We start from the raw sequence: 1,153,433 nt of genomic DNA on the forward strand, positions 1-1,153,433 counted from the left end.
GGCGGGCGCCACAAGGCAAAATTCGGTTGGACCGGATTTTGGTTCTTTGGCTTGGGCTTCTCGTTGTCTTTTTGGTTGGGGGTCCGGATAGCGTTTGTCTTGTAATTTCCTAGTAACATGAGGCTTGCATAATTTTATAACAATAAAATTTAAACATTAGACTAAAAAATAAATAAACAATTAACATATTTAAACCATAATAAAAATGTAAAATAAAATAAACAAACATAAAACATAAATATATAAATGTGGAAATATCAATATGCTGACATAGTCAAGAAAAATATCCCAAATGCAATGATATAAAATAAGTTATGTAAATGCGAGAAATATAAGCATAAACGAGACAAAATAAAATGAGATAGTAAAATTAAATAGTAGGGGGGTCGCCTTCCTGAGTAGATCCACGGAGCATGGCTATCTCCTGCCTAAGCTCTGCGATCTCCTAGTATAAATAGTCTGCTTCGGTAGCGTGTGTGAGATCAGATACTCCCATCTGTAAGGTGAGGTCATCCACCTTCTGTCTAAGCTCCGCGATCTCTCAACGACACTCTGCAATCTGGGTGCGGATGTCGGGGGTCTACAATAATAAATTGTTAGAGAATACAGTGATCCTGGGAGAAGGTGGTGTAGGCGTATACTCAGCAATAAGTGGTGATATCGGCTCCTCGATAGTCTCTCCCTGGCCCTCCAGAGCATAACTCTAGTTTGCTGGATCATGCACACTAGTCATCATAGGATACGGTAGTGTAAAATAATGAATTGCCTCGCTATCGACTAGAAATATGAACTGACATGGGTGGAAGAAGGCTCTCCTCATCAACCCTCTGGTCAAGCAAAAGTCGATATCCATGGTAGTGTACCCACAGTAAGTCCGGAGATGTAACAGCTTGCGAGATAGACCTAAAGCGATAGCAATCTGTGTGATGATCCCTCCTACATGAATGACTCCTTCGGTCGATCTGGAAACACCGCTGAGGCCACATAACAGAAAGTTACCACATGCTACTGGGCGAGACTGGGATGCACAAAATAGTAGGAAGCTCTCCTCCTCACTCAGTGATGTCTCAGCATCCGGTCTTTCTAGGAAGGAATGTGCCAGTATCATCTGGAAGGATCTAAAAGCAGGGTTATGTATAGCCTGGGATAACTGAGTAGAAGGATCATGGCTCCCTCCATCTGAGATGTCACTCTAGAACTTTTCCACTTCCTTCCCCATAAAGTATTCCATCGGTGTCTCAGGGATAGTGTCAGGGGTGGTCTGGAAGCCTAATAGGTCACCGAACTCCTTCTAGATGAAAGAGTACTCAACTCCAAAGAGCCTGAAAGCAGCATACCCATCCGGTCCAGAGTAAGGGTCATAATCAAATGAACAAAGGAACTCCAATGTCAAGTTCCTGTAGGTGTTGCTCAGATCGTCAGCGAACTCGTCCCAATGGAGCTGGTGGCTCAAAAATCGGATACTTGGCTCAATTCCCAGTGCTTCCATGCAGTGCTGATTTGGATAACGTGTGGGCGCCATAGGGCGCTGATAAAGAGCTATATAGCGCTCTCTCTGAGCGTCATCTCTATAGGCCACATGCATATCGTCGAAGTCCTGTATCCTGTAAAAGTTAGAAAGGGATCCTGAAAATACAAACATTTCAAATATTTAGTCTCGGTGAAAATATGATAAAAATTAAATTAAATAAAATTAAATTAAATAAATGCGAAAGAGTAAAATAAAAAACCATGGGTTGCCTCCCACGCAGCACTTGTTTAACGTCATTAGCTTGACGATTGGAAGTTATACACCTATAGTAGGGATCGGTGGATCAATCAGTGTGTGGCTTGAGTAGTTTGCTGGAATGTCTCCTCCTTCGTAGAGCTTCAGTCTTTGTCCATTTACAATGAATGGACTACAGGTTTTGTTCTTGATTTCTACGGCTCCGGATCTCAAAATCTTGGAAACTTCGAAAGGGCCAGTCCATCTTGAGCGTAGCTTCCCTGGGAAGAGTCGTAACCTAGAGTTGCACAAGAGAACAGGGTCGCCTATATTGAAATCTTTCTTTACTATTCTTTTGTCGTGTCAGGCTTTTGTTCTCTCTTTGTATATCTTTGCATTCTCGTAGGCAGATTGCCTAAGTTCTTCTAGTTTGTGAATGTCAAGGATACGCTTCTCACCAACGATCAGGTAGTCTAAATTCAAAGTTTTAATGGCCCAATAGGCCTTATGCTCTAATTCAAACGGTAACTGACAGGATTTCCCATAGACTAGTTGGTAGGGAGTTGTTCCTATAGGGGTTTTGAAAGCGGTTTTATAGGCCCATAATGCTTCTTGAAGCTTCTGAGACCAGTCTCTCCTAGAAATTGAAACTGTTTTTTCTAGGATTTGTTTTATCTCCTTATTGGATACTTCTACTTGGCCACTAGTCTGTGGGTGGTATGGTGTTGCTACTCTATGCCTAACTCCATATTTTCTTAAAAGTTTATCAAGTATTCTCGATATGAAGTGTGATCCTCCATCGCTTATGACTAAACGTGGTGTTCCAAATCTAGGGAATATATAGTTCTTAAATAGCTTGATCACCACCCTAGTATCGTTTGTGGGTGCAGCTATAGCTTCAATCCACTTAGACACGTAGTCCACAACGACTAAGATAAACCTGTTTCCTAAGGATGGTGGGAAAGGACCCATGAAATCTATACCCCATACGTCAAAGAGTTCTACTTCCTGGATGTTTCTTAGAGGCATCTCGTCACACCTTGAAATGTTTCCAGTGCGTTGGCATCTATCACATTTGACAATGCAAGCATGGACATCACGCCACATGGTAGGCCAGAATAGGCCAGCTTGAAGAATCTTGGCGTATGTCTTAGAGGTGCTCGCATGTCCACCATAGGGTGAAGAATGACAATGCTCAATTATACTTCTTACCTCCTCTTCTGGAATGCAATGGCAAAAAATGCCATCTTTACCCCTTTTGAAAACAATCGATTCGTCCCAATAAAAGTTTCTCACATCGTTGAAGAACTTCTTCTTGCGGTGGTAGTCAAGATCAGGGGGTACGATATCAGCAGCTAGGTAATTAACAAAGTCTGCATACCATGGTACCTTACTTACCACTAAGGAATTTTGGAAGTGCTCATGAGGGTCTAGGTTATCGTCTTCAATGGTTTCTAGTCTAGCTATCAGTCTATCATAGGCAAAATCATCGTTTATGGGTACTAAGTCTGGTTTTAGATGTTCTAGCCTAGAAAGGTGATCAGCTACTACATTTTCAGTGCCTTTTTTATCTCTTATATCTAAATCAAACTCTTGTAGTAACAGAATCCATCGGAGTAACCTGGGCTTGGCATCTTTTTTACTTAATAGGTAACGAATGGCAGCATGATCAGTGTAAACTATAATTTTTGCTCCTACTAGATAAGATCTAAATTTGTATATAGCGAAAACTACAACGAGTAATTCTTTTTCAGTTGTTGCGTAGTTGAGTTGGGCAGCGTCTAGGGTTCTACTGGCATAATAAATGGCATGTAATTTCTTATCTTTCCTTTGTCCTAGAACGGCTCCAACCGCATAATCACTAGCATCGCACATTATCTCAAAAGGTTCTGATCAATCAGGGGGTTTCATAATAGGTGCTGATACTAATGCTTGCTTTAAAAGATTAAATGCTTCATTACATTTTCCATTGAAAATGAATTCAGCATCTTTCATTAAAAGTCCAGTTAAAGTTTTAGTTATTTTGGAGAAGTCCTTGATAAAACGCCGGTAGAATCCAGCATGTCCAAGAAAACTTCGGACTTCTCTGATGGTTTTTGGTGGTTTTAGGTTCTCTATTACTTCTATTTTAGCTCTATCTACCTCTATACCTTTTTCGGAAACTATATGTCCTAAAACAATTCCTTCGGTCACCATGAAATGACACTTTTCCCAGTTTAGCACGAGGTTCACCTCCACGCATCTCTCCAGGATTTTCTCAAGATTAGCAAGACAATTGTGGAAATCAAATCCGCAAACCGAGAAATCATCCATAAACACTTCCATGATACCATCTAAGTAATCTGCAAAGATTGACATCATGTAGCTGTCATACCCCAATTTTGACCGTGAATCACTGATTCAATACATTCATCATAGCTATTGCATGTTTACATAGCATACCATGCATTCCATACCGCATAGTACCTAAAATATCAGTCGAAACAATTTTTTCGGATCTACAGACAAACCGGTTGAATTAGTCAACGGAAGTGTGTTAAACCAGTGAACGAAAAATTTTAAATTCAAGCTTTTAGACATCAATTTTATTAATCTACGTTCCGCGTAGTTTAATATGGTATGCTCGATTTATTTTTCAGCTAAAGTTTCGGCCACTTTTTGATCAGCTCGAGCCTGTTTAACCGGTCAAATTTATTTCAAAATTAAAAGAAACGCTGTATTTTTCCAATAAGTTTATTTTGCACTGATCGTTTTGGTGCATTCAATTCAATTTTTCGAGCGATTTCGCACCTGATTTTTATTCATTTTAAATCTGTTTATTTTCATTATTGTGTCAGAAAAACCAAAAAAATTGAATAGGTAAGTAATTAGAATAAATCTCCAAGTGGCATCCCACAAATAAAATGGAATACCAAGCAAGCTATCTCTTCAGGAGTCATGTGAACCCTCACAAAAAACTCAACAAACAGGTTAGAATAACAAGACGAGGTGCAATCAAGAGTTGCACTAGACAAAAGAACCATAACAACAACAACATCAGGTAAACAGTGCGCAAATGCAATAGAAAACATGTCATAAAACAGGTTATAAAGCAAACAGAAAAAAAAACAACTACTGTCACGATCGCTACTGCTTCGCTTAGCGAGGTGCAAGCGAAGCTTCGCTACATGCTCGCTTAGCGAGGTGCTAGCGAATGCCTGCGGGTTTTGGTTTCTCCCTTGATAACAGTCCGATTTCAGCAACTCCAAACCCTATGGTATCCATCTCATAAATTAAGTGGTTAAACATTCAAGGCATGGTTTTACACATTCATACATATCTAAACCCATATGCAAAACCTAGCGATACCCACTCTTCCAAATTCACCCATAATGCCTTATACATTTAGAGATTTCAAATTGAAGGCGTAAAGTAATGGGAATAGGGCAAACCTGATTGGAGAGATTGAATGAGATTGAATTGCCCGATTGGGTTTGCAAAGCGATCTTAGGGTTTATATGAGATGGAGGTGATTCCGTGCAAATGAGTTCTTCAGAGTGTTTTCAACTTTCACCACTTCCAGCTCTGTTCTTCCAGGGTTTTTGTTCTACTGAAATTTTAGAATTTATAACTTGATTTTCGTGGCTTTGTAGGCTTAAATTAGAGAGGTCCAAGTCCAAGATTTTTCTGTTATATTCTTAAAATGCGTGAGCTTCGCCTAGCGAAGAATTTGCTCGCCTAGCGAGCATGACAGTTTAGATTCGCTAAGCGAACCCCGATGCTCGCCTAGCGAGCATGACAGCTCAGGAACAGGCCTTTGCTCCTTCAAGATTAACGTTTTGAATGGTGAATAGACCCCATTTGAACATGTTGGAAGTAACTCAAGTCATTCCCTTGTGTTGACTAATCACCCAGATAGAACCCATGAAGTGTCTTGGATGATATTCAAGCTTCTTGGAGCTAATTCTGATTGACATGATGAAATGCAATATGAAATGTTAAATGACCTAAAAATGAATGCATGAATGAGGGGTGCAAATTTGAGGTGCTACAGCTTCCCCTATTCAATCAACTGGAGACCCGAAAAGAAGATAGCAGCGGCTTTCGCACTTTCGAGGTATCAAGGGATTGAATACAATAAAAGCCCAGAAATTTACACTGAAGTGAAGTGAAGTAAAAATGCCTGTCAGAATCGGCGTTTGGTACGGTGAGAGTCGGTCTGAATACCGAAAAAGAATATTAACCAGGATACCAAAATAAATGGTAACACAGAAATAACCATGGCCTGAATGCCGCTCATCATTCTGAATACTGGAAATGACTTCGATTTGAGCATCAGAAGAGACTGGCCTGAATACCACTTCGATATGAATACCGGAAAACTGGCATGAATGCCACAAGTTGCGTCGACCTGAACGTCGGAAACTTCTTCGATCTGAACATCGGGAAATTGGCCTGAATGCCACTTCGGTCTGAATACCGGAAACCCTGGCCTGAATGCCACAAGTTGCATCGACCTGAACGTCAGAAACTTCTTCGATCTGAACATCGGAAAATTGGCCTGAATGCCACTTCGGTCTGAATACCGGAAACCCTGGCCTGAATGCCACAAGTTGCATCGATCTGAACGTCGGAAACTTCTTCGATCTGAACATCGGAAAATTGGCCTGAATGCCACTTCGGTCTGAATACCCGAAAAACTGTCCTGAATGCCACAAGTTGCGTCGACCTGAACGTCGGAAACTTCTTCGATCTGAACATCGAAAAATTGGCCTGAATGCCACTTCGGTTTGAATACCGGAAAAAATTTCATGCCTGTCAGCATCGGCAGAAATAGGGAAAATGATAATTGAGGCGACGCGTGGGCCAACGACCCCTGCTGGGAATAATAAAGATAAGTCATGAACAATCTTCAGTTTGAGTACTAGAAACAACTTCTGGCTTATCACTTGGGATACCGAAAATGACTTATGCTTTACATGCGTATGTTTGAATTTTTCAATGGCGTAATGCTCCATGAAAATGGAAATGCTACTCAATTTGGGAGGATGCAATGCAATATGATTCTACATGCAGGGATGCTTGATTAGAGAGAACGCCAAGTGAGGCAAGGAGTTCTGCTGGGGAAATGATCACCATCTTCTAGAACCTGGCAAGGCTGTTGGAGATGCACAACACAAACAACTCTGTGGGGAAATGACCTGCCACACGGTGTTCTGGCAAATAACAAAATACCGAGGCTCTGACTAGGGAGAGAATGACACTGAAAACTTGCTGCTGAGGAAGGCGACAGTGGTTCTGGCAACCATAATCTGCGAGAGGGACGACTCTACAAGGGAAGCAAACACCGATACGGTACCGAGATCCTGCTTCATGAAAAGAGATCATGGATCTGGCGTCGATATCATCGATTTGGCATCGAACTCTGAGGAGCAGCCGCTTCTGCTGGGAAGATACAGTCTGGCACTGTCAACTCCGCCGGGGATATACAGTCTGTCACCATCAACTCCGCTAGGGATATACAGTCTGGAACTGTCAACCCTACTGGGGAGTGTATAATCTGAAACAAAAGCTTGGGGAAGTACAACAGTGAGAGTCTGCCGGGGATTGAAGAATCCAATGCTCGGACCAGCTCTGCAGGGATAAGATACCAAATTCCAACTGTTGAGGAAAAACATCCGCGATCATTTGATGGGGACCTTAAGGAAATGCCCCGAGTGTCCCTGTTCTGAATGGACGATCCAAAGCACTTAAAATTTACAGCAACTTTAAATGTTTATTAAGCATGTACCTGTAAAGCTCTTATGTTTCATGATGCAATGTTTATCAAAAATATGGACGTCATTTTTGCAAACAAAACAGTAAAATGAAAATGAACACAAAGATTTTCTGAATAACATGATTTCATTGATTGAATGGCCTCTGAATAGGCATTTACATCAGGAAGCAATCCCTGGAAAGAGGTAATCGCACCAAAGATAAAACATAAATTAATCTAATGGCAATGTGAGATGGATCTATCGGGTTCCAATTCTGCTATGACTCGCTCGTCTTCAAGATCCTCCAGATGATCAGCTTTCCGAAAAAGGTGATTGGGATGTTTCCTCCCTTTCGAAAGTTTCCAGTTATCGACATGAGATGAGATTCAGAACTTCTTAGAACGCAATCATTCGCTTAATCCCTAACTTTTGCCTGGATTGCCCTTTCGGGTTTTCAATCCACCGGGATACCCATTTTTGCCTAAGTTTCCCTTTCAGGTTTTCAACTTACCGGGTGTACAATCTTTTCATTTTTAATCCCTAATTTTTGCCCGAACCTTTTTCCTTTTCTTGGTTCGTTGGGATGCCCATTTTTGCCTGGACCATTCTTTTTATTGTCCAACGGGTCTATTTTATGCGAAGTATTTTTTAACTGCGTCTGAGTTCACAGGGGAAGTGAAATCTTTACCATCCATAGTTGCAAGCATTAAGGCCCCACCATCGAAAATCTTGGTGATAATGTATGGTCCATCATAGTTAGGAGTCCACTTGCCCATGTGATCTGTTTGAGGAGGAAGGATCATTTTCAACACCAAATCTCCGACTTGGAAACACCGAGGACGCACTTTCCGGTCAAAGGCCCTCTTCATCCGACTCTGATACAGCTGCCCATGACAAATGGCTGCCATCCGCTTCTCTTCGATAAGACTCAACTCATTGAACCTTGTCCGAATCCATTCAGCTTCGTCTAACTTGACATCCAACAGGACTCTTAGAGAAGGAATTTCCACTTCAACAGGTAGGACTGCTTCCATACCATACACAAGGGAGTAAGGGGTTGCCCCGATCGATGTACGTACTGAAGTACGGTACCCATGCAAGGCGAAGGGTAGCATCTCATGCCAATCTCTATACGTAACGACCATCTTCTGCACAATCTTCTTTATGTTCTTATTTGCCGCCTCAACAGCACCGTTCATCTTAGGACGATAGGGGGAAGAATTGTGGTGCTGAATGTTGAAGTTCTAACACAACTCCTTCATCATTTTGTTATTGAGATTGGAAACATTATCAGTAATGATTCTTTCGGGAACCCCATAGCGACAAATGATTTCTTTCTTAATGAATCGGGCAACCACATGTCTGGTGACATTCACGAATGACGCTGCTTCGACCCACTTGGTGAAATAGTCGATGGCAACAAGGATGAAGCGATGCCCATTGGAGGCGGTCGACTCAATCCTTCCAATCATATTAATTCCCCACATAGCAAAAGGCCACGGCGAAGACATCACATTCAAAGGATTTGGCGGCACATGCACTTTATCAGCATAAATCTAGCATTTATGACACTTCCGAGCATATTTGAAACAATCAGATTCCATGGTCATCCAGTAATAACCTGCTCTCAACAATTTCTTAGCCATCGCGTGTCCGCCGGCATGAGTACCGAAGGAGCCTTCGTGAACTTCCTGCATTAACATGTCTGCTTCGTGTCCATCCACACATCTGAGCAAAACCATGTCGAAGTTCCTCTTATACAGCACATCGTCTTTGTTCAAGAAGAAACTGCCTGCAAATCTTCTCAAAGTCTTTCTATCATTGTTGGATGCCCCTGCAGGGTACTCTTGATTCTTCAGAAAGCGCTTGATATCGTAATACCAAGGCTTGTCGTCGGCTACCAGTTCAGCAGCAAACACATACGCGGCCCTGTCGAGGCGCATAACATCAATCCTGGGAACGTGGTTCCACTGACTCACCTTGATCATGGAGGATAGAGTAGCAAGAGCATCAGCCATCTGGTTCTCATCATGAGGTATATGATATAACTTTACTATTGTGAAGAAACTCAACAGTCTTCTCGTGTAATCTCTGTAGGGGACCAGATTAGTCTGGAGAGTGTTCCAATCACCATTCACTTGATTGATCACTAGAGCTGAATCTCCGAAGATGTCCAGGGTCTTGATTCTCAAATCAATGGCTTGGTCAATACCTAAGATACAGGCCTCATACTCAGATTCATTATTGGTGCATTCAAAAGTCAGACGAGCGGTGAAAGGCATGTGGGCACCTTTCGGAGTGGTAATGACAACACCAATTCCACTTCCTCTGGCATTGACAGCCCCATCAAACAACAAAGTCCACTTTTCGTCTGAATCAGGTCCCTCCTTAACAACTGGCTCTTCACAGTCTTTCATCTTGAGGAACATGATATCTTCATCTGGAAAATCAAACTTCATCGGGTCATAATCATCAACCGGTTGTTAAGCAAGATAGTCTGACAGAATACTCCCCTTGATGGCTTTCTGGGATGTATACTGGATGTCGTACTCTGTCAGTACCATTTGCCAACGAGCAACCCTTCCGGTGAGAGCTGGCTTCTCGAATATATACTTGACTGGATCCAACTTGGAGATCAATAAGGTTGTGTGAGTCAGCATGTATTGTCTCAAATGCTTAGCAGCCCATGCAAGTGCACAACATGTCTTTTCAAGCATTGAGTATCTCGACTCGCAATCTGTGAATTTTTTACTCAGGTAGTAGATGGCATGCTCTTTCCTAACTGTCTCGTCGTGCTGACCGAGAACATAACCCATGAAATTGTCTAGTACTGTCAAGTACATAATCAGCGGTCTCCCTGGGATGGGAGGCATGAGGATTGGAGGATTATGCAAATACTCTTTTATCTTTTCGAAAGCCCTTTGGCAATCATCATTCCACCTGATAACCTGATCTTTCCTTAACAATTTGAATATTGGCTCACACGTGGCTGTTAGGTGAGAGATGAACCGGGCAATGTAGTTCAGCCTCCCTAAAAAACCCATGAACCTGCTTTTCCGTCCTTGGTTCAGGCATTTCTTGAATAGCTTTTACCTTCGCCGGATCAACCTCAATCCCTTTTCCGCTAACAATGAAACCCAACAGTTTTCCAGATCTCACCCCGAAAGTACACTTGTTCGGATTAAGCCTCAACTTGAATTTCCTCAAACGCTCGAACAGTTTCTGCAGATTCACCAAATGTTCTTCTTCTGTCTGATATTTGGCAATCATATCGTCAACATAAACCTCGATTTCATGATGAATCATATCATGGAAAAGAGTCACCATCGCTCGTTGATATGTTGCCCCAGCATTTTTCAGACCAAACGGCATCACCTTGTAGTAGAAGGTGCCCCATAGGGTTACGAATGTTGTCTTCTCCATGTCTTCTGGTGCCATCTTGATTTGATTATAGCCAGAAAAGCCATCCATGAAGGAGAATACCGAGAACTGAGCTGTGTTAACCACCAAAACGTCAATGTGAGGTAATGGGAAATCGTCCTTAGGGCTAGCTCGGTTCAGATCCCGGTAGTCGACACACATCCGTACCTTTCCATCCTTCTTAGATACTGGAACGGTGTTTGCAACCCATGGCGGATAATTGGTGACTGCTAGAAACCCTGCGTCCAACTGTTTTTGCACTTCTTCCTTTATCTTGACAGCCATCTCTGGTCTTGTTCTTCCGAGCTTCTGCTTGACCGGAGGACAACCTTCTTTGAGAGGCAAGCGGTGTACCACGATGTCTGTGTTAAGCCCTGGCATGTCCTGATAAGACCAGGCGAAGATGTCAACATACTCTTGCAGCAATTCAATCAACCCCTTCTTCACATTGTCTTCTAAAGCAGCCCCTATCTTGATTTCTTTCTTGATGTCCTCGGTGCCAAGATTAATCACTTTAGTAGACTCTTGATGCGGTTGAATGACCCTTTCTTCCTGTTTTAACAACCTGGCAAATTCTTCAGGGAGTTCACAGTCTTCATTACCCTCTTCTTCAGTTTGAAAGATCGGATTTTCAAAGTCGAAGCGAGCCATAGCAGAACCGTTATCTATAGGATCCGGTGACGTGCATCTGCATGAGTGATGGTATGTGCTTATGAGTGTGAACAAGGAATGAAAACTAACAAAACATTGCCAAATACATTTTTTGATTTTTGAAAACGGCAAAAATAGAAAGACAGTGAACAAAATACTTGAATGCAAAAAAGACGTCCTTTATTAATGATAAAAAATGCAGGTATCCACATAGATGAGCCCTACAATGAGTCATTATGCTCTGGGCAGAACGTAAGACTTGGACATGCATGAATAAACAAAGAAAATTACTCTTCAAGAAGAGTGACTTGGATAATCTCTTCGGAAGACCAATTGTTGATGACTTCACCCGGGATCCTCGGACGCACCCAGTTATCGATGTCGCAATCACTATCCCCATCTTCATCGTTGATTGCAGAGATCTGGCCATACTGAATGATGCCAGCACTAGAGAAAGTAATCGGCCCCTGACGAGTCTGAAGTGTTGAAGTTGTAGAAGTCAGAGCTGGCTGATACCCAATCCCGAACTTGTCTTCTTTCATTGGTAACTCCAACAGACGTCCCCAACCGGGGGCAACGCCTGAATCCACCAACGCCTGTGCCTGCTTGAATGATGAGATAGAGGCACCCGCTTTAACTTCTTCCACCGGAGCTACGTCCTTGATCTGAACTGCCTCAAAGGCCTGACATAGGGTCTCATGAAATTCCCCTTCTACCTCTACATACTTGAATGTAGACAGGTTACTGACCAGAATGTCCTCCTCACCACAGACGGTGATAATCCTTCCATTGACTGGGAATTTAATCTTCTGATGTAAAGTTGAAGAGACTACCCCAGCATTATGGATCCAAGGACGACCCAGCAGGCAACTATAGGAAGGACTGATATCCATCACATAGAAGACGGTGTTGAAGGTTTGTGATCCAATCTGAATTGGAAATTCTACCTCTCCGAACACCGACCTCTTAGAACCATCAAAGGCTCTCACAATAAGATCTGAAGGCTTCAGGACCAAACCCTCTACTTCTAACCTTGACAGGGCTCTCTTGGGTAGCACATTGAGAGAGGAACCTGTATCCACCAAAACATGAGATAACATGGTGCCTTTGCATTCTATCGAGATGTGCAAAGCCTTGTTATGATTGCGTCCAGCCGGTGTTAAGTCAGAATCAGTAAAACCTAACCCGTTGCTTGCATGAACATTTGCAACGATTCCTTCCAGTTGGTTCACTGAGATCTCTTGAGGCACATATGCAGCGTTTAAGACCTTCAGCAGTGCCTCCCTGTGCGCCTCCGGACACAATAGGAGTGAGAGAATGGATACCTTGGACGGAGTCTGAATCAACTGATCGACTACCTTGTAGTCACTTCTCTTTATAATCCTTAAAAGCTCGTCCACATCCTTCGCAAAAGTGGGCTCAGAACCAGCCTAGGGTGCAGAGGCACCTTCATTCACGACTTGCTTGCCTTTGGCTTTCGCCGCAGCATCATCACTATCAATTTGGGTAACGGGTGGTGAGAATAGTCTACCACTCCTGGTGAATCGCCCGATTCCCCCAACATTGTCCACTACGGGACCTTCAACTTCAAGTTCAGACTTCTGACCCTCTTCTACTTTCAGTGGCCGTTCCACCCCATGACCGTGCTTGTACACACTCCCCTCGTAATGCCAAGGAATGGCCCTTTCGCTGGTGAAAGGTAAAGGACCAGGGGTTGTGATAGTCATAGTGGACGGTTGCACTAGTGGCACTGGTTGCGCTTCCAGTACATTGATCTGATTAGTTTGGTAGAAAATGGTGATAGTAGCAACATCGTAGTCATACTCTGAAATCTCATTCATTGAAACATAAACATCTGAAACATCGGAATCAAGTTTAATTACATCAGAATCAACCACATCGTTTGGGAAATCAGCAACAACATTGGAAAAATTAAATACATCATCATGGATTACAGAGTCACTAGGAACAACATCTGCGAATTCATCAGTAGCATCTTCAAACACCTCTTCCTCAACCCCTTCCACAAACTCTTGGACAGACACATCTTCAACCTGGATGGTACCTTCGTCGAGCAAGGCCTGGATACCCTGCTGTAGCTTCAAACAACCTCCACTCTGAGTAGCACAATCCACACAACCCTTCCCACAACCAGGGAAAACATCGGCCTTCAACAAGTAGCCCTTGACATCCAACAACGGAGTCTTCAGCTTCAACACATCTTTGACGGATTTGGCTTCCCCTTCCATCATATTAACATTTGCACTACCATGCTGCGGCATGGGATTATTGACGACATTGGGGGCCGGTGCAAGGTCGATGGCCTTTGAATCTATGAGGTCTTGAACTACGTGCTTAAAAGCTTTGCAGTTCTCAATATTGTGGTCAGGTGCCCCAGAGTGGAAGCTACATCTAGCGTTGGCGTCGTAACCCACCGGAAGCCTACCAACAGGAGGAGCCAGACTGTGTAACTGCACAAGTTGTAGTTGTTGAAGACTAGAAAGCAACTGAGCGTACGACATTGGAAGAGTGTCGAAATGCCGGTCCATCATCCTTTGCCTCTGTTGATAGGCGGGTCTGTTACCCGGTTGTTGTTATTGGTACTGAGTTTGATGACGTTGCGGTTGTTGTTGTTGTAGTGGTGCTGCAGCTGGGATGGTCACAGCCGCAACATACGGTTGTTGATGATAGCTCTGAAATTTATTCCTCCAGTTACCCCTGGTCTGATAAGAAGACACGGCATTTGCATCCCCTTCTCTCCTTTTCTGTCCCTGAATGAACGGCTTCTTCACCCCTGATGAAGATCCACCTCCACTCTGGATCTTGCATGTCTTCAAATAGTTCTCCACCCTCTCACCGGTAGAGACCACATCAGCAAAATTCGAGGCATTGCAACCCACCAGGCCCTCCAAGTAAGGTCCGGGCAGAGTGTTCATGAACATGTTAGCCATTTCCTTTTCCAACATAGGAGGTTGAACACGGGAAGCTGTCTCCCTCCAGCATTGAGCATATTCCCTGAAGCACTCATTGCTTTTAAGAGACAGATTCTGAAGTTGAGTTCTGTCTGAAGCCATGTCTGCATTATACTAATAGTGCTTCACGAAAGCCTCAGCCAAATCCCTCCAGCAGCGGATGTGGGCTCTGTCCAGCCTCATATACCATTCCAAGGACACCCCAGCTAGGCTATCCTGGAAAAAGTACATAAGCAACTTTTCATCGTCAGAGTATGCAACCTATTTACGGAAATAGGCTTGCACATGGGTCTTTGGGCAAGAGTTGCCACTGTATTTGTCAAATATCGGGACCTTGAATTTCGGTGGCACCCTCACGCCTGGGACCAATCCCAAGTCAGCAACGTCTACTCCCAGAGGATTTTGTCCTTCTACTGCCTTCAGCCTCTCCTCTAACCTTCTAAACATGGGGTCCATGCCAAAGTCTTCCTGCATCTGGGTGAACTGATCGTCCTGATCATCATGGACGGGTTGTTGACCGGAGTTGACATGCGGGATCGGGGTAGGCCCCGGTCCACTGGGTCCGTTAACCTCCCTAGCTGGAGGATCAGTCAACGTTTCTGGTTGAGTAGTGGCGGGAATCTTCTGCATCATCTGCCTGAGCTCTTGTTGTCTCTGAGCCACCCCTTGAACCACATCCATGAATTGGGTCATGCAGATTTTCATCTTGGCGAGCTCTGCTTGTAGGCTTTCCATTACTCTCTGTTGATTTCTGCGAGTACCGTACCGGTGAATGCCTGAGTCAGCTATCCTGCTAGTGGAACACCAAACAACTAAGAACACTGCGGCGGTACCTGTTATGTAAGACATGCTGATGGATATGCAAATGCGATGACATGTTTATCAATTCCAAAAGGTATTCTAACCCCTTGATTCCAGTCTCTCGTCAGATGAAAAGTGTAAGAAAAACCCCGACTAGAATCAAGAAGAAGATATAAACCCCTGGTAATTGATAAACATGTATGAAATGATGTAAATGCAAATGATGTGATGCAATGCAGTGACATGGAAATTAGGACTGCTGCATCTGCTTGAACCACTGCCTGGTTGCACTGTCTGAAGAGAAACCCACTGAGGAATATAATACAAGATCAAAACTCTGCTCCAGAAAACTGGGTTGGTTGGAGGTTAAGGTTTCCTGAATTTAGCCTGCCCCTCACTGGTAGGTTCTAAGAACAAAAGTTCGTCAATTTCAGCCCTTCAGTCGAGAATAATACGTTTACCACTGAAGGTTTGGCATTATTACGGGATAAAAGACCTCCACTGTCTCCCCTCAACAGGACATCCTAAAGCAAGTTCCCAGTCTCGGGGTCCTCGGATTGAGCAGCGAGAATGCACCCACCAGAGCTAACATAATCACGTCTCGGAGGAGAGGCCTCGACTGAGTTCTCGGGAAATGGTCACCAGAGTCGACGATTTCTAAAGGAGCATCTGTCGTTATGGAACACCCACAGGACAGAATATATCCAAAAAAACCTCGTTTGGAATATGGGTCTCATGAACGACTTAACGTAGCAACATGCCACGCAAGCCTCATGACTATCCACTTTAAAACATGTGTGTACGCTCAAGCCTGGGTAGTGGGCTTATCTCATAGAACATCCCACCCCATCAAACAAACAACCCAACAAAACCCACAGATATAACAGACATATGTACATGAATGCAATAAGGTAAAACAGGTAAATAAATAACTGTACAAAATAATAAACACCCTACAAACAAGAAACCTACAAAATCTAGGAGGGACTCGCTTAGGGAAACCAGTGTCCCCAGCAAAGTCGCCAGCTGTCGCAACCTGCGAAAAAACAACCGGCGAAAAAGGAAAATGACAGAAGAGTCGCCACCGTGCGTTATTTATCCCAAAGGAGGGAAAGGAAACGCTCGAAGTAAACCTGGAAAAAGGAAAGGAAAAGACAAGGTCTCGCAACCAAATCTTGGGTTCGGGAGTCGATTATGCGAAGGGAAGGTATTAGCACCCCTACGCATCCGTAGTACTCTACGGGATCCACTCTTGTTGTTCTTGTCTAAAAGGTGTGGGTTTATCTAATGTACTATTTACTAAAAGAGGGGTCACAAGAAAATGACTCGCACGGATGTCGCTGTAGGAGAATAGCCATCCAAGGCGCAACGGAATTTAAAAATTTCTCCATTTAGTGATCCTTACGAATGGGCATGATCAGTGATAGAATCGTTACCTCTTGTGGCGATTCAAACCTTTGGTGCAGATCTCTGATAATGATCAAAACCTTTGATACAGATCCACGGGGCGATCACGAACGTTGAACGATGACAACGTCTCTACTCAGTCCACACGAACAGATTCCTTCAATCGCAGTGCTAGCTGTTTGTAACACCCCAAAATTTACCCTCCTCATTCATGCATTCATTTAGCATTTCATATTGCATTTCATCATGTCAATCAGAATTAGATCCGAAAAAAAAAATAATAATAATAATAATAATTTTATACAAAATAAATAAATAAATAAAAATAATAATAAAAAAATAAATAAAATATAATAAAATTTTTTGGACTTGGGTCTCTCTCATTTGAGCCCACAAAACCATGAAATTCAGTCTATAAATACCAAGGCTTCACTTGAGAAAAAGGAAGAGAAGTAAAATACTCTGAGGTTTCCTTGGAACAAAATCCTGGACAAAACCTGAAGAGAAACCTGACAGAGAACTCAGAGCAGCCTCCAAACCCTGAAGGGCCTCACGGGTGCAACTCAATTTCAATCAAGCTCTCCAATCAGCTTGGAAGGATCTCAGGGTTTCCCATTCCTCTAATTGCTGTTACTTCGGATCTTTATCCGCGTGGTACTTTTACATTTTTCCCGCATTTTACTTCTTTCCTAGCTGAAAGACCTCGATAGGAGGCAATGTTTTTGTGTTTACTTTATGTAGGTTCCTTTGTCCAGGGTTATGAGCTATGAGGTCTTATCCTCATTACCCTTTTGCATGCGCGTTCCTACAATGCAAACAAACCCTTCATTGATTTTTCTTCGCCATAACACACGTTTACTCCTTCTACTACAGGCGAGTAAGTCTCCAAAGGTCGAGCATCCGGTAGATTGCGTAGTGACGTCGTTCATCCAAAACCCACTCCATAACCCCGTAGTTAGCCGAACTACGGCTTGCTCTGATTCTCATTCCAGATGAGGTACGTAGGCATAAGACGCGATGTCTTAGCGAGCACACATCCCCCAACCCGTAGGTCAGCCGAGCTACGAAGACTCTGATTCTCATATTCAGATGAGATACGTATGCAGTGGATGCGACATCCGCGCGAGTCATTTTCATTTAACCCTTTTTTTTTTGGTAAACAGCACAAGATAAACTCACACCCTTTAGACGAAAACTACAAAAGTGGACCCCGTAGAGTACTACGGATGCGTAGGGGTGCTAATACCTTCCCTTCGCATAACCGACTCCCGAACCCAAGATTTGGTTGTGAGACCCCGTTTTGTCCTTTCCTTTTTCAGGTTTACTTCGAGTGTTTCCTTTCCCTCCTTTGGGATGAATAACGCACGGTGGCGACTCTTCTGTCTTTTTCTTTCGCCGGTTGTTTTTTCGCGCACTGTATTTTTCAGGTTGCGACAACTGGCGACTCTGCTGGGGACTAAGAAGTTGACCTCTTGCTGGTCCATCTTCCCTAAGCGAGTCCCTCATAGCTTGTGTGATTTCTTGTTTATTGGGTGTTCATGCTTTTGTACATTTATTTGCTTACCTGCTTGCATGCATCTGTTGTATCTATTGGATCTGTTTGTTTGTTTGTTGGGATGGGATGTTCTATGAGAGATAATCCCATTACCCAGGCTTGAGTGTACACACAGGTTTTAGAGTGGATGATCATGAGGCTTGCGTGGCATGTTGCTACGTTAAGTCGTTCGTGAAGAACCACACCCAGACGAGGTTTCTTTTGGATATATTATGTCCTACGGATGTTCCGTAACGACATGGTGTTCCTTTAGAAATCGTCGACTCTGGTGACCATTTCCCGAGAACTCAGTCGAGGCCTCTCCTCCGAGACGTGATTATGTTAGCTCTGGTGGGCGCATTCTCGCTGCTCAACCCGAGGACCCCGAGACTGGGAACTTGCTTTAGGATGTCCTGTTGAGGGGAGTCAGTGGAGGTCTTTTATCCCGTAATAATGCCAAACCTTCAGTGGTAAACGTATTATTCTCGACTGAAGGGCCAAAGCTGACGAACTTCTGTTCTTAGAACCTACCAGTGAGGGGCGGGCTAAATTCAGGAAACCTTAACCTCCAACCAACCCGGTTTTCTGGAGCAGAGTTTTGGTCTTGTATTATATTCCTCAGTGAATTTCTCTCCAGGAAGTGCAACCTGACAGATGTTCAAGCGGATCCATCAATTCTGATTGACATGCCTTTGCATTGCATAACATCATCTGCATATTTGCATCCAACATCTCATGCTTATTCATTTGCAGGGTATTCCCTTTCAAAACGGGGGTGCCTTAAAACTGAACAAGCAGTGCATCGCATACCATGCATATTAACCCTTGTCTGTTTTGCAGGTGTCACCGCAGTGTCTAATGTTTGTTCCCTGTATCAGGCAGTTATTGGTCCCAAGCGAGTCCACAGATACCCGACAAAAGAACACCGTCCACGACTAGCGATGGACCAAGTACAGAAAGAGCTGGCTGATATGCGTGAAAGGATGGATCAGTTCATGACATTGATGACTGGTATGGCAGCAAGCCAGGAAAAGCTGAGGGAATTGGTTGAGCAACCGAGACCCGATCCGGAGGTGGAGATACTAAATGCTGAGGGAAACCCTGGTAACCCTGGGAACGCTGATAACCCTGTGAACACTGGTAACGCGGGTAACGCAAATGTTGATGGAAACCCGGGTAATGTTGGCAACACAGGGAATGTTGGAAATGGTATTGGCGGAAGGTACAATGTGAATCAAGGAATTCAGATTAACGGGCACCCCGTTACTGAAGATTATCAGTGTGATCAATTTTCTTTGCACGACGAGGCCCTCGAGACCACTCGCCGTATGGATGAGCTTGCTGAGAAGCTCAAATCTTTGGAGTCTCAAAATTCCTTAGGCTTTGATGTCACAAATCTTGGTCTGGTTCAGGGAGTAAGGATTCCTCACAAGTTCAAACCCCCTACTTTTGAGAAATACAACGGGGCTTCTTGCCCACGCACTCATCTCCAATCTTATTTGGGAAGGTTGGGAGCTCACACGGAAGATGAAAAGCTGTGGATGTACTATTTTGAAGACAGTCTAACTGGAGCTTCTCGTGAATGGTATTCTCATTTGTCTCGTACTACCATCAAGAGCTGGAAAGACTTGGCAGAGGCTTTTGTCAAGCAATATCAATACAACTTGGACATGGCTCCAAATCGGACCTTGTTGCAAGGTATGTCCCAGACTGCCAAGGAGACCTTTAGAGAATATGCTCAGCGTTGGAGACAGATTGCTGCGTCCGTCCAACCCCCTATGTCTGAAAGGGAGATGGCGGACATGTTCATGAACACTCTTCAAGGCAATTATATTGAGAGATTGGCTGCTTGCCCGTCAATCAGCTTTGCAGAGATAGTAATTGCTGGAGAAAGAATCGAGAGTCTGTTGAAGATGGGCCGAATTCAAGACAATAGTGTTTCCAACCCATCAGGTCCCAAGAGACCGTTTGCTGGTAACGGTCAGCAAAGAAAAGAAGGCGAGGCAAGCGTTGTGTATGCCGGCAGAGGCAGGAGTAAAGGACACCCTAATTATTATCAAGATCAAGTGGCCGCAGTCACTATTCCAACACCTGTTCCTCAACCGCAATATCATCCGCAACAACAACCCAGGTACAACAATCAACAACCAGGAGGTAATCCGGGTCAGCAGAGACACTATCAACAACGTCCAAGGCAGACGGACCGGGTCATCGAGCCAATCCCAATGCCTTATTCAATATTACTTCCCAAGCTGATTGACATGAATCTGGTTACATTGAGAACTCTGGCCCCACCAATCGATCCCAATAATTTGCCTAGAGGTTATGATGTCAACGCCAGATGCGCTTTTCACTCCAACGCACCTGACCATACTATAGATAATTGCAAGGCTCTCCAGTTAAAGGTACAAGATTTGAGAGATGCCCAGGCTATCAATTTTGCTCCGGTGCCTAATGTTATCCAGAACCCGATGCCGGCTCACGGCGGGCAGAGGATTAATGCTGTTGATAGTGGGGAAACTTTGAATTTGGTTTCTGATGTGACTAAGGTGAAGACTTCGCTATCGGTGGTTAAAGACCGACTTCTGAAAGGACAGATTTTCCCGGGCTTTGGGGAAGAATGCAGAAATTGTCAAGCTGCCGAAAACGGATGTGACAGTTTGAGAAGGGGTATTCAGCAGCTGATAGATGAAGGTTGTCTTCAGTTCGATCAGGCCCGTCCGGTGAAGAATGATGTATCGACGGTGACGTTTTATTTCACTCCTGAAGAAATATATGTTCCCGAGAGACTCGCTCTGACAATAATATATTTCCCAGAAAGTACAGAACCAGCAGCGGTGAACATCGAAAGATCAGCACCAGTCGCAATTTACTCTGACAGCCCTCAACCGACTTTGGTTGGTCCAATCACCATCACGGTACCAGGACCTGTTCCGTATGAGAAAGACAGTGCTATCCCGTGGCACTATGGGGCTGATATCTACTGCCAGGGGCAGAAAGTTAACGAAGAAGACATTGACATTGGTAGCTCCGCTGTAGACAATGTTGGAGGGGTTGATGGCTTCACTCGCAGTGGACGCCTATTTGCACCATCAACATTACGCGCGAATACTGAAGTCGAGGAAGCTGCCAAGGCTAAAGGGAAACAGGTATCCACCGAAGAGGTTACTACTGAGGAAGATCCTCCTAAGACCGCATTCGAGAAGGAAGTGGATGAGTTTATGAGGATTATCAAGAAAAGTGACTACAAGGTAGTCGACCAGCTAAATCAGACACCCTCAAAGATCTCCATTCTCTCACTATTGCTGTGCTCTGAGGCGCACAGAGCAGCCTTGTTGAAAGTACTGAATATGGCCTATGTTCCACCAGAGATAACTGTTAACCAGCTGGAGTCGGTAGTTTCCAATGTAAACGCTAGCCGGGGGCTAGGTTTCACCGATAATGACCTGACACCTGAGGGCAGGAATCACAACAAAGCCTTGCATATCACAATGGAGTGCAAAGGGGTGGTGCTTTCCCATGTTTTGGTTGATACAGGCTCTTCTCTGAATGTTCTTCCAAAGAAAGCCTTAATGAAGTTGGATTGCGATGGCATCATCCTGAGGCCAAGTAACTTAGTTGTGAGGGCTTTTGATGGCTCTAAGAGAGCTGTTTTTGGCGAAGTTGAGTTACCAGTTAAGATTGGACCGCAGGTGTTCAAGAGCACCTTTTATGTGATGGATATCCAGCCTGCCTACAGCTGTCTGCTAGGTCGGCCTTGGATTCATGATGCCGGTGCTGTTACTTCTACCCTCCACCAGAAGCTCAAATATGAACTAGAAGGTCAGATCGTCACTGTATGTGGTGAAGAGGATATTTTTGTTAGCCACCTGTCTACATTTAAGTATGTAGAGATGGATGGCGAGATGCATGAGATGCTGTGTCAGGGCTTCGAAACTACAAACATCAATGAGGTCGCGCCCGAAGCTGTCTTTTCACCTGAGTTTGAGAAGGTCGGGACTTCTATCTCTTCATACAAGCAAGCTGTCGAAGTGGTTAAAGCTGGTAATGCCCAAGGCTGGGGCAAATTTGTGGAGCCAGTCATCAAAGAAGACAAGTTTGGATTGGAGTATGCTCCGGGATCTCAGAAGAATGAAACCGGTACTCTCTCCAGCGGGGGTTTGGTTTCCCCCCACATCGTCAATGCTGCAGATGAAGACAAGGCTGACAGCGACTATGACTTAGATAGCTGGATTCGCCCGTGTGTCCCGCGAGAAAAGCTCGACAATTGGTCGTCTGAAAAAACCGTCCGGGTTACTCTACTGAAAGAGTGATTTTTATTGTTTTCCTTTATTACATGCACAATAAAGTCTTACACTTTGCCCAAGGTGTAACGGCTCATTTGTAGGGCCATCCATTTAGTTACATTTCGCAATTATTTTTATCATCAATAAAGGACGGCTTTTGCAAACAATTTTGTGTTCTCTTTCTTTCAGTTTTTTTTACTTTTTACAAAAAAAATGACAATGTTTCTTTTTTCGTTTTTCTTTCTTTCCAAAAAAAATCTCTCATTCTAAGGTAAAGCATGATCCTCCATCATGCAGAGCCGACCACTCGGATCTCACTGCTAACGACACTGCTATGGCCAAGTATGACTTCGACAATCCTATCTATCAAGCCGAAGAAGGGGCTGAGGAAGATTGTGAATTACCTGAAGGGTTAGCCAGATTGTTGAAACAGGAGGACCGAGCTATTACACCTTATCAGGAGATGATTGAGACCGTCAACATCGGTACCGCAGACGACAAGAAAGAGATCAAGATTGGGGCAAGTCTACAGGCTGAGAGGAAAGACCGTTGATCATGTACTTGACTGTGTTAGAAAGGTCAATGGGTTGTGTGCTCGGTCAGCATGACGAGTCAGGTCGAAAAGAGCATGCAATATACTACCTTAGCAAAAGTTTACCGACTGTGAACAAAGATACTCATTGCTCGAGAAAACTTGCCGCGCTTTGGCATGGGCTGCTCGCCGACTAAGACAGTATATGTTGACTCACACGACTCTATTGATATAAAAAATGGATCCAGTCAAGTATATTTTTGAAAAGCCAGCACTTACCGGAAAGGTTACTAGGTGACAAATGATACTGACAGAGTATGACATCCAATACACTTCACAAAAAGCCATCAAGGGAAGTGTCTTGTCAGACTATCTTGCAGAGCAACCGATTGATGATTACCAACCTATGAGGTTTGACTTTCCTGATGAGGACATCATGTTTCTCGAATCGAAAGATTGAGAGGAACCACTCCCGGAGGAGGGGCCTGACCCTGAATCCAAATGGGTTATGATGTTTGATGGGACAGTCCACGTCAATGGTCGCGGAGTTGGTATAGTGTTGATCACACCGGAAGGGGGTTCATATGCCATTTGGTGCCAGAATAATTTTTCCCTGCACCAACAATGAAGCCGAATACGAAGCTTGTATCCTAAGACTTGAGGAAGCCGTCAATATACAGATTAAAACCCTGGATGTATACGGGGATTCAGCTTTGGTCATCAATCAAACCAACGGGAAATGGTGCTATGCTGGAACTACGTACCCAGAATTGACGTATCTCGGTCAGAGACGAATGAAGAAAGCATTTGGTCAGAAAGTGCGCCCTCGGGGGTATCAAGTCGGTGAATTGGTGCTCAAAATATTTCTTCCTCCCAACACAGATCACATGGGCAAATGGACACCGAACTATGAGGGTCCATGCGTAGTTAAAAGGATTTTCTATGGCGGAGCTTTGATGCTAACAACCATGGATGGCGAAGACTTCCCGTCCCCTGTCAACTCAGGCGCAGTTAAAAAAAAATACTTCGCATAAAATAGACCCGCTGGACAGTAAAAAGAATAGTCCGGGCAAAAAAAAAGGGCATCCCGACGAACCAAAAAAATGAATGAAGAGGTTCGGGCAAAAATTAGGGATATAAAAAAAAAATGTACACCCGGTGAGTCGAAAACCCGAAAGGGTGGCTCAGGCAAAAATGGGTATCCCGGTGGATTGAAAACCCGAAAAGGGGGCGATCCAAGCAAAAGTTAGGGAATAAGCGAATGACTGTGATCTGAGTTCATTAGTGTTATATCACCGTTTCATTCAATCCGGCCATCTTCGAAGGTTAAAGATCGACTAATCACCCACTTCAGAAAGCAAGATGAGCAGAGCGTCTTGAAGACATACGAGTCATAGTAGAGTCGAAACTCGGTGGGACCCCGTATCCACATTGCCATTAGGATAGTTCTCTTTTTATAGCGATCACCTCTTTTCAGGGATCAGCTTCCTGATACCCTCGCCTATTCCTGGCACAAATTTTCTCCCCATTAAGAGTCGAATAATTCAGTTAAAGAGCCTCTTTATTTTTCATTTATCAGTTTGTTTGCAAAAATGTCCGAATTTTTGATAAAACATATTGCATATGAACATAATGGTGGCTTTTGCAGATGATTTGCACAGGAAAACATTTAAAATTGCTTTGAATGTGCTTAATCCCGAACGATGAATTCAAACCGAGTAATTCCCCCGAGGCATACGTGTATTTTTGGTTGCAGGTCACACGAACCGGATGCCAAGTCATGAATCCTCATCCCCAAGCGGTTGACAAAGTCTCTCCTCAGCAGAGCATGTTCCCCAACAGAGTTGACAGTATCCAGACTGTCTATCCCCAGTAGAGTTGACAGTATCCAGACTATATATCCCCAGTGGAGTTGACAGTGTCAGACTGTATCTTCCTAGCAACAGCGGAGTGGTTGCATAACCAACAGATGAGAGGGTGGTGTTCCCAGTGTTCATCTCATTCCTCAGCAGATTATTTTTAACAGATTTGTTAATCCCCAGCTTGAGGGCGATTAGCAAGTTCATATCCCCAGCAAAGGTCGTTTCCTACGACATTTCCCCAGGAAGTGTTTTCCCCACAGACTCTCCTCACAGAGCCTCGCCGAACAAAGTTTCCATAGTTGATACTCCCCCCGCAAGGTCAACTTTTCAAGCAGCCAATTTATTTTTGGTGGCTCATTGGTCCCGACAGACGGATCATTCCCCACAGAGCATTCAAGGATTGATACAGCGATCTGTTCCCTACCGGAGTTTGCTTCCCCAAGCAGATTTCTTTTTACACCATGCATAACATTTGCATTTGCATGCATATCATATCAAGCATACACATAAGCTGATAAACAGTTTCTTCCAAGCAGACTGAAGAATTACTTTACAACCAAGGTCATGAGATCCAGCCAGAGGATCAAGCGTGAGTGATCCAGCCTGAGGGTCGTTTTGAAGATTCAGCCTGAGAATCGTTTTCCAGTGATCCAGCCTGAGGGTCATTTTGAAGATTCAGCCTGAGAATCGTTTTCCAGTGATCCAGCCTGAGGGTCATTTTGAAGATTCAGCCTGAGAATCGTGTTCCAGTGATCCGGCCTGAGGGTCATTTTGAAGATTCAGCCTGAGAATCGTGTTCCAGTGATCCAGCCTGAGGGTCCATTTCGAAGATTCAGCCTGAGAATCGTGTTCCAGTGATCCAGCCTGAGGGTCATTTCGAAGATTCAGCCTGAGAATCGTGTTCCAGTGATCCAGCCTGAGGGTCATTTCAAAGATTCAGCCTGAGAATCGTGTTCCAGTGATCCAGCCTGAGGGTCATTTCGAAGATTCAGCCTGAGAATCGTGTTCCAGTAAGCCAGCCTAAGGATCAATTTGAAGATTCCCCAGTGAAGTCGCCTACAAGCTTTATTTCCCCAGCAAGCCCAAGTCTAATTGAGGAGTCGTTACAACATGTTCTAGCCCGAAGAATATGTACGAAGCCCAAAAGTGGAATATTCTCGAAGCTGCATATCTAATATGAAGGTTGGGTGTAGATTTCAAAAGAGGGTCAACCAGCGCATGCCTCAGATGCGGGATCCTAATGACGGGAATTTATCATCAAAACAATCCAGATCTAGCCAGAAGATCGAAGTAGAGTCAGCCAGAGAATCGAAACAAAGAAGATCTAGCCAGAAGATCGAAAATCGCAACAATTCAGATCTTGCCAGAAGATCGAAGTAGATTCAGCCAGAGAATCAAAGGAAATAGATTCAGCCAGAGAATCGAAACGGAGGAGATCTAGCCAGAAGATCGAAGAAGATCTAGCCAGAAGATCAAAATCGTATCCAGCCCGAGGATCAAAATTAATATCCAACCAGAGGACTAAATTGAGTATAGGTTCAGCCAGAGGATCGAAACTCCAGATTAAGCCAGAGGATCGGAAGAAAAATAAACAGCACGGTGTATTTCCGCGTTTTTGTGGTGTTCTCGTAGCGCAAATTTTCGGTCTGTCTTTGGTATTCAATCACAGCACACCCCGTTTGTCTGATAAGCTGTTCGCTTTCATCTTACTCGGTTTAGTTGATGATTGAATAGGGGCAGCTGTAACACCCCAAAATTTGCCCTCCTCATTCATGCATTCATTTAGCATTTCATATTGCATTTCATCATGTCAATCAGAATTAGATCCGAAAAAAAATAAAAAAAATAAAAATAAAAAAACGAAAAAAATAAATAAAAATAATTTTATACAAAATAAATAAATAAATAAAAATAATAAAAATAAATAAATAAAATATAATAAAAAATTTTGGACTTGGGTCTCTCTCATTTGAGCCCATAAAAACATGAAATTCAGTCTATAAATACCAAGGCTTCACTTGAGAAAAAGGAAGAGAAGTAAAATACTCTGAGGTTTCCTTGGAACAAAACCCTGGACAAAACCTGAAGAGAAACCTGACAGAGAACTCAGAGCAGCCTCCAAACCCTGAAGGGCCTCACGGGTGCAACTCAATTTCAATCAAGCTCTCCAATCAGCTTGGAAGGATCTCAGGGTTTCCCATTCCTCTAATTGCTGTTACTTCGGATCTTTATCCGCGTGGTACTTTTACATTTTTCCCGCATTTTACTGCTTTCCTAGCTGGAAGACCTCGATAGGAGGCAATGTTTTTGTGTTTACTTTATGTAGGTTCCTTTGTCCAGGGTTAAGAGCTATGAGGTCTTATCCTCATTACCCTTTTGCATGCGCGTTCCTACAATGCAAACAAACCCTTCATTGATTTTTCTTCTCCATAACACACGTTTACTCCTTCTACTACAGGCGAGTAAGTCTCCAAAGGTCGAGCATCCGGTAGATTGCATAGTGACGTCGTTCATCCAAAACCCACTCCATAACCCTGTAGTTAGCCGAACTACGGCTTGCTCTGATTCTCATTCCAGATGAGGTACGTAGGCATAAGACGCGATGTCTTAGCGAGCACACATCCCCCAACCCATAGGTCAGCCGAGCTACGAAGACTCTGATTCTCATATTCAGATGAGATACGTATGCAGTGGATGCGACATCCGCGCGAGTCATTTTCATTTAACCCTTTTTTTTTGGTAAACAACACAAGATAAACTCACACCTTTTAGACGAAAACTACAAAAGTGGATCCCGTAGAGTACTACGGATGCGTAGGGGTGCTAATACCTTCCCTTCGCATAACCGACTCCCGAACCCAAGATTTGGTTGCGAGACCCCGTCTTGTCCTTTCCTTTTTCAGGTTTACTTCGAGCGTTTCCTTTCCCTCCTTTGGGATGAATAATGCACGGTGGCGACTCTTCTGTCTTTTTCTTTCGGCGGTTGTTTTTTCGCGCACTGTATTTTTCAGGTTGCGACACTGTTATGAATGAAGACTTTGATTGAGAGAGAGATACGGAATTCCAACTCTTCAGTTGTGTTTTCTGTCTCAGTGAGTTACTGTGCTTCTACCCAAGGGGTTCTATTTATAGAACCACTTGTGTGGGCTTCAAGCCAAAAAGCCCACTTAAGTGCATTTTGGCCCATATCTCATAAAATGCCAAAATCACTTAAGTATTTGGTACCTTACCATATTTCGTATTCTACTTAAGTACACCGTACCTTACGATGTTCCTTAATTATTCTATCTCTCATCAATCCGTCCTTTGTGTGTGACCCTAGAGGTTTTCGCGGCGTTGGCAATTATATTAAATCACGCATTTAACATAATAAACAGTGAGCGGTATCTAGCAACACATTACTGCTACCCAAGTCACGAAAATGTCATGTGATCTGACAAAACCTCCTGTGATAATAATTATGTGTATAATTACCCCTTTGCCCTTATGTCTATATTGAACACAAGGTATAGACCGTGTCACCCTTGTCCAGTTCAATATTGGGCCCATAGACATTTATCCTGTTACGCAGGATTGGCAAATTCCATCTAGGACACTCATGTCCCTCAGCATGCTTCGTGGAGTACCCATCAACTGTCTTTATGGTTATCCAGTTACGGACAACGTTGGATCAGCAACAAAGCACTCGACTCTACATCTAGGATCCATAGTGGTTTCAGGTCGAAGAGCGGTATACACCATTATCACCATGAGAATAACTTATGACACTTTGCATAACTTTCTATATAGTATTCTCATAGCGGGTCAATCCGGTATAAATATTACTCCTAATATTCATACCTATGTTTAAGACTTGATAACTCTTTATCCATGATCCGTGAGATGTGATCATCAGTCTACAAACATAATAGTCTTAATGCTTTAATGTTATCCCACTTCACATTAAAGCTCGACTACGGATACTTTAAGAATAATGTCCTTATGTTTAATGTGTTCTCATGATTAAGTCACACTTAATACATTAAACGGACTATCTATTCCAGGGACTTTATTAATCAACCATAATAAAGAAAATGCCTTTTATTATTAATAAATAGTTCGATACAAGTACCAAAAGTATTGGCCTCTAGGGCTTACACCAACAGTCGTATCCACTGCATACGTATCTCATCTGAATATGAGAATCAGAGTCTTTGTAGCTCGGCTACCTATGGGTTAAAGAGATGTGTGCTCGTTAAGACATCGCGTCTTATGCCTACGTATCTCATCTGGAATGAGAATCAGAGCAAAACGTAGTTCAACTAACTTATTTTTGTTTGTTTTTGTGTTTTTTAGATGAACGACGTTACTACGCAATCTACCGGATGCTCGACCTTTGGAGACTTACTCGCCTGTAGTAGAAGGAGTTAACGTGTTCTTAGGAGAAGAAAAATCAATGAGTTTGTTTGTGTTTTAGGAATGCTCATGCAAAAAGGAAGTCCTAGACGAAGGAACCGTGCTACCTTAATTGACATGCAAACGAGAGACTATACGAAGCCTAGCAATCCTATGGGGAGACGATCACACCATACAAAACAAACATGCATAAAGTAAACACACTGACAAGGGGTTCAAACATACATGGGTAGGGCTTTAGTCAAGAGGGGTCATATCAACCTCGACAAACAAGCCATGGAAAGGTAATCAAACGGGCTCTTAACCACTGACATTGAACGTCAGGGTGAGCAGATCAAAAGGGTAATGAGGATAAGACCTCATAGCTCTTAACCCTGGACAGGGTGAGCTTATGACAAAAAGTGGGGATTCAGAAAGGTGGAACCCTCTCCACAGACTGACCGGACAAAAGATCTTGGGCTTTTGTTCTGAAGCATCAACACGTAGTGCGAGCATAAAGGACGACACACTGAATAACGGGGGATTGACTACTAATCCCTTTTATCCGTCAATTGCCTCTTCATGGAGGTCTTTAGCACTGGCGCATCTTTTGGAGGTCTTTGGGCACAAAAGTAAGCACACAAAAACATTGCCTCCTATCGAGGTCTTCCAACTAAGAAAGCGGTAAAATGCGGGAAAGATGTAAAAGGGATCAAGAGATCTACCCCACAGACGAAGATCCGAAATAACAGTAACTAAAGAGACAAGAAACCCAGAGATCTCTCAAGCTGGCACCATCAAAGAAAGCAAGTCAGTACAAGTAATCGGAATAAATCTCCAAGCGGCATCCCACAAATAAAGTGGAATACCAAGCAAGATATCTCTTCAGGAGTCATGTGAACCCTCACAAAAAACTCAACAAACAGGTTAGAATAACAAGACGGGGTGCAATCAAGAGTTGCACTAGACAAAAGAACCATAACAACAACAGCGTCAGGTAAACAGTGTGCAGATGCAATTGAAAACATGTCATAAAACAGGTTAGAAAGCAAACAGAAAAAAAAAACAACTACTGTCACGATCGCTACTGCTTCGCTTAGCGAGGTGCTAGCGAAGCTTCGCTACATGCTCGCTTAGCGAGGTGCTAGCGAATGCCTGCGGGTTTTGGTTTCTCCCTTGATAACAGTCCGATTTCAGCAACCCCAAACCCTATGGTATCCATCTCATAAATTAAGTGGTTAAACATTCAAGGCATGGTTTTACACATTCATACATATCTAAACCCACATGCAAAACCTAGCGATACCCACTCTTCCAAATTCACCCATAATGCCTCATACATTTAGAGATTTCAAATTGAAGGCGTAAAGTAATGGGAATAGGGAAAACCTGATTGGAGAGATTGAATGAGATTGAATTGCCCGATTGGGTTTGCAAAGTGATCTTAGGGTTTATATGAGATGGAGGTGATTCCGTGCAAATGAGTTCTTCAGAGTGTTTTAAACTTTCACCACTTCCAGCTCTGTTCTTCCAGGGTTTTTGTCCTACTGAAATTTTAGAATTTATAACTTGATTTTCGTGGCTTTGTGGGCTTAAATGAGAGAGGTCCAAGTCCAAGATTTTTCTGTTATATTCTTAAAACGCGTGAGCTTCGCCTAGCGAAGAATTTGCTCGCATAGCGAGCATGACAGTTCATATTCGCTAAGCGAACCACGCTGCTCGCCTAGCGAGCATGACAGCTCAGGAACAGGCCTTTGCTCCTTCAAGATTAACGTTTTGAATGGTGAATAGACCCCATTTGAACATGTGGGAAGTAACTCAAGTCATTCCCTTGTGTTGACTGATCACCCAGATAGAACCCACGAAGTGTCTTGGATGATATTCAAGCTTCTTGGAGCTAATTCTGATTGACATGATGAAATGCAATATGAAATGTTAAATGACCTAAAAATGAATGCATGAATGAGGGGTGCAAATTTGAGGTGCTACAGTGGCGAGAGGTAGCAGCACAGATCGTGCCCCCGCTAGAAGAGAAAGAGTTGACCAAGATCTTTTTGAAGACCTTGAGTTCTTTTTATTATGAGCGGATGATTGCTAGCGCTCCTTCTGACTTCACCGAGATGGTGAATATGGGGATGCGTCTAGAAGAAGGGGTTAGAGAAGGATGTCTGCCGAGAGAAGAAGGCTCTTCTGCCAAATGTTATGGGGCGTTTGCGAAGAAGAAAGATGGAGAGGCACATGCTGTGACTTCTCATATGAAACCAAGAAGACCCTCTGTGAGGAGGAAGACTGTGCGTCCCGCCGGTAACCAGCACCAGGTGGCTCATATAGCACCTGTCTTCAGAGATAATCAGTAGTACCAGCAACATAACAACAATCAGCAACCACACCCACAATATTAACAACCGCAGCACCGTCCGCAACAGCAGGCCTACCAGCCTCGAAACAGTATTCAAACCAGCACGAGTTACGAGAGGAAAAGGGTCACCTTCGATCCTATTCCGATGACGTATGCAGAGTTATATCCCTCTTTGATAGAGAGGAAGTTGATTACTCCACGAGACCCACCGGCTATACCTACTAACCCCCAGTGGTGGTATAAGCCCGAATTACACTGTGTTTACCATTCTGGTGCTCCCGGCCATGACGTGGAGAATTGCTACCCTTTGAAGACCAAAGTTCAAGACCTTGTGAGGTGTGGCATTCTGTGTTTCAAGGACGTAGGTCCTAACGTGAAGAAGAACCCATTGCCCGAGCATGGGAAATCTGTCAACATGGTCCAGGGTTGCCCTGGCAAGTACAAAGTCAAATGTGTCAGTCATATTCGACAATCTCTGGTTGAGATGCGTCGTTTGCTATGTGATTATAGTCATTATGAGCATGACCATGATAGATGCCGAGTCTGTTCTGTTAATCAAAGAGGTTGTCGCCAGGTGCGCAGAGATGTTCAAGAAATGTTGGATGAAGGAGTTATTGAGATCCTTCAAAACAGAAATGTTGAAGAAGATGCTGATGAGGTCAACGTAATTTCTCCAGTATTCTGAATCCCCGAGCCTGTTATCATCAAGTATGATGGTAGAAAGCAGAAGGTGTCTCCCGCATTAACCATTAAGCCTGCCGGCCCTGTGCCATACTCTTCCGAGAAGGCAATTCCATATCGCTACAATGCTGTCGCAGTGGAAAATGGGAAAGAGGTGTCCTTGCCTTCCTCATCTGTTGTTAATATTGCTGATGTTAGTGGTTTGACCCGCAGCGGTCGTGTATTTTCTGCACCTTCAAAGCCTCAAGCTAATGCTGATTTTGTTGAGCGCCCGATTGGGAATGCTGTGAGCACCCCGAATCCGGCACTTGTTGTTAATCCCTCCTCTACATTGAGAACTCCTGCTTTTGCTGGCCCAAGTGGCAATACGAAAGAATATTGTGATGAGATGATGAAGCTCATCAAGAGAAGCGAGTACAATGTTGTAGACCAGCTTCTACAAACGCCATCCAAAATATCTGTGTTATCATTACTTTTGAATTCAGAACCACACCGAGAGGCTCTGCAAAAGGTGTTGGATGTGGCATATGTGGATCACGATGTCACGATAGAACAATTCGATAGCATTGTTGCAAACATTACTGCTTGTAACAACTTGAGTTTTTGTGACTCTGATCTCCCCGAGGAGGGAAGAGACCACAACTTGGCATTGCATATATCTATGGGTTGCAAAGACGACGCCATGTCCAATGTGCTGGTGGACACTGGGTCATCATTAAACGTATTGCCAAAATCCACTCTCTCGAAGTTGTCATATCAGGGGCCTCCCATGAGGCAGAGTGGAGTAGTTGTGAAGGCTTTCGATGGGTCTCGCAAAACTGTGATTGGGGAAGTTGATCTCCCAGTCAAGATCGGACCAAGTGATTTCCAGATTACCTTCCAGGTTATGGATATTCACCCATCGTATAGCTGTCTCCTAGGCAGACCATGGATTCACGAGGCAGGTGCCGTGACATCCACCCTACACCAGAAACTGAAATTTGTGAAGAATAAGAAGCTGGTGGTGGTATGGGGAGAAAAAGCTCTCCTGGTTAGCCATTTGTCTTCCTTCTCATATATAGATGCTGAGGATGAAGTTGGAACTCCTTTCCAAGATTTATCTATTGTTGAACCTATTAAGAAGAGAACTCCTTCATTTACTTCCTACAAGGATGCAAAGTTGGCCATTGAGCATGGTGCAACTGCTGGATTAGGGAAGATGATTGAGCTAGAAGACAACAAGTCCCGGGCTGGCATAGGCTTTTCTTCTGGGGTTTCCAATACGCAAGGGTTGTTCAAGAGTGGAGGTTTCATCCACACCGGCCAAGAAGAGGAGGCTGCTGCCATCTTGGAAGAGGATGAAGAGGATTCTGACAACTTCATTATCCCTGGGGGAATCTGCAATAATTGGGTTGCTGTGGATATTCCAACAGTTATCCATAAGTCAAAGTAATGTTCATTGTGTTTAAAAACTCTCCTCCCATGCCAAAAGGAGGAGTGATGACATTGTTGGCGCATCAATTCAATGATATTTTCATTCAATAAATTCATGTTAAATGTTTGTTTTTCCAATTATTTTCCCTTTTTGCTTTTTGCATGAAATTGGTGATCACATAAAACCCTAAAAATAAGAATAAAATCAATCTTTTCATCTGCATAATGATTTGCCTTGTTTGAATTCTAAAGCTTTTCATATCCAAAATCATTACGCAGGTTAGTCAAATCCATTGAACATAATGATCCAACACCGTCTCCCAACTTTGAATTCCCTGTATTTGAAGCAGAAGAAGATGATGTTGAAGAGATTCCTGACGAGATTACCCGTCTACTTGAGCATGAAGAGAAAATCATTCAGCCGCATCTTGAGAATCTGGAAACAGTCAACTTGGGGTCTGAGGATTGTGTGCGAGAAGTGAAGATTGGGGCACTCCTGGAAGAATCTGTTAAGAAGGGGTTGATTGAATTGTTACGAGAATATGTTGATGTCTTTGCCTGGTCATATAAAGACATGCCTGGTCAAGATACAGATATCGTGCAACATTTCCTACCTTTGAAACCTGAGTGCGTGCCTGTGAAGCAGAAGCTCAGAAGAACTCATCCTGATATGGCGGTGAAGATCAAAGAGGAAGTTCAGAAGCAAATTGATGCGGGGTTTCTGGTGACTTATACGTATCCTTAATGGGTGGCCAATATTGTGCCCGTGCCTAAGAAAGACGGAAAAATCCGGATGTGTGTGGATTATAGAGACTTGAATAAAGCTAGTCTGAAAGATGATTTCCCTCTGCCACACATTGATATGTTGGTAGATAATACAGCTAAATTCAATGTCTTCTCATTTATGGACGGATTTTCCGGATATAATCAGATTAAGATGGCACCCGAGGATATAGAGAAGACAACATTCATCACACCTTGGGGAACATTCTGTTATCGAGTGATGCCCTTCGGGTTGAAGAACGCCGGAGCCACGTATCAACGAGCTATGACCATCTTGTTTCATGATATGATGCATAAGGAGATCGAGGTATATGTTGATGATATGATTGCTAAGTCAAGAACGGATGTTGAACATGTAGAGCACCTGTTGAAGCTTTTTCAGTGCTTGAGGAAGTATAAGCTCCGTCTGAATCCCAACAAGTGTACCTTTGGAGTCCGTTCCGGTAAGTTATTGGGCTTTATTGTTAGTGAAAGAGGTATTGAGGTTGATCCTACAAAGGTCAAAGCAATACAAGAGATGCCTTCGCCCAAAACTGAGAAGCAAGTCCGAGGTTTTCTTGGCCGCTTGAATTATATTTCCAGATTCATATCCCACATGACTGCCACATGTGCGCCGATATTCAAGCTCCTCCAGAAAGATAAGTCCCATAATTGGACCGAGGATTGCCAAAAAGCTTTCGACAGTATTAAAGAGTATTTGTCTGAGCCTCCGATCCTGTCTCCGCCTGTGGAAGGAAGACCATTGATTATGTATCTGACTGTTCTGGAAGACTCAATGGGTTGTGTCCTTGGTCAGCAAGATGAAACAGGGAAGAAAGAATATGTTATTTACTACTTGAGCAAGAAGTTCACCGATTGTGAGTCTCGATACTCAATGCTTGAGAAAACATGTTGTGCGTTGGCTTGGGCTGCTAAGCGCTTACGCCAGTATATGTTGAATCATACAATGTGGTTGATATCCAGAATGGATCCAATCAAGTATATCTTCGAGAAGCCTGCCTTAACAGGGAGGATTGCCCGTTGGCAGATGTTGTTATCTGAGTATGATATTGAGTATCGAGCTTAGAAGGCTATTAAAGGTAGTATCTTGGCTGATCACTTGGCACATCAACCAATCGAGGATTATCAGTCAGTTCAATATGACTTCCCAAATGAGGAGATTCTGTATTTGAAAATGAAAGATTGTGATGAGCCTACACTCGATGAAGGGCCAGAGCCTGGTTCCAGATGGAGTATGGTATTTGATGGCGCTGTAAATCAATATGGAAATGGTATTGGGGCAGTGATTATTACCCCTCAGGGCACACATATTCCTTTTACAGCAAGGCTAACTTTCAAATGCACAAATAATATGGCTGAGTATGAGGCCTGTATTATGGGATTGGAGGAGTGCATCGATCTTAGGATCAAGCATCTTGATGTATATGGTGATTCGGCCCTCGTTGTTAATCAGATTAAGGGTGAATGGGAAACGAATCAGCCTGGTCTCATTCCATATAGAGATTATGCGAGGAGGATTTCAACGTTCTTTACTGAGGTTGACTTCCATCATATTCCTCGAGATGAGAATCGGATGGCAGATGCTCTTGCTACGCTTGCTTCGATGATTGTGGTTAAACTTTGGAATGAAGTTCCCAATATCACCGTGATGCGCTTGGACAGACCAGCTCATGTATTTGCAGTAGAAGAAGTAGAAGATGATAAGCCATGGTATTATGATATCAAATATTTCCTTCAGAACCAGTCTTACCCGCCTGGGGCATCTGTAAAAGATAAGAAAACTTTGAGGAGATTGTCAGGCAGTTTCTACCTCAATGGCGATGTACTTTGTAAGAGAAATTTTGACATGGTTCTGGTCAGATGCGTGGATAGATACGAAGCAGACCTGTTGATGACTGAGGTCCATGAGGGTTCGTTTGGTACTCATTCCAATGGACATGCCATGGCTAGAAAGATGTTGAGAGCAGGCTACTATTGGCTGACAATGGAGTCTGACTGCTGCAAATATGTGAAGAAGTGCTATAAGTGTCAGATTTATGCGGATAAGATTCATATTCCCCCGACACTTCTGAATGTGATTTCATCACCATGGCCTTTCTCTATGTGGGGAATTGACATGATTGGCAAGATCGAGCCGAAAGCGTCCAATGGACACAGATTCATTCTCGTAGCAATTGATTACTTCACCAAGTGGGTTGAAGCGGCGTCATATGAACATGTGACCAAGCAGGTGGTCGTGAAGTTTATCAAGAATCAACTCATATGCCGTTATGGTGTGCCAGATAAGATCATTACTGATAATGGATCTAACTTGAACAAAAAAATGATGAAAGAGCTATGTAGCGAGTTCAAGATAGCACATCATAATTCTTCTCCTTATAGACCCAAGATGAATGGGGCTGTTGAAGCTGCTAATAAGAATATCAAGAAGATTATTCAAAAGATGGTTGTCACGTAAAAAGATTGGCATGAGATGCTGTCATTTGCTTTACACGGATATCGCACATCCGTCCGCACTTCAACAGGGGCAACCCCTTTCTCTCTTGTATATGGCATGGAGGCTGTACTCCCAGTAGAGGTGGAGATCCCATCAATGAGAGTCTTGATGGAAGCCAAGTTGACTGATGCTGAATGGGTTCATAGTCGTTATGACCAACTGAATTTGATTGAAGAGAAGAGATTGACTGCCATGTGCCATGGTCAGTTATATCAGCAAAGGATGAAGAAAGCTTTTGATAAGAAGGTCAAGCCTCGTGTTTTCTGAGAAGGTGACCTTGTGCTCAAGAAAGTCTTGTCTTTCGCGCCCGATTCCAAGGGAAAGTGGACGCCAAACTATGAAGGTCCATATGTTATTAAGAGAGCCTTTTCAGGCGGTGCATTGATGCTTACAACTATGGATGGAGAGGATTTAACTCATCCTGTGAATTCAGATGCAGTCAAGAAATACTTCGCCTAAAAATAAAAACAGAATAGCTCGCTAAGTCGAAAACCCGAAAGGGCGGCTTAGGCAAAAATGAGCGTCTCGGTGGATTGAAAACCCGAAAGGGCGATCCAGGCAAAAATTAGAGACATATAAAAAATAGAATATACGTATCCCGCTAGATTGAGTACCTCACCCCAGGGCAATCTAGGCAAAAAAATAGGGATTTGGCAAGTAACTGCATCCTGACAAGACTTTGTTCTACAACTGTTATCCGTCAGAGTTTCTCGATCATTCATCATCAACCAAAGCTTTAAATACATCGGATTCAGAATTGGTGGAGAAATGGTCATTATGTTCAATGTAGCCCTTTTCCAATATACATAACCAATCTCAAATTTGAAAAGATCTATGGTGTCTTGCCATTCGCAGACTACCATTCCATCAAATAAATTTGAGCCTTTTATCCAATTATTTGCACTCTTATTTGTGTCTATCCAACAAATGTTTTGCACGTTTTAATTGAGAAAATATCATTGTTTTAAATAATCAAATTTTTCATAATTTGTTTTAAACAAAGTGAACATTCACGATGACGAAAGGATACTTAGGAGATCTTCAGTGCTCTCCCAAGGATGGTATGATCCCCAACAGGGTAAGACTTTTGTTCATATTCCTGGCATGCTTGTATCTTATTCCTCTGGGTCCTTTTGTGGTTTTCCTACCGAGCAGAGTGTGTGGTAAGACATTCATCCTCCTTCCTTCCTCAGCAGATGTGATCTCTTTGGTAAGTACGGTATTTGGTGGTTAATCCCCAGAGGTTCCCTTTCCTCCTCAAATTGGTTCCCCAGTAGAGTTGCTTATGCGGCAGATTTTTTATCCGTGCAATAACTCCTGCCCCCAGCTGGAATGACTGATGTTCATCCCCCTGTAGAGATCTTTGCTTCCTGGTATCTCTTGCCCTCATCAGATTGGATACTCTCCGTTGAACTTGGCTTCCTCTCTTGAGGTGTAGTACCGAATTTTTGTGTACTTATTCTTCGGACCTGTTTGTGTTAGAAATGTCTGTTTGTCAGCTTTCATCATACATAAACCATGCATGTGTGCATATAGTTTCAAACATGAAGATATTCATGATTGCATTCTTTGCCATATATCTTTGTTTGTTATCCCCTGCTAGTGGGTAATGCATTTCCCAAGCAGATGTTGGTGTTTGATCTCTCCATGTAGAGTCAGCCCCTTAAGCAGAAAGTGTTTATCTTTCCTTCCATATTCCCCACCGAGTTACATCCTCGTGGATGATGGTTGTTTCTGTTCCTTCCCAACATATATTGGGATGGGTTTCCCTATTGAGTTATATCCTCACTAGGACGAGTCTTGATTCAGTTTGCCTCTTTAGTTTGATCCTAGATTGGCCTTTTGTGACTGTTCCCTGCACTTCCTTGTGGTAAATGAATAATTTCTCAGTAATTAGTAATCATTCATATTATCCCCGACGGAGTTTGTGGTTTTCTACCTTTATACCGGTAGTTGTAAACCCTATTTCATCCCCTTGCAGAGTTAACCTTTTGTTCATCCTAATCGATGACGGTTACTTTTCCGTGGTTTTCCACCCAGTATCCGGTGGATGTAATCCCCTCCTTGACAGTTATCTTCATCCAATATTCGGTGATGATATTCCCCCCATTCTTGTGGATAATTGCTCTGATTATGCAGTTTATCCCCAGCGAGTCATCTCTCGTCTACCCGTTTGTTGTTGGTAACGATTGTTTCTCCCCTGGATTGGTCATCATTATATACCTAATTTCGGTATCCCGATGCTTGTCTTTGTCGGTCGATTTATCCTTTATTAACCCAGTAACCGGTTGTGGATAATCTTCCATGCGAGTATATTATCTATGTTCTGACGGTAATAGATAATATATCTCATGCACTCTTTGGTCGAAGCCTTTTTGTTCTTCCCCAGTTTGAGTAAGATTCGTATCCCTCTGTGGAAATCGAATGTCCATCCCATAATCGAGTTTGCTTTTTGCCCTCTTCTTGGATGATGAGTGTCTTGGGAATATTCCCCAATTCACACTTTGTTTGGTCACCTATTATATGCCCAGTAACCGACATTCCTGGTGTTCCCTCCTTCTGCTCTCTATTATGACTTTTTGTCCCCTGTGGAGTCAGATTTTCCTGAGTTGAAATATACCTTTTTAGGTCTTCCTCAGACGTTTTGGATGTTTGATATCTCTCACCCTTATACCGGTCTTAGATATTCATTCTCCTGGAGCATGTTTTTCCCTCGCCATGGTGCCGGTGGGATCACATGACCTCTTTTTGAGCTTATTACCCAGTAACCGGTAATACCTCATGTGTTATTTCCTCAGCTGAGTCCTTAGTGGACATCCCCCACCTGAGTCCGGATTTTTATCCGAAGTATCAGTTGCAGATAACTTTGCTATATTGGCATATTCCTTAATACGTGCATCTTCGAGTCAGCTCGAGTCTTTCCATTGAGTTATTTCATGGATTCTCTCCGTGTCTCAGCAAGTTTCGAGTCGTGACCTGCTCACGCGTTTTCATCCCTTTATTCCCCAGTAAAGTCCCCCAAAGTCTCTGTCCCATTTATGAGTGTATTACTCATAAGGATTGTCAATTTCCTCCTGATCTTTGCCTTTGTGGGTACATACCCCCCACAGAGTTCTACCATTTTTTGCATGCATATATCTGCATCATGAGGTCTCTTAGGGACCAAAATTCGTCTCTTTGTTATTATTTAAGCCCATTCTACCCCGTCGAGATGAAGATTTTAACCTTCACTTCTCCGGCTAGAATGACCTTAAATAGGGGCATCTGTAAGACCCCAATTTTGACCCTAATATCCCTCATGGCATCATAACATTGCATTTGCAAAGCCTTAAGGATCATGAGCATCTTGGTTCCCTTTGCCTTTGGGTGGGATCTCCTTGTGAATGGTTTGAGATCACCAAGCATGCTTGAATTGTATATCATTGCTTTTCTTATTTTGTTTACTAACCAAAAGCACAAAAATATGTCACTAACATCTTTTGTTTGTAGCTTGAGCAATCACAAGGTCAAAAGCTTCAAGGAGATCATTGGTACAAAGATATGGCCAAAAGAAGAGGAAAGCAAGCATGGTAATGGTTCCCAAAGCTCTCATTCATCAAATATGCCTCCCTGGCATCTCAATCCATCATTTTGATCAAAGCAAGTCAAAGGGTTTGGGGTTTGTTCCCCAAGGAAACCCTAATTCATCTGTGCACCATAATGCCTTGCTCTTGAAGCAACCTCAGCCCATGATCAAATACAATCAAGGTAAGTTCTTTAATTCATCATTTCATGCATATTTGAACTTATTTGAGCATCCTCAATCATCAATCCATCAAGATATGAGTTGTAGACTTGAGAAGTTGATCAGTCAATTCATCTGACTATTTTGAAATGCACTGAGACCTAACTTTTTATGTGTTGGTCAAATGGAGATGATCCCAAAAGCAAAAATGTTCTTAAGGACAATGTGAACAACTTTCATGTTCATCAAAAATTTATTTGAAGCTTGTAAGTTCATCTCCCATTCCAAGACATTATAGGTCATTTTGACTAAAACCCTAATTTTAGGTCAACTTCCCAAGAACACAACTCATTCATTTTTTATGATTTTGAGGTGGGATCAAATGAATTGGAAATCTTAAGATGTCTAATTCAAATGTTATGTTGAACAAAATTTCAAAATCTCAAAGGAAATACATGTGATAATGCAAAACATTATAGGTCACTTTGGACCAAATGCATTGAAAGGCAAAAAAGTCCAACTTCAAGTGCCCATAACTATTTCATAAAAAATCCAAATGATGAAACATTTAAGTCCATTTTTATTGTCTTGACAAGATCTACAACTTTGATGTTGGAGGGGTTTTCATTTGAGGCTTGCATCATCAACATAAAGGGGCTTGAACATTGGCCAAATTTAGAAACTTTACCTTTACATGTTTTGCACCTTGCACTTTAAACTCAAAATTCATCAATTTCCACACTTCAAATGGATTTTTGCCCAACATAACAATTGTTCCTCACATCAAAACCTTTCCAACCATTACTCACATGATCATGTTTAGATTTGGCCAATGGTATTTTCGAAGAGGAGAAGTTTTTGGTTCAATTATGCATAACACCTCAAAACTCCATGCACAAGCCATTTCACTCCAAACCACGCGTCCAATTCATCTCACATTCATTTCAGATTGCATTTGGCATTGAATTTGGGCCTTTTGCATGATCATGCAAGCCCATGCAATGAATGTCCAATTCCATGCACACGGATCGAATCACACTTGCCTTGCCATTCCATCTATAAATAAGGACCTCACTCCATTCAAAATTCATCCATGAATCAACCTGAAATGCTGCTGAACTTAAAACCTAACCTCTCACCAAAGAAGCTATTTTACTTTTCTTCAAATTTTTCAGATCCAAAATTCAACTACATCTGGTTGAATCTTTGGATCTAAAGCTTCTAGACCTTCATCCTTTAGGTCATTGATCTTCTGTTTTGCCAAAGGAAGCAAGGAAGCAAGCTCAAATCTCCAGAATCCAAGGTTGTTCTTCAACTGGTTTTTTCTTTGAAACTCATCATCTATTGATCTATTTGCTTGGATTTTGTGTTGGCTGAAGTCCTCTCAATAGAGGCATCATTATTGTGCATTTAATTTTTGAAATCCATCAAGTTTACATGAACATCACAGAATTTCCATATCTGATTTCTCTCAATATAGAGATCTAGAGGGGATTTGAGTGATACATGGATAATGTACATCATCCCAGCTTTCCAATGATGTATGGATCGTGTATTTTGGTTAAGATTTTGAAACCTGCAAATCTGGCCGGAATTATGAAGCTCACCGGAGAAGAAGGTGGCTCCGGTGACCGTCCCTTTGCCAGATGCGTTGTGGACCCTTGGATCTGATTTCCAGATCTAATCCTGGCCTTTGCTTCTTATGACTTTTATTAACTCATTGTGTTACGCGTGGACTTTGGCCTATGGTGGAAGCGCGTTTCTAGAGCGTCTGATCTGCCAGCTCAATTAATGAGCTCAGATCTAACGCTCATTGATCTTCTGTTTTAATTTCTTTTATTTCCATTATTTTTAAAAATTCATATCTTCTTCATTTTAATTCCAAAAAATATGGGACCAATTGCATTCTTCTCTAAATAAATTCTAGTTTCTAATTTTGATTTTTAATATTTTTTATTTTGTCATTTGATATTTTTCATGAATTTTCTCTTTTCTGGTTATTTTTAATTCATTTTAAATAGTTTTTGATATCCAAAAAATACAAAAATATTTTCCTAAACTATTTGAATGATGATGAATCTATGAAAAATATTCTCATTAATTTTTTAATTGATTTGAGATTTATTTGAGATTTTAGTTCAATTAGGTTATTTTTATTCATTTTTAATTGATTAAAAATAGTTTCTGACTTTTAAAAATGCTGAAATTTTTTGTCAAACTTTGTTTGACCTTGTTGAACTTGGGATAAATCACTTGGACCTTTCAAGGTTGATTTGAAGTGATTTTGAAGTTTGACCTTTCTTTTATTTTTAATTCAAGTTTATTTTAATATTAAAAATGCCAAAAATATTTTGCTTATTGTTTGACTTCCAATCTTCATCTCATTTCTGATTTCTCATTGTTTGACTTTGACTTTCAATGTCATTTGATCAACACCTATGGATTGGTACATTTGATTTCGCCTTATGCACTTTATTCTTTCCATTTTCTTTTTCCATTATTCATCTTCTTCTTCTCCTTCTTCCTTTTTCTTTTTGATCAATGAGTCGAAGGTTGATAAGTTAGCATTGATTAGGGAGACTTAATCTTCCTTGATTCAAATCTAATTCATCTTGATCAATTGATCAAGTGATTGACTTTGCATTAAGGATAGGTTATTTCCTAAATGATGCAAAGGACTTAAACCAATACAAGATCAATTCTCTTTTTCTTTTTGGCATGGCAAGTTGTTGGAACTTGGTTCACTAATCAAGACTTCTAACTTGTGTTGTTGCCTATATTATCATTGACCGGCCTCAGATAGTTGTGACTTCTACATAAGTCCAATTACGATTGCTTAACATAGCACACTAACTACTAACCATTAACAATTAACATTTACTTTTTTTGCTCTTTACTTTTATGCAATTTACTATTCTTGTACATATTATTCATTTGTTTTTTTCCTTTGCTCATTGGAGCACATGTTTATGTTAATGCCATTTGCCTTTTGCTCACTTGAGCACATAATTGTGTATATACTATTGTGCTTATGTTTTGTTTTGATTGTTGTGAACCAAAATGCAAAGAATTGGACAAAATGGACTTAGACTTTAGGACTTTCCCTATGCAAATTTGGAGTCAAAGAGCAACTTGGCATTGGGCCTTTAGAGTGCTATAAAAGTCAAAAAGCAACTAGGCATTGGGCCTTTAGAGTGCTTAAAGCTTGAAGATGAACATTAAAAGGACCATATTCTAAACTCCCTCTTGTCCATTCCTTGATTGTATTATAGAACCTTTTCATGTGTGTTTTCTTGTGCTAGGAATCCTAACTTGAGCCTAATTGAAGAACCATTACCATGAGCTTCTAAGAGAGAGGGATCTAAGATACATTGAGGAATCTTTCCAAGAGTTCATTGATTGTTGATTGCTTGAGTTTATGCTTATGTGATTGCTTATTCCAAAGGATGGGAGCTACTTGGATCATCAATATGATCTCAATAGAGGAACTCCTTTTGTGGTTTTGACTCTTATCCCTCACCTTTTGTATGCTTAGGATCTTAGCCATTCTTCTTCTTCCCTCCACTCTAACCCAAGCCAAAACTTTTGTGCAAACATTTAACCATTGTTTTCAAACATTAGAAACCTAAGCCTTATGCTTTTGATTTTCAAACCTTCTTTTCTTAATACTTATTTTGAATTGAATCTTTAAGTCAACTTTGACCATTTTGTTAATACTTTTCATTGGTAAATATAACCCATTCAAATGTCTTTTTGTGGTTTCAATGGCCACTTCCTTAATCAAAAATTTTCATAACCTTTAGCTATTAGGTTTGAGTTATCCTTGAGGTAGATATAATACTCACCTATGTTCTTAGTGATGGACAATGAGTCTTCCATGCTTATTATAGGGTTAACCTCTCACTAGCATGTTGAAGTTATCCTCACATGGTGGATTTGTGGTTTTAGGTTGAGTTTTCTCCCTTGGATAATAAAAGACCTTAAGGCTTTTGGACCAATCAATCCACTCTTTTGTTTTGAGATTTTTACCCCGAACTACGAGGTTTTGATCCTAATCTTTTTTAAGATGGTACGCAGGCAATGGGTTTATCCATTCAAACACAAAATGTAAATAAACTTGTATATTCTTTTCTCATCTCTTCAATCATGTTTGCACCAATAAATTTTCACAAAACAACAATCTTATAACAAGTATGAAAAGGGCTCCCTAGGAGTACCTAGGATGTTTTGGGTGCCTAACACCTTCCCATTGCATAACCAACCCCCTTACACAGATCTCTGACTCTCTTTTACTAGTTTTTGATTCGATAAAACTTTTAGGTTTTTGTTCGCTTTCTAACCATTCCTTTGGATAAATAGAAGTGCGGTGGCGACTCGACTTGTATGATTTACCTTGGATTTAGTCAATATCTCTAATGGTAACGCATACCCCGCCACAACATGTAACGTAAATGAGCAAAATAAATAATTAATACTGATGATAAAAAGTAAATGCACAAAAGAAGTAAATAATGCTGATAATAATAAGAACCTGCTCCAAACAGAGTCTTGAATCTGGTACAGGAATAAATCGAAGGAAAAAACTCGAACTGGAAAGTAAATGCTGGCAAGATAAAACCAAAAATGCTCCAAACTCAATAACAACCGCAATGCGATAACCCTCGGACTTGAAGAACTAAAGCTCTCGAAAATATGAATATACGATTTAAGTTGTACTAAACTTGGATACCCTAAAATGTGAAATTCAACCTCTATTTATAGTGTTACAAAACCCTCGAAACCAAGTCAATGTGGCTAAATTCGTGTGACAGAAAAAAAAGGGAAAGTGGGGAAGAATGCTTCAGCCTTTTGACCTCTTCGCTCTTATAGGGGATGGTGATCACCATACCCCTTATGGCGAACGCCACCTTCATAAAACGCGGGGACTTGGTATTTGTGACCGTTAGGTCATGGGACATGTCAGCCACATCATGGTTAGCTCCATGGCGATCGCCATGCTGGTCGTCGTGAGTGAAAAAGTGCATTTTCTCCTTTTTCCATCTGATTTGCCTCGTTTCTTTGCATACGGCTTCCACATGGTTAAATACCTGAAATCCAGACAAAATACAAACATAATACTAGAAATGAAATCAAAATGACAGTGTGAAAATCGAGCTAAATATGCGGTGTGTTCGGTGTTATCATGGGGCCCATTGAGCTTACCAATCTTTCACTTTGAGTTTGTCTTAAGCAAGGAAGCCCTGCATTTGAATTTTCATTATTGATTCTTACACTTGATTATGTATCGTGCATTGTCATATTTTTTCACTGAATATTCAAAACTATATGTTATATGACAATGCTGCAACGCGACAACACAAGCTTCCTATACTTCAAACTCCATTTTCTCCCCTATTTCCTCACCATCATGGTTTGATGTGAAACTTCCAAAATTAGAGATCGGTTGAACATCTTCTGTAGCGGGGTATTCGTTACCATTAGAGATATTGACTAAATCCAAGGTAAACCATACAAAGTCGAGTCGCCACCGCACTTCTATTTATCCAAAGGAATGGTTAGAAAGCGAACAAAAACCTAATAGTTTTAACAAAAACTAGTAAAAGAAACAGAGATCTGGGTAAGGGGGTTGGTTATGCAATGGGAAGGTGTTAGGCACCCAAAACATCCTAGGTACTCCTAGGGATCCCTTTTCACACTTGTTGTAAGGTTGGTATTTTGTGAAAGTTTATTTTGTGCAAACATGATTGAAGGGATGAGAAAAGAATATACAAGTTATTTACAATTTATGTTTGAATGGATGAACCTATTGCCTACGTACCATCTTAAAAAAGATTATGATCAAAACCCCGTAGTTCGGGGTAAAAATCTCAAAATGAGTTGGTGAATTGATTGGTCCAAAAGCCTTAAGGTCTTTTGTTATCAAAGGGAGAAAACTCAACCTAAAACCACAAGTCCACCATGTGAGGATAGCTTCAACATGCTAGTGAGGGGTTAACCCTATAATAAGCATGGAAGGCTCATTGTCCATCACTAAGGACAAAGGTGAGTATTACATCTACCACAAAGATAACTCAAACCTAATAGCTAAAGGTTATGGAAAAATTTGATTAAGAAGTGGCCATTGGAACCACAAAAGAAATTGGATGGGTTATATTTACCAATTAGAAGTATGTACAAAACATGGTCAAAGTTGACTTAAAAGTTCAATTCAACATAAGTGTTATGAAAAGAAAGTTTGAAAATCAAAAGCATAAGGCTTAGGTTTCTAATGTTGGAAAACAATAGTTAAATGTTTGCACAAAAAGTTTTGGCTTGGGTTAGAGTGGAGAGAAGAAGAAGAATGGCTAAGTCCTAAGTGAAACAAAAAGGTGAGGGATAAGAAAATGAACCACACTAGGAGTTCCTCTCTTGAGATCATATTGATGATCCAAGTAGCTCCCATCCTTTGGAATAAGCAATCACAAGCAAATATTTCAAGCAATCAACACACAGGTCATGCTTCTAGGAATCCTTCAATGGCTTTTGTATCTTTCTCTTTGGATGTTCATGGTAATGGTTCCTCAAAATTACTCAAGGTTGGAATCCCCTAGCACAAGAAAACACACATCAAAAAGTTCTATAAACAAATCAAAGAATGGACAAGAGGGAGTTTTAGAAGATAGTCCTTTCAAAGTTCTCTTCAATTTTATAGCACTCTAAAGGCCCAATGCCTAGTTGCTCTTTGACTTTTATAGCACTCTAAAGGCCAAATGCCTAGTTTCTCTTCAAATTCCATTTGCTTAGTTAAGGTCCTAAATTCTAAGTCCATATTGTCCAATTCTTGGTATGTGGTTCACAACAAACAGACAAACACAAGCACAAAAGATATATACACAATTATAAACCCAAGTGGGCAAAAGGCAAATGGCATTAACGTAAACATGTGCTCCAATGAGCAAAGGAAAAAGCAAATGAATAATATGTGCAAAATTTGTAAATTGCATAAAAGTAAATTGCATAAAGTAAAAGTTAGTTGTTAGTGGTTAATAGTTAGTATGCCATAAGGCAAAATTTAGCGCTATGTTAAGCAATCGTAATTGGACTTATGTAGAAGTCACAACTATCTAAGGCCGGTCAATAATAATGTAGGCAACAAACATAAGTTAGGAGTCTTGGTTAGTGAACCAAGTCCCAAAAACTTGCCATGCCAAAAAGAAAATGAGAATGATATTGTATTGGTTTAAGCCATTTGCATGATTTAGAAGACAGCATATCCTTAATGCAAAGCCATTCACTTGATCAATTGATCAAGATGAATTAGATTTGAATCAAAGAATGTTAAATCTCCCTAATCAATGCTAACTTATCAACCTTCAACCCATTGATCAAAAAGAAAAGAAGTAGAAGAAGAAGAAGGAGAAGATGGATAAAAGAAAATGGAAATGACAAAATAAAATGCATTAAATGGAAGGTCATGTATCAATCCTCATATGTTGACCAATAACATTGAAAGTCAAGGTCAAACAATCAAAAACAGAAGTGAGATGAGAATTGGAAGTCAAGAAATGAATAGAATATTTTTGACATTTTTTAATATTCAAAATAAAATTGAATTAAAATATTAAAGAAAGGTCAAACTTCAAAATCATTTCAAATCAACCTTGAAAGGTCCAAGTGATTTATCCTAAGTTCAACAAGGTCAAACAAAGTTTGACAAATTTTTTTAGCATTTTTAAAAGTCAGAAACTATTTTTAATCAATTAAAAATGAATAAAAATAACCTAATTGAACTAAAATCTCAACTAAATCTCAAATCAATTCAAAAATTGATGAGTATATTTTTCATAAATCCATCATCATTCAAATAGGTTAGGAAAATATTTTTGCATTTTTTGAATATCAAAAACTATTTAAAAAGAATTATAAATAACCATAAAAGAGAAAATTACTAAAAAGTAGCAAATGATAAAAATAAATAATATTAAAAATCAGAAATAGAAACTAGAATTTATTTGGGAAATAATGCAATTGGTCCCATAATTTTTGGATAAAAAATGAGAGAGATATGATTTTTTGAAATAAAAGGAATTAAACAAAAATAAAAAGAAAATTCAGAAAATGCAAAAAACGAGAGCCCTTGGATCTGAGCTCATTAATTGAGCTGGCAGATCCAAGGATCCAGAGGCGCGCGCTCATGAAACACCACAGTCAATGCGTGCGCACGTGAAGAAATTAAAGGTCATAATAAGCAACGCTCCTGATTGCATCTGGAAATCAGATCAAGTGGTCCAGATTCAAACTGGACACGATGAAGCCACCAGAAACTTCATCTTCTCCGGTGAGCTTCCCAGATTCCGGCCATGTTCAAAAAAATGCAGAAATGCAAATGGCCACCAAATGAGCCGATCTATATATCAATCGAAAGAGGAAGTGATGTACATCACTCGTATACCATGCACTTCCACTGTAGATCCCTATAAATGGACGAATCAAAGCTGGAAGTATGATGGTGTTCATCATGAACTTCATGTTTTTGCAAAATTAAAGCACAAATCACATGCCTCTATTGAGAGGACTTCAGCCAACATTAGATCCAAGCAAAAAAGTCCATGGATGAAGAGAATCGAGGAAATTACCAGTTGGAGTGCAAGCTTGAGTTCTGGTGAATTGAGCACGAAACCTTGCTTGCTTTATCAAAACAGAAGTCCAATGGATCAAGGTGAAGAGGTCTAGGAACTTTTAGATCAAAGAAAACAGTCGAGGAAACTGAATTCTAGATCTGAAATTTTTAGAGAAAAGAGAGAGTTCCTTTGAGTGTGGTTGAGGATTCAATTCAGCAGAGGTTCAGGCGCCTTCAGGTTAGTGAAATGAAGCTCATATGCAATGTATTTATAGACAAGGCAATGCTGAATGCATGATTTCAAATTTGCATGAATGGAAAGGGCCTCCATGCATGGGCCTGTACAGGCGCATGGAGGGCCCAATTCCACTTGGTTTTAGCAGCTGATCATCATCATGTACAAATTGGACGTGCAGATTGTGTATTAATGGATCATGCATGGCAATTGGAATGATTTTCACAAAATGCATTATCACATTGAAGCCTTCGAAAATGCCATGTCCAAAATCAAAATGCAAGCTTATGAGTAATGGTTGGAAAGCTTATTGCATAAGGAACAAATGTCATGTTGATCAAAATTTCATTTGGGCCTTGGAAATTAGTGAAATTTGAGCTTGAAGGGTGATGTGCAAAACATGTCAAGGCAAGGTTTCTAAAATTGGCCAACTTTCAAGCCCTTCTGTCTCAATGATGAAAGTTCCAAATGATAAAATCTTCAACATGAATGTTGTAGATCTTTTCAAGATAATCAATTTGGACTTACATTTTGCATCATATGGATTTTTGATGAAAGAGTTATGGGCACTTGAAGTTGGATTTTTTTGACTTTTAATGCCTTTGGTCAAAAAGGACCTATAATGTATTGCATTATCACATGTATTTTCTTTGAGATTTTGAAATTTTGTCCAACATAACCTTTGAAGTAGACATCTTAAGCTTTAAAATTCATTTGATCCCACCTAAAAATCATAAAAAATGAATGATTTATATCCTTGGGAAGTTGACCCAAAATTAGGGTTTTAGTCAAAATGACCTATAATGTATTGGAATGGCAGATGGTCTTCCGAGCTTAAAATAAATTTTTGATGAACATTAAAGTTCTTCATATTGTCGTTAAGAACATTTTTGCTTTTGGAACCATCTCCATTTGACCAAGACACAAAACGTTAGGTCTCAGTGCATTTCAAAATAGTCAGATGAATTGACTGATCAACTTCTCAAGTCCACAACTCATATCTTGATGAATTGATGATTGAGGACACTCAAATAAATTCAAATATGCATGAAATGATGAATTAAAGAACTTCCCTTGATTGTATTTGACCATGGGCTGAGGTTGCTTCATGAGCAAGGCATTATGATGCACAGATGAATTAGGGTTTCTCTGGGGAACCAACCTCAAATCCTTTGACTTGCCTTGATCAAAAATGATGAATTGAAACACTAGGGGGCATATTTGATGGATGAGAGATTTGGGAACCATTACCATGCTTGCTTCCACCTCCTCTTGACCAATATCTTTGTACGAATGACCTCCTTGAAGCTTTTGATCTTGTGATTGCTCAAGCTACAACCAAAAGATGTTAGTGACATATTTTTGGGTTTTTGGTTAGTGAATAAAGTGAGAAAAGCAATGATATACAATTCAAGCATGCTTGGTGATCTCAAACCACTCACAAGGAGTCCCACCCAAAGGCAAAGGGAACCAAGATGCTCAATGATCCTTGAGGCTATGCAATGCAATGTTATGATGCCATGAGGGATCTTAGGGGCAAAATTAGGGTCTTACAGATGCCCCTATTTAAGGTCATTCTAGCCGGAGAAGGGAACGTTAAAATCTTCGTCTCGACGAGGTAGAATGAGCTTAAATAATAACAAAGAAACGAATTTTGGTTCCTAAGAGACCTCATGATGCAGGTGTATGTATGCAAAAGGTAATACCCTGTGGGTATATGTGTCCACAATGGTAAAGATTAAGAGGAAATTGACGACTCCCATGAATAATTCATTCTTATGGGGCAGAGACTCTACTGGAGAGTAAAGGACTAAAAATGTGTGAGCAGGTCACGACTCAGAACCGGAGAAACGAGTCTCCAAAGGGAATAAATCCATTGGAAAGACTCGAGCTGACTCAAGGATGCATGCATTGGGGAATATGCCAATACAGCGAAACTATCTGCAATGGATACTTCGGATAAAAATCTGGACAAAGGCAATCCACTAAGGACTCGCTGGGGATACCCAACAGAATCTCCTAGGGAAGCAGGGGGATGAGGTATTACTGATTACTGGGTAATAAGCTTAAAGAGACATGTGATCCGAACACCGGTATAAGGGTGAGAGATACCACATACTCAGGAAGAAATGAATATCTAAGACCGGTATAAGGGTGAGAGATATCAAAACTTCAAAACATCTCAGGAAGACCTAAAAAGGTATATTTCAACTCAGGAACTCTAACTCCACAGGGGACAAAAGTCATAATAGGGATCCGAAAGGAAAGAACACCAGGGATACCGGTTACTGGGCATATAATAGGTGACCAACCAAGGCGTGAATTGGGGAATATTTTCAAGACACTCATCGTCCAAAAGAGGGCTAAAAGCAAACTCGATTATAGGATGGATATTTGATTCCGTAAAGGGGATACGAATCTTACTCGACTGGGGAAGAACAAAAGGCTTTAACCAAAGAGTGCATGAGATATATTGTCTATTACCGTCAGAACGTAGATAATATACTCGCATGGAAGATTATCCACAACCGGTTACTGGGTTAATAAAGGATAAATCAACCGAAAAGCAAAGGCATCGGGATACCAAAACTAGGTATATAATGATGCCCAATTCCGAAGAGAATCAATCATTACCAAAAACAGGGTGAACGAGAGATAACTTGCTAGGGGATAAATCGCATAATCAGGGCAACTATCCGAGCAAAAGAGGGAATATCAACACCGAATATTGGATGAAGATAACCGTCAAGGAGGGGATTACACCTACCGGATACTGGGTAGGAAACCACGGAAAAGTAACCGTCATCGATTATGATGAACAAAAGGTTAACTCTGCGAGGAAAAAGAATAGGGTTTACAACTACCGGTATAAGGGTAGAAAAACCACAGACTCCGCCGGGGGTAAAATGAATGATTACTAATTACTGAGCAATTATTCATTTATCACGGGGAAGCAAAGGAAACAGTCACAAGATGCCAATTTAGGATCAAACCAAAGAGGCGAACTGAATCCAGACTCGTCCTAATGAGGATATAACTCAATAGGGGAACCCCTCCCAATATATGTGTTGGGAAGGAACAGAAACAACCATCATCCACGAGGATATAACTCGGTGGGGAATGTGGAAGAAAGGATAGACGCTTTCTTCCTATGGAGCTGACTCTATATGGAGAGATCAGACACACACATCTTCTTGGGGAGATATATATCACCAAATAGCATGAGATAACAAACAACGATATATGGCAAAGAATGCAACATGAATATCTGAATGTTAAGATTATGCATGTATTATGCGTGATTTATGTTTGATGAATGCTGACAAACAGACATATCTAACACACACAGGTCCAGGAATCAACCACCCGGTACTATATCTCAAGAGAGAAAGCCAGGATCACCGGAGAATATCCAATCTTCCAGGGATCAAGGATATCAGAAAACAACAATATCTCTGCAGGAGATGAATCATCACAGATAAGGTCCACTATACCAACAACTCTACTGGGGATTTATCCGAGGAAAAGAAGGAATTCTGGGGACTGATCACCAAAAAATCGAATCTTTCGGAGAGGACACATCTGCTGATGAGGAGAGATCATTGCTCTGCTGAAGGGAGGGGAGGTGAACAAGTACTCTACTCGGTGGACTACACCACAACAATATTCTGGAGGAAGAGGATACAGTCATGTCAGGAATATGAACAAATGTCTCACCCTGTTGGAGATCATACCACCCTTGGGAGAGCACTGAGGATCTCTTAAGTATCCTTTCATCATTGTGAATGTTCACTTTGTTTTAAAAACAATTTATGAAAAAAAAATTTGTTTAAAACAATGATATTTTTTCAATTAAAACATGTAAAACATTTGTTGAATAGAAACAAATAAGAGTGCAAATAATTGGATAAAGGCTCAAATTTATTTGATGGAATGGTAGTCTGTAAATGGCAAGACTCCATAGATCTTTACAAATTTGAAATTGGTGATATATATTGGAAAAGGGCTACATTGAACATAATGACCATTTCTCCACCAATTCCGAATCCGATGTATTTGAAGCTTCGGTTGATGATGACTGAGCGAGAATCTCTGATGGATGACAGTTGTAGAACAAATGTCTTGTCAGGATGCAGTTACTTGCCAAATCCCTAATTTTTGCCTAGATTGCCCCAGGATGAGGTGCTCAATCTAGTGGGATACATATATATTTTTATGTCTCTAATTTTTGCCTGGATCGCCCTTTCGGGTTTTCAATCCACCGAGACGCTCATTTTTGCCTAAGCCGCCCTTTCGGGTTTTCAATTTAGCGAGCTATTCTGTTTTTATTTTTAGGCGAAGTATTTCTTGACTGCATCTGAATTCACAGGACGAGCGAAATCCTCCCCATCCATAGTTGTAAGTATCAAAACACCGCCTGAAAAGGCTCTCTTAACAACATATGGACCTTCATAGTTTGGAGTCCACTTGCCCCTGGAATCGGGCGCAAAAGACAAAACTTTCTTGAGCACAAGATCCCCTTATCGGAACACACGAGGCTTGACCTTCTTATCAAAAGCTTTCTTCATCCTTTGCTGATATAACTGACCATGACACATGGCAGTCAATCTCTTCTCTTCTATCAAATTCAACTGGTCATAACGACTCTGAACCCATTCAGCATCAGTCAACTTGGCTTCCATCAAGACTCTCATTTATGGGATCTCCACCTCTACTGGGAGTACAACCTCCATGCCATAAACAAGGGAGAAAGGGGTTGCCCCTGTTGAAGTGCGGACAGATGTACGATATCCATGTAAAGCGAATGGCAGCATCTCATGCCAATCTTTGTACGTAACAACCATCTTCTGGATGATCTTCTTGATATTCTTATTAGCAGCTTCAACAGCCCCATTCATCTTGGGTCTATAAGGAGAAGAATTATGATGTGCTATTTTGAACTCGCTACACAGCTCTTTCATCATCTTGTTGTTCAAGTTAGATCCATTATCAGTAATGATCTTATCTGGCACACCATACCGACATATGAGTTGATTCTTGATAAACTTCACGACCACCTGCCTGGTCACATTTGCATATGACGCCGCTTCAACCCACTTGGTGAAGTAATCGATTGCTACGAGAATGAATTGGGGTCCGTTGGACGCTTTCGGCTCTATCATGCCAATCATGTCAATTCCCCACATGGAGAAAGGCCAAGGTGATGAAATCACGTTCAGAAGTGTTGGAGGAATATGAATCTTGTCCGCATAAATCTGACACTTGTGGCATTTCTTCACATATTTGCAGCAGTCAGACTCCATTGTCAGCCAATAGTAGTCTGCTCTCAATATCTTTCTAGCCATGGCATGTCCCTTGGAATGAGTACCAAATGAACCCTCATGGACCTCAGTCATTAACAGGTCTGCTTCGTGTCTATCCACACATCTGAGCAGAACCATGTCAAAATTTCTCTTATAAAGCACTTCGCCATTGAGGTAGAAACTACCAGATAATCTCCTCAAAGTCTTCCTATCTTTCACAGATGCCCCAGGAGGGTAAATTTGGCTCTAAAGGAAACACTTGATATCATAATACCAAGGCTTATCATCTTTAACTTCTTCAACTGCAAATACATGAGCTGGTATATCCAAGCGCATCACAGTGATATTGGGAACTTCATTCCACAGTTTGACCACAATCATCGAAGCAAGTGTAGCAAGAGCATCTGCCATCCGGTTCTTGTCTCGAGGAATATGATGGAAGTCGACCTCAGTAAAGAACGTTGAAATCCTCCTCGCATAATCCCTATAAGGAATGAGACCAGGTTGATTCGTCTCCCACTCTCCCTTAATCTGATTAACAACGAGGGTTGAATCACCATAAACATCAAGATGCTTGATCCTAAGATCAATGCACTCATCCAATCCCATAATATAGGCCTCATACTCAGCCATGTTATTCGTGCATTTGAAAGTTAGCCTTGCTGTAAAAGGAATATGTGTGCCCTGAGGGGTGATGATTACTGCCCCAATACCATTTCCATACTGATATACAACGCCATCAAATACCATAATCCATCGGGAACCAGGCTCTAGCCCTTCATCAAGTGTAGGCTCATCACAATCTTTCATTTTCAAATACAGATTTTCCTCATCCGGGAAGTCATACTGAACTGACTGATAATCTTCAATTGGCTGGTGTGCCAAATGGTCAGCCAGGATACTACCTTTGATAGCCTTCTGAGCTCGATACTCAATATCATACTCAGACAAAAACATCTGCCAACGGGCAATCCTCCCAGTTACAGCAGGCTTCTCAAATATGTATTTGATTGGATCCATTCTAGATATCAACCAAGTCATATGATTTATCATATATTGGCGTAAGCGCTTAGCAGCCCAAGCCAAAGCACAGCATGTTTTCTCAAGCATTGAGTATCGAGACTCACAATCAGTGAACTTCTTACTTAGGTAGTAGATATCACACTCTTTCTTCCCTGATTCGTCTTGCTGACCAAGGACACAACCCATTGAACCTTACAGAATAGTCAGGTACATAATCAATGGTCTTCCTTCCACAGGCAGAGACAGGATCGGAGGCTCAGACAAATACTCTTTAATACTGTCAAAGGCTTTCTGGCAATCCTCGGTCCAATCATGAGACTGATCTTTCCGGAGGAGCTTGAATATCGGCGCACATGTGGCAGTCATGTGGGATATGAATCTGGAAATATAATTCAAGCGGCCAAGGAAACCTCGGACTTGCTTCTCAGTTTTGGGCGCAGGCATCTCTTGTATTGCTTTAACCTTTGCAGGATCAACCTCAATACCTTTCTCACTGACGATAAAGCCCAATAACTTGCCATAACGGACTCCAAATGTACACTTGTTGGGATTCAGACGAAGCTTATACTTCCTTAAGCGCTGAAAAAGCTTCAACAAGTGCTCTACATGTTCAACTTCCGTTCTTGACTTAGCAATCATATCATTGACATATACCTCGATCTCCTTATGCATCAAATCATGAAACAAAGTGGTCATAGCTCGTTGATACGTGGCTCCGGCGTTCTTCAAACCGAAGGGCATCACTCGATAACAGAATGTTCCCCAAGGTGTGATGAATGTTGTTTTCTCCATATCCTCGGGTGCCATCTTAATCTGGTTATATCCGGAAAATCCATCCATAAATGAGAAGACATTGAATTTAGCTGTATTATCTACCAACATATCAATATGTGGTAGAGGGAAATCATCTTTCAGACTAGCTTTATTCAAGTCTCTATAGTCCACACACATTCGGACTTTTCCATCTTTCTTAGGCACAGGCACAATATTGGCCACCCATTGAGGATATGTAGAAATCACCAGAAACCCCACATCAATTTGCTTCTGAACTTCCTCTTTGATCTTCACTGCCATATCAGGATGAGTTCTTCTGAGCTTCTGCTTCACAGGCACGCACTCAGGCTTCAAAGGTAGGAAATGTTGCACGATATCAGTATCTAGACCAGGCATGTCTTCATATGACCAGGCGAAGACGTCGACATATTCTCGTAGCAATTCAATCAACCCCTTCTTAACAGATTCTTCCAGGAGTGCCCCAATCTTCACCTCTCGCACACAATCCTCAGACCCCAAGTTGACTGTTTCCAGATTCTCAAGATGCGGCTGAATGATCTTCTCTTCATGCTCAAGTAGACGGGTGATCTCATCAGGAATCTCTTCAACATCATCTTCCTCTGCCTCAAATACAGGGAACTCAAAATTGGGAGATGGCGTTGGGTCATTATGTTCAATGGGTCTAGAAATCAACCTGCATAATGATTTTGGATATGAAAAGCTTTAGAATTCAAACAAGGCAAATCATTATGCAGATGAAAAGATTGATTTTATTCTTATTTCTAGGGTTTTTTGTGATCACCAATTTCATGCAAAAAATAAAAAGGGAAAATAAATTGGAAAAACAAACATTTAACATGAATTTATTGAATGAAAATATCATTGTATTTATGTTGCCAACAATGTCATCACTCCTCCTTTTGGCATGGGAGAAGGGTTTTTAAACAAAGTGATCATTACGTTGACTTGTGGATAACTGTAGGAACATCCACAGCGACCCAATTGTTGCAGATCCCTCCAGGGATGATGAAATTGCCAGAGTCCTCTGCATCCTCTTCCAAGACAGCAGCAACTTCTTCCTCCTGACCAGCGTGGATAAAACCTCCACTCTTGAACAACCCTTGTGCGTTGAAGACCCCAGAAGAAAAGCCAATGCCAGCCCGAGACTTATTGTCTTCTAGCTCGATCATTTTTCCTAAACCAGCAGTTGCACCATATTCGATGGCCAACTTTGCATCTTTGTAGGAAGCAAATGAAGGAGTTCTCTTCTCAATAGGCTCAGATATGGATAAAGCTTGAAAAGGAGTTCCAACTTCATCCTCAGCATCTATGTATGAGAAAGAAGACAAGTGGCTAACCAGGAGAGCCTTTTCTCCCCCTACCACTACCAGTTTCTTATTTTTCACAAATTTCAGCTTCTGGTGTAGGGTGGATGTCACGGCGCCAGCCTCGTGAATCCATGGTCTGCCTAAGAGACAGCTGTATGATGGGTGAATGTCCATAACATGGAAGGTAATTTGGAAATCACTTGGTCCAATCTTGATTGGGAGATCAACTTCCCCAATCACAGTCTTACGCGACCCATCAAAAGCTTTCACAACTACTCCACTCTGCCTCATGGGAGGCCCTTGATAAGATAGTTTAGAAAGAGTGGACTTTGGCAATACGTTCAGGGATGACCCAATGTTCACCAGCACATTGGACATGGCGTCCTCCTTACAGTTCATGGAGATGTGTAATGCCAAGTTGTGGTCTCTTCCCTCCTCAGGGAGATCAGAGTCACAAAAACTCAAATTGTTACAAGCAGTAATGTTTGCAACAATGTTATCGCATTGTTCTATAGTGACATCATGATCTACATATGCCACATCCAAAACTTTCTGCAGAGCCTCTCTATGTGGTTCTAAATTTAGAAGCAAAGATAACACCGATATTTTGGATGGTGTTTGTAGAAGCTGGTCTACAACATTGTACTCACTCTTCTTGATGAGCTTCAGCATCTCATCACAGTCTTCTTTCACATTGCCACTCGGGCCAACAGAAGCAGGAGTTAACAATGTAGAGGAGGATTTAACAGCAAGTGCCGGATTCAGAGAATTCACCGCATTCCCAATCGGGCGTTCAACATAATCAGCATTAGCTTGGGACTTGGGTGGTGCTGAAAACACGCGACCACTGCGGGTCAAACCACTTACATCAGCGATACTTACAACAGAGGAGGATGGCAAAACAGTTTAGATTCGCTAAGCGAACCCCGCTGCTCGCCTAGCGAGCATGATAGCTCAGGAACAGGCCTTTGCTCCTTCAAGATTAACGTTTTGAATGGTGAATAGACCCCATTTGAACATGTTGGAAGTAACTCAAGTCATTCCCTTGTGTTGACTGATCACCCAGATAGAACCCATGAAGTGTCTTGGATGATATTCAAGCTTCTTGGAGCTAATTCTGATTGACATGATGAAATGCAATATGAAATGTTAAATGACCTAAAAATGAATGCATGAATGAGGGGTGCAAATTTGAGGTGCTACAGCTACCCCTATTCAATCAACTGGAGACCCGAAAAGAAGATAGCAGCGACTTTCGCACTTTCGAGGTATCAAGGGATTGAATACAATAAAAGCCCAGAAATTTACACTGAAGTGAAGTGAAGTAAAAATGCCTGTCAGAATCGGCGTTTGGTACGGTGAGAGTCGGTCTGAATACCGAAAAAGAATATTAACCAGGATACCAAAATAAATGGTAACACAGAAATAACCATGGCCTGAATGCCGTTCATCATTCTGAATACTGGAAATGACTTCGATTTGAGCATCAGAAGAGACTGGCCTGAATACCACTTCGATCTGAATACTGGAAAACTGGCATGAATGCCACAAGTTGCGTCGACCTGAACGTCAGAAACTTCTTCGATCTAAACATCGGGAAATTGGCCTGAATGCCACTTCGGTCTGAATACCGGAAACCCTGGCCTGAATGCCACAAGTTGCATCGACCTGAACGTCATAAACTTCTTCGATCTGAACATCGGAAAATTGGCCTGAATGCCACTTCGGTCTGAATACCGGAAACCCTGGCCTGAATGCCACAAGTTGCATCGACCTGAACGTCGGAAACTTCTTCGATCTGAACATCGGAAAATTGGCCTGAATGCCACTTCGGTCTGAATACCCGAAAAACTGTCCTGAATGCCACAAGTTGCGTCGACCTGAACGTCGGAAACTTCTTCGATCTGAACATCGAAAAATTGGCCTGAATGCCACTTCGGTTTGAATACCGGAAAATTTCATGCCTATCAGCATCGGCAGAAATAGGGAAAATGATAATTGAGGCGACGCGTGGGCCAACGACCCCTGCTGGGAATAATAAAGATAAGTCATGAACAATCTTCAGTCTGAGTACTAGAAACAACTTCTGGCTTATCACTTGGGATACCGAAAATGACTTATGCTTTACATGCGTATGTTTGAATTTTTCAATGGCGTAATGCTCCATGAAAATGGAAATACTACTCAATTTGGGAGGATGCAATGCAATATGATTCTACATGCAGGGAGGCTTGATTAGAGAGAACGCCAAGCTGAGGCAAGGAATTCTGCTGGGGAAATGATCACCATCTTCTAGAACCTAGCAAGGCTGTTGGAGATGCACAGCACAAAGAACTTTGTGGGGAAATGACCTGCCACACGGTGTTCTGGAAAATAACAAAATACTGAGGCTCTGACTAGGGAGAGAATGACACTGAAAACTTGCTGCTGAGGAAGGCGACAGTGGTTCTGGCAACCATAATCTGCGAGAGGGACGACTCTGCAGGGGAAGCAAACACCGATACGGTACCGAGATCCTGCTTCATGAAAAGAGATCATGGATCTGGCGTCGATATCATCGATTTGGCATCGAACTCTGAGGAGCAGCCGCTACTGCTGGGAAGATACAGTCTGGCACTGTCAACTCCGCCGGGGATATACAGTCTGTCACCATCAACTCCGCTGGGGATATACAGTCTGGAACTGTCAACCCTACTGGGGAATGTATAGTCTGAAACAAAAGCTTGGGGAAGTACAACAGTGAGAGTCTGTCGGGGATTGAAGAATCCAATGCTCGGACCAGCTCTGCAGGGATAAGATACCAAATTCCAACTGTTGAGGAAAAACATCCGCGATCATTTGATGAGGACCTTAAGGAAATGCCCCGAGTGTCCCTGTTCTGAATGGACGATACAAAGCACTTAAAATTTACAGCAACTTTAAATGTTTATTAAGCATGTACCTGTAAAGCTCTTATGTTTCATGATGCAATGTTTATCAAAAATATGGACGTCATTTTTGCAAACAAAACAGTAAAATGAAAATGAACATAAAGATTTTCTGAATGACATGATTTCATTGATTGAATGGCCTCTGAATAGGCATTTACATCAGGAAGCAATCCCTGGAAAGAGGTAATCGCACCAAAGATAAAACATAAATTAATCTAATGGCAATGTGAAATGGATTTCTATCGGGTTCCAATTCTGCTATGACTCGCTCGTCTTCAAGATCCTCCAGATGATCAGCTTTCCGAAAAAGGTGATTGGGATGTTTCCTCCCTTTCGAAAGTTTCCAGTTATCGACATGAGATGAGATTCAGAACTTCTCAGAATGCAATCATTCGCTTAATCCCTAACTTTTGCCTGGATTGCCCTTTCGGGTTTTCAATCCACCGGGATACCCATTTTTGCCTAAGTTTCCCTTTCAGGTTTTCAACTTACCGGGTGTACAATCTTTTCATTTTTAATCCCTAATTTTTGCCCGAACCTTTTTCCTTTTCTTGGTTCGTTGGGATGCCCATTTTTGCCTGGACCATTCTTTTTATTGTCCAACGGGTCTATTTTATGCGAAGTATTTTTTAACTGCGTCTGAGTTCACAGGGGAAGTGAAATCTTTACCATCCATAGTTGCAAGCATTAAGGCCCCACCATCGAAAATCTTGGTGATAATGTATGGTCCATCATAGTTAGGAGTCCACTTGCCCATGTGGTCTGTTTGAGGAGGAAGGATCATTTTCAACACCAAATCTCCGACTTGGAAACACCGAGGACGCACTTTCCGGTCAAAGGCCCTCTTCATCCGACTCTGATACAGCTGCCCATGACAAATGGCTGCCATCCGCTTCTCTTCGATAAGACTCAACTCATTGAACCTTGTCTGAATCCATTCAGCTTCGTCTAACTTGACATCCAACAGGACTCTTAGAGAAGGAATTTCCACTTCAACAGGTAGGACTGCTTCCATACCATACACAAGGGAGTAAGGGGTTGCCCCGGTCGATGTACGTACTGAAGTACGGTACCCATGCAAGGCGAAGGGTAGCATCTCATGCCAATCTCTATACGTAACGACCATCTTCTGCACAATCTTCTTTATGTTCTTATTTGCTGCCTCAACATCACCGTTCATCTTAGGACGATAGGGGGAAGAATTGTGGTGCTGAATGTTGAAGTTCTAACACAACTCCTTCATCATTTTGTTATTGAGATTGGAAACATTATCAATAATGATTCTTTCGGGAACCCCATAGCGACAAATGATTTCTTTCTTAATGAATCGGGCAACCACATGTCTGGTGACATTCACGAATGACGCTGCTTCGACCCACTTGGTGAAATAGTCGATGGCAACAAGGATGAAGCGATGCCCATTGGAGGCGGTCGGCTCAATCCTTCCAATCATATTAATTCCCCACATAGCAAAAGGCCACGGCGAAGACATCACATTCAGAGGATTTGGCGGCACATGCACTTTATCAGCATAAATCTAGCATTTATGACACTTCCGAGCATATTTGAAACAATCAGATTCCATGGTCATCCAGTAATAACCCGCTCTCAACAATTTCTTAGCCATCGCGTGTCCGCCGGCATGAGTACCGAAGGAGCCTTCGTGAACTTCCTGCATTAACATGTCTGCTTCGTGTCCATCCACACATCTGAGCAAAACCATATCAAAGTTCCTCTTATACAGCACATCGTCTTTGTTCAAGAAGAAACTGCCTGCAAATCTTCTCAAAGTCTTTCTATCATTGTTGGATGCCCCTGCAGGGTACTGTTGATTCTTCAGAAAGCGCTTGATATCGTAATACCAAGGCTTGTCGTCGGCTACCAGTTCAGCAGCAAACACATACGCGGCCTTGTCGAGGCGCATAACATCAATCCCGGGAACGTGGTTCCACTGACTCACCTTGATCATGGAGGATAGAGTAGCAAGAGCATCAGCCATCTGGTTCTCATCACGAGGTATATGATACAACTTTACTGTTGTGAAGAAAGTCAACAGTCTTCTCGTGTAATCTCTGTAGGGGACCAGATTAGTCTGGAGAGTGTTCCAATTACCATTCACTTGATTGATCACTAGAGCTGAATCTTCGAAGATGTCCAGGGTCTTGATTCTCAAATCAATGGCTTGGTCAATACCTAAGATACAGGCCTCATACTCAGCTTCATTATTGGTGCATTCAAAAGTCAGACGAGCGGTGAAAGGCATGTGGGCACCTTTCGGAGTGGTAATGACAACACCAATTCCACTTCCTCTGGCATTGATAGCCCCATCAAACAACAAAGTCCATTTTTCGTCTGAATCAGGTCCCTCCTTAACAACTGGCTCTTCGCAGTCTTTCATCTTGAGGAACATGATATCTTCATCTGGAAAATCAAACTTCATCGGCTCATAATCATCAATCGGTTGTTAAGCAAGATAGTCTGACAGAATACTCCCCTTGATGGCTTTCTGGGATGTATACTGGATGTCGTACTCTGTCAGTACCATTTGCCAACGAGCAACCCTTCCGGTGAGAGCTGGCTTCTCGAATATATACTTGACTGGATCCAACTTGGAGATCAATAAGGTTGTGTGAGTCAGCATGTATTGTCTCAAATGCTTAGCAGCCCATGCAAGTGCACAACATGTCTTTTCAAGCATTGCGTATCTCGACTCGCAATCTGTGAATTTTTTACTCAGGTAGTAGATGGCATGCTCTTTCCTACCTATCTCGTCGTGCTGACCGAGAACATAACCCATGAAATTGTCTAGTACTGTCAAGTACATAATCAGCGGTCTCCCTAGGATGGGAGGCATGAGGATTGGAGGATTATGCAAATACTCTTTGTCATACCCCAATTTTGTCCGGGCATATTTAAAATTTCATACAATTGATTTCATTTTGATTTGCATCGTATGTTCAACATGACATGCATATCATTCGGCCGTACAAGTTTTAAAACCTAGTGTGATTAAATTCAAGTATTGATCGTGCTTGTTTGATTCAGAATTGGTGATTCATTCAAAAATATGGCATGGTTCATTAGCCATGATCATGTGGTCAGTCAAGTCATGTTCAATCATACAGTTATGTTTAAGACATGGTCTAACAAAATCCAAATCCAATTATTTTTGCTTCCATTTTTTAAATACACTTTTTTTATCAATCCATCCTACATCCATAACAATCATACCTCTTAACAAAGAAAAAAACATTCCATTTAAACATACTTCAAAGTCCACATTTAATGGCCCAAATCCATAACATTGGCTTTAAGCAAGGCAAAAAACAGAAAGTTACAGCGTGATCATAATAAGCATGATGACGGATGGATGATCTAAACAAGTGACAAAATGGTACTTATCCATTTACCATAGCCTAGTATGCCTAAGCTGAGTTTCTACAAATGACAGAAATCACAATGTGACGAAGCAGCTGCCATATTACAAAAGCATGGTACTCCAAACCGCCAATTCGAAAATGGATACCAATGACATCAAACTTACGGCCCGACCATTTCCCAAGTGTGTGAATCACCTTGTAATCATCTTCTCATTTGCGCAATATCACGAATGTTTGACCGGCAACCTGACAAAGTTCACACAGGCAAAGCAATGAGCAAGGTAAGAGCAAATATGGAACGGTTATGTCGGGATACATGAAGATAAGATCCTAACTGCAATGCATTCTAATCCATAAGCTACACAAACCACTACTGCCACAATAAGTATAACAACTTACACATAAGCTAAATGTCCAAGCAGAACCTGAGCAATGGATATAGCTGCAGCCCCATACAATTTCTATTCTATTCCATCAAGAAAGACCGACAAATGGAAGCGTTGGCGGGAAAGATATGCAACAGGTCGAAACAGGTGGTAACCGTTGATGTAAACTAGCAGGACACTCATTCTGTGGAAACTCCAAAGGATACATTTCTGGCCACGACTGGAACTGGATCTTTCCACGGTTAATCCTCTGATTTTGGTCTCCTGGTATTAAAACAGGGAAGCCAACATATGCATGCCACAGCGTGAACCTGCACCAGGATATGTACATCCCGTAATACCTGCAACAAGAACAGCATTTGACAAGTCCAATTACCGCAGACCAAATACCAAGTACAGATGGAGCATGTCCAAAATTAAACCAAACAGCCGACAAAAATTCACGGTCAAAACAACTTGGTTGATCGGCCACGAGAGTCTCATGCTTTTCTCTTGGTTCAGGACATTCCAAGGAATCACCTAAAGACGAAACAGGATTGTACTAGTTGATGCAGGATAGCAGGACACTTGTTCTTGAGAAATTCCAAAAAAATGTATTTCTATGCACAGGCTGGCGCGGAAGGGAACTCGGTCTCCTGGTATTAAAACAAGGATGACAACATTAGCATATCTAGGACAGTTCTGGCTACAAGAAACTGTATAGCACACAGTAGTTTGGTTACTCAAACAAGACAGTATTTTAAGTCATTGCGGAATGCCGCATCAAGATAAGTTTCTATACTTACCGTCATGAGAAATGCCGCTTCATTGAAACAGAAGCCAAGACTTCAAAGTCGTGTATCAATGTGTCATGTACTTGCATTCACTATCAAATGGTCACAAGATTACCAAGTACATCATGGGAAAGCAATTACGACAAGATCCATTAAAAAAAAAGCAAAGCCGTTAAGTTGGAATCAAACTCATCATTCATAACAGCTCAAACGGCCGCGAAACCAAATGTCATCATTACATCAGTAGAGTACAACCTACAGAAGCACTAATTATGCAAGGTTTAAAACAGGTACCGACGTGTTACAACATCATGATGCATGAAGAAAAGACCTTGTCTCAATAACCATGGACCTGCAATGCCAACAAAACCAAGAATGATAAGTTGAAAAACAAGTCACGGTACATAGGTCCATGAAACCACTATGGGAATTCTCTCATGATGTATGCGTCAACTGCAATACATCCACTAACTGAAGGTCACATTCATATCAAAAATGTCACAGGCTACGTCGGTAAAATCAGCAAACCATGTTAAAATCACTGGTAGGGGCAGACTGCAAGAAATCCAAACCTGGTATAAAAAAGCGTTCGACATAGCATGATTAGAATGCAAACAAATGAAGAACAAGTTATTTCTTTTCAAGAAATTTATACACAAAAAGCATCCTGAGAATGGACCTTGGGACCTTAACTTGTTGATAATGCACAACCACATGCCAAGCTCATGATGCAAGTCTATCCATCACATAACCATGACATCCACCTACCTGTCATCATTCAATGATCCTGCAACCAGCAACAGCAATGAAATGTTGTGTCAAGAGAAAACCAAAGCTATGGCACAATATAAATAAGAAGGAATAAAGTAATGCTTCATTTGAATGACGTCTGTGGTCGTTTTTCAGGATGTACCAAGGTGTTCCAAAACTGCAAAATTCATACCAGTAAAGAAGGTCAACCACAAAGAGTCAATAAGCCAGTAAAACAGGACATTTCGAACGAAGAAGACGGAAAGTTCGAGAGGAAGAAAGAACCTCGAAAGACGCTAAAGATCATTTACCTCACCTCGCCGGAATTCGAACGTCGGACTAGCTCCGATTTGGTATTTAATACTTCCCTTTTGCATGATTTGATGTTACCGCTTTGTTTATATCGCCTCATAGAACGCAAACCCCATGATTATTGCATAAAATTGTTGTTACCATGGTTTTGATTTTGAGCTGAAAACTCAGGTTTCTGATTGTGTTTGTTTTCCGAATCTGGCTCTTTGGATTTTGCTGTTTGTTTAGATTTGGGTTTAGGGGTGTTTTCGGTTAGGAGTTTGATGGTGGTTTCCGAGTCTCGTGACGGCACCGCCATGGTTGCACGGTTTGCTTCAACGTTGAGTTGGGTTTTAGAACAGAGGAAATCGTTTTAAGAGAGGGAGAGTTTAGCGAATGTTTTTCGGTTATGCTAACACTTTTTTCCACTAATAATACATTTGATGCTGGGATAATAATCTCTTCAAGTTCCTTTTGAATGATAACGTTACTGTGCATTCATGTTTTAATGCATCATTATTTTTTAAATTATTACTTGTTTGGTTTTCAATACCTAGATTAAAGGGAATATATTTATGAATCTGTCGGTTTCTATGTTGACAAATGGAACGACTATCTTGAACGATGAGGCTCCCGCCTCTTTGACTTTATTATTTTTTTTACTTGATTATTTATTTTAGTAGTTAATAAAGATTGGGCCAGGTTTAAATCCAGTTTTTCTTTCTATATCATCTTGAATTTGTTCTTACCCCCCCCTGCGCTTTACAACAAAGAGTAGGCTACTCGCCTTTTGGGCCAAACACAGTTTGCTAATAAGCACCGTTTGTTTATCTTTCTAAATATTTTTTTAGGTTAAGTGAATAAAATAAATTTAAGTGGGTAATCTTGTCAATTTTTCTAATGATAATTAATCAATTTATTTATCCATTTGAATGACTATTAATTAAATTATTTAGGTGCTTAGTTGAATTGTTTTAAATTAAATAACCTTTGACTAAGTCGTTTTATCGATTAATCCTATATTGACTAAATATTAGAAATCATTGTGAGAGAAAACTTTTAAGAATCTCTTAATTTAATTTTGAATGAAAAGGAGAATAGTAAGCTTCCGCTTTACTACCTCTCGACTATTCGAATAATTGGCGTACGCCATATTACTCGAATTGTCGTCATTTAATTAAAACCTTAAAAAACTCTATAAAATTAAAATCATTTTCCCAATTTAATTATTCTAATATTCTCTTAAAATTATTTAATATTTAATCTTTAAATGAAAAGGAGATTAGTAAGCTTCCGCTTCACTATCTCTCGATAATTCGAATAATTGGCGTACGCCATATTGCTCGGATTTTCGTCATTTAATTAAAACCCTAAAAATTCTATAAAATTAAAATTATTTTCTCAAATTAATTACAAATCCTAAAAGCACTATTTAAATTAATTTTGAATGAAAAAGAGAATAGTAAGCTTCCGCTTTATTATCTCTCGATTATTCGAATAATTGGCGTACGCCATATTGCTCGAGTTGTCGTCATTTAATTAAAACCTTAAAATTATATAAAATTAAAATCATTTTCCCAATTTAATTATTCTAAAAGTCTCTATTTTAAATAATTAATCTTTAAATGAAAAAGAGATTAATGAGCATCCGCTCAATTATCTCTCGATTATTCGAATAATTGGCGTACGCCATATTGCTCGAATTTTTGTCATTTAATTAAAACCCCAAAACTCATTAAAACTAAAATTACTCCCTCAATTAATTATAAATTCTAAAAGCTTTATTTTAATAATTAATCTTTGAATGAAAAGGAGAATAGTGAGCATCCGCTTCATTATCTCTCGATTATTCGAATAATTGGCGTACGCCACATTGCTCGAATCTTCGTCATCAAATTAAAACACAATCGAATAAATTCAAACTATTTTCACAAACCAAACAAAACACCCAAACACATCAATTCAACTTGTCACCCCCGTGTGACCGAAACCCTTTTCAAAAAGAACACTGTCAATCCTTTCTAATGCGCATAACAAACCAACGCTTAAGCCTCCGCCGAGAGTAGACAAGCCATCGCTTAGCCGTTAGAACTCCGACCTACACAGTCGTTCAAACAAAACATACCAAAACCGTAGTTCCCCGAACTACGAATGCTCTGATTTCCTTATTGCACTATAAGGATACGTAGGCAGGAGATCTGTAACAGCCCATTTTTTTAGTATTTAATTATTATACTATTATTATTATATTATTATTACTATAATATATTTAATTATTTGGAGTGTTAAGTAATTAAGCGGTTGAGAGGTAGTATAATAATTGATTATATTAATTTAAGTAGTGTGGTAAGTAATTATTTAGTTGTTATGAGAGATAGTTAAATAATTATATTAATTAAATTGGTATGACTAGTGAGTGGTTAATTATTTGAATTTAAATTTAAATATTAGGTATTATTGGACCTAGTGATTAAATTAGATGATTTAAGCCCAACTAGAATACCATTATAAATAGTAAGAGTGAAGGGAGTGAGAATCATAATTCACTTGAGCACTGAAGGCAATAGAGAAAGAGGAGAGGGAACGTAAAGAGGAGTTAAGGTTTCCATCAGATTGACAAGGTAAGGGGGGAAATCCTTATCATTGTGGGTTAGCATGATTGGGTCAATGGGTAGGAACATGTTTTAGGTTGAAATCCTTAATTGGCATGAATTGAAATTATTAGGTTTTGATAAATACCCTTGAATTGTGATGAGTAAATTATGTTAAAACTGTGAATGAATCTATATTTGGATGAGTCGTAATTTTCTGAAAGTGTAGCTTTTTACGGAATCGAAATCAGAGGTCCGGAAGTCCTCCAACGGCGAAAAATGCGGGTAATTCTGCATTCAGTTCGTTGTTAGCGCAGGAACAGCTTTCTGTCTTGCGTTAACCGGTTAACCCAGGGCGTTAACCGGTTAACACTGTTATGATAATTAAAAAAATTAATTTCTGTCTTGCGTTAACAGGTTAACCAAATGCGTTAACAGGTTAACACTGTTATAATTTGCCAAAAAAACGTATTCTGTCTTTCGTTAATAGGTTAACCAAATGCGTTAACAGGTTAACACTGTTGAAATACTGTTAGAATTGCATTCTGTCTTGCGTTAACAGGTTAACCCAGGGCGTTAACCGGTTAACACTGTTGAAAAACTGTTAAATTGTATTCTGTCTTGCGTTAACAGGTTAACCCAGGGTGTTAACCGGTTAACACTGTTGAAATACTGTCAAATTTGTATTCTGTCTTGCGTTAACAGGTTAACCAAATGTGTTAACAGGTTAACACTGTTTGAAAAGTGAAAAATTGATATATAAATATTGTGTACGTTTTGGAATGGAATTATGTGTACATATTTGATGATTGGCCTATATTGGTGAATAATATATTGCATGAATGTGTATGTATGCCATTATTGAATTGTGAAAGGTTTATGATTATGAATGTGTATATGTACCAATTGTGAATTATGGTGATATGTGGGATGTTAAGATGGTATAGGAGGTCTTAATTGCATATGTGTTGGTATGTGTGCATTCATTCATAGCATGGTCAAGCGGTGATCCTTTATTGGAAACAGACGTAGCAGACGTTAATCCTTGATTAGGATTAGGCGTAGTATTAAGCGGTGATCCTTCATTGGAAACAGACGTAGGCTTTGGTCTTGTCCGGATCTGAAGCGTGGCTTGGATTCTAGATATTGAATCGGAAAGCAGTGAAACTTTGAGTTCACATTGCGGTACCACATGCATAGAGTCACATTGTCTTGCATAGAGTCGTCTATAGTTATGTGATCATTGAATGCATGTATTGTTGTGAGCGTGATGTACATTGAAATATGTGGAATAATTGTCTGTTAATATTATTGATATAATTATACCAAGTGTGATGAATTCTTAAATTGTGTTTTAATTCATTGTGCCTTATTATGCTATTTCATAATGATTTGGAATTCTCACCCTTTCTGTTTGAATGTTACCTTTACATGGGTATCGTGCATATACTACTGAGTAGTATTGCTGGAGTAGGTGGACGGTAGCTCGCTCAAGAATAGCTGGAGAGTTTCCGTATTTAGTTTGAAAATTGGTAATGAGTCAATGCTCTGGTCATGTAACACTGGGTAGATTAGCGATGTTGAACTCGTATCTTATTTTGATATGCTTTATGTCATAAATCGTTTTATTTAATTTGAAGTAGTGACCATGGTATGGGACATGGAGCATTTTATGAAATGCATGAGTATTCCTTATTTTCCGCTGCGAACGCATATGTTTGAATATTCATGATGATTGGAATGTGTTACTTTAATTGGCCAGGTGTATTGTTGGTTTTTGAAAAGTTTTAAGTTTCGAAAACGTCGATGTGACGCCCTTTTCTTATATGCGTGTTTATTTACTCTGATTATATGCTAAATAATTTGGGGTAGAAAAAGGGGTGTTACATTAGTGGTATCAGAGCCTGGTTGACCAGTTAGTCAATAGTCGTAGGTTTTCCGTGGTATTCGATTTGTGTATCTGACACGATCGATACTGTTTGTCTGATACATTAGTAGTATCCGAGCAGGTCGGTCCGTATACTATCGATGCTTGTTTTATTTTCCGTTGGCAGGTTGGGAACTCGAGGATAAGATGAGGGAATCGTATCCGGAGTGGTTCGTTTGAGGAATTTTCGAGGACGAAAATCTTTTAAGTGGGGGAGAGTTGTAACAGCCCATTTTTTTAGTATTTAATTATTATACTATTATTATTATATTATTATTACTATAGTATATTTAATTATTTGGAGTGTTAAGTAATTAAGCGGTTGTGAGGTAGTATAATAATTAATTATATTAATTTAAGTAGTGTGGTAAGTAATTATTTAGTTGTTATGAGAGATAGTTAAATAATTATATTAATTAAATTGGTATGACTAGTGAGTGGTTAATTATTTGAATTTAAATTTAAATATTAGGTATTATTGGACCTAGTGATTAAATTAGATGATTTAAGCCCAACTAGAATACCATTATAAATAGTAAGAGTGAAGGGAGTGAGAATCATAATTCACTTGAGCACTGAAGGCAATAGAGAAAGAGGAGAGGGAACGTAAAGAGGAGTTAAGGTTTCCATCAGATTGACAAGGTAAGGGGGGAAATCCTTATCATTGTGGGTTAGCATGATTGGGTCAATGGGTAGGAACATGTTTTAGGTTGAAATCCTTAATTGGCATGAATTGAAATTATTAGGTTTTGATAAATACCCTTGAATTGTGATGAGTAAATTATGTTAAAACTGTGAATGAATCTATATTTGGATGAGTCGTAATTTTCTGAAAGTGTAGCTTTTTACGGAATCGAAATCGGAGGTCCGGAAGTCCTCCAACGGCGAAAAATGCGGGTAATTCTGCATTCTGTTCGTTGTTAGCGCGGGAACAGCTTTCTGTCTTGCGTTAACCGGTTAACCCAGGGCGTTAACCGGTTAACACTGTTATGATAATTAAAAAAATTAATTTCTGTCTTGCGTTAACAGGTTAACCAAATGCGTTAACAGGTTAACACTGTTATAATTTGCCAAAAAACGTATTCTGTCTTTCGTTAACAGGTTAACCAAATGCGTTAACAGGTTAACACTGTTGAAATACTGTTAGAATTGCATTCTGTCTTGCGTTAACAGGTTAACCCAGGGCGTTAACCGGTTAACACTGTTGAAAAACTGTTAAATTGTATTCTGTCTTGCGTTAACAGGTTAACCCAGGGCGTTAACCGGTTAACACTGTTGAAATACTGTCAAATTTGTATTCTGTCTTGCGTTAACAGGTTAACCAAATGTGTTAACAGGTTAACACTGTTTGAAAAGTGAAAAATTGATATATAAATATTGTGTACGTTTTGGAATGGAATTATGTGTACATATTTGATGATTGGCCTATATTGGTGAATAATATATTGCATGAATGTGTATGTATGCCATTATTGAATTGTGAAAGGTTTATGATTATGAATGTGTATATGTACCAATTGTGAATTATGGTGATATGTGGGATGTTAAGATGGTATAGGAGGTCTTAATTGCATATGTGTTGGTTGTAAGAACAAAAATAGTTCTACAATAGATTCCATGATTTTGATGATAACAAATGATGAAACCAAAAATGGCACCCTAACGAAAAGTTTCTAAGTGTGCAGGGTTCTAAAGAAAGAAGAAATAAATCTGATGATGTCATCAGATGCACAACAAGATCAGATGCAAAATCTCAAGTATCAGAAGCATCTAAAGTGGAATCTCGTTTCAAGAAGCTCTAACTCTGGACAAAACTGCAAGTATCAGAAGCATCTGTATATGTAGTAAAGTCTAGAAGCTCTGACTTTGAACATATGCCTTCTGCAAACTCTGAAGTTTTCAGCGCCATCTGAACATTCAAGAGATAACATCAGAAGCAAGATTTCTCCAGATACACAAAGACTCTAATCAGAATTGTTAATCATGATGAAGTAACGTTTAAGCCAAGTTAAAGTTCTGCAAATGGATTTCCTCAATTAGAAAGAGACGTTAATCTCCTCTTCCAAGAGAAAAGATACTAATTGTGGTAAGTAGTCACTTCCAAGTGAAAAAGTCTACTGCAGAAGCTATTAATGGAATGGCGTAATTACATCTCAATATCCAACAGACTCAATGCTACTTCAACTCTACTTCAACTCCTATAAATAGAGAAGAAATCTCATTCAGTAAACACGAAGAAATCACTAGCCAAAACTATACTGAAATCATATCACGCTCAAGAAAAACATCTTTGTTCTTCAAAGATTTTCACTAAGCTTTTGCTTATCAAGTGAAAATTTGTTCTTAAGTTTGTAATATTTGCTTTCTTAGAAGCACTCTAGATTACACATCTTGTATCTTATTTTTATTTGATTTCCTCAAGTGACTCTTTGTAGTCTGTAGACTTGAGAGGACTAAGAGATTTTCTTCTCTCTTAGGGGTTGTTTGTAATCTTTCAAGATTAGTGGATTAAGTCCTTGTTGAAGGCGAAATCACCTTGGCCGGGTGGACTGGAGTAGCTTTGTGTTATAAGCGAACCAGTATAAAATCTTTGTGTGATTTCATTTTGCAAAAGCGCTTATTTTTCAAACAATTCAACCCCCCCTTTCTTGTTTTTCTCACCTTCAATTGGTATCAGAGCTCCGGCTCTGTTATTGATTTTCAAATCAAACACTTAACCGTGTAGAGAGATCCAGTGCGAGAAAAACAAATGGCCCACTCAAATGAGAAAGATTCTTACAATGCCAAGCCTCCTGTTTTTGATGGAGAAAAGTTTGATTACTGGAAAGATAGAATCGAAAGTTTCTTTCTGGGTTATGATGCTGACCTCTGGGACATTGTCACAGATGGATACAAACCTCCAACCTTAAATGGAGCTGAAGTTCCCAGAAGCAAAATGTCAGAAGATCAGAAACGTGAGTTCAAAAATCATCACAAGGCCAGAACAATACTTCTAAATGCTATATCTTACAACGAATACGAAAAGATCACCAACAGAGAGACGGCTAAAGATATACTTGACTCTCTGAAGATGACCCATGAAGGAAACTCCCAAGTCAAGGAGACGAAGGCTCTGGCGTTGATCCAGAAATATGAAGCCTTCAAGATGGAAGATGACGAAGCTATAGAAGCTATGTTTTCCAGATTCCAAACTCTTATTGCAGGTCTTAAAGTGCTAGACAAGGGATATACGACTGCAGATCATGTTAAGAAGATTGTCAGAAGTCTGCCAAAGAAATGGAGACCAATGGTTACTGCTCTGAAGCTATCAAAGGATCTGAACAACATCAGCCTTGAAGAACTTGTTAGCTCTCTCAGAAGTCATGAGATAGAACTAGAGGAGGATGAGCCTCAGAAAAGGAACAAGTCAGTGGCGCTGAAGTCCAGACCTGAAAGACGGAAGTCAGACAGAATCAAAGCTCTCCAGGCAGAAACTGCAGATACTGACGACTCTGAACCTGAAGACTCTGATGATGAAGAAGAACTGTCCTTACTAACCAGAAGAGTTAAGCAACTCTGGAAAAGAAGGAACAACAACAACTTCAGAAGATCAAGACCCAGAGGGGATAGATCAGAGTCAACTTCAAAAGGTAAACCTAATAAAGATATTACCTGTTTTGAATGTAAAGAAACAGGTCATTATAGAAATGAATGCCCCAAGCTGAAGAAAGATAACTCTAAGAAAGAAAGCTTCAAGAAAAATGCCTTCAGAACAAAGAAGGGATTAATGGCGACCTGGGACGATAGTGAATCAGGATCATCAGAATCTGACTCTGATGAACAAGCCAACGTAGCATTTATGGCCACCACATCCAGCAGCTCAGATGAAGAATCTGAAGAGGTATTTTCTGAACTTTCTAGATCTGACTTAGAATCATGTTTATCAGAAACTCTTACCTCTCTTCAGAAATTAAAACAAAAAGTTAAAAGCATTAAAGGCCTTCTTAAAGCAAAATCTGAAGAATGTAGTGAACTTGAGACAACAATTCTAGCACATGAAGATACAATCAAATCTTTAACGTTAGAAAGAGATGGAGCTAAAACAAAAAGCTTAAAATTAGAAGAAGTGTTGTCTCAAGCACCACAAACTTCAAATGAAATTATTTATAAATATGAAGAAGCCTTTCAACAATTTCTGAAGAATGGGATAAATAGGAGTATTATGGCATCCATGATTTATGGAGTAGGTCAGAATAATAAAAGGGGAATTGGGTATGATTCTGATTCTGATAAAACTTCTACCAGTAACCAAATTAAATCACCTTTTTCATACCACTATACACACACACAAGAACACAAATTTAAAAATGCTAGAAGACCCAAAGTTGTAAGAAACTCTGGGAAAACTAATCTGAAAGGACCCAAGAGATTCTGGGTACCGAAAGATAAGATTATCTATGTTGCAGATATCCTATGCAGCAAAGTTCAGACACCAGTCATGGTACCTGGACTCTGGATGCTCGCGACATATGACGGGAAGAAAGTCTATGTTCCAAAGCCTGGAACTTAAAGACGCTGGCTTTGTAGGCTTCGGAGGAGATCAGAAAGGAAGGATCAGAGGCTCCGGAACTATTGGTAATGGTACTCTTCCCTCTATATCTGATGTTCTTTATGTAGAAGGATTAATGCATAACTTGTTATCCATAAGTCAATTAAGTGATAACGGTTATGATGTAATCTTTAATCAAAAAACGTGTAAAGCCATTAATCAGAACGATGGCTCTGTCCTTTTCACAGGCAAGAGGAAAAACAACATTTATAAAATAAATCTTTCTGATTTAAAAGATCAAAATGTTAAATGTTTAATGTCAGTTCACGAAGAGCAATGGGTATGGCATAGACGCTTAGGCCACATTAGCATGAGGAAACTTTCTCAGCTAACTAAACTTGAGTTAGTCAGAGGCTTACCTAAACTGAAGTTTTCTTCAGATGCTCTGTGTGAAGCTTGTCAGAAAGGAAAGTTTTCAAAAACATCTTTTAAAAAGAAAAATGTTGTTTCTACCTCCAAGCCTCTGGAGCTTCTTCACATTGACTTATTTGGTCCTGTGAAAACAGCATCAGTCAATGGAAAGAAGTATGGACTAGTAATCGTTGATGATTACAGCCGCTGGACATGGGTAAAATTCCTAAAGCACAAGAGTGAGTCTCACTCTGTATTCACCAGTTTCTGTTCTAAAGTGCAAAAAGAATTTGACTCCAAAATTATTAGAGTCAGAAGTGATCATGGTGGAGAATTTGAAAATAAAGATTTTGAAGAACTATTTGATTCAAATGGAATATCCCATGATTTCTCCTGCCCTAGAACTCCACAACAAAATGGAGTTGTAGAGAGGAAGAATAGGACACTCCAAGAAATGGCCAGAACCATGATCAATGAAACAAATGTAGCAAAGCACTTTTGGGCAGAAGCTGTAAATACAGCGTGTTACATTCAGAATAGAATCTCTATTAGACCTATTCTGGATAAGACTCCCTATGAACTGTGTAAGGGAAGAAAACCCAACATTTCATATTTTCATCCTTTTGGATGCCTTTGCTTTATATTAAATACTAAAGAACATCTGAACAAGTTTGATTCCAAAGCACAGAAAGGTATTATGTTAGGATACTCAGAACGCTCTAAAGGCTACAGAGTATACAACACAGAAACCAAAATTGTGGAGGAATCAATTCATGTTAGATTTGATGATAAGCTTGACCCTGAAAAGTCAAAGCTAGTTGAAAAGTTTGCAGATTTAGAGATCACTCTGGTAGAATCTGAGAAAACTCCAGAAGCACCTGTCACTCCAGACTCTGAAGAAATTAAATCTCCAGAAATTCCAAGGAAAGTCAAGAGTCGTAGCAACGTATCTGAAGATTTGATTCTGGGAAACAAAGATGAACCTGTTAGAACCAGATCTACCTTCAGAACTTCTGAAGATATTCCTCTGGGACTAGTGTCCCTGATTGAGCCTACGTCCTGTGATGAAGCTCTTCAAGATAACGATTGGGTGGCAGCTATGCAAGAAGAGTTAGATCAATTCTCCAAGAATGATGTCTGGGATCTTGTTCCTAAACCCAGAGGCACTCATGTCATTGGAACCAGATGGGTTTTCAGAAACAAACTGAACGAGAAAGGAGAAGTTGTCAGAAACAAAGCACGACTGGTAGCTCAAGGTTATAGTCAACAAGAAGGTATTGATTATAATGAAACTTTTGCTCCAGTCGCAAGGTTAGAGTCTATTCGTCTTCTTGTATCATTCGCTATTAATCACTCTATAAAATTATACCAAATGGATGTCAAGAGTGCATTTCTAAATGGTTATATTTCAGAAGAAGTGTATGTAAATCAACCTCCTGGTTTTGAAAACTCAAATTTTCCAGAACATGTTTTCAAACTTAAGAAATCCTTATATGGACTTAAACAAGCTCCCAGAGCTTGGTATGAACGCTTAAGTAATTTTCTTCTGGAACAAAATTTTATCAGAGGGAAAGTTGATTCTACACTCTTCTGTAAAAATCATAAAAATGATCTCATGATATGCCAAATTTATGTTGATGACATTATTTTTGGTTCTGCTAATATCTCTGTTTGCCAAGAATTTTCTAAGTTAATGCAGGCAGAATTTGAAATGAGTCTAATGCAAGAACTAAAGTTCTTTCTGGGAATTCAAATCAATCAAACTCCAGAAGTCACGTACATTCATCAAAGCAAGTACATTAAAGACGTTCTAAAGAAGTTTGATATGTCTGAATGCAATTCTGCAAAGACTCCCATGCATCCAACTTGCATTCTGGAGAAGGAAGAGGTAAGCAACAAGGTTTGTCAGAAGCTCTATCGAGGTATGATAGGCTCTCTTCTCTATCTGACTGCTACTCGTCCTGATATTCTCTTCAGCGTCTGTCTTTGTGCCAGATTCCAATCAGATCCTAGAGAATCTCATTTAACAGCTGTTAAGAGAATTCTTAAGTATCTGAAAGGAACTCCTAACCTGGGCCTGATGTATGAGAAAACATCAGAGTATAGGCTTTCTGGTTATTGTGATGCAGATTATGCAGGAGATAGAATAGAACGAAAAAGTACATCTGGAAATTGCCAGCTTCTGGGAAACAATCTAATCTCCTGGGCTAGCAAAAGACAGTCAACTATCGCTCTATCAACTGCAGAAGCAGAATATATCTCAGCATCACTGTGCACAACTCAGATGCTCTGGATGAAACATCAGCTAGAAGATCTACAAATCTTTGAGAGTAACATTCCTATCCTTTGTGATAATACTGCTGCTATTTGTTTAAGTAAGAATCCCATTCTACATTCCAGAGCCAAACACATAGAAATAAAACATCATTTTATTAGAGACTATGTTCAGAAAGGGATAGTAACGCTGAAGTTCATTGATACAGAACATCAATGGGCAGATATCTTTACTAAGCCTCTAGCTGAAGATAGATTTCGTTTCATCTTAGAAAATCTGAACATTAAAAATTGTCCTGAGTAAAATTTGGCTCTGAACATGTAAAATGAGACTCTGATAAAAACAAATATACTTCTGCCTCTGACTCTGATACTTCTACCAAGTTAAGAAGATATCTGAGTTAGAAATCTTCAGAAATCCTTTGGTATTCCTGAAGATCAGATACATCAACACGTGGGGAACATGCGTCTAAACCTTAGAACTTCTAGACAGCTGTCAAGAGAAATCAAAGGTCAGAACGCTTGAAATCTCCTCGAGCAGTGTGCTTACTGTTGGGATTAGACATTCATTTATTAGCTATAATCATTTTTCCTCCCCTAGCGTGCAAATCTTGTGTTCTGTTCCAACGCAATTAAATGTGTCGTTTTGCATGTGTTTTTACCCTTAGTATATAAACACTTTTCTCACATTTCACACACTTATCACTCTCACTCACTCTTAAACCCTAAACCCTCTCTCGAAGTTTTCTCTGCAACCTTCTCAGTTCTTCATCATCTTCATCATGAATCCTCAAGAACAAGCAGTTTTTAACTTCTCCCAACAAATGGAAGCTGCTTCTAACCCCCAAACCTCAAACACTCAAACACCCATGGTTGTAGATGTCACCACGACCCCAGTTTACAAAGAACCTCACATTTTGGAACGCGAACAACACATAAACCTTTCAACTCCCTTTGAAGGTTTGGATGTTCTATGTGAATCGCTGGTAGATTTTGAAAATTTGAGAAGAAATGGCGTTGATTTAACTGAAGATCTTCGCAAGCAAGGTTGGGAAAACTACTTCAACAGATTGTATGGTCCAATCTATCCTCTTCTGGTGAAGGAGTTCTGGAGATGTGCAGATGCTGATGACCAGTTCATCGTTTCTTTTGTTCTGGGTGTGAAGATTGTCATCACTGAAGCATCAATTGCTTCCTTGCTAAACATGGAGAGAACTGGAGGTAAAAGGATTTACAACATTCCTCCAAGGTCCAAGCGCATCACAGAAGTCATTAACCCTACAATCTTCAAAGCAAATGTTGAAGGAAACCCCTCTAAGAACAAGGAGCTTCATCAGAACCTCCGAGTTTGGCTGAAGATTATTCTGGGAACAATCCATCATCGTCCAGCCTCCAACTCTTCAGATTATATCAACGCTGATCAGAAATGCATCCTCTACTGTATTCAGAAGGGTATTCCGATCAACCTCCCTGTTCTCCTCTTCAGATATCTGAGGGATTCAGTCAGAGAAACCAGGAATAATATGAAGCCCAGATCCTACGTTCCTCTGGGAAGATTGCTCTCTGACATCTTCATTGAGCATGGACTGGTAGATGCTCTGGAGAAGACCAGATGTATGGATGATCTGGCAATTGACGTTGGAAAACCTCTGAATGCCAAAAATCTGAGGAGTATGGGAATCATCAAAGACATCAGAGTCAAGCCCACTATGAATGTGACCTGGGAAGCTCTGAAGGATCAGAGGAAGATGCCTCATGGCCTTGAAAGGTTCTTCAAGAATGAACCCAGAGATGCCATTGCCATCTACCTTCAGGATCGTCTGGATGAAGGCATTGATGTTTCTGATTTCCGCCTAGAAGACTGTCTGGACTCTGTAGAAGATCTGGTCAGATACAAAAGAGGCCTTTCTGAGAAGAAGATAGCTGAGGAAGCAAGGAAGGCAAAGAAACCCAGAATTGGAGAATCCTCTGGAACCAAAGCTCCTCTGAAAGTCTCTTCTTCTTCTGGTAAGTCCATTCCTCCTGTCTCTTCTGAATCTGTAATGGCTTCCTCTAAACCTCTCTCCTCTCAACCAATATATACCACCTCTGAAATACCACCCTCAATCACCAGAACCTCTCAACCTCCACCTGTTCTAAAAATTGCCCGTAACTTCACAACAACCTCTGACCCTAATCAACTATATCACCACAGCTCTTCATCATCCTCTGAGTATGAATCACCCCCTTACCTTTCCCCTTCTTCTAACCAAGAGTCCTCTGATCATGAGTCCTCTGATCAAGAACACTCTGACCCAAACTCCCCAACAATAGCTGAAATTTATGCTAAAAATTTCGCCCCACAAACTCAAACACAAACTGAAGTAACCTCTCCCCTCCGAACTTCTATTCCACAACAAACAACCACCATTACCTCTGAAAATCAAACTTCCCTTCCACCACAAACAACCACCACACCCTCTGAAACTCAACCATCTGTAATTCGCCCATCTGAACCTTATATCACTCCACCATTAATTCCCGCTGTACCTAGCCCAGACTCTGACCCATTAGATGTAAACCCACTCTATGCTTCATCCCCCAGTTTTCAACCAGACCCAGATTCTGAACTTCAACCAGAAGCAGAATCTGAACCCCAGCCAGAACCAGAAACTGAACCTCAACCTCTAAATCTCAGCCCTCAAAACTCTCCACCTCATTCACCTGAACCTGAACCTAAAATTATCACACCTACCCTTGAGGAGGCCATTATACAGGTTGCAGAAGCTTCAGTCCAGAAGATCAATTCTCTGGCTAAAAATTCTGAAGTCAGTGATGATCCTAAATCTGTTAGGACACACTGGAACAGAGTTATTAGTTGGATGACCTCTGAGTCTTATAGGCTGAAGAGTATCTCTGAACAAGTCAGAAATGGCTACATCAGAGACTCTGAGGAAAGACTCCAAGAGAGACTGGCTAGAGAAGCTGAGGCCAGAAGGTTAGAGGAAGAGAGACTGGCTAGAGAAGCTGAGGCCAAGAGATTAGAGGAAGAAAGGTTGGCTAAGGAAGCTGAAGAAGAAGCTAAGAGGTTGGAAGAAGAACGCCTGGCAAAGGAAGCAGAACTTCTGAGAATTCAGGAAGCTGAAGCCAAGGCTAAGGCAGATGCAGAAGCCCAAGCTGCTGCTGAAGCTGAAGCTCAGCAGGCTCTGATTCAGGGGGAGTCTTCCTCTGCGATCCCTCTGATTCTTAACACTCTGAAGGAGATCAAGCAAGATCAGAAAGAGATCAAGCAAGATCAGAGTGAGCTCCGGGCAAGGATGGACAAGCAAGACGCTCTGAATGAAAACCTCCAGAATATGTTTGCTATGCTACTACAGAGACTTCCTCCTCCTCCAAACCCTTAGGCACTTAGGATTTATTTTGTTTGCCTAGTGTTTTTGCTTCTGTCTTTTCTTTTTTAGCTCTGATTTTCTTTGAATCTGTTGTTTTTGACTGCTGTTTTGCCTTTGTGCTTTTTAATGAAGTGTTTTTCTCTCTATTATTTTTTATGTTTTATGCCTTTTTGATTATGCCAAAAAGGGGGAGAAATTATTAAATAGCTCTGATGAAAATTATGTCTAAAACCTTAAGCATTCTGCAACAATTATAGAATTAGTTCTGATATAAATAGCTCTGATTAAATAATAGTTCTGATTAAATAATTCTAACATTAAATTAAGAAATTGCAGAAAGTTTTCAGAAATCTTATTGCTTGGAAAGCTCTGGTAAGAACTTCTGAACTCCCTAGTACTAACTCAGGGGGAGCTTTTGTTTATCTGATCTAATATTTTTCATGTTTCATCTGATAATTTTATTTGTTTTGTCATCATCAAAAAGGGGGAGATTGTAAGAACAAAAATAGTTCTACAATAGATTCCATGATTTTGATGATAACAAAGGATGAAACCAAAATGGCACCCTAACGAAAAGTTTCTAAGTGTGCAGGGTTCTAAAGAAAGAAGAAATAAATCTGATGATGTCATCAGATGCACAACAAGATCAGATGCAAAATCTCAAGTATCAGAAGCATCTAAAGTGGAATCTCGTTTCAAGAAGCTCTAACTCTGGACAAAACTGCAAGTATCAGAAGCATCTGTATATGTAGTAAAGTCTAGAAGCTCTGACTTTGAACATATGCCTTCTGCAAACTCTGAAGTTTTCAGCGCCATCTGAACATTCAAGAGATAACATCAGAAGCAAGATTTCTCCAGATACACAAAGACTCTAATCAGAATTGTTAATCATGATGAAGTAACGTTTAAGCCAAGTTAAAGTTCTGCAAATGGATTTCCTCAATTAGAAAGAGACGTTAATCTCCTCTTCCAAGAGAAAAGATACTAATTGTGGTAAGTAGTCACTTCCAAGTGAAAAAGTCTACTGCAGAAGCTATTAATGGAATGGCGTAATTACATCTCAATATCCAACAGACTCAATGCTACTTCAACTCTACTTCAACTCCTATAAATAGAGAAGAAATCTCATTCAGTAAACACGAAGAAATCACTAGCCAAAACTATACTGAAATCATATCACGCTCAAGAAAAACATCTTTGTTCTTCAAAGATTTTCACTAAGCTTTTGCTTATCAAGTGAAAATTTGTTCTTAAGTTTGTAATATTTGCTTTCTTAGAAGCACTCTAGATTACACATCTTGTATCTTATTTTTATTTGATTTCCTCAAGTGACTCTTTGTAGTCTGTAGACTTGAGAGGACTAAGAGATTTTCTTCTCTCTTAGGGGTTGTTTGTAATCTTTCAAGATTAGTGGATTAAGTCCTTGTTGAAGGCGAAATCACCTTGGCCGGGTGGACTGGAGTAGCTTTGTGTTATAAGAGAACCAGTATAAAATCTTTGTGTGATTTCATTTTGCAAAAGCGCTTATTTTTCAAACAATTCAAACCCCCCCTTTCTTGTTTTTCTCACCTTCATTGGTATGTGTGCATTCATTCATAGCATGGTCAAGCGGTGATCCTTTATTGGAAACAGACGTAGTAGACGTTAATCCTTGATTGGGATTAGGCGTAGTATTAAGCGGTGATCCTTCATTGGAAACAGACGTAGGCTTTGGTCTTGTCCGGATCTGAAGCGTGGCTTGGATTCTAGATATTGAATCGGAAAGCGGTGAAACTTTGAGTTCACATTGCGGTACCACATGCATAGAGTCACATTGTCTTGCATAGAGTCGTCTATAGTTATGTGATCATTGAATGCATGTATTGTTGTGAGCGTGATGTACATTGAAATATGTGGAATAATTGTCTGTTAATATTATTGATATAATTATACCAAGTGTGATGAATTCTTAAATTGTGTTTTAATTCATTGTGCCTTATTATGCTATTTCATAATGATTTGGAATTCTCACCCTTTCTGTTTGAATGTTACCTTTACATGGGTATCGTGCAGATACTACTGAGTAGTATTGCTGGAATAGGTGGACGGTAGCTCGCTCAAGAATAGCTGGAGAGTTTCCGTATTTAGTTTGAAAATTGGTAATGAGTCAATGCTCTGGTCATGTAACACTGGGTAGATTAGCGATGTTGAACTCGTATCTTATTTTGATATGCTTTATGTCATAAATCGTTTTATTTAATTTGAAGTAGTGACCATGGTATGGGACATGGATCATTTTATGAAATGCATGAGTATTCCTTATTTTCCGCTGCGAACGCATATGTTTGAATATTCATGATGATTGGAATGTGTTACTTTAATTGGCCAGGTGTATTGTTGGTTTTTGAAAAGTTTTAAGTTTCGAAAACGTCGATGTGACGCCCTTTTCTTATATGCGTTTTTATTTACTCTGATTATATGCTAAATAATTTGGGGTAGAAAAAGGGGTGTTACAAGATCGCTGTATCTTCGCGAGCACACTAATAAAAAACCTCCCATTTCCCCCTCCTGAGGTCTTCATCCATATTTATAATCAACTCTAATTACTCGAAGAAAACAAACAACATTAACTAACATTCAAATAGCAAATTGGACTAAAAGGTTCCCGTTGAGTACAACGGACGTGAGGGGTGCTAATACCTTCCCCTTGCGTAATCGACTCCCGAACCCGAATATGGTTGCGACGACCATTATTCAATTTTTCAAAGGTTTTATCGATATTTTCCTATTCCTTCATTGGAATAAATAAAGTTCGGTGGTGACTCTGTTCGAATTTAATTTTTTTCCGCGACCATCGCGAGGAATCGTATTTTTCGAGATGCGACAGATGGCGACTCTGCTGGGGACTAGCTCCAAGCAAGAGAGAGTCAAGCCTAACTTAGTCAATTTGCTATGAATGTTAGAATACCGCTTTTATTTGCTTCTGTACATCTTTATGTATTATTTATGCTATGTAATTTATTTGGCTATTATGTTGGGTGATCTATGGTGTTTGACACATGTTGTGAGATAAGCTCCGTACCCGAGCTTTGAGAAAAACTTAGAACCCGGAGTTGTGTAGTATTGAACCGGGGGGTGTACACCTCATTGGGACAATACGAGAACTCCACCTAGAGTAGATCTGTTCAGAATTTCCATCATAGTATGGCTAGCCCATTATTCCGAGGAACCTTGAACATGGTCCATGACTCTGGGAACCTCATCTTAAACTGAAATCCGTCTTCATGATTGGCGATCGTGTAGTATTGAACCGAAGGGTGTACACCCTGTTCAAACAATACGAGGATCCCACTTAGAGTAGACCGATTCAGAACTTCCATTTCAATGTGGCTAGCCCACTATTGCGATGGAAGACTGAACTTGGTCCATGACTCTAAGTTCTTATCATGAAAATGGATAACCTTAGGAGCAATCCTTGATGTGTGGGGTAAAAGACATAGAACCGCTGTTAAGTTGAACCTTGTGATATATGTGAAACCTGGATCCCTGTCATTGCATAAACATCATGTTGCATTCATTATGAGCATAGCAAAATCATTTACACACTTTTTATTTTCAGGGAATTTCAAAATTTTCAGTTAATTAAGCATTCAAAAACAAATGGAGTCAGGAAAGAAAAAAACATTCCAAATCAAAGCTAAGGTACCGTGTGTGAAGAAGTTCATTGCATTCAGAGATGGGTTGACTAATATCCGTCGAGACGCATTCACACTCAAATATGGGAAGATTCTACACTTGTTGTCTGCACCAGTACAGAAGGATGCTATTACCGCACTAGCCCAGTTTTATGATCCACCACTCAGAAGTTTCCTCTTTAGAGATTTCCAGTTGGCCCCGACTTTGGAAGAATTCGGAAGAATATTGGACTCTCCTAAGCAGAAGAAGGGACCATACAGGGGGCTAGGTCAAATCCCTAAACCCGAAGAGTTGGCAGAAGTACTAGACATCCCAGTCAAAGATCTAACCCCTAACATCAAAATTTGGGGAAAAGTGCAAGGAATTCCACAAGAGTACCTGGAGAAAACTGCTCAAAGCTTTGCCAAAGCCCAGAAGTGGGAAGCCCATGATACTATTATGGCTTTACTTATTTTTGGATTGGTTTTATTTCCTAACATGGAGAAGTTAATTGATGTAGCAGCTATTAGCGTGTTTTGGGCCGTCAAGGTTAAGAATGAAGATCCAGTACCCGCACTCCTAGCAGATGTTTATCACACCTTGCACTTACGCTTTGAGAAGGAGGGAGGACTGATGTTATGTTGCATACGACTCCTTTACCAATGGCTTGTCTCTCATGTGTTCAAAGAGGTTGATACAATTGAAAGTATGGATGGATATGAGTGGTCTCAAAAGCTAGTAGGACTCACTGAAAATACCATTATTTGGTATCCTCATGGCTTGAATGTGGGAGATACAATTACTAGTTGTGGAGAATTTCCGAATGTACCATTGATAGGGTCAAAAGGATGCATTAACTACAACCCTATTTTAGCAATGAGGCAGTTGGGTTATCCTATCACATATAAGTCGGACGACCAGTTGTTAGAAGGTTTTGTGTTCCATGATATGGAGGATCTTGTTATGCTGAAAAGGGTTATCCGAGCCTGGGAAAAAGTTCGCTTCAGAGGACAAGACAAAGGAAAGGGTGTCATAGGGGATAGAGAACCCTATCATCAATGGGTCACCAGAAGAAGTCTAGAGATCAAGCTGCCATTCATCCTCGATCCTCCAACTCAACCTTCACCACCAGAACCCATCCCTGTCTCCATGGAAGAAGTGGAAGCGTTGAGAGCTACTATAGCAAGACTTGGACGAGAAAATGAAGAGCTACAAACCAGTTTCCAGCAAGTTTCAAATGAAAGAAATGAAATAAAGTGGGAACTAGAGAGAAAGAAGGCCCAGCTTGAAGCGACTGAGGAAAAGGTCAACAAGGAAGAACATAAGAGAAAGAAAGTGAAGGTAGGCATGGAACAAGCTGATCACTGCCTAGAAACCATTAAAGAACAGTTGAGACAAGTTGAGAAAGAATGCCAGAAGAATAGGCGATGGTGGCTACGAGCTACAGAAGAGAAAAAAGAAGTTAGAGAGATATTGGAGGCTAAAATACAAGATCTCACTATCTCCCTCCATAATGCTGAGACCCAAGCCGAGCATGAGCGCCGACTTAAGGAAAGAGCCCTTGAAGCTTCTCGAGTCACACCTACAACTTGGGCCGAGAAATGTCAAGAAGCAAAAGATGCTAGAGAAGTTGCTCAACATCCGAAAGATAGATTCGAGGCATTCCATCAAGACAGTGTGATATGGCTAAGGGAAAGAGAGCAAGTCATTGAGGATTACGATACCTTTAGGAGAACTATCAATTTCTTGCAAGCGGACAAAGATGGGTACCGTGCAAAGCTCAACGGTTTGGTACAATTCTGCAACTGGACGACCCAAGAAATGCCTTGGAGGTTGAGAGAGGCAGTGGAAGGATTGGACCAACATGGCACACATCCCGCTGTAACCCATTTTGTTATGATGTGTCAGGGGATGGTGAAGAGGTTCAAGCTTGAATTAGAAGAACTCATAACTCGAAAGACTGCTGTGTGATTCTGTTGTTTTTCTTATATTCAGTTTAGTATTTGAGCTGTATCGATTTGGGCGGTTATGCCTTTGTACTCCGTACTTTAAACATTTGAATAGAGGAGGATGATCCTCATTTTTATTTCCTGACTTTATGTTTTCTTCAAATGCTTAATATAACTACAACCGTGATGAAAATTCCCTGAAAATAAAATATGCATAACATTCGCATCCTCATGCATCACGCTTCATAAAAACAAAAAAAACAAAAAAACTTACCCAACCTTTTGCCCTCTATCCAGTAACGCTGACTAATCAACACCGGTACGAGACGCGAAGCAACTACAAGATGACGTTAGAGCAAGTGGAGGCTAACCAAGCTACCATGAGGTCAGACATCAATACGATCCAAGAGAAGATGGATCAACTGCTGGAAACAATGCTCGCCATCGCCCAGAGAGAGAGGGTTGCGGATGCAGAAACTGAAGCTAGAAGGAATGATAACCCATCAAGTTTGGTCCACCAAGATGAGAGCTACGTCCACGCCAAGAAGAGCCTGGTTCATATACCAGTAGGAAGCAAAGGAGATGGGGATCGTGCAGAGCCTTTTGAGGCGCCTGCTCATTATGGGTCCGAAATAGGAGATGACCCATACGAAGCTTTCTATGTGCCTGATCATCCGAAGCCAAAGATACTTCCTGACCCTGCTGCAGATAGGCTTCGTGCCTTGGAAAAGAAGATCAAAGCTATCGAAGGGAATAATATCTTCGGTGCCTCTGCCATGAACAGGCGCTTGGTATCAAATTTGGTCATTCCGGCTAAATTTAAAACTCCTGATTTCAAGAAATACAAAGGCCAGACTTGCCCAAGAAGTCACCTAGTGATGTATTTCAGGAAAATGGCTGCTCATACCGAAAACGACAAACTGCTCATACACTGTTTCCAAGATAGTTTGAGTGGAGCGTCTCTAAGATGGTACATGAGCTTAGAGCAAGGGCGGATTCAAAGCTGGGAAGATTTGGCTGACGCATTTCTCCGTCAGTACAAATATAATTTGGATATGGCACCCGACCGAATGCAGTTGCAAGGGATGGCAATGAAAGAAAAGGAGTCCTTTAAAGAATACACCCAGCGATGGAGAGAGTTGGCTGCTCAGGTAGAGCCACCATTGTCTGAAAAGGAAATGACTGGAATATTTGTGGACACGTTGAAGGACCCATTTTTTGATAGATTAGTAAGCAGCGCAGCATCCGATTTTGCACATCTGGTCACAATCGGAGACCGCATAGAAAAGGGTCTGAGGGATGGAAAGATTTTAGGAGCCGTGGCAACCTCTAGCGCACCGAAAAAGTATTCTGGAGGCTTTCAGAAGAAAAGAGAGGGTGAAACGAACGCTGTATCTAGAGGCTATAAGGGGAAGCAACAGGCTTCATATGGCCAAGTCGCTGCCGTGGTACCCATACCCTATCAACAACCCATACAACAACAACCAATGTATCAACCACATCATCAACAACCCCGTCAACAACAGAATACAGCACCACCAAGACAATTCAAGCCAAGGCCTCCAAGAAGGCAACTTGACCCTCTACCAGTACCTTATAGCCTAATATTCCCATATTTGCAAAAGGAGGGCCTTCTGACATTGAGGGAGCTGAAACCGGCTTTTTTTCCATATCCACCAGGATATGATGCTAACGCCCATTGTGAATTTCACATGGGAGCGCCCGGCCATACTCTAGAGAATTGTTTTGCATTCCAAAATAGGGTACAAGACCTGATTGAAGCAAAAGTTGTTACTTTCACTCCAAGACGCCCGAACGTGAACACTAATCCCATCCCAACACATGGAGATGCTTCCGTCAGTGCCATTGAGGAAAGTGATCAGGGAGAACTGATTCTTAAGGTTGAAGAGATTCAAACCCCTATCACCATGATAGGGGCACAACTGCTAAAAAGTGGTCTAGTCCCAGAGGAGCTAGTCAATGATGAGAATGATAAAGGGTTGAGGAATTTTATACAACAAATGCTGGATCGAGGCGAATTACAGATAAATCGCCATGTTAAGAACAAGGGAGAGGAGGAGATAGCCGTCGTGGTGGACATCCTCTATGATGAGGTTAACGTGGACATCCCTTTTGATGAGGTTAACGTGGACATCCCTTTTGATACGGTTAATGTGGCCATCCCTTATGATGAGGTTAATGTGGAAATCCCCATAAACCCATTGGTGATAGAGTTTCCAGCACCGTTCGCGTATAAGGATGAGAAGGCGGTACCATGGATATATCAGCCCAGAGCTTTTAAGCAAGGGCAGGAAGACCAACCCGTAGTAATCAATGAACCAAACGTTACCTCAATTGTGGGGCCAGCCGAAATGACGCGCAGTGGCCGAGTGTTCGCGCCAAGGGGTGTTGATGCTTCTACAAAAGCCAAAGGGAAAGAAGTTGCTACTCCTGTCCAAATCCCTGTCCCTAGTCGAAAAATGCAAGAAATACATCTGTCGCCTAAAGCTGCGGTCACTCGTGAGGAGGCTGAGGAATTTCCAAGGATAATCAAGAAAAGTGATTATAAAGTGGTAGACCAGTTGAATCAAACACCTTCAAAAATCTCCATGTTATCTCTGTTGCTCAACTCAGAAGCACACAGGAATTCGTTATTGAAAGTGTTAAGCGTAGCGCATATCACGAAAGACATAACGATAGAACAGTTTGATGACGTGATAGCGTGCGTGACCACCGGAAATTTTTTGGGGTTTAATGATGATGAGTTGCCAATTGAGGGAAAGAACCATAACAAGGCCCTACATATCTCCTTGAAATGCATAGACACTATACTATCAAGGGTATTAGTAGACACAGGTTCCTCACTGAACGTCATGCCAAAAACCACTTTGATAAAGCTGCCGATGGAGGGGATGAATATGAAGCCCAGTACCCTGATTGTAAAAGCATTCGATGGCTCAAGACGAGCAGTGATAGGAGAGGTTGACCTACCAATCAAAATAGGCCCAACCTTTTTCAATATCACATTCCAGGTTATGGACATACATCCCGGTTATAGCTGCTTACTTGGGAGACCATGGATCCACTCTGCAGGCGCCGTCACCTCCACTTTACACCAAAAGCTAAAATTTATTACAAATGACAAAATGGTTGTGATTGGAGGAGAAGAGGATATCTTGGTTAGCCACTTAACATCTTTCCGATATATCGAGGTGGATGGCGAGATAACTGAGACACCATTCCAGTCCTTGGAAGTGGTAAATATGATGGTTGTCCAACAGACATTGGAGACTCCGAAGTCAGGACCGTCCATGGCCTCGTGGCAAGGAGCTAAGGCTGTGATGGAAAGCGAAAGTGCTCAAGACTGGGGCAAAGTGGTGGAAGTGAACCAGAAGCGAGACAAGTTTGGGTTAGGGTATGACCCATCGTCAATTGAAGCCGGTAACCAACACGATAGAGAGCAGATCCCTCCTGTAGAGGAAACGTTCACCAGCGCTGGCCATATTTTTGGCAACCAGGTGGCAATGATCAATGTTGAAGATCATGAGGAGGAGGTGTCTAGCTGGATACGACAAGCCGCGCCCAATGAAGAACTGACAAACTGGAAGGCTGTGGAAGTTCCTCAATTTTTTCAAAAGTAATTTTATTATTTTAGACAAAACCCTATGCTCTGCCCAAGGCACAGTGGCGTGTTGTAGGGCCTCCTTTATCTTTTTTTAAGAGTTTTTATATCAATAATAAATGGAGATTTGCATTCAAATTTTTGTTCCTTTCCTTTCGTTTTTCTATTACAAAAAATGGCATCAATTTTTATACACGCACTTTCTAAATAAACTGCATAAATCATAACATGCAGAGACACCACCGAGACCATTGATAACGACGCTGCTATGGTCTGGCATGACTTTGATTGTCCAATCTACCAAGCTGAAGATGAAGTAGGGGAAGATTGCGAACTCCCTGAAGAGTTGACCAGATTACTCAGACAAGAGGAGAAGGTCATTCAACCACACCAGGAGGACGTCGAAGTTATCAACCTGGGATCAGAAGAAGACAAAAGAGAAGTAAGGGTAGGCGCCGCACTTCAAGATGCAGTGAAGACTAGATTGATAGAGCTCCTCCATGAATATAACGATGTGTTTGCATGGTCATACCAAGATATGCCCGGATTAGACACTGATATCGTGACCCACAAGCTTCCCCTTAAAGAAGAATGTTCTGCCGTCAAACAGAAACTAAGAAGAACTCGACCGGATATGGCTCTCAAGATCAGAGAAGAGGTGAGAAAGCAGTTTGACGCTGGTTTCCTGGAAGTCGCTAAGTACCCACAATGGGTTGCCAACATTGTACCGGTACCAAAGAAAGATGGAAAGGTCCGCATGTGCGTAGATTACCGAGACTTAAACAGAGCTAGTCCCAAAGATGATTTCCCATTACCTCACATCGATGTATTGGTAGATAACACAGCACAGTTCTCTGTATTTTCCTTTATGGATGGCTTCTCTGGATACAACCAAATTAAAATGGATCCCGAGGACATGGAGAAGACCACGTTCATTACCCCTTGGGGCACCTTTTGTTACAAGGTAATGCCGTTTGGATTAAAGAACGCTGGGGCAACATATCAACGCGCTATGGTGACCCTCTTCCATGACATGATTCATAAAGAGATCGAGGTGTATGTTGACGACATGATTGCCAAATCCCAGACAGAAGAGGAACATATCACTAATCTGGAGAAACTATTTGCTCGTTTGAGGAAGTTTAGGTTGAGACTTAATCCTAACAAATGCACATTTGGGGTTCGATCTGGGAAGCTTTTAGGCTTTATTGTAAGCCAGAAGGGAATCGAGGTGGATCCTGACAAGGTTCGAGCCATTCAGAACATGCCTGCACCAAGGACTGAAAAGGAAGTCCGTGGTTTCTTGGGAAGACTGAATTACATCGCTCGGTTTATCTCTCATCTTACTACCACATGTAAACCAATATTCAAGCTTCTGAGGAAGAATCAAGGCGTGGAGTGGAATGATGACTGCCAAATAGCCTTCAACAAAATCAAAGAATACTTACAAGAGCCGCCGATTCTGATGCCCCCTGCAGAAGGGAGACCCCTCATCATGTACTTAATAGTGCTCGACGAGTCCATGGGTTGTGTATTAGGACAACAAGATGAGACGGGTAGAAAAGAGCATGCCATATATTATCTGAGCAAGAAGTTTAATGATTGTGAAACCAGATATTCCTTACTCGAGAAGACTTGTTGTGCACTCGCATGGGCCGCCAAACGTCTCAGGCAGTACATGCTGACTCACACGACTTGGTTGGTATCTAAAATGGATCCCATCATGTACATATTCGAGAAACCAGCTCTTACCGGTACGATTGCCCGATGGCAGATGTTGTTATCAGAGTACGATATTCAATACGTTGCACAAAAGGCAATCAAAGGAAGCGTACTAGCAGACCATCTTGCCCACCAACCGTTAGAGGATTACCAACCTTTAAAGTTTGACTTCCCAGATGAGGACATCATGGTTGTCAAGGATGCTGAGGACTCCGAACAAGAAGAAAATCTCGAACCAAAAGCAGGCTGGACTCTCATGTTCGACGGCGCCTCAAATGCAATAGGCCATGGAATTGGGGCAGTGCTGATGTCTCCCAAGAATTTCCATCTACCGTTCACTGCAAAGCTCTGTTTTACCTGCACAAATAACATGGCTGAGTATGAAGCGTGCATACTAGGGTTGGAAGAGGCTATTGAGTTGAAGATCAAGGTGCTAGAAGTATTCAGGGATTCCACCCTAGTGATACATCAGATCAGAGGTGATTGGGAAACAAGACATGCCAACCTAATTCCATACCGGGATTACGTGTTGAAGTTACTCCCAAAATTCGACAAAATCACTTTCTCTCATATTCCTCGAGAAGAGAATCAGATGGCAGATGCTTTAGCAACCTTGGCTTCCATGTACAAGTTGATATGGCCCAACCATCAGCCCCATATTGAAATTAGGCGTTTTGATGAACCCGTGCATTGCCTGACGACAGCAGAAGAGCCAGATGGTAAACCCTGGTTCTTTGACATCAAACGGTATCTAGAGAAACAGGAATACCCAGTAGGGGCCTCTAGCCTTGACAAAAGGACCCTCCGGAGGCTGGCATCGAAGTTCCTCTTGAATGGGGAAGTATTGTACAAGCAAAATTATGACATGGTTTTGTTGAGGTGTGTGGACGAACAAGAAGCTAATCAGCTTATGAAGGACATACACGAAGGGTCTTTCGGCACACACGCAAATGGGCACTCCATGGCGAAGAAAATCCTTAGGGCAGGTTACTATTGGTTAACGATGGAAGCTGATTGTTATCATTACACCAGAGCATGCCACAAGTGCCAGATCTATGCTGACAAAATACATGTACCACCTACCCCGTTGAATGTTATAGCATCACCTTGGCCTTTCTCTATGTGGGGCATCGACATGATTGGGATGATAGAACCCAAAGCATCTAATGGGCATAGGTTTATCTTGGTGGCCATAGACTACTTTACTAAATGGGTGGAAGCTGCATCTTATGCGAATGTCACAAAGCACGTAGTCTCCCGTTTCTTAAAGAACAACATCATATGCCGATATGGGGTTCCCAACAAAATCATCACTGATAATGGGTCCAATCTCAACAACAAGACCATGGAGGAGTTATGCACAACGTTCAAGATCGAGCATCACAACTCGTCACCATATCGACCTAAGATGAATGGGGCTGTTGAAGCTGCGAACAAAAATATCAAGAAGATCATCCAGAAGATGGTAGTCACGTATAAGGATTGGCATGAGATGCTACCTTTTGCGTTACATGGTTATCGTACGTCAATACGAACTTCAACAGGGGCAACCCCATACTCCTTAGTACATGGCATGGAAGCAGTTCTCCCCATAGAAGTGGAGATTCCCTCGATGAGAGTCTTAATGGAGGCTAAGTTAGACGAGGCAGAATGGGTTCAATCAAGGTACGACGAGCTCAACCTTATTGAGGAGAAACGCTTGAAAGCGTTAGGTCACGGTCAACTCTATCAGAGGCGTCTTAAGAAGGCATTCGACAAGAAGGTTCGTCCCAGGGTGTTTCAAGAGGGTGATTTGGTGCTGAAGAAAATCTTGCCCATTCACAAGGACTCTAGGGGGAAGTGGACACCGAATTATGAAGGTCCATTTGTGGTGGTTAGAGCCTTTTCCGGAGGCGCTCTAATCCTGGCAACTATGGATGGTGATGAATTGCCACTTCCCACCAATGTTGATGCTGTTAAAAAGTACTTTGCCTAGAAAAGTGGAATGATAAAAGGCCGCTAAATCGAAAACCTAAAAAGGCGATTTAGGCAAAAAATGGCTATCCCGGTGGATCGAAAACCCGAAAGGGCGATCCAGGCAAAAATTAGGGATAAAAATAAAAAGTTGACCCGCTGAGTTGAAAACCCGAAAGGGCGGCTCAGGCAAAAATGGGTATCCCGGTGGATCGAAAACCCGAAAGGGCGATCCAGGCAAAAGTTAGGGATTAATTCCAAGGCAAAGAACCGTACTTTCAGGCATCTAGCATATCCCTCGAAGGCAAAAGAATCAATCTACCCGACTTTTTTTTCAAAGGCGAGGTGCTTGGATTTTCAAAGACATAAGGATCATAGCAGTGTGGAGACTCAATAGGAATTCAGTTTTATTGCCACTTTGTTTCTATACACAACAATTACCTCATTAAGGAATTGCATCTTTATGTACAATCGCCCATTCAAGGGTCAAATCAATAAAAGAGAAATTTTCTCGACAAAAGTGTGCCCAAATTATTTTGCATTTTATCTGTTTGTTTGCAAAGCACCTTTATTTTTGATAAACATCACTCTTAAAGATTTTGGAGAAAATAAAAACACGTAATAGAATGAAGTAATAAAATTGCTTTTGAAATAGTAAAAGGATAAACCTCTGGGTCTCCAAGTTTGCTCTTGTTTTTCATAGAGGTGTAGGACTGTGTGCAGGCACCTGTATCCATTCCAATTGCTAATCATCACCTCTCAAAGATATACTCATGGTATAGCCAAACCGGGGCAAGTCTCTAATGCATTTCCAGCAGAAACATTAAATCGTAGTTGGAGTATCGCGTGTTGAGAAGTCTGAACCCTTCAGTGGTTTGGGGCATCCCGAATATATTCCCAAAATCACCCAGTGGGGCATCAAAATTTTGATCTCCATCATAACAAAAAGTCCACACCGCTGGCACCATCACCCAAAGCAAAAAACGCCCTAATCAGGGCATATTCCAATTACCCAATTGCATTCCCACATGCATCACATGCATCAATTACATACATAATTTTCCTACCAAATAGGAAAATTCACCCAGAAGAAATCATACCAATCATTGGCATACATATGCATAGCCTTATACGATTCGCATTCCTATATGCGTAGTTAAATATCCCCAGCAAATGCATAATGCATACACCTCAGGCATCCTCCCATGCATGGCATTTCCACCCAAAGTGGAACATCATACAAAAATCAAACATAATATGATAAGGATCTAAGGTCATTCATGTCTATCCTAGACATTCCTCATTTCCTAAATGAAGTTATTACCCTACGTACGCTCATGGAATCATTTCCTGGCCAGTCATTTCTCTCAACTTCGTGGTTGATAGTAATATTCCCAGCATTTTCTTTGCTACCATTGGTCCCCAAGCAGAGGTTACCATAAAGGTCTCTTGTGAGTTTCTTCCCTGCAGAGCTTCTTCAACAGGTTTCCTCCAAAAGGAATCTTTTCTAAAAATATCCCCCCAACAGACATTCATTCTTTGAGATATTACTTCATTTATATGGAGAATCTCACTTTCTTTACTGTTTGAGATGCTGCCTCATCAATATGAGGAGTCTCATTCCAGTTTTTCTTTTGAGATACTGCTCTAGTATCCTCGAAGAGTCTTAGATTCAATTAAGGTATCATTCCCTTGTTCGGAATACCTTAATTCTATCATATGAGATGCTGCTTCGACTCGATACAGAGAATCTCATCTTTCGCTGTTTGAGATGCTGTCTCATTAATATGAGGAGTCTCATTCTAGTTTTTCTTTTGAGATACTGCTCTAGTATCCTCGAAGAGTCTTAGATTCAATTAAGGTATCATTCCCTTGTTTGGAATATCTTAATTCTATCATATGAGATGCTGCTTTGACTCGATACAGAGAATCTCATCTTTTGCTGTTTGAGATGCTGTCTCATCAATATGAGGAGTCTCATTCTAGTTTTTCTTTTGAGATACTGCTCTAGTATCCTCGGAGAGTCTCAGATTCAATTAAGGTATCATTCCCTTATTCGGAATATCTTAATTCTATCGTATGAGATGCTGCTTCGACTCGATACAGAGAATCTCATCTTTCGCTGTTTGAGATGCTGTCTCATTAATATGAGGAGTCTCATTCTAGTTTTTCTTTTGAGATACTGCTCTAGTATCCTCGGAGAGTCTCAGATTCAATTAAGGTATCATTCCCTTATTCGGAATATCTTAATTCTATCGTATGAGATGCTGCTTTGACTCGATACAGAGAATCTCATCTTTCGCTGTTTGAGATGCTGTCTCATTAATATGAGGAGTCTCATTCTAGTTTTTTCTTTTGAGATACTGCTCTAGTATCCTCGGAGAGTCTCAGATTCAATTAAGGTATCATTCCCTTGTTCGGAATATCTTAATTCTATCATATGAGATTCTGCTTCGACTCGATACAGAGAATCTCATCTTTTGCTGTGAGGAGTCTCATTCTAGTTTTTCTTTTGAGATACTGCTCTAGTATCCTCGAAGAGTCTCATATTCAATTAAGGTATCATTCCATTGTTCGGAATATCTTAATTCTATCATATGAGATGCTGCTTCGACTCGATACAGAGAATCTCATCTTTCGCTTTTTGAGATGCTGTCTCATCAATATGAGGAGTCTCATTCCAGTTTTCTTTTGAGATACTGCTCTAGTATCCTCGGAGAGTCTCAGATTCAATTAAGGTATCATTCCCTTGTTCGGAATATCTTAATTCTATCATATGAGATGTTGCTTCGACTCGATACAGAGAATCTCATTTTTTCTTTACTGGTTGAGATGCTGCTTCATCAACATGAAGAGTCTCATTCAGTTTTAGAAACATTGTTCTACTTATTACCAGAAGGTCTTGGATGCAGTTGGGACATCATTCCTTTAATGGGATACCTCGATTGTAATTATCGAAGATATTGTGCTGACGATTCCTTCTCATGCTGTATTTCTCACTACATTTTTTCTTTATGAATTTATTCCTTCCATTTCGAAGGACAAAATTCAGGTCTTCCTGTATTTAATTACCCTTCACTATGAACGCATGAAGACTACTGTCATTTCTGCTTTCTAGTTCACTGTAATTAAATAGGGGCAGCTGTCATACCCCAATTTTGTCCGGGCATATTTAAAATTTCATACAATTGATTTCATTTTGATTTGCATCGTATGTTCAACATGACATGCATATCATTCGGCCGTACAAGTTTTAAAACCTAGTGTGATTAAATTCAAGTATTGATCGTGCTTGTTTGATTCAGAATTGGTGATTCATTCAAAAATATGGCATGGTTCATTAGCCATGATCATGTGGTCAGTCAAGTCATGTTCAATCATACAGTTATGTTTAAGACATGGTCTAACAAAATCCAAATCCAATTATTTTTGCTTCCATTTTTTAAATACATTTTTTTTATCAATCCATCCTACATCCATAACAATCATACCTCTTAACAAAGAAAAAAACATTCCATTTAAACATACTTCAAAGTCCACATTTAATGGCCCAAATCCATAACATTGGCTTTAAGCAAGGCAAAAAACAGAAAGTTACAGCGTGATCATAATAAGCATGATGACGGATCGATGATCTAAACAAGTGACAAAATGGTACTTATCCATTTACCATAGCCTAGTATGCCTAAGCTGAGTTTCTACAAATGACAGAAATCACAATGTGACGAAGCAGCTGCCATATTACAAAAGCATGGTACTCCAAACCGCCAATTCGAAAATGGATACCAATGACATCAAACTTGCGGCCCGACCATTTCCCAAGTGTGTGAATCACCTTGTAATCATCTTCTCATTTGCGCAATATCACGAATGTTTGACCGGCAACCTGACAAAGTTCACACAGGCAAAGCAATGAGCAAGGTAAGAGCAAATATGGAACGGTTATGTCGGGATACATGAAGATAAGATCCTAACTGCAATGCATTCTAATCCATAAGCTACACAAACCACTACTGCCACAATAAGTATAACAACTTACACATAAGCTAAATGTCCAAGCAGAACCTGAGCAATGGATATAGCTGCAGCCCCATACAATTTCTATTCTATTCCATCAAGAAAGACCGACAAATGGAAGCGTTGGCGGGAAAGATATGCAACAGGTCGAAACAGGTGGTAACCGTTGATGTAAACTAGCAGGACACTCATTCTGTGGAAACTCCAAAGGATACATTTCTGGCCACGACTGGAACTGGATCTTTCCACGGTTAATCCTCTGATTTTGGTCTCCTGGTATTAAAACAGGGAAGCCAACATATGCATGCCACAGCGTGAACCTGCACCAGGATATGTACATCCCGTAATACCTGCAACAAGAACAGCATTTGACAAGTCCAATTACCGCAGACCAAATACCAAGTACAGATGGAGCATGTCCAAAATTAAACCAAACAGCCGATAAAAATTCACGATCAAAACAACTTGGTTGATCGGCCACGAGAGTCTCATGCTTTTCTCTTGGTTCAGGACATTCCAAAGAATCACCTAAAGACGAAACAGGATTGTACTAGTTGATGCAGGATAGCAGGACACTTGTTCTTGAGAAATTCCAAAAAAATGTATTTCTATGCACAGGCTGGCGCGGACGGGAACTCTGTCTCCTGGTATTAAAACAAGGATGACAACATTAGCATATCTAGGACAGTTCTGGCTACAAGAAACTGTATAGCACACAGTAGTTTGGTTACTCAAACAAGACAGTATTTTAAGTCATTGCGGAATGCCGCATCAAGATAAGTTTCTATACTTACCGTCATGAGAACTGCCGCTTCATTGAAACAGAAGCCAAGACTTGAAAGTCGTGTATCAATGTGTCATGTACTTGCATTCACTATCAAATGGTCACAAGATTACCAAGTACATCATGGGAAAGCAATTACGACAAGATCCATTAAAAAAAAGCAAAGCCGTTAAGTTGGAATCAAACTCATCATTCATAACAGCTCAAACGGCCATGAAACCAAATGTCATCATTACATCAGTAGAGTACAACCTGCAGAAGCACTAATTATGCAAGGTTTAAAACAGGTACCGACGTGTTACAGCATCATGATGCATGAAGAAAAGACCTTGGTCCACAACTATTCATGTCGCCATAAGCTAGTTTGTCTCAATAACCATGGACCTGCAATGCCAACAAAACCAAGAATGATAAGTTGAAAAACAAGTCACAGTACATAGGTCCATGAAACCACTATGAGAATTCTCTCATGATGTATGCGTCAACTGCAATACATCCACTAACTGAAGGTCACATTCATATCAAAACTGTCACAGGCTACGTCGGTAAAATCAGCAAACCATGTTAAAATCACTGGTAGGGGCAGACTGCAAGAAATCAAACCTGGTATAAAAAAGCGTTCGACATAGCATGATTAGAATGCAAACAAATGAAGAACAAGTTATTTCTTTTCAAGAAATTTATACACAAAAAGCATCCTGAGAATGGACCTTGGGACCTTAACTTGTTGATAATGCACAACCACATGCCAAGCTCATGATGCAAGTCTATCCATCACATAACCATGACATCCACCTACCTGTCATCATTCAATGATCCTGCAACCAGCAACAGCAATGAAATGTTGTGTCAAGAGAAAAACAAAGCTATGGCACAATATAAATAAGAAGGAATAAAGTAATGCTTCATTTGAATGACGTCTGTGGTCGTTTTTCAGGATGTACCAAGGTGTTCCAAAACTGCAAAATTCATACCAGTAAAGAAGGTCAACCACAAAGAGTCAATAAGCCAGTAAAACAGGACATTTCGAACGAAGAAGACGGAAAGTTCGAGAGGAAGAAAGAACCTCGAAAGACGCTAAAGATCATTTACCTCACCTCGCCGGAATTCGAACGTCGGACTAGCTCCGATTTGGTATTTAATACTTCCCTTTTGCATGATTTGATGTTACCGCTTTGTTTATATCGCCTCATAGAACGCAAACCCCATGATTATTGCATAAAATTGTTGTTACCATGGTTTTGATTTTGAGCTGAAAACTCAGGTTTCTGATTGTGTTTGTTTTCCGAATCTGGCTCTTTGGATTTTGCTGTTTGTTTAGATTTGGGTTTAGGGGTGTTTTCGGTTAGGAGTTTGATGGTGGTTTCCGAGTCTCGTGACGGCACCTCCATGGTTGCACGGTTTGCTTCAACGTTGAGTTGGGTTTTAGAACAGAGGAAATCGTTTTAAGAGAGGGAGAGTTTAGCGAATGTTTTTCGGTTATGCTAACACTTTTTTCCACTAATAATACATTTGATGCTGGGATAATAATCTCTTCAAGTTCCTTTTGAATGATAACGTTACTGTGCATTCATGTTTTAATGCATCATTATTTTTTAAATTATTATTTGTTTGGTTTTCAATACCTAGATTAAAGGGAATATATTTATGAATCTGTCGGTTTCTATGTTGACAAATGGAACGACTATCTTGAACGATGAGGCTCCCGCCTCTTTGACTTTATTATTTTTTTTACTTGATTATTTATTTTAGTAGTTAATAAAGATTGGGCCAGGTTTAAATCCAGTTTTTCTTTCTATATCATCTTGAATTTGTTCTTACCCCCCCTGCGCTTTACAACAAAGAGTAGGCTACTCGCCTTTTGGGCCAAACACAGTTTGCTAATAAGCACCGTTTGTTTATCTTTCTAAATATTTTTTTAGGTTAAGTGAATAAAATAAATTTAAGTGGGTAATCTTGTCAATTTTTCTAATGATAATTAATCAATTTATTTATCCATTTGAATGACTATTAATTAAATTATTTAGGTGCTTAGTTGAATTGTTTTAAATTAAATAACCTTTGACTAAGTCGTTTTATCGATTAATCCTATATTGACTAAATATTAGAAATCATTGTGAGAGAAAACTTTTAAGAATCTCTTAATTTAATTTTGAATGAAAAGGAGAATAGTAAGCTTCCGCTTTACTACCTCTCGACTATTCGAATAATTGGCGTACGTCATATTACTCGAATTGTCGTCATTTAATTAAAACCTTAAAAAACTCTATAAAATTAAAATCATTTTCCCAATTTAATTATTCTAATATTCTCTTAAAATTATTTAATATTTAATCTTTAAATGAAAAGGAGATTAGTAAGCTTCCGCTTCACTATCTCTCGATAATTCGAATAATTGGCGTACGCCATATTGCTCGGATTTTCGTCATTTAATTAAAACCCTAAAAATTCTATAAAATTAAAATTATTTTCTCAAATTAATTACAAATCCTAAAAGCACTATTTAAATTAATTTTGAATGAAAAAGAGAATAGTAAGCTTCCGCTTTATTATCTCTCGATTATTCGAATAATTGGCGTACGCCATATTGCTCGAGTTGTCGTCATTTAATTAAAACCTTAAAATTATATAAAATTAAAATCATTTTCCCAATTTAATTATTCTAAAAGTCTATATTTTAAATAATTAATCTTTAAATGAAAAAGAGATTAATGAGCATCCGCTCCATTATCTCTCGATTATTCGAATAATTGGCGTACGCCATATTGCTCGAATTTTTGTCATTTAATTAAAACCCCAAAACTCATTAAAACTAAAATTACTCCCTCAATTAATTATAAATTCTAAAAGCTTTATTTTAATAATTAATCTTTGAATGAAAAGGAGAATAGTGAGCATCCGCTTCATTATCTCTCGATTATTCGAATAATTGGCGTACGCCACATTGCTCGAATCTTCGTCATCAAATTAAAACACAATCGAATAAATTCAAACTATTTTCACAAACCAAACAAAACACCCAAACACATCAATTCAACTTGTCACCCCCGTGTGACCGAAACCCTTTTCAAAAAGAACACTGTCAATCCTTTCTAATGCGCATAACAAACCAACGCTTAAGCCTCCGCCGAGAGTAGACAAGCCAGCGTTTAGCCGTTAGAACGCCGACCTACACAGTCGTTCAAACAAAACATACCAAAACCGTAGTTGCCCGAACTACGAATGCTCTGATTTCCTTATTGCACTATAAGGATACGTAGGCAGGAGATCGTTGTATCTTCGCGAGCACACTAATAAAAAACCTCCCATTTCCCCCTCATGAGGTCTTCATCCATATATATAATCAACTCTAATTACTCGAAGAAAACAAACAACATTAACTAACATTCAAATAGCAAATTGGACTAAAAGGTTCCCGTTGAGTACAACGGACGTGAGGGGTGCTAATACCTTCCCCTTGCGTAATCGACTCCCGAACCCGAATATGGTTGCGACGACCATTATTCAATTTTTCAAAGGTTTTATCGATATTTTCCTATTCCTTCATTGGAATAAATAAAGTTCGGTGGCGACTCTGTTCGAATTTAATTTTTTTCCGCGACCATCGCGAGGAATCGTATTTTTCGAGATGCGACACTCTTTTATCTTTTCGAAAGCCCTTTGGCAATCATCATTCCACCTGATAACCTGATCTTTCCTTAACAATTTGAATATTGGCTCACACGTGGCTGTTAGGTGAGAGATGAACCGGGCAATGTAGTTCAGCCTCCCTAAAAAACCCACGAACCTGCTTTTCCGTCCTTGGTTCAGGCATTTCTTGAATAGCTTTTACCTTCGCCGGATCAACCTCAATCCCTTTTCCGCTAACAATGAAACCCAACAGTTTTCCAGATCTCACCCTGAAAGTACACTTGTTCGGATTAAGCCTCAACTTGAATTTCCTCAAACGCTCGAACAGTTTCTGCAGATTCACCAAATGTTCTTCTTCTGTCTGATATTTGGCAATCATATCGTCAACATAAACCTCGATTTCATGATGAATCATATCATGGAAAAGAGTCACCATCGCTCGTTGATATGTTGCCCCAGCATTTTTCAGACCAAACGGCATCACCTTGTAGCAGAAGGTGCCCCATAGGGTTATGAATGTTGTCTTCTCCATGTCTTCTGGTGCCATCTTGATTTGATTATAGCCAGAAAAGCCATCCATGAAGGAGAATACCGAGAACTGAGCTGTGTTAACCACCAAAACGTCAATGTGAGGTAATGGGAAATCGTCCTTAGGGCTAGCTCGGTTCAGATCCCGGTAGTCGACACACATCCGTACCTTTCCATCCTTCTTAGATACTGGAACGATGTTTGCAACCCATGGCGGATAATTGGTGACTGCTAGAAACCCTGCGTCCAACTGTTTTTGCACTTCTTCCTTTATCTTGACAGCCATCTCTGATCTTGTTCTTCCGAGCTTCTGCTTGACCGGAGGACAACCTTCTTTGAGAGGCAAGCGGTGTACCACGATGTCTGTGTTAAGCCCTGGCATGTCCTGATAAGACCAGGCGAAGATGTCAACATACTCTTGCAGCAATTCAATCAACCCCTTCTTCACATTGTCTTCTAAAGCAGCCCCTATGTTGATTTCTTTCTTGACGTCCTCGGTGCCAAGATTAATCACTTCAGTAGACTCTTGATGCGGTTGAATGACCCTTTCTTCCTGTTTTAACAACCTGGCAAATTCTTCAGGGAGTTCACAGTCTTCATTACCCTCTTCTTCAGTTTGAAAGATCGGATTTTCAAAGTCGAAGCGAGCCATAGCAGAACCGTTATCTATAGGATCCGGTGACGTGCATCTGCATGAGTGATGGTATGTGCTTATGAGTGTGAACAAGGAATGAAAACTAACAAAACATTTCCAAATACATTTTTTTTATTTTTGAAAACGTCAAAAATAGAAAGACAGTGAACAAAATACTTGAATGCAAAAAAGACGTCCTTTATTAATGATAAAAAATGCAGGTATCCACATAGATGAGCCCTACAATGAGTCATTACGCTCTGGGCGGAACGTAAGACTTGGACATGCATGAATAAACAAAGAAAATTACTCTTCAAGAAGAGTGACTTGGATAATCTCTTCGGAAGACCAATTGTTGATGACTTCACCCGGGATCCTCGGACGCACCCAGTTATCGATGTCGCAATCACTATCCCCATCTTCATCGTTGATTGCAGAGATCTGGCCATACTGAATGATGCCAGCACTAGAGAAAGTAATCGGCCCCTGACGAGTCTGAAGTGTTGAAGTTGTAGAAGTCAGAGCTGGCTGATACCCAATCCCGAACTTGTCTTCTTTCATTGGTAACTCCAACAGACGTCCCCAACCGGGGCCAACGCCTGAATCCACCAACGCCTGTGCCTGCTTGAATGATGAGATAGAGGCACCCGCTTTAACTTCTTCCACCGGAGCTACGTCCTTGATCTGAACTGCCTCAAAGGCCTGACATAGGGTCTCATGAAATTCCCCTTCTACCTCTACATACTTGAATGTAGACAGGTTACTGACCAGAATGTCATCCTCACCACAGACGGTGATAATCCTTCCATTGACTGGGAATTTAATCTTCTGATGTAAAGTTGAAGAGACTGCCCCAGCATTGTGGATCCAAGGACGACCCAGCAGGCAACTATAGGAAGGACTGATATCCATCACATAGAAGACGATGTTGAAGGTTTGTGATCCAATCTGAATTGGCAATTCTACCTCTCCGAACACCGACCTCTTAGAACCATCAAAGGCTCTCACAATAAGATCTGAAGGCTTCAGGACCAAACCCTCTACTTCTAACCTTGACAGGGCTCTCTTGGGTAGCACATTGAGAGAGGAACCTGTATCCACCAAAACATGAGATAACACGGTGCCTTTGCATTCCATCGAGATGTGCAAAGCCTTGTTATGATTGCGTCCAGCTGGTGTTAAGTCAGAATCAGTAAAACCTAACCCGTTGCTTGCATGAACATTTGCAACGATTCCTTCCAGTTGGTTCACTGAGATCTCCTGAGGCACATATGCAGTGTTTAAGACCTTCAGCAGTGCCTCCCTGTGCGCCTCCGAACACAATAGGAGTGAGAGAATGGATACCTTGGACGGAGTCTGAATCAACTGATCGACTACCTTGTAGTCACTTCTCTTTATAATCCTTAAAAGCTCGTCCACATCCTTCGCAAAAGTGGGCTCAGAACCAGCCTGGGGTGCAGAGGCACCTTCATTCACGACTTGCTTGCCTTTGGCTTTCGCCGCAGCATCATCACTATCAATTTGGGTAACGAGTGGTGAGAATAGTCTACCACTCCTGGTGAATCGCCCGATTCCCCCAACATTGTCCACTACGGGACCTTCAACTTCAAGTTCAGACTTCTGACCCTCTTCTACTTTCAGTGGCCGTTCCACCCCATGACCGTGCTTGTACACACTCCCCCCGTAATGCCAAGGAATGGCCCTTTCGCTGGTGAAAGGTAAAGGACCAGGGGTTGTGATAGTCATAGTGGACGGTTGCATTGGTGGCACTGGTTGCGCTTCCAGTACATTGATCTGATTAGTTTGGTAGAAAATGGTGATAGTAGCAACATCGTAGTCATACTCTGAAATCTCATTCATTGAAACATAAACATCTGAAACATCGGAATCAAGTTTAATTACATCAGAATCAACCACATCGTTTGGGAAATCAGCAACAACATTGGAAAAATTAAATACATCATCATGGATTACAGAGTCACTAGGAACAACATCTGCGAATTCATCAGTAGCATCTTCAAACACCTCTTCCTCAACCCCTTCCACAGACTCTTGGACAGACACATCTTCAACCTGGATGGTACCTTCGTCGAGCAAGGCCTGGATACCCTGCTGCAGCTTCAATCAACCTCCACTCTGAGTAGCACAATCCACACAACCCTTCCCACAACCAGGGAAAACATCGGCCTTCAACAAGTAGCCCTTGACATCCAACAACGGAGTCTTCAGCTTCAACACATCTTTGACGGATTTGGCTTCCCCTTCCATCATATTAACATTTGCACTACCATGTTGCGGCATGGGATTATTGACGACATTGGGGGCCGGTGCAAGGTCGATGGCCTTTGAATCTATGAGGTCTTGAACTACGTGCTTAAAAGCTTTGCAGTTCTCAATATTGTGGTCAGGTGCCCCAGAGTGGAAGCTACATCTAGCGTTGGCGTCGTAACACACCGGAAGCCTACCAACAGGAGGAGCCAGACTGTGTAACTGCACAAGTTGTAGTTGTTGAAGACTAGAAAGCAACTGAGCGTACGACATTGGAAGAGTGTCGAAATGCCGGTCCATCATCCTTTGCCTCTGTTGATAGGCGGGTCTGTTACCCGGTTGTTGTTATTGGTACTGAGTTTGATGACGTTGCGGTTGTTGTTGTTGTAGTGGTGCTGCAGCTGGGATGGTCACAGCCGCAACATACGGTTGTTGATGATAGCTCTGAAAGTTATTCCTCCAGTTACCCCTGCTCTGATAAGAAGACACGACATTTGCATCCCCTTCTCTCCTTTTCAGTCCCTGAATGAACGGCTTCTTCACCCCTGATGAAGATCCACCTCCACTCTGGATCTTGCATGTCTTCAAATAGTTCTCCACCCTCTCACCGGTAGAGACCACATCAGCAAAATTCGAGGCATTGCAACCCACCAGGCGCTCCAAGTAAGGTCCGGGCAGAGTGTTCATGAACATGTTAGCCATTTCCTTTTCCAACATAGGAGGTTGAACACGGGAAGCTGTCTCCCTCCAGCGTTGAGCGTATTCCCTGAAGCACTCATTGCTTTTAAGAGACAGATTCTGAAGTTGAGTTCTGTCTGAAGCCATGTCTGCATTATACTGATAGTGCTTCACGAAAGCCTCAGCCAAATCCCTCCAGCAGCGGATGTGGGCTCTGTCCAGCCTCATATACCATTCCAAGGACACCCCAGCTAGGCTATCCTGGAAAAAGTACATAAGCAACTTTTCATCGTCAGAGTATGCAACCTATTTACGGAAATAGGCTTGCACATGGGTCTTTGGGCAAGAGTTGCCACTGTATTTGTCAAATATCAGGACCTTGAATTTCGGTGGCACCCTCACGCCTGGGACCAATCCCAAGTCAGCAACGTCTACTCCCAGAGGATTTTGTCCTTCTACTGCCTTCAGCCTCTCCTCTAACCTTCTAAACATGGGGTCCATGCCAAAGTCTTCCTGCATCTGGGTGAACTGATCGTCCTGATCATCATGGACAGGTTGTTGACCGGAGTTGACATGCGGGATCGGGGTAGGCCCCGGTCCACTGGGTTCGTTAACCTCCCCAACTGGAGGATCAGTCAACGTTTCTGGTTGAGTAGTGGCGGGAATCTTCTGCATCATCTGCCTGAGCTCTTGCTGTCCCTGAGCCACCCCTTGAACCACATCCATGAATTGGGTCATGCGGATTTTCATCTTGGCGAGCTCTGCTTATAGGCTTTCCATTACTCTCTGTTGATTTCTGCGAGTACCGTACCGGTGAATGCCTGAGTCAGCTATCCTGCTAGTGGAACACCAAACAACTGAGAACACTGCTGCGGTACCTGTTATGTAAGACATGCTGATGGATATGCAAATGCGATGACATGTTTATCAATTCCAAAAGGTATTCTAACCCCTTGATTCCAGTCTCTCGTCAGATGAAAAGTGTAAGAAAAACCCCGACTAGAATCAAGAAGAAGATATAAACCCCTGGTAATTGATAAACATGTATGGAATGATGTAAATGCAAATGATGTGATGCAATACAGTGACATGGAAATTAGGACTGCTGCATCTCCTTGAACCACTGCCTGGTTGCACTGTCTGAAGAGAAACCCACTGAGGAATATAATACAAGATCAAAACTCTGCTCCAGAAAACCGGGTTGGTTGGAGGTTAAGGTTTCCTGAATTTAGCCTACCCCGCACTGGTAGGTTCTAAGAACAAAAGTTCGTCAATTTCAGCCCTTCAGTCGAGAATAATACGTTTACCACTGAAGGTTTGGCATTATTACGGGATAAAAGACCTCCACTGTCTCCCCTCAACAGGACATCCTAAAGCAAGTTCCCAGTCTCGGGGTCCTCGGATTGAGCAGCGAGAATGCGCCCACCAGAGCTAACATAATCACGTCTCGGAGGAGAGGCCTCGACTGAGTTCTCGGGAAATGGTCACCAGAGTCGACGATTTCTAAAGGAGCATCTGTCGTTATGGAACACCCACAGGACAGAATATATCCAAAAGAAACCTCGTCTGGAATATGGGTCTCATGAACGACTTAACGTAGCAACATGCCACGCAAGCCTCATGACTATCCACTTTAAAACATGTGTGTACGCTCAAGCCTGGGTAGTGGGCTTATCTCATAGAACATCCCACCCCATCAAACAAACAACCCAACAAAACCCACAGATATAACAGACATATGTACATGAATGCAATAAGGTAAAGCAGGTAAATAAATAACTGTACAAAATAATAAACACCCTACAAACAAGAAACCTACAAAAGCTAGGAGGGACTCGCTTAGGGAAACCAGTGTCCCAGCAAAGTAGCCAGCTGTCGCAACCTGCGAAAAAACAACCGGCGAAAAAGGAAAATGACAGAAGAGTCGCCACCGTGCGTTATTTATCCCAAAGGAGGGAAAGGAAACGCTCGAAGTAAACCTCGAAAAAGGAAAGGAAAAGACAAGGTCTCGCAACCAAATCTTGGGTTCGGGAGTCGATTATGCGAAGGGAAGGTATTAGCACCCCTACGCATCCGTAGTACTCTACGGGATCCACTCTTGTTGTTCTTGTCTAAAAGGTGTGGGTTTATCTAATGTACTATTTACTAAAAGAGGGGTCACAAGAAAATGACTCGCACGGATGTCGCTGTAGGAGAATAGCCATCCAAGGCGCAGCGGAATTTAAAAATTTCTCCATTTAGTGATCCTTACGAATGGGCATGATCAGTGATAGAATCGTTACCTCTTGTGGCGATTCAAACCTTTGGTGCAGATCTCTGATAATGATGAAAACCTTTGATACAGATCCACGGGGCGATCACGAACGTTGAACGATGACAACGTCTCTACTCAGTCCACACGAACGGATTCCTTCAATCGCAGTGCTAGCTGTTATGAATGAAGACTTTGATTGAGAGAGAGATACGAAATTCCAACTCTTCAGTTGTGTTTTCTGTCTCAATGAGTTACTGTGCTTCTACCCAAGGGGTTCTATTTATAGAACCACTTGTGTGGGCTTCAAGCCAAAAAGCCCACTTAAGTGCATTTTGGCCCATATCTCATAAAATGCCAAAATCACTTAAGTATTTGTTACCTTACCATATTTCGTATTCTACTTAAGTACACCGTACCTTACGATGTTCCTTAATTATTCTATCTCTCATCAATCCGTCCTTTGTGTGTGACCCTATAGGTTTTCGCGGCGTTGGCAATTATATTAAATCACGCATTTAACATAATAAACAGTGAGCGGTATCTAGCAACACATTACTGCTACCCAAGTCACGAAAATGTCATGTGATCTGACAAAACCTCCTGTGATAATAATTATGTGTATAATTACCCCTTTGCCCTTATGTCTATATTGAACACAAGGTATAGACCGTGTCACCCTTGTCCATTTCAATATTGGGCCCATAGACATTTATCCTGTTACGCAGGATTGGCAAATTCCATCTAGGACACTCATGTCCCTCAGCATGCTTCGTGGAGTACCCATCAACTGTCTTTATGGTTATCCAGTTACGGACAACGTTGGATCAACAACAAAGCACTCGACTATACATCTAGGATCCATAGTGGTTTCAGGTCGAAGAGCGGTATACACCATTATCACCATGAGAATAACTTATGACACTTTGCATAACTTTCTATATAGTATTCTCATAGCGGGTCAATCCGGTATAAATATTACTCCTAATATTCACACCTATGTTTAAGACTTGATAACTCTTTATCCATGATCCGTGAGATGTGATCATCAGTCTACAAACATAATAGTCTTAATGCTTTAATGTTATCCCACTTCACATTAAAGCTCGACTACGGATACTTTAAGAATAGTGTCCTTATGTTTAATGTGTTCTCATGATTAAGTCACACTTAATACATTAAACGGACTATCTATTCCAGGGACTTTATTAATCAACCATAATAAAGAAAATGCCTTTTATTATTAATAAATAGTTCGATACAAGTACCAAAAGTATTGGCCTCTAGGGCTTACACCAACAGTCGCATCCACTGCATACGTATCTCATCTGAATATGAGAATCAGAGTCTTTGTAGCTCGACTACCTATGGGTTAAAGAGATGTGTGCTCGCTAAGACATCGCATCTTATGCCTACGTATCTCATCTGGAATGAGAATCAGAGCAAAACGTAGTTCAGCTAATCTATTTTTGTTTGTTTTTGTGTTTTTTAGATGAACGACGTTACTACGCAATCTACCGGATGCTCGACCTTTGGAGACTTACTCGCATGTAGTAGAAGGAGTTAACGTGTTCTTAGGAGAAGAAAAATCAATGAGTTTGTTTGTGTTTTAGGAATTCTCATGCAAAAAGGAAGTCCTAGACGAAGGAACCGTGCTACCTTAATTGAAATGCAAACGAGAGACTATACGAAGCCTAGAAATCCTATGGGGAGACGATCACACCATACAAAACAAACATGCATAAAGTAAACACACCGACAAGGGGTTCAAACATACATGGGTAGGGCTTTAGTCAAGAGGGGTCATATCAACCTCGACAAACAAGCCATGGAAAGGTAATCAAACGGGCTCTTAACCATTGACATTGAACGTCAGGGTGAGCAGATCAAAAGGGTAATGAGGATAAGACCTCATAGCTCTTAACCCTGGACAGGGTGAGCTTATGACAAAAAGTGGGGATTCAGAAAGGTGGAACCCTCTCCACAGACTGACCGGAAAAAAGATCTTGGGCTTTTGTTCTGAAGCATCAACACGTAGTGCGAGCATAAAGGACGACACACTGAATAACGGGGGATTGACTACTAATCCCTTTTATCCGTCAATTGCCTCTTCATGGAGGTCTTTAGCACTGGCGCCTCTTTTGGAGGTCTTTGGGCACAAAAGTAAGCACACAAAAACATTGCCTCCTATCGAGGTCTTCCAACTAAGAAAGCGGTAAAATGCGGGAAAGATGTAAAAGGGATCAAGAGATCTACCCCACAGACGAAGATCCGAAATAACAGTAACTAAAGAAACAAGAAACCCAGAGATCTCTCAAGCTGGCACCATCAAAGAAAGCAAGTCAGTACAAGTAATCGGAATAAATCTCCAAGCGGCATCCCACAAATAAAGTGGAATACCAAGCAAGATATCTCTTCAGGAGTCATGTGAACCCTCACAAAAAACTCAACAAACAGGTTAGAATAACAAGACGGGGTGCAATCAAGAGTTGCACTAGACAAAAGAACCATAACAACAACAGCGTCAGGTAAACAGTGCGCAAATGCAATTGAAAACATGTCATAAAACAGGTTAGAAAGCAAACAGAAAAAAAAACAACTACTGTCACGATCGCTACTGCTTCGCTTAGCGAGGTGCTAGCGAAGCTTCGCTACATGCTCGCTTAGCGAGGTGCTAGCGAATGCCTGCGGGTTTTGGTTTCTCCCTTGATAACAGTCCGATTTCAGCAACCCCAAACCCTATGGTATCCATCTCATAAATTAAGTGGTTAAACATTCAAGGCATGGTTTTACACATTCATACATATCTAAACCCACATGCAAAACCTAGCGATACCCACACTTCCAAATTCACCCATAATGCCTCATACATTTAGAGATTTCAAATTGAAGGCGTAAAGTAATGGGAATAGGGAAAACCTGATTGGAGAGATTGAATGAGATTGAATTGCCCGATTGGATTTGCAAAGTGATCTTAGGGTTTATATGAGATGGAGGTGATTCCGTGCAAATGAGTTCTTCAGAGTGTTTTAAACTTTCACCACTTCCAGCTCTGTTCTTCCAGGGTTTTTGTCCTACTGAAATTTTAGAATTTATAACTTGATTTTCGTGGCTTTGTGGGCTTAAATGAGAGAGGTCCAAGTCCAAGATTTTTCTGTTATATTCTTAAAACGCGTGAGCTTCGCCTAGCGAAGAATTTGCTCGCCTAGCGAGCATGACAGTTCAGATTCGCTAAGCGAACCACGCTGCTCGCCTAGCGAGCATGACAGCTCAGGAACAAGCCTTTGCTCCTTCAAGATTAACGTTTTGAATGGTGAATAGACCCCATTTGAACATGTGGGAAGTAACTCAAGTCATTCCCTTGTGTTGACTGATCACCCAGATAGAACCCACGAAGTGTCTTGGATGATATTCAAGCTTCTTGGAGCTAATTCTGATTGACATGATGAAATGCAATATGAAATGTTAAATGACCTAAAAATGAATGCATGAATGAGGGGTGCAAATTTGAGGTGCTACAGTGGCGAGAGGTAGCAGCACAGATCGTGCCCCCGCTAGAAGAGAAAGAGTTGACCAAGATCTTTTTGAAGACCTTGAGTTCTTTTTATTATGAGCGGATGATTGCTAGCGCTCCTTCTGACTTCACCGAGATGGTGAATATGGGGATGCGTCTAGAAGAAGGGGTTAGAGAAGGATGTCTGCCGAGAGAAGAAGGCTCTTCTGCCAAATGTTATGGGGAGTTTGCGAAGAAGAAAGATGGAGAGGAACATGTTGTGACTTCTCATATGAAACCAAGAAGACCCTCTGTGAGGAGGAAGACTGTGCGTCCCGCCGGTAACCAGCACCAGGTGGCTCATATAGGACCTGTCTTCAGAGATAATCAGTAGTACCAGCAACATAACAACAATCAGCAACCACACCCGCAATATCAACAACCACAGCACCGTCCGCAACAGCAGGCCTACCAGCCTCGAAACAGTATTCAAACCAGCACGAGTTACGAGAGGAAAAGGGTCACCTTCGATCCTATTCCGATGACGTATGCAGAGTTATATCCCTCTTTGATAGAGAGGAAGTTGATTACTCCACGAGACCCACCGGCTATACCTACTAACCCCCAGTGGTGGTATAAGCCCGAATTACACTGTGTTTACCATTCTGGTGCTCCCGGCCATGACGTGGAGAATTGCTACCCTTTGAATACCAAAGTTCAAGACCTTGTGAGGTGTGGCATTCTGTGTTTCAAGGACGTAGGTCCTAACGTGAAGAAGAACCCATTGCCCGAGCATGGGAAATCTGTCAACATGGTCCAGGGTTTCCCTGGCAAGTACAAAGTCAAATGTGTCAGTCATATTCGACAATCTCTGGTTGAGATGCATTGTTTGCTATGTGATTATAGTCATTATGAGCATGACCATGATAGATGCCGAGTCTGTTATGTTAATCAAAGAGGTTGTCGCCAGGTGCGCAGAGATGTTCAAGAAATGTTGGATGAAGGAGTTATTGAGATCCTTCAAAACAGAAATGTTGACGAAGATGCTGATGAGGTCAACGTAATTTCTCCAGTATTCCAAATCCCCGAGCCTGTTGTCATCAAGTATGATGGTAGAAAGCAGAAGATGTCTCCCGCATTAACCATTAAGCCTGCCGGCCCTGTGCCATACTCTTCCGAGAAGGCAATTCCATATCGCTACAATGTTGTCGCAGTGGAAAATGGGAAAGAGGTGTTCTTGCCTTCCTCATCTGTTGTTAATATTGCTGATGTTAGTGGTTTGACCCGCAGCGGTCGTGTATTTTCTGCACCTTCAAAGCCTCAAGCTAATGCTGATTTTGTTGAGCGCCCGATTGGGAATGCTGTGAGCACCCCGAATCCGGCACTTGTTGTTAATCCCTCCTCTACATTGAGAACTCCTGCTTTTGCTGGCCCAAGTGGCAATACGAAAGAAGATTGTGATGAGATGATGAAGCTCATCAAGAGAAGCGAGTACAATGTTGTAGACCAGCTTCTACAAACGCCATCCAAAATATCTGTGTTATCATTACTTTTGAATTCAGAACCACACTGAGAGGCTCTGCAGAAGGTGTTGGATGTGGCATATGTGGATCACGATGTCACGATAGAACAATTTGATAGCATTGTTGCAAACATTACTGCTTGTAACAACTTGAGTTTTTGTGACTCTGATCTCCCCGAGGAGGGAAGAGACCACAACTTGGCATTGCATATATCTATGGGTTGCAAAGACGACGCCATGTCCAATGTGCTGGTGGACACTGGGTCATCATTAAACGTATTGCCAAAATCCACTCTCTCGAAGTTGTCATATCAGGGGCCTCCCATGAGGCAGAGTGGAGTAGTTGTGAAGGCTTTCGATGGGTCTCACAAAACTGTGATTGGGGAAGTTGATCTCCCAGTCAAGATCGGACCAAGTGATTTCCAGATTACCTTCCAGGTTATGGATATTCACCCATCGTATAACTGTCTCCTAGGCAGACCATGGATTCACGAGGCAGGCGCCGTGACATCCACCCTACACCAGAAACTGAAATTTGTGAAGAATAAGAAGTTGGTGGTGGTATGGGGAGAAAAAGCTCTCCTGGTTAGCCATTTGTCTTCCTTCTCATATATAGATGCTGAGGATGAAGTTGGAACTCCTTTCCAAGCTTTATCTATTGTTGAACCTATTAAGAAGAGAACTCCTTCATTTACTTCCTACAAGGATGCAAAGTTGGCCATTGAGCATGGTGCAACTGCTGGATTAGGGAAGATGATTGAGCTAGAAGACAACAAGTCCCGGGCTGGCATAGGCTTTTCTTCTGGGGTTTCCAATACGCAAGGGTTTTTCAAGAGTGGAGGTTTCATCCACACCGGCCAAGAAGAGGAGGCTGCTGCCATCTTGGAAGAGGATGAAGAGGATTCTGACAACTTCATTATCCCTGGGGGAATCTGCAATAATTGGGTTGCTGTGGATATTCCAACAGTTATCCATAAGTCAAAGTAATGTTCATTGTGTTTAAAAACTCTCCTCCCATGCCAAAAGGAGGAGTGATGACATTGTTGGCGCATCAATTCAATGATATTTTCATTCAATAAATTCATGTTAAATATTTGTTTTTCCAATTATTTTCCCTTTTTGCTTTTTGCATGAAATTGGTGATCACATAAAACCCTAAAAATAAGAATAAAATCAATCTTTTCATCTGTATAATGATTTTCCTTGTTTGAATTCTAAAGCTTTTCATATCCAAAATCATTATGCAGGTTGATTTCTAGACCCATTGAACATAATGACCCAACGCCATCTCCCAATTTTGAGTTCCCTGTATTTGAGGCAGAGGAAGATGATGTTGAAGAGATTCCTGATGAGATCACCCGTCTACTTGAGCATGAAGAGAAGATCATTCAGCCGCATCTTGAGAATCTGGAAACAGTCAACTTGGGGTCTGAGGATTGTGTGCGAGAGGTGAAGATTGGGGCACTCCTGGAAGAATCTGTTAAGAAGGGGTTGATTGAATTGCTACGAGAATATGTCGACGTCTTCGCCTGGTCATATGAAGACATGCCTGGTCTAGATACTGATATCGTGCAACATTTCCTACCTTTGAAGCCTGAGTGCGTGCCTGTGAAGCAGAAGCTCAGAAGAACTCATCCTGATATGGCGGTAAAGATCAAAGAGGAAGTTCAGAAGCAAATTGATGTGGGGTTTCTGGTGACTTATACGTATCCTTAATGGGTGGCCAATATTGTGCCCGTGCCTAAGAAAGACGGAAAAATCCGGATGTGTGTGGACTATAGAGACTTGAATAAAGCTATTCTGAAAGATGATTTCCCTCTACCACACATTGATATGTTGGTAGATAATACAGCTAAATTCAATGTCTTCTCATTTATGGACGGATTTTCCGGATATAATCAGATTAAGATGGCACCCGAGGATATAGAGAAGACAACATTCATCACACCTTGGGGAACATTCTGTTATCGAGTGATGCCCTTCGGGTTGAAGAACGCCGGAGCCACGTATCAACGAGCTATGACCATCTTGTTTCATGATATGATGCATAAGGAGATCGAGGTATATGTTGATGATATGATTGCTAAGTCAAGAACGGATGTTGAACATGTAGAGCACCTGTTGAAGCTTTTTCAGCGCTTGAGGAAGTATAAGCTTCGTCTGAATCCCAACAAGTGTACCTTTGGAGTCCGTTCCGGTAAGTTATTGGGCTTTATTGTTAGTGAAAGAGGTATTGAGGTTGATCCTGCAAAGGTCAAAGCAATACAAGAGATGCCTTCGCCCAAAACTGAGAAGCAAGTCTGAGGTTTTCTTGGCCGCTTGAATTATATTTCCAGATTCATATCCCACATGATTGCCACATGTGCGCCGATATTCAAGCTCCTCCAGAAAGATAAGTCCCATAATTGGACCGAGGATTGCCAAAAAGCTTTCGACAGTATTAAAGAGTATTTGTCTGAGCCTCCGATCCTGTCTCCGCCTGTGGAAGGAAGACCATTGATTATGTATCTGACTGTTCTGGAAGACTCAATGGGTTGTGTCCTTGGTCAGCAAGATGAAACAGGGAAGAAAGAATATGTTATTTACTACTTGAGCAAGAAGTTCACCGATTGTGAGTCTCGATACTCAATGCTTGAGAAAACATGTTGTGCGTTGGCTTGGGCTGCTAAGCGCTTACGCCAGTATATGTTGAATCATACAACGTGGTTGATATCCATAATGGATCCAATCAAGTATATCTTCGAGAAGCCTGCCTTAACAGGGAGGATTGCCCGTTGGCAGATGTTGTTATCTGAGTATGATATTGAGTATCGAGCTTAGAAGGCTATTAAAGGTAGTATCTTGGCTGATCACTTGGCACATCAACCAATCGAGGATTATCAGTCAGTTCAATATGACTTCCCAAATGAGGAGATTCTGTATTTGAAAATGAAAGATTGTGATGAGCCTACACTCGATGAAGGGCCAGAGCCTGGTTCCAGATGGAGTATGGTATTTGATGGCGCTGTAAATCAATATGGAAATGGTATTGGGGCAGTGATTATTACCCCTCAGGGCACACATATTCCTTTTACAGCAAGGCTAACTTTCAAATGCACAAATAATATGGCTGAGTATGAGGCCTGTATTATGGGATTGGAGGAGTGCATCGATCTTAGGATCAAGCATCTTGATGTATATGGTGATTCGGCCCTCGTTGTTAATCAGATTAAGGGTGAATGGGAAACGAATCAGCCTGGTCTCATTCCATATAGAGATTATGCGAGGAGGATTTCAACGTTCTTTACTGAGGTTGACTTCCATCATATTCCTTGAGATGAGAATCGGATGGCAGATGCTCTTGCTACGCTTGCTTCGATGATTGTGGTTAAACTTTGGAATGAAGTTCCCAATATCACCGTGATGCGCTTGGACAGACCAGCTCATGTATTTGCAGTAGAAGAAGTAGAAGATGATAAGCCATGGTATTATGATATCAAATGTTTCCTTCAGAACCAGTCTTACCCGCCTGGGGCATCTGTAAAAGATAAGAAAACTTTGAGGAGATTGTCAGGCAGTTTCTACCTCAATGGCGATGTACTTTATAAGAGAAATTTTGACATGGTTCTGCTCAGATGCGTGGATAGATACGAAGCAGACCTGTTGATAACTGAGGTCCATGAGGGTTCGTTTGGTACTCATTCCAATGGACATGCCATGGCTAGAAAGATGTTGAGAGCAGGCTACTATTGGCTGACAATGGAGTCTGACTGCTGCAAATATGTGAAGAAGTGCTATAAGTGTCAGATTTATGCGGATAAGATTCATATTCCCCCGACACTTCTGAATGTGATTTCATCACCATGGCCTTTCTCTATGTGGGGAATTGACATGATTGGCATGATAGAGCCGAAAGCGTCCAATGGACACAGATTCATTCTCGTAGCAATTGATTACTTCACCAAGTGGGTTGAAGCGGCGTCATATGCACATGTGACCAGGCAGGTGGTCGTGAAGTTTATCAAGAATCAACTCATATGCCGTTATGGTGTGCCAGATAAGATCATTACTGATAATGGATCTAACTTGAACAAAAAAATGATGAAAGAGCTATGTAGCGAGTTCAAGATAGCACATCATAATACTTCTCCTTATAGACCCAAGATGAATGGGGCTGTTGAAGCTGCTAATAAGAATATCAAGAAGATTATTCAAAAGATGGTTGTCACGTAAAAAGATTGGCATGAGATGCTGTCATTTGCTTTACACGGATATCGCACATCCGTCCGCACTTCAACAGGGGCAACCCCTTTCTCTCTTGTATATGGCATGGAGGCTGTACTCCCAGTAGAGGTGGAGATCCCATCAATGAGAGTCTTGATGGAAGCCAAGTTGACTGATGCTGAATGGGTTCATAGTCGTTATGACCAACTGAATTTGATTGAAGAGAAGAGATTGACTGCCATGTGCCATGGTCAGTTATATCAGCAAAGGATGAAGAAAGCTTTTGATAAGAAGGTCAAGCCTCGTTTTTTCTGAGAAGGTGACCTTGTGCTCAAGAAAGTCTTGTCTTTCGCACCCGATTCCAGGGGCAAGTGGACGCCAAACTATGAAGGTCCATATGTTGTTAAGAGAGCCTTTTCAGGCGGTGCATTGATGCTTACAACTATGGATGGGGAGGATTTAACTCATCCTGTGAATTCAGATGCAGTCAAGAAATACTTCGCCTAAAAATAAAAACAGAATAGCTCGCTAAGTTGAAAACCCGAAAGGGCGGCTTAGGCAAAAATGAGCGTCTCGGTGGATTGAAAACCCGAAAGGGCGATCCAGGCAAAAATTAGAGACATATAAAAAATAGAATATACGTATCCCGCTAGATTGAGTACCTCACCCTGGGGCAATCTAGGCAAAAAAAATAGGGATTTGGCAAGTAACTGCATCCTGACAAGACTTTGTTCTACAACTGTTATCCGTCAGAGTTTCTCGATCATTCATCATCAACCAAAGCTTCAAATACATCGGATTCAGAATTGGTGGAGAAATGGTCATTATGTTCAATGTAGCCCTTTTCCAATATACATAACCAATCTCAAATTTGAAAAGATCTATGGTGTCTTGCCATTCGCAGACTACCATTCCATCAAATAAATTTGAGCCTTTTATCCAATTATTTGCACTCTTATTTGTGTCTATCCAACAAATGTTTTGCACGTTTTAATTGAGAAAATATCATTGTTTTAAATAATCAAATTTTTCATAATTTATTTTAAACAAAGTGAACATTCACGATGACGAAAGGATACTTAGGAGATCTTCAGTGCTCTCCCAAGGATGGTATGATCCCCAACAGGGTAAGACTTTTGTTCATATTCCTGGCATGCTTGTATCTTATTCCTCCGGGTCCTTTTGTGGTTTTCCTACCGAGCAGAGTGTGTGGTAAGACATTCATCCTCCTTCCTTCCTCAGCAGATGTGATCTCTTTGGTAAGTACGGTATTTGGTGGTTAATCCCCAGAGGTTCCCTTTCCTCCTCAAATTGGTTCCCCAGTAGAGTTGCTTATGCGGCAGATTTTTTACCGTGCAATAACTCCTGCCCCCAGCTGGAATGACTGATGTTCATCCCCCAGTAGAGATCTTTGCTTCCTGGTATCTCTTGCCCTCATCAGATTGGATACTCTCCGTTGAACTTGGCTTTCTCTCTTGAGGTGTAGTACCGGATTTTTGTGTACTTATTCTTCGGACCTGTTTGTGTTAGAAATGTCTGTTTGTCAGCTTTCATCATACATAAACCATGCATGTGTGCATATAGTTTCAAACATGAAGATATTCATGATTGCATTCTTTGCCATATATCTTTGTTTGTTATCCCCTGCTAGTGGGTAATGCATTTCCCAAGCAGATGTTGGTGTTTGATCTCTCCATGTAGAGTCAGCCCCTTAAGCAGAAAGTGTTTATCTTTCCTTCCATATTCCCCACCGAGTTACATCCTCGTGGATGATGGTTGTTTCTGTTCCTTCCCAACATATATTGGGATGGGTTTCCCTATTGAGTTATATCCTCACTAGGACGAGTCTTGATTCAGTTTGCCTCTTTAATTTGATCCTAAATTGGCCTTTTGTGACTGTTCCCTGCACTTCCCTGTGGTAAATGAATAATTTCTCAGTAATTAGTAATCATTCATATTATCCCCGATGGAGTTTGTGGTTTTCTACCTTTATACCGGTAGTTGTAAACCCTATTTCATCCCCTTGCAGAGTTAACCTTTTGTTCATCCTAATCGATGACGGTTACTTTTTCGTGGTTTTCCACCCAGTATCCGGTGGATGTAATCCCCTCCTTGACGGTTATCTTCATCCAATATTCCCCCCATTCTTGTGGATAATTGCTCTGATTATGCAGTTTATCCCCAGCGAGTCATCTCTCGTCTACCCGTTTGTTGTTGGTAACGATTGTTTCTCCCCTGGATTGGTCATCATTATATACCTAATTTCGGTATCCCGATGCTTGTCTTTGTCGGTCGATTTATCCTTTATTAACCCAGTAACCGGTTGTGGATAATCTTCCATGCGAGTATATTATCTATGTTCTGACGGTAATAGATAATATATCTCATGCACTCTTTGGTCGAAGCCTTTTTGTTCTTCCCCAGTTTGAGTAAGATTCGTATCCCTCTGTGGAAATCGAATGTCCATCCCATAATCGAGTTTGCTTTTTGCCCTCTTCTTGGATGGTGAGTGTCTTGGGAATATTCCCCAATTCACACTTTGTTTGGTCACCTATTATATGCCCAGTAACTGACATCCCTGGTGTTCCCTCCTTCTGCTCTCTATTATGACTTTTTGTCCCCTGTGGAGTCAGATTTTCCTGAGTTGAAATATACCTTTTTAGGTCTTCCTCAGACGTTTTGGATGTTTGATATCTCTCACCCTTATACCGGTCTTAGATATTCATTCTCCTGGAGCATGTTTTTCCCTCGCCATGGTGCCGGTGGGATCACATGATCTCTTTTTGAGCTTATTACCCAGTAACCGGTAATACCTCATGTGTTATTTCCTCAGCTGAATCCTTAGTGGACATCCCCCACCTGAGTCCGGATTTTTATCCGAAGTATCCGTTGCAGATAACTTTGCTATATTGGCATATTCCCCAATACGTGCATCTTCGAGTCAGCTCGAGTCTTTCCATTGAGTTATTTCATGGATTCTCTCCGTGTCTCAGCAAGTTTCGAGTCGTGACCTGCTCACGCGTTTTCATCCCTTTATTCCCCAGTAAAGTCCCCCAAAGTCTCTGTCCCATTTATGAGTGTATTACTCATAAGGATTGTCAATTTCGTCCTGATCTTTGCCTTTGTGGGTACATACCCCCCACAGAGTTCTACCATTTTTTGCATGCATATATCTGCATCATGAGGTCTCTTAGGAACCAAAATTCGTCTCTTTGTTATTATTTAAGCCCATTCTACCCCGTCGAGATGAAGATTTTAACCTTCACTTCTCCGGCTAGAATGACCTTAAATAGGGGCATCTGTAAGACCCCAATTTTGACCCTAATATCCCTCATGGCATCATAACATTGCATTTGCAAAGCCTTAAGGATCATGAGCATCTTGGTTCCCTTTGCCTTTGGGTGGGATCTCCTTGTGAATGGTTTGAGATCACCAAGCATGCTTGAATTGTATATCATTGCTTTTCTTATTTTGTTTACTAACCAAAAGCACAAAAATATGTCACTAACATCTTTTGTTTGTAGCTTGAGCAATCACAAGGTCAAAAGCTTCAAGGAGATCATTGGTACAAAGATATGGCCAAAAGAAGAGGAAAGCAAGCATGGTAATGGTTCCCAAAGCTCTCATTCATCAAATATGCCTCCCTGGCATCTCAATCCATCATTTTGATCAAAGCAAGTCAAAGGGTTTGGGGTTTGTTCCCCAAGGAAACCCTAATTCATCTGTGCACCATAATGCCTTGCTCTTGAAGCAACCTCAGCCCATGATCAAATACAATCAAGGTAAGTTCTTTAATTAATCATTTCATGCATATTTGAACTTATTTGAGCATCCTCAATCATCAATCCATCAAGATATGATCTGTAGACTTGAGAAGTTGATCAGTCAATTCATCTGACTATTTTGAAATGCACTGAGACCTAACTTTTTATGTGTTGGTCAAATGGAGATGATCCCAAAAGAAAAAATGTTCTTAAGGACAATATGAACAACTTTCATGTTCATCAAAAATTGATTTGAAGCTTGGAAGTTCATCTCCCATTCCAAGACATTATAGGTCATTTTGACTAAAACCCTAATTTTAGGTCAACTTCCCAAGAACACAACTCATTCATTTTTTATGATTTTGAGGTGGGATCAAATGAATTGGAAATCTTAAGATGTCTAATTCAAATGTTATGTTGAACAAAATTTCAAAATCTCAAAGGAAATACATGTGATAATGCAAAACATTATAGGTCCCTTTGGACCAAATGCATTGAAAGGCAAAAAAGTCCAACTTCAAGTGCCCATAACTATTTCATAAAAAATCCAAATGATTAAACATTTAAGTCCATTTTTATTGTCTTGACAAGATCTACAACTTTGATGTTGGAGGTTTTTTCATTTGAGGCTTGCATCATCAACATAAAGGGGCTTGAACATTGGCCAAATTTAGAAACTTTGCCTTTACATGTTTTGCACCTTGCACTTTAAACTCAAAATTCATCAATTTCCACACTTCAAATGGATTTTTGCCCAACATAACAATTGTTCCTCACATCAAAACCTTTCCAACCATTACTCACATGATCATGTTTAGATTTGGCCAATGGTATTTTCGAAGAGGAGAAGTTTTTGGTTCAATTATGCATAACACCTCAAAACTCCATGCACAAGCAATTTCACTCCAAACCACGCGTCCAATTCATCTCACATTCATTTCAGATTGCATTTGGCATTGAATTTGGGCCTTTTGCATGATCATGCAAGCCCATGCAATGAATGTCCAATTCCATGCACACGGATCGAATCACACTTGCCTTGCCATTCCATCTATAAATAAGGACCTCACTCCATTCAAAATTCATCCATGAATCAACCTGAAATGCTGCTGAACTGAAAACCTAACCTCTCACCAAAGAAGCTATTTCACTTTTCTTCAAATTTTTCAGATCCAAAATTCAACTACATCTGGTTGAATCTTTGGATCTAAAGCTTCTAGACCTTCATCCTTTAGGTCATTGATCTTCTGTTTTGCCAAAGGAAGCAAGGAAGCAAGCTCAAATCTCCAGAATCCAAGGTTGTTCTTCAACTGGTTTTTTCTTCGAAACTCATCATCTATTGATCTATTTGCTTGGATTTTGTGTTGGCTGAAGTCCTCTCAATAGAGGCATCATTATTGTGCATTTAATTTTTGAAATCCATCAAGTTCACATGAACATCACAGAATTTCCATATCTGATTTCTCTCAATATAGAGATCTAGAGGGGAATTGAGTGATACAGGGATAATGTACATCATCCCAGCTTTCCAATGATGTATGGATCGTGTATTTTGGTTAAGATTTTGAAACCTGCAAATCTGGCCGGAATTATGAAGCTCACCGGAGAAGAAGGTGGCTCCGGTGGCCGTCCCTTTGCCAGATGCGTTGTGGACCCTTGGATCTGATTTCCAGATCTAATCCTGGCCTTTGCTTCTTATGACTTTTATTAACTCATTGTGTTACGCGTGGACTTTGGCCTATGGTGGAAGCGCGTTTCTGGAGCGTCTGATCTGCCAGCTCAATTAATGAGCTCAGATCTAACGCTCCTTGTTTTTTTGAATTTTCTAATTTCTGTTTTAATTTCTTTTATTTCGATTATTTTTAAAAATTCATATCTTCTTCATTTTAATTCCAAAAAATATGGGACCAATTGCATTCTTCTCTAAATAAATTCTAGTTTCTAATTTTGATTATTAATATTTTTTATTTTGTCATTTGATATTTTTCATGAATTTTCTCTTTTCTGGTTATTTTTAATTCATTTTAAATAGTTTTTGATATCCAAAAAATACAAAAATATTTTCCTAAACTATTTGAATGATGATAAATCTATGAAAAATATTCTCATCAATTTTTTAATTGATTTCAGATTTATTTGAGATTTTAGTTCAATTAGGTTATTTTTATTCATTTTTAATTGATTAAAAATAGTTTCTGACTTTTAAAAATGCTGAAAGTTTTTGTCAAACTTTGTTTGACCTTGTTGAACTTGGGATAAATCACTTGGACCTTTCAAGGTTGATTTGAAGTGATTTTGAAGTTTGACCTTTCTTTTATTTTTAATTCAAGTTTATTTTAATATTAAAAATGCCAAAAATATTTTGCTTATTGTTTGACTTCCAATCTTCATCTCATTTATGATTTCTCATTGTTTGACTTTGACTTTCAATGTCATTTGATCAACACCTATGGATTGGTACATTTGATTTCACCTTATGCACTTTATTCTTTCCATTTTCTTTTTCCATTATTCATCTTCTTCTTCTCCTTCTTCCTTTTTGTTTTTGATCAATGAGTCGAAGGTTGATAAGTTAGCATTGATTAGGGAGACTTAATCTTCCTTGATTCAAATCTAATTCATCTTGATCAATTGATCAAGTGAATGACTTTGCATTAAGGATAGGTTATTTCCTTAATGATGCAAAGGACTTAAACCAATACAAGATCAATTCTCTTTTTCTTTTTGGCATGGCAAGTTGTTGGAACTTGGTTCACTAATCAAGACTTCTAACTTGTGTTGTTGCCTATATTATTATTGACCGGCCTCAGATAGTTGTGACTTCTACATAAGTCCAATTACGATTGCTTAACATAGCGCTAAATTTTGCCTTATAGCACACTAACTACTAACCATTAACAATTAACATTTACTTTTTTTGCTCTTTACTTTTATGCAATTTACTATTCTTGTACATATTATTCATTTGTTTCTTTCCTTTGCTCATTGGAGCACATGTTTATGTTAATGCCATTTGCCTTTTGCTCACTTGAGCACATAATTGTGTATATACTATTGTGCTTATGTTTTGTTTTGATTGTTATGAACCAAAATGCAAAGAATTGGACAAAATGGACTTAGACTTTAGGACTTTTCCTATGCAAATTTGGAGTCAAAGAGCAACTAGGCATTGGGCCTTTAGAGTGCTATAAAAGTCAAAGAGCAACTAGGCATTGGGCCTTTAGAGTGCTTAAAGCTTGAAGATGAACATTAAAAGGACCATATTTTAAACTCCCTCTTGTCCATTCTTTGATTGTATTATAGAACCTTTTGATGTGTGTTTTCTTGTGCTAGGAATCCTAACTTGAGCCTAATTGAAGAACCATTACCATGAGCTTCTAAGAGAGAGGGATCCAAGATACATTGAGGAATCTTTCCAAGATTTCATTGATTGTTGATTGCTTGAGTTTATGCTTATGTGATTGCTTATTCCAAAGGATGGGAGCTACTTGGATCATCAATATGATCTCAAGAGAGGAACTCCTTTTGTGGTTTTGACTCTTATCCCTCACCTTTTGTATGCTTAGGATCTTAGCCATTCTTCTTCTTCCCTCCACTCTAACCCAAGCCAAAACTTTTGTGCAAACATTTAACCATTGTTTTCAAACATTAGAAACCTAAGCCTTATGCTTTTGATTTTCAAACCTTCTTTTCTTAATACTTATTTTGAATTGAATCTTTAAGTCAACTTTGACCATTTTGTTAATACTTTTCATTGGTAAATATAACCCATTCAAATGTCTTTTTGTGGTTTCAATGGCCACTTCCTTAATCAAAAAATTTCATAACCTTTAGCTATTAGATTTGAGTTATCCTTGAGGTAGATATAATACTCACCTATGTCCTTAGTGATGGACAATGAGTCTTCCATGCTTATTATAGGGTTAACCCCTCACTAGCATGTTGAAGTTATCCTCACATGGTGGATTTGTGGTTTTAGGTTGAGTTTTCTCCCTTGGATAATAAAAGACCTTAAGGCTTTTGGACCAATCAATCCACTCTTCTGTTTTGAGATTTTTACCCCGAACTACGAGGTTTTGATCCTAATCTTTTTTAAGATGGTACGTAGGCAATGGGTTTATCCATTCAAACACAAAATGTAAATAAACTTGTATATTCTTTTCTCATCTCTTCAATCATGTTTGCACCAATAAATTTTCACAAAACAACAATCTTATAACAAGTATGAAAAGGGCTCCCTAGGAGTACCTAGGATGTTTTGGGTGCCTAACACCTTCCCATTGCATAACCAACCCCCTTACACAGATCTCTGACTCTCTTTTACTAGTTTTTGATTCGATAAAACTTTTAGGTTTTTGTTCGCTTTCTAACCATTCCTTTGGATAAATAGAAGTGCGGTGGCGACTCGACTTGTATGATTTACCTTGGATTTAGTCAATATCTCTAATGGTAACGAATACCCCGCTACAACATGTAACGTAAATGAGCAAAATAAATAATTAATACTGATGATAAAAAGTAAATGCACAAAAGAAGTAAATAATGCTGATAATAATAAGAACCTGTTCCAAACAGAGTCTTGAATCTGGTACAGGAATAAATCGAAGGAAAAAACTCGAACTGGAAAGTAAATGCTGGCAAGATAAAACTAAAAATGCTCCAAACTCAATAACAACCGCAATGCGATAACCCTCAGACTTGAAGAACTAAAGCTCTCGAAAATATGAATATACGATTTAAGTTGTACTAAACTTGGATACCCTAAAATGTGAAATTCAACCTCTATTTATAGTGTTACAAAACCCTCGAAACCAAGTCAATGTGGCTAAATTCGTGTGACAGAAAAAAAGGGAAAGTGGGGAAGAATGCTTCAGCCTTTTGACCTCTTCGCTCTTATAGGGGATGGTGATCACCATACCCCTTATGGCGAACGCCACCTTCATAAAACGCGGGGACTTGGTATTTGTGACCGTTGGGTCATGGGACACGTCAGCCACATCATGGTTAGATCCATGGCGATCGCCATGCTGGTCGTCGTGAGTGAAAAAGTGCATTTTCTCCATTTTCCATCTGATTTGCCTCGTTTCTTTGCATACGGCTTCCACATGGTTAAATACCTGAAATCCAGACAAAATACAAACATAATACTAGAAATGAAATCAAAATGACAGTGTGAAAATCGAGCTAAATATGCGGTGTGTTCGGTGTTATCATGGGGCCCATTGAGCTTACCAATCTTTCACTTTGAGTTTGTCTTAAGCAAGGAAGCCCTGCATTTGAATTTTCATTATTGATTCTTACACTTGATTATGTATCGTGCATTGTCATATTTTTTCACTGAATATTCAAAACTATATGTTATATGACAATGCTGCAACGCGACAACACAAGCTTCCTATATTTCAAACTCCATTTTCTCCCCTATTTCCTCACCATTATGGTTTGATGTGAAACTTCCAAAATTAGAGATCGGTTGAACATCTTCTGTAGCGGGGTATTCATTACCATTAGAGATATTGACTAAATCCAAGGTAAACCATACAAAGTCGAGTCGCCACCGCACTTCTATTTATCCAAAGGAATGGTTAGAAAGCGAACAAAAACCTAATAGTTTTAACAAAAACTAGTAAAAGAAACAGAGATCTGGGTAAGGGGGTTGGTTATGCAATGGGAAGGTGTTAGGCACCCAAAACATCCTAGGTACTCCTAGGGATCCCTTTTCACACTTGTTGTAAGGTTGGTATTTTGTGAAAGTTTATTTTGTGCAAACATGATTGAAGGGATGAGAAAAGAATATACAAGTTATTTACAATTTATGTTTGAATGGATGAACCTATTGCCTACGTACCATCTTAAAAAAGATTATGATCAAAACCCCGTAGTTCGGGGTAAAAATCTCAAAATGAGTTGGTGAATTGATTGGTCCAAAAGCCTTAAGGTCTTTTGTTATCAAAGGGAGAAAACTCAACCTAAAACCACAAGTCCACCATGTGAGGATAGCTTCAACATGCTAGTGAGGGGTTAACCCTATAATAAGCATGGAAGGCTCATTGTCCATCACTAAGGACAAAGGTGAGTATTACATCTACCATAAAGATAACTCAAACCTAATAGCTAAAGGTTATGGAAAAATTTGATTAAGAAGTGGCCATTGGAACCACAAAAGAAATTGGATGGGTTATATTTACCAATTAGAAGTATGTACAAAACATGGTCAAAGTTGACTTAAAAGTTCAATTCAACATAAGTGTTATGAAAAGAAAGTTTGAAAATAAAAAGCATAAGGCTTAGGTTTCTAATGTTGGAAAACAATAGTTAAATGTTTGCACAAAAAGTTTTGGCTTGGGTTAGAGTGGAGAGAAGAAGAAGAATGGCTGAGTCCTAAGTGAAACAAAAAGGTGAGGGATAAGAAAATGAACCACACTAGGAGTTCCTCTCTTGAGATCATATTGATGATCCAAGTAGCTCCCATCCTTTGGAATAAGCAATCACAAGCAAATATTTCAAGCAATCAACACACAGGTCATGCTTCTAGGAATCCTTCAATGGCTTTTGTATCTTTCTCTTTGGATGTTCATGGTAATGGTTCCTCAAAATTACTCAAGGTTGGAATCCCCTAGCACAAGAAAACACACATCAAAAAGTTCTATAAACAAATCAAAGAATGGACAAGAGGGAGTTTTAGAAGATAGTCCTTTCAAAGTTCTCTTCAATTTTATAGCACTCTAAAGGCCCAATTCCTAGTTGCTCTTTGACTTTTATAGCACTCTAAAGGCCCAATGCCTAGTTGCTCTTCAAATTCCATTTGCTTAGTTAAGGTCCTAAATTCTAAGTCCATATTGTCCAATTCTTGGTATGTGGTTCACAACAAACAGACAAACACAAGCACAAAAGATATATACACAATTATAAATCCAAGTGGGCAAAAGGCAAATGACATTAACGTAAACATGTGCTCCAATGAGCAAAGGAAAAAGCAAATGAATATTATGTGCAAAATTTGTAAATTGCATAAAAGTAAATTGCATAAAGTAAAAGTTAGTTGTTAGTGGTTAATAGTTAGTATGCCATAAGGCAAAATTTAGCGTTATGTTAAGTAATCGTAATTGGACTTATGTAGAAGTCACAACTATCTGAGGCCGGTCAATAATAATGTAGGCAACAAACACAAGTTAGGAGTCTTGGTTAGTGAACCAAGTCCCAAAAACTTGCCATGCCAAAAAGAAAATGAGAATGATCTTGTATTGGTTTAAGCCATTTGCATGATTTAGAAGACAGCATATCCTTAATGCAAAGCCATTCACTTGATCAATTGATCAAGATGAATTAGATTTGAATCAAAGAATGTTAAATCTCCCTAATCAATGCTAACTTATCAACCTTCAACTCATTGATCAAAAAGAAAAGAAGTAGAAGAAGAAGAAGGAGAAGATGGATAAAAGAAAATGGAAATGACAAAATAAAATGCATTAAATGGAAGGTCATGTATCAATCCTCATATGTTGACCAATAACATTGAAAGTCAAGGTCAAACAATCAAAAACAGAAGTGAGATGAGAATTGGAAGTCAAGAAATGAATAGAATATTTTTGACATTTTTTAATATTCAAAATAAAATTGAATTAAAATATTAAAGAAAGGTCAAACTTCAAAATCATTTCAAATCAACCTTGAAAGGTCCAAGTGATTTATCCTAAGTTCAACAAGGTCAAACAAAGTTTGACAAAAATTTCAGCATTTTTAAAAGTCAGAAACTATTTTTAATCAATTAAAAATGAATAAAAATAACCTAATTGAACTAAAATCTCAAATAAATCTCAAATCAATTCAAAAATTAATGAGAATATTTTTCATAAATCCATCATCATTCAAATAGGTTAGGAAAATATTTTTGCATTTTTTGAATATAAAAAACTATTTAAAAAGAATTATAAATAACCATAAAAGAGAAAATTACTAAAAAATAGCAAATGATAAAAATAAATAATATTAAAAATCAGAAATAGAAACTAGAATTTATTTGGGAAATAATGCAATTGGTCCCATAATTTTTGGATAAAAAATGAGAGAGATGTGATTTTTTGAAATAAAAGGAACTAAACAAAAATAAAAAGAAAATTCAGAAAATGCAAAAAACGAGAGCCCTTGGATCTGAGCTCATTAATTGAGCTGGCAGATCCAAGGATCCAGAGGCGCGCGCTCATGAAACACCACAGTCAATGCGTGCGCACGTGAAGAAATTAAAGGTCATAACAAGCAACGCTCCTGATTGCATCTGGAAATCAGATCAAGTGGTCCAGATTCAAACTGGACACGATGAAGCCACCGGAAACTTCATCTTCTCCGGTGAGCTTCCCAGATTCCGGCCATGTTCAAAAAAATGCAGAAACGCAAATGGCCACCAAATGAGGCGATCTATATATCAATCGAAAGAGGAATTGATGTACATCACTCCTATACCATGCACTTCCACTCTAGATCCCTATAAATGGAGGAATCAAAGCTGGAAGTATGATGGTGTTCATCATGAACTTCATGTTTTTGCAAAATTAAAGCACAAATCACATGCCTCTATTGAGAGGACTTCAGCCAACATTAGATCCAAGCAAAAAAGTCCATGGATGAAGAGAATCGAGGAAATTACCAGTTGGAGTTCAAGCTTGAGTTCTGGTGAATTGAGCATGAAACCTTGCTTGCTTTATCAAAACAGAAGTCCAATGGATCAAGGTGAAGAGGTCTAGGAACTTTTAGATCAAAGAAAACAGTCGAGGAAACTGAATTCTAGATCTGAAATTTTTAGAGAAAAGAGAGAGTTCCTTTTAGTGTGGTTGAGGATTCAATTCAGCAGAGGTTCAGGCGCCTTCAGGTTAGTGAAATGAAGCTCATATGCAATGTATTTATAGACAAGGCAATGCTGAATGCATGATTTCAAATTTGCATGAATGGAAAGGGCCTCCATTCATGGGCTTGTACAGGCGCATGGAGGGCCCAATTCCACTTGGTTTTGGCAGCTGATCATCATCATGTACAAATTGGACGTGCAGATTGTGTATTAATGGATCATGCATGGCAATTGGAATGATTTTCACAAAATGCACTATTACATTGAAGCCTTCGAAAATGCCATGTCCAAAATCAAAATGCAAGCTTATGAGTAATGGTTGGAAAGCTTATTGCATAAGGAACAAATATCATGTTGATCAAAATTTCATTTGGGCCTTGGAAATTAGTGAAATTTGAGCTTGAAGGGTGATGTGCAAAACATGTCAAGGCAAGGTTTCTAAAATTGGCCAACTTTCAAGCCCTTCTGTCTCAATGATGAAAGTTCCAAATGATAAAATCTTCAACATGAATGTTGTAGATCTTTTCAAGATAATCAATTTGGACTTACATTTTGCATCATATGGATTTTTGATGAAAGAGTTATGGGCACTTGAAGTTGGATTTTTTTTTTACTTTTAATGCCTTTGGTCAAAAAGGACCTATAATGTATTGCATTATCACATGTATTTTCTTTGAGATTTTGAAATTTTGTCCAACATAACCTTTGAAGTAGACATCTTAAGCTTTACAATGCATTTGATCCCACCTAAAAATAATAAAAAATGAATGATTTATATCCTTGGGAAGTTGACCCAAAATTAGGGTTTCAGTCAAAATGACCTATAATGTATTGGAATGGCAGATGGTCTTCCGAGCTTAAAATAAATTTTTGATGAACATTAAAGTTCTTAATATTGTCGTTAAGAACATTTTTGCTTTTGGAACCATCTCCATTTGACCAACACACAAAACGTTAGGTCTCAGTGCATTTCAAAATAGTCAGATGAATTGAATTATCAACTTCTCAAGTCCACAACTCATATCTTGATGAATTGATGATTGAGGACACTCAAATAAATTCAAATATGCATGAAATGATGAATTAAAGAACTTCCCTTGATTGTATTTGACCATGGGCTGAGGTTGCTTCATGAGCAAGGCATTATGATGCATAGATGAATTAGGGTTTCTCTGGGGAACCAACCTCAAATCCTTTGACTTGCCTTGATCAAAAATGATGAATTGAAACACTAGGGGGCATATTTGATGGATGAGAGATTTGGGAACCATTACCATGCTTGCTTCCACCTCCTCTTGACCAATGTCTTTGTACCAATGACCTCCTTGAAGCTTTTGATCTTGTGATTGCTCAAGCTACAACCAAAAGATGTTAGTGACATATTTTTGGGTATTTGGTTAGTGAATAAAGTGAGAAAAGCAATGATATACAATTCAAGCATGCTTGGTGATCTCAAACCACTCACAAGGAGTCCCACCCAAAGGCAAAGGGAACCAAGATGCTCAATGATCCTTGAGGCTATGCAATGCAATGTTATGATGCCATGAGGGATCTTAGGGGCAAAATTAGGGTCTTACAGATGCCCCTATTTAAGGTCATTCTAGTCGGAGAAGGGAAGGTTAAAATCTTCGTCTCGACGAGGTAGAATGGGCTTAAATAATAACAAAGACACGAATTTTGGTTCCTAAGAGACCTCATGATGCAGATGTATGTATGCAAAAGGTAATACCCTGTGGGTATATGTGTCCACAATGGTAAAGATTAAGAGGAAATTGACGACTCCCATGAATAATTCATTCTTATGAGGCAGAGACTCTACTGGAGAGTAAAGGACTAAAAATGTGTGAGCAGGTCACGACTCAGAACCGGGGAAACGAGTCTCCAAAGGGAATAAATCCATTGGAAAGACTCGAGCTGACTCAAAGATGCATGCATTGGGGAATATGCCAATACAGCGAAACTATCTGCAATGGATACTTCGGATAAAAATCCGGACAAAGGCAATCCACTAAGGACTCGCTGGGGATACCCAACAGAATCTCCTAGGGAAGCAGGGGGATGAGGTATTACCGATTACTGGGTAATAAGCTTAAAGAGACATGTGATCCGAACACCGGTATAAGGGTGAGAGATACCACATACTCAGGAAGAAAAGAATATCTAAGACCGGTATAAGGGTGAGAGATATCAAAACTTCAAAACATCTGAGGAAGACCTAAAAAGGTATATTTCAACTCAGGAACTCTAACTCCACAGGGGACAAAAGTCATAATAGGGAGCAGAAAGGAAGGAACACTAGGGATACCGGTTACTGGGCATATAAAAGGTGACCAACCAAGGCGTGAATTGGGGAATATTTCCAAGACATTCATCGTCCAAAAGAGGGCTAAAAGCAAACTCGATTATAGGATGGATATTCGATTTCGTAAAGGGGATACGAATCTTACTCGCCTGGGGAAGAACAAAAGGCTTTAACCAAAGAGTGCATGAGATATATTGTCTATTACCGTCAGAACGTAGATAATATACTCGCATGGAAGATTATCCACAACCGGTTACTGGGTTAATAAAGGATAAATCAACCGAAAAGGAAAGGCATCGGGATACCAAAACTAGGTATATAATGATGCCCAATTCCGAAGAGAATCAATCATTACCAAAAACAGGGTAAACGAGAGATAACTTGCTAGGGGATAAATCGCATAATCAGGGCAACTATCCGAGCAAAAGAGGGAATATCAACACCGAATATTGGATGAAGATAACCGTCAAGGAGGGGATTACACCTACCGGATACTGGGTAGGAAACCACGGAAAAGTAACCGTCATCGATTATGATGAACAAAAGGTTAACTCTGCGAGGAAAAAGAATAGGGTTTACAACTACCGGTATAAGGGTAGAAAAACCACAGACTCCGCCGGGGGTAAAATGAATGATTACTAATTACTGAGCAATTATTCATTTATCACGGGGAAGCAAAGGAAACAGTCACAAGATGCCAATTTAGGATCAAACCAAAGAGGCGAACTGAATCCAGACTCGTCCTAATGAGGATATAACTCAATAGGGGAACCCCTCCCAATATATGTGTTGGGAAGGAACAGAAACAACCATCATCCACGAGGATATAACTCGGTGGGGAATGTGGAAGAAAGGATAGACGCTTTCTTCCTATGGAGCTGACTCTATATGGAGAGATCAGACACACACATCTTCTTGGGGAGATATATATCACCAAATAGCATGAGATAACAAACAACGATATATGGCAAAGAATGCAACATGAATATCTGAATGTTAAGATTATGCATGCATTATGCGTGATTTATGTTTGATGAATGCTGACAAACAGACATATCTAACACACACAGGTCCAAGAATCAACCACCCGGTACTATATCTCAAGAGAGAAAGCCAGGATCACCGGAGAATATCCAATCTGCCAGGGATCAAGGATATCAGAAAACAACAATATCTCTGCAGGAGATGAATCATCACAGATAAGGTCCACTATACCAACAACTCTACTGGGGATTTATCCGAGGAAAAGAAGGAATTCTGGGGACTGATCACCAAAAAATCGAATCTTTCGGAGAGGACACATCTGCTGAGGAGGAGAGATCACTGCTCTGCTGAAGGGAGGGGAGGTGAACAAGTACTCTACTCGGTGGACTACACCACAACAATATTCTGGAGGAAGAGGATACAGTCATGCCAGGAATATGAACAAATGTCTCACCCTGTTGGAGATCATACCACCCTTGGGAGAGCACTGAGGATCTCTTAAGTATCCTTTCATCATTGTGAATGTTCACTTTGTTTTAAAAACAATTTATGAAAAAAAAATTGTTTAAAACAATGATATTTTTTCAATTAAAACATGTAAAACATTTGTTGAATAGAAACAAATAAGAGTGCAAATAATTGGATAAAGGCTCAAATTTATTTGATGGAATGGTAGTCTGTAAATGGCAAGACTCCATAGATCTTTACAAATTTGAAATTGGTGATATATATTGGAAAAGGGCTACATTGAACATAATGACCGTTTCTCCACCAATTTCGAATCCGATGTATTTGAAGCTTCGGTTGATGATGACTGAGCGAGAATCTCTGATGGATGACAGTTGTAGAACAAATGTCTTGTCAGGATGCAGTTACTTGCCAAATCCCTAATTTTTGCCTAGATTGCCCCAGGATGAGGTGCTCAATCTAGCGGGATACATATATATTTTTATGTCTCTAATTTTTGCCTGGATCGCCCTTTCGGATTTTCAATCCACCGAGACGCTCATTTTTGCCTAAGCCGCCCTTTCGGGTTTTCAACTTAGCGAGCTATTCTGTTTTTATTTTTAGGCGAAGTATTTCTTGACTGCATCTGAATTCACAGGACGAGCGAAATCCTCCCCATCCATAGTTGTAAGTATCAAAACACCGCCTGAAAAGGCTCTCTTAACAACATATGGACCTTCATAGTTTGGAGTTCACTTGCCCCTGGAATCGGGCGCGAAAGACAAAACTTTCTTGAGCACAAGATCCCCTTCTCGGAACACACGAGGCTTGACCTTCTTATCAAAAGATTTCTTCATCCTTTGCTGATATAACTGACCATGACACATGGCAGTCAATCTCTTCTCTTCTATCAAATTCAACTGGTCATAACGACTCTGAACCCATTCAGCATCAGTCAACTTGGCTTCCATCAAGACTCTCATTTATGGGATCTCCACCTCTACTGGGAGTACAACCTCCATGCCATAAACAAGGGAGAAAGGGGTTGCCCCTGTTGAAGTGCGAACAGATGTACGATATCCATGTAAAGCGAATGGCAGCATCTCATGCCAATCTTTGTACGTAACAACCATCTTCTGGATGATCTTCTTGATATTCTTATTAGCAGCTTCAACAGCCTCATTCATCTTGGGTCTATAAGGAGAAGAATTATGATGTGCTATTTTGAACTCGCTACACAGCTCTTTCATCATCTTGTTGTTCAAGTTAGATCCATTATCAGTAATGATCTTATCTGGCACACCATACCGACATATGAGTTGATTCTTGATAAACTTCACGACCAGCTACCTGGTCACATTTGCATATGACGCCGCTTCAACCCACTTGGTGAAGTAATCGATTGCTACGAGAATGAATCGGGGTCCGTTGGACGCTTTCGGCTCTATCATGCCAATCATGTCAATTCCCCACATGGAGAAAGGCCAAGGTGATGAAATCACGTTCAGAAGTGTTGGAGGAATATGAATCTTGTCCGCATAAATCTGACACTTGTGGCATTTCTTCACATATTTGCAGCAGTCAGACTCCATTGTCAGCCAATAGCAGCCTGCTCTCAACATCTTTCTAGCCATGGCATGTCCCTTGGAATGAGTACCAAATGAACCCTCATAGACCTCAGTCATTAACAGGTCTGCTTCGTGTCTATCCACACATCTGAGCAGAACCATGTCAAAATTTCTCTTATAAAGCACTTCGCCATTGAGGTAGAAACTACCAGATAATCTCCTCAAAGTCTTCCTATCTTTCACAGATGCCCCAGGCGGGTAAATTTGGCTCTGAAGGAAACACTTGATATCATAATACCAAGGCTTATCATCTTTAACTTCTTCAACTGCAAATACATGAGCTGGTATATCCAAGCGCATCACAGTGATATTGGGAACTTCATTCCACAGTTTGACCACAATCATCGAAGCAAGTGTAGCAAGAGCATCTGCCATCCGGTTCTTGTCTCGAGGAATATGATGGAAGTCAACCTTAGTAAAGAACGTTAAAATCCTCCTCGCATAATCCCTATAAGGAATGAGACCAGGTTGATTCGTCTCCCACTCTCCCTTAATCTGATTAACAACGAGGGTTGAATCACCATAAACATCAAGATGCTTGATCCTAAGATCAATGCACTCCTCCAATCCCATAATATAGGCCTCATACTCAGCCATGTTATTCGTGCATTTGAAAGTTAACCTTGCTGTAAAAGGAATATGTGTGCCCTGAGGGGTGATGATTACTGCCCCAATACCATTTCCATACTGATATACAGCGCCATCAAATACCATACTCCATCGGGAACCAGGCTCTGGCCCTTCATCAAGTGTAGGCTCATCACAATCTTTCATTTTCAAATATAGAATTTCCTCATCCGGGAAGTCATACTGAACTAACTGATAATCTTCAATTGGCTGGTGTGCCAAATGGTCAGCCAGGATACTACCTTTGATAGCCTTCTGAGCTCGATACTCAATATCATACTCAGACAACAACATCTGCCAACGGGCAATCCTCCCAGTTACAGCAGGCTTCTCAAATATGTACTTGATTGGATCCATTCTGGATATCAACCAAGTCATATGATTTATCATATACTAGCGTAAGCGCTTAGCAGCCCAAGCCAAAGCACAACATGTTTTCTCAAGCATTGAGTATCGAGACTCACAATCAGTGAACTTCTTACTTAGGTAGTAGATAGCATACTCTTTCTTCCCTGATTCGTCTTGCTGACCAAGGACACAACCCATTGAATCTTACAGAACAGTCAGGTACATAATCAATGGTCTTCCTTCCACAGGCAGAGACAGGATCGGAGGCTCAGACAGATACTCTTTAATACTGTCAAAGGCTTTCTGGCAATCCTCGGTCCAATCATGAGACTGATCTTTCCGGAGGAGCTTGAATATCGGCGCACATGTGGCAGTCATGTGGGATATGAATCTGGAAATATAATTCAAGCGGCCAAGGAAACCTCGGACTTGCTTCTCAGTTTTGGGCGCAGGCATCTCTTGTATTGCTTTAACCTTTGCAGGATCAACCTCAATACCTTTCTCACTGACGATAAAGCCCAATAACTTGCCAGAACGGACTCCAAATGTACACTTGTTGGGATTCAGACGAAGCTTATACTTCCTTAAGCGCTGAAAAAGCTTCAACAAGTGCTCTACATGTTCAACTTCCGTTCTTGACTTAGCAATCATATCATTGACATATACCTCGATCTCCTTATGCATCAAATCATGAAACAAAGTGGTCATAGCTCGTTGATACGTGGCTCCGGCGTTCTTCAAACTGAAGGGCATCACTCGATAACAGAATGTTCCCCAAGGTGTGATGAATGTTGTTTTCTCCATATCCTCGGATGCCATCTTTGTTAATTCCTTAGGATTGGCATTAATTTTGTAAAACAAATAATGTAATCATCTCTGTTGTTTTAATATGTTGGGTTGAAGAAGTGCAACATCTGGACCAACATGTCATGTACGATGTCACGACATCATGCCTGTGACATCGTACATGTGTAGAAAACTGAATTAATTAATTCAGTATTTATTCTGGGATTAGTAAGGATATTTGGTGAATATCCTAACTCCCATGTGGAGGTCTTGAAGACTCAATCAGAGGATATATAGGCTCAAAGTAAGGAGATATATATGGAGAGATTTTAGGATTGAAGACCTTGTTTGTAGCAGAATTTTTCTGCTGAAGTTGTAACAGCAAAGAACAAGTCTGCTGCGATTTCTGAAGGCCCAAATCCAGTTGGGTGATTAGGTTATAAATAGCTAATTGTAACCTAGTTTTTGTAAGCCTCTTAGAATGAAAATTTAGGGGTGTGTGTGAGGTAAACCTCCCAATCTGTGGGAAGGTTACCATGTGTTTCTCAGTGGTAAAAGCTGAGAGTTTTGTAACTCAAAGCCTGTAGGCAAGAGTGATTTTGTTCTTGAATGAAGCTGTGAAGCAAGTTCAAGGTGTGTTAACATTACATTGTATTTGTAGTGATAGGAATGGAAACTGGAGGTTTCTATCTAGGAGTTCCTAGGTATAGATTGCATTGGGTAGGGATTAAGTGAAGAGTTGTAAACGGGTGAGTTTAACTCTGAATTAATACTGCTAATAGTGGATCTTCTTCCTGGCTTGGTAGCCCCCAGATGTAGGTCATGTTGGACTGAACTGGGTTAACAATTTCCTGTGTTTGTTATCCTTCTGCATGTGTTTATTACTGTCATAACTCAGCAGGTATTCCAGTCTGCTTATCAAGCTGATAACAGACCTGATATATAGCCTTATGTTTGAATGTCAATCAGAATGTTGTAACATTCATCAGTGACAGCGTATACTGAATAACAAGCAGGCTTATGTTAGTTCAGTATTTATTTAAGTCTGGTCTATTCAAGGATAACAGACCTGGCTGAAGGATCAGTGTGAAACTGTCAAACTGGATGTTTTGACAGTTCATACTGAATGCTGATACTGAAGTAGAGACTAGTTGGTCTTTTACAGTACTGCTAACTTAGCACAGTACGTTTCCAGGAACATAACAGAATCAACGTATGTTCTGGATGTCGAACAGAAGGTCGTGACATTCATTCCCAATAGCAGGTGCTAAAGTGTAGGATGATTAGTTTTCAGGTTCAGTATTTTTCTCAGGCTATTCTTCAGGGATTCAACAGCTGAGCTAAAATCTAGGAAACCAACTACTAACCTACAATTAATGAACCTAACAAATAGCCTAGTTGTTAGCAATCTAATAAGTGGAAATTAGATTAACATGTTCAACCTTTAATTCAGGAAATACAAGTAAAAGACAAACACACAGGAACAATGTGACAGATGATAACTGTGTTAGAAAACAACAGAAGTGAGTGCTAGGATTGATCTCTGTTGAGTCTTTCTTCCTGATGCATAGAACCAGGTGTTCATCCATTCTAGGGTGACATAGAATGAGATGTCGTGACATCTGTGAACGTGTGCATATTAGTGGTTAATAACTATCTTGCTGTATTAGTTACAATGTTAGATCAGATGTCATGACTTGGAGTAGAACATCTGAATTCTGACTAAGCCAAAATTTCAATTGGTATCAGAGCAGGCATCCTGTTCTGCCTCTGGATGAGATCCATGGGTGATACTTTCTGGTATCTTGCAAGAAGTTATGTTGGAACCTGAAGATGGTTCTGTGGTTTCCCTGAATGGTCCCTTGAAGTAGGTGGATGGACTATTCATGACAGGAACTGTGTGCACCTGCCTCTGAAGATTGGCAATTGGCCTTGGTGTGGGACAGTTGTGCAAGTATTGAATCATATTCAAACTTGGAGGGTGATCTGATGAAGTGTGTGTGTTCATTGGGTGAGTTGTATTATGATTTCCGCTGCATAATACCTGGGAAAACTCAAACTCTAATGTAGTTTTCCCTCAAGTGGATGAAAGAATGCTGAATTCAAGATTCCATCATACTCGAGTGAAGATGTCAAAGATACTTGAGTCCCATCAAGTCCACTCTTCTTGGTAAGAATCACCTGATCACTGATTCTTGTACTCTCCTGGTCAGTGGATATGAAAACCTTGAAGGCTTTCAAGGAGGGCCTGCTTCAGGGAGGTTAAACTGATGTTATATGTGATGTTAGAACATGTTGTTCAACAAGTATGCAGCTACTGGTTGAAGAGCAGATGGTTTTAGGAGTCAAACAAAGGAATACCTTGGTTTGAAACCTACTCCTGACCTGGAAGAGGAGACATCTGTGTGAGCTAAGTTGACTAGGATAGGGTCAACTGTGTGTATGATCAAGAAGGTCACTTTTAGAAGTTGGATCTCTAGAAGTGGAGCTGGTTGAAAAGTGACACGGTGCAATCCCCGCTGTGTGCCTTATCCCTGTAGATTGATCAGGGTTGGGCAGTTGGTTTCTGAAGTACTATAGTGTACCAGAAGACATGTCCCCTGGATGATAGAAGTCAATAATAGGGCAACCTGACTGCTATTCCATTCAAGAGTATTGGGACCATGAATCTTGTCATTCAAACACCACGATCAGAAGTGAGAGTTCTTTCAAGGAATGAGAATATGAAGATTCAGAGGTTGGTTGAGGTAGTACGCTCTGGCAATGCATATCTACTATGAACTAGTGTTGTTGTCTTTCACTAGTACTCATGGTCAGCTGAAGTCTGATTGGCGTGATTGGAGTAAGTCTAGGTACAACTCATAGAGTTAGGTGCCACTGGTAGGAATGGTGTATGTCATGTTGAGACATATCTGTACAATGCATGGAGATTGGTGTGAAGTTTCCATGATTGTTAATTTGAGGGGGAGTTTTGGTTAGCCTCCTCACATTTGGTCAGCCTAAAGTCTGGTTGGCTGTTGACCTGTGTCACATGGGTTCTGGTGGGTGTGTGACACACTTGCAAGGAAGAATTCATCTCTCTCATTCCTAAGGGTGAATTTAATATGAGAAGGTTTTCAAAACCGTTGAAGTGCTTGCAAGCAGAAGATGTTGACACTAGAAGAGTATGTTCAAAGTAGTCTTATGGTGGAAGTATCTGAAAGGAATATTGGGAAAGGATTTAAAATCAATGTCAGCTTGTGCCAAGTACAAGTATTTAATTGATTATCCTTGTAGCTCAAGATATCTGATGTTCTTAAAGATGTTGGAACATCTCTTCTTCAAGAACCGGTGCAGAATCACAGGAAGGATAGTACATTGGCTTATGGTCTATCTCTTTGGTGGCAGCAAAAGCATATGATCTCTGAAAAGGTTTCCTGACAAGAAACATGTTCAGCCTTGGTATGTACAAGAAGAAGAAGACATCATAGTCTTGATGGTGGTTACTTGGATCAGCTTATTCCTGATCTAGGTAAGGAAGTGCATTGGCTAATGCACACTATGAAGTTAAGAACAAGGGGCAGCTTTCTTAACATCATGGAAACAGCCTTGCTTTAGGAAGTGGAATCCTTGGTATAGCTGAAGGGTTAGTTTCTAACTGGTCCTTCTAAAGACTCATGCATCAGAGTGTCTGATGTCTTTGGAGAAGAAGCAGTAATTCATCAAGGTGTGAGCTTGGATGACTTAACTGCAAACCTGCAGGATGGAGGTTGTTTACTCAAACTTGGTTCCTCAATCAAGTCTATGAGAACATTGAACTCTTGTTCTGTGAAGGGAGGAAGTTCTTTCAAGTGGAAGAAGAAGGAGCTGAATTCAACAGCTAGATGTCTAAACACAATGTTGTGACATTTGGTTTAACATCAGATTCTTAGTTGGTGAAGTGGCACATCAACTTAAGATAGAAGGGTCTACAGAGTTGTAGATTGGGTACTTCAAAAGGATCGTTCTCATTGCAGTTCTTAGGAGTTGCTGGTTGGAGAAGATGTTACATGTTCAGGTCTTAGAGACCCTAAGCTTTGTTTAACATGTAACTTGAAGTTCAAATCTCACTTGGAAGATCAGAATATCTTTGGGAGAAGTCTGATAAACTTGGGGAGGTCAAAAAGCAGCATTTGATTTTTCCAAATGAGGACTCATGAAGGAGGTAATCAACCAGTGGCATTTGGTCTATCTCAGAAGTGAGTTCGAAGAATCAAGATAATCCACATATGGCAGCTGATTATTCTTGAGGAAAGTCTGGGACAAATTACTTTTGAGCAGAAAAGTAGTAAGTTGAAGACTAAAGGAGGTGTTTTCTATTCATCTCTTGGAGCTTGTGGTAGGAGTTCTGAGCTATCTATGGAAGAGTATATCTTGTAATGGGATGAAAATGTATATGTCCCAATTTATGTTTGGGTTCTTCTTGATCAAGCTGGTGACTCAGTGATATCTGAAGACTATCAGATGGTGTGCCTTGTCTGGTTATGAAGGATATCCCAGCCGATGTTAGAACATCTTGTGAAGTGGTCTTCTGTTCTGGTTAGAAGAGAGATTGACACAGAGTGTGAATGTGTTCAGCTAAGAGGGTTGAACAGAGGGTGTGCTCTTGAAGACATGAAGATGCGTCTTATGTTTTCCATTCATCAAGTGGTCTGGATTCTCTTTGAATCAGGAAGTATGTGAAGGTCCAACTTTGGGGTGTTGGATATGCTCATGTGTGACCTCCAAGTGACAAGAGGAGAGTAGGGTGTCCATGACAGGGGGAGTTCTGTCTGTGAAGCTGCAAGTAATTATCAAGCTTGTGGTCTTTGTGTACTCAGATAACTAGGTATGGCACCTTGTCAGTTATCAGGATGCTGTGATGTATGTCAAGGCTGAGTGAGCAGAAGAATGTCTGACCGGATGTCATGACATTGCCCTGGACAATGCTGCTAATTCCTTCTGAATCTTAAAATCAGTAGAAGTTATGAAGGTGATGTGTCAAATTCTGATAAATCAGAATAAGCCTGATGGCTACAGTTGTGTGGTACAGGGGGAGTAACCATCTGCTGAAGTGTGGGAATTTGACTGTAGCAGTGCCAGATGTCAAGTCTCTACTGGAGGTATGACAGGAACCTTGGGAAATGTTGAATACTGGCAGAATGCAGGAAAAAGCCGTGTGTAATGTTAAGACATCGCGTGCAACGTGTCTGACTGCATATATGGAATAGTCTCCATGCACTGGAACTGCTGTTTTGAAAAAGAAACAGTCAAGAGCTATAAAAGGTATTCAAAGATAGTCTGAGATTTTGTTGGTGATTCCCTGACTGTTTCTCAGCAAACATTAATGAATCTTGACCAAGCATTAATTCCGACCGTTAATTCCTAAGCACGAGCTGGACTATTTAAAGGATGTAATAGCCCTCTTCTGCTCACAAGAGAAACACTCCATTCCTTCAGAATCATGGGGTATGTTAAGGTCTGGGCAAGCTGCGCCTGGATCTGGTTTTGTGAGGGGTGCCTTTACAAATGTTTAGCTAAAAAGGGGGAGAGAAATACAATCCAGGGGTTGAGAATGTACCAAAAGCAAGCTAACTGTGGTAGCAAACAGAAGTTGGAGTTGGTGTCAAGCACAAAATCCACCAACTGGGTATATCACTTGTGTCTTGTGATCTGAGTTAAGAGGACAGTTGTGTCTTGTGATCTGAGTTACACTATCTATGTACTCAGTATTACATATTCTTCCGGAAGCTCTCCGGTTGAGGGGAAAGGTTCTGGGACAACTGATCCGTGCACCTCTTCTTCCCCATGTACACCAACTTTGGTGTTTGTGGTGGTGGAGCCAATGACAGAGATGAAGAGCATTCCCAAATTGGGATGTTTTGTCCAGTGTATTGTTTATTTGTTTTAGCTAAAATTTGCCAAAGGGGGAGATTGTTAATTCCTTAGGATTGGCATTAATTTTGTAAAACAAATAATGTAATCATCTCTGTTGTTTTAATATGTTGGGTTGAGGAATTTCAACATCTGGACCAACATGTCATGTACGATGTCACGACATCATGCCTGTGACATCGTACATGTGTAGAAAACTGAATTAATTAATTCAGTATTTATTCTGGGATTAGTAAGGATATTTGGTGAATATCCTAACTCCCATGTGGAGGTCTTGAAGACTCAATCAGAGGATATATAGGCTCAAAGTAAGGAGATATATATGGAGAGATTTTAGGATTGAAGACCTTGTTTGTAGCAGAATTTTTCTGCTGAAGTTGTAACAGCAAAGAACAAGTCTGCTGCGATTTCTGAAGGCCCAAATCCAGTTGGGTGATTAGGTTATAAATAGCTAATTGTAACCTAGTTTTTGTAAGCCTCTTAGAATGAAAATTTAGGGGTGTGTGTGAGGTAAACCTCCCAATCTGTGGGAAGGTTACCATGTGTTTCTCAGTGGTAAAAGCTGAGAGTTTTATAACTCAAAGCCTGTAGGCAAGAGTGATTTTGTTCTTGAATGAAGCTGTGAAGCAAGTTCAAGGTGTGTTAACATTACATTGTATTTGTAGTGATAGGAATGGAAACTGGAGGTTTCTATCTAGGAGTTCCTAGGTATAGATTGCATTGGGTAGGGATTAAGTAAAGAGTTGTAAACGGGTGAGTTTAACTCTGAATTAATACTGCTAATAGTGGATCTTCTTCCTGGCTTGGTAGCCCCCAGATGTAGGTCATGTTGGACTGAACTGGGTTAACAATTTCCTGTGTTTGTTATCCTTCTGCATGTGTTTATTACTGTCATAACTCAGCAGGTATTCCAGTCAGCTTATCAAGCTGATAACAGACCTGATATATAGCCTTCTATTTGAATGTCAATCAGAATGTTGTAACATTCATCAGTGACAGCGTATACTGAATAACAAGCAGGCTTATGTTAGTTCAGTATTTATTTAAGTCTGGTCTATTCAAGGATAACAGACCTGGCTGAAGGATCAGTGTGAAACTGTCAAACTGGATGTTTTGACAGTTGATACTGAATGCTGATACTGAAGTAGAGACTAGTTGGTCTTTTACAGTACTGCTAACTTAGCACAGTACGTTTCCAGGAACATAACAGAATCAGCATATGTTCTGGATGTCGAACAGAAGGTCGTGACATTCATTCCCAATAGCAGGTGCTAAAGTGTAGGATGATTGGTTTTCAGGTTCAGTATTTTTCTCAGGCTATTCTTCAGGGATTCAACAGCTGAGCTAAAATCCAGGAAACCAACTACTAACCTACAATTAATGAACCTAACAAATAGCCTAGTTGTTAGCAATCTAATAAGTGGAAATTAGATTAACATGTTCAACCTTTAATTTAGGAAATACAAGTAAAAGACAAACACACAGGAACAATGTGACAGATGATAACTGTGTTAGAAAACAACAGAAGTGAGTGCTAGGATTGATCTCTGTTGAGTCTTTCTTCCTGATGCACAGAACCAGGTGTTCATCCATTCTAGGGTGACATAGAATGAGATGTGGTGACATCTGTGAACGTGTGCATATTAGTGGTTAATAACTATCTTGTTGTATTAGTTACAATGTTAGATCAGATGTCATGACTTGGAGTAGAACATCTGAATTCTGACTAAGCCAGAATTTCAATCTTAATCTGGTTATATCCGGAAAATCCATCCATAAATGAGAAGACATTGAATTTAGCTGTATTATCTACCAACATATCAATATGTGGTAGAGGGAAATCATCTTTCAGACTAGCTTTATTCAAGTCTCTATAGTCCACACACATTCGGACTTTTCCATCTTTCTTAGGCACAGGCACAATATTGGCCACCCATTGAGGATATGTAGAAATCACCAGAAACCCCACATCAATTTGCTTCTGAACTTCCTCTTTGATCTTCACTGCCATATCAGGATGAGTTCTTCTGAGCTTCTACTTCACAGGCACGCACTCAGGCTTCAAAGGTAGGAAATGTTGCACGATATCAGTATCTAGACCAGGCATGTCTTCATATGACCAGGCGAAGACGTCGACATATTCTCGTAGCAATTCAATCAACCCCTTCTTAACAGATTCTTCCAGGAGTGCCCCAATCTTCACCTCTCGCACACAATCCTCAGACCCCAAGTTGACTGTTTCCAGATTCTCAAGATGCGGCTGAATGATCTTCTCTTCATGCTCAAGTAGACGGGTGATCTCATCAGGAATCTCTTCAACATCATCTTCCTCTGCCTCAAATACAGGGAACTCAAAATTGGGAGATGGCGTTGGGTCATTATGTTCAATGGGTCTAGAAATCAACCTGCATAATGATTTTGGATATGAAAAGCTTTAGAATTCAAACAAGGCAAATCATTATGCAGATGAAAAGATTGATTTTATTCTTATTTCTAGGGTTTTTTGTGAACACCAATTTCATGCAAAAAATAAAAAGGGAAAATAAATTGGAAAAACAAACATTTAACATGAATTTATTGAATGAAAATATCATTGTATTTATGTTGCCAACAATGTCATCACTCCTCCTTTTGGCATGGGAGAAGGGTTTTTAAACAAAGTGATCATTACGTTGACTTGTGGATAACTGTAGGAACATCCACAGTGACCCAATTGTTGCAGATCCCTCCAGGGATGATGAAATTGCCAGAGTCCTCTGCATCCTCTTCCAAGACAGCAGCAACTTCTTCCTCCTGACCAGCGTGGATAAAACCTCCACTCTTGAACAACCCTTGTGCGTTGAAGACCCCAGAAGAAAAGCCAATGCCAGCCCGAGACTTATTGTCTTCTAGCTCGATCATTTTTCCTAAACCAGCAGTTGCACCACATTCGATGGCCAACTTTGCATCTTTGTAGGAAGCAAATGAAGGAGTTCTCTTCTCAATAGGCTCAGCTATGGATAAAGCTTGAAAAGGAGTTCCAACTTCATCCTCAGCATCTATGTATGAGAAAGAAGACAAGTGGCTAACCAAGAGAGCCTTTTCTCCCCCTACCACTACCAGTTTCTTATTTTTCACAAATTTCAGCTTCTGGTGTAGGGTGGATGTCACGGCGCCAGCCTCGTGAATCCATGGTCTGCCTAAGAGACAGCTGTATGATGGGTGAATGTCCATAACATGGAAGGTAATTTGGAAATCACTTGGTCCAATCTTGATTGGGAGATCAACTTCCCCAATCACAGTCTTACATGACCCATCAAAAGCTTTCACAACTACTCCACTCTGCCTCATGGGAGGCCCTTGATAAGATAGTTTAGAAAGAGTGGACTTTGGCAATACGTTCAGGGATGACCCAGTGTTCACCAGCACATTGGACATGGCGTCGTCCTTACAGTTCATGGAGATGTGTAATGCCAAGTTGTGGTCTCTTCCCTCCTCAGGGAGATCAGAGTCACAGAAACTCAAATTGTTACAAGCAGTAATGTTTGCAACAATGCTATTGAATTGTTCTATAGTGACATCATGATCTACATATGCCACATCCAAAACTTTCTGCAGAGCCTCTCTATGTGGTTCTGAATTTAGAAGCAAAGATAACACCGATATTTTGGATGGTGTTTGTAGAAGCTGGTCTACAACATTGTACTCACTCTTCTTGATGAGCTTCAGCATCTCATCACAGTCTTCTTTCACATTGCCACTCGGGCCAACAGAAGCAGGAGTTAACAATGTAGAGGAGGATTTAACAGCAAGTGCCGGATTCAGAGAATTCACCGCATTCCCAATCGGGCGTTCAACATAATCAGCATTAGCTTGGGACTTGGGTGGTGCTGAAAACACGCGACCACTGCGGGTCAAACCACTTACATCAGCGATACTTACAACAGAGGAGGATGGAAAAGGCACTTCTTTCTCTCCTTCTACAGCAACAGCGTTGTAACGGAAGGGAATTGCTCTCTCAGAAGAGTACGACACTGGACCGGCAGGCTTAATGATCAGGGAAGGGGAAACCTTCTGCTTGCTACCATCGTATTTAATGATAACAGGCTCGGGTATCCGAAACACTGGGGAAATTACGTTGACCTCAGGCTCATCTTCGTCAACATTCCTATTTTGAAGGATCTCGATAACTCCTTCGTCCAGCATTTCCTGAAGATCTTTGCGCACTTGGCGACAACCCAATCATTTAACAGAGCAGACTCGGCATCTATCATGGTCGTGCTCATAGTGACTGTACTCGCATAGTAAACAATGCAACTCAACCAGAGACTGTCGAATATGACTGATATATTTGACCTTGTATTTGCCAGGGCAACCCTGAACCATGTTAACAGACTTCCCATGCTCAGGAAATGGGTTCTTTTTCACGTTAGGACCTACGTCCTCAAAACACAGAATCCCACACCTCACAAGGTCTTGAACCTTGGTCTTCAAAGGATAGCAATTCTCCACGTCGTGGCCTGGAGCACCAGAATGGTAAACACAATGCAATTCGGGCTTATACCACCACTGAGGGTTAGCAGGTATAGCCGGTGGATCTCTCGGAGTAATCAGCTTCCTCTCTATCAAAGAGGGATATAATTCTGCGTACGTCATTGGAATAGGATCAAAAGTGACCTTTTTCCTCTCGTAGCTCGTGCTGGTTTGATTACTATTCCGAGGCTGGTAGGCCTGCTGTTGCGGACGGTGCTGTTGTTGCTGATATTGCTGAGGTGATTGCTGATGGTTATTGTGTTACTGATATTGTTGATTATCTCTGAAAACAAGTGCTATATGAGCCATCTGGTGCTGGTTACTGGAGGGACGCACAGTCTTCCTCCTCACAGAGGGTCTTCTAGGTTTCACATGGGAGGTCACAACATGTGCCTCTCCATCTTTCTTCTTTGCAAACACCCCATAGCGCTTGGCAGAAGAGTCTTCTTCTCTGGTTAGACGTCCTTCTCTAACCCCTTCTTCTAAACGCATCCCCATATTCACCATCTCGGTGAAGTCAGAAGGAGCGCTAGCAATCATCCGCTCGTAATAGAATAAACTCAAAGTCTTCAGGAAGATATTGGTCATTTCCTTCTCTTCTAGCGGAGGCACGATCTGTGCTGCCACCTCTGGGCGTACTCTTTGAATGTTTCCTTATCCTTCTGGGATATGGCCCTCAACTGATCCCTATTGGGAGCCATATCCACATTGTATTTGTATTGCTTGACGAAGGCCTCGCCAAGGTCGTTGAAGGATCGGATGTTCGCGCTGTCTAAACCCATATACCATCTCAAGGAGGCACCGGACAGACTGTCCTGAAAGTAGTGAATGAGTAACTGGTCGTTATCAGTCTGAGTAGACATCTTCCTGGCATACATGACCAGGTGGCTGAGAGGACAAGTATTTCCTTTGTACTTTTCAAAGTCAGGGACCTTGAATTTCACAGGAATCTTCACGTTTGGAACTAAACAGAGATCGGCATCAGACTTGCCGAAAAGGTCCTTTCCTCTAAGAGTTTTCAATTCCTTGCGAAGCTCAAGAAATTGATCGTTCATAGCGTCCATCTTTTCATAGACATCTGGGCCCTCAGACGGCTCAGAATGATAGATGGTGTCGTCTACCCTAGGCATAGTATGCACGACGAGAGGAGGAACAGCAAGGATCGGGCTAGATGTCGGCATAGAAGCAAAAGTTGGAGCAGGGCCCTCAGGCATTAAATTTGGAGGCATCCCCCACGGGAACCCGGTTGGCATGGCTGTAGGAGCAAAATGTGCACTGGCTGCAGGCACAGTTGAGGAGACAATCTCTGAGATAACTGTCCTCTGGGGAGGAGTTGAGGGTGTCGAAGAAGACTGGCTTTGGGCAGCCAGGAATGATTCCATCAAAGCACTCAGTCTGGCCACTTCCTCTTTGAGTTCACGGTTCTCTTGCTCTAGTTGATCCATCAGTCTTGCAGAGTTGGCTCTAGTGTAGTACCGGTGAGTCAGCTTGTCTTCAAAATAAATGAAGAACACAGAGTTAGCCCACAAGACAAGAGACCGGAAACAAAACCTGCTTATGCACATGATGCATGCAATGCTTGTGCGTATGATTTGTTTTTATTTTTCAGAGGAACTTTAGGGTCTTATTTGCAAATTTTGGGAACATTTAACATTTATCGCATAAGGAAATATCTCATCAAATAATATCAGGGAAAAGAAGTACAGCATTGTCGATCATATACAAGAGAAAAGGAAAATAATTATCCTATGGATCCCTAGAAACAATCATCTAAAGCTCGGGACACAGGAAGATAAGATGCACGAAGCCTCTTCACCTCCTCTTCATAGGCTGCCTCCATATCCGCCTTCTCCTTAGCGAGTCGATCGTACTTCCTCTTCCAAAACCGGGAAGACTGGGGAAGTAGAGAAGTCCATGCGTCATCAGGATCATCAATAAACTGATGCTCAAGAAACTCTATCAGAGCATCCTTCTCCTTGATCTACTGAAGCAACTCTTCACGTTCACGGATCCAAGCACGTGAACGGTCTTCGTCTCTCAACTCCTCTACTCCTTGATTAGAGAGGGTTGAAGGCCCAGCCATAATCATAGGTGTAGGTCTTGGATACTCGTAAGGCATGAGATACTCAGACGCTCAATTCCTCACCCAAGCAGTATAAGGCTCCAAAGCGATGCAATTCTTAGGACCCAACTCCTTCCTTCCTTTCCTATGAATCTTGCGCCAAGCGCGAACCATCCTAGATTTCAGGCCTTGGGGATCTTTACCCTCCTGAAAGAACACACCCTCTAACAGAATGTTATTAGGTTTATCCTTTAGGGGGAACCCAAGCTGACGATGTGCCAAAACAGGGTTGTAGTTGATCCCACCACATGTACCAAGAAGAGGTACATTGGAGAATTCACCACAAGAGTCGATAATTTGCACACCATCATACACATGGTTGTACCAAGAGATATCATCATTAGTGAGAGACATAAGTCTCGTGGACCACCGTAGACATCCCTTGTTCTCCTTGAAAGCGACCGTCTGAGGTAAGTGAGAAATAAACCACTTATACAACAGAGGCAAACAGCACACAATGGCGCCACCACCCTTTGCATTCCTCATGTGCAAAGAGAAATAAGTATCACCCAACAAAGTCGGAACGGGATTAAGAGCTGAGAAGATCCTAATAGCGTTCACATCCACAAACTTGTCGATGTTGGGGAATAAAACCAACCCAAGATGAGAAGTACAAATATGGCTTCAAAAGCATCCTCACTCATGGCCTTCCCATACATAGTAGCTTGAGCAATGAGGAACTCAGAAGGGAGACCTTGAATTCCACCTTTGGTAGTCATATGAGCACCAACCAGAGATTCATCTATGTGCAACATGTCTGCTATCTCTTGAGAAGTAGGAACATTCTCCAAGCCACTGAACGACACCTGATCCAGAATAGGTATACCCACAAGATAAGCATACTCCTCAAGTGTGGGTAAAAGCTGGAAATCCGGGAACGTGAAGCAACGGTACAAAGGATCATAAAACTGCACCAACACACTCATCAATCCTTCATCCACCTGAGCAGTCAGAAGAGGAAGAAGCTTCCCAAAACGAGCTTTGAAACCCAAGGGATCTAGTACATAGGATGTCAGATTCCTTAACTCTTTCAGATCCGGTTGTCTGAAACTGTACTTCTTCGTATTCCTTCTTTGTCTTTCCATGTCTGAAAGTTTTGCAAATAAACCCCTTAAGTTCCTTGAAAATTTTCTTATTATTTTGATGATATGGATGCAAATGGGTGCATGAATGCATGAATGCAACAATCACACTCAAGGATCAAGCAAAGCACACCAAACAAAGGTCATGGGATGGATCATATCATCCTTAATATCAATCATCCATTTTGGTGGATTATGGTTTTCACCTTATCAACACCCAAGTTCCATTGATATTAAGGATATATGAACGGATCAACCATGAATCAAGGGTTTGTTGCAAGTCACGAGCATGGAGTTTTGGTTAAGAACCACCCAAATGGAATGTACTAAGGTTTAAACCTGCCAAACATGTTCTACAAAAGGTTCCCATAGTCATCATCCCATCTTTCGGATATTATCGGAGAAACGACTACTCGTATTCCAAAAATATTCTCAAGAGAGACTCTTATGAGTGTAGTATCGTGTAACAATCGTATCAAATCTTACACTTGAACGACTTTCGCACTACATCCTAAAAATAGGCCAAGATGGGCTTGGTAAACTAAGGTCCTTGGCTTCTAAGGTCTATATTGGAAAGAGTAATGTCTAACCACAACTTACTTGTGTGACATTATTGATCCCAACATGACCTCCACCAAGTGAATGGACTTGCAAGTCAACTTGCTAAGGAATAACTCCACACAAGTCAACAAGACTATGCCATTCTCCTATCCTAAGTGCACTCGAGTTCGGGTATAGAACTCATCTCACAAAGATCACCAAGCATACAAGGAATTAATATTCAAGCAATTCAATCATTACATACAATACAGTAATCCCAAATTGCACAAAAATATGTCACAAAACAAATATACAATACAATACAACAAATATGAAAAGTAGGCAAAACCCACTAGGCAAATTTTCCCCAGCAGAGTCGCCACTTTTCTGTAGCGGGGTATTCGTTACCATTAGAGATATTGACTAAATCCAAGGTAAACCATACAAAGTCGAGTCGCCACCATACTTCTATTTATCCAAAGGAATGGTTAGAAAGCGAACAAAAACCTAATAGTTTTAACAAAAACTAGTAAAAGAAACAGAGATTTGGGTAAGGGGGTTGGTTATGCAATGGGAAGGTGTTAGGCACCCAAAACATCCTAGGTACTCCTAGGGAGCCCTTTTCACACTTGTTGTAAGGTTGGTATTTTGTGAAAGTTTATTTTGTGCAAACATGATTGAAGGGATGAGAAAAGAATATACAAGTTATTTACAATTTGTGTTTGAATGGATGAACCCATTGCCTACGTACCATCTTAAAAAAGATTAGGATCAAAACCTCGTAGTTCGGGGTAAAAATCTCAAAATGAGTTGGTGAATTGATTGGTCCAAAAGCCTTAAGGTCTTTTGTTATCAAAGGGAGAAAACTCAACCTAAAACCACAAGTCCACCATGTGAGGATAGATTCAACATGCTAGTGAGGGGTTAACCCTATAATAAGCATGGAAGGCTCATTGTCCATCACTAAGGACAAAGGTGAGTATTACATCTACCACAAAGATAACTCAAACCTAATAGCTAAAGGTTATGGAAAAAATTGATTAAGAAGTGGCCATTGGAACCACACAAAAATTGGATGGGTTATATTTACCAATTAGAAGTATGTACAAAACATGGTCAAAGTTGACTTAAAAGTTCAATTCAACATAAGTGTTATGAAAAGAAAGTTTGAAAATCAAAAGCATAAGACTTAGGTTTCTAATGTTGGAAAACAATAGTTAAATGTTTGCACAAAAAGTTTTGGCTTGGGTTAGAGTGGAGAGAAGAAGAAGAATGGATAAGTCCTAAGTGAAACAAAAAGGTGAGGGATAAGAAAATGAACCACACTAGGAGTTCCTCTCTTGAGATCATATTGATGATCCAAGTAGCTCCCATCCTTTGGAATAAGCAATCACAAGCAAATATTTCAAGCAATCAACACACAGGTCATGCTTCTAGAAATCCTTCAATGGCTTTTGTATCTTTCTCGTTGGATGTTCATGGTAATGGTTCCTCAAAATTACTCAAGGTTGGAATCCCCTAGCACAAGAAAACACACATCAAAAAGTTCTATAAACAAATCAAAGAATGGACAAGAGGGAGTTTTAGAAGATAGTCCTTTCAAAGTTCTCTTCAATTTTATAGCACTCTAAAGGCCCAATGCCTAGTTGCTCTTTGACTTTTATAGCACTCTAAAGGCCCAATGCCTAGTTGCTCTTCAAACTCCATTTGCTTAGGTAAGGTCCTAAATTCTAAGTCCATATTGTCCAATTCTTGGTATGTGGTTCACAACAAACAGACAAACACAAGCACAAAAGATATATACACAATTATAAACCCAAGTGGGCAAAAGGCAAATGGCATTAACATAAACATGTGCTCCAATGAGCAAAGGAAAAAGCAAATGAATAATATGTGCAAAAATTGTAAATTGAATAAAAGTAAATTGCATAAAGTAAAAGTTAGTTGTTAGTGGTTAATAGTTAGTATGCCATAAGGCAAAATTTAGCGCTATGTTAAGCAATCGTAATTGGACTTATGTAGAAGTCACAACTATCTGAGGTCGGTCAATAATAATGTAGGCAACAAACACAAGTTAGGAGTCTTGATTAGTGAATCAAATCCCAAAAACTTGTCATGCCAAAAAGAAAATGAGAATGATCTTGTATTGGTTTAAGCCATTTGCATGATTTAGAAGACAACATATCCTTAATGCAAAGCCATTCACTTGATCAATTGATCAAGATGAATTAGATTTGAATCAAAGAATGTTAAATCTCCCTAATCAATGCTAACTTATCAACCTTCAACTCATTGATCAAAAAGAAAAGAAGTAGTAGAAGAAGAAGGAGAAGATGGATAAAAGAAAATGGAAATGACAAAATAAAATGCATTAAATGGAAGGTCATGTACCAATCCTCATATGTTGACCAATAACATTGAAAGTCAAGGTCAAACAATCAAAAACAGAAGTGAGATGAGAATTGGAAGTCAAGAAATGAATAGAATATTTTTGACATTTTTTAATATTCAAAATAAAATTGAATTAAAATATTAAAGAAAGGTCAAACTTCAAAATCACTTCAAATCAACCTTGAAAGGTCCAAGTGATTTATCCTAAGTTCAACAAGGTCAAACAAAGTTTGACAAAATTTTTTAGCATTTTTAAAAGTCAGAAACTATTTTTAATCAATTAAAAATGAATAAAAATAACCTAATTGAACTAAAATCTCAAATAAATCTCAAATCAATTCAAAAATTTATGAGAATATTTTTCATAGATCCATCATCATTCAAATAGGTTAGGAAAATATTTTTGCATTTTTTGAATATCAAAAACTATTTAAAATGAATTAAAAATAACCAGAAAAGAGAAAATTACTAAAAAATAGCAAATGATAAAATAAAAAATATTAAAAATCAGAAATAGAAACTAGAATTTATTTGGGAAATAATGCAATTGGTCCCATAATTTTTGGATAAAAAATGAGAGAGATATGATTTTTTGAAATAAAAGGAATTAAACAAAAATAAAAAGAAAATTCAGAAAATGCAAAAAATGAGAGCCCTTGGATCTAAGCTCATTAATTGAGCTGGCAGATCCAAGGATCCAAAGGCGCGCGTTCATGAAACACCACAGTCAATGCGTGCACACGTGAAGAAATTAAAGGTCATAACAAGCAACGCTCCTGATTGCATCTGGAAATCAGATCAAGTGGTCCAGATTCAAACTGGACACGATGAAGCCACCAGAAACTTCATCTTCTCCGGTGAGCTTCCCAGATTCCGACCATGTTCAAAAAAATGCAGAAACGCAAATGGCCACCAAATGAGGCGATCTATATATCAATCGAAAGAGGAAGTGATGTACATCACTCCTATACCATGCACTTCCACTCTAGATCCCTATAAATGGAGGAATCAGAGCTGGAAGTATGATGGTGTTCATCATGAACTTCATGTTTTTGCAAAATTGAAAGCACAAATCACATGCCTCTATTGAGAGGACTTCAGCCAACATTAGATCCAAGCAAAAAAGTCCATGGATGAAGAGAATCGGGGAAATTACCAGTTGGAGTGCAAGCTTGAGTTCTGGTGAATTGAGCACGAAACCTTGCTTGCTTTATCAAAACAGAAGTCCAATGGATCAAGGTGAAGAGGTCTAGGAACTTTTAGATCAAAGAAAATAGTCGAGGAAACTGAATTCTAGATCTGAATTTTTTAGAGAAAAGAGAGAGTTCCTTTGAGTGTGGTTGAGGATTTAATTCAGTAGAGGTTCAGGCGCCTTCAGGTTAGTGAAATGAAGCTCATATGCAATGTATTTATAGGCAAGGCAATGCTGAATGCATGATTTCAAATTTGCATGAATGGAAATGGCCTCCATGCATGGGCCTGTATAGGCGCATGGAGGGCCCAATTCCACTTGGTTTTGGCAGCTGATCATCATCATGTACAAATTGGACATGCAGATTGTGTATTAATGGATCATGCATGGCAATTGGAATGATTTTCACAAAATGCACTATTACATTGAAGCCTTCGAAAATGCCATGTACAAAATCAAAATGCAAGCTTATGAGTAATGGTTGGAAAGCTTATTGCATAAGGAACAAATGTCATGTTGATCAAAATTTCATTTGGGCCTTGGAAATTAGTGAAATTTGAGCTTGAAGGGTGATGTGCAAAACATGTCAAGGCAAGGTTTCTAAAATTGGCCAACTTTCAAGCCCTTCTGTCTCAATGATGAAAGTTCCAAATGATAAAATCTTCAACATGAAAGTTGTAGATCTTTTCAAGACAATCAATTTGGACTTAAATTTTGCATCATTTGGATTTTTGATGAAAGCGTTATGGGAACTTGAAGTTGGATTTTTTTGACTTTTAATGCCTTTGGTCAAAAAGGACCTATAATGTATTGCATTATCACATGTATTTTCTTTGAGATTTTGAAATTTTTTCCAACATAACATTTGAAGTAGACATACTAAGCTTTCCAATTCATTTGATCCCACCTCAAAATCATAAAAAATGAATGAGTTATATCCTTGGGAAGTTGACCCAAAATTAGGGTTTCAGTCAAAATGACCTATAATGTATTGGAATGGCAGATGGTCTTCCGTGCTTCAAATAAATTTTTGATGAACATGAAAGTTGTTCATATTGTCCTTAAGAACATTTTTTATTTTGGAACCATCTCCATTTGACCAACACACAAAAAGTTAGGTCTCAGTGCATTTCAAAATAGTTAGATGAATTGACTAATCAACTTCTCAAGTCCACAACTCATATCTTGATGAATTGATGATTGAGGACACTCAAATAAATTCAAATATGCATGAAATTATTAATTAAAGAACTTCCCTTGATTGTATTTGACCATGGGCTGAGGTTGCTTCATGAGCAAGGCATTGTGATGCACAGATGAATTAGGGTTTCTCTGGGGAACCAACCTCAAATCCTTTGACTTGCCTTGATCAAAAATGATGAATTGAAACACTAGGGAGGCATATTTGATGGATGAGAGATTTGGGAACCGTTACCATGCTTGCTTCCACCTCCTCTTGACCACTGTCTTTGTACCAATGACCTTCTTGAAGCTTTTGATCTTGTGATTGCTCAAGCTACAACCAAAAGATGTTAGTGACATATTTTTGGGCTTTTGGTTAGTGAATAAAGTGAGAAACGCAATGATATACAATTCAAGCATGCTTGGTGATCTCAAACCACTCACAAGGAGTCCCACCCAAAGGCAAAGGGAACCAAGATGCTCAATGATCCTTGAGGCTATGCAATGCAATGTTATGATGCCATGAGGGATCTTAGGGGCAAAATTAGGGTCTTACATCTTCCAAGAATATATTTTGCATGTGAACATGTCAGTTGTACAAATTAATCGGTTGATAGCTTATTACTTAGGTAGGAATGTCGATGAGATCTTCATTGCCATCATCGTCGTTGGTACCAAATAGATCTTCAAAGAGGACCTCTACAAGATCATCCTTACTGTCTTCACCAACCTCTTCATTGGGTATGAAAGGTTCATTATTTTGTGTTGGTTCATCGTTAGTGGTTTGACTCATTCTATACTGATATGATTGTGTGGATTAATTCGAATATGTTTCAAGATGTTCAAGTAGAAAAACATATATCTCAATGGTGGGTAGTTGAGAAAATGTATTGTGACACTGAAACATTGATTTGACTTCTTCATCATTTTAAATCGGTGGCATTACATAAAATAAGGTATCATCGTCTCCATTAATTAATGGATGGCGATAAATAATTTCTTCAACACGACATTGCAAATTTTTTTCATTCCAATCTTTCAAATGAAGAAAACTAGAATTGACATGAATTTTGAATAACTGGATATTTGTATTGCTAAATAAAAATCTTGCATTAATATCTATGAAAATAGTACCGTTAAAGTGAATGGGCCCTACTAAATTTATCTCATCCATTTAGATATAGAAAGTATATGAAGTGATGGTGGAATATGGAATGAGAAGATAAAGTAACACATAAATATAACTTATATAGTCCAAAAAGCGGAACCCAATGCAAAGACCAAGACCAAGTCGGGTCAATGCATGGCCAAGACCAAGACAGAACTCGGTCAATGGATGGAAGCGCTTATAAAGGTGATGAGTAAGCTCAGCCAATGCATGGCCGAGTTTCACCAAAATAGATGCAGTTCGGCCATTGAATGGACGACCTATTTTGTCTTTCGTGCATTGTCTCATCACTAAAGGAATCATGCACGCTATACTAGATGTATATGCATGAATGCATGAATTCATAAGTAACTTCATAATATTAAAACTTCAAAATATTTTACTACAAAGTCTATAAATTCAGCTTCTAAATTTTATTTCAAACATCCACTCATCAACAATATTCACTTATAAGAAATCAACATAACTCACAATCTCATAAAATGGATTTGTTGTGGATGGGAGAATCACAACGTGGAGCACTGGAAAACGTCGCAGCATATGTAAGTTTTTTATATTCTCCATTTAATTGTTTTTTATCATCGTATTCATTATTTTTCCTATTTTTTTCAGGAAGACACTAGGTTCCGAGTTCATTCCCATACTCATATTCAACCAAGTGTTGTTATAATATCGTATTTAGAACAAGCCGATTTTGCTAAAGTCACAAAAATATCAAGTTTAAAAATTGACTCCAAACTAGTTGTTGATATATTAGAGAGATGGAGACCGGAAACACATACCTTTCATTTATCAACCAGTGAATGTACCATAACTTTGGAGGGTGTGAGTGTGTTATTCGATCTCTAAATAAATGGTAAACCTGTTAATGGCCATACTAACGTGACAAATGATGTTTACATTGAGAATTTAGGTCTAGAACCTTCGACTTCAGATTAAAATGGGTCTTTTGTGAAAATTGTTTAGCTAGAAGCTCTGTTAACAGAGTTAAAAAATAAATCTTCATCCACTGAAGAAGAAAACATTATTCATGCCAAAGTATATATTTTACTTCTATTTGCTACATTCTCGATGCTAGACAAGAGTCACAATTTGTTGCATTCATTTTGATTACCTTTAGTAGGAGATCTAGATAAATGCAACACATATAGTTAGGGTTCTGCTTATTTAGAAACATTTTATATACATATGTGCAAGGCAACCCCAAAAGGAGTCAAAAGCATAGAAGGTTGTGTTGTGTTACTCAGTGTCTGGGCATTCACACGTATACCGTTGTTTTTCCCTGTTAGTACCATGGAGCCTTCACATCCATATGCATTAATGTATTCTTAATCTATAGATGCACTTTATTATCCTCTTAGTAAATTATACCTAACATTAATACTTTTTTTGTAAATGAAAGGTGCTACCAACGAGGTATGCATTACGGAAATAATATTCATTATCATCTACGTGGGTATCGAGTCGCAATAGAGCACATGGAGGAAAATGATGTAAGTTTGGAACCTTAAAATCTCTAAGTTTTCTAAACTTATTATTTACATTCTAACTATTATATTTCTTATGACAATTTATATGGAGGTTGTACCTTCAATATCCAATGCCCGATTATAGTGATAGTCGAATATGAAATGCGACAACTTATATTATTTTTTTCTTTATTGTTGAGATGCATTAGACATATAGGGGGTCAAACTCCAGTTTGGGTTTGAACAACAAATCCGTTCTAAACTGAGATGTCTAAGGGAACACTACAACATGACTATGGTCCAAGTATGGGATACACATTAGCTTAATTTGAACAAAGATGAGGTCAAAGAAGGGAAAAACGAAGGCATTTGGTATTGGAGGGGAACACAGTACTTGGTGAGTCTAAGCCAAGTAGAGAATATATGGATTGGTTTTTGGCAATTTCATCTATACATGTTGCTCTGACACGATTCTTAAATGATCCCCGTTAACGTGTCTCTTCTTCAACTCAACAAACTACTGCGCCCATACATCATGACACTCCCCTCATGTACACATCCCAATTTGGGGCCCAGAAATCCTCATTCGCCCAACAAACATACCATCACACCCAGACCACACAACAACGCTCCTTTTATGCCACCTCATCCCAACATCAAACTCCCTACACTTCATTCCCTCAAACAAACTACTACTACAACTAATAATATCAACAACAAACCATCATACGCTCACCCATACAATACACTCAAATTCTTTAATCAAACTTTGACAACTCAAACCCCCATTCCCAACATCAAACATTTAAACTACATTCTCTCAACCCACTTCTTCATTCAAGCATGATAATGTATATTATCCTCCAATTCAACAGACCCAACCCGAAACCTTCACGCAACCAACACATTCACTCCACGACTTTGAACCCACAGATGAGCAACTTCTGGATATCCCATGCTTTTTCATTCAAGATTTTGGCGGTATGGATATGGACCCCAATACAACACATCAAAATTAAGGCTTGTCTTCCGACTCATCTCCATCTCCTCCAAGTCAAAGAACTAAAGAGTTGGGCAAGGGAAAACGCAAAAAAAAAAGGCACCGAGTGTGGAACAGGCGGTCACTATAATAAATAAAATGTATATTATTTTTGTATGATCAATAAAATGTGCACTATTTTAAATTATTTAAATGTTTAATTATCATAATTATAAAAAATAAATTAATTTCAAAAATATTAAAAATATTTTTAAAAAAATTATATTATTAAAATAATATATTTATTATTAAACTAATTTATGATAATAATATAAATTAATTTAATAAAAAAAATCACAAATAAAAAATAAAATGTTCAACCACTCGTTCCAATGAATAGTCGAGCTTCTTTATAGTTTGAACCGCTCCATTGACTTGTCAATTAATTGTACGGCGTCCTTCTTAAAAAAGGACATCCTGAAAATTTATTTTTAAATTTGTAAAGTTTGAGATTTAAATTTCAAATTCGGGGTAAAAGAGTAAAAAAGTCGATAAAAAAACAATAATTTTTCAAAAAGCTAAATTTTGTTTATTTTGAAACAAACACTAAAAAGAGAAATCAAACATTTAATGGTAAGTGTCAAGCTAGAGTAATGCACTTGCTGAACTAAAGAAAAAGTGCTTGATAAGAGCAATTAATGGTAATTATCATTATTTAAAAAAAATCTTATAATCAACCACTCCTTTATAATATTATTTAATTTCTTTTTCTTTTTTTAATTAAATTTTATAATTATCATTATTTTTTAAAAAATCCTATATTTTTTAATTAATATCATTATTTTAAGATATTCTATTGTTTATTAAATCCTATCTCTGTTTTTATTTCTTATATTGATTTATTAAAATTTTAATTATTATTTAATTAAATTAATTTAGTTAAATGAGGACATTTTTCAATTGAAACATGACATACGGGGAGACTATATGCTTGTGCTCTAATATCAAATGAAGTGGATGTATTCTCAAATTAGATTTTTAAGAGTTGGAGATAAAAAATTCAATAATAACAGTGATATAAAGTTTTTTAGTGTGCTGTATATGAGCTTTTATGTGCAGTCTAGAACAAAAGAGACAAAGGAGAGAGAGGAGAGAATAAAAAAAAAACAATGGTTTTTCAAAAAGTTAAATTTTGTTTATTTTGGAACAAACACTGATAAAAAGAAATGAAGCCATTAATGGTAAGTGTCCGGCTAGAGTAATGCAGGTGCTGAACTAAAAAAAGACTACTTGATAATAGCTACCAAATAGACTGTGAATATTTTTTTTTTACTTTTTAAAAGCAAAGCAACCCTTTTTCTTTTAATTTATAATTGTACTCTCAATAATGTAACACATAGGCAAATCGTTAATAATAATAATGCTCCATGAAACAAAGATGTATAATGAATAATTCATCTCATAATTAATCATGAAAAACAACTTTACTGCAAGTTACTAACAGGGAACAACACTCTTATACTACTGCAATACATGGTCTAAAAAGCACAAGTTATGATAATAACACACTATTACTTCCATCAAATTTGATCATTTGACAACTTAAAACGCTCCAAAACAGAATTTCCATCGAGCCCCTTCTCGTAACTGTACGCTGTGAATTCTGCAATGCTTGTGTCGCGGTAGATTGGTGGATTTTCTTCTGATAACAGTTGTTTAATAGGACCGTATATCTTTGAAGAGGCTTCGTCCGGGTCCTTGGAATTTACAAAGAAACAAGCAACTGAAACTCTTGGTCCATCATAATTTGACAATACACGGTGGTAAACACTCACAAACTTGTCATTTGTTATAAGCTGCAACACAACAGTAACAGATAAACTGATAAATAGAGTCTCTACTATGAAATCAACATATTCTTGAAAAAAAATAAAAAACTATACGTATAAATTTAAATATTTACCTGTAGAAGATCACCTATGTTGACAAGAAGAGCTCCATGCACAGGAGGAACATTAAGCCACTGATTCTCATGAAGAATCTGAAGTCCTCCGAGTTGGTCTTGGAGGAGTAATGTCATGAAGTTGCGGTCGGTATGCTTAGAAGTGCCCATGGTCAATTCTGGTTCAGGGCATGGAGGATAGTAATGACCCAAAAGAAATAGCCCTTCAGCGCAGTCTAATTCTTTGAGGTATGGTGGATCCAAACCAAGAGCCTCTGAGAGTAGCTCTAAAATTGCATTTCCCAGTGCCGATATTTTCTTGGAGTACTCTATCACAACATCTCTACACAAACATTGTGAGCAAAATTGTCCAATGATTAACATAAATTATTTAGAAATGAATTCATTACCTAAATACTTCAGGCAATTCTTCTGGTGTGGGTGGATTAGGAGCCATTGAACATCCAAGAGTGTCTCTCCAGTTAGCACATTTGTCTTTGAATAAACTGGTATTGGAATAATAGAGAACTTTCTTTTTCAAATCGCGAGTGTAAAACTGTTTCCTTACATCAACATCCTGCTCGTGAAACCTATGCACTCCACTAATCATCTCATCCAACACACTAACCGAAATGCCATGATTAATAACTTGAAAAAATCCCCATTTTTTGCATGCATTTCTAATTTGGCTAACTAACTCTTTATGCAAAGATGGATCGACATTGTTGTGCATGTATTTGAGATCGACGATGGGAATATTCAAGTTCGAATCGCTGCCTAAATTTTCACTGATATTCAACGGATCACAATAGAACATTCTAGGAATCTTTGTTATGCCAGACTCCACAAGCCCTCTTACACCAGCTTTTGAATCATCAAAGGCTTTCACTTCAGCCTTTCTATCATAAGTGGAATTGTCCATCTAACACAAAATCATGCAAGACCAATCCCTGTCAATGAGGTATAATTTACAAATCAGAAGTCACACACATATATATATATATAAATAAACCAGAATGCATATCTCAAATTCTTCGAAGCAGATGGGGCATGTCTGGAATTATAAAGAGTAAAGACTTAAAAAATCAAAACACTTTCATCAAGTTCTTCAAAAATGAAATGATAAGGTTAAAATCTCTAATCTTTTTCTCTAACTTCAACATAATGTTCTTCAAAATTATTATAAAAGTAACATAAACAGAATGAAAAGAAGGGAAACAGCATAGTAAAACAGAAAAGAAATATACTAAGATGTGTATATTCACTTGCTGATGAGCTTCAGCTTGATGGTGAGAATGTTTTACAAGAACTTACTTCTGAAGTGATATGGAATGGGGTATTTATAATAGAAAAATTGTGGTGTGTTGTACCGAAGATTGAAAAAGGAAATCAAAGTTTTTCAGTGGAAGAAAAGAGAAAGGATCTGTTTGGACAATTTTAGCTGCATCTAAATTTGACAAATAAAATTGGACCTAGCTACAACATTTATAACATTAGCTTTTAAAAAAACTTAATTTTAAGATAATAATATAATTAATTTTAAATAAAAGATTTTAAATATCAATTATAAGTAAAAACTAAACTTCTGTTTTTTAGCCGTTAAACAATTTATTTTAAGATGGCATTTCCGGCGGATTTACCATGATATAATAGAATGTCCAAATGTGAAAGAAAAAAAAAGGTTGGTTTCTTAACTTATTAATGCTCATTCTAGCATAATGTTTAGAGAATCATAATGCTCATATAATTTTTTTTCTTTTAGGGGAGATCTAAGGGCTCGTGAGGCTTGAGTAGAGAAATTTTGAAGCTGTATTTTATTTATGTATTCTATCATACACTTTATGGTCTATTTTTATATGATACAATTTTGACAAATAAAACAATTTAGTTGGTTTTGAACAACTTGTTTGTATTAAGTTGTATTAATAAAAAAGATTAATCATTTGTTAATAATAAATAATTATGTATCCAATAATTATTCAACAATTTTTTTAAAAAAAATTGTCTTTTAAACATCCATATTAGCTTCCGTTATCGCAAATAGATGGTAGAGACAAAAATATTCAGGAGGATCATTCTTTCTTTAGAAGAAAATTTTATAAGGATTAAAATCGAATTTTTTGTTATAAATGAAAATCTTATATAAAAGTTGTTGTTAAGTCATTTAACAATTTCGACTTTAAAGTTGAGAATATTTTTGTACTATCTTATTTTTATAAAAGTTGTAAAGTTGCTTATCAATTTTGGCGCCAACTTTGAGGATTTTTTTGTAATCTTTTATTTTAATATTTATTTTTTATTTATTTAATATTAACTTAACTCCATTTTTTTATTTAACATTATTTAGTTTATTTAGTTTTTAAAAAGTTAAAAAAATTAATTATCATTATTTTAAAAAATCCTAAAAGTTTTAAATTTTAAATCATCATTATTTAATAAATTCCTAAAGATTAATAAATAAAGTTAGAGAAATACTAACGAGTATCTCATGGACACTCTTTATGAAAATAAAAAGATAAGTTAAACATTCTTTGAAAGATTAAAAAGACAATTTAAAAAAAAAAGTGTATTAAATATACTGAAATAAAAAATAATTAATTTTTTTTAATAGTGTGTATTAATATGCATTGTACACATAATATTTTTTTATTTGAAATTCTTAACCATAAAATTATACCCACTAACAAGCCACTCTTTTATTATTATTAACCAAACTCTAATAAACAACTAATCAGGTACTCCTTTTTTTTAAAAATTTATTAACATTGTTTCTCTTATTACTCTTTTTTTAAGAAAATTAAAAAAAAAATTATCATTATTTAAACAATCCTATAATCAAGCGGTCCTTTTTAAATATTATTTTTATTTTTGAAAAAAAATAATATTTTAAATTATCATTATTTAAAAAGAAAACTCCAATTTTTTAGGTAATATCATTACTTAAAAATATTTTAATGGTTATTAAATCCTAACTCTGTCGTTATTTTTTATATTGATTTTGATTTTTTTTTATTTAATTAAATTGATTTAGTTAAATGAGAATTTTTTTGTATTGTAACATACTTTATTTCCTTTATTCACTAATCAAAAATACAAAAATATGTTTTGTGTAGCTATGCCTCATCAAGCTCACAACTAGGATTTGAGAATCTCAGTGCAAATGATCAGGCAAGTCAAGGTTCACATTGGTTCTAGGCATCATATATGGATTCCCATGTTCTTTATTTGTCATTTTGATCAAGAATTCATCAACAGTTTGAAGCTTGTTTGTCAAGGAAGCCTTAATTCATCTAGGTATCTTGTGTGTCTTCCTCAACAAGAGATGTCGACTCAATCAGGTTTCGCTCAGTCACCGGATGGAGTTATTCTGTTTAATCAAAGGATTTGTGTTCCGAATGATGCCGAGCTGAAAAGAAAAGTTTTAGAGGAAGGCCACAAGGGGGCGTTTACCATACATCCAGGTTCGTCAAAGATGCATCAAGACTTGAAGAAGGACTATTGGTAGCCTGGAATGAAAAGGGATATTTCAGAGTATGTGTCGGAATGCATCGTATGCCAGCAGGTAAATATCGAACATCAGAAGCCAAGTGGTTTATTGCGACCTTTAGAGATTCAAGTTTGGAAATGGGATAGTATTTCAATGGATTTTGCAGTAGGGCTACCTCGGACCCAAGGTGGTTATGATTCAATTTGGGTGATTGTGGATCGGTTAACTAAGTTCGCTCACTTCTTGACCATGAAGACTACTTACAAGGCAAGTCATCTTGCACGGTTGTTCATTTCAGAAATTGTTAGGCTGCATGGTGTTCCAACTAGTATTGTGTCCGATAGAGACCCAAAGTTTACCTCAAGATTTTGGAAAGCTTTTCAGCAAGCTATGGGATCGAGATTGTGTTTAAGTACTTCTAATCATCCTCAAACGGATGGTCAGACTGAACGGACGATACATACACTGGAAGATATGTTAAGAACTTGTGTACTTGAAAGTGGAGGGAATTGGAAGTAGCTCTTACCATTGATTGAATTAGCATATAACAATAGTTGTCATACAAGTATCGGGATGACTCCTTATGAAGCCTTGTATGGAAGGAAATGTAGAACACCTCTATGTTGGACGGAAGTTCGGGAAGAAAGGATATTAGGATAGGAGATTATTCAAGAGACTACCGAAAAGATAAGGATGGTCCATGATAAGATGAAGAGAGCACAAGATCGCAAAAAGAGCTATGCGGATCACAGGAGAAGACCATTGGAATTTGATGAAGGTGATAATGTATTTTTGAAGGTGACTCCGAGGTTGAGACTGAAAGGACCGTTTAAGTCACGAAAGCTAAGTCCGAGATACATAGGGCCATACTAGATTATAGAAAGGATTGGAAAAGTAGCCTACAGATTAGCCTGACCACCTTCTCTATCAGAAATGCATGACGTTTTTCACGTATCCCAACTTCAAAAGTTCATTCCAGATTCTCTTCAGTCTATCCTTCCAGATTCAATAGAAGTAGAAGCAGATCTGACTTTCGAACCTCTACCAAGTCGCATTGCAGGACGGGAAGTTAAGGTATTAAGGAATAAGGATATTCCTCTTGTTAAGGTTCAGTGGGACGAATCACTTCCGGGAGATGCTACTTAGAAACTGGAATCAGAAATGCGAGAAGCTTACCCTCATCTCTTCTAGGTAATATTTGAACAAAGATGAGGTCAAAGAATGAAAAAAAGAAGAAGGCATTTGGTATTGGAGGGGAACATAGTACTTGGTGAGTCTAAGCCAAATAGAGAATATATGGATTGATTTTTGGCAATTCCATTTATGCATGTTACTCTGACACAATTTTTGAATGATCCCCATTAATGTGTCTCTTCTTCAATGCAACAAACTACCACGCTTATACATCATAACACTCCCCCCATATACACATCCTAATTTGGGGTCCAAAATTCCTCATTCGCCCAACAAACATACCATCACACCCAAACCACACAACAACACACATTTTATGCCACCTCATCCCAACACCAAACTCCCTACACTTCATTCCCTCAAACAAACTACTACAACAACTAATAATATCAACAACAAACCATCCTATGTCCATTCATACAATACACTCCAATTCCTCAACCAAACTTTGACAACTCAACCCCTCATTCCCAACACCAAACATTTAAACTACATTCTCTCAACCCAATTCTTCATTCAACCCTAATAATGCATATTATCCTCCAATTTAACAAACCCAATCTGAATCCTTCACACAACCAACACATTCACTCCCCGACTTTGAATGAGCAACTTTTGGATATCCCATGTTTTTCCATTAAGGATTTCAACAGTATGGATATGGACCCCAACACAACACATCAAAATCAAGATTTGTCTTCCGACTCATCTCCATCTTCTCCAAGACAAAGAATTGAAGAGTTAGGCAAGAGAAAACGCAGAAAAAGGACACCAGGTGTGGAAGAGGCTGTCACTATAATAAATAAAATATATATTAATTTTGTAGGATCAGTAAAATATGTATTACTTTAAAATATTTAAATGTTTAATTATCATAATTATAAATATATTATAAAAAAAATAACTTAATTTCAAAAATACTTTTTTTAAATTATATTATTAAAATAATATATTTATTATTAAATTAATTTATAATAATAACATAAACTAATTTAATAAAAAATAAAATATTCAACTACTCGGCCAATGAATGGTCGAACTTCTTCATGGCTTGAACCGCGACATTGACTCGCCCATTGATTGGACGACGCCCTTCTTAAAAAGGAGCATCCCAAAAATTTATTTTTAAATTGAGACAATTTGAAATTTAAATTTCAAATTCGGAACAAAATAGTAAAAAAAGTCAATAAAAAAATAGATTTTCAAAAAGCTAAATTTTATTTATTTTGAAACAAACACCTATAAAAAGAAATCAAGCCATTAATGAAAAATGTCAAGCTAGAGCAATGCACTTGCTGAACTAAAGAAAGAGTACTTGATAAGAGCAATTAATGATAATTATCATTATTAAAAAAAAATCTTATAATCAACCACTCCTTTTATAATATTATTTAATTTCTTTTTCTTTTTTTAATTATCATTATTTTTATTTTAAATCCTAAATTTTTTAAATTAAAATAATTATTTTAAAATACTCTAATGTTTATTAAATCCTATCTCTGTTTTATTTCTTATATTGATTTATTAAAATTTTAATTATTATTTAATTAAATTGATTTAGTTAAATGAGGACATTTTTCAATTGAAACGTGGCATAGGACTATATGTTTGTCCTCTAATGTCAAATGAAGTGGATGAATTCTCGAATTAGATTTGAAGAGTTGGAGATGAAAAATTTAATTAAAACAATGATATAAATTTTTTTAATGTGCTGTGTAGGAGCTTTTGATGCGCAATCTAAAAAAAACTATTTGATAATAGCTACCATATGTCTTGCTACGACATTCTGAATATAGCTGCCAAATAGAGGTGCGAATATTTTATTTTAACTTTTTAAAAGTAACCTTTTTGTCTGTCAATTTTAAGGAAGCTAAAAACAATAATGCAAACCTAAAGACAACATATCAACACCTTATCAGGAGCACCATTCAACCTACTTAAAGACCATATGTTTTGATCCTTAATGTTTCAAAATCTCAGTATTGACAGGACCTGTGGAAAACATCAATATTCCGCAGGAAAACAAAATATTTCTATAAGAGTGATGAGTTAACAAATGGGTAATATCAAAATTCTTTACATAATAGTCTAAATATTAAAAGGAGAAGATTTGATGGACCTTCCAATGGATGATGAAATGGGAAGTTTGTGTTTGGATTCATAAATTGTAGTTAGTAGTGAGATTATTGTTATTTTTATTACAGAAACAGTGGGAAAAAATACTGCAGAGATGGATGTTGGAGGTGGTAGAGAAACTTTTGATGAAATAATGTTACGATTAATTTTGATTTTTACCTTTGTTCTTGTTGATTTGATTATAATTTAGATGGTTTATCTCATTAACTTCATTGGACAAATCATTATTAGTAGCACGGTTTTCGAGTCATTTTTAGTAATGCAATTTTATAAGTATTTGTTAATGACTTTCTATTTTAGTAACTTGTTCTATGAATTATGAATATAAATGTGATTTGCCTTATTTAAATTAGATTTTTATATTTATATTTAAAATTTATTATAATGTTTTAAATATTAATTAAAACTATTTTATAATTTAATTTGAGAAAGATATTATTTGTGGTTTAAAGTTTTAATGTCATTTGTCTTATTTAAATTCAAAATATTTTAAATTAGATTTTTATTTTAACATTTAAAATTGATTATAATGTTTTAAAAATTAAATAAAATTATTTAATAATTTAATTCATCCCTATTTTACCTGATTCATTAAATTAATTTTTTATTTTATATCTAAATAATTTTGATCCCCCTATTTTAAACTAAAACTATTTTGATTTCATATTTTTGTATTAAAAGTTAACGATATTTTCATTGTTTAAATGACAAGTTATTTGTGAAATATAATAAATTATGATTATTAAAAAAAGGAGTATCTCATCGATAAAAAAAGTGAGAAATACTAAAATTAATTGAATTTAAAATAGAAAGATTAAAATTATTTGAATTTAAATAAGAAGATCTATTTGAATTTAAAATAGAAGAATAAATTTCGTAAATTAAATACTACTTACCGATATTATCTACGAATTTACTTGTGATATTTTCTTGCGGGTTTACTTTGTGATCTTCCTATCAAAAAATATAATCTATGAAATGTTTAGTTGGAACCAAAAGCAGCAGGAAAATCCGCTGGGCCGAACTTTAGCTTAAATCCACATAGAACGATAATATTATTTATCTAATTTAATTTTATAAAATGGTATATTTACATAAATTATTTAAACCTTAACAATAATACAAAATTTACATCACATAAAGAAAATGAAAAAATTATTTACTAAAAGTATTATAGTAAAATGAATTCAAAATCGTTTTATTATCTCAAATTGATTAAATGCTTAGCCAAAGTGGAGCATTTTCTTTATTTGACTTTAATATATAAGGAAACAGTTCCATTATTAAAAAAAGTGAAGGGGGAAACGCACCCTTAATAACTAAGCAACATCATCCATTACCATTTTAAGTGACTAATCCAATATCTAGAGACAACAAAGAGACATTTACGAAGTGGAAGAAAAAACATATATAAATTTAGAGAAATCTTTTCTATTAAAACTTAAAATCAAAACATGTACTAGTACTTTAAAAAAAACATTCGTACATATTTTTGTTTAAAGATGTCTCAATTTCTTCAATTATTATAAGCACACACAAAAAAAAGGCACTTAAAAGGTATTGCCAGGCTAGCTCTCAACACAATCATCTAGGATGGCTTTAATTTCTTCATTTTAAGCCAAAGCAAGTAACCCCACCACCATCTCATGAAACAAGCACATTATTTAATATTTACGAGGATATTTTTACATATACGTATTTAAATCTTAATAATAGTACAAATATTTGTATGGGAGAGAAAAATAGATAAAATCAAATAAAATAATTTTTAAAGCATTATAATAAAATTATTTTAAATTGTTTGTTGTATTATTAATTGCAGACATCCACTCATTTATAAGCCATTTTTAAAGCATTATAACAAAATTATTTTAAAATGTTTGTTGTATTATTTAATCATTAACGGTTGTTTTTCATCTTTCCATTTTCTTTCATACTGGTTCTTTGATTTATCCATCTTGACATCCTATATCAAGATTATTTTGGTTTTTTAAACGATTTTCGCTCCTTACAACTAAAACTTACTTTCTTCTCACAAACTCTTTCCCCCTTCCTTGAGCTATATTGACCCTTGATTTCACCACCTTCTTTTTTTTATCTGGGTTCTATGTTTTCTGATTCACCATCATTTTCGAGTTTCACTTGCCTTTAACTGTTTTTTTTGCTTCACCTCTCTATTCAAGTATCATAAATAGCTCATTTTCCATACATTTTGCTGCTTTATTTTCTAGTCTTTGTTATGACCAATATATAAAATATGTCTGCAAACATGATAAACAACCCTAGTGGTGGGGATTCTTCGTCATCTACCATATTTGAAAACCTAGATAATCCAAATTCTAACCCTTTAGAGGTTAATCAGCTCAACCCCAGTCTTATCGTGCTTAGCAATTATTATGGGTCTGACAAGGGTTATGTAGAAAATGGTGATGGACCTTTTAGAACCTCTACTAAGGAGAGTATTGATGAATCTTCTAAGGATGATGAAGAAATGAACTCTGGTAACCTTGATATGAGGGATGCATATGAATGTCTTTCTTCCTTTATCAAGGCTCATATAGATCCCGATGTTGTTATAGCAGCTCTGAATGAGCGGTGGACTCATTATTTCGCTAGAGCTTTCGAGGTAGTGCATGGTTGAGGCCCTAGCGATATAAAAATTATGGATCACATTAATTTTAAAAGCCAATCTACAGTTAATGACCAACATTATCTCTTTCTTGATAGTCGGAAGGACATGGTACGACGAGAGCATGATGGTTTGTCGGACTCGGCGGATGTTGGGCAGTACCATTAGGTGGATCCTAAACTAATAAGAATGATTTCCTTTAAGAGAGCGTAAATAGTCTAGAGGATACTTGTTTAGAAGCGAGTCCATCTTCTGATTGGCTAGTTTTCGAGGTCAATTCCGACAAAAGGATTTTTAGTTCCTTTGATGGGTTTGTATGGATGGGTTTTATGTGTATAGACTATACAAACAAAGCTGATAAACTAAGTTGGGTCCAAAATGGCCTTTTAAATATTTTGATTAATTGAGTTAAAAAAAATATAATTAAAATTAATCAATTTAATGATAATTAAATTATAAATCATTAATTAATTCAATGATAATTAAAATTATAAATAAATAATTAACTTAATGATAATTAAAATTATAAATAGTTAAATAATATTAAATAATAAAATAACCTAGTCATCAATGCCACATAATTAAAAATAATTTTTTTATCTTAATCACCATTGTCTAATCAAAAGTGAAGGAGGACCAACCAACTCCCAAGGGATATAAAAGGACCAAAAAGATGGTTTTTATAATGGATGGACTAAATTGTAAATAACTTCAAAATAGGGGGACCAAAAGTGCTTTTAAACCTTCTCATTACTACTTGCAAAATTGACTTCATTTTGTCAACCAAAGTTTCAGGGTAACCAAAAGTGTCCACGACAACTTCCATCTCCCAAAAATAGGGAGAAAAAAAACCTTTAAGCTCCTCTAGATATCGATCTCGTTCAATGGTGAAGACTTTGACACATCCTTGAAGCGTCTCTTGTTCCTTTGAAGAAGTTTTGGAATTAAAACTTCTCATCGCTCGACAACATCAAAATCCAAGAAGTTCCATGCCACGATGAGTATAGTACACCAAGTTTGATATAGGCTAAAATCTTGATAGGCGAACGGGGACCAGGGCGTGCAAGAAGCGAGCCATCTAATGCAGTTGAAATAGGTGCAAACCCCCTTTAGAAACAAACCTCCATAGGTTTCGACCAAGTACCTTGGGATGCCTAATGAATGGTCCTTATTTTTGGGGACGTTCGAGCTCAGAGGCAGCAACTAGACATTCTTTGTCCCTAAGCTACGACTAGCATGAACTTTCCTTCATACCTACTCAGTCAAAAGAGCCTTGAATCTATAGTTGTGCTGGTGGAGTGGTAACTAGTGTAACCAACCTAGGAGGGACCCTTGATGATGAAGTTCCTCGCGTGGTAGGAGTATTGAGAGCACTTACTTAAGAGGATAACCCATGAATCTGTCTTCATCTGTTGTATTATTTTCTTACATTTCATCTTATCTACATGATAAAAAATAATGACATAATAAGTTATCCAAGGAAACACTAGAAAAACGTATATCACTCATGTTGCTAACTAGAGATAATTTTTCTATCCTCTTTCGTGCTAGTATCCACCAGTAGATGGGTCACAATGAACCGATTCAATCATCTCTTCGACACTGCATTTGAAGAGGTAACAACATCGGTATAATCCAGCTTCTCGAAGAAAGAAACCAGTCGCCTCTTCAGATACATCTCTGCATCAGACAAAATATCCTCCCTATAAATGTAAGATCTAAACTCTGCCAAGAAATGACTTTGATGCTAGAACATGGAAAATATGTTTGTACATTGGACTCGCGGCCCGACATCCATTTTCATATCTTTGTGTGATATATTTAATTAATGGGAGTAACCAAGAAGTAACGGTCCTTAAAATTCCTTACGTTATCTGAATAGACCTCAAAATACCTTGTACCATGCCTTAGAGAAATTAAGCCTTGACCCCATGCTGAGATAAGTTGGGCTTTAAAGAGATGGAAGAAGAGCTCCAACGTCGGCACGTTTTTCTTGTACTCACACCAATGTTGGAATAACTTGACGCAATCCCATCTCACCAGATGTAGGTGCAAAAAAGCGATTACTAAGTGACTTAGGAAGGTAGAAGCCTATTAAAGATGTTAGAATAAGATTTTGATTCTGCAACATATCTCTAAGTTTTGATGATAACAAAGAATGAAACAATTTGGTATCCTAATAAATTTTCTAAGTGTGCAGGACTCTAAGGTAAACTTAATCTGATGGAACATTATCTGATGTCAAACAAAGTCCAGAACAGCTGATTCAAATTCCTAAATCATATCTGACGCTGACCACAGGCATGTCCAAAAGAATCACACACAAAATCTGTCATTGAAGTTTTATCTGAAGACTCTGGAGACTCTGCATCTGAAGACATCAAAAGGTTCTACATATGAAAACTCTGAAGATCTTTACATCAGAAGACACTCTATCTTAAAATCAGTCAAGCTGACTTTGAAGACCACTCAACAAACAAACTATCTGAAGAATACAAGTGCTACCTAAAGGCTCTGAACTCCGCTCACTCTGATTCACGCCTAACAGATCATCTGACTAAATCAGAAACTTAATGAAGAAGAAATATAAGTATGGTATATTCTATATATGGATAGTATTGACTACACTCTAAGACTCATATGAAAATGACAAGAAAATTAATGTCATTAAGTCCCATACTTGGCAAGATATCAACATTAATGCTCTCTCCAACGGTATCATCTCCAAGCACTATATATAGACCTCACTATCATCATACGAAGATGCGAAGCTATCACACAAGAATTATAATATACACCTTGAATCATATACTAAATTCTTGTCATTGTAAAATTCAGTAATCACACACGAGTTGTTGCTCATAGTGTGATCATTGATCATCTGTTTGTAATTGTGGTTCATCGTGCTTATCTAAAAGCACCAAACACACTCTTGTATTTCTTGATAGTTGTTGTAATTCCTCAAGTGACTTGTGAAGTTTGTAGACTTTAGAGGGCTAAGAGACTATTTAAACTTTTAGACATTTGTTGTAATCTTTCTAGATTATTGGATTAAGTCCTTATTGAAGGAGAAATCACCTTGGTCGGGTGGACTAGAGTAGCTTTGACTTTCAAGCGAACCAGGATAAACTTCTGTGTTGATTGTGTTTACCTTTGCGTGTGTGGTGTTGCAATAGTTTTATTTCCAGTAAAAACAATCCAAACCCCCCTTTCTTTTTTTTCTATACCTTCAAAAGAGAATAAGCACTTATGAAAAAGAATAACATATATGTCATTTTTATTGCATATACTCTTATTTTCATATGAAGGGAATACCTCTTAATCCGATGAGGATCCCACATTAGTAAAAGCATGGTCCAGACTGTACATCCTAAAACATTAGTTTGACCAGCCGAGATATAAGATTGGAGGATCATTTATATACATACCAGAGTTCCTTAAGGTCGAGTTGGTGTGACAATCGAGTATGCTACATACTAGCAGATTGGTAGTCGCGTTATACTTACTATCCGAAATCCGGTTAGGGTATCAAAGTAAGCAAGGAGGATCAAACATTGTATAAACCGATAATGATCTAGTTAGTACAAGTCGGATCTGATGATAAGGTTAAAATTTCATTTGAAAGGTCATAAGAAATATTTACATGATCATACATTATGACATGGGAGTTATAATTAGTGAAGAGGCAGATGTTTCATGGCAATTATAGTGACAGTTGTAACTATTATCCCACTAATGACCATCAAACTATACTTATGTCAAAAAAATAAAGTGTGTATCTTGGGATCCTAGGAAGAGGGAGACAAACATTAAAAATAAAGAGGATAGGGAGAACAAAGAGGGGACACCATGATCACGGTGAATAACATGAAAAAGAGCAGACTTGGGAAAAACCTTGAACCACCAACAATGGTGTCTAAGAACCCCTTAACCCTTACAGAAATAGCAACCAATCATTTAAGGCTCTCCTTGACTAATAATAGGTAAGTCAACCTTTTAATATTTTTAGAAAGAACATTTGGCGCTCACAGTGGGGCTCCGGTAAAACTTTCCTGGGCCACACAATCAAACCTAAACAATTGTTGAATGTAGCAGATTAATGTTCAAATTCAGAAGAGCATATCGCTACACTATATACATAAAATCTTCAACCATTCTCTCTCTTTGTTGAATTTATCTATCACACACCTTTCATATCCCAAAATTTACCCTACTCTTCACAACTTTCATCTAGTCTATGGCCCTAATTCATGTGCATACATTCATCATATCATCTCATTCACATATCATTTGATCCTTGGTTCCCAAGCATGGTTGTTCATAAGTTTGAGCTTGGAATATGAGGATTAGGGTTTTCCTCTTGATTGTTTTTCCAAGGTTTTCACATGGTTTTCTTATGCTTATTACCTTGTGGATTAGGGTTTTACATTTGTCACATGACATCTAACCAAAACACTAAAGAGATGTGGTACTTGCTTTGTTTTTTGTGTTTACCAAGGTGTGCAAGTTTGGATTGAGAAGATTATGGTTTCAAATCAAGGAAAATGGGAATTTAAGAGTTAAGGTAATTAAATAAAGGCTCATGATCAATACATGTTCACTATGGCATGAGAGGTCTCATTTTGGTCAAGAAAGATTCAAAGTTGATTCATTATTTCAAGAATGGTTCGTGTGTTTATTTCCATATCATTTCATCTGATCTTCAACTTATCCTCATAATTATTCAAGTTTCAATCAATATTTCTTTAAATTATATTCAATTAATCACCATTTTACCATTGGATTCAAGAGAACCTCAAAATTTCACAAGTTGGTGCATAATTGGTTTACCTAATTTTCAAGTGTGCATGTTCTTGGTCCAAACACCATAACTCTCTCAATTTTTAATCAATTGACAATCTACTTTGAGAAAAATTTCACAAAGGAGATGAGGAACAACTTTGATTCAAGGGTTAAACATTAATTCAACCTCTAAGGACCTCAATTTTGGAAGTGGCCAAGTTGCCAAAAATACCCAAAACCTTGTCGTGACCCTCACTTTGCACCTATGCCATTTCCAACTCAAGCATCTATTTTCCCTACTTATTTATGGATTTTATTAAGTTCATGGAAAGGATGATTTTCCCCAAAGTTAGATCACAGAGAAGGAGGGAATCAAAAGTTATGATGACATGAACACGAGGTCTCAAAATGCCAAGAAACCAGGTCACGACCTAATTCCTGTCCAAGAAACCAGGTCACGACTTGAACTTTGAAACCATTCCAGTTTTAGTTCAAGCCTCCTCTTTATATGATTCTTTTTTCATAAAATTCTTTGAAATAAAATGGACAAAATGCATGAAATAAAATCAAGAACGCGCGAGTAGATTTCATTTGTCCTAGTTGCAAACATGGTGTCATGAACTTTGTTTCTCACACAAGTTTCAGGTCACAAAATCACTCAAAACTTCAACTGGAACCACCAAACACGTGTTCTTTCATTTGAGTGATAAAAAACAAAACAAAACGTGTCATTTCAACCTTGCCACATCATTGATTCACGCTTTTCATCCCTCTATTCACACAGATTGCAAAAGTGAAAATTTCAACCCTAAGTCACATGATTTCAGATCCAAACCACATGTGTGAGCTGCTTAACACTTTTCCTATAAATAGAGGCTTCATTTTCCTTCATTTACAAGCTTTAGAAAGCCAACAAAAACCTGCTACACTTGATCCATATACCTTTAAAAATCAGATAACCTTTTCTTCAAACCAAGCTTGTTTTGCTTCGAATCTTTGCCCATGATCACTCACCGACATCATCTGAAGCTAACTAAACCATTGGCTTGCTCTGAAACTCCCTGAATCAAGTTCACTGTTTCCACCATTTTTGACCTTTGAAGCTTGAACTGAACAGGTAGAAATCCATAACTTCCTTGAGAAAATAAGTTACCAAGTTGTTCGTTGTGATTCACTGATTGTTTCCCCTCTATTACCTTGCATTTATCTTTCAACTTTGGCATTTAACTTTACTTTGAAAAACTAGGGTTCTTCGTGTTCTTAAGAAAATTCACTTTTCTCATAGCCAATAAGTGTATGTGAAGTAAAGAGACATGAACGATGATGTGTTAGGAAACTGAATCCATGTTTGGTTCTTGCTAAAAACATGAGTTCACGGATTTGTAGAAATCAACTCATGGTTAAAGAAGTATTGAGTTCGCATGCTTTGATTCCAAGCATTTGAATTTTTCCAGTCCAAGTCAGCCACACGTGCTATCCATTAGCGCCATTTTCAAATATTTCTTTTATTTTAATTTTAATTTTAATTTTCTTTTTACTTTATGATTTAATTTTGAGTGATTTTCAACTCATTTTTTTTCTCAAACTTTTTACAAAAAATCCATAAAAATATTTTGCATCTCATATATTTTTTCATAGTTTCTAAAATTATTTTAGCATTTATTACTATTTTTATTTCATTTTCTTTTTTATTTTCATTTTCAATTTAATATTTAACCATTGTAAAATATTTTTGCATCCAACTTTTGAGATCTACTTACTTGTAATATTTATGACTTCTCATAATTTTCTCAACTATTTATTTTACATTTTGATGCTCTTTTTGAATTTTCTCTTTAATTTTCATTTAAAATCATTTTTAATTCAATATTTGTTCATCTTTTGATTTGGCTTGTATGATTGCTTGGTTGATCAGATCTTTATCATTTCAAATCATTGATAGATGATCCCCTTGGTTGACTCAATCTTCTCTAATTCAATATGTTGATATATGATCATTTTGATCATATTTTTGACATTTTGGATTAGTGATAGGTTATCCCTTGGTATAACATATGTTTGAGTCCTTTGACTTGTTGATAGATGATCCTATTGTGATGACTTGAGTTTTCTTTCTAACTTCTCTTTCTTCATCTATTTTCTTCTTTGTTTTTAAACCATTGTGTTACATGTTTTAGGAGGTTAACTTTGTTTTAATTCTCTAACATTTTTGACACATAAATTGTTATTACCCAGCCTCCCATAGTATGATCTTCACATAGATAATGCTACGATTTCTTAACATAGTTCTACATTGTCCTGATTCGATTAATTCACCATTAAACCTAATTACTAACTATTTTCGTTGACTTTATTTCCTTGTCATTTAAATTATGCCATTTACCGCTTGCACTCTGTTTCTCATTCATCATCATTATCATCTATCCCATGCATTTACTTTTATGTAATTTTATCTTCTCTTATTTTTTATTTCATGTTGTATTATTAAAGAAAATAACTAAAACATGATAAAATGAAAAGACCAAAAAGATGTGATCCTTCTTTGTGATATAATGAATGAGACATACAGGACTTCTAATGGACTATTAGACATTGTGGTTAACCTATGCTTGACTTGGAGTTTCATCATGGACTTGTAATTTTTAATTGTAATAATGACATTCATGGCATTACCCTAGAGCAAAGGAATACATGTAATCATGATTCCATTATCCAATGTTTAACTTAAGATACTTTTCACACACATGACTTTCTCTTGGGCTACATTACAAGGAGACCCTTTATTTCTAGCACCAATACCCCTTGTAATTTTCATGTACACTGTCATACCCTAATTTTAACCCTAAGATCCCACATATCATTTTCATTCTTGCATACAAGCAAGGTCATATCTTTGTCTTCTCCCTCTCATCTTTTGGTTTGACTTTTACAGGGATCATCAAGCACCTCCTTGTTGGTGTTTTACCTTTGTGTTTATATGTTAATTTCTTATCTAACCATTAATCAAAATACCAAAAATATGTATTGTTTTCTTTAAGTTTATTGTGTAAGATAAAGATTTTCATTAAGAGCATTAAACATGGTTCCTTAACTAGGGTTTTTGTTGATCCTGTTGTACCCCAAAACTTGTCTCCCCATTTTTTTCATACCTCCATTCAACCACTTGACTAGGGTTCAGTTGCATACATTAATAACTCATGCATAAGCATCATTCATTCCATCAAGGGATTACCACGGATTCCAAATTATTGGTTTGTAGATCTAGGGTTTGCTTGTGTATTAACTTGAAAGGTGTGGCTTGGACTTGCACCAAAGCTCAGGGGCCTTCAAAACCCTAATTTCTGGATGACGGAGGTATGGGTTCAATAGGGGAATATCCAGGAAATCCTCAAGGCTTTCTAACCCTAATGCTTGAAGATTTGGTCATGAAGCTTTGGTTTTGTTTGTGAAGCATCTTGATTGATTCAAAGATCCTGACATGCCTCGTGTAACCCCAACCAAGGAGTATTTGGTTTAAAGGTATCTTACAACTTGATTCTTCATCTAGATGGTCTTCAAACCCTAGTTCCACCCAATTCATCATCCATTGTGTGCTTAAGGCCATATGTGCTTAAGGCCATTGGTCCTAGACCAATTCTTCGGTCCTATGAACTTCCAAGTGCCTAACCCTTGATTTGTTTGGTTCATTTATGTTGAGTCCATCCAAGTCCATTTCATGACATTTTCAATGCTTAGTGTTTGGTTTATGGATCTTGGTTCATGTTTATCATTGTCTATGCAAGTCAAGGTGATTCATGTTATTGGTTTATTCAAGTCATTCATGTGCATCCTAAGTCATATTCATGGTTCATTTTAATCATATCCATTCAAGATTAAACCACATTCATTCAAGACCATTTCCAATCCATTTCATTCCAAAAAAAACTTCAAATTCCATTACAAAGCAATAAGATGTCCATTACATGAAAAATCACAAATTTTGGCAACTTTGACCAAGTCTTGACTTTGGTCAATAGTTGACTTTTTGGTCAACTTTGACCAAAGTCAACTCATATCACCTAAACCTAATCCTACTTATTTCATCCTAATCTCCCATTTCAATGCCATGATCAACGTTTCCATGAACAAAAAGCCACCCTTTGCATCAAGATTTGGTCATGACATGAAACATTGCCTTGAAACCATGATCATATCATTACCCTACTGCCACACTAACCAAAGGCCATGATAAACCTAAATGGCCATGCAATAGACATTGGTTCAGAGCTTCATTAAACACAAAACGTGAATGGAAACCATAACAGTTTTGCACAAAGTCTGCTAGATACCATTGCCCTATTTTGAGCCAACCAAGAACCATAGTGCAACCTGTAGCAAACCCTACAGTAACCAAGTCATGAGCCCGTTACAGAACCAGCAGAAAATCATCTAACACTGCCATAGCAGGGATTCACTCCAGGACATACATCATACCTGCCATGATAGTTCAACAACAGTATGCCAAATTCTGCAATGCAAAATATCAAGCAAGCAACCACCCTGCACAACAACATGACATGCTGCAATACCAAAGGCCAAAAGATCACCACAAGCAACGGTCCAATGCAGCAAAAACAATTCCAAATCATAACATATAAAATCATGGCATGGAATCAAGATGGCAAGACAAATCATGCCATGAGCTCATGAGTATTCTGCGGTATGGAAGCATGATGCAACATATAAGTCAATGGACTATGGCCATGAACACACCAAGTCAGAAATGTAAGCCATTCACCTGCTGCAGAATGAGTGATGACACCTTCCACATCAATATTTCTCAATGCATTGCTTTAAGCCATTCCATGTCAGAACGTACAAATGGCAACACCAGTCTAGGCAAAATCAGTTCAATTCAGGGTATTGTTCAAGCTGCTTATCACCACTGTAGCGGGATATTCGTTACCATTAGAGATATTGACTAAATCCAAGGTAAACCATACAAGTCGAGTCGCCACTGCACTTCTATTTATCTAAAGGAAAGGTTAGAAATCGAACGAAAACCTAAAAGTTTTAACAAAAACTAGTAAAAGAGAAACAAAGATCTGGGTAAGGGGGTTGGTTATGTAATGGGAAGGTGTTAGGCACCCAAAACATCCTAGGTACTCCTAGGGAGCCCTTTTCACACTTGTTGTAAGGTTGTTGTTTTGTGAAAATTTATTTGTGCAAACATGATTGAAGAGATGAGAGGAGAATGTACAAGTTATTTACATTTTTGTGTTTGGATGGATAAACCCATTGCCTACGTACCATCTTATAAAAAGATTAGGATCAAAACCTCGTAGTTCGGGGTAAAAATCTCAAAATAAGTTGGTGAATTGATTGGTCCAAAATCCTTAAGGTCTTTTGTTATCAAAGGGAGAAAACTCAACCAAACCACAAATCCACCATGTGAGGATAGCTTCAACATGCTAGTGAGGGGTTAACCCTATAATAAGCATGGAAGACTCATTGTCCATCACTAAGGATATAGGTGAGTATTACATCTACCACAAGGATAACTCAAACCTAATAGCTAAAGGTTATGGAAAAAATTTGATTAAGAAAGTGGCCATTGGAACCACAAAAAGACATTTGAATGGGTTATATTTACCAATTATAAGTATATACAAAAATGGTCAAAGTTGACTTAGAAGTTCAATTCAAAATAAGTATTATGAAAAGAAAGTTTGAAAATCAAAACCCTAAGGCTTAGGTTTCTAGTATTTGAAAACAGTAGTTAAATGTTGCACAAAAAGTTTTGGCTTGGGTTAGAGTGGAGAGAAGGAGAAGAAGGGCTAAAGTCCTAAGCAAAGTAAAAAGAGGAAGGATAAAGAAACAAAACCACAATGGAGTTCCTCTCTTGAGATCATATTGATGATCCAAGTAGCTCCCATCCTTTGGAATAAGCAATCACAACAATAGTAAGCTCAAGCAATCAAACAAATCTCTTAAGGGATCTTCAATGCATCTTGTATCTTTCATTTTGGATGAACATGGCAATGGTTCTCCAATTAAGCTCAAGTGGGAACCCCTAGCACAAGAACACACACATCAAAAGTTCCATGAAGTAAATCAAGAATGGACAAAAGTGAGTTTAGAGATTTGGTCCTTCTAATCCATCTTCATCATTAAGGTCCTTTTACTCCAATTTTGCATAGGGAATGTCCTAGAATCTAAGTCCATTTTTCCATTCTTTGCATAGGGTATGTCCTAGAATCTAAGTCCACTTCTTTGCATTTGGTTCTCAACAATCAAAACAAAACACAAGCATAAAAAATATATACACAATTATGTGCTCAAGTGAGCAAAAGGCAAATGGCATTAGCATAAACATGTGCTCAAGTGAGCAAAGAGAAAAGCAAATGGATAATATGTGCAAGAATAGTAAATTGCATAAAAGTAAAGAGCAAAAAGTAAATGTTAATTGTTAATGGTTAGTGTTAGTAGTTAGTGTGCCATAAGGCAAATTTAGCGCTTTGTTAAGCAATCGTAATTGGACTTATGTAGAAGTCACAACTATCTGAGGCCGGTCAATAATAATGTAGGCAACAACACAAGTTAGAAGTCTTGATTAGTGAACCAAGTTCCAACAACTTGCCATGCCAAAAAGGAAAAGAGAATTGATCTTGTATTGGTTTAAGCCTTTTGCATGATTTAGAAGACAACCTATCCTTAATGCAAAGCCATTCACTTGGTCAATTGATCAAGATGAATTAGATTTGAATCAAGGAAGATTAAGTCTCCCTAATCAATGCTAACTTATCAACCTTCAACTCATTGATCAAAAAGGAAGAAGAAGAAGAAGGAGATGATGAAGAAAAAAATGGAATATAAAAATTGAAATATTAAAGTGCATTAAAATGGAAAGAAATGTACCAATCAAAAATGTTGACCAAGGACATTGAAAGTCCAAGTCAAACAATGAGAAATCAGAAGTGACATGAAGATTGGAGATCACACAATAAGCAAAATATTTTTGGCATTTTTAATATTAAAATAAACTTGAATTAAAATAAAAGAAAGGTCAAACTTCAAAATTACTTCAAATCAACCTTGAGAGGTCCAAGTAATTTATCCCAAGTTCAACAAAGTCAAACAAAGTTTGACAAAAAATTTCAGCATTTTTAAAAGTCAGAAACTATTTTTTATCAATTAAAAATGAATAAAAATAACCTAATTGAACTAAAATCTCAAATAAATCTCAAATCAATTCAAAAATTGATGATAATATTTTTCATAGATCCATCATCATTCAAATAGGTTAGGGAAATATTTTTGTATTTTTTGAATATCAAAAACTATTTAAAATGAATTAAAAATAACCAGAAAAGAGAAAATTCACAAAAAATATCAAATGACAAAATAAAAAATATTAAAAATCAGAAATAGAAACTAGAATTTATTTGGAGACTAATGCAATTGGTCCCATATTTTTTGGATTTAAAATGAGAGAGATATGATTTTTTGAAATAAAAAGGAATTAAAGAAAATAAAAATCAGAATTTAGAAATTCAAAAAAACCAGGAGCGTTAGATCTGAACTCATTAATTGAGCTGGCAGATCACACGCTCCAGATGCGCGCTCCCACCATAAGCCAAAGTCAATGCGTGCACACCATGAATTAAAACAAGTCATAACAAACAAGGGCCAGGATTAGATCTGGAAATTCAATCCAACGATCCACAATGCATCTGGAAATGGCACGGCCACTGGAGCCACCTTCTTCTCCGGTGAGCAAGAAGATTCCGTCCAATTTTGCAGACAACCAAATCTTAACCAAAATGCACGATCTACACATCTTTAGAAAGCCGGGATGATGTACATCATCCCTGTGCCACTCAATTCCACTCTAGATTTCTATATTGAGAGAAATCAGAGATGGAAGTTCTGTGGTGTTCATCATGAACTCAATGGATTTCAAAAATTAAATGCACAATCATGATGCCTCTGTTGAAAGGACTTCAGCCAACACAAGATCCAAGCAAATAGGTCAATATATGATGAGTTTCGAAGAAAAAACCAGTTGCATAACAACCTTGATTTCTGGAAGCTGGAGCTTGATTCCTTGCTTTCTTTATCAAAACAGAAGATCAATGAGATGCAAGATGAAGGTTTAGAAGCTCTAGATCCAAGGATTCAACCAAATGTAGTTGAATTTTGGATCTGAATTTTTTGAAGAAAAGTGAAATAGCTTCTTTGGTGAGAGGTTGGGTTTTGATTTCTGCAGCAATTCAGGTTGATTCCAGGGTGAATTTTGAATGGAATAGGGCTTCTATTTATAAAGGGAATGGCAAGGAGAAGGTGATGCAATCCGTGTGCATGGAATTGGATATCCATTGCATGGGCTTGCATGATCATGCACAAGGCCCAAAACCAAAGCCAAATGATATTTGAACTCATGCCAAAGTGAAATGGGCGTGTAATTTGAAAGGCAAAGGCTTGTGTAATGAATTCTCACATGTTATGCATAATTGGACCAAAAACTTCTCCTCTTCGAAAATACCAATTGCCAAATCCAAACATGATCATGTGAGTAATGGTTGGAAAGGTATTGATGTAAGGAACAATTGTTATGTTGGACAAAAATCCATTTGGGATATGGAAATTGGTGAAATTTGAGTTTGAAGTGCAAGGTGCAAAACATGTCAAGGCAAAGTTTCTAAATTTGGCCAATGTTCAAGCCCCTCTGTTTTGATGATGCAAGCCTTAAATGAAAAAACCTCCAACATAAAAGTTGTAGATATCTTCAAGACACTCAAAATGGACTTAAATGTTGCATCATTTGGATTTTTAATGAAGGAGTTATGGGCACTTGAAGTTGGACCTTTTTACCTTTCAATGCATTTGACCCAAAAGGACCTATAATGTCTTGCATTATCACATGTATTTACTTTGAGACTTTGAAGTTTTGTTCAACATAACATTTGAAGTAGAAATCTTAATATTTCCAATTCATTTGATCCCACCTTAAAATCATAAAAAATAAATGAGTTATGTCCTTGGGAAGTTGACCCACAATTAGGGTTTCAGTCAAAATGACCTATAATGTATTGGAATAGGATATGGCCTTCCAAGCTTCAAATAAATTTTTGATGAACATGAAAGTTGTTCATATTGTCCTTAAGAACATTTTTGCTTTTGGAACCATCTCCATTTGACCAACACATAAAATGTTAGGTCTCAGTGCATTTCAAAATAGTCAGATGAATTGACTGATCAACTTCTCAAGTCCATGACTCATATCTTTATTAATTGATGATTGAGGACACTCAAATAAGTTCAAATGTGCATGAAATGATGAATTAAAGAACTTCCCTTGATTGCATTTGATCATGGGCTGAGGTTGCTTCAAGAGCAAGGCATTGTGGTGCACAGATGAATTAGGGTTTCCTTGGGGCACAAACCTCAAACCCTTTGACTTGCTTTGATCAAAATGATGAATTGAGATGCTAGAGAGGCATATTTTATGGATGAGAGCTTTGGGGACCATTACCATGCTTGCTTTCATCTTCTCCTAACCATATCTTTGTACCAATGATCTCCTTGAAGCCTTTGACCTTGTGATTACTCAAGCTACAAACAAAAGATGTTAGTGATATATTTTTGTGCTTTTGGTTAGTAAACAAAAAAAGCAATGATATACAATTCAAGCATGCTTTGTGATCTCAAACCACTCACAAGAAGATCCTACCCAAAGGTAAAGGGAACCAAGATGCTAATGATCCTTGAGGCAATGCAAGTGCAATGTTATGATGCCATGAGGGATCTTAGGGACAAAATTGGGGTCTTACAGATGCCCCTATTTAAGATCATTCTACCCGGAGAAATGAAGGTTAAAATCTTCGTCTCGATGGGGTAGAATGGGCTTAAATAATAACAAAGAGACGAATTTTGGTCCCAAAGAGATCTCATGATGCCGATGTATGCATGCAAAAATGGTAAAACTCTGTGGGGATATGCGTCCACAAAAGAAAAAGAAATCCGGAGAAACTAAAAATCCAAAGGAGTAATACACTCACTAGGGAGACAGGGACTCTGGGGGAGTAAAGGGTGAAAATGTGTGAGCAGGTCACGACTTGAGACATGCTGAGAGACGCGGAGAGAATCCATGAAATAAATCAATGGAAGGACTCGAGCTGACTCGAAGATGCATGTATTGGGGAATATGCCAATACAGCCAAAAATTATCTACGACGGATACTTCGGATAAAAAATCCGGACTCAGGTGTGGATGTCCACTAAAGACTCAACTGAGGAAAATCCCAACAGAAATCTCCTGGGGAAGCAACGGAATGAGGTATTACCGGTTACTGGGTAATAAGCTCAAAGAGACGTGTGATCTGAACACCGGTATGAGGGTGAAAGAACAACATGCTTGGGAAGAAAGAATATCTAAGACCGGTATAAGGGTGAGAGATATCAATCAACCAAATCATCTGAGGAAGACCTAAAAGGTATATTTCAACTCAGGAAAATCTGACTCCACAGGGGACAAAAGGTCATAATAGGGAGCAGAAGGGAAGGAACACCAGAGATGCCGGTTACTGGGCATATAATAGGTAACCAACCAAAGCGTGAATTGGGGAATATTCCCAAAACACTCATCATCCGAAAAGAGGGCAAAAAGCAAGCTCGATTACGGGATGGACATTCGATTCCAAAACAGGGATACGAATCTTACTCAACTGGGGAAGAACAAAAGGCTTCGACCAAAGAGTGCATGAGATATATTATCTATTACCGTCAGAACATAGATAATACACTCGCATGGAAGATTATCCACAACCGGTTACTGGGTTAATAAAGGATAGATCGACCGAGAGAGAAGGGCATCGGGATACCGAAACTAGGTACATAATGATGACCATTCAAGGGGAGCAACCAACGTTACCGGCAACCGGCACATGAAAGATGACTTGCTGGGGATAAACTGCCTAATCAGAGCAATTATCCAAAAAAAATGGATATCAACACCGAATATTGGATAATGATAACTGTCAAGGAGAGGATTACATCTACCGGATACTGGGTAGAAAACCACGGAAGAGTAACCGTCATCGATGAGGATGAACAAAAAGATTGACTCTGCAACAGGGAGAAAATAGGGCTTACAACTACCGGTATAAGGGTAGAAAACCACAGACTCCGCAGAAGATAAGATGAATAATTACCGATTACTGAGCAATTATTCATTTATACCACGGGGAAACAGGAAACAGTCACAAGAGGCCAGTTCAGGATCAAACCAAAGAGGCAAACTGAATCAAGACTCGTCCTAGTGAGGATATAACTCCTTAGGGAAACCTATCCCAATATATGTGTTGGGAGGAAGCAAAAACAACCGTCATCCACGAGGATATAACTTAGTGGGGAATGCAGAAGGAAAGATAAATACTTTCTGCTTAATGGGCTGACTCTTATATTGAGGGATCACACGCCGTCATCTGCTTCGGGAATGTACTACCAACTAGCAGAGAATAACAAACAAAGATATATGGCAAAAAAATGCAATATGAATAACCGAATGTTTGAAAATTATATGCACACATGCGTGGTTTATGTATGATGAATGCTAACAAACAGACATTTCTAACACAAACAACTCCAAGGAAAGAGCACATAAAACAGCCGGTACCATATCTCAAAAGAGAAAGCCAGATTCCACGGAGAGTATCCAATCTGCCGAGGATCAGAGATACCAGGAAGCAAAGACCTCTGCAGGGGAATGATCATCAGTCATTCCGACTAGGGATAGGAGTCACTGCACAGATAAAATCTGCCACATAGACAACTCTACTGGGGAATTTATCCAAGGAAATAAGGGAATTCTGGGGATCAACCACCAAGTACCGTCCCACCAAGGAGATCACATCTGCTGAGGAGGAAAGGTTGCTACTCCGCTGAAGGGGAGAGTGGCGAATATCTCAACAAGCATTCCACTCAGTAGAATAAGCCACAAAAGGCTCCGGAGGAAGAAGATACAGTCATGCCAGGAATATGAACAAATGTCTTACCCTGTTGGAGATCATACCATCCTTGGGAGAGCACTGAGGATCTCCTAAGTATCTTTTTATCGTTGTGAATGTTCACTTTGTTTAAAAACAAGTTATGAAAAATTTCGTTTCTTCAAAACAATGATATTTTCTCAATTAAAACATGCAAAACATTTGTCGAATAGAAACAAATAAGAGTGCCAATAATTGGATAAAAGGCTCGAATTTATTTGATGGAATGGAAGTCTGCAAATGGCAAGACTCCATAGATCTTTATAAGTTTGAAATTAGTGATATATATTGGAAAAGGGCTACATTAACATAATGACCATTTCTCCACCAATTCTGAATTCGATGTATTTGAAGCTTCGGTTGATGACGAATGAGTAAGAATCTCTGACGGATGACAGTTGTAGAACAAAGGTCTTGTCAGGATGCAGTTACTTGCCAAATCCCTAATTTTTGCCTAGATTGCCCCAGGGTGAGGTACTCAACCTAGCGGGATACATATATTCATTTTTTTATGTCTCTAACTTTTTCCTGGATCGTCCTTTCGGGTTTTCAATCCACCGAGACGCTCATTTTTTCCTAAGCCGCCCTTTCGAGTTTTCAACTTAGCGAGCTATTCTGTTTTTATTTTAGGCGAAGTATTTCTTGACTGCATCTGAATTCACAGGACGAGTGAAATCCTCCCCATCCATAGTTGTAAGTATCAAAGCACCGCCTGAAAAGGCTCTCTTAACAACATATGGACCTTCATAGTTTGGAGTCCACTTGCCCCTGGAATCGGGCGCGAAAGACAAGACTTTCTTGAGCACAAGGTCACCTTCTCGGAACACACGAGGCTTGACCTTCTTATCAAAAGCTTTCTTCATCCTCTATTGATATAACTGACCGTGGCACATGGTAGTCAATCTCTTCTCTTCTATCAAGTTCAGCTGGTCATAACGACTCTGAACCTATTCAGCATCAGTCAACTTGGCCTCCATCAAGACTCTCATTGATGGGATCTCCACCTCTACTGGGAGTACCGCCTTCATGCCATAAACAAGAGAAAAAGGGGTTGCCCCTGTTGAAGTGCGGACAGATGTGCGATATCCATGTAAAGCAAATGGCAACATCTCATACCAATCCTTATACGTGACAGCCATCTTCTGGATAATTTTCTTGATATTCTTATTAGCAGCTTCAACAGCCCCATTCATCTTGGGTCTATAAGGAGAAGAATTATGATGTGCGATCTTGAACTCACTACACAGCTCTTTCATCATTTTGTTGTTCAAGTTAGATCCATTATCAATAATGATCTTATCTGGCACACCATAACGGCATATGAGTTGATTCTTGATAAACCTCACGACCACCAGTCTGGTCACATTTGCATACGATGCCGCTTCAACCCACTTGGTGAAGTAATCAATTGCGTTGAGAATAAATCTGTGTCCGTTGGACGCTTTCGGCTCTATCATGCCAATCATATCAATATCCCACATGGAGAAAGGCCAAGGTGATGAAATCATATTTAGAAGTGTCGGGGGAATATGAATCTTATCCGCATAAATCTGACACTTATGGCATTTCTTCACATATTTGTAGCAGTCAGACTCCATTGTCAGCCAATAGTAGCCTGCTCTCAACATCTTTCTAGCCATGGCGTGTCCATTGGAATGAGTACCAAATGAACCCTCATGGACCTTAGTCATCAACAGGTCTGCTTCGTATCTATCCACGCATCTGAGCAGCACCATGTCAAAATTTCTCTTATAAAGCACATTGCCATTGAGATAAAAACTTCCTGATAATCTCCTCAAAGTTTTCCTATCTTTTATAGATGCTCCAGGCGGGTAAATCTTACTTTGAAGGAAGCACTTGATATCATAATACCACGACTTATCATCTTTCACTTCTTCTACCGCAAACACATGAGCTGGTCTGTCCAAGCGCATCACAGTGATATTGGGGACTTCATTCCAAAGTTTAACCACAATCATCGAAGCAAGTGTAGCAAGAGCTTCTGCCATCCGATTCTCATCTCGAGGAATATGATGGAAGTCAACCTCAATAAAGAACATTGAAATCCTCCTCGCATAATCCCTATATGGAATGAGACCCGGCTGATTCGTTTCCCATTCACCCTTAATCTGATTAACAACGAGGGCCGAATCACCATAAACATCGAGATGCTTGATTCTTAAATCTATGCATTCCTCTATACCCATAATACAGGCCTCATATTCAGCCATATTACTCGTGCATTTGAAAGTTAGCCTTGTTGTAAAAGGAATATGTGTGCCCTGAGGAGTAATAATCACTGCCCCAATACCATTTCCGTACTGGTTTACAGCACCATCAAACACCATACTCCATATGGAACTAGGCTCTGGCCCTTCGTCGAGTGTAGGCTCATCGCAATCTTTCATTTTCAAATACAGAATCTCCTCATCCGGAAAATCATACTGAACTGACTGATAATCCTCGATCGGCTGATGTGCCAAGTGGTCAGCCAAGATACTACCTTTAATAGCCTTCTGAGCTCGATACTCAATATCATACTTGTAGCGGGGTATTCGTTACCATTAGAGATATTGACTAAATCCAAGGTAAATCATACAAGTCGAGTCGCCACCGCACTTCTATTTATCCAAAGGAATGGTTAGAAAGCGAACAAAAACCTAAAAGTTTTAACAAAAACTAATAAAAGAGAAACAGAGATCTGGGTAAGGGGGTTGGTTATGTAATGGGAAGGTGTTAGGCACCCAAAACATCCTAGGTACTCCTAGGGAGCCCTTTTCACACTTGTTGTAAGGTTGTTGTTTTTGTAAAAAATTGTTTGTTCAAACATGATTGAAGAGATGAGAGGAGAATGTACAAGTTATTTACATTTTTGTGTTTGGATGGATAAACCCATTGCCTACGTACCATCTTATAAAAAGATTAGGACAAAAACCTCGTAGTTCGGGGTAAAAATCTCAAAATAAGTGGGTGAATTGATTGGTCCAAAAGCCTCAAGGTCTTTTGTTATCAAAGGGAGAAAACTCAACCAAACCACAAATCCACCATGTGAGGATAGCTTCAACATGCTAGTGAGGGGTTAACCCTATAATAAGCATGGAAGACTCATTGTCCATCACTAAGGATATATGTGAGTATTACATCTACCACAAGGATAACTCAAACCTAATAGCTAAAGGTTAGGGAAAATTTGATTAAGAAAGTGGCCATTGGAACCACAAAAAGACATTTGAATGGGTTATATTTACCAATTAGAAGTATATACAAAAATGGTCAAAGTTGATTTAAAGGTTCAATTCAAAATAAGTATTATGAAGAGAGTTTGAAAATCAAAAGCATAAGGCTTAGGTTTCTAATGTTGAAAACAAGTGTTAGATGTTTGCACAAATGTTTTGGTTTGGGTTAGAGTGGAGAGAAGAAGAAGAAGGGCTAAGTCCTAAGTAAAACAAAAAGGTGAGGGATAAAGGAATAAAACCACAATGGAGTTCCTCTCTTGAGATCATATTGATGATCCAAGTAGCTCCCATCCTTTGGAATAAGCAATCACAAAAAGCATAAGCAATCATCAAACAAGCCTCTTAAGAGATCCTCAATGTATCTTGTGTCTTTCACTTTGGATGAACAAGGCAATGGTTTCTCCAATTTGAGCTCTCATAGAATTCCCTAGCACAAAAGCACACACATCAAAAGTTCCAATGAAGTAAATCAAGAATGGACAAGAGTGAGTTTAGAGATTTGGTCCTTCTAATCCATCTTCATCATTAAGGTCCTTTTACTCCAATTTTGCATAAGGAAAGTCCTAGAATCTAAGTCCATTTCTCCAATTTTTGCATAGGAAAAGTCCTAGAAACTAAGTCCATTTCTTTGCATTTGGTTCTCAAGAATCAAAACAAAACACAAGCATAATAATATATACACAATTATGTGCTCAAGTGAGCAAAAGGAAAATTGCATTAACATAAACATGTGCTCAAGTGAGCAAAGAGAAAAGCAAATGAATAATATGTGCAAGAATAGTAAATTGCATAAAAGTAAAGAGCAAAAAGTAAATGTTAGTTGTTAATGGTTAGTGTGTCATAAGGCAAATTTAGCGCTATGTTAAGCAATCTTAATTGGACTTATGTAGAAGTCACAAATATCTGAGGCCGGTCAATAATAATGTAGGCAACAACACAAGTTAGAAGTCTTGATTAGTGAACCAAGTTTCAACAACTTGCCATGCCAAAAAGAAAAAGAGAATTGATCTTGTATTGGTTTAAGTCCTTTTGCATGATTTAGAAGACAACCTATCCTTAATGCAAAGCCATTCACTTGATCAATTGATCAAGATGAATTAGATTTGAATCAAGGAAGATTAAGTCTCCCTAATCAATGCTAACTTATCAACCTTCAACTCATTGATCAAAAAGGAAGAAGAAGAAGAAGGAGATGATGAAGAAAAAAAAATGGAATATAAAAATGGAAATATTAAAGTGCATTAAAATGGAAAAAAATGTACCAATAAAAAATGTTGACCAAGGACATTGAAAGTCCAAGTCAAACAATGAGAAATCAGAAGTGAGATGAAGATTGGAGATCAAACAATAAGCAAAATATTTTTGGCATTTTTAATATTAAAATAAACTTGAATTAAAATAAAAGAAAGGTCAAAACTTCAAAAGTACTTCAAATCAACCTTGAAAGGTCCAAGTAATTTATCCCAAGTTCAACAAAGTCAAACAAAGTTTGACAAAAAATTTCAGCATTTTTAAAAGTCAGAAACTATTTTTTATCAATTAAAAATGAATAAAAATAACCTAATTGAACTAAAATCTCAAATAAATCTCAAATCAATTCAAAAATTGATGAGAATATTTTTCATAGATCCATCATCATTCAAATAGGTTAGGGAAATATTTTTGTATTTTTCTGAATATCAAAAACTATTTAAAATGAATTAAAAATAATCAGAAAAGAGAAAATTCATAAAAAATATCAAATTACAAAATAAAAAATATTAAAAATCATAAATAGAAACTAGAATTTATTTGGAGACTAATGCAATTGGTCCCATATTTTTTGGATTAAAAATGAGAGAGATATGATTTTTTGAAATAAAAAGGAATTAAAGAAAATAAAATCAGAATTTAGAAATTCAAAAAAACCAGGAGCGCTAGAACTGAGCTCATTAATTGAGCTGGCAGATCACGCGCTCCAGATGCGCGCTCCCACCATAAGCCAAAGTCAATGCGTGCACACCATGAATTAAAACAAGTCATAACAAACAAGGGCCAGGATTAGATCTGGAAATTCAATCCAACGATCCACAATGTATCTGGCAATGGCACGGCCACCGGAGCCACCTTCTTCTCCGGTGAGCAAGAAGATTCCGGCCAATTTTGCAGACAACCAAATCTTAACCAAAATGCACGATCTATACATCTTTAGAAAGCTGGGATGATGTACATCATCTCTGTGCCACTCAATTCCACTCTAGATTTCTATATTGAGAGAAATCAGAGATGGAAGTTTTGTGGTGTTCATCATGAACTCAATGGATTTCAAAGATTAAATGCACAATCATGATGCCTCTATTGAGAGGACTTCAGCCAACACAAGATCCAAGCAAATAGGTCAATATATGATGAGTTTCGAAGAAAAAACCAGTTGCATAACAACCTTGATTTCTGGAAGCTTGAGCTCGAATCCTTGCTTTCTTTATCAAAACAGAAGATCAATGAGATGCAAGAAGAAGGTTTAGAAGCTCTAGATCCAAGGATTCAACCAGATGTAGTTGAATTTTGGATCTTAATTTTTTGAAGAAAAGTGAAATAGCTTCTTTGGTGAGAGGTTGGGTTTTGATTTCTGCAGCAATTCAGGTTGATTCCAGGGTGAATTTTGAATTGAATAGGGCTTCTATTTATAGAGGGAATGGCAAGGAGAAGGTGATGCAATCCGTGTGCATGGAATTGGATATCCATTGCATGGGCTTGCATGATCATGCACAAGGCCCAAAACCAAAGCCAAATGACATCTGAACTCATGCCAAAGTGAAATGGGCGTGTAATTTGAAAGACAAAGGCTTGTGTAATGAATTCTCACATGTTATGCATAATTGGACCAAAAACTTTTCCTCTTCGAAAATACCAATTGCCAAATCCAAACATGATCATGTGAGTAATGGTTGGAAAGGTATTGATGTAAGGAACAATTGTTATGTTGGGCAAAAATCCATTTGGGATGTGGAAATTGGTGAAATTTGAGTTTGAAGTGCAAGGTGCAAAACATGTCAAGGCAAAGTTTCTAAATTTGGCCAATATTCAAGCCCTTCTGTTTTTATGATGAAAGCCTAAAATGAAAACACCTCCAACATCAAAGTTGTTGATCTCTTCAAGACAATCAAAATGGACTTAAATTTTTCATAATTTGGATTTTTAATGAAGGAGTTATGGGCACTTGAAGTTGGACTTTTTTGCCTTTCAATGCATTTGGTCCAAAAGGACCTATAATGTCTTGCATTATCACATGTACTTCCTTTGAGATTTTGAAATTTTGTCCAACATAACATTTGAAGTCGACATCTTAATCTTTCCAATTCATTTGATCCCACCTCAAAATCATAAAAAAAGAATGAGTTATGTCCTTGGGAACTTGACCCACAATTAGGGTTTCAGTCAAAATGACCTATAATGTATTGGAATGGGAGATGGCTTTCCAAGATTCAAATAAATTTTTGATGAACATGAAAGTTGTTCATATTGTCCTTAAGAACATTGTTGCTTTTGGAACCATCTCCATTTGACCAACACATAAAAAGTTAGGTCTTAGCGCATTTCAAAATAGTTAGATGAATTGACTGATCAACTTCTCAAGTCCATGACTCATATCTTGATGAATTGATGATTGAGGACACTCAAATAAGTTCAAATATGCATGAAATGATGAATTAAAGAACTTCCCTTGATTACATTTGATCATGGGCTGAGGTTGCTTCAAGAGCAAGGCATTGTGGTGCACAGATGAATTAGGGTTTCCTTGGGGCACAAACCTCAAACCCTTTGACTTGCTTTGATCAAAATGATGAATTGAGATGCTAGGGAGGCATATTTGATGGATGAGAACTTTGGGAACCATTACCGTGCTTGCTATCATCTTCTCCTAACCATATCTTTGTACCAATGATCTCCTTGAAGCCTTTGACCTTGTGATTGCTCAAGCTATAAACAAAAGATGTTAGTGACATATTTTTGTGCTTTTTGGTTAGTAAACAAAATGAGAAAAGCAATGATATACAATTCAAGCATGTTTCGTGATCTCAAACCACTCACAAGAAGATCCTACCCAAAGGCAAAGGGAATCAAGATGCTTATGATCCTTGAGGCAATGCAAGTGCAATGTTATGATGCCATGAGGGATCTTAGGGACAAAATTGGGGTCTTACAGATGCCCCTATTTAAGATCATTCTAGCTGGATAAATGAAGGTTAAAATCTTTGTCTCGACGGGGTAGAATGGGCTTAAATAATAACAAAGAGACGAATTTTGGTCCCTAAGTGACCTCATGATGCAGATGTATGCATGCAAAAATGGTAAAACTCTGTAGGGATATGCGTCCACAAAAGAAAAAGAAATCCGGAGAAACTAAAAATCTAAAGGAGTAATACACTCACTAGGGAGACAAGGACTCTGGGGGAGTAAAGGGTGAAAATGCGTGAGCAGGTCACGACTTGAGACATGCTGAGAGACACGGAGAGAATCCATGAAATAAATCAATGGAAGGACTCGAGCTGACTCGAAGATGCATGTATTGGGGAATATGCCAATACAGCCAAAAATTATCCGCGACAGATACTTCGGATAAAAAATCCGGACTCAGGTGAGGATGTCCACTAAGGACTCAACTGAGGAAAATCCCAACAGAAATCTCCTGGGGAAGCAACGGAATGAGGTATTACCGGTTACTGGGTAATAAGCTCAAAGAGACGTGTGATCTGAACACCGGTATGAGGGTGAGAGAACAACATGCTTGGGAAGAAAGAATATCTAAGACCGGTATAAGGGTGAGAGGTATCAATCAACCAAATCATCTGAGGAAGACCTAAAAGGTATATTTCAACTCAGGAAAATCTGACTCCACAGGGGACAAAAGATCATAATAGGGAGCAGAAGGGAAGGAACACCAGGGATGCCGGTTACTGGGCATATAATAGGTGACCAACCAAAGCGTGAATTGAGGAATATTCCCAAAACACTCATCATCTGAAAAGAGGGAAAAAAGCAAGCTCGATTACGGGATGGACATTCGATTCCAAAACAGGGATACGAATCTTACTCAACTGGGGAAGAACAAAAGTCTTCGACCAAAGAGTGCATGAGATATATTATCTATTACCGTCAGAACGTAGATAATACACTCGCATGGAAGATTATCCACAACCGGTTACTAGGTTAATAAAGGATAAATCGACTGACAAAGAAAGGCATCGGGATACCGAAACTAGGTATATAATGATGACCATTCAAGGGGAGCAACAAACATTACCGGAAACCGGTACATGAAAGATGACTTGCTGGGGATAAACTTCCTAATCAGAGCAATTATCCAAAAAGAAGGGAATATCAACACCGAATATTGGATAATGATAACCGTCAAGGAGGGGATTACATCTACCGGATACTAGGTAGAAAACCACGGAAGAGTAACCGTCATCGATTAGGATGAACAAGAAGGTTAACTCTGCAAAGGGGAGAAAATAGGGTTTACAACTACCGGTATAAGGGTAGAAAACCACAGACTCCGTCGAGGATAAGATGAATAATTATCGATTACTGAGCAATCATTCATTTATACCACGGGGGAAACACAGGCAACAGTCACAAGAGGCCCATTTAGGATCAAACCAAAGAGGCAAACTGAATCAAGACTCGTCTTAGTGAGGATATAACTCCTTAGGGAAACCTATCCCAATATATGTGTTGGGAGGAAGCAAAAACAACCGTCGTCCACGAGGATATAACTCAATGGGGAATGCGGAAGGAAAGATAAACACTTTCTGCTTAATGGGCTGACTCTTATATTGAGGGATCAGACGCCGTCATCTGCTTGGGGAACGTACTACCAACTAGCAGAGAATAACAAACAAAGATATATGGCAAAGAATGTAATATGAATATCCGGATGTTTGAAAATTATATGCACACATGCGTGGTTTATGTATGATGAATGCTGACAAACAGACATTTCTAACACAAACAACTCCAAGGAAAGAGAACACAAAACAGTCGGTACTACATCTCAAAAGAGAAAGCCAGATTCCACGGAGAGTATCCAATCTGCCGGGGATCAGAGATACCAGGAAGCAAAGAGCTCTGCAGGGGAATGATCATCAGTCATTCCGGCTGGGGATATGAGTCACTGTACAGATAAAATCTACCATATAGACAACTCTACTGGGGAATTTATCCAAGGAAATAAGGGAATTCTGGGGATCAACCACCAAGTACCTTATCCACCAAGGAGATCACATCTGTTGAGGAGGAAAGGTTGCTACTCCGCTGAAGGGGAGAGTGGCGAATATCTCAACAAGCATTCCACTCAGTAGAATAAGCCACAAAAGGCTCCGGAGGAAGAAGATACAGTCATGCCAGGAATATGAACAAATGTCTTAGCCTGTTGGAGATCATACCATCCTTGGGAGAGCACTGAGGATCTGCTAAGTATCTTTTTATCGTTGTGAATGTTCACTTTGTTTAAAAACAAGTTATGAAAAATTTGTTTCTTCAAAACAATGATATTTTCCCAATTAAAACATGCAAAACATTTTTCGAATAGAAACAAATAAGAATGCCAACAATTGGATAAAAGGCTCGAATTTATTTGATGGAATGGAAGTCTGCAAAGGGCAAGACTCCATAAATCTTTATAAGTTTGAAATTGGTGATATATATTGGGAAAGGGCTACATTGAACATAATGACCATATCTCCACCAATTCTGAATCCGATGTATTTGAAGCTTCGGTTGATGACGAATGAGTAAGAATCTCTGACGGATGACAGTTGTAGAACAAAGGTCTTGTCAGGATGCAGTTACTTGCCAAATCCCTAATTTTTGCCTAGACTGCCCCAGGATGAGGTACTCAATCTAGCGGGATACATATATTCATTTTTTTATGTCTCTAACTTTGGTTGGATCGCCCTTTTGGGTTTTCAATCCACCGAGACGCTCATTTTTGCCTAAGCCGCCCTTTCGGGTTTTCAACTTAGCGAGCTATTCTGTTTTTATTTTAGGTGAAGTATTTCTTGACTGCGTCTGAATTCACATGACGAGTGAAATCCTCCCCATCCATAGTTGTAAGTATCAAAGCACCGCCTGAAAAGGCTCTCTTAACAACATATGAACCTTCATAGTTTGGAGTCCACTTGCCCCTGGAATCGGGCGCGAAAGACAAGACTTTCTTGAGCACAAGGTCACCTTCTCGGAACACACGAGGCTTGACCTTCTTATCAAAAGCTTTCTTCATCCTCTGCTGATATAACTGACCGTGGCACATGGCAGTCAATCTCTGAATCCATTCAGCATCAGTCAACTTGGCCTCTATCAAGACTCTCATTGATGGGATCTCCACCTCTACTGGGAGTACAACCTCCATGCCATAAACAAGAGAGAAAGGGGTTGCCCCTATTGAAGTGCGGACAAATGTGAGATATCCATGTAAAGCAAATGGAAACATCTCATGCCAATCCTTATACGTGACAACCATCTTCTGGATAATTTTCTTGATATTCTTATTAGCAGCTTCAACAACCCCATTCATCTTGGGTCTATAAGGAGAAGAATTATGATGCGCGATCTTGAACTCACTACATAGCACTTTCATCATTTTGTTGTTCAAGTTAGATCCATTATCAATAATGATCTTATCTGGCACACCATAACGACATATGAGTTGATTCTTGATAAACTTCACAACCACCTGCCTGGTTACATTTGCATACGATGCCGCTTCAACCCACTTGGTGAAGTAATCAATCGCTACGAGAATAAATCTGTGTCCGTTGGACGCTTTCGGCTCTATCATGCCAATCATGTCAATTCCCCACATGGAGAAAGGCCAAGGTGACGAGATCACATTCAAAAGTGTCGGGGGAATATGAATATTATCCGCATAAATTTGACACTTATGGCATTTCTTCACATATTTGCAGCAGTCAGACTCCATTGTCAGCCAATAGTAGCCTGCTCTCAACATCTTTCTAGCCATGGCATGTCCATTGGAATGAGTACCAAATGAACCCTCATGGACCTCAGTCATCAACAGGTCTGTTTCGTGTCTATCCACACATCTGAGCAGAACCATGTCAAAGTTTCTCTTATAAAGCACATTGCCATTGAGATAAAAACTTCCTGATAATCTCCTCAAAGTTTTCCTATCTTTTATAGATGCTCCAGGCGGGTAAATATGACTTTGAAGGAAGCACTTGATATCATAATACCACGGCTTATCGTCTTTCACTTCTTCTACCGCAAACACATGAGCTGGTCTGTCCAAGCGCATCACAGTGATATTGGGGACTTCATTCCAAATTTTAACCACAATCATCGAAGCAAGTGTAGCAAGAGCGTCTGCCATCCGATTCTCATCTCGAGGAATATGATGGAAGTCAACCTCAATAAAGAACGTTGAAATCCTCCTCGCATAATCCCTATATGGAATGAGACCCGACTGATTCGTTTCCCATTCACCCTTAATCTGATTAACAACGAGGGCCGAATCACCATAAACATCGAGATGCTTGATTCTTAAATCAATGCATTCCTCTATACCCATAATACATGCCTCATATTCAGCCATATTATTCGTGCATTTGAAAGTTAGCCTTGCTGTAAAAGGAATATGTGTGCCCTGAGGAGTAATAATCACTGCCCCAAAAATATTTCCATATTGATTTACAGCGCCATCAAACACCATACTCCATCTGGAACCAGGCTATGGCCCTTCATCGAGTGTAGGCTCATCGCAATCTTTCATTTTCAAATACAGAATCTCCTCATCCGGAAAATCATACTGAACAGACTGATAATCCTCGATCGGCTGATGTGCCAAGTGGTCAGCCAAGATACTACCTTTGATAGGTTTCTGAGCTCAATACTCGATGTCATACTCAGACAACAACATCTGCCAACGGGCAATTCTCCCAGTTAAAGCAGGCTTCTTGAAGATGTACTTGATTGGATCCATTCTGGATATCAACCAAGTCGTATGATTTATCATATACTGGCGTAAGCGCTTAGCAGCCCAAGCCAAAGCACAGCATGTTGTAGCACCTCAAATTTGCACCTCCCATTTGTACATTCATTTCATTTTTTAGGTCATTAGCATTGCATATCATGTTGCATTTCATCAGTCAATACTGATCAAGAGTTTCATCTGTGCAAGAGAACAAGGGTTTTTCCATGAGATAAAGGCCATATGGTTGTTATAGAGAGTTCATGTGAATCAAGGTTCATTTTGATGCAATTTGGCCAAGTGTTGAAGGCTCAAAGTCATCAGTTCTTGTCCAAGTCATTTGAGGCCCATAAAAAACAACTGCAAGTCAACTGAGGGCTAGGAGATGGAGAATTGATTTGAGACACTTCATTCATACCTAAAAGAGGTTTAGTCTTCATGTTAAACATTTATCTTGAAGGATTTGAAGCCAGATCAAAAGTTTCCGAAAATGGAAAATGACCTGTAATTTCAAGTTTCCAAAAATAGCAAGTTTTTGGACCAATTTCAACTTGACTTTCCAACATCAAAGGAGCTTCAAATGAATTTTTGTCCAACATGAAAGTTAAAGATCTTTCTCTCCCATTTCCAAAAAGTCCAAAAAGGCCAAGTGTGCATGGAACTTCAAAAGGGCATAACTTTTAACTCATAACTCCAAATTAAGTGACTCTTTTTGCAAAATTCTTCTCATGACATGTAGTTTCCAAATCATTCATTACATTGCATGAAAATTCATCATATGATCATATGCATATTCATGTCCATTTTGGAGGGAAAATCATGAATTCAAAAGTGGTGCATCATATGGACTTTTTAACCATTCCAACATGTTCATAACATGGTTTTAAGTGAAAATGCATGGCCATTTTCTACTGTTCACGTATGCTTGCATGCATGGGGTGAAAAAACCAAATTTTGCATAACACCTCTTTTCTCATTAAAAAATAATTAGCCAAGCCTAAGCATGATTAGAAAATGGATTAGCATGTCATATAAATAGTTAATTATAACAGAATTTTCACAATTTCACAATTCTAGATCTAGATCCAAATTTTCCCTCCAAAACTTCTCTTCTTCCAAATTCAAAAATTCTCCAAAGAACACTTGATTTTTATTGCATATTTGTGTTCTTGGATCATGATTTAGTAGAGATCAAGCCATTGATTGCATAATTTGGTGAAGAATTGAGCACTTGAAGATAAGAATATGATGATGGAGATTCAAATTTAATCAAGATCTAGTTCATCTCAAGCTTCAATTTCAACTTCAGAGGTGTTAACAAGGTTGATAGAAGGGATTTGGATGGTTTTGGACACTTGAATCTACCACTGCCATTGTTGGAGCTTCAAGAGGTCACATTTTCGAATCTCCTAATTCATGATTTTATGTGCATAGAATTGTAGAGTTTTTCATGGTGAGAATTCTGATATAAATTTTGTGGAATTTGGATGAAAATTGAGTGAGATATGAAGATTTCAAGTTTAGATCTAGAAACTTCTTTGCTTCGATTCAGAAAATCCATGGAGATTTAGGCTTAGATAATATGATATTTGAATTCTACATCGAAAGAGCTTTCCAACGATATATAATTTGTAAAATTCTGAGCAATTCTGGAATTTCTGGAAAATTTGGATGAAGTTCATATGAACATTCATCATCTTCATCATGAAGATGAAGATGCATACATTGCTGCATTTTCTGGAAAATTGCGGCGGTTTTTCGCAGATAGCGACGGTTTGAACCGTCCTAATCTGCAGCGCTAGGGTTCTTGCTGTAACGCGCGCTCAGAACTCATTTAATCCATGGTCCTCACTTCGATTCCTGCTTCAGGCGTTTTTTGGAATTTATTTTTCACTTTTGCCATGCTATGCCATTTTTATTTCACATTTTTTCATCAACTTGTAAAATGCATAACAAATTGAAAAATGATCCAATTCACTCCCAATTTTTTGCAAAATGATCCTTAGAATATCTAGTTTTTTATGATCATGAATTTGGAAGTTGTGCATGGCTAGAAATTGATTTTCTCTAGGTTGATTGAACACATGTACATTTGTGACTTTGCCTTACTCTTTCTATCATGAAATGCTTGTTTTTAATCCAATGGACTTGAAATTTTACATGCTGATTCTATACATGTTAATGGATGTTTTAGGCTTGGTTTGGTATTTTTCTCATGTACCAATTCTGTTTTATGCTTGTGTTTGCATGGTGTGACAATTTGTGTCACACCTTTGGTTGTTCAACTTGTGCAATTTGATTTCCATACCAAATGACTTCTAATGCTCCTGATTTTTGGTGTGATGATCATGTTAGATGTGTTGAATGTTCATGAATTTTTCCAGAATTATTTGAATCATTTCTGTTTTGATTGAGAATTTTCATTCATGATGATCATTTGGATGCCTTGAATTGGTCTTTGACTTATCTTGCACATGAAATGGACTTGCCTATTGATTTTGCTTTGGTCCTTTTTAGGGCTTGCTCTTGATTGGTTAAATATGATTCATGTTGAGTTTGAGGTTCTGTTTTGGATATTTGATCCTCTTTTGACCCTAGGCTTTGACCTAGTGGTTTGGACTTACCATTTGAATTGTGGATTTCAGGTTCAAGCATGCATCTCCATGATTGATGTGGCTTATTCATTTGAGCTTGATCATTTGTTGTTGTGGACTAACATTTGCTTGTTTTGTAGGCTTTGAGGACAATTCACTTGTGTTTATGGCTTGTGTGTTGCACATTGGATTTGACTGTCTGTTTGAATATTGACTATTGATTGTTTGTCTGGATTTTGTACTGATTGGTTTAGATGTTTCCACAGGTACCTAAGTTGCTTTAAGTTCATTCCAACTTTGATTTGCATTGCTTGTGGTTGGCATACCACTGAGGTATAATTTCTTGATCTTCATGTAGTCTGGAAGACCTGTCATGTTACTTTGGCAGGCACCTGTCTGAAGCCCTCCTTAAGAGGCAATGCTTGTGGATGTTTAATTTTGTGCCAAGCAGGTAAAGTCCTCTTAAGAGGCAATTGGAAGATAAAAGGGATGTGCAATCCATCCCCTGTTATTCAGTTGTGTCATTCACTTTGCTCACACCAGGTGTTGATGCATTGTGAATAAGAACCCAAGATCTTGATGTGTTAGTCATGTGGAGAAGAGTTCCCTCATTCAGGACTCCCACACTTTCATTGTCTAAAGCTCTCCCAGGCCAGGGATAAGAGCTGTGAGGTCTTACCCTCATTTCCATTTCATCTGCTTCACCCTAACTCTCAATGTTAGGGTTAAGAGCTAGCCACACCCCATTCTAGTTGGCTTGTTTGTCGAGGTTGACATGACCCTTGACTAAAGCCTAGCCTTGTATGAGCCATTTGTTTGCATATAGTGTGTGTGCTTGCTCTTGTGCTTGTGTTTGCTTTGTTGTGCTGTTTAGGCTAGCTTGCTTCTTGTGTAAGTTAGGATAGAGACCTTAACATAGGGATCGTATGCATGACAACTTCTAGGCTTGAGTCGTAGTCTCCCTAGTAGCTTGTTATCTCCCTTGTCTCTGGTTAGGTTAGAAGTTCTTTCCCTGTTTAGGGGAACTACGTTGCCCTGATCCTCATACCAGATGAGGTACGTAGGTAGGAGATGAGCTGATCTCTCCGGGCGCCCTTTTTCTTTTTCAACCCCCTTTGTGTGTGTTTGGAGTCTGATATAAGTCCAGCGATTGGCAGTCGGTTTCCTGTGTGGGTTTGTTTGTTGGAGTCTGACATAAGTCCAGCGATTGGCAGTTGGTTTCCTGGGTGTGTTTGTTGGTTCGGAGTCTGATGTAAGTCCAGCGATTGACATTCGGTTTCCATGTTTGCCTGTTTGTATAGGAGTCTGACATAAGTCCAGTGATTGGTAGTCGGTTTCCTGTTTGTGTTTTGTTTGGCGTGCGTTAGCCGAGCTACGAGTGCTCTGATTCTTTCTCTAGTTAGAGAAGATACGTATTCATAGGATGCGACATCCTAGCGAGCATGTTTCCCCTAGCCCCGAACTACGTCGACTCTGATGTCTGTGCCTGACAGACTACGTAGGCCCAGGATGCGATATCCTGCCGAGTTACCTTCTTCCGTCTTTCATCTGTGTTTGATTCCAGTGTGTGTGTAGTGTTTGAGCAGTCTTTAGCAACCTTTCTTCTATTCTTTTGTGCGTGGATCCCGTTGAGTACGATGGATGCGTAGGGGTGCTAATACCTTCCCTTCGCATAACCGACTCCCGATCCCATCTTTCTCTGGTCGCGAGACCATGTCTTTTCCAGGTTTACTTCGAGCGTTTCCTTTCCCTCCTTTGGGATAAATAACGCACGGTGGCGGCTCTGTTGTTTCTTTTTCCCGCCGGTTTTTCGCGTAATACGACAGCTGGCGACTCTGCTGGGGATAAAAAGAAGTTGACCTCCTGCTGGTCCATCTTCCCTAAGCGAGTCAATCCTAGCGCTCTTTAGGATAGGGTTTGGTTGCTTTTACTGTTTTATTTATTGCATTTATGATTATGATGTGATTGTATATATGTGCATTATGTGTTTGCATGCATCATATTTTCATTGTGCTGGCTATGTGTTTGTCTCTCTGTTGGGGTGGGAGTTCCAAGAGGTAAAAGGCCCAATACCCTGGCTATGAGTGAACTTTAGGACACCTAGGAATAGAGTGATTCATGGGAAGCGGGTGGTATTGCGCCACTTAGCGGAACATGGTATCACGAGCAGTTCAGACTCTGATGGGGTATTATCGGTACATACATAGGGTGTGTATAGGATGATATTCTTGAAAGGGTTGTTTATCATATGTTTCTATTGACCTTACCCTGGCCTAGATGACACCCGTGAGTGGGGAGGGAATGAATCATTTTACAGGTACAGTTGGTGACTCTTGGTTCCTGTTGGTGACTTGGTTCTGCAGAATGGGTTCCAGATGACTTTGGGTCTCAGATGACTTTGTGGTGCCGAATTCATGCCGAAGCTCTGATCCTGTGCCTTGAGATGCATAGCCAACCAGTCATATGTATCATTTGCATCATAGCATGTTTATTTTCGAAAAAATAATGCAAAAAAAAAAGAAGAACAAGTTAACCCGCATGTGCGTATCCTTTCTCAGGATCATTCATGATAAACAACATACGCATCATACGCATATCATGCACATATCATTCTTGCATTACAGACATGCTTGGGAGAGACTTCTCACTCTGGTTCCTGACTTAGACAGAATTGCTGATCATCGTCCGCGCCGCTATGCTACGAGACTGAATCAACAGAGAAACATGGACCAAGTTCAAGCTGAGTTGGCCGAGATGAGGGCTAACATGGCCCAATTCATGAGTATGATGCAGGGTGTTGTGCAAGGGCAAGAGGAGCTGCGTGCCTTAGCCCAGAGACAGGAAGTTGTGATTCCAACTGTTAACCGTACTTCACCAGAGGGGGTCCCTGTTAATGACAACGTTGCTGCTGCTACTATTCCCGTCAACAACTATGATGTGGGTGATGAGTTGAGGGGTATTAGAATCAACGGACAACCTATTGCTGCTGAGACTGCTAATGTCAGAGCAACCCGTGCTCCGGTTCGCCATCCTGCTCCGTTGGTAGACAGACAAGAGGATATGTTTACTCTCCTCAGCGATGATGATGAGGTGGGTAGGACTGAAGAGAGGGATAGAAAAGTGGATGCCCTTGCTGAGAAGATCCGTGCCATGGAGTGTCAGAACTCTCTGGGTTTTGATGTTACCGACATGGGCTTGGTTGATGGATTGAGAATCCCTTACAAGTTCAAAGCACCATCTTTTGACAAGTACAATGACACTTCTTGTCCTCGCACCCATGTGCAAGCGTACTACAGAAAGATCTCCGCATACACTGACGATGAGAAGATGCGGATGTACTGTTTCCAAGACAGTTTGTCTGGAGCGTCTTTAGACTGGTACATGGATCTGAGGAAAGAATCAGTCAAAAGCTGGAGAGATCTGGGTGAAGCCTTCTTGAGGCAATACAAGCACAATATGGACATGGCTCCGAGCCGAACTCAACTGCAGAGCTTGTGTCAGAAGACTGGGGAAAGCTTCAAAGAGTACGCCCAGAGGTGGCGTGAGTTAGCGGCAAGAGTGCAACCTCCGATGCTGGAGAGAGCTGACTGACATGTTCATCGGAACACTGCAAGGAGTGTTCATGGACCGTATGGGAAGTTGCCCGTTCAGTAGCTTTTCTGATGTTGTTGTCTGTGGGGAGAGGACTGAGAGTCTCATTAAAGCAGGAAAGATACAAGATCCTTGCTCTTCAAGTTCTTCGAGTTCTAAAAAGCCATCCTCTGGGGCACCCAGAAGGGGAGAGAGTGAAACAAATGTTGTTCACCGTCGGAGGAATGTGAACAAAGGACATTATCGTCAGGTTGCTGCTGTGACTATTCCAGTAACTCAACAACAGCAGAGAAGACCAGCTCAGCAATATCAGCATCAACAACATCGTCCTCAACAGCAGGCTTACCAGCCTCACAATGGTAATCAAGCCAGTACGAGTAATGAGAGGAAGAAGATCACTTTTGATCCGATCCCTATGTCATACGCAGAACTGTATCCCTCTTTGATAGAGCGGAACTTGATTACTCCCAGAGACCCGTCGGCTATACCCGTCAACCCTCGGTGGTGGTATAATCTTGATCAGCATTGTGTGTATCATTCGGGTGCTCCAGGCCACGATGTGGATAGTTGCTTTCAGTTGAAGATTAAGGTTCAGGACCTTATGAGATCAGGTATTCTGAGCTTTGAGGACTTAGGTCCCAATGTTAATCGAGCTTGAAGACAGCAAGTCCCGGGCTGGCGTTGGCTTGTCTTCTGAGGTCTTCAAAGAAAAAGGGTTGTTCAGAAGTGGAGGTTTTATCCACGTCAATCAGAGTGGGGAAGCTGCTGATGCAAAGGATACTGACATTTGTCATCCCTGGCGGGATCTGCCACAATTGGGTCGCTGTGGATGTTCCTACAGTTGTTCATAAGTCAGAGTAATAATCACTTTGTTTAAAAACCCTTCTCCCATGCCAAAAGGAGAAGTGATGACATTGTTGGCATCATAAATACAATGATATTTTCATCCAATAAGAGCATGTTAAACATTTGTTTTTCCATTTGTTTTCCCTTTTCGCTTTTTGCATGAAATTGGTGATCACAAAAAACCCTAAAAACAAGAATAAAAGCAATCTTTTCATCTGCATAATGATTGTCTTGTTTGATTTTCCAAAAAGCTTTTCATATCAAATCATTATGCAGGTTGATTCTTAAACCCATTGAACATAATGATCCAACGCCATCTCCCAACTTTGAATTCCCTGTATTCGAAGCGGAAGAAGAGGATGTTGAAGGGACTCCTGACGAGATTTCCCGACTTCTTGAGCAAGAAAAGAAGATCATTCAGCTGTATCTCGAGAATCAGCAAAACAGTCCAACTGGGGCATTACAAATGTAATAAAAAAAAAGGAAAGAGGAGGGTGAAAAATCAAAAAAACCAAAATCGAAATTAAAAGAAAGAAAAAAGAAAGAAAGAAACAAAAGAAAAATAGCACCCTCAAAGTCCCAAGTTGACTGATGCTGAATGGATTCAGAGTCGTTACGACCAAGCGAATCTGATCGAAAAGAAGAGATTAACTGCCATGTGCCATGGTTAGTTATATCAGCAGAGAATGAAGAAAGCATTCGATAAGAAGGTCAAGCCTCGTGTGTTCCGAGAAGGTGACCTTGTGCTCAAGAAAGTCTTGTCTTTCGCGCCCGATTCCAGGGGCAAGTGGACTCCAAACTATGAAGGTCCATATGTTGTCAAGAGAGCCTTTTCAGGCGGTGCTCTGACACATACAACAATGGACGGGGAGGATTTCACTCGTCCTGTGAATTCATATGCAGTCAAAAAATACTTCGCCTAAAAAAAAAGCAGAATAACTCGCTAAGTTGAACACCCGAAAGGGCGACTTAGGCAAAAAGGAGCGTCTCAGTGGATTGAAAACCCGAAAGGGCGATCCAGGCAAAAGTTAGAGACATTGAAAAAAAGAATTTGCATCCCGCTAGATTGAGTACCTCACCCTGGGGCAATCTAGGCAAAAATTAGGGATTTGGCAAGTAACTGCATCCTGACAAGACCGTGTTCTACATCTGTCATCCGCCAGGAATTCTCGATTCATCGTCGACTGAAGCTTCGAATACATCGAAATTCGGAATTGGTGGAGAAAAGGTCATTATGTTCAATGTAGCCCTCTCCAATATATATCACCGATTTCAAACTTGTACAGATCTATGGAGTATTGCCATTTGCAGACTATCATTCCATCACATCAATTTGAGCTTTTATCCAATTATTTGCACTCTTATTTGTTTCAACTCAACAAATGTTTTGCATGTTTTAATTGATAAAGTATCATTGTTTTCAAAATAAACAAATCTTTCACAAAATTATTCTTAAACAAAGTGAACATTCACAATGATGGAAGGATACTTAGGAGATCCGCAGTGCTCTCCCAAGGGTGGTATGATTATCAACAGGTAAGACATTTGTTCGTATCTCGAGCATAACTGTATCTTTTTCCTGTAGAACCTTTTATGGTTTCTCCTCAGCGAGGTTGCTTAGTGCAGTGTTGGTTGAAGTTGTTCATCTTCATGTCCCCGGCAGTGCAGCATTCTTCCTCCAAGTCCCTGTTAGCCCCTATTGTGGTGCATCCCCAATAGCGTGCTGTTTGAGCTTTATTGTGGGGCATCCCCAACAAGTTTGCTGTTGGAACACTTTTGTGGGCCAATTCCCAAGCAGAGTGTTTATTGAAGACTTCAACTTTTGTCTCTCCAGCAGAGCAGTCTTCTCCTCTCCCCGACATGGGTGCTTGTCTTTGGAAGATTCGGTATTTGGTGGATTGACATCCCAGTAATCCGACATTCCCTCGGATAGATTCCTCAGCGGAGTTGTTGGCATGATGAGCCTTATCAATGCCTATCTATCCTCATCAGAGATCTGGTTGCTTCTTGGTATCTCTGATCTCCAGCATGAGTTGTTGTTGTGGCGTGTCTGCCTGTATATTGAACTCTTTCATCCGGTTGTGATTGATGATCCCTCCGAAAGCCTATTGTGGCCTTCCTCCCCTGCAGGATGATGTTGTTCCCTGATGTCCCAGTCTCCAGCAGGTTTTCTTTGCTCTCTGGTGATTTTGGCCCTCCCTCTGAAAGAGTAGCATCGGATGGTTGATTCCTGGACCTATGTGTGTTAAACATGTCTGTTTGTCAGCATTCATCATACATTCCTCATGCATAATGCATACATGCATAATCATAACATTCAGATACTCATGTTGCATCTCTTGCCATGTATCTGTTGATGGTTGTCTCCTGCTAATTGGTGATACAGATCTCCCCAGTAGATCCTCCCCTAGCAGATGTGGGTGTGTCTGATCTCTCCATATAGAGTCAACCCCTTAAGCAGAAAGTGTCTGTCATTTCCTTCTGCGCTCCCCACTGAGTTATATCATCGTGGATGACGGTTGTTTCCGTTCCCTCCCTGCACACATAACGGGATGGGTTTTCCCTATTGAGTTCTTTCCTCATTAGGATGAGTCTTGATTCAGTCTGCCTTTTTGGATCGATCCTAAACTGGCTTCCTTGTGGCTGTCTCTTGTGCTTCCCTATGGTGTAAATGAATAGTTGCTCACTTACCGACACTCATTCATTTTATCCTCAGCGGAATTTGTTGGCTTCTACCTACTAACCGGTAGTTGTAAGTCCTATCTTTGTGGTTTTCTACCTACTACCCGGTAGTTGTAAATCCTTTTTCTCACTCTATCCCTCAGCAGATGGTTTTGTTGGCTTCTACCTACGAACCGGTAGTTATAAGTTCTATCTTTGTGGTCTTCTACTTATCAACCGGTACATGTAAACTCCATGTTCTCCCCTTGGTGGAGTTAACCCTTTGTGCTCATCCTAATTGATGACGGTTACTGTTCCGTGGTTTTCTACCTACTAACCGGTAGATGTAATCCCCTCTTTGTGGTTATCATTATCCAGTTTTCGGTATTGATATTCCTTTCCCCTTTCGGATATTTTCTTTGATTAAGCAACTTTATCCCCAGCGGGTCTTCCCCTTCCTCGTGGGTAATTGCTCCGAGTAAGCAATTTTATCCTCAGCGGGTCCTCTTTCATTCACCGTTTGCCGGTAATGTTTGTTGTTTCCCCTTGTGATTGGTCATCTTTACATACCTAGTCTCGGTATCCCGATGCCTTTCTTTTTCGGTTGATTTATCCTTTAACAACCTACAACCCGGTTATGGATAATCTTCCATGCGAGTATATTATCTACGTTTTGACGACTATAGATAATATATCTCATGCGCTCTTTGGTCGAAGTTTGGTCCTTCCCAGTCGAATAAGATTCGTATTCCTTGTGGAATCGAATGTCCATCCTTTAACAAGTTTGCTTTCGCTCTCTTCAGGATGATGAGTGTTTTGGAACACACACCAATTCACGATTTCGGTCGATTTATCCTTTGACAACCTACAAACCGGTTATGGATAATCTTCCATGCGAGTATATTATCCATGTTTTGACGGCTATAGATAATATATCTCATGCGCTCTTTGGTTGAAGTCTTGTCCTTCCCAGTCGAGTAAGATTCGTATTCCTTGTGGAATCGAATATCCATCCTTTAACAAGTTTGCTTTCACTCTCTTCAGGATGATGAGTGTTTTGGAACACATACCAATTCACGTTTTCGGTTGATTTATCCTTTAACAACCTACAACCCAGTTATGGATAATCTTCCTTGCGAGTATATTATCTACGTTTTGACGGCTATAGATAATATATCTCATGCACTCTTTGGTTGAACCCTTTGTTTGTTTCCCCAACTGAGTAAGATTCGTATTCCTTGTGGAATCGAATGTCCATCCTCTAACAAGATTGCTTTGCTAGCTCTCTTCAGGATGATGAGTGTTTTGGAACACAAACCAGTTCACGCCTTGGTCGGTCACCTGGTATATGCCTACAACCCGGTATCCTTGGTGTTCCTTCCTGTCTGCTCCCTATTGCGACCTTGGTCCCCTGTGGAGTCAGATTTTCCTGAGTAGAAGTATACCTTTTCCAGGTTTTCCTCAGATGTCTTTGATATTCATTCTTCCCGAGATTGTTACCTACTAACCGGTAACACCTCACCCCTTTCTTTCTCCCGTTCGTCCGTTGACGTCTGGTCGAGTCTTCCCATTCATCCGTTGATGTTTGGTCACCTCTTCGTTGGTGTCGATAAACGTCGAGTTTCTCCCGTTCGTCCGTTGACGTTTGGTCGAGTCTTCCCATTCATCCGTTGATGTCTGGTCACCTCTCCGTTGGTTTCAATAAACGTTGAGTTTTTCCTATTCGTCCGTTGACGTCTAGTTGTATCCTTTCCCAGGTCATCCGTTGATGTCTGGTCACCTCTCCGTTGGTTTCGATAAATGTTGAGTTTTTCCTATTCGTCCGTTGACGTCTAGTTGTATCCTTTCCCAGGTCATCCGTTGATGTCTGGTCACCTCTCCGTTGGTGTCGATAAACGTCGAGTTCCTCCCTTGCATCCGTTGATGTTTGGTCGAGTCTTCCCAGTTCATCCGTTGATGTCTGGTCACCTCTCCGTTGGTGTCGATAAACGTCGAGCTTCTCCCGTTCGTCCGTTGACGTCTGGTCGAGTCTTCCCAGTTCATCTGTTGATGTCTGGTCACCTCTCCGTTGGTGTCGTTAAACGTTGATTTTTTCCCATTTCGTCCGTTGACGTATGGTTGTATCTCTTTCCCAGTCATCCGTTGATGTCTGGTCACCTCTCCGTTGGTGTCGGTAAACTTCGAGCTTCTCCCGTTCGTTCGTTGACGTCTGGTCGAGTCTTCCCATTCATCTGTTGATGTCTGGTCACCTCTCCGTTGGTATCGATAAACATTGAGTTTTTCCTATTCGTCCGTTGATGTCTAGTTGTATTCCTTTCTCCCATTCATCCGTTGATGTCTGGTCACCTCTCCATTGGTGTCGGTAAACGTCGAGCTTCTCCCGTTTGTCCGTTGACGTATGGTCGAGTCTTCCCATTCATCTGTTGATGTCTGGTCACCTCTCCGTTGGTATCGATAAACGTTGAGTTTTTCCTATTCGTCCGTTGACGTCTAGTTGTATTCCTTTCTCCCATTCATCCGTTGATGTCTGACCACCTCTCCGTTGGTATCGATAAACGTTGAGTTTTTCCTATTCGTCCGTTGACGTCTAGTTGTATCAGATCCCAGTTCATCCGTTGATGTCTGGTCACCTCTCCGTTGGTGTCGATAAACGTCGAGCTTCTCCCGTTCGTCCGTTGACGTCTGGTCGAGCCTTCCCATTCATCCGTTGATGTCTGATCACCTCTCCGTTGGTGTCGATAAACGTTGAGTTTTTCCCATTCGTCCGTTGACGTCTGGCGATATCTTTTCATTGATAAAAATCAAAATCCCCTGTGATAAATATCAGATCCCAGTGGAAGTTGTCCTTGGTGGACAGTCTGTTCTTGGATCCCCGCAGAGTGCAAATTTCTATGGTTCTTTGGTATTCAATCCCTGTTTACCTTGAAGGTCTGACAGCCGTTGCTCTTATTCGTTCAGGTTCCCAGTTGATTGAATAGGGGCAGTTGTAGCACCTCAAATTTGCACCTCCCATTTGTACATTCATTTCATTTTTTAGGTCATTAGCATTGCATATCATGTTGCATTTCATCAGTCAAAACTGATCAGGAGTTTCATCTGTGCAAGAGAACAAGGGTTTTTCCATGAGATAAAGGCCATATGGTTGTTATAAAGATTTCATGTGAATCAAGGTTCATTTTGATGCAATTTGGCCAAGTGTTGAAGGCTCAAAGTCATCAGTTCTTGTCCAAGTCATCTGAGGCCCATAAAAAACAACTGCAAGTCAACTGAGGGCTAGGAGATGGAGAATTGGTTTGAGACACTTCATTCATGCCTAAAAGAGGTTTAGTCTTCATGTTAAACATTTATCTTGAAGGATTTGAAGCCAGATCAAAAGTTTCCAAAAATGGAAAATGACCTGTAATTTCAAGTTTCCAAAAATAGCAAGTTTTTGGACCAATTTCAACTTGATTTTCCAACATCAAAGGAGCTTCAAATGAATTTTTGTCCAACATGAAAGTTAAAGATCTTTCTCTCCCATTTCCAAAAAGTCCAAGATCATGAGCATCTGATGAATGGTTGAGGAGATATGATCAAATCATTGCCAAGTGTGCATGGAACTTCAAAAGGGCATAACTTTTAACTCATAACTCCAAATTGAGTGACTCTTTTTGCAAAATTCTTCTCATGACATGTAGTTTCCAAATCATTCATTACATTGCATGAAAATTCATCATATGATCATATGCATATTCATGTCCATTTTGGAGGGAAAATCATGAACTCAAAAGTGGTGCATCATATGGACTTTTTAACCATTCCAACATGTTCATAACATGGTTTTAAGTGAAAATGCATGGCCATTTTCTACTGTTCACGTATGCTTGCATGCATGGGGTGAAAAAACCAAATTTTGCATAACACCTCTTTTCTCATTAAAAAATATTTAGCCAAGCCTAAGCATGATTAGAAAATGGATTAGCATGTCATATAAATAGTTAATTATAACAGAATTTTCACAATTTCACAATTCTAGATCTAGATCCAAATTTTCCCTCCAAAACTTCTCTTCTTCCAAATTCAAAAATTCTCCAAAGAACACTTGATTTTTATTGCATATTTGTGTTCTTGGATCATGATTCAGTAGAGATCAAGCCATTGATTGCATAATTTGGTGAAGAATTGAGCACTTGAAGATCAAGAATATGATGATGGAGATTCAAATTTAATCAAGATCTAGTTCATCTCAAGCTTCAATTTCAACTTCAGAGGTGTTAACAAGGTTGATAGAAGGGATTTGAATGGTTTTGGACACTTGAATCTACCACTGCCATTGTTGGAGCTTCAAGAGGTAACATTTTTGAATCTCCTAATTCATGATTTTATGTGCATAGAATTATAGAGTTTTTCATGGTGAGAATTCTGATATAAATTTTGTGGAATTTGGATGAAAATTGAGTGAGATATGATGATTTCAAGTTTAGATCTAGAAACTTCTTTGCTTCGATTCAGAGAATCCATGGAGATTTAGGCTTAGATAATATGATATTTGAATTCTAAATTGAAAGAGCTTTCCAACGATATATAATTTGTAAAATTCTGAGCAATTCTGGAATTTCTAGAAAATTTGGATGAAGTTCATATGAACATTCATCATCTTCATCATGAAGAAGATGAAGATGCATACATTGTTGCGTTTTCTGGAAAATTGCGGCGGTTTATCGCAGATAGCGACGGTTTGAACCGTCCTAATATGCAGCGCTAGGGTTCTTGCTGTAACGCGCGCTCATAACTCATTTAATCCATGGTCCTCACTTCGATTCCTGCTTCAGGCGTTTTTTGGAATTTATTTTTCACTTTTGCCATGCTATGCCATCTTTATTTCACATTTTTTCATCAACTTGTAAAATGCATAACAAATTGAGAAATGATCCAATTCACTCCCAATTTTTTGCAAAATTATCCTTAGAATGTCTAGTTTTTTATGATCATGAATTTGGAAGTTGTGCATGGTTGGAAATTAATTTGCTCTAGGTTGATTGAACACATGTACATTTGTGACCTTGCCTTACTCTTTCTATCATGAAATGCTTGTTTTTAATCCAATGGACTTGAAATTTTACATGCTGATTCTAGACATGTTAATGGATGTTTTAGGCTTGGTTTGGTATTTTTCTCATGTACTAATTCTGTTTTATGCTTGTGTTTGCATGGTGTGACAATTTGTGTCACACCTTTGGTTGTTCAACTTGTGCAATTTGATTTCCATGCCAAATGACTTCTAATGCTCCTGATGTTTGGTGTGATGATCATGTTAGATGTGTTGAATGTTCATGAATTTTTCTAGAATTATTTGAATCATTTCTGTTTTGATTGAGAATTTTCATTCATGATGATCATTTGGATGCCTTGAATTGGTGTTTGAATTATCTTGCACATGAAATGGACTTGCATATTGATTTTGCTTTGGTCCTTTCTAGGGCTTGCTCTTGATTGGTTAAATATGATTCATGTTGAGTTTGAGGTTCTGTTTTGGATTTTTGATCCTCTTTTGACCCTAGGCTTTGACCTAGTGGTTTGGACTTACCATTTGAATTGTGGATTTCAGGTTCAAGCATGCATCTCCATGATTGATGTGGCTTCTTCATTTGAGCTTGATCATTTGTTGTTGTGGACTAACATTTGCTTGTTTTGTAGGCTTTGAGGACAATTCACTTGTGTTTATGGCATGTGTGTTGCACATTGGATTTGACTGTCTGTTTGAATATTGATTGTTGATTGTTTGTCTGGATTTTGTACTGATTGGTTTAGATGTTTCCACAGGTACCTAAGTTGCTTTAAGTTCATTTGAACTTTGCTTTGCATTGCTTTTGGTTGGCATACCACTGAGGTATAATTTCTTGATCTTCATGTAGTCTGGAAGACCTGTCATGTTACTTTGGCAGGCACCTGTCTGAAGCCCTCCTTAAGAGGCAATGCTTGTGGATGTTTAATTTTGTGCCAAGCAGGTAAAGTCCTCTTAAGAGGCAATTGGCAGATAAAAGGGATGTGCAATCCATCCCCTGTTATTCAGTTGTGTCATTCACTTTGCTCACACCAGGTGTTGATGCATTGTGAATAAGAACCCAAGATCTTGTTGTGTCAGTCATGTGGAGAAGAGTTCCCTCATTCTGGACTCCCACACTTTCATTGTCTGAAGCTCTCCCAGGCCTGGGATAAGAGCTGTGAGGTCTTACCCTCATTTCCATTTCATCTGCTTCACCCTAACTCTCAATGTTACGGTTAAGAGCTAACCACACCCCATTCCAGTTGGCTTGTTTGTCGAGGTTGACATGACCCCTTGACTAAAGCCTAGCCTTGTATGAGCCATTTGTTTGCATATAGTGTGTGTGCTTGCTCTTGTGCTTGTGTTTGCTTTGTTGTGCTGTTTAGGCTAGCTTGCTTCCTGTGCAAGTTAGGATAGAGACCTCAACATAGGGATCGTATGCATGACAACTTCTAGGCTTGAGTCGTAGTCTCCCTAGTAGCTTATTATCTCCCTTGTCTCTGGTTAGGTTAGAAGTTCTTTCCCTGTTTAGGGGAACTACGTCGCCCTGATCCTCATACCAGATGAGGTACGTAGGTAGGAGATGAGTTGATCTCTCCGGGCGCCCTTTTTCTTTTTCAACCCCCTTTGTGTGTGTTTGGAGTCTGACATAAGTCCAGCGATTGGCAGTCGGTTTCCTGTGTGGGTTTGTTTGTTGGAGTCTGACATAAGTCCAGCGATTGGCAGTTGGTTTCCTGGGTGTGTTTGTTGGTTCGGAGTCTGATGTAAGTCCAGCGATTGGCATTCGGTTTCCATGTTTGCCTGTTTGTATAGGAGTATGACATAAGTCCAGTGATTGGCAGTCGGTTTCCTGTTTGTGTTTTGTTTGGCGTGCGTTAGCCGAGCTACGAGTGCTCTAATTCTTTCTCTGGTTAGAGAAGATACGTATGCATAGGATGCGACATCCTAGCGAGCACGTTTCCCCTAGCCCCGAACTACGTCGACTCTGATGTCTGTGCCTGACAGACTATGTAGGCCCAGGATGCGATATCCTGCCGAGTTACCTTCTTCCGTCTTTCATCTGTGTTTGATTCCAGTGTGTGCAGTGTTTGAGAAGTCTTTAGCAACCTTTCTTCTATTCTTTTGTGCGTGGATCCCGTCGAGTACGACGGATGCGTAGGGGTGCTAATACCTTCCCTTCGCATAACCGACTCCCGATCCCATCTTTCTCTGGTCGCGAGACCATGTCTTTTCCAGGTTTACTTCGAGCGTTTCCTTTCCCTCCTTTGGGATAAATAACGCACGGTGGCGACTGTTGTTTCTTTTTCCCGCCGGTTTTTCGCGTAATGCGACACATGTCTTCTCAAGCATTGAGTATCGAGACTCACAATCAGTGAACTTCTTGCTTAAGTAGTAAATAGCATACTCTTTCTTCCCTGATTATATCCGGAAAATCCGTCCATAAATGAGAAGACATTGAATTTAGCTGTATTATCTACCAACATATCAATATGTGGTAGAGGAAAATCATCTTTTGGACTAGCTTTATTCAAGTCTCTATAGTCCACACACATCCGGACTTTTCCGTCTTTCTTAGGCACGGGCACGATATTGGCCATCCATTGAGGATATGTAGAAGTCACCAGAAACCCCACATCAATTTGCTTCTGAACTTCCTCTTTGATCTTCACTGCCATATCGGGATGAGTTCTTCTGAGCTTCTGCTTCACCGGCACACACTCAGGCTTCAAGGGTAAGAAATGTTGCACAATATCAGTATCTTGACCGGGCATGTCTTCGTATGACCAGGCGAAGACGTCGACATATTCTCGTAGAAAATCAATTAACCCCTTCTTAACAGATTCTTCCAGGAGTGCCCCAATCTTCACTTCTCGCACGCAATCTTCAGACCCCAAGTTGACTGTTTCCAGATTCTCGAGATGCGGCTGAATGATTTTCTCTTCATGCTCAAGTAGACGGGTAATCTCGTCAAGAATCTCTTTAACATCACCTTCTTCCGCCTCAAATATAGGGAATTCAAAGTTGAGAGATGGTGTTGGGTCATTATGTTCAATGGGTTTGATCAACCTGCATAATGATTTTGGATATGAAAAGCTTTAGAATTCAAACAAGGCAAATCATTATGCAGATGAAAAGATTGATTTTTATTTTTTATTTTTTTTTATTTTTAGGTTTTATGTGATCACCAATTTCATGCAAAAAAGCAAAAAGGGAAAATAATTGGAAAAACAAACATTTAGCATGAATCTATTGAATGAAAATATCATTGTATTAATGCGCCAACGATGTCATCACTCCGCCTTTTGGCATGGGAGGAGGGTTTTTAAACACAATGAACATTACTTTGACTTATGGATAACTGTTGGAATATCCACAGCGACCCAATTATTGCAGATTCCCCCTAGGGATGACGAAGTTGCCAGAATCCTCTGTATCTTCTTCCAAAATGGCAACAGCTTCCTCTCCTTGACTGGTGTGGATGAACCATCCACTCTTGAATAGACCTTGCGTGTTGAAAACCCCAGACGAATAACCTATGCCAGCCCGAGACTTGTTGTCTTCTAGCTCGATCATTTTCCCTAAACCAGCGGTTGCGCCACGCTCAATGGCCAACTTTGCATCTTTATAGGAAGCAAATGAAGGAGTTCTCTTCTCAATAGGCTCAGCAATAGATAAAGCTTGGAAAGGAGTTCCAACTTCATCCTCAACATCTATGTATGAGAAGGAAGACAAGTGGCTAACCAGAAGAGCCTTTTCTCCCCCTACCACAACCAGTTTCTTATTCTTCACAAATTTCAGTTTCTGGTGTAGGGTGGATGTCACGGCGCCTGCCTCGTGAATCCATGGTCTGCCTAAGAAACAGCTATACGATGGGTGAATGTCCATAACCTGGAAGGTAATCTGGAAATCACTTGGTCCGATTTTGACTGGGAGATCAACTTCCCCAATCACAGTTTTGCGAGACCCATCGAAAGCCTTCACAATTACTCCACTCTGCCTCATGGGAGGCCCCTGATATGACAGTTTTGAGAGAGTGGATTTTGGCAATACGTTCAGTGATGACCCTGTGTCCACCAGCACATTGGACATGACGTCGTCTTTGCAATCCATAGATATATGCAATGCCAAGTTATGGTCTCTTCCCTCCTCGGGGAGATCAGAGTCACAGAAACTCAGATTGTTACAAGCGGTAATGTTTGCAACAATGCTATCGAATTGTTCTATCGTGACATCATGATCTACATATGCCACATCCAAAACCTTCTGCAGAGCCTCTCGGTGTGGTTATGAATTCAAAAGCAATGATAACACCGATATTTTGGATGGCGTTTGTAGAAGCTGGTCTACAACATTGTACTCGCTCTTTTTGATGAGCCTCAGCATCTCATCACATTCTTATTTCACATTGCCGCTTGGGCCAACAAAAGCAGGAGTTCCCAATGTAGAGGAGGGCTTAACAACAGGTGCCGGATTCGGAGTGCTCACAGCATTCCCAATCGGGCGTTCAACAGAATCAGCATTAGCTTGGCGCTTTGGAGGTGCTAAAAACACACGACCGCTGCGGGTCAAACCACTAACATCTGCAATGTCAACAACAGAGGAAGATTGTAGGTGTTTAATTGGCTGCATTATATGGTAAAACACTAATGTCTTGACTGATGTCATGACATGTATGTGTGACTACATTGTAGTTACTGCAGGACTAGCTAACACAGGATTATTGAATGCTGTGACATTCATACCTGTCAACAGATACTAAGGAACAGAAGTTCTGTTAGAACTTAGTATTCATTTGCAGTCTGGTTATCAAGGAAGAACCAGACCTGGCATAAGGCCTACTGACTGAATGTCAAACTGGATGTTGTGACATTCATCATTGACAGCAGCTACTGAAGATTAGGCAGAGTGGTGTTCTGCTATACTTCAGCATATTACTTAGTTTGTTCTTCAAGAGAATAACAGAACTAACTTAAGGCCAATTGTGTAAATGTTAAGTTGGACACTTTGACATTTATTAATGTAAGCTGTTACTGTAGTATGGTCATTTTGATCATGTACAGGTCAGCAAATTTGTACAGTCTGTTTTCTGGAAAAACAGACTCAGCATATGGACCTTGATGTCAAGCTGAATGTCGTGACATTCATTCCTGACAGCATATGCTAAATTGTAGGTTGTTCAGTTTTCTGTTTCAGCTTTTTCTCAGGCTATTCTTTAGGGATTCAACAGCTGAGAGAAAATCCAGGAAATCAACAACCAAGCTACATTCAATGAACCTAACAAATAGCCTATTTGTTAGCAACCTAAATGTTGAATTTGAGGGAACTTGTGTGACCTAAAATTCAGGAAAATACAGGTGCAAAAGCCCAGGTGCTGCAATATAAAAAGGAAGGCATTCCTTCATTCAGTTTCGGGGATTTTGAGGCGTGAAGATTTAGTGTGTCCATCATACTTCACTGCTGTATTTTGTGAGTCTAGTATTAGACGTATCTTGTAAGCCAAGCCATTATCAAGTAGATGATAGCTTTGGCATAGGGTGTTCATTGAGTTGTAAGTGTTGTGTCACTCAAAGCTTTTAAGCGTGAGTGCTGTGTATCTTGATTTAAGCTGTGAAGCATAATCAAGAGTTGTTTTTGAAGTGTGACTTCAAAGTGTCTTTAATATCACTGAGGTGATTGAGGGGGAGTGAGTAGGAACTCTGATCTTAGGTTAAGATTGAAATTGCATTGGGTAGGGATTAAGTGAGAAGTTGTAAACGGGTGAGTTTAGCTTTGAATTGATACTACTAATAGTGGATTTCCTCCCTGGCTTGGTAGCCCCCAGATGTAGGTCATGTTGGACTGAACTGGGTGAACAATTACTTGTGTTATTTACTGCACTTACTGTTAAGTTCTGCATAATCCCTGTCTGTGCGGAATTGGATGTCATAACAACCAGTGTGACATCCAAAGTCTGATAACTAGAATTTCAATTGGCATCAGAGCAGGCACCCTGCCTGTGAAGTTCTGGGTGAGATCTAGGGAAGTTACTTTCTAGTACCATGGACAAGGATTTAGGACACTCAAACAGACCACCCATGTTGGATGGATCTAATTATGATGACTGGAAGCCTCGTATGATAGCCTTCTTAAAGTCTCTAGACAGCAAAGTCTGGAGAGCTGTCAACAAGGGATGGGAACATCCAACGAGGACAGATGAAGATGGAGTCAGTGTGCAGATTCCTGAAGAAGATTGGGACAAGGAACAAGAGGCATTAGCTCTTGGAAATTCCAAAGCCTTGAATGCACTGTTCAATGGAATCACTAAGAACATCTTCAGGCTGGTGCACCATTGTGAACTAGCTAAGGAAGTCTGGGATACCCTCAAGGTAACTCATGAAGGTACTTCCAAGGTGAAGATGTCCAAACTTCAGATGTTGACAACCAAGTTTGAAAATCTGAGGATGAAAGAGGATGAGACTATTCATGACTCTCACATGAATATTCTTGAAATTGCAAACACCTCTGGTGGACTAGGTGAGAAAATGACTGAAGAGAAACTTGTAAGAAAGATTCTCAGGTCCTTGCCTAAGAGGTTTGCTATGAAGGTCACAGCCATAGAGGAGGCTCAGGACATCAGCAATATGAAGGTAGATGAGCTCATTGGTTCTCTCCAAACCTTTGAAATGGGCTTAGGTGAGTATGCTGAGAAGAAGAAAAGCATAGCCTTTATATCTAATGTTGAAGAGGAGTCAGAAGAAGGATATACTGGAGGTGATGAAAGTATATCAGAAGCCTTAGCCATGCTTGGGAGGCAATTCAACAAAGTCATGAAGAAGATTGATCAAAGAGGTAGACCTAATGTCAAGAACATCCCGTCTGACATTAAGAAAAGATCAACTTCTGAGGAGAAGTTCAACCATGGGAAGGGAATCCAGTGTCATGGTTGTGAAGGGTATGGACACGTCAGAGCTGAATGTCCTACTTACCTCAAATTGCAAAATAAGGGGCTAGCTATCACATGGTCTGAAGGAGATTCTGAAAGTGAATCTGAAGGAGAATCTGCCAAACATGTCACTGCACTAACCAGTGTTTGTGTCTCTGAAGATGACACAAGTGCAGATGAGCTGACATTTGATGAACTTGCTGCAGCATATAAGAAGCTGTGTACCACCAGTGCAGAAGTGCGTGCACAAGGAGAAAAGCAGAAGAAACTCATCAAGGAACTGGAAGATGAGAGACAGAAGCAACTGTCTGCCATAGAGGGGCTAAATGGTGAGATAGCCCTGCTGACCTCCAAGCTGAACCAGATGACCAAATCCATCAGAATGATGAATAAGGGAACTGACACCTTGGAAGAGATTCTAAAGGTGGGACAGCAGTCTGGAACCAAATCTGGGCTAGGATTTGGAAAAAGAGCTGAACACAAACGCCCAAAGGCTAGAGTTCAGAAGTTCAAGCGGATGTCAAAGCCAATGTCTCAACATCGAGGAACTAGGATGAATGATCATCAGAAGAGGAAATACCAGGATTGGAGGTGTCATCACTGTGGTAGGCTTGGACATATAAAAGCCTTCTGCTACTGGATTCATGGTTTCCCTAATAGAGCCTCACATGTCAGACCTAAGCATAAAACACGTAAGCGATGTGTTCCCATTAAGAAGCAACAATGGTATGCTAGGATAGCACACACTGCCCTAAGGGCTTCTTCCAGAGAAGATTGGTACTTTGACAGTGGATGCTCAAGACATATGACTGGTATGGAAAATCTACTGGTAGACATTCAACCTCACACTACCAGCTATGTGACTTTTGGTGATGGTGCCAAAGGAAAAATAAGAGGTATGGGCAAACTGGACTGTTCTGGAGTGCCAAAACTGAACAATGTGCTGTTAGTAAGAGGACTAACTGCAAACCTCATCAGCATAAGTCAGCTGTGTGATCAAGGTTTTCATGTTCAGTTTACTAAGGAGCTGTGCATTGTGACAAATGGTGACAATCAGGAAGTTATGAGAGGAACCAGGTCCAAAGACAACTGCTACCTGTGGGAACCTGAACTCTCTAACTTTTCCACAACATGCTCCTCAGCCAAGGAAGAACAGGAGGTGAAGCTGTGGCATAGAAGACTTGGACATCTCCACTTACGGGAATGAAGAAGATCATATCCAAGGAAGCAGTCAGAGGAATTCCAAAGCTTCTGATTGATGAAGGAAGAGTCTGTGGAGAATGCCAGGTGGGCAAGCAAACCAAGATGTCACACCCGAAGCTGGGACATTCCACAACCTCCAGAGTTCTGGAACTGTTGCACATGGACCTAATGGGACCTATGCAGGTTGAAAGTCTTGGTGGGAAGAAGTATGCTTACGTGGTGGTTGATGACCATTCCAGATACACGTGGATAAGCTTCATCAGAGAGAAGTCAGATACATTTGATGTCTTCAAAGATCTGTGCATAAGACTTCAAAGGGAAAAGGACAGTTGTGTGGTCCGGATTAGAAGTGATCATGGTACTGAATTCAAGAATTCTAAGTTTGATGAGTTTTGCTCGTCTGAAGGAATAAGCCATGAGTTCTCCTCTCCTATAACTCCTCAGCAGAATGGAATAGTTGAAAGAAAAAATAGAACTATCCAAGAATCTGCCAGAGCAATGATTCATGCAAAGAAGCTCCCTATGCACTTTTGGGCTGAAGCAATGAATACCGCGTGCTATGTTCACAACAGAGTCACCTTGAGAAAAGGAACCTCCTCCACTCTGTATGAAATATGGAAGGGCAGAAAACCCACTGTGAAGTACTTTCATATTTTTGGAAGTAAATGCTACATTCTCACAGATCGTGAACAGAGAAGGAAGCTAGATCCCAAAAGTGATGAAGGCATATTTCTGGGATACTCCACTAACAGCAGAGCCTACAGAGTGTTCAACTACAGGACCAATGTCCTGATGGAATCCATAAATGTCATTGTGGATGATAAAGAGGAAGGAACCGATGTCATGGAGGATGTTGAAACATTCCTTGACAGTCCAACTGACAGTCCAGTCAAGTCTGAAGAAGTACAGGAACCTCCTCCTGAATGTGAAGTAGAGGCACCCTCCAAAGTGCCATCTATCAGGATTCAGAAAGACCACCCTAAGGATCTTATCATAGGGGATCCCACCAGTGGTGTAACTACCAGGTCAAGAGGAATAAACTCAAATTCCTGCTTTGTTTCCAAGGTTGAACCAAAGAATGTGAAAGAAGCCCTGACTGATGAATACTGGATCATTGCCATGCAAGAGGAACTCGAGCAATTCACAAGGCATGAAGTATGGGAGCTAGTTCCAAGACCTGAAGGGTCCAACATCATTGGTACCAAGTGGATCTACAAAAACAAATCTGAGGAGAAAGGAGTAATTACTAGAAATAAAGCAAGACTAGTAGCTCAAGGATACACTCAAGTAGAAGGGGTAGACTTTGATGAGACATTTGCTCCTGTGGCTAGACTTGAGTCCATCAGATTGCTGTTGGGGGTAGCATGCATCCTGAAGTTTAAGCTATTCCAAATGGATGTGAAGAGTGCATTCTTGAATGGCTACCTGAATGAAGAAGTTTATGTGGAACAACCCAAAGGGTTCTGTGATCCTAACCAACCTGAGCATGTATACAAGTTGAAGAAAGCCTTGTATGGGTTGAAGCAAGCACCCAGAGCTTGGTATGAAAGGTTAACCGAATTTCTGACCTCAAATGGATACAGAAAGGGTGGCATTGATAAAACCTTGTTTGTAAAGGATGAAGAAGGCAAAATCATGATAGCTCAAATCTATGTTGATGATATAGTCTTTGGTGGAATGTCAGAACAAATGGTTAAACAATTTGTTCACCAGATGCAGTCTGAGTTTGAAATGAGTCTAGTGGGAGAACTGACCTATTTCCTTGGAATGCAAGTAAACCAAATGGAGGACTCTATGTTTCTCTCCCAAAGCAAGTATGCCAAGAACATAGTTAAGAAGTTTGGTATGGATAATGCCAGGCACAAGAGGACTCCTGCTCCTACTCATCTGAAGTTAACCAAAGATGATGGAGGGCCTAGTGTCGATCAATGCCTGTACAGAAGCATGATAGGTAGTTTACTGTATCTAACTGCAAGTAGACCTGATATTTCTTATGCAGTTGGAGTATGTGCCAGATACCAAGCAGAGCCCAAGGTGAGCCACTTGAATCAAGTCAAAAGGATTCTCAAGTACATCAATGGGACGTGTGACTATGGGATGCTGTATTCACATGGGTCTGAGCCTGTCCTATCTGGGTACTGTGATGCTGATTGGGCTGGAAGTGCTGATGACAGAAAAAGCACATCAGGTGGATGTTTCTTCTTAGGAGAAAACCTCATATCGTGGTTCAGCAAGAAGCAGAATTGTGTCTCTCTGTCCACTGCAGAGGCTGAATACATAGCTGCAGAAAGCAGTTGCTCCCAACTGGTCTGGATGAAACAGATGCTCACTGAGTACAATGTCTCTCAAAATGTCATGACATTGTTCTGTGATAATCTCAGTGCCATCAACATCTCCAAGAATCCCATCCAACACAGCAGGACCAAACATATTGACATTAGGCACCACTTCATCAGAGACCTGGTGGAAGACAAGGTGATCACTTTGGAACATGTAGCCACGGATCTTCAACTGGCTGACATATTTACAAAGGCTCTGGATGCTACTCAGTTTGAAAACTTAAGGAGCAAACTGGGAATATGTCTCTCTGAGACCTTATAGCAACCACTGATGTTTGGGATAAATTGTTTAATATCTCTGCCTATTAAACAATTTGTACTAGGCTATGATGGGTCAACAGATCATAGCTATGCTGCTTACAACAAGGGTGGATACAAGAGGGTAAGGAGACACCCTACAGAGAGAAGGCCAATGTACCTGCAGGAGTTCAAGGATGCTGTTCATGCAGGAGTGGTTCTGGATGTCAGAAACAAAATCATGGCATCTGATATGGTGGTACCTACTGTAAAGCAAAAGTGGGTGATCACTTGATCGAAGCTGTGAAGCAAGATCAAGTGGATGATAACTTGGTTGAAACTGTGAAGTAAAACCAAGTCTGGAACTCTGTCATTGTGCTCTGGCTATGTTGTTGGCTTTGGCAACATTTGTGACAAAAAGGGGGAGTAATAACCACCAATACCCCTGACAAACAGAGTGGGTCTCTACAACAGACTCTCATGACAGATCTGAAGATTCCCCCCCTGCAGCTGATGTTGAAGTTTAGGTGCAACTTCTCATAAGTGTGTGCTGCTATGTGAAGTTCTTTCTTAACTTCCATGTGTGTGAGTGTGCTGCCACTCTGAGTGTATTAGCTAGTATTATTCCGCTGCTATGAACTCTGTTATGGGGATCAAAGTGTTTTAGCCAAAAATTTGCCAAAGGGGGAGTTTGTAGGTGTTTAATTGGCTGCATTATATGGTAAAACACTAATGTCTTGACTGATGTCATGACATGTATGTGTGACTACATTGTAGTTACTGCAGGACTAGCTAACACAGGATTATTGAATGCTGTGACATTCATACCTGTCAACAAATACTAAGGAACAGAAGTTCTGTTAGAACTTAGTATTCATTTGCAGTCTGGTTATCAAGGAAGAACCAGACCTGGCATAAGGCCTACTGACTGAATGTCAAACTGGATGTTGTGACATTCATCATTGACAGCAGCTACTGAAGATTAGGCAGAGTGGTGTTCTGCTATACTTCAGCATATTACTTAGTTTGTTCTTCAAGAGAATAACAGAACTAACTTAAGGCCAATTGTGTAAATGTTAAGTTGGACACTTTGACATTTATTAATGTAAGCTGTTACTGTAGTATGGTCATTTTGATCATGTACAGGTCAGCAAATTTGTACAGTCTGTTTTCTGGAAAAACAGACTCAGCATATGGACCTTGATGTCAAGCTGAATGTCTTGACATTCATTCCTGACAGCATATGCTAAATTGTAGGTTGTTCAGTTTTCTGTTTCAGCTTTTTCTCAGGCTATTCTTTAGGGATTCAACAGCTGAGAGAAAATCCAGGAAATCAACAACCAAGCTACATTCAATGAACCTAACAAATAGCCTATTTGTTAGCAACCTAAATGTTGAATTTGAGGGAACTTGTGTGACCTAAAATTCAGGAAAATACAGGTGCAAATGCCCAGGTGCTGCAATATAAAAAGGAAGGCATTCCTTCATTCAGTTTCGGGGATTTTGAGGCGTGAAGATTTAGTGTGTCCATCATACTTCACTGCTGTATTTTGTGAGTCTAGTATTAGACGTATCTTGTAAGCCAAGCCATTATCAAGTAGATGATAGCTTTGGCATAGGGTGTTCATTGAGTTGTAAGTGTTGTGTCACTCAAAGCTTTTAAGCGTGAGTGCTGTGTATCTTGATTTAAGCTGTGAAGCATAATCAAGAGTTGTTTTTGAAGTGTGACTTCAAAGTGTCTTTAATATCACTGAGGTGATTGAGGGGGAGTGAGTAGGAACTCTGATCTTAGGTTAAGATTGAAATTGCATTGGGTAGGGATTAAGTGAGAAGTTGTAAACGGGTGAGTTTAGCTTTGAATTGATACTACTAATAGTGGATTTCCTCCCTGGCTTGGTAGCCCCCAGATGTAGGTCATGTTGGACTAAACTGGGTGAACAATTACTTGTGTTATTTACTGCACTTACTGTTAAGTTCTGCATAATCCCTGTCTGTGCGGAATTGGATGTCATAACAACCAGTGTGACATCCAAAGTCTGATAACTAGAATTTCAAAGATGGTAAGGACACTTCTTTCCCATTTTCTACCGCAACAACATTGTAGCGATAGGGAACCGCCTTCTCAGAAGAGTATGGTACTGGTCCGGCTGGCTTGATGGTCAATGCAGGAGAAACCTTCTGCTTGCTACCATCATACTTGATGATAATAGGCTCGGGGATCCGAAACACTGGAGAAATTACGTTGACCTCGTCAGCATCTTCGTCAACATTTCTGTTTTGAAGGATCTTAATGACTCCTTCATCCAGCATTTCTTGAACATCTTCGCGCACCTGGCAACAACCTCTTTGATTGACAGAACAAACTCGACATCTATCGTGGTCATGCTCATAATGACTATACTCATATAGCAAACGATGCATCTCGACCAGAGATTGTCGAATATGACTGACATATTTGACTTTGTACTTGCCAGGGAAGCCCTGGACCATGTTGACGGGTTTCCCATGCTCGGGCAATGAGTTCTTCTTCACGTTAGGACCTACGTCCTCGAAACACAGAATGCCACACCTCACAAGGTCTTGAACCTTGGTATTCAAAGGGTAACAATTTTCCACGTCGTGGCCGGGAGCACCAGAATGGTAAACACAGTGTAATTCAGGCTTATACCACCACTGAGGGTTAGCAGGTATAGCCGGTGGGTCTCGCAGAGTAATCAACTTCCTCTCTATCAAAGAGGGATATAATTCTGCATACGTCATCGAAATAGGATCGAAGGTGACCCTTTTCCTCTCGTAACTCGTACTGGTTTGATTACTATTTCGAGGCTGGTAGGCCTGCTGCTGCGGACGGTGCTGTTGATGTTGATATTGCGGATGTGGTTGCTGATTGTTGTTATGTTGCTGGTACTGCTGATTGTCTCTGAAAACCGATGCTATATGAGCCACCAGGTGCTGGTTACCGACGGGACGCACGGTCTTCCTCCTCACAGAGGGTCTTCTTGGTTTTACATGGGAGGTCACAACATGTTCCTCTTCATCTTTCTTCTTTGCAAACGACCCATAACGTTTGGCAGAAGAGCCTTCTTCTCTGGTCAGACGTCCTTCTCTAACCCCTTCTTCTAGGCGCATCCCCATATTCACCATCTCGGTGAAGTCAGAAGGAGCGCTAGCAATCATCCGCTCATAATAAAAAGAACTTAAGGTCTTCAAAAAGATCTTAGTCATCTCTTTCTCTTCTAGCGGAGGCACGATCTGTGCTGCCAACTCTCGCCACCTCTGGGCGTACTCTTTAAATGTTTCCTTGTCCTTCTGGGACATGGCTCTCAATTGATCCCTATTCGGGAGCCATATCCACATTGTACTTGTACTGCTTGACGAAGGCCTCGCCAAGATCGTTGAAGGATCGGATGTTCGCACTGCCTAAACCCATGTACCAACGCAGAGCGGCACCGGACAGACTATCCTAAAAGTAGTGGATGAGCAATTGGTCATTATCGGTCTGAGTTGACATTTTCCTGGCATACATGACCAGGTGGCTGAGAGGGCAGGTATTTCCCTTGTATTTTTCAAAGTCAGGGACCTTGAATTTTACAGGAATCTTCACATTGGGGACCAAGCAAAGTTCGGCAGCAGACTTGCCGAAAAGATCCTTTCCTCTGAGAGTTTTCAATTCCTTGCGGAGCTCAAGAAATTGATCATTCATAGCATCCATCTTCTCATAAACATCTGGGCCTTCCGATGGCTCAGAATGATAGATGGTGTCGTCTACCCTGGGCATAGTATGCACGACAGGAGGAGGAACAACAAGGACCGGGCTAGATGCCGGCATAGAAGCAAAGGTAGGATCAGGACCCTCGAGCATGAAATTGGGAGGCATCCCCCAAGGGAATTCGGCTGGCATGGCCGTTGGAGCAAAGTGTGCACTGGCTGCAGGCACAGTTGAGGAGACAATCTCAGAGATGACTGTCCTCTGGGGAGGAGTTGAAGGTGTCAGAGAAGACTGGCTTTGGGCAGCCAAGAATGATTCCATCAAGGCACTTAATCTGGCCACTTCCTCTTTCAGCTCGCGGTTCTCTTGTTCCAGATGATCCATCAGTCTTGAAATGTTGGCTCTGGTGTAGTACCGGTGAGTCAGCTTGTCTTCAAAATAAACGAAGGAATAATGAGTTAAACCATAGGACAAGAAGCCGGGAACAAAACCTGCTTATGCACATGATGCATGTAATGCTTGTGCATATGATTTGTCTTTTATTTTCAAAGGAACTTTAGGGTTCTATTTGCAAATTTTTGGAAATATTAAACATTTATCACATATGGAGATATTTCATCAAATAATATCGGGGAAAAGAAGTACAGTGTTGTCAATCATATACAAGAGAAAAGGAAAATAGTCATCCTATGGATCCCTAGAAACAATCATCCAAAGCTCGGGACATAGGAAGATAGGATGCACGAAGCCTCTTCACCTCTTTCTCGTAGGCTGCCTCCATATCTACCTTCTCCTTGGCGAGTCGATCGTACTTCCTTTTCCAAAACTTGGAAGACTGGGGAAGTAGAGAAGTCCATGAATCATTAGGATCATCGATAACCTGATGTTCGAGGAACTCTATCAAAGCGTCCTTCTCCTTGATCTGCTGAAGCAACTCCTCCCTTTCACGGATCCAAGCACGTGATCGGTCTTCGTCTCTCAACTCCTCTACTCCTTGGTTAGGGAGAGTTGAAGGCCCAGCCATAACCAAAGGTGTAGGTCTCGGATACTCGTAAGGCATGAGATACTCATACGCTCTCTTCCTAACCCAAGCAGTGTAAGGTTCCGTAGCAACACAATTCTTAGGACCCAACTCCTTCCTTCCTTTCCTATGAATCTTGCGCCAAGCGCGGACCATTCGGCTCTTCAAGTTTTGAGGATCTTTACCCTCCTGAAAGAACACACCCTCTAACAGAATGTTATTAGGTTTATCCTTTAGGGGGAACCCAAGCTGACGACGTGCCAAAACAGGGTTGTAGTTAATCCCACCACATGTACCAAGAAGAGGCACATTGGAGAATTCACCATAAGAGTCAATAATCTGCACACCATCATACACGCGGTTGTACCAAGAGATATCATCATTAGTGAGAGACATAAGTCTCGTGGACCACCGTAGACATCCCTTGTTGTCCTTGAAGGCGACCATTTGCGGTAAGTGAGAAATAAACCACTTATACAACAGAGTCAAACAACATACAATGGCGCCACCACCCTTTACATTCCTCATATGCAAGGAAAAATAAGTGTCACCCAACAGAGTCGGAACGGGATTAAGAGTAGTGAAAATCCTAATAGCGTTCACATCCACAAACTTGTCGATGTTCGGGAACAATACCAATCCATAGATGAGAAGTACAAATATGGCCTCAAAGGCATCCTCACTTATGGCCTTCCCATACACAATAGATTGAGCGATGAGGAACTCAGAAGGGAGACCTTGAATTCCACCTTTGTAGTCATATGAGCACCACCAACCAGAGATTCATCTATGTGCAACATGTCTGCTATCTCTTGAGAAGTAGGAATACTCTCCTAGCCACTGAACGACAACTGGTCTAGAATAGGTATACCCACAAGGTAGGCATACTCCTCAAGTGTGGGCAAAAGCTGGAAATCCGGAAGCGTGAAGCAACGGTATAAAGGATCATAAAACTGCACCAATACACTCATCAACCCTTCATCCACCTGAGTAGTCAGAAGAGGAAGAAGCTTTCTAAAACGAGCCTTAAAACCCAAAGGATCTAATACATAGGATGTCAGATTCCTTAACTCTTTCAAGTCTGGTTGTCTGAAACTGTACTTCTTTGTATTCCTTCTTTGTCTTTCCATGTCTGAAAATTTTGCAAATAAACCCCTTAAGTTCCTTGAAAAATTTCTTTATTATTGATGATATGGATGCAAATCAGTGCATGAATTCAACAATCACACTCAAGGATCAAGCAAAACACACCAAAAAAAGGTCATAGGATGGATCATATCATCCTTAATATCAATCATCCATTTTGGTGGATTATGGTTTACACCTTATCAACACCCAAGTTCCATTGATATTAAGGATACATGAATGGATCAACCATGAATCAAGGGTTTGTTGCAAGTCACGAGCATGGAGTCTCGGTTAAGAACCACCCAAAGGGAGTGTACTAGGGTTTAAACCTGCCAAACATGTTCTACAAGAGGTTCCCATAGTCATCATCCCATCTTTCGGATATTATCGGAGAAACAACTACTCGTATTCCAAAAATATTCTCAAGAGAGACTCTTATGAGTGTAGTATCGCGTAACAATCATATCAAATCTTACACTTGAACGACTTTCGCACTACATCCTAGGAGTAGGCCAAGATGGGCTTGGTAAACTAAGGTCCTTGGCTTCTAAGGTCTATATTGGAAAGAGTAACGTCTAACCACAACTTACTTGTGTGACATTATTGATCCCAACATGACCTCCACCAAGTGAATGGACTTGCAAGTCAACTTGCTAAGGAATAACTCCACACAAGTCAACAAGACTACGCCATTCTCCTATCCTAAGTGCACTCGAGTCCGGGTATAAAACTCATCTCACAAAGATCACCAATCATACAAGGAATTAATATCAAGCGAATCAGTCATTACATACAATACAGTAATCCCAAATTGCACAAAAATATGTCACAAAACAATACAATACAACAAATATGAAAAGTAGGCAAAACACACTAGGAAAGTACAAGATCCCCAGCAGAGTCGCCACTTTTCTGTAGCGGGGTATTCGTTACCATTAGAGATATTGACTAAATCCAAGGTAAACCATACAAGTCGAGTCGCCACCGCACTTCTATTTATCCAAAGGAAAGGTTAGAAAGCGAACAAAAACCTAAAAGTTTTAACAAAAACTAGTAAAAGAGAAACAAAGATCTGGGTAAGGGGGTTGGTTATGTAATGGGAAGGTGTTAGGCACCCAAAACATCCTAGGTACTCCTAGGGAGCCCTTTTCACACTTGTTGTAAGGTTGTTGTTTTGTGAAAATTTATTTGTGCAAACATGATTGAAGAGATGAGAGGAGAATGTACAAGTTATTTACATTTTTGTGTTTGGATGGATAAACCCATTGCCTACGTACCATCTTATAAAAAGATTAGGATCAAAACCTCGTAGTTCGGGGTAAAAATCTCAAAATAAGTTGGTGAATTGATTGGTCCAAAAGCCTTAAGGTCTTTTGTTATCAAAGGGAGAAAACTCAACCAAACCACAAATCCACCATGTGAGGATAGCTTCAACATGCTAGTGAGGGGTTAACCCTATAATAAGCATGGAAGACTCATTGTCCATCACTAAGGATATAGGTGAGTATTACATCTACCACAAGGATAACTCAAACCTAATAGCTAAAGGTTATGGAAAAAATTTGATTAAGAAAGTGGCCATTGGAACCACAAAAAGACATTTGAATGAGTTATATTTACCAATTAGTAGTATATACAAAAATGGTCAAAGTTGACATAGAAGTTCAATTCAAAATAAGTATTATGAAAAGAAAGTTTGAAAATCAAAAGCCTAAGGCTTAGGTTTCTAGTATTTGAAAACAGTAGTTAAATGTTTGCACCAAAAGTTTTGGCTTGGGTTAGAGTGGAGAGAAGGAGAAGAAGGGCTAAAGTCCTAAGCAAAGTAAAAAGAGGAAGGATAAAGAAACAAAACCACAATGGAGTTCCTCTCTTGAGATCATATTGATGATCCAAGTAGCTCCCATCCTTTGGAACAAGCAATCACAATAATAATAAGCTCAAGCAATCAAACAAATCTCTTAAGGGATCTTCAATGCATCTTGTATCTTTCATTTTGGATGAACATGGAAATGGTCCTCCAATTAAGCTCAAGTGGAAACCCCTAGCACAAGAACACACACATCAAAAGTTCCATGAAGTAAATCAAGAATGGACAAAAGTGAGTTTAGAGATTTGGTCCTTCTAATCCATCTTCATCATTAAGGTCCTTTTACTCCACTTTTGCATAGGGAATATCCTAGAATCTAAGTCCATTTTTCCATCCTTTTCATAGGGTATGTCCTAGAATCTAAGTCCACTTCTTTGCATTTGGTTCTCAACAATCAAAACAAAGCACAAGCATAAAAAATATATACACAATTATGTGCTCAAGTGAGCAAAAGGCAAATGGCATTAGCATAAACATGTGCTCAAGTGAGCAAAGAGAAAAGCAAATGGATAATATGTGCAAGAATAGTAAATTGCGTAAAAGTAAAGAGCAAAAAGTAAATGTTAGTTGTTAATGGTTAGTGTTAGTAGTTAGTGTGCCATAAGGCAAATTTAGCGCTATGTTAAGCAATCGTAATTGGACTTATGTAGAAGTCACAACTATCTGAGGCCGGTCAATAATAATGTAGGCAACAACACAAGTTAGAAGTCTTGATTAGTGAACCAAGTTCCAACAACTTGCCATGCCAAAAAGGAAAAGAGAATTGATCTTGTATTGGTTTAAGCCTTTTGCATGATTTAGAAGACAACCTATCCTTAATGCAAAGCCATTCACTTGATCAATTGATCAAGATGAATTAGATTTGAATCAAGGAAGATTAAGTCTCCCTAATAAATGCTAACTTATCAACCTTCAACTCATTGATCAAAAAGGAAGAAGAAGAAGAAGGAGATGATGAAGAAAAAAAATGGAATATAAAAATGGAAATATTAAAGTGCATTAAAATGGAAAGAAATGTACCAATCAAAAATGTTGACCAAGGACATTGAAAGTCCAAGTCAAACAATGAGAAATCAGAAGTGACATGAAGATTGGAGATCAAACAATAAGAAAAATATTTTTGGCATTTTTAATATTAAAATAAACTTGAATTAAAATAAAAGAAAGGTCAAACTTCAAAATTACTTCAAATCAACCTTGAGAGGTCCAAGTAATTTATCCCAAGTTCAACAAAGTCAAACAAAGTTTGACAAAAATTTTCAGCATTTTTAAAAGTCAGAAACTATTTTTTATCAATTAAAAATGAATAAAAATAACCTAATTGAACTAAAATCTCAAATAAATCTCAAATCAATTCAAAAATTGATGAGAATATTTTTCATAGATCCATCATCATTCAAATAGGTTAGGAAAATATTTTTGTATTTTTTGAATATCAAAAACTATTTAAAATGAATTAAAATAACCAGAAAAGAGAAAATTCACAAAAAATATCAAATGACAAAATAAAAAATATTAAAAATCAGAAATAGAAACTAGAATTTATTTGGAGACTAATGCAATTGGTCCCATATTTTTTGGATTTAAAATGAGAGAGATATGATTTTTTGAAATAAAAAGGAATTAAAGAAAATAAAAATCAGAATTTAGAAATTCAAAAAAACCAGGAGCGTTAGATCTGAGCTCATTAATTGAGCTGGCAGATCACACGCTCCAGATGTGCGCTCCCACCATAAGCCAAAGTCAATGCGTGCACACCATGAATTAAAACAAGTCATAACATACAAGGGCCATGATTAGATCTGGAAATTCAATCCAACGATCCACAATGCATCTGGCAATAGCACGGCTACCAGAGCCACCTTCTTCTCCGGTGAGCAAGAAGATTCCGGCCAATTTTGCAAACAACCAAATCTTAACCAAAATGCACGATCTACACATCTTTAGAAAGCTGGGATGATGTACATCATCCCTGTGCCACTCAATTCCACTATAGATTTCTATATTGAGAGAAATCAGAGATGGAAGTTCTGTGGTGTTCATCATGAACTCAATGGATTTCAAAAATTAAATGCACAATCATGATGCCTCTATTGAGAGGACTTCAGCCAACACAAGATCCAAGCAAATAGGTCAATATATGATGAGTTTCGAAGAAAAAACCAGTTGCATAACAACCTTGATTTCTGGAAGATTGAGCTCGATTCCTTACTTTCTTTATCAAAACAGAAGATCAATGAGATGCAAGATGAAGGTTTAGAAGCTCTAGATCCAAGGAGTCAACCAGATGTAGTTGAATTTTGGATCTGAATTTTTTGAAGAAAAGTGAAATAACTTCTTTGATGAGAGGTTGGGTTTTGATTTCTGCAGCAATTCAGGTTGATTCCAGGATGAATTTTGAATGGAATAGGGCTTCTATTTATAGAGGGAATGGCAAGGAGAAGGTGATGCAATTCGTGTGCATGGAATTGGATATCCATTGCATGGGCTTGCATGATCATGCACAAGGCCCAAAACCAAAGCCAAATGACATCTGAACTCATGCCAAAGTGAAATGGGCGTGTAATTTGAAAGGCAAAGGCTTGTGTAATGAATTCTCACATGTTATGCATAATTGGACCAAAAACTTCTCCTCTTCGAAAATACCAATTGCCAAATCCAAACATGATCATGTGAGTAATGGTTGGAAAGGTCTTGATGTAAGGAACAATTGTTATGTTGGGCAAAAATCCATTTGGGATGTTGAAATTGGTGAAATTTGAGTTTGAAGTGCAAGGTGCAAAACATGTCAAGGCAAAGTTTCTAAATTTGGCCAATGTTCAAGCCCCTCTGTTTTGATGATACAAGCCTTAAATGAAACAACCTCCAACATCAAAGTTGTAGATCTATTCAATACACTCAAAATGGACTTACATTTTGCATCATTTGGATTTTTAATGAAGGGGTTATGGGCACTTGAAGTTGGACTTTTTTGCCTTTCAATGCATTTGACCCAAAAGGACCTATAATGTCTTGCATTATCACATGTATTTCCTTTGAGATTTTGAAATTTTGTTCAACATAACATTTTAAGTAGACTTATTAAGATTTCCAATGCATTTGATCCCACCTCAAAATCATAAAAATGTAATGAGTTATGTCCTTGGGAAGTTGACCCACAATTAGGGTTTCAGTCAAAATGACCTATAATGTATTGGAATGGAAGATGGCCTTCAAAGCTTCAAATCAATTTTTTATGAACATGAAAGTTGTTCATATTGTTCTTAAGAACATTTTTGCTTTTGGAACCATCTCCATTTGACCAACACATAAAACGTTAGGTCTCAGTGCATTTCAAAATAGTCAGATGAATTGACTGATCAACTTCTCAAGTCCATGACTCATATCTTGATGAATTGATGATTGAGGATACTCAAATAAGTTCAAATATGCATGAAATGATGAATTAAAGAACTTAACTTGATTGCATTTGATCATGGGCTGAGGTTGCTTCAAGAGCAAGGCATTGTGGTGCACAGATGAATTAGGGTTTCCTTGGGGCACAAACCTCAAACCCTTTGACTTGCTTTGATCAAAATGATGAATTGAGATGCTAGGGAGGCATATTTGATGGATGATAGCTTTGGGGACCATTACCATGCTTGCTTTCATCTTCTCCTAACCATATCTTTGTATGAATGATCTCCTTGAAGCCTTTGACCTTGTGATTACTCAGCTACAAACAAAAGATGTTAGTGACATATTTTTGTGCTTTTGGTTAGTAGACAAAAAAATCAATGATATACAATTCAAGCATGCTTGGTGATCTCAAACCACTCACAAGAAGATCCTACCCAAAGGTAAAGGGAACCAAGATGCTAATGATCCTTGAGGCAATGCAAGTGCAATGTTATGATGCCATGAGGGATCTTAGGGACAAAATTGGGGTCTTACAACCACCAACATTGAACCTGATGGTAGAAAGCAATACAACCATAAGGATCATGGACTCAGTATGCAAATCAGGAAATGGACCCTGCAAAGCAAGTGCGCATGACCAGGTCCACCCAAAATAATTCACCTAGCATACACCACATCAATCCAACAATAACATGCATAAGAGCTTAATTCTGTATAGCCTAACACCAATCACATTTCATTCTAATAACACACATTCATGGTATGCAATGTCATGCAACAACACTACATGCCTGCATCAAGTCCAAACTGCTGCAGTATACCATGAAAACTTCACAACAGGAGCAAATCAAAGCAGTCATGCAGTTCATCGTGATTCATCTTGCATCCAACAATAGGTCCAGACTGTTGTAGCAAACCTACAAAATAGCAATAATTAGCAGCAGGGAAATGGTTGACATGAGTTCAGTTCATCATCATTCATAATATGGTAGCAACAAACACAATCATCAGGGATAACATCTTGCATCAGACCTAACCACATCAACAACAAATCATAGAAACGATAGCAACACATAATGTATTGTGACCAACCTGTTACAGTTCCAGCATTGACAACATGGCCAACCGTACCTGCAATAGGACCTCATACCACACTAAACCACAACAGCCTTGCACGAACACCATCCCGCAGTAACACTGCAGACCATGGAAAGGGAAACCATGACCAACACTTGCAGCATTCCTATTCATCATCAACCAAGCACACACATTGGCCAAACATCATCATTGCACTAGCTAAAATAAAGCCCATATATTCATCAAGTCAACAAAACTGTGAATAAACCACACATCATTAACTCAATTCAACCTCTAAAACTTGCAGTGCACATAACCACTTGACTAAATCATGCCAATCAAATCATTGCATCATAAAGTGGCCAATGAAGCAAATAGGTCATTGTCTAAACCAATCTAGCAGTAATTCAAATCCCTAACAACTGGCAATAGATAGAAACCTGTTCAGCAGGTCAGGAATCAAACTTCAAGGCCAATTTCATTTAAGGAATAACCTGCTGCAGCTAGTCATTCTAAAAACCAATTAAGCAACTTAAAAATTGCACCAACTAACCTCTAACTCAGTGAACTAACTAACTGAACTCAATGAGTTCATTCTAACTGTTTCCCAAGCAACTTCCAAACCTAAATCATAACTAACTCCTAACCTACATCAATCCAAGCCTAAACCTTATAAATTAACACAACCTCCATCATTTCTGAATTCTTTTTTTGGCAATCATTGTACTCCCATTCCAATCATTTACGAATCCTCTCCCTCACCCTTACTACACGCACTATCCCAAAATAGTTGAAGCTCAACATTAGAGCTTCAAACCTGTTGTGCTTAAACCCCTTCAAGGTCTCCCCCAATCCAGAAGAATAAGAAGTATTGAGAGAAGAAGAGGAAGTGATAGGCGAACCAGAGGCAAGGACATAGAAGTGTTTATCTGACTCCGGCGAAATCTTCAGTCACGGTGAGTTCTTAATCCTTTGCTTCTTCCATTGCTCGTGTGTAAACAGTAGAGTATGAGGAGTAGAACCAAAGCCCCAATCCCAAGGGCTTTGAATCAACACTTCCAGGGTTTAATTTGAGTTTGAGTGGTTAGGGTTCATAGTGTATACCGTTTCGGTTAGAATTCTAGGAGAATTTTTGTCCAAATTGGAGGTTGGATTAGGAAAGAGCGCGGTGGCCCATGGAGGAGCCCTGTTTCAGGTGAAGTGAAGCTGACCAGTGGAGGGTGCACATTATTGGGGAATTCAAACACATGGACTTCATCTTCCATTCAGTTGGTTTGTGATTGGGCTTTGTTTCTCCCTAGCCCAATGGAGTTTCTAGGCTCACTCCTTGTTTTCCATACACACCCCTCATCCTGAAGCCATTTCTAGTTAGGCTTTTCAACCAAGCCCCAAATTCCTGAATTCTCCTTTACACCTATAATCCAAAATCATACCCCCTTGGCCCATTTTTCTTTTATTTCTTTTTTCATATTGTTTTCTTTTGATATTTGTTTTGGCCATTTTATTAATTGTTTTATAAATTAAATTTAAGTTAAACTAGATTTAGATCTTTATTAAAATTTTGGAATTAAATAGATTTTAGTATGATTTTCTAATTGGATTTTAATGTAGTTAATTAGATAGAAATTAGAAAATAATTAGATATTAATATTGGAATGTAGTTAATTTCTAGACATAGGTTAATTTTAGATTTTTAGGAATTAATCCATTTGTAGTTTTCTAATTAGATGCTAATTAGAGATTTAATTTGTACTCATAATTTAACATTTTTTGAAAAGACCATTTTACCCTTTAGGGGTAACTTTGGGCATTTTATCCATATAATCACATGCTCCCTTAGGAATAGAACTAACATGGAATTTTAATCAAGACTTTGATTGATACTCACATGCCCACCTAGGATTTTTACATAGATTAGTGGTTAATCATAACATGATCCCTTAGATTAGTTTGATTAATTCTAACCATTAGATTAGGTTCAAACCTAGTTTTTCCAATTAAATCAAACTCATGATTCAAATTATTCAAAAGTAATTTTGATCAATTAAATCCTTTGAACTTGCATAATCCCACAATCTAAATTGAGTGACCAAAAGACCCTTGGTCACTTAATAAGACTTTTATTTTAAGTTGTGGAGCTTAAAGCATCAAGTCAAGATCTTCAATCAAGGCATCCTCAGCCACACCAAGCAGCGGATAATGCAAGATAAATCAAAGGTCAACACTTAGTAAACACAATTCAATTTGTACGAAACGAGCCTTAAGTAATAGGGAATGACGAGACAGAGTCTCTCCTATCCTCGCCTAGAAAGACTTTGTGTATGGGGCGTAGGCCCCAAATATTCAAAGCGTTCGCCCTTATTCATAGACTTTAGTGAAATTCGAATCGATTAAACTACCAAGTCAACTTCACACAAGATCAACATCAACACAAGGATCAACAATGAAGATTCTTCACCAACAACTTGTCAATTAAGAGAAGTATCATGCACTACGAGCCTTAAGTAATAGGGAATGACGAGACGGAGTCTCTCCTATCCTCGCCTAGAGCGACTTTGCGTATGGGGCGTAGGCCCCAAATATTCAAAGCGTTTGCCCTTATTCATAGACTTTAGTGTGATTCTTATCAATCGAATGTCAAGTCTCTCTATTCATCTCTCCATTCTACTCTTTCATTAAATCATTCTATCATTCTTTTGCCTCCAATCACCTTGTTTTCAGCCCTAGTGGGCTGAACTACGAAAGCTCTGATTTCCTTATTGCACTATAAGGATAGGTAGGCAGGGGAATCCAAATTCTTCGCGAGCTACCTTATCTATTGCTACCTCATTTATCAATCAATCATGCTTCATTCATTCAGTTTATACCATCTTTTTGAGATCAATCATACTTCTCCTTAGACTCCTTGTCTATCCTTTTAGGACGTTTCAACGACCATCCACCTCATCAATCGAGAGTTGTTTAGGGGCTATACCCGAACACTTAATCCAGTCTTTGTTTTTGTCTTTACCCTACAGTGGCGGTCTTACTAGCCCACGTACTAGTAAATGCCTACCTTGCTCTTTGATTCAGAGTCTATCTCCTTCTTGTATCCAAGATACTATCCTTCTTGATCTCGAACTGTTTGTTCCTCATCCATTGATACGATATTCCTTGTACTATACAGTACTACAATCGTTCCTTGAATTGGTGTTTGTGTTGTGAGTCCCCCGTCGCTTAGACAAATATCTCTCTCCTTGTTTCCTGGCAGTTAACCTTTGATACCATTCTGTTGGTACAAATTATACTCTTCATCATTGTATGTCTCTCTCTTTCTATTCTCGTGGTTCCGAACTACGATTGCTTTGACTTTCTCATTGCACGATGAGAATACGTTGGCACAAGGATGCGAATCCTTGGCGAGCATACTTCTAATTATTCCTCCTTTCGCCTTAGGCAACCGTTCATATCTTTCACAATTCATTACCTACCTTCGATCATAAATCTCTCACCCAGTGACATACTATTCCTTTGAAATCGAAATACACTTTATTTGGAATTCCATACATACCCTTTCCGGACGTATAGTGAAAAGTCCACATTTCTACCTAGAGTTATTTGGGCTACACCCCCAAACACTTAATTACTCTTTTTTTCTCTAAACACCCTATAGTAGTGGTCCTACTAGTCCACGTATCGGTTAAAGATGTTTCCCTCTCTGGTACAAATCTCATCTCTCTTATGGATTCCAATACACTTTCCTCTTACGAGTTCAAACATTACTTCTTTAAACACTTATTTCCTAATATTCAATTCTTTAAACACCTATTTGAGCGAGAATAATCAAAACGGTTCCCATAGAGTACCATGGATGTTAAGGGTGCTAATACCTTCCCCTTGCATAACCGACTTCCTTACCCAGTATATCTCTTTCTCCTGGGTTCTATCGATGTTTTCCCTTTCCTTATGGGATAAATAAAGTTCGATGGCGACTCTGTTGTATGTTCGAGCGTGCGATATGTTCGGGTATATTTCCGCTAGCTTCAGCTGGCGACTCTGCTGGGGAAGTTGCTACTTGGAGTACTTCCTAGTCACTAAAAGGAGTCGAGCCTAGTTTAGGTTGTTTTCTCGCTAGTTTTTAGGTGTTTATCTTTATGCCTTACTCGCCTTACATTATTCACTATTTACTTTATTATTACATTCTGGCATCCTGGATATCTGTATATGTTATTGTTTGAGTTGGGTTGATGACACATGAGAGAGAAGCTCTATACCCGAGCTTGAGTACACATACAAGATAATAACATGACTAGACTCGTGGTTGAACTCCGTGGTGTTATTCCGCGATTATGGTTGACACGAGACGTCACACCTATAGTAGATCCTTTTGGGAGCATCATTGTCCGACAAGTAATTCGTCCAAGGCAATGGTATCTCAAATTGGTTCGTTGACTCTAGGGACCTTTTAGGACCACCCTTTGAGGATAATACATACCTGTGAGGGGAATATGGGTTTTTCTTGCAGGAAACCAAAACCCTTCATACCCGTGTTCTTGTGTATACGTCGAACCATTGAACTTGCAACAAGCAAATTATACAATTCATCCAGAGCATGCCAGAATTCTGATTATGTGATACCCTGCTATCGTTTCATCGCATAATATCATTACATCATTACATTAACCATTGCATGTTACATTTGCATTTTTCAGGGACCTACTGTGCCAGTTGCTATTGTTAGTGCATTCATGGAAAAGATAGGCTGAAGAAAAACCTATCAGTACAAATTGAGAGACTCTAAGGTCGATGAATTGAGAAAGCTCGGTGAATTTTTGACTGAAGATTACCGTGTAGCCTTCAAACAAGCCTATGGAAACCTGTTGGGAGTTTTGTCTACTAAGGAAGACCCTGGGTTGATGTTTATATTTGCGCAGTTCTATGATCCCGCACCATACTGCTTCACGTTCCAGGACTTTCTTCTAGCCCCCACACTAGAAGAATTTTCTCATTTGCTACAGTTACCCTTTAAAGACCAAGCTCCCTACATGATTGAGGATAATTTCCTGGATTCTGCAGATATAGCTCAGGCCTTGTGCATGAAGAAGGATTTAATCAAGTCCACTCTCCGAATCAAGGGTAACACGCAGGGTTTTCCGTCTAAGTTCTTATTCGAGAATGCCACTGTGTTTGCCAATAGTGGAAGTTGGGATGCCTTTTATGCCATCTTCGCACTACTTATTTATGGTTTGGTACTATTCTTGAGTGTTGAAGGCTTCGTTGACAAGATCGTCATCACCATGTTCATCTCCTAGAACCCAGTTCCAACCTTACTAGTTGATGTCTTCTTCTCCTTCCATAGGAGAAATATGAAGAAAGGGGGACTATCAATTGTTGTATTCCTTTGCTTCATAAGTGGATCATGTCCCACCTACCGAAGAAAGGGTCATTTGTTGATAATTTTGGCGATATGAAATGGTCACAAAGATTGATGTCATTGGATGCCGAAGACATCGTTTGGTATAGTCTCGATTACTTGAGGGTAGAGCTGATCTTTTGATGTGGTGAGTTTACAAATGTTCCGCTCGTCAGCACAAAAGGGGGTTTGATCAACTATAACCCCGTTCTTTCATTGCGTCAGTTGGGATATCCGCTCAAGGAGTAACCTGAAGACCGTCTATTAGAAGAACTGTTGTTAGCTGAAGGGGTAGAAAATCCAGAGTTGATGAAGAAACTGTGCAAATTCTAGGGAAAGATACAGCGAGTTGGGAAAAAAGAACTAAGCAAGCAACTGTGTACCGTGACAACATCGTATGTTTAATACCCCAAAATTTACCCTTCATTTTTCCTGAAAAAAAAAAAAAAAAAAAACGAAAAAAAAACGAAAAAAAACGAAAAAAAAAAAAAATTTAATTAATTAATTAATTAATTAATTAAATAAATAAAATAAATAAATAAAATATAACAAATTATTTTGGACTTGGGTCTCCCTCATTTGAGCCCATTACCCACGAAAATCAGTCTATAAATACTGAAGTTTCAGTAGAGGAAAACACACTTGGAGTTACACTTGGAGTTACACTGGGAGATTCACTGGAGAAAGAAGGAAGAGAAGCAAAACCCTGAGGAAAAGATAGTGAGAGAAAAGCCAACAGAGTTCAGAGCAACCTCCAAACCCTGAAAGGAACTCAACTTGTAAACCTCACGGGCGCAACTCAATCAAGCTCTCCAATCAGGTTTGCCCTATATCCATCATCTTTATGCCTTTTATTTGAATGCTCTAAATGTATGAGGTATTATGGGTGAATTTGATACCTTTTTGTGAGTCTTTTGTGAATTTTGATGGAATTATTCATGTGGTTACATTTTGATTTAGGGGCAACTCTGGGTTACCCTATTTTGTTTATTCTAACCTGTCTTGTGTTTCCATGGCATTGTTTTCTCTTGATTTCATCCTACTACTCTAACCCTTTGTCGAGTTTTGTGAGGGCTCACATGGCTTTCGCAGAGACACTCGCGTGGTTTCCCACTTTATTTGTGGGATACCCCCTGGAGTTTTATTCTGATTATTCGTGTTGACTGATTTCCTTTGACGGTCCAGCTGGAGACATTTCAGGGTTTCTTGCCCCTTTAACTGCTATAGCTTCGGATCTTTATCCGTGTGGTAATTTTTTCCCTTTCTCATACTTTATCGCTTTCTTAGCTGGAAGACCTCGATAGGAGGCAATGTTTGAGCCCCTTGGTGGCATTTTACTTTGAGATACATGTTTTGTGTTTTGTATTCATATCCCTGCAGGTAGCGCGGTTCCTTCGTCAAGGACTGCCTTTTTGCCCTCGAGCATCCCAAACCCTAAAACCCAAAGCAACACGTTTACTCCTTCTACTACAGGCGAGTAAGTCTCCAAAGGTCGAGCATCCGGTAGATTGCGTAGTAACGTTATTCGTCCAAAACCCATTCCATAACCCCGTAGTTAGCCGAACTACGACTTGCTCTGATTCTCATTCCAGATGAGATACGTAGGCATAAGACGCGATGTCTTAGCGAGCACACATCCCCCCAACTCATAGGTCAGCCGAGCTACGAAGACTCTGATTCTCATATTCAGATGAGATACGTATGCAGTGGATGCGACATCCACGCGAGTCATTTCTCTTAACCTTTTAGTAAATAAACACATTAGGTAAACCCACACCCTTTAGACAAAAACTACAAAAGTGGATCCCGTAGAGTACTACGGATGCGTAGGGGTGCTAATACCTTCCCTTAGCATAACCGACTCCCGAACCCAAGATTTGGTTGCGAGACCCCGTCTTGTCCTTTCCTTTTTCAGGTTTACTTCGAGCGTTTCCTTTCCCTCCTTTGGGATGAATAACGCACGGTGGCGACTCTCCTGTCATTCTCTTTCGCCGGTTGTTTTTTTCGCGCACTGTATTTTTCAGGTTGCGACAGCTGGCGACTCTGCTGGGGACTCTAAGAAGTTGACCTCTTGCTGGTCCATCTTCCCTAAGCGAGTCCCTCCTAGCTTTTGTAGTTTGTTTGTTTATTGGGTGTTCATGCTTTTATACAGTTATTTATTTACCTGCTTTACCTTATTGCATTGTGTACATATCATTGCTGTTTCTGTTGGCTGGCTGCTTGGTGATCTTTGTGAGATGAGTTCTATACCCGAACTCGAGTGCACTTAAGATAGGAGAATGGCATAGTCCTGTCAACTTGTGTGGAGTATTCCTTAGCGAGTTGACTTGCAAGCCCACTCACTTGGTGGAGGTCATGTTGAGATCAATAATGTCACATAAGTAAGTTGTGGTTAGACATTACTTGTTCCAATATAGACCTAAGAAGCCAAGGACCTTAGTTTACCTAACCCATCTTGGCCTATTCGTAGGATGTAGTGCGAAAGTCGTTCAAATGTAAGATTTGATACGATTGTTACGCGATACTACACTCATAAGAGTCTCTCTTGAGAATATTGTTGGAATACGAGTAGTCGTTCCTCTAATAATATCCGAAAGATGGGATTATGACTATGGGAACCTTTTTGTAGAACATGTTTGGCAGGTTTAAACCTTAGTACACTCCTTTTGGGTGGTTCTTAACCTAAACTCCATGCTCGTGACTTGCGACAAACCCTTGATTCATGGTTGATCCGATCAGGTATCCTTAATATCAATGAAACTCGGGTGTTGATAAGGTGTAAACCATAATCCGCCAAAATGGGTGGTTGATATTAAGGATAACATGATCCATCCCATGACCTTTGTTTGGTGTGCTCTTAATTTCTCTCCAGACAGTGCAACCTGACAAATGTTCAAGCAGATACAGCAATCCTGATTGACATGCCACTGCATTGCATTCACATCATCACATCATTTGCATTCATATCATTTAACACATGTTTATCCTTTTCAAGGGGGTTTAAATCTTCTTCTTGATTCTAGTCGGGGTTTTCTTCTTACACTGTTTATCAAATGTGAGACTGGAATCAAGGGGGTAGAATACCTTTTGGAATTGATAAACATGTCATTGCATTTGCATAGTCATCCGCATGTCTTGCATAATAGGTACCGCCACAGTGTTCTCAGTTTGTTTGGTGTCCCACTAGCAGGATAGCTGACTCAGGCATTCACCGATACGGTACCCGAAGGAATCAACAGAGAGCAATGGAGAGCCTACAAGCAGAGCTCGCCGAGATGAAGATTCGCATGAATCAATTCATGGATTTGGTTCAAGGGGTGGCTCAAGGACAACAGGAGCTTAGATTATTGGTGCAGAGGGATCCCCCTATTACTCAACCGGAGACGTTGGCTGATCCTCCAGCTGGAGAGGCTAATGGACCCAATGGACCGGGGCCTATCCCAATCCTACATGTCACCTCCGGTCAACAACCCATTCAGGATGGTCAGGATGATCAGTTCCCCTTGCTTCAGGAAGACTTTGGTACGGGTCATGGTGTGGACCCCATGTTTAGGAGATTGGAAGAAAGGTTGAAGGCAGTGGAAGGACAGAATCCTCTGGGAGTGGATGTTGCTGACTTGGGGCTGGTCCCAGGTGTGAGGGTGCCACCGAAATTCAAGGTCCCGATATTCGACAAATACAATGGCAGCTCTTGCCCCAAAACTCACGTGCAAGCCTATTTCCGTAAAATGGTTGCATACTCTGATGACGAGAAGCTACTTATGTACTTCTTCCAGGATAGCCTAGCTGGGGCATCCTTGGAATGGTATATGAGGCTAGACAGAGCCCACATCCGTTGCTGGAGGGATTTGGCAGAGGCTTTCGTGAAGCAGTATCAGTATAATGCAGACATGGCTCCGGACAGAACTCAACTTCGGAATCTGTCTCTTAAAAGTAATGAGTGCTTCAGGGAATACGCTCAACGTTGGAGGGATACAGCTTCCCGTGTTCAGCCTCCTATGTTGGAAAAGGAAATGGCCAACATGTTCATGAATACTCTGCCCGGACCTTACTTGGAGCGTCTGGTGGGGTGCAATGCTTCCAACTTTGCTGATGTGGTCTCTACCGGAGAAAGGGTGGAGAATTACCTAAAGACCTATAAGAGCCAGAGTGGAGGTGGATCCTCATCAGGGGTGAAGAAGCCGTTCATTCAGGGACAAAAGAGAAGAGAAGGGGATGCAAATGCCATATCTTCTTATTAGAACAGGGATAACCGGAGGAATAACTTTCAGAATTATCATCAGCAACCGTATGTTGCGGCTGTGACCATTCCAGCTGCAGCACCACTACAACAACAACAATCACAACGTCAACCAGCTCAGTATCAACAACAGCAACAACCGGGTAACAGACCCGCTTATCAACAGAGGCAAAGGATGATGGACCGGCGTTTCGACACCCTTCCAATGTCGTACGCCCAGTTGCTTTCTAGTCTTCAACAACTACAGCTTGTGCAACTGCGCACTCTGGCTCCTCCTGTTGGTAGACTTCCGGTGGGTTACGACGCCAACGCTAGGTGTAGCTTCCACTCTGGGGCACCTGGCCACAATATTGAGAACTGCAAAGCTTCTAAGCACGTAGTTCAGGATCTCATAGATTCAAAGGCCATCGACCTTGCACCAGCTCCGAATGTCGTCAACAATCCCATGCCCCAGCATGGTGGTGCGAACGTTAATATGATAGAGGGAGAAGCCAAGCCCATTAAGGATGTGTTGAAGCTGAAGACTCCATTGTTGGATATCAAAGGATGCTTGCTAAAGGCCGATGTTTTCCCCGGTTGTGGGAAGGGTTGTTTGGATTGTGCTACTCAGAGTGGAGGTTGTTTGAAGCTACAGCAGGGTATCCAGGCCTTGCTCGACAAAGGTATCCTCCAGGTTGAGGGTCTGTCTGTCCAAGAGTCTGTGAAAGAGGCTAAAGCGGGTGCCTCTATCTCATCCTTTAAGCAGGCACGGGCCGTGGTGGATTCAGGTGTTGCTCCCGGTTGGGGACGTCTGTTGGAATTACCAGTGAAAGAAGATAAGTTCGGTATTGGGTATCAGCCAGTTTTGACTTCTACAACACTTCAGGGGCCGATCACTTTCTCCAGTGCTGGCATCATTCAGTATGGTCAAGTCTCTGCAGTCAACGAAGAAGATGGGGATAGTGATTGTGACATTGACAACTGGGTGCGACCGAGGATCCCAGGTGAAGTCATCAACAATTGGTCTTCTGAAGAGATTATCCAAGTCACTCTTCTTGAAGAGTAATTTTATTTGTTTATTCATGCATATCCAAGTCTTACGTTCCGCCCAGGGCGTAATGACTCATTGTAGGGCCTGTCTATGTGACACTTGCATTTTTATCATAAATAAAGGACGTCTTTTTGCATTCAAATATTTCGTTCCCTGTCTTTCTATTTTTGCAGTTTCTCAAAATAAAAAAAAATGGCAATGTTTTGTTTAGTTTTCACTTCTTGTTCACACTCATAAGCACATACCATCACTCATGCAGATGCACAACACCGGATCCTATTGATAACGGTTCTGCTATGGCTCGTTTCGACTTTGAAAATCCAATCTTTCAAGCTGAAGAAGAGGGTGATGAAGACTGTGAACTCCCTGAAGAGCTTACCAGGTTATTAAAACAAGAGGAAAGGGTTATTCAACCGCATCAAGAGTCTGTTGAAGTGATTAATCTCGGCACCGAGGACACCAAGAGAGAAATCAAGATAGGGGCTGCTTTAGAAGACAATGTGAAGAAAGGGCTGATTGAATTGCTGCAAGAATACGTTGACATCTTCGCCTGGTCTTATCAGGACATGCCTGGGCTGGACACAGACATCGTGGTGCACCGCTTGCCTCTCAAAGAAGGTTGTCCTCCGGTCAAGCAGAAGCTCAGAAGAACAAGACCAGAGATGGCTGTCAAGATAAAGGAAGAAGTGCAAAAGCAGTTGGATGCAGGGTTTCTAGCAGTCACCAATTATCCGCCATGGGTTGCAAACATCGTCCCAGTACCTAAGAAGGACGGAAAGGTACGGATGTGTGTCGACTACCGGGATCTGAACAAAGCTAGCCCTAAAGATGATTTCCCATTACCTCACATCGACGTTTTGGTGGATAATACAGCTCAGTTCTCGGTATTCTCCTTCATGGATGGCTTTTCTGGCTATAACCAAATCAAGATGGCACCAGAAGACATGGAAAAGACAACTTTCATAACCCCATGGGGCACCTTCTGCTACAAGGTGATGCCGTTTGGTCTGAAAAATGCCGGAGCAACATATCAACGAGCAATGGTGACTCTGTTCCATGATATGATTCATCATGAAATCGAGGTTTATGTGGACGATATGATTGCCAAATCTCAGACAGAAGAAGAACATTTGTTGAATTTGCAGAAACTGTTTGAGCGTTTGAGGAAATTCAAACTGAGACTTAATCCGAATAAGTGCACTTTCGGGGTGAGATCAGGAAAATTGCTGGGTTTTATTGTTAGCGGAAAAGGGATTGAGGTGGATCCTGACAAAGTAAAAGCAATACAGGAAATGTCTGAGCCAAGAACAGAGAAGCAAGTCCGTAGTTTCTTAGGGAGGTTGAACTACATTGCAAGGTTCATCTCTCACCTAACAACCACGTGTGAGCCAATTTTCAAATTGCTGAGGAAGGATCAGGCTATCAGGTGGAATGAAGATTGTCAAAGGGCTTTCGAGAAGATAAAAGAGTATCTACAGAAACCTCCGATCCTTATACCTCCAGTTCCTGGGAGACCTCTGATAATGTACCTGTCAGTGACCGAGAACTCGATGGGGTGTGTATTGGGACAGCATGACGAGTCTGGTCGAAAAGAGCATGCCATATACTACCTTAGCAAAACGTTTACCGACTGTGAAATCAAATATTCGCAGCTTGAGAAAACTTGATGTGCTTTGGCCTGGGCTGCTCGCCGACTGAGACAGTATATGTTGAACCATACTACCTTGTTGATTTCTAAGATGGATCCAGTGAAATACATATTCGAGAAGCCAGCTCTCACCGGAAGGGTCGCTCGTTGGCAAATGATTTTAACAGAGTATGATATTCAGTACACGTCACAGAAGGCCATCAAAGGGAGTATTCTGTCAGACTACCTTGCCGAGCAACCGATTGATGATTATGAGCCAATGAAGTTTGAATTCCCTGATGAAGACATCATGTTCCTCAAGATGAAAGACTGTGAAGAGCCAGTTGTTGAGGAGGGACCTGATCCAAACGAAAAGTGGACTTTGTTGTTTGATGGGGCTGTCAATGCTAGAGGTAGTGGAATTGGCGCTGTCATTACTACTCCGAAGGGTGCCCACATGCCTTTCACCGCTCGTTTGACTTTTGAGTGCACAAATAATGAAGCTGAGTACGAGGCCTGTATCTTGGGTATTGAGCAAGCCATTGATCTGAGAATCAAGACTCTGGACATCTTCGGAGATTCAGCTCTGGTGATCAATCAAGTGAATGGTGATTGGAATACTCTCCAGCCCACTCTGGTCCCCTACAGAGATTACACGAGAAGACTTTTGACTTTCTTCACAACGGTAAAATTGTATCATATACCTCGTGATGAGAACCAGATGGCAGACGCACTTGCTACTCTATCCTCCATGATCAAGGTAATTCGTTGGAACCATGCTCCCAGGATCGATGTGATGCGCCTTGACAGGGCCGCGCATGTGTTTGCTGCTGAACTGGTAGTCGATGACAAGCCCTGGTATCACGATATCAAGTGCTTTTTGAAGAATCAAGAGTACCCTGCAGGGGCATCCAACAATGACAGAAAGACTTTGAGAAGATTGGCAGGCAGTTTCTTCTTGAACAAAGACGATGTGTTGTATAAGAGGAACTTCGACATGGTTTTGCTCAGATGCATGGACAGACACGAGGCGGACATATTAATACAGGAAGTTCATGAAGGTTCCTTCGGTACTCATGCCGGCGGACATGCAATGGCTAAGAAATTGTTGAGAGCGGGTTATTATTGGATGACCATGGAATCAGATTGTTTCAAGTATGCTCGGAAGTGTCATAAGTGCCAGATTTATGCTGATAAGGTGCATGTACCGTCGAATCCTCTGAATGTGATGTCTTCGCCGTGGCCGTTTGCCATGTGGGGCATTGACATGATTGGAAAGATTGAGCCGACTGCTTCCAATGGGCATCGCTTCATCCTTGTTGCCATCGACTATTTCACCAAGTGGGTCGAGGCAGCGTCGTTCGCGAATGTCACCAGACATGTGGTTGCCCGTTTCATCAAGAAAGAAATCATTTGTCGCTATGGGATTCCCGAAAGAATCATTACTGATAATGGTTCTAATCTCAACAACAAAATGATGAAGGAGTTGTGTCAGAACTTCAACATTCAGCATCACAACTCTTCCCCTTACCGCCCTAAGATGAACGGCGCTGTTGAGGCGGCAAATAAGAACATAAAGAAGATTGTGCAGAAGATGGTCGTCACGTACAGAGATTGGCATGAGATGCTACCCTTCGCCTTGCATGGGTACCGCACTTCAGTACGTACATCGACTGGGGCAACCCCTTACTCCCTTGTGTATGGTATGGAAGCAGTCCTGCCTGTTGAAGTGGAGATCCCTTCTCTAAGAGTCTTGTTGGATATCAAGCTAGACGAAGCTGAATGGATTCGGACAAGGTTCAATGAGTTGAGTCTTATCGAAGAGAAGCGAATGGCAGCCATTTGTCATGGGCAGTTGTATCAGAGTCGGATGAAGAGAGCCTTTGATCAGAAAGTGCGTCCTCGTTGTTTCCAAGTCGGAGATTTAGTTTTGAAAAGGATCCTTCCTCCTCAGACAGATCGCAGGGGCAAGTGGACTCCTAACTATGATGGACCGTATATCGTCACCAAGGTTTTTGATGGTGGGGCCTTAATGCTTGCAACTATGGATGGTGAAAACTTCACTTCCCCTGTGAACTCAGACGCAGTTAAAAAATACTTCGCATAAAATAGACCCGCTGGACAGTAAAAAGAATAGTCCAGGCAAAAAATGGGCGTCCCGGCGAACCAAGAAAATGAAAAGGTTCGGGCAAAAATTAGGGACAAAAAGATAAAAAAGATTGTACACCCGGTAAGTTGAAAACCTGAAAAGGCAACTTAGGCAAAAATGGGTATCCCGGTGGATTGAAAACCCGAAAAGGGCGATCCAGGCAAAAGTTAGGGATTAAGCGAATGACTGCGTTCTGAGTAGTTCTGAATCTCATCTCGTGCCAATGACTGGAAATTTTTGAAGGATAGGAAACAGTCCAATCACTCTTTCAGAAGGCTGATTATCTGGAGGATCTTGAAGGCGAGCAAGTCATAGCAGAATTGGAACCCAATATAAATCCATTTCACATTGCCATTAGATTAATTTCTGTTTTTATCTATTGTGCGATTACCTCTTTCCAGGGATTGCTTCCTAATGTAAATGCCTATTCAGAGGCCATTCAATCAATAAAATCATGTTATTTAGTATATCTCTGTTTTCATTTTCATTTTACTGTTTTGTTTGCAAAAATGACGTTCGAATTTTTGATAAACATTGCATCATGACACATAAGGGCTTTACAGGTACAGGCTTAATAAACATTTAAAATTGCTGTAAATTTTAAGTGCTTTGGATCGTCTATTCAGAACAGATACCCTCGGGGCATTTCCTTAAAATCTCCTGCAGATGGTCGTGAATATCTTCCCCAGTGAAGTCGCCAACAGACGAATTCAGTGTCTTGACCCTGCAGAGCTGATCAGAGTGTTGGATTCTTCAATCCCCAGCAGTTTCTCACCACCGTACTTCCCCAAGCGGTTGTTTCAAGACATACACTCCCCAGTAGAGTTGACAGTGTCAGACTATATATCCCCAGCGGAGTTGACAGTGCCAGACTGTATCTTCCCAGCAGAAGTGGCTGCTCCTTAGAGTTCAATGCCAGATCGATAATCCCAATGCCAGATCCATGGTTTCTTTCCTTGAAGCAGAACCTCGGTACCGTATCAGTGTTTGCTCCCCCTGCTGAGTCATCTCTCGCAAATCGTGGTTGCCAGAACCATTGTAGCTTTCCTCAGCAGCAGGCTTCCAATGCCATTCTTTCCCCGATCAGAGTCTCGGTATGGCCAGAACACCGCATGGCTAGTCATCTCCCCACAGAGTTATTTGCGCTGTGCATCTCCAACAGCCTTGCCAGGGTCCAGAAGATGGTGATCATTTCTCCAGCAGATCCCTTGCCTCAGCTTGGCATTCTACCCAGCATTTCGCATCCCTGCATGTAGAATCATATTGCATTGCATCCTTCCAAATCGCGTAGCATTTCCATTTTCATGGAGCATTACGCCATTGAAAAATTCAAACATACGCATGTAAGCATAAAACATTCTCGGTATCCCAAGTGATAAGCTAGAAGTTGTTTCCAGTACTCAGACTGAAGATTGTTCATGACTTACCTTTGTTATCCCCAGCAAGTGTCATTGGCCCATGCGCCGCCTCTATTATCATTCCCTATTTCTGCCAATGCTGACAGGCATGAAATTTTCCGGTATCCAGACCGAAGTGGCATTCAGGCCAGTTTTCCGGTATCCAGACCGAAGTGGCATTCAGGTCAGTTTTCCGGTATCCAGACCGAAGTGGCATTCAGGCCAGTGTTCCGATGTTCAGATCGAAGAAGTTTCCGACGTTCAGGTCGATGCAACTTGTGGCATTCAGGCCAGTTTTCCCGGTATCCAGACCGAAGTGGCATTCAGGCCAGTGTTCCGATGTTCAGATCGAAGAAGTTTCCGACGTTCAGGTCGATGCAACTTGTGGCATTCAGGCCAGTTTTCCGGTATCCAGACCGAAGTGGCATTCAGGCCAGTTTTCCGGTATCCAGACCGAAGTGGCATTCAGGCTAGTTTTCCGGTATCCAGACCGAAGTGGCATTCAGGCCAGTGTTTCGATATTCGGATCGAAGAAGTTTCCGACGTTCAGGTCGATGCAACTTGTGGCATTCAGACCAGTTTTCCCGGTATCCAGACCGAAGCGGCATTCAGGCCAGTTTTCCGGTATCCAGACCGAAGTGGCATTCAGGCCAGTGTTCCGATGTTCAGATTGAAGAAGTTTCCGACGTTCAGGTCGATGCAACTTGTGGCATTCAGGCCAGTTTTCCCGGTATCCAGACCGAAGTGGCATTCAGGCCAATTTTCCGATATTCAGATCGAAGTGGCATTCAGGCCAATTTTCCGATGTTCAGATCGAAGAAGGTTCCGACGTTTAGGTCGATGCGACTTGTGGCATTCAGGCCCATTTTCCGATGTTCAGATCGAAGTCATTTCCAGTATTCAGACTGATGAGCGGCATTCAGGCCATGGTTATTTCTGTGTTACCATTTATTTTGGTATCCAAGTTAACATTCTTTTTCGATATTCAAACTGACTCTCACCGTACCAGACGAATTCTTCTTTCAAGACCACCTCTTTGCTGATTCTGACAGACATTGTTACTTCACTTCACTTCAGTGCAAATTTTTGGGCTTTTATTGTATTCAATCCCTTGATACCTCGAAAGTACGAAAGCAACTGCCATCTTCTTTCCGGGTCTCCAGTTGATTGAATAGGGGCAGCTGTAATACCCCAAAATTTACCCTTCATTTTTCCTGAAAAAAAAAAAAAAAAAAAACGAAAAAAAAAAAAAAAAAAAAAATTAATTAATTAATTAATTAATTAAATAAATAAATAAAATAAATAAATAAAATATAACAAATTATTTTGGACTTGGGTCTCCCTCATTTGAGCCCATTACCCACGAAAATCAGTCTATAAATACTGAAGTTTCAGTAGAGGAAAACACACTTGGAGTTACACTTGGAGTTACACTGGGAGATTCACTAGAGAAAGAAGGAAGAGAAGCAAAACCCTGAGGAAAAGATAGTGAGAGAAAAGCCAACAGAGTTCAGAGCAACCTCCAAACCCTGAAAGGAACTCAACTTGTAAACCTCACGGGCGCAACTCAATCAAGCTCTCCAATCAGGTTTGCCCTATATCCATCATCTTTATGCCTTTTATTTGAATGCTCTAAATGTATGAGGTATTATGGGTGAATTTGATACCTTTTTGTGAGTCTTTTGTAAATTTTGATGGAATTATTCATGTGGTTACATTTTGATTTAGGGGCAACTCTGGGTTACCCTATTTTGTTTATTCTAACCTGTCTTGTGTTTCCATGGCATTGTTTTCTCTTGATTTCATCCTACTACTGTAACCCTTTGTCGAGTTTTGTGAGGGCTCACATGGCTTTCGCAGAGACACTCGCGTGGTTTCCCACTTTATTTGTGGGATACCCCCTGGAGTTTTATTCTGATTATTCGTGTTGACTGATTTCCTTTGACGGTCCAGCTGGAGACATTTCAGGGTTTCTTGCCCCTTTAACTGCTATAGCTTCGGATCTTTATCCGTGTGGTAATTTTTTCCCTTTCTCATACTTTATCGCTTTCTTAGCTGGAAGACCTCGATAGGAGGCAATGTTTGAGCCCCTTGGTGGCATTTTACTTTGAGATACATGTTTTGTGTTTTGTATTCATATCCCTGCAGGTAGCGCGGTTCCTTCGTCAAGGACTGCCTTTTTGCCCTCGAGCATCCCAAACCCTAAAACCCAAAGCAACACGTTTACTCCTTCTACTACAGGCGAGTAAGTCTCCAAAGGTCGAGCATCCGGTAGATTGCGTAGTAACGTTGTTCGTCCAAAACCCATTCCATAACCCCGTAGTTAGCCGAACTACGGCTTGCTCTGATTCTCATTCCAGATGAGATACGTAGGCATAAGACGCGATGTCTTAGCGAGCACACATCCCCCCAACTCATAGGTCAGCCGAGCTACGAAGACTCTGATTCTCATATTCAGATGAGATACGTATGCAGTGGATGCGACATCCACGCGAGTCATTTCTCTTAACCTTTTAGTAAATAAACACATTAGGTAAACCCACACCCTTTAGACAAAAACTACAAAAGTGGATCCCGTAGAGTACTACGGATGCGTAGGGGTGCTAATACCTTCCCTTAGCATAACCGACTCCGGAACCCAAGATTTGGTTGCGAGACCCCGTCTTGTCCTTTCCTTTTTCAGGTTTACTTCGAGCGTTTCCTTTCCCTCCTTTGGGATGAATAACGCACGGTGGCGACTCTCCTGTCATTCTCTTTCGCCGGTTGTTTTTTTCGCGCACTGTATTTTTCAGGTTGCGACAGTATGCTGATTGGGTAAAGTTAAGGGCCAAGATGATCAAACTTCCATACCCATGGGAACCTTCCATGTGTATCAAGACCATCAAACTATCAAACCACCTGCCTCCGTCGTTTCTGAAGTAGATTGCCTTAAAGAAACCATCAATAAGTTGGAAAAGGAGAACGCTGGCCTCTATTTCAGCCTGGTAAAGGTCACCTCAGAAAAGAATACTCTGAAAGCCAGTCTCAGACAGAAGAGAGAAAAGTTCAACAAAGCAGATACCGATATTCAGATTGAGCAAAACAAAAGGAGGAAGGTGGGAGATGCCTTGAAGGTATCTTTTGAGACGATTGCAAATAAAAAAAGGAATTATCTGAAGCCCAATACCGAGCCTACAAACTGGAGATTGACTACTAAGGCCAGATCAAGACTCTACAAGACCAATTGAAGAAATGTCAAATAGAGTTGAAGGACGAGCAAACTCGTGCAAAGGAGCTGGAAGTAACTTTCTCACAACTCCAGAGTGATATTGACAAAAGGTTTGGAGAGATACTAGCGTTGAATAGTCAGGAACATCGGAATTTGGAAGAAAGGAACCAGCTGCAAGAGGAAGCTACCCAGTGGGAGATCCAGAGTCGTCACTTGCAAGTTCTCCTAGACCAGAAAGAGGAATTTGTACATGATATTCTAAGCGGACCTAATCACTCCTTACTGTGCAACCTCATGAAGGATACTCAGTATTTGACTGATAGACATGCCCACCTAGCCGAATTTGCTAATCGAACACTCGAAGACCTTCTTAGATTGCTGAAAAAGGCTTATGCTGACATGTTCCCTCACAATACTTTGTGGGCTATTTTCCATTTTATATCAGTATGTAGGGTTGTTACAAAAAGGATCAAGTATGACCTCCATGCTAGTTCATCAAAATGATCTTGAGTTGTAATAATTTGTACTGTTTGACTTTCAAATGAATAAAAGAGATTTTGTTGAAATACTTCCATTGTCTTATTCCTGCTCATTGTACGACTATATATGCACACTGGCACCCTAGAAATAATTTTTTTCATTTGTCAACATGCATTTATTACAGTCATTCATTCCATATGGCTAACCAGAAAACAAAATGCTTACCATCGCCATTTTTCCACAGTAAAAACGATGACTCTTCATCACTATTTCACCAGAGCAAACAAATCCAAGATAATGGATGATTTTGAATTTGACAACGCTGTTGTCCGTGAATCCTTCACCCAAGTCCAGGGCAAAATGGACCTCTTTCAAAGGAACATGGAGGCCATCTTGGAACTCCTCCAAACTCAGAGGACTCTTGCCTTTGCTAACCCTGCTAATGACACCGTCACTCGTGTTGCTGGGGTGAAGAATCCTGCTGATGCTACCGTCAAAACTCCGGTGGAGACTGTAGTACCAACTAATGGGAACTGCCAATTGGTCCCTGGTGATGTGAATAAGCTTGTTGATGCCTACCCTTAGGGAATGCCCTAAAACTTTGCTGCTCATTTTGTCAATGGGGGTGCTTTCTTCCCTCATCCGACTCTCACTGCCCCTGTTACTGCTGGAAACACTATTTTCCCTTGAGGTGTGCCCACTGTTCAGACTCCCCCGATTGATGATTCCAACCATGAGGACAACCAAGGTCAGGTTCCCAATGAAACTCTTGACGCTGAAGGTGAATGTCGAGGCCCGTGCCTCAACTTTCAGGTTCCTACTCAAGTTGCTCAACCTGCGAGCATCAATCAAGTTGCTCCATTCAGCTACCTTGGGGCAACTTTTGTGCCCATGATGACTTATGCACCCACCAATCCTGCACTCCAGTATATGCAGACCGGGGCACCTCAGGCCTCTAATGCTCAGGCTGGATGACAGTATCCTCACATGGTGCAAGCTGCTCAAACAGTACCGCCTGGTTTCCTATACCCATCACAGATGTTGTTTGCCCCGTAGAATGTGCTTGTTCAAGTGATAGCTCCAAAAACCTCTCGACCAGCCAGTCAGGTCGCTCTTCCCGCTGTTGATCCGGCCAGGCCGGCGAATTATTAGTTGTTAGATGACATAATAAGGGCTATTAAGGGTTTCTCAATTTTTGGTATCGATGCTCGAGATCTTTGCTTAGTTCCGAATGTGGTGCTTCCGCAAAAGTTCAAGGTGTCAGACCTCCCAAAATACAAAGGTCTAAGCTGTCCACGTAGTCATATCATAATGTATTGCAGGAAGATGGTGCCGTACATCGACAATGATGACCTGCTGATCCATTGCTTCCAAGACAGTCTGTCTGGAGCTTCTCTAGATTGGTACATGGGTTTAGAACGCACTAATATCTGGCCCTGGAGAGACCTATCCGAGGCATTTTTAAATAAGTATAAGTATAATCTTGATATGGATCCGAAAAGGCTGCAGTTACAGAATCAAGCATAAAGATACAATGAAACCTTTAAAGAGTATGCTTAGTGTTGGCGCGAGATAGCGTCCAAAGTCCGACCAGCATTGTCAGATAATGAACTTGTGGTTATCTTCATGGGTACGCTCCAAGGGTTGTATTATGAGAAGATGATTGGGAGTTCGTCTACAAACTTTACAGATATGGTAACTATCAGCGAGCGTGTAGAAAATGGGCTGAAATCAGGGAAGATCACATATACAACTGCTCCGCAAGCAACGAACAAGAGGTCGCATGGGGGCTTCACAAAGAAAAAAGAGGTGGAGGAAAATGATGTGACGGTAGGTGCCCACCCCCATTATCGGTTTCCAATGGCCCTTATGTTGTACTATCCATATCCGTATATTGCCACAACTCAGTATCAGCAATCGCCCTGTCAATATCAACCGCAGAAAAGTAATCAACAATCAGCACCTACTCAGAGAAATCAGAACCAATAGTACAACCGTGACAACAAAGGACAAGGTTGAGATCAGAATAACAAGAACAATTTTGGTAATCGCCCCCAGATTGATAAAATTCTGGTACCGTATGCAGAACTGGTGCCATACCTGATTCACGTAGGAACTATTATACCAAAAGAAATACCTGCAGCCTCTCCTCCATTCCGCCCTAAGCATGATCCCAATGCTTCGTGCGCTTACCACACCGGATTTATAGGGCATTCTAAAGAGGACTGTTAGGCCCTCAAATACAAGGTCCAAGATTTGATAAATCAGGAGATCCTGTCCTTCTCCGAGGAAAAACCCAATGTGAAGACGAATCCCCTGCAAAATCATGGTGGTTCAGCAGTCAACGCCGTGATCGAAGAGGAAACAACCAAATTTATGCTAAGGGCTGATGATGTAAAGACTTCGCTGTCAGTTGTATGGAAGAGACTTGAGCAGTTTGGGTTTCTAGCAGGTATACATGATGATTGCGCAGTATGTGAGTATGATCCGGACAATTGCGACAAGTTAAAGGGTTGTGTACAAGAGCTGATGGACCAGGGTTTGATACTGTTCTCCAAGTCCAAGGCAGTAGAAGAGGTTGCGGTAATTGAACCGATAACTATTGTGTATAGGAAGAAAAAGGTTGAAGCTCCTCCTAAGAGGATTCAGCCAATTCATTTCCGTGTTCCCAGTCCGTTTCCATATCAGAATACCAAGGCGATGCCATGAAATTATGAGACGACATCATATTCGGGAGGAAAAGAAATTCGTATTCTTGACACAAAAATCGTCAACATCGCCGGAGTGGGAGACATGACTCGCAATGGCTGTGCATTCGCCCCAAAATACACTCCTAGGGTGTCTCCATCACCCACAGTTATCCCGCCTAAGGAGAAGGTCATTCCTACTCCAACTCCGTAGGCAGAGACAACTGTACCTCCCACTCCGATCACGACGACTGTTCCAGCGCCGATAAATGTTATTGCCAAGAAAGCTGCAGAATCAGAAGTGTCTAAGGGTAAAGGGCCGATGGTTGAGAGTAAGCACATTGAAGATCACAAGAAGAACATCACTTTTGAGGAAAGCCAGGAATTCCTCAAGTTGATCCAGAAGAGTGACTTCAAGATCGTCGACCAGTTGAACCAGACTCCTTCCAAAATCTCAATTTTGTCTTTGTTGTTGAGTTTTGAGGCTCACCGTAAAGCATCATTGAAAGTTCTAAATACCGCTCATGTGATGCAAGATATCACGGTCGATCAATTTGACGACGTGGTTGCGAATATCACTGCCAATAGGTACTTAGGATTTAATGAAGTAGAACTACCTCCTGAGGGAAACACCCATAATAAAGCACTACACATTTCAGCCATGTGCACAGACTCTCTTCTTTCTCGAGTCCTCGTTGACACTGGTTCTTCGCTTAATGTATTGCCAAAATCTACATTAAGTTAGTTACAGTTTAAAGGGCCCAAGATGAGGACCAGCGCACTGATTGTCCGAGATTTTGATGGTTCCCGAAGATAGGTTATTGGAGAAGTGGATTTTCCTGTCTATGTTGGACCTCACCAATTCAGCATCACCTTCCAAGTCATGAATATCAATCCAGCTTACAGTTGTCTGTTGGGTAGACCGTGTAGTCATGTCGCTGGGGAAGTCACCTCTATGTTGCACCAAAGGCTGAAGTTCTTGATTGATGATAAACTGGTGATTGTGTATGGTGAAGAAGATATATTGGTTAGAAAACTCTCGTCATTCGGATATGTTGAGATAGATGAAGGGATTTTTCAGATTCCGCTCCATTGTTTAGAATTTGAAGAAGTCAGTTCTGCTACCGCCAATCATGACCAATCATCCGCCATCGTTCTATCTTCAGTAAGAAGCGCCAAACAGACCTTGGAGAAAGGCCCACTTCCCGGCTAGGGAAAATTTGTTGACGTAGTAGAGAAGTGGAACAAATTTGGTATCGGTTATCACTCGTCAGCATGCAAGGCAAGCCCAAAGAAGAAGTAGTTCAACCCAATCAAGTTCAGCAGCGCCGACTTTCAAAATGATCATATTGTGACAGTCATTGGAGAATCCAGTGACAGCTAACCGGAGACTCCCAGCCTCATACACAAATGTCCTCCAGGACTCAAGCTCCCCAACTAGACGGCTACCATGATCCCCATAGTATACTCGGAAAAAACGTAATGCATTTTGTTTTCTCGATCCCCCGTCATCGCCCGAGACGAGAGGATAGCTTGTAAGGGCCTCCATGTTTAAAAGTATTATAAGAATAAATAAAAAAGTACCTTTTTCATACAAAACTTGTGTTCCCTTTTCTTTCAGTTATTTTTACTTTTTCACTAAAATAACAAAATGGCAAAATATTTCTTTTTCTTTTTTCCACTTTCTTAAAAATCATACTAAAATAAGATCATCATATGCAAAGCAAACAAAACCATTGATTATAATATGGCAAAAATCAACTGTAAATCTGGATTTCCAATCAACCAAGCTGAAGATGACAGTGAGGAAGATTGTGAATTACCAACTGAACTAGCACGGCTCCTTGAGCACGAAGAAAAAGAGATCCAGCCATACAAAGAACCAGTGGACGTCATTAATTTGGGTTATGAAATCGATAAAAAAGAAGTAAAAGTTGGGGCATCTCTTTCCAAGCATGTACACTTCGAGCTGGTAGAGTTATTGTACAAGTATGTTGACGTCTTCGCTTGGTCGTATCAAGATATGCTAGGGTTAGACACCAACATCATTGAACATCACTTGCCACTCAAGTTTGAATGTCCTCCCATCAAGAAAAATCTTAGAAGGACTAGACCCGACATAACACTCAAGATCAAAGAAGCGGTTAAGAAGCAGTTTGATGTTGGCTTCTTGGCCATTTCTGAGTATCCACAGTGGGTTGCTAATATCTTTCCAGTTTCGAAGAAAGATGGTAAAGTCAGAATGTGTGTAGATTACTGAGACCTCAATAGAGCGAGTCCGAAGGATGACTTCCCTTTGCCTCATACTGATGTTTTAGTTGATAATACAACTCAGTTTTCTGTATTTTCTTTCATGGATGGGTTCTCCGGGTATAATAAGATAAAGATGTCACCAAAAGATATGGAGAAGACAACTTTCATCACACCTTGGGGAACTTACTGCTACAAAGTAATGTCGTTCGTCCGGAAGAATACAAGGGCAACATATCAACGTGCCATGGTAACCCTCTTTCACAATATGATTCATGAAGAGATTGAGGTTTACGTGGATGACATGATTGCCAAATCCAGAACTGAGGAAGATCATTTGGTGAACCTGAGGGAATTGTTTGTCAGACTCCGAAAGTTTAAGTTACGCCTGAATCCAACTAAGTACACTTTTGGGGTCCGGTTCAGTAAACTCCTGGGTTTCATGGTCAGTCAGAAGGGCATTGAGGTTGACCCCGACAAAGTTCGAGCCATCCAAGAAATGACAGCTCCCCGAATAGAAAAAGAAGTTTGAGGTTTCCTTGGTCGACTCAACTACATCTCCAGATTCATATCATATTTGACAGCTACCTACGAACCGATATTCAAACTTTTGAGAAAGAATCAATCGGTTGTGTGGAACGACGATTTCCAAGCGGCATTCGACAAAATAAAAAAGTACTTGCAAGAGCCACCAATCCTTATACCACCGGTTCCTGGTATGCCCCTTATTATGTACCTCACCGTACTCGATGAATCTATGGGTTGCGTTCTGGGCCAACATGACGACACAAGCAAGAAGGAACATGATATTTACTATCTCAGCAAGAAATTCACTGAATGTGAGACCCGATACTCACTTTCGGAGAAGACTTGTTGTGCTTTGACTTGGGCTGCTCGACGCCTGAGACAATATATGATTTGTCATACCACTTTATTGATATCCAAAATGGATCCGATAAAGTATATCTTCAAAAATCCTGCTGTTACTGGTAGAATTTCCCAGTGGAAAATGTTGTTGACCGAGTTTGATATTCAGTATGTGACCCAGAAAGCGATAAACGGGAGTGTTCTGTCTGACTACCTTTCTCACCTGCTTGTCGAAGGTTATCAACCGTTGAGGTTTGACTTTCCAAACGAAGACATCATGTTTATCAGAGACTTCACTATGCCAGGCTCCAAGATAAGCCTTGAGGAAGGCCCCGAGCCAGGATCGCGATGGAAGCTCATGTTCGACGGTGCTTCCACTTCTCGTGGCCATGGCATAGGTGTTGTTATTACTTCTCCAACCGGTTTCCACCTTCCATTCACTGCTAGATTATGTTTCGACTGCACCAATAATATGGAAGAATATGAAGCATGTATATGAAGCATGTATCTACGGTCTGGAGGCGGTCATCGACTTAAGGATCCATATTCTTGAGGTGTATGGTGATTCATCTCTGGTAATAAGTCAGGTAAAAGGTGATTGGGAGACTCGGGATAGCAAGTTGATACCCTATAAAGAGCATATCAGAAAACTGGTACCCTACTTTGATGAATCTCTTTTCATCATATTCCTAGGGATGAAAATGAGTTAGTAGATGCTCTAGCTACGTTGGCGTCTATGTTCAAGGTAAAATGGAATAATGAAGCACCACTATCCATATTGACCACTTAGATGAACCAGCGCATTATCTAGTAATCCAGTCTGATCCTGATGATAAGCCCTGGTTCCATGACAAAACATTCCTGGAGAAACAGTAATATCTCGAGGGTATATCCATTACTGATAAGAAGGATTTGAGAAGACTCTATTCCTAGTTCTTCCTAAACGGCGATGTGTTATACAAACAAAATTATGATTTTGTACTGCTCAGATGCATGGATATACACGAAGCTAGTACGATCATAAAATCCATACATGAAGGTTGCGAGGGTGTACATGCAAAAGGTCCTGCTATGGCCAAGAAGATCCTTAGGGATGGGTACTATTGGACGACAATGGAGGTTGATTGTTACAACTTTGTTAGAAGATGTCACAAATGTCAGATATATGGTGACAAGATCTTTGTGCCACCGACTCCGTTGAATGTTTTGACTTCTCCATGGCCTTTTTCTATGTGGGGTATTGATATGATTGGGATGATAGAGCCTAAAGCTTCCAACGGTCATCGATTCATTCTGGTCGCCATCGACTACTTCACTAAGTGGGTCGAAGTTGCTTCGTATGCCAACATCACTCGACAAGTGGTTACCCGGTTTATCAAGAAAGAGATAATCTGCCGCTATGGAATACCTAGAAAGATCATCACTGGGAATTCCAACAATCTCAACAACAACATGATGAAGGATTTGTGCGAAGAATTTAAGATCGGGCACCACAACTCTTCACCATACCGGCCCAAGATGAACGGCGTCATAGAAGCAACTACTAAAAACATCAAAAGAATCATCCAGAAAATGGTCAAGACATACAAGGACTGACATGAGATGTTTCCCTTTGCTCTGCACGGTTACAGAACCTCAGTTCGCACATCCACTGGGGCAACTCCATACTCGTTGGTATATGGGATGGAGGCTATCCTACCAATTGAAGTCGAGATCCCTTCACTCAGATTCATCATGGAGGCTGACCTCGATGAAGCTGAATGGGTTCAATCACGGTATGACCAGCTGGATCTGATCGAAGAAAAGCGTTTAAAGGTTGTTTGTGATGGTCAGTTGTACCAAAGACGTCTCAAACGAGCTTTTGATAAGAAATTTCTCCTTCATGAATATCGTGTAGGAGAACTCGTGCTCAAAAGGTATTCTGCTACTCACTCAGACCCTCGAGGCAAATGGACTCCCAACTATGAGGGACCTTTCGCCATCAAGAAGGCCTTCTCAGGTGGGGCCCTAATCCTCATGACAATGGATGGGGAAGACTTGCCATCGCCGATGAATGCAGACATAGTCAAAAAATATTATGCCTAAAAAGAAACGACGAAAGCCCTCTAGATTAATCCTCACAAGATTGATCTAGGCAAAAATGGCCATCCCGATGGACCAAAAAAATGAATTGTCCATGCAAAAGTTAGGGAACAAATATAAAGCTCGCTAAGTCGAAAACCCGAAAGGGAGGCTCAGGAAAAAAGGAGCATCCCGGTGGACAAAAAGAATGAAAAATATCCAGGTAAAAGTTAGGGATAAAGGCATTGACTATGACCCTTGAGCCCATTACGTTACAAGCTAGATTTCAGATGGTCAAAGATCAATCCAATCATCGTCAGTTGAAGCAAGGTCTAAGGATTCAAATTCCACAGTAGATGACGGCCAATGTTGTAACCAATGGAAAAATACAAAATGTTTCCCATTGCCATTTCATTTATCTTTTTCAATTTTGGAAACACTCTCATCAAGGGTGTTTGCATCTTTGTACACACCATATGTACAGTTTCTTATCAATAAAATTCAGTTTCATTTCATCAAGTACTTTTCTTCTTCTGTATTTTGTATGCAAAATAACTTATTTATCTTGTCCACACAATGCCTTCAAATTTTGGAGAATAATAAAAGCTACACTAAAGGAAAACATTATGCATTACTGTAAAACCCCGACGAACTTAAAAGATGATTGGTAGTTCAAAAATTGTTTTGCTTGAACACCTGTGACATCTAAATGACTTCCCTGTTGGTTGTTATGCCCCAGTGTTCTCCATCAGATAGGTGAATCCCGGACAACAGTGTTACCACCTGGATCCCACAATTTTAACCTTTCAATCATCAATGATGAGTCGGAGTTTCCACCATAATAAAGGACCATATCCCCCACAAATGATATACGCCTAATCAAACAAACATGCACACATCATGAAAATAAAGCATACATCATGCACCTCATGCTTTCTGCCATGACACTCCCACATGAATATCAAAGACCTGTGTCAACAGTGTGGCCGCCCGTTCAAGAATTTTTTTGGATACATCGGTATTTAATTCTCTTCCACCTCAAATACCCGAAAGGCTGCCACAATCCTTGTATTCAGGTTCAAGAAGATTAAATAGGGGCAGCCGTTGTACCCCAAAATTTTCCTCCCCATTTTTTCATACCTTCATCCAACCACTTGACTAGGGTTTAGTTGCATACATTAATAACTCATGCATAAGCATCATTCGTTCCCTCAAGGGATTACCATGTATTCCAAATTATTGGCTTGTAGAGCTAGGGTTTGCTTATGTTATACTTGAAAGGTATGGCTTGGACTTGCACCAAAGCTCATGGCCCTTCAAAACCCTAATTTCTGGATGGTGGAGGTATGGGTTCAATAGGGGAATATCCAGGCAATCCTCAAGGCTTTCTAACCCTAATGCTTGAAGATTTGGTCATGAAGCTTTGGTTTTGTTTGTGAAGCATCTTGATTGATTCAAAGATCCTGGCATGCCTCAGGTAACCCCAATCAAGGAGGACTTGGTTTAAAGGTATCTTACCACTTGATTTTTCATCTAGATGGTCTTCAAATCCTAGTTCCACCCAATTCATCATCCATTTTGTGCTTGGTCATTGCCCCTCATAACTCCTTGTATTTGGTTCATTCATGTTGATTTTGGTTTGGTTCTATCCATATGTGCTTAAGGTCATTGGTCTTAGACCAAGTCTTTGGTCCTATGAACTTCCAAGTGCCTAACCTTTGATTTGTTTGGTTCATTCATGTTGAGTCCATCCAAGTCCATTTCATGACATTTTAAATTCTTAGTGTTTGGTTTGTGGATCTATGGTTCATGTTTATCATTGTCTATGCAAGTCAAGGTGATTCATGTTATTGGCTTATTCAAGTCATTCATGTGCATCCTAAATCATATTCATGGTTCATTTCAATCATATCCATTCAAGATTAAACCACATTCATTCAAGACCATTTACTAACCATTTCCAACCTATTTCGTTCTAAAAAACTTCAAATTCCATTACAAAGCAATAAGATGTCCATTACATGAAAAATCACAAATTTTGGCAACTTTGACCAAGTGTTGACATTGGTCAATAGTTGACTTTTTGGTCAACATTGCCCAAAGTCAACTCACATGCCCTAAACCTAATCCTACTTATTTCATCCTAATCTCCCATTTCAATTCCATGATCAATGTTTCCATGAACAAAAATCCACCCTTTGCATCAAGATTTGGTCATGACATGAAACATTGCCTTGAAACCATGATCATATCATTACCCTGCTGCCACACCAACCAAAGGCTGTGATAAACCTAAATGGCCCTGCAATAGACATTGTTTAGAGCTTCATTAAACACAAAACGTGAATGGAAACCATAACAGTTTTGCACAAAACCTATTAGATACGATTGCCCTGTTTTGAGCCAACCAAGAACCATAGTGCAACCTACAGCAAACCCTGCAGTAACCAAGTCATGAGCCCGTTACATAACCAGCAGAAAATCATCTAACAATGCCATAGCAGGGATTGACTTCAGGACATATATCAGACCTTCCATGATAGTTCAGCAACAATATGTCAAATCCTGCAATGCAAAATATCGAGCAAGCAACCACTCTGCACAACAACATGATCTGCTGCAATACCAAAGGCCAAAAGATCACCACAAGCAACAGTCCAATGCAGCAAAGCATAAGTCCAAATCATAACATATAAAATCATGGCATGGAATCAAGATGGAAAGACAAATCATGACATTAACCCATGAGTATTCTGCAGTATGGAAGCATGATGCAACATATAAGCCAATTGACTATGGCCATGAACACACCAAGTCAGAAATGTAAGCTATTCACCTGTTGCAGAATGAGTGATGACCACTTCCAAATCAATATTTCTTAATGCATTACTTCAAGCCATTCCATGTCAGAACCTACAAATGGCAACACCAGTCTAAGCAAAATCAGTTCAATTCAGGGCATTGTTCAAGCTGCTTATCACCACCAACATTGAACCTCATGGATGAAAGCAATACAACCACAATGATCATGGACTCAGTATGTAAATCAGGAAATGAACCATGCAAAGCCAGTTCACATGACCAAGTCCACCCCAAAATAATTTACCTAGCATACACCACATCAATCCAACAATAACATGCATAAGAGCTTAATTTTGTTTAGCCTAACATCAATCATATTTCATTCTAATAACACACATTCATGGCATGCAATTTCATGCAACAACACTACATGCCCGCATCAAGTCCAAACTGCTGCAATATACCATGAAAACATCACAACATGAGCAAATCAAAGCAATCATATAGTTCATCATGATTCATCTTGCATCCAACAATAGGTCTAGACTGTTGTAGCAAACCTACAAAATAGCAATAATCAGCAACAGGGAAATGGTTGACATGAGTTCAGCTCATCATCATTCACAATGTGGTAGCAACAAGCACAATCATCATGGATAGCATCTTGCATCATACCTAACCACATCAACAACAAATCATACAAATAATAGCAACACATAATGTATTGTGACCAACATGTTACAGTTCCAATAATGACAACAGGACCAACCGAACCTGCAGCAGGACCTCATACCACACCAAACCACAATAGCCTTGCACGAACACCATCTTGCAGCAACACCGCAAACCAAGGCAAGGGAAACCATGACCAACACCTGCAACATCCCTGTTCATCATCAACCAAGCACACACATTGGCTAAACATCATAATTGCACTAGCTAAACAAAAGCCCATAGATTCATCAAGTCAACAAAACTGGGAATAAACCACACATCATTAAATCAATTCAACCTTTAAAACCTGCAGTGCACACAACCACTTGATTAAATCATGCCAACCAAATCATTGCATCATAAAGTGGCCAATGAAGCAAATAGGTCATTGTCTAAACCAATCTAGTAGTGATTCAAACCCCTAACAATTGGCAATAGATAAATACATGTTCAGTAGGTCAGGAATCAAGCTGCAAGTCCAATTTCGATTAAGGAATAACCTGCTGCATCCAATCATTCAAAAACCAATTAACCAACTTAAAAATTGCACCAACTAACCGCTAACTCAATGAGTTAACTAACTAAACTCACTGAGTTCATTCTAACTATTTCCCAAGCAAGTTTCAAGCCTAAATCATAACTAACTCCTAACCTACCTCAATCTAATCCTAAACCCTATAAATTAACACCACCTCCATCATTTATGCATTCTTTTTGGGCAAGCATTATACTCTCATTCCAATCATTTGTGAATCCTCTCCCTCACCCATACTACACGCACTCTCCTAAAACAGTTGAAGCTCAGCATTAGAGCTTTAAACCTGTTGTGCTTAAACCCCTTCAAGGTCTCCCTCAATCCAGAAGAAGAAGAAGAAGAAGAAGTGTTGAGAGAAGAAGAGGAAGTGATAGGCGAACCAGAGGGAAGGACATAAAAGTGTTTACCTGACTCCGGCGAAATCTCCGGTCATGGTGAGTTCTTGATCTTTTGTTTCTTCCATTTCTCGTGCGTAAACAAGAAAGTATGAGGAGTAGAACTAAATCCCCAATCCCATGGCCTTTGAATCAACACTTCCAAGGTTTAATTTGAGTTTGATTAGTTAGGGTTCATAGTGTATACCATTTCGGTTAGGAGTCTAGGAGAATTTTTGTCCAAATTGGAGGTTAGATTAGGAAAGAGCGCGGTGAAAAGATTCTTTTGATAGCTCAATTTAAGCTTTTGGTAGCTGCCGCCGTCGGGAGCGACGGACGGTGCGGTGGCCCACGGAGGAGCTATGTTTCAGGTGAAGTGAAACTGGCTAGTGGATGGCCCGCATTGTTGAGCAATTCAAACACATGGATTTAATTTTCCATTCAGTTGGTTTGTGATTGGGCTTTATTTCATCCTATCCTAATGAAGTTTCTAGGCTCACTCCCTATTTTCCATACACACCCCTCATCCTGAAGCCATTTCTAGCTGGGCTTTTCAACCAAGGCCCAAACGTCTGAATTCTCCTTTACACCTACAATCCAGAATCATACCCCCTTGGCCCATTTTTCTTTTATTGCTTTTTTTATATTGTTTTCTTTTGATATTTGTTTTGGCCATTTTATTAATTGTTTTAGAAATTAAATTTAGGTTAAACTTGATTTAGATCTTTATTAGAATTTTGGAATTAAATAGATTTTAGTATGATTTTCTAATTGGATTTTAATATAGTTAATTAGATAGAAATTAGAAAATAATTAGATATTAATTTTGGAATGTAGTTAATTTCTAGACATAGGTTAATTTTAGATTTTTAGGAATTAATCCATTTGTAGTTTTCTAATTAGATGCTAATTAGAGATTTAATTTGTACTCATAATTGAACATTTTGTGAAAAGACCATTTTACCCTTTAGGGGTAACTTTGGGCATTTTATCCATATAATCACATGCTCCCTTAGGAATAGAACTAATATGGAATTTTAATCAAGACTTTGATTGATACTTACATGCCCACCTAGGATTTTTACATAGATTAGTGGTTAAGCATAACATGATCCCTTAGATTAGTTTGATTAATTCTAACCATTAGACTAGGTTCAAACCTAGTTTTCTTAATCAAATCAAACCCATGATTCAAAATGATCAAAAGTAATTTTGATCTATTAAATCCTTTGAACTTGCATAATCCCATAGTCTAAATTGAGTGACCAAAAGACCCTTGGTCACTTAATAAGACTTTTATTCTAAGCTGTGGAGCTCGAAACCTCAAGTCAAGATCTTCAATCAAGGCATCCTCAGCCACACTAAGCAGCGAATTACGCAAGATAAATCAAATGTCAACACTTGGTAAACACGATTCAGTTTGTATCAAACGAGCCTTAAGTAATAAGGAATGACGAGAGTAGTCTCTCCTATCCTCATCTAGAACGACTTTGCGTATGGGGCGTAGGCTCCAACTATTCAAAGTGTTCGCCCCTATTCATAGACTTTAGTACAATTTGAATCGATTAAACTACCAAGTCAACTTCACACAAGATCAACATCAACACAAGGATCAACAAAGAAGATTCTTCATCGACAACTTGTGAATTAAGAGAAGTATCATGCACTACGAGCCTTAAGTAATAGGGAATGATGAGACAATGTCTCTTCTATCCACGTATAGAGCGACTTTGCGTATGGGGCGTAGGACCCAAATATTCAAAGCGTTCTCCCTTATTCATAAACTTTAGTATGGTTCTTATCAATCTTTTGTCAAGTCTTGCTATTCATCTCTCCATTCCACTCTTTCATTTAATCATTCTATCATTCTTTTGCCTCAAAACACCTTATTTTCAGCCCTAGTGGGCTGAACTACGAAAGCTCTGATTTCCTTATTGCACTATAAGGATACATAGGAAGGAGATTCCAGATTCTTCGCGAGCTACCTTATCTATTGCTACCCCATTTATCAATCAATCATTCTTCATTCATTCAATCTATACCATCTTTTTAAGATCAATCATACTTCTCCTTGGAATCCTTGTCTATCCTTTTCGGACGTTTCAACGACCGCCCACCTCATCAATCGAGAGTTGTTTGGAGGTTATGCCCGAACACTTAATTCAGTCTTTGTTTTTGGCTTTACCCTACAGTGGCGGTCTTACTAGCCCACATACTGGTAAATGCATACCTTGCTCTTCGATTCAGAGTATATCTCCTTCTTGGATCTAAGATAATATCCTTCTTGATCTCGAACTGTTTGTTCCTTATCCAGTGATATGTTATTCTTTGTACTATGCAGTACTGCAATCATTCCTTGACTTCGTGTTTGTCTTGTGACTCCCCCGTCGCTTAGACAAATATCTTTCTCCTTGTTTCCTGGAAGTTAACCTTTTGATACCATTCTGTTGGTACAAATTATACTCTTTATCACTGTATGTCTCTCTCTTTCTATTCTCGTGGTTCCGAACTACGATTGCTCTGACTTTCTCATTGCACGATGAGAATACGTAGGCACGAGGATGCAAATCCTTGGCAAGCATACTTCTAATTATTCCTCCTTCCGCCTTAGGGCACCATTCATATCTTTCACAATTCATTACCTACCTTTGATCATAAATCGCTCACCTAGTGACATATTATTCCTTTGACATCGAAATACGCTTTCTTTGGAATTCCATACATACCCTTTCCGGATGTATAACGAAAAGTCCGCATTTCTACCTAGAGTTGTTTGGGCTACACCTGCAAACACTTAATTCCTCCTTTTTTTTGGCTAAACACCTTATAGTGGCGGTTCTACTAGTCCACATATCGGTTAAAGTTGTTTCCCTCTATGGTACAAATCTCATCTCTCTTGTGGATTCCAATACACTTTCACCTTTCGATTTCAAATATTGTTTCTTCAGTCACTTATTTCCTAATATTCAATTCTGTAACCTCGGTTACTTCACTCCATTCATCCCCATGATGCATTCGTATTCTACCTCCATTCACTCCATGTGATATACCAGTAATCTTTGATCCAAGTACATTACCTCTTTGTGCTCCTTCTTGTGTCACCGTGTGAACCAAGAGATGTTTGGGACCATGCCCAAACACCTATTTCTTCGTCTTTTTAGCTTTACCCTATAGTGGCGATTCTACTAGCCCACGTATTGGTAATAGCGACCTTACTCTTAGGTTCATCTTTTCACCCTTGATGGAGTTCAAAACACTTTTCTTTGGTTCATGCCATACTTTGATCACGCTTCTTTTCACCTCCCGCCTCTAGTTCCTTGAAATACGAAGCTCTAAATTCCTCATTGCACTATGAGGATACGTAGGCATGAGGGCCCTAATCCTCACCGAGCACTTTATCTATTTCTTTCCTTTTCCCCTTATTTTACGTGTAATCTTTAGATATAACACCTATTCGAGCGAGAACAATCAAAACGGTTCCCATGGAGTACCATGGATGTTAGGGGTGCTAATACCTTCCCCTTGCATAACCGACTTCCTTACCCAATATATCTCTTTCCCCTGGATTCTATCGATGTTTTCCCTTTCCTTATGGGATAAATAAAGTTCGATGGCGACTCTGTTGTATGTTTGAGCATGCAATACGTTATAGTATATTTCCGCTAGCTTCAGATCCCTCAATTGAAAGTGTCGTCAACCATTGATTCTCAAGGGGATATATCTCAAGAAATGATCTCTAAAGGTCCTCAAGCATCTTTTAATCCCATATTGATCAATAGTATCTCAAAGTTTTGTTTTTTACTTCTCAAGGAAAGTCAAAGGTTCACGTGTTTATTTCCATGCCTTTTTCAACAAGTTACCTCAAAATTTGAGCAATTTGATCAAGATAAATTCAAGGACAGCATATGTTGAGTTCATATGATCATCCATGTACCTTGAAATGCAAGAGAAGTCCAAGTGCACATGTTTTATTCCAAGTGGTTTGACCAAAAGTCAACATTTTAAGTCAATGTTCCAAGGATCACAACTCCTTCAATTCTCAACATTTTTGAATGATTATTTTTGAATATGACTCTGATTAATATCATATATAACTTCTTATTACATGACAAGATCCAAATGTTCTTGGAGGATCATCAAAAGTTTGAAGACATTATAGGTCATTTGTGGACTTAAGGGATTTTGATCTATTTTCAAGTGAATTTTTCTCAACTTTCAAGGATTACAACTTCTTTAATTTTCAAAATTTGAGGCTGCTTCTTTTTGCACAACATCATTTGCGATACCCTCTACAAGTTTGATTCAAGGATCAAATTCAAATTATGCTTGGAAGGCCATGGTTTTATTTGAGACATTATAGGTCATTTTCAGCCATTTGGGACTTAGAGTTTTCTAAGTTACATTACCAGATTTTTGTGCCAACTTCAGCATGTCATAACTCTGTGCTAAAGCATCCAAACGTAACCTTTCTTGGCATATTGTAATCTTTGATATGATGTCAACATATTACAAGAAGAATGAGATCAAAAAGCCTCCTGATCAAGATGCCCAATTAAGTTGATTAAGGTGACTTGGAACTGAAGAAATCACCATGATCCGAATTTAAACTTCACTAATCTCAATTAAAAGCCAAATTACCATGTGTTTTGGACCTAAATATGTTTAATCAAGTCTTAAGAAGTTAATTGACTATTAAAACACGTGATTTGGCTGAGTTTTGATGGATTGCAAGTCACACTTTCCACACATTCTGATCAAATTCGTTTTGTACGAATTGAGCTTCATTCCACACGTATTTGGATCCTAATACATTCCCTATAAATAGAGCAACGAATTGCATTCATTCCCAAGCTTTTGAGAGCCAAGAAATCCATGTTGCACTCTGAATTCCAACTTATTTCAATCCGATTTCTTGATTCCATTAGCACCTCTGGTCTTCTCTAAAGCTTTTGGAATAATTCCCAAGCTCTAAGACCTTTTGAAGTTCCCTGACCAGATCGAGCTTCATCAACTTCTGAGCATCATTTGGACGAAGTAGTTCTGAGTATCATTTGAACTCAAACAAGTTACCACAATGTAGTCCTTCACTCATTAATGTTTTCCCCTAACTTATCTGTTGTTTATTGATCGTGTTCACCATTTAATTTTAATTTTTGTGGCTTGCTTGTTTCAGAAACATCTATGAAAATTTCCATGCTCAGTTTAGATAAATGAATTTTGAGCATAAGGTTGAATTCATGATGAGGAGGTGATCACAATGTTGGTAGTCTCATGCTCTGAATTTACCAAACGATGAAACTCCGGTGAAAGATCAATGGGGAAGATGACTGGAGTTATCTCAGGTTATCTGAGTTTGGGCTAGACACTTTATCCATTTGAAATGTTTTTATTGGCCCAATTTGAATTAGATCCCGTGTTTCATTTATGCTAATTTCCATCGTACAGTCATAACTTGAGAATTGTTGGGTCTGCCACGTCAATTAATGAGGCCAGATCCAACACTACGTGTTTTTTCTAATTTAATTTATTTTTCTTTTTTCATTTTAAATAATTTCTAAAAAAAAATTCATCTGATTTTTATTTTTCCATATTTTATTTTCTTGATTTTTTAGTTTTCATGAATTATCTCTTTTCCCCTTTGTTTTAATTGGTTTAAAAATACTTTTAAGTATTTAAAATTTCTGAAAAATTTATTTTGTCTCTCATTTTATTTCCAGCCTTCCATAATTTTCTTGGCCATTTATTTGGTATTTTGAAGGACTTTATGGATTTTTTTCTTTGATTTCCCTTTTAAAATTCATTTAAACTTTGTTTTTAATACATTTTATTTTATTTTCTTGTATTTTTTTATTTGTTTGACCCTGGATGACTTATGTTGGCCTTGGATCTTGGTCATGATGATCATAAGTCTCATCAAACTCAATAGATCTTGGGTGTTGATAGGGTGAAAACCCGAATCCACCGAAATGGATGATTGAATTTAATGATGACTTGATCAATCCCTTGATCCAATTTGGATTTGATTTTTCTCTTTTCCTTTTCTTCTTCATCTCTCTCTCTCTCTCTCTCTCTCTCTCTCTCTCTCTCTCTCTCTCTCTCTCTCTCTCTCTCTTCCTTTTTTCTTTTGATCAATTGGATGATTTGTGTCCATCTTGTTCATGATATGTGGATTGGTGTTTTATGAACTTTCATCATTTCAAATCTACCTCCTAATTGATCATTGATCATTTAAGGTACTTTGGGTTGATGCATAAGTTTGTCCTAAGTATCATGAAGTATTGATTGATGTAATGGACCACTCTCCTAGCCTTCGTGCTTGATCAATCCCCTTTTCTTTTTTGTGCGGCATAACTTTATGAGAATGATTTACATATCATTTATCTAGCATGTATTAACACAAATATTATTATTAACCGGCCTCAAATAGTTGTGACTTCTACATAAGTCATATTAAGATTGCTTAACATAACGCTAAATTTGTTCCGAAGCAAGTCATTTTCATAAGTGAGATTATAAGTCTCCTATTCCACATGGTATTGTGTGAAAAATATTGTGTCCTTTTCACCTATGAGAGATCGTGGAATACTTATTGATTTTATCCAAGTTTGAGCCCTTCTCATGGTGATATAATGGTACATATTTTCATACTTTTGGGTGAATGGTTGAGTGTGCTCCCGAAAATGACCAATTACCTTTATATTCTTGCTTACTAACACAACTTACTAACATATTATTGCATTAACTTTACTTTAATGTCATTTATCTTTTGTCATTTATTTCTTGTTATTTACTTTATGCTTTTATTTTAGCATCTCATATCATATTATTTGTACTTATGTTATTTTCTCTTTGTCCACTTGGATCTTTGTTTATGCTTATGTTCTTATTTTCTTTGTCCATTTGGACTTATTTTTATTTTAAAGACATTAATAAAGAAAAAACCTCTAAAAAATATGGTTTTCTTGATTTATGGACTTGTGGTTACTATCCTTGGCATTACTATGGAGTTATGGACTTAGAACTTGGACTTTGACCCTTGCTTTGGGAGTTTGTGACTTGAAACCTTGTGATCCATCTGGTATGTTTAACTTTGGGCTTATTTTGAAGACTTGGCTTGGTTACTTTGGTTTCATCTGGTACATGGTTTATTCTTTGCTTATTTGGTTTGCTTGAGGCTTAATACAAAGGAGGGATTCTTGCTTGTTTTGTGTCATAAAAATTGTTATCTCTTGGTTAGATCTTTCCTCCCTAGATTTTACTTTATGTTCTAGGATAGTCTCTTCTTCTCCTCCCCTTCTTTGATTTTCAAAATTTTCTCTCTTCTTTTAAAAAATCTTCTTATTTTCAAACTTGAACTACTTCCTCAATAAACATTGATTTTTGCCAAGTGATTTTAAAAAACATTTTTCTTAATAAATGCTAATACATCTTAAGCATATCCAAACCAATTTCAAAAAGACTAAAAAATGCATAACTCATTCAAACTATTTTTGCCCTTTGTGCACTTTTTCTCTTATAACTCTTTTCAAAGTTTAGACATGATTTATTTCCATAGTTTATATGTAATTCTCCTATCCCCATAGTATTGATGATAATTCTTTTCCATCTAAGAGAGCTAGTGGCATACTTATTGATCTTTATCCAAGTTGGAGCCCTTCTCATGACAATGTAAAGTTCTCATACTTGTGAGTTACTAATTGAGTGTTCTCCTTAAAATGACAAAATATCTCCTCATTAAAAGGAATTAAAACAATTATCTTTTTTATTTTTACCACGAACTACGAGGTTTTGATCCTCCATTGCACTTTATTGGTACGTAGGCATGAGGCTCAAGAAGTCTTGGCAAACACAAAAATTGTAAAAATATTCCTCTTCTCATCTCCCCAATCTTTTGCAAACAACACCATTTTAAGCTAAAATACACAAATTTTTAAAGCGGTCTCTATAGAGTACTACAGATGTTTAGGGTGCTAATACCTTCCCTTTGCATAACCAATCCTTGGACCCTTATATTTGTTTTTATTAGTTTTGCTTTAAAACTTATTTGGGTTTTATTCATTATTTTTCCCATTTCCTTTGGAAAGGATAAAAGTTTGGTGACGACTCTTGCTTTTTGAGTTAAGTTCATCAATAGCTTAATCTCAAAACTTTTACCGCTACAGAAAAATGGCGACTCTGTTGGGGAGTAGTCCTCAATGGGTTTAGCCTATCTTTGTTTATATGGGTATATTATATGTGATGTTGTCTATTATTGTTTGTTCTGTCTGGTGCTTGGTGATCCTTGTGTGGTGAGCTAAGTCCTATACCCGGACTTGAGTGCTCTTATGATAGGAGGGTGGTATAGTCTTGTTTGGATTACATGGAGTTAATTCTTAATGATCTGACTTGAGATTCTCCGCTCAGTAGAGGCCCCTTTGGGATTACTTATGACTTACAAGTAGTCGTAATTGGCATTAATTTTGCCAACTTGGGAGCCCGAGAAGCTGAGGACCTTAGAACCCTTAACCCATCTTAGCCTTTTAGGACGTAGTATGGTGGCTATTCAGGTGTAGACTTGAATCAGTTGTTACACGATACTAGACTCGGATGAGTTTCTCTTGAGAATGTTATTGGTTGGCGAGTAGTCGTTTAAGATGATAATATCTAAAAGATAGGATTATGACTCAGGGAACTTTTTTGAACCTTGTTCTATAGGTGATTATACCCTTAGTACATATCTTGTGGGTTGGTTTTTACCCTCGGCTCCACGCTCATGACTCCGAACCTTTAACCTTGCTTATATGCCTTGTGTGATCTTGTTTGTGGTTGTTGCATCATGAATCCATTGCATTCATGAGAATTTTTCTCAGTTTTCAAGGAACTTAGATATTCTCTTTGCAAACATCGCATGTATTTTGACTATGGATATTGGAAGAAGGAATACTCGAAAATCCATTTTCAGATGTCTTGTTATTAGGGAATTGAGAAAGCTAGAATCTTTTGTGGATGATCCTAAGGATTTCAGAGACCATTTTGTTTGTTCTATCTACTAATGTTGAAGATTGTCTTCTTTGTACTCTGATCCAGTCCTACAATCCCGTCTACCGGTGTTTCACTTTCCCTGATTATTAGTTATTTCCTACCATGGAGGAGTATGCTTATCTCTTGGGTATACCAAATTCTGACAGGGTTCCTTTTTGTGGTTTGGAAGGGATTATGGAATCTTAAGTTATTACTGGAGCTATTCACCTGATGAAATCTGACATAGATGCTAATCTCACTGTCAAAGGGGGTATCAGAGGGTTGACTTCAAAATTTCTGACCAAGAAGGCCTTTTCTTTTGCTAATGCTAATAGCATGGTGGCCTTTGAAGTTATTCTTTCCTTGCTCATCAGTGGTTTGGTATTGTTTCCCAACATTGACAATTTTGTTGATGTTAATGCTATTAGGGTTGTTTTGGTTGGGAATCATGTTCCAACTTTTCTTGGGGACACCTATTTCTCCATTCATCATAGGACTTCTAAGGGAAACAAATTTATTTTATGTTGTGCACCTTTTTTGTACAAGTGGTTTATTTTGCACCTGCCAGAGTCTCTTATCTTTAAAGAAAACAATGGTTGTTTAAGGTGGTCTCAAAGAATGATGTCTCTCACTAATGATGACATCACTTGGTATTCTTATGTTTATGACAACATCAAGATTACTGATAGTTGTGGGGAGTTCTATAATGTGCCTCTTCTTGGTACACAAGGGTGAATCAGCTACAATCTAGCTTTCACAAGATGTCAATTTGGGTTCACTATGAAGGAAAAACTTAATAACACTTTGTTAGAAGGTTTATTTTTCCAAGAAAGGAAAGACACTCAAGGATTGAAGGCTATGATGGTGCATGTTTGACACAATACTCATAGGAAAGGAAAAAGTGAGCTTGGATTGAAGAATTATGTATCTTTGGAGCCTTATACTAGTTGGGTGAAGAGGAGAGCAAAAAAATTCAAGATGTGTTATGCTTATGAGAGACCTATGTCTTTAGTAATGGTCACATCATCCACTATTCATATTAAAGGCATAGAGGAGTTGCAAGAAGCTTTGGTTAGGACGGAACAAGAGAAGGATGCTTGGGAAGACAAGTTTCACGCTTCAAACCTCAAGAAGATAGAATTACAGAAGCAGTTGAAGGAAAAGCATGACTTGATAGATTTGCTTAAGCAACGTGCTATGAAGAGGTCAAGGAACTAAGAGGATTTATTTTCCTCTAACATTTCATCATCTACTCATCTTCCTACTTCTGGTGTTTGGAAACGCATTATATATCAGCTTGTGATGGAGAAGGATGCCATGAAGAGTAACTATGAAAGAGAGATAAAAAAACTTCGCAAGAAGTATCAGCTTGGAATTGGGTCACCATTGGATATGATTACATATACCTAACTTCTTTCCTCTTATGTTTTAGGATTGTTGGGATTGTATTTTAGATTGTAATCCTTCCCATTATAAATAAAATATGGTTTTCAGTATTTCAAAATGTGTTATTTCCTTTATGATGTTTGTAATTTGATTTATATCCTGAAGTTCCTTGAAAACTTTGCATTTACATTTGCATATCAAGCATCATGTTGCATCTTGGTCTTGCTTCGTATGAGTTTTCTAGGTGTCTTATTGCTTCCTTTTTTTGGTCTTCATTTAGGAAAGTTGTCTCGCCAATACAACACTCGTGCTAATCAACAGAAAAAGATGGATCGTTTAGATCAAGAGAATCGTGAACTCCGTGAATAAGTGACTACTTTGAGGGAAAGTTTAGAAAGGCTCACTGCTATGATGGAAGCTCTGGCGGCTGCTCAAAATCAACCTCCTCCTCCCCCTCCTCCTCCGACTCTGCTTCAGAGGAATGTGATTTCTGAAATCGCTTCTACGCCCGTTTTTGTGGCCCTGGTCAGTACTCTGCAACACCAAATGCCTCTTGATTTTCCATGGGGTATGCCTCCTAACTTTGTGCCTAAAGGATATCAACCAATTGTTGAAGTTCTCGTTGCTCAACCTGTTATGTCTGTACCACCTCCCATGGTCCATGCTACTCCTCATGTTGAAGAACTTGTTTTCCATGCTAATCAAAGTGAAACTGTTGGTGTTTATGAAAGGATGGATGAATTTCAATATCAGTTTCAAGCAATGCAGAAAGAGATTCAAGCTTTGAGGGGAAAAGAATTGTTTGGAAATAATGTTCATGATCTTTTCTTGGTTCCTAATGTGAAGATCCCTCATAAGTTCAAAGTTCCATATTTCGAGAAATATAAGGGTAATTCTTGTCCTTTGAGTCATCTGGTGATGTATGCTCGTAAAATGTCGACTCAAACTGATAAACATCAATAGTTGATTAATTACTTTCAAGATAGTTTGACTGGTGATGCTTTGAAGTGGTACATGAGACCTGATAGCACCCAGATTCATACTTTCAATGACCTAGGTGAAGATTTTGTTCGTCAGTACAAGTATAATGTCGACATGGCGCCGAACCGAGATCAACTATGTGCTATGTCCCAAAAGGATAAGGAAACTTTCAAATAGTACGCACATGGATGGCACGAGATTGCAACGCAGGTCAGTCCTACGTTAGAAGAAAAAGTGATGACAAAGCTGTTTTTGAAGACTGAGTCTGTTTTACTATGACAGAATGATTGCAAGTGCTCCCAATGATTTTACCGAGATGGTAAACATGGGGATGAGATTAGAAGAGGGTGTTTGTGAGGGATGATTTAAAGAAAGTGGTTCATCTGATAGTTCCAGGAAGTATGGGAAAGGTATGTCCAAGAAGAAGGAACATGATGCTAACGCTATTTTGCAAGAAAGCCATAGGAGATCTCTGAAAAATAGTCAACGTCATTAGTATGTGGCGTCAGTTACCTCAATTGTTAATTCATCTCTAGTTGCTCAAGTAGAACCAAATTATCAACCACGTTTTCAACAACATACTCATCAACAGAATCATCAACAAAACCGTGTATAGAGACCAGTGTAATATGACCCAATTACGATGTCCTATGCGGAATTACTTCCTGCTTTGATACAAAAGAATCCGGTACAGATTAGAACTCCACCGACTATTCCAAAGGAACTTCCATGGTGGTATAAATCTGATCATCATTGTGCATTCCACCAAGGAGCATCCGGTCATGATATTGAAAATTGTTTTGCTTTGAAAGTTGAGGTGAAAAGACTAGTGCAAAGTGGTATTTTGTCTTTTGAAGACTCTGGTCCTAATGTGCAAGCCAATCTATTGCCTAAAAATGGTGGTGCAACTGTGAATATGGTTGAGGGATATCCTGGAAAGTACCATGTTTTTTATGTCAGTCTGATTAGAAGGTCCTTGGTCGTGATGCATGCAACTTTGTGAGAGATGAGTTATTATGAGCACAACCATGTTTCTTGTCGTATCTATTCAAGAAACCCTCGAGGGTGTGTTGTGGTGAAAAGAGATTTGCAAGAGATACTAGATCGAAATCTTATTCAGATTACCAGAGGTAGGAATGAAGATGTGCATGGTGTGAATGTCATGGTTCCCCATTTCAATATTCCATAACCAATTGTGATTGCCTACAATAGTCAGAAGTCTATCCTTTCTCCTTTGGTTATTTGTCTGGCAGGTCCTATGCCATATGAATCTGATAGAGTTATTCCTTACAAATATAATGCTACAATGTTGGAAGATGGAAAGGAAGTTCCTATTCCTTCCCTTTCTTCTGTTATGAATATTGCTTATGTAAGCGGTGTGACCCGAAGTGGCCAAGCATTTACTTTTGTGGCCCTTAAAAGAATTGAAGATACTTCGGTGGGTAAGCAAGCTCAGGTGGAAACTCCTACGGTGCAGTCTCACCAGTCCAACGGTGTAAACCAGATATCTGATCATGATGAAGTGCTGAAGTTGATTAAGAGAAGTGAATTTAATGTGGTTGATCAATTATTTCATACTCCTTCCAAAATATATGTCTTATCTTTACTGATGAATTCAGAATCTCATAAAGAGGATTTGTAGAAGGTCTTGGAGCAAGCCTGTGTAGATCATGATGTAACAATTGGTCAATTCGATGGCATTGTGGCCAACATTACTGCGTGTATTAACCTGAACTTTAGTGATGAAGAACTGCCTGAGTAAGGGAGGAACCATAATTTAGCTTTGCACATTTCCATGAATTGTCAAGAAGATGCTTTGTCCAATATGCTGGTTGGCATTGGCTCTTCCCTAAATCTTATGCCAAAGCCTATTCTATTCAAGATCTCTTATCAAGGTGCTCCGATGATGTTTAGTGGGGGTTGTTGTGAAAGCCTTTGATGGCTTAAGGAAAACTGTGGTTGGAGAGGTTGATCTCCCGATGAAGATAGGTTTATGCTTATTTCAGATTACGTTTTAAGTGATGGACATCCAACCGTATATAACTGTCTCATGGGTCGTCCATGGATTCACGAAGCTGGTGTAGTGGTGTCAACTCTCTATCAGAAGTTGAAATTTGTGAAAAACAGAAAGTTGGTGATTGTGGGTGGCGAACATGCCATGTTGGTAAGTCATCTTTCTTCACTCTCGTATATTGATGTTGATAAAGCTGTGGGAACTCCGTTTCAAGTTCTTTCTGTTGTTGATAATGTTGTTAAGGAGAATGGGGCATTCATGATTTCTTTGAAAGACGCCTAACAAGTTGTGGAAATGGTCAATCTGTTGGATGAGGCCAAGTTGTTAAACTTGCTGAGAATAAGAACTGAGCTAGTTTAGGCTTCTCTCCTGGTTCAAGAAGTTTTCTATAATGCTGGTTTCATCCACTCCAAAGATCAGTCTGCTACTGCAATCCTAGAAGATGATCAAGAACAAGAAGCGCCAAACTTTGTGACGCACGGATTGATATGCCAGATTTAGACTGCTGTTGACATTCCCTCTTTTGTTCACTTGTGAAAATAATATGTTTTTGTTATTTTCAAAAAACAGATCCTTTCACTATGCCCAAGTTGAAAGCGAATCTATGTGGGCTTTGTTTCAAATTTTATCATCATTAATAAAAGGTTATTTTGTTTATCCATATTATGTTTTCTCTTTTTGCTTTTTCTGAAAAAATGACAACATAAAAAACTAAGATAATAATAATCACTTTTTATATCTGCATCACAATGTGCATTTATTTGTTCATATTCTAAAATTTAGCATAAAATCATTATGCAGGTTGGTTATTAAACCCATTGAAAACAATAACCCTATGCCCTCTCCCAAATTTGAATTCCTTGTGTTTAAAATGGAAGAAGAGGATGTTGAAAAGATTCTTGATGAGATTTTCTGTTTGCTTGAGCATGAGGAGAAGACCATTCAGCCTCATGAAGAGCCATTAGAGGTGATTAATTTGGGCTCTGAAGAGAACAAGAAAGAAGTCAAGGTTGGAACACTATTTTGCCTGGATGTTAAGAAGAGGATGGTATAACTTCTTAGAGAATATGTGGATGTGTTTGTTTGGTCTTATCAAGATCTACCAGGTCTTGATACTAATATTGTGGAGCATAGATTACCATTGAAGCCAAAATGCCCGCCAGTTAAACAAAAGTTGAGAAGAACTCATCCTGATATGGCTGTTAAGATCAAAGAGTAAGTTCAGAAGAAGATTGATGTTGGTTTCCTTGTTACTACTGAGTATCCTCAATGGATGGCCAACATTGTGCTTGTTCTAAAGAAGGATGGCAAAGTTCAGATGTGTGTTGATTATAGAGATTTGAACAAAGCTAGCCCAAAAGATGATTTTCCTGTGCCACACATTGACATGTTGGTAGATAATACAACTAAGTTGAATGTCTTCTCCTTTATGGATGGTTTCTACGGTTATAATTAGATCAAGATGGCACCCGAGGACATGGAAAAGACGACATTTATTACACCTTAGGGAAGATTCTACTATAGAGTGATGTGTTTCGGTTTAAAGAATGCTGGTGAAACATACCAAAGAGCCATGACTACTCTTTTACATGACATGATGCAGAAAGATATAGAGGTATATATCGATGATATTATTTCTAAGTAGAAGACTGGAGAAGATCATAATGAGTATTTGTTGAAGCTTTTTCAGCATTTGAGAAAGCTTAAACTCCGCTTGAATCCTAATAAATGTACTTTTGGTGTCTGTTCAAGAAAGCTATTGGGTTTCATTGTCAATCAGAAGGGTATTGAGGTAGGTCCTGATAAAGTCAGATCTATTCAAGAGATGCCTACACCAAAGATAGAAAAGCAAGTCAAAGGATTCCTCGAGCATCTAAATTACATTTCCAGGTTTATATCCCACATGACTACCACATGTGGGCCAATCTTCAAACTTCTCCGCAAAGATCAAGGTTGTGTTTAGATAAAAGACTATCAGAAAGCTTTTGACAACATCAAGGAGTATTAGCTTGAACCTCTTATCTTGTCTCCTCCAATTGAAGGAAGACCATTGATCATGTATTTAATTGTGTTAGAAGAGTCCATAGGTTGTGTACTTGGACAACAAGATTAAATTGGTATAAGGAGCATGTTATCTACTATCTGAGTAAGAAGTCTACAGAATGTGAGTCTCGGTACTCCATGCTCAAGAAGACTTGTTGTGCTTTAGCCTGGTCTGCCAAACGTCTGCGCTAGTATATGATTAATCATCCTACTTTTTGATATCCAAAATGGATCCAATCAAGTATATCTTTGAAAAGCCTGCTCTGATTGGGAGGACTGCTCGTTGAAAATGTTGTTGTATGAATATGATATTGAGTACCATATTGATCGACCACCATTTTCACTATGTTTTCGTTACTTATCCGACAAGAAACCAAGGATTTTGAAACACTTGGTGCGCATTATGGGACCGTTGAAGTTAATTTTCATTTCCGTAAGTATTTAAGCATTTTATCAATTTTTAGTTTATTTTATGTTTTCGGGATTTTATGCTTTGGTTGTTTGTGCTTATGCTCTCCAGGTCACATAGCAGAGCCAACAGACTCAATGCGAGAAAGTTTCGGGCGTTTGAAGAAAGAAGATTTTCCAGTTCAAGAGGCCTGACACGGCGACCCGTGTCACCTGCCACGGGCCGTGTCAGGAGGAAGGCAAAAAAGGAATAAGCACTGCCCAAGATAGGGGCCTAACACGATCGCCCGTTTCAGCTGACACGACCCGTGTCAGGTCACCTGGGGCGTGTCAGGTAGGAAGTGGAAAGGCAGAGAGCTGACACGGCCACCGTGTTAGCTGACACGGGAGTGTTAGCCCAGGCGCAAATTCTTCCAATCTTTGCGTTTTTTACCCGGGCTTATGCTGCAAGAAAGTTTTGTAGATTTCCAACCTTTGCCAAAGGATTTTCACTATATTAGGAGAATTTCGACAAGAGAAGAGGACACTTTGGAAAGAGGAGAACACAAAGAATTGTCAAACGATTGAGAATTACAGAGATCAAGGAATTTGGAGAGCGGGAGATTTTTATGAGCGGAAGCGATTGAAGATCCAAGTCATCCAATTACTTGTAATGTGTATTTTTTATCTTGAATCTATTTTGAATAATATGAGTAGTTAAACCCCTCAATGCAAGGGGGTGTCCCTGATTTCGATCTGTAATTAATTTGAGTTTACAATTTCATTTATAATATTGTTTTTACGATAATCTTTTGATGTATTTAACGCTTTCTCTTTCGGATGAATCGAGATTGTTATATGCTTATCAATTAGGTTGGACCGCCATTGGTAAGGTTTTCATACGATTACTCTACAGTAGTTATCACCTAGGACTAGGGATACCATGTATGAATCAGAGCATTCTTGATATAATAAGACTTAATTTCACTGATAATTTCCTACTGACATAGAAATTAAGGTAGAATGTTTAAAGGTTTTCTCACCAAGGACTTGAGAGAAAATACCCTTGAGAACTTGTAGTAATTGATATTTGTTGATGCAATAGTGACTCAGAGTTGTTACAGGGACAAATATACACCTCCCATAACATTGTTCCTCTTCCCGTGCAAAGCCTTATTTTACAGTATTAATTTTTTAATCTTCATTTTTATAAGTCTGAACCAAAAACCCCTAACAATAGTTTTTGTTTCATTGAACGATGATTTGAACACGATATTAACTTGCAGTCCTTGAGATCGACATTCGGGGAATTTCCCCTTTATTACTATAACAGGCAAAATAGTACACTTACTATTTTTCCGATCAAGTTTTTGGCACCGTTACCAGGGACTGCCAAAATATAGAGTTTACTTTTAGTTCAATTAAAATTTTGTTGCTCTGCAATAAAATTATTTTTCTATCATTTATATAATTTAATTCATTAATTTGTGTATGCGAGGAGAGTCCTAAGCTGAATTTCTTTTTGACGCAGAAATCGAGAGAACCCTTCACCGGAGACGAAGAAATGCTAGATTGAATTCAAAAGAAGAAGTTCCCTCTGATCACTCAGCTTCAGAAAAAGAAACTATATGGCTGAAATTCCTCCAGTTCCACCTTCTCCATCTCCGGAAAGGCTCATAGGTGACTATGGAGGTGCAAATGCGTCGGGTGGTGGGTTGACAATTATCAACCAACAGGTGAACGTGACTAATTTTTAACTGCATCCTAGCATAATCAATCAACTTAAAAGAAAACCTTTCACCGAAAAATTTAATGAAGATGCCAACAAGCACTTGCAGAGATTTTTGACCATGAGTACTACTTTGAAAAATGATGGTCATACTGATGAAGTAAAGAAGTTAAGAATGTTCCGTTCACTTTAGCTGAAGAGGCGGAAGAGTGGTTTTACTCTCTCCCAGTTGGCATCATCACATCATGGGAAGAGATGGAAACTATGTTCTTAAATGAGTATTTTCCAGCATCGGTATTCATGAGAAAAAGGTATGAAATCTTGAACTTCAAATAGAAGGATGGTGAGTCTTTGGGAGATGCCTACAAAAGATTCAAAAGGGTCTTAATAGCTTGCCTAACTCATAATATGGATCAGACTGAACAGATGCATATGTTTGTTAACGGGCTGAAAATAAAGACAAAATAATTGATTGGTACAGAAATTGGTGGCTCAACAAATTTCTCAACAGCCAGCGATATATAAAGGATTATTGAAGCGATAGCTGCCAATGAGCATCTAGAATTATACGACAGGTGTATAAGTAAGCCTGAAGGAGTCATTGATCTGTAATTGGAAGCTAATAAAACCCGTCTAGAAGACACAATTCCTGCCGAAGTGGAAAATAAATTAAAGGCTATGAATATAGGTACTCAATAGGTAGCTCAAGTTCAACCGGATTAAACCATCATTTGTGAAATCTGTAATGGACCTCACCACACGGCGTATTGCTTTGCAACTCCTCAACAAATTGAAGAGATAAAGTTCTTGAAGCAGAATAATCCCTACTCCAACACTTACAATCCAGGTTGGAAGAATCATCCTAACTTCTCCTAGAAAGATCAAAGAGGGAATGTTCCGCAACAGGGTCAAGGATAATATCAGACCCAATATCAACAACAACAGCAACAACAAGCTCCTAAAAAGGCAGATTGGGAGATTGCCATTGAAAAATTAGTCGCTCACAATATTCAGTTCCAAGAGGAGACTAGAAACAATCAAAAGAACACCACTACCTCAATAAAAAATCTTGAAGTTCAGATGGGTCAGATAGCACAACAATTAGCTTCAAATTCTCAAGCTCTAGGTACCTTGCCAAGTGGTACATTGACAAATCCGCGTGAGCATAATAGTGTTAACATTGTAGTGACCAGAAGTGGTAAGTCAACTAAAGAACCAGAAGAAAATAATGCGGAGGAAGATGGGTTGTTAGATGTCGATTTAGAAATCAAAGAAACCAATAACCAAGCGGAAGAAGTTGTGATAATGCCTATAAATGAGAAAGAAAAAGCTTCTAAACCAATCATCAAACTCCCTTACCATTCGAGACAACAGAAGAAAGATCAACATGAAAAGAATTTTGAGAAGTTTTGTAAATGTTTAAGAAACTTGAAATAAACATTCCATTTTCTAAAGCTCTATAACAAATGCCAATATATGCCAAATTCATGAAAGACATCATCTCCAAAAAACACTCCACAAATGTAGACCTGGTCATCCTCACTGAAACATGTAATGTTATTCTCCAATGTATGAAAATTCATGTGAAAAAGAAAGATAGGGGTTCTGTGACTATTCCTTGCAATATTGGTGATATAAAATTCAAGAAGGCACTAATTGATTTGGGAGCTAGTGTAAGTTTGATGCCGCCGTCCATTTATAAAAAATTGGGCCTTGGCACCTGTAACACCCCCAAATTTGCCCTCCTCATTCATGCATTCATTTAGCATTTCATATTGCATTTCATCATGTCAATCAGAATTAGATTCAAAAAAAAAAAAAAGCGAAAAAAATTTTTTTTACAAAAAAATAATAATAATCAATTTTTTTTATTAATTAATTAATTATTTAATTAATTAAATAAATAATTAAATAAATAAAATATAATAAAAAAATTTGGACTTGGGTCTCTCTCATTTGAGCCCATAAAACCATGAAATTCAGTCTATAAATACCAAGGCTTCACTTGAGAGAACACAGAACAGAAGAGGAGAAGAAGGAAGAGAAGCAAAATACTCTGAGGCTTCCTTGGAACAAAACCCTGAGGAAAAAGATAGTGAGAGAAGACCTAACGGAGTTCAGAGCAGCCTCCAAACCCCGAAGGGAACTCAGCTACACAGAATCGCCTCTGCCTTGAATGTTTAACCGTTTAATTTTTGAGTGTATGCCACAGGGTTTGAGGTTTCTGAAACCATACAGTTATTCATGAAAAAAAATGCTTATGGTGTTTCACTAACCCTTTTGTTGAGTTTTTTGTGAGGGCTCACATGACTTTTGCAAGGATAACTTGCGTGGTTTCCCACTTTATTTGTGGGATAACCCCTGGAGGTTCATTCCGATTACCTGTACTGACTCACTTTTCTTTGATGGCATTAGCTTGGAAGGATCTCAGGGTTTCCCATTCCTCTAATTGCTGTTACTTCGGATCTTTATCCGCGTGGTACTTTTACATTTTTCCCGCATTTTACTGCTTTCCTAGCTGGAAGACCTCGATAGGAGGCAACGTTTGAGCCCCTCGGTGGCATTTTACTTTGAGATACATGTTTTGTGTTTTGTATTCATATCCCTGCAGGTAGCGCGGTTCCTTCGTCAAGGACTGCCTTTTTTCCCACGAGCATCCCAAACCCTAAAACCCAAAGCAACACACTAACTCCTTCTACTACAGGCGAGTAAGTCTCCAAAGGTCGAGCATCCGGTAGATTGCGTAGTGACGTCGTTCGCCCAAAACCCAATCCATAACCTCGTAGTTAGCCGAACTACGTTTTGCTCTGATTCTCAGGCCAGATGAGATACGTAGGCATAAGACGCGATGTCTTAGCGAGCACACATCCCCCCCAACCCATAGGTTAGCCGAGCTACGAAGACTCTGATTCTCATATTCAGATGAGATACGTATGCAGTGGATGCGAGATCCGCGCGAGTCATTTTCATTTAACCCTTTTTTTTGGTAAACAGCACAAGATAAACCCACAACCTTTAGACAAGAACTACAAAAGTGGATCTCGTAGAGTACTACGGATGCGTAGGGTTGCTAATACCTTCCCTTCGCATAACCGACTCCCGAACCCAAGATTTGGTTGCGAGACCCCGTCTTGTCCTTTCCTTTTTCAGGTTTACTTCGAGCGTTTCCTTTCCCTCCTTTGGGATGAATAACGCACGGTGGCGACTCTTCTGTCTTTTTCTTTCGCCGGTTGTTTTTTTTCGCACTGTATTTTTCGGGTTGTGACAGCTGGCGACTCTGCTGGGGACCCGGTTTCCCTAAGCGAGTCCCTCCTAGCTTTTGTAGTTTGTTTGTTTATTGGGTGTTCATGCTTTTGTACGGTTATTTATTTACTTGCTTTACCTTATTGCATTGTGTACATATAATTGCTTTATCTGTTGGCTGGCTATGGCTGCTTGGTGATCTTTGTGAGATGAGTTCTATACCCGAACTCGAGTGCACTTAGGATAGGAGAATGGCATAGTCTTGTCGACTTGTGTGGAGTTATTCCTTAGCGAGTTGACTTGCAAGCCCATTCACTTGGTGGAGGTCATGTTGAGATCAATAATGTCACATAAGTAAGTTGTGGTTAGACATTACTTGTTCCAATATAGACCTAAGAAGCCGAGGACCTTAGTTTACCAAACCCATCTTGGCCTATTCGTAGGACGTAGTGCGAAAGTCGTTCAAGTGTGAGATTTGATACGATTGTTACGCGATACTACACTCATAAGAGTCTCTCTTGAGAATATTGTTGGAATACGAGTAGTCGTTCCTCTGATAATATCCGAAAGATGGGATTATGACTATGGGAACCTTTTGTAGAACATGTTTGGCAGGTTTAAACCTTAGTACACTCCTTTTGGGTGGTTCTTAACCTAAACTCCATGCTCGTGACTTGCAACAAACCCTTGATTCATGGTTAATCCGATCAGGTATCCTTAATATCAATGAAACTCGGGTGTTGATAAGGTGTAAACCATAATCCACCAAAATGGGTGGTTGATATTAAGGATAACATGATCCATCCCATGACCTTTGTTTGGTGTGCTCTTAATTTCTCTCCAGACAGTGCAACCTGACAGATGTTCAAGCGGATCCATCAATTCTGATTGACATGCCTTTGCATTGCATAACATCATCTGCATATTTGCATCCAACATCTCATGCTTATTCATTTGCAGGGTATTCCCTTTCAAAACGGGGGTGCCTTAAAACTGAACAAGCAATGCATCGCATACCATGCATATTAACCCTTGTCTGTTTTGCAGGTGTCACCGCAGTGTCTAATGTTTGTTCCCTGTATCAGGCAGTTATTGGTCCCAAGCGAGTTCACAGATACCCGACAAAGGAAAACCGTCCACGACTAGCGATGGACCAAGTACAGAAAGAGCTGGCTGATATGCGTGAAAGGATGGATCAGTTCATGACATTGATGACTGGTATGGCAGCAGGTCAAGAAAAGCTGAGGGAATTGGTTGAGCAACCGAGACACGATCCGGAGGTGGAGATACCAAATGTTGAGGGAAACCCTGGTAACCCTGGGAACGCTGATAACCCTGTGAACACTGGAAACGCGGGTAACGCAAATGTTGATGGAAACCCGGGTAATGTTGGCAACACGGGGAATGTTGGGAATGGTATTGGTGGAAGATACAATGTGAATCAAGGAATTCAGATTAACGGGCACCCCGTTAGTGAGGATTGTCAGTATGATCAATTTTCTTTGCACGACGAAGCCCTCGAGACCACTCGCCGTATGGATGAGCTTGCTGAGAAGCTCAAATCTTTGGAGTCTCAAAATTCCTTAGGCTTTGATGTCACAAATCTTGGTCTGGTTCAGGGAGTAAGGATTCCTCACAAGTTCAAACCCCCTACTTTTGAGAAATAGAACGGGGCTTCTTACCCACGCACTCATCTCCAATCTTATTTGGGAAGGTTGGGAGCTCACACGGAAGATGAAAAGTTGTGGATGTACTATTTTGAAGACAGTCTAACTGGAGCTTCTCGTGAATGGTATTCTCATTTGTCTCGTACTACCATCAAGAGCTGGAAAGACTTGGCAGAGGCTTTTGTCAAGCAATATCAATACAACTTGGACATGGCTCCAAATCGGACCTTGTTGCAAGGTATGTCTCATACTGCCAAGGAAACCTTTAGAGAGTATGCTCAGCGTTGGAGACAGATTGCTGCGTCCGTCCAACCCCCTATGTCTGAAAGGGAGATGGCGGACATGTTCATGAACACTCTTCAAGGCAATTATATTGAGAGATTGGCTGCTTGCCCGTCAATCAGCTTTACAGAGATAGTAATTGCTGGAGAAAGAATCGAGAGTCTGTTGAAGATGGGCCGAATTCAAGACAATAGTGCTTCCAACTCATCAGGTCCCAAGAGACCGTTTGCTGGTAACGGTCAGCGAAGAAAAGAAGGCGAGGAAAGCGTTGTGTATGCCGGCAGAGGCAGGGGTAGAGGACGCCCTAATTACTATCAAGATCAAGTGGCCGCAGTCACCATTCCAACACCTGTTCCTCAACCGCAATATCATCCGCAACAACAACCCAGGTACAACAATCAACAACAAGGAGGTAATCCGGGTCAGCAGAGACACTATCAACAACGTCCAAGGCAGACGGACTGGGTCATTGAGCCAATCCCAATGCCTTATTCAGTATTAATTCCCAAGCTGATTGACATGAATCTGGTTACGTTGAGAACTCTGGCCCCACCAATCGATCCCAATAATTTTCCTAGAGGTTATGATGTCAACGCCAGATGTGCTTTTCACTCCAACGCACCTGGCCATACTACAGATAATTGCAAGGCTCTCCAGCTAAAGGTACAAGATCTGAGAGATGCCCAGGCTATCAATTTCGCTCCGGTGCCTAATCTTATCCAGAACCCGATGCCGGCTCACGGCGGGCAGAGGATTAATGCTGTTGATAGTGGGGAAACTTTGAATTTGGTTTCTGATGTGACTAAGGTGAAGACTTCGCTATCGGTGGTTAAAGACCGACTTCTGAAAGGACAGATTTTCCCGGGCTGTGGGGAAGAGTGCAGAAATTGTCAAGCTGCCGAGAACGGATGTGACAGTTTGAGAAGGGGTATTCAGCAACTGATAGATGAAGGTTATCTTCAGTTCGATCAAACCCGTCCAGTGAAGAATGATGTGTCGACAGTGACATTTTATTTCACTCCTGAAGAAATATATGTTCCCGAGAGACTCGCTCCGACAACAATATATTTCCCAGAAAGTACAGAACCAGCAGCAGTGAACATCGAAAGTTCAGCACCAGTTGCAATTTACTCTGACAGCCCTCAACCGACTTTGGTTGGTCCGATCACCATCACTATACCAGGACCCGTTCCGTATGAGAAAGACAGTGCTATCCCGTGGCACTATGGGGCTGATATCTACTGCCAGGGGCAGAAAGTTAACGAAGAAGACATTGACATCGGTAGCTCCGCTGTAGACAATGTTGGAGGGGTTGGTGGCTTCACTCGCAGTGGACGCCTATTTGCACCATCAACATTACGCGCGAATACTGAAGCCGAGGCAGCTGCCAAGGCTAAAGCGAAACAGGTATCCACCGAAGAGGTTACTACTGAGGAAAATCCTCCAAAGACCGCATTCGAGAAGGAAGTGGATGAGTTTATGAGGATTATCAAGAAAAGTGACTACAAGGTAGTCGACCAGCTAAATCAGACACCCTCAAAGATCTCCATTCTCTCACTATTGTTGTGCTCTGAGGCGCACAGAGCAGCCTTGTTGAAAGTACTGAATATGGCCTATGTTCCACCGGAGATAACTGTTAACCAGCTGGAGTTGGTAGTTTCCAATGTAAACGCTAGCCGGGGGCTAGGTTTCACCGATAATGACCTGACACCTGAGGGCAGGAATCACAACAAAGCCTTGCATATCACAATGGAGTGCAAAGGGGATGTGCTTTCCCATGTTTTGGTTGATACAGGCTCTTCTCTGAATGTTCTTCCAAAGAAAGCCTTAACGAAGTTGGATTGCGATAGCATCACCCTGAGGCCAAGTAACTTAGTTGTGAGGGCTTTTGATGGCTCTAAGAGAGCTGTCTTTGGCGAAGTTGAGTTGCCAGTTAAGATTGGACCGCAGGTGTTCAAGAGAACCTTTTATGTGATGGATATCCAGCCTGCCTACAGTTGTCTGCTAGGTCGGCCTTGGATTCATGCTACCGGTGCTGTTACTTCTATCCTCCACCAGAAGCTCAAATATGAACTAGAAGGTCAGATCGTCACTGTCTGTGGTGAAGAGGATATTTTTGTTAGCCACCTGACTACATTTAAGTATGTGGAGATGGATGGCGAGATGCATGAGATGCTGTGTCAGGGCTTCGAAACTACAAACATCAATGAGGTCGCGCCCGAAGCTATCTTTTCACCTGAGTTTGAGAAGGTCGGGACTTCTATCTCTTCATACAAGCAAGCTGTCGAAGTGGTTAAAGCTGGTAATGCCCAAGGCTGGGGCAAATTTGTGGAGCCAGTCATCAAAGAAGACAAGTTTGGATTGGGGTATGCTCCGGGATCTTAGAAGAATGAAACCGGTACTCTCTCCAGCGGGGGTTTGGTTTCTCCCCACATCGTCAATGCTGCAGATGAAGACAAGGCTGACAGCGACTGTGACTTAGATAGCTGGATTCGCCCGTGTGTCCTAGGAGAAAAGCTCGACAATTGGTCGTCCGAAAAACCGTCCGGGTTATTCTGCTGAAAGAGTGATTTTTATTGTTTTCCTTTTATTACATGCATAATAAAGTCTTACACTTTGCCCAAGGTGTAATGACTCATTTGTAGGGCCATCCATTTAGTTACGTTTCGCAATTATTTTTATCATCAATAAAGGACGGCTTTTGCAAACAATTTTGTGTTCTCATTCTTTCAGTTTTTTTACTTTTTACAAAAAAAAATGGCAATGTTTCTTTTTTCGTTTTTCCTTTCTTTCAAAAAAAATCTCTCTCATTCTAAGGTAAAGCATGATCCTCCATCATGCAGAGCCGACCACTCGGATCTCACTGCTAACGACACTGCTATGGCCAAGTATGACTTCGACAATCCTATCTATCAAGCCGAAGAAGGGGCTGAGGAAGTTTGTGAATTGCCTAAAGGGTTAGCCAGATTGTTGAAACAGGAGGACCGAGCTATTACACCTTATCAGGAGATGGTTGAGACCATCAACGTTGGTATCGAAGACGACAAGAAAGAAATCAAGATCGAGGCCAGTCTACAGGCCGAGAGAAAAAAACCGTTGATCATGTACTTGACTGTGTTAGAAAGGTCAATGGGTTGTGTGCTCGGTCAGCATGACGAGTCAGGTCGAAAAGAGCATGCAATATACTACCTTAGCAAAAGTTTACCGACTGTGAACAAAGATACTCATTGCTCGAGAAAACTTGTTGCGCTTTGGCATGGGCTGCTCGCCGACTAAGACAGTATATGTTGACTCACACGACTCTATTGATATCAAAAATGGATCCAGTCAAGTATATTTTTGAAAAGCCATCACTTACCGGAAAAGTTACTAGGTGACAAATGATACTGACAGAGTATGACATCCAATACACTTCACAAAAAGCCATCAAGGGAAGTGTCTTGTCAGACTATCTTGCAGAGCAACCGATTGATGATTACCAACCTATGAGGTTTGACTTTCCTGATGAGGACATCATGTTTCTCAAATCGAAAGATTGAGAGGAACCACTCCCGGAGGAGGGGCCTGACCCTGAATCCAAATGGGTTATGATGTTTGATGGGGCGGTCCACGTCAATGGTCGCGGAGTTGGTATAGTGTTGATCACACCGGAAGGGGGTTCATATGCCATTTGGTGCCAGAATAACTTTTCCCTGCACCAATAATGAAGCCGAATACGAAGCTTGTATCCTAAGACTTGAGGAAGCCGTCAAAATACAGATTAAATCCCTGGATGTATACGGGGACTCAGCTTTGGTCATCAATCAAACCAACAGGGAAATGGTGCTATGCTGGAACTACGTACCCAGAATTGACGTATCTCGGTCAGAGACGAATAAAGAAAACATTTGGTCAGAAAGTGCGCTCTCGGGAGTATCGAGTCGGTGAATTGGTACTCAAAAGATTTCTTCCTCCCAACACAGATCACAGGGGCAAATGGACACCGAACTAGGAGGGTCCGCACGTGGTTAAAAGGATTTTCTATGGCGGAGCTTTGACGCTAACAACCATGGAGGGCGAAGGATTCCCGTCCCCTGTCAACTCAGACGCAGTTAAAAAATACTTCGCATAAAATAGACCCACTGGACAGTAAAAAGAATAGTCCAGGCAAAAAAGGGGCATCCCGACGAACCAAAAAAAGAGAATAAAGAGGTTCGGGCAAAAATTAGGGATATAAAAAAAGAGTACACCCGGTGAGTCGAAAACCCAAAAGGGCGGCTCAGGCAAAAATGGGTATCCCGGTGGATTGAAAACCCGAAAAGGGGGCGATCCAGGCAAAAGTTAGGGAATAAGGGAATGACTATGATCTGAGTTCATCAGTGTTATATCACCGTTTCATTCAATCCGGCAATCTTCAAAGGTTAAAGATCAACTAATCATCCACTTCAGAAAGCAAGATGAGCAGAGCGTCTTGAGGACATACGAGCCATAGCAAAGTCGAAACTCAGTGGGACCCCGTTTCCCCATTTCCATTAGGATAGTTCTCTTTTTATAGCGATCACCTCTTTTCAGGGATCAACTTCCTGATGCCCTCGCCTATTCCTGGCACAAATTTTCTCCCCAGTAAGAGTCGAATAATTCAGTTAAAGAGCCTCTTTATTTTTCATTTATCAGTTTGTTTGCAAAAATGTCCGAATTTTTGATAAAACATATTGCATATGAACATAATGGTGGTTTTTGCAGATGATTTGCACAGGAAAACATTTAAAATTGCTTTGAGTGTGCTTAATCCCGAACGGTGAATTCAAACCGAGTAATTCCCCTGAGGCATACGTGTATTTTTGGTTGCAGGTCACAGGAACCGGATGCCAAGTCATGAATCCTCATCCCCAAGCGGTTGACAAAGTCTCTCCTCAGCAGAGCATGTTCCCCAACAGAGTTGACAGTATCCAGACTGTCTATCCCCAGTAGAGTTGACAGTATCCAGACTATATATCCCTAGCGGAGTTGACAGTGTCATACTGTATCTTCCTAGCAACAGCGGAGTGGTTGCATACCCAACGGACAAGAGGGTGGTGTTCCCAGTGTTCATCTCATCCCCAACATTATTTCTAACAGATTTGTTCTAATGCCCAGCTAGAGGACGATTAGCAAGTTCATATCCCCAGCAAGGGCCGTTTCCTACGACATTTCGCCAGGAAGTGTTTTCCCCACAGACTCTCCTCACAGAGCCTCGCCGAACAAAGTTTCCATAGTTGATACTCCCCCCGCAAGGTCAACTTTTCAAGCAGCCAATTTATTTTTGGTGGCTCATTGGTCCCGGCAGGCGGATCATTCCCCACAGAGCATTCAAGGATTGATACATCGATCTGTTCCCTACCGGAGTTTGCTTCCCCTAGCAGATTTCTTTTTTTCTTTTACACCATGCATAGCATTTGCATTCGTATGCATATCATATCAAGCATACACATAAGCTGATAAACAGGTTCTTCCAAGAAGACTGAAGAATTACTTTACAACCAAGGTCATGAGATCCAGCCAGAGGATCAAGCATGAGTGATCCAGCCTGAGGGTCATTTTGAAGATTCAGCCTGAGGGTCACTTTTTGAAGATTCAGCTTGAGAATCGTTTTCCCGTGATCCAGCATGAGGGTCATTTTTGAAGATTCAGCCTGAGAATCGTTTTCCCAAGAGTCAGCCTGAGGCTCAATTTGAAGATTCCCCAGTGAAGTCGCCTACAAGCTTTATTTCCCCAGCAAGTCTAATTGAGGAGTCGTTACAACATGTTCTAGCCCGAAGAATATGTACGAAGCCCAAAAGTGGAATATGCTCGAAGCTGCATATCTAATATGAAGGTTGGGTGTAGATTTCAAAAGAGGGTCAACCAGCGCATGCCTCAGATGCGGGATCCTAATGATGGGAATTTATCATCAAAACAATCCAGATCTAGCCAGAAGATCGAAATAGATTCGGCCAGAGAATCAAAACAAAGGAGATCTAGCCAGAAGATCAAAAAAGATCTAGCCAGAAGATCGAAAATCGCAACAATTCAGATCTAGCCAGAAGATCGAAGTAGATTCAGCCAGAGAATCGAAACAAAGGAGATCTAGCCAGAAGATCGAAGAAGATCTAGCCAGAAGATCGAAGTCAGGTCTAGCCCGAAGACCAGAAATAGATTCAGCCAGAGAATCGAAACAATTCAGATCTAGCCAGAAGATCGAAGTAGATTCAGCCAGAGAATCAAATTAAGTTCAGATTCAGCCAGAGAATCGAAACAAAGAAGATCTAGCCAGAAGATCGAAAATCGCAACAATTCAGATCTAGCCAGAAGATCGAAATAGATTCAGCCAGAGAATCGAAACGAAGGAGATCTAGCCAGAAGATCGAAGAAGATCTAGCCAGAAGATCAAAATCGTATCCAGCCCGAGGATCAAAATTAATATCCGACCAGAGGACTAAATTGAGTATAGGTTCAGCCAGAGGATCGAAACTCCAGATTAAGCCAGAGGATCGGAAGAAAGATAAACAACACGGTGTATTTCCGCGTTTTTGTGGTGTTCTCGGAGCGCAAATTTTCGGTCTATCTTTGGTATTCAATCACAGCTCATCCCGTTTGTCTGATAAGCTGTTCGCTTTCATCCTACTCGGGTTAGCTGATGATTGAATAGGGGCAGCTGTAACACCCCAAAATTTGTCCTCCTCATTCATGCATTCATTTAGCATTTCATATTGCATTTCATCATGTCAATCAGAATTAGATCAAAAAAAAAAAAAAAAAAAAAAAAAAAAACGAAAAAAAAAAAACGAATAAAAAAATAATAATAATAATAATAATAATTTTTTACAAAAAAAAAATAACAATAATTTTTTTATTAAATAATTAATTATTTAATTAATTAAATAAATAATTAAATAAATAAAATATAATAAAAAATTTTGGACTTGGGTCTCTCTCATTTGAGCCCACAAAACCATGAAATTCAGTCTATAAATACAAAGGCTTCACTTGAGAGAACACAGAACAGAAGAGGAGAAGAAGGAAGAGAAGCAAAATACTCTGAGGTTTCCTTGAAACAAAACCCTGAGGAAAAAGATAGTGAGAGAAGACCTAACGGAGTTCAGAGCAGCCTCCAAACCCCGAAGGGAACTCAGCTACACAGAGTCACCTCTGCCTCACATAAACCCTGAAGATTGTTTTGTAAACCTCACGGGTGCAACTCAATTTCAATCAAGCTCTCCAATCAGGTTTGCCATTATTCCCATTACCTTTGCCCATGGGTTTAATATGTATATGAATGTATAAACAATGCCTTGAATATTTAACCGTTTAATTTTTGAGTGTATGCCACAGGGTTTGAGGTTTCTGAAACCATACTGTTATTCATGAAAAAAAATGCTTATGGTGTTTCACTAACCCTTTTGTTGAGTTTTTTGTGAGGGCTCACATGACTTTTGCAGGGATAACTTGCGTGGTTTCCCACTTTATTTGTGGGATAACCCCTGGAGGTTCATTCCGATTACCTGTACTGACTCACTTTTCTTTGGTGGCATTAGCTTGGAAGGATCTCAGGGTTTCCCATTCCTCTAATTGTTGTTACTTCAGATCTTTATCCGCGTGGTACTTTTACATTTTTCCCGCGTTTTACTACTTTCCTAGCTGGAAGACCTCGATAGGAGGCAACGTTTGAGCCTCTCGGTGGCATTTTACTTTGAGATACATGTTTTGTGTTTTGTATTCATATCCCTGCAAGTAGCGCGGTTCCTTCGTCAAGGACTGCCTTTTTTCCCTCGAGCATCCCAAACCCTAAAACCCAAAGCAACACGCTAACTCCTTCTACTACAGGCAAGTAAGTCTCCAAAGGTCGAGCATCCGGTAGATTGCGTAGTGACGTCGTTCTCCCAAAACCCAATCCATAACCTCGTAGTTAGCCGAACTACGTTTTGCTCTGATTCTCAGGCCAGATGAGATACGTAGGCATAAGACGCGATGTCTTAGCGAGCACACATCCCCCCCAACCCATAGGTCAGCCGAGCTACGAAGACTCTGATTCTCATATTCAGATGAGATACGTATGCAGTGGATGCGACATCCGCGCGAGTCATTTTCATTTAACCCTTTTTTTTGGTAAACAGCACAAGATAAACCCACACCCTTTAGACAAGAACTACAAAAGTGGATCCCGTAGAGTACTACAGATGCGTAGGGGTGCTAATACCTTCCCTTCGCATAACCGACTCCCGAACCCAAGATTTGGTTGCGAGACCCCGTCTTGTCCTTTCCTTTTTCAAGTTTACTTCGAGCATTTCCTTTCCCTCCTTTGGGATGAATAACGCACGGTGGCGACTCTTCTGTCTTTTTCTTTCACCGGTTGTTTTTTTTCGCACTGTATTTTTCAGGTTGCGACAGCACCGTTTCAGACACTAGGATGACGCTTCAGTTTGTCGATCTCTCAGTTAGGCGATCCTATGAAATTGTGGAAGATGTTCTGGTAAAGATAGATAAATTTGTATTTTCTGTTCACTTTGTCATTCTTGAGATGCCTGAAGATGAGGAGATCCCTCTCATATTGGGCAGACCATTTTTATAGACATGGCAGTGTATGATAGACATAGAGGAAGAAACAATGACTCTCAAAGTCTATGACGAAGAATTGAAAATTGATGTTCAAAACACTATGTAATACAAATATGATGTTGGCACAAGTCACATTGTAGAGGTAATAGATCAAGTGATTGCTCAAGAAATTGAAATGAAAGTACCCTAGTTACCGTTAGACCGTGTTTTGAGCTTATCAATTTTTGAAAATGATGAAGACGAGAGAGAGAGAGAGTCAGAAGTACTAGCCATGATGGAGGAACAACCTTAGTGGATTAGATCTAAACCAAACCGGTGGGAAGATTTAAAACCACCCCACCATCAGAAGATACTCAAGAGCCCAAAAAGAGGGTAGATTTGAAACAATTACATGCGAATCTGAAATATGTGTTTCTTGATGCTGAAAAGAGGTGCCCACCTATTATCAATTCCAGTTTAAAAAGTGCCCAAGAAGCATAACTCATCCAAGTACTAAAAAAATACAAGAGTGCTATTGGATGGGCGATTGATGATTTGAAAGGTATTAGCTCGACAATTTGCATACACAAGATTTTGATGGAAGATGATCATAAGCCGGTAGTTCAACCAGAACAAAGACTTAATATGGCTATGAAAGAAGTGGTTCGCAAAGAGGTTGCAAAATGGTTGGATGCGGGGATAACTTATCCCATATCCGACAACTCATGGGTTAGTCCAGTGCACGTGGTACCCAAAAAAGGGGGAACTACTGTGATAAAAAATGAGAAAAATGACTTAATCCCAACAAGAACTGTTACTGGTTGGAGAGTATGCATTGATTACTGAAGGCTGAATATTGCAACAAGAAAGGACCACTTCCCTTTTCCAGTCATTGATCAAATGTTGAAAAGGTTAGCCGGTCATGATTACTATTGTTTCCTTGATGGGTACTCGGGGTACAATCATATTGTTGTGGCCTTTAAAGATCAAGAGAAGATTGCCTTCACCTGTCCTTATGGTATTTTTGCATCCAGGAGGATGCCATTTGAGTTGTGCAACGCACCTGCCACATTTCAGAGGTGTATGACATCCATATTCACGGACATGCTTGAAAAGCATATGGAAGTGTTTATGGATGACTTTTCTGTTTTTGGTTCCTCTTTTGATAAATGTTTGACGAACTTGTCCCTTGTGCTAGAAAGATGTCAGCAAACAAATTTGATCCTAAATTGGGAGAAATGACATTTTATGGTACGTGAAGGGATCATGCTGGGACACAAAATGTCCAACCGAGGCATAGAAGTAGACAAAGAAAAAGTGGATGTGATAGCTAATTTACCGCCACCGGTGAATGGAAAAGGCATCAGAAGCTTCTTGGGACATGCAAGTTTTTACCGCAAGTTCATAAGAGACTTTTCTAAAATCGCCAAACCATTTACAAGCTTACTTGTGAAAGACACACCTTTTCTTTTTAACAAAAAGTGTAGCAAAGCTTTTGAGACCCTGAAGAGGCAATTGGTGTCTACTCCTATAGTAATTCCCCCTGATTGGTATCTCCCTTTTGAGATCATGTGTGATATAAGTGACAATGCAGTGGGAGCAGTGCTAAGACAACAAAAGGCGAAGCTCTTGCATGTTATTTACTATGCAAGCCACGTCTTGAATCCCGCCTAAATGACATATGCAACCACTGAAAAAGAGTTGCTCGTGGTTGTATATGCTTTTGATAAATTCAGATCATACTTGTTAAGATCAAAAGTAATTTTTTATACTGACCATGCAACTTTGAAATATCTTTTTTCTAAACAGGAATCTAAACCAAGGTTGTTGCGATGGATTCTACTTCTGCAAGAGTTTGATCTGGAAATCAGAGACAAAAAGGGTAGTGAAAATACTGTTAATGATCACTTATCCCGGATGTCTTCGATCAAAGAAACAGAGGAGAAACATCCAATCAAAGATGAGTTCGTCGACGGACGTATCCTAGCTGTTATTGGTGTTCCTTAGTTCGCCAATTATGCGAATTATTTGGTGGATGGACTAATACCTAATGATTTTGATTCTAAGAAAAAGAAAAAGTTTTTGCATGATTACAGATTTTATTTGTGGGATTATCCGATCTTGTACAGAAAAGGAATATATGGGTTGGTTCGAAGATGTGTTCCAGAGGAAGAACAAAGGGACATCCTTAGAGCTTGTCATGACTCAAAATATGGAGGACATTTTAGTAGGGATAGAACTGCATAATAAGTTCTCCAGTCTGGATTATACTGGTCTACAATTTTCAAAGATACCCAAAGTATAGTAAAAGAATGTGACAGATGTCAGAGGACGGGTAACATTTCGAAGAGAAATCAGATGCCTCAAAATGCCATGTTGGAGGTAGAACTGTTCAATGCATGGAGAATATATTTTATGGGACCTTTTTCACCATCATTTGCAAAGCATTACATTCTGGTCGCTATTAATTATGTGTCAAAATGAGTGGAAGTCATGGCATTGCCCACGAATGATGCTAAAGTGGTGGTCAATTTCCTTAAAAGCTACATTTTCTCTAGGTTTGGGGTACCAAGAGCACTCATCAGTGACGAAGGTACTCATTTTCTGAACAAGTTAATGGAGAACCTATTAAGGAAATACAATGTCAAGCATAAAATTGCCACACTGTATCATCCTCAGACAAGTGGACATGTTGAAGTATCGAATCAGCAGATAAAGCAGATTCTGGAAAAGACTATCAGTGCTTCTCAAAAGGATTGGTCGATCAAGTTGGAGGATGCACTATGGGTGTATAAAACAGCGTTCAAAACCCCCATAAGTATGTCCCCTTATCAATTGGTTTACGATAAAGCATGTCATTTGTCGTTCGAACTCGAGCACAAGGCATTTTGGGCCTCCAAGTTCCTGAATTGTGACCTTTCCAAAGCTGGGGAATCCCGAATTCTTCAACTACATGAGCTAGAAGAGTTCAGAAATCGGGATTATGAAAATGAAAAAATATACAAAGAACAAATGAAAAAATGGCATGAGCAATTAATTCAGAAGAAAGAACTTCGGGAAGGACAATTGGTGTTGTTATTGAATTCCAGGTTGAAATTATTCCCTGGAAAGTTAAGGTCGAGATGGTCGGGACCTTTTGTGATTCAATAAGTATTCTCGCATGGAGCAATTGAGCTCAAAAACCCAGCAAACAGGGCCACTTTTAAAGTGACTGGGCAAAGAGTAAAGCCATACCACCAAGAGCAAGAGAGTGGGATGCTAGATAAGGTCCATCTTACTTGATAAGATGGACAACCGTCGAACCATGCGACGTTAAACGAAGCGCTTTGTGGGAGGCAACCCACACATTTTTTATTCTAATTATTGTTTGTATTTGTTTGTTATTTTAGGTTTACACAGTTCTTTGCATAAAAAGGAGAAGGTATTCAGATGAATACAAAAGTCGTATTGGAAGGAAGGACCGTATATGAAAATAAGAGAATGGAAAAGTCTGAAAAATCAAGCATAACAGCAACCTGACACGGTCGCCCGTGTCAGATGACACGGCCCGTGTCAGGGCCAAGAAAAAAATTCTGAAAAGTGAGCATAAACAGCAGCCTAACACGGCCGTCCGTGTCAGCTGACACGGCTGCCCGTGTCAGGAACACTAAAGACATGAGGAAAGTGCCCCTTGGTAAAGGCCTGGGACGGCCGCTCGTGTCACCTGACATGAACCGTCTTAGAAGTATTGAAGATCTCCTATGAGAATTGAATAGACAGCGGCCTGACACGGCCGCCTGTGTCAGCTGACACAGCCCGTGTCAGGCCTGTGGATTTTTTTTTTTTTTTGAATATTTTGAATTTCGTGTGGGCCCCACCCCTCCTTAATACCCACTAACCACTCATTACCCCCACTTTATCCTTCCTAAAAATTATGATCTCCTCACTAACCACTCACTATCTCTCACAATTTCATCTTCTCCACCTTCTCTCTCTCTCACAAACCCCCACCTTCCGTTAAGAGCTCACTTAAAGCTTCCACCTTTACCACCATCACAAATCCAAATCACAAACTCCCTTCAAGAATCCTTCTCCATTTTCTGCCCTCATCCTAACCACGGTATCCGTTTTCTCTAATTTCTATTTTGAAATTTTCGACATTTTTACAAGTACGAAAATGCCCCTAAGAAGGATTTTACAAGGGAATCAACAAATGGCCGAGACCTCGAGGCCACGGAAAAGGAGCACCCGTAATCCAAACCCGCACAATGTTGTCTTCGACAATCCAGAGCAGGAGCAACGGTATTTGGTTCATAGAAAGCGGAAGCTCACCCTCACCAGGTATATGTGCGAACAAACACTTCATAATTTAGGCTTAAAAATTAAAGTTGACAGGATGTTCCATGTGCTGGGGATGTTTGAATTCACGAGCCTCGAAGCACCGACCTATGAGCGCATCACGCTCAAATTCCTACTTGAAAAATGGTGGATTAACATGATGAGGTACTACTATGGTACTCTCCGATTCCGCCTTTTTAACAATTATCATGAGCTTTATGTTGAGGAGTTGGCAGGTATTCTCTAACTCCCACTATATAGACCGGGTGCGGTCCATGATGGGTTTTCTCCGAAAGGTTTCTAGATTTCCATTACTGGGAGGAATGATTACACCTCAAAAGGTGAAAAAGCCTCTGGCATCCAGAACCTGTGTTTCCGCTACGCCCAAAAAGGTCTGGCGTACACCCTATTTGGACAGGGTGATATCACAACCATGGAAACTCAGCGGGAGTTATTCTTCTTGTACTCGATGGTGTAAAATCAGGCCATCAACGTCGCTGCCTTCACAACAGATTACTTGGGGAGAGTTGGTCGGGCAGACTCCGGAGGTATTTCAGTCAGGGGCATGATTACCCAGATTGCTGAATATTTCGGGTATCATGCGGTCTTGCTTGAAGACACCCCGATGGCAAGTAAGACAAAAATAGATATGGCAGCTCTTATCCAGCAAGGTATGATTTCTTTTTAACATGACTACTACTCTGTTTTGATTCATAAAATATTTATCGTTGCAATGCCTAATCCTGACATAGTAAGTATTACTGATTGTGAAAATTGGTTATATGTGAGTGTTGACCTTGATACAGAGGAATGCTGCGAAGCTGAGAATCTGGTTGTAGGTGAACACGTTGCAGATGAAGAGATAAATGAAGAGGAGGAGCCTTAAGAGTCGTGTGTACCCCCACCCCAAGAGCCATTCCATCAGGGTGTTCGATCATCAACCATGAATCACGACTAGGGGACATGGGTACAAACCGAGCTTGGCGACCTTAGAACTGAGCAATCAAGACAAGGCATCAAGCAGGCTTGGCAAGGGGCAGTGTTAGATGAAATGAACATGATGATGCGACAGTTGATGTTGCACTTTCCTCCCTAGCATCCTTAGTAGGGCACTGTGAGTCCCCCTCCTTCTATCTTGTTCTAAAACATTGGGGCCAATGTTTAGTTCAAGTGTGGGGGAGGTTATATTTTTTTATTTGTTTTGTTTATTTTTATTATTTTCCCATTTTTACTATTTTACATTTGGTTTGCTTTTACTGTTGGGTATTATGCGTTGCATGTATTTCAAGTTCTTAGTGTTATTGCTGGATTAGGTGATGACCACTAGTTGTAGTGGATGAAATGATCACTCCATTTACTATTGATTGTTGTGAAGGATCTTCCCAAAAAGTTGATACTACTAAAGAAAAGATCAGACACAACTTCGAAAGCTCGAATAACGTAGGTTCTCTGTGCATTCCGAGTTGAGTAAGAAGTCGCACCATACTAGAAGTACTATGGATGCTGTAAAGCTTTACCTAACATAAAAATCCAAACACATGTGTCATCATGAGCAATATTCAGGTATGTCTTTATCACTCTGACTTTGCGTAGGTTCTCTAGGAATTTCACTGCATATATACACACACTGAGGCATGTTGTATGAATATAGTCCTGAGTCTTTCTAGCCATCCCGTTAATATTATCCTTTGTTAACCATGTTTGAGCTTGTACCCTTTGTTTTATATAACCACATAAATGTAATCCGCGACCCAAACACTTCCTTACCCTGTTCAGAGTCAATGTTATATCATTAAGCCATGTTGAATTCTAAGTTTGGGGTAAACCCTATAAGTATCTGAATGTAAGGTGAGTGCGAAAAAAATTAAGAAAAACGACCATCTAAAAAAAAACAAAAGAAAATTTTCTCGATGGTACGAGAAAAGCGCTCACAGAATGAGAAGCACTCAATTGAAAAGAGAAGAGAAAATCAAAGAAAAAAAAGAACTGAGCAATGCAAACTGAAAAAGAAAGAATTGAAAAAGAGACGTAGAACAAACACAGTGAAAAGAATAATGACATTGGCCCTAAACCCAAACCACTTGTTCTCCCTTAAGTCTGTATTTACCACACTATAACCCAAGCCCTTTTACCAAAAGACCTCAAAAAGTGTGTGTTGTGTGTAGTTGATATGAAAGGAGAAACTATTCAAACTTATGAGTTGATATTGCATATTCTAAACTGTGAGTGTAAACACTTTAACCCGGAGAGACTTGGTGAGAATGGGATATAAGCTGACAGATGAAGTGGTACGTCAATGTGGAAGTGCATCGGAAAACTCATTAGGAAAAGAAGGGACTATGAAAGGGAGAGTTAAGGTGTTGGCGAAAGATATCAGTAATATTGTGGTAAGAATTCAATTTTGGGAAGTGACACACTTTATCCTGTAGAACATTACTTGAGGATAAGCAATGAGCTAAGTTTGGGGTTGTGATCGGTCACCATTTTCACTATGTTTTCGTTACTTATCTGACAATAAACCAAGGATTTTGGAAAACATGGTGCATATTATGGGACCGTTGAAGTTAATTTTCATTTATGTAAGTATTTAAGCATTTTATCAATGTTTAGTTTATTTTGTGTTTTCGGGATTTTATGCTTTGGTTGTTTATGCTTATGCTCTCTAGGTCCACGTAGAAGAGACAACAGACTCAATGCGAGGAAGTAGAAAGTTCTGGAATTTGAGGAAAGAATATTTTCTAGTTCAGGAGGCCTAACATGGCCACCCGTGTCACCTGACACGGGCCGTGTCAGGAGGAAGGAAAAGAAAGAACAAGCAATGCCCAAGACAGGGGTCTTACACGGACGCCCGTGTTAGCTGACACAACCCGTGTCAGGTGACTTGGGGTGTGTCAGGTAGGAAGTAGCAAGGAAGAAAGCTGACTCGGACACCCGTGTCAGATGACATGAGCCGTGTCAGCCCAGGTGCAAATTCTTCCAATCTTTGGGCTTTTTACCCGGGCTTAAGCTGCAAGGACGTTTTGGAGATTTCCAACCTTTGCCAAAGGATTTTTCACTATACTAGGAGAATTTCGACAAGAAAAGAGGACACTTTGGAATGAGGATAACACATAGAATTTTCAGATGATCGAAAATTACAATGATCAAGGAATTCGGAGACGGAAGATTTTCATGAGCGGATGCGATTGAAGATCCAAGTCATCCAATTACTTGTAATGTGCATTTTTTTTTATCTTGAATCTGTTTTGAACAATATGAGTAGTTAAACCCCCCGATGCTAGGGGGGTCTCTGATTTAGATCTGTAATGACTTTAAGTTTAAAATTGCATTTATAATATTATTTTTACGGTAATCTTTTGATGTGTTTAATGCTTTCTCTTTTGGAACAATCGAGATTGTTATATGATTATCAATTAGGTTGGACCGCCATTGGTAAGGTTCTCATAAGATTTTTCTGCAGTAGATATCACCTAGGACTAGGGATACCCTGTATGAATCAGAGCATTCTTGATATTATAAAGCTTAATTTCACCGATAATTTCATATGGACATATAAATTAGAGTGGATTGTTTAAAGGTTTTCTCACCAAGGACTTGGGAGAAAATACCCTTGTGAACTGGTAGTAATTGATATTTGTTTATGCCATAGTGACTCAAAGTTATTACAGGGACAAATTATACACGTTTCATGGTATTATCCCTCTTCCCTTGTAAACCCTTATTTTAAAGTATTAATTTCTTTTACCTTTATTTTTATAAATCTGAATCAAAAACCCCCAACAATATTTTTTGTTTAATTGAACAATGATTTGAACTCGATATTAACTTGCAGTCCTTGAGATCGACATTCGGGGAATTTCCCTTTTATTACTATAATAGGCAAAATAATGCACTTGCTATTTTTCCGATCACATACTCAGAAGGAGATTAAAGGAAGTATTATTGCATATCATTTGGCATAACATCGAATTGATGATTATCAATCCATCAGGTTTGACTTCCTTGATAAAGATGTTAAGTACTTAAAAGCTAAAGATTGTGATGAACCATTTCCTGAAGAAGGACCAGAGCCTGGGTCCCGACGAGGTTTAATGTTTGATGGAGTTGTTAATGGTTATAGTAATGGAATTAGGGCAATCATTATTACTCCTCAGGTCTCAAAGAACATCCAACATGGCAGAATATGAAGCTTGTATCACAGGTCTCGAAGAAGCCATTGATTTGAGAATTAAGATTATTGATGCATATGGAGATTCAACCTTGGTGGTCAATCATATTAAAGGAGAATGAGAGACTCGTCATCCTGGCTTGATTCCTTACAAAGATTATGCAAGGAGGTTGTTGACTTTCTTCAACAAAGTTGAGTTTCATCATATACCTCGTGAGGAGAATTAGATGGTTGATGCTTTGGCTATTTTATCTTCTATGTATAAAGTAAATCATTGGAATGACGCGCCTCAGATTAGAATTATACGCATTGATAGGCCTACTCATGTGTTTGAAGCAGAAGAAGTCACAAATGATAAGCCTTGGTATCATGATATCAAGTGTTTCCTTCAAAGTCAAGAGTACTCGCTCGGGGCATCCAACAAAGATAAGAAAACTTTTTAGAAGACTGGCTGGCAATTTATTTTTAAATAAAGATATGTTGTACGAAGGAAACTTTGACATGGTCTTGCTCAGATGCATGGGTAGACACGAAGCAGACATGTTAATGCAAGAAGTTTATGAAGGATGACTTGGTACTCACGCCAATAGATATGCAATGGCTAAAAATATGTTAAGGGCAGGTTACTATTGGCTGACAATGGAATCTGGTTGTTGTAAATATGTGAAGAAGTGCCATAAATGTCAGATTTATGCTGATAAGATTCATGTGCCTCAAACTCTTCTCAATATTATTTCATCCCCATGGCCTTTCTCTATGTGGGGAATTGAAATGATTGGTATGGTTGAACCCAAATCTTAGAACGAACATCGTTTCATTCTGGTGGCTATTGATTACTTCACCAAATGGGTTGAAGAAACCTCTTATGCTAATGTGACCAAACAGGTTGTGGTCAGATTTATCAAGAATCAGATTATTTGCCGATATGGTGTTCCAAGTAAGATCATCATTGATAACGGGTCGAGCCTGAATAATAAGATGACGAAAGAGCTTAGTGATGACTTCAAGATGGAACACTGTAACTCTTATCCTTACAAGCCTAAGTTGAATTTGGTTGTTGAAGATGAAAATAAGAATATTAAGAAAATTATGCAGAAAATGGTTGTGACATATAAGGATTGGCATGAGATGCTCCCTTTTTCTTTGCATGGGTATCGTACATCCGTCCGCACTTCAACAGGGGAAACCCCTTTATCTCTTGTGTACGGCATGGAAGCAGTGCTCCCCGTAGAGGTTTAGATCCCATCAATGTGAGTCTTGATGGAAGCCAAATTATCTGAGGCTAAATGGTGTCAAAGCAGATATGAACAATTGAATTTGATTGAAGAGAAAAGGATGAAAACTTTGTGTAATAGTCAATTATATCAAAACGGAATTAAGAAAGCATTTGACAAGAAGGTTTGAACCCGTGTATTCAGAGAAGGAGACCTCGTGCTGAAAAAGATCTTGTCATTCAACATTGATTCTAGGGGAAAGTAGACTCCTAATTATGAAGGCCTATATGTTGTTAATAGAGCCTTCTCTGATGGTGCAATGACTCTTAAAACTATGGATGGTGAGGAGCTCCCTCGTCTTGTGAATACCTATGCAATCAAGAAATACTTCACCTAAAAAACTAGAAGAACAACTCGCTAAGTTGAAAACCCGAAAGGGCGACTTAGGCAAGATGAGCATCTAGGTGGATTGAAAACCCGAAAGGGCGGTCTAGGAAAAAATTAGAGACATAAATAGAAAATAACCATCCCGGTATATTGAACACCCGGTAGGGAAATCTAGGCAAAAGCTAAGGATTATGGCAAGTCAAAGATTCTCATTCAGTCATTTTCGACCGAAGTTTTGAGCGTAGCGGAATTCAAAATTGTTAGGGAGAATAGTGGTCATTGTATTTTAATGTAGCCTTTTCCATGTACTTACCATTTTTCAAATGATCCATGGAGTGACGCCATTTGCGGACTACCATTCTATCAATAAAATTTGAGCCTTTTGCCATTTGTTTGATGTTCTTATCTTGTTTCAATTTGCGAAGTTTCATTTATTTTTTATAATACTTTTTGAAACAAAAGATATATAAACAATCATGTTTTAAAAATTTACAAAAATATTTTCCTTAATTTGTGAATATAAAAGAGGAATATCAATAATGATCTCAAGGATGGTAAGTGCAGTCGTGTATTCGTGACCATCGAGTTATGGATAAACCCGACGTTAATTGAAAAACCAGAGTCGCCACCGCGCCTTATTTGTTTCCAAAGGAAAAAGGAAAAGTACGAACAAAATTCAAAGATAAGAATTTTCCAAATCAAAACTAATAAAATTCCAGAGATTATAGGTAAGGGGGTTGGTTACAGAGAGGGAAGGTATTAGCATCCAAAGTGTCATAGGTACTCCTAGGGAGCCCTTTTTTGTGTGCAAGTGTTTTTTATTGAAAAGATGTTTGATAAAAATGGAATGGGGGGATGAGAAAAGAATTAATTAATTATATTTTTGTGTTTGACAAGACTTTCGGTCATATGCCTACATACCAACATAAGAATTAGGGATCAAAATCCTGTAGTTCGTGGTAAAAATTTCAAAGAAGTTGATGGATTGATTTTAACAAAAAAGTTTTAAACGAAAAGGGCATAAAATGGACAAAAGATTTAAATGAAGTTGTTAATTATTTTTGTCTTTTGAAATTATAGTCAATATGGTTAAGTTCATTTACAATTTTGTTTTAAGAAAAAGTTTGAAAATTCATTGGCAATAAGGCCACAGTTTCTACTCATTAAAACATGTCTAAGTTTGAAATCACAAGCAAAGAAGATTTTTAAAAGAAGAGGGAGAGATTTTGAAATTAAAGAAAGTGGGAGGAGATAAAGAGACTACCCTAGACAAAAATTAAAAGTTAAGAGTTGAAAAGATCTGACCAATGGGACGCAATCCACGAGACAAGAATGTCATATAGAAACCCATTTCCTTTGGACTTTTGAGCAAACAATAAGCATAAGCAACATCCAAGAAAATAATATGAAGACCAAGGCATCAAATAAAGATGGCCATAATATCGAAGCAAGCACTCCAATAGCAAGCAATCTTCAATGTCTTCAAAGATATCAGATGAAATATTTCCTCGACAAACTCACAGAAATAATCATCAAACATCAATCAGAATAACAACATAACAATTAAGCACATAGACAAAGTAACAGATGAACCAAGGGCACTCAAGGTTTGCATCAGATGAAAGGCACTGTCAAGGATGATTTAGTCTCAAAATAATGGCATTGGCCAAGTCCTTCAGAGCATAGGGGATGTTGCCTACTTCTAAGTCCAAAAGCTCAAGTCAAGTCCAACAGTCCATTAACATATTTTTTAGAGTTTTTGTTGTTATTAAGTATTTTAAGGTCCTAAGACCACAAACCGAACAAAATTACAAGCACACAATATATATAATCACAAGATATGGCTCAAGTGAGCAAAAATGAAAATGACTGAAACATAAACAAGTTGCATGAAATGTAAATGGAAATGAATGATAAAGGTAGTGAAAATTAAATTGCATTAAGTAAATGACTTGAAAATAAGGCAATGTTAGTCAAATGTTAGTTACGAGTTTTAATTGTTTAAGTCATTCTTTAGAGAACATTCAACCATTCATTCATAAGTCTGAAGACATGAACTAAGACATCACCTATGAGAAGGGCTCCAACTTGGATAAATCAACAAGTATGCAACTAGCTCTCACAAATAGAAAAAAGGTCAAGTCTTCACACAATGCCATGAAGAATGGGAAACTTACAATCTCACTTAGTAGAATGATGTGTCATGTGGAACACATTTAGCTCTATGTTAAGCAATCGTGATTAGACTTATGTAGAAGTCACAACTATCTCAGGGCGGGGAATAAATATATTGATGTTAATGCATGTTAGAGAGTTGGTACAAAGAACCAAGCTCCTAAAACATACCACACACTAAAATAAAGATGGGATAGACCTATCTCAATCCATCTCATATTGATTCATCTGACACGGGGTCATTAATGAATCAACTAGCATTTAGACATTAGAGAAATAATTGGCCAATGATGGATTGGGAAAGAATAGGAATTAAGATGAAGAGGAAAGAGGAAATAGAAACTCAATTTGATCATATGAGTAATTTCATCTGATTAATACTATCCATTCATCTTGAGGGATGAAATGTACATTTCATCAACCCCCTAAATCCAATAGTATTGATCAAATAAAAGTTCAAATTAACCATGACCAAGGCCAAACAGAAAGTTAAACATCACAAAGTCAATCAAATGGTTCAACAATATTTTTAAACAATTAAAAATCAATTTTAAAATGAAATAAAATGCATTTTTAAATGGACCAAACCTCAAATCCCTTCAAATCACCAAATAAATTACCAAGAGATTTTTCCTAGGTCAAACAAGGTCAAAGGACCTTAGACAAAAAAATTTAGAAATTTTGGAAAGTCAGAAGTATTTTAAAATATTTAAAAACAAGTCAAAATCATTTAATTCACAAAAAATATCAAAATTAATCCAAAAAATGATTTAAATTCAAAATATGGAAGAGGAAAATATTTAAAGATTTTTGGTGAAGTTCCCACATTTTTTGGATTAAAAATGAAATTTCTATGAATTAAATTTGGATTAAACATAAAATCAGAAATTAAAATGAAAAACACAAAAACAAGGGCCATCAGATCTCCCTCATTAATTGAGGTGGCAAATCTGATGGTCATGTGCTTATGGTCCACCATGCGCTTCAGTCAATGCGTTGGAACAATGGTAATCACAATGGATGATCAGGATTAGAACGTGGGAAAATGATCTGATGGATATGACCTTGCCACCACACCACCGGAGCTAGGGATCTGGTCATCTTTTCTAGTGGACCTCACCGGACTAGTCCACCACCAACATCCATGAAAATGACAAGTGCATACACTATTTTAAAGAGAAAAATGTCAGGAATCCAAATCTACCCTCAAAACTCTCCAATTCTCATTATATTGAAAGATGTGAGGAATTGAAATTTGAGGAGTATGAACCGAGTTGCTTCGATTTGACCTCAAAGCAACTCAATCATGTCCCCTATATTGATAGGAATTTATCCAATAAAAAATAAAGTGAAATGATGGAAAATTGAGGTAGAATCAAAGAAGAAAAGTTTCACAAAATTCACCTTTTGTTAGCAGTGATGAAGCTCGATCTTGATCTCAATTTGCTTGGGCTTGCTTATACTAGCTTGTAGGAGATGATTTGGATGCAAAAGGGATTTGAATTCTTGGAGTTTCAATTCCAAAATAGAATGGGAATCAAAACTCGATTTCAAGAGAAATCTTCAAGGAATTCTATCAATTGAGGGTGGGAGTGTTTGCAGGTCAAAGCTTGGGCCAAGGGTCCTTGATTCTGAGCAGAATGAGTTGCATTGATATACTTCTTAATTGATTTTCACACACTTACATTCAAATGCCAAAAATAGAAACTCTAGTGTGCATGGTTGCATGGGAATGCAACAAGGCCCAAAGAATGATCAAGATGAGTCCAAAATCATGCACAAGTGATGCTGAAAGCAATTCATGAGGCCATGCATTGTTGGTTGAAATTTGATCACAAATGTTTCCAATTAGGTCCATGCAAAGTAACCATGCACAAGTCTCTAAGATTTGATCCAAATGCCATGATCTTTGACTCTTTAGAAAGCTAACATGAAGGGGAACAACTGTACTGTTGAAACGTTTTCCATTTGAAGCTTGGATCATGACGAATTTTAAGGTGGAAGTTGGAGGAATCAAACATAGTAGAAAATTTTCTAAGTTAAAAGTCAAATGACCACTTTTTCCACCTTGAATAACTTTTGCTATGAGATTCAAATGAAAAGGGTTCCTTCATAAAAGTTGTATCTCTTTCATTCCTCTTTAATTTGGTCACAAATTTGACACCATTTGAATTTTTCATGAGAAAGTTATGGATTTTAGAAGTTGAGGAAAACTGCTTGTTCAATGATGATGACCCAAAATGACCTATAATATTTCCTCTTGGTACATTCCCTTGCAAGTAGAATTTGACATTTCTAAAAGAAGAAAAGTTGGAGAAGACATCTTGAAATTGATCATGAAACTTGGATGGCCTTCTGTAGCGGTAAATTCATGACCATCAAGCTATGGATAAACAAGACTTCAATAAAACCAGAGTCACCATCGCGCTTTTATTGTTTCCAAGGTAAAAGGGAAAAGTACGAACAAAACCCAAAAGATAAGAAGTTTTCAAATTAAAACTAATAAAATGCCAGAGATTACAGGTAAGGGGGTCGGTTACACAGAGGGAAGGTGTTAGCACCCAAAGTGTCCTAGGTACTCCTAAGGAGCCCTTTCTTGTGTGCATATGTGTTTTTTTAAAAACATAATGTTTGCAACAAATAAAGTGGAGGGATGATAAAAGAATTTATTAATTATATTTTTGTGTTTGACAAGACCTTCGGACTTATGCCTACGTACCAACATATAATGAGGTATCAAAACCTCGTAGTTTGTGGTATCAAATTCAAAGTGAATGAGTTACTTTTAACAAAAGTTTAAGTTTAACAAAGGCACAAGAGGCCTAAAAATTGTTTGAATGAGTGTTAGTTCTTTTTGGATTTTGAAATTTTAAGTCAAGTATAGTTAAGTTCATTTACAAATTTGATTGAGAAAAGAGTTTAAAAATGTGATGGCATAAGGCAAAAGTTTCTAATTTGCAAAATGGTCTAAGTTTAGAAAACAAACACAAGCAAATAATATTTTTGAAAGGAGGGAGAGATTTGAAATTACAGAAATGGGGGAGAGATGAAGAGACTAATCCTAAGCACAAATTAAAAAGTTAAAAGTTAAAAAGATCTGACTAATGGGCTGCAATCCAATAGACAAGAATGTCATATAGAAACCCAAATTTCCCTTGGACTTTAGAATCAAGCAATATAAATACACAAATAGCAAGATGAAGAGCAAGGCATCAAATAAAGATAGCCACATCCAAGCTTAGCAACTCAATGATCTTCCTCAAAATCTCCCATGCATCAGATGACTTCCAAAAGTAGGCATTAGACACAGGTTCAAAATAACAGCTTCAAAATGATCATGTTACAGATGAACTCAAATGGGATCACAATACTTGCTTTAGATTAAGTCTCAAATTACAAGCACTTGGTTTCATGAAAGTTGACATTGGCCAAGTCCTTTTGCATAGGGAGTGTTGCCTAATTCTAAGTCCAATGTCCCAGATCAAATCCAACAGTCCACATAAATGTCTTTTAGGGTTTTTGTTTTTATTATGTACATTCAGGTCAAAAGACCACAAAAACAAACAAGTATATGCAAACACAATATATCACAAATTATGCCCCAAGTGGGAAAAGTGAAAATGGCATTAAAGTAAACAAATTGAATGGTATGGATAATGGCAAATGAATAAAGCTTGAAATTAAAGTGCATAAAAGTAAATGGCTTAAAATTAAATGTTAATGGTTAGTTGATTAGAAGTTAGTATTGCTTTTGCTTTGGTTTTGTTTAAGTCATTCTTTGGAGAATACTCAACCCACTATTCACAAGCATGTATCCTTGAACCAAGACATCTTCCAAAGGAAGGAAAAAGGCCAAGTTTCAACACAATACCATGAAAGAGGGGAGACTTACAATCTCACTTACTAGAATGATATGCCTTTTGTGTCATAAATTTATCAGTATGTTAATCAATCATAATTGGACTTATGTAGAAGTCACAACTATTTGAGGTCGGGCAATAGAATTTTGGTGTTAATGCATGTTAGATACATAGTATAATGGACTATGCTCATGAAACATACCACACACAAAAAGAATATGCAAAAGTGTGGTGGACCTAATCTCATCCATACTCATGTTGATTTGCAATCTACTAGCCTTAGGATATAGAGATATCATAGATCCATGACATGAATGAATAAAGAAGGGGAATGAGATGAAGAGGTAGGGGGAATAGAATCAACACAAATTGGTCAAAGGAGGACTTTTACCAAATTAAGATCATTCATTTATTTTGGGAGATGAAATGTACATTTCATCAATCCCCTAAATCCGATGATCTTAACTTAACAAAGTCAAATTAACATTGACGAAGGCGCAACAACACAAGTCAAACTCAACAAGTCAATAATAGAAGCTCAACACAATTTATTTGGCATTTAATCAATTAAAATCAACTAAAATATGCGTTAAATTAAATCATGGTTGGTCAAATTCCTAAAACCTCATCAAAACACCAAAGAAATTGCCATGAGATTTATCATAGGTGAAACAAGGTCAAGGGACCTTGGAGAAATTTTTTCATAATTTTTGGAAACTTAAAACTATTTTTAAATAATTAAAAATATTCACAAAATCAATTAAATTATGAAAAATATTAATAATGGTCCAAAAAATAATTTTAATTCATAAAATGAAAGAGGAATTTATTTAAATTTTTTTGGTGAAACTCTCATATTTTTTGGATCAATATTAAAATTAATATGAACTAATGAAAATAACACAAATAAAATGAAAATCAAATAAATCGGAAAAAACATGGACCACTTGATCTCCCTCATTAATTGAGGTGGCAGATCAAGTGGCCACAAGCGCGCAATCCATTGTGGACTCTAGTCAGGGCGCCACAAACTTGGTAATTCAAACCAACGCTCGTGATTAAAACAAATCAAACAGATCATGTGGCTCTGGACCTTGCCAACTCACCACCGGAGCAAATCTCTGATCTCCTTCTCAGGCGAGCCACGCCGGACTGGTCCAATCATAACCATCCCTAAAATAAAAAAGGAGGACATGATTTTAAAGTAAAAATGGCACTGAGCACGAATCTGGCCTCAATTTATTCTAACTCCAAGTATATTGAGAGATACAAGGGGTTGAAATTTGAGGTATATGAATTGAGTTGCTTCGATTTGACCTCAAAGCAACTCAATCTTGTTGCCTACATTGGTAGGACTTCAGACAACCAAAGATCCAAGAGAATTATGGAGAATTAAGTGAGAATCGAAGAGATTAAATTTTCTGGAAAATACCTTCAATGCAGGTCTGGATTCACTTGTTCTTGCTTTGGTTCGTTCTTGATCTTACTCAGGATGCTTGCAGAAGTAGATTAGAATGCACAAAAGGTCTTGGATCCCTGGAGTTTTGAATCTCAAAACAGTGAGATTCAAACTCAATTTCTAAAGGAAATTCTCAGGATTATCCTCTCAAATGGAAGGGTTTGGTGTTTGGGATCAAAGCTGGCGCGAAGGAGTCCTTAATTCTGAGCATAAGGGCCTCTATTTATAGCTGAATCAAGTGTTATTTGCACCTTACAAGTGAGTTTCTAAAATTGGCAATGAGTGATGTATGGATGCATGCGCGTGTATAGGCCCATGAGATTATTCCTTTTGGTCCATAGTTGAGTGTGAGTAAGTCTAAAATCAACTTGGAATGCAAGGAAAATGTATATGGAAGTTTGAAGTTTGATCTTTGCCAAATGATGATGTAATGTTCAAGCCATGCGCAACCCATTCAAATCTTGTCCAGAATAGATAAAATTTGACTTTTTGGAAAGGTTAGATCAAGAGGAACAACTTTCAGGTTGAACACTTTTTTATTTGAAGCTTGTATCATGATGAATTTTGAGGTGTAAGTTTGGAAACTTTAACATATCAAAAAAAAATTCTAAGTGCCAAACCATATGTTCACTTATTCCACCTTGGCTAACTTTTTATGTGAGCTTCAAATGAGAAACGTTCCTTCATCAAAGTTGTATCTCTCTCAAATTCCTTCAAAATGGTCACACATTTGACCTCATTTGGATTTTTTATGAAGGAGTTATGCATTTTTGAAGTTGAGGAAAATCACTTGTTCAATGGTATTGGTCCAAAATGACCTATAATGTATCCTCATATTACATGCTTATAAAATTAGAATTAGATGTTCCTCCAAAAATAAAAGTTTAATTAGACACCTTGAATTTGATTGTGCAACTTGGAAATATTTAATATCATAAAAATTGATCGTTATGGCCTTGGGAAGTTGACCTCCAAATTAGGGTTTAGACAAAATGACCTATAATCTTTCACCATAAAAAATGACTTTCCAAGCAAAACTAGCTCTAGACCACAACATGAAAGTTGTTTGTAAGGTCATTTAGAGTAACGTTGCTCTTGGAATCATTTTAATATGATACAAATTGTAGGCGATAGGGTCTAGGGATCCCCAATTTTGAAAAGATGAATTCCTCTGGTCAACCACCATCAACCAACTTGCTAGCTTGCAATTCTCTTGACTTTGGGGACTCATGGAGGATCATATGTTCATAAGATGTGAAATTTGAAATATCCCTTGAAATATTTGATCAATTGTTGAAGAAGCTTGGTGAAGAAGTTACACAAGATACCCAAATGAACTAGGGTTTCCACTGCAAACCAATTCCAAACTCTTGATGAATTCTTGATCAAAATAAAATGTGAAGCTCATTGGGATCCATATATGATGCCTAGAGCCATTGTGGATCATTCTTGATTGAGCTCTTAGCAATGATGGTCTTAAACCCTAGATATGAACTTGATAGATCAAAGGTGAGCATGTGCCCTACCTACAAAAGATTTAGATAAATGCAAAGACATATTTTTGGTATTTTGGTTAGTAAAGATGATAAAATACAAAGTATGATACAATCAAATGGTGCTTGGTGATCTCTCCCAATACAAACCCAAGAAATAAGGGGTAAGGAGGATGCCAAGGTATGATCCCAATGCAAATGCATATGATGAGATGGCATGAGGGATCTTAGGGTCAAAATTGGGGTCTTACACCTTCATATCACAAAAATTGAGAAAGTTATGGTTCTTAGAAGTTGACCTTCTATCTAGGGTACAAACAAAATGACCTATAATGTTTTACCATAAAAAATGACATTCCAAGAAAAACTAGCTCTTGATGCCAACATGAAAGATGTTTGGAATGCCATAAAGAGTAACGTTTCTCTTTGAATTATTTTCATATGACAAAAATTGTAGGAGATAGGGTCTAGGGAACCCTAGATTTGACTAGTTGACTTTCTCTGGTCAACCTCTTTGAACCAACTTGCAAACTTGAAGCTCTTTTGATCTGTGGGGCTCATGTAGGATCATATAGGATTTAAATGATGTGTAATAAATTATATCATAAGATATTTGAACAATTGTTGAAGAAACTTGCTGAGGAAATCACACAAGATACCCAGATGAATTAGGGCTTCCAAGGAAAACAAACTTCAAACTTTTGATGAATTCTTGATCAAATTGACAAATAATGAACATGGGGATCCATATATAATGCTTAGAACCATTATGAACCTTCCATTGATTGATCTCTTGCATTGAGGGTCTCAAACCCTAGATATGAACTTGATAGGGCACAAATAGATGCACACACTACCCGCAAAAGAAATGAAACTACACTAGACATAGTTTTGGTATTTTGGTTGGTAAACAAAGGAAAATAAAGTATGATACAATCAAATGTGCTTGGTGATCTCTCCCAATGCAAACCCAATGAATGAGGGGTGAGGAGGATACCAAGGTGTGATCCCAAGTCCAATGCAAATGATGAGATAGCATGAGGGAGCTTAGGGTCAAAATTGGGGTCTTACAGCTGCCCCTTTTTTAAGGACATTCTAGATGAGGTTGTGAAGGTTAAAATCTTCGTATCAACTCAGTAGAATGGGCTCAAATAACAACATCAAGAAACAAATTTTGGTCCCTAAGATACCTCATGATGCATATGATATGAATGCAAAAATAATCTTTGTAGGGAATATATATTGCCACAAAGCAAAAGAATCCTGAGAGACTGAAAATCCACAGGAGCATAATTCATTCCATAAGGAAATCAATGGAAAGACTCGGACTAGGAAAAAATAAATCTGCAGAGGAAGAGAGTAGATCAGAACAAAGCCGAAATACTCACACAAAAGGAAATTCAATTTCTCAAAGAAATACGAACCCAAACTCAACCAGGGAAGAAAGATTTCAACAATGGAGTAAAAGAGATCTTTTATCTACCACCGGTTATTGGGTAGGAGGATAATATACTCGGACAGAGGGACGTCCGTTACCGGTTAGGGTAAATATATCAAGGATGACTCGTTGAGGAAATGAGGAATATTCATTACCGGTTACTAGGTAAGAATAGCTTACCGGGGAAAAGAATCCAAATAGGAACTACAACTACCTTCTTACTGGGTAGAAGACCAAAGAGAGAGTATCTGTCACTGATTAAAGTGAACATATCAAGGATAAACTCATAGGAAGAATATCCGTCATCGGTTAGGATGAACATATCAAGGATAAACTACCTAGGGAATGAGGAGAATATCCGTTACCGGTTAAGGTAAACATATCAAGGATAGACTACCAAACAAAATAGGATTTACAACTATCGGTTACTGGGTAAAAGATCGAATAGAGAGTATTCGTCACTGGTTAAAGTGAACATATCAAGGATAAACTCGGAAGGGAGAATATGATTTATATCTACCATTTACTAGGTAGGATACCGCAAAAAAAGAAAAAAATTGTCACCGATTAAAGTGAACATATCAATGATAGATTCTCTGGGGGGAAATAAGGTTTACAACTATCTTTTTACTAAGTAGAAAACCAAAGAGGAAGTGTATCTGTCACTGGTTAAGATGAACATATCAAGGAAAACTTGCTAGGGAAATGAGAAAAACGAATTCCCTGGAGAAATGAAAGGACTAAATTACCTTTTACAGTTATTGGGTAAGCAACATGTAAATTACTCAACCATCAAGAAGGATATTACAAATTATTGGGTAATAAACTCTTGGAGACCAAAAGATCTATCTAGATAAGAACTAGAAAGAGACGATCAAACAATACTCAACATAATGAGGACATAACTCAAGGGGAGTGGTTCTATCTATATAATGAGCTAGGGAGGAAGATGAAATAACAATCGTCCACGAGGAAATAACTCAGTGGGGAGGGAGAAAGGATAAACTCTTTCTGCTTAAGGGGTTGACACTCTACCATTGAAGGAGGACAAACACACCAAATCTGCTTGGGGAAATAATATCGATGAAGTAAGGGATCAAGAAAAAGTCAATGCGACAAAATGCACAATGAAATATCTGATGATATGTTTATGCATGAATATGCGCATATTATATGACCATGCTGACAAACACAAAGGATACAAACATGAAGATCTGAATCATCACAACTAGATACTCGACTAATCGCAATAAGATGGGAACACCAACTGGAGAACCTACTAGGGATGAAAATAAATCACCAAGGATAAAGATCCTAGTTCAATAATAATTTCAACTCAGGTTAGGAAAAGCATGGAGAACATGCATTCATCCACACACTGCTGAAAACTCTGCGTTATGCGAAATTTATTTATTCGTAGTAGTAAAAAAGGATCAAAACAAATCCAAATCAAACTCATCTTTCATAAGAGGAGGAGATACTTCTAGGGGGTAAGCCAAGATTATTAAAAGATCTTGCTTAAAACTCAAACTCTCTGGGAGAGGAGAAGATACAGATTGGAAAATTCCATGGGGGATGAAAGCGCTGTTGAAAATATCAATTGATATGTTGAGGATAAGGAAATATGCTAAGGATCCATATCTCTAGCTGATGGATACCATCGAAAACCAAATAAAGGTCTCACAAAGATCCAGGGCAAATTGCTGGGGATTCCATCGAAAATCAACTTTTTGGGGCTTCATTGGGGATACACAATCTGCCAGGACAAATCAAAAACCACACGAGTATTTAAATCAGCAACAAGTTCCTCAAAAAGAAAAGCTACAGTCATCAGACTCTTCTTGGAGATTGAGAAATAAACCAATTCTAAGGCCCAATATATCAACCAGATTTGCAGACTCATGAAGGAGGGAAACTGCCACGGCTATCCATCAACCCAAATAAAGGTGCTTAGGATCTGAAACCAAATAAAGGTCTCACAAAGATCCAGGGTTCATTCAAAAACACATATGCAAACTGAGATTGAAAACCTAAAACCTTATCTAGGGGAAGGATGAACTACGAAGAGAACAACACATCAACTCTGCTGGAGATAAATGATGAACTACTTGGGGAGAAACCCATCAACTCTACTGGGGATGACAAACAAACTGTTGGGGAGATAAAATCACCAACTAACCGCTTGGGGAAGACAACAATGCTTGACACATCCAGACTTACTGTTCTTAGATTGTTGTTGATATTCCCTTTTGAAATCGATTGTTCTTAAAGTAAATGCCTTATTATTTCGAGGAAAGTGATTATTCATTGATTTATTTATTTCAAAATTATCACCATAAAAAATGCAATTTTATTTGAGCAGAAACAAATAAGGATAAGAATAATTGGGCAAAAGCTCAACTTTATTTAATAGAATGGTAGTCCGCAAATGGCGGGACTCCATGGATCTTTATAAAGTTTGAAATGGTAATTTACATGGAAAAAGGCTACATTGAATACAATGAACACTACTCTCCCTACTAACTTTGAAATCCATTGTGCTTTTGTCTTGGGTTGAGAATGATGAATCAGAACCAAATGACTATTCAAAACTGCTTCAAAGATCAGGACCAGCCAGATCCAGTTACTTGCCATAATCTCTAATTTTTTACTAGATTTTCTTAAGGTGGGGTACTCAATCTACCAGGATGATTTTTCTGTTTTATGTCTCTACCTTTTGCCTGGATCACCCTTTCTGATTTTCAACCACCGAGAGCTCCTTTTTCCTAAGCCATCCTTTCGGGTTTTCAACTTAGCGAGCTGTTCTTTCCTTTTTGGGCGAAGTATTTCTTAATTGCATCGGCATTCACAGGACATATGAAGTCTTCACCATCCATAGTTGTAAGAGTCAACGCACCGTCTTAGAAGGCTCTCTTAATAACGTATGAGCCTTCATAACTAGGAGTCCACTTGCCTCTAGCATCAGGTTTGAAAGATAGAATCTTCTTGAGCACGAGGTCACCTTCTCGGAACCCCCGAGGTTTGACCTTTTTATCAAAAGCTTTCTTCATTCTCTGTTGATATAACTGACCATGACACATGGCAATCAATCTCTTCTCTTCATTCAAATTGAGTTGGTCAAACCTGGTCTGACACCATTCAGCTTCGATCAACTTGGCTTCCATCAAGATACGCAATGACAGAATTTCAACCTCTACGGGGAGCATAACTTTCATGCCATAAATAAGAGAGAAATGGGTTGCCCTTGTTGAAGTGCAGACGAATGTACGGCACCCGTGCAAAGCAAATTGGAGCATCTCAGGCCAATTTTTGTATGTTACAATCATCTTTTGAATAATCTTTTTAATGTTCTTATTTGTAGCTTTAACAGCCCCATTCATCTTAGGTATGTAGGGAGAACAGTTATGATGTGCAATTTTGAAGTCTTTGCAAATAGCTTCCACCATATTGTTATTCAAGTTCGATCCATTATCATTAATGATCTTACTTGGCACACCATACCGACATATAATTTGATTCTTGATAAACCTCACAACAACTTGCTTGGTCGCATTCGCATACAATCTCGCTTCAACCCACTTTGTGAAGTAATCAATAGCTACTAAAATGAAACGATGTTCCTTCAATGCTTTGGGCTCAATCATTCCAATCATATCAATTCCCCACATGATGAAGGGCCATGGAGAGGAAATGACATTCAAAAGTGTCGGAGGAACATGAATTTTATCTGCATAAATTTGACATTTATGGTATTTCTTCACAAACTTGTAACAATCATATTCCATTGTCAGCCAATAGTAACTTGCTCTCAATATCTTCTTTACCATAACATGTCCATTGGAATGAGTACCAAAGGAACATTCATGGACTTCAGTCATCAACAGGTATGCTTCGTGTCTATCCACGCATCTGAGCAAAACCATATCAAAATTTCTCTTATAAAGAACATCACTAATCAGGTAGAAGTTGCCAGCTAATCTTCTCAAAGTCTTCTTATCTTTCAAAGATTCCCCAGCTGGGTAAATCTTACTTTGAAGGAAACATTTGATATCATAATACCATGGCTTTTTATCTTTGAATTCTTCAACAAAGAACACATGAGATGGCCTATCAAGACACATCACAGTCAAATTGGGAACTTTATTCCAAAACTTCACCACAATCATGGAAACCAACGTTGAAAGAGAATCTGCCATCCAGTTTTCATCTCGAGGGATATGATGAAACTCAACCTTTGTAAAAAAAGTTGAAATCCTCCTCGCATAATCTCTATATGGTATCAAACCGGGTTGATTCGTCTCCCATTCACCTTTGATATGATTAACGAACAGAGTTGAATCTCCATAGATGTCAAGATATTTGATCCTAAGACTAATGGCTTCTTAAAGCCCCATAATGCAAGCTTCATACTCATCCATATTGTTCGTACACTTGAAGGTTAATCTAGCTGTAAACGGAAAATGAGTGCCTTAAGGAGTAATAATCATTGGCCCAATGTCATTACCATACGAATTAACAAATCCTTCAAATACCCTGCCCCAACAGGAACCAGGCTCTGGCCCTTCTTCAAGTAATGGTTCATCACAATCTTTCATCTTCAAGTACAAAATCTCTTCGTCAGGAAAATCATATTGCACTGACTGATAATCTTTAATAAGTTGGTCAGCCATATGGTCAGCCAAGATATTACCTTTAATAGCTTTCTGAGCTCGATATTCAATATCATACTCAGATAACAACATCTGCCAATGGGCAATCCTTCCAGTTAAAGAAGCCTTCTCAAAAATGTACTTGATTGGATCCATTTTGGATACAACCAAGTAGTATGATTCAACATATACTAGCGCAGATGCTTAGCAGCCCAAGCCAATGCCTAACATGTCTTCTCAAGCATAGAATATCGAGACTCATAGTTGGTGACCTTCTTATCGAGGTAGTAAATTGCATATTCTTTCTTTCCAGATTTATCTTACTGACCAAGAACACAACCCATACTTTCTTCCAGCACAGTCAAATACATGATCAACGGTCTTCCTTCAACAAGCGGAGACAAAATCGGAGGCTCCAACAAATATTCTTTGATATTGTCAAAATCTTTCTGGAAACCCTCATTCCAAACACAAGACTGATCTTTCCAAAGGAGCTATAATATTGGCGCATATGTGGTAGTCATATGCGATATAAATCTCGAAATATAGTTCAAGCGGTTGAGAAAACCTCTAACTTGCTTCTCAGTTTTGGGCATCGGCATCTCTTATATTGCTTTGACCTTGGCAGGATCAACCTCAATACCCTTATCGCTGACAATAAATCCCTACAACTTACTAGAGCGAACACAAAAAGTACACTTATTGGGAATCAAGCGGAGTTTATATTTCCTCAAACGCTGGAATAACTTCAACAAATGTTCAACGTGCTCTTCTTCATCTTTTTATTTAGCAATCACATCATCAACATAGACCTCAATCTCTTTATGCATCATATCATGGAAAAGAGTGGTCATAGCTCTCTAGTACGTTGCACCAGCATTCTTTAAACCGAAAGGCGTCACTCGATAACATAATATTCCCCAAGGTGTAATGAATGTGATCTTCTCCATATCTTCGGGTGCCATCTTGATCAGATTATAACCATAAAATCTGTACATAAATGAAAATACTTTGAATTTAGTTGTATTGTCTACCAACATATCAATGTGTGGCAGAGGAAAATCATCTTCCGGAATGGCTTTATTCAAATCTATGTAATCAACTCACATACAAACTTTTCCATCCTTCTTAGGAAATGGCATTGTTGGTTCTAAGTGTTGGCAGCAATTTTGGTAAAACCAAGAGTGTTCACAAGTTGTCACATGTGATGTCTTAACATAAGATATCTTGTACCTGCTAGATGTTTAAAATATAATTATGCAGGATTGTTCCAGGATGTCAGACCCGATGTCATGACATCTGTATACAGAACATTCAGTCTGAATGTTATGTATTATGTGATTGCATTTTTAATGGCAATATGTGTATGATTGATGAGTTAATTGAACATGCTATCAATCAGTAATTACAACGTGATTAACTTATTTTCCAAAGAGATCTAATCAACTGTCATAAGAAGATTTGAATGGAAAATAGTTTTAGGGTTTTATGATGTCTAAGCCCAGCCAAATGCTTCTATAAAAAGGACATGGAAAACCTGATTTGATACACAAGAAATAAGGAACGAAATATTGAGAGAGAATAAGGGTTTTGGTCTTGTGTGGTCGTGTGAATTGTAAGCCATTCAATTCATCCATAGATGATTGAATTGGTCTGATTTTTGAGTTTTAATTTGTCACTCAAAGCTTTTAAGCATGAGTGTGTGTCTACTTGATTGTAGTTGTTACGTAAGATCAAGTGTGTGTCTTTGAAGAGTCTTCTTTTCATTGTAATTCTTGTTTAATATCACTAGTGTGATTGAGGGGGGGTGAGTGGGATCTCATATCTAAGAGTTCTTAGGTAGAAGTCACACGGGTAGAGATTAGGTGAAAAAGACTGTAACTTGTGTTGTTTATTAAGAGTCTTTGAACTGATTCTATTTAGTGGATTTCCTTCCTGGCTTGGTAGCCCCCAGACGTAGGTGAGTTACACCGAATTGGGTTAACAATTGCTTATGTCTCTTGCATTATTGTTCTTTATCTTTTATCCTGTTTGTATTGTTCAGATATTAGTGTCGTGACATTACCTTCGACATCTCATATCTGATATCAGAATTTCAATTGGTATCAGTGCAGGCATCCTGCTCTGGTTCTGGGTGAGATCTAGGGACGATACTTTCTGGTACTATGGAGAGAGATGGAGGATCTGTTCACAGGCCACCTATTTTGGATGGATCCAACTATGACTACTGGAAACCTCGAATGGTAGCCTTCCTAAAATCTCTGAATAATAAGGCTTGGAAGGCTGTGTTAACAAGCTGGGAACATCCAGTAGTTACTAAGGAAGGAGAAGCTACAACTGATAAAAAGCCTGAAGAACAATGGACCAAGGAGGGGGATGATCTAGCCCTTGGAAATTCTAAAGCATTGAATGTTATATTCAATGGAGTAGACAAGAATATCTTCAGATTGGTAAACAACTATGAGGTGGCTAAAGATGCTTGGGACATTCTCAAAACCACTCATGAAGGCACCTCTAGAGTAAAGATGTCTAGACTGCAGCTGCTCACCACCAAGTTTGAAAATTTAAGGATGAAAGAAGATGAAAATATTCATGAATTTCATATGAGTATCCTTTAAATTGCTAATGCCTCAGGAGCCCTGGGAGAGAAGATGTCAGATGAAAAATTAGTAAGGAAAATACTCAGGTCACTCCCTAAGAGATTTGCTATGAAGGTGACAGCCATAGAAGAGTCTCAAGACATCTCCAATATGAGAGTTGATGAGCTAATTGGTTCCCTCCAAACATTTGAGATGGGAATGTATGATGGATCTGAAAAGAAAGCCAAAAGCATAGCCTTCATGTCAAACACTGAGGAGGAAGAGGAGGAAAGTGGTCAGGATGTTGATGAAGATCTGGCAAATGATGTAGCAACGCTGGGAAGACAATTCAACAGACTTCTGAAAAAGATGGATGTAAGATCTAAGGAAAATGTCAAGAACATCTCATCTGACATCAGTAAATCCAACAATGCTGGAAGAAGAACAAGGTCAGATGAAAAGCCCAAAGAAGGAAAAGGAGGTCAGTGCCATGAATGTGATGGGTATGGACACATTAGAACTGAATGTGGAACCTACCTCAAGAAACAGAAAAGGAGTCTTGCTGCCACTTGGTCTGATGAAAGTGAAACATAAGAGTCTGCAAATTTGGTGACTGCCTTGACTGGAAGATGGGGTTCTGATGAAGACTCAAGTGATGATGAAGTAACCTTTGAAGAGTTGGCCACTACCTACATAAAGTTGTGTCACAGAAGTGCAGAAGTGTGTCAACAGGTTGAAAGCCAGAAGAAGGTGATAACTCAACTAGAGAATGAGAAGGTAGAACACTTGGAAACCATCTCTAAATTAAAAACTGAAGCAGTGTTTCTGAATGCCGAACTAGATGAGAGTCAACAAGTTGAAAGCCAGAAGAAGGTGATAACTCAACTGGAGAATGAGAAGGTAGAACACTTGGAAACCATCTCTAAATTAAAAACTGAAGCAGTGTTTCTGAATGCAAAACTAGATGAGATGACTAAGTATGTCAGGATGCTAAACAATGGATTTGACACCTTAGACAAAATCTCCAGACTGGACAAATGACAGGAGACAAATCTGGCATTGGGTTCAATGAATCTAAGCCTGAGTGCAGTCACACTGGTGGCAAACCTAAATCCAAACCTAAGTGCAGCCATACTGGTAGCAAACCAGAGATGTCACATCAGATGTCACAACTTCATAAAGGAAGACAATAGAAAGGGAAACACAAAAGATGGAGATGTCATTATTGTGGAAAATTTGGCCACATAAAACCCTTATGCTATAAGCTGTACGGATATCCTAGTCCTGCTCATCATCAACCTAGACCCAAACATCATAGACCTGTCAACAAAAAGCAATGGGTTCCTAGGACTAATGTTACAAGTCTGATAGCTCACACTTCCTTCAGAGTTTCAGCCAAAGAAGATTGGTATTTTGATAGTGGGTCCTCCAGACACATGTCTGGAAACAAAAACCTGCTAATTGGGCTTCATCCTCATGCCACCAGCTATGTAACCTTTGGTGATGGAGAAAAGGGTGAAATAAAGGGGATTGGTAAGCTTGATTACCCTGGAGTTCCTGATCTTGACAATGTCCTACTTGTTAAGGGCTTGACTGCAAATCTAATAAGCATCAGTCAACTGTGTGACCAAGGTCTAAATGTAAACTTCACTAAAATTGAATGTCTGATTACTAACAAAGAAAATGAAGTGATCATGAAAGGAGTCAGGTATAAAAACAACTATTACATGTGGAGTTCTCAAGAAATTGGTTATTCTTCAATGTGTACTTTAGCCAAAGAAGAAGAAGTGAGGATATGGCATCAAAGATTGGGCCATCTGCATCTTAAACGTATGAAGAGGATCATATATGTTAGAGAAATTCCCAACTTGAAGATTGATGAAGGAAAATTTTGTGGGGAATGTCAGATTGGAAAACAGACAAGGATGTCACACCTGAAGCTCAGACATGACACCATTTCAAAAGTACTGGAACTCCTCCATATGGATTTGATGGGACCCATGCAGGTGGAAAGCCTTGGTGGAAAGAAGTATGCATATGTAGTGGTGGATGACTTCTCCAGATACACCTGGATCAATTTTATAAGAGAAAAATCTGATGTTTTTGAAGTCTTCAAAGATCTTTGTCTAAAACTTCAAAAAGAAAAGGAAGGCCAAGTTGTCAAAATTAGAAGTGATCATGGGAAGGAATTTGAGAACAACAAATTTGCTGAATTTTGCTCTTCAGAAGGAATTCATCATGAGTTCTCATCTCCCATTACTCCCCAGCAAAATGGTGTGGTGGAAAGGAAAAATAGAACCCTTCAAGAATCATCCAGAGCTATGATTCATGCTAAGAGGTTGCCTTACCACTTTTGGGCTGAAGCTATGAACACAACCTGCTATGTTCACAACAGAGTGACCTTGAAGAAAGGGACTCCTACAACCCTATATGAAGTCTAGAAAGGGAAAAGACCTACAGTCAAATACTTCCATGTGTTTGGTAGTAAATGTTATATCTTGACTGATCATGAGCAAAGAAGGAAGATGGATCCCAAAAGTGATGAAGGAATATTTCTGGGCTACTCAACAAACAGCAGAGCATACAGAGCATTTAACTCCGGAACAAAAGTAATGATAGAATCTATCAATGTTGTGGTTGATGATCAACAGACTGATGTCACAGATGATGTTGAGACATCTCAAAATGATCCCCCAGCTGATTTCTTAGACAAAAATAATGAGGGTGAACCTCCTCAAGCTTAACCTGAAGATGACAAAATCAATAAGGGAGGTATTGACAAAACCCTATTTGTGGATGATATTATGTTTGGTGGGATGTCAGATCAGATGGTCGAACATTTTGTTAGACAGATGCAGTCTGAGTTTGAGACGAGCCTTGTTGGAGAGATGACCTATTTCCCTGGGCTACAAGTCAAGCAGATGGAAGATTCTATCTTTCTATCTCAAAGCAAATATGCCAAGAACATTGTTAAGAAGTTTGGCATGGAGAATGCAAGTCATAAAAGGACACCTGCTCCTACACATTTGAAAGTCTCCAAAGATGAAAAATGGAGTAAATGTATATCAAAGTCTGTACAGAAGCATGATAGGAAGTCTGCTATATCTCACAGCTGTTAGACTATGGCACAGATCTAGAAGGGGGGGGGGGGGTTGAATAGATCCCAATTAAAATTTGAGTCGGCGCTACCAATTAGAAATTGGTTTTGAAAATTTGTTTTAAGTGCGGAAGCGGCCGAGGAAAATATAGTCTAAAACGAACTGTTATTGGAAAATCGGATATGCGTCTAGCCTATGGATTAGTGATAATGTAGAATAAGAATCACTACACTAGTCACACTATCAATGATTTATTTCACTTGCTAGGATTCCTAGTTCCAATGATTCAAAGAGCAAACCAAACTAGATACACAACTAAGATAATTTTGGTTTAGGCAAAATATCAAACACTTGGTGTGCAAAAACATTCCAAGTGATATTTATGTTGAGTAAGTGATTCCAATTAGTCTAGTACAATATCTTATTGTACTTGGGATTCAAAAATAGAGTTTTAACTTCTTACTCAATTAATATCAAGGTTTGATAAAAGTGCTTATACAAAAATCACTTATTGTTAAGCTAAAAATAAATATGCTGAAAAATAGAGAAGACAAAGATTTGATGAGGCAGTTCCCCCGTCGTCCTCGCTTCGGGGTACGTCTGCCCTCAATTCTAAAACTAGAATTGAGATTGCTTTATTAGATATCACCTGTTGAGTATAACAGTTTATGCAAGGATTGACAAGCAAATATACAACAGAATTCTCAAGACGTTGAATGTTGCTTCCACTTCTTGTTCCTTGATTCAAAGTGAATCAAGTCCTTCGATTGTTGTTGATAGACCTCCGATTCTAGCCTCTTTGTTGAATAACTCTCAGTTCTTCAAACCCTCGGCCCGGCTGATCTCAACTACAACAAATCGAACCCGAAATCTTCCCTTCAATATCACTGAATCCGCTACTAGATTGATGAAGACTTCCTCTTCTCAATCACCTTTGCTCAGCTGAAAAATTGATGAAGAAATCGTCCAAAAACCCCCAAAATCAAACCAGTCTTGGAGGACAAAACCCTAAAGGTTTTATTCAAGAAAAAACCTGTCGCAAGCTTCAACCCGAACCGGATTCCCCAATCTCGGCTTCGAACGTTATCACCTTTAACCAATCACAAAGCACTTCAAAAATGGTTGTGTGTAATTGATGTGTTGTGAGATGTTGAAGATGAAGATGAAGAATCTTGGACACCTATTTCACTTTTTCTTGTTCTTTGTACACTTGAATCAATTTGTCAAATGTTGCTATAATACAAGTAGCTGAACTTCTATTTATAGTGACAAACCAACCAACCCACTTAACAACTTTTCAAACAAAGTGGGAGTTACTTAAAAACTGTGTTTGCGCACGAACGGTCGACCATAGCAGGTCTATGCGTCGACGCATAGCCTGCAGTTTTGGACAGTCTGAAAAACATATCAGTATGCGTCGACCATAGGTCGGCGTGCGCTAACCCGTGGTTCATGCGCCGACCCTACGGTCGACTCAAGCCTTCGTGCGCTGACCCGTGAGGAAATGCAGTATGTTATGCGTCGACCCTGCGGTCGACTCAAACCCTGCAAATCTGCAAAAATCCAGATTTTTGTGGTTTTCATGCATTTTGTCATGACCATATTTTATCCACATATGTTGTATGAAATATAACAGTTTAGATGAGCATAGAAAAGGATATGATAGGTGATATATTGAATTTGTTTTGTAGAGGTGGAATCGACAATGCCGATTCATCCATGGTGGTAATTTGTCATCATCGAAACCTATGATCGTATGTTGTATGACAGTTTGCCCTTACAACAGCAAGCAGACCTGACATTGCACTTGCTGTAGGTGTTTGTGCTAGATATGAAGCTGAATACATAGCAGCTGGAAGTAGCTGTTCTCAACTGGTTTGGATGAAACAAATGTTTACTGAATACAATGTCACACAAGATGTTATTGTAAGAACAAAAATTGTTCTACAACAGATTCTAGGATTTTGATGATAACAAAGGATGAAACCAAAAATGGCACTCTAATGAAAAGTTTCTAAGTGTGCAGAACTCTAAACAAGAAGAAAGGAATTTGATTACGTCATCAGATACAGAATCAAATCAGATACAAATTATCAGAAGATCAGAAGCATCTGAAGTAGAAACGCGCTCTAGAAGTTCAGACTCTAAGCATACAGCAGATCAGAATATCAGAAGCATCTGAAGAAGAAGTGCGCTCTAAAAGATCTGACTCTGAACAACGGTATATCAAAACTTCCAGAAGCTCTCAACGTCATCTGAAGTCACCATCAGAACTCCAAGCGATCAAAATCATCAGAAGCTCTGAAGCCATATAGCAAGATCTCAGATTAACAGTTACGTAGACTCTGATAATGGATCTCCTAATTCAGAATGAGTAACGTCAACTTCAAATTTAAATGGAAAGGAACTATTATTGGAAAGAAGTTATTCAGGGAGGCAAAGTTGTTTTGGCAAGAAACAACAGAAGTTATGGCATTAACTTCTAATCAAGACAAAATATCTGCCATTAATTCAACGGTCCTTTCACCTCTATATAAAGGACAGCAAACAGCATTGAGAGATACACTAGAACACACTGAAATATTCTCTCTCTCTCTCTCTCTCAATATTTCACGAGCTTTTGCTCAGAACGTGAAATATTCTATTTGCTCTTACTGTTGTAATACTTGCTTTATCCTAGAAGCACTCTAGATTACAAATTCTGTTTTTACCTAAACTGTTTAATTCCTCAAGTGACTCTGCGCAGTCTGTATACTTGAGAGGACTAAGAGATCTTTCTCTTAGATGTTGGTTGTAATAATCTTTCAAGATTAGTGGATTAAGTCCTTGTTGAAGGCGAAATCACCTTGGCCGGGTGGACTAGAGTAGCTTTGTGTTATAAGCGAACCAGTATAAAATCCTGTGTGATTTTATTTTGCAAAAGCGCTTATTTTCCAAAACAATTCAAACCCCCCTTTCTTTTTTTTCTCACCTTCAATTGGTATCAGAGCTTCGGCTCTGTTATTGATTTTCCAATCAAACACTTAACCGTGTAGAGAGATCCAGAACGAGAAAAACTATGGCCCACACAAATGAAAGAGACAGTTAAAATGCTAAGCCTCCTGTCTTTGATGGAGAGAAATTCGATTACTGGAAAGATAGAATTGAAAGTTTCTTTCTATGCTATGATGCTGATCTCTGGGACATTGTCACAGATGGATACAAACCTCCTGTCATAGAGGATGGGGTTGAAGTTCCCAGAAGTAAGATATCAGATGATCAGAAGCGTGTTTTCAAAACTCATCACAAGGCCAAAACCATACTTCTCAATGCTATATCTTACAACGAGTATGAAAAGATCACCAACAGAGAAACAGCCAAAGACATACTTGACTCTCTGAGGATGACTCATGAAGGAAACTCTCAGGTCAAAGAAACAAAGGCTCTGGTGCTTATCCGGAAATATGAAGCCTTCAAAATGGAGGATGACGAAGCCATAGAGGTAATGTTCTCTAGATTCCAAACTCTTATTGCAGGTCTCAAAGTTCTAGACAAAGGGTACACAACTGCAGATCACGTCAAAAAGATAGTCAGAAGCTTGCCAAAGAAGTGGAGACCCATGGTCACTGCTCTGAAGCTGTCTAAGGATTTGAACAACATCATTCTTGAAGAGCTTGTCAGTTCCCTCAGAAGCCATGAGATAGAACTAGAGGAAGATGAGCCTCAGAAAAAGAACAAGTTTGTAGCTTTAAAGTCCAGATCTGAAAAACGCAAATCTGACAGAACCAAAGCATTCCAGGCCGAAACAGAAGATGCTGATGACTCTGAACAGGAAGATTCTGATGATGAAGAAGAATTGTCTCTCCTAACCAGAAGAGTTAAACAACTCTGGAAAAAGAGGAACAATAACTTCAGGAGACCAAGACCCAGAGGGGATCGATCAGAATCAACGTCTAAAGGTAAAACTAACAAAGATGTTACCTGTTATGAATGTAAAGAAACAGGTCACTACAGGAATGAATGCCCAAAGTTAAAGAAAGACAGTTTCAGAAAAGAGAGCTTCAAGAAAAACTCCCTCAGAACCAAGAAGGGATTAATGGCCACCTGGGATGATAGCGAATCTGAATCATCAGAATCTGACTCTGATGAATAGGCCAATGTGGCGTTCATGGCTACCACATCCAGGACCACTTCAGATGAAGAATCTGAACCAAAAGAGGTATTTTCTGAACTCTCTAGATCTGACCTAGAATCATGCTTGTCAGAAACTCTTAGCTCATATCAGAAAATAAAACAAAAATTTAAAGCAATAAAAGGCTGTCTTGAAGAAAAATTTGAAGAATGTGGCAAGCTTGAGATGACAATTCTAGAACTAAAAGATGAAAACAAAGTTTTAACATCACTAAAAGATGCAGCAAAGAAAAATTGTTTAAAACTAGAAGAAGCGTTGTCTCAAGCTCCACAAACTTTAAATACAATAATTTATAAATACGAAAAAGCCTTTCAAAAGTTTCTGAAAAATGGGATAGGAAGGAGTGTAATGGCATCCATGATTTATGGAGTCAGTCAGAACAATAGAAAAGGAATTGGGTATGATCCTAAGGAAGATAAAACTTCTAATAGTGACCAACTTAAATCTCCATTTTCATATCACTATACACACACACAAGAACAAAAATTTGAAAATGCTAGAAAACCCAAAGTGATAAGAAACTCTGGGAAAACTAATCAAAAAGGACCCAAGAGACTCTGGGTACCAAAACATAAGATTGTTTATGTTGCAGATATCTTATGCAGCAAAGTTCAAACACCAGTCATGGTACCTGGACTCTGGATGCTCGCGACACATGACGGGAAGAAAGTCTATGTTCCAAAGCCTGGAACTTAAAGACGCTGGATTCGTAGGCTTCGGAGGAGATCAGAAAGGAAGGATCAGAGGCTCCGGAACTATTGGTAATGGTACTCTTCCCTCTATATCTGATGTCCTTTACGTAGAAGGATTAATGCATAATTTGTTATCCATAAGTCAATTAAGTGATAACGGTTATGATGTGATCTTTAATCAAAAAACATGTAAAGCCATAAATCAAAACAATGGTTCTGTCCTATTCACAGGCAAGAGGAAAAACAATATTTATAAAATTAATCTTTCTGATTTAAAAGAACAAAATGTGAAATGTCTGATGTCCGTTCACGAAGAGCAATGGGTATGGCATAGACGCTTGGGACACATTAGCATGATGAAATTATCTCAGCTAAATAAACTCGAGTTAGTCAGAGGCCTACCTAAGCTGAAGTTTTCTTCAGATGCTCTATGTGAAGCATGTCAGAAAGGAAAATTTTCAAAAACATCTTTCAAAAAGAAAACTATTGTTACTACCTCTAAGCCTCTGGAACTTCTTCACATTGATCTATTTGGTCCTGTGAAAACATCATCAGTCAATGGAAAGAAGTACGGACTAGTCATTGTTGATGATTTCAGTCGCTGGACATGGGTGAAATTCCTAAAACACAAGAGTGAGTCTCACTCTGTATTCACTAGTTTCTGCTCCAAAGTGCAAAAAGAATTTGACTCTAAAATTGTCAGAGTCAGAAGTGATCATGGTGGCGAATTCGAAAATAAATCCTTTGAGGAATTATTTGACTCTAATGGAATATCCCATGATTTCTCCTGCCCTAGAACTCCACAATAAAATGGAGTTGTAGAGAGGAAGAATAGGACACTCCAAGAGATGGCCAGAACCATGATCAACCAAACTAATGTGGCTAAGCACTTTTGGGCCGAAGCTGTAAATACAGCGTGTTACATTCAGAATAGAATCTCCATAAGACCTATTCTGGAAAAGACTCCCTATGAACTGTGTAAAGGAAGGAAACCAAACATTTCATATTTTCATCCATTTGGATGTTCTTGCTTTATTTTAAACACTAAAGAACATCTGAACAAGTTTGATTCCAAAGCACAAAAAGGTATTATGTTAGGATACTCAGAACGCTCTAAAGGCTACAGAGTATACAATACAGAAACCAAAATTATGGAAGAATCAATTCATGTCAGATTTGATGATAATCTTGACCCTGAAAAGTCAAAGCTAGTTGAAAATTTTGCAGATTTAGAAATCACTCTTGCAGGATCTGACAAAGCTCCAGAAGCAACTGACATTCAGAACTCTGAGGAAATTAATCCGCCATTAATTCCAAAGAAAGCTAAAAGTCGCCTCAACGTATCTGAAGAATTGATTCTGGGCAACAAGGACGAACCTGTCAGAACCAGATCTACCTTCAGGACTTCTGAAGAGACTCCTCTGGGACTAGTGTCTCTGATTGAGCCTACGTCCTGTGATGAAGCACTTCAAGATAACGACTGGGTTCTAGCCATGCAAGAAGAATTAGATCAATTCACAAAGAATGATGTCTGGGATCTTGTTCCCAAGCCCAGAAGCACTCACGTTATCGGAACCAGATGGGTATTCAGAAACAAGCTGAACGAGAAAGGAGAAGTCGTCAGAAACAAAGCTCGACTGGTAGCTCAAGGTTACAGTCAACAAGAAGGTATTGACTACAATGAAACCTTTGCTCCAGTCGCAAGGTTAGAATCTATTGGTCTTCTTGTATCTTTCGCTATAAACCATTCTATTAAATTATATCAAATGGATGTCAAGAGCGCATTCCTTAATGGTTACATATCAGAAGAAGTGTATGTCAACCAGCCTCCAGGTTTTGAAAATCCAAATTTTCTAGAACATGTTTTTAAACTTAAAAAATCCTTATATGGACTTAAACAAGCTCCCAGAGCTTGGTATGAACGTCTAAGTAATTTTCTTCTGGAACACAATTTTATCAGAGGGAAAGTTGACTCCACACTCTTCTGTAAGAACCTTAACAATGATCTCATGATATGCCAGATATATGTCGATGATATTATTTTTGGTTCAGCTAATGCCTCTGTTTGTCAAGAATTTTCTGAGTTAATGCAGGCAGAATTTGAAATGAGCCTAATGCAAGAACTAAAGTTCTTTCTGGGAATTCAAATTAACCAAACTTCAGAAGCCACGTACGTTCATCAAAGCAAATACATAAAAGATGTTCTGAAGAAATTTGACATGGCTGAATGCAACTCTGCAAAGACTCCCATGCATCCAACATGCATTCTTGAAAAGGAAGAAGTCAGCAAAAAGGTTTGTCTGAAGCTCTATCGTGGTATGATAGGCTCCCTTCTCTATCTAACTGCTACTCGACCTGATATTCTCTTTAGTGTCTGTCTCTGTGCCAGATTCCAATCAGATCCTAGAGAAACTCACTTAACAGCATTTAAGAGAATTTTCAAATATCTGAAAGGAACTCCTAACCTGGGCCTGATGTATGAGAAAACATCAGAGTATAGACTTTCGGGTTACTGTGATGCAGATTACGCAGGAGATAGATTGGAACGAAAAAGCACATCTGGAAATTGTCAACTCCTAGGAAACAATCTGATATCCTGGGCCAGCAAAAGACAGTTAACTATCGCTCTATCAACTACAGAAGCTGAATACATCTCAGCATCACTGTGCATGACTCAGATGCTCTGGATGAAGAATCAGTTAGAAGATCTGCAAATCTTCGAGAGTAACATTCCTATCTTTTGTGATAATACTGCTGCCATTTGTTTAAGTAAGAATCCCATTCTACACTCCATAGCCAAGCACATTGAAATAAAACATCATTTTATCAGAGACTATGTTTAGAAAGGGATAGTAACATTGAAGTTCATTGATACAGATCATCAATGGGCAGATATCTTTACTAAGCCTTTAGCTGAAGATAGATTTCTTTTTATCCTAGAAAATCTGAGCATTCAAAATTGCCCTGAATAAATTGTGCCTCTGAAGATATAAAATGAGACTCTGACATAAACAAATGAGCTTCTGCCTCTGACTCTGATACTTCTACCAAGTTAAGAAGATATCTGAATTAGAAATCTCCAGGAACCATTCGTTTGGTATTCCTGAAGATCAGATAAAGCAAACACGTGGAGTGAATTGCGTCTAACCTTGGAACTTCTAGACAGCTGTCCAGAAGAAATTCAAAGGACAGACGTTTGAGATCTCCTCGAGCAGTGTGCATACTGTTGGGATTAGACATTCATTAATGAGCCATAATCATTTCTCCCTCTAAACGTGCTAACTTGGTTTTCGTGTTTACTCTGATTTGCGTGTCGTTTTGCATGCGTTTTATTTTGGGTATTTAAACCTCCTCTCACACTTCACACACACTTCACTCTCACTGACTTGCTTAAACCAAGTTCTCTCAGGTATTTCTGCAAGCAGTTCATCTTCATCTCAGTTCTTCATCATCAATGGATTCTCAACAACAATCCGTATTCAAGTTTTCTCAACAAATGAACTCCGGCAACGCAGCTCAAAGCACAAGCATTTCCACTCCAACCGTTATAGGCGTAACTGCAACACCAGTATACAAGGAGCCTCACATTCTTGACCGTGAGCCTCATATCAATCTTGCAACTCCTTTCGAGAAACTGGATGTTTTGTGTGAATCACTGGTGGATTTCAACAACATGAAGAGGAATGGGGTAGACCTAACTGAAGAACTCCGTCAACAAGGTTGGGAAAACTACTTTCAACGGCTTTATGGCCCTGTTTACCCAAACCTCATCAAGGAATTCTGGAGGTTTGCTGACGCTGACGACCACTTCATAGTCTCCTACGTATTGGGGGTAAAAATTGTGATTACTGAAAAGTCTATAGCTGCCTTGCTAAACATGGAAAAAGTTGGAGGAAGAAGGATTTACAACATCAATCCTAGGGCAAAATACATTGCTCAAGAAATCAACCCCACTATCTTCAAACTCAACACAGAAGGCAATCCATCAAAGAACAAGGAACTTCATCAAAATCTTCGGGTGTGGCTCAAAATCATTCTGGGAACTATTCATCATCGCCCAGCATCTAACTCATCAGATTACATCAATACAGATCAGAAATGCATTATGTATTGTATCCATAAGGGTCTGAAGATGTGCCTCCCTGCACTCCTCTTCAAATACCTCAGAGATTCTGTACGGGAAACTAGGAACAACATGAAACCCAGAACCTACATTCCTCTGGGAAGACTCCTCTCAGACGTGCTGATAGAAAATGGTCTTGTGGACCATCTGATTAAACACAAACTCATGGAAGACTTGGCTATAGAAACTGGAAGGCCTCTGAATTCCAGGAATCTGAAGAGCATGGGGATTCTAGAGAAGATTCTCGTTAAACCTACTCTGGATACTTCTTGGGAAGCCTTAAAAGATCAGAGGGATATGCCAAATGGTCTCTGCAAGTTCTACAGGGATGAACCCAAAGAAGCAATTCTCCACTATCTCCAACGTCTGAAGGATGAAGGAGTGGACATCTCAGACTTCAGATTGAGCGATCTGCCAGAGTCAGCTCCAGACTTTGTGAGGTTTAAAAGAGGTCCATCTGAGAAGGCATCAAAGGCGAAGAAAGCAAAGCTAGGGGAATCCTCTGAATCAAGACCTCCAGCACCTCTGCAAGAGTCTTCTGGTAAGTCTGCCTCTTCTGCTCCCTCTCTACAGCAAGTTGCTTCTTCTACTCCTCTACCTACACCCATCTACACCACCTCTGAAACTCCTCCTTCCACCACCAGAACCTCTCAACCCTTACCCAAATTCAACCTTGCCAATACCTCATTACCACTTTCTGAAGCTGAAGAAATGAATCAAACCACTTCCTCATCCTCAGCCCCAGAATCACCTCCCTACTTTATCCTTTCCTCTGACACAGAACCCTCTGACCCTGCTTCTCCCACTCTAGCCCAACTTCAATCTCTCAACCGTAATTCACAACACCCTCAACAACCTCCACCTGAACCTGAAGTAACTTCACCATCCACAGAACAACCAACTGTCACTCCCTCTGAAATTCAACCCTCTGACCTCAATACCTCTAACCTTACCCCTCCACACACTTCCGCTGAACCTCAAACTCTCAACCTAAGCCCTCCAAACTCTCCACCTCAACCATTTGAACTAGAACATTCCCTGCCAACCCTAGAGGAAGCAATTATGCTATTTGCAGAAGCATCAGTTGAAAAGGTCAAGTCTCTGACCATCAACTCTGGTATCAGTGGTGATCCTGACTCTGTTAGGACACACTGGAACAGAGTCATTGGCTGGATGACATCTGAGGCCTTTAAACTGAAGCACATCTCTGGCAAGTCAGAAACGACTTCATCAGAGACGTTGAGGCAAGACTACAGGAGCGCTTGGCCAGAGAAGCTGAGGAACAGGCCAGAAGGGAAGAAGAAGAAAGAGCCAGACAAGAAGAACTTCTAAGGATAAGGGAAGCTGAAGCCAAAGCACTAGCCGATGTTGCTGCTGCTGCTGAAGCTGAAGCACAAGCTGCTGCTGAAGCTGAAGCTAAAGCCGCGGCTGAAGCACAGAATGCTCTGACTCAGGGGGAGTCCTCTACTTTTGTCCCTTTGGTTCTCAAGACGCTTGAAGAACTCCAGATAGAGCAGAAGGAAGTCCGAGCCAGATTGGATCAACAGGACTCTGTCAACGCCAACATCCAGAACCTGCTGACTCAACTGCTTTAGAGAATGCCTCCTCACCCCAACCCTTAGGCACTTAGGATTTTTTGCTTGTTGCTTTGCCTATCACTATTTCTGATGTTTCCTTTCTTGTCATTATCTCTGATGTTCTGTTTCTCTTATCTATATATATATCTAATTTTTCTTGCTTATTATTCTGTTTATGTCTTTTTGATTCTGACAAAAAGGGGGAGAAATCAAATAGCTCTGATGAAAAATTGCCTAATACCTTAAGCACTCTGCAAACATACTATTCTCTAAAATAAATTCATCTAACTCTGGACTTAAGAAATTGCAGAAGGTATCGAGAAACTTCATTGCCTGAAAGCTCTGGTAAGAACTTCTGAACTCCCCAGCCTATCTCAGGGGGAGCTCATTTCTATCTGATCTGATAAACTTTAAAATTTTTAATGTTTCATCTGTCATTTGACCTTGTTTTGTCATCATCAAAAAGGGGGATATTGTAAGAACAAAAATTGTTCTACAACAGATTCCAGGATTTTGATGATAACAAAGGATGAAACCAAAAATGGCACTCTAACAAAAAGTTTCTAAGTGTGCAGAACTCTAAACAAGAAGAAAGGAATCTGATTACGTCATCAGATACAGAATCAAATCAGATACAAATTATCAGAAGATCAGAAGCATCTGAAGTAGAAACGCGCTCTAGAAGTTCTGACTCTGAGCATACAGCAGATCAGAATATCAGAAGCATCTAAAGAAGAAGTGCGCTCTAAAAGATCTGACTCTGAACAACGGTATATCAAAACTTCCAAAAGCTCTCAACGTCATCTGAAGTCACCATCAGAACTCCAAGCGATCAAAATCATCAGAAGCTCTGAAGCCATATAGCAAGATCTCAGATTAACAGTTACGTAGACTCTGATAATGGATCTCCTAATTCAGAATGAGTAACGTCAACTTCAAATTTAAATGGAAAGGAACTATTATTGGAAAGAAGTTATTCAGGGAGACAAAGTTGTTTTGGCAAGAAACAACAGAAGTTATGGCATTAACTTCTAATCAAGACAAAATATCTGCCATTAATTCAACGGTCCTTTCACCTCTATATAAAGGACAGCAAACAGCACTGAGAGATACACTGGAACACACTGAAATATTCTCTCTCTCTCTCTCTCAATCTTTCACGAGCTTTTGCTCAGAACGTGAAATATTCTATTTGCTTTTACTGTTGTAATACTTGCTTTATCCTAGAAGCACTCTAGATTACAAATTCTGTTTTTACCTAAACTGTTTAATTCCTCAAGTGACTCTGCGCAGTCTGTATACTTGAGAGGACTAAGAGATCTTTCTCTTAGACGTTGGTTGTAATAATCTTTCAAGATTAGTGGATTAAGTCCTTGTTGAAGGCGAAATCACCTTGGCCGGGTGGACTGGAGTAGCTTTGTGTTATAAGCGAACCAGTATAAAATCCTGTGTGATTTTATTTTGCAAAAGCGCTTATTTTCCAAAACAATTCAAACCCCCCTTTCTTGTTTTTCTCACCTTCAGTTATGACATTGTACTGTGACAACCTGAGTGCAATAAATATTTCCAAGAATCCTATTCAGCACAGCAGGACTAAGCACATTAATATTCGTCTTCACTTCATTAGAGAACTTGTGGAAGAGAAAATCATGGCACTGGAGCATGTCACTACTGAAATGCAATTAGCTGGCATATTTACAAAGACTTTGGATGCTAATCAATTTGAATGTTTAAGAGGGAAATTGAGGATTTGTATCCTTGAGAATTTATAGCAATTAATATGGAGTGGAAAAGGTAATAAGAATATTGTCTGCCCACTTAAAAGAAAGTGCCCCATTTATGGTAAATCATTACCAAATATTGGAACTACCATCTATACCATTTTCACACTCAACCTCAGCACAACCACTTCCATCTTCATCAAACTGTATCAACCATCTCTGCTAGGGCAACAAAAATATTTTCACAAGTTCAACAAAATGTCACAACATCCGTCTTCTTCTGGTTCAAAACCCACTCACAAAGCAAGAACTCCATCCATGGACTTTCTGGATGAAGATGTTTTGGAAGTTATTCCTTTTTCAGTAATCCCAAGCAACGCCCCTGGCCCTTCTTCCACTGCAGGAAACCCTCAAGGTAATGTTTCTGATAACCCTCCTCCTAAGGATGACATACATTATACAGATCGTGTCATTAGGAATCTGGTCACAAGGATCCTAAATGAAGGACACTCAGTCAAGGGAGTTTCGACTCCACTGTCTAGAAGGGACCCCTCACCTGAGGTGGAACCTCAAACTGAGAAAGATGATGATTCATCTAGGTCAGAGAAGGATATTGCTGCAGAAGGACTGTGTTCTTTAGGGAAAACCATGCCTAGCAAGAAACCTATAGATGCTTCTAAATCTAAGAAGCATGAAAAGGTGATTGATTTGGAGGAAGAGAGCTCAGACGAGGAAGATGACACCTTGGTTCATCATTTGAAACCAAGTGTTGCAAAGAAAATGAAGACCAGGAAGGGCAAGTCTGTGGGTGATTTGATGACAGCCAGAACCAGTAAGAAGGCTGCTACTGTAGGTCATTCTAAATCATGGAGTAAAGTAGAGGTCAAGAAGAGAAAGGTCAGAGAAAGTTCTGACTCTGAAGATGATGTCGAAGACGATGTCCTAGACATCTCTCCTGCTAAAAAGAAAACTGTTAGAAAGTCTCCAGCTAAGGTTGCAGTTGTGCATTTGGACAACATTTCCTTTCATTTGGAAGATGGTGCATCCAATTGGAAATTTGTTATACAGAGGAGAGTTGTTGTGGAAAGGGAGCTAGGGAAGGAGGTTGTGGAAGTGAAGGAGGTTATGGAATTGATCAAGTCTGCTAGTTTGATGAAAACAGTTAGTGCATTGCCCCAATGTTTTGAAGGTCTAGTGAAGGAGTTTGTGGTGAATATCCCTGAGGATATTTCTGACAAGAATAACAAAGAATTTTGTAAGGTGTTTGTGAGAGGAAGGTGTGTAAGGTTCTGCTAAATTGTAATCAATAAGTTCCTAGGGAAAGGAACAGAAGGAGCTGTTGAGTTAAAGGCCACAGACAATGAAGACTGTAGGACAATCACTGCTGGTCAAGTTAAGGAATGGCCAAGCAAAAGCATCTATCAGCTGGTAAATTAACTGTAAAATATGCTATCTTGCATAAGATAGGTTCAGCCAACTGGGTGCCAACAAACCATATCTCAACAATCTCTAATGTTCTTGGAAGGATAATCTATGCTATTGGAACCAGGCTCAACTTTGATTATGGAAGGTTCATGTTTGAACAAGTTATTAGACATGCCTCCACTAATGCAGTGAAGCTGCCAATTGCCTTTCCCTCGATCATTTGTGGAATTATTTTAAGCCAGCAACCTGGTATTCTAAACACAAGTGATATCCCCAGTAGAAGGAAGCCTCCATTGTCCATTCATTACAAGTTATTTGAAGGCAGTCATGTCAATGACATTGTCATGACATCTACAAGGAAGGAGCCAGCCTCACAAGGTGGCCTGATTGCTCAATTAAAAGAAACCTGTAAGGAGTTGGAAACTGGGATTAGGGTGGCCAAGGCTAGGAAAGAGGCTTTAGAGGTTCTCATTAGTAGCTTGGAGCAAGAAGAGATGGATAAGGTTGGTGAAGCCAAGGAGACAGATGCCCACACCTCAAGTGAGAGGTCTAATTCTCAAGATCAATCTAGTGGCAGTTCTGGATCTGAAAGTGAAGAAGATGCTACCTCCTCAGACTAAGTTGTTGTGATGATGGTCCCCCTGGTGTAATGCTGTGTGTTCTGGATGCTTGGATGATTGGATGCTTTGATGTTTATTTGTTTGATGTTTGTAATTTTTGGCAGTTTTTTTGATGCCATGATGTAATTTTTGGGCTCTTTATGAGTTCCCTGGATTTCTGATTATCTCAGCTATTGCAGCTATCTATAATTATGGTTTTGTACCACCTGACATTTATGTTTAACATTTTATATGTTATAACATCCTTTGTGACATTCTCTACTGGACTGATTGACATTTATTTTGTCTAATTCGTCACTTTGGTTTATTTTGACTATAAAGGGGGAGAAGTTAATATGTGGAGAGCTGCAGTTAATGAATGGAGATGTGGAGAGCTGCAGTTATTATCTGCTGATGTAGCTAGCTAGGCTAATGACAGCTGATGATGTTGAATAGAATGATGTTCTGTAATGTTGAAGGAGATGTCTGGACAGAATGATGTTCTATGATGTTGAAGGAGATGTCTGAACAGAATAATGTTTTGTGTTGAACAGGTGATGTTGGAGTTGATGTCAGAGGGCGACTCTGAATGTTACAGCTGTTGTTGTTACAGGTGCTGTTGTTGGAAGAGATGTCTGTGTTGAACAGACTTAGGGGGAGAAGAAGTACCCATGTGTTTATTGTGTGCACTACTAGTTGCTATTATAGCTAGTAATTGTGTGTTTATTGCTTCTGCTGCTGCTTAACCACTGATATGTGTTTTTCTTGTGAACAAATGGATTGATATATGTTTTAGCCAAAATTTCCCAAAGGGGGAGTTTGTTGGTTCTAAGTGTTGGCAGCAATTTTGGTAAAACCAAGAGTGTTCACAAATAGTCACATGTGATGTCTTAACATAAGATATCTTGTACCTGCTAGATGTTTAAAATATAATTATGCAGGATTGTTCCAGGATGTCAGACCCGATGTCATGACATCTGTATATAGAACATTCAGTCTAAATGTTATGTATTATGTGATTGCGTTTTTAATGGCAATCTGTGTATGATTGATGAGTTAATTGAACATGCTATCAATCAGTAAATACAACATGATTAACTTATTTTCCAAAGAGATCTAATCAACTGTCATAAGAAGATTTCAATGGAAAATAGTTTTAGGGTTTTATGATGTCCAAGCCCAGCCAAATGCTTCTATAAAAAGGACATGGAAAACCTGATTTGATACACAAGAAATAAGGAACGAAATATTGAGAGAGAATAAGGGTTTTAGTCTTGTGCGGTCGTGTGAATTGTAAGCCATTCAATTCATCCATAGATGATTGAATTGATCTGATTTTTTAGTTGTAATTTGTCACTCAAAGCTTTTAAGCATGAGTGTGTGTCTACTTGACTGAAGCTGTTAAGTAAGATCAAGTGTATGTCTTTGAAGAGTGTCTTCTTTTCATTGTAATTCTTGTTTAATATCACTGGTGTGATTGAGGGGGAGTGAGTGGGATCTCATATCTAAGAGTTCTTAGGTAGAAGTTACACGGGTAGAGATTAGGTGAAAAAGACTGTAACTGGTGTTATTTACTGAGAGTCTTTGAACTGATTCTATTTAGTGGATTTCCTTCCTGGCTTGGTATCCCCCAGATGTAGGTGAGTTGCACCGAACTGGGTTAACAATTGCTTGTGTCTCTTGCATTACTGTTCTTTATCTTTTATCCTGTTTGTATTGTTCAGATATTAGTGTCATGACATTACCTTCGACATCTCATATCTGATACCAGAATTTCAGGCACAATATTGGCCTCCCATTGTGGATACTCGGAAGTAACAAGAAATCCAGCATCAATCTTCTTCTACACTTCCTCCTTAACATTCACTGCCATATCAGGATGAGTTCTTCTTGACTTCTGCTTGACCGGTGTATAATTATGGCTTCAAAGGCAATCTATGCTCCAGAATATCAGAATCCAAACCTGTCATATCTTGGTAGGACCAAGCAAACACATCATAGTATTCACGAAGAAGATCAACCAACCCCTTTTTGACCTTTGGACACAGTTGAGACCCAATCTTGACTTCCTTCACATCCTCCTCGGAACCCAAGTTAACTAATTCAATTTGCTCTTCAAACGGCTGAATGGTTTTTTCCTCATGCTCAGGCGAATGGGAAAACTCATCAAACACGTCTTCATCATGATTCTCTTCCTCAACTTCAAACACAGGGAAATCAAAGTTTGGAGAGGGAGTAGGATCATTATGTTCAATTTGTTTGAGAACCAACCTGCATAATGATTTGATATTTTGATTTTAGAGAAATAAGGTGCAAACAAATATTATGCCGATATGGGAAAATTATTCTTTGTTCATTTTTTTGTGATTACCATTTTCAGAAAAAAGTAAAAAGTAAAAATAAACATCATAGATGTGGATGAATAAATTTGTATTTTATTGATGATAATATTGAAAATGCCCAACAATGTTTCACTTCTCCCTTAAGCATAGGAGAAGGATTTTTCTTTAACAATAAAACAAATTACTTTGATAGCTGCACAACAACAGGAATATCAACAACAACCCAATTGTTGCAAGTCTGTTCGTATGTCACAAAGTTGGCACAAGCTTCGTTTTCATCATTGTCTTCAATAATAGCAGTTGAGTCTTGATCATCCTTGTGAATGAACCCTCCACTGTGAAAAACCTCTTGCATAGCCTTGACACTAGCGTTGAATGGCCCTTGCTGAAATCCCAGCCCAACTTTATTCTTGTTTTCCACAACTTCTACAACATGACCCCACTTGTCAGTGCTACCAGCTTGAATAAATTCTTGTACATCCTTTAAAGAGGGCATGGATGCCCCAGTCTTCTTTAATTCATCAGTAATAGACAAAGCTTAGAACGATGTTCCAACTTCCTCCTCAACTTCCACATAGGTGAAGGATGACAAATGGCTCACTAGAAGCGTTTTCTCTCCACCAACAACGACGAGCTTGCCATTCTTAGCAAATTTCAGCTTCTGATGCAAGGTAGATGTTACAACCCCGACTTCATTGATCCATGGCTTACCAACAAATAGCTGTAGGCCGGGTGAATGTCCATTACTTGAAAAGTAATTTGAAAATCACTCTGACCTATCTTAACTGGAAGGTCCACCTCTCCAATGATATTTTTTTGGGAACCATCAAACGCTTTAACCACAACACCGTTGTACCTCATCGGTGCTCCTTGATACGATAGCCTTGCCAAAGTTGACTTGGGCAACACATTCAATAATGAACCAATATCAACCAACATATTAGACAGCGTTTCCTCTTTGTAGTTCATTGAAATATGAAGCGTCAAGTTATGATTTCTATCTTCCTCCGGAAGTTCTTCATCACAAAAGCTCATATTATTACATGAAGTAATTTTGGCAATAATTTGGTCAAACTAATCCACAGTAACATCATGTTCCATGTAGGATTGCTCCAATACCTTCTGCAAATCCTCTCTATGTGACTTGGAGTTCGTCAATATTGACAACACGAAAATCTTTGATGGCGTCTGGAGCAGCTGCTCCACAATGTTGAACTCACTTTTCTTGATCTAACGAAGTACCTCATCATCATCATTAGCCTTCAACCTTCTGGATTCACCATACTGACAAGTTAGAGCATTAATTGGATCAACCGTAGGAATATCAACTTTCTTACCCACTGAAACATCTTCTACAATTCTTGGAGATACAGGACCAAAAACACAATTGATGCAGGTCACCTTCATTACATCTGCAATGCTTACCACTGAATTTGCAGCGAGAAGAGGAACCTCTTGCACATTTTCAATCATGGTAGCATTGTAATTATATGGCACAGATTTATAGGATGAATAGGGGACAGGGCCCGATAACCGTATAACCAACATTGATACCAATATGTTAACATTTTTTATACCGTCAGGCTTGAACCACCATGGAAAAGGTTCAGGAGTTTGTGGAGGATTTCTATGTTGAATTAGATTCTTGACAACCAAAGAGGGATATAATTCTGCATACGTCATAGGAATAGGGTCAGAAGAAACCTTCTTCCTCTTAAAGTTCTGATGATGATTTTTATTGTTGTAGTTGGTACGTTGTTATTGCTAAGGTTGTTGCTGAGCAGGAACTGATTGATTTGTTGAATTGTTGGTAAAAACCGGAATTACTAATGATAATTGATGATGATGTTGATGGGAATGGGAATTCTTCTTCACAAGGGGTCTTCTCTGTCTTCCTGCGAATATTGCATTGGTTTCCCCTTCCTTCTTTCTATAGAAACTACCACCATATTTCTTGCTCGCTGAAGCTTCATCTTTAGACAACCGTCCTTCTCGGATACCTTCTTCCAATATCATCCCCATGTTCACCATTTCGGTGAAATCATTAGGAGCACTAGCAATCATGCGTTCATAGTAAAATGAACTCAGCATCTTCAAAAAGATCTTGGTCATTTCCTTCTCCTCCTGGGGTGGGCTAATTTGAGCTGCAAGCTCCCTCCATCTTTGGAAGTACTCCTTGAATGTCTATTTGTCCTTCTGGGACATCGATCTCAATTGATCCTAATCTAGAGCCATATCAACCTTATACTTGTATTGCTTGATAAAGTCCTCTCCCGAGTCATTAAAAGTGCGAACACTAGCATTGTCCAAGCCCATATAACATCTGAGTGCAGCACCAGTTAAACTGTCCTAGAAGTAATGGATGAGTAGCTGATCATTATCGGTCTGAGTAGATATCTTTCGAGCATACATGACAAGATGACTCAGAGGATAGGTATTTCCATTATATTTTTCAAAGTCTGGGGCCTTGAACTTCACTGGGATCTTGACATTAGGCACTAAACATAACTCATCAACACTTTTACCAAAAAATCCTTCCCCCTTAAGGTCTTCAATTCCTTCCGTAGCTCAAGAAATTTGTATTTCATCTCGTCCATCTTTTCATAAACATTTGGGCCCTCAGAAGGCTCAGAATGATAAATGGTTTCCTCGACACAAGGTAGAGTATGCACAATGGGAAGAGGCACAGACAGGACCGGACTAGATGTCGACATAGAAGCAAAGGTTGGAGCGTACCTCTAGGGCATGAAGTTTGGTGGCATTCCCCACAGGAACCCAACAGGCATGGCAGGCGCAGACTGGCTAGCAACCATAGGCACAGATGCTGAAGCGATCTCAGAAATAACAATCCTCTGAGGAGGAGGAGTTGCAGGTGGCGGAGATGGTTGATTTTGAGCATCAACTACAGATTCCATCAAGGTAGTGAGTCTGGAAATTTCATCCTTAAGTTCTCTGTTTTCTTGTTCAAGATGCTCCATTCTCTTCAGATGATTAACACGAGTGTAATAGTGATGAGTCAGCTTGACTGATACACAGAAGAAGAACTGATAAGACATCTAGCTGAAGAAACTTGCTTATGCAAATGATGCATGATATGCAATGTTTTTTATTTTAATTTTCAAGGAACATACAAAGTCCTATTTGCAAATATTTCAATTAATAATAATAATAATTCAATTGATCATAAAATCTCTTTTTATTCATAAAATTTGGAAGGATTACACTGAGTATAATTTTAGAAACCAAAAATAAAAATACAAGAGAAAAGGAAAAACATCATCCTAAGGATCCCTAGCAACTGAATCAGTTGAACTGGCCAAGGGAGTATACTTCCTTCGGATGCGTCTGATCTTGGACTCAAAGACTATCTGCATCTGAGCTTTCTCGAGGATGAGTCGATCAACAATCTTCTTCCAAGAACCGAAAGGCTGAGGAATGCTAGAGGAAATAAATCCTTTTGCTCTCTCTGTCCCTTCACTGCACGCTCTTCAAGAACCTCGATAAGTGCACCTTTGTCTCTTGACTTGGTCTGCAACTCTACATGCTTTCAGTTCAAAGCATGGAACCGCTCTTCCCACAAGTCTCTCTTGCTTCATCTTGGAGAGTGCGTCTTCCGACTCCTCTACATCTTGGTTAGGGAGAGTTGATGGCTCAACCACAACCATAAACATAGGTCTTTCATAGGCATACGACATATTGAGCTCCAAAGCTCTCTTCTTCACCCAAAGAGTGTAAGCTTCCAAAGCTACACAATTACGTGGACCAAGCTCGAATCTTCCTTTCCTATGCACATTGTGTCAGGCATACACCATTATGTTCTTCAAATGTTGAGGATCTTTACCATCTTGATAGAATAGACCTTCTAACTGGACGTTATTAGGTTTATCTCTCAAGGGGAACCTAAGCTAACGACAAGCTAATGATGGGTTGTAGTTGATTCCTCCATGCGTACCAATGAGAGGTACGTTAGAGAACTCACCGCAACTGTCAATAATATCCACGCCATCAAAATAAGAATCATACTAAACAATATCATCATTAGTGAGATATATAAGTCTCTGAGACCACCGTACACATTATTTAATTTCCACAAAGACTGGTGTCTGAGGCAAGTGCAAAATAAATCACTTATACAGAAGAGGAACATAACACACCACAGTTCCACCACCCTTATAATTCCTTAAATGCAAATAGAAACACGTGTCACCCAATAGAGTATGAACATGATTCCCAATCAAGAAAATTCTAATGACATTAACATCAACAAAACTGTCAATGTTAGGGAACAAAGCTAAGCCATAGATGATTAAGATAAAGATGGCTTCAAAAGCGTCCATGCTACCGACCTGAGAAAAAGCAGTAGCTCTACCAATGAGAAACTCAGAAGTCAACCCTTGAATCCCTCCCTTCTTCATCAAATTAGCATTAATCTCAGATTTCTTCAAATGAAGAGCTTTAGCTAGAACATGAGATCTCGATATCTCCTCTAATCCACTGAAGGGTACCTTGTTAGACACGGGCATACCCAAGAGATGGGCATACTCTTCCAACATGGGCATGAGCTGATAATCTGGAAAAGTGAAGCACCGGTAAAGGGGATCATAGAACTGGACCAAGACACTCAAGAGTCCTACCACAACCTCAGTAGACAACATGAACAAAAGCTTCCCATGACGTTGCTTGAAATCCAAGGGATCTAATACAAAGGATGACAGCTTTCTTAACTCCTTCAAATTGGGACATATGAAACTGTACTTTTTAGTATTCCTTCGTCCATAATCCATGGTCTGAAAATTATTTGCGGATAAGACCTTAGTTACTTGAAAATTTATTATTGTGATGGATGTTATGATGTTCATGAATACATGAATGAAATAATAACACACAAGGGATCACACATAAGGCAAACACAAACAAAGGTCACGGGATGGATCAAGTCATCATCAAGATCAATCATCCATTTTGGTGGATTATGGTCTTTCACCTTATCAACACCTAAGTTCCATTGATATTGATGAGACTGACCAGATCAACCGAGAATCAAAGGGTTTGTTGTGAGTCACGAGCATGGAGTCAGGTTAAGAACCATCCAAAAGGAGTGTATTATGGATAAAAACCTGTAGAGCATGTTCTAAAAGTTCCCAGAGTCGTGGTCCCATCTATCGGATCCTATAGGTTTAGATGACTGACTTATCAATCCATAGTATTCTCAAGAGAAAATTGTCTGAATGTAGCATTACGTAAGACTGTTATCAACTCTACACTTGAACAATCTCTGCACTATGTCCTAAATAAGCCAAGTTGGGTTATATGTTATGCGGTCCTCATCTTCTCGGACTCCCAGGTTGGAAAAAGTAATGTCTATCCACGACTTACTCGTGTGACATTAGTGATTCCAAGGGGTCTCCACTGAGTAGATGAGTCTCAAGTCAACTCGTTAAGGACTACTCCGCACGAGTCAAACATGACTATACCATCCTCTTATCTTAATTGCTCTCAAGTTCGGGTTATAACTTATTTCACCACTCAGAGATCACCAAGCACAACAGATAGATTATATCACACAAATGATATATATAAACAAACAAACATCAAATATCAACAAAATATTGCACACATAAAAAGTAGGCTAAACCCACTGAGGACTATGCCCCAACAGAAGCACCAATTTTTTTCTATAGCGGTGCATTCGTGAGCATCGAGCTATGGATAAACTGGACATCAATTGAAAAATCAGAGTTGCCACCGCGCCTTATTTGTTTCCAAAGGAAAAGGGAAAAGTACGAACAAAACCCAAAGATAAGAAGTTTTCAAATCAAAAATAATAAAATGCCAAGTGTAGCGGTGTATTCGTCACTTTATGATTTATTGACAAAATCAAAAGCAAAGTATACAAAGAAATCGAGTCGCCACCGCACTTTTATTTATCCAAAGGATTGGCTAAAAAGCGAACAAAAGCCTAAGAAGTTTTACACATAGAAAACTAATGAAAAGATCAGAGAGTCTTTGTAAGGGGTAAATTACGCAATGGGAAGGTGTTAGGCACCCAAAACGTCATAGGTACTCCTAGGGAGCCCTTTTCACACTTGTTGTATAAAAATGTTTATTTGTTTATGACATATTGTGCAAACATGATTGGGAAGATGAGAAAAGAATGTACAATTTTATTATTTTTGTGTTTGAACGGATGAACCCGTTGCCTACGTACCTTCCATGAAAGGTAAGGATCAAAACGCCGTAGTTCGGCTAAAAGATTTCCAAAATATCAGTGGGTTCATTTTAAAACAAGAGCACTAAGGCTTTTCATTATCAACGGGAGAAAACTCAACCAAGACCAACAATCCACCATGCAAGGATAGCTTCAACATACTAGTGAGGGGTTAACCCTATAATAAGTATGGAAGACTTACAATCAACTCACTAAGGATGTGGTGAGATTTACATCAACCACTATGAGAATTGAAACCTATGGCTAATGTATGAAAACATATCAACAATGGACAAAGCCACCAAAACAATTGAATGGGTGAAGTTAATTAATTATGAGTATTCACAAAATATGGTCAAAGTATGATTAAAGTTCAATTCAGAAAGAAGTGTTATGAAAATGGAGTTTGAAAAGTCAAGGACTTAAGGTCCAGGTTTCAAATTTGAAAAGACATGAAAATGTTTGCACAATACTTATTTACAAGTTTTAAAAGTCAACAAGTGAAAAGGGGTTTTGAAACGAAAAGGAATGTGGATGAAGGAGTGTAAAACTTCCTAGAAGTTCACCTCTTGAAATCATATAGAAGATGATTCAAGTGTGTCCTTTGGAATGAGCAACAGAGCAAATAAGCAAATAAAAAGCAAGGTGATACCGGATGCCAATCAATGGACTTACACCAATCTCACAAACAAAAGCGGATACCGGATACCAATCAATGGATTTACACCAATCTCCTAAAACAAATAAGGATACCGGATGCGAATAAATGGACTTATACCAATCTCACAAACAAAGGTGGATACCGGATACCAATCAATGGATTTACACCAATCTCCTAAAACAAAACAATGATACCGGATGCCAATAAATGGACTTATACCAATCTCACAAAGCAAAACAAAACATGGATATCAGATGCCAAACTATCTGGACTTATTCCAATCTCCACAGGATGATCATAGGAATACAAATGCCAACAACAAGGACTTATAATTGAATCCTCACATACAACAAGCAAACAAAAGCAATAAGCAAAGAGGACATAAGTGGCCAACAAATGGTCTTACACTCAATCCCTTCTAAATCATAGGAACAATGGCCAACAACTGGACTTATAGTTGATTCCTCAATGGACAAACAAAGATATGTCACAAAGATATGAAATGATGATCATGCAATAATGAGCAATTAATGATGGTAAATGCACAAAGGCAAACAAGCAAACATGTACAGATGAATCAAGCAATCAATCAAACAAAGTCAATTAGCACACACTATATACAAGCAATCAGGCTCAAGCAAGGGTTAGACTTTAAAGTCAACTGGAATGGGGTAAGTGGTGCTCTTAACCTTAACATTGAGAGTTAAGGTGAAGCAGATGAAAAGGATATGAGGGGTGTGCCTCATGGATCTTATCCCTGGTCAGGGAGAGCTTTGAATAATAGAAGGTGTGGGAGTTCAGAAAGTTGGAACTCTCTCCACAAGTTAATGACTCTATAGATCTTGGGTTAAGATCCACAATGCCTCAACATGTAATGTGAGCAAAGGGATGACACACAGAATAGTAGGAGATGGACTACACATCTCTTTTATCTACCAATTGCCTTATCAAAAGGACTTTTCCTGCTTGGGGACAAAGATAATCAATCACAAACATTACCTCTTAAGGAGGACTTCAGACAGGTGCCTGGCCACATAACAAGCCAGGTCTTCCAGACTACATGAAGAAGAGATGTTATACCTAATTGGTTAAGCAACCAAGCAAGTTCAAATTGAACTTAAGCAACTAATGTACCTGAAAACAATCCAACTCAATCAGTACTCAATTCAAAAAGTCAAACAGATAATCCAACAGTCAACAGACAATATACAATCAAACAAGCAATGCCATAATGTGCAAGGCACAAGCTCAACTCAAATGAGCTAAAAGCATCCTACAAAACAAGTCAAGGTTAGTCAATAACAATCAAATAAACCAACTCAAGCAATGTGAATTAATCTCCTTAAGGCCATGTGCTTCTTAACATGAAAACAAACTCAAACCTGAGAAGCAAACCACTAGGACAAGGCCTAGGGTCAAAGAAGGACAAATAATCCAAAACAGAACATGAAAATTGACAAGAATCAAGCTTAATCAATCAAGAACAATATCCAAGTGGTCTCATGTCAATATCATCCATCAAATTCATTTCATAAAGCAATCATGTCAAAGCATGCAAGTTGAAAGCTCATTGAAGCAATAGAATAAACCAAGGCATATTAATTCCAGAACGACTCAATAAATCTCAAGAAAAATCATGGCTAAGCAGCACTCATCAAATGATCAACACACCAAAACTCATGGCATTTGGACAAGTATAAGCATGGAAAAAAAATTCATCAAGTCAAGATAAGCATAAACAAGCTCAAAGGAGGCACAAATTGATACATCAACTTAAGGCAATTCTAAAACAGATATGACAAGTGATAAATGACTCAAACCAAAGCCAAGACAAACTTCAATGTGTCTAGAATCAATGTACAAAATTTCAAGTTCATATGATAAACATCAAGCATTTCACAAATCATCTTAGTTCAATACTCATCAAAAGTCCAAACATGACCAATCCGCAAAGAAAATCCCAAACAAATCAGAAATAGATCTAAAAATTCCACAAATATTCATGATCAATCTTAACATCCAGAAGGAGCATCATGCAAAAATTCAAATCAATTGGCATTTATTTGGAATGGTAAATAAAATCAGCAAAATGAGCAAGCAAAGGTGTGACACACATTGCCACACCTACATTAATCACATCATAACTCATCAACCAGAAATGCTAAGAATGCAAACTCTATACTAAAAGATCATGCAAAGTGTCTATTTTCACATTCATCGGATTAACCATCATCATTTCACAACCAAAATGGTAAGCAAGGTACAAGATAGCATATGCATGAACAATCCCTAGGCAATTTAAAAATCCAACCGAGCATAAATTCTGGAAAAATAACCATAAATTAGAAGACATCATGTAGATCATTGTGCAAAAAACCTCATGTGATTTGGATGAGTATTTATGGAGTTATGGATTTTTGAATGAAGAGAAAAAATAAAAATCACATGAATGAAGTAGCATGAACATGGAAAGCATAATTGAATAAAAATGCAAAAGCCAAATATGAAAAGTGACCGAGCCAAGGATCGAAGTGAGTGAACATTTGAAATGAAGCACGCTGCTTAATGAAACGCAGCGCTTCATTAATCTACGTGGCCAAGGCAAGCAAAACGGACCAATCATTTAGCCAACTGTGCGCTACGTGGACCAGTGCATGGCAACAAACAAAGAAACACATGCATACATCGCTTATGAAGATCAAATGAAATCTGGAAATGCAAAACCCTAGAACATTCATCAAGTTCATCGTGTTCTTCATCACCAAGAACACATGTGCACAGAAAATCACCAAACGCATACCATTGGATTCGTCTTCTAACATACATCATCATGCCATCATTAATTTGACCTAATTCTACATAATACGCATGGATCGAGCAAAAGAAGTTCAACATGCCAAACTTAAAATCCACATAACTACTTCAATACTTAATGAAATCAAGAGATCCAAAGCTCAGCATAACCAGTGATGCAAGATCTACCATAAGCACATGATTATTTCAAGAATTGGAGCATTCGAAATCTAACCTCAATGAAGATGCAGAAGTTAATTTGCTTGATTCAAGGCCTCAAATGCAAAAACAGATGTCCTTCCAAGCTTAGATGACTGAATGGATGCAAAAGAATAGCTCAACAATGCTTAATTTCACTGGAATCTTCAACTGCCATGAAAGAGCATGAACTTCAACAGCTTCGATTCTTCAAGAATTCTACAAGATCTTGCTTCAATCTACTTCAATTATGCATGTAGATGATGAACATATCGAAAGCAAAGAAAAAGATATGAAGAAAATTGATGAAAAAATTGAGAGAAATTTGAGAGCAAATTTTCAGATCTGGAATTTGTGAAGTTGTTGTTGTGATTTTCTGTTAGGATTATGATTATATACCATCTGTTAATCATGTTCACTAATCACAATTAAGCAATGCAATTAGATTAAGTGGAATGGAAGTGTTTATGAAAATGGCCAAAACACCCTTATGCAATGCAAGGCAATGGAACAGTGCTCGAGCTAGCTTGGAAATGCATTTCAAAATCTGTTTTGAAGCAAATGTGATTGGTTGGGAGTGAAAACAATGCACAATTTTCAAATTGATACTTTCCCTCCAAAAATTCAAATGAAATCAAGTGAAAATGCCAAAAATTTTGTGATGAGAATTGATGAAATGTAATGCATGATTTGGATAGTAGAGATCAAGAGAGAAATGTTCCAAAAAGAACCACTTCAATTGGCCTTTTGGTGCAAAAGTTATGCAAGCTTGAAGTTCAAATCCACTTGACAATGATTGATCCATAATTCCTTAACCACACATGAGAAATGGATGTTCTTGGACTTTTTGGAAAGGTGAGAGAAAGATATTCAACTTTCATGTTGGACAAAAATTCATTTGAAGCATTCTTGGTCATGTAATCTTGAGGAGAAGACCTTTCCATTTTTGGCAGTTTGAAATTACAGGTCACTTACTATTTTTGGAAACTTTTTCATCTGACCTCAAATTCCCCAATGTTGATGTTTGAAATGTCAAATGAGACTTGTATGGACATGAATGAGGCCTCTCTAACCATCTCTCACCTTCAAATCCATGATTGGATGCACAATTGACTTGTGTTGACTTTTCTAGGGTTTTAGCTGACCTGAACATGATCAGATGAAGTTCAAGCCTCTACCACTTGAGATCTTGATTCAAAATGATGTCATGGTTCATATGAACTCTTGTGAATGATCATGGTGCCCAAATTCTTCAGAATGGCCACCATCTATGGCTCAATAACTGCCTGTGACTGCTTTGACCTAGTGTTGCTTCATCTGCAAGTAACAAGGTTAGATGGCATATTTTTGTACTTTTGGTTATTAAACAAATGAAAAGCAATGATATACAAATGCAAAACATGCTTGGTGATCAAGAACCACACTCAAAAGATGACCCACCCACACGAAAGCAGGCAAGGTGCACAATGATCCTTGAGGCAATGATATGATATGATATGATGCCATGAGGGATCTTAGGGACGAAATTGGGGTCTTACAGATGCCCCTATTTAAGGTCATTCTAGCCGGAGAAGTGAAGTTTAGAAATCTTCATCTCGACGCGATAGAATGGGCTTAAATAACAGTAGTGAGACAAATTTTGGTCCCTAAGAGACCTCATGATGCAAATGTATGCATGTAAAAGACACAAACTCTGTGGGGATATGGTTCATACAGAAGAAAAGACGATCCATCGGAGTAATACACTCACCAGGAACAGAGACTCTAACAAGACTCTTGTGGGGATAATAAAAAAGAAATAGAAATGCGTGAGCAAGACACGACTCTGAATTAGGGAAAAACAAGACTGACACAGCGTGAACAAGACACGACTGGACCAGAGACCTCACTGAGGAGTGAAGGACTCAAACTGGGGAAAAGAAGATTTCCAAAGGAAGACACATCCATTGGAAAGACACAAGCTGACTCAAACTATCCACAAAGGATACTTAGGATGAAAACCCGGACTCGGACCAGGAAAGATTCACAAAGAACCTCCCTGCCGGGGAAAATTGCATATATTGGAGGAAACGCCAATACAGCAAAAGGGTAAAAATCACCACAAGAAATCCACGGGAGAAGGTCTAACAAAAAGACTCTCCTGAGGAAGCAACAAAGGAATGAGGTGTTACCGGTATAAGGGTAACAAACTCAGGAAGAATGAATATCTAAGACCGGTATAAGGGTGAGAGATATCAATCAACCAAACATCTGAGAAAGACCTGAAAAAGGTACATCAACTCAGGAAAATCTGACTCCACAGGGGACCAAGGTCCTAATAGGGAGCAGAAAGGAAGGAACACCAGGGATACCGATTACTGGGTATATAATAGGTGGTCAACCAAAGCGTGAATTGTTATATATGCCAAAACACTCATCATCCGAAAGGAGGGCTTGAAAAAGCAAATCGACTTACCGGATGGACATTCGAATCCACAAAGGGAAAACGAATCCTACTCAACTGGGGACACAAACCCAAAGAGCGCATGAGATATAATACCCATTACCGTCAGAACGTGGATAGAATACTCGCATGAGATATATTATCTATTACCGTTAGAACGTAGATAATATACTCGCATGGAAGGAAACACCAGAGATACCGAGCTATATAATAGGTGACCTACCGAAAACGTGAATTGGTATATATGCCAAGACACTCATCATCCAAAACACAAACTTGTTAAAGGATGGATATTCGATTCTACAAAGAATACGAATCTTACTCTACTGGGGAAGATCAACAAAGGATTCCGACCAAAGAGTGAAAGAGATATATTATTCATTACCATCAGAACGTGAATAATATACTCGAAAAGGAAGAGACACCAGAGATACCGGTTAGGGCATATAATAGGTGACCAACCAAAAATGAGAGACAATCGATACCAAGCATACGGGTAAAAGAAAGACAACTCACAGGGGATAAATTGCAAGCATCCGGCAATTATCCCAGAACAACAAAGAAATATTCAACTCCGCAAAGGAAATAACGAATCTTACTCGATTGGGGAAACACAAAAGTCTTCGACTGAAGAGTGCATGAGATATATTATCCATTACCGTCAGAACGTGGATAACATACTCGCATGGAAGATTATCCACAACCGGTTACTGGGTTAACAAAGGATAAATCGACCGAAAAGAAAGGCATCGGGATACCAAACTAGGTATATACAGATGACCAATCAAAGGGAGCCACAACAATCATTACCAAGCAAACGGGTAAATGAAGGAATACTCGCTGAGGATACATTGCATAAACAACAATTATCCGCAAGGACCTACTGGCGACTTCAAAGGGGATAACATTGCGAGCATACGGCAATGATCCAGAAGACTACTGGGGATACAATTGCTAGCAACCGGCAATTATCCACAAGCAAGGGAGGAATATCAACATCGAATAACGAATGAAGATAACCACACAGAGTAACCAACATCAGTTAGGATGAACAACAAGGTTAACTCTGCAAAAGGGGAGGAATTAGGGTTTACAACTACCGAATACGAGGTAGAATACCAAAACTCTGGCTAAGGATAAAATTGCTAGCATCCGGCAATTATCCACAAAAAGCACAGACTCCGTTGGGAAATAAAACCACAACAGCACAAAATCCACCATCAACCAGAACGAACCACAAAGGTTACCTCTGCTAGGGGAAAAGAGATAGGATTTACGACTACCGAATACGGGGTAGAGGCCAACAACTCTGATGAGGATAAAAAGAATTAGGGTTTACATCTACCGAATACGGGGTAGAAAACCGACAACTCCACGTGGGGAATGAAAGAATCACAAATCCGCACGGGAAAAAATAGGGTTTATAACAAACCACAAACTGCTGAAGAGCAGGAAAACCAGGATTTACAACTACCGAATATTGGGTAGAAAACCAAACAACTCTTGCTGAGGAATAAAAGGTATATAACCACAAATTCCGCCAAGAGGGAAAATAGGACTTACAACTACCGGTATAAGGGTAGAGGCCCGAAAACAGATTCCGCTGGGGATAAAAGAAATAATGCCGGTTACTGGGCAAATTATTCATTTATTCCACAGGGAAGCACAAGAAACAGCTGACAAATGCCAATTCAGGATCAAACTGGAAAGACAGACTGAATCAAGACTCATCCTATGAGGATATAACTCAATAGGAAAATACATCCCAATATATATGTTGGGAGGAAACGGAAGAAACCGTCATCCACGAGGATAATCTCAGTGGGGAATTGCAGAAGGAAAGACAGACACTTTCTGCTTATGGGGCGGACTCTATATGGAGAGATTAAAACACCCGACATCTGCTTGGGAAGATCTATTGGAGATCTATAAAACCCATAGCAAGAGACAACAAACAAAAGATATATGGCAAAAAATGCAACATGAATATCTGAATGTTTATGATTATGCATGAATATGCGTAATTTATGTTCGTTGAATGCTGACAAAACAGACATATCTAACACAACAGGCCCAGGAATCACACGCCCGGTACTATACTTCCAGGGGAAGAACCAACTGGAAAGCCAATCTGCAGGAGATCCACATGCTGAAAAGCAAAGATCTGCGGGGAGGCAAAAGGTCAGAGACCTCACAAAATCTCTGAGTAATGGATCAACAACAACCCAACTGGAGAACATAAAGTCACAACAGGCACAAACAGCCACAAAGACAAATCTGTTGGGGAAACAGGAGAAATCCCAAGATATCTGCAGGGGATCCTTAGCATCAAAAGTTCATTGCATAAGCGAAAACTGCTATGACAGCAACTCCACGCAACTCCACTGGGGAACAACCCACTGAGGGAGAACAGATCATCCATGTAGAATCTACTGCACAAGCAACTCTACCTGGGGAAAACACAAGTAGTCATTCCATCGGGAATACACCCACTGAAGGAAAAACAGATCACACAAGTAGATTCTGCAATAAGCCACTCTACTGAGGATCAAACAATCAGGATATCAACCCAATCTATGGATGATAGGCCACCAACCAACCCTATTGGGGAAACAGAGATTTCAACAAGCAGGAACTGCTACAAAAGCAACTTTGTCGAAGATACCAGCTCTGGCGGAGACTCTGAGGGGAAACCACAGATGCAATCCTGATTCTGTTGGAGATACCAACTCTATTAGGGAATTTGCACAAATACAGTCCACCAAACCATAAATCTACTGGCGGCTCCACTGGAGAAAACTACTGAGGAATCCACTAGGGATATGAAGGAGAGCTGGGGAATCAACCACTAAATACTGACTCTTCTAAGGAGAACACCCACAACTGCTGAGGAGGAACATAATCACTACTCTGCTGAAGGCTAAACGCTCTGATGGGGAGCTAGCAACAAATCTGCAGGCGACTGTGCTGAGGAAAGTGGTAAAGTATCGGGATATCAATCCACCAACCACTGAATCTTCAAAAAGAAAGCAACCATGCTGAGGAGAGAAACAACAACTCCGCTAGCGACCGTACTGGGGAGAAACAGAGTACCTGGGTTTCAAACCACCAATTACCGAATCTTCCAAAAGGAAAAAACACCCATGCTGGGAGAGAATACTGCTGGAGAAGAAAACGAAGTCTTCAACAAGCACTCTGCTTGGGGAACAACCCACAACAACAACTCTGCTTGGGGAACAACCCCAGCAACAAAGCAGGAGATAGAGGATACAACCAAAACCAGGAACATGAACAAATGTCTTACCTGTTAGAAATCATGCCACCCTTGGGAGAGCACTGAGAAATTCTTAAGTATCCTTCCATCATTGTGAATGTTCACTTTGTTTAAAACAACAGATTTGAAAAATTTATTTGTTTAAAACCATGACATTTTATCAATTAAAACATGCAAAACATTTGTTGAATTGAAACAAATAAGAATGCAAATAATTGGATAAAAGCTCAAATTTATTTGATGGAATGGTAGCCTGCAAATGGCAAGACTCCATAGATCTGTACAAATTTGAAATCAGTGATATATATTGGAAGAGGGCTACATTGAACATAATGATCCTTTCTCTACCAATTTGAATTTCGATGTATTCGAAGCTTCAGTTGACGACGAATCGAAAACCTCTGACGAAAAGACGGTTGTGGAACAGAAAGTCTTGTCAGGATGCAGTTACTTGCCAAATCCCTAATTTTTGCCTAGATTGCCCCAGGGTGAGGTACTCAATCTAGCGGGATGCAAATATACTTTTTTTTTCATGTCTCTAACTTTTGCCTGGATCGCCCTTGCGGGTTTTCCACCGAGACGCTCATTTTTGCCTAAGCCGCCCTTTCGGGTTTTCAACTTAGCGAGCCATTCTGTTTTTCATTTGCATATACCTTTTTTTTTTAGGCAAAGTATTTCTTGACTGCATCTGAATTCACAGGACGAGTGAAATCCTCCCCATCCATTGTTGTAAGCATCAAAACACCGCCTAAAAAGGCTCTCTTAACAATATATGGACCCTCGTAGTTTGGAGTCCACTTGCCCCTGGAATCGGGCGCGAAAGACAAGACTTTCTTGAGCACGAGGTCACCTTCTCGGAACACACGAGGCTTGACCTTCTTATCGAATGCTTTCTTCATTCTCTGCTGATATAACTGACCATGGCACATGGCAGTCAATCGCTTCTCTTCGATCAAATTCAACTGGTCGTAACGACTCTGAATCCATTCAACATCAGTCAACTTGGGCTTGAGGGTGTACTTTTTTTCATTCTTTAAGAAAAAATTCCTGACTTTTTGTCTTTTGATTTTTTTTCTGTTTTTCACCCTCTTTTTTTTCTTTTTTTTATTACATTTGTAATGCCCCAGTTCAACTGTTCTGCTGATTCTCAAGATACAACTGAATGATCTTCTTTTCATACTCAAGAAGGCGGGTAATCTCATCAGGAATCCCCTTCAACATCATCTTCCTCTGCCTCAAATACAAGGAATTCAAGATTGGGAGGTGGTGTTGGATCATTATGTTCAATGGGTTTTGGAATCAACCTGCATAATGATTTTGGTTAATAAAACTTCAGAATTTAAACAAGCAAATCATTTATGCAGATGAAAATGTTGCTTTTATTCTTGTTTTTATGGGTTTTTTGTGATCACTGATTTCATGCAAAAAGCAAAAAGTGAAAACAAATGGAAAAACAAATGTTTAACAATGCATTAATTGAATGAAAACATCATTGTATAAATGCTGCCAACAATGTCATCACTTCTCCTTTTGGCATGGGAGAAGGGTTTTGAACAAAGTGAACCATTACTCTGATCTATGGATGACCGTAGGAACATCTACAGCGACCCAATTATGGCAGACACCACCAGGTATGATGAAGTTGCTCAGATCCTTTGCATCCTCTTCTAAGATAGCAGCAGCCTCTTCAGGTTGATCGGCATGGATGAAACCTCCACTCTTGAAAAGACCAAGCTCGTTAAATGCCCCAGAAGAATAGCCAATGCCAGCCCGGGATCTATTGTCTTCCAGCTCAATCATCTTCCCTAAACCAGCAACTGCGCCACATTCAATGGCCAGCTTCGCATCACGGTAGGAAGCAAATGAAGGAGACTTCTTCTCAATTGGTTCATCAATAGATAAAGCTTGGAAAGGAGTTCCAACTTCATCCTCGGCATAAATATACGAGAAAGAAGACAAGTGGCTAACCAGGAGAGCCTTTTCTCCCCCTACCACAACCAGTTTCTTGTTCTTGACAAATTTCAGCTTCTGGTGTAGGGTGGATGTCACGGCGCCAGCTTCGTGAATCCATGGTCTACCAAGGAGACAGCTATATGATGGGTGGATATCCATAACCTGAAAGGTAACCTGGAAATCACTTGGTCCAATCTTGATTGGAAGATCAACTTCTCCAATCACAGTCTTACGCGACCCATCGAAAGCCTTCACAACAACACCACTCTGCCTCATAGGAGGACCTTGATATGACAATCTGGAGAGTGTGGTCTTTGGCAATACATTCAAAGATGATCCAGTGTCCACCAGCACGTTGGACATGGCATCAGTCTTGCAGTTCATAGAAATGTGTAAAGCCATGTTGTGGTCTCTTCCCTCCTCAGGGAGATCAGCGTCACAGAAACTCAAAGTGTTGCAAGCAGTGATGTTTGCAACTATGCTGTCAAACTGTTCTATTGTGACATCATGGTCAACATAAGCCAGATCCAACACTTTCTGCAGAGCCTCCCTATGGGGTTCTGAATTCAACAGCAACGAAAGCACGGAGATTTTGGATGGCGTTTGTAGAAGCTGGTCTACAACATTGTACTCACTCTTTTTGATGAGCCTCAGCATCTCATCACATTCTTCATTCACAATGCCACTCGGGCCAACAGAAGAATCAGGAATCTTTTATACAGAGGAGGGTTTGGCAACAGGTGTCGTATTCTGAACATTAACAGCCGTCCCAACCGGACGCTCAGCAGAATCAGAAGCAACAACCCTAGCCTGAGGCTTAGGAGCAGAAAACATACGACCACTCCGGGTCAATCCACTTACATCAGCGATATTAACAACGGAAGTTGAAGGCAACGACACTTCCTTCCCATCTTCCACAGCAACGGGATTGTACCTGAAGGGAACAACTCTATCGGATGAATAAGGCACAGGGCCTGCAGGCTTGATTATCAGAGAAGGAGAGACCTTCGGCTTGCTGCCATCATAACGAATGACAACAGGCTCGGGTAGCTTGAACACAGGAGAAATAACATTTACTTCGGGTTCATCTTCATCAACATTATGGTTCTGAAGAATGTCTATAGTACCTTCATCCAACAGCTCTTGAAGTTCTCTTCGCACTTGGCGATAACCCAGACGGTTAACAGAACAGATGCGGCATCTGTCATGGTCATGCTCCATATGGCTGTACTGACACAGCAAACGATGTAATTCGACCAATGACTGACATATTTGACTTTATACTTCCCAGGACACCCCTGGACCATATTCACTGATTTCCCATGCTCGGGCAATGGGTTCTTTGTAACATTCGGGCCTGAGTCCTCAAAGCTCAGAATACCGCACCGCATAAGGTCTTGAACCTTAGTCTTCAAAGGGTAGCAATTTTCAATATTATGCCCCGGAGCACCAAAGTGATACACACAGTGTTGGTCTGGCTTATACCACCATTGCGGATTCGCAGGCACAGCTGGAGGATCCTTGGGAGTAACCAGCTTCCTTTCCAACAAGGAAGGATACAATTCAGCATATGACATAGGAATCGGATCGAAGCTGATCTTCTTCCTATCATAATTCATATTAGCCTGGTTACTTGTACTACCACGAGGCTGGTACGCCTGTTGCTGTGGACGGTGTTGTTGATACTGAGGTTGCTGATGCTGATGCTGATTGGGCTGCTGATACTGAGCACTATCTCTGAAAACAGGTGCTATATGAGCCACCTGGTGCTGATTGCTTGTACGACGTACCGGCTTCCTCTGAACAGAGGGTCTCCTTGGCTTAGCATGGGACTGCACAACATGTGCCTCCCCATCCTTCTTCTTAAACGCCCCATACCGTTTAGAAGAGCTCTCGTCTTTACTCAATCGTCCTTCACAGACTCCTTCCTCCAGACGCATCCCCATGTTTACCATCTCGGTGAAATCAGAGGGAGCACTCGCAACCATCCGCTCATAATAGAATGAGCTAAGAGTCTTCAAAAAGATCTTAGTCATTTCTTTCTCTTCTAGCGGAGGAGGAATCTGAGCTGCCAGCTCTCGCCACCTCTGGGCGTACTCCTTAAATATCTCCTTATCCTTCTGGGACATGGCCCTGAGTTGATCACGGTCAGGCGCCATATCAACATTGTATTTGTATTGCTTGACGAAGGCTTCGCCAAGATCGTTGAAGGATCGGATGTTTGTATTATCAAGGCTCATATACCAGCGAAGAGCCGCACCGGACAAACTATCCTGAAAATAATGGATCAGAAGCTGATCATTATCAGTTTGCGTAGACATTTTTCTGGCGTACATAACCAGGTGAGCGAGAGGGCAGGTGTTCCCCTTATATTTTTCAAAGTCAGGAACTTTGAATTTGATCGGAATATTTACACCGGGAACAAGGCAAAGTTCAGCAACAGACTTGCCAAAGGAGGGTCTTCAATTCCTTTCGTAGCTCAAGGAATTGGTCATTCATTGCCTCCATCTTCTCATTGACATCTGGGCCTTCAGACGGCTCAGAATGATAGATGGTGTCGTCTACCCTAGGAATAGTATGCACGACAGGAGGAGCAGCAGCAAGGACCGGGCTAGATGCTGGCATAGAAGCAAAAGTCGGTGCTGGAATATCTGGCATGAAACCCGGAGGCATTCCCCAAGGAAACCCGGCTGGCATGGCAAAGTGAGCACTAGCAGCTGGCACAGTCGGAGCGACAACCTCTGATATAACCGTCCTCTGGGGAGGAGTTGCAGGAGGTTGAGAAGGTTGATTCTGAGCAGCAAGGAGTTGCTCCATCAAAGCGCCAAGTCTGGCGACCTCTTCTTTCAATTCACGGTTCTCTTGCTCAAGTTGATCCATTACTTTGGCAGAATTGGCTCTTGTATAGTACCGGTGAGTCAGCTTGTCTTCAAAATAAATGAAGAGCACAAAGTTAGGCCACAGACAAGAAGACCAAGAACAAACACCTGCTTATGCAAAATGATGCATGCAATGCTTGTGCATATGCTTTGTTTTTATTTTCAAGGAACCCTTAGGGTATTATTTGCAAATTTTTGAATATTTAAAGCGTTTAATAGCATATGGAAAAATATCTCATCAAATATATTTTGAACAAAGAAGTACAGCATTTTTTATCATTACAAAGAGAAAAGGAAAATAAACATCCTATGGATCCCTAGAAGCTCGGGATGCTGGAAAACGAGATGCACACAGCTTCTTGATCTCTCTCTCATAGGATGCTTCCATATCCGCCTTCTCTTTTGCAAGTCGATCATACTTCCTCTTCCAGAACTTGGAAGACTGAGGAAGCAAAGAAGTCCAAGTATTATTCGGATCATCGATCACCTGATGCTCAAGAAACTCGATCAGAGCGTCCTTCTCCTTAAGCTGTTGAAGCAACTCTTCTCTTTCACGGATCCAAGCACGTGAAAGGTCTTCTTCTCTCAACTCCTCTACACCTTGGTTAGGGAGGGTTGAAGGCCCAGCCACATCCAACGGTGTAGGTCTCGGATGATCATAAAGCATCAGATATTCAGAAGCTCTTTGTCTGACCCAAGAGGTATATGGCTCCAAAGCAATGCAGTTCTTCGGACCCAACTCGTTTCTGGTCTTCTTGCAGATCTTGCGCCAAGCGCGGACAAATCTGGCTTTCAGGCCTTGGGGATCTTTACCCTCCTGAAAGAACACACCTTCTAACAGAATGTTATGAGGTTTATCCTTTAGGGGGAACCCAAGCTGACGACGTGCTAGAATAGGATTGTAGCTGATCCCACCACATGTACCAAGAAGAGGCACATTAGGGAATTCACCACAATAATCAATGATCTGAACTGTATCATACACGCGATCATACCAAGAGATATCATCATTAGTGAGAGACATAAGTCTCTGAGACCACCGTAGACATCCCTTGTTCTCCTTGAAAGCAACCGTCTACGGTAAGTGAGAAATAAACCACTTATACAGCAGAGGCAAACAGCACACAATAACTCCTCCACCCTTTGTATTCCTCAGATGCAAAGAGACATAGGCATCACCCAACAGAGTCGGAACGGGATTAAGAACTGAGAAGATCCTAATGGCGTTCACATCCACAAATTTGTCGATGTTGGGGAACAATACCAAACCATAGATGAGCAACACAAATAAAGCCTCAAAGGCATCCTCACTCCTGGCCTTCCCATACATGGTAGCTTGAGCAATGAGGAACTCGGAAGGAAGACCCTGAATTCCACCTTTGGTAGTCAGATTAGCTTTAATCAAAGATTCATCTATGTGCAACAAGTCTGCAATCTCTCGAGAAGTCGGAATACTCTCTAGGCCACTGAACGACACCTGATCCAGAATTGGGATCCCAATAAGATGAGCATACTCCTCAAGCGTAGGCAACAACTGGAAGTCCGGAAAAGAGAAGCAGTGATACAGAGGATCATAGAACTGAGCCAGAGTACTCATCAGTCCCTCATCAACTTGAGTAGTCAACAGAGGTAGAAGCTTCCTATAGCGAGCTTTGAAACCCAAGGGATCTAATACATAAGATGTCAGATTCCTTAACTCTTTCACATCAGGCTGTCTAAAGCTGTACTTCTTTGTATGCCTTTTCGGTCTTTCCATGTCTGAAAATTTTGCAAATAAACCCCTTTAAGTTCCTTGAAAATTTTCTCATTTTTCTGATGACATGAAGTGCAGATGAATGCATGAATGCATGAATGCAACAATCACACTCAAGGATCAAGCAAGGCACACCAAACAAAGGTCATGGGAAAGCTCATTGTATCCCTAATATCAATTATCCATTTTGGTGGATTATGGTTTTCACCTTATCAACACTCAAGTTCCATTGATATTAACGGTACATGAACCGGCTCAATCATCCTTAATATCAATCATCCATTTTGGCGGATTTAGGTTTTCACCTTATCGACGCCCAAGTTCCATTGATATTAAGGATGTCTGAACGACTCAACCATGAATCACGGGTTTGCTGAGAGTCACGAGCATGGAGTCTCGGTTAAGAACCACCCAAAGGGAGTGTACTAGGGTTTAAACCTGCCAGACATGTTCTACCAGAGGTTCCCATAATCATCGTCCCATCTTTCGGATATTATCGGAGGAACGAATACTCGTATTCCAAAAATATTCTCAAGAGAGACTCTTATGAGTGTAGTATCGCGTAACAATCGCATCAGATCTGACATCTGAACGACCTCCGCACTACGTCCTAAAAATAGGCCAAGATGGGTTTGGTAAACTACGGTCCTTGGCTTCTAAGGCACATGATTGAAAGAATAATTCCTAACCACAAATGACTTGTGTGACATTATTAATCCAACATGACCTCCACCAAGTGAATGGACTCGCAAGTCAACTGGCTAAAGAATACTCCACACCAGTCAACAAGACTACGCCATTCTCCTATCCTAGAGTGCACTCGAGTTCGGGTATAGAACTCATCTCACAGAGATCACCAAAGCAAACAACAATTGTACATCAAGCAATTCAATCATTACAATCAATACAGTTATCCCAAATTGTACAAAAATATGTCAAATAACACATAACAAATATCATACAACAAGGGTGAAAAGTAGGCAATACCACCAAGGAAGGTCTAATGTTATCCCCAGCAGAGTCGTCACTTTTCTGTAGCGGTGTATTCGTCACTTTATGATTTATTGACTAAATCAAAAGCAAAGTATACAAAGAAATCGAATCGCCACCGCACTTTTATTTATCCAAAGGATTGGCTAAAAAGCGAACAAAAGCCTAAGAAGTTTTACACATAAAAAACTAATGAAAAGATCAGAGAGTCTAGGTAAGGGGTAAATTACGCAATGGGAAGGTGTTAGGCACCCAAAACGTCCTAGGTACTCCTAGGGAGCCCTTTTCACACTTGTTGTATAAAAATGTTTATTTGTTTATGACATATTGTGCAAACATGATTGGGAAGATGAGAAAAGAATGTACAATTTTATTATTTTTGTGTTTGAACGGATGAACCCGTTGCCTACGTACCTTCCATGAAAGGTAAGGATCAAAACGCCGTAGTTCGGCTAAAAGATTTCCAAAATATCAGTGGGTTCATTTTAAAACAAGAGCACTAAGGCTTTTCATTATCAACGGGAGAAAACTCAACCAAGACCAACAATCCATCATGCAAGGATAGCTTCAACATACTAGTGAGGGGTTAACCCTATAATAAGTATGGAAGACTTACAATAAACTCACTAAGGATGTGGTGAGATTTACATCAACCACTATGAGAATTGAAACCTATGGCTAATGTATGAAAACATATCAATAATGGACAAAGCCACCAAAACAATTGAATGGGTGAAGTTAATTGATTATGAGTATTCACAAAATATGGTCAAAGTATGATTAAAGTTCAATTCAGAAAGAAGTGTTATGAAAATGGAGTTTGAAAAGTCAAGGACTTAAGGTCCAGGTTTCTAATTTGAAAAGACATGAAAATGTTTGCACAATACTTATTTACAAGTTTTAAAAGTCAACAAGTGAAAAGGGGTTTTGAAACGAAAAGGAATGTGGATGAAGGAGTGTAAAACTTCCTAGAAGTTCACCTCTTGAAATCATATAGAAGATGATTCAAGTGTGTCCTTTGGAATGAGCAACAGAGCAAATAAGCAAATAAAAAGCAAGGTGATACCGGATGCCAATCAATGGACTTACACCAATCTCACAAACAAAAGCGGCTACCGGATACCAATCAATGGATTTACACCAATCTCCTAAAACAAATAAGGATACCGGATGCCAATAAATGGACTTATACCAATCTCACAAACAAAGGTGGATACCGGATACCAATCAATGGATTTACACCAATCTCCTAAAACAAACAATGATACCGGATGCCAATAAATGGACTTATACCAATCTCACAAACAAAGGCGGATACCGGATACCAATCAATGGATTTACACCAATCTCCTAAAACAAAACAATGATACCGGATGCCAATAAATGAACTTATACCAATCTCACAAAGCAAAACAAAACATGGATATCAGATGCCAAACTATCTGGACTTATTCCAATCTCCACAGGATGATCATAGGAATACAAATGCCAACAACATGGACTTACAATTGAATCCTCACATACAACAAGCAAACAAAAGCAATAAGCAAAGAGGACATAAGTGGCCAACAAATGGTCTTACACTCAATCCCTTCCAAATCATAGGAACAGTGGCCAACAATTGGACTTACAGTTGATTCCTCAATGGACAAACAAAGATATGTCACAAAGATATGAAATGATGATCATGCAATAATGAGCAATTAATGATGGTAAATGCACAAAGGCAAACAAGCAAACATGTACAGATGAATCAAGCAATCAATCAAACAAATTCAATTAGCACACACTATATACAAGCAATCAGGCTCAAGAAAGGGTTAGACTTTAAAGTCAACTGGAATGGGGTAAGTGGTGCTCTTAACCTTAACATTGAGAGTTAAGGTGAAGCAGATGAAAAGGATATGAGGGGTATGCCTCATGGCTCTTATCCCTGGTCAGGGAGAGCTTTGAATAATAGAAGGTGTGGGAGTTCAGAAAGTTGGAACTCTCTCCACAAGTTAATAACTCTATAGATCTTGGGTTAAGATCCACAATGCCTCAACATGTAATGTGAGCAAAGGGATGACACACAGAATAGTAGGAGATGGACTACACATCTCTTTTATCTACCAATTGCCTTATCAAAAGGACTTTTCCTGCTTGGGGACAAAGATAAACAATCACAAACATTGCCTCTTAAGAAGGACTTCAGACAGGTGCCTGGCCACATAACAAGCCAGGTCTTCCAGACTACATGAAAAAGAGATGTTATACCTAATTGGTTAAGCAACCAAGCAAGTTCAAATTTAACTTAAGCAACTAATGTACCTGAAAACAATCCAACTCAATTAGTACTCAATTCAAAAAGTCAAACAGATAATCCAACAGTCAACAGACAATATACAATCAAACAAGCAATGCCATAATGTGCAAGGCACAAGCTCAACTCAAATGAGCTAAAAGCATCCTACAAAACAAGTCAAGGTTAGTCAATAACAATCAAATAAACCAACTCAAGCAATGTGAATTAATCTCCTTAAGGCCATGTGCTTCTTAACCTGAAAACAAACTCAAACCTGAGAAGCAAACCACTAGGACAAGGCCTAGGGTCAAAGAAGGACAAATAATCCAAAACAGAACATGAAAATTGACAAGAATCAAGCTTAATCAATCAAGAACAATATCCAAGTGGTCTCATGTCAATATCATCCATCAAATTCATTTCATAAAGCAATCATGTCAAAGCATGCAAGTTGAAAGCTCATTGAAGCAACAGAATAAACCAAGGCATATTAATTCCAGAATGACTCAATAAATCTCAAGAAAAATCATGGCTAAGAAGCACTCATCAAATGATCAACACACCAAAAATCATAGCATTTGGACAAGTATAAGCATGGCAAAGAAATTCATCAAGTCAAGATAAGCATAAACAAGCTCAAAGGAGGCACAAATTGATACATCAATTTAAGGCAATCCTAAAACAGAGATGACAAGTGATAAATGACTCAAACCAAAGCCAAGACAAACTTCAATGTGTCTAGAATCAATGTACAAAATTTCAAGTTCATATGATAAACATCAAGCATTTCACAAATCATCTAAGTTCAACACTCATCAAAAGTCCAAACATGACCAATCAGCAAAGCAAATCCCAAACAAATCAGAAATAGATCTAAAAATTCCACAAAAATTCTTGATCAATCTTAACATCCATAAGGAGCATCATGCAAAAATTCAAATCAATTGGCATTTATTTGGCATGGAAAATAAAATCAGCAAAATGAGCAAGCAAAGGTGTGACACACATTGTCACACCTACATTAATCACATCATAACTCATCAACCAGAAATGCTAAAAATGCAAACTCTATACCAAAAGATCATGCAAAGTGTCTAGTTTAAGCATGTCAATGTTCACATTCATCGGATTAACCATCATCATTTCACAACCAAAATGGTAAGCAAGGTACAAGATAGCATATGCATGAACAATCCCTAGGAAATTTAAAAATCCAACCGAGCACAAATTCTGGAAAAATAACCATAAAATAGAAGACATCATGAAGATCATTGTGCAAAAAACCTCATGTGATTTGGATGAGTATTTATGGAGTTATGGATTTTTGAATGAAGAGAAAAAATAAAAATCACATGAATGAAGTAGCATGAACATGGAAAGCATAATTGAATAAAAATGCAAAAGCCAAATATGAAAAGTGACCGAGCCAAGGATCGAAGTGAGTGAACATTTGAAATGAAGCGTGCTGCTTAATGAAACGCAGCGCTTCATTAATCTACGTGGCCAAGGCAAGCAAAACGGACCAATCATTCAGCCAACTGTGCGCTACGTGGACCAGTGCATGGCAACAAACAAAGAAACACATGCATACAGCGCTTATGAAGATCAAATGAAATCTGGAAATGCAAAACCCTAGAACATTCATCAAGTTCATCGTGTTCTTCATCACCAAGAACACATGTGCACAGAAAATCACCAAACGCATACCATTTGATTCGTCTTCTGACATACATCATCATGCCATCATTAATTTGACCTAATTCTACATAATACGCATGGATCGAGCAAAAGAAGTTCAACATGTCAAACTTAAAATCCACATAACTACTTCAATACTTAATGAAATCAAGAGATCCAAAGCTCAGCATAACCAGTGATGCAAGATCTACCATAAGCACATGATTATTTCAAGAATTGGAGCATTCGAAATCTAACCTCAATGAAGATGCAGAAGTTAATTTGCTTGATTCAAGGCCTCAAATGCAAAAACAGATGTCCTTCCAAGCTTAGATGACTGAATGGATGCAAAAGAATAGCTCAACAATGCTTGATTTCACTGGAATCTTCAACTGCCATGAAAGAGCATGAACTTCAACAACTTCGATTCTTCAAGAATTCTACAAGATCTTGCTTCAATCTACTTCAATTATGCATGTAGATGATGAACATATCGAAAGCAAAGCAAAAGATATGAAGAAAATTGATGAAAAAATTGAGAGAAATTTGAGAGCAAATTTTCAGATCTGGAATTTGTGAAGTTGTTGTTGTGATTTTCTGTTAGGATTATGATTATATACCATCTGTTAATCATGTTCACTAATCACAATTAAGCAATGCAATTAGATTAAGTGGAATGGAAGTGTTTATGAAAATGGCCAAAACACCCTTATGCAATGCAAGGCAATGGAACAGTGCTCGAGCTAGCTTGGAAATGCATTTCAAAATCTGTTTTGAAGCAAATGTGATTGGTTGGGAGTGAAAACAATGCACAATTTTCAAATTGATACTTTCCCTCCAAAAATTCAAATGAAATCAAGTGAAAATGCCAAAAATTTTGTGATGAGAATTGATGAAATGTAATGCATGATTTGGATAGTAGAGATCAAGAGAGAAATGTTCCAAAAAGAACCACTTCAATTGGCCTTTTGGTGCAAAAGTTATGCAAGCTTGAAGTTCAAATCCACTTGACAATGATTGATCCATAATTCCTTAACCACACATGAGAAATGGATGTTCTTGGACTTTTTGGAAATGTGAGAGCAAGATATTCAACTTTCATGTTGGACAAAAATTCATTTGAAGCATTCTTGGTCATGTAATCTTGAGGAGAAGACCTTTCCATTTTTGGCAGTTTGAAATTACAAGTCACTTACTATTTTTGGAAACTTTTTCATCTGACCTCAAATTCCCCAATGTTGATGTTTGAAATGTCAAATGAGACTTGTATGGACATGAATGAGGCCTCTCTAACCATCTCTCACCTTCAAATCCATGATTGGATGCACAGTTGACTTGTGTTGACTTTTCTAGGGTTTCAACTGACTTGAACATGATCAGATGAAGTTCAAGCCTCTACCACTTGAGATCTTGATTCAAAATGATGCCATGGTTCATATGAACTCTTGTGAATGATCATGGTGCCCAAATTCTTCAGAATGGCCACCATCTATGGCTCAATGACTGCCTGTGACTGCTTTGACCTAGTGTTGCTTCATCTGCAAGTAACAAGGTTAGATGGCATATTTTTGTACTTTTGGTTATTAAACAAATGAAAAGCAATGATATACAAATGTAAAACATTCTTGGTGATCAAGAACCACACTCAAAAGATGACCCACCCACAGGAAAGCAGGCAAGGTGCACAATGATCCTTGAGGCAATGATATGATATGATATGATGCCATGAGGGATCTTAGGGACAAAATTGGGGTCTTACACCAAGGATTATAGATAAGGGGGTTATTGGTTACACATATGGAAGGTATTAGCACCCAAAGTATCCTAGGTACTCCTATGGAGACCTTTTTTGTGTGCTAGTGTTTTTTGTTGAAAGATGTTTGATAAAAATGGAATGGGGGATGAGAAAATAATTCATTAATTATATTTTTGTGTTGGACAGACCTTAGGTCTTATGCCTACATACCAACATAAAAATGAGGGATCAAAACCCCGTAGTTCGTGGTAAAAATTTCAAAAAAGTTGATGGATTGATTTTAACAAAAAAAGTTTTAAAAGAAAAGCGTACAAAATGGCTAAAAGATTTAAATGAAGTTGTTAATTCTTTTTATATTTTGAAATTAAGGTCAATATAGTTAAGTTCATTTACAAGTTTGTTTTAAGAAAAGGTTTGAAATTTCATTGGCAATAAGGCCAAAGTTTCTACTCCTTAAAACATGTCTAAGTTTGAAATCACAAGCAAAGAAGATTTTTACAAAAAGAGGGAGAGATTTGAAATTAAAGAAAGTGGGATGAGATGAAATGACTACCCTAGACAAAAATTAAAAGTTAAGAGTTGAAAAGATTTGACCAATGGGAAGCAATCCAAAAGACAAGAATTTCATATAGAAACTCATTTCCTTTGTACTTTTGAGCAGACAATAAGCATAAGCAATAATCAAGAAAATAATATGAAGACCAAGGCATCAAATAAAGATGGACATAATATCCAAGCAAGCACTCCAATAGCAAGCAGTCTTCAATGTCTTCAAAGGTATCAGATGAAATATTTCTTCGACAAACTCAAAGAAACAATCATCAAACATCAATCAGAATAACAGCATAACAATTAAGCACATAGACAAAGTAACAGATGAACCAAGGGCACTCAAGGCTTGCATCAGATGAAAGGAACTGTCAAGGATGATTCAGTCTCAAATAATGGCATTGGCCAAGTCCTTCAGAGCATAGGGGATGTTGCCTACTTCTAAGTCCAAAAGCTCAAGTCAAGTCCAACAGCAGAGGTCCAACAGTCCATCAACATATTTTTTAGAGTTTTTGTTGTTATTAAGTATTTTAAGGTCCTAAGAACAGAAACAGAACAAAATCACAAGCACACAATATATATAATCACAAGACATGGCTCAAGTGAGCAAAAATGAAAATGACTGAAACATAAAAAAGTTGCATGAAATGTAAATGGCAATGAATGATAAAGATACTGAAAATTAAATTGCATTAAGTAAATGACTTGAAAGTAAAGCAATATTAGTGAAATGTTAGTTAAGAATTTTAATTGTTTAAGTCATTCTTTGGAGAACACTCAACCATTCATTCACAAGTATGAATATATGAACCAAGACATCACCTACGAGAAGGGCTCAAACTTGGATAAATCAACAAGTATGCCACTAGCTCTCACAAACAGGAAAAAGGTCAAGTCTTCACACAATGCCATGAAGAATGGGAGACTTACAATCTCACATACTAGAATGTTGTGCCATATGGGAAAAATTTAGCTCTATGTTAAGCAATCGTAATTGGACTTATGTAGAAGTCACAACTATCTAAGGCCGGGCAATAAAGATATTTATGTTAATGCATGTTAGATACTTGATATAAAGAACCAAGCTCCTAAAACATACCACACACTAAAATAAAGATGGGATGCACCTATCTTAATCCAGCTCATATTGATTCATCTAATACAGGGTCGTTGATGAATCAACTAGTATTTGGAAATTAGAGAAACCATTGGTCAATGATGGATCGGGAAAGCATAGGGATGAAGATAAAGAGGAAAGGGGAAATAGAAACTCAAATTTATCATAGGAGGAATTTCATCTGATCAATAATATCCATTCATCTTGAGGGATGAAATGTACATTTCATCAATCCCCTAAATCCAATAGTATTGATCAAATAAAAGTTCAAATCAACCATGACCAAGGCCAAACAGAAAGTCAAACATCACAAAGTCAATCAAATGGCTCAACAATATTTTTAAACAATTAAAAATCAATTTTAAAATGAAATAAAATGCATTTTTAAATGGACCAAAACTCAAATCCCTTCAAATCACCAAATAAATGTCCAAGGGATTTTTCCTAGGTCAAACAAGATCAAATGACCTTAGACAAAAAATTTAGAATTTTTGGAAAGTCAGAAGTATTTAAAAATATTTAAAAAGAAGTGAAAAATCATTTAATTCACAAAAAATATCACAATTAATCCAAAAAATGATTTTAATTCAAAATATGGAAGAGGAGAATATTTAAAGATTTTTGGTGAAAGTCCCATATTTTTTGGATTAAAAATGAAATTCCTATGAATAAAAATAAATAAATGGATTAAACATAAAATCAGAAATTAAAATAAAAAGCAAAAAAAACAAGGGTCATCAGACCTCCCACATTAAATGTGGTGGCATATCTGATGGCCGCGGGCTTATGGTCCACAATGCGGTTCAGTCAATGCGTTGGAACAATGGTAATCACAATGGATGATCAGGATTAGAACATGTGAAGATGATCTGATGGAAAGGACCTTTCCACCACACCACCGGAGCAAGGGCTCCAGTCATCTTCTCCGGTGGACCTCACTGGACTGGTCTACCACCAACCTCCATGAAAATGACAAGTGCATACATTATTCTGAAGAGAAAAACGCCAGGAATCCAAATCTGCCCTCAAAACTCTTCAATTCTCACTATATTGAAACATATGTGGAATTGAAAATTGAGGAGTATGAACTAAGTTGCTTCGATTTGACCTTAAATCAACTCAATCTTGTCGCCTACATTGGTAGGACTTCATCCAACCAAAAATTAAGTGAAATGATGTAGAATTAAGGGAGAATCGAAGAAGAAAAATTTCATAAAATTCACCTTCTATTTGCAGTGATGAAGCTCGATCTTGATCTCAATTTGCTTGGGCTTGCTTCTACTAGCTTTCAGGAGATAATTTGGATGCAAACGGGCTTTGAATTCTTGGAGTTTCAATTCCAAAATAGAATGGGAATCAAATCTCGATTTCAAGAGAAATCTTCAAGAAATTCTATCAGTGGAGGGTGGGAGTGTTTGTAGGTCAAAGCTTGGACCAAGGGTCCTTGATTCTGAGCAGAATGAGTTAAATTTATAGACTTCCCAATTGATTTTCACACACTTTCATTCAAATTCCAAAAATTGAAACTCTAGTGTGCATGGTTGCATGTGCATGCAAAAAGGCCCAAAGATTGATCAGAATGAGTTCAAAATCATGCACACGTGATGTTGAAAGCAATTCATGAGGCCATGTATTATTGGTTGAAAGTTGATCACAAATTTTTCCAAATAGGGCCATGCAAAGTAACCATGTGCAAGTCCCTCAAATTTGATCCAAGTGCCATAATCTTGGACACTTTAGAAAGATAACATGAAGGGGAACAACTTTGTTGTTGAAACCTATTTCACTTTGGAGCTTGAATCATGATGAATTTTGAGGTGGAAGTTGGAGGAATCAAACATAGTTGAAAATATTCTAAGTTAAAAGGCAAATGACCATTTTTTCCACCTTGAATAACTTTTTCTATGAGCTTCAATTGAAAATGGTTCCTTCATCAAGGGCAGAGATAAAATGACCTATAATGTTTTACCATAAAAAAATGACTTTCCGAGCAAAATTATCTCTTGATGCCACCATGAAAGTTGTTTGGAATGTCAGAAAGAGTAAATTTCTATTAGAATCGTTTTCCTATGACAAAAATTGTAGGAGATAGGGCCTAGGGAACCCTAGATTTGACTAGTTGACTTTCTCTGGTCAACTTCTTTGAACCAACTTGCAACCATGAAAATATTTTGATCTTTAGGGCTCATGGAGGATCATATACGCTTGATATAATGTGTAATGAAGTATCTCATAATATCTTTGACAAATTGTTGAAGAAACTTGCTGAGGAAGTCACACAAGATACCCAGATGAATTAGGGCTTCCAAGGTAAACAAGTTTCAAACTCTTGATGAATTCTTGATCAAATTGAAAAATAATGAACATGGGCATCCATATATGATTCTTTGAAGCATTGTGAACCTTTCCTTGATTGATCTCTTGGATTGAGGGTCTCAAACCCTATATATGAACTTGATAGGGCACTGATGATTGCACACACTACCTGTAAAAGAAATGAAACTACACTAGACATATTTTTGGTATTTTGGTTAGTAAACAAAGGAAAATAAAATATCATACAATCAAATGTGCTTGGTTATCTCTCTCAATGCAAACCCAATAAATAAGGGGTGAGGAGGATACCAAGGCGTGATCCCAAATCCAATGAAAATGATGAGATAACATGAGGGATCTTAGGGTCAAAATTGGGGTCTTACAGTAAGATCTTGAAGAGTGAAGCTCAGTGTTCTCCCGAGATAGTATCTTCCTTATGAATGTTTCCATGCTCATCAGTTCCCACGGTAGAGATTGTAGGAATAGTAGAATCCCCAGTGAATTTGCCAACAATATGTCTTAGTAGAGTTTGTTCAGATGTTTCTTATTCCCGACAAACCTTTCCTTTCATTGGAACGGAGTTCATGCTTTTAGAAGATTAAGCTTTGGGTCTCCAGTTTATTCCTGGGGTGAACTCTGGTCCCTTGAGCTTATTACCTTAATTAGGCTATCACTTGGCTGATAGTTAGGTAATATTTCTCTTACCTTTGGCTGATTAGCTTTGTTAAGCTATCACTTGGCTGGTAGTTGGTAATCTTTCCTTTTGGGCTTATTATCGTTGTTAAGCTATCAATTTGCTAATAGTTCGGTAATTTTCCTTCTTACCTTTGGTTAGTTACCTTTGTTAATCTATCACTTGGCTGGTAGTTGGTAATATTTCCTTTTGAGCTTATTTCCTTTGTTAAGGTATCACTTGGCTGATAGTTAGGTAATATTTCTATTACCTTTGGTTAGTTACCTTTGTGAGGTCATCACTTGGATGATAGTTGGTAATATTTCCTTTTAGGCTTATTATCGTTGTTAATCTATCACTTGGGTGATAGTTCGGTAATTTTCTTTCTTACCTTTAGTTAGTTACCTTCGTAAGTCTATCACTTGGTTGGTAGTTGGTAATATTTCCTTTTGAGCTTATTACCCTTGTTAAGCTATCACTTGGTTGGTAGTTAGGTAATATTTTCCTTTACCTTTTGTTGGTTACCTTTGTTAGGCTATCACTTGGCTAGTAGATGGTAATCTTTCCTTTTTGAGCTTATTACCTTTATTAAGTTATCCCTTAGCTGATAGTTAGGTAATATTCTTCTTACCTTTGGCTGATTACCTTTGTTAAGTTATCACTTGGCTGGTAGTTGGAAATCTTTCCTTTTTGAGCTTATTACCTTTGTTAAGCTATCACTTGGCTGATAGTTAGGTAATTTCTCCCCTAATGGAGTCAGACATCCCCTTTGATTGATCTTTTCCCCGACATAGTTTTTCTTTGATAAGTCTTCCCTCGTTGTGTCTTTGATTCATTTGTTTTCTAACTGTGCATTGGTTTCTTTCGAATACTATAGTTATTCCCGAATCGAGTCATTTCCTGGTGCTTTATTTTTCTGGAAGACGTCCCTTTGTCTCCAGAAGTTTCATGTCGTAGTTTTGTCTGCCCATCTTTCCATTTCCCTTGTGGAACTTTATTTTCCCCCAACTGGGCCCCCCTTTGGAATTTGTTTTTCCCATGCGGAGTTTCAGTCTCCTCTTTTCTCCAACAATTCTTTGTCTCTCGTGGCGCTATATTCTCCACAGAGATCCTTGTCTGCATTCATATCATATCATAAGCATTTTTGCGGTATCTTAGGGCCATAAATTGGGTCTTTTGTATTTAAGTATCTTCAATCTTGTCGAGACGAAGATTTCAATCTCCATATCTCCAAACTGAAGAAACTTAAATAGGGGCATCTCTCATACCCTCATTTTTAACCCTAAGATCCCACATATCATTTTCATCCTTGCATACACAAGATCACATCTTTGTTCTCTCTCTCTCTCTCATCTTTAGGTTTTCCTTTTGCAGGGATCATCAAGCACCTTGTTGTTGGTTGTTTACCTTTGTGTTTATATGTTCATTTCTTATCTAACCACTAATCAAAAGAGAAATAATATGTTTTGTTTTATTTAAGTTTATTGTGCAAGATATGGCTTTTCATCAAAAGCATCAAGCATGGTTCCTCAACTAGGGTTTTTGTTGATCCCCAAACTCAAAGTATGGCTAACCATTGATTTTCACGGGGATATCTCTCAATACATGATCTCTAAGGTCCTCAAGAATCTTTCAATTCCATTTTGATCAAGAGTGTCTCAAAGTTTATTGCTTACTTGTCAAGGAAAGTCAAAGGTTCATGTGTTTATTTTTGTAGGTGTTTAATTGGCTGCATTATATGGTAAAACACTAGCTGGATTCTAATGTCTTGACTGATGTCATGACATGGTGTGCATGTGTGACTGCATTGTAGGTTAGAATATCTAACTGTACTCTAATGTCGTGACTGATGTCATGACACACTTGAGTAGTTACTGCAGGATTAGCTAATACAGGATTTATTGAATGCCAAACTGGATGTTGTGACATTCATCCCTGTCAACAGATACTAAGGAATAGAACAGTTGGTGTTCTGTTAGAACTTAGTATCTATTTCCAGTCTGGTTATCAAGGTAATACCAGACCTGGCATAAGGCCTACTGACTGAATGTCAAACTGGATGTTATGACATTCATCATTGACAGCATATACTGAACAATAGACAGAGTGGTGTTCTGCTATACTTCAGCATGTTTCTTAGTCTGTTCTTCAAGAGGATAACAGAACTGACTTAAGGCCAAATGTGCAAATGTCAAATTGGATACTTTGACATTTATTAATGTAAGTTGTTACTGTAGTATGGTCATTTTGGTCATATACAGGTCAGCAAAATTGTACAGTCTGTTTTCTGGAAAAACAGACTTAGCATATGATCCTTGATGTCAAGTTGAATGTCGTGACGTTCATACCTGACAGCATATGCTATATTGTAGGTTGTTCAGTTTTCTGTTTCAGCTTTTTCTCAGGCTATTCTTCAGGGATTCAACAGCTGAGAGAAAATCCAGGAAATCAACAACCAAGCTACATTTAATGAACCTAACAAATAGCCTATTTGTTAGTAACCTAGATGTGGAATTTAGGGGAACTCGCGTGACCTTAAATTCAGGAGAATACAAGTGCAAAGGCCCAAGTACTGCAATATAAAAGGAGGTCGTTCCTTCATTCATAACTGGGGATTTTGAGGCGTGAAGATTTAGTGTGTCCATCATACTTCACTGCTGTATTTTTGTGAGTCTTGTATTAGACATATATTGTAAGCCAAGCCATTATCACGTAGATGATTGCTTTGGCATAGGGTGTTCATTGAGTTGTAAGTGTTATGTCGCTCAAAGCTTTTAAGCGTGAGTGTTGTGTATCTTGATTAAAGCTGTTAAGCACAATCAAGAGTTGTTTGAAGTGTGACTTCAAAATTGTCTTTAATATTGATTAAAGGTAGTAATCACTGAGGTGATTGAGGGGGAGTGATTAGGAACTCTGATCTTAGAGTAAGATTGAAATTGCATTGGGTAGGGATTAAGTGAAGAGTTGTAAACGGGTGAGTTTAGCTTTGAATTAATACTACTGATAGTGGATTTCCTCCCTGGCTTGGTAGCCCCCAGATGTAGGTCATGTTGGACTGAACTAGGTAAACAATTACTTGTGTTATTTACTGCACTTACTTTTAAGTTCTGCATAATTCTTGTCTGTGCAGAATTGGATGTCATAACAACCCGTGTGACATCTAAAGTCTGATAACTAGAATTTCAATTGGCATCAGAGCAGGCACCCTGCCTGTTAATATCTGGGTGAGATCTAGGGAAGTTACTTTCTAGTACCATGGACAAGGATATAGGACACTCAAATAGACCACCCATGTTGGATGGCTCTAACTATGATGACTGGAAGCCTCGTATGATAGCTTTCTTAAGGTCTCTAGATAGTAAAGTCTGGAGAGCTGTCAACAAAGGATGGGAACATCCAACAAAGACAGGTGAAGATGGAGTCAGTGTGCAGATTCCTGAAAAAGAGTGGGACAAGGAGCAAGAGGCATTAGCTCTTGGAAATTCCAAGGCCTTGAATGCATTGTTCAATGGAATCAGTAAGAACATCTTCAGACTGGTGCACCACTATGAACTAGCTAAGGAAGTTTGGGATACCCTCAAGGTAACTCATGAAGGTACTTCCAAGGTGAGGATGTCCAAACTTCAGATGCTGACCACCAAGTTTGAAAATCTTAGGATGAAAGAGGATGAGACTATTCATGACTTTCACATGAATATTCTTGAAATTGCAAACACCTCTGGTGGACTAGGTGAGAAAATGGCTGAAGAGAAACTTGTAAGAAAGATTCTCAGGTCCTTGCCTAAGAGATTTGCTATGAAGGTCACAGCCATAGAGGAGGCGCAGGACATCTGCAATATGAAGGTGGATGAACTAATTGGCTCTCTCCAAACCTTTGAAATGGGCTTGGGTGAGAATGCTGAAAAGAAGAACAAAAGTGCAGCTTTTGTATCTAATACTGAAGAGGAGTCAGAAGCAGGATACACTGGAGGTGATGAAAGCATATCAGAAGCCTTAGCTATGCTTGGGAGACAGTTCAACAAGTTCGTGAAGAAGATTGATCAAATAGGTAGACCTAATGTCAAGAACATCCCGTCTGACATTAAGAAAAGATCAACTTCTGAAGAGAAGTTCAACCACGGCAAGGGAATCCAGTGTCATGGTTGTGAAGGGTATGGACACGTCAGAGCTGAATGCCCTACTTACCTCAAAATGCAAAATAAGGGGCTAGCTATCACATGGTCTGAAGGAGATTCTGAAAGTGAATCTGAAGGAGAACCTGCTAAACATGTCACTGCACTAACCAGTGTTTGTGCCACTGATGATGACTCAAGTGCAGATGAACTGACCTTTGATGAACTTGCTGCAGCTTATAAGAAGCTGTGTGTCACCAGTATAGAAGTACGTGTACAAGGAGAAAAGCAGAAGAAACTCATCAAGGAGCTGGAAGATGAGAAACTGAAGCATCTGACGGCCATAGAGGATCTAAATGGTGAGATAACCCTGCTGACCTCCAAGCTGAATCAGATGACTAAATCCATCAAAATGATGAATAAAGGAACTGACACCTTGGAAGAGATCCTAAAGGTAGGACAGAAGTCTGGAACCACATCTGGTTTAGGCTTTGGGAAAAGATCCTCAGCTGAACGCAAACGCCCAAAGGCTAAAGTTCAGAAATTCAAAGGGAAGTCACATCCAATGTCTCAACATCGGGGAACCAGGATGACTAATCATCAGAAGAGGAAATTCCAGAAATGGAAATGTCACCACTGTGGTAGGCTTGGGCATATAAAAGCCTTCTGCTACAGGCTTCATGGTTACCCGAACCAAGTCCCTCATGTCAGACCTAAGCATATGACATTTAGGCACCATGTCTCCAACAAGAAGCGACAATGGTATGCTAGGTTAGCCCACACAGCTCTAAGATCTTCTACCAAAGAAGACTGGTACTTTGACAGTGGATGCTCAAGACATATGAATGGTATGGAAAATCTATTGGCAGATATCCAACCTCACACTACCAGCTATGTGACCTTTGGTGATGGTGCTAAAGGAAAAATAAAAGGTGTGGGTAAGCTGGACTGCTTTGGAGTTCCAAAACTGAATAATGTGTTGTTAGTAAGAGGACTAACTGCAAACCTCATCAGCATAAGCCAGCTGTGTGATCAATGGTTCTATGTTCAGTTTACTAAGGAGCTATGTATTGTGACGAATGGTGACAATCAGGAAGTTATGAGAGGATCTAGGTCCAAAGATAACTGCTATCTGTGGGAACCTAAAGTCTCAAACTTATCCATAATATGCTCTTCAGTCAAGGAAGAACAGGAGGTGAAGCTGTGGCATAGACGCCTTGGACATCTCCACTTACGGGGAATGAAGAAGATCATATCCAAGGAAGCAGTCAGAGGAATTCCAAAGCTGCTCATTGATGAAGGAAGAGTCTGTGGAGAATGCCAGGTGGGCAAGCAAACCAAGATGTCACATCCGAAGCTGTGACATCCTACTACTTCCAGAGTTCTGGAACTGCTGCACATGGACTTAATGGGACCTATGCAGGTTGAAAGTCTGGGGGGAAAGAGATATGCATACGTGGTGGTTGATGACCATTCCAGATACACGTGGATAAGTTTCATCAGAGAGAAGTCAAATACATTTGATGTCTTCAAAGACCTGTGCATCAGACTCCAAAGGGAAAAGGACAGCTGTGTTGTCCGAATTAGGAGTGATCATGGTACGGAATTCAAGAATTCCAAGTTTGATGAGTTTTTCTCGTCTGAAGGAATAAGTCATGAATTCTCTTCCCCTATAACTCCCCAGCAGAATGGGATAGTTGAAAGGAAAAATAGAACTATCCAAGAATCTGCCATAGCTATGATTCATGCAAAGAAGCTCCCTATGCACTTTTGGGCTGAAGCTATGAATACCGCGTGCTATGTTCACAACAGAGTCACCTTGAGAAAAGGAACCTCCTCCACTCTGTATGAAATATGGAAAGGCAGAAAACCCACTGTGAAGTACTTTCATATCTTTGGAAGTAAATGCTACATTCTCACAGATCGTGAACAGAGAAGGAAACTGGATCCCAAAAGTGATGAAGGTATATTTCTAGGATACTCCACTAACAGCAGGGCGTACAGAGTGTTCAACTACAGGACCAATGTCCTGATGGAATCCATAAATGTTATTGTGGATGATAAAGAGGAAGGAATCGATGTCATAGAGGATGTTGCAACATTCCCTGACAGTTCAACAGACATTCCAGTCAAGTATGAAGAAGCACAAGAACCTCCTCCTGAATGTGAAGTAGATGCAACCACCAAAATGCCATCTATCAGAATTCAGAAAGATCACCCTAAGGATCTTATCATAGGGGATCCCAATAGTGGTGTGACTACCAGGTCAAGGGGAATGAGCTCAAATTCCTGTTTTGTTTCCAAGGTTGAACCCAAGAATGTGAAAGAAGCCCCGACTGACGAATACTGGATCAATGCCATGCAAGAGGAACTTGAGCAGTTCAAAAGGAATGAAGTATGGGAGCTAGTTCCAAGACCTGAAGGGACCAACATCATTGGCACCAAGTGGATCTACAAAAACAAGTCTGATGAGAAAGGAGTAATTACTAGGAATAAAGCAAGACTAGTAGCTCAAGGATACACTCAAGTTGAAGGGGTTGATTTTGATGAGACGTTTGCTCCTGTGGCTAGGCTTGAGTCCATCAGATTGCTGTTAGGTATATCATGCATTCTGAAGTTTAAACTGTTCCAAATGGATGTGAAGAGTGCATTCTTGAATGGCTACTTGAATGAAGAAGTCTATGTGGAACAACCTAAAGGGTTCTGTGATCCTAACCAACCTAAGCATGTATACAAGTTGAGGAAAGCCTTGTATGGGTTGAAGCAAGCACCTAGAGCATGGTATGAAAGGTTGACCGAATTTCTGACCTCAAATGGATACAGAAAAGGTGGAATAGATAAAACCTTGTTTGTGAAGGATGAAGACGGCAAAATCATGATTGCTCAAATCTATGTGGATGATATAGTCTTTGGTGGTATGTCAGAACAAATGGTAACACATTTTGTTCAACAAATGCAATCTGAGTTTGAAATGAGTCTGGTTGGGGAACTAACCTACTTTCTTGGAATGCAAGTCAACCAAATGGAGGACTCTATGTTTCTCTCCCAAAGAAAGTATGCCAAAAACATAGTTAAGAAGTTTGGTATGGATAATGCTAGGCACAAGAGGACTCCTGCTCCTACTCATCTGAAGTTAACCAAAGATGATGGAGGGCCTAGTGTTGATTAATGCTTGTACAGAAGCATGATAGGCAGTCTACTATACCTAACTGCAAGTAGACCTGACATTTCTTATGCAGTTGGAGTATGTGCTAGATACCAAGCAGAGCCTAAAGTGAGCCACTTGAATCAAGTCAAAAGGATTCTCAAGTACATCAATGGGACTTGTGACTACGGGATGCTGTACTCACATGGGTCTGAGCCTGTCCTATCTGGGTACTGTGATGCTGACTGGGCTGGGAGTGCTGATGACAGAAAAAGCACATCAGGAGGATGTTTCTTCTTGGGAGACAATCTCATATCTTGGTTCAGCAAGAAGCAGAATTGTGTATCTCTGTCCACTGTAGAGGCTGAATACATAGCTGCTAGAAGCAGTTGTTCCCAACTGGTTTGGATGAAACAGATGCTCACTGAGTACAATGTCACTCAAAATGTCATGACATTGTTCTGTGATAATCTCAGTGCCATCAATATTTCCAAGAATCCCATCCAACACAGCAGAACCAAGCATATTGACATTAGACATCACTTCATCAGAGATCTGGTGGAAGACAAGGTGATCACCTTGGAACATGTAGCCACTGAACTTCAACTGGCTGACATATTTACAAAGGCTCTGGATGCTACTCAGTTTGAAAACTTAAGGGGCAAACTGGGAATATGTCTCTCTGAGAACTTATAGCAACCACTGATGTTTGGGATGTATTGTTTAATATCTCTGCCTATTAAACAATTGAAACTATGCTCTGATTGGTCAACAGATCACAGCTATGCCACGTACAACAAGTGTGGCAACAAGAGGGTAAGGAGACACCCTAACGTGAGAAGGCCTATGCACCTGCAAAAATTCAAGGATGTTGTTCATGCAGGAGTGGTTCTGGATGTCAGAAACAAAGTCATGGCATCCGATATGGCTGTACCTACTGTAAAGCAAAAGTGGGTGATTACTTGATCAAAGCTGTGAAGCAAGATGAAGTGGGTACTAACTTGGTTGAAACTGTGAAGTAAAACCAAGTCTGTAAGTCTGTCAGTTATGTGTAAGTCTGTGATGCTTTGGCAACATTTTAGCCAAAAAGGGGGAGTAACAGGTGATACCCCAGGACAACAGATTAGTGTGTTGAAACAGATATTCATGACAGATTCAAGATTCCCTCCCCTGCAGCTGATGTGTGATGAAGTTTTTATTTAACTTCTGTTTGTGTGCTGCTATGTGAAGTTTTATTTAACTTCCATGTGTGTGAGTGTGTTGCCACTCAGAGTGTATTAGCTAGGTCTATTTCCTGCTAGATGTGTGATTCCGCTGCTATGAACTCTGTTATGGGGATCAAAGTGTTTTAGCCAAAAATTTGCCAAAGGGGTAGTTTGTAGGTGTTTAATTGGCTGCATTATATGGTAAAACACTAGCTGGATTCTAATGTCTTGACTGATGTCATGACATGGTGTGTATGTGTGACTGCATTGTAGGTTAGAATATCTAACTGTACTCTGATGTCGTGACTGATGTCATGACACGCTTGAGTAGTTACTGCAGGATTAGCTAATACAGGATTTATTGAATGTCAAACTGGATGTTGTGACATTCATCCCTGTCAGCAGATACTAAGGAATAGAACAGCTGGTGTTCTGTTAGAACTTAGTATCTATTTCCAGTCTGGTTATCAAGGTAATACCAGACCTGGCATAAGGCCTACTGACTGAATGTCAAACTAGATGTTATGACATTCATCATTGACAGCATATACTGAACAATAGACAGAGTGGTGTTCTGCTATGCTTCAGCATGTTTCTTAGTCTGTTCTTCAAGAGGATAATAGAACTGACTTAAGGCCAAATGTGCAAATGTCAAATTGGATACTTTGACATTTATTAATGTAAGCTGTTACTGTAGTATGGTCATTTTGGTCATATACAGGTCAGCAAAATTGTACAGTCTGTTTTCTGGAAAAATAGACTTAGCATATGATCCTTGATGTCAAGCTGAATGTCGTGACGTTCATACCTGACAGCATATGCTATATTGTAGGTTGTTCAGTTTTCTGTTTCAGCTTTTTCTCAGGCTATTCTGCAGGGATTCAACAGCTGAGAGAAAATCCAGGAAATCAACAACCAAGCTACATTTAATGAACCTAACAAATAGCCTATTTGTTAGTAACCTAGATGTGGAATTTAGGGGAACTCGCGTGACCTTAAACTCAGGAGAATACAAGTGCAAAGGCCCAAGTACTGCAATATAAAAGGAGGTCGTTCCTTCACTCAGAACTGGGGATTTTGAGGCGTGAAGATTTAGTGTGTCCATCATACTTCACTGCTATATTTTTGTGAGTCTTGTATTAGACATATCTTGTAAGCCAAGCCATTATCACGTAGATGATTGCTTTGGCATAGGGTGTTCATTGAGTTGTAAGTGTTGTGTCGCTCAAAGCTTTTAAGCGTGAGTGCTGTGTATCTTGATTAAAGCTGTTAAGCACAATCAAGAGTTGTTTGAAGTGTGACTTCAAAATTGTCTTTAATATTGATTAAAGGTAGTAATCACTGAGGTGATTGAGGGGGAGTGAGTAGGAACTCTGATCTTAGAGTAAGATTGAAATTGCATTGGGTAGGGATTAAGTGAAGAGTTGTAAACGGGTGAGTTTAGCTTAGAATTAATACTACTGATAGTGGATTTCCTCCCTGGCTTGGTAGCCCCCAGATGTAGGTCATGTTGGACTGAACTGGGTAAACAATTACTTGTTATATTTACTGCACTTACTTTTAAGTTCTGCATAATTCTTGTCTGTGCAGAATTGGATGTCATAACAACCCGTGTGACATCTAAAGTCTGATAACTAGAATTTCAATTTTCATGCCCTTTTCAATAAGTTACCTCAAACTTTGAGAAATTTGATCAAGATAAATTCAAGGACACCTTACTTTGAGTTCATATGATCATCCATGTACCTTGAAATGCAAGAGAAGTCTAAGTGCACAAGTTTTATTCCAAGTGGTTTGACCAAAAGTTAACATTTGAAGTCAAGGTTCCAAGGATCACAACTCCTTCAATTCTCAACATTTTTGAATGATTATTTTTTAACATGACTCTTTTCAATATCCTATACAACGTCTATTTACATGACAAAATCCAAATGTTCTTGTAGGATCATCAAAAGTTTGAAGATATTATAGGTCCATTGTGGAATTAGGGGATTTTGACCTATTTTCAAGTGACTTTTTCTCAACTTTCAAGGATTACAACTTCTTCAATTTTCAACACTTGAGGCTAGTTAGTCTTTCACAATATCATTTGTGATGCCCTATACAAGTTTTCTTCAAGGATCAAAGTCAAATTATGCTTGGAAGGCCATGGATTTCTTTGAGACACTATAGGTTATTTTCAGCCATTTGGGACTTAGAACTTTCTAAGTTACTTTACCAGTTTTTTGTGTCAACTTCAACATGTCATAACTTTGTGCTCAAGCATCCAAAGGCAACCTTTCTTGACACATTTTAATCTTTGATATGATGTCAACACATTGCAAGAAGAATGGGATCAAAAAGCCTCTTGAGCAAGATGCCCCATTGAGTTGAACATGGTGACTTGGAACTGAAGAAATCACCATGATCCGAATTTGAACTTCACTAATTGTTAATTACAAGCCAAATTACCATTCGTTTTGGACCTAAACATGTTTAATCAAGTCTTCAGAAGTTAAATGACTCCTAAAATACATGATTTGGCTAAGTTTTGATGGATTACAAGTCACACTTTCCATGCATTCTGGTCAAATTCGTTTTGCACGAATTGAGCTTCATTCTACACATATTTGGATCCCAACACATTCCCTATAAATAGAGCAACATAGTTCATTCATTCCCAAGCTTTTGAGAGCCAAGAAATCCCTGCTGCACTTTGAAATTTTTCTAGAAAATTGAGCTATCGTCTTTTGAATTCTAACTCATTTCAATCAAATTTCTTGATTCCATTAGCACCTTCACTCTTCTCTGAAGCTTTTGCAACAATTCACAAGCTCTAAGACCTTCTGAAGTGCCCTGACCAGATCAAGCTTCATCGAATTCTGAGCATCATTTGGACAAGGTAGTTTTGAGCATCATTTAAACTCAAACAAGTTACCATAATGTAGTCCTTCACTCATTGATGCTTTCCCCCAACTTATTTGGTGTTCATTGATTGTGTTTGTCACCAACATGGTTTTGGGATAAGCGAGTGAACTGGACAGGCTGAATAAAAAGATCAGAAGAGTCGCCACCAAATTTTATTTGTGTGTCTCTATCGGAGAGGCGAGGGGAAATAGTCGATAAAACCCTAAAAAAAGATAAGCACACGGGAAACTCTAGGAAAAGGTAAGGAATCGGTCTCGCAACTGAGATTAGGGTTCGGGAGTCGGTTACACAAGGGGTAGGTATTATCACTGCTCACGTCCATGGTATTCCATGGGAACCATTTGGGTTGTTTACGTACATGTTGATTTATATGTTATTGTTTTATTTTTAAAAAGAATGGATGTATGAAAGAGAGGGGTTTTGGTTTTTTATTATAATGCTCACCGAGGATTGTGGCCCTTGTGCCTACTTATCACTCATTCGGGGATGAGGAACCAGAGCTCCGTAGTTCAGAGTAGAAAATGTTTGTGTGTTGATTGATTTTACCTTTGAGAAAAGAGTTTTCGGGATGGGTGACCTAAGGCACAAAAATTAGGTTTGATGGGTTGTGTTGATTTTACCTTAAACAAGGGTTTATGAAAAGAGTTTGTGATTAGATTGCACTAAAGTCTATGGAAGGAGGTGAATATTCTAGACAATAAGTCAAGCGTCTTGCGTCCAAAATAATAAGAGTGAGGGTAAGAATGCTCTTTCCTCACTCATTCTCCACCACTTAAGGCTCGTGGCGCATAATAATAATTGTAATTATTAAGAGTTTTAAATTTGATTGAGAAAAACCCACTTGACGTTGAATCAAGGGTTTGTTTATTTGATTAAGAAAGTTGGCTTATGAATGCAAAGTAACCAACAAGAAAATAAAGGGTCTCATTGTATGGTAGCCCAAGAGAAAGGCTTGTGTGTGTGTGTGTGAAAGTGATAAATTCTAAAAAAAGGATAATGGTCTTACAAATATTTCCCCCTAAGGTGGTGCCATAATTCCATTCTTACAACATGAATGTAAGTAAAAAAGAAACCCAAATGTTTGAAACAAAGTGTCACAAGATGGTAATGGAAAAACCCCCAAGCAAAGGCCCTAATTGGAATCCTCTAAGTCTAAGTTGATTAAGTATCATGAATTTTTTCTTTATCTTATAATTTTATCATGTTTTTGTTGATTTTATGAGTATGATGACAATGAAGTAAAGAAAATACAATAAACATGCATGATTGAAGTTTATACAATGATAATAATGATGATGAATACTTGAATATAAATGACATAAAAGTAAATGTAATGAATAATGACAATGGTAATAACAATAACATTATATTAATAGGGTTAGGTTAACAAGTCAATATGATAAACAAATGAGTATAGAGGGGTTAGTGGGTTAGTATAAACCAAGTGAAATAGCAATGTATCAGATGAATCCAAGCTAACAAAATAAGACTTCATCCATAAGTCAAATGACCAAGTTATTTGAAATAGGGGAACCTATCCATGCTTTAAAGTACCATGGATGAACACATGATCATCCAACGGTAGGTTTGAAGTATGGAAGGTTTTAATCAACCCTAATACAAATATATCATGACTTAAATGGTTTTCATTAGTCCTTAACTTCAAGACTTCAAAAGTCCATAAAAAATAATCCAAATAAAATAAAACAAGTCACCATTAAATTTTAGAGGAAAAAATAAATGGGGTTTGTGTTCAACATATTTACAAAATATTAAAAATGGAAGGGTTTAAAAATAAAATCAAAAGGATAATAAATGGAAAATAAATAATTAAAATAACACAAGTATGAAAAATATGGTAAGGGTGCACACGCTGGGGGTCGAACCCCTGACCTTGGGATCATGGGGGATCAACCCCCTCACCGACTTGGCCAAAGGCCCGGTTGTAATATTAAACATAATGAAATAAATAAAAAATAAAACAAGCGATTAAATGAAAAGCGCGCGTCGAGCAATTAATCATAGCCATACACGGAATTGGTTCGAATTCAAATTTGGCACGGGGCAACTACCATAATGTCGTCTTCAACCTCGGGATTTTTGAATTTTGAAGTTTGGAAATAAGCGAAATCAATGGAATTTTTTTATGGAATCTCAATGCTTAATCAAAAACAAAAAATTCTCCACACTCATGAGCCATTAATTGGCTCTGGGTGTGGAGTTCTTCCTTAAAATCAGAAGAACTGACTTAACCTAAAATAAAAATTAAACTCTAAAAAACAAGTAATCAAAGGTATGTGTTTAGGGAAAATGTTCAGTGAGTGATTTCGAAGTGATTGGGAACTTGTTTCAGAGATGGGGGTGAGTGAAACTACCTGATCAGAAGTTGCTCAGGGGAGTTTTCTGACGGTTGGGCTCAGGTCAGATGAGGATTGGGGAAAGATGGTTAAGTGTTTGGGAAGATTGAGTGATGTTTGGTGAGTGTTTCTGGGTGATGGTTTGGGCTTGAAGAGCTCTGGAAGTGAAAACCTTATGCTCTGTTAATGTAGGTTTGGTGCAAATGTTGAGATGGTGTTTGGGGACTTTTTTAGCGTAGTTCTTTAGTGGAACACCTTCACCTATTTATAGGGAATGTGTCTGGATGGTTTTAGGAGGAATTTGAAAGGGTTTGAACATAATTTTAATGTGAGATGGAACATGGTTGGTGTTGACTTGGGGAACACTAAAACAACTACCTTTTGTCGTTGTTTGCACTGTAGGCAAGTTTGTGTTGGTACCTAGCATTGTTTTCGAATTTTGGGCAAAAGCTGAATTTTGCATATGGCATCGGGTTTTCTGTTTGTAGATGTTTCCAAGTGCAAGTTGACCTCCAAACCTACCATAATACCATTTTCAAAGTGTTGGTGGACCATTGGGACCATAAACAATGAGTTTGAGGACTTGGTTTGTTGAATTGAAAATTCTGACTGATATGCATCTGGCTTGTGCACCATGGCAAGTCAACAACTTTGAATCAAGGCCATTTTCAATTTTTGGCCATTTTTTGTTTTCTATGAACTTGATTGAATGCAAAAAGGACCATGATAAATGGTTTTTAATTTGGGAGTGGCAATGTGTCAAAGTAGTGGTCATGACATGATTTTAGTTCAGTCATCTTCACTTTGCTCACTCGAGCCATTATATTTGTGCTTATGATATATTGTGTGCTTTTGATTTTGTTCTATTTGTGGTCTTATGACCTTAAAATTCCTAATAACAACAAAAACCCTAAAAAATATATTGGTGGACTGTTGGACCTCTTCCCTTGACTTGATCTGGGTTTTTGGACTTAGAATAGGCAACATACATATGCTTTGAAGGACTTGGCCAATACCATTATTTGAGACTGAGTTATCTTAGCCAATGCCATTCATATGATATAAGCCTTAATAAATCCTTTTGTTCATCTGTTATTTTGTCTTTATGCTTAAGTTGTTATCTTGATCTTATTGTTTATATTTGATTATTGTTTCTATGAGTTTACGACAAGGAATATTTCATCTGATATATTTGAAGACACTGAAGACTGCTTGCTTTTGGAGTGCTTTCTTGGATGTTGTCTATCTTTATTTGATGTCATTTAGTCTTTTTATTGCTTGCTTGGATGGTTATGCTTGTTGGTTGCTCAATAGTCCAAAGGAAATGGGTTTCTATTGGACATTCTTGTCTTATGGATTGCATCCAATTGGTCAGATCTTTTCAACTCTAAACTTTTAAATTTTGTCTAGGATAGTCCCTTCATCTCCTCTTTTCCTTTTGAAATTTCAAAATTTCTCCCTCATTTTAAAACCTTCTTTGTTTGTGTTTTCAACTTAGACTTGTTTTAATGTGAAAAAACTTAATCATATTAACTTTAACTTCAAAAAAGACAAAAAAGAATTAACAACCTCATCTAATCCCTTTGGCCATTTTATTCCTTTTTCTTTTAAAAACTTTTGCAAAAGAAAGTATTTAGATTTGAGTTATCTTAGGTTGAGATGTAATTCTCCCATTCCATGATATATTTGATTGTAAGTTTTTCCATTTATTAGATATTTAGTGGAATACTTGTCAATGGAATCCAAGTTGGATCCCTAGCTCTTAAATTTTGTAAAGCCCTCATTATCGACGGATGTTTGGTTGAGTATCCTCCCATTGATAGCAAAATATCTTTAAGCTTTTGTTAAAATCAATCCACCAACCTTTGAAATTTTTACCATGAACTACGAGGTTTTGATCCCTCATTTTATGTTGGTACGTAGGCATAAGACCGAAGGTCTTATCAAATACAAAAATATAATAAATGAATTCTTTTTCTCATCCCCCCATTCTATTTTTTTAGCAAACATCTTTTCCAACTAAAACACTTGCACACAAAAAGGGCTCCCTAGGAGTACCTAGGACACTTTGGGTGTTAATACCTTCCCTCTGTGTAACCAACCCCCTTACCTGTAATCTCTGACATTTTATTAGTTTTGATTTGAAAACTTCATATCTTTGGGTTTTGTTCGTTCTTTTGCCCTTTTTCTTTGGAAACAATAAAAGTGCGGTAGTGACTCCAGTTTTATCGATGTTGAGTTAACCAATAGCTCAATGGTCATGAATTTACTGCTACAGAAAGAAAGTGGCGATTCTGCTGGGGATTAGCCCTTAGTGGGTTTAGCTTACTTTTTTGTGTGTGTATATTTATATATTTGATGTTTGTTTATATATATTGTTTTCGTGATACTCTTTGTCTGTTGTGCTTGGTGATCTCTGAGTGGTGAGATAAGTTCTAACCTGAAATTGAGTGAAATTAAGATAGGAGGATGGTATAGTCATGTTTGACTCATTTGGAGTAGTCCTTAACGAGCTGGCTTGAGACCCATCTACTCAGTGGAGACCCCTTTGAAATTAATGATGTCACACGAGTAAGTCGTGGATAGACATTACTTTTTTTGACCTTGGAGTTCGAGAAGCTAAGGACCGTAGAGCATTTAACCCAACTTGGCATATTTAGGACGGAGTGCGGAGACTATTGAAGCGTAGACTTGATAACAGTTGTTACGCGATACTACACTCAGACGAGTTTCTGTTGAGAATACTATGGGTTGATGAGTTAGTCATCCTAACATATAGTATCTAATAGATGGGATCATGACTCTTGGAACTTTTTAGAACATGATCTACAGGTTTTATCCTTAGTACATTCCTTTGGGATTGTCCTTAACCTGAATCCATGCTCGTGACTCACAATAAACCCTCTGATTCTCGGTTGATCCGATCAGTTATTGTCAATATCAATGGAACTTGGGTGTTGATAAGGTGAAGAACCTAAATCCACCAAAATGGATAATTAATCTTGATGATGACTTGATCCTGTAGCGGTAAATTCATGACCATCAAGCTATGGATAAGCTTAACATCAATAAAACTAGAGTCACCACCGCGCTTTTACTGTTTCCAAAGGAAAAGGGAAAAGTACGAACAAAACCCAAAAATAAGAAGTTTTCAAATCAAAACTAATAAAATGATAGAGATTAGAGGTAAGGGGGTTGGTTACACAGAGGGAAGGTGTTAGCACCCAAAGTGTCCTAGGTACTCATAGGGAGCCCTTTTTTATGTGTGTATGTGTTTTGGTATAAAAGATGTTTGAACTAAATAGAGTGTGGGGATGAGAAAAGAATTCATTAATTATATTTTTGTGTTTGACAAGACCTTCGGACTTGTGCCTACGTACCAACATAAAATGAGGGATCAAAACCTCGTAGTTCGTGGTATCAATTTCAAAATGAGGGGATTGCTTTTAATCAAAATTTAAGTTAAAAGAGGCACAAAGGGGAAATTTTTTTGAATGGGTGTTAGTTATGTTTGTCTTTTTGAATTTTTAAGTCAATATTGTTAAGTTCACTTACAAGTTTTGATTAAGGAAAGAGTTTTAAAATGCAATGGCATAAGGCCAAAGTTTCTAATTTGCAATAAAGTCTAAGTTTTGAAATCACAAGCAAAGAAAGTTTTTGAAAAGTGGGAGAGATTTTGAAATTTAAGAAGTGGGAGGAGATGAAGAGACTAATCCTAAGCATAAAATTAAAAGTTAAGAGTTGAAAAGTTCTGACCAAAGGGATGCAATCCAACGGACAAGAATGTCATATAGAAAACCCACTTTCCCTTTGGACTTTGAATCAAGCAATTAGCAATATTAAGAGCAAGGCATCAAATAAATATGGCCATATCCAAGCTATAAGATCCATGGCTAGCAGTCTTCTTTGTCTTCTCATGCATCAGATGAAATACTCCTTGATCAACTCAGAGAAAAGCATCAGGCATATGCTCAAAATAATAGTTATATCAAGACTATGTAGCAGATGAATTCAAGTGGATCCCAATACTTACATTATATCAAAGCCCAAATCAAGATAACTAGGTCTCATAAATGTTGACATTGGCCAAGTCCTTTTGCATATAGGATGTTGCCTAATCCTGGGTCCAAAAGTTCAGATCAAACCCAACAGTCCACACAAACATTTTTTTTTGGGGTTTTTTGTTGTTTATTAAGTATTTTAAGGTCCTAAGACCACAAACACAAACTATATACACAAACAAATATATACAATCACAATATATGGCTCAAATGAGCAAAGTGAAAATGACATAAACATAAACAAATTAAATGCTAAGTAAATGACAATGAATGGTAAATGACTTGAAATTAAATTTCATAGAGTAAATAACTTGAAAGTAAAGCAAAGTTAATAATAGTTAGTCTTAGTCAATGTTAATTATATGTTAGTGGAGTTTTGCTTTTTTATTGATTAAGTCATTCTTTGGAGAACACTCAACCATCTATTCACAAGCATGGATCCTTGAACCAAGACATCTTCCAAAGGAAGGAAAAAATGCCAAGTTTCCACATAATACCATGAAAGATGGGAGACTTACAATCTCACTTACTAGAATGCTATGCCTTTAGGGTCAAATTTAGCTCTATGTTAAGCAATCTTAATTGGACTTATGTAGAAGTCATAACCATTTGAGGTCGGGCAATAAAAATTTAGGTGTTAATGCATGTTAGAGATTTGGTATAATGAACTAAACTCCTAAAACATACCATACACTAAAAGAAAAAGATCAAAGGATGAACCTATCTCATCCATACTTGTATTGGTGCATCTAACACAAGGTTATTGATGAACCAATTAGCCTTAGGATATTGAGATTTCATTGGTCAATGAAAGGGATGGGAAAGAATGGGATTGAAGATGAAGAGGGAATGGAGATGAGAGAATAACAAATTGGTCATGGGAGGAATTTTATCAAATTAAAATCATTCATTTATTTTGGGAGATGAAATGTACAATTCATCAAACCCCTAATTCCAATGATTTTAACTCAACAAAAGTCAAATCAATCTTGACCAAGGCCCAAACACATAGTCAAACATCACAAGTCAATCAAAATAGCTCAACATAATTTCTATACAATTAATCAATTAAAAATCAAATTAAAAATGCATTTAAATTTAATTTAATTTGGTCAAAACCTAAAGTTTCTTCAAAATATCAAATAAATGGCCAAGAGATTTATCCTAGGTCAATCAAGGTCAAAGGATCGTAGATAAAAAATTTCATGATTTTTGAAAAGTCAGAAGTATTTTTAAACAATTAAAAATATGCATAAAAACAATTAATTCATGAAAAATATCAAAACTAATCTAAAAAATAATTTTAATTCAGAAAATGAAAGAGGAAGATATTAAATATTTTTGGTGAAAGTCCAATATTTTTTGGATTAAAAATGAAATTAATATGAATTAATCAAAATAAGTGGATTAAATGAAAAATCAGAAATTAAAATAAAATTCAAAAAAAGCAAGGCCCATCAGATCTCCCTCATTAATTTAAGTTACAAATCTGGTGGCCACACACGTTCTATCCACGATGAACCAAGTCAAGCGAGTTGCAACAATGGTAATCAGAACCAATGGCTAGGATTAAAACAATTTGAATGGATCTGATGGATAAGAGGCGTGACAACAGACCACCGGAGCTAGGGCTCCAGCCTTCTTCTCCGGTGGACCTCACTGGACTGGTCCACCATCAACCATCACCAAAATGAAAAACAAAGACATGGATTTTAAAGAAAAAATGCTCAGGAGCTCGAATATGGCCTCAATTTTCTCCAATTCCAAGTATATAAAAAGATACATGGATTTGAATTTTGAGGATCATGAACTGAGTTGCTTCGATATGACCTCAGAGCAACTCAATCTTCTTTCCTACATTGGTAGGACTTCAGTCAACCAAAAATCACAAAGAATAGTGAAGAATTGAGGGAGAATCGAAGAGATGAAAATTCTGAAAAATTACCGTCAAGGGAGCTTCAACCTTGCTTGATCTTGATTCCGATTGTGCTTGGCTTTGTTTCAGAATCTTGTAGGAAGTGATTAAGATTAAAAAATGGCCTGGACTCTTGGAGTTTTAATCTTAAAACAGAAGGAGATTTGAAGCTCAATTTTCAAATGAAAACCTTCAAGATTATCCTTTAATGGTGAGGGTTTGGATTGCAGGTTCAAAGCTTGGGCATGAGGTCTCCAATTTTGAGCAATGAGGGTCGTATTTATAGCCAAAGAGATTCATTTCCACACGCTTCCAAAAAATTGCCAAATTTATCAATTCACCTTGCATGGGCATGTGATAGGCCCATAAAGTGATGTATTCAGGTCCAAAAATGAGTGAGAATCATGCTGAAATCATGTCATGTGGTCATGCACTTGTGTTTGAAATATGGAAGTGAAAATCATCCAAATGGTACCTCACATTGCATCCATGCGCATGTCCTTCATTATTTGGCCAAATGAGATGATCTTGGACTTTTTAGAAAGGCGAGATCAAGAGGATAGACTTTCATGTTGGACACTTTTTTATTTGAAGCTTGGATCATTATGAATTTTGAGGTGGAAGTTTGGAAAATCAAACATGTTTGAAAATTTTCTAAGTACCAAGTCAAATGTTCACTTATTCCACCTTGAATAACTTTTGCTATGGTCACAAATTTGGTCACAAATTTGACCTCATTTGGATTTAGATTGAAGGAGTTATGCATTTTAGAAGTTGAGGAAAATCACTTTTTCAATGGTAATGGCCCAAAATGACCTATAATGTTTCCTTTTGGAACATGCATTCGCAAGTTGAATTTGAACTTCTTGAAAACACCAAAGTTGAATTATACATCTTGAATTTGATCATGGAATTTGAATGGCTTTTATATCATAATAATTGAGCAAGTTATGCTCTTGGGAAGTTGATCTCCATACTAGGATTCTGACAAAATGACCTATAATCCTTCACCATAAAAAATGACTTTCCAAGAAAACTTAGCTCTTGACTTCAACATTAAAGATCTTTGGAATGTAATTTTGAGTAACTTTGATCTTGGAATCATTTTCATATGACAAAAATTATAGGAGATAGGATCTAGGGAACCCCAGTTTTGACTAGTTGACTTTCTCTACTCAACCACCATGAACCATCTTGCTAGATTGACATTCTCTTGAATTTTGGGGCTCATGGAGGATCATATACGCATAAGATGTTATAATATGAAGTATACCTTGAAATATTTGATCAATTGATGAAGAATCTTGTTGAAGAAGTCACACAAGATACCCAGATGAATTAGGGTTTCCAAGGCAAACAAGCTTCAAACTCTTGATGATTACTTGATCAAAATGACATGTGAAGATCATGGGGATCCATATATGATGTCTAGAGTCAATGTGCACCATCTCTTGATTGAACTCCTTGCATTGAGGGTCTCAAACCCTAGATGTGAGCTTGATATAGCATGGGTGAGCACACACACTACCTACAAAAGTAACACACTATACATTGACATATTTTTGGTATTTTGGTTTGTAAATAGTGAAAAACAAAGTATGATAAAATAAAATATGCTTGGTGATCTCTCATAATGTAAACCCAATGAATAAGGGGTAAATAGGGTGCCAAGGTCTGATCCCAATGCCAATGCATATGATGAGATAACATGAGGGATCTTAGGGTCAAAATTGGGGTCTTACAGCTGCCCCTATTTAGGGACATTCTAACTAAGGATGTGAAGGTTAAAATCTTCGTATCAACTCAGTAGAATGGACTTAAATAACAACATATAGAAATGAACTTGGTCCCTAAGAGACCTCATGATGCATATGTTATGAATGTTAAAAATAATCTTTATGGGGAAAATGTTGTTACAAAGAAAAAGAATCCGGAGAGACTGAAAGTCCACAAGAGCATAATGCATTTCATAAGGAAAACTCACTGGGGATACAGAGAAAACCACAAAGAGGAGAATATTCGTCATTGGTTAAAGTGAACATATCAAGAATGGACTCAGAGGAAGAATATTCGTCATCAGTTAAGATAAACATATCAAGGATAGACCTCCTGGGGAAATGTAAAACGAATCCGCTGGGGAAAATTAAGAGGAAGTAGATTACTATTACCAGGTATTGGGTAGAAGTAAGGTACTCGCAAACCGAAAATAATATTACCAGTTACTAGGTAATAAACTTTCGAGGGGCCAAAAGCATCTATCTAGGTAAGAGCTAGAAAGAAGCGACCAAACAAAGACTCAATCCGATGAGGATATAACTCAGAGGGAGTGATTCCATCCAGACAATTAACTGAGGAGGAAGCTGAAATAATAATCATCCATGAGGAAATAACTCAGTGGGGAATGAGAAAGGTTGAATTCTTTCTGCTTAAGGGGTTGACACTCTACAATTGAGGGATGACAGGCGCACCAAATCTGTATGGAGAAACAATATCACCATAGCAGAGGATTAGAAAATAAGGAATCAGATGCAATAGCATGTATAATGAAATATCTAATGTATGAATGCATATGTATATATGATTTATGATTATGCCGACAAAACATTCACAAAGGATACAAATGTCGCTGATTTGAATCATCGCTACAACACTCGGCTAATCTCGATAAGATGGAAGAACCAACTGGAGAAAAAGTTGGGGATGAACATAAATCATCCATCTCTAAACATCTCAAACCTGGCTGAGGAAGGAGAAAAGATTTGTTGAGGACCTGAAATGTCAACTCTGCGGGGGAATTTTAGGTCAACACCATACCAAATGGGAGAAAACTTGTAGAGGACCACCAATACTGCTCAAACTTCAATGTTGGCAGGGATCATGAGTGAATTCCGCTGTGGAATTGTGGGAAACAAAACTTTATGCTGGATCTATGCAAACCGTTGAGAATATGCGCCTACAACTCAACTGGGAGGCGATTACAAACTCAGTTGGGGAAATTGATTTTCCGTTGGGGAGGAAACAGTGACCAAACCAACTGCTTGGGGAAGACCAACAATGCTCCGCACTTTGGGACTCACCTGTTCTCAGACTGATGTTGATATTCCTTACCGAACTTGATTGCTTTTTAAAGTAATTGCTTTTATTCTTTTAAGAAAAATGATTTTATTTTATTATTTCAAAATTATCATCATAAAATTTAATTTTATTCGGCTGAAAAAATAAATAAGAGTAGAAACAATTGGATTAAAAAGCTCAACTTTATTTAATTGAATGGTAGTCTGTAAATGACAAGACTCCACAGATCTTTACAAAAATTAAAAAATGATAATTTATATGGAAAAGGGATACATTGAATACAATGATCACTACTCTCCCTAACAACTTCAACATCCACTGTGCTCTTGGCTTCGGTTGAGGATGATGAATCAGAGTTGACAAACTTGCTCAAAATTGCTCTCAAGACTGGAGATCAACCGAATGCAGTTACTTACCATGATCCCTAATTTTTGCCTATATTTCCCTAAGGTGGGGTACTCAATCTACCGGGATAAATTTTCTGTTTTATGTCTCTAATTTTTTCCTGGATCGCCGTTTCGTATTTTCAATCCACCGAGACGCTCATTTTTGCCTAAGTCGCCCTTTCGGGTTTTCAACTTAGCGAGTTTTTCTTTTCTTTTTTAGGCGAAGTATTTCTTGACTGCATCAACATTTACAAGACGCGTGAACTCTTCACCATCCATAGTTGTAAGAATCAAAGCACCGCCGGAAAAGGCTTTCTTAACAACATATAGGCCTTCATAATTAGGGGTCCACTTGCCCCTAGCGTCAGGTTTAAAAGATAGAATCTTCTTGAGCACAAGGTCACCTTTTTGGAACACCTGAGGCCTGGCCTTCTTATCAAAAGATTTCTTCATTTTCGGCTGGTACAACTGACCATGGCACATGGCAGTCAACCTCTTCTCTTCAATTAAATTTAGTTGATCATATCTGGTCTGACACCATTCAGCTTCAGTCAACTTGGCTTCCATTAAAGCACACAATGATGGGATCTCAACGTCTACTGGGAGCATAACTTCCATACCATAAACAAGTGAAAAAGGGGTTGCCCCTGTTGAAGTACGGATGGATGTACGATACCCGTGCAGAGCAAATGGGAGCATCTCATGCCAATCTTTATACGTCACAACCATTTTTTGAATGATCTTCTTGATGTTCTTATTTTCAACTTCAACATCCCCATTCGTCTTAGCTATGTAGGGAGAAGAATTATGATGTGCAATCTTGAAGTCTTTACAAAGAGCTTCCATCATATTATTGTTCAAGTTTGATCCATTATCAGTGATGATCTTGCTTGGCACACCATAACAACATATAATTTGATTCTTGATAAACCTCACAATAACTTGCTTGGTTATATTCACATACGATACCACTTCAACCCATTTTGTGAAGTAGTCAATATCCACCAGAATGAAACAATGTTCGTTCGAAGCTTTAGGCTCAATCATGCCAATCATATCAATTTCCCACATGGAGAAGGGCCATGGAGAGGAAATGGCATTTAACAGTGTCGGAGGAACATGAATCTTATCTGCATATATTTGACACTTGTGGCATTTCTTCACAAACTTATAACAGTCAGATTCCATTGTCAGTCAATAGTAACCTTCTCTCAACATCTTCTTCGTCATAGCTTGTCCATTGGAATGAGTACCAAAGGAACCTTCATAGACTTCAGTCATCAATAAGTTTGCTTTGTGTCTATCCACGCATCTGAGCAAGACCATATCGAAGTTTCTCTTGTAAAGCACATCACCATTCAGGTAGAAGTTTCCAGCTAATCTTCTCAAAGTCTTCTTATCTTTCAAAGATGCCTCGGGCGGGTAAATATGACTTTGGAGGAAACATTTGATATCATAGTACCACGACTTTTCATCTTTAGCTTCTTCGATGGTAAACACATGAGTTGGCCTATCAATATGCATTATAATCAAATTGGGAACTTCATTCCAAAATTTCACCATAATCATTGAAGCCAACGTTGCAAGAGAATTTGCCATCCGGTTTTCATCTAGAGGGATATGATGAAACTCAACCTTTGTAAAGAAAGATGAAATCCTCCTCGCATAATCTCTATATGGTATCAAACCGGGTTGATTTGTCTCCCATTCACCTTTGATATGATTCACAACCAAAGTTGAATCTCCATAGACATCAAGATACTTGATTCTGAGATCAATGGCCTCTTCAAGCCCCATAATGCAAGCTTCATACTCAACCATGTTGTTCGTACACTTGAAAGTTAATCTAGCTGTGAACGGAAAATGGGTACCTTGAGGAGTAATAATCACTTCCCCGATGCCATTACCATATTGATTAACAGCTCCATCAAATACCATGCCCCAACGGGAACCAGGCTCTAGGCCTTCTTCAAGCAATGGTTCATCACAATCTTTCATTATTAGATACAAAATCTCTTCATCAGGAAAGTCATACTTGTAGCGGGGTATTCGTCACCTTTAGATATATTGACTAAATCAAAAGTAAATCATACAATTCGAGTCGCCACCGCACTTCTATTTATCCAAAGGAAATGTTAGAAAGCGAACAAAAACCGAGAAGTTTTATCAAATCAAAAACTAATAAAAATGTCAGAGATCTGGGTAAGGGGGTTGGTTATGCAATGGGAAGGTTTTAAGCACCCAAAACATCCTTAGTACTCTAAGGGAGCCCTTTTTACAAATTTTGTATGGTAGGTTGGTATTTGTGAAAATATTTGTGCAAACATGATTGGGGAGATGAGAAAAAAATATACAAGTTATTTACAATTTCTGTGTTTGAATGGATAAACCCATTGCCTACGTACCATCTTAAAAAGGTAGGATCAAAACCTCGTAGTTCGGGGTAAAAATCTCAAAATAAGTTGGTGAATTGATTGGTCAAAAGCCTTAAGGTCTTTTGTTATCCAAGGGAGAAACCTCAACCTAAAACCACAAATCCACCATGTGAGGAGAGCTTCAACATGCTAGTGAGGGGTTAACCCTATAATAAGCATGGAAGACTTATAGTCCATCACTAAGGATATAGGTGAGTATTATATCAACCTCTATGATAACTCAAACCTAATAGCTAGTGTTTATGAAAAGGTTTAACACAAATGGTCATTGGTACCATGAAAAACAATTGAGTGAGTTGTATTTACAAATGAAAAGTAGTCACAAAATAAAGTCCAAGTTGACTTAAGCTTCAATTCGAAATAAGTGTTATGAAAAGAGTTTGAAAAATCAAAGGCATAGTGCCTAGGTTTCTAATTTTTAAAGCAATGTTAATGTTTGCATAAAAAGTTTGGCTTGGGTTAGAGTGGAGAGAAGAAGAGAAGGGTTAGGTCCTAAACATGCAAAGATGAGGGAAGAGAAATAAAACCACTTGGAGTTCCCTTTTTGAGATCATAAAGATGATCCAAGTTGCTCCTTTCTTTTGGAATTAGCAAGCAATAAGCAACTAACTCAAGCAATCAAGCAAATATTCAATCATGCTCCTAGGAATCTTCCAATTGGCTTTGTCTCTCTTGTCTTGGATGCTCATGACAATGGTCTTTCTAATAGCTTAAGTTTGGTATCCCTATCACAAGAACACACAAATCAAAAAGTTCCACAATGCAATAAAAAGAATGGACAAGAGTGAGTTTAGAATTAGGGTCCTTTCAACTCATCTTCATGATTAAGTATTCTAAAGGCATGAGGCCTAGTTGCGCTTCAACATATTTAGCAGTCTAAAGGCATGAGGCCTAGTTGCTCTTGAAACTCCATTTAGCATAGGTAAGGTCCTAAATCTAAGTTCTTTCTCCATTTGCATTGGGTTCACACAAACAAAACAAAACAAACACAAAGCAATAGTATATACACAATAATGTGCTCAAGTGAGCAAAAGGCAAATTGCATTAACATAAATATGAGCTCAAGTGAGCAAAGGGCAAAGACTAATGAATTAATGAGCAAGAATTTAAATTGCATTAAAGAAAATTGCAAGAATTAAATGCTTGAATTATAAGTTAGTAATTAGTAGTTAGTGTTAATGTGCCATAAGGCAATTTAGCGATATGTTAAGCAATCGTAAGTGGACTAATGTAGTAGTCACACCTATCTGAGGTCGGTCAATAAAACTATAGGCAACAAACACAAGTTAGAGATCATGACTAGTAAGCCAAGCTCCTACAACTTGCCATGCCAAAAGAAAAGAAGAATGACCTTGTATGGATTTAGGTTTTTTGCTTTACCAAGAAGCAACCTATTTTTAATGCAAAGCAATTCACTTGATCTTTGATCAAGATGAACTTGATTTGAATCAAAGAAGGTTAAGCCCCTCATATGTCAAGGCTAACCACCAATCATTAACTCATTGGTCAAAAAAGAAAAAAGATGGAGAAGAAGATGGAAATGGAATGTACAAAATCAAAAGTCAAACAACATAACCAACACACATTGACCAAATATGAATGGACTCGGTATCAATCAATGGTAAACAAAAGTAAGATGAAGCTTAGAAGTCAAGAAACAATAAAAATATTTTTGGTATTTTTTGGAATTAAAATAATACTTGAATTAAAATAAACAAATAAAGGTCAAACTTCAAATCCAATTCAAATCAACTTGGAAAAGTCCAATTGGATCATCACAAAAATAACATGGTCAAACAAGGTTTGACAAAAAATTTCAACATTTTTTAAAAACAGAAACTAATTTTAAACAATTAAAAATGAAGAAAAATAACATAATTGAACTAAAATCTCAAATAAATCTCAAATCAATTAAGAAATTGATGAGAATATTTTTCATAGATTCATCATCATCCAAAGATGTTAAAAAATATTTTTGGCATTTTTGAATATTGAAAAGTATTTTAAATGAATTAAAAACAACCAGAAAAGAAATAATTCATAAAAATATTAAATGGAATCACAAAAATAATTAAAAATCATTTTTAGAAACTAGAATTTAAGAGAATTTTTTTGCAATTGGTCCCATATTTTTGTGATTCCAAATAAAGAAGTTATGAACTTTTAAAAATAATTGGAATAAAAGAAAAATAAAATGAAAATTCAGAAATTGCAAAAATCCACAGCGCTTGGATCTTGGCTTATTAATTGACGTGGCGCATCTGGTGGCTGAGAAGCGCGCGCTCATGGAACACTTGGGTCAACAACGAAGCACAAAGCATTTAAAATAGTCAATCAAACCAAGAGCCAAGATTAGATCTGAAGCAATGGATCCAAGGGCCAGGAACTCATCCACGTGGAGACGGTGGTGGAAACCACCATCTTCTCTGGTGAACCTCACTGTTTCCGGCCAGAGTTGCAGGTTTTCAAACCTTCACCATAATACACGATCCATACATCATTAGAAAGTTGGGTAATGTACATCACCCCTGTGCCCTTAGTTTTTGCTCAAGACTCTCATAGAAGGAGAAATCTGAGATGGAAAAACAAGGTACTCAAACTGAACTTGCTCAATTCACAAAATTAAAATCACAAATCAATTGCCTCTCACATGAGGACTTCAGAGGTACCAACCAAACCAAGCAATGCACTATATTAAGAGAGATTTGAATCAAAACAGTTTGAATATAAACCTTTAAAGTGCAGCTTTCAATGGCACGATCTGATCCAATTCTTCAGTGCAACTTGCTCTTGAAGTAACAAGGAAGATAGGCTAAGGAATTGCAAGTCAAAGATCAACCAATGAAGTTGAAAAATTGAGAGAAAAATCAGAATTCCTTTGAGTGAGGGTTAGGGATCCAAATGTGCAGAGCTTCAGGCGCCTTTAGGTTGAAGTTTGAAGTGTGCAAGGCATTCTATTTATAGCCAAGGGTGATGCAATGCATGAAGAATTCGTGTGCATGTGAAGTTGGGTCCTCCATGCATGGGCCTGTACAGGCGCATGTGAGGCCCAAAAGCAATGGCAATTGAGTGCTAAACATCAACCAAATGAAATTGGACGTGCAGATTGCAATGTGTAAGCTTGTGCTTGGAGTTTTATCATGGTATGCATAATTGAAACCAAAACTTCACCTCTTCGAAAATGCCATCTGCAAAATTGAAACATAGGCATGTGGGTAATGGTTGGAAAGGTCTTGACATAAGGAAAAAAATGTTATGTTGAACAAAAATCCATTTGGAGTTGGGAAAATATTGAAAACTGGCCATGAAGTTCAATGTACAAAACATGTATATGCAAATTTTGCCAAAATGGACCAACTTCAAGCCCTTCTTTTTCAATGATGCAAGCCTAAAATGACAAAACCTCCAACATCAAAGTTGTAGATATTTTCAAGACAATCAATTTGGACTTCCATTTGGAATCATTTGGATTTTTTACGAGAAAGTTATGGGCACTTGAAGTTGGACTTTTTCACATTTCAATGACTTTGGTCCAAAGTGACCTATAATGTTTTGTACTATCACATGTACCTGTTTCCACCTCAAAATCATAAAAAATGAAGGATTTAGGTCCTTGGGAAGTTGACCCAAAATTAGGGTTTCAGTCAAAATGACCTATAATGTTTTGAAATGGATGATCACCTTCCAAGTTTCAAAATAACTTTTGATGAACATGAAAGTTGTTCATATGGTTCTTAAGAATATTTATTCTCTTGGGGTCATATTCATTTGACAAACACAACAAAAGTTAGGTCTCCTTGGATCTTAAAATAGTCAGATGAATTGAGTGATCAACTTCTCAAGTCCAAACTGCAAATCTTGATGAATGAATGATTGAGGACACTCACATGGGCTCACATATGCATAAAATGATGAATTAAATAACTTCCCTTGATTGTATTTGATCATAGGTTAAGGTTGTTTCATGAGCAAGGCACAGTCAATGCACAGTTGAATTAGGGTTTCCTTGGGAAACAATCCTCAAGCCCTTTGGCTTATCTTGATAAAATTAACAAAATGAGATACTTTGGAGGCATATATGATGATTGAGAGCTTTGGGAACCATTGTCATGCTTGTTTTCACTTTCATCTGGCCATTTCATTGAGCATAGGAGCCTCCTAGGAGCCTTGGATCACATGATTGCTCAAGCTTCAAAACAAACAAAGTTAGTGACATAATTTTGTGCTTTTGGTTAGTAATCAAAATAAGAAAAGCAATAGTATACAATTCAAGCATGTTTGGTGGTCTCAAACCAACTCACACAAGTCCCAACCTTAGGGTTAAGGAGCCGAGATGGTATGATCCTTGAGGCAAATGCAAATAAGCAATGTTATGATGCCATGAGGGATCTTAGGGTCAAAATTAGGGTCTTACAGATGCCCCTATTTAAGGTCATTCTAGCCGGAGATATGAAGGTTAAAATCTTCGTCTCGACGAGGTAGAATGGGCTTAAATAATAACAAAGAGACGAATTTTGGTCCCTAAGAGACCTCATGATGCAAATATATGTATGCAAAAGTTAATACTCTGTAGGGATATATGTCCACAAAGGGAAAAAGAAATCAGGAGAAACTGAAAATCCATATAAGTAATATACTCATAAATGGGACAGAGACTCTGGGGAACTTTACTGGGGAATAAAGGGGATAAAATGCGTGAGCAGGTCACAACTTAAAATTTGTTGGGAGATGCGAAGGGATTCCATGAAAATAAATCAATGGAAAGACTCAAGCTGACGCAAAGATGCATGTATTGGGGAATATACCAATACAACAAACTATCCACGAAGGATACTTCGGATAAAAATTCGGACTCAGGCTGGGTATATCCACAAAGGACTCAGCTGAAGAAGAAACAAGTGAGGTATTATCAGTTACTGGGTAATAAGCTCAAAGAGACATGTGACCAAAACACCGGTACAAGGGTGAGAGAACAACACGCTCGGGGAGAAAGAATATCTAAGACCGGTATAAGGGTGAGAGATATCAATCATCCAGAACATCTGAGAAAGACCTAAAAAAGGTATATTTCAACTCAGAAAAATCTGACTCCACAGGGGGCAAAAGTCATAATATGGAGCAGAAAGGAAGGAACACCAAGGATACCGGTTACTGGGCATATAATAGGCGACCAACCAGGCGTGAATTGGAGAATATTTCTAAGACACTCATCATCCGAAAGGAGGGCTGAAAAAAGCAAACTCGATTGCAGGATGGACATTCGATTCCATAAGGAACATACGAATCTTACTCAACCGGGGAAGGAAAAGGCTTCGACTGAAGAGCGCATGAGATATATTATTTATTACCGTCAAAACGTAGATAACATACTCGCATGGAAGATTATCCACAACCGGTTACTGGGTTAATTAAGGATAAATCGACCGAAAAAGAAAAGACATCGGGATATCGGTTACTGGGTATAAAAAATGATGACCAATCAAAGGGGAGAAACAATCATTACCTAACCAAGGTAAATGAAAGATGACTCGCGGGGGATAAATTTCTTAATCAGAGCAATTATCCAAGAGATATATCACCGGTTACTGGGAGATATACTCAAAACGAAGGAATATCAATACCAAATATTGGATAAAGATAACCAACAAAGAGGGGATTACATCTACCAGTTACTGGGTAGAAAACCAAAGAAGAGAATACCCGCCGTCGGTTAGGACGAACAAAATTAGGGATTAACTCTGCAAGGGGACAAAATGGGGTTTACAACTACCGGTTACTGGGTAGTAAACCACAGAAATAGGACTTACAACTACTAGTTACTGGGTAGAAGGCCACAACATCCGCTGGGGAGAGAATGAACAATTACTATTTACTGAGTAATTGATCACCTGAGCCACAGGGAATGGCAAAGGGAAATAACAAGAAAGGAGTCAATCTAGGAACAAACTAGATAGACGCAATGAAACAAGACTCAACCCAATGAGGATATAACTCAGGGGAGTAATTCCATCCCAATACATGTTTTGGGAGGAAACTGAAATAATAATCATCCACGAGGACATAACTCAGTGGTGAATAATGAAGGAGAGATATACACTTTCTGTCTATGGGGCTGACTCTATATTGAGAGATCAGACACAAACATATGCTTGGGGAAATATGTATCACCAAATAGCAGGAGATAACAAGCAAAGATATATGGAAAATAATGCAACATGAATATCTGAATGTTAATTATGCATGTATATGCGTGGTTTATGTATGATAAATGCTGACAAACAAACGTATCTAACACAAACAGAATCAGGAATCAATGGACAGACATCCGGTACAACATCTCAAAAGAGAAAGCCAAGCTCACAGGAGAAAATCCAATCTGGTGGGGGAAACAAATACCAGGAAACACCAATCACCACCGAGGATCGAGCAGAGGGATGCCAGGGACAAAGACCACTGCTAGGGGAATAAGCAGGATCACAACCAACAAAGTTGTGGATCTTTCAACAGTACGCAGAGACATGGATAAGATAAGTCAGAGAAGAAATCTACTGGGGATCTTATCAGGGGTGATGTGGAATTCTTTGGGGAACAACCACCAAACAGAAGCACAGTGTCGCATTACGCGAAAAAACCGGCGGGAAAACGAAACAACAGAGCCGCCACCGTGCGTTATTTATCCCAAAAGAGGGAAAGGAAATGCTTGAAGTAAACCTGGAAAAGACATGGTCTCACGACCAAAGATTGCAAGGATCGGGAATCGGTTATATGAAGGGAAGGTATTAGCACCCCTACGCATCCGTCGTACTCGACGGGATCCACGCTCAGAAAGAATAGAAGGAAGGTTGCTAAAGACTGCTCAAACACTGCACAAGCACTGGAAGGAAAACACAGAAAGACGGAAGAAACGGGACTCGACAGGATATCGCATCCTGGGCCTACGTAGCCTGTCAAACACAGACATCAGAGTCGACGTAGTTCGGGAATAGGGGAAACGTGCTCGCTAGGATGTCGCATCCTATGCATATGTATCTTCTCTGACCGGAGAAGAATCAGAGCACTCGTAGCTCGGCTAACACACGCCAAACAAAACACAAACAGGAAACCGACTGCCAATCGCTGGACTTACGTCAGACTCCAACAAGCAAACAAGACACAGGAAACCAACTGCCAATCGCTGGACTTACGTCAGACTCCAACACACACAAAGGGGTTGAAAAAGAAAAAGGGCGCCCGGAGAGATCAGCTCATCTCCTGCCTATGTACCTCATCTGGTATGAGGATCAGGGCGACGTAGTTCCCCTTAACAAGGAAAGAACTTTTATCCTAACCAGAGACTAGGGAGATGACAAGCTACTAGGGAGACTATGACTCGAGCCTAGAAGTTGTCATGCATACGATCCCTATGTTGAGGTCTCTATCCTAACTTGCACAGGAAACAAGCTAGCCTAATTAGCACAATCAAACAGATACAAGCACAATAAAGCAAGCACACATACTATATGCAAACAATTGGCTCATACAAGGCTAGGCTTTAGTCAAGGGGTCAAATCAACCTTGACAAACAAGCCAACTGGAAAATGGTTTAGTTAGCTCTTAACCCTAACATTGAGAGTTAGGGTGAAGCAGATGAAATGGGAAGTGAGGGTAAGACCTCACAGCTCTTATCCCTGGCATGGGAGAGCTTCAATCAATGAAAGTGTGGGAGTTCATAATGTAGGAACTCTTCTCCACATGACTGACACAACAAGATCTTGGGTTTGTATTCAAAGTGCATCAGCACATGGTGTGAGCAGGATGAATGACTCAACTGAATAGCAGGGGATGGATTGCACATCCCTTGTATCTGCCAATTGCCTCTTAAGAGGTCTTTACCTGCTTGGCACAAAATTAAACATCCACAAGCATTGCCTCTTAAGGAGGGCTTCAGACAGGTGCCTACCAATAACAATAGGTCTTCCAGACTACATGAAGATCAAGGAATTATACCTCAGTGGTATGCAAACCACAAGCAATGCCAAGCAAGTTCAAATGAACTTAAAGCAACTTAGTTACCTGTGGAAACAGCTAAACCAATCAGTTCAACTGTACAGACAAACATTCAACAGTTAATAACAAACAGACAAATAAAGCATCATCAGACAACAATGAGCAAGCCACAAGCATAAGTGAATTGTCCTCAAAGCTTACAAAACACACAAAGGTTAGCACATGACAACAATTGACCAAGCTTAAATGAAGGAGCCACTCCAATCATGGAAATGTACACTTGAACCTGAAATTCACAACCCAAATGGTAAGTCCAAACCACTAGGTCAAAGCCTAGGGTCAAAAGAGGATCAAAAATCCAAAACAGAACATCAAAGTCAACACAAAGCATGTTTAATCACTCAAGAACAAGTCCTAAAAAGGACCAAATCATAATCAATAAGCAAGTCCATGTACCAAGCATGTGAAGTTAATGACCAATTCAAAGCATCCAAATGATCAACATGAATGAAAATTCTCAATCAAAACAGAAATGATTCAAATAATTCTGGAAAAATTCATGAGCAATCAAGGTATCCACAACATCCATCACACAAAAAATCAGAAGCATTGGAGATCATTTGGCATGGCAATCATATTGTACAAGTCAGACAACCAAATGTGTGAAACAAATTGTCACACCAAGTTAACACAATCATAAAACAGAATTGGTACATAAGAAAAATGTCAAACCAAAGCCAAAATGTCCACCAATGTGTCTAGAATCAACATGCAAAATTTCAGGTTGATTGGATTAAAATCAAGCATTTCACAACAAGATAAGCAAGGCAAGGTCAAAAATGGATACATGCTCACATAACCTAACACCAAATAAAATCCAGCCATGCACAATTTTCCAATTTATGATCATAAAAAACTAGATAGAATAAGGAGCATTTTGCAAAAAATTGGGATTAAATTGGATGATTTTTCAATTTGTTATGATTTTATGAAGTATGGAAAAAATTAAAAATAAAAAATGAGCAAGCATGGCAAAATGGAGGAAATATGTAAAAAACATGAAGCATTTGAATGAAAAACACCAGCCAAGGATCGAACTCGGTGAGCTTTTGAATTTGGCGCGCCAGTGCGTATGAAACGCACCGTTTCATTAAATGACCTGGCTGGTCAGCGCTGGTGTGGCATGGTCAAAGCCCTCAAGGCCAATGGAATTGCGAGGTCAGCGCACACATAGACCAATGAGAATAAAGCCCTAGTACAACACGGACAAGAACCAGGAAACGTTGCCAATGATCAAAACCGTTGCCATAGGATGAACTTCATCTTCTTCCTCACGAAGAAGATGAACAGTACATGAAGTTCATGCAAGTTTCCAGCAAAATTTCCAGAAATCAAAACCAAATACATCAACATGAAGTATTTTCAATGGAGATAAAGGATCAAGCAACAACTAAACATGAATCATCATAACAAGCTCAGATCGAAGGAAATAATATTTGTGCACAAAACTTGCATCAACCATAACTAGCTCAATAATGCACTATTTCACCCAATTTTTATATCAGAATCATCACCAAGCAAAGACCTACACAAATATCATAATGAATTCAAGAATTATTGAGATCGAATCCTGACCTCTTGAAGAACAGCAAGCTGAAATCGTGTGCTACCAAGCTCAGCAATGGCTTAAATCTCTTCTACAATGCTTGTTGAAGTGATTGATGATGAATTGAATGCTCCAGCACACACAAATTTAGCTCAATTTGCAAACTCCATTGAACCTTCAAGCTTCAAGTATGGTCAAATATGGCCCGAATTGCTCCAATTCCACGTTCAATTTGCCTCAAAAACACTTCCTGATCATGAATCCATCAACAGAAATGGCTTTTGTGTGAAGAATTTGGAAATATTTTTGAGAGAAAAATTTGGTGGATTTTGACATCTAGATCTGAACACTGTGGTTAATCATGAATGCAGTTATGATTAACCTTATATATCACTTGCTAATGATGCTGAAAACCTGTTTAAGCCAAAACCAATTAGGATTAACAAGTTATGAGGTGTATGTACAAAATGGATTTTCACCCCTATGCATGAAATGCATGCGTGAACAGTGCACAATGCTGATCCAAAACCACTTAAACAAGGCCCATGCAAGTTTTGGAATTGATATTTTATGCATATGATCAACCAAATTCATTTTATGAAATTTCCTTCAAAAAACTTCATGAATGAGCACATGATCATGCAAGTGAAATTCATGCCATGTAATGGATGTTTTGGAAACTACATGTTATGAGGAACAAAATGCAAAAAGAGCCACCAAAATTGGAGCCTTGGTTCAAAAGTTATGCCCATTTGAATTTTTAAGCACACTTTGCCATGATTTGTTCATAACTCCTTAACCATTAATTATAAATTCATGATCTTGGACTTTTTGGAAATGGGAGAGAAAGATCTTCAACTTTCATGTTGGACAAAATTTCATTTGAAGCTTTCTTGATGATGTAAAATTAAGTTGAAGTTGGTCCAAAACCTTTCCATTTTTGGAAATTCCAAATTATAGGTCACTTGCTATTTTGGGAAAGTCTTGACTTGACTTCAAATTCTTCAATGTGAGTGTTTGAAATGTCAAATGAGACTTGTTTGAACATGAATGAAGTATCTCTGATCACTTCCCACCTCCAAATCCACAGTTGACTTGCTGTTGACTTTTATGGGCCTCAGATGACTTGCACATGCACTAATGAATCTGAGCCTTCAACACTTGGCCAAGTTGCTTCAAAATGATCCTTGGGTCATGTAAGCTTATTGGAACCACCATAGGGCTTTCATCTCATGGAAAATGCTCTTGCTCTCTTGCACAGTTGAATCTCCTGACCAGTCTTGATTGATGAGATGTAATGGACTATGCAATGTGAATGCAATATTAATGACCTAAAAAATGAAATGTATATACAAATGGGAGGTGCAAATTTGAGGTGCTACAGCTGCCCCTATTCAATCAACTGGAACCTGAACGGATGAGAGCAACGACTGGCAGACCTTCAAGGTAAACAGGGATTGAATACCAAAGAACCGTAGAAATTTGCACTCTGCGGGAGATGATGCAAAGAAAAGCTAGGCCATTTACCGATGGCGACAGCACAATAACTTCAGGAAAGCGAGGCCATTTACCGATGGCTAATTACTGGAAACTTGATATTTACCGATATCAACGTTAGCGAGACCATTTACCGATGGCTGGTGGGAAACCACATCCAAAAGAAGCAGGACCATTTACCGATGGTGGCTTCAACTGGGAATTTGATATTAAAAGGAAGCGAGACCATTTACCGATGGTGGCTTCAAAGCAACTTGATATTTACCGATATCAACATCAGCGAGACCATTTACCGATGGCTGCTAGGAAACAGATGTCACAGAAAGCGAGGCCATTTACCGATGGTGGCTAAGCTGGGCATTCGATATTTACCGATATCGAAGCAAGACGAGGCCATTTACCGATGGCATCTCCAACTGGGGAGGAAAAAGATATTTGCAACTAGAACCAGACAAGACGTTTACCGACGACTTTACTGGGGATCTTTGATTTATCAACAAAAAGATACAGGACCAGACATTTACCGATGACTGGGATGAGGCTCGATGTTTACCGACACCGAAAGATGATGTTTACCGACATCAAAAAACAGATGTCCAGACATTTACCGATGACTGGGGACACAAGATATACAAACAGACGTCAACGAACGAATGGGAAAGACTCGACGTTTATTGATACCAACGGAGAGGTGACCAGACATCAACAGATGACTGGGAAAGGATAGATGTTACGAACATCGAAAGATGATGTTTACCGACATCAAAAAGAGACAACCAGACATTTACCGATGACTGGGAGAAAGACTCGATGTTTACCGACATCGAAAGATGATGTTTACCGTCATCAAAACAAAGGACGACCAGACATTTACCGATGACTAGAGTGAGACTCGATGTTTACCGACATCGAAAGATGATGTTTACCGTCATCAAAACAAAGGACGACCAAACATTTACCGATGACTGGAGTGAGACTCGATGTTTATCGACATCGAAAGATGATGTTTACCGACATCAAAACGAAGGACGACCAGACATTTACCGATGACTGGAGTAAGACTCGATGTTTACCGGCACCGAAACAATGGTGTTTACCGACACCAAAGAAAGAGCACACACGGGTGCTGACATGACACTTACCGGTATCACAAGGATGACATCTACATATGTCAAGGAAAGGCTAAACACTTGCTGGGGATCTCATTGGGGAGAATCGACCTTGAATGCTGTCCGTCAAGAGCAACTGTAGCAAATGTGCCGTATAGATGTTGAACAATGATCCGCCTCTGCCGGGGATATGGTCTGATTAGGTTTAACACATGAATGCATATGTTTGAATTTTTCTATGGCGTAATGCTCCACGTTGAATGGAAATGCTACGCGATTTGAGGATGCAATGATTACTACATGCAAGATGCAAATGATGAAAACTCCTGCTGGGGAGCAAACGGATTGCTATGCTGAGCACACAAATCTGATAGATTCTCCAACTTTGTGGTGAGACGCACTGCCAGGGGTGCCTTGCTGATCTGATACTCTGGGGACGACAGAGAAACCAACTCAACTAGGGAGTCTCTGGCTGGGGAACACACCAACCTCTCAACCGTGTTGGGTAATATCATTGCTGCTGGAGAAAGGATCCCATCGGGGACAATCTTCACCGAATCCAATCCACTTGGAGACTCTACTAGGGACACAACCAATGCTCACCTCTGCCGAGGATAGCAGCCAATCCACAGGTAGGATAAACTCTACTGGGGATAATTCTCACCGAACCTGATCCACTTGGGGAACTCGCTGGGGAAAACCATCAACACAAACCTCTGCTAGGGAGATCTGCTAGGGGAAAACATTCACAACCCTGATGGGGAAAGGCATTCACAACCTTGCTGAGGATTACAGTACTTCATACCCGACTATTAGGGATACAAACTACTCACTGACACCTCCGCTGGGGATACAACAACCTTCCGACTCGGTGGGGGTTAATCTTCAGACTAGCTGGGTAGACAAGTCCTGAACTTGCTTCATCTGCTGAGGAAGATCCCCATCCTCTCACACTACTGGACAGTGCTGACAACATCCCTGAGCAAACCGTAGCTTATCTGCTTCAGCCAGGAACCAAAGGTAATAACCTGCAAAACAGCGAGACCTACATGCCCCAGGGGATTACATGGACAAGATACACCTAAGTGTACTCAACATTCAAAATGATTCTCAAATGTTTTATCTTTCTACACGTTATTGTCTAGCCTTCATGTTTTTATATGCAATGTTTATCAAAAATTCGGACGTTTTTGCAAACAAAACTATAAAAATAAAAACAAGAGAGCAATTTATCTGAATAACGACTTTTATTGATTGAAAATGGGCCTGAAAAGGCGAATACATCAGGAAGCAATTCCTAGGAAGAGGTAATTGCGCACAAAAGGAAAAATCTATCCTAATGGCAATGTGCACACGGCATCCACTATTTCCCAATTCTGTTATGACTCATAGATCCTCAATTTTCTCCCCAAATTCCTTGCTTTCTGAGAAGAATGACTGGACCGATCACATCTTTCGAGATGGTAGACGATGGAGCGCGATGAAGTACAGATAACTCAGACTGTAGTTTTCGCTTTAATCCCTCTTTTGGCTGGATCGCCCTTTCAAGTTTTCAATCCACCGGGATACCCATTTTTGCCTAAGCTGCCCTTGCGGGTTTTCGACTTACCGGGTGTACATATTCTTTTCATTCTTTATCCCTAACTTTTGCCCAAACCTTTTTCTCTTTTTTTTGTTCGCCGGGATGCCTTTTTTGCCTGGACTCTTTTATTCTTTTTGTCCAGCGGGTCAATTTATGCGAAGTATTTTTTGACTACATCTGAGTTAACAGGGGACAAAAAATCTTCACCATCCATAGTTGTAAGCATCAAGGCTCCACCAGAGAAAACCTTTTTAACAACATATGGACCTTCATAATTAGGAGTTCATTTGCCCCTGTTATCTGTACCGGGAGGAAGGATCCTCTTCAAAACTAAATCACCAGTCTGATAGCTTCGAGGACGCACTTTCTGATCAAAGGCTCTCTTCATCCTTCTCTGGCACAACTGCTCGTGGCACACAGCTGCTAACCGCCTCTCTACGATAAGGCTCAACTCGTTAAACCTCGTTCGAATCCACTCAGCTTCGTCAAGCTTGACATCCAACAGGACTCTCAGAGAAGGGATCTCCATTTCAACAGGTAGGACAGCCTCCATACCATATACTAGGGAGTAAGGGGTTGCCCCGGTCGACGTACGTACTGAGGTACGGTACCCATGCAAAGCGAAAGGCAGCATCTCATGCCAATCCTTATACGTCACGACCATCTTCTGCACAATCTTCTTAATATTCTTGTTTGCCGACTCTACAACACCATTCATCTTCGGTCTGTAAAGAGAAGAATTGTGATGTTCACTCTTGAAATCTTTACAAAGCTCCTTCATCATCTTGTTATTGAGATTCGAACCATTATCAGTAATGATTCTCTCAGGAACCCCATAACGACAAATGATTTCCTTCTTAATAAACCGGGCAACCACTTGTTTGGTAACGTTAGCATAAGAAGCTGCTTCCACCCATTTGGTGAAGTAGTCAATCGCAACCAGGATGAAGCGGTGTCCATTGGAAGCAGTAGGCTCAATATTTCCAATCATATCAATGCCCCACATTGCGAATGGCCAAGGAGAATTCATGACATTCAGAGGGCTTGGTGGTACATGCACCTTATCAGCATAGATCTGACATTTATGGCACTTCCGAGCGTACTTGAAACAATCGGATTCCATAGTCGTCTAGTAATAACCGGCTCTCAACAATTTCTTGGACATTGCATGACCACCAGCATGGGTACCAAAAGATCCTTCATGCACTTCTTGCATCAACATGTCTGCTTCGTGTCTATCCACGCATCGGAGAAGAACCATGTCAAAGTTTCTCTTATACAACACGTCATCCTGATTCAAATAAAAGTTTCCAGCTAGCCTTTTCAGGGTTTTCTTGTCATTCTTTGACGCACCTTCAGGATATTCCTGGCTCTTGAGGAAGTTCTTGATATCATAGTACCACGGTTTCTCATCCACAACAGACTCGGCTGCAAACACATACGCAGGCCTCTCGAGTCGATTCACCGCAACATGTGGCACATGATTCCACCAATGGACTTTGATCATAGAAGATAAAGTAGCTAAGGCATCAGCCATCTGATTTTCGTCTCGGGGAACGTGATACAACTTCACCTTCTTGAAGAACGTCAGGATTCTTCTGGTATAATCTCGATAAGGAATCAAATGCGGCTGATTGGTATTCCAATCTCCATTGACCTGGTTAATCACTAGAGCGGAATCTCCATAAATGTCCAGAGTTTTGATCCTCAGATCGATGGCCTCTTCTATTCCCATGATACAAGCCTCATACTCAGCCTCGTTGTTGGTTACATCAAAAGTCAGTCTGGCAGAAAAAGGTATATGAGCCCCTTTTGGATTGATAAGCACTGCCCCAACACCGTTACCATTCACATTCACAGCCCCATCAAACATCAGGGTCCACTTGTCATCAGGATCCGGTCCTTCCTCGACAAGAGGCTCTTCACAATCTTTCATCTTCAGATACATGATGTCTTCATCAGGGAATTCAAACATCATCGGCTGATAATCATCAATCGGTTGCTCGGCAAGGTAGTCTGACAGGATACTACCTTTGATGGCCTTCTGCGACGTATACTGGATATCATACTCTGTTAAGATCATCTGCCAACGGGCAACACGTCCGGTGAGAGCCGGCTTCTCAAAGATGTACTTCACTGGATCCATCTTAGAAATCAATAAGGTAGTATGGTTCAACATATACTGCCTCAGTCGGCGAGCAGCCCAGGCCAAAGCACAACAAGTTTTCTCGAGTTGAGAATATTTTATTTCATAGTCGGTAAACTTTTTGCTAAGGTAGTATATGGCATTCTCTTTTCGACCAGACTCGTCATGTTGTCCCAATACACACCCCATCGAGTTCTCAGTCACTGACAGGTACATTATCAGAGGTCTCCCAGGAACTGGAGGTATAAGGATTGGAGGTTTCTGCAAATATTCTTTTATCTTATCAAAAGCTTTCTGACAATCATCATTCCACCTGATTGCTTGATTCTTCCTTAGCAATTTGAATATCGGTTCACACGTGGCAGTTAGGTGAGATACAAACCGTGCAATGTAGTTCAATCTCCCTAAAAACCCACGAACCTGCTTTTCAGTTTTCGGTTCAAGCATCTCTTGTATAGCTTTTACTTTTGCTGGATCAACCTCAATCCCTTTCTCACTGACAATGAAACCCAACAACTTCCCGGATCTCACCCCAAACGTACACTTGTTTGGGTTCAGCCTCAGTTTGAACTTTCTCAGCCTTTCAAACAGCTTTTGCAAGTTTACCAGGTGCTCCTCTTCTGTCTGCGACTTCGCAATCATATCATCCACATACACTTCAATCTCTTTGTGCATCATGTCATGAAAGAGAGTCGTAATAGCCCTCTGATAGGTAGTACCGGCATTCTTCAGCCCAAATGGCATCACCTTATAGCAGAACGTGCCCCAAGGTGTAATGAATGTCGTCTTTTCCATGTCCTCTGGCGCCATCTTGATCTGATTATAACCAGAGAAACCGTCCATGAAAGAGAAAACCGAGGATTGAGCAGTGTTATCAACCAATACATCAATGTGAGGTAATGGGAAGTCATCTTTCGGACTGGCTCTGTTTAAATCCTGGTAATCGACACACATTCTGACTTTACCGTCCTTCTTCGGCACGGGAACAATGTTGGCCACCCACGGGGGATAATTGGTCACTGCCAGAAAACCCGCATCCAACTGCTTCTGAACCTCTTCTTTGATCTTAACCGCCATATCAGGACTAATTCTGTGAAGCTTCTGCTTGACTGAAGGACAATCTTCTCTGAGAGGTAGCCTATGCACCACAATATCTATATCCAACCCAGGCATATCTTGATACGACCAGGCGAATATCTCCGCATATTCTCTCAGCATCTTAATCAACCTTCTCTTGACGTCTGCCTTCAAAGCAGCCCCGATCTTGATCTCTCTTCTGGCATCCTCAGTACCAAGATTAATGATCTCCAACTCCTCCTGATGAGGTTGGATGACCCTTTCCTCCTGCTTCAATAATCTGACCAGTTCTTTAGGGAGTTCACAATCTTCCTCACTCTCCTCTTCAGCTTGGTAGATGGCATTATTGAAATCATACTGAGCCATAACAGAACTGTTTATAGTGGAGTCCGTAAGATCAATTCTGCATGTTTAATGCTTTATTTTAGAAAAAAGAGTTCAAGAAAGTCACAAAAAAAAACATTGCCATTTTTATTGTTTTGAAAAAATGAAAACAAAAACAGAAAGACAGGGATCACAAAATTGTTTGCAAAACATCCTTTATTAATGATATCATTGAAAAACATGATGAGGCCCTACAATGAACCACTACACCTTGGGCAGAACGTAGGGTTTTGTGCAAAATGAAAAACAAAAGAAAATTACTCTGTTTGAAGAGTAACTTGGACCACTTCTTCTGCTGTCCAGTTGTTGATCGTCTCCCCTGGTGCACACGGGCGAACCCAGTTGTTCAGATCACAATCATTGTCACAGTCTTCACTACTGGCTGCAAAGACGTCACCATGATTCATCAGCCCAGCGCTGGTGAAGGTACTCGGCCCTTTCTGCTCACCCTGCTCTTCCTGCAGAGGTAGATAACCAATACCGAACTTGTCTTCTTTAACGGGCATGTCAACCATCTTGCCCCAGCCTTCTGCATTACCTGAGTTGACAACCTCCCTAGCCTGCTTGTAGGATGCAATTGAGGCACTTGGCTTCTTCTGCTCAGCAAAAGCCACCTTCTCAAGAGCAACGGTCTCAAACGCCTGGCATAAAGTTTCATGGATCTCGCCATCCACCTCCACATATTTGAAAGAGGATAAATGACTAACCAGAATTTCCTCCTCGCCGCACACTGTTACAATCTGACCGTTCCAAACATACTTCAACTTCTGATGGAGAGTTGACGAAACTGCCCCAGCCCCATGTATCCAGGGACGCCCCAATAAACAACTATATGCTGGTTGGATATCCATCACAAAGAAGACAATAACAAAAACCTCCGGGCCAATCTTCACTGGCAACGTGACTTCACCAAAAACAGACCGTTTGGATCCATCAAAAGCACGAACAATAAGATCGCTTGGAGTGAGGACAACCCCTTCAACATCTATCTTGCTCAGAATCTTCTTGGGCAATACGTTCAACAAAGAGCCAGTATCTACCAACACATGGGACAACACTGCGCCTTTGCACTCCATAGTGATATGCAGGGCCTTGTTATGGTTGCGACCTTCAGGCGTCAGATCCAAGTCTGTGAACCCCAAACCGTGCCTTGTGCTGACATTGGCAATCACACCCTCCAACTGGTTGACAGAGAGATCTCCTGAGGCACGTAAGCCAGATTCAACATTTTCAGCAAGGCATTACGGTGTGCCTCGGAGCACAAAAGCAATGAGAGTATAGAAATCTTGGACGGAGTTTGATTCAGCTGATCTACAATCTTGTAGTCACTCTTCTTAATAATCTTCATAAACTCCTCCACATCTTTCTCGAACGACCCCTCAGGCGCCTCCTTCTGTACGGGTTCTTCCTCAACTACTGCTTGCTTACCCTTTGCTTTGGCAAGAGCCTAAGCATTATTGTCTCTCAACGGCTGTGGTGCAAACAGACGACCACTCCTTGTAAAACCTCCTGGTCTCCCCACATTGTCCACAACCGGACCAACAGTTGCAGGTACTCTGCTCGGCAAACCAATTGTCACTGGAGCCTGATTCACTGGTCTTGTCTGATTTTCCGACCTTCTGTTGTTACGGTAAGCATTGTCATACTTCCACGGAACAACCCTATTGTTCTCAACAGCCCTTCTACCAGACACAACAACAGTAGTGGGAGCACTGACAGTTACTGGAGCAGATATAGTAACAGGAGTACCAATAGTCACTGGTGCATTAACAGTTCTCTGGCCACGTCCCTCTGACGGTTTGAAATAAATGGTGACAGTTGACACCATCCCGCGATCTTTCACAGCCCTAGCAAACTGTAAACAGCCCTCGTCAATCAGACCCTGGATACCAATCCTCAACTGCATATAACCATTCTCTGAATCCGCACAGTCTGAACAGCCCTGTTTACAGCCCGGGAACATTCCCCCAACCAACAGACGCTCTTTCACAACCAACAGCGAGGTCTGAACATCATCAACATTAACCACCAAGTCCACAGCTTCTCCATCTTCCACATTGTTCACTCTATGCGCACCATGCTGAGGCATAGGATTGTTCACAACATTAGGCACAGGAGCAAAATTGATTGTTTTGGCATCAACTAAGTCCTGGACCTTATGATGAAAAGCCCGACAATTCTCAATATGGTGCCCCGGTGCACCGGAATGGAAGTCACAACGAACGTTGGCATGATATCCAGGTGGTATCTTCGTCACCGGACCCATAGTGCGTAACTCAACAAACCCCAATCTGAGCAATTCTGGCAGCAACTCAGCATATGTCATAGGTAACGGGTCGAAGCGACGATCCGGCATTCTCTGTTTCGGCTGAAATGGACGTTGCTGTTGCTGTTGTTGTTGTTGTGGTGGTGGTGCTCTCTGTTGTTGCTGTTGTCGTGGTTGAGGTGCTGGGATAGTTATTGCAGCAACCTGGCGGTATTGCCCTCTGTTCACATTTCTTCTGTGTTGCACATCATTTGTCTCTCCTTCTCTTCCGCGGGGTGCCCTATGTCGCATCACGCGAAAAACCGGCGGGAAAAGAAGAACAACAGAGCCGCCACCGTGCGTTATTTATCCCAAAAGAGGGAAAGGAAACGCTCAGAGTAAACCTGGGAAAGAACATGGTCTCGCGACCAAAGAGTATGGGTTCGGGAGTCGGTTATGCGAAGGGAAGGTATTAGCACCCCTACGCATCCGTCGTACTCGACGGGATCCACGCACAAAAGGAAGGAAAAATGGTTGCTAAACGCTGCTCAAATATTCACACACACTGGCTGAAAGAAACGAAAGAGACTGACTGGAACTGGACTCGGCAGGATGTCGCATCCTGGGCCTACTTAGTCTATCAGGCATAGACATCAGAGTCAAAGTAGTTCGGACTGGGGAACAACACATGCTCGCTAGGATGTCGCATCCTATGCATACGTATCTTCTCGGACGAGAGAAGAATCAGAGCATTCGTAGCTCGGCTGACACGCACGCAAACAAACACAGGCAAAGGCAAACGTGGAGCCCGACTGCCAATCGCTGGACTTATGTCAGCATCCGAACCTAAACACACGCAAAGAGGCAAACGTGGAGCCCAAATGCCAATCACTGGACTTACATTGACATCCGAACCTAAACAACACAACAGATAGATAGGGAGTCGGGGACTCAGCCTATAACTGTCAAACGCACACAAACAGACAGCAAATGCTAAGGAGTACGGGGACTCGAGCCTAGCAAAGGTCAAACAACACACACAAAAGAAAAGGGCGCCCGGAGAGATCAGCTCAATCTCCTGCCTACATACTTCATCTGGTATGAAGATCAGGGCGATGTAGTTCCCCTACGCAGGGATAAAGGATTAGCCTAACCAGATAACAAAGGGAGACACAACTAGGGAGACTACGACTCGAGCCTAGATGTTATCATGCAAAATCAACCCTAAGTTATGGTTTCTAGCTAAATGGCACAAGGGCCAACCTATCCTAGGCATGGCTTACACAGGAAGCAAGCCACACACACTTAACTTGCACAGGAAGCAAGCCAAGCAAAACCTACTTGCACAGGAAGCAAGTCTAAACTAATCCTAACTTGCACGGGAAGCAAGTCAAACTATCCTAACTTGCACAGGAAGCAAGTCAAACTATCCTAACTTGCACAGGAAGCAAGTCAAACAATCCTAACTTGCACAGGAAGCAAGTCAAACAATCCTACAAGCACAGATAACACACGCTATACACAAACAAGTGGCTCAAACAAGGGTTAGGTTTTAGTCAAGGGGTCATATCAACCTCAACAAACAAACCTCTGGAACTGGGTGAATGTTGCTCTTAACCTTGCCATTGAGGGGCTAAGGTGAAGCAGATGAAAGGATGAAGTGAGGATGAGACCTCACAGCTCACATCCCTGGCCTGGGAGAGCTCAAAACAAGAATGTGTGGGTTCAGAAAGTGGGAACCCTTCTACACATTTAAAACTGACTCAACTGTACAATTGTACAAGATCTTGGGTTTTTTATCTGTAATGCATCAACACAGTGGTGTGAGCAAAGCAGATGACACACTGAATAGTGGGGGATAGATTGCATATCCCTACCTTCCACCAATTGCCTCTTCTCTTAGGAGGACTTTGACTCTATGCAGGGACAAAAGTAAACATCCACAAACATTGCCTCTTAAGGAGGACTTCGGACAGTTGCCTGGCCAAGTAACAGACCAGGTCTTCCAGACTACATGAAGTAAAGGAGGCATACCTCAATGCAAATTGCTTATACAAGCAAAGCAAAGCAAAAAGTTCACAAGGAACTAAGCAACTAAAGCACCTGAAACAGTCAAGCAGATGTTAGTATGCAACTTCAAACAAAATAAACAGAAACAGAAACCAACAGTCAATTGGAGGCACATGGATGTGCAAGGCACAAGGCTTATGGCATGTGAGCCAAGCCACCTACAAAACAAAGAGGTTAGGCAATGATACTTGGGTAAGCTCAATCAAAAGAATTGGTCTTAATGGCCATTTGATGGTCAACCTGAAATCACAAACTCAAAGGTGAGTAACAGGACCACTAGGGCTAGCCTAGGGTCAAAAGTGAATGAGAAAGTCAAGACAGCAAGGGGTAAGTATCCAAAATCATGTTCAAACAATTAGGAAACAAAACCAATTGGTTTCACATGCATATCAACCACTATCATCATTTCATGAACCCTTTAAGTCAAGGTAGGGCAAACAGAAGCTCATAGAAGTCAACAGAAAGACTTGCATCAAAAGCAAACCAAGACATTTTCAAAAATCACCAAATAAATCATGATCAAACCTAACACATATCATGGTAAGCATGTCAAATTTCATCCCATTTGGGCAATTGGAAGGCAGTCAATGAAAATCAGAAAGACAAAGTCAATTTGAACATGCTCAATGAAGTCAACCAAACATGCATCAACTTAGAAAAATCATAAGTCTAGAATGGTGTATGATAAATGAATGGGACTAAAACCATGGCAAATATTAGGATGTCTAGTTATCTCATGCAAGATTTCATGTCCATCCAATAAAGTATGAGAATTTCACAAATGAAATGGGAACATGTGTCACACAAAGTCAACATTTGACTAGACAGGGAGGAAAAATCTCAAACAAATGGAAAATAGTTCAATTAAATCCAAGAAAATTCACACGTGAACTAGGCATGCAAGAGTAGGTTCATGCAAAATTTGAGGTCATTTGGATGTCAAGAAGCATGGCAATGAAAATCATGAAGTTGGTCATCAATGGTGTGACACAAGTTGTCACACCCTAATTCAAAAAATCATATCTCACAAACCACAAATGATAAATTCACAAACTTTATACCAAAATCACCATGAAGGTGTCTAGTTTAAGCACAAAAAATTTGAGAGCCATTGGATACATTCTCATCATTTCACAATTGATTTGGCAAAGTGTACAAAATTTGGTCACATGTCACAAACCCTAAGGCCATTTAAAAACCATCCATCCAAAAATTCTGGAAAAATAATGATAAAAAAGTAGAGATCATGATGAACACAACACAAAAAATCCCACTCAATTTGGACCAAAAATGAGCAAGTTGTGAATTTTGGAAGATTGATGAAATTATTGAAGAAATTAATTGAATTTATATGGAGAAAATGGCATTTTGGTAAATAACCCAGTCACTTATCAAAACGACCGTGTTTTGGTCCAGAAAATGAAATGTTTTGATTGGCTGGAGGGAGAAAAGTCATGCACACAAAAATGGACCAAAATCTGGGCAAATTTGGGATTAGGGTTCTTATCAAAAAATCGTGATTTCTCAATTCTTCCCCAAAGTGTCAATTAAGCATACCATTGTAAACATCAAACACCATACAACAACAATCCAAACCCTAATTTCATCAATTTGAACTATACAACAAGAAATCACAAGAAACATTTTCAAACATCAAACTTTATCTCACCATTTCTTCATGGACAGGCAATCATTTTCAAAAAGGAAAACAACATGATACTCAGCATTAAAAAAACTATTCAAAACATGTCTCAATTTTAGAAATGGTGGAAGTTGAAAACTTACCAATTTGGAGGGCAGTTTGTGTTCTTGGTGTTGTTTTGTGATGCCTTGCCAAAACAGATGAGCCTTCAACTTGCCAATGATGGAAAATGATGATGGTATGGCTCAAGGCATTTTGGAAGTGCTTAGATCATGGACTGTCAAAGTTGAAAAATGCAAATGAGGTTTTGGTGCTGCTGGCAGTTGGTTTGTGCTTGACAGGTTCTTTGGAGTTTGTCCAAACAAAATTCAAATGCAAATAGCCAAAGGTGATTTGGGAGGGTGTATGGTTTGAGCAATGGCCAAAGGTTGAATGCAGGGTTTGGGCAACTTTGATTGGTTATGTTGGTTTTGTTGGATGCTGCAGGGTTTAGGTCATGCTAGCAAGGTTTAGGAATGATGAGAAAATGGAGATGAACCAAACTGTTATGGTTGGCAAAGCAGTGTTTAGAGTTAGGCAGGATTTTTGGCCAAAGCAAGGCAAGGTTGGTCTGTTTTAGTATTGTGGACAAGGTGAATCAAGATTTTTCTGTTGCATAGTTGTGTTCTTTTGTTTGATGACAGCAAGATGCAAGTGGCAAGGTGGTTGTATTGGCAAGTGAGGTTTTGAAATGTTACTGGTTTGGACAGTAGAAGTAATGTGCAAAGCAAGGGTTTTTTTTTGGTTGGAAAATGGATGATGGTCCTTTGTGGTCTGCTCCTTTGACAGTGAATGCAAGTGAGGGCAAGGTTGGCCTGTAGGTTTTTTCCTTGAGGGGTGGCTAAGGGTGTGTGTAGTTGGTCTTGGTGGAATTTGCTGTCTTTGCCAAATGAGAGGATCAGTCTTTTTCAGTGCAGCAGCCAGGTAAGGGCATGTTTTGGCTATTTGGTGGTTTTTTGCTGTCTGCAACTAGTGTTTTGGTTTTAACAGAAAAAAGGTGAGGGAACAAGGTATCAATCAGAACAAGGTTTGTGTCCTTTGAAATTTCCTGGACAGCATGCCAAGAAAATCAATCCTTTGCCTCAGTGAAGTGGTTGGTCAGCTGTTATGTTGGTGGCTGCAATTTAGTTCAGAACGAGGAAAGGATAGTGAAAAACAAAGGCCAGTGTTTTTATTCTTTGAAGTTTGGACTGGTTTGGTAATTGTAAGTGAGATCATGTTTGAGAAAATGAATGCAGTTCTGTTGGCAATCTCATGGCTTGGCTTTGACAGGAAAATGATAAGGAAGAATGCTATCAAACAAAGCAGGGTTTTGTCTCTTTAAGTTCTTTTGGACAGAATTTGAAAATGCCAAAAGTGAGGTAAGAGCATGATTTCTTTCTGCAGTGTGTTGGATTGGTGCTGCTCTTCCTGGTTTATTTTGATGGCAGGTGAGTTTTTAGAATGCTGCAGGCAATTGACTTTTTTGTTAGCTCAGCTTAGTCTTGCTATCTTTGTTGACAGAAAAATCAGAATGCCAAAACCAAGATGATATTTTTTTTGCAGCCCCCCCCCCCATTCTATGGTATTGTGTAGCCTAAAAGATGACAGAAAGAAACTGCACCCTTGCTGCTGTGTTGTTGTTGGCCAGTTCAAATCATGGCCTGGAGGTACAAGTATGGTATGTGACAGCCTTTGTATATGATGCAGTATGTGTGCAAGTCATGTGATAATACAAGTGTGGTATGGAGCAATTGCCAAGGCTTTTTCTCTTCTGCTGCAGTATGGTGCTCCTATTTCTAACAGGATCTTCCCACTTTTGTGGAGGGAAATGCCAAGTGCCCAAATGAATGAATTTTCTCTTTGGCTTTTTGCTGCAACATGTTACTCATGACAGGAAAAAAAGAGGGAAAGCCATGCTGTTACTGTCTGGTTTTGACAGAAAAACATGGGCAACAATCTGCAATGTGGTGGTACAAGTATGGTTGCAAGAGGTATGGTTCATGAATTGGACATGTCCTTTTTGCCAAAACTCAAGTGGGCAAGCATGGCTATGTGTACTTGTTGGTTGTTTGGCTGCACAATGAGGCTCACCATGACAGAAAAAATGGTCAAGAATGCTGCATAATGCTGCTGGTACAAAGCATGGTTATGGAAAGCAAGGACAAGCATGGTGCAATGGTACTTTTCTTGTAATTCAAGCAACCAAGCAAGATTCACATGTTCTGCATAATTTGGCTTTGCAAACACACTTAAAATGATATTTATGAGCTGTTCCAATTGGCCAAATGTTGAAAAAATGCTTGAGTCAAAAAGTCAACTCTTGGTCAAACTTTGAATTTAAATGAAAAAGGTCCAAAAATGCCATTTTGATTGGTAAGGTTTTAGGTCATGAAATTTATATTTTTGGAAAGAGGATGAAAAATGTGGCTTGTAGGAAAAAACCCCACCAAAATTGGCCAAACGGTTTGGGAGATATGGCCCTTTGAAGTTCGAGATTTTCTGAAATCGATTCGATCATAACTTGCCAACCACACATGGGAATTGAGAGTTCTAGGACTTTTTGGAAATGGGAGAACAAGATCTTCAACTTTCATGTTGGGCAAAAATTCATTTGAGGCTTGTATCATGATGTAAGTTTGAGGATCAAAACTTTCCATTTATGGCAAGTTTCAGTTACAGGCCCAGTTTCCGTTTTGGGAAATTTCTGATCTGGCTTCAAATTCCTCCATGATGGTGTTTGGCATGATATATGATGACTATTTGGACATGAATGAACTCTCACAAACCAATTCCAATCATCCAATCACTGATTAAATGGACAGTTGACCAACAGTTGACTTTTAGGGTTTCTGCTTGATTATGCATTGACTGATGACTTCCAAACCCTAATTCCTTGAGAATTTGACTTCAAATGATGTCCCAAGTTGTATGAACTCTTGATTATTAACCATGGTGCCCAAATTCCACAAGAATGACCACCAACCATTGCCTTGACTGACAGTTGACTTTCTTTGACTTTTGACTGTCTGTGCATGAACTGATGACTTCTGAGCCTTCAATCCTTGACCAAAATACTCCAAAAAAGACCTCCAAGCCATGTGAACTTGTTGGACAAATCCCAAGGCCTTGATTCAATGAGAAATTCCTTTGCTTGCTTGGTCGACTGATCAGGAGATTAGTTTGACCTAATTCTTGATTGGCTTGCACTTGAGGCAACTGTGAACAATGCAAATGCTATGCAATGGACCATGATATGCTATGACCTAATATGAAAATGTATGCATAAGGGTAGGTGCAAATTTGAGGTGCTACACCCTAGAAAATGGCTTCTTTGAAGATGAAGAACCAGCATCCTGAATCTTTCCAGCTTTGATGAGGCTCTCGATCCTTTCTCCACAAATCACAACGCCAGAAAAGCTACCGAAAGGGCAACTCCCCATCCGGTCCATAAACACTCCTTGTAAAGTCCCAATAAACATATCGGTCAACTCCTTCTCCAGCATCGGAGGTTGCACCCTCGCAGCTAATTCCCGCCATCTCTGGGCGTACTCTTTGAAACTCTTTCCAGACTTCTGACATAAGCTCTGTAACTGAGTTCGTCTTGGAGCTATATCCATATTATGCTTGTATTGCCTCAGAAAGGCTTCACCCAGATCTCTCCAACTTCTGATAGATTCTCTTTTCAGCTCCATGTACCAATCCATGGAAGCTCCAGACAAGCTATCCTGGAAAAAATACATCCACATCTTTTCATCGTCAGTGTACGCAGAGATCTTTCTGTAGTAAGCCTGCACATGGGTGCGAGGACAAGAAGTACCGTTGTATTTATCGAAAGATGGCGCCTTGAACTTATAAGGGATCCTCAATCCTTCCACCAACCCCATATTTGTAACATCAAACCCCAAAGAGTTCTGACACTCCATGGCTCTGATCTTCTCAGCTAAGGCATCAACTCTCCTATCCCTTTCATCAGTTCTTCCCACAATTTCATCATCCTCACTGAGGAGAGTAAACATATCCTCCTGTCTGTCAACCAACGGAGCAGGATGGCGAACTGGAGCACGGGTTGCTCTGACATCAGCAGTCTCTGGAGCAATAGGTTGACCGTTGATTCTGATACCCCTCAACTCATCACCCAGAGCAAAGTTGTTGACGGGAACAACAACAGTAGCAGGGTCATTGATTGGGCCTCCCTCTGGCAAAGCATGGTTGACCGGTGGAATTGCAGCTTCTTGTCTCTGGACTAGGGCTCGAAGTTCTTCTTGACCTTGCGCGACCCCTTGCATCATATGCATGAACTAGGCCATGTTAGCCCTCATCTCTGCTAACTCAGCTTGCACTTGATCCATATTCCTCTGTTGATTCAACCTCGTAGAGTAGCGGTGTGGTCGTTGATCAGCAATCCTGCCTGAAACAGGAACCAGAATGAGAAGTCTCGTTCAAGAACACCTGTAATGCAAGAATGATATGTGTATGATGCTAATGATGTGTATGATGCACATGATATGTTCATTTCTCAGGCATTCAAGAGCCTAATTCATCTTTGAAAAATGACAACCTACAACAATGAACAACACAGAAGCAGACTACACAGGATAATGAGCACAACGTGAAACATCAACAATCTCATCTATAGACATGAGCAACAAAGGTCAATACAACAAATCAGACAAAGATCCAAATGATCAAAGTACAACAATGAATCCCATCCAACAAGCCTGGAGGTGATTCTCAACATAAACAACAAATACAAGCTAAGAAAGATTCCCTCCAGGAATGAGCGTCTTCAAATACTGGCACTGGTCTATCAACAGGTCACATTCTGAACACTCAGGCAGAGGAGTGAGCTTCTCCTTCAGTTGTCTTCTGAGCTCCACAACTTCCCCTCCAAGCTGGCTCTCTGATGCGCGTCTCAAGTCTACCTCCTTCTTCAACTGGAGGTCTTTGTCTCTGAGCCGCTTTTCCAAGTCTCTTATCTTCTTCTGATAATTAGCTTCAGCTCTCTGCAACCTCAAGCACTCACGGTGTTCTTCATTCAACATTGCTTCTACCTCCTCATAAGACCTCTTCTTGCTCTTCAATCTACTAGCATCCTCACCTTGCATGCCTTTGAGTTGATGAGCCAAGTTCAACTTATCAGCTTTGGCTTTGTAAAGCTCCATCTGGGTATCTTTTTCCTTCTCTTTCAATCAACGATTCTCCATCAAGGCTTGCTTGTAGTGCTCAGCAGGCACACTCTCAGAAAGGATCAAAGGTGGTTGCTCTTGCAATGACTCCATCCTATCATAGGGCAATAACAAAGTCTCAACTCTACTCTTGACCCAATCAATGTAATCAGGCCTAGCAACTGCAAACTTTTTCCCTAACACAGCTCCATCCTTGACACCAATGGTCTTCCAAGCTCTTCCTACTTGCTCCAATCTAGCAGGGTCACTCCGCTTCTCAAAATACACACTCTCTGCTATCTCATCATCTAGTGGTCTTCCATTCATGACAAATCCCAACTGACGAAGAGAAAGAACCGGGTTGTAATTGATGCAACCCTTAGTCCCTACGAGTGGCACATTACGAAACCCTCCACAACTCGTGATGACATTACGCACATCCATCCGGTAAGATTGCCACCTGATATCATAGGAGGTAAGAGACATAATCCTCTGAGTCCACTTATGAGTGCTCTGAGTATCCACAAAAGGTCCACTGGTTGGCAGAAGAGACAAGAACCATCTGAATAGCAACGGGAGACAGCATCTGATAGCTCCACCCTTACCATGCCTACTGTGAATAGCATAGTAAGTGTCAGCTAACAAAGTAGGAATCGGGTTTCCTCCAAGGAAAATAGTGACAGCAACAAAGTCCATAAAATTAGGCATACTCGGAAACAACACAATCCCATAGATCATGATAGCTAACTGGGCATGAAAAGCTTCCCAATTTCCCTTCTTTGCTTCTTCTTTAGCCATCCTCACCAGGAACTTCAAAGGTAACCCCACCACATCACCACTCGACTTCCAATTGTCACTCACTTCCTTGATACTCAAATGAAAAGCTCTGGAAATGACCCTGAAATCGACCTCCTTTGGAACATCCAAGAAAGGCACCTGATATCTGATCGGGACATTCATCAGAATGGAGTACTCTTCAAGAGTGGGAGCCAACTGATAATCCTGGAAAGTGAAACAATGGAGCTCGGGATCATAAAACTGTAGGAGAGTCTGCAACGGTACTAGATTTACCACCATCTTCAACAGTGTCAACAAATCCCCATACTGATCAACAAACACCTTCTGATTACCGCCGGTCACAAGGTTGATCAACTCTATCAAAGATGTCAATGGCTCACGGTGAAAACTGTAGGTTCACGTCTTCCTCTTCAACTCTGGAACGGATGCCATCTCTCACAGTGAATAGACTCCTGAATGAACCTGAGAAATGATATGCATGAGGAGATTAGCTTTTTCTTTTCTTTTCTTTCTTTTTTCATTTCTTTCTTTTTTTTGCATTATTTTTTCGAAAATAAACATGCTATGATGCAAATGATGCAAACACGACTGGTTGGCTGTGTGTTACGGAGCACAGGTTCAAAGCTTCAGCTTGAATTCGGAACCACAAAGTGATCTGAGACCCAAAGTCATCTGGAACCCATATATCTCTGAACCAAGTCACCAACAGGAACCAAGTCACCAACGGTACCTGTAAAAATGATTCATTCCCTCCCCACTCACGGGTGTCATCTAGGCCAGGGTAAGGTCAAGAGAAACGCAGGATAAACAACCCTTTCATAGAATATCATCATGTACACACCCGATGTATGCACCGATAATACCCCATCAGAGTCTGAACTGCTCGTGATACCATGTTCCGCTAAGTGGTGCAATACCACCCGCTTCCCAAGAATCACTCTATTCCTAGGTGTCCTAGAGTTCACTCATAGCCTGGGTATTGGGCCTTTTACCTCTTGTAACTCCCACCCCCCACAGAGAGACAAACACACAGCCAACACAGATGAAAATATGATGCATGCAAACATAAATGCAAATAAATGCAATAAATGAAACAGCAAAAGCAACCAAACCCTATCCTAACGAGCGCTAGGAGTGACTCGCTTAGGGAAGATGGACCAGCAATAGGTCAACTTCTCTTTATCCCCAGCAGAGTCGCCAGCTGTCGCATTACGCGAAAAACCGGCGGGAAAACGAAACAACAGAGCCGCCACCGTGCGTTATTTATCCCAAAAGAAGGAAAGGAAACACTCGAAGTAAACCTGGAAAAGACATGGTCTCGCGACAAGAGATTGCAAGGATCGGGAATCGGTTATGCGTATGGAAGGTATTAGCACCCCTACGCATCCGTCGTACTCAACGGGATCCACGCTCAGAAAGAATAGAAGGAAGGTTGCTAAAGACTGCTCAAACACTGCACAAGCACTGGAAGGAAAACACAGAAAGACGGAAGAAACGGGACTCAGCAGGATATCGCATCCTGGGCCTACGTAGCCTGTCAAACACAGACATCAGAGTCGACGTAGTTCGGGATCAGGGGAAACGTGCTCGCTAGGATGTCGCATCCTATGCATACGTATCTTCTCTGACCGGAGAAGAATCAGAGCACTCGTAGCTCGGCTAACACACGCCAAACAAAACACAAACAGGAAACCGACTGCCAATCGCTGGACTTACGTCAGACTCCAACAAGCAAACAAGACACAGGAAACCAACTGCCAATCGCTGGACTTACGTCAGACTCCAACACACACAAAGGGGTTGAAAAAGAAAAAGGGCGCCCGGAGAGATCAGCTCATCTCCTACCTACGTACCTCATCTGGTATGAGGATCAGGGCGACGTAGTTCCCCTTAACAGGGAAAGAACTTCTATCCTAACCAGAGACTAGGGAGATAACAAGCTACTAGGGAGACTACGACTCGAGCCTAGAAGTTGTCATGCATACGATCCCTATGTTGAGGTCTCTATCCTAACTTGCACAGGAAGTAAGCTAGCCTAATTAGCACAATCAAACAGATACAAGCACAATAAAGCAAGCACACACACTATATGCAAACAATTGGCTCATACAAGGCTAGGCTTTAGTCAAGGGGTCAAATCAACCTCGACAAACAAGCCAACTGGAAAATGGTGTAGTTAGCTCTTAACCCTAACATTGAGAGTTAGGGTGAAGCAGATGAAATGGGAAGTGAGGGTAAGACCTCACAGCTCTTATCCCTGGCCTGGGAGAGCTTCAATCAATGAAAGTGTGGGAGTTCAGAATGTAGGAACTCTTCTCCACATGACTGACACAACAAGATCTTGGGTTTGTATTCAAAGTGCATCAACACATGGTGTGAGCAGGATGAATGACTCAACTGAATAGCAGGGGATGGATTGCACATCCCTTGTATCTGTCAATTGCCTCTTAAAAGGTCTTTCCCTACTTGGCACAAAATTAAACATCCACAAGCATTGCCTCTTAAGGAGGGCTTCAGACAGGTGCCTACCAATAACAGTAGGTCTTCCAGACTACATGAAGATCAAGGAATTATACCTCAGTGGTATGCAAACCACAAGCAATGCCAAGCAAGTTCAAATGAACTTAAAGCAACTTAGGTACCTGTGGAAACAGCTAAACCAATCAGTTCAACTGTACAGACAAACATTCAACAGTTAATAACAAACAGACAGACAAAGCATCATCAGACAACAATGAGCAAGCCACAAGCATACGTGAATTGTCCTCAAAGCTTACAAAACAGACAAAGGTTAGCACATGACAACAATTAACCAAGCTTAAATGAGGAGCCACTCCAATCATGGAAATGTACACTTGAACCTGAAATTCACAACCCAAATGGTAAATGCAAACCACTAGGTCAAAGCCTAGGGTCAAAAGAGGATCAAAAATCCAAAACAAAACCTCAAACTCAACACGAAGCATGTTTAATCACTCAAGAACAAGTCCTAAAAAGGACCAAATCATAATCAATAAGCAAGTCCATGTACCAAGCATGTGAAGTTAATGACCAATTCAAAGCATCCAAATGATCAACATGAATGAAAATTCTCAATCAAAACAGAAATGATTCAAATAATTCTGGAAAAATTCATGAGTAATCAAGACATCCACAACATCCATCACACAAAAAATCAGAAGCATTGGAGATCATTTGGCATGGCACTCACATTGTACAAGTCAGACAACCAAATGTGTGACACAAATTGTCACACCAAGTTAACACAATCATAAAACAGAATTGGTACATGAGAAAAATGTCAAACCAAAGCCAAAATTTCCACCAATGTGTCTAGAATCAACATGCAAAATTTCAGGTTTATTGGATTAAAATCAAGCATTTCACAACAAGATAAGCAAGGCAAGGTCAGATATGGATACATGCTCACATAACCTAGCACCAAATAAAATCCAGCCATGTACAATTTTCCAATTTATGATCATAAAACACTAGACAGAATAAGGAGCATTTTGCAAAAAATTGGGATTAAATTGGATGATTTTTCAATTTGTTATGATTTTATGAAGTTTGGAAAAAATAAAAAATAAAAAATGAGCAAGCATGGCAAAATGGAGGGAATATGTAAAAAACATGAAGCATTTGAATGAAAAACACCAACCAAGGATCTAACTCGGTGAGCTTTTGAATTTGGCGCGCCAGTGCGTATGAAACGCACTGTTTCATTAAATGACCTGGCTGGTCAGCGCTGGTGTGGCATGGTCAAAGCCCTCAAGGCCAATGGAATTGCGAGGTCAGCGCACACATGGACCAATGATAATAAAGCCCTAGTACAGCACGGACAAGAACCAGGAAACGTTGTCAATGATCAAAACCGTTGCCATAGGATGAACTTCATCTTCTTCCTCACGAAGAAGATGAACAGTACATGAAGTTCATGCAAGTTTCCAGCAAAATTTCCAGAAATCAAAACCAAATACATCAACATGCAGTATTTTCAATGGAGATAAAGGATCAAGCAACAACTAAACATGAATCATCATAACAAGCTCAGATCAAAGGAAATAAGATTTGTGCACAAAACTTGCATCAACCATAACTAGCTCAATAATGCACTATTTCACCCAATTTTTATATCAGAATCATCACCAAGCAAAGACCTACACAAATATCATAATGAATTCAAGAATTATTGAAATCGAATCCTGACCTCTTGAAGAACAGCAAGCTGAAATCGTGTGCTACCAAGCTCAGCAATGGCTTAAATCTCTTCTACAATACTTGTTGAAGTGATTGATGATGAATTGAATGCTCCAGCACGCACAAATTTAGCTCAATTTGCAAACTCCATTGAACCTTCAAGCTTCAAGTATGGTCAAATATGGCCTAAATTGCTCCAATTCCACGTTCAGTTTGCCTCAAAAACTCTTCCTGATCATGAATCCATCAACAGAAATGGCTTTTGTGTGAAGAATTTGGAAATATTTTTGAGAGAAAAATTTGGTTGATTTTGAGATCTAGATCTGAAAACTGTGGTTAATCATGAATACAGTTATGATTAACCTTATATATCACTTGCTAATGATGCTGAAAACCTGTTTAAGCCAAAACCAATTAGGATTAACAAGTTATGAGGTGTATGTACAAAATGTATTTTCACCCCTATGCATGAAATGCATGCGTGAACAGTGCACAATGCTGATCTAAAACCACTTAAACAAGGCCCATGCAAGTTTTGGAATTGATATTTTATGCATATGATCAACCAAATTGATTTTATGAAATTTCCTTCAAAAAACTTCATGAATGAGCACATGATCATGCAAGTGAAATTCATGCCATGTAATGGATATTTTGGAAACTACATGTTATGAGGAACAAAATGCAAAAAGAGCCACCAAAATTGGAGCCTTGGTTCAAAAGTTATGCCCATTTGAATTTTTAAGCACACTTTGCCATGATTTGATCATAACTCCTTAACCATTGATTAGAAATTCATGATCTTGGACTTTTTGTAAATGGGAGAGAAAGATCTTAAACTTTCATGTTGGACAAAATTTCATTTGAAGCTTTCTTGATGATGTAAAATTGAGTTGAAGTTGGTCTAAACCCTTTCCATTTTTGGAAATTCCAAATTATATGTCACTTGCTATTTTGGGAAAGTCTTGACTTGACTTCAAATTCTTCAATGTGAGTGTTTGAAATGTCAAATGAGACTTGTTTGAACATGAATGAAGTATCTCTGATCACATCCCACCTCCAAATCCACAGTTGACTTTGCAGTTGACTTGCAGTTGACTTGCAGTTGACTTTTATGGGCCTCAGATGACTTGCACATGCACTGATGAATCTGAGCCTTCAACACTTGGCCAAGTTGCTTCAAAATGATCCTTGGGTCATGTAAGCTCATTGGAACCACCATAGGGCTTTCATCTCATGGAAAATGCTCTTGCTCTCTTGCACAGTTGAATCTCCTGACCAGTCTTGATTGATGAGATGTAATGGACTATGCAATGTGAATGCAATATTAATGACCTAAAAAATGAAATGTATATACAAATGGGAGGTGAAAATTTGAGGTGCTACACACAACAAACAATCATTCACTTCTATCCACTGAGGGAAACATCTCTACTGCGGAGAAGGAGAACCAGTCACTCCACTGGGGAAGGAATCAACACATCTTCCTCGAAGTTCCAAAGCCAAACTAGGATCAGGTCAAGCCTTAGTTGGGGGGAAGCTACACGGATAAGATCCACCGTAGAAGAAACTCTACTGGGGAAAAACCAAGACAAGATATGAAACTCTGCGGGGGAATAAACCACCAAACAAAAGTTCCAATAACCATCACATTTCCTCATACTGCTAGAGAAACAATCTCTGCCGAGGAAAAGAGAAACAATGCTCCGCTGGGGATAGAAAAATAAACATTTTCATCACCCACTCTGCTAGGAGGAAAAACTATCCGAGAAGGAGGAAGTAACAACAATCAGGCTCCGATCAGGCAATTCTACTGAGGAAAGATTGTTGATGACTAAACTGGGGATAACCTGTAGGCGATCAGCTGGAGATAACCCGCTGGTGACCAAACTGAACGAGTCTAATATGAACAACCCTGCTGAGGATGAGCGGTAGGTAAACCTGCTGGAGATCAACGTATGCGAATCCGCTGGGAATAAGCTACAAACCAACTTGTTGAAGATTCCACTCATGCTGGGATTTCCTGCTCACTCTGTGGGAGATTTCCAATTTGAATGAGGGAAGACCAACTTCCTCGAAAAGATAGCATATCAATTTATCAATCTATAAGGGATTTTAGGTCAATCCACACAAGGGATGACAACCATATATTTGATAAAACACAGATGCTAGATCCAGACGCACTGGGGAGCTAGAAGACTGAGACCAAACTCCAAACTCTCTGGGGACTTTGGTGGTGTATTACTTCTCTGCGCTCACAGAGGAGACAACCTGAAAGATGATGAAGAAGATACAGAATATGCTAGGAATATGAACAAATGCCTTACCCTTTTGGAAATCATACTATCCTTGGGAGAGCACTGAAGACGTTCCAATTATCCTTTTTAGTCTTTTGGGAATGTTCACTTTGTTTAAAAACAATTTATAAAAACTTTATTTGTTTAAAACAATGATATTTATCAATTAAAACATGCAAATATTTGTTAAACAGAAACAAATAAGAGTGCAAAGAATTGGATAAAGGCTCAAATTTATTTGATGGAATGGTAGTCTGCAAATGGCAAGACTCCATGGATCTTTACAAATTTGAAATTGGTGATATATATTGGCAAATGGCTACATTGAACATAATGACCATTTCTCCACCAACTCTGAATCCAATGTATTTGAAACTTCAGTTGACGATGACTGAGCGAGAATCTTTGACAAAAGACGGTTAAAAAACAAAGTCTTGTCAGGATGTAGTTACTTGCCAAATCCCTAATTTTTGCCTAGATTTCCCCAGGGTGAGGTACTCAATCTAGCGGGATATATATTCATTTATTTTTCATGTCTCTAACTTTTGCCTAGATCGCCCTTTCGGGTTTTCAATCCACCGAGATGCTCATTTTTGCCTAAGCCGCCCTTTCGGGTTTTCAACTTAGCGAGTCGTTATGTTTTTATTTTTAGGCGAAGTATTTCTTGACTACACCTGAATTCACAGGACGAGTGAAATCCTCCCCATCAATAGTTGTAAGTATCAAAGCACCGCCTGAAAAGGCTCTCTTAACAACATATGGACCTTCATAGTTTGGAGTCCACTTGCCCCTGGAATCGGGTGTGAAAGATAAGACTTTCTTGAGCACAAGGTCACTTTCTCGGAACACACGAGGCTTGACCTTCTTATCAAAGGCTTTCTTTATCCTTTGCTGATATAACTGACCATGGCACATGGCAGTCAATCTCTTCTCTTCAATTAAGTTATGCTGGTCAAAACGACTCTGAACCCATTCAGCCTCAGTCAACTTGGCCTCCATCAAGACTCTCATTGATGGGATCTCAACTTCCACGAGGAGCACAACCTCCATGCCATAAACAAGAGAGAAATGGGTTGCCCCTGTTGAAGTGCGGACAGATGTACGATAACCATGTAAGGCAAATGGCAGCATCTCATGCCAATCTTTGTACGTAACAACCATCTTCTGGATAATCTTCTTGATGTTCTTATTAGTTGCTTCAACAACCCCATTCATCTTGGGTCTATAAGGAGAAGAATTATGATGTGCAATCTTGAACTCGCTACACAGCTCTTTCATTATCTTGTTGGTCAAGTTAGATCCATTATCAGTAATGATCTTGTCTGGCACACGATAATGGCATATGATTTGATTCTTGATAAACTTCACAACCACCTGCCTGGTCACGTTTGCATATGACGCCGCTTCAACCCACTTGGTGAAGTAATCAATTGCTACGAGAATAAATCTGTGACCGTTTGACGCCTTTGGCTCTATCATGCCAATCATGTCAATTTCCCACATAGAGAAAGGCCATAGTGATGAAATGACATTCAGAAGTGTCGGGGGAATATGAATCTTATCCGCATAAATCTAACACTTGTGGCATTTCTTCATGTATTTGTAGTAGTCAGACTCAATTGTCAGCCAATAGTAGCCTGCTCTCAACATCTTCTTTGCCATGGCACGTCCATTGGAATGAGTACCAAATGAACCCTCATGGACTTCAGTCATCAACAGGTCTGCTTCGTGTCTATCCACGCATCTGAGCAAAACCATGTCAAAATTCCTCTTATAAAACACATCACTATTAAGGTAGAAATTGCCAGATAATCTCCTCAAAGTCTTCCTATCTTTAACAGATGCCCCAGGCGGGTAAATCTGACTCTGAAGGAAACATTTGATATCATAATACCATGGCTTATCATCTTTCACTTCTTCAACTGCAAATATATGAGTTGGTCTATCCAAGCGCATCACAGTGATATCGGGGACTTCATTCCAATATTTCACCACAATCATAGAAGCAAGCGTAGCAAGAGCATCTGCGATCCGATTCTCATCTCGAGGAATATGATGAAAGTCAACTTCAATAAAGAAAGTTGAAATCCTCCTCACATAATCTCTGTATGGGATGAGGCCAGGCTGATTCGTCTCTCATTCACCCTTAATTTGATTAACAACAAGGGCCGAATCACCATAAACATCAAGATGCTTGATCCTAAGATCAATACACTCTTCTAAACCCATAATATAGGCCTCATATTCCGCCATATTATTCGTGCATTTGAAAGTTAGCCTTGCTATAAAAGGAAAACGTATGCCCTAAGGAGTAATAATCACTGCCCCAATACCATTTCCATATTGATTTACAGCACCATCAAACACCATGATCCATCAGGAACCAGGCTCTGGCCCTTCATCGAGCGTAGGCTCATCGCAATCTTTCATTTTCAAATACAGAATCTCCTCATCAGGGAAGTCGTACTGAACAGACTGATAATCCTGAATTAGTTGATGTGCCAAGTGGTCAGCCAAGATACTACCTTTAATAGCTTTCTGAGCTCGACACTCAATGTCATACTCAAACAACAGCATCTGCCAACGGGAAATCCTCCTAGTTAAAGCAGGATTCTCAAAGATATACTTGATTGGATCCATTTTGGGTATCAACCAAGTCGTATGATTCAACATATACTGGCGTAAGCGCTTAGCGGCCCAAGCCAAAGCACAGCATGTCTTCTCAAGCATTGAGTATCGAGACTCACAATCAGTGAACTTCTTACTCAGATAGTATATAGGATGTTCTTTCTTCCCTTATTCATCTTGTTGACCCAATACACAACCCATAGAGTCTTCAAGAATGGTCAAGTACATAATCAAGGGTCTCCCTTCCATAGGCGGAGACAAAATCGGCGGCTCGGACAAATATTCTTTGATACTGTCAAAGGCCTTCTGGAAATCCTCGGTCCAATCATGACGCTGATCTTTCCGAAGGAGTTTGAATATTGGCGCACATGTGGCAGTCATGTGGGATATAAATTTGGAAATATAATTCAAGCGGCCAAGAAAACCTCGGACTTACTTCTCAGTTTTGGGCGCAGGCATCTCTTGTATTTCTTTGACCTTGGCAGGATCAACTTCAATACCTCTTTCACTGAAAATAAAGCCCAATAACTTGCCAGAACGGACTCCAAATGTACACTTGTTAGGATTCAGGTGGAGTTTGTACTTCCTCAAACGCTGAAAAAGCTTCAACAAGTGCTCTACATGTTCAACTTCCGTTCTCGACTTTGCAATCATATCATCAATATACACCTCGATCTCCTTGTGCATCATATCATGAAACAAGGTAGTCATAGCTCATTGATACGTGGCTCTGACGTTCTTCAAAGCGAAGGGCATCACTCGATAACAGAATGTTCCCCAAGGCGTGATGAATGTTGTCTTCTCCATATCCTCGGGTTCCATTTTGATCTGATTATATCCGGAAAATCCGTCCATAAATGAGAAGACATTGAATTTAGTTGTATTATCTACCAACATATCAATATGTGGTAGAGGAAAATCATCTTTCGGACTAGCTTTATTCAAGTCTCTATAGTCCACACACCTTCGGACTTTTCCATCTTTCTTAGGCACGGGCACAATATTGGCCACCCATTGAGGATATGTAGAAGTCACCAGAAACCCCGCATCAATTTGCTTCTGAACTTCTTCTTTAATCTTCACTGCCATATCAGGATGAGTTCTTCTGAGCTTCTGCTTTACAGGCACACACTCAAGCTTCAAAGGCAGGAAGTGTTGCACGATATCAGTATCTAGACCAGGCATGTCTCCATATGACCATGCAAAGACGTCGACATATTCTCGTAGCAACTCAATCAACCCCTTCTTGACAGACTCTTTAAGGAGTGCCCCAATCTTCACTTCACGAACACAATCTTCAGACCCCAAGTTGACTGTTTCTAGATTCTCAAGATGCGACTGAATGATCTTCTCTTCGTGCTCAAGTAGACGGGTAATCTCATCAGGAATCTCTTCAACATCATCTTCTTCGCCCTCAAATACAGGGAACTCAAAGTTGGGAGATGGTGTTGGATCATTATGTTCAATGGGTTTGATCAACCTGCATAATGATTTTGGATATAAAAGAGATTTTAGAATTCAAACAAGGCAAATCATTATGCAGATGAAAAGATTGATTTTATTCTCTTTTTTAGGGTTTTATGTGATCACCAATTTCATGCAAAAAAAGCAAAAAGTGAAAATAATTTAGAAAAACAAACATTTAACATGTAATTTTTGAATGAATATCATTGTATTTATGTGCCAACAATGTCATCACTTCTCCTTTTGGCATGGGAGAAGGGTTTTTAAACAAAAATGAACATTATGTGGACTTATGGACAACTGTTGGAACATCAACATCGACCCAATTATTGCAGACTCCTCCAGGGATGACAAAGTTGCCAGAATCTTCCTCTGCATCCTCTTCCACTATAGCAACAACATCCTGGTCTTCAACCGTGTGGATGAAACCACCACTCTGAAACAAACCGTGCTTGTTGAAAGTGCCTGAAGAGTACCCTATGCCAGCCCGGGATTTATTGTCTTCCAGCTTAATCATTTGTCCTAAACCAGTAGTCGCGCCATGCTCAATGGCCAACTTCACATCATTATAGGACGCAAATGAAGAAGTTCCTTTCTTAGAAGGCTCATCAATAGATAAGGCTTGGAACGGCGTTCCAACCTCATCCTCAGCATCAATGTAAGAAAAGGAAGACATATGGCTTACCTAGAGAGCCTTCTCTCCCCCTACCACCACCAACTTCTTGTTCTTCACGAACTTCAACTTTTGGTGTAGGGTGGATGTCACGGCGCCTGCCTCGTGAATCCATGGTCTTCCTAACAAACAACTATATGATGGGTGTATATCCATGACCTGGAAAGTGATCTGGAAATCACTAGGTCCTATCTTGATTGGGAGCTCAACCTCCACAATCACAGTCTTCCTGGATCCATCAAAAGCTTTGACGACCACTCCCCTCTGCCTCATGGGAGGCCCAAGTATGAAAGTTTCTCCAGAGTGGATTTTGGCAACACATTCAGCGATGATCCTGTGTCTACCAGCACATTAGACAGGGCGTCATCCTTACAATTCATAGAGATATGTAGTGCCAAATTGTGGTCTTTTCCCTCCTCGGGAAGACCAGCATCATAAAAGCTCAAGTTGTTACAAGCAGTAATATTTGCAACAATGCTATCAAACTGTTCTATTGTGACATCGTGATCCACGTATGCCACGTCCAACACCCTCTACAAAGCTTCACGGTGTGGCTCGAAGTTCATCAACAAAGACAACACAAATATCTTTGAAGGAGTTTGTAGCAGCTAATCTACAATATTATATTCGCTCCTCTTGATGAGCCTCAACATCTCATCACATTCCTCTTTCATCATGCCATTCTGGCCAAAGGGACAGGAGCTCTAACAGCAGCGGCAGGTTTGTCACCAGCAAGTGCCGGATTCGGAGAAGAAGAATTCCCCACAGGGCGAGCAGCACTATCAACAACATCAGTTCTTCTGGTGTCAGCTTGGGGTTTCGGCGGCGCCAAAAAAACACGACCACTGCGGGTGAAACCACTGACATCAACAATATTAACCACAAAAGTGGAGGGTAAAGGCACCTCCCTCCCATCTTCTAATGCAACCGCATTATATCGATAGGAAACAGCTTTGTTAGAAGAGTATGAAACAGGGTTGGTTGGCTTAATGATGAGAGTAGGAGAAGCCTTCTACTTGCTGCCATTGTATCTGACAATAACAGGCTCAGGTATTCTGAATACAGGCGATATAACATTAACTTCGTCCTCATCACGATTCTGAAATATCTCGATCACACCCTGATCCAGCATTTCTTGGATGTCTTTCCTGACTTGACGACATCCTCTCTCATTGATAGTGCATATACGGCAACTGTCATGGTTATGCTCATAATGACTGTATCTACATAACAGTCTGTGCATCTCGACCAAAGATTATCTGATATGGCTGACATATCTAACCTTGTACTTGCCAGGGCAACCCTGAACCATATTAACAGCAGATTTCCCATGCACGGGCAATGGGTTCTTCTTCACATTAGGACCTATGTCCTCGAAAAACAAGATACCACTTCTAACAAGGTCTTGAACCTTGGTCTTGAGAGGGTAACAGTTCTCCACATCATGTCCGGGAGCACCGGAATGATAAACACAGTGAAGCTCGGGCTTATACCACCACTGAGGGTTAGTTGGTACAGTAGGTGGGTCACGTGGAGTGATCATCTTCCTTTCAATCAATGAAGGATATAGCTCTGCATAAGTCATTGGAATAGGATCAAAAGTGACTCTCTTCCTATCATAGCTAGTGTTGGTTTGATTGTTGTTTCGAGGCTGGTAGGCCTGCTGTTGCGGACGATGTTGTTGCTGTTGATACTGTTGATGTTGCTGTTGCTGGTTCTGATGCTGATAATGTTGGTTCTCCCTGAAGGCAGGTGCTATATGAGCCACCTGATGCTGGTTACTGGCCGGGCGCACACTCTTCCTCTTCACAGAGGGTCTTCATTGTTTGACATGGGAGGACACAACATGTGCCTCTCCATCTTTCTTCTTGGTAAACGCCCCATAACGTTTGGAAGAAGAGTCTTCTTCTCTGGTCAGGCGTCCTTCCCTGACTCCCTCCTCTAGTCGCATCCCCATGTTCACCATCTCGGTGAAATCAGAAGGAGCGCTAGCAATCATCCGCTCGTAGTAGAAAGAGCTTAAAGTCTTGAGAAAGATCTTCGTCATTTCCTTCTCTTCGAGCGGGGGTGTAACACCCCAAAATTTGCCCTCCTCATTCATGCATTCATTTTTAGGTCATTTAGCATTTCATCATGTCAATCAGAATTAGCTCCAAGAAGCTTGAACATCATCCAAGGCACTTTGTGGGTTCTATTTAGATGATCAGTCGACACGAGGGAATGACTTGAGTTACTTCCAACAGGTTCAAATGGGGTCTATTCATCATTCAAAACGCTAATCTTGAAGGAGCAAAAAGCAGTGCCTGAGCTGTCATGCTCGCTAGGCGAGCAGCATGGTTCGCTAAGCGAAAGGAACTGTCATGCTCGCTAGGCGAAGCCCACGCGTTTTGAAAAAAAAACGAAAAAAAAAACGAATAAATAAATAAATAAAATATAACAGAAAAATCTTGGACATGGACCTCTCTCATTTGAGCCCACAAAGTCACAAAAACCAGGTTATAAATTCTAGACTTCCATCTCCCAAAAAACCCTGGAAAAAGATAGTGAGAGAAGAGCCAACAGAATTCAGAGCAACCTCCAGAGACTGAAAGGAACTCATCTGCAAAGAGCCAATTCCATATCATATAAACCCTCAGATTGCTTTGCAAACCCAACCGGGCAATTCAATTTCATTCGATCTCTCCAATCAGGTTTGCCCTATTTCCACTACTTTATACTTTCAACTTGAATTTTTTCATACCCTTTTAATGCATTTGTTTGACAAGAGGTTTAGGCCTCCTACACTTAGTTGCTTTTTGTGAGCTCTTTTTATGAATTTTAATGGCATGATTCATGTGGTTACATTTTGATTTGGGGCAACTCTTGATTGCACCCCATTTTGATTTGAGGGCTCACATGACTCTTGTAGGGATAGCTTGCTTGGTATTCCCCTTTATTTGTGGGATACCATTTGTAGGTTTATTCCGATTACCTGTATTGACCTGCTTTCTTTAATGGTGCCAGCTTGAGAGATCTCTGGGTTTCTTGCTTCTTTAGCCGTTATTACTTCGGATCTTTATCCGTGCGGTAGATCTCTTGATCCCTTTATTTTTCCCGCATTTTACTGCCTTCTTAGCTGGAAGACCTCAATAGGAGGCAATGTTTTCTTTTGTTTATTTACTTTTGTGCCTAAAGACCTCCGAAGAGGCAATTGACGGATAAAAGGGATTAGTAGTCAATCCCCCGTTACTCAATGTGTCGTTCTTTAAGCTCACACTACGTGTCGATGCTTCAGAGCAAAAGCCCAAGATCTGTTGTCCGGTCAGTCAGTGGAGAGGGTTCCGCCTTGCTGAACCCCCATGTTTTGTCATGAGCTCACCCTGTCCAGGGTTAAGAGCTATGAGGTCTTATCCTCATTACCCTGTTGATCTGCTCACCCTGACGTTCAATGTCAGTGTTTAAGAGCCCGTTTGATTACCCTTCCATGGCTTGTTTGTCGAGGTTGATATGACCCCTCTTGACTAAAGCCCTACCCCTTTATGTTTGAGCCCCTTGCTGGTGTGTTTACTTTGAGATACATGTTTTGTGTGGTGTGATCGTCTCCTCGTAGGATTGCTAGGCTTCGGACAGTCTCTCGTTTGCATGTCAATTAAGGTAGCACTGTTCCTTCGTATAGGACTTCCTTTTTGCATGAGCATCCCTAAAACCCAAACAAACTCATTGATTTTTCTTCTCCTAAGAACACGTTAACTCCTTCTACTACAGGCGAGTAAGTCTCCAAAGGTCGAGCATCCGGTAGATTGCGTAGTAACATCGTTTACCCAAAACACAACCCTTAACCCGTAGTTAGCCGAACTACGGCTTGCTCTGATTCTCATTCCAGATGAGATACGTAGGCATAAGACGCGATGTCTTAGCGAGCACACTCCTCCCTAACCCTTAGGTAGCCGGGCTACGAAGACTCTGATTCTCATATTCAGATGAGATACATATGCAGTGGATGCGACATCCGTGCGAGTCATTTTCTTTTGACCCCTCTTTTAGTAAATAGCGCATTAGATAAACCCACACCCTTTAGACAAGAACAACAAGAGTGGATCCCGTAGATTACTACGGATGCGTAGGGGTGCTAATACCTTCCCTTCGCATAATCGACTCCCAAACCCAAGATTTGGTTGCGAGACCTTGTCTTTTCCTTTCCTTTTTCCAGGTTTACTTCGAGCGTTTCCTTTCCCTCCTTTGGGATAAATAACGCACGGTGGCGACTCTTCTGTCATTTCTTTTTCGCCGGTTGTTTTTTCGCATCTCCTTTTTCAGGTTGCGACAGCTGGGGACCTGGTTTCCCTAAGCGAGTCCCTCCTAGCTTTTGTAGGTTTCTTGTTTGTTGGGTGTTTATTCTTTTGTACGGTTATTTATTTTTCAGCACTTGTGTACATATCATTGTTGTGTTTGTTGGCTCTGTTGGTTTGTTTATTGGGATGGGATGTTCTATGAGAGATAAGCCCATTACCCAGGCTTAAGTGTACACACAGGTTTTAGAGTGGATAGTCATGAGGCTTGCGTGGCGTGTTGCTACGTTAAGTCGTCCATGAAGACCCACATCCAGACGAGGTTTCTTTTGGATATATTATGTCCTATGGGTGTTCCATAACGACATGATGTTCCTCTAGAAATCGTCGACTCTGGTGACCATTTCCCGAGAACTCAGTCGAGGTCTCTCCTCCGAGACGCGTTTATGTTAGCTCTGGTGGGCGCATTCTCTCTGCTCAATCCGAGGACCCCGAGGCTGGGAACTTGCTATTAGGATATCCTGTTTAGGGGAGTCAGCGGAGGTCTTTTATCTCGTAATAATGCCAAACCTTCAGTGGTAAACGTATTATTCTTGACTGAAGGGCCGAAGTTGACGAACTTCTGTTCTTAGAACCTACCAGTGAGGGGCGGGCTAAATTCAGGAAACCTTAACCTCCAACCAACCCGGTTTTTTGGAGCAGAGTTTTGATCTCGTATTATATTACCTAGTGGGTTTCTCTCCAGACAGTGCAACCTGACAGATGTTCAAGCGGATCCAACAATCCTGATTCCCATGTCATGCATTGCATAACATCATCTGCATATTTGCATCTAACATCTCATGCTTATTCATTTGCAGGGTATTCCCTTTTTAAGGAAGGTGCCTTGAAATTGAATAAGCAGTGCATCGCATACCATGCATACTAACCCTTGTTTGTTTTGCAGGTGTCACCGCAGTGTCTAATGTTTGTTCCCTGTCTCAGGCATTATTGGTCCCAAGCGAGTCCACAGGTACCCGACAAAGGAAAATCGTCAGCAACTAGCAATGGACCAGGTACAGAAAGAGCTGGCTGATATGCGTGAAAGGATGGATCAGTTCATGACATTGATGACTAGTATGGCAGAAGGCCAGGAAGAGCTGAGGGAATTGGTTAAGCAACCGAGGCCCGACGCAGAGGTAGAGATACCAAATGCTGAGGGAAACCCTGGTAACCCTGGAAACCCTGGTAACCCTGGGAACGCTGATAACCCTGTGAACGCTGGTAACGCGGGTAACGCAAATGCTGATGGAAACCCGGGTAATGTTGGCAACACGGGGAATGTTGGAAATGGTATTGGCGGAAGGTACAATGTGAATCAAGGAATTTGGGTTAACGGGCGCCCCGTTACTGAAGATTATCAGTATGATCAATTCTCTTTGCACGACGAAGCCCACGAGACCACTCGCCGTATGGATGAGCTTGCTGAGAAGCTCAAATCTTTGGAGTCTCAAAATTCCTTAGGTTTTGATGTCACAAATCTTGGTCTGGTTCAGGGAGTAAGGATTCCTCACAAGTTCAAACCCCCTACTTTTGAGAAATACAACGGGGCTTCTTGCCCACGCACTCATCTCCAATCTTATTTGGGAAGGTTAAGAGCTCACACGGAAGATGAAAAGATGTGGATGTACTATTTTGAAGACAATCTAACTGGAGCTTCTCGTGAATGGTATTCTCATTTGTCTCGTACTACCATCAAGAGCTGGAAAGACTTGGCAGAGGCTTTTGTCAAGCAATATCAATACAACTTGGACATGGCTCCAAATCGGACCTTGTTTCAAGGAATGTCTCAGAATGCCAAGGAGACCTTTAGAGAATATGCTCAGCGTTGGAGACAAATTGATGCGTCTGTCCAACCCCCTATGTCTGAAAGGGAGATGACGGACATGATCATGAACACTCTTCAAGGCAATTATATTGAGAGATTGGCTGCTTGCCCGTCAATAAGCTTTGCAGAGATAGTAATTGCTGGAGAAAGAATCGAGAGTCTGTTGAAGATGGGCCGAATTCAAGACAATAGTGCTTCCAGCTCATCAGGTCCCAAGAGACCGTTTGCTGGTAACGGTCAGCGAAGAAGAGAAGGTAAGACAAGCGTTGTGTATACCGGCAGAGGCAGGGGCAGAGGACGCCCTAATTATTATCAAGATCAAGTGGCCGCAGTCACTATTCCTACACCTGCTCCTCAACCGCAACAGCAACCGCAGTATCATCCGCAACAGCAACCCAGGTACAAAAATCAACAACAAGGAGGTAATCCGGGTCAGCAGAGACACTATCAACAACGTCCAAGGCAGACGGACCGGGTCATTGAGCCAATCCCAATGCCTTATTCTGTATTACTCCCCAGGCTGATTGACCTGAATCTGGTTACGTTAAGAACTCTGGCTCCATCAGTCGATCCCAATAATTTGCCTAGAGGTTATGATGTCAACGCCAGATGTGCTTTTCACTCCAACGCACCTGGCCATACTACAGATAATTGCAAGGCTCTCCAGCTAAAGGTACAAGATTTGAGAGATGCCCAGGCTATCAATTTTTCTCCGGTGCCTAATGTTATCCAAAACCCGATGCCAGCCCACGGCGGGCAGAGGATTAATGCTGTTGATAGTGGGGAAACTTTGAATTTGGTTTCTGATGTGACTAAAGTGAAGACTTCGCTATCGGTGGTTAAAGACGAACTTTTGAAAGGACAGATTTTCCCGGGCTGTGGGGAAGAGTGCAGAAATTGTCGAGCTGTCGAGAACGAATGTGACAGTTTGAGAAGGGGTATTCAGCAACTGATAGATGAAGGTTGTCTTCAGTTCGATCAGACCCGTCCAGTGAAGAATGATGTGTCGATAGTGACGTTTTATTTCACTCCTGAAGAAATATATGTTCCCGAGAGACCCGCTCCGAAAACAGTTTATTTCCCAGAAAGTACAGAACCAACAATGGTAAACATCGAAAGTCCAGCACCAGTTACAATTTACTCTGACAGCCCTCAACCGGCTTTGGTTAGTCCGATCACCATCACGGTACCAGGACCTGTTCCGTATGAGAAAGACAGTGCTATCCCGTGGCACTATGGGGCTGATATCTACTGCTAGGGGCAGAAAGTTAATAGGGAAGACATTGACATTGGTAGCTCCGTTGTAGACAATGTTGGAGGGGTTGGTGGCTTCACTCGCAGTGGACGCCTATTTGCACCATCAACATTGCGCACGAATACTAAAGCTGAGGCAGCTGCCAAGGCTAAAGGAAAACAGGTAGCCACCAAAGAGGTTACTACTGAGGAAGCTCCTCCTAAGACCGCATTTGAGAAGGAAGTGGATGAGTTTATGAGGATTATCAAGAAAAGTGACTACAAGGTAGTCGACCAACTAAATCAGATACCCTCAAAGATCTCCATTCTCTCATCATTGATGTGCTCTGAGGCGCACAGAGCAGCCTTGTTGAAAGTACTGAATATGGCCTATGTTCCACCAGAGATAACTGTTAACCAGCTGGAGTCGGTAGTTTCAAATGTAAACGCTAGCCATGGGCTAGGTTTCACCGACTATGACCTGACATCTGAGGGCAGGAATCACAACAAAGCTTTGCATATCACAATGGAATGCAAAGGGGCGGTGCTTTCCCATGTTTTGGTTGATACAGGCTCTTCTCTGAATGTTCTTCCAAAGAAAGCCTTAATGAAGTTGGATTGCGATGGCATCATCCTGAGGCCAAGTAATTTAGATGTGAGGGCTTTTGATGGCTCTAAGAGATCTGTCTTTGGCGAAGTTCAGTTGCCAGTTAAGATTGGACCGCAAGTGTTCAAGAGCACCTTTTGTGTGATGGATATCCAGCCTGCCTATAACTGTCTGCTAGGCCGGCCTTGGATTCATGATGCCGGTGCTGTTACTTCCACTCTCCACCAGAAGCTCAAATATGAACTAGAGGGTCAGGTCGTCACTGTCTGTGGTGAAGAGGATATTTTTGTTAGCCACCTGTCTACATTTAAGTATGTGGAGATGGATGGCGAGATGCATGAGATACTGTGTCAGGGCTTCGAAGCCATAAACATCAGTGAGGTCGCGCCCAAAGCTGTCTTTTCACCTAAGTCTGAGAAGGTCGGGACTTCTATCTCTTCATACAAGCAAGTTATTGAAGTGGTTAAAGCTAGTAATGCCCAAGGTTGGAGCAAATTTGTGGAGCTAGTCATCAAAGAAGACAAGTTTGGATTGGGGTTTACTCCGGAGTCTCAGAAGAATGAAGCCGTTACTTTCTCCAACGGGGGTTTGGTTTCTCCCCACATCGTCAATGCTGCAGATGAAGATAAGGCTGACAGCGACTCTGACTTAGATAGCTGGATTCGCCCGTGTGTCCCGGGAGAAAAGCTCAACAATTGGTCGTCTGAAAAAGTCGTCCGGGTTACTCTACTGAAAGAGTAATTTTTATTGTTTTCCTTTCATTACATGCATAATAAAGTCTTACACTTTGCCCAAGGTGTAATGACTCATCTATAGGGCCATCCGTTTAGTCGCATTTCGCAATTATTTTCATCATCAATAAAGGACAGCTTTTGCAAACAATTTTGTGTTCCCTTTCTTTCAGTTATTTTTTTACTTTTACAATAAAAAATGGCAATGTTTCTTTTTCGTTTTTCTTTCCAATATAAAAATCTCGTTCTAAAGTAAAGCATGATCCTCCATCATGCAAAGATGACCACCCGGATCTCACTACTAACGACACTGCTATGGCCAAGTATGACTTCGACAATCCTATCTATCAAGCCGAAGAAGGGGTTGAGGAAGATTGTGAATTTCCTGAAGAGTTATCCAGGTTGTTGAAACAGGAGGACCGAGCTATTACACCTTATCAGGAGGTGATTGAGACCGTCAACATTGGTACCCAAGATGCCAAGAAAGAGATCAAGATCGGGGCCAGTCTACAGGCCGAGGTGAAAGAACGGTTGATCAGTATGTTTCGTAAGTACGTCGACATCTTTGCTTGGTCCTATCAAGATATGTCAGGTTCGGAAAGCCTTCGAAAGAATAAAAGAGTATTTGCAGGAGCCCCTGATTCTAATGCCTCCAGTAGAGGGAAGACCGTTGATCATGTACTTGACTGTGTTAGAAAGGTCAATGGGTTGTGTGCTCGGTCAGCATGACGAGTCAGGTCAAAAAAAGCATGCAATATACTACCTTAGCAAAAAGTTTACCGACTGTGAACAAAGATACTCACTGCTCGAGAAAACTTGCTGCGCTTTAGCATGGGCTGCTCGCCGACTAAGACTGTATATGTTGACTCACACGACTCTATTGATATCAAAGATGGGTCCAGTCAAGTATATTTTTGAAAAGCCGACGCTTACCGGAAAGGTTGCTAGGTGGCAAATGATACTGACAGAGTATGACATCCAATACACTTCACAAAAAGCCATCAAAGGAAGTGTCTTGTCAGACTATCTTGCAGAGCAATCGATTGATGATTACCAACCTATGAGGTTCGACTTTCCTGATGAGGACATCATGTTTCTCAAATCGAAAGATTGCGAGGAACGACTCCTGGAGGAGGGGCCTGACTCTGAATCCAAATGGATTATGATGTTTGATGGGGTGGTCAACGTCAATGGTCACGGAGTTGGTGCAGTGTTGATCACGTCGGAGGGGGGTCATATGCCATTTTGTGCCAGAATAACCTTTCCCTGCACCAACAATGAAGCCGAATACGAAGCTTGTATCCTAGGACTTGAGGAAGCCATCAACCTACGGATTAAAACCCTGGATGTATACGGGGATTCAGCTTTGGTCACCAATCAAACCAACGGGAAATGGTATACACATCAGCCTCATTTGGTTCCTTACAAAGACTACACAAGAAGATTGTTGACTTTCTTTACGACGGTGAAGCTGCATTACATTCCTCGTGAAGAAAACCAATTTGCTGATGCTTTGGCTACCTTGTCTTCGATGATTAAGGTGCTATGTGGGAACTACGTACCCAGAATTGATGTATCCCAGCTTGATATACCCTCCTATGTCGGGAGTATCAAGTTGGTGAATTGGTACTCAAAAGAATTCTTCCTCCCAACACAGATCATAGGGGCAAATGGACACCGAACTATGAGGGTCCATACGTGGTTAAAAGGGTTTTCTCTGGCGGAGCTTTGATGCTAACAACCATGGATGGCGAAGACTTCCCATCCCCTGTCAACTCAGACGCAGTTAAAAAATACTTCGCATAATTGACCCGCTGGACAAAAGAAAGAGAGTCCAGGCAAAAAAGGGCATCCCGACGAACCAAAAAAAAAGAATAAAGAAGGTTCGGGCAAAAATTAAGGATATAAAAATAAAAAAATGTACACCCGGTGAGTCGAAAACCCGAAAGGGCGGCTCAGGCAAAAATGGGTATCCCGGTGGATTGAAAACCCAAAAGGGCGATCCAGGCAAAAGTTAGGGAATAAGCGAATGACTGCAATCTGAGTTCATCTGTGTTATATCACCGTTTTATTCAATCCGGCAATCTTCGAAGGTTAAAAGATCGACTAATCATCCACTTCAGAAGGCAAGATGAGCAGAGCGTCTTGAGGTCATACGAGCCATAGCAGAGTCGAAACTCAGTGGGACCCCGTATCCACATTGCCATTAGGATAGTTTTCTTTTGTTCAATTTATAGAGATCGCCTCTTTTCAGGGATCAGCTTCCTGATGTACTCGCCTATTCCTGGCACAAATTTTTCAACCAATAAAAGTCGAATAATTCAGCTAAAGAGCCTCTTTATTCTTCATTTATCAGTTTGTTTGCAAAAGATGTCTGAATTCTTGATGAAACATATTGCATCTGAACATAATGGCGGCTTTTGCAGATGATTTGCACAAGAAAACACTTAAATTGCTTTGAATGTGCTTAATCCCGGACGGTGAATTCAAATCGAGCAATTCCCCCGGGACATACGTGTGTGTTTGCAGGTCATAGGAACCGGATGCCAAGTCATGAATCCTCATCCCCAAGCGGTTGACAAAGTCTCTCCTCAGTAGAGCATATCCCCCCAGTAGAGTTGCACCTTGTATCCCCAACAACAGCGGAGTAGTTGCATACCCAACAAACAAGAGGGTGGTGTCCCCAGTGTTCATCTCATTCCCCAGCAGATTTATTTTTAACAGATTTGTTTTGATCCTCAACCTGAGGACGATTAGCAAGTTCATATCCCCAGCAAAGGCCGATCCCCACGACATTTCCCCAGGAAGTGCTTTCCCCGCAGACTCTCTTCACAGAGCTTCGCCAAACAGAGTTCCCATAGTTGATACTCCCCCGCAAGGTCAACTTTTCAAAAAAGGAGGAAGCCAATTTATTTTCGGTGGCTCCCCGGTCCCGGCAGACGGATCATTCCCCACAGAGCATTCAAGGATAGATACAGCGGTCCGTTCCCTACCGGAGTTTGCTTCCCCAAGCAGATTTCTTTTTGCACCATGCATAACATTTGCATTTGCATGCATATCAAGCATACACATAAGCTGATAAACAGGTTCTTCCAAGAAAACTGAAGAATTCTCTTACAACCAAAGTCATGAGATTCAGCCAGAGCATCAAGTGAGTGTGATCCAGCATGAGGGTCATTTCGAAGATTCAGCCTGAGAATCGTTTTCCAAAGAGCCAGCCTGAGGTTCAATTTGAAGATTCATCCAGAGAGTCGCCTACAAGCGTTATTTCCCCAGCAAGCCAGCTAGAGGAGTAGATTGACAGCTCAACAAAAAATCAACCTACAAGAGGATCCAGCCCGCGGATCGTGATTTAAAGAAACAAAGTCTAATTGAAGAATCGTTACAACATGTTCTAGTCTGAAGAATATGTACGAAGCCCAAAAAGTGGAATATTCTCGAAGCTGCATTTCGAAAAAGGGTCAACCAGCGCATGTCTCAGATGCGAGATCCTGATGATGGGAATTTATCATCAAATAAATCCAGATCTAGCTAGAAGATTGAAGTAGATCTAGCCAGAAGATCGAAGAAGATCTAGCCAGAAGATCGAAGTCAGGTCTAGCCCGAAGACCGAGAATAGATTCAGCCAGAGAATCGAATCGAAGAAGATCTAGCCAGAAGATCGAAGTAGATCTAGCCATAAGATTGAAATAGATTCATCCAGAGAATCAAAGAGATTCAGCCAGAGAATCAACGAAAATAGATTCAGCCAGAGAATCGAAACGAGCAGATTCAGCCAGAGAATCAAAGAGATTCAACCAAAGAATCGAAGCAAAGAAGATCTAGCCAGAAGATCGAAGTAGATCTAGCCAGAAGATTGAAGTCATGTCTAGCCAGAAGACAAGATCGTATCCAGCCCGAGGATCAAGATCGTATCCAGCCCGAGGATTAAGATCGTATCCAGCCCAAGGATCAAAATCGTATCCAGCCCGAGGATCAAAACCGTATCCATCCCGAGGATCAAAATCGTATCCAGCCCGAGGATCGAAATCGTATCCAGCCCGAGGATCAAGATTAATATCTAACCAGAGGACTAAGTTGAGTATAGATTCAGCCAGAGGATCGAAACTCTAGATCAAGTCAGAAGACTGATTCAGATTCAGCCAGAGGATCGGAAGAAAAAGCAGCGCGGTGTATTTCAGCATTTTTGTGGTGTTCTCAAAGCGCAAATTTTCGGCTTGTCTTTGGTATTCAATCACAGCTCACCCTGTTTATCTGATAAGCTGTTCGCTTTCATCTGTCGCATCACGCGAAAAACCGGCGGGAAAAGAAAGAACAACAGAGCCGCCACCGTGCGTTATTTATCCCAAAAGAGGGAAAGGAAACGCTCGAAGTAAACCTAGGAAAGAACATGGTCTCGCGACCAAAGAGGATGGGTTCGGGAGTCGGTTATGCGAAGGGAAGGTGTTAGGCACCCTACGCATCCGTAGTACTCTACGGGATCCACGCACAAAAGGAAGGATAAATGGTTGCTAAACACTGTTCAAACACACGCACTGGCTGAAAAGAGACAAAAGAAACTGACTGAAACTGACTCGGCAGGATATCGTATCCTGGGCCTACTTAGTCTATCAGGCATAGACATCAGAGTCGAAGTAGTTCGGACTGGGAAAACGACACATGCTCGCTAGGATATCGCATCCTATGCATACGTATCTTCTCGGACGAGAGAAGAATCAGAGCATTCGTAGCTCGGCTGACACGCACACAAACAAACAAAACACAGGCAAACGTGGAGCCCGACTGCCAATCACTGGACTTATGCCAGCATCCGAACCTAAACGCACACACACTGGAACCCAAATGCCACTCGATGGACTTACATCGGCTTCCAAGCACACTACAACACAACAGGTTAATAGGGAGTCAGGGACTCGAGCCTATAACTGTCAAACAACACACACAAAAGAAAAGAAGGCGCCCGGAGAGATCAGCTCAATCTCCTGCCTACATACTTCATCTGGTATGAAGATCAGGGCGATGTAGTTCCCCTACGCAGGGACAAGGATCTAGCCTAACCAGATAACAGAGGGAGACACAACTCTAGGGAGACTATGACTCGAGCCTAGATGTTGTCATGCAAAATCAACCCTAAGTTAAGGTTTCTAGCTAAATGGCACAAGGGCCAACCTATCCTAAGCAAGACTTGCACAGGAAGCAAGGGTCTCGATTGCAACTAGGGCAAGAGAAAGGGGAAGTCTCGATCGCAACGAGGGCGAGAGAAAGGAAAAGTCTCGATCGCAACGAGGGCGAGAGAAAGGATCGCAACGAGGGCGAAAGCAAGCAAGGATTAGTTGTTAGTTGTTAGTCAAACTCGGCAAGACATCGCGTCTCGTGCCTACGTATCTCATCTGGACATGAGAATCAGAGTTGCCGTAGTTCGGCTGGCAGGGAAAAAGGACTCGATTGCAACTAGGGCAAGAGAAAGGGAAAGTCTCGATCGCAACGAGGGCGAGAGAAAGGATCGCAACGAGGGCGAAAACAAGCACGGATTAGTTGTTAGTCAAACTCGACAAGACATCGCATCTCGTGCCTACGTATCTCACCTGAACGTGAGAATCAGAGTTGCCGTAGTTCGGCCGGGAGGGACAAAGGATCTCGATTGCAACTAGGGCAAGAGAAAGGGAAAGTCTCGATCGCAACGAGGGCGAGAGAAAGGATCGCAACGAGGGCGAAAACAAGCACGGATTAGTTGTTAGTCAAACTCGACAAGACATCGCATCTCGTGCCTACGTATCTCACCTGAACGTGAGAATCAGAGTTGCCGTAGTTCGGCAGGCTGGGAAAAAAGACTCGATCGCAACAAGGGCAAGAGAAAGGGAACGTCTCGATCGCAACGAGGGCGAGAGAAAGGAAAAGGCTCGATCGCAACGAGGGCGAGAGAAAGGAAAAGGCTCGATCGCAACGAGGGCGAGAGAAAGGAAAAGGCTCGATCGCAACGAGGGCGAGAGAAAGGATCGCAACGAGGGCGAAAACAAGCACGGATTAGTCTAAACTAAACCTATCTTGCACAAGCAGCAAGTCTAAGCTAAACCTAAGAGGCAAAGCAAGCAAATACAATCACAGGAAGCACACTCTATATGCATACAAGAGGCTCACACAAAAGGTTAGGCACTAGGGCCAGCTGGAATAGGGTAAGTGTGCTCTTAACCTTGCCATTGAGAGGCTAAGGTGAAGCAGATGAAAGGATGAAGTGAGGATGAGACCTCACAGCTCTTATCCCTGGCCAGGGAGAGCTAATAGACAAATGAGCATGGGTCCAGAAAGTGGGAACCCTTCTATACTCGAAGACTCTGACACTGTACACTTTGTACAAGATCTTGGGTTTGTATCCCAATGCATCAACACACAGCAGTGTGAGCAGAGGGATGACACAACAAGAGTAGTGGGGGATAAATTGCATATCCCTACCTTCCACCAATTGCCTTACTTGAAGGACTTTTCCTGCTTGGGACAATTTTAAACACACACAAGCATGGCCTCTTAAGGAGGACTTCAGACAGTTTGCCCGGCCAAGTAACAGGCCGGGTCTCCAGACTACATGAAGTAAAAGAGATTATACCTCAAGCAAGTTGCTAAAAAGCAAAGCAAATCAAGTTCAGAGAACTTAAGCAACTAAAGTACCTGAAAAAGTCAAAACAATCAGCAAACAGTTCAAAAGTTTAAATCAAAAGGAATTGGTAAACAGTCAACACAGATGGTCAACTGTGCAAGGCACAAGACTCAAACACATGAGTCAAACCTACAAAACAAAAGGTTAGCATATGATAACAATCAAGTTCAAACAAGTTTGAATGATCTTTGAGGCATTGGTGCTTAACCTGAAACAGGAACTCAATTGTAAGCTCAAAAGACCACTAGGACTAGCCTAGGGTCAGGGATGAAAGAAAAAGTCAAAACAGCAAAGAAAAGTCAACCAAGGTCAAGGTCAAACATTTAAGAAGCTATCTCAATTGGATTCACAATCAAATCATGCATCATTATCATTTCATGAACATTTGAAGTCAAAGTAAGGCAAATGAAAGCTCAAAGAAGTCAACAGAATGACTTGCATCAAAAGTCAACCCAAACAATCTCAAAAATCATCAAATAAATCACATTCAATCCTAACATCTAGCATGGCAAGCATGTCAAATTTCATGGCATTTGGATGAGAGGAAGGCAGTCAATTAAAATCAAGAAGTCAAACCAAATTTAAGCATGCACAATGAAGGTCAACTAACATGAGTCAACTTCAAAAAATCATATCAAATTGAAAACAGATGAGAAATGAATGAGATTAACACCAATGCAAAGCTCAAGATGTCTAGTTATCACATATGAAATTTCATGATCATACAATATGGTATGAGAATTTCACAAAGGATTTGGCAACATGTATCACATAAAGTCAACATTTGACTAGGCAGGGAAGAAAATTCTCAAATAAATGGAAAATTGCACAATTAAATCCAGGAAAAATCACACATCAACTAGACATGTAAGGGAGGGATCATGCAAAATTTGGGGTCATTTGGATGTAAGGAAGTATGTGAACAAAAAACAGGGAAATGCACATTCATGTTGTGACACCAAATGTAACACCTAACTTCAAAAAATCAAAGCTCACACACCACATATGATAAATGCACAAACTTTATACCAAAACAAAGGTGAATGTGTCTAGTTTCTCCACAAAAAATTTCAAGACCAAAGGATGCAACATGAGTATTTCACAAAAGGAATGGCACAATGTATCAATTTGGCATACATGTTAGGAAACCAATTATCAATTAAAATCCAGTCAATGAAAAATTAATTAAAAAATCACAATTAAATACTAGACACATTCATGAACATTATGGAAAAAATCTCATGATTTTTGGAGTTGAAATGAATTAAATATGAATTATGGAAGTTGAGTACAAATTGGATGAAAACATGAACAAAAGCATGGCATGGCGAGTCAACATAAGTTGACCGATGGCATTCTTGTAAATACGCGCCTCATTAATCAAAACGCAGAGTTTTGGCAAATGCAATGAAATGTTTTGATTGGCCACTAGCCAATGGAACAGTACAGCCTGCGAAAATTCCAACAACAACAGCCAAATGTATTCATGCTTCTAGGCAGGGTTTCATGTTCATGCGACCTAGGGTTTTGGCTGTAACAAAGTGCATTCATCCTCATGTAATCACCATAAACAACATCAAATAAACAGCACGGCATCATAGCAAACAGCATCATGCAACATTAGGCAACAGGGAAACAAGCATGATTCAAAGGAGACCTGGAAAATGTCCTAGGGTTTAAGCTACAGGGTTTAGCAGCATGGCAACTCATGTAACTAGGGTTTCTAACAGCAATCAACATGCATCTTCATCATTCATCATTAATTGAAAAATAAACAGCATGGCAAATAGCATAGCAAGTGGTAATGGTTCATGCAATCAAAAACAAACAACAGCAGCCAACAAGAATCTGGGAAAGAAACTAAGGTTTATGCGCTTGGCTGTAGCAGCAGCAGGTCAAACTTATGTTCCTCACCCAACAACAAAATTCAAACAGGAAGAAAAACACAATATGGCAATGGTACTTATGCAGCCTCAACACAAACAAGCAAAACATGAACTCACGCGAATTTCTGGAAAACTGGGTCTAGGGTTTTACTGCAGGGTAACATCATCTTCAATATTCAAGCATGAGCAAAAATTAAAATGACCAGAAATTCATGGCAAGCACATCATCAGCATCATCAGACCACATAAGATACAAATATAGTGTTCATTTTCACTAGTTCAACATGAATGATGCAAATCGAGCAAAAACTCATTTGAGCATAAACAATGAAATTCGATTTTCACACAGCATAGTTGATCATTTTCAATGGTTCAAGTTGCATTGGCTCCAGCATACAAAGAACTATAAAATACATGGCATGATTTGGAGAAAGAAGAGATTCGAATCTTTACTTGGTTTTGAAGAAAAGCTGGAAATAGTGATGGATTGATGGATGTAGCTCGAAACAGATGGTCACACAGCTTCCAAATGTTGAATGCTTGCAGAAATTTAGCTCAAGAATGCATAGCTTGGTCCAGCTCGAGATCTGCCATTAATGGTGCTCTTGAAGAAACAGTCGTGGAATGGTGGTTACAGCTGGGGTTCGAAGCTTGAAAGGAACTCAAGATGATGTCCAGGTCATGAAACAAGCAAGAAAGCTCATGGTGCTTTGGGATTTTCGAGCAGAAATGTCACTCGAGCCAAAATGCAAGAAGGAAAGGATATGAGTTTTCTGATCTTTTTGGCTGCCGCTAGGGTTGTGAAATGACAGCAAATTGACTTATATTCATCTGTTTAAGGTTGGCTAAACATGTGCTAAGTTGATTTAGCTTAATGAAGACCAATTGCCATTTTGCTAATTTGTACATAAGTGGAAATGGAGGGTATGCCTTGCACGATTTGGGCCTTGGCCAGCTGCAAAATGACTATCCAATTTGCTGTTTTTGGTCTGCACAATGAAATGCTACATCTTGCTTTACTTATGATTCCATTTGCAAAAAATCACCAAGTTTACACCTTTGGCCAAAATAGTGATATGACAATGGCATGTGCATGAGTTAGGGCTTGGAACAAGTTTCAAATGACATATAAAATGAATCCCAATTGGCAAAATGGTGAAAAAATCAATGAATCAAAAAGTCAAAGTTTGGTCAAACTTGGTTTTTAAATGAAATAGGTCAAAAAATGCCATTTTGATTGGCAAGGTTTTGGAGGGTGAAATTTATATTTTTGGAAAGAGGAGGAAAAATGTGGTTTGTAGGAAAAAACCCCACCAAATTTGGCCTTATGGTTTGAGAGATATGCCCCTTTGAAGTTCACAAATTTTTGAAATTGAATTGATCATATCTTGACAACCATACATGGGATTTTGATGTTCTTGGACTTTTTGAAAATGGGAGAACAAGATCTTCAACTTTCATGTTGGGCAAAAATTCATTTGAAGCTTGTATCATGATGCAAGTTGAGGATCAAGAAGTTTCTATTTTTGGCAGTTGAAATTACAGGTCCACTTTCTATTTCTGGAAATTTTCTGATTGGCTCCAAATTATTCCATGATGTTGATTGCCATGATATATGAGGCCTATTAGGACATGAATAAGCTCCCTCAAACCATTTCCATCCATCAAAACCATAGAATCAACCACAGTTGACCAACTTTGACTTTTCTAGGGTTTTGGACTGTCTGTGCACTTCTGATGAATTCCAAACCCTAATCCCTTGAGACCTTGACTTCAAATGATGTCCCAAGATATATGAACTCTTGATTATTGATCATGGTGCCCAAATTCCACAAGAATGGCCACCATCCACTGCTTTGACTGATTGTTGACTGTCTAGGGTTTCTGATTGTCTGTGTATGAACTGATGACCTCTGAACATCCAACCCTTGACTTGAACACTTCAAATGGACCCCCAAGTCATGTGAACTTGTTGGACAAACCCTAAGGCTTTTGCTCCTTGAGAAACACCTTTGCTTGATTAGTTGACTGATCTCCTGATCAGTTTGACCTAATTCTTGCTTGCTTGCTCTTGAGGCAACTGGGGACAATGCAATGCTATGCAATGTATCATGATATGCTATGACCTAATATGAGATGGTATATGCAATGATAGGTGCAAATTTGAGGTGCTACAGCTGCCCCTATTCAATCAGCTGGGAACCCGAACGGATGATAGCAGTGGCTGTCAGACTTTCAGGGTAAACAGGGATTGAATACTAAGAACCGTAGAAATTTGCACCGACTGGGATCCACCAATGGAAACGTCCACTGGGATTTGATTCTTATTACTGGGTATTTTGTTTTTTTTGTGTTTTCAAAAGGTACGGCCACATCCAGACATCGCAATGACGATGAATGGGAAAAGAAATCACAACTAGATGCCAACGGACAATCTAGGAAACACTCAACGTTCACCAAGGCCAACGGAGAGGTAAATCCACAGGGGGACAGGTACAACTAGACGTCATAGGACGAATAGGAAGACTCACGTTTATCGACACCAACGGAGAGGAGGAAAACTTCAACCAGACGTCATAGGACGAAAGGGAGACTCACGTTTATCGACACCAACGGAGAGGAGGAAAAACTTCAACCAGACGTCATAGGACGAAAGGGAGACTCACGTTTATCGACACCAACGGAGAGGAGGAAAACCAGACGTCATAGGACGAAAGGGAGACTCACGTTTATCGACACCAACGGAGAGGAGGAAAAACTTCAACCAGACGTCATAGGACGAAAGGGAGACTCACGTTTATCGACACCAACGGAGAGGAGGAAAACCAGACGTCATAGGACGAAAGGGAGACTCACGTTTATCGACACCAACGGAGAGGAGGAAAAACTTCAACCAGACGTCATAGGACGAAAGGGAGACTCACGTTTATCGACACCAACGGAGAGGAGGAAAAACTTCAACCAGACGTCATAGGACGAAAGGGAGACTCACGTTTATCGACACCAACGGAGAGGCGGAAAACCAGACGTCATAGGACGAAAGGGAGACTCACGTTTATCGACACCAACGGAGAGGAGGAAAACCAGACGTCATAGGACGAAAGGGAGACTCACGTTTATCGACACCAACGGAGAGGAGGAAAAACTTCAACCAGACGTCATAGGACGAAAGGGAGACTCACGTTTATCGACACCAACGGAGAGGAGGAAAAACTTCAACCAGACGTCATAGGACGAAAGGGAGACTCACGTTTATCGACACCAACGGAGAGGAGGAAAACCAGACGTCATAGGACGAAAGGGAGACTCACGTTTATCGACACCAACGGAGAGGAGGAAAACCAGACGTCATAGGACGAAAGGGAGACTCACGTTTATCGACACCAACGGAGAGGAGGAAAAACTTCAACCAGACGTCATAGGACGAAAGGGAGACTCACGTTTATCGACACCAACGGAGAGGAGGAAAACTTCAACCAGACGTCATAGGACGAAAGGGAGACTCACGTTTATCGACACCAACGGAGAGGAGGAAAACTTCAACCAGACGTCATAGGACGAAAGGGAGACTCACGTTATGAACATCGAAAGAGGATGTTTACCGACATCAAAAGAAGACCAGACACTTACGCATGACTGGAAATCACCGAAGGATGGTGTTTACCGACACCAAAGAAGACCAGACACTTACGTATGACTGGAAATCACCGACGGATGGTGTTTACCGACACCAAAGAAGACCAGACACTTACGCATGACTGGAAATCACCGAAGGATGGTGTTTACCGACACCAAAGAAGACCAGACACTTACGCATGACTGGAAATCACCGAAGGATGGTGTTTACCGACACCAAAGAAGACCAGACACTTACGCATGACTGGAAATCACCGAAGGATGGTGTTTACCGACACCAAAGAAGACCAGACACTTACGCATGACTGGAAATCACCGAAGGATGGTGTTTACCGACACCAAAGAAGACCAGACACTTACGCATGACTGGAAATCACCGACGGATGGTGTTTACCGACACCAAAGAAGACCAGACACTTACGCATGACTGGAAATCACCGACGGATGGTGTTTACCGACACCAAAGAAACAACACACGCGGGTGCTGACGGGATACTGACATCCACAAGATGACAGGGCAAGGCTAAACACTTGCAGGGGGTTTCGCTGGGGAACAAGGTCACGACAGCGAACAAACAGGAAGGAACACCAAGAATACCGAGTTGTAGGTATGAAACGGGTGACCGACCAAACGTGAATTGGTTTGTGTTCCAAAACACTCAACATCCTGAAGAGGGCTAGAAAAGCAGTCTTGTTTAGAGGATGAACATTCGATTCCACAAGGAATACGAATCTTACTCTGCTGGTGATAACAATCGAAGGATTGACCAAAGAGTGCATGAGATATATTATCTATAGCCGTCAGAACGTAGATGATACACTCGCACGGAAGATTATCCATAACCGGGTTGTAGGTTGTTAGATGGATAAACGACCGAAAAGAAAAGCATCAGGGTACCAGGAATAGGTATGCAAAAGATGACCAATCAAAAGAGGACAAAGTTGCTAACTCGGAGCAAATATCCAAAAAGAAAGTGAAGACCCAATGGGGACAATACTGCTTGATCAAGGCAAGTATCCAAAGGGGACAAGACCATTAATACCACAAAGAGGGGATTACATCTACCGGTTTGTAGGCAGAAAACCACGGGAAAGTAACCAGTCATCATCGGGATGAGCAAAAGGGTTAACCCCAACAAGGGGAGGAATGTGGGATTTTACAACTACCAGCTAGTGGGTAGAAACCAACAAACAATATCCGCCAGGGGATGAAAGCGGGATTTTACAACTACCGGCTAGTGGGTAGAAAACCACGACGATAGGACTTACAACTACCGGTTTGTAGGTAGAGGCCAACAAATTCCGCTGAGGACAAGATGAATGAGTGCCGGTTAGTGAGCGACTATTCATTTATGCCCCAGGGAAGTACAAGAGACAGTAGAAAGCCAATTTAGGATCGATCCAAAAAGGCAGACTGAAACAAGACTCATCCTAATGAGGAAAGAACTCAATAGGGAAAAACCCATCCCGTGCAGGGAGGGAACGGAAGCAACCGTCATCCACGAGGATATATCTCAGTGGGGAAATGGCAGGAAAGGATAGACACTTTCTGCTTAAGAGGTAGACTCTACATGGAGGGATCGGACACACCCATATTTGCTTAAGGAAAAAATCTACTGGAGAGATTCTGTATCGCCAAATAGCAGGAGGCAAACATCAACAGATACACGGCAACAGCTGTAACATGAGTACCTGAATGTTATGATTATGCATGTATGCATTATACCTAAAATGTATGATGAATGTTGACAAACAGACATGTTCAACACGCAGGTCCGGGGATCAACCACCCTAAGCCACCAGATCTCTGATGAGAAATACAAAGGTATTGATAAAGCTCATCATGCCAACAACTCCGCTAGGGGATCCATCTGAGGGCATGACATAGTACTGGGATGTTGATCTACCAAATACTGAATCTTCAAAGAAAAACACCCAGGCATGGGGGAGAGAGGAAGATTACTCTGTTGGAGAGAGGAAAGCTGAAGTCTTCAGTAAACACTCGGCTAGGGGAACTGCCCCACAATAATGTCCGAAACAGCAAATTTGCTGGGGATGCCCCACAGTAGGGCTCAAACAGCACTCTACTGAGAATGTCCCACAATAGAGCTAACAGGGACTTGGAGGAAGAATGTTGTACTGCCGGGAACATGAAGATAAACAACTTCAAACAACACTGCATCGGGCAACTTCACTGAGGAGAGACCATACGAGGTTCTGCAGGACAAAGATACAGCCATGCTCGAGATACGAACAATTGTCTTACCTGTTGGTAATCATACCACCCTCGGGAGAGCACTGCGGGTCTCCTAAGTATCCTTCCATCATTGTGAAGGTTCACTTTGTTTAAGAACAGTTTTTTTGAAAAATTTGTTTATTTTGAAAACAATGATACTTTATCAATTAAAAAATGCAAAACATTTGTTGAGTTGAAACAAATAAGAGTGCAAATAATTGGATAAAAGCTCAAATCGATGTGATGGAATGGTAGTCTGCAAAGGGCGAGACTCCATAGATCTGTACAAGTTTGAAATCGGTGATATATATTGGAGAGGGCTACATTGAACATAGTGACCTTTCCTCTACCATTCTGAATTTTCGATGTATTCAAAGCTTCAGTCGACGACGAATCGAGAATCCCTGACGGATGACAGGTATAGAGCACAGTCTTGTCAAGATGCAGTTACTTGCCAAATCCCTAATTTTTGCCTAGATTGCCCCAGTGTGAGGTAATCAATCTAGCGGGATGCGAATTCTCTCCTTTTTTCAATGTCTCTAACTTTTGCCTGGATCGCCCTTTCGGGTTTTCAATCCACCGAGACGCTCCTTTTTGCCTAAGTCGCCCTTTGGGGTGTTCGACTTAGCGAGCTTTTGCTTTTTTTTTTGTTTTAGGCGAAGTATTTCTTGACTGCATCTGGAATTCACAGGACGAGTGAATTTCTCCATCCATTGTTGTAAGGGTCAAAACATTGCCTGAAAAGGCTCTCTTGACAACATATGGACATTCATAGCTTGGAGTTCACTTGCCCCTGGAATCGGGCACGAAAGACAAGACTTTCTTGAGCACAGGGTCATTTTCTCAGAACACACGAGGCTTGACCTTCTTGTTGAATGCTTTTTCACTCTCTGCTGATATGACTGACCATGACACATGGCAGTTGATCTCTTCTTTTAGATCGAATTCAGCATCAGCCAACTTGGGACTTTGAGGGTGCTTTTTTTTTCCTTTATTTTTTTTCTTTTGATTTTGCTTTTGATTTGGATTTCTTTTGATTTGGATTTCTTTTGATTTTGCACCCTCCTCTTTCTCTTTTTTCCTTTTTTTTTGATAATGCCCCAGTTGGCTGTTCTGCTGATTCTCGAGATGCAGCTGAGTGATCTTCTTCTCTTGCTCAAGAAGTCGGGAAATACCGTCAGGAATCCCTTCAACATCATCTTCTTCCGCTTCGAATACAGGGAATTCAAAATTGGGAGATGACGTCCGATCATTATGTTCAATGGGTTTGAGAAACAACCTGCATAAAGATTTTGAGTATAAAAGTTTTTTGGAAATCAAACAAGACAATCGTTATGCAGATGAAAAGATTGCTTTTATTCTTGTTTTTGAAGGTTTTTTTGTGATCACCAATTTCATGCAAAAAGCGAAAAGGGAAAACAATTGGAAAAACAAATGTTTTAACATGAATTTATTTGAATGGAAATATCATTGCATAAAATGTTGCCAACAATGTCATCACTTCTCCTTTTGGCATGGGAGAAGGGTTTTTAAACAAAGTGATTGTTACTCTGACTTATGAACAACTGTAGGAACGCCCACAGTGACCCAATTGTGACAGACACCACCAGGAATGACAACTGTCAGTATCTCTTGCATCAGCAGCTTCTGGTTTCTGAACAAACCTCTTTATTGAAGACCTCAGAAGAAAAGTCAATGCCGGCCCCGGACTTGTTATCTTCAAACTCGATTAGTATTGGGACCTAAGTCTTCCAAAATCAGAATACCCGACCTCACAAGGTCTTGAACCTTCATCTTCAGCTGGAAACAACTATCCACGTCATGACCAGGAGCACCCGAGTGATACACACAATGTTGTTCAGGCCTATACCACCACCGAGGGTTGACGGGTATGGGCGGCGGGTCTCTGGGAGTAATCAAGTTCCGCTCTAACAGAGAGGGATACAGTTCGGCGTAGGACGTGGGGATTGGATCAAAAATGATCTTCTTCCTCTCATTACTCGCACTGGCTTGATTATCATTCTGAGGTTGGTAAGCCTGCTGTTGAGGACGATGTTGTTGACGCTGATGCTGCTGAGCTGGTCTTCTCTGTTGCTGTTGGGGTTGAGTGGCTGGAATAGTTACAGCGGCGACCTGACGATACTGTCCTCTGTTTGCACTCCTCCGACGGTGCACAGCATTTGTTTCACCCTCTCCCCTTTTGGGTGCCCCAGAGGATGGCTTCTTAGAACCGGAAGAACTTGAAGAGCCAGGATGGCGAACCGGAGTGCGGGTTGCTCTGATATTAACAGTCTCTGCAGCAAGAAGCTGTTCATTGATTCTGATCCCCTTCAATTCGTCACCCACGGCACAATCATCAACGAGAATAGTGACCGCAGCATTCTCATGAACGGGTACACCCACTGGTGGAGCACGGTGGACTGGTGGAATTACGGCTTCCAGTCTCTGGGCTAAGGCACGCAACTCCTCTTGCCCCTGAACAACCCCTTGCATCGTTGTTATGAACTGGGCCATGTTTGCCCTCATCTCGGCCAATTCTGCTTGAACCTGGTCCATAATCCTCTGATGATTGAGTCTGGTTGAGTACTGATGCGGTCTACGGTCAGCAATCCTGTCTCAGAGGAACCGGAGTGAGAGGTCTTGTCCCCAAACATGTCTGCAATGCAAGGATGATATGCATGATGCGGATGCTATTTTGTCATGAATGATCCTGATAAAGGATATGCGCATGCAAGTTAACTTTTTTCTTTTTTCATGCATTATTATTTTTTGAAAATAAACATGCTATGATGCAAATGATGCAACATGACTGGTCAAGCTGTGCGTCTCGAGGCACAGGGTCAATGCTTCGGCTTGAACTCTGATCACAATCATCTGAAACCCAAAGTCAATCTGATCAACTGGCATCTGAACCCATGTCTGGAGAACCGAGTCACCATAAATCCGACTTGTGGAGTTCCGAAATAAACGGAACTGGAGATTGCATTACTATCATCACAGGATCATCCACTGAACGGATGACAGCCAGCTCCTCTGAACAGGTACTCTCAAATTCAACCCGGGGATCCGAAATAAACGGAACCCGCTGATAAACCACGGACAGAACTCCGGCGTCCCAGAAATAAATGTCCATAATTCACAGTCACTGTCAGTACCGAGAGTCACCAACTGTACCTGTTAAAATGATCAATCCCCCCCACTCACGGGTGTCATCTAGGCCAGGGTAAGGTCGAGAGAAACGCAGCATAAATAACCTTTCGCAGAATATCATCCTGTGCACACCCGATGTATGCACCAATGATATCCCACCAGGGTCTGAACTGCTCGTGATATCAATGTTCCGCTAAGTGGCGTACACCACCCGCTTCCCATGAATCACTCTATTCCTAGGTTTCCTAGATTTCACTCATGGTCTGGGTATTGGACCTTTTACCTCGAGTAACTCCCACCCCTCAAACAGAGAAACACAGCCAGATGAACAGATGAATATGAATGAATGCAAACAATAATGCAAACAATAAATGCAAACAGTAAATGCAAATATATACAAAGAATGCAATAAAACAGTGCAAAGCAACCAAAGCCCTAACCAGAGATTCTGGGTTCGATCCCCAGCAGAGTCGCCAGCTGTCGCATCACGCGAAAAACCGGCGGGAAAAGAAAGAACAACAGAGCCGCCACCGTGCGTTATTTATCCCAAAAGAGGGAAAGGAAACGCTCGAAGTAAACCTAGGAAAGAACATGGTCTCGCGACCAAAGAGGATGGGTTCGGGAGTCGGTTATGCGAAGGGAAGGTGTTAGGCACCCTACGCATCCGTAGTACTCTACGGGATCCACGCACAAAAGGAAGGATAAATGGTTGCTAAACACTGTTCAAACACACGCACTGGCTGAAAAGAGACAAAAGAAACTGACTGAAACTGACTCGGCAGGATATCGTATCCTGGGCCTACTTAGTCTATCAGGCATAGACATCAGAGTCGAAGTAGTTCGGACTGGGAAAACGACACATGCTCGCTAGGATATCGCATCCTATGCATACGTATCTTCTCGGACGAGAGAAGAATCAGAGCATTCGTAGCTCGGCTGACACGCACACAAACAAACAAAACACAGGCAAACGTGGAGCCCGACTGCCAATCACTGGACTTATGCCAGCATCCGAACCTAAACGCACATACACTGGAACCCAAATGCCACTCGATGGACTTACATCGGCTTCCAAGCACACTACAACACAACAGGTTAATAGGGAGTCAGGGACTCGAGCCTATAACTGTCAAACAACACACACAAAAGAAAAGAAGGCGCCCGGAGAGATCAGCTCAATCTCCTGCCTACATACTTCATCTGGTATGAAGATCAGGGCGATGTAGTTCCCCTACGCAGGGACAAGGATCTAGCCTAACCAGATAACAGAGGGAGACACAACTCTAGGGAGACTACGACTCGAGCCTAGATGTTGTCATGCAAAATCAACCCTAAGTTAAGGTTTCTAGCTAAATGGCACAAGGGCCAACCTATCCTAAGCAAGACTTGCACAGGAAGCAAGGGTCTCGATTGCAACTAGGGCAAGAGAAAGGGGAAGTCTCGATCGCAACGAGGGCGAGAGAAAGGAAAAGTCTCGATCGCAACGAGGGCGAGAGAAAGGATCGCAACGAGGGCGAAAGCAAGCAAGGATTAGCTGTTAGTTGTTAGTCAAACTCGGCAAGACATCGCGTCTCGTGCCTACGTATCTCATCTGGACATGAGAATCAGAGTTGCCGTAGTTCGGCTGGCAGGGAAAAAGGACTCGATTGCAACTAGGGCAAGAGAAAGGGAAAGTCTCGATCGCAACGAGGGCGAGAGAAAGGATCGCAACGAGGGCGAAAACAAGCACGGATTAGTTGTTAGTCAAACTCGACAAGACATCGCATCTCGTGCCTACGTATCTCACCTGAACGTGAGAATCAGAGTTGCCGTAGTTCGGCCGGGAGGGACAAAGGATCTCGATTGCAACTAGGGCAAGAGAAAGGGAAAGTCTCGATCGCAACGAGGGAGAGAGAAAGGATCGCAACGAGGGCGAAAACAAGCACGGATTAGTTGTTAGTCAAACTCGACAAGACATCGCATCTCGTGCCTACGTATCTCACCTGAACGTGAGAATCAGAGTTGCCGTAGTTCGGCAGGCTGGGAAAAAAGACTCGATCGCAACGAGGGCAAGAGAAAGGGAACGTCTCGATCGCAACGAGGGCGAGAGAAAGGAAAAGGCTCGATCGCAACGAGGGCGAGAGAAAGGAAAAGGCTCGATCGCAACGAGGGCGAGAGAAAGGATCGCAACGAGGGCGAAAACAAGCACGGATTAGTCTAAACTAAACCTATCTTGCACAAGCAGCAAGTCTAAGCTAAACCTAAGAGGCAAAGCAAGCAAATACAATCACAGGAAGCACACTCTATATGCATACAAGAGGCTCACACAAAAGGTTAGGCACTAGGGGCAGCTGGAATAGGGTAAGTGTGCTCTTAACCTTGCCATTGAGAGGCTAAGGTGAAGCAGATGAAAGGATGAAGTGAGGATGAGACCTCACAGCTCTTATCCCTGGCCAGGGAGAGCTAATAGACAAATGAGCATGGGTCCAGAAAGTGGGAACCCTTCTATACTCGAAGACTCTGACACTGTACACTTTGTACAAGATCTTGGGTTTGTATCCCAATGCATCAACACACAGCAGTGTGAGCAGAGGGATGACACAACAAGAGTAGTGGGGGATAAATTGCATATCCCTACCTTCCACCAATTGCCTTACTTGAAGGACTTTTCCTGCTTGGGACAATTTTAAACACACACAAGCATGGCCTCTTAAGGAGGACTTCAGACAGTTTGCCCGGCCAAGTAACAGGCCGGGTCTCCAGACTACATGAAGTAAAAGAGATTATACCTCAAGCAAGTTGCTAAAAAGCAAAGCAAATCAAGTTCAGAGAACTTAAGCAACTAAAGTACCTGAAAAAGTCAAAACAATCAGCAAACAGTTCAAAAGTTTAAATCAAAAGGAATTGGTAAACAGTCAACACAGATGGTCAACTGTGCAAGGCACAAGACTCAAACACATGAGTCAAACCTACAAAACAAAAGGTTAGCATATGATAACAATCAAGTTCAAACAAGTTTGAATGATCTTTGAGGCATTGGTGCTTAACCTGAAACAGAAACTCAATTGTAAGCTCAAAAGACCACTAGGACTAGCCTAGGGTCAGGGATGAAAGAAAAAGTCAAAACAGCAAAGAAAAGTCAACCAAGGTCAAGGTCAAACATTTAAGAAGCTATCTCAATTGGATTCACAATCAAATCATGCATCATTATCATTTCATGAACATTTGAAGTCAAAGTAAGGCAAATGAAAGCTCAAAGAAGTCAACAGAATGACTTGCATCAAAAGTCAACCCAAACAATCTCAAAAATCATCAAATAAATCACATTCAATCCTAACATCTAGCATGGCAAGCATGTCAAATTTCATGGCATTTGGATGAGAGGAAGGCAGTCAATTAAAATCAAGAAGTCAAACCAAATTTAAGCATGCACAATGAAGGTCAACTAACATGAGTCAACTTCAAAAAATCATATCAAAAAACAGATGAGAAATGAATGAGATTAACACCAATGCAAAGCTCAAGATGTCTAGTTATCACATATGAAATTTCATGATCATACAATATGGTATGAGAATTTCACAAAGGATTTGGCAACATGTATCACATAAAGTCAACATTTGACTAGGCAGGAAAGAAAATTCTCAAATAAATGGAAAATTGCACAATTAAATCCAGGAAAAATCACACATCAACTAGACATGTAAGGGAGGGATCATGCAAAATTTGGGGTCATTTGGATGTAAGGAAGTATGTGAACAAAAAACAGGGAAATGCACATTCATGTTGTGACACCAAATGTAACACCTAACTTCAAAAAATCAAAGCTCACACACCACATATGATAAATGCACAAACTTTATACCAAAACAAAGGTGAATGTGTCTAGTTTCTCCACAAAAAATTTCAAGACCAAAGGATGCAACATGAGTATTTCACAAAAGGAATGGCACAATGTATCAATTTGGCATACATGTTAGGAAACCAATTATCAATTAAAATCCAGTCAATGAAAAATTAATTAAAAAATCACAATTAAATACTAGACACATTCATGAACATTATGGAAAAAATCTCATGATTTTTGGAGTTGAAATGAATTAAATATGAATTATGGAAGTTGAGTACAAATTGGATGAAAACATGAACAAAAGCATGGCATGGCGAGTCAACATAAGTTGACCGATGGCATTCTTGTAAATACGCGCCTCATTAATCAAAACGCAGAGTTTTGGCAAATGCAATGAAATGTTTTGATTGGCCACTAGCCAATGGAACAGTACAGCCTGCGAAAATTCCAACAACAACAGCCAAATGTATTCATGCTTCTAGGCAGGGTTTCATGTTCATGCGACCTAGGGTTTTGGCTGTAACAAAGTGCATTCATCCTCATGTAATCACCATAAACAACATCAAATAAACAGCACGGCATCATAACAAACAGCATCATGCAACATTAGGCAACAGGGAAACAAGCATGATTCAAAGGAGACCTGGAAAATGTCCTAGGGTTTAAGCTACAGGGTTTAGCAGCATGGCAACTCATGTAACTAGGGTTTCTAACAGCAATCAACATGCATCTTCATCATTCATCATTAATTGAAAAATAAACAGCATGGCAAATAGCATAGCAAGTGGTAATGGTTCATGCAATCAAAAACAAACAACAGCAGCCAACAAGAATCTGGGAAAGAAACTAAGGTTTATGCGCTTGGCTGTAGCAGCAGCAGGTCAAACTTATGTTCCTCACCCAACAACAAAATTCCAACAGGAAGAAAAACACAATATGGCAATGGTACTTATGCAGCCTCAACACAAACAAGCAAAACATGAACTCACGCGAATTTCTGGAAAACTGGGTCTAGGGTTTTACTGCAGGGTAACATCATCTTCAATATTCAAGCATGAGCAAAAATTAAAATGACCAGAAATTCATGGCAAGCACATCATCAGCATCATCAGACCACATAAGATACAAATATAGTGTTCATTTTCACTAGTTCAACATGAATGATGCAAATCGAGCAAAAACTCATTTGAGCATAAACAATGAAATTCGATTTTCACACAGCATAGTTGATCATTTTCAATGGTTCAAGTTGCATTGGCTCCAGCATACAAAGAACTATAAAATACATGGCATGATTTGGAGAAAGAAGAGATTCGAATCTTTACTTGGTTTTGAAGAAAAGCTGGAAATAATGATGGATTGATGGATGTAGCTCGAAACAGATGGTCACACAGCTTCCAAATGTTGAATGCTTGCAGAAATTTAGCTCAAGAATGCATAGCTTGGTCCAGCTCGAGATCTGCCATTAATGGTGCTCTTGAAGAAACAGTCGTGGAATGGTGGTTACAGCTGGGGTTCGAAGCTTGAAAGGAACTCAAGATGATGTCCAGGTCATGAAACAAGCAAGAAAGCTCATGGTGCTTTGGGATTTTCGAGCAGAAATGTCACTCGAGCCAAAATGCAAGAAGGAAAGGATATGAGTTTTCTGATCTTTTTGGCTGCCGCTAGGGTTGTGAAATGACAGCAAATTGACTTATATTCATCTGTTTAAGGTTGGCTAAACATGTGCTAAGTTGATTTAGCTTAATGAAGACCAATTGCCATTTTGCTAATTTGTACATAAGTGGAAATGGAGGGTATGCCTTGCACGATTTGGGCCTTGGCCAGCTGCAAAATGACTATCCAATTTGCTGTTTTTGGTCTGCACAATGAAATGCTACATCTTGCTTTACTTATGATTCCATTTGCAAAAAATCACCAAGTTTACACCTTTGGCCAAAATAGTGATATGACAATGGCATGTGCATGAGTTAGGGCTTGGAACAAGTTTCAAATGACATATAAAATGAATCCCAATTGGCAAAATGGTGAAAAAATCAATGAATCAAAAAGTCAAAGTTTGGTCAAACTTGGTTTTTAAATGAAATAGGTCAAAAAATGCCATTTTGATTGGCAAGGTTTTGGAGGGTGAAATTTATATTTTTGGAAAGAGGAGGAAAAATGTGGTTTGTAGGAAAAAACCCCACCAAATTTGGCCTTATGGTTTGAGAGATATGCCCCTTTAAAGTTCACAAATTTTTGAAATTGAATTGATCATATCTTGACAACCATACATGGGATTTTGATGTTCTTGGACTTTTTGAAAATGGGAGAACAAGATCTTCAACTTTCATGTTGGGCAAAAATTCATTTGAAGCTTGTATCATGATGCAAGTTGAGGATCAAGAAGTTTCTATTTTTGGCAGTTGAAATTACAGGTCCACTTTCTATTTCTGGAAATTTTCTGATTGGCTCCAAATTATTCCATGATGTTGATTGCCATGATATATGAGGCCTATTAGGACATGAATAAGCTCCCTCAAACCATTTCCATCCATCAAAACCATAGAATCAACCACAGTTGACCAACTTTGACTTTTCTAGGGTTTTGGACTGTCTGTGCACTTCTGATGAATTCCAAACCCTAATCCCTTGAGACCTTGACTTCAAATGATGTCCCAAGATATATGAACTCTTGATTATTGATCATGGTGCCCAAATTCCACAAGAATGGCCACCATCCACTGCTTTGACTGATTGTTGACTGTCTAGGGTTTCTGATTGTCTGTGTATGAACTGATGACCTCTGAACATCCAACCCTTGACTTGAACACTTCAAATGGACCCCCAAGTCATGTGAACTTGTTGGACAAACCCTAAGGCTTTTGCTCCTTGAGAAACACCTTTGCTTGATTGGTTGACTGATCTCCTGATCAGTTTGACCTAATTCTTGCTTGCTTGCTCTTGAGGCAACTGGGGACAATGCAATGCTATGCAATGTATCATGATATGCTATGACCTAATATGAGATGGTATATGCAATGATAGGTGCAAATTTGAGGTGCTACATCATCCAGCTTGGGTTAACTGATGATTGAATAGGGGCAGCTGTAACACCCCAAAATTTGCCCTCCTCATTCATGCATTCATTTTTAGGTCATTTAGCATTTCATATTACATTTCATCATGTCAATCAGAATTAGCTCCAAGAAGCTTGAACATCATCCAAGGCACTTTGTGGATTCTATTTAGATGATCAGTCGACACGAGGGAATGACTTGAGTTACTTCCAACAGGTTCAAATGGGGTCTATTCATCATTCAAAACACTAATCTTGAAGGAGCAAAAAGCAGTGCCTGAGCTGTCATGTTCGCTAGGCGAGCAGCATGGTTCGCTAAGCAAAAGGTACTGTCATGCTCGCTAGGCGAAGCCCACGCATTAAAAAAAATCAAATAAATAAATAAATAAATAAAATATAACAGAAAAATCTTGGACTTGGACCTCTCTCATTTGAGCCCACAAAGTCACAAAAATCAAGTTATAAATTCTAGACTTCCATCTCCCAAAAAACCCTGGAAAAAGATAGTGAGAGAAGAGCCAACAGAATTCAGAGCAACCTCCAGAGACTGAAAGGAACTCATCTGCAAAGAGCCAATTCCATCTCATATAAACCCTCAGATTGCTTTGCAAACCCAACCGGGCAATTCAATTTCATTCGATCTCTCCAATCAGGTTTGCCCTATTTCCACTACTTTATACTTTCAACTTGAATTTTTTGATACCCTTTTAATGCATTTGTTTGACAAGAGGTTTAGGCCTCCTACACTTGGTTGCTTTTTGTGAGCCCTTTTTGTGAATTTTAATGGCATGATTCATGTGGTTACATTTTGATTTGGGGCAACTCTTGATTGCACCCCATCTTGTTACTCTAACCTGTTTGTTGAGTTTTTGTGAGGGCTCACATGACTCTTGCAGGGATAGCTTGCTTGGTATTCCCCTTTATTTGTGGGATACCATTTGGAGGTTTATTCCGATTACCTGTATTGACCTGCTTTCTTTGATGGTGCAAGCTTGAGAGATCTCTGGGTTTCTTGCTTCTTTAGCCGTTATTACTTCGGATCTTTATCCGTGCGGTAGATCTCTTGATCCCTTTATTTTTCCCGCATTTTACCGCCTTCTTAGCTGGAAGACCTCAATAGGAGGCAATGTTTTCTTTTGTTTATTTACTTTTGTGCCTAAAGACCTCCGAAGAGGCAATTGACGGATAAAAGGGATTAGTAGTCAATCCCCCGTTACTCAATGTGTCATTCTTTAAGCTCACACTGCGTGTCGATGCTTCAGAGCAAAAGCCCAAGATCTGTTGTCCGGTCAGTCAGTGGAGAGGGTTTCGCCTTGCTGAACCCCCATGTTTTGTCATGAGCTCACCCTGTCCAGGGTTAAGAGCTATGAGGTCTTATCCTCATTACCCTGTTGATCTGCTCACCCTGACGTTCAATGTCATTGGTTAAGAGCCTGTTTGATTACCCTTGCATGGCTTGTTTGTCGAGGTTGATATGACCCCTCTTAACTAAAGCCCTACCCCTTTATGTTTGAGCCCCTTGCTGGTGTGTTTACTTTGAGATACATGTTTTGTGTGGTGTGATCGTCTCCTCGTAGGATTGCTAGGCTTCGGACAGTCTCTCGTTTGCATGTCAATTAAGGTAGCACTGTTCCTTCGTATAGGACTTCCTTTTTGCATGAGCATCCCTAAAACCCAAACAAACTCATTGATTTTTCTTCTCCTAAGAACACGTTAACTCCTTCTACTACAGGCGAGTAAGTCTCCAAAGGTCGAGCATCCGGTAGATTGCGTAGTAACGTCGTTCACCCAAAACACAACCCTTAACCCGTAGTTAGCCGAACTACGGCTTGCTCTGATTCTCATTCCAGATGAGATACGTAGGCATAAGACGCAATGTCTTAGCGAGCACACTCCTCCCCAACCCTTAGGTAGCCGAGCTACGAAGACTCTGATTCTCATATTCAGATGAGATACGTATGTAGTAGATGCGACATCCGTGCGAGTCATTTTCTTTTGACCCCTCTTTTAGTAAATAGCGCATTAGATAAACCCACACCCTTTAGACAAGAACAACAAGAGTGGATCCCGTAGAGTACTACGGATGCGTAGGGGTGCTAATACCTTCCCTTCGCATAATCGACTCCCAAACCCAAGATTTGGTTGCGAAGCCTTGTCTTTTCCTTTCCTTTTTCCAGGTTTACTTCGAGCGTTTCCTTTCCCTCCTTTGGGATAAATAACTCACGGTGGCGACTCTTCTGTCATTTCTTTTTTGCCGGTTGTTTTTTCGCATCTCCTTTTTCAGGTTACGACAGGGGGCACAATCTGTGCAGCCAATTCTCGGTTGTTGAAGGAGCGGATGTTCGCACTATCTAGACCCATGTACCATCTCAAAGCGGCACCGAACAGGCTGTCCTAGAAATAGTGGATCAGGAGTTGATCGTTGTCGGTTTGTGTCGACATCTTGCGTGCATACATCACAAGATGGCTGAGCGGGAAAGTGTTTCCTTTGTACTTTTCAAAGTCGGGCACTTTGAATTTGATAGGAATCTTGACACTGGGTACGAGACACAACTCAGCAGCAGATTCGCCGAAGAGGTCCTTCCCTCTGAGAGTTTTAAGTTCCTTGCGCAACTCAAGGAATTAATCATTCATAGCGTCCATTTTCTCGTACAGATCTGGTCCCTCAGATGGATCAGAGTAATAAATGGTGTCATCAACGCTCGGCAAAGTATGCACGACTAAAGGTGGCACAGCAAGGACCGGGCTAGATGTCGGCAGAGAAGCAAATGTAGGGGCGAGACCCTCTGGAATAAAATTAGTGGGCATCCCCTAGGGAAACCCGGCTGGCATAGAAGACGGAGCAAAGTGAGCATTGGCATCAGGCACGGTAGAGGAAGCAACCTCTGAAATGACCGTCCTCTGGGGAGGAGTTGAAGGCGTTGGAGAAGACTGGCTTAGGGAGGCCAAGAATGACTCCATTAGGACAGTCAATCTTGCCACTTCCTCATTGAGTTCTCTGTTTTCTTGCTCGAGGTGATCCATTAGCTTTGATGAGTTGGCTCTGGTGTAATACCGGTGCGTCAGCTTGTCTTCAAAATAAATGAAGAACACAAAGTTAGACCACTGATCAAGAAGCCTGGAATAAAACCTGCTTGTGCACATGATGCATGCAATGCTTGTGCATATGATTTATTTTTAATCATAGGAACTTTAGAGTTCTATTTGCAAATATTGGAAAATATTAATCATTTAGACATATATGGAATAATCATATCAATAATATCTGGAAAAACATTTTACACCAAAGAAGTACAGTCTTGGTAACCAAATACAATACAAGAGAGAAGGAAAATGAACATCCTATGGAACCCTAGAAACAATCGTCCAAAGCTCTCGAGACCGGAAGATAAGCTGCACGAAGCCTCTTCACCTCTCTCTCATAGGTTGCCTCCATATCTGCCTTCTCCTTGGCGAGTCGATCATACTTCCTCTTCCAAAACCTGGATGACTGAGGAAGAAGAGAAGTAACCACATCATCAGGCTCGTCGATAACCTGATGCTCCAGAAACTCTATCAACGCATCCTTATCTCTAAGCTGCTGAAGTAGCTCCTCCCGCTCACAGACCCAAGCACGCGAACGGTCTTCATCTCTCAACTCCTCTACTCCTTGGTTAGGGAGGGTTGACGGCCCAACCATAACCATAGGTGTAGGTCTCGGGTATTCATAGGGCATGCGCTACTCAGGAGCTCTCTTCCTCACCCACGAGGTGTAGGGTTCTAAAGCAATACAATTCTTCGGACCAAGCTCTTTCCTTCCCTTCCTATGAATCTTGCGCCAAGCACGGACCATCCTGCCCTTCAAGTTTTAGGGATCTTTACCCTCTTGATAGAACACACCTTCTAACAGAATGTTATTAGGTTTATCCTTTAAGGGGAACCCAAGCTGACGACGTGCCAAAATAGGGTTGTAGTTAATCTCACCACATGTACCAAGAAGAGGCACATTGAAGAATTCACCACAAGAGTCAATAATCTGCACACCATCATATACACGGTTGTACCAAAAGATATCATCACTAGTGAGAGACATAAGAATCGTAGACCACCGTAGACATCATTTGTTCTCCTTGAAGGCGAGCGTCTGTGGCAAGTGCGAAATAAACCACTTGTACAACAGAGGCAAACAGCACACAATGGTACCTCCACCCTTTGCATTCCTCATATGCAAAGAGAAATAAGTGTCACCCAACAGAGTCGGAATGGGATTAAGAGTAGAGACAATCCTAATACCATTCACATCCACAAAATTGTCGATGTTGGGGAATAACACTAGCCCATAGATGAGAAGTACAAATATGGCCTCAAAGGCGTCCTCACTCATGGCCTTCCCAAACATAATAGCTTGAGCAATGAGGAAATCAGATGGGAGACCTTGAATTCCACCTTTGGTAGTCATATGAGCACCAACAATAGATTCATCTATATGCAACAGATCAACAATCGCTTGAGAAGAAGGAACTCTCTCCAAGCCACTGAATGGCAACTGATCTAGGATAGGTATACCCACAAGATAGGCATACTCCTTAGGCGTAGGAAAAAGCTGGAAATCCGGATATGTGAAGCAACGGTACAAGGGATCATAGAACTGCACCAACACACTCATCAGACCTTCATCCACCTGAGTAGCAAGAATAGACAGAAGCTTCCCGTGACGAGCTTTGAACTCCAAGGGGTCTAATACATAGGATGTCAAACTCTTTAACTCTTGCAAGTCGGGTTGTCTAAAACTGTACTTCTTCGTATTCCTTCTTTGCTTATCCATCTTTGAAAATTTGCAAATAGACCTCTTAAGTTCCTTGAAAATTTTCTCATTGTTGATGATATGAATGCAAATGAATGCACGAATGCATAGATGCAACAATCACACTCAAGGATTAAGCAAAACACACCATACAAAGGTCACGGGATGGATCAAGTTATCCGTAATATCAATCATCCATTTTGGTGGATTATGGTTTTCACCTTATCAACACCCAAGTTCCATTGATATTAAGGATATACAAGAACGGATCAACCGCGAATCAAGGGTTTGTTGCAAGTCACGAGCATGGAGTCTCGGTTAAGGACCACCCAATGGGAGTGTACTATGGTTAAACCTGACAATCATGTTCTAAAAGAGGTTCCCATAGTCATCATCCCATCTTTCGGATATTATCGGATAAACGACTACTCGTATTCCAAAAATATTCTCAAGAGAGACTCTTATGAGTGTAGTATCACGTAACAATTGTATCAAATCTTACACTTGAACGACCTTCGCACTACGCCCTAAAATAGGCCAAGATGGGCTAGGTAATCTAAGGTCCTTGGCTTCTAAGGCATATATTGGAAAGAGTAATGCCTAACCACGACTACTCGTGTGATATTATTGATCCCAACATAACCTCCACCAAGTGAATGGGCTTGCAAATCAACTTGCTAAGGAATAACTCCACACAAGTCAACAAGACTATGCCATTCTCCTATCATAAGTGCACTCAAGTTCGGGTATAGAACTCATCTCACAAGAGACCACCAAACACACAAGCAATTAATATATCAAGCAATTCATACATTACAAACAATACAGTCATCCCAAATTTGCACAAAAATATGCCATAAATAATATAGACATACAATACAACAAAGGTAAAAAGTAGGCACAACCCACTAGGCAAAGTGTTATTCCCCAGCAGAGTCGCCACTTTTCTGTAGCGGGGTATTCGTTACCTTTAGATTTATTAACTAAATCAAAAGTAAATCATATAATTCGAGTCGCCACCACACTTCTATTTATCCAAAGGAAAGGTTAGAAAGCGAACAAAAACCGAGAAGTTATATCAAATCAAAAACTAATAAAAATGTCAGAGATCTTGGTAAGGGGGTTGGTTATGCAATGGGAAGGTTTTAAGCACCCAAAATATCCTTAGTACTCTAAGGGAGCCCTTTTTACAAATGTTGTATGGTAGGTTGGTATTTGTGAAAATATTTGTGCAAACATGATTAGGGAGATGAGAAAAGAATATACAAGTTATTTATAATTTTTGTGTTTGAATGGATAAACCCATTGCCTACGTACCATCTTAAAAAGGTAGGATCAAAACCTCGTAGTTCGGGGTAAAAATCTCAAAATAAGTTGGTGAGTTGATTAGTCAAAAGCCTTAAGGTCTTTTGTTATCAAAGGGAGAAATTTCAACCTAAAACCACAAATCCACCATGTGAGGAGAGCTTCAACATGCTAGTGAGGGGTTAACCCTATAATAAGCATGGAAGATTTATAGTCCATCACTAAGGATACATGTGAGTATTATATCAACCTCTATGATAACTTAAACCTAATAGCTAGTGTTTATGAAAAGCTTTAACACAAATGGTCATTGGAACCATGAAAAACAATTGAGTGAGTTGTAGTTACAAATGAAAAGTATTCACAAAATAAAGTCCAAGTTGACTTAAGCTTCAATTCAAAATAAGTGTTATGAAAAGAGTTTGAAAAATTAAAGGCATGGTGTCTAGGTTTCTAATTTTGAAAGCAATGTTAATGTTTGCACAAAAAGTTTGGCTTGGGTTAGAGTGGAGAGAAGAAGAGAAGGGTTAGGTCCTAAACATGCAAAGATGAGGGAAGAGAAATAAAACCACTTGGAATTCCCTTCTTGAGATCATAAAGATGATCCAAGTTGCTCCTTTTATTTGGAATTAGCAAGCAATAAGTAATTAACTCAAGCAATCAAGCAAATATTCAATCAAGCTCCTAGGAATCTTCCAATTGGCTTTGTCTCTCTTGTCTTGGATGCTCATGAAAATGGTCTTTCTAATAGCTCAAGTTTGGTATCCCTATCACAAGAACACACAAATCAAAAAGTTCCACAATACAATAAAAAGAATGGACAAGAGTGAGTTTAGAGTTAGAGTCCTTTCAATTCATCTTCAAGATTAAGCATTCTAAAGGCATGAGGCCTATTTGCTCTTCAACATATTTAGCATTCTAAAGGCATGAGGCCTTGTTGCTCTTGAAACTCCATTTAGCATAGGTAAGGTCCTAAATCTAAGTCCTTTCTCCATTTGCATTGGGTTCACACAAACAAAACAAAACAAACACAAAGCAATAGTATATACACAATAATGTGCTCAAGTGAGCAAAAGGCAAATTGCATTAACATAAATATGAGCTCAAGTGAGCAAAGGGCAAAGACAAATGAATTAATGAGCAAGAAATTAAATTGCATTAAAGTAAATTGTAAGAATTAAATGCTTGAATTAAAAGATAGTAATTAGTAGTTAGTGTTAATGTGCCATAAGGCAATTTAGCAATATGTTAAGCAATCGTAAGTGGACTAATGTAGTAGTCACACCTATCTGAGGCCGGTCAATAAAACTATAGGCAACAAACACAAGTTAGAGATCATGACAAGTAAGCCAAGCTCCTACAACTTGCCATGCCAAAAGAAAAGAAGAATGACCTTGTATGGATTTAGGTTTTTTGCTTTACCAAGAAGCAACCTATCTTTAATGCAAAGCAATTCACTTGATCTTTGATCAAGATGAATTTGATTTGAGTCAAAGAAGGTTAAGCCCCTCATATGTCAAGGCTAACCACCAATCATTAACTCATTGGTCAAAAAAGAAAAAAGATGGAGAAGAAGATGGAAATGGAATGTACAAAATCAAAAGTCAAACAACATAACCAACACACATTGACCAAATATGAATGGACTCAATATCAATCAATGGTAAACAGAAGTAAGATGAAGCTTAGAAGTCAAGAAACAATAAAAATATTTTTGGTATTTTTTGGAATTAAAATAATACTTGAATTAAAATAAACAAATAAAGGTCAAACTTCAAATTCAATTCAAATCAACTTGGAAAAGTCCAATTGGATCATCACAAATATAACATGGTCAAACAAGGTTTGACAAAAAATTCAACATTTTTTGAAAATAGAAACTAATTTTAAACAATTAAAAATGAAGAAAAATAATATAATTGAACTAAAATCTCAAATAAATCTCAAATCAATTAAGAAATTGATGAGAATATTTTTCATAGATTCATCATCATCCAAAGATGTTAAAAATATTTTTGGCATTTTTGAATATTGAAAAGTATTTTAAATGAATTAAAAACAACCAGAAAAGAAATAATTCCCAAAAAATATTAAATGGAATCACAAAAATAATTAAAAATCTTTTTTAGGAACTAGAATTTAAGAGAAAATTTTTGCAATTGGTCCCATATTTTTGTGATTCCAAATAAAGAAGTTATGAATTTTTAAAAATAATTGGAATAAAAGAAAAATAAAATGAAAATTCAGAAATTGCAAAAATCCACAACGCTTGGATCTTGGTTCATTAATTGACGTGGCGCATCTAGTGACTGAGAAGCGCGCGCTCATGGAACACTTGGGTCAACAGTGAAGCACAAAGCATTTAAAATAGTCAATCAAACCAAAATCCAAGATTAGATCTGAAGCAATGGATCCAAGGGCCAGGAACTCATCCACGTGGGGACGGTGGTGGAAACCACCATCTTCTCTGGTGAACCTCACTGTTTCCGACCAGAGTTGCAGGTTTTCAAACCTTCACCATAATACACGATCCATACATCATTAGAAAGATCGGGTGATGTACATCACCCTCGTGCCCTTAGTTTTTGCTCAAGACTCACATAGAAGGAGAAATCTGAGATGGAAAAACAAGGTACTCAAACTGAACTTGCTCAATTCACAAAATTAAGATCACAAATCAATTGCCTCTCACATGTGGACTTCAGAGGTACCAACCAAACCAAGCAATGCATTATATTAAGAGAGATTCGAATCAAAACAGTTTGAATATAAACCTTTGAAGTGCAGCTTTCAATGGCACGATCTGATCCAATTCTTCAGTGCAGCTTGCTCTTGAAGTAACAAGGAAGATAGGCTAAGGAATTGTAAGTCAAAGATCAACCAATGAAGTTGAAAATTGAACTTGAAAAATTGAGAGAAAAATCAGAATTACTTTGAGTGAGGGTTAGGGATCCAAATGTGCAGAGCTTCAGGCGCCTTTAGGTTGAAGTTTGAAGTGTGCAAGGCATTCTATTTATAGCCAAGAGTGATTCGATGCATGAAGAATTCGTGTGCATGTGAAGTTGGGTCCTCCATGCATGGGCCTGTACAGGCGCATGTGAGGCCCAAAAGCAATGGAAATTGAGTGCTAAACATCAACCAAATGAAATTGGATGTGCATATTGCAATGTGTAAGCTTGTGCATGGAGTTTTATCATGGTATGCATAATTGAAACCAAAACTTCACCTCTTCGAAAATGCCATTTGCAAAATTGAAACATAAGCATGTGGGTAATGGTTGGAAAGGACTTGACATAAAGAACAAATGTTATGTGTAACAAAAATCCATTTGGAGTTGGGAAAATATTGAAAACTGGCCATGAAGTTCAATGTACAAAACATGTATATGCAAATTTTGCCAAAATGGACCAACTTCAAGCCCTTCTGTTTCAATGATGCAAGACTCAAATGACAAAACATCCAACATAAAAGTTGTAGATCTTTTCAAGAAAATCAATTTGGACTTAAATTTTGCATAATTTTGATTTTTGATGAGAAAGTTATGGGCACTTGATGTTGGACTTTTTCACATTTCAATGACTTTGGTCCAAAGTGGCCTATAATGTTTTGTATTATCACATGTATTTCGTTTAGGATTATGAAATTTTGTCCAACATAATAATTGAATTAGACATATTAAAATTTCCAATGCACTTGGTCCCACCTCAAAATCATAAAGCATGAAGGAGTTAGGTCCTTGGGAAGTTGACCCAAAATTAGGGTTTCAGTCAAAATGACCTATAATGTTTTGAAATGGATGATGACCTTCCAAGTTTCAAATGAATTTTTGATGAACATGAAAGTTGTTCATATGGTTATTAAGAACATGTTTTCTCTTGGGGTCATCTTCATTTGACAAACACATAAAAAGTTAGGTCTCAGTGGATTTCAAAATAGTTAGATGAATTGACTGATCAACTTCTCAAGTCCAAACTTCAAATATTGATGAATGAATGATTGAGGACACTCAAATGGGATAACATATGCATAAAATGATGAATGAAAGAACTTACCTTGATTTTATTTGATCATAGATTGAGGTTGCTTCATGAGCAAGGCACAATCAATGCACAGTTGAATGAGGGTTTCCTTGGGAAACAATCCTCAAGCCCTTTGGCTTATCTTGATAAAATTTACAAAATGAGATACTTGGGAGGCATATATGATGATTTAGAGCTTTGGGAATCATTTTCATGCTTGCTTTCACTTTCATCTGGCCATTTCATTGAGCATAAGAGCCTCATAGGAGCCTTGGATCACATGATTGCTCAAGCTTCAAAACAAACAAAGTTAGTGACATATTTTTGTGCTTTTGGTTAGTAAACAAAATAAGAGAAGCAATAGTATACAATTCAAGCATGCTTGGTGGTCTCAAACCAACTCACACAAGTCCCAACCCTAGGGTTAAGGAGCCAAGATGCTATGAGCCTTGAGGAAAATGCAAATGAGCAATGTTATGATGCCATGAGGGATCTTAAGGTCAAAATTAGGGTCTTACAATACTGCACTGACTGATAATCTTCAATCGGTTGGTGAGTTAAATGGTCAGTTAAGACACTACCTTTAATCGCTTTTTGAGATCGGTATTCGATATCATACTTAGATAGTAACATCTGCCAACGGGCAATTCTCCCAGTTAAAGAAGGCTTCTCAAAAATGTACTTGATCAGATCCATTTTGGATATCAACCAAGTAGTATGATTCGACATATATTGACGTAGATGCTTAGCAGCCCAAGCCAATGTGCAACAAGTTTTTTCAAGCACAGAATACCGAGTCTCACAGTCGGTGAATTTTCTACTGAGGTAGTAAATTGCATATTCTTTCTTTCCAGTTTCATCTTGCTGACCTAGAACACTGCCCATTCTTTCGTCAAGCACAATCAAATACATAATCAGTGGTATTCCTTCCACACGTGGAGACATAATCAGAGGCTCAAGCAAATACTCTTTGATACTGTCAAAAGCTTTATGGAAATCTTCGGTCCAATCACAAGACTGATCTTTCTGAAGAAGCTTGAATATAGGCGCACATGTGGCAGTCATATGCGATATAAATCTTGAGATATAATTCAAGCGGCCGAGAAAAACTCTGACTTGCTTCTCAGTTTTGGGCACAGACACCTCTTGTATTGCTTTGACCTTGGCAGGATCAACTTTAATACCCTTCTCACTAACAATAAATCCCAACAACTTACCAGAACGAACACCAAATGTGTACTTATTAGGATTCAAGCGATGTTTATACTTCCTCGAACACTGTAATAACTTCAATAAATGCTCAACATGTTCTTCTTCATTATTTGATTTGGAAATCATATCATCCACATAAACCTCGGTCTCTTTATGCATCATATCATGAAAAAGAGTGGTCATTGTTCTCTGGTATGTTGCACCAGCATTCTTTAAACCGAAAGGCATCACTCTATAACAGAATGTTCCTTAGGGTGTAATGAATGTGGTCTTCTCCATATCTTTGGGTGCCATCTTGATTTGATTATAACCGGAAAATTCACCCATAAACGAAAAGTCTTTGAATTTAATTGTATTGTCTACCAACATTTAAATGTGTGGTAGAGGGAAATCATCTTTTGGACTAGCTTTGTTCAAATCTCTGTAATCAACACACATGCGGACTTTCCCATCCTTCTTTGGAACAGGTACAATATTGGCCACCCACTGCGGATATTCAGAGGTAACAAGAAAACCAACATTAATTTGTTTTTGTACCTCTTCTCTGATCTTCACTTCTATATCAGGATGAGTTCTTCTCAACTTCTGCTTGATCGGAGGGCATTCTGGCTTCAACGGCAATCTATGCTCCACAATCTCAAAATCCAACCAAGCATGTCTTGATAGGACCAAGCAAATACATCTGAATATTATCGAAGAAGATCAATCAACCCCTTCTTAGCCTCTGGACACAGTTGAGACCCAATCTTAACTTCCTTCACATCATCTGCGGAACCCAAGTTGACTAGCTCAATATGCTCTTCAAATGGCTGAATGGATTTTTCCTCATGCTCAAGTAGACGAGACAATTCATCAGATAATTCTTCATAATTAGTCTCTTCCATTGCCTCAAACACATGGAAATCAAAGTTTGGAGAGGGAGTAGGATCATTGTATTCAATGGGTTTGGGAACCAACCTGCATAATGATTTGATATTTTGATTTTAGAGAAGTGAGTTGTGACCAAATATTATTGTAATACCCCAAAATTTACCCTTCATTTTCTTGGAAGCTTGGGATTATGTTTCACACTTCATCAGCATCATACTAGGTCATACTCATTGCATACTGCATTAGTGACTTGGGAATCAGTTTTTGAATGATCACTCATTAACAGAAGGAGCCCACACAAAGAAAGATTGAGAATTGGACTTCATTATCGAAGTATACAAGTCTCAAGAGTCTCAAGGAGGTCTAAGTGTCTCATTATGGTCCTCAATTCATCAATGAAAGATTCAGAGCTCTTAGAGTGTGTGTAACACCTCAAAATTTGCCCTCCTCTCCTTGGGACTAGTTTAGCATATGACATTTCATTTTTTCAGGATATTAGGCATTTGCATATTGTATATCATGTGAAAAGAAATAAGTCATCCTCCTAAGTCTTTCTCAGAAGAAGGAGAGGTTAAGAGATTCAAACCTGAGGGTCTCATAAATTGATCAATAGTCATCTGAGGGTTTGTGCTTCACTTAGGGTTTTCTTGGTCCTTCAAAAGGTTGAGCACTATCTTGTTTGCAAGGGTACATCATCATCATCATGGTTATGTCATCCTCAAGGGGCTCATTGTTCATGCTCAGATTCTTTGGGATTAGGGTTTTGACCTCTGGTTAACCCTAATCAGTGTCATTCTACCAGTCAGGGTTTTTCAAGGAGATGAGGTTATTTGCTTGGATGAGGATCATATGATTATTATGTGAAGCTTACAAGAGCTGGGGTTTCATTTTTGAGCCATTTCCTCAAGTGGTTGAGGCTCAAGCTGATCAGAGCACTTCTAAGTCATCTGTCAACCAAAAAGTCAACAGAAAGTCAACTAAGGGCTAGGAGGTGGAGAAATGAGTTTCAACATCTCATTCATGTTCAAAAGAGGCTTATTCATCATGTCAAATGCATATCTTGAAGAATTTGAGGTCAGATCAAAAGTTTCCAAAAATGGAAAGTGACCTGTAATTGAAAGTTTCCAAAAATGGAAAGTTTTTGGTTCAAATTCAACTTGATCTTACATCATCAAATAAGCTTCAAATGAAATGTTTTCCAACATTAAAGTTGAATATTTCTCTCTCCCATTTCCAAAAAGTCCAAGATCATGAATTTATGATGAATGGTTGAGGAGATATGATCAAATCATTGCCAAGTGTGCTTGAAACTTCAAAAGGCCATAACTTTTGACTCATAACTCCAAATTGAGTGCTCCTTTTTGCCAAATTCTTCTCATGACATGAACTTTTCAAGGCATTCATCACATTGCATGAAAATTCATCTTATGATCATATGCATATTCATGCTTATTTTGGAGGGAAAATGCTAAATTTGAAATTGGTGCATCATGGGAACAAATCACCATTGCCATTGTGTTAATTGGAAGATTTTAAGTGAAATTGATCATCCATTGGTTACTGTTCACGTCCATTTGCTCCACGCACCATGCAAAATGTCATTTTTGGCCAAACACCTTATTTTCACTTAATCACAATTAACATTGCTTAATTTTGATTAGAATGTAATTAACACATGATATATAAGGTAAATCATAACAGAATTGTTGAGAATTCATCATTTCTAGATCTAAAACTTTTCCTTCCAAAATTTTCTCCCAATTCAAATTCAAAATTCTTCCACATAACATTGAGTTTTTCTTCCATATTCTTGTTCTATGACCTTCATTTAGTGTGGATCAAGCATTGGTTTGGAAGATTCGAGCAAAAATCAAGTATATCAAGTTCATGAAGGTGAAGATGGAAACGGTTATTTGAGCAAGATCTAAGCCTCTCCAAGCCTCAATTTCAACTTCAAGCTTCATAACAGTGATACAGGAAGAGATTTGGATGCTTGCCAAGCCTTGAATCTGCCACTGCCATTGTTGGAGCTTCAAGAGGTCAAATTTTCACATCTCTTAATTCTTGTTTTTATGTGCCTAATGTTGTAGATCTTTGCTTCCTGATCATTCTGATATAAAGAACATGAAAATTTTTGCAATATTCATGAAGTTATGGTGAATTGAATTTTGATGTTCGATGATGTTTTTGCTCGAATCTCATTATCCATGGCTTGTTTTGATGAAATATTGCTCGATCTGTAATTTACATGTTATGAGCGTTTGAATGATGTATTCATTTCGAAATTCTGCAAAAAAAAATTGAGTATGCTACTGTTCACCACCGTCTTCACGAAGAAGACGGTGTTTTCCGCCTTGCTTGGCCGCTAGCGCTGCCGTCTGGTTCTGGATAAGATTCCTAGGGTTTTTTGCCACACGTGCGTCCACTTGGCCTTTCTATTGGCCTAGCTTCGTTGACTAGCCACGCACGCGCCTTTGACTGATGACATAAGCGCCAACGCATTAGTTAAACTCTGCGTTTTGATTCCTTACATCACTTCGATTCTTGGATTATGCAAATGTTGTTCAGCGCATTTCTTTTATTGTGAACCAGCTTCGATTCCTGCCTATGCCATATTTCAAAATTAATTCCTCCATTCACCTTTCCCTCCATTTTGACATATGCTTATTTCATTTTATTTCAATTTTTTTTCCAACATTCAAAAATTCATATCAAATTGAAAAATGATCCAAATAATTCCAGATTTTTTTCTACATGATCATATGATTGTCTTCTATTTTTTGATGCAAATTTCTGGAATTGTGCTTGGCTGGAATTTTATTTGTGTTAGAATATGTGAACATGTATGCATATGTGATATTGCTTCATTCTTTCCATTGTGAAATGTTCAATATTGATCCAATTGCCATGAAATTTTGCATGATGATTCCCAACATGTTGATGGACCTTTGAGGCTTGATTGTGCATTTTTCTCATTTTTCATTTCTGTTTTATACACATGATTGCATGGTGTGACAATGTGTGTCACACAATTTGATGTCCAACTTGTGCATTTTCATATCCATATCAAATGAGCTCCTCTGTTTATGATTTTTGGCATGATGATTGTATTGGATATGTTATGCACATAAAAAATTTCATGATTGTTTGATTCATTTCTGTTTTGATATGGAATTTTGATTCTTAATGTCCAATTATGTGCATTGTGATTGCCTTTGCCTTATCATGACTGGTTGATGGCCTTGCCTTAGGGTTTGACTTTGGTCCTTTTTAGGACATGTTCTTACTTGATTTAAGGTGATTTATGTTGAATATTGGTTGCTGTTTTGACTTTTTACTTTGCCTTTGACCCTAGCCTTAGTGCTAGTGGTTTGTACTCACTTGTTAAGCTTTGTATTTCAGGTTCAAGCTTATAGTCCTAATGGTTGATGTTGATCTCACTTCATGAGATGCAAATCACTTTGTGCACTAATCCTTTGTGTTGTAGGTTCATGGAGTGTGGTGGAATCACTTGAATTCTTGAGTCATAAAGCTTGACTTGTGTGCATATTGAGTTGTAACACTGTTGACTATTGGTTGTTTGTCTGAACATAGTACTAATTGTTTTGACTTTCTTACAGGTACTTTAGTCGCTCTAACTCATTGCTTGAGTTGCTTTGCTTGTGGTTGGCATACCACCTAGGTAAACGTTCTTGTACTCCATGTAGTCTGGAAGCCCTGTCGTTTATGTTTGGCAGGCATTTGGCTGAAGTCCTCCTTAAGAGGCAATGATTGTGTTTGTTTACTTTTGTGCCATGTACTTCAAGTCCTCCTAAGTGAAGAGGCAATTGGCAGATAGAAGGGATTTGCAATCAATCCCCTGCTATTCAATTGAGTCTTTCATCTTGCTCGCACTACGTGCTGATGCATTTTGAATAAACACCCAAAATCTTGTATATAGAGTCAGTCATTGTGGAATAGAGTTCCTCATTCTGGACTCCCACACCTTCATTGATTTGAAGCTCACCCAGGCCTGGGTTAAGAGCTATGAGGTCTTACCCTCATTACCTTTTCATCTGCTCACCCTGACGGTCAATGTCAGTGGTTAAGAGCCCTCAGATACCCTTCTAGTTGGCTTGTTTGTCGAGGTTGATATGACCCCTTGACTAAAGCCCAGCCTTGTATGAGCCACTTGTTTGCATATAGCGTGTGATACTTGTTCACCTCTGCTTGTTTATATGTTTTTGCTTCTCATCTCCTTTCTGTAGGAGTCGTATGATCAACTTTCGAGGAAGTTGAACGTACGTAGAGATAGACTTGAGTTGACTCACTGCCTGTGGGAGTCAAACTCTCGTTAGAGACTTCAATATAGGGATCATTTGCATGACAACTTTTAGGCTCGAGTCGTAGTCTCCCTTTTAGTTGTTATCTCCCTAGTCTCTGGTTTAGAATAGAAGTTTCTCCCCTATTAAGGGGAACTACGTCGCCCTGATCCTCATACCAGATGAGGTACGTAGGCAGGAGATCGTGCGAGATCTCTCCGGGCAACCTTTTGTTTTTTTTGTGTGTGTTTGCTTGACAGCTTTTAGGTCTGAGTTCCCGACTCCCTATTTAGCTTGTTTGTCTCAACCTCTCTGTTTCTTTTGACGTCTCAGCGTCTCTCCTTGTTTGTGTGACAGCTATTAGGCTCGAGTACCAGACTTCCTATTAGCTTGTCAATCTGTTAACTTATTTCTTCGGTTGTGTTTGTTTGGAGTCTGATGTAAGCCCATCGATTGGCGTTTGGTTTCCCGTTTGTGTTGGTTTGTGGAGTCTGATATAAGCCCAGCGATTGGCATTCTGTTTCCTGTTGGTGTTTCTTTTGTTCGGAGTCTGATATAAGCCCAGCGATTGGCATTCGGTTTCCTGTTGGTGTTTCTTTTGTTCGGAGTCGGACGTAAGGCCAGCCATTGGCAGTCTGTTTCCAGTTGTGTGTTTGCTCTGACGTCTCAGCGTCTCTGTGTTGTGTTTTGTTTCGGCGTGCGTTAGCCGAACTACGGTAGCTCTGATTCTCATTCCAGATGAGATACGTAGTCATAGGATACGATATCCTAGCAAGCTCGTTCCCCTCTTCTTCCATCTGTGTTTTATTCCAGTGTGTGTTCATTCTTTGAGCAGTTATTTAGCAACCTTATTCTATTCTTCTGAGTGTGGATCCCGTCGAGTACGACGGACGTGAGGGGTGCTAATACCTTCCCCTTGCGTAACCGACTCCCGATCCTTGCAATCTTCCAGGTTTACTTCGAGCGTTTCCTTTCCCTCCTTTGGGATAAATAACGCACGGTGGCGGCTCTGTTTGTTTGTTTTTTTCCCGCCGGTTGTTTTTCGCGGATGCGACAGTGTGCATCTGGGTTTAATCAGAAATTAGGGTTTCATGGCTACCTGCAACAGGCAATGTTTGGTTGGAAGTATAGGGTCTCATCCATGTCATGATTGGATAGGCATCTTGGCCTAGGAAGATTCACAATTATCTCAGAAAGATCCATTGGCAATCAGTGCAATCAGTTCCTGATCATTTTTGCCCTAAACTAGGGTTTGGTATAAAATCAATCTATTTATGATTCCTTGGGTGAAACTCTTTTCCATGGCCCTCCATATATCCACAAGGGTCTATATACAAAAAATCATCTCTTTATTTGAGCCAGAGGTGCTTCAATTGATCAACGGAATCGGGAATTAGACAGTATGGGAAAAGTCAACTGTGGGGCCAGAAAAGTCAACTCCTGACATTTTGAAAGTGGAATCTCAAAATTCATGCCTAAGGGAGCCTACATGTGAAATTTGATCATGTTTGGATCATGGATTCATCATTTAATCAGGAATTGGAAAAGTTACTAAATTTGGAAATAGTTGACTTTCCATTTAGGGCATGTTTTCATGATTGTTGTACCCACTTTAAGCCCATTTTCCATCAAGATGTAAGCTCCATTTGAACATTTCTCCAATATGAACGTTGTTCCTCTTGTTCCAAGCTTTCTAGAGATATAAAGTTTGCTTCATTTGGATTAATATTGAGAAAGTTATGCTTAGTCAAAGTGAGACATTATTTTAGGACACTTAGAAAAATTTCTAAGTCCAAAATCTGCAACATTTGTCAAGACTTCTTGGCCAGATTTCTTGCACTTCAAGGCATCTTTTGAAAATACTTTCTTCATGATAATTATACCTTGAAATGTCCACTTTCACATCCTTTTGGAACCATCTCATTTGGGTCATTGGTTTGAAAGATACACTCATCTAAAGTTGGCCTCATGAACTGAATTTCTAGGCAGCATTTAGGCCAAACTGGCCCAGCCATTTTGCAGATGATGAAACCTGAACTTTAAGGCCACTTTTCACCTCTTTCCACTCTTCATTTCAACTTGTGTTCAACATGAAATATGTTAAACTCCATTCACTCTTCCTACTGTTTGCATTGCCTTGTCATTTGGTCGTGTATTCATCAAGATACATAGTCCTAAAGTCACCCTCTTGAACTTATTTTCAAGCCATGCCCTGTTGCAGCCAGACCATAAAATCGACCAGCCACATGCTTTTCCTCATTTGGTCATGTACTTTTATGTCCACCCACTTAAGTTTTGCCACAATTAGAGCTTGCTTTCACCACCTCACCTTTTGTATCATATTGCACATAAACAAAACAAACATGGGCAAGCCCATTAGACACTTCAAATCCAACATATTTAAGGCACATAAACCCTAATCTGAAGAGGGTGGCTGCAAAACTTTAGAGCAAGGCAAGCAAAGGGAAGTTTGGTTTTTCATTTCATTTCACGAGCATTGAAGCAACAAGAGCATCTCTCTCCTTCCATTCCTCCACTATCAGGAAGCAATGGACTGTTTTCCACTAGGTACCTTTACTCACTCTCTTCCATGGCCATACTTGTTCATTACTTGTGTTCACCATGCTTATCATGTTACCATGCACATTCCATGCTTGTTCATCATATTTACATGCTTGCTTTATGTTGTTTCCTATGTTAATAATATGCCATGCTTGTCTATGAAGCCCTCACCATGAGGCATTGTCTTTAAGTTTGAGTTTGTGTTGTTAAATTTCTGTGGAATCCGTGTTCATATGGTCGCCTTTCTGTCCACTTTTCATCATGTTTGAGCCTTCATTTCCTTCAAAATAAGATACCATTTTAAACAACTCATTTCATACATGAACTTTGGTCTTTACTTCATGATGTTTGATGACCTATAGTGTTTGCATTTTGGAGATAAAGTTTTAAAAAATTTACTGCACTTGGTCGCGTCTCACGTCTGCATGGCTAGGGTTTCCTTGGCTTGTGAGGAAGACAGGACGTGTCATGTTGCAGACCGTTGGATTGTGCATGCTTGATTTAATCCTGGCCGCTGGTTGCTGTTTTTGTCTTTGGTCACTTATACCACTTGACCGATTGATAGCACGGTTACATAACTCTTTTAATAAAATGTTATTTATTTGTCACACGTTTAAATAATTCGTTTGGGCTGGGTTTCCTGCACTTACTTTCAGCACCCCTGCATTCGTGGCCCATTACCAAATTCGTTTTATTTTCTTTTCTTAATTCTTATTTTCATTTGACTTATGTTTTTATTTCAATTAATTTATACACTAATTCTCATTATTTTTAAAATATTTTTGGGGGATGATGATATCCTGACCCCACCTTAGTTAGTTTAATTTTTCATAATTTTCTTGATTAATTTACTATTTATTTGATAATTTTTAAGTTAACTTGACTTTTCGGTTGACTTTTCTATGATTGATGTTTGACTTAGGGATTACTTAGGACAATTGAAGAGATCTTTTGATCCTCCCTTGTTCATCTCATATGCCATGTATTAGAGGCCTTTCATTTTGATTTTATTTGATCCTTGTATCATTTCCCGATTAAATTATTCAGTGATCCTTTGTGTGCATAGTTTCATCTGTCTGATTCATCTGATATTTTTTATACTTGTTTCTTTCACTCATGCTTCTATTGTTTGATTGTTTAACATGTTCATACTCCCATGCATTGTTTAATGCTCCTTTCATTTTATTCTTTGATTATTTGATTTGATTATATACCTGTTTACTTATCTGACTTGATTGATAACTATTGCCTATTTGTATGATGTATGAGGCATGTATTTTTATCGTTTGATTGCCATGAACAATCCCCATTCATAACAAATGTACCTCTCTCCCATGAAGTGTATAATGTTTATTCTTTCATTCTTTATTCATCTGTTAATACAAAATTAAAACGAACGTCCGATAACCATTTCAAAACAAGATCAAAACCTCGATCCAACGTCGAGTAATCATTTTCAAAACTTAACAGAACCAACACGTATTCATCCATCCTTTGTAAGTCGATTGCTTCACGCATCACCATTTCTCTTGTAAGTCGATTGCTTCACGCATCACCATTTCTCTTGTAAGTCGATTGCCTCAGGCATCGCCATCTACCCTTATCCCTCTCCTCTCCTTGCTCCATTCGTCGACTCTTGTTCCGTATAGGTAGCACCCATTAGGTAGAACCCTTTGTATGATAACGTAGGTAGAATTCCCTTATTCTTTGTATGATAACATAGGTAGCTTTCCCTTATTCTTTGTATGATAACATAGGTAGCATTCCCTTATTCTTTGTATGATAACATAGGTAGCATTCCCTTTTTCTTTGCATGCTAACATTAGGTAGATGTTCCCATTTGTAAATCCTAACACATAGATCCACATTGCATGACAACTCTACGGCAGAGCTTCCTCATTTTTTTAGACCTTCCGTGCGTCTCTGATCTTGTGGCATGTCAGTCCGTTCTATTGCAAAGAGGTAACTGCATAAGACTCGATTCAGCGAGCTGCGACACCTACTAACCTTCCTTTGACACAACTGGTGTACTCCTTTGTATGTTCATGTTCAGATGGCAATCCTTAACCCCTACTTAGTCGAACTACGACAACTCTGATTCTCATGTTCAAATGAGATACGTAGGCACAAGATGCGATGTCTTACCGAGTTTTTGACTGATAACTAACAACTAATCCTTGTTTGCTTTCGCCCTTGTTGAGATTCTTTTCTCTCGCCCTCGTTGCGATCGAGACCTTCCCTTTCTCTTTCCCTAGTTGCAATCGAGACCCTTGTTCCCGTAGTTAGTCGAACTACGACAACTCTGATTCTCATGTTCAGATGAGATACGTAGGCACAAGATGCGATGTTTTGCCAAGTTTTTGATTGACGACTAACAACTAATTCTTGCTTGTTTTCGCCCTTGTTGCGATTCTTTTCTCTCGCCCTCGTTGCGATCGAGACCTTCTTTTCTCTCGCCCTCGTTGCGATCGAGACCTACCCTTTCTCTTGCCCTAGTTGCAATCGAGACCCTTTGTTCCCGTAGTTAGCTGAACTACGTTTTGCTCTGATTCTCATTCTAGATGAGATATGTAGGCATAAGACGCGATGTCTTAGCGAGCACACTTCTCCTTCACCCATAGGTAGCCGAGCTACGAAGACTCTGATTCTCATATTCAGATGAGATACGTATGCAGTGGATGCGACATCCGTGCGAGTCATTTTCTTTTGACCCTTCTTTTAGTAAATAGTACATTAGATATACATACACCATTTAGACAAGAACAACAAGAGTGGATCCCGTAGAGTACTACGGATGCGCAAGGGTGCTAATACCTTCCCTTCGCATAATCGACTCCCGAACCCAAGATTTGGTTGCGAGACCTTGTCTTTTCCTTTCCTTTCTCCAGGTTTTCTTCGAGCGTTTCCTTTCCCTCCTTTGGTATAAATAACGCACGGTGGCGACTCTTCTATAATCCTTCTTTTCTCGCCGGTTGTTTTTCGCGTTGCGACAATTATGCATATGGATAATTATTATTTATTTATTTATGTTTTTTGTGATTACCATTTTTCAGAAAAGCAAAAATTAAAAATGAAACATCATAGATATGGATGAATGAAATTGCATTTTATTGATGATAATTGAAATTTTAAACAATGTTCACTTCTCCCTTAGGCATAGGTGAATGATTTTTCTTTAAAATGAAAAACAAATTACTTAGAGAGGTGTACAATAATAGGAATATCAACAGCAACCTAATTGTTGCAAGTCTTGCCATGCATCACAACATTTGCAAAGCCTCAAGGATCATGAGCATCTTGGTTTCAAGATATGAATGAAATTGCATTTTATGGATGAATGAAGTTGATCAGTCAATTCATTTGTCTATTTTGAAATGCACTGAGACCTAACTTTTTATGTGTTGGTCAAATGGAGATGATCCCAAGCGAACAAATGTTCTTAAGGACAATATGAACAACTTTCATGTTCATCAAAAGTTTATTTGAAGCTTGGAAGGTCATCATACATTCCAATACATTATAGGTCATTTTGACTGAAACCCTAATTTTGGGTCAACTTCCCAAGAACATAACTCATTCATTTTTCATGATTTTGAGGTGGGACCAAATGAATTGGAAAGCTTATTGTGTCTACTTCAAATGGTATGTTGAGCAAAATTTCAAAATCTCAAAATAAATACATGTGATAATGCAAAACATTATAGGTCACTTTGGGCCAAATGCATTGAAATGGAAAAAAGTCCAACTTCAAGTGCCCATAACTTCTTCATCAAAAATCCAAATGTTGCAAAATTGTAGTCCAAATTCATTTTTTTGAAAAGATCTACAACTTTAATGTTGAAGGTTTTATCATTTGGAGCTTGCATCATTGAGACAGAACGGCTTGAACATTGGCCAAATTTGGAAACTTCACTCATGCATGTTTTGCACCTTACACTTTAAACTCAAAATTCACTAATTTCCACATTCCAAATGAGTTTTTGCTCAACATAACATTTGTTCCTTATGTCAAGACCTTTCCAACCTTTACCCACATGCCTATGTTTGGATTTTGCAAAGGGGATTTTCGAAGACTTGAAGTTTTGTGACCAATTATGCATTTCATGTTAAATTTCCATGTACAAGCCAATGCCTTGCAGAATGCACGTCCACTTCAATTTAGTATGATATAAGCTTGCATTTGCACTTGATTTTGGGTCTTCCACATGATCACACAAGCCCATGCAATGAGAAAGCCATTTTCCATGCACACAAGTTCCTCACTTGCTCAGCCATTTCCAGTTATAAATACATGTGATGTGCTTCATAATAAACCAACCTAAGGGCGCCTGAAATGCTGCAAGAGGGAATTCCCAACCATACCAAAGGAACTAAATCCATTTTTCAAAAAATTCAGATCTGAAATTCAATTGAATTTGGTTGAATCTTCAGATCTAAAGTTCCTAAACCTTCATCATTTGATCCATAGAAGTTCTGTTTTGCAAAAGGAACCAAGGAAAGGGACTCAAATCTTCATAATCCAAAGGTGTGGATCAACTAGTTTTTGCTTCGAATCTCCTTATTCTTTGATCCATTGGCCTTGATATTGTGTTGTCTGAAGTCCTCTCTATAGAGGCATCATTATTGTATGCTTAATTTTTGAAATCGAGCAAGTTCATGATGAACACCATCAAGCTTTCATCTCTGATTTCTCTCTTAATAGGAATCTAGAGTGGAAGTGAGTGGTATAGGAGTGATGTACATCACTTCACCTTTCGAACGGTTCCTAGATCGTCCATTTTAATGAACATTTGAATCTCTGCATTTTTTGAGCTTCGCCGGAGCTCACCGGAGAAGACGGTGGCGCTGGCCACCGGCTCATTACCAGATTCAATGTGAGCCATTGATCTCAATTCCCATATCTAATCTCCACCCTCCAATGATATGACTTATTTTAATTCAATGTGTGGTTGCATTGACTGAGGACTTTGGTGCGCGCGCATGCCATGACCATTAGATCCTCCACGTCAATTAATGAAATCCCATCCAACGCTTCTCCTTTTTTCGTATTTTCTTATTTTCTGATTTTATTTTCTTTATTTCTTTTAATTCCATTTTATTTCTAAAATTCATATCTCTCTCATTTTAATTCCAAAAAATATGGGACCAATTGCATTATTTCTCTTTTTAATTCTAGTTTCTAAAAATGATTTTTAATATTTTTTTATTTTATCATTTGATATTTTTTGTGAATTTTCTCTTTTCTGGTTATTTTTAATTCATTTTAAATAGTTTTTGATATTAAAAAAAATACAAAAATATTTTTCTAACCTCTTTGAATGATGATGGATCTACGAAAAATATTCTCATCAATTTATTAATTGATTTGAGATTTATTTGAGATTTTAGTTCAATTAGATTTATTTGAAAAATATTTTTCTAACCTCTTTAAATGTATATGTTATAAGAATAGAGTCGGCTAAGCGGAATCTAAGTAAATAAATAGTAATTAAAAAATAATGCTACTAGATAGAATCGGTCGCACCGACTCTAAATAAATTAATGAAACATTCTTCAAAGATAACAGAACAAGTAGAGTCGGTTTGGCCGACACTAATAAAAAAATAACTTGTCTTAAAAGATGTACCTAGATAGAGTCCGTTAACGTAGGCTTAGCCGACACTAATAGTGTCCGTGTCGGTGGCCGACTCTAAACTAGGAGGCTAAAATGACATATTCTACTAGTGCTTGATCTTCCCTATCTTTGGTCAACACTTATGGATTGGTACATTCCATTTTACTTAATGTACTTTATGTTCTTCATTTCCATTATCCATCTTCATCTTCTTCTTCTTCTTTTCTTTTTGATCAATGAGTTAAAGGTTGATAAGTTAGCATTGATTAGGGAGGTTTAATCTTCCTTGATTCAAATCTAATTCATCTTGATCAAATGATCAAGTGAATGGATTTGCATTAAGGATAGGTTGCTTTCTAAATCATGCAAAGGGCTTAAACCAATACAAGATCGTTTCTCATCTTCTTTTTGGCATGGCAAGTTGTTGGAACTTGGCTCACTAATCAAGACTTCTAACTTGTGTTTGTTGCCTACATTATTATTGACCGGCCTCAGATAGTTGTGACTTCTACATAAGTCCAATTACGATTGCTTAACATAGCGCTAAATTTGCCTTATGGCACACTAACTACTAACATTAACCATTAACAATTAACATTTACTTTTTGCTCTTTACTTTTATGCAATTTACTATTCTTGTACATATTATTCATTTGCTTTTCCCCCTTTGCTCACTTGAGCACATGTTTATGTTAATGCAATTTTCCTTTTGCTCACTTGAGCCCATAATTGTGTATATATTATTGTGCTTGTGTTTTATTTTGATTATTGTGGACCAAATGCAAAGAAATGGACAAATGGACTTAGTTTCTAGGACATTCCCTATGCAAATTGGAGTAAAAGGACCTTAATGATGAAGATGGATTAGAAGGACCAAACCTCTAAACTCACTCTTGTCCATTCTTGATTTACTTCATGGAACTTTTGGTGTGTGTGTTTCTGTGCAAGGGAATTCTATGAGATCTCAAAGTGAAGAACCATTGCCATGTTCATTCAAAGTGAAAGATACAAGATGCATTGAGGATCTCTTAAGAGACTTGTTTGATTGTTGTTTGAGCTTACTATTTTGCTTCCATATTCCAAAGGAGGGGAGCTACTTGGATCATCAATATGATCTCAAGAGACGAACTCCATTTGTGGTCTTGTTTCTTATCTCTTACCTCTTGTATGCTTAGGACTTAGCCATTCTTCTTCTTCCCTCCACTCTAACCCAAGCCAAAACTTTTGTGCAAACATTAACATTTCTTTTCAACATTAGAAACCTAAGCCTTATGCTTTTGATTTTCAAACTTGTTTTTCATAACACTTATTTTGAATTGAATCTTTAAGACAACTTTGACCATATTTTGTAAATGTTTTTCATTGGTAAATATAACCCATTCAAATGTCTTTTTATGGTTTCATTGGCCACCTTCTTAATCAAAATTTTTTATAACTCTTAGCTATTAGGTTTGAGTTATCCTTGAGGTAGATGTAATACTCACCTATATCCTTAGTGATGGACAATGAGTCTTCCATGCTTATTATAGGGTTAACCCCTCACTAGCATGTTGAAGCTATCCTCACGTGGTGGATTTGTGGTTTTAGGTTGAGTTTTCTCCCTTGGATAACAAAAGACCTTAAGGCTTTTGGACCAATCAATTCACCAACTCAATTTTGAGATTTTTACCCCGAACTACGAGGTTTTGATCCTAATCTTTTTAAGATGGTACGTAGGCAATGGGTTTATCCATCCAAACACAAAATGTAAATAACTTGTATATTCTCTTCTCATCTCTTCAATCATGTTTGCACAAATAAATTTTCATAAAACACCAACCTTACAACAAATGTGAAAAGAGCTCCCTATGAGTACCTAGGATGTTTTGGGTGCTTAAAACCTTCCCATTGCATAACCAACCCCCTTACCCAAATCTCTGACATTTTTACTAGTTTTTGATTCGATAAAACTTTTAGGTTTTTGTTCGCTTTCTAACCATTCGTTTGGATAAATAGAAGTGCGGTGGCGACTCGACTTGTATGGTTTACCTTGGATTTAGTCAATATCTCTAATGGTAACGAATACCCCGCTACAGTACTCGTCTTCATCATCCTCGATCACAGCAGCTGAGTGTTGTTCATTACCATGGATGAACCCTCCACTGTGGAAACTTGGTTGCACTTCTTCAGCTTTGACATTGAACGGCCCTTGTTGAAATCCCAATTCGGACCTATTCTTATTCCCAGCAACCTCTATCATGTGACCCCACTGATCAGTGCAGCCAACCTCAATAGCTTTATGAGCATCCTTGAAAGAAGACATGGGTGTCCCAACTTTCTTCTCCTCAGCAATAGACAAGGCTTGGAATGGAGTTCCAACCTCCTCCTCAGCTTCAACATATGTAAAAGATGACAGATGGCTCACCAACAGTGCCTTCTCTCCACCAACAACGATAAGCTTGTCGTTCTTCACAAATTTCAATTTTTGATGTAGAGTGGATGTCACAACTCCTGCTTCATGAATCCATGGCCTTCCCAATAAATAGCTATAGGCTGGGTGGATGTCCATTACTTGAAAAGTAATCTGGAAACCACTCTGACCTATCTTGACTGGAAGGTCCACCTCACCAATGACAGTTTTATGAGAACCATCGAATGCTTTAACAATCACACCATTATACCTCATCGGGGCACCTTGGTAAGAGAGTCTAGACAGAGTTGACTTTGGGAGTACATTCGAAGAAGAACCAGTATCAATCAACATATTGGAAAACGCATCCTCCTTATAGTTCATCGAAATATGGAGTTCTAGATTGTGGTTTCTACCTTCCTCGGGAAGTTCTTCATCACAAAAGCTCAGATTATTGCAAGAAGTAATGTTAGCCACAATATGGTCAAACTGAACCACAGTAACGTCGGGCTCAACATAGGCTTGCTCTAGTACTCTTTGTAATGCTTCTCTGTGTGCTTCAGAATTCATTAACAGAGACAGCACTGAAATCTTTGACGGAGTTTGGAGCAACTGCTCCACCATATTCAACTCACTCTTCTTAATCAATTTCAATACCTCATCATCATCATTAGTCTTTAGTTTGCTGGATTCACCAGACTGACACACTAGAGTACTAACTGGATTCACCATAGGTACATCCACCTTCTTACTGGCCGAAACATCCTCTACTTCCTTCGGAAAGACCAGACCAAACACACGACCGCTACGTGTCACCTTTGTTATATCGGCTATATTTACCACAGAATTTGCTACAGGCGATGGAACCTCTTGACCATTTTCCTCCGTTGTGGCATTATACTGATAAGGCACAGATTTATCGTATGCATACGGGATAATGCCCGCTAACTGTATAACCAACGGTGATACCGATCTATTAATGTTGTTGTTGCTGTTATATTGAATTACTACATGCTCAGGGGTCTTGAACACAGAAACAATTACATTGACATCATCTATATCCCTTGACTATTGAATCTATATCACATTCTCATCCATCAACTTCTGGATATCCCTCTTGACGATCATACACCCACGGGGGTTCACACTGCATATTGCATAACCATCCTGCTCGTGCTCACAATCACTGATCAAACACAAAGTCCTAAGCATCTCCACCAAGGACCTACGAATATGTCGCACATCAAAAACTCGGAAATTCCCTGGACAACCATCTACCATGTTGACTGAAGCATTACCATGAGTAGGCAATGGATTAGCTTTCACATTAGGCGCACGGTCCTCAAAGGACACCATTCCATTTTTCATGAGCTTTTGTACTTCATATTTCAGCGGGTAGCAATTCTCAATGCCGTGGCCAAGGGCTCCCTAGTGAAAGGTACAACGGAGTTCAGGTTTGAACCACCATGGAAGTGGCTCAGGAATTTGAGGTGGATTTCTTGGTCGGAGTAGGTTCTTGAGAACCAAAGATGGATACAATTCTGCATATGACATAGGAATAGGGTCAAAAGAGACCTTCTTCCTCTCAAAGCTTTGTTGTTGATTATTTTTGTTGTTGTTGTTGTTGGTTCTTTGTTGCGGTTGTTGTTGATGTTGTTGTTGTTGAATCAAAATTGATTGGTTATTGGAATTGTTGGAAAACACTGGAATCACTGAAAAAACTTGATGTTAATGCTGACGCGGTTGAGGATTTATTCTGACATGAGGCCTCCTCTGCCTCCCTACTGGTTTCCCCTTCCTTCCTTTTGGAGAAACCACTCCCATACTTCTTACTGGACGACACCTCTTCCTTGGACAGACGTACTTCACGGACTCCCTCTTCTAACCTCATCCCCATATTTACCATTTCAATAAAGTCTCTAGGGGAACTGGCAATCATTCATTCGTAATAAAATGAACTCGGGGTCTTCAGGAAAATCTCCGTCATCTCCTTCTCTTCCAATGGAGGATTAATCTGAGCAGTAAGTTCCCTCCATCTTTGAGCATACTCTTTAAACGTTTCTTTCTCCTTATGAGACATGGACCTCAGTTGGTCTCTATCAGGCGCCATATCCACATTATACTTGTACTGCTTCACAAAAGCTTCACCCAAATCATTGAACATACAGACACTTGCGCTGTCTAGCCCCATATACCATCTTAGAGCAGCACCAGTCAAACTGTCTTGAAAGTAGTGAATCAGCAACTGATCATTATCAGTTTGATTTGACATTTTTCTGGCATACATAATAAGGTGACTAAGTGGACAAGTATTTCCCTTATAGTTTTCAAAGTCGGGGACTTTTAACTTCATCAGGATCTTCACATTTGGTACCAGGCAGAGCTCAACAACACTCTTACCAAATAGGTCATTTCCTCTCAATGTTTTCAACTCCTTTCGCAGCTTAAGGAACTGATCCTTCATTTCATCCATCTTCTCATAAACATATGGGCCCTCAGACGACTCAGAATGGTAGATGGTGTCCTCAACACGAGGCAAGGTATGAACAACTAGAGGTGGCACAGACATGACCGAGCTAGATGCCGGCATAGAAGCAAAGGTAGGCGCAAACCCTTTAGGCATTAAATTTGGTGGCATCCCCCACGGGAATCTAACAGGCATAGGCGGACCGGATTGAGTAGCAGCAACAGGAATGGTCGAGGTAGCCACCTCGGAGATAACAGTCCTCTGGGGAGGAGTTGCGGGAGTTGGTGAAGACTAGTTCTGCGCAGCAAGAACAGACTCCACCATGGAAGTTAACCGTGCAATCTCATCCTTCAGTTCTCTATTCTCTTGTTCCAAATGTTCCATAATTCTGAGTTGATTGGCGTGAGTGTTGTATCGGTGAGTCATGTAACACCCTTCTAAAATACCCCAAATATTTAATTAAAATAACAACATATAAATCAGAGTAATCATGCAATTAAGGGTGTCACACATTTATTTCGCACCATTCGTCATACTATTTAGTCATGCTCATTATTTAACTCAAAACATAAAGTATTGCACAATACGCAGCGGATAGAGATCAAATCGATCATTCAAAACATGTAACATACTACATGTAACTGGTTCAGCAAACATCAACAACACAATTAAAATGTTCCCTCCCGATGTTACATCTATCAGAGCATGACCCACTAAGGAGACTACACTAGACTCCAAGCATTAGCTTCTACTCAATCACTGCTCGTTACCTGAAAAATAGTTGTAAGGGTGAGTTCCTCAATCGATATAATAAGCATTATAGAATATAATGTCATGTTAAGTAATTTAACACATTAATCACCCTAATCGTATCACACATTCAGTAACGGCACATCAACTCAAACATCATACTCAAGATCAACACAATTCATACTCATGCTCAATGCCAATACAACACACGTATAACATTGGAATACATCCATTCATATTATACACTACACATATATTATGCAATGAGACTCCATGCATGCGGTACCGACTATTTGTGAACATATAGTTCAACTTCACCGACCAAATCCAGGTACGGCTACCAAGCTCACCAGTCCCACTCATTTGAGACCTAGTGACTCACATCACTAATTCCTCACCATGGGACGACTTTGCATGACAACATCTAGGCTCGAGTCGTAGTCTCCCTAGAGTTGTGTCTCCCTCTGTTATCTGGTTAGGCTAGATCCTTTGTCCCTGCGTAGGGGAACTACATCGCCCTGATCTTCACACCAGATGAAGTATGTAGGCAGGAGATTGAGCTGATCTCTCCGGGCGCCCTTTTTCTTTTTTCACCCTTTGTGTCCTTAACCACCCTTGTGTGTGTTCTGCTTGGAAGCCGATGTAAGTCCATCGAGTGACATTTGGGTTCCAGCGTGCGTGTGTTTAGGTTCGGATGCTGATGTAAGTCCAGTGATTGGCATTCGGGCTCCACGTTTGCCTTTGTCTTGTTTTGTTTGTGTGCGTGTCAGCCGAGCTACGAATGCTCTGATTCTTCTCTCGTCCGAGAAGATACGTATGCATAGGATGCGATATCCTAGCGAGCATGTGTCGTTTCCCCAGTCCGAACTACTTCGACACTGATGTCTATGCCTGATAGACTAAGTAGGCCCAGGATACGATATCCTGCCGAGTCAGTTTCAGTCAGTTTCTTTTGTCTCTTTCAGCCAGTGTGTGTGAGTTTGAGCAGTGTTTAGCAACCATATTCCTTCCTTTTGTGCGTGGATCCCGTAGAGTACTACGGATGCGTAGGGGTGCTAATACCTTCCCTTCGCATAACCGACTCCCGAACCCATTCTCTTTGGTCGCGAGACCATGTTCTTTCCTAGGTTTACTTCGAGCGTTTCCTTTCCCTCTTTTGGGATAAATAACGCACGGTGGCGGCTCTGTTGTTTCTTTCTTTTCCCGCCGGTTTTTCGCGTGATGCGACAGCTGGCGACTCTGCTGGGGATGTGGACATCGATCTGCCACGATAACTCGTCCGATCCACTGGTGGGATGAACTCTTTTTGCTCATCCCGATGATGACTGGTTACTTTTCCATTGGCCTCTACCTACTAACCGGTAGTTGTAAGTCCTATCGTCGTGGTTTTCTACCCACTAGCTGGTAGTTGTAAAATCCCACTTTCATCCCCTTGTTGGAATTAACCCTTTGTGCTCATCCCGATGATGACTGGTTACTTTTCCGTGGTTTTCTGCCTACAAACCGGTAGATGTAATCCCCTCTTTGCAGTTATCAGTATCCGCTTTGCGGTATTGATATTCTTTCCCCTTTGGATACTTTCCTTGATCAAGCAGTATTGTCCCCATTGGGTCTGCCCTTTCTTTTTGGATATTTGCTCCGAGTTAGCAACTTTTATCCTCTTTTGATTGGTCATCTTTTGCATACCTAGTCCTGGTACCCTGATGCCTTTCTTTTCGGTCGATTATTCATTTAACAACCTACAATCCGGTTATGGATAATTTTCCATGCGAGTGTATTATCTACGTTTTGACGGCTATAGATAATATATCTCATGCACTCTTTGGTCAATCTTTTGATTGTTATCTCCAGCAGAGTAAGATTCGTATTCCTTGTGGAATTGAATGTTCATCCTCTAACAAGACTGCTTTTTTTAGCCCTCTTCAGGATGTTGAGTGTTTTGGAACACAAACCAATTCACGTTTGGTCGGTCACCCGTTTCATATCTACAACCCGGTATCCTTGGTGTTCCTTCCTATTTGCTCGCTGTCGTGACCTTGTTCCCCAGTGAGACCCCCTGCAAGTGTTCAGCCTTGCCCTGTCATCTTGTGGATGTCAGTATCCCGTCAGCACCCGCGTGTGTTGTTTCTTTGGTGTCGGTAAACACCATCCGTCGGTGATTTCCAGTCATGCGTAGGTGTCTGGTCTTCTTTGGTGTCGGTAAACACCATCCGTCGGTGATTTCCAGTCATGCGTAAGTGTCTGGTCTTCTTTGGTGTCGGTAAACACCATCCTTCGGTGATTTCCAGTCATGCGTAAGTGTCTGGTCTTCTTTGGTGTCGGTAAACACCATCCTTCGGTGATTTCCAGTCATGCGTAAGTGTCTGGTCTTCTTTGGTGTCGGTAAACACCATCCTTCGGTGATTTCCAGTCATGCGTAAGTGTCTGGTCTTCTTTGGTGTCGGTAAACACCATCCTTCGGTGATTTCTAGTCATGCGTAAGTGTCTGGTCTTCTTTGGTGTCGGTAAACACCATCCTTCGGTGATTTCCAGTCATGCGTAAGTGTCTGGTCTTCTTTGGTGTCGGTAAACACCATCCTTCGGTGATTTCCAGTCATGCGTAAGTGTCTGGTCTTCTTTGGTGTCGGTAAACACCATCCTTCGGTGATTTCCAGTCATGCGTAAGTGTCTGGTCTTCTTTTGATGTCGGTAAACATCCTTTTTCGATGTTCATAACGTCACCCTCCCTTCCCTAGTGAAGTTTTCCTCCTCTCCGTTGGTGTCGATAAACGTGAGTCTACCTCTCGTCCTATGACGTTTGGTTGAGTTTTCCTCCTCTCCGTTGGTGTCGATAAACGTGAGTCTCCCTTTCGTCCTATGACGTCTGGCTGAGTTTTCCTCCTCTCCGTTGGTGTCGATAAATGTGAGTCTACCTCTCGTCCTATGACGTTTGGTTGAGTTTTCCTCCTCTCCGTTGGTGTCGATAAACGTGAGTCTCCCTTTCGTCCTATGACGTCTGGCTGAGTTTTCCTCCTCTCCGTTGGTGTCGATAAACGTGAGTCTACCTCTCGTCCTATGACGTCTGGTTGAAGTTTTCCTCCTCTTCGTTGGTGTCGATAAACGTGAGTCTCCCTTTCGTCCTATGACGTCTGGCTGAGTTTTCCTCCTCTCCGTTGGTGTCGATAAACGTGAGTCTCCCTTTCGTCCTATGACGTCTGGCTGAGTTTTCCTCCTCTCCGTTGGTGTCGATAAACGTGAGTCTACCTCTCGTCCTATGACGTCTGGCTGAGTTTTCCTCCTCTCCGTTGGTGTCGATAAACGTGAGTCTCCCTTTCGTCCTATGACGTCTGGCTGAGTTTTCCTCCTCTCCGTTGGTGTCGATAAACGTGAGTCTCCCTTTCGTCCTATGACGTCTGGCTGAGTTTTCCTCCTCTCCGTTGGTGTCGATAAACGTGAGTCTCCCTTTCGTCCTATGACGTCTGGCTGAGTTTTCCTCCTCTCCGTTGGTGTCGATAAACGTGAGTCTTCCTATTCGTCCTATGACGTCTAGTTGTACCTGTCCCCTTGTGGATTTACCTCTCCGTTGGCCTTGGTAAACGTTGAGTTTTTCCTAGTTGTCCGTGGGCATCTAGTTGTGTTTTCTTTTCCCATTCATCGTCATTGCGATGTCTGGATGTGGCCGTACCTTTTGAAAACAAAAAAACAAAATACCCAGTAATAAGTATCAGGTCCCAGTGGACGTTTCCATTATTGGATCCCTGCATTGTGCAAATTCTACGGTTCTTTTGTATTCAATCCCTGTTTACCCTGAAAGTCTGACAGCCGCTGCTATCATCCGTTCGGGTTCCCAGCTGATTGAATAGGGGCAGCTGTAGCACCTCAAATTTGCACCTATCATTGTACATACCATTTCATATTAGGTCATAGCATATCATGGTCCATTGCATAGCATTGCATTGTCCCCAGTTGCCTCAAGAGCAAGCAAGTCAAGAATTAGGTCAAACTGATCAGGAGATCAGTCAACCAATCAAGCAAGGGTGTTTCTCAAGGAGCCAAGGCCCTAGGGTTTGTCCAACAAGTTCACATGACTTGGAGGTCCATTTGAAGTGTTCAAGTCAAGGGTTGGATGTTCAGAAGCCATCAGTTCATGCACAGACAGTCAAAAACCCTAGAAAGTCAAAGTTGGTCAACTGTGGTTGATTTTATGGTTTTGATGGTTGGATTTGGTTTGAGAGAGCTTATTCATGTCCCAATAGGCCTCATATATCATGGCAATCAACATCATTGAAGAATTTGAAGCCAATCAGAAAATTTCCCAAAATAGAAAGTGGACCTGTAATTTTAACTGCCAAAAATGGAAACTTCTTGATCCTCAACTTGCATCATGATACAAGCTTCAAATGAATTTTTTCCCAACATGAAAGTTGAAGATCTTGTTCTCCCATTTTCAAAAAGTCCAAGAACTCTCAATTCCCATGAATGGTTTGCAAGATATGATCATTTCATTTTCACATTTTCATGAACTTCGAAAGGCGATATCTCATGATTCCTTTGGCCAAATTTGTTGGGGTTTTTTCCTACAAACCACATTTTTCCTCCTCTTTCCAAAAATATAAATTTCATCCTCCAAAACCTTGCCAATCAAAATGGCATTTTTGGCCTTGACTTTATTCATTTCAAGTTTGACCAACCATTGACTTTTTGAATTAAGGCTTTTCACACCATTTGGCCAATTGGGAAATGTTTGGTGTGTTATTTGAGACATGTTTTAAGGCCCAAATCATGCAGAACTTATACCTCCATGTGCATATTTTGGAAATTAGCAAATGATGCATTTTGTTCCTTTTAAACAAAACAAGTTTACCACTCCATCAGCAAACTTAAAACAGCAAATATGAGGTCCATTTACAGCATGTTTCAGGGCCCAATTCATGTACAACACCACACCTCCATATCCTCTTGTGCAAGATTAGCAAGTGTGCAATTGGATTAAAATGAACAAAGCTTGATTACCATTCCATTAGCTGACGATAAACAGACCAATATAAGTGAATTTTCTGCCACTTGCCAACCCTAGATACAGCCTCCACACGACAGAAATACCCTCATTCTCTCATCTTTGCATCTTGCTCATCTTGCATTTTTCTGCAAAAGCATTCGAAAACCCTTGAGCACCCTTGGTTGTTCCATGATCTAGACAACATTTGGAAGCTTGTTCAAACATCATTCATCACCTGTATTGCAGCACCAAGTTCTGTTTTCTTCAAGGACCTGAAATGGCAAATCAAGATTTAAAGGATTCTAAGCATCACTGAGCTGGTTTTCTTCAAGCATTCAACATCTCCAAACATTGTGGACATCTGTTTGTGCCTGTATCACTCAAACAACCACTGCATCTCACTTTTCTTCAAAATCAAGTAAGTGCTCGATTCTCATTTTTCTCCAAATTGTGCCATGCTTTAGATAGTCCATGCTTTGCTGAGTTCACTGCAACTTGAATCACATGAATTGGTGAACCATGCTGTGAGAAATTGGAATTTTCATTTTCATGCACAAATATTGTTTTCCATCGATTTGGTCTGTTTAGGATGAGCTAATGAAAATGAATCTTATATTTGGGTTGTATGTGGTCTGATGATGCTATTGATGTGCTTGCCATGGATTTCTGGGCATTTCGATTTTTCATGATTGAATGGTAGTGATGAACAGATGCTGTTGCTTTTAAAACCCTAGCTAGTTCCAAGATTTTTTTTCCATCGTGTTTAGTTCATTGTGGCATGATGTTGCATGATTATTATTGGCCATAATGCTGGTAAAGACTATGTTTGATTATTGCTCATGATTGATGTTTGAACATGATGAAGATGTTGCCCTGCTGTTTGTTAAAACTCTAACAGTTTTGCCCAGAATTCATTCAACTTTATGCAACGTGAGTGGTTTGTTGTTCTATGTTGTTTTGCATATCAATGCCATGTTGTTTGAATGCTGCTGTTTTGAAATCCATTTTCCATGATGATTACATGAAAGTGTGGCTGCTGTTAAAACCCTAAGCTTTCTTAAACCCTAACCACATTTTTCCAGAAAACATGAATGCTATTGGCTGCTGTTGCTCATTGTACTGTTCCATTGGCCATCAGCCAATTAAAACATTTCGCCTGCTTGCCTTAAACTCTGCGTTTTGATTAGTGATAGGCATATTTACAAGAATGCCACGCGGTCAACCATGTTTGACCATTCATCCATGTTCTTTGTTCATGTTTCATCCAATTTGTTACCCATCTTCAACAATTCATTTCTAATTCATTTCAACTCCAAATTTCATGCCAATTTTTGCATCTTGCTCACATTAATGTCTATTATTTTGCCATGATTTTTAATATTTTTTCTGATCATTGGATTTTAAATGGCCTTAGGGTTTGTATTATGTGACCAAAAATGATACATGTTGCCAATCCTTTTGTGAAATGATCATGTTGCATCCATTTGATCTGAAACTTTTTTGTGGTCATTCTACACACATTCATGTTTATTTTGGTATAAAGTTTGTGGATTTCTCATTTGTGGATTGTGTGATATGATTTTTTGAAGTAGGGCGTGACAACTTGTGTCACACCAATGATGTGCATTTTCATGAATTTTAATGACATACTTCCTGACCTCCAAATGATCCAATTTTTTGCATAAGCCTTCTCTCATATGTCTAGTTTATGTGTGATTTTTCTGGGATTTATTTGAACTGTTTTCCATTTGTTTGAGATTTCTCTTCCCTGCCTAGTCAATTGTTGACTTTATGTGACATACCTTGCCATATCATTTGGGAAATTCTCATACCTTATTGTATGATCATGAAATTTTGCATATGCATACTAGACATCTTGAGCTTTGCATTGGTGTTAATCCCATCCATTTCTCATCTGTTTTCATTTTGTTATGATTTTTTGAAGTTGACCCATGATTGTTGACCTTCTTTGTGCTTACTTGAAATTGTGTTGACTTCTTGATTTTAATTGGCTGCCTTCCACTTATCCAAATGCAATGAAATTTGACATGCTTACCATGCTAGGTGTTAGGATTGAACTTGAATTATTTGGTGATTTTTGAAATTGTTTGAGTTGACTTTTGATGCAAGTCATTCTGTTGACTTCTTTGTGCTTTCATTTGCCATGCCTTGCCTTCTTTTGCTCGTGAAATGATAATGATGCATGATATGAGTTTGAATCCAATTGTGTTTGCTTCTTAAATGCTTGAACTTGACTTTGGTTGACTATTTGTTTGCTGTTTTGACTTTCCCTTTTGTTTTTGACCCTGGGCTTGTCCTAGTGGTCTGTTGGGCTTATGATTGAGTTTATGTTTCAGGTTAAGCAACAATGCCTCAAAGATCATACAAATTTGATTGAGTTTGATTACATATCATGTGCTAACCTTTGTTTTGTAGGTGGCATGACTCATTTGACTTGAGTTTGTGCTTTGCACATTGGTCCCTCTATGTTGACTGTTGATTCTTTTCCTTTTGCTTTAACTGTTGAAATGTGTACTGATTAGTTTGACTATTTCAGGTACCATTAGTTGCTTAAGTTCTCTGAACTTGCTTTGCTTTGCTTTTTAGCAAATTGCTTGAGGTATAATCTCTTTTACTTCATGTAGTCTGGAGACCCGGCCTGTTATTTGGCCGGGCAAACTGTCTGAAGTCCTCCTTAAGAGGCCATGCTTGTGTGTGTTTAAAATTGTCCCAAGCAGGAAAAGTCCTTCAAGTAAGGCAATTGGTAGATCAAAGGGATAAGCAACCTATCCCCTACTATTCAGTGAGTCTTCTCCTTGCTCCCATTACATGGTTGTAGCATTGAGATCAAAACCCAAGATCTATCGAGTCAATAATGTGGAAAGAGCTCCATCTTTCTGAGCTCCCACACTTTCTGATATGCTCTCCCTGATCAGGGATAGAAGCAATGAGGCACACCCCTCATCTCCTTTCATCTGCTTCACCTTAGCCCCTCAATGGCAAGGTTAAGAGCACACTTCACCCCATTCCAGAGGTTTGTTTGTTGAGGTTGATATGACCCCTCGACTAAAACCTAACCCTTGTGTGAGCCTCTTGTATGTATATAGTGTGTGCTATCTGTGATTGTGATTGCTTTGCTTCTTAGGCTAGCTTAGACTTGCTTCCTGTGCAAGTTAGGTTTAGTTTAGACTAATCCTTGTTTGCTTTCGCCCTCGTTGCGATCCTTTCTCTCGCCCTCGTTGCGATCGAGCCTTTTCCTTTCTCTCGCCCTCGTTGCGATCGAGCCTTTTCCTTTCTCTCGCCCTCGTTGCGATCGAGCCTTTTCCTTTCTCTCGCCCTCGTTGCGATCGAGACTTTCCCTTTCTCTTGCCCAAGTTGCAATCGAGACCTTTGTCCCTCCGTAGCCGAACTACGGCAACTCTGATTCTCATGTCCAGATGAGATACGTAGGCACGAGATGCGATGTCTTGTCGAGTTTGACTAACGACTAACAGCTAATCCTTGCTTGCTTTCGCCCTCGTTGCGACCCTTTCTCTCGCCCTCGTTGCGATCGAGCCTTTTCCTTTCTCTCGCCCTCGTTGCGATCGAGACTTTCCCTTTCTCTTGCCCAAGTTGCAATCGAGACCTTTGTTCCTCCGTAGCCGAACTACGGCAACTCTGATTCTCATGTTCAGATGAGATACGTAGGCACGAGATGCGATGTCTTGTCGAGTTTGACTAACCACTAATACTAATTCTCTTCTCTCGCCCTCGTTGCGATTGAGACCTCCCTGTTCTCTTGCCCTAGTTGCAATCGAGACCCTTGCTTCCTGTGCAAGCCTTGTCTAGGATAGGTTGGCCCTCGTGCCATTTAGCTAGAAGCCTTAACTTAGGGACGACTTTGCATGACAACATCTAGGCTCGAGTCGTAGTCTCCCTAGAGTTGTGTCTCCCTCTGTTATCTGGTTAGGCTAGATCCTTTGTCCCTGCGTAGGGGAACTACATCGCCCTGATCTTCACACCAGATGAAGTATGTAGGCAGGAGATTGAGCTGATCTCTCCGGGCGCCCTTTTTCTTTTTTCACCCTTTGTGTCCTTAACCACCCTTGTGTGTGTTCTGCTTGGAAGCCGATGTAAGTCCATCGAGTGACATTTGGGTTCCAGCGTGCGTGTGTTTAGGTTCGGATGCTGATGTAAGTCCAGTGATTGGCATTCGGGCTCCACGTTTGCCTTTGTCTTGTTTTGTTTGTGTGCGTGTCAGCCGAGCTACGAATGCTCTGATTCTTCTCTCGTCCGAGAAGATACGTATGCATAGGATGCGATATCCTAGCGAGCATGTGTCGTTTCCCCAGTCCGAACTACTTCGACACTGATGTCTATGCCTGATAGACTAAGTAGGCCCAGGATACGATATCCTGCCGAGTCAGTTTCAGTCAGTTTCTTTTGTCTCTTTCAGCCAGTGTGTGTGAGTTTGAGCAGTGTTTAGCAACCATATTCCTTCCTTTTGTGCGTGGATCCCGTAGAGTACTACGGATGCGTAGGGGTGCTAATACCTTCCCTTCGCATAACCGACTCCCGAACCCATTCTCTTTGGTCGCGAGACCATGTTCTTTCCTAGGTTTACTTCGAGCGTTTCCTTTCCCTCTTTTGGGATAAATAACGCACGGTGGCGGCTCTGTTGTTTCTTTCTTTTCCCGCCGGTTTTTCGCGTGATGCGACAGCTGGCGACTCTGCTGGGGATGTGGACATCGATCTGCCACGATAACTCGTCCGATCCACTGGTGGGATGAACTCTTTTTGCTCATCCCGATGATGACTGGTTACTTTTCCATTGGCCTCTACCTACTAACCGGTAGTTGTAAGTCCTATCGTCGTGGTTTTCTACCCACTAGCTGGTAGTTGTAAAATCCCACTTTCATCCCCTTGTTGGAATTAACCCTTTGTGCTCATCCCGATGATGACTGGTTACTTTTCCGTGGTTTTCTGCCTACAAACCGGTAGATGTAATCCCCTCTTTGCAGTTATCAGTATCCGCTTTGCGGTATTGATATTCTTTCCCCTTTGGATACTTTCCTTGATCAAGCAGTATTGTCCCCATTGGGTCTGCCCTTTCTTTTTGGATATTTGCTCCGAGTTAGCAACTTTTATCCTCTTTTGATTGGTCATCTTTTGCATACCTAGTCCTGGTACCCTGATGCCTTTCTTTTCGGTCGATTATTCATTTAACAACCTACAATCCGGTTATGGATAATTTTCCATGCGAGTGTATTATCTACGTTTTGACGGCTATAGATAATATATCTCATGCACTCTTTGGTCAATCTTTTGATTGTTATCTCCAGCAGAGTAAGATTCGTATTCCTTGTGGAATTGAATGTTCATCCTCTAACAAGACTGCTTTTTTTAGCCCTCTTCAGGATGTTGAGTGTTTTGGAACACAAACCAATTCACGTTTGGTCGGTCACCCGTTTCATATCTACAACCCGGTATCCTTGGTGTTCCTTCCTATTTGCTCGCTGTCGTGACCTTGTTCCCCAGTGAGACCCCCTGCAAGTGTTCAGCCTTGCCCTGTCATCTTGTGGATGTCAGTATCCCGTCAGCACCCGCGTGTGTTGTTTCTTTGGTGTCGGTAAACACCATCCGTCGGTGATTTCCAGTCATGCGTAGGTGTCTGGTCTTCTTTGGTGTCGGTAAACACCATCCGTCGGTGATTTCCAGTCATGCGTAAGTGTCTGGTCTTCTTTGGTGTCGGTAAACACCATCCTTCGGTGATTTCCAGTCATGCGTAAGTGTCTGGTCTTCTTTGGTGTCGGTAAACACCATCCTTCGGTGATTTCCAGTCATGCGTAAGTGTCTGGTCTTCTTTGGTGTCGGTAAACACCATCCTTCGGTGATTTCCAGTCATGCGTAAGTGTCTGGTCTTCTTTGGTGTCGGTAAACACCATCCTTCGGTGATTTCTAGTCATGCGTAAGTGTCTGGTCTTCTTTGGTGTCGGTAAACACCATCCTTCGGTGATTTCCAGTCATGCGTAAGTGTCTGGTCTTCTTTGGTGTCGGTAAACACCATCCTTCGGTGATTTCCAGTCATGCGTAAGTGTCTGGTCTTCTTTGGTGTCGGTAAACACCATCCTTCGGTGATTTCCAGTCATGCGTAAGTGTCTGGTCTTCTTTTGATGTCGGTAAACATCCTTTTTCGATGTTCATAACGTCACCCTCCCTTCCCTAGTGAAGTTTTCCTCCTCTCCGTTGGTGTCGATAAACGTGAGTCTACCTCTCGTCCTATGACGTTTGGTTGAGTTTTCCTCCTCTCCGTTGGTGTCGATAAACGTGAGTCTCCCTTTCGTCCTATGACGTCTGGCTGAGTTTTCCTCCTCTCCGTTGGTGTCGATAAATGTGAGTCTACCTCTCGTCCTATGACGTTTGGTTGAGTTTTCCTCCTCTCCGTTGGTGTCGATAAACGTGAGTCTCCCTTTCGTCCTATGACGTCTGGCTGAGTTTTCCTCCTCTCCGTTGGTGTCGATAAACGTGAGTCTACCTCTCGTCCTATGACGTCTGGTTGAAGTTTTCCTCCTCTTCGTTGGTGTCGATAAACGTGAGTCTCCCTTTCGTCCTATGACGTCTGGCTGAGTTTTCCTCCTCTCCGTTGGTGTCGATAAACGTGAGTCTCCCTTTCGTCCTATGACGTCTGGCTGAGTTTTCCTCCTCTCCGTTGGTGTCGATAAACGTGAGTCTACCTCTCGTCCTATGACGTCTGGCTGAGTTTTCCTCCTCTCCGTTGGTGTCGATAAACGTGAGTCTCCCTTTCGTCCTATGACGTCTGGCTGAGTTTTCCTCCTCTCCGTTGGTGTCGATAAACGTGAGTCTCCCTTTCGTCCTATGACGTCTGGCTGAGTTTTCCTCCTCTCCGTTGGTGTCGATAAACGTGAGTCTCCCTTTCGTCCTATGACGTCTGGCTGAGTTTTCCTCCTCTCCGTTGGTGTCGATAAACGTGAGTCTTCCTATTCGTCCTATGACGTCTAGTTGTACCTGTCCCCTTGTGGATTTACCTCTCCGTTGGCCTTGGTAAACGTTGAGTTTTTCCTAGTTGTCCGTGGGCATCTAGTTGTGTTTTCTTTTCCCATTCATCGTCATTGCGATGTCTGGATGTGGCCGTACCTTTTGAAAACAAAAAAACAAAATACCCAGTAATAAGTATCAGGTCCCAGTGGACGTTTCCATTATTGGATCCCTGCATTGTGCAAATTCTACGGTTCTTTTGTATTCAATCCCTGTTTACCCTGAAAGTCTGACAGCCGCTGCTATCATCCGTTCGGGTTCCCAGCTGATTGAATAGGGGCAGCTGTAGCACCTCAAATTTGCACCTATCATTGTACATACCATTTCATATTAGGTCATAGCATATCATGGTCCATTGCATAGCATTGCATTGTCCCCAGTTGCCTCAAGAGCAAGCAAGTCAAGAATTAGGTCAAACTGATCAGGAGATCAGTCAACCAATCAAGCAAGGGTGTTTCTCAAGGAGCCAAGGCCCTAGGGTTTGTCCAACAAGTTCACATGACTTGGAGGTCCATTTGAAGTGTTCAAGTCAAGGGTTGGATGTTCAGAAGCCATCAGTTCATGCACAGACAGTCAAAAACCCTAGAAAGTCAAAGTTGGTCAACTGTGGTTGATTTTATGGTTTTGATGGTTGGATTTGGTTTGAGAGAGCTTATTCATGTCCCAATAGGCCTCATATATCATGGCAATCAACATCATTGAAGAATTTGAAGCCAATCAGAAAATTTCCCAAAATAGAAAGTGGACCTGTAATTTTAACTGCCAAAAATGGAAACTTCTTGATCCTCAACTTGCATCATGATACAAGCTTCAAATGAATTTTTTCCCAACATGAAAGTTGAAGATCTTGTTCTCCCATTTTCAAAAAGTCCAAGAACTCTCAATTCCCATGAATGGTTTGCAAGATATGATCATTTCATTTTCACATTTTCATGAACTTCGAAAGGCCATATCTCATGATTCCTTTGACCAAATTTGGTGGGGTTTTTTCCTACAAACCACATTTTTCCTCCTCTTTCCAAAAATATAAATTTCATCCTCCAAAACCTTGCCAATCAAAATGGCATTTTTGGCCTTGACTTTATTCATTTCAAGTTTGACCAACCATTGACTTTTTGAATTAAGGCTTTTCACACCATTTGGCCAATTGGGAAATGTTTGGTGTGTTATTTGAGACATGTTTTAAGGCCCAAATCATGCAGAACTTATACCTCCATGTGCATATTTTGGAAATTAGCAAATGATGCATTTTGTTCCTTTTAAACAAAACAAGTTTACCACTCCATCAGCAAACTTAAAACAGCAAATATGAGGTCCATTTACAGCATGTTTCAGGGCCCAATTCGTGTACAACACCACACCTCCATATCCTCTTGTGCAAGATTAGCAAGTGTGCAATTGGATTAAAATGAACAAAGCTTGATTACCATTCCATTAGCTGACGATAAACAGACCAATATAAGTGAATTTTCTGCCACTTGCCAACCCTAGATACAACCTCCACACGACAGAAATACCCTCATTCTCTCATCTTTGCATCTTGCTCATCTTGCATTTTTCTGCAAAAGCATTCGAAAACCCTTGAGCACCCTTGGTTGTTCCATGATCTAGACAACATTTGGAAGCTTGTTCAAACATCATTCATCACCTGTATTGCAGCACCAAGTTCTGTTTTCTTCAAGGACCTGAAATGGCAAATCAAGATTTAAAGGATTCTAAGCATCACTGAGCTGGTTTTCTTCAAGCATTCAACATCTCCAAACATTGTGGACATCTGTTTGTGCCTGTATCACTCAAACAACCACTGCATCTCACTTTTCTTCAAAATCAAGTAAGTGCTCGATTCTCATTTTTCTCCAAATTGTGCCATGCTTTAGATAGTCCATGCTTTGCTGAGTTCACTGCAACTTGAATCACATGAATTGGTGAACCATGCTGTGAGAAATTGGAATTTTCATTTTCATGCACAAATATTGTTTTCCATCGATTTGGTCTGTTTAGGATGAGCTAATGAAAATGAATCTTATATTTGGGTTGTATGTGGTCTGATGATGCTATTGATGTGCTTGCCATGGATTTCTGGGCATTTCGATTTTTCATGATTGAATGGTAGTGATGAACAGATGCTGTTGCTTTTAAAACCCTAGCTAGTTCCAAGATTTTTTTTCCATCGTGTTTAGTTCATTGTGGCATGATGTTGCATGATTATTATTGGCCATAATGCTGGTAAAGACTATGTTTGATTATTGCTCATGATTGATGTTTGAACATGATGAAGATGTTGCCCTGCTGTTTGTTAAAACTCTAACAGTTTTGCCCAGAATTCATTCAACTTTATGCAACGTGAGTGGTTTGTTGTTCTATGTTGTTTTGCATATCAATGCCATGTTGTTTGAATGCTGCTGTTTTGAAATCCATTTTCCATGATGATTACATGAAAGTGTGGCTGCTGTTAAAACCCTAAGCTTTCTTAAACCCTAACCACATTTTTCCAGAAAACATGAATGCTATTGGCTGCTGTTGCTCATTGTACTGTTCCATTGGCCATCAGCCAATTAAAACATTTCGCCTGCTTGCCTTAAACTCTGCGTTTTGATTAGTGATAGGCATATTTACAAGAATGCCACGCGGTCAACCATGTTTGACCATTCATCCATGTTCTTTGTTCATGTTTCATCCAATTTGTTACCCATCTTCAACAATTCATTTCTAATTCATTTCAACTCCAAATTTCATGCCAATTTTTGCATCTTGCTCACATTAATGTCTATTATTTTGCCATGATTTTTAATATTTTTTCTGATCATTGGATTTTAAATGGCCTTAGGGTTTGTATTATGTGACCAAAAATGATACATGTTGCCAATCCTTTTGTGAAATGATCATGTTGCATCCATTTGATCTGAAACTTTTTTGTGGTCATTCTACACACATTCATGTTTATTTTGGTATAAAGTTTGTGGATTTCTCATTTGTGGATTGTGTGATATGATTTTTTGAAGTAGGGCGTGACAACTTGTGTCACACCAATGATGTGCATTTTCATGAATTTTAATGACATACTTCCTGACCTCCAAATGATCCAATTTTTTGCATAAGCCTTCTCTCATATGTCTAGTTTATGTGTGATTTTTCTGGGATTTATTTGAACTGTTTTCCATTTGTTTGAGATTTCTCTTCCCTGCCTAGTCAATTGTTGACTTTATGTGACATACCTTGCCATATCATTTGGGAAATTCTCATACCTTATTGTATGATCATGAAATTTTGCATATACATACTAGACATCTTGAGCTTTGCATTGGTGTTAATCCCATCCATTTCTCATCTGTTTTCATTTTGTTATGATTTTTTGAAGTTGACCCATGATTGTTGACCTTCTTTGTGCTTACTTGAAATTGTGTTGACTTCTTGATTTTAATTGGCTGCCTTCCACTTATCCAAATGCAATGAAATTTGACATGCTTACCATGCTAGGTGTTAGGATTGAACTTGAATTATTTGGTGATTTTTGAAATTGTTTGAGTTGACTTTTGATGCAAGTCATTCTGTTGACTTCTTTGTGCTTTCATTTGCCATGCCTTGCCTTCTTTTGCTCGTGAAATGATAATGATGCATGATATGAGTTTGAATCCAATTGTGTTTGCTTCTTAAATGCTTGAACTTGACTTTGGTTGACTATTTGTTTGCTGTTTTGACTTTCCCTTTTGTTTTTGACCCTGGGCTTGTCCTAGTGGTCTGTTGGGCTTATGATTGAGTTTATGTTTCAGGTTAAGCAACAATGCCTCAAAGATCATACAAATTTGATTGAGTTTGATTACATATCATGTGCTAACCTTTGTTTTGTAGGTGGCATGACTCATTTGACTTGAGTTTGTGCTTTGCACATTGGTCCCTCTATGTTGACTGTTGATTCTTTTCCTTTTGCTTTAACTGTTGAAATGTGTACTGATTAGTTTGACTATTTCAGGTACCATTAGTTGCTTAAGTTCTCTGAACTTGCTTTGCTTTGCTTTTTAGCAAATTGCTTGAGGTATAATCTCTTTTACTTCATGTAGTCTGGAGACCCGGCCTGTTATTTGGCCGGGCAAACTGTCTGAAGTCCTCCTTAAGAGGCCATGCTTGTGTGTGTTTAAAATTGTCCCAAGCAGGAAAAGTCCTTCAAGTAAGGCAATTGGTAGATCAAAGGGATAAGCAACATATCCCCTACTATTCAGTGAGTCTTCTCCTTGCTCCCATTACATGGTTGTAGCATTGAGATCAAAACCCAAGATCTATCGAGTCAATAATGTGGAAAGAGCTCCATCTTTCTGAGCTCCCACACTTTCTGATATGCTCTCCCTGATCAGGGATAGAAGCAATGAGGCACACCCCTCATCTCCTTTCATCTGCTTCACCTTAGCCCCTCAATGGCAAGGTTAAGAGCACACTTCACCCCATTCCAGAGGTTTGTTTGTTGAGGTTGATATGACCCCTCGACTAAAACCTAACCCTTGTGTGAGCCTCTTGTATGTATATAGTGTGTGCTATCTGTGATTGTGATTGCTTTGCTTCTTAGGCTAGCTTAGACTTGCTTCCTGTGCAAGTTAGGTTTAGTTTAGACTAATCCTTGTTTGCTTTCGCCCTCGTTGCGATCCTTTCTCTCGCCCTCGTTGCGATCGAGCCTTTTCCTTTCTCTCGCCCTCGTTGCGATCGAGCCTTTTCCTTTCTCTCGCCCTCGTTGCGATCGAGCCTTTTCCTTTCTCTCGCCCTCGTTGCGATCGAGACTTTCCCTTTCTCTTGCCCAAGTTGCAATCGAGACCTTTGTCCCTCCGTAGCCGAACTACGGCAACTCTGATTCTCATGTCCAGATGAGATACGTAGGCACGAGATGCGATGTCTTGTCGAGTTTGACTAACGACTAACAGCTAATCCTTGCTTGCTTTCGCCCTCGTTGCGACCCTTTCTCTCGCCCTCGTTGCGATCGAGCCTTTTCCTTTCTCTCGCCCTCGTTGCGATCGAGACTTTCCCTTTCTCTTGCCCAAGTTGCAATCGAGACCTTTGTCCCTCCGTAGCCGAACTACGGCAACTCTGATTCTCATGTTCAGATGAGATACGTAGGCACGAGATGCGATGTCTTGTCGAGTTTGACTAACCACTAACACTAATTCTCTTCTCTCGCCCTCGTTGCGATTGAGACCTCCCTGTTCTCTTGCCCTAGTTGCAATCGAGACCCTTGCTTCCTGTGCAAGCCTTGTCTAGGATAGGTTGGCCCTCGTGCCATTTAGCTAGAAGCCTTAACTTAGGGACGACTTTGCATGACAACATCTAGGCTCGAGTCGTAGTCTCCCTAGAGTTGTGTCTCCCTCTGTTATCTGGTTAGGCTAGATCCTTTGTCCCTGCGTAGGGGAACTACATCGCCCTGATCTTCACACCAGATGAAGTATGTAGGCAGGAGATTGAGCTGATCTCTCCGGGCGCCCTTTTTCTTTTTTCACCCTTTGTGTCCTTAACCACCCTTGTGTGTGTTCTGCTTGGAAGCCGATGTAAGTCCATCGAGTGACATTTGGGTTCCAGCGTGCGTGTGTTTAGGTTCGGATGCTGATGTAAGTCCAGTGATTGGCATTCGGGCTCCACGTTTGCCTTTGTCTTGTTTTGTTTGTGTGCGTGTCAGCCGAGCTACGAATGCTCTGATTCTTCTCTCGTCCGAGAAGATACGTATGCATAGGATGCGATATCCTAGCGAGCATGTGTCGTTTCCCCAGTCCGAACTACTTCGACTCTGATGTCTATGCCTGATAGACTAAGTAGGCCCAGGATACGATATCCTGCCGAGTCAGTTTCAGTCAGTTTCTTTTGTCTCTTTCAGCCAGTGTGTGTGAGTTTGAGCAGTGTTTAGCAACCATATTCCTTCCTTTTGTGCGTGGATCCCGTAGAGTACTACGGATGCGTAGGGGTGCTAATACCTTCCCTTCGCATAACCGACTCCCGAACCCATTCTCTTTGGTCGCGAGACCATGTTCTTTCCTAGGTTTACTTCGAGCGTTTCCTTTCCCTCTTTTGGGATAAATAACGCACGGTGGCGGCTCTGTTGTTTCTTTCTTTTCCCGCCGGTTTTTCGCGTGATGCGACAGCTACCACCATAAAGGCCACATTATGCACGCTAATCACCTAGCAATGCAACATCACAACAATAATCCACAATGGACCGATGCTCACTCTCTAAGCCATAAAACAGTCCATTCACAACACATGCATAACATACACATTCACAACGTTATGCATACCATCATACAGTATCAACACATGTATCAACACATCATATCATGTCAAATAATTAAACACAGTATTAGCACACTCTACTAATACCTATACTGCTCAAAACAGCGGGAAATAATCCCTACTATATCACACACCGATATAGGCAACCATCAATTAGGCACACAACATTTTAATTAACAATTTTTCCACTCTGCAACAGTGTTAACCGGTTAACGCCCTGGGTTAACCGGTTAACGCAGCACAAACATGCTTCCTGCCCAAAACTTAACAGTGTTAACCGGTTAACGCCCTGGGTTAACCGGTTAACGCAGACAAAACAGCAATTATTCAGAAATCCCAACAGTTTTAACCGGTTAACACCCTGGGTTAACCGGTTAACGCAGACAAAACATCAATTTTACACAATACAACACAGTGTTAACCGGTTAACACCCTGGGTTAACCGGTTAACGCAAGACAGAAAGCTGTTCCTGCGCTAACACAAAGCAGAATGCAGAATTCTCCGCATTTTCCGCCGTTGGAGGACTTCCGGACCTCCGATTCCAATTCCGTAAAAAGCTCTACGTTCGGGAAATTACAACACACTCAAATACAGGTTCAATTTCAGTTTTAACACAGCTTATCCAACATAATTTTCAGCATTCACAATCCCAATTAGGGTCAATTCAACGGTTTATCACTACCCATTACATGCTTACCCATAATACCCATTAAACGACGATAAACCCCCCTTACCTGATTAATCCGGCAAATCTTTGAGCTCCAAGTTTTTCTCTTCTCCAACCTTTGCCCTTGCTCTTCCTCTTTGCCCTTTCTCCACTTTCCACTTTTCAGCCGCTTCTCTGTTTCACGTAAAAACTCTTTTTACCAAAAATGGGATTCTTTTTTCCTTATTTCACACTTATATATTTTCCAATAATTATTATTCCAAAATAATAATAATAATAATCCAATAATTCCAATTATTTAATTAAATTAATAAATATAATATTAATTTAAATCAAATAATTATCTTATTTTTATTGGGGTGTTACAACTCTCCCCCACTAAAAGAGTTTTCGTCCTCGAAAACATACCTCAAGCGAATAATTCCGGATAAGACTCCTTCATCTGACTCTCAAGTTCCCAAGTCACATTGCCACCTGCTGGTCCTCCCCAAGCTACCTTCACCAAGGCAATCTCTTTACCCCGCAACTGCTTCAACTCTCGATCCTCAATCCTCATAGGTGATGTTTCAACAGTCAGGTTATCTCTCACCTGTTCATCATCTACTTGGACTACATGCGACGGATCATGAATGTACCTCCTCAACTGAGACACATGAAAAACCTCATGCAAATTCGCAAGTGACGGTGGTAAAGCGATACGATAAGCTACTTCCCCTATCCTCTCCAAAATCTGATAAGGACCGATAAATCGAGGTGTCAACTTCTTTGACTTCAAAGCTCGACCAACCCCAGTTATCGGAGTAACACGAAGAAACACATGATCTCCCTCTTGGAACTCAAGTGACTTCCTCCTCTTATCGTGATAACTCTTCTGACGACTCTGAGCAATTCTCATCTTCTCCTGAATCATCTTAATCTTTTCCGTAGTTTGTTGAACAATCTCCGGTCCAACCACAGCACTCTCACCGGACTCATACCAACATAGAGGCATCCGACATCTCCTACCATACAAAGCTTCAAACGGTGCCATACCAATGCTCGAATGAAAACTATTGTTGTAGGTAAACTCAATCAAAGGCAAATAACAATCCCAAGCACCTCCCTTTTCCAAAACACAAGCTCTCAAAAGATCCTCTAATGACTGAATCGTCCTCTCAGTCTGACCATCAGTCTGACCATCAGTCTGCGGATGATATGCAGAACTCAATCTCAGCTTAGTTCCCAAAGCCCTCTGCAAACCTTCCCAGAACTTCGATGTAAATCTAGGATCTCTGTCCGAAACAATACTCGACGGAATACCATGCAAACTTACAATCTTCTCAATATACAACTCGGCTAATCTCTCTAACGGATAATCCATTCTGATCGGAATGAAATGAGCCGATTTCGTCAATCTATCTACAATCACCCAAATAGCTTCAAAATTCTTAATCGTTCTCGGTAAACCAGAAACAAAATCCATACTGATACTATCCCACTTCCACTCTGGAATAGTCAACGGTTGCATTAGCCCAGACGGCTTCTGATGCTCAATCTTTGACTTCTGACAAGTCAAACAGGAATAAACAAAACTCGCAATTTCTCTTTTCATTCCCGGCCACCAAAATAACTTTTTCAAATCATGATACATCTTCGTAGCTCCAGGATGAATACTCAGGCCACTACGATGTCCTTCCTCCAGAATACTCTTCTTAAGTTCGGTAACATCCGGAATACACACCCGATTACCAAATTTCAAAACACCATTCTCATCAACTCTGAATTCACCACCTTGACCTTGATTCACTAGAGTCAACTTATCAACCAAAAGCACATCGGATTTCTGACCCTCTCTGATCTCATCCAGAATACCACTCGTTAACTTCAACATTCCCAATTTAACACTATTGTGAGTACTCTCACACACCAAACTCAAGTCTCTAAACTGCTCAATTAAATCCAACTCCTTAATCATTAACATAGACATATGCAATGCTTTCCTACTCAATGCATCAGCCACTATGTTTGCTTTACCCGGATGGTAATTCAAACCAAAGTCATAATCCTTCAGAAACTCTAACCATCTCCTCTGTCTCATATTCAGCTCTTTCTGATCAAACAAATACTTTAAACTTTTATGGTCACTGAAAACCTCAAATCTTGACCCGTACAAGTAATGCCTCCATAACTTCAGAACAAATACCACGGCTGCCAACTCTAAATCGTGTGTCGGATAGTTCCTCTCATGAACCCTCAGTTGTCTCGAAGCATAAGCTATAACCCGCTTATTCTGCATCAACACACCACCCAAACCCAACAATGAAGCATCACAGTAAACCTCAAATGATTCCGACGGGCTCGGTAATATCAGAATAGGAGCAGTAGTTAACCTTCTCTTTAACTCTTGGAAACCTTCTTCACATTTTGAGTCCCAAACAAACGCTTGCCCCTTTCTAGTCAACATCGTCAACGGTAACGCCAACTTAGAAAATCCCTCAATGAACTTCCTATAGTAACCAGCCAAACCAAGAAAACTTCGAATCTCAGCAACAGACTTCGGAGCTTCCCACTTAGACACCGCTTCTATCTTAGAAGGATCAACAGCAACACCACCTCTTGAAATTACATGACCAAGAAAACTAACCTCTTCTAACCAAAATTCACACTTAGACAGTTTAGCAAATAACTTCTTTTCTCGGAGAACTTCTAAAACCACTCTCAAATGCTCAGCATGCTCTTCTTCAGATTTCGAATACACCAAAATATCGTCAATAAACACCACAACAAACTGATCTAGGTACGGATGGAAAATCCTATTCATATACTCCATAAACACTCCAGGCGCATTAGTCACACCAAAAGGCATTACAGAATACTCATAATGTCCATACCTTGTTCTGAAAGCAGTCTTCTGAATATCCTCAGTTTTCACACGTATCTGATGATACCCAGATCTCAAATCTATCTTGCTGAACACACTCGCACCAACCAACTGATCCATCAAATCATCAATCCTCAGCAAAGGATACCGATTCTTGATCGTCACTTTATTCAGTTGCCTGTAGTCCACACACAACCTCATAGTACCTTCTTTCTTCTTAACCAATAACACTGGTGCACCCCACGGTGACACACTCGGACGAATAAATTTCTTATCCAACAGATCTTTCAACTGACTCTTCAATTCAGTTAACTCAACAGCAGACATACGGTACGGAGCCATCGATATCGGTCTAGTACCAGGTACCAAATCAATCGAGAACTCAACTTCACGCTCTGGCGGTAATTCATTCACTTCTTCCGGAAACACATCAGGAAAATCACACACAACGGCTAGATCACAAATCACCAGTTTATCTTTAGCCTCCATAGTCGCTAACAGCATAAACAACTCTGCCCCATCGGCTACTTCCTCATTCACCTGCCTCGCGGATAGAAACAAACTCTTTCCTTCCTCAATCTCAGGAAAGATCACAGTCTTATCAAAACAATTGATATAGACTCGGTTAAACACCAACCAGTTCATACCCAGAATAACGTCAATCTGCACTAGTGGAAGACACACTAGGTCCATCCCAAAGTCTCTACCAAAAATACTCAAAGGACAATTTAAACAAACTGAAGTAGTAGTCACTGAACCCTTCGCAGGAGTATCAATCACCATACTTCCATGCATCTCAGATATCTCTAACTTAAGTTTCACAGCACAGTCCAAAGATATAAAGGAATGAGTAGCACCGGTGTCAATAATAGCTACAAGAGGAAAGCCATTAATATAACACGTACCTCGGATCAAACGATCGTCTGCAAAAGTCTCAGAACCCGATAAAGCAAAGACCTTGCCTCCCGACTGGTTCTCCTTCTTTGGCTTAGGACACTGTGGACTGATATGACCCACCTCTCCACAATTGAAGCAAGTCAGAGTCTTCAACCGGCACTCTGCAGCCAAATGACCACCTTTACCACACTTGAAACACTTCTTCTCCGCACTGGTACACTCGTGGAAACGATGTCCCGCCTGACCACATCTGTAACACTTAGCAGGAGCACTAGAGTCTCCCCCACTAGGCCTCTTCATCCCACTCTGTCTCTGGAAACCTTTGCCAGCTGCATACGGTTTCCCACGATCATTCTGATTCTTGCCTTTCCTATCAACCCTTTGCTGATAGCTCTCCGCTCTGGCCTTGGTATCTTGTTCAAAAATCCTGCAACAGTCAACCAAGTCAGAAAACACTCTAATCCGCTGATACCCAATAGCCTGCTTGATCTCGGGACGTAACCCGTTCTCAAACTTCACACATTTTGAAAATTCTCCAGCAGCCTCATTATAGGGAGTATAATACTTTGACAGCTCTGTGAACTTAGCAGCGTACTCAGTAACAGACCTGTTACCCTGTTTCAATTCCAAGAACTCTATCTCTTTCTTTCCTCTGACATCCTCTGGAAAGTACTTCCTCAGGAATCTCTCTCTGAACACAGCCCAAGTGATCTCAGCATTCCCAGCGGTTTCCAACTCAGTGCGGGTAGCAACCCACCAATCATCAGCCTCTTCTGACAGCATATGCGTACCGAACCTGACCTTCTGGTTATCGGCACACTCAGTCACTCTGAAAATTCTCTCGATCTCCTTCAACCACTTCTGAGCGCCATCTGGATCGTATGCTCCCTTGAACATTGGAGGATTGTTCTTCTGGAACTCACTCAGTTGACGAGCAGCTCCCATTCCCACAACATTCGGATTCCCTCCAAGTACTCCAGCTAGCATACCCAGAGCCTCAGCAATCGCAGCATCGTCTCTACCTCTTCCAGCCATCTCTATTCTGAAAACCCAATCAAGCTAAAACAATAAGTACTAATAGGGTTACACAACACCTATCCCGTACAGGGGAAACAGAATAATTACGACTCGACTCGACCGACTATGCTCTGATGCCACTAATGTAACACCCTTCTAAATTACCCCAAATATTTAATTAAAATAACAACATATAAATCAGAGTAATCATGCAATTAAGGGTGTCACACATTTATTTCGCACCATTCGTCATACTATTTAGTCATGCTCATTATTTAACTCAAAACATAAAGTATTGCACAATACGCAGCGGATAGAGATCAAATCGATCATTCAAAACATGTAACATACTACATGTAACTGGTTCAGCAAACATCAACAACACAATTAAAATGTTCCCTCCCGATGTTACATCTATCAGAGCATGACCCACTAAGGAGACTACACTAGACTCCAAGCATTAGCTTCTACTCAATCATTGCTCGTTACCTGAAAAATAGTTGTAAGGGTGAGTTCCTCAATCGATATAATAAGCATTATAGAATATAATGTCATGTTAAGTAATTTAACACATTAATCACCCTAATCGTATCACACATTCAGTAACGGCACATCAACTCAAACATCATACTCAAGATCAACACAATTCATACTCATGCTCAATGCCAACACAACACACGTATAACATTGGAATACATCCATTCATATTATACACTACACATATATTATGCAATGAGACTCCATGCATGCGGTACCGACTATTTGTGAACATATAGTTCAACTTCACCGGCCAAATCCAGGTACGGCTACCAAGCTCACCAGTCCCACTCATTTGAGACCTAGTGACTCACATCACTAATTCCTCACCATGGGAATTAGCTACCACCCCAAGGGCCATGCTATGCACGCTAATTCACCTAGCATGCAAACATCAAAACAGTCCAAATGACTAACATCACTAATTCCTCACCATGGGAATTAGCTACCACCATAAAGGCCACATTATGCACGCTAATCACCTAGCAATGCAACATCACAACAATAATCCACAATGGACCGATGCTCACTCTCTAAGCCATAAAACAGTCCATTCACAACACATGCATAACATACACATTCACAACGTTATGCATACCATCATACAGTATCAACACATGTATCAACACATCATATCATGTCAAATAATTAAACACAGTATTAGCACACTCTACTAATACCTATACTGCTCAAAACAGCGGGAAATAATCCCTACTATATCACACACCGATATAGGCAACCATCAATTAGGCACACAACATTTTAATTAACAATTTTTCCACTCTGCAACAGTGTTAACCGGTTAACGCCCTGGGTTAACCGGTTAACGCAGTACAAACACGCTTCCTGCCCAAAACTTAACAGTGTTAACCGGTTAACGCCCTGGGTTAACCGGTTAACGCAGACAAAACAGCAATTATTCAGAAATCCCAACAGTGTTAACCGGTTAACACCCTGGGTTAACCGGTTAACGCAGACAAAACAGCAATTTTACACAATATAACACAGTGTTAACCGGTTAACACCCTGGGTTAACCGGTTAACGCAAGACAGAAAGCTGTTCCTGCGCTAACACAAAGCAGAATGCAGAATTCTCCGCATTTTCCGCCGTTGGAGGACTTCCGGACCTCCGATTCCAATTCCGTAAAAAGCTCTACGTTCGGGAAATTACAACACACTCAAATACAGGTTCAATTTCAGTTTTAACACAGCTTATCCAACATAATTTTCAGCATTCACAATCCCAATTAGGGTCAATTCAACGGTTTATCACTACCCATTACATGCTAACCCATAATACCCATTAAACGACGATAAATCCCCCTTACCTGATTAATCCGGCAAATCTTTGAGCTCCAAGTTTTTCTCTTCTCCAACCTTTGCCCTTGCTCTTCCTCTTTGCCCTTTCTCCACTTTCCATTTTTCAGCCGCTTCTCTGTTTCACGTAAAAACTCTTTTTACCAAAAATGGGATTCTTTTTTCCTTATTTCACACTTATATATTTTCCAATAATTATTATTCCAAAATAATAATAATAATAATCCAATAATTCCAATTATTTAATTAAATTAATAAATATAATATTAATTTAAATCAAATAATTATCTTATTTTTATTGGGGTGTTACAAGTCAGCTTGGCTGAAGGACAGAAGAACCACCGATAAGATATCTGGCAGAAGAAACTTGCTATGCATATGATGCATGAAATGCAATGTTTTTTTATTGTTTTAATTTCAAAGAACATATTGTTTCATTTACAAATATATACAATAACAATTTGATTGACCATAAAATCTCTTTTATTCATAAAATTTGGAAGGATTACATAGAGTACAATTTCCAAAACCAAAGTACAAATACAAGAGAAAAAGAAACTAAAAATCCTAAGGATCCCCTAGCAACAGTGTCAGATGATCTGGCTGCGGGCGCGTACTTCCTTCGGATGCGTCGAATCTCGGTCTCAAAAGATGTCTTCATCTGAGCCTTCTCAAGGATAAGCTGATCAATAATCTTCTTCCATGCACCAGAAGGCTGAGGCATACTAGAGGAAGATGGACCCTCTAGTTCTCTCTGTCTTTTCACTGCTCGGTCTTCAAGAAGTTCAATAAGCGCATTTTTGTCCTTTGACTCAATCTGCAACTCCTCATGCTTTCGGCTCAAAGCATGGAATCGCTCTTCCCACATATCTCTTTCTTGCTTCATCTTGGCGAGTGCGTCTTCCAACTCCTCTACATCTATGTTAGGGAGAGTTGATGGCTCAGCCACAACCAACGACATAGGTCTCTCACAAGCATACAACATATTTAACTCAAAAGCTCTCTTCTACACCCAAGTAGTGTAAGCTTCCAATGCTACACAGTTGCGCATACCAAGCTCGAGTCTTCCTTTCCTATGCATATTATGCCAAACATGTATCATCTTCTACTTCAGATGTTGGGGATCTTTACCTTCTTGATAGAAAAGACTTTCTAACTGAGTGTTATTAGGTTTTCTCTCAAGGGGAACCCAAGTTGACAACGAGCCAAAGCAGGGTTATAGTTGATTCCTCCTTGTGTACCAATGAGAGGCACATTAGAGAATTCACCACAACTATCAGTGATATCCAAGATACTCAATGTAGAATCATACCAAACAATATCATCATTAGTGATAGACATGAGTCTTTGAGACCACCGTAGACATTGTTTGTTCTCATAAAAGCGGGCGTATGAGGCAAGTGCAAAATAAACCACTTGTATAGAAGAGGAACACATCACACAATAGTCCCATCACCTTTAGAATTCCTCAAATGCAAAGAGAAATACATATCACCCAATAGAGTAGGTGCAGGATTCCCAATCAAGAAGATTCTAATGGCGTTAACATCAACAAAACCGTCAATGTTAGGGAACAAAGCTAAACCATAGATGAGCAACACAAAAATGGCTTGAAAAGCATCCACACTACCGGCTTGAGAAAAGACAATAGCTTTTCCAATGAGAAACTCAGAAGTCAACCCAAAAATACCTCCTTTCTTCATCCAATGAGCCTCAATGTCAGACTTCTTCAAATGAAGAGCTTCAGCTATGATGTGAGATCTGGGAATATCCTTCAATCCACTAAAAGGCACCTTGTCAGAAATAGGTATTTCCAAGAGATGGGCATACTCCTATAATGTAGGCATGAGTTGATAATCAGGAAAAGTGAAGCAATGGTAAAGAGGATCGTAAAACTAAACCAAAACACTCAAGATTCCTTCAACCACATCAGTAGATAATATAGATAAAAGCTTCCCATGACGTTGCTTGAAGTCCAAGGGATCTAATACAAAGGATGACAACTTCCTTAGCTCTTTCAAATCAGGACATCTGAAACTGTACTTCTTAGTGTTCCTTCGTCGACAATCCATGGTCTGAAAATATTTGCAAATAAGACGTCAGTTCCTTGAAGTTATTTTTGTGTGATGAATGCCATGATGCACATGAATGCATGAATGCAACAATTACAAATAAGGGATCACACACAAGGCAAACACAAACAAAGGTTAAGGGATGGATCAAGTCATTGTCAAGATCAATCATCCATTTTTGTGGATTATGGTTTTCACCTTATCAACACCTGATCAGTCACCATTTTTCATTAAGTTTTCGTTACTGATCCGACAAGAAAATGAGGATTCTGAGACACTGTGCAAGCATTTTGGTATTTTTGAAGTCAATTTTAATTCCCGTATAATATTTGAGCATTTCCATTCATTGTCATGTTTACTTTATATTTTTGTGATTTTATGCGTAGGTTGTTGGTGTTTTTGTCCAACAGGTCCAGGTGGAAGAACCGAGGAACTCAGAGCGAGACTGTGCGGAATTCCGGCAAGAGAAGGAATGAAAATCTTCAATATATGAGGCCTGACACGGGTCGTGTCAGGCATAAGGAGGCTAAAATCTGAAACAGTAGCCTGACACGGCCGGCCGTGTCAGCTGACACGGCCCGTGTCAGGTCCTTTCCTCAGCCGTGTTGTGCCCCCATGGGTGTGTCAAGCCAAGCAGTAAGCTGACACGGGTCGTGTCAGCCCAGGCCCATAATTTCCTTTTTTTATGGGCGTTGGATCATCGGGCTTGTGAAGATATTTTTGAAGTTGTCCACCTTTTGCTTGGAATTTTCACTATATAAGAGAATCTTCTACCAAAGAAAAAGATCATCCTGGAACGAGGCAAACACCAGAATTGTCAAGCAATCAAGTATTACAGAGATCAAGGAATTCGGAGAGTGGAAGGTTTTCACGAGCGGAAGAGATTGAAGATCCAAGACATCCAATTACTTGTAATGTGTAATTTTTATCTTGCATTCATTTTGAACAATATGAGTAGCTAAACCCCCCAATGCTAGGGGTTGTCCCAAATTTAGAATTGTAATGACTTTGAGTTTACATTTTAATTTATACTATTATTCTTACGGTAACCTTTTGATGTGTTTAATGCTTTCTCTTTTGGACCAATCGAGATTGTTCTATGGTTATCAATTAGGCTGGACCGCCATTGGTAAGGTTTTCATAAGGTTACTCTGCAGTAGATATCACCTAGGACTAGGGATATCGTGTATGAATCAGAGTATTCTTGATATAATAAAGCTTAAATTCACCCTAATTGCCTATGGACATAGAAATTAAGGTAGAACGATTAAAGGTTTTCTCACCAAGGACTTGGAAGAAAATACCCTTGAGAACTGGTAGTAATTGATATTTGTTGATGCAATAGTGGCTCAGAGTTATTACAAGGATAAATCATACATCTTCTCTAGCATTGTTCCTCTTACCTTGCAAACCCTTATTCTTCATTATTATTTACCTTTGCCTTTATTATTATTAAAAAACCCAATTATAACTTTTGTTTAATTGAATGATAGTTTGAACTCGATATTGATGTGCAGTCCTTGAGATCGACATTTGGGGAATTTCCCTTTTATTACTATAACAGGAAAAATAGTACACTTGCTATTTTTTCGATCAAGTTTTTGGCGCCGTTGTCGGGGACTGCCAAAATATAGAGTTTAATTTTAAAGTTCAATTAAAATTTTGTTGTTCTGCAATAAAATTATTTTTCTATCACTTATAATTTACTAATTTGTGTATGCGAGGAGAACCTTCAGCTGAATTTCTTTTTGACGCAGAGATCGAGAGGACCCTTCACCGAAGACGTAGGAATGCAAGAGTGGATTCCAAAGAAGAAAGTACCTTTGATCTCTCCGAATTCAAAGAACCAATGGTTGATGTTCCCCCAATTCCACCTCCTCCACCTCCGGAAAGACTTCTAGGTGACTATGGAGGTTCAAATGCACCGGGTGGTCGACTGACCATTGTCAACCAACCGGTAAATGTGACGAAATTTCAACTATATCCTAGCACAATCAATCAATTGGAAATAAAACCTTTCACTGGAAAGGTTAATGAAGATGCCAACAAACACTTACAGAGATTTCTGACCATGAGCACCACGTTGAAACTTGATGGACATACTGATGAAGCAAAAAAATTAAGAATGTTCCCGTTCACTTTAGCTGAAGATGCGGAAGAATGGTTCTACTCTCTTCCAGTCGGCAGTATCACATCATGGGAAGAGATGGAAACTGGATTCTTAAATGAGTACTTTCCAGCATCAGTATTCTTGAGGAAAATGTATGTGTAGTGGGAAATTCATGATCACCAAGCTATTGACAAGCTAGAGATCAATTAACAAGATTCACCACCGCGCTTTTATTGTTTCCAAGGGAAAAGGGAAAAGTACGAACAAAACCCAATAAGTAAGAAGTTTTCAAATAAAAACTAATAAAAATCAGAGATCACAGGTGTAATACCCCAAAATTTACCCTACATTTTTCCTGGAAGCATGGGATTATGTTTCACACTTCATTGGCATCATACTAGGTCATACTCATTGCATACTGCATTAGTGACTTGGAAATCAGGTTTTGATTGATCACTCCTTAACAGAAGGAGCCCACACAAAGAAAGATTGAGAATTGGACTTCATTCTCTAAGTATACAAGTCTCAAGGGTCTCAGGGGGCTCCAGGTATCTTATTATGGTCCTCATTTCATCAGTGAAGGATTCAGAGCTATCAGAGTGTTCATCTGGATTTAATCAGGAAATTAGGGTTTCATGGCTACCTGCAACAGACAATGCTTGGTTGGAAGTAGAGGAGCTTATCCATGTAATTATTGGAGAGGCATCTTGGCCTAGGAAGACTCACAATTATCTCATAAAGATCCATTGACAAGCAGTGCAATCAGTTCCCGATCAATTTTGCCCTAAAAGTAGGGTTTGGTTTAAAATCAATTTATTTCTGATTCTTTGGGTGAAACTCTTTTCCATGGCCCTCCATGTGTCCACAAGGTTCTACGTACAAAAAATCAGTTTTTTATTTGAGCCAGAAGTGCTTCAATTGATCACTGGAATCGAGAATCAGACAGTTTGGGAAAAGTCAACTGTGGGGCCAGAAAAGTCAACTCCTGACTTTTTTGAGAGTGGAATCTCAAAATTCATGCCTAGGGGAGCCTACATGTGAAATTTTATCAAGTTTGGATCATGGATTCATCATTTAATCAGGAATTGGAAAAGTTACTTAATTTGGAAATGGTTGACTTTCTATTTTGGGCAAGTTTTATGATTTTGCACTCACTTTAAGCCCATTTTCCATCAATATAAAAGCTCCATTTGAAAATTTCTCCAACATGAAAGTTGTTCCTCTTGTTCCAATCTTTCTAGAAATATAAATTTTGCTCCATTTGGATCAAAATTGAAAAAGTTATGCTTGGTCAAAGTAGGGCATTTTTTTAGGACACTTAGAAAAATTTCTAAGTCTAAAAATCTTTAAATTTTGTCAAAACGTTTTGGCCAGTTTTCTTGCACTTCAAGGCACCAATTGAAAATATTTTCTTCACAACAATTATACCTTGTCATGTCCTCTTTCACCTCCCTTTGGAGTCATCTCATTTGGATCCATGGTTTGAGAGATACACTCACTTAAAGTCAGTACCATGACTTGAATTTTCTAGGCAGATTTCAAGTTACCTTGGCCAACCTTGCATTTTTTCAGTTTTGCTCAACTTTAGGCCTCTTTTTAGATTACTTATACTCACCATTTCTTTTAACTTTGAACATCAAAGATACTCTCCAATATGCCATCTTTCATATGCCTTTGGAATGAGATTCATAGTATGTTTCATTTGCAAGATATTAACCTTTAAAGTCATCACTTAGACCTGAATTTTGTGCCCAGCATTTATGCCTAACTTGCCCAACCAATCTTGCAATGGTGTGACATGAACTTGAGGTCCCTTTTTCATCTTCTTCCATTCATTATTTCCACCCATGCTCAACATGAAACATGTAATACTCCATATTATCTCTCTATTGTTTGCATTATCTCCTCAATTGGTGATTTGCTCATCAAGTTATGTTGCCACAAAGTCACCACCTTGAATTGATTTCATGCATGCTGCACAAATGCAAGACCACACAGCCATTGTTTTGTTTTCCTTATTTGGCCATACATCATTTTTCCATTCACCTAGAAGCCTTGCCAAAATAAGAAACAGCATCTCACGTGGCCTCTTTCCCATTTCTAATACACCTTACCAACTTGCATCATTTGCTCATGGATAAACAGATTATGTTAGAGCCCATTAAGGAGTATTTGACCCACAATACTTAAAGCAAGAAACCCTAAACATGAAAGGAGGGCAGTGGATTTTCGAGCAAGCAAGGAAAAGGTTCATTAGAGGTCAGCTTGTATTTCTCAGCAAGTTCTTGAGGTGAAGCTCTTGAAGCACCAAGGAAGCATCATTTTCTTCTAGTCTCTCCACAGTCAAGAAGCAGTGGACTAGACTTCCACTAGGTAACTCTCTTGCTCCATTTCCATAGCCATTTTATTGATACATTTATGCTCAGTGTCATGCTTGTTTCATTACCATGCTAATCATGTGCTTATGCTTACTTCTGAAGCCCTCAGTACGAGGCATTGTTCATGGTGTTGAGTTGTGTTGTTGATTTTTTTGCTCATGTCTGTGTTCATATTGACACCTTGCTGTTAACTTTTCTCCATGAATAAGCTACCATTTCACCTAAACAAGGTTACCACGTTAATCATCGCATTTTGTACTTGAGATCTGGGCTTTGCTTCATGATTTTTGATGCACTATAGTGTTCGTATTTTTGTGTTGAAGTTGAGAGAAACACACTGCATTTCCTGCGTTTTCTGCATGATTATGCCTAGGGTTTGGCTCAAGGAAGAAGACGACCACATGTTGTCTTAAGAGCCCTTGCATTCGTCGCTGCTGTTTTAATCTTGTCTGTCCGTTTTGTTTTGTCTTTTAGTGACTTAAGTGAAGGTGACCAATTGATTTATGTTCACATGGTTTTTTTAATTAAAATGTTCATTTAAGATGTCACGCCCTAATTTAAGTGTGGTTTGGATCGTGGGCATTCCACTGGTTGCTTTTAGCACCCCTCGCTTATGGCCCATCAGCGCATCACTTATTCCCAGTGCAGTCATAAATGCTAATGCACCTCCCTTTTCATGTTGTTTTTTTAAATTCCCAATTTATTTCTGTTTTGATTTTAATTAATTTAAAATGTTTTCTTTATTCATAAAAATATTCAAAAATATTTTCCATATTGCTTGATGCCTTATTTAGTTTTATTTAATTTTTATTTTCGCATTTATTTAGTATTAATATTTTATTTTAATTATTCATTCTAAGTGGTCCATTTTAGCATACATTTGACTCTTGATTTTATTTTTATAACTGAAAATTATTTTCAGCTTCTGATTTTTGGGATGAAGGTTGACCACTGCCCCATGGTCAACCTGACTTTTTCTTAGATTTTTATTTCACATTTTCAATTTATTCTTGATTTATTTTTAACGTAGTTTTGTTGATTGACTTTTGGTTTGACTTCTGTTTTATTTCAATTAATTCATGTACTAATTTTCATTATTTTTAAAATATTTTTGGGGGATGATGATGTCCTGACCCCACCTTACTTAGTTTAATTTTTCATAATTTTCCTGATTAATTTGCTATTTATTTGATAATTATTAAGTTGGCTCAAATTTTCAGTTGATTTCTTTATGATCAATGTTTGATTTAGGGATTGCTTATGGCAATTGAAGAGATCTTTTGATCCTCCCTTATTCATCTCATATGCCATGTATTAGAGGCCTTTTATCTTGATTTTATCTGATCCTTACCTCATTTCTTGATTTAATTATTTCAGTGGACCCTTTTTGTGCATCTTTTCATTTGTCTGATTCATCTGTTATCTGTTATACTTGTTTCTTTCATCCATGCTTACTATTGCTCGATTCTTTAACATGTTAATACTTCCCATGCCTTGTTTAATGCTCCGTTATTTCATTCTTTGATTCTTTGATTTGATTATATACCTGTTTACTCATCTGATTTGATTGATAACTGTTGCCTACTTGTATGATGATTGAGGCATATATTCTTATTGTTTGATTGCCATGAACCATCCCCATTCGTAACAAATGTACCCCTATCTCATAAAGTGTATAATATTTATTCTTTCATTATTTATTCATCTGTTAATACAAGAATTAAAACGAACATCCGATAATCATTTCAAAACAAGATCAAAAGCTCGATACAACGTCGAGTAATCATTTTCAAAACTTAACAGAACCAACACGCATTCATCCATCCTCTTGTAAGTCGATCGCCTCAGGCATCACCATCTACCTCTATCCGTGGCTCCTCTCCTTGCTCCGTCTGTTGACTCTTGTTCCGTTTAGGTAGCACCCATTAGGTAGAACCCTTTGTATGATAACATAGATAGAATTCCCTTATTCTTTGCATGCTAACATTAGGTAGATGTTCCCCTCTGTAAATCCTAACACATAGGTTCACATTGCATGACAACTCTAGGGCAGAGCTTCCCCACTTTTAGACCTTCCGTGCGTCTCCGATCTTGTGGCATGTCAGTCCATTCTATTGCAAAGAGGTAACTGCCTAAGACTCGATTCAGCGAGCTGCGACACCTACTGCTAGGACGTTGAACACATTGCCCACTTTCCTTTGACACAGCTGGTGTCCTCTTTTGTAAGTCCATGTCCAGATGGCAATCCCTAACCCCTAGTTAGCCGAACTACGGCAACTCTGATTCTCATGTTCAGATGAGATACGTAGGCATGAGACGCGATGTCTTGCCGAGTTTGACTGACGACTAATAACTAATCCTTGCTTGCTTTCGCCCTTGCTGCGATTCTTTTCTCTCGCCCTCGTTGCGATCGAGACCTTCCTTTTCTCTTGCCCTAGTTTCAATCGAGACCCTTGTTTCCGTAGTTTAGTGAACTACGTTTTGCTCTGATTCTCATTCCAGATGAGATACGTAGGCATAAGACGCGATGTCTTATCGAGCACACTTCTCTTTCGCCCATAGGTAGCCGAGCTACGAAGACTCTGATTCTCATACTCAGGTGAGATACGTAGGCAGTGGATGCGACATCCTTGCGAGTCATTTTCTTTTGACCTTATTTTAGCAGATAGTACCTTAGATATACCTACACCCTTTAGACTAGAACAACAAGAGTGGATACCGTAGAGTATTACGGATGTGTAGGGGTGCTAATACCTTCCCTTCGCATAATCGACTCCTGAACCCTAGATTTGGTTGCGAGACCTTGTATTTTCCTCTCTTCAGGTTTTCTTCGATCGTTTCCTTTCCCTCCTTTGGGATGAATAACGAACGGTGGTGGCTCTTCTGTTTTTTTCTGCCGGTTGTTTTTTCGCGTTGCGATAACAGGTAAGGGGGTTGGTTATACAGAGGGAAGGTGTTAGTACCCAAAGTGTCCTGGGTACTCCTAGGGAGCCCTTTTTGTATGCATATGTACTTGGTATAAAGTGATGTTTACAAACAAATAGAATGGGAGGTGAGAAAAGAATTCATTAATTATATTTTTGTGTTTGACAAGACCTTCGGTCTTGTGCCTACGTACCAATATAAAAATGAGGGATCAAAACCTCGTAGTTCGTGATACAAATTTCAAAATGAGTGCATTGCTTTTAATAAAATTTAAGTTTGAAAGGCACAAAGGCCTAAAATGATTTGAATGAGTTAATTCTTTTTTGGATTTTTTGAAAGTTTAAGTCAAGTATAGTTAAGTCTATTTACAAATTTGATTTAAGAAAAGAAGTTTGAAAATGCAATGGCATAAGGCCAAAGTTTCTATCTTTTTTGCAAAAGTGGTCAAAGTTTAGAACAAAAATAGTTCACACAAAGAAGATTTTGAAAATGGAGAGAGAGATTTTTGAAATTAAAGAAATGGGGAGAAGATGAAGAGACTACCCTATGCACAAAATTTAAAAGTTTAGAGTTGAAAAGATCTGACCAAATGGGTAGCAATCCAATAGACAAAAATGTCAATAGAAACCCAGAATTCCCTTGGACTTTTAGAATCAAGCAACACACAAATGCACAATTATATTATCTTGAAGAGCAAAGGCATCAAATAAAGATGGCCTCATCCAAGCTTATCCATTCCATTGTCTTCTTCAAAAATAGCCCATGTAACAGATGAGTACCACAAGTCACAGGTTCAAAATAACTGCTTCACAATGATCATGTTGCAGATGAATCCTAGAGAGGTCTTCAAAGATGTATCAGATGAATTTCAAATCGCAAGCACTTTGATCTCCGCAAATTGGCATTGGCCAAGTCCTTTAGCTTAGGGAGGTTGCCTAGATTCTAAGTCCATTTGTCCAAGATCGAGCCAACAGTCCACTCAAAAGTTTTTTATGGTTTTTTTGATTATTATGTACATTAATGGTCAAAGACCACACAAACAAGCAAAGTATATACAAACAAAATATATCACACAATATGGTCCAAATGGACAAAGTGAAAATTGCATTAACGTAAAAAAATTAGAATGATATGAACAATGGCAAATGAAATAAAATGTTAAAATTAAATTGCATTAAAGTAAAGCTTGAAATTAAAAGTCAATAGTTAGTAGGTTAGAGGTTAGTTTTGTTTTGCTTCTGCTTTTTCAAGACATTCTTTGGAGAACACTCAACCCACTTATCACAAGCATGGATTCTTGAACCAAAACATCTTCCAAAGGAAGGAAAGAAGGCCAAGTTTCCACACAATACCATGAAAGAGGGGAGACTTACAATCTCACTAACTAGAATTCTTATGCCTTTTATGTCAAAAATTTAGCGATATGTTAAGCAATCGTAATTGGACTTATGTAGAAGTCACAACTATTTGAAGTCGGGCAATAGAATTTTGGTGTTAATGCATGTTAGAGACATAGTATAATGAACTATGCTCATGAAACATACCACACACACAAAAAAAGAATATGCAAAAGGTGTGGCCTAATCTTATCCATACTCATGTTAATTTTTCAATCAACTAGCATTAGGACTTTGAGATGTCATAGGCCAAATGGAATGAATGAATTAAGAAGAGGAATGAGATGGAGTGGGATGGGGATGAATGAAATCACAAATTGGTCAAAGGAGGACTTTTACCAAATTAATATCATTCATTCATTTTGGGAGATGGAATGTACATTCCATCAATCCCCTAAATCCAATGATATTAACTTGACAAAGTCAAATCAATCTTGACCAAGGCCCAACAACAATAAGCAAACTCAAATAAGTCAATACAAATGGTCAACAAAATTTAATTGGCATTTATTCAATTAAAAATATTAAAATACTGCATTTAAATCAAATATGTTTTTTCCAATTCCTAAAATCTCATCAAAACACCAAAGAAATGACAATGCGATTTATCATAGGTCAAACAAGGTCAAAGAACCTTGGAGAAAAAATTTCATAATTTTTGGACATTTAAAAATATTTTTAAGAAATTAAAAACAAATCCAAAATCAACTAATTCATGAAAAATATTAATAATGATCCAAAAAATAATTTTATTCAGAATATGAAAGAGAAAAATATTTTAAATTTTTTGGTGAAAGTCCCATATTTTTTTGGTCAATATTGAATTTAATATGAATTATTGAAGAAAATGCAATTAAAATAAAAATTCAGAAAATCAAAATTACGTGGACCATCAGATCTCCCTCATTAATTAAGGTGGTAGATCTGATAGTCCCTAGCGCGTGTTCCACATGTACTTGAGTCAACAGCGCTGCAACTTGGGTAATCAATACCAACGCTCAGCTTTAAAACGTGACGGACGGATCATGTGGTTCAGATGCTAGCCAAGTCATCGCCGGAGCCCTAGCTCCAGTCATCTTCTCCGGTGGACCTCACCAGACTGGTCCACCATGAACCATCACCATAATGAAAAACAAGGACATGATCTTGAAGAAAAAATGGCACTGAGCTCGAATCTGACCTCCATTCACTCAAATTCCAAATATATTGAGAGATACATGGAATTGAAATTTGAGGTACATGAATTGAGTTGCTTCGATTTGACCTCAGAGCAACTCAATCTTCTTGCCTACATTGGTAGGACTTCAGACAACCAAAGAATCAATAGAATTAAGCAAGACATTGAGAGAATCGAAGAGTTTAAAATTTCTAGAAAATACCTTCAATGAAGGTCTGAATTCAGTTGATCTTGCTCTTGCTTGTGCTTGATCTCACTCCACTTGCTTGTAGGAAGAGGATTGAATGGTTAAAAAGCTATGGATTCCTGGAGAATTGAATTCCAAAATAGTGGAGATTCAAGCTCAAATTCAAGAGAATTTTTCAGGCTTATCCTTTCATAAGTGAGGGTTTGAAGTGGGGGATCAAAGCTGGCGTGATTGTCTTCATTTCTGAGCAATTGAAGCTCTATATACAGCTGGAATGGTTGATAATTTCACACTCTAATTCACTTTCCAATTTTGGCAAATGGTGATGTAATGGTGCATGGGCGTGCATAGGCCCATGAAATGATTGTTAGAGGTCCATAAATGAACATCAGATACTCTGAAGTAAGCTTGGATTGCAAGGCAAATGCTCAATGATGTTTGAAGTTTGATCCATGCCAAGTCACTCTGTTTAAGCCATGCGCAGCCTATGCATTTCTTGTCCAAAATGAATGAATTTCAGATCTTTGGAAAGGTGAGATCAAGAGGAATAACTTTCATGTTCAGAACTTTTTCATTTGGAGCTAGGAACTTGGAGAAATTTGAGGTGGAAGTTTGGAAATTTTTAACATATCAAAATTTTTCTAAGTGTCAAGCCATATGTTTCAATATTCCACTTTGCTTAACGTTTTACATGAGCTTCAAATGAGAAACGTGTCTTCATAAAAGTTGTAGCTCTTTCAAATACCTTCAAAATGGTCACCAATTTCATGTCATTTGGATTTGAAATGGTAGAGTTATGCATTTTTGAAGTTTGAAAAAATCACTTGATCAATGGTATAGGTCAAAAGTGACCTACAATGTAGCCTCATATCACATGCTCAAAAAAGTTGAATTAGCTCCCACTCCAAACATAAAAGTTGAAGTAGATACATTGAATTTGATTGTGCATATTGTAAATCTCTCATCTCATAAAAATTGAGCAAGTTATGGCCTTGGGAAGTTGACTTTCAAATTAGGGTTTAGACAAAATGACCTATAATGTTTCAACATAGAAAATGTTTTTCCAAGCAAAACTAGCTCTAGGTCTCAACATGAAAGTTGTTTATAATGTAATTTATAGTAAGTTTTCTCTTGGAATCATTTATGGTGAAAATTGTAGGAGATAGGGTCTAGGGAGACCCGGTTTTGATTAGATGAATCCATCTGGCCAACCACCATCAACCAACTTGTTAATTTCCAATTCTCTTGACTTTCTTGGCTCATGGTAGATCATATATGCATAAGATGATGAAATTTTAAGTGTCCCTTGAGAAATTTGATCAATTTGTGAGATACCTTGTTGGAGAAGTTACTTAAGATACCCAGTCAAACTAGGGTTTCCAAGGAAAATCGCCCTCAAACTCTTGAAAAAAACTTGATCAATATAACATGTAGATATCATTGGGACTCATATATGATACTTATAACCATTCTTGAATCAATTCTTGGTTGTGTTCTTTGTTCATGAGGGTATCAAACCCTAGATGTGAACTTGATGAATCAATGAGATCATGCCCTACCTACAAAAGAGTTAGGTAAATGCAAAGACATATTTTTGGTATTTTAGTTAGTAAAATGATAATGTACAAGTATGATATAATCACAAAGTGCTTGGTGATCTCTCCCAAAACAAACCCAATGAAGGAGGGGTAAGGAGGATGCCAAGACATGATCCCAATGCTAATGCTTATGATGGAATTGCATGAGGAATCTTAGGGTCAAAATTGGGGTCTTACAGCTGCCCCTATTTAAGGACATTCTAAATGAGGAGGCGAAGGTTAAAATCTTCATGTCGACTCGGTAGAATGGGCTTAAATAACAACATATAGAAACAAATTTTGGTCCCTAAGAGACCTCATGATACATATGATGTAAATGCAAAAGTTAATGCTCTGTGGGGAAATATTGCCACAAAGGAAAAAAGCAATCAGAGAGACTGAAAATCCGCAGGAGCATAATGCATTCTATAAGGAAAACTCGTTGGGGAGACAGAGACTCTGAGGGGAAAAGGGGTTATGCGCAGGCCAGACTACGACTTAAAACTACTGGGGTGACTAGAGGGATTCCACACAAAATGGAAAGACTCACCCGAGGAAACAAAGACATTTGCAGGGGATACGAGTAAGTCAAGATAAAACTGAAGTACTTGACTCGCGCTGGAGAAAAAAAATGATTTCACTTAAGGAAATGCACATTCAACTCTACTGGGAAAGAAATAAACTTCAACACAGGAGGAGCAGAAATCTATTATCTACTACCTGTTACTGGGTAAGGAGATAATAAAGATCTGACAGAGAGAATATCCGTCATCGGTTAGGATGAACATATCAAGGATGACTCACTGAGGAAATTCCAGGAGGGAGTATTCATTACCGGTTACTGGGTAAGAATAGCCTTGCTGGGGACAAACTGCGGAAAAATAGGATTTACAACTACCAGTTACTGGGCAGAAGACCAAAGGGTGAGAATATCTGTCATCGGTTAGGATGAACATATCAAGGATAAACTCGACAGGGAAGAAAATCCGTTACCGGTTAAGATGAACATATCAAGGATAGACTTTCCTGGAAATGTCAAGGAGGATACCCGTCATCGGTTAGGATGAACATATCAAGGATATATCAACTGAACAAAAGGGTAGTAATTACATCTATCGAAATTTGGATAGAAAACCGTCGGAGAGAAAATCTGTCATCGGTTAGGATGAACATATCAAGGATTAACTCTGCGAGGGGATAAAGTAGGATTTACAACTACCGATTATTGGGTAGAAGACCAATCAAAGAGAAAATCCATCACCGTTTAAGATGAACATGTCAAGGATAGACTCTGAAAAGGGGAGCAAAAATAGGGATTGCATCTATCAATTACTGGATATAATACCAAAGAAGAGAAAATATGTCACCGGTTAAAATGAACATATCAAGAATAGACTCCGCTCAGGGGAAAAAGGTAGGATTTACAACTACCGGTTACTGGGTAGAAGACCACAAGGAGAAGGAAAACACGTCATCGATTAAGATGAACATATCAAGGATTAACTCTCTGAGGAACAAAATAGGGATTACAACTACCTTTTTACTAGGTAGAATACCAAAGAAGAGAATATCCGTCCCTGGTTAAAGTGAACATATCAAGGATAGACTCCTGCGGGGGAAAGAAAGATATTCGTCATCGGTTAGGATGAACATATCAAGGATAAACTTCCAGGGGACTCCACTGAGGAGAAAAAAGGGTACTTTTGCCGGGTATTGGGGCAAGAAATAGCAAACTGCAAACTAAGAAGAATATTACCAGTTACTGGGTAATAGATTCTTAGGGGACTAAAACATCTATCTAGGTAAGAGCTAGAAAGGAAACGGTCAATCAAGACTCAACCCAATGAGGACATAACTCAAGGGGGGTAATTCCATCCAGAAAATTCACTGGAGAGGAAACTTAAATAACAATCATCCACGAGGGAACAAACTCAGTGGGGAAACGGAGAAAGGTTAAAGTCTTTCTACTTAAGGGGCTGACACTCTATAATTTGAGGGAGGACAGACACCAGATTTGGCATGGGGATAAAGTACTGCCATAACAGAGAATGAGAATCTCAAACAAATCAAACATGAAGATGCAGGATGTGAAAATCATGAAATTATATGAATGTATATGTATATGTATATATGATGATTATGCTGATAAAACAATCACAAAGGATACAGAGGTGTCACAAAGAAATTGAACCACCGGTACAATCCTCGGTCAATCCACAAAATATGGAGATAATTGCCGGAGAACAGAGAGATCAACATCCCAAGGGCTCAACCCTGGCTGGGGAAAGAGGAGATCTGATGAGGATAGAACATCCAATCTATGGCGAATTTTAGGTCAACACCATAAAAATGGGAGACAACCCTTCAGAGAAAATAATCTGCAAAAGCTGCTCAAAACCAGAAGGAAACTCTGACTGGGAGCAAATGCAATCTACTGGGGAAGATCAACCAAATCTCTGAAGATCAACCTTGCTGAGGAGATACGAACTTTGCTAGGGGAAGGCCGAAACTCTGTTGGGGACAAGGATACGCCACAGGGTATCTGAATCAACCAACTCGACTGGGGATAAAGAAGTTCCACTGGGGATCAAACACTCCACCGGGGAACTGAGTCTATCAGCTGGGGATAACGGCATTCCCTTGAGGAAATGAATCAACACTAATGTCTAGGGATACCCGAAGAGTTACTGCTTGGGGAACCACAGATGCTTCACACTTAAGGACTTGCTATCCATTGAAATGTTGTTGATATTACTGTTACTTGCTTTGGAAAAGTTTTTGCTTTGATATTTTAAAGAAAACTTGATTTTGATTTAAAAAATTAATTTCAAAATGATCATAATAAAATTTAAAACTATTGGCTGAAGTAAATAAGAGCAGAAACAATTTGGATAAAGGCTCAACTTTATTTAATAGGATGGTAGTCTGTAAATGACAAGACTCCATAGATTTTACAAAGTTGAAAATGGTAATTTTCATGGAAAAGGGTTACATTGAATACAAATGATCCTTAATCCTTCTACCAACTCTTGATATCCAATGTGCTCTTGACCACTGCTGGGATGATGAATTGATGGCAACCCTTGTGCTCAAACAAGTCTTCAAAATCACTGAAGATCAGTAGAATGCAGTTACTTGCCAGAATCCCTAATTTTTGCATAAGTTGCCCCAAGGTGGGGTACTCAACTCATCGGGAAATTTCTTTCTATTTTATGTCTCTAATTTTTGCCTGGATCGCCCTTTCAGGTTTTCAATCCACCGAGACGCTCATTTTTGCCTAAGCTGCCCTTTCAGGTTTTCAACTTAGCGAGCTGTTCTTTTCTTTTTTTAGGCGAAGTATTTCTTGACTGCATCTGCGTTCATTGGACGAGTGAACTCTTCACTATCCATAGTTGTAAGAATAAGGGCACCGCCTGAAAAAGCTCTCTTAACAACATATGGGCCTTCATAATTGGGAGTCCATTTTCCTCTGGAATCTGGCTTGAACGTCAAAATCTTCTTGAGCACAAGGTCACCTTCTCTGAACGCACGAGGTTTGACCTTCTTATCAAAGGCTTTCTTCATTCTCTGCTGATATAACTGACCATGACACATGGCAGTCAACCTCTTCTCTTCAATTAAATTCAACTGGTCAAACCTGGTTTGACACCATCCAGCTGTAGTCAACTTGGCTTCCATGAGCACACGCAATGAAGGAATCTCAACCTCCACGGGGAGCACTGCTTCCATACCATATACAAGAGAGAAAGGGGTTTCCTCTGTTGAAGTGTGGACGAATGTACGATACCCATGTAAAGCAAATGAGAGCATCTCATGCCAATCCTTATATGTGACAACCATCTTCTGGATAATCTTCTTGATGTTCTTATTCGCAGCTTCAACAGCCCCATTCATCTTGGGTCTATAGGGAGAAGAATTATGATGTGCAATCTTGAAGTCTTTACAAAGAGCTTCCACCATATTATTATTCAAGTTCGATCCATTGTCAGTAATGATCTTACTTGGCACACCATAACGGCATATGATCTGATTCTTGATAAACCTTACAACAACTTGCTTGGTTACATTTGCATACAATGCCGCTTCCACCCATTTTGTGAAGTAGTCAATTGCCACTAAAATGAAATGATGTCCATTCGAAGCTTTGGGCTCAATCATCCCAATCATATCAATTCCCCATATGGAGAAGGGCCATGGGGAAGAGATAACATTCAATAGTGTTAGAGGAACATGAATCTTATCAGCATATATTTGACACTTGTGGCATTTCTTCACAAATTTGCAACAGTCAGATTCCATTGTCAGCCAATAGTAACCTGCTCGCAACATCTTCTTTGACATCACATGTCCATTGGAATGAGTACCAAAGGAACCTTCATACACTTCAATCATCAACAAGTCTGCTTCGTGTCTATCCACGCATTTGAGCAAAACCATGTTGAAGTTTCTCTTGTACAGTATATCACCATTCAAGTAGAAATTACCGGCTAATCTTCTCAAAGTCTTCTTATCTTTCAAAGATGCCCCGGGCGGGTAAATCTGACTTTGGAGTAAACATTTAATGTCGTAATACCATGGCTTCTCGTCTTTGATCTCTTCAACAACAAACACATGAGTTGGCCTATCAAGACGCATCACAGATAAATTGGGAACTTCATTCCAATATTTCACTACAATCAAGGATGCCAATGTTGCAAGAGCATCTGCCATCCGGTTCTCATCTCGAGGGATATGATGAAATTCAACCTTTGTAAAGAAAGTTGAAATCCTCCTCGCATAATCTCTATATGGTATTAAACCGGGTTGATTTGTCTCCCATTCTCCTTTGATCTGATTCACAACCAAAGTCGAATCACCGAAGACATCCAAATACTTGATTCTGAGATTCATGGCCTCTTCAAGCCCCATAATGCAAGCTTCATATTCTGCATGTTGTTTGTACACTTGAAAGTCAATCTAGCTGTAAATGGTAGATGCGTGCCTTGAGGAGTAATGATCACTGCCCCAATGCCATTTCCATATTGATTAACAGCTCCATCAAATACCATGCCCCAACGGGAACCAGGTTTTGGCCCTTCTTCAAGCAATGGTTCATCGCAATCTTTCATTTTCAAGTACAAAATATCTTCATCAGGAAAATCATACTGTACTGACTAGTAACCTTCAATTGGTTGGTGAGCCAAATGTTCAGCCAAGATACTACCTTTGATCGCTTTCTGAGATTGGTATTCGATATCATACTCTGATAACAACATCTGCCAACGGGAAATCCTCCCAGTTAAAGTAGACTTCTCAAATATATACTTGATTGGATCCATTTTGGATATCAACTAAGTGGTATGATTCAACATATACTGACGCGGACGCTTAGCAGCCCAAGCTAATGTGCAACAAGTCTTCTCAAGCATTGAATACCGAGTCTCACAGTCGATGAACTTCTTACTGAGGTAGTAAATTGCAAATTCTTTCTTCCCAATCTCATCTTGCTGGCCAAGAACACAACCTATACTATCTTTGAGCACAGTCAAATACATGATCAGCGGTCTTCCTTCAACAGGCGGAGACAAAATTGGAGGTTCAAGCAAATATTCTTTGATACTATCAAATGCTTTCTGGAAATCTTCGGTCCAATCACAAGACTGATCTTTCCGAAGAAGCTTGAATATAGGCGCACATGTGGCAGTCATGTGGGAAATGAATCTGGAAATATAATTCAAGCGGCCGAGAAAACCTCTGACTTGCTTCTCAGTTTTGGGTGCAGGCATCTCTCGTATTGCTTTGACCTTGGCAGGATCAACTTCAATACCCTTCTCGCTGACAATAAAGCCCAACAACTTACCAGAACGAACCCCAAAAGTACACTTATTGGGATTCAAGCGGAGTTTATATTTCCTCAAACGCTGGAATAGCTTCAACAAATGCTTAACATGTTCCTCTTCATTAATGGATTTAGCAATCATGTCATCGACATAAACTTCAATCTCTTTATGCATCATATCATGAAAAAGTGTAGTCATTGCTCTCTGGTAAGTTGCACCAGCATTCTTTAAACCGAAAGGCATCACTCTATAGCCGAATGTTCCCCAGGGTGTAATGAATTTGGTCTTCTCCATATCTTCGGGTGCCATCTTGATCTGATTATATCCGGAAAATCCATTCATAAACGAAAAGACTTTGAATTTAGCAGTATTGTCTACCAACATATCAATGTGTAGCAGAGGGAAATCATCTTTTGGACTGGCTTTATTCAAATCTCTATAATCAACACACATGCAGACTTTTCCATCTTTCTTCGACACAGGCACAATGTTGGCCACCCATTGCGGATACTCGGCGGTCACAAGGAAACTGGCATTGATTTGCTTCTGAACTTCCTCTTTGATCTTCACAGCCATATCAGGATGCGTTCTTCTCAACTTCTGTTTGACTGGCGGGCATTTTGGCTTCAACGGCAATCTATGCTCCACAATCTCAGAATCCAACCCAGGCATGTCTTGATAGGACCAAGCAAACACATCTGAATACTCTCGAAGAAGATCAATCAACCCCTTCTTAGCATCTGGACACAGTCGAGACCCAATCTTGACTTCCTTCACATCATCTTCAGAACCCAAGTTGACTAGCTCAATCTGCTCTTCAAACGGATGAATAATCCTTTCATCTTGCTCAAGAAGATGAGACAATTCATCACTCACTTCTACATTACTTTCCTCCTCGGCCTCAAACACAGGGAATTCAAAATTTGGAGAAGGAGAAGGATCATTGTATTCAATGGGGTTAGGAACCAACCTGCATAATGATTTGATAGTTTTATTTTAGAGAAGTGAATTTGTGACCAAATATTATGCAGATGGACAATTATATTGTTTATTTATGTTTTTTGTGATTACCATTTTAAGAATAAAGCAAAAAGTAAAAATAAACATCAAAGATGTGGATGAATAGAATTAATTTTATTGATGATCAATTTAAAATGCCCAAACAATGTTCACTTCTCCCTTAGGCATAGGAAAAGGATTTTAAAATATAAAAGCAATTACTTAGATCGATGCAAAATAACAGGAATATCAACGGCAATCCAATTGTTGCATGTCCTTCCATGCGTCACAAAGTTGGTGCATTCTTCCTCTTTGTTATCCTCTAGCATAGCAGCTAAGTGTTGTGCATTGTCATGAATGAACCCTCCTCTACGGAAGCTAAGTTGCATATCTTCAGATCTAACAGCTGACGAACCTTTCTGGAACCCCAAACCAGTTCTGCCCTTGTTGTCAGAGACCTCTACCATGCGCCCCCACTGATCAATTGGACCTTCTTCAACAATCTTCTGAGCATCTTTCAATGAGGACATAGATGACCCAACTCTCTTCTCAGCAGCAATAGATAAGGCTTGGAACGGAGTCCCAACCTCATCCTTAGCTTCAACATACGAGAAAGATGACAGATGGCTAACCAATAGCACCTTCTCTCCTCCCACAATCACTAGCTTGCCATTCTTGACAAATTTGAGCTTCTGGTGCAGAGTGGAGGTAACAGTTCCTGCCTCATGAATCCATGGCCTTCCCAATAAGAAACTGTAGGCCTGGTGGATATCCATTACTTGGAAAGTAATCTGAAAATCACTCTGACCTATCTTGACTGGAAGGTCCACTTCACCAATTACTGTTTTGCGCGAGCCATCAAAGGCCTTGACAATTACCCCAATATATCTCATGGGCGCTCCTTGGTAAGATAGCTTCGACAATATTGACTTCAGAAGCACATTGAGTGACGAACCGGTGTCAACTAGCACATTTGACAAAGCATCCTCTTTACAGTTCATTGAAATATGCAACGCCAGGTTATGATTTCTTCCCTCCTCAAGGAGTTCTTCATCACAGAAGCTCAAATTATTGCATGAAGTGATGTTAGCCACAATGTGATCAAATTGATCCAAAGTAACATCTTGCTCTACATACGCTTGTTCAAGAACTCTCTGTAGTGCTTCTCTGTGCGCTTCAGAATTCAAAAGCAGAGACAACACGGAAATCTTCGAGGGAGTCTTGAGCAGCTGTTCAACCACATTGAATTCACTCCTTTTGATCAGTCGGAGTACCTCATCATCATCATTGGCTTTCAAGTTGCTGGATTCACCAGACTTATCTTTTGAACAACCAACTGGATCTACATTAGGTATCTCCACCTTCTTACCAACCATTGTTTCTTCTGGGACCACCGACCCAAACACTCGACCACTACGGGTCACCTTCGTAACATCAGCAATGGTCACTACTGAACTAGTCGTAGGTAACGTGACCTCTTGACAATTCTTCATCATTGTAGCATTATAATAGTATGGTACAGCCTCATCAGATGCATACGGGACTGGCCCCGCTAACCTTATTACCAACGGCGATACTGATCTTTGACTGTCATTCTTATTGCTGATGCTATCATACTGGATTATCAACCGCTCTTCTTGCTTGAAAACGGGCACTATGACATTGACATTGTCATCTACATGACGGGATTGAACAATCTGGATCATGCCTTCATCCATCAGATGTTGGATGTCCCTTTTCACCACATCACACCCTATTGGGTTCACGCTACAAACAACACAACCATCATGGTCATGTTCACAGTCACTCACCATACAGATATCTTTGTTTATCTGCATCAAAGATCTTCAGATAAACCGAACATCGAAAACCTTGAACTCACCAGGACAGCCGTCCACCATATTCACTGAAGAGTTCCCATGAGCGGGCAAAGGGTTTGCTTTCACATTCGGCGCGCGGTCCTCAAAGGACACCATACCACTCTTCATAAGCTTTTGAAACTCATACTTCAATGGATAGCAATTTTCAATATCATGTCTGGGTGCTCCTTGATGGAAAGCACAATGAAGCTCAGGTTTATACCACCAGGGAAGTGGTTCTAGGATCTGCGGCGGGTTCCTCGGTTGAATCAAGTTCTTGAGAACTAACGAGGGATACAGCTCTGCATACGACATAGGAATCGGGTCGAAAGAGACCTTTTTCCTCTCAAAGTTCTGCTGATGATGATTGTTGATATTGTTGTTGTTGTTGTAGGTGTTCGTTCTTTGTTGCGGTTGTTGTTGTTGACGTTGATGTTGTTGTTGACTGGGTGTTGCTTGTTGATTACAAAATACCAGAATAACGAAAGATACTTGATGATGATGATGTTTACTGGATGGTGGATTTCTTCTGATTTGAGGCCTCCTCTGCCTCCCACTAGAAATTGCATTTGTCTCAATGTCCTTCTTCTTGCTGAAACTGCTACCATGCTTCTTACTCGTTGACGCCTCATCTCTTGACAAACGTCCTTCACGGACTCCCTCTTCAAGTCTCATCCCCATGTTTACCATTTCGGTAAAATCACTGGGGGCACTGGCGATCATGCGTTCATAATAAAATGAACTCAGGGTTTCCAAGAAGATTTTTGTCATCTCTTTCTCCTCCAGAGGAGGAGTGATCTGAGCAGCCAACTCCCTCTATCTTTGCGCGTACTCTTTGAATGTCTCCTTGTCTTTCTGAGACATAGACCTCAACTGGTCTCTATCTGGCGCCATGTCCACATTATACTTGTATTGCTTCACAAAAGCCTCTCCTAGGTCATTGAAAGTGCGGATGCTTGCATTGTCCAACCCCATATACCAACGGAGTGCAACACCAGTCAGGCTATCCTGGAAGTAGTGAATAAGCAATTGGTCATTATCTGTCTGGGTTGACATCTTGCGGGCATACATCACAAGATGACTGAGCGGACAAGAGTTCCCCTTATACTTTTCAAAGTTAGGTACTTTGAATTTCACTGGGATTTTCACATTGGGTACCAAGCATAATTCGGCAGCACTCTCCCCAAACAGATCTTTACCTCTCAGCGTCTTCAATTCCTTGCGCAGCTCAAGAAATTGATCTTTCATTTCGTCCACCTTCTCAAAGATATTCGGACCCTTAGACGGCTCAGAATGATAGATGGTATCCTCTACGCGAGGCAAAGTGTGCACAACTGGAGGTGGCACGGACATGACCGGGCTAGATGCCGGCATGGAAGCAAAGGTAGGCGCAAAGCCTTCTGGCACAAAATTGGGCGGCATTCCCCACGGGAATCCGGCAGGTAGGTTTGGCGTGAAGTGGGCGGTAGCAACAGGTACGGTATAGGCAACCACTTCTGAAGTAATAGTCCTCGCGGGAGGAGTTGCAGGCGTTGGAGAAGCTTGGCTTTGAGCAGTAAGAACTGACTCCATAATGACAGTCAGCCATGCGATCTCGTCCTTCAGCTCTATGTTCTCTTGCTCTAGATGCTCCATAATTATCGGATGATTGACTCTGGTATTATACCGGTGAGTCAGCTTGGCTAAAGCACAGAAGAAACACCAATCAGACACCTAGCAAAAACCTTCATATGCAAATGATGCATAAAATGCAATGCTTGATTATTTTTATTTCCAAGGAACTTACTATATCATTTGCAAATATATAATTTTTAAATTGCAACAATCTGATATGACCAAAAATCTCTTTTTATTTATATAAATTGGAGGGATTACATTGAGTACAATTTCAGAAACCAAAATATAAAAAGATACAAGAGAAAAGGAGACTAGTCATCCTAAGGATCCCTAACAACAATGTCGGAAGATCTGGCTGAAGGCACGTACTTTCTTCGAATGCGATGGATCTCGGTCTCAAAAGAAACTTTCATTTGAGTCTTCTCGAGGACAAGTTGGTCAACAATCTTCTCCCAAGCAACAAAAGGCTGAGGCATGCTAGAAGATGAAACCTCTGGCTCTCTCTGTCTCTTCGCCACTCGGTTTTCAAGTAGCTCAATCAGTGCATCTTTGTCCTTAAACTCCAATTGCAACTCTTCATGCTTCTTACTCAAAGCATGGAAACGCTCTTCCCACATATCCTTTTCTTTCTTCATCTTGGCGAGCGCGTCTTCCAACTCCTCTACGTCTTGGTTAGGGAGAGTTAATGGCCCAACCACAACCATAGACATAGGTATTTCACAAGGATAATGCATCTTCAACTCCATAGCTCTCTTCTTCACCCAAAGAGTATAAGCTTCCAAAGCTACACAATTGCGCGGACCAAGCTCGGATCTTCCTTTCCTATGCACATTACGCCAAGCATGCACAATCTTATGCTTCAAATATTGGGGATCTTTACCCTCTTGATAGAAATGACCTTCTAACAACATGTTATTAAGGTTTGTCTCTCAAAGGGAACCCAAGTTGACGACGAGCCAAAGCAGGGTTGTAGTTAATTCCTCCTTGTGTACCAATGAGAGGCACATTAGAGAATTCACCACAACTATCTATAATCTCCAAACTGCTCAAAGATGGGTCATACCAAACTATATCATCATTAGTGAGAGACATAAGTCTCTGAGACCACCTTAGACATTGTTTGTTCTCCACAAAAGCAGGTGTCTGAGGCAAGTGCGAAATAAACCATTTGTACAGAAGAGGAATGCAACAGACAATCGTTCCACCACCCTTAGAATTCCTTAGATGCAAAGAGAAATACACATCACCCAACAAAGTAGGCACAGGATTCCTAATCAAGAAAAGTCTAATGGCGTTAACATCAACAAAACTGTCAATGTTAGGGAACAAAGCTAATCCATAGATGAGTAACACAAAGATAGCTTCAAAGGCATCCACACTACCAGCTTGAGCAAAAGTCATAGCTTCTTTTATGAGGAAAACAGACGGCAACCCAAATAACCCTCCTTTCTTCACCCAATGAGCCTCTATCTCAGACTTCTTCAAAGTGAAGAGCTTTATCAATAATACTAGATCGGGGAATCTCCTCCAATCCACTAAAAGGCACTCTACTAGAAATAGGTATCCCCAAAAGATGAGAATACTCCTCCAATGTAGGAACAAGTTCAAAATCTGGGAAAGTGAAACAATGGTAGAGAGGATCATAGAACTGCACCAATACACTCAAAAGTCCTTTAACCACATCAGCAGACAAGATGGACAAAAGCTTCCCATGACGTTGTTTGAAGTCCAAGGGATCTAATACAAAAGATGCTATCTTCCTTAACTCTTTCAAGTCGGGACATCTGAAACTGTACTTCTTAGTGTTCCTTTGTCCACAATCCATGGTATGAAAATATTTGTAAATGATACCTTAGTTCCTTGAAAATTTCGTGTGATGAATGTTATGATGCGCATGAATGCATGAATGCAACAATCACAAATAAGGGATCACACACAAGGCAAACAAAGGTCAAGGGATGAATCACGTCATTGTCAAGATCAATCATCCATTTTGGTGGATTATGGTTTACACCTTATCAACACCCAAGTTCCATTGATATTGACAAGACTTGATTGGATCAACCAAGAATCAAGGGTTTGTTGCAAGTCACGAGCATGGAGTCTGGGTAAGAACCATCCCAAAGGAATGAACTAAGGATAAAAACCTGTAGATCATGTTCTAAAAAGTTCCCAGAGTCTTAATTCCATCTATCGGATATTACAGGTTAAGATGACTGACTCATCGACCCATAATATTCTCAAGAGAAACTCGTCTGAGTGTAGTATCGCGTAACAACTGTTATCAAGTCTACACTTGAACAGTTTCTGCACTACGTCCTGAATAGGCCAAGATGGGTTAAATGTTATAAGGTCCTTAGCTTCTCATACCCAATTAGAAATAGTAATGCCTAACCACAAATACTTGTGTGACATTCCCAAATCCAAAGGAGTCTCCACTGAGCAGATGGATCTCAAGCCAACTTGTTAAGGACTACTCCACACAAGTCGAACATGACTATACCATCCTCCTATCTTAATTGCACTCAAGTTCGGGTTAGAACTTATCTCACCACTCGGAGATCGCCAAGCACAACAAGCAAATTATATCATACATACACATATACAAACATCACAAAAGATGTCTTCATCTGAGCCTTATCAAGGATAAGCTGATAAACAATCTTCTTCCAAGCACCAAAAGGCTGAGGCATACTAGAGGAAGATGGACCCTCTAGTTCTCTCTGTCTCTTCACTGCTTAGTCTTCAAGAAGTTCAATAAGCGCATTTTTATCCTTTGACTCAAGCTACAACTCCTCATGCTTTCGGCTAAAGCATGGAACCGCTCCTCCCACATATCTCTTTCTTGCTTCATCTTGGCGAGTGCGTCTTCCAACTCCTCTATATCTTGGTTAGGGAGAGTTGATGGCTCAGCCACAACCAACGGCATAGGTCTCTCACAAGCATACAACATCTTTAACTCCAAAGCTCTCTTCTTCACCCAAGTAGTGTAAGCTTCCAAGGCTACACAGTTGCATAGACCAAGCTTGGGTCTTCCTTTCCTATGCATATTATGCCAAACATGTATCATCTTCTGCTTCAAATGTTGGGGATCTTTACCCTCTTGAAAGAAAAGACTTTCTAACTGAGTGTTATTAGGTTTTCTCTCAAGGGGAACCCAAGTTGACGACGAGCCAAAGTAGGGTTGTAGTTGATTCCTCCTTGTGTACCAATGAGGGGCACATTAGAGAATTCACCACAACTATCAGTGATATCCAAGATACTCAATGTAGAATCATACCAAACAATATCATCATTAGTGATAGACATGAGTCTTTGAGACCACCGTAGACATTGTTTATTCTCCATAAAAGCGGGTGTATGAGGCAAGTGCAAAATAAACCACTTGTACAGAAGAGGAACACATCACGCAATAGTCCCATCACCTTTAGAATTCCTCAAATGCAAAGAGAAATACATATCACCCAATAGAGTAGGTACATGATTCCCAATCAAGAAGATTCTAATGGCGTTAACATCAACAAAACCGTCAATGTTAGGGAACAAAGCTAAACCATAAATGAGCAACACAAAAATGGCTTCAAAAGCATCCACACTACCGGCTTGAGCAAAGACAGTAGCTTTTCCAATGAGAAACTCAGAAGTCAACCCAAACATACCTCCTTTCTTCATCCAATGAGCCTCAATCTCAGACTTCTTTAGATGAAAAGCTTCAACTATGATGTGAGATTTGGGCACCTTGTCAGAAATAGGTATTCCCAAGAGATGGGCATACTCCTCTAACGTAGGCATGAGCTGATAATCAGGAAAAGTGAAGCAACGGTAAAGAGGATCATAAAACTGAACCAAAACACTCAAGAGTCCTTCTACCACATCAGTAGATAATATAGATAAAAGCTTCCTATGACGTTGCTTGAAGTACAAGGGATCTAATACAAAGGATGACAACTTCCTTAGCTCTTTCAAATCAGGACATCTGAAACTGTACTTCTTAGTGTTCCTTCGTCCACAATCCATGGTCTGAAAATATTTGCAAATAAGACCTCAGTTCCTTGAAGTTATTTTTTTTGTGATGAATGTCATGATGCACATGAATACATGAATGCAACAATTACAAACAAGGGATCACGCACAAGGCAAACACAAATAAAGGTCAAGGGATGGATCAAGTCATTGTCAAGATCAATCATCCATTTTTGTGGATTATGGTTTTCACCTTATCAACACCTGATCAGTCACCATTTTTCATTAAGTTTTCGTTACTGATCTGACAAGAAACCGAGGATTCTGAGACACTGTGCAAGCATTTTGGTATTTTTGAAGTCAATTTTAATTCCCGTATAATATTTGAGCATTTCCATTCATTGTCATGTTTACTTTATATTTTCGTGATTTTATGTGTACGTTGTCGGTGTTTTTGTCCAACAGGTCCAGGTGGAAGAATCGAGGAACTCGGAGCAAGACTGTGCGGAATTCCGGCAAGCGAAGGAATGAAAAATCTTCAATAAAGGAGGCCTGACACGGTCGGCCGTGTCAGCTGACACGGCCCGTGTCAGGTCCTTTCCTCAGCCGTGTTGAGCCCCCATGGGCGTGTCAAGCCAAGCACTGAGTTGACACGGCCACCCGTGTCAGCTGGCACGGGTCGTGTCAGCCCAGGCCCATAATTTCCTTTTTTTATGGGCTTTGGATCATCGGGCTTGTGAAGATATTTTTGGAGTTGTCCACCTTTTGCTTGGAATTTCCACTATATAAGAGAATTTTCTACCAAAGAAAAAGATCATCCTGGAACGAGGCAAACACCGGAATTGTCAAGCAATCAAGTATTACAGAGATCAAGGAATTCGGAGAGCGGAAGGTTTTCACGAGCGGAAGAGATTGAAGATCCAAGACATCCAATTACTTGTAATGTGTAATTTTTATCTTGCATTCGTTTTGAACAATATGAGTAGCTAAACCCCCCAATGCTAGGGGGTGTCCCTAATTTAGAATTGTAATGACTTTGAGTTTACATTTGCATTTATAATATTATTCTTACGGTAACCTTTTGATATGTTTAATGCTTTCTCTTTTGGACCAATCGAGATTGTTCTATGGTTATCAATTAGGCTGCACCGCCATTGGTAAGGTTTTCATAAGGTTACTCTGCAGTAGATATCACCTAGGACTAGGGATATCGTGTATGAATCAGAGTATTCTTGATATAATAAAGCTTAAATTCACCCTAATTGCCTATGGACATAGAAATTAAGGTAGAATGATTAAAGGTTTTCTCATCAAGGACATGGGAGAAAATACCCTTGAGAACTGGTAGTAATTGATATTTGTTGATGCAATAGTGACTCAGAGTTATTACAGGGATAAATCATACATCTTCTCTAGCATTGTTCCTCTTACCTTGAAAACCCTTATTCTTCATTATTATTTACCTTTGCCTTTATTATTATTAAAAAACCCAATTATAACTTTTGTTTAATTGAATGATAATTTGAACTCGATATTGACGTGCAGTCCTTGAGATCGACATTCGGGGAATTTCCCCTTTATTACTATAACAGGAAAAATAGTACACTTGCTATTTTTTCGATCAAGTTTTTGGCGCCGTTGTCGGGGACTGCCAAAATATAGAGTTTAATTTTAAAGTTCAATTAAAATTTTGTTGCTCTGCAATAAAATTATTTTTCTATCACTTTTAATTTACTAATTTGTGTATGCGAGGAGAACCCTCAGCTGAATTTCTTTTTGACGCAGAGATCGAGGGGACCCTTCACCGAAGACGTAGGAATGCAAGAGTGGATTCCAAAGAAGAAAGTACCTCTGATCACTCCGAATTCAAACAACCAATGGCTGATGTTCCTCCAATTCCACCTCCTCCACCTCCGGAAAGACTTCTAGGTGACTATGGAGGTTCAAATACATCGGGTGGTCGACTGACCATTGTCAACCAACCGGTAAATGTGACGAATTTTCAACTACATCCTAGCACAATCAATCAATTGGAAAGAAAACCTTTCACTGGAAAGGTTAATGAAGATGCCAACAAACACTTACAAAGATTTCTGACCATGAGCACCACTTTGAAAATTGATGGACATACTGATGAAGCAAAAAAATTAAGAATGTCCCCGTTCACTTTAGCTGAAGATGCAGAAGAATGGTTCTACTCTCTTCCAGTCGGCAGTATCACATCATGGGAAGAGATGGAAACTTGATTCTTAAATGAGTACTTTCCAGCATCAGTATTCTTGAGGAAAAGGTATGTGTAGTGTAACACCCTTCTAGAATACCCCAATATTTAATTAAAACAACATATAAAACTCAGAGTAATTATGCAGTTAAGGGTGTCACACACAAACTCTGTACACCATTCACCAATATAACGGTCATGCTCTTTATTGATTCAAAACATAAGCATTTGCATAAAACGCAGCGGATAGAAATCTCATCAATCATGTAAAACATTACATGTAAAATGGTTCATAACCAACAACAAAACATTTAAAACAAGTCAAAACATCCCATCCCGATGTTACATCTATCAGAGCACGACCCACTAAGGAGACTACACTAGACTCCAAGCATTAGCTTCTACTCAACTCATTGCTCGTTACCTGAAAAATAGTTGTAAGGGTGAGTTCCTCAATCGATATAATAAGCATTATGATTTATCATGTCATGTTAAGTAATTTAACACATTAATCACCCTAATCGTATTCGTACATTCAGTAACGGCACACCAACTCAAACATCATATTCAACACCAATACAACTCATATTCATACTCAATAGCAACACCACACACGTATAATATTGGAATACATCCATTCATATTATACGCCATACATAATTTATGCAATGAGACTCCACACATGCGGTACCGACTATTCTTGAACATATAGTTCAAGCTCACCGATCAAATCCAGATACGGCTACTAAGCTCACTAGTCCCACTCATTTGAGATCTAATGACTCACTCACTAATTCCTCACCATGGGAATTAGCTACAGCCCCAAAGGCTATGCTATGCACACTAATCATCTAGCATGCAAACATCAACAACAAATCCACAATGATTCACTCACTAATTCCTCACCATGGGAATTAGCTACAGCCCCAAAGGCTATGCTATGCACGCTAATCATCTAGCAATGCAACATCAACAACAATTTCACAATGGACATATGCTCACACTCTAAGCCATACAACAGTCCATTCACAAACACATGCATAATATATACATTCACAGCATTGTGCATATCATCATACATCATCAACACATGTATCAACACATCATATCATGTCAAATAATTAGACACAGTATTAGCACACCCTACTAATACCTATACTGCTCAAAACAGCGGGAAATAATCCCTACTATATCACACACCGATATAGGCAACCACCGATTAGGCACACAACATTTTAATTAACACTTTTTCCACTCTGCAACAGCGTTAACCGGTTAACGCCCTGGGTTAACCGGTTAACGCAGGCCAAACACGCTTACTGCCCAAAACTTAACAGTGTTAACCGGTTAACGCCCTGGGTTAACCGGTTAACGCAGGCAAAACACCACTAATTCTCAATTCGTAAAAGTGTTAACCGGTTAACACCCTGGGTTAACCGGTTAAGGCAGACAAAACAGCAGTTCCTGCGCTAACACAAAGCAGAATGCAGAATTCTCCGCATTTTCCGCCGTTAGAGGACTTCCGGACCTCCGATTCCAATTCCGTAAAAAGCTATACGTCCAGTAAATTACGACACACACCATTATCGATTCAATTACAGTTTTTAACACAGTTTATCCAACATCATTTTCAGCATTCACAATCCCAATTAGGGTCAATTCGACGGTTTATCACTACCCATTACATGCTAACCCATAATACCCATTAAACGACGATAAACCCCCTTACCTGAGTTAATCCGGCAACTTTGAGCTTCAAGCTTTTCCGTTCTCCAATCCTTGCTCTCTAGCTCTTCCTCTTGCTCTGCCTCTTTCAGCCGCTTCTCTGAGTTTCACGTGAAAATCTTATTTTCCAAAATGAACTCTTTTTACTTATTCCAGCTTATATATTTTCCAAATTATATTATTATTCCAATAATAATAATAATTTAATAATTCCAAAATAATAATAATAATAATAATAATCCAATTATCTAATTAAATTAATAAATATATTATTAACTTAATTTAAATAATTATCATATTATTATCGGGGTGTTACATGTAGCGGGAAATTCATGATCACCAAGCTATTGACAAGCTAGAGATCAATTAACAAGAGTCGCCACCGTGCTTTTATTGTTTCCAAGGGAAAAGGGAAAAGTACGAACAAAACCCAATAAGTAAGAATTTTTCAAATAAAAACTAATAAAAATCAGAGATCACAGGTAAGGGGGTTGGTTACACAGAGGGAAGGTGTTAGCACCCAAAGTGTCCTAGGTACTCCTAGGGAGCCCTTTTTGTGTGCATATTTACTTGGTATAAAGTGATGTTTACAAATAAATAGAATGGAGGGTGAGAAAAGAATTCATTAATTATATTTTTGTGTTTGACAAGACCTTCGGTCTTGTGCCTACGTACCAACATAAAAATGAGGGATCAAAACCTCGTAGTTCGTGATACAAATTTCAAAATGAGCGCATCGCTTTTAACAAAATTTAAGTTTGAAAGGCACAAAGGCCTAAAATGATTTGAATGAGTTAATTCTTTTTTGGATTTTTTGAAAGTTTAAGTCAAGTATAGTTAAGTCTATTTACAAATTTGATTTAAGAAAAGAAGTTTGAAAATGCAATGGCATAAGGCCAAAGTTTCTATCTTTTTTGCAAAAGTGGTCAAAGTTTAGAACAAAAATAGTTCACATAAAGAAGATTTTGAAAATGGAGAGAGAGATTTTTGAAATTAAAGAAATGGGGAGAAGATGAAGAGATTATCCTATGCACAAAATTTAAAAGTTTAGAGTTGAAAAGATCTGACCAAATGGGTAGCAATCCAATAGACAAAAATGTCAATAGAAACCCAGAATTCCCTTGGACTTTTAGAATCAAGCAACACACAAATGCACAATTATATTATCTTGAAGAGAAAAGGCATCAAATAAAGATGGCCTTATCCAAGCTTATCCATTCCATGATCTTCTTCAAAAATAGCCCATGTAACAGATGAATACCACAAGTCACAGGTTCAAAATAACAGCTTCACAATGATCATGTTGCAGATGAATCCTAGAGAGGTCTTCAAAGATGTATCAGATGAATTTTAAATTGCAAGCACTTAGATCTCCACAAATTGGCATTGGCCAAGTCCTTTAGCTTAGGGAGGTTGCCTAGATTCTAAGTCCATTTGTCCAAGATCAAGCCAACAGTCCACTCAAAAGTTTTTTATGGTTTTTTTTATTATTATGTACATTAATGGTCAAAGACCACACAAACAAGAAAAGTATATACAAACAAAATATATCACACAATATGGTCCAAATGAACAAAGTGAAAATTGCATTAACATAAACAATTAGAATGATATGAACAATGGCAAATGAAATAAAGTGCTAAAGGTAAATTGCATTAAAGTAAAGCTTGAAATTAAAAGTCAATAGTTAGTAGGTTAGAGGTTAGTTTTGTTTTGCTTCTGCTTTTTCAAGACATTCTTTGGAGAACACTCAACCCACTTATCATAAGCATGGATTCTTGAACCAAAACATCTTCCAAAGGAAGGAAAGAAGGCCAAGTTTCCACACAATACCATGAAAGAGGGGAGACTTACAATCTCACTAACTAGAATGCTTATGCCTTTTATGTCAAAAATTTAGCGCTATGTTAAGCAATTGTAATTGGACTTATGTAGAAGTCACAACTATTTGAGGTCGGGTGTCGCAACCTACCTGCGAAAAAACAGCCGGCGAGAAAAGAAATGACAGAAGAGTCGCCACCGTGCGTTATTTATCCCAAAGGAGGGAAAGGAAACGCTCGAAGTAAACCTAGAAAAAGGAAAGGACAAGACAGGGTCTCGCAACCAAATCTTGGGTTCGGGAGTCGGTTATGCGAAGGGAAGGTATTAGCACCCCTACGCACCCGTAGTACTCTACGGGATCCACTTTTGTAGTTCTTGTCTAAAGGGTGTGAGTTTATCTTGTGTTGTTTACTAAAAAAGGGGTTAAATGAAAATTACTCGCACGGATGTCGCATCCACTGCATACGTATCTCATCTGAATATGAGAATCAGAGTCTTCGTAGCTCGGCTACTTAGGGGTTAAGGGTAATTGTGCTCGCTAAGACATCGCGTCTTATGCCTACGTATCTCATCTGGAATGAGAATCAGAGCAAGCCGTAGTTCGGCTACCTACGGGGTTATGGATTGGGTTTTGGACGAACGACGTTACTACGCAATCTACCGGATGCTCGACCTTTGGAGACTTACTCGCCTGTAGTAGAAGGAGTTAACGTGTTTTTAGGAGAAGAAAAATCAATGAGTTTGTTTGGGTTTTAGGGATGCTCATGCAAAAGGGGTAATGAGGATAAGACCTCATAGCTCTTAACCCTGGACAGGGTGAGCTCATGACAAGGCGTGGGGGTTCAGAAAGGTGGAACCCTCTCCACTGACTGACCGGACAAAAGATCTGGGGTTTTTGCTCTGAAGCATCGACACGTAGTGTGATCTTAAAGAACGACACACTGAATAACGGGGGATTGACTATTGATCCCTTTTATCCGTCAATTGCCTCTTCAGAGGTCTTTAGGCAAAAAAGTAGTAAAATGCGGGAAAGATAAAGGGGGTTAAGAGATCTACCACACGGATAAAGATCCGAAGCTACAGCAAATAAAGAAATAAGAAACCCAGAGATCTCCCAAGCTAGCACCATCAAAGAAAGCGAGTCAGTACAGGTAATCGGAATAAACCTCTAGGTGGTATCCCACAAATAAAGTGGAACACCAGGCAAGCCATCTCTGATTGGAGAGATCGGTTGAAATCAAATGGCACGGCTGGGTTTGCAAGGCAATGTTAGGGTTTGCGTAAGATGAAAGTGTGTGAGTCAGATTGAACTTTTCAGAGCTGCCTAGGGGTTGCTCTGAGTTCTCTATCAGGTTTCTCTCCAGGTTTTGTCCAGGGTTTTGTTCCAAGGAAACCTCAGAGTGTTTTGCTTCTCTTCCTTTTTCTGTCTGTTCTCCCTCTTTTATAACCTGATTTTCATGGCTTTGTGGGCTCAAATGAGAGAGGTCTAAGTCCAAGATTTTTCTTTTATTTATTTATTTATTTATTTATTTAATTTTTTTTCATTTTTTTTTTAAATAAAGTTTCTTGGATTTGATTCTGATTGACATGATGAAATGCAATATGAAATGTTAAATGACCTAAAAATGAATGCATGAATGAGGAGGGCAAATTTTGGGGTGTTACAGCTGCCCATATTCAATCATCAGCGAACCCAAGCAGGATGAAAAGGAACAGCTTATCAGACCAACAGGGTGAACTATGATTGAATACCAAAGACAAACCGAAAATTTGCGCTCTAAGAATACCACAACAATGCTGAGATGCACCGTGCTGTTTATTTTTCTTCTGATCCTCTGGCTGAATCTGAATCAGTCTTCTGACTTAATTTGGAGTTTCGATCCTCTGGCCGAATCTATACTCAACTTAATCCTCTGGTTGGATATTAATTTTGATCCTCGGGCTGGATACGATTTTGATCCTCTGGCTGGATACAATTTTCAGTCTTCGGGCGACTTCACTGGGGATCGATTCTCTGGCTGAATCTATTCTCTTTGATTCTCTGGCTGAATCTATATTTGGTCTTCGGGCTAGACCTGGCTTCGATCTTCTGGCTAGATCTACTTTTTTTCGATTCTTTGGCTGAATCTATTCTCGGTCTTCGGGCTAGACCTAATTACGATCTTCGATTCTCTAGTTGAATCTATTCTCGGTCTTCGGGCTAGACCTGACTACGATCTTTGATTCTCTAGCTGAATTTGTTCTCGGTCTTCGGGCTAGACCTGACTACGATCTTCTGGCTAGATCTGGATCGTTTTGATGATAAATTCCCATCATCAGGATCTCGCATCTGAGGCATGCGCTAGTTGACCCTCTTTCGGAATCTACAATCTTCATGTTAGATATGCAGCTTCGAGAATATCCCACTTTTGGGCTTCGTACATATTCTTCAGGCTAGAACATGTTGTAACGACTCTTCGATTAGACTCTGTTTTTTAAATGCGATCTGCGGGCTGGATCCTCTTGTAGGTTGATTTTTTGTTGAGCTGTCAATCTATTCCTCCAGCTGGCTTGCTGGGGAAATAACGCTTGTAATCTATTTTCTGACTGAATCTTCGAATTGAACCTCAGGCTGGCTCATTGGAAAACGACTCTTAGGCTGAATCTTCGAATTGAACCTCAGGTTAGCTCATTGGAAAACGATTCTCAGGCTGAATCTTCGAATTGAACCTCAGGCTGGCTCATTGGAAAACGATTCTCAGGCTGAATCTTCGAAATGACCCTCATGCTGGATCACTAGAACATGATTCTCAGGCTGAATCTTCAAAATGACCCTCAGGCTGGATCACTGGAACACGATTCTCAGGCTGAATCTTCAAAATGACCCTCAGGCTGGATCACTGGAACACGATTCTCAGGCTGAATCTTCAAAATGACCCTCAGGCTGGATCACTGGAACACGATTCTCAGGCTGAATCTTCAAAATGACCCTCAGGCTGGATCACTGGAACACGATTCTCAGGCTGAATCTTGAAAATGACCCTCAGGCTGGATCACTGGAACACGATTCTCAGGTTGAATCTTCAAAATGACCCTTAGGCTGGATCACTGGAAAACGATTCTCAGGCTGAATCTTCGAAATGAACCTCAGGCTGGCTCATTGGAAAACGATTCTCAGGCTGAATCTTCAAAATGACCCTTAGGCTGGATCACTCACGCTTGATCCTCTGGCTGGATCTCATAACTTTGGTTGTAAAGTAATTCTTCAGTCTGCTTGGAAGAACCTGTTTATCAGCTTATGTGTATGCTTGATATGGTATGCATGCAAATGTAAATGCTATGCATGGTGCAAAAAGAAAGCTGCTTGGGGGAAGCAAACTCTGGTAGGGAACGGATCGCTGTATCAATCCTTGAATGCTTTGTGGGGGACGATCCGTCTGCCGGGACCGGGGAGCCACCGAAAATAAATCGACCTTTTTTTGAAAAGTTGACCTTGCTGGGGAAGTATCAACTATGGAAACTTTGCTTGGCGAGGCTCTGCGAGGAGAGTCTGTGAGGAAAGCACTTCCTGGGGAAATGTCGTAGGAATCGACCTTTGTTGGGGATATGAACTTGCTAATCGCCCTCAAGCTGGGGATCAGAACAAATCTGTTAGAAATAATCTGCTAGGGGAATGAGATGAACACTAGGAACACCACCCTCTTGTCTGTTGGGTATGCGGCTACTCCGATGTTCCTGGGAAGATACAATCTGGCATTGTCGACTCCGCTGGGGATATACAGTCTGGATACTGTCAACTCTACTGGGGAACCTGCTCTGCAGAGGAGAGGCTTTGTCAACCGCTTAGGGGTGAGGATTCATGACTTGGCATCCGGTTCCTGTGACCTGTAACCAAAAAATACACGTATGCCCCGAGGAATGACTCGATTTGAATTCACCGTCCGGGATTAAGCACATTCAAAGCAATTTTGACTGTTTTCCTGCGCAAGTCATCTGCAAAAGCCATCATTATGTTCATATGCAATATGTTTCATCAAGAATTCAGACATTTTTTGCAAACAAACTGATAAAAATAATGAGACTCTTTAACTGAACATTCGACTTTTATTGGTCGAAAAATTGTGCCCGGAATAGGCGAGTGCATCAGGGAGCTGATCCCTGGAAAGAGGCGATTGCTATAAATTGAACAAGCGAAACTATCCTAATGGCAATATGGAAACGGGGTCCCACTGAGTTTCGACTCTGCTATGGCTCGTATGTCCTCAAGACGCTCTGCTCATCTTGCTTTCTGAAGTGGATGGTTGGTCAATCTTTAACCTTCGGAGATTGCCGGATTGAATGGAACGGTGATATAACACAGGTGAACTCAGGTTGCAGTCATTCGCTTATTCCCTAACTTTTGCGTGGACCACCCTTTTGGGTTTTCGATCCACCGGGATACCCTTTTTTTCCTGAGCCTCCCTTTTGGGTTTTCGACTCACCGGGTGTACATTTTTTATTTTTATATCCCTAATTTTTGCCCGAACCTCTTTATTCCTTTTTTTTTGGTTCGTCGGGATGCCCCTTTTTTACCTGGACCATTCTTTTTACCTGTCCAGCGGGTCAATTTATGCGAAGTATTTTTTATCTGCGTCTGAGTTGATAGGGGACGGGAAGTCTTCGCCATTCCATGGTTGTTAGCATCAGAGCTCTGCCAGAGAAAACTCTTTTAACCATGTACGGACCCTCGTAGTTCGGTGTCCATTTGCCCCTGTGATCTGTGTTGGGAGGAAGAATTCTTTTGAGTACCACTTCATCGACTTGATACTCCTGAGGGCGCACTTTCTGATCAAATGCTCTCTTTATCCGTCTCCGATATAGTTGGCCATGGCATATAGCTGCTAGTCTCTTTTCCTCAACTAGGCTCAGCTGATTGTATCGAGAACGGACCCATTCTGCTTCGTCCGGCTTCATTGTTGGTGCAGGGAAAAGTTATTCTGGCACAAAATGGCATATGAACCCCCTCCGGTGTGATCAACACTGCACCAACTCCGCGACCATTTACGTTGACCGCCCCATCAAACATCATAATCCATTTGGATTCAGGGTCAGGCCCCTCCTTCGGGAGTGGTTCCTCGCAATCTTTCGATTTGAGAAACATGATGTCCTCATCAGGAAAGTCGAACCTCATAGGTTGGTAATCATCAATCGGTTGTTCGGCAAGATAGTCTGACAAGACACTTCCTTTGATGGCTTTTTGTGAAGTGTATTGGATGTCATACTCTGTCAGCATCATTTGCCACCTAGCAACCCTTCCGGTAAACGCTGGCTTTTCAAAAATATACTTGACTTGATCCATCTTTGATATCAATAGAGTCGTGTGAGTCAACATATACTGTCTTAGTCAGTGAGCAGCCCATGCCAAAGCGCGGCAAGTTTTCTCGAGCAGTGAGTATCTTTGTTCACAGTTGGTAAACTTTTTGCTAAGGTAGTATATTGCATGCTCTTTTTGACCTGACTCGTCATGCTGACCAAGCACACAACCCATTGACCTTTCTAACACAGTCAAGTACATGATCAACGGTCTTTTCCTCTTGGCCTGTAGACTGGCCCCGGTCTTGATCTCTTTCTTGTCGTCCTCGGTACCAATGTTGACGGTCTCAATCACTTCCTGATAAGGTGTAATAGCTCGGTCCTCCTGTTTCAACAACCTGGCTAACTCCTCAGGCAAATCACAATCTTTCTCAACCCCTTCTTTGGCTCGATAGATAGGATTGTCGAAGTCATACTTGGCCATAGCAGTGTCGTTAGCAGTGAGATCCGGGTGATCAGCTATGTATGATGGAGGATTACGGGATTTTTTTTGGAAAGAAAAATGGAAAAGAAACATTGCCATTTTTATTTTGTAAAAGTAAAAACTGAAAGAAATGGAACACAAAATTGTTTGCAAAAGCGGCCTTTTATTGATGATGAAAATAATTGCGAAATGAAACTAAATGGATGGTCCTACGGATGAGTCATTACACCTTGGTCAAAGTGTAAGACTTTATTATGCATGTGATAAAAGGAAAACAATAAAAATTACTCCTTCAGTAGAGTAAACCGGACGACTTTTTCAGACGACCAATTGCCGAGCTTTTCTCCTGGGACACACGGGCGAATCCAGCTATCTAAGTCACAGTCGCTATTAGCCTTGTCTTCATCTGTAGCATTGACGGTGTGGGGAGAAACCAAACCCTCGCTGGAGAAAGTACCGGCTTCATTCTTCTGAGACCCCGGAGTATACCCCAATCCAAACTTGTCTTCTTTTATGATTGGATCCACAAATTTGCCCCAGCCTTGGGCATTACCAGCCTTAACCACTTCAACAGCTTGCTTGTATGAAGAGATAGAAGTCCCGACCTTCTCAGACTTAGGTGAAAAGACAGTTTCGGGCGCGACCTCTCTGATGTTTATGGCTTCGAAGCCCTGGCACAACATCTCATGCATCTCGCCATCAATTTCCACATACTTAAATGTAAACAGGTGGCTAACAAAAATATCCTCTTCACCACAGACAGTGACGATCTGACCTTCTAGTCCATATTTGAGCTTCTGGTGGAGAGTAGAAGTAACAGCACCGGCAGCATGAATCCAGGGCCGACCTAGCAGACAGCTATAGGCAGGCTGGATATCCATCACATAAAAGGTACTCTTGAATACATGTGGTCCAATCTTAATTGGCAACTCAACTTCGCCACAGACAGCTCGCTTAGAGCCATCAAAAGCCCTCACAACTAAATTACTTGGCTTCAGGGTGGCGTCATCGCAATCCAACTTCATCAAGGCTTTCTTTGGAAGAACATTCAGAGAAGAGCATGTATCAACCAAGACATGGGAAAGCACCGTCTCTTTGCATTCCATTGTGATATGCAAGGCTTTGTTGTGATTCCTGCCCTCAGACGTCAGGTCATAATCGGTGAAACCTAGCGCATGGCTAGTGTGTACATTCGAAACTACCGACTCCAGCTGGTTAACAGTTATCTCTGGTGGAACATAGGCCATATTTAGTACTTTCAACAAGGCTGCTCTGTGAGCCTCAGAGCACATCAATAGTGAGAGAATGGAGATCTTTGAGGGTGTCTGATTTAGCTGGTCGACTACCTTGTAGTCACTTTTCTTGATAATCCTCATAAACTCATCCACTTCCTTCTCGAATGCGGTCTTAGGAGGAGCTTCCTCGGTAGTAACCTCTTCGGTGGATACCTGTTTTCCTTTAGCCTTGGAAGCTGCCTCAGCTTCAGCATTCGTGCGCAATGTTGATGGTGCAAATAGGCGTCCACTGCGAGTGAAGCCACCAATTCCTCCAATATTGTCTACAGCGGAGCTACCAATGTCAATGTCTTCTTCGTTAACTTTCTGCCCCTGGCAGTAGATATCAGCCCCATATTGCCACGGGATAGCAATGTCTTTCTCATACGGAACAGGTCCTGGTATCGTGATGGTGACCGGACCAATCAAAGTCGGTTGAGGATTGTCAGAGTAAATTGGTGCTGGACTTTCTGGGAAGTATATTGTCATCGGAGCGGGTCTCTCGGGAACATATATTTCTTCAGGAGTGAAATAAAACGTTACTGTCGACACATCATTCTTCACTGGACGAGTCTGATCGAACTGAAGACAACCTTCATTTATCAGTTGCTGAATACCCTTTCTCAAACTGTCACATCCGTTCTCGGCAGCTTGACAATTTCCGCACTCTTCCCCACAGCCCGGGAAAATCTGTCCTTTCAAAAGTCGGTCTTTAACTACCGATAGCGAAGTCTTCACTTTAACCACATCAGAAACCAAATTCAAAGTTTCCCCACTATCAACAACATTAATCCTCTGCCCCCCGTGAGCTGGCATCGGGTTTTGGATAACATTAGGCACCGGAGAAAAATTGATGGCCTCGGCATCTCTCAAATCTTGTACCTTTAGCTGGAGAGCCTTGCAATTATCTGTAGTATGGCCAGGTGCGTTGGAGTGAAAAGCACATCTGGCGTTGACATCATAACCTCTAGGCAAATTATTGGGATCGGTTGGTGGGGCCAGAGTTCTCAACGTAACTAGATTCATATCAATCAGCTTGGGAAGTAATATAGAATAAGGCATTGGGATTGGCTTAATGACCCGGTCCGCCTGCCTTGGACGTTGTTGATAGTGTCTTTGCTGACCCGGATTACCTCCTTGTTGTTGATTGTTGTACCTGGGTTGCTGTTGCGGATGATACTGTAGTTGAGGAACAGGTGTTGGAATAGTGACTGCGTCCACTTGATCTTGATAATAATTAGGGCGTCCTCTGCCCCTGCCTCTGCCGGCATATACAACGCTCGTCTCACCTTCTCTTCTTCGCTGACCGTTACCAGCAAACGGTTTCTTGGGAACTGATGAGTTGGAAGCACTGTTGTCTTGAATTCGGCCCATCTTCACCAGACTCTCGATTCTTTCTCCAGCAATTACTATCTCTGCAAAGCTGATTGACGGGCAAGCAGCCAATCTCTCAATATAGTTGCCTTGAAGAGTGTTCATGAACATGCCCGCCATCTCCCTTTCAGACATAGGGGGTTGGACGGATGCAGCAATCTGTCTCCAACGCTGAGCATATTCTCTAAAGGTTTCCTTGGCAGTCTGAGACATTCCTTGCAACAAGGTCCGATTTGGAGCCATGTCCAAGTTGTATTGATATTGCTTGACAAAAGCCTCTGCCAAGTCTTTCCAGCTCTTGATGGTAGTGCGAGACAAATGAGAATACCATTAACGAGAAGCTCCAGTTAGACTGTCTTCAAAATAGTACATCCACAACTTTTCATCTTCCGTGTGAGCTCCCAACCTTCCCAGATAAGATTGGAGATGAGTGTGTGGGCAAGAAGCACCGTTGTATTTCTCAAAAGTAGGGGGTTTGAACTTGTGAGGAATCCTTACTCCCTGAACCAGACCAAGATTTGTGACATCAAAACCTAGGGAATTTTGAGACTCCAAAGATTTGAGCTTCTCAGCAAGCTCATCCATACGGCGAGTGGTCTCGATGGCTTCGTCGTGCAAAGAGAATTGATCATACTGACAATCTTCAGTAACGGGGCACCCGTTAATCCGAATTCCTTGATTCACATTGTATCTTCCGCCAATACCATTTCCAACATTTCCCGTGTTGCCAACATTACCCGGGTTTCCATCAACATTTGCGTTACCCGCGTTCACAGGGTTATCAGCGTTCCCAGGGTTACCAGGGTTTCCCTCAGCATTTGGTATTTCCAAATCTGGATCGGGCCTCGGTTGCTCAACCAATTCCCTCAGCTTTTCTTGGCCTTCTGCCATACCAGTCATCAATGTCATGAACTGATCCATCCTTTCACGCATATCAGCCAGTTCTTTCTGTATCTGGTCCATCGCTAGTCGTGGACGGTTTTCCTTTGTCGGGTACCTGTGAACTCGCTTGGGACCAATAACTACCTGATACAGGGAACAAACATTAGACACTGCGGTGACACCTGCAAAACAAACAAGGGTTAGTATGCATGGTATGCGATGCACTGCTTATTCAATTTTAACGCCCCCCCTTAAAAAAGGAATACCCTGCAAATGAATAAGCATGAGATGTCGGATGCAAATATGCAGATGATGTTATGCAATGCAAAGGCATGTCAATCAGAATTGCTGGATCCGCTTGAACATATGTCAGGTTGCACTGCCTGGAGAGAAATTAAGAGGATCAAGCAAAGCACACCAAACAAAGGTCATGGGATGGATCATGTTATCCTTAATATCAACCATCCATTTTTGGTGGATTATGGTTTACACCTTATCAACACCCAAGTTTCATTGATATTAAGGATACCTGAACGAATCAACCATGAATTAAGGGTTTGTTGCAAGTCACGAGCATGGAGTTTAGGTTAAGAACCACCCAAAGGGAGTGTACTAAGGTTTAAACCTGCCAAACATGTTCTACAAAAAGGTTCCCATAGTCATAATCCCATCTTTTGGATATTATCGGAGGAAGGACTACTCGTATTCCAAAAATATTCTCAAGAGAGACTCTTATGAGTGTAGTATCGCGTAACAATCGTATCAAATCTTACACTTGAACGACTTTCGCACTACATCCTACGAATAGGCCAAGATGGGTTTGGTAAACTAAGGTCCTTGGCTTCTAAGGTCTATATTGGAAAAAGTAATGTCTAACCACAACTTACTTGTGTGACATTATTGATCCCAACATGACCTCCACCAAGTGAATGGGCTTGCAAGTCAACTTGCTAAGGAATAACTCCACACAAGTCAACAAGACTATGCCATTCTCCTATCTTAATTGCACTCGAGTTCGGGTATAGAACTCATCTCTCAAACAGAACCAACAGATACGGCAGTCATATGTACACAATGCAATAAAGTAGGTAAATGCTGAAAGATAAATAACTGTACAAAAGAATAAACACCCAATAAACAAACAACCTACAAAAGCTAGGAGGGACTCGCTTAGGGAAACCTATTCCCCAGCAGAGTCGCCAGCAGGGTTGCAACCTACCTGCGAAAAAACAACCGGCGAGAAAAGAAATGACAGAAGAGTCGCCACCGTGCGTTATTTATCCCAAAGGAGGGAAAGGAAACGCTCGAAGTAAACCTAGAAAAAGAAAAGGACAAGATAGGGTCTCGCAACCAAATCTTGGGTTCGGGAGTCGGTTATGCGAAGGGAAGGTATTAGCACCCCTACGCACCCGTAGTACTCTACGGGATCCACTTTTGTAGTTCTTGTCTAAAGGGTGTGAGTTTATCTTGACTGTTTACTAAAAAAGGGGTTAAATGAAAATGACTCGCACGGATGTCGCATCCACTGCATACGTATCTCATCTGAATATGAGAATCAGAGTCTTCGTAGCTCGGCTACCTAGGGGTTAAGGGTAATTGTGCTCGCTAAGAAATCGCGTCTTATGCATACGTATCTCATCTGGAATGAGAATCAGAGCAAGCCGTAGTTCGGCTACCTACGGGGTTATGGATTGGGTTTTGGACGAACGACGTTACTACGCAATCTACCGGATGCTCGACCTTTGGAGATTTACTCGCCTGTAGTAGAAGGAGTTAACGTGTTTTTAGGAGAAGAAAAATCAATGAGTTTGTTTGGGTTTTAGGGATGCTCATGCAAAAGGGGTAATGAGGATAAGACCTCATAGCTCTTAACCCTGGACAAGGTGAGCTCATGACAAGGCGTGGGGGTTCAGAAAGGTGGAACCCTCTCCACTGACTGACCGGACAAAAGATCTGGGGTTTTTGCTCTGAAGCATCGACACGTAGTGTGATCTTAAAGAACGACACACTGAATAACGGGGGATTGACTATTGATCCCTTTTATCCGTCAATTGCCTCTTCAGAGGTCTTTAGGCAAAAAAGTAGTAAAATGCGGGAAAGATAAAGGGGGTTAAGAGATCTACCACACGGATAAAGATCCGAAGCTACAGCAAATAAAGAAATAAGAAACCCAGAGATCTCCCAGGCTAGCACCATCAAAGAAAGCGAGTCAGTACAGGTAATCGGAATAAACCTCCAGGTGGTATCCCACAAATAAAGTGGAACACCAGGCAAGCCATCTCTGATTGGAGAGATCGGTTGAAATCAAATGGCACGGCTGGGTTTGCAAGGCAATGTTAGGGTTTGCGTGAGATGAAAGTGTGTGAGTCAGATTGAACTTTTCAGAGCTGCTTAGGGGTTGCTCTGAGTTCTCTGTCAGGTTTCTCTCCAGGTTTTGTCCAGGGTTTTGTTCCAAGGAAACCTCAGAGTGTTTTGCTTCTCTTCCTTTTTCTGTCTGTTCTCCCTCTTTTATAACCTGATTTTCATGGCTTTGTGGGCTAAAATGAGAGAGGTCCAAGTCCAAGATTTTTCTTTTTTTTTATTTATTTATTTATTATTTATTTATTTAATTATTATTTTTTTATATTTTTTTTTTTCATTTTTTTTTAAAATAAAGTTTCTTGGATCTGATTCTGATTGACATGATGAAATGCAATATGAAATGTTAAATGACCTAAAAATGAATGCATGAATGAGGAGGGAAAATTTTGGGGTGTTACACTGGGCAATAGAATTTTGTTGTTAATGCATGTTAGAGACATAGTATAATGAACTATGCTCATGAAACATACCACACAAAAAAAAAAATATGCAAAAGGTGTGGCCTAATCTCATCCATACTCATGTTAATTTTTCAATCAACTAGCATTAGGACTTTGAGATGTCATAGGCCAAATGGAATTAATGAATTAAGAAGAGGAATGAGATGAAGTGGGAAGGGGATGAATGAAATCACAAATTGGTCAAAGGAGGACTTTTACCAAATTAATATCATTCATTCATTTTGGAAGATGGAATGTACATTCCATCAATCCCCTAAATCCAATAATATTAACTTGACAAAGTCAAATCAACCTTGACCAAGGCCCAACAACAATAAGCAAACTCAAATAAGTCAATACATATGGTCAACAAAATTTAATTGACATTTATTCAATTAAAAATAATAAAATAGTGCATTTAAATCAAATATGTTTTGTCTAATTCCTAAAATCTCATCAAAACACCAAAGATATGGCCATGAGATTTATCATAGGTCAAACAAGGTCAAAGGACCTTGGAGAAAAATTTTCATAATTTTTGGACATTTAAAAATATTTTTAAGCAATTAAAAACAAATGCAAAATCAATTAATTTATGAAAAATATTAATAATGATCCAAAAAATAATTTTAATTTAGAATATGAAAGAGAAAAATATTTGAAAATTTTTGGTGAAAGTCCCATATTTTTTGGATCAATATTGAATTTAATATGAATTATTGAAGAAAATGCAATTAAAATAAAAATTCAGAAAATCAAAATTACGTGGACCATCAGATCTTCCTCATTAATTGAGGTGGCAAATCTGATGGTCCCTAGCGCACGTTCCACATGTACTTGATTCAACAGCGCTGCAACTTGGGTAATCAACATCAACGCTCAGGATTAAAACGTGAGGGACGGATCATGTGGTTCATATGCTAGCCAAGTCATCGCCGGAGCCAGAGCTCCGGTCATCTTCTCTGATGGACCTCACCGGACTGGTCCACTATGAACCATCACCATAATGAAAAACAAGGACATGATCTTGAAGAAAAAATGGCATTGAGCTCGAATCTGGCCTCCATTCACTCCAATTCGAAATATATTGAGAGATACATGGAATTGAAATTTGAGGTACATGAACTGAGTTGCTTCAATTTGACCTCAAAGCAACTCAATCTTCTTGCCTACATTGGTAGTACTTCAGAAAACCAAAGAATCAATAGAATTGAGCAAGAATTTGAGAGAATCGAAGAGTTTAAAATTTATGGAAAATACCTTCAATGAAGGTCTCAATTCAGTTGATCTTGCTCTTGCTTGTGCTTGATCTCACTCCACTTGCTTGCAGGAAGAGGATTGAATGGTTAAAAAGCTATGGATTCCTGGAGAATTGAATTCCAAAATAGTGGAGATTCAAGCTCAAATTCAAGAGAATTTTTCAGGCTTATCCTTTAAGAATTGAGGGTTTGAAGTGGGGGATCAAAGTTGGCGCGATTGTCTTCATTTCTGAGCAATTGAAGCTCTATTTATAGCTGGAATGGTTGATCATTTCACACTCTAATTCACTTTCCAATTTTGGCAAATGGTGATGTAATGGTGCATGGGCGCGCATAGGCCCATGAAATGATTTTTAGAGGTCCACAAATGAACATCAGATGCTCTGAAGTAAGCTTGGATTGCAAGGCAAATGCTCATTGATGTTTGAAGTTTGATCCATGCCAAGTGATGTCACTCTGTTTAAGCCATGTGCAGCCTATGCATTTCTTGTCCAAAATGAATGAATTTGAGCTCTTTGGAAAGGTGAGATCAAGAGGAATAACTTTCATGTTCAGAACTTTTTCATTTGGAGTTAGGAACTTGGAGAAATTTGAGGTGGAAGTTTGGAAATTTTTGACATATCAAAATTTTTCTAAGTGTCAAGTCATATGTCTCAATATTCCACCTTCCTTAACTTTTTACATGAGCTTCAAATGAGAAAAGTGTATTCATAAAAGTTGTAGTTATTTCAAATACCTTCAAAATGGTCACCAATTTCATGTCATTTGGATTTTAAATGATAGAGTTATGCATTTCTGAAGTTTGGAAAATTCACTTGATCAATGGTATAGGTCAAAAGTTATCTATAATGTAGCCTCATATCACATGCTCAAAAAAGTTGAATTAGCTCCCACTCCAAACATCAAAGTTGAATTAGGCAATATGAATTTGATTGTGAAACTTGTAAATCTATCATCTCATAAAAATTGAGCAAGTTATGACCTTGGGAAGTTGACTTTCAAATTAGGGTTTAGACAAAATGACCTATAATGTTTCAACATAGAAAATTATTTTTCAAGAAAAACTAGCTCTAGGTCTCAAAATGAAATTTGTTTATAATGTCATTTAGAGTAAGTTTCATCTTGGAATGATTTTCATATGGTGAAAATTGTAGGAGATACGGTCTATGGAGACCCGGTTTTGATCAGATGAATCCATCTGGCCAACCACCATCAACCAACTTGCTAATTTCCAATTCTCTTGACTTTATTGGCTCATGGTAGATCATATATGCATAATATGATGAAATTTTAAGTGTCCCTTGAGAAATTTGATCAATTGGTGAGATAGCTTGTTGGAGAAGTTACTCAAGATACCCAGACAAACTAGGGTTTCCAAGGCAAATCACCCTCAAACTCTTGTAGAAAACTTGATCAATATAACATGTAGATATCATTGGGACTCATGTATGATACTTATAACCATTCTTGAATCAATTCTTGGTTGTGTTCTTTGTTCATGGGGGTCTCAAACCCTAGATGTGAACTTGATGAATCAATGAGATCATGCCCTACCTACAAAAGAGTTAGATAAATGCAAAGACATATTTTTGGTATTTTAGTTAGTAAAATGATAATGTACAAGTATGATATAATCACAAAGTGCTTGGTGATCTCTCCCAAAATAAACCCAATGAAGGAGGGGTAAGGAGGATGCCAAGACATGATCCCAATGCTAATGCTTATGATGGAATTGCATGAGGAATCTTAGGGTGAAAATTGGGGTCTTAAAGTATGAAATCCTTAAATTCAAACAGAAGGATGGTGAATCATTGGGAGACACCTACAAAAGATTCAAAAGGGTCTTAGTAGCGTGTCCAACTCATAATATGGATCAGACTGAATAAATGCAGATGTTCGTTAACGAGCTGAAAATAAAAACAAAATAGTTGATTGATATAGCAGCTGGTGGCTCAACAAATTTCTCAACAGCCACTGGTATTAAAAGGATTATTGAAGCAATAGCTGCCAATGAACATCCAGAATTATACGACAGTTGTACTGGTCAGCCAAAAGGGGTAATTGATCTAAAATTAGAGACACATAAAATCCGTCTGGAAGATACAGTTGATGCCGAAGTAGAAAAGAAATTAAAAACTATGAATATAGGTACTCCACAGATATCTCAAGTCCAACCGACTCAAGCTAGCACTTGTGAAATTTGTAATGGACCTTATCACACGGTTTATTACTTTGCTACTCCCCAACAAATTGAAGAGATCAAATTCTTGAAGCAGAATAATCCTTACTCCAACATTTACAACCCAGGTTGGAAGAATCATCCGAATTTTCCTAGAAGGATCAGAGAGGGAATGTTCCGTAACAGGGTACAGTGCAATATTAAACTCAGTATCAACAACAGCAATAACAACAAGCACCTAAAAAGGCTAAATGGGAGATCGCCATTGAAAAATTAGCCACCCACAACATGCAGTTTCAAGAAGAAACTAGAAACAATCAGAAAAACACCATTGCCTCCATAAAAATTCTCGACGTCCAAATGAGTCAGATAGCACAACAGTTAGCTTCAAATTCTCAAGCTCCGGGAACCCTACCCAGTTGTACGGTAACAAATCCGCGGGGACATAACAATGTTAACGTTGTCGTAACCCGAAGTGGGAAGTCAACAGAAGAAAACAGTATGGAGGAAGATGGATTGTTAGAAGTGGATTTAGAAATAAAGGAAACCAAGGACCAAGATGAAGAAGTAGTACTGCCACCTATCAAGGAGAAGGAAAAAGTTCTGAAACCAGTCATCCCTTTTTCTGAGGCATTAGAACAAATGCCAATATATGCCAAGTTCATGAAAGACATCATCTCCAAAAAGTGTTCCACTGATATAGACCCGATCATCCTGACTGAAATATGTAGTGTCATTCTTCAAGGTATGAAAATCCCAGTGAAAAAGAAAGATAGAGGATCGGTTACTGATCAGTCTCCAATTCTCCTTAGTTTCTGACACTCATTCGGCACCGTTGTAAGAAGTCGGTAACACATTAGTCCACTTATTTTATTGTTTTGTTTGGTTGTTTATATGTTTGGTATTGTTGTCTCCATTTGTTGAGGACATGTTATATGCATCATCATACTCCATTTTATGTCTTTTTGTGGTAGTTCTTTTGGTTTCAGGTGTAAAGAAGTGTACGGTAGGGATAGACAAGCAAAGCAGACGTTCTGGGCCCGTCGGGAGAAGAAAATTGGACCTACAGTAGCCCTGACACGGTCGTCTGTGTTGGCCAACACGGGCCGTGTCAAGAGAAAGGGCATGGAAGAGGAAAACAGGGAGCTGACACTGGTGCCCGTGTCAACCTCCCTGAGCAGGCGTGTCAAGGCCTTGTGCCCCAGAAGCCAACACGGCCTGGCGTGTTGCCTGACACGGCCAGTGTTAGCTTGGGCACTTGATTTTCCAGTTTTGTGTTGTTTTTGGCACAGCTTATCCCGGAGGGCATTTTGGACTTTTGCGTAAGAAAAATTATCATCAGGAACTATTTACAAGAGATTTGAATATGGAGAAAGGAACTTTTTACACAATAGAAAATTGGAGACGATCAAGATTGAAGCAGTGAAAAGCGAAAAAGAACGGAGATCCTTCAAGAGCGGACGCGATTGAAGATCAACGGAATTCCGAACTTTTCGTAATGTCTTAATTTTATCTTGTATCTGATTTGAATAATATGATAGGCTAAACCCCCCAATGCCAGGGGATATCCCTGAATTGATCATGTAATGACTCTAATGTTAGATTTTCCTTAATATATGTTATTTGTTATGATAACACTGTATGATTCGCGTAATGCTTTCTTTATGGCAAAAATTAAGATTGATGTATGGTTAAAGATTAGCGAGAATGCAATGGTTAAGGTTTTTATACAGTGAAACCATAGTAGATATCACCTAGGACTAGGGATACCCTATGGTTACTGGATTATTCTTGTTAAATTAAAATGCTTGGTTTCATCATAATCACCTAAGGACTTAGAGGTTAGATTGAATACCAAAGGTTTCCCTCCGAGGTCTTAGGGGGAAATAATCTTAAGATTCGGTAATTAAAACAATGTTCAGTATTAAGGAGATATACACTCAAGGGTCATTACAGGAGATTTTTATACACCTTCCTTGGCATATCATATTAATTTGTGAAAATATTTATTTGTTTTATTTTTCCTTACAGTGAATTTTACCAAACCCAAACTCTTACTTTTGTTCAATTGAGTGACTATTTACTTTTATATTGATGCGCAATCCTCGAGATCAATCTTTGGGAAACATCCCTCTTATTACTACATCGACAAAACTAGTACACTTGCTATTTTTCCAATCAAGTTTTTGGCGTCGTTGCTGGGGATTGCCAAATATAAGTTTAGAATTATCTCAATTGAAATTTTGTTGCTCTGTAACTAAAATTTATTTTCCGTTATTTTGAATATTTTATTTCGATTATATCAACTAATTTATGTCTGATATTTGTATGCGAGGTTAGACCTCAGCTAATTTTCCTTTTGACGCAGAAATCGAGAGAACCTTGCGGGCAAGACTCAGACAAGCTCGATTAGCCAGATTTGAATCAGACGAAGAACAACTTCCATCTATTCAGGTTCAGATTCAGATTCTGATAGAAAGATCGAAACGATGGTTGATGTTCCACCACAACCAGAAAGACTGTTGGGAGACTACAGAGGTGCAAATGCACAAACTGGCAGATTAACTATTGTCAACCAACCAGTGAACGTGGCTAATTTCCAGTTGCACCCGAGTACCATTAATCAGCTTGAAAAAAGCATTTTACTGGAAAAGTGAATGAAGATACAAACAAGCATTTGCAGAGGTTTCTGACCATGAGCAACACTCTAAAAATTGATGGTCACACTGAAGAAGCCAAGAAGTTGAGAATGTTCCCGTTTACCTTAGCGGAAGAAGCTGAAGAAAGGTTTTATTCTTTACCTGCCGATAGCATCACATCTTGGGAAAAAATGGAAAAAGCCTTCATGAATGAGTATTTTTCAGCATCGGTATTTCTGCGGAAGAGGTATGAAATTCTGAATTTTAAGCAGAAGGACGGGGAAACTTTGGGAGACGCCTACAAGAGATTCAAGGGAGTCCTAGTAGCCTGCCCAACTCATAATATGGATGCAACTGAACAAATGCAGATGTTTTGTGAATGGTCTTAACATAAAGACCAAATAGCTGATTGATACTGCAGCCGGTGATTCCATAAATTTTTCAACAGCCACCGGTATTAAGAAGATCATTGAAGCTATTGCTACTAATGAGCATATGGAGTTGTACGATAGGTGTCAAAGCAAACTAGAAGGGTTATAGATTTAAAGCTGGAAACTACTCAAATCCGTATTGAAGATACTATAGTTGCTGAAGTTGAGAAGAAGCTGAAGGCGATGAATATAGGTACCTGACATGTGGCACAGGTCCAATCGGTTCCTACTGTCTGCTGTGAAATTTGTAATGGTCCGCACCAAACTGTTTATTGCTTTGCAACTCCTCAACAAGTGGAGGAAATCAAATTTTTGAAGCAGAATAATCCTTATTCCAACACGTACAATCCGGGTTGGAAGAATCATCCCAATTTCTCATGGAAAGACCAAAAAGGAACCACTCCTCAACATGATCAGTACCAAACTCAATATCAAAAACAACAGCAACAACATGCCCCTAAGAAAGTTGATTGGGAGATTGTTGTTGAAAGAATGGCAGCTCATCATGTTCAATTTCAAGAAGAAACCCGGAACTATCAGAAAAATACCACAACATCCATAAAAAATCTTGAAGTCCAGATGGGTCAAATCGCTCAGCAATTAGCATCGAGTTCTCAAGCACAAGGTGCCCTTCCTAGTGAAATTGTGCCCAATCCTAGAGAGCATCATAATGTGAGCGTTGTGACAACAAAAAATGGTAAATCGGATGAAGTTGTCAAGGAAGTGGAGGAAGAGGAAGACCAATTGATCGAAGTGGACCTTGAGATCAAAGACAATGAAGTTGTTAGGGAAGAAGTGATAGCACCAAAACCTGTTGTAAAAGAAACAATCATTGAGCCTAAGCCGGTTGTTAAGCTTCCCTTCCCCACTAGAAACAAGAAAAAAGGACAACATGAGAAAAACTTTGAAAAATTCTTAGAGTTGTTCAAGAAGCTAGAGATTAACATTCCTTTGTTGGAGGCACTTGAACAAATGCATACTTAGGCCAAGTTCATGAAGGATATCATTTCGAAGATGCGTACCACCAACATTAACCCAATTATTCTAACCGAAACTTATAGTGCTATTTTGCAGGGTATGCAGATTCTGATAAAGAAGAAAGATCGAGGAGCTGTCACCATCCCATGTACTATTGGAGATAGGTCGTTCAACAAAGCTCTTATTGATCTGGGAGCTAGTGTGAGTCTCATGTCGTTATCCATTTACAAGAAGCTTGGTATAGGGGTTGTGCAAGATACCAGGATGACACTCAATTCGCTGATCATTCGGTTAAAAAACCGTATGGCATTGTTAAAGATGTTCTGGTGAAGATCGATAAGTTTGTTTTCTCGGTGGATTTTGTAATTCTTGAAATTCCAAAAGATGAAGAGATCCCTCTCATTCTGGGGAGACCTTTTTTGGAGACGGGAAGGTGTTTAATCAACATAGAAGAAGGAACCATGACGTTGAAGGTTTATGATGAGGAATTGAAAATCAATGTTCGAAACACCATGAAAGACAAAGATGATATTTGTACCAGTCACACTATAGAGGTTCTAAATCAAGTGACGACATATGATAGCCCTTTGAATGCACCACTGTCACCTTTGGAAAGAGTGTTGAGTTTTTCCAATTCCGACAGTGATAAAGAAGAGGACAACGGGGACCCCTAAGTGCTAGCCTTGCTGGATGCACAGACCCCGTGGAAAGGATCTCGACCACACCGATGGGAGGATTTACGCCTACCTCACTCTAGTGAGGAGGGTGAAGAGCCAAATAAAGGAACGAAGTTGAAACAACTTCCAGAGAACCTCAAAGATGTGTTTTTGGATTCTGAAGGAAAATGTCCTGCTACTATAAAGGCGGTGAAATTGTTGGATGCATGGCCTATATATCTTATTTCTGACAATACCGGGCCACAGAGAAAAGAGTTTGTCGAAGGACAACTAGTGCTCATGTTCAAATCCAGATTAAAGCCTCCAGGAAAGTTGAAACCCTAGTGGTTGGGTCCATTTGTGGTTCACAAAGTTTTTCTCCATGGAGCAATAGAATTGAAAAGTCCAAATAATAGGGATACATTCAAGGTAAACGGGTCAAGGTTGAAGCGCTACTATCAGGGACAGGAAAGTGGTCTAATTAAGAATGTTAGTCTCCAAGGATGAGGAAGACGACCGTCGAGCCATGCGATGTTAAACGCAACGCTTCGTGGGAGGCAACCCACGCGGTTTTTATCTAACTATTTCCATGTTTGGTGTGTTTACAGGTTTACTTGTAGGATCACAGTTACAGCGCGCAGTTTAGAAGAGAAGGGTTGAGTTAAACTCATATAAGATTGTCGGATACCAGAAGAACCGGGGTAGAACCAAAAACAACGGAAAAGTAAAAAAAAATTGAAAAAACAGGGCCCTGACACGGCCGCCCGTGTCACCTGACACGGCCCGTGTCAAGCAAGCGAGGAAAACCAAGTTTTATAGTAGGCTAACACAGCCACCTGTGTTAGCCCTATTGGGAGATGCCTCAAATTACAGTGGCCTGACACGGCCCCCCGTGTCAGTTGACACGACCCGTGTCAGGCCCAACGGCCATATTTTTCAAATTTCGTCTTTTTGTGTTTTTGTGGACCCCACCCGAAATTTTCACCACTTAAACACATTTTACCCTTAATCTACCAATAAATTCTGATTTTCTTTCACTCTCTATCTCATTTTCACATCATCCTTCACCTTCCTCTCATTTTCTTAACCTTCCTCCATTACCAAACTACCTTAAAGCTCCCAACTTTAGCGCCATACTATGTCCAAATTGCTGGCACCCTTCATGGAAGTTGCTCTACTCGCCATCCTCTATAAAGCTACGGTAATCTTTTTCGTTTTCCTTAATTTTTTTTTGGGTGATAAATTATGTTTCAGGAAACAAAAATGTCATCGAAAAGAATCTCCAAAGGGAAGCAAGCAGATGCGGAATCATCCCGTCCACAGAAACAGACAATCCGTCATCCAAATTCACATGATATCATCTTTGACAACCCGGAGCATGAACGGAGGTATGCATCCCACGTCAAATGAAAAATCACTCCGACAAGGCACCTTTGCTCCGATACTCTATTTCAATTAGGTTTGTCTGAAGAATTGGATAAGATGTTTCATGTTCTAGGAATGCTTGAGTTTATGCATTGTGAAGCGCCAACCTATGAGCGCATCACCTTAGAATTTCTGAGCACAATTGAGTTCAAGCTTAAAAAAGGTTGGACGGATACAACGATGTACTTTGGAGGAACAATGTCTTTCAGGTTATACAATGTCGACCACGAGTTGACAGTGGAGCAGCTGGGTGAAATTCTTCGCCTACCCCTTATTAGACTATGGCACGGATCTAGAAGGGGGGGTTGAATAGATCCCAATTAAAATTTGAGTCGGCGCTACCAATTTAAAATTGGTTTTAAAAATTTGTTTTAAGTGCGGAAGCGGCCGAGGAAAAATATAGTCTAAAACGAACCGTTATTGGAAAACCGGATATGCGTCAAGCCTATGGATTAGAGATAATGTGAAATACGAATCACTATACTATTTGCACAATCAATGATTTGTTTCACTTACTAGGATTCCTAGTTCCAATGATTCAAATACCAAATTAAACTAGATACACACTTAAGATAATTTTGGTTTAGGCAAATTATCAAACACTTGGTGTGCAAAAACACTCCAAGTGATATTTGTGTTGAGTAAGTGATTCCAATTAATCTAGTACAATATCCTATTGTACTTTGGATTCAAAAACAGAGTTTTAACCTCTTACTCAATTAATATCAATGTTTGGTAAAAGTGCTTATACTAAAATCACTTAATTTTTAAGCTAAAATCAATTATGCATAAAATTAGAGAAGACAAGGATTTGATGAGGCAGTTCCCCCGCCGTCCTCGCTTCGGGATACGTCTGCCCTCAATTCTAAAACTAGAATTGAGATGATTTAATAGATATCACCTGTTGAATTTAACCGTTTATACAAGGATTACAAAGCACATATACAACAGAACTCTCAAGATGTTGAATGTAGCTTCCACTCCTTGTTCCTTGATTCAAGATGAATCAAGCCCTTCGATTGTTGTTGCTAGACCTTCGATTCCAGCCCCTTTGTTGAATAACCTTCCGTTCTTCCAACCCTCGGCCCGGCTGATCTCAACTACAACGAATCGAACCCGAATTCTTCCCTTCAATATCATTGAATCCGCTACTAGACTGATGAAGACTTCCTCTTCTCAATCACCTTCGCTCAGCTGAAAATTGATGAAGTAATTCGTCCAAAAAACCCCAAACACAAACCAGTCTTGAAGGACAAAACCCTAACGGTTTTATTCAAGAAAAAACCTGTTACAAGCTTCAACCCGAACCGGATTCCCCAATCTCGGCTTCGAACCTTGTCGCCTTTAACCAATCACAAAGCACATCAAAAATGGTTGTGTGTAGTTGATGTGTTGTGAGATGTTGAAGATGAAGATGATGAATCTTGGACACCTATTTCACTTTTTCTTGTTTCTTTGAACACTTGAAATCAATTTGACAAAATGTTAGTTGATAAAAGTAATTTGACTTCTATTTATAGTAACCAACTTACCAACCAAAAATAACAGCTTTTCAAATAGTAGAAAATACTCAGAAAACTGAGTTTACGCACGAGCGGTCGACCATAGGTCGGCGTGCGCTGACCCGTGGGAAATGCGCCGACCCCTATGGTCGACTCAAGTATTCCATACGCTGACCCGTGGCCAACTGCACTATGCCATGCGCCGACATGTGGTCGACTCAAGCAACCATGCACTGACCAGTCACCAACTGGTCTGTGTTATGCGCTGACCCGTGGCTCATGCGCTGACCCTTGCGGTCGACTCAAAGCGTGCGAATCTGCAAAAATTCGTATTTTTGTGGTTTTCATGCATTTCGTCATGATCACATTTTATCCACATATGTTTTATGAAATATAGCAGTTTTAGATAAGCATAGAGAAGGATATGATAGGTGATATGTTGCATTTGTTTGTAGACGTGGAATCGACAATGCCGATTCATCTATGATGGTCATTTGTCATCATCGAAACTTATGATTGTATGTTGTCTGACAATTTGCCCTTACACCCCTTTATGGCCCCGGAGTCGTACCAGACAGCTTTGATGCTAAGACGCTCTGGTTGGCCATTACGGGACTATCCGACTATGTGGCGAAAGGGGTGAAGGCATCGGGTATTCAAAATCCCTGTTTCAGGTATGCCCAGAAGGTGTTGGCTTTCACACTTTTTGGCAGGGGTGACAGTACAGGTGTAGCCACCCAGAGGAAGCTGTTCTTTTTGTTTGCCATGGAAAACCGTGTAGCTGTGAGTGTTGCAGCATTTGCTGCAGATTATCTGGGTCGCATGGGGAGAGCAGCCCAAGGGGGAATCTCCATAGGGGCATCATCACTCAGATTGCCCATAATTTCGAATATGACCCTGCTACACTTAATGAGACATCGGTAGCAGGTAAGAGAAAACTGGACATGAACGCATTGGTCCAGCAAGGTATGATTTCACAAGTTTCTGATTATTATGCCTTAATGAGTTCGAGTCAGTTTATTATGGCTCTTCCTGACCCTGCACGAATTAGCATTGCAAACACGGACAATTGGCTATATGAAAGTGTCGTCCAAGATAATATGGACGAGCACAATGCTGACACATTTGCTGCAGGTGACCCACCGGAGGAAGAAGTACCGGAAGAGATGCAGGATCAGGAATAATTTGCTTCTCCACTAGAGGACTCCATGCACCCAGGTCCCGGTTCGTCATATGTGACGCCATACCAATGGGCGTGGATGCAAGCAAAAATTGGCGATCTCCGAGCGGAGCAAACACGCCAAGATGTAGAGCAAGCCCGTCAAGGGACTCTGATGGAGGAGATGCACGCGATGATGTAACGTCTGATGTTGCAGTTTCCGCCTCCATAGTGAATCGGTGTGAGTCCCTCTCTATCTTGGATTGAACATTACGGACAATGTTTAGTTCAAGTGTGTGTGTGTGGGGGGGGGGGTATTATTTGTTGTTTTTGTTTGTTTTTGTTGTTTGTTTTATCCTTAATATTTTCGTTTTAATTATTTGTGTTGTACTCTATGTGTTGCAGATAAAGGACATTTGTGTCGGATAAATGATGAAGCTTGGAGTGATTGGATGGAAGACACACCCCTCTACTTGCTCTTCTGGAAACCCCCGAGGGTTGATGCTACTGACCCAAAAAATCGGATGCGACTCTCTGTCACTGGATTTTGTAGGGACACTCCGTAACCAAAGAGAAGACGAAGCTACATCATACTAAGAGACATCTTGGAAGCCTGAAAGTTAGACAAATCATGGTGAAAAATACAAAAAGCCAAACACTTGTCATCATGAGAGTTGTTCAGGTATGTCTTTGTCTCTCTGGGTTTACATTAGAGATACTGAAATTTCATACACACTATACACACTGAGGCATTGTTTTTGTATTTAAACCCTGAGCCTTTCCAACCAACCCGTCATTATTACCCTTCGTTCACCAATTTTGAGCCATATTTCCTTTTGTTTGTTATTTCACCATTGTATATATCCATATGCCCATACACTACCACACCTTGCTTAGATAAGTGTTGTTTACCCCGAAGCTGCTGAAAAGCCTAAGTTTGGGGTTTCATCAAAATTTGGGTTGGCAAACCTTAGATAAGTGCAAAAAGTTGAGAAAATTCAAAGAAAAAAAGAGATCATGAAGCACTTATCTAGAAATAGTATGGTTGGCAAAAGCATGCTCAAAAGAGCGATAAAAGAAAACATATGAGCCAATGAACCTCAACAAGAACGGTGTCCAAAAGAAATACCCCCGAGTTTTAAATTTGAACAACAGTACAAGGGTAACAACACGAAATCTGAGCCTGAACCCCTAGTATTTCCCTTTTTTGTTTTAACTCCCCACCTTACACCTTAGCCCCGCTACAACCGAAAAAGTCCTCGAACAATGTGTATTGTGTGTTGCTTGTTATGAAGGTATATGTATTTCAAACCTAAGAGTTGACTTTGCATGCTCTGTTTTCTTGAGTGTAAACACTTTAGTCCTGAGAGATTTGGTGAGAGTGTGAAAAGCTACAGGCCAAAAGATGTGTCAAAGTTAAAGTGTGGCTAGAGTCAGAAATCGGGGAAGACTAAAATTGTGATTGAAAAGTGAACAGGAGATTGCGAAAGATCACAGTAGCATTGTGGATGCGAAATTTGAGGGTAACCGTCCTGATGTCTCGAGCATCACTTGAGGACAAGTAATGAGATAAGTTTGGGGGTGTGATCAGTCTCCAATTCTCCTTATTTTCTGACACTTATCCGGCACCGTTGTAAGAAGTCGGTAACACATTAGTCCACTTATTTTATTGTTTTGTTTGGTTATTTATATGTTTGGTATTGTTGTCTCCATTTGTTGAGTACATGTTATATGCATCATCATACTCCATTTTATATCCTTTTATGGTAGTTATTTTGGTTTCAGGTGTAAACAAGTGAACCGGAGGGATAGACAAGCAAAGCAGACGTTCCGGGCCCGTCAAGAGAAGAAAATTGGACCTACAGTAGCCCTGACACGGCCGCCCGTGTTGGTCAACACGGGCCATGTCAGGAGAAGGGGCATGGAAGAGGAAAACAGGGAGCTGACACGGGTGCCTGTGTCAGCTGACACGACTTGTGTAAGCCTTCCTGAGTAGGCGTGTCAAGGCCTTGTGCCCCAGAAGCCAACACGGCCTGGTGTGTTGCCTTACACGGCCAGTGTTGGCTTGGGCACTTGATTTTCCAGTTTTGGGCTGTTTTTGGCACAGCTTATCCCGGAGGGCATTTTGGACTTTTACACGAGAAAAATTGTCATCAGGAACTATTTACAGGAGATTTGAATATGGAGAAAGGGACTTTTTACACGATAGAAAATTGGAGACGATCAAGATTGAAGCAGTGAAAAGTGAAGAAGAACGAAGATCCTTCAAGAGCGAACGCGATTGAAGATCAACGGAATTCCGAACTTTTTGTAATGTCTCAATTTTATCTTGTATCAGATTTGAATAATATGATAGGCTAAACCCCCCAATGCCAGGGGGTGTCCCTGAATTGATCATGTAATGACTCTGATGTTAGATTTTCCTTAATATATGTTATTTGTTATCAATTTCACTGTATGATTCACGTAATGCTTTCTTTATGGCAAAAATTAAGATTGATGTATGGTTAACGATTAGCAGGACTGCAATGGTTAAGGTTTTTATACAGTGAAACCATAGTAGATATCACCTAGGACTAGGGATACCCTATGGTTACCGAATTATTCTTGTTAAATTAAAATGTTTGGTTTCATCATAATCACCTAAGGACTTAGAGGTTAGATTGAATACCAAAGGTTTCCCTCCGAGGTCTTAGGGGGAAATAATCTTAAGATCTGGTAATTCAAACAATGTTCAGTATTAAGGAGATATACACTCAAGGGTTATTACATGAGATTTTTATACACCTTCCTTGGAATATCATATTAATCTGTGAAAATATTTATTTGTTTTATTTTTCCTTACAGTGAATTTTACCAAACCCAAACTCTTACTTTTGTTCAATTGAGTGATTGTTTACTCTTATATTGTTGCGTAATCCTCGAGATCAATCTTTGGGAAACATCCCTCTTATTACTACATCGACAAAAATAGTACACTTGCTATTTTTCTGATCAGTTACTATTCCATGCACTATTGGTGATAGAAAATTCAAGAAATCTCTGATTGACTTAGGAGCAAGTGTAAGCTTGATGCCACTATCCATCTACAAGAAATTAGGCATTGGCATTGTTCAAGATACTCAGATGACACTTCAGTTTGTTGATCGCTCTATTAGGCGACCATATGGGGTTGTCGAAGACGTTCTTGTAAAAATTGAAAAGTTTATTTTCCCAGTTGACTTCGTCATTCTGGAAATGCCCAAAGATGAGGAGATTCCTCTCATATTGGGCAGACCTTTCTTGGAGACAGGATGATGTATGATAGACATAGAGGAGGAACAATGACCCTCAAAGTCTATAATGAAGAGCTAAAGATAGATGTGCGGAACACGATGCAATACAAAGATGATATTGGCACAAGCCACACTGTAGAGATAATAGATCAGGTAATTGCTCAAGAAATTGAAAAGCAAATGCCCTAGTCATCATTAGAACGTGTCTTGAGTCTATCGATTTTTGAAAGTGATGAAGATGAGGATGACTCTGAGGTGCTCACTATGATGGAAAAATAACCTGAATGGATTAGATCTAAACCACACTAGTGGGAAGATTTAAGACCACTGCCACCATCAAATATCACCGAAGACCCCAAAACAGGGGTAGATCTGAAGCAGCTACCAGCAAATCTGAAGTATGTATTTCTAGATACTGAGAAAAAATGCCCAACTATTATCAATGCCAGTCTACAAAGTGTCCAAGAAGCAGAACTCATTCAAGTGCTAAAAAAATATAAGGGCGCAATTGGATAGGCAATCGAGGATTTGAAAGGTATAAGCCCCGACAGTTTGCATGCACAAGATCTTAATGGAAGATGATCACAAGCCGGTGGTGCAACCACAACAAAGACTTAACCCAGCAATGAAAGAAGTGGTAAGCAAAGAGGTTGTAAAATTGTTGGATGCGGGATTAATTTACCCTATTTCCGACAGCTCATGGGTAAGTCCAGTCCATGTGGTACCAAAAAAATGGGGCACTACGGTGATTAAAAATGAGAAGAATGAGTTAATTCCAACCAGAACTATTACAGGTTGGAGAGTGTGTATCGACTACAGGAGACTGAACATGGCAACACGAAAAGACCACTTTTCGTTACCATTCATTGATCAAATGCTGGAAAGGTTAGTCGGTCATGACTACTATTGTTTCCTCGATAGGTACTTGGGATACAATCAGATTGCGGTTGCCCCTGAAGATCAAGAGAAGATTGCCTTCACATGCCCCTATGGTGTTTTCGCTTACAGAAGAATGCCATTTGGGTTGTACAATGCACCTGCCACTTTTCAAAGGTGTATGACATTAATCTTTGCTGACATGCTCGAAAAGCATATGGAAGTATTTATGGATGACTTTTCAGTATTCGGTTCTTCATTTGATAAATGTTTAACTAACTTGTCATTTGTGCTAGAAAGATGCCAACAAACAAATTTGATCCTGAATTGGGAAAAGTGTCATTTCATGGTACGTGAAGGGATAATATTGGGACACAAGATTCCTAACCGAGGCATCGAAGTGGACATAGCAAAAGTGGAGGTAATAGTTAATTTACCACCACCGGTGAATGAAAAAGGCATCCGAAGCTTCTTGGGACATGCGAGGTTCTACCGCAGGTTCATAAGAGATTTCTCCAAGATCGCAAAACCACTAACTAGCCTACTGGTGAAAGATACACCGTTTCTTTTTGACAAAGAGTGCAGGGAAGCCTTCGAGACCCTGAAGAAGGAACTTGTGTATTCCCCCATAGTTATTGCCCCTGATTGGTCTCTCCCTTTTGAGATCATGTGCGATGCAAGTGATAATGCAGTAAGGGCAGTATTATGGAAACAAAAGGTGAAGCTTTTGCATGTGATATACTATGCAAGTCACGTATTGAACCCCGCTCAAATGAATTATGCAACCACCGAGAAAGAGCTCCTTGTTGTTGTGTACGCTTTTGATAAGTTCGGGTCCTATTTGTTAGGATCAAAGGTAATTGTGTATACTGAACATGCAGCTTTAAAATATCTTTTTGCCAAACAGGAATCAAAACCAAGGTTGCTGCGATGGATCCTACTGCTACAAGAGTTCGACCTGGAAATCAGAGACAAAAAGGGGAGTGAAAACACTATTACTGATCACTTGTCTCGGATGACTCCGATACAAGAAACAGAAGAAACACGCCCCATCAGAGATGAGTTCACCGACGAACGTATCCTAGCCATTACGAATATCCCCTGGTTCGCAGATTACGCGAATTTTGTGGTAGGTGGACTAATACCTGATGATTTTGACTCTAACAAAAGGAGAAAGTTTTTGCATGATTATAGGTTTTATGTGTGGGACGATCCATTCTTGTACAAAAAGGGAATAGATGGCCCGGTGAAGAGATATGTCCCGGAGGAAGAGCAAAGGGGCATCCTCAAAGCTTGTCACAACTCAGAATATGGAGGACACTTTAGCGGAGATAGAACCACAGAAAAAGTCCTCTAGTCTGGACTGTACTGGCCTACACTATTCAGAGATGCTCAAGAGATAGTGAAAGAATGCGACAAATGTCAGAGAACGAGTAACATATTAAAGACAAATCAGATGCCTCAGAATGCCATGTTGGAGGTAGAATTGTTCGATGTATGGGGAATAGACTTTATGGGACCCTTCCTACCGTCCTTTGGAAAGCAATACATTCTGGTCGCAGTTGACTATGTGTCAAAATGGGTGGAAGTAGTAGCATTACCCATGAATGATGCTAAAGTGGTGATCAATTTCCTAAAGAATTGTATCTTCGCTTGGTTTGGGATACCAAGAGCACTGATTAGTGACGAAGGCACCCACTTTCTGAACAAGCTGATGGAGAACATGTTAAGGAAATACAATGTAAAGCATAAAATCGCCACACCGTACCATCCCTAGACAAGTGCACAGGTTGAAGAATCAAAACGGAAAATAAAGCAGATTTTGGAAAAGACAGTCAGCGCGTCACGAAAGGATTGGTCGATCAATCTAGAGGATGGGATATGGGCATACCGAACAACATTCAAAACCCCCATAGGTATGTCCCCGTACCACCTAGTCTACGGTAAAGCTTGTCATTTGCCGCTCGAACTCGAGCACAGTGCATTCTGGGCTACCAAATTTCTCAATTATGATCTGTCCAAAGTGGGGAAATCCAGGATTCTTCAATTACAAGAGCTAGAAGAATTCAGGAATCGATCATATGAGAATGCCAAGATATACAAAGAACAAACCAAAACATGGCATGACCGGCGCATTCAGAAGAAAGAACTTCAGGAAGGGAAACTAGTATTATTATTTAATTCGAGGTTGAAGTTGTTCCCTGGAAAACTAAAGTCGAGATGGTCGGGACCCTTTATGATACAAAGAGTATTCCCGCATGGAGCCATTGAACTGAGAAACCTGACAAATAGGGACACGTTCAAAGTAAATGGACAGAGAGTCAAACCGTACCTACAAGACTAGGAGGGTGATCTGATAGACAAAGTTCGTCTTACCTGAAAAGAGGAAGGACCGTCGAGCCATGTGACGTTAAACGAAGCGCTTTGTGGGAGGCAACCCACACAATTTTAACTTTAATCAGTGTGCGTATGTTTGTAGGTTTACACAGGAGCTCTACAAATGAGGGGAAAATCCCTTCAGTGAATGTATAAGTCATGTCGAACAAAAAAAAACGCTACCGGAGGTAGAACAGAAGGAAAGAGTAAAAAACAGTGGCCTGACACGGCCACCCGTGTCAGCTGACATGGGCCATGTCAGGAGCACTAAAGGTTGGGCTCTTTTTGGGCGTGGCAGTGGCCTGACACGGCCACCCGTGTCAGCTGACACATGCCTTGTCAGGAGATCTGAAGGAAATTTACTTTTTGGGCGTGGCAGTGGCCTGACACGGGCGGCCGTGTCAACTAACACGGCCCGTGTCAGGCAGACGAATTATGAAAGTTTTCTTGAAAAATTAATTTTTTGTGGGACCCACCCTTTTAATTATCTCTTAACCACACTTCACTCACCTTTTCACCTTATCATTAGTCAGATTTTAACCACAAAATCCACTTTCTCTCTCACAAACTTCATCATTCTCACACACTCTCTCTCTAAAAGCCTTACCAAACCTCCATTAAACCTCCTCCCTCAAAGCATCCATAACCAGCACTTTCATTACCTTATCACCATAACACCCTTCACAACTATTACTCCATTTGTCACCCTCGTTCTAACCATGGTTTTAGAATCTGCTAACTCCATTAATCAGAAATTTCGTTTTTTTTACAGGTCCAAAATGCCCCCAAGGAGAATTTTAACAAGAAAGCAACAACTAGCTGAGATGTCAAGGTCACGGAAACGACCCAGTCGGAACCCAAATCCACACAACATTCTATTCGATAATCTAGAACAAGAAAAGAGGTATCAAGTCCACCGGAAACGAAAGCTCACACCTACCAGGTATATGTGCGAGCACACTTTGAACGCTTTAGGGCTAAAAATTGAAGTGTACAGGATGTTCCACGTATTAGGGATGTTGGAGTTTATGATCCTTGAAGCGCCGACATATGAGCGCATCACGCTCGAATTCCTTAGCACGCTCGAATTCCAACTCAAAAAAAGATGGATCGACACCACCAGGTACTATTTCGGGACTTTACGCTTCCTTCTATTCAATAACTATCATGAATTATCTATGGAAGAATTGGTAGGGATACTCCAACTCCCACTGTACGGACCGGGAGCGGTCCTAGATGGGTTTTCGCCAAAGGACTTCTGGATTGCCATCACGGGGAGGATGGATTACACCTCCAAGGGTGTTAAAGCCTCCAGAATCCAGAACCCGTGTTTCTGTTATGCCCAAAAGGGTTTGGCTTACACCCTGTTTGGAAGGGGTGATAGCACAGGTGTAGCCACTCAGTGGGAATTATTTTTTATGTACTTGATGGCGCAAAACAAAGCCATTAGTGTAGTTGCCTTTGCAGCAGATTATCTGGGCAGGGTTGGCCAAGTGGACTCTAGAGGCATCTCCGTCAGTGGCATGATCACCCAAATTGTTGAATATTTCGGGTATCAGGCGGTTTTACTTGAAGACACTCCGGTTGCAAGTAAAACTAAAATTGACATGTCAGCTCTGATACAGCAAGGTATGATTGTCGTTGCTCCCACTTATTAATTTGTTCTTATCCATAAATGATTTATTATGGATCTTACGGATCCATACATAGTTAGTATTACTGACTGTACAAACTGGCTATATATAAGTGCTGACCCCGACACTAAGGAAGGCCACAACACTGAGCACTTTGATGTAGGTGAGCAGTTTGCAGGTGACCATGTGGATGCCACAGAAGCAGAAGAGGAGGAACCTCAGGAATAGTTTGTACCCCCACCTCTGGAGCCTACCGAGCAGGATGCAGGATCTCTTCCTAGTCCACCGACCAATGGACCTGGGTACAAACTAAGTTGGGCGACTTAAGGACTGAGCAAACACGGAAAGGTATCGAGCAAGCTCGTCAGGGGGCAATGTTGGATGAAATGAGCCTCATGATGCGGAAATTGATGCTGCATTTTCCACACCCACCTCCTCAGTAGAGTACTGTGATTTTCCTCATTCGCTCTTGTTCGCAAACATTGAGGCCAATGTTTGGTTCAAGTGTGGGGGAGAGTTTATGTTATTTTCAGTATTTTGTTACTTTTCTAATAATTTTGTTATTTTACGTTATTACGTTTTATATTTGGTTTTTCTGTTTTAGGGTACATTATACTGCAAGTGTTTCAGGTCGGTGGTGTTATTGTAAAATTAGTAATGATCACGACTGGGAGTGGGTGAAATGATCACTCCACTTACCATTGCTTGTTGTGAAGGATCTTCCCAGGAAGTCGACACTACTAAAGAAGAAAGATTGGACGCAACGTATACAGCTTAACCAACATAAGTGCCCTGTGCATTCTGAAGTAAGGAAGAAGTCGCACCATACTAGAGGTATTATGGATACTATCAAAGCTTTACCTAATAGGGTGAGTCATAGAAAGCCAAACACATTGATCATCATGAGCGATATTCAGGTATGTCTTTATCACTCTAAATTTACATAGATTCTCTAGGACTGTCACTGCATAGCCACATACACTGAGACACATTGTTTGAATATAACCTTGAGCCTTTCTAGTTGTCCCAATAATTCTATCCGTTGTAAACCCCATTTGAGCCTGTATCCATTTTTTTTGTTTAACCCCGTAAATGTACCCCGCGGCCAAAACACTTCTTCACCTTGTTCAGAGTCAAGTTGATATTATTCAGCTGTGTTGAAATTCTAAGTTTAGGGTAAAACCCCATAAGTTCCAAAAGCCAAGGTAAGTGCGAAAAAAAGAGAGAATCATTGAGAGAGAGAAAAAAGAGAAAAGAAAATAAACTCGAGGGTTCAAAAGAAGCACTAGCCAAAGAAGGGAAATCGGTTGCAAAACAAGAATAGAAAAGAAAAATCGAGCTAAAAACAAAAAGAGAGAATTTTAAGAAAGGAAAACGAACCAACACAGTGAAAAGAATAGTAACATTGACTCTGAACTAAAAAACACTTGTTTCCCGTTTTGTTTGAGTATCCACACCATAACCCAAGACCCGTTACAACCCGAAAGACCTCAAAAAGTGTGTGTTGTATGTAGGTGATATGAAAGGAGAGACTATTCAAACTCATGAGTCGATATTGCATATTCTGAATTATGAGTGAAAACACTTAACCCCGAGAGACTTGGTGAGAATGTGATATAAGCTGACAGGTGAAACGGTGCCTCGAAGTGGAAGTGCGACTGAAAACTCACAAGGAAAAGAAGGAACTATAAAAGGAAGGGTGAAGGCGTTAGCGAATGATCTCAGCAGTGTCAGGAAAAATAAAGAATCTTAGGAAGTGACACACAGTGTCATCTGAAACATTACTTTAGGACAAGCAATGAGTTAAGTTTGGGGTTGTGATCAGTCACCATTTTCATTAAGTTTCCGTTACTGATCCGACAAGAAACTGAGGATTCTAAGACACTATGCAAGCATTTTGGTATTTTTGAAGTCAATTTTAATTCCCGTATAATATTTGAGCATTTTCGTTCATTGTCATGTTTACTTTATATTTTTGTGATTTTATGTGTAGGATGTCGGTGTTTTTGTCCAAAGGTCTAGGTGAAAGAACTGAGGAACTCGGAGCGAGACTGTGCGGAATTCTGGCAAGCGAAGGAATGGAAAATCTTCAACACATAAGGCATAACATGACCACCTGTGTCACCTGACATGGGCCGTGTTAGGCAGAAGGCGGCTAAAATCTGAAATAGTAGCCTGACACGGCCGATCGTGTCAGCTGACACGGCCCGTGTCAGGTCCTTTTCTTAGCCATGTTGAGCCCCCATGGGTGTGTCAAGCCAAGTAGTGAGCTGACACGGCCACCCGTGTCAGCCCAGGACCATAATTTCCTTTTTTACGGGCTTTGGATCATCGGGCTTGTGAAGATATTTTTGGAGTTGCCCACCTTTTGCTTGGAATTTTCACTATATAAGAGAACTTTCTACCAAAGAAAAATATCATCCTGGAACGAGGCAAACACCAAAATTGTCAAGCAATCAAGTATTATAGAGATCAAGGAATTCGGAGAGTGGAAGGTTTTCATTAGCGGAAGCGGTTGAAGATCCAAGTCATCCAATTACTTGTAATGTGTAATTTTTATCTTGCATTCATTTTGAACAATATGAGTAGCTAAACCCCCCAATGCTAGGGGGGTGTCTCTGATTTAGAATTGTAATGACTTTGAGTTTACATTTGCATTTATAATATTATTCTTACAGTAACATTTTGATGTGTTTAATGCTTTCTCTTTCGAACCAATCGAGATTATTCTATGGTTATCAATTAGGCTGGACCACCATTAGTAAGGTTTTCATAAGGTTACTCTGCAATATATATCACCTAGGTCTAGGGATACCCTGTATGAATCAGAGTATTCTTGACATAATAAAGCTTAACTTCACCCTAATTGCCTATGGACATAGAAATTAGGGTAGAATGATTAAAGGTTTTCTCACCAAGGACTTGGGAGAAAATACCCTTGAGAACTGGTAGTAATTGATATTTGTTGATGCAATGGTGACTCAGAGTTATTACAGGGAAAATCATACACCTTCCCTGATATTGTTCCTCTTACCTTGCAAACCCTTATTCTTCATTATTATTTGCCTTTGTCTTTATTATTATTAAAAACCCCAATTATAACTTTTGTTTAATTGAATGATAATTTGAACTTGATATTGACGTCCAGTCCCTAAGATCGACATTCGGGGAATTTCTTCTTTATTACTATAACAGGCAAAATAGTACATTTGCTATTTTTCCGATCAACACCCAAGTTCCATTGGTATTGACAAGACTTGGTTGGATCAACTAAGAATCAAAGGGTTTGTTGTGAGTCACGAGCATGGAGTCGGGTTAAGAACCATCCCAAAGGAGTGTACTAAGGATAAAAACCCTGTAGATCATGTTCTAAAAAGTTCCCAGAGTCTTAATTCCATCTATCGGATATTATAGGTTAGGATGACTGACTCATCAACCCATAATATTCTCAAGAGAAACTCGTTTGAGTGTAGTATCGCGTAACAACTATTATCAAGTCTACACCTGAACAGTCTCCATACTACGTCCTAAATAGGCCAAGTTGGGTTAAATGTTCTATGATCCCCAGCTTCTCGGACCCCAAATCAGAGAGAGTAATGCCTAACCACAAATAACTTGTGTGACATCAATAGCTCCAAAAGGGTCTCCATTTAGCAGATGGGTCTCAAGCCAACTTGTTAAGAACTACTCCACACAAGTCGAACATGACTATACCATCCTCTTATCTTAGTTGCACTCAAGTTCGGGTTTGAACTTATCTCACCACTCAGAGATCACTAAGCACAATAAGTAGATTATATCACACAAACAACTAGACAAACATCAAATATACAATTATATACACATAAGTAGGCTAAACCCACTAAGGATTTTTCCCCAACAGAGTCGCCACTTAATTTTTGTAGCGGTAAATTCATGACCATCAAGCTATGGATAAGATTAACGTCAATAAAACCAGAGTCGCCACCGCGCTTTTATTGTTTCCAAAGGAAAAGGGAAAAGTACGAACAAAATCCAAAAATAAGAAGTTTTCAAATAAAAACTAATAAAATTCCAGAGATTATAGGTAAGGGGGTTGGTTACACAGAGGGAAGGTGTTAGCACCCAAAGTATCCTAGGTACTCCTAAGGAGCCCTTTTTATGTGTGTATGTGTTTTGGTATAAAATATGTTTGAAATAAATAGAGTCTGGGGATGAGAAAAGAATTCATTAATTATATTTTTGTGTTTGACAAGACCTTCGGGCTTACCAACATAAAATGAGGGATCAAAACCTCATAGTTCGTGGTATCAATTTCAAAATGAGTGGATTGCTTTTAATCAAAATTTAAGTTAAAAGGCACAAAGGGGCCAAAAGTTTGAATGGGTGTTAGTTCTTTTTGTCTTTTTGAAATTTTAAGTCAGTATTATTAAGTTCATTTATAAGTTTTAATTAAGAAAAGAGTTTTAAAATGCAATGGCATAAGGCTAAAGTTTATAATTTGCAATAAAGTCTAAGTTTTGAAATCACAAGCAAATAAAGTTTTTGAAAAGGGGGAGAGATTTTGAAATTTAAGAAGTGGGAGGAGATGAAGAGACTAATCCTAAGCATAAAATTAAAAGTTAAGATTTAAAAAGTTCTGACCAATGGGATGCAATCCAACAGACAAGAATGCCATATAGAAAACCCACTTTCCCTTTGGACTTTGAATCAAGCAATAATCAGTAAGCAATTAGCAATATGAAGAGCAAGGCATCAAATAAAGATGGCCACATCCAAGCAAGCAGATCCATGGTTAGTAGTCTTCTTTGTCTTCTCATGCATCAGATGAAATACTCCTTGATCAACTCAGAGAAAAGCATCAGGCATAGGCTCAAAATAACAGTTACATCAAGACTATGTAACAGATGAATTCAAGTGGATCCCAATACTTGCATCAGATGAAAGTCCAAATCACAATAACTTTGTCTCAGAAATGTTGGCACTGGCCAAGTCTTTTTGCATATGGGATGTTGCCTAATCCTAGGTCCAAAAGTTCAGATCAAACCCAACAGTCCACACAAACATTTTTTTTGGGTTTTTTGTTGTTTATTAAGTATTTTAAGGTCCTAAGACCGCAAACACAAACTATATACACAAACAAATATATACAATCATAACATATGGCTCAAATGAGAAAAGTGAAAATGACATAAACATAAACAAATTAAATGTTATGTAAATGACAATGAATGGTAAATGACTTTAAATTAAATTGTATAAAGTAAATGAATTGAAAGTAAAGCAAAGTTAATAATAGTTAGTGTTAGTAAATGTTAATTAGATGTTAGTGGAGTTTTGTTTTTTAATTGATTAAGTCATTCTTTGGAGAACACTCAACCATCTATTCATAAGCATGGATCCTTGAAACAAGACATCTTCCAAAGTAAGGAAAAAATTCCAAGTTTTCACACAATACCATGAAATATGGGAGACTTACAAGCTCACTTACTAGAATGTTATGCCTTTAGGGTCAAATTTAGCTCTATGTTAAGCAATCGTAATTGGACTTATGTAGAAGTCACAACTATTTGAGGTCGGACAATAGAAATTTAGGTGCTAATGCATGTTAGAGATTTGGTATAATGAACCAAACTCCTAAAACATACCACACACTAAAAGAAAAAGATCAAAGGATGAACCTATATCATCCATACTTGTATTGGTTCATCTAACATAAGGTTATTGATGAACCAATTAGCCTTAGGATGTTGAGATTTCATTGGTTAATGAAAGTGATGGGAAACAATGAGATTGAAGATGAAGAGGGAAGGGAGATAAGAGAATCACAGATTGGTCATGGGAGGAATTTTATCAAAATAAAATCATTCATTCATTTTTGGAGATGAAATGTACATTTCATCAATCCCCTAAATCTAATTATTTTAACTCAACAAAAGTCATATCAACCTTGACCAATGCCCAAACACATAGTCAAACATCACAAGTCAATCAAAATGTCTCAACATAATTTCTATACAATTAATCAATTAAAAATCAAATTAAAAACGCATTTAAAATAAATTAAATTTGGTCAAAACCTAAAATCTCTTCAAAACACCAAATAAATGGCCAAGAGGTTTATCCTAGGTCAAACGAGGTCAGAGGACCTTAGACAAAAAATTTCATGATTTTTGAAAAGCCAGAAGTATTTTTAAACAATTAAAAATATGCACAAAAACAATTAATTCATGACAAATATCAAAATTAATCTAAAAAATAATTTTAATTCAGAAAATGAAAGAGGAAAATATTTAAAGATTTTTGGTGAAAGTCCCATATTTTTTGGATTAAAAATGAAATTAATATGAATTAATCAAAATAAGTGGATTAAATGAAAAATCAGAAATTAAAATAAAATTCAAAACAAGAAGGCCCATCAGATCTCTCTTATTAATTGAGGTGGCAGATTTGATGGCCACACGCACGCTATCCACGATGCACCAAGTCAAGCGCGTTGCAACAATGGTAATTAGAACCAAGGGCTAAGATTAAAACAATTTGAATGGATCAGATGGTTGAGAGGCGTCACAACACACCACCGGAGTTAGGGCTTCGGTCTTCTTCTCCGGTGGACCTCACCGGACTGGTCCACCATCAACCATCACCAAAATGAAAAACAAAGACATGGATTTAAAGAAAAAATGCTCAGGAGCTCGAATCTGGCCTCAATTTTCTCCAATTCTAAGTATATAAAAAGATACAGGGATTTGAATTTTGAGGATCATGAACTGAGTTACTTCGATTTGACCTCAAAGCAACTAAACCTTCTTGCCTACATGTGTAGGACTTCAGCCAACCAAAAGTCACAAAGAATAGTGAAGAATTGAGGGAGAATCGAAGAGATGAAAATTCTAAAAAATTACCTTCGAGGGAGCTTCAACCTAGCTTGGGTAGAGCATGATGTGACAGTAGATCAATTTGACCATATTGTGACTAACATAACTTCCTGCAATAATCTGAGCTTTTGTGATTAAGAACTCCGCGAGGAGGGTAGGAATCACAACTTACCATTGCATATATCGATGAACTGCAAGGAGGACGCTTTGTCCAATGTGTTGGTTGATACCGATTCATTATTGAATGTACTCCCCAAGTCAACTCTGTCAAGATTATCCTACCAAGGAGCTCTGATGAGATACAGTGGCGTGATTGTCAAAGCTTTTGATGATTCTCGCAAAACTGTTTTTGGTGAGGTGGACCTTCTAGTGAAGATAGGTCCGAGTGATTTCCAAATTACTTTCCAGGTAATGGATATCCACCTGGTCTATATCTGTTTGCTAGGAAGGCCATGGATACATGAGGCAGGAGCTATTACGTCAACTCTGCATCAGAAGTTAAAATTTGTAAAGAATGTAAGCTCGTCATCGTAGGTGGAGAGAAAGCTCTATTGGTGAGCCATCTATCGTCTTTCTCATATGTTGAAGTTGAGGATGAGATTGGAACTCTGTTCCAAGCTCTATCTATTGTTAAAGAAAAGAGAGTTGGCGCACCTATGTCCTCTTTCAAAGACGCGCAGAAAGTTGTTGAAGTTGGTAATTCTGATCAGTGGGGCCGGATGGTAGAGGTCGCCAAGAACAAGAGTCGTGTTGCCTTAGGTTTTCAGCAAGTGTCATCTGTTGAAGATGTGCAACCTAGTTTCCGTAGCGGAGGGTTCATTCATGGTAATGAACAACACTCAACTGCCGTGATCGATGGGGATGAAGATGAAGACTGCACCAATTTTGTGACGCATGGAAAAGCTTGCAACAATTGGATCGTTGTCGATGTTCCTGTTATTGTTCATCGCTCTAAGTAATTGCTTTATGATTTTTGAAAATCCTTCTTCTATGCCTAAGGGAGAAGTGAACATTGTTTGGCATCTTTCAATTTGATCATCAATAAAATGCAATTCTATTCATCCACATCTATGATGTTTTATTTTTACTTTTTGCTTTTCTGAAAATGGTAATCACAAAAAACATAAATAAATGAATAATAATTGTCCATCTGCATAATATTTGGTCACAATTCACTTCTCTAAAATCAAAATATCAAATCGTTATGCAGGTTAGTTTCTAAACCCATTGAATACAATGATCCTACTCCTTCTCCAAACTTTGAATTCCCTGTGTTTGAGGCTGATGAAGAAAGTGATGAAGAAATGTCTGATGAATTGTCTCATCTACTTGAGTATGAGGAAAAAACCATTCATTCATTCGAGTAGTAGATTTAGTTAGTCAACTTGGGTTCCGAGGATGATGTGAAGGAAGTCAAGATTGGGTTTCAACTGTGTCCAGAGGTTAAGAAGGGGTTGATTAATCTTCTTCGAGAATATTCAGATGTGTTTGCTTGGTCCTATCAAGACATGCCTAGTTTGGATTCTGAGATTGTGGAGCATAGATTGCCGTTGAAGCCAGATTGTCCGCCAGTCAAGTAGAAGTTGAGGAAGACTCATCTTGATATGGCAGTGAAGATCAAAGAATAAGTGCAGAAGCAGATTGATACTGGTTTCCTTGTTACTGCTGAGTATCCGTAGTGGGTGACCAATATTGTGCCTATTCCAAAGAAATATGGAAAAGTCCGTATGTGTGTTGATTATAGAGATTTGAACAAAGCTAGTCCGAAAGATGATTACCCTCTGCCACACATTGATATGTTGGTAGACAATACATCTAAATTCAAAGTCTTTTCGTTTATAGACGTATTTTTCGATTATAATCAGATCAAAATGGCACCCGAAGATATGGAGAAGACCACATTCATTACACCCTGGGGAACATTCTGTTATAGAGTGATGCCTTTCGGACTAAAGAATGCTGGTGCAACTTACCAGAGAGCAATGACCACTCTTATCATGATATGATGCATAAAGAGATCGAAGTCTACGTTGATGATATGATTGCTAAATCCAGTGATGAAGAAAAACATGTCGAGCACTTGTTGAAGCTATTCCAGCGTTTGAGGAAGTATAAACTTCGCTTGAATCCCAATAAATGTACTTTTAGTGTTCGTTCTAGTAAATTGTTGGGCTTTATTGTCAGTGAGAAGGGTATTGAAGTTGATCCTGCCAAGGTCAAAGCAATACAAGAGATGCATGCGCCCAAAACTGAGAAGCAAGTCAGAGGTTTTATCAACTGCTTGAATTATATCTCAAGATTCATTTCATACATGGCTGCCATATATGCGCATATATTCAAGCTTCTTCAGAAAGATCAGTCTTATGATTGGACTGAGGATTTCCAAAAATCTTTTAATAGTATCAAAGAATATCTACTTGAGCCTCCGATTCTGTCTCCGCTTGTTGAAGGAAGACCTTTGATCATGTATTTGAAGAGAGTATGGGTTGTGTTCTAGGTCAGCAAGACGAAATTGGAAAGAAAGAATATGTTATTTACTACCTCAGTAAGAAGTTCATCGATTGTGAGACTCGGTATTTTATGCTTGAGAAGACTTGTTACGCATTGGCTTGGGCTGCTAAGCGTCTGCGTTAGTATATGTTGAATCATACCACTTAGTTGATATCCAAAATGGATCCAATCAAGTATCTTTTTGAGAAGCCTGCTTTAATTGGGAGGATTTCCCGTTGGCAGATGTTGTTATCAGAGTATGATATTGAATATCGATCTCAGAAAGCTATCAAAGGTGGTGTCTTGGCTGACCATTTGGCTCACCAACCAATTGAAGATTACCAGTCAGTACAATATGATTTTCCAGATGAAGAGATCTTGTACTTAAAGATGAAAGATTGTGATGAATCATTGCTTGAAGAAGTGCCAGAACCTAGTTCCCATTGGGGCATGGTATTCGATGGAGATGTTAATTAGTACGGTAATGGCTTTGGGGCAGTGATTATTACTCCTCAAGGCACTCATTTTCCGTTTACAGCTAGATTGACTTTTAAGTGTACAAATAATATGGCTGAGTATGAAGCTTGTATTATGGGGTTTGAAGAGGCCATTGATCTTAGAATCAAGTATTTAGACGTCTATGGAGATTCAACTTTGGTTGTGAGTCAGATCAAAGGTGAATGGGAGACGAATCAACCCGATTTAATACCATATAGAGATTATGCGAGGAGGATTTCAACTTTCTTTACAAAGGTTGAGTTTCATCATATCCCTCGAGATGAAAATCGGATGGCAAACGTTGGCTTCGATGATTGTGGTGAAGTTCTGGAATGAAGTTCCCAATTTGACTGTGATGCGTCTTGATAGGCCAGCTCATGTGTTTTCTGTTGAAGAGATCAAAGATGAGAAGCCGTGGTATTTTGATATCAAATGTTTTCTCTAAAGTCAGATTTACTCGCCTGGGGCATCCTTGAAAGATAAAAAGACTTTGAGAAGATTAGCCGGTAACTTTTACCTAAATGGTGATGTGCTTTATAAGAGAAATTTCAATATGGTTCTGCTCAGATGCATGGATAGACACGAAGCAGACTTATTGATGGCTGAAGTCCATGAAGGTTCCTTTGGTACTCATTCCAATGGACATGCTACGGCTAAGAAGATGTTGAAAGCAAGTTACTATTGGCTGATAATGGAGTCTGACTATTACAAGTTTGTAAAGAAATGTCACAAGTGTCAAATATATGCAAATAAGATTCATGTTCCTCTAACATTGTTGAATGTCTTTTCCTCCCCGTGGCCTTTCTCCATGTGGGGAATTGATATGATTGGAATAATTGAGCCCAAAGCTTCGAACGGACATCGTTTCATTCTGGTGGCTATTGACTACATCATAAAGTGGGTTGAAGCGGCATCATAGGCAAATGTAACCAAGCAAGTTGTTGTAAGGTTTATGAAGAATCAGATTATATGCCGATATGGTGTGCCAAGTAAGATCATTAATGATAATGGATCTAACTTGAAAAATAATATGGTGGAAGCTCTTTGTAAAGACTTCAAGATTGCACATCATAATTATTCTCCCTACAGACCTAAGATGAATGGGGTTGTTGAAGCTGCAAACAAGAACATTAAGAAGATCATTCAGAAAATGGTTGTAACGTATAAGGATTGGCATGAGATGCTCCCATTTGCTTTGCACGGGTATCATACATCCATCCGAATTTCAACAGGGGTAACCCCTTTCTCACATGTTTATGGTATCGAAGTTGTGCTCCCGGTAGAGGTTGAGATCCTATCACTGCGTGTTTTGATGGAAGCCAAGTTGACTGAGGCTGAATGGTGTTAGACCAGGTATGATCAGCTGAATTTGATTGAAGAGAAGAGGTTAACTGCCATGTGCCATGGTCAGTTATATCAGCAGAGAATGAAGAAAGCTTTTGACAAAAAGGTCAGACCTCGCGTGTTTAGAGAAGGTGATCTTATGCTTAAGAAAATTTTATCTTTCAAACCAGATGCTAGGGGAAAATGGACTCCTAATTATGAAGGCCCATATGTTGTTAAGAGAGTCTTTTCAGGCGGTGCTTTGATTCTTACAACTATTGATGGTGACGAGTTCACTCGTCCTATGAACGCTGATGCAGTCAAGAAATACTTCGCCTAAAAAGAAAAGAACAACTCGCTAAGTTGAAAACCCGAAAGGGAGGCTTAGGCAAAAATGAGTGTCTCGGTGGATTGAAACCCGAAATGGCGACCCAGGCAAAAGTTAGAGACATTAAAACAGAAAAAATTATCCCGATGAATTGAGTACCCCACCTTGGGGAAATTTATGCAAAAATTAGGGATTATGGCAAGTAAAGCCAAGAGCACAATGGATATTGAAGGCGGTAGAATGATTAGTGATCATTGTATTCAATGTAGCCCTTTTTTATGTAAATTACCATTTTTCAACTTTTGTAAAGATCTATGGGGTCTTGTCATTTACAGACTACCATTCTATTAAATAAATTTGATCTTTTTACCCAATTGTTTCTACTCTTATTTATTCAGCTAAATAGAATTAAATTTTATTGTGATCATTTTAAAATTAAAGTTTTAAAATAAAAAGCATGTTTTATTAAATAATAAAAGTAGCAATTAAAAGAATATCAACAGCGGTTTGAAAACGGTAAGCCCGAAATGCGAAACATTGCTGGTTCCTCCTCAAGCAGTTGGTGTGATCTCTGTTTATTCCCCAACAGCTTTTCAATCTCCAGCCGAGTTTTGTTGGTTTCCCTAGTTGAGTTTGCAGTTGCCTCCCTCAAGTTGTAGGCGCATTATTTGCATCAGATTCAGCAAATTTTGGTTTCCCTTCAAGTCGCCAGCAGAGTTGTCCCCGACCCATGTTAGCCCTGATTCTTGAGCAGTATCTCTGATCCTCTACAAGGTTGTCTCCCATTTGATATGGTGTTGACCTAAAATTCCCTGTAGAGTTGATGGCGCAACTTTTCGGCAAACCTCTTCCTTCTCTCCAGCCAGGTTTGAGCCTTTGAGGTGGATAATTCTTGTGCATCCCTTTGCACCTTTTTCTCTCCAACAGTTGTTTCCCTCCTGTGAAGATTGGCGGAGTATTGTATGGATGATTCAGACCAGTGACGTTTGTATCCTTTGTGATTGTTTTATTAGCATAATCATCGTGTGTATATATATATATATATATATATATATATATATATATATATATATATATATATATATATACATTCATAAATTTCATTATTGCATTGGTAATACACTTTGTAATTCATTATTTCTCTGATCCTCTGCTACGGTGGTATACTTTTTTCCCACGCAGATTTCATTTGTAGAGTGTCAACCCACTAAGCAGAAAGAATTTAACCTTTCTTATTCCCCAATGAGTTACTCCCTCGTGGATGATTATTATTTCAGTTTCCTCCCCAGTTGATTATCTGGATGGAATCACTCCCCTTGAGATATATCCTCATTGAGTTGAGTCTTTGATTGACTGTTTCTTTCTAGATCTTACCTAGATAGATGCTTTTTCTCCCCTGAGAGTTTATAACCCAGTAACTGGTAATATTCTTCTCCATTTGCAGGTATTTCACTTTTTGCCCAATACCCGGAAAGAGTAACCCTTTTCTCCCCAGCGGATTCGTTTTTCACGTTTCCCTAGGAAGTTTATCCTTGATATGTTCATCCTAATCGGTGACGGATATTTTCTTCCCTACTTTGAGTTTATCCTTGATATGTTCATCCTAACCGATGACAAATATTCTCTTTCTGGTGTTCTACCCAGTAAAAAGGTAGTTGTAATCCCTATTTCTTTCCCCAGAGAGTTAATCCTTGATATGTTCATCCTAACCGATGATAGATTTCCTCTTCTTTGCGGTCTTCTGTCCAGTAACCGGTAGTTGTAAATCCTGTTTCCCCTTAGAGTTTATCCTTTATATGTTCATCTTAACCGATGACAGATATTCTATTTTCAGTATTTTATCCAATAACTGATAGATGCAATCCCTATTTCTCCCCTCTGAGTCTATCCTTGATATGTTCATCTTAACCGGTAACGGATATTCTCTTTTCTGGTTTTCTATCTAGTAGTCGATAAATATAATTCCTACTTTTTCAGGCAGTTTATCCTGGATATGTTCATCTTAACCGGTGACGGATATCCTTCCTAATGTCCCCAGGTGAGTCTATCCTTGATATGTTCATCTTAACCGATGATTGATATTCTTCCCCTTTGAGTCTATCCTTGATATGTTCACTTTAATCAGTGACGGATATTCTCTTCTTTTGCGGTCTTCTGCCCAGTAATCGGTAGTTGTAAATCCTATTTGGCTTTTCTCCAGCAGGTTATTCTTACCCAATAACTGGTAATGAATACATCTCTTTTTTTACCCTCAACGAGTCATCCTTGATATGTTTACCCTAACCGGTAACGAATGTCCTCCCTGTCAAATTTTGTTATCCCTTTACCCAATAACCGGTAGCGGATAATATACTTTTGTTACTCCTATGTTCAAGATCATTTCTTCCCTAGTTAAGTTTAAGCGTGTATTTCCTTAGTGGAATCGCCTTTTCCTGTATGGTTCGAGTATTCCAGCTTTCCTCTGATCTACCCGTTTCCTCTGTAGATGTTCCTTTTATTCCCCGACTGAGTCTTTCCATTGATTTATTTTCATGGAATCTCTCGAGTCCCCCAGCAGTTTTAAAGTCATAGTCTGGCCTATGCACCCCTCTTTTTATCCCCTAGAGTCTCTGTCTCCCCAATGAGTTTTCCTTATGGAATGCATTATACTCATGCAGACTTTCGATCTCTCCGGATTTTTTTTCCTTTGTGGCAACATTTTCCCCACAAAGATTATTTTTACATTCATATCATATGCATCATGAGGTATCTTAGGGACCAAAATTTGTTTCTATATGTTGTTATTTAAGTCCATTCTACTGAGTCGATACGAAGATTTTAGCCTTCATCTCCTCAGCTAGAACGTCCTTAAATAGGGGCAGTTGTAAGACCCCAATTTTGACCCTAATATCCCTCATGTTATTCTCATCATATGCATATGCATTGGGATCACAACTTGGTACCCTCCTTACCCCTAATTCATTGGGTTTGCATTGGGAGAGATCACCAAGCACATGTGATTGTATCATACTTTGTTTTTCATTATTTACTAACCAAAATACCAAAAATATGTCATTTGTATTAGTTTAACTCTTTTGTAGGTAGTGCACATGCTTACCCATGCTTTATCAGGCTCATATCTAGGGTTTAAGACCCTCATTACAAAGAGCTCAATCAGGAATTGATCTACTTTGGCTCTAAGTATCATATATGGATCCCCATGATCTTGATATGTCATTTTGACCAATATATCATCAAAAGTTTGGAGTTGGTTTGCCTTGGAAACCCTAATTCATCTGGGTATCTTATGTGACTTCTTCAATAAGTTTCTTCACCAATTGATCAAATATTTCAAGGGATACTTCACATTTCACCATATTATGCATATATGATCCTCCATGAGTCCCAAAAGTCAAGAGAATATCAAGCTAGCAAGTTGGTTCATGGTGGTTGACCAGAGAAATTCAACTGATCAAAACTGGGGTTCCCTAGACCCTATCTCCTACAATTTTTGTCATATAAAAATGATTCCAAGTGCAAAGTTACTCTAAATGACATTAACAACAACTTCCATGTTGAGGTCAAGATCTAGTTTTGCTTGGAAAGTCATTTTTTATGGTGAAAGATTATAGGTCATTTTGTCTAAACCCTAATTTGGAGGTCAACTTCCCAAGACCATAACTTGCTCACTTTTTATGAGATTAAATCTATTCAGGTTTCATGATCAAATTAAAGATGTCTACTTCAACTTTGATATTTGGAGGAAGTGCAAATTCAACTTGCAAATACATGTGATAAAGGGAAACATTATAGGTCATTTTGGGCCAATACCATTGAACAAGTGATTTTCCTCAACTTCTAAAATGAATAACTCATTCATGCTAAATCCAAATAAGGTCAAATTTGTGACCAATTTGAATTAATTTTAGAGAGCTACAACTTTGATGAAGGAACGTTTCTCATTTGAAGTCCATAGAAAAAGTTACTCAAGGTAGAAGAAGTGAACATATGGCTTGATACTTAGAATTTTTTTTTAATATGTTTGATTTTCCAAACTTCCACCTCAAAATTAATCATGATCCAAGATTCAAATGAAAAAGTGTTCAACATGAAAGTTGTTCCTCATGATCTAACATTTCCAAAAGGTCCAAATTCATATCATTTGGACAAAGTATGAATGACTTGCGCATGGAATAAAGTTGAAGGACCATTTGGAAGATTTGAAGTTCCACTTCTCATACACAATTGCATGGCCTTTCCACATGATTTCTGCATTGCTTACACATAATTTCGGACCTAAGTGCATCATTTGATAGGCTTATCACACGCCCATGCAAGCATGTAAGTGTGATTCCAAATTTTGCCAAAAATGGAAGTGTGCAATTATCAATCTCCTTGGCTATAAATAGAGGTCCTCTTGCTCAGAATTAAGGACCCCCGGCGCGCAAGCTTTAAATCAGCAACCCTAAACCCTCACATTCAAAGGATAACCTTGAAGGTTTTATTTAAAAATCGAGTTTGAATCTCTCAATTGTTTTGAGATTGAAACTCCAAGAGTTCATCCCTTCTCTTTGATCCATTTCCACTCCATCAAGCATCTGGAGCAAGGCCAAGCATAATTGAGAGCAAGATCGTGCCAATCTGAAGCTACATTGAAGGTGATTTTCAGAATTTTTCATCTCTTCGATTCTCACTCAATTCTCCATTATTTTTGTTGATTTTTGGTTGTCTGAAGTCCTACCAATGTAGGCAACAGGATTGAGTTGCTTAGAGGTCAAATCGAAGCTACTCAGATCATGATCCTCAGATTTCAACTCCCTGTTTCTTTCTATATACTTGGAATTAGGTAAAATTAAGGTCATATTCGAGCTCCTGAGCATTTTTACTTTAAATTCATGCCCTCCTTTTTTATTTTGGTGATGGTTGAAGGTGGACCAGTCCGGTGAGGTCCACTGGAGAAGAAGACCGGAGCTCTGGCTCCGGCGGTGCGTTGGCATGCTTCTAACCACATTATCTGTTTAAATTGTTTAATCTCACGTGTTGGTTTTGATTACCATCCCTGTTGTGTTGTTGACTAATGACCTTGTGGAACGCGTGCTCGGAGCCACTTGATCTGCCACCTCAATTAATGAGGGAGATCAAATGGTCCACGTTTTTTGTAATTTCTTATTGTCGTTTTAATTGACTTATTTTCATTAATTTATATTAATTTTAATAATGATCCAAAAATTATGGGACTTTCACCAAAAAAATTCAAATATTTTTCTCTTTCATTTTCTAAATTAAAATTATTTTTGGGATCAATATTAATATTTTTCATGATTTAATTGTTTTTGTGCATATTTTTAATTTTTTAAAAATACTTTTAAGTTTCCAAATATTATGAAATTTTTTCTCCAAGGTCCTTTGACCTTGTTTGACCTATGATAAATCTCTTGGCCATTTATTTGGTGTTTTGAAGAGGTTTTAGGTTTTTGATCAACCATAATTTAATTTAATGCATTTTTAATTGATTTTTAATTGTTTAAATGTGAATAAATTGTGTTGAGCTATGTGTGTTGACTTGTTGAGTTTGACTATTGTTGTTGGGCCTTGGTCAAGGTTGATTTGACTTTGTTGGATTAAAATCATTGGATTTAGGGGATTGATGAAATGTACATTTTATCTTCCAAAATGAATGAATGATTTTAATTTGATAAAAGTCCTCCCATGATCAATTTGTGTTTGTCTCATTTTCCCTCCCTCTTCATCTTCAATCCCTTTCTATCCCATCCATTCCATTGACCTATGATATCTCTATATCCTAAGGCTAATTGGTTCATAAACCAATATAAGTATGGATGAGATTAGGTACACCCCTTTGCCATTTTCTTTTAAGTGTGGTATGTTTTAGGAGTATGGTTCATAATACCATATATCTAACATGCATTAACACTAAAAATTCTATTGCCCGACCTCAGATAGTTGTGACTTCTACATAAGTCCAATTACGATTGTTTAATATAGCGCTAAATTTTGACCCAAAAGCATATCATTCTAGTAAGTGAGATTGTAAGTCTCCCCCTTTTCATGGTATTGTGTGGAAACTTGACCGTTTTTCCTTCCTTTAAAAGATGTCTTGGTTCAAGGATCCATGCTTGTGAATAGAGGGTTGAGTGTTCTCCAAAGAATGACTTAAACAATTGAAAAAAAAAAGCAATATTAACTTCTAATCAACTAACATTTGACTAACTTTTAGTTTCAAGTCATTTACTTTATGCACTTTAAATTCAAGTCATTTATTATTTGCCATTATTCATATCATTTAACTTATTTACTTTAATTCCATTTTCACTTTTCTCACTTGAGCCTTATATTGTGATTGTATATATTTGTTTGTGTATTTTGTTTGTGTTTGTGGTCCTTTGACCTTAATATACATAATAACAACAAAAACTCTTCAAAAATATTTGTGTGGACTGTTGGATTTGATCTGAGACTTTGACTTAGGATTAGGCAACATTCCCTATGCAAAAGGACTTGGCCAATGCCAACTTTTCTAAAACCAAGTGCTTGTGAAGTGAACTTCCATCTGATGCAAGTAATGAGATCCCTTTTGAGTTCATTTGTTACATGGTCTTGATGCAAATGTTATTTTGAACATGTGTCTAATGCCTTATTTTAAGCAATTCAAGGAGTGTGTCATCTGATACATGGGGAAGATTATGAATAAGACTATGGAGTTGCTAGCTTGGATGTGGCTATCTTTATTTGATGTTTAGCTCTTCATCTTGCTATTTGTGTATTGATATTGCTTGATTCTAAAGTCCAAGGGAAAATTGGGTTTCTATATGACATTCTTGTCTATTGGATTGCATCTCATTGGTCAGATCTTTTCAACTCTTAACTTTTAATTTTTGCTTAGGATTAGTCTCTTCATCTCCTCCCACTTTTTTAATTTCAAATCTCTCCCTCCTTTTAAAATCTTCTTTGCTTGTGATTTCTAAACTCTGACTTTATTGCAAACTAGAAACTTTGGCCTTATGCCGTTGTATTTTTTTAACTCTTTTTCTTAATCAAATTTGTAAATGAATCTAATCATATTGACTTAAAAAATTCAAAAGACAAAAAGAAATAACACTCATTCAAACTCTTTTAGGCCTTTTGTGCCTTTGTTAAACTAGAATTTTTTGTTAAAAACAATTCACTCGCTTTGAAATTGATACCACGAACTACGAGGTTTTGATCTCTCATTTTATGTTGGTACGAAGGCACAAGTCTGAAGGTCTTGTCAAACACAAAAATATAATTAATAAATTCTTTTCTCATCCCCACACTTTATTTATTGCAAACATCTCTTCATACCAAAACACATGTACACACAAAAAAGGGCTCCCTAGGAGTACCTAGGATACTTTGGGTGCTAACACCTTCCCTCTGTCTAACCAACCCCTTACCTGTAATCTCTAGAATTTTATTAGTTTTGATTTGAAAACTTCTTATCTTTGGGTTTTGTTCGTACTTTTCCCTTTTCCCTTGGAAACAATAAAAGCGTGGTGGCGACTCTGGTTTTATTGACGTTAAGTTTATCCATAACTTAATGGTCAGGAGTTTACCACTACACCATATCAACATTGTACTTGTACTGCTTGACAAAGGCCTCACCTAAGTCATTGAAAATACGGACACTTGCACTGTCTAGACCCATATACCATCTCAAAGCATCACTAGTTAAACTGTCTTGGAAATAGTGAATCAGCAACTGATCATTATCGATTTGAGTAGACATCATTCTGGAGTACATCACAAGGTGGCTTAGTGGAAAAATGTTCCCCTTATACTTTTCAAAGTCATGGACCTTGAACTTCATCGGGATTTTCACATTAGGCACCAGGAAGAGCTCGACAACACTTTTCCCAAACAAATCCTTTCCTCTTGAAGTCTTCAACTCTTTGTGCAGCTCAAGGAATTGATCCTTCATCTCGTCCATTTTCTCACACACGTCTGGACCTTCAGATGGTTCAGAGTGGTAGATAGTGTCCTCAACACGAGGCAGAGTGTGAACAACTAGAGGAGGTACTGACATGACCGGACTAGATGCCGACAGAGAAATAAAAGTGGGTGCATACCCTTCTGGCATAAAGTTGGATGGCATTCCCCAAGGGAATCCAGCAGATATAAAAGGATCGGATTGGCTGGCAGCGACAGGAACGGCCGAGGTAGCAACCTCAGAAATGACAGTCCTTTGGGGAGGAGTTGTAGGAGTTGGTAAAGACTGGTTCTGCGCAGCAATAACAAATCCTATCAATGTTGTTAACCTAGGAATTTCGTCCTTTAGCTCTCTGTTCTATTGCTCTAGATGCTTCGTTATCTTTGGTTGATTAGCGCGAGTGTTGTATCGGTGAGTTAGCTTGGCTGAAGCACAAAAGAATAACCGATAAAACATTTGGCTGAAGAAAACCTGCTATGCAAATGATGCATGAAATGAAATGTTTTTGTTTTATTTTTAATTTCAAGGAACATATGAAATTCTGTTTGCAAATATACATATTTAAATAACAATAACAATTTGATTGACCATAAAAATCTCTTTTTATTCATCAAATTTGGAAGGATTACACTGAGGATAATTTCAGAAACCAAAATACAAATACAAGAGAAAAGGAAACTAATCATCATAAGGATCCCTCAGCAACGATATCAGATGATCTGGCTACGGGCGCGTACTTCCTTCGGATGCATCGAATCTCGGACTCAAAAGATGTCTTCATCTGAGCCTTCTCAAGGACAAGCTGATCAACAACCTTCTTCCAAGCACCGGAAGGTTGAGGCATTCTAGAGAAAGGTAGACCTTATTGCTCTCTCTGTCTCTTCATTTCCCGGTCTTCCAGGATCTCAATAAGCGCATCTTTGTCTTTCTATTCAAGTTGTAACTCTTCATGCTTTTGGCTCAAAGCATGGAACCGCTCTTCCCACATGTATTTCTCTTACTTCATCTTGGTGAGTGCATCTTCAAAATCCTCTACATCTTGGTTAGGGAGAGTTGATGGCTCAGCCACAACCAAAGACATAGGTCATTCACAGGCATACGGCATCTTTAGCTCCAAAGCTCTCTTCTTCACCCAAATAGTGTAAGCTTCCAAAGCTACACAATTGCACGGATCAAGCTCGAATCTTCCTTTCCTATGCATATTTTTCCAAGCATGTACCATCCTCTACTTTAAATGTTGATGATCTTTACCCTCTTGATAGAAAAGACCTTCTAACTGAGTGTTATTAGGTTTGTCTCTCAACGGGAACCCAAGTTGACGACGAGCCAAAGTAGGGTTGTAGTTGATTCCTCCTTGTGTACCAACGAGAGGCACATTAGAGAATTCACCACAACTATCAATAATATCCATACTACTCAATGCAGAATCATACCAAACAATATCATCATTAGTGAGAGACATAAGTCTCTGGGACCACCGTAGACATTGCTTGTTCTCCAAGAAAGCAGGCGTCTGAGGCAAGTGCGAAATAAACCACTTGTACAAAAGAGGAACACAACACACAATAGTCCCACCACCTTTAGAATTTCTCAAATGCAAAGAGAAATACATGTCACCCAATAGAGTAGGAACATGATTCCCAATCAAGAAGGTTCTAATGACATTAAAATCAACAAAACCGTCAATGTTAGGGAACAAAGCCAAACCATATATGAACAATATAAAGATAGCTTCAAAAGAATCCATACTACGGGCTTGAGCAGAGACAGTAGCTTTTCCTATGAGGAACTCAGAAGTCAACCCAAGAATACCTCATTTCTTTACCAAATGAGCATCAATCTCATATTTATTCAAATGAAGAGCTTTAACTATGATATGAGATATGGGAATCTCCTCTAATCCACTAAACGGTACCTTGTCAGATACGGATATACCCAAGAGATGGGCATACTCCTCTAACGTAGGTACAAGCTGATAATTAGGAAAAGTGAAGCACCGGTAAAGAGGGTCATAAAACTGAACCAAAACACTCAAAAGTCCTTCAACTACATCAACAGATAACACATACAAGAGTTTCCCATGACGTTGCTTGAAGTCCAAGGGATCTAATACAAAGGATGGCAACTTCCTTAGCTCTTTCAAATCAGGACATCTGAAACCATACTTCTTAGTGTTCCTTCGTCCACAATCCATGGTATGAAAATATTTGCAAATAAGACCTCATTTCTTTGAAATTTATTTTCTATGATGAATGTTATGATACGTGTAGCGGGGTATTCGTTACCATTAGAGATATTGACTAAATCCAAGGTAAACCATACAAGTCGAGTCGATGCCGCACTTCTATTTATCCAAAGGAATGGTTAGAAAGCGAACAAAAACCTAAAAGTTTTATCGAATCAAAAACTAGTAAAAATGTCAGAGATCTGGATAAGGGGGTTGGTAATGCAATGGGAAGGTTTTAAGAACCCAAAACATCCTAGGTACTCCTAAGGAGCCCTTTTCATAAGTGTTGTTCTAGTCTAAAGGGTGTAGGTATATCTAAAGTACTATTTACTAAAAGGAAGGTTAAAAGAAAATGACTCGCAAGGATGTCGCATCCACTGCCTACGTATCTCATCTGAGTATGAGAATTAGAGTCTTCGTAGCTCGGCTACCTATGGGTTAAAGAGAAGTGTGCTCGATAAGACGTCGCGTCTTATGCCTACGTATCTCATCTGGAATGAGAATCAGAGCAAAACGTAGTTCGGCTAACTAGGGGTTAAGGATTGCCATCTGAACATGGACTTACAAAAGAGGACACCAGTTGTGTCAAAGGAGGGTGGGCAGTGTGTTCAACGTCCTAGCAGTAGGTGTCGCAGCTCGCTGAATCGAGTCTTAGGCAGTTACCTCTTTGCAATAGAATGGACTGATATGCCACAAGATCGGAGACGCACGGAAGGTCTAAAAGTGGGGAAGCTCTGCTCTAGAGTTGTCATGCAATATGGGCCTATGTGTTAGGGGGAACATCTACCTAATTTTAGCATGCAAAGAATAAGGGAATTCTTCCTATGTTATCATACAAAGGGTTCTACCTAATGGGTGCTACCTAAACGGAACAAGAGTCGACGGATGGAGCGCGGAGAGGAGATACAGATAAGGGTAGATGGCGATGCCGGAGGCAATCGACTTACAGGTAGATGGCGATGCCTGAGGCAATCGACTTACAAGAGGATGGATGAATGTGTGTTGGTTCTGTTAAGTTTTGAAAATGATTACTCGACGTTGGATCGAGCTTTTGATCTTATTTTGAAATGGTTATCAGATGTTCATTTTAATTCTTGTATTAACAGGTGACTAAAGAAATAAAGAATTAAATATTATACACTTTACGGGAGAGGGGTACATTTGTTATGAATGGGGATTGTTCATGGCAAACAAACAATAAGAATATATGCCTCATACATCATACAAGTAGGCAACAGTTATCAATCAGATTGGATAAATAAAAAATATATAATCAAACCAAAGAATCAAATAATGGAGCATTTAAACAATGCATGAGAGTATGAACATGTTAAATAATCAAGCAATAGAAAGCATGAATGAGAGAAACAAGTATAAAAGATAACAGATGAATCAAACAGATGAAAATATGCACACGAAGGGTCCACTGAATAATTTAATCAGGAAATGAGGTAAGGATCAAATAAAATCAAGTTAAAAGGCCTCTAATACATGGCACATGAGATGAACGAGGGAGGATCAAAATATCTCTTCAATTGCCATAAGTAATCCCTAAGTCAAACATCGATCATAAAGAAGTCAACTGAAAATTCAAGTCAACTTAAAACATAACAAATAAATAGCAAATTAATCAAGAAAATCATGAAAAATTAAACTAAAAAGGTGGGGTCAGGACATCATCATCCCCCAAAAAGATTTTAAAAATAATGAAAATTGGCACGTGAATTAATTAAAACAAAACATAAGTCAAATCAAAAGTCAATTAATAAGACTATGTTAGAAATAAATCAAGCATAAATAGTAAATTAATCAAGAAAATTATGAAAAATTAAAATAAATAATGTGGGGTCAGGACATCATCATCCCCCAAAAAGATTTTAAAAATAATGAAAATCGGCACGTGAATTAATTAAAACAAAACATAGGTCAAACCAAAAGTCAATTAATAAGACTAGGTTAGAAATAAATCAAGAATAAATAGTAAATTAATCAAGAAAATTATGAAAAATTAAAATAAATAAGGTGGGGTCAGGACATTATCATCCCATAAAAAGGTTTTAAAAATAATGAAAATTGGTACGTGAATTAATTAAAATAAAACAGAAGTCAAATTAAAAGTCCACCAACCAAACTAGGTCAAAAATAAATCCAAAATAAATTGAAAATGTGAAATAAAATTCCAAGAAAAGGTCAGGTTGACCATGAGACAGTATTCAACCTTCATCCCAAAAATCAAATGCTAACAATAATTTTAAGTCATAAAAATAAAATCAATAAAAAAAGTGTGTTAAAATGGACCATTTAGAATAAATAATTAAAATAAAATATTAATATTAAAAAAATACGAAAATAAAAATTATATAAAATTAAAAAAAAACGTTAAGAAAAGTGAAAAATATTTTTGGATAATTTTATGGACGAAGAAAATATTTTAAATAAGAAAAAGAAATATGAAAATGGAAGGATTAATGGTGATGAACATGGTAAGCAAGCGTAGATATATCAAAACATGGCCATGGAAGAGATGATTACCTAATGGAAAATAGAAGTGGAATGGAATCTGATATGTGATGAAGCTTTGCCTCCTTGCCACGAAATTCCAATGCTCCTTTAGGGTTAGGGTTTCACCTTCTTAAATAGGGTGGATTAGGTGTTCTCATGGGCTTTTTAATAAGTGATTTATCCATAAGAATAAAAGTGTGAAGTGAGATGTAAAATGTTGTTATTTTGGGCCAAACTTAAGTGAATGGATGTCCAATGCATGGCTAAAAGAGGTAAAAAAATGTGACTAGTTTGTGCAACATGCTTAGAAAATCTGATTGGGCCAGCCAGGCCCAAAATCTGCCTAGAAAATCAAGTCATGGTGCCCACTTTAAATGAATGTATCTCTCAAACCATGGATCCAAATGAGATGATTCCAAAAGGATGTGAAAGAGTACATGTCAAGGTACAATTGTTGTGAATAAAGTATTTTCAAATAATACCTTGAAGGGCAAGAAAACTGGCCAAGAAGTCTTGACAAATTTTGAAGATTTTGGACTTAGAAATTTTTCTAAGTGTCCTAAACAAATGTCTCACTTTGACTAAGCATAACTTTCTCAATTCTAATCCAAATAGAGAAAACTTTATATCTATAGAAAGCTTGGAACAAGAGAAACAACTTTCATGTTGGAGACATTTTCTAATGGATCTTTTATCTTGATGCAAAATGGGCTTAAAGTGAGTGCAACGATCATGAAGACTTGCCCTAAATGGAAAGTCAACCATTTCCAAATTAAGTAACTTTTCCAATTCCTGATTAAATGATGAATCCATGATCCAACCTTGATCAAATTTCACATGTAGGATCCCCTAGGCATGGATTTTGAGATTCCGCTCTCAAAATGTCAGGAGTTGACTTTTCTGGCCCCACAGTTGACTTTTCCCAAACTGTCTGATTCCCGATTCCATTGATCAATTGAAGCACTTCTAGCTCAAATAAAGAGCTGATTTTTTGTATGTAGACCCTTGTGGACATATGGAGGGCCATGGAAAAGAGTTTCACCCAAAGAATCAGAAATAAACTGATTTTATACCAAACCCTAGTTTTAGGGCAAAATGATCAGGAACTGATTGCACTGATTGCCAATGGATCTTTCTAAGATAATTGTGAATCTTTCTAGGCCAAGATTCCTCTCTAATCATGACATGGATGAGCTCCTATACTTCCAACCAAACATTTCCTGTTACAGGTAGCCATGAAACCCTAATTTCTGATTAAATCCAGATGAACATTCTGATAGCTTTGAATCCTTCACTGATGAACTGAGGACCATAATAAGATACTTGGACCCCCCTGAGACCCTTGAGACTTGTATACTTATAAAATGAAGTCCAATTCTCAATCTTGCTTTGTGTGGGCTCCTTCTGTTAAGGAGTGATCGATCAAAACCTGATCTCCATGTTACTAATGCAGTATGCAATGAGTATGACCTAATATGATGCTAATGAAGTGTAAAACATAATCCCATGCTTCCAGGAAAAATGAAGGGTAAATTTTAGGGTATTACAACGCGCATGTATGTATGGATGCAACAATCACAAACAAGGGATCACACACAAGGCAAACACAAACAAAGGTCAAGGGATGAATCAAGTTATCGTCAAGATCAATCATCCATTTTGGTGGATTATAGTTTTCACCTTATCAACACCCAAGTTCCATTGATATTGACAAGACTTCATTGGATCAACCTAGAATCAAAGGGTTTGTTGTGAGTCACGAGCATGGAGTCAGGTTAGGAACCATCCCAAAGGAGTGTACTAAGGATAAAAACCTATAGATCATGTTCTATGAAAGTTCCCAGAGTCTTAATCCCATCTATCGGATATTACAGGCTAGGATGACTGACTCATCAACCTATAATATTCTCAAGAGAAACTCGTCTGAGTGTAGTATCGCCTAACAACTGTTATCAGGTCTACACCTGAACAGTCTCTGTAGTACGTCTTAAATAGGACAAGTTGGGTTAAATGTTCTACGGTCCTCATATTCTCGGACCCCAAATCAGAGAAAGTAATGCCTAACCATAAATGACTTGTGTGATATTATTAACTCCAAAAGGGTCTCCACTGAGTAGATAGGTCTCAAGCCAACTTGTTAAGGACTACTCCACACAAGTTGAACATGACTATACAATCCTCCTATCTTAATTGCACTCAAGTACGGGTTAGAACTCATCTCACCACTCAGATATCACCAAGCACAACAGACATATTATATCATATAAACAAATATATAAACGTCAAATATACAAATATATATACACATAAAAAGTATGCTAAACCAACTGAGGACTACTCCCCAGCAGAGTCGCCACTTAATTTCTGTAGCGGTAAATTCATGACCATTAAGCTATGGATAAGCTTAACGTCAATAAAACCAGAGTCGCCGTCGTGCTTTTATTGTTTCCAAAGGAAAAGGGAAAAGTACGAACAAAACCCAAAGATAAAAAGTTTTCAAATGAAAACTAATAAAATGCCAGAGATTACAGGTAAGGGGGTTGGTTAAACAGAGGGAAGGTGTTAGCACCCAAAGTGTCCTAGGTACTCCTAGAGAGCCATTTTTATGCGTGCATGTGTTTTTGATATAAAAGATGTTTGAGCAAAATAGAGTGTGGGGATGAGAAAAGAATTCATTAATTATATTTTGTGTTTGACAAGACCTTCGGTCTTGTGCCTACGTACCAACATAAAAATGAGGGATCAAAACCTCGTAGTTCGTGGTAACAATTTCAAAGTCGGTGAATTGCTTTCAACAAAAGTTTAAATGAAAAGGGCAAAATGGGCCAAAAATTTGAATGAAGTTGTTAGTTCTTTTTGTCTTTTGAAATTTACAACTTTGATTTAAGAAAAAGTTTGAAAATCCATTGGCATAAGACCAAAGTTTATATTTGAAATAAGGTCTAAGTTTGAAATCACAAGTAAAGAAAGTTTTTGAAAAAGGGGGAGAGATTTTGAAATTTAAGAAGTGGGAGAATATGAAAAGGCTATCATAAGCATAAAATTAAGAGTTAAGAGTTGAAAAGATCTGACCAATGGGATGCAATCCAACAAACAAGAATGTCATATAGAAAACCCATTTCCCTTTGGACTTTGAATCAAGCAACACTCAACAAGTAATTAACAACATCCAATCAACAAGAAGATTAAGGCATCAAATAAAGATAGCCACATCCAAGCAAGCAAATCCCATAGCTAGCAGTCTTCTTTGTCTCCTTATGTACCAGATGAAATATTCCTTGATCAACTCAGAACAAAGCATCCGACACAAAATCAAAATAACAATTAGCACCAATACAAAGTAGCAGATGAATTCAAATAAATCCCAATATTTGCATCATATGAAGGCTCAATTCACGATAACTTGGTCTCAAAATGTTGGCATTAGCCAAGTCCTTTTTGCACAGGGAATGTTGCCTAATCCTAAGTCCAAAAGTTCAGATCAAGATTAACAGTCCACCAAATATTAAGTGTTTTAAGGTCTTAAGACCACAAACAAAATCAAAATGTACAAACAATATATATAATCATAAGATATGGCTCAAATGAGCAAAGTGAAAATGGCATAAACCTAAACAAGTTAAATGAAATGTAAATGGCAATGAATGATAAATGACTGAAAGTTAAATTACATAAAGTAAATGACTTGAAATTAAATCAACAATAATAAGAGTTAGTCAAATATTAGTCAAAGGTTAGTCAAGCGTTAGTGGTGTGTTTTAATTGATTAAGTCATTCTTTGGAGAATACTCAACCATCAATTCATAAGCATGGATCCTTGAACCAAGACATCTTCCATGGGAAGGAAAAAAGGTCAAGTTTCCACATAATACCATGAAGGATGGGAGACTTACAATATCACTTACTAGAATGTTATGCCTTTAGGGTCAAATTTAGCTCTATATTAAGCAATCGTAATTGGACTTATGTAGAAGTCACAACTATCTGAGGCCAAGCAATAAAAATTTAGGTGTTGATGCATGTTAGAGATTTATCCTAGGTCAAACAAGGTCAAAGGACCTTAGACAAAAAGTTTCATGATTTATGAAAAGTCAGAAGTATTTTTAAACAATTAAAAATATGCACAAAAATATTTAGTTCATGAAAAATATCAAAATTAATCCAAAAAATAATTTTAATTCAGAATATGAAAGAAAAAAATATTTAAAGATTTTTGGTGAAAGTCCCATATTTTTTGGATTAAAAATGAAATTTCTGCGAATTAAATAAAATAAGTGGATTAAATGAAAATTCAGAAAATATAAAAAAAACAAGGGCCATCAAATCTCCCTCATTAATTGAGGTGGCAGATCTGATGGCCAAGCGCGCACGTTCCACAAACACCTTAGTGAACTGCGCCACACACTTGGTAATTAAAAGAAAAAGTTGAGATTAAAACATGAGATGATGATCAAATGGTTCTGGATACGCCAACACACCACCGGAGCTAGGGCTCTGGCCATGTTCTTCGGTGGATCTCATCGGACTGGTCCATCTTCAACTTAATGAAAAATGAAAAACAAGGACACTGTTTCAAAGAGAAAATGCTCAGGATCACGAATCTGACCTCAATTTTTTTTTCAATTCCAAGTATATAAAAAGATACAAAGATTTGAATTTTGAGGATCATGCATTGAGTTGCTTCGATTTGACCTTAAAGCAACTCAATCTTGTTGCCTACATTGGTAGTACTTCAGCCAACCAAAAATCACAAAGAATAGTGAAGAATTGAGAGAGAATTGAAGAGATGAAAATTCTGGAAAATTACCTTCGAATGAGCTTCAACCTTGCTTGATCTTGCTTCCAATTGTCCTTGGCTTGACCTCAGAAGCTTGTAGGAGATGAATTGGAACAAAGAAAAGCTTGGACTCTTAGAGTTTCAATCTCAAAACAGAATGAGATTTGAAGCTCGATTTTCAAATGAAAACCTTCAAGATTATCCTTTAATGGTGAGGGTTTGGATTGCAGTTTCAAAGCTTGTAATTCATTTTCACACACTTTCAAAATTTGCCAAATTTAGAAATTTCCTTGCATGCTTGCATGGGCGTGTGATAGGCCCATCAAATGATGCTATCAGGTCCAAAATCACCAATGTGCAATGCTGAAATCATGTCATATGGTCATGCAAAGGAGATTGAAAAGTGAATGTGAAATCCATCCAAATGAACCTTTGAAAAGAACCCATACACAAGTACTTCATTTCTTGGCCAAATGGGACGATCTTAGACTTTTTAGAAAGTTGAGATCAAGGGGAACAACTTTCATGTTGAACACTTTTCCATTTTAAGCTTGGATCATGATGAATTTTAAGGTGGAAGTTTGGAAAATCAAATATATTTGAAAATTTTCTAGGTACCAAGTCAAATGTTCACTTCTTCGACCTTGAATAACTTTTTCTATGGGATTCAAATGGAAAAATTTGATTCATCAAAGTTATATATCTTTCAAACCTATTAAATTTGATCACAAGTTTGACCTCATTTGTATTTGTCATGAAGGATTTATGCATTTTAGAAGTTGAGGAAAATCACTTGTTCAATGGTAATGGCCCAAAATGACCTATAATATTTCCTCTTGGCACATGCATTTGCAAGTTGAATTTGAACTTCTTCCAATAATAAAAGTTAGAGAGTACATATTGAATTTGATCATGGAACTTTAATGGCTTTCATATCATAAAAACTGAGCAAGTTATGGTCCTTGGAAGTTGACTTCCTAACTAGGGTTCAGACAAAATGATGTATAATATTTCATCATAAAAATGACTTTTAAAACAAAACTAGCTCTTTACTTAAAAATGAAAGTTTTTTGTAATGTCATAAGGAGTAACTTTTATCTTGGAATCATTTTTATATGATAAAAATTGTAGGAGATAGGGTCTAGGGAACCCTAGTTTTGACTAGTTGACTTTCTCTAGTCAACCACCATGAACCATCTTGCAAACTTGACATTCTCTTGATATTTGGGACTCATGGAGGATCATATATGTGTAAGATGAAGTAATATGAATTGTCCCTTGAAACATTTGATCAAATGATGAAGAAACTTATTAAGGAAGTCACACAAGATACCTAGATGAATTAGGGTTTCCAAGGCAAACAAGCTTCAAACTATGGATGAATTCTTGATCAAAATGAAATGTAAAAACCATAGGGATCCATATATGATGTCAATAATAATTATGAACCATCTCTTGATTAGTCTCCTTGCATTGAGGGTCTTAAACCCTATATATGAGCTTGATGGGGCATTAGTGGATGCACACACTACCTAAAAAAGAAACAAAGCTATACATAGACATATTTTGGTTTTTTTGGTTAGCAAATAATGAAAAACAAAGTATGATACAATCAAATATGCTTGGTGACCTCCCCCAATGCAAACCCAATGAATAAAGGGTAAGGAGGATGCTAAGGTGTGATCTCAAAGTTAATGCATATGATGAGATAACATGGGGGATCTTAGGGTCAAAAGTGTGGTCTTACAAGTATTATTAAAATAAAATATTTAATTAGGCCTTTAATTAAATATGCTTCCACTATTTTACTCAAAACAAATGACCCTCACCATTTGATTCGGAAAATCCCATTGGAAGATTTTCTAATGTGTCGAGATCGATGTAGCGGTGTATTCGTCACTTTATGATTTATTGACTAAATCAAAAGCAAAGCATACAAAGATAGAGTCGCCACCGCACTTTTATTTATCCAAAGGAATGTCTAAAAAGCGAACAAAAGCCTAAGAAGTTTTACACATAGAAAACTAATGAAAGGTCAGAGATCTGGGTAAGGGGGTAATTATGCAAAGGGAAGGTGTTAGGCACCCAATGCATCCTAGGTACTCCTAGGGAACCCTTTTCACAAATTGTTGCAAAAGATGTTGTTTATGAAATATTTATTGTGCAAACATTGATTGGGAGGATGAGAAAAGAATATACAATTTTTATTATTTTTGTGTTTGGATGGATAACCATTGCCTACGTACCTTTACAGGATCAAAACCTCGTAGTTCGGCTAAAAGATTTCCAAAATATGAGTGGATTGATTTTAAACAAAAGCCCTAAGGTCTTTCATTATCCATGGTAGAAAACTCAACCTATACAACCACAAGTCCACCATGTGAGAAAAGCTTCAACTTGCTAGTGAGGGACCATGCCCTATAATAAGCAAGGAAGTCTTACAATTCAATCACTAAGGACAAAGGTGAGATTCACATCAACCACTAAGATAATTGAGATCTATGGCTAATGTATGAAAACTTATCAAGAATGGACAAAGCCACAAAACAATTGAATGAGTGAAATTAACCAATTAGGATTATTCACAAAAAATGGTCAAAGTATGATTAGAATTCAATTCAAAAGAAGTATTATGAAAATGAAGTTTGAAAATCAAAGGCTTAAAGCCTAGGTTTCTAGTTTAAAAAAGAAGTGAAGAATGTTTGCACAAAGTTCTCTGGTTTGAGTTAACATGCCAATGGAGGTTTAGAAACAAAAGGGTGGAGGTTAAGGGATGCAAAACTTCTTAGATGTTCACCTCTTGAGATCATATGTAGATGATCCAAGTGATTCCTTTGGAAAAGGCAACAAGCAAATAACAGATGAACAAAGTAAATGGATACCGGATGCCAATCAATGGACTTATTCCAATCTCCTAAAACAAAATGGATACCGGATGCCAATCAATGGACTTATTCCAATCTCCTAAAACAAAATGGATACCGGATGCCAATCAATGGACTTATTCCAATCTCCTAAAACAAAATGGATACCGGATGCCAATCAATGGACTTATACCAATCTCCTAAAACAAAGAGAAACAAATGCAAGAAGCAAGAGGAAACAAGTTGCCAATAAATGGTCTTACACTCGACTCCAAGGAAATGGGGTGCCAATCAATGGTCTTAGTCCCAACTCCTCCCAGATCATAGGAAACAACTGCCAATAAATGGACTTACAATTGACTCCTCAATGGACAAAGTGTCACAAGGATATGAACAATGATCATGAAATGATATACAATTAATGCTCAAAGATGAAAACAATGCACAAAGGCACACTCAAACAATTATGCACATATGGGCAAACCAGCAAACAAGAAATCAATTAGCACACACTATACATAATCAATTAGGCTCAAGCAAGGTTAGGCTTTACAGCCAACTGGAATGGGGTGTTTTGAGCTCTTAACCCTAACATTGAGAGTTAGGGTGAAGCAGATGAAATGGAGATGAGGGTTATGCCTCATAACTCTTATCCCTGGCCTAGGAGAGCTTTAAACAATAGAAAGTGTGGGAGTTCAGAATGTAGGAACTCTTCTCCACAAATGATTGACTCTATAAGATCTTGGGTTTTTATTCACAATGCATCAACACATGGTGTGAGCAAAGTGAATGACACAACTGAATAGCAGGGGATGGATTACACATCCCTTTTATCTGCCAATTGCCTCTTAAGAGGACTTTACCTGCTTGGCACAAAAATTAAACAAACAAAAACATGGCCTCTTAAGGAGGGCTTCAGACAGGTGCCTGCCAAAGTAACATGACAGGTCTTCCAGACTACATGAAGATTAGAGATTATACCTAAGTGGTATGCCAACCACAAGCAAAAGCAAAGCAAAGTTCAAATGAACTCAAAGCAACTTAGGTACCTGTGGAAACAGCTAAACCAATCAGTACAACTTTCAGATAAACAGACAACAGTTAATAACCAACAGACAATCCCAATGTACAACACAAAAGCCATAAGGCAAACTCAAATGAGTTATCATCAACCTACAAAACAGCAAGTGTTAGCAATCAAAAGCAAATATCAAAATCCAAATGATGAAGCATCATCAACCATGGAAACTTGGATGCTTAAACCTGAAATTCAAAGCTCACATGTAAGCAACAAACCACTAGGCCAAAGCCTAGGGTCAAAGATGAAGAAAAAATTCAAAACAGAAGATGAAATTCAACACAATGCAACTTCAAACACATATTAACAAGTCCTAAAAAGGCTCACATCAAAATCAATCATCAAATGCATTTCATGATCAAAAGAAGTCAAAGGCAATTTCAAAGCTCATATGTGGACATCATGAATGAAAATTCCAAAACAAAACAGAAATGATTCAAATAATTCTGGAAACATTCATGAGTATTCAACATATTCAACATGATCAACATACAGAAAATCAGAAGCATCCAAGATCATTTGGCATGGAAATTAAATTGCACAAGTAAGAACAACCAAATGTGTGACACAAATTGTCACACCATGTTAACACAAGCATAAAACAGAAATGGTGAATGAGAAAAAAACCAAACCAAAACCAAAACATCCATCAATGTGTCTAGAATCAGCATGTAAAATTTCAAGTTCATTGGATTAAAATCAAGCATTTCACAAAGGAAAGAGTAAGGCAAGGTCACAAATGCACATGTGTTCAATAAACCTAGAGCAAATAAATTTACAGCCAGGCACAACTTGCAAATTCATGATCATCAAAAACTAGACATTCTAAGGAACATTTTGCAAAAAATTGGGAGTGATTTAGTGCATTTTTCAATTTATTATGATTTTATGAAGTTAGAGAAAAAATTAAAAATCAAATGAAGCATGGCATATGGAAAATGGAGGGAAGGACAAAAAACATGAAGCAAATTTGAAAAATGCATGCGGCCAGAATCGAACCATGCACATATTTGAATGAGCGCGCGCGCCAAGCCTGAAACGACACTGTTTCACTGTAAACCCTAGCCAGGCATGGTCGACGCAAGACCTCACACGGTCGACGCAAGATTGAAGCACGGTCGACGCATGGATGAAGATCTTCATCTTCTTCACGAAGAAGAAGATGAACAGTGCATGAGCTTCATACGTTTTTTTCCAGAATTTTCCAGAACTCAAAAACAAATACATCATCATGAAGCTCTTGCAATGGAGAGCATAGATCAACAAACATCTAAACTTAATTCATCATGTTAAGAGAGAATCAATGAGAAACATTTTTGGATGCAAAACTTTAATCACTCATATCTTGCTCAATAATGCACCAATTCACACAATTTTTAGATCAGAATCACCAAGAGAACAAGATCTACCAGAATACATACATGAATTTCAGAATTAAGAGGATCAAAAATTAACCTCTTGAAGTGCAGAACCTTTGAAATGCACGATCTACAGCTTGTAAGTATCCAAATCCACTCTACAATGCTTGAAATAATGTTTGGTGAAGAAAAGGAAGCTTGCACACGTGCAGATCTAGCTTAATCTTGACTTTCCATTTTCAACTTCATGAGCTTGCTATGCACCATTCTTGCACGAATTCTTCAAACAAATACTTGATCTGCACTAAATCAATGCTAGTGAACAAGAATATGAAGTAATATTGCAATGCTATTTGGAAATTTTTTGAATTATGAATGGAAGAAAATTTTGGAGGGAGAGAGAATTTGGATCTTGAAATGTGAATTGTGATTAACCTCCTTCAATTCTGTTATGATTAGAGTATATATATGCTTTCCTAATCACTTTGCTAATCCATAATTAGTTTGGTTAATGAAAATGAGGTGTTGTGCAAAAAATCAAAATTTGCATGGTGCATGTACCATTTACACGTGAACAGTACCACTCCCTCATCATTTTCACTTAAAATTATCTTTTAAACTCAATGGCAATGGTAGAAAGTCCATACAATGCACCATTTTTGAATTTTGCATTTTCCCTCCAAAAAAGTCATGGATATGCAAGTGATTATGTGATGAGATTTTATGTAATGTGATGCATGATTTGGAAATTAGAGGTCAAGAGAAGAATATTGCAAAAAGAACCACTCAAATTGGAGCTTTGGTTCAAAAGTTATGCTCATTTGAAGTTCCATGCACACTTGGCAATGATTGGATCATATCTCCTCAACCATTCATCAGATGCTCATGATCTTGGACTTTTTGGAAATGGGAGAGAAAGATCTATAACTTTCATGTTCAAAATAATTTCATTTGAAACTTTTTTGATGATGTAAGATTGAGTTGAAGTTGGTCTAAAACCCTTCCATTTTTGGAAACTTCAAATTATTGGTCACTTTCCATTTTGGGAAATTTTTGACGACTTCAAATTCTTCAATGTGAGTGTTTGAAATGTCAAATGAGACTTGTTTGAACATGAATGAAGTATTTCTAATCACCTCCCACCTCCAAATCCACAGTTGACTTTGCAGTTGACTTTCTGGGTCTTCAGATGACCTGGAAATGTCCTGATGAAATTTAAGCCTCTACCACTTGGGATTTTGCTTCAAAATGACATCATAGCTCATATGAACTCTTGATAATGATCATGGGGTCCAAATCTCAAGAATAACCATTATCTATTGCTCAATGAATGCCTTTCATTGCTTGACCTGCAAATGCTTCAGCTGCAAGTAACAAGGGTTAATGACATATTTTTGTACATTTTGGGTTAGTGACAAAAAGAAAAGCAATGATATACAAATGCAAGCCATGCTTGGTGATCAAGAACCACTCTCAAAGAGATCCCACCCATAGGGAAGGAAGCAAGGTGTCCAAAGATCCTTGAGGCAATGCAATGAAATGATATGATGCCATGAGGGATCTTAGGGACAAAATTGGGGTCTTACAGATGCCCCTATTTAAGGTCATTCTAGCCGGAGAAATGAAGGTTAAAATCTTCATCTCGACGCGGTAGAATGGGCTTAAATGACAGTAATGAGACAAATTTTGGTCCCTACGAGACCTCATGATGCAAATGTGTGAGTGCTTAAGGAATAATCTCTGTGGGGAATATGGGTCCACAAAGCAGAAAAGACGATCCATCGGAGTAATACACTCACCAGGAACAGAGGCTCAAACAGGACTCTTATGGGGATAAGAAAAAGAAAGGCGTGAGCAGGACACGACTCACTCTGAATTAGGGGAAACTGACGTTGCATGAGCAGGACACGCGACTGGAGACTTTACTGGGGAAGTAAAGGACTCAAACTGGGGAGAAAAGAATTCCAAAGGAAGACACGTCCATTGGAAAGACACAAGTTGACTCAAACTATCCACAAAGGATACTTCGGATAAAAATCCGGACTCGGACTGGGGAAAAGACTCACACAGAACCTCCCTACCGGGGAAACATGCATATATTGAGGAAAACACCAATACAGCAAAAGGGTAAACACAACAGAAACTCCACTAGGGAATGTCTAACAAAGAGACTCTCCTGGGGAAAATCTGCAAGATGAGGTGTTACCGGTTACTGGGTAACAAGCTCAAAGAGACATGTGATCTAAACACTGGTTACTAGGAGAAAGAATAACAAGCTCAGGAAGAAAGAATATCTAAGACCGGTATAAGGGTGAGAGATATCAATCAACCAAACATCTGAGGAAGACCTGAAAAAGGTACATCAACTCAGGAAAATCTGACTCCACAGGGGACCGAAGTCATAATAGGGAGCAGAAAGGAAGGAACACCAGGGATACCGGTTACTGGGCATATAATAGGTGACCTACCGAAAAAGAGAAACAATCGTTACCAACAACAACAGGGTAGACGAAAGATAACTCGCAGGGGATAAATTGCAAGCATCTGGCAATTATCCAGGAGACATATCACCGGTTACTGGGAGATATGCTCAACAAGGGGTAGCAAAGAATATTCAATTCCGCAAAAAGGAATACGAATCTTACTCGACTGGGGAAACACAAAGGGTTTCGACTGAAGAGTGCATGAGATATATTATCCATTACCGTCAGAACGTGGATATTATACTCGCATGGAAGATTATCCACAACCGGTTACTGGGTTAATAAAGGATAAATCCACCGAAAAGAAAGGCATCGGGATACCAAAACTAGGTATATAAAGATGACCAATCAAAGGGAGCGACAATCATTACCAACAAATGGGTAAATGAAAGATGACTCACCGGGGATGCATTGATAAACATCAATGATCCGGGGAACAAATCACTGGCATACGGTGAAAGGACCCGCTGAGGATAAAATTGCTAGCATCCGGCAATTATCCACAAAAACTTGTTGGGAAATACGATTTCTTATTCAGAGCAAATACCCAAAAGCAAGGGAATATCAACATCGAATACTGGATATTGATAACCAACAAGAGGGGATTACGTTTACCGAGTATTGGGTAGAAAACCACGGACGAGTAACCGTCATCGGTTAAGATGAACAACCAGGTTAACTCTGCAACGGGGAGAACAAAGGATTTACAACTACCGAATACTGGGTAGAAGACCAAAGACTCTGGCTGAGGATAAAATTGCTAGCATACGACAATTATCCACAAACAAGCACAGACTCCGATAGGGAGACAACAACAACATAGGATTTACAACTACCGAATACTGGGTAGAAGACCACAAAATCCACCACCAATCAGAACGAACCACAAAGGTTACCTCTGTTAGGGGAAAAGAGATAGGACTTACAACTACCGGCTACCAGGTAGAGGCCACAACTCTGATGAGGATAAAAAGAAATAGGGTTTACAACTACCGAATACTGGGTAGAATACCAAAGCCTCTGCGTGGGGAGTGAAAGGATCACAACTCCGCACGGGAAACAAAAATAGGGTTTATAACAAACCACAAACTGCTGGAGAGCAAGAAAATAAGATTTACGACTATCGAATACTGGGTAGAAAACCACCAACTCTTGCTGAGGAACAAAAAGTTCGCAAATACCAACCTCTGGGTAAACAACCACAGAGTCCACAAAGGGGAAAAAAGGTATACAGGATTTACAACTATCGGTTACTGGGTAGAAAACCACAAAGAATAGGACTTACAACTACCGGTTACTGGGTAGAAAGCCCAAAAAGATTCCGCTGGGGATAAGATGAACTATTGCCGGTTACTGGGCAATTTATTCATTTATTCCACAGGGAAGCACAAGAGACAGTTGGAAAAAAGGCCAATTCAAGATCAAACCAAAAAGGCAAACTGAAACAAGACTCATCCTAATGAGGATAGAACTCAAAAGGGAAAACCCATCCCAGTATATGTGTTGGGAGGAAACGGAAACAACCTTCATCCACGAGGATATATCTCAGCGGGGAACTGCAGAAGGAATAACAGACATTTTCTGCTTATGGGGCTGACTCTATATTGAGAGATTAAACACCCGACATCTGCTTGGAGAGATCTATTGGAGAGATCTATATCACCATTAGCAGGAGACAACAAACAAAAGATATATGGCAAAAATGCAACATGAATATCTAAATGTTGAAAGTATGCCTGAAGATGCATGATTTATGTTTGATGAATGCTGACAAAACAGACATTTCTAACACAAACAGGTCCAGGAATCAAAAGCCCGGTACTACACTTCCAGAGGAAAAGTCCCAGAAATCCAACTGGAAAGCCAATCTGCTGGAGATCTGAATGCTAAAAAGCAAAGATCTGTTGGGAATCAAAAGATCAGAGACATCAAAGAAATCACAAAATCTCTGAGTGATGGATCATCAATCAACCCAACTGAGGAACAGAAGTTCACAACAGGCAGCAAATGTCACAAAGACAAATCTGTTGGGGAAATGGAGAAATCCCGAGATTTCTGCAGGGGGATCATCAGTCTCAACTGGGAAACAAAAGCTCACTACACAGGCAAGAACTGCTGAAGAGAACAGAACACACAAGTAGAATCTGGCCGCACAAGCAACTCTACTGGGGATCAAAAGCATCATCAATGGGGATGAACCCACTGAGGGAAAAATGGATCACACAAGTAGATTCTGCATATAAGCCACTCTACTGGGGATCAAAAGCGTCAGGAAATCAACCAAATCTCTGCAGGGAGAAAATCATCACAGATACAACCCATCACCACAAATCTACTGGGGGTTTATCTGAGGCAGAGAAGGAGAGCTGGGGATCAACCACTAAAAACTGAACCTTTCAAAAGGAATCACAACTGCTAAGGAGGAACGAATCACTGCTCTACTGAAGGGAAAAGAGGTATAAACCTCAACAAGCACCCTGATGAGGAGAGATAGCATAGATGAAGTACATCATACTAACAACTCCGCTGGCGACTTCACTGAGGAGAATGGCGAAGTACCGGGATATCAACCCACCAACTACCGAATCTTCCAAAAGGAAAGCACCCACGCTGGGGAGAGAATGCTGCAAGAGAGGAAAACTGAAGTTTCCAACAAGCACTCTGATCTGGGAACACAAAATCTCAACAGAAGCTCTTCTTGGGGAACAACCCCAACAACAATCTGGAAGAAGAGGATACAAACCTGCCAGGAATATGAACAAATGTCTTACCCTGTTGGAAGTCATGCCACCCTTGGGAGAGCACTGAGAAATTCTTAAGTATCCTTTCATCATTGTGAATGTTCACTTTGTTTAAAAAACAATTTTGAAAATTTTTTATTGTTTAAAACAATGACATTTTATCAATTAAAACATGCAAAAACATTTGTTGAATTGAAACAAATAAGAGTGCAAATAATTGGATAAAAGCTCAAATTTATTTGATGGAATGGTAGCCTGCAAATGGCAAGACTCCATAGATCTGTACAAATTTGAAATCGGTGATATATATTGGAAGAGGGCTACATTGAACATAATGACCATTTCTCTACCAATTGAATCCGATGTATTTGAAACTTCAGTTGACGACGACTGAGCGAGAATCTCTGACGAAAAGACGGTTGCGGAACAGAAAGTCTTGTCAGGATGCAGTTACTTGCCAAATCCCTAATTTTTGCCTAGATTGCCCCAGGGTGAGGTACTCAATCTAGCGGGATGCAAATATACTTTTCATGTCTCTAACTTTTGCCTGGATCGCCCTTTCGGGTTTTCCACCGAGACGCTCATTTTTGCCTAAGCCGCCCTTCCGGGTTTTCAACTTAGCGAGCTATTCTGTTTCTTTTTAGGCAAAGTATTTCTTGACTGCATCTGAATTCACAGGACGAGTGAAATCCTCCCCATCCATTGTTGTAAGCATCAAAGCATCGCCTGAAAAGGCTCTCTTGACAATATATGGACCTTCATAGTTTGGAGTCCACTTGCCCCTGGAATCGGGCGCGAAAGACAAGACTTTCTTGAGCACAAGGTCACCTTCTCGGAACACACGAGGCTTGACCTTCTTATCGAATGTTCTCTTCATTCTCTGCTGATATAACTGACCATGGCACATGGCAGTCAATCGCTTCTCTTCAATCAAATTCAGTTGGTCGTAACGACTCTGAACCCATTCAGCATCAGTCAACTTGGCTTCCATCAAGACTCGCATTGATGGGATCTCCACCTCTACTGGGAGAACAACCTCCATGCCGTAAACAAGAGAGAAGGGGGTTGCCCTTGTTGAAGTGCGGACAGATGTACGATATCCATGCAAAGCAAATGGCAGCATTTCATGCCAGTCTTTGTAAGTGACAACCATCTTCTGGATAATCTTCTTGATGTTCTTGTTAGCAACTTCAACAGCCCCATTCATCTTGGGTATGTAGGGAGAAGAATTATGGTGTGCAATCTTGAACTCAGCGCACAACTCTTCCATCATCTTGTTGTTCAAGTTAGATCCATTATCAATAATGATCTTATCAGGCACACCATAACGGCAGATTAGCTGATTCTTGATAAACTTCACGACCACCTGCCTGGTCACATTCGCATACGATGCCGCTTCAACCCATTTGGTGAAGTAGTCAATTGCTACAAGAATAAACCTGTGTCCGTTGGACGCTTTCGGTTCAATCATGCCGATCATGTCGATTCCCCATATAGAGAAAGGCCATGGTGATGAAATCACAATCAAAAGTGTCGGAGGAATATGAATCTTATCCGCGTAAATCTGACACTTGTGGCATTTCTTCACATATTTGCAGCAGTCAGACTCCATTGTCAGCCAATAGTAGCCTGCTCTCAGCATCTTTCTAGCCATGGCATGTCCATTGGAATGAGTACCAAATGAACCCTCATGGACCTCAATCATTAACAGGTTTGCTTCGTGTCTATCCACGCATCTGAGCAAAACCATGTCAAAATTCCTCTTATACAGCACTTCACCACTGAGGTAGAAACTGCCTGACAACCTTCTCAAAGTTTTCCTATCTTTCACAGATGCCCCAGGCGGGTAGACCCGGCTCTGGAGGAAATTCTTGATATCAAAATACCAAGGCTTGTCATCATTCACTTCTTCAACTGCAAACACGTGAGCTGGTCTATCCAAGCGCATCACGGTGATATTGGGAACTTCATTCCAATACTTGACTACAATCATCGAAGCAAACGTAGCAAGCGCATCTGCCATCCGATTATCCTCTCGAGGAATATGATGAAAGTCAACTTCAGTAAAGAACGTTAAAATCCTCCTCGCATAATCTCTATACGGGATGAGACCCGGCTGATTCGTCTCCCATTCACCCTTGATCTGATTGACAACCAAGGCCGAATCACCATACACATCAAGATGCTTGATCCTCAGATCAATGCATTCTTCCAATCCCATAATACAGGCCTCATACTCAGCCATGTTATTCGTGCATTTGAAAGTTAGCCTTGCTGTAAAAGGATTATGTGTGCCATGAGGAGTAATGATTACTGCCCCAATTCCATTTCCATATTGATTTACAGCGCCATCAAACACCATCGTCCATCTAGAACCAGGTTCTGAACCTTCATCAAGTGTAGGCTCATCGCAATCTTTCATTTTCAAATACAGAATCTCCTCATCTGGGAAGTCATACTGAACAGACTGATGATCTTCAATCGGCTGATGTGCCAAATGGTCAGCCAAGATACTACCTTTGATAGCTTTCTGAGCTCGATATTCGATATCATACTCAGATAACAACATCTGCCAACGGGAAATCCTCCCAGTTAAAGCAGGCTTCTCGAAGATATACTTGATTGGATCCATTCTGGATATCAACCAAGTTGTATGATTTATCATGTACTGGCGTAGACGCTTAGCAGCCCAAGCCAAAGCACAGCACGTCTTCTCAAGCATTGAGTATCGAGACTCACAATCAGTGAACTTCTTACTCAGGTAGTAGATAGCAGATTCTTTCTTTCCCGATTCGTCTTGCTGACCGAGTACACAACCCATCGAGTCTTCAAGAACAGTCAAATACATGATCAGAGGTCTTCCTTCTACAGGCGGAGACAAGATCGGAGGTTCAGCCAGATATTCTTTGATATTGTCGAAAGCTTTCTGGAAATCCTCGGTCCAATCATGAGATTGATCTTTCCGGAGGAGCTTGAATATCGGCGCACATGTGGCAGTCATGTGGGATATGAATCTGGAAATATAATTCAAGCGGCCAAGAAAACCTCGGACTTGCCTTTCAGTTTTGGGTGCAGGCATCTCCTGTATTGCTTTGACCTTTGCAGGATCAACCTCAATACCTCTTTCGCTGACTATGAAGCCCAACAACTTGCCAGAACGGACTCCAAATGTACATTTGTTCGAATTCAGACGAAGCCTAAACTTCCTCAATCGCTGAAAAAGTTTCAACAAATGCTCAACATGTTCATCTTCCGTTCGGGACTTAGCAATCATATCATCGACATAGACCTCTATCTCCTTGTGCATCATATCATGAAACAAGGTAGTCATAGCACGTTGATACGTGGCTCCGGCGTTCTTCATACCGAAGGGCATCACTCGATAACAGAATGTTCCCTAAGGTGTGATGAATGTTGTCTTCTCCATATCCTCGGGTGCCATCTTGATTTGATTATATCTGGAAAATCCGTCCATAAATGAGAAGACTTTGAATTTAGCTGTATTATCTACCAACATATCAATGTGTGGTAGAGGAAAATCATCTTTCGGACTAGCCTTATTCAAATCTCTGTAATCAACACACATACGGACTTTTCCGTCCTTCTTAGGCACAAGCACAATATTGGCCACCCATTGAGGATATGTAGAAGTCACCAGAAACCCCGCATCAATTTGCTTCTGAACTTCCTCTTTGATCTTCACTGCCATATCTGGATGAGTTCTTCTGAGCTTCTGCTTCACAGGCACGCACTCAGGCTTCAAAGGCAGGAAATGTTGCACAATATCTGTATCTAGACCCGGCATGTCTTCATACGACCATGCAAAGATATCGGAATATTCTCGTAGCAAACTGATCAACCCCTTCTTGACAGACTCTTCGAGAAGTGCCCCAATCTTCACTAGTCGAACACAATCTTCAGACCCCAAGTTGACTGTTTCCAGATTCTCAAGGTGCGACTGAATGATCTTCTCTTCGTGCTCAAGAAGACGGGTAATCTCATCAGGAATCCCTTCAACATCATCTCTCTCTGCCTCGAATACAGGGAATTCAAAATTGGGAGATGGCGTTGGATCATTATGTTCAATGGGTTTTAGAATCAACCTGCATAATGATTTTAGTTAATGAAAAACTTTAGAATTTAAACAAACAAAACATTATGCAAATGAAAAGATTGCTTTTATTCTTGTTTTTAGGGTTTTTTGTGATCACCGATTTCATGCAAAAGCAAAAAGTGAAAACAAATGGAAAAACAAATGTTTAACATGAATTTATTGAATGAAATATCATTGTATAAATGCTGCCAACAATGTCATCACTTCTCCTTTTGGCATGGGAGAAGGGTTTTTAAACAAGGTGAACATATTACTCTGACTTATGAATGACTATAGTGAAATTCTGGTGTAGTCAGAATTCAGATGTTCTACTCCAAGTCATGACATCTGATCTAACATTGTAACTAATACAGCAAGATAGTTATTAACCACTGTACTAGTATGCACACGTTCACAGATGTCACGACATCTCATTCTATGTCACCCTAGAATGGATGAACACCTGGTTCTGTGCATCAGGAAGAAGGACTCAACAGAGATCAATCCTAGCACTCACTTCTGTTGTTTTCTTACACAGTTATCAGCATGATGTCTTACTATTGATTTTGGACATCATCTGTTACATTGTTCCAGTGTGTTTGTCTTTTACTTGTATTTCCTGAATTAAAGGTTGAACACGTTAATCTAATCTCCACTTATTAGATTGCTAACAACTAGGCTATTTGTTAGGTTCATTAATTGTAGGTTAGTAGTTGGTTTCCTGGATTTTAGCTCAGCTGTTGAATCCCTGAAGAATAGCCTGAGAAAAATACTGAAACAGAAAAACCAATCATCCTACACTTTAGCACATGTTGTTGTAAATGAATGTCACAACATTCAATTCGACAGCCAGAACATATGCTGATTCTGCTATGTTCCTGGAAACGGACTGTGCTAAGTTTGCAGTACTGTAAAAGACCAACTAGTCTCTACTACAGTATCAACCTTCAGTATCAACTGTTAAAGCATCCAGTTTGACAGTTTCACAATGATCCTTCAGCCAGGTCTGTTATCCTTGAAAAGAACAGACTTAAATAAATACTGAACTGAACCTAACCTGCTTATTATTCAGTATACGCTGTCACTGATTAATGTTACAACATTCTGATTGACATTCAAACAGAAGGCTATATACCAGGTCTGTTATCATCTTGATAATCTGACTGGAAAACCAGCTGAGTTATGACAGTAATAAAAACACATGCAGAAGGAAAACAAACATAGGAAATTGTTAACCCAGTTCAGTCCAACATGACCTACATTTGGGGGCTACCAAGCCAGGAAGAAGATCCACTATTAGCAGTATTAATTCAGAGTTAAACTCCCCCGTTTACAACTCTTCACTTAATCCCTACCCAATGCAATCTATACCTAGGAACTCCTAGATAGAAACCTCCAGTTTCTATTCCTATCACTACAAATACAATGTAATGTTAACACACCTTGAACTTGCTTCACAGCTTCATTCAAGAACAAAATCACTCTTGCCTACAGGCTTTGAGTTACAAATACTCTCAGCTTTGACCACTGAGAAACACATGGTAACCTTCCCACAGATTGGGAGGTTTACCTCACACACACCCCTAAAAATTCATTCTAAGAGGCTTACAAAAACTAGGTTACAATGTGCTATTTATAACCTAATCACCCAACTGGATTTGGGCCTTCAGAAAATCGCAGCAAACTTGTTCTTTGCTGTTACAAGTACAGCAGAAAATTTCTGCTACAAACAAGGTCTTCAATCCTAGAATCTCTCCATATATATCTCCTTATTTTGAGCCTATATATGTTCTGATTGAGTCTTTAAGACCTTCACATGGGAGTTAGGATATTCACCAAATATCCTCACTAATCCCAGAATATATACTGAATTAATTAATTCAGTTTTCTACACATGTGCGATGTCACAGGCATGATGTCGTGACATCGTACATGACATGTTGGTCCAGATGTTGAACTTCTTCAACCCAACATATTAAAACAACAGAGATTATTACATTATTTGTTTTACAAAATTAATGCCAATCCTAAGGTATTAACAATCTCCCCCTTTGGAAAATTTTAGCTAAAACAAATAAACCTTACACTGGACAAAACATCCCAATATGGGTATTCTCTTCATCTCTGTCATTGACTCCACCACCACAAACACCAAAGTTGGTGTACATGAGGAAAATTGCCAGGGATGACAAAATTGCCAGTATCCTCTGCATCCTCTTCCAGAATAGCAGCAGCTTCCTCAGCTTGATCGGCGTGGATGAAACCTCTGCTTTTGAACAACCCTTTCTCATTGAAGACCCCTGAAGAATAGCCAATGCCAACCCGGGATTTATTGTCTTCAAGCTCAATCATCTTTCCTAACCCAGCAACTGCACCACATTCAATGGCCAGCTTCGCATCACGATAGGAAGCAAATGAAGGAGACTTCTTCTCAATAGGCTCAGCAATAGACAAAGCTTGGAAAGGCGTTCCAACTTCATCCTCAGCATCAATGTATGAGAAAGAAGACAGATGGCTAACCAGGAGAGCCTTTTCTCCCCCTACCACAACTAGTTTCTTATTCTTGACGAATTTCAGCTTCTGGTGTAGGGTGGACGTCACGGCGCCAGCCTCGTGAATCCATGGTCTACCAAGGAGACAGCTATAAGATGGGTGGATATCCATAACCTGAAAGGTAACTTGGAAATCACTTGGTCCAATCTTGATTGGGAGATCAACTTCCCCAATCATAGTCTTACGCGACCCATCAAAAGCTTTCACAACAACACCACTCTGCCTCATGGGAGGCCCTTGATATGACAATCTCGAGAGGGTGGTCTTCGGCAATACATTCAAAGATGACCCAGTGTCCACCAGCACGTTGGACATGGTGTCGTTCTTGCAATTCATGGATATATGTAAAGCCATGTTGTGGTCTCTTCCCTCCTCAGGGAGATCAGCGTCACAGAAACTCAAAGTGTTGCAAGCAGTGATGTTTGCAACAATATTGTCAAACTGTTCAATAGTGACGTCGTGATCGACATAAGCCAGATCCAAAACTTTCTGCAGAGCCTCCCTATGGGGTTCTGAATTCAGAAGTAAAGATAACACGGAGATTTTGGACGACGTTTGTAGAAGCTGGTCTACAACGTTGTACTCACTCTTCTTGATGAGCCTCAGCATCTCATCACAGTGTTCATTCACAGTGCCACTCGGGCCAACAGAAGAAGTAGGAGTCTTTTGTACAAAGGAGGGTTTAGCAACAGCAAGTGCCGGATTCGGAGGATTAACAGCATTCCCCACCGGACGCACATCAGAATCAACCCTAGCCTGCGGCTTCGGCGCTGAAAATACACGACCACTACGGGTCAATCCACTTACATCAACAATATTAACAACGGAGGGTGAAGGCAAAGGCACTTCTTTCCCATCTTCCACAGCAACAGGATTATAGCGGAAGGGAACTGCTCTATCTGAAGAATAAGGCACAGGGCCTGCAGGCTTAATCACCAAAGAAGGAGAGACCTTCGGCTTGCTGCCATCATATCGGATGACAACAGGCTCAGGTAGCTTGAACACCGGAGAGATCACATTCACCTCTGGCTCATCTTCATCAACATTTCTGTTCTGAAGGATCTCAATGGTCCCATCATCCAACAGCTCTTGCAACTCTCTGCGCACTTGGCGATAACCCAGACGATTAACTGAGCAGATACGACATTTGTCATGGTCGTGCTTCATATGACTGTCATCACACAGCAAAGGATGCAACTCAACCAATGACTGTCGAATATGGCTTACATATTTGACTTTATATTTGTCAGGGCAACCCTGGACCATGTTAACCGACTTCCCATGCTCGGGCAATGGGTTCTTCTTAACATTGGGGCCTGAGTCCTCGAAACTCAATATACCGCATCTCATAAGGTCCTGAACCTTAGTCTTCAACTGAAAGCAGTTCTCTACATCGTGGCCCGGAGCGCCAGAATGATAAACACAATGTTGGTCGGGCTTGTACCACCATTGCAGGTTAGCAGGCACAGCCGGAGGCTCTCTAGGAGTAATCAATTTCCGCTCTATTAAAGAGGAATATAGCTCAGCGTATGACATAGGAATCGGATCGAAAGTGATCTTCTTCCTCTCACAACCCAAATTAGCCTGATTACTGTTGTTGCGAGGCTGGTAAGCCTGTTGCTGAGGACGATGCTGCTGATACCGAGGTTGTTGCTGATTATGATGCTGATTGTCACAGAAGACAGGTGCTATATGAGCCACCTGATGTTGGCTGCTGGCATGACGCACAGGCTTCCTCTTGGCAGAGGGTCTTCTTGGTTTAGCATGGAATTGCACAGCATGTGCCTCCCCATCTTTCTTCTTAGCAAATTCCCCATACCGCTTGCTTGAAGAGCCTTCATCTTTGGATAAACGTCCTTCACGGACTCCTTCCTCCAATCGCATCCCCATGTTCACCATCTCGTTGAAATCAGAGGGAGCACTAGCGATCATCCGCTCATAATAAAATGAACTAAGAGTCTTCAAAAAGATCTTAGTCATCTCCTTCTCTTCCAGCGGAGGAGTAATCTGAGCTGCCAGCTCTCGCCACCTCTGGGCATATTCCTTAAATGTCTCTTTGTCCTTCTAGGACATGGCTCTGAGTTGATCACGGTCAGGAGCCATATCTACATTATATTTGTATTGTTTGACGAAGGCTTCGCCAAGATCGTTGAAGGAACGGATGTTTGCGCTATCTAAGCTCATATACCACCGAAGAGTTGCACCAGACAAACTATCCTGAAAATAATGAATCAGCAGCTGATCATTATCTATCTGAGTAGACATTTTCCTGGCATACATAACCAGGTGACTGAGCGGGCAGGTGTTCCCCTTATACTTCTCAAAGTCAGGGACTTTGAATTTGACGGGTATCTTAACACCGGGAACCAAATATAATTCAGCAGCAGACTTGCCGAACAAATCTTTCCCTCTAAGGGTCTTCAATTCCTTGCGGAGTTCAAGGAATTGGTCGTTCATAGCATCCATCTTTTCATTAACATCTGGGCCCTCAGACGGCTCAAAATGATAGATGGTGTCGTCTACCCTAGGAGTGGTATGCACGACAGGAGGAGGAATTGCAAGGATCGGGCTAGATGTTGGCATGGAAGCAAAGGTAGGAGCTGGAATATCAGGCATAAAACCAAGAGGCATACCCCATGGAAACCCGGCTGGCATGGCTGGCATGAAATGAGCACTGGCAGCTGGCACTGTCGAGGAGACAATCTCTGATATAACAGTCCTCTGGGAGGAGTTGCAGGCGGTGGAGACGGTTGATTCTGAGCAGCTAGAAACTGCTCCATCAGGGCACTCAGTCTGGCAACTTCTTCCTTCAGCTCTCGGTTCTCTTGTTCTAACTGATCCATCACTCTTGCAGAATTAGCTCGGGTGTAGTACTGATGCGTCAGCTTGTCTTCAAAGTAAATGAAGAGCACAGAGTTAGGCCACAGACAAGAAGACCAAAACAACACCTGCTTATGCAAAATGATGCATGCAATGCTCGTGCATATGCTTTGTTTTTATTTCAAGGAACCTTTAGGGTATCATTTGCAAATTTTGAAATTTAAAGCATTTAATCGCATACGGAAAATATCTCATCAAATATATTTGAGACAAAGAAGTACAGCATTGTTGATTATTACAAGGGAAAAGGAAAATGAACATCCTATGGATCCCTAGAAGCTCGAGATGCTGGAAGACGAGATGCACAAAGCCTCTTGATCTCTCTCTCATATGCTGCTTCCATATCCGTTTTCTCCTTAACAAGTCGATCATACTTCTTCTTCCAGAATTTAGAAGACTGAGGAAGTAGAGAAGTCCAAGTATCATCAGGATCATCAATGACCTGATGCTCGAGAAACTCGATCATGGCATCTTTCTCCTTCAATTGTTGAAGCAACTCTTCTCTTTCACGGATCCAGGCACGTGAAAGGTCTTCGTCTCTCCACTCCTCTATGCCTTGGTTAGGGAGGGTTGAAGGCCCAGCCACAACCAACGATGTAGGTCTCGGATAATCATAAGGCATGAGATACTCGGATGCTCTCTTCCTCACCCAAGTAGTATACAGCTCCAAAGCTATGCAGTTCTTCGGACCCAACTCACTTCTACCCTTCTTGTGAATCTTGCGCCAAGCGCGGACCATCCTGGCTTTCAGGCCTTGGGGATCTTTATCCTCCTGAAAGAACACACCTTCTAACAGAATGTTATGAGATTTATCCTTTAGGGGGAACCCAAGCTGACGTCGTGCTAACACCGGATTGTAGCTAATCCCACCACATGTACTAAGAAAAGGCACATTGGAGAATTCACCACAAGAATCAATGATCTGGACACCATCATATGCATGATCATACCAAGAGATATCATCATTAGTGAGAGACATAAGTCTCGTGGACCACCGTAGACATCCCTTGTTCTCCTTGAAAGCGACCGTCTGAGGTAAGTGAGAAATAAACCACTTATACAACAGAGGCAAATAGCACACAATAGCACCACTACCCTTCGCATTCCTCAGATGCAAAGAGAAATAGGTATCACCCAACAGAGTTGGAATGGGATTAAGAACCGAGAAGATCCTAATGGCGTTCACATCCACAAATTTGTCGATGTTGGGGAACAATACCAATCCATAGATGAGCAGCACGAATATGGCCTCAAAGGCATCCTCACTCATGGCCTTCCCATAAATGGTAGCTTGAGCGACGAGGAAATCAGAAGGAAGACCCTGAATTCCACCTTTAGTGGTCATATGCGCTTCAATAAGGGATTCATCTATGTGCAACAAGTCTGCAATCTCTCGAGAAGTCAGAATACTCTCCAAGCCACTGAACGGCACCTGATCCAGAATAGGAATACCCACAAGATGAGCATACTCCTCGAGCATAGGTAATAGCTAAAAGTCCGGAAAAGAGAAGCAATGATACAGGGGATCATAGAACTGCGCCAAAGTACTCATCAACCCTTCATCCACATGAGTAGTCAACAGAGGCAGAAGCTTCCCATAGCGAGCTTTGAAACCCAAGGGATCTAATACATAAGATGTCAGATTCCTTAACTCTTTCAGATCGGGTTGGCGAAAGCTGTACTTCTTTGTATGCCTTTTTGGTCTTTCCATATCGGAAAATTTTGCAAATAAACCCTTTAAGTTCCTTGAAAATTTTCTGATTTTTCTGATGACATGAATGCAGATGAATGCATGAATGCATGAATGCAACAATCACACTCAAGGATCAAGCAAATCACACCAGACAAAGGTCATGGGAAAGCTCATAGTATCCTTAATATCAATCATCCATTTTGGTGGATTATGGTTTACACCTTATCGACACCCAAGTTCCATTGATATTAACGATACATGAACCGGCTCAATCATCCTTAATATCAATCATCCATTTTGGTGGATTATGGTTTACACCTTATCGACACCCATGTTTCATTGATATTAAGGATGTCTGAGCGACTCCACCATGAATCACGGGTTTGTTGAGAGTCACGAGCATGGAGTCTCGGTTAAGAACCACCCAAAGGGAGTGTACTAGGGTTTAAACCTGCCGAACATGTTCTACAAAAGGTTCCCGTAGTCATCTTCCCATCTTTCGAATATTATCGGAGGAACGAATACTCGTATTCCAAAAATATTCTCAAGAGAGACTCTTATGAGTGTAGTATCGCGTAACAATCACATCAGATCTTACATCCGAACGACCTCCGCACTACGTCCTAAAAATAGGCCAAGATGGGCTTGGTAAACTAAGGTCCTTGGCTTCTAAGGCACATGATTGAAAGAATAATGCCTAACCACAAATAACTTGTGTGACATTATTAATCCAACATGACCTCCACCAAGTGAATGGACTCGCAAGTCAACTTGCTAAGGAATACTCCACACAAGTCGACGAGACTATGCCATTCTCCTATCCTAAGGTGCACTCGAGTTCGGGTATAGAACTCATCTCACAGAGATCACCAAGCAAACAAGCAATTGTATATCAAGCAATTCAAGCATTACAATCAATACAGTAATCCCAAATTGTACAAAAATATGTCATAAACAATATATCACAACAAGTGTGAAAAGTAGGCAAACCCACTAGGAATCTAGTCCCCAGCAGAGTCGCCACTTTTCTGTAGCGGTGTATTCGTCACTTTTTATGATTTATTGACTAAATCAAAAGCAAAGCATACAAAGATAGAGTCGCCACCGCACTTTTATTTATCCAAAGGAATGGCTAAAAAGCGAACAAAAGCCTAAGAAGTTTTACACATAGAAAACTAATGAAAGGTCAGAGATCTGGGTAAGGGGGTAATTATGCAAAGGGAAGGTGTTTTAGGCACCCAATGCATCCTAGGTACTCCTAGGGAACCCTTTTCACAAATTGTTGCAAAAGATGTTGTTTATGAAATATTTATTGTGTAAACATTGATTGGGAGGATGAGAAAAGAATATACAATTTTTATTATTTTTGTGTTTGGATGGATAACCATTGCCTACGTACCTTTACAGGATCAAAACCTCGTAGTTCGGCTAAAAGATTTCCAAAATATGAGTAGATTGATTTTAAACAAAAGCCCTAAGGTCTTTCATTATCCATGGGAGAAAACTCAACCTATACAACCACAAGTCCACCATGTGAGAAAAGCTTCAACTTGCTAGTGAGGGACCATGCCCTATAATAAGCAAGGAAGTCTTACAATTCAATCACTAAGGACAAAGGTGAGATTCACATCAACCACTAAGATAATTGAGATCTATGGCTAATGTATGAAAACTTATCAAGAATGGACAAAGCTACAAAACAATTGAATGAGTGAAATTAACCAATTAGGATTATTCACAAAAAATGGTCAAAGTATGATTAGAATTCAATTCAAAAGAAGTATTATGAAAATGAAGTTTGAAAATCAAAGGCTTAAAGCCTAGGTTTCTAGTTTAAAAAAGAAGTGAAGAATGTTTGCACAAAGTTCTCTGGTTTGAGTTAACATGCCAATGGAGGTTTAGAAACAAAAGGGTGGAGGTTAAGGGATGCAAAACTTCTTAGATGTTCACCTCTTGAGATCATATGTAGATGATCCAAGTGATTCCTTTGGAAAAGGCAACAAGCAAATAACAGATGAACAAAGTAAATGGATACCGGATGCCAATCAATGGACTTATTCCAATCTCCTAAAACAAAATGGATACCGGATGCCAATCAATGGACTTATTCCAATCTCCTAAAACAAAATGGATATCGGATGCCAATCAATGGACTTAGTCCAATCTGCTAAAACAAAATGGATACCGGATGCCAATCAATGGACTTATACCAATCTCCTAAAACAAAGAGAAACAAATGCAAGAAGCAAGAGGAAACAAGTTGCCAATAAATGGTCTTACACTCGACTCCAAGGAAATGGGGTGCCAATCAATGGTCTTAGTCCCAACTCCTCCCAGATCATAGGAAACAACTGCCAATAAATGGACTTACAATTGACTCCTCAATGGACAAAGTGTCACAAGGATATGAACAATGATCATGAAATGATATACAATTAATGCTCAAAGATGAAAACAATGCACAAAGGCACACTCAAACAATTATGCACATATGGGCAAACCAGCAAACAAGAAATCAATTAGCATACACTATACACAATCAATTAGGCTCAAGCAAGGTTAGGCTTTACAGCCAACTGGAATGGGGTGTTTTGAGCTCTTAACCCTAACATTGAGAGTTAGGGTGAAGCAGATGAAATGGAGATGAGGGTTATGCCTCATAACTCTTATCCCTGGCCTAGGAGAGCTTTAAACAATAGAAAGTGTGGGAGTTCAGAATGTAGGAACTCTTCTCCACAAATGATTGACTCTATAAGATCTTGGGTTTTTATTCACAATGCATCAACACATTGTGTGAGCAAAGTGAATGACACAACTGAATAGCAGGGGATGGATTACACATCCCTTTTATCTGCCAATTGCCTCTTAAGAGGACTTTACCTGCTTGGCACAAAAATTAAACAAACAAAAACATGGCCTCTTAAGGAGGGCTTCAGACAGGTGCCTGCCAAAGTAACATGACAGGTCTTCCAGACTACATGAAGATTAGAGATTATACCTAAGTGGTATGCCAACCACAAGCAAAAGCAAAGCAAAGTTCAAATGAACTCAAAGCAACTTAGGTACCTGTGGAAACAGCTAAACCAATCAGTACAACTTTCAGATAAACAGACAACAGTTAATAACCAACAGACAATCCCAATGTACAACACAAAAGCCATAAGGCAAACTCAAATGAGTTATCATCAACCTACAAAACAGCAAGTGTTAGCAATCAAAAGCAAATATCAAAATCCAAATGATGAAGCATCATCAACCATGGAAACTTGGATGCTTAAACCTGAAATTCAAAGCTCACATGTAAGCAACAAACCACTAGGCCAAAGCCTAGGGTCAAAGATGAAGAAAAAATTCAAAACAGAAGATGAAATTCAACACAATGCAACTTCAAACACATATTAACAAGTCTTAAAAAGGCTCACATCAAAATCAATCATCAAATGCATTTCATGATCAAAAGAAGTCAAAGGCAATTTCAAAGCTCATATGTGGACATCATGAATGAAAATTCCAAAACAAAACAGAAATGATTCAAATAATTCTGGAAAAATTCATGAGTATTCAACATATTCAACATGATCAACATACAGCAAATCAGAAGCATCCAAGATCATTTGGCATGGAAATTAAATTGCACAAGTAAGAACAACCAAATGTGTGACACAAATTGTCACACCATGTTAACACAAGCATAAAACAGAAATGGTGAATGAGAAAAAAACCAAACCAAAACCAAAACATCCATCAATGTGTCTAGAATCAGCATGTAAAATTTCAAGTTCATTGGATTAAAATCAAGCATTTCACAAAGGAAAGAGTAAGGCAAGGTCACAAATGCACATGTGTTCAATAAACCTAGAGCAAATAAATTTCCAGCCAGGCACAACTTGCAAATTCATGATCATACAAAACTAGACATTCTAAGGAACATTTTGCAAAAAATTGGGAGTGATTTGGTGCATTTTTCAATTTATTATGATTTTATGAAGTTAGAGAAAAAATTAAAAATCAAATGAAGCATGGCATATGGAAAATGGAAGGAAGGACAAAAAACATGAAGCAAATTTGAAAAATGCATGCGGCCAGAACCGAACCATGCACATATTTGAATGAGCGCGCGCGCCAAGCCTGAAACGACACCGTTTCACTGTAAACCCTAGCCAGGCATGGTCGACGCAAGACCTCACACGATCGACGCAAAATTGAAGCACGGTCGACGCAAGATTGAAGCACGGTCGACGCATGGATGAAGATCTTCATCTTCTTCACGAAGAAGAAGATGAACAGTGCATGAGCTTCATACGTTTTTTCCAGAATTTTCCAGAACTCAAAAACAAATACATTATCATGAAGCTCTTGCAATGGAGAGCATAGATCAACAAACATCTAAACTTAATTCATCATGTTAAGAGAGAATCAATGAGAAACATTTTTGGACGCAAAACTTTAATCACTCATATCTTGCTCAATAATGCACCAATTCACACAATTTTTAGATCAGAATCACCAAGAGAACAAGATCTACCAGAATACATACATGAATTTCAGAATTAAGAGGATCGAAAATTAACCTCTTGAAGTGCAAAACCTTTGAAATGCACGATCTACAGCTTGTAAGTATCCAAATCCACTCTACAATGCTTGAAATGATGTTTGGTGAAGAAAAGGAAGCTTGCACACGTGCAGATCTAGCTTAATCTTGACTTTCCATTTTCAACTTCATGAGCTTGCTATGCACCATTCTTGCACGAATTCTTCAAACAAATACTTGATCTGCACTAAATCAATGCTAGTGAACAAGAATATGAAGTAATATTGCAATGCTATTTGGAATTTTTTTGAATTATGAATGGAAGAAAATTTTGGAGGGAGAGAGAATTTGGATCTTGAAATGTGAATTGTGATTAACCTCCTTCAATTCTGTTATGATTAGAGTATATATATGCTTTCCTAATCACTTTGCTAATCCATAATTAGTTTGGTTAATGAAAATGAGGTGTTTTGTAAAAAATCAAAATTTGCATGGTGCATGTACCATTTACACGTGAACAGTACCACTCCCTCATCATTTTCACTTAAAATTATCTTTTAAACTCAATGGCAATGGTAGAAAGTCCATACAATGCACCATTTTTGAATTTAGCATTTTCCCTCCAAAAAAGTCATGGATATGCAAGTGATTATGTGATGAGATTTTATGTAATGTGATGCATGATTTGGAAATTAGAGGTCAAGAGAAGAATATTGCAAAAAGAACCACTCAAATTGGAGCTTTGGTTCAAAAGTTATGCTCATTTGAAGTTCCATGCACACTTGGCAATGATTGGATCATATCTCCTCAACCATTCATCAGATGCTCATGATCTTGGACTTTTTGGAAATGGGAGAGAAAGATCTACAACTTTCATGTTCAACAAAATTTCATTTGAAGCTTTTTTGAGGATGTAAGATTGAGTTGAAGTTGGTCTAAAACCCTTCCATTTTTGGAAACTTCAAATTATGGGTCACTTTCCATTTTGGGAAATTTTTGACGACTTCAAATTCTTCAATGTGAGTGTTTGAAATGTAAAATGAGACTTGTTTGAACATGAATGAAGTATTTCTAATCACCTCCCACCTCCAAATCCGCAGTTGACTTTGTAGTTGACTTTCTGGGTCTTCAGATGACCTGGAAATGTCCTGATGAAATTTAAGCCTCTACCACTTGGGATTTTGCTTCAAAATGACATCATAGCTCATATGAACTCTTGATAATGATCATGGGGTCCAAATCTCAAGAATAACCACTATCTATTGCTCAATGAATGCCTTTCATTGCTTGACCTGCAAATGCTTCAGCTGCAAGTAACAAGGGTTAATGACATATTTTTGTACATTTTGGGTTAGTGACAAAAAGAAAAGCAATGATATACAAATGCAAGCCATGCTTGGTGATCAAGAACCACTCTCAAAGAGATCCCACCCATAGGGAAGGAAGCAAGGTGTCCAAAGATCCTTGAGGCAATGTAATGAAATGATATGATGCCATGAGGGATCTTAGGGACAAAATTGGGGTCTTACAATCGACATATCACTTTGTTTTAAGTCTGCATAGGCGGATTACACAAAACTAGGTTATTTAGGTAGGAACTCCTTCCAATTGTATCTAATAAAACTCTCGAATATTTTATTTGGGTGAATAACTCCTTATTCCAATCCATCATATTGATCATTTCTAACTCTTGCTTCTAAACGTATATAATCTTATTATAATTTGTTTAGTTAAGTTTGACCATTTGTTTTAGAAATTGGATATTACAATTATCCAATTGCACCTTACTAATATAAAACATGCACCTCATAGGCGAAACTTACATTATTCGATACTAGTCTTGATGAGTGCTAAAACTTGGAAAGTATAAACTTAATATTTAATTTAAGGAAATTTGCCATTATTTTGATCTCACCGACTTATTTATCATATAAATCGTATCTCACATGCATCAACATACATTCACATGCATCAACATACATACAAAATGAAATAGTTATGGCCCCTAGCGCAATTGTTCTTCCAAGCCAATGAGAGAACCTAAACCTAAGCTAACCTAATAACGATCTAAGCTTCTCCAAGCAAGATCTTCAAGGTTGTCCTCCTTTGATATTGTATTCTTCTCTTTCTTCATAACATTACATTTCATAAAAGAAACTCATTTTACATATGAGGGAGTGAGATGAGAAAAGAAGTTACATTAAGAGATTAAAAGAGAGGCACGACACGCAGGCCATATTTTAAAATCCCAAAAATAAAATAAAGAAAAACTAAGGCCATAAATGATCACCACAAGAACATAATAATAAACACATTATTATTATTAATTTGAATTATGTTAATTAAATAAACCAAATTAAATTTTGGCGATTGATCACACTACGCAGAGTTAGCCGGAGGTTCCGCTGCTCGGTCAGCAGACGGTGGTTCCGCTGACCGTTTAGTGGACGGGGGTCAAAGGGGCAGTGCCCCCTGCGGGGTTGTCAAGAGCAGCGCCCCGACATAAAATTTTAATGAACAATTCATTTGAAAATGACGTCGTTTTTTGCATCAACACTTGATACTTTAAAGCATAACTTTTATGCAGTCACAACCCTAATCACATAACTCTTTGACAACACAACCCTTGTACCGTAATGAACCCAAATGCAGCAATTTCATACCATCAAACACACCTCGATTGATAATTCAATATGATTGATCGACACGTCATTGCTTCACCATACTAATGTCGGATTCTGGAGCAAATGACCATTGATCGCTCAACGGAATATCAATCATTAAGTGTTTGAATGAATGAAATATAAACAATATATCATATATACCATATTTTTCATCAAAATTACTTATATAATATATATAAATTGATCGATCTCATTTGTGTAACCTATGGACGATCGATGTATCACTACTTCACCATACTAACGTCGGATTCTGAAGCATAGTCATCATCAATCATCCAAATTGTACACACATGATGCCAAATTTAATTACTCGTTTATTATTTAATTCATTCTATATTTTAATCATATTAATACAAAAAATACAAAAAATAAACAACTATCATATACATGGTTTCGTAAGTGGCTCTGATATCACTGAAGGAAAATTGCGATCCAAAACGCAGCGGAAATTAAATTTTTTTCTTTAGTGATCCTTACGAATGGGCATGATCAGTGATAGAGATCGTTATCTCTTGTGGAAATTGAAACCTTTGATGCAGACCTAAGGAGTGATCATGAGTGTTGAATGGTGACAACTGTAACACGGTGGGAGAACTGACTTTAGTTAAATGTTGCGGATAGCAAGAGTCGCCACCGACTTTTATTTTATCCAAAAGGAAAGGACATAAAAGAACAGGAAAGACCTTAAAAAGATTTTGAGTTCGGGGGGTAGGTTATACAAAGGGAAGGTATTAGCACCCTTTATATCCATGGTTATCCATGGGCTCTTAGTTACTTAGCTCACTTTGTTTGTTTGCAAGAGTGTAGTGTGTGATTAGAAAAATTTCTTTAAGTACTTAGTAATGACCCTCGTATGGGTGTATACAAAGCCTAGTTTAGAAATTGTGAGGTGTAAAAGTAATTTTGAAAAGTGTGAGCAAGTAACTATGAGATACCTACCCTAGATTAAGTCTTTCGTGTTCTCGTATATTCTTTCAATGGTAAGACTGTCCCTATTATTAAGGAATAGGTAGTCATTACCTTGGATGTGTTTAAGGGACGGGCGTAGGGTCATCGTATGGTCAATGAAGGCAACATAAGGGGTGTCTTTAGCAACTCGTAGGGACTATCATCATATTTACCGAAGGGACAAGATCATTATATCGTAGGCAACCTCGTAGGGACTTGATCTTTTAAGTTTATAGGGACTTGATGATTTTTCTGTTTGAAGGGACTTTGCTTAGGACACCCCTATTTTCGAGGGACTTGACCATTTAAAGAAGGCAACCAAGAGGAATACCCTAGGAAGTACAAATGGCGATCAAAGATCGACTTACGTGTGTGAGTGTTATTTTTCAGATATTTGTCTTGAATTTAATTTTCTAAGTTCAATTATTTACAGTTAGTTTTTTGCACTCCCTAAATTACTAACCACGCAATAAATATTTACAAAAATAAAAGCAAGAAAAATAAATTCCTAAACTATTACATGGCTATGGGACAGATACATAATAATCAGGCGAGAAAGAATAAATTTATAACCTATACATTTGTTCCTAATATTATAAATAAAACAAAATTAAAATAAGGAAAATAATGAAGCAAAAATAGAATAGATAAAAGCAAAATAATAATAAAATAATAAATAAACAATGGTAATAAAGCAATAATAAAATAACAATAATAATAAAGTGATAATAAAAAGGTTAGAATTTTAAAAGAAATTATTTTAGGTTAAACAAGTTAGATTTTTTTAGAAGTTATTAGAAAAATATGAGTTTAAAATAAATTAGTAATAATAAAAGAATTTAAAATACATTAATGTACAAATTATAAAATAAAAGAGTTATATGAAAAATATTAAGTTTGTTATTTACAAAATAAATAAAGGTTATAGAAAATATCAAATTATTAGATTAATAGGTTTATTATTATTATTCAATTAGAAAAATGGTCAATTAGATTTTATTTACAAAATATATAAGGATTTATTATTATAAGTAAGTAATAAAAAAAAAGTTATTAAAATAGTTAGTATTTATTATTTATTTACAAACAATATAAAGGTTATAGAAAAATATTAAATAATTAATTTAGTAGGTTTTCACGCCCTACATTACTAAACCACGCAGTTAATATAGGATCAATGGCAGGAATTTAAATGGCAGAAAAATAAGTGGCAGAAAAATAAAATGGCAGAAAATCAATGGCAGAAAATAAAACCCTAATTATTACAACGCTTTGGTGCAGTTATATAATAAAGATGGCGAAAAGTAAAACTGAAAATATTACAAGTTAAAACTTAAAATATTACAAGGGCGAAGCAGTTACAGTGTATGAATAACATAAATATGAGCGAAAATAGGAAATAATAATAAGGTTTGTTAAGGTTTAAGAAAAGGTTTATGGTTTAGAGGAAACAACACGGTTAAAGTTTTAGGTTTGAAATTTAGAGTTTGTGGCGAAATTGTCAGGGTTTAGGAAAAATCAGGGTAGTTAGTTATGAAAAAAAATGTGCAGATCTAAATATATGTATATATAAAAAAAATGAATTAAAAAAACAACGGCGTTGCTAGCGCAAAATTGCGATCATCGCAACTGGATCGGATAACACAAATGTCACGCCTCATACACGTATATGTGAAAACGGCGTATTGACACGATCCGATCCGAAAACATAATCAAATATATCAACAAAATAGATAAAGTATATATCATATATAAACTATTATCAAATTGTGTGTACGATAGTATAGATCAGCCACTCTCAGTTTCTCTTTTTTGTTCTGTCTTTCGGCCTCCCTCTATCAGTCATGCTAGTGAATATATATAGGAACAAATTAGGTTAATGATAATGGGCCTAAGTTTATTTTGAAACCCAATATTAAATTAAAAACTGAATAAAGTTAAATAATTAAAATAGTTAAAATTAAAATAAAAACTAATTAACCTATTTATTTATTCTAGACCCAATATTAAATTAAAAACTGAATAAAGTTAAATAATTAAAATAGTTAAAATTAAAATAAAAACTAATTAACCTATTTATTTATTGTAGACCCAATATAAAAATAAATAGACTCAAAAAAAAATATAAGTCAGGCACCAAAATGCTCGAAAAAATAAAATGAACACGTCAAAATAATCAGCGCGAAATAAATGACTCGGAAAAATACAGCGTTTGGTCGGATTTTGAAATAAAAATTATGACCGTTTAAACTGCTCAGACTGATCAACATATGACCAAAAATAGTCGTAAAAATATTTTTAGCATGTCAAATTAAACCACGTGAACCGCAGATTAATGTTACCGACATTTGCAAACTTAAACTTGACATTTTTTCGTTGACTAATTTTAGGCACAGTTAAAAAGTTAATTTGACCAGTCTATTTGTAAATTCCGAGAAATTATTCTGGCTAATATTAAGACAGAAAAAAATGTTATGCTATGAAGATGATGCAAATGAATGTGAAACAAAAAAATTGGTTAGAGTTAAAAATAGAGGGCAAATTTTGGGGTGCAACAGCTGTTCCTGTTCAATTTTCTGAAACCTGAGGAGTTAGATTGGCCTGTGTGTCATTCGTGACTTGGAAGGTTGAAGGGGACTGAACACAAAAGCCCAAAAATTTGCACTCGCCGGTGCGTAAGGTAACACTGATGACTGGTTGTATATGCTTAAGTGGGCTTGAAGATGCCACTTGGAAGAATTGGAGATGGGCTTATAGATGCCATCCATAATATCAGGAGGTGATAATATCTTGATGTTGATACTGGATATCAGTACTAGGTCTTCGTATAGGCCGTCTCTGAATCGTATCTAAGAACATACTTTTAATTTAAGTGTCAGAACCAAATCTTCGTGGCGATTTCTTTCTGAATTAAGTATCAGCACTAGACCTTCGTATAGATCGTCTCTGAACTGTTTTGAATTGTTGAATAAACCAGTAGAAATAAATCTTCGTGATGATTATCTCTTCTGGAAATATCCTGGATTAGGGAATAGATCTTCGTATAGACCGTTTGCCTAATATCCAAGAACAAAAGAGTGTCAGGATGAAATCTCCTGAAAATATCCTGGACTAGGGAATAGATCTTCGTATAGACCGTTTGCCTACTATCCAAGAACAAAAGAGTATCAGGATTAACTCTTATGAAAACATCCTGGACTAGGGAATAGATCTTCGTATAGACCGTTTGCCTACTATCCAAGGACACCTTGAGTAATGATTAAGTATCAGCACTAGATCTTCGTATAGATCGTTTCTGACCTGTTGTGAATTGTTGATAGTATTTTATCTGTATATAACCATCCTGCAAGGAAAAGGTTAGTTTATGCAATATGTATGCATGCATGGCATGGTGCATCTAAGTAAATGTATTATGCACTTATGGATATGCCATGGTATGATGTAAATGATGTATGTATGAATCATGCGGCCTGAAGCGTCCGGATATCTTTGTATAACAACTGCTGGCTAGGGAAAATAAATCCCGATTCGTTGCTGAAGAATATGAGGAACTCGTTCCCGTCTTGTTTGATAGTATAGTATTTGTCACTTCCCGTATTCGTTCGTCGTACTTCTATTGAAGGAATAAGTTCCTGAGTATCTCGACTGAGGATAAAAGAGATGGACATAAATTCAAGGGGAGACGTAATTCGAAGCATGTATAAAGATAGATTTGCTCTACTGGGGATTTGTAGTGGGGATGAACCGGCGAAGCTTCGTTGAACTACTACCCTCGTTCGTCCTTAGTAAATACTATTACTGCATTTTATGCATTTCTGGTAAACATCAATCGTATTCAAAAGCATACATACATTCAAACACAACCAATGGACGTTTTCGCTTATGTAAATAGAGTAAAAGTAAATCTGGATTCAAAGATGAAATTTTATTTATATCACAAAGTGACCTATACATAGGCAAGTTTGTACAAGGAGACAGAAATCCTAGTAAGAGGAATTCGTCGTGATTTTTTTATAAAACAAAGAAAACAGCTATGTGAAAAATGATCCTATTGAGTTTCAGTTCTACTATTGCCATTATCTTCAAATATCTCATCTTCTGCTGTTGAGACAGAAACGATTGGATTGATCTTTATCTGTTTGAACTTGATTTAGGTAGCACCATCAGTTGAAGTTACATGAGTGATCCAAACGAGACATAGTCATACGCTTTAATCCCTAACTTTTGCCTGGATTGCCCTTTCAGGTTTTCAATCCACCGGGATACCCTTTTTTGCCCAAGCCGCCTTTTCAGGTTTTCGACTTGCCGGGTGTACATTTTTTTTATATATATCCCTAATTTTTGCCCGAACCCTTTTGGTTTGCCGGGATGCCCTTATTTTTGCCTAGGCCAGTCAACCTAGCGGGTCTCTTTTTATACGTAGTATTTTTTAACTATGTCTGCGTTTACAGGCTGTGGAAAGTCTTTACCATCCATAGTAGTAAGCATCATGGCACCTCCTGAGAATACTCTTTTGACCACAAATGGTCCTTCATATGTAGGAGTCCACTTGCCCCTAGGATCACCCTGTGGTAGTATGATACGCTTGATTACCAAGTCACCAGCCTGATATACCTTTGGCTTAACCTTCTTATTGAAAGCTTTGATCATCCGTTTCTGGTACATCTGACCATGACAAACAGCTGCCAACCTCTTCTCATCAATCAAATTTATCTGGTCGAGTCGAGTCTGAATCCACTCATCTTCATCCAAGCCTGCATCCTTCATGATTCTTAAGGAAGGGATCTGAACTTCAATGGGCAGAACTGCTTCCATACCATAGACTAAGGAGAATGGGGTTGCCCCTGTTGAAGTACGTATTGTAGTACGATAACCATGAAGAGCAAATGGTAACATCTCGTGCCAATACTTGTAAGTAACAGTCATCTTCTGTAGAATCTTCTTAATGTTCTTATTAGCAGCTTCTACTGCCCCATTCATCTTCGGACGATATGGAGAAGAGTTGTGATGCTTAATCTTGAACTGCGTGCAGAGTTCAGCAATCATCTTGTTGTTCTTCCGGAGAGAGCAGGTTTCTCAGATGTATATTTGATAACATCCATCTTAGAAATCAATAAAGTGGTATGATTCAACATATACTGTCTTAGTCGGCGAGCAGCCTAAGCCAAAGCATAGCAAGCTTTCTCGAGCTGTGAGTATCTTGTTTCACAGTCGGTACCTTTTGCTAAGGTAGTGTATTGCATGCTCTTTTTGACCAGACTCGTCATGTTGCCCCAACACACACCCTATTGAATTTTCTAACACGGTCAAATACATGATTAGAGGTCTTCCTTCAACTGGTGGCATCAGATTTATAGGTTCTTGGAGATACTTCTTGATTTTGTCAAAAGCTTCTTGACATTCATCATTCTATATCATCTCTTGATTTTTCCAGCGAAAACCTCTGTAATACCCCAAAATTTACCCTTCATTTTTCCTGAAAAAAAAACGAAAAAAAAAAAATTAAATTAATTAATTAATTAATTAAATAAATAAATAAAATATAACAAATTATTTTGGACTTGGGTCTCCCTCATTTGAGCCCACTACCCATGAAAATCAGTCTATAAATACTGAAGTTTCAGTAGAGGAGTGAGACTTGGAGTTACACTGGGAGATTCACTGGAAAAAGATAGTGAGAGAAAGAAGACAGAACAAAGGGGGATTTTGAGGAGGAACAAAACCCTGAGGAAAAAGATAGTGAGAGAAGACCTGACAGAGAACTCAGAGCAGCCTCCAAACCCTGAAGGGAACTCAACTTGTAAACCTCACGGGTGCAACTCAATTTCAATCAAGCTCTCCAATCAGGTTTGCCCTATATCCATCATCTTTATGCCTTTAATTTGAATGCTCTAAATGTATGAGGTATTATGGGTGAATTTGATACTTTTTTGTGAGCCTTTTGTGAATTTTGATGGAATTATTCATGTGGTTACATTTTGATTTAGGGGCAACTCTGTGTTACCCTATTTTGTTTCTCTAACCTGTCTTTGCGTTGCCATGGCATTGTTTTCCCTGGATTTCACCTTGTTTGTCTAACCTTTCTGTTGAGTTTTCGCGAGGGCTCACATACTCTTGCAGGGATACCATCCGGAGGTTTATCCTGATTAATCGTATTGACTGATTTTCTTTGATGGTCTAGCTGGAGAGATCTCAGGGTTGCTAATCCTTTAATTGCTGTAACTTCGGATCTTTATCCGTGTGGTAATTTTTTCCTTTTCTCGTACTTTATCGCTTTCTTAGCTGGAAGACCTCGATAGGAGGCAATGTTTGGGCCCCTTGGTGGCATTTTACTTTGAGATACATGTTTTGTGTTTTGTATTCATATCCCCACATCTAGCGCGGTTCCTTCGTCAAGGACTGCCTGTTTGCCCTCGAGCATCCCAAACCCTAAAACCCAAAGCAACACGTTTACTCCTTCTACTACAGGCGAGTAAGTCTCCAAAGGTCGAGCATCCGGTAGATTGCGTAGTGACGTCGTTCGTCCAAAACCCAATCCATAACCCCGTAGTTAGCCGAACTACGGCTTGCTCTGATTCTCATTCCAGATGAGATACGTAGGCATAAGACGCGATGTCTTAGCGAGCACACATCCCCTTAACCCATAGGTCAGCCGAGCTACGAAGACTCTGATTCTCATATTCAGATGAGATACGTATGCAGTGGATGCGACATCCGCGCGAGTCATTTCTCTTAACCTTTTTAGTAAATAAACACATTAGGTAAACCCGCACCCTTTAGACAAAAACTACAAAAGTGGATCCCGTAGAGTACTACGGATGCGTAGGGGTGCTAATACCTTCCCTTCGCATAACCGACTCCCGAACCCAAGATTTGGTTGCGAGACCCCGTCTTGTCCTTTCCTTTTTTCAGGTTTACTTCGAGCGTTTCCTTTCCCTCCTTTGGGATGAATAACGCACGGTGGCGACTCTTCTGTCATTTTCTTTCGCCGGTTGTTTTTTTTGCGCACTGTATTTTTCAGGTTGCGACAGCTGGCGACTCTGCTGGGGACCCTAAGAAGTTGACCTTTTGCTGGTCCATCTTCCCTAAGCGAGTCCCTCCTAGCTTTTGTAGTTTGTTTGTTTATTGGGTGTTCATGCTTTTGTACAGTTATTTATTTACCTGCTTTACCTTATTACATTGTGTACATATCATTGTTGTATCTGTTGGTTGGCTATGGCTGCTTGGTGATCTTTGTGAGATGAGTTCTATACCCGAACTCGAGTGCACTTAAGATAGGAGAATGGCATAGTCCTGTCAACTTGTGTGGAGTATTCCTTAGCGAGTTGACTTGCAAGCCCATTCACTTGATGGAGGTCATGTTGAGATCAATAATGTCACATAAGTAAGTTGTGGTTAGACATTACTTGTTCCAATATAGACCTAAGAAGCCAAGGACCTTAGTTTACCAAACCCATCTTGGCCTATTCGTAGGACGTAGTGCGAAAGTTGTTCAAGTGTAAGATTTGATACGATTGTTACGCGATACTACACTCATAAGAGTCTCTCTTGAGAATATTGTTGGAATACGAGTAGTCGTTCCTCTGATAATATCCTAAAGATGGGATTATGACTATGGGAACCTTTTGTAGAACATGTTTGGCAGGTTTAAACCTTAGTACACTCCTTTTGGGTGGTTCTTAACCTAAACTCCATGCTCGTGACTTGCGACAAACCCTTGATTCATGGTTGATCTGATCAGGTATCCTTAATATCAATGAAACTCGGGTATTGATAAGGTGTAAACCATAATCCGCCAAAATGGGTGGTTGATATTAAGGATAACATGATCCATCCCATGACCTTTGTTTGGTGTACTCTTAATTTCTCTCCAGACAGTGCAACCTGACAGATGTTCAAGCAGATACAGCAATCCTGATTGGCATGCCATTGCATTGCATTCACATCATCACACCATTTGTATTCATATCATTTAACACATGTTTATCCTTTTCAAGGAGGTTTAAATCTTCTTCTTGATTCTAGTCGGGGTTTTCTTCTTACACTGTTTATCAAATGTGAGACTGGAATCAAGGGGGTAGAATACTTTTGGAATTGATAAACATGTCATTGCATTTGCATAGTCATCCGCATATCTTGCATAACAGGTACCGCCACAGTGTTCTCAGTTTGTTTGGTGTCCCACTAGCAGGATAGCTGACTCAGGCATTCACCGATACGGTACCCGGAGGAACCAACAGAGAGTAATGGAAAGCCTACAGGCAGAGCTCGCCGAGATGAAGATTCGCATGAATCAATTCATGGATTTGGTTCAAGGGGTGGCTTAAGGACAGCAGGAGCTTAGATTATTGGTGCAGAGGGATCCCCCTATTACTCAACCGGAGACGTTGGCTGATCCTCCAGCTGGAGAGGCTAATGGTCCCAATGGACCGGGGCCTATCCCAATCCTACATGTCACCTCCAGTCAACAACCCATTCAGGATGGTCAGGATGATCAGTTCCCCTTGCTTCAGGAAGACTTTGGCATGGACCCCATGTTTAGAAGATTGGAAGAAAGGTTGAAGGCAGTGGAAGGACAGAATCCTTTGGGAGTAGATGTTGCTGACTTGGGGCTGGTCCCAGGTGTGAGAGTGCCACCGAAATTCAAGGTCCCGATATTTGACAAATACAATGGCAGCTCTTGCCCCAAAACTCACGTGCAAGCCTATTTCCGTAAAATGGTTGCATACTCTGATGACGAGAAGCTACTTATGTACTTCTTCCAGGATAGCCTAGCTGGGGCATCCTTGGAATGGTATATGAGGCTGGACAGAGCCCACATCCGTTGCTGGAGGGATTTGGCAGAGGCTTTCGTGAAGCAGTATCAGTATAATGCAGACATGGCTCCGGACAGAACTCAACTTCAAAATCTGTCTCTTAAAAGCAATGAGTGCTTCAGGGAATACACTCAACGCTGGAGGGATACAGCTTCCCGTGTTCAGCCTCCTATGTTGGAAAAGGAAATGGCCAACATGTTCATGAATACGCTGCCTGAACCTTACTTGGAGCGTCTGGTAGGTTGCAATGCTTCCAACTTTGCTGATGTGGTCTCTACTGGAGAAAGGGTGGAGAATTACCTAAAGACATACAAGATCCAGAGTGGAGGTGGATCCTCATCAGGGGTGAAGAAGTCGTTCATTCAGGGACAGAAGAGAAGAGAAGGGGATGCAAATGCCATATCTTCTTATCAGAACAGGGATAACCGGAGGAATAATTTTTAGAATTATCATCAGCAACCGTATGTTGCGGCTGTGACCATTCCAGCTGCAGCGCCACTACAACAACAACAATCACAACGTCAACCAGCTCAGTATCAACAGCAGCAACAACCGGGTAACAGACCCGCTTATCAACAGAGGCAAAGGATGATGGACCGGCGTTTCGACACCCTTCCAATGTCGTACGCCCAGTTACTTTCTAGTCTTCAACAACTACAACTTGTGCAATTGCGCACTCTGGCTCCTCCTGTTGGTAGACTTCCGGTGGGTTACAACGCCAACGCTAGGTGTAGCTTCCACTCTAGGGCACCTGGCCATGACATTGAGAACTGCAAAGCTTTTAAGCACGTAGTTCAGGACCTCATAGATTCAAAGGCCATCGACCTTGCACCAGCTCCGAATGTCGTCAACAATCCCATGCCCCAGCATGGTGGTGCGAACGTTAATTTGGTAGAGGGAGAAGCCAAGTCCATTAAGGATGTGTTGAAGTTGAAGACTCCATTGTTGGATATCAAAGGATGCTTGCTGAAGGCCGATGTCTTCCCCGGTTGTGGGAAGGGTTGTTTGGATTGTGCCACTCAGAGTGGAGGTTGTTTGAAACTACAGCAGGGTATTCAGGCCTTGCTCGACAAAGGTATCCTCCAGGTTGAGGGTTTGTCTGTCCAAGAGTCTGCGGAAGGGGTTGAGGAAGAAGGGTTTGAAGATGCTACTGATGAATTCGCAGATGTTGTTCCTACTGTTTCTGTAATCCATAATGATGTAATTGAACTTGATTCCGATGTTTCGGATGCTTGCATTTCAATGAATGAGATTTCTGAGTACGACTGTGATATTGCTACTATCACTATTTTCTACCCAACCAATCAGATCCGTGTGCCAGAAGCGCAACCCGTGCCACCAGTGCGACGATCTACTATGACCATCACAACCCCTGGTCCTTTACCCTTCACCAGTGAAAGGGCCATTCCGTGGCATTATGGGGGGAGCGTGTATACGCACGATCATAAGGTGGAACGGCCACTGAAAGTAGAAGAGGGTCAGAAGCCTGAACTTGAAGGTCCCGCAGTGGATAATGTCGGTGGAATTGGGCAATTCACCAGGAGTGGTAGACTGTTCTCACCACCGATTACCCAAGCTGATAATGCTGATGCTGTGGCGAAAGCCAAGGGCAAGCAAGCCGTGAATGGGGATACCTCTACACCCCAGGGAAGTTCTGAGCCCACTTTTGCAAAGGATGTGGACGAGCTTCTGAGAATCATAAAGAAAAGCGATTACAAGGTAGTCGATCAGTTGATTCAGACTCCGTCCAAGATATCCATTCTCTCACTCCTGTTATGTTCGGAGGCGCACAGGGAGGCACTTCTGAAGGTTCTTAATGCTGCTTATGTACCTCAAGAGATCTTGGTAAACCAACTAGAAGGGATCGTCGCCAATGTGCATACAAGCAACGGGTTAGGTTTTACTGATTCTGACTTAACACCAGCCGGACGCAATCATAACAAGGCTCTGCACATCTCGATGGAATGCAGAGACACCGTGCTATCGCATGTTCTGGTGGATACAGGCTCCTCTCTCAATGTGCTACCCAAGAGAGCCCTGTCGAAGTTAGAAGTAGAGGGTTTGGTCTTGAAACCTTCAGATCTTATTGTGAGAGCCTTCGATGGTTCTAAGAGATCGGTGTGTGGAGAGGTAGAATTGCCAATTCTGATTGGATCACAAACCTTCAACACTGTCTTCTACGTGATGGATATCAGTCCCTCCTACAGTTGCCTGCTGGGTCGTCCTTGGATCCATAATGCTGGGGCAGTCTCTTCAACTCTACATCAGAAGATTAAGTTTCCGGTCAACGGACGAATTATCACCGTCTGTGGTGAGGAGGACATCCTGGTTAGTAACCTGTCTACGTTCAAGTATGTAGAAGTAGAAGGTGAAATTCATGAGACTCTGTGTCAGGCTTTTGAGTCAGTTCAAGTCAAGGATGCAGCTCCGGTGGAAGAGGTTAAAGCGGGTGCCTCTATCTCATCCTTTAAGCAGGCACGGGCCGTGGTGGATTTAGGTGTTGCTCCCGGTTGGGGGCGTCTGTTGGAATTACCAGTGAAGGAAGATAAGTTCGGGATTGGGTATCAGCCAGTTTTGACTTCTACAACACTTCAGGGGCCGATCACTTTCTCCAGTGCTGGCATCATTCAGTATGGTCAAGTCTCTGCAGTCAACGAAGAAGATGGGGATAGTGATTGTGACATTGACAACTGGGTGCGTCCGAGGATCCCGGGTGAAGTCATCAACAATTGGTCTTCTGAGGAGATTATCCAAGTCACTCTTCTTGAAGAGTAATTTTCTTTGTTTATTCATGCATATCCAAGTCTTACGTTCCGCCCAGGGCGTAATGACTCATTGTAGGGCCCATCTATGTGACGCTTGCATTTTTTATCATAAATAAAGGACGTCTTTTTGCATTCAAATATTTCGTTCCCTGTCTTTCTATTTTTGCAGTTTTTCAAAATAAATAAAAAATAAATAAAATGGCAATGTTTCGTTTAGTTTTCACTTCTTGTTCACACTCATAAGCATATACCATCACTCATGCAGATGCACATCACCGGATCCTATTGATAACGGTTCTGCTATGGCTCGTTTCGACTTTGAAAATCCAATCTTTCAAGCTGAAGAAGAGGGTGATGAAGACTGTGAACTCCCTGAAGAACTTACCAGGTTATTAAAACAAGAGGAAAGGGTTATTCAACCGCATCGAGAGTCTGTTGAAGTGATTAATCTCGGCACCGAAGACGCCAAGAGAGAAATCAAGATAGAGGCTGCTTTAGAAGACAATGTGAAGAAAGGGCTGATTGAATTGCTGCAAGAATACGTTGACATCTTCGCCTGGTCTTATCAGGACATGCCCGGGCTGGACACAGACATCGTGGTACACCGCTTGCCTCTCAAAGAAGGTTGTCCTCCGGTCAAGCAGAAACTCAGAAGAACAAGACCAGAGATGGCTGTTAAGATAAAGGAAAAAGTACAAAAGCAGTTGGATGCAGGGTTTCTAGCAGTCACCAATTATCCGCCATGGGTTGCAAACATCGTCCCAGTACCTAAGAAGGATGGAAAGGTACGGATGTGTGTCGACTACCGGGATCTGAACAGAGCTAGCCCTAAAGATGATTTCCCATTACCTCACATCGATGTTTTGGTGGATAATACAGCTCAGTTCTCGGTATTCTCCTTCATGGATGGCTTTTCTGGCTATAACCAAATCAAGATGGCACCAGAAGACATGGAAAAGACAACTTTCATAACCCCATGGGGCACCTTCTGCTACAAGGTGATGCCGTTTGGTCTGAAAAATGCCGGAGCAACATATCAACGAGCTATGGTAACTCTGTTCCATGATATGATTCATCATGAAATCGAGGTTTATGTGGATGATATGATTGCCAAATCTCAGACAGAAGAAGAACATTTGGTGAATTTGCAGAAACTGTTTGAGCGTTTGAGGAAATTCAAACTGAGACTTAATCCGAACAAGTGCACTTTCGGGGTGAGATCGGGAAAATTGCTGGGTTTTATTGTTAGCGGAAAAGGGATTGAGGTGGATCCTGACAAAGTGAAAGCAATACAGGAAATGCCTGAGCCAAGAACAGAGAAGCAAGTCTGTAGTTTCTTAGGGAGGTTGAACTACATTGCAAGGTTCATCTCTCACCTAACAACCACGTGTGAGCCAATTTTCAAATTGCTGAGGAAAGATCAGGCTATCAGGTGGAATGAAGATTGTCAAAGGGCTTTCGAGAAGATAAAAGAGTATCTACAGAAACCTCCGATCCTTATACCTCCAGTTCCTGGGAGACCTCTGATAATGTACCTATCGGTGACTGAGAACTCGATGGGGTGTGTATTGGGACTGCATGACGAGTCTGGTCGAAAAGAGCATGCCATATACTACCTTAGCAAAAAGTTTACCGACTGTGAAGTCAAATATTCGCAGCTTGAGAAAACTTGCTGTGCTTTGGCCTAGGCTGCTCGCCGACTGAGACAGTATATGTTGAACCATACTACCTTGTTGATTTCTAAGATGGATCCAGTGAAATACATATTCGAGAAGCCAGCTCTCACCGGAAGGGTCGCTCGTTGGCAAATGATTTTAACAGAGTATGATATTCAGTACACATCACAGAAGGCCATCAAAGGTAGTATTCTGTCAGACTATCTTGCTCAGCAGCCAATTGATGATTATGAGCCGATGAAGTTTGATTTTCCAGATGAAGACATCATGTTCCTCAAGATGAAAGACTGTGAAGAGCCAGTTGTTGAGGAGGGACCTGATCCAAACGAAAAGTGGACTTTGTTGTTTGATGGGGCTGTCAATGCTAGAGGTAGTGGAATTGGCGCTGTCATTACTACTCCGAAGGGTGCCCACATGCCTTTCACCGCTCGTTTGACTTTTGAGTGCACAAATAATGAAGCTGAGTACGAGGCCTGTATCTTGGGTATTGAGCAAGCCATTGATTTGAGAATCAAGACTCTGGACATCTTCGGAGATTCAGCTCTGGTGATCAATCAAGTGAATGGTGATTGGAATACTCTCCAGCCCACTCTGGTCCCCTACAGAGATTACACGAGAAGACTTTTGACTTTCTTCACAACGGTAAAATTGTATCATATACCTCGTGATGAGAACCAGATGGCAGACGCACTTGCTACTCTATCCTCCATGATCAAGGTAATTCGTTGGAACCATGCTCCCAGGATCGATGTGATGCGCCTTGACAGGGCCGCGTATGTGTTTGCTGCTGAACTGGTAGTCGATGACAAGCCCTGGTATCACGATATCAAGTGCTTTCTGAAGAATCAAGAGTACCCTGCAGGGGCATCCAACAATGACAGAAAGACTTTGAGAAGATTGGCAGGCAGTTTCTTCTTGAACAAAGACGATGTGCTGTATAAGAGGAATTTCGACATGGTTTTGCTCAGATGTGTGGACAGACACGAGGCGGACATGTTAATGCAGGAAGTTCATGAAGGTTCCTTCGGTACTCATGCCGGCGGACATGCAATGGCTAAGAAATTGTTAAGAGCGGGTTATTATTGGATGACCATGGAATCAGATTGCTTCAAATATGCTCGGAAGTGTCATAAATGCCAGATTTATGCTGATAAGGTGCATGTGCCGCCAAATCCTCTGAATGTGATGACTTCGTCGTGGCCGTTTGCTATGTGGGGCATTGACATGATTGGAAAGATTGAGCCGGCTGCTTCCAATGGGCATCGCTTCATCCTTGTTGCCATCGACTATTTCACCAAGTGGGTCGAAGCAGCGCCGTTCGCGAATGTCACCAGACATGTGGTTGCCCGTTTCATCAAGAAAGAAATCATTTGTCGCTATGGGATTCCCGAAAGAATCATTACTGATAATGGTTCTAATCTCAACAACAAAATGATGAAGGAGTTGTGTCAGAACTTCAATATTCAGCATCACAATTCTTCCCCTTACCGCCCTAAGATGAACGGCGTTGTTGAGGCGGCAAATAAGAACATAAAGAAGATTGTGCAGAAGATGGTCGTCACGTACAGAGATTGGCATGAGATGCTACCCTTCGCCTTGCATGGGTACCGTACTTCAGTACGTACATCGACCGGGGCAACCCCTTACTCCCTGGTGTATGGTATGGAAGCAGTCCTACCTGTTGAAGTGGAGATTCCTTCTCTAAGAGTCATGTTGGATGTCAAGTTAGATGAAGTTGAATGGATTCGGACAAGGTTCAATGAGTTGTATCAGAGTCGGATGAAGAGAGCTTTTGATCAGAAGGTGCGTCCTCGTTGTTTCCAAGTCGGAGATTTAGTGTTGAAAAGGATCCTTCCTCCTCAGACAGATCACAGGGGCAAGTGGACTCCTAACTATGATGGACCGTATATTGTCACCAAGGTTTTTTATGGTGGGGCTTTAATGCTTGCAACTATGGATGGTGAAAACTTCACTTCCCCTGTGAACTCAGACGCAGTTAAAAAATACTTCGCATAAAATAGACCCGCTGGACAGTAAAAAAGAGTAGTCCAGGCAAAAATTGGCGTCTCGGCGAACCAAGAAAATGAAAGGGTTCGGGCAAAAATTAGGGACAAAAATAAAAAAAGATTGTACACCCGGTAAGTTGAAAACCTGAAAAGGCAACTTAGGCAAAAATGGGTATCCCGGTGGATCGAAAACCCGAAAAGGGCGATCCAGGCAAAAGTTAGGGATTAAGCGAATGACTGCGTTCTGAGTCGTTCTGAATCTCATCTCGTGCCAATGACTGGAAATTTTTGAAGGATAGGAAACAGTCCAATCACTCTTTCAGAAAGCTGATCATCTGGAGGATCTTGAAGACTTGCAAGTCATAGCAGAATTGGAACCCAATAGAAATCCATTTCACATTGCCATTAGATTAATTTCTGTTTTTATTTATTGTGCGATTACCTCTTTCCAGGGATTGCTTCTTAATGTAAATGCCTATTCATAGGCCATTCAATCAATAAAATCATGTTATTCAGTATATCTCTGTTTTCATTTTCATTTTACTGTTTTGTTTGCAAAAATGACGTCCGAATTTTTGATAAACATTGCATCATGACACATAAGGGCTTTACAGGTACATGCTTAATAAACATTTAAAATTGTTGTAAATTTTAAGTGCTTTGGATCGTCTATTCAGAACAGATACCCTCGGGGCATTTCCTTAAAATTCCCTACAGATGATCGTGAATATCTTCCCCAGTGAAGTCACCAACAGACAAATTCGGTGTCTTATCCCTGCAGAGCTGATCAGAGCGTTGGATTCTTCAATCCCCAGCAGTTTCTCACCACCGTACTTCCCCAAGCGGTTGTTTCAGGACATACACTCCCCAGTAGAGTTGATAGTACCATACTACATATCCCCAACGGGGTTGACAGTGCCAGACTTTATCTTCCCAGCAGAAGTGGCTGCTCCTTAGAGTTCGATGCCAGATCGATAATCCCAATGCCAGATCCATGGTTTCTTTCCTTGAAGCAGAACCTCGGTACCGTATAAGTGTTTGCCTCCCCTGCTGAGTCATCTCTCGCAAATCGTGGTTGCCAGAACCATTGTAGCTTTCCTCAGCAGCAGGCTTCCAATGCCATTCTTTCCCCGATCAGAGTCTCGGTATGGCCAGAACACCGCATGGCTAGTCATCTCCCCACAGAGTTCTTTGCGCTGTGCATCTCCAACAGCCTTGCCAGGGTCCAGAAGATGGTGATCATTTCCCCAGTAGATCCCCTTGCTTCAGCTTGGCATTCTACCCAGCATTTCGCATCCCTGCATGTAGAATCATATTGCATTGCATCCTTCCAAATCGCGTAGCATTTCCATTTTCATGGAGCATTACGCCATTGAAAAATTCAAACATACGCATGTAAGCATAAAACATTATCGGTATCCCAAGTGATAAGCTAGAAGTTGTTTCCAGTACTCAGGCTGAAGATTGTTCATGACTTACCTTTGTTATCCCCAGCAAGTGTCATTGGCCCATGCGCCGCCTCTGTTATCATTCCCTATTTCTGCCAATGCTGACAGGCATGAAGTTTTCCGGTATCCAGACCGAAGTGGCATTCAGGCCAGTTTTCCGGTATCCAGACCGAAGTGGCATTCAGGCCAGTTTTCCGGTATCCAGACCGAAGTGGCATTCAGGCCAGTGTTCCGATGTTCAGATCGAAGAAGTTTCCAACGGTCAGGTCGATGCGACTTGTGGCGTTCAGGCTAGTTTTCCGATATTCATATCGGAGTGGCATTCAGGCCAGTTTTCCGGTATCCAGACCGAAGTGGCGTTCAGGCCAGTTTTCTGGTATCCAGACCGAAGTGGCATTCAGGCCAGTGTTCCGATGTTCAGATCGAAGAAGTTTCCGACGGTCAGGTCGATGCGACTTGTGGCATTCAGGCCAGTTTTCCCGATATTCAGATCGAAGTGGCATTCAGGCTAGTGTTCTGATATTCAGATCGAAGTGGCATTCAGGCCAGTTTTCCCGATATTCAGATCGAAGTGGCATTCAGGCCAAGTCTTTCCGATATTCAGATCGAAGAAGTTTCCGACGTTCAGGTCGATGCAACTTGTGGCATTCAGGCCAATTTTCCGATGTTCAGATCGAAGTCATTTCCATTATTCAGACTGATGAGCGGCATTCAGGCCATGGTTATTTCTGTGTTACCATTTATTTTGGTATCCAAGTTAACATTCTTTTTCGGTATTCAGACTGACTTTCACCGTACCAGACGGATTCTTCTTTCAAGACCACCTCTTTGCCGATTCTGACAGACATTGTTACTTCACTTCACTTCAGTGCAAATTTTTGGGCTTTTATTGTATTCAATCCCTTGATACCTCGAAAGCACGAAAGCAGCTACCATCTTTTTTCCGGGTCTCCAGTTGATTGAATAGGGGCAGCTGTAATACCCCAAAATTTACCCTTCATTTTTCCTGGAAAAAAAAAACGAAAAAAAAAAAATTTAATTAATTAATTAATTAAATAAATAAATAAAATAAATAAATAAAATATAACAAATTATTTTGGACTTGGGTCTCCCTCATTTGAGCCCACTACCCACGAAAATCAGTCTATAAATACTGAAGTTTCAGTAGAGGAGTGAGACTTGGAGTTACACTGGGAGATTCACTGGAAAAAGATAGTGAGAGAAAGAAGACAGAACAAAGGGGGATTTTGAGGAGGAACAAAACCCTGAGGAAAAAGATAGTGAGAGAAGACCTGACAGAGAACTCAGAGCAGCCTCCAAACCCTGAAGGGAACTCAACTTGTAAACCTCACGAGTGCAACTCAATTTCAATCAAGCTCTCCAATCAGGTTTGCCCTATATCCATCATCTTTATGCCTTTAATTTGAATGCTCTAAATGTATGAGGTATTGTGGGTGAATTTGATACTTTTTTGTGAGCCTTTTGTGAATTTTGATGGAATTATTCATGTGGTTACATTTTGATTTAGGGGCAACTCTGGGTTACCCTATTTTGTTTCTCTAACCTGTCTTTGCGTTGCCATGGCATTGTTTTCCCTGGATTTCACCTTGTTTGTCTAACCTTTCTGTTGAGTTTTCGCGAGGGCTCACATACTCTTGCAGGGATACCATCCGGAGGTTTATCCTGATTAATCGTATTGACTGATTTTCTTTGATGGTCTAGCTGGAGAGATCTCAGGGTTGCTAATCCTTTAATTGTTGTAACTTCGGATCTTTATCCGTGTGGTAATTTTTTCCTTTTCTCGTACTTTATCGCTTTGTTAGCTGGAAGACCTCGATAGGAGGCAATGTTTGGGCCCCTTGGTGGCATTTTACTTTGAGATACATGTTTTGTGTTTTGTATTCATATCCCCACATCTAGCGCGGTTCCTTCGTCAAGGACTGCCTGTTTGCCCTCGAGCATCCCAAACCCTAAAACCCAAAGCAACACGTTTACTCCTTCTACTACAGGCGAGTAAGTCTCCAAAGGTCGAGCATCCGGTAGATTGCGTAGTGACGTCTTTCGTCCAAAACCCAATCCATAACCCTGTAGTTAGCCAAACTACGGCTTGCTCTGATTCTCATTCCAGATGAGATACGTAGGCATAAGACGCGATGTCTTAGCGAGCACACATCCCCTTAACCCATAGGTCAGCCGAGCTACGAAGACTCTGATTCTCATATTCAGATGAGATACGTATGCAGTGGATGCGACATCCGCGCGAGTCATTTCTCTTAACCTTTTTAGTAAATAAACACATTAGGTAAACCCGCACCCTTTAGACAAAAACTACAAAAGTGGATCCCGTAGAGTACTACGGATGCGTAGGGGTGCTAATACCTTCCCTTCGCATAACCGACTCCCGAACCCAAGATTTGGTTGCGAGACCCCGTCTTGTCCTTTCCTTTTTTCAGGTTTACTTCGAGCGTTTCCTTTCCCTCCTTTGGGATGAATAACGCACGGTGGCGACTCTTCTGTCATTTTCTTTCGCCGGTTGTTTTTTTCGCGCACTGTATTTTTCAGGTTGCGACAACCTCTACATAGTCACGTAACATCTGACTCAATCTTTCTTTGACACTGTTTTCCAAGCCTGCTCCTATTTTGACTTCTTTCTTGTCTACTTCAGTACCCAGATTTACAACCTCAATTGATTCCTCATGCGGCTGTGTAACTTTCTCTTCTTGTTGTAATAACCTAGCAAGCTCTACAGGTACTTCACAATCTTCATCCTTTCCATCTTCAGCTTGATAGATCGGATTCTCGAAATTATAATTGGCAATAGTAGAACTGTTATCAACAGGATCCAGAGTGGATGAGGATCTGCATTTTAGTGATGTGGGTGTGTGTAAGAACACATAGCTGATGAAAATAAAATAAAAGAAAAACAAAGAGCCCAATATTTACGAAAACGAAACGTCCATTGATTTTTATTGAATGAAGTATGCAAATGAAATGACATCCCGAAACAAGCATACCATTGTGCCCCGGGTAAGGCACAAGGCTTAAAAGTTTAATTGTAAACTTAAAAATAACAACACAGTAATAGTATTTACTCCTGACTAAAGGAGATAGGAATAACGTCTTCAGTCTTCCAATTGTTGAGCCCATCACCCACAGTAGGAAAAATCCAGTTATCCAGATTGTAGTCTTTATTATAGTCACCCACAACATTGATTTGATCTTTCATGTTCCCTGGATTGGTGATACGAACAGCACGAGCACGACGAACAGCCTTCTGCGACTCTGCAGTGAAACCTAGACCAAACTTGTCAGACTTGTAAGGAATGTCGGGAAGCTGACCCCAAATAGTACAACCACCTTCTTCAACCACAGCTCTAGCATCTTTGAGGGAAGCCATTGTAGGAGGTACTCTGGTAACCACAGGAACTCTTTTAACCACAGGAGGAGCTTCAGTAGCGGGAACGACCCAAGGAACTACTTCAAATTTCTGGCAAGGAGTCTCAACATATTCACCTTCCACTTCAACATACTTAAATGTATTCACATGACTGACCATATATTCTTCCTCTCCATAAACAGTTACGATCTTTCCCTTCACTGGATATCTCAACTTCTGATGTAGAGTGGAGGTCACAGCACCTGCCCCGTGGATCCAGGGGCGCCCAAGCAGACAAGAGTACACAGGACGAATATCCATTACATAGAAGGTAGAATCGAAGACTTGAGAGCCTACTTTGATCGGGAGATCTATTTCTCCATGCACCACTCTTCTTGAACCATCAAAGGCTCTCACCACTATATTACTTGATCTTAACACAGCATCTTCAGGACTGAGCTTGTTCAGAACCTCTTTGGGAAGTACATTCAATGAAGAGCCATTGTCTATCAACACATGAGACAAGGTAGTGCCCCTACATTCAATGGAGATATGTAAAGCTCTCTTATGGTTTCTTTTGGCAGGAGTCAAGTCAGCATCAGAAAAACCTAACCCATTATCATAAGTCAGATGTGCAACACAATTTTCAAATTGATCCACAGAAATTTCATTTGGTACATGAGCAGTCCTTAAGAATTTGATCAAGGCTTTAGCATGAGCCTCAGAACACAGCAACAAAGACAACATGGAAATTTTGGAGGGAGTATGCCCCAACTGGTCAACAATATCATAATCACTCTTACGAATGATCTTCAACACTTCTTCCATCTGTTTAGAGAGATTTTCAGCAGTCGGTGCTTCAGCTTGCACAGGTTCAACCACAGGACCTTTGCCTCGAGCATCAGTACTTGGCTCAGAAGTGGAGGTAGTAGTTGGAAGAACTGTATTTTTTGAGGTAGCTGGAGGAGAGAAAATTCTTCCACTTCTGGTGATCTTACTAGATCCAGCAATATTATCAACATCAAGGTTATCATCAGTAACAGGTGTATCAGTCAAAGGTTCCTGCTTAACACCATGGATATAAACATCAGAACCGTAATTCCAGGGTATAGCTTTATCAGAAGTATAAGGAATAGGGCCAGGAGTGGTAATAATCATGGGAGGTACTCTAACTTCAGCAACAGTCTTCACCAGGCCTTCAGCAGTAATTTTGATATGACCCTTGGAAGTGATCTTGACAGGGCCTTTGGAGGTAATCTTCACTGGCACTTTATCAACCATATCCACATCTTCAAACTTCTTACCTCGAGTTAGGTGTTCACACATACTTTCCACAGAAGGAGTTCTCTCAAACAATATAGTGTAATTGTCCATGAGGCGTTGAATACCATCTTTCAACTTCCAGCAGCTATCAGGTTTGTATGCACAATAGAAACAGTCTTCGTTGCAACCTGGAAAGAATCCAGCCTGCACCAGCTTCTTCTTGATAATAGATAAGGGAGTAGTCACATCTGCTACTGAGGAAACATATGAAACTTCATCAACAGCATTAACAGTCTTCTCATGATTGGGCATGGGAGCAGTAATCACATTTGGAGTCCCAGGAGGGTCAAATTCAATCTCCCCAGCTTCAATCATATCTTGAATCTTATTTTTCAGCACCCAGCAATTGTTGGTGTCATGTCCCGGACAATTAGAATGATAGGCACATCGTGCATTAGGATTGTACCGAGGAGAGGAAGTATTAGGATTCTGAGGAGGGTCCTTCAAAGTAATGAGTTCCCCTTTCAACATGTGTTGCAAGGCTTGGGCCAGTGACATGTTGATCTTGGTGAATTGTCTTCTAGGCTTCTGTTGATTACTCTGGTGTTGCAGGAGTAGGATTAGAAATGTGAACCGCTCCTACGGATTGGTGACTTCTGTTACGGCCAGGTTGACCATGCACAGCATTAGACTCCTTCTTTCCACTAGGGGGCTTCTTTGCAGTGCTTGATGAAGAGGCACCCACCTGTATCTTACCACTTCTTATGCCACTTTCCACACGCTCTCCAGTCATTATCAGCTCAGTGAAACCAGATGATGAGCTTCCAATGAGGTGACTATAGAAAGGACTATTCAGCGTACTCATAAACATATCCACTAGCTCCCTGTCAGTCAGAGGAGGTTGAACTCTGCCAGCCAGGTCTCTCCATTTCTGGGCATACTCCTTGAAATTCTCCTTAGCACCCATTGACATGCTTTGTAGCTGCATGCGAGTAGGTGCTAAATCAGCATTGTATTGGTATTGCCTGTAGAAGGCCTCAGCAAGATCATTCCAATCACGGATATTGACACTCTCCAATTGATAGTACCATTCCAATTGAGCTCCAGACAAGCTCTCTTGGAAGAAATGAATCCATAACTTCTTATCAGCAGTATATGGTTGAATCCTCCGGACATAGGATCTTAAATGCAGCTTGGGACATGAGACGCCATCATACACCACAAAAGCAGGAACCTTGAAACCAATAGGTATAACCACTCCAGATATTAAACTCAGATCTTCAAAATCCAGCCCAGAAGATTTTTGTAACTCCATAGCATTCATTCTATCCACCAGCATCTTGTACTTATCTTCATTAGGATCATGATAATAATTTGCTTCAGAATCAGAATCTCCCACAGTATCATGGAGACTACCTCCCTCTTTCTCAGAATTTTCAGACTCATAATCATCAACCTGTTCCTTTGTCTTGATAGGGCCTCTGAATCTTCTTCCCAGATTGATAAGGCCTCCTGATCTTCTAGTCTTCTTCTTCTTCTTAGCCAGCAATGTCTTCAACTCATCTTGCCCCTTGGACAAGTTCAGAATCAACTCTTGGAATTGTGCATTCTGAGCCTGGAGATCTTTGACAGTCTGTTCAAGAGCCATTTCAAACTGTGATAAACAGCGAGAAGATAAGATACCTGTTCATAAGAAACCTGTGATGCAATAATATGGTATGTAGATGCTTATGCAATGTTTTCAAGGACCGTAGGATTTAAATTTGTTTAAACCACCAAAAAGTAAACTTTTATATAAAAATGAAATGAATACAAAAAATGGGGTTTTAAGTCTCCCATGGACGTTTCCTCTTTGTGTTGAGGTATGAGTTGAGATTCCGCTCCTCGTGAAGTTGTTTTGTTGGCTCCAGGATTCTTTCCTGACTTGCCTTGTAATGAGTCTCAAAAGTATCTCTTTGCTCCTTCAACTGGATCCAGGACCTCTGTAACTCTTCCATGTCAGTGGGCATGTCTGGATGAAGAATGATGTAAGAAGTATCTCCTTCAGCAACAGGCTCCATGGTAACTGGCAGGATAGCGGGATATGGCATCATAAGAGTCTGAGCACGAGATCGTACCCATCTAAGATATGGTTCCATAGGAATAGTGTACTTGGGTTCCAGAGTCTTGCTGTCAACCTTGTTCACTTTACCCCATGCTCGTATGAACCTTTGACGGTAACCTTGAAGATCGTTGTCATAGTCGAACACAATACCCTGAATAAGCATGTCATGAGGACTATCAGTCCGAGCGTAACCAAACTGACGTAGAGCTAAAGAAGGGTTGTAGGTAATGCCCCCTCTTATGCCAAGGAGTGGCACATTAGGGAACTCCCCACAACGGTCAATGATGGTAACATTCTCCATAGATCTAGAGCACCAATGAATATCTGAATGAGAAAGTGACATAATCCTCTTGGACCACCTGAACCCTTGTTCATTCTTCATCACTGATCGAGGAAGGTGAGAAATAAACCACCTAGATAATAGAGGTATGCAACACATCAGAGTTCCTCGTGCCTTCGTAGTACGGGTATGAAGAGAGTGTAAGATGTCTCCAAGTAATGTAGGCACTGGATTGCGAGTCAGAAATATGTTGATGGCGTGTACGTCTATGAACTGGTCTGGATTGGGGAACAGTACTAAGCCATAAATCAATAGGGATAAGATCTCCTCAAAAACATCATAACTCATAGCCTTCAGGAATACTTGAGCTTTCTCCACCAATACCTTAGCAAGAATACCCTTAACTCCACTCCTTGTTTCTAGGACAATGTCTGTATTCTTTAAATGTAAGGCTGCAGCAATGACTTCAGGTTTAGGCTCTTTTTCCAAGCCTGTGAAGGGTTTCTGATCAAGAATAGGTATACCCAGAAGCTTGGAGAACTCTTCCATTGTAGGAACCAGCTGATAGTCGGGAAATGTGAAGCAATGATGTTTAGGGTCAAAGAACTGAAACAGGACACTCATCATGTCTTCATTGAACCCTGAAGCGACTAGATCCAGTAGGTGACCACGCCTCTTGATGAACTGGGAGTTTTCAGAAACTTGAGAGACCAATTCCTTAAGCTTATGAGGTATTCCTACAAAGTTGATCCGGATAGTATTCCTACGAGCAGAAGCCATGACCTGCAACAAAGAACAAAGATAAATCCTTTGGTCCTTGAAATGGTTAGTGAAAATGCTATGCTTATGATGCATGATGATGCTATGATGTTATGCTCAATCACAAACATGTGGCACACACAAACAAGTCACACAATAGCCCTAGGTTTGAAGGCTTGCATGAGGTTTAAAGGTAAGTACCCTCCCTTGAAGTTTAGTTGATTCATCCTGTCCTACAAAAGTAACCAGGTTCTAAGGGATCTCAAAATCATTGATCCTTCACAAGGGTGGTTGTTCAGTAGGCAACTTACTTGCCAACCAAAACCCTCCAAGTTTAGGATCTCAATGAGTGTAGTATCGAGTATCAACCAACTTCAGTCTTCACCAAAGCCGGTTATCTCACTACTTTCTAAAGGCCAAGATGGGATGACTAGGGTTCTAAAAGTCAGTTAGTGTATTGACAACATATGGCAGCCTCATATTATCCTCAACTTGCTTAAGGAACATAAGCACCAACCAAGAAGTCACACTAACTATGGCCACCAGATCAACCATATCGATATACGCCGTACAGTTTCCTTGGTCTATTGCCATTTACCTAAGGTACACTAGATCCGGGTTAGGGTCTTTCACACATAAGAGCACCCAACAGATAAGTATAAAGCAAACAAGGCAAACAATTTTAAAGTGATCTAATTCCTAAGGGTACCCCTCTTTTATTAGTATCCCCAGCAAAGTCGCCAGTTCTGTAACACGGTGGGAGAACTGACTTTAGTTAAATGTTACGGATAGCAAGAGTCGCCACCGACTTTTATTTTATCCAAAAGGAAAGGACATAAAAGAACAGGAAAGACCTTAAAAAGATTTTGAGTTCGGGGGGTAGGTTATACAAAGGGAAGGTATTAGCACCCTTTATATCCATGGTTATCCATGGGCTCTTAGTTACTTAGCTCACTTTGTTTGTTTGCAAGAGTGTAGTGTGTGATTAGAAAAATTTCTTTAAGTACTTAGTAATGACCCTCGTATGGATGTATACAAAGCCTAGTTTAGAAATTGTGAGGTGTAAAAGTAATTTTGAAAAGTGTGAGCAAGTAACTATGAGATACCTACCCTAGATTAAGTCTTTCGTGTTCTCGTATATTCTTTCAATGGTAAGACTGTCCCTATTATTAAGGAATAGGTAGTCATTACCTTGGATGTGTTTAAGGGACGGGCGTAGGGTCATCGTATGGTCAATGAAGGTAACATAAGGGGTGTCTTTAGCAACTCGTAGGGACTATCATCATATTTACCGAAGGGACAAGATCATTATATCGTAGGCAACCTCGTAGGGACTTGATCTTTTAAGTTTATAGGGACTTGATGATTTTTCTGTTTGAAGGGACTTTGCTTAGGACACCCCTATTTTCGAGGGACTTGACCATTTAAAGAAGGCAACCAAGAGGAATACCCTAGGAAGTACAGATGGCGATCAAAGATCGACTTACGTGTGTGAGTGTTATTTTTCAGATATTTGTCTTGAATTTAATTTTCTAAGTTCAATTATTTACAGTTAGTTTTTTGCACTCCCTAAATTACTAACCACGCAATAAATATTTACAAAAATAAAAGCAAGAAAAATAAATTCCTAAACTATTACATGGCTATGGGACAGATACATAATAATCAGGCGAGAAAGAATAAATTTACAACCTATACATTTGTTCCTAATATTATAAATAAAACAAAATTAAAATAAGGAAAATAATGAAGCAAAAATAGAATAGATAAAAGCAAAATAATAATAAAATAATAAATAAACAATGGTAATAAAGCAATAATAAAATAACAATAATAATAAAGTGATAATAAAAAGGTTAGAATTTTAAAAGAAATTATTTTAGGTTAAACAAGTTAGATTTTTTTAGAAGTTATTAGAAAAATATGAGTTTAAAATAAATTAGTAATAATAAAAGAATTTAAAATACATTAATGTACAAATTATAAAATAAAAGAGTTATATGAAAAATATTAAATTTGTTATTTACAAAATAAATAAAGGTTATAGAAAATATCAAATTATTAGATTAATAGGTTTATTATTATTATTCAATTAGAAAAATGGTCAATTAGATTTTATTTACAAAATATATAAGGATTTATTATTATAAGTAATAAAAAAAAGTTATTAAAATAGTTAGTATTTATTATTTATTTACAAAAAATATAAAGGTTATAGAAAAATATTAAATAATTAATTTAGTAGGTTTTCACGCCCTACATTACTAAACCACGCAGTTAATATAGGATCAATGGTAGGAATTTAAATGGCAGAAAAATAAGTGGCAGAAAAATAAAATGGCAGAAAATCAATGGCACAAAATAAAACCCTAATTATTACAACGCTTTGGTGCAGTTACATAATAAAGATGGCGAAAAGTAAAACTGAAAATATTACAAGTTAAAACTTAAAATATTACAAGGGCGAAGCAGTTACAGTGTATGAATAACATAAATATGAGCGAAAATAGGAAATAATAATAAGGTTTGTTAAGGTTTAAGAAAAGGTTTATGGTTTAGAGGAAACAACACGGTTAAAGTTTTAGGTTTGAAATTTAGAGTTTGTGGCGAAATTGTCAGGGTTTAGGAAAAATCAGGGTAGTTAGTTATGAAAAAAAATGTGCAGATCTAAATATATATATATATATATATATATATATATATATATATATATATATATATATATATATATATATATATATATATATATATATATATATATATATATATATATATATATATATATATATATATATATATATATATATATATATATATAAATGAATTAAAAAAACAACGGCGTTGCTAGCGCAAAATTGCGATCATCGCAACTGGATCGGATAACACAAATGTCACGCCTCATACACGTATATGTGAAAACGGCGTATTGACACGATCCGATCCAAAAACATAATCAAATATATCAACAAAATAGATAAAGTATATATCATATATAAACTATTATCAAACTGTGTGTACGATAGTATAGATCAGCCACTCTCAGTTTCTCTTTTTTGTTCTGTCTTTCAGCCTCCCTCTATCAGTCATGCTAGTGAATATATATAGGAACAAATTAGGTTAATGATAATGGGCCTAAGTTTATTTTGAAACCCAATATTAAATTAAAAACTGAATAAAGTTAAATAATTAAAATAGTTAAAATTAAAATAAAAACTAATTAACCTATTTATTTATTCTAGACCCAATATTAAATTAAAAACTGAATAAAGTTAAATAATTAAAATAGTTAAAATTAAAATAAAAACTAATTAACCTATTTATTTATTCTAGACCCAATATAAAAATAAATAGACTAAAAATAAAATAAAAGTCAGGCACCAAAATGCTCGAAAAAATAAAATGAACACGTCAAAATAATCAGCGCGAAATAAATGACTCGGAAAAATACAGCGTTTGGTCGGATTTTGAAATAAAAATTATGACCGTTTAAACTGCTCAGACTGATCAACATATGACCAAAAATAGTCGTAAAAATATTTTTAGCATGTCAAATTAAACCACGTGAACCGCAGATTAATGTTACCGACATTTGCAAACTTAAACTTGACATTTTTTCGTTGACTAATTTTAGGCACAGTTAAAAAGTTAATTTGACCAGTCTGTTTGTAAATTCCGAGAAATTATTCCGGCTAATATTAAGACAGAAAAAAATGTTATGCTATGAAGATGATGCAAATGAATGTGAAACAAAAAAATTGGTTAGAGCTAAAAATATAGGGCAAATTTTGGGGTGCAACAACAACGCCTCTACTCAGTCCATATTAACGAATTCCTTCAATCTCAGTTCTAGCTGCTACGAATGAAGGCTTTGTATGTGTGTGCATGTGTGTGTGTGTGTGTGTGTGTGTGTGCGTGTGTGTGTGTGTGTGTGTGTGTGTGTGTGTGTGTGTGTGTGTGTGTGTGTGTGTGTGTGTGTGAGAGAGAGAGAGAGAGAGAGAGAGAAAGAAAGAGAAAGAAAGAGAGAGAAAGAGAGACAGAGAGAGAGAGAGAGAGAGAATGTCATCTAGTAAAATGCTTTTTCACAAGGGTTATATTTATAGAACCACTTGTATGGGTTGCAACCTAAAAAGCCCACTTAAGTGTACGTGGCCCATATCTTATGGTATACCGAAAATCACTTAAGCGCGTGGTACCTTACCATATTTCCTATTCTACTTAAGTGCGTTGTACCTTATGATTTTCTATAATTCACTTAAGTGCATTGTACCTTACGGTGTTCCTTATTTACTTTATCTTTCATCAATCTGTCCTTTTGTGTGTGACCCTGTAGGTTTTTGCGACATTGGAAATTATATAAAATCACGTATTTAACATAATAAACAGTGAACGGTATCTAGCAACACATCACTGCTACCCAAGACACGAAAATGTCATGTGATATGACAAATCCCTTTTTATGATAATACTTATGTGTACAATTACCCTTTTTTCCCTTATGTCTATATTGAACACAAGGCATAGACCGTGTCATCCTTGTCCAGTTCAATATTGGGCCCTTAGATATTTATCCTGTTACGTAGGATGGGCAAATTCCATCTAGGTCACTCATGTCCCTCAACATGCTTTGTGGAGTACCCATCAACTGTCTTTATGGACATCCAGTTACGGACAATGTTTGATCAATAATAAAGCACTCGACTCTACATCTAGGGTCCATAATGGTTTCAGGTCGAAGGGTGGTATACACCATTATCACCATGAGAATAACTTATGACACTTTGCATAACATTCTATGTAGTATTTTTATAACAGGTCATTTCAGTATAAATATTACTCCTAATATTCATACCTATGTTTAAGACTTGATAACTCCTTATCCATGATTCATGAGATGTGATCATCAGTCTATATACATAATAGTCTTAATGCTTTAATGTTATCCCACTTCACAACAAAGCTCGACTACAGATACTTTAAGAATAATATCCTTATGTTTAATGAGATCTCATGATTAAGTCACACTTGATACATTAAACGGACTATCTATTCTAGGGACTTTATTCAACAAACATAATAAAGAAAAAACCTTTTATTATTAATAAATAATTCGATATAGGTACCAAAAGTATTGGCCTCTAGGGTTTACGCCAACGTTTATGACCCGTGAACTTGACTATTTCTGGAGTAGAATTTCTGGAGAAACACTCACTAAACCCAATTCAAGGCACTCCACCCAAATCCATAACCCTACTATTTGTTATTTCCATATGATCTTAGCTTACACCCTTTTTGGAAAACCGAAAAGTAATACCATTGTGTCTAGAGATGAACTATTCATTATGTTATGTGGTTTTCAGTCTAGGCTAGTTAATGTTTCGACCTTCATGCTTGCAAACCTAGATAGGATTGCCCGTGCTACTCATGGTCTTATCCTGATTGGTTGACAGGTCACCATGATTGTTGCAACCTTAGCCCTAAGAACCGCACTCTCCCGTTAAACCCTCTAGGAAGCATCCGACCAATGAACATAACCTTCTATTTTAATAACATACTAATAGGAAACCTTGGACCTAGTGAGTTCCAGCTGTTAGTCAGCAATGAGGTAGTTCACCAATTCACCCTGCCCAACATTGAACAAACCAATCTACACGACCGTAACAATTGGCTTTATAATTTAGAAGGCCAGGGTGAGTGACCTTCACCTCCTAGAACCCCCTCATGTTTATGAGTATCATAGTCTTTCTCTCTCTGATGCACCTACATTTGTCTCTGTTGCTCGTGCATTTCTCTTAACAACCATAATCTGGCACTAGATACCCTTCGGACCGAAGTCGCTGCTATGAGAGTTGATGTTACTACCATTCGCCAAGACTTCTACAACTTTATGGATATAGCTAACGAACAATTTGATCACCTTCACCAAGTGGTGTATTCCAGGCGCCCTGTCTCCGATCCTATCGATCATCATAGTGGCTAATTTCCACCAGATGTTTCCGCATTCCTGCCTGACACTGAAGTATTGTGGACACTACTTTGTTTAAGTGTGGAAGAGGATACCATTTTATGCTTTCTAATTAGGATTTCCTATTTTTCTAGACTATGCTTTTATGCTTCTAAGTTAATTTTTAATTTTGTCGAGCTACCGACATAAAATATAGCGAATATTTTAGTTTTATTAATGTCATTTTCTATCTATCTATTTTTGTTTTATTTTATTGGTTCGTCACATTTTATTGATTGATTAATTATTTTTTGAGGCCATGTGTTCCATTAAGTAGCAATATGTCACTCAGAAGCCTTTAAAAATAATTAATAACCGCCAATATGCCTTTTTCCTAAGCCATAAAACAAAAAGCACATTTCTGAAGCCTGTGGTGTTCGCCACAACCCTCATGCTGGTCTCTGAAGGTTGAGAAAAACAAGAAAGGGGGTTTGAATTGTTTTGGAAATAAAAAAACTTTTTCAGAAATCAAAAACACACAGAATTTTATACTGGTTCGCTTGAAATTCAAAGCTACTCCAGTCCATCCGGCCAAGGTGATTTCGCCTTCAAAAAGGACTTAATCCATTAATCTTGAAAGATTACACAACCAAACGTCTAAGAGAATAATCTCTTAGCCCTCTCAAGTATTCAGACTGCACAGAGTCACTTGAGGAAGTAGTTTAAGCAAGAGTAAATTGTAATGTAAAGTGCTTCTAACAAAAAGCAAATATTACAAAAATATAAGAACAAAAGCTTTTCACGTAAGAGCAGCAGCTCGTGAAAATGAGAGAGGATAAGGGAGATTTATGTGTGTTTCAGGTGTATTCTCTTGTGAGGTATTCCGTCCTTTATATGGTCATTGAGAAGGACCGTTAGAGTGATGACAAAATCTTGGTCATTGAAGAATAATTAATTTCATTACTCTCTTTGTTTCTTTCTAAAACCGTTTTTGTCTGCCTCATTATTCCCTTCTTGAAATACTTTCTTTCCATATTAAGATTCTTTTTGATTACACGTTCTGGACTGGTGAGTCTACGTCAGAGTCTTGATATGTCAGAGTTTGTCTTCAGAGGATGATTATGTATGACTTCATCAGAGCTTCTCAGTGCTATAGACTTCTTAAGTATCAGAGTCTGGATTCAGTAGTCTTTTAACGGAGCTTCTGACTTCTAAATGTTACGCTAGTATCTGCGTTGGTCATAGTCAGAACCTTCTGGACGTATCCTTTCTGAGTGGCATCTGATCATCGAATATCTGACATAATTTTATATATGATGTTTTGTCAGAATCCTGCGAAGTGTTCAGAGTCCTGCACACTAAGAAAAAATCACGTTAGAGTACCATTTTTGTGTCATCCTTTGTTATCATCAAAATCTTAGAGATATATTGTAAAACCAACTTTATTCTTACAATCTCCCCCTTTTTGATGATGACAAAACAGTTTAGATTAAAGATGAAACATTTGAAGAAACTCTTAGATTAGATATTACAGTGGGCTCCCCCTGAGTTAGATCTTTGGATAGCTCAGAAGTTCTTACCGGACCTTCCATGGTTTGGTGCTTTTAGCTACTTTCCTGCATATCTTAAGTCATTGATTTTCTAATAGTTTCTTGAACATGTTTGCAGTGCTTGAGACGAATTAGTTATGTTTTCATCAAAGTTGTTTTAGTTCTCCCCCTTTTTGTCAGAATCAAAAAGACATAGCAGCAAAAAAATGATATTGATATAGAAGCATTTACAAATACGCACATATGTCAGAAAACAGAAAGCAAGAAATAGACATCAAAACATAGAAAGCAACAAGCAAGATAGCCTAGGTTCCTAAGGGTTTGGAGGCGGAGGCATCCTCTGGAGCAGCTGGGACAGCATGTTCTGAATGTTAACATTGACAGAGTCCTGTTGATCCAGTCTGGCTTGAACTATCTATTGTTCTTTCTGCAGTTCTTCGAGAGTCTCCAGGACCAGAGGGACGAACCCAGAGTTGGAGTGCTCCCCTTGAGTCAGTTCATCAGCTTTGGTTTTTGCAACAGCTTCTTCAGCAATGCGAGCTACTTCTTCAACGTCGACTGTAGCTTTTGCCTCAGCCTCAGCAGCAGCATCAGCAATAGCCTTTGCTTCATCTTCTCTGATTCTCTAAAGTTCTTCTAGACGCGCTTTCTCTTCAGCTTCCTTCCTTGCCTGTTCCTCAGCTTCTCTGGCTAGGCGCTCTTGGAGTCTGATCCAGTGTCTCTGATGAAGTTGTTGCAGACTTGTTTAGAGAGGCCTTTCAGCTGGAAGGCTTCAGAGGTCATCCAACTTATCACTCTGTTCTAGTGAATCCTTACAGCAGAGGGATCATCACTGATACCAGAGTTGATGGTCAAAGACTTGACCTTTTCAATTGAAGACTCTGCAAAAATCTTGATTGTTTCTTCAAGGGTAGGAAGGGTAGTTTCTAGTTCATTGGCAGAGGCTTGGGAGGGTGAGGAGGGTGAGACGGGGGCCCTTGGATTAAGTGTGGGAGTTGTTAGGTCAACGGAAGTGATGGGTGGTGGTATTCAGAGTGGGTTGGTTCAGATAGTTGTGGTTCAAAGTGGGTTGGTTCTGATGGTTGTGGTTCAGAGTGGGTTAGTTCAGATGGTTATGGTTCAGATGTGGTTGGATTTGGATGTTCCGGAGGTGGGGAAGTGACTTCAGGTTCATGGTCAGGATGTGATGGCTTTTGAGAGGCCAAAGCACGGGCTTGGAGCTGAGCCAAAGTGGGGGATTGAGGGTTAGATGGTTCAGTATCAGATGAGAGTTCGTAGTAAGGTGGGGATTGAGGAGATGGTGATGATGATGGTGAGGTGGTTTCATTCAACATTTCTGCTTCTGAAATAGGTAGAGTTGTGGTGGCAAGGTTGAATTTCAGAGATGGTGGGTTAGAAGATCTGGTGGTTCAGGGAGGACTTTCAGTAGAGGTGTATATGGGTGTTGTTTGGGGAAGAGAAGAAGCAATAGATTTAATTTTGACAGAGGGAGGGAGAGATACAGACTTACTTGGAGAGCCAACCAGAGGAACTATGGGTCTTGATCCAGATGATTCTTCCAGCTTAGCTTGCTTCGCCTTCTTGGACTTCTCAGAGGGCTCTCGCATCCTCTTCAGGAAATGTGGTGGATGCTCAGGTAGCCAGTCCACTGAGAATTCAGTGATATCCACCCCTTGCTTGTACAAATCCTCTAGATAGTAGGCTATTACCTCTAGAGGGTCGATCTTGGAGAACAAGTAGAGTCTGATGGGAATCTCCCTCTGATCTCTGAGTTCTTCCTAGGAGGTATCAAGTGTTGGTTTGGCTCTGACTTAATCAATGATTCCCATGCTCTTCAGATTCCGAGCATTCAAAGGTCTTCCAGTGTCAATGGTGACATATTCCATGAGTCTGAGCTGAATCAGATGGTCCACGAGGCCACTCTCAATTAATACATCAGATATCAGTCTCCCTAGAGGGATGTAGTTCCTTGTCTTCATGTTGTTTCTGGTGTCTTTAACTGAATCTATGAGGTACTTGAAGAGGAGTGCAGGTAGACAGAGTTTCAGACCCTTGTGAATGCAGTACAGGATGCACTTCTGATCTGTGTTGATGTAGCCAGAAGAGTTTGATGCAAGACGATGATGGATGGTGCCTAAGATGATCTTCAGCCAGACCCAGAGGTTCTGATGTAGTTCCTTGTTCTTGGAATGCTTACCTTCAGCACTCTGTTGGAAGATGGTAGGGTTTATTTCCTGGGACAAGTACTTTACCCTAGGGTTTATGTTGTAGATGCATCTTCCTCCTGTCTTCTCCATGTTCAGAAGAGAAGCAATTGATTTCTCAGTGATGACTATCTTGACTCCCAGAACGTAGGAGACAATGTAGTGATCATATGAGTCTGCCAAACGCCAGAACTCCTTCACCAGATTCGTGTATACAGGGCCATAGAGGCATTGAAAGTAATTTTCCCACCCTTGCTTTTTCAGTTCTTCAGTGAGGTCGACGCCATTGCGCTTCATGTTCTCGAAATCAACCAACATTTCACAAAGAACTTCAGGCTTGTCAAATGGAGTTGCTAGATGAATGTGGGGCTCACGATCAAGAATGTGGGGTTCCTTATAGATTGGTGTTGAGACGACGCCGATGGTTGTAGTGGGTTGTTGACTGGAACTGGGTGCTTGCTTTGTTGAGTTCATCTGTTGGGAGAAATTATAGACTGATTATTGCTGAGAGTCCATGAAGAATGGTTGAAGATGATGAATAATGTTTGAAGAACTTGATGAAGAAAACTGCAGAAATCCTTTGAAGGAGGTGAAGAACTGAGAGAGAGGGTTTTGTGAGTTCGTGAGTGTGAAAGTGTGCAAGTGTAGATTGTGAAATGAATATATACACATTTAGGGTGTATGCAAAACGACAATGGAATGTTGAGTTTAACAGATAAGAAATTGAATGCAACACGTTAACCAAGTAAGCACGTTTAGAGGAGAATGATTATAGTCCATGATGACGTCTAATCCCTAAATCAGCACACTGCTCGAGGAGATATCAAGAGTCTGTTTCTTGATTACTGCTAGACAGCTGTCTAGAAGTTCCAAGGTCAGACGCAAGATGTACCACGTGTTACTTTATCTGATCTTCAGGAATACCAAAGGGTTGGATCCTGGAGATTTCTAACTCAGATGACTTCTAACTGGTAGTAGCATCAGAGTCAGATACAGAGTCCATGTGTTTACTTCAGAGTCTTATTTTGCTATCTCGGAGGCACATTTCATTTTGGACAATTTTGAATGTTTAGATTTTTTAAGATAAAAGAGAATTTATCTTCAGCAAGGGGTTTGGTAAAGATATACGCCCATTGATGGTCTGTATCAATAAATTTTAATGTTATTACCCCTTTCTGAACATAGTCTCTAATGAAATGATGTTTTATTTCTATGTGCTTAGCACTGGAATGCAAAATAGGATTCTTACTTAAACAGATGGTGGCAGTATTGTCATAGAAGATATGAATGTTACTCTCAAAGATTTGAAGATCTTCTAGTTGATTCTTCATCCAGAGCATCTGAGTAGTGTATAATGATGCTGAAATATATTCTGCTTCTGCAGTGGACAGAGCTATGGTTGATTGCCTTTTGCGGGCCCAGGATATCAGATTCTTTCCCAAGAACTGACAGTTCCCAGATGTACTTTTATGTTCCATTCTTTCCCCTGCGTAATCTGCATCACAGTAACCAGAAAGACTACACTCTGATGTTTTCTCATACATCAGGCCCATGTTAGGGGTTCCTTTCAGATACCTGAGTATTCTTTTAACAACTGTTAAATGAGATTCTCTAGGATCTGATTGGAATCTGGCACAGAGATATACACTAAACAAAATATCAGGACGTGTAGCAGTCAAATAGAGAAGAGAGCCTATCATACCACAATAGAGCTTCTGACAAACCTTCTGGCTAACTTCTTCTTTTTCCAGAATGCGAGTTGGATGCATAGGTGTCTTAGCAGGTTTGCATTCCGCCATTTCAAATTTCTTCAGAATGTCTTTAATGTATTTACTTTGATGAACATAGGTAGCTTATGAAGCTTGGTTTATTTGAATTCCTAGAAAGAACTTTAGTTCTTGCATTAAGCTCATTTCAAATTCTGCCTGCATTAGCTCAGAGAATTCTTAACATACAAAAGGATTAGTTGAACAAAAAATAATGTCATCAACATATATCTGGCATATCATGAGGTCATTACTAATGTTTTTGCAGAAGAGTGTAGAGTCAAATTTTCCTATAATAAAGTCATGTTCTAGAAGAAAATTGCTCAGTCTTTCATACCAAGCTCTAGGAGCTTGTTTTAAACCGTATAATGATTTCTTAAGTTTAAAAACATACTCTGGACAACTAGAGTTTTCAAAACCTGGGGGTTGATTGACATACACTTCTTCTGATATATAACCATTAAGAAATGCACTCTTGACATCCATTTGATATAGTTTGATTGAGTGATTTACAGCAAATGAAACAAGTAAGCAAATAAATTCTAACCTGGTGACTGGTGAAAAGGCTTCGTTGTAATCAATGCCTTCTTGTTGACTGTACCCTTGTACCACCAGTCGAGCTTTATTTCTGACAACTTCGCCTTTTTCGTTCAGTTTGTTTCTGAACACCCATCTGGTTCCAATAATGTGAGTACCTTTAGGCTTTGGAACAAGATCCCAGACGTCATTCTTTGAGAATTGATCTAGCTCTTCTTTCATAGCTAGAACCCATTCGTCATCTTAAAGTGCCTCATCACAAGAAGTAGGCTCAATCAGAGATACTAGTCCTAGAGGGATTTCTTCAGATCCTTGAATGTTGACCTAGTTCGGACAGGTTCATCCTTGTTTCCCAGAATCAAATCTTCAGAGATGTTGGGGAGGTTTCTTGATTTCTTCTGGATAGCTGAGGCTTTAGTTGCATCTGGACTTTGTTTACCAGATACTTCTGGTGCTTTGGTCTTTTCGTCAGAACCTGTATGAGTAATCTTCAGATCTGCAAGTTTCTCAACTAGCTTTGACTTTTCAGGGTCAAGCTTATCATAAAATCTAACATGAATTGATTCTTCCATAATTTTGGTTTCTGTGTTGTATACTCTGTAGCCTTTAGAGCATTCTGAGTATCCTAACATAATACCTTTTTGTGCTTTTGAATCAAACTTGTTCAAATGTTCTTTAGTATTCAGAATAAAGCAAGAGCATCCAAAAGGATAAAAATAAGAAATGTTGGGTTTTCTTCCCTTACACAGTTCATAGGGAGTCCTCTCCAGAATAGGTCTTATAGAGATTCTATTCTGAATATAACGCACTGTATTTACTGCTTCAGCCCAAAAGTTCTTAGGCACATTTGTTTCATTGATCATGGTTCTGGCCATCTCTTGGAGTGTCCTATTCTTCCTTTCTACAACTCCATTTTATTATGGAGTTCTAGGATAGGAGAAATCATGGGATATTCCATTAGAATCGAATAGTTCTTCAAAAAAATTATTTTCAAATTCTCCACCATGATCACTTCTGACTCTGATGATTTTGGAGTCAAATTCGTTTTGCACTTTGGAACAAAAGCTAGTGAATACAGAGTGAGACTCACTCTTGTGCTTTAGGAATTTTACCCATGTCCAGCGACTAAAATCATCAACAATAACTAGTCCATATTTCTTTCTATTGACTGATGCTATTTTAACAGGTCCAAACAGGTCAATGTGAAGAAGTTCCAGAGGCTTAGAGGTGGGAACAATATTTTTCTTTTTAAAAGATGTTTTGGACAGTTTCCCTTTCTGGCATGCCTCACATAGAGCATCTGAAGAAAACTTCAGATTGGTGTCGCAACCTGAAAAAGGAGATGCGGAAAAACAACCGGCGAGAAAAGAAATGACAGAAGAGTCGCCACCGCGCGTTATTCATCCCAAAGGAGGGAAAGGAAACGCTCGAAGTAAACCTGGAAAAAGGAAAGGAAAAGACAAGGTCTCGCAACCAAATCTTGGGTTCGGGAGTCGATTATGCGAAAGGAAGGTATTAGCACCCCTACGCATCCGTAGTACTCTACGGGATCCACTCTTGTTGTTCTTGTCTAAAGGGTGTGGGTTTACCTAATGTACTATTTACTAAAAGAGGGGTCAAAAGAAAATGACTCGCACGAATGTCGCATCCACTGCATACGTATCTCATATGAATATGAGAATCAGAGTCTTTGTAGCTCGGCTACCTATGGGTTAAAGAGGAGTGTGCTCGCTAAGACATCGCGTCTTATGCCTACGTATCTCATCTGGAATGAGAATCAAAGCAAGCCGTAGTTCGGCTACCTACGGGTTAAGGGTTGTGTTTTTTAGATGAACGACGTTACTATGCAATCTACCGGATGCTCGACCTTTGGAGACTTACTCGCCTGTAGTAGAAGGAGTTAACGTGTTCTTAGGAGAAGAAAAATCAATGAGTTTGTTTGTGTTTTAGGAATGCTCATGCAAAAAAGGAAGTCCTAGACGAAGGAACAGTGCTACCTTAATTGACATGCAAACGAGAGACTATACGAAGCCTAGCAATCCTATGGGGAGACGATCACACCATACAAAACAAACATGCATAAAGTAAAATGCCACCAAGGGGGCTCAAACATACATGGGTAGGGCTTTAGTCAAGAGGGGTCATATCAACCTCGACAAACAAGCCATGGAATAGGTAATCAAATGGGCTCTGAACCACTGACACTGAACGTCAGGGTGAGCAGATCAGAAGGGTAATGAGGATAAGACCTCATAGCTCTTAGCCCGGGACAGGGTGAGCTCATGACAAAGCGTGGGGGTTCAGAAAGATGGAACCCTCTCCACTGAATGACCGGACAAAAGATCTTGGGCTTTTGTTCTGAAGCATCGACACGTAGTGCAAGCTTAAAGAACGACACACTGAATAACGGGGGATTGATTACTAATCCCTTTTATCCGTTAATTGCCTCTTCAGGGAGGTCTTTAGCACTGATGCCTCTTCTTTGAGGTCTTTGGGCACAAAAGTAAACAAACAAAAGAAAACATTGCCTCCTATTGAGGTCTTCCAACTAAAAAAGCGGTAAAATGCGGGAAAGATAAAGGATCAAGAGATCTACCACACGGATAAAGATCCGAAGTAATAACAGCTAAAGAAATAAGAACCCAGAGATCTCTCAAGCTGGCACCATCAAAGAAAGCAAGTCAATACAGGTAATCAGAATAAATCTCCAAATGGTATCCCACAAATAAAGTGGAATGCCAAGCAAGCTATCCTTTCAGGAGTCATGTGAGCCCTCACAAGAAACTCAACAAACAGGTTAGAGTGATAAGATGGGGTGCAATCAAGAGTTGCCCCAAATCAAAATGTAACCACATGAATCATGCCATTAAAATTCACAAAAAGAGCTCACAAAAAGCAACCAAGTGTAGGAGGCCTAAACCTCTTGGTAAACACAGGCATCAAAAGGGTATCAAAATTCAAAGTCAGGGGGCAAGGATCCACACATCAAGACATGACATACATACTAAAACATGTGCCCACATGCAAAACCTAACGATACCCACTCTTCCAAATTCACCCATAATACCTCATACATTCAGAAATTTCAGGTTGAAAGTATAAAGTAGTGGAAATAGGGCATACCTGATTGGGGAGGATCGATTGAAATTGAATTGCACCGTTGACTTTGCAGAACAATCTTAGGGTTTATATGAGAGGGAATTGGTTCTTTGCAGATGAGTTCCCTTCAGTCTCTAGAGGTTGCTCTGAATTAGTTAGAATCTCTGTCTCACTATTTTTTCCCTGCCAGGTTTTGTTTCACTGAAACTCTAGTATTTATAACCTGATTTTCGTGGATTTGTGGGCTCAAATGAGAGAGGTCCAAGTCCAAGATTTTTCTGTTATATTTTATTTTTTTCGTTTTTTATTTTCGTTTTTTTATTTTTATTTTTTATTTTATTTTTTATTTTATTTTCAAAACGTGTGGGCTTCGCCTAGCGAGCATGACAGTTCAAGAAATTCCTCTGAGCGTAGGTGATTCTGGTGGCTTTTCTTGGGACTCGCTAGGCGACCCATTCTGCTCGCCTAGCGAGCATGACAGCTCATGAACAAACTTTTGGTCCTTCAAGATTAACATTTTGACTGATGAATAGACCCCATTTGAACATGTTGGAAGTATCTCAAGTCATTCCCTTGTGTTGACTGATCACCCAGATAGGACCCACAAAGTGTCTTGGATGATATTCAAGCTTCTTGGATCTAATTCTGATTGACATGATGAAATGCAATATGAAATGTTAAATGACCTAAAAATGAATGCATGAATGAGGGGGGCAAATTTTGAGGTATTACAGTTGCCCCTATTCAATCAACTGGAGACCCGAAAAAAAGATAGCAGCGGCTTTCGCACTTTCGAGGTATCAAGGGATTGAATACAATAAAAGCCCGAAAATTTGCACTGAAGTGAAGTGAAGTAACAATGCCTGTCAGAATCGGCAAAGAGGTGGTCTTGAAAGAAGAATCCGTCTGGTACGATGAGAGTCAGTCTAAATACCGAAAAAGAATGTTAACCTGGATACCAAAATAAATGGTAACACAGAAATAACCATGGCCTGAATGCCGCTCATCAGTCTGAATACTAGAAATGACTTCAATCTGAACATCGGAAGATATGAGATTATTAATATCGGTTTGAACACCGAGAGGCTGGCCTGAATGCCACAAGTTGCGTCGACCTGAACGTCGGAAACTTCTTCGATCTGAACATCGGAAAATTGGCCTGAATGCCACTTCGGTCTGAATACCGGAAAACTGGCCTGAATGCCACAAGTCGCGTCGACCTGAACGTCGGAAACTTCTTCGATCTGAACATCGGAAAATTGGCCTGAATGCCACTTCGGTCTGAATACCGGAAAACTGGTCTGAATGCCACAAGTCGCGTCGACCTGAACGTCGGAAACTTCTTCGATCTGAACATCGGAAAATTGGCCTGAATGCCACTTCGGTCTGAATACCGGAAAACTGGCCTGAATGCCACAAGTTGCGTCGACCTGACCGTCGGAAACTTCTTCGATCTGAACATTGGAAAATTGGCCTGGATGCCACTTCGGTTTGAATACTGGAAAAACTTCATGCCTGTCAGCATCGGCAGAAATAGGGAAAGATAATAGAGGCGGCGCATGGGCCAATGACACTTGTTAGGGATAATAAAGGTAAGTCATGAACAATCTTCAGTCTGAGTACTGGAAACAACTTCTGGCTTATCACTTGGGATACCGAGAATGTTTTATGCTTACATGCGTATGTTTGAATTTTTCAATGGCGTAATGCTCCATGAAAATGGAAATGCTACACGATTTGGGAGGATGCAATGCAGTATGATTCTACATGCAGGGATGCGAAATGCTGGGTAGAATGCCAAGCCGAGGCAAGGGAATCTGCTGGGGAAATGATCACCATCTTCTGGACCCTGACAAGGCTGTTGGAGATGCACAGTGCAAAGAACTCTGTGGGGAAACGACCCGCCACACGGTGTTCTAGCAATGACGAAATACCGAGACTCTGACTGAGGAGAGAACGGCACTGAAAACCTGCTGTTGGGGAAAGCGATAGTGGTTCTGGCAACCATAATCTGCGAGAGAGACGACTTAGCAGGGGAAGCAAGCACCGATACGGTACCGAGATTCTGCTTCAAGGAAAGAGACCATGGATCTGGCGTCGAGATCATCGATCTGGCATCGAACCCTGAGGAGCAGCCGCTTCTGCTGGGAAGATACAGTCTGGCACTGTCAACTCCGCTGGGGATATATAGTCTGGCATTGTCAACTCTACTGGGGAGTGTATATTCTGAAACAACCGCTTAGGGGAGGTACATCAGTGAGAGCCTGCTGGGGATCGAAGAATCCAATGCTCTGATCAGCTCTGCAAGGATAAGATACCAACTTCGACTGTTAGGGGAAAACATTCGCGATCATCGGCAGGGAACCTTAAGGAAATGCCCCGAGGGTACCTGTTCTGAATAGACGATCTAAAGCACTTAACATTTACAGCAATTTTAAATGTTTATTAAGCATGTACCTGTAAAGCTCTTATGTTTCATGATGCAATGTTTATCAAAAATTCGGACGTCATTTTTGCAAACAAAATAGTAAAATGAAAATGAAAACAGAGATATACTGAATAACATGATTTTATTGATTGAATGGCCTCTGAATAGGCATTTACATCAGGAAGCAATCCCTGGAAAGAGGTAATCGCACAAAAGATAAAAACAGAAATTAATCTAATGGCAATGTGAAATGGATTTCTATTGGGTTCCAATTCTGCTATGACTCGCTCGTCTTCAAGATCCTCCAGATGATCAGCTTTCTGAAAAGAGTGATTGGACTGTTTCCTATCCTTCAAAAGTTTCCAGTCATTGACATGAGATGAGATTCAGAACTACTCAGAACGCAGTCATTCGCTTAATCCCTAATTTTTGCCTAGATTGCCCTTTTCGGGTTTTCAATCCACCGGGATACCCATTTTTGCCTAAGTTGCCTTTTCAGGTTTTCAACTTACCGAGTGTACAATCTTTTCATTTTTAATCCCTAATTTTTGCCCGAACCTTTTTCATTTTCTTGGTTCGCCGGGATGCCCATTTTTGCCTAGACTATTCTTTTTACTGTCCAGTGGGTCTATTTTATGCGAAGCATTTTTTTAACTGCGTCTGAGTTCACAGGGAAAGTGAAGTTTTCACCATCCATCGTTGGAAGCATTAAGGCCCCACCATCAAAAACCTTGGTGACAATATACGGTCCATCATAGTTAGGAGTCCACTTGCCCCTGTGATCTGTTTGAGGAGGAAGGATCCTTTTCAACACTAAATCTCCAACTTGTAAACATCGAGGACGCACTTTCTGATCAAAGGCTCTCTTCATCCGACTCTGATACAACTGCCCATGACAAATGGCTGCCATCCGCTTCTCTTCGATAAGACTCAACTCATTGAACCTTGTCCTAATCCATTCAGCTTCGTCTAACTTGACATCCAACAGGACTCTTAGAGAAGGAATCTCCACTTCAACAGGTAGGACTGCTTCCATACCATACACAAGGGAGTAAGGGGTTGCCCCGATCGATGTACGTACTGGAGTACGGTACCCATGCAAGGCGAAGGGTAGCATCTCATGCCAATCTCTGTACGTAATGAACATCTTCTGCACAATCTTCTTTATATTCTTATTTGCCGCCTCAATAGCACCGTTCATCTTAGGGCGGTAAGGGGAAGAATTGTGATGCTGAATGTTGAAGTTCTGGCACAACTCCTTCATCATTTTGTTGTTGAGATTAGAACCATTATCAGTAATGATTCTTTCGGGAATCCCATAGCGACAAATGATTTCTTTCTTGATGAAACGGGCAACCAAATGTCTGGTGACATTCGCGAACGATGCTGCTTCGACCCACTTGGTGAAATAGTCGATGGCAACAGGGATGAAGCGATGCCCATTGGAGGCGGTCGGCTCAATCCTTCCAATCATATCAATGCCCCACATAGCAAACGGCCACGCTGAAGACATCACATTCAGAGGATTCGGTGGCACATGCACCTTATCAGCATAAATCTGGCATTTATGACACTTCCGAGCATATTTGCAACAATCAGATTCCATGGTCATCCAGTAATAACCCGCTCTCAACAATTTCTTAGCCATTGCATGTCCGCCAGCGTGAGTACCGAAGGAGCCTCCATGAACTTCCTGCATTAACATGTCTGCTTCGTGTCTATCCACGCATCTGAGCAAAACCATGTCGAAGTTCCTCTTATACAGAACATCGTCTTTGTTCAAGAAGAAACTGCCTGCCAATCTTCACAAAGTCTTTCTATCATTGTTGGATGCCCCTGCAGGGTACTCTTGATTCTTCAGAAAACACTTGATGTCGTGGTACCAGGGCTTGTCGTCAACTACCAGTTCCGCAGCAAACACATACGCGGCCCTATCGAGGCGCATCACATCGATCCTGGGAGCGTGGTTCCACCGAATCACGTTGATCATGGAGGATAGAGTGGCAAGAGCATCTGCCATCTGGTTCTCATCACGAGGTATGTGATACAGCTTTACTGTTGTGAAGAAAGTTAATAGTCTTCTCGTGTAATCTCTGTAGGGGATCAGATTAGGCTGGAGAGTGTTCCAATCACCATTCACTTGATTGATCACCAAAGCTGAATCTCCGAAGACGTCCAAAGTCTTGATTCTCAAATCAATGGCTTGCTCAATACCCAAGATACAGGCTTCATACTCAGCTTCATTATTGGTGCACTCAAAAGTCAGACGAGCGGTGAAAGGCATGTGGGCACCTTTCGGAGTAGTAATGACAGCACCAATTCCACTTCCTCTGGCATTGACAGCCCCATCAAACAACAAAATCCACTTTTCATCTGGATCAGGTCCCTCCTCAACAACTGGCTCTTCACAGTCTTTCATCTTGAGGAACATGATATCTTCATCCGGAAAATCAAACTTCATCGGCTCATAATCATCAATCGGTTGCTGAGCAAGATAGTCTAACAAAATACTCCCTTTGATGGCTTTCTGGGATGTATACCGAATATCGTACTCTGTCAGTACCATTTGCCAACGAGCAACCCTTCCGGTGAGAGATGGCTTCTCGAATATGTATTTGACTGGATCCATCTTGGAGATCAGTAAGGTTGTGTGAGACAGCATGTATTGTCTCAAACGCTTAGCAGCCCATGCAAGTGCACAACATGTCTTTTCAAGCATCGAGTATCTCGATTCGCAATCTATGAATTTCTTACTCAGGTAGTAGATGGCATGCTCTTTCCTACCTGTCTCGTCGTGTTGACCGAGAACACAACCATGGAATTGTCTAGTACTGTCAAATACATAATCAGCGGTCTCCCTGGGACCAGAGGCATAAGGATAGGAGGATTCTGCAAATACTCTTTTATCTTCTCAAAAGCCCTTTGGAAATCATCATTCCACCTGATAGCCTGATCTTTTCTCAGCAATTTGAGTATTGGCTCACACGTGGCTGTTAGGTGAGAGATGAACCTTGCAATGTAGTTCAACCTCCCTAAGAAACCACGAACTTGTTTCTCTATTCTTGGCTCAGGCATTTCCTGTATCGCTTTCACTTTGGCCAGATCCACCTCAATCCCTTTTTTACTAACAATAAAACCTAGTAGTTTCCAGATCTCACCCCAAAAGTACACTTGTTCGGATTAAGCCTCAGCTTGAATTTCCTCAAACGCTCAAACAGTTTTTGCAGATTCACCAAATGTTCTTCTTCTGTCTGAGATTTGGCAATCATATCATCAACATAAACCTCGATTTCATGATGAATCATATCATGGAACAAAGTCACCATCGCTCGTTGATATGTTGCTCCGGCATTTTTCAGACCAAACGGCATCACCTTGTAGCAGAAGGTGCCCCATGGGGTTATGAATGTTGTCTTCCCCATGTCTTCTGGTGCCATCTTAATTTGATTATAGCCAGAAAATCCATCCATGAAGGAGAATACCGAGAACTGAGCTGTGTTATCCACCAAAACATCGATGTGAGGTAATGGGAAATCATCTTTAGGACTAGCTCTGTTCAGATCCCGGTAGTCGACACACATCCGTACCTTTCCATCCTTCTTAGGTACTGGAACGATATTTGTAACCCATGGCGGATAATTTGTGACTGCTAGAAACCCTGCATCCAACTGTTTTTGCACTTCTTCCTTTATCTTGACAGCCATCACTGGTCTTGTTCTTCTGAGCTTCTACTTAACCGGAGGACAACCTTCTCTGAGAGGCAAACGGTGTACCACAATGTCTGTGTTGAGCCCTGGCATGTCCTGATAAGACCAGGCAAAGATGTCAACATACTCTTGCAGCAATTCAATCAGCCCTTTCTTCACATTATCTTCCAAAGCAACCCCTATCTTGATTTCTCTCTTGGCGTCCTCGGTGCCGAGATTAATCACTTCAACAGACTCTTGATGCAGTTGAATGACCCTTTCCTCCTGTTTTAATAACCTGGTAAGTTCTTCAGGGAGTTCACAGTCTTCATCACCCTCTTCTTCAGCTTGAAAGATTGGATTTTCAAAGTCGAAGCGAGCCATAGCAGAATCGTTATCAATAGGATCTGGTGACGTGCATCTGCATGAGTGATGGTATGTGCTTATGAGTGTGAAAAAAGGAGTGACAACTAAACAAAGCATTGCCAAATGTATTATTATTATTTTTATTTTTGAAAACTGCAAAAATAGAAAGACAGTGAACAAAATATTTGAATGCAAAAAGACGTCCTTTATTTATGATAAAAAATGCAAGTGTCCACATAGATGAGCCCTACAATGAGTCATTACGCCCTGGGCGGAACGTAAGACTTGGATATGCATGAACAAACAAAGAAAATTACTCCTTTAGAAAAGTGACATGGACAATCTCCTCAGAAGACCAATTGTTGATGACTTCACCTGGGATCCTCGGACGCACCCAGTTATCGATGTCGCAATCACTATCCCCATCTTCATCATTGACCGCAGAGACCTGGCCAACTGATTTGGCTTCTCCTTCAACCATGTTAACACTTGTACTACCATGCTGTGGCATGGGATTGTTGACAACATTAGGAGCCGGTGCAAGGTCGATGGCCTTTGAATCTATGAGGTCCTGAACTACATGCTTAAAAGCTTTGCAGTTCTCAATATTGTGGCCAGGTGCCCCATAGTGGAAGCTACACCTGGCGTTGGCGTCGTAACCCATCGGAAGTCTACCAACGGGAGGAGCCAGAGTGCGTAATTGCACAAGTTGTAGTTGTTGAAGACTAGAAAGTAGCCGAGCGTACGACATTGGAAGAGTGTCGAAACGCCGGTCCATCGTCCTTGGCCTCTGTTGATAAGCGGGTCTGTTACCCGGTTGTTGTGGTTGGTACTGAGCTGGTTGACGCTGGGGTTGTTATTGTAGTAGTGGTGCTGCAGCTGGAATGGTCACAGCCGCAACATACGGTTGCTAATGATAGTTCTAAAAGTTATTCCTCCGGTTATCCCTGTTCTGATAAGAAGATATGACACTTGCATCCCCTTCTCTCCTCTTCTGTCCCTGAATGAACGGCTTCTTCACCTCTGATGAGGATCCACCTCCACTCTGGATCTTGTATGTCTTCAAATAGTTCTCCATCCTCTCACTAGTAGAGACTACATCAGCAAAGTTGGAGGCATTGCAACCCACCAGGCGCTCCAAGTAAGGTCCGGGCAGAGTGTTCATGAACATGTTAGCCATTTCCTTTTCCAACATAGGAGGTTGAACACGGGAAGCTGTTTCTCTCCAGCGTTGAGCATATTCCCTGAAACACTCATTGCTTTTAAGAGACAGATTCTGAAGTTGAGTTCTGTCCGGAGCCATGTCTGCATTATACTGATACTGCTTCACGAAAGCCTTCGCCAAATCCCTCCAGCAACGGATGTGGGCTCTGTCCAGCCTCATGTACCATTCCAAGGATGCCCCAGTTAGGCTATCCTGGAAAAAGTACATAAGCAACTTCTCGTCATCGGAGTATGCAACCATCTTTCGAAAGTAGGCTTGCACATGGGTCTTCGGGCAAGAGTTGCCACTGTATTTTTCAAATATCGGGACCTTGAATTTCGGTGGCACCCTTACGCCTGGGACCAATCCCAAGTCAGCAACGTCTACTCCCAGAGGATTCTGTCCTTCCACTACCTTCAACCTCTCTTCCAGTCTCCGAAACATAGGGTCCATACCATGACTCATACCAAAGTCCTCCTGAAGCAAGGGGAACTGATCCTCCTGATCATCATGGACGGGTTGCTGACCGGAGTTGACAAGTAGGATCGGGGTAGGCCCCGGTCCACTGGGTTCATTAACCTCTCCAGCTGGAGGATCAATCAACGTCTCTGGTTGAGTAGTGGCGGGATTCCTCTGCATCATCTGCCTGAGCTCTTGCTGTCCCTGAGCCACCCCTTGAACCACATCCATGAACTGATTCATGCGAATCTTCGTCTCGGCGAGCTCTGCTTGTAGGCTTTCCATTGCTCTCTGATGGTTTCTACGGGTACCATACCGGTGAATGCCTGGGTCAGCTATCCTGCTGATTGGAACACCAAATAATATGAGAACACCGCAGCGGTACCTGTTATGCAAGATATGCAAATGAACATGTAAATGCAATGACACGTTTATCGATTCCAAAGGGTATTTTACCCCCTTAATTCCAGTCTCACGCAAGAAGACCGAGTCGTAGATAAGCTTCGAAGATCAAGATGCTATAAGGAAAACCATCATATAAATGAGTTCGCGAAGGGAAACGGCCTTAGCCAATAGTACATCAAAAAGGATCTCCACAACAAGCATGTGGATCATCACTACAATACAATAAGTAAAGAGAGGAACAAAAAATCAGGAATCAGCCTCCTGTATACAACCCATAAGGACTGCTCCTTACTTCAGCCAGTAGTGCCACTGTGTCGGGACGATCTGGAGATTCTGTCAAACACCGGATAAGCAGATTCCTTTTGTGAATAACTCCATCCAACTCGTTGATGTGCTCTCTGTAGTAATTCCCATCATCTTCTCCGAATACCTCTTCAAGTCTGGATTTCTTCAAACCTGCCAGCACTTTGAGTTCCTCAATCTGTCCTTGAGCTTTGTTGAATTGATCTGTGATATAGCCATTGGTTGAACGGGCGCACAGCAGCTCATGGTTCTTCTCCCTCAGCAGGATCTTCAACTTCTCCATCTGACCAGTCAATTAGACCACCGTCTCCTCCTCTTTTGCCTACCAACGGTACATTCGGGAAGTTCCCACAACTGTGAATAATATCCGCCCCAAGCAAGCCCCGGTCTGACCACCAAGAAATATCTTTAGCTCTTATCCCCATCAATCTCTTCAACCAACTCAACGAGTCCTTGACATCAACGAACGCTCCTGACTTGGGCAGGTGGGAACTGAACCACTTATAAAACAAAGGCGCACAACAATTCACCAATCCTCCCCTTCTATTCTCATTCCTGTGATGCACTAAATGAAAGAAATCTCCCAACAAGGTCGGCACTGGATTTCCCAACACGAAGAGGCGTATGGCGTCTACGTCCACAAATTTCGCCATATTAGGAAACAGGACGATCCCATACACACAAAGAGCCAACACAACATTGAAACCCCTCTGGTCACCATCTTCAAGCTTCTTCTTTGCTTCTCCCAGTAAGAAACTCAGATGAAAACCATTAACTTCTCCCTTCTGACACATATTGGCCTTCAAGACTGATTCCCCCAAATATGTGGTTGAAGCAACCATGCTGAGATCGGGCAGAAACTCGGAACTGTAGAATAGCAACTGCGGCTTGATAGGAATTCTGAGAAAACTAGCAACCTCCTCCAAAGTAGGGACCAAAATGTAATCCAAGAATGTGAAACACCTCAATGGAGGATCATAGAACTGCAACAATGTAAAGAAAGCATCGTGTTGATCTTTGGAAAGAACCGTGACGAAACTTAGAATCAAAGCGTAATCCTTTCAGAATCCTTCTAGAGAATCAGGATCCATTAACTTCATCAGTTGTTGAATAGGCTCCAAACAGACCACAGGAAACTTGTAGACGACATGTCTCTTTCTGCCAATATCTATCTTAAGAGAACCAGAGAAACCCTGACCAGAATCAAGAGGAAGATGTAAACCCCCCTAGAAATAGATAAACATGTGTTAAATGATATGAATGCAAAATGATGTGATGCAATGATGTGACATGGGAATCAGGATTGCTGTATCTACTTGAACATCTGTCGGGTTGCACTGTCTGAAGAGAAACCCACTGAAGAATATAATACAAGATCAAAGCTCTGCTCCAGAAAACCGGGTTGGTTGGAGGTTAAGGTTTCCTGAATTTAGCCCGCCCCTCACTGGTAGGTTCTAAGAACAGAAGTTTGTCAACTTCGTCCCTTCGGTCGAGAATAATACGTTTACCACTGAAGGTTTGGCATTATTACGGGATAAAAGACCTCCACTGACTCCCCTCAACAGGACATCCTAATAGCAAGTTCTCAGTCTCGGGGTCCTCGGATTGATCAGCGAGAATGCGCCCACCAGAGCTAACATAATCACGTCTCGGAGGAGAGGCCTCGACTGAGTTCTCAGGAAATGGTCACCAGAGTCGACGATTTCTAGAGGAACATTTGCCGTTATGGAACACCCATAGGACAGAATATATCCAAAAGAAACCTCGTCTGGATGTGGGTCTTCATGAACGATTTAACGTAGCAACACGCCACGCAAGCCTCATGACTATCCACTCTAAAACCTGTGTGTACACTCAAGCCTGGGTAATGGGCTTATCTCTCATAAAACCCCCCATCCCAACAAACAAACAAACCAACAGCAGAGCCAACAGATACAACAATGATATGTACACAATGCAATGAAGCAGGTAAATGCTGAAAAATAAATAACTGTACAAAATAATGAACACCCAATAAACAAACAACCTACAAAAGCTAGGAGGGACTCGCTCAGGGAAACCAGGGTCCCCAGCAGAGTCGCCAGCTGTCGCAACCTGAAAAAGGAGATGCAAAAACAACTGGCGAGAAAAGAAATGACAGAAGAGTCGCCACCGCGCGTTATTCATCCCAAAGGAGGGAAAGGAAACGCTCGAAGTAAACCTGGAAAAAGGAAAGGAAAAGACAAGGTCTCGCAACCAAATCTTGGGTTCGGGAGTCGATTATGCGAAGGGAAGGTATTAGCACCCCTACGCATCCGTAGTACTCTACGGGATCCACTCTTATTGTTATTGTCTAAAGGGTGTGGGTTTATCTAATGTACTATTTACTAAAAGAGGGGTCAAAAGAAAATGACTCGCACGGATGTCGCATCCACTGCATACGTATCTCATCTGAATATGAGAATCAGAGTCTTCGTAGCTCGGTTACCTATGGGTTAAAGAGGAGTGTGCTCGCTAAGACATCGCGTCTTATGCCTACGTATCTCATCTGGAATGAGAATCAGAGAAAGCCGTAGTTCGGCTACCTACGGGTTAAGGGTTGTGTTTTTTAGATGAACGACGTTACTATGAAATCTACCGGATGCTCGACCTTTGGATACTTACTCGCCTGTAGTAGAAGGAGTTAACGTGTTCTTAGGAGAAGAAAAATCAATGAGTTTGTTTGTGTTTTAGGAATGCTCATGCAAAAAAGGAAGTCCTAGACGAAGGAACAGTGCTACCTTAATTGACATGCAAACGAGAGACTATACGAAGCCTAGCAATCCTATGGGGAGACGATCACACCATACAAAACAAACATGCATAAAGTAAAATGCCACCAAGGGGGCTCAAACATACATGGGTAGGGCTTTAGTCAAGAGGGGTCATATCAACCTCGACAAACAAGCCATGGAATAGGTAATCAAATGGGCTCTGAACCACTGACACTAAACGTCAGGGTGAGTAGATCAGAAGGGTAATGAGGATAAGACCTCATAGCTCTTAGCCCGGGACAGGGTGAGCTCATGACAAAGCGTGGGGGTTCAGAAAGATGGAACCCTCTCCACTGACTGACCGGACAAAAGATCTTGGGCTTTTGTTCTGAAGCATCGACACGTAGTGCGAGCTTAAAGAACGACACACTGAATAATAGAGGATTGATTACTAATCCCTTTTATCCGTCAATTGCCTCTTCAGGGAGGTCTTTAGCACTGATGCCTCTTCTTGGAGGTCTTTGGGCACAAAAGTAAATAAACAAAAGAAAACATTGCCTCCTATTGAGGTCTTCCAGCTAAGAAAGCGGTAAAATACGGGAAAGATAAAGGATCAAGAGATCTACCACACGGATAAAGATCCGAAGTAATAACAGCTAAAGAAATAAGAACCCAGAGATCTCTCGAGCTGGCACCATCAAAGAAAGCAAGTCAATACAAGTAATCGGAATAAATCTCCAAATGGTATCCCACAAATAAAGTGGAATGCCAAGCAAGCTATCCTTTCAGGAGTCATGTGAGCCCTCACAAAAAACTCAACAAACAGGTTAGAGTGACAAGATGGGGTGCAATCAAGAGTTGCCCCAAATCAAAATGTAACCACATGAATCATGCCATTAAAATTCACAAAAAGAGCTCACAAAAAGCAACCAAGTGTAGGAGGCCTAAACCTCTTGTCAAACACAGGTATCAAAAGGGTATCAAAATTCAAAGTCAGGGGGCAAGGATCCACACATCAAAGACATGACATACATACTAAAACATGTGCCCACATGCAAAACCTAACGATACCCACTCTTCCAAGTTCACCCATAATACCTCATACATTCAGAAATTTCAGGTTGAAAGTATAAAGTAGTGGAAATAGGGCATACCTAATTGGGGAGGATCGATTGAAATTGAATTGCACCGTTGGCTTTGCAGAATAATCTTAGGGTTTATATGAGAGTGAATTGGTTCTTTGCAGATGAGTTCCCTTCAGTCTCTGGAGGTTGCTCTGAATTAGTTAGAATCTCTCTCTCACTATTTTTTCCCTACCAGGTTTTGTTTCACTGAAACTCTAGTATTTATAACCTGATTTTCGTGGATTTGTGGGCTCAAATGAGAGATGTCCAAGTCCAAGATTTTTCTGTTATATTTTATTTATTTATTTATTTCGTTTTTTTTTCGTTTTTTTTATTTTTATATTTTTTATTTTTTATTTATTTTCAAAACGCGTAGGCTTCGCATAGCGAGCATGACAGTTCAAGAAATTCCTCTGAGCGTAGGTGATTCTGGTGGCTTTTCTTGGGACTCGCTAGGCGACCCATTCTGCTCGCCTAGCGAGCATGACAACTCATGAACAAACTTTTGCTCCTTCAAGATTAACGTTTTGACTGATGAATAGACCCCATTTGAACATGTTGGAAGTATCTCAAGCCATTCCCTTATGTTGACTGATCACCCAGATAGGACCCACAAAGTGTCTTGGATGATATTCAAGCTTCTTGGATCTAATTCCGATTGACATGATGAAATGCAATATGAAATGTTAAATGACCTAAAAATGAATGCATGAATGAGTGGGGGCAAATTTTGAGGTATTACAATTGGGTAGACCTCTGACTAACTCGAGTTTATTTAGCTGAGATAGTTTTCTCATGCTAATGTGGCCCAAGCGTCTATGCCATGCCCATTGCTCTTCATGAACAGACATCAGACATTTTACATTTTGTTCTTTTAGGTCTGAAAGATTTATTTTGTAAATATTGTTTTTCCTGTTGCCAGTGAATAAGACTGTTCCATTGTTCTGATTAATTGCTTTACATGTTTTTTGATTGAAGATTACATCATAGCCGTTATCACTTAATTGACTTATTGATAACAGGTTATGCATTAATCCTTCTACATAGAGAACATCATATATAGAGGGAAGACTTCCATTACCAATAGTTCCGGAGCCTCTGATCCTTCCTTTCTGATTTCCTCTGAAACCTACGAAGCCAACATCTTTAAGGTACAGGCTTTGGAACATATACTTTCTTCCCGTCATGTGTCGCGAGCATCCAGAGTCCAGGTACCATGACTGGTGTTTTAACTCTGCTGCATAAGATATATGCAACATAAACAATCTTATCCTTTGGTACCCATAATCTTTTGGGTCCTTTATGATTAGTTTTCCCAGAGTTTCTTAGAACTTTGGGTTTTCTAGCATTATCAAAATGTTGTGCTTGTGTATGTGTGTAGTGATAAGAAAATGGAGATTTAAGTTTTTCATTTGTGGAAGATTTATCTTCACTAGGGTCATACCCAATTCCTCTTTTATTATTCTGACTAACTCCATAAATCATGGATGCCATTCTGCTTGTCTCTATCCCATTTTTTAGAAACTTTTGAAAAGATTTTTCATATTCATAAATTACCGTGTTCAAAATTTGTAGAGCTTGAGATAACGCTTCTTCAAGTTTTAAACATTGTTTATTTGTGGAGTCTCTTTCTAATATCAAAGTTCGATTTTCATCTTTTAGTTCTGAAACTGTCATCTCAAGTTTACCACATTCTCCGATGGTTTCTTCAAGAACCTCTTTTACAGCTTTAAATTTTTGTTCAAGTTTCTGGTATGAGTTTAGAGTTTCAGAAAGGCATGATTCAAGGTCAGAGCGAGAAAGATCAGAAAATACCTCTTCAGATTCAGATTCTCCATCTGATGTATTTCTGGAGGTGGTAGCCATGAGTGCAACATTTGCCTGTTCTTCAGAGTCTGATTTTGAGGAATCAGATCCACTGTCGTCCCAGGTGGCCATTAGTCCCTTTTTGGTTCTGAATGAAATTTTCTTGAAATTTTCTCTTATAGAGATTTCTTTCTTCAACTTGGGACATTCATTTCTATAATGACCTGTTTCCTTACATTCATAGCATGTTATATCTTTATTAGACTTACCTCTGGAAGTTGATTCTGATCGATCCCCCTTGGGTCTTGGTCTTCTGAAGTTATTATTCCTTTTTCTCTAGAGTTGTTTTACTCTTCTGGTTAAAAGGGATAATTCTTCTTCGTCGTTAGAGTCTTCCTTCTCAGAGTCATCATTGTCTTCTTCTTTAGCCTGGAAGGCTTTGTTTCTATCTACTTTGCATCTTTCGGATCTGGATTTTAGTGCCACGGACTTGATCTTCTTTTGGGGTTCATCTTCCTCCAGTTCTATCTCGTGGCTTCTGAGTGAACTGACGAGTTCCTCAAGGCTGATATTGTTCAGATCTTTTGATAACTTTAAGGCTGTGACCATGGGTCTCCATTTCTTTGGCAAGCTTCTAATAATCTTTTTTACATGATCCGCAGTTGTATATCCTTTATCCAGCACTTTGAGCCCTGGAATTAAGGTTTGAAATCTAGAAAACATTACCTCTACAACTTCATCGTCCTCCATTTTGAAGGCTTCATATAATTGGATTAGAGCCAGAGCCTTTGTTTCTTTGACTTGAGAATTTCCTTCACGAGTCATCCTCATGGAGTCAAGTATTTCTTTAGCTGTTCCCCTGTTGGTGATCTTTTCATATTCATTGTAGTAAATAGCATTGAGTAGTATCGCTCTGGCTTTGTGATGGTTTTTGAATTCACGCTTCTTATCATCTGACATTCTGCTTCTGGGAATAACAACTCTAGTGTCTGTCACAGGTGGTGTGTAGCCAATTGTGACAATATCCCAGAGATCAGCGTCGTAGCCCAGAAAGAAACTTTCAATTCTGTCTTTCCAATAATCAAAATTTTATCCATCAAAGATTGGAGGTTTAGCGTTGTAACTATCTCTTTCATTGGTGTTGGCCATAGTTTTTCTCACGCTGAATCTCTCTACACTGTTAAGTGTTTAATTAGAAAATCAATAACAAAGCCGTAGCTCTGATACCAATTGAAGGTTGAGAAAAACAAGAAAGGGGGTTAGAATTGTTTTGGAAATAAAAAACTTTTTCAGAAATCGAAAACACACAGAATTTTATACTGGTTTGCTTGAAATCCAAAGTTACTCCAGTCCACCCGACCAAGGTGATTTCGCCTTCAAAAAGGACTTAATCCACTAATCTTGAAAGATTACACAACCAAGCGTCTAAGAGAATAATCTCTTAGCCCTCTCAAGTATTCAGACTGCACAAAGTCACTTGAGGAAGTAGTTTAAGCAAGAGTAAATTGTAATGTAAAGTGGTTCTAACAAAAAGCAAATATTACAGAAATATAAGAACAAAAGTTTTTCACGTAAGAGCAGCAGCTCGTGAAAATGAGAGAGGATGAGTGAGTTTTCTGTGTGTCTCAGGTGTATTCTCTTGTGAGGTATTCCATCCTTTATATAGTCATTGAGAAGGACCGTTGGAGTGATGACAAAATCTTGGTCATTGAAGAAGAATTAATGTCATTACTCTATTTGTTTCTTTCTAAAACCGTTTTTGTCCGCCTAATTATTCCCTTCTTGAAATACTTTCTTTCCATATTAAGATTCTTTTCGGTTACGCTTCTGGACTGGTGAGTCTACGTCAGAGTCTTGATATGTCAGAGTTTGTCTTCAGAGGATGATTATGTATGAATTCATCAGAGCTTCTCAGTGCTCTAGACTTCTTAAGTATCAGAGTCTGGATTCAGTAGTCTTTTAAAGGAGCTTCTAACTTCTAAATGTTACGGTGGTATCTGCGTTGGTCATAGTCAGAACCTTCTGGACGTATCCTTTCTGAGTGGTATCTGATCATCGAATATCTGACATAATTTTATATCTGATGTTTTGTCAGAATCCTGCGAAGTGTTCAGAGTCCTACACACTAAGAAAAAATCACGTTAGAGTACCATTTTTGTTTCATCATTTGTTATCATCAAAATCTTAGAGATATATTGTAGAACCAACTTTGTTCTTACTGTCTCCAGAGAGCTAAAATGAAATTTTCCTATTTAAGGCTCGTGGCGTTCGCCACATCCCTATGGCGTTTACCACAAACCTCAGAAACCCAAAAACATCGTTTTCAACATACAACCCCACATTTTTCCCACTCTTTCAACTTCTAAAACCCACTTTCTCCATATTAACTCACCTTAACTCCCACACACTCCCACCCTTCATCTCCAACCTTTCAAACTCCCACTCTCATTCAAACATTTAAAACCTCATCATCCAATCCAACCCCATTGTCAAATCTTAATTACAACTCCATTCTAAAAATATTTTTCACACACACCATGCCTCCAAGAGTTCAAGCTAAAACGAAAAGGCCAACGCCATATTTGTCTAACATCATCTTCAGTGAGGGAGAAGTCGGGAAACTACAAACAGAGAGTTACTTGAAGTTCTACAAACGTTCAGTCACTCAGACAAGGTATGCCAACGAACCTTGTCTACGTAGGTTATGATTACTCAATAGTGTGCAATAGATACTCGATAGATTAGATTTAACACACTTTTGTTCTTTGAATGACGCTACGTACGAACAAGTAACTTTGGAGTTTTTAAGTTCTTTTACTTACTGTACGCCTTTGGTTGATCAATACTCTTCTGGCATGGTAAGGTTTAGATTATTTAATATGGATTATAAATTGAGCCAAGACACTATTACGGGGCATGCTGCATTTTCCCCATGGGAATGGTATAACTTATACATGTCCTTTAGAAGAAGAATGGCAATATGAAGCATTCTGTTTATGGGAACAATTGACAGGTAAGAGAACACCTGATTGGGAAGGGCTAAAAGCTTCGCATATCCATAACTCGACCATACGCTATGTGCATCGCATATTAGCTAACATAATTTTCGGCCGAATAAACAATGGTAGGGTGAATTCTAAAGAGCTATTCTTTTACATGTTGCATTCGCACCGACACGAGTCAATGCAATTCCTTTTATGTTGGTACACATGCAGTTGATTTGTGCAAGAGGGGCCACCCATTTATGTATTGGAGGTATGGTTACCTCCATAGCCCGTGCACTAGGATTAGGTAATGAACTTGCAACTCTACAGCCCCTACCAACACCCTCTTTGGATATCGATTCATGTCGATCCCAACGTTTAATTAAGGCCAGACGTGACGGCATATACTCTCTCATGGTTGGTAACTGCAAGATTAGAAGTATCATTTTACCTTGCCACACACGTGCATATGTGCGAATCAGGAACAATTGGCTCTATGATCTGACCGCCCCTGAACCCGATCATCTTGCCCCTAATGACATACAAGTGCAGGATAGCCAAGGTGGTCAAACTGATGATGAATTTGATGAGATGGAGCAAGATTCTCTCACTTTCTATGATCCTATTACACGTGCACACACCGTACCTGACCCTTCAAACACTTTTGCAGGTACCTCTCCCTGACACCAGTCCCGAGGCAGTATGGTTATGTTGGCATCAGGACCGCACTTGACGATGTCCTCTGCAAGCTGTGACACATTAACGATGTAGACGCCGAACGTGACCAGCTGTTGAGAAATATACAGAGACAGCAGGTCGACATGATGACACATATCCAACAGATACATGATCAGTAGCACGACTACGCAGGACGGATCGAGCATAACTTATCGGTCCTGATTGAAGAAATGGAAGACATGCGTGTAGGGACCGAGGAACTACTTGAGTACATGCAACACGTAGGTATACCACCTCCTCAGCTTGGTAGGTATGAACGAGCACGAGGCCAAGGCCGCTGTTGAGCATTCCATTCAGGTTCTATCTTCCTTTTCCACCTTTTATCGAAACATTAGGGACAATGTTCGGTTTAAGTGTGAGGGAGGAACTTTATCGCTTTTATTTACAACTTTCTTAGGTAGATTTATTATTTTATTCGTTTCCATTTCTAATTTAATTGTTTAGTGTTAGTTGAGTCAATGCATGTGTTGTCGAGTCTTTATGCGTGGTTTCCACTATTTATTGATCTTCCCATTTTCTTGAGCCATAACAATTTTTTCCCCATGAAAATCATTTCATAATTAGAAAGTTCTAAGTTATAAACGACATTGAGGTTTAATTGTAAAATCTTGGGAAATTTGTGTGCAAGATCGGTATTGTTTTAATGCCTTAAGTCTCCTAAACATGCGAATTAATTTGAATATTCATTATGTAAAAAACCTTGTATCCTTACCTAATAAAATAGTTCAGACGGTCAACACCATCTTGGTCATGCTTTACGCAGGGGATTTATGAAAATAAGTGTTTGGTCCAAAGAATAAAAATGATATTGAATGAAATATGTTGCGACTTGAATTACCAATACCAATCGTAGTTGGTTTAGTGGTATTTGGCGCTAAACTTTGTAGGGAGGACTACGGTCCGATCCCCTGCGATTACAAATTGGGAGGTGACTTAAACCACTTAGATGCCATAATCAACCCCGAACCGGGAAACCGAAGGTAAAAGAAAAGACCAAAGTCACTAACAGATCTTCCTACAATAAGTGTGAAAGATAACAGCTTTAATGTGATCGCACTTGAATGGAAAAATGAAAGGTGAGTTGACAAGTTTGAGATATAATGACATCATTTAGATTTGTTTGCATGTAAGGAGACTCATGACCGCAGTTGCGGAATAACGTTATTATGATATCCTTAGTGTACCGATTAGTACCTATTTAAGAAATTATAACCAAAGTGAAGTTTGTAGCCGTAGAATGATAAATTGATTGTTTATGTGCTTTTTCATGGATCTATATGCTACGAGCCTCCAAATTTTCATGTCACAAGTGTAGCGTTTGCTTGAGGACAAGAAAATGTTCAAGTATGGAGGAGATTGATAACATGAAACTATACTATTTATTTGACCCGATTCACATGCATTTTAGTATAATTTTGTGTATGTTTTTATTGTATTATGTTGATGCTATTGCCCTGTTTCAGGTACTTGTCAATGCAAAACTCACGTTCGAGAAAGAGATAAAGAAAAGAGAATAAATGAAGAAAAGGGGAAGAAAAGAAGAAAAAGGCTGAAATTGCAGGTTCTGGGCTTGTGGCATTCACCATGTCCCCCTGCCACGTCACTTCAAAGTTTAAGTACCATGACATTCTCCATGGCCCTGTGGCGTTCGCCACAGGCACGCAGTGTAGTTTTTCAGCAACTACACAAAACATGGTCAAGAGCTCCCCTATATTTCCTCAACCACTTCTACACGATTTTAGGGAAGCTCAACTCCTTTTACTAGTATAAGAAGGCAGTTTCAAAGAAAAAAAGGCATCCAAGGTTTATCGTGTAATTTTGATTCTGAGGCTTAAGTAGAAATACTTGAAAAGTGATAGTTCTTCCACATAGAGATACTATTACATCATAGTTCTTAGGTTTACTTGTTGCTCGGATCAAGCATGCCAACATCATCCTTGTATTTTCCAGTTGATAATTATACTCGAAGAATTCTCCGCAGTTTAATCCAGTTTTTATTATTCATTAGGTTCTTTTAATTGCATATTTCTTTAGTTTCCGCTTTCATTTGGTCTAATTGCATAATATTATTTGTATGCTTGTGATTATGAAATTTGATCATGATTATTTTCATGTTTAATAATTATAACTGTATGATTAAGTTTCAAACCATGTCTAGCTAAACATTTTGACATCAATATGTAAGGACCATCGTTCTGACGGGATTCAGTAATAATTATTGTTAATTATTATAAGTTATTTTTCTGGCTGTGGTTTCCAATTCTAATCTAAGAAGGTTTTTGCACGAGAGTGAAAAGTCATTAAGGTTATAAATCAACAGAGCGAGAGTTTGAGATTTTAACCGGATAATGGTTTCTAGGCATTAATCCTAAACACAGCGAGAGCGCTTTAGGATTAATTAGGATTTATCAATTTCTAAAAATTACTTTTAACTCAGGTGGGTGAGCGGGAGCAAAACATTTTGACTTAAGAGTATAGCCCGAGTCAATAACACGAGAGTGTGAGGCAACGCCTTTTAATTTGATATTTCCTACTGAAAAGTGATTTACCTTATTTTATGTTAACTATTTACCAAATCCTCGAAGAATGATGTAATTTACATACCTATGCCTCCTTATTGAATACTTATAATATAATATTATTTCCCATTTAATTTTATTTCTAGCTTCCCTCAATCTAAAAAAGAAAACAATCATTAGCCTTAACTTTACATAGTAACTTTAGATAACGATAGTTTGGTTTTTGGTCCTTTGGGTTCAATATCTTTTTAAAACTACGCGATAGGACTGTGCAATTGCAGTTAGCCATTTCGATAGACATACTAAGTCGCGATCATTCATTACGAAGATTGTCTGATTGCATGGTGTACCGACCAGTATTGTGTCAGACCGAGACCTGAATTTTGCTTATAGGTTTTGGAAGGCTTTTTATCATGCATTGGAGACGAATTTGAATCTTAGTACCTCGAATCATCCTCAGTCGAATGGATAGACGAAAAGAACTATTCAAATCATCGAGGATATGTTACGGGCATGTATCTTTGAGAGTGGAGGAAATTGGAAGAACCACTTACTCTTGATTGAATTCGCCTACAACAATAACTACCATTCAAGCATCATGATGACATCGTATGAAACCTTGTATGTAAGAAAATGTATAACGCCTTTGTGTTGGCCGAAAGTTGGTGATACAAGAATTCTTGGATATGAGATAATCCAAGAAATCTTCGAAAAATAAGAATGATTCAAGAGAAAATGAAAAAGGCTCAGGCCCGTTAGAAAAATTATGCGAATCGGCGTAGAAGGCCGTTGGAGTTTGAGGAGGGAAATCTTTGACATTGAAACAATCTTGTAAATCTTTGACATCGAAGACAAATTTATAAAAAGATAAAGATGAAGAAGATGAAGATGGAACCCTAGAAAACACATGTCATTATACATTCTACAATTTGCTTTTGAATGTAGATGATTATACATTTATAAAATATTTATTGACTCACTATTTTAACTTTTACCAATTGGTTTGCCACATCATCACAATTTAAACTTTTTTTTTCCTTCAAAATTTAACATAACAAAGGAATAAAATAAAATCTTAAATTAAATTTCGGATCTCAGAATTAATTAAAGCTAAATAAAACTATATCTTGTACAAATTAAAGTAACTTAATAAGATTATTATTGCATAGAATATCCCCTTACTCTTACCAAAAATGGTAAAAATGAAAATTGGCATAAAAAAACGTTTTAGTAATAAAAAAAGGTAAATAATTTAAAAAAACATAGAGGAGAGAAAAAAAAAGAAGCAAGAGTACGACTGGTAGCATATTCTGAAGTCTTCTCTGCTTGTATCTTCTATCCAACAGCCACAACCTTCACAGTAGTGCGCAAAACACCGCCTCAAAACGGTTGTTGCCACCGTAACGCATCCTTCCTTTAGGTTATAGAAAAAAATCCAGATCGAGCAATTTCAGATCTAGACGAAGATGAATATTTTCAGGTTAGCTGGGGATATGACCCATTTGGCTAGCGTCCTCGTCCTTCTTCTCAAGATCCATACCATCAAATCGTGTGCTGGTATTTTTTTCTTTCTATTGTTGACATTATTGTGATGGTTTGTTATGTTTTTGTGTCGATTTTGAAGTAGATGATGCTAGTGAGGTTTTATGGAGCGAGTTTTTAGGCATTGCTTTGAAATTCCCCTTTGTTAGGGTTTTTGGTGTTAGGATAAGTGTTTCTAGTTGTAATTACTGTAGGTTTCAGTTTTATGGTTTATTAAGTGTTGCTGAAGCATTCTTTGGTATTTGTTATTGTGGAGGAAGTTGTGGTGTGCCTTTTGTTTGGGATTTTGATAATGTTTGACCATTCAATGTGAAGAAACAAAATTGGATTTCCTGCAATTGGCCTGTATACACATTCACGCATTCGGAGAATTAAAGTGACCCTTCGGTCAAGATTTGATGATCCAGGAAAATACAGATTTTAATTTTTATCATAGTTTGAAATTCACAACTTGAATCAGGACTGTCTGATTTTGATCGAACGGTCGGTAATACTCCAAATGCGTGAATGTGTGTACCATGACTGCAGGGAATCTGCATCCATGAAGACACACATATGAACACTTTTGAGATTAGGCGTGTTCCGTGTATGACAGCCTTATGATGTGTATGACAATTCAGACAAATGTCATTTGTCAGTGCGCTTATAGGTCAAAAGACTCCTTAAGTTAATCTTGAAGTGCAATGTTAATAGTTTGAGTATGTACTGGAAATAGCATGTGTTAACTACCAGGGATCTTTATTTATACAAGTTTCTTTTTGAGACAGATATTGTAAGGTTGAAAGTTGTATGTATGTAAAAATTTGAGTAATGAGACTGATATGTAGGGATATATGTAGTTAGAGATGTAAATCAATGAGGATAGCTGCAAGTCTTTTGTGAGTAATGTAGCTATATGTTGGGGTGCTGCTTAGGTAATTGAAGATCAGTACTTTTCTTGCTTCTTAAACTCAAGTACTGTTCATGGTTCCGTTGTGATAAAGTACAGTGAATGCTTAAAATATAATGATAGAAGACCCCTGTTATTCTTTTTTTACTAAGAATATATGCTAATACTTTTTCCTCAGCTTTGTCTTTTGTTTTCTGTTTATGGATGAACAATGACTGTTTTATTCATTACCAGTTGAAGGAAAAAAAATAGTCAAAGTGATTAAGAATAACAGTAATTCATTAGAGGAGTAGATATCTGCTTATCAGGAGTTTTATTTTTCATTTTTTGGGCATTAGTTGACTGGTCTAGTCTATTTTTTGTTAAAAAGAGAACTGCTTGTGTTTTCCTTTGACTTTGGATGCATCTTATATATATGCAGGTGTCTCGTTGAAAACTCAAGAGCTCTACGCACTTGTTTTCGCCGCTCGCTACTTAGATATCTTTACGAGTTACATATCTCTATATAATACTGTTATGAAGTTGATATTCTTGGGAAGCTCATTCTCTATTGTGTGGTACATGAGGTACCACAAGATTGTTCGTAGATCATACGACAAAGATCAGGATACCTTCCGTCACTATTTTCTTGTATTGCCTTGCTTACTGTTGGCCCTACTTATCCATGAGAAATTTACATTTAAGGAGGTTAGTATAAATTGATTATTATTTAACTTCTGTAGCTGTTGTGCTACAATACATGTTTGACTGTTTTTAAGAGCCAACTTTGCATTACTTTAACTTTTGTTTGCTTTTCCAAAACCACTTATGCGTGAAATAGGTGGTATGGACATTTTCTTTGTATTTGGAAGCTGTTGCCATACTTCCTCAACTAGTACTTCTACAGAGAACCAGAAACATTGACAATTTGACAGGACAATATGTCTTTCTTCTTGGGTAAGTTATGGTTCTTTATCCGAGTTTTAGCATTATATATTATTATGATATGATTTATATAGTTCTTGTTATTGCATTAGTATCGGAATTAGCAGCTATTATCTTCTGGAGGTATTTCAACTACTGGTCAATAGCCAAAAACTGGGAGATTTGTCTATTTTTATATCTGTTCCCTCATAGAATGAGCTTAGTAGCGGTTTCATTTAGGATGAAGATGCAAATCATAGTTGCAATTTGATACAATTCTGAGTCATTGAAGTAGTACTCTTCAATTCTAGGTTGTCAATAGCGCGTCTATAGCGGCGTAGCGTGGCGGCATGACCCCTCACCGCTATGCTATTGGCCTGCAAAGGGCTATCTACAGTAGCGGCCATAACGGTGCTATGGCAGCGTAATAGAAGTGCTATTTCTGTTTGATGGCCGCCATTCTCAATTTGGGACAAAATTGTAAACCCTAATATTTTGAACTGTATTTTTAAGAGTATGTTGGTCTTTCCCACCCTTTTATTGACCTAATATTTAACTCCACGTGTTATGTTTTTTTAGTTCCACTGTTTTATTTATTTATTTATTTTCTACATCGTTCTCTCCTGCCTTCTCCTCTGCTCCGTTTTCCACTGTGTCTTCTGCGTTCTTTGCCGTTTTCATCTGTTTCTTCACCATTCACTGTCGTTATCCTCTGCTTCTTCGCCGCTTGCCTCTGCTCCACCGTTCTCTTTTGATTCTTTGTTCTGCTCCGCCTCTTCTCCTTTCTCTGTTTCACAGCTACAACCTTTGATCTGTTTGCCTTTCCTTGTTTCTCTTTTGATAACCATGGCATCATTATCCTCTGCCACTGCAAGTGCAACACCAACCTCCAGCGACTAAGTTATTTTGAATCTATTAGTGACAACCTTGATATTCGTTGGCAATGGAACTCTTATAAAGACCAGAGCAAGAAAACAATTGTTTGTGATTTTTGTAAGCACCCTTCAACAAGAGGAATGACACGAGCTATGAAGCATCAGTTGAGAATAAAGGGAAAAGTAAAATCTTGTAGGAAAATAAAGGCTGATATTAAACAAATACTGCAAGAAAATTATGATAAAAAACAAAACACTACTGATGCATATATGTCTAGGGTTAATATCAATGAGAAGGATGATGTTGTGCAGGAATACTTTAATAATTTGATTTTGATGGGAACTCACTTTGATGGAAATGTATGCTGTTGGAATTTTACTATGTATGCTAGTGCAATTTCTATTTTTAAGTAATTATCTATGCTGTTGGAATTTATGTTTACTATGTACATTGTTTGTTAGTATTCACAATAGCTGCTATCCCGCTAATAGTATTTTGGGGGTTCGTGTTACCCAGCTTCAAATAATGATTCACATGAAGAAAATCATAGTATTTCATGTGATGTGTGGTACAGATTCCTAATCAGTGATTCAAACTCACCTAAACAAAGTGTATGCGTTGCTAATGAAGACAAGACAACAAAAGGAATAGGGGGATTATTAGTTTGCAGTATTGTATATGGACCAGCGTGTCTAGTGGCTTGATTGAAAATGATCAATGAAATTGGTCTTTTACTATGATCTTGAGTTGAAAGGTTTTATATGTGGGAAAGCAATTAGTTCTACTGAAGGGGCGTACTATCATAAAAAAAATAAGCAATGGTAACTTTGTATATCACAGGAACCCATTTGCACATGTTTAGCTCTCAGGCTTTAATACCTATATGATGCAAAATTTAGGATGTGTTTGGCTTGTGAATTTTTTTTCTTTCAATTTATGTTTTACCAGAATTTAGTCTGCATTTTGCTTGATTCTATATAAGAAGTTAATCATGAACTCCATCCAAAGTGGCATTCGGTACTGTCAACTGTCTGAGGGCCAAATGAAGATTAATTGTTTTGTTCAGGTTTTACAAATCTTTTGGGAATTATTTCGGTAGATAACTTCATTTGTATTTAATTTCTTTAGGATTGGTACTTGATGTGATACATGTGCATGTTAATCAACCCTTATGGGCTTGTCAAACTCATCTCCAATTACTTTTTAAGTCAACTTATTATAAAATCTGATATTTATAATACTATTTTGCCTGTCAAATGCAGTGGGTACAGAGCACTATACATTCTCAACTGGATCTATCGCTACTTTACCGAGCCCCACTTTGTCCATTGGATAAGTATGATTCTCTCTTTTGCTTAATGGCTATTATCATTCTATGCTTTTACGATTACCTTAAATAACAACAAGATCTTTGCATTAGTAACTAGATGGTTTATGGTTTGGAACGCGTGCCTCTTTATCGCACACTGTCAATTTCAGATTAAAAGACACATTTGTACCATTGTTAACATGTTTCTTACTGCTCAAACAACTTTCAAAGGCACCTGCATGGTCGTGCAAACCTTTTAAAATATCTACCAATTCTATTTTGTCTTCACTGCATAGAAATCAAACATGCAAACATGATAGATGACAAGTGAATTTCACTGTATTCTGAAACTGTCTTTCTGAGTCATTTTGATATACTCTTTTGCAGCATGGGTTTCTGGGCTTGTTCAAACACTGCTCTATGCTGATTTCTTCTATTACTATTTCCAAAGGTAAAACTGGCCTACTTTTCAGGTCCATTTTACTTATATTAACAATCCTTGTTCATGTTTGTTTTGAGCATTTGAGAATATTGCCATGCAGTTGGAAGAACAACCGAAAGCTTCATTTGCCAGCATGAGTGTAATTCTCCATACATAAAACCAAGGTTCTCATGCCATGTGGATTATTAATAGTGAGCAGAGAAGATTAAAGTATATCCGTCTAGACAGTGGTTTCTGATTCATGATTTTCCATATTTGTTAGTTTTTGATCCTTCAATCAAATACTACTGTACTAATGACTAGAAGATTATAGATGAAAAAGCTTCAATTGTTTGTGATGGTATAATCATGCAATATGATATATTCTAGATGCAGGTACAATGTTTATTCTAGACTCAAGTTTTTCAAATGATGCAAGGGTCTTCTTTGATTGACTATTATTTAAAACTGTGTTTGGTTTTATAGGAAATGTATGTGCTAAGTTCTATGGTGATGAGAAATTGATTTTGGTTTCATTAATTTTGGATAAATGATGGTTAACAAATGAAGTGATACATTTACAATCAAAGTTATTTGTATGAAAGATATCTAAGTATTGTGTCAAAATTGCTTTTAGTTGTGTAAATTTGCGACGGACGTGGGCCGGTTTGAGTTGTGTTTTGTACAAATCTAATACCAATCCATATTTCATATAGGAGGTAAAATAACCATTTGTTACTCCAATGGGTCTGTTTGGGCAATGGGTTGCTTAAATAATTTTTCTAGTTTATTAATATTAAATAATCATTTATTGGTTTGGGCAATTAATGGGTTGCTTAAATAATTTTTCCAGTTTATTAATATTAAATAATTAAGTGATGAGTCACCATAACTTTTTCATACAAATTGCTCAACATTTTTTTCTTTTAAGTACACTTCTACTATAAACTATCATAATTGATTTTAACATGCGTGTATATATAAACATGGAAAAAGAAGATCTCTTCTTTAGTCACATAAGTGGATCTAATATCCTTGATCTTTTTAAGTACGACGGTAGGATTTGTCATTGTCTCTTTATTCTTGGGAAAGCAAAAGAACAAAAAGAAATCACCACCACCATCACAATGGCTAAATGATCCATCTAAATCCTTAAAATTTCACAGTTAAGCTAGACACCATTATGAGTTTTCTCTTAAGTTCTTTTGTCACAACTACTACAAAAGAAAGTGATACAATCCATACCTGAGAAGAAGTGGAATGGGGAGAGAGGAACTTGCAAGAAGACTGAACAAATCAAAGATGTTTACAAAAATCAAGAGAGTAAATTAGCAAAAGAAGTTAAAAATGGAGAGGAGGAAGCCTTTATAATGAAGTTGAGGTCACTAACACTCACTCAAAGGAGCTTTGCAAGCTCCCCCAAAAACTTTTTGAAGATGCTTAGCATGCTTCCAACAGGTGTCATTAATGTTTAGCGCATCAAAAATAAGCAATCATTGCTCACACTAAATAGAATTAAGCGTGTCCATCTGAGTGATTGATGTTTGACCCCAATTAACAGCTTAGTTATCTAGTAGACATCTGGCATGAAGGTGATGACTCGCCCCCAACCAAGAGACTCACATCCCATTAAAACTGAAGCCTTTAGTTGAGGGACTCATCCCTCTGGCTAAGAGACTTCCCTCCCATTAAAAATGACACATTTAAATTAAGGGATCACCTCCCAATAAAAATGACGCATTCAGCTGAGGAACTCATCCCTCTCGCTAAGAAACTTCCTCCCATTAAAATTACGTCTTTGGTAGAGGAACTCATCTCTTTGGGTGAGGAACTAGCCCCCTGTGGGAAGTGTCACCCTCAGTTGAAAGGTTCACCCTTAACCATAAAGCTTAACTCGAGAGAAGTTTGAAAACACTTCGACCTTCACAAGTCCTCGTGTTTGAGGGATTGTTAGTGATATATTTATAAAAATCCATATAAGAGCGACTCGTGGGTCCCTTCCCCATGAAGCATCGCATAGGCAAGACCTTTGTGTCAGAGGAGACTTTCTCTAAGGTATAACATGAACAAAGATTCTTACTTAGTCCATAACAACATAGACTCCCTAAAAAGTAGGTAGTCGATAGTCTCCCCCAGTTTGGGAGAAAGCATGTATCATCTCTTAGGGTTTTCTGAACCCTAGATCCAAAGAGGTTTTATAAATACCCTCCTCTAGTGGGAGGGAGTATATATCATAATACCCTTAGCATAACGCATATACACAAAGCCTCTTACACCACGTGAGCTAATATTCCCTCACCACCGTGAGCAAGACCTAACCACGATTAACCATAAAGGCCTTTGAGTATCTTCTATTCGCGTAATGATACCCCACACACACATACTTTTTGACAAATATAAATTATTATAATTTTTTGAATATATTTTCATTACTAAAATTATTATTTTATTATTATATTAATTTACATATATTAGTTAAATCATTAAATATTAAAAAAAGCAAAAAGACTTTAATGCGTTCAAAGAGGAACGATAGCTTTTATCCATTCAATATTAAACATAAATATTTAATAAAAAGTGTGACATTCTAGAAAAAAATTAACGTGGAGTATTTTAAAATTTTATTTTGTTTTTAGGCACCGACATAAAAAATGTGGAATCATGTTTTGCAGGTCAAAGAAACTTTAATGATGAATATGTTTTTGATGATAATAATTAAATATGCTTTGGGTGATGAAAACTAAAATCAAGTATAAAGTGGTTAAAAATACAAGCAGACTAAATAGAGTTTGATGATCACTGACAACATCCTCCGATGATGCACATAAATAAAATATAACTCAAGCCTTATCTCCAAGCAAAGTTCAAAAGAGTGTCTATATGAACGAAGTACTTGGAAAGTCTTGAAGTGTGTGAAAGCCAGCTCTGTCGCGTATGAGTGAACAACATTGTAAAAGCAAAATGACGTTTTCATAAAGTTATACGGCTAAATCACCCACTCACTAAAACAAGTTTTAAAACACATTTTTCTCAAAGAAATATTTCTAAAAATACCTTGAAGCTGTGTCAGTTGAATTCGGAATTGTTAGAAAAATTCTAGATAATTTTTTATACTGGTCAATCGATTGACACCTATACCCCATCGATTGCACCAGTGCAAAAATGCGCCCTGGTCGTTTAAGACAATGCCTTAATGAATGTCAACGACTATATATATTTTCCCTTTTCCTTTTAAAACCTTATAAACAATTATTTTTATTCATACCAACCGATTGGTGCATGATTCCAATCAATTGACTCATTAAATTTGACCCAAAAAATGTTCCTTTTTTGTGCCACCCTCTAGCCTATAAATAGATGACCCTTCCTTCATATTTACACATCCAGAATCATGAGCTCTTATATCTTACTCCTCACTTTCTCTAAAAATATTTTCTCATATTCTTTCACTTAGAAATTTATTCGTAGTGCTTTTGAGAAAGGTCTTTTGCGAGTATATAGTCTTTGTAATTATGGAATGGTATAATTGTAAATTCATCAAGGAACAATTTTACCTTGGTTGAATAATTATGCAATTAGGGATTGTTTACTTGGGTTCGAAGCAAAACCCTTTAAAAGCTTTAGTTTATAGATTTAGTTACTAAGTCACCATTTCGTTTTGAAATCTTTGGTCGTTCAAAAGTTTTCATCAGTTCGAGATCATCCTAGTATAAAATCTCACATTGGTTTGCGATTATCTTGGTAAAAACTCTGATTCAGTTGGTATGCTCATCCAGGTTAAAAGCTTTCTAAGGTTGGAGATAAGCCTGATATAAAATCTCATAGGTTTGTGATGATCCCGTCAAAATTCCGGTTCAGTTCGTGAGTTCAACCCGTGTTAAAAGCTCACCCAAGTTCGAGATCATCCAACGTAAAATCTTGGTTTAGAGCTTGAAGAATAACCGCTTCAAGTTGTCATTTGGAAATAAGACTCACCACCGCTTCAACCCGTCGTTGTAAGGAAAACTCAAAGATTCTCTCATTGTTTGCTGTTTGGTTGAAAGATAGCAAAAAACTTTATTTTCCTTGTATAAGGGGGTTCAAGAGTTCAACTTAAACCTACTTAAAACTCTTAAGATTTACTAGCTCTCAAGATCGAATTTCGGAGACATGACTAAGTATTTTGACTAAACATGTATAATTCATAGTGTCTTCTCTCTATCCCTTAACTCTTTAATTTTCGCTTCTTATTTCTATTTTTTTTTCTAAATGAATTTAAACTCTAAATATAATCCATTTTTTTTCAAACTCAAGTTTTTATTAAACCCATAATTCACACCCTCTTGTGTCTAGAGTCATACGTCCAACAAGTGACATCATAGTCTAACTCATATTTAAGGACTAATTGTCTCATGAGGAAGATGAATTCCAACACATCTTTAAACAAGAGATCTTTCCTAAATACACATTGTTGTCACACGAAAAATATTCGGGCGTAACGAACACTTGAAATAATAACAGAGTCGTCACCGAAGGTTATTTATTCCAAAAGGAAAGTAAAAATATCGATAAAACCCTAAAAGAAAAAGAAAATGGTCATCTTAACCAAATTCGGGTACGAGAGTCGGTTATGCAAGGAGAATGCGTTAACATCCCTCACATCTGTTGTACTCAACGGGAACCGTTCATTTAGTTTTGCAAATATGAGTGTTAGCATAATGTTATTTGTTTTCTTCTACTTATCAAAAGTTTAAAGAAAAAAGAAAAGGACTAAAAATATGTTTCTTTTATTAGGGTGCTTGACAAGATTGTGAGTTTTGCTCCTACGTATTCCCAGGTGCGATGAGAAATTCAAAGCTACATAGTTCTTTTCAAGATAAATGTATTTTGTGGATTTTTTTATTATAGTGCTTGACGAGACGTTGAATCTCGCTCCTACGTATCCTCTGGCGCGATGATGAATTCAAAGCTACGTAGTTCTGGATAGAAAACCACACATGTGTTGGTAGATTTTAGTGAATAATGTTTATGTCACATTCTAGCGGTTAAACGTTGCTTGTATGCTTGCGCATGTGAGGCTTAAGCGTTTATTTGTATCGCGGTAGAATGGATTATGTTTGATCGCATTCTAGCACTTAAAGGTTGCTTGTATGCTCGCACATGTGAGGCTTACACAATTGTTTGTATCACGATAGAATGGATAAAATACCGTTCGTTTGTGAAAATTTTATGGTCACGCTAAGGCGGTAAAGGATAGTTCGATTGGTTGAATTTGTTTTTGGGTGGATGATGAGTAATCAAATGGTAGGCTAATTATGATCATCATCCAAATACTCGGGAACTAGGATGGATAATTATGTCCAACTAATCCTTTTTCGTCCAAGTTATTTATGAAGTTTGTGAGGAGAATTAAGTCACGATTCCTTAACGGAAAACAAATATTTAAACATTAGGCTAATTACGACCAACATCAAAATACTCAGGGACTATGATGGATAATTACATCCAACTAATCCTTTTTCATCCAATAAGGAACAAACTAGATTCGGTTAATTATTGTGTTTCGAACGGAAGGCAATTACTCGAACGATAGGGTAATTACGACCATCATCAAAATACCCAAGGACTAGGATGGATAATTACGTCAAACTAATCATTTTTCACTCGATTGTTTATTGTGAAAAAGATTTGACACACTTAAGTTTGAAAAGGACTTGATGTTGATCAAGTGTTTGATTCACATTTTATATTGAAAATGATTTGAAATTTTTTGATTTAATGGTGAAGTGGTTTTGAAAATTAACTTGATGTTGATCAAGTATTTGATTTTGAAAGATTGATTTTAATGACTTTTTGGTTTTATTAACATTTATCAATTAAAAAATTAACTAATAAAAACAATAAAAAGCATAAAAATAAAATAAAAGGAGGGGTGCACTATCAATACAAAGGTGTGAAAGAAAAAGAAAAAAAACACTAAATGGGATTAAGGCCCAACATGAAAGAAAATAATAAAAAATTAAAAGCAGAGGGAGTGCATGTAGTAAGGGGGTATGCAAGTAGAAACAGAATGCCCATAATATAAGGCCCAATGAGCAGAAAATACAAAATAAAAAGGGGCTACAAATCGGGTCCATCTGATAAAGTTCAGGTGACCTTGATTCAATCACCAAAGCTAACATATTTGAGCCCCTTGATCAACATTATCTGATCATCTCAAATCTGCCCACAGTAACTACAATGGAGATTGAAGGTGAGGAAAATACATAAGAAGGGGGGGCAGGGGTAGGGGTGGGGTGAATTGGGTATTCCAAATTGCAAAACACTTTTTGCTATCTGATTCTGAACCATGTTCAAATTCTAATAACAAAGTGAGTATTAGTAATGAAAAGTTTACTTCTTTCTCTTAACCTTGTTTTAGAACCTAAGGTATCAAGCTTAGATTCTGATATAGGTAAGGGTCTGAATCAGATCAGAGTATGACTTCAGAGTTTGTTTACACAACAAAATATAAATACAGAAGTAAATAAATAGACACACAATATATCCTAGTTTCTCTCAAACCGAGAGTAGTGCAGTCCCCTCGCAACACAAGAGATTTTAACTATAATCAAACAGATTTTAATTGCTTAATCCAATGACTCAAGACTTCCAGCTCAATCCCACAAAAAGAGACTTCTGCTCAAGCCCTCGAGCATGAAACTTCCTTGCCTAAACTCCTCGTTAAGGACTTCATGCTCAATCACCCATATCGAGACTTCCTTGCCCAAACTACCCGTTCATGACTTCGTGCTCAATCATCTAGATTGAGACTTCCCGCTCAACCCGCAAGCATGAGACTTCCTTTCCTAAACATCCATTTCAGGACTTTCCCACCTTAAGCTCATGTTAAGGAGTTTTGCTCAATCAAATAGAAAAATACTTTGTTTGCTCAAGCACCCTGCAAGATTACTCTAAGCATATAGGCTAGAGTCTTCATATTCTCTTAACCATAAGAATCCGGTATAACCTTGTGTTCATGTGTGTGCTTCTTGAATAAGTTCATGTGTGCGCTTCTTGAATAAGCAGATACACAAAGGTTTACACTCTTGAGCATATTTGAGTTGATTGCTCCTGAGTGTAGAAGAATGAAGTTTTCATTCTTCTTATCTCCTTGCAAAAATTTTCATCTTGTTGTGCCTTCATGTTCTGATGAACATATTCACATATTCTATCTTGATAATGTATATGAATACGTTTCATTCTGCTCTCACACACTTAACCCTTCTGGTTACATATATATATATATATATATATATATATATATATATATATATATATATATATATATATATATATATATATATATATATGAAGTGTGTTTATCTCAACTCATTTCAATGAACTGGTATCACATCCATGTGAACATAGTCACGAAATCTTTAACTCACATTTGTTCTATTGAGAGGTAGAGGTTTAGCTCAGAGAGATTGTTTCATGAACTTCACAAGTTCATAACACTCTTGAATATTTTCAATCTTCTTCTTTAAACATTTACTACAAATAGAATTGTTGAAGATTGAAACTGCCATGGTACAAATAACCGTTGAAGCTACCATGATACAAGTAGCCGTTGAAGGTATTTAGCTGTTGGACAATGGAGTGAGTCAAAGGTCAACTAGCATAAAGAAGTTGAAATAAGAAGAATAAAGTTTTGAACAGTTGGAGAGAGAAGATCCTGACAACGTCACTATCACTAGATTTGACATAAAGTAGTATACCGTTGTCACGTGATCTTCTTTGGATAACTTCAGACTTGAAATCTTCTTGTAGACGTTTGCTGAAGCTTGTTCATAGCCACTGCTATCCTTATACTTAACTTCTTGATTCAGAGTTTTTTTATAGAATTAGTTAAAGCTTGATTAGAAGTTGAAGTATGTCTTCAAAACCTGGTTGGAGTGAGACTTCAAAGTCTTGAGTTCACATGTTCTAAGCTTGTCTTCATTAGTGTTTTGATCAGAACTAGTCTGGATAAACACTTATAGAGTTGATGACTTGATGTAGACAAATTCCTTTGAAGCAGAATCTTCAGAAGTGTTGGTAAAGCACATTCAAAAGTTGCAGGGCCATTCCTTGTGACAGTGACTGCTTGCTTCAAAAGATTCCACTCTTCAGAGCCTGCTGATCTTTGGATTCCATGATAAGCTCAAGTGAAGCATCTATAAGACTTAAGTCAGACTCATAAGAGTCTAAAGACTTGGTTCTGATCTTTCAGATTCAGAACAACTTGCCTCTTTAATGGTTATTTTAAGAAATAACTTGATTCATATCAAGGTTAATGTCTTTTAATCTTGCACACTTGAATAACCATTAGTAAACCCTTTTGTTCTTTAAATACTTTGTTATCATTAAAACCTTTTAAGGGAATGAACAAATCTTGTTCTGACAATCTCCCATTTTTTGATGATGACAATAAATGCATTTAAGAATAACAGTTAATGATTTAGTTAACATAGTCTAACTTTAGAGTCCGAGGTTTTTAAGCTCTCCCTAGGTTAGACAGTCCATTAAGGTGAGGTTTGTAAGCTCCCCCTAAGTTTTCTTATAGTCCATTAATTCAAAGTTTGTAAGCTCTTCTTAACTCCTTATCTATATTAATTTAATTCTATAATTTTAATCAACAAAGTATAATATCAGAGTGAGGTTTAATCTCCCCCTGAGGTTGATTGACCTTAGGTTGAGGTTTGTAAGCTCTTCCTTTAGTCTTGACAATTCATTAAGTTAAGGTTTGTAAGCTTTCCTTAAGTCCTCGTCTTTAATTAAAATTAGTAATTTAAGCTTAATTTATTACACAAAAATAAAGAACATAAATATAAAGAACATAAACATAAACATAAACTTAAAGCTTATTACTCAGAAGTTGTTATGACATACACTATTTTGTTCAAATGCTTTTCTCTTCTTAAATAATTTATACAATTTCTCCCCCTTTATCATTATCAAAAAGACTTTAAAAGAAAGGGAAAAAAATAAAACAAAAAGTATTTTAAAGCAGTTTAAATGCACAAAATTTTAAAAGAAAACACAAAAGAATTTGAAACAAATCAAACAACCAATTTAAAAGATTAAAAAACATTTTTTAATAGACGAGAACAGTAGAAAAAATTTAAAGTCTGATACAAACAGACGGTTTAAAACAAATTGATACCAAGTTAAAAAATAAAAACATTTTGACCAAATATATTCTTGACTTCTGATGGTAAATCACTACCGTTTCATTTTCCAAGAAGTAATTATGATTTAGTATGACATGCTTAATTAGTGATTGGCATGGAGAGTTTCAAGGATCCAAAACTGAAACTTGGTAAGTGTTTGAGCTTCCAAACTTTTCATTATAAAAGCACACAAATTTCTTCTAGCCAAATCACAATTCCATATTCACTTCAACATACATCTGATTCAAGATGAATACAACTTATGAGCAGTCTGCTTCTCCTATTGTTTCAGAAACTTAAAGTTTCTGAGGCAACTTCTGATTAGGGGGTCAGACCATCTGAAGAACTTTCTTCAACCTTTCTTCCTCAGGCACTGAGGCCACAAAAGAAGACCAGTAAGAAGAAAAAGAAGTCCAAGAGAAGAAGACGAGAAGTGATTCATTTCGTTTCTGATAAGAAAGAAGAAGTCTATCTAGAATGGGAATACTCTTTCCAAGCTTAGGAAACTAAGAATGATTAGAATTAATGTTATTCACATCATTTTGTAATGATTCCTTTAAGTCAATGAAGTTCTTTTTCCCTTTCTAATTTGAGCACAATCTTTTAACCATAATTATTTATTTTAATATCCATTGATTAAAAAGTCCATAATCAAAACAAAACAATGCTTTTAACCTAATAATTCTTTTCCAACAGATTCATATGATACATTCAATTTACCATAGATATTTCTTTGATTATACAATCAGAGGCAAAGAAAAATACATCAAAACATACTAAGAATCAGAATATGCAAATCTTAAGCATAAAAAGGAAAAGAAAAAGAAAAACTAAGGCAGGATTTGGAGACTACCAAACTTTGAGTGGAGGAAGAGGGAGTTGGGATGTCCTTACGAAGCAACATAGTCTTTATCAACAACTCTTCATCACGAGGTTAAATGAAACCTCATCCAAATTTACAACCCTTCCTTGTGGAGAGACGAGTTCACCCAGAACTCGTTTAGAAGGAACGAATAACCACTTTGTATCAAGGAGAGACAATGTTATCTTCAGGAGGTTGAAGATTACTTGATGAAATTTTAATCTTAAGCCCGACTGAGGGAGAAGTAGAAGGTCACAGTCAGAGACTCCCAATTCTTCAAGAAACAATATCCCTTCATTGATGCTCTCCAATTGGTTTTTCACACCAAGGTTTGGGCCAGAGGTCATCTCAGGTTAGGAGAGGAACGAGAGAAGAGATTTTTTGAAAACTAGATCAAGGTTGTACAACTGTGTTAACTAGGTTTGACAGACAAGATTGAAAGACTTAGACCGAGGAAGACTAGTTTAAATAGAAAATAAGAAAAGTTTAACCAAAACAAATTTAAGACAACTAGATTTTGAAAAGACAAAAACACAAAAAATATTTTGGAAAACCAACAAGTAAGATAAACAAGTACAAGGAAAAAGGTAAGACATGACAAGAGAGAGGGACAACAGACAATCCAGAGGATAAAGCATCATCACTACATCGGTTCTGAAGGTAGAGAAAACAAGAAAGGGGGGTTTGAATTGTTTTTACAGGAATTAAAATATTTTGCAATAACACACACAAAATAAATAATAACAACACAAAATGATTTATCTTGGTTCACTTGAAATTCAAAGCTACTCCAGTCCACCCGGCCAAGGTGATTTCACCTTCAATAAGGACTTAATCCACTAATTTTAACAGGTTACAAAATTGTCTAAGAGTTCAACAACCTCTTAGAGCTCTCAAGTCAACAGACCTAAACAAGTCACTTGAGGAATCACAAAAAATTTCAAGAATTACAAGTGTTTGGCTAGATGCTTCTAGATAAGCAGTATAAACACACTTTAAGAACAATGAAAGACAACCACACAATATTGAGCAACAACTCTTGTATGGAACCTATTTCTTACAACAATGATGGTGAAAAAATATTTCGAGTATGAGAATGTTGTTGTATCAAAGTTCTGTCTTCAACAAGTTGTAAGGAGTCCTTTATATAGCACTTGAGATGATACCGTTGGTGGGAAATCAATAGAGATTTCGTGCCAGTTGTGGGAGTTAAAGGTAGTAAAGTTATTGACCTTTCCATAACAGTCTTGGAGTATAATATATTTTTTCCCTTAAAAAGAATTGTACTATAATTTGAATGATTCCAACTTAAGTTTCTGATCAGGTGGTATCTGATGGCATGTTTCTGAACATGTGTTAGAGTGAGCATGATCAGAGTCTTCAGAGTTAGAGTCTCCAGATATCTTCTTGCAGAGTCTTCAGATATCTCTTGCAGAGTGTTCAGAATCAAAGCTTGAACTAAAAAGTCAAATTCTTTAGTTGATTGCTCTTCAGATGTATTCTGTTCAGAGTCAGATCTGATTTCTCTTTGTGCTGGGTCAACGTTTCTGGACTAATGAAGATGCTAGATATTCGTTTCATCAGAGTCATTTTAACTTAGAATCCTGCACACTTAAGAAAATTATTAGGGTACCAAAATTTTTCATTCTTTGTTATCATCAAAACTTAGAGATATATTGCAGAATCAAAATCTTGTTCTAACAATATCCCTCTTTTTGATGATGACAAAACTTAGAATTTTGATGAAACAATAAGTATTTTCAGAGATACTAAATTGAAAATGGTCAGAGTTAGATAGAGAGTGACTCCCCCTGAGATTAGCAGTCTCCCCCTAAGTGTGATACTTAAGAATTTTTTTAAAGATATTTAGTATAAGATATGGGTTTCTAGGGTAGAGAATTTCTTACCAGATTTTCTTAGGTTGCTTGACTTGATTTATTAGTTTCTCAGATAAGGATTCAGTTTCCCTTGGTTCATATAGATCCTGAAAAATGAATTAGTTTATGCAATAATTTAATGTCAGAATGTAAGCAGTGCATTTCTGAGAGTTAGATAAATTACTTCATCAAAAGACTTCTATTTAATTCTCCCCCTTTTTGTTAGGCTCAAAAAGTAAGTAACTCAAAATTTCATTAATAAGAGAAACACTTTACATAGTATAGATAGAAGCAAAAGATAAAGCCTAAGAGGAAAAAACACTTATAAAAAAACAAAGAAATCCTAGAGCGTATAAGGGTTTGGTGGAAGAGGCATCCTATGAAGTAGCTCAGCTATCAGACTTTGAATGCTGGAGTTGACTTGATCCTGTTTGTCGAGTCTGGATCTGACTAGTTGCTATTCCTTATGCAACTCTTCTAGAGTCTTGATGACTAGAGGAGCAAGATCAGTTATTGATGAATCTTCTTGAGCCAGAGCAACCTCAGTGGTCTTCTCAACATCTTCCGTGACTTTCTGAGTAACTTCAGCGGCCAATGCTGCTTCAGCTTCAACTTTCTCTCTGGATGCAGCTTCTACAACAGCTTTCTCAGTTGCCTCCCTGGCAGCAGCTTCTTCAGTTGCTTTCTCCGCAGCTTCCTGTTCTGCCTTCTCAGCTGCTTCCTTCGCCAGACGAGCCTCCTGCTTCTCTTCAACACCTCTGATGAAGTCATTTATGACTTCTTCAGATAGGCCCTTCAGCTTGAAGACTTCAGAAGTTATCCATCTGATGAATCTGTTCTAGTTGGTCCTTACTTCAGAAGGATTGTCACTGGTGTTGGATTCGTCAGATAGCTTCTTGAATCTGGAATTTGAACTCTCTAAGAACTTGGCTAGTGCCTCATCAAAGGTAGGTAGAGTGAGGTTAGGTTCAAAGGGTTCGGGAATAGGTTCAGATGGTTCAGGTATGGGTTCAGATGGTTTTGGAATGGGTTCAGGCACATAAGGATTCTTTTCAGAGTCAATTGTGGCCTGAAGGTCTTCATGGTTTGGTGAGGTTGGGTCAGGGTTATCTGAACCAGAATGTTCAGTGTTAGAAGTGAGGTTATAATAAGGAGGAGAGTCGGGGTTGGAGGAGAGGGATGGTGATTGACGTACCTCAAAAAAATGAGAGAACACGACCTAGCGAGGCGCAAATCGCACGCTAACAATGATGGACTTAACAGAGTCGCCACCGAACTTTATTTATTCCTAAAAGGAAAGGGGAAATACCGATAAAACCCAAGAAATAATGACAACGATTATGGTCGTCGCAACCAAATCAGAGTTCAGGAGTCGATTACGCAAGGGGAAGGTATGAGCACCCCTCACGTCCATTGTACTCAATGGGAACCGTTAGTTTAGTTGTGCACGTTAGTGTTAGTTTGAAATGTTAGGCTTCTCAAGCTATTAGGTGGGAAATAAAGAATAGAAGAGAGAAGAATGTTTTTAGATTTTTAACGAAGGGGACTAAACCTAAGTTTTTTATTAATGAGCCTGACACAATTTTCAAATCCTGCTCCTACGTATCTCCGGGTGCAATAGAGAACTCAAGGCTTACGCAGTTCTGGATAGAAAATGTTTATTTATTTATCGATTTTAGCGAAAGCTACTTTGTGTCAATCGATGAAAACATTGTTGGACTACCCAAAACAAGTGGAGAAGGGGACATTTGCATCACGACCGAATGGATTTACAACTCAACATTCGTGGGCAACATCGCAAGCTTACTCGCATGTTCAAGTGGATGAAACATTGCTTTGCATCACCTTGAAACAAAATATCTTTCGTTTGAGAAAAAAAGGTTTAAGGATCGATCGCACGGCGGAGAGAAAATAGTTTGATTGGTTTGAATGTGTTTTGAGTAATGGCGAGAACTTGGATGGGCGAGATATCCATCTTGAACCCTAGTCTCAGGAGCTCGTGGTATCCACCACGTTACGTTTCCATCTTATTTGCAAAAGGGTTTGATATTTTTATGTGTTTTTGAGATTTGGTTGAGAAAAGGTTTGAAGAGACCTCTTTGATAGTTTTGAATGATGGCGAGGGCTAAGATGGACGAGATATCCATCTCGAATCTTAGTCTCAGGAACTCGTGGCATCCACCATGTTCCATTTCCATCTTTTTTGAAAAGAAGTTGATTTTATTCTTGTGTTAGTAACTAGCTAAACAATCAAACAATAAAGAAATAAAAACAGTAAAATTATTACACGTAATGGGAATTGGGGTACATTTTGCCGAATGGGGATTCAAAATAATGAAACAATTAAATCGGGCCCAACCAATGAACAAGTAATGCATGAGTGTAGGTGCAAGAGGATGGTCTCATTGTAAGAAGGCCCAAGAGTAAGCCATGTGAAGAAAATAAACAACACAACAAGTTATATTTACAAGACATTCAAAAATTAAATTGAAAGAAGTAAAATTGGGATGTGCACAGATTAAAATCGGGATGCGAGGATGCGAATCAAAGTCACATAACGCAAAGACGTGTAAGGCAAGATGGAAATTAAGTTCCAATTCGATTTAAGCACAATAACGCTGGGTCGTTTGGTGCTATCATGAACCGAAAGAAATGCTAACGTGGGATGTATCATTGTAATATGATGCAAAATGAAATCATGCACTCAATCAAAAGAAGTCATAAAGTGAGGTTTTATTTGTATGGTGAAGCAAATGGTATCAAAACCGATGTTAAGTAAATCTCACAATTGAAAAATAAAATAAAATAAACAAGAAATCGAGAAATGAAAGCGAAACTCTAGGTAATGTGCTTAAAACCGGTTTGTGCATATCAACAACAAATGAGATGTTGTATGCAAAGGTCATAACACGGAGAAATACAATTGATATATTGATAAAAATTTCGGTGGCATAACGGTATAAAATTATCGAATCCACGGATTAAAAATTCAATTTATCGCAATGGGAATATAAAGTAGCAACCAATTTTATTTACAACATTTGTGGTAATTATACAATGTCAAAGAAATTAACATAAACAAAAATGAAAGACTTAACAAATTCAACATAAATTGTAAACACCAAAGGGTGCTACTAACAAAATGGACCAAATAGGCCCAGACCAAACCTCACATTCTTGGCCCAAAAAATGAATAAAATGACTGAAAAAAATAAAAGATAAAAACTTACTAACTAACAAAGGGAATTGAAAGGGAACAGATAAAACTTAATTGAACTAGAGAAAAAGAAAAACAAAAAGAAAAAATTAAAACATCTAAAAATCCTCCCAACGTCAAGGTTCCTCAACGACACTATTCATCCTCCTCAAAATTAATTGCCAACATAAAAACGAACAACGCCAAGACTACATGCAAATAACAGCGAAACCGACAAACAAAAACACAACACCAACAAAGAGAGTCCGACGAAACAAAGGATACACTATTGAATGAATTGTTACCATGTGCCGACATGAGTTGTCTTGTATCCAAATGAACTAAGACTTACCTGTTTTGAAATTATGCTTTCTTGAACACAGCCTGGGTAAAATAACACTTTCTTCAATCCAAGATCCTCTAGTTAAGACAAGACATGTGCGATTTCTACACGGGAGCGTTAAACCTCTTGCCAACAACATGATCCTGACCAATGGTAATGTCCGACAAAGCGAAAGAAAACTAAGGATGACTCTCAGTCGACAATGTTGATGGTGGTTAAAGTGAAAGGTTGATGAAATAAGGGAGTGGGTAAACAAAGATGGATAGAAACTGAGGTGTTTGGGGGGGGTACTGTAGCGGTGTATTCGTCGCTATATGATTTATCGATTAAACCATAAGCAAAGCATACAATGATTTTCGAGTCGCCACCGCACTTTTATTTATCCAAAGGACTGGCTAAAAAGCGAACAAAAGCCTAAGAAGTTTTACACGTAGAAAACTAATAAAAGGATCAGAGAGTCTGGGTAAGGGGTAAATTACGCAATGGGAAGGTGTTAGGCACCCACTACGTCCTAGGTACTCCTAGGGAGCCCTTTTCACACTTGTTGTACTAAATTGTTATTTGTTATGACATAAGCATTGTGCAAACATGATTGGGATGGTGAGAAAAGAATATACAATTTTATTATTGGGTTTGAACGGATGAACCCGCTGCCTACGTACCTTCCATCAAAGGTAAGGATCAAAACGCCGTAGTTCGGCTAAAAGATTTCCAAAAGTTGGTGGATTCAATTTTAAACACAAGCACTGAGGCTTTTCATTATCAATGGGAGAAAACTCGACCAAGAACCACATCCACCATGTGAGGATAGCTTCGACGCACTAGAGGGGTTAACCCTGTTTTCAGTACGGAAGTCTTATAGTCGACTCACTAAGGATAGGCAAGATTTACATCAACCGCAATGATAATTGAAACCTATGGCTAATGCATGAAGATATTAATGGACAAAGCCAAAACAAGTGAATGGGTGAAGTTAATTGATTGTGATTATGAAAATGGAGTCAAAGTATGATTAAGATTAATTCAAAAGAAGTATTATGAAATGGAGTTTGAAAAAAGTCAAGGACTTGGGTCCAAGTTTTTAGTTTGGAAAACGTGAAGATGTTTGCACAATATCTATGTTAAGTTTGAAATCAAAGTATGAAAAGGTTTAGGACATAATGGGGATGAATGGATGAAGATGGATCGTAAAACTTCTTAGAAGGTTCACCTCTTGAAATCATATAGAAGATGATTCAAGTGTGTCCTTTGGAATAGGCAATGAATAATAATAATGTAAGCAAACAAATGATACCGGATGCCATTCAATGGTCTTACTCCAATCTCACAAACAAAAACGGATACCGGATACCACTAGATGGATTTACACCAATCTCCTAAAACAAAACTGGATATCAGAGGCCACTCAATGGACTTATACTAATCTCCTAAAACAAAATGAAACTTGGATACCGGATGCCAATCTGTCTGGACTCATACCAATATCCAACATATGATCATAGGAAAGCAAATGCCAACTTGCAGGGACTTACAATTGCATCCTCACATAAACAAACGAAAGCAAAACATGGATGTTAGATGCCAATCTGTCTGGGCTTACTCTCACATACACAGTATGATCCTAGGAAACAAATGCCAACTTGCAGGGACTTACAGTTGTATCCTCACATACAATCAAACAATGCAACATGATCACAGGAGAGCAAATGCCAACTTGCAGGGACTTACAATTGCTTCCTCACAATCAAACAAACAAAACAGAAGCTATGAGTGACCAATGAGGTCTTACACTCTATCCTTCCATATCATAGGAGCAAATGGCCAAAAGAGATGGACTTACAATTGTCCTCAATGGGCAAACAACAATGATAGCATCACAAAAGCAAATGAGATGATCATGCTTTAATGGCAATTGATGATGATAAATGCATAGCATACAGGCAAACAAGTGCATATGAAGCAATCAGTCAATCAATGAATAGCAAACAGCACACTCTATAGCCAAACAATGGGGGGCTCACACAAGAGGGTTTGACTTTGAAAGTCCACTGTAATAGGTGAAGGTCGCTCTTAACCTTGCCATTGAGAGGCTAAGGTGAAGCAGATGAATAGGAGATGAGGGGTGTGCCTCATTGCTTCTATCTCAGATCAGAGAGAGCATCAAATAATAGAAAGTGGGGGAGTTCAGAAAGATGGAACTCTTTCCCCTTTATTGACTCGATTAGATCTTGGGTTTTTATCTCAATGCTTCAACCATATAATGGGAGCAAAGAGAGGACACACTGAATAGTGGGGAATAGATTGCTTATCCCTACCTTCCACCAATTGCCTCAAATGAGGACTTTTCCTGCTTGGGACAATTTTAAACAAACACAGGCATTGCCTCTTAAGGAGGACTTCAGACAGTTTGCCCGGTCAAATAACAGACCGGGTCTCCAGACTACATGAAGAAGAAAGGTTTATACCTCAAAAGCAATTGCTAAATAGCAAAGCAAAGCAAGTTCAAGGAACTTAAGCAACTAAAGTACCTGAAAAAGTCAAACTTATTAGTAGACAAGTTAACAGTTCAAATCAAAGGAAAATGAAACAACAGTCAACCACAGAGGGACCAATGTGCATAGCACAAGACTCAAGTATATGAGTCACACCTACAAAACAAGGGTTAGCACATGATATATACAATCCAACTCAATCAAATTTGAATGATCTTTGAGGCATTGGTGCTTAACCTGAAACAATAGCTCAATTGTAAGCTCAAAAGACCACTAGGGCTAGCCTAGGGTCAAAGATGAAAGAAAAAAGTCAAACAGCAAAGGAAAGTCAACCCAATTCATGTTCAAACATTTAAGAAGCAACCTCAATTGGATTCATAATCAAATCATGCACCATTGTCATTTCATACACCAAGGAATGCAAAGCATGGCAAGAGAAGCATACAAAAAGGTCAACAGCAAGACTTCATTCAAAAGTCAACCCAAACAATCTCAAAAATTATCAAATAAATCACATTCAATCCTAACACCTAGCATGGCAAGCATGTCAAATTTCATGGCATTTGGATGAGAGGAAGGCAGTCAATTAAAATCATGAAGTCAACATAATTTCAAGTAAGCACAATGAAGGTCAACAAGCATGGGTCAACTTCAAAAAATCATATCAATTTGAAAACAGATGAGAAATGAATGAGATTAACACCAATGCAAAGGTCAAGATGTCTAGTTATCACATATGAAATTTCATGGACATACAATATGATATGAGAATTTCACAAAAGATTTGGCAATGTGTAGCACAAAAAGTCAACAAATGACTAAGCATGGAAGAAAATTCACAATCAAATGGAAAACAGCAAGATTAATTCCAGAAAAATTCATACACAAACTAGACATGTGATAGATGATTCATGCAAAATTTGGGGTCATTTGGATGTAAGGAAGCATGTGAACAAAAATTGGGAAAATGCATATCATTCATGTAGCACCAAATGCAACACATAACTTCAAAAATTTGTAACTCACAAACCACATATGATAAATGCACAAACTCTATATGGAAACAAAGGTCAATGAGTCTAGTTTTACCACAAAAAATTTCAGGGCCAAAGGATGCATCATCATTATTTCACAAAAGAAATGGCAAAGGGTGTCAATTATGCATACATGTCAAGAAAATAATTATCAATTAAAATCCAGCCAATGGAAAATTAATTAAAAAAATCATAATCAAATACTAGACACTCTCATGGACATGATGCAAAAAAAATCAGAATTTCTGGAGTTGAAATGAATTAAAAATGAATTGTTTAAGTTGAGTGAATAATTGGAACAAGTATGAACAAGATAGCATGGTATGGGGTCAAACATGGTCAACTGAATGGCAGTTTTGTAATTATTCCTCTCATTAAACCAAACTCTGCGTTTTGAGCATGGTAATGAAATATTTTGATTGGCTCTCAGCCAATGAAACAGTAGCCCGGCCAATGGATGAATTTCTGGGTTTAACAAAACCCTAGGGTTTTAGCACAGCATTGTATTCATGTTCTTCAACATTTTCAAGCAAAATTATGGCAATCGAAATTCCAACATAGCACACAAACAACATGGCAATGATGCAACCCTGTTCATGTACATCTAAACAGCAACAATCCATACACACTCATGCGAAATTCTCTGGGCAGAGTAAGGTTTAACAGCATGGCTCATGGTGTCTTCATGCAAGCATCATCATAAAACAAATTTCGAACAAACAATCACAACAGCAAGGCAAGAACTACATCATGCAACATCAAAGCACAAACAAACGAAGCACGAGCCCATGTGAATTCTGGGCAGGTTAAGGTTTAATAGCAGGGCATTTGCTTACCAACATCAAAACAACGTTCAAACACCAACAGACAAACAGCATGGCACTGATGGTGATGTTCACACAGCAAACAGACAACAGCATGCAACACAAATCATATGGTTTTTCTGGGAATTTTCTAGGATTTTAGAACAACAGCAGGGCATATGCATCAAGTTCACCATCACAAAACCAGTTTCAAACAAAACCACACAATAGCATGATATTGGTATTCAAGTAAAATCATACAGCAACAACCAAGTACAATCCTGGGAAATTCTGGAAAATGCCCTAGGGTTTCAATATGAACAGCATAACTTCATTCACACATGAAAAAACAAAGTGTCCAGAAAGTGAAATCAAGCATCCTAATAGCATCAACAAACATCAAACAACCTAAATCCAGCAATAGTCTTCACTGAATCAACAACAACTAAGCAACTCGATGAAAAATAGGTTTGAGCATGCAAAATAAAACCCAGATTTCTCCCTCATGTCACAACCATTTTAAGCATGCTTTAGTTCATTAGAATCAGCTCAAGAGGATCTTTCATAAATATATCATGGCATGGCAAATGATTGAGGTCGAATCACTTACTTGTTTTTGAAGAAAATTGAAAACAGGGCTGCTTTGTCGGTTACAATTGCAAACAGATGACCCTTATGCTTGGCAATGTTGAATGCTTGAAGAAAATGAGCTCGATGATGCTTTGAAGCTTCCACAACTCAAACTGCCATTGGAGATGCTTGGAGAAAACAGGGTCTGAAGATGAAGTTCCAGCTAAGATTTCATACTTGGAACCAACTCATAATGATGATGGATGATGAAGAAATACAAGAGAAAGCTCGAGGGTTTGGAGGATTCGACAGAAATTCTCAAAAATGCAAAAATGCAAGAGTGAAAGAATCAGAGTGGTTTTGGTCTGTGGCTGCTGCTTGTTCATTTTCTTTGGCAGAAAAATGAAGTGATGTACTATGCTAGGTTGTGGTACAGTCCAAGGTATTGTTGTGTTCTTTTAGTTGTAACAGCCTTTAGCAAGGCCAGTGAGATGATTCTTGAGGGAGTGAGTTGTATGCCATGCTGCTGCTAATGCTCTTGTCCTTGACAGCAAAAATGGTGGATGAAAAAATCTGCTATGGACAGTACAAATTAGTGTTGGAAGTATGGTAGCATTTGTCCTTTCCAAAATTTAAGCAAGCAAGGAATGGCTTCTTGTCTTGCTGTTAATTTTAGGCTGCAGATGAGGCTTCAAATGACAGAAAAATGACTTGCCAATTTCTGTTTGAAGGTACCAAGGCATGGTTCAAATGTAGGCATGGAGAGCATGGGTGAAATTGTACCTTTCTTACAATTCAAGCAACCAAGCAATGGCCTTATGTACTGCACATTTTGACTTTGCAAACACACTTAAAATGACATTTCTGAGCTTTCCCAATTGGCCAAATGTTGAAAAAATGTTTATATCAAAAAGTCAACTCTTGGTCAAACTTGCATTTAAATGAGAAATGTCAAAATATGCCATTTTGATTGGTGAAGTTTTGGCTCATGAAATTTATATTTTTGGAAAGAGGGGATCAAATGTGACTTGTAGGAAAAAACCCCACCAAAATTGGCCAAACGGTTTGAGAGATATGGCCCTTTGAAGTTCAAGATTTTCTGAAATCGATTCGATCATAACTTGCCAACCACACATGGGAATTGAGAGTTCTAGGACTTTTTGGAAATGGGAGAACATGATCTTCAACTTTCATGTTGGGCAAAAATTCATTTGAGGCTTGTATCATGATGTAAGTTTGAGGATCAAGACTTTCCATTTATGGCAGGTTTCAATTACAGGTCCAGTTTCCATTTTGGGAAACTTTTGATTTGGCTTCAAATTCTTCCACGGTGGGGTTGGACATGACATATGAGGCTTGTATAGACATGAATGAACTCCTTCAAATCAATTCCATCCATCAAATCACTGATTAAATGGCCAGTTGACCAAGTTTGACTTTCTGTTGACTTTTCTAGGGTTTTGCATGATTGAACCACTTCTGATGAATTCCACACCCTAATTCCTTGAGACCTTGATTTCCAATGATGTCCCAAGTTGTGTGAACTCTTGATTATTGGTCATGGTGCCCAAATTCTGCAAGAATGGCCATCATCCATTGCTTTGACCGACTGTTGACTGTCTTTGACCTAATTGCTGATAATTGCTTCAACTGCAAGCAACAAGGTTAGACTGACAATATTTTTGTACTTTTTGGATGATAAACATATGAAAAGCAATAATATACAAATGCAAAACATGCTTGGTGATCAAGAACCACACACACAAGGCAACCTACCCACTAGGAGGGAAGCAAAGGCATGCAATGATCCTTGAGGCTATGATATGAGATGATATGGGCCATGAGGGATCTTAGGGCCAAAATTGGGGTCTTACAGATGCCCCTATTTAAGGTCATGCTAGCCGGAGAAGTGAAGTTTAGAAATCTTCATCTCGACGCGGTAGAATGGGCTTAAATAACAGTAATGAGACAAATTTTGGTCCCTAAGAGACCTCATGATGCAAATGTATGTATGCAAAAGACACAAATTCTGTGGGGAATATGGTTAACACAGAAGAAAAGACGATCCATCGGAGTAATACGCTCACCAGGAACAGAGACTCTGACAAGACTTTAGTTGGGGATAAACAACACTGACATAACGTGAACAAGACACGACTCTGATTAGAAGATAACAGAAAACAGACTGTAGGCCTCACTGGGGAGTGAAGGACTCACACTGGGGAAAAGAATTCCAAAGGAAAATAAATCCATTGGAGAGACACAAGCTGACTCCTGGGGAGAAGCAAAAAGAAGTTCCACTAGGGAAGCACAAGAACAATGAGGTGTTACCGGTATGAGGGTAACAAAAAATCAGGAAGGAACACCAAGGATACCGGGTTGTAGGTATGTAACAGGTGACCGACCAAAGACGTGAATTGGTGTGTGTTCCAAAACACTCATCATCCTGAAGAGAGCGAAAGCAAACTTGTTTATAGGATGGATATTTGATTCTGTAAAGAATGCAAATCTCACTCAGTTGGGGAAACAAACAAAGTGTTCGACAAGAGAGTGCATGAGATATATTATCTATAGCCGTCAAAACGTAGATAATGTACTCACAAAGGGAGATTATCCTGAACCGGGTTGTAGGTTGTTTGTAGGATAAAATCCGAAGACGTGAATGGGTTTGTGTTCCAAAACACTCATCATCCTGAAGAAAGCTAGAACAGCAGACTTGTTTATAGGATGGACATTCGAATCCACAACGGGAAAACGAATCTGACTCTGTGGAGAAAACAATCAAAAGATTGACTCGAGAGTGAACGAGATATAATATCCATTACCGTCAGAACGTGGATAGAATACTCACAAAGGGAGATTATCCTGAACCGGGTTGTAGGTTGTTTATAGGATAAAAATCCGAAATCGTGAATTGGTTTGTGTTCCAAGACACTCATCACCCTGAAGAAAGCTAGAACAGCAGACTTGTTTATAGGATGGACATTCGATTCCACAACGGGAAAACGAATCTTACTCGACTGGGGAAGATCAACAAAGGATTCCGACCAAAGAGCGCATGAGACATATTATTCATAGCCGTCAAAACGTGAATAATAACCTCGCATGGAAGATTATCCTTAACCGGGTTGTAGGTTGTTTATAGGATAGAAATCCGAAAAGAAAGGCATCAGGATACCAGAATAGGTATATAATGATGACCAATCAAAAGGAGCAACAGACATTACCGACAAAAGGGTAAATGAAAGGCGATCTGCTGAGGATTCACTGGTGAAAACCAATGATCCAGGGAACACAATCACTGACACAAGGTGAAAGGACCCACTGGGGATAAAATTGCTAGCATACGACAATTATCCACAAAAGACTTGCGAGGGATATAAGTGCTGATCTGAGCAACTTATCCAAGCAAAGGAAAATCAACATCAAGAACTAGATGAAGATAACCACAAGGGAAATTGTCATCGGTTGAGATGAACAACAAAGTTAACTCTGCAAGTGGAGAAAACAGGGTTCATGACTACCGGTTTGTAAGTAGAAAAACCGCAAAGATAGGACTTACGACTGCTGGTTCGTAGGCAGAGGGCCAAAAAGGGTGGAGATGACCACAAAATTAGGGTTTACATCTACCGAATACGGGATAGAAGACCAACAACTCCACGTGGGGATAGAACGAATCACAAATCCGCACGGGAAACCAAAATAGGGTTTATAACAAACCACAAACTGCTGGAGAGCAGGAAAATAGGATTTACAACCACCGACTGTTAGGTAGAAAACCAAAACTCTGGCTGGAGAATAAAAGGTGTATAACCACAAATTCTGTCAAGAAAGCCAGGAAAAGTAGGACTTATAACCACAGGTATGAGGGTAGCGGCCCAAAATTACTTCGCTGGGGAACAACCCACTGGGAAGCACAAGACATTTGACAAATAGCCAATTCGGGAATAATCCGAAAAGACAGACTGAATCAAGACACGTCCTAATGAGGATGTAACTCAAATAGGAACATCCATCCCAATATATGTGTTGGGAGGAAACAGAAGAAACCGTCATCCACGAGGATATATCTCAGTGGGGAACTGCAGAAGGAAAGGCAACATTTTCTGCTTATGGGGCTGACTCTATATGGAGAGATTTTAAACACCCGACATCTGCTTGGGGAGATCTATAAAGAGATCTGTATTGCCCATTGCAGGAGACACGACAAACAAAAGATATATGGCAAGAAATGCAACATGAATATCTGAATGTTTTTGAGTATGCATGAATATGCGTGATTTATGTTTGATGAATGCTGACAAAACAGACAACTCCAACACAAACAGGTTCAGGAATCAAAACGTCCAGTATTATACTTCCAGGGGAACAACCAGCTGGAGAACCAATCTGCGGAGATCTTCATGCTGTAAAGCAAAGATCTGCGGGTACTGCTGAAGAAGCAGAGGATCAGAGATATCAGGAAACAACCCAATCAGGGTACAGAAAGTCACAATGGGCAAAGCAGTCACCAAGACGAATCTGTAGGGGAACAAGAGAAGTCCCAAAGTATCTGCAGGGGATCTCAGTGTCAACTGAGAAACAAAAGGATGCATTGCACAAGCACGAACTGTTGTAGAAGCAACTCCACATAACTCCGCTGGGGAACAACCCACTGAGGGAGAGTGATATCATCCAAATAGAATCTAACTGCATAAGCAACTCTACTGGGGAAAACTGTCGGCTACTCTCTTGGGGAACAACCCACTGAGGGAGGACAGATCAAACAAGTATATTCTGCAACGAACCACTCTACTTGGGAAAGAATATGCATAGCGAACTGATCACAACAAGTAGATTCTGCAATATAAGCCACTCTACTGGGGATCACAAACAGTCAGGAAATTAATCCGTTCTCTGGATGGTAGAGCCATCATCCGACCATACCGGGGATTGAAGGAGTACTCAACAGGCGAAATTGCCATAACAAATACTCTGCAGACTATGCTGAGGAAAAAGATGGTTGAAAACACTGGGATGTCGACCCAATCAACCGCTGAATAGGAAAATAAATCCTACTCTGCTGAAGAGAACAAACTCTGATGGAGAGATATCAACAATTCCGCAGACGACTTCGCCGGGGAAAAGGTAAAGTACCGGGTATCAAACCGCCGGCTTACCGAGTCTTCAAAAGAAAGCGATCGTGCTGAGGAAACAACTCCGCTGGCAACTGCATTGGGAAGAGTGATAACAACTCTGCTCGCGAATCCGATGGGGATATCAATAACAGCTCTACTCATGCCTGCCGAGGAGACAAATAAAGTCTGGGGCATACGACCCACTGGTGAAAGTGACGGGGCACCAAGATGACAAACCATCAACCGCCGAAACTCACAAGGAAACACCCATGCTGGGAAAACTGCTGCTGGAGAAAACGAAGTCTTCAACAACACTCTGCTTGCGACTATACTGGGGGAACAACCCCAACAACAACTCTATTTGAGGAACAACCCCAACAAAGATCTGAAGAAAGAAGATACCACCAAACCAGGAATATGAACCAATGTCCTACCTGTTGGAAATCATGCCACCCTCGGGAGAGCACTGAGATATTCTTGAGTATCCTTTCAATCTTGTGAATGTTCACTTTGTTTAAAACAATTTTTTTTTTTGAAAAATTTTGATTTGTTTAAAACAATGATATTTTATCAATTTAAAACACGCAAAACATTTGTTGAATTGAAACAAATAAGAGTGCAAATAATTGGATAAAAGCTCAAATTGATTTGATGGAATGGTAGCCTGCAAATGGCAAGACTCCATAGATCTGTACAAATTTGAAATCAGTGATATATATTGGAAGAGGGCTACATTGAACATAATGATCCTTTCTCTACCAATTTGAATCTCGATGTATCCGAAGCTTCGGTTGACGACGAATCGAGAATCTTCTGACGAAATGACGACCGATAAACCAGAAAGTCTTGTCAGGATGCAGTTATTTGCCAAATCCCTAATTTTTGCCTAGATTGCCCCAGGGTGAGGTACTCAATCTAGCGGGATGCAAATATTCTCTTTTTTCAAGTCTCTAATTTTTGCCTGGATTACCCTTGCGGGTTCTCCACCGAGACGCTCATTTTTGCCTAAGCCGCCCTTTCGGGTTTTCAACTTAGCGAGCTATTCTGTTTTTTTTCATTTGCATATACTTTTTTTTTAGGCAAAGTATCTCTTGACTGCATCCGAATTCACAGGACGAGTGAAATCCTCCCCATCCATTGTTGTAAGCATCAAAGCACCGCCTGAAAAGGCTCTCTTAACAACATATGGACCCTCGTAGTTTGGAGTCCACTTGCCCCTGGAATCGGGCGCGAAAGACAAAACTTTCTTGAGCACGAGGTCACCTTCTCGGAACACACGAGGCTTGACCTTCTTATCGAATGCTTTCTTCATTCTCTGCTGATATAACTGACCATGACACATGGCAGTTAATCGCTTCTCTTCGATCAAATTCAACTGGTCATAACGACTCTGAATCCATTCAGCATCAGTCAACTTGGCTTCCATCAAGACTCGCATTGATGGGATCTCCACCTCTACTGGGAGAACGGCTTCCATGCCATAAACAAGAGAAAAAGGGGTTGCCCCTGTTGAAGTGCGTACAGACGTACGGTATCCATGCAAAGCAAATGGCAGCATCTCATGCCAATCTTTGTACGTGACAGTCATCTTCTGGATGATCCTCTTGATATTCTTGTTAGCAGCTTCAACAGCCCCATTCATCTTAGGTCTGTAAGGAGAGGAGTTATGGTGTGCAATCTTGAATTCAGCGCACAACTCATCCATCATCTTATTGTTCAGATTGGATCCATTATCAGTAATGATCCTCTCTGGCACACCATAACGGCAAATCAGCTGGTTCTTGATAAACTTCACAACCACCTGTCTGGTTACATTCGCGTATGAAGCGGCTTCAACCCATTTGGTGAAGTAATCAATCGCTACGAGAATAAACCGATGCCCGTTGGATGCTTTCGGCTCAATCATGCCGATCATGTCGATTCCCCACATAGAGAAAGGCCATGGTGATGAAATCACATTCAGGAGTGTCGGAGGAATATGAATCTTATCCGCATAAATTTGACACTTGTGACATTTCTTCACATACTTACAACAGTCAGACTCCATTGTCAGCCAATAATAGCCCGCTCTCAACATTTTCTTAGCCATGGCATGTCCATTGGAATGAGTACCAAATGAACCCTCATGGACCTCAGTCATCAATAGGTTTGCTTCGTGTCTATCCACGCATCTGAGCAAAACCATATCGAAATTCCTCTTATACAGCACTTCACCACTGAGGTAGAAACTGCCTGACAACCTTCTCAAAGTTTTCCTATCCTTCACAGATGCCCCAGGCGGGTAGACCTGGTTCTGGAGGAAATTTTTGATATCAAAATACCAAGGCTTGTCATCTTTCACTTCTTCGATTGCAAATATGTGAGCTGGTCTGTCCAAGCGCATCACAGTAATATTGGGGACATCATTCCACCGTCTGACCACTATCATGGAAGCAAGCGTTGCAAGAGCATCCGCCATCCGATTGTCCTCTCGAGGAATGTGATAAAATTCAACTTCTATAAAGAATGTTGAAATTCTCCTTGCGTAATCTCTGTACGGAATGAGACTTGGCTGGTTCGTCTCCCATTCACCCTTGATCTGATTGATAACTAGGGCCGAATCACCATAGACATCAAGATACTTGATTCTCAAATCAATGCATTCTTCAAGTCCCATTATACAGGCTTCATACTCCGCCATGTTGTTCGTGCATTTGAAAGTTAGCCTTGCTGTAAACGGAATGTGTGAACCTTGAGGAGTGATAATCACTGCCCCAATTCCATTTCCATATTGATTAACAGCGCCATCAAACACCATCGTCCATCTGGAACCAGGTTCTGGACCTTCATCAAGTGTAGGCTCATCGCAATCTTTCATCTTCAAATACAGAATTTCCTCGTCAGGGAAGTCATACTGAACAGACTGATGATCTTCAATCGGCTGGTGCGCTAGATGGTCAGCCAAGATACTACCTTTGATAGCTTGCTGAGCTCGATACTCAATATCATACTCAGACAACAACATCTGCCAACGGGCAATCCTCCCAGTTAAAGCAGGCTTCTCGAAGATATACTTAATTGGGTCCATTCTGGATATCAACCAGGTTGTATGATTTATCATGTACTGGCGCAAACGCTTAGCAGCCTAAGCTAAAGCACAGCACGTCTTCTCAAGTGTAGAGTATCGAGACTCACAATCAGTAAACTTCTTACTGAGGTAGTATATAGCAAACTCCTTCTTCCCTGATTCGTCTTGTTGACCGAGTACACAACCCATCGAGTCTTCAAGAACTGTTAGATACATGATCAGAGGTCTTCCTTCCACAGGCGGAGACAAAATCGGAGGTTCAGACAGATAATCTTTGATACTGTCGAAAGCTTTCTGGCAATCCTCGGTCCAATCATGAGACTGATCTTTCCGGAGGAGCTTGAATATCGGCGCACATGTGGCAGTCATGTGGGATATAAATCTGGAAATGTAGTTCAAGCGGCCAAGAAAACCTCGGACTTGCTTCTCAGTTTTGGGTGCAGGCATCTCTTGTATTGCTTTGACCTTTGCAGGATCAACCTCAATACCTCTTTCGCTTACCACAAAACCCAACAACTTGCCGGAACGGACTCCAAATGTACATTTGTTCGGATTCAGGCGAAGTTTGAACTTTCTCAAACGCTGAAAAAGCTTCAACAAATGCTCAACATGCTCAACTTCCGTTCGGGACTTAGCGATCATATCATCAACATAGACTTCTATCTCCTTGTGCATCATGTCATGAAACAAGGTAGTCATAGCTCGTTGATACGTGGCTCCGGCGTTCTTCAAACCGAAGGGCATCACTCGATAACAGAATGTTCCCCAAGGTGTGATGAATGTTGTCTTCTCCATATCCTCTGGTGCCATCTTAATTTGATTAACCGGAAAATCCGTCCATAAAGGAAAAGACTTTGAATTTGGCTGTGTTGTCTACCAACATGTCGATGTGTGGTAGAGGAAAATCATCCTTTGGGCTAGCTTTATTCAAATCTCTGTAATCAACGCACATACGGACTTTTCCATCCTTCTTAGGAACAGGCACAATATTGGCCACCCATTGAGGATATGTCGAAGTCACCAGAAACCCCGCATCAATTTGCTTCTGAACTTCTTCTTTGATCTTTACTGCCATATCTGGATGAGTTCTTCTGAGCTTCTGCTTCACAGGCACGCACTCAGGCTTCAAAGGCAGGAAATGTTGCACAATATCTGTATCTAAACCCGGCATGTCTTCATAGGACCAAGCAAAGATATCTGAATATTCTCGTAGCAAACTGATCAAATCTTCCTTGACAGACTCTTCAAGAAGTGCCCCGATCTTCACCAGACGAACACAATCCTCAGACCCTAAGTTGACTGTTTCCAAGTCTTCGAGATGCGGCTGAATGATCTTCTCTTCGTGCTCAAGGAGACGGGTAATCTCATCAGGAACCCCCTCAACGTCATCTTCTTCTGCCTCAAATACAGGGAATTCAAAATTGGGAGATAGCGTTGGATCATTATGTTCAATGGGTTTTAGGATCAATCTGCATAATGATTTTGGTTAAGGAAAAAACTTCAGCATTTAAACAAGCAAACCATTATGCAGATGAAAAAATGTTTGCTCTTTTTTTTTTGTTTTTATGGTTTTTTGTGATCACTGATTTCATGCAGAAAAGCAAAAAGTAAAAACAAAGGAAAAACAAATGTTAAACAATGCATTAATTGAATGAAAACATCATTGTATTAAATGCCGCCAACAATGTCATCACTTCTCCTTTTGGCATGGGAGAAGGTTTTAAACAAAATGAACAATTTACTCTGATCTATGGATGACTGTAGGAACATCTACAGCGACCCAATTGTGGCAGACACCACCAGGTATGATGAAATTGTTCATGTCTTCTGCGTCCTCTTCCAAGATAGCAGTAGCCTCTTCTTCAGGTTGATCAACACGGACGACTCCTCCACTTGTGAACAAACCTTGCTCATTACATGCCCCAGAACAGTAGCCTATGCCAGCCCGGGATCGGTTAACCAGGAATAAATCCATCAACAGCACTTAGTCTGGCAAATATCTCTCTGAGTTCACAATTCTCTTGCTCAGGATGATCCATCAATCTGGCAGAGATGGCTCTGGTATAATACCGGCGAGATGCGTCTTCAAAATAAATGATGATCGCAAGGTCAGACCACAGGACGGGAGACCGGAACAAAACACCTGCTTATGCAAATGATGCATGAAGTGTTTATGCATATGCTTGTTTTTTATTTCAAAAAGAAACTCGAAGGTTTTATTTGCAAACTTTGAAATATTGAAGCATTTTGATCATGTATGAGAATATCTCATCAGATATATCAGGTGAAAAATTTTTCCCGGTTTTTTCATGTTTTGAAAATTTTTGCAAATAAACTCCTTTGAGTTCCTTGAAAATTTTCTTTTTTTCTGATGATATGGATGCAGATGAATGCGTGAATGTATGAATGCAACAAACACACTCAAGGATCAAACAAAGCACGCCAAACAAAGGTCGTGGGAAAGCTCATTGTATCCCTAATATCAATCATCCATTTTGGTGGATTTAGGTTTTCACCTTATCGACACCCAAGTTCCATTGATATTAACGGTACATGAACCGGCTCGAACATCCTTAATATCAACCAGCCGCTTTGGTGGATTTTAGGTTTTACACCTGATCCGGGATCCATTGATATTAACAATGTTTGAACGACTCAACCACGAATCACGGGTTTGTTGAGAGTCACGAGCATGGAGTCTCGGTTAAGAACCACCCAAAGGGAGTGTACTAGGGTTTAAACCTGCCAGACATGTTCTATCAGAGGTTCCCATAATCATCGTTCCATCTTTCGAATATTATCGGAGGAACGAATACTCGTATTCCAAGAATATTCTCAAGAGAAACTCTCATGAGTGTAGTATCGCGTGACAATCGTATCAGAACTGACATCTGAACGACCTCCGCACTACGGTCCTAAAAAATAGGCCAAGATGGGTTTGGTAAACTAAGGTCCTTGGCTTCTGCGGAACATGATTGAAAGAATAATGCCTAACCACAAATAACTTGTGTGACATTATTAATTCAACATGACCTCCACCAAGTGAATGGACTCGCAAGTCAACTGGCTAAGGAATACTCCACACCAGTCAACAAGACTATGCCATTCTCCTATCCTAGAGTGCACTCGAGTTCGGGTATAGAACTCATCTCACAGATCACCAAAGCAAACAGCAATTGTATATCAAGCAATTCAAACATTACAATCAATACAGTTATCCCAAATTGTACAAAAATATGTCAAATAACAGATAATAATATAGCACAACAAGGGTGAAAAGTAGGCAATACCACCAAGGATCGATACTCTCCCCAGCAGAGTCGCCACTTTTCTGTAGCGGTGTATTCGTCGCTATATGATTTATCGATTAAACCATAAGCAAAGCATACAATGATTTTCGAGTCGCCACCGCACTTTTATTTATCCAAAGGACTGGCTAAAAAGCGAACAAAAGCCTAAGAAGTTTTACACGTAGAAAACTAATAAAAGGATCAGAGAGTCTGGGTAAGGGGTAAATTACGCAATGGGAAGGTGTTAGGCACCCACTACGTCCTAGGTACTCCTAGGGAGCCCTTTTCACACTTGTTGTACTAAATTGTTATTTGTTATGACATAAGCATTGTGCAAACATGATTGGGATGGTGAGAAAAGAATATACAATTTTATTATTGGGTTTGAACGGATGAACCCGCTGCCTACGTACCTTCCATCAAAGGTAAGGATCAAAACGCCGTAGTTCGGCTAAAAGATTTCCAAAAGTTGGTGGATTCAATTTTAAACACAAGCACTGAGGCTTTTCATTATCAATGGGAGAAAACTCGACCAAGAACCACATCCACCATGTGAGGATAACTTCGACGCACTAGAGGGGTTAACCCTGTTTTCAGTACGGAAGTCTTATAGTCGACTCACTAAGGATAGGCAAGATTTACATCAACCGCAATGATAATTGAAACCTATGGCTAATGCATGAAGATATTAATGGACAAAGCCAAAACAAGTGAATGGGTGAAGTTAATTGATTGTGATTATGAAAATGGAGTCAAAGTATGATTAAGATTAATTCAAAAGAAGTATTATGAAATGGAGTTTGAAAAAAGTCAAGGACTTGGGTCCAAGTTTTTAGTTTGGAAAACGTGAAGATGTTTGCACAATATCTATGTTAAGTTTGAAATCAAAGTATGAAAAGGTTTAGGACATAATGGGGATGAATGGATGAAGATGGATCGTAAAACTTCTTAGAAGGTTCACCTCTTGAAATCATATAGAAGATGATTCAAGTGTGTCCTTTGGAATAGGCAATGAATAATAATAATGTAAGCAAACAAATGATACCGGATGCCATTCAATGGTCTTACTCCAATCTCACAAACAAAAGCGGATACCGGATACCACTAGATGGATTTACACCAATCTCCTAAAACAAAACTGGATATCAGAGGCCACTCAATGGACTTATACTAATCTCCTAAAACAAAATGAAACTTGGATACCGGATGCCAATCTGTCTGGACTCATACCAATATCCAACATATGATCATAGGAAAGCAAATGCCAACTTGCAGGGACTTACAATTGCATCCTCACATAAACAAACGAAAGCAAAACATGGATGTTAGATGCCAATCTGTCTGGGCTTACTCTCACATACACAGTATGATCCTAGGAAACAAATGCCAACTTGCAGGGACTTACAGTTGTATCCTCACATACAATCAAACAATGCAACATGATCACAGGAGAGCAAATGCCAACTTGCAGGGACTTACAATTGCTTCCTCACAATCAAACAAACAAAACAGAAGCTATGAGTGACCAATGAGGTCTTACACTCTATCCTTCCATATCATAGGAGCAAATGGCCAAAAGAGATGGACTTACAATTGTCCTCAATGGGCAAACAACAATGATAGCATCACAAAAGCAAATGAGATGATCATGCTTTAATGGCAATTGATGATGATAAATGCATAGCATACAGGCAAACAAGTGCATATGAAGCAATCAGTCAATCAATGAATAGCAAACAGCACACTCTATAGCCAAACAATGGGGGGCTCACACAAGAGGGTTTGACTTTGAAAGTCCACTGTAATAGGTGAAGGTCGCTCTTAACCTTGCCATTGAGAGGCTAAGGTGAAGCAGATGAATAGGAGATGAGGGGTGTGCCTCATTGCTTCTATCTCAGATCAGAGAGAGCATCAAATAATAGAAAGTGGGGGAGTTCAGAAAGATGGAACTCTTTCCCCTTTATTGACTCGATTAGATCTTGGGTTTTTATCTCAATGCTTCAACCATATAATGGGAGCAAAGAGAGGACACACTGAATAGTGGGGAATAGATTGCTTATCCCTACCTTCCACCAATTGCCTCAAATGAGGACTTTTCCTGCTTGGGACAATTTTAAACAAACACAGGCATTGCCTCTTAAGGAGGACTTCAGACAGTTTGCCCGGTCAAATAACAGACCGGGTCTCCAGACTACATGAAGAAGAAAGGTTTATACCTCAAAAGCAATTGCTAAATAGCAAAGCAAAGCAAGTTCAAGGAACTTAAGCAACTAAAGTACCTGAAAAAGTCAAACTTATTAGTAGACAAGTTAACAGTTCAAATCAAAGGAAAATGAAACAACAGTCAACCACAGAGGGACCAATGTGCATAGCACAAGACTCAAGTATATGAGTCACACCTACAAAACAAGGGTTAGCACATGATATATACAATCCAACTCAATCAAATTTGAATGATCTTTGAGGCATTGGTGCTTAACCTGAAACAATAGCTCAATTGTAAGCTCAAAAGACCACTAGGGCTAGCCTAGGGTCAAAGATGAAAGAAAAAAGTCAAACAGCAAAGGAAAGTCAACCCAATTCATGTTCAAACATTTAAGAAGCAACCTCAATTGGATTCATAATCAAATCATGCACCATTGTCATTTCATACACCAAGGAATGCAAAGCATGGCAAGAGAAGCATACAAAAAGGTCAACAGCAAGACTTCATTCAAAAGTCAACCCAAACAATCTCAAAAATTATCAAATAAATCACATTCAATCCTAACACCTAGCATGGCAAGCATGTCAAATTTCATGGCATTTGGATGAGAGGAAGGCAGTCAATTAAAATCATGAAGTCAACATAATTTCAAGTAAGCACAATGAAGGTCAACAAGCATGGGTCAACTTCAAAAAATCATATCAATTTGAAAACAGATGAGAAATGAATGAGATTAACACCAATGCAAAGGTCAAGATGTCTAGTTATCACATATGAAATTTCATGGACATACAATATGATATGAGAATTTCACAAAAGATTTGGCAATGTGTAGCACAAAAAGTCAACAAATGACTAAGCATGGAAGAAAATTCACAATCAAATGGAAAACAGCAAGATTAATTCCAGAAAAATTCATACACAAACTAGACATGTGATAGATGATTCATGCAAAATTTGGGGTCATTTGGATGTAAGGAAGCATGTGAACAAAAATTGGGAAAATGCATATCATTCATGTAGCACCAAATGCAACACATAACTTCAAAAATTTGTAACTCACAAACCACATATGATAAATGCACAAACTCTATATGGAAACAAAGGTCAATGAGTCTAGTTTTACCACAAAAAATTTCAGGGCCAAAGGATGCATCATCATTATTTCACAAAAGAAATGGCAAAGGGTGTCAATTATGCATACATGTCAAGAAAATAATTATCAATTAAAATCCAGCCAATGGAAAATTAATTAAAAAAATCATAATCAAATACTAGACACTCTCATGGACATGATGCAAAAAAAATCAGAATTTCTGGAGTTGAAATGAATTAAAAATGAATTGTTTAAGTTGAGTGAATAATTGGAACAAGTATGAACAAGATAGCATGGTATGGGGTCAAACATGGTCAACTGAATGGCAGTTTTGTAATTATTCCTCTCATTAAACCAAACTCTGCGTTTTGAGCATGGTAATGAAATATTTTGATTGGCTCTCAGCCAATGAAACAGTAGCCCGGCCAATGGATGAATTTCTGGGTTTAACAAAACCCTAGGGTTTTAGCACAGCATTGTATTCATGTTCTTCAACATTTTCAAGCAAAATTATGGCAATCGAAATTCCAACATAGCACACAAACAACATGGCAATGATGCAACCCTGTTCATGTACATCTAAACAGCAACAATCCATACACACTCATGCGAAATTCTCTGGGCAGAGTAAGGTTTAACAGCATGGCTCATGGTGTCTTCATGCAAGCATCATCATAAAACAAATTTCGAACAAACAATCACAACAGCAAGGCAAGAACTACATCATGCAACATCAAAGCACAAACAAACGAAGCACGAGCCCATGTGAATTCTGGGCAGGTTAAGGTTTAATAGCAGGGCATTTGCTTACCAACATCAAAACAACGTTCAAACACCAACAGACAAACAGCATGGCACTGATGGTGATGTTCACACAGCAAACAGACAACAGCATGCAACACAAATCATATGGTTTTTCTGGGAATTTTCTAGGATTTTAGAACAACAGCAGGGCATATGCATCAAGTTCACCATCACAAAACCAGTTTCAAACAAAACCACACAATAGCATGATATTGGTATTCAAGTAAAATCATACAGCAACAACCAAGTACAATCCTGGGAAATTCTGGAAAATGCCCTAGGGTTTCAATATGAACAGCATAACTTCATTCACACATGAAAAAACAAAGTGTCCAGAAAGTGAAATCAAGCATCCTAATAGCATCAACAAACATCAAACAACCTAAATCCAGCAATAGTCTTCACTGAATCAACAACAACTAAGCAACTCGATGAAAAATAGGTTTGAGCATGCAAAATAAAACCCAGATTTCTCCCTCATGTCACAACCATTTTAAGCATGCTTTAGTTCATTAGAATCAGCTCAAGAGGATCTTTCATAAATATATCATGGCATGGCAAATGATTGAGGTCGAATCACTTACTTGTTTTTGAAGAAAATTGAAAACAGGGCTGCTTTGTCGGTTACAATTGCAAACAGATGACCCTTATGCTTGGCAATGTTGAATGCTTGAAGAAAATGAGCTCGATGATGCTTTGAAGCTTCCACAACTCAAACTGCCATTGGAGATGCTTGGAGAAAACAGGGTCTGAAGATGAAGTTCCAGCTAAGATTTCATACTTGGAACCAACTCATAATGATGATGGATGATGAAGAAATACAAGAGAAAGCTCGAGGGTTTGGAGGATTCGACAGAAATTCTCAAAAATGCAAAAATGCAAGAGTGAAAGAATCAGAGTGGTTTTGGTCTGTGGCTGCTGCTTGTTCATTTTCTTTGGCAGAAAAATGAAGTGATGTACTATGCTAGGTTGTGGTACAGTCCAAGGTATTGTTGTGTTCTTTTAGTTGTAACAGCCTTTAGCAAGGCCAGTGAGATGATTCTTGAGGGAGTGAGTTGTATGCCATGCTGCTGCTAATGCTCTTGTCCTTGACAGCAAAAATGGTGGATGAAAAAATCTGCTATGGACAGTACAAATTAGTGTTGGAAGTATGGTAGCATTTGTCCTTTCCAAAATTTAAGCAAGCAAGGAATGGCTTCTTGTCTTGCTGTTAATTTTAGGCTGCAGATGAGGCTTCAAATGACAGAAAAATGACTTGCCAATTTCTGTTTGAAGGTACCAAGGCATGGTTCAAATGTAGGCATGGAGAGCATGGGTGAAATTGTACCTTTCTTACAATTCAAGCAACCAAGCAATGGCCTTATGTACTGCACATTTTGACTTTGCAAACACACTTAAAATGACATTTCTGAGCTTTCCCAATTGGCCAAATGTTGAAAAAATGTTTATATCAAAAAGTCAACTCTTGGTCAAACTTGCATTTAAATGAGAAATGTCAAAATATGCCATTTTGATTGGTGAAGTTTTGGCTCATGAAATTTATATTTTTGGAAAGAGGGGATCAAATGTGACTTGTAGGAAAAAACCCCACCAAAATTGGCCAAACGGTTTGAGAGATATGGCCCTTTGAAGTTCAAGATTTTCTGAAATCGATTCGATCATAACTTGCCAACCACACATGGGAATTGAGAGTTCTAGGACTTTTTGGAAATGGGAGAACATGATCTTCAACTTTCATGTTGGGAAAAAATTCATTTGAGGCTTGTATCATGATGTAAGTTTGAGGATCAAGACTTTCCATTTATGGCAGGTTTCAATTACAGGTCCAGTTTCCATTTTGGGAAACTTTTGATCTGGCTTCAAATTCTTCCACGGTGGGGTTGGACATGACATATGAGGCTTGTATAGACATGAATGAACTCCTTCAAATCAATTCCATCCATCAAATCACTGATTAAATGGCCAGTTGACCAAGTTTGACTTTCTGTTGACTTTTCTAGGGTTTTGCATGATTGAACCACTTCTGATGAATTCCAAACCCTAATTCCTTGAGACCTTGATTTCCAATGATGTCCCAAGTTGTGTGAACTCTTGATTATTGGTCATGGTGCCCAAATTCTGCAAGAATGGCCATCATCCATTGCTTTGACCGACTGTTGACTGTCTTTGACCTAATTGCTGATAATTGCTTCAACTGCAAGCAACAAGGTTAGACTGACAATATTTTTGTACTTTTTGGATGATAAACATATGAAAAGCAATAATATACAAATGCAAAACATGCTTGGTGATCAAGAACCACACACACAAGGCAACCTACCCACTAGGAGGGAAGCAAAGGCATGCAATGATCCTTGAGGCTATGATATGAGATGATATGGGCCATGAGGGATCTTAGGGCCAAAATTGGGGTCTTACAGGTACCAGCGCGATGTATTGAGTGGTGTTATTGTTGTGTGAAGAAGAAGTTGAAAGTGAACCAACATTTTGAATGAAGGAAAGATTTTGGTTAGTGGAGATGTTGTGAGGTCATAGAGAGTGAGGGAGAGAAAGGAGATAAAAGTCAGTGAAGGGAATAAGGGAGAAGTATGATGACGAGTGAGGTTCGATCGGAGTTTGAATAACGGTCCGACGATGAAGGTTTTGTAATGGTCAAGGCGGAGAGAACAAAAAAAATGCAGAAGCAACAAAAACCTCTCCTTTCAAAATGCTACGTCCTTTTTTATTTTTGTCCTCTTTCTTTCTGATTCCTCCGTGTATTTGAAAACCAACCGTCCCACTAGTTCTGCCTCTGCCCACTTGGGTGGGTCTCCAACCTTTTGTGTAGCCGCGTGGCCACGTTTGATAGGAGAAAAAATGAGAGATTTATGATGCTAGCTGTCAATGAGTAACATGGAAGAGATCCAATGCCCATTTCTCACTTTTGTTCATTATCCTTTAACTTTGTTTTAATATTAATTAAAAGTTAATAATTAAATGTAACTAAATAAACTCAAAATAATCAATCAATTAATCCTAATTAATTTAAATGACTACGTTTCTTAAAAAACAAATATAAACGGATAAATGATGAATAAAAACCAGGCATAAAAGTGCTTGAAAAATTAAAGTGAATTCACCATCATGATCAGTGCGAAATAAACGACTCGGAAACATACATGTTTTTGTCAAATTTTGAAATGGAAAATGGCTGGTTAAAACGCTCTGGCGAATCAAAAAGTGGCGAAAAAATTAGCCTAAAAATAAATCGAGCATACCAGATTATACTACGCGAAACATAGATTAATAAAACTGATGTCTCCAAGCTTGATTTGGAAAGTTTTCGTCCACAGATTTGTTGAATATTAGTTCAACCGGTTTACCTGTAGATCCGAAAAGTTATTTCGACTGACATTCTAGGCACTATGCGGTATGAAATGCATGTTATATTATATAGAGATGCAACAACTATGATGAATATATTGAGTCAGTGATTTAGGGTCAAAATCGGGGTGTGATAGTGATAAGTGTTAGTTGAACATGACGACTTCAGAGTGGGGGATGAATGTTGTTTGAAGGTTGAAGAGAGGTAAGGGAGATGAGTTTGTGATAGTTTTGAGAGGGATGGGGTCAGAGGTTGGGGGTTCAGATGGGTTTGGTTCAGAAAGGATTTGTATGGAAGGTGTTGGTTCAGATGTGGAAGGGAGTGAGGTTGTTGGTTGTTGAGATTTGGATTTTGCTTTGGGAGCTATAGTGTGTGTGGTAGGTGGAGTGAAGGATGTTATAACAGTGGTTGAGAGTGTGAGGGGTGGTAGAAGGAGTGATGAGGCAAGTTGCCTAGAACCAGAAGGATGTGGAGCTTCTGAGATAGGTGTCTTACTTGAAGGTGCTGAAGAGGTCAGAGGCATTGGCTTCTTCTGGGTCGCTGAAGACTCTCCCAGCTTGAGAATCTTCTTCTTTGTCTTTTGAGAAGGTTCCCTCTTTCTCTTCAGGAAGTTAGGAGGCTGATTTGGGAGCCAGTCCAAGCTGAAGCTAGAGATGTCGAAGCCTTGAGCTTCCATATCTTGTAGATAACAAGATATAACTTCTAGAGGGTCAATATTTGAGAAGATATAAATCTCATTATCTTTCTCTTTGTGGTCCTTCAGTGCTTCCCAAGAGGTGTTTCTAGTGGGTTTGACACGGACTTTGTCAATCAGACCCATGCTCTTCAAATTCCTCCCATTGAGAGGCTTCCCCACGTCCACAGTGACGTCTTCCATCAGATTCAGAGAGATAAGTGATCCACTAGACCACTCTCAATCAGAACATCTGAGATTAACTTGCCCAAAGGGATGTAGTTCCTTGGCTTCATGTTGTTCCTTGTGTCTCTGACAGAATCCCTTAGATATTTGAAGAGGAGAGAAGGTATGTTGAGCTTCATACCTTTGTGCAGACAGTATAAGATGCACTTCTAATCTGTGTTGATGTAGTCAGACGAGCTGGATGAAGGACGGTGGTGGATGCATCCCAGAATTATCTTGAGCCACACCCTCAGATTCTGGTGAAGCTCTTGATTCTTGGATGTTCTTCCTTCAGGGTTCTTAGATAAGATGGTGAGGATGATTTCCTGGGACATGTACTTAGTCCTAGGGTTTATGTTGTAGATTCTTATTCCCCTAGCCTTTTCTATATTCAAAAGTGAAACTATGGATTTATTAGTGATTACCATCTTAATCCCCAAAACATGAGAAACAATGTAGTGATCATCATAGTCAACGAATCTTCAGAATTCCTTCACCAGGTTTGTGTAGATATGGCTATAAAGACGGTTGAAGTAAGTGAGCCACCCTTGATTCTTCAGTTCTGGTGTTAAATCCATACCATTTTCCTTGAGGTTGTCAAAGTCCACCCGTAACTCACAAAGAACTTCAAGCTGTTCAAATGGAGTTGAAAGGTTTATGTGGGCAGGACGATCAAGAACATGGGGTTTTTGATAGGAATTTGTTGTTGGAGTAGAAGTTGTGGATGCAACTTGTTGAGGGGATTCAACCTATTGTTCAATGGCGTTCATTTCTTGAGAGAACTTGAATACTTGTTGTTCTTGAGGATTCATGACGAAGTTGTTGTGAAGGAGATGAAGAGAAGTTATAGAGAAAGTTGGAGGTTTTGGGTTTATGTAAGTAGTGAGTAGTGAAAGTGTGAATGTGGGAGTAGTGAGAGTATATGAACACAATTTGAAATGTTGCAAAAAAAAAGCGTTAGCTGAGAGGGAACACAATAATTTATTTTTGCTAAAACCTAGTTTTGACAATCATGGGAGAAATTAAATGCATCTAATGATGAGGGTATAATATCAAGATTTGCACACCTCTCGAGGGGATATCAACAGTTTGGCCCTTGAGTTCTGAGCTAGACATGTGTCTAGAAGAGGCAGAGCCACACGTTTGAGGGACCACGTGTTGATGTATCTGGAGTCAAGAATACCAAAAGGTTTATGACTAGAGAGGTTTATGATAAATATATCTTCTAACTTGTAAACTTATTAGAGTCAGAATCAGATAAATATCACATGCTTGAGTCAAAGTCTAATTTTACATCAGAGATTAGAAGCATAGGTTCAGAGTCATTCTGGGCAATCTACCATATTTATATGTTTTAGAATGAAGAGAAATCTATCTTCAGCTAAGGGTTTTATAAAGATATAAGCCAATTGATGGTGTGTATATATAAATTTTAAAATAATTATCCCTTTTTGAACATAATCTCTAATAAAGTGGTGTTTAATTTCTATGTGCTTCGCTCTGGAATGTAAAATTAGATTCTTACTTAAGCAGATAGCAGTAGTATTATCACAAAATATAAGAATGTTACTCTCATAGATCTGAAAGTCCTCAAGCTGATTCTTCATTCAGAGCATCTGAGTGCTGCAAAGTGAAGTTGAGATATATTCTGCTTTTGCAATTGATTGTGCAATGGTTGATTGTCTTTTTCTTGCCCATGAGATGAGATTTCCTCCCAGAAACTGACAGTTCCCAGATGTGCTTTTGCATTCTAACCTATCTCTAGCATAATCTGCATCACAATACTCAGAAAGCCTGTACCCCGATGTTTTCTTATACATCAAGTCGAGTTAGGTGTTCCTTTCAGATACCTAAGGATTCTCTTAACAAAAGTTGAGTGAGATTCCCTTGGATCTGACTGAAATCTAGCACACAGACATATGCTGAATAATATATCCGGATGAAAAACAGTAAGATAAAGAAGAAAGCCTATCATACCATGATAGAGTTTTTGACAAACCTTTTGACTTACCTCTTCCTTCTTCAGAATGCAAGTAGGATGCATGAGAGTTGTAAGACCCCAACTTTGACCCTAAGATCCCTCATGTTATCCTCATCATATGCATTAGCATTGGGATCACACCTTGGCATCCTCCTTACCCCTCATTCATTGGTTTTGCATTGGGAGAGATCACCAAGAATCATGTGATTGTATCATACTTTGTATTTTATCATTTTACTAACCAAAATACCAAAAATATTCCTTTGTATTTGTTTAACTCTTTTGTAGGTAGGGCACATGCTCACCTTTGATCTATCAAGTTCATATCTAGGGTTTAAGACCCTCATTACTAAGATCTCAATCAATAATTATCTATAATGGCTCTAGACATCATATATGGATCCCCATAAGCCTCATATATTATTTTGATCAAGAAATCATCAAGAGTTTGGAATTGGTTTGCCTTGGAAACCCTAATTCATCTAGGTATCTTGTGTAACTTCTTTAATAAGCTTCTTCAACAATTGATCAAATGTTTCAAGGGATACTTCAAATTTCATCATCTTAAGCATATATGATCATCCATGAGTCCCAAAAGTCAAGATAATTGCAAGTTAGCAAGATGGTTGATGGTGGTTGACCAGAGGAATTTATCTGATCAAAAATGGGGTTCCCTAGACCCTATCTCCTACAATTTTTGTCATATGAAAATGATTCCAAGAGAAACGTTACTATAAATGACATTCCAAACAACTTTCATGTTTAGGTCTAGAGCTAGTTTTTCTTGTAAAGTCATTTTTTATGGTGAAAGATTATAGGTCATTTTGTCTAAACCTTAATTTGGAGGTCAACTTCCCAAGGCCATAACTTGCTCAATTTTTATGAGATGAAAGATTTCCAAGTTGTAAAATCAAATTAAAGATGTCTAATTCAACTTTTATGTTTGGAGTAAGAGCTAATTCAACTTTTATGAGCATGTGATATGAGGATACATTATAGGTCTTTTTGGACCAATGCCATTGAACAAGTGATTTTCCTCAACTTCGAAAATGCATAACTCCTTCATATTAAATCCAAATGAGGTCAAATTTGTGACCATTTTGAAGGAAGTTGTGAGAGCTACAACTTTCATGAAGGAACTTTTCTCATTTGAAGCTCACATAAAAAGTTAGCCAAGGTGGATTAAGTGAACATATGGCTTGACAGTTAGAATTTTTTTTGATATGTATAATTTTCCAAACTTCCACCTCAAAATTCATCATGATACAAGCTTCAAATGAAAAAGTGTTCAACATGAAAGTTGTCCGTGTTGATCTAACCTTTACAAAAAGTCCAATTTCATCCATTTTGGACAAGATTTGAGTAGGCTGCGAATGGCTTGAACATTGCATCATCATTTGGCAAGATTGAACTTCAAACTTCCATGCACAATTGCCTAACATTCCAACATGACTCCAGCCTTGCTTATACTCAATTATGGACCATGTAGAGTGATTTCATTGGCCTGTACACGCCCATGCACCTATGCATCACACATTACTAATTTTGGAAGTTCACTTCAAGTGTGCAAATATCAATTGAATTAGCTATAAATAGAGGCTTTATGCATCAGAAATGAGGACCCTACGCGCTAGCTTTGAATCCACACCTTCAAACCCTTCCATTTGAGAGGATAAACCTGAGAATTTCCATTGGAAATTGAGTTTGAATCTCACTGTTTTGAGATTCAAAACTCCAGAGTTCCAAAGCCTTTTGATCATTCTAATCTACTCTTTCAAGCATTCAGAACAAGATCAAGCACAAGCCAAAGCAAGAACAATCGAATCCAGACCTATATTGAAGGTATTTTCCAGAAAATTTCATCTCTTCGATTCTCACTCAATTCCCCATAATTCTCTTGGATATTTGGGTGTCTGAAGTCCTACCAACATAGGCAACAAGATTGAGTTGCTTTGAGGTCAAATCGAAGCAACTCAGATCGTGCACCTTAAATTTCAACTCCTTGTATATCTCAATATACTTGGAGTTAGGATGAATTGAGGCCAGATTCGAGCTCAATGCCATTTTTACTTTAAAATCATGCCCTTTTTAATTTTGGTGATGGTTGTGACTGAACCAGTCCGGCGAAGCTCACCGAAGAAGGAGACCGGAGCTGTAGCTCAGGTGGTGAGTTGGCAGGCTCAGAACCATAGGATCCATTTGAAATGATATAATCTCACGTGTTGGTTTGAATTACCATTGTTGTGGCACGCTGACTCAAGTCCACCGTAGATTGCGCGCTTGTGACCACTTGATCTACCACCTCAATTAATGAGGGAGGTCAAGTGGTCCACGTTTTTTCTGATTATTTGATTTTCATGTTATTTGTTTTATTTTCATTAATTCATGTTAATTTTAATATTGATCCAAAAAATATGAGAGTTTCACCAATTTTTTTAAAAAATAATTTCCTCTTTCATTTTATGAATAAAAATTATTTTTTTAAACATTATTAATATTTTTCATGATTTAATTGATTTTTTGAATATTTTTAATTGTTTAAAAAGAGTTTTAAGTTTCCAAAAATGATGAAATTTTTTCTCCAAGGTCCTTTGACCTTGTTTGACCTATGAAAAATCTCAGGGCCATTTCTTTGGTATTTTGATGAAGTTTTAGGAATTTGATAAACCATAATTTAATTTAATGCATATTTTAGTTGATTTTAATTATTTAAATGCCAAATAAGTTGAGCTTCTAATTTTGACTTGTTGAGTTTGACTTGTGTTGTTGGGTCTTGGTCAAGGTTGATTTGACTTTGTTGAGTTAAGATCATTGGATTTAGGGGATTGATGAAATGTATATTTCATTTCCCAAAATGAATGAATGATCTTAATTTGGTAAAAGTCCTCATTTGACCAATTTGTGTTGATTCCATTTCCCCTCCCTCTTCATCTCATTCCCCTTCTCTATTCATTCATGTCATGGACCAATGATATCTCTAGATCCTAAGGCTAAGTTGATTTCAAAATCAATATGAGTATGGATGAGATTAGGTCCATACTTTTGCATATTCTTTTTGTGTGTGGTATGTTTTAGGAGCATAGTTCATCATACTATGTCTCTAACATACATTAACACCAAAATTCTATTGCCCGACCTCAAATAGTTGTGACTTCTACATAAGTCCAATTACGATTGCTTAACATAACGCTAACTTTGTGACATAAAAGGCATATCATTCTAGTAAGTGAGATTGTAAGTCTCCTCTCTTTCATGGTATTGTGTGGAAACATGGCCTTTTTTCCTTCCTTTGGAAGATGTCTTGGTTCAAGGATCCATGTTTGTGATAAGTGGGTTGAGTGTTCTCCAAAGAATGACTTAAACAAAACAAAAGCAAAAGCAAAAGCAATAATAACTTCTAATCAACTAACAATTAACATTTAATTTCAAGCCATTTACTCTTATGCACTTTAATTTCAAGTCTTTATTCATTTGCCATTACCCATACCATTCAATTTGTTTACTTAATGTTATTTTCACTTTGCTCACTTGAGCCATACTTTGTGAATATATTGTGTTTGTATATACTTGTTTGTGTTCTTTTGAACTTAATATACATAATAACAACAAAAACACTAAAAGATATTTTGTGTGGACTATTGGTTTGATCTAAGACATTGGACTTAGAATTAGGCAACACTCCTTATGCAAAGGACTTGGCCAATGCCAACTTTCATGAAACCAAGTGCTTGTGAAGTGAACTTTCATCTGATACAATTATTGAAGATCCATTTGAATTCATCTGCAACATGATCATATTGAAGCTGTTATTTTGAACCTGTGTCTAATGCTCCTCTTTGAAGTCATGTGATACATGGGGAATCATGAAGAAGATCATGAAATTGCTAAGCTTGGATGTGGATATATTTATTTAATGCCTTGCTCTTCACCTTTCTATTTGTGTATTGATATTTCTTGATTCTAAAGTCCAAGGTAAATTTGGGTTTCTATATGACATTCTTGCCTATTGGATTGCAGCCCATTGGTCAGATCTTTTCAACTCTTAACTTTTAAATTTGCACTTAGGATTAGTCTCTTCATTTCCTCCACACTTCTTTAATTTCAAAATCTCTCCCTCCTTTTCAAATCTTCTTTGCTTGTGTTTTCTAAACTTAGACATTATTGCAAATTAGAAACTTTGGCCTTATGCCATTGCAAATTAGAAACTTGTGTGTATATAATTGTATATTTGATGTATGTATATTTGTTTGTGTGATATAAACTGCTTGTTGTGCTTGGTGATCTCTGAGTGGTGAGATAAGTTCTAACCCGAACTTGAGTGCAATTAAGATAAGAGGATGGTATAGTTGTAGCGGGGTATTCGTTACCTTTAGATTTATTGACTAAATCAAAAGTAAATCATACAATTCGAGTCGCCACCGCACTTCTATTTATCCAAAGGAAAGGTTAGAAAGCGAACAAAAACCGAGAAGTTTTATCAAATCAAAAACTAATTAAAATGTCAGAGATCAGGGTAAGGGGGTTGGTTATGAAATAGGAAGGTTTTAAGCACCCAGAACATCCTAGGTACTCCTAGGGAGCCCTTTTCACAATTGTTGTAAGGTAGGTTGGTATTTGTGAAAATTATTTGTGCAAACATGATTGGGGAGATGAGAGAAGAATGTACAAATTATTTATAATTTTGTGTTTGAATGGATAAACCCATTGCCTACGTACCATCTTAAAAAAGATTAGGATCAAAACCTCGTAGTTCGGGGTAAAAATCTCAGAAGAAGTTGGTGAATTGATTGGTCCAAAAGCCTTAAGGTCTTTTGTTATCAAAGGGAGAAAACTCAACCTAAAACCACAAATCCACCATGTGAGGATAGCTTCAACACGCTAGTGAGGGGTTAACCCTATAATAAGCATGGAAGACTCATTGTCCATCACTAAGGATATAGGTGAGTATTATATCAACCTCAAGGATAACTCAAACCTAATAGCTAATGTTTATGAAAAGCTTTGGCAAGAAGTGGCCATTGAAACCACAAAAACAATTGAGTGAGTGGTATTTACCAATGAAAAGTATTTACAAAGTATGGTCAAAGTTGACTTAAAGATTCAATTCAAAATAAGTGTTATGAAAAGAAGTTTGGAAAATCAAAAGCATAGTGCTTAGGTTTCTAATGTTGAAAACAAATGTTAATGTTTGCACAAAAGTTTTGGCTTGGGTTAGAGTGGAGGGAAGAAGAAGAATGGCTAAGTCCTAAACATACAAAGATGAAGGAAGAGAAATAAAACCACAAATGGAGTTCCCTTCTTGATATCATAGTGATGATCCAAGTAGCTCCCATCCTTTGGAATAAGCAAGCAAATAAGCAAGTAACTCAAGCAATCAAGCACACAACAATCAAGCTCCTAGGAACCTTCCAATGGCTTTTGTATCTCTCACTTTGGATGCTCATGACAATGGCTCTTAAATTTGGCTCAAAGTGGGAATCCCTAGCACAAGAACACACACATCAAAAAGTTCTATAATACAAACAAAGAGTGGACAAGAGGGAGTTTAGAAATTGGTCCTTTCAAAGTCCTCTTCAAGATTAAGCATTCTAAAGGCATGAGACCTAGTTGCTCTTTGACATTATTTCTTCTTTTATAGCATTCTAAAGGCATGAGGCCTAGTTGCTCTTTGACTCCATTTTGCATAGGGAATGTCCTAAAGTCTAAGTCCTTTTGTCCATTTGCATTTGGTTCACAACAATCAAAACAAAACGCAAGCACAATAGTATATACACAATTATGTGCTCAAGTGAGCAAAAGACAAATTGCATTAACATAAACATGAGCTCAAATGAGAAAACGGCAAAAGCAAATGAAATAATATGTACAAGATATTAAATTGCATAAAGTAAATTGCAAGAATTAAATGAGTTGAATTAAAAGTTAATGGTCAATAGTTAGTGTTAGTGTGTCATAAGGCAATTTAGCGCTAAGTTAAGCAATCGTAAGTGGACTAATGTAGTAGTCACACCTATCTGAGGCCGGTCAATAAAAATATAGGCAACAAACACAAGTTAGAGACCTTGACTAGTAAGCCAAGCTCCTACAACTTGCCATGCCAAAAGAAAATGAGAATGATCTTGTATTGATTTAGGTTTTTTGCTTGATCAAGAAGCAACCTATCCTTAGTGCAAAGCCATTCACTTGATCAAGGATCAAGATGAATTAGATTTTAATCAAGGAAGGTTAAACCTAATATACATCACACTACGCCAAAAACTGGAATAGACAGCGCCCCTTAGAGGGCGCTTTATTACAAAAGCGCACTCTAAAGTGAAGAGAAAAAATAAGGAGCATACTATTGGAATAGACAGCGCACTTTAGAGGGCGCTTTTGTAACAAAGCGCACTCTAAAGTGAAGCGAAAAAATAATGAGGAAATGGAGGGACACCAATAGAGGACGCTTTATTGAAAGCGCCCTCTAAGGGTAACCTTAGAGGGCGCTTTTAAAAAAGCGCTCTCTATGTCCATGTACATTTCCAGTTTATAAGGCGCTTTTGGAAAGCCTTAGAGAGCGCTTTTAGAAGCGCCCTCTTAGGCCCCCTTTAGAGGGCGCTTTTGTAACAAAGCGCCCTCTAAAGTGAAGCCAAAAAAAATAATGAGGAAATGGAGGGACAACAATAGAGGGCGCTTTAGTGAAAGCGCCCTCTAAGGTTACCCTTAGAGGGCGCTTTTAAAAAAGCGCTCTCTAAGTCCATGTACATTTCCAGTTTAGAAGGCGCTTTTGGAAAGCCTTAGAGAGCGCTTTCAGAAGCGCCCTCTTAGGCCCCCTTTAGAGGGCGCTTTTTTTACAAAAGCGCCCTCTAAGGTCCCCTTTAGTAAACATTAAAATTATAACATATACTGCATGTCTCTTTATTTTCCCTCTCTATAAGCTATTTCCTTTACGTAACTGGGTTTTCTCTCTACTGCGATTACTCTCTACTGCGATTACTCTCGTCCTCCGTTCGTTCTCCCTCCCTCACCGTCATCGTCGCCGTCGCCTTTTTCTGTTGCTGCGTTCACGTTCACGTCCACCGTCACTGTTCACTTTCTTCTCCATCGTTACCGTCACCTTGAAGGTATTTCTCTTCTCCATCGTTACCGTTCACTTTCTTCATGTGTTTGATTAGGGCATTTTCTAAACTTAGTTTTACATTTTGTGCATTATGTTGATTAATGTTGTTTAGGGCAAACTGAGTTTTTTATTTCTGATTGAAAACTGATATCATTTGAAGTGTGTTTGAGCTTGTGCTTGGAAGTTTGATGATTATGGATGCAAGTTTGTTCATGTTCCAAACACCATAAGTTTGCATTGGTCTTTTGCATGCAGTAGGTGTGTGTGAGTTTGTATTCAATAATGATAAAAAAAAAGAGTTTAGATTGTTGTAACATGAGAGAAATGGAAGGTATATGAATGTGTTCACGTATTGAATCATTGTCTTACTTGGGTCTTATTGAATCATTTCTATATTATAGATAAAATGGCTAACCAAGACGATACCCATGACGCGAATGGATCACGTAACAATGTTGAAAAAGAAATCAAACGAGGATTGACTGTTATGAAGTCAATCATTCGTGCAAGAGACAAGGGTGTAAAATTTGAAGTACATTGGAGTGCTGAAGACCAACTAATTGAGCCTAACGGTTCAATGTTGGCAAGTTACATTGGTTTCCTTGTTCGACAACATATTCCGATTACATGTGATAATTGGAGAAGTCCGGACTTGAAGGTTGGCAAAGAAAAAATATGGTCGGAGATACAGGTACTTACCATATATTGTTATATGTTTTTTTTGTTGACTATTTGTTGACCATATATTGTTATAATATTACTTTATAATAACACACTCCATGTGTATGTTTTTTAGAGATCCTTTCACATCGATGAAAGTCGGCAAAAATATTGTATTCAATTGGCCGGAAAAAGACTCCGAGGATTTCGATCCTTTTTGTCCAACAAATTTCTCAAGGATGAGGAAGGAAAATTTGTTGAAGCAGAACGGCCAATGAAGTATGCCGAGATTATTTCAGCCGATGAATGGAATAACTTTGTCGCCAAACGAAGAAACGAAAAATTCCATGTAATGTCTATTAATTATGGTATTATACAATTGTTAAGTTACTTGGTTCTAATATGCCTTAAACTTTTTTATCCAGGAAGTAAGCGACATAAATCGGAAAAGGGCATCAAAACCCGCGTATCCGTACAAAAAAGGGCGTACGGGATATGCACGGTTACAACAAAGAATTGTGAGTATATTCAAATGCTATGAGCTTATACATTGTCACAATATGTTATAATTGATGATCTTATAATCTAATTCAATGTGTAGCTAGCCGAGGAGAAAAGTGACGCAACATCTCTTCCGGAGCACGTATTATGGAAGGCTGCTCGGGTTGGGAAGGATGGGGCTGTCGTTGAAGCGGTCCAAACTGTTTATGACGAATGTGTAAGTATATGTAACATTATTTCTTTAATTATATCGAAAATTTTGTTAGACATATAATTCATTTTTAATCTCCTCTAATAATATTTCAGGAGACTTTATCCCAAACCTTACCTTCAACCGAGGTCCAGGATTGCAGGAGCGTACTTAGTCGAGTACTAAATGTTCCTGAGTATTCCGGTCGTGTGAGGGGTAAGGGTTTTGGTGTGACTCCGTCGTCATTTTATAAAAAACCAAAAACAAAAAATCCTACCAACAAAGAGGTGATGGAGACCTTGGCGGAGTTAAGGGCACAAGTACTCCAACTGCAAAACGAGAATGCAAGGTATAGAGAGGAAAGGTGCGCCTCTGAGGCAAAAGATACTAGTGACCGAGCTAGTATCAATTGTCAACCGAAATTTCCCGAGGTAATTATATATGTTATTATGAAATTAAAATAGCACTTTTTTACTTGACACATATACACGTTAACAATAACATTTATTATTGGTTTAGGGCATTTCACCTTGTCAGCTGTATCTATCGTCACCAACTTATCGCATGGTTGGCAAGGGAAAAGTGCACAACACTTCGGGTGAATTACTTCACCATAATCCCCTCCCGGTGGGATATATGAAAGTTTCGGTTGACCTTGTATTAGATACCGACGCGCTTCTACCATTACCTGACGTTGTTTCAGAGACAACGTTGATGCGAGAAGCAGTCGGATCCTTTGTTGGATGGCCGTCAGATCTAATTTTCCCAGATGCCGAGGTATATATGTTCTAAATGATTATGAATCTTTAGTATTCACATTTCAATTCAGCTACAATTATGATATTTAATCAATCCTTATTACATGGTAATGTTAGACTCCTACAAGACCCACGCATAAAGCTGGTAAAGGGATTTCAAGACGCATCGAGTCGGTTGCATCTCTAAAAGAGGTACAAATATATATACCTATTGAATTATATACGCAACGATTCTGTTGCATCACAAAAAGTCATGATTTAATTTATATGAATTTTTAGGTTCCCGGTCGAAAGTTGAAAAAAGCTGGTAACGATATTCCTCCAACGACGTCCGGGACAAAATCTCAAATTATGATGCGTCTTGAGAAAATGGTGAATGAGTCCGATATTATGCACGGGGCCATTCGTAGTATAGATTTTGATGAAGGTGTTTTCGGAGCTGCTCATTTCGAAATAATTGCAAAGGAGGACATGCAACAACTTTTTGAACACGACGAATTGGGCATCGGTGTCATTCATACATACATATGGTACTCCGATCAATCTATAATTTACTTAGTTGAACAATTTATTTACACATTTCAATGAGTAGTCTAATGTTTATTATGTTTCTATTTAAGGTATATGTATGTAACATTGCTGCGGGGAACTGAATTGTGTAACCGTTTCAATTTTATTGCTGCTTCCCGTATCAACGCAACGTTAATAACGAAAAATCCAACATCCGTAAAGAATGATCTAGTCGATAGATTCATGGCGGCCGGCGATAATACTACACCCAGTTTGTATTTTTTACCGTTTAATTCTGGCAACGGGTTAGATTTTCTTTCTAATAATTTCATTCTAATCTATGTATATCTTTTACGTAGAAAATTTTCATTCATCTAAATTTTTGTTTTATTTTACAGTGGTCACTGGGTGTTGGTTGCTATGGATCTTTCGAGACTAATAGTGTATTATCTCGATTCGTTATCGGGTGATTGGAGTAAATATCCGAGTATGAAGAAGACGGTTGACGCGTAAGTGAAATTCCCCTAAATATTCGTGTGTATTTGTATATTTAATTATGTCTGTCAGATTGATCTCAATATACGTTTTTATTTTGTTAGGGCAATAATAAAATTTAGATCGAAAAAGAATTATCGCAATAGGAAGGACATTACCTGGATCAGAGTTCAGGTATATATTAAGTATCTTATTTTTGCTTATAATAGTGTTTGTTTTTTTGCTTATAATAGTGTTTGTAAGAAATTAACTATATATATATTGTTTGTTTTCCTGTGTAGTGTCCTCAGCAAAATAATTCGGTCGATTGCGGATTTTTTGTATTGAGATTTATGAGAGATATCATTGCGTTGAATCGTATAGACATCCCAAAAATGGTATGGAATAATAACTTAGGGTTTATTTTAATATTATCGGATATTTCATCTAATTTGTTACTAAATCATGAATATGTTTTATTCTCTTAATTGTAGTACTTTGAGGAATACAAATCTTACTCAAGAGCTCATTTGGATGAAATGAAGGATGAATTGTGTCAATTCATTGTTGATCAAAGAATCATATAGCTAGGTTGTATATTGTTGTACATATATGTATGGAATGTTGTTGTTGTATATATGTTGTATATTGTTGTTGTACTTTTACTAAATCATGAATATGTTGTTGTATATTGTTGATCAAAGAATCATATATTATGTTGTATATATGGAGGATTAATGTTGTATATAAATGGATTCATGTTGTATATATCAATGGATTAATGGTGTATAACATTGGATTAAAGGATGAAATCAATATGAATTTTACACTTTTGCAGCATGCGAACAGGTTACCAATTAAATATCCACTGTTTTTCAAACAAATTTTTTTAAAATAACTAACACTTTAGAGGGCGCTTTCTGTAGGAAGCGCCCTCTAAACATTTTACATTGACAACTTTAGAGGGCGCTTTATCCAGAAAGCGCCCTCTAAACACTTTACATTGACAACTTTAGAGGGCGCTTTATCCAGAAAGCGCCCTCTAAACACTTTACATTGACAACTTTAGAGGGCGCTTAACACTTTAGAGGGCGCTTTCTGTAGGAAGCGCCCTCTAAACATTTTACATTGACAACTTTAGAGGGCGCTTTGTCCAGAAAGCGCCCTCTAAACACTTTACATTGACAACTTTAGAGGGCGCTTTTTCCAGAAAGCGCCCTCTAAACACTTTACATTGACAACTTTAGAGGGCGCTTTTTCCAGAAAGCGCCCTCTAAGGTGTCCCTTTATGGACCACTCCAGAGGGCGCTTTTTTCTGAAAGCGCACTATAATGTGGCCCTTAAAGGGCCACTTTAGACAACGCTTTCTCCAGGAAAACAAAGCGCTATCTTTACCTATGCCAACGCCACTTTAGAGGGCGCTTAAAAGCGCTGTTATAGGCCAAAATAAGCGCCCTCTTTTCCCTTATTTGGCGTAGTGTCAAGGCTAACCACCAATCTTTAACGCATTGATCAAAAAGAAAAAGATGAAGAAGAAGATGGATAAGAATATACATTAATGGAATTCAAATGAAGTAAGCAAAGTATATTGACCAAAGATAGATGGAATCAAGGTCAAACAATAGTAAACAGAAGCAAAATGAAACTTAGAAGTCAAGAAACAAATACAATATTTTTGGTATTTGTCAAAATTAAAATAATACTTGAATTAAAATGAACAATTAAAGGTCAAACTTCAAATCCATTTCAAATCAACTTTGAAAAGTCCAAATGGATCATCCTAAGTTCAACAAGGTCAAACAAAGTTTGACAAAAAATTTCAGCATTTTTAATAACCAGAAACTCTTTTTAATCAATTAAAAATGAATAAAAAATAACCTAATTGAACTAAAATCTCAAATAAATCTCAAATCAATTAATAAATTGATGAGAATATTTTTCATAGATTCATCATCATTCAAAGAGGTTAAGAAAATATTTTTGTATTTTTTGAATATTGGAAACTATTTAAAATGAATTAAAAATAACCAGAAAAGAGAAAATTCATAAAAAATATCAAATGATAAAATAAAAAATATTAAAAATCATTTTTAGAAATTAGAAATTAAAAGGGAAATAATGAAATTGGTCCCATATTTTTTGGAATTAAAATGAAAGAGTTATGATTTTTTGAAATAAATGGAAATAAAAAAAAATAAAAGAAATTAAAATCAGAAAATGAAAAATGAGAAAATATCTGCCGCGTTGGATTGCATCTCATTAATTGAGCTGGCACATCCAAAGATTATGGCATGCGCGCGCACCAAAGGCCATAGTCAACTGAGTCACACAGCGCATTAAATAAAGTCATAATAATGAAAGGCTCTGATTAGATATGGAAAACAACTCCAAGGGTCCATGTTCAATCTGGAAAACGGACGGTGGTGTACACCGCCATCTTCTCCGGGGAGCCCTGGGATTCCGACCAAAGTTGCAGACAACCAAAACTTAACCAAATGAAGCGATCCTCATATCATTGGAAAGCTGGGGTGATGTACATCACCCATGTACCATTGGTTTTCCTTCTAGATCCCCATAGGAAGAGAAATCAGAAGAGGAAAATAATGGAGTTCAAACTGAACTTGATGATTTTGCAAAATTAAAAGCACAATTCAAATGCCTCTGATGAGAGGACTTCAGCCAAACCAAGAAACACAAGAAATAAGCAATAATTAGTGAGTTTCTAAGAAAAAAAAGGTTTGAACATCCACCTCTGAAATGTAGATCTATGGAGCACAATTCTTCACAGTTCTTGATTGCAGTTCACTCTTGAGGTGAAGATGAAGCAAGGCCAAGGAATTTTAAGTCCAATAATCAACCAATGAAGTTGAGAATTGGATCTGAAACTTTGAAATGAAAGAGAGAAATTCCTTTAAGTGAGGTTGTGGATTCAATTTTGCAGCATCTAAGGCGGCTTCAGGTTGGAGAATAGTGAATCTGAGCTCATGTATTTATAGCAAGGCAAGGTGGAAACATGAGAATTATGTGTGCATGAATGATAAGGGCCTCCATGCATGGGCCTGTACAGGCGCATGGAGGGCCCAAATCCTATTGGAAATGCAAGCTTAAGTCATTTTGATCTGAAATGGACGTGCAGATGTGAGGTAATTGGAGTGTGCATGATGTTTGAACAAAGTTTCCATAATTGCACCAAACTTTTATCCTCTTCGAAAACACCTCTTACCAAAATGAAACATGGCCTTGTGGGTAATGGTTGGAAAGGTATTGACATGAGGATCAGTTGTTATGTTGAACAAAACTCCATTTGGAATTGAGAAATTTGTGAAAATTGGTCATAAAGTTCAAGGTGCAAAACATGTGCATGTGAAAATTTCCAAAACGGACCAACTTCAAGCCCTTCTGTTTCATTTATGAAATCTCCAAATAACAAAACCTTCAACATCAAAGTTGTATATCTTTTCAAGACAATAAATTTGGACTCAAATTTTGAATCATTTGGATTTTTTATGAGAAAGTTATGAGCACTTGAAGTTGGACTTTTTCACATTTCAATGCCTTTGGTCCAAAGTGACCTATAATGTTTTGCATTATCACATGTATTTATTTTAGGATTATGAAAATTTGTTCAACATAAACAATGAAGTAGACATCTTAAAATTTCCAATGAATTTGATCCCATCTCAAAATCATAAAAAATGAGTGAGTTAGGTCTTTGGTAAGTTGACCCAAAATTAGGGTTTCAGTCAAAATGACCTATAATGTTTTGAAATGGATGATGACCTTCCAATCTTCAAATAAATTTTTGATGAACATGAAAGTTGTTCATATGGTTCTTAAGAAATTGTTTTCTCTTGGGGTCATCTTCATTTGACAAACACATTAAAATCTAGGTCTCAGTGGATTTCAAAATAGTCAGATGAATTGACTGATCAACTTCTCAAGTCCATACCTCAAATCTTGATGAATTGATGATTGAGGACAATCAAATAAGTTCAAATATGCATGAAATTATGAATGAAAGAACTTACCTTGATTGTATTTGATCATGGGTTGAGGTTGCTTCATGAGCAAGGCACATTTGATGCACAAATGAATTAGGGTTTCCTTGGGAAACAATCCTCAAGCCCCTTGGTTTGATTTGATCAAATTGACAAATTGAGATACTTGGGAGGCATATATGATGATTGAGAGCTTTGTGAACCATTGTCATGCTTGCTTTCACCTTCACCTGGCCATTCTTTGAGCATAGGGACCATCTAGGAGCTTTGGATATTATGATTGGTCAAGCTATAAAACAAAAGATGTTAGTGACATATTTTTGTGATTTTGGTTAGTAAACAAAGTAAGAAAAGCAATAATATACAATTCAAGCATGCTTGGTGATCTCAAACCAACTCACACAAGTTCCCACACAAAGGTAAGGAGCCAAGATGCTCTGATCCTTGAGGCAAATGCAAAAATGCAATGATATGATGCCATGAGGGATCTTAGGATAAAAATTAGGGTCTTACAGATGCCCCATATTTAAGGTCATTTTAGCCGGAGATATGAAGGTTAAACTCTTCGTCTCGACGAGGTAGAATGGGATTAAATAATAACAAAGAGACGAATTTTGGTCCTTAAGAGACCTCATGATGCAAATGTATGTATGCAAAAGTTAATACTCTGTGGGGATATATGTCCGTAAGAGTAATACACTCATTAGGGAGACAAAGATTCAGGGACTCTAATGGGGAATAAAAGGGGATAAATGCGTGAGCAGGTCACGACTTAAAACTTGCTGAGATACACGAAGGATTCCATGAAAATAAATCAATGGAAAGACTCACGCAAAAATGCATGTATTGGGGAATATGCCAATAAAGCAAAACTATCCATAAAGGATACTTCAGATAAAATCCGGACACTGATGGGGAAAATCCACCAAAGGGACTCAGGCTGGGAATGTCCACAAAGGACTTAGCTGAGGAAATAACACATGAGGTACTACCGGTTACTGGGTAATAAGCTCAAAGAGACATGTGATCAAAACATCGGTACGAGGGTGGGAGAACAACACGCTCGAGGAGAATGAATATCTAAGACCGGTATAAGGGTGAGAGACATCAATCATCCAAAACATCTGAGGAAAGCCTCGAAAGATATATTTCAACTCAGGGAAATCTGACTCCACAGGGGACAAAAAAGTCATAATAGGGAGCAGAAAGGAAGGAACACCAGGGATACCGGTTACTGGGCATATAATAGGTGACCAACCAAGGCGTGAATTGGGGAATATTTCCAAGACACTTATCATCCGAAAGGAGGGCTGAAAAAGCAAACTCGATTACAGGATGGACATTCGATTCCATAAGGAAATACGAATCTTACTCGACTGGGGAAGAAAAGGCTTCCACTGAAGAGCGCATGGGATACATTATCTATTACCGTCAGAACATAGATAACATACTCGCATGGAAGATTATCCACAACCGGTTACTGGGTTAATAAAGGATGAATCGACCGAAAAGAAAGGACATCGGGATACCGAATACTGGGTATAAAATGATGACCGATCAAAGAGGGGAGAAACAATCATTACCAAACAAAGGTAAATGAAAGATGACTCGCTGGGGATACATTGCTTTATCAGAGCAATTATCCGAGAGATATATCACCGGTTACTGGGAGATATACTCAAAAGGTGTAAGAATATCAATACCGAATATTGGATAAAGATAACCAACAAATAGGGGATTACATCTACCGGTTACTGGGTAGAAAACCACAGAAGAGAGTAACCATCACCGGTTAGGATGAACAAAATCAAGGGTTAACTCTGCAAGGGGATAAAACGGGAGGAGTCAATCTAGGAACAAACTAGAGAGACACAATGAAACAAGACTCAACCAAATGAGGATATAACTCAGGGGAGAAATTCCGTCCCAATACATGTTTTGGGAGGAAACAAAAATAATGATCATCCACGAGGGCATAACTCAGTGGAGAATAAGGAAGAAAGGATAAACACTTTCTGCCTATGGGGATGACTCTGTATGAAGAGATCAAACACCGACATCTGCTTGGGGAAATATATATCACCAAATAGAAAGAGACAACAAACAAAGATATATGGAAAAGAATGCAACATGAATATCTGAATGTTAAAATTATGCATGTATATGTGTGGTTTATGTATGATGAATGTTGACAAACAGACATATCTATCACAACCAGGTCCAAGAATCAATGGACAAACATCCGGTACTACATCTCAGAAGAGAAAGCCAGACCCAACTGGGGAAACTCCCAATCTGATGGGGGCAACAAATACCAGGAAACAATGATCTCTGCAGGGGAACAAAGCCAATGCTGAGGATCGGGCGAAGTTACTGCCAGGGAAACAAGTAGGATCACCAGGAATCAGAGACTACTGTTAGGAATAAGCAAGGGATCACAATCACCAAAGTCGGACTCTTCCAACAGTATGCAGAAACGAGGATAAAATCAATCAGAGAAGCAACTGATGGGGATCTTATCAGGAAATGATGTGAAATTCTATGGGGAACAACCACCAAACAGAAGTACATCAAACAATATTCATTTCTAATCACGGAAGGAAATATCCCTGCTAAGGAGAAGGAGAACCAGTCACTCCGCTGGGGAAGGGATCAACACATCTTCCTCAGAAGTTCCAACGCCGAACTACAATCAGGAAAAGTCTTGGCTGGGGAGCTAAACACGGATAAGATCCATCGTAGAGGCAATTCTACTAGGGAAATTATCAGGGAGAGAAATGAAACCCTGTGGGGACCAACCACCAAACAAAAGTTCCAAAACCAACACAATTTCCTCGTACTGATGGAGAAACCAAACTCTGCCGAGGAGAAGAGAATCACCGCTCCGCTGGGGAATAGAAAATAAACATTTTCATCACCCGCTATGCTCAGGAGGAATCAACAAACGGGTTCTGATCAGACAATTCCTACTGGGGAAACACTGCTGATGACTGAACCGGGAATACCCTGTAGGCAATCAGCTGGAGATAACCTGCTGGTGACCGTACTGGGGAGCTGATGGGATAAACCTTGCCGAGGATGAACAAAGTCAAACTTGCTGGAGATAAATGTAGGCGAATCCACATGGGATAAGCTACAAACCAAATTATGGAGAATTCCACTCATGCTGGGGATTTCTCGCTCACTCTGCAGGAGAATTCCAATCCGAATGAGGGAATACCAACTTCCTAAAAAAGATAGCATATCAATTTATCAATTTATAAGGGATTTTAGGTAAATCCACACAAGGGATGACAACCATATAACTGATAATGTAACAACCCAATTTTAGTAATTATTTCTTATATTATTATTATTATATTTTATTTTATTTATTTGGAGTGTTAAGTAATTAATTGGTTGTTAGATAGTATAATAATTGATGATATTAATTGATTTGGTGTGTTAATTAATTATTTAGTTGATATGAGATATAATTGAATAATTGATTATATTAATTAACTTGGTGTGTATATTGAGTTGGTTTAATTTATTTGAATTAAATAGAGATATTATAACACTAGGTCTTATTGGGCCTAATAATTAAATTAGAGGTATCATTCTTTAAGCCCAAATATAATACTATAAATAAGAGGTAGGAGAGTGAGAAGTAGGATTCATTTGATCATTTGACGGCAATATTCTTGAATATTCATGATAATTGAAATGTGTTATTTTGAATGACCAGGTGTATTATATATTGATGATGAATGATGTTGGTTTTTGAAATCTTTTAGTTTTTGAAAACGTCGATGTGACGCCCTTTTGTTTATATGCGTGCTTATTTACTCTGATTATATGTTAAGTATTTTGGGGTAGAAAAAGGGGTGTTACATTAGTGGTATCAGAGCCTGTCGACCAATTGGTCAAATAGTCGTTAATGTTTTCCAATCCTGTTGTATTTGATTTGTGTATCTGACACGATCGATACTGTTTGTCTAGTTGTTCGGGCTGTTCAGGACGATGGTTGCAGGCAGGAATGATGATGCCATTGCTGAGGCACTGAGGATGTTGGCTGAATCCATTGGTCAGATCCCTCAAGCGAATGCTGGTAACCGAAATGGAGATGATGACGAGTTCCGTGCTTTGGGGATATTCCAGAGGAACAATCCTCATGTCTTTGAGGGTGAGCATGAACCTGACAAAGCTCAAGCTTAGCTGAAGGCAATTGAGAAGATCTTCAGAGTCATGAACTGTACTGATGCTCAGAAAGTGCAGTTTGGTACTCATATGCTTGAGAAGGAAGCTGAAGATTGGTGGAATAACACTCTTCAGAGGTTTGAAGAAGACAACATTGAGGTTACTTGGGCTCTTTTCCGTGATGTCTTCTTGGAGAACTATTTTCCAGAAGATTATCGTGGGAAGAAAGAGGTGGAGTTCCTTGAATTGAAGCAAGGAAATGGTACTGTTGCGGAATATGCTGCTAGATTTCAGGAGCTTATCAAGTATTGTCCTCATTACAATACTGCTAATGCTGAGAGATCTAAATGCTTGAAGTTCGTGAATGGCTTGAGACATGATATCAAGAAGGCCATTGGTTACCAACAGATTACTCGTTTTGTGGAGTTGGTTAACAAGAGTCGGATTTATGATGAGGATAGTAGGGAAAGTGCTTCTTTCTACAAGAGTTTGAAGGGGAAAAACCAGGATCGTGGGAAACCGTATGATGACAAGAGGAGACAATCTGGTTGTGGTAAGAAGCCAAGTGGGGGAGGATCTTCTACTCCACTTAAGTGTTTCAACTGTGGCGTTGAAGGTCATCGTGCTGTTGATTGTAGTAAGGATTCTGTGACGTGTTTCAAGTGTGGCAAGAGTGGTATCAGAGCAGGTCGGTCCGTCCGGCCAGGTTGTTTAATTATGTTTGTTCCCTAGTATGCGACATGTGTGTGAGAACACTGTCGATGCTTGTTTTATTCTCCATTGCAGGTTGGGAATGAAATAAGTTGGGGAGAAGCATTTTCTTATCTTGGATGTTCCAATTGTATCGAGCTTGAACATTATGTTGTTGCCTGTAAGAGTGCAGTGTAGGCTAGTTAACCTGTTTTGAGAATGTTGTGCTTTTCCTGAACCCGAAGAGAGGTCGGATTCGAGGATGGTATTGGTTAGAAGTTAATCGGGTGTATATCAACTGTTTTGAGGCGACGGTTATTTTTCCTGAGGTTGGTGCTAAGGAAGATTGGTTTGTGTCTGCTAAGCAAGTTGATGAATCGATGCAAGATGGTGCCGAGTTGTTTATGTTTATGGCAATTTTGGATATTCGTGAGAAGAGGACGATTGAAGAATTTCCAATAGTTGGTGAGTTTGCGGAGGTATTTCCGGAAGATATAAGTGAATTACCGCCGGAACGTGACGTTGAGTTTTTGATTGATTTAGTTCCTGGAACTAGTCCTGTATCGATGGCTCCCTATCGAATGTCCGCTTCTGAGTTGAAAGAGTTGAAGAGTCAACTTGAATACTTGCTTGAGAAGAGGTTTATTCGTCCTAGTGTGTCGCCGTGGGGCGCACCTGTTCTGTTGGTCAAGAAGAAAGAAGGTCCTATGAGATTATGTGTTGATTATAGACAACTGAATAAAGTGACAATTAAGAACAAGTATCCACTTCCGAGGATTGACGATCTGATGGATCAGTTGGTTGGAGCTTGTGTGTTTAGCAAAATTGATTTGAGGTCTGGGTATCATCAGATTCGTGTAAAGGCTGAGGATATCCAAAAGACTGCTTTTCGGACAAGGTACGATCACTACGAGTACTCCGTGATGCCTTTTGGTGTGACTAATGCACCTGGTGTATTTATGGAGTATATGAATAGAATCATGATTATCTGGATAAGTTTGTTGTTGTGTTCATCGATGATATATTGATTTATTCCAAGAGTAAAGAGGATCATGCCGAGCATTTGAAGGTTGTGTTATCGGTGTTGAAAGAGAGGAAGTTGTTTGCTAAACTCTCTAAATGTGAGTTTTGGTTGGGTGAAGTAAGTTTTCTTGGACATGTGATTTCGAGTGGTGGTATTTCTGTGGATCCTACGAAGATTGAAGCTGTATCTCAGTGGGAAGCTCCTAAGTCTGTTGCTGAGATTAGAAGTTTCCTTGGTTTGGCTGGTTATTATAGGAAGTTCATTGAAGGATTTTCTAAGTTGTCGTTACCATTGACGCAATTGACTAGGAAAGGTCAAGCTTTCATTTGGACTTCGCAGTGTGAAGCGAATTTTCAAGAGCTTAAGAGAAGATTGACTACGGCTCCTATTTTAATTTTACCGGATCCGTTAGAACCTTTTGTTGTGTATTGTGATGCTTCTTTGTTGGGTTTGGGAGGTGTTTTGATGCAAAAAGGGCAAGTGGTAGCTTATGCTTCAAGGCAACTTAAAGTTCATGAGAGGAATTATCCGACGCATGATTTAGAGTTGCCCGCCGTGGTGTTTGTGTTGAAGCTTTGGAGACATTATTTGTTTGGATCGCGATTTGATGTGTTTAGTGATCACAAGAGTTTGAAGTACTTGTTCGATCAGAAAGAATTGAACATGAGGCAAAGAAGATGGTTGGAATTCTTAAAAGATTATGATTTTGGTTTGAATTATCATCCTGGAAAGGCGAATGTTGTAGCCGATGCATTGAGTAGGAAGTCATTGCACATGTCTAAGTTAATGATTCGAGAGTTTGAATTGTTGGAGAAATTTAGAGATTTGAGTTTAGTTTGTGAAGCGACGTCTTCGTGTGTTAAGCTTAGTATGTTGAAGCTTACGTGTGGCATTCTTGACGAGATTAGAGAAGGTCAGAAGTCAGATTTGAAATTAGTCGATGTTATGACATTGATTAATCAAGGCAAAGGTGGTGACTTTCGGATTGATGAGAATGGTATCATGAGGTGTCGTGATCGAGTTTGTGTTCCGGATGTTGTGGATTTGAGAAAGAGGATTCTTGAGGAAGGGCATAGAAGTGATCTGAGTATTCATCCTGGTGCTACTAAAATGTATCAAGACTTGAGGAAGATGCTTTGGTGGCAAGGTATGAAGAAGGATGTAGCGGAATTTGTGTATTCATGTTTGACTTGTCAAAAGTCAGAGATTGAACATCAAAAGTCGTCTGGTTTGATGCAACCGTTATCTATTCCCGAGTGGAAGTGGGACAATGTCTCTATGGATTTTGTTTCGGGTTTGCCGAGAACATCGAGTAATTGTGAGGCGATTTGGATCGTTGTGGACAGGTTGACGAAATGTGCTCATTTTATTCCGATGAGGATGGATTATTCGATGGAGAGGCTTGCTAAGTTGTACATTGAAAGGATTGTGTGTCTACATGGTATTCCGTCGAGCATTGTTTCAGATAGGGATCCGAGGTTCACTTCGAGATTTTGGGAAGGTTTGCAAAGTGCTTTGGGTACGAAGTTGCGTTTGAGTTCGGCATATCATCCGCAAACTGATGGTCAAACGGAGAGGACTATTCAGTCACTTGAAGATCTTTTGAGGTCTTATGTTTTGGAACAAGGAGGAAATTGGGATAGTTTCTTGCCTTTGGTCGAGTCTACGTATAACAACAGTTTCCATTCGAGTATTGGAATGGCACCTTTTGAGGCTCTTTATGGTAGAAGGTGTAGAACTCCTTTGTGTTGGTACGAATCGGGAGAGAGTGCTGTGGTTGGACCCGAGTTGATTCAAGAGACTATGGATAAGATTAAGATGATCCAAGAGAAGATGAAGGCTTCTCAGAGTCGTCAAAAGAGTTATCACGATAAGAGGAGGAAGGCTCTTGAGTTTGAGAAAGATGAACATGTATTTCTTCGAGTTACGCCAATAACAGGTGTTGGTAGAGCTTTGAAGTCGCGTAAGTTGACGCCGCGTTTCATTGGTCCTTATCAGATTTTCGAGAGGGTAGGGGAAGTGGCATATCGAATTGCATTACAACCGTCACTTTCTAATCTTCATGATGTGTTCCATGTGTCTCAATTGAGGAGGTACATTGCGGATCCATCGCATGTTGTTCCATTAGATGATGTTCAAGTGCGGGATAATTTGATGGTTGATACATCACCTATGCGAATTGAAGATCGAGAAGTGAAGAAGCTTCGTGGTAAGGAGATTGCTTTGGTGAAAGTGATATGAGGCGGAGCCGCCAATGGTAATATTACTTGGGAACTCGAGGATAAGATGAAGGAATCGTATTCGGAGTTGTTCGTTTGAGGTAAATTTTCAAGGCCGAAAATCTTTTAAGTGGGGGAGAGTTGTAACAACCCAATTTTAGTAATTATTTCTTATATTATTATTATTATTATATTTTATTTTATTTATTTGGAGTGTTAAGTAATTAATTGGTTGTTAGGTAGTATAATAATTGATGATATTAATTGATTTGGTGTGTTAATTAATTATTTAGTTGATATGAGATATAATTGAATAATTGATTATATTAATTAACTTGGTGTGTATATTGAGTTGGTTTAATTTATTTGAATTAAATATAGATATTATAATACTAGGTCTTATTGGGCCTAATAATTAAATTAGAGGTATCATTCTTTAAGCCCAAATATAATACTATAAATAAGAGGTAGGAGAGTGAGAAGTAGGATTCATTTGATCATTTGACGGCAATAGAGAAAAAGAAGAGGAAAAGTAAGGAGAAGAGGGGAAAAACAAGAGGGAAGCTAGGGTTTCCAGAAAATTGAAGAGGTAAGGGGAGAATCCTTATTATTATGGGTTAGTATGATTGGGTCAATGGGTAGAAATATGGTTACGTTGAAATCCCTAAATTTCATGGTTTTGGAATTGTTAGGTTTTGATGAATATTCTTGATTTGTGGTGATTTAATTGTGTTAAAACTGAAAATTAACCTTATATACTTAGAGTATTGTATGAGTTATAATTTTCTGAGCGTTTGGCTTTTTACAGAATCGAAATCGGAGGTCCGGAAGTCCTCTAACGATGAAAAACGCAGAAAATTTTGCATTCTATTTTTGTGTTAACCGGTTACCCACCGAGCGTTAACCGCTTACTTGCTTAAAAATCTGCACAGGAAATTGATTCTGTTTTTGTGTTAACCGGTTACCCACCGAGCGTTGACCGGTTACTTGCTTAAAAATCTGCACAGGAAGTTGATTCTGTTTTTGTGTTAACCGATTACCCACTGAGCGTTAACCGGTTACTTGCTTAAAAATCTGCGTAGGAAGTTGATTCTGTTTTTGTGTTAACCGGTTATCCACCGAGCGTTAACCGATTACTTGCTTGAAAATCTGCGCAGGAAATTAATTCTGTTTTATGTTAACCGGTTACCCACCGAGCGTTAACCGGTTACTTGCTGTGAAAAATGAAAAATTGAGATTTTAAAAGTTGTATTCAATTTGGAATGAAATCTAAGTGTGCGTATTTGATGATTAGCCTATATTTGTGAATGATATATTGTTATGAATGTGTATATGTACCATTGGTGGATAATTCATAGAGTTGAATTATGGTGATATGTGGAATGTTAAGATGGTAGAGATGATCTTAATTGCATATGTGTTGGTATTTGTACATTCATTCATGGCATGGTCGACTTCATGGTGGAAGCGGTGAAACTGTGGGTTCACATGGTAATAGACGTTGATCCTTGAATGGAAATAGGCGTAGCAGACGTTGATCCTTAATTGGAAATAGACGTAGTGGCTTGGATTCTAGATATGGAATCGGAAAGCGGTGAAACTGTGGATTCACATAGACGTTGATCCTTGATTGGAAATAGGCGTAGCAGACGTTGATCCTTAATTGGAAATAGACGCAGTGGCTTGGATTCTAGATATTGAATCGGAAAGCGGTGGAACGTTGGGTTCACATTGAGGTACCACATGCATAGAGTCACATGTATTGCATTGAGTCACATTGGAGTTATGTAATAATTGAGTGTACGCATTATTGTGATTGTGATGTGTGTATGAGATATGGTAATTGAATTTGATGATGTTTGGACACATAATTTGGCAAAATATGTGATTATGTGATCATTGTAGTTGTGTGTATAATTGAGAATATAATATTGGATTTTAATATTATACTCCTTGAGTTTTGATGGATGTTTGAAACATGTGAAATAAATGTCGATTAATATTATTTACATGGTTATACAAGGTGTGAAGAATTCCGTTAATTGTTGATTTAATCATTGTGCCTTATTATACTTCTTCATAATGATTTGAATTCTCACCCTTCTGTTTGAATGTTGCTTTACATGGCATCGTGCAGATACTCAAGAGTAGTATTGCTGAAGTAAGTGGAAGGTAGCTCATTCGAGATTTAGCCGGAGTGCTTCCGTATTTTAGTTTGGAGACTAGGTAGTGAGTCAATGCTCTGGTCATGTAACACGGGGTAGATTAGTAGTATTGAATACATGTCTTATTTGGATATGGTTTTATTTTATCTTGAGAAGATTATTGAGAGATGATCATGGTATGGGACATAGATCATTTTATGAAATACATGAGTATTCATTATTTTTCGTTGCGAACGCATATTCTTGAATATTCATGATAATTGAAATGTGTTATTTTGAATGACCAGATGTATTATATATTGATGATGAATGATGTTGGTTTTTGAAAGCTTTTAGTTTTTGAAAACGTCGATGTGACGCCCTTTTGTTTATATGCGTGCTTATTTACTCTGATTATATGTTAAGTATTTTGGGGTAGAAAAAGGGGTGTTACAGATAACACAAATGCTAGACCCAGCCTCAACTGGGGAGCTAGAAAACTGAGACCAAACTCCAGACTCTCTAGGGGATTTGGTGGGATGTGTAACTTTCTTCTGTGCTCGCGGAGGAGACAACCTAAAAGGTAATGAAGAGGATACAAGTATGCTGGGAATATGAACAAATGTCTTACCATTTTGGAGATCATACTATCCTTGGGAGAGCACTGAAGATGTCCCAATTATCCTTTTTGTCATTATGAATGTTCACTTTGTTTAAAAACTATTTTATGAAAATTTTATTTATTTAAAACAATGATATTTATCAATTAAAACATGCAAAATATTTGTTGAACAAAAACAAATAAGAGTGCAAAGAATTGGATAAAGACTCAAATTTATTTGATGGAATGGTAGTCTGCAAATGGCAAGACTCCATGGATCTTTACAAATTTGAAATTGGTGATATATATTGGAAAAATGCTACATTGAACATAATGACCATTTCTCCACCAACTCTGAATCCAATGTATTTGAAGCTTTAGTTGACGATGACTGAGCGAAATTCCTTGACAGATGACAGCTGTAGAACAAAGCCTTGTCCGGATACAGTTACTTGCCAAATCCCTAATTTTTGCCTAGATTGCCCCAAGGTGAGGTACTCAATCTAGCGGGATATATATATATATATATATATATATATATATATATATATATATATATATATATATATATATATATATATATATTCATGTTTTATGTCTCTAACGTTTTCCTGGATCGCCCTTTCGGGTTTTCAATCCACCGAGACGCTCATTTTTGCCTAAGCCGCCCTTTCGGGTTTTTAACTTAGCGAGCTATTCTGTTTTTATTCTAGGCGAAGTATTTCTTGACTGCATCTGAATTCACAGGACGGGTGAAATCCTCCCCATCCATAGTTGTAAGTATCAAAGCACCATCTGAAAAGGCTCTCTTAACAACATATGGACCTTCATAGTTTGGAGTCCACTTGCCTCTAGAATCGGGCGCGAAAGACAAAACTTTCTTGAGCACAAGGTCACCTTCTCGGAACACACGAGGCTTGACCTTCTTATCAAAGGCTTTCTTCACCCTTTGCTGATACAACTGACCATGACACATGGCAGTCAATCTCTTCTCTTCAATCAAATTCAACTGGTCATAACGACTCTGAACCCATTCGGCCTCAGTCAACTTGGCTTCCATCAAGACTCTCATTGATGGGATCTCCACCTCTACTGGGAGCACAACCTCCATGCCATAAACAAGAGAGAAAGGGGTTGCCCCTGTTGAAGTGCGGACGGATGTACGATAGCCATGCAAAGCAAATGGCAGCATCTCATGCCAATCTTTGTATGTAACAACCATCTTCTGGACAATCTTCTTGATATTCTTATTAACAACTTCAACAGCCCCATTCATCTTGGGTCTATAAGGAGAAGAATTATGATGTGCTATCTTGAACTCGCTACACAGCTCTTTCATCATTTTGTTGTTCAAGTTAGATCCATTATCAGTAATGATCTTATCTGGCACACCATAACGGCATATGAGTTGATTCTTGATAAACTTCACAACCACCTACCTGGTCACGTTTGCATATGATGCCGCTTCAACCCATTTGGTGAAGTAATCGATTGTTACGAGAATAAATCTGTGACCATTGGACGCTTTCAGCTCTATCATGCCAATCATATCAATTCCCCACATGGAGAAAGGCCATGGTGATGAAATCACATTCAGAAGTGTCAGGGGAATATGAATCTTATCCGCATAAATCTGACACTTATGGCATTTCTTTACGTATTTGCAGTAGTCAGACTCCATTGTCAGCCAATAGTAGCTTGCTCTCAACATCTTCTTTTCCATGGCATGTCCATTGGAATGAGTACCAAATGAACCCTCAAGGACTTCAGTCATCAACAGGTCTGCTTCGTGTCTATCCACGCATCTGAGCAGAACCATGTCAAAGTTCCTCTTATAAAGCACATCACCATTGAGGTAGAAACTTCCAGATAGTCTCCTCAAAGTCTTCTTATCTTTCATAGATGCCCCAGGCGGGTAAATCTGACTCTGAAGAAAACACTTGATATCATAATACCAAGGCTTATCGTCTTTCACTTCTTCTACTGCAAATACATGAGCCGGTCTATCCAAGCGCATCACAGTGATATTGGGGACTTCATTCCAGAATTTCACCACAATCATCGAAGCAAGTGTAGCAAGTGCATCTGCCATCCGATTCTCATCTCGAGGAATATGATGGAAGTCAACCTCAGTAAAGAAAGTTGAAATCCTCCTCGCGTAATCTCTATATGGGATGAGGCCAGGCTGATTCGTCTCCCATTCACCCTTAATCTGATTAACAACAAGGGCCGAATCACCGTAAACATCAAGATGCTTGATCCTAAGATCAATACATTCTTCCAAACCCAATATACAGGCCTCATACTCCGCCATATTATTCGTGCATTTGAAAGTTAGCCTTGCTGTAAAAGGAAAATGTGTGCCCTAAGGAGTAATAATCACTGCCCCAATACCATTTCCATATTGCTTTACAGCGCCATCAAACACCATGCTCCATCGGGAACCAGGCTCTGGCCCTTCATCGAGCGTAGGCTCATCGCAATCTTTCATTTTCAAATATAGAATCTCCTCATCCGGGAAGTCGTATTGAACTGACTGATAATCCTCAATTGGTTGATGTGCCAAGTGGTCAGCCAAGATACTACCTTTAATAGCTTTCTGAGCTCGATACTTAATATCATACTCAGACAACAACATCTGCCAACGGGCAATCCTCCCAGTTAAAGTAGGCTTCTCAAAGATATACTTGATTGGATCCATTTTGGATATCAACCAAGTCGTATGATTCAACATATACTGGCGTAAGCGCTTAGCAGCCCAAGCCAAAGCACAACATGTCTTCTCAAGCATTGAGTATCGAGACTCACAATCAGTGAACTTCTTACTGAGATAGTAGATGGCATACTCTTTCTTCCCTGATTCGTCTTGCTGACCCAGTACACAACCCATGGAGTCTTCAAGCACTGTCAGATACATAATCAAGGGCCTCCCTTCCATAGGCAGAGACAGAATCGGTGGCTCGGACAGATACTCTTTGATACTGTCAAAGGCCTTCTGGCAATCCTCGGTCCAATCATGACGCTGATCTTTCCGGAGGAGCTTGAATATAGGCGCACATGTGACAGTCATGTGAGATATAAATCTAAAAATATAATTCAAGCGGCCAAGAAAACCTCGGACTTGCTTCTCAGTTTTGGGCGCAGGCATCTCTTGTATTGCTTTGACCTTGGCAGGATCAACTTCAATACCCCTCTCGCTGACAATAAAGCCCAATAACTTGCCAAAACGGACTCCAAATGTACACTTGTTAGGATTCAGACAAAGCTTATACTTCCTCAAACGCTGAAAAAGCTTCAACAAGTGCTCAACATGTTCAACTTCCGTTCTTGACTTTGCAATCATATCATCAACATACACTTCGATCTCCTTGTGCATCATATCGTGAAACAAGGTAGTCATATCGCGTTGATACGTGGCTCCGGCGTTCTTCAAACCGAAGGGCATCACTCGATAACAGAATGTTCCTCAAGGTGTGATGAATGTTGTCTTCTCCATATCCTCGGGTGCCATTTTGATCTGATTATATCCGGAAAATCTGTCCATAAACGAGAAGACATTGAATTTAGCTGTATTGTCTACCGACATATCAATATGTGGTAGAGGGAAATCATCTTTCAGACTAGCTTTATTCAAGTCTCTATAGTCCACACACATTCGGACTTTTCCATCTTTGTTAGGCACGGGCACAATATTGGCCACCCATTGAGGATATGTAGAAGTCACCAGAAACCCCACATCAATTTGCTTCTGAACTTCTTCTTTGATCTTCACTGTCATATCGGGATGAGTTCTTCTGAGCTTCTGCTTCACAGGCACATACTCAGGCTTCAAAGGCAGGAAATGTTGCACGATATCAGTATCCAGACCATACATGTCTTCATATGACTAGGCAAAGACGTCGACGTATTCTCGTAGCAACTCAATCAACCCCTTCTTCATAGATTCTTCCAGGAGCGCCCCAATCTTCACTTCTCGCACACAATCTTCAGACCCCAAGTTGACTGTTTCTAGATTCTCGAGATGTGGCTGAATGATCTTCTCTTCGTGCTCAAGTAGACAGGTAATCTCGTCAGGAATCTCTTCAACATCATCTTCTTCGGCCTCAAATACAGGGAACTCGAAGTTGGGAGATGATGTTGGATCATTATGTTCAATGGGTTTGATCAACCTGCATAATGATTTTGGATATAAAAGAGATTTTAGAATTCAAACAAGGCAAATCATTATGCAGATGAAAAGATTGATTTTATTCTATTTTTAGGTTTTTATGTGATCACCAATTTCATGCAAAAAGCGAAAAGTGAAAATAATTGGAAAAACGAACATTTAACATGAATTTATTGAATGAATATCATTGTATTTATGGGCCAACAATGTCATCACTTCTCCTTTTGGCATTGGAGAAGGGTTTTTAAACAAAAACGAACATTATGTTGACTTATGGACAACTGTTGGAACATCAACAGCGACCCAGTTATTGCAGACCCCTCCAGGGATGACAAAGTTGCCAGAATCTTCCTCTGCATCCTCTTCCTCCACAGCAGCCGCTTCCTGATCTTCGACGGTGTGGATAAAACCACCACTCTGAAACAGCCCATGCTTGTTGAAAGTGCCTGAAGAATACCCTATGCTAGCCCGGGATTTATTGTCTTCCAACTTGATCATTTTTCCTAAACCAGTAGTTACGCCATGCTCAATGGCCAACTTCACATCATTGTAGGATGCAAATGAAGAAGTTCCTTTCTTAGAAGGCTCAGCAATAGACAAATCTTGGAACGGAGTCCCAACCTCGTCCTCAGCATCGATGTAAGAAAAGGAATACAAATGGCTAACCAAGAGAGCCTTCTCTCCCCTTACTACCACCAACTTTTTATTCTTGACAAACTTCAACTTTTGGTGTAGGGTGGATGTCACGGCGCCTGCCTCGTGAATCCATGGTCTGCCCAACAAACAACTATATGATGGGTGGATATCCATGACCTGAAAAGTGATATGGAAATCACTAGGTCCTATCTTGACTGGGAGCTCAACCTCTCCAATCACTGTCTTGCGGGATCCATCAAAAGCTTTGACAACCACTCCACTCTGCCTCATGGGAGGCCCCTGGTATGACAGTCTAGCGAGAGTGGATTTTGGCAACACATTCAGTGATGATCCAGTGTTTACCAGTACATTAGACATGGCATCATCTTTGCAGTTCATCGAGATGTGAGGTGCCAAATTGTGGTTTCTTCCCTCCTCAGGGAGATCAACATCACAAAAACTCAGATTGTTACAAGTAGTAATGTTTGCAACAATACTATTGAATTGTTCTATTGTGACGTCATGATCTACATACGCCATGTCCAACACCTTCTGCAGAGCTTCACGGTGTGGCTCAGAATTCATTAACAAAGATAGCACAGAGATCTTTGAAGGCGTTTGCAGAAGCTGATCTACAACGTTGTATTCACTCCTCTTGATGAGCCTCAACATCTCATCACAGTCCTCTTTCATCATATCGGATGACAACAGGCTCGAGGATCCTGAATACTGGCGATATCACATTAACTTCATCATCCTCGTCGCGATTCTGAAGTATTTCAATTACACCTTCGTCCAACATTTCTTGGATGTCTTTTCTAACTTGACGATATCCCCTCTCATTGACAGTGCAAACACGACATCTGTCATGGTCATACTCGTAGTGACTGTATCCACACAACAGTCTTGCATCTCGACCAATGATTGTCGGATATGGCTGACATATCGGACTTTATACTTGCTAGGGCAACCCTGAACCATGTTGACAGCGGGTTTCCCATGCTCGGGCAATGGGTTCTTCTTGACGTTAGGACCTACGTCCTCAAAAAACAATATACCGCTCCTCACAAGGTCTTGAACCTTGGTCTTCAGCAGGTAGCAGTTCTCTACATCATGTCTAGAAGCACCGGAATGATAAACACAATGAAGCTCAGGTTTATACCACCATTGAGGGTTGGTAGGTATAGCAGGTGGGTCACGTGGAGTGATCAGTTTCCTCTCTATCAAAGAAGGATAGAGCTCTGCATAGGTCATGGGAATAGGATCAAAACTGACCCTCTTCCTATCATAACTTGTACTGGTCTGAATATGGCTTCGAGGCTGGTAGACCTGCTGTTGAGGGCGGTGTTGTTGTTGTTGATACTGTTGATGTTGCTGTTGCTGGTTCTGATGCTAATATTGCTGATTTTCTCTGAAAACATGTGCTATATGAGCCACCTGATGCTGGTTACCAGCGGGACGCACGGTCTTCCTCTTCACAGAGGGTCTTCTGGATTTAACATGGGAGGTCACAACATGTGCCTCACTATCTTTCTTCTTTCCAAACGCCCCATAACATTTGGCAGAAGAGCCTTCTTCTCTAGTCAGGCGCCCTTCCCTGACTCCTTCCTACACACGCATCCCCATATTCACCATCTCGGTGAAGTCAAAAGGAGCGCTGACAATCATCTGCTCATAATAGAATGAGCTCAAGGTCTTCAGAAAGATCTTGGTCATCTCTTTCTCTTCCAGCGGAGGCACAATCTGTGCAGCTAATTCTCGCCACCTCTGGGCGTACTCCTTAAAAGTTTCCTTGTCCTTCTGGGACATGGCTCTCAATTGATCCCTATCGGGAGCCATATCCACGTTATATTTGTATTGCTTGACGAAGGCTTTGCCAAGGTCGTTGAAGGAGCGGATGTTCGCGCTATCCAAACCCATGTACTATCTCAGGGCGGCACCGGACAAGCTGTCTTGGAAATAATGAATGAGGAGTTGATCATTGTCGGTCTGAGTCGACATCTTTCTTGCATACATAACCAAGTGGCTGAGAGGGAAAGTATTTCCCTTGTACTTTTCAAAGTCAGGAACTTTGAACTTTACAGGGATCTTGACATTGGGAACAAGGCAGAGTTCAACAGCAGACTTGCCAAAGAGGTCCTTCCCTCTGAGAGTTTTGAGTTCCTTGCGAAGCTCAAGGAACCGATCGTTCATAGCATCTATCTTTTCATACACGTCTGGGCCCTCAAATGGCTCAGAGTGATAGATGGTTTCGTCGACTCTCGGCATAGTATGCACGACCGAAGGTGGCACAGCAAGGACCATGCTAGATGCCGATAGAGAAGCAAATGTTGAGGCGAGACCCTTAGGAACAAAATTCACGGGCATCCCCCAGGGAAACCCGGCCGACATAGCAGTAGGCGCGAAATGGGTACTGGCAGTAGGCACTGTTGAAGAGGCAATCTCAGAAATGACTGTCCTCTGGGGAGGAGTTGAAGGCGTTGGAGTAGACTGGCTTTGGGCGGCCAAGAAAGACTCCATCAGGGAAGTCAATCTTGCCACTTCCTCCTTGAGTTCTCTGTTCTCTTGCTCTAGGTTATCCATTAGTCTTGAAGAGTTGGCTCTGGTGTAGTACCGGTGCGTCAGCTTGTCTTCAAAATAAATGAAGAACACAGAGTTAGACCACTGAACAAGAAGCCTGGAGAAAAACCTGCTTATGCACATGATGCATGCAATGCTTGTGCATATGACTTATTTTTATTAGAGGAACTTTTAGAGCTCTATTTGCAAATATTTGTAAAATATTAATCATTTAGACATATATGGAAATATCATGTCAATAATATCTGGAAAATTTTTTACACCAAAGAAGTACAGTCTTGGTAACCAAATAATACAAGAGAGAAGGGAAATGGACATCATATGGAACCCTAGAAACAATCGTCTAAAGCTCTTGAGACCAGAAGATAAGTTGCACGAAGCCTCTTCACCTCCCTCTCATAGGCTGCCTCCATATATGTCTTCTCTTTGGCGAGTCGATCGTACTTCCTCTTCCAGAACTTGGAAGACTAAGGAAGGAGAGAAGTCACCACATCATCAGGCTCATCGATAACCTGATGCTCAAGAAACTCTATCAACGCATCCTTATCTCTAAGCTGCTGAAGTAGCTCCTCTCGTTCACGGATCCAAGCACGCGAACGGTCTTCGTCTCTCAATTGCTCTACTCCTTGGTCAGGGAGGGTTGAAGGCCCAACCATTACCATAGGTGTAGGTCTTGGGTAATCATAAGGCATAGGGTACTCAGAAGCTCTCCTCCTAACCCATGAGGTATAGGGTTCCAAAGCAATACAATTCTTCGGCCAAGCTCTTTCATTCCCTTCCTATGAATCTTGCGCCAAGCGCGGACCATCCTGCCCTTCAAGCCTTGGGGATCTTTACCCTCTTGAAAGAACACACCTTCTAACAAAATGTTATTAGGTTTATCCTTTAAGGGGAACCCAAGCTGACGACGTGCTAAAATAGGGTTGTAGTTAATCCCACCACATGTACCAAGAAGAGGCACATTGGAGAATTCACCACAAGAGTCAATAATCTGCACACCATCATATACACGCTTGTACCAAAAGATATCATCATTAGTGAGAGACATAAGTCTCGTGGACCACCGTAGACATCCTTTGTTCTCCTTGAAGGCGACCCCGTCTGTGGTAAGTGTGAAATAAACCCATAGTACAACAGAGGCAAACAACACACAATGGTACCACCACCCTTTGCATTCCTCATATGCAAAGAGAAATAAGTGTCACCCAACAGAGCTGGAACGGGATTAAGAGTAGAGAAAATCCTAATAGCGTTCATATCCACAAACTTGTCGATGTTGGGAAATAACACTAGCCCATAGATGAGAAGTACAAATATGGCCTCAAAGGCATCCTCACTCATGGCCTTCCCATACAAAGTAGCTTGAGCAATGAGGAACTCAGAAGGGAGACCTTGAATTCCACCTTTGGTAGTCATATGAGCACCCACAATAGATTCATCTATATGCAACATATCAACAATTTCTTGAGAAGTAGGGACCCTCTCCAAGCCACTGAACGACAACTAATCTAGAATAGGTATACCCACAAGATAGGCATACTCCTCAAGCGTAGGCAAAAGCTGGAAATCCGGAAAAGTGAAGCAACGGTACAAGGGATCATAGAACTGTACCAACACACTCATCAGACCTTCATCCACCTGAGTAGCAAGAATAGACATAAGCTTCCCATGACGAGCCTTGAACTCCAAGGGATCTAATACATAGGATGTCAAACTCCTTAACTCTTTCAAGTCGGGTTGTCTGAAACTGTACTTCTTTGTATTCCTTCTTTGTCTATCCATGTCTGAAAATTTGCAAATAGACCTCTTAAGTTCCTTGAAAATTTTCTCAATGTTGATGATATGGGTGCAAATGAATGCATGAATGCATGGATGCAACAATCACACTCAAGGATCAAGCAAAGCACACCACACAAAGGTCATGGGATGGATCAAGTCATCCTTAATATCAATCATCCATTTTGGTGGATTATGGTTTACACCTTATCAACACCCAAGTTCCATTGATATTAAGGATACACAAGAACGGATCAACCATGAATCAAGGGTTTGTTGCAAGTCACGAGCATGGAGTCTCGGTTAAGAACCACCCAAAGGGAGTGTACTAGGGTTTAAACCTGCCAATCATGTTCTACAAGAGGTTCCCATAGTCATCATCCCATCTTTCGGATATTATCGGATAAACGACTACTCGTATTCCAAAAATATTCTCAAGAGAGACTCTTATGAGTGTAGTATCGCGTAACAATCGTATCAAATCTTACACTTGAACGACCTTCGCACTACGTCCTAAAAATAGGCCAAGATGGGCTTGGTAAACTAAGGTCCTTGGCTTCTAAGGTCTATATTGGAAAGAGTAATGCCTAACCACGACTACTCGTGTGACATTATTGATCCCAACATCACCTCCACCAAGTGAATGAGCTTGCAAGTCAACTTGCTAAGGAATAACTCCACACAAGTCAACAAGACTATGCCATTCTCCTATTCTAAGTGCACTCGAGTTCGGGTATAGAACTCATCTCACAAAGATCACCAAGCATACAAGCAATTAATATATCAAGCAATTCATACATTACAATCAATACAGTAATCCCAAATTTGCACAAAAAATATGTCACAAAAATAATATACAATACAATAAAAAAAATATGAAAAGTAGGCAAAACCCACTAGGCAAATCGTGTTCCCCAACAGAGTCGCCACTTTTCTGTAGCGGGGTATTCGTTACCTTTAGATTTATTGACTAAATCAATAATAAATCATACAATTCGAGTCGGCACTGCACTTCTATTTATCCAAAGGAAAGGTTAGAAAGCGAACAAAAATAGAGAAGTTTTATCAAATCAAAAACTAATAAAAATGTCAGAGATCACTGTAAAGGGGGTTGGTTATGCAATGGGAAGGTTTTAAGCACCCAGAACATCCTAGGTACTCCTAGGGAGCCCTTTTCACAATTGTCGTAAGGTAGGTTAGTATTTGTGAAAATTATTTGTGCAAACATGATTGGGGAGATGAGAGAAGAATGTACAAATTATTTACAATTTTGTGTTTGAATGGATAAACCCATTGCCTACGTACCATCTTAAAAAATATTAGGATCAAAACCTCGTAGTTCGGGGTAAAAATCTCAAAAGAAGTTGGTGAATTGATTGGTCTAAAAGCCTTAAGGTATTTTGTTATCAAAGGGAGAAAACTCAACCTAAAACCACAAACCCATCATGTGAGGATAGCTTCAACACGCTAGTGAGGGGTTAACCCTATAATAAGAATGGAAGACTCATTGTCCATCACTAAGGATATAGGTGAGTATTATATCAACCTCAAGGATAACTCAGACCTAATAGCTAATGTTTATGAAAAGCTTTGGCAAGAAATGGCCATTGAAACCACAAAAACAATTGAGCGAGTGGTATTTACCAATGAAAAGTATTTACAAAGTATGGTCAAAGTTGACTTAAAGATTCAATTCAAAATAAGTGTTATGAAAAGAAGTTTGGAAAATCAAAAGCATAATGCTTAGGTTTCTAATGTTGAAAACAAATGTTAATGTTTGCACAAAAGTTTTGGCTTGGGTTAGAGTGGAGGGAAGAAGAAGAATGGCTAATTCCTAAATATACAAAGATGAAGGAAGAGAAATAAAACTACAAATGGAGTTCCCTTCTTGAGATCATAGTGATGATCCAAATTGTTCCCATCCTTTGGAATAATCAAGCAAATAAGCAAGTAACTCAAGCAATCGAGCACAAAACAATCAAGCTCCTAGGAACCTTCCAATGGCTTTTGTATCTCTCACTTTGGATGCTCATGACAATGGTTCTTCAATTTGGCTCAAAGTGGGAATCCCTAGCACAAGAAAGCCTGTACTCTGATGTTTTCTTATACATCAAGTCGAGTTAGGTGTTCCTTTCAGATACATAAGGATTCTCTTAACAAAAGTTGAGTGAGATTCCCTTGGATCTGACTGAAATCTAGCACACAGACAGATGCTGAATAATATATCCGGATGAAAAATAGTAAGATAAAGAAGAAAGCCTATCATACCATGATAGAGTTTTTGACAAACCTTTTGACTTACCTCTTCCTTCTTCAGAATGCAAGTAGGATGCATGAGAGTTGTAAGACCCCAATTTTGACCTTAAGATCCCTCATGTTATCCTCATCATATGCATTAGCATTGGGATCACACCTTGGCATCCTCCTTACCCCTCATTCATTGGTTTTGCATTGGGAGAGATCACCAAGAATCATGTGATTGTATCATACTTTGTATTTTATCATTTTACTAACCAAAATACAAAAAATATGCCTTTGTATTTGTTTAACTCTTTTGTAGGTAGGGCACATGCTCACCTTTGATCTATCAAGTTCATATATAGGGTTTAAGACCCTCATTACTAAGATCTCAATCAATAATGATCTACAATGGCTCTAGACATCATATATGGATCCCCATAAGCCTCATATGTTATTTTGATCAAGAAATCATCAAGAGTTTGGAATTGGTTTGCCTTGGAAACCCTAATTCATCTAGATATCTTGTGTAACTTCTTCAATAAGCTTCTTCAACAATTGATCAAATGTTTCAAGGTATACTTAAAATTTCATCATCTTAATCATATATGATCATCCATGAGTCCCAAAAGTCAAGATAATTGCAATTTAGCAAGATGGTTGATGGTGGTTGACCAGAGGAATTTATCTGATCAAAATTGGGGTTCCCTAGACCCTATCTCCTACAATTTTTATCATATGAAAATGATTCCAAGAGAAACATTACTATAAATGACATTCCAAACAACTTTCATGTTTAGGTCTAGAGCTAGTTTTTCTTGTAAAGTCATTTTTTATGGTGAAAGATTATAGGTCATTTTGTCTAAACCTTAATTTGGAGGTCAACTTCCCAAGGCCATAACTTGCTCAATTTTTATGAGATGAAAGATTTCCAAGTTGCAAAATCAAATTAAAGATGTCTAATTCAACTTTTATGTTTGGAGTAAGAGCTAATTCAACTTTTATGAGCATGTGATATGAGGATACATTATAGGTCTTTTTGGACCAATGCCATTGAACAAGTGATTTTTCTCAACTTCGAAAATGCATAACTCCTTCATATTAAATCCAAATGAGGTCAAATTTGTGACTATTTTGAAGGAAGTTTTGAGAGCTACAACTTTCATAAAGGAACGTTTCTCATTTGAAGCTCACATAAAAAGTTAGCCAAGGTGGATTAAGTGAACATATGACTTGACACTTAGAATTTTTTTTGATATGTTTAATTTTCCAAACTTCCACCTCAAAATTCATCATGATACAAGCTTCAAATGAAAAAGTGTTCAACATGAAAGTTGTCCGTGTTGATCTAACCTTTACAACAAGTCCAGTTTCATCCATTTTGGACAAGATTTGAATAGGCTGCGAATGGCTTGAACATTGCATCATCATTTGGCAAGATTGAACTTCAAACTTCCATGCACAATTGCCCAACATTCCAACATGACTCCAGCCTTGCTTATACTCAATTATGGACCATGTAGAGTGATTTCATGGGCCTGTACACGCCCATGCACCCATGCATCACACATTGCTAATTTTGGAAGTTCATTTCAAGTGTGCAAATATCAATTGAATTAGCTATAAATAGAGGCTTTATGCATCAGAAATGAGGACCCTACGCGCCAGCTTTGAATCCAAACCTTTAAACCCTTCCATTTGAGAGGATAAACCTGAGAATTTCCATTGGAAATTGAGTTTGAATCTCACTGTTTTGAGATTCAAAACTCCAGAGATCCAAAGCCTTTTGATCATTCTAATCTACTCTTTCAAGCATTCAGAACAAGATCAAGCACAAGCCAAAGCAAGAACAATCGAATCCAGACCTATATTGAAGGTATTTTCTAGAAAATTTCATCTCTTCGATTCTCACTCAATTCTCCATAATTCTCTTGGATCTTTGGGTGTCTGAAGTCCTACCAATGTAGGGAACAAGATCGAGTTTCTTTGAGGTCAAATCGAAGCAGCTCAGATCGTGCACCTCAAATTTCAACTCCTTGTATATCTCAATATACTTGGAGTTAGGATGAATTGAGGCCAGATTCGAGCTCAGTGCCATTTTTACTTTAAAATCATGTCCTTTTTAATTTTGGTGATGGTTGTAACTGAACCAGTCCGGCGAAGCTCACCGAAGAAGGAGACCGGAGCTGTAGCTCAGCTGGTGAGTTGGCAGGCTCAAAACCATAGGATCCATTTGAAATGATATAATCTCACGTGTTGGTTTGAATTACCATTGTTGTGGCACACTGACTCAAGTCCACCGTAGATTGCGCGCTTGTGACCACTTGATCTACCACCTCAATTAATGAGGGAGATCAAGTGGTCCACGTTTTTTCTGATTATTTGATTTTCATGTTATTTGTTTTATTTTCATTAATTTTAATATTGATCCAAAAAATAAGAGAGTTTCACCAATTTTTTTAAAAAATAATTTCCTCTTTCATTTTCTGAATAAAAATTATTTTTTGGATCATTATTAATATTTTTCATGATTTAATTGATTTTTTTGAATATTTTTAATTGTTTAAAAAGAGTTTTAAGTTTCCAAAAATGATGAATTTTTTTTTCCAAGGTCCTTTGATTACCTATGATAAATCTCAGGGCCATTTCTTTGGTGTTTTGATGAAGTTTTAGGAATTTGATAAACCATAATTTAATTTAATGCATATTTTAGTTGATTTTAATTATTTAAATGCCAAATAAGTTGTGTTGATCTTCTAATTTTGACTTGTTGAGTTTGACTTGTATTGTTGGGTCTTGGTCAAGGTGGATTTGACTTTGTTGAGTTAAGATCATTGGATTTAGGGGATTGATGAAATGTATATTTCATTTCCCAAAATGAATGAATGATCTTAATTTGGTAAAACTCCTCCTTTGACCAATTTGTGTTGATTCCATTTCCCCTCCCTCTTCATCTCATTCCCCTTATCTATTCATTCATGTCATGGACCAATGATATCTCTAGATCCTAAGGCTAAGTTGATTTTAAAATCAATATGAGTATGGATGAGATTAGGGCCATACTTTTGCATATTCTTTTTGTGTGTGGTATGTTTTAGGAGCATAGTCCATCATACTATGTCTCTAACATGCATTAACACCAAAATTCTATTGCCCGACCTCAAATAGTTGCGACTTCTACATAAGTCCAATTACGATTGCTTAACATAACGCTTACTTTGTGACATAAAAGGCATATCATTCTAGTAAGTGAGATTGTAAGTCTCCTCTCTTTCATGGTATTGTGTGGAAACATGGCCTTTTTTCCTTCCTTTGGAAGATGTCTTGGTTCAAGGATCCATGCTTGTGATAAGTGGGTTGAGTGTTCTCCAAAGAATGACTTAAACAAAACAAAAGCAAAAGCAATAATAACTTCTAATCAACTAACAACTAATATTTAATTTCAAGCCATTTACTCTTATGCACTTTAATTTCAAGTCTTTATTCATTTGCCATTACCCATACCATTCAATTTGTTTACTTAATGTTATTTTCACTTTGCTCACTTGAGCCATACTTTGTGAATATATTGTGTTTGTATATACTTGTTTGTGTTCTTTTGAACTTAATATACATAATAACAACAAAAACCCTAAAAGATATTTTGTGTGGACTATTGGTTTGATCTAAGACATTGGACTTAGAATTAGGCAACACTCCTTATGCAAAGGACTTGGCCAATGCCAACTTTCATGAAACCAAGTGCTTGTGAAGTGAACTTTCATCTGATACAATTATTGAAGATCCATTTGAATTCATCTGCAACATGATCATATTGAAGCTGTTATTTTGAACCTATGTCTAATGCTCCTATTTGAAGTCATGCGATACATGGGGAATCATGAAGAAGATCACGAAATTGCTAAGCTTGGATGTGGATATCTTTATTTGATGCCTTGCTCTTCACCTTTCTATTTGTGTATTGATATTTCTTGATTCTAAATTCCAAGGGAAATTTGGGTTTCTATATGACATTCTTTCCTATTGGATTGCAACCCATTGGTCAGATCTTTTCAACTCTTAACTTTTAAATTTCCACTTAGGATTAGTCTCTTCATCTCCTCCACACTTCTTTAATTTCAAATTCTCTCCCTCCTTTTAAAATCTTCTTTGCTTGTGTTTTCAAAACTTAGACATTATTTCAAATTAGAAACTTTGGCCTTATGCCATTGCATTTTTAAACTTTTTTTTTCTTAAACAAACTTGTAAATGAACTTAACTATACTTGACTTAAAATTTCAAAAGAGAAAAAGAACTTACACTCATTCAAACCATTTTAGGCCTTCTGTGCCTCTCTCAAACTTAAAATTTTGTTAAAAGCAACTCACTCACTTTAAAATTGATACCACGAACTACGAGGTTTTAATCGCTCATTTTATGTTGGTGCGTAGGCACAAGTCCGAAGGTCTTATCAAACATAAAAATATAATTAATGAATTATTTTCTCATCCCTCCACTCTATTTATTGCAAACATCATTTTGTACAAAAAACACATATGCACATAAAAAGGGCTCCCTAGGAGTACCTAGAACACTTTGAGTGCTAACACCTTCCCTCTTTGTAACCAACCCCCTTACCTGTAATCTCTGGCATTTTATTAGTTTTGGTTTAAAAACTTCTTATCTTTGGGTTTTGTTCGTACTTTTCCCTTTTCCCTTGGAAACAATAAAAGCGCGGTGGCGACTCTGGTTTAATTGACGTCTAGCTTATCCATAGCTTGATGGTCATGAATTTACCGCTACAGAAATTAAGTGGCGACTTTGCTGGGGAATAGTCTCCAGTGGGTTTTGCCTATTTTCTTGTGTGTACATAATTGTATATTTGATGTATGTATATTTGTTTGTGTGATATAATCTGCTTGTTGTGCTTGGTGATCTATGAGTGGTGAGATAAGTTCTAACCCGAACTTGAGTGCAATTAAGATAGGAGGATGGTATAGTTGTAGCGGGGTATTCGTTACCTTTAGATTTATTGACTAAATCAAAAGTAAATCATACAATTCGAGTCGCCACCGCACTTCTATTTATCCAAAGGAAAGGTTAGAAAGCGAACAAAAACCGAGAAGTTTTATCAAATCAAAAACTAAGAAAAATGTCAGAGATCAGGGTAAGGGGGTTGGTTATGCAATGGGAAGGTTTTAAGTACCCAGAACATCCTAGGTACTCCTAGGGAGCCCTTTTCATAATTTTTGTAAGGTAGGTTGGTATTTGTGAAAATTATTTGTGCAAACATGATTGGGGAGATGAGAGAAGAATGTACAAATTATTTACAATTTTGTGTTTGAATGGATAAACCCATTGCCTACGTACCATCTTAAAAAAGATTAGGATCAAAACCTCGTACTTCGGGGTAAAAATATCAAAAGAAGTTGGTGAATTGATTGGTCCAAAAGCGTTAAGGTCTTTTGTTATCAAAGGGAGAAAACTCAACCTAAAACCACAAATCCACCATTGAGGATAACTTCAACACGCTAGTGAGGGGTTAACCCTATAATAAGCATGGAAGACTCATTGTCCATCACTAAGGATATAGGTGAGTATTATATCAACCTCAAGGATAACTCAAACCTAATAGCTAATGTTTATGAAAAGCTTTGGCAAGAAGTGGCCATTGAAACCACAAAAACAATTGAGTGAGTGGTATTTACCAATGAAAAGTATTTACAAAGTATGGTCAAAGTTGACTTAAAGATTCAATTCAAAATAAGTGTTATGAAAAGAAGTTTGGAAAATCAAAAGCATAGTGCTTAGGTTTCTAATGTTGAAAACAAATGTTAATGTTTGCACAAAAGTTTTGGCTTGGGTTAGAGTGGAGGGAAGAAGAAGAATGGCTAAGTCATAAACATATAAAGATGAAGGAAGAGAAATAAAACCACAAATGGAGTTTCCTTCTTGAGATCATAGTGATGATCCAAGTAGCTCCCATCCTTTGGAATAAGCAAGCAAATAAGCAAGTAACTCAAGCAATCAAGCATACAACAATCAAGCTCCTAGGAACCTTCCAATGGCTTTTGTATCTCTCACTTTGGATGCTCATGACAATGGCTCTTCAATTTGGCTCAAAGTGGGAGTCCCTAGCACAAGAACACACACATCAAAAAGTTCTATAATACAAACAAAGAATGGACAAGAGGGAGTTTAGAAATTGGTCCTTTCAAAGTCCTCTTCAAGATTAAGCATTCTAAAGGCATGAGGCCTAGTTGCTCTTTGACATTATTTCTTCTTTTATAGCATTCTAAAGTCATGAGGCCTAGTTGCTCTTTGACTCCATTTTGCATAGGGAATGTCCTAAAGTCTAAGTCCTTTTGTCCATTTGCATTTGGTTCACAACAATCAAAATAAAACGCAAGCACAATAGTATATACACAATTATGTGCTCAAGTGAGCAAAAGACAAATTGCATTAACATAAACATGAGCTCAAATGAGAAAAGGGCAAAAGCAAATGAAATAACATGTACAAGATATTAAATTGCATAAAGTAAATTGCAAGAATTAAATGACTTGAGTTAAAAGTTAATGGTCAATAGTTAGTGTTAGTGTGCCATAAGGAAATTTAGCGCTATGTTAAGCAATCATAAGTGGACTAATGTAGTAGTCACACCTATCTGAGGCCGGTCAATAAAAATATAGGCAACAAACACAAGTTAGAGACCTTGACTAGTAAGCCAAGCTCCTACAACTTGCCATGCCAAAAGAAAATGAGAATGATCTTGTATTGATTTAGGTTTTTTGCTTGATCAAGAAGCAACCTATCCTTAGTGCAAATCCATTCACTTGATCTATGATCAAGATGAATTAGATTTGAATCAAGGAAGGTTAAACCTCCTATACCTCAAGGCTAACCACCAATCTTTAACGCATTGATCAAAAAGAAAAAGATGAAGAAGAAGATGGATAAGAATATACATTAATGGAATTCAAATGAAGTAAGCAAAGTATATTGACCAAAGATAGATGGAATCAAGGTCAAACAATAGTAAATAGAAGCAAAATGAAACTTAGAAGTCAAGAAACAAATAAAATATTTTTGGTATTTTTCAAAATTAAAATAATACTTGAATTAAAATGAACAATTAAAGGTCAAACTTCAAATCCATTTCAAATCAACTTTGAAAAGTCCAAATGGATCATCCTAAGTTCAACAAGGTCAAACAAAATTTGACAAAAAATTTCAGCATTTTTAATAACCAGAAACTCTTTTTAATCAATTAAAAATGAATAAAAAATAACCTAATTGAACTAAAATCTCAAATAAATCTCAAATCAATTAATAAATTGATGAGAATATTTTTCATAGATTCATCATCATTCAAAGAGGTTAAGAAAATATTTTTGTATTTTTTGAATATTGGAAACTATTTAAAATGAATTAAAAATAACCAGAAAAGAGAAAATTCACAAAAAATATCAAATGATAAAATAAAAAATATTAAAAATCATTTTTAGAAACTAGAAATTAGAAGGGAAATGATGAAATTGGTCCCATATTTTTTGGAATTAAAATGAAAGAGTTATGATTTTTTGAAATAAAAGGAAATAAAAGAAATTAAAATCAGAAAATGAAAAATGAGAAAATATCTGGCGCGTTAGATTGCATCTCATTAATTGAGCTGGCACATCCAAAGGTTATGGCATGTGCGCGCACCAAAGGCCATAGTCAACTGAGTCACACAACGCATTAAATAAAGTCATAATAATGAAAGGCTCTGATTAGATCTGGAAAACAAATCCAAGGGTCCATGTTAAATCTTGCAAACGGACGGTGGTGTACACCACCGTCTTCTCCAACGAGCCCTGGGATTCCGGCCAAAGTTGCAGACAACCAAAACTTAACCAAATGAAGCGATCCTCATATCATTGGAAAGCTGGGGTGATGTACATCACCCCTGTACCATTAGTTTTCCTTCTAGATCCCCATAGGAAGAGAAATCAGAAGAGGAAAATAATGGAGTTCAAACTGAACTTGATGATTTTGTAAAATTAAAAGCACAATTCAAATGCCTCTAATGAGAGGACTTCAGCCAAACCAAGAAACACAAGAAATAAGCAATAATTAGTGAGTTTCGAAGAAAAAAAGTTTGAACATCCACCTCTGAAATGTAGATCTATGGAGTACAATTCTTCACAGTTCTTGATTGTAGTTCACTCTTGAGGTGAAGATGAAGCAAGGCCAAGGAATTTTAAGTCCAATAATCAACCAATGAAGTTGAGAATTGGATCTGAAATTTTAAAATGAAAGAGAGAAATTCCTTTAGGTGAGGTTGTGGATTCAATTTTGCAGCATCTAAGGCACCTTTTGGTTGGAGAATAGTGAAGCTGAGCTCATGTATTTATAGCAAGGCAAGGTGGAAGCATGAGAATTATGTGTGCATGAATGATAAGGGCCTCCATGCATGGGCCTGTACAGGCGCATGGAGGGCCCAAATCTTATTGGAAATGCAAGCTTAAGTCATTTTGATCTGAAATGGACGTGCAGATGTGAGGTAATTGGAGTGTGCATGATGTTTGAACAAAGTTTCCATAATTGCACCAAACTTTTCTCCTCTTCGAAAACACCTCTTACCAAAATGAAACATGGCCTTGTGGGTAATGGTTGGAAAGGTATTGACATGAGGATCAGTTGTTATGTTGAACAAAACTCCATTTGGAATTGAGAAATTAGTGAAAATTGGTCATAAAGTTCAAGGTGCAAAACATGTGCATGTGAAAATTTCCAAAATAGACCAACTTCAAGCCCTTCTGTTTCAATTATGAAAGCTCCAAATGACAAAACCTTCAACATCAAAGTTGTAGATCTTTTCAAGACAATAAATTTGGACTCAAATTTTGAATCATTTGGAATTTTTATGAGAAAGTTATGAGCACTTGAAGTTGGACTTTTTCACATTTCAATGCCTTTGGTCCAAAGTGACCTATAATGTTTTGCATTATCACATCTATTTTGTTTAGGATTATGAAAATTTGTTCAACATAAAAAATTAAGTAGACATCTTAAAATTTCCAATGCATTTTATCCCACCTCAAAATCATGAAAAATGAGTGAGTTAGGTCTTTGGGAAGTTGACCCAAAATTAGGGTTTCAGTAAAATGACCTATAATGTTTTGAAATGGATGATGACCTTAAAAGCTTCAAATAAATTTTTGATGAACATGAAAGTTATTCATATGGTTATTAAGAACATTCTTTCTCTTGGGGTCATCTTAATTTGACAAACACATTAAAATCTAGGTCTCAGTGGATTTCCAAATAGTCAAATGAATTGACTGATCAACTTCTCAAGTCCATACCTCAAATCTTGATGAATTGATGATTGAGGACACTCAAATAAGTTCAAATATTCATGAAATTATGAATGAAAGAACTTCCCTTGATTGTATTTGATCATGGGTTGAGGTTGCTTCATGAGCAAGGCACAGTTGATGCACAGATGAATTAGGGTTTCCTTGGGAAACAATCCTCAAGCCCCTTGGTTTGCTTTGATCAAATTGACAAATTGAGATGCTTGGGAGGCACATATGATGATTGAGAGATTTGTGAAACATTGTCATGCTTGCTTTCACCTTCACCTGGCCATTCTTTGAGCATAGGGACCACCTAGGAGCTTTGGATCTTATGATTGCTCAAGCTACAAAACAAAAGATGTTAGTGACATATTTTTGTGCTTTTGGTTAGTAAACAAAGTAAGAAAAGCAATAATATATAATTCAAGCATGCTTGGTGATCTCAAACCAACTCACACAAGTTCCCACCCAAAGGTAAGGAGCCAAGATGCTCTGATCCTTGAGGCAAATGCAAAAATGCAATGATATGATGCCATGAGGGATCTTAGGGTCAAAATTAGGGTCTTACAATAGTCATGTTCGACTTGTGTGGAGTAGTCCTTAACAAGTTGGCTTGAGACCCATCTACTTAGTGGAGACCCTTTTGGAGTTAGGAATGTCACACAAGTCATTTGTGGTTAGGCATTAATATCTCTGATTTGGGGTCCGAGAAGCTGAGGACCGTAGAAAATTTAACCCCACTTGGCCTATTTAGGACGTAGTGTGGAGAATGTTCAAGTATAGACTTGATAACAGTTGTTACGCGATACTACACTCAGACGGGTTTCTCTTGAGAATATTATGGGTTGATGAGTCAGTCATCATAACCTATAATATCCGATAGATGGAATTAAGACTTTGGGAACTTTTTAGAACATGATCTATAGGTTTTTATCCTTAGTTTACTCCTTTGGGATGGTTCTTACCCAGACTCCATGCTCGTGACTCACAACAAACCCTTGATTCTTGGTTGATCCAATCAAGTCTTGTCAATATCAATGGAACTTGGGTGTTGATAAGGTGAAAACCATAATCCACCAAAATGGATGATTGGTCTTGAAAATGACTTGATTCATCCCTTGACCTTTGTTTGTTTGCCTTGTGTGTGATCCCTTATTTGTGATTGTTGCATTCATGCATTCATGCACATCATAACGTTCATCACATGGAAATTTCAAGGAACTGAGGTCTTATTTGCAAATATTTTTAGGCCATGGATTATGGACGAAGGAACACCAAGAAGTACAGTTTCAGATATCCCAATTTGAAAGAGTTAAGGAAGCTAGCATCTTTTGTATTTGATCCCTTGGACTTCAAACAACGTCATGGGAAGCTTATGTCTATCTTGTCTGCTGATGTGGTTGAAGGACTCCTTAGTGTGTTGGTTCAGTTCTATGACCCTCTATATCGTTACTTCACTTTCCCTTATTATCAGCTTGTGCCTACGTTGGAGGAGTATGCCCATCTTTTGGGAATACCTATTTCTAGCAAAATTCCCTTTAGTGGATTGGAAGAGATTCCCATATCTCATATCATTGATGAAGCTCTTCACTTGAAGAATTCTGAGATAAAGGCTCATTAGATGAAGAAAGGAGGATTGTTTGGATTGACTTCTGAGTTCCTCATCAAGGAAGCTACTGCCTTTGTTCAAGCCGGTAGTGTGGATGCTTTTGAAGCCATCTTTGTGTTTCTCATCTATGGTTTGGATCTATTCCCTAACATTGACGGTTTTGTTGATGTTAACGCCATTAGAATTTTCTTGATTGGGAATCCTGTGCCTACTCTGTTGGGTGATATGTACTTTTCTTTGCATTTGAGGAATTCTAAAGGTGGTGGGACTATTGTGTGTTGTGTTCCTCTTCTGTACAAGTGGTTTATTTCACACTTGCCTCAGACACCTACTTTTATGGAGAACAAACAATGTCTAAGGTGGTCTCATAGACTTATGTCTCTCACTAATGATGATATAGTTTGGTATGACTCTTCATTAAGTAGCTTTGAGATTATTGATTGTTATGGTGAATTCTCTAATGTGCCTCTCATTGGTACACAAGGAGGAATTAACTACAACCCGGCTTTGACTTGTCGTCAACTTGGGTTCCCCTTGAGAGACAAACCTAATAACACTTTGTTAGAAGGTCTTTTCTATCAAGAGGGTAAAGATCCCCAAAATTTGAAGCAAAAGATTGTGCATGCTTGGCGTAATGTACATAGGAAAGGAAGATCCCAGCTTGGTCCATGCAATTGTGTAGCTTTGGAAGCTTACACTCTTTGGGTGAAGAAGAGAGCTTTGGAATTGAAGATGTCGTATACTTGTGAGAGACCTATGTCTATGGTTGTGGCTGAGCCATCAACTCTCCCTAACCAAGATGTAGAGGAGTTGGAAGACGCGCTCGCCAAGATGAAGAAAGAGAAAGATATGTGGGAAGAGTGTTTCCATGCTTTGAGCAGAAAGCATGAGGAGTTGCAGCTTAAGTCTAAGGACAAAGATGCACTTATTGAGCTTCTTGAAGACTGGGTAACGAAGAGACAGAGAGAGCCAGAGGTTTCATCTTCCTCTAGTGTACCTCAAACTTCCATTGCTTGGAAGAAGATTGTTGATCAGCTTGTCCTCGATAAGACTAAGATGAAGACTTCTTTTGAGTCCGAGATTCAACGCATCCGAAGGAAGTACGCGCCTGCAGCCAGATCTTTTGATGTTGTTATTAGGGATCCTTAGGATGACTAGTCTCCTTTTCTCTTGTATTTTGTATTTTGTTTTCTGAAATTGTACTTAGTGTAATCCTTCCAATTATATGAATAAAAGAGATTTTTTATGCTCAATCAAATTGTTACAATTTTTATTATTATATATTTTCAAATAAAATAGTAAGTTCCTTGAAAATAAAAACAATCAAGCATTGCATTTCATACATCATTTGCATAACAGGTTTCTATTTCGCCAGATGTCTTATTGGTATTTCTTTTGTGCTTCAGCCAAGATGACTCATTGATACAATACCCGCGCCAATCACTCAAGAATCATGGAACATCTAAAGTAAGAGAACAGAGACTTAAAGGACGAGATTGCCCGTCTGACTGCCATGATGGAGTCAGTCCTAGCTGCTCAAAGTCAATCTTCTCCAACGCCTGCAACTCCTCCTCCTCAGAGGACGGTCATATCAGAGGTTGTTTCTTCAACTGTGTCTGCCGCTCATTTCGCTCCCGCCATGCCTGCCAAATTCTCGTGGAAAATGCTGCCCAATTTTGTGCCTGAAGGTTTTGCGCCTACTTTTGCTTCCATGCCGACATCTAGCCCGGTCATGTCTGTGCCACCACCACTCGTGCATACTTTGCCCCGTGTTGAAGACACCATCTATCATTCTGAGCCGTCTAAAGGTCCAGATGTTTATGAGAAGATGGACGAAATGAAAGATCAATTCCTTGAGCTGCGAAAGGAGTTGAAGACCTTGAGGGGTTAGGATCTGTTCAATAAGAGTGTTGCGGAACTTTTCTTGGTTCCAAATGTCAAGATCCTGATGAAGTTCAAAGTCCCTGACTTTGAAAAGTATAAAGGGAATACTTGTCCACTCAGTCATCTCGTCATGTATGCTAGAAAGATGTCGATGCAAACTGATAATGATCAGTTACTGATTAATTATTTCCAAGACAGCCTGACTGGTACCGCTCTGAGGTGGTAAATGGGTTTGGATAGTGCGAGTATCCACACGTTCAATGCTTTGGGTGAAGCCTTCGTGAAGCAGTACAAATATAATATGGATATGGCGCCGGATAGGGACCAGTTAAGGTCATTGTCTCATAAGGACAAGGAGACGTTGAAAGAATATGCTCATCGATGGAGAGAGCTTACCGCTCAGGTCAACCCTCCTTTGGAAGAAAAGGAGATGACCAAGATTTTTCCTCAAGACCCTGAGCTCATTTTACTATGAGCGCATGATTTCCAGTGTCCCTAGTGATTTTACCTAAATGGTAAACATGGGGATGAGACTAGAAGAAAGTGTCCGAGAGGGACGGTTATCCAGAGAGGGGATTTCGTCTAGCAAGAAGTATGGCAGTGAGTTTGCCAAGAAGAAAGAGAATGAGACTAATGCAGTATCTGTTGGGAGGCAGAGGAGGCCTCATGTAAGAAGAAGTCAACAACCCCGTCAACACCATCATCAAGTATCATATGTGATTCTAGTATTTTCTAACAATCAATCAACACCAATTCAACAACAACGTCAACAACAACCACAACAACGAACAAACACCTACAACAACAATATCAACAATCATCAACAACAACAAAACTTTGAGAGGAAGAAGGTCTCTTTCGACCCGATTCCTATGACTTATGCTGAACTATATCCATCATTGGTTCTCAAGAACCTTTTGCAACCAAGAAATCCGCCTCAAACCCCTGAACCACTTCCATGGTGGTACAAATCGGAACTCTGTTGTGCTTTTCACCAAGGAGCTCCCGGTCATGATATTGAGAATTGTTACCCCCTAAAGTATGAAGTCCAAAAGCTGGTTAAGAGTGGAATGGTGTCCTTTGAGGACCGTGCGCCAAATGTCAAAGCTAATCCACTGCCTGCTCATGGTAACCCTTCTGTCAATATGGTGGATGGCTGTCCTGGGGAGTTCAAGGTATTTGACGTCCGCTTTATTAGAAGGTCCTTGGTGAGGATGCACAAGGATATCTGTTTGGTAAGCGATTGTGAGTATGACCATGATGGTTGTGCAATTTGCAGTGTCAATCCTAGAGGTTGTATGGTTGTGAAGAGAGACATCCAGAGGTTGATGGATGAAGGTATGATTCAGATTCTCTAGTCCTGTCACATGGACGACGATGTGAATGTAATAGTTCCGGTGTTCAAGACACCAGAGAGAGTAGTGATTTAGTACGACATCAACAGTAGTAACAGTGTCAGCAACAAATCAATATCGCTGTTGGTTATACGGTTAGCGGGCCCCGTCCCGTATGCATCCGATAAGGCTGTCCCATATCAGTATAATGCAATTATGTTAGAGAATGGTCAAGAGGTTCCTTTACCTATGACCAGTTCTGTTGTGAGCTATCTGATGTTACTAAGGTGACCCGTAGCGATCGTGTCTTTGGGCCGGTGTTCCCTAAGAATGTGGAAGATATGTCCGTCAGTAAGAAGGTTGATGTGCTTGTGGTAGATCCTGTTAGTGCTCCAAAGTGTCACTCTGGTGAATCCAGCGGTTTGAAGCCTAACGATGATGATGAGATACTGAGATTAATAAAGAAAAGTGAATTTAATATGGTGGAGCAGCTGCTCCAGACTCCGTCCAAGATTTCAGTGTTGTCTCTGCTTATGAACTCTGAATCATACAGAGAAGCACTACAGAAGGTGTTAGAGAAAGAGTATATGGAACATGATGTTACGGTGGACCAGTTTGCTCATATTGTGGCTAACATCACTTCCTGCAACAATCTTAGCTTCTGTGATGAAGAACTCCCCGAGGAGGGTAGAAATCCCAATTTGGCTTTACACATTTCAATGAACTGCAAGGAGGACCCGTTGTCAAATGTTTTGGTTGACACTGATTCTTCATTGAATGTACTCCCGAAATCAACTTTGTTAAGGTTGTCGTACAAAGGAGCTCCGATGAGATATAGTGGCGTGATCGTCAAAGCATTCGATTATTCTCGCAAGACTGTGATCGGTGAAGTGGACCTTCCTGTGAAAATAGGTCTGAGTGATTTCCAGATTACTTTCCAAGTAATGGATATCCACCCGACCTATAGCTGCTTGTTAGGAAGGCCATGGATACATGAGGCAGAAGAAATTACTTCAACGTTACATCAGAAATTGAAAATTTTCAAAAATGGAAAGCTGGTTATTGTTGGTGGGGAGAAAGCTTTGTTGGTAAGCCACCTGTCATCTTTCTCTTATGTAGAAGCTGAGGATGAGATTGGAACTCCGTTCCAAGCCTTTTCTATTGCTGAGGAAAAGAGAATTAGGGCACCTATATCCTCATTCAAAGATGCGCAGAGAATTGTTGAAGACGATAATTCTGATCAGTGGGGACAAATGGTAGAGGTCGCCGACAACAAGAGCAGAGCCGATTTAGGTTTCCAACGAGGATCGTCTGTGATTAGAGCTGAAGATGTGCAACCCAGTTTCCGTAGCGGAGGGTTCATTCATAATGAATAACACTTAGTTACTGTGATCGAGGGTGATGAAGACAAAGACTACACCAATTTTGTGACACATGGAAAAGCTTGTGACAATTAGACTGCTGTTGATGTTCCTATTATTATGCATCGATTTAAGTAATTGTTTTTTTTTAAAATCCTTCTCCTATGCCTAAGGGAGAAGTGAACATTGTTTGGGCATTTTTAAATTTGATCATCAATAAAATATAATTCAATTCATCCACATCTATGATATTTTATTTTTACTTTTTTCTTTAGTCTGAAAATGGTAATCACAAAAAACATAAATCAATAAATAATAATTTGTCCATCTGCATAATATTTGGTCATAATTCACTTCTCTGAAATCAAAATATCAAATCATTATGCAGGTTGGTTTCTGAACCCATTGAATACAATGGTCCTACTCCTTTGCCAAACTTTGAATTCCTTGTGTTTGAGGCTGAGGAAGGAAGTGATGAAGATGTATCTGATGAATTGTCTCGTCTACTTGAGAATGAGAAAAGAGTAATTCAGCCATTCGAGGAGCAGATTGAGCTAGTCAACTTGGATTTTGAGGATGATGTGAAGGAAGTCAAGATTGGGTCTCGACTGTGTCCAGAGGTTAAGAAGGGGTTGGTTAATCTTCTTCGAGAGTATTCAGATGTGTTTTCCTGGTCCTATCAAGACATGCCTGGTTTAGATTCTGAGACTGTGGAGCATAGATTGCCGTTGAAGCTAGAATGCCCGCCAGTCAAGCAGAAGTTGAGGAGGACTCATCCTGATATGGCAGTGAAGATAAAAGAAGAAGTGAAAAAGAAGATCGATGCCAGTTTCCTTGTGACTACCGAGTATCCGTAGTGGGTGGCCAATATTGTGCCTGTTCCAAAGAAGGATGGAAAAGTTTGTATGTGCGTTGATTATAGAGATTTGAATAAGGCCAGTCCGAAAGATGATTTCCCTCTACCACACATTGATATGTTGGTAGACAATACAGCTAAAATCAAAGTCTTTTCGTTTATGGACGTATTTTCAGGTTCTAATAAGATCAAGATTGCACCCTAAGATATGGAGAAGACCACATTCATTACACCTTGGGGAACATTCTGTTATAGAGTGATGCCTTTTAGTTTAAAGAATGCTGGTGCAACTTAGTAAAGAGTAATGACTACTCTTTTTCATGATATGATGCATAAAGAGATTGAAGTCTATGTTGATGATATGATTGCTAAATCTATTAATGAAGAGGAACATGTTAAGCATTTGTTGAAGCTATTCCAGCGTTAGAGGAAGTACAAACTCCGCTTGAATCCCAATAAGTGTACATTTGGTATTCATTCTGGTAAGTTGTTGGGCTTTATTGTCAACGAGAAAGGTATTGAAGTTGATCCTGCCAAGGTCAAAGCAATACAAGAGATGCCTGTTCCCAAAACCGAGAAGCAAGTCAGGGGTTTTCTCGGCCGCTTGAATTATATCTCAAGATTCATTTCACACATGACTTCCATATGTGCGCCTATATTCAAGCTTCTTCGGAAAGACCAGTCTTGTGATTGGACCGAAGACTGCCTGAAAGCTTTTGATAGTATCAAAGAGTATTTGCTTGAGCCTCCGATTCTGTCTCCGCCTGTTGAAGGAAGATCGTTGATCATGTATTTGACCGTGCTTGATGAGAGTATGGGTTGTCTTCTTGGTCAGCAAGATGAGAATGGAAAGAAAGAATATGTAATTTACTACCTCATTAAGAAATTCACCGATTGTGAGACTCGGTATTCTATGCTTGAGAAGAATTGTTACGCATTAGCTTGGGGTGTTAAGCGTCTGCGTCAATATATGTTGAATCATACCACTTGGTTGATATCCAAAATGGATCCAATTAAGTATATTTTTGAGAATTCTGCTTTATCTGGGAGGATTGCCCGGTGGCAGATGTTGTTATCAGAGTATGATATTGAATACCGATCTCAGAAAGCAATTAAAGGTAATGTCTTGGTTGACCATCTGGCTCACCAACCAATCGAAGATTACCAGTCAGTGCAATATGATTTTCCCGATGAAGAGATTTTGTACTTAAAAATGAAATATTGTGATGATCCATTGCTTGAAGAAGGTCCAAAACCTGGTTCCCATTGGGGCATGGTATTTGATGGAGCTGTTAATCAATTCGGTAATGGCATTGAGGCAGTGATTATTATTCCTCAAGGCACGCATTTTTCATTTACAACTAGGTGTACTTTCAAATGTACAAATAATATGGCTGAGTATGAAGCTTGCATTATGGGGATTGAAGAGGCCATTGATCTCAGAATCAAGTATTTAGACGTCTATGGAGATTCAGGTTTAGTTGTGAACCAAACCAAAGGTGAATGGGAGACGAATCAACCCGGTTTTATACCATATAGAGATTATGTGAGGAGGATTTCAATTTTCTTTACAAAGGTTGAATTTCATCATATCCCTCGAGATGAAAACCGGATGGCAGATGCTCTCGCAACGTTCTCTTCAATGATTATGGTGAAGTATTGGAATGAGGTTCCCAACCTGACTGTGATGCGTCTTGATAGGCCAGCTCATGTGTTTGCTGTTGAAGAGAGTGGTATTTTGACATCAAGTGTTTCCTCCAAAGTCAGATTTACCCGTCTGAGGCATCTTTGAAAGATAAGAAGACTTTGAGAAGATTAGCCGACAATTTCTACCTAAATGGTGATGTGCTTTACAAGAGAAACTTCGATACGGTTCTGCTCAGATGTGTAGATAGACACGAAGTAGACTTATTGATGATTGAAGTCCATGAAGGTTCCTTTTGTACTCATTCCAATGGACATGCAATGGAAAAGAAGATGTTGTGAGCAGGTTAATATTGGCTGACAATGGAATCTGACTGTTGCAAGTTTGTGAAGAAATGCCACAATTGTCAAATTTATGCAGATAAAGTTCATGTTCCCCCGACACTGTTGAACGCCATTTCCTCCCCATGGCCCTTCTCCATGTGGGGAATCGATATGATTGGCATGATTGAGCCTAAAGCGTCGAATGACCATCGTTTCATTTTAGTGGCAATTGACTACTTCACAAAGTGGGTTGAAGCGGCATCATATGCAAATGTAACCAAGCAAGTTGTTGTAAGGTTTATCAAGAATCAGATTATATGCCGTTATGGTATGCCAAGTAAGATCATTACTGATAATGGATCGAACTTGAACAATAATATGGTGGAAGCTCTTTGCAAATACTTCAAGATCGCACATCATAATTCTTCTCCCTATAGACCTAAGATGAATGGGGTTGTTGAAGCTGCAAACAAGAACATCAAGAAAATCATCCAGAAGATGGTTGTAACATATAAGGATTGGCATGAGATGCTCCCATTTGCTTTGCACGAGTATCGTACATCCATCCGCACTTCAACAGGGGCAACCCCTTTTTCACTTGTTTATGGTCTGAAAGTTGTGCTCCCAGTAGAAGTTGAGATCCCATCATTGTGTGTGTTGATGGAAGCCAAGTTGACTGAGGCTGAATGGTGTCAGACCAGGTATGATCAGCTGAATTTGATTGAAGAGAAGAGGTTAATTGCCATGTGTCATGGTCAGTTATATCAGCAGAGAATGAAGAAAGCTTTTGATAAGAAGGTTATACCTCGTGTATTCAGAGAAGGTGACCTTGTGCTCAAGAAGATTCTATCTTTCAAGCCAGATTCTTGGGGCAAATGAACTCCTAATTATGAAGGCCCATATGTTGTCAAGAGAGCCTTTTCAGGCGGTGCTTTGATTCTTACAACTATGGATGGTGAAGATTTCACACGTCCTGTGAATGCAAATGCAGTCAAGAAATACTTCGCCTAAAAAGAAAAGAACAACTCGCTAAGTTGAAAACCCAAAAGGGTGGCTTAGGCAAAAATGAGCATCTCGGTGGATTGAACCCGAAAGGGCGATCCAGGAAAAAGTTAGAGACATAAAACAGAAAGAATTATCCCGATAAATTGAGTACCCTACCTTGGGGAAATTTATGCAAAAATTAGGGATTACGGCAAGTAACTGCATCCTGCTGATTTTCAGTTTTGAATATTTGTCTTGAGCACATTGTCAAATTTTGGTTCATCATCTCCAGTCGTCGCCAAGAGCACAGTGGATATCAAGAGTTGGTAGAAGGATTAGTGATCATCGTATTCAATGTAACCCTTTTCCATGTAAATTACCATTTTCAACTTTTGTAAAGATCTTTGGAGTCTTGTCATTTATAGACTACCATTCTATTAAATAAAGTTGAGCTTTTATCCAATTGTTTCTACTCTTGTTTAATTCAGCCAAATAGATTTAAATTTTATTATGATCATTTTTTTGAAATTAAAATTTTAATCAAAATCATATTTTTCTTAAACATATAAAAGCATTAATTTTAAGCAATCAATTTCATTTAAAGGGAATATCAACAGTGGTTTGAAAGCAGTAAGCCCTAAATATGGAGCATTATTGGTTCTCCCCAAACAGTTGGCGTGGCCCCTGTTTCATCCTCAACAGTATGGCAACACCCGGTGTTTATTGGTTTCCCCAGCCGAGTTCGTCGTCATCCTCAGCTGTGTTTGTTGTCTTCCCTCGGGTTGTAGGCATTTTATTACAGCAGTTTGCATGGTTTCAGTAGAACTCTGTTTCCTCATAAGTCGCCATCAGATTCATCCTCAGTCAGAGTTTCTCCTTGTTTCTGAGCATCTATTTATGTTTATCCCCCTGCAGGGTTGTCTCCCATTTGATATGGTGTTAACCTAAAGTTCCCCGCAGAATTGGTAGCAATTTCCTCAGCGGATCCTCTCTTTTCTTCCCTAGCCAGGGTCAAGCCTTCGAGGTGTTCGATCTCTTCTCCAACAATTGTTTCCATCTTGTGTGGATTGGCCGAGAATTGTATCGATGATTCAAATCAGCGGCAGTTGTATCCTTTGCGATCGTTTTGTCAGCATGATCATTACATATACATATACATATACATATACATATACATATACATATACATATACATATACATATACATATACATATACATTCAAAAACTTCATTATTGCACCATTACACCTCATGATTCATTGTTGTTTTGACTCTCTGCTATGGTGGTACTTTATCCCCATGCAGATTCAATGTGTATGTCCTCCTTCAATTGTAGAGTGTCATCCCCTTAAGCAGAAAGACTTTGACCTTTCTCCTATTCCCCACTGAGTTATTTCCTCGTGGATGATTATTATTTCAGTTTCCTCCTTAGTCGATTATTTGGATGGAACCATTCCCCTTGAGTTATATCCTCATTAGGTTGAGTCTTGATTGACCATTTCTTTCTAGATCTTCCCTAGATAGATGTCCTTGGTCCTCTAAGAGTCTATTACCCAGTAACTGGTAATATTCTTCTTAGTTTGCAGTTTGTTACTTCTGTCCAATACCCAACAGGAGTAACCCTTTTTTTTCCAGCATATTCATTTTCACGTTTCCCAGGAAGTATATCCTTGATATGTTCATCCTAACCGGTGACAGATATTCTCTTTCGGGTATTCTACACAGTAAAAGGATAGTTGTAATCCCTATTTTATTCCCTAGAGAGTTAATCCTGGATATGTTCATCCTAACCGATGACAGGTTTCCTTCTCTTTGCGGTCTTCTGCTAGTAACCGATAGGTGTAAATCCTGCTTTTATACCCTTTGCAGAGTTTATCCTTGATATGTTCACTTTAACCAGTGACGAATATTCTCTTGTGGTTTTCCATCCAGTAACTGATAGATATAATTCTCATTCTTCCCCTCGGAGTCTATCCTTGATATGTTCATCCTAACCGGTGACAAATATTCTCTTTCTGGTATTATATCCAGCATTTGGTAGATGTAATTCCTACTTTGTTCAGGCAGTTTATCCTTGACATGTTCATATTAACCGATGACGAGTATCCTGCTTAACATCCTCAGGCAAGTCTATCCTTGATATGTTCATCTTAACCGATGACGAATTTTCTTTCCTTTGAGTCTATCCTTGATATATTCACTTTAATCTGTGACGAATATTCTCTCCCTTTGGTCTTCTTCCTAGTAACTGGTAGTTGTAAATCCTATTTCCCCCTAGCAAGTCTATTCTTACCTAGTAACCGGTAATGAATACGCCTCCTGGCGGCCCTCAGCGAGTCATCCTTGATATGTTTACCCTAACCGGTAATGGATGTCCTCCCTGTCATATTTTGTTATCCTCGTACCCAGTAACCGGTAGTGAATGATATACTTCTACTCCTCCTGTATTGAAGATCTTTTCTTCCCCAGTTGAGTTTGAGTGTGCATTTCCTTGGTGAAATTGTTGTTTCCTGCTTGGTTCGAGTATTTCAGCTTTGTTCTGATTTACCCGTTTCCCCTGTAAATGTTCTTTTTCTCCCCTGGCTGAGTCTTTCCATTGATTTATTTTCATGGAATCCCTCATGTTCCCTAGAAGTTTTAAATCGTAGCCTGTCCTACATATAACCCTTTTATCCCTAGAGTCTTTGTCTCCCTAGTGAGTTTTCCTTGCGGAATGCATTATGCTCTTGCAGACTTTCAGTCTCTCCGGATTCTTTTTCTTTGTGGAAACATTTCCCCACAAAGATTATTTTTAACATTCATATCATATGCATCATGAGGTCTCTTAGGGACCAAAATTTATTTCTATATGATGTTATTTAAGCCCATTCTACTGAGTAGATACGAAGATTTTAACCTTCATCTCCTCAGCTAGAACGTCCTTAAACAGTGGCAGCTGTAAGACCCCAATTTTGACCCTAAGATCCCTCATGCTATCCTCATCATATACATTGGCATTGTGATCACACCTTGGAATCCTCCTTACCCCTCATTCATTGGGTTTGCATTGGGAGAGATCACCAAGCATCATGTGATTGTATCATACTTTGTATTTTATCATTTCACTAACCAAAATACCAAAAATATGCCTTTGTATTAGTCCAACTCTTTTGTAGGTAGGCCACATGCTCACCTTTGATCTATCAAGTTCATATCTAAGGTTTAAGACCCTCATTGCTAAGAGCTCAATCAATAATGATCTACAATGGCTCTAGACATTATATATGGATCCCCATAAGCCTCACATGTTATTTTGATCAAGAAATCATCAAGAGTTTGGAATTGGTTTGCCTTGGAAACCCTAATTCATCTGGGTATCTTGTGTAACTTCTTCAACAAGCTTCTTCAATAATTGATCAAATGTTTCAAGGGATACTTCAGATTTCATCATCTTATGCATATATTATAATCTATGAGTCCTAAAATTCAAGAGAATTGCAAGTTTGCAAGATGGTTGATGGTGGTTGACTAGAGGAATTTATCTGATCAAAACTGGGGTTCCCTAGACCCTATCTCCTATAATTTGTGTCATATGAAAATGATTCCAAGATCAAAGTTACTCTAAATGACATTACAAACAACTTTCATGTCTAGGTCTAGAACTAGTTTTGCTTGGAAAGTCATTTTTTATGGTGAAATATTATAGGTTATTTTGTCTAAACCCTAATTTGGAGGTCAACTTCCCAAGGCCATAACTTGCTCAGTTTTTATAACATGAAAGATTTCCAAGTTTCACAATAAAATTAAATATGTCTACTTAAACTTTTATGTTTGAAGGAAGAGCTAATTCAACTTTTATGAGCATGTGATATGAGGATACATTATAGGTCTTTTTGGACCAATGCCATTGAACAAGTGATTTTCCTCAACTTCGAAAATACATAACTTCTTCATATTAAATCCAAATGAGATCAACTTTGTGACCATTTTGAAGGAATTTGAGATATATACAACTTTGATGAAGAAATGTTTCTCATTTGAAGCTCACATAAAAAGTTAGCCAAGGTGGAATAAGTAAACATATGACTTGACACTGAGAAATGTTTTTGATATATTTAATTTTCAAAACTTCCACCTCAAAATTCATCATGATACCAGCTTCAAATGAAAAAGTGTTCAACATGAAAGTTGTTCCTCTTGATTTAACCTTTCTAAAAAGTCTAATTTTATCCATTTTGGACAAGATTTTAAAGGGATGCGCATGGCTTTGACATTGCATCATCATTTGGCAAGATTGAACTTCAAACTTCCATGCACAATTGCCCAGTATTCCAACATGACTTCAGCCTTGCTTACACTCAATTATGGATCAGATAGAGTGATTTCATGGGCATGCACACACCTATGCATCCATGCATCACACATTTCTAATTTTGGGAGTTCACTTCAAGTGTGCAAATATCAATTGAATTGGATATAAATAGAGGCTCTATGCATCAGAAATGAGGACCTTGCGCGCCATCTTGGAATCCACACCTTCAAACCCTTCCATTTGAGATGATAAACCTGAGAATATCCATTAGAAATTGGGTTTGAATCTCACTGTTTTGAGATTCAAAACTCTAGGGATCCAAAGCCTTTTGATCATTCTAATCTATTCTTTCAAGCATTCAGAACAAAATCAAGCACAAGCCAAAGCAAGAACAATCGAATCTAGACCTACATTGAAGGTATTTTCTAGAAAATTTCATCTCTTCGATTCTCACTCAATTCTTCATAAATCTCTTGGATCTTTGGTTGTCTGAAGTCCTACCAATGTAGGCAACAAGATTGAGTTGCCTTGATGTTAAATCGAAGCAACTCAGATCGTGCACCTCAAATTTCAACTCCTTGTATCTCTCAATATACTTGGAGTTAGGATGAATTGAGGCCAGATTCGAGCTCAGTGTCATTTTTACTTTAAAATCATGTCCTTCTTTTTAATTTTGGTGATGGTTGTGACTGAACCAGTCCGGTGAAGCTCACCAGAGAAGGATACCAGAGCTGTAGCTCCGGTGGTGAGTTGGCAGGTTCAGAACCAGATGATCATTTGAAATGATATAATCTCACGCGTTGGTTTGAATTACCATTGTTGTGCGCGCTGACTCAAGTCCATCAAGGATTGCGCGCTTGTAACCACTTGATCTGCCACCTCAATTAATGAGGGAGATCAAGTTGTCCCCATTTTTTCTGATTATTTGATTTTCATGTTATTTGTTTTATTTTCATTATTTCATATTAATTTTAATATTGATCAAAAAAATATGAGAGTTTCACCAAAAAAATTTAAATAATTTCCTCTGTCATTTTTTGAATAAAAATTATTTTTTGGACCATTATTAATATTTTTCATGATTTAATTGATTTTCTGAATATTTTTAATTGTTTAAAAATAGTTTTAAGTTTCCAAAAATGATGAAATTTTTTCTCCAAGGTCCTTTGACCTTGTTTGACATATGATAAATCTCATGGTCATTTCTTTGGTGTTTTGATGAGGTTTTAGGAATTTGGTAAACCATAATTTAATTTAATGCATATTTTAGTTGATATTAATTATTTAAATGCCAAATAAATTGTGTTGAGCTTCTAATTTTGACTTGTTGAGTTAGACTTGTGTTGTTGGGTCTTGGTCAAGGTTGATTTGACTTTGTTGAGTTAAGATCATTGGATTTAGGGGATTGATGAAATGTATATTTCATCTCCCAAAATGAATGAATGAATGATCTTAATTTGGTAAAATTCCTCCTTTGACCAATTTGTGTTGATTCCATTTCCCCTCCTTTTTCATCTCATTCCCCTTCTCCATTCATTCATGTTATGGACCAATGATATCTCTAGATCCTAAGGCTAAGTTGATTGCTAATCAATATAAGTATGTATGAGTTTAGGACTACACTTTTGCATATCCTTTTTGTGTGTGGTATGTTTTAGGAGCATAGTCCATCATATTATGTCTCTAACATGCATTAACACCAAAATTCTATTGTCCGACCTCAAATTGTTGTGACTTCTACATAAGTCCAATTATGATTGCTTAACATAGCGCTAAATTTGTGACACAAAAGACATAACATTCTAGTAAGTGAGATTGTAAGTCTCCCCTCTTTCATGGTATTATGTGGAAACTTGGCCTTTTTTCCTTCCTTTGGAAGATATCTTGGTTCAAGGATCCATGCTTGTGATAAGTGGGTTGAGTGTTCTCCAAAGTATGACTTAAACAAAACAAAAGCAAAAACAATACTAACTCCTAATCAACTAACAATTAACATTTAATTTCAAGCCATTTACTTTTATGCACTTTAACTTCAAGTCTTTATTCATTTGCCATTATCCATACCATTCAATTTGTTTACTTAATGTCATTTTCACTTTGCTCACTTGAGCCATACTTTGTGAATATATTGTGTTTGTATACACTTGTTTGTGTTCTTTTGACCTTACATAATAACAACAAAAATCCTAAAAGACATTTTGTGTGGAGTGTTGGTTTGATCTGAGACATTGGACTTAGAATTAGGCAACACTCCCTATGCAAAGGACTTGGCCAATGCCAACTTTCATGAAATCAAGTGCTTGTGAAGTGAACTTTCATCTTATTCAATTATTGAAGATCCATTTGAATTCATCTACAACATGATCATATTGAAGCTGTTATGTTGAACCAGTGTCTAATGCTCCTCTTTGAAGTCATCTGATACATGGGGAATCATGAAGAAGATCATGGAGTTGCTAAGCTTGGATGTGGCTATCTTTATTTGACGCCTTCCTCCTCACCTTACTATTTGTGTATTGATATTACTTGATTCTAAAGTCCAAGGGAAATTTGGGTTTCTATATGACATTCTTGTCTATTGGATTGCAACCCACTGATCAGATATTTTCAACTCTTAACTTTTAAATTTGTACTTAGGATTAGTCTCTTCATCTCCTCCCCACTTCTTTAATTTTAAAATCTCTCCCTCCTTTTAAAATCTTCTTTGCTTGTGTTTTCTAAACTTAGACATTATTGTAAATTAGAAACTTTGGCCTTATGCCATTGCATTTTTAAACTTTTTTTTCTTAAACAGACTTGTAAATGAACTTAACTATACTTGACTTAAAATTTCAAAAGAAAAAAGGAACTTACACTCATTCAAACCATTTTAGGCCTTTCGTGCCTCTCTCAAACTTAAAATTTTATTAAAAGCAACTCACTCACTTTGAAATTGATACCACAAACTACGAGGTTTTGATCCCTCATTTTATGTTGGTACGTAGGCACAAGTCCGAAGGTCTTGTCAAACACAAAAATATAATTAATGAATTCTTTTCTCATACCTCCACTCTATTTATTGCAAACATCATTTTGTACAAAAAAACACATATGCACACAAAAAAGGAGTACCTAGGACACTTTGGGTGCTAACACCTTCCCTCTGTGTAACCAACCTTCTTACATGTAATCTTTGGCATTTTATTAGTTTTAATTTGAAAACTTCTTATCTTTGGGTTTTGTTCGTACTTTTCCCTTTTCCCTTGGAAACAATAAAAGCGTGGTTGCGACTCTGGTTTAATTGACGTCTAGCTTATCCATAGCTTGATGGTCATGAATTTACCGCTACAAGAGTCTTGGCTGACTTGCTTTCTGACATGTCAAATTTCTTTAGAAGATCTTTTATGTATTTACTTTGATAAACATACGTGGCTTCTGATGTTTGATTGATTTGGATTCCCAGAAAGAACTTTAGTTCTTGCGTTAAGCTCATCTCAAATTTTGCCTGCATTGACTCAGAATATTCTTGGCAAACAGAGGGGTTAGCAAAGCCAAATATTATATTATCAACATAAATCTGACAAATCATAAGATCGTTTCTGATGTTTTTGCAAAAGAGAGTCGAGCCCACTTTTCCTCTGATAAAATCATTTACCAGAAGAAATGAACTAAGTCTTTCATACCAAGCTCTGGGAGCTTGTTTTTGACCAAAAAGAGATTTCTTAAGTTTGAAAACATGTTCTGGAAGTTTTGAATTTTCAAAGCCAAGTGGTTGATGAACATACACTTCTTCAGAAATGTAACCATTCAGAAACACGCTTTTGACGTTGATTTGATATAATTTATTAGAATAATTAACAGAAAAAGATACAAGGAAACGAATAGATTCTAACCTCGCGATTGGAGCAAAGATTTCATTGTTGTCAATCCCTTCTTGTTGACTATAACCTTGTTCCACCAGCCGTGTTTTATTTCTGACAACTTCACCCTTTTCATTTAGCTTGTTTCTGTAGACCCACTCTTTATCTTGAATAACTTCTTCATATGATATTGGCTCTATCAGAGATACTAGTCCCAGAAGTGTTTCTTTGGAAACTTTGAATGTTGATATTGTTCTGACAGGTTCATCCTTGTTTCCCAGAATTAGTTCTTCAGAAATATTCGGCCTATTTCTTTGTCTTTTTTGATTGATTGTGCGTTTAGGTGCTTATGAAGTTCCTCTTTCAGCATCTTCAAAATCATTTGTCTTTTCGTCAGAACCTGCAAGTGTGATCTCCAGATCTGCAAATTTCTCAACTAGCTTTGACTTTTCAGAGTCAATCTTATCATCAAATTTGACATGAATTGATTCCATAATTTTTGTTTCTATATTGTATACTCGATATCCTTTAGAATGTTCTAAGTATCCTAACATAATGCACTTTTTTGCCTTAGAGTCAAACTTGTTCAATTTTTCTTTAGTGTTCAGAATAAAACAAGAACATCCAAAAGGATGAAAATAAGCAATGCTGGGTTTTCTTCCCTTACACAGTTCATAAGGAGTCTTTTCCAGAATATGTCTGATAGAGATTCTATTATGAATGTAACATGTTGTATTCACATCTTCTGCCAAAAAGTATTTAGCCACATTAGTCTCATTGATCATGGTTCTGGCCATTTCTTGGAGAGTCATATTCTTCCTTTCTACAACTTCATTTTATTATGGAGTTCTAGGACAGAAGAAATCATGGGATATTCCATTAGAGTCAAAAAGTTCTTCAAAAAGTTTGTTTTGAAATTCGCCACCATGATCACTTCTGACTCTGATAATCTTAGAGTCATATTCATTTTGCACTTTTGAACAGAAACTAGTGAACACAAAATGTGACTCATTCTTATGCCTTAAGAGTTTCACCCATGTCCAACGACTATAGTCATCAATAATGACAAGTCCATACTACTTACCATTGACTGACGATGTCTTAACAGGTTCAAAGAGATCAATGTGTATAAGTTCCAGAGGTTTGGAGGTGGAAACAACATTTTTGGTTTTGAAAGTGGTTTTAGAAAATTTCCCTTTATGACATGCTTCACAAAAAGCATCTGAAGAAAACTTCAACTTAGGCAGGCCTCTGACTAACTCAAGTTTATTTAGCTGAGAAATTCTCCTCAAGCTAATGTGACCCAAGCGTCTATGCTACACCAATTGATCTTCATTAACATACATCAAGCATTTCACGCTTTGGTTTTTCAAATCTGAAAGTTTTATTTTATAAATGTTGTTTTTCCCCTTTCCAGTGAAAAAAACTATGCCATTTTTCTGATTGACAGCCTTGCACGTTTTTTGATTAAAAATAATATCATAACCGTTATCACTTAATTGACTCATGGATAACAAATTATGCATTAATCCCTCAACATAAAGAACATCATAAATAGAGGGAAGAGATCCGTTACCAACTGTTCAAAATCCTCTGATTCTTCCTTTATGATTTCCTCTAAAGCCTACGAAACCAACATCTTTAAGTTCCAGGTCTTGGAACATATGCTTTCTTCCTGTCATGTGTCACGAGCATCCAGAGTCCAGATACCATGACTGGTGTTTTAACTCTGTTGCATAGGATATATACAACATACACTATTTTATCTTTTGTTACCCAAAATCTTTTGAGTCCTTTAGGGTTAGTTCTCCCAGAGTTTCTGAAAACTTTGGGTTTTCTAGCGTTATTGAACTTCTGTGCCTGTGAATGTGAACAATGGTAAGAAAAACGAGATTTTGGTTTGTTTTCTATAGTAGGTTTCTGATCATTGTCATCATAGTCATAACCAATTCCTCTTTTTCTATTATGACTTACACCATAGATCATATAAGCCATTTTTGCTTCTGTCTAGGCCGTTATTTAGAAATTTTTGAAAGGCTTTATCATATCTGTATATGATAGTGTCAGAAGTAGGTGAAGCTTTTGAAAGAGTTTCCTCAAATTTTGAACATTTCTTAGTGTAAAATCCTTTTTCTCTTTCAAGAATAAAATTATTTTCTTTGAGTTCACAAACTTCATTCTCAAGCCTATCACACTCTTCAACAGTCTCTTCATGAACCTTTTTCAGGTTCTTAAATTTCTGTCGAAGCTTCTGATACAAGCTCAGAGATTCTGACAAATAGGCTTCTAGATCAGAACGATTCAGAGTCAGAACCTGTTTCAGATGAACTTCTAGAGGTAGTGGCCATGAATGCTACGTTTGCTTGCTCCTTTTCAGAATCAGATTCTGGATTTTCTGGAGCTATCATTCTTTAGCTTTGGACAATCATTTATGTGGTGTCCAGACTCTTTGCGTTCATAACACGTTACTTCCTTGTTGGGTTTGCCTCTAGAGGTTGAATCTGGACGGTCTCCCTTCTGTCTGGGCCTTCTTAAATTGTTTTGTATTTTTCTACATAGTTGTTTGATTCTTCTAGAAATAAGAGATAATTCTTCTTCATCATCATAATATTCATTCTCAAAGTCATCAACTTCTTCCTCTTCAGCTTGAAAGGCTTTGTTACTTTCTGGGTTTCTTCTTTCTAATCTAGACTTTAGAGCAACATATTTGCTTTTCTTTTGAGGTTCATCTTCTTCTAGCTCTATTTCATGACTTATGAGAGAGCTGATAAGTTCTTCAAGACTTATGTTTTTCAGATCCTTGGATAGCTTTAGAGCAGTAACCATAGGTCTCCACTTCTTGGGAAGACTTCTGATTATCTTCTTGGTGTAATATGCTATAGTATATCCTTTATCCAGAACCTTGAGACCTGCAACCAAGGTTTGGAACCTTGAGAACATCACTTCAACAACTTTATCATCTTTCATTCTGAAGGCTTCATACTTCTGGATTAAGGTCAGAGCCTTAGTCTCTTTAACTTGATTGTTTCCTTCGTGCATCATTTTCAAGAAGTCAAAAATATCTTTGGTTGTTTCCCTGTTGGTTATCTTCTCGTACTCGTTGTAGGAAGTAACATTTAACAGAATAGTTCTTGCTTTATGATGATTATTGTAATCACACTTCTGATCGTCACTCATTCTGCTTCTTGGAATAGAAATACTAATTGCAGAGATGGGTGGTTCATAACCATTTGTAACCATATCCGATAGATCAACATTGTAGCCTAGGAAGAAACTTTCAATTTTGTCCTTCCAGTAGTCAATTTTTTCTCCATCAAAAACTGGAGGTTTTGCATTGTATCCATCTCTTTCATTTGTGTTAGTAATGAAATTTTTATCACCCTGGGTCTTTCTTCACGGTTAATTGTTTGATTCAAAGATCAATAATAGAGCCGAGACTCTGATACCAATTGAAGGTAGAGAAAAACAAGAAAGGGGGGTTTGAATTGTTTTCACAGGAATTAAAATCTTTTTGCAATAACACACACATAATAAATAATAACAACACAAAACGATTTATCCTGGTTCGCTTGAAATCCAAAGCTACTCCAGTCCACCTAGTCAAGGTGATTTCTCCTTCAATAAGGACTTAATCCACTAATCTTAACAGATTACAAAATCGTCTAAGAGTTCAACAACCTCTTAGAGCTCTCAAGTCTACAAACCCATACAAGTCACTTGAGGAATCACAAACAATTTCAAGAATTACAAGTGTTTGGTTAGATGCTTCTAGATAAGAAGTATAAACATACTTTAAGAACAGTGAAAGAAAACCACACAATATTGAGCAACAACTCTTGTATGGAACCTATTTCTTACAATAATGATGGTGAAAAAATATTTTGAGTGTGAGAATGTTGTTGTATCAAAGTTCTGTCTTTAACAAGTTGTAAGGAGTCCTTTATATAACACTTGAGATGATACCGTTGGGGGTAAATCAATAGAGATTTCATGCCAGCTGTGGGAGTTAAAGGTAGTAAATTTCTTATCCTTTCCATAGCAGTCTTGGAGTATAATCTATTTTTTCCTTAAAAATAATTGTACTATAATTTAAATGCTTCCAGCTTAAGTTTCTGTTCAGGTGGTATCTGATGGCCTGTTTCTGAACATGCGTCAGAGTGAGCATGATCAAAGTCTTCAGAGTTAGAGTCTCCAGATATCTTCTCGTAGAGTCTTCAGATATCTCTTGTAGAGTCTTCAGAATCAGAGCTTGAACTACAAAGTCAGATTCTTCAGTTGATTGCTCTTCAGATGTATTCTGTTCAGAGTCAGATCTGATTTCTCTTTATGTTAGGTCATCGTTTCTGGACTAATGAAGATGCTAGATATTCGTTTCATCAGAGTCATTTTAACTTAGAATCCTACACACTTAAGAAAATTATTAGGGTACCAAATTGTTTCATTCTTTGTTATCATAAAAACTGAGAGAGATATTGCAGAATCAAATCTTGTTCTAACAGGTTCTGCATATACAGCTGAAGAGCATGCATGATTAATTTTCAAACCAATGAATCTTTAAGTGAGACAGTTGTCAAAAATATTTTTCACTTAAATGCTATTTGAAATTTCTTCTTCCTTTTCTGAGTCTTAAAGTCTGATACCTTTCACATACATCAGAAGCTGTTTCTAGTTCTTGATGAGGCTACTTCTGATCAGCACTAGTCTTTGATACTCTTAATTCAAAATCAAGCTTTTTAATAAGATTATAAACCCTTTCTTTGAAAAAAAATTAAGTATTTAAAATACATAGGGTAAAATAAGCAACACAACTCAATAATGAATTGGCTTGAATATTGATAACACTGAAATTTACCGTATTTTCGACTCCGATTTCACATGCATTCTAGTTATTTTATTGTTATTTTGTTGTGTTATTGCTATGTTTTCCTTTGTTTTCAGGTTTTTACTTTAATCCAAGCTCAACTTCCCTCAACTTCCACGTTCCCAACTACTTCCACTAAGGCACCTCAGTTTGGCCTTGTGGCAGGCGCCATGGCCTTGTGGCGGGCGCTACAAGAGGAAAAGTTTTCCCTCCCATTTTCAAGTTGAAGGGCATCCTTGTCATTTCCATCTTTTTACTTGCTTATAAATAGAAACTCGAAATCACTTTTACAATCATCCAAACTTAGAGCAGAGGCAAACTCAGAGCAACTTTGTTTCACTTAGGCATATATTCAGTATTTTAAAGTGGTAATCGCTTCGCATTGGAGTGTTACCACAATTGTGTAATCGAGTCTGTGATAGAGTCTGTAATCGAGTTTGGAGCACTTTGGAAGGAAGTTAATCCTGCCGCCATTTTCATTTCCGCTTTGCAATTTACTCAACCCTCCGATTGGAGCAGGTTTTTATTACTTGTCTTTATCTTATTTATTTCCCGCACTCGCTTTAATTTATTTATTTTCCCGCACTCGCTTTACTTTATTTATTTTCCTGCACTCGCTTTACTTTATTTATTTTCCCGCACTCGCTTTACTTTATTTATTTTCCCGCACTCGCTCTACTTTTATTTATTTCCTCGCACTCGCTTTAAATTATTTATTTCCCGCACTCGCTTTACTTTTATTTATTTCCTCGCACTCGCTTTAAATTATTTACTTTCCGCACTCGCACTAGTTTTATTTATTTTAATGCACTTTTACTTTACCATGTCTAACTAAATTTATAAGGTTAGAATGTAAAGATCGTAATTGAACTGATAATCCGTACAATTGTTCGTAGAAACACTTAAGGGCTATTTTAACTTTCAACTTAAGTTTTCCCGCACTTCAATTCCGTTGGGTAAGATCGAAAGCCGTCCAACGTCTATCTAAACTTAATTGTTTTTAACTATTTCAAAAATAGCGAAAGCGCTTTGTTTAGTTCATTAGGAGTTTTTAACTTAAGAAGAAAAGAGATTTTAAAACTATTTTCGGACGCGTTTATAAGTTTAGAGTCTGGTTCGTGAGAACCTCTTTTGGTTAAGAAATCCAGGTTATAATACTTTTCAACTTAGTCAAGATACTATATTTCTTAAAAATAGGTTTACTACTCTAACGCAATGCGCACCTTTTTATAAGTGACAATAAGAGGGTTTGATTAGGGAGTACAATTCGGTTCTGAATACGTGAAAGCGACAGTTCCTGTTAAATTAGTTCTTTTCAAAGTAGGAAACATTGCCCATAAGTAGCTCTATTAGCAAGTACTTGGATTATTAATTGATTACGTGAATTACATTCGACCCTGTCTTTATTAATTAATCTTTATTCAACACTTTACTTTTCATTGCACACTCCAAAAACACCTATTTTGATTGCCTTTGATAAACACCATAACAATAGATAACGATAGATTGACACTTGGTCTCTGTGGATTCGATGATCTTTTATATTACTCTGACGCGTTCGTATACTTGCGAAACACCGCATCAAGTTTTTGGAGCCGTTGCCGGGGACCAATTTCGTCAAATTTCATTTTCCTGTTGTTATATCATTTAGACTTAGGCTATTTCCCGCCGGTCAATGCGAAGAACTCGCAGCACCGGAAGTTTAAGCTTGGTATACCCTCTGGCGGAACCTGAACGTTACGCTCGCGCACGTTTATTCTTTCATAGAATTAAGAGAGCTATGGCCAAAGATCAAAACCAAAGACCTCTTAAAGATTTCGCTCAACCATCCAATGAAGAACCTAGTTCTAGTATAGTAAACCCAACCATCCCAGCTAATAATTTTGAACTTAAACCATCCCTGTTACAACTAGTGCAATAGAGACAATTCGCAGGTCTCGCTACTGAGAACCCAAACCAACATTTAAAAATATTTCTTCAATTAGCAGACACTTTTAAAACCAATGGAGCTTCTCCTGAGGCAATACGTTTAAGATTATTTCCTTTTTCCCTCAGAGATAAAGCCCTATCATGGTTAGATTCCCTTCCACCCAATTCCATTACGACTTGGGATAACCTTAGAAGAGTTTTTCTTGCTAGATATTTTCCCCCGAGTAAAACCGCCGTTCTTCGAAACCATATAACTAGATTTACCCAAAACCAAGGAGAATCGATGTTCGAAGCTTGGGAGAGATATAAAGAGTTGTTACGAGAATGCCCACATCATGGTTTAGAAAATTGGTTAATCATTCAAACCTTCTATAATGGACTTCATTACAACACAAAGATGACCATCGACGCTGCCGCAGGCGGTGCTCTGATGAACAAACCTTATCCTAAAGCTAGTGCCCTCATCGAAGATATGGCTCAAAACCATCAATCATGGGGAGTCGAACGAGCGACAGTTGAGAAGAAGGAAGCTCAAGGAGGAGTGCATGAACTGAGCTCTATAGACATGATGCAAGCTAAAATGGACGCATTAGCCCTTAAGGTCGAGCATATGTGCATAAACCCGAATACTGTAGCCGCAGTTTCGTCGGATTATGAGATATGTGGAACCAAAGGACACCAATCCGCAGAATGCAGTCTATTAAACGAAACCCATTCTGAGCAAGTGAACTACACCTAAGGGAACCCATACTCGAATACCTATAACCCTGGATGGAGGAATCACCCGAACTTCTCCTATAAAAACAATAACCCTATTCAAAATAATGCACCTCCGAGACCTAGTTATCAAGCCCCTAGATCAAATCAACCTATGCAACCTGTACCACCAAAGCCGAGCCTTGAGAAAATTATGGAAAATTTTATCACCGCTCAAACCCAACAAAACAAGGAGTTCATGAACCAAAACATTCATGTTAACGAATTGATTACCCAGTTAGGAACCAAGGTTGACCAAATAGTTACTCATACCAAGATGCTTGAAACCCAAATCTCTCAGGTAGCTTTAAATAAAGCCCCTCAGACTACACCTGGAGGACAATTTCCTGGACAACCTCAACAGAATCCGAGAGGACAAGCCAACGTCACTACCCTACGAAGTGGGAACGCTTATGATGAGCCACCAAACCCTAGATTGAGTGAACCCGAAACTTCTAAGGAATGTACCAAGCCCCCGGACGAAGTAAAGAAACCAGAGGAATCTGAAAACCAGGAAGGTCGAGAAAAAGGAGAAGAACCTAAAGATAAAACTTACGTACCACCCCCGCCATATAAACCACCTATACCATATCCGCAAAGACTCAAACAGACCCAGATCAATAAACAGTATCAAAAATTTATTAAAGTTATAGAAAAACTTCATGTAGAAATCCCTTTCACAGAAGCCATCACCCAAATACCTTCTTATGCAAAGTTTCTCAAAAACATCCTTACCAACAAACGTAGACTTGACGATTCGAAGCCTTTGGAATGTAATGCTATTTCCGAGGACAAATTAGCAAAGAAAGACAAAGATCCTGGAAATTTCTCCATTCCTTGCCTTTTGGGTAATCATGTCATCGAAAAATCTTTTCTAGACTTAGGAGCTAGTGTGAGCCTAATGCCTTTAGCAGTTTGTGAGAGGTTAAACTTAGGAGAATTACAACCCACTAAGATGTCACTTCAGTTAGCCGATAGATCTGTTAAATATCCGATAGGCATTTTAGAAGATGTTCCTGTTAGGATAGGTCAGTTATTTATCCCTACTGATTTTGTTGTCATGGACATCAAAGAGGACAATGATATACCAATCCTTCTAGGTAGACCATTCTTATCGACTGCAGGAGCCATAATAGATGTCAAGAAAGGAAAGTTGACATTTGAGGTAGGTGACGAGAAAATAGAATTTATACTTTTGAAATTTCTTATGGCACCTGTGATGGGAGACTCGTGTTATGCCTTAGATATCATTGATGAATGTGTTAGAGAATTAGAACAAAAAGAAATTATAAAAACAATTAAGTTACCATCAACTCTCATAAGGGAAGATGATGACTTTAAGAAACCCTACATCGATGATAACCTTTACGAATGTTTATCCCTTACCCCTGATCCTATGCCATGCCCTAAGACACTAACCTTAGAACTTAAGGAACTGCCTAAGAACCTGAGATATGAGTTCCTCGATGAAAAGATGAACCGTCCAGTTATAGTTAGTGCTACCTTGAGCCAAGAGGAAACGAACCAACTTTTAGACGTTTTACGAAGATATCCCTCAGCCTTAGGATATAATATCTCTGACATGAACTGTATAAGCCCATCCGTATGCATGCATCGGATTTCGCTCGAAGAAGATTCAAAACCCTCTAGGGAACATCAGAGAAGAATAAACCCTATAATGAGTGATGTCGTTAAAAAGGAAGTTCTTAAGTTACTTGAGGCAGGTATAATCTACCAGATCTCGGATAGTAAGTGGGTAAGCCCTGTGCATGTAGTACCTAAAAATGGAGGCATCACAGTCGTGCAAAACGATAAAGGCGAACATGTAGCAAAACGTTTAGAAGGAGGATGGCTGATGTGTATAGATTATAGAAAATTAAATAAAGCAACTAGGAAGGATCATTTCCCTTTACCATTTATAGACCAAATGTTGGAGCGTCTAGCCAGACACTCTTACTTCTGTTATCTAGATGGATACTCTGGATTCTTCCAAATACCTATCCACCCCGAAGATCAAGAAAAAACTACCTTTACATGCCCTTATGGAACTTTTGCCTACAGACGAATGCCATTCGGCCTCTGTAACGCCCCAGCTACTTTCCAACGCTGCATGATGTCAATCTTTGTAGATTACCTAGACGGTATCATGGAAGTGTTTATGGATGATTTCTCGGTTTGCGGATTTGATTTCCATAATTGTCTTGCTAACCTTGAGAAAATCCTGGAGAGATGCGTGGAGGTGAACCTCGTGCTAAACTGGGAAAAATGTCATTTCATGGTAACCGAAGGAATAGTTTTAGGACATATAGTTTCCGAAAAAGGTATAGAGGTAGATAAAGCTAAAATAGAAGTTATAAAAAACCTAAAACCCCCAAAAACCATCAGAGAAGTCCGAAGCTTTCTTGGACACGCTGGATTCTACCGGTGTTTTATTAAGGACTTCTCCAAAATAACTAAACCTTTAATTGGACTTTTAATGAAAGATGTTGAATTCATTTTCGATGAAAAATGTAATGACGCATTTAATCTTTTAAAACAAGCGTTAGTATCGGCACCCATTATGAAACCGCCTGATTGGTCGGGACCTTTTGAGATAATGTGTGATGCTAGTGATTATGCAGTTGGAGCCGTTCTAGGACAAAGGAAAGATAAAAAATTACATGCCATTTATTATGCCAGTAGAACCCTAGATGCTGCCCAACTTAACTACGTAACAACTGAAAAAGAATTACTCGTTGTAGTTTTTGCTATAGACAAATTTAGATCTTATCTAGTAGGAGCAAAAATTATAGTTTACACCGATCATGCTGCCATTCGTTACCTATTAAGTAAAAAAGATGCCAAGCCCAGGTTACTTTGATGGATTCTATTACTACAAGAGTTTGATTTAGACATAAGAGATAAAAAAGGCACTGAAATGTAGTAGCCTATCACCTTTCTAGGCTAGAACATCTAAAACCAGAATTAGTACCCATAAATGATGATTTCGCCTATGATAGACTGATAGCTAGAGTAGAAACCATTGAAGATAATAACCTAGATCCTTATGAGCACCACAAAAATTCCTTAGCAATAAGTAAGGTACCCTGGTATGCAGACTTCGTTAATTACCCAGCTGCTGATATAGTACCCCCTGATCTTGACTACCACCGCAAGAGGAAATTCTTCCACGATGTGAGAGACTTCTATTGGGACGAACCGCTCCTTTTCAAAAGGGGTAAAGATGGCATTTTTCGCCGTTGCGTTCTAGAAGAAGAGGTAAATAATATTATCAAGCATTGTCATTCTGCACCTTATGGTTGACATGCGAGCACCTCTAAGACATACGCCAAGATTCTTCAAGCTGGCCTATTCTGGCCTACCATGTGGCGTGATATCTATGCTTGCATTGTCAAGTGTGATAGATGCCAACGCACTGGAAACATTTCAAGGCGTGATGAAATGCCTCTAAGAAACATTCGGGAAGTAGAACTCTTTGACGTATGGGGTATAGATTTCATGGGACCTTTTCCACCATCCTTAGGAAACAGGTATATCTTAGTAGCTGTAGACTATGTGTCTAAGTGGATTGAAGCTATAGCTGCACCCACAAACGACACTAGGGTAGTAATCAAATTATTTAAAAACTATATATTCCCTAGATTTGGAACACCACGTTTAGTCATAAGCGATGGAGGATCACACTTTATATCGAGAATATTTGACAAACTTTTAAGAAAATATGGAGTTAGGCATAGAGTAGCAACACCATACCATCCACAAACTAGTGGCCAAGTAGAAGTATCTAATAGGGAGATAAAACAAATCCTAGAGAAAACTGTTTCTATTTCTAGGAGAGACTGGTCTCAGAAGCTTCAAGAAGCATTATGGGCCTACAGAACTACTCCTTATCAACTAGTTTATGGAAAATCCTGTCACTTACCGTTCGAATTAGAGCATAAGGCCTATTGGGCCATTAAAACTTTGAATTTAGACTACCTAGCCGATGGAGAAAAGCGTACCCTAGACATTCATAAACTAGAAGAACTTAGGCAATCGGCCTACGAGAATGCAAAATATATAAAGAGAGGACAAAAGCCTATCACGACAAAAGAATAGTAAAGAAAAACTTCAATATAGGCGATCCTGTTCTCCTTTTCAACTCTAGGTTACGACTCTTCCCTGGAAAGCTACGTTCAAGATGGACTGGTCCTTTCGAAGTATCCAAGATTCTGAGATCTGGAGCCGTGGAAATCAAGAACGAAACCTGTAGTCCATTCATTATAAATGGACAAAGACTGAAGCTCTACGAAGGAGGAGACATTTCAGCATACTACTCAAGCCACACCCTGATTGATCCACCAATTCCTACTACTACAGGTGTATAAATTCTAATCGTCAAGCTAATGACATTAAACAAGCGCTGCGTGGGAGGCAACCCATGGTTTTTCTTTCATTTTTACTTTTTCGCATTTATTTAATTTTGTTTTTATTTTATTTTATCATATTTTGCATTGAGACTAAAATTTGAATGGTTTGTATTTTCAGGATCACTTTCTTAACTTTTACAGGATGCAGGATTTCGATGACATGCACGTGGCCTATAGAGATAATGCTCAGAGAGAGAGCTACATCACTCTGTATCAGCGCCCTATGGCACCCACACGTTATCCTGATCAGCACTGTATGGAGGCACTGGGTATCGAGCCAAGTATCTGATTCCTTAGCCACCAGCTTCATTGGGACAAGTTTGCTGATGACTTGAGTAACACCTACAGGAACCTGACATTGGAGTTCCTGAGTTCATTCGACTATGACCCATACTCTGGACCAGATGGGTATGCTGCTTTCAGGCTCTTTGGAGTTGAGTACTCTTTCAGCCAGAAAAAGTTCGGCGACCTATTGGGTTTCCAGACCACTCCTGATGCTATCCCGGAGACACCTATGGGATATTTTCTGGGTAAGGAGGTGGAGAAGTTTTGGAGTGATATATCGGGTGGCGGAAGCCAAGATCCATCTACGCAGCTGTCTCATGTTATACATAACCCCGCCTTCAGATACTTTCAGATGATATTAGCATATTCCTGTAGCGGGGTATTCGTTACCATTAGAGATATTGACTAAATCCAAGGTAAATCATACAAAGTCGAGTCGTCACCGCACTTCTATTTATCCAAAGGAATGGTTAGAAAGCGAACAAAAACCTAAAAGTTTTAACAAAAACTAGTAAAAGAGAAACAGAGATCTGGGTAAGGGGGTTGGTTATGCAATGGGAAGGTGTTAGGCACCCAAAACATCCTAGGAAGCCCTTTTCATACTTGTTGCAAAGGTTGTTTGTTTTGTGAAAATTTGTTTGTGCAAACATGATTGAAGAGATGAGAAGAGAATATACAAGTTATTTACATTTTGTGTTTGGATGGATGAATCCATTGCCTACGTACCATCTTATAAAGGAGATTAGGATCAAAACCTCGTAGTTCGGGGTAAAAATCTCAAAACAAGTTGGTGAATTGATTGGTCCAAAAGCCTTAAGGTCTTTTGTTATCAAAGGGAGAAAACTCAACCAAACCACAAATCCACCATGTGAGGATAGCTTCAACATGCTAGTGAGGGGTTAACCCTATAATAAGCATGGAAGACTCATTGTCCATCATTAAGGATATAGGTGAGTATTACATCTACCACCAGGATAACTCAAACCTAATAGCTAAAGTTTATGAAATATTTTGATTAAGAAGTGGCCATTGGAACCACAAAAAGAAATTTGAATGGGTTATATTTACCAATTAGAAGTATGTACAAAATAGTCAAAGTTGACTTAAAGATTCAATTCAAAATAAGTATTATGAAAAGAAAGTTTGAAAATCAAAAGCATAAGGCTTAGGTTTCTAATGTTTGAAAGCAAAGGTTAAATGTTTGCACAAAAGGTTTTGGCTTGGGTTAGAGTGGAGAGAAGAAGAAGAAGGGCTAAGTCCTAAGTAAAGCAAAAAGAGAAGGGATGAAGAAACAAAACCACACAAGGAGTTCCTCTCTTGAGATCATATTGATGATCCAAGTAGCTCCCATCCTTTGGAATAAGCAACCACAAAGCATAAGCAATCAAACAAATCTCTTAAGAGATCCTCAATGTATCTTGTATCTTCCACTTTGATGATCATGTCAATGGTCCTCCAATCAAGCTCAAATGGAAACTCCTAGCACAAAAGCACACACATCAAAAGTTCCATGAATTAAAACAAGAATGGACAAGAGTGAGTTTAGAGATTTGGTCCTTCTAATCCATCTATATCATTAAGATCCATTTATTCCAATTTTGCATAAGGAAGGTCCTAGAATCTAAGTCCAATTCTCCATTTCTTTGCATAGGGAAAGTCCTAGAAACTAAGTCCATTTCTTTGCACAGTTGGTCCACAACAATCAATACAAAAACATAAGCACAATAATATATACACATTTATGTGCTCAAGTGAGCAAAAGGCAAATGGCATTGACATAAACATGTGCTCAAGTGAGCAAAGAGAAAAGCAAATGGATAATATGTGCAAGAAAATTAAATTGCATAAAAGTAAATTGCATAAAGTAAATGTTAATTGTCAATAGTTGGTGTTAGTAGTTAGTGTGCCATAAGGCAAATTTATCGCTATGTTAAGCAATTGTAATTGGACTTATGTAGAAGTCACAACTATCTGAGGCCGGTCAATAATAATATAGGCAACAACACAAGTTAGAAGTCTTGATTAGAGAACCAAGTTCTAACAACTTGCCATGCCAAAAAAGAAAATGAGAATTGATCTTGTATTGGTTTAAGCCTTTTGCATGATTTAGAAGACAACTTATCCTTAATGCAAAGCCATTCACTTGATCAATTGATCAAGATGAATTAGATTTGAATCAAGGAAGATTAAATCTCCCTAACTAATGCTAACTTATCAACCTTTAACTCATTGATCAAGAAGAAAAGAAGTTGAAGGGGAAGAAGGAGAAGATGGATAAGAGAAATGGAAATGGCAAAATTAAAATGCATTAAATGAAATGACATATACCAATCCTCATATGTTGACCAATAACATTGACAGTCAAGGTCAAACAATCAAAAAACAGAAGTGAGATGAAGATTGGAAGTCAAGAAATGAATAAAATATTTTTGGCATTTTTTAAATATTTAATTAAACTTGAATTAAAAATAAAATGGAAAGGTCAAACTTCAAAATTACTTCAAATCAACCTTGAAAGGTCCAAGTAATTTATCCTAAGTTCAACAAGGTCAAACAAAGTTTGACAAAAAATTTCAGCATTTTTAAAAGTCAGAAACTATTTTTAATCAATTAAAAATGAATAAAAATAACCTAATTGAACTAAAATCTCAAATAAATCTCAAATCAATTCAAAAATTGATGAGAATACTTTTCATAGATCCATCATCACTCAAATAGGTTAGGAAAATATTTTTGTATTTTTTGAATATCAAAAACTATTTAAAATGAATTAAAAAAACCAGAAAAGAGAAAATTCACAAAAAATATCAAATGACAAAATAAAAAATATTAAAAATCAGAAATAGAAACTAGAATTTATTTGAGAAATAATGCAATTGGTCCCATAATTTTTGGATTAAAAATGAAAGAGATATTGATTTTTGAAATAAAATGGATTTTAAGAAAATAAAATGGAATTTAAACAGAAAATAGAAATTGGAAAAAACGAGAGCCCTTGGATCTGAGCTCATTAATTGAGCTGGCAGATCCAAGGATCCAGAGGCGCGCGCTCACTGTGATCCACGGTCAATGCACACACATGGAAAACAAATAAAAGTCATAACAAGCAAGGGTCCTGATTGAATCTGGAAAATAGATCACACGGCCAGGATTCAAACTGGAGAGAGGCGGCCACCAGAGCCACCTTCTTCTCCGGTGAGCCTGCAGATTCCGGCCGATTTTGCAGGTCTTCAAGCCTTAATGAAAGTGCACGATCTTTATACCAAAATGAAGCTAGGGTGATGTACATCACCCCTGTAACCTTGAATCACACTCAAGATTCCTATAAATGGAGAAATCTGAGGTGGAAGATTCAGGTATGCAAGAGGCAGATCAAGGAAAAGCAAAATTGAAGCTACCACTTGCTTGCCTCTCAAGTGAGGACTTCAGAAAACATTAGATCCAAGCAAAAAGGTCCATGGATGATGAGAATCGAAGAAAATACCAGTTGGAATGTAAGCTTGAGTTCTGGTGATTTGAGCACGATGCCTTGCTTGCTTTGCTAAAACAGAAGTTCAATGAGATGAATGATGAAGGTTTAGAAGTATTAGATCTAAGAATTCAACCAGATGAAGTTGAATTTTAGATCTGAAAAATTTTGAGAGAAATGCAATTGCTTCTTTAGTGATGGCTATGGAAAGAATTCTGCAGCATTTTAGGTTGGATTAGGCGTGTGAAATGAATGGAATGAGGTCTCTATTTATAGAGAAAGTGGCAAGAAGCTTGTGATCAATCCGTATGCATGGCATGTGAAGCTTCATTGCATGGGCTTGCGTGATCATGCACAAGGCCCAAAAACAATGCCAAATGAATTCTGAGCATCAGCCAAATGGAATTGGACGTGTGACTTGCAAGGCAATTGCTTATGTACCAAGATTTCTAGTGAATTCCTCATTTGTACCTAAACAAACATCTCTTCGAAAGTACCATTTAGAAAATCCAAACATAGGCATATGGGTAATGGATGGAAATGTCTTTGTATAAGGAACAAATTTTATGTTGGACAAAAACTCATTTGAAGTGTGGAAATTTATGAAATTTGAGTTTAAAGTGCAAGGTGTATGACATGTCAAGGCAAGGTTTCTAAAATTGGCCAATTTTCAAGCCCCTCTGTTTTGATGATGCAAGCCTCAACTGGAAAAACCTCCAACATAAAAGTTGTATATCTTTTCAAGACAATCAAAATGGACTTAAACTTTCCATCATTTATATTTTTTATGAAAGAGTTATGGGCACTTGAAGTTGGACTTTTTTGACTTTTAATGCCTTTGGTCAAAAGGACCTATAATGTCTTGCATTATCACATGTATTTCCTTTGAGATTTTGAAATTTTATTCAACATAACTTTTGAAGTAGACATCTTACACTTTCCAATGAATTTGATCCCTCCTCAAAATCATAAACAATGAATGAGTTATGTCCTTGGGAAGTTGACCCAAAATTAGGGTTTCAGTCAAAATGACCTATAATGTATTGGAATGGCAGATGGTCTTCCAAGCTTCAAATCAATTTTTGATGAACATGTAAGTTGTTCATATTGTCCTTAAGAACATTTTTTCTTTGGGAACGATCTCCATTTAACCAACACATAAAAAGTTAGGTCTTAGTGCATTTCAAAATAGTTAGATGAATTGACTGATCAACTTCTCAAGTCCATGCATCATATCTTGATGAATTGGTGATTTAGGACACTCAAATAAGTTCAAATATGCATGAAATGAAGAGTTAAAGAACTTCCCTTGATTATATTTGACCATGGGTTGATGTTGCTTCATGAGCAAGGCATTGTGGTGCACAGATGAATTAGGGTTTCCTTGAAGAACAAGACCTCAAACCCTTTGACTTGCTTGATCAAAATGATGCATTGAGGTACTAGGGAGGCATATTTGATGGATGAGAGCTTTGGGAACCATTACCATGCTTGTTTTCATCTCTCCTTGACCATGTCTTTGTACCAATGATCTTCTTGAAGCTTTTGACTTAGTGATTGCTCAAGCTACAAACACAAGATGTTAGTGACATATTTTTATGCTTTTGGTTAGTAAAAAAATGAGAAAAGCAATGATATACACTTCAAGCATACTTGGTGATCTCAAACCAACTCACAGGAGGTCCCACCCAAAGGCAAAGGGAACCAAGATGCTAATGATCCTTGAGGCTATGCAAATGAAATGTTATGATGCCATGAGGGATCTTAGGGACAAAATTGGGGTCTTACAGGTGCCCCTATTTAAGGTCATTCTAGCCGGAGAAGTGAAGGTTGAAATCTTCGTTTCGACGAGGTAGAATGGGCTTAAATAATAACAAAGAGACGAATTTTGGTCCCTAAGAGACCTCATGATGCAAATGTATGCAGAATGGTAACACCCTGTGGGGATATCTGTCCACAAAGGTAAAGATCAGGAGGAAATTGAAATTCCATATGAGTAATATGCTCATAAAATGGGACAGAGACTCTGGGGACTCTAATGGAGATAAGAAAGAAATGCGTGAGCAGGGCATGACTCAAAGCTTGGGGAACAGAATTCCAAAGGGAGTAAATCCAATGGAAAAACATCGAGCTGACTCGAAGGTGCATGTGTTGGGGAATATGCCAACACAGCAACATTATCCACAATGGATACTTCGGATAAAAATTCGGACTCAGCTGAGGATAATCCACTAAGGGACCTCACTGGGGATATCCAAAAAGGACTCTCCTGGGGGAAGCAACGGGGTGAGGTATTACCGGTTACTGGGTAATAAACTCAAAGAGACATGTGATCTGAACACCGGTATAAGGGTGGGAGAACAACATGCTCGGGAAGAATGAATATCTAAGACAGGTATAAGGGTGAGAGATATCAATCAACCAAATCATCTGAGGAAGACCTAGAAAGGTATATTTCGACTCAGGAAAATATGACTCCATAGGGGACAAAATGTCATAATAGGGAGCAGAAGGAAGGAACACCAGGGATACCGGTTGCTGGGCATATAATAGGTGACCGACCAAAGCGTGAATCGGGGAATATTCCCAAAACACTCATCATCCAAAAAGAGGGCAAAAAGAAAACTCGATTAAGGGATGGACATTCGATTCCAAAACAGGGATACGAATCTTACTCAACTGGGGAAGAACAAAAGGCTTCGACCAAAGAGTGCATGAGATATATTATCTATTACCGTCAAAACGTAGATAATACGCTCGCATGGAAGATTATCCACAACCGGTTACTGGGTTAATAAAGGATAAATCGACCGACAAAGAGAAAGGCATCGGGATACCAAAACTAGGTATATAATGATGACCAATCAAAGGGAGCAACAAACATTACCGGCAACCGGTAGATGAAAGAGGACCTGCTGGGGATAAATTTGCTTAATCAGAGTAATTATCCAAAAGAAGGAGGGAATATCAATACCGAATATTGGATAATGATAACCATCAAGGAGGGGATTACATCTACCGGATACTGGGTAGAAAACCACGGAAAAGTAACCGACATCAACTTAGGATGAACAAAAAGGTTAACTCTGCAAAGGGGGGAAAAAGGGTTTACAACTACCGGTATAAGGGTAGTAAACCACAGACTCCGCCGGGGATAAGATGAATAATTACCGATTACTGAGCAATTATTCATTTATACCACGGGGAAGCATAGGAAATAGTCACAAGAAGCCAATTTAGGATCAAACCAAAGTGGCAAACTGAATCGAGACTCGTCCTAGTGAGGATATAACTCAATAGGGGAACCCATCCCAATATATGTGTTGGGAGGAAGCGAAAACAAACCATCGTCCACGAGGATATAACTCAGTGGGGAATGCGGAAGGAAAGATAAACACTTTCTGCTTAATGAGCTGACTCTCTATATTGATGGATCAGCCACCGACATCTTCTTGGAGAATGTATTATCAACTAGCAGAGGATAACAAACAAAAGATATATGTCAAAAATGCAATATGAAAATCCGAATGTTCGAAAATTAGGTGCACACATGTGTGTGGTTAATGTATGATGAATGCTGACAAACAGACATTTCTAACACAAACAGACATTTCTAACACAAACAGGCTTCACAGGAATACAAGCATCCGGTACTACATATCAAGAGAGCCAGATCATCAGAGAGTATCCAATCTGCCGGGAATCAGAGATACCAGGAAGCAAAGACCTCCGCAAGGGATGAACCATCAGTCATAGCTGGGGAGAGGAGTATAGTGCACAGGTAGAATCTGCCACATAAGCAACTCTACTGGGAAATCTATCCGAGGGATAAAGGGATTCTGGGGATCAACCACCAAGTACCGTACCCACCAAGAGGATCACGTCTGCTGAGGAGAAAAGGTTGCTACCCCGCTGAAGGGGAGAGTGGTGAATATCTCAACAAGCACTCCACCCAGTAGGAAAACCACAAAAGGCTCCGGAGGAAGAAGATACAGCATGCCAGGAATATGAACAAATGTCTTACCCTGTTAGGGATCATACTAACCTTGGGGGAGCACTGAGGATCTCCTAAGCATCCTTTCGTCATTGTGAATGTTCACTTTGTTTAAAAACAAGTTATGAAAAATTTGATTATTCAAAACAATGATATTTTCTCAATTAAAGCATGCAAAACATTTGTTGAATAGAAACAAATAAGAGTGCAAATAATTGGATAAAAGGCTCAAACTTATTTGATGGAATGGTAGTCTGTAAATGGCAAGACCCCATAGATCTTTACAAGTTTGAAATTGGTGATATATATTGGAAAAGGGCTACAATGAACATAATGACCATTTCTCCACCAATTCTGAATTCGATGTATTCGAAGCTTTGGTTGATGACGAATGAGCAAGAACCTCCGACGAATAACAGTTGTAGAATAAAGTCTCGTCAGGATGCAGTTACTTGCCAAATCCCTAGTTTTTGCCTAGATTACCCCAGGGTGAGGTACTCAATCTAGCGGGATACAAATATTCATTTTTTATGTCTCTAACTTTTTCCTGGACCGCCCTTTCGGGTTTTCAATCCACCGAGACGCTCATTTTTGCCTAAGTCGCCCTTTCGGGTTTTCAACTTAGCGAGCTATTCTGTTTCTATTTTCTAGGCGAAGTATTTCTTGACTGCATCTGAGTTCACAGGACGAGTGAAATCCTCCCCATCCATAGTTGTAAGTATCAAAGCACCGCCTGAAAAGGCTCTCTTAACAACATATGGACCTTCATAGTTTGGAGTCCACTTGCCCCTGGAATCGGGCGTGAAAGACAAGACTTTCTTGAGCACAAGGTCACGTTCTCGGAACACACGAGGCTTGAGCTTCTTATCAAAAGCTTTCTTCATCCTTTGCTGATATAACTGACCATGGCACATGTCAGTCAATCTCTTCTCTTCTATCAAATTCAGCTAGTCATAACGACTCTGAACCCATTCAGCATCAGTCAACTTGGCTTCCATCAAGACTCTCATTGATGGGATTTCCACCTCTACTGGGAGTACGGCTTCCATGCCATAAACAAGAGAAAAAGGGGTTGCCCCTGTTGAAGTACGGACAGATGTACGATATCCGTGTAAAGCAAATGGCAGCATCTCATGCCAATCTTTATACATGACAACCATCTTTTGGATAATCTTCTTGATATTGTTATTAGCAGCTTCAACAACCCCATTCATCTTGGGTCTATAAGGAGAAGAATTATGGTGTGCAATCTTGAACTCACTACACAACTCTTTCATCACTTTGTTGTTCAAGTTAGATCCATTATCAGTAATGATCTTATCTGGCACACCGTAGCGGCATATGAGTTGATTCTTGATAAACTTCACGACCACCTGCCTGGTCACATTTGCATATGACGCCGCTTCAACCCATTTGGTGAAGTAATCAATTGCTACGAGAATAAATTTATGCCCGTAGGAAGCTTTTGGCTCTATCATGCCAATCATGTCAATTCCCCACATGGAGAAAGCTGTAGCACCGCAAATTTTCACCTCCCATTTGTATATACATTTTCATTTTTAGGTCATTAACATTGCATTGTCATTGCATAGTCCATCATGTCATCAGTCAAGACTGGTTAGAAGATTCAACTATGCAAGGCAACAAGAGCATTCTCCATGAGATCAAAGCCCTAGGGTTGGAACAATGAGTTCACATGATTCAAGGATCACTTTGAAGTGGTTTGGCCAAGTGTTGAAGGCTCAGAATTCATCAGTCCATGTGCAAATCATCTGAGGCCCTAAATTACAGGGCCTCAGATGATTTGCACATGGACTGATGAATTCTATGGATTTGGAGGTGGGAAATGGTTAGAGATGCCTCATTCATGTTCAAACAAGTCTCATTTGACATCTCAAACATCAACATTGAAGAATTTGAAGTCAGATCAAGACTTTCCAAAAATAGCAGGTGACTTGTAATTTGAACTTTCCAAAAATGGAAAGGTTTTGGACCAACTTCAACTCAAGATTACATCATCAAGAAAGCTTCAAATGAAATTTTGTCCAACATGAAAGTTGAAGATCTTTCTCTCCCATTTCCAAAAAGTCCAAGATCATGGATTTCTCATGTGTGGTTGAGGAGATATGGTTCAATCATGGCAAAGTGTGGTTTAAACTTCAAATGAGCATAACTTTCAAACCAAAACTCCAATTTGGGTGGTTCTTTTTGCACTTTGATCCTTGTAACATGTATTTTTCAAGCATACTATCACTTGGCATGAAATATCGTTGCATGATCATTGGTGCATTCATGAAGATTTTCGGGGAAAAATTTCATAAACTCATTTTGATTGAACATGTGCATACCAAACCAATTTCAATGTGTGCATGGAATCATTTTTAAGGCATTTTGGGCCAGAGCATGCACTGTTCACGTGCATGGAGGTGCATGGAGTAGAAAATGCATTTTTGCACAAACACCACAAAGCTCACTAATCACATTTGCATTTGCCCTAAACACTTCTTAAACATGATTAGCATGGAGTATATATGCTTAATCATAACTGTTTTGCTGAGAATTAACAATTCTAGATCTAGAATCACCAAAATCTCCAAATTTTTCTCTCACTTTTTTTTCAAAATTCTTCAAACACAATCAATTTCCATGGATCCATTCATCATCATGAAGGATAATTGAGCACTTTTGGACGTGTGAGCAAGAGAAATCGTGGCTGTATTGTTCATGTTCATAGCTTGGAGCATCCATGGCAGTTGAAGCTGGAGTTGGATTCGTGCATCCTTGAGCCTCATATTCATCATCATTCATCTCAAGAAGCATACTGGAAGAGATTTGAGGCGTAGTAAGGCTTGGAAGCAAGGGAATCCAATTCTATTCATCAAGAGGTTGGTTTTTCGACCTCCTTAATTCACAAATTCATTATGCCTGTTGTATAGATCTTTAAATGGTGGTAAATTTGAGCTTTGAATGGAGTAATTTGGTGCTGATTTGAGCAAGTTACATGTGATTAAAGTTTTGATGTTGATATTTGATTCCTTCGATCCAAGCATGTTATGGCGTTTTAGTGCAAATTAATCTTGAATCCTTGTTGTATGATGCATGGCGAGTGGATTGATATAAGTTTTACTGATTTCTGGAACATTTTGTTGGATCTGGAAATTTTCAGATGAAGATCTTCATGATCTTCATCGTGTTCATGCATTTCCAGTTTTCCTGCGAATTTAGTTAGGAAACGCATAGGATACCTACGGATTTAGCCACGAGTTCATGTGGTTTTGCTGCGGATTTTGAATGCCATGCATAGCGCGCCAGGTTAGGGTTAGGTCCAAAACGCTACCGTTTTGATGTTGGCGCGCTGGTGATTTCAAATTATCCCTCGGTTCGATTCTTGGCCAGGACATTTCCAAGCGCCTTGCATTTTCTCTGTTTCCTTCATATTTGCCATGCTTGCTTCACATTTCATTTCAAAATTTTCTCAACTTCTAAAAATCACCATAAATTGAAAATTGATCCAAATGACCTCTAATTTTTTGCATTATGTTCCTCATGTTGTCTATTTTTTTATGATCATCAATTGGAAAGTTGTGCCTGGATAAAAATTGATTTGCCCTAGGGAGTTTGCACATGTATGTATGTTTGACCTTGCCTTGGTTATCATGTTGTGAAATGCTGGTCTTTGATCCAATGGATGTGAAATTTTGCATGCTATAAATAGACATATTTCTTGACATTTTGGTGTTGATTTGGTATTTTTATCAATTGTCATTTCTGTTTTATGATCATGTTAAGTTGGTGTGACAATTTGTGTCACACCTTTGCTTGTCCAATTTGAATGATGTGTTTGCCATGCCAAATGATATCCTATGCTCCTGATTTTTTGTGTGATGCATGTTATAGATGTTGTGATTTAATTGAGATTTTTCATTCTGGTTGGTCACATTTGAGCTTTAATATTGCCTTGAACTTCAATTGATCATGAAATGCTTTTGGTTAATGATATTGATATGAGACCTCTTGGAATGTTTCAAGATGTGATTGAAGTTGATTCATGTTAAATTTCAAGTTCTGTTTTGAATGTTTGACCTACTTTTGACCCTAGGCTTTGACCTAGTGGTTTGGACTCACTGTTTGGATTGTGGATTTCAGGTTAAGAAGCACATTACCATGGTTGAAGTGGTTCACTCATTTGGATTGATTAGTTGATTGATGTTGGCTAACCTTGTGTTGTTTTGTAGGTTGATGCCAAGTCATTTGTGTTGTGCCTATTGGCTTGTGGCTTGCATATTGTTGCCTAATGCCTTGTCTGTCTGATTGTGTGATTGACTGTTGTCTGTCTGTTTATTTGAACTGTATACTGATTAGTTTAGATTCTTCACAGGTACCTAAGTTGCTTTGAGTTATTTTGAACTTGCTTTTGCTTTGCTTGGTTGCTTAACCACTGAGGTATGATTTCTCTGACTTCATGTAGTCTGGAAGACCTGTCCTGTTATGTGGGCAAGCACCTGTCTGAAGCCCTCCTTAAGAGGCAATGCTTGTGAATGTTTAATTTTGTGCCAAGCAGGAAAAGTCCTCTTATGAGGCAATTGGCAGATAAAAGAGATGTGTAGTCCATCTCCTGCTATTCAGTTGTGTCATTCACCCTGCTCACACCATTGTGTTGATGCATTGTGGATAATAGCCCAAGATCTTTGTTGTGTCAGTCATATGTGGAGAAGAGTTCCTACATTCTGAACTCCCACACTTTCATTTGTCTGAAGCTCTCCCAGGCCAGGGATAGGAGTTGTGAGGTCTTACCCTCACTTCCCATTTCATCTGCTTCACCCTAACTCTCAATGTTAGGGTTAAGAGCTAACTACACCCGATTCCAGTTGGCTTGTGTCTCACAGCCTAACCTTGTATGAGCCCCATTGTGTGCATATAGTGTGTGTGCTTGCTTTTTGTGCTTGTATGACTTTGCTTGTGCTGTTTAGGATAGCTTTCTCCCTGTGCAAGTTAGATAGAAACCTTAACCTAGGACCATGGTGGATTTGCATGATAACTATTAGGCTCGAGTCAGTCTCCCTTCTAGTTTGTCATTTCCCAGTCTCTGGTTAGGTTAGAAGTTCTTTCCCTGTGTAGGGGAACTACGTCGCCCTGATCCTCATACCAGATGAGGTACGTAGGCAGGAGATGAGCTGATCTCTCCGGGCGCCTTTTTTCTTTTTCACCCCCTTTGTGTTGTGTTGGAGACTGACGTAAGTCCAGCGATTGGCAGTTGGTTTCCTGTGTCTTGTTTGCTTGTTGGAGTCTGACATAAGTCCAGCGATTGGCAGTTGGTTTCCTGTGTGTGTTTGTTGGTTCGGAGTCTGATGTAAGTCCAGCGATTGGCATTCGGTTTCCAGGTTTGCCTGTTTGTGTGGAGTCTGACGTAAGTCCAACGATTGGCAGTCGGTTTCCTGTTTGTGTTTTGTTTGGCGTGCGTTAGCCGAGCTACGAGTGCTCTGATTCTTCTCTGGTTAGAGAAGATACGTATGCATAGGATGCGACATCCTAGTGAGCACGTTTCCCCTGTCCCGAACTACGTCGACTCTGATGTCTGTGCTTGACAGACTACGTAGGCCCAGGATGCGATATCCTGCCGAGTCCCGTTTCTTTTGTCTTTCTGTGTTTGTTTCCAGCCTTGTGCAGTTTGTGAGCAGTCTTTAGCAACCTTTCTTCTATTCTTTTGTGCGTGGATCCCGTCGAGTACGACGGATGCGTAGGGGTGCTAATACCTTCCCTTCGCATAACCGACTCCCGATCCCATCTTTCTCTGGTCGCGAGACCATTCCTTTCCAGGTTTACTTCGAGCATTTCCTTTCCCTCCTTTGGGATAAATAACGCACGGTGGCGGCTCTGTTGTTCCTTTTTCCCGCCGGTTTTTCGCGTAATGCGACAAAAGGCCATGGTGATGAAATCACATTCAGAAGTGTCGGAGGAATATGAATCTTATCCGCGTAAATCTGACACTTATGGCATTTCTTCACGTATTTGCAACAGTCAGATTCCATTGTCAGCCAATAGTAGCCTGCTCTCAACATCTTTCTAGCCATGGCATGTCCATTGGAATGAGTACCAAATGAACCCTCATGGACCTCAGTCATCAACAGGTCTGCTTCGTGTCTATCCACGCATCTGAGCAGAACCATGTCAAAATTCCTCTTATAAAGCACATTGCCATTGAGGTAGAAACTGCCTGATAATCTCCTCAAAGTCTTCCTATCTTTTACAGATGCCCCAGGCGGATAAACCTGGTTCTGAAGGAAGCACTTGATATCGTGATACCATGGCTTATCATCTTTCACCTCTTCTACTGCAAATACATGAGTTGGTCTGTCCAAGCGCATTACAGTGATATTGGGGACTTCATTCCAAAATTTTACCACAATCATCGAAGCTAGCGTAGCAAGAGCATCTGCCATCCGATTCTCATCTCGAGGAATATGATGGAAGTCAACCTCAGTAAAGAACGTTGAAATCCTCCTCGCATAATCTCTATACGGAATGAGACCAGGCTGATTCGTTTCCCATTCACCCTTAATCTGATTCACAACAAGGGCCGAATCACCATATACATCAAGATGCTTGATCCTTAAATCAATGCACTCTTCTAAACCCATAATACAGGCCTCATACTCAGCCATATTATTCGTGCATTTGAAGGTTAGCCTTGCTGTAAAAGGAATATGTGTGCCCTGAGGAGTAATAATCACGACCCCAATACCATTTCCGTACTGATTTACAGCGCCATCAAACACCATACTCCATCTGGAACCAGGCTTTGGCCCTTCATCGAGTGTAGGCTCATCGCAATCCTTCATCTTTAAATACAGAATCTCCTCGTCTGGGAAGTCATACTGAATTGACTGATAATCCTCGATCGGCTGATGTGCCAAGTGGTCAGCCAAGATACTACCTTTAATAGCCTTTTGAGCTCGGTACTCAATATCAGACTCAGATAACAACATCTGCCAACGGGAAATCCTCCCTGTTAAAGCAGGCTTCTCGAAGATGTACTTGATTGGATCCATTCTGGATATCAACCAAGTCGTATGATTTATCATATACTGACGTAAGCGCTTAGCAGCCCAAGCCAAAGCACAATATGTCTTCTCAAGCATTGAGTATCGAGACTCACAATCAGTGAACTTCTTGCTCAGGTAGTAGATAGCATATTCTTTCTTCCCTGATTCGTCTTGTTGACCAAGGACACAACCCATTGAGTCTTCAAGAACTGTTAAGTACATAATCAAAGGTCTCCCTTCCACGGGCGAAGACAGAATCAAAGGCTCAGACAAATACTCTTTAATACTGTCGAAAGCTTTCTGGCAATCCTCGGTCCAATCATGGGACTGATCTTTCTGGAGGAGCTTGAATATTGGCGCACATGTGGCAGTCATGTGGGATATGAATCTAGAAATATAATTCAAGCGGCCAAGAAAACCTCGGACTTGCTTCTCAGTTTTGGGCGCAGGCATCTCTTGTATTGCCTTGACTTTTGCAGGATCAACCTCAATACCTCTTTCACTAACAATGAATCCCAATAACTTGCCAGAACGGACTCCAAATGTACACTTGTTGGGATTCAGACGAAGCTTATACTTCCTCAAACGCTGGAAAAGCTTCAACAAGTGTTCTACATGTTCAACTTCCGTTCTTGACTTCGTAATCATATCGTCAACATACACCTCGATCTCCTTGTGCATCATATCATGAAACAAGGTGGTCATAGCTCGTTGATACGTGGCTCCGGCGTTCTTCAAACCGAAGGGCATCACTCGATAACAGAATGTTCCCCAAGGTGTGATGAATGTTGTCTTCTCCATATCCTCGGGTGCCATCTTGATTTGGTTATATTCGGAAAATCCATCCATAAAAGAGAAGACATTGAAGTTAGCTGTATTGTCTACCAACATATCAATATGTGGTAGAGGGAAATCATCTTTCGAACTAGCTTTATTCAAGTCTCTATAGTCCACACACATCCGGACTTTTCCATCTTTCTTAGGCACAGGCACAATATTGGCCACCCATTGAGGATACGTAGAAGTCACCAGAAACCCCGCATCAATTTGCTTCTGAACTTCTTCTTTGATCTTCACTGCCATATCAGGATGAGTTCTTCTGAGCTTCTGCTTCACAGGCACGCACTCAGGCTTTAAAGGTAAGAAATGTTGCACAATATCAGTATCTAGACCTGGCATGTCTTCATATGACCAAGAAAAGACATCAACGTATTCTCATAGCAATTCAATCAACCCCTTCTTAATAGATTCTTCAAGGAGTACCCCACTCTTCACTTCACGAACACAATCCTCAGACCCCAAGTTGACTGTTTTCAGATTCTCAAGATGCGGCTGAATGATTTTCTCTTCATGCTCAAGTAGACGGGTAATCTCGTCAGGAATCTCTTCAACACCATCTTCTTCCGCCTCAAATACAGGGAACTCAAAATTGGGAGATGGTGTTGGATCATTATGTTCAATGGGTTTGATCAACCTGCATAATGATTTTGGATATGAAAAGCTTTTAGAATTCAAACAAGGCAAATCATTATGCAGATGAAAGATTTATTTTATTTTATTTTTTAGGTTTTATGTGATCACCAATTTCATGCAAAAAAGAAAAAAGGGAAAATAATTGGGAAAACAAACATTTAACATGAATCTATTGAATGAAAATATCATCATATTTATGTGCCAACAATGTCATCACTCCTCCTTTTGGCATGGGAGAAGGGTTTTTAAATAAAGTGATCATTACGCTGACTTATGGATAACTGTAGGAATGTCCACAGCGACCCAATTGTTGCAGACCCCTCCAGGGATGATGAAATTGCCAGAATCCTCTGTATCTTCTTCCAAGACAGCAACAGCCTCTTCATCTTGACCAGTGTGGATGAAACCTCCACTCTTGAACAGCCCTTTCTCGTTGAACACCCCAGATGAAAAACCTATGCCAGCCCGAGACTTATTGTCTTCTAGCTCAATCATTTTTCCTAAGCCGGTAGTTGCACCACACTCAATGGCCAACTTCACATCTTTATTGGAAGCAAATGAAGGAGTTCTCTTCTCAATAGGCTCAGCTATAGCTAAGCTTGGAAAGGAGTTCCAACTTCATCCTCAGCATCTATATACGAGAAGGAAGACAAGTGGCTAACCAGGAGAGCCTTTTCTCCCCCTACCACTACCAGCTTCTTATTTTTCACGAATTTCAGTTTCTGGTGTAGGGTGGATGTCACGGCGCCCGCCTCGTGAATCCATGGTCTGCCTAAGAGACAGCTATACAATGGGTGGATATCCATAACCTGGAAGGTAATCTGGAAATCACTCGGTCCGATTTTGACTGGGAGATCAACTTCCCCAATCACAGTTTTACGCGACCCATCGAAAGCTTTCACGACAACTCCACTCTGCCTCATGGGAGGCCCTTGATAAGACAACTTCGAGAGAGTGGTTTTTGGCAATACATTCAATGATGACCCAGTGTCCACCAGTACATTGGACATGGCGTCGCCTTTGCAATTCATAGATATGTGTAAAGCCAAGTTGTGGTCTCTTCCCTCCTCAGGGAGATCAGAGTCACAGAAACTCAAATTGTTACAAGCAGTAATGTTTGCAACAATGCTATCGAATTGTTCTATTATGACATCATGATCTACATATGCCACATCCAAAACCTACTGCAGTGCCTCTCTATGTGGTTCTGAATTCAGAAGTAATGACAACACAGATATTTTGGATGGCGTTTGTAGAAGCTGGTCTACAACATTGTACTCACTTCTCTTGATGAGCCTCAGCATCTCATCACAGTCTTCTTTCACATTGTCGCTTGGGCCAACAGAAGTAGGAGTTATCAATGTAGAGGAGGGCTTAACAACAAGTGCCGAATTCTGAGTGCTCACAGCATTCCCAATCGGGCGTTCAGCAAAATCAGCATTGGTCTGGGGCTTGGGAGGTGCTGAAAACACACGACCGCTGCAGGTCAAACTACTAACATCCGTGATATTAACAACAGAGGAATATGGCAAGGACGCCTCTTTCCCATCTTCTACAACAACAACGTTGTAGCGAAAGGGAATTGCTTTTTCAGAAGAATACAGCACTGGACCAGCGGGCTTAATGATAAGAACAGGAGAAGCCTTCTGCTTGCTACCATCATACTTGATGATAATAGGTTCGGGCATCCGGAACACCGGGGAAATTACGTTGACCTCAGGCTCATCTTCGTCAACATTCCTATTCTGAAGAATCTCAATGACTCCTTCATCTAGCATTTCCTGAATATCCTTGCGTACCTGGCGACAACCCAATCGGTTAATAGAGCATACTCGGCATCTATCATGGTCGTGCTCATAATGACTGTAATCACATAACAGGCGATGCATTTCGACAAGAGACTGTCGAATATGACTGACATATTTGACTTTGTACTTGCCAGGGCAACCCTGGACCATGTTGACAGATTTCCCATGCTCGGGCAATGGGTTCTTCTTCACGTTAGGACCTACGTCCTCAAAACACAGAATGCCACACCTCACAAGGTCTTGAACCTTGGTCTTCAAAGGGTAACAATTCTCCACGTCATGGCCGGGAGCACCTGAATGGTAGACACAATGTAATTCAGGCTTATACCACCACCGGGGGTTAGCAGGTATAGCCGGTGGGTCTCTCGGAGTAATCAACTTCCTCTCTATCAAAGAAGGATATAATTATGCGTACGTTATTGGAATAGGATCGAAGGTGACCCTTTTCCTCTCGTAACTCGTGCTGGTTTGATTACTGTTTCGAGGCTGGTAGGCCTGCTGTTGCGGTCGGTGTTGTTGTTGCTGATATTGCGGATGTGGTTGCTGATTATTGTTATGTTGCTGATACTGTTGAATGTCTCTGAAAACAGGTGCTATGTGAGCCACCTGGTGCTGGTTACCGGCGGGACGCACGGTCTTCCTCCTCACAGAGGGTCTTCTTGGTTTCACATGGGAGGTCACAACATGTGCTTCTCCATCTTTCTTCTTCGCAAACGTCCCATAACGTTTGGCAGAAGAGCCTTCTTCTCTGGTTAGACGTCCTTCTCTAACCCCTTCTTCTAGACGCATCCCCATATTCACCATCTTGGTGAAGTCAGAAGGAGCGCTAGCAATCATCCGCTCATAATAGAATGAACTCAAGGTCTTCAGAAAGATCTTGGTTATTTCCTTCTCTTCCAGTGGGGGCACGATCTGTGTTGCCAACTCTCGCCACCTCTGGGCGTACTCTTTAAATGTTTCTTTGTCCTTCTGGGACATGGCCCTCAATTGATCCCTATCGGGAGCCATATCCACATTGTACTTGTACTGTTTGACGAAGGCCTCGCCAAGGTTGTTGAAGGATCGGATGTTCGCACTGTCTAAACCCATATACCAACGCAGAGCGGCACCGGACAGACTGTCCTGAAAGTAGTGGATGAGTAACTGATCGTTGTCGGTTTGAGTTGACATCTTCCTGGCATACATGACCAGGTGGCTGAGAGGGCAAGTATTTCCCTTGTATTTTTCAAAGTCAGGGACCTTGAATTTCACCGGGATCTTCACATTGGGAACCAAACACAGTTCGGCAGCAGACTTGCCAAAAAGATCATTTCCTCTAAGAGTTTTCAATTCCTTGCGAAGCTCAAGAAATTGATCGTTCATAGCGTCCATCTTCTCATAGACATCTGGGCCTTCAGACGGCTCAGAATGATAGATGGTTTCGTCTACCCTGGGCATGGTATGCACGACAGGAGGAGGAACAGCAAGGACCGGGCTAGATGCCGGCATAGAAGCAAAAGTTGGAGCAGGACCCTCGGGCATAAAATTAGGAGGCATCCCCCACGGGAATCCGGCTGGCATGGACGTTGGAACAAAGTGCGCACTGGCTGCAGGCATAGTTGAGGAGACAATCTCAGAGATGACTGTCCTCTGGGGAGGAGTTGAAGGCGTCGGAGAAGACTGGCTCTAGGCAGCCAAGAATGACTCCATCAAGGCACTCAGTCTGGCCACTTCCTCTTTCAGCTCACGGTTCTCTTGTTCTAGATGATCCATCAATCTTGAAATGTTGGCTCTAGTGTAGTACCGGTGAGTCAGCTTGTCTTCAAAATAAATGAAGAGCACAGAGTTAGACCACAGGACAAGAAAGCCGGGAACAAAACCTGCTTATGCACATGATGCATGCAATGCTTGTGCATATGATTTGTTTTTTATTTCAAAGGAACTCTAGGGTTTTATTTGCAAATTTTGGAAATACTAAGCGTTTATTACGTATGGAAACATCTCATTAAATAATATCAGGAAAAAGAAGTACATCATTGTCAATCATATACAAGAGAAGAGGAAAATAATCATCCTATGGATCCCTAGAAACAATCATCTAAAGCTCGGGACATAGGAAGATAGGATGCGCGAAGTCTCTTCACCTCCCTCTCGTAGGCCGCCTCCATATCTGCCTTCTCTTTGGTGAGTCAATCGTACTTTCTCTTCCAAAACCGGGAAGACTGAGGAAGCAGAGAAGTCCATGCGTCATCAGGATCATCAATAACTTGATGCTCGAGGAACTCAATCAAAGCATCCTTCTCCTTAATCTGCTGAAGCAACTCTTCCCTTTCACCAACCCAGGCGCGTGATAGGTCTTCGTCTCTCAACTCCTCTACTCCTTGGTTAGGGAGGGTTGAAGGCCCAACCATAACCAAAGGTGTAGGTCTCGGATACTCGTAAGGCATGAGATACTCAGAAGCTCTCTTCCTAGCCCAAGCAGTATAAGGCTCCAAAGCGACACAGTTCTTAGGACCCAACTCTTTCCTTCCTTTCCTATGAATCTTGCGCCAAGCGCGGACCATTCTGCTCTTCAAGCCTTGGGGATCTTTACCCTCCTGGAAGAACACACCCTCTAACAGAATGTTATTGGGTTTATCCTTTAGGGGGAACCCAAGCTGACGACGTGCCAAAACAGGGTTGTAGTTAATCCCACCACATATACCAAGAAGGGGTACATTGGAGAATTCACCATAAGAGTCAATAATCTGCACACCATCATACACGCGGTTGTACCAAGAGATATCATCATTAGTGAGAGACATAAGTCTCGTGGACCACCGTAGACATCCCTTGTTCTCCTTGAAGGCGACCGTCTGAGGTAAGTGAGAAATAAACCACTTATACAACAGGGGCAAACAACACACAATGGCGACACCACCCTCTGCATTCCTCATATGCAAAGAGAAATAGGTATCACCCAACAGAGTCGGAACGGGATTAAGAGTAGCAAAGATCCTAATAGCGTTCACATCCACAAACTTGTCGATGTTGGGGAACAATACCAACCCATAGATGAGAAGTACAAATATGGCTTCAAAGGCATCCTCACTCATGGCCTTCCCATAGATAGTAGCTTGAGCAATGAGGAACTCAGAAGGGAGACCTTGAATTCCACCTTTGGTATTCATATGAGCACTAACCAGAGATTCATCTATGTGCAACATGTCTGCTATCTCTTGAGAAGTAGGAATACTCTCCAAGCCACTGAACGGCAAGTGGTCTAGAATAGGTATACCCACAAGATAGGCATACTCCTCAAGCGTAGGTAAAAGCTGGAAATCCGGAAACGTGAAGCAACGATACAAGGGATCATAAAACTGCACCAATACACTCATCAACCCTTCATCCACCTGAGTAGTCAGAAGAGGAAGAAGCTTCCCAAAACGAGCTTTGAAGCCCAAAGGATCCAATACATAGGATGTCAGATTCCTTAACTCTTTCAAATCTGGTTGCCTGAAGTTGTACTTCTTTGTATTCCTTCTTTGTCTTTCCATGTCTGAAAATTTTGCAAATAAACCCCTTAAGTTCCTTGAAAATTTTCTTCACTATTGATGATATGGATGCAAATGAGTGCATGAATGCATGAATGTAACAATCACACTCAAGGATCAAGCAAAGCACACCAAACAAAGGTCATGGGATGGATCATGTTATCCTTAATATCAATCATCCATTTTGGTGGATTATGGTTTACACCTTATCAACACCCAAGTTCCATTGATATTAAGGATTCATGAACGGATCAACCATGAATCAAGGGTTTGTTGTAAGTCACGAGCGTGGAGTTTAGGTTAAGAACCACCCAAAGGGAGTGTACTAGGGTTTAAACCTGCCAACCATGTTCTACAAGAGGTTCCCATAGTCATCATCCCATCTTTCGGATATTATCGGATAAACGAATACTCGTATTCCAAAAATATTCTCAAGAGAGACTCTTATGAGTGTAGTATCGCGTAACAATCGTATCAAATCTTACACTTGAACGACTTTCGCACTACATCTTAAAAATAGGCCAAGATGGGCTTGGTAAACTAAGGTCCTCGGCTTCTAAGGTCTATATTGGAAAGAGTAATGTCTAACCACAACTTACTTGTGTGACATTATTGATCCCAACATGACCTCCACCAAGTGAATGGACTTGCAAGTCAACTTGCTAAGGAATAACTCCACACAAGTCAACAAGACTACGCCATTCTCCTATCCTAAGTGCACTCGAGTCCGGGTATAGAACTCATCTCACAAAGATCACCAAGCATACAAGGAATTAATATCAAGCAAATCAATCATTATATACAATACAATAATCCCAAATTGCACAAAAAATATGTCACAAGACAATACAATACAACAAGCATGAAAAGTTGGCAAAACCCACTAGGCAAACTTATTCCCCAGCAGAGTCGCCACTTTTCTGTAGCGGGGTATTCGTTACCATTAGAGATATTGACTAAATCCAAGGTAAATCATACAAAGTCGAGTCGCCACCGCACTTCTATTTATCCAAAGGAATGGTTAGAAAGCGAACAAAAACCTAAAAGTTTTATCAAAAACTAGTAAAAGAGAAACATAGATCTGGGTAAGGGGGTTGGTTATGCAATGGGAAGGTGTTAGGTACCCAAAACATCCTAGGTACTCCTAGGGAGCCCTTTTCATACTTGTTGCAAAGGTTGTTTGTTTTGTGAAAATTTGTTTGTGCAAACATGATTGAAGAGATGAGAAGAGAATATACAAGTTATTTACATTTTGTGTTTGGATGGATGAACCCATTGCCTACGTACCATCTTATAAAGAAGATTAGGATCAAAACCTCGTAGTTCGGGGTAAAAATCTCAAAACAAGTTGGTGAATTGATTGGTCCAAAAGCCTTAAGGTCTTTCGTTATCAAAGGGAGAAAACTCAACCAAACCACAAATCCACCATGTGAGGATAGCTTCAACATGCTAGTGAGGGGTTAACCCTATAATAAGCATGGAAGACTCATTGTCCATCACTAAGGATATAGGTGAGTATTACATCTACCACCAGGATAACTCAAACCTAATAGCTAAAGGTTATGAAAGATTTTGATTAAGAAGTGGCCATTGGAACCACAAAAAGAAATTTGAATGGGTTATATTTACCAATTAGAAGTATGTACAAAATAGTCAAAGTTGACTTAAAGATTCAATTCAAAATAAGTATTATGAAAAGAAAGTTTGAAAATCAAAAGCATAAGGCTTAGGTTTCTAATGTTTGAAAGCAAAGGTTAAATGTTTGCACAAAAGGTTTTGGCTTGGGTTAGAGTGGAGAGAAGAAGAAGAAGGGCTAAGTCCTAAGTAAAGCAAAAAGAGAAGGGATAAAGAAACAAAACCACACAAGGAGTTCCTCTCTTGAGATCATATTGATGATCCAAGTAGCTCCCATCCTTTGGAATAAGCAACCACAAAGCATAAGCAATCAAACAAATCTCTTAAGAGATCCTCAATGTATCTTGTATCTTCCACTTGGATGATCATGGCAATGGTCCTCCAATCAAGCTCAAATGGAAACTCCTAGCACAAAAGCACACACATCAAAAGTTCCATGAAGTAAAACAAGAATGGACAAGAGTGAGTTTAGAGATTTGGTCATTCTAATCCATCTTCATCATTAAGATCCATTTATTCCAATTTTGCATAAGGAAGGTCCTAGAATCTAAGTCCAATTCTCCATTTCTTTGCATAGGGAAAGTCCTAGAAACTAAGTCCATTTCTTTGCACAGTTGGTCCACAACAATCAAAACAAAAACATAAGCACAATAATATATACACAATTATGTGCTCAAGTGAGCAAAGGGCAAATGGCATTAACATAAACATGTGCTCAAGTGAGCAAAGAGAAAAGCAAATGGATAATATGTGCAAGAAAAGTAAATTGCATAAAAGTAAATTGCATAAAGTAAATGTTAATTGTCAATAGTTAGTGTTAGTAGTTAGTGTGCCATAAGGCAAATTTAGCGCTATGTTAAGCAATCGTAATTGGACTTATGTAGAAGTCACAACTATCTGAGGCCGGTCAATAATAATATAGGCAACAACACAAGTTAGAAGTCTTAATTAGAGAACCAAGTTCCAACAACTTGGCATGCCAAAAAAGAAAATGAGAATTGATCTTGTATTGGTTTAAGCCTTTTGCATGATTTAGAAGACAACCTATCCTTAATGCAAAGCCATTCACTTGATCAATTGATCAAGATGAATTAGATTTGAATCAAGGAAGATTAAATCTCCCTAACTAATGCTAACTTATCAACCTTCAACTCATTGATCAAGAAGAAAAGAAGTAGAAGGGGAAGAAGGAGAAGATGGATAAGAGAAATGGAAATGGCAAAATTAAAATGCATTAAATGGAATGACATATACCAATCCTCATATGTTGACCAATAACATTGAAAGTCAAGGTCAAACTGAAATTCTAGTTATCAGACTTTAGATGTCACACGGGTTGTTATGACATCCAATTCTGCACAGACAAGAATTATGCAGAACTTAAATGTAAGTGCAGTAAATAACACAAGTAATTGTTTACCCAGTTTAGTCCAACATGACCTACATCTGGGGGCTACCAAGCCAGGGAGGAAATCCACTATCAATAGTATTAATTCAAAGCTAAACTCACTCGTCTACAACTCTTCACTTAATCCCTACCCAATGCAATTTCAATCTTACTCTAAGATCAGAGTTCCTACTCACTCCCCCTCAATCACCTCAGTGATTACTACCTTTAATCAATATTAAAGACAATTTTGAAGTCACACTTCAAACAACTCTTGATTGTGCTTAACAACTTTAATCAAGATACACAGCACTCACGCTTAAAAGCTTTGAGCAACACAACACTTACAACTCAATGAACACCCTATGCCAAAGCAATCATCTACGTGATAATGGCTTGGCTTACAAGATATGTCTAATACAAGACTCACAAAAATACAGCAGTGAAGTATGATGGACACACTAAATCTTCACGCCTCAAAATCCCCAGTTCTGAATGAAGGAGCGACTTCCTTTTATATTGCAGTACTTGGGCCTTTGCACTTGTATTCTCCTGAATTTAAGGTCACGCGAGTTCCCCTAAATTCCACATCTAGGTTACTAACAAATAGGCTATTTGTTAGGTTCATTAAATGTAGCTTGGTTGTTGATTTCCTGGATTTTCTCTCAGCTGTTGAATCCCTGAAGAATAGCCTGAGAAAAAGCTGAAACAGAAAACTAAACAACCTACAATATAGCATATGCTGTCAGGAATGAATGTCACGACATTCAGCTTGACATCAAGGATCATATGCTAAGTCTGTTTTTCCAGAAAACAGACTATACAATTTTGCTGACCTGTATATGACCAAAATGACCATACTACAGTAACAGCTTACATTAATAAATGTCAAAGTATCCAATTTGACATTTACACATTTGGCCTTAAGTCAGTTCTGTTATCCTCTTGAAGAACAGACTAAGAAACATACTGAAGTGTAGCAGAACACCACTCTGTCTATTATTCAGTATATGTTGTCCATGATGAATGTCATAACATCCAGTTTGACATTCATATAGTAGGCGTTATGCCAGGTCTGGTATTTCCTTGATAACCAGACTGCAAATGGATACTGAGCTCTAACAGAACACCAACTGTTCTATTCCTCAGTATCTGCTAACAGGGATGAATGTCACCACATCCAATTTGACATTCAATAGATCCTGTATTAGCTAATCCTGCAGTAAGTTACTCAGGTATGTCCTGACATTAGTCAAGACATCAGAGTACAGTTAGATACTCTAACCTCCAATGCAGTCACACAAACTCCTTCACAACATGTCATGACATTAGTCAAGACATTAGAATCCAGCTAGTGTTTTACCATACAATGCAGCCAATTAAACACCTACAAACTCCCCCTTTGGCAAATTTTTGGCTAAAACACTTTGATCCCACAACAGAGTTCATAGCAGCGGAAATCACACATCTAGCAGGTAATAGACCTAGCTAATACACTCAGAGTGACAGCACACTCACACACAAGGAAGTTAAATAAAAACTTCTAATTGCAGCACACATCCACAGCACACATACAGAGGTACAGAAGTTAAATAAAAACTTCAACACACATCAGCTGCAGGGGAGGGAGTCTTCGAATCTGTCATGAAAGTCTGTTTTAACAGACCAATCTGTTGCCTGGGGTATCACCTGTTACTCCCCCTTTTTGTCAAAAATGTTGCCAAAGCCAACAACATAAACAGAAAAAAATGACAGAATTACAGACTTGGTTTTACTTCACAGTTTCAACCAAGTTAGCACCCACTTGATCTTGCTTCACAGCTTTGATTAAGTAATCACCCACTTTTGCTTTACTGTAGGTACAACCATATCAGATGCCATGACTTTGTTTCTGACATCCAGAACCACTCCTGCATGAACAACATCCTTGAATTCCTGCAGGTGCACAGACCTTCTCACGTTAGGGTGTCTCCTTACCCTCTTGTTGCCACACTTGTTGCAAGTGGCATAGCTATGATCTGTTGACCAATCAGAGCATAGTTCCAATTGTTTAATAGGCAGAGATATTAAACAATACATCCCAAACATCAGTGGTTGCTATAAGTTCTCAGAGAGACATATTCCCAGTTTGCCCCTTAAGTTTTCAAACTGAGTAGCATCCAGAGCCTTTGTAAATATGTCAGCCAGTTGAAGTTCAGTGGCTACATGTTTCAAGGTGGTCACCTTGTCTTCCACCAGATCTCTGATGAAGTGATGTCTAATGTCAATATGCTTGGTCCTGCTATGTTGGATGGGATTCTTGGAAATATTGATGGCACTGAGATTATCACAGAACAATGTCATGACATTTTGAGTGACATTGTACTCAGTGAGCATCTGTTTCATCCAAACCAGTTGGGAACAACTGCTTCCAGCAGCTATGTATTCAGCCTCTGCAGTGGACAGAGATACACAATTCTGCTTCTTGCTGAACCAAGATATGAGATTGTCTCCCAAGAAGAAACATCCTCCTGATGTGCTTTTTCTGTCATCAGCACTCCCAGCCCAGTCAGCATCATAGTATCCAGATAGGACAGGCTCAGACCCATGTGAGTACAGCATCCCATAGTCATAAGTCCCATTGATGTACTTGAGAATCCTTTTGACTTGGTTCTAGTGGCTCACTTTGGGCTCTGCTTGGTATCTAGCACACACTCCAACCGCATAAGAAATGTCAGGTCTACTTGAAGTTAGGTATAGTAGACTGTCTATCATGCTTCTATACAAGCATTGATCAACACTAGGCCCTCCATCATCTTTGGTTAACTTCAGATGAGTAGGAGCAGGAGTCCTCTTGTGCCTAGCATTATCCATACCAAACTTCTTAACTATGTTTTTGGCATATTTGCTTTGGGAGAGAAACATAGAGTCCTCCATTTGGTTGACTTGCATTCCAAGAAAGTAGGTTAGTTCCCCAACCAGACTCATTTCAAACTCAGATTGCATTTGTTGAACAAAATGTGTTACCATTTGTTCTGACATACCACCAAAGACTATATCATCCACATAGATTTGAGCAATCATGATTTTGCCGTCTTCATCCTTCACAAACAAGGTTTTATCTATTCCACCTTTTCTGTATCCATTTGAGGTCAGAAATTCGGTCAACCTTTCATACCATGCTCTAGGAGCTTGCTTCAACCCATACAAGGCTTTCCTCAACTTGTATACATGCTTAGGTTGGTTAGGATCATTGAACCCTTTAGGTTGTTCCACATAGACTTCTTCATTCAAGTAGCCATTCAAGAATGCACTCTTCACATCCATTTTGAATATTTTAAACTTCAGAATGCATGCTATGCCTAACAGCAATCTGATGGACTCAAGCCTAGCCACAGGAGCAAACGTCTCATCAAAATCAACCCCTTCAACTTGAGTGTATCCTTGAGCTACTAGTCTTGCTTTATTCTTAGTAATTACTCCTTTCTCATCAGACTTGTTTTTGTAGATCCACTTGGTACCAATGATGTTGGTCCCTTCAGGTCTTGGAACTAGCTCCCATACTTCATTCCTTTTGAACTGCTCAAGTTCCTCTTGCATGGCATTGATCCAATATTCGTCAGTCAGGGCTTCTTTCACATTCTTGGGTTCAACCTTGGAAACAAAACAGGAATTTGAGCTTGTTCCCCTTGACCTGGTAGTCACACCACTATTGGGATCCCCTATGATAAGATCCTTAGGGTGGTCTTTCTGAATTCTGATAGATGGCATTTTGGGGGTTGCATCTACTTCACATTCAGGAGGAGGTTCCTGTACTTCATCAGACCTTACTGGAATGTCTGTTGAAATGTCAGGGAATGTTGCAACATCCTCTATGACACCGATTCCTTCCTCTTTATCATCCACAATGACATTTATGGATTCCATCAGAACATTGGTCCTGTAGTTGAACACTCTGTACGCCCTGCTGTTAGTGGAATATCCTAGAAATATACCTTCATCACTTTTGGGATCCAGTTTCCTTCTCTGTTCACGATCTGTGAGAATGTAGCATTTACTTCCAAAGATATGAAAGTACTTTACAGTGGGTTTTCTGCCTTTCCATATTTCATACAGAGTGGAGGAGGTTCCTTTTCTCAAGGTGACTCTGTTGTGAACATAGCACGCGGTATTCATAGCTTCAGCCCAAAAGTGCATAGGGAGCTTCTTTGCATGAATCATAGCTCTGGCAGATTCTTGGATAGTTCTATTTTTCCTTTCAACTATCCCATTCTGCTGGGGAGTTATAGGGGAAGAGAATTCGTGACTTATTCCTTCAGACGAGCAAAACTCATCAAACTTGGAATTCTTGAATTCCGTACCATGATCACTCCTAATTCGGACAACACAATTGTCCTTTTCCCTTTGGAGTCTGATGCACAGGTCTTTGAAGACATCAAATGTATCTGACTTCTCTCTGATGAAACTTATCCACGTGTATCTGGAATGGTCATCAACCACCACGTAAGCATATCTCTTTCCCCCCAGACTTTCAACCTGCATAGGTCCCATTAAGTCCATGTGCAGCAGTTCCAGAACTCTGGAAGTAGTAGGATGTCCCAGCTTCGGATGTGACATCTTGGTTTGCTTGCCCACCTGGCATTCTCCACAAACTCTTCCTTCATTAATAAGCAGCTTTGGAATTCCTCTGACTGCTTCCTTGGATATGATCTTCTTCATTCCCCTTAAGTGGAGATGTCCAAGGCGTCTATGCCACAGCTTCACCTCCTGTTCTTCCTTGACTGAAGAGCATATTGTGGAGAAGTTTGAGACTTTAGGTTCCCACAGATAGCAGTTATCTTTGGACCTAGATCCTCTCATAACTTCCTGATTGTCACCATTCATCACAATACATAGCTCCTTAGTAAACTGAACAAAGAACCCTTGATCACACAGCTGGCTTATGTTGATGAGGTTTGCAGTTAGTCCTCTTACTAACAACACATTATTCAGTTTTGGAACTCCAGAGCAGTCCAGCTTACCCACACCTTTTATTTTTCCTTTAGCACCATCACCAAAGGTCACATAGCTGGTAGTGTGAGGTTGGATATCTGCCAATAGATTTTCCATACCAGTCATATGTCTTGAGCATCCACTGTCAAAGTACCAGTCTTCTTTGGTAGAAGCTCTTAGAGCTGTGTGGGCTAACCTAGCATACCATTGTCGCTTCTTGTTGGAGACATGGTGCCTAAATGTCTTATGCTTAGGTCTGACATGAGGGCCTTGGTTCGGGTAACCATGAAGCCTGTAGCAGAAGGCTTTTATATGCCCAAGCCTACCACAGTGGTGACATTTCCATTTCTGGAATTTCCTCTTCTGATGATTAGTCATCCTGGTTCCCCGATGTTGAGACATTGGATGTGACTTCCCTTTGGATTTCTGAACTTTAGCCTTTGGGCGTTTGCGTTCAGCTGAGGATCTTTTCCCAAAGCCTAAACCAGATGTGGTCCCAGACTTCTGTCCTACCTTTAGGATCTCTTCCAAGGTGTCAGTTCCTTTATTCATCATTCTGATGGATTTAGTCATCTGATTCAGCTTGGAGGTCAGCAGGGTTATCTCACCATTTAGATCCTCTATGGCCGTCAGATGCTTCAGTCTCTCATCTTCCAGCTCCTTGATGAGTTTCTTCTGCTTTTCTCCTTGTACACGTACTTCTGCACTGGTGACACACAACTTCTTATAAGCTGCAGCAAGTTCATCAAAGGTCAGTTCATCTGCACTTGAGTCATCATCAGTGGCACAAACACTGGTTAGTGTTGTGACGTGTTTAGCAGATTCTCCTTCAGATTCACTTTCAGAATCTCCTTCAGACCATGTGATAGCTAGCCCCTTATTTTGCATTTTGAGGTAAGTAGGGCATTCAGCTCTGACGTGTCCATACCCTTCACAACCATGACACTGAATTCCCTTGCCGTGGTTGAACTTCTCTTCAGAAGTTGATCTTTTCTTAATGTCATACGGGATGTTCTTGACATTAGGTCTACCTCTTTGATCAATCTTCTTCACGAACTTGTTGAACTGTCTCCCAAGCATGGCTAAGGCTTCTGATATGCTTTCATCACCTCCAGTGTATCCTGCTTCTGACTCCTCTTCAGCATTAGATAGAAAAGCTACACTTTTGTTCTTCTTTTCAGCATTCTCACACAAGCCCATTTCAAAGGTTTGGAGAGAACCAATTAGCTCATCCACCTTCATATTGCAGATGTCCTGCGCCTCCTCTATGCCTGTGACCTTCATAGCAAATCTCTTAGGCAAGGACCTGAGAATCTTTCTTACAAGTTTCTCTTCAGCCATTTTCTCACCTAGTCCACCAGAGGTGTTTGCAATTTCAAGAATATTCATGTGAAAGTCATGAATAGTCTCATCCTCTTTCATCCTCAGATTTTCAAACTTGGTGGTCAGCATCTGAAGTTTGGACATCTTCACCTTGGAAGTACCTTCATGAGTTACCTTGAGGGTATCCCAAACTTCCTTAGCTAGTTCACAGTGGTGCACCAGCCTGAAGATGTTCTTACTGATTCCATTGAACAATGCATGCAAGGCCTTGGAATTTCCAAGAGCTAATGCCTCTTGCTCCTTGTCCCACTCTTCTTCAGGAATCTGCACACTGACTCCATCTTCACCTGTCTTTGTTGGATGTTCCCATCCTTTGTTGACAGCTCTCCAGACTTTGCTATCTAGAGACCTTAAGAAGGCTATCATACGAGGCTTCCAGTCATCATAGTTAGAGCCATCCAACATGGGTGGTCTATTTGAGTGTCCTATATCCTTGTCCATGGTACTAGAAAGTAACTTCCCTAGATCTCACCCAGAAATTAACAGGCAAGGTGCCTGCTCTAATGCCAATTGAAATTCTAGTTATCAGACTTTAGATGTCACACGGGTTGTTATGACATCCAATTCTGCACAGACAAGAATTATGCAGAACTTAAATGTAAGTGCGGTAAATAACACAAGTAATTGTTTACCCAGTTCAGTCCAACATGACCTACATCTGGCGGCTACCAAGCCAGGGAGGAAATCCACTATCAATAGTATTAATTCAAAGCTAAACTCACCCATTTACAACTCTTCACTTAATCCCTACCCAATGCAATTTCAATCTTACTCTAAGATCAGAGTTCCTACTCACTCCCCCTCAATCACCTCAGTGATTACTACCTTTAATCAATATTAAAGACAATTTTGAAGTCACACTTCAAACAACTCTTGATTGTGCTTAACAACTTTAATCAAGATACACAGCACTCACACTTAAAAGATTTGAGCGACACAACACTTACAACTCAATGAACACCCTATGCCAAAGCAATCATCTACGTGATAATGGCTTGGCTTACAAGATATGTCGAATACAAGACTCACAAAAATACCGCAGTGAAGTATGATGGACACACTAAATCTTCACGCCTCAAAATCCCCAGTTCTGAATGAAGGAACGACTTCCTTTTATATTGCAGTACTTGGGCCTTTGCACTTGTATTCTCCTGAATTTAAGGTCACGCGAGTTCCCCTAAATTCCACATCTAGGTTACTAACAAATAGGCTATTTGTTAGGTTCATTAAATGTAGCTTGGTTGTTGATTTCCTGGATTTTCTCTCAGCTGTTGAATCCCTGAAGAATAGCCTGAGAAAAAGCTGAATCAGAAAACTGAACAACCTACAATGCAGTAAGTTACTCAGGTATGTCCTGACATTAGTCAAGACATCAGAGTACAGTTAGATACTCTAACCTCCAATGCAGTCACACAAACGCCTTCACAACATGTCATGACATTAGTCAAGACATTAGAATTCAGCTAGTGTTTTACCATACAATGCAGCCAATTAAACACCTACACAAACAATCAAAAAACAGAAGTGAGATGAAGATTGGAAGTCAAGAAATGAATAAAATATTTTTGGCATTTTTTTAATATTTAATTAAACTTGAATTAAAAATAAAATGGAAAGGTCAAACTTCAAAATTACTTCAAATCAACCTTGAAAGGTCCAAGTAATTTATCCTAAGTTCAACAAGGTCAAACAAAGTTTGACAAAAAATTTCAGCATTTTTAAAAGTCAGAAACTATTTTTAATCAATTAAAAATGAATAAAAATAACCTAATTGAACTAAAATCTCAAATAAATCTCAAATCAATTCAAAAATTGATGAGAATATTTTTCATAGATCCATCATCACTCAAATAGGTTAGGAAAATATTTTTGAATTTTTTGAATATAAAAAACTATTTAAAATGAATTAAAAAAAACCAGAAAAGAGAAAATTCACAAAAAATATCAAATGACAAAATAAAAAATATTAAAAATCAGAAATAGAAACTAGAATTTATTTGGGAAATAATGCAATTGGTCCCATAATTTTTGGATTAAAAATGAAAGAGATATTGATTTTTGAAATAAAATGGAATTTAAACAGAAAATAGAAATTGGAAAAAACGAGAGCCCTTGGATCTGAGCTCATTAATTGAGCTGGCAGATCCAAGGATCCAGAGGCGCGCGCTCACTGTGATCCACGGTCAATGCACACACATGGAAAACAAATAAAAGTCATAACAAGCAAGGGTCCTGATTGAATCTGGAAAATAGATCACACGGCCAGGATTCAAACTGGAGAGAGGCGGCCACCGGAGCCACCTTCTTCTCCGGTGAGCCTGCAGATTCCGGCCGATTTTGCAGGTCTTCAAACCTTAATGAAAGTGCACGATCTTTATACCAAAATGAAGCTAGGGTGATGTACATCACCCCTGTAACCTTGAATCACACTCAAGATTCCTATAAATGGAGACATCTGAGGTGGAAGATTCAGGTATGCAAGAGGCAGATCAAGGAAAAGCAAAATTGAAGCTACCACTAGCTTGCCTCTCAAGTGAGGACTTCAAAAAACATTAGATCCAAGCAAAAAGGTCCATGGATGATGAGAATCGAAGAAAATACCAGTTGGAATGTAAGCTTGAGTTCTGGTGATTTGAGCATGATGCCTTGCTTGCTTTGCTAAAACAGAAGTTCAATGAGATGAATGATGAAGGTTTAGAAGCATTAGATCTAAGAATTCAACCAGATGAAGTTGAATTTTAGATTTGAAAAAATTTGAGAGAAATGCAATTGCTTCTTTAGTGATGGCTATGGAAAGAATTCTGCAGCATTTCAGGTTGAATTAGGCGTGTGAAATGAATGGAATGAGGTCTCTATTCATAGAGAAAGTGGCAAGAAGCTTGTGATCAATCCGTGTGCATTGTAACACCCTTCTAAAATACCCCAAATATTTAATTAAAATTAATAAACACATAACAATTCAGAGTAATTATGCCATTCAAGGGTGTCACACATAATATTCACACCATTCAACAATATAACGGTCATGCTCTTTTATTAATTCAAAACATAACATTTGCATAAAACGCAGCGGATAGAGATCTCCTCAATCATGTAAAACATGTAACATTCACATGTAAATTATTCAACAACATAAAACATCCCATCCCGATGTTACATCTATCAGAGCACGACCCACTAAGGAGACTACACTAGACTCCAAGCATTCGCTTCTACTCAACTCATTTCTCGTTACCTGAAAAATAGTTGTAAGGGTGAGTTCCTCAATCAATATAATAAGCATTATAGAATATAATGTCATGTTAAGCAATTTAACACATTAATCACCCTAATCACAACATACAATCAGTAACAGCACATCAGCTCAACATTATACTCAACACCCACATAAAGCACAAGTATAATCTCAAATCATACTCCATAACAACACAAACACACGTATAACATTGGAATACATCCATTCATATTATACGCCATACATACATTATGCAATGAGACTCCACACATGCGGTACCGACTATTCTTGAACATATAGTTCAAGCTCACCGATCCCTCCAGATACGGCTACTAAGCTCACTAGTCCCACTCATTTGAGACCTAGTGACTCACTCACTAATTCCTCACCATGGGAATTAGCTACAGCCCCGAAGGCTAGACTATGCACACTAATCATCTAGCATGCAAACATCAACAACAAACCCACAATGGTTCACTCACTAATTCCTCACCATGGGAATTAGCTACAGCCTCAAAGGCTATGCTATGCACGCTAATCAGCTAGCAATGCAGCATCAACAACAATTCACAATGGACATATGCTCACACTTTAAGTCATACAACAGTCCGTTCACAAATACAGGCATAATATATACATTCACATCATTATGCATGCCATCATCCATCATTAACACATGTATCAACACATCATTATCATGTAAAGCAATTAAACACAGTATTAGCACACTCTACTAATACCTATACTGCTCAAAACAGCGGGAAATAATCCCTATTACATCATACGCCAACATAGGCCAACTCTCAATTATGTACACAACATTAAAAAGCCAATTTTTCCACTCTGCAACAGTGTTAACCGGTTAACGCCCTGGGTTAACCGGTTAACGCAGGCAAAAACACATTTTCTGGCAAAACGTAACAGTGTTAACCGGTTAACGCCCTGGGTTAACCGGTTAACGCAGGCAAAACAGTACATTTTCACAATTCAAAACAGTGTTAACCGGTTAACACCCTGGGTTAACCGGTTAACGCAGACAAAACAGCAGTTCCTGCGCTAACACAAGGCAGAATGCAGAATTCTCCGCATTTTCCGCCGTTGGAGGACTTCCGGACCTCCGATTCCGATTCCGTAAAAAGCTATACGTTCGGAATTTCACAACTAACCCAAACACAGATTCAATTACAGTCTAAATACAATTTATCCAACATAATTCTTCAGCATCAATAATCCCAATTAGGGTCAAATTAACGGCTTATCACTACCCATCACATATTATCCCATAATACCCATTAATCGACGATAAACCCCCCTTACCTGATTAATCCGGCAAATCTTTGAGCTCCAAGCTTTTCTCTCTTCAACCTTCAGCCCTTGCTCTGTCTCTTTGCCCTTTTCCTCCTTCACGATCGTTTCTCTGCTTTTTCACGTAAAACTCTTTACCAACAATGAAAACCCTTTTTCTTATTCCAACTTATATATTTTCCAAAATAATAATAATAGTCCAATAATAATAATAATAAAATTTCCAATTATTTAATTAAATTAATAAATAAATTATTAACTCAATTTAAATAATTATTTTATTATTATCGGGGTGTTACAACTCTCCCCCACTAAAAGAGTTTTCGTCCTCGAAAACATACCTCAGGCGAACAACTCTGGGTAAGACTCCTTCATCTTACTCTCCAGTTCCCAAGTCACATTGCCACCTGCTGGTCCTCCCCAAGCTACCTTCACCAAGACAATCTCTTTACCCCGCAACTGCTTCAACTCTCGATCCTCGATCCTCATAGGTGATGTTTCAACAGTCAGGTTATCTCTCACCTGTACATCATCTATTTGGACTACATGCGACGGATCATGAATGTACCTCCTCAACTGAGACACATGAAAAACCTCATGCAAATTCGCAAGCGACGGCGGTAAAGCGATACGATAGGCTACCTCCCCTATCCTCTCCAAAATCTGATAAGGACCAATAAATCGAGGTGTCAACTTCTTCGACTTCAAAGCTCGACCAACACCAGTTATCGGAGTAACACGAAGAAACACATGATCTCCCTCTTGTAACTCAAGTGACTTCCTCCTCTTATCATGATAACTCTTCTGACGACTCTGAGCAATTCTCATCTTCTCCTGAATCATCTTAATCTTTTCCGTAGTCTGTTGAACAATCTCCGGTCCAACCACAGTGCTCTCACCGGACTCATACCAACATAAAGGTGTCCGACATCTCCTACCATACAAAGCTTCAAACGGTGCCATACCAATGCACGAATGAAAACTATTGTTGTAGGTAAACTCAATCAAAGGCAAATAACAATCCCAAGCACCTCCCTTTTCCAAAACACAAGCTCTCAAAAGATCCTCTAATGACTGAATCGTCCTCTCAGTCTGACCATCAGTCTGCGGATGATATGCAGAACTCAATCTCAGCTTAGTTCCCAAAGCCCTCTGCAAACCTTCCCAGAACTTCGATGTAAATCTAGGATCTCTGTCCGAAACAATACTCGACGGAATACCATGCAAACTTACAACCTTCTCAATATACAACTCAGCTAATCTCTCTAACGGATAATCCATTCTGATCGGAATGAAATAAGCCGATTTTGTCAACCTGTCGACAATCACCCAAATGGCTTCAAAATTCTTACTTGTCCTCAGTAAACCAGAAACAAAATCCATACTGATACTATCCCACTTCCACTCTGGAATAGCCAACGGTTGCATTAGCCCAGACGGCTTCTGATGCTCAATCTTTGACTTCTGACAAGTCAAACAGGAATAAACAAAACTCGCAATTTCTCTTTTCATTCCCGGCCACCAAAATAACTTTTTCAAATCATGATACATCTTCGTAGCTCCAGGATGAATACTCAAGCCACTACGATGTCCTTCCTCAAGAATACTCTTCATAAGTTCGGTAACATCCGGAATGCACACCCGATTACCAAATTTCAAAACGCCATTCTCATCAACTCTGAATTCACCACCTTGACCTTGATTCACTAAAGTCAACTTATCAACCAAAAGCACATCGGATTTCTGACCTTCTCTAATCTCATCCAGAATACCACTCGTTAACCTTAACATTCCCAATTTAACACTATTGTGAGTACTCTCACACACCAAACTCAAGTCCCTAAACTGCTCAATTAAATCCATTTCTCTAACCATTAACATAGACATATGTAATGATTTCCGACTCAATGCATCAGCTACTACGTTTGCTTTACCCGGATGGTAATTCAAACCAAAGTCATAATCCTTCAGAAATTCTAACCATCTCCTCTGCCTCATATTCAGCTCTTTCTGATCAAACAAATACTTTAAACTCTTATGGTCACTGAAAACCTCAAATCTTGACCCGTACAAGTAATGTCTCCATAACTTCAGAACAAACACCACAGCTGCCAACTCTAAATCGTGTGTCGGATAGTTCGTCTCATGAACCCTCAGTTGTCTCGAAGCATAAGCTATAACCTGCTTATTCTGCATCAACACACCACCCAAACCCAACAATGAAGCATCACAGTAAACCTCAAATGGTTCCGACGAACTCGGTAATATCAGAATAGGAGCAGTAGTCAACCTTCTCTTTAATTCTTGGAAACCTTCTTCACATTTCGAGTCCCAAACAAACGCTTGCCCCTTTCTAGTCAACATTGTCAACGGTAACGCCAACTTAGAAAATCCCTCAATGAACTTCCTATAATAACCTGCAAGTCCAATAAAACTCCTTATCTCAGAAACTGACTTCGGAGCTTCCCACTTAGATACCGCTTCTATCTTAGAAGGATCAACAGCAACACCGCCTCTTGAAATCACATGACCAAGAAAACTAACCTCTTCTAACCAAAATTCACATTTGGACAATTTAGCAAATAACTTCTTTTCTCGTAGAACTTCTAAAACCACTCTCAAATGCTCAGCATGCTTTTCTTTAGATTTCGAATACACCAAAATGTCATCAATAAACACCACAACAAACTTATCTAGGTACGGATGGAAAATCCTATTCATATACTCCATAAATACTCCAGGCGCATTAGTCACACCAAAAGGCATTACAGAATACTCATAATGTCCATACCTTGTTCTGAAAGCAGTCTTCTGAATATCCTCAGTTTTCACACGTATCTGATGATACCCAGATCTCAAATCTATCTTGCTGAACACACTCGCACCAACCAACTGATCCATCAAATCATCAATCCTCGGCAAAGGATACCGATTCTTGATCGTCACTTTGTTCAGTTGCCTGTAGTCCACACACAACCTCATAGTACCTTCTTTCTTCTTAACCAACAACACTGGTGCACCCCACGGTGACACACTCGGACGAATAAATTTCTTATCCAACAGATCTTCCAACTGACTCTTCAATTCAGCTAACTCAACAGCAGACATACGGTACAGAGCCATCGATATCGGTCTAGTACCAGGTATCAAATCAATCGAGAACTCAACTTCACGCTCTGGCGGCAATTCATTCACTTCTTCCGGAAACACATCAGGAAAATCACACACCACTGCTAGATCGCCAATCACCAATTTATCTTTAGCCTCCAGAGTCGCTAACAGCATAAACAACTCTGCCCCATCCGCTACTGCCTCATTCACCTGCCTCGCTGATAGAAACAAACCCTTTCCTTCCTCAATCTCAGGAAAAATCACAGTCTTATCAAAACAATTGATATAGACTCGGTTAAACACCAACCAGTTCATACCCAGAATAACATCAATCTGCACTAGTGGAAGACACACAAGGTCTATCCCAAAGTCTCTACCAAAAATACTCAAAGGGCAATTCAAACAAACTGAAGTAGTAGTCACTGAACCCTTCGCAGGAGTATCAATCACCATACTTCCAAGCATCTCAGATATCTCTAACTTAAGTTTCACAGCACAGTCCAAAGATATAAAGGAATGAGTAGCACCGGTGTCAATAATAGCTACAAGAGGAAAGCCATTAATATAACACGTACCTCGGATCAAACGATCATCTGCAGAAGTCTCAGAACCCGATAAAGCAAAGACCTTGCCTCCCGACTGATTCTCTTTCTTCGGCTTAGGACACTGTGGACTGATATGACCCAACTCTCCACAGTTGAAACAAGTTACAGTCTTCAACCGGCACTCTGCAGCCAAATGACCACCTTTGCCACACTTGAAACACTTCATCTCAGCACAGGTACACTCATGGACACGATGTCCAGCCCGACCACATCTATAACACTTGGCAGGGGCACTAGAGTCTCCCCCACTAGGCCTCTTCATCCCACTCTGACTCTGAAAACCTTTGCCATCTGCATACGGTTTTCCACGATCATTCTGATTCTTGCCTTTCCTATCAACCCTCTGCTGATAGCTCTCTGCTCTGGCTTTGGAATCCTGTTCAAAAATCCTGCAACAGTCAACCAAGTCAGAAAACACTCTGATCCGCTGATATCCAATAGCCTGTTTGATCTCAGGACGCAACCCGTTCTCAAACTTCACACATTTTGAAAATTCTCCAGCAGCCTCATTATAGGGAGTATAATACTTCGACAGCTCTGTGAACTTAGCAGCATACTCAGTAACAGACCTTGTCATACGGTGAACTGGACTTTATTGGATTTGTAATCGCAATGTCGCGGTTAGCAAGAGTCGCCACCGACTTTTCTTTTATCCCTTAAGGAAAGGTGGAAAAGAATAGGAAAGACCTTAATTTTAAATTCTTAGGTTCGGGAGGTACTTTATACAAAGGGAAGGTATTAGCACCCTTTGTATCCATGGTTATCCATGGGCTCTTAATTGCTCAATCATTTATGTTTTCTAGTTTGAAAAAGGTGGTTGAGAATTGTGTGAAAAATGTTTTGAAAATGAGAATTTAACTTTGTAATGATTCTTGCATGAATGTATACAAAGTGGTTATCTCGTCTGGTTTTTCGAAAGTAGTTTAGAAAAATATAACTCGGCAATGATCCTAGTACGGATGTATGCTAAGTGGTGATTTCCCAAAAGATGTTTGAAAGGTGTGGGGTGTGAAAAGCATTTTTTTGTTATGAATGAGCAATTAAGGTTATACTTGTCCGAGGTCTTTCCGGGCATTTCCTATTCTTATGAGGGTAAAACTGTCCTTACTATTGAGAAGTAAGTAGTTTTATCCTGGGGATGTAAAAGGGTCATCGTAGGGTCATTGGTCATTGAAGGCAACAGTTGTGAGGATACCTTAGCATTCGAAGGGACTATCATCATTTAACCGTAGGCTACACCGAAGGGTCATCGAGGGACAAAATCGTATTTTCGAAGGCAACATCCGAGGGACTATGATGATTTTACCGAAGGGTCTTTGCTAAGGATATCCCCATATTCGCGGGACATGACCGTAATATTGTAATCGTAGGGTAATAAAGAGAGGTCCGATGTCATTTATTTAAAGTCCATGTTTTAAGTTCATTAGGTAATTATGGTGAATTTCCACATTAAAACCAATTAAAACCAACACATTAAAATCAATCAATACATTAAAAATCGGCACATTAAAATTAATTAGTAATCAATAGGAATCTTCACATTAAAGTGAAGTAATTTGGAATCCATCTCCACGAAAGTCTCTCACACGTAAGGGTACCTAGCCGGCCACTTCATTGGGGATATGGAAGCTTTTACATCATTCAACGCACGGGTTAGAGCATAAGGATAAAATATGATTTGATTAATACCATAAAATGCCATAAAATGCACATAACAGTTAGAGTTCAGGCCAAATTATGCGACAATAATGAAATACACATAAAATGGAACAGCAAAGGGGCAAAGCAGCCACTGTCCCGTTCGCCTCTGCCTCGCCTAGCGAAGGCTCAGCGAAGGCTCGCTGCAGGCTCGCCTAGCGATGAGCTAGCGAGCGACCACGGGTTTGGAATTTCAGAACAGTATGATTCCAGCATATTACATATCTTATCACATTCAATTACAGAAATAACATGGCCCAATATTCATGATGTTCAGACACATTTGAGCTTGCATGCAAAATATGATCTCCTATCCAAAAATTCAATATATCATGCGGTGTTATGCATTTAGAGCTTACGGAATGAAGACATAAAACGGTAGTGATACACAAACCTGTTGGCAATCTAGTGATGCTGCTGAATTGACGGATCCTTGTTGGTGTAGGGTTGAGTTGGGCAGCGGTAACTCCGGTGCGGATACGTAGCCGTCAAAGTTCCCGTGCTAGGGTTCCCGTCCGTCTTTCTCTGCTTTTCCGTGTTGTTTCTCCGTTTTCGTCCGTCTGTGTGTTCTTTTTCGTGGCAGAAGAGCATGTATTTATAGTAGTGGCAATGGTGACCTAATGGGCTTAAAATGAGGTCCAAAATTTCAAATTCTCGCAAGCTTCGCTAGGCGAAGGAATTGCTCGCCTAGCGAGCAAACTAGGTCTGGGCTTTTTTGCTGGATCTGGTGCTTCGCTGGGCGAGTGGCATGATGAAATGCTCGCTAGGCGAAGGAGCTGCTCGCCTAGCGAGCAAGCTATTTTGGGCCGCCTGTGGGTTGGGCCTGTTATGAGTGGGCTTTTGTCCATTTGATATCAGTGCCTTGCAGAACAAGTCAGAGGGTCTTGAGAAATGCTTTGTAATACCAACGGGCAAATTTTGGGGTATGACAGCTGCCCCTGTTCAATATTCTCGAACCGAGAGAGTAGAATGGCATGTGCCGTTCGTGGTCTGGAGGTGAAAGATTATTGAACACTTAGAATTCCCCAAAAATTTGCACTTGTTCATTTGTCTTGACGGAGATGGGCTTAAAGACGCCATCCAAGAAACTTGCTGAGGAGATTTCCAGATTGTGTCATACGTTAGACGATATCTAGAGACATGGGTGTCACAGTCATACATCAGACCGTATAGTGAACCATCCATTATGCTGTTGACTTCGTTGGGGAGTCAGAGTATGCTATACTGCTGGGGATAAGGGATCAGAATGGACCATACGTTAGACCGTGTCTGAATACCAGAGGGAGCTGTTCATTAGGCGGATGACTTTGCTGGGGATGAAAGATCAGAATGGATCGTACGCTAGATCGTATCTGAGTTGCAGAATGAGCCGTACGTTAGGCTGAAACTGCTGAAAAGGGAGTAGTCGTATACTAGACTACCATTCAGGAATGTACCTGTCCGAAGGTAGCACCTGAGAAAGGGAGTAGCCGTATACTAGACTACCATTCAGGAATGTACCTGTCCGAAGGTAGCACCTGAGAAAGGGAGTAGCCGTATACTAGGCTACCATTCAGGAATGTACCTGTCCGAAGGTAGCACCTGAGAAAGGGAGTAGCCGTATACTAGACTACCATTCAGGAATGTACCTGTCCGAAGGTAGCACCTGAGAAAGGGAGTAGTCGTATACTAGACTACCATTCAGGAATGTACCTGTCCGAAGGTAGCACCTGAGAAAGGGAGTAGCCGTATACCAGACTACCATTCAGGAATGTACCTGTCCGAAGGTAGCACCTGAGAAAGGGAGTAGCCGTATACTAGACTACCATTCAGGAATGTACCTGTCCGAAGGTAGCACCTGAGAAAGGGAGTAGCCATATACTCGACTACCATTCAGGAATGTACCTGTCCGAAGGTAGCACCTGAGAAAGGGAGTAGCCGTATACTAGACTACCATTCAGGAATGTACCTGTCCGAAGGTAGCACCTGAGAAAGGGATATCCAAATGGGTCGTACGTTAGACCATATTGGAGTTGTTGAGAGTCAGAATGGATCGTACGTTAGACCGTATCTGAGTTGAAAGAGTCGTATGTTGGGCTGAATCAGAATGAACCGTACGCTAGGCTATATCTGATAGTATTTGTGTATGCTGTATTTGCAATGAATATTTGGGATGGGCTTATAGATGCCATCGTTGGGAGGATGTCAGAATGAATGTTGACATGGAGTATATCTGAAAGGTGTAGCTGAAGAAGAAAGTAGTCGTACGCTAGACTACACCTCGGAATGTACCATATGCTAGGCAGTATCTGAGGGATATAGTTGAATCTTGAATGTAATTGATAAAGATGTCCGTCTGACTGGACCTTTGTGTTGGTTGTATCAAAAGGATAATTAACCTGAAAAATACAGTTAGCTTCATGCCATGTCATGATGCATGAGATGTTTTATGCTTGCGAACCTGGTATGCATGTGCATGCATGTATATATTATGTAAAGTATATGATGTGGAATGAAGTAAATGTGAGCGTTGTATGCAGGTATGTAATATGAAATGATGTAATGAATGCATTAGGCGTCTGAAACATTCTTCCAGGGGACACTACTGGAGAGATAGATCCCAGTCTGCTGGTCAGAGAACATTGGTATTGATGGCCCTCCCTTAGCTGGGGATTTGGGTTCTGTCCAACGGGGCCTGGCTGGGGATAGAAGGGATGACCTTTCGGTAGGGCGATGCCGACCTCTTCTGGGGAATAATTGGCGTTGCCGGGGAATCGAATTAGTAACAGCCTCCTTGGAAAGCGTGGTTAGACCTTCTCCTCGATCCTGAAGTCGTGTAGTAATTGCTATTGCTATTTTAGGCATGCACTTTTGTAAACATTGATCATATTCAAACGCATAAATCAATTCAAAGTAAATCAATGGACGTTTACGCAAACAAAACAGAGAAAGCAAAACGAAAGCATCTTTTTGGAAATGAAATTGTATTGATTTTGAAAGAGGGCCCATAAATAGGCAGTTTGAGTACAAGGAGACAGAAATCCTAGTAAGAGGAAATTGTCAAGAAAAAGAGAAAGCTATGCAGCAAAAACCCTATAGATTTTAATTCCACCACTGTCATTATGTCTTCAAGCCTCTCATCTCCTGCTGTCGGATAGAAGTGATTAGCTTGTTCAGTCCTTCGAACTTGGTTGAAGCTGACAGAGAACGGGACATAGTCATACGCTTTAATCCCTAACTTTTGCCTGAACCGCCTTTTCAGGTTTTCAGTCCACCAGGATACCCTTTTTTGCCCAAGCCGCCTTTTCAGGTTTTCGACTTGCCGGGTGTACATTTTTATACGTTTATCCCTAATTTTTGCCCGAACCCTTTTGGTTCGCCGGGATGCCCTTACTTTTGCCTAGGTACGTCGACCTAGCGGGTCTCTTTTATGCGTAGTATTTTTTAACTATGTCCGCGTTCACAGGATGCGGGAAGTCTTCGCCATCCATTGTAGCAAGTATCATGGCTCCACCAGAGAATACCTTCTTAACTACAAATGGCCCTTCGTATGTGGGAGTCCATTTGCCTCTGGGATCACCTTGGGGTAGAATGATACGCTTGATCACCAAGTCACCAATTTGATACACCTGTCTCTTGACTCTTTTGTTAAATGCCTGGGTCATGCGCTTCTGATATATCTGCCCATGACAAACAGCCGCAAGTCTCTTCTCATCAATCAAATTTATCTGATCGAGTCGAGTCTGAATCCATTCATCTTCATCTAAGCCCGCCTCTTTCATGATTCTTAGAGAGGGAATCTGGACTTCCACTGGTAAAACAGCTTCCGTTCCATAGACTAAAGAGAAAGGAGTTGCCCCTGTCGAAGTGCGTACTGAAGTGCGATAACCATGGAGAGCAAATGGTAACATCTCATGCCAGTCTTTGTACGTTACTGTCATCTTTTGTATGATCTTTTTGATGTTCTTATTAGCAGCCTCCACGGCGCCATTCATCTTTGGCCGGTACGGGGAAGAATTGTGATGCTTAATTTTGAACCGCGTGCAGAGTTCAGTAATCATCTTGTTATTCAAATTAGTACCATTGTCAGTGATAATTCTTTCAGGGATGCCATACCGACAAATAAGACTATTCTTGATGAACCGAGCCACCACATTCTTGGTGACAGAAGCGAAGGAGGCTGCCTCTACCCACTTTGTGAAGTAATCAATAGCGACGAGAATGAAGCGATGTCCATTAGAAGCCGTAGGTTTAATCTCTCCAATCATATCGATGCCCCACATTGCAAAGGGCCAAGGAGCTGTTAACACGTTCAATGGAGCAGGAGGTACATGTACTTTATCCGCATAGATCTGACACTTGTGGCAGGTTCTGGCGTGATGGTGGCAATCAGCTTCCATGGTAGACCAATAATACCCTGACCTCAGAATCTTCTTGGCCATTGTATGTCCATTAGAATGAGTCCCAAAAATACCGTCATGCATGTCTTCCATAATCTTTTCCGCTTCCTTTTTATCCACACAGCGAAGCAGAGTCGAGTCGTGATTACGTTTGTATAACACTCCATTACTCAGCAAGAATTTAGCGGAGAACTTCCTCAGGAATTTTCTGTCCTTGATGGATGCCCCTTCAGGGTATTCCTGAGCTTCTAAGTATCTTTTTACGTCGTGGAACCAAGGTTTTTCCCGTACTCCCTCAGTGTTAAGTTCATAACAGTATGCCGGTTCATCTAGTCGCTCAATGGTAATCCTGGGAGCTTCACCGTCCCATCTGACTCTGAACATAGATGACATGGTAGCTAATGCGTCTGCCAACTGATTCTCTTCTCGTGGAATATGTTCAAATGTAATCTCTTCAAAGTATGGAAGTAATGCCATTACCTGCTCTCGATAAGGGATGAGATTTGGATGTTTAGTATCCCATTCTCCTTTGATCTGACTGATTACCAAGGCCGAATCTCCGTACACACTCAAAAACTTGATTCGCCAATCTATAGCAGCTTTGAGTCCAAAAATACATGCTTCATACTCAGCCATATTATTGGTACAATAAAAACATAGTCTAGCTGTGAAAGGCGTATGGCAACCCTCGGGAGAAATGAGTACAACCCCAACACCATGGCCCAATGCATTAGAAGATCCATCAAAGACCATAGTCCATCGGGATCCCCATTCGGATCCCTCATCTGGTTTAGGTTTTTCGTAATCCGTAACAAGCATGACATCCTCATCTGGGAACTCAAAATTCATAGATTGGTAATCGTCCACCGCTTGATGAGCCAAATGATCAGCCAGCACGCTTCCTTTGATTGCTTTCTGGGTAGTATACTGGATGTCGTACTCTGTTAAGATCATCTGCCATCTCGCTATTCTTCCGGAGAGGGCAGGCTTCTCGAACATGTATTTGATGGGATCCATCCTAGAAATCAACAAAGTGGTATGATTCAACATATACTGTCTTAGTCGGCGAGCAGCCCAGGCCAAAGCACAGCAAGTTCTCTCGAGCAGTGAGTATCTTGTTTCACAGTCGGTAAACTTTTTGCTCAGGTAGTATATGGCATGCTCTTTTCGACCAGACTCGTCATGTTGCCCCAATACGCACCCCATTGAATTTTCTAACACGGTCAAATACATGATTAGAGGTCTTCCTTCGACTGGTGGTATCAGAATTGGAGGTTCCTGGAGATATTTCTTGATTTTGTCAAAGGCTTCTTGGCATTCGTCATTCCATATCATCTCTTGATTCTTCCTCAGTAATTTGAAGATGGGTTTGCAGGTAGCAGTCAAATGTGGGATGAATCGGGCAATGTAATCCGAGTGCCCCAAGAAACCTCTGACTTCTTTCTTGTCTATTTCAGTACCCATTGCAATTTCAATTGATTCCTCCTGCGGCTGTATGGTCTTTTCTTCTTGTAGTAATAGTCTGACAAGTTCACCAGGGACTTCACAATCTTCCTCGCTTCCATCCTCGGCTTGGTAGATCGGATTTTCAAAGTCATAATGAACAGTAGCAGAACTATTATCAACAGGATCTAGAGTGGATATGGATCGGAAAACTGTTACGTGCGTGTGTGCAAGAAAACATAGCTTGTTTTGAAAAAAATGACAGGAAAGATAAAGAGCGCAATATTTGAATGCAAAAAGTCCATTGATTTATTGAATATGAATATGCTTATGAAATGACAAAACCCTTGAAAAATTAGCTATTATGCCCCGGGTATAGACACAATGCTTTAAGAAGTTCAATTAGAATTTGCAATGCTAAATAGACAATAACAATTACTCCTGACTAAAGGAGATCGGGATAGTGTCTTCAACCTTCCAATTATTGAGTCCGTCGCCAATTGTTGGGTAGATCCAACTATCCAGGTCGCAATCACTGTCAGCATCTTCTACAACATTGATTTGATCTTTGACCGTCTTCTCAGAGTTGAATCCCAGACCAGCTTTGTCAGACTTGTACGGTACGTTGATCAGTTGACCCCAGCCAGTACAGCCACCATCTTCAACCACAGCTTGAGCGTCTTTCAGAGAAATCATAGCAGGAGGAGCGCGAGTAACCTTGGGCACACAGGGAGTTGGCTTAAGGACAGGATCGGGCGGAGAAACCACTTCAAATGACTGAGTTGGAGTCTCGAAGAATTCACCATCCATCTCAACGTATCTGAAGGTATGCACACTACTGACAATGTATTCTTCCTCCCCACACACAGTGACGATCTTTCCCTCTATTGGATACCTCAGCTTTTGATGGAGGGACGAAGCCACGGCACCTGCCTCATGAATCCAAGGGCGCCCCAGTAGGCAGGAGTAGGCAGGTCGAATGTTCATTACATAAAAGGTAGTGTTGAAAACTTGAGGTCCTATCTTGATAGGGAGAACAACTTCACCGTGGACAACACTCTTTGCACCATCGTAAGCCCGCACCACAATGTCACTAGGCTTCAGTTCAACGCTCTTGCAGTCAAGTTTCTCGAGCACGGTTTTTGGTAACACATTCAAAGAAGAGCCATTATCGATCAGCACATGAGACAGGGTGATCCCTTTACACTCAATGGAGATATGCAGGGCCTTATTATGGTCCTTTCCCGCTGGTGTCAGGTCAGCATTGGAAAAACCTAGGCCACCGTCGACAGTCAGATTAGCAACATAATTTTCGAACTGATCGACGGAGGTCTCCTGAGGTACATGGGCAGTCTTCAGGAATTTTATCAAGGCATTGGCATGAGATTCAGAAGACAACAACAAGGACAACATCGAGATTTTGGAAGGAGTGTGCCCCAACTGCTCTACCACATCAAAATCACTCTTGCGGATGATTTTCAACACTTCTTCCATTTCTCGTTTGGCAACGTCTTCAGTAGTATCTTCGACAGGTGTCTCTGACTGAGAAGGATTGACTGGTTCCTTTCCTCGAGTCTCAGGAGCTGGGGGTGAGATTTCTGGAGAGAAGATCCTTCCACTTCGTGTAACTTTACTAGTCCCAACAATGTCATTAGGATTAGCAGAGTCACCAACTTGCTTTATGCCATGGATGTAAACCTCACCTCCATAATTCCACGGAATGGCCTTGCTTGAGGAGTACGGTATTGGGCCAGGTGCAGTAATGATCAGGGGAGCTACCTTGGGCTCAGCAATGATCTCCACAGGTACCCTGTGAGCGGTAATCTTAACCGGAACTTGGGACCTTGCAATCATAGATATTTCTTCAATAGGGTTTTCCGTTTTAGAAACCCTTTCAAAGAGAATTGTACGGTCGTCCATCAGCCGTTGAATGCCATTTTTCAATTTCAAGCAGTCCTCGGGCCAAAGTGTGCAGAGATTGCAATCTTCAGTACAACCTGGAAATAAACCAGCTTGCGATAAATTCCGCTTTATGATCGGGAGAGGAGATGTTAAGTCCGCTACAGTAGTGATGAGAGAATCGTCATTGAGAGCATTAACAGCCTTGTCATGATTAGGCATAGGTGCATTGATGACATTAGGAGTCTCCGGAGGCTCGAACTCAATTTCCCCAGCATCGATCATGTCCTGAATCTTATTCTTCAACAGCCAACAATCATTTGTATCATGCCCGGGGCTATCGGAGTGATATGCACACCTGGCATTGGGATTATAACGAGGCGAAGCAGTGTTGACATTTGCAGGAGGACCTCTGAGAGTGATTAGGTTTACCTTCAGCATACTTTGCAGTGCTTGTGCTAAAGTCATATTGAGCTTGGTAAACTGCCTTCTTGGTCTGTCTTGTCTTTGCTGGAAGTTTTGAGCTGGCGGGGCTGCGATCGTCACTGCTCCGATGGCATGGTCACCGATTTTCTTATTATGATTCTTTTGACCATACACAGCATTCGATTCATTCTTCCCATGGTAGGACTTTTTACTGCTTGTGGAAGTAGCTGCCTGTAACTTTCCACTTCGAATGCCGCTCTCTACCCGTTCACCTGTCAGTATAAGTTCAGTGAAACCAGATGAAGAGCTCCCCAGTAGATGGCTGTAGAAGGGGCCAGTCAGGGTACCCATGAACAGGTCTACTAATTCTCGGTCAGTCATAGGGGGTTTGACTCTGCCAGCCAAATCTCTCCATTTCTGAGCGTACCCCTTGAAGCTTTCTTTAGATCCCATGGCCATATTCTGCAACTGTAGCCGGGTAGGTGCTAATTCAGAATTGTACTGGTACTGCTTATAGAAAGCCGTTGCTAAATCAGTCCAGGTGCGGATGTCAGAACTCTCGAGCTGATAATACCATTCCAACTGGGTGCCAGACAGACTTTCTTGGAAGAAGTGGATCCACAGTTTCTTATCAGTGGTATGCGGCTGAATCTTTCTCACATAAGCCCTTAAATGTATCTGAGGACAGGATGCACCATCGTACTTAGTGAAAGTGGGGATTTTGAATTTGCGGGGAATGGTCACATCGGAGACCAGACCCAGACTTTCGAAATCCAGACCAGGCGTCTTCTGACCCTCCATGGCTAGCATGCGTTCTTCCAGCAGTTTGTACTTATCATCTCTTGGAGAGTACTGTTCATTTTCATACTCTTCATCCTCATCCTCAGGGTTAGAGAAATCAGCGTTCTCCTCCTCTGAATCATTTTCCGCCCCCTCTTCTGGACCATTCGGGATTCCAAATTTGATTCCCGTAGCCTGTCCTTTACGCCTTCTGCCCGGGTTAATGAAGCTCACAGCTTTCTTGTCCTTCTTCTTTTCAGCCAAAAGAGCCTTCAGCTCCTCCTGCCCCTTGGACAAGCTTAGCATCATCTCCTTGAATTGAGCATTCTGAGTCTGGAGATCTTTGACAGTCTGTTCGAGATCCATTTTTCTGTTTAAGAGGCAGACCGTGAGAATATGGTCTTTTAGAACACCTGTTATGCAATGTTATGTTATGCGATGCAATGCATGAAATGTTTTCAAGGACTTTTGGAATTTAACTCTGCATAAATCCCCAACAAGAGGGAAATGTTTTATTGCTACTTTTTTTTTTGATCAATGTTCATTACAAAAGGAATAATAGTAAAAATACAAAGCTCAAGTCTCCCAGGGGCGGCTTCTTTTCGGGCGAAGGTATGCATTGAGTCTTCGTTCCTCATTAAGCTGACTGGTGAGCTTTAACACTTTCTTCCTTTCTGCATTGAACTGAGCTTCGAAAGTATCTCTCTCTTCTCTCAACTGGGTCCAGGATCTTTTCAATTCCTCAGCATCAGTAGGCATATCTGGATAAGGAATGATCTGGGAAGTAACTCCTTCGACCTCTGATTCAACAGTCAATGGTCCGACTGCAAGATATGGCATGACAAGTTCGCGAGCTCTGGCGCGCACCCATCTGAGATAAGGCTCCATAGGAATAGAATTTTTCTTTCCTAAATTGCTTCTTTTCACCATGCCCCAAGCTCGTACAAACCTTTGGCGGAGACCTTGAGAGTCATTGTCATAGTCAAACACTGTACCTTGAATAATCATTTCATGTGGACCATCTCTTCGAGCATGCCCAAACTGACGTAGGGCTAAGGTAGGATTATAAGTAATACCTCCTCTTATCCCCATGAGGGGTACATTAGGGAACTCTCCACAACGGTCGATGATGATAACATTTTCTCTGAGGTTAGAACACCAACGGATGTCTAAATGGGAGAGTGCCATTATCCTTTGGGACCATTTCAGATTTTGATCATTCTTCAAGATTGATTGAGGAAGGTGCGAAATAAACCACCTAGACAACAAAGGTACGCAGCACATGAGAGTCCCTTGCCTCCTCATAGTACGAGTGTGAAGGGAATGCAAGACATCTCCAAGCAAGGTAGGCACAGGATTATGTGTGAGGAATATCTTAATAGCATTCACATCTATGAATTGGTCCGGATTAGGGAATAGCACCAAACCATAGATTAGCAATGCTAAAACATCTTCAAAAGCATGGACATTCACAACTTTTAGGAATTCTCGGGCCTTACTTATCAGAAATTTGGCAAGTAAACCTTTAATTCCACTTCTTGTTACCCAATTAGTTTCAATGTCGGACTTTGTCATGTGCAAAGCTGCGGCAACTCCTTCAGACTTTGGCATCTTTTCTAAACCACTGAAAGGTATTTGATCAAGGATAGGTATCCCAAGCAGCTGGGAGAATTCTTCTAATGTGGGTACCAACTGATAATCTGGGAAAGTGAAGCAGTGATGCTTAGGATCGAAGAACTGGAATAGGACTCTCATCATATCTTCTTTGAAACCAGTGGTAACCAGGTTGATAAGATGACCATGTTTCTTGTTGAACTGAGCATGATCGGGGAGTTCTGACACCAAATCTTTGAGTTGAGGAGAGATCGTTACAAGATTGATCCGGATAGTCTTCCTGGAAGCCATAACCTGTTCAAAATAGCAAAGCTAAATTCCTAAATCCTTGAAACGGTTAGTATGATGATGTTATGATGTTATGATGTTATGATGTTATGATGTTATGATGTTATGCAAGCACAGACATGTCACACAACAATCATTCCTAGGTTTTAGGGCTTGCATGAGTTCCATAGGTAAGTACCCTCCCCACTGAAGTTTGGTTGGTTCAACCTGTCCTAGAATAGTAACCGGGTTCTAGAAGGATCTCAAATCATCGACCTTTCCTTAAGTCCACTTCAGTGCAACACCAAGTGGTTGACCGAAGCTTCCCTAAAGTCCAATCTCAAAGAGTGTAGTATCGAGTATCAACCAACCTCAGTCGGAACCAAAGCCAGTTATCTCACTACTTTCTAATGGCTAGGATGAGTCAATTAGGGTTCTAAAGGTCTGGTTAATGCTTTGATGACACCACGCGGAAGCCAAATTTTTCCTCAAGTAAACATGAGGACCATCAGGACAACCAAAGTGCCACATTAACCGTAGCCATCATGTTAACCATTCCAGTATACGCCGGATAGTCGCGATGATCTATTGCTACTTACCTAAGGTACACTAGATCCGGGTGTAGGATCTTTCACTCAAGCAATCCCTTAGAACGAAAGAACAATTAAAACATGAATGATTTTTAAGGTGGACCTCTCTTTATCGTCCCCAGCAGAGTCGCCAGTTCTGTCATACGGTGAACTGGACTTTATTGGATTTGTAATCGCAATGTCGCGGTTAGCAAGAGTCGCCACCGACTTTTCTTTTATCCCTTAAGGAAAGGTGGAAAAGAACAGGAAAGACCTTAATTTTAAATTCTTAGGTTCGGGAGGTACTTTATACAAAGGGAAGGTATTAGCACCCTTTGTATCCATGGTTATCCATGAGCTCTTAATTGCTCAATCATTTATGTTTTCTAGTTTGAAAAAGGTGGTTGAGAATTGTGTGAAAAATGTTTTGAAAATGAGAATTTAACTTTGTAATGATTCTTGCATGAATGTATACAAAGTGGTTATCTCGTCTGGTTTTTCGAAAGTAGTTTAGAAAAATATAACTCGGCAATGATCCTAGTACGGATGTATGCTAAGTGGTGATTTCCCAAAAGATGTTTGAAAGGTGTGGGGTGTGAAAAGCATTTTTTTGTTATGAATGAGCAATTAAGGTTATACTTGTCCGAGGTCTTTCCGGGCATTTCCTATTCTTATGAGGGTAAAACTGTCCTTACTATTGAGAAGTAAGTAGTTTTATCCTGGGGATGTAAAAGGGTCATCGTAGGGTCATTGGTCATTGAAGGCAACAGTTGTGAGGATACCTTAGCATTCGAAGGGACTATCATCATTTAACCGTAGGCTACACCGAAGGGTCATCGAGGGACAAAATCGTATTTTCGAAGGCAACATCCGAGGGACTATGATGATTTTACCGAAGGGTCTTTGCTAAGGATATCCCCATATTCGCGGGACATGACCGTAATATTGTAATCGTAGGGTAATAAAGAGAGGTCCGATGTCATTTATTTAAAGTCCATGTTTTAAGTTCATTAGGTAATTATGGTGAATTTCCACATTAAAACCAATTAAAACCAACACATTAAAATCAATCAATACATTAAAAATCGGCACATTAAAATTAATTAGTAATCAATAGGAATCTTCACATTAAAGTGAAGTAATTTGGAATCCATCTCCACGAAAGTCTCTCACACGTAAGGGTACCTAGCCGGCCACTTCATTGGGGATATGGAAGCTTTTACATCATTCAACGCACGGGTTAGAGCATAAGGATAAAATATGATTTGATTAATACCATAAAATGCCATAAAATGCACATAACAGTTAGAGTTCAGGCCAAATTATGCGACAATAATGAAATACACATAAAATGGAACAGCAAAGGGGCAAAGCAGCCACTGTCCCGTTCGCCTCTGCCTCGCCTAGCGAAGGCTCAGCGAAGGCTCGCTGCAGGCTCGCCTAGCGATGAGCTAGCGAGCGACCACGGGTTTGGAATTTCAGAACAGTATGATTCCAGCATATTACATATCTTATCACATTCAATTACAGAAATAACATGGCCCAATATTCATGATGTTCAGACACATTTGAGCTTGCATGCAAAATATGATCTCCTATCCAAAAATTCAATATATCATGCGGTGTTATGCATTTAGAGCTTACGGAATGAAGACATAAAACGGTAGTGATACACAAACCTGTTGGCAATCTAGTGATGCTGCTGAATTGACGGATCCTTGTTGGTGTAGGGTTGAGTTGGGCAGCGGTAACTCCGGTGCGGATACGTAGCCGTCAAAGTTCCCGTGCTAGGGTTCCCGTCCGTCTTTCTCTGCTTTTCCGTGTTGTTTCTCCGTTTTCGTCCGTCTGTGTGTTCTTTTTCGTGGCAGAAGAGCATGTATTTATAGTAGTGGCAATGGTGACCTAATGAGCTTAAAATGAGGTCCAAAATTTCAAATTCTCGCAAGCTTCGCTAGGCGAAGGAATTGCTCGCCTAGCGAGCAAACTAGGTCTGGGCTTTTTTGCTGGATCTGGTGCTTCGCTGGGCGAGTGGCATGATGAAATGCTCGCTAGGCGAAGGAGCTGCTCGCCTAGCGAGCAAGCTATTTTGGGCCGCCTGTGGGTTGGGCCTGTTATGAGTGGGCTTTTGTCCATTTGATATCAGTGCCTTGCAGAACAAGTCAGAGGGTCTTGAGAAATGCTTTGTAATACCAACGGGCAAATTTTGGGGTATGACAGACCTGTTACCCTGCTTCAATTCCAAAAACTCTATCTCTTTCTTTCCTCTGACATCCTCTGGAAAGTATTTCCTCAGGAATCTCTCTCTGAACACAGCCCAAGTGATTTCAGCATTCCCAGCAGTTTCCAACTCAGTGCGGGTAGCAACCCACCAATCATCAGCTTCTTTTGACAGCATATGCGTACCGAACCTGACCTTCTGGTTATCGGCACACTCAGTCACTCGGAAGATCCTCTCGATCTCCTTCAACCACTTCTGAGCACCATCTGGATCGTATGCTCCCTTGAACATTGGAGGATTGTTCTTCTGGAACTCGCTCAGTTGACGAGCAGCTCCCATTCCCACAACATTCGGATTTCCTCCAAGTACTCCAGCTAGCATACCCAGAGCCTCAGCAATCGCAGCATCATCTCTACCTCTTCCAGCCATCTCTATTCTGAAAACCCAAACAAACTAAAACAATAAGTACTGATAGGGTTACACAACACCTATCCCGTACAGGGGAAACAGAATAATTACGACTCGACTCGACCGACTATGCTCTGATACCACTAATGTAACACCCTTCTAAAATACCCCAAATATTTAATTAAAATTAATAAACACATAACAATTCAGAGTAATTATGCCATTCAAGGGTGTCACACATAATATTCACACCATTCAACAATATAACGGTCATGCTCTTTTATTAATTCAAAACATAACATTTGCATAAAACGCAGCGGATAGAGATCTCCTCAATCATGTAAAACATGTAACATTCACATGTAAATTATTCAACAACATAAAACATCCCATCCCGATGTTACATCTATCAGAGCACGACCCACTAAGGAGACTACACTAGACTCCAAGCATTCGCTTCTACTCAACTCATTTCTCGTTACCTGAAAAATAGTTGTAAGGGTGAGTTCCTCAATCAATATAATAAGCATTATAGAATATAATGTCATGTTAAGCAATTTAACACATTAATCACCCTAATCACAACATACAATCAGTAACAGCACATCAGCTCAACATTATACTCAACACCCATATAAAGCACAAGTATAATCTCAAATCATACTCCATAACAACACAAACACACGTATAACATTGGAATACATCCATTCATATTATACGCCATACATACATTATGCAATGAGACTCCACACATGCGGTACCGACTATTCTTGAACATATAGTTCAAGCTCACCGATCCCTCCAGATACGGCTACTAAGCTCACTAGTCCCACTCATTTGAGACCTAGTGACTCACTCACTAATTCCTCACCATGGGAATTAGCTACAGCCCCGAAGGCTAGACTATGCACACTAATCATCTAGCATGCAAACATCAACAACAAACCCACAATGGTTCACTCACTAATTCCTCACCATGGGAATTAGCTACAGCCCCAAAGGCTATGCTATGCACGCTAATCAGCTAGCAATGCAGCATCAACAACAATTCACAATGGACATATGCTCACACTTTAAGTCATACAACAGTCCGTTCACAAATACAGGCATAATATATACATTCACATCATTATGCATGCCATCATCCATCATTAACACATGTATCAACACATCATTATCATGTAAAGCAATTAAACACAGTATTAGCACACTCTACTAATACCTATACTGCTCAAAACAGCGGGAAATAATCCCTATTACATCATACGCCAACATAGGCCAACTCTCAATTATGTACACAACATTAAAAAGCCAATTTTTCCACTCTGCAACAGTGTTAACCGGTTAACGCCCTGGGTTAACCGGTTAACGCAGGCAAAAACACATTTTCTGGCAAAACGTAACAGTGTTAACCGGTTAACTCCCTGGGTTAACCGGTTAACGCAGGCAAAACAGTACATTTTCACAATTCAAAACAGTGTTAACCGGTTAACACCCTGGGTTAACCGGTTAACGCAGACAAAACAGCAGTTCCTGCGCTAACACAAGGCAGAATGCAGAATTCTCCGCATTTTCCGCCGTTGGAGGACTTCCGGACCTCCGATTCCGATTCCGTAAAAAGCTATACGTTCGGAATTTCACAACTAACCCAAACACAGATTCAATTACAGTCTAAATACAATTTATCCAACATAATTCTTCAGCATCAATAATCCCAATTAGGGTCAAATTAACGGCTTATCACTACCCATCACATATTATCCCATAATACCCATTAATCGACGATAAACCCCCCTTACCTGATTAATCCGGCAAATCTTTGAGCTCCAAGCTTTTCTCTCTTCAACCTTCAGCCCTTGCTCTGTCTCTTTGCCCTTTTCCTCCTTCACGATCGTTTCTCTGCTTTTTCACGTAAAACTCTTTACCAACAATGAAAACCCTTTTTCTTATTCCAACTTATATATTTTCCAAAATAATAATAATAATCCAATAATAATAATAATAAAATTTCCAATTATTTAATTAAATTAATAAATAAATTATTAACTCAATTTAAATAATTATTTTATTATTATCGGGGTGTTACATGCATGGCATGTGAAGCTTCAATGCATGGGTTTGCATGATCATGCACAAGGCCCAAAAACAACGCCAAATGAATTCTGAGCATCAGCCAAATGGAATTGGACGTGTGACTTGCAAGGCAATTGCTTATGTACCAAGATTTCAAGTGAATTCCTCATTTGTACCTAAACAAACATCTCTTCGAAAGTGCCATTTAGAAAATCCAAACATAGGTATATGGGTAATGGTTGGAAAGGTCTTTGTATAAGGAACAAATGTTATGTTGGACAAAAACTCATTTGAAGTGTGGAAATTTATGAAATTTGAGTTTAAAGTGCAAGGTGTATGACATGTCAAGGCAAGGTTTCTAAAATTGGCCAATTTTCAAGCCCCTCTATTTTGATGATGAAAGCCTCAAATGGAAAAACCTCCAACATCAAAGTTGTAGATCTTTTCAATACAATCAAAATGGACTTACAGTTTTCATCACTTGGATTTTTGATGAAAGAGTTATGGGCACTTGAAGTTGGACTTTTTTGACTTTTAATGCCTTTGGTCAAAAAGGACCTATAATGTCTTGCATTATCACATGTATTTCCTTTGAGATTTTGAAATTTTGTTCAACATAACATTTGAAGTAGACATCTTAATCTTTCCAATGCATTTGATCCCACCTTAAAATCATAAAAAATTAATGAGTTATGTCCTTGGGAAGTTGACCCAAAATTAGGGTTTCAGTCAAAATGACCTATAATGTATTGGAATGGCAGATGGTCTTCCAAGCTTCAAATAAATTTTTTATGAACATGGAAGTTGTTCATATTATCCTTAAGAACATTGTTTCTTTGGGAACTATCTCCATTTGACCAACACATAAAAAGTTAGGTCTTAGTGCATTTCAAAATAGTCAGATGAATTGACTGATCAACTTCTCAAGTCCATACATCATATCTTGATGAATTGATGATTGAGGACACTCAAATAAGTTCAAATATGAATGAAATGAAGATTTAAAGAACTTCCCTTGATTATATTTGACCATGGGCTGAGGTTGCTTCATGAGCAAGGCATTGTGGTGCACAGATGAATTAGGGTTTCCTTGAAGAACAAGACCTCAAACCATTTGACTTGCTTGATCAAAATGATGCATTGAGGTACTAGGGAGGCATATTTGATGGATGAGAGCTTTGGGAACCATTACCAATCTTGTTTTCATCTCTCCTTGACCATGTCTTTGTACCAATGATCTTCTTGAACCTTTTGACTTAGTGATTGCTCAAGCTACAAACACAAGATGTTAGTGACATATTTTTGTGCTTTTGGTTAGTAAACAAAATGAGAAAAGCAATGATATACACTTCAAGCATACTTGGTGATCTCAAACCAACTCACAGGAGGTCCCACCCAAAGGCAAAGGGAACCAAGATGCTAATGATCCTTGAGGCTATGCAAATGAAATGTTATGATGCCATGAGGGATCTTAGGGACAAAATTGGGGTCTTACAATTCCTTCCTGGGAAGACCGGATGCAGAGGCACTACTGAGTGAAGAGGAGATCTTCCTATTATTTTGTGCATCCCAGTCTCGCCCAGTAGCATGTGGGAACTTTTTATTATACAGTCTCAGCGGTATCTCCAGATCTACCGAAGTTATAGCGGGGTATTCGTTACCATTAGAGATATTGACTAAATCCAAGGTAAATTATACAAGTCGAGTCGCCACCTCACTTCTATTTATCCAAAGGAATGGTTAGAAAGCGAACAAAAACCTAATAGTTTTAACAAAAACTAGTAAAAGAAACAGAGATCTGGGTAAGGGGGTTGGTTATGCAATGGGAAGGTGTTAGGCACCCAAAACATCCTAGCTACTCCTAGGGCGCCCTTTTCACACTTGTTGCAAAGGTTGTTGTTTTGTGAAAATTTGTTTGTGCAAACATGATTGAAGAGATGAGAGGAGAATGTACAAGTTATTTACATTTTGTTTGGATGGATAAACCCATTGCCTACGTACCATCTTATAAAAAGATTAGGATCAAAACCTCGTAGTTCGGGGTAAAAATCTCAAAATGAGTTGGTGAATTGATTGGTCCAAAAGCCTTAAGGTCTTTTGTTATCAAAGGGAGAAAACTCAACCAAACCACAAATCCACCATGTGAGGATAGCTTCAACATGCTAGTGAGGGGTTAACCCTATAATAAGCATGGAAGACTCATTGTCCATCACTAAGGATATAGGTGAGTATTACATCTACCACAAGGATAACTCAAACCTAATAGCTAAAGGTTATGGAAAATTTTATTAAGAAGGTGGTCATTGGAACCACAAAAGCACATTTGAATGGGTTATATTTACTAATTAGAAGTATATACAAAATGGTCAAAGTTGACTTAAAAGTTCAATTCAGCATAAGTGTTGTGAAAAGAAAGTTTGAAAATCAAAAGCATAAGGCTTAGGTTTCTAATGTTAAAAACAAAAGTGAAATGTTTGCACAAGAAGTTTTGGCTTGGGTTAGAGTGGAGAGAAGAAGAAGAATGGCTAAGTCCTAGGTAAAAGTAAAAAGGTAAAGGAAAAGAAATGAACCACACAAGGAGTTCCTCTCTTGAGATCATATTGATGATCCAAGTAGCTCCCATCCTTTGGAATAAGCAACCACAAAGTATAAGCAATCAATCAAGTCTCACAAGAGATCCTCAATGTGTCTTGTATCTTTCACTTGAGATGAATATGGCAATGGTCCTCCAATTAAGCTCAAATGGAAGCTCCTAGCACAAAAGCACACACATCAAAAGTTCCATGAAGTAAAACAAGAATGGACAAGAGTGAGTTTAGAGATTTGGTCCTTCTGATCCATCTCCATCATTAAGATCCTTTTACTCCAATTTTTGCATAAGGAAGGTCCTAGAATCTAAGTCCAATTCTCCATTTCTTTGCATAGGGAAAGTCCTAGAAACTAAGTCCATTTCTTGGCATAGGTCCACAACAATCAAAACAAAACACAAGCACAATAATATATACACAATTATGTGCTCAAATGAGCAAAAGGCAAATGGCATTAACATAAACATGTGCTCAAATGAGCAAAGGGAAAAACAAATGGATAATATGTGCAAGAATAGTAAATTGCATAAAAGTAAATTGCATAAAGTAAATGTTAATTGTCAATAGTTAGTGTTAGTAGTTAGTGTGCCATAAGGCAAATTTAGCGCTATGTTAAGCAATCGTAATTGGACTTATGTAGAAGTCACAACTATCTGAGGCCGGTCAATAATAATGTAGGCAACAAACACAAGTTAGGAGTCTTTATTAGTGAACCAAGTCCCAACAACTTGTCATGCCAAAAAGAAGAAGAGAATTGATCTTGTATTGGTTTAAGCCTTTTGCATGATTTAAAAGACAACCTATCCTTAATGCAAAGCCATTCACTTGATCAATTGATTAAGATGAATTAGATTTGAATCAAGGAAGGTTAAATCCCTCTAATCAATGCTAACTTATTAACCTTCAACTCATTGATCAAAAAGAAAAAGAAGAAAAAGAAGAAGGAGATGAATAATGGAGAATGGAAATGACAAAATTAAAGTGCATTAAATGAAAACTCATGTACCAATCCTCATATGTTGACCAATAACATTGAAAGTCAAGGTCAAACAATCAAAAACAGAAGTGAGATGAAGATTGGAAGTCAAGAAAAGAATAAAATATTTTTGGCATTTTTTAATATTAAAAAGAAACTTGAATTAAAATACTAAAGAAAGGTCAAACTTCAAAATCACTTCAAATCAACCTTGAAAGGTCCAAGTGATTTATCCTAAGTTCAACAAGGTCAAACAAAGTTTGACAAAAAATTTCAGCATTTTTAAAAGTCAGAAACTATTTTTAATCAATTAAAAATGAATAAAAATAACCTAATTGAACTAAAATCTCAAATAAATCTCAAATCAATTCAAAGATTGATGAGAATACTTTTCATAGATCCATCATCACTCAAATAGGTTAGGAAAATATTTTTGTATTTTTTGAATATTAAAAACTATTTAAAATGAATTAAAAATAACCAGAAAAGAGAAAATTCACAAAAAATATCAAATGACAAAATAAAAAATATTAAAAATCAGAAATAGAAACTAGAAATTATTTGGGAAATAATGTAATTGGTCCCATAATTTTTGGATTAAAAATGAGAGAGATATTAATTTTTGAAATAAAATGGAATTTAAGAAAATAAAAGCAGAAAATAGAAATTAGAAAAAACCAGGAGTGTCTGATGGAACTCAATAATTGACGTGGCAACATCTAGTGGTCCAGAAGCGCGTTTCCACGGTAGGCTTTAGTCCACGCGTGACATAATGAATTAATGAAAGTAAACAAAACGCACGACTGAGATTAAAACGTGGGATGTACATCCAACGGCCAGACTTCAGAAAACATTAGATCCAAGCAAAAAGGTCCATGGATGATGAGAATCGAAGAAATTACCAGTTGAAGAATAAGCTTGAATTCTGGTAACTTGAGCTCGAATCTTTGCTTGCTTTGTCAAAACAGAAGTTCAATGAGGTGTATGATGGAGGTTTAGAAGCATTAGATCTAAGAATTCAACCAGATGAAGTTGAATTTCAGATCTGAAAAATTTGAAAGAAATGGAACTTGCTTCTTTAGTGATGGTTGGGGAATGAATTATGCAGTATTTCAGGTTGAATTGTCTGTCTAAAATGGAGGGAATGAAGTCTATATTTATAGAGGAATTGGCAAGGAAAGTGTGAGATGATCCGTGTGCATGAATTTGGATACCACTTGCATGGGCTTGCATGATCATGCACAAGGCCCAAAAGCAATGCCAAATGCAAGCTGAGTTCAAATGCCAAGGGTTTGGACGTGTAATTTGCTCTGAATTGGCTTGTGCAACAAGATTTCAACATGAATTCCACAATTGAACTTAATCATTCACCTCTTCGAAAATACCATTTAAAACATCCAAGCATAGGCATATGGGTAATGGTTGGAAAGGTTTTTGTATAAGGAACAAATGTTATGTTGGACAAAAACTCATTTGGAATGTGGAAATTTATGAAATTTGAGTTTAAAGTGTGATGTGCAAAACATGTCAAGGCAAGGTTTCTAAAATTGGCCAACTTTCAAGCCCTTCTGTTTAGATGATGCAAGCTTCAAATGGAAAAACCTCCAACATGAAAGTTATAGATCTTTTCAATACAATCAAAATGGACTTAAATTTTGCATCATTTGGATTTTTGATGAAAGAGTTATGGGCACTTGAAGTTGGACTTTTTTGACTTTTAATGCCTTTGACCCAAAAGGACCTATCATGTCTTACATTATCACATGTATTTCCTTTGAGATTTTGAAATTTTGTTCAACATAACATTTGAATTAGACATCGCAAGCTTTCCAATTCATTTGATCCCACCTCAAAATCATAAAAAATGAATGAGTTATGTCCTTGAGAAGTTGACCCAAAATTAGGGTTTCAGTCAAAATGACCTATAATGTATTGGAATGGCAGATGGTTTTACAAGCTTCAAATCAAATTTTGATGAACATAAAAGTTTTTCATATTGTCTTTAAGACCATTTTTTCTTTTGGAACCATCTCAATTTGACTAACACATCAAAAGTTAGGTCTCAGTGTATTTCAAAATAGTCAGATGAATTGACTGATCAACTTCTCAAGTCCATGACTCATATCTTGATGAATTGATGATTGAGGACACTCAAATAAGTTCAAATATGCATGAAATGAAGAGTTAAAGAACTTCCCTTGATTATATTTGACCATGGGCTGAGGTTGCTTCATGAGCAAGGCATTGTGGTGCATAGATGAATTAGGGTTTCTCTGGGGAACAAACCTCGAATCCTTTGACTTGCTTTGATAAAAAATGATGCATTGAGGTACTAGGGAGGCATATTTGATGTATGAGAGCTTTGGGAACCATTACCATGCTTGCTTTCACCTCTCTTGGTCATATCATTGCACAAAGGATCTCCTAGAAGCTTTTGACCTTGTGATTGCTCAAACTACAAACAAAAGATGTTAGTGACATATTTTTGTGCTTTTGGTTAGTAAATAAAATGGGAAAAGCAATGATATACAATTCAAGCATGCTTGGTGATCTCAGACCACTCACAAGGAGTTCCACCCAAAGGCAAGGGACCAAGATGCTCAATGATCCTTGAGGTTATGCAGATGCAATGTTATGATGCCATGAGGGATCTTAGGGACAAAATTGGGGTCTTACAGGAGTCATCCATGTTAGCGGAATCATCATGCAGATTGCTGTCGCTTTAGGTTTGTCTCGCAAGCTGTTACATCTTCGGACCTACTGTGGGTACACTACCATGGACATCGACTTCTGTTTGGCCAGAGGGTTGATGAGGAAAGCCTCTTTCCACCCATGTCAGTTCCGATTGCTATTCGACAGCGAGGCTATCCACTATTTCACACTGCCAGATCCTATGATGACCAGTGTGCATGATCTAGCAAATTGGAGTTATGCTCTGGAGGGCCAGGGAGAGACCGTCGAGGAGCCGAGATCACCACCCATTGCTGAATACACGCCTACACCACCATCTCCTAGGATCACTGTTTTCTCTAATAATCTTTCATTGCAGACCCCCGACATCCGCACTCAGATTGTTAAATGTCGTAGAGAGATCGCAGAGCTTAGATAGGAGGTGGCTGACCTCACTTTACAGATGGGAGTGTCTGATCTCACCCATGCTACTGAAGCCGACTATCTATATCAGGATATCGCAGAGCTCAGGCAGGAAGTAGCCACGCTCCGTGGATCCACTCAGGAAGATGACATCCCTACTATATGATCTCACTATTCCATCTTATTTTATCTCTCTTTTATTTTATTTTTTTTCTTGTATTTACATAACTCATTTTATATTATCGCATTTGGAATATTATATAAACTACGTTTATACATTGTTATTTCTACTTTTATCTATATATGTCTTATGTTTGTTTTATTTTGCATTTTAATTTTTCAGTTATTTATTTATTTATTAGTCTAATATTTAATTTTTGTTTCAGTTTCATTTTTATTTTTGTTTTTACCTTTATAAAATTATGCAAGTCAATGATGCTAGAAAAATCACAAAACAAATGCTATCCGGACCCCTCAAAGCCAAAAGACAAGAGAAGCCCAAGCCAAAGGACCAAAATTCGGCCCAGCCAGATTTTGCCTTGTGGCGCCCGCCATAGACCCTGTGGCGCCCGCCACAGCGTCTGTAAAAGGTCGGGGCAGAACCCCTTTCTTCACCATTTTTACACCTTACAACCTTCTAAACCCATTTTCTCACCTTGGAAAAATATCCTTGAACCCATAAAAAGCTCATACTTTTCTAACCACCACACCGTGCAAATCATTTTTTCGATTTCCATTTCCATTTTCATCCGTCGGATTTCGTAAAAATCCAACCTTTTCACAAACCACTTCATCTTCTTCATCACTTTTCAAGAGCTTTCAAATGGAGTTTAATGAATTCATTCTTCGAGGAGGGAAACCGGGGGATAGACAAAGAAAAATTATCGAACGGTTGCAAAATCGGGAAATCCTCCCGACAAGGTATGTTGACGAAAACTGTCTCTACACTTTAGGTATCTATCATAGCATATTTCATTTATTAGATAACTTAGGTTTGCATAATTTCTTTTCCAACAAAGAACCCACCTATGAGCGGTTGACAATTGAATTCTTGAGTTCCTTAATCTATATTGTCAACCCTAACACTGCTAGCACAGTTGGTATTGTCAGATTTAGAATGTTTGTTGTTGAATACGAATTCAGTACCGACGAACTAGCCAGCTTGTTAGGAATCCCTCATGGGGAAGGTGCTATTTGTGAGGGCCCTTTGGATTCGGAGTGGTCAATTGAGGTATTTTCCATCTGGGAGCGATTATCAAACACTTCCATAAACTCTTTTGAAGGAGTTCTTGGCTCAACTATCCACAACCCGACCATCAGAGTTTTTAGATATCTGTTGGCATGCACTATTTTTGGCCGGGAGAATCCAAATAAGGTTAATGCTAGAGAGCTTCTATTTTTACAAGGAAGCCTCACAAATAGACGAATTAATTCGGTCCCGTTCATGCTTGCTCATATGACTTTAACTTTGAATAAAGCGGGACCGATTTCTTTTGGTGGATTGATTACATCTATTGCTCGGGCGCTTAACCTGAACAATGAGATGGCTACCCTAGACCCCTTACCTCCTCGCACAATTAACCTAAAATTTCTGAGAGACATGAAATTGTGCCGTTCGAGGAGAGAAGGAGGCTATATGCTTATGGTTCATGGTGTAGCCATCCCATCTGTTGTTTTACCGTGCACTAGACGTACAGACGTACGAGATGAAAGGAATTGGACCTACACTTTAGATGCTTCACCTGTTTTGGGTCCTCTTCCTCCTAACATTCCTGATGAGGCGGGACATGACACTGATGATGAATATGATCGGAGAGAGAGATCTCCCGTACCCCATATGTCCCCCCATCATCCTTCACCACCACACACCGCACCATCTTCTTCTTCTGCAGGTACCACTCCTGGATTTTATATTACAGAGGAGATGTGGCGTGACCATATGGCTAGAGAGCAAAGGCGTGACGACCTATTCTCTACCATTCAACAACAGTTGGCGAATAACATGAGCTTCATGCAAGAGTCGCAGCGGAGGACAGACAGGTCCTATGACACTGTTCTACAGTCTCTGCAAACGATCACAGATTCACAAGCCCGTCAGCAACACTACCACCAGAGACACATGGCACTCATTGAAGCCACTCATGGTTCCATTATGGGTAACCTTCGAGAGGTGAGGACCGCTCAGGATGCCCTACAGGCGAGGATGGATCAGAGAGACCGTCGTCGTACCCGATCCCGTCGTCCACCTCAGGATGGCGAGGGCACTAGTGGTCAGCAATAAGTTGTCAAGTAACTCTTCCCTTATCTTATTTCGAAACATTAGGGACAATGTTCGATTTAAGTGTGGGAGGAGACTCTATCGTCTTTTTCTTTATTACCTTTTTCTCGTCTTTCCTTTATCGCTTTTTCTTTGCTGTTTTTAGATAGTTTATTTCCTTTTAGTTGTTTATTTTGCTTCTTAGTATAATGCATGAGTCTGACGAGTCACCAAATATAGTATATCTTTAGTGCAATCCTACCTCCCCATACCTTTAGCCCCACCGAAAAAAAATTGCAAAAGAAAATAGTGTTATTCCGAAAGTTTTCAGGTTTTAAAGACATGTTTTGAGTAAGGATGCGGTGACTTGGGAGAACTTTGCGAAACATCAGTATCTGTTTTAGCACCATAGACTTCGTAAATATAGGAACCACTCCTGAAACCCCATATACCATGGACTTAATCATCATTTCCGTATAAGTCCTCAGTAGTTTATCTCAGTAGTCAGCTCCGGCCTACGCATCCTCTACGTAGGGGACTGATGCAAATAAGTGAATGATCCAGAAAAAAAAAAGAAAAAAAAAAGCAAAAAGGCAACTCCGGTATAGGTGACCCTCACAAAGTCGTTTAAACCAAAGAATTGTAAAAAATTGCTACAAAAAAAAAAAAAAACTTACCGACTGTTGGTTGGTTCAGAGGTATCTGGCACCGAACTCGGTAGGGCGGATTACGATCCGATCCCCCACAACTACAGTTGGGTCCAATAAAAGGGTTTACACATATTTATGTGCCAGAAAACCCATGCTCAGATCATAATCACTAACAGGTCACTCTACTACGAAGCATGTACGGATAACGGGCTTAATGTGATTGCGCTTGAATGAAAAGGACACAAAAAGAGATGAAGAGGCAGGCCTAGGTATTGTGGGATAATATGGGTTGGTTAATATAGGAATGAAGTTTATGTCCGTATTTGCGGATTAGTGTCATCATGATACCCTTAGTTCACTCAGTTAGTACTTATCACTGCATCCCGACTTGAACTTAGAATTTTTACCTGAAGCACTCGTTTACACAAATTTTCTTTTATGAGCTTTTTAATGTTTTGCTTGAGGACAAGCAAAGGTTTAAGTGTGGGAGAGTTTGATAACACTGAAATTTACCGTATTTTCGACTCCGATTTCACATGCATTCTGTAACACCCTTCTAAAATACCCCAATTATTTAATAACAACAACATATATTTATATCTATATCAGAGTAATCATGCACCAAGGGTGTCACACAACATTTCACATCATAAAAACTGTCATGCTCTTTATTTAATCAAAACAACATTTTTGCATAATTCGCAGCGGATAGAATCAACCAACCAATTAAAACGTATAACATATTACTGATAAAAAGGTTCAACAATCAACAATAAAACAATTAAAACATCCCGTCCCGATGTTACATCTATCAGAGCATGACCCACTTAGGAGACTACACTAGACTCCAAGCATTAGCTTCTACTCAACTCATTGCTCGTTACCTGAAAAATAGTTGTAAGGGTGAGTTCCTCAATCGATATAACAAACATTATAAATTATCATGTTATGTTAAGTAAATTTACACGTTAATCACCCTAATCATATCATGCATTCAGTAACGGCACATCAACTCAAATATCATACTCAATAACAACGTAAAATGCAACTCAATAACGACATAAATTGCAACTCAACAACAACATAAAATGCAACTCAAATGAGACTCGACTCGTCATGCATGTGGTACCATTCGGAGTAAAACTCCCAACTTAAAATCATTGCCAGTTTAGTGGGCATCAAGGCATAAGCCTTCAACTTTCAACTTAAAATTTTGCCAATCCAGGCCAACGTGGTGTGAGCAAAGCTCCGATTTTTTTTGCCAATCCAGGCCAACGTGGTGTGAGAAAAGCTCCGACTTAATGCATATGAATGTACATGGCATACACGACTTTAAATTCCGACAACATAATAATAACAGCAACACAACAATGTTTTCAACATAATCAACTTATAATCAACGTTGGCTCATCAAGCCTACAACTCAGTATTTTCAACAACTTAACACAACTTATCAACAGATTTATATCAACACCTCATAACATAAACTCAACAAAATTACTCATCGAAATCAACGAGAATATGCCAATCACCAATTATGTTCACAACATTAAAATATCAAATTTTCCAATTTCCAACAGTGTTAACCGGTTAACGCCCTGGGTTAACCGGTTAACGCAGGACAAAAATACATTTTCTGGCAAAACGCAACAGTGTTAACCGGTTAACGCCCTGGGTTAACCGGTTAACGCAGGCAAAACAGCACAATTCCACAAAATATGACAGTGTTAACCGGTTAACGCCCTGGGTTAACCGGTTAACGCAGACAAAACAGCAGTTCCTGCGCTAACACAAGGCAGAATGCAGAGTTCTCCGCATTTTCCGCCGTTGGAGGACTTCCGGACCTCCGATTCAATTTCCGTAAAAAGCTATACGTTCGGGGGAACACGACTCACACAATTACGGACTCAATTACAGCTTTAATACAACTTATTCATCATAATATTTCAGCATTCAACACCCCAATTAGGGTCACTTCAACGGTTTATCACTACCCATGACATGTTAATCTATAATACCCATTAAACGACGATAAACCCCCCTTACCTGAGATAATCCGGAATCTCTAAGCTTCGAGCTTTTCCGTTCTTCAACCTTTGCTCTCTAGCTCTTCCTCTTTGCCCTTTCTCCACTTTTCACCTTTCAGCCGCTTCTCTGTTTCACGTGAAAACTCTTTACCAATACTGAAAACCCTTTTCCTTATTCCAACTTATATATTTTCCAATAATTATTATTCCAAATAATAATAATAATAATAATCCAATAATTCAATTTATTTAATTAAATTAATAAATATATTATTAACTTAATTTAAATAATTCTCTTATTCTATTCGGGGTGTTACAACTCTCCCCTACTAAAAGAGTTTTCGTCCTCGAAAACATACCTCAAGCAAATAACTCTGGATAAGACTCTTTCATCTGACTCTCCAGTTCCCAAGTCACATTGCCACCTGCTGGTCCTCCCCAAGCTACTTTCACTAAGGCAATCTCTTTACCCCGCAACTGCTTCAACTCTCGATCCTCAATCCTCATAGGCGATATTTCAACAGTCAGGTTATCTCTCACCTGTACATCATCTACTTGGATCACATGCGACGGATCATGAATGTACCTCCTCAACTGAGACACATGAAAAACCTCATGCAAATTCGCAAGTGACGGCGGTAAAGCGATACGATAGGCTACCTCTCCTATCCTCTCCAAAATCTGATAAGGACCAATAAATCGAGGTGTCAACTTCTTTGACTTCAAGGCTCGACCAACCCCAGTTATCGGAGTAACACGAAGAAACACGTGATCTCCCTCTCGGAACTCAAGTGATTTCCTCCTCTTGTCATGATAACTCTTCTGACGACTCTGAGCAATCCTCATCTTCTCCTGAATCATCTTAATCTTTTCCGTAGTTTGTTGAACAATTTCCGGTCCAACCACAGCACTCTCACCGGACTCATACCAACATAAAGGTGTCCGACATCTCCTACCATACAAAGCTTCAAACGGTGCCATACCAATACTCGAATGAAAACTATTGTTGTAGGTAAACTCAATCAAAGGTAAATAACAATCCCAAGCACCTCCCTTTTCCAAAACACAAGCCCTCAACAGATCCTCTAGTGACTGAATCGTCCTCTCAGTCTGACCATCAGTCTGCGGGTGATATGCAGAGCTCAATCTCAGTTTAGTTCCCAAAGCCTTCTGCAAACCTTCCCAGAATTTCGATGTAAATCTAGGATCTCTGTCCGAAACAATACTCGACGGAATACCATGCAAACTTACAATTTTCTCAATATACAACTCGGCTAATCTCTCTAACGGATAATCCATTCTGATCGGAATGAAATGAGCCGACTTCGTCAATCTATCCACAATCACCCAAATAGCTTCAAAATTCTTATTTGTCCTCGGCAAACCAGAAACAAAATCCATACTGATACTATCCCACTTCCACTCTGGAATAGCCAACGGCTGCATTAGCCCAGACGGCTTCTGATGCTCAATCTTCGACTTCTGACAAGTCAAACAGGAATAAACAAAGCTCGCAATTTCTCTTTTCATTCCCGGCCACCAAAATAACTTTTTCAAATCGTGATACATCTTCGTAGCTCCAGGATGAATACTCAACCCACTACGATGTCCTTCTTCAAGAATACTCTTCTTAAGTTCGGCAACATCCGGAATACACACCCGTTTACCAAATTTCAGAATACCATTTTCATCAACTCTGAATTCACCACCTTGACCCTGATTCACCAGAGTCAACTTATCAACCAAAAGCACATCGGATTTCTGACCCTCTCTGATCTCATCCAGAATACCACTTGTTAACTTCAACATCCCCAATTTAACACTATTGTGAGTATTCTCACACACCAAACTCAAGTCTCTAAACTGCTCAATTAAATCCAATTCCTTAACCATTAACATAGACATATGCAATGATTTCCGACTCAATGCATCAGCCACTACGTTTGCTTTACCCGGATGGTAATTCAAACCAAAGTCATAATCCTTCAGAAACTCTAACCATCTTCTCTGTCTCATATTCAGCTCTTTCTGATCAAACAAATACTTTAAACTTTTATGGTCACTGAAAACCTCAAATCTTGACCCATACAAGTAATGCCTCCATAACTTCAGAACAAATACCACAGCTGCCAACTCTAAATCGTGCGTCGGATAGTTCCTCTCGTGAACTCTTAGCTGTCTCGAAGCATAAGCTATAACCTGCTTATTCTGCATCAACACACCACCCAAACCCAACAATGAAGCATCACAGTAAACCTCAAATGGTTCCGACGGACTCGGTAATATCAGAATAGGAGCAATAGTCAACCTTCTCTTTAACTCTTGGAAACCTTCTTCACATTTTGAATCCCAAACAAACGCTTGCCCCTTTCTAGTCAACATCGTCAACGGTAACGCCAACTTAGAAAATCCCTCAATGAACTTCCTATAATAACCAGCCAAGCCAAGAAAACTTCGAATCTCAGCAACAGACTTCGGAGCTTCCCACTTAGATACCGCTTCTATCTTAGAAGGATCAACAGCAACACCACCTCTTGAAATCACATGACCAAGAAAACTAACCTCTTCTAACCAAAATTCACACTTGGATAGTTTAGCAAATAACTTCTTTTCTCGTAGAATTTCTAAAACCACTCTCAAATGTTCAGCATGCTCTTCTTCAGACTTCGAATACACCAAAATATCATCAATAAACACCACAACAAACTTGTCTAGGTACGGATGGAAAATCCTATTCATATACTCCATAAATACTCCAGGCGCATTAGTCACACCAAAAGGCATTACAGAATACTCATAATGTCCATACCTTGTTCTGAAAGCAGTCTTCTGAATATCCTCGGTTTTCACACGGATCTGATGATACCCAGATCTCAAATCTATTTTGTTGAACACACTTGCACCAACCAACTGATCCATCAAATCATCAATCCTCGGCAAAGGATACCGATTCTTGATCGTCACTTTATTCAGTTGCCTGTAATCCACACACAACCTCATAGTACCTTCTTTCTTCTTAACCAATAGCACTGGTGCACCCCACGGTGACACACTCGGACGAATAAATTTCTTATCCAACAGATCTTCCAACTGACTCTTCAATTCAGTTAACTCAACAGCAGACATACGGTACGGAGCCATCGATATCGGCCTAGTACCAGGTACCAAATCAATCGAGAACTCCACTTCACGCTCTGGTGGTAATTCATTCACTTCTTCCGGAAACACATCAGGAAAATCACACACCACTGCTAGATCGCCAATCACCAGTTTATCTTTAGCCTCCAAAGTTGCTAACAGCATAAACAACTCTGCCCCATCAGCTACTTCTTCATTCACTTGCCTTGCTGATAGAAACAAACTCTTTCCCTCCTCAACCTCAGGAAAGACCACCGTCTTATCAAAACAATTGATAGAAACTCGGTTAAACACCAACCAGTTCATACCCAGAATAACATCAATCTGCACTAGTGGAAGACACACTAGGTCCATCCCAAAGTCTCTACCAAAAATACTCAAAGGACAATTTAAACAAACCGAAGTAGTAGTCACTGAACCCTTCGCAGGAGTATCAATTACCATACTACCAAACATCTCAGATATCTCTAACTTAAGTTTCACAGCACAATCCAAAGATATAAAGGAATGAGTCGCACCTGTGTCAATAATAGCTACAAGAGGAAAGCCATTAATATAACACGTACCTCGGATAAGTCTGTCCTCACTGGAGGTTTGAGTTCCGGTCAAAGCGAACACCCTTCCAGTCTGAGATTTCTTTGGCTTCTGACACTGACTTCCAATATGCCCTTCTTCGCCACAATTAAAACAAATCACTTCCTTGTGCTTGCAATCAGCTATTGCATGGCCAATCTTACCACAGCGAAAACACCTCTTTACTTCAGCAGTGCACACATTACTCTTATGACCAGCCTGACCACATTTGAAGCAAACTATACCAGCAGGAGCACCTCCCCCACTAGCTCTCTGAGCCGGAGCAGCTCTTTGCTTCCCTTTTCCAGCTGGAGCATCATACGGCTTGCCACGGTTTTGATGTTGCTTGCCCTTGCGGTCACTGACAATCTTGTAATGAGCATTATTGTCTTCTTCAAATATCCTGCAGCTATCAACCAATTCAGTAAAAATGTGTATCTTCTGATACCCAACAGCCTTCTTAATTTCAGAGCGCAGTCCATTTTCAAACTTGATGCACTTTGAAAATTCAGCACCAGCACCAGTGTAATGAGGGTAAAATTTGGACAGCTCCACAAATTTCGCAGCATAATCAGTGACAGACATGCTTCCTTGCTTCAGTTCAAGGAACTCAATTTCCTTCTTGCCACGGACATCTTCCGGGTAATACTTTCTCAGGAATTCCCTACGGAATACATCCCAAGTAATGACTTCACCTGCCACGGTCAACCTCTCGTGAGTCTCTAGCCACCAGTCATCAGCTTCGACTGCTAGCATGTGAGTACCATACCGAACCTTCTGAGCTGGAGTGCAATCCATAACACGGAAGATTCTCTCAATCTCTTTCAACCATCCCAAGGCTGCATCTGGATCATGCTTCCCTTTAAACACCGGCGGATTCTCTCTCTGAAAAGTCGCCAAGCTACGTGATCCAGCATCACCACCAGCATTTGGCAAGTTCTGCACAGCTTGTGCCATCGCTTGCATTGCGGCAGCCATTGCAGCGTCATTCCTTCCAGCCATTTTCAACTTATCACTACAACACAACTCAAAAGTTAGACTAGTAACAATTACACAATTGTTAGACAGTAACGACACGACAACTGGCCGGACAGACCGACCTGCTCTGATACCACTAATGTAACACCCTTCTAAAATACCCCAATTATTTAATAACAACAACATATATTTATATCTATATCAGAGTAATCATGCACCAAGGGTGTCACACAACATTTCACATCATAAAAACTGTCATGCTCTTTATTTAATCAAAACAACATTTTTGCATAATTCGCAGCGGATAGAATCAACCAACCAATTAAAACGTATAACATATTACTGATAAAAAGGTTCAACAATCAACAATAAAACAATTAAAACATCCCGTCCCGATGTTACATCTATCAGAGCATGACCCACTTAGGAGACTACACTAGACTCCAAGCATTAGCTTCTACTCAACTCATTGCTCGTTACCTGAAAAATAGTTGTAAGGGTGAGTTCCTCAATCGATATAACAAACATTATAAATTATCATGTTATGTTAAGTAAATTTACACGTTAATCACCCTAATCATATCATGCATTCAGTAACGGCACATCAACTCAAATATCATACTCAATAACAACGTAAAATGCAACTCAATAACGACATAAATTGCAACTCAACAACAACATAAAATGCAACTCAAATGAGACTCGACTCGTCATGCATGTGGTACCATTCGGAGTAAAACTCCCAACTTAAAATCATTGCCAGTTTAGTGGGCATCAAGGCATAAGCCTTCAACTTTCAACTTAAAATTTTGCCAATCCAGGCCAACGTGGTGTGAGCAAAGCTCCGATTTTTTTTGCCAATCCAGGCCAACGTGGTGTGAGAAAAGCTCCGACTTAATGCATATGAATGTACATGGCATACACGACTTTAAATTCCGACAACATAATAATAACAGCAACACAACAATGTTTTCAACATAATCAACTTATAATCAACGTTGGCTCATCAAGCCTACAACTCAGTATTTTCAACAACTTAACACAACTTATCAACAGATTTATATCAACACCTCATAACATAAACTCAACAAAATTACTCATCGAAATCAACGAGAATATGCCAATCACCAATTATGTTCACAACATTAAAATATCAAATTTTCCAATTTCCAACAGTGTTAACCGGTTAACGCCCTGGGTTAACCGGTTAACGCAGGACAAAAATACATTTTCTGGCAAAACGCAACAGTGTTAACCGGTTAACGCCCTGGGTTAACCGGTTAACGCAGGCAAAACAGCACAATTCCACAAAATATGACAGTGTTAACCGGTTAACGCCCTGGGTTAACCGGTTAACGCAGACAAAACAGCAGTTCCTGCGCTAACACAAGGCAGAATGCAGAGTTCTCCGCATTTTCCGCCGTTGGAGGACTTCCGGACCTCCGATTCAATTTCCGTAAAAAGCTATACGTTCGGGGGAACACGACTCACACAATTACGGACTCAATTACAGCTTTAATACAACTTATTCATCACAATATTTCAGCATTCAACACCCCAATTAGGGTCACTTCAACGGTTTATCACTACCCATGACATGTTAATCTATAATACCCATTAAACGACGATAAACCTCCCTTACTTGAGATAATCCGGAATCTCTAAGCTTCGAGCTTTTCCGTTCTTCAACCTTTGCTCTCTAGCTCTTCCTCTTTGCCCTTTCTCCACTTTTCACCTTTCAGCCGCTTCTCTGTTTCACGTGAAAACTCTTTACCAATACTGAAAACCCTTTTCCTTATTCCAACTTATATATTTTCCAATAATTATTATTCCAAATAATAATAATAATAATAATCCAATAATTCAATTTATTTAATTAAATTAATAAATATATTATTAACTTAATTTAAATAATTCTCTTATTTTATTCGGGGTGTTACACATTCTAGTTGTTTTATTGTTATTTTGTTGTGTTATTGCTATGTTTTCCTTTGTTTTCAGGTTTTTACTTTAATCGGAGCCCCGATCGAGAAAAGGAGTGAAAAAGAGCTAAAAACCCTAAAATTCAGCATTTTGTACTTGTGGCCTACCCCATGGTTGGCGCCATAGACCCTGCCATGACGTGTCCAAGCTCAACTTCCCTCAACTTCCACGTTCCCCACTACTTCCACTAAGGCGCCTCAGTTTGGCCTTGTGGCGGGCGCCATGGCCTTGTGGCGGGCGCCACAAGAGGAAAAGTTTTCCCTCCCATTTTCAAGTTGAAGGGCATCCTTGTCATTTCCATCTTTTTACTTGCTTATAAATAGAAACTCGAAATCACTTTTACAATCATCCAAACTTAGAGCAGAGGCAAACTCAGAGCAACTTTGTTTCACTTAGGCATATATTCAGTATTTTAAAGTGGTAATCGCTTCGCATTGGAGTGTTACCACAATTGTGTAATCGAGTCTGTGATAGAGTCTGTAATCGAGTTTGGAGCACTTTGGAAGGAAGTTAATCTTGCCGCCATTTTCATTTCCGCTTTGCAATTTACTCAACCCTCCGATTGGAGCGGGTTTTTATTACTTGTGTTTATCTTATTTATTTCCCGCACTCGCTTTACTTTATTTATTTTCCCGCACTCGCTTTACTTTATTTATTTTCCCGCACTCGCTTTACTTTATTTATTTTCCCGCATTCGCTTTACTTTATTTATTTTCCCGCACTCGTTTTACTTTTATTTATTTCCTCGCACTCGCTTTAAATTATTTATTTCCCGCACTCGCTTTACTTTTATTTATTTCCTCGCACTCGCTTTAAATTATTTACTTTCCGCACTCGCACTACTTTTATTTATTTTAATGCACTTTTACTTTACCATGTCTAACTAAATTTATAAGGTTAGAATGTAAAGATTGTAATTTAACCGATAATCTATACAATTGTTCGTAGAAACACTTAAGGGCTATTTTAACTTTCAACTTAAGTTTTCCCGCACTTCAATTCCGTTGGGTAAGATCGAAAGCCGTCCAACGTCTATCTAAACTTAATTGTTTTTAACTATTTCAAAAACAATGAAAGCGCTTTGTTTAGTTTATTAAGAGTTTTTAACTTAAGAAGAAAAGAGATTTTAAAACTATTTTCGGACGCGTTTATAAGTTTAGAGTCTGGTTCGTGAGAACCTCTTTTGGTTAAGAAATCCAGGTTATAATACTTTTTAACTTAGTCAAGATACTATATTTCTTAAAAATAGGTTTACTACTCTAACGCAATGCGCGCCTTTTTATAAGTGACAATAAGAGGGTTTGATTAGGGAGTACAACTCGGTTCTGAATACGCGAAAGCGACAGTTCCTGTTAAATTAGTTCTTTTCAAAGTAGGAAACATTGCCCATAAGTAGCTCTATTAGCAAGTACTTGGATTATTAATTGATTACGTGAATTACATTCGACCATGTCTTTATTAATTAATCTGTATTCAACACTTTACTTTTCATTGCACACTCCAAAAACACCTATTTTGATTGCCTTTGATAAACACCATAACAATAGATAACGATAGATTGACACTTGGTCTCTGTGGATTTGATAATCTTTTATATTACTCTGACGCGTTCGTATACTTGCGAAACACCGCATCAAATATCAACACATTATGATAAAAAAATTAAGCTCTCAATACTTGAATCTGAATTGAGGTCATAAATAAAGATATACTCAAATAGATGTAACATTTAACCAAAGTGAATAAATATTATTGTCATAGGTTTGAAAATCCTCATAAGAGTTAGTTGTCCAAACTTATTATGAACTGTAATATCATATACACAGACCAATTGCAGATAACCTGTCATGCACATAAGCTATCTAAAGAGAGAGAAAGATTGTCATACCTTTGCAGATTCTTTCTGAAAAGATTTTGTCTTCATGATTGTCTCTTGTTGAAGTAGATTCATGATCAACAACATCTTGTAGTTCAGAAGGCTAAAGATAGAAACCTTCCTTTCCTAGCTCTCCCATGAGTTAGGATCTGAACTGCATGCTTTCCTCTAGATGAAGGTTATAAATGTCCATCATCTAGACTTCAGAGTAAATGATTCACCATTTACCTTAGTTTTTGAATTTTTTAGAAACTAGGATCCATAGATCTTTGATTTAGGATTCCTTTCAACCTTTTGACTTATAGGTCTTAGGTTCTGAATTCCTTTCACCAAAATACATAAGAATCATATTTTTTGATTTCTCCAGAAACTACTAACTTTGAATTTTCAGGTTCAATATTAATCAAAACCTTTGAATTCTCTGTCATTGATTCTGGTGTATTCAGAATCTTGCTACACTCAGCATTAGATACACCAAGGTATTTCATCCTTTTATTAACATAGCTAAAAAGAGGATTCTTTGGGTTTCTTTCACATCAAGATTTCTGGAATCAAAAATTTTTTTTAAGAAAGACCCAAACCTTCTCCTTTGCTTACTCCATTAATCATGAAAGTAAGCAAGTTCTATTAAGATTCATTGTCGAGAAATTTTGTAGAGCTATAACATACTCAAATAAAGGTTCCTTGGAATTTCTTTTAGCTTGAGCAGTTAGATTTCTTTCCAATGTCTCAATAGTTTCTTTCAGAAGATTTCAATTCTTCTTCAAGAAAGATTATGCTATTTCTTAACAACCTCATCAGATTCTGAGTCAAAACCTAACTATGATTCAAAATCAGAGAGTGTATCACCGATAAGTGATAGGTTGATAATTTCATCTTCTCTATCTGAATCTGTCCTTTTGTGGATTAGGAAAAATGTTTCTGGAATTGGAACCTTTGAAGTTAAAAACTTCTACTAAAAAAGATATCTTGATTTTCTTGTTCAGCTGTTGAAACCTTTTGATGATAAAATCCATTTCCTCACCATTAGAGTCCCCATTAGAATCTTCTCCATTAGAGTATTCTTCTGGTTTTTCTGACACATTAGAGTCTAGACGATTTTATCACAATATCTTTTAGCATTAGACCTCAAAGCAATAAATCTAGGTTTCAATCCATGCTCATCATCATTCACTTCCATTTCAAGGCTTTGAAGGTTACAAATCAACCTTTCAAGGTATAGAGTATTCGGGTCTTTAGCTTCATGAATGATTGTACCCTTGAAGTTGTATCTTGCAGAAAACACTCCTCAAGATCTGTTGCCAACCTAACACCATTGAACTTAAGTCAATGTTATCTTTAAGAGTGTCCCAAAGCTTATCATCACAACCAAGGATGTGAATGGACATATTGCTTTAAGTAGATTAAGATTAAACCAAGATTTATGCACCAAGCATATTTGCCTTACGAGTCAGTCTTAAGGATTAAAAAATCCTTTCATACTCACAAAGGAAACAACTTAAAGTAGAAACAATTTCTTGATCTCTTCAACAAGTACACTTATCCCACAAGCCAGTCTTAAAGATTAAAAAATCCTTTCATACTCATAAAATAAGTGACTTAAAATAGAAACAAGTTTCTTAGTCCACAGAATTTTGAAAGATTTCCTTCTATGGTTGTTCCAGAGTTCCTTCAAGATCACATGCTCATGTTTAGGCGTTCAACTTAACACTAGCATGAACTTCTTCAACTTATCTTCACTTTATCCAAGTTGGAGCTCTTGATTGAGTAATTTTTCTCATCGGATCTTTTCTGTTTCACTCTTAAGTCTAAATGCACAGCTGGTATCTGATACCAACTTAAGGTCAGAAAAATAGAAAAGAGGGGGGAGGGTTGAATTGTGTATGCCAAATTTCAAAACACTTTTCGCTATCTGATTTTGAAGCATCAGATTTTGAACCATGTTTAGAGTCTGATAACATAGTGAGTATCGATTGTGAAAATTTTACTTCTTTCTCTTACTCTTGTTTCAGAACCTAAGGTGTGAAGCTTAAATTGTGATACATGTAAGGGTATGAATCAGATCAGAGTGTGACTTCAGAGTTTGTTTGCATAGCGAAATATAAGTGCAAAAGTAAATAAATAGACGCATAATATATCCTGGTTCCTCTCAAATCGAGACTAGTCCAGTCCCCTTGCAACACAAGAGCTTTTAATTATAATCAAACATATTACAATTGCCTAAGCCAACGGGTCAAGACTTCATGGTCAATCCCTCGGAAAGAGACTTCTGCTCAAGTCCTCAAGCATGAGACTTACTTGCCTAAACTCCCTGTTCATGACTTTCTGCTCAATCACCTAGATCGAGACTTCTTTGCCCAAACAACCCGTTCAGGACTTCCTACTCAATCATCCAGATTGAGACTTCTTGCTCATCCCGCAAGCATGATACTTCCTTGCCTAAACATACGGTTCAGGACTTTCCCACCTTAAGCTCATGTTAAGGAGTTTTGCTCAATCAAATAGAAAGAGACTTGTTTGCTCAAACACCCTGCAAGAGACTTTACTCTAAGCACAAAGGCTAGAGTCTTCAGATTCTCTTAACCATAAGAATATGGTATAACCTTGTATTCATGTGTGTGCTTCTTGAATAAGCAGATACATATAGGTTTACACTCTTGAGAAGATTGAGTTTATTGCTCCTGAGTGTAGAAGAATGAAGTTTTCATTCTTCTTATCTCCTTGCACAAATTTCCATCTTGTTGTGCCTTCATGTTCTGATGAACATATTCACATACTCTATCTTTAGAATATATATGAATACATTTCATCCTGCTCTCACACACTTAACCCTTATGGTTATATATATATATATATATATATATATATATATATATATATATATATATATATATATATATATATATATATATATATATATATATATATATATATATATATATATATATATATATATATATATATATATATATATATATATATATATATATATATATATATATATATATATATATATATATATATATATATATATATATATATATATATATATATATATATATATATATATATATATATATATATATATATATATATATATATATATATATATATATATATATATGTATTGCTCTCACACACTTAGTATTAGAAACTTTGGCCTTATGCCATTGCATTTTTAAACTCTTTTCTTAATCAAATTTGTAAATGAACTTAACCATATTGACTTAAAATTTCAAAAGACAAAAATAACTAACACTAATTCAAACTCTTTTGGGCCTTTATGCCTCTTTTAAATTTAAATTTTTGATTAAAAAGCAATCCACTCATTTTAAAATTGATACCACGAACTACGAGGTTTTGATCCCTCATTTTTATGTTGGTACGTAGGCACAAGTCCGAAGATCTTGTCAAACACAAAAATATAATTAATGAAGTCTTTTCTCATCCCCACACTCTATTTATTGCAAACATATTTTATACCAAAACACACACACACATAAAAAAGGGTTCCCTAGGAGTACCTAGGACACTTTGGGTGCTAACAACTTTCCTCTGTGTAACCAACCCCTTTACCTGTAATCTTTGGCATTTTATTAGTTTTGATTTGAAAACTTCTTATCTTTGGGTTTTGTTCGTACTTTTCCCTTTTCCTTTGGAAACAATAAAAGCGTGGTGGCGACTCTGGTTTTATTGACGTTAAGTTTATCCATAGCTTAATGGTCATGAATTTACCGCTACAGAAATTAAGTGGTGACTCTGTTGGGGAGTAGTCCTCGGTAGGTTTAGCCTACTTTTTTATGTGCATATAATTGTATATTTGATGTTTGTATACTTGTTTGTGTGATATAATCTGCTTGTTGTGGTTGGTGATCCCTGAGAGGTGAGATAAGTTCTAACCCGAACTTGAGTGCAATTAAGATAGGAGGATTGTATAGTCATGTTCGACTTGTGTGGAGTAGTCCTTAACAAGTTGGCTTGAGACCCATCTATTATGTGGGAACCCTTTTGAAGTTATTGATGTCACACAATTTATTTGTGGTTAGGCATTACTTTCTATGATTTGGAGTCCGAGAAGCTGAGGACCATAGAACATTTAACCCAACTTGGCCTATTTAGGACGTAGTGCGGAGACTGTTCAAGTGTAGACTTGATAACAGTTGTTACGTGATACTACACTTAAACGAGTTTTTCTTGAGAACATTATGGGTTGATGAGTCAGTCATCCTAACCTATAATATCCAATAGATGAAATTAAGACTCTGGGAACTTTTTAGAACATGATCTACAGGTTTTTATTCTTAGTACACTCCTTTGGGATGGTTCTTAACCTGACTCCATGCTTGTGACTCACAACAAACCCTTTGATTCTGGGTTGATCCAATCAAGTCTTGTCAATATCAATGGAACTTGGGTGTTGATAAGGTGAAAATCATAATCCACCAAAATGGATGATTGATCTTGACAATGACTTGATTCATCCATTGACCTTTGTTTTTTTTCCTTGTGTGTGATCCTTTATTTGTGATTGTTGCCTTCGTGCATTCATGCGCATCATAACATTCATCACACGAAAAAGAACTTCAAGGAACTAAGGTTTTATTTGCAAATACTTTCAGACCATGGATTATAGACGAAGGAACACTAGGAAGTACAGTTTCAGATGTCCTTATTTGAAAGAGCTAAGGAAGTTGTCATCCTTTGTACTAGATCCCTTGGACTTCAAGCAACGTCATGGGAAGCTTCTATTTGTGTTATCTGCTGATGTGGTTGAAGGACTCTTGAGTGTTTTGGTTCAGTTTTATGATCCTCTCTACCATTGCTTCACTTTTCCCGATTATCAGCTTATGCTTACGTTAGAGGAGTATGCCCATCTCTTGGGAGTACCTGTTTCTGACCAGGTGCCTTTTAATGGATTGGAAGAGATTCCCATATCTCATCTTATAGATGAAGCTCTTCATCTGAAGAAGTCTGAGGTTGAGGCTCATTGGGTTAAGAAAGGAGGAATGTTTGGGTTGACTTCTGAGTTTCTCATTGGGAAAGCTACTCTCTTTGCTCAAGCCGGTAGGGTGGATGCTTTTGAAGCCATATTTGTGTTGCTCATCTATGGTTTGGCTTTGTTCCCTAACATTGACAGTTTTGTTGATGTCAACGCCATTAGAATCTTATTGATTGGGAATCATGTTCCAACATTGTTGGGTGATATGTACTTCTATTTGCATTTTAGAAATTCTAAAGGTGGTGGGACTATTTTGTGTTGTGTTACTCTTTTGTACAAGTGGTTTATTTTGCACTTGCCTCAGACGCCTGCTTTTGTGGAGAACAATCAATGTCTACGGTGGTCTAAGAGACTTATGTCCCTCACTAATGATGATACTGTTTTGTATGATTCTACCTTGAGTAGTGTGGATGTTATTGATAGTTATGGTGAATTCTCTAATGTGCCTCTCATTGGTACACAAGGAGGAATTAACTACAACCTTGCTTTGGCTCGTCGTCAACTTGGGTTCCCCTTGAGAGGCAAACCCAATAACACTCAGTTAAAAGGTATTTTCTATCAAGAGGGTAAAGATCCCCAACTTTTGAAGCTGAAGATGATACATGCTTGGCATAATGTGCATAGGAAAGGAAGATCCGAGCTTGGTCCGTGCAACTGTGTAGCTTTGGAAGCTTACACTACTTGGGTGAAGAAGAGAGCTTTGGAGTTGAAGATGTCGTATGCTTGTGAGAGACCTATGTATTTGGTTGTGGCTGAGCCAACAATTCTCCCTAACCAAGATGTAGAGGAGTTGGAATACACACTTGTCAAGATGATGAAAGAGAGATATATGTGGGAAGAACAATTCCATGCTTTAAGCCGAAAGCATGAGAAGTTGCAGATTGAGTCAAAGGAAAAAGACGCGCTTATTGAACTTCTTGAAGACCGAGCAGTTAAGAGACAGAGACAACCCGAGGGTCCATCTTCCTCTAGTATGCCTCAGTCTTCTGGTGCTTGGAAGAAGATTATTGATCAACTTGTCCTTGAGAAGGCTCAGATGAAGACATCCTTTGAGATCGAGATTGGACGCATCCGAAGGAAGTACGCACCAATAGCCAGATCATCTGACACTGTTGCTAGGGACCCTTAGGATGATTAGTTTCCTTTTCTCTTGTATTTGTACTTTGGTTTCTGAAATTATACTCAGTGTAATCCTTCTAAATTTTATGAATAAAAGAGATTTTTATGGTCAATCAAATAATTACTATTTGAAAATATAACTTTGAATGTTCCTTGAAATTGAAAATAAATAAAAACATTGCATTTCATTCATCATTTGCATAACAGGTTTTCTTCTGCCAGATGTCTTATCGGTTATTCTTCTGTGCTTCAGCCAAGCTGACTCACCGATACAACACTTGCACCAATCAACCCAGAATCATGGAGCATTTGGAACAAGAGAACCGAGAATTAAAGGATAAGATTGCTCTCCTGACTGCTATGATGGAGTCTATTCTTGCTGCACAGAATCAGTCTTCACCAACTCCTGCAACTCCTCCTCCTCAGAGGACTGTTATCTCAGAGGTTGCTACCTCAACCATGCATGTTGCTGCTACTCAACCTGGTCCAACTATGCCTGCTGGATTCCTGTGGGGAATGCCACCAAATTTCATGCTTGAAGGGTTTGCACCCACATTTGCTTCGATGCCGACATCTAGCCCGGTCATGTCTGTGCCACCTCCAATTGTTCATACCTTGCCTCGTGTTGAGGACACCATTTACCATTTTGAGCCGTCTGAGGCCTATATGTTTATGAAAAGATGGATGAGATGAAAGATCATTTCCTTGAGCTACGAAAGGAATTAAAGACTCTGAGAGGAAAAGACCTATTTGGGAAGAGTTTTGGTGAACTCTGTTTAGTGCCAAATGTGAAGATCCCGATGAAGTTCAAAGTCCCTGACATTGAAAAGTATAAGGGAAATACTTGTCTGCTTAGCCACCTGGTTATGTACGCCAGAAAAATGTCAACTCAAACTGATAATGATCAGTTACTGATTCACTACTTTCAAGACAGTTTGACTGATGCCGCTTTGAGATGGTATATGGGGCTAGATAGTGCAAGTGTTCGCACGCTTAATGATTTGGGGGAAGCTTTTGTTAAACAATATAAGTATAACATGGACATGGTGCCTGACAGAGACCAGTTGAGGTCTATGTCTCAGAAGGAGAAAGAGACATTCAAAGAGTATGCCCAAAGGTGGAGAGAGCTTTTCGCTCAGATTAATCCTTCATTGGAAGAGAAAGAGATGACGAAGATTTTCCTGAAGACCCTGAGTTCGTTTTATTACGAACGTATGATTGCCAATGCCCCCAGTGACTTTACCAAGATGGTAAACATGGGGATGAGGTTAGAAGAAGGAGTCCGTGAGGGACGTTTGTCTAAGGAAGAGGTGTCGTCCAACAAGAAGTATGCAAGTGGTTTTGCCAGAAAGAAGGAAGGGGAAACCAATGCAGTATCTGTAGGGAGGAAGAGGAGACCCCATGTCAGAAGAAATTTGCAACCGCGTCAGCATCAACATCAAGTCTCATCAGTAATTCTAGTGTTTTCAAACAATTCAAACAATCAATCAGTACCAATACAACAACAACGTCAACAACAAGCGCAACAAAGAACCAACTACAACAACAACAACAATAATCAAGAACCAAACTTCGAGAGGAAGAAGGTCTCTTTTGACCCTATTCCTATGTCATACGCTGAACTCTACCCATCTTTGGTTCTCAAGAACCTACTTCAACCAAGGAATCCACCTCAAATTCCTGAAACACTTCCATGGTGGTATAAGCCTCAACTCTGTTGTGCCTTCCATCAAGGAGCTCCTGACCATGGTATTGAGAACTGCTACCCATTCAAGTATGAGGTGAAGAAGCTTGTGAAGAGTGGGATGGTGTCCTTTGAGGACAGTGTGACGAATGTGAAAGCCAATATGTTGCCTGTTCATGGTAACTCCTCTGTCAACACGGTGGAAGGTTGCCCAGGAAATTTCCGAGTCTTCGATGTACGACGTATCCGTAGGTCCTCGGTAGAGATGCATAGGACCTTGTGTACAACCAGTGACTGTGAGCACGACCATGATGGTTGTGCAATTTGTAGCATGAACCCTCGTGGGTGTATGATTGTCAAGAGAGATATCCAAAAGTTGATGGATGAGAATGAAATCTAGATTCAACAGTCAAGGGATATAGATGATGTCAATGTAATAGTACCAGTATTTAAGACCTCTGAGCGGGTAGTCATCCAATTTGATATCAGCAGCAGTAACAATGTCAACAGATCGGTATCGTCGTTGGTAATACGGTTAGCTGGCCCTGTCCCATATGCATCCGATAGAGTTGATCCTTATCAGTATAATGCTACAATGGTGGAGAATGGTCAATAGGTTCCATTGCGTACGACAAATTCTATTGTGAATATAGATGATATTGCGAAGGTGACCCATAGCGGTCGTGTTTTTGGTCCCTTTTTTCAAAAGAGGTGGTAGAAGATGTTTCAGCCGGTAAGAAGGTTGACGTGCCTATGGTGAATCCAGTTAGTGCTCCAGTTTGTCAGTCTGGTGAATCCAGCAAGCTAAAGCCTAACGATGATGATGAAGTGCTACGTTTGATCAGTGTTTTCTCTGCTGATGAATTCTGAAGCGCATAGAGAAGCATTGCAAAGAGTGTTGGAGCAAGCCTATGTCGAGCACGATGTTACCATGGATCAGTTTGACCATATTGTGGCTAACATTACTTCTTGCAACAATCTGAGTTTTTGTGATGAAGAGCTTCCTGAGGAAGGCAGAAATCATAATCTGGCACTACATATATCAATGAATTGCAAGGAGGATGCACTGTCAAATGTGCTAGTTGATACCGGTTCTTCTTTGAATGTACTCCCAAAGTCAACTTTGTCTAAATTATCCTATCAAGGCGCCCCGATGAGGTATAGTGGCGTAATTGTCAAAGCGTTTGATGGTTCTCGCAAAACCGCATTGGAAAAGTGGACTTTCCAGTGAAGATAGGTCCGAGTGATTTTCAGAATACTTTTCAAGTAATGGACATCCACCCGGCCTATAGATGCTTGTTGGAAAGGCCATGGATTAATGAGGCTGGAGCTGTAACGTCGACTTTGCACCAGAAATTGAAGTTTGTGAAGAACGGCAAGCTTGTCATCATTGGTGGAGAGAAAACGCTTTTGGTGAGCCATCTGTCATCTTTTACATATGTGGAAGCTAAGGAGGAGGTTGGAACTCCATTCCAATCCTTGTCCATTGTTGAGGTAAAGAAAATTGTCACCCATGTCTTCTTTCAAAGATGCTCAGAAAGCTATTGAGGCAGGTGGTACAGATCAATGGGGCCGTATGGTAGAAATCTGCGAGAACAAGAATACGACCGGGTTGGGATTCCAGCAAGGGTCGTTTAATGTCAAAGCTGAAGAGGTGCAACCAAGTTTCCATAGCGGAGGGTTCATCTATGGTAATGAACAACACTCAGCTGCCGTGATTGAGGATGATGAAAACGAAAACTGCGCCAACTTTGTGACGCATGGCAAGACTTGCAACAATTGGGTTATTGTCGATGTTCCTATTATTGTCCATTGCTTTAAGTAATTTGTTTTTCATTTGTTTTAAGAAAAATCTTTCTCCTATGCCTAAGGGAGAAGTGAATATTGTTAGGCATTTTTCAATTATCATAAATAAAATGCAATTCTATTTTCATCCACATCTATGATGTTTTATTTTTACTTTTTGTTTTTCTGAAAATGGCAATCACAAAAAACATAAATAAATGAATAATAATTTTCCATCTGCATAATATTTGGTCACAATTCACTTCTCTAAAATCAAAATATCAAATAGTTATGCAGAATGGTTTCCAAACCCATTGAATACGATGATCCTACTCCCTCTCCAAACTTTGATTTCCCCGTGTTTGAGGCTGAGAAAGAGATTGATGAAGAAGTGTCTGATGAATTATCTCATTTACTTGAGCATGAAGAAAAAGTCATTCAGCCGTTTGAAGAGTAGATTGAGTTATTTAATTTGGGTTCCGAAGGTGATGTGAAGGAAGTCAAGATTGGGTCTCAACTGTATCTAGAGGTTAAGAAGGGGTTGATTGATCTTCTACGAGAGTATTCATATGTGTTTTCTTGGTCCTATCAAGACATGCCTGGTTTGGATTCTGAGATTGTGTAGCATAGATTGCCGTTGAAGCCAGAATGCCCGCCAGTCAAGTAGAAGTTGAGGAGAACTCATCCTGATATGGTAGTGAAGATCAAAGAGGAAGTGCATAAGCAGATTGATGCCGATTTTCTAGTTACCACTGAATATCCTCAGTGGGTGGCCAATATTGTGCCTGTTTCGAAGAAAGATGGAAAAGTCCGCATGTGCGTCGATTATAGAGATTTGAACAAAGCCAGTCTAAAAGATGATTTCCCTATACCACACATCGATATATTGGTAGATAATACAGCTAAATTCAAAGTCTTTTCGTTTATGGACGGATTTTCCGGTTATAATCAGATCAAGATGGCATCCGATGATATGGAGAAGACCATATCCATTACACCCTGGGGAACATTTTATTATAGAGTGATGCCTTTCGATTTAAAGAATGCTGGTGCAACATACCAGAGAGTTATGACCACTCTTTTTCATGATATGATGCATAAAGAGATTGAAGTCTATGTTGATGACATGATTGCTAAATCAAGTAATGAAGAAGAACATGTTGAGCATTTGTTGAAGTTATTCCAGCATTTGAGGAAATATAAACTCCGCTTGAATCCCAATAAGTGTATTTTTGGTGTTCATTCTGGTAAGTTGTTGGGCTTTATTGTCAGCGAGAAGGGTATTGAAGTTGATCCTGCCAAGGTCAAAGCAATATAAGAAATGTTTGTGCCCAAAACTGAGAAGCAAGTCAGAGGTTTTCTTGGCCGCTTGAATTACATCTCGAGATTTATATCGCATATGATTGCCACATGTGCACCTATATTCAAACTTCTTCGGAAAGATCAGTCTTGTGATTGGACCGAGGATTTCCATAAAGCTTTTGACAGTATCAAAGAGTATTTGCTTGAGCCTCTGATTCTGTCTCCGCCTGTTGAAGGGAGACCTTTGATCATGTATTTGACTGTGCTTGGAGAAAGTATGGGTTGTGTTCTAGGTCAGCAAGACGAAACTAGAAAGAAAGAATATGCTATTTACTACCTTAAATAGAAATTCACTGACTGTGAGACTCGGTATTCTATGCTTGAAAAGACTTGTTGCGCATTAGCTTGGGATGCTAAGCATTTGCGTCAGTATATGTTGAATCATACCACTTGGTTGATATTCAAAATGGATCCAATCAAGTATATTTTTGAGAATCCTACTTTAACTGGGAGGATTACCCGTTGGCAGATGTTGTTATCTGAGTATGATATTGAATACCGATCTCAAAAAGCAATTAAAGGAAGTGTCTTGGCTGACCATTTGGCTCACCAACCAATTGAAGACTATCAGTCAGTGCAGTATGATTTTCTTGATGAAGATATTTTGTACTTAAAAATGAAATATTGTGATGAACCATTGCTTGAAGAAGGGCCAAAACCTGGTTCCCATTGGGGCATGGTATTTGATGGAGCTGTTAATCAATATGATAATGGCATTGGGGCAGTGATTATTACTCCTCAAGGCACTCATTTTCCGTTTACAGCTAGATTGACTTTCAAGTGTACAAATAATATGGCTGAGTATGAAGATTGCATTATGGGGCTTAAAGAGGACATTGATCTCAAAATCAAGTATTTGGCCGTTTATGGAGATTCAGCTTTGGTTGTGAATCAGATCAAAGGTGAATGGGAGATGAATCAACTTGGTTTGATACCATATAGAGATTATACAAGGAGGATTTCAACTTTCTTTACAAAGGTTAAGTTTCATCATATCCATCGAGATGAAAACCGGATGGTAGATGCCCTTGCAACGTTGGCTTCAATGATTATGGTGAAATTTTGAAACGAGGTTCCTAATTTGACTGTGATGCGTCTTTATAGGCCAACTCACGTATTTGATGTTGAAGAGATCAAGGATGATAAGCCATGGTATTATGATATCAAATGTTTCCTCCAAAGTCAGATTTATCCGCCTGGGGCATCTTTCAAAGATAAGAAGACTTTGAGGAGATTAGCTGGAAACTTCTACCTGAATGGTGATGTACTTTACGAAAGAAATTTCGATATGGTCTTGCTCAGATTCGTGGATAGACACGAAGCAGACCTGTTGATGACTGAAGTCCATGAAGGTTCCTTTGGTACTCATTCCAATGGGCATGCTATGGCTAAGAAGATGTTGAGAGCAGGTTACTATTGGCTGACAATGGAATCTGACTGTTGCAAGTTTGTGAAGAAATGCCACAAGTGCCAAATATATGCAGATAAGATTCATGTTCCTCCGACACTGTTGAATGTCATTTCCTCTCCATGGCCTTTCTCCATGTGGGGAATTGATATGATTGGCATGATTAAGCCTAAAGTTTCGAACGAGCATCGTTTCATTCTAGTGGCTATTGACTACTTTACAAAGTGGGTTGAGGCGACATCATATACAAATGTAACCAAGCAAGTTGTTATGAGGTTTATCAAGAATCAGATTATATGTTGTTATGGTGTGCCGAGTAAGATCATTACTGATAATGGATCGAACTTGAACAATAATATGGTGGAAGCTCTTTGCAAAGACTTCAAAATTGAACATCATAATTCTTCTCGCTACAGACCTAAGATGAATGGGGCTGTTGAAGCTGCAAACAAGAACATTAAGAAGATCATTCAGAAAATGGTTGTGATGTATAAAGATTGGCATGAGATGTTCCCATTTGCTTTGCACGGGTATCATACATCTATCCACACTTCAATAGGGGCAACCCCTTTCTCACTTGTTTATGGTATGGAAGTTGTGCTCCCCGTAGAGGCTGAGATCCCATCATTATGCATTTTGATGAAAGCCAAGTTGACTGAAGCTGAATGGCGCCAAACCAGATATGACCAGCTGAATTTGATCGAAGAGAAAAAGTTGACTGCCATGTGTCATGGTCAGTTATACCAACAGAGAATGAAGAAAGCTTTTGATAAGAAGATCAGGCCTCGTGTATTCCGAGAAGGTGACCTTGTGCTCAAGAAGATTTTATCTTTCAAACCAGATTCTAGGGGCAAATGCACTTATAACTATGAAGGCCCATATGTTTTTAAGAGAGCCTTTTCAGGCGGTGCTTTGATTTATACAACTATGGATGGTGAAGAGTTCACTCGTCTTGTGAATGTCGGTGCAGTCAAGAAATACTTCGCCTAAAAAAAGAAAAGAACAACCTCGCTAAGTTGAAAACCCAAAAGGGAGGCTTAGGCAAAAATGAGCGTCTCGGTGGATTGAAAACCCGAAAGGGCGATCCAGGAAAAAATTAGAGGCATAAAACAAAAAATTTATCCCGATAAATTGAGTACCCCACCTTGGGGCAATTTATGCAAAATTAGGGATTTTGGCAAGTAACTGCATTCGGTTAGTCCTGATCATTGGAGCATTCTTGAGCAAGTCGACTAATTCTGATTTGTCATCTTTAACCAAAGCTAAGAGCACAGTGGACATTGAAGTTGGTAGAAGGATTAGTGATCATTATATTCAATGCAGCCATTTTCCATGTAAATTACCATTTTTCATCTTTTGTAAAGATCTATGGAGTCTTGTCATTTACAAACTACCATTCAATTAAATAAAGTTGAACTTTTTATCCAATTGTTTCTATTCTTATTTATCTTTCAGCTAAAATAGAATTAAATTTTTATGATTGATAATTTTGAAAGTTTTGAATCAATAAAAATTAAAATCATTTTTCTTAAAATAATAAAAGCAAATACTTTTAAAAGCAGTCGATTTTAGTAAGGAATATAAAAAAAACAACCTGAGAAAAGGTGAGTCCTAAAATGCGAAGCATTGTTGGTCTTCCCCAAGCAGTTGGTTGAGTCACTTTTTCCTTCCCAGCGGCAAATCAGCTTCCCCAGCCGAGTCGGTTATTTGACTCCCCAGCTGAGTTGTGGGGGCATATACTCAACGGTTTCCATAAATTTGGCACAAATTGTTTTATTACCCTCAAGTCACCAGCAAAGTTCACTCCTGTACCTCACCCGTTGTTTCTTGAGAAGTATTTTTGTTCCTCTGCAAGGTTGTCTCCCATTTTGGTATGGTGTTGATCTAAAATTCCCCGCAGAGTTGATAGTGCAGATCTTTAGCAGATCTTTTCTTTTTGCCCAGTCAAGGTCGAGCTATTTTGTGATGGATGATTCATATTCATCCCTATATTTTCCTCCAGTTGATGCCTCCATCCTGTCGAGATTGGTCGGGTGTTGTAGCGATGACTCAGATTAGTGACATTTGTATCCTTTGTGATTGTTTTGTCAGCATAATCATCATATATACATATACATATGCATTCATACATCAGATATTTCATTATGCATTATTATTTCACTTTTTGATTCATTATTTTTCTGATACTCTGCTATGGCGATATCTTTTCCCCACGCAGATTTGGTGCGTCTGTCCTCCCTCAATCTATAGAGTGTCAGACCCTTAAGCAAAAATAATTTAACCTTTCTCATTCCCCACTGAGTTATTTCCTCGTGGATGATTATTATTTCAGCTTCCTCCCTAGTTAATTGGCTGGATGGAACCACTTCCCCTGAGCTATATCCTCACCGAGTCGAGTCTTTGTTTGACCATTTCTTTCTAGCTCTTACCTATGTAGATGCTTTGGTCCCCTAAGAGTCTATTACCCAGTAACTGGTAATATTCTTCTCAACTTTCGAGTACCTTACTCTTACCCAATACCCGATAATGGTAATCCATTCCCTCCTATTTTCCCTAGTGGATTCGTTTTATGTTTCCCCAGGAAGTCTATCCTTGATATGTTCATCTTGACCGATGACGGATATTCTCCTCTTTGGGTTTCTACCCAGTAAAAAGGTAGTCGTAACCCCTATTTCATGCCTCGGAGAGTTAATCCTTGAAATGTTCATCCTAACCGATGAGAAATTCTCTTTTCTTTGTGATCTACTACCCAATAATCGGTAGTTGTAAATCTTGCTTTCCCCTACTGAGTCTATCCTTGATATGTTCATCCTAACCGGTGACACATATTCTCTTTTCGGTATTCTATCCAGTAACTGATAGATATAATTCCTACTTTTCTCCCCGACAATATATCCTTGATATGTTCATCTTAACCGATGACGAATATTATTCCTTTTGAGTTTATCCTTGATATGTTCACTTTAACTAGTGACGAATATTCTCTCTCTTTGGTCTTCTACCCAGTAACCGGTAGTTGTAAATCCTATTTGGCTTTTTTCCTAGCAGGTTATTCTTACCCAGTGACAGGTAATGAATACACCTCATGTTTCCCTCAGCGAGTCATCCTTGATATGTTTACCCTAACCGGTAACGGATGTCCCCTCTGATAGATTACATTATCTTCCTACCCAGTAACTGGTAATAGATATTGTACTTCTGGTACTCCTGTGTCGAAGTTCATTCTTCCCCAATTGAGTTTGAGTGCGTATTTCCTTAGTGAAATCGCCATTTTTCGGTATTTCAGTCTTATTCTGATTTACCTGTTTCCCCTGCAGATTTTCCCTTTATCCCTGGTTGAATCCTTCCATTGATTTATTTTCATGGAATCCTCTTGTGTCTCTAGCAGTTTTAAGTCGTAGCCTGGCCTACGCACAACTTTTTACTCCCAAGAGTCTTTGTCTCCCTAGTGAGTTTTTCTTGTGGAATGCATTATGCTCCTACGAACTTTCATTCTCTCAGGATTCTTTTCCTTTGTGGCAATATCTCCCCACAGATATTCCTTTAACATTCATATCATATGCATCACGAGGACTCTTAGGATCAAAATTTGTTTCTATATGTTGTTATTTAAGTCCATTCTACTTAGTCGATACAAAGATTTTAACCTTCATCTTTGTTGGTTCTATGTGTTGGCATCAATTTTGGTAAAACCTAGAGTGTTCACAAGTTGTCACAAGTGTTGTCTTGACATGAGATAACATGTTCCTGCAGGGTGGTTAAAATGTGAATGTGCAGGATTTTACTGAGATGTCAGACCCGATGTCAAGACATATGTATACAGAACATTCAGTCTGAATGTTATGTATTGAGTGATTACGCTTTTTATGCTAATCTATGTGTGATTGATGAGATGATTGAACGCGCCATTCAATCAGTAATTACAACCAGATCGACTTATTGTCCAACGAGATATAATCAGCTGTCATGAGAAGATATGAATGGAAAATAGTTCTAGGGTTTTGTGATGTCCAAGCCCAGCCAAACACTTCTATAAAAAGGGCATGGAAAACCTGGTTTTAACACACAAGAAATAACGAACGAAATATTGAGAAAGAATAAGGGTTTTAGTCTTGTGTGGTCGTGTGTATTGTGAGCCATTCATTCATCCATAGATGATTGAATTGGACTGACTTTTGAGTTGTAATTTGTCCACTCTAAAATTTGAAGCATGAGTGTGTGTTTACTTGGTTGAAGCTTTTAAGCAAGATCAAGTATGTGTTCTTGAAGAGTGTCTTCTTTTCATTGTAATACTTGTTTTTACACCACTGCTGTGATTGAGGGGGAGTGAGTAGGATCTCATATCTAAGAGTTCTTAGATAGAAGTCACACGGGTAGAGATTAGGTGAAAAGACTGTAACTTGAAGTTGTTTACTGAGAGTCTTTGAACTAATTCTGTTTAGTGGATTTCCTTCCTAACTTGGTAGCCCCCAGACCTAGGTGAGTTTGCACCGAAATGGGTTAACAATTGCTTGTGTCACTTGTATTACTGTTCTTTATCTTTTATCCTGTTTATATTGTTCAGATATTAGTGTCGTGACATTACCTTCGCCATCTCATATCTGATACCAGAATTTCAGTTGGTATCAGAGCAGGCATCCTGTTCTAGTTCTGGGTGAGATCTAGGGACGTTACTTTCTAGTACTATGGATAGAGACGGAGGATCTGTTCACAGACCACCAATTATTGATGGATCTAACTATGACTACTGGAAACCTCGAATGGTATCCTTCCTGAAATCTTTGGATAATAAGGCTTAGAAGGCTGTTCCAACAGGCTGGGAACATCCAGTTATTACTAAGGAAGGAGAAGTTACTACTGATAAGAAGGCTGAGGAACAATGGACCAAGGAGGAGGATGAACTAGCCCTTGGAAACTCTAAAGCATTGAATTCTATATTCAATGGGGTTGATAAGAATATCTTCAGACTGGTGAACAACTGTGAGGTGGCCGAAGATGCTTGGAATATTCTTAAAACCACTCATGAAGGCACCTCTAGAGTGAAGATGTCTAGATTGCAGCTGCTCACTACCAAGTTTGAAAATTTGAGGATGAAAGAAGATGAAAATATTCATGACTTTCATATGAATATCCTTGAAATTGCTAATGCCTCAGGAGCCCTAGGTGAGAAGATGTCAGATGAAAAACTAGTGAGTAAAATACTCAGGTCACTTCCTAAGAGATTTGCCATGAAAGTGACAGCCATAGAAGAATCTCAAGACATTTGCAATATGAGAGTGGATGAGCTAATTGGATCCCTCCAAACATTTGAGTTGGGAATGTGTGATGGATCTGAAAAGAAAGTCAAAAGCATAGCCTTCATGTCAAACACTAAAGAGAAAGAGGAAGAAAGTGGTCAAGATACTAATGAAGATCTGGCAAATGATGTAGCATTACTAGGAAGACAGTTCAACAAACTTCTGAAAAAGATGGATGTAAGGTGTAAGTCTAATGTCAAGAACCTCTCATCTGACATCAGTAGGTCCAATAATGCTGGAAGAAGAACAAGATCTGATGAAAAGTCCAAAGAAGGAAAAGGAGTTTAGTGCCATGAATGTGATGGGTATGGACACATTAGAGCTGAATGTGGGACCTACCTCAAGAAACAGAAGAAGAGTCTTGCTGCTACTTGGTTTGATGAAAGTGAAACAGAATGAGAATCTGCAAATCTTGTGACTGCCTTGACTGGAAGATGGGGTTCTGATGAAGACTCAAGTGATGATGAAGTAAACTTTGATGAGTTAGCCACTACCTACAGAAAGTTGTGTCACAGAAGTGAAGAAGTGTGTCAACAAGTGGAAAGTCAGAAGAAATTGATAACACAACTGGAGAATGAGAAGACAAAACACTTGGAAACCATCTCTAAGTTGAAGACTGAAGCAGTGTTCTTGAACTCCAAACTGGATGAGATGACAAAGTATGTCAGAAGGCTAAACAATGGATCTGACACCTTAGACAAAATTCTCCAGACTGGAAAAATGGCAGGAGACAAGTCTGGCCTTGGGTTCAATGAATCCAAACCTGAGTGTAGTCACACTGGTAGTAAACCAAAGATGTCACATCATGTGTCACAACATCATAAGGGAAAACAACATAAAGGAAAACATCAAAGATGGAGATGTCATTACTGTGGAAAATTTGGCCACATAAAACCATTTTGCTATAAGTTGTATGGCTATCCTAGTCCTTCTCATCATCAACCTAGATCTAAAAATCACATCCCTGTCAATAGAAAACAATGGGTTCCTAGGACTGGTGTTACTAACCTGATAGCTCACACTTCCTTCAGAGTTTCAGCCAAAGAAGACTGGTATTTTGACAGTGGATGCTCCAGACACATGACTGGAAGCAAAAACCTGCTAATTGATCTTCATCCTCATGCCACCAGCTATGTAACCTTTGGTGATGGAGCAAAGGGTGAAATCAAGGGGATTGGAAAGCTAAACTTCCCTGGAGTCCCTAACCTTGACAATGTCCTACTTGTTAAAGAACTGACTACAAACCTAATCAGCATCAGTCAACTATGTGACCAAGGTCTAACTGTAAACTTCACAAAAACTGAATGTCTGATTACTAATAAAGAAAATGAAGTGATCATGAAATGAGTCAGGTCTAAGGACAACTGCTATATGTGGAGTTCTCAAGAAACTGGTTATTCATCAATGTGTACTCTAGCCAAAGAAGAAGAAGTGAAGATATGGCATCAAAGATTGGGCCATCTGCATCTTAAAGGAATGAAGAGGATTATATTTATTGAAGCTGTCAGAGGAATCCCAAACTTAAAGATTGATGGAGGAAGAGTTTGTGGGGAGTGTCAGATTGGAAAACAGACAAAGATGTCACATCAGAAGCTCAGACATGACACCTCTTCCAAAGTACTGGAACTTCTCCACATGGACTTGATGGGACCTATGCAGGTGGAAAGTCTTGGTGGGAAAAAGTATGCTTATGTGGTGGTGGATGACTTCTCCAGATACACCTGGGTCAATTTTATAAGGGAAAAATCTGATGTATTTGAGTTATTCAAAGATCTTTGCCTAAGACTTCAAAGAGAAAAAGAAAGTCAGGTTATAAGAATCAGAAGTGATCATGGGAAAGAATTTGAGAACAACAAATGTGCTGGATTCTGTGCATCTGAAGGAATTAGTCATGAGTTCTCATATCCCATTACCCCTCAGCAAAATGGTGTGGTAGAAAGGAAAAATAGATCTCTCCAAGAATCTTCCAGAGTTATATTCATGCTAAGAAATTGCCCTACCACTTTTGGGATGAAGCTATGAACACAACCTGCTATGTTCACAACAGAGTAACCTTGAAGAAAGGGACTCCTACTACTTTATATGAAGTCTGGAAAGGAAGAAAACCTATTGTCAAATACTTCCATGTGTTTGGTAGTAAATGTTATATCTTAACTGATCGTGAACAAAGAAGGAAGATGGATCCCAAGAGTGATGAAGGAATATTTTTGGGCTACTCAACAAACAGCAGAGCATTTAGAGTCTTTAATTCTAGAACAAAAGTAATGGTGGAATCTATCAATGTTGTGGTTGATGATCAACAGATTGATGTCATAGACGATGTTGAGACATCTCTAAATGATGCCCCAGCTGATTTCCTAGACAAAAGTAATGAGAATGAACTCACTCAAGCTAAACCTGAAGCTGACAAAATTAATAAAGGACCCTCTATCAGAATTCAGAAGGATCATCCTAAAGATCTCATTATAGGAGACCCAAATAAAGGAGTCACAACTAGATCAAGGGAAGTGATCTCACATGGTTGTTTTGTGTCCAAGATTGAGCCTAGGAATGTCAAGGAAGACTTGACTGATGAATTCTGGATCAATGCCATGCAGGAAGAGCTAGGCTAATTCAAGAGAAATGAAGTATGGGGACTGGTTCCAAGACCTGAAGGAATAAATGTTATTGGAACAAAGTGGGTTTACAAGAATAAATCTGATGAACAAGGGGTGGTTACTAAAAATAAAGCAAGATTAGTAGCACAAGGATACACTCAAGTTGAAGGAGTTGACTTTGATGAAACATTTGCCCCTGTAGCTCGCCTTGAGTCCATTAAACTATTGCTTGGAGTGGCATGTATTCTGAAATTTAAACTGTTCCAAATGGATGTAAAAAATGCCTTCTTGAATGGTTACTTAAATGAGAAAGTGTATGTTGAACAACCTAAAGGGTTTACAAATCCAAATCTTCCAAAGCATGTGTATAAGTTGAGGAAAGCCCTTTATGGTTTGAAACAAGCTCCTAGGGCTTTGTATGATAGACTCACAGTATTTCTCATTAACAAAGGATACAGGAAGGGAGACATTGGCAAGACCTTATTTGTTAAGAATGAAGGAGGAAAACTCATGGTGGCTCAAATATATGTGGATGATATTGTGTTTGGTGGGATGTCAGATCAGATGGTCGAACATTTTGTTAAACAAATGCAGCCTGAATTTGAAATGAGCCCTGTTGGAGAGATGGCCTATTTTCTTGGGCTACAAGTCAAGCAAATGGAAGATTTTATCTTTCTATCTCAAAGCAAATATGCCAAAAACATTGTTAAGAAGTTTGGCATGGAGAATGCAAGTCATAAAAGGACACCTGCTCCTACTCATCTGAAAGTCTCTAAAGATGAAAGTGGTGTTAGTGTAGATCAAAGTCTCTACAGAAGCATGATAGGGAGTCTACTATATCTCACAGCAAGCAGACCTGACATTGCTTTTGCTGTAGGTTTTTGTGCTAGATATCAAGTTGAACCAAAAGTCAGTCACATAAACCAAGTGAAAAGGATACTGAAATATGTCAATGGCACCGGTGACTATGAGATGTTGTACACTCATGGATCTAGATCTATGCTGACTGGATACTATGATGCTGATTGGGCTGGAAGTGCTGATGATAGGAAAAGCACATCAGGAGGATGCTTCTTCTTGGGGAACAACTTAATATCATGGTTTAGTAAGAAACAAAATTGTGTGTCTCTGTCCACTGCTGAAGCTGAATACATAACAGCTGGAAGTAGTTGTTCTCAACTGGTTTGGATGAACCAGATGCTAACTGAATACAATCTCACGCAAGATGTCATGACATTGTACTGTGACAACCTGAGTGCTATAAATATTTCTAAGAATCCTATTCAGTACAGCAGGATAAAACATATTGATATTCGTCATCACTTCATTAGAGAACTAGTGGAAGATAAAATCATAGCCCTGGAGCATGTTGCTACTGAAATGCAGTTAGCTGATATATTTACAAAGGCTTTGGATGCTAATAAATTTGAATGTCTAAGAGGGAAATTAGGGATTTGTATCTATGAGAATTTGTAACAATTAATTTGGAGTGGAAAAGTTAATAAAAATATTGTCTGCCCACTTAAAATAAAGTGCCCCATTTATGGTAAATCATCACCTAGTATTGGAACTTCCATCTATAGCCTTTTCACACGCAACCTCTACTCTAACCTTTCCACCTTCCTTCGACTTCATCAACCTTCTCCGCTAGGGCAACGGAAACCTTTCCATAAGAACAACAAGATGTCACAACATCCTTCACCATCTAGTTCTAAAACTACCAAACATGCGCACAAAGATAGAACACCCTCTATGGAATTTCTTAATGAAGATATTTTGGACGTGATTCCCCTGTCTGTCATTCCAAGCGACGCTCCTGGTTCATCCTCCACTGCATGCCCTACTCAAGGTAATAGTTCCAATATCCCCTCCAGCTCTACTTATACTCTTAGTTCTAAGGACGACATGCATCACACTGATCGTGTTATAAGGAACCTTGTCACGAGAATCCTCAATGAAGGACACTCTATAAAGGGAGTTTCTACTCCTCTATCAAGAAGGGACCCCTCTCCTGAGGTTGGACCTCACAATGAGAAGGAGGATGATTCCTCTAGGTCTGAAAAAGATATAGCTGCTGAAGGATTATGCTCTTTAGGGCAAACTTTGTCTAGTAAGAAATTTGTGGCATCACCTACTGCTAATGCTTCACAGTCTAAGAAGCATGATTCTACAAAGAAGGTGATTGACCTAGAAGTTAAGAGTTCGGATGATGAAGATGATAGCTTGCTTCATCACTTGAAGCCTAGTGTGGCTAAGAGGATGAAAACCATAAAGGGTAGGTATGTGGCTGAAATGATGACAACTAAAACTGCTAAGAAGGCTACTGTTGTAGGCCCCTCAAAGTCTTGGAGCAAAGTGGAGGTGAAAAAGAGGAAAGTGAGAGAGAGTTCTGACTCAGATGGAGATGTCGAAGAAGATGTCCCTGACATCTCCCCTGTCAAGAGGATAACTGTTAGGAAATCCCCTGCAAAAGTTGCTGCTGTACACCTGGACAATGTCTCCTTCCATCTTGAAGATGGAGCAGCAAAATGGAAGTTTGTAATCCAAAGACGAGTGGTTGTGGAGAGAGAACTGGGCAAGGATGCTGTGGAGGTCAAAGAGGTCATGAACCTTATTAGAACTGCTGGACTAATGAAAATTGTTGTTGGGTTATCTCAGTGTTATGAAGGACTGGTGAAAGAATTTGTGGTCAACATCCCAGAGGACATTGCTGATAAAAACAACAAAGAGTTTTGTAAGGTGTTTGTAAGAGGGAAGTGTATCAATTTTTCTCCAACTGTGATCAATAAATTTCTAGGAAGAGGAACAGAAGGTGCATGTGAACTGGAAGCCACAAACAATAAGGTCTGTAGGGAAATAACTGCAAGACAGGTCAAGGAGTGGCCTAGCAAGAAGCATCTCCCTGCTGGAAAGCTAACTGTGAAATATGTTATTTTGCACAAGATAGGGTCAGCAAATTGGGTGCCAACCAATCACATCTCTACAATCTCAAATGCCCTTGGAAGGTTCATATTTGCTATTGGAACCAAGCTGAAATTTTATTATGATAGATTCATGTTTGAACAAATTGTCAAACATGCTTCTACAAATGCAGTGAAGTTGCCCATAGCTTTTCCCTCAATGATTTGTGGGATTATCCTGAGCCAGCAACCTGGGATTCTGAGCACAAATGATCTTCCTAGTAGAAGAAAACCTCCTCTATCAGTTCATTACAAATTATTTGAAGGCAGTCATGTCAATGACATTGTCATGACATCTGCTGTGAAGAAGCCAACCTCAAAAGGTGGTCTTATTTCTGAACTGAAAGAAACTTGTAGAGATTTGGATACAGAGATAAGGGTAGCTAAAGCCAGGAAAGAAGCTGTGGAGGCTTTGATTGAAAGCTTGGAGCAAGCTGATAGAGATAATGTTGGATAGGCCAAGGAAACAGAAGCCCAAACCTCTAGTGAGAGGTCTGAATCTCAAGATGAATCAAGTGATAGTTCTGGTTCTGAAGCTGATGAGATGCAAGCTCCTCTGACTAGTTTTGTTGAAGTTGTCCCCCACTTTTCTGATGGTGTGCTGTGATGGATGTTCTTTTGGTGATTCTTCTGGCAGTCATGTTTTGATGCCTTGATGTATTTTTTTTTTGTTCTTTTTGGTTTTTCTGGATTTTTATCTCAGCTTGTAAAGCTGTGTTTGTTTGTGGATCTGTAACACCTAACTATCTGCTCTGACATTCTGTGTGACATCATGTTTGACTAATAGACATTTATTTTGTCTTGTTGGTCTCTTTGGTCTCTTTTGGATAAAAAGGGGGAGAAGTATCTATGTTATACTATAAACAGGTGATAGATGATGTTGAAGATGATGTATGTTGGAGATAATCTGTTTAGTACAGGTGTTTTTATATGGGGAGGTGTATGTTATAGGTGATGTTGAAGGTGATGTCTATGGTGAGCAGACTGAGGGGGAGAAGGAGCACAAGCGCATGTGTGTTTAATATGTGTTTTAATACTTCTGCTGCTAAACCGCTGATGTGATTATTCTCTTGTGAACAAATGGTCTGATGTATGTTTTAGCCAAAATTTGCCAAAGGGGGAGTTTGTTGGTTCTATGTGTTGGCATCAATTTTGGTAAAACCTAGAGTGTTCATAAGTTGTCACAAGTGTTGTCTTGACATGAGATAACATGTTCCTGCAGGGTGGTTAAAATGTGAATGTGCAGGATTTTACTGAGATGTCATACCTGATGTCAAGACATCTGTATACAGAACATTCAGTCTGAATGTTATGTATTGAGTGATTGCACTTTTTATGCTAATTTATGTGTGATTGATGAGATGATTGAACGCGCCATTCAATCAGTAATTACAACCAGGTTGACTTGTTGTCCAACGAGATATAATCAGCTGTCATGAGAAGATATGAATGGGAAATAGTTTTAGGGTTTTGTGACGTCCAAGCCCAGCCAAACACTTCTATAAAAAGGGCATGGAAAACCTGGTTTTAACACACAAGAAATAACGAACGAAATATTGAGAGAGAATAAGGGTTTTAGTCTTGTGTGGTCGTATGTATTGTGAGCCATTCATTCATCCATAAATGATTGAATTGGACTGATTTTAGAGTTGTAATTTGTCCACTCTAAGCTTTGAAGCATGAGTGTGTGTTTACTTGGTTGAAGCTTTTAAGCAAGATCAAGTATGTGTTCTTGAAGAGTGTCTTCTTTTCATTGTAATACTTGTTTTTACATCACTGCTGTGATTGAGGGGGAGTGAGTAGGATCTCATATCTAAGAGTTCTTAGATAGAAGTCACACGGGTAGAGATTAGGTGAAAAGACTGTAACTTGAAGTTGTTTACTGAGAGTCTTTGAACTAATTCTGTTTAGTGGATTTCCTTCCTGGCTTGGTAGCCCCCAGACCTAGGTGAGTCTACACCGAACTGGGTTAACAATTGCTTGTGTCACTTGTATTACCGTTCTTTATCTTTTATCCTGCTTATATTGTTCAGATATTAGTGTTGTGACATTACCTTCGACATCTCATATCAGATACCAAAATTTCAATCTCCTCAGTTAGAATATCCTTAAATAGGGGCAGCTGTAAGACCCCAATTTTGACCCTAAGATCCCTCATGCTATCTGATAACACGAAATTATATCGCTTTTTAAGACTTAATTCAATTAAATTATTTTATCATTTACACTAATTTATCCCATTTTATCAGATATTATGCAGTATTTCTCTTCTATTTATATCAGGTACCCATTTTGAAGCAAAAGCGAAAAAGGGAAGAAAAGGAGGTGTAAAAAGCAACAAAAAGGAGAGAAAAGGAACCAAAGGCCAAAGCCCAGCCCAAAGCGCACAAGTCACCAATGCTGTGCCTGTGACGGACGTCACAGGACGCGTGACGAGCGTCACGCGAAGGAGCCTTGTGACGGACGTCACACATAGCGTGACGAGCGTCACGCAACCCCACTACCTTTGTGGCGCAAGTATCGCCCTCAGAAGGACTTGAAGAATAACGTTAAGGAATTGGTCTCCTATATGCACGCCGTGGATATAGCCACGCTGAAGAAGGAGAGAAACGGAATGCTGCTACCAAGGCTATTATAAATAGCCGTCTCACAAACCAAAAGTTACACAGTTTTTGCACGCTCAGTTTTGCGGAAGCTCTGCCAAATTTATTTTTTCACGCCTTTGCTTATTTTTCTTCCTTTCCAGCATCGTCCATTTTATTTATTTTATTTTGCAAGCTTTGTTTTCTTTTTCCCTTGCAATTTATTTTCCCCCGTTCTTAGCTTTTAGATATTTTTCGCATAGTAGTTTCTACACCGGAAACTACTGGGCAACTTTATACCGGATTTAACCTTACGTTATATTCGAGTTTTTTTTATTTCCTTGATTTAATTTACTGTTTAATTGAAGAATCGAAGAACAAATCCTACCGGCTTGTGGTGGAGTGTTCAAGACCATTGTATTACGCATTCAGGTTCTTTAATTGTTATTTAATTTTTATGCTTTATTCTATTGTTTATTTGCATTGCCTGCCTGAAATGAGTCTGTGTATGCATGATATTAATTATTATTTAGTAAGCATGTCTGGCTAATTTGCCTAGGTATCGGTATGTAAAGTAAGCAGAAAGAGGGATCAAAACTAAGTCGGTCTATTCTAACTTAAAATTAGAATCAATCTTTTTACGGTCTTAACTTACAGGTTTAATAACAAGATTTTTTACAAAGGTAAAAGACATAAAGAAGTTGAAACCAACAGAGCGAGAGTTTGAGGTTTTAACTGGACAGTGTAAGTTAGTCATTAAATCTACCTCAGGGCGAGAGCAAGTTTTAGAATTAATTAAATTCTGACCTTTTTCCAAAAAGTATTTTTAAAGATTGAATGTGAGGACGAGAGTTAAGCATTTAGATTTAATTGTATAACCTAAGTCAACAGAGCGAAAGTTTGAGATAAGGGTGTTTAAAACGGTCAGTATTTTCTTAAAAAGAGTTTCTGCAACTTTATTGTTTTCAAAATATGATTTTTGACTTAATTATAAGTGACAGCAACATTAACATAAGATCATGGTTTCTTCAACAGAGCGAGAGTTTGAGATAAAACCTTTAACCAATAAAGTTAGTCGAAACGATTTATTTTAAAACCGAGAGACCGACAAGGAATTGATTCCCTAGTTTTGACGAACCACATACCGATATCCGTTTTATTAATATTTAATCTAGATATTAGTTTAGCTCTTAGCTCCCTTTTCCCCAAACAATCAAACATTTTCACCTTAGATTTACGTAGTAACCTTAGATAACGGTACATCGATTCATAAGTCCCTGTGGGATCGATATCTTTTAAAACTACGCGATAGAACTGTGCACTTGCAGTTTGTATCCCATTCTCGACTCGCACAGTCGAGCGATCAAGTTTTTGGCGCCGTTGCCGGGGACTTTTATTCAATCGATATCGTAACTCTTCCGTTACGCTGTAGAGACTAAGGTTTCTTTTTCCTTCTATTCTTTCTTTCGTTGATTTGTATGCCACGCACTCGCTCTCAAGGCGAACCGCTCTATTTACGAATCAACGATATCGAACTATATCTCCGAGTCTTACGACGAATTCGGGAATATCGTGCTGAAAACAATCTCCCTCCTATAAACCTTCCTGATATCAAAAACATTTTTCCTTCTTTAACCGAGATGGCAGAACCAGCTCGTGCTCTTAGAGATTACGCCGCTCCATCGCAAGATGAACCGCATTCAAGTATTGCTCCGCCCGCAATCGAAGCAAACAACTTTGAACTTAAACCTTCACTGCTGCAGGCTGTGCAACAGAACCAATTCTCTGGAAATCTTACCGAAGATCCAAACCTTCATTTATCCGTATTTGTTCAATATGCTGATACTGTTAAAGCTAATGGTGTCACTTCAGAGGCAATTCGACTTCGTCTTTTTCCTTTCTCATTAAGAGATAGCGCTAGAAGATGGCTTCAATCTCTACCTTCCAACTCAGTCACCACATGGAACGAGTTGAAGAAAGTTTTCCTTGCCCGATATTTTCCGCCAAGCAAAACAGCTATGTTAAGAGCCCAGATAAACGGATTTAAACAGAAAGACAACGAGTCTCTTTTCGAAGCATGGGAAAGATACAAAGACATGATGAGACTTTGCCCACACCATGGTTTGGAAGACTGGTTAGTAATTCACACATTTTATAATGGTCTCTTATACAATACAAGGTTAACAATAGACGCCGCTGCAGGTGGTGCATTAATGAACAAACCTTATGCTGATGCTTACCAGCTTATCGAGAGCATGGCCCAAAACCACTATCAGTGGGGAACCGAACGAACAACAGTGGAAAAACCTCAACCGAAAACTGGCATGTACGAGATAAGTAACCTTGATCACGTCAATGCAAAAGTGGATGCTTTGGTCCAGAAGATTGAAAGTTTAAATGTATCACCACCAACCGCCGTGGTTGCTATAGCTCAGAATTGCGAGGTCTGTGGAATCCAAGGCCACACTCCTGCGGAATGTCAACTCTTGACTGGAATCCAAACAGAGCAAGTAAACTATGCTCAAGGAAGCCCCTATTCGAATACCTATAACCCAAATTGGAAGAATCATCCAAACTTTTCATATAAGAGTAATAATGCTTTATACGCACCTGGACAGTCTCCGAATCAAACCCCATCTATACCTCCGGGGTACCAGAAACCAAATCCTAACAATAATACCCCTAGAAAATCCAACTTGGAAATCATGATGGAAAACTTTATAGCTTCCCAACAACAAACCAATAAAGATTTCTTAAACCAGAACATACACACTGGCGAACAACTTAAACAACTAGCAAGCAAAGTAGATGCCTTGGCTACCCATAACAAAATGTTAGAAACCCAAATATCTCAAGTAGCTCAACAACAAGCACCTACTGCTGCACCAACTGGTACATTCCCTGGACAGCCCCAACCTAATCCGAGAAGCCAAGCTCATGCAATTATATTAAGAAGTGGAACGGAAGTGGAAGGACCGTCTGATCCAAGGATAGAAAACCAAAGCCCTAAGAAATCTACTGAGGAAAGTGAACCTAAGGAAAAGGAAGAGAGTAATAAGGATACCCTAGAAAAGAAGGAACCTTATGTACCTCCACCACCTTACAAACCACCTATACCTTACCCTCAAAGGCTTGTTAAAACCAAAGATGTAGGTCAATTTAGAAAATTTGTTGATCTCCTTAAGCAATTAAACGTTACAATTCCATTTACCGAAGCTATTACGCAGATGCCCTCATATGCTAAATTCTTAAAAGAAATTCTTTCTAATAAAAGGAAACTTGAGGATAGTGAAACCGTTACACTCCCTGCCGAATGTAGCGCTATAATCCAAAACATGCCCCCTAAACTCAAGGATCCAGGTAGCTTCTCTATACCCTGTCACATAGGAAAATTTGTCATCGACAAAGCCTTATGCGATTTAGGAGCCGGAATTAGCGTTATGCCTTTATCCATATGTAAGAGACTGGAAATGGGAGAATTAAGACCGACCAAGATGTCTGTACAACTAGCAGATCGTTCCATCAAATATCCTGTAGGAATCCTTGAGAACGTTCCCGTACGCATAGGTCAGTTTTACATCCCCACTGACTTCACAATTATGGATATTAGAGAAGATGATACTACACCTATTATACTAGGAAGACCATTCTTAGCAACTGCCGGTGCAATCATAGACGTAAAACGAGGAAGACTCACCTTCGAAGTAGGTGAAGAGAAAATTGAATTCATTCTTTCCAAATTCTTGAAAGCACCTGCAATAGAAGATACATGTTACTTCATGGATATCATCGATGAATGCATAAAAGAAGCAGAGTCAGGAGAAGACAAATCATCAGACTATCTTTTAGAAGACAAATCTAAACAATGCTTAGCAATAACACCAGATCCTACGCAGTGTCTTAACAAACCAACCCCTGATTTGAAAACACTTCCCAAAAATCTGAGATATGAATTCCTAGACTTAGAACTTGAACGACCTGTGATAGTCAATGCAGATCTAGGAAGACTCGAAACAGAAAAACTCCTACATATCTTAAGAAAATATCCAACCGCACTAGGATACCACATAACCGATCTTAAAGGAATAAGCCCTTCTATTTGTATGCATCGCATCATGTTAGAAGAAGACGGTAAAACCTCTAGGGAACACCAGAGAAGACTAAATCCGATCCTAAGTGAGGTAGTAAAGAAAGAAATAACCAAGTTATTAGAAGCAGGTATTATATATCCTATATCTGATAGCAAATGGGTCAGTCCCGTACACGTTGTACCAAAGAAAGGAGGCATAACCGTTATAGAAAACGAAAAAGGAGAAACTATAACTAAACGAATCGAATCGGGATGGAGAATGTGCATTGATTATAGGAAACTAAACAAAGCAACCCGAAAAGATCATTTCCCTTTACCATTCATTGACCAAATGTTAGAACGACTAGCTAAACATTCACATTTCTGTTATTTGGACGGTTATTCAGGCTTTTTTCAAATACCAATTCACCCTGATGACCAAGAAAAGACAACATTCACATGCCCTTTTGGTACCTTCGCGTATAGACGAATGCCGTTTGGTCTGTGTAATGCCCCTGCAACTTTTCAAAGATGCATGATGGCAATTTTCGCCGACTTTCTCGAAAACATCATGGAAGTATTCATGGATGACTTTTCTGTATACGGACAAAGTTTCGAAGAATGCCTTGAAAACCTGGAAAGAGTTCTTGAACGATGTGTAAAAGTAAACTTAGTACTTAATTGGGAAAAGTGCCACTTTATGGTACAAGAAGGAATTGTTTTAGGACACATCATCTCGAACAGAGGAATTGAAGTAGACAAAGCCAAAATAGAGGTAATCGAAAATCTTCAACCCCCAAGAACCGTGAGAGAAGTACGAAGCTTTTTAGGACACGCCGGTTTCTACCGACGATTCATCAAAGACTTCTCTAAGATAACTAAACCTTTAACCGGGCTATTAATGAAAGATGCTGAATTCATATTCGACGATAACTGTTTAAAAGCATTTCAAACTCTTAAACAAGCATTGATCTCCGCACCCATTATGCAGACACCAGACTGGAATGAACCATTCGAAATAATGTGCGATGCCAGTGATTATGCTGTAGGTGCTGTTTTAGGACAAAGAAAGGATAAAAAGCTTCATGTTATATATTACGCTAGCAGAACCCTGGATGAAGCACAGATGAATTATGCCACAACCGAGAAAGAACTCCTAGCAGTAGTATTTGCGCTAGATAAATTTCGTTCTTACTTGGTAGGAGCCAAAATAATAGTTTACACTGATCACGCTGCTATCAGGTACCTTCTAACAAAAAGGATGCTAAACCTAGACTCCTAAGATGGATCTTGTTACTACAAGAATTCGACTTAGAAATCAAGGACAAGAAAGGAACTGAGAACGTAGTAGCAGACCACCTCTCTAGACTTGAGAACCTTGAACCAGAAAGAACATCCATTAATGATGATTTCTCGTATGACAAACTCATAGCTACTTTGGAAGAGAACAACTCCGACATGCAAGTAGAAGCCACCTTAGCTATATCTGTCATACCATGGTACGCTGATCTAGTCAATTATTTAGCTGCCGGAATAGTTCCACCTACTTTATCTTACCAGCAGAAGAAAAGATTCTTCCATGACATAAAACACTATTACTGGGATGATCCCTTACTTTTCAAAAGAGGTCCCGATGGTATTTTCCGTCGATGTGTACCCGAAGAAGAGGTAGAAAATATAATCCAACACTGTCACTCCGCGCCTTATGGTGGACACACAAGTACATCCAAGACCTGTTCTAAAATCCTACAAGCTGGCTTTTATTGGCCAACTATATGGAAGGACGTACATGCGGCTATTAAGGAGTGTGACAGATGTCAACGCACGGGAAACATATCTAGACATGACGAGATGCCACAAAAAGGTATTTTGGAAGTAGAGATTTTTGACGTGTGGGGAATAGACTTCATGGGACCGTTTCCATCCTCCTTCGGTAACAAGTACATACTCGTGGCGGTTGACTACGTATCAAAGTGGATCGAAGCTATAGCTTCTCCAACTAATGACACCCGAGTAGTAACTAGACTCTTTAAAAATATAATATTTCCGAGATTTGGCATCCCAAGGATAGTAGTCAGTGATGGTGGATCGCACTTTATATCCAAGATACTCGAAAAACTACGATCCAGATGGTCAGGACCTTTCCATATCACTAAAATCTTTCCCAGTGGAGCGGTAGAAATTAAAGGACAATCTACAGAACCGTTCACCGTAAACGGGCAACGTCTGAAACATTATCACTACGCGGAAACCAACGAGGATTCGCAAATTCTACACTTAGACGAAACGCCCCCAGGACTCATAGACTATATTTAACAGTTTCTTTGTCGAGCTTGCGACATTTAAACAAAGCGCTTAGTGGGAGACAACCCACAAATTAATCTGTTATTTTATTATTCTATTATTATTATCATTTCTCTATTTTTCTCTTAATTATTCTTTTAATTTCTATTTAGTATTCATTATTGATTTATTCAAAAAGAAAAAAAAATATATCTATATATTATAATAATAATTCTATTCTTCTTTCGGCATTTGGCCAAATCCTGACTTAAACTCATGTTTTCTTTTCTCTAGTTAACACTAACCAGATGGGACATTCTGACCGTATGGGTATCAAGTTCAGAGGAATGGCTCAGAAACGAAGGTTTGAAGAACTAGCCACTAGAGAGATGCTACCTAGTTTATATGCTGATGATTGGGCTATGACTGCCCTTGGACTGAGACAGAGTGTCCTGTTTTTGCTGAATCAGATAGGATGGGAGACCTCCCCTATCCTGAGACATTTCACCACCTACCGGAGACTCACAATAGAATTCCTTAGTTCATTAATCTATCTACCTAGCCATGGAAAAGGAATTACCAGAGGTTTTATCCAGTTCAGAATGTTCAATATGGAGTACCAATTTAATATTAGAGACTTCACCAACCTTTTGGGTTTTCCTACCTCCTTTGATACATTCACTATAAGCCAGGAAGAACTTCTTGAATATAGAGAGCTTGAACACTTTTGGGGTAAGCTGACTGGAAATGATGAGCCCGAAGAACATGAGTTTCTCTCTGGAAACATACATAACCCGGCTTTTCGCTATTTCCATAAGATCCTGACCCACACTTTATTTGGGAAGAAGCCAAATAGTACTTCAGTTTCACGTGATGAACTCTTCATCATATTTTGTGCTTCCCAGAACCGTCCAGTAAACGGTGCTACTTTTATGTTAGCTAATTTGGACCACCTTATCCAGGATGAGAGAGCACCCATTAGAATAGGCGGCCTGATAACTATGATAGGTAATGCTATTGGACTACGTCAGCCTATGCTTGACCTGAACCCTTTTTGTGGCATTACCACTATGAGTATACCTTTCCTCTTCAACACTATGTTTATAGCAAACATAGGGTCTGATGAGTTCGAGCTTATTATTGATAACCAGGTTCTCTGCCTATTCACCCTGCCCGATCCTAGGACTAGTGTTCATAACCAAAGGAACTGGCTCTATAACCTGAATGAAACCCCAACTCCTGCTGGATCCACTGAATCCATCCAGGATTATGAGATTTGTGATGACTATGAGCACTATATTGACCATACCTCTCTTGCTGAATCTGACCCTCAGACTCCATCCGGCTACCATGATATTGATCCTCCTCCTCAGCCTGTCCTGATCGAAGAATCAGCCATGCCTGATCTCCGACATCATATGCCAGGAACAGATATTAAAACCGTCATTGAAGCCTTGATGTCAGAACAAAACGCCCTCAGGGAAGATTTCCACAGCTTGAGACTTGCAGTCCTAGAACACATGAGCAGCACGGCAAGTCAGTTACGTATGTTACGGCATCATGTTAACTCTTTTACTCCTCCGGCCAGAGATCCGAAGATAGATGGAATTTAGTTATTTCTTCATTCTAAGTTATTTAGTTTTAGGCTAGATTTTTTCATTAATGTTATTTGAATTCATGTTTATTTCTATTTCATTTTATTATTTTCCCTTCCTGTAATACATTATGATCCTTTTTATTGAAGCTGTTTAGTTAATTTATTTTGCAATGCCTATTATGCTCTACGGTTATTACTTATTATTATTATTATACAAAGCAAGTAAGCATGCATACTAAATTAAGCTACAGACTAAAACGTTCATAAGCAGAATAAAATATTTAATTACGCTACCAAGTGATTCTGTGAAGCGCTACTAAGCCTTTCCAAAAGGAAGTGTGACGAGCGTCACACCACCCGTGACGGGCGGCACACTTAGTGCCTGTTACGAGCGTCACAGCCTTGTGACGAGCGTAACGCCTCTCAGATATGTGAACCCGTTGGAGACGAACGTTACACCCCCCACCTTTTTACATTCCCCATTCATTTTTCATTTACCACAATTAATTACTTTTCAACCACTCTTTCTTTTCACCTCCCACATTTTACCTATAAATACCCTCCAAACTTCCTTCTTTCACCACAAACAACTCTCTCATATCAAATATACACTTCTTTTCCTTTCCAAATCACTCATTCAAAAATCCATCACAATGGCGGGAAGTCAAAACTTCGGAAATATCATCTTCCGATCCGGAGATGACAACTATCAGCAAGAGCAATTCGAGCGCTTCCAACAGCGAGGCGTCGCTCCCACCAGGTACCCCGATTTAACTTGTTTACAACAATTGGGCTTACTCCACGGTATCGAGTGGATGCTCCGTAGAGCCGATTTAACCTTCCTTTGCACCCATAACCAACCCACCTATCCTTCCCTAACCTTAGAATTCCTAAGCTCTTACGACTACACCACTCCCGCCGGTGAAGGTGAATTCCTAACCGGTACAGCAACCTTCCGTATGTTTAACACCGAGTACTCTCTAACCCAACGCCAATTGAGTGCCATGCTACAATTTCCCACAGAAGGTCTGCTCCATGCCAGAATTCCCCCAACCTCAAACTGGAACACAGTTCTAGTTTTCGACCTTTTTAAGAAAATTTCCGGTATAAATACCAACAACTGGGAAGAACTCCTTCTCTCCCACATCCATAACCCCACCATCCGTTATTTTCTCCGTATCCTGCAAAACACACTCTTTGGAAGACCAAACAACAGTAAGGTCAACTCAAAAGAACTCTTTTTCCTCCAGTGCGTTTTCGAATCGGATACTACGGTAAACGCCGCCTCTTTTCTCCTTCATCATATCCGCACCTTATGTGCTAGAGGCCGGCAACCATTCATAATTGGCGGATTAATAACCTCCATAGCACTTGGCCTGAACCTAGGGGATAAACTCCAAACTTTAGAATCCCTTCCACCCCTGTCTATGGATATCGGCTATTGTCGCTCCAGCCGCCTGATTAAAAACAGAGTAGGCGGAGGCTATTATCTGATGGTGAACAACCAAGCAGTCCCAAGTGTTGTGCTACCCAATACCACCCTAACCGATGTCACAAACCCGAACCGCCACCTCTACGATCTTAGCGCCCCTGAAACCACCGAGCCTTCACAAACAAACCAACAAACAGATGAGTTTGAAGAAATGGAACAAGGCGATCATCCGCCAGAACAACCGTCAGTCCCGCTCAACCCTTCCAGTAATGCAGCCGGCCCATCCTCCCAACGTCGTCGACGACGAAGGCCTGCGACCAACGATGACATTATGGATGCTATCGATGGAATGCAGGCACAGAATACAGAGATGATGCAGATGATGCGTCAAATGCAACAGCAACAGGATGCTCGGAATGCCATAACCGACCAGCGGTTTACTGAGTTGTTTAGCAGATTCGACAGCTTAGACATACGTCAAAGATCACCAGGACCAAGAACCAGAGGTGGAAGGCAGCCTTAGTTGTATTTTTTTCTTTTTCCTTTCCATTTTGTATTTCTTTCCCTTCAAACATCGAGGACTATGTTTAGTTCAAGTATGGGGGGGAAATTATTCTTTCCATTCCCATCTTTGTTTCAAGTTTGTACTCTCCCTTTTCATTGTTATTTCCTTATAAAAACAAAAATTTTTTTAAGTTAAGTCCTGAATGTGAAAAAGTTTCTATTATCTATTTCCCTCAACTTTCTTGAGCCATAACAAAAATTTTAACACACCCAATAAGTATAAAGGTCGCCTACTTTATAAAATTTGAGTGAAATCAAAACAAAATCATTACCATAACAACGCTCTGAGAACCTCAATATGTTAGATCAGGATAAGTACCTATCATACCGATTCCTCGAACTTTTAGTTCTATGGCAACCCCAAGTAGTTTATACAGAAGTCAGCACCATCTTAATAGCAAACTACGTGGAGAGCCGATGAATATAAGTGAATGATCCCCAAAGTAACCTAAGAAAATTAAATTAGGTGACCCTTACCGGATCATTTAATCTAAAGGTTGCAAATCATGCAAAAGCACAATACGAAAGATCCATTATGAATTGGTTCAGTAGGAATCTGGTACTGAACTTGGTAGGGCGGACTACGGTTCGATCCCCCGCAATTTGCAATGGACTGAATAATGAAGTTATCCGACTTATGTACCAGAACTTCTAGCTAAAAGCGGATCATAGACACTAACCGGTTACTCCACTATGTGCGCGAAAGGATAAAGGGCTTAATGTGATTTCGCTAGAATGAAAACGGGCAAAATAAGACTAAAGGAACCAGGATAGCTATCATAGGGTACTTGAACTGATTGGCATAAGGTAGGGTTATCTAAGTTGTAACGGTAGTTGTTGATGTCAAGATTTAACTCAAATCCTCCTAAACAAAAACCCATTGGCAACCTAGTACGAATTGATGTGTGCTTAAAATTTCATCCGGCTAAAACTTTTAACAAGTTCTATACTGAATTTTGCTTGAGGACAAGCAAAGATTTAAGTATGGGGGAGTTTGATAACACGAAATTATATCGCTTTTTAAGACTTAATTCAATTAAATTATTTTATCATTTACACTAATTTATCCCATTTTATCAGATATTATGCAGTATTTCTCTTCTATTTATATCAGGTACCCATTTTGAAGCAAAAGCGAAAAGGGAAGAAAAGGAGGTGTAAAAAGCAACAAAAAGGAGAGAAAAGGAACCAAAGGCCAAAGCCCAGCCCAAAGCGCACAAGTCACCAATGTTGTGCCTGTGACGGACGTCACAGGACGCGTGACGAGCGTCACGCGAAGGAGCCTTGTGACGGACGTCACACATAGCGTGACGAGCGTCACGCAACCCCACTACCTTTGTGGCGCAAGTATCGCCCTCAGAAGGACTTGAAGAATAACGTTAAGGAATTGGTCTCCTATATGCACGCCGTGGATATAGCCACGCTGAAGAAGGAGAGAAACGGAATGCTGCTACCAAGGCTATTATAAATAGCCGTCTCACAAACCAAAAGTTACACAGTTTTTGCACGCTCAGTTTTGCGGAAGCTCTGCCAAATTTATTTTTTCACGCCTTTGCTTATTTTTCTTCCTTTCCAGCATCGTCCATTTTATTTATTTTATTTTGCAAGCTTTGTTTTCTTTTTCCCTTGCAATTTATTTTCCCCTGTTCTTAGCTTTTAGATATTTTTCGCGTAGTAGTTTCTACACCGGAAACTACTGGGCAACTTTATACCGGATTTAACCTTACGTTATATTCGAGTTTTTTTATTTCCTTGATTTAATTTACTGTTTAATTGAAGAATCGAAGAACAAATCCTACCGGCTTGTGGTGGAGTGTTCAAGACCATTGTATTACGCATTCAGGTTCTTTAATTGTTATTTAATTTTTATGCTTTATTCTATTGTTTATTTGCATTGCCTGCCTGAAATGAGTCTGTGTATGCATGATATTAATTATTATTTAGTAAGCATGTCTGGCTAATTTGCCTAGGTATCGGTATGTAAAGTAAGCAGAAAGAGGGATCAAAACTAAGTCGGTCTATTCTAACTTAAAATTAGAATCAATCTTTTTACGGTCTTAACTTACAGGTTTAATAACAAGATTTTTTACAAAGGTAAAAGACATAAAGAAGTTGAAACCAACAGAGCGAGAGTTTGAGGTTTTAACTGGACAGTGTAAGTTAGTCATTAAATCTACCTCAGGGCGAGAGCAAGTTTTAGAATTAATTAAATTCTGACCTTTTTCCAAAAAGTATTTTTAAAGATTGAATGTGAGGACGAGAGTTAAGCATTTAGATTTAATTGTATAACCTAAGTCAACAGAGCGAAAGTTTGAGATAAGGGTGTTTAAAACGGTCAGTATTTTCTTAAAAAGAGTTTCTGCAACTTTATTGTTTTCAAAATATGATTTTTGACTTAATTATAAGTGACAGCAACATTAACATAAGATCATGGTTTCTTCAACAGAGCGAGAGTTTGAGATAAAACCTTTAACCAATAAAGTTAGTCGAAACGATTTATTTTAAAACCGAGAGACCGACAAGGAATTGATTCCCTAGTTTTGACGAACCACATACCGATATCCGTTTTATTAATATTTAATCTAGATATTAGTTTAGCTCTTAGCTCCCTTTTCCCCAAACAATCAAACATTTTCACCTTAGATTTACGTAGTAACCTTAGATAACGGTACATCGATTCATAAGTCCCTGTGGGATCGATATCTTTTAAAACTACGCGATAGAACTGTGCACTTGCAGTTTGTATCCCATTCTCGACTCGCACAGTCGAGCGATCAAGTTTTTGGCGCCGTTGCCGGGGACTTTTATTCAATCGATATCGTAACTCTTCCGTTACGCTGTAGAGACTAAGGTTTCTTTTTCCTTCTATTCTTTCTTTCGTTGATTTGTATGCCACGCACTCGCTCTCAAGGCGAACCGCTCTATTTACGAATCAACGATATCGAACTATATCTCCGAGTCTTACGACGAATTCGGGAATATCGTGCTGAAAACAATCTCCCTCCTATAAACCTTCCTGATATCAAAAACATTTTTCCTTCTTTAACCGAGATGGCAGAACCAGCTCGTGCTCTTAGAGATTACGCCGCTCCATCGCAAGATGAACCGCATTCAAGTATTGCTCCGCCCGCAATCGAAGCAAACAACTTTGAACTTAAACCTTCACTGCTGCAGGCTGTGCAACAGAACCAATTCTCTGGAAATCTTACCGAAGATCCAAACCTTCATTTATCCGTATTTGTTCAATATGCTGATACTGTTAAAGCTAATGGTGTCACTTCAGAGGCAATTCGACTTCGTCTTTTTCCTTTCTCATTAAGAGATAGCGCTAGAAGATGGCTTCAATCTCTACCTTCCAACTCAGTCACCACATGGAACGAGTTGAAGAAAGTTTTCCTTGCCCGATATTTTCCGCCAAGCAAAACAGCTATGTTAAGAGCCCAGATAAACGGATTTAAACAGAAAGACAACGAGTCTCTTTTCGAAGCATGGGAAAGATACAAAGACATGATGAGACTTTGCCCACACCATGGTTTGGAAGACTGGTTAGTAATTCACACATTTTATAATGGTCTCTTATACAATACAAGGTTAACAATAGACGCCGCTGCAGGTGGTGCATTAATGAACAAACCTTATGCTGATGCTTACCAGCTTATCGAGAGCATGGCCCAAAACCACTATCAGTGGGGAACCGAACGAACAACAGTGGAAAAACCTCAACCGAAAACTGGCATGTACGAGATAAGTAACCTTGATCACGTCAATGCAAAAGTGGATGCTTTGGTCCAGAAGATTGAAAGTTTAAATGTATCACCACCAACCGCCGTGGTTGCTATAGCTCAGAATTGCGAGGTCTGTGGAATCCAAGGCCACACTCCTGCGGAATGTCAACTCTTGACTGGAATCCAAACAGAGCAAGTAAACTATGCTCAAGGAAGCCCCTATTCGAATACCTATAACCCAAATTGGAAGAATCATCCAAACTTTTCATATAAGAGTAATAATGCTTTATACGCACCTGGACAGTCTCCGAATCAAACCCCATCTATACCTCCGGGGTACCAGAAACCAAATCCTAACAATAATACCCCTAGAAAATCCAACTTGGAAATCATGATGGAAAACTTTATAGCTTCCCAACAACAAACCAATAAAGATTTCTTAAACCAGAACATACACACTGGCGAACAACTTAAACAACTAGCAAGCAAAGTAGATGCCTTGGCTACCCATAACAAAATGTTAGAAACCCAAATATCTCAAGTAGCTCAACAACAAGCACCTACTGCTGCACCAACTGGTACATTCCCTGGACAGCCCCAACCTAATCCGAGAAGCCAAGCTCATGCAATTATATTAAGAAGTGGAACGGAAGTGGAAGGACCGTCTGATCCAAGGATAGAAAACCAAAGCCCTAAGAAATCTACTGAGGAAAGTGAACCTAAGGAAAAGGAAGAGAGTAATAAGGATACCCTAGAAAAGAAGGAACCTTATGTACCTCCACCACCTTACAAACCACCTATACCTTACCCTCAAAGGCTTGTTAAAACCAAAGATGTAGGTCAATTTAGAAAATTTGTTGATCTCCTTAAGCAATTAAACGTTACAATTCCATTTACCGAAGCTATTACGCAGATGCCCTCATATGCTAAATTCTTAAAAGAAATTCTTTCTAATAAAAGGAAACTTGAGGATAGTGAAACCGTTACACTCCCTGCCGAATGTAGCGCTATAATCCAAAACATGCCCCCTAAACTCAAGGATCCAGGTAGCTTCTCTATACCCTGTCACATAGGAAAATTTGTCATCGACAAAGCCTTATGCGATTTAGGAGCCGGAATTAGCGTTATGCCTTTATCCATATGTAAGAGACTGGAAATGGGAGAATTAAGACCGACCAAGATGTCTGTACAACTAGCAGATCATAGGTCATTTTGTTTGAACCCTAATTTGGAGGTTAATTTCCCAAGACCATAACTTGCTCAATTTTTATGAGATGAAAGCCATTCAAATTCCATGATCAAATTCAATATGTCTACTTAAACTTTTATGTTTGGAGGAAGTTCAAATTCATCATGAAAATGCATGTGCCAAGAGGAAACATTATAGGTCATTTTGGGCCAATACCATTGAACAAGTGATTTTCCTCAACTTCTAAAATGCATGACTCTTTCATGACAAATCCAAATGAGGTCAAATTTGTGACCAAATTGAATAGGTTTGAAATAGCTATAACTTTGATGAAGGAACGTTTCTCACTTTAAGTCCATATAAAAAGTTATTCAAGTTGGAAGAAGTGAACATTTGACTTGGGACTTAGACAATTTTCAAATATGTTTGATTTCCAAAACTTCCACCCAAAAATTCATCATGATCTAAGCTTCAAATGAAAAAGTGTTCAACATGAAAGTTGTTCCCCTTGATCTCACCTTTCCAAAAAAGTCTAAGATCATCTCATTTGGCCTAAGGATAAAGGACTTGCGCATGGGTGCAACATGAAGAACCATTTGGATGATTTCCACTTCCACTTTTCATACACGATTGCATGGATTTGTAACATGATTTCAGCATGATCCTCACTCATTTTTGGACCTGATTGCATCACATGATGGGCCTATTACACGCCCATACAAAATTTGGAAGTGTGTGGAAATGAATCTCATGGCCTATAAATAAGACCCTCATTGCTCAGAATTAAGGACCTCATGCCCAAGCTTTGAACCTGCAATCCCAAACCCTCACCATTGAAGGATAATCTTGAAGGTTTTCTTTGAAAATCGAGTTTCAAATCTCCATCTGTTTTGAGATTGAAACTCCAAGAGTCCATAACTTTTCTTGATCCTAATCACTTCCAACAAGCATCTGAAGCAAGGCCAAGCACAATTGGAATCAAGGTCGTGCCAATCTGAAGCTCCATTGAAGGTGAATTTTCAGAATTTTCTTCTCTTCGATTCTCCCTCAATTCTTCCCCATTCTTTATGATTTTTGGTTGTCTGAAGTCCTATCAATGTAGGCAAGAAGATTGAGTTGCTTTGAGGTTAAATCGAAGCAACTTAATTCATGATCCTCAAAATTCAAATTCTTGTATCTTTTTATATACTTAGAATTGGAGAAAATTAAGATCAGATTCGTGCTCCTGAGCATCTTTCCTTCAAATTAGTGTATTCACTTTTCATTTTTCAAAAGGTTTTGGTTGGACCGGTCTGATGGTCCTCACCGGAGAAGATGACCGGAGCTAGGGCTCCGGTGGTGCGCTGGATCAATCTAGGCCATTTGATCTGTTTGAAATGTTTTAATTTCACGCGTCCAATCTGATTACCAAGCTTGTAGCGCATTGACTAAGGACTATCGTGGATTGCGCACACTTGGCCATCAGATATGTCACCTCAATTAATGAGGTAGATCTGATGGCCCTTGTTTTTTTTATTTTTTGATTTTTTTTTATTTTTATGTTTAATCCATTGATTTTGATTAATTCATATTAATTTCATTTTTAATCCAAAAAATATGTGACTTTCACCAAAAATATTTAAATATTTTCCTATTACATTTTCTGAATTAAAATTATTTTTTGGATTAATTTTGATATTTTTCATGAACTAATTGTTTTTGTGCATATTTTTAATTGTTTAAAAATACTTCTGACTTTTCAAAAATTATGAAATTTTTTGTCTAAGATCCTTTAACCTTGTTTGACCTAGGATAAATCTCTTGGCCATTTATTTGGTGTTTTGAAGAGGTTTTTAGGTTTTGACCAAACTAAATTTAATTTAAATGCATTTTTAATTTGATTTTTAATTGATTAATTGTGTAGAAATTATGTTGAGCCATTTTTATTGACTTGTGAAGTTTGACTATGTGTTTGGGCCTTGGTCAAGGTTGATTTGACTTTTGTTGAGTTAAAATCATTGGATTTAGGGGATTGATGAAATATACATTTCATCTCCCAAAATGAATGAATGATTTTAATTTGATATAATTCTTCCCATGACCAATTTGTGTTTCTCTTATTTCCCCTCTCTCTTTATCTTCAATCCCATTCTCTCTCATCCCTTCCACTGACCAATGAAATCTCAATATCCTAAGGCTAATTGGTTCATCAATAACTTTGTGTTAGATGAACCAATACAAGTATGGATGAGATAGGTTCATCCTTTAATCTTTTTCTTTTTGTGTGTGGTATGTTTTAGGAGTATGATTCATTATACCATATCTCTAACATGCATTAACACCAAAAATTCTATTGCCCGCCCTCAGATAGTTGTAACTTCTACATAAGTCCAATTACGATTGCTTAACATAGAGCTAAATTTTGACCTAAAGGCATAACATTCTAGTAAGTGAGATTGTAAGTCTCCCCCTTTTCATGGTATTGTGTGGAAACTTAGCCTTTTTTCCTTCCTTTGGAAGATGTCTTAGTTCAAGGATCCATGCTTGTGAATAGAGGGTTGAGTGTTCTCCAAAGAATGACTTAATTAATTGAAAAGCAAAACTTCACTAACATCTAATCAATTAACATTTGACTAACTTTTATTAATCTTGCTTTTATTTCTAAGTCATTTACTTTGTGCAATTTAAGTTCAAGTCATTTACCACTCCATTTGTCATTTACATATCATTTAACTTGTTTATGTTTATGTCATTTTCACTTTGCTCACTTAAGCCATATATTGTGATTGTATATATTTGTTTATAAATTTTGTTTGTGTTTGTGGTCTTATGGCCTTAAAATACTTAATAAACAACAAAAACCCTAAAAAATGTTTGTATGGACTGTTGGATTTGATCATAACTTTTGGACTTAAAATTAGGCAACCTTCCATATGCAAAAGGACTTGGCCAATGCCAACATTTATGAGACCAAGTTATTATGATTTAAGCTTTCACCTGATGCAAGTATTGGGATCTACATGAATTCATCTGCTACATGGTCTTGGTATAACTGTTCCTTTGAACCTATGTCTAATGTCTTGTTCTGAGCTAATCAAGGAGTATATCATCTGATACATGAGAAGACAAAGAAGACGGTTAGCTGCGAAGTTGCTTGCTTGGATATGGCTATCTTTATTTGATGCCTTGATCTCCATATTGCTATTTGCTTGTTGATATTGCTTGAATCAAAGTCCAAAGGGAAAGTGGATTTTCTATATGACATTCTTGTCAATTGGATTGCATCCCAGTGGTCAGATCTTTTCAACTCTTAACTTTTAATTTTATGCTTAAGATTAGTCTCTTCATATCCTCCCACTTCTTAAATTTCAAAATCTCTCCCCCTTCTCAAAAACCTTCTTTGCTTGTGATTTCAAAACATAGACTATATTGCAAAATTAGAAATTTTGGCCTTATGCCATTGCATTTTTAAACTCTTTTCTTAATCAAATTTGTAAATGAACTTAACCATATTGACTTAAAATTTCAAAAGACAAAAAGAACTAACACTCATTCAAACTCTTTTGGACCTTTGTGCCTCTTTTAAATTTAAAATTTTGATTAAAAAGCAATCCACTCATTTTGAAATTGATACCACAAACTACGGGGTTTTGATCCCTCATTTTTATGTTGGTACATAGGCACAAGTCCGAAAGTCTTGTCAAACATAAAAATATAATTAATGAATTCTTTTCTCATCCCCATATTCTATTTATTGCAAACATATTTTATACCAAAACACATACACACATAAAAAAGGGCTTCGTAGGAGTACCTAGGACACTTTGGGTGGTAACACCTTCCCTCTGTGTAACCAACCCCGTTACCTGTAATCTCTGGCGTTTTATTAGTTTTGATTTGAAAACTTATTATCTTTGGGTTTTGTTCGTACTTTTCCCTTTTCCTTTGGAAACAATAAAAGCATAGTGGCGACTCTGGTTTTATTGACGATAAGTTTATCCATAGCTTAATGGTCATGAATTTACCGCTGCAAGCTCAGAACCTGTGAACTCAAAACTCAACTAGCATAAAGAAGTTGAAATAAGAAGAATAGAGTTCTGAATAGTTGGAGGGAGAAAACCCTGACAACGACACTATCACCAAATTTGACATAAAGTAGTGTATCATTGTCACATGATCTTCTATGGATAACTTCAGACTTGAAATCTTTTTAAGCAAACATTAATTGTCAAAAGGAATAGCCCTACAACTTATGAATATGCTTTACCAACACTTCTAAAGTTTCCGCTTCAAAGGAATTTGTCTACATCAAGTCATCAAATATATAAGTGTTTATCCATACTAGTTCTGATCAAGACTCTAATGAAGACAAGCTCAGAACTTGTGAACTCAAGACTCTAAAGTCTCAGTAGTGAAAATTTTACTTCTTTCTCTTACCCTTGTTTCAGAACCTAAGGTGTGAATCATAAAGACTTATTATAATAGCTAAAAAGGAACTTCTATAAATTCTATTTCTTGACACTTACATCTCAAATAAGGTGATCAATCATTCCATCTGGATCAGCAAAGAAATCACCAATATCTAAATGGGTAACATCCATATTACCGTAATCTGGATCATCATCTTCATTTGCAAAGTGAGTCTCAACCCTTGCCTTTTTATTTTCCAGAGATTTTTGATAAAGATCAATAAGGTGCTTTGGAGTACGACAAATGTAACCCCAATGACCTTTTCCTCAACAACGATAGCAAGTATTCTCATTGGTTTTGCAACTCTGACCCCATTTTTCATTCTTTTCAATATTTTTTCACTTATGGTGGAAAGACGTGTTCTTATGAACCATTGCGATCATGATCAAAACCAAGATCATAAGCATAATTATGACCACGTGCACGACCATGGTTTTTCCCATAATGATCGTGTCTTGCTACATTCACTTATGGAAATGGAGTTGTACTAGTGGGACGAGCCTCGTGATTTTTCATCAATAGTTCATTATTTCGCACAACCACAAGAAGACAAGATATTAGGTCAGAATATTTATTAAATCCTTTTTCTCGATATTGCTGCTGCAGAAGCACATTGGAGGCATGAAAAGTGGAAAATGTTTTTTCTAACATCTTCATCAGTTATATTTTCTCCACATATTGTCAGTTTAGAAGGTATTATAAACATTTCAGAATTATAATCACTTACACTTTAAAATCCTGCAAACGTAAATGCATCCAATCATATCAAGCTTTTGGTAGGATAACCATTTTTTAATGATCATATCTATCTTTCAAAATTTTCCACAGGACATGTGGGTCAGTTATCGTAAGATATTCATTTTTAAGTTCGTCATGAAGGTGACGACGAAGGAATATCATGACTTTTGCCTTTTGTTGACCAGATGATGTATTTCCTTCTTTAACAGTGTCACCATGACCTTCCGCGCTTAAATGAGTTTTAGCGTTTAGAGCGTTTGTCAAATAGTTCTTTCTCAAAATATCAAGAGTCCCAAAATTCAATTTCGTAAGATTTGACATACTTAGTTCTTACAACACCAAAAGATCATTTCAAGTCTTGAAGTTTCGTGTTGATAACATGTTATAAAATAAAGAGAAAGAAGATAAACGCTTAGAGAGAAAGAGGAGAATTATTCATTTTCTTATTTCATTTTGTTTAATTGTATACAATGAGATTTGTCATATTTATAGGACATCATATAGACAATGTAATAAATACAAATTGTTATAAATAAGGAATAAAGTTATTTGGGAGACAAATCATGCATTATTCATAACACCCCATTTTTAGTTCCATTGGTTAAAATAATCAAGACTATTTGTGATAAGACTCGAGTGTCGTTTCTGTATACTACATTTTAATTACTCGTTTTTGATATGTGTGTGACAGTGGATATATATATATATATATATATATATATATATATATATATATATATATTTGGGAAAAAAAAAAGAAACTGGGAAAAACAAAAACACTAAACATAGCCGCTCACATTCAATTCAACCTTTGAAATACTAGTAACGTACATGAAAAATGAAAGGTCCGTCCTTCATAATCATAATGTGCAGCGCATACATACAAATAAATCATAGTACATCCTTTACCTTCATTTCTTACTCGAGAAAGCAAACGATTAGTGATATTAATTAGTACTTATATTTTTTATTGAAACAAATTCTATAAGTACTCATCTACAAGACTTTTTGAAATACACGTTCAAAATATGGATGACCGGATTAGTAAGTTGCCAGAAGAAATCCTCGGTCGCATTATCTCATTTCTCCCCTCTGAAGATGCTTTTGCCACTCGTGTCCTTTCTAAGAGGTGGAGGCCACTATGGCATGTATATCCTAGTCCCAATCTTGACTTTGATGATCAAAGATTTCTCAGAAAAGGAGAACCATATTTCAGCTTTAAAGATATGGTAAATGTAACCATTAATGAAAGAAGTGAGCACCAACCAATCAAGAGCTTTCGCCTAAGGTGTCATGAATCTCATGATAGCTTTACGGGTGAATTCAGTACAATGTTATTGTTAATGGCCACAGCAGAACGCAGAATGGAGTACATTGACATTCATATGTCTGATAACTGGAAATTGAATATCACTTGTTTTATGTTTTGTTTTAGTAACCTCGTTGTTCTAAAGTTGAAGTTTGTGTGCCTAAATCTTTTTATATCTGCCAACCTGCCCTCACTTAAAATTTTACATTTGAATAGTGTTTATTTTATGGAACATGGTTTTATTTTGGAAATTCTTAATGCTTGTCCAATTCTTGAAGATCTGGAAATGAAGAATATATCAAATGGGTATTGGTCAGATGAATATGATGAAGAAGTTAAAAAATTAAACAATTTGATCAGAGCTGATGTTTCTAACGTGTCTGGTTATGATATTGATTTGGATGTCTTTTCCAGTGTTGAGTTTCTTCGGATAGAAGAGGTTTGAATTTATATTTCATTTCTTCATTGTTTTCTAATTTACTGTAAAAATACTGTATATTTAAATTGATTTTATAGTTTCTTCAGTGTATCTAATGCCTTTTTCATTACTGTTGCAGATGTATGGGGTAGTTCCTGTGTTTTCCAAGTTAACTCATTTGGAGATTGTATTTGGAGGAAGTATTCATTGGTGTTTTATAACTTCTGTCATGAAGAATTGTCCTATTCTTCAAGTTTTTATCCTTGAAATGCCTTTAACACCAAATATTTGGACATCGTATTGAAATGAAGCATTATCTGATCTTAGTTGGTTCCGAAATATTTTGCCTGAATGTCTTTCTTTACAGTTTAAAAGCTGTACTATTACAAATTATAGAGGACAGAAAAATGAGTTGCTATTTGTAAAAAGTATTTTGTTGAATTCTACATCTTTGGAGAACTTGAGATTATACAGTTCACCTTCTTTGAATACCCAAGAAAAGCTTGATATGAAGAAGGAATTATTGGCATTCCCAAAGATTTCTGTTACATGTGGGGTTTATTTTGAATGATTGTAATTGTAATTGTAATTGTTTTATATTTGGGTATTGTAGATTTTAGTCTTTCTTAAGCTTGTTTCTTTGGATTTTGATCCTTGACAATATTTTTCTTGTGTATTACGGAATTTACATAACAGGTTCTGTTTTTGTTTCAGTTGAGTTGCTTTTATACGCTGATGTTGTTTTTGCTTGAAGTGATTGTCTAGTAGTTTTGAATATCTAGTCTATGGGTATACTTCCATGCTTTTTGAATGACTAAACTTCTATTGTTGACCAAGTAACCTTTTGGCAATGTGTTTCAGATTAAATTCTCTAATGTATGTTTTAATCAAGTATTTAAATAAAGGGTTAATACCATTGTGTTTCAGATTATATCCTCTAATGTATGTTTTAATCATCTAATGCATGTTTTAATCATCTGCCTCCAATTTGTTTCAGATTTTGCCTTGACTTTAAGATAATAGTATGACACTCATACTATAGAAGTCAAACAAGTATTTCAACTAAAATTTTGTTCTTTTCTTTACTTCAACGTACCTTTATACATTTTTGTACAAATACTTCAACGTACCTTTATACATTTTTGTACAAATCTTACATACATTTAAAAGTGTTAAATATGTTTTGAAGCAGTTTTATACATAAAGAATTGAAGATATTAATTTTGATTAAAATAGTTTTAGCTCTTTTAACAATATATGAAAAAATGAAGCTCAAACACTATCTTATATATGGTATCGGTGTCCTATGTTTTAGACATTATCGGTGTCGGAGTTTCCGTGTTGTGTTGTGTCTTGGTGTATGTGTTGGACTCCATGCTCCATAGACAGAAACTTCTATATACATAATATGTTTCCTAAGAGAGTTGTCTTACCTAGCTTCTTCTCTTTATCCAAGTTCCCAAGTCTTTGCCTCACTTTTCTCTCTTCAAAGGAGCCCTCCTCATTTGCGGGACTCTTTCTTTAATCATGCCTCCATCCATACAAGATCATCCTTCATGCATTTCTTCACCTAGGGAACCATCACATGGAAAGAGAAAACTGGTGAAATTACTAAATGTACTAATTAATGTATTGTAATGTCATGAATATAAAATTCGATAACTGTCACAAGTGATAAACTTGTCAAAATTGTTGTTCATAGTAATTATTTTCCAACATTACGGGTGTGCATCCTATCACTTGTGTGATAGTAATTTTTTTAACTTGAGTGCCACTGTGACAGAATTAAATCCAGCTTGTTAAAGACTAAAAATCACAATGCAGAAGCTCTCCCCTACAACAAAATAGGCTCAATGGTAGAAACTAAAAAAGTCAGGATGTAAGGATGGCCAATAGAAACACAATAGCTTGATTATTGCGGAGTGTTTTTTAAAGTATCTCTTGTTTCATTGGATGTTCTTAGAATAGGAAAAGAACTTTCATGAAGAAAAAAAGACATATTGCTAAAAACGTGTATAGAGTGATAATAAATAAATAAAAAATATAATATAGTTAATGAATGATACTCTTGCTTTCTTTCAGATATCCCTTGCATGTCCAACAGGATTAGGCAGATAGTTATTACATGGTAACGTGATAGAAGATGCACCATTACCAAAATGATTATAAACCCAATTACTGCATATGTGAAAGAAAGCTAAATAAATTAGAATAAATTAATTTGAAATAAAAATCAAACAAGTACTTAAATGAGAGATTTGGATAAGATAAAAAAAAATGGAATGCACTAGAACACCACCAACCTTCAGATCTCCCAATTACTCTTCATTTTCTGTTACAATGCCGTAGAGTACATGTCAATCCATATATTGACATTATTGAGATTCAGATCAGGTCTCTTTCAATAGTCAAAGTACCTTTCTAGAGACATTACTTCTCAAATTCCTCTTCAGTAACATAGCAGGTGTAAATATAAACAAGAAGTCTAGGATGCTATGTAAAATAATGTCGAAGAATAGATTCTCAAATCTATTGCAATGCATTGCTCCAAACAATGACAGAGTAGATATTTACCATTAGGGAGACCACTAATTACAGACACATAACCAAAGGCAAATTAGGGAGGCTACTAGACAAAGCATTCTTACTGAGCCTTGGATCCAAATGTATTAAAAGAAACCTTTATTGAGCCTTGAAAATAGACCATGACCAAACATCTAATTAAATTTTCTGGTTCAGCAGTAAAATGGCAAAAAAATAATGACAGGGTAAAACGGAGGCTAAGAAATCTTTTGAGTCTACCTTGCAAGCACTTATTAAGGTTTGTCTTCAACAATTTAGCTATGTACAGCACAATCATCCTTCTAAGGACCCTCCTACTTGAAGAGCCAAAGTCAATAAATAATAGATCCCATTTCAGGGACATAGCCAGATAGTCTCATCTGCTCATCCAGTTCAACTAGAAACAAGTGAACCAGACCATAAGATGGGTGATATTTATCAGAAGCAGCAAAAACATGAAGTTCCTTGTTGATTTCAATCCAGCTAGACCCAGGACATATCTTCTCCACACCCAAATCCTTCATCTCAGTCCTGATCTTCGCCACGTCACACCACCTATTGACTTCAGCATACATATTAACAAGAAGACTATAATGCCCACTGTTACTCGGCTCCATAACCCTCAGATTCCGAACTGCAACACGAGCAATTTCCAAGTTTCTATGAACCTTACACCCATTCAACAAGGCCCCCCAAATGAAACCATTCGGTTTGGACCTCATTCCTCTAATCATCTCCAAAGCATCCTCAAGAAAACCACCTTTGCTCAATAAATCAATCATGCAGCCATAATGTTCAACTTGAGGATTAATACAATAATCCTCAATCATACTCACAAACAAACGACGGCCCTCTTGTATAAACCCTGCATGAGTACAAGCAGTTAAAACACTAACAAATGTAACCCCATTTGGCCTTATTCCTTTCTTCTCCATTTCCTCAAACATCCTTAACGCCTCTTTCGCATAGCCATGCGCAGCCAGTCCATCAATCATAGAATTCCAGCAAAAAAGATTCTTGTCTTGTAATTTATAAAACACCAAAAGCGACCTTTCTACACTTCCACATTTTGCATACATATCAATCAACGAAGATCCCATATAAACATCAATACAAAACCCATTCACCATCAAATAAAAATGCACCTCTTTTCCTAACCCAAGTGCACCCAAATGAGCACAAGCTGATATCACAGTTGTTATAGTAACTTCATCGGGAACCACCATTCCCTCATTCACCATTTTATTAAAAAGCTTCACAACTTCATAATATCTTTTGTTCTTCAAATAACAACTCATCAAAGTTGTCCACGAAATTATATCCTTCAAAGGGATTCTATCAAACAAAAACTCCACACGCTCAACATTCCCCAATTTTGCATACCCATCAATCACCGCATTCCATGTGGCAGTGTTCTTTCTCTCAGGCATTTCATCAAATAGCTTCTCTGCAGATTCAACGTCATTATTACGCACGTACGCTGAAATCATCGTTGTCCAAGCATAATCATCTCTCTCAGACATTTCATCAAACACCTTTCTCGAATCACGCACATGACCTAAACTCGAATAATATTCAACCAGAGTAGTTTGAACAAACACATGTGAATGGAAACCGTTTTTCCACACGTGTCCGTGGAGTGTTTTACCGTTTACAGAATCTGTTAACAAAGTGCAGGCTTTAATCAAAGAGGAGAATGAATAGCTTGACGGAACGACGCCGTTTTGGAGCATGTTTATGTAATGCAGTAATGCTTGGTTTGATGAGTGGCAATGAACAGAGGCTTTGATGAGTGCGTTGTAAACTAAAGTGTTTGGTTTTTTGATTTGTTTGAAAGTGGAAGTTGCGAGGTTTGTGTGAGAAGAGATTGAAGATGACGCGGTTATGAATTGGTTCATGAGAAAGCAATCTTGGTTGAAGTTGGTTTTGAACATTGTGGCGTAGATTGATTCTAGTGTTTTTAGATTTGAGCATTGTTTTATTTGAGTTAGGATTGTGTCTTTGAGACTGTGTTGATTGATGTTGTTCTTGAGTTGAATTGTGTGTTTTGGGATTGAAATTTGTTTGGCTACAAGCATTGCTTCAGTCAAACATGAATGTGCAGCAATTGCATAAACGTATGAAGCACGGGTTTGCACATTGTATTCATTGTCACCTTTTATAATCACAAATGAGATAGTCAAGTAAAAATGTATTATTTCTTTAAGAAAAAAAATATACTCATTAATTTCAAAATAATTGTCGTTTAAAACTTTTACATACAGATAAAAAAAATATACAATAATATTGTTATAAAATATTGCATTTTTACTAAATTAACCCTATAAATATGTTAGAAGTAGTGTATAAAGTAATAATTAAATGACACAATTGAAAAAATAACAATCATTTCTACATTAAAAAGTAAAAATGACATTCATTTTGAAACAAATTTTATTTTCTAAAACGACAATCATTTTGAAACGGTGGGAGTAGTACATTATAGTAGCGCGTCATTGCTTTTATAAAAAATTGAATTAAGATAATCAGACGGCATAACCATTACTTATTGACCATTAGGAAAATGGTGGTTGGCTTCGAGTTTATTGGATCAACCACTTGTACTCGTCCGATCGAAATGATTTATCTTACATGTAAGAGGTTGAATATACATGTCTCACAAGTTTCTAACCAGGGAGGCTACATTGATCTCCGTAAATTTACCCATGCCTTCTTTCTTTCCTTCTACAAAGCTTTATAGATCATCTTCACCCATGGATAAGTTGGCATTTATCGTTCCCGCGTCGTCATGGACGTTGTAGTATTTCAGCTTGAGGTGGATTAGGAATGCTATTGCGCCCATGGTTGTTGAGAATGGCCTTTCTAAGATGCAGGTGTACGCACTCATACAATGGACTACCAAGAATTGAGAATCGATTGTTCTAGTATCTCGTCCTTCTCCCATGGTGACCATCAGCTAAATGTACTCCAAATGAGGGGTTACTATATCGTTGAAAGCTTGTAGGCTAGACCCTTTATAGGGTCACAACTTCTTATTCTTCAACCCCAGTTTTTCGAAAAGAATTAAATACATGATGTCACAAGAGATGATGCCATCAATAAGTACATGGGAAGCGTCTAAGTTAACGATTGTAGCTATATCACTAAATGAAATATCTTGTTCCTGATCCCCACATATTTTGTCGTTGTTGCATAATTCGAGGATTGACCTCTTCTGCCATTTGGTCGAAGTGCTTATGTCCTTCTTGCTGACGACTATCAACGTGGCGACCTTCCTTTTCATCGTCCCTTTGGATGGATTCCTTTCCCTCGGGGCACCAACAATGATGGAGGCGATGTGTTGGTGTTTCCCCTTGTATCATTCTTCTTTTTCATTACTGGTATCCTTGCATTTGGATCTGGCAACAAATTTGATAGTTTTCTTGGGGATTTCCCCTCTAGGGTGATCGTTTCTTCTTTGGGGTATCTTCTCAGCCTCTCTTGTCGTCCTTGGTGGAGTCAGTAAACCGTCCTTTCTTAATCAGTTCTTAAATTGCATCTTTCAATCGTATGCAACCATTTGTGTTATAATTGTGACTTTTATGGAAATAATAGTACTTGGACTTGTCTATTCGGGAAGATTCTCTAGTTGGATACGGGTTTCGGATCTCGGTTTATTTAAACACATAAACCCTAAAGATTCTGATTGAAGAGTCTGAAGAATTTTAAGATTCTAAAGATACTGAAGATCTCAAGCTAGACTGCTGACGCTATCAAGGTTTTGACTAAAGATTCTGAAGTTTCTGAATCCAGCTGTATGTTTCTTCGTTTTATGCTTCATCATCTATTCATCAGAAGCCAATGAATTTGAAGATAAGATCAAAATGGATACGTGATCAAATAGTACATGATACAAATCAATAATTCCTTCCACTACCTAAAATCATGGGTAAATGCCAGTACTATACATCACACATGTCACTGATATTATGGGCGAAGGATGGTACTATGTATCACTCCTTTCACCAATCCAACAGTGAACAACCTCTTTATTGGTATCCTTATTTTGCCCTCCAACAATCTCTTTTCTTATCTATAACTATATATAAAGGGGATACAAATTTTTGGAGTGGTCTATTTTTTTCCCAAAATTACCCTTTATCTTTTTTATAAATAACTTGAGTGGTTGATATCTTTTGTTGGGTACCGATTGATAAACTAACTTCCATCTCTCACAAAAAAATATAACATCTATAACTCGCATTAAGTGTTGAGTGGTGATACAAGTTAAAAATCATCTTGTTTTTTTTTTAATTCCACCTCTTTCTCAATCAACATACTATTTTTTTTTGGAACTTTTTTCATTCTATAATATTTTCATTTATTCAATTTTGATCAATGATCTTTGATTCTTGAAGAAGAGATGAAGTTTATTTCCAGTCAAGACCATGTCCAGCCCGGACTAAGAAACATTCTCACTAATATTTTTTAAAATGGTGTGGTTTTTAATGGTGTTTGTTTTTTCTTTTAAAATTTTAAATTTCTATCGTACTTTTGATTTTATATTGTAACTTTCTAATATGCAATATTTTTTACTACCAATATAGTTTATTTTAATAATCTCTCACCACATTTTTAAAATTGATAATAGTTTCTTTTAGCAACGATAATGACAGTTTTTTTATAACGTAAGCACTTCATTATTGCAAGATATGATCATATATATTTGCTCTTAAAAAAGATTTTTTTATTTAAAACTTCACATAAAAATTTTAAAATAATTGAAAAGCACAATATAGAGAAACATAAAGATAAGTTTATTTTGTTTTTCTCCATTATCACAAAAAGATAAGTTTATAGTGGATATGATTTTCTTTTCCTAATTACACTTTAAATTGGTTTGTTTATTCATTCTACTTACAAAATTGTTACCTCATTGTTGTGTAATAGATAATACATTAAAGTTATTATTGTTATTTGTGATTGCTTATATTGTTTATTTGAAACAGTAGAATGATAGATGAGAGTTTTGATATGAGTGTGAGAGAGAGAGAGAGTTACGACGATGAGGAGAATAATGAATCAACAACACACGATTAGAGAGAGATAAAGAGAGGGAGTGGAGGAAGAGAGACCATATCACAAAGTTTTTTACAAAAACAATTTATATTAGAATCATAACTAAATAAAAAATATCCGTTTATATTTTGGCGCGTGTGAATATTAAAAAAAGCGGACAAACGGGCACGGAAGTGCCTGTTTGAACGCTAGTGCTATATAAGTGGGACTTGGAGACTTGAAGAAAAAGTAGAGACACACGACAATATTTGACAAGTATGTTTCTTCGTGAAAAGTTATCATTTTTGTACACAGTTTTTCTTTAAGTGTTTGTTTTTCATTTGTGTAAAATTTGCTTGTGTAGAAGCATCTTGTAACACATAAAACCTTTGATTCAAACTTGTTGTTTGTGATTCCTTAAGTAGACTAAGGTATAATTGGATCCTTGAGAAGACAAAGAAGGTTATTCTTTGTGATTATCATAATCAATTGATTATAGTGGATTAAGTTCTTGTGTATAAGACAAAATCACCTTAACGGATAGAATGAAGGAGCTTTGAGTTTCAAGCGAACCAGGATAAAAAATACTTGTGTTTTATCTCTTTGTTTTTAGTATTTGTGTGGTTTTCTTGAGTTGGTAAAAAGTTTTTGTTTTTAAAACCCAATTCAAACCCCTCATTTTTTGTGTTTTTCACACCTTCAATGTGGCTCTGAGATCTTTGAATCATCAAAGGAGAAAGGGGTATTAAACTCTTCCTTGTAGTCTAGAAGGAGGTTGAGGTAGTCATGTTACCCCTGAGGAACAAATGGAGAAACCTTCAGTCAAGAACCAGCAAAAACATCTTTTTTATGCTCGCATTCTTGACAGTTGGATACCAAATTCGTTGGAAAAACCATCAAAGCTAACAAAGTAAGAAGAAATAGGGTATCTTAATGAACATGTATGTCACATGGATGGTCGTTGAATTACTACCATACCGATGAGGCAGTAAAGTGCAAGCTCTTTGCACTAACACTAACATAATCGACTAGACTCTAGTTCAAAGCTTTGCCAGATGGGATCCTCGAGTCATGGACCGATCTATACGAGAACTTCATCGCACACTTCACAACTCAAAGGAGGCAATTATTTATGATAATTGCCCTCAGTGGGATCACATGGGGGAAGAAGGAGAATCTATGGTCTTACATTGATAAATGTATTTTAATACATTATATTTTACTGTGTGCTAAGACAATTTTAAAACTTGCATTATTTTAATTGTTCTTAATATGTTTTTGAAGTTAAGTTTAAATTTGATTTTTTTTTTATTTTCTTTTGCTTATTTTTTATAATAAATTATAGTTTGATACATTCTAACTGTGCAAATTGGTCGGAAAAATAGCAAGTGTACTATTTTTACCGATGTAGTAATAAGGAGTTTTATCTCCAAGTATCGATCTCAAGGATTGCGTAGGAAATACTTATTTTATTTTGATTCTATCAGAACAAAAAGATAATGGTTTGGTTGTTTTGGAATTCTAACAATAAACACAACAGACAGTAAAATATAACTGATTAATATAAAATATGCTAGGGGAAGTGGTTGATTTAACCAGTTATGAATTCAGTCAAGATTTCCTTAATACATATGAAACATTCAATTACCTAACCTCAGAGTGTTCTTCCTTAAGTCCTTAAGGAAGAAACTATTAAACTACCAATTCTTACTCAAATGTCCATTCAATTAATCATTGGTTTTAATCATAAATAATATCAAGGTTTGCGGTGGTTTACAACAATTACTAGTCCTAGATGATGCAATCATAAACCTAATTGTGTAAAAACCCTAACAATCACAATCCTGTTGTCATACCCCAAAATTCGTCCATTAATCTTATAAAACATTTTTCAAGATACTCCGACTTATTCTGCAAGGCACTAGTCTTCAAGGGACAAAAGCCCAGCTCACAACAGGCCCAATCCAGAAAATGGCCCAAACTGGCCTGCTCGCTAGGCGAGCAATTCCTTCGCCTAGCGAACCCCTCGTCATGACACTCGCCCCAGCGAAGCACCAGATCCAGTAAAAGCCCAAAATAGCTTGCTCGCTAGGCGAGCAACTCCTTCGCCTAGCGAAGCTTGCGAATATCATAATTTCTGGGCTTCATTCTGAGCCCATTAGGTCACCACGATCACTATAAATACTGGCACTTCAGCCACGAAAATGGACAGACCGAGACGGACGAAAAAGGACGAAAGAAAAACCCTAGCAAGCGAACCCTAGCAAGCAAACCCTGATACTCATTGGAGGCAAACCTGGAAGGAACTCGGCGGCACCAAGTTCTACCTCCGCCCAATTCAATCCGATTTGCCGATTCGAAGTCACAACTCAGCTGCTAACAGGTTTACATTGCTATCATTGTTTTATATTCTTAATTTGCATATGACTTTATGATTAGATTTATGAAATACCTTAAGCTTGGCATGTGAACTTTAGTATATACCATGCATACCTTAAATGATTAATCGTATAATTGCAGTAATAAGATCCATAAGGCATAAAATTGGTTGAGATTGTACTGATATCATATTCAAAAACCAGCAGCGCTCGCTAGCACATCGCTAAGCGAGCCAGTAGCGAGTACTCGCTAGGCCTTCGCTAGGCGAAGCAGGGGCGAATGGGGCAGTGGCTGTTTCATTTTTTTTGACTGTTTTATCTTATGTTATTATAATTCTGCATCATTTGGTTTGAGTTCATGATTGTTGTGTTTATTTTATGGTGCAACTTTTAAATTATATTTTATCTCGATGCTCTAATCCGTGTGTTGAATTGTGTAAAGGTTTACATGTTTCCAAGGAAATGGCCGGCTAGGGATTCCACCCTATGGGTGGGATACCCTTATGGAGATTCAATCTGAATTATTCAATTGGTTTTAATGTATTAATTTTATGGCAAAGATCCACCCTAATGGCTCAATTGTTCTTAATGTATTGGTTTTAATATGAATCTAATTACCTACTTGATGACGGCTACCTAATCAATTGTAAAACTTTGCCTTTAAATAAGTGATCTTGGACCTCTCTTTGTTACCCTACGATTACAGTATTACGGTCATGTCCCGCGAATGTGGGGATACACTTAGCAATGACCCTTCGATTAAATCATCATAAAATAAATCATAGTCCCTCGGATGTTGCCTTCGAATATATGATTTCGTCCCTCGATGACCCCTCGGTGTAGCCCACGTTTAAATGATGATCGTCCCTTCGAATGCTAAGGTATCCTTACAACTGTTGCCTTCAATGACCTATCGATGACCCTACGATGACCCTTAAACATCCAAAGGGTAAAATTACTTACTTCTCAATAGTAAGGACAGTTTTACCCTCATAAGGATAGGAAACGTTCATAACGACCTTAGGAAGGTATAACTCTCAATTGCTGGATCATAACCTAAAACATTTCCCACCCCTCACACTTTGCAAATCCTAGAAAATCACCACTTGGTATACATTCATACTAGAATCATTACCAAGTTACCTCTTTCTAAACCGTTTTCAAAATTAAACGAGATAAATACTTTGTATACATTCATACGAGAATCATTACAAAGTTAAACTCTCTTTTCGAAACATTTTTTAAACAATTCACGAACACTGTTCAGACAAAAATATAAGTGATCCAGCAATTAAGAGCCCATGGATAATCATGGATACAAAGGGTGCTAACACCTTCCCTTTGTATAATGTACCTCCCGAACCCAAAATCTATTGAGGTCTTTCCTGTTCTTTTCCACCTTTCCTTATTGGATAAAAGAAAAGTCGGTGGCGACTCTTGCTATCCGCGACATTGCGATAAAAAGCAAAACACCCCAAGTCAGTTCACCGTATGACAGAACTGGCGACTCTGCTGGGGACCGATTACAAGAGAGGTTACCTTAAAAAACAAGATCACTTATTTAAAATTGTCTGATTTACTTTTAAGGGATTGCTTGGGTATTCTTGAGTGAAAGATCCTACACCCGGATCTAGTGTACCTTAGGTAAGTAGCAATAGATCATCGCGACTATCCGGCGTATACTGGAATGGTTAAAATGATGGCTACGGTTAATGTGACACTTTGGATGTCCCGATGTTCCTCATGTTCACTTGAGGAAAAATTTGGCTTCCGCGTGGTGTCATTAAAGCATTAACCAGACCTTTAGAACCCTAATTGACTCATCCTGGCCATTAGAAAGTAGTGAGATAACTGACTTCGGTTCCGACTGGGGTTGGTTGAGACTCGATACTACACTCCTTGAGATTGGACTTTAGGGAAGCTTCGGTCAACCACTTGGTGTTGCACTGAAGTGGACTTGAAGGAAGGTCAATGATTGGAGATCCTTTTAGAACCCGGTTACTATTCTAGGACAGGTTGAACCAACCAAACTTCAGTGGGGAGGGTACTTACCTATGGAACTCATGCAAGCCTCAAAACTTAGGAATGATTGTTGTGTGACTTGCTTGTGCGTGTTATTTACTTAACATCTTAACATCATAACATCATAACATCATAACATCATAGCATCATAACATCATAACATTGTACTAACCATTTCAAGGACTTAGGGTTTTAACTTTGCTTTGTTTTGTAAGGCTATGGCTCCCAGGAAGACTATCCGGATTAATCTTGTAGCAATCTCTCCTCAACTCAAGAACTTAGTGTCAGAACTCCCCGATCATGCCCAGTTCATCAAGAAACACGGTTCTCTCCTCAATTTGGTTACCACTGGTTTCAAAGAAGATATGATGAGAGTTTTATTCCAGTTCTTCGACCCTAAACATCATTGCTTCACATTCCCAGATTATCAGTTGGTACCTACACTGGAAGAGTTCTCCAGACTGCTTGGGATACCTATCCTTGATCAAATACCTTTCAGTGGTTTAGAAAAGGTTCCGAAGTCTGAAGAAGTTGCCGCAGCTTTACACATGACGAAGTCCGACATTGAAGCTAATTGGGTAACAAGGAGTGGAGTTAAGGGTTTACTTGCCAAATTCCTGACAAATAAGGCCCGAGAATTCTTAAAAGTTATAAATGTCCGTGCTTTCGAAGACATCCTGGCATTGCTAATCTATGGCTTGGTGTTATTCCCTAATCCAGACCAATTCATAGACATGAATGCTATTAAGATATTTCTCACTCATAACCCTGTACCTACCTTGCTGGGAGACATTTTGCATTCCCTCCACACTCGTACCATGAAGAAGCAAGGGACTCTCATGTGCTGCATACCTTTGTTGTCTAGGTGGTTTATTTCGCACCTTCCTCAATCAGTCTTGAAGAACGAGCAGAATTTGAAATGGTCTCAAAGGATAATGTCGCTCTCCCACCCAGACATCTGTTGGTGTCCTCAGTTCAAGGAAAATGTTACCATCATTGACCGTTGTGGCGAGTTCCCTAATGTACCACTCCTAGGAATAAGAGGAGGTATTACTTATAATCCTGCTTTAGCTCTGCGACAGTTCGGTTGTGCTCGAAGAGATAGTCCACATGAAATGATCATCGAAGGCATCATGTTCGACTATGACAACGATTCCCAAGGCCTCCGTCAAAGATTTGTACGAGCTTGGGGCATGGTGAAGAGAGGTACGTTAGGACAGAAAAATTCTATTCCTATGGAACCTTATCTCAGATGGGTACGCGCCAGAGCTCGTGAACTTGTCATGCCATATCTTGCAATCGGACCTCAGATTGTCGAACCTGAAGCTGAAGGAGGTGCTCCTCAGATCATTCCTTATCCAGATATGCCTACCAACGTTGAGGAACTAAAGAGATCTTGGATCCAGTTGAGAGAAGAAAGGGATACTTTCGAGACTCAGTTTGTCGCAGAAAGGAAGAAAGTGTTAGAACTTACCAGTCAGCTTAATGAGGAACGAAGACTCAATGCGTATCTTCGCCCAAAAAGAAGTCGCCCCTGGGAGACTTGAGCTTTCATTGTATTTTTATTATTATTCCTTTTGTAATGAACATTGATCAAAGAAATTAGCAATAAACATTTCTCTCTTGTTGGTGATTTACGCAAAGTTAAATTCCAAAAGTCCTTGAAAACATTTCATACATTGCATTGCATGACATAACACTGCATAACAGGTATTCTACAAGTTCAATGTTCTCACGGTCTTCCTTCTAAACAGAAAAATGGATCTCGAACAAACTGTCAAAGATCTCCAGACTCAGAATGCTCAATTCAAGGAGATGATGCTAAGCTTATCCAAGGGGCAGGAGGAACTGAAGGCTCTTTTGCTCGAAAAGAAGAAAGACAAGAAAGCTGTGAGTTTCATTAACCCGGGAAGAAGGCGTAAAGGACAGACCGCAGGAGTCAAGTTTGGAATCCCGAATGGTCCAGAAGAGGGGGCGGAGAATGATTCAGAGGAAGAGAATGCTGATTTCTCCAACCCTGAGGATGACGATGAAGATTATGAAAATGAACAGTACTCTCCAAGAGATGATAAGTACAAGTTGCTGGAAGAACGTATGCTAGCTATGGAGGGTCAGAAGGCGCCCAGTCTGGATTTCGAAAGTTTGGGTCTGGTCTCCGATGTGACCATTCCTCGCAAATTCAAAATCCCCACTTTCACTAAGTACGATGGTGCGTCCTGTCCTCAGATGCATCTGAGAGCTTATGTGAGAAAGATTCAGCTGCATACCACTGACAGGAAGCTATGGATCCATTTCTTCCAAGAGAGTCTGTCTGGCACACAGTTGGAATGGTATTATCAGCTCGAGAGCTCTGACATCCGCACCTGGACTGATTTAGCAACAACTTTCTATAAACAGTACCAGTATAACTCTGAACTAGCACCTACCCGGCTACAGTTGCAGAATATGACTATGGGATCTAAAGAAAGCTTTAAAGAATATGCTCAAAAGTGGAGAGATTTGGCTGGCAGAGTCAAACCCCCTATGACTGACAGAGAATTGGCGGATATGTTCATGGGCACACTGACCGGCCCATTCTACAGCCATCTACTGGGAAGTTCTTCATCAGGTTTCACTGAACTTATATTGACAGGTGAACGTGTTGAAAGCGGCATCCGAAGTGGAAAGATACAGGCGGCTGCCTCTGCAAGCACCAAAAGGTCCTATCAGGGGAGGAACGAATCAAACGCTGTGTACGGTCAAAAGGGTCGTAACAAGAAAAACCGTGACCACGACATTGGAGCAGTTACGATTGCAGCACCACCATCTCAAAACTTCCAGCCCAAACAAGACAGGCCAAGAAGGCAGTTCACCAGGATCAATATGACCTTGGCACAGGCACTGCAGGGAATGCTAAAGGCAAATTTGATCACCCTTAGAGATCCTCCTACAAATCCCAACACTACCTCTTCTCGTTATAATCCCAATGCCAGGTGTGCATATCACTCCGATAGCCCCGGGCATGATACAAACGATTGCTGGTCATTGAAGAATAAGATTCAGGATATGATCGAAGCTGGAGAAATTGAGTTTGAGCCTCCGGAGACTCCTAATGTCATCACTGCTCCTATGCCTAACCATGACAAGACTGTTAATGCTATGGATGACGATTCTCACATTTCCAATGTGGCGGACTTAACATCTCCTCTCCCGATCATAAAGAGGAATTTATTGCACGCTGGTTTATTTCCAGGTTGTGCTGAAGATTGCAATCTCTGCATACTCCAGCCCGAGGACTGTTTGAAATTGAAGAATGGTATTCAACGGCTGATGGACGATCGTACAGTTCTCTTCGAAAGGATTCCTAAGGCGGAAAACCCTATTGAAGAAATATCTGTGATTGCTAGGTCCAAAGTTCTAGTGAAGATTACCGCTACCAGGGCGCCTGTGAAGATTACTGCTGAGCCCAGGGTTGCTCCCCTAATCATCACTGCACCTGGCCCGATCCCGTATTCCTCAAGCAAAGCTATTCCGTGGAATTATGGCGGTGATGTTTACGTCCATGGCGTAAAGCAAATTGACAATTCTACTAATCCTAATGGCATCGTTGGGACTAGTAAAATTACTCGAAGTGGAAGGATCTTCTCTCAAGAAATCTCACCTCCTGTCCTTGAAACTCGAGGGAAGGAACCAGTCAATCCTTCTCAGTCAGAGACACCGGTCGAAGTTACTCCCGAAGATGTTGCCAAACAGGAAATGGAAGAAGTGCTGAAAATCATCCGCAAGAGTGATTTCGATGTGGTAGAACAGTTGGGGCATACCCCGTCTAAGATCTCGATGTTATCCTTGCTGTTATCTTCTGAATCTCATGCCAATGCATTGATAAAATTCTTGAAGACTGCTCACGTGCCTCAGGAAATATCTGTCGATCAGTTCGAAAATTATGTTGCTCACTTGGCTGTTGACAATGGCCTAGGCTTTTCCGATGCTGACCTGACACCAGCGGGAAAGAATCACAATAGAGCCCTGCATATCTCCATTGAGTGTAGGGGAATCACTTTGTCTCATGTGTTGATCGATAATGGCTCTTCCTTGAATGTGCTGCCAACAGCTGTGCTGGATAAGCTGGACTGTAAAAGCATCGAACTGAAACCTAGTGACATTGTGGTACGTGCTTACGATGGTGCGAAGAGTGTTGTCCATGGCGAAGTAGTCCTCCCTATCAAGATAGGACCTCAAGTCTTCAATACTACCTTCCATGTAATGAACATTCGTCCTGCCTATTCCTGCTTACTGGGACGCCCTTGGATTCATGGGTCAGGTGTTGTAGCTTCGTCTCTCCATCAAAAGCTGAGGTATCCCACAGAGGGCAAAATTGTCACCGTGTGTGGAGAAGAAGAGTACATTGTCAGTAGTGTGCATGCCTTCAGATACGTCGAGATGGATGGTGAATTCATTGAGACTCCTTGTCCGTCATTTGAAGTAGTTCCTCCGATCAATCCTGTCCTTAAGCCAACTTCCGGTGTGCCCAAGGTTATTCGGACTCCTCCTGCTATGATTTCCCTGAAGGACGCTCAAGCTGTGGTTGAAGATGGTGGCTGTACTGGCTGGGGTCAATTGATCGACATACCGTACAAGTCTGACAAATTTGGCCTGGGGTTCAGCTCTGACAAGAGTCAAATTAATGCTGTAGAAGATGCTGACAGCGATTGCGACCTGGATAGCTGGATTTTCCCAACAATTGGTGACGGACTCAATAATTGGAAGGCTGAAGACACTATCCCGATTTCCTTTAGTCAGGAGTAATTGTTATTGTCTATTTTGGTGTTGCAAATTTTTGTTTTTTTTACAATTGAACTTCTCCAAGCGTTGTGTCTATGTCCGGGGCACAATAGCTAATTTGTTAAGGGTTTTGTCATCTTCATAAGCATATTCATATTCAATAAATCAATGGACTTTTTGCATTCAAATATTGCGCTCTTTATCTTTTCTGTCATCTTCCAAACGAGCTATGTTTTCTTACACACACTCACGTAACGAATTGCAGATCCATACCCACTCTGGATCCTGTTGACAATAGTTCTACTACCGTTCATTATGACTTTGAAAATCCGATCTACCAAGTCGAGGATGGAAGTGAGGAAGATTGTGAAGTACCTGGAGAACTTGCCAGACTGTTACTGCAGGAAGAAAGGACTATACAGCCACACGAGGAGTCAGTTGAGACTGTAAATCTGGGTACTGAAGTAAACAAGAAAGAAGTCAAAATAGGAGCAGGCTTGGAAAACAGTGTCAAGAGAAGGTTGATTCAGATGTTGCATGACTATGTAGAGATTTTTGCTTGGTCTTATGAAGACATGCCAGGACTGGATACCGATATAGTAGTGCATCGACTGCCAACGAGGGAAGAATGTCGTCCTGTTAAGCAAAAGGTTCGTCGCATGCGTCCTGAAATGTCTGAGAAAATCAAAGCCGAGGTGATGAAACAATTTGATGCAGGTTTTCTGGCTGTTACTTCTTATCCTCAATGGGTTGCTAATGTGGTACCAGTGCCAAAGAAGGATGGTAAGGTGCGAATGTGTGTAGATTACCGAGACCTGAATAAAGCGAGTCCCAAGGATGACTTTCCACTCCCGCACATTGATGTTCTGGTAGATAACACCGCTCAACACAAGGTGTTCTCATTCATGGATGGATTCTCAGGTTACAACCAGATTAAGATGGCGCCTGAGGACATGGAGAAAACTACGTTTGTGACGCAATGGGGCACGTTCTGTTATAAAGTAATGCCATTTGGTTTAAAGAATGCAGGGGCAACGTACCAGCGTGCTATGGTGGTTTTGTTCCATGATATGATCCATCATGAAATAGAAGTATATGTGGATGACATGATAGCCAGATCTCATACTGAGGAGGAACATCTCGATCATTTATACAAACTGTTCGAGAGGTTGAAGAAATACAAGTTGAGGTTGAACCCGAACAAATGCACCTTTGGGGTAAGGTCCGGCAAACTCCTGGGCTTTATTGTCAGTGGTAAAGGGATTGAGGTTGACCCGGACAAGGTGAGAGCTATTCAAGAAATGCCAGTTCCCAGTACAGATAAAGAAGTCAGAGGTTTCTTGGGACGCTTGAATTACATTGCCCGATTTATCTCCCATTTGACCGCCACCTGCAAACCCATCTTCAAACTACTAAGGAAAAATCAAGAGATGATATGGAATGATGAATGCCAAGAAGCTTTTGAGAAAATCAAGAAGTATCTCCAGGAACCTCCAATTCTGATGCCACCAGTTGAAGGAAGACCTCTAATCATGTATTTAACCGTGTTAGAAAATTCAATGGGGTGCGTGTTGGGACAACATGACGAGTCTGGTCGAAAAGAGCACGCTATATACTACCTTAGCAAAAAGTTTACCGATTGTGAAACAAGATACTCACTGCTCGAGAAAACTTGCTGTGCTTTGGCCTGGGCTGCTCGCCGACTGAGACAGTATATGTTGAATCACACCACTTTATTGATTTCTAAGATGGATCCTATCAAATACATATTTGAGAAACCCGCTCTCTCCGGAAGAATAGCAAGATGGCAGATGATCTTAACAGAGTATGACATCCAGTATACTACTCAGAAAGCAATCAAAGGAAGCGTGCTAGCTGATCATTTGACTCATCAAGCGGTGGATGATTACCAATCTATGAATTTTGAGTTTCCAGATGAAGATGTCATGTTTGTTACCAATCATGAAGAACATGGACCGGATGAAGGACCCGCACCGGGATCCCGATGGACTATGGTTTTTGATGGATCTTCTAATGCGTTGGGCAACGGTGTTGGTGTCGTAATTATTTCTCCCAGGGGTTGCCATACGCCTTTCACTGCTAGACTATGTTTTGATTGTACCAATAATATGGCTGAGTATGAAGCATGTATTTTGGGACTCAGAGCTGCCATAGACCTAAGGATCAAGTTTTTGAGTGTGTACGGAGACTCAGCATTAGTAATCAGTCAGATCAAAGGAGAATGGGACACTAAACATCCAAATCTCATCCCTTATCGAGAAAAGGTGTTGTCACTAATCCCATACTTTGGAGAGATTACATTCGAACATATCCCACGAGAAGAGAATCAGTTGGCAGACGCATTGGCTACCATGTCATCTATGTTCAGAGTCAGATGGGACAATGAAGCTCCCATGATCACCATTGAGCGATTGGATGAACCAGCACATTGTTATGAGCTTAATACTGATGAAGTGGAAGAGAAACCTTGGTTCCACGAAGTAGAAAGATATTTAGAAACTCAGGAGTACCCTGAGGGAGCATCTATCAATGATAGAAAATTCCTGAGGAAGTTCTCTGCTAAATTCTTTTTGAGTAATGGAGTATTATACAAACGTAACCACGATTCGACTCTGCTTCGCTGTGTGGATAAAAAGGAAGCAGAAAAGATTATGGGAGATATGCACGACGGTATTTTTGGGACTCATTCTAGTGGACATACGATGGCCAAGAAGATTCTGAGATCAGGGTATTATTGGTCTACCATGGAAGCTGATTGCCACCATCACTCCAGAACCTGTCACAAGTGCCAGATATATGCGGATAAAGTACATGCACCTCCTGCCCCATTGAACGTGTTGACCGCACCTTGGCCCTTTGCAATGTGCGGCATTGATATGATTGGGGAGATTAAACCTACTGCTTCTAACGGGCATCGTTTCATCCTTGTTGCTATTGATTACTTTACAAAGTGGGTAGAGGCCGCCTCATTCGCTTCTGTCACCAAGAATGTGGTGGCACGATTCATCAAGAATAATCTCATTTGTCGATATGGCATCCCTGAAAGGATTATCACCGACAATGGTACTAATTTGAACAACAAGATGATTACTGAACTCTGCACCCAGTTCAATGTAAAGCACCATAACTCTTCTCCGTACCGACCAAAGATGAATGGCGCTGTATAAGCTGCTAATAAGAATATCAAGAAGATCATACAAAAGATGACAGTGACGTACAAAGACTGGCATGAGATGTTACCGTTTGCTCTTCACGGTTATCGCACTTCAGTACGCACTTCGACAGGAGCAACTCCTTTCTCTTTAGTCTACGGAATGGAAGCCGTCTTACCAGTGGAAGTTCAGATTCCCTCTCTAAGGATCATGAAAGAGGCGGGCTTAGATGAAGAGGAATGGATTCAGACTCGACTCGATCAGATAAACTTGATTGATGAGAAGAGACTTGCGGCTGTTTGTCATGGACAGATATATCAGAAGCGCATGACCCAGGCATTTAACAAAAGAGTCAAGAGACAGGTGTATCAAACTGGCGACCTGGTGATCAGGCGTATCATTATACCACAAAGTGATCCCAGAGGCAAGTGGACTCCCACATACGAAGGGCCGTTCGTGGTTAAGAAAATATTCTCTGGCGGAGCCATGATACTTGCTACAATGGATGGCGAAGACTTCCCGCATCCCGTGAACGCAGACATAGTCAAAAAATACTACGCATAAAAGAGACCTGCTAGGTCGACGTACCTAGGCAAAAGTAAGGGCATCCCGGCGAACCAAAGAGGTTCGGGCAAAAATTAGGGATAAACATAAAAAAATGTGCACCCGGCAAGTCGAAAACCTGAAAAGGCGGCTTGGGCAAAAAGGGGTATCCTGGTGGATTGAAAACCTGAAAAGGCGGTCCAGGCAAAAATTAGGGATTAAAGCGTATGACTATGTCCCGTTCTCAGACAGCTTCATCCAAGTTCAAAGGACTGAACAAGCTAATCACTTCTATCCGACAGCAGGAGATGAGAGGCTTGAAGACATAATGGCAGTAGTGGAATTAAAGTCAATAGGACGTTTTCGGCATAGCTTTCTCTTTGTTTTCTTGACAATTTCCTCTTACTAGGATTTTTGTCTCCTTGTACATAAATTGCCTGTTTATAGGCCCTCTTTCGAAATCAATATAATTTTAGTTTCAAAAAAAAAATGCTCTTGTTTTACTTTCTCTGTTTTGTTTGCATAAACGTCCATTGATTTAATTCGAATTAATATATGCATTTGGATATGATCGATGTTTACCAAAAATGCGTGCATAAAATAGAAATAGCAATTACTACTAGGCTTCAGGATCGAGGAGAAGGTCTAATCATGCTTTCCAAGGAATCAGTTGCTAATCCTATTCCCCAGCAAAGCCAGCTTTTTCCCAGAAGAGGTCGACATCACCAGACAGACGGATCATCTCTTCCATCCCCAGTAGATATTCCCACCATCAGACAAGAATCAAGTATCCCCAGCTAAGAAAGGATCACCGATACCAGTATCTTCAACCAGAAGACTGAGATTTATTTCCCCAGTAGTGTCCTCTAGAAGAATTTTTCAGATGCATAATTCATTCATTACATCATTTCACAGCATACGCATGCATACATCGTTCGCAGTTATTTTCGAAAGCATAAAACATCTCATGCATCATGACATGGCATGAAGCTAACTTTATTTTTCAGGTTAATTATTCCTCTGATACAGTCAAAACAAAGGTCCATTCAGACGGACATCCTCATCAATTACGTTCAGGATTCAACTACATCTTTCAGATATACTCCATGTCAACATTCATTCTGACATCCTCCTAACGATGGCATCTATAAGCCCATCCCAGACATTTATTGCAAATACAACATATACAAATACTATCAGATATAGCCTAGCGTACGGTTCATTCTGATTCAGCTCAACACATGACTCTTTCAACTCAGATGCGATCTAACGTACGATCCATTCCGACCTTCAACAACTCCAATACGGTCCAGCATACGACCCATTTGGACCTTCAAGGCCTCGGATGCTACCTAGTGTACGGTACATTCTGAAGTGTAGTCTGGCGTATGACTACCCCTTTATTATCAGATGCAGCCTAACGGACGGCTCGTTCTGCTACTCAGAGACGGTCTAGCTTACGACCCGCTTGGATGTTCATCCCCTCAAATGCTACCTAGCGTACGGTACATTCTGAAGTGTAGTCTGGCGTATGACTACCCCCCTTCATCACCAGGTACAGCTTAACGGACGGCTCAGTCTACGACTCAGATACAATCTAGCATACGATCCATTCTGATCCTTCACCCCCAGTAACGATACAGCCTAACGGACGGCTCGTTCTGCAACTCAGATACGATCTAGCGTACGATCCATTCTGATCCTTTATCCCCAGCAGTGTATGACTCATTCGAATTCTTATCTCATTTTGATTCGGCACAACATATTACTCCCCCAACAAGTCCGATACGGTCTAGCGTACGACCCATTCGGATCTTCATTCCTCAGATACTACCTAGCGTACGGTACATCCCGAGGTGTAGTCTAGCGTACGACTACTTTTCGTCAGATACAGCCTAACAGACGGCCCATTCTGCAACTCAGATACGATCTAGCGTATGATCCATTCTGATCTGTTATCCCCAGCGGTGTATGACCCATTCTAACTCCCCAGTGAAGTCGACGGCCTAATGAATGACTCACTATACGGTCTGGCGTATGACCCAGTGACACCCATGACTTCAGATATCTTCTAACGTACGACGTACTCTGAAGCTCTCATCATCAAACTTCCTGGATGGCATCTTTAAGCCCATCTTCATCAAGACTAATTGACAAATGCGAATTTTGGGGCATTCTAGTGTTCAATAATCTTCCACCTCCAGACCACGAATGGCATACTTGTCATCCTAACTCTCTCGGTTCAAGAATATTGAACAGGGGCAGCTGTCATACCCCAAAATTCGCCCACTAATCTTATAAAACATTTTTCAAGATACTCCGACTTATTCTGCAAGGCACTAGTCTTCAAGGGACAAAAGCCCAGCTCACAACAGGCCCAATCCAGAAAATGGCCCAAACTGGCCTGCTCGCTAGGCGAGCAATTCCTTCGCCTAGCGAACCCCTCGTCATGACACTCGCCCCAGCGAAGCGCCAGATCCAGTAAAAGCCCAAAATAGCTTGCTCGCTAGGCGAGCAACTCCTTCGCCTAGCGAAGCTTGCAAATATCAGAATTTCTGGGCTTCATTCTGAGCCCATTAGGTCACCACGATCACTATAAATACTGGCACTTCAGCCACGAAAATGGACAGACCGAGACGGACGAAAAAGGACGAAAGAAAAACCCTAGCAAGCGAACCCTAGCAAGCAAACCCTGATACTCATTGGAGGCAAACCTGGAAGGAACTCGGCGGCACCAAGTTCTACCTCCGCCCAATTCAATCCGATTTTCCGATTCAAAGTCACAACTCAGCTGCTAACAGGTTTATATTGCTATCATTGTTTTATATTCTTAATTTGCATATGACTTTATGATTAGATTTATGAAATACCTTAAGCTTGGCATGTGAACTTTAGTATATACCATGCATACCTTAAATGATTAATCGTATAATTGCAGTAATAAGATCCATAAGGCATAAAATTGGTTGAGATTGTACTTATATCATATTCAAAAACCAGCAGCGCTCGCTAGCACATCGCTAAGCGAGCCAGTAGCGAGTACTCGCTAGGCCTTCGCTAGGCGAAGCAGGGGCGAATGGGACAGTGGTTGTTTCATTTTTTTTGACTGTTCTATCTTATGTTATTATAATTCTGCATCATTTGGTTTGAGTTCATGATTGTTGTGTTTATTTTATGGTGCAACTTTCAAATTATATTTTATCTCGATGCTCTAATCCGTGTGTTGAATTGTGTAAAGGTTTTCATGTTTCCAAGGAAATGGCCGGCTAGGCATTCCACCCTATGGGTGGGATACCCTTATGGAGATTCAATCTGAATTATTCAATTGGTTTTAATGTATTAATTTTATGGCAAAGATCCACCCTAATGGCTCAATTGTTCTTAATGTATTGGTTTTAATATGAATCTAATTACCTACTTGATGACGGCTACCTAATCAATTGTAAAACTTTGCCTTTAAATAAGTGATCTTGGACCTCTCTTTGTTACCCTACGATTACAGTATTACGGTCATGTTCCGCGAATGTGGGGATACACTTAGCAATGACCCTTCGATTAAATCATCATAAAATAAATCATAGTCCCTCGGATGTTGCCTTCGAATATATGATTTCGTCCCTCGATGACCCCTCGGTGTAGCCCACGTTTAAATGCTGATCGTCCCTTCGAATGCTAAGGTATCCTTACAACTGTTGCCTTCAATGACCTATCGATGACCCTACGATGACCCTTAAACATCCAAAGGGTAAAATTACTTACTTCTCAATAGTAAGGACAGTTTTACCCTCATAAGGATAGGAAACGTTCATAACGACCTTAGGAAGGTATAACTCTCAATTGCTGGATCATAACCTAAAACATTTCCCACCCCTCACACTTTGCAAATCCTAGAAAATCACCACTTGGTATACATTCATACTAGAATCATTACCAAGTTACCTCTTTCTAAACCGTTTTCAAAATTAAACGAGATAAATACTTTGTATACATTCATACGAGAATCATTACAAAGTTAAACTCTCTTTTCGAAACATTTTTTAAACAATTCACGAACACTGTTCAGACAAAAATATAAGTGATCCAGCAATTAAGAGCCCATGGATAATCATGGATACAAAGGGTGCTAACACCTTCCCTTTGTATAATGTACCTCCCGAACCCAAAATCTATTGAGGTCTTTCCTGTTCTTTTCCACCTTTCCTTATTGGATAAAAGAAAAGTCGGTGGCGACTCTTGCTATCCGCGACATTGCGATAAAAAGCAAAACACCCCAAGTCAGTTCACCGTATGACACCTGTTATTGATAGTCATAGATCAATTTGTATTTGTCCGATACAAAAGCATAATAACATCACACAATTGAATTGAACTAAGTAACATAGCAATAAGGAAATCATTTGTTCACATTCATAACATACGATCAAATCAGGACCACCCCCCTAACATAGGGGGTTTAGCCTCTCATAGTATTCAAAGAAAGCATAATGTAAAGATTAGACATTACAAAGAATTAAGAGATTTTGATCTTCAATGGTTGATGCCCTTGAATCTTGCCGTCTTCAAATCCTTCGTAGTAGCTATCTTCTCCAATGCAATGTTTTCTTTCGTCCGTCAAAAAGTCCCCTCTCCTTTCTCTTCCAAGTCTTCTTATAGCTTCAGATGAATCTCTCCCAAGCAAAAGGTCCAAACCACCCTTAATGAGCATAATAGGTTCACAAAGCAAAAGTTAGGGTTTCCAAGCCGCGCCCAACAACACGGGCCATGTGTGTACACACGGGTGCCCGTGTTACTCTCCATGATAATTATCTTCAAAACAAGCTACAGAGGCAACAACACGGGCCGTGTTCCTCCACACGGGTGCCTGTGTTAATGCACTATTTTAAACAACACGGTCGTGTGTCACCACACGGGTGCCCGTGTTGATCTCTGTTTTTCTTCTTTCATTTTGCTCTGCCTGATCAACAACACGGGCAGTGTTGTAGCACACGGGTGCCCGTGTTGACCTGCTGTCTCTTCATATTTTTGCCTTTCTGAGTATCCATAACTTCACCGTTAATGCTTTTAAACCTGTGCAATGGCCTGTAACAATGACACTACCAAACGAAGCGTAAAAGAGATCTTTTTGACATAAACTTGTAATCAGATGCAATGCGATACCAAACCAACAAAACATGATAAATGACTCTGAAGCAACTAAAAACAAACATAAATCTTACCAAAGTGATGAAAATATGTCGGATTAACGATGGGAATTCAATGGAAATGGTGACCGATCACAAATCATGACTTGAGTTATGAGACTCAATTTGTCACATTCTAATACGAGATGGAAATCTAAGAGAAAGGGCTACAAGTTTTATGTAGATGTCAGAAGGCGATTAGGAGTGAAGAGGATTCAAATTATCAGTTTTTGTTCCAGACTTAAAAAAAAATTAGTTAGTTTTAGGTCAGCTTATGCTTTTCGAGACGATGCTCTTAAACCCCAATTTTCTTTATTATTTAAGCTAAACTCAACATTAGGGAAAGTTTGTGGACTAAAGTGAAACCTATGTCGATGTGGTCTATCTTAAGTACTTCACCAACCTGACTGCAATCCACGAGTACAACTAGGGGCGTGTGTTTGGTATATATGTACTCGAAGACGGGCAATGGTTGTATTTAGAAAATAAAACAGATGATATGGAGTTGCACACTTCTCACATTAATTTCTTGTTACTAATATTTTCATAATTCATTTGTTACACTTGTTATTAATGTTGTATTTGGACCATTTTCGAGGATGTATCATCTACCACCTCCTTCGCATCACCGAATGGGAAGTTACGCCTGCCTACAATGATGACTAGCCATATGCAATCACTTTTTTTTATAGGGGGATGGTGCGGTCGAGCCATTCAGAGTCTCTCTTGACTGGTACCAGATGATGTTTGCACCGCCAGACACGTCAGTTCGATGTCATTTCCTTATACTTTAGATGGTTGGCATGTGGGTAATATCTTATGTATCCATATTTGCCTGAGTGAGTGATGCACTAGTTTGGATACTTGTAGATTATTCCGAGACCTCCCCATGAGTCTGCTCCTTCCTGCGTCCACCACAAAGATCTACAGACGATATTGGATGATTTCGAGAGTCACCTGGTACTAGAGGAGTATTCTCGGGAGCCATCTCATGTACATTTGCCTTATGTTGAGGGCTACATGACTGTCGCAACCTAAAAAATATAGTATGCGAAAAAACAACCGGCGAAAAAGAAATGACAGAAGAGTCGCCACCGTGCGTTATTTATCCCAAAGGAGGGAAAGGAAACGCTCGAAGTAAACCTGGAGAAAGGAAAGGAAAAGAAAAGGTCTCGCAACCAAATCTTGGGTTCGGGAGTCGATTATGCGAAGGGAAGGTATTAGCACCCCTACGCATCTGTAGTACTCTACGGGATCCACTCTTGTTGTTCTTGTCTAAAGGGTGTAGGTATATCTATGTACTATTTACTAAAAGAGGGTAAAAATAAAATGACTCGCACGGATGTCACATCCACTGCATACGTATCTCATCTGAATATGAGAATCAGAGTCTTTGTAGCTCGGCTACCTATGGGTGAAAGAGAAGTGTGCACGCTAAGACATCGCGTCTTATGCCTACGTATCTCATCTGGAATGAGAATTAGAGCAAAACGTAGTTCAGCTAACTACGGGAACAAAGGTCTCGATTGCAATTAGGGCAAGAGAAAGGGAAGGTCTCGATCGCAACGAGGGCGAGAGAAAAGAATTGCAACAAGGGCGAAAACAAGCAAGGATTAGTTGTTAGTCGTCAGTCAAAAAGGAACTCGGCAAGACATCGAATCTTGTGCCTACGTATCTCATCTGAATATGAGAATCAGAGTTGCCGTAGTTCGGCTACATAGGGATTTCCATCTGAACATGGACTTACAAAGGAGGACACCAGTTGTGTCAAAGGAGAGTGGGAAATGTGTTCACGTTCTAGCAGTAGGTGTCGCAGCTCGCTGAATCGAGTCTTAGGCAGTTACCTCTTTGCAATAGAACGGAATTGACATGCCACAAGATCGGAGACGCACGGAAGGTCTAAAAGAATGGGGAAGCTCTGCCCTAGAGTTGTCATGCAATATATACTTATGAGTTAGGATTTACAAATGGGAACATCTACATAATGTTAGCATGCAAAGAATAAGGGAATTCTACCTATGTTATCATACAAAAGAATAAGGGAATTCTACCTATGTTATCATACAAAAGAATATGGGAATTCTACCTATGTTATCATACAAAGGATTCTATCTAATGGGTGCTACATAAACGGAACAAGAATCGACGAATGGAGCAAGAAGAGGATAAGGGTAGATGGTGATGCATGAAGCAATCGACTTACAGGTGGTAGATGGCGATGCCAGAAGCAATCGACTTACAAGAGAAATGGCGATGCATGAAGCAATCGACTTACAAAAGAATGGATGAACACGTGCTGGTTCTGTTAAGTTTCGAAAATGATACTCGACGTTGGATCGAGGTTTTGATCTTATTTTGAAATGGTTATCGGATATTCGTTTTAGTTCTTGTATTAACAGATGAATAAAGAATGAAAGAATAAACATTATACACTTCATGGTAGAGGGGTACATTTGTTATGAATGGGGATGTTCATGGTAATCAGACAATAAAAATATATGCCTCATACATCATACAAGTAGGCAACAGTTTATCAATCAAGTCAGATATATAAACAAGTATATGATCAAATCAAATAATCAAAGAATGAAGTAATGAAGCATTAGACAATGTATGGGATGTATAAACATGTTAAGCAATCAAGCAATAGAAGCATGGATGAAAGAAACAAGTATAAAAAATATCAGATGAAACAGACAGGTGAAACTATGCACACAAATGGTCAATGAATAATTTAATCGGGAAATGATGCAAGGATCAAATAAAATCAAGGTGAAAGGCCTCTAATACATGGCATATGAGATGAACAAGGGAGGATCAAGATATCTCTTCAATTGCCCTAAGCAATCCCTATGTCAAACATCAATCATAAAAAAAGTCAACTGTAAAGTCAAGTCAACTTAATAATTATCAAATAAATAGTAAATTAATTCAATAAATCATGAAAAAATAAATTAAATGAGGTGGGTCAGGACATCATCATCCCCCAAAAAGATTTTAAAAATAATGAAAATTGGTTATTGAATTAATTGAATCAAAACAAAGGTCAAACCAAAAGTCCAACAACAAGACTAGGTTAGAAATAAATCAAGAATAAATAGTAAATTAATCACAAAAATTATGAAAAATTAAAATAAGTTAGATGGAATCAGGACATCTTCATCCCCAAAAAGATTTTAAAAATAATGAAAATTGGTTATTGAATTAATTGAAATAAAACAGAAGTCAAATGAAAAGTCAACCAAGCAAATTAGGTCAAAAATAAATCCAAAATAAATTAAAAATGGGAAATAAAATTCCAATAAAAGGTCAGGTTGACCATGAGACATTGGTCAACCCTCATCCTAAAAATCAGAAATTAAAAATAATTTTAAGTCAAGAAAATAAAATTAATAAAAATATGTGTGTTAAAATGGCCTATTTGAAACAAATAATTGAAATAAAATATTAGCATTAAATAAAAACAAAAATTAAAATTAAAATAAATTAAATAAAACAATAAGGAAAGTAAAAAATATTTTTTGAGGTAATGGGAAATCATCTTTAGGACTAGCTCTGTTCAGATCCCGGTAGTTAACACACATCCGTACCTTTCCATCCTTCTTAGCTACTGGGACGATGTTTGCAACCCATGGCAGATAATTGGTAACCGCTAGAAAACCTGCATCCAACTGCTTTTGCACTTCTTCCTTTATCTTGACAGCCATCTCTGGTCTTGTTCGTCTGAGCTTCTGCTTGACTGGAGGACAACCCTCTTTAAGAGGCAAACGGTGTACCACGATGTCTGTGTCAAGCCCTGGCATCTTGATAAGACCAAGCGAAGATGTCGACATACTCTTGCAGCAATTCAATCAGCCCCTTCTTCACATCATCTTCTAAAGCAGTCCCTATCTTGATTTCTTTCTTGACGTCCTCGGTGCCGAGATTAATCACTTTAGTAGACTCTTGATGCGGTTGGATGATCCTTTCCTCCTGTTTTAACAATCTGGCAAGTTCTTTAGGGAGTTCACAGTCTTCATCACCCTCTTCTTCAGCTTGAAAGATTGGATTTTCAAAGTCGAAGCGAGCCATAGCAGAACTGTTATCAATAGGATCCGGTGACGTGCATCTGCATGAGTGATGGTATGTGCTTAGGAGTGTGAACAGTGAGTGAAAACTAAACAAAACATTGCCAAATATTTTTTGATTTTTGAATTTTGAAAAATGCAAAAATAGAAAGACAGTGAACAAAGTATTTGAATGCAAAAAGACGTCCTTCATTTATGATAAACAATGCAGGTATTAATATAGATGAGCCCTATAATGAGTCATTACGCCCTGGGCGGAACGTAAGACTTGGACATGCATGAACAAACAAAGAAAATTACTCCTCCAGAAGAGTGACTTGGACAATCTCCTTAGAAGACCAATTGTTGATGACTTCACCCGAGACCCTTGGACGCACCCAGTTGTCAATATCGCAATCACTATCCCCATCTTCATCGTTGATTACAGAGATCTGGCCATACTGAATGATGTCAGCGTTGGAGAAAGTAATCGGCCCCTGACGAGTCTGAGGCACTGAAGTTGTAGAAGTAAGAGTTGGCTGATACCCAATCCCGAACTTGTCTTCTTTCATTGCTAACTCCACCAGACGTCCCCAACCGGGAGCAACACCTGAATCTACCAAGGCCTGTTCCTGATTGAATGACGAGATAGAGGCACCCGCTTTAACCTCTTCCACCGGAGCCGCGTCCTTGATCTGAACTGCCTCAAAGACCTGACATAGGGTCTCATGAATTTCACCTTCTACCTCTACATACTTGAATGTAGACAGGTTACTGACTAGAATGTCCTCCTCACCGCAGACAGTGATAATTCTTCCATTGGCTGGGAATTTGATCTTCTGATGTAGAGTTGAAGAGACTGCTCCAGCGTTGTGGATCCAAGGATGACCCAGCAGGCAACTATACGAGGGACTGATATCCATCACATAGAAGACGGTGTTGAAGGTTTGCGATCCAATTTGAATTGGCAATTCTACCTCTCCGAACACCGACCTCTTTGAACCGTCGAAGGCTCTCACAATAAGATCTGAAGGCTTCAAGACCAAACCTTCTACTTCTAACCTTGACAGGGCTCTCTTGGGTAGCACATTGAGAGAGGAGCCTATATCCACCAGAACATGTGATAACACAGTGTCTCTGCATTCCATCGAGATGTACAAAGCCTTGTTATGATTGCGTCCAGCTGGTGTTAAGTCAGAATCAGCAAAACCCAACCTGTTGCTTGCATGGACATTTGCAACGATCCCTTCTAGTTGGTTCACCGAAATCTCTTGAGGCACATATGCAGCATTAAGAACCTTCAGCAGTGCCTCCCTGTGTGCCTCCGAACATAGCAGGAGTGAGAGAATAGATATCTTGGACGGAGTCTGGATCAACTGATCAACTACCTTGTAGTCGCTTTTCTTTATGATCCGCAAGAGTTCGTCCACATCCTTCGTAAAAGTAGGCTCAGAACCAGCCTGGGGTGTAGAGGTACCCTCATTCACAGCTTGCTTGCCTTTGGCTTTCGCCACGGCGTCAGCACTATCAGCTTGGGTAACAGGTGGTGAAAACAGTCTACCACTGCTGGTGAATCGCCCGATTCCACCAACGTTGTCCACTGCGGGATCTACTATCTCAACTTCAGATTCAGACTTCTCCTCTATTTTCAGTGGCTGCTCCACTCCATGATCGTGCGTGTATACACTCCCCCCATAATGCCAAGGAATGGCCCTTTCGCTGGTGAAAGGTAAAGGACCAGGGGTCGTGATGGTCATAGTGGATGGTCGCACTGGTGGCACCGGTTGCGGCTCTGGCACACTGATCTGAGCAGTTGGGTAGAAAATGGTGATAGTAGCAACATCACAGTCATACTCAGAAATCTCATTCATTGAAACGCAGGCATCCGAAACATCGGAATCAAGTTCAATTACATCGGAATCAACCACATTATTTGGGATATCAGCAACAACATTGGAAAAATTAAATACATCATTACGAATTACAGAATCAGTATGAACAACATCTGTGAATTCTTCAACGGCATCTTCAAATACCTCTTCAGCAACCCCTTCAGCAAACTCTTAGACAGACAAGTCTTTAACTTGGAGGATACCATTGTCAAGCAAGGCCTGGATACCCTGCTGCAGCTTCAAACAACCTTTGCCCTGTGTAGCACAATCCAAACAACCCTTCCCACAACCGGGGAAAATATCGGCCTTCAACAAGCATTCTTTAATCTCCAACAGAGGAGTCTTCAACTTCAACACATCCTTAATGGACTTGGCTTCTCCTTCCAGCATATTAACATTTGCACCACCATGCTGCGGCATGGGATTGTTGACGACATTAGGAGCCAGCGCAAAGTTAATGGCCTTCGAGTCTATGAGGTCCTGAACTACGTGCTTAAAAGCTTTGCAATTCTCAATATTGTGGCCAGGTGCCCCAGAGTGGAAGTTACACCTAGCGTTGGCGTCATATCCCACCGGAAGCCTGCCGACAGAAGGAGCCAGAGTGTATAACTGCACGAGTTGTAACTGCTGAAGGCTAGGAAGCAACTGAGCGTACGACATCGGAAGAGTGTCGAAACGCCTATCCATCATCTTTTGCCTCTGCTGATAGGCGGGTCTGTTATCCTGTTGATGTTGTTGGTACTGAGGTGGTTGACGTTGTGGTTGTTGTTGTTGTAGTGGTGCTGCAGCCGGAATGGTCACAGCTGCAACATACGGTTGTTGATGGTAGTTTTGAAAACTGTTCCTTCTGATACCCCTGCTTTGATATGAAGACAAAGAATTCACACCCCCTCTCTCTGCTTCTGTCCTCCAATAAACGGATTCTTCACCCCTGATGAAGATCCACCTCCACTCTGGATCTTGTATGTCTTCAGGTAGTTCTCCATCCTCTCACCGGTAGAGACTACATCAGCAAAGTTGGAGGCATTACAACCCACCAGGCGCTCCAAGTAAGGTCCGGGCAGAGTGTTCATGAACATGTTAGCCATTTCCTTCTCCAACATAGGAGGTTGAACACGGGAAGCTGTCCCCCTCCAGCGTTGAGCGTATTCCCTGAAGCACTCATTGCTTTTAAGAGACAGATTCTGAAGTTGGGTTCTGTCTGGCGCCATATCTGCATTGTATTGGTATTGCTTCACGAAAGCCTCAGCCAAATCCCTCTAGCAACGGATGTGGGCTCTGTCCAGCCTCATGTACCATTCCAGGGATGCCCCAGCTAGGTTATCCTGGAAAATGTACATAAGCAACTTTTCATCGTCAGAGTATGCAACCATTTTACGGATGTAGGCTTGCACATGAGTCTTTGGGCAAGAGCTGCCATTGTATTTGTCAAAGACTGGGACTTTGAATTTCGGTGGCACTCTCACGCCTGGGACCAATCCCAATTCAGCAACGTCTACTCCCAGAGGATTATGTCCTTCCACTGCCTTCAACCTCTCCTCCAATCTTCTAAACATGGGGTCCATGCCATGGCCCATGCCAAAGTCTTTCTGCATCTGGGTGAACTGATCGTCCTAATCATCATGGACGGGCTGTTGACCAGAGTTGACATGTGGGATCGGGATAGGCCCCGGTCCGCTGGGTCCGTTAACCTCTCCAGCTGGAGGATCCGTTACCGTCTCTGGTTGATTAGTGGCGGAATTCCTCTGCATCATCTGTCTGAGCTCTTGCTGTCCTTGAGCTACTCCCTGAACAACATCCATGAATTGGTTCATGCGGATCCTCATCTCGGAGAGTTCTGCTTGTAGGCCCTCCATAGCTCTCTGCTGGTTTCTACGGGTACCGTACCGGTGGATTCCTGAATCAACTATCCTGCTAGTAGAACACCAAACAAATGAGAACACTGCTGCGGTACCTGTCATGCAAGACATGCAAATGAATATGTAAATGCAATGACATGTTTATCGATTCCAAAGGGTATTCTACCCCCTTGATTCCAGTCTCACAAGAAGATCGAGCCATGGATAAACTTCAAAGGACCAAGACGCAATAAGGAAAACCATCATATAAATGAGTTCAAGAAGGGAAAGGCCTTAGCCAACAGTACATCAAAAGAGGATCTCCACAACAAGTTTGTGGATCATCACTACAACATAATAAGTAAAGAGAGGAACAACAATCAGGAATCAGCCTCCTGTATATAACCCATAAGGACTGCTCCTCACTTCAGCCAGCAATGCCACCGTGTCAGGATGATCTGGAGATTCTTTCAAACGCCGGATAAGCAGGTTCCTCTTGTGAATAACTCCATCCAACTCGTTGATGTGCTCTCTGTAGTAATTCCCATCATCTTCTCCGAATACCTCTTCAAGTCTAGACCTCTTCAAACCCGCCAGCACCTTGAGTTCTTCAATCTGTTCTTGAGCTTTGTTGAGTTGATTTGTGATGTAACCATTGGTCGAACGGGCGCACAGAAGGCCATTGTTCTTCTCCTTCAGCAAAGTCTTCAATTTCTCCATCTGACCAGTCAATTCGGCCACCATCTCCTCCTCTTTTACCTTCCTAGAAGCTGAAAATGCATCCCATTTCTCTTGCCACCCAACTAACTTACCATGAGCATCTGTTAACTGCTGTTTGACTCGCCTCAACTCATAATTGGATGATCCCAAGGCTTTGTCTGTCTTCCTGAAGAAGTCCACCTCCACAGCTAATTTCCTCTCTACTTCCTCTTGCAATCTGATGGCTTCCCCCTTCTGATATTCTGCCTCATGGAATTAATGCATACAGTCTTGCAACTTCGCACTTAACTCCGAGTTTTCAGTTTGAAGCTCCTCCATGGCATTCTTCAATTTATCATACTCCTCTCGACTCACCATTGTTGACTGCTCAGGAGTAGGTGGATACAAAGGTTCTTCAATAGGAAACGGCAGACCAAACTCTTCGACTCTTCCTTGAAGCCACTCTTCATACTAAGGGTAAGTTCTACAATCTCCTTTTCCAAGCACAGTTCTTCCTCTCTTGATCACCTTGAGCCAGGCCTCTGCTGCCTTATGGGATACAGTCAAATCAGGCGAAGAATGGAAAAATAGAGATTCTTCCACATCCTTTTCCAAAGGCGGAGTTCTTAAAGCATACCTGAACTGTCTGACTGCTAGAGAAGGATTATAGTTGATACCTCCTCTTCTTCCTACCAAAGGTACATTTGGGAAGTTCCCACAACTATGAATAATATCCGCCCGAAGCAAGTTCTGGTCTGACCACCAAGAAATATCTTTAGCTCTTATCCCCATCAGTCTCTTCGACCAACTCGACGAGTCCTTGAGATCAACGAATGCTCCTGACTTGGGCAAGTGAGAACTGAACCACTTATAAAACAAAGGTGCACAACAACTCACCAATCCTCCTCTTCTATTCTCATTCCTGTGATGCACCGAATAAAAGAAATCTCTCATCAAGGTCGGCACCGGATTACCCAACACGAAGAGGCGTATAGCGTCTATGTCCACAAATTTTGCAACATTAGAGAACAGGACAATCCCATACACACAAAGAGCCAACACAACATTGAAACCCCTCTGATCACCATCTTCAAGCTTCTTCTTGGCTTCTCCCGCCAAGAAACTCAAATGAAAACCACTGACTCCCCCCTTCTGACACATATTAGACTTCAAGACCGACTTCCCCAAATATGTGGCTGAAGCAACCATGCTGATATCAGGCAGAAATTCGGAACTGTAGAATAGCAACTGCGGCCTGATAGGGACTTTGAGAAAACTAGCAACCTCCTCCAAAGTAGGGACCAAGATATAATTAGGGAATGTGAAACACCTCAATGGAGGGTCATAGAACTGCAGCAGTGTAAAGAGAGCATCATGTTGATCTTTGGAGAGAACCGTAACGAAACTGAGAATCAAACCATACTCCTTCCGGAATCCTTCTAACGAACCATGATCCATTAACTTCGTCAGCTGCTGAATGGTATCCAAACAAACCACAGGAAACTTGTAGGCGACATGTCTCTTTCTGCCAGTATCCATCTTAGAAAAACCAAAGAACCCTGACCGGAATCAAGAAGAAGATGTAAACCCCCTAGAAATAGATAAACATGTATTAAATGATATGAATGCAAAATGATGTGATGCAATGCAGTGACATGGAAATTAGGACTGCTGTATCTGCTTGGACAACTATCAGGTTGCACTGTCTGAAGAGAAACCTACTGAGGAATATAACACAAGATCAAAACTCTGCTCCAGAAAACTGGGTTGGTTGAAGGTCAAGGTTTCCTGAATTTAGCCCACCCCTCACTGGTAGGTTCTAAGAACAGAAGTTCATCAGCTTCAGTCCTTCAGTCGAGAAATAATACGTTTACCACTGAAGGTTTGGCATTATTACGGGATAAAAGACCTCTACTGACTCCCCTCAACAGGACATCCTAAAGCAAGTTCCCAGTCTCGGGGTCCTCGGATTGAGCAACGAGAATGCACCCACCAGAGCTAACATAAACGCGTCTCGGAGGAGAGGCCTCGACTGAGTTCTCGGGAAATGGTCACCAAAGTCGATAATTTCTAAAGGAATATCTGTCGTTATGGAACACCCATAGGACAGAATATATCCAAAAGAAACCTCATATGGAATGTGGGTCTCATGAACGACTTAACGTAGCAACATGCTACGCAAGCCTTATGACTATCCACTCTAAAACCTATGTGTACGCTCAAGCCTGGGTAATGGGCTTATCTCTCATAGAACATCCCACTCCAACAAACAAACAACCCAACAGCAGAGCCAACAGATACAAGCAAACATATGTACATGAATGCAATAAGGTAAAGCAAGTAAATGCTGAAAAATAAATAACTGTACAAAAGAATAAACACCTAACAAACAAGAAACCTATAAAAGCTAGGAGGGACTCGCTTAGGGAAACCGGGTCCCCAGCAGAGTCGCCAGCTGTCGCAACCTAAAAAATATATTATGCGAAAAAACAACCGGCGAAAAAGAAATGACAGAAGAGTCGCCACCGTGCGTTATTTATCCCAAAGAAGGGAAAGGAAACGCTCGAAGTAAACCTGGAGAAAGGAAAGGAAAAGACAAGGTCTCGTAACCAAATCTTGGGTTCGGGAGTTGATTATGCAAAGGGACGGTATTAGCACCCCTACGCATCCGTAGTACTCTATAGGATCCACTTTTGTTGTTCTTGCCTAAAGGGTGTAGGTATATCTATGTACTATTTACTAAAAGAGGGTCAAAAGAAAATGACTCGCACGAATGTCGCATCCACTGCATACGTATCTCATCTGAATATGAGAATCAGAGTCTTCGCAGCTCGACTACCTATGGGTGAAAGAGAAGTGTGCTCGCTAAGACATCGCGTCTTATGCCTACGTATCTCATCTAGAATGAGAATCAGAGCAAAACGTAGTTCATCTAACTACGGGAGCAAAGGTCTCGATTGCAACTAGGGCAAGAGAAAGGGAAGGTCTCGATCGCAACGAGGGCGAGAGAAAAGAATCGCAACAAGGGCGAAAACAAGCAAGGATTAGTTGTTAGTCGTCAGTCAAAAAGGAACTCGGCAAGACATCGCATCTTGTGCCTACGTATCTCATCTGAATATGAGAATCAGAGTTGCCGTAGTTTGGCTACATAGGGATTGCCATCTGAACATGGACTTACGAAGGAGGACACCAGTTGTGTCAAAGGAGAGTGGGCAATGTGTTCACGTCCTAGCAGTAGGTGTCGCAGCTCGCTGAATCGAGTCTTAGGCAGTTACCTCTTTGCAATAGAACGGAATTGACATGCCACAAGATCGGAGACGCACGGAAGGTCTAAAAGAATGGGGAAGCTCTGCCCTAGAGTTGTCATGTAATATGTACTTATGAGTTAGGATTTACAAATGGGAACATCTACCTAATGTTAGCATGCAAAGAATAAGGGAATTCTACCTATGTTATCATACAAAAGAATAAGGGAATTCTACCTATGTTATCATACAAAAGAATATGAGAATTCTACCTATGTTATCATACAAAGGATTCTACCTAATGGGTGCTACCTAAACGGAACAAGAATCGACGAATGGAGCAAGAAGAGGATAAGGGTAGATGGCGATGCATGAAGCAATCGACTTACACGTGGTAGATGGCGATGCCTGAAGCAATCGACTTACAAGTGAAATGGCGATGCATGAAGCAATCGACTTACAAAAGAATGGATGAACACGTGCTGGTTCTGTTAAGTTTCGAAAATGATACTCGACGTTGGATCGAGGTTTTGATCTTATTTTGAAATGGTTATCGGATATTCGTTTTAGTTCTTGTATTAACAGATGAATAAAGAATGAAAGAATAAACATTATACACTTCATGGGAGAGGGGTACATTTGTTATGAATGGGGATGTTCATGGTAATCAGACAATAAAAATATATGCCTCATACATCATACAAGTAGGCAACAGTTTATCAATCAAGTCAAATATATAAACAAGTATATGATCAAATCAAATAATCAAAGAATGAAGTAATGAAGCATTAGACAATGTATGGGATGTATAAACATGTTAAGAAATCAAGCAATAGAAGCATGGATGAAAGAAACAAGTATAAAAAATATCAGATGAAACAGACAGGTGAAACTATGCACACAAATGGTCAATGAATAATTTAATCGGGAAATGATGCAAGGATCCAATAAAATCAAGGTGAAAGGCCTCTAATACATGGCATACGAGATGAACAAGGGAGGATCAAAAGATCTCTTCAATTTCCCTAAGCAATCCCTATGTCAAACATCAATCATAAAAAAGTCAACTGTAAAGTCAAGTCAACTTAAAAATTATCAAATAAATAGTAAATTAATTCAATAAATTATGAAAAAATAAATTAAATGAGGTGGGGTAAGGACATCATCATCCCCCAAAAAGATTTTAAAAATAATGAAAATTGGTTATTGAATTAATTGAATCAAAACAAATGTCAAACCAAAAGTCCAACAACAAGACTAGCTTAGAAATAAATCAAGAATAAATAGTAAATTAATCACAAAAACTATGAAAAATTAAACTAAGTTAGATGGGGTCAGGACATCATCATCCCCAAAAAGATTTTAAAAATAATGAAAATTGGTTGTTGAATTAATTAAAATAAAACAGAAGTCAAATGAAAAGTCAACCAAGTAAACTAGGTCAAAAATAAATCCAAAATAAATTAAAAATGGAAAATAAAATTCCAATAAAAGGTCAGGTTGACCATGAGACATTTTCCAACCCTCATCCCAAAAAATCAGAAATTAAAAATAATTTTAAGTCAAGAAAATAAAATTAATAAAAATATGTGTGTTAAAATGGCCTATTTGAAACAAATAATTAAAATAAAATATTAGCATTAAATAAAAACAAAATAAAAATTAAAATAAATTAAATAAAACAATAAGGAAAGTAAAAAATATTTTTTGATATTTTTATGAACAAATAAAATATTTTTATTAATTAAAAAGCAAAACAGAAAAAAAAAAAAGAATTAAGAAAGAATGAATGAAAATAAATGGAATAATGTGAAATGGGCCTGCATGTGGTGGTGTAAACAGCAGCAGGGCGCAGGCCCACCCGGTCCAAACAATATTTATTTAAGTGTGTGACATCAGAATTAAAAGGTTCATTTTAATAAAACATGTGAACCTAATCAATTGGACAAGGTACACTTTAGTCACTAAAGGACGAAATGCTAGGCGGACGGATGGGATCGAACCGGCGCGCATGATCAGGCGATTACGAGGGAGCCACGTGTCGCTCTTCATGGAACAAAAAAAACTCAGCCATGCATGCATGAAAAACAAACGAAAATGCAGGCCAATTTTCTCCAACTTCTACACAACATATCTCATGCTATGGTGCTTTGTTTCATTAAAAATAATGGCCTTAACATGTAGAAAAGCGAACAACAAGGGGGCTTCATGCACCCGGATTCAGCACACATGAAAAACGCAGCCCATTTCCTCCATTTTCAGGGCTCCAAATGAGGTGATGTAAAAATAAAAGTTTGAGTTTGGAACATGTAGAACATAATGGTGCTTTGTTTCGTTAAAAATAATGACTTTAACATGTAGAAAAGCGAACAACAAGGGGGCTTCATGCACCCGGATTCAACAAAAAAAATGTTACAAAATTAAAGTTAAAAGCAATGCCTCATGTTGAGGGATTTGTAAGCATGCATAGCATATTATTTACATGGACAATAAGCATAGAACAAGCATGGCATAAATGGAAAATAACATGAAATATGGATGGTAAGCATGAAAGAATAGTAATGAACAATGGTAAACATGATGATAAACATGGATATATGGTCATAAAAATGGAGAAGTGAAGGTACCTAGTGGATGCAAGGTCCACTGCCCCTTTGAAGATGGAAGAAAAATGAGATGCTTTGAAACTTCAAGAACCTTGTGGAAATGAAATGGAATGAAACTTGGTCTTTTCTCTCCTTGCTTTGCCTCCTTTGAAAATAGCAGGCTCTATTCTGATTAGGGTTTTAGAAGTTTATATATGTAGGTCTTATGTGACTAATGAGCTTGAAATGTTGGTTTTGAGTCATGAACAAAATGTGCAAAAATGAGGTGTGAAAAGAAATGGCTAAATGTGACAAAACTTAAGTGAATGAACCAAAAGCAAATGGCCAAATGGGGTAAAAATTGTGTTGGTCGTTTTTGGTGGTCTGACTTGGTTTGGCTTGTGCAGCACAAAAATAGTCCAACAGGGTGACTTTAAGACCTTGTATCTTGATGAATATGTAACCAAATGGCAAGACAATGCAAACAGTAGAAAGAGGGCATGGAGCTTAACATCTTTCATGTTGAACACAAGTTGAAATGATGAGTGGAAAGAGGTGAAAAATGGCCATAACGTTCAGGTTCCATAGCTGCAAAATGGTTGGGCCAGTTTGGCCTAAATGCTATCAAAAAATTCAGTCTATGATACCAACTTTAGATGAGTGTATCTTTCAAACCAATGATCCAAATGGGGTGGTTCCAAAAAGGTGTGAAAGAGGACATATCAAGGTACAACTGTCATAAAGAAAGTGTTTTCAAAAGATGCCTTGAAGTGCAAGAAATCTGGCCCATAAGTCTTGACAAATTTTGCAAATTTTGGACTTTGGAAATTTTCTAAGTGTCCTAAAATAAAGTCTTACTTTGACCAAGCATAACTTTCTCAATTTTAATCCAAATGAAACAAACTTTATATCTCTAGAAATCTTGGAACAAGAGAAACAAATTTCATGTTGGAGAAAGTTTCAAATGGAGCTTGCATATTGATGGAATATTGGCTTAAAGTGGGTGCAAAAACCATAAAAACTTGCTTTAAATGGAAAGTCAACTATTTCCAAATTTGGTAAGTTTTCCAACTCCTGATTAAATGAGGAATCCATGATCCAACCTTGATCAAATTTCACATGTAGGCTTCCTTAGGCATGAATTTTGAGATTCCACTTTCAAAATGTCGGGAGTTGACTTTTCTGGCCCCACAGTTGACTTTTCCTAATCTGTCTAATTTCCGATTTCATTGATCAATTGAAGCACCTCTGGCTCAAATAAAAAGCTGATTTTTTACATGTAGATCCTTGTGGACATGTGGAGGGCCATGGAAATGAGTTTCACTTAAGGAATCAGAAATAAACTGATTTTATACCAAAACCTAATTTTAGGGCAAAAATGACTAGGAACTGATTGCACTGATTGCCAATGGATCTTTTTGTGATAATTGTGAATCTTCCTAGGCCAAGATGCCTCTTTAATCATGACATGAATGAACCCATTCACTTCCAACCAAACATTGCTTGTTGCAGATAGCCACGAAATCCTGATTTCTGATTAAATCCATATGCACACTCTGAGAGCTTTGAATCTTCCACTGATGAACTAGGGACCATCATAAGACATATGGAACACCTCGAGACTTGTATATTTGGAGAATGAAGTTCAATTCTCAGTCTTGCCTTGTGTGGGCTCCTTCTGGTAAGGAGTGATCAATCAAACCCTGATTTCCCAAGTCACTGATGCAGTATGCAATGAGTATGACTTAGTATGATGCTAATGCAATCTCATGCTTTCCATGAAAAAGTGAAGAGTAAATTTTGGGGTATTACAATGACATGGTTCTATTGGGTGTCACATCCTATCATGACACCAGACGCTTCTGGAAGATCAAATAGGCCAACTAACAAGAAGATACTTGAGGTTCATGATGAACATTCCGAGAGCGTGACAGCTGTTTGTCATGTTGCGGAGATGAGTAGAGGAACTATATATGCAACACTCTTTGAGGATGACACTCCCTAATTGGCCCTCTTGGAACATATGGTTGTCGAGTTACAAAATGCCGTGTAGTACAGGCGGAGGATGAGTTAGGGGGTTAGACATACCTAGTAGTTATTTATGTTTAGTTGTATTACTTTTTTATATTTCCGGACAAATGTTATGTATGCTCTTGACTTTTTGGATTAATGTATGACTTTTGCTTTCATTTAACTTTAATATAGCTTTATTTTACTATGATTTTACTTTAATGTAAATTGGCCTAAAAAAATTATGATGTTGGGACAATGGTGATGTTTTGAAATGATTCAAAAGGTATTTCGGATATCCCTTTGGATACACCAAAACAATATACATAGAGGCATCTCCAATCCATAATTTTTTTAAAATAGGGTGAAACTCATAAAAGAAAAGGTTGACGTGATTTTGGATACATTCGAAGATGCATTTTTGGACGCATGAAGAACAATTTTGAATTTTCAAGAGAGTGTAGTAATTATTCATCTTAATATTAAGACCAAACATAAACCAACTTAGATCATAATATCCATAGGCTACAATGCCAAAATTCATTGAAATACAAAAATAATTTCTAAGTTTCCAACATTATCCTACAAAATTCTTCCAATTCATCATGAGGTAAGCTCAAACATATATTAATCCCCCCTTCATCTTTTCCTCCTGGTAACAGCATAACCAAACCATGCTTAACAATAAGTGGAGTAGCACACTTCAATCTCCCCCAAGCAAAAACTTCATTCTCTAACCCTAATCTCCACCATGCAACCAAAGAAAAACTATCTTCATTACAAGGCACACCTTTGTTCAACTCTAACCAATCTATACCCGATTTAATATACTCATCATTCAATCTCTCAATCCCTTCTTGCACTTTTCTTATAGCATAATCATCTCCTTGTTCAATTAACTCCTTCACAGTTGATCTTGTAAAACCAGGAACTAATGCATTTCCTGCGAATCCGATCGGAAGTTCGGGGACAACCTTTTTTCGAACATCGACCGGAAACAACATTGTTGATAGTTTATCTTCTTCGATCTTTGTCGCTATGCTTCTCGCTTTCCAGATTTTCGCAGCAACCACTTGAAATGTTGTGATGTTTTTTAAGGATGTTTTTTCTAGGGCTTTCTTTTTTAGGGTTGCAATATTTTGTGGTGATAAATGAAGTACATGAATTTGATTCTCTACAACGGGTTTCTTAACGTTGATGCTAGTTGTACCTCGTGCTGTGAATAGATTCTCTATGTTTGTTGATTTTGAGAATTCAAAATGTGGATGGCTTATCTTTGGTGGATTCCGAGCTTTCAGGACTGTTCTGTCTGTGTTAGGTATTATCACGAGTTCGTCGCCGCGTGTTAGCGACGCCAAATTCGTCTCAAATTCTCTTATTGCTATACCGTCGAGGATGCAGTGGTTGTAATGAGAAGCTAGTGCCAAACTTCCACATCCAAATTGTGTCAGCTATCATAAAACAACACATTATACACAATATATATGAGTGGAATGTAATAATCAGAACCGTCTTTGACGACATGATAAACTAAGTAGACTACAGCATAAGGCCTAAAAACTTAAGACGAACATATAAAGGATGAAGTAAGAAAAAAAATTAACCTGTAAGGAAGCAAGGGGAATTTCTTTTAGGTCAACTTCTTCACCACCTTGTTCATGCAAGAAAACAACCAATTCCATTAACTCTGGATTAGGTGCTGAAATAACACCAAATTCACACAACTTTCTATCAGTTTTTGCAGCAGCAACAACAATACCAGCGTCGTTACAATCAATTTCAAATCGATTTTTCTCGTCTAAACTCGGCACGAGCCGGCCGGCCATAAAGTCATAATGATCAAGCATTTTACCAAGTGCGTTGTATAACTTGCTACAAATATCTGAGAAAGATACTTGGTTACTTGGAGGATCAAAGAAAGAGGCAGAATCTTGGTAAACAACAAGTGACAAGTCAATGTTTGATAAAAACATTCGTTTACGAGGTGTTGGTTTTTCTGGAACAATCACAACTTTTTCAACTAGTCGAATCCTCTCCATTTTGGATGCAGTGTTATAGAACTTTTTCTAACTCACAACAATCCAAGATTTTTTATCCCAATATTTATAATATGTTTTCAAAGATGTTGGCAAAATTTATAAATCAAAATTATGACTAGACCAGTTTTTTTAACATTAAAGTTACATGTATGTTATATGGAAAAAAGTTTTTTTTTTTGTGTTATGCTTATTTATTTTGTGGTGGTTATAATAAAAGGTATATGAATGTAACTTGTATTTGTGTAACAAGCCACAAGGGACCAAAAAGTACAATATTTAACTGCAATAGTTAATATCAAATTTATATTAAATTAAATCTAGATAATCAATTATGTTTAGTAACTTCTTTAAAAACAAACCCTAAAATAACTTCTCTAAAATGAAGAAACGTTAGAATAACTTGTTTTTCAAAGTACGTTTCCTAAATTTAATTTGCACTTATTCCACTTTTAAAAATTGATTAGACATACCAAAATGCATATTAATACTTGTTATTTTGGCTTTTAATTCATATTTGTAATTAATAGTTTAATCTTTTTTATGTAAAAATAGAGTTATTCAAATATTTTAAAAATTCTATGTTTGCGATGGTTGTAACCGCTTACAAAAATCATTATTATGTTAGTGTCATTCAAAATATATTAATAATTTATTTTTGTTAGAAGATTCTTCGCAATTTAAAAGTTTGTCAATATATAATTTAATTTGTGGAGAATAATAATTTGAATAAAATGTATTCTATTTTTTAAATGTTATGCAGTAAGTTATAACTTTTTAAAGCATTCATCATTAAAAAATTTGGTTTAATTATTTCTGTCTATTTTATAACCATATATTTATGAATTTTTTATCTTTGAATTCATATAATTTATTTAAATTATTAATAAATTCTCTCCACTCCTCTGATTAATCAAATATATTTTTAATTAAATCCCTCATTTTTCCTCCTCTTATATATATATATATATATATATATATATATATATATATATATATATATATATATATATAAAGGGAATACTTTCTTTTGATGTAGCCTATTTTTCTATCATTTTTACTCTTATTTTATTGTATAATTTACTTAATAACTTTCAATAAAACCACTATTATTAACTTTCACGTAACTTCCTACTAATAACTTCCACATACTGTATTTTTTAAAAATTATATTTAAATAAAAAATATCACTTATATTTTCAATGATATGCATTAAAAAAGTGGACAGACGGCCACGTGAGTGCCCGTCTGGACGCTAGTCTATACCTATATATAAAGGGAATACATGATTTTGGATTGACCTAATTTTGATCCAAAAATATCCTTTAGTTTCTTTTTAAATAAATAACACATTAAAAAAATTGTGTACCTGATAACTTACAACAGTTACAAAATTAAGTGGTTAGTAACTTCCATATCTTTCAATTTAAAATAATTCTCACTTTCTTTTACTTACAAATTAATTATTTCTTTTTCTCTCTACCTTTTAGTTAATTTTTAAATATTTTTCTTTCACTACAATTTTTTTATATCACTTGATAACTAAAGATGTTATATTAAAAATATAAAATCAACAACTTTGACAAGGTAAGTTCTCTTTCTTTTGGTCTATATTGCTTCATATGAACATCAACAAAAACTGTAAACCTTTAATTTTTAGACTGACCTATTTTTATTTCAATGATACACTTTATAAATATTATAATTACATTTGAAAAAATTATCTATTCTATAACAATATATAATGGGGATTGCAAATTTTAGTCTGGCCTATTTTATCCTTCAAATATTATCATTATTTCAAAAATATTTCATTGTAACTGCATTGCCACGTTATAACACGGTTTTTAGACAGATATATCTCGGACATGCTATAAAGATGGAAATTGGTTACCATCTATGAAATTGCATTAACACGTTTTAATTAAAGGAAGCGAGTAAAGAGTAAAGGCATGCATCTTTTGTGCCTTTGAAAATACTAATGCAGAAGATAAAGAGATTTTTTTTACAATATGCTCAGTAAACAATTTTTTCACATTCTAATCACCTTTTCACTCACCGTCATTCAATACTTTTCGGTTTAATGTAAATAATGATGCATTTAATTTTGTTCATTCTTATTTCACTTTTCCAATTTTTTGATATAGTTTGATCATTTTTTCTTAATTTTAATTTTAAGAAGAACATGTCGGAGAAGAGCTATAATGTTTATATTTTTTATCACTTTTTATTATTATACCAATTTATCTATTATATTATTTAAGTTTTCTACCACGTCTGCTTCAATTCTTTTTATTAATTATGTATGTTTAAATTTTGGAGGACTAAGATGAAGAGAGAGATCACTACCGAAGATAGTTATGGAAGAAGCTATCGGTGGTCAATAGAGGGAGAGGTCGCGTGTGAGATGGAAGAGAGTTTTTAGGAATTATGATGAAAAAAATGTTTTCAGTTTGGGTTTCTTTTCATTTATGAGGTTAAAAATAGTTTAGTCTCATATTATTTCTTCAATAACATTGCTTTTCATTGTGGTTTGTAAATGTTCAATTTTGGTTTGGTATCCACTTTATCTTGAAAATAATGTGCTTGCCATAAGGTTCAATGTAAATACTTTTGTTTTTCATTTTAAATTGATATGAATTTTTCCATCATATAAAAGTTTTTGTGTTTGTAATAGTTGTTTTGATGATATTTTGTGGATACGCCGCAGTAAAGTTGATAATTATTTTTATATACCATAATTGTAGTCTACCAAATGAAAGGAGTTGCTTGAAACAAAACATAATCATTCTTACCCCTCATAGCAATCAAAATCTAGCAACATGTAAAGGTTGTGAAGGGAAAACAAAGTTATGCTTGTTACATGTTAGATAAGGCATTCACTATCTTCCCCTATAACTTAATATACTTACTTTGAAGTCTGATAGTTTGTTTTCTTAAACATTCACTATTAAGGTAAACTCTTGCCTATAAAGAATATCAAAACTTCTTAAATTGTGTATTTCATTATTGCTGCATGTTCATACTTTAAAAAATAAAATTTGCTTTGTGTTTGTTTAAATCGTTCAATTTAATTCTTATCATAGAAATGCAGTGATCAAAAAAAATAAAACAACAGTGTGTAGTGCTCTAATTGTTCTTTTTTCAAACTTAACAAGTGGCAATGTAAAAAATTGAGAAGTAACTACCTATTACTAATGGAAAGAAATACATGGCGGGGACATAAGGAGGCGGAAGAAAAAAAAATGGCATAATAAAAATGGTGTTGCTTTTTATGGAGTGAGAGAGAAGAGACTATCAGGAATTCATAAAATGATTTATTGTGATAAACCTATTTCACAAATTATGCCATTTAATATTTTATAAATTATGGTAATCATCATCTTATAACATTATATTGAGTTTTAAGCATTATACGAAATATATGATAAATATCATAAATTGTTGAGACCGAGAGAGTGTCAAAATAGAATGCAAGATAAATATATCACGTTTGATACTTATAATTTAATTTCAAAAATACGCCAAAATTAAAAAAAAGTGTTTTATAATTTTTGGCGTGTATGCTTTAAGGTGATATTTCTTTCTAAGTCTAGAAATTAAATTATATTCTCGAAAATACATCGGCGAAAAAAAATTATTCCCATATTTGTTACAAAATTGAAAAAACAAATCACAAAATTCCATAAAATAAAAGAACTTGCATAACTTTCATAATTCCTATTGTTTTACTCCTACGAGAATAAAGTGGGAATGTTGATTCCCATGAAATTTCACATGATTTTTTTGAGAAAAATATATCATTATTCATTTTCTAAAGATTATATCAAACTATATACTAAATTCATTTTTAGAAAAGTACTCGGAAATTAAATCTTTATTTTTTTAGGTAATTTATTCATGGGATTTTTGTTATGAATCCTGGAAACAAACACCCCATAAAAAAAGCGGATGGGCGGACATGAGAGTTCATGTCAAAAAGGTTTATTATATAAATTATTTAAATTAAAATCAAAATTATTAAGTTAAAACATAATACTAGCTTGATTATCATGAGAGAGAGAGAGAGAGAGAGAGAGAGAGAGAGAGAGAGAGAGAGGGAGGGAGGGAGGGAGGGAGGGAGGGAGGGAGGGATGGAGGGAGGGAGTGTGTGTGTGTGTGTGTGTGAGAGAGAGAGAGAGAATACTGATATAACATGATATTTATTCATAGGGGATTTTGGTAAATAATACGAAGGTGGTTTTTCCATAAAAGAAAGATGAATATAGAGGATTTTGGTAAACAATACGAAAGTGGTTTTTTCATAAAAGAAAGATGAATATTTGTGATTATTATCGTTGCATTCGTACTCTGTTGTTGAAGAGAAGTTTAATTGTTTCCATGTGTATGTACTGTGCATTACATCCTCATACCAAAAACATTAAAGAACACAAATTCAAAAACATTAAAGAAGAATTTAAATTTATACATTGAGTTATTTATTGATTTGCTTGAAAAAAAAAGGTTAAATAAAGTCACGTCACAATGCAATTTTTTCAATTCAAACAAAATTTAATACGCAAATATTACATATTATAAATAAAATTTAATATGTATGTGAATAAATATCATATTTTTTTATCATATAAATAATTTATATTAAAATCAAACTTATAAAAAAAGACGTTGTTAATATTTTCACGCGTTAGCGTAATAAAAAAACTGACAAACGGGCACGGAGTGCCCGTTTGAACGCTAGTATATATAAATGGAAAACTTGGTTTTGGTGTATCCTATTTTTCTACCAATTTTACCCTTAGATAACTTACATAATAACTTCTATTGAAACCACTATTATCTTCTTTCACATAACTTCCTACTATTAACTTATATAACTTCCAATTAAAATTAATATTCTATAACAATATATAAAGGGAAAACTTGGTTTTGGTGTAGCCTATTTTTCTACTAATTTTACCCTTAGATAACTTACATAATAACTTCTAATAACTTCTATTGAAACCACTATTATCTTCTTTCACATAACTTCCTACTATTAACTTCTTATATAACTTCCAATTAAAATTAACATTCTATAACAATATATAAAGGGAAAACTTGGTTTTGGTGTAGCCTATTATTCTACCAATTTTACCCTTAGATAACTTACATAATAACTTCTATTGAAACCACTATTATCTTCTTTCACATAACTTCCTACTATTAACTTCTTATATAACTTCCAATTAAAATTAACATTAAATAAAATAATATTATATATATTTTCACGTGTATATTTATTAAAAAAGCGGAAAGACGCGCACAGAGTGCCTGTCTGGACGCTAGTATATATATAAAATCAAAGAGATCCTTATGAACATAAAATTTTAAAAAAATTCTCTCATCCCCTCCCCTCTATTAAAGTCTCTCCCTTCCCCCCTTATTTGAACCCAAAAGACCCTTAAAGCCAAACAAATCCTTAGAACCATCTTAATTAATTTGAAGGTCTTGTTTTAATATTAAAATTGAGCCCTTTATAAAAAAAAAAACATAAATTAAATCAAATCATTCTCTATTTAAAATGTAAATAATATTACTTGAAATTAACAAAGGAGGTTTTGATGGTCCCGATGGTAACCTTATCTCTAAGAAAATGATAGTCGGCTTCTATATGTTTGGTCTTATCATGAAGGGATTGGAGGAGATGTGCAAAGTTGACTGGTTATGAGATATGAGTTTCATAGGTCCGACTTCACAAAAATGAAGTCCATAAAGTAAATTCTTTAACCACAACAACTCACATGTGGCATGGGTCATGGCCTGATACTCAACTTATGTACTTGATCGAGCAACAACTACTTACTTCTTGCTCTTCCATGAGATCAAATTTCGATCAATAAAAACACAATAACCTGATGTAGAACGACTACCACTTGCACATTTTGCCCAATCGACATATGAATATCCAATGATATTAGTGTTACCTCTATCACAAAAAATAAACTATTTTCTAGGTGATTCTTTGATATAGTTAAAGATTTGAATAACTGCATCTCAATGGTTGTGACAAGGAGAGTTCAGGAACTGACTTACTACACTGATTGAAAAAGATATATCGGATCTGGTGAAAGTAAGATAATTCAACTTTACCGTAGGTCTTACATTAGGATCCATATGAGTGTCAATTGGTTTGCAATCTGTAAGACCTGTTTCTTCTAGAATATCAAGAGAATACTTTCTTTAAGGGATAATAATCCCTACTTTGATTGAGCTACCTCAATCCCTAAAATTTAATGAAGATGGACCAAGTTCTTAGTGTTACCTTTATCATAAGATTCTTCTTTGAATAATAATTTCGCCAATATAAGACCAACACCGTAATTCCTCTTTGATTTACTCATCTCAAAACTTACATCTCAATTATTTATGTAATAATCACAAATACTCAACAATAGAGAAAAAATATATTATTACTCATTAACTCAAATTATTCAATCAACTCAAAAAACACTAAAAAGCACATCAACATATTAATAATTAATTTATGTATGCTTACACCTCATTAAACGGGTAACAATTCTGGTCTTTTATTCACCAGAGTTCTCAAGGCAAACTCTAAATAACTCTGAAACAATCTATGCAATTCTAAAATAACTCTAAATGAATCTAAAGTACTCTAAAGTACTCAATTGACAACTCTTTGATGATTGGTAATGACTCAGATTAAGATCTATTGGCTGACGGCATGACTCAAGTAATAAATATAACATAAAATAACTCTAAAGAGTTAAATACTTTAACTTCAACTTCAAAGCTCATCAGGTTTAACTCTAAACAACTCAAAAATAAAATTTGGCAACTCTATAACAAATCTAACAATCTCTCACATAAAAAATATGACTCTTAAACTTATCAACAAGGCAAAATTGCTCAAAATTGCTCAAAACTCTGGACCTAAATTTAAAATGGTCTCACTTCAAAATAGCATCAAATATTATAGACTTATGATAAAATTATGAAAGTCTCCAGTCTAAAATCTCTTTAAACCATCTTTCGAACGCACTTAACTGCACCTCAAACGGAGTTACAAAACTCCAGTTCTATTTGTTTTAGCTCAGCACTATCGCAATAATTCCTACATAAACCCTAAAACATAATGTCTGACTTCCAAGTAGCACAAAAACTTATATACTCTCGATAAAATTATGAAAGTCTCCAGTTTGAAAGATCATTAAATTTTCTTTCTAACCCAACTGATGGTAACCCAAACAGACTTACGAAACTCAAGTTACGTGTGAAACATGAGGACCAATGCATGACTAAAATTGATTACGTCTCTGGTATAAAAACCAACAAACTTCTACTGTTGAAGCGCTCCTAGACCCAATTTCCTCATTTCAAGAAAAATAGTATCGCGTTAGATTTCTAACGCAAGTGACGATACCTCAAACAGACCTACGAAACTTAAGTTGTGCTTGAAATAAGACGAGCAATCCCCTCATATGTCTACCTGCGATTTTCTTCCTATTGAACACATTAAAAACTCGCTTATTTCACCTATTTGAGTTCCCATAGCCATTGAAAATTAAACATTCAAACTCTCGTTCTATTGAATATATCTACAACTCATAGGCAATCACCATACACAAAAAGGACAATAATATCAACAAGGTTAAACAAGACATCTAGGCATATCAATGAGAATACATATCATATTAAAGAGTAAAAACATTATTAATCAATCGCCTCATAGTAGTTTTGCTCAAATCTCATTTGGCCACAAACAAAACATCAATTACAGATTATAGTAAAAAGGAGAAAACAGTAGGGTATTGACCATTCACTATCCATCTGTTTAACCACCCATATATGAATAATTCTCTTCCCTTCCCTCGAATTTGCAGATTGTTGAAATTTTCTAGCCTCTTTGGGATTCTTCGTCGATTTTCAAGATCCATTCCTAGCTTCTGCCTTTTTGCCTTATTTCCTAAGTTTTGCACATACTGTAAAAAACTCTACCTCGCTCTCTCTATTTATTCACCCTAATCATCCCAATTATGCTTTCACTCCTCAATTCTCCTCACACCCCCATTCTTACTATTTTCTATTATTTTATTAAATCTCACCATACCCTCAACTCTTACTCAATTAACCCATTACTCCCTAATTTTAATAAAAAATATATTTTTCTCCCAACTCTAAAAATATCTCTAATACCTTTAATATTCAAATTAATTATTTTATTTATAATAAATAAATAAATTAAAATTAATAATAATTCTAATTAAATTTCTACCTTCCTAAAATAATTAAATAAATAACATAAAACACTCAATAAATTATATAAAAGAATTTATATTCAAATAAAAGAATTAAACTAAAATTGGGGTGTTACACGGTCTGCCAAGCCTAAAAAATATAGGGCTTGAGCCTTAAAATTAGAGTCAATATTTTTAGAGTTTTTTAAGTCCGACCCTAAAAAGCCCACAACCCATTAGGCATAGCCTGTATGGACCACGGGTAGCCTGCTAGGCCCGCTTAACTATAAATTAAAAAAAAATAGTAATATTTAAAATATCTCACTCCAAAACAACACATTGATTTTTCTCACCTCAATAAATTTTATCTTTTCACTACTATGTAAAGGGCATTTCACCACGGTTGAAAAAAAGATACCATCACGGTTGGCCAACCGTGGTAAGTGAAGTTATCAGAAATATATCTGAACGTATCGCACGCTCGAACATGCAACAGAGTCTCCATCGAACTTTATTTATTCCCAAAGGAAAGGGAAAACATCGATAAAACCCGGGGGAAAGAGATATGTTGGGTAAGGAAGTCCGTTATGCAAGGGGAAGATATTAGCACCCCTAACATCTATGGTACTCCATGGGAAAAAAAGAGAAATAGATTAAGTGTTCGGTAAGGATTGGGGCCCTCATGCCTACGTATCCTCATAGTGCAATGAGGAATTCAGAGATCCATAGTTCGAAGAACTAGTGGTGGGAGGTGAAAATAATTGTGATAGAAAGTATGGTCTAAACCAAAGGATTGGTGTTTTTAACTCCAATAAGGGTGAAAACATGAACCCAAGAGTAAAGTGGCTCTTACTAGTACGTGGGCTAGCATGGCTTCCGCTATAGGGTTATGCCGAAAATACGAAGAAATAAGTGTTTGAGGGTATGACCCAAACATATCTTGGTTCACAAGGTGACGTAAGAAGGAGCACAAAGAGGTAGTGTGTTTGGCTCAAAGATAACTGGTATATCACACAGAGTGAACAATGGTAGAGTATGAGTGTATCATGGAGATGGATAGAATGAAGTGACCAAAGTTACAAAATTGAATAATTTGGTAACGAGTGACTGAAGAAGTATAGTTTGAAACCAAAGGTTAAGGTATGTTGGAATCCATAAGAGAAATGATATTTTTACCATAGAGGGAAACGACGTTAAACAATATGTGGAACAACATGGTTGCCACTATCTGATAATTAGCCAAAAAAGAAGGAATTAAATGTTTGGGTACGAGCCAAATAACTCTAGGTAAAAATGCGAAATTTTCGCTAGGCGTCCTAAAAGGATGTATATGGAATTCCAAAGAAAGTGTATTTCGATGTCAAAGAAAGAATATGTCACTAGGTGAACGGTTTATGATTGAAAGTAGATAAAGGATAATGAAAGATATGGGTGGTTCCCTAAGACGGGAAGAATAATAATTAGAAGTATGCTCGCCAAGGATTCACATCCTCGTGCCTACATATTCTCACTATGCAATGAGAAAGTCAGAGCAATCGTAGTTCGTGGAACCACGAGAACAAAGAGAGAGATAAGTGATGAAAAATATGACTTGTACCAACAAAATGGTATCAAGGGAACCCCAAAATGGATGGATCTTGGAATCAAAGAGTAAACAGGCATTTACCAGTACGTGGGCTAGCATGGCTGCCGCTATAGGGTAAAGCCAAAAACAAAGACTGAATTAAGTGTGTAGGTGCCAACCAAACAACTCTTGACTCACAAGATGGAATGCCGCTATATCGTCCTAAAAGGGTATAGGCAGGCCTCAAGAAAAAGTATTATTGTGTACAAGGAAACAATATATCACTTGGTTGGGGAACAAATAGTTCGAGATCAAAGAAGAATGGTATCTTGGATCCAAGAAGAGATAGACTCTGAATCGAAGAGCAAGGTGGTGTTTAAACCCAAAAAGACTGAATTAAATGTTTAGGGGTATGACCCAAACAACTCTTGATTGATGAGGTGGATTGCCGCTATATCGTCCTAAAAGGATGTACAAGGAGTCCAAGGAGAAGTATAGTTGATCTCAAAAAGATGGTAATGATTGAATGAATGATGAATGAAGTGTTGAATAAATAGGGTAGAGTTGATAAATAAGGTAGCTCACTAAGAAACTAAGTTCTCCTTCCTACGTATCCTTATAATGCAATAAGGAAATAAGAGCTTTCGTAGTTCAGCCCACTAGGGCTGAAAGCAAGATGATTGAGGAGGTAAGAGGAGTGATAGATTGATTGAAATAAACTTGATAGTTATTGGATAAGAACCACACTAAAGTCTATGAGTAAAGGTGGATACGATAAGCAACATGCCAAATGTCCCACATCCAAAGATATCCAGAATGAGTGTAGGAAAGCTCCAGTTTCATTCCTTCTTTACTACTTAAGGCTCGTCGCATGTAGTTCTTATCTTAACTTCCAAGTTGATGAAGGATAATATTTTTTTTCTTTCTTGTATTAATGATGAAGAGAGAGACTTGACAGTTGATTGACGAGGATCACACTAAAGTCTATGAATATGAGTGAATGCTTTGAATAGCTAGGGCCTACACCCCGTATGTAAAGTCGCTCTATACAAGGATAGGAGAAACTTCGTCTCATCATTCCCTATTGCTTAAGGCTCATGGCGTATGATACTGCTTATAACTGACAAGTTGCTGGAGAGGAGAATCTTCGTTGTTGTTTCTTGTAATGATGGAGAGAGAGACTTGACAGTTGATTGACGAGAATCACACTAAAGTCTATGAATAAGGGCGAATGCCTTGAATATATAGGGCTCATGCCCCGTATGCAAAGTCGCTCTAGACAAGGATAAGAGAAACTCCGTATCATCATTCCTTATTATTTAAGGCTCATGACGTATGATACTTGTCATAACTGACAAGTTGTTGGAGAAGAACTTCATTGTTGATCCTTGTGTTGATGTTGTCTCGTATGAAGAAGACTTGGTAGTTTATTCGATTCATATTGCACTAAAGTCTATGAATAAGGGCGAACACTTTGAATAGCTAGGGCCTACGCCTCATACGCAAATTCACTCTAAACAAGGATAAGAGAAACTCAGTCGCATCATTCCTTATTACTTAAGGCATGTATCATATAATTTAAATCATATTTATCAAGTGGTATAGGTGTGTTTATCTTGTATAACCTGCTGCTTGATGTGACTGAGGATGCCTTGACTGAAGATCTGACTTGAGGCTTCGAGCTCCACAACTTAGAGAAAAAAGTCTTATTAAGTGACCAAGGGTCTTTTGGTCACTCAATTTAGACTCTGGGATTATACAAGTTCATTGGATTTAATTGATCAAAATTGATTTTGATCAATTTGAATCGGAGAGTTTGATTTGATTTGAAAACTAGGTTAAACCTAATCTAATGGTTAGAGTTAATTAAAATAGCCTAAGGGATCATGCAATCCTTAATCAAAACCTAACTAAACATTCTATGCCAAAATCTAGTCCTAAGGGAACATGTATATTTTTAGGTCAAAATACCAAAATAACCCCTAAAGGGTAAAACAACCAATTCACAAAAATAACCAATTATGAACACAAACTTAATTCCAATTAAAGTTAATTAGAAACTACAAATTGATTAAGTCATAAATTCTAAAATTATCCTAATGTTCAAGAATTGACTAAATTCTAAAATTAACTAAAATCTAAATATTTTCTAATTCCTAATCTAACTATATTAAAATCTAATTAAAAAACTATACAAAAATCCAATTAATTCCTAAATTCTAATTAAATTCTAAAGCCTAATTAAACCTAATTAAAATGCTAACCAAACAATTACCAAAAATATCAACACAAAATAAAATGGAAATAAATGTAATTAAAATGGTGGGCCAAGGGGGGTGCAGACCATGAATATAATGCAGAATTTAGCAAAAGGGGTTTTAGGCCCAACAGAATGAGCCCAAATACCAATAAGTGTAGTTGGCTCAGCAAGTATTAAGCAAAACAGAGGTGTGGCAAGCAAACTATTGGGCTTAATCGCTAAGCCCAACATAATTTGCAAAAGGGAGTGCAAAATTTCAACAACATAATTCTCTTATCTACACATCATCTTCCAATTTCATGTCAAAACAGAACCGCCATCGGAGCTTAGGCACTACGGCGGTGGAGGCGGCCGGAATCAAGAAAATACCCAATTTTCTTACTCCCATCAACCTCTTCTATCTGAATTCCTCATCTATTCTAACCACAAATTAATTAATTTTGGAAATTGAGACATTAAAGTCAAGAACCCTAAGCACAAAATCTGAAATTAAATGGAGGTGGAGGAGAATCAAACCTTGGGTTTTAATTCTTCACTACATAAGCTACATCGTGGTATAAAAAGTCCAGCCATCAAGCAAAGATGAACATTCACCGACCTACAAGACGGAGGATTGTCTTGGAACTTGTTGAGATTTAGAGGTGATGAAGATGAAGAAGAGAAAACCAGAGGTATGCTACTTGGACTCTTCAATCTTCTACTTCTACTATGAACTCCTTTTCTTCAAGAATCAATTCTGAAAAATTCTGAATTGTTGTTGTTGATGTTGATTATATGAATATAGGTATGGTTGTTGAGTGCAAGAGATTTTAGCTCAATTGATAACAAACTTCAATGTGAAGCTTGCTCCAATGGTAGTTTAAGCTTTGGTGTAGGGAGAGGAATTGGATAAGATGAAGTGGGAGAATGAAGGTTGAATTTGTAATGATTAATTTGTGAGAATTCTAATTTTTGGTTCCCCCTGATTTTATGAGAGTGATGAGTTTATATAGATTATAGGTTTGGATCAAATGGAGGTTTTTAGTTAGTTTTGTGAGGCTTGGAATTGGTTAAATGAGGCTTAGGATTAGTTAACATGGTTTGGAATTAGTTTGAAGAGGTTTGGAGTTAGTTGAAGTGGTTTAGAATTTAGTTTGGGACTGTTATGAGTAACTTACATATGTTGAGAAGTTTGGTAAATTGAAGTGTTAAGAGCTTGGTTCAATGCATGAATGATATGATTGGTTGCTGCATAATTATGTGGAGGTAGCAATATGTATTGATGCAAGCATTGTAAATGGTTTGGAGTACAAAACATACTGCATTACTACTGAAAAATGCAACATTTTGGCTCACTGTCCCAGGTTAATCGGTTAACCAATATATGTTAACCGATTAACATCACGCAGAAAGGCCTTTTTTGGCTACTGGAAGTAGGTTAATCGGTTAACACATATATGTTAATCGATTAACATTGCGTGGAAAGGTCTTTTTTTACTATTGTCCCAAGTTAATCGATTAACGAATATGTGTTAACCGATTAACATTAAGTAAAAATGAGTTTTTCCTTTATTTTGATGTATGAGCTCATGTGTGAGGCATAATGGCTTGACATTCTTTGAATGAATGGGTCATGGAATAACTTGATCAAATGGACAATGTGCTTGTATCAACGGGACTATAAATCAAAGCATAAACAAGTTTTGACATTTTAATAAAACCATGAAAGTAATGGATAAAGCGGGAATGAAATAAGACTTGGATCAAATGGATCATGAGACCATGAGGTCAATGAAACATGAATGCAACCATGCCTTGAATCAATCACATAACACCATGAATTAGGGTTACTAGTTCAAAGATCAAAGTTATGTATCAATCAAGAATCTCAAGCCATGTGAGAAGTCAACTCAAGTGGTGCATCATTGACATGAACCACAACTAGGGTTTCCACTACCTCAATTCAAACCATAGGGTTCACAAACCTCAAAGCCAAAGACTAGGGTTTTGATGAACCGTAGGTCAGAAAGCCAAACCAACAAAGCACCTGAATACTAAATGTCCCTGATTAGGGTTTCAAACAAAGGCCAAAGCTCTACGTGCAACACCTCAAACTATGGACCCATAATTAGGGTTCAAAAGAAGGTCAAACACAAGATCTCATAGGAGCAAAGTCAAGAATTAGGGTTTAGGCCCATAAGGTGTGCAATATCACCGCCTTCAAGCAAAGCCCTTTTTTTTACAAACCATAAACCTTGAATCTATGATGTCTCTTAGCAAGTATTAATCATGAATGAATGAACCACATGAATGAAATATGAATGAGTCTCATGCCATGAGTCCGATGAGAAGCGAAAAGGGAGGACAAATTTTGGGGTACAACAGCTGCCCCTATTTAATCTTCTTGAATCTAAATACAAGAATTGCAGAAGCTTTTCAGGTACTAAAGGTAGAAGAGGATCAAATACTAACATATCCAAAAATTTACTCGTTGGGAATGGATGTAATGTGATGAAAGCCAAGCTAAGGTTAGGATTTGGGTTAGTCAATGTAACTGGATTTTTGTCTTTTCTTATTTGCACGGTTTCATGTTATGCTTTATGAATGATATGCATGAGTGAAACGACGTGATTTATGCGTGATAATGATTTATGCAATGGTTAAGCTAGATGCTCATATAGAGGGCAGTGGGAATTTTGGGCTAGGAAAATGGTCATACATACATCATTCTCCGACACCTATTTTAAGCTCAAAAGCTATTGTACCACCTCTGGATTATGTCTGAAACATGGAGAGAGCTTGTACCTGCGTAGCATGCCTCTACCCCAATGCACTGGATATATGCATCAACTGCTCTAGTCATAGGTTGTGGAGTAGTCTCATCATCTGAAGATCTCAAACTATCTTGCCCAAGTGTCTTGAAACTGTATTCTCTTGATTAACCATCTTGGGAATGATTGACTTCTCGTGCTCTTGAGGTAGCTTTCCTCAATATGAGCCTTACAGTAATATTGCCCATATTCGGTCGATTCAGAGAGATTTGTAGAATCTCGACGTGGTTTCCCCAGATTGATTGACTCTTGAAGAGATCTGAGCTAAGGGATATCAGGAATTTGATCAATTCTCCCATTGTGTAAGCTTCCTTGATGTCAAATGACTATTCACATGTAAAATGCTCATTTTTAAAAATGATAATTATAACATCATGCTCACGGAATTTTTTAAACTCCAGTGTGCTCACTAAGATTATGACATCTAGTGAACAAATCACTATTTAGAATGCCATATAAGTATTAATACAGATGACAAGCAAATCTTTAGGAGTCAGCTTAACGCGATCTTACCATAGTATGCTTTCGAAATAAACCATGCTTCAATTAGGTCTTTTGAGGGTTGTAACATGGCCTAATTCACGGTTTCAGAATGAAAGGATATAAGGCTCAAAACCTATTCTAACCCACCCATTCTCCGTGATGTTCTCCAGTCCTATGTCTAGTTAGCTTAAAACAGGCGTTCATCTTTCAGGAAAGATTTTGAATATCAGCAATGATGGTTAAGGAACCCATGAGGGTTTGGAGTGATAGTCACTCACCTTCTACTTTTATTTGTGTGATACGGTGAACTGACTTTGTGTTTTTGCTTTGAAAAGCAATGTTGCGGATATCAAGAGTCGCCACCGACTTTTCTTTTATCCAAAAAGGAAAGGCGAAAAAGAACAGGAAAGACCTTGATTAGATTTTGAGTTCGGGAGGTACATTATACAAAGGGAAGGTGTTAGCACCCTTTGTATCCATGGTTATCCATGGGCTCTTAATTGCTTAACTCACATATGTTTTCCTTGTTTGAGAAAGTGTTTGAGAAATGTGGTGTGTTTAGAAAATATTTTGAAAGGACAATTTAACTTTGTAATGATTCTTGTACAAATGTATACAAAGTGTTTATCTTGTTTGATTTTGAAAGATGTTTAGAAAAATATAACTCGGCGATGATTCTGGTGCGAATGTATACCAAGTGGTGATTTTCTAAAAGATGTTTTGAAAAGTGTGAGGTCGGAAAAGTATTTAAAGCTGTGAGCAAGCATTTAAGAGTTATACCTAACCAAAGTCTTTATAGGTATTTCCTATCCTTATGAGGGTAAAACTGTCCTTACTATTGAGAAGTAAGTAGTCTTATCCTTTGGATGTAAAGGGACATCGTGGGGTCGTCGATTGGTCATTGAAGGCAACATTGGTAAGGATACCTTAGCATTCGAAGATCATCATTTAATCGTAGGCTACAATGAAGGGTCATCGAGGGACAAAGTCATATATTCGAAGGCAACGTTCGAGGGATAAGGTCATATATTCGAAGGCAACGTTCGAGGGACTATGATTTATCTTATAGGGACATTGACCTTTTGATCGAAGGGACTATGACTTATCTGTTTAGGGATGATAATGATTTAATCGAAAGGGTCTTTGCTAAGGGTATCCCCACATTCACGGGACATGACCGTAATATCGTAAGGCAACAAAGAGAGGGTTACCCTAGAGGTGCAAGTGTGGAAATGATTGGATTCGGATATATTATCTTGAATTAATTTATCTAAGTTCGATTATTTATCTTTCCATGCAATCCTATTAGCATACATCTAGACCGTTATATTCACAGTCGGGATGGGAGGTACATAATTTAAAAGGGGATATAAAATATCTAAATTTTAATTAACGAGTACAAAACTAAAAGGGCATACAAAATAATAAAACCTAATTAAACTAAAAAGAAAGAAATAATAAAAAAAAAATTTTAGTCTATAATAATAGAAACTTTTTTTTATTATGAATTTATGGAAAAACTTAGACTAAATTGATAGAAATTTTAAAAGAAAAAAGAAAAAAAATATAATTAGATTTTTATTATTCAAAACAGCCCATTTTAATTAATTAAGTGATATATGAAAATTATATCCTAGTTTAAATAATAGAAAAATAGTGGTGAATTAATTATAGTGGAAAGGGAGTAAACATAGTAAAAATGATTCTTGTACAAATGTATACAAAGTGTTTATCTCGTTTGATTTTGAAAGATGTTTAGAAAAATATAACTCGGCGATGATTCTCGTGCGAATGTATACCAAGTGGTGATTTTCTAAAAGATGTTTTGAAAAGTGTGAGGTGTGAAAAGTATTTTAAGCTGTGAGCAAGCATTTAAGAGTTATACCTAACCAAAGTCTTTATAGGTATTTCCTATCCTTAGGAGGGTAAAACTGTCCTTACTATTGAGAAGTAAGTAGTCTTATCCTTTGGATGTAAAGGGACATCGTGGGGTCGTCGATTGGTTATTGAAGGCAACATTGGTAAGGATACCTTAGCATTCGAAGATCATCATTTAATCGTAGGCTACAACGAAGGGTCATCGAGGGACAAAGTCATATATTCGAAGGCAACGTTCGAGGGACAAGGTCATATATTCGAAGGCAACGTTCGAGGGACTATGATTTATCTTATAGGGACATTGACCTTTTGATCGAAGGGACTATGACTTATCTGTTTAGGGATGCTGATGATTTAATCGAAAGGGTCTTTGCTAAGGGTATCCCCACATTCGCGGGACATGACCGTAATATTGTAAGGCAACAAAGAGAGGGTTACCCTAGAGGTGCAAGTGTGGAAATGATTGGATTCGAATATATTATCTTGAATTAATTTATCTAAGTTTGATTATTTATCTTTCCATGCAATCCTATTAGCATACATCTAGACCGTTGTATTCACAGTATGGAAAAATTAAAGTGCGAAAAATAAGACTACGCTATTACATGGCTTCGGGATGGGGGTACATAATTTAAAATGGGATATAAAATATCTAAATCTTAATTAACGAGTACAAAACTAAAAGGGCATACAAAATAATAAAACCTAATTAAACTAAAAAGAAAGAAATAATAAAAAAAAAAATTCAGTCTATAATAATAGAAACTTTTTTTTATTATGAATTTATGGAAAAACTTAGACTAAATTGATAGAAATTTTAAAAGAAAAAAGAAAAAAAATATAATTAGATTTTTATTATTCAAAACAGCCCATTTTAATTAATTAAGTGATATATGAAAATTTAATTAATAAACTAGATTAAATTATATCCTAGTTTAAATAACTAATATAATATATTAATTAGAAAATCAATTAATGTGTTTTCTTTTAATAATAGAAAAATAGTGGTGAATTAATTATAGTGGAAAGGGAGTAAACATAGTAAAAAAAAACTGGATTCGGATATATTATCTTGAATTAATTTATCTAAGTTCGATTATTTATCTTTCCATTCAATCCTATTAGCATACATCTAGACTTTTTTTTATTATGAATTTATGGAAAAACTTAGACTAAATTGATAGAAATTTTAAAAGAAAAAAAAAAAAATATAATTAGATTTTTATTATTCAAAACAACCCATTTTAATTAATTAAGTGATATATGAAAATTTAATTAATAAACTAGATTAAATTATATCCTAGTTTAAATAACTAATATAATATATTAATTAGAAAATCAATTAATGGGTTTTCTTTTAATAATAGAAAAATAGTGGTGAATTAATTATAGTGGAAAGGGAGTAAACATAGTAAAAAAAAACTGGATTCGGATATATTATCTTGAATTAATTTATCTAAGTTCGATTATTTATCTTTCCATTCAATCCTATTAGCATACATCTAGACTTTTTTTTATTATGAATTTATGGAAAAACTTAGACTAAATTGATAGAAATTTTAAAAGAAAAAAGAAAAAAAATGTAATTAGATTTTTATTATTCAAAACAGCCCATTTTAATTAATTAAGTGATATATAAAAATTTAATTAATAAACTAGATTAAATTATATCCTAGTTTAAATAACTAATATAATATATTAATTAGAAAATCAATTAATGGGTTTTCTTTTAATATTAAAAAAATAGTGGTGAATTAATTATAGTGGAAAGGGAGTAAACATAGTAAAAAAAACTGGATTCGGATATATTATCTTGAATTAATTTATCTAAGTTCGATTATTTATCTTTCCATGCAATCCTATTAGCATACATCTAGACCGTTATATTCACAGTATGGAAAAATTAAAGGGCGAAAAATAAGACTACGCTATTACATGGCTTCGGGATAGGGGTACATAATTTAAAAGGGGATATAAAATATCTAAATCTTAATTAACGAGTACAAAACTAAAAGGGCATACAAAATAATAAAACCTAATTAAACTAAAAAGAAAGAAATAAAAAAAAATATTTTTAGTCTATAATAATAGAAACTTTTTTTTATTATGAATTTATGGAAAAACTTAGACTAAATTGATAGAAATTTTAAAAGAAAAAAAAATATAATTAGATTTTTATTATTCAAAACAGCCCATTTTAATTAATTAAGTGATATATGAAAATTTAATTAATAAACTAGATTAAATTATATCCTAGTTTAAATAACTAATATAATATATTAATTAGAAAATCAATTAATGGGTTTTTTTAATAATAGAAAAATAGTGGTGAATTAATTATAGTGGAAAGGGAGTAAACATAGTAAAAAAAAACTGGATTCAGATATATTATCTTGAATTAATTTATCTAAGTTCGATTATTTATCTTTCCATGCAATCCTATTAGCATACATCTATACTTTTTTTATTATGAATTTATGGAAAAACTTAGACTAAATTGATAGAAATTTTAAAATAAAAAAGAAAAAAAATATAATTAGATTTTTATTATTCAAAACAGCCCATTTTAATTAATTAAGTGATATATGAAAATTTAATTAATAAACTAGATTAAATTATATCCTAGTTTAAATAACTAATATAATATATTAATTAGAAAATCAATTAATGGGTTTTCTTCTAATAATAGAAAAATAGTGGTGAATTAATTATAGTGGAAAAGGAGTAAACATAGTAAAAAAAAACTGGACTCGGATATATTATCTTGAATTAATTTATCTAAGTTCGATTATTTATCTTTCCATGCAATCCTATTAGCATACATCTAGACCGTTATATTCACAGTATGGAAAAATTAAAGTGCGAAAAATAAGACTACGCTATTACATGGCTTCAGGATGGGGTACATAATTTAAAAGGGGATATAAAATATCTAAATCTTAATTAACGAGTACAAAACTAAAAGGGCATACAAAATAATAAAACCTAATTAAACTAAAAAGAAAGAAATAATAATAAAAAATATTTTTAGTCTATAATAATAGATTTTTATTATTCAAAACAGTCCATTTTAATTAATTAAGTAATATATGAAAATTTAATTAATAAACTAGAAAAATAGTGGTGAATTAATTATAGTGGAAAGGGAGTAAACATAGTAAAAAAAAACTGAAAAGCTAAAAAATAGGTCCTGGGGGCTCGGTTGAAAAGCTAAAAAATAGATCCTGGGGGCTCAAACCCAGGGCCTCTACGTTGCAGTGAGAAGAGAGCTACCAACGAGCCATGTTGGTCCATTCATTATTTATTTGCCTTCATTAAAATATATATTAATTCTACATGGAGTTTTTCCATTTTTGACACAACACCACCATGCATGTTACAACTTTCTCTCTTACGGCAAGCTACTTTATTTTTTCTCATGCTGTTTCTTTCATGTGAATACACCAAACCTGTAACTTCATCTTATATCAAACCACACACATAAAATAAGATCATATGTAATCATCATGCAATAATAAAAATAGCCATGCACAAATCAAGAAGCTTATATTATTTTACTCATGTATTAGTTCTCTTTACTGCAAGTGATAATGATAAAACAAACCTTACACATACATGTTAAAGACAACCAAGAATTTATATTATCACCATTATATCATCATCATCATTATTATGTAATAACAGCATGTGAAATAAACATAATCATGCTAGAAATAACACTCATATAATAATAATTAAATGGCAGATATAATTCTTTAATCATGCAAATAGAATTTCTCCAACATGCTATGACATATCAAGAACAGATGCATACTTGAATAAAGCAATATCAACATCCACCAAACCATGAATACATCATCTCAATATATATTAAACCAATATTATTCATGCATGAATTAAGGAGTATTGCAAGGTAATCATGATGGATGCAAATTCCATAATGAACACTTACTGGGGATTTGATTCTTCTAGCTTGCTCACTGTATGTGTGTTGTTCTTATTCAGGCTATGAGTGCTTTATGGTTGCTTCTCTTTTCCCTGCCCGTGAATCTTCTTGCTTCTGCCTTGCCTTGTGTATCTTCTTCTGCTGTATCTCTCCTCTTTTTCCTCCCCCTTTCTCGCTGCAGCCATATGAAGTATTTATGATGGTGTGGATTAGGGTTTAATCTTGCTAAATATTTGGATCCCTTCCTATACTTTAGGGTTTAACCTTGCTAACTATTTGGATCCCTTCCTATACTTTAGGAGAGTTAGAGTTTAACCTTCCTAAATATTTGGATCCCTTCCTATACTTTAGGAGAGTTAGGGTTTAACCTTGCTAAATATTTATTAAATACAAATATTATTATAAATAATGAATAATTTAAATAAAAATTAATTTAAATTTTAGTTACATAATTGAATTAAAATTTAAACCTATTTCTATTTTTACTTTCATCATTTAAAAAAAATCAAAATTATTCTTACTTATATCAACCAAAATTATTTTATAATTTATGGGATTTTTAAAAAAAAATGTTACTCTTATAAATAAATTTTATTAAGTAAAAAACATGAATTACTAAATAAATACTATTTATAAATAATGAATAAATGGAACATGAGTCACTAAATTATAAAAAATAGTTATTATAATTTAATGAGCTTTAACAAATAAAATTAATTAAAATTTTTAATTATACAACTAAAATTCAAATCTATTTTTATTTATCATTAATATAAAACTATTTTATTTATATATATAAAATTTATTTATATCATACAGATAACCAAAATTATTATTATTTTTTATATCTGTATCACATAATAAATAAATTAAAATTTATAATTTATATGAGAATGTATGCTAATGAATGAATGCAAATGTGAAATGAATGTCATGCATGAATCAATTTATCATAAAAATTAACAGGCAAATTTTGGGGTATGATAGTTTGCAGACACAAGGATTTGCTCTTGCTAAGAATTTTGATATTAATCCTCTTGCTCTTTTGTTTTGCTTACCCTTATTTTTTGCTTGAGTTGTCCTTTGGGTCTGCAGCCCACCAAGATACCCTAACTTTTGCCTAAGTCAATCTTGTTTTCAAGCTTTTGACTTAGCGGGCTTTTTATTTGTTTTTGATTTTTTTTCTTCATCTTTTTTCATTTTGTATGAAGAAAATCCTGTGATACTGCTTTCTTGATTCATTGCACGAATTATGACTATATCACTCCTTTTGATGGGTAAGGGATAACCATTTTGAATTTGTGATTCCATCCTCTTGAGAGGGATATGGGTATGATCGATCACTTGATGGGATATTCTTTTTCTGAAATTTGAATGCAAGTTCAAACTAACTGAAGACTACTCTGCCCCTGGTTAAACATGAGGGTTGTATGTGTATAAAGTAAGAAACTCCTACTTCAAGGCCCAAAGGGGTTAACTAGGGATTAACTTCCTTATATCTCCGGTGTTTAGGGATTGAACAATGCCTTACATCATCAGCATAAACTTATTCAAAAGCATACAAGTAACGATCTTACATATTTTAATTGCATCATTCTCTTTTGATTTTATTTGACAAATAGTTTGATACTGATAAAATAAAATATGAGTGAACACGAATGAATTTAAGCAAAACATGCACGTTTATTTCATTATGATCATTATCATCTGAAAACCAGACAAGTTTTACAAATGAACAACATATAAAAAACAAGAAAAGATTACAAATGAGACATGATTGAATCAATATGATATTTCTAGCTTTGACACTCCTCTAAAGAAGCAACTGGATCTGAGCAATCTTCGCCACTAACTGCGTTCATAACCTGTCCACAGTGGTCTGGCAACGGGTTGGTTATGACATTGGGTCCTACTTCAGAGAATGACAAAACCTTCTGATCAATTAACTCTTGTACTATAGCCTTGAGGACCAAACAATCCTCTATAGAATGTCCTATGTACCCAGAATGGAATGCACAAGACACATTAGGATTATGCTTGTTATTGTAGGGAGGAGTTGCAGGTGGAATCTCTTTGGGTACAATTTCCCCTTGTTGAACAAGATACGGTAACAACTGAGTGTATGATACAGGGAGCTGGTCATGCTGAGGACGTTTCTTATCAAAACGTCTGCGTTGACCTTGATTCTAGTTTCTGCTGCTTTGCTGATTCTGAGAAGCTGGAGCCTGTGGAGGCTGCTGATACTGCGGTTGGTATGCTGATTGTTGATACTGAGCAGCAACAATGTATGGACAATGGTAGTATGGCATAGGATCCATAGGTGCTTGAACTTGAGGGTAGACATTTTCTATCATAACACTTGCCTCAACCTCTTTCTTCTTAGCAAAACCCTGCGATTTCTTGGCCACTATTTGACTATCAACACTAGAAATCTTCCCGGTTTTCAGTCCATTCTCAATATGTTCTCCAATGGTTACCATGTCGGCAAAGTTGGACGACGAGCTACCAACCATCTTCTCATAGTACAAACCTTGGAGCATGCTCATGAGGATATCAACCAATTCAGCATATGTCAACGCAGGTCTAACTCTAAAAGCCATCTCATGCCATCTCAGGGCGTATTCTTTGAATGTTCCATTGTGCTTGCAGACTTGATTTTGCAGCTGTAACCTGATGGGAACCATGTCCAGGTTATATTTGTATTGCTTGAGAAAGGCTTCAGACAAGTCCTTCCAATATCTGATTTTACTATGTTCCAGGCCCATATACCAATCTAAGGATGCCCCAGATAACCTGTCTTGGAAGTAATGGATGAGGAGCTCATCATTACCAATTTAGGATGCCATCTTCCTACAATACATAATGACATGACTTCTTGGACAGCTTAAACCCTTGTATTTTGGTAGGTCTGGTGCTTTAAACTTAGGAGGAAGCACCACATTGGGAACTAGGCACAAGTCCTTAACATCCATACCATAAGCAGAGAAACCTTTAATGGCCTTGATCCTCTCATCTAGTAACTGATACTCTGCTTTCCTATTCTGATATGAATCAATAATAATCTGATTAGAAGCCTGAGGATTAACTTGATGATTGGGAAGTTGAACACCCTGAGGAGTTTCCTGAGTAATGATTGGAGTAGAAGCAAACTGGGGATACCCTTGAGGATACATCAATCCAGGATTCACCATCTGACCAATAGTTTGACCATAATGATTCTGATATGGAGCGTAGGGTGCCATGGGATATACAAATGGAGGTGCAACATCGGAAGATGCCCCAGGATAAGGAGGATGTATCTGAACACCTTGATTCAAATTCTAAACAATAGGTTGAGAAACTCGAGGAGGAAGACAGAAGTGAAGGGTAAGACCTCCGTACTCATCTTCATTATCACTGGGAGTCTCAACAATCATTGGTGCAGAAGTCTGAAGAGCCTGTTCTAGGTTGATCTCACGGTTGTCAACATTAACCATTTGAGGAGAGTGAGTGGTCATGCCCCAAGGATGGGCAGCAGAATTCCCATTGGCAGGATGTACAACAAGCGACTGGTATGACACAAAAACATCCCCATTAGTAGCTTGGGGAGTAAAGTTTGGAGGCAAACCCCAGAGATAGGCAGCAACATGCCTACTAGGATCCGACTGACATATAGGTTGGCTCATCACAAGTTGAATCACAGTATCCACAATAGTATCACCATAAGTTGTGACAACAGTGGCATCAGTAACCACAATAATAACATGATTGGCAACAAAGGTGGAGGTAGTATCCTTCTGAGCTTGAAGGTACTCCATTATGGTGTTCATGTTACCTTGGAAAGAATTCAACTCGCCTCGGAACTGAGTGAAGGTTTCCTTATACATAGAATTCTCTTGTTCCAGATCTTCCATAATTCTTGACTTGTTAGCTCCTGTGAAGTACTGGTGTCGAAGAGTCGCCGTCTTTCTGACAAAAGAAAGGACAAGGTGAGCTTTTTGGTTGATAGGCATGAGATGCAAATGCATGAATTCACATGTTGGGGAAGGAATGAAAATAATTATGTAACACCCATAGTTTCAAATCATCGATGGTATAATAATTCAGGGTCAAAACACCAACATATATACAGCAATGCAAGAATGATATGCAATAGAGTATGGCAACAACATAAAATAATCCGGATAATCTGCGTGTACTGCCCAAATGCATGATCAAAGGTTTGATGTCCATGATAATAAAGGTATGTAGAGGCTATGGTTTCCTACAGAAAATCCCATATCCCCCTCACAGGTAGGTTCTAGTCTTCAAAGGTAACCTATAAAGGTTCCTAGAGTCAACGACCCATTTCGAGATACCATTTCCTTACACGAATGACTCGTCAGACAATGATGCTCCCAAAAAGATCTACTCTAGATGTGATGTATCGTGTCAACCATAATCGCGGAATAACTCCACGGAGGTCAAAAATGACTCTAGTCACATTGATATCCTGTGTATATACTCAAGCTCGGGTATCGAGCTTCTCTCTCATGTAATCTATCCCAACCCAATAGGGAGTGTAACAAATAATATCTATAATATAAAGCAAATGAATATAATGATAAAGAGAGTAAAGCGCAAAGGTAAACATCTATAGCGAGCCAAAACAACCTAAACTAGGCTCGACTCCTTTTAGCGATTAGGAAGTACTCCAAGCAACAAAGCATCCCCAGCAGAGTTGCCAACTGAAGCTAGCGGAAATATACCCAAATGTGCCGCACACTCAAACATACAACAGAGTCATCATCGACCTTTATTTATTCCCGAAGGAAAGGGAAAACATCGATAAAACCCGGGGGAAAGAGATATGTTGGGTAAGGAAGTCGGTTATGCAAGGGGAGGGTATTAGCACCCCTAACATCCATGGTACTCCATGGGAATCGTTTTGATTGTTCTTGCTCGAATATGTATGATATCTAAAGATTACTCGCAAAATAATGGGAAAAGAAGAGAAATAGATTAAGTGCTCGGTGAGGATTGGGGCCCTCATGCCTACGTATCCTCATAGTGCAATGAGGAATTCAGAGATCCATAGTTCGAAGAACTAGTGGTGGGAGGTGAAAAGAATTATGATAGAAAGTATGGTCTAAACCAAAGGATTGGTGTTTTTAACTCCAATAAGGGTGAAAACATGAACCCAAGAGTAAAGTGGCTCTTACTAGTACGTGGGCTAGCATGGCTTCCGCTATAGGGTAATGCCAAAAATACGAAGAAATAAGTGTTTGAGGGTATGACCCAAACATATCTTGGTTCACAAGGTGACGTAAGAAGGAGCACAAAGAGGTAGTGTGTTTGGCTCAAAGGTAACTGGTATATCACACAGAGTGAATAATGGTAGAGTATGAGTGTATCATGGAGATGGACAGAATGAAGTGACCAAAGTTACAGAATTGAATAATTTGGTAACGAGTGACTGAAGAAGTATAGTTTGAAACCAAAGGTTAAGGTATGTTGGAATCCATAAGAGAAATGATATTTTTACCATAGAGGGAAACGACGTTAAACAATATGTGGAACAACATGGTTGCCACTATCTAATAATTAGCCAAAAAAGAAAGAATTAAATTTTTGGGTACGAGCCAAACAACTCTAGGTAAAAATGCGAAATTTTTGCTAGGAGTCCTAAAAGGGTGTATATGGAATTCCAAAGAAAGTGTATTTCGATGTCAAAGAAAGAATATGTCACTAGGTGAATGATTTATGATTGAAAGTAGATAAAGGATAATGAAAGATATGGGAGGTTCCCTAAGACGGGAAGAATAATAATTAGAAGTATGCTCGCCAAGGATTCACATCTGCGTGTCTACGTATTCTCACAATGCAATGAGAAAGTCAGAGCAATCGTAGTTCGTGAAACCACGAGAACAAAGAGAGAGATAAGTGATGAAAAGTATGACTTGTACCAACAAAATGGTATCAAGGGAACCCATAATGGATGGAATTTGGAATCAAAGAGTAAACATGCATTTACCAGTACGTGGGCTAGCATGGCTGTCGCTATAGGGTAAAGCCAAAAACAAAGACTGAATTAAGTGTCTGGGTGCCAACCAAACAACTCTTTATTCACAAGACGGACTGCCGTTGTATCGTCCTCAAAGGGTATAGGCGGGGCCCAAGAGAAAGTATTGTTGTGTACAAGGAAACAATATATCACTTGGCTAGGGAACAAATAGTTCGAGATCAAAGAAGAATGGTATCTTGGATCCAAGAAGAGATAGACTCTTAATCGAAGAGCAAGGTGGTGTTTAAACCCAAAAAGACTGAATTAAATGTTTAGGGGTATGACCCAAACAACTCTCGATTAATGAGGTGGATTGCCGCTATATCGTCCTAAAAGGATGTATAAGGAGTCCAAGGAGAAGTATAGTTGATCTCAAAAAGATGGTAATGATTGAATGAATGATGAATGAAGTGTTGAATAAATAGGGTAGAGTTGATAAATAAGGTAGCTCATGAAGAAACTGGGTTCTCCTGCCTACGTATCCTTATAGTGCAATAAGGAAATCAAACCCTTCGTAGTTCAGCCCACTAGGGTTGAAAGCAGGATGATTGAGGAGGCAAGAGGAGTGATAAATTGATTGAAATAGACTTGATAGTTATTGGATAAGAACCACACTAAAGTCTATGATTAAAGGTGGATATGATAAGCAACGGGCCAAACGTCCCGCACCCAAAGATATCAAGAATGAATGTAGGAAATCTCCAGTTTCATTCCTTCTTTACTACTTAAGGCTCGTGGCATGTAATTCTCATCTTAACTTCCAAGTTGATGAAGGAGAATATTTGTTGTTGTTTCTTGTATTGATGATGAAGAGAGAGACTTGAGAGTTGATTGACGAGGATCACACTAAAGTCTAGGAATAAGGGCGAACGCTTTGAATGGCTAAGGCCTACGTCCCGTTGTTATCACAAGAAATTAGTAAGGCATATTGAAGGCGTAATTAATGAAAGCGCCTTATGGATTTAAGGATTATACCTCACCAAGGGGATGTTTGAAAGAAAAGCTGAGTCCAAGATAAGCAAGAGCTGGGAAAACCACAAGTTACCAGAAGATGAAATCGACGGAAGAAGCAAGTTGGGTCGAAATCCATTCTGTCGACTAAACCAGAGATTGTGACTTAAGAAGTTCTTGATTTTATAGGACACATAGAGGATGGTGTCTACATAAATACCTGAGCGGGATAAGTTTGAAATTCAAAATGACTAGCAGTTACAAGGAGAACGAGTGCCAAAGATATGGAGCAGTTTTTAGATCGTGTAGCACGACGTCTGTCTACAGACAGTTATTTTTTGAGTAGTTTTGCTTGTAGACAGTCTCTTTAGTTCATTATAAATAGGGGGTCCCACAGAGGACTCCAGTGTGTTCACTTTTTACCAAAATCACTTGTAAAAAAAACTTCACATTTCCAGTGCGAGGAAGCAAGAGTTTCGAAGAGTGCTAATGTACGTGAATCACCACAGTTACTTTAATGCAATTTCCTTATTTTTCAATTGTTCCCGTTGAACACTTTGTTTTAATTTCGTTTACGTTTGAATTGTCCTTTTATGTTATCGTCTACGCCATCGACGCTAATTCTATTACGGTAATAGAATTCACCAAAAACGCGTTCGTTGTGTATGTCTTTTGAATGTTATAGTGTTGTCGGTCACGAGTCACCCATAGTCTATAGCATCATCATTTTGTGTGGAAAAACCTTTGCTTGTTCATTATTTTGTCAGAAGCCGTTTCTCACAAAGTGAATAGTCCGTCGAAGTGAACGAGTTACCTAGTTACATTAGCACATGTCTTAGGATCAACTGGTCGATCCTGCAAGTAACCCTTAGTTTTAGGCTTAGGGAGGACCAACGATTGTTTACCAATTTCCGCAGTAAACAAAATGGCACGCCCAGTGGGATGCGTTCTAGTGTAGTTACACAATTGCATGAAACTTAGAAGTGGCAAACTATATAGTAGACCACAAGACACTGTGAAAATGTCAAACTCCAATACGGATGAAGTGCCACAAGGGACTTTATCCACTACAGAAACAGTAATTTCACAGATTGCAACTTTGCCTCTGTTGACAAGTGCGACCTCAATGATGTCGACTACAGGTGCGGTTGGAGCATCAGTTCCTTTACCTCCACCAAGAGGTTCAGGATTAACGATGACAACGTTCAGACCTTATGTGCCTCGCTTTGGCACCGCAGATCCTCTTTATGGAATGCTGTATTCCTTAATGCCAGGATATCAATCAACATCAAGTGCAACATTGTTTTCAGACAACACTCAAAATACGAGTCCCTCCTTACAGGGATTAGCGCAAGGGGGCAATGCTCAGAATAGAGCCATGCCGCTGTCGAATACTTCAATAGCGGCGTTGAGGCAACAAATGGATGATAATAATCATGAGTTGGTTAATATGTTAACTAATCAAATGGGTACAATTTTTAATCCTGTGATACAGGAATCTGCTGAAACAAATAGGCAGGTGGCTAATCAATTGACGCGCTTGTGTAACTTCCTAGGGGCACCGGCTCGATAGATGGCACAAGTGGTTAGGCAAACCATTCCTGTTCAAGTAGAGATATGGGCAGCAGAAGATGAGACAGTCCATGAGGGACAAATCCTTATACCCCAACAAAATCAAGGCGTTGAGTCAGGAGTAGCAGGACGTAACCAGATGGTGTTAGTTAACCGACATCAGGATGCTGACCAAATTGTCGATCAATATCGGCAAGAAGACTTAGTAGTGGAAAATAATTTGACAACTATTGTCGAAATAATTATGGCTAGGAATGGTATGAGTGCCACATTGCAAAGGCCATTATATGCCTCCCCATTGGCTGAATTTATTCTCCAAACCGAGTCACCTAGAGGAACGAGAGTGCCTAAATACACTAAGTTTGGGGGAGAATCTGGTGAGTCGATAATAGAACATATTGCCAGATATTTAACAGAGTCGGGAGATTTGGCTCATAATGAGTGTTTGAGAGTAAAAAACTTTCCTTCTTCTTTGACTAAGGCTGCCTTCACATGGTTCACTTCTTTGGCCCCAAATTCGATTGATTCGTGGGCCAAGTTAGAAAAGAAGTTCCATGAACAGTTTTACGAAGGGCACTCCAAAACAGTTTGGCAGAATTGTCTAGCATTAAGAGAAGGTTTGCTGAGAGTATTGACGGTTATCTGAATAGATTTAGATCATTAAAGGCCAGGTGCTTTATGCAAGTACCGGAACATGAACTTGTTCAAATGGCTGCTGGGGGGTTAGATTATTCCATTAGGAAGAAAAGAGACCCAACCTTTGTAAAGAGTATGTCACAATTGGCTGAACGAGTTCGACATCTCGAACGACTGAGGTTAGAAAAGGTTAGACACAGTAAGGCCAAGAAGGAAAAAATAGCTTTTGCCGATTATGATGCAACAGATCCAATCTATGAGGATGGTTATGCCTCATCGATCGAATTAGAAATTGACGTGGCTGAGTTAAAGCCAGGATCTGCTTATGAGTGTCGGTCATTACTTCCCGCACAAGGGAAAAATCCTGTCGAAAACAATCCAAAATTCCCTTCGAAAACTTATACATTTGATGTGACAAAGTGTGAGGAAATTTTTTATTTGTTAGTTAAAGATGGTCAACTGGTGGTGCCACCTGGTACTAAAATACCACCATTGGAACAAAGACAGAAAAGAGGTTTTTGTAAGTATCATAATTATCTTGGTCACAATACTTCTAATTGTTATCTTTTCAGGGATCTGGTTCAGAAAGCAATTCAAAAAGGCAGGCTGAAGTTTGCTGGCCGCAAAATGAAGATCGACGTTGACCCTCTCCACCAGGAGGAAGCTTTGTTCGTTAAGCCAGTCGAGATCAACATGGTCGAGATCAGTAAATATGATGAGGCTGACATGTTAGAGGAAACTGGTGAAAGCCCAGATGTCGACATAGCTGAAGTCTATCCAAGGGTTGATGAAGATTTGGTAGATTTCCTGTACCGCTGCAAGAATAAGGGTTCACAAGTCTGCTTATGCCCTAGATGTGGCGCTGTCACCGACAAAGTTGCTGCTGAAAATTTCCAAAAGCTACAATTGGGAAAAATCAAAGGAAGTGGGTTGAACAGAGCACGCCAGAATGAAAGAATCCCAAGGAAAGCTGTGGAAAATGCTCAAGCAAGGCCTAGGAGCTTTATACCATCGACAAGTGCTCCTAGAGGCACCTGGATCAAGCCTCAGAGAAAACAAGAAAACCCTCAAGGTGTTGCTGCTGCCAGAGGAGGTTTAGCAATCAACTACAGGCGTGAGTTCAAGTCTAAGGAAAAGACTCATGTTTCTGAAAATTATTTGGGGAAGAACCCCATGTCCAGAACTCAATGGAGACGTTTTCAACGTCACAAGTAGGCTGAAAGAGAGGCTGCTAGGGAAATGGCTGAAAAAGGTATGGCTAATGGGGTTGATTCTGGAAAGAGAGTTGTTGTGAGGGTCGACACTGCAGTTAAAGAACAGATCAGGGAGTATGTCCGTCGACCAAGTGAGAAATGTTCTGATGAGGTTACTGATGACTTCAATTCAGAATCAGAAGCAAGTTTGGATATCTTAGTCAACGTGGTGTCAATTTTACCAGAAGAATATAATTGCGTTACTGAGGTGAAGGATTCAGTAGATGATACTGACGCTGAAGAAATGGCGTTACATAAGTCAAGATGTTACTTTGTGTGGAATGATGGTTCTGTTGAGAGCCAAGAAGCAATTTTTGAGAGGCCCACAATGGCTATGAAGAGTCATCTAAAACCTCTATTGATTAGGGCTAAAGTGGAAGGTGTGACTATCAACAAAGTGTTGGTAGATTGCGGCGCTACTATTAACATCATGCCACACCATATTTTGAAGAAAATTGGCAAGTATGATACTGATGTTAGATCCAACAACATAGTCTTATCTGACTACGGGGGAAAAACAAAAAGCACCATGGGTGTGATCATGGTGAACATCACTGTCGGCTCAATCACTAGGCCGACATTGTTCATGGTAATAGACGCCAAGCCAAGTTACAATTTGCTAGTCGCCAGAGAATGGCTCCATGGTGTGGGAGCTGTACCATCTTCACCATATCAGAGATTGGTAATTTGGAGAGAAGATGAAGTGGTCGAAAACATTGAAGCTCATCAAGGCTATTTCATGGCTGACGTGAACAATATCGGCAAGAAGGAATTCGAGAGAAAGTTGGCTAATATTTCTCCTTGTTTACCAGCTGAAGATGTGTATTCTAATATGAGTGAAGCTTTTGTTTCTCTAACTTTGCACGAAACTCATGGCTTCATTTTGGGATGTGGAACGTTTAGAGGAACCACCTTATGCAGAAATCCGACCGACAGGCTAGGGGGATGTCGCTGATGATGTCTGAGCTAGAAGCTCTAAAGAGGATTTCGGCATATGTTGCCGAGAACAAAATAAAATCGGCCCTAGAGGCTGAACAAAACATGGCTATCGAAGCCTATGTTTCAAAGAAAGAAGATATTTTGGCTATTGAGCCAGAGCCTCCAGATAAGTCAGTTGTGACTAAAGGAAACGTCGACATGCAACGTTTAGATTGCATTTACGACGATGAACCTTTAGGGTTTGAAAAAGATCCAAGGGTGCCAGAAAAGATGCGACCACAAGACCCTTTAGAAGAAGTCGACCTTGGCGAAAATGGCGACAAGAGGCCAACATACATCAGCGCCAACATCGACAAAGAGTTAAAATTTGAGGTAATATCTCTACTTAAAGAATTTAAGGATTGTTTTGCTTGGGATTATAACGAAATGCCTGGTTTAAGTAGGGATTTGGTAGAGCTAAAACTACCAATAAAAGCTGGAAGAAAGCCAGTAAAGCAGACGCCTAGGCGTTTCGCACCAGATATCATGGTAAAAATAAAAGCAAAGATAGAAAGGCTCCTCAAAAGCAAGTTTATACAAATTTCAAGGTATGTCGAATGGTTGGCCAATATTGTGCCAGTAATTAAGAAAAATGGGTCTTTACGAGTATGCATTGATTTTAGAGATCTAAATGCTGCTACCCCCAAAGACGAGTATGCCATGCCCGTAGCAGAAATGCTGGTCAACTCGGCCGCTGGTTTTGAATATTTAAGTATGTTAGATGGTTATTCTGGATATAACCAAATTTTTATTGCAGATGAAGATGTGCCGAAGACGGCGGTTCGATGCCCAGGAGCCTTAGGTACATATGAGTGGGTTGTCATGCCATTCGGCCTGAAAAATGTCGGAGCGACATATCAGAGGGTAATGAACTCAGTGTTCCATGATTTTATTGAAGATTTCATGCAAGTATACATTGATGATATCGTGATAAAATCAAATTGTCGACTTACTCATGTCGAACATCTCCGAAAGGCCTTTGTAAGAATGAGAAAATGTGTATTGAAAATGAATCCATTAAAGTGTGCTTTTTGTGTGCAGGCGGGTGATTTCCTTGGCTTTGTGGTGCATAAAAAAGGTATTGAAGTAAATCAAAGCAAAACAAAAGCCATTATGGACGTCAATCCTCCGTCGACCAAAAAGGAACTTCAATCTTTGTTGGGCAAGATAAATTTTCTTAGAAGATTTATATCCATCTTTGTGGTAAAACTAAAGCTTTTTCACCACTCCTTTGACTGAAGAATGAGGATTTTAAGTGGCAAGAAGAGCATCAAGAGGCTTTCGACAAAATTAAAGAATATTTGACTAAGCCTCAAGTACTAGCCCCTCCTGTTAGGAATAGGCCAATGAGGTTGTATATGGCAGCTTCAGAATCGACTATAGGAAGTATGTTAGTCCAAGAGGATGAAAAAAGTGTCGAAAGATCTGTGTATTACCTTAGTCGAATGCTTAATGATCCTGAAACTAGGTATAGTGATATAGAGAAACTATGTCTATGCCTGTATTTTTCTTGTATGAAACTAAAACAATATATTAAGCCTGTTGATGTGTATGTATCTTCTCACTTTGATATCATTAAGCACATGTTGTCTAAACCAATTTTGCATAGTCGAATTGGTAAATGGACTTTGGCGTTAACTGAGTATTCTCTGACGTACGTGCCCTTAAAAGCGATGAAAGGGCAAGTGGTGGCAGATTTCCTGGCCGACCATTCAATGGTCGAAATGGCTTAAAATTATGTAGACACAGTGCCATGGAGATTGTACTTCGACGGTTCAAGACATAGGAACGGATCTGGGATGGGGGGAGTCATAATTTCTCCAGATGGAATTCCAGTAGAGTTCAAATACAGAATTGAAGGAGTGTGCACAACCAATGAAGCAGAATATGAATCTTTGATCACAGGACTTGAACTTCTGCTGGAATTAGGGCAAGGAATGTCAAATTAATGGGAGACTCTGAGTTAGTAATTAAACAGGTATCAAAAGAATACAGGTGTGTCAAAGAAAATTTAATCATGTATTTTGTGATTACCATCAGACTACTCAAGAGATTTGAGCAAGTAAGCCTCCAGCATATACCACGGAAAGAGAAGCAGAGAGCAAACGATTTGGCGCAGGAAGCTTCAGGGTATAAAGCGTCGAAAGACCAGAATGAAGAAGAGGTTCAAGTAAGAGAGAAGGTACGAGCAACATTGTTATCACCATCAAATTTGTCGATTATAAAGTTAGGAGCTGTAGATAGATATCATTTTGAAATTCTGACCGTCGACGACGGGGGAGAAAATGATTGGCGTAAGATGTTAGTAGATTATTTACGTAATCCTATAGGGTCGACAAATCGAAAGGTAAAATATAGGGCCCTCAGCTATGTCCCGGTGAATGATGAATTATTCAAAAAGACAGCTGAAGGAGTTTTGCTAAAGTGCCTTGGAGAAAGTGAGGCATATGTGGCTGTGTCGAGTGTACATAGTGGAGAGTGTGGGGCGCATCAAGCGGGACTGAAGATGAAATGGCTTTTGATGCGCTCAGGAGTTTATTGGCCTTCAATATTGAAAGATTGCATTGAATTTGCTAAAAGTTGTCAGGAATGCCAATTGCATGGGGGCATACAACATATGCCTGCAAGCGAGTTGCATACAATTGTGAAGCCCTAGCCTTTTTGAGGGTGGGCATTGGATGTGATTGGAGAAATAAAACCAGCTTCGTCGAAACAGCAAAGGTATGTTTTGGTCGGTATCGACTATTTCACAAAATGGGTCGAAGTCGTAGCATCGACAAATATGGATCAAGAGGTTGTGATAGACTTTGTCCAAAGTCACATCATATGCATATTTGGTATCCCAAAAACAATTACAACCGACCAAGGGTCAGTTTTTACTGGTCGAAAGATGCAAGATTTTACAAAAGAGATGGGAATCAAATTATTGACTTCTACCCCATATTACGCACAAGCAAATGACCAAGTCGAAGCGCCCAATAAAGTGATCATTAGCCTAATAAAGAAACATGTAGGCAAGAAGCCAAGAAATTGGCATAAGACGTTAGATCAAGCTTTATGGGCATGTCGAACATCGCCAAAAGAAGCAACCAGAACAACTCCGTTTCGACTGGTATATAGGCACGATGCAGTGTTACCAGTAGAGATTCAAGTTCATGCAGTTAGAATCCAGAGGCAACATGAAATACCTTCTGAAGATTATTGGAGCATGATGGCCGACGAATTGGTCGAGTTAGATGAGGAAAGAATGTTAGCCTTGGATTCATTACAAAGGCAGAAAGAAAAAGTCGCTAGAGCCTACAATAAGAAGGTGAAGGGCAAAATGTTTGCTGTCAGCAATTTAGTTTGGAGAGTGATTTTGCCTATGGATAAAAATGATAGAGTCTTGGGCAAATGGTCCCCAAACTGGGAAGGACCGTTTAAGGTTTTGCAGGTTTTCTCTAATAACGCCGATGAGGTCGAAGAGTTGGCACCAGATAGACGAATCTTGAGGGTAAATGGAAAATACTTAAAAAAGTATAGGCCTCTCCTTCAAGAGGTCAAGAATCCGACAGGCTAAATGGCTGTCGAATAAATTAGGTTGGAGAAAACTATGTTTGAAACCAGCTATAAGAGCACAGAAAATTAAACATAAACAGTGCTGGGAAATAAAGTAGTGGCATAAAAGTTGGCAAAAGCCATTGTTCAAATATTACATCAAAATAAAAATGGCTAAAATTTGCCGAATCTAGACTGAAATGATTGAAGCTCAAGATTGTAGTGCAGAGACTGAGGTTCAAAGTTGTCGGCCTGGACCCTAAGCTGTTAAAGTTTCTTTTCAACTTTGGAGAGTTCTTCAGCTACGGCCAAGGCATCTGTGGTGGTTTGCTCGACAATATCTTGGGCTGCCTTCACAACCTTGTCGACAATGCGGGATTCTTCCTCAGTAATTGACCCCAATTCACTGTCCAGAGCAGCAATTTGACGCCGAAGGTCATCAATTTGGAGGCGTATCTCAGCAGCTCTTGTTTGTTTGGGGGCCAATTCCTTCTTCGTCTCCTCAATCATTCCCAGCAATTTGGTGACTTCTTCATCGGCTTTTGTCACCAGTTCCCATTTCTCCTTCACAAAGGCCTCTGTAGTTTCAATCTGGTGTTCATTTTCCCTAACGTTGTCGATATGACGCAGCATGGGAACCAAAAGTTTTTCAAATATGGTCATCATACACTTAGCATACTCAGAAAGGTGAAGCTCCTTGAGTTAGGCAAGCACATGCAAGAGTTCTAGGCCGACAGCAGGTTCATTCAAAAGCACATGGGATAGATCCGGATTCAAGGCATACAAAATGAATCATGTGTTGGTGTAAGCCCTAGAGGCCAATACTTTTGGTACTTGTATCGAATTATTTATTAATAATAAAAGGCATTTTCTTTATTATGGTTGATTAATAAAGTCCCTTGAATAGATAGTCCGTTTAATGTATTAAGTGTGACTTAATCATGAGAACACATTAAACATAAGGGCACTATTCTTAAAGTATCCGTAGTCGAGCTTTAATGTGAAGTGGGATAACATTAAAGCATTAAGACTATTATGTTTGTAGACTGATGATCACATCTCATGGATCATGGATAAAGAGTTATCAAGTCTTAAACATAGGTATGAATATTAGGAGTAATATTTATACCGGATTGACCCGCTATGAGAATACTATATAGAAAGTTATGCAAAGTGTCATAAGTTATTCTCATGGTGATAATAGTGTATACCACTCTTCGACCTGAAACCACTATGGATCCTAGATGTAGAGTCGAGTGCTTTATTGCTGATCCAACGTTGTCCGTAACTGGATAACCATAAAGACAGTTGATGGTGTAATACCCCAAAATTTACCCTTCATTTTTCCTAAAAAAAAAAAAAAAAAAAAAAAAAAAAAAAAAACGAAAAAAAAAAAAAAAAAAAAAAAAAAAAAAAAAAAAAAAAAAAAAAAAAAAAAAAAAAAAAAGAAAAAAAAGAAAAAAGAAATTAATTAATTAATTAATTAATTAAATAATTAAAATAAATAAATAAAATATAACAAATGATTTTGGACTTGGGTCTCCCTCATTTGAGCCCATTACCCACGAAAATCAGTCTATAAATACTGAGGTTTCAGTAGAGGAAAAGACACTTGGAGTTACACTGGGAGATTCACTTGAGAAAAAGGGAGAGAAGCAAAATACTCTGAGGTTTCCTTGGAACAAAACACTGGACAAAACCTGAAGGGAAACCTACAAGCTACTCTGCAGCAACCTCCAGGCAACTCTGAAAGGTTCATTCTGACTCACAGACTCTCAACTCAAGCAAACCCTGCCATTTGATTTTTCTTCTCTAATCAGGTTTGCCCTATATCCATCATCTTTATGCCTTTAATTTGAATGCTCTAAATATATGAGGTATTATGGGTGAATTTGATACCCTTTTGATGCATGTGTTTGACAAGAGGTTTAGGCCTCCTACCTTTGGTTGCTTTTTATGAGCTTTTAGTGAATTGAAAGGGCATGATTTATGTGATTACATTTTGATTTGAGGGCAACTCTTGGTTACCCTATTTTGCTTCACTAACCCTTTTGTTGAGTTTTTGTGAAGGCACCTAACTTTTGCAGGGATAACTTGCGTGGTTTCCCACTTTATTTGTGGGATACCCCCTGGAGGTTTCATTCCGATTACCTGTACTGACTCACTTTCTTTAATGGTGTTTAGCTTGGAAGGATCCCTGGGTTTCCCATTCCTTTAACTGCTATAGCTTCGGATCTTTATCCGTGTGGTAATTTTTTCCCTTTCTCATACTTTATCGCTTTCTTAGCTGGAAGACCTCGATAGGAGGCAATGTTTGAGCCCCTTGGTGGCATTTTACTTTGAGATACATGTTTTGTGTTTTGTATTCATATCCCTGCAGGTAGCGCGGTTCCTTCGTCAAGGACTGCCTTTTTGCCCTCGAGCATCCCAAACCCTAAAACCCAAAGCAACACGTTTACTCCTTCTACTACAGGCGAGTAAGTCTCCAAAGGTCGAGCATCCGGTAGATTGCGTAGTAACGTTGTTCGTCCAAAACCCAATCCATAACCCCGTAGTTAGCCGAACTACGGCTTGCTCTGATTCTCATTCCAGATGAGATACGTAGGCATAAGACGCGATGTCTTAGCGAGCACACATCCCCCCAACTCATAGGTCAGCCGAGCTACGAAGACTCTGATTCTCATATTCAGATGAGATACGTATGCAGTGGATGCGACATCCGCGCGAGTCATTTCTCTTAACCTTTTTAGTAAATAAACACGTTAGGTAAACCCACACCCTTTAGACAAAAACTACAAAAGTGGATCCCGTAGAGTACTATGGATGCGTAGGGATGCTAATACCTTCCCTTCGCATAACCGACTCCCGAACTCAAGATTTGGTTGCGAGACCCCGTCTTGTCCTTTCCTTTTTCAGGTTTACTTCGAGCGTTTCCTTTCCCTCCTTTGGGATGAATAACGCACGGTGGCGACTCTTCTGTCATTTTCTTTCGCCGGTTGTTTTTTCGCACACTGTATTTTTCAGGTTGCGACAGCTGGCGACTCTGCTGGGGACTTTAAGAAGTTGACCTCTTGCTGGTCCATCTTCCTTAAGCGAGTCCCTCCTAGCTTGTGTGATTTCTTGTTTATTGGGTGTTCATGCTTTTGTACAGTTATTTATCTACCTGCTTTACCTTATTACATTGTGTACATATCATTGTTGTATCTGTTTCTGTTGGCTGGCTGCTTGGTGATCTTTGTGAGATGAGTTCTATACCCAAACTCGAGTGCACTTAAGATAGGAGAATGGCATAGTCCTGTCAACTTGTGTGGAGTATTCCTTAGCGAGTTGACTTGCAAGCCCATTCACTTGGTGGAGGTCATGTTGAGATCAATAATGTCACATAAGTAAGTTGTGGTTAGACATTACTTGTTCCAATATAGACCTAAGAAGCCAATGACCTTAGTTTACCAAACCCATCTTGGCCTATTCGTAGGACGTAGTGCGAAAGTCGTTCAAGTGTAAGATTTGATACGATTGTTACGCGATACTACACTCATAAGAGTCTCTCTTGAGAATATTGTTGGAATACGAGTAGTCGTTCCTCTAATAATATCCGAAAGATGGGATTATGACTATGGGAACCTTTTGTAGAACATGTTTGGCAGGTTTAAACCTTAGTACACTCCTTTTGGGTGGTTCTTAACCTAAACTCCATGCTCGTGACTTGCGACAAACCCTTGATTCATGGTTGATCCGATCAGGTATCCTTAATATCAATGAAACTCGGGTATTGATAAGGTGTAAACCATAATCCGCCAAAATGGGTGGTTGATATTAAGGATAACATGATCCATCCCATGACCTTTGTTTGGTGTGCTCTTAATTTCTCTCCAGACAGTGCAACCTGACAGATGTTCAAGCAGATACAGCAATCCTGATTGACATGCCACTGCATTGCATTCACACCATCACATCATTTGCATTCATATCATTTAACACATGTTTATCCTTTTCAAGGGGGTTTAAATCTTCTTCTTGATTCTAGTCGGGGTTTTTCTTTTTACACTGTTTATCAAATGTGAGACTGGAATCAAGGGGGTAGAATACCTTTGGAATTGATAAACATGTCATTGCATTTGCATATTCATTAGCATGTCTTGCATAACAGGTACTGCCGCAGGGGTGACCATTCCAGCTACAACACCACTACAACAACAACAATCACCACGTCAACCAGCTCAGTATCAACAGCAGCAACAACCGGGTAACAGACCCGCTTATCAACAGAGGCAAAGGATGATGGACCGGCGTTTCGACACCCTTCCAATGTCGTACGCTCAGATGCTTTCTAGTCTTCAACAACTACAGCTTGTACAACTGCGCACTCTGGCTCCTCCTGTTGGTAGACTTTCGGTGGGTTACGACGCCAACGCTAGGTGTAGCTTCCACTCTGGGGCACCTGGCCATGACATTGAGAACTGCAAAGCTTTTAAGCACGTAGTTCAGGACCTCATAGATTCAAAGGCCATCGACCTTGCACCAGCTCCGAATGTCGTCAACAATCCCATGCCCCAGCATGGTGGTGCGAACGTTAATATGATAGAGGGAAAAGCCAAGCCCATTAAGGATGTGTTGAAGTTGAAGACTCCATTGTTGGATATCAAAGGATGCTTGCTGAAGGCCGATGTCTTCCCCGGTTGTGGGAAGGGTTGTTTGGATTGTGCTACTCAGGGCGGAGGTTGTTTGAAGCTACAGCAGGGTATCCAGGCCTTGCTCGACAAAGGTATCCTCCAGGTTGAAGATTTGTCTGTCCAAGAGTCTGTGGAAGAGGTTAAAGCGGGTGCCTCTATCTCATCCTTTAAGCAGGCACGGGCCGTGGTGGATTCAGGTGTTGCTCCCGGTTGGGGGCGTCTGTTGGAATTACCGGTGAAAGAAGATAAGTTCGGGATTGGATATCAGCCAGCTCTAACTTCTACAACTTCAACACCTCAGACTCATCAGGGGCCGATTACTTTCTCCAGCGCTGGCATCATTCAGTATGGTCAGGTCTCTGCAATCAACGAAGAAGATGGGGATAGTGATTGTGACATTGACAATTGGGTGCGTCCGAAGATCCCGGGTGAAGTCATCAACAATTGGTCTTCTGAAGAGATTATCCAAGTCACTCTTCTTGAAGAGTAATTTTCTTTGTTTATTCATGCATATCCAAGTCTTACGTTTCGCCCAGGGCGTAATGACTCATTGTAAGGCCCATCTATGTGACAATTGCATTTTTATCATAAATAAAGGACGTCTTTTTGCATTCAAATATTTCGTTCCCTGTCTTTCTATTTTTGCAGTTTTTCAAAATAAAAAAAAATGGCAATGTTTTGTTTAGTTTTCACTTCTTGTTCACACTCATAAGCACATACCATCACTCATGCAGATGCACAACACCGGATCCTATTGATAACGGTTCTGCTATGGCTCGTTTCGACTTTGAAAATCCAATCTTTCAAGCTGAAGAAGAGGGTGATGAAGACTGTGAACTCCCTGAAGAGCTTACCAGGTTATTAAAACAAGAGGAAAGGGTTATTCAACCGCATCAAGAGTCTGTTGAAGTGATTAATCTCAGCACCGAGGACACCAAGAGAGAAATCAAGATAGGGGCTGCTTTAGAAGACAATGTGAAGAAAGGGCTGATTGAATTGCTGCAAGAATACGTTGACATCTTCGCCTGGTCTTATTAGGACATGCCTGGGCTGGACACAGACATCGTGGTGCACCGCTTGCCTCTCAAAGAAGGTTGTCCTCCGGTCAAGCAGAAGCTCAGAAGAACAAGACCAGAGATGGCTGTCAAGATAAAGGAAGAAGTGCAAAAGCAGTTGGATGCAGGGTTTCTAGCAGTCACCAATTATCCGCCATGGGTTGCAAACATCGTCCCAGTACCTAAGAAGGACGGAAAGGTACGGATGTGTGTCGACTACCGGGATCTGAACAGAGCTAGCCCTAAAGATGATTTCCCATTACCTCACATCGACGTTTTGGTGGATAATACAGCTCAGTTCTCGGTATTCTCCTTCATGGATGGCTTTTCTGGCTATAACCAAATCAAGATGGCACCAGAAGACATGGAAAAGACAACTTTCATAACCCCATGGGGCACCTTCTGCTACAAGGTGATGCCGTTTGGTCTGAAAAATGCCGGAGCAACATATCAGCGAGCAATGGTGACTCTGTTCCATGATATGATTCATCATGAAATCGAGGTTTATGTGGACGATATGATTGCCAAATCTCAGACAGAAGAAGAACATTTGTTGAATTTGCAGAAATTGTTTGAGCGTTTGAGGAAATTCAAACTGAGACTTAATCCGAATAAGTGCACTTTCGGGGTGAGATCGGGAAAATTGCTGGATTTTATTGTTAGCGGAAAAGGGATTGAGGTGGATCCTGACAAAGTAAAAGCAATACAGGAAATGTCTGAGCCAAGAACAGAGAAGCAAGTCCGTAGTTTCTTAGGGAGGTTGAACTACATTGCAAGGTTCATCTCTCACCTAACAACCACGTGTGAGCCAATTTTCAAATTGCTGAGGAAAGATCAGGCTATCAGGTGGAATGAAGATTGTTAAAGGGCTTTCGAGAAGATAAAAGAGTATCTATAGAAACCTCCGATCCTTATACCTCCAGTTCCTGGGAGACCTCTGATAATGTACCTATCAGTGACTGAGAACTCGATGGGGTGTGTATTGGGACAGCATGACGAGTCTGGTCGAAAAGAGCATGCCATATACTACCTTAGCAAAAAGTTTACCGACTGTGAAGTCAAATATTCGCAGCTTGAGAAAACTTGTTGTGCTTTGGCCTGGGCTGCTCGCCGACTGAGGCAGTATATGTTGAACCATACTACCTTGTTGATTTCTAAGATGGATCCAGTGAAATACATATTCGTGAAGCCAGCTCTCACCGGACGTGTTGCCCGTTGGCAGATGATTTTAACAGAGTATGATATTCAGTACACGTCACAGAAGGCCATCAAAGGGAGTATTCTGTCAGACTACCTTGCCGAGCAACCGATTGATGATTATGAGCCAATGAAGTTTGAATTCCCTGATGAAGACATCATGTTCCTCAAGATGAAAGACTGTGAAGAGCCAGTTGTTGAGGAGGGACCTGATCCAAACGAAAAGTGGACTTTGTTGTTTGATGGGGCTGTCAATGCTAGAGGTAGTGGAATTGGCGCTGTCATCACAACTCCGAAAGGTGCCCACATGCCTTTCACCGCTCGTTTGACTTTTGAGTGCACAAATAATGAAGCTGAGTACGAGGCCTGTATCTTGGGTATTGAGCAAGCCATTGATCTGAGAATCAAGACTCTGGATATCTTCGGAGATTCAGCTCTGGTGATTAATCAAGTGAATGGTGATTGGAATACTCTCTAGCCCACTCTGGTCCCCTATAGAGATTACACGAGAAGACTGTTGACTTTCTTCACAATAGTAAAATTGTATCATATACCTCGTGATGAGAACCAGATGGCAGACGCACTTTCTACTCTATCCTCCATGATCAAGGTAATTCGTTGGAACCATGCTCCCAGGATCGATGCGATGCGCCTTGACAGGGCCGCATATGTGTTTGCTGCTAAACTGGTAGTCGATGACAAGCCCTGGTATCACGATATCAAGTGCTTTCTGAAGAATCAAGAGTACCCTGCAGAGGCATCCAACAATGACAGAAAGACTTTGAGAAGATTGGCAGGCAGTTTCTTCTTGAACAAAGACGATGTGTTGTATAAGAGGAACTTCGACATGGTTTTGCTCAGATGTGTGGACAGACACGAGGCGGACATGTTAATGCAGGAAGTTCATGAAGGTTCCTTCGGTACTCATGCCGGCGGACATGCAATGGCTAAGAAATTGTTGAGAGCGGGTTATTATTGGATGACCATGGAATCAGATTGTTTCAAGTATGCTCGGAAGTGTCATAAGTGCCAGATTTATGCTGATAAGGTGCATGTACCGCCGAATCCTCTGAATGTGATGTCTTCGCCGTGGCCGTTTGCCATGTGGGGCATTGACATGATTGGAAAGATTGAGCCGACTGCTTCCAATGGGCATCGCTTCATCCTTGTTGCCATCGACTATTTCACCAAGTGGGTCGAGGCAGCGTCGTTCGCGAATGTCACCAGACATATGGTTGCCCGTTTCATCAAGAAAGAAATCATTTGTCGCTATGGGATTCCCGAAAGAATCATTACTGATAATGGTTCTAATCTCAACAACAAAATGATGAAGGAGTTGTGTCAGAACTTCAACATTCAGCATCACAACTCTTCCCCTTACCGCCCTAAGATGAACGGCGCTGTTGAGGCGGCAAATAAGAACATAAAGAAGATTGTGCAGAAGATGGTCGTCACGTATAGAGATTGGCATGAGATGCTACCTTTCGCCTTGCATGGGTACCGCACTTCAGTACGTACATCGACCGGGGCAACCCCTTACTCCCTTGTGTATGGTATGGAAGCAGTCCTACCTGTTGAAGTGGAGATCCCTTCTCTAAGAGTCTTGTTGGATATCAAGCTAGACGAAGCTGAATGGATTCGAACAAGGTTCAATGAGTTGAGTCTTATCGAAGAGAAGCGAATGGCAGCCATTTGTCATGGGCAGTTGTATCAGAGTCGGATGAAGAGAGCCTTTGATCAGAAAGTGCGTCCTCGTTGTTTCCAAGTTGGAGATCTAGTTTTGAAAAGGATCCTTCCTCCTCAGACAGATCGCAGGGGCAAGTGGACTCCTAACTATGATGGACCGTATATCGTCACCAAGGTTTTTGATGGTGGGGCTTGAATGCTTGCAACTATGGATGGTGAAAACTTCACTTCCCCTGTGAACTCAGACGCAGTTAAAAAATACTTCGCATAAAATAGACCCGCTGGACAGTAAAAAGAGTAGTCTAGGCAAAAATGGGCATCCCGGCGAACCAAGAAAATGAAAAGGTTCGGGCAAAAATTAGGGACAAAAATAAAAAAAAAAAGATTGTACACCCGGTAAGTTGAAAACCTGAAAAGGCAACTTAGGCAAAAATGGGTATCCCGGTGGATTGAAAACCCGAAAAGGGCGATCCAGGCAAAAGTTAGGGATTAAGCGAATGACTGCGTTCTGAGTAGTTCTAAATCTCATCTCGTGCCAATGACTAGAAATTTTTGAAGGATAGGAAACAGTCCAATCACTCTTTCAGAAGGCTGATTATCTGGAGGATCTTGAAGACGAGCAAGTCATAGCAGAATTGGAACCCAATAGAAATCCATTTCACATTGCCATTAGATTAATTTCTGTTTTTATCTATTGTGCGATTACCTCTTTCCAGGGATTGCTTCCTAATGTAAATGCCTATTCAGAGGCCATTCAATCAATAAAATCATGTTATTCAGTATATCTCTGTTTTCATTTTCATTTTACTGTTTTGTTTGCAAAAATGACGTCCGAATTTTTGATAAACATTGCATCATGACACATAAGGGCTTTACAGGTACAGGCTTAATAAACATTTAAAATTGCTGTAAATTTTAAGTGCTTTGGATCGTCTATTCAGAACAGATACCCTCGGGGCATTTCCTTAAAATCTCCTGCAGATGGTCGTGAATATCTTCCCCAGTGAAGTCGCCAACAGACGAATTCAGTGTCTTGACCCTGCAGAGCTGATCAGAGTGTTGGATTCTTCAATCCCCAGCAGTTTCTCACCACTGTACTTCCCCAAGCGGTTGTTTCAGGACATACACTCCCCAGTAGAGTTGACAGTGTCAGACTATATATCCCCAGCGGAGTTGACAGTGCCAGACTGTATCTTCCCAGCAGAAGTGGCTGCTCCTTAGAGTTCGATGCCAGATCGATAATCCCGATGCCAGATCCATGGTTTCTTTCCTTGAAGCAGAACCTCGGTACCGTATCAGTGTTTGCTCCCCCTGCTGAGTCATCTCTCGCAAATCGTGGTTGCCAGAACCATTGTAGCTTTCCTCAGCAGCAGGCTTCCAATGCCATTCTTTCCCCGATCAGAGTCTCGGTATGGCCAGAGCACCGCATCGCTAGTCATCTCCCCACAGAGTTCTTTGCGCTGTGCATCTCCAGTAGCCTGGCCAGAGCCCAGAGGATGGTAATCATTCCCCCCGTAGATCCCCTTGCCTCGGCTTGGCGTTCTACCCAGCATTTCGCATCCCTGCATGTAGAATCATATTGCATTGCATCCTTCCAAATCGCGTAGCATTTCCATTTTCATGGAGCATTACGCCATTGAAAAATTCAAACATACGCATGTAAGCATAAAACATTCTCGGTATCCCAAGTGATAAGCTAGAAGTTGTTTCCAGTACTCAGACTGAAGATTGTTAATGACTTACCTTTGTTATCCCCAGCAAGTGTCATTGGCCCATGCGCCGCCTCTATTATCATTCCCTATTTCTGCCAATGCTGACAGGCATGAAGTTTTACCGGTATCCAGACCGAAGTGGCGTTCAGGCCAGTTTTCCCGGTATCCAGACCGAAGTGGCATTCAGGCCAGTTTTCCGGTATCCAGACCGAAGTGGCATTCAGGCCAGTTTTCCGGTATCCAGACCGAAGTGGCATTCAGGCCAGTGTTCCGATGTTCAGATCGAAGAAGTTTCCGACATTCAGGTCGATACAACTTGTGGCATTCAGGCCAGTTTTCCGGTATTCAGATCGAAGTGGCATTCAGGCCAATTTTCCGATATTCAGATCGAAGTGGCATTCAGGCCAATTTTCCGATGTTCAGATCGAAGAAGGTTCCGACGTTCAGGTCGATGCGACTTGTGGCATTCAGGCCCATTTTCCGATGTTCAGATCGAAATCCTTTCCAGTATTCAGACTGATGAGCGGCATTCAAGCCATGGTTATTTCTGTGTTACCATTTATTTTGGTATCCAGTTTAACATTCTTTTTCGATATTCAAACTGACTCTCACCGTACCAGACGAATTCTTCTTTCAAGACCACCTCTTTGCTGATTTTGACAGACATTGTTACTTCACTTCACTTCAGTGCAAATTTTTGGGCTTTTATTGTATTCAATCCCTTGATACCTCGAAAGCACGAAAGCAGCTGTCATCTTCCTTCCGGGTCTCCAGTTGATTGAATAGGGGCAGCTGTAATACCCCAAAATTTACCCTTCATTTTTCCTAAAAAAAAAAAAAAAAAAAAAAAACGAAAACGAAAAAAAAAACGAAAACGAAAAAAAAAAAAAAAGAAAAAAAAATTTAATTAATTAATTAATTAATTAAATAATTAAAATAAATAAATAAAATATAACAAATTATTTTGGACTTGGGTCTCCCTCATTTGAGCCCATTACCCACGAAAATCAGTCTATAAATACTGAGGTTTCAGTAGAGGAAAAGACACTTGGAGTTACACTGGGAGATTCACTTGAGAAAAAGGGAGAGAAGCAAAATACTCTGAGGTTTCCTTGGAACAAAACACTGGACAAAACCTGAAGGGAAACCTACAAGCTACTCTGCAGCAACCTCCAGGCAACTCTGAAAGGTTCATTCTGACTCACAGACTCTCAACTCAAGCAAACCCTGCCATTTGATTTTTCTTCTCTAATCAGGTTTGCCCTATATCCATCATCTTTATGCCTTTAATTTGAATGCTCTAAATATATGAGGTATTATGGGTGAATTTGATACCCTTTTGATGCATGTGTTTGACAAGAGGTTTAGGCCTCCTACCTTTGGTTGCTTTTTATGAGCTTTTAGTGAATTGAAAGGGCATGATTTATGTGATTACATTTTGATTTGAGGGCAACTCTTGGTTACCCTATTTTGCTTCACTAACCCTTTTGTTGAGTTTTTGTGAAGGCACCTAACTTTTGCAGGGATAACTTGCGTGGTTTCCCACTTTATTTGTGGGATACCCCCTGGAGGTTTCATTCCGATTACCTGTACTGACTCACTTTCTTTAATGGTGTTTAGCTTGGAAGGATCCCTGGGTTTCCCATTCCTTTAACTGCTATAGCTTCGGATCTTTATCCGTGTGGTAATTTTTTCCCTTTCTCATACTTTATCGCTTTCTTAGCTGGAAGACCTCGATAGGAGGCAATGTTTGAGCCCCTTGGTGGCATTTTACTTTGAGATACATGTTTTGTGTTTTGTATTCATATCCCTGCAGGTAGCGCGGTTCCTTCGTCAAGGACTGCCTTTTTGCCCTCGAGCATCCCAAACCCTAAAACCCAAAGCAACACGTTTACTCCTTCTACTACAGGCGAGTAAGTCTCCAAAGGTCGAGCATACGATAGATTGCGTAGTAACGTTGTTCGTCCAAAACCCAATCCATAACCCCGTAGTTAGCCGAACTACGGCTTGCTCTGATTCTCATTCCAGATGAGATACGTAGGCATAAGACGCGATGTCTTAGCGAGCACACATCCCCCCAACTCATAGGTCAGCCGAGCTACGAAGACTCTGATTCTCATATTCAGATGAGATACGTATGCAGTGGATGCGACATCCGCGCGAGTCATTTCTCTTAACCTTTTTAGTAAATAAACACGTTAGGTAAACCCACACCCTTTAGACAAAAACTACAAAAGTGGATCCCGTAGAGTACTATGGATGCGTAGGGGTGCTAATACCTTCCCTTCGCATAACCGACTCCCGAACTCAAGATTTGGTTGCGAGACCCCGTCTTGTCCTTTCCTTTTTCAGGTTTACTTCGAGCGTTTCCTTTCCCTCCTTTGGGATGAATAACGCACGGTGGCGACTCTTCTGTCATTTTCTTTCGCCGGTTGTTTTTTCGCACACTGTATTTTTCAGGTTGCGACAGATGGGTACTCCACAAAGCATGCTGAGGGACATGAGTGTCCTAGATGGAATTTGCCAATCCTGCGTAACAGGATAAATGTCTATGGGCCCAATATTGAACTGGACAAGGGTGACACGGTCTATACCTTGTGTTCAATATAGACATAAGGGCAAAGGGGTAATTATACACATAATTATTATCACAGGAGGTTTTGTCAGATCACATGACATTTTCGTGACTTGGGTAGCAGTGATGTGTTGCTAGATACTGCTCACTGTTTATTATGTTAAATGCGTGATTTAATATAATTGCCAACGTCGCGAAAACCTATAGGGTCACACACAAAGGACGGATTGATGAGATATAGAGTAACTAAGGAACACCGTAAGGTACGGTGCACTTAAGTGGGAGACGAAATATGGTAATGTACCAAATACTTAAGTGATTTTGGGCATATTATAAGATATGGGCCAAAATACACTTAAGTGGGCTTTTTAGCTTGAAGCCCACACAAGTGGTTCTATAAATAGAACCCCTTGGGTAGAAGCATTGAGACTCCAATCCACTCAGACAGAAATTCAAGTAGAGACTTGGAATTTTGTTTCCCTCTTTCTCTCACTCAAAGCCTTCATTCATAACAGCTAGCACTGCGATTGAAGGAATCCGTTCGTGTGGACTGAGTAGAGACGTTGTCATCGTTCAACGTTCGTGATCGCCCCGTGGATCTGTATCAAAGGTTTTGATCATTATCAGAGATCTGCACCAAAGGTTTGAATCGCCACAAGAGGTAACGATTCTATCACTGATCATGCCCATTCGTAAGGATCACTAAATGGAGAAATTTTTAAATTCCGCTGCGCCTTGGATGGCAATTCTCCAACAGTGGTATCAGAGCCACTTACGAAACCATGAATCTGATATCTGTTTTTGTTCTGTAATAATATGATTAAAGACAGAATGAATCAAAGGTTAAATTGAGATCGATCAAGTTACATATATGTGATATATGTAATCCTGATGCAAAATACATTATATATGATATAGTGTTCTCGTTTCGTTCATTCAAACCCTCGATGATTGTTTTCCTTTGAGCGATCAATGGTCGTTTGCTTCTTGATCCGACATTAGTATGGTGAAGCAATGACATGTTGATCAATCATACTGAATTAACAATCGAGATGTGTTTGACGGTCTGAAATTGGTGCATCAGGGTTAGTGACGGCACAAGGGTTGTGTTGTCAGAGAGTTATGCGATTGGGGTTTGAACGCACAAGAGTTGTGCTTCCTAAACACTTTTTGGAACAGTGTTAACCGGTTAACGCGTATGGTTAACCGGTTAACGGAATGCGAAATAATTTTTTTTTGAGTTTTTAACAGTGTTAACCGGTTAACGCATATGGTTAACCGGTTAATGCATGGCGGAAAACAGTTTTTCAAGACATTTTCAAACAGTGTTAACCGGTTAACACATTTGGTTAACCGGTTAACGCAAGGCAGAAAACATTTTTTTTTAGATTTCAAACAGTGTTAACCGGTTAACGCATATGGTTAACCGGTTAACGCAAGGAAATTTTCACCCGTTCGGCTAACTCAGTGCTTTAAAAGTGTCAAGTGTTGATACGAAAAGCGACATCGATTTTAAATGAATTGTTCATTAAAATGTGATGATCGGTCGTCGAAATTTAATTTGATTTTAATTAATTAAAGGAATTAATAATAATAATAATAAAGTGTTTATTATTGTCTTGTGGTGATCGGTTATGGCCTTAGTTTTCCTTTATTCTGCTTTGGTTTTTAAAATACGACCTGCGTGTCGTGCCTCTCTCTTAATCTCCCAAATGTAACTTCTTTTCTCATCTCACTCCCTCGTATGTAAAACGAGTTTCTTTCATGTAATGTAATGATATGAAGAAAGCAAAGAAGTCAGTGCCAAAGGAGGACAACCTTGAAGATCTTGCTTGGAGAAGCTTAGATCGTTATAGGTTAGCTTAGGTTCTCTCATTGGCTTGGGAGAATAATTGCGCTAGGGGCCATAACTGTTTCATTTTGTTTGTATGTATGTTGATGCATGTGAATGTATGTTGATGCATGTGAGAGACGGTTTATATGATAAACAAGCCGGTGAGATCAGAAAAATTGCAGTTCCCTCAAAATAAATATTAAGTTTTAAGCTTTCCAAGTTTTAACACTCATCAAGACTAGTATCGAATAATGTAGGTTTCGCCTACGCGAGGTGCATGTTCTATATTAGTAAGGTGCGATGGGATAATTGTAATATCCAACTGTTAAAACAATGGGTCAAACTTAACTAAACAAATTATAATAAGATTATAAATATGTTTAGAAGCAAGAGTTGGGAATGATCCATATGATGGATTGGAATAAGGAGTTATTCACCCAACTGAAATTTTCGAGAGTTGTATGAGATACAATTGGAAGGAGTTCCTACCTAAATAACCTAGTTTTGTGTAATCCGCCTATGCGGACTTAGAACAAAGTGAAATATGGATCTCGACCCACTAGAAAATCTTCCAACGGGATTTTCCGAATCAGATGATGAGGGTCATTTGTTTTGAGTAAAATAGTGGGAGCATATTTAATTAAAGGCCTAATTGAATATGTCAATGATACTTATATTTTCATTAATCCTTATGTAGATCACCATGACAGCAAACACCTCTAACAACATCCTGCGATCAATCCTTGATAAGGAAAAATTGTTTGGGACAAATTTTCTGGATTGGCACCGAAACCTGAGGATTGTCCTCAAACATGATAAAAAGCTGTATGTCTTGGAGACACCTGTTCCTGAAGAGGAACCTCCTAGTTCTGCACCTAAGGCAGAAAGAGATGCTTATAAGAAGCATGTCGATGATGCCAATGGAACTGCTTGTCTCATGCTAGCTACCATGAACTCAGAATTGCAAAAGCAACATGAGAACATGTCAGCGTTCGATATGATCGAACACCTGAAGTTGCTCTATCAAGAGCAAGCAAGGCATGAGAGGTTTGAAGTTTCAAAAGCCCTTTTTCAAAGCAAGTTAGCTGAGGGAGCCCCTGTAGGTCCCCATGTACTCAAGATGATTGGGTATGTGGAAAACCTTGAGAGATTGGGTTTTCCCCTCGAAAAGGAACTTGCAACTGATTTGATCTTGCAATCGTTGCCAGATAGTTTCAGTCAATTTGTCCTAAATTTCAATATGATTGATATGGACAAATCTCTTCCTGAACTGCTCGCCATGTTAAGAACTGCCGAGCAGAATCTGAAGTCAAAAGGGAAGTCCATTCTGATGATCGGAAATGGAAAGAGACAGAACAAAAGGCCTACTAAGCAGAGTGATAAGGGGAAAGGCAAGGAAGTTGCCAATCCCAGACCCACTGCTGCTTTGAAGCCTAGTGGAGGCATAGCAAAAGAAGGCACCTGCTTCCATTGCGGTAAGACCGGACACTGGAAGAGGAACTGCCCAAAGTACCTGGAAGATAAGAAGAATGGAGTAGAGACTTCAACTTCAGGTATTTTTGTTATTAATTTATCTACTTCTGCATCATGGGTATTAGATACTGGATGCAGTTCTCACATTTGTACAAATGTGCAGGAACTAAAAAGGAGTAGAGATTTGGCAAAAGGTAAAGTCCACCTACGAGTTGGCTATGGAGCAAAGGTTGCTGCTTTAGCCGTAGGAACTTTTGTATTGACTTTACCTAGTGGTTTAATAATTCAGTTAGAGAACTGTTATTATGTACCTGCAATTAGCAGGAATATTATTTCCATTGCTTGTTTGGACAAGTTTGGTTTTTCATTTATAATAAAGAACAATTGTTGCTCAATTTATTTGAATGATATATTCTATGCTACTGCATAAATGAATAATGGACTATATGTCCTTGATCTTGAAATGCCTATTAATAGCATTAATACAAAAGGGTGAAACCTAACGAGTTAAAACCAACTAGGTAAGAATATTAAAACTCTTCGATCAGATCGAAGTGATGAATATTTAATCCTAGAGTTTGATGACCATCTGAAAGAGTGTGGGATCCTATCCCAACTTACTCCTCCTGGAACATCCCAATGGAAGGGTGTATCTGAGAGAAGAAATCGAACCCTGTTGGACATGGTCCGATCCATGATGAGTCACACCAATCTTCCAAACTCCTTTTGAGGACATACACCATTGACATCAGCTTACACACTTAACCGTGTTCCATCCAAAAGGTTGAAAAGACACCATATGAGATATGGAGTGGTAAGAGACCACATATGTCTTACATGAAGATTTGGGGTTGCGAAGTTTATGTGAAACGACAAATTTCAACTAAGCTTGAGCCAAAATCTGACCAATGCTTATTTGTGGGGGTATCCTAAAGAAACAAGAGGATATTATTTCTACAATCCTTCTGAGGGCAAAGTGTTTGTCGCTTGAACTTGAGTTTTCTTAGAAAGGGATTTTATTTCCAAAGGAATCAGTGGGAGGAAAGTAGAACTTGAAGAAATTCAAGAATCACAAAGTATCGATACACCTATGGAGGAATTAGAGCAGGAAACACAAGTAGTTGTGTAAGAGAAACCTGCTCAAATAGAACAAGACCAGCGTAGGTCAGGCAGGATACGTCACCTACCTGAGATATATGGATATCTGATCAAGGTGATGTATTACTCATGGATCAAGATGAGCCTGTGACCTACTCATGGAATCTTCGTTTTGATGAAACAGTAAAACTGTATGGATTCATCAAGAACGAAGATGAGCCTTGTGTCTACAAGAAGGTTAGTGGGAGCATGATCGTATTCCTGGTATTATATGTAGATGACATATTACTCATTGGAATCGATATCCCTACCCTGTAACAAGTAAAGTCTTGGTTGGGGAAATGCTTTTCTATGAAGGACCTGGGTAAAGCAGCCTATCAGAATCTATAGAGATAGATCATGAAATGCTTGGCCTAAGTCAGAGTACATAGACAAAGTGCTGAGACGCTTTAATATGAATGATTCCAATCTGGATATGTGTTTTGCTTAAAATGGTGGCACTGTGAGCTTGAAAAGTTCAACGCAAGATGCAGTTGCTGATTCTACAACTGAGGCCGAGTATATTGTTGCCTTGAGTGCAGCAAAGGAAGCTGTTTGGATCAATAAACTTGGCATAGTCCCTAGCATTGTGGATCCCATTGGTCTCTATTATGATAATAATGGTGTTATCGCACAAGCTAAGGAGCCTAGATCTCACCAACGATCCAAACACATACTTAGGCGTTGTGCGAAAATATGTAAAGTACCTACACTTGACAATATAGTTGACCCACTGACAAAGCCTCTTGCGCAGCAGAAGCATGATGGCCATACTGGATCAATGGGCATACGGGGTATGCCTGATTGGCTCTAGTGCTAGTGGGAGATTGTTGGTGTAAGCTGTAACACCCCGATTAAAATAAGAGAATTATTTAATTGAGTTAATATTATTTTATTAATTTAATTAAATAAAGTTGAGTTATTGGATTATTTTTATTATTACTATAGATGTTATTTATTTTAATAATAATTAAATAAATAAAATAAATGGAATATGAAGAGTGGAAGGGTAAAAGTGGAAATTGGATAAAAGAGGCCAAAGTGAGGACTCAGGTTTTTCACGTGTTTTGCCTCAGAGTCAGAGAAAGGGGGGAGAAACGCTGAAGAGAAAGAGAAGGAAGAGGAAAAGGCCAAAGATTGCTCAGAGCTTCCTTCAATCCAAAGAGGTAAGGGGTCTGAACCTTATTAAACAATAATATGCTGAAAATGGTGAAATATTGGATGAACGAAATTGGGATTTTAATCGAAGGAATTCGTAGAAATTATATGCAATGATGTTAGGATTTGTGAAATCGAATAGGGGACTATTTGTATTAGATGATATGAGTGATTTTGTGTGAAATTTGGACTGTGGAAGGATGAATTTGGATAGATCTCGTAGCAGAAAAAGCCATTGCAGATCTGGAAATCTGGTTTCTGGTCATACGCGTATGGCACTAGGCAATACGCGTATGAGATTGCTGGTACGCGTATGGCACTAGGCAATACGCGTATGGATGAGGAAGATGATGTTTTGAACGTGTTTTGGTCTCTGTTGGTACGCGTATGGGAATGTGATACGCGTAGCATACGCGTATGGACATGGGCAATACGCGTATGGATTTGGTCAGGCGTGGGCAATACGCGTATGGGCATAGGCCATACGCGTATGGGCAGACTTGTGGTCTTTCCTGGGCTGTTGTTGTGCAGTTTTTGGTTGTTTAGGCTGAGCGAGGTAACTTAGCTGATGCATGGTATACGAGGGATCATTTCCCGTTGCTTTGAGTGGTATAGATATTAGTAGAGTGTGATAATACTGTGTTTGATTATGTGGCATGATGTGATATGCTTTTGTGATAGAATGTGTTAATGATGATAATAACATGACTATATGATGCTGTTGTTGCTATGTTGATTATGATGCATGCTTGGTGTGCATGCATTCATGAAAGGCCGATGCCTAGTGATGAACGGATTGAGTTCCAATGATGTTGTTGACTCCGGGCTTGTTGAGAGGCTTGGTTCCTTGCGGGGAACTCGGATTCTATGGTGATGAATCTGGGAGTGGTGATCCTGTAGTTGGTCACAAAATGGGTATACCGAGTCGTGTTGAGTCATGCATGGGTGTGTGCATTGCATTTGATATGTTGTTTTGTTGATGTTCATGAATATGTTGATTATGATGATTATGATGAGCTGTGTTGGCATATGTGAAATATATTTATGTTTATATTTCTGTCGTTATATTATTATTTAATAATGTAATTCTCACCCCTTCTGCATGTGTTTATGTTCATCTATGATGAGCAATGTGCAGATAAAGAGGAGTAGCTATTGTTGAGGTTTGAAGAATAAGTGTAGAGTTATTCTACAGAGTCGAGTCAAATGCTCTGGTCATGTGACACCGGGGTTATGGGATTCGATAGATAATTGATTATTATTTACGTTGTTTATGATGACTAACATGTTGAGATGTTTTGTTGAGATAATGTTGAACCATTATTATGAATTGTTATATGATGAATGATAATATTAATGTTGTTGTCCGCTGCGAAGTTTTAATAAAATAAATAATATGTTTATGTTGTGATGCGATAATTGTTATGTTGTAAGAAATGTAAACTCTTCTACATGTTGTACTCTGATAATCTATTTAAATATGTCGTTTGGGTAGAAGGGTGTTACACTAGTGGTATCAGAGCATGGTCAGTCCAGTCGAGTCATAATGTGATGTTTTCCCTGTTGGTCGATTAGTGTAAATGACACTGTCAATATTTAACGGTTGTAGTTGTGTCGTGCAGAGTATGGCTGGAGAAAATGACCGTGCGATTGCTGAGGCTTTGGCTGCTATGGCGCAGGCTATGCAGGCGCAGCAGAATCCGCCGGTCGACGAGTTTAGGAATTTGGGAAGGTTTCTGAAGAATAACCCTCCTACATTCAAGGGGCGCTATGATCCAGATGGTGCTCAGATTTGGCTGAAGGAAATTGAGAAGATTTTCCGGGTGATGACGTGTACTGAAGCACAGAAGGTGCAGTTTGGTACGCATATGTTATCGGAAGAGGCTGAAAACTGGTGGGATAACACTCGACAGAGGATTGAAGTACCAGGTGCTGAGATGACTTGGGAAAGGTTCAAGACGGCCTTTCTGGAGAAATATTTTCCTGCCGATGTGCGATGTAAGAAGGAGATGGAATTTCTGGGACTGAAGCAGGGTAACATGTCTGTTGCTGATTACGCTTCGAAGTTTGAGGAGCTGGTGCAGTATTGTCCTCATTATAATAATGCTGATGCTGAGGAATCCAAGTGTGTCAAGTTTGAGAACGGGTTGCGTCCCGAGATCAAACAAGGCATTGGTTACCAGGAGATTCGTAGGTTTCCTACACTGGTTAACAAGTGCAGGATATTTGATGAAGATAGCAAGGCTAGGACTGCTCACTACAAGAGTCTTAGTGAGAAGAAGAATAAGGATCGTGGTAGTCCTTATGCATCTCCGAATAGTAAAGGTAAGCAGAAAGTGGTAGATGCGAAGAAGCCAAGTGGAAGAGGATCTCCCATAGCTGGTAAATGTTTCAAGTGTGGCGAGCCAGGCCACCGTGCTGATAGCTGTGCCAAGAAAGTGCTGAGATGTTTCCGATGCGGTCAGGCTGGTCATAGAGTTACGGAATGTAAGGATGCTGGTCCGACATGTTTTAATTGTGGCGAGAAAGGCCATATCAGTTCGCAGTGCTCGAAACCGAAGAAGGCGGCTACTGCAGCTCATACTACTGGTAGGGTGTTTGCTCTGAGTGGGGCTGAAGCTCCTAAAGAGGATAATCTGATTAAAGGTACTTGCTTGATTAATAATGTTGAATTGCTTGCTATTGTTGACACTGGAGCTACCCATTCGTTTATTTCGTATGAGTGTGCGACCAGGATTGGTGTGACTATGTCGTCCCTAGGCGGAAGTATGGTGATAGATACTCCTGCTAATGGATCTGTGAAGACTTCTGTTGTCTGTCGAGGTTGTCAGTTGACGATCTTTGAGAGAGAGTTCGTGGTTGATTTGGTGTGCTTACCCTTGCACCAAATTGATATTATTCTGGGAATGAATTGGCTAGAATTCTATGGCGTGTTTATCAACTGCTATAGGAAGACGGTGCGATTTTCTGAAGTTGGTGAGAATGATGAGGCAAGATTTCTATCTGCTAAGCAGGTGGGGGATTTTGTGAAAGATGAAGCTCAGATATTCGCTTTATTTGCGTCTCTGCAAGCGGATAAGAAAGTGGTGAGTGTAGATTTGCCTGTTGTCTGTGAATTTCAGGATGTGTTTCCGGAGGATGTAAGTGATTTGCCTCCAGAACGTGAAGTCGAATTTGCCATTGACTTAGTACCAGGTACGAGTCCAGTGTCGATGTCTCCTTATAGAATGTCGGCAACTGAATTAGTTGAATTGAAGAAGCAACTTGAAGAATTGCTTGAGAAGAAGTTTGTGCGTCCAAGTGTTTCTCCTTGGGGTGCACCAGTATTGTTAGTGAAGAAGAAAGAAGGTACGATGAGGTTGTGTGTCGATTACCGGCAGTTGAATAAGGTGACTATCAAGAATCGGTATCCATTGCCGAGGATTGATGATTTGATGGACCAGTTGGTTGGAGCTCATGTTTTCAGTAAGATTGATTTGCGGTCGGGTTATCATCAGATCCGAGTGAAGTCAGACGATATTGCGAAGACTGCTTTCCGTACGAGGTATGGTCATTATGAATACACTGTGATGCCGTTCGGTGTGTCTAATGCTCCAGGTGTGTTTATGGAATATATGAATCGTATATTTCATCCGTACCTTGATAATTTTGTTGTGGTGTTCATAGATGATATATTGATATATTCTAAGACGGAAGAAGAGCATGCAGGACATCTGAGAATTGTTTTGCAGGTGTTAAGAGAAAAGAAATTATATGCAAAGTTATCTAAATGTGAGTTCTGGTTGAAGGAAGTGAGTTTCCTTGGCCATGTGATTTCGAGCGGTGGGATTTCGGTTGATCCTGCTAAAGTTGATGCTGTATTACAGTGGGAGACTCCGAAGTCTGCTACTGAGATACGCAGTTTTCTGGGGTTAGCGGGTTATTATCGCAGATTTATTGAGGGCTTCTCTAGGTTGGCATTGCCGTTGACGCAGTTGACTAAGAAGGGTCAAGTGTATGTGTGGGATGCAGCTTGTGAAGCGAGTTTTGTTGAGTTGAAGAGGCGGTTGACCAGTGCTCCAGTGTTGATCTTGCCTAATCCTGGTGAGTCCTTCGTTGTTTATTGTGATGCTTCTTTGATGGGTCTTGGTGGTGTTTTGATGCAGAATGGTAAAGTTGTAGCTTATGCTTCTAGACAGTTGAAAGTTCATGAGAGGAATTATCCTACGCATGATCTAGAACTTGCAGCTGTTGTATTTGTGTTGAAAATGTGGAGGCATTATCTGTATGGTTCCAGATTCGAAGTGTTCAGTGATCACAAGAGTCTGAAGTATCTGTTTGATCAGTAAGAGTTAAATATGAGGCAGAGAAGGTGGTTAGAATTACTGAAGGATTTTGACTTTGAATTGAGTTATCATCCCGGTAAGGCTAATGTAGTTGCAGATGCGCTGAGTAGAAAGTCTCTACATATGTCTATGATGATGGTTCGGGAGCTTGAGTTAATTGAACAGTTCCGTGATATGAGTTTGGGTTGTGAAGTTTCCGCTGATAGTGTAAAGTTGGGTATGCTGAAGTTGACTAGTGGAATTCTAGAAGATATTCGGAATGGTCAGCAAGTTGATGTCGCTCTAGTTGATCATATTACTATGGTTAACCAGGGTAATGGTGGTAATTTTGAGATTGATGAGAATGGCATCCTGCGATTTAAAGGTAGAGTTTGTGTTCCTGAGGTGTCCGAATTGAAAAAGAGTATTCTTGAAGAGGGCCATAGGAGTGGATTGAGTATCCATCCAGGTGCAACTAAAATGTATCAAGATTTGAAGAAGTTGTTTTGGTGGGCTGGTATGAAAAGAGATGTTGCTAAGTTTGTGTATGCCTGTTTGACTTGTCAGAAGTCAAAGATTGAACATCAGAAACCGGCAGGTATGATGCAACCTTTGAAGATTCCTGAATGGAAGTGGGATAGCATTTCCATGGATTTTGTGACGGGATTGCCGAGGACGGTGAAAGGTAATGATTCTATTTGGGTGATTGTAGATCGATTGACTAAGTCGGCGCATTTCTTGCCGATGAAGATTAATCACTCTTTAGAGAAGTTGGCAGAGTTGTATATTGAGGAGATAGTGAGGCTGCATGGTATTCCATCCAGTATTGTGTCTGATAGAGATCCCAGATTTACTTCTAGATTTTGGGAAAGTTTGCAGAAAGCGTTGGGAACTAAGTTGAGGTTGAGTTCAGCTTATCATCCTCAGACTGATGGTCAGACCGAAAGAACTATCCAATCCTTGGAGGATTTGTTGAGAGCTTGTGTGTTGGAGCAGAGTGGTTCTTGGGATAGTTATTTGCCGTTGGTGGAGTTTACTTATAATAATAGTTTTCATGCTAGTATCGGTATGGCTCCATATGAAGCATTGTATGGTAGGAGGTGTAGAACTCCATTGTGTTGGTACGAATCAGGTGAGAGTGTTGTACTCGGACCTGAGATTGTGCAGCAGACGACTGAAAGGGTTAAGATGATTCAGGAGAAAATGAAGATTTCTCAGAGTCGTCAGAAGAGTTATCATGATAAGAGGAGAAAGGCACTTGAGTTCCAAGAGGGAGATCATGTGTTCTTGAGAGTTACTCCGACGACAGGTGTGGGTAGAGCTTTAAAGTCTAAAAAGCTTACTCCGAGGTTTGTGGGTCCGTATCAGATTTTGAAGAGGGTTGGGGAAGTGGCGTATCGGATAGCTTTACCGCCGTCGCTTTCTAATCTGCATGATGTGTTTCATGTATCTCAGTTGAGAAAATATATTGCGGATCCTTCGCATGTTGTTCAGTTGGATGATATCCAGGTGAGGGATAATTTGACCATTGAGGTGTTGCCAATTCGGATAGATGACCGAGAAGAGAAGACCCTGAGAGGTAAGAAGATTGCTCTAGTGAAAGTTGTTTGGGGAGGTCCAGCTGGTGAGAGCTTGACTTGGGAGCGTGAAGATCAGATGAAGGAGTCGTATCCGGCTCTATTTGCTTGAGGTATGTTTTCGAGGACGAAAACTCTTTTAGTGGGGGAGAGTTGTAACACCCCGATTAAAATAAGAGAATTATTTAATTGAGTTAATATTATTTTATTAATTTAATTAAATAAAGTTGAGTTATTGGATTATTTTTATTATTACTATAGATGTTATTTATTTTAATAATAATTAAATAAATAAAATAAATGGAATATGAAGAGTGGAAGGGTAAAAGTGGAAATTGGATAAAAGAGGCCAAAGTGAGGACTCAGGTTTTTCACGTGTTTTGCCTCAGAGTCAGAGAAAGGGGGGAGAAACGCTGAAGAGAAAGAGAAGGAAGAGGAAAAGGCCAAAGATTGCTCAGAGCTTCCTTCAATCCAAAGAGGTAAGGGGTCTGAACCTATTAAACAATAATATGCTGAAAATGGTGAAATATTGGATGAACGAAATTGGGATTTTAATCGAAGGAATTCGTAGAAATTATATGCAATGATGTTAGGATTTGTGAAATCGAATAGGGGACTATTTGTATTAGATGATATGAGTGATTTTGTGTGAAATTTGGACTGTGGAAGGATGAATTTGGATAGATCTCGTAGCAGAAAAAGCCATTGCAGATCTGGAAATCTGGTTTCTGGTCATACGCGTATGGCACTAGGCAATACGCGTATGAGATTGCTGGTACGCGTATGGCACTAGGCAATACGCGTATGGATGAGGAAGATGATGTTTTGAACGTGTTTTGGTCTCTGTTGGTACGCGTATGGGAATGTGATACGCGTAGCATACGCGTATGGACATGGGCAATACGCGTATGGATTTGGTCAGGCGTGGGCAATACGCGTATGGGCATAGGCCATACGCGTATGGGCAGACTTGTGGTCTTTCCTGGGCTGTTGTTGTGCAGTTTTTGGTTGTTTAGGCTGAGCGAGGTAACTTAGCTGATGCATGGTATACGAGGGATCATTTCCCGTTGCTTTGAGTGGTATAGATATTAGTAGAGTGTGATAATACTGTGTTTGATTATGTGGCATGATGTGATATGCTTTTGTGATAGAATGTGTTAATGATGATAATAACATGACTATATGATGCTGTTGTTGCTATGTTGATTATGATGCATGCTTGGTGTGCATGCATTCATGAAAGGCCGATGCCTAGTGATGAACGGATTGAGTTCCAATGATGTTGTTGACTCCGGGCTTGTTGAGAGGCTTGGTTCCTTGCGGGGAACTCGGATTCTATGGTGATGAATCTGGGAGTGGTGATCCTGTAGTTGGTCACAAAATGGGTATACCGAGTCGTGTTGAGTCATGCATGGGTGTGTGCATTGCATTTGATATGTTGTTTTGTTGATGTTCATGAATATGTTGATTATGATGATTATGATGAGCTGTGTTGGCATATGTGAAATATATTTATGTTTATATTTCTGTCGTTATATTATTATTTAATAATGTAATTCTCACCCCTTCTGCATGTGTTTATGTTCATCTATGATGAGCAATGTGCAGATAAAGAGGAGTAGCTATTGTTGAGGTTTGAAGAATAAGTGTAGAGTTATTCTACAGAGTCGAGTCAAATGCTCTGGTCATGTGACACCGGGGTTATGGGATTCGATAGATAATTGATTATTATTTACGTTGTTTATGATGACTAACATGTTGAGATGTTTTGTTGAGATAATGTTGAACCATTATTATGAATTGTTATATGATGAATGATAATATTAATGTTGTTGTCCGCTGCGAAGTTTTAATAAAATAAATAATATGTTTATGTTGTGATGCGATAATTGTTATGTTGTAAGAAATGTAAACTCTTCTACATGTTGTACTCTGATAATCTATTTAAATATGTCGTTTGGGTAGAAGGGTGTTACATAAGCCCTAGAGGCCAATACTTTTGGTACTTGTATCGAATTATTTATTAATAATAAAAGGCATTTTCTTTATTATGGTTGATTAATAAAGTCCCTAGAATAGATAGTCCATTTAATGTATTAAGTGTGACTTAATCATGAGAATACATTAAACATAAGGGCACTATTCTTAAAGTATCCGTAGTCGAGCTTTAATGTGAAGTGGGATAACATTAAAGCATTAAGACTATTATGTTTGTAGACTGATGATCACATCTCATGGATCATGGATAAAGAGTTATCAAGTCTTAAACATAGGTATGAATATTAGGAGTAATATTTATACCGGATTGACCCGCTATGAGAATACTATATAGAAAGTTATGCAAAGTGTCATAAGTTATTCTCATGGTGATAATAGTGTATACCACTCTTCGACCTGAAACCACTATGGATCCTAGATGTAGAGTCGAGTGCTTTATTGCTGATCCAACGTTGTCCGTAACTGGATAACCATAAAGACAGTTGATGGGTACTCCACAAAGCATGCTGAGGGACATGAGTGTCCTAGATGGAATTTGCCAATCCTGCGTAACAGGATAAATGTCTATGGGCCCAATATTGAACTGGACAAGGGTGACACGGTCTATACCTTGTGCTCAATATAGACATAAGGGCAAAGGGGTAATTATACACATAATTATTATCACAGGAGGTTTTGTCAGATCACATGACATTTTCGTGACTTGGGTAGCAGTGATGTGTTGCTAGATACTGCTCACTGTTTATTATGTTAAATGCGTGATTTAATATAATTGCCAACGTCGCGAAAACCTATAGGGTCACACACAAAGGACGGATTGATGAGATATAGAGTAACTAAGGAACACTGTAAGGTACGGTGCACTTAAGTGGGATACGAAATATGGTAAGGTACCAAATACTTAAGTGATTTTGGGCATATTATAAGATATGGGCCAAAATACACTTAAGTGGGCTTTTTAGCTTGAAGCCCACACAAGTGGTTCTATAAATAGAACCCCTTGGGTAGAAGCATTGAGACTCCAATCCACTCAGACAGAAATTCAAGTAGAGACTTGGAATTTTGTTTCCCTCTTTCTCTCACTCAAAGCCTTCATTCATAACAGCTAGCACTGCGATTGAAGGAATCCGTTCGTGTGGACTGAGTAGAGACGTTGTCATCGTTCAACGTTCGTGATCGCCCTGTGGATCTGTATCAAAGGTTTTGATCATTATCAGAGATCTGCACCAAAGGTTTGAATCGCCACAAGAGGTAACGATTCTATCACTGATCATGCCCATTCGTAAGGATCACTAAATGGAGAAATTTTTAAATTCCGCTGCGCCTTGGATGGCAATTCTCCAACACCATGTCCATCAGAGCTTTGACCTTTGTCGCTTCAGGACCCATCTTCTCATAATGGAGTTGGTGTAGCGGGGTATTCGTTACCATTAGAGATATTGACTAAATCCAAGATAAATCATACAAGTCGAGTCGCCACCGCACTTCTATTTATCCAAAGGAATGGTTAGAAAGCAAACAAAAACCTAATAGTTTTAACAAAAAAACTAGTAAAAGAAACAGAGATCTGGGTAAGGGGGTTGGTTATGTAATGGGAAGGTGTTAGGCACCCAAAACATCCTAGGTACTCCTAGGGAGCCCTTTTCACACTTGTTGTAAGGTTGTTGTCTTGTGAAAATTGTTTGCGCAAACATGATTGAAGAGATGAGAAGAGAATATACAAGTTATTTAAATTTTGTGTTTGGATGGATAAACCCATTGCCTACGTACCATCTTTAAAAGATTAGGATCAAAACCTCATAGTTCGGGGTAAAAATCTCAAAACAAGTTGGTGAATTGATTGGTCCAAGAGCCTTAAGGTCTTTTGTTATCAAAGGGAGAAAACTCAACCAAACCACAAATCCACCATGTGAGGATAGCTTCAACATGCTAGTGAGGGGTTAACCCTATAATAAGCATGGAAGACTCATTGTCCATCACTAAGGATATATGTGAGTATTACATCTGCCTCTAGGATAACTCAAACCTAATAGCTAAAGGTTATGAAAAAGTTGATTAAGAAAGTGGCCATTGGAACCACAAAAAGATATTTGAATGAGTTATATTTACCAATTAGAAGTATATACAAAAAAATGGTCAAAGTTGACTTAAAGGTTCAATTCAAAATAAGTGTTATGAAAAGAAAGTTTGAAAATCAAAAGCATAAGACTTAGGTTTCTAATGTTGAAAACAAGTGAAATGTTTGCACAAAAGCTTTGGCTTGGGTTAGAGTGGAGGGAAGAAGAAGAATGGCTAAGTCCTAAGTAAAACAAAAAGGTGAGGGATAAGAAATGAAACCACACTAGGAGTTTCTCTCTTGAGATCATATTGGTGATCCAAGTAGCTCCCATCCTTTGGAACAAAGCAACCACAAAGCAAATATTTCAAGCAATCAAACACAAGGTCATGCTTTTAAGAAACCTCCAATGGCTTTTGCATCTCTCTCTTTAGATGAACATGGCAATGGTCCTCCAATTAAGTTCAAATGGAAACTCCTAGCACAAAAGCACACACATCAAAAGTTCCATGAAGTAAAACAAGAAAGGACAAGAGTGAGTTTAAAGATTTGGTCCTTCTAATCCATCTTCATCATTAAGATCCTTTTACTCCAATTTTGCATAAGGAAGGTCCTAGAAACTAAGTCCAATTCTCCATTTCTTTGCATAGGGAAAGTCCTAGAAACTAAGTCCATTTCTTTGCATTTGGTCCACAATAATCAAAACAAAAAAACACAAGCACAATAATATATACACAATTATATACCCAAGTGGGCAAAAGGCAAATGGCATTAACATAAACATGTGCTCCAATGAGCAAAGGAAAAAGCAAATTGATAATATGTGCAAGAATAGTAAATTGCATAAAGTAAATGTTAATTGTCAATAGTTAGTGTTAGTAGTTAGTGTGCCATAAGGAAAATTTAGCGCTATATTAAGCAATCGTAATTGGACTTATGTAGAAGTCACAACTATCTGAGGTCGGTCAATAATAATGTAGGCAACAAACACAAGTTAGGAGTCTTGATTAGTGAACCAAGTCCCAACAACTTGCCATGCCAAAAAGAAAATGAGAATTGATCTTGTATTGGTTTAAGCCTTTTGCATGATTTAGGAAACAACCTATCCTTAATGCAAAGCCATTCACTTGATCAATTGATCAAGATGAATTAGATTTGGATCAAGGAAGATTAAGTCTCCCTAATCAATGCTAACTTATCAACCTTCAACTCATTGATCAAAAAGAAAAAGAAGAAGAAGAAGAAGGAGATGAATAAGAGAAATGGAAAATGGCAAAATTAAAGTACATTAGATGAAATAACATGTACCAATCCATATATGTTGACCAATGACATTGAAAGTCAAGGTCAAACAATCAAAAACAGAAGTGAGATGAAGATTGGAAGTCAAGAAATGAACAAAATATTTTTGGCATTTTTTAATATTTAAAATTTAACTTGAATTAAAAATAAAAGAAAGGTCAAACTTCAAAGTTACTTCAAATCAACCTTAGAAGGTCCAAGTAATTTATCCCAAGCTCAACAAGGTCAAGCAAAGTTTGACAAAAAATTTCAGCATTTTTAAAAGTCAGAAACTATTTTTAATCAATTAAAAATGACCAAAAATAACCTAATTGAACTAAAATCTCAAATAAATCTCAAATCAATTCAAAAATTGATGAGAATATTTTTCATAGATCCATCATCATTCAAATAGGTTAGGAAAATATTTTTGTATTTTTTTGAATATCAAAAACTAATTAAAATGAATTAAAAATAACCAGAAAAGAGAAAATTCACAAAAAATATCAAATGACAAAATAAAAATTATTAAAAATCAGAAATAGAAACTAGAATTTATTTGGTAAATAATGCAATTGGTCCCATAATTTTTGGATAAAAAATGAAAGAGATATTGATTTTTGAAAATAATTGGAATTAAAGAAATTAAAACCAGAAAAGAAAATTGCAAAAAAAGGTGGAGCGTTAGATCTGAGCTCATTAATTGAGTTGGCAGATCACACGCTCCTAGGGCGCACGCCTATGGTGATCCACGGTCAATGCACGCGCATGGGAAAGAAATAGAAGTCATAACAAGCAATGCTCCTGATTGCATCTGGAAATTAGATCACACGGCCAGGATTCAAACTGGAAATGATGAAGCCACCGGAGCCACCGTCTTCTCCGATGAGCTTCAGGATTCCGACCAGATTGTAGAAACTCGAACCTCCACCAAATCGTACGATCTATACCTCAATAGAAAGCTGAGATGATGTACATCATCCCTGTACCATCCATTTTCCCTCTAGATCTCCATAGTGAGAGAAATCAGAGATGGAAAAATCTGGTGTTCATCATGAACTCAATGAATTTCAAAAATTAAAAGCATAAACATGATGCCTCTATTGAGAGGACTTCTGTAACACTCTTCTAAAATACCCCAATAATTAATTAAAACAACGAAATATAAATCAGAGTAGATATGCAATTAAGGGTGTCACACCTGACACTTCACACCATTCACCAACATAACTGGTCATGCTCATTTATTAATCAAAATAAGATATTGCACAATTCGCAGCGGATATAAATCTAACAACATGCAAATCCATGTAACACATTACATGTAAACTTGTTCAACAACCAACAATGAAAACAAGTAAAACATCCCGTCCCGATGTTACATCTACCAGAGCATGACCCACTAAGGAACTACACTAGACTCCAAGCACTAGCTTCTACTCAATCACTGCTCGTTACCTGAAACATAGTTGTAAGGGTGAGTTCTCAATCGATATAATAAGCATTATAAAATATCATGTAATGCTAAGTAATTTAACACATTTCATCACCCAAATCAGATCACACATTCAGCAACGGCAACATCAACTCAAAATCATAATCATACTCAACCCAACACAAAACACACGTATAATATTGGAATACATCCATTCATATTATACGCCATACATACATTATGCAATGAGACTCCATGCATGCGGTACCGACTATTCGTGAACATATAGTTCAACCTCACCGATCAAATCCAGATACGGCTACCAAGCTCACTAGTCCCACTCATTTGAGACCTAGTAACTCACATCACTAATTCCTCACCATGGGAATTAGCTACCACCCCAAGGGCTATGCTATGCACGCTAAATCACCTAGCATGCAAACATCAACAACAATCCACAATAATTCACTCACTAATTCCTCACCATGGGAATTAGCTACCACCATAAAGGCCATATTATGCACACTAAATCACCTAGCATGCAACCATCAACAATCCACAATGGACATATGCTCACACTCTAAGCCATAAATAGTCCATTCACAATAGCATACATAATAGATATATTCACAACATTATGCACACCATCATACATCATCAATACAATTATCACAGAATCATATTATGTCATGCCACATAATCAATCACAGTATTAGCACACTCTACTAATACCTACACTGCTCAAAACAACGGGAAATTGATCCCTCCTATATCATACACCAATATAGGCCAATCATCAATTGTTCACAATATTTAAAATATCAGTTTTTCTACTTTTCAAACAGTGTTAACCGGTTAACACCCTGGGTTAACCGGTTAACGCAAACAGAACACGCTTCCTGGCACATTTTAACAGTGTTAACCGGTTAACACCCTGGGTTAACCGGTTAACGCAAGACAGACAGCAATATTTCACAATTCATAACAGTGTTAACCGGTTAACACCCTGGGTTAACCGGTTAACGCAAAATAGAAAGCTGTTCCTGCGCTAACACGAAGCAGAATGCAGAATTCTCCGCATTTTCCGCCGTTGGAGGACTTCCGAACCTCCGATTCCAATTCCGTAAAAAGCTACACGTTCGGAAAATCACAACTCACCCAAATATAGATTCAATTACAGCTTTAACATAACTTATTCATCACAATTTTTCAGCACTCATCATCCCAATTAGGGTCAATTCAACGGCTTATTACTACCCATTACATGTTAACCCATAATACCCATTAAACGACGATAAACCCCCTTACCTGAGTTAATCCGGCAAATCCTTTAGCTTCAAGCTTTTCCCCTTCTTCAACCCTTGTTCTCTTGCTCTTCCTCCTTGCCCTTTTCTCACTTTCTGTCGCTTCTCTGGTTTTCACGTGAAAAAACCCTTTTTACCAAATGGAACTCTTTATATATATTCCAACTTATTATTCCAATAATAATAATAATTCCAAATAATATTCCAATTTTTTAATTAAATTAATAAATATTCTATTAACTTAAATTAAATAATTATCATATTTTATCGGGGTGTTACAACTCTCCCCCACTAAAAGAGTTTTCGTCCTCGAAAACATACCTCAAGCGAATAACTCTGGATAAGACTCCTTCATCTGACTCTCAAGTTCCCAAGTCACATTGCCACCTGCTGGTCCTCCCCAAGCTACCTTTACCAAAGAAATCTCTTTACCCCGCAACTGCTTCAACTCTCGATCCTCGATCCTCATAGGTGATGTTTCAACAGTCAGGTTATCTCTCACCTGTACATCATCTACTTGGACCACATGCGACGGATCAAGAATGTACCTCCTCAACTGAGACACATGAAAAACCTCATGCAAATTCGCAAGTGACGGCGGTAAAGCGATACGATAGGCTACCTCTCCTATCCTCTCCAAAATCTGATAAGGACCAATAAATCGAGGTGTCAACTTCTTCGACTTCAAAGCTCGACCAACCCTAGTTATCGGAGTAACACGAAGAAACACATGATCTCCCTCTTGAAACTCAAGTGACTTCCTCCTCTTGTCGTGATAACTCTTCTGACGACTCTGAGCAATCCTCATCTTCTCCTGAATCATCTTAATCTTTTCCGTAGTTTGTTGAACAATCTCCGGTCCAACCACAACACTCTCACCGGACTCATACCAACATAAAGGTGTCCGACATCTCCTACCATACAAAGCTTCAAACGGTGCCATACCAATGCTCGAATGAAAACTATTGTTGTAGGTAAACTCAATCAAAGGTAAATAACAATCCCAAGCACCTCCCTTTTCCAAAACACAAGCCCTCAAAAGATCCTCCAGTGACTGAATCGTCCTCTCAGTCTGACCATCAGTCTGCGGATGATATGCAGAACTCAATCTCAGCTTAGTTCCCAAAGCCCTCTGCAAACCTTCCCAGAACTTCGATGTAAATCTAGGATCTCTGTCCGAAACAATACTCGACGGAATACCATGCAAACTTACAATTTTCTCAATATACAACTCAGCTAATCTCTCTAACGGATAATCCATTCTGATCGGAATGAAATGAGCCGATTTTGTCAATCTGTCAACAGTCACCCAAATAGCTTCAAAATTCTTAATTGTCCTCGGTAAACCAGAAACAAAATCCATACTGATACTATCCCACTTCCACTCTGGAATAGCCAACGGTTGCATTAGCCCAGACGGCTTCTGATGCTCAATCTTTGACTTCTGACAAGTCAAACAGGAATAAACAAAACTCGCAATTTCTCTTTTCATTCCCGGCCACCAAAATAACTTTTTCAAATCATGATACATCTTCGTAGCCCCAGGATGAATACTCAAGCCACTACGATGTCCTTCCTCAAGAATACTCTTCTTAAGTTCGGTAACATCCAGAATACACACTCGATTACCAAATTTCAAAACACCATTCTCATCAACTCTGAATTCACCACCTTGACCTTGATTCACTAGAGTCAACTTATCAACCAAAAGCACATCGGATTTCTGACCCTCTCTAATCTCATCCAGAATACCACTCGTTAACTTCAACATTCCCAATTTAACACTATTGTGAGTACTCTCACACACCAAACTCAAGTCTCTAAACTGCTCAATTAAATCCAATTCCTTAACCATTAACATAGACATATGCAATGATTTCCTACTCAATGCATCAGCCACTACGTTTGCTTTACCCGGATGGTAATTCAAACCAAAATCATAATCCTTCAGAAACTCTAACCATCTCCTCTGTCTCATATTCAGCTCTTTCTGATCAAACAAATACTTTAAACTTTTATGGTCACTGAAAACCTCAAATCTTGACCCGTACAAGTAATGCCTCCATAACTTCAGAACAAATACCACAGCTGCCAACTCTAAATCGTGTGTCGGATAGTTCCTCTCATGAACCTTCAGTTGTCTCGAAGCATAAGCTACAACCTGCTTATTCTGCATCAAAACACCACCCAAACCCAACAATGAAGCATCACAGTAAACCTCAAATGGTTCCGATGGACTCGGTAATATCATAATAGGAGCAGTAGTTAACCTTCTCTTTAACTCTTGGAAACCTTCTTCACATTTTGAGTCCCAAACAAACGCTTGCCCCTTTCTAGTCAACATCGTCAATGGTAACGCCAACTTAGAAAATCCCTCAATGAATTTCCTATAATAACCTGCAAGTCCAAGAAAACTCCTTATCTCAAAAACTGACTTCGGAGCTTCCCACTTAGATACCGCTTCTATCTTAGAAGGATCAACAGTAACACCACCTCTTGAAACCACATGACCAAGAAAACTAACCTCTTCTAACCAAAATTCACACTTGGACAGTTTAGCAAATAACTTCTTTTCTCGTAGAACTCCTAAAACCACTCTCAAATGTTCAGCATGCTCTTCTTCGGATTTCGAATACACCAAAATATCGTCAATAAACACCACAACGAACTTGTCTAGGTACGGATGGAAAATCCTATTCATATACTCCATAAATACTCCAGGCGCATTAGTCACACCAAAAGGCATTACAGAATACTCATAATGTCCATACCTTGTTCTGAAAGCAGTCTTCTGAATATCCTCAGTTTTCACACGTATCTGATGATACCCCGATCTCAAATCTATTTTGCTGAACACACTCGCACCAACCAACTGATCCATGATCGCTCGACTGGGTGAGTCGAGAATGGGATACAAACTGCAAGTGCACAGTTCTATCGCGTAGTTTTAAAAGATATCGATCCCACAGGGACTTATGAATCGATATACCGTTATCTAAGGTTACTACGTAAATCTAAGGTGAAAATGTTTGATTGTTTGGGGAAAAACTAAGAGCTAAACTAATATCTAGATTAAATATTAATAAAACGGATATCGGTATGTAGTTCGTCAAAACTAGGGAATCAAGTCTTTGTCGGTTTCTTGGTTTTAAAATGAATCGTTTCGGTTAACTTCATTGGTTAAAGGTTCTATCTCAAACTCTCGCTCTGTTGAATAAACCATGATCTTATATTAATGTTGCTGTCACTTATAATTAAGTCAAAAACCATATTTTGAAAACAATAAAGTTGCAGAAACTCTTTTTAAGAAAATACTGACCGTTTTAAACACCCTTATCTCAAACTCTCGCTCTGTTGACTTAGGTTATATAATTAAATCCAAATGCTTAACTCTCGTCCTCACATCCAATCTTTAAAAATACTTTTTGGAAAAGGTCAGAATTTAATTAACTCTAAAACTTGCTCTCGCCCTGATCTAGAATTAATGCCTAACTTACACTGTCCAGTTAAAATCTCAAACTCTCGCTCTATTGATTTTAACTTCTTTATGTCTTTTACTTTTGTAAAAAAATCTTATTATTAAACCTGTAAGTTGAAACCGTAAAAAGATTGATTTTGATTTTAAGTTTAAATAGACCGACTCAGTCTTGATCCCTTATTCTGCTTACTTTACATACCGATACCTAGGCAAATTAGCCAGACATGCTAAATAAATAAGAATTTATATCATGCATAAACAGACTCATTCCAGGCAGGCAATATGAATAAACAATAGAATAAGACATTAAAAATTAAATAACAATTAAAGAACCTGAATGCGTAATACAATGGTCTTGAACACTCCACCACAAGCCGGTAGGATTTGTTCTTGGATTCTTCAATTAGACAGTAAATTAAATCAAGGAAATAAAACTGGAATATAACGTAAGGTTAAATCCGGTATAAAGTTGCACAATAGTTTCCGGTGTAGAAACTATTATGCGAAAAATATCTAAAAGCTAAAACTGGAAAGGTAAATTTGCAAGGGAAAAAGAATGTAAAGCTTGCAAAAGAAATAAATAAAATAAACAATGCTAAGTTGCTGGAAAGGAAGAAAAATAAGCAAAGGCGTGAAAAGAAAATTTGGCAGAGCTTCGGCAAACTGAGCGTGCAAAAACTGAGACCTTTTTTTAGGTTTGTGAGATGGCTATTTATAATAGCCTTGGTAACTGCATTCCGTTTCCCACGAGTCTTCAGCATGGCTAAATACACGGCGTGGGCATAGGACACGAACTCTCTCAACGTTCTTCTTCAATTCTTCTGAGAGCGTGACTTGCGCCAAAAAGCTAGTGGAATGGTGTGACGCTCGTCACACCATGTGTGACGCTCGTCACAGGGATGCTTCTAGTGTGACGCTCGTCACAACCCTTGTGACGCCCGTCACAGGCACAACGTGCGCTTTCTTTTGGGCTGGGCTTGGTCTTTGATATTTGTTTCCTTTTTACTCCTTTCTACACCTCCTTTTCTTCCCTTTTTCACTTTTGCTTCAAAATGGGTACCTGATGTAAATAGAAAAGAAATACTGCATAATATCTGATAAAATGGGATAAATTAAAGTAAATGATAATATAATCTAATTGAATTAAGTCTTCAAATGTGATATAATTTCATGTTATCAAACTCCCCCATACTTAAATCTTTGCTTGTCCTCAAGCAAAATTCAGTATAGAACTTGTTAAAAGTTTTAGCCAGATGAAATTTCAAAGCACACATCAATTCGTACTAGGTTGCAAATGGATTTTTGTTTAGGAGGACTCGAGTTTAATCTTGACATCAACAACTACCGTTACAACTTAGATAACCCTACTTTATGCCAATCAGTTCAAGTACCCTATGATAGCTATCCTGGTTCCTTTAGTCTTATTTTACCCGTTTTCATTCTAGCGAAATCACATTAAGCCCTTTATCCTTTCGCGCACATAGTGGAGTAACCGGTTAGTGATTATGATCCGCTTTTAGCTAGAAGTTCTGGTACATAAGTCGGATAACTTCATTATTCAGTCCATTGCAAATTGCGGGGGATCGAACCGTAGTCCGCCCTACCGAGTTCAGTACCAGATTCCTACTGAACCAACTCATAATGGGTCTTTCGTATTGTGCTTTTGCATGATCTGCAACCTTTAGATTAAATGATCTGGTAAGGATCACCTAATTTAATTAGTGCATTTCTTGATATATTTATATATCTTAGGTTACTTTGGGGATCATTCACTTATATTCATCGGCTCTCCACGTAGTTTGCTATTAAGATGGTGCTGACTTCTGTATAAACTACTTGGGGTTGCCATAGAACTAAAAGTTCAAGGAATCGGTATAATAGGTACTTATCTTGATCTAACATATTGAGGTTCTCAGAGCGTTGTTATGGTAATGATTTTGTTTTGATTTCACTCAAGTTTTATAAAGTAAGCAACCTTTATACTTATTGGGTGTGTTAAAAATTTTTTTGTTATGGCTCAAGAAAATTGAGGGGAATAGATAATAGAAAATTTTTCACGCTTAGGAACTTAACTTAAAATAATTTTTTTTTTTTTGTTTTTTATAGGGAAAGAAAAAAAAAAAAAAGGAAGTAACGATGAAAGGGAGAGTACATACTTGAAAAATGAGAATGGAAAGAATATTGTTTCCCCCCCCATACTTAAACTAAACATTGTCCTCAATGTTTTAAGGGAAAGAAATACAAAATGGAATTGCAAAGAAAATAACAACTAAGGCTGCCTTCCGCCTCTGGTTCTTGGCCCTGGTGATCTTTGACGTATGTCTAAGTTGTCGAACCTGCTAAACAATTCAGTAAACCGCTGGTCGGTTATGGCATTCCGAGCATCCTGTTGCTGTTGCATTTGACGCATCATCTGCATCATCTCTGCATTCTGTGTCTGCATACCATCGATAGCATCCATAATGTCGTCGTTGGTCGCAGGCCTTCTTCGTCGACGACGTTGGGAGGATGGGCCGGCTGCATTACGGGAAGGGTTGAGCGGGACTGATTGTTGTGTTGGCGGATGGTCACCTTGTTCCATTTCTTCAAACTCATCAGTTTGCTGGTTTGTTTGTGAAGGCTCGGTGGTTTCAGGAGCGCTAAGATCGTAGAGGTGGCGGTCGGGGTTTGTGACATCAGTTAGGGTGGTATTGGGTAGCACAAAACTCGGGACTGCTTGGTTGTTCACCATAAGATAATAGCCTCCGCCTACTCTGTTTTTAATCAGGCGGCTAGAACGGCAATAGCTGATATCCATAGACAGGGGAGGTAGGGATTCTAAAGTTTGGAGTCTATCCCCTAGGTTCAGGCCAAGTGCTATGGAGGTTATTAATCCACCAATTATAAAGGGTTGCCGGCCTCTAGCACATAAGGTGCGGATATGATGAAAGAGAAAGGAGGCGGCGTTTACCTGGGCTTGCGGTTCGAAGACGCACTGGAGGAAAAATAACTCCTTTGAGTTGACCTTGCTGTTGTTTGGTCTACCAAAAACTGTGTTTTGCAAGATACGGAGAAAATAACGGATGGTGGGGTTATGGATGTGGGAGAGAAGGAGTTCTTCCCAGTTGTAGGTCTCTATACCGGAAATTTTCTTAAAAAGGTCAAAAACGCCAACTGTGTTCCAGTTTAGGTCGGGAGGGATTCTGGGGTAGACTTGGCCTTCTGTGGTAAATTGTAGCATGGTACTCAATTGGTTTTGGGTTAGAGAGTACTCGGTGTTAAACATGCGGAAGGTTGCGGTACCGGTCAGAAATTCACCCTCACCGGCGGGAGTGGTGTAGTCGTAAGAACTTAGGAATTCTAAGGTTAGGGAAGGGTAGGTGGGTTGGTTATGAGTGCAAAGGAAGGTTAAATCGGCTTTACGGAGCATCCACTCGATACCTTGGAGTAAGCCTAATTGTTGTAAACAAGTTAAATCGGGGTACCTGGTGGAAGCGACGCCTCGCTGTTGGAAGCGCTCGAATTGCTCTTGCTGATAGTTGTCATCTCCGGATCGGAAGATGATATTTCCGAAATTTTGATTTCCCGCCATTGTGATGAATTTTTGAAGGGATGATTTGGAAAGAAAAAGAAATGTATATTTGATATGAGAGAATTGTTTGTGGTGAATGAAGGAGGTTTTGGTAGGTATTTATAGGAGAAGGATTGGAAGGTAGAAAGAAAAAGTGGTTGAAGAGTAATTAAGTGTGGTAAACGAAAAAATGAATGGGGAAGGTAAAAATTAAAGTGTAACGTTCGTCTCCAACGGCTCCCTAACGTTCACATGTCTGAGGGGCGTTACGCTCGTCACAAGGCTGTGACGTTCGTAACAGGCGTTTTGCGTGCCGTTCGTCATGGAGTGTGTGACGCTCGTCACACAGTCCTTTTTGGCAAGGCTTCAGTAGCGCTTCACAGAATTACTTTGGTAGCGTATTTTAATGTTTCATTTTGCTTATGATCATTTTTAGTCTGCAGTTTTAATGTATTGTGCACGCTTACTTGCTTTGTATAATAATAATAGGTAACAACAGTAGAGCATAATAGCCATTGCATAATAAAATTAACTAAACAGCTTCAATAAAAATGATCATAATGTATTACAGTGAAAGAAAACAATGAAATGAAATAGAAATAAACATGAATTCAAATAACATTAATGAAAAATCTAGCCTAAAACTAAATAACTTAGAAAGAAAAATAACTAAATTCCATCTATCTTCGGATCTCTGGCCGGAGGAGCAAAAGAGTTAACATGATGCCGTAACATACGTAACTGACTTGCCGTGCTGCTCATGTATTCTAGGATTTCAAGTCTCAAGCTGTGGAAATCTTCCCTGAGGGCGTCTTGTTCTGACATCAAGGCTTCAATGACGGTTTTAATATCTGTTCCTGGCATATGATGTCGGAGATCGGGCATGACTGATTCTTCGGTCAGGGCAGGCTGAGGGGGAGGATCAATATCATAGTAGCCGGAAGGTGTCTGAGGGTCAGATTCAGCATGAGAGATATGGTCAACATAGTGCTCATAGTCATCACAGATCTCATAGTCCTGGATGGATTCAGTGGATCCAGCAGGAGTTGGGGTTTCATTCAGATTATAGAGCCAGTTCCTTTGGTTGTGAACACTAGTTCTAGGATCGGGCATGGTGAATAGGCAGAGAACCTGGTTATCAATAATAAGCTCGAACTCATCAGACCCTATGTTTGCTATAAACATAGTGTTGAAGAGGAAAGGTATACTCATAGTAGTAATGCCACAAAAAGGGCTAAGGTCAAGCATAGGCTGACGTAATCCAATAGCATTACCTATCATAGTGATCAAACCGCCTATTCTAATGGGTGCTCGCTCATCCTGGATAAGGTGGTCCAAATTAGCTAACATAAAAGTAGCACCGTTTACTGGACGGTTCTGGGAAGCACAAAATATGATGAAGAGTTCATCACGTGAAACTGAAGTACTATTTGGCTTCTTCCCAAATAAAGTGTGGGTCAGGATCTTATGGAAATAGCGAAAAGCCGGGTTATGTATGTTTCCAGAGAGAAACTCATGTTCCTCGGGCTCATCATTTCCAGTCAGCTTACCCCAAAAGTGTTCAAGCTCTCTATATTCAAAAAGTTCTTCCTGGCTTACAGTGAATGTATCAAAGGAGGTAGGAAAACCCAAAAGGTTGGTGAAGTCTCTAATATTAAATTGGTACTCCATATTGAACATTCTGAACTGGATAAAACCTCTGCTAATTCCTTTTCCATGGCTAGGTAGATAGATTAATGAACTAAGGAATTCTAGTGTGAGTCTCCGGTAGGTGGTGAAATGTCTCAGGATAGGGGAGGTCTCCCATCCTATCTGATTCAGCAAAAACAGGACACTCTGTCTCAGTCCAAGGGCAGTCATAGCCCAATCATCAGCATATAAACTAGGTAGCATCTCTCTAGCGGCTAGTTCTTCAAACTTTCGTTTCTGAGCCATTCCTCTGAACTTGATACCCATACGATCAGAATGTCCCATCTGGTTAGTGTTAGCTAGAGAAAAGAAACATGAGTTTAAGTCAGGATTTGGCCAAATGCCGAAAGAAGAAAAGAATTAATATATATATATATATTTTTTTTTCTTTTTGAATAAATCAATAATGAATACTAAATAGAAATTAAAAGAATAATTAAGAGAGAAATAGGGAAATGATAATAATAATAAAATAATAAAATAACAAATTAATTTGTGGGTTGTCTCCCACTAAGCGCTTTGTTTAAATGTCGCAAGCTCGACAAAGAAACTGTTAAATATAGTCTATGAGTCCTGGGGGCGTTTCGTCTAAGTGTAGAATCTGCGAATCCTCGTTGGTTTCCGCATAGTGATAATGTTTCAGACGTTGCCCGTTTACGGTGAACGGTTCTGTAGATTGTCCTTTTATTTCTACCGCTCCACTGGGAAAGATTTTAATGATATGAAAAGGTCCTGACCATCTGGATCGTAGTTTTCCCGGGAATAACTTTAGTCTAGAGTTAAATAAAAGTACTGCGTCGCCTTGCTTGAAGATTTTCCTTGATATACGCTTGTCATGCCATTGTTTTGTTCTTTCTTTATAGATTTTGGCATTTTCATAGGCGTCTCTTCTGAGTTCCTCTAATTCGTTTATGTCAAGGATTCTCTTTTCACCTGCGGCTTTATAATTCAAATTTAAATTTCTAATAGCCCAATAGGCTTTATGTTCTAATTCTACCGGGAGGTGACAGGATTTTCCATAAATGAGCTTAAATGGGGTCGTCCCTATGGGAGTTTTATAAGCAGTTCGGTATGCCCATAAAGCTTCTGGTAATTTCAATGACCAATCTTTCCTTGAAGTGGCGACCGTTTTTTCTAGTATTTGCTTGATTTCTCTGTTAGATACTTCCACTTGTCCACTGGTTTGAGGGTGGTAAGGTGTTGCTATCCTATGTCTCACTCCATATTTAAGTAGTAGTTTTTCGAGTACCTTGGATATAAAGTGTGATCCACCATCACTGACTACTATTCTTGGGATGCCAAATCTCGGAAATATTATATTTTTAAAGAGTCTAGTTACTACTCGGGTGTCATTTGTTGGAGAAGCTATAGCTTCGATCCATTTTGATACGTAGTCAACTGCCACGAGGATGTATTTGTTACCGAAAGAGGATGGGAAAGGTCCCATGAAGTCTATCCCCCACACGTCAAAAATCTCTACTTCCAAAATACCTTTTTGTGGCATCTCGTCACGTCTAGATATGTTTCCCGTGCGTTGACATCTGTCACACTCCTTAATAGCCGCATGTACGTCCTTCCATATAGTTGGCCAATAAAAGCCAGCTTGTAGGATTTTAGAGCAGGTCTTGGATGTACTTGTGTGTCCACCATAAGGCGCGGAGTGACAGTGTTGGATTATATTTTCTACCTCTTCTTCGGGTATACATCGACGGAAAATACCATCGGGGCCTCTTTTGAAAAGTAAGGGATCATCCCAGTAAAAGTGTTTTATGTCGTGGAAGAATCGTTTCTTCTGCTGGTAAGATAAAGTAGGTGGAACTATTTCGGCAGCTAAATAATTGACTAGATCAGCGTACCATGGTATGACAGATATAGCTAAGGTGGTTTCTACTTGCATGTCGGAGTTGTTCTCTTCCAAAGTAGCTATGAGTTTATCATACGAGAAATCATCATTAATGGATGTTCTTTCTGGTTCAAGGTTCTCAAGTCTAGAGAGATGGTCTGCTACTACGTTTTCAGTTCCTTTCTTGTCCTTGATTTCTAAGTCGAATTCTTGCAGTAACAAGATCCATCTTAGGAGTCTAGGTTTAGCATCTTTTTTTGTTAAAAGGTACCTGATAGCAGCGTGATCAGTGTAAACTATTATTTTGGCTCCTACCAGGTAAGAACGAAATTTATCTAGCGCAAATACCACTGCTAGGAGTTCTTTCTCGGTTGTGGCATAATTCATCTGTGCTTCATCCAGGGTTCTGCTAGCGTAATATATAACGTGAAGCTTTTTATCCTTTCCTTGTCCTAAAACAACACCTACAGCATAATCACTGGCATCGCACATTATTTCGAATGGTTCATTCCAGTCTGGTGTCTGCATAATGGGTGCGGAGATCAATGCTTGTTTAAGAGTTTGAAATGCTTTTAAACAGTTATCGTCGAATATGAATTCAGCATCTTTCATCAACAGTCCGGTTAAGGGTTTAGTTATCTTAGAGAAGTCTTTGATGAATCGTCGGTAAAAACCGGCGTGTCCTAAAAAGCTTCGTACTTCTCTCACAGTTCTTGGGGGTTGAAGATTTTCGATTACCTCTATTTTGGCTTTGTCTACTTCAATTCCTCTGTTCGAGATGATGTGTCCTAAAACAATGCCTTCTTGTACCATAAAGTGGCACTTTTCCCAATTAAGTACTAAGTTTACTTTTACACATCGTTCCAGAACTCTTTCCAGGTTTTCAAGGCATTCTTCGAAACTCTGTCCGTATACAGAAAAGTCATCCATAAATACTTCCATGATGTTTTCGAGAAAGTCGGCGAATATTGCCATCATGCATCTTTGAAAAGTTGCAGGGGCATTACACAGACCAAACGGCATTCGTCTATAAGCGAAGGTACCAAAAGGGCATGTGAATGTTGTCTTTTCTTGGTCGTCAGGGTGAATTGGTATTTGAAAGAAGCCTGAATAACCGTCTAAATAACAGAAATGTGAATGTTTAGCTAATCGTTCTAACATCTGGTCAATGAATGGTAAAGGGAAATGATCTTTTCGGGTTGCTTTGTTTAGTTTCCTATAATCAATGCACATTCTCCATCCCGATTCGATTCGTTTAGTTATAGTTTCTCCTTTTTCGTTTTCAATAATGGTTATGCCTCCTTTCTTTGGTACAACGTGTACAGGACTAACCCATTTGCTATCAGATATAGGATATATAATACCTGCTTCTAATAACTTGGTTATTTCTTTCTTTACTACCTCACTTAGGATCGGATTTAGTCTTCTCTGGTGTTCCCTAGAGGTTTTACAGTCTTCTTCTAACATGATGCGGTGCATACAAATAGAAGGGCTTATTCCTTTGAGATCGGTGATGTGGTATCCTAGTGCGGTTGGATATTTTCTTAAGATATGTAGGAGTTTTTCTGTTTCGAGCCTTCCTAGATCTGCATTAACTATCACAGGTCGTTCAAGTTCTAAGTCTAGGAATTCATATCTCAGATTTTTGGGAAGTGTTTTCAAATCAGGGGTTGGTTTGTTAAGACACTGCGTAGGATCCGGTGTTATTGCTAGGCATTGTTTAGATTTGTCCTCTAAAAGATAGTCTGATGATTTGTCTTCTCCTGACTTTGCTTCTTTTATGCATTCATCGATGATATCCATGAAGTAACATGTATCTTCTATTGCAGGTGCTTTCAAGAATTGGGAAAGAATGAATTCAATTTTCTCTTCACCTACTTCGAAGGTGAGTCGTCCTCGTTTTACGTCTATGATTGCACCGGCAGTTGCTAAGAATGGTCTTCCTAGTATAATAGGTGTCGTATCATCTTCTCTAATGTCCATAATTGTGAAGTCAGTGGGAATGTAAAACTGACCTATGCGTACGGGAACGTTTTCAAGGATTCCTACAGGATATTTGATGGAACGATCTGCTAATTGCACAGACATTTTGGTCGGTCTTAATTCTCCCATTTCCAGTTTCTTACATATGGATAAAGGCATAACGCTAATTCCGGCTCCTAAATCGCATAAGGCTTTGTCGATGACAAATTTTCCTATGTGACAGGGTATAGAGAAGCTACCCGGATCCTTGAGTTTAGGGGGCATGTTTTGGATTATAGCGCTACATTCGGCAGGGAGTGTAACGGTTTCGCTATCCTCAAGTTTCCTCTTATTAGAAAGAATTTCTTTTAAGAATTTAGCATATGAGGGCATCTGCGTGATAGCTTCGGTAAACGGAATTGTAACGTTTAATTGTTTAAGGAGATCAACAAATTTTCTAAATTGGCCTACATCTTTGGTTTTAACAAGCCTTTGAGGGTAAGGTATAGGTGGTTTGTAAGGTGGTGGAGGTACATAAGGTTCCTTCTTTTCTAGGGTTTCCTTATTACTCTCTTCCTTTTCCTTAGGTTCACTTTCCTCAGTAGATTTCTTAGGGTTTTGGTTTTCTATCCTTGGGTCAGACGGTCCTTCCACTTCCGTTCCACTTCTCAATATAATTGCATGAGCTTGGCTTCTCGGATTGGGTTGTGTAAGACCCCAATTTTGGGCCCTAAGATCCCTCATGGCCCATATCATTCATATCATAACCTCAAGGATCATTGCATGCCTTTGTCCCCTCCTAGTGGGTGGTTGCCTTGTGGGTTGTTTTTTGATCACCAAGCATATCTTGCATTTGTATATCTTGCTTTTCATATGTTTATCATTCAAAAAGTACAAAAATATTGTCAGTCTAACCTTGTTGATTGCAGATGAAGCAATTAGGTCAAAGTCAGTCATTGATCAGTAAAAGCAATGGATGGTGGCCATTCTTGCAGAATTTGGACACCATGATCAATAATCAAGAGTTCATATGTCTTGTGACATCATTTGAAATCAAGGCCTCAAGGAATTAGGGTTTGGAATTCATCAGAAGTGGTCCAGTCACTCAAAACCCTAGAAAAGTCAAACTTGGTCAACTGTTGATTTAATCAAGGATTTGATGGATAAGAATTAATTTGAAGGAGCTCATTCATGCTTGTATAAGCCTCATCTATCATGTTCAACCTCATCATGGAAGAAAATCAAGTCAAACAGAAATTTTCCAGAAATAGAAAGTGGACCTGTAATTTCAACTGCCAAAAATGGAAACTTCTTGATCCTCAATTTACATCATGATACAAGCTTCAAATGAATTTTTTCCCAACATGAAAATTGAAGATCTTGTTCTCCCATTTTCAAAAAGTCCAAGAACTCCCAAATCCCATGTGTGGTTGTCAAGATATGATCAATTCATTTTCAGAAATTTGTGAACTTCAAAGGGCCATATCTCTCAAACCATAAGGCCAAATTTGGTGGGGTTTTTTCCTACAAACCACATTTTTCATCCTCTTTCCAAAAATATAAATTTCATTCATCAAAACCTTACCAATCAAAATGGCATTTTTGGACCTTTTTCATTTAAATTCAAAGTTTGACCAAACTTTGACTTTTTGAATTAAGACTTTTTTCACCATTTTGCCAATTGAGATTGCTTTCATATCATATTTGTGACTTGCTCCAAGCCCTAAACCATGATCATACCACCATTATGCCACAATTTTGGACCAAAATGCAGAATGGTCAAAATGTGCAAATTGGTTTCATTCAAACAAGGCAAGCTAGCAATTCAAGTACAGACTAAAAACAGCATTTACATGGTCTGTCTACAGCTCATTCCAAGCCCAACTCGGCCACAAACACACCTCCATTATCCACTTTGGTACAATTAGCAAAATGGCCAATACTTCATTTCACACTAAACCAGCTTAGCATGTCTTAAACCAAAACTAAACAGATGATATAAAGCCTTGCTTCTGCTCATTTCAGCCCTAGTTTTTGCAGCCTACCAACGAAAAATACACTCTCACTCTCATCTTGCATTTTGGCAAAAAACACAATTTCTGCACAAACCATTCAAAGAGCTCGAGTAACCTTTGCATCCTCCATCATTTGAACCTCATTTGGGAGTCCTTTTCACCTCCATTCCCCTGCTGTAAACCCCTTTCTCACTCTGTTTCTCATCAAGCTCAACAATGGCAGGTCAAGTGTTGGAAGTTTTCAAGAGGTGCTGAGCTAACATACTTCACTCTCCATCATTGCTAGGCCAAAAGAAGCAACTGTTTGAGCTCGAATCAACCAATACAACACTGTTTCACATTTTCTTCAAAAATAAGTAAGTGAATCGACTTCCATTATATGCCATGCCATGATGTATTTATGAAAGATCTTTTTGAGCTGGTTCTAATGAACTAAAGCATGCTTGATTTGGTTGTGTTTTGGCCAAGAAATCTTGATTTTCATTTTTGTGAACAAATGCATTTTCCATCGATTTGGCTTGGCTATGATGATTTAATGAAAGGTGATGCCATACTCTTGTTGCTTGATGTTTATTGATGATATTAGCATGCTTGGTTTTAAGTTCTGGGCATTCGAAAATTTCAATGCATGTTAGTGATGATGTTGTTGCTGCTGTTACATGAACATAACTCTGCCCAGGATTCCCATGTTTATGTGTGTTTAGCTGTTGATTAATGTTGCTTAATGATGATGTTTCATGGCCACGATTTTTGGTTGATGCTGTTGTTCATGTGTTGATGATTTAAATGATGAACATGGATAATGAATATGAATATGCTGCTAAATGCCCTGCTGTTATGCTTGAACCATGAACATGCCCAGAATTTTTCATGCTTGTGTTGGTTTGTTGCTGTGTTGTAGTTGCATAAAGAACTTTGTTAATCGCATTGCTGTATGTTTGACTCTATCTGAAAGTTGTTGTTTAATGATGAACATTGATGATGAAGTTCATGACTGCTCATAATCCCTAGCTGCCAGATTTCTTTCCCCATCATGTTGGTTTCCCTGTTGCTTAAAATTACATGATGCTGTTTGCCAGAATACCGTGTTGTTTATTTGAGTGTTGTTTGGGGGTTGGTAATGACACAATGTTGAGAAACCATGGCTACATAAACCCTAAGGGTTTCTAAAACCAGAGAATTTGAGTTGATTGGCCAGTTTACTGTTTCATTGGGCAACAGCCAATGAAAACATTTCCTTTGCCTTGCCCAAAACGCAGCACTTCAATAAGTGACTGCGGATATTACCAGTTTGCCATCGTTGACCCCCATGTTTGACCATTGCCATGCTATTTTGCTCTTGTTCATCCAATTATTTCATCCAACTTCCACAATTAATTTCTCTTTCAATTTTTATCCAAAAATCATGCAATTTTTTCCATCATGTTCATGAATGTGTCCTCTATTTTATTGTGAATTTTAATTAATTTTCCATTGGCTGGATTTTTAATGATAATTGTTTTCCCAACATGTATGCTTAAATGATATCTCTTGCCATTTCAATTGTGAAATACTCATGTTGTATCCAATGAGCTTGAAACTTTTTGTGGTGAAACTAGACACATTGACCTTTGTTTCCATGTAGAGTTTATACATTTCTCATTTGTGGTTTGCTAGTTGTGAATTTTTGAACTAGGGTGTGACAATTTGTGTCACACCAATGATATGCAAATGTATGATTTTTGTTCACATGTCTCCTGGCCTCAAAATCACTTGAAATTTTGCATGAATCATCTAGCACATATCTAGTTTGTGTATGAATTTTCTTGGAATTAATCATGCTGTTTTCCATTTGATTGTGAATTTTCTTCCTTGCTTTGTCATTTGTTGACTTTTTGTGATACACATTGCCATATCTTTTGTGAATTTCTCAAATCTTATTGTATGACCATGAAATTTCATATGTGATAACTAGATTCTTTGAGCTTTGCATTGGTGTTAATCTCATTCATTTCTCTTCTGTTTTCAAATTGATATGATTTTTTGAAGTTGACCCATGCTTGTTGACTTTCACCATGCTTACTTGAATTTGGTTTGAATTCATGATTTTTATTGACTGCCTTCCTCTCATCCAAATGCCTTGAAATTTTACATGTCTACCATGATAGATGTTAGGATTGAGTGTGATTTATTTCATAATTTTTGAGATTGTTTGGGTTGACTTTTGGATGAAGTCTTGCTGTTGACCTATTTGTGCTCTTTCTTGCCATGCTTTGCATTCTTTTGCATATGAAATGACATTGATGCATGATTTGAGTTTGAATCCAATTGAGATTACTTCTTAAATGTTTGAACATGAATTGGGTTGACTTTCCTTTGCTGTTTGACTTTTTTCTTTCACCTTTGACCCTAGGCTAGTCCTAGTGGTCTTTTGAGCTTACAATTGAGCTATTGTTTCAGGTTAAGCACCAATGCCTCAAAGACCATTCAAATTTGTTTGAGTTGAATTATATATTGTGCTAACCTTTGTTTTGTAGGTGTGACTCACATACTTGAGTCTTTGTGCCTTGCACAATTGGTCCCTCTGTGGTTGACTATTGGTTCATTTTCTTTTGATTTTGATTGTTGACTTGTTTACTAATGAGTTTGACTTTTTCAGGTACACTTTAGTTGCTTTAGTTGCTTGCTTTGCTTTTTAGCATTTGCTTTGAGGTATAAACCTTTCTTCTTCATGTAGTCTGGAGACCCGGTCTGTTATTTGACCGGGCAAACTGTCTGAAGTCCTCCTTAAGAGGCAATGCCTGTGTGTGTTTAAAATTGTCCCAAGCAGGAAAAGTCCTCATTTGAGGCAATTGGTGGAAGGTAGGGATAAGCAATCTATCCCCCACTATTCAGTGTGTCCTCTCTTTGCTCCCATTACATGGTTGAGGCATTGAGATAAATACCCAAGATCTAATCGAGTCAATAATGGGGAAAGAGTTCCATCTTTCTGAACTCCCCCACTTTCTATTATTTGATGCTCTCTCTGATCTGAGATAGAAGCAATGAGGCACACCCCTCATCTCCTTTTCATCTGCTTCACCTTAGCCTCTCAATGGCAAGGTTAAGAGCGACCTTCACCTATTACAGTGGACTTTCAAAGTCAAACCCTCTTGTGTGAGCCCCCATTGTTTGGCTATAGAGTGTGCTGTTTGATATTCATTGTTTGATTGATTGCTTCATATGCACATGTTTGCTTGTATGTTATGCATTCATCATCATCAATTGCCATTAGTGCATGATCATCTCATTTGCTTTTGTGATGCTATCATTGTTGCTTGCCCATTGAGGACAATTGTAAGTCCATCTCTTTTGGCCTTTGCTCCTGTGATATGGAAGGATAGAGTGCAAGACCTCATTGGTCACTCATATCTTCTGCCTTATCTGTTTGTATGTGAGGATACAGCTATAAGTCCCTGCAAGTTGGCATCTGTTTTCCTATGATCATAATTTGATCTGTTTGATTCGTATGTGAGGATACAGCTATAAGTCCCTGCAAGTTGGCATCTGTTTTCCTGTGATCATAAGTTGATTTGTTTGATTGTATGAGAAATTGCAATTGTAAGTCCCTGCAAGTTGGCTTTTGCTTTCTCATCATCTCATGTTGCATTGTTCTTGTATGTGAGGATCCTTGTAAGTCCCTGCTATGTGGCATTGGTATTCCTATGATCATATGTGTGGGGTTAACCTAAGTCCAGACAGATTGGCAGTTGACTTCCACATTTCATATCCCATTTTCTTGTTTTCTTCTGTGGAGATTAGTGTAAGCCCATTGAGTGGCATCTGATATCCCATTCTGTTTTAGGAGATTGGTATAAGACCAGTGATTGGCATCCGATATCCGCTTTCTTGCTTGTCTGTTTTCTATTATCCATTGCATTCCAAAGGACACACTTGAATCATCTCCCATATGATCTCAAGAAGTGAACCTTCTAAGAAGTTTTACTTTCCATCCTCATCCATTCATCATTCATTATGTCCTAGACTTTTCACACTATACCTTTTAAACCTGACATAAGTGTTGTGCAAACTTCTTCATGTTTTTCTAACTAAAAACCTGGACTCCAAGTCCTTGACTCTTTTTCAAACTTCATTTTCATAATACTTCTTTGAATCAATCCTAATCATACTTTGACCTCATTTTCATAAACACAATCAATTAACTTCACCCATTCACTTGTTTTGGCTTTGTCCATTAACCTTTTCATGCATTAGCCATAGGCTTCAATTATCATTGTGGTTGATGTAAATCTTGCCTATCCTTAGTGAGTCGACAGTAAGACTTCCGTACTGAAAACAGGGTTAACCCCTCTAGTGCGTCGAAGCTATCCTCATATGGTGGATGTTGTTCTTGGTCGAGTGTTCTCCCATTGATAATGAAAAGCCTCAGTGCTTGTGTTTAAAACTGAATCCACCAACTTTTGGAAATCTTTTAGCCGAACTACGGCGTTTTGATCCTTACCTTTGATGGAAGGTACGTAGGCAGCGGGTTTATCCGTTCAAACCCAATAAAAAATGTGTATTCTTTTCTCATCCTCCCAATCATGTTTGCACAATATTTTTGTCATAACAAATAACAATTTAGCATAACAAGTGTGAAAAGGGCTCCCTAGGAGTACCTAGGACGTAGTGGGTGCCTAACACCTTCCCATTGCGTAATTTACCCCTTACCCAGAATCTCTGATCTTTTTATTAGTTTTCTACGTGTAAAACTTCTTAGGCTTTTGTTCGCTTTTTAGCCAATCCTTTGGATAAATAAAAGTGCGGTGGCGACTCGAAATTTCATTGTATCTCTTGCTTATGATTTAATCGATAAATCATATAGCGACGAATACACCGCTACAGAAAAGTGGCGACTCTGCTGGGGAAAATGACGTCCGATCCCTGGTGGTATTGCCTACTTTTCACCTTTGTTGTGCTATACTATTATTTGTTATGACATATTTTTGTACAATTTGGGATCACTGTATTGATTGTAATGTGTGAATTGCTTGATATACAATTGCTGTTTGCTTTGGTGATCTGTGAGATGAGTTCTGTACCCGAACTCGAGTGCTCTCTAGGATAGGAGAATGGCATAGTCTTGTCGATTGGTGTGGAGTATTCCTTAGCCAGTTGACTTGCGAGTCCATTCACTTGGTGGAGGTCATGTTGAACTAATAATGTCACACAAGTTATTTGTGGTTAGGCATTATTCTTTCAATCATGTTCCGCAGAAGCCAAGGACCTTAGTTTACCAAACCCATCTTGGCCTATTTTTAGGACCGTAGTGCGGAGGTCGTTCAGATGTCAGTTCTGATACGATTGTTACGCGATACTACACTCATAAGAGTTTCTCTTGAGAATATTCTTGGAATACGAGTATTCGTTCCTCCGATAATATTCGAAAGATGGAACGATGATTATGGGAACCTCTGATAGAACATGTCTGGCAGGTTTAAACCCTAGTACACTCCCTTTGGGTGGTTCTTAACCGAGACTCCATGCTCGTGACTCTCAACAAACCCGTGATTCGTGGTTGAGTCGTTCAAACATTGTTAATATCAATGGATCCCGGATCAGGTGTAAAACCTAAAATCCATCAAAGCGGCTGGTTGATATTAAGAATGTTAGAGCCGGTTCATGTACCGTTAATATCAATGGAACTTGGGTGTTGATAAGGTGAAAACCTAAATCCACCAAAATGGATGATTGATATTAGGGATACATAGAGCTTTCCCACGACCTTTGTTTGGTGTGCTTTGCTTGATCCTTGAGTGTGTTTGTTGCATTCATGCATTCACGCATTCATCCGCATCCATATCATCAGGAAAAAGAAAATTTTCAAGGAACTTAAAAGGGTTTATTTGCAAAATTTTCAGACATGGAAAGACCAAAGAGGCATACAAAGAAGTACAGCTTTAGACAGCCCGATGTAAAAGAGTTAAGGAATCTGACATCATATGTACTAGATCCCTTGGGTTTCAAAGCTCGATATGGGAAGCTCCTACCTCTGCTCACCACTCAGGTTGACGAAGGGTTGATGAGTACTCTGGCTCAGTTCTATGATCCGCTCTATCATTGCTTCTTATTTCCGGACTTCCAGTTATTGCCGACTTTGGAAGAATACTCTCACCTTATTGGGATTCCTATTCTGGATCAAGTGCCGTTCAGTGGCTTAGAGGGTATTCCATCTGCTCGAGAGATTTCCAGCTTGTTGCACATAGATGAAGATCTGATTAGAGCTAATCTGACTACCAAAGGCGGAATTCAGGGTTTTCCTTCCGAGTTCCTCATTGCCCAAGCAACCTTTTATGGGGAGGCCATGAGTGAGGATGCCTTTGAGGCTCTATTTGTGTTGCTCATCTATGGATTGGTGCTATTCCCCAACTTTGACAAGTTCGTGGACATGAATGCCATTAGGATCTTTTCAGTTCTTAATCCAGTTCCGACCTTGTTGGGTGATGCATATGTTTCCTTGCACCTAAGGAATATGAAGAATGGAGGAGTTATTGTCTGCTGTCTACCCCTGCTGTACAAGTGGTTTATTTCGCACTTGCCGCAGACAGTTGCTTTCAAGGAGAACAAGGGATGTCTACGGTGGTCTCAGAGACTCATGTCTCTCACCAATGATGATATCACCTGGTATGATCGTGTGTATGATACCGTTCAGATCATCGATTCTTGTGGGGAATTCCCTAATGTGCCTCTTCTTGGTACATGTGGTGGGATTACCTACAATCCTATTCTTGCACGTCGTCAGCTTGGGTTCCCCCTAAAGGATAAACCTAATAACATTCTGTTAGAAGGTGTGTTCTTCCAGGAGGGTAAAGATCCCCAAGGCCTGAAAGCCAGATTTGTCCGTGCATGGCGCAGTATCCGCAAGAAGAGTAGGAACGAGTTGGGTCCGAAGAACTGCATTGCTTTGGAGCCATACACCTCTTGGGTCAGACAGAGAGCTGCTACCTACCTGATGCCATATGATCATCCGAGACCTACACTGTTGGATGTGGCTGGGCCTTCAACCCTCCCTACCCAACGTGTAGAGGAGTTGAGAGAAGAAGACCTTTCGCGTGCCTGGATCCGTGAAAGAGAGGAATTGCTGCAGCAGCTCAAGGAGAAGGATGCTATGATTGAATTTCTCGAGCACCGAGTGATCGACGATCCGAACGACACTTGGACTTCTCTGCTTCCTCAGTCATCCAAATTCTGGAAAAGGAAGTATGATCGACTTGCTAAGGAGAAAGCTGATATGGAGGCTGCCTATGAGAGAGAGATCAAAAAGTTGTGCACTTCTCGTACTCCAGCATCCCGAGCTGTTAGGGATCCATAGGATGTCATTTACCTTTTCTCTTTGTAATGAATCAAGAATGCTGTATTTCTTTGTCTCAATATATTGAATGAAATATTTTCCATGAACAATTAAAATGTTTAAATATTCAAAATATTGCAAATAATACCCTAAGGGTTCCTTGAAAACAAAGCATTTGCACAAGCATTTCATGCATCATTCTTGCATAAGCAGGTGCCCTTTTGTTTCTGGTCTTCCGGTTCTAATCTCTGTTCTTCATTTATTTTGAAGACAAGCTGACTCACCGGTATTATACAAGAGTCAACTCCGCCAGAATCATGGAGCAGTTGGAGCAAGAGAATCAGAGTCTGAGAGATGAGGTCGCCAGACTTGGCGCATTGATGGAGCAACTCCTTGCTGCTCAGAACCAGCCTGCTCAACAGCCAGCAACTCCGGTTCAGCGGACTGTTATATCAGAGGTAGCTACCTCAACGGTGCCTGTCAGTGCCCAGCAGCCAAACGCCATGCCTCCCGGTTTTCCTTGGGGGATGCCTCCAGGCTTCATGCCTGATCTGCCAGCTCCTACCTTTGCTCAAATGCCGGCATCTAGCCCGGTCCCTATTCCCGTTCCTCCTGTCGTACATACCATGCCTAGGGTAGACGACACCATTTATCACTCTGAAGCATCTGAGGGCTCAGATGTTCACGAGAAAATGGATGCGATGAACGATCAATTCCTTGAGCTGAGAAAGGAATTGAGGACTCTCCGTGGCAAAGATCTCTTCGGCAAGTCTGCAGCCGAACTTTGCCTGGTTCCCGGCGTCAAAATACCGATCAAGTTCAAGGTCCCAGACTTTGAAAAATATAAGGGGAACACCTGTCCGCTTGCTCACCTGGTCATGTATGCCAGGAAAATGTCAACGCAAACCGACAACGATCAACTCTTGATTCACTACTTCCAAGACAGCTTGTCTGGTGCTGCTCTTCGATGGTACATGAGCCTGGACAGTGCTAACATCCGGTCTTTCAACGATCTTGGCGAAGCTTTCGTCAAGCAGTACAAATACAACGTTGACATGGCGCCTGACAGAGATCAACTCAGGTCTATGTCACAAAAGGACAAGGAATCGTTCAAGGAGTACGCCCAGAGATGGCGTGAGCTGGCAGCTCAAATCACTCCACCATTAGAAGAGAAGGAGATGACCAAGATCTTTCTGAAGACTCTTGGGTCATTCTACTATGAGAGAATGGTGGCTAGCGCTCCCTCTGATTTCACCGAGATGGTGAACATGGGGATGCGTCTTGAAGAAGGCGTCCGCGAGGGACGGTTAGCCAAAGATGATGGTTCTTCCTCTAAGCGATATGGAGCATTTAAGAGGAAAGAAGGCGAAGCGCATGCTGTGCAGTCTCAGCCAAAGCATCGAAGACCCTCTGTTCAGAGGAGGCCTGCACGACATTCTGGTCATCAGCACCAGGTGGCTCACGTAGCACCTGTTTTCAAGGATAACACTCCTCAACGTCAGCAATATCAACCTCAACAGTATCAGCATCAGCAACAATATCCACAACCACAGTATCAACAACAATCTCGTCCACAGCAACAGGCTTATCAGCCTCGTGGGAGTACGAGTAATCAAGCAAACATGGGCTATGAAAGGAAGAAGATCAGCTTTGATCCGATTCCTATGACGTATACGGAGTTATATCCCTCTCTAATAGAGCGGAAGTTGGTTTCTCCGAGAGATCCTCCGGCTATACCGGCCAACCCTCAGTGGTGGTATAAGCCTGACCAGCATTGCGTCTATCACTCTGGCGCTCCGGGCCATGACATTGAAAATTGCCTCCAGCTGAAGACTAAGGTTCAAGACCTTATGAGAAGCGGAATTCTGAGTTTTGAAGACTCCAACCCAAATGTCACCAGGAACCCATTGCCTTCGCATGGGAAATCTGTGAATATGATCCAGGAGGACCTTGGGAAGTACAAGGTTAAATACGTCAGCCATATCCGACGGTCGTTGGTTGATTTACATAGAATGCTGTGTCAGCACAGTTATTTGGAGCATAACCATGACCAGTGCCGCGTCTGCTCGGTCAATCGTTTGGGTTGTGACCAGGTTCGCAAGGAATTACAAATGATGTTGAATGAAGGTACCATTGAGATTCTCCAGAATCGAAATGTTGATACAGTTGAACCTGAGGTGAATGTCATATCTCCAGTGTTCAAGTTGCCTGAGCCTGTTGTTATTCGCTACAATAGCAATAAACCAAAGGCTTCCCCTGCTTTGATTATCAAGCCAGCCGGCCCTGTGCCGTATTCATCTGATAAAGCCGTACCTTTCCGGTACAATCCTGTTGCTGTCCAGGATGGGGTTGAGGTACCTCTGCCGTCTACTTCCGTGACCACTATCGCTGATGTTAGTGGGTTGACCCGCAGTGGTCGTGTGTTTTCTGTGCCTGCTAAGGCTACCGCTTTTGACACTGTTGTGCACCCTGTAGGGACTGCTGTGAATGTTCAGAACCCGGCACTTGATGTTGCCAAACCCTCCTCGCCTGTACAAAAGACTCCCATTTCTTCAGTTGTTGGCCCGAGTGGCATTATTGACGAAGAATCTGATGAGATGCTGAGGCTCATCAGAAAGAGTGAGTACAATATTGTAGACCAGCTTCTACACACGCCCTCCAAGATTTCCATACTTTCTCTGTTGCTGAATTCAGAACCCCATCGGGAGTCTCTGCAGAAAGTCTTGGACCTAGCGTATGTTGATCATGACGTCACCCTGGAACAATTTGATAGCATTGTTGCAAACATCACCGCTTGCAACACTCTAAGCTTTTGTGACGCTGATCTCCCTGAGGAGGGAAGAGACCACAACATGGCTTTACATATCTCTATGAATTGCAAATCTGATGCAATGTCCAATGTGTTGGTGGACACTGGATCGTCTCTGAATGTATTGCCAAAATCCACACTCTCTCGTCTGTCATATCAAGGTCCTCCTATGAGGCAGAGTGGGGTTGTTGTGAAAGCTTTTGATGGGTCGCGCAAGACCGTGATTGGGGAAGTTGATCTCCCGATCAAGATTGGACCAAGTGATTTCCAGATCACTTTCCAAGTAATGGATATCCACCCATCTTACAGCTGTCTCTTAGGCAGACCATGGATTCACGAGGCTGGCGCCGTGACATCCACCCTACACCAAAAGCTGAAGTTTGTGAAAAATAAGAAATTGGTTGTAGTAGGGGGAGAAAAGGCTCTCCTGGTCAGTAATCTGTCTTCCTTCTCGTACATTGATGCAGAGGATGAAGTTGGAACTCAGTTTCAAGCTTTATCTATTGATAAACCAATCGAGAAGAAGTCTCCTTCATTCACTTCCTACCGTGATGCAAAGCTGGCCATTGAATGTGGTGCAGTTGCTGGATTAGGGAAAGTGCTTGAACTTGAAGATAACCGATCCCGGGCTGGCATTGGCTTTGGTTCTGGGGCATGCAATGAGCAAGGTCTGTTCACCAGTGGAGGATTCATTCACGCCGATCAACCTGTAGAAGAGGAAGCTGCTGCTATCATTGAAGAAGAAGATGCAGAAGATTTGAACAATTTTGTTATTCCTGGTGGCGTCTGCCATAATTGGGTCGCTGTGGATGTTCCTACAGTTATCCATAGATCAGAGTAAATTGTTCACTTTTGTTTAAAACCCTTCTCCCATGCCAAAAGGAGAAGTGATGACATTGTTGGCAAAGCATATATACAATGATGTTTTCATTCAATTTTTGCATTGTCAAAACATTTGTTTTTCCTTTGTTTTCACTTTTTGCTTTTCTTTATGAAATCAGTGATCACAAAAACCATAAAAACAAAAACAAAAAGCAATAAAAGCAACATCTTTTCATCTGCATAATGATTTGCTTGCTTAAATTCTGAAGTTTTTCTTAACCAAAATCATTATGCAGGTTGATCCTAAAACCCATTAAACATAATGATCCAACGCCATCTCCCAATTTTGAATTCCCTGTATTTGAGGCAGAGGAAGATGACGTTGAAGAGATCCCTGATGAGATCACCCGTCTCCTTGAGCACGAAGAGAAGATCATTCAGCCGCATCTCGAAGACTTGGAAACAGTCAACTTGGGATCTGAAGATTGTGAGCGCCTGGTGAAGATTGGGGCACTTCTTGAAGGGTCTGTTAAGGAAGATTTGATCAGCTTGCTACGAGAATATTCAGATATCTTTGCTTGGTCCTATGAAGATATGCCGGGTTTAGATACAGATATTGTGCAACATTTCCTGCCTTTGAAGCCTGAGTGCGTGCCTGTGAAGCAGAAGCTCAGAAGAACTCATCCAGATATGGCAGTGAAGATCAAAGAGGAAGTTCAGAAGCAAATTGATGCGGGGTTTCTGGTGACTTCGACATATCCTCAATGGGTGGCCAACATTGTGCCTGTTCCTAAGAAGGACGGAAAAGTCCGTATGTGCGTTGACTACAGAGATTTGAATAAAGCTAGCCCAAAAGATGATTTTCCTCTACCACACATCGACATGTTGGTAAACAATACAGCTAAATTCAAAGTCTTTTCCTTTATGGACGGATTTTCCGGATATAATCAAATCAAGATGGCACCAGAGGATATGGAGAAGACAACATTCATCACACCTTGGGGAACATTCTGTTATCGAGTGATGCCCTTCGGTTTGAAGAACGCCGGAGCCACGTATCAACGAGCTATGACTACCTTGTTTCATGATATGATGCACAAGGAGATAGAAGTCTATGTTGATGATATGATTGCTAAGTCCCGAACGGAAGTTGAGCATATTGAGCATTTGTTGAAGCTTTTTCAGCGTTTGAGGAAGTTCAAACTTCGCCTGAATCCGAACAAATGTACTTTTGGAGTCCGTTCCGGCAAGTTGTTGGGTTTTGTGGTAAGTGAAAGAGGTATTGAGGTTGATCCTGCAAAGGTCAAAGCAATACAAGAGATGCCCGCACCCAAAACTGAGAAGCAAGTCCGAGGTTTTCTTGGCCGCTTGAACTACATTTCCAGATTTATATCCCACATGACTGCCACATGTGCGCCGATATTCAAGCTCCTCCGGAAAGATCAGTCTCATGATTGGACCGAGGATTGCCAGAAAGCTTTCGACAGTATCAAAGATTATCTGTCCGAACCTCCGATTTTGTCTCCGCCAGTGGAAGGAAGACCTCTGATTATGTACTTGACAGTTCTTGAAGACTCGATGGGTTGTGTACTCGGTCAACAAGATGAATCAGGGAAGAAAGAGTTTGCTATCTACTACCTCAGTAAGAAGTTTACTGATTGTGAGTCTCGGTACTCTACGCTTGAGAAGACGTGCTGTGCTTTAGCTTGGGCAGCTAAGCGCTTGCGCCAGTACATGATAAATCATACAACTTGGTTGATATCCAGAATGGATCCAATTAAGTATATCTTCGAGAAGCCTGCTTTAACTGGGAGGATTGCCCGTTGGCAGATGTTGTTGTCTGAGTATGATATTGAGTATCGAGCTCAGAAAGCTATCAAAGGTAGTATTTTGGCTGACCATCTAGCGCACCAGCCGATTGAAGATCATCAGTCTGTTCAGTATGACTTCCCTGACGAGGAAATTCTGTATTTGAAGATGAAAGATTGCGATGAGCCTACACTTGATGAAGGTCCAGAACCTGGTTCCAGATGGACGATGGTGTTTGATGGCGCTGTTAATCAATATGGAAATGGAATTGGGGCAGTAATTGTTAATCCCCAGGGATCGCACATTCCGTTTACAGCAAGGCTAACTTTCAAATGCACGAATAACATGGCGGAGTATGAAGCCTGTATTATGGGACTTGAAGAATGCATTGACTTAAGGATCAAGTATTTGGATGTCTATGGTGACTCAGCTTTGGTTGTCAATCAGATCAAAGGTGAATGGGAGACAAATCAACCTGGTCTCATCCCATACAGAGATTACGCAAGGAGAATTTCAACTTTCTTCACAGAAGTTGAATTTTATCATATTCCTCGAGAGGATAGTCGGATGGCGGATGCCCTTGCTACGCTTGCTTCCATGATTGTTGTCAGGTGGTGGAATGATGTTCCCAACATTACTGTGATGCGCTTGGACAGACCCGCTCACATATTTGCAATTGAAGAAGTAAAAGATGACAAGCCTTGGTATTTTGATATCAAGAATTTCCTCCAGAACCAGGCCTACCCGCCTGGGGCATCTGTGAAAGATAGGAAAACTTTGAGAAGGTTGTCAGGCAGTTTCTACCTCAGTGGTGAAGTGCTGTATAAAAGAAATTTTGATATGGTTTTGCTCAGATGCGTGGATAGACACGAAGCAAACCTGTTGATGACTGAGGTCCATGAGGGTTCATTTGGTACTCATTCCAATGGACATGCCATGGCTAAGAGAATGTTGAGAGCAGGCTACTATTGGCTGACAATGGAGTCTGACTGTTGCAAGTATGTGAAGAAATGTCACAAGTGTCAAATTTATGCGGATAGGATTCATATTCCTCCGACACTCCTGAATGTGATTTCATCACCATGGCCTTTCTCTATGTGGGGAATCGACATGATCGGCATGATCGAGCCGAAAGCGTCCAACGGACATCGGTTTATTCTCGTAGCAATTGACTACTTCACCAAATGGGTTGAAGCCGCTTCGTACGCGAATGTAACCAGACAGGTGGTTGTGAAGTTTATCAAGAATCAGTTGATTTGCCGTTATGGTGTACCAGAGAGGATCATTACTGATAATGGATCTAATCTGAATAACAAGATGATGGATGAGTTGTGCGCTGAATTCAAGATTGCACACCATAATTCCTCTCCTTACAGACCTAAGATGAATGGGGCTGTTGAAGCTGCTAACAAGAATATCAAGAGAATTATACAGAAGATGACTGTCACGTACAAAGATTGGCATGAGATGCTGCCATTTGCTTTGCATGGATATCGTACGTCTGTACGCACTTCAACAGGGGCAACCCCTTTCTCTCTTGTTTATGGCATGGAAGTCGTTCTCCCAGTAGAGGTGGAGATCCCATCAATGCGAGTCTTGATGGAAGCCAAGTTGACTGATGCTGAATGGATTCAGAGTCGATATGACCAGTTGAATCTGATTGAAGAGAAACGATTAACTGCCATGTGCCATGGTCAGTTATATCAGCAGAGAATGAAGAAAGCATTCGATAAGAAGGTCAAGCCTCGTGTGTTCCGAGAAGGTGACCTCGTGCTCAAGAAAGTTTTGTCTTTCGCGCCCGATTCCAGGGGCAAGTGGACTCCAAACTACGAGGGTCCATATGTTGTTAAGAGAGCCTTTTCAGGCGGTGCTTTAATGCTTACAACAATGGATGGGGAGGATTTCACTCGTCCTGTGAATTCAGATGCAGTTAAGAGATACTTTGCCTAAAAAAAAAAAGTATATGCGAATGAAAAAACAAATGAAAAAAACAGAATAGCTAGCTAAGTTGAAAACCCGAAAGGGCGGCTTAGGCAAAAATGAGCGTCTCGGTGGAGAACCCGCAAGGGTAATTCAGGCAAAAATTAGAGACTTGAAAAAAAAAGAATATTTGCATCCCGCTAGATTGAGTACCTCATCCTGGGGCAATCTAGGCAAAAATTAGGGATTTGGCAAGTAACTGCATCCTGACAAGACTTTCTGGTTCATCAGTCGTCATTTCGTCAGAAGATTCTCGATTCGTCGTCAACTGAAGCTTCGGATACATCGAGATTCAAATTGGTAGAGAAAGGATCATTATGTTCAATGTAGCCCTCTTCCAATATATATCACTGATTTCAAATTTGTACAGATCTATGGAGTCTTGCCATTTGCAGACTACCATTCTATCAAATCAATTTGAGCTTTTTATCCAATTATTTGCACTCTTATTTGTTTCAATTCAACAAATGTTTTGCATGTTTTAAATTGATAAAATGTCATTGTTTTAAACAAATCAAATTTTTCAAAATTGTTGTTTTAAACAAAATGAACATTCACAAGATTGAAAGGATACTCAAGAATATCTCAGTGCTCTCCCGAGGGTGGCATGATTCCCAACAGGTAAGACATTGGTTCATATTCCTGGTTTGGTGGTATCTTCTTTCTTCAGATCTTTGTTGAGATTGTTCCTCAGACAGAGTTGTTGTTGGGGCTGTTCCCCAGTACAGTCGCAAGTGATGTGTTGTTGAAGACTTCGTTCTCTCCAGCAGCAGTTTCCCCTAGCAGGGGTGTTTTCTTGAGAAGTTTCGGCGGTTGATGGTTTGTCATCCTGGTGCCCCGTCACTTTCTCTAGTGGGTCGTATGCCCCAGACTTTATTTGTCTCCTCAGCGCAGTCATGAGTATAACTGATTGATTGATACTCCCCTCGGAGTCGCGAGTAGAGCTGTTATTAATATCCCCACCAGGGTTGCAAGTGGAGTTGTTACCGCTTTTCCCCATGCAGTGTGCCAGCGGGATTTGTCTGTTTCCTCAGCACGATCGCTTTCTTTTTGAAGACTTGGTAAGTCAGTGGTTTGATGCCCGGTACTTTACCTTTTCCCCGGCGAAGTCGTCTGCGGATTTGTTGCTATCTCTCCATCAGAGTTTTTTCTCTTCAGCAGAGCAGGATTTATTTTCCTACTCAGTGATTGATTGGGTTGACATCCCAGTATATTGCGACCATCTTTTCCTCAGCTTAGTCTGCAGAGTGTTTGTTGTGGCAGCTTTGCCTGTTGAATACTCCTTCAATCCCCGTATGGTTGGATGATGGCTTTGGCCTCCAGTGAACGGATTGATTTCCTGACTGTTTGTGATCCCCAGTAGAGTGGTATTGCAGAATCTACTTGTTGTGATTAGTTTGCTATGTATATTCTCCCCAAGTGGAGTGGTTTGTTGCAGAATCTGCTTGTTTGACTTGTCCTCCCTCAGTGGGTTGTTCCCCAAGAGAGTAGCCGACAGTTTTCCCCAGTAGATTTGCTCATGCAGTTAGATTCTATTTGGATGATATCATTCTCCCTCAGTGGATTGTTTCCCAGCGGAGTTATATGGAGTTTGCTTCTACAGCAGTTCTTGCTCGTGCTTATGCACCCCCTTTGTTTCTCAGTTGACACTGGGATCCCCTGCAGATATACTTTGGGACTTCTCTTGTTCCCTTACAGATTCGTCTTGGTGGCTGCTTCTGCCCGTTGTGACTTTCTGTACCCTGATTGGGTTGTTTCCCGATATCTCTGATTCTCTGCTTCTTCAGCAGTACTCGCAGATCTTTGCTTTACAGCATATGGATCTCCGCAGATTGGTTCTCCAGCTGGTTTTTTTCCCCTGGAAGTATAATACCGGACGTTTGGTTCCTGAACCTGTTTGTGTTAGAATCGTCTGTTTTGTCAGCATTCATCAAACATAAATCACGCATATTCATGCATATTCATAAAACATTCAGATATTCATGTTGCATTTTTCGCCATATATCTTTTGTTCGTCGTGTCTCCTGCTATGGTGATATAGATCTCTCTACAGATCTCCCCAAGCAGATGTCGGGTGTTATAAATCTCTCCATATAGAGTCAACCCCATAAGCAGAAAATGTTGTCTTTCCTTCTGCAGTTCCCCACTGAGATATACCCTCGTGGATGACGGTTTCTTCCGTTTCCTCCCAACACATATATTGGGATGGATTTTCCTATTTGAGTTACATCCTCATTAGGACGTGTCTCGATTCAGTCCGTCTTTTCGGATCATTCCCGAATTGGCTATTTGTCAAATGTCTTGTGCTTCCCAGTGGGTTGTTCCCCAGCGGAATGTTTTTGGGCCTCTACCCTCATACCGGTAGTTGTAAGTCCTATCTTTCCTGGCTTTCTTGGTAGAATTTGTGGTTATACACCTTTATTCTCCAGCCAGAGTTTTGGTTTTCTACCTACTACCCGGTAGTTGTAAACCCTATTTTCCTGCTCTCCAGCAGTTTGTGGTTTGTTATAAACCCTATTTTGGTTTCCCGTGCGGATTTGTGATTTGTTCTATCCCCACGCGGAGTTGTTGGTTTTCTACCCCGTATTCGGTAGATGTAAACCCTAATTTTGTGGTTATCTTCATTCAATATTCTTGATGATGATTTTCCTTTGCTTGGATAAGTTGCTCGGATCAGCACTTATACCCCCAGCAAGTCTTTTGTGGATAATTGCCGTATGCTAGCAATTTTATCCCCAGTGGGTCTTTTCACCGTTTGCTAGTGATTTGTTCCCCGGATCATTGATTGTTCATCAATGCATCCCCAGCTAGTCCCTGTCGATAATTGCCGGATGCTTGCAATTTATCCTCAGCAGATCGCCTTTCATTTACCCTTTTGTTGGTAATGTCTGTTGCTCCTTTTGATTGGTCATCACTATATACCTATTCTGGTATCCTGATGCCTTTCTTTTCGGATTTTTATCCTATAAACAACCTACAACCCGGTTAAGGATAATTTTCCATGCGAGTATATTATTCACGGTTTGCCGGTAATGAATAATATGTCTCATGCGCTCATTTGGTTGGAGTCCTTTGTTGATCTTCCCCAGGCGAGCAAGATTCGTATTCTTTGTAGAATCGAATATCCATCCTTTAAACAAGTCTGCTGTTCTAGCTTTCTTTCGGATGATGAGTGTTTTGGAACACACACCAATTCACGTTTTTTGCCCATCCTTTAACCAGTTTGCGTTTTGGATGATGAGTGTTTTGGAACACACACCAATTCACGCTTTTTTGTCCATCCTTTAAACAAGTCTGCTGTTCTAGCTTTCTTCAGGGTGACGAGTGTTTTGGAACACACACCAATTCACGCTTTTGTGTCCATCCTTTAAACAAGTCTGCTGTTCTAGCTTTCTTTCGGATGATGAGTGTCTTGGAACACACACCAATTCACGTTTTTTGCCCATCCTTTAACCAGTTTGCGTTTTGGATGATGAGTGTTTTGGAACACACACCAATTCACGCTTTTTTGTCCATCCTTTAAACAAGTCTGCTGTTCTAGCTTTCTTCAGGGTGACGAGTGTTTTGGAACACACACCAATTCACGCTTTTGTGTCCATCCTTTAAACAAGTCTGTTGTTCTAGCTTTCTTTCGGATGATGAGTGTCTTGGAACACACACCAATTCACGCTTTTTTCAGCCATCCTTTAAACAAGTCTGCTGTTCTAGCTTTCTTTCGGATGAGGAGTGTCTTGGAACACACACCAATTCACGCTTTTTTTGCCCTCCTTTCGGATGATGAGTGTCTTGGAACACAAACCAATTCACGATTTCGGATTTTATCCTATAAACAACCCAGTAACCGGTTCAGGATAATTTTCCATGCGAGGTTATTATTCACGTTTTGACGGCTATAGATAATATATCTCATGCACTCTCTTGTCGAACACTTTGTTTGTTTCCCCAACTGAGTAAGATTTGCATTCTTTACAGAATCAAATGTCCATCCTATAAACAAGTTTGCTTTCGCTCTCTTCAGGATGATGAGTGTTTTGGAACACACACCAATTCACGTCTTTGGTCGGTCACCTATTATATACCCAGTAACCGGTATCCTTGGTGTTCCCTCCTTTCTGCTCCCTATTATGACCTCGGTCCCCCTGTGGAGTCAGATTTTCCTGAGTTTGTTACCCGTATGCCTGGTAACATCTCATTGTTGCTTCCCTCAGTGGAACTTTTTGTTGCTTCTCCCCAGGAGTCAGCTTGTGTCTCTCCAATGGATTTATTTTCTATTTGGAATTCTTTTTCCCAGTGTGAGTCCTTCACTCCCCAGTGGTTTCTCCAGTTTGTTTTCTGTTATTTTCTAATCAGAGTCGTGTCTTGTTCACGTTACGTCAGCTTTTGCTTTTCCCCAGTTTGGAGTCGTGTATTGTTCACACATTTCTTTTTCTTTTGTTTATCCCCATAGAGTCTTGTTAAAGTCTCTGTTCCTGGTGAGTCCACTACTCCGATGGATCGTCTTTTCTTCTGTGTGAATCATATTCCCCACAGAATTTGTGTCTTTTGCATACATACATTTGCATCATGAGGTCTCTTAGGGACCAAAATTTGTCTCATTACTGTTATTTAAGCCCATTCTACCGCGTCGAGATGAAGATTTCTAAACTTCACTTCTCCGGCTAGAATGACCTTAAATAGGGGCATCTGTAAGACCCCAATTTTGGGCCCTAAGATCCCTCATGGCCCATATCATTCATATCATAACCTCAAGGATCATTGCATGCCTTTGTCCCCTCCTAGTGGGTGGTTGCCTTGTGGGTTTTTTTTTGATCACCAAGCATATCTTGCATTTGTATATCTTGCTTTTCATATGTTTATCATTCAAAAAGTACAAAAATATTGTCAGTCTAACCTTGTTGATTGCAGATGAAGCAATTAGGTCAAAGTCAGTCATTGATCAGTCAAAGCAATGGATGGTGGCCATTCTTGCAGAATTTGGACACCATGATCAATAATCAAGAGTTCATATGTCTTGTGACATCATTTGAAATCAAGGCCTCAAGGAATTAGGGTTTGGAATTCATCAGAAGTGGTCCAGTCACTCAAAACCCTAGAAAAGTCAAACTTGGTCAACTGTTGATTTAATCAAGGATTTGATGGATAAGAATTGATTTGAAGGAGCTCATTCATGCTTGTATAAGCCTCATCTATCATGTTCAACCTCATCATGGAAGAAAATCAAGTCAAACAGAAATTTTCCAGAAATAGAAAGTGGACCTGTAATTTCAACTGCCAAAAATGGAAACTTCTTGATCCTCAATTTACATCATGATACAAGCTTCAAATGAATTTTTTCCCAACATGAAAATTGAAGATCTTGTTCTCCCATTTTCAAAAAGTCCAAGAACTCCCAAATCCCATGTGTGGTTGTCAAGATATGATCAATTCATTTTCAGAAATTTGTGAACTTCAAAGGGCCATATCTCTCAAACCATAAGGCCAAATTTGGTGGGGTTTTTTTCCTACAAACCACATTTTTCATCCTCTTTCCAAAAATATAAATTTCATTCATCAAAACCTTACCAATCAAAATGGCATTTTTGGACCTTTTTCATTTAAATTCAAAGTTTGACCAAACTTTGACTTTTTGAATTAAGACTTTTTTCACCATTTTGCCAATTGAGATTGCTTTCATATCATATTTGTGACTTGCTCCAAGCCCTAAACCATGATCATACCACCATTATGCCACAATTTTGGACCAAAATGCAGAATGGTCAAAATGTGCAAATTGGTTTCATTCAAACAAGGCAAGCTAGCAATTCAAGTACAGACTAAAAACAGCATTTACATGGCCTGTCTACAGCTCATTCCAAGCCCAACTCGGCCACAAACACACCTCCATTATCCACTTTGGTACAATTAGCAAAATGGCCAATACTTCATTTCACACTAAACCAGCTTAGCATGTCTTAAACCAAAACTAAACAGATGATATAAAGCCTTGCTTCTGCTCATTTCAGCCCTAGTTTTTGCAGCCTACCAACGAAAAATACACTCTCACTCTCATCTTGCATTTTGGCAAAAAACACAATTTCTGCACAAACCATTCAAAGAGCTCGAGTAACCTTTGCATCCTCCATCATTTGAACCTCATTTGGGAGTCCTTTTCACCTCCATTCCCCTGCTGTAAACCCCTTTCTCACTCTGTTTCTCATCAAGCTCAACAATGGCAGGTCAAGTGTTGGAAGTTTTCAAGAGGTGCTGAGCTAACATACTTCACTCTCCATCATTGCAAGGCCAAAAGAAGCAACTGTTTGAGCTCGAATCAACCAATACAACACTGTTTCACATTTTCTTCAAAAATAAGTAAGTGAATCGACTTCCATTATATGCCATGCCATGATGTATTTATGAAAGATCTTTTTGAGCTGGTTCTAATGAACTAAAGCATGCTTGATTTGGTTGTGTTTTGGCCAAGAAATCTTGATTTTCATTTTTGTGAACAAATGCATTTTCCATCGATTTGGCTTGGCTATGATGATTTAATGAAAGGTGATGCCATACTCTTGTTGCTTGATGTTTATTGATGATATTAGCATGCTTGGTTTTAAGTTCTGGGCATTCGAAAATTTCAATGCATGTTAGTGATGATGTTGTTGCTGCTGTTACATGAACATAACTCTGCCCAGGATTCCCATGTTTATGTGTGTTTAGCTGTTGATTAATGTTGCTTAATGATGATGTTTCATGGCCACGATTTTTGGTTGATGCTGTTGTTCATGTGTTGATGATTTAAATGATGAACATGGATAATGAATATGAATATGCTGCTAAATGCCCTGCTGTTATGCTTGAACCATGAACATGCCCAGAATTTTTCATGCTTGTGTTGGTTTGTTGCTGTGTTGTAGTTGCATAAAGAACTTTGTTAATCGCATTGCTGTATGTTTGACTCTATCTGAAAGTTGTTGTTTAATGATGAACATTGATGATGAAGTTCATGACTGCTCATAATCCCTAGCTGCCAGATTTCTTTCCCCATCATGTTGGTTTCCCTGTTGCTTAAAATTACATGATGCTGTTTGCCAGAATACCGTGCTGTTTATTTGAGTGTTGTTTGGGGGTTGGTAATGACACAATGTTGAGAAACCATGGCTGCATAAACCCTAAGGGTTTCTAAAACCAGAGAATTTGAGTTGATTGGCCAGTTTACTGTTTCATTGGGCAACAGCCAATGAAAACATTTCCTTTGCCTTGCCCAAAACGCAGCACTTCAATAAGTGACTGCGGATATTACCAGTTTGCCATCGTTGACCCCCATGTTTGACCATTGCCATGCTATTTTGCTCTTGTTCATCCAATTATTTCATCCAACTTCCACAATTAATTTCTCTTTCAATTTTTATCCAAAAATCATGCAATTTTTTCCATCATGTTCATGAATGTGTCCTCTATTTTATTGTGAATTTTAATTAATTTTCCATTGGCTGGATTTTTAATGATAATTGTTTTCCCAACATGTATGCTTAAATGATATCTCTTGCCATTTCAATTGTGAAATACTCATGTTGTATCCAATGAGCTTGAAACTTTTTGTGGTGAAACTAGACACATTGACCTTTGTTTCCATGTAGAGTTTATACATTTCTCATTTGTGGTTTGCTAGTTGTGAATTTTTGAACTAGGGTGTGACAATTTGTGTCACACCAATGATATGCAAATGTATGATTTTTGTTCACATGTCTCCTGGCCTCAAAATCACTTGAAATTTTGCATGAATCATCTAGCACATGTCTAGTTTGTGTATGAATTTTCTTGGAATTAATCATGCTGTTTTCCATTTGATTGTGAATTTTCTTCCTTGCTTTGTCATTTGTTGACTTTTTGTGATACACATTGCCATATCTTTTGTGAATTTCTCAAATCTTATTGTATGACCATGAAATTTCATATGTGATAACTAGATTCTTTGAGCTTTGCATTGGTGTTAATCTCATTCATTTCTCTTCTGTTTTCAAATTGATATGATTTTTTGAAGTTGACCCATGCTTGTTGACTTTCACCATGCTTACTTGAATTTGGTTTGACTTCATGATTTTTATTGACTGCCTTCCTCTCATCCAAATGCCTTGAAATTTTACATGTCTACCATGATAGATGTTAGGATTGAGTGTGATTTATTTCATAATTTTTGAGATTGTTTGGGTTGACGTTTGGATGAAGTCTTGCTGTTGACCTATTTGTGCTCTTTCTTGCCATGCTTTGCATTCTTTTGCATATGAAATGACATTGATGCATGATTTGAGTTTGAATCCAATTGAGATTACTTCTTAAATGTTTGAACATGAATTGGGTTGACTTTCCTTTGCTGTTTGACTTTTTTCTTTCACCTTTGACCCTAGGCTAGTCCTAGTGGTCTTTTGAGCTTACAATTGAGCTATTGTTTCAGGTTAAGCACCAATGCCTCAAAGACCATTCAAATTTGTTTGAGTTGAATTATATATTGTGCTAACCTTTGTTTTGTAGGTGTGACTCACATACTTGAGTCTTTGTGCCTTGCACAATTGGTCCCTCTGTGGTTGACTATTGGTTCATTTTCTTTTGATTTTGATTGTTGACTTGTTTACTAATGAGTTTGACTTTTTCAGGTACACTTTAGTTGCTTTAGTTGCTTGCTTTGCTTTTTAGCATTTGCTTTGAGGTATAAACCTTTCTTCTTCATGTAGTCTGGAGACCCGGTCTGTTATTTGACCGGGCAAACTGTCTGAAGTCCTCCTTAAGAGGCAATGCCTGTGTGTGTTTAAAATTGTCCCAAGCAGGAAAAGTCCTCATTTGAGGCAATTGGTGGAAGGTAGGGATAAGCAATCTATCCCCCACTATTCAGTGTGTCCTCTCTTTGCTCCCATTACATGGTTGAGGCATTGAGATAAATACCCAAGATCTAATCGAGTCAATAATGGGGAAAGAGTTCCATCTTTCTGAACTCCCCCACTTTCTATTATTTGATGCTCTCTCTGATCTGAGATAGAAGCAATGAGGCACACCCCTCATCTCCTTTTCATCTGCTTCACCTTAGCCTCTCAATGGCAAGGTTAAGAGCGACCTTCACCTATTACAGTGGACTTTCAAAGTCAAACCCTCTTGTGTGAGCCCCCCATTGTTTGGCTATAGAGTGTGCTGTTTGATATTCATTGTTTGATTGATTGCTTCATATGCACATGTTTGCTTGTATGTTATGCATTCATCATCATCAATTGCCATTAGTGCATGATCATCTCATTTGCTTTTGTGATGCTATCATTGTTGCTTGCCCATTGAGGACAATTGTAAGTCCATCTCTTTTGGCCTTTGCTCCTGTGATATGGAAGGATAGAGTGCAAGACCTCATTGGTCACTCATATCTTCTGCCTTATCTGTTTGTATGTGAGGATACAGCTATAAGTCCCTGCAAGTTGGCATCTGTTTTCCTATGATCATAATTTGATCTGTTTGATTCGTATGTGAGGATACAGCTATAAGTCCCTGCAAGTTGGCATCTGTTTTCCTGTGATCATAAGTTGATTTGTTTGATTGTATGAGAAATTGCAATTGTAAGTCCCTGCAAGTTGGCTTTTGCTTTCTCATCATCTCATGTTGCATTGTTCTTGTATGTGAGGATCCTTGTAAGTCCCTGCTATGTGGCATTGGTATTCCTATGATCATATGTGTGGGGTTAACCTAAGTCCAGACAGATTGGCAGTTGACTTCCATATTTCATATCCCATTTTCTTGTTTTCTTCTGTGGAGATTAGTGTAAGCCCATTGAGTGGCATCTGATATCCCATTCTGTTTTAGGAGATTGGTATAAGACCAGTGATTGGCATCCGATATCCGCTTTCTTGCTTGTCTGTTTTCTATTATCCATTGCATTCCAAAGGACACACTTGAATCATCTCCCATATGATCTCAAGAAGTGAACCTTCTAAGAAGTTTTACTTTCCATCCTCATCCATTCATCATTCATTATGTCCTAGACTTTTCACACTATACCTTTTAAACCTGACATAAGTGTTGTGCAAACTTCTTCATGTTTTTCTAACTAAAAACCTGGACTCCAAGTCCTTGACTCTTTTTCAAACTTCATTTTCATAATACTTCTTTGAATCAATCCTAATCATACTTTGACCTCATTTTCATAAACACAATCAATTAACTTCACCCATTCACTTGTTTTGGCTTTGTCCATTAACCTTTTCATGCATTAGCCATAGGCTTCAATTATCATTGTGGTTGATGTAAATCTTGCCTATCCTTAGTGAGTCGACAGTAAGACTTCCGTACTGAAAACAGGGTTAACCCCTCTAGTGCGTCGAAGCTATCCTCATATGGTGGATGTTGTTCTTGGTCGAGTGTTCTCCCATTGATAATGAAAAGCCTCAGTGCTTGTGTTTAAAACTGAATCCACCAACTTTTGGAAATCTTTTAGCCGAACTACGGCGTTTTGATCCTTACCTTTGATGGAAGGTACGTAGGCAGCGGGTTTATCCGTTCAAACCCAATAAAAAATGTGTATTCTTTTCTCATCCTCCCAATCATGTTTGCACAATATTTTTGTCATAACAAATAACAATTTAGCATAACAAGTGTGAAAAGGGCTCCCTAGGAGTACCTAGGACGTAGTGGGTGCCTAACACCTTCCCATTGCGTAATTTACCCCTTACCCAGAATCTCTGATCTTTTTATTAGTTTTCTACGTGTAAAACTTCTTAGGCTTTTGTTCGCTTTTTAGCCAATCCTTTGGATAAATAAAAGTGCGGTGGCGACTCGAAATTTCATTGTATCTCTTGCTTATGATTTAATCGATAAATCATATAGCGACGAATACACCGCTACAGGTTGAGGCTGTCCAGGGAATGTACCAGTTGGTGCAGCGGTAGGTGCTTGTTGTTGAGCTACTTGAGATATTTGCGTTTCTAGCATTTTGTTATGGGTAGCCAGGGCATCTACTTTGCTTGCTAGTTGTTTTAGTTGTTCGCCAGTGTGTATGTTCTGGTTTAAGAAATCTTTATTGGTTTGTTGTTGGGAAGCTATAAAGTTTTCCATCATGATTTCCAAGTTGGATTTTCTAGGGGTATTATTGTTAGGATTCGGTTTCTGATATCCTGGAGATATAGATGGGGCTTGATTTGGAGACTGTCCAGGTGCGTATAAAGCATTATTACTCTTATATGAGAAGTTTGGATGGTTCTTCCAATTTGGGTTATAGGTATTCGAATAGGGGCTTCCTTGAGCATAGTTTACTTGCTCTGCTTGGATTCCAGTCAAGAGTTGACATTCCGCAGGAGTGTGGCCTTGGATTCCACAGACCTCGCAATTCTGAGTTATAGCAACCACGGCGGCTGGAGGTGATACGTTTAAACTTTCAATTTTCTGGACCAAAGCATCCACTTTTGCATTGACGTGATCAAGGTTACTTATCTCGTACATGCCAGTTTTCGGTTGAGGTTTTTCCACCGTTGTTCGTTCGGTTCCCCACTGATAGTGGTTTTGGGCCATGCTCTCGATAAGCTGGTAAGCATCAGCGTAAGGTTTGTTCATTAGTGCACCACCTGCAGCGGCGTCTATTGTTAACCTTGTATTGTATAAGAGACCATTATAAAATGTGTGAATTACTAACCAGTCTTCCAAACCATGGTGTGGGCAAAGTCTCATCATGTCTTTGTATCTTTCCCATGCTTCGAAAAGAGACTCGTTGTCTTTCTGTTTAAATCCGTTTATCTGGGCTCTTAACATAGCTGTTTTGCTTGGCGGAAAATATCGGGCAAGAAAAACTTTCTTCAACTCGTTCCATGTGGTGACTGAGTTGGAAGGGAGAGATTGAAGCCATCTTCTAGCGCTATCTCTTAATGAGAAAGGAAAAAGACGAAGTCGAATTGCCTCTGAAGTGACACCATTAGCTTTAACAGTATCAGCGTATTGAACAAATACGGATAAATGAAGGTTTGGATCTTCGGTAAGATTTCCAGAGAATTGGTTCTGTTGCACAGCCTGCAACAACGAAGGTTTAAGTTCAAAGTTGTTTGCTTCGATTGCGGGCGGAGCAATACTTGAATGCGGTTCATCTTGCGATGGAGCGGCGTAATCTCTAAGAGCACGAGCTGGTTCTGCCATCTCGGTTAAAGAAGGAAAATCTTTGAAATCAGGAAGGTCTATAGGAGGGAGATTGTTTTCAGCACGATATTCCCGAATTCGTCGTAAGACTCGGAGATATAGTTCGATATCGTTGATTCGTAAATAGAGCGGTTCGCCTTGAGAGCGAGTGCGTGGCATACAAATCAACGAAAGAAAGAAAATAGAAGAAAAAGAAACCTTAGTCTCTACAGCGTAACGGAAGAGTTACGATATCGATTGAATAAAAGTCCCCGGCAACGGCGCCAAAAACTTGATCGCTCGACTGGGTGAGTCGAGAATGGGATACAAACTGCAAGTGCACAGTTCTATCGCGTAGTTTTAAAAGATATCGATCCCACAGGGACTTATGAATCGATATACCGTTATCTAAGGTTACTACGTAAATCTAAGGTGAAAATGTTTGATTGTTTGGGGAAAAACTAAGAGCTAAACTAATATCTAGATTAAATATTAATAAAACGGATATCGGTATGTAGTTCGTCAAAACTAGGGAATCAAGTCTTTGTCGGTTTCTTGGTTTTAAAATGAATCGTTTCGGTTAACTTCATTGGTTAAAGGTTCTATCTCAAACTCTCGCTCTGTTGAATAAACCATGATCTTATATTAATGTTGCTGTCACTTATAATTAAGTCAAAAACCATATTTTGAAAACAATAAAGTTGCAGAAACTCTTTTTAAGAAAATACTGACCGTTTTAAACACCCTTATCTCAAACTCTCGCTCTGTTGACTTAGGTTATATAATTAAATCCAAATGCTTAACTCTCGTCCTCACATCCAATCTTTAAAAATACTTTTTGGAAAAGGTCAGAATTTAATTAACTCTAAAACTTGCTCTCGCCCTGATCTAGAATTAATGCCTAACTTACACTGTCCAGTTAAAATCTCAAACTCTCGCTCTATTGATTTTAACTTCTTTATGTCTTTTACTTTTGTAAAAAAATCTTATTATTAAACCTGTAAGTTGAAACCGTAAAAAGATTGATTTTGATTTTAAGTTTAAATAGACCGACTCAGTCTTGATCCCTTATTCTGCTTACTTTACATACCGATACCTAGGCAAATTAGCCAGACATGCTAAATAAATAAGAATTTATATCATGCATAAACAGACTCATTCCAGGCAGGCAATATGAATAAACAATAGAATAAGACATTAAAAATTAAATAACAATTAAAGAACCTGAATGCGTAATACAATGGTCTTGAACACTCCACCACAAGCCGGTAGGATTTGTTCTTGGATTCTTCAATTAGACAGTAAATTAAATCAAGGAAATAAAACTGGAATATAACGTAAGGTTAAATCCGGTATAAAGTTGCACAATAGTTTCCGGTGTAGAAACTATTATGCGAAAAATATCTAAAAGCTAAAACTGGAAAGGTAAATTTGCAAGGGAAAAAGAATGTAAAGCTTGCAAAAGAAATAAATAAAATAAACAATGCTAAGTTGCTGGAAAGGAAGAAAAATAAGCAAAGGCGTGAAAAGAAAATTTGGCAGAGCTTCGGCAAACTGAGCGTGCAAAAACTGAGACCTTTTTTTAGGTTTGTGAGATGGCTATTTATAATAGCCTTGGTAACTGCATTCCGTTTCCCACGAGTCTTCAGCATGGCTAAATACACGGCGTGGGCATAGGACACGAACTCTCTCAACGTTCTTCTTCAATTCTTCTGAGAGCGTGACTTGCGCCAAAAAGCTAGTGGAATGGTGTGACGCTCGTCACACCATGTGTGACGCTCGTCACAGGGATGCTTCTAGTGTGACGCTCGTCACAACCCTTGTGACGCCCGTCACAGGCACAACGTGCGCTTTCTTTTGGGCTGGGCTTGGTCTTTGATATTTGTTTCCTTTTTACTCCTTTCTACACCTCCTTTTCTTCCCTTTTTCACTTTTGCTTCAAAATGGGTACCTGATGTAAATAGAAAAGAAATACTGCATAATATCTGATAAAATGGGATAAATTAAAGTAAATGATAATATAATCTAATTGAATTAAGTCTTCAAATGTGATATAATTTCATGTTATCAATCCATCAAATCATCAATCCTCGGCAAAGGATACCGATTCTTGATCGTCACTTTATTCAGTTGCCTATAGTCCACACACAACCTCATAGTACCTTCTTTCTTCTTAACCAATAACACTGGTGCGCCCCACGGTGACACACTCGGACGAATAAATTTCTTATCCAACAGATCTTCCAGCTGACTCTTCAATTCAGTTAACTCAAAAGCAGACATACGGTACGGAGCCATCGATATCGGCCTAGTACCAGGTACCAAATCAATCGAGAACTCAACTTCACGCTCTGGCGGTAATTCATTCACCTCTTCAGGAAACACATCAGGAAAATCACACACCACGGCTAGATCGCAAATCACCAGTTTATCTTTAGCCTCCAAAGTCGCTAACAGCATAAACAACTCTGCCCCATCTGCTATTGCCTCATTCACCTGCCTTGCTGATAGAAACAAACTCTTTCCTTCCTCAATCTCAGGAAAGATCACAGTCTTATCAAAACAGTTGATATAAACTCGGTTAGACACCAACCAGTTCATACCCAGGATAACATCAATCTGCACTAGTGGAAGACACACGAGGTCCATCCCAAAGTCTCTACCAAAAATACTCAAAGGACAATTTAAACAAACTGAAGTAGTAGTCACTGAACCCTTCGCAGGAGTATCAATCACCATACTCCCATGCATCTCAGATATCTCTAATTTAAGTTTCACAGCACAATCCAAAGATATAAAGGAATGAGTCGCACCTGTGTCAATAATAGCTACAAGAGGAAAGCCATTAATATAACACGTACCTCGGATCAAACGATCATCTGCAGAAGTCTCAGAACCCGATAAAGCAAAGACCTTGCCTCCCGACTGGTTCTCTTTCTTCAGCTTAGGACACTGCGGGCTAATATGACCCACCTCTCCGCAGTTGAAACAAGTCATAGTCTTCAACCGGCACTCTGCAGCCAAGTGACCACCTTTGCCACACTTGAAACACTTCTTCTCATTACTGGTACACTCATGGAAACGATGTCCAGCCTGACCACATCTGTAACACTTAGCAGGGGCACTGGAGTCTCCCCCACTAGGTCTCTTCATCCCACTCTGTCTCTGGAAACCTTTGCCAGCTGCATATGGTTTCCCACGATCATTCTGATTCTTGCCTTTCCTATCAACCCTCTGTTGATAGCTCTCCGCTCTGGCCTTGGTATCCTGTTCAAAGATCCTGCAACAGTCAACCAGGTCAGAAAACACTCTGATCCGCTGATACCCAATAGCCTGCTTGATCTCGGGATGTAACCCGTTCTCAAACTTCACACATTTTGAAAATTCCCCAGTAGCATCATCATAGGGAGTGTAATACTTCGACAGCTCTGTGAACTTAGCAGCATACTCAGTAACAGACCGGTTGCCCTGCTTCAATTCTAAGAACTCTATCTCTTTCTTTCCTCTGACATCCTCCGGAAAGTACTTCCTCAGGAATCTCTCTCTGAACACCGCCCAAGTGATCTCAGCACTCCCAGCAGCTTCCAACTCAGTGCGGGCAGCAACCCACCAATCATCTGCTTCCTCTGACAGCATATGCGTACCGAACCTGACCTTCTGGTTATCGGCACACTCAGTCACTCGGAAGATCCTCTCGATCTCCTTCAACCACTTCTGAGCACCATCTGGATCGTATGCTCCCTTGAACATTGGAGGATTGTTCTTCTGGAACTCACTCAGTTGACGAGCAGCTCCCAATCCCACAACATTCGGATTCCCTCCAAGTACTCCAGCTAGCATACCCAGAGCCTCAGCAATCGCAGCATCGTCTCTACCTCTTCCAGCCATCTCTATTCTGAAAACCCAACAAGCTAAAACAATAAGTACGGATAGGGTTACACAACACTTATCACATACAGGGAAACAGAATAATTACGACTCGACTCAACCGACTATGCTCTGATACCACTAATGTAACACCCTTCTAAAATACCCCAATAATTAATTAAAACAACGAAATATAAATCAGAGTAGATATGCAATTAAGGGTGTCACACCTGACACTTCACACCATTCACCAACATAACTGGTCATGCTCATTTATTAATCAAAATAAGATATTGCACAATTCGCAGCGGATATAAATCTAACAACATGCAAATCCATGTAACACATTACATGTAAACTTGTTCAACAACCAACAATGAAAACAAGTAAAACATCCCGTCCCGATGTTACATCTACCAGAGCATGACCCACTAAGGAACTACACTAGACTCTAAGCACTAGCTTCTACTCAATCACTGCTCGTTACCTGAAACATAGTTGTAAGGGTGAGTTCCTCAATCGATATAATAAGCATTATAAAATATCATGTAATGCTAAGTAATTTAACACATTTCATCACCCAAATCAGATCACACATTCAGCAACGGCAACATCAACTCAAAATCATAATCATACTCAACCCAACACAAAACACACGTATAATATTGGAATACATCCATTCATATTATACGCCATACATACATTATGCAATGAGACTCCATGCATGCGGTACCGACTATTCGTGAACATATAGTTCAACCTCACCGATCAAATCCAGATACGGCTACCAAGCTCACTAGTCCCACTCATTTGAGACCTAGTAACTCACATCACTAATTCCTCACCATGGGAATTAGCTACCACCCCAAGGGCTATGCTATGCACGCTAAATCACCTAGCATGCAAACATCAACAACAATCCACAATAATTCACTCACTAATTCCTCACCATGGGAATTAGCTACCACCATAAAGGCCATATTATGCACACTAAATCACCTAGCATGCAACCATCAACAATCCACAATGGACATATGCTCACACTCTAAGCCATAAACAGTCCATTCACAATAGCATACATAATAGATATATTCACAACATTATGCACACCCTCATACATCATCAATACAATTATCACAGAATCATATTATGTCATGCCACATAATCAATCACAGTATTAGCACACTCTACTAATACCTACACTGCTCAAAACAACGGGAAATTGATCCCTCCTATATCATACACCAATATAGGCCAATCATCAATTGTTCACAATATTTAAAATATCAGTTTTTCTACTTTTCAAACAGTGTTAACCGGTTAACACCCTGGGTTAACCGGTTAACGCAAACAGAATACGCTTCCTGGCACATTTTAACAGTGTTAACCGGTTAACGCAAGACAGATAGCAATATTTCACAATTCATAACAGTGTTAACCGGTTAACACCCTGGGTTAACCGGTTAACGCAAAACAGAAAGCTGTTCCTGCGCTAACACGAAGCAGAATGCAGAATTCTCCGCATTTTCCGCCGTTGGAGGACTTCCGAACCTCCGATTCCAATTCCGTAAAAAGCTACACGTTCGGAAAATCACAACTCACCCAAATATAGATTCAATTACAGCTTTAACATAACTTATTCATCACAATTTTTCAGCACTCATCATCCCAATTAGGGTCAATTCAACGGCTTATTACTACCCATTACATGTTAACCCATAATACCCATTAAACGACGATAAACCCCCCTTACCTGAGTTAATCCGGCAAATCCTTTAGCTTCAAGCTTTTCCCCTTCTTCAACCCTTGTTCTCTTGCTCTTCCTCCTTGCCCTTTTCTCACTTTCTGTCGCTTCTCTGGTTTTCACGTGAAAAAACCCTTTTTACCAAATGGAACTCTTTATATATATTCCAACTTATTATTCCAATAATAATAATAATTCCAAATAATATTCCAATTATTTAATTAAATTAATAAATATTCTATTAACTTAAATTAAATAATTATCATATTTTATCGGGTGTTACAACTTCAGCCAACACAAAATCTAAGCCAAAAGGTCAATGGATTAGGAGAATCGAAGAAAATACCAGTTGGAGTGTGTACTTGAATTCTGGTAGCTTGAGCTTGATGCCTTGCTTGCTTTACCAAAACAGAAGTTCAATGAGATGTATGGTGAAGGTCTAGAAGCATTAGATCTAAGAATACAACCAGATGAAGCTGAAATCTAGATCTGAAAATTTTGAGAGAAATGCAATTGCTTCTTTAGTGGTGGTTAGGGAGAGAATTCTGCAGCATTTCAGGTTGAATTAGGCGTGTGAAATGAGTGGAATGAAGTCTCTATTTATAGAAAAAAAATGGCAAGGAGAGTGTGAGCAATCCGTGTGCATGGCATGTGAAGCTTCATTGCATGGGCTTGCATGATCATGCACAAGGCCCAAAAACAATGCTAAATGATGAAGAGCGAAAAGAAAGAAAGAAGAAGAAGAAACAAAGGTTTTATAAGAGTTTAAACCCTAGGAAAAGGAAAAAATGGACGTTTGATTTTCTTTTTTCTGATACATGTACCCATGTTCCCACATCTGTAGACACGTGGAGGCGAAGGGGAAGTCGTGGATGGAGACATGTCTCCTTCATAAAGACGTGAAGTGATGGAGACGTGATTTTGTGAGTCTCGAGAGAAAAAGGAGATGTTTGTCATGATTAGATGACGTCAGCAGCGTGGGACAAACAGTTGTACCACCAAGTAGAAGTGGAAATGGTAAGGAGCAATTCAACATCTCAAAGATGCCATTATCTCATAAGAAGTCGACATTCGAAAATGGCATCTCTAGGGGGCATTTTGTTATCACAAGAAATTAGTAAGGCATGTTGAAGGCGTAATTAATGAAATCGCCTTATGGATTTAAGGATTATACCTCACCAAGGGGATGTTTGAAAGAAAAGCTGAGTCCAAGATAAGCAAGAGCTAGGAAAACCACAAGTTACCAGAAGATGAAATCGACGGAAGAAGCAAGTTCGGTCGAAATTCGTTCTGTCGACTAAACCAGAGATTAGGACTTAAGAAGTTCTTGATTGTATCGGACACATAGAGGATGATTTCGACATAAATACCTGAGCGGGATAAGTTTGAAATTCAAAATGACTAGCAGTTATAAGGAGAATGAGTGCCAAAGGTATGGAGCAGTTTTTAGATCGTGTAGCACGACGTGTGTCTACAAACAGTTATTTTTTGAGTAGTTTTTCCTGTAGACAGTCTCTTTAGTTCATTATAAATAGGGGGTCCCACAAAGGACTCCGGTGTGTTCACTTTGTACCAAAATCACTTGTAAAAAAACTTCACATTCCCGGCGCGAGGAAGCAAGAGTTTTCAAGAGTGCTAATGTACGTGAATCACCACAGTTACTTCAATGCAATTTCCTTATTTTTCAATTGTTCCCGTTGAACACTTTGTTTTAATTTCATTTACGTTTGAATTGTCCTTTTATGTTGTCGTCTACGCCGTCGACACTAATTCTATTACGGTAATAGAATTCATCAAAAGCGCGTTCATTGTGTATGTCTTTTGAATGTTATAGTGTTGTCGGTCACGAGTCACCCATAGTCTATAGCATCATCATTTTGTGGGGAAAAACCTTTGCTTGTTCATTATTTTGTCAGAAGCCGTTTCTCACAAAGTTAATAGTCCGTCGAAGTGAACGAGTTACCTAGTTACATTAGCACATGCCTTAGGATCAACTGGTCGATCCTGCAAGTAACCCTTAGTTTTAGGCTTAGGGAGGACCAACGATTGTTTACCAATTTCCATAGTAAACACCCGTGCACAAAGTTGCTGTAGACAATGATAGGAGAAACTCAATCTCATCATTCCCTATTGCTTAAGGCTCAAAGGGAGTGGTTCCATCCAGGTAAAGTACTGGGGAGAACACAAAAATAATAATCATCCACGGGGAAATAACTCAGTGGGAAATGTGAAAGGATAAACTCTTTCTGCTTAAGGGGTTGACACTCTACAATTGAAGGAGGACATACACACCAAATCTGCCTGGGGAAATAATAGCACCAAAGCAGGGTATCAGAAGAAAAATCAATGTGATAAAAATGCATAATGAAATATCTGATGTTGTGTTTTATGCATGAATATGCATGTGTATGATTATGATTATGCCGACAAAAACAACACAAACGATACAAATAACAAACATTTGAATCATCACTACAAAACACTCAGCTAATCTCAACAAGATGGAAATACCAACCGGAGAATATGCTAGAGATGAAAATAAATCATCTAGCTCTGAATAAATCAACTATGGCTGGGGAAAGACATGAAGAACATGCCTCTAATCAATCATGGCAAACTCTGTGGGAAGAGAGCACTGATGAAGGATAATCAACCAAACATGCCAAGGATAGAGAAGGATCTGCTAAGGATCCAAATAAGTCAACAATACGGAGAATTTTAAGTCAACATCATGTCAAATGGGATACAACCTTGCAGGGGACGAAATGAAATACTGCACAGAACCAAACACTGTCGGGAATGAGGGATCTTCTATCTGAAGATGAACTCTGCCAGGGAATACAGGAGATAAAACTTTGAATGGGGATTTGAGAAAATTGATGGGGATGTTGTGACTTGTTGGAACAAACCAAAGACCGTTACACTTCTCAATAATCATAAAATCCTTCTTGAAAATTGCGAAATAAACCAATTCCAAGGCAAAGATAACCGAATCTGACTCACACAGGGGAGAAACTGTCACGGTTATGCAACACAAACAAATGCGAATGAGGATCTGGAGACCAAACAAAGGTTCCAGGATGTCCAGGGTTCAATCATTAAATCACAAACTGGAGAATGCAAAACATGAACACCTTAGTTGGGGAAGATGAATTTGTAAAGGGGATCAATCATTAGCTCGACCGGGGATAATAGGTTGCTTGGGGAGCAACTTCTTAACCAAGCTGGGAACAAACGATGAACTGTTGGGGAGGAAAAAGTTACCAAACCAACTGCTTGGGGGAGGCCAACAATGCTTCACACTTCAAGACTTACTTATTCTTAGATTACTGTTGACATTCCCTACTTAAATTGATTATTCTTAAAGTTAATGTTTTTATTATTTTAAGAAGGGAACGAAGTTGAAACAACTTCCTGGGAATCTTAAATATGTCTTTCTCAATTCTGAAGGTAAATGCCCAGCTATAATAAATTCGAGCCTCAAGAATATCCAAGAAGAGAAGCTCATCCAAGTCCTGAAAAAAATACAAAAATGCTATTGGATGGGCAATTGAGGATTTGAAAGGTATTAGCCCTACGGTGTGCATGCATAAAATTCTCATGGAAGATGACCACAAATCGGTGATCCAACTGCGGAGAAGACTCAACCCAATAATGAAAGAAGTAGTTCGGAAAGAAGTGATGAAATTGTTAGACGCATGTCTTGTATATCCTATTTCTGGAAGCCCTTGGGTGAGTCCAGTGCATGTGGTCCCAAAAAAGGGAGGGACCATCGTAATAAGAAATGAGAAGAATGAGTTAACCCCTACAAGGACAATTACATGTTGGCGCATGTGTATTAACTACAGGAGGTTAAACATAGCGACTAGAAAGGACCACTTCCCGTTGCCATTCATTGACCAAATATTGGAAAGGCTAGCTAGACATGATTACTATTGTTTTCTAGATGGATACTCCAGGTATAATCAGATTGCAGTTGCTCTGGAAGACCAAGATAAGACATCATTCACATGCCCCTATGGCGTTTTTGCATATAGAAGAATGTCATTCGGGCTGTGTAATGCTCCAGCCACTTTCCAATGTTGCATGACTTCCATCTTCGATGACATGCTTGAAAAGCATGTGAAAGTGTTCATGGATGACTTTTCAGTCTTTAGATCCTCATTTGATATATGTTTAAGTAACCTTTCTCTTGTTTTAGACAGGTGCCAAAAGACAAATTTAATTATGAACTAGGAGAAATGTCACTTCATGGTGCGAGAAGGGATAGTATTGGGTCACAAAATTTCCTACAAAGGAATTGAAGTTGACCAAGCAAAAGTGGAAGTGATATATAAACTCGCGCCTCCGGTGAATGAGAAAGGTATCAGGAGTTTCTTAGGACACGCAGGTTTTTACTGCAGGTTCATAAGAGATTTCTCTAAAATCATAAAACCACTAACCACTCTATTGGTTAAGAATAAGGCTTTTATGTTCGACAAAGAATGCATCACAACTTTTGAGACATTGAAGAACAAATTGATTTCAGCACCGATTGTTATTGCCCCAGATTGGTCTCTTCCGTTTGAGATCATGTGCGATGCTAGTGGTATTGCTGTAGGGGCAGTTCTAGGACAACGAAGAGAGAAGTTGCTACATGTCATTTATTATGCTAGTCATGTGCTAAACCCTGCACAGATGAACTATGCAACTACTGAGAAAGAGTTATTGGCCTTGGTTTATACATTTGACAAGTTTAGGCAATACTTGTTAGGATCGAAGGTTGTCGTTTATATTGACCATGCTGCCTTGAAATATTTGTTTGCTAAACAGGATTATAAGTTGAGGCTTCTATGGTGGATCTTACTCCTCCAAGAATTTGATGTGGAGATTAGGGACAAAAGGGGATGTGAAAACACTGTAGATGATCATTTATCCCGAATGTCACCAATTGAAGAAATGGAAGAAAAGAGACTGATAAAGGATGAGTTCATAATGAACACATCCTCGCTGTCATCGGTATCCTGTGGTTCACAGACTATGCGAATTATTTGGTAGGTGGTGTAATCCCTAACGATTTTGATTCTAACAAGAAGAAAAAGTTTGTTCATGATTGCAGGTTCTACTTGTGGGATGACACATTCCTATACAAGAGAGGAGTAGATGGGCTGGTCAGAAGATGCATCCCGAAAGAGGAACAAATGGATGTACTCAGAGCTTGTCATGACTCGAATTATGGAGGACACTTCAGTGGTGACAGAGCAGCAGCTAAAGTCCTTCAGTCAGGTTTATATTGGCCCACGCTGTTCAAAGATACCCAAGACATAGTCAAGGACTGCGACAGATGTCAAAGAACGGGGAATATTTCTAAGAGAAATCAAATGCCGCAAAATGCTATACTGGAAGTTGAATTGTTTGATGTATGGGGAATAGACTTCACGGGGCCGTTTCCACCCTTATTTGGAAAAAAATTACATCTTGGTAGCAGTGAACTACATATCAAAGTGGGTGGAAGCGGTGGCATTGCCCACCAATGATTCTAAAGTGGTTGTGACCTTTCTGAAGAATAATATTTTTTCGAGATTTGGAGTGCCGAAAGCACTTATCAATGATGAAGGTATTCATTTTTTAAATAAACTGATGGAGAATTTGATGAAGAAATATAATGTTAAACACAAGATCACCACTTCGTATCACCCGCAAACGAGTGGCCAGGTCGAAATGTCCCATAGGCAGATAAAGCAAATACTGGAAAAGATTGTATGTGCATCTCAAAAAGACTGGGCAGTGAAGTTAGAAGATGCACTATGGGCATACAGAACGGCATTCAAAATGCCTATAGGTATGTCTCCTTATCAGTTAGTTTACGGTAAAGCTTGTCACTTGCCACTAGAGTTGGAGCACAAAGCGTTTTGGGCATTTAAATTCTTAAATTATGACCTTGCCAAAGCTGGTGAATCCCGAATTCTTCAACTCCATGAGCTAGAAGAATTTTGGAATCAAGTCTGTGAAAATGCCAAACTCTATAAGGAGAAGACAAAAAAATGGCATGATCAGAAGCTACTGAAAAAGGAGTTTGTAGAGGGGCAGTTGGTGCTCTTTTTCAATTCCAAGTTAAAAATCTTCCCGGGAAAGTTAAAATCCAGGTGGTCAGGTCCGTTTTTGGTTCACAGAGTGTTTCCGCATGGAGCAATAGAACTTAAAAATCCTAGTAACGGGGATACATTTAAGGTGAACGGACAAAGGTTGAAACATTACTACAAAGGGAAGGAAAGTGGTTTGATATAAAATGTTCATCTTCGAGGATAAGAGAGACGACTGTCGAGCCATGCGATGTTAAACGCAGCGCTTCGTGGGAGGCAACCCACGTTGTTTAATTCTAATAATTTTAGTTGTTTGGTGTGGTTCAATTTTTTTTGTAGGTTCGCAAAATAAATCGCACAGGACAGAAGGAAAGGTTTGAGCCAAGCCTATATAAGACATTGTGCTAAAAGTGCAGGGAGAACAGAGAAACAAATCAAATTTTTGGATGAAAACAGGGTCCTGACACGGGTGGCCGTGTCACCTGACACGACCTGTGTCAGGCAAAGCACCCATGAGCATGTTGTTTTCCAGTAGGCTGACACGACTGCCTGTGTCAGCTGACACGGCTCATGTCAGCTCTACTGTACGTGATGGCATTTTACAGCGCCCTGACACGGCCGCCCGTGTCAGGCAGCATGGTGGTGAAATTTTGAATTTCAAAAACTTGATTTTGTGGCCCCCACTCAGATTTTTCACCAATTAAAACCCTTTTTAATCTCATTTAATCCCTTTAATATGATTTTTCCCTATTCTCTCTCCCATTTTCACTAAACCTTTCTTCTTCCTCCATTCTCTTTCCATTTTTTCTCCATAACCTCACCAACAAAAGTTCACTCCTTTACCGCTATACGTCGTCGAAATAGCCGACTCACTTCATGAAAGTTGCTCCACTCTCCGTCCTCTACAAGTACACGGTAATCGTTTCTCCTTATTCCATACTTTATTTTTGTTCATAAATTATCGCAGGAACCAATTATGTCGTCTAGGCGAATTGCTAAGGGGAAGCAAACATTGGTTGAGCCATCAAGGCCTCGGAAAAAGGACCATACGTCATCCAAATTCGCACGACATAATTTTCGACAACCCGAAGCACGAAAGGCGTTACTCATCTCACGTCAAGCGTAAGATAATACCAACGAGGTATTTATGCTCTGACACTTTAGCTCAGTTGGGTCTGTCTGAGGAATTGGATAGGATGTTTCATGTCTTAGGCATGCTTGAATTTGTGCATTGTGAAGCGCCTACATATGAGCGCATTACTTTAGAATTTTTGAGCATCATTGAGTTCAAGTTGAAGAAAGGATGGACAGGTACAACGATGTACTATAGAGGGACGATGCATTTCAGATTATATAATGTTGACCACGAGTTGACAGTTGAGCAACTGGGTGAGATTCTCCGCTTACTCCTGTATGGCCCCGGAGCCGTACCTGATAACTTTGATGCTAAGACTATCTGATTGGCCATCACGGGGCGATCAAAATATATGGCAAAGCGGGCTAAAGCATATGGCATTGAGAACCCCTATTTCAGGTATTCTCAGAAGGTACTGGCTTTCACGCTCTTCGGTAGGGGTGATAGTACAGGCGTGGCTACCCAGAGGGGGCTTTTCTTTCTGCTTTCCATGGCAAACCGAGTTGCTGTGAGCGTTGCAGCATTTGCAGTGGACTACCTCGGTAGAGTGGGAAGAACGGCTCAAGGGGAAATTTCCATCGGGGGCATAATAACACAGATTCCCCACTATTTCGGTTATGACCCTGCTGCACTAAATGAGACACCAGTGTTAGGTAAGCATAAACTGGACATGAACGCGTTGGTTCAGCAAGGTATGATATCCCAAATCTCTGATTATTATGCTTTGATGAGTTCTAATCAGTTTATCATGGCTCTTCCTGACCCTGCAAGAATAAGCATTGCCAACACTACCAATTGGTTATATGAGAGTGTCGTCCAAGACGATATGGATGAGCATAATGTTGACCCATTTGTTGAAGGTGACCAACAAGAGGAAGAGGTGCAAGAGCAGGAGCAGGAACAGGAGCAGGAGCAGGATTTGTCCCTCCGCATGAGGACACCATGCACACAGGTGCCTGGTCATCATATATTACACCAGACCAATGGTCGTGGATGCAGACGGAGATCGCGAAAATAGCACACTTGCTATTTTCCCGATCAAGAATTCAAGTTGATGACGGGCCAATGCTGGGTTGTAGTTGATTCCTCCTTGCGTACCAATGAGAGGCACGGTAGGGAACTCACCACAACTGTCAATAATGTCCAAGCTATCCAATGCAAAAATCATACCAAACAATATCACCATTAGTGGGAGACATAAGTCTCCGGAACCACCGTAGACATTGTCGGTTCTCCATAAAAGCAGGTGTCTGAGGCAAGTGCAAAATAAACACTTGTACAGAAGAGGAACACAACACACAATAGTCCCACCACCTTTAGAATTCCTCAAATGGAAAGAGAAATACATGTCACTCAACAGAGTCGGAACAAGACTCCCAATCAAGAAAACTCTAAGGGCATTAACATCAACAAAACCGTTAATTTTAGGGAACAAAACCAAGCCATAGATGAGCAATACAAATATATCTTCAAAAGTGTCCATGCTATCGGCTTGAGAAAAAATAGTAGCTCTACCAATGAGAAAATTAGAAGTCAACCCTAGAATTCCTTCTTTCTTTACCAAATAAGCATCAATCTCAGATTTCTTCAGATGAAGAGCTTCGGCTATGATATGAGATCTCAGGATCTCCTCTAATCCACTGAAAGGTACCTTGTTAGACATAGGCATACCCAAGAGATGGGCATACTCCTCCAACATGGGCACAAGCTGATAGTCGGGAAAAGTGAAACACCAATAGAGAGGGTCATAGAACTGAACCAAAACACTCAGAAGTCCTTCAACCACATCAGTAGATAATATAGACAAGAGCTTCCCATGACGTTGCTTGAAATCCAAGGGATCTAGTACAAAGGATGACAACTTCATTAGCTCTCTCAAATCAGGATATCTGAAACTGTACTTCTTAGTGTTCCTTCGTCCACAATCCGTGGTCTGAAAATATTTGCAAATAAGACCTTAGTTTCCTTGAAATGTAGCTTTTGTGATGAATGTCATGATGTGCATGTATGCATGAATGCAACAATTACACACAAGGGATCATACACAAGGCAATCACAAATAAAGGTCAAGGGATGGATCACGTCATCATCAAGATCAATCATCCATTTTGCTGGATTATGGTTTTCACCTTATCAACACCGAAGTTCCATTGATATTGACAAGACTTGATCGGATCAACCGATAATCAAAGGGTTCGTTGTGAGTCACGAGCATGAAGTCGGGTTAAGAACCATCCCAAATGAGTGTACTAAGGGTAAAAACCTGTAGGTCATGTTCTACAAAAGTTCCTAGAGTCTTAATGCCATCTATCGAATATTATAGGTTAGGATGACTGGCTCATCAACCCATAATATTCTCAAGAGAACTCGTCTGAGTGTAGTATCGCGTAACAATTGTTATCAAGTCTACACTTGAACAGTCTCCGCACTACGTCCTAAATAGGCCAAGTTAGGTTAAATGTTCCACGATCCTCAACTTCTTGGACCCCAAATTAGAGAAAGTAATGCACATCCATAAATAACCTGCGTGACATCGATAACTCTAAAGAGGTCTCCACTTAGTAGATATGTCTCAAGCCAACTTGTTAAGGACTACTCCACACAAGTTAAACATGACTATACCATCCTCCTATCTTAATTGCACTCAAGTTCGGGTTAGAACTTATCTCACCACTTAGAGATCACCAAGCACAACAAACAAATTATATCACACAAACAAGATATACAAACATCAAATATACAGTTATATACACATAAAAAAGTAGGCTAAACCCATTGAGGACTACTCCCTAGCAGATTCGTCACTTAATTTCTGTAGCGGTAAATTCATGACCATCAAGCTATGGATAAACTTGACGTCAATAAAACCAGAGTCGCCACCACGATTTTATTATTTCCAAAGGAAAAGGGAAAAGTACGAACAAAACCCAAAGATAAGAAGTTTTCAAATCAAAACTAATAAAATGCCAGAAATTATAGGTAAGAGGGTTGGTTGCACAGAGGGAAGATGTTAGCACCCAAAGTGTCTTAGGTACTCCTAGGGAGCCCTTTTTCGTGTGCATATGTTTTTGAGTGTAAATGATGCTTGATAAAATATAGAGTGTGGGGATGAGAAAAGAATTCATTAATTATCTTTTTGTGTTTGACAAGACCAAGCTCTTGTTCCTACATACCAACATAAAAATGAGGGATCAAAACCTCGTAGTTCGTGGTAAAAATTTCAAAGAAGTTGGTGAATTTATTTTAACAAAAAGTTTAAGTAAAAGGGCATAAAAAGCCAAAGATTTGAATGAGGTTGTTAGTTCTTTTTGTATTTTGAAATTTAAGTCAATATGGTTAAGTTTATTTACAAATTTGATTTAAGAAAAAATTTAAAAAATTCAATGGCATAAGGCCAAAGTTTCTAATCATTAAAACATGTTTAAGTTGGAAAAAACAAGCAAAGAATTTTTTTTGAAAAGAGGGAGAAGTTTTAAAATTTAAGAAGTGGGAGGAGATGAAGAGACTATCCTAAGAAAAAATTTAAAAGTTAAGAGTTGAAAAGATCTGACCAATGAGATGCAATCCAACAGACAAGAATGTCATATAGAAACCCTTTTCCTTTGGACTTTGATCAAGCAATAAGCAATATCCATACATCATAAAGATCAAGTTATCAAATAAAGATAGCCATATCCAAGCAAGCATTCCAATAGCTAGCATTCTTCAGTGTCTTCCAATGTATGAGATGAAATATTCCTTGATCAACTCAGAACAAAACATCAGACATAGACAATAACCAAAATAACAATTAAACACAAAGACAGAGTAACACATGAATCAAAGAGATCCAAGGTCTTGCATTAGATGAAAGTCACTATTAAAGATAGCTCAGTCTCAGATGTTGACATTGGTCAAGTCCTTTAACATATGGAATGTTGTCTAATTCTAAGTCTAAAGCTCAAATCAAGTCCCAACAGTCCACCCATTTTTTTAGGGTTTTTGTTGTTATTAGGTGTTTTAGGGTCCTAAGACCACAAACAAAATCAAAAAACACAAACAAATATATACAATCACAAGATATGGCTCAAGTGAGCAAAGTAAAAAAAGGACTTAAACATAAACAAGTTGTATGCAATTTAAATGGCAATGAATGATAAATGACTGAAATTTAAATTGCATAAAGTAAATGACTTGAAAGTAAAAGTATAATGAATAAGAGTTAGTCAATGGTTAGTCAAATGTTGGTGTTGAGTTTTAATTGATTAAGTCATTCTTTGGAGAATACTCAACCATTCATTCACAAGTATGAATCCTTGAACTAAGACATCTTCCATGAGAAGGGCTCTAACTTGGATAATTCAACAAGTATGCCACTAGCTCTCATGAAAGGGAAAAAGGTCAAGTCTCCACACAACGCCATGAAGAATGGGAGACTTACAATCTCACTTACTAGAATGTTATGCCTTCTTAATCAAATTTAACTCTATGTTAAGCAATCGTAATTGGACTTATGTAGAAGTCACAACTATCTGAGGTCGGGCAATAAAAACATAGGTGTTAATGCATGTTAGAGACTTGGAACAAAGAATCAAACTCCTAAAACATACCACACACTAAAAGAAAATGGGAGGGACCTATCTCAGTCAAACTTGTATTGATTCATCTGACACAAGGTCATTGATGAATCAATGAACATTTAAACATTAGAGATTTTATTGGTCAAATGAGGGAATAGGGAAGAATAGGGATGAAGATGAAGAGGGAGGGGGAAAATAGAAACACAAATTGATCATGAGAAGAATTTCATCTGATCAATACCATTTATTCATTTTGGGAGATGAAATGTACATTTCATCAATCCCCTAAATCCAATGGTTTTGATCAAACAAATGTCAAATCAACCATGACCAAGGCCCAAACAGAAAGTCAAACATCACAAGACCATAAAAATGGCTCAACATAATTTTTAAACATTTAATCAATGTAAAAATGAATTAAAATGCATTTTAATTTGGACAAAACACCAAATAAATGGCCAATGGATTTATCCTAGTTCAACAAGGTCAAATGACCTTCGACAAAAAGTTTCACAATTTTTAGAAAGTCAGGAGTATTTTAAAACAATTAAAAATATGCACAAAAACATTTAGTTCATAAAAAATACCAAAATTAATCCAAAAAATAATTTTAATTTAAAATATGGAAGGAAAAATATTTAAAGATTTTTGGTGAAAGTCCCATATTTTTTGGATTAAATATGAAATTTCTATGAATAAAATAAAATAAGTGGATTAAATGGAAATTCAGAAAATACAAAAAAAAACCAAGGGCCATCAGATCTCCCTCATTAATTGAGGTGGCAGGTCTGATGGCCAAGCGCGTGTTTCACACCATACACCTCAGTCAACACGTCATAGGGATGGTAATCACAAAGAGCGGTCAAGATTAAAACATTTCAAATGAATCAGAAGGTTGGGAGAGTGCCATTGCACCACCGGAGCCCTAGCTCCGGTCTGCTTCTCCGGTAGACCTCACCGGTCTAGTCCACCACCGACCTTCACCAAAATAAAATGTGTGGACATGATTTTAAAGGAAAAATGCTCAGGAGCTCGAATCTGACCTCCGTTTCATCCAATTCCAAGTATATTGAAAGATACATGGATTTGAAATTTGAGGTTCATGATCTGAGTTGATTCAATTTGATCTCAAAGAAACTCAATCTTGTTGCCTACATTAGTAGGACTTCAGACAACCAATAATCAAGCAAAATAGTTGAAAAATGAGGGAGAATCGAAGAAGAGAAGTTTGAGAAAAATCACCTTCGGGTAGCTTCAATTCAGCTTGATCTTGCTTCCAATTTTCCTTGGCTAGACTCTAGAAGCTTGCAGGAAGTGAAATGGATCAATGAAAGGCTTGGTTTCTTAGAGTTTCAATCTCAAAACAGAAGAAGAAGTGAAACTCGATTTCAAGTGAAATCTTCAAGTTTAACCTTTAATGGAGGCTAGGGATGCAAGGGTTCAAAGCTTGGGCAGAAGGGATTCTCTTTCTGATCACAATGGACCTGTATTTATAGGGTTATACATTGCTTTTCACACACTTGGAAATTTTGCCAAATTTAGCACCATTGGTGCATGGATGCATGAGAAATAATTTGGGCCCAATTCATGATGTTATCGCACTCTAATTCATGCATAATGGATCCTTAAACAATAACATGTAAGCATGCAAAAGGAAATGGTCAATTGAATTCAAACTTTCCAAAACAAACCTATGAAAGGAACTATGTGAAAGTCCCTCAAATATTGTCCAAATGAAGTGATCTTTGACTTTTTGGAAAGGTAACATCAAGGGGAACAACTTTGATGTTGAACACTTTTCCATTTGAAGCTTGGATCATGATGAATTTTGAGGTGGAAGTTCGAGAAATCAAACATAATTGAAATTTTTCTCAGTACCAAGCCAAATGACCACTTCTTCCACCTTGAATAACTTTTGCTATGAGCTTCAAATGGAAATGGTTCCTTCACCAAAGTTATAGCTCTTTAAATCCTATTTAATTTGGTTAGAAATTTGACCTCATTTGGATTTATAATGAGGGAGTTGTTCACTTTAAAAGTTGAGGAAAATTGTTTGTTCAATGGTAATGGCCCAAAATGACCTATAATGTTTCCTCTTGGCACAAGCCCTTGCAAGTTGAATTTGACATTTATCAAAGAATAAAAGTTGTATAGGACATATTTAAATTGATCATGAAACTTTTATGACCTTCATCTCATACAAATTGAGAAAGCTATGGTCTTTGGAAGTTGACCTCCTAACTAGGGCACAAACAAAATGACCTATAATGTTTCACCATAAAAAATGACTTTACAAGTAAAAATAGATCTTGATGTAAACATGAAAGTTATTTGTAATGTTGTAAGGAGTAACGTTTATCTTGTAATAGTTTTCATATGACAAAAATTGTAGGAGATAGGGTTTAGGGAACCCCAGTTTTGACCAGTTGACTTTCTCTGGTCAACCTCTTTGAACCAACTTGCAAACTTGAAGTTCTCTTAGTATTTGGGACTCATGAAGGATCATATATGCATAAGAATATGTGAAATGAAGTATCCCTTGATATATTGGGCCAATTGTTGAAGAAACTTGCTGAGGAAGTCACACAAGATACCTAGATGAATTAGGGTTTTCAAGGCAAACAAGCTTCAAACTCTTGATGATTTCTTGATACAAATGATAAATTAAGAACATGGGGATCCATATATGATGTTTAGAACCATTTTTAACCATCTCTTAATTGATCTCCTTGCACTGGGGGTCTCAAACCCTAGTTGTGAGCTTGATAGGGCACAGGTGGATGCACACACTACCTACAAAAGAAATAAAGTTATACATGGACATATTTTTGTATTTTGGTTAGTAAACAAAGAAAAATAAAGTATGATACAATCAAATATTCTTGGTGATATCTCCCAATACAAACCCAATGAATGAGGGGTAAGGAGGATGCCAAGGTGTGATCCTAAAGCCAATGCAAATGATGAGATAGTATGAGGGATCGTAGGGTCAAAAATGGGTTATTACAATAGCTCAACTCAAAATCATAATCTTTTAAAAATTCTAGTCACATTCTTTGCCTCATGTTCAATTCCTTCTAATAAAAAAAATCCTTTAAACTCTTATGATCACTGAAAACTTCAAATCTTGATCCATATAGATTATGCCTCCAAAACTTAATCACAAAAACCAATGATGCTAATTCCAAATCACGGGTAGGATAATTCCTTTCATGAATATTAAGTTGTATATAAGCATAGGCTACAACTGACCTTTCTGCATAAGAATACCACCTAGACCCAACTTAGAGTTGGCAAAATTAAGACTAAAACTGACATCAATGTCTTCTTAAGGTCTTGAAAACTCGTTTCACTCTGGAATCCTACACAAAAGCCTAGCTATTCCAAGTCAACTAGGTTAAAGAAATTGCTAACTTTGAGAAAAAATTTATGAAACTTCTAGAATAACAGACCTATTAAAGAAAACTCTTGATGTCAGTTACCAACTCAGGTGTTTCCCATTGCAATATCGCCTCTGCCTTAGATGGATCCACTATTATTCCACCATTGGAAATTACATAGCTGAGGAAACTAACTTCTTTTAACAAAAACTCACACTTCGATAACTTAGCATATAACTTCTTATCTTCCAATGTTTGCAATATTATCTTCATATGATATGCATGATCTTCTTATGACTTAGAACATACTAATATATTATCTATAAACACCATGAAAAACTGATCCAAATAGGGATTTAAAATCCTACTCATATATTCCACAAATACTCTTGGCGCATTGGTCACACCGAAAGGCATAACTGAATACTCATAGTGACCATAACGAATCCTGCACATAGTCTAAGGAATATCTTGAGACTTCACTCAAATCGATGGTAACCCGATGTCAAATTTATCTTTCTAAACACACAAGCTTCCACCAACTAATCCATAAGATCATCAATTCTATGGAGAGTATATATTCTTAATAGTAACCTTATTCAAGTGCATATATTCCACACACAACCTCATGGTTCCATCTTTCTTCTTAACTAACAACCCAAACGCACACCACGATAATACATTAGATTTTACAAATTGCTTATCCAAAAGCTCTTCTACCTGTTTCTTAATTAAGCTCACTCAATTCTTATACATACATTATATATTGTGCCATGGATATATGTCTAGTATCAGGTACTAAATCTATTGAAAACTCAACCTCACGCTTGGGTGCCAAACTATAAATGTGCTTTAAAAATACTTATCTAAAAACTCTTTCTTGAAATTCTCCCAGGTAATGGCAGTACCGGCTATTTCCAATCTCCAGCGAGCATTATCCCACCAGTACTCAACCTATCTAGTTATCATATAAGTTATGAATGATACCTTCTACTCATTAGTGTATGTCATTACCCTGAAAATTTTCTCAATCTCTTTAATCCAAACCTGAGTACCTTTTGGATCATACCTTCTGAGCCACATAATTCATCATCTCCCGCATTTTGAGCACCCTGAAAATCTTGAGTACTTTAAGCCACAACATTAGCCATTTCCTTGAAGGCATCAACTATTGTGCGATAACTTCTTCTAGCAATCATTTCTTCCCACACAAACCAGACATAAAAATATAAACTGGTTGTAAATAGTAAAGCAAATAGCTCTTAAGAGAATACATTACTAACAGTGTTAACACATCGTACACAAAGGCATAGCAGACTCATAACACATAAAGGCCTGATGGACATACATGCTTTGATACCAACTGTGTGACACCCTAAAATCCAATTTTTTTATAAAGCATGATTTGCAGAATATTTATTATATATAATAAAACATAAGTTTACTCAAATGGGGCATCACATCAATTCCAAATAACATAAACATATCTCATAAATGAGTACTTGTTCAAAGATTATGAAACATAATAATTTAAAAATGAATCTCAACCTCGATGTCGCAATACCAGAGCCTTATTACAACTTAAACACACTTACTGACTTAACATATAAACATACGTAAACACAAATAAAGTCTATTAGATTGGTCTTTTACGTCATCCTCAATAACCTTACATCGACACAACTATTCCTCAGTCTCAACCTGAGGATATCTTGCACATAGATTCATACCATGGAAATATAGAAATAGAGGGATGAGAATATATTCTACAAAGTATAAGGTATAATAACAACAAATGGTAACATGACTCATAACATACATTCATATGACATTACACCTATTATACTATATTACATAGAATCATAAAACACTACGCCAATTCATACAATATTACACAAAATCATACGACATTACACAATGTACACATGAATTATTATGCAATACACTTTATCCTTTACTCTATATGCATGTGGTACTAGACACTGAACTCGTGGAATATTCTTGGAGTTCATGTGGGCTGCATTTCGTACCACAACACTCTCCTTCCTCTTTTAAAGCACACTTACCTTTATTGCCACATTAGGGCTTCTCCATAATTTATCAAATTTTCATTGCCGTATTAGGGCTTCACAATATTTTTACCAAGCTTGTATTACTACATTAACATTGGTTGCTACATTAGGGCTTCACATTAGTTTTACCAAACATTGCATCCATGTCCTACTTTACCTCACAATCATTTATTAATCAAAATAATACACATACATAAAAGTATTATGAAATTTTACCACAAGTTAGATCTTTAAATTAGATTTCTAACGCAACTGATCTCATCTAACTCAAGTTATGCTATTTTCAATTCTACCTCAAAAAATTTAAGACTGGTATTTGAATATCAAATAGTGGTATCCACTACCACTCATCCTGAAGTAAGAATTTTGTATTATTAACATTGGTAGTCGAATACCAAATAGTGGTATTCGACTACCACTCCTACCAGAACCAAAAAATAAGAGATTTTCTATATAATATTGTATCCAAACGTCCCATATAGTTCCTTCAACTCAAAGATGCAAACAAACACTACATGTGTGCAATTTCATCCAATACACATCAAAGCACCGTTTAGCATCAATTGAACACAATCAGTCCATTATAATATATCATTGTCAAAACAAAACATGGTACCAATAATCATATATGTGTTCATGAGCAAACCTATCAATTTTTGCAAGTAACCTAAATGGTCTATAATACAAGAGAGATTCATAATTTAGGGTTCATGAATAATCATCTCATAGGAAATTTCTCACCAATAATTAAGCCGAAGCCAAGGCTTAAGGGAAACTCTTCTACCTTAAACTCTAAAATATCGCAATTATAGAATAATCTTCCCCTTACCTTGTGTTTGTAGAAACTTCTTCGCAGAGCACTTAACAATGGAAGTAACTCTTCCTTGCTCTAGTTATTCCAAATCTCTGGGTGACTTGAGGCCTTTTGGAGAAGAACAATTTTGTCGATAAATTTTGAAATGGTTAGGGTTTTCTCAGAGAATACATAATTTTCTTTTTTTCTCCTTATCTCTCTCTATTTATTTCTTTTTCTCCATTTCTCTCATTTTTCTCTCCCTTAAAATAATCAACTTTTATTTCTTTATTTTCCCACTTTGTCCATTTAACTCCCTTACTATTATCTTTATAATTTCCAATTTAATAATAAGTTACAAATAATTAAAATAATAATAATAATAATAATAATAATAAATATAATAAAATCATTCAAAAACACAATAAAATTGAAGTAACACTCAAAATAGTACTTTTAGTTTTGTTTTGGGTGTTACAATTGTCGTGCTATTTTTGTTTTGAAGAGGTTGAAGAATAGCGCCACGATCAACTTGCCTTCTTGTATTCACACTAATGTTGAAAAACCTTAACAACACCCTGCTCATCGGATGTAGTTACGAATGGTCAATCATCAAGTGATTCATAACACTAATCTTAAAGTCATTGAATGGAAGATGAAAGCCCATCAGGGAGAACAAATACTTGTGGAAGGGAGTTATGCACCCGTCATATTCGCTACATATCCTTTTTTCACCATCTGGTGGAAACACTTCCCAGTCGGTTGAAGGTTTCACATCAGTAAAATCGTAGTCTAAGCCACCCTTGTGAGCGAAAGCGGAAACACTCTTTAATGTTTCTTGGGCCACCCAGTTGGAGGAGTTATCTTTTTCGCCTTTCGAAGCGTAGTGGGCGCAATCTCCATAGTCAAAAACTCTATGAAAGAGAAACTACAACAATATCAGACAAATAACAAGTTCAAGCACAAACATTCTTGTCAAAAAATGTCAACAACAAAAAAAATCTCTTGAAAGAGAAGCGAAAGTATCAATAGTTCACTACCATGGAAACCCTATAAGAGATGTGAAAGAAAGAAGAAGACGTTGCCTTTGTCTTAGTGAAAATGGATCCATTGCTCATGCATGTTGAGATCCAGTGAGAGAAGATCACATAATAGCTTAACCAAAAGCTAGAACAACAAAGCTTGCAAGAAAGAATGATGATAAAGGCAGAAATGAGTTCTTTTACAGGTCGAAAATGGAATAAAGGTGCAAAATGTTGCTTCAAAAACATCTTACATGGACCTCATCTATTAAATATTGTGCAATCCACTGCGCACCACCAACGGTGGAGATTTCATCGAAAACTATACAAAAACTTGAGTATGCTAATGAAGAGGAAACGTCATTGAAATTCTGGTGTAGTCAGTATTCAGATGTTCTACTTCAAGTCATGACATCTGATCTAACATTGTACTTATTACAGCAAGACAGTTATTACACTCTGTACTATTGTGCACCTTTACACAGTGTCACAACCTCTCCTTGTATGTCATCCTATAGAGGAGGAACAATTTGTTATGGGCACCATAACATTCACTACTGTTGTTTTCCTACACATTTATCAGCACGATGTCTCAATCCTGTTTTGGACATCATCTGTTACATTGTTCCAGTTAGTTGGTCAGGTACTTGTATTTCCTAGATTAAGGGTTGTAACAAGTTAAACTAATCTCCACTTATTAAGGAGCTAACAAATAGATTATTTGTTAGGTTCATTAATTGTAGCTTAGTTGTTAGTTTCCTAGATTTTAGATCAGCTGGTGGATTCCTGAAGAATAGCCTGAGAAAAATCCTGAAACAGAAAAACTAACCATCCAACAATATATCATATGCTGTTAGGAATGAATGTCCCAACATTCCGTCTGACATCCAAGCCCAGAACCATATGCTCAGTCTGTTTAGTTCCTGAACACAGACTGCTAAATTTGCTGTACTGTAAAAGACCAACCAGTCTCTACTTCAGTATCAGCTTACTGGAAGAACTGTCAAGACATCCAGTTTGACAATTTCACACTGCTCTTTTGGCCAGGTCTGATATGCTTTTTAAAACCAGACTTCACTACATACTGAACTGAATTCATCAGCTTATTAAACAGTATGTGCTGTTGTTGATGAATGTCAAAACATTCTGATTGACATTCCAACAGAAGGCTATGTATCAGGTTTGTTATTAACTTGATTGGCAGACTGTAACACAACCTGAATTATGGCAGACATGATTATAACATGCAGTAGGTAAACAAACATAGGAAATTGTTAACCCAGTTCAGTCCAACATGACCTACATCTGGGGGCTACCAAGCCAGGAAGAAGATCCACTATTAGTAGTATCAATTCAGAGTTAAACTCCCCCGTTTACAACTCCTCACTTAATCCCTACCCAATGCAATCTATACCTAGGAACTCCTAGATAGAAACCTCCAGTTTCCATTCCTATCACTACAAATACAATGTAATGTGCAAACACCTTGAACTTGCTTCACAGCTTCATTCAAGAACATAATTACTCTTGCCTACAGGCTTTGAGTAACAAACACTCTCAGGTTTACCACTGAGAGACACATGGTAACCTTCCCACAGATTGGGAGGTTTACCTTACACACACCCCTAAAAATTCATTCTAAGAGGCTTACAAAAACTAGATTACAATCAGCTATTTATAACCTAATCACCCAACTGGATTTGGGCCTTCAGAAAATTGCAGCAGACTTGTTCTTTGCTGTTGCAACTTCAGCAGAAAAATTCTGCTATAAACAAGGTCTTCAAGTTCCTAATCTCTCTCCATATATATCTCCATCTTTAGAGCCTATATATATTCTGAATTAGTCTTCAAGACCTTCACAAGGGAGTTAGGATATTCACCAGATATCCTTGCTGATCCCATGACATATACTGAATTAATTAATTCAGTTTCCTACACATGTGCGATGTCATAGACCTGATGTCGTGACATCGTACATGATATGTTGGTCCAGATGTTGACTTTCTTCAACCCAACATATTAAAACAACAGAGATGATTACATTATTTGTTTTCTAAAATTACTGCCAATCCTAAGGAATCAACAATCTCCCCCTTTGGCAAATTTTAGCTAAAACAAATAATCCTCTGTTATCATCTCCCCCACCATGAGCACCAATGTTGGTGTACATGAGGAAGAAGAGAAACAAGGCTCAGTTGTTCCAGAACCCTTCCCTTCAACAGGAGAGCTTCCTGAAGAGTATGTAATGCTGAGTACATAGACAGTGTAACTCAGATCACAGGGCACAACTGTTCTCTTAACTCAGATCACAAGACACAAGTGGTATTTCAGTTGGTGAATTTTGTGTCTAACCCCAACCCCAACATTCTGTTTGTTACCACAGTGATCTGTTTGCTTCTCGACCCCAGGACGTTTCTGACGTTTCTTTCTCTCCCCCTTTTTAGCTAAACATTTGTAAAGGCACCCTTCACAAAACCAGATCCAGGCGCAGCTTGCCCAGACCTTAACATACCCCATGATTCTGGGATTGAAGTGTATCTGTTGTGGGGAGAAGGGGGGTCTCTTGCATCCTTTAAATAGTCCAG

At 39.3% G+C, this 1,153,433-nt stretch overlaps 7 protein-coding genes, 1 non-coding gene and 3 pseudogenes across 11 annotated transcripts; 4 read left to right on the top strand and 7 right to left on the bottom strand.

The window, feature by feature from the left end:
- Positions 1-162,219: 162,219 nt before the first annotated feature.
- LOC127127769 (1-aminocyclopropane-1-carboxylate oxidase homolog 1) lies at positions 162,220-164,105 on the bottom strand. Of its 3 annotated transcripts, none has more exons than XM_051057043.1 (4): positions 163,990-164,105; positions 163,131-163,642; positions 162,742-163,063; positions 162,220-162,634 (listed from the first exon to the last, which is right to left on the bottom strand). In XM_051057043.1, exons 2-4 carry the CDS (start codon positions 163,640-163,642, stop codon positions 162,359-162,361), a joined length of 1,110 nt encoding a protein of 369 aa, XP_050913000.1. In that variant the 5' UTR covers positions 163,990-164,105; the 3' UTR covers positions 162,220-162,358. The 3 variants fall into 3 exon arrangements, with proteins under 3 accessions (XP_050913000.1, XP_050912999.1, XP_050913001.1); XM_051057042.1 differs by having other exon boundaries at positions 163,131-163,670; positions 163,968-164,092; XM_051057044.1 differs by having other exon boundaries at positions 163,131-163,670; positions 163,986-164,022.
- Positions 164,106-591,092: 426,987 nt separating this feature from the next.
- On the top strand, positions 591,093-592,165 carry LOC127131327 (uncharacterized). The gene is made up of 3 exons (XM_051060250.1): positions 591,093-591,473; positions 591,588-591,692; positions 591,755-592,165. The coding sequence occupies exons 1-3, from the start codon at positions 591,093-591,095 to the stop codon at positions 592,163-592,165; spliced, it is 897 nt and encodes a 298-aa protein (XP_050916207.1).
- A 132,693-nt stretch (positions 592,166-724,858) lies between these two features.
- On the top strand, positions 724,859-729,995 carry LOC127127770 (ER lumen protein-retaining receptor). The gene is made up of 6 exons (XM_051057045.1): positions 724,859-725,151; positions 726,447-726,712; positions 726,846-726,961; positions 729,067-729,140; positions 729,501-729,564; positions 729,656-729,995. Exons 1-6 carry the CDS (start codon positions 725,061-725,063, stop codon positions 729,690-729,692), a joined length of 648 nt encoding a protein of 215 aa, XP_050913002.1. The 5' UTR covers positions 724,859-725,060; the 3' UTR covers positions 729,693-729,995.
- Positions 729,996-741,903: 11,908 nt separating this feature from the next.
- LOC127131328 (uncharacterized) lies at positions 741,904-743,644 on the bottom strand. Its single transcript, XM_051060251.1, has 3 exons — positions 743,542-743,644; positions 742,300-742,556; positions 741,904-742,239 (listed from the first exon to the last, which is right to left on the bottom strand). The coding sequence occupies exons 1-3, from the start codon at positions 743,642-743,644 to the stop codon at positions 741,904-741,906; spliced, it is 696 nt and encodes a 231-aa protein (XP_050916208.1).
- Positions 743,645-842,623: 98,979 nt separating this feature from the next.
- On the bottom strand, positions 842,624-842,730 carry LOC127133119 (small nucleolar RNA R71). Its single transcript, XR_007807113.1, has one exon. It is a non-coding gene; the product is annotated as a small nucleolar RNA R71 (small nucleolar RNA).
- A 109,770-nt stretch (positions 842,731-952,500) lies between these two features.
- Positions 952,501-952,600, bottom strand: LOC127133838 (uncharacterized; annotated as a pseudogene).
- Positions 952,601-963,856: 11,256 nt separating this feature from the next.
- LOC127133839 (uncharacterized) lies at positions 963,857-963,956 on the bottom strand (annotated as a pseudogene).
- Positions 963,957-971,549: 7,593 nt separating this feature from the next.
- Positions 971,550-972,906, top strand: LOC127131329 (F-box/LRR-repeat protein At4g14096). The gene is made up of 4 exons (XM_051060253.1): positions 971,550-972,269; positions 972,388-972,501; positions 972,616-972,804; positions 972,862-972,906. Exons 1-4 carry the CDS (start codon positions 971,550-971,552, stop codon positions 972,904-972,906), a joined length of 1,068 nt encoding a protein of 355 aa, XP_050916210.1.
- LOC127127771 (pentatricopeptide repeat-containing protein At1g06143) lies at positions 972,254-976,951 on the bottom strand. Of its 2 annotated transcripts, XM_051057047.1 has the most exons (3): positions 975,051-976,951; positions 974,552-974,693; positions 972,254-973,818 (listed from the first exon to the last, which is right to left on the bottom strand). In XM_051057047.1, exon 1 carries the CDS (start codon positions 976,886-976,888, stop codon positions 975,143-975,145), a length of 1,746 nt encoding a protein of 581 aa, XP_050913004.1. In that variant the 5' UTR covers positions 976,889-976,951; the 3' UTR covers positions 972,254-973,818; positions 974,552-974,693; positions 975,051-975,142. The 2 variants fall into 2 exon arrangements, with proteins under 2 accessions (XP_050913004.1, XP_050913003.1); XM_051057046.1 differs by lacking the exon at positions 974,552-974,693.
- A 37,831-nt stretch (positions 976,952-1,014,782) lies between these two features.
- LOC127131330 (acyltransferase GLAUCE) lies at positions 1,014,783-1,016,258 on the bottom strand. The gene is made up of 2 exons (XM_051060254.1): positions 1,015,824-1,016,258; positions 1,014,783-1,015,670 (listed from the first exon to the last, which is right to left on the bottom strand). Exons 1-2 carry the CDS (start codon positions 1,016,256-1,016,258, stop codon positions 1,014,783-1,014,785), a joined length of 1,323 nt encoding a protein of 440 aa, XP_050916211.1.
- A 109,492-nt stretch (positions 1,016,259-1,125,750) lies between these two features.
- Positions 1,125,751-1,125,850, top strand: LOC127133840 (uncharacterized; annotated as a pseudogene).
- Positions 1,125,851-1,153,433: the final 27,583 nt, after the last annotated feature.

The sequence above is a fragment of the Lathyrus oleraceus genome, chromosome 3, assembly GCF_024323335.1.
Source record: "Lathyrus oleraceus cultivar Zhongwan6 chromosome 3, CAAS_Psat_ZW6_1.0, whole genome shotgun sequence".
NCBI classification, from domain to species: Eukaryota; Viridiplantae; Streptophyta; class Magnoliopsida; order Fabales; family Fabaceae; genus Lathyrus; species Lathyrus oleraceus.

Excerpts from the sequence above, each read along its gene's own strand:
- LOC127127769 (XM_051057043.1), bottom strand. The coding sequence starts at position 163,642 with ATGGACAATTCCACTTATGATAGAAAGGCTGAAGTGAAAGCCTTTGAT. Across the intron at positions 163,064-163,130 it reads GAATTGCCTGAAGTATTTAG|AGATGTTGTGATAGAGTACT; the intron begins GTAATGAATTCA and ends ATGTTTGTGTAG. Across the intron at positions 162,635-162,741 it reads ACATAGGTGATCTTCTACAG|CTTATAACAAATGACAAGTT; the intron begins GTAAATATTTAA and ends GTTGTGTTGCAG.
- LOC127131327 (XM_051060250.1), top strand. The coding sequence starts at position 591,093 with ATGGGTCAAATCGCTCAGCAATTAGCATCGAGTTCTCAAGCACAAGGT. Across the intron at positions 591,474-591,587 it reads TTAACATTCCTTTGTTGGAG|GGTATGCAGATTCTGATAAA; the intron begins GCACTTGAACAA and ends GCTATTTTGCAG. Across the intron at positions 591,693-591,754 it reads TTATTGATCTGGGAGCTAGT|GATGACACTCAATTCGCTGA; the intron begins GTGAGTCTCATG and ends GCAAGATACCAG.
- LOC127127770 (XM_051057045.1), top strand. The coding sequence starts at position 725,061 with ATGAATATTTTCAGGTTAGCTGGGGATATGACCCATTTGGCTAGCGTC. Across the intron at positions 726,713-726,845 it reads AGAAATTTACATTTAAGGAG|GTGGTATGGACATTTTCTTT; the intron begins GTTAGTATAAAT and ends TGCGTGAAATAG. Across the intron at positions 729,141-729,500 it reads CCACTTTGTCCATTGGATAA|CATGGGTTTCTGGGCTTGTT; the intron begins GTATGATTCTCT and ends ACTCTTTTGCAG.
- LOC127131328 (XM_051060251.1), bottom strand. The coding sequence starts at position 743,644 with ATGGAAATGGAACATGGTGGATGCCACGAGTTCCTGAGACTAAGATTC. Across the intron at positions 742,557-743,541 it reads CATTCAAAACTATCAAAGAG|ATAACCCTGACCCAACCTCA; the intron begins GTCTCTTCAAAC and ends ATTCTGGTTCAG. Across the intron at positions 742,240-742,299 it reads CCAGTGACAATCCTTCTGAA|GGCCTATCTGAAGAAGTCAT; the intron begins GTAAGGACCAAC and ends TTCAAGCTGAAG.
- LOC127131329 (XM_051060253.1), top strand. The coding sequence starts at position 971,550 with ATGGATGACCGGATTAGTAAGTTGCCAGAAGAAATCCTCGGTCGCATT. Across the intron at positions 972,502-972,615 it reads AGAATTGTCCTATTCTTCAA|TTTAAAAGCTGTACTATTAC; the intron begins GTTTTTATCCTT and ends CTTTCTTTACAG. Across the intron at positions 972,805-972,861 it reads AGATTTCTGTTACATGTGGG|ATTTTAGTCTTTCTTAAGCT; the intron begins GTTTATTTTGAA and ends TGGGTATTGTAG.
- LOC127127771 (XM_051057046.1), bottom strand. The coding sequence starts at position 976,888 with ATGCTTGTAGCCAAACAAATTTCAATCCCAAAACACACAATTCAACTC.
- LOC127131330 (XM_051060254.1), bottom strand. The coding sequence starts at position 1,016,258 with ATGGAGAGGATTCGACTAGTTGAAAAAGTTGTGATTGTTCCAGAAAAA. Across the intron at positions 1,015,671-1,015,823 it reads TTCCCCTTGCTTCCTTACAG|CTGACACAATTTGGATGTGG; the intron begins GTTAATTTTTTT and ends GTTTTATGATAG.